Raw genomic sequence first — 1,153,433 nt, 5'->3', positions numbered from 1 at the left:
GAAATAGGCAGTCTACCTGAAAAATAATTCAGAATAATGATAGTAAAGATGATCCAAGATTCTATTTCCAAGATCCAAAATCTTGGAAATAGAATAGACAAAATGCAAGAAACAGTTAACAAGGACCTAGAAGAACTAAAGATGAATCAAGCATCAATTAAAACACAATAAATGAAATGAAAAATCCTCTAGATGGGATCAATAGCAGAATAACTGAGGCAGAAGAACGGATAAGTGACGTGGAAGATAAAATAGTGGAAATAACTGATGCAGAGCAAAATAAAGAAAAAAGAATGAAAAGAACAGAGGACAGTCTCAGAGACCTCTGGGACAACATTAAACGCACCAACATTCAAATTATAGGGGTTCCAGAAGAAGAAGAGAAAAACAAAGGGACTGAGAAAATATTTGAAGAGATTATAGTTGAAAACTTCCCTAATGTAGGAAAGGAAATAGTTAATCAAGTCCAGGAGGCACAGAGAGTCCCATACAGAATAAATCCAAGGAGAAATACGCCAAGACACATATTAATCAAACTGTCAAAAATTAAACACAAAGAAATCATATTAAAAGCAGCAAGGGAAAAACAACAAATAACACACAAGGGAATCCCCATCAGGTTAACAGCTGATCTCTCAGCAGAAACTCTACAAGCCAGAGGGGGGTGGCAGGACATAATTAAAGTGATGAAGGAGAAAAACCTGCAACCAAGATTACTCTACCCAGCAAGGATCTCATTCAGATTTGATGGAGAAATTAAAACATTTACAGACAAGCAAAAGCTGAGAGAGTTCAGCACCACCAAACCAGCTTTACAACAAATGCTAAAGGAACATCTCTAGGCAAGAAACACAACAGAAGGAAAAGACCTACAATAACGCACCAAATACAAATAAGGAAATGGGAATAGGAACATACATATCAATAATTACCTTAAATGTAAATGGACTAAATGCTCCCACCAAAAGACACAGAATGACTGAATGGATACAAAAACAAGACCCATATATATGCTGTCTACAAGAGACCCACTTCAGACCTAGAGACACATACAGATTGAAAGTAAGGGGATGGAAAAAGATATTCCACACAAATGGAAACCAAAAGAAAGCTGGAGTAGCAATTCTTATATCAGACAAAATAGACTTTAAAATAAAGACTATTAGAAGACACAAAGAAGGACACTACATAATGATCAAGGGATCGATCCAAGAAGAAGATATAATAACAATTGTAAATATTTATGCACCCAACATAGGAGCACCTCAATACATAAGACAAATACTAACAGCTATTAAAGGGGAAATCGACAGTAACACATTCATAGGAGGGGACTTTAACACCCCACTTTCACCAATGGACAGATCATCCAAAATGAAAATAAATAAGGAAACACAAGCTTTAAATGATACATTAAAAAAGATGGACTTAATTGATATTTATAGGACATTCCATCCAAAAACAACAGAATACACATTTTTCTCAAGTGCTCATGGAACATTCTCCAGGATAGATCATATCTTGAGTCACAAATCAAGCCTTGGTAAATTTAAGAAAATTGAAATTGTATCAAGTATCTTTTCCGACCACAATGCTATGAGACTAGACATCAATTACAGGAAAAGATCTGTAAAAAATACAAACACATGGAGGCTAAACAATAAACTACTCAATAACGAAGTGATCACTGAAGAAATCAATGAGGAAATAAAAAAATACCTAGAAACAAATGACAATGGAGACACGACGACCCAAAACCTATGGGACGCAGCAAAAGCAGTTCTAAGGGGGAAGTTTATAGCAATACAATCCCACCTTAAGAAACAGGAAACATCTCGAGTAAACAACCTGACTCTGCACCTAAAGCAATTAGAGAAAGAAGAACAAAAAAACCCCAAAGTTAGCAGAAGGAAAGAAATCATAAAGATCAGATCAGAAATAAAGGAAAAAGAAATGAAGGAAACGATAGCAAAGATCAATAAAACTAAAAGCTGGTTCTTTGAGAAGATAAACAAAATTGATAAACCATTAGCCAGACTCATCAAGAAAAAAAGGGAGAAGACTCAAATCAATAGAATTAGAGGGCTTCCCTGGTGGCGCAGTGGTTGAGAGTCTGCCTGCCGATGCAGGGGACATGGGTTCGTGCCCCGGTCCGGGAAGATCCCACATGCCGCGGAGCAGCTGGGCCCGTGAGCCATGGCCGCTGAGCCTGCGCGTCCGGAGCCTGTGCTCCGCAACGGGAGAGGCCACAACAGTGAGAGGCCCGCATACCGCAAAAACAAAAACAAACAAAAAAAAAATTAGAATTAGAAATGAAAAAGGAGAGGTAACAACTGACACTGCAGAAATACAAAAGATCATGAGAGATTACTACAAGAAACTCTACGCCAATAAAATGGACAACCTGGAAGAAATGGACAAATTCTTAGTAATGCACAACCTGCCAAGACTGAATCAGGAAGAAATAGAAAATATGAATAGACCAATCACAAGCACTGAAATTGAAACTGTCATTCAAAATCTTCCAACAAACAAAAGCCCAGGACCAGATGGCTTCACAGGCGAATTCTATCAAACATTTAGAGAAGAGCTAACACCTATCCTTCTCAAACTCTTCCAAAATATAGCAGAGGGAGGAGCACTCCCAAACTCATTCCACGAGGCCACCATCACCTTGATACCAAAACCAGACAAGGATGTCACAAAGAAAGAAAACTACAGGCCAATATCACTGATGAACATAGATGCAAAAATCCTCAACAAAATACTAGCAAACAGAATCCAATAGCACATTAAAAGGATCATACACCATGATCAAGTGGGTTTTATCCCAGGAATGCAAGGATTCTTCAATATATGCAAATCAATCAATGTGATACACCATATAAACAAATTGAAGGAGAAAAACGATATGATCATCTCAATAGATGCAGAGAAAGCTTTCGACAAAATTCAACACCCATTTATGATAAAAACCCTGCAGGAAGTAGGCATAGAGGGAACTTTCCTCAACATAATAAAGGCCATATATGACAAACCCACAGCCAACATCATCCTCAATGGTGAAAAACTGAAACCACTTCCACTAAGATCAGGAACAAGACAAGACTGCCGACTCTCACCACTCTTATTCAACTTAGTTTTGGAAGTTTTAGCCACAGCAATCAGAGAAGAAAAGGAAATAAAAGGAATCCAAATTGGAAAAGAAGAAGTAAAGCTGTCACTGTTTGCAGATGACATGATACTATACATAGAGAATCCTAAAGATGCTACCAGAAAACTACTAGAGCTAATCAATGAATTTGGTAAAGTAGCAGGATACAAAATTAATGCACAGAAATCTCTGGCATTCCTGTACACTAATGATGAAAAATCTGAAAATGAAATCAAGAAAACACTCCCATTTACCATCGCAACAAAAAGAATAAAATATCTAGGAATAAACCTACCTAAGGAGACAAAAGACCTGTATGCAGAAAATTATAAGACCCTGATGAAAGAAATTAAAGATGATACAAATAGGTGGAGAGATATACCATGTTCCTGGATTGGAAGAATCAATAATGTGAAAATGACTCTACTACCGAAAGCAATCTACAGATTCAATGCAATCCCTATCAAACTACCACTGGCATTTTTCACAGAACTAGAACAAAAAATTTCAAAATTTGTTTGGAAAAACAAAAGACCCTGAATCGCAAAAGCAATCTTGAGAATGAAAAACGGAGCTGGAGGAATTAGGCTCCCTGACTTCAGATTAAACTACAAAGCTACAGTAATCAAGACAGTGTGGTACTGGCACAAAAACAGAAAGATAGATCAATGGAACAGGATAGAAAGCCCAGAGAGAAACCCACGCACATATGGTCAACTTATCTTTGATAAAGGAGGCAGGAATGTACAGTGGAGAAAGGACAGCCTCTTCAGTAAGTGGTGCTGGGAAAACTGGATAGGGACATGTAAAAGTATGAGATTAGATCATTCCCTAACACCATACACAAAAATAAGCTCAAAATGGATTAAAGACCTAAATGTAAGGCCAGACACTATCAAACTCTTAGAGGAAAGCATACGCAGAACACACTATGACATAAATCACAGCAAGATCCTTTTGGACCCACCTCCTAGAGAAATGGAAATAAAAACAAAGATAAACAAATGGGACCTAATGAAACTTCAAAGCTTTTGCACAGCAAAGGAAACCATAAACAAGACCAAAAGACAACCCTCAGAATGGGAGAAAATATTTGCAAATGAAGCAACTGACAAAGGATTAATCTCCAAAATTTATAAGCAGCTCATGGAGCTCAATAGCAAAAAAACAAACAACCCAATCCAAAAATGGGCAGAAGACTTAAATAGGCATTTCTCCAAAGAAGATATACAGACTGCCAACAAACACATGAAAGAATGCTCAACATCATTAATCATTAGAGAAATGCAAATCAAAACTACAATGAGATATCATCTCACACCAGTCAGAATGGCCATCATCAAGAAATCTAGAAACAATAAATGCTGGAGAGGGTGTGGAGAAAAGGGAACACTCTTGCACTGCTGGTGGGAATGTGAATTGGTACAGCCACTGTGGAGAACACTATGGAGGTTCCTTAAAAAACTACAAATAGAACTACCATATGACCCAGCAATCCCACTACTAGGCATATACCCTGAGAAAACCATAATTCAAAAAGAGACGTGTATCAAAATGTTCATTGCAGCTCTATCCACAATAGCCCGGAGATGGAAACAACCTAAGTGTCCATCATTGGATGAATGGATAAAGAAGATGTGGCACATATATACAATGGAATATTACTCAGTCATAAAAAGAAACGAAACTGAGCTATTTGTAATGAGGTGGATAGACCTAGAGTCTGTCATACAGAGTGAAGTAACTCAGAAAGAGAAAGACAAATTCCGTATGCTAACACATATATATGGAATTTAAGAAAAAAAATGTCATGAAGAACCTAGGGGTAAAACAGGAATAAAGACACAGACCTACTTGAGAATGGACTTGAGGATATAGGGAGGGGGAAGGGTAAGCTGTGACAAAGCGAAAGAGAGGCATGGACATAATATACAGTACCAAACGTAAGGTAGATAGATAGTGCAAAGCAGCCGCATAGCACAGGGAGATCAGCTCGATGCTTTGTGACCGTCTGGAGGGGTGGGATAGGGAGGGTGCTAGGGAGGGAGACGCAAGAGGGAAGGGATGGGGGAACAGATGTATATGTATGACTGATTCACTTTGTTATAAAGCAGAAACTAATAAAAAAAAGATAAGCAAGGGAGGAGGTTAGAATGATACATGTGGTCATGAATTAGAGTTTTAGACATCAGTATGAACTCATGCTTAGCTTAAGTCAGACAAAGATGGTTACACATACGATGATCCAAATCCTGCAGGATGCGGCAAAAGCAGTTCTAAGAGGGAAGTTTATAGCTATACAATCCTACCTCAAGAAACAAGAAAAATCTCAAATATACAATCTAACCTTACACCTAAAGGAACTAGAGAAAGAAGAACAAACAAAACCCAAAGTTAGCAGAAGGAAAGAAATCATGAAGATCAGAGCAGAAATAAATGAAATAGAAACAAAGAAAACAATAGCAAAGATCAATAAAACTAAAAGCTGGTTCTCTGAGAAGATAAACAAAATTGATAAACTATTAGCCAGACTCATCAAGAAAAAGAGGGGGCTTACCTGGTGGCGCAGTGGTTGAGAATCTGCCTGCAAATGCAGGGGACACAGGTTTGAACCCTGGTCTGGGAAGATCCCACATGCCATGGAGTAACTAGGCCCATGAGCCGCAACTACTAAGCCTGCACATCTGGAACTTGTGCTCTGCAACAAGAGAGGCCGCGACAGTGAGAGGCCCGCGCACCGCGATGAAGAGTGGCCCCCGCTCGCCGCAACTAGAGAAAGCCCTCGCACAGAAGTGAAGACCCAACACAGCCAAAAATAAATAAATTAATTGAATTAAATTAAAATTTAAAAAATTTTTTAAAAATTAAAAAGAAAAAGAGGGAGAGGACTCAAAATCAATAAAATTAGAAATGAAAAAGGAGAAGTTACAACAGACACTGCAGAAATACAAAGCATCCTAAGAGACTACTACAAGCAACTCAATGCCAACAAAATGGAAAACCTGGAAGAAATGGACAAATTCTTAGAAAGGTATACCCTTCCAAGGCCGAACCAGGAAGAAATAGAAAATATGAACAGACCAATCACAAGTAATGAAATTCAAACTGTGATAAAAATCTTCCAACAAACAAGAGTCCAAGACCAGATAGCTTCACAGGTGAATTCTATCAAACATTTAGAGAAGAGCTAACACCCATCCTTCTCAAACTCTTCCAAAAAATTTCAGAGGAAGGAACACTCCCAAACTCATTCTATGAGGCCACCATCACCCTGATACCAAAACCAAACAAAGACACTACAAAAAAAGAAAATTACAGACCAATATCACTGATGAACATAGATGCAAAAATCCTCAACAAAATACTAGCAAACAGAATCCAACAACACATTAAAAGGATCATACACCATGATCAAGTGGGGTTTATCCCAGGATGAAAGGATTTTTCAATATATGCAAATCAATCAATGTGATATACCATATTAACAAATTGAAGAATAAAAACCATATGATAATCTCAATAGATGCAGAAAAAGCTTTTGACAAAATTCAACACCCATTTATGATAAAAACTCTCCAGAAAGTGGGCATAGAGGGAACCTACCTCAACATAATAAAGGCTATATATGACAAACCCACAGCAAACATCATACTCAACAGTGAAAAACAGAAAGCATTTCCTCTAAGATCAGAAACAAGACAAGGATGTCCACTCTCAGCACTATTATTCAACATAGTTTTGGAAGTCCTAGCCATGGCAATCAGAGAAGAAAAAGAAATAAAAGGAATACAAACTGGAAAAGAAGAAGTAAAACTGTCACTGTTTGCAGATGACATGATACTATACATAGAGAATCCTAAAAATGCCACCAGAAAACTTCTAGAGGTAATCAATGAATTTGGTAAAGTTTCAGAATACAACATTAAAACATAGAAATCTCTTGCATTCCTATACACTAGTGATGAAAAATCTGAAAGAGAAATTATGGAAACACCCCCATTTACCATTGCAACAGAAAGAATAAAATACCTAGGAATAAATCTACCTAGGGAGACAAAAACCTGTATGCAGAAAACTATAAGACACTGATGAAAGAAATTGAAGATGATACCAACAGATGGAGAGATATACCATGTTCTTGCATTGGAAGAATCAATATTGTGAAAATGACTATACTACCCAAAGCAATCTACAGATTCAATGCAATCCCTATCAAATTACCAATGGCATTTTTTATGGAACTAGAACAAAAAAAATCTTAAAATTTGTATGGAGACACAAAAGACCCCAAATAGCCAAAGCAGTCTTGAGGGAAAAAACGGACCTGGAGGAATCAGACTCCCGGACTTCAGACTATACTACAAAGCTACAGTAATCAAGACAATATGGTACTGGCACAAAAATAGAAACACAGATCAATGGAACAAGATAGAAAGCCCAGAGATAGGGCTTCCCTGGTGGCGCAGTGGTTGAGAGTCCACCTGCTGATGCAGGGGACATGGGTTTGTGCCCCGGTCCGGGAAGATCCCACATGCCGCAGAGCGGCTAGGCCCGTGAGCCATGGCCGCTGAGCCTGCACGTCCAGAGCCTGTGCTCTGCAACGGGAGAGGCCACAACACTGAGAGGCCCGCGTACCACAAAATAAATTAAAAAAAAAAGAAAGCCCAGAGATAAACCCACACACCTATGGTCAACTAATCTATGACAAAGGAGGCAAAGATATAAGATGGAGACAAGACAGTCTCTTCAATAATTGGTGCTGGGAAAACTGGACAGCTACATGTAAAAGACTGAAATTAGAACACTCACTAACACCATACACAAAAATAAACTCAAAATGGATTTGAGACCTAAATGTAAGACCAGAAACTATAAAACTCTTAGAGGAAAACATAGGAAGAACACACTTTGACATAAATCACAGCAAGATCTTTTTTGATGCACCTCCTAGAGTTATGGAAATAAAAACAAAAATAAATGGGACCTAATGAAACTTAAAAGTTTTTGCACAGCAAAGGAAAACATAAACAAGATGAAAAGACAACCCTCAGAATGGGAGAAAATATTTGCAAACAAATCAATGGAAAAAGGATTAATCTCCAAAATATACAAACAGCTCATGAAGCTCAATATTAAAGAAACAAACAACCCAATCCAAAAATGGGCAGAAAACCTAAATAGACATTTCTGCAAAGAAGACATACAGATGGCCAAGAAGCACATGAAAAGCTGCTCAACATCACTAATTATTAGAGAAATGCAAATCAAAACTACAATGAGGTATCACCTCACATCAGTTAGAATGGGCATCATCAGAAAATCTACAAACAACAAATGCTGGAGAGGGTGTGGAGAAAAGGGAACACTCTTGCACTGTTGGTGGGAATGTAAATTGATACAGCCACTATGGAGAATAGTATGGAGGTTCCTTAAAAAGCTAAAAATAGAATTACCATATGATCCAGCAATCCCACTACTGGGCATATACCCAGAGAAAACCATAATTCAAAAAGACACATGCACCCCAATGTTCATTGCAGCACTATTTATAATAGCCAGGTCATGGAAGCAACCTAAATGCCCATCGACAGACGAATGGATAAAGAAGTTGTGGTACATATATACAATGGAATATTACTTGGCCATTAAAAAGGAACGAAATTGAGTCATTTGTTGAGACATGGATGGATCTAGAGACTGTCATACAGAGTGAAGTAAGTCAGAAAGAGAAAAAGAAATATCATATATTAATGCATGTATGTGGAACCTAGAAAAATGGTACAGATGAACTGGTTTGTAGGGCAGAAGTTGATACACAGATGTAGAGAACAAATGTGTGGACACCAAGGGGGGAAAGTGGTGAGGGGGTGGGGATGGTGGTGTGCTGAATTGGGCGATTGGGATTGACATGTATACACTGATGTGTATAAAACTGATGAATAATAAGAACCTGCTGTATAAAAAAATATATAAAATAAAATTCAAAAATTAAAAAAAAGATGGTAACATATAGAAATATTATGTATATTTATTATATTTATTACGTGTATTATAATACGTGTATTTACAGGAAGGAGTTAGTATACAGACATATATTTGTGTGAGGTGAGAAGGCCTAGAAGCAACAAAGCCCCAGCAGTAACAAGCACATCCAATACTGTGATCTTAGTTTCTAATTACATTCTCCAATAAAGAGAACTGAGGCTCCCTGTAGAAATGGCTGACTCTATGGACTGGGGCAGGAAATATGCAAAATGAACTTGGAGCATCTGTACTACTAGTAATTAAGTGTTAAAAAAAATCCCACAGTGATGGGGTCTGTCAAAGGGACATAGGAGACAACTGAAGGAGCTCTCAATGACCAAAGCTCAAACAATTTTAGCAAAATAATAATAATAATAATAAAGTAGTATTGTAATATAACTCAAAGTATAGCATAAACATCCATGGGTCATACTGATATAAGTAAATGATTGAATAAATAAATAAATGGGAAGAATAGACAAACATCCTGTCCAGATGAATTCAAGTTAATCTTTGTAGATACTCTGCTCTGAAGGAGGTGGAGCATAGCTCCACATTCCTTAAGTGTGGGCTGCACACAGTGACTTCTTTCCAGAGTACAGAACAGAAAGGAGGCAAAAAGAGAAACTTGACAATGAAGAAAACCTGGCAGACACTACCTCAGCCAGGTGATTAAAGTTAACATCAACAATGATAAGTCATATTGATAATATGTACTCTCAATACGATATGATGAAAATGGCACCTTACCTCAGTGGTCTTCCTTCCAAAATCACATAACACAATCAAATCAAAAACACATCAGTCAATCCCGATTAGGGACAGTCTACAAAATACCTGACCAGTACTCTCCCAAACTGTCAAGGTCAACAAAAACAAGGAAAGTCTCAGAAACTGTCACAGCCAAGAGAAGCCTAAGGAGACATAACAACTAAATGTAATGTGGTATCCTGGAGGGAATCCTGGAACAGAAAATGGACATTACATTAAGACTTAGGAAATCTGAATGCAGTATGGACCTTAGTTAATAATAACATATAAATATCAGTTCACTGATTTTAACAAATCTACCATACTGCTCTAAGATGTATTGGTAGTTTCGTAGGGTTACTGTAGCAAATACAGTTCGGTGGCTTAAAACAACAGAAATTTATTCTCTCAGAGTTCTGGAAACAAGAAGTCCATCAAGGTGTCAAGAGGGCTATGCTCCCTCTGAATGCTATAGAGAATTCTTCTGTGCCTCTTCCTAGCTTCTAGTGGCTGCCAGCAACCCTTGGCATTCCTCAGCTTGCAGCGGCATCATTCCAATTTGCTTCCATCAGCTCAAGGCATTCTTCCCTGTGTGTCTGTGTGTTCACAGAGCATTCTCTTCTTATAAGGACACCAGTCATACTGGATTTAGGGCTTACCCTTGGGTTTAGTGCTAACCCTAAATCCAAGGTGATCTCATTCCAAGATTCTTAATTACATCTGCAAAGACCCTATTTCCAAATAAGGTCACATTCACAGGTACCATGGGTTAGGACTTGGATATATCTTTTGGGGGCCACTATTAACCCACCATTATCATGTTAATAATAGGGGAAACAGAGTGTGGGAAATCTCCACACTGTCTTTGTAATTTTTCTGGAAATCTAAGACTATTCTAAAAAATAAAGTTTGCTATCAATAAAATAATAATAATAAAACAAACAGTAAAAGAAAAAGAATTTTAAAAAATAGCTGGAAGTGAAAAACTTAATCAGGCATTCATGACAAGATTTGAAGAAAATGTGGCAAGATTTTTAAAAATAATAGCTATTTGAATCCATGGTATTATTGGTAATTATGTTTTCCTTAACTTTCATTGACTTTGAATAATATTTAATTGGACCAAGCACTTTCCCCAACAAGATTTGTCTTTCACCAGAAAAAAATGAGTGCAAATGATTTTAAAGCATCAACTTACAAGCATTACTCTAGCATTAACTATGAACCCTTAAGAGTAACCATCTCCTGGAGCATGGTTGCTATACAGACTTCTGACAGTAATATCCAAAGACCCAAACACAGTAAATAAAGATTCACAATTATAAGGTGATACTGAGTCTTCAGCACTTTTATTTCTAGTCAACTATTCTTTGATCACATTTCCTCTCTACCAACAGAGTATTTATTTAGAGAAATGTAGATTTTGCAGTTGCCACGTTAATTTGTCCACCACAGAAATTCAAAATTGTTTCCATCTCACTCATCCTCTATTTGGTGGGCACACTGCATCACTTTATGCTGTATAGACCTAGAGTCAGGAATTCCTTGACAAAAGATGAATAAACTCTTCCAAAATCAGCTGACAATTCTTTTTCCAAAGATCACCTAGAAATTAAGATTTCAGATATTCAAATGATATGTCACATACAATATGGTAAATCTTCCCTTGTAGTAGGTAGACTTTCAGCAGCTTAAGCATCCAGAATAAAATTATTCCCCTAAAAGAAAGCAGTATATAAGCCTCTAAGTGGGAAGAGAGGAAAATCTATCACTAAACAGCACAATTTTGCTCTCAAGGAAAAACACAGATGCATTTTCAGGAGAGAATGTGTCAAATTAAACTAGCAAAGAAACACTCATCATGGTAAACTGGTTTCCCCAGCAATGCTCAGAACTTTCTCAGAGGAAATCAGGAAAATGGTTAAAAACAGCTGGGTTGGTGGCTGCTCGAACTTAACAGGAGGGTAAAGATTGCACGGCAAACTGAATTACTAACTATAAAGCAAGCTAGGTTAATTTAGTAAAACAGCACCTGCACAGCCCCTAAGGTTACTACATATATTACAACCCAATACAATAACTCACGTTCATACTGAAGACTCAATGTCAGAATATTATATTCACTAAGGGAGAGAGACATGCAATTAGCTTCAGGGGTAAGTTGAGCTTCATATAAATGAAATATAAGGATGAACAACAGTTTCTAAAATGTGGTCTGAGCTCTGGAGAGCCTCAAGACATTTCAGGGGTCTTTTCAAGACCTTTCCACACTAAAAATACAAAGAGGTCATTTGCCTTTTTCACTGTGTTGAAATTTGCACTTTGTGTAAAAAAAAAAACAAAAAAAACAGAGAGTAAAACTGGTGGACCTTAGTGTGAATTAAGGCAGCAGGATCTTAAAAATACCCCCACAAAGCAGCAAAAAAATGTTTATTTTATTAAATCTCAACTTTTACGTGAATATCTTTTTTTTTTTTTTTCTTTTTGCGGTATGCGGGCCTCTCACTGTTGTGGCCCCTCCCGTTGCGGAGCACAGGCTCCGGACGCGCAGGCCCAGAGGCCATGGCTCACGGGCCCAGCCGCTCCGCGGCATATGGGATCCTCCCAGACCGGGGCACGAACCCGTATCCCCTGCATCGGCAGGCGGACTCTCAACCACTGCGCCACCAGGGAGGCCCGTGAATATCTTTTTAATATTCAGTGTAACAAAATGATAAGTACACATGAAGTGCTTCTGTGGCCATAGTGCAGTAGGATGGTGGTTTTGAGGAAAAACGTGTGCTATTGTTTGAGTTCTGAACTGAACTAGCCACCATTTTTACTTGAGAGGACAAATATTAAACTACCTTTATTCAGACTTCTGTTTGTGGTAAGCATTTTCTTGAAAATGAGAAAATCAGTCATTTCAATAAAATAATTGAGAGTATTTGTGTCAAGAGAAAAAATTTAAGCTTTTAGCAAAAATTAGAATTTTGGAAAAATTGTGTCCCTCACCATGAGCTTGCCAGGTTCCCAGTGCTAAAAGACTTTTCTGATAATATTAAAATTGAGATATTTTGACATTATATATTAGTGAAATGTGTCAACATTTGAAGATCTACATAACTTGATGAATAGTATTTTCTAAATGACCAATGCAAAATGTTACAAAATCATGCATGGGTAAAAGAGCCATTCAAAGTACAAAATGAGGCAATAGATTTTCATGTAATAAGGTATAAAAAAGTCATTGACATGGTTTCAGATTCAATTGCAAGAAACTTTTTTTGTGTGTGTGGTACACGGGCCTCTCACTGTTGTGGCCTTTCCCGTTGCAGAGCACAGGCTCCGGATACGCAGGCTCAGTGGCCATGGCTCATGGGCCCAGCCGCTCCACGGCATGTGGGATCCTCCCAGACTGGGGCACGAACCCATGTCCTCTGCATCAGCAGGCGGACTCTCAACCACCGCGCCACCAGGGAAGCCCTGCAACAAACTTTTTTACCTATACAAATTATCATTTAATACATTTTCTTTTCAGCTAAGTTTAATTTTTCTTTTTTCTTTTTTCTTTTTTTTGGTACTGGTCCAACAACCACAATTCTTGTATTAAACTTTTAATTTTGAGATAATTATAGATTCACAGACAGTTTTAAAAAATAATACAGAGAGACCCTATCTATCCTTTACTCAGTTTACCTCAAAGGTAACATCTTGCAAAACTGTAGTACAGAATAACAAAATATTGACATTCATATAGTTAAGATGCAGAACATTTCCATCACCGTAAGTGATCCCTCGTATTGTCCTATACAGACACACTCCACCCATTCCCAGCCACCCTCATTCTGAAACCCTGAAAACCACTAATCTGTTCTCCATCTCTGTAATTTTGTCATTTCATGAATGTTATATAATAAAATCAGCCAGTGTGTAGTGTTTTGGAATTGGTTTTTACCAGCATAATTCTCTGAAGACTTATCCTTATAGAGTTTATGTATTCATTCTGCAACATGATTAATAGTAGTTGCATGTTTATTTTGGTTTTTTAACTGCCAAACTATTTTTCAGGGTTCTGAGAAAGGAGTTTTGTTAATTAAGCATTCACTTTCCTTAACATTATAGAGCTATTCAAAGTATTTATTTCATATTGAGTGAGTTGTGGTAGTTTGTGTTTTTTGAGGAACTGCTCTGTTTTGTCTAAGTTGTCAAATTTATGTGTGTAGAGTTGTTTATAGTATTCCCTTATTATTATTTTGATGTCTGCAGGGCCTGTAGTGATATCTCCTGTTTCACTTCTCATATTGGTAATTTGTGTATTTTCTGGTTTTTCCATGTCAGTCTTGCTAGAGGTCATTTTTTTCTAAGAACTACCTCTTTGCTTCATTGATTTTCTCTATTGTTTTCATGTTTTCAACCTCATTGATAACTGCTCTTCATTATTCCTTCCCACTGCTTGCTTTGGGTTTATTTTGCTCTTCTTTTTCTAGGTTCTTGAGCTGGGAGCTTAAATTATTGATTTGAGGGCTTCCCTGGTGGCGCAGTGGTTGAGAGTCCGCCTGCCGATGGAGGAGACACAGGTTCGTGCCCCGGTCTGGGAAGATCCCACATGCCGCAGAGTGGCTGGGCCTGTGAGCCATGGCCGCTGGGCCTGCACATCTGGAGCCTGTGCTCTGCAATGGGAGAGGCCACAACAGTGTGAGGCCTGCATACCGCAAAAAAAAAAAAAAAAAAAAAAAAAATTATTGATTTGAGACTTTCTCTTTTTTACTATAAGCATTTAGTGCTATAATTTTCCCTCTCGGCACTGCGTTATCTGTGTTCCACAAATTTTGATGTGTTGTATTTTCATTTTAATTCAGTTCAATTGATTTTCAATATATTTTTTAAATCCCTTGAGACTCCCTGGATTAACCCATGGATTACTTATACCTGTATTGTTTAGATTCCAACTGTTTGGAGATTTTTCTGTTACCTTTGTTATTGATCTCTAGTTTGATTTCATTATGGATTTGTTTTATCTTGGTATATGTCCTGCAGGAATGTGAAAAGAATATGTATTCTGCTCTTGTTGGGTGTAGTGTTCTGTACATTTCAATTAGATCCTGTTGGTTGATGGAGTTATTGATTTTTCTATATCCTTGCTGATTTTCTAAGTGTTCTACCAACTATTTAGAGAGGGGTGTTGAAATCTCCAAGTATAATTGTGGAATGGCCTATTTGTCCTTTTAGTTCTACCAGTTTTTGCTTCACATATTTTGCAGCTGTTTTGTGCACACACTCTTTAAGACTACTATATCTTCCTGGTGGATTGACCTTTTTATCATAATGTAATGCCTCTCTCTGTCTCTGATAACTTTCTTTGCTGGGAAGTCTACTTTATCTGATATTAATATAGCCACTCCTGCTTTTCTTTGATCAGTGTTTGCATGACTTATCTTTTTTTACCCTTTTACTTTCAACTTCTGTAAGTCATTATATTTGACATCAGTTTCTTGTGGACACTAAATAGTTGGTCATGTCTTTTAACCTGCTCTGCAAGCCCTATCCCACCCCTCTAGGTGGTCACAAAGCACCGAGTTGATCTCCCTGTGCTATGCTAAGTGCTGAGTTGATCTCCCTGTGCTATCTCCCCATGCTATGATCTCCCTAGCTATCTATTTTACATTTGGTAGTGTATATATGTCAATGCTACTCTCTCACTTCGTCCCAGCTTCCCCTTCCCCCCAACATTGTGTCCTCAAGTCCATTCTATACATCTGCATCTTTGTTCCTGTCCTACCCCTAGGTTCAGTACCATTTTTTTTTAGATTCCATACATATGTATTAGTGTACGGTATTTGTTTTTTTCTTTCTGACTTACTTCACTCTGTATGACAGACTCTAGGTCCATCCACCTCACTACAAATAACTCAATTTCATTTCTCTTTATGGCCTAATAATATTCCATTGTATTTATGTGCCACATCTTCTTTTTCCATTCATCTGTTGGTGGACACTTAGGTTGCTTCCATGTCCTGGATATTGTAACTAGTATTGCAATGAACATTGTGGTACATGTCTCTTTTTGAATTATGGTTTCCTCAGGGTATATGCCCAGTAGTGGAATTGCTGGGTCATATGGTAGTTCTATTTTTAGTTTTTTAAGGAACCTCCATACTGTTCTCCATAGTGGCTGATGTATTTAAGTTAGGGATTTTGTCTGCCATTTCATTTTTGTTTGCTCCTTGTTCTCTCTGGTTTCTTCTGTATCTCTGTTTTCTTTTTCCTGCATGGACACATTTTAGAATTCCACTTTTATTTATCTATGGTATTTTTGAGTATATATCTCTTTGTATAGCTTTTTAGTTTTGCTCTAGGTATTACATTATATACACATAATAAACATAACTTATCAAAGTCTACTGATGTCTCCAATTTACCAGTTCAAGTGGCGTGTAGAAACCTTACCTCCTTTTATGTCTCTTTACTCTTCTCCATTTATAATACAGTTGTCTTAAACATTTCCTGTATATACATTTAACGGTATAATTTTTTTTTCAACTGACAGACATAATTTAGAAAACTCAAAAGGAGAAGGAAACTCTATTGCATTTACCTGTGTTTTTGCTTTACATGTTTTTGTTCCTTTTAGATATTCTGAGATTTTTTCTTTCATCATTTTTTTTTCCTGTTTAGAGAACATCTTCTAGCCTTTCTTGTAGTGTAAGTCTGATGGGTGACAAATTCTCTTAGTTTTCTTTCATCTGAAAATGTCTTGATTCCCTTTCATCCCCGAAGGATATCTTCTCTGGATATAGGACTCAGGGCTTACAGTTCTTTCCTTTCAGCATTTGAAAAATGTTCCACCACTTATTTCTGGCCTCCATGGTTTCTGATGAGAAATCCACTGCCATTAAAATTGTTTTTCTCCTGTAGGTAACATATTACTTCTCTCTTGCTGCTTTCAAGATGTTTTTCTTTGTTATTAGTTTTCATAAGTTTCACTAGTAAGTGACTTGGTACAGATTTCTTTGGATTTTTCTTGCTTGGAGTTTGCTCAGCTTCCTGAATATGTAGGTTTAAGTCTTTTGCTAAATTGGGGAAGTTTCCAGTCATTATTTCTTCCTATACATTTTCAGTCACCCCTCTTCCTTTTCTTCTCCTTCCAGGACTGTGATAACATAAATGTTACATCTTTTGTTTTACTCCCACAAGTCCCTGAAGGTCTGTTAATTTTTTTTTCAGTCTGTTTCTCTTTGTTGCTCAAACTGGATAAATTCTATTGTTTTATCTTCAAGTTCACTTCCTGTTTCATCCATGCTACTTTTGAGCCCACCTGCTGAGCATTTTATTTTAGTTACTATATCTTTTCAATTCTAAAATGTCTTCAATTTCTTTACTATGTATCTTCAATGTCTAAGACTTTCTATTTCCTTTCTGAATCTTTCTATTTTTTTAAAATTTGTTTCAGGTGTGTTCATAATTATCGCTGAAGCATTTTTAGGATGGTAGCTTTAAAATCATTGTCAGATAATTCTAACATTTCTGTTATCTAAGCGATAGCATCTATTGATTATCTTCTTATGTTCAGTTTGAGACTTTCCTGGTTCTTGGTATGATTAGTGATTTTCAGTTGAAATTTGGATATTTGGGGTATTTTGCTCTGAGGCTCTGGATCTTATTTAAACCTTCTGTTTTAGCTGACACTCTGCTAGGTACCACACTCCTCTGGTACCACCACAGTGCGGGGGGAGAGGAGTGGCTCATTACTACTCGGTGGGGATGCAAGTCCAGGATCCCCATGTGGTCTCAACTAACACAGTAAGAGAGGAAACCTCACTACCACTTTATTAAGGTGAAAGTTCCAGTCCCAAACAGCCTTCATTGATACCACCCTGGCAGGGGTATTATAGTGCCTTCTTATACTCCGGGCAAGAGTAAAAGTCTAGTTTTCCTACTAGGCCTTTGCTGGCAGAGGTGAGGAAAGGACCAGGGCCACCATTTTTTCTGTGCTGTCTGGCTAGGGTAGAGTAGTTATTGTTGAAAAGTTTTGTCTTGCTAGGCTGTCCCTTTCCTGGTTCTTTGGTTAGAGGGAGTAGGCTTTTGTTTGGACTTTTTTTTTTTTCTGTCTTTACCTAGTTTTCTTTCTAGGTTACCAATTTTTTCAACTCTAAGTCTAGAATATGTGAAGCAAAAAAGAAAACCCAAGGAACTAACTCGCCACTGTGCCATTTGTTGGATCCCAAAGTTCCTAGTTAGTGCCTTAGTCTCTCCACCTTTTATTTATTTATTTATTTATTTTAAAGAAGATGTTGGGGGTAGGAGTTTATTAATTAATTTATTTATTTTTGCTGTGTTGGGTCTTCGTTTCTGTGCGAGGGCTTTCTCTAGTTGTGGCAAGCGGGGGCCACTCTTCATCACGGTGCACGGACCTCTCCCTGCAACGGCCTCTCTTTTTGCGGAGCACAGGCTCCAGATGCGCAGGCTCAGTAGTCGTGGCTCACGGGCCCAGTTGCTCCGCGGCATGTGGGATTCTCCCAGACCAGGGCTCGAACCCACATCCCCTGCATTAGCAGGCAGACTCTCAACCACTGTGCCACCAGGGAAGCCCCTCTCCACCTTTTAGATCTGTCCTGTTTGTAACACCCAGGTTTTTACCTGTACGTAGCAGGAGGAATAGGAAAAAGTACTTCTACTGCATCATCCCCAGAAGTGGAAGTCTCACAACTAAGTTTCAAGAAACTACCACTTGTAAAGTTTTGGTATATTATTATTATTATTATTATTTTTTTTTTTTTTGCGGTATGCGGGCCTCTCACTGTTGTGGCCCCTCCCGTTGCGGAGCACAGGCTCCGGATGCGCAGGCTCAGCGGCCATGGCTCACGGGCCCAGCCGCTCCGCGGCATATGGGATCCTCCCGGACCGGGGCACGAACCCGCATCCCCTGCATCGGCAGGCGGACTCTCAACCACTGCGCCACCAGGGAGGCCCTTGGTGTATTATTAAAGGAGAATATCCATAATTATGTTAAAAGTCTATTAAAATAATCTCTTCTTTTCCAACTACATATCCTCATGAAGCCAGAATTTTCCTCATATATTTCAACCAAAACAACCTACCACAAAATTGAATGCAGAAGCAAACATAAGAATCCAGCTATCATCTATTAAGCCAGACATTAAAGAGATTTGCAAAAAAAAATACAATCCTAGTTTTACACTACTTTTCTGTTTTAAAAAATATAACTGTTTTTCATAAAAATACATTATGTTAACATATATGACTTTATTACTGTTATTTTTAATTTTAAAAAATAAACATTTAAGAATTTTCCCAGTTTTAATTTCCAGCACTGTAAATGTAATAGATATAACCCACATAAATAATTATTGAAGTCCTCAAAAATTTTTAAGAGTATAAAAAGGGTCCTAAAACCAAAAAGTTTGACAGCTTGTAAGATAGAGAAAACTAATATTAAAGGAAGTTCTTACTTCCTCTCCCGAGAGTTGTAGGTGTGGTTTGTGAGCACTCCGTCCAGTTCCTGGTGCCAATTCAGGTGGTATCCCTGGTCTTGTTGGAAGGACAGCAACATATTCTTGATTGTCACCCATAACAGGAATTCCTTGCAGTATTCTACAGGGTTTTTAATAACAAAAAAAAATTGTTCTTTAAGTCATTGATAAATCAAAGGGTGTTTTCTCTCATTTTATATCTCTACCAAAATAAACACACTGACGTTTGATATCTGTACTAAATAGATACTGTGCAGAAGTCAGATAATCCAAAATGGGAAATAATTCAAGAATAATTTTTGCTTCTGAATGTATTTTAGTAGTAATCTTTTGGTGGTTTTGTTTTATAATATTGGAATAATAAATTCACTCTATGAAAGCCTCATTATAAGAGAGGTAAAAAGTTCTCTGCCTTCTGATCCCTAACCTGCTCCTCACTCCAAGTCACAGGAAATGGTTTCATTTCTTAGACTGAGGCAAAGCAACAGCCTAAGCAGAACTGCCTTCTCACATTAAGGTTTTCCCTTCCTGATTCATATCCTGCTAAGATGAACAGAAAACTGTTATGACATTAGGTCTTTATTTCTAGGCTACAAACTACATATACATAAGAATATACACAGGAGGCTTAAAACGTATCAACAGGGGGCTTCCCTGGTGATGCAGTGGTTGAGAGTCCGCCTGCAGATGCGGGGGACGCGGATTTGTGCCCCGGTCCGGGAAGATCCCACGTGCCACGGAGCGGCAGGGCCCATGAGCCATGGCCGCTGAGCCTGCACGTCCGGAGACTGTGCTCCACAACGAGAGAGGCCACAACAGTGAGAGGCCCGCGTACCGCAAAAAAAAAAAACCCACAACAACCCATCAACAAAAACCTAAATTAAACCAAGAGATGAGATAAATCAAAATCTGAAGGCAAAATGTGTCATTAATGACTGACTTACAGACTCCTTGAAAATACATTAGCTTTTGTATTGCAGCACTTACTGTAAAAGAAATATAAAATGAGTATAAAGTAGACCTACACAGACTATAGCTATATTTCAATTTCGCTTGGAAGTAGAGCCACTGTTCCCTCTAACTTTTTGTTATACCATTATATGAATAGACAATCACTTTATGAGCCACCAAATGTGAAGACGAAGCACACACATATCAAACTGACTACTTAACGATATGCTGAAATCCTTAGATTCCATCAAACCACCTCTTAAAAATCAGGCCCACCCAAAGCTAGGCTGGAGAAGACAGGGCTTTGCCAAAGTAGGTTCACAGGAAAAAGCTTCCTATCTCATCCAGTCAAATATTTGAATTCAAAGAGAAGATAAAGCTCAACTCCTAGCACAGTGGACATAACAGATTGCCATTCGACATCCAGTCCATCCTCCCTCCAATACACTTTCTCCAACTGCTGAGGATGGGGAGGTGAAGACCCTCCTGCAGCCAGTGTCCTAGATGTGTTTTAGGATCTACTAACCACGTGCACTCACATACAATTTGGAAGGAAGAAGGTTCTGATGTTCCTGCTGGCAAGCAGTCATGGTTACATTGAGTTCTTTTGTGGCAGGGTTCCAGTTACTTCTTTTGTGGGTAGCCTTTTTTGCCAGTGAGTATTCAAACAGACACAGCAAGGCTCCAGAGTCAAAAGCTGTAACACTAGAGGCCACACGATCCCTGAATTTCAGCTAAGGTGGTTTGTTGCCAATGTTGGCCTCCAGATTTCCCACCTTCCTGACTATGCCAGAAGGAGCAGCAGCTTTGGCAGCCAGTTAAACGTGCTGTATGAGTCATCTTTGGAAAACCCTCCCTGCCTAGAGCCCATTCTTCCAATCTTTCCAGTGATTTTAAAAGCATCACATTCCCATTATTATAGAACCCTTTATGCTTAAAATAGCTAAAAATATTTCTGTTTTCTGCAACTGAATCCTGACTGATATATCCAGGAAAAACAAAAGAGCAGGGTATTCTATTGTCTAGAATAATGAGCGAGAGAATACATATATCAAGATCAAGGAGGAGAGGGGTGATTTAAGAAGCTATCTTGAGGCACTGCAATATTTTTGTCTGTTCATAAGCCAAAAACAAAGTAGTCAGAATCATTCACATATTATTGTCTTTTCACATCCCAAATGTGCATCAAAGAAATAGAAATTCTATTTGGTTGGAAGGAAAGTGAAAGAAGTCACTGGCCATTTTAGAGTGCAGAGCTCTGGTAGACATAAACTGGGGGCCTTAGTGGAAAGGCTACCCAAGGTTAGCAACTGTTCCTGTCTGACAAAGATGAATCACTTGCTTTGAAATTTTTGTCCAGATTTTCCCTGCTTCCTTCTTTATTTCCAGAGAAAAGAACCAATCCCTTTTAGAGATCTCCCCTTTGGAGACCACCACCATCTCAGTGGTTCAGAATGAAAATCTCTTCATCTCCAACCTCTCCCACACCCCCAACAGTAATCACTAGTCCTGATCCTTCTCCCTCCAGTGTTTCTCCATCCTGTTGCATTTTCTCTCAGCTAAGTCCTATGATAACATCTTTGCTGTCCCTCACCCCCCGACTTTCCCACCTCCAATCCATGTTACAGATCTCTGACAGAGTTGTCATCAGCTACCCCCTTCCAAATACTTTAGTGACTACACACACAGGGTAAAACCCAAGTTCCTGAGCCTGGCCATCAGGGTGCTCCACAGTCTGGGAACCACCTACCTTACCAATCCTACTTCCCTCCCCAACACCTGGCCCAACCTATTCACTGCACAAAAGATGCTCTAGGTGCTGAGATTACTATAGGTGCAATAGGGGAGACAGGCAAACCGAACTACAATGCAGTGTGGCTATGACAGTGTTGAAAATAAGACTTTCAGACCTCAACTGTTCCATGAAGCCTTTACAAATGTCCCTCTGCCCAACCAAAATTCATCTTTGCCTCCCTAGTTTCTCTGGTGCATTTGATCTGCAAGTTCATTATAGAATATATTACATTTTAGTCTGTAAACTTTTCATAGTAGATTACAGGCTGGTTGGGGTGGGAGAGGTGTGATTCTTATTCATTTTCTGTCTCTCTTGAACGTGAATACAGTAGATACTGAATATGTATTGTTTAACACTGTGCTTGAAAAATCCCACAGCCAAAGTTAGCCCGGACCCTGTCCTGAGAAACTGAGATTCATGGGTTAGCATGACGTACTGCACTGCTTCTCAAAGTGAGTTTCCTAACCAGCATCATTAGTATCACATAGGAACTTGCTAGAAATAAAAATTCTTGAACCCCATCACACTTAATGAATCAGAAGCTCTGGGGAGGAACCCAGCCTTCTGTGTTTTAACCAGCCTTACAGTTAATTCTGATGCACAATGAAGTTTGAGAACCACTGATGTACTGCAATCTTTCCTAAAAGAGCCTGATCATAAGAATATCCTGGGATACTTGTAAAATCTATAGCTTCCCAGATATCTCCTCTGGAGATTCTAGTTTAGGTGGTTTGGGATAAAGCCTAAGAACTGATACACTTAAACGACCCAGATGGCCCTTATACTCAGGGGAAGCCTAAAAAGCACTGCTATAGTGAGAAGAACTAGCCTTTGCAATGAGGTTAAAAACCAGGAGTTTAGCCTTAGTTTGGCCACTTGATGTGCTGTGTTGGATAAGTCACTTTTCCTTCTTAAGTCTCAGTTTCCTCATCTATGAATAGCAAAAGCAATGGGATCTTTCAGGGTCTAACTCTTAGAAATAATATATGTGAAGAGTTTGCACAAATTACCAAAAAAACCAGTAAGTGGTTGATACTACAATCATTTTTGTTATTATGACTGAAGAGACTGAATGAAGTTAACAAGCCCATCTCTCTCAGAGTGAGTTAAACCGCCTTCCCAGTCAACAATGGTCTCCCATGGGGCCAGAGATAAAAAATGTTCTTCTTATTATAGGTTGTGTCATAGAAGTTTGGAGAACATTTGCTCCAGGCTATGAGCACTCTTAAAAATCTCTGCCCACATCTTTTATGAGTTACACAAATGTGACTGTGGGCTCCATCCTGTGAAGCGCAGGGAAGGGTTCTCCCTCCTGCAACCCTATCCCCTCCCTGGTGTGACTCTAACAGAGAAGTTCCCCCATCACATCTTCCCTATCCCTTCCTTAGAAAATGTACTGTGCTCCTTGGGGTACTAAACCTGAGGGAGCCTTGGCATGATAAAGCTCATAGTCACTTTTACACAACTCAGAAAAGATGTGTTCAGGGATAGTTTAAGAGTGTTCAGGGACTTCCCTGGTGGTCCAGTGGTTAAGAATCCGTCTTGCAATGCAGGGGACGCTGGTTTGATCCCTGGTCAGGAAACTAAGATCCCACATGCCATGGGGCAACTAAGCCCCCGTGCACCATAACTAGAGAGCCCGCAGGCCGCAACCAATAAGCCTGCACGTTCTGGAGCCCTCACACCACAACTAGAGAGAAGCCCACACACCACAACAAAGAGCCGGCGCGCTGCAATGAAAGATCCTGCATGCTGCAGCTAAGACCCAATGCAGCCAATAAATAAACAAATAAATAAAAATTAAAAAAAATTTTTAAGTGTTCATGTAAAAAGCTTTGCCAAAGTAATACTTACATGCAATATTCTATCCCAGACATCATTTCTTTAAGGGACTCGTAGCAAGCCATTACACTGATTGCACAATCCACTTATTGGGTCACAATTGACAATTTAGCAAACAGTAACTTAAAAGTGTGTTGTTTGAAAAGCAAACTCCTAGGTCTAGAAAATACTTTAGGAGTTCATCTTCTTGAAGATGCTAATCTACAAATAATTTTTTTAGTAAAGTCTTTAAAATCTACAGCAGAAGTAATGAATACTTTCAATACTTTAAAAAATTCAGGGAATATAGTCTTAATAAATAATAAATAATAAATCTAAAGAAGAGTGCAATTATACAGATTTTTTTTTTACAAAATATGATTAGAGAGGGGGTAATTTTATTTTTAATCATTGTAACTTCATTGCTACATGCAAACAGTGACATCTGGTGGAATGACATTGCTTTGCTTAAAAAAATATTCCAACTTTCAGATATTGGCAGTTATGAAATCAGACAAATCTCCAAATAATTTCTTTTTTTTTGGTGTTTCCATATAAAACAAAAATACACTAATCTAATATCTTATCAAATATTGATAGTACATACTAATATAAATTTGTCATCCCAATTTGTATTTTTTAAAGTATGCTTAAGGCTTACTTAGGTATAGGGGCTATTTGTTGAAAATGAATATAAAAATAATCTAATTGAGGTTACCACTGATTCTAGTCCTAACTCTGCCAAAACTGATGTGAGGTGCGAAGTTTTGCCTCTGTTTCTTCATAATATGAGATGGTTAGGCTAGGGGAAGACTAAGATCTCTTACAGCTCTGATATATGTGCTTCTGTCACACGTATCACCAGCTAGACCTCAAACAGGGATTAAGTCCTATACTCTTTGGTATCATTGTTGGGATCATGCAGCAAGGAACAAGGCCAAGTAAGGGGTGGGGGTGTGCTGGGGCTAAGATTAGACCTGACCATTAAGGAACGGCAGACAATGCAGGAAATAGGGATAGTGGGGGAAAGTCAGTCCCAGATACCCACAGTGGTAGGAAATGTGAAGCAGAAGACAGAACACACTATTCCAAAGACAGAGCTACAGAACACGGGTGGTGGTGCACTGCAAGCAGCATCAGAAAGGGCTAACATGGGATGATGGCACATTCTAGTGGGGAGCAACGAGTGACAGGGAATACAAATAAAGGCAGTAGTCAGTGAGAGCTTTTAATAATTAAGTAATTGATATCAGGACAGTCTCCCTCAGTTTGCAAGGACCCAGTCCTGGCCCAGGACTCAGAAACAGGATTTCAGTTCCTAAGAGGGAACAAACAATACAAGATAAAACCCTCACCCTAATAAGCAGAAACCTTGCTTCCAAAATTGGGTCCCAATATACGAAATACAAAACATCAACGGTGAGTAAAATATGATTCTTCCTAGTTTATATCAGCATTGGTTCTGAAAACAAGATGAGAATGAGCATTTGGAATGAAACATAAAGAGAAAAAAATAAGAGGCACTTTCACAAGTTCACAAAACAGTGGGATATAATAGAAATCACATTTAGAAACAGAGAGACCTGGGTCTGAATTCCAGTTTTTACCAGCTATATAAATGTGAAGTAGTCAACCTCTGAACCACATTTTCTTCATTAGGGAAATAGAATGATTTTATCTATTAGATAGAGTTGTTGTTAATACTAGATTATGCAATAACTGCACAACAATACATTTTCTATTAGATAATTTTCTGCTTTCCTATTCAAATATTGCTATTTGGGAGGGGAGCCAGATAAAATCTTTCCAATGGAAGCTCATTTTATATAGTTGATTTGTAAAGTATAAATAGTAAAGATAATAAGTCAAAATAATTACCCATATGTCTGGCCTTCAGATTTAAAATAAAAATCCTCAAAGGATTATAACCTGTCAAAACAACATCTTTAATGTCACTTTTGTAAAATGTATGTATATGTAATATATGTACATGCACAGGAAAAAAACCTAGAATAATCTTTACCATAGTAATATAAACCTACATCTCCTGGTTCTCCTACTTAAGATCTAAAAGTAGTACTCTAATGCTTCCAAAATGAACAATCAAGAATTGCCAGGTAGGCAAGACCCACCCCTTCTGGAAGATTCGCTTCTCTCCCTGCTCAGAGGCACACTGGAACAGTGCCTTGCCCCAGGGGCCATCTAAGAGGCCAAAGACTCACCTGCAGCAAAGTGGCCTTCTGGAGGTGAACCTGGGGCCCCAATCTGACATCTGCCAAGGGCATTTTCCTGGCTTGTTCAGCACTTCAGACAGGTCACTGCAAAAGAATCCCTGAGAATTGCTGGACAACCTACTTGATCAAATAGTACTTCCAATACTTTCAGTTGCTCATGAGCCATGTGGCTGACAGGGTCTTGGTGCTGCAGCCGGGTGTCAAGCCTGAGCCACTGAGGTGGGAGAGCCGACATTCAGGACACTGCTCCACCAGGGACCTCCTGGCTCCACGTAATGTCAAACACTAAAAGCTCTCCCAGAGATCTCCATCTCAACACTAAGACCAAGCTCCACTCAACGACCAGCAAGCTACAATGCTGGACACCCTATGCCAAAAAACTAGCAAGACAGGAACACAACCTCACCCATTAGAAGAGAGGCTGCCTAAAATCATAAGTTCACAGACACCCCAAAACACACCACTGGATGCAGTCCAGCCCCCCAGAAAGATTAGATCCAGTCTCATCCACCAGAACACAGGCACCAGGCCCCTCCACCAGGAGGCCTACTGAACCAACCTTGCCAACTGGGGGCAGACACCAAAAACAACGGGAATTACAAATCTGAAGCCTGAGAAAAGGAGACCCCAAACACAGTAAGTTAAGCAAAATAAGAAGACGGAGAAATACACAGCAGATGAAGGAGCAAGGTAAACACCCACCAGACCAAACAAATGAAGAGCAAATAGGCAGTCTAACTAAAAAGAATTCAGAGTAATGATAGTAAAGATGATCCAAAATCTTGAAAATGGAATGGCGAAGGTATAAGAAATGTTTAACAAGGACCTAGAAGAACTAAAGAGCAAACAAACAATGATGAACAATACAATAAATGAAATTAAAAATTCTCTAGAAGGAATCAATAGCAGAATAACTGAGGCAGAAGAACAGATAAGTGACCCGGAAGACAAAATAGTGGAAATAACTACCACAGAGCAGAATAAAGAAAAAAGAATGAAAAGAATTGAGGACAGTCTCAGAGACCTCTGGGACAACATTAAACGCACCAACATGCAAATTATAGGGGTCTCAGAAGAAGAAGAGAAAAAGAAAGGGACTGAGAAAATATTTGAAGAGATTATAGTTGAAAAATTCCCTAATATGGGAAAGGAAATAGTTAATCAAGTCCAGGAAGTGCAGAGAGTCCAATACAGCATAAATCCAAGGAGAAACACACCAAGACACATATTAATCAAACTAACAAAAATTAAATGCAAAGAAAAAATATTAAAAGCAGCACGAGAAAAGCAACAAATAACATACAAGAGAAGACACATAAGGTTAACAGCTGATCTTTCAGCAGAAACTCTGCAAGCCAGAAGGAAGTGGCAGGACATATTTAAAGTGATGAAGGGGAAAAACCTACAACCAAGATTACTCTACCCAGCAAGGATCTGATTTAGATTCGATGGAGAAATTAAAATTTTTACAGACAAGCAAAAGCTAAGAGAATTCAGCACCACCACACCAGTTTTACAACAAATGCTAAAGGAACTTCACTAGGCAGGAAACCCAAGAGAAGGAAAAGACCTACAATAATGAACCCAAAACAATTAAGAAAATGGTAATAAGAACATACATATCGATAACTACCTTAAATGTAAATGGATAAAATGCTCCAACCAAAAGACACAGACTGGCTGAATGGATAAAAAAACAAGACCTGTATATATGCTGTCTACAAGAGACCCACTTCAGACCTAGGGACACATACAGACTGAAAGTGAGGGGATGGAAAAAGATATTGCATGTAAATGGAAATCAAAAGAAAGCTGGATTAGCAATTCTCATATCAGGTGAAACAGACTTTGAAATAAAGACTATTACAAGAGACAAAGAAGGACACTACATAATGATCAAGGGATCAATCCAAGAAGAAGATATAATGATTGTAAATATTTATGCACCCAACATAACAGCACCTCAATACATAAGGTAAATGCAAACAACCATAAAAGGGGAAATTGACAGTAACACAATCATAGTAGAGGACTTTAACACCTCACTTTCACCAATGGACAGATCATCCAAAATGAAAATAAATAAGGAAACACAAGCTTTAAATGATACATTAAAAAAGATGGACTTAATTGATATTTATAGAACTTTCCATCCAAACACAACAGAATACACTTTCTTCTCAAGTGCTCATGGAACATTCTCCAGGATAGATCACATCTTGGGTCACAAATAAAGCCTTGGTAAATTTAAGAAAATTGAAATCATATCAAGTATCTTTTCTGACCATAGCGCTATGAGACTAGATATCAATTACAGGAAAAGTATCTGTAAAAAATACAAACACATGGAGGCTAAACAATACACTACTAAACAACCAAGAGATCACTGAAGAAATCAAAGAGGAGGTCAAAAAATACCTAGAAACAAATGACAATGAAAACACGACGACCAAAAACATATGGGATGCAGCAAAAGCAGTTCGAAGAGGGAAGTTTACAGCAATACAATCTTACCTCAAGAAACAAGAAACATCTCAAATAAACAACATAACCTTACACCTAAAGCAATCAGAGAAAGAAGAGCAGATAAATCCCAGAGTTTGCAGAAGGAAAGAAATCATGAAGATCAGATCAGAAATAAATGAAAAAGAAATGAAGGAAACGAGAGCAAAGATCAATAAAACTAAAAGTTGGTTCTTTGAGAATTGATAAACCATTATCCAGATGCATCACGAAAAGAAGTGAGAAGACTCAAATCAATAGAATTAGAATTGAAAAAGAAGAAGTAATAACTGACAATGCAGAAATACAAAGGATCATGAGAGATTACTACAAGCAACTCTATGCCAATAAAATGGACAACGTGGAAGAAATGGACAAATTTGTAGAAAAGTACAACATTCTGAGACTGAACCAGGATGAAATAGAAAATATAAACAGACCAATCACAAGCACTGAAATTGAAACTGTGGTTAGAAATCTTCCAACAAACAAAAGCCCAGGACCAGATGGCTTCACAGGCGAATTCTATCAAACTTTTAGACAAGAGCTAACACCTATCCTTCTCAAACTCTTCCAAAATATAGCAGAGGGAAGAACACTCCCAAACTCAGTCTATGAGGCCACCATTACCCTGATACCAATACCAGACAAAGATGTCACAAAGAAAGAAAAGTAGAGGCCAATATCACTGATGAACACAGATGCAAAAATCCTCAACAAAACACTAGCAAACAGAATCCAACAGCACATTAAAAGGATCATACACCATGATCAAGTGGGGTTTATCCCAGGAATGCAGGAGTCTTCAGTATATGCAAATCAATCAATGTGATAAACCATATTAACAAACTGAAGGAGAAAAAGCATATGATCATCTCAATAGAGGCAGAGAAAGCTTTCAACAAAATTCAACACCCATTTATGATAAAATCTCTCCAGAAAGTAGGCATAGAGGGAACTTAACCTCAACAAAATAAAGGCCATATATGACAAAGCCACAGCCAACACTGTCCTCAGTGGTGAAAACTGAAACCATTTCCACTAAGATCAGGAACAAGACAAGGTTGCCCACTCTCACCACTATTATTCAACATAGTTTTGGAAGTTTTAGCCACAGCAATCAGAGACAAAAAAGAAATAAAAAGAATCCAAATCAGAAAAGAAAAAGTAAAACTGTCACTGTTTGCAGATGACATGATACTATACATAGAGAATCTTAAAGATGCTACCAGAAAACTACTAGAGCTAATCAATGAATTTGGTAAAGTAGCAGGATACCAAATTAATGCACAGAAATCTCTTGTATTCCTATAAACCAATGATGAAAAATCTGAAAGAGAAATTGAGGAAACACTCCCATATACCATTGCAACAAAAAGAACCTGGGAATAAACCTACCTAAGGAGACTAAAGACTTGTGTGCAGAAAACTATAAGACACTGATGAAAGAAATTAAAGATGATAAAAACAGATGGAGAGATATACCATGTCTTGGATTGGAAGAATCAATATTGTGAAAATGACTATAACACCCAAAGCAATCTACAGATTCAATGCAATCCCTATCAAACTACCACTGGCATTTTTCACAGAACTAGACCAAAAAAACTCGCAATTTCTATGGAAACACAAAAGACCCCACATGGCCAAAGCAAACTTGAGAAAGAAAAACGGAGCTGGGGGAATCAGGTTCCCAGACTTCAGACTAGACTACAAAGCTACAGCAATCAAGACAGTATGTTACTGTCACAAAAACAGAAATATACATCAATGGAACAGAATAGAAAGCCCAGAGATAAACCCACGCACATATGGCCACCTTATTTTTGATAAAGGAGGCAAGAATATACAACGGAGAAAAGATAGCCTCTTCTATAAGCAGTGCTGGGAAAACAGCTACATGTAAAAGAATGAAATTAGAACACTCCCTAACACCATACACAAAAATAAACTCAAAATGTATTAAAGACCTAAAAGTAAGTCCAGACACTATAAAACTCTTAGAGGAAAACATAGGCAGAACACTCTGTGACATAAATCACAGCAAGATCCTTTTTGATCGACCTCCTAGAGAAATGGAAATAAAAACAAAAATAAACAAATGGGACCTAATGAAACTTAAGAGCATTTGCACAGCAAAGGAAAACATAAACAAGATGAAAAGACAATCCTCAGAATGGGAGAAAATATTTACAAATGAAGCAACTGACAAAGGATTAATCTCCAAAATATACAAGCAGCTCATGTAGCTCAATATCAAAAAAAACAAACAACCCAACCCAAAAATGGGCAGAAGACCTAAATAGACATTTCTCCACAGAAGATATACAGATTGCTAACAAACACATGAAAGGATGCTCAACATCACTAATCATTAAAGAAATGCAAATCAAAGCTACAATGAGGCATCACCTCACACTGGTCAGAATGGCCATCATCAAAAAATCTACGAACAATAAATGCTGGAGAGGCTGTGGAGAAAAGGGAACCCTCCTGCTCTGCTGGTGGGGATGTAATTTGATACAGCCACTATGGAGAACAGTATGGAGGTTCCTTAAAAATCTAAAAATAGAACTACCATACGACCCAGCAATCTCACTATTGGGCATATACCCTGAGAAAACCAAAATTCAAAAAGAGTCATGTACCACAATGTTCACTGAAGCTCTATTTACAATAGCCAGGACGTGGAAGCAACCTAAGTGTCCATCGACAGATGAATGGATAAAGAAGATGTGGCACATAAATATTACTCAGCCATATAAAGAAACAAAATTGAGTTATTTGTAGTGAGGTGGATGGACCTAGAGTCTGTCATACAGAGTGAAGTAAGTGAGAAAGAGAAAAATAAATAACGTATGCTGACACATATATATGGAATCTAAAAAAAAAAGGTTCTGAAGAACCTAGGGGAAGGGCAGGAATAGAGACGCAGATATAGAGAATGGACTTGAGGACACAGGGAGGGGGAAGGGGAAGCTGGGATGAAGTGAGAGATTGGCATGGACATATATACACTACCAAACATAAAATAGATAGCTAGTGGGAAGCAGCTGCATAGCACAGGGAGATCAGCTCGGTGCTTTGTGACCACCTAGAGGGGTGGGATAGGGAGAGTGGGAGGGAGACTCAAGAGGGAGGAGATATGAGGATATATGTATACGTATAGCTGATTCACTTTGTTACACAGCAGAAACTAACACACCACTGTAAAGCAATTATACTCCAATACAGATGTTAAAAAATAAATTAATTAATTAAAAAAAAAAGAATTGCCAGGTAAAGCTATCTGATATTAACTTTGGGCAGCCAGAAATGACCTATCTTCATTCAAAGACGAGTACACTGGAAAATCCAATATGAGTTCTATGAAGAGAGTCTGCAAAGCGTAAGAAAGAAATATAGTATTCAAAAAATTATATGACAAACACTCTTTTAGAAGAGTTTTATTATACAAATCAAAAAATATTTTGAAAGGGTCTGCTCTTTGCTGTCAAAATAAATTTTTTTAATGCTTTCATGAACCAGGTAAAGTTCAGATAAAACAAAAGACTTGGATTTTCCTTAAGAGTCTATAGAATTAAGAACAATAAGAAAAATGCCATAGTGATAAAAAGTGGTAATTAGAACAAATTTTTAAAATTTACATCTCAGAAAATGAAACCATTGATATAGAACATAGGTTTGAGAGATGAATGTAGGCACGGAGATGATAAATGTAGGTGACGGATAGTGAAGATGCAACATATGGCTAATTGATATTCCTGAAGAAATGTACCAAATAAACAGAATGAAAACACTACTTGAAATAAAACAGAAAAAGCCCTAAACTGAAGAGCTGTATTTGCATATCAAAAGGGCTTTCCATGTACCAGGAAAAAGTAATTAGAAAACAATCCACTCCCAAACATATGCTAGTGAAATTATTAAACTTAAAGCAAAATTTAAACCCTATAAGCATCTAGGAGTGGAGAAGAAATAAATTACATGCAAATAAGATACGATTTAAATTTCAGATTTCTGTCTCACAACATTAGATATAAGACAATGATACAAACAAAAAACACACAGACAAATGTTGACAAATATGTCAGATTATAGGAAAGAGCAAAGAAGCAAAAGAGAAAGAGAGAGACTACAAAATAAGATGACAAGAATAATACCAAATGCATCTGATATGACAATAAATGAATATGGGGTGATCCAATCGACTATAAGAGAATTCATTTCTGATTGGCTTAAAAAAGTGTTCAATACTATGCAATCTACAAGGGACACAACTAAGAAAAAGTAAAAGTAAAAGAAAGAGCAAACATATACCATATAAATAAAGCAAAAAATAAGTTGAGTTTCACTTTTCATCCATTTGGTGTACAATCTACAAGGAAAACAGAAGGATCACAGTTAACAGTTTCCTGAATTTTCTTCCAGGTAAAAAATTTGTTGTACATAATCACAAATCTGTTTATATACTTAGTTCTAACTCATTTCAGCACACAGAGCTCTACCTTATTCTTTACTGCAATTCCAATACATCCCATCATTGGATGCACTATAAAATGTCTTCCATTGATGGACACTTAAATTGTTTTCAGTTTTTAGTTATTATAAGGACAATTACAGTCCTTAATCATTTATCTTAGTTAATAATAGTTATCAGCATATAGATCATATTTAAAGCCATGGTCCTGGATAAGATCACCTTGAGAGTATAGTTAGAGGAGAAAATCTGAGGTCCAAGGATAAGCTTTGGGCACTCCAATGTTTTGAAGTCAAGAGATGAGGAGATACCAGCAACAGAGACTACGAAGACATAGCAAAGGAGGCAGGAATAGAACCAAGATAGAATGCAGTCCTAAGGCCAAGGGATAAAGGTGTTGTATGGAAAAGCAAGTGATTAACTGTGTTAAGTGCTACTGAGAAGTCACAATGAGGACTGTGATATCTTAAAGCAAATCTGATCATGTCATTCTTCCTCAAAAACTCCTATCAGTGGTGTCTCCATATACTGTGAATAAAAATCTCTCCCCCAAGTCCTCACAGACATGCTCTCACATACACATAGAGAGCATCTATAAATCCTACATAATCTGACCCTTGTGTCCTCTCCAGCATCAACTGCACACTGCTCTTCCTATTCACTACTGCTTGACATCTTTCCAATTCTCAAATGGGTTCCAACTGTCCACAGCATGGACTCTCAAACTTCAATGTGCATACGAATCACCTGTATTTTTAACAAGCTTCCAGGTGATGGTGATGCTGCTGGTCTGTGAACTATACTTTTGAGTAGCAAGAAACTAAAAAAATTCTTTCCCCTCTTCCTAGCTATCTTCTATTTATTCCTCAGATTTCAATTTAAGTATCATTTCCTCAATCTCCCCCAGATAATTGGGAACTCTTCTTACATGCTTCCATACACTGCACATCTGCATATTAATTGTCACATTCACAATAATTAATTCACCACCTTTCTTCTCTGCTAATCTCCATATTCCCCGAGGGCAGGGATTATGTTTCTCTTGTTTGCAGATGCTTACCTAGTGCCTAACTCAATGCCTGCCACACAGTAGGTACACAAAAAATATTTACTGATCAATTTAAATGATTATTCAGATCTGTATTTCGTGACATTGAAAGATAATTACAACATAATAAGTTTTAAAAATCAGGTTACAAAACATTTTTGACATAGCATTATCCAAGTTTTGTTCCATATGATTTATCTGCATACAGATAAGTCTGGAATCATATACTTAAGAATAGTATTATCTCTGGATGGCAGGATTTTGAGTAACTTTTCCTTTTTTGTATTTTCTTGCATATTTGTATTTTTATTATTATTTTGTAGCAAAATAATAAATGAAATTAAACTTTGAATTCTGACATTTAACTTTTGCTTTTCTAATTTTTGTTGTTGTAGTCACTGCTGTTTTAATGTATAGAATAGTCTGTACACGTTTTTCGAAAATGTGACTAGGAATTTCCCTTGTAATTTGAAGTTGAGTTGAGGGCTAAATCTGGGATCTATAGTCTAAGCACTGCTTACCACCAGAAGCTGGCTATAAGGGTACCTGACTTGAGAAGGTCAGCCAATGTTTTCCAAGACAGCATTTTTGCCACCAGCTCTCTCTTTCTTGATGGTGGATCAACAAAATACACAAGCCATATTACATAGAAAAATCAGTGAAATAGAACGTAAGTCCATAAATAGTCTTGATAACACACTCGAATTTAAGGTATGAAAAGTTGGCATTTCAAATTAGTGAGAAAAAGAGGATTTATTGAATAAACGATACTGTGCAATTGGCTAGTCATTTAGGAAAGAAACATTAATGCTTATTCTTCTTATCAAACTAATTAAAGATGAATCAAAGATTTAATTTTTTTAAAGAAAGCCATAATATTACTAGAAGAAAATATGACAGACTATATTTATTTGTTTGTTTTTATTTTTGGCTGTGTTGGGTCTTTGTTGCTGTGTGCTGGCTTTTTCTAGTTGCAGTGAGTGGGGGCTACTCTTCATTACAGTGCGCAGACTTCTATTGTCATGGCTTCTCTTGTTGCAAAGCACGGGCTCTAGGCGCACAGGCTTTAGTAGTTGTGTCACGTGGGCTCAGTAGCTGTGGCTTTCAGGCTCTAGAGCACGGGCTCAGTAGTTGTGGCGCACGGGCTTAGTTGCTCCACAGCATGTGGGATCTTCCCGGACCAGGGATTAAACCCATGTACCTCGCATTGGCAGGCAGATTGTTAACCACTGTGCCATCAGGGAAGCCCCAACAGAATATATTTAAATTGAAGTGTAGAAAAGCCCTTTCTAAGAATGACACCAAGACTAGAACACATGAAGGGAACTATTGCCAGTTTTCACTACTTCTGTATTAGCATACAACTTCTGGATAGCATAAAACAACATAAATAAAACTGAAAAGGAAGCAAAACAATTTTTTAAACTCTACATTATATATGATAAAAATCTTTAATATAAAAAGATCACTTATAAATCAGTAAGAAAAAGATGAATGATAACAGAATATGAACTGCTAAGTCTCAAAAGGAGAAAAACAAATAACCAAGAGACATCCAAAAATATGCTCAATCTTATTAGAAATGAATAAAACAATAAATAAAGAGATATTTTTCTTCATCAGATTAGGAAAAGATCCAGAAGATTGACAATTAGTGGTTTGGCCAGGTTGAAAAGAAATGAACAATACCATAAATTGTTGGTAAGCATATAAACTGGTATGATTTTTCTGGAGAGAAGTTCAGCAATATGCATCAAAATTTTTAAACCAAAAATTTTAATAAATAATGCCACACCTAGGAATTTTCTTACACTGCAGTATGGTTAAGTTAGCAAATATTATGAAGTAATTTAAATGTTCACACATAACCTTGAGTGGAAAATATAAGTCTATAGAATGCCATCTATGGTTTAAACACGTTTACACAGAGATGTTCAGAAGACTACTCACCAAACTGTTAACACTAATCTAAGTGTTTAAACACTTTTAATAATTTCCCTTATTTTAAAACCCCAAATCTAAAATTCCATGCTAAGAGTTCTAATTCTTAGATGTCTATAAACTTCTCTTTACAATACAGAAACTTTAAAAGTAAAAATATGATCAATATGGAATATTTTTATAGTTCTAATCAAAACTGCTATTTAGCAAAATAAACATGTTTGAACAGTACATTGCTATTTTAAATAAACTTATGCACCCACTCTATCCCATTAAAATATCCTTGGTGTTTCCCACAAACAACAGTTACTTTGTGCAAAATTAGGAAAGCATTAAAACTATATAACCACAAGTATTATGCTTTGTGGAACTGTTCATTGCACAGAAAAACTAAAAAGCCACCAAGTGAAAGGGTATTCATTTTGTATTCACAATTACCTTTCTTGAGACAACTTATTAGTGCAGAAAAAATTATACATTTCTCTGAACTTGTAGGCTCAGCAGACAGATATATTTTGAAAAGGTTAAGCTATGTTTAGCAAGGTAATCCTCAAGAGATGGATGCCAGAGAATTAAATATTCAGTACTTAAATTAACTTCTTATTTGGTACTTAGGAACAAATTGCCAAGAATTATCATCATCAAATAGAACATTTATTGACTCTCTTGGAAAAAGAAAGTGAGACCTACTTGAAAAAAAAATTTAGAATTGGAAAGAAATCAGTATTTTTAACACTTTGCATGAATAATAGAAGCTGTAAGCCAAGGATGCTTGGCTTGCAGAGTACTAATAGAAATGACTCAATATAGTAGTTTCATAACTACTGGATTATGTTTATGTCTTTATGTCCACTCTCAGCTTTAGGCTTTTCAAAGACATTCCAAAGAAGTCATATGGAACTTCTATAATCTACCAGAGATACTGGAGCAATTCTGAAATTTCTAAAATTCTTCACATATAATTTTATTCATAAAATTATGAATAACACATAAATCCCTTAAAAAATCTTTTTGCCTAACAGAAAATAAACATGAGACTGAACTTCTTTTGGGGATTCATACTGAATGGCATTGTGATTACTAAACACAGGGAAACCATGACTTTAAGCCTTAAAAGAATGCAGTAAGGGGCTTCCCTGGTGGCGCAGTGGTTGAGAGTCCGCCTGCTGATGCAGGGGACACAGGTTCATGGCCTGGTCCGGGAAGATCCCACATGCCGCGGAGCAGCTGGGTCCGTAAGCCATGGCCGCTGAGCCTGCACGTCTGGAGGCTGTGCTCCACAACGGGAGAGGCCACAACAGTGAGAGGCCCGCACACCGCAAAAAAAAAAGGATGCAGTAAGGTGTTACAATTTTTACTAAAAGTGAAGTTTGAGGAAATGGGATCAGAATATAGCATGAAAAGTGCGGGTCAGTTACTTACAATTTTTTGATAGTGTTAATTAAAAGTGATCTTTTAAAATATTATTCTTATATATCTAGAATAGTTCAAATATAACACTAAACATACATCTACTTAAATTTAACTTAACATTTAATATTTGAGTATTTTAAAAACCTGTTATAGATGATTTTTCAGGATTCCTACCAGCTCTTCTAAAAGACAAGAAACTTTAGAGCATGCATTCTCTATGTGCAGGTGATATCACCCCCAAGGGAGTGAAAATTAGTGGCTGGGGAGGGCAGGGGGTGAAAAAGCTTACTCTTTTTATGTGTAAGTAAGGCACAGATATACATACAGTACCATAAACAGATATACAGTATATCTAGAGCACTACAATATAATGGAGAGGGGAAGTTGGGTGGGGGAGTCTAAAAAGCCTTCTTACTGGGGTGATAATGAAAAAAAGTTTGAGAAAAGTTAAGTTAAACAAATCCGGATTCTTGTTTTTTTTTTTTTTTTTTTGGCTGTGTCAGGTCTTAGTTGCGGCATGTGGGATCTTCGTTGAGACATGCAGGATCTTTCGTTGTAGCTCGCGGGCTTCTCTCTCGTGGCGTGCGGGTTTTCTCTCTCTAGTTGTGGCGCACAGGCTCCAACACGCATGGGCTCTGTAGTTTGCCACACACGGGCTCTCCAGTTGAGGTGCATGAGATCAGTAGTTGTGGCATGCGGGCTTAGTTGCCCTGCACATGTGGGATCTTAGTTCCCTGACCAGGGATCAAACCCGCGACCCCCGCATTGGAAGGCGGATTCTCTACCACTAGACCACCAGGGAAGTCCCACAAATCTGTATTCTAATCACTATCTAGAGATAAAACTTGGGCAGGTTACCTGATATTATAAAGCCTAAGTTTCTCCATGAATAAAATGGAAATTATGACTTCTCCCTTATGATTGAAGATTTAAACAGGAAAGATGCAAAGCACACAGCACAGTGCAAGGAATACAGTTCCTGTTAAATAAATGTTAGCCCCCTTCCCTTTTCTCCTCTCATTTGAGGATGCTATAAATTATATACTCTCCATAAAAGAATACTCACATACCAAAGGAAAGTGAGACACAAGGAGAAATGGAAAAAGGTCCAGAGGAAATGACATTTGTACATGATCCCTGGACCCAAGCATGCCCAATGATGCTGAAATCTAAAAACTGGCTTCAACTCCCAAATCTGTGATGTTCTTAGTTGTATAAGCCTGGCAAAGTTGCTTGGTTCTTATAAGCTTCAATTTCCACATCTGTACTCCACAGAGTTGTTACAAAGAACAAATGAGATCATGTATGTGACACTCTTTGAGAACCATAAACCACTAAACTTACCTTATATGATAGGGCATGGTTCATGTCAATAATGGCAGGAAATGAAGACACTGACCTAGACTGTGTATGTACCGGGAAGGAATGGAAAGGACCAAAACTGCTCCTTTCAGAAGCAACTCCTCAAAATCTAAGCCTCAAAGGCAGAAATTCTTTGGCCATTTAAATCTAGTTTAAAACAAAATTACCAGTGGAATTCTTACCTATCTCTTTGCTCTTCATCTGTATAGCGATCATCTAAGAAAGAGGTTCCACATACTCCAAGTACAGTACTGTGGCCTTTCTTGTCGGCTGTATGATACACTCGAGAAGCCAGGCGCAAGTCAATGGGCAGTTCTTGGGCTGGGATAGTGGCGCACAGATCGTGAAGGGTCCGAGTGGAGTAGTCTCGTGGAATTCTGCCACAGAGATAAGAAAGCGGGCCTCTTTTTATCATTTTGTGCTCTTTAGATGCAAAATACATTCACATTGACAGTTTAGTTCAGGCTCTGAAAAAAGAGGTCTAAATGTAGGAGAGATCACATTTAAAACTAGTACAGTAGTTTCTAAAAAATGTAATATTACAATCTCAGGCCACTGACCAGATCTTCAGCCATATATACAATTGCCTGCTGAAGATCTCAACCTATATATCCTACAGATATCTCAGAATCGACAGGTCTAAAAGCAAACTCATTATCATCCCACCCCACCCAAATCTCTTCTCTCCGGAACTCTGTAACTCAGTCAGTGACACCATAACCAGCAATCATACATTACTTCTTTGCTACTCTGCACAAATGCTCGTGTCCCTGAAGAAGCACAACAATACAGTACATTATCCATTAACTAGCATCAGTGGAAACCTGGGTCTCTCTAAGTTAACGTAGCACCTTCCTTCCCACCATGCTAGAACTTGCCTCTTTCCTGCCTTTCCAAAATAGAGAAGAGGCCATGACGATCTGCTTTCTTAATCCCCACTGTCACACTTGTCATCCCCTCCAATCAACAAATACTTTTTGAGCATCTATTATGCACCAGACTTTGTGCTAGGCGATCCACACACATCTTCTCTAACTTCCACAATGAAACTACATGGGAGGTATTATTATCCTTATTTTGGAGCAGGCTTATTTTGCATAGGTCACAAAATCAGTGAGTGGCTACTAGGATCTACGCACAATGCTGCTAACTGTAAGTCAAATTTCTTTCCTATTAACGTCTGTTAATGACCCCTGAGGAGAAAGTGGCCCTTAGCCAGTACTACTCCATCCCCACCTCCCTACTAAAGCTATATTCTTACATTAACCAAATGACCTTTTCATCAAATCAAATCAAATGAACTTTAGATCTTTAGATCGTGGTCTCTGTGACCTCCAAGCCACAGCTGGCAATACTGTTGACTCTTCTTGAAATTGCTCTTCCTCCATGAGCTTTTTTCAGCCTGCACTATCCCAGCTCTCCATCTACCTTTCAAGTTCATCATAATTTGACTTAGTCACTGTTTTTTCTTTCACCATCTTCCGAACTGGTATGGGGCTTCCAAGGTTGAGCTACTCTTTCCACATTAGAAGAATCATCTTCAGTGTTTCAGCTCTTTCCTCTGTGCTGAGGGCTCCCAAATCCCATGTCTGATATCACTATCTCACCTAGATGCCTCATCTTCAAGATACAAAACATTGGGGTCATCTTTGTCTCCTCTATCCTTCACCTGCTTATCCAATGAAAAACTGAGTTTCTCCCTTGGACAGAGCTGTTCAGGTGTGCTCCTTCTCCCCGCTCACTTCTACCACACTCCAGTTGGAGTCCTCATCACCTCAGCTTGCAGAGCAAAGGTCTTCCAGTCGGATTAAGCACTGCACCCTGTCTCTTCCCCCTTCCATACATCTTTCAAAATTCTATCACACCGATCTTCAAATACTCCTCTCCCCAGCACAATGTTTTTTTGTTGCTTGCTGCATGCATCTAACTTCCTCTTTCTAAGTTTCAAGGCTCTTAGTATCTGGCCCTACTTCTAGCATAGTGTTTAAGAATGTAGACTCTGCAGTCAGACTTCCTCTGTTCAAATCCTGTTTAAAGTTATCACTTGGCAATAAGCAAGTAATTAATTTCTTAATACCTCAGTAAGTTGAGAATAACAACGTTTGGTAAGCTGGGAATTACAACATTAGTGCATCCTGGGTAAAGTTGCTTTAAGATAGAAAGGAATGAATGCATTTAAAACAGTGTCTCTCACATGGCAGGTGTTGTCTCCAGGACAATTCACAGGGCCAGAAAGACCTCTCAGTTCTTTAAGTTATGGATATGTTGCTTATCTTTTTGTCCATGTCTAAACACTCTCCAAACAATAACTCAAGGACAAACTTCTCTGCAAACTTTACTTTCTTACAAATCTCTTTTCATACATTCCCCTATTCTTGTCCCACCCATTCTGACCCTTTATCTAATGGGTTAATGCAGATCCATCCACTGACCACTCCACGTACCTGGATAGAAGCATAGTATAAATATGCTAGTATAAAGCAAAGTATAAATATAGACTTGCATAGTATAAATATAGACTTTGGAGTTAGCTGGGCCTGGATCAGAATCCTAATTCTAACACTTGCAAACTCTATTACTGGTCTCTCTGAAGGTCTTCTGCAGAATGAGAACAAAAATTCTTAACCTTTGCCTTATAAAAATGGATAACAATAACAGTTCCTGGTCTCTGGAACTCTCAAGAAATACTTATTTTTATTGCTGTTGTTATTTATTTGCACTGCATAGCATCTAACCCACTGCTAGGCACAACATGTACATCATTGAATCACTAATAGAGAGTGGTTTATGTCATTTCCGAAACAGCATAGGGCCCCCCAAAAAACAGGACATGAAATTTGAACATGTTTAAGTGGGGGAGGAAAAGAGAGGTAAATCTAAAACATTTGAAAATGTCTGAGACAAAGAGACATAACTTGGGGAGTGAAAATGGGTCTCCAGGAAGCCAAAGATCCCAGGCACTCAGGGTTCCTAAGAACGGACTGAGAAGAAAAAGAGGAGAGAAAAAGGTGAGTTCTGATGTCAAGCTCACCTACATCTTCATTCTATCTGGGACAGGTCCTGGCTAGTGGAATGTTCTTGAGATTACATTACAGATTTTCTTTTTTCCTTAAAAAAGCATCAGAACCAATCTGAATTCCTATGTTCCCATCATACTCTAAAAATATAGATCTGCAAGTGAATCTCCCTTGGTTGAGCTAAATAACACTGTGTTTTTAAGGGATGGCTGAATTCCTAAGGAAACAACTTAATTTGGAAGCTAGTCACTGGTGAGAAAAGCTAGGTAAAAAATTGATTAAGAAAAAGGAGCAGTGAATAAAAGATTTTCCTAAATTCTCTTTTATCATATAAACTTTTTAAGTATCAGATTTTATTCCTCTGCACCTCATTCTTATTTCTTTATAATGGTGATTTCTGATTTCAGTTTTAATGAATTAACACAGTAAATGAATTAACACAGTACTATATATATCAAGAAGATCTACAAATATTTTTGGCATGCTTAAGAAAGGCTGTGTGTTTTTATAGCACACTCTCCTTAAACAGGACTATTTGTCATTCTTTGAAACACTAAGACATAAAAAAGAAAAGACTGTCTCTGTGTGTGGCCACACTACTTTGCCTAATGCACTAAATGCAAGGTTTTTTAGAAAAAAAAAATCAAGAAGTTTCTGCTTCATTGATAATCTGACAGTAACTATTTATTGAAGGTAAAATACTTGTTGTCTGCTGTCACTATTTGTTTTAATACATAATCTTGCTAACTAAATGAGCTTAAAGCAATGCAGATAAGCAATGGCATGTACAGGGTCACTTAAATGCCAATTTGACTCTTTCATAAACTTTGGAATTCTTTTCCCATGAGTCTACTCTCAGCTACTAAATTGTGAGTAATATCCATTTACAAAGTTTAGGCTGGCCATAAAAAGGTTGCCTTCCATGTCCTGCACACTTTTCAGTGCCCTAAGCAACAACAAAAGCTAATAATTAAAGCTTCTTTAAGCCCCCATAAAGAGTTAAATGAAGAAGAATCTAGAATAAACCAACCCATAAAAACCTAGTGGAAAAATAAGGAGAAAATAAGTTTCAACAAGATGACTGGCAAAAGATAGATCATAAACCTAAACTGCATTTACACAGTATTATTCAAAATTATGGTTGCACCCCTGTGTAATAAGAAACCCTATTGAAAATGTGTGGGGGGATGGGAATGAAACATGAAATGATAGCAGAGAAAAATAAGGCCGTCCAAATTTCCAAATCGACTGGCCTATGGACATTTTGTGCTGGGTTGTCTTTTATTTTATCATAACAAAATTAACCAATCCAAATCAGGCATTTCAGTGACCAAAAATATCAAATCTAACATGTTAATATTTTTATTCTAGCTATTGCTATGTCATTAAACTAAGTACATTGGTCAAAAAAAAAAAAAAGAGTAGAAAGAAGTGTGGAGGACTTCCCTGGGGGTCCAGTGGTTAAGACTCCACACTTCCAATGCAGGGGGCACGGGTTCCATCCCCGGTCAGGAAACTAAGATCCCACATGCCACGTGGCGTGGCCAGAAAAAAATAAAAAACAGTGTGGAGTACAACATACATACCCCTAACTGTACTACCTGCCACCAACTCTTCCTGTGAGAAGGTTTAAGTTGGATCTCAGACATGAATTTCTGAAACATTTAGTTTTCCTTTAAAAACACACTTTCAGGTATCAATGCTACTGAATAGCTTCTCTTCAGGCACTTAAATTTGTAAAGTTAAGGAATTTACCTCTTTTTAGGTAGGTTTTGATCACCCAGGGGTTTTGAAACCTTTCTTTGTCTCTGTTGTGTAATTCCTAATTTACTCTTCCGCCTTTGCTTAACTTCTTTTCCTTTGATTTGCAACAATTCTGATGATTTCACCTTGGAAAAAACATAAAATGAGCCATTAAGGAAAGCTGTAGCCAAGCGTTGATCTTTCTCTCTATTTAATGGTGCACGGTATTTTTAAACTCCTAATTTCTATGTGTATTTTATAACAGAATATAAATCCTAAAGGTGGAGTTGATATATTCCTCTAAATTTTTTCCTAAATTCTACCTATACACCTTCATAGCAATAAGAATATTAGTACCATATTTATTTATAATATTCTATTTACTGCCTTAAAACTATTAAAGAAAAATATAAGATTTTTTTCCCTCCATAAATCTACTATTTTTGATTGGTATTTCTAATAGAACTTACCTTTAGCTACTTAAAGTTTGGCATGACTGCTGGTTGCAAGCACAAGCCAAAATGAACTTTAATGCTTTATAGAACTATTTTGAACAATGTTTACAAATTTATGCTTCTTACAGTTATACTGTTTTCTATTTCCACTGCTTGGAAAAAATCAAATGCATTTTTGTCTCTTAAATAATTGCCTTTTAATCATTATAGGTATTAGGAGTATTGTTTTCCTAGATTCCTTAGGAAATTTGCAGAATTCATGGCAATAGTTCATCTAAAGATATTTTTCTCTGTGGGTTGCTCTGTCCTTTTTTGAGACTAGATTTAAGGAAGAAAGCAGGGAGGTGTTCCTTGGGGAAAGCAGAGAATGACTGAGTAAATAGAAGGAGGCCAGATAAAGGGAGGTTCTTCTAAATTAGGTAGAGGGTTTGGGCTCGATGCAGTTGTAAGCAGAGAGCTATTGTAATGTCTTCGGTAAGGAAGTGATGATGAATAAGGAAAGCTCAGAGTACGGGTATTCCACCTCACCATCCAGTTCATGTTTGAATTTCCTCTATATTATCTCCGCCAAAGGCCATCCATCCCGACTTGAACATGATCAGAAACAGAGGACCTGGATAAATCCAAAGGTAGCTACTTTCTCTTTGAAATCTTTCCAGTTGTTAGAATTTTTGTTTGTTTATTACTGAACCTAACAACTTTCATCCACCAGTCTCAATTCAAACATCAGGATCATACAGGAATGATCTGGTTCTCTTCCATGTGACAGACAAATATTCGAATACAGTTGATTCCCCTGGGCGTTCTTTTCCCCCACATAAGCATCCCCAGTCCCTTCAACTCTACCTTACATGACATGGTTTTGAAATACTCTTGTCATCCTGAGTGCTCTCTTCCAGTCTCCAATTTGTCAGTGTCTCTCCTGGGGTTGGACGCCCAGATCTGAACACAATATTTGAGGTGTGATGTGATCAGATCCACCAGGAGAAGGATGATCCTCTTTTATGGTAATCGTCAATCAATGCAAATTATGATTGCTCATATCTCCCTATCACAAACCTAAATTATAACTTAAAACTGTGAAGTCTTGTCCACATTTGCTCTAAGTCATGCCATCCCATATCTGTGCACTTAGTTTGTGGAACCAAGGAAAGAACGATACATACATTTATCCCAATTAAATTTCATCTGAGGTCTGACCAAGCAAATCTTACCAGTCACATTTTGGACATTACCTGCAAATCCAATCAGTAAATCTTCCATATTCTCAACCAAATTATCAGAAAATAAGCTGAATTGGACACAGCCCTATAACAGTCCACTAGGGACTTTCATGACTAATTGTCCTTTGCATAACTAGTTATAAATCCTCCTGGCAGTTCACCCGATTGTAGTCTTGTCTACAAATTGTCATCAGGAGGCTTTCATAAATGGATTGCTGAAATCCAAAAGATAATAACAATAACTAATATTTATTAAGTTTTCTGGTATGCCAGGCTCTTCCCCATGATACTCGTGTGTTGACCCCCAGGTCTGACACTCTTCTTATATTCGTTCTAGTAATTCTCAAAAAAGTAAATAAATAATAAGGTTGGTCTTCCATGGCTTGCCCTTAGGGAACCCATGCTGGCTCCAGGTGATTACTCCTTCCTTTTATAAGGGTTCAAACACAATTATTTTAATGATTCATTTAATCATTCCAGAGTTTTGTCCAAGATCAGTGCACACATTACAGAAACCATAACTCTTACTCTTAAAAGAAAAAATAAAACTCAGATTTGCAGTTGCCGGTCTCCAGGCTCCTAGCACCTCTCCCATGGCAGCAGCTCCTCAAAGCTGCTGCTGACAGGGGCACAGCAGGCTTAAACCTATCTATCTGAGCCAACAGGATCAGATATCTAAGTTAACTCTTAAAATCTTTTACCAATCTCGGGCTTCAAGTTTCTTTTATCAATTCTTTTCTCTTCTTTCTAAACTAAGGATCATCCTCCTTGTCAGATTTAAGAGAAGCAAAGTACCATTTTATCAGCTTCCCTTTCTCTTTGTCATAGTTCTGTTTATTTAAAACCTCAACCTTTCTCCAAAAATAAATTAAGACCACTCTGTCATCTGTTGTCATCACACTATTCATCCATAATGACAGGGTTATCCTTCCTTTTTTCTCTCTTTGTTCCAAAACTAACACCAAAAAATACTTTCTTATTCTTAGCATTATTCACAGGCCTCAACCCATTTTGGATCTTAGCTCTCCTGATATAATTGTTATAGGCACATGCCACTTTTATGTTTATCTATGGATATGTGTTTCTTCTTTCATCTTCTGTATACTTTTAAAACTCTGAATGCAATAGATCACTCAAAATTGTTTTGTGAAAATTTGCGGGGTGGGGGGAGGTTGGGGTATCCCACATCTCTGAAACTTCCTTCTACTTAGAATCTCAGGACATGTGTTAACTATATATATATATATATATTTTTTTTTTTTTTTTTTTTTTTCCGGTACGCAGGCCTCTCACTGTTGTGGCCTCTCCCGTTGCAGAGCACAGGCTCTGGACGCGCAGGCCCAGCGGCCATGGCTCACGGGCCCAGCCGCTCCACGGCATGTGGGATCTTCCCGGACCGGGGCACGAACCCGTGTCCCCTGCATCGGCAGGCGGACTCTCAACCACTGCACCACCAGGGAAGTCCCTATATATTTTTTTACAGACTTCTTCCCTCCTAAAATGCTCAACAATCCTCTCATGGGTTCTTCTGTCAGTCATTTCTTCACAGAGTCGCTATTATCTAATTTCTCCTTTTGTTGGTCATGACTTAAACCAGAGACCTAATAACCTTTATCATACTAATGAGCTTCTAAGGATAGAAATGGTCAATAAAGTAACAACTGATTAAATTCTCTACTTTTTTTGCTGAATGAGACTGTCTGGCATGTATCTGAGCTGTGAAAGTCCTGTATTTCTCCTTTATCACACCTCTGTGCCACTTCTCTGAGTGATGTCAGAAGAAGTTTTCTTGTCCCCCCAGTCTGGCCTGGCTTGCTGGAGTACACTGTTCCTCATTCCTGTGCCAGAGATGCTAGAGACTAACGTTATGGCCTCAAATGTCCAAACAGGGTAAAGCTCATGGATATTGACTGATCTTGAGATGTTACCACAAATAAAAGAAATCCAAGGTGAAGATTTGGTGGGATGAGTCAGAAAACTTCCAGCACTATTTTCTCTGGCATTTCTGATGTGTCCCACAATATCCCACAGCTATAAACCATAAAGTCTTATCAGACATTCTCTTCTCCTCCTTTTGAAACACTTCTGGCTTCAGTTTAGAATCCTCTTAATCTGTTCTCTAAGTCTCTCTCATCAAACCATTCCCCCTAGTTAAGTGAGGAACACTCCATCCATAGTCATTTTTGCCACTGTGAGTCTTGTACTTAACCAGATACCTGTTAATTGTTGTTATAAAAGGGCAGTGCTAGGGCTTCCCTGGTGGCGCAGTGGTTGAGAGTCCGCCTGCCGATGCAGGGGACACGGGTTCGTGCCCCTATCCCGGAAGATCCCACATGCCGCGGAGCGGCTGGGCCCGCGAGCCATGGCCGCGGAGCCTGTGTGTCCGGAGCCTGTGCTCCGCAACGGGAGAGGCCACAGCAGTGAGAGGCCCGCGTACAGCAAAAAAAAAAAAAAAAAAAAAAAAAGGGCAGTGCTGCAAAGCGGCAAAGAGTGAAGGATCCAGAATTAGACCACCTCAGTTCAAGTCCTGACTCTACAACTTAGCCATATGGTTGTACCTGGGCAAATTATTTATCTTTTTCATGACTCATTTTTTTAACTATAAAATGAGAGTAATAATAGGATTGTTATCAGGGGGGAAAAAAAGATAACATATGTAAAATACTTAGCAAAGTGGCTGAAACGTGGTAAGTACTCAATAAATTCTAGTTACCTTAGGAAATGACTGTTTTTAGCAAAAATAAATAATTTTGCATATTTCTTAATAATATTTAATATCAGCCACAGCAAACCAAAAGAATGAACATTATGGGACTTTTTCAATGAGGGATTCAAATTCCTGACAGGCCATTGTGGTTAAATCACTGTCCAGAAAATCCATTTCCTTCTTTGACACATTTAGTAGCTAACCATTTGCCCCTCATTTTATTTCCAAAGTCCCAATGTTCAGGTAGGAGAATAGATGAAAACACTACCTGTACCCACAAACCTAACACTCTTTCAAGATGCCATTGTTTTAAAAGATGCCTTCTAAGTTCTCCACACCTAGAAGGTGTCAGCCTAACACACAGGCTGCACCTGCAGTAGTTAGCAATGAGTGGGGTTACTCAGCCTTGGCAAGCTTCACTTCATACCCCAAATGTGAGCTTTAGGAAGACAGCATGACTTCTGATGGAGTCATTCACCAATCACAGCCTAAGTCCCTTCCCCCGACAGCAGTGGTGTCACCTGTTACTTGTGGATCTTCCTTATGATCTATTATTGCAGGAAGATCTGTATGCTAGTGTCATGCAGGATGAACCTAAGAAAGTAGGACTTGAGAAATGAATAAAAACCAGGAGGCAACTGTACTAATCCAGATATAAGGTCAACTGTAAAAAGAAGAAAAAAATTATAAGCAATAATATTAGGAGGAATCTAGGCCTGGGAGGCTGATTATTTTGTGAGAGGCAAGAAAACAATGAGGTCATGGATAAATCTAAGGTTTCAGAGTTGGGATTTTGGGTCAAAAGTTGAAGAACTGTTAATGGCTAGTTCGCTTGGGTGAAGCACAGTAGTAGGATCATGGTCATTGGTGGGGGGAGGGAAACCCAGGAGAGGGACTGACTAGAAAACTTGTTTACCCAAGAAGGGGTATCCATCTAAATCTGTCAGAATAGACTGCTGGAGATAATACCAAGATAGTAAGCTGTGGTTCAGGAAAAAGTGGCTTTTTAAAAAATCCTAATAATAATATATCTATTTTTATTTTTATTATTATTTTTTTTTCTTTTTGCGGTATGCGGGCCTCTCACTGTTGCGGCCTCTCCCGTTGCGGAGCACAGGCTCCGGATGCGCAGGCCCAGCGGCCATGGCTCACGGGCCCAGCCGCTCCGCAGCATATGGGATCCTCCCAGACCGGGGCACGAACCCGTATCCCCTGCATTGGCAGGCGGACTCTCAACCACTGCGCCACCAGGGAGGCCCAATATATCTATTTTTAAATAAATGCATTTATTCAAGTCAAAAAGTGACTCAAATTAAAGAAATGTACTAAGTAAATAATAGTAAGGCAATATACAAATATGGTAAAATTATGAAAATTATGCATAAATAAAGTGGAATAAAATTATAAATAAAATAAAATTCTCACAGTAGGAAAAAACTCAGGGAGTAGGATAAACCTAAATGGGGCAAAGGCTACAAAGTTCACCCAGTCCAGGTCCCTGGGCTACAGGTTCCTGACTCTCTCAAGATGGTAACAGGAAGACTCTTGGTCAATTTCTGAAAGCCCTGAGGTTCCCTCACTCCTTAAGAATCTTTATTCTCTCCCCGGAGTTGCAATTAGGTTTGAGACTAAAATCTCTGAAAAAACAGAAGTTCCCTTTTCCCAAATGAGCAGTTTTCACATATAAGGCCCTTTTTTCAGGGTGAACGTTCCCACAGGCCTTGGTCCTTTCTGGGCCATATCTTCACACCTACACATCCTCATCTCTCATAACTCTGTTTCCAACATAAGTAGTGTTTTACCTTTAAAGACAGCCGCTTGGTTGTTTTTGAATCACCAATGGGCTGTTCACCTTCCAAAGGTTTACTTGATTCATCTGCTGACTGAATTTCCAAAGTTTCCTGAGGCTTAAATAATATGCTTTCTGCATCTGAGACTCCCCATTCCAATACATCCTCTTGTTCAATCTGGAAAATACTTGATACAGCTTCAGGAAGCTTCTCAAGCACATTCTGTTGGGAAACATAAATGTACAAATATGCTCTTTTTATTGGTCCTTCCAAAGTTTTAAGTTATGCAATGTTTTCTCTCTGACAACAAATGACTATGAAAATGTGTGACAGAAATTAAGCAGAGGTAATAAGTGAAGATTTAGAAAAAGAAACTCAAATTGACTTAAGAAAAACATGAAGCGTGGCAAATTATTTTCCTTGGCCCTTGTCTCAGAAAATACTGCTACCCTCCTGTATTATGCAAGAACACTAAGGAAATAACAAGACTCCAGTCTTACCCTGATTCTCACCCACACTCACACAGAATCAAGGCCCACTGAAATATATGACCTCTGCCCAACCTGAGGTTCTTTGGAGCTAAGCAATGAGATGCCTGCCAGCCAAATGCTCTTCCAGAAGCATGACTTCAGTCCCTCAGAGAAGAGCTGACACAGAGGCCCCAAGAAGACCACCCAGACACCCCAACTCCATGCCAAGCCCTAATGAAAAATTCTCACAAAATATCACTCCTACACCTGTTTTGAGTTTCTTAAAAAGGTCTCACTGACTTAATGTGCATCTCACCAAGCCTTTAAGAAAGTATCTTTATAGACATATTTTGGGTATTACCCAATTTTAAACCAAGATTATTTGGGATTATGAGCACTGCCTCAAATTAACAGATGAGAAAACCAGTCTGATTTACATAGAATCTGAATTTTATAGAATGACTTGAAAATGCAATTGTATCACTTTGCTCTCTGGCACACTCATTTGCTAATAAGTAAAATAAAGGGTAAAGATGGCATATAGTAGTTCCAAATACTATTTAAGTTTCTTTATTATGTAGGAAAGAATGGCTAAACCAAGAAATATACTTTTGTAAAACATAACTTTAATCTAGAGCTTGTGTTTTTATAAAGCTACTCAATGGTGCTGGGGAAAGAGTAAGAGCTTTGTAACTAGACAGGACTTAATATAAATCCTGGATGTGTCTTACCAATAGATGTGTAATCTTGGTCAAGTTACTTAACCCTTTTTAGCCTCATTTTCCTCATTGGTAAAAAAGGGGTTTAAAAAAGTCCTTCCATAAAATGGCAGAATAGCTACACAAGGGAAACATGTGTTATGAGCCTATATTGTCTACCTATGACAAACTCATTCATTTTATGTTCCATAGCGTTTGGAACTGTTCATCACTCCCTTTCTTTTGACCCTGTCTGCTCCTGGCTTCCTCAACACACTCTACCAGGGTCTAGCTGGGGAGACTGAATAGATGAAGGTTCCACCCTTCAAAAGCTTGAGAGGGAAAGGGTAATCCTCCAGCTTCAACCGACCCTCTCAGAACTCTGCCAGCCTCGCCTACCCAGAAAGCCATTAGTGATCTTATCACTACCCTGTGGCCTGCTCTATTTTAGCGTATATCACACTATATTACATTCGTCTAAGTAATCATCACTATAATTGTCAACATATATGAGCATTATCTCATTTAATTTTAATCTTCACCACAACTCCATGAAGTAGAGGAACTCTTTGTAATCCCATTTTATGGATGAAGAAACTGAGGTTTAGCTAAGTTAAGTAACCTGCCCAAAGTCATACTGAGACTAAGTAGCAGGACAGTGTTTGAACCTAAACAACCTGAATCCAAATTGTACTCTCTTACCCTTTTTTTAGCCCACACAATAGACTACTGGTTCTCAAAATGTGCTCCACAGACTCCTGACAGTTTAGGCCCTTTCAGGGGATCTACAATGTCAAAACTATTTTCATAATAATATTAAGGCTTATTTTCCTTTTTCACTGTGTTGACATTTACATTGATGATGGAAAAGTACTGAGGAGTAAAACAGTGAGTCAATACTTTTCAAGTAATTAACACATGAGGTACAAAATCATGCAGGGGGTTAAAGGTCTGTTCAAGGAGCAAGGTAAATCAATTAATTTTAAAGTAATGATACACAATAATTTCATTTATCTGGTTTCAGATTCTCCACTGCAACTAATCTTTAAGAAACTATCACTTGTGGAGTTTTGGTGTATTAACAAAGATGACCATCCATAACTATGTAAAAAAAAGGTTATTAAAATGATTCCCTTCTAATCTAATCAGACTAGACTTACTTAATATACTTCAACCAAAAGAACACATACAACAGATTGAATGCAAAAGCAGATATGAGAATCTAGCTCTCTATTAAACGAGATATTAAAGACATTTGCAAAAAGTGTGAGACAATCCTACTCTTCTCACTGAATTGTTTTGTTTTGCACATTATTTTTTCCTAAAAATATGTTTTATGTTAATGCGTAACAGGCTGATTATTATTTTAAATGAATGAATAAATAATTTGTTTTTCTCAGTTTCAGTTTCTAGTATGGTAAATGTTGGTTGATTGAATCCACACAAACAAAAACTCTTTTGGGTCCTTAAAATATTTTTTAAGGGAGGACATGCTTCAGGACCCCGGAGGAAGATGGCGGAAGAGTAAGACGCGGAGATCACCTTCCTCCCCACAGATACATCAGAAATTCATCTACACGTGGAACAACTCCTACAGAACACCTACTGAACGCTGACAGAAGACCTCAGACCCCCCAAAAGGCAAGAAGCTCCCCACATACCTGGGTAGGGCAAAAGAAAAAAAGAATAAACAGAGACAATAGGATAGGGACGGGACCTGCACCAGTGGGAGGGAGCCGTGAAGGGGGGAAGGTTTCTACACACTACAAGCCCCTTCGCGGGCGGAGACTGCAGGTGGCGGAGGGGGAAAGCTTCGGAGTAGCGGAGGAGAGCACAGCAACAGGGGTGCGGAGGGCAAAGCGGAGAGATTCTGGCACAGAGGACCGGTGCCCTCAGGCACACACCAGCCCGAGAGGCTTGTCTGCTCGGCCGCCGTGGCGGGCGGGGCTGGGAGCTGAGGCTCGGGTATCGGCTTTCCGTCGGAGCGCAGGGAGAGGACTGGGGCTGGCGGCAGGAAGAGAGCCTGAAGGGGTTAGTGCACCACGGCTAGCCCGGAGGGAGTCCGGGGAAAGGGTCTGGAGCTGCTGAAGAGGCAAGAGACTTTTTTCCCTTTTGTTTCCTGGTGCGCGAGGAGAGGGCATTAAGAGGGCTGCTTGGGGAAGCGCCGGAGACAGGCACGAGCCGCGGGTAAGGCACGGACCTCGGAGACGGGCGTGGGCCGCCGCCGCCGCCGCCGCCGCCCGCCGCCGCCGCCGCCACCGCCGCCCGCCGCCGCCTCCGCCGCCGCCGCCGCGGCCCGCCGCCGCCGCCGCTGCCGCCGCCGCCGCGGGGCCTGTGTGCGAGCGCGGGTCACTGTCCGCCCCGCCTTCCGGGGGGCCTGTGCACCCCGCCACTGCCGGGGTCCCCGAGACCCGGGGACGGCTTTCCCGGGAAAGCGCACGGAGCGCCACGGGCTGCTGCAACGTCACGCCGGCCTCTGCCGCCGCAGGCCCGCCCCACACTGCGCGCCCCTCCCTCCCCTCTGCCTGAGTGAGCCAGAGCCCCCGAATCAGCGGCTCCTTTAAACCCGTCCTGTCTGAGCGAAGAACGGACGCCCTCCGGCGACCTACGCGCAGAGGCGGGGCCAGGTCCAAGGCTGAGACCCGGGAGCTGTGAGAGCAGAGGCAGGGAAATCTCTCTGTGCAGCCTCGGAGGCAGCGGATTAAAGCTCCACGGTCCATTTGATGTGCCCTGCGTCTGTGGAGTGCATGAATGGACAGCGAATCATCCCAAATTGAGGAAGTGGACTTTGAGGACAAGATTTAAGACTTTCCCCCCTTTTCCTCTTTTTACAACGAATTATTCCAAATTAAGGAGGTGGACTTAGAGAGCAAGATTTCAGACTTCTCGCCCTTTTCCTCTTTTTACAACGAATTATCCCAAATTGAGGAGGTGGACTTGGAGAGCAAGATTTTTGATTTTTCCCCCTGCTCTCTTTTTGTGAATGTGTATGTGTAATCTTCTGTGTAAGATTCTCTCTGTATAGCTTTGCTTCCACCATATGTCTCAGGGTTCTATCGGTCCGGTTTTTTTTTTTTTTTTCAATAATTACTTTCTAATTTTAATAACGCTACTATATTTCATACTTTATTCTATTTTACTTTACCTGCTCTTTCTTTTTTTCCTACTCTCCCTTCCTCCCTCCCTCCCTCCGCTCCTCCTTTCCTTCTTTCTTTTTCTTTCCTCCCTCCCACCCTTCTTCTTTCCACTTTCTTTTTCTTTCCTTCCTCCCTCCCTCCTGTCTTTCTTCCTTTCCTTCCTCCCTCCCTCCCTCCTTTCTTTCCTTCTTTCTTTCCATCCTTCCTCCCTCCCTCCCTCCTTTCTTTCTTCCTTCCTTCCTTCCTTCCTTTCTTCCCTTCTTCCTTTCTTTCCCTCTCTCTTTCTTTCTTCTACTAATTCTTTCTTTCTACTTTTTCTCCCTGTTACTCTGAGCCGGGTGGATGAAAGGCTCTTGGTGCTGCAGCCAGGAGCCAGTGCTGTGCCTCTGAAGTGGGAGAGCCAACTTCAGGACACGGGTCCACAAGAGACCTCCCAGCTCCACATAATATCAAGCAGCGAAAATCTCCCAGAGATCTCCATCCCAACACCAGCACCCAGCTTCAGTCAACGACCAGCAAGCTACAGTGCGGGTCACCCTATGCCAAGCAACTAGCAAGGCAGGAACACAACCCCACCCATTAGCAGAGAGGCTACCTAAAAACATAATAAGGCCATAGGCACCCCAAAACACACCACCAGACGTGGACCTGTCCACCAGAAAGACAAGATCGAGCCTCAACCACCAGAGCACAGGAATTAGTCCCCCCCACCAGGAAGCCTACACAACCTACTGAAACAACCTTAGCCACTGGGGTCAGACACCAAAAACAACGGGAACTACGAATCTGCAGCCGGCAAAAAGGAGACCCCAAACACAGTAACATAAGCAAAATGACAAGGCAGAAAAACACACAGCAGGTGAAGGAGCAAGATAAACACCTACCAGACCTAACAAATGAAGAGGTAATAGGCAGTCTACCTGAAAAAGAATTCAGAATAAGGATAGTAAAGCTGATCCAAGATTCTATTTCCATGATCCATAATCTTGGAAATAGAATAGACAACATGAAAGAAACAGTTAACAAGGACCTAGAAGAACTAAAGATGAATCAAGCATCGATTAAAAACACAATAAATGAAATGAAAAATACTCTAGATGGGATCAATAGCAGAATAACTGAGGCAGAAGAACGGATAAGTGAGGTGGAAGATAAAATAGTGGAAATAACTGATGCAGAGCAAAATAAAGAAAAAAGAATGAAAAGAACAGAGGAGAGTCTCAGAGATCTCTGGGACAACATTAAACGCACCAACATTCGAATTATAGGGGTTCCAGAAGAAGAAGAGAAAAAGAAAGGGACTGAGAAAATATTTGAAGAGATTATAGTTGAAAACTTCCCCAATATGGGAAAGGAAATAGTTAATCAAGTCCAGGAGGCACAGAGAGTCCCATACAGAATAAATCCAAGGAGAAATACACCAAGACACATATTAATCAAACTGTCAAAAATTAAACACAAAGAAATCATATTAAAAGCAGCAAGGCAAAAACAACAAATAACACACAAGGGAATCCCCATCAGGTTAACAGCTGATCTCTCAGCAGAAACCCTACAAGCCAGAAGGGAGTGGCAGGACATAATTAAAGTGATGAAGGAGAGAAACCTGCAACCTAGATTACTCTACCCAGCAAGGATCTCATTCAGATTTGATGGAGAAATTAAAACCTTTACAGACAAGCAAAAGCTGAGAGAGTTCAGCACCACCAAACCAGCTTTACAACAAATGCTAAAGGAACTTCTCTAGGCAAGAAACACAACAGAAGGAATATACCTACAATAACGAACCCAAAGCAATTAAGGAAATGGGAATAGGAACATACATATCAATAATTACCTTAAATGTAAATGGACTAAATGCTCCCACCAAAAGACACAGAGTGGCTGAATGGATACAAAAACAAGACCCATATATATGCTGTCTACAAGAGACCCACTTCAGACCTAGAGACACATACAGATTGAAAGTAAAGGGATGGAAAAAGATATTCCATGCAAATGGAAATCAAAAGAAAGCTGGAGTAGCAATTCTTATATCAGACAAAATAGACTTTAAAATAAAGACTATTAGAAGAGACAAGGAAGGACACTACATAACGATAAAGGGATCGATCCAAGAAGAAGATATAACAATTGTAAATATTTATGCACCCAACATAGGAGCACCTCAATACATAAGGCAAATACTAACAGCCATAAAAGGGGAAATCGACAGTAACACACTCATAGTAGGGGACTTTAACACCCCACTTTCACCAATGGACAGATCATCCAAAATGAAAATAAATAAGGAAACACAAGCTTTAAATGATACATTAAACGAGATGGACTTAGTTGATATTTATAGGACATTCCATCCAAAAACAACAGAATACACATTTTTCTCAAGTGCTCATGGAACATTCTCCAGGATAGATCATATCTTGGGTCACAAATCAAGCCTCGGTAATTTTAAGAAAATTGAAATTGTATCAAGTATCTTCTCCGACCACAATGCTATGAGACTAGACATCAATTACAGGAAAAGATGTGTAAAAAATACAAACACATGGAGGCTAAACAATACACTACTCAATAACGAAGTGATCACTGAAGAAATCAAAGAGGAAATTAAAAAATACCTAGAAACAAATGACAATGGAGACACGACGACCCAAAACCTATGGGACGCAGCAAAAGCAGTTCTAAGGGGGAAGTTTATAGCAATACAATCCCACCTTAAGAAACAGGAAGCATTTCGAGTAAACAACCTGACCCTGCACCTAAAGCAATTAGAGAAAGAAGAACAAAAATACCCCAAAGCTAGCAGAAGGAAAGAAATCATAAAGATCAGATCAGAAATAAATGAAAAAGAAATGAAGGAAACGATAGCAAAGATCAACCAAACTAAAAGCTGGTTCTTTGAGAAGATAAACAAAATTGACAAACCATTAGCCAGACTCATCAAGAAAAAAAGGGAGAAGACTCAAATCAATAGAATTAGAAATGAAAAAGGAGAAGTAACAACTGACACTGCAGAAATACAAAAGATTATGAGAGATTACTATAAGCAACTCTATTCCAATAAAATGGACAACCTGGAAGAAATGGACACATTCTTAGAAATGCACAACCTGCCAAGACTGACTCAGGAAGAAATAGAAAATATGAATAGACCAATCACAAGCACTGAAATTGAAACTGTGATTAAAAATCTTCCATCAAACAAAAGCCCAGGACCAGATGGCTTCACAGGTGAATTCTATCAAACATTTAGAGAAGAGCTAACACCTATCCTTCTCAAACTCTTCCAAAATATAGCAGAGGGAGGAACACTCCCAAACTCATTCTACGAGGCCGAAATCACCTTGATACCAAAACCAGGCAAGGATGTCACAAAGAAAGAAAACTACAGGCCAATATCACTGATGAACATAGATGCAAAAATCCTCAACAAAATACTAGCAAACAGAATCCAAGAGCACATTAAAAGGATCATACACCATGATCAAGTGGGGTTTATCCCAGGAATGCAAGGATTCTTCAATATACGCAAATCAATCAATGTAATACACCATATTAACAAGTTGAAGGAGAAAAACCATATGATCATCTCAATAGATGCAGAGAAAGCTTTCGACAAAATTCAACACCCATTTATGATAAAAACCCTGCAGAAAGTAGGTATAGAGGGATCTTTCCTCAACATAATAAAGGCCATATATGACAAACCCACAGCCAACATTGTCCTCAATGGTGAAAAACTGAAACCATTTCCACTAAGATCAGGAACAAGACAAGGCTGCCCACTCTCACCACTCTTATTCAACATAGTTTTGGAAGTTTTAGCCACAGCAATCAGAGAAGAAAAGGAAATAAAAGGAATCCAAATTGGAAAAGAAGAAGTAAAGCTGTCACTGTTTGCAGATGACATGATACTATACATAGAGAATCCTAAAGATGCTACCGAAAAACTACTAGAGCTAATCAATGAATTTGGTAAAGTAGCAGGATATAAAATTAATGTACAGAAATCTCTGGCATTCCTGTACACTAATGATGAAAAATCTGAAAATGAAATCAAGAAAACACTCCCATTTACCATCGCAACAAAAAGAATAAAATATCTAGGAATAAACCTACCTAAGGAGACAAAAGACCTGTATGCAGAAAATTATAAGACACTGATGAAAGAAATTAAAGATGATACAAATAGATGGAGAGATATACCATGCTCCTGGATTGGAAGAATCAATATTGTGAAAATGACTCTACTACCGAAAGCAATCTACAGATTCAATGCAATCCCTATCAAACTACCAATGGCATTTTTCACAGAACTAGAACAAAAAATTTCAAAATGTGTTTGGAAAAACAAAAGGCCCCGAATAGCTAAAGCAATCTTGAGAACGAAAAACGGAGCTGGAGGAATCAGGCTCCCTGACTTCAGACTATACTACAAAGCTACAGTAATTAAGACAGTCTGGTACTGGCATAAAAACAGAAAGATAGATCAGTGGATCAGGATAGAAAGCCCAGAGATAAACCCACGCACATATGGCCAACTTATCTTTGATAAAGGAGGCAGGAATGTACAGTGGAGAAAGGACAGCCTCTTCAATAAGTGGTGCTGGGAAAACTGGACAGGGACATGTAAAAGTTTGAGATTAGATCATTCCCTAGCACCATACACAAAAATAAGCTCAAAATGGATTAAAGACTTAAATGTAAGGCCAGAAACTATCAAACTCTTAGAGGAAAACATAGGTAGAACACTCTATGACATAAATCACAGCAAGATCCTTTTGGACCCACCTCCTAGAGAAATGGAAATAAAAACAAAGATAAACAAATGGGACCTAATGAAACTTCAAAGCTTTTGCACAGCAAAGGAAACCATAAAGAAGACCAAAAGACAACCCTCAGAATGGGAGAAAATATTTGCAAATGAAGCAACTGACAAAGGATTAATCTCCAAAATTTATAAACAGCTCATGCAGCTCAATAGCAAAAAAACAGACAACCCAATCCAAAAATGGGCAGAAGACTTAAATAGGCATTTCTCCAAAGAAGATATACAGACTGCCAACAAACACATGAAAGAATGCTCAACATCATTAATCATTAGAGAAATGCAAATCAAAACTACAATGAGATATCATCTCACACCAGTCAGAATGGCCATCATCAAGAAATCTAGAAACAATAAATGCTGGAGAGGGTGTGGAGAAAAGGGAACACTCTTGCACTGCTGGTGGGAATGTGAATTGGTACAGCCACTATGGAGAACGGTATGGAGGTTCCTTAAAAAACTACAAATAGAACTACCATATGACCCAGCAATCCCACTACTGGGCATATACCCTGAGAAAACCATAATTCCAAAAGAGACATGTACCAAAATGTTCATTGCAGCTCTATTCATAATAGCCCGGAGCTGGAAACAACCTAAGTGTCCATCATCGGATGAATGGATAAAGAAGATGTGGCACATATATACAATGGAATATTACTCAGCCATAAAAAGAAACGAAACTGAGCTATTTGTAATGAGGTGGATAGACCTAGAGTCTGTCATACAGAGTGAAGTTAGTCAGAAAGAGAAAGACAAATACCGTATGCTAACACATATATACGGAATTTAAAAAAAAAATGTCATGAAGAACCTAGGGGCAAAACGGGAATGAAGACGCAGACCTACTTGAGAATGGACTTGAGGATATGGGGAGGGGGAAGGGTGGGCTGTGACAAGGCGAAAGAGAGGCATGGACGTGTATACACTACCAAACGTAAGGTAGATAGATAGTGGGAAGCAGCCGCAGAGCACAGGGAGATCAGCTCGGTGCTTTGTGACTGCCTGGAGGGGTGGGATGGGGAGGGTGGGAGGGAGGGAGATGCATGAGGGAAGGGATGTGGGAACAGATGTATATGTATGACTGATTCACTTTGTTATAAAGCAGAAACTAATTAAAAAAATAAATAAATAAACTTAAAAAAAAATGGATAACCAGTGGACCTACTATATAGCACAGGGGACTCTGCTCAATGTTATGTGGCAGCCTGGATGGGAGGGGAGTTTGGGGGAGAATGGGTACATGCATATGTATAGCCGAGTCCCTTTGCTGTGCATCTGAAACTATCACAACATTGTTAATCGGCTATACTCCAATATAAAATAAAAAGTAAAAAAAAAAAAAAAAAAAAAAAAAAAAAAAAAAACTACAAATAGAACTACCATATGACCCAGCAATCCCACTACTGGGCATATACCCTGAGAAAACCATAATTCAAAAAGAGACATGTACCAAAATGTTCATTGCAGCTCTATTCACAATAGCCCGGAGCTGGAAACAACCTAAGTGTCCATCATCGGATGAATGGATAAAGAAGATGTGGCACATATATACAATGGAATATTACTCAGCCATAAAAAGAAACGAAACTGAGCTATTTGTAATGAGGTGGATAGACCTAGAGTCTGTCATACAGAGTGAAGTTAGTCAGAAAGAGAAAGACAAATACCGTATGCTAACACATATATACGGAATTTAAAAAAAAAAATGTCATGAAGAACCTAGGGGCAAAACGGGAATGAAGACGCAGACCTACTTGAGAATGGACTTGAGGATATGGGGAGGGGGAAGGGTGGGCTGTGACAAGGCGAAAGAGAGGCATGGACGTGTATACACTACCAAACGTAAGGTAGATAGATAGTGGGAAGCAGCCGCAGAGCACAGGGAGATCAGCTCGGTGCTTTGTGACCGCCTGGAGGGGTGGGATGGGGAGGGTGGGAGGGAGGGAGATGCATGAGGGAAGGGATGTGGGAACAGATGTATATGTATGACTGATTCACTTTGTTATAAAGCAGAAACTAATTTAAAAAATATATATATTTTTTAAGGGTTTAAAGCCATCCTGAGACCAAAAATTTTGAGTACTTCAAAACCTTCAAGTTTGAGAATTCCTTAAAAAAGAAATTGTGTCTCACCTGTCTTTTATACCTCAAGCACTTAGAACATTGTAGAACTTGTGCAATTATTTGTGAATGAATGAAAGAAAATTATATACATTTCTTCTCTACTATGTAATTAGTCTCTATTTAGAATATTTATTAAACAGTATTGTACTTTGTCTCTATATACTGCTCTACTCTATACAATGAGTTCCTCAAGCACAAGAGCTGTATTTTCTATCTTTGTATCAACCATGTCTAAAACAATGCTCACCACATCATAGGAAAAGGAATGAATTCCTTGATTTTTTGCTAAGTATGAGAGGAAATCATTCTCCATGATGATTCAAAAACAATTATATTTAAAATGGTGGGTACTTGGAAAGATATTGCATTAAGAATGTTCTTTTTTAAAAGAAAATAAATTACATCAAAGAACTAAGAGCACTCTGGCCTGTGGCACTGAGATGCTCACAACTGAGGCTGCCATGCTCTAACGGTAGGGTGCCTGGTACCACTTAGAAAGAGAAGGCCCTCTCCAGATGGGTGCTTGTTGGCCAGTGCTGCACAGACAAATCTCAGTCCAGGAAGCATCTACAAGTCTAAGGGATAGGTACAGTGAACAGATAGAGTTCTGTTCTCTGGCACAGAGCAGGTACCCAAAAAATGTGTTTGGAATTAAAGATACCACAGAGGAGCTTTTTTACCATGGCCAGGTATCAGCTTAAAAGGTATTATACATCTAAAGAAGTGGGAAGCTTCCTCTTAAAAAGCCAGTGACCAGAAGAGGTCCAGTAATTGCTTGTAAATGTCAAAGCTGAGGGTATGGTTCCTACAGAATTACAAAGCAATTATTATTTTTGCTTAAATGTTTATTCTAAATAATCAAGGTGATGTATAAGCTAGGTATCTGGTAATTGGCCTTTTTCATAGTTTCCTTCAAAATGGAATAATCTTTTCTTATACTTTATATGAATATTCAGTGAATGGTATTAAGTCAAATTTATCCTACTAATGAAGATTTCTATTTTTCTGAACCTAACTGATCTTGTATTATCAGTTTACTATACCTATTAGAAACTTACAGGTCAGAGGTTTTGATATCTACTTGTAAATGGTGTCACCTAGAGGCAGCTACCCTAGATATCAGTTTTAAGCCCATAGCATATGTGGTAAGGCTTCAAAATTGATTTATCCGCATATTGTGCCATATTTCCTGGGTCTTGAGACAGGTGATGAGAATACAGAGGAGAAAAATACATGATCTCAACCCAGAAGCATCTCAAACTCTAGTAGTCAACCATTTGTAGTAACTCTAACATTACAGGATCCATGATTTTTGTGAAAAGAAAAGATTCAATACATTTTCTAAACATGATATATTATCCTAAAACTGAATTGTGATCTGAATTTTTATGTGTGTGGAATCATATTTTCAGGAAATAAAGGAGCTTGTTATTTAATGATATCATTTTACAAATCCTTTGTAAAAGACGGATCATCGTGCCATCATTTGTTTTATGTAAATGTGGATTTCTACACACAGGGAGGCACTTCCCATTCACAAGGAATATGTTTCAGATTGCTTTGAATCCCTAAGTATTTTGCCAATGATGGATGAAAAGCAAGTTCTATTTCTGAAACAAACTTCTGTCACCAAGTGCCCATATTTCTCTACAAAATATGCCCCTTGTCAATGCTTTTCACAATTCTTCTAGGTAAATAAAGAATAAGGTGATGGATGCTTTCTTAGAAGCTAATAATTTTTAATTAATTCTCCAGCTACCTTCTAGATCTAAATGTCTTTAGATGAGAAGAATTGTTAAAATCTTTTCCTTCTGAAATGAGTTTTGGGCCTTAGCTCCGAAGGTCTATGATAGGCAGCAATGGAGAGCCAAAATAGCCAAGACTCTCAATGTGGTATTAGATTAGATGTGCTTACAGTTAAACACGCCTCTAAAATAAGTTAGAGGAGAATTTTTTAACTCTCTAGATAAATATTCAAGCAACAGAAGCAGACTATTACTTCAATATAGGCAAGAAGGATTTTTTTATTAAAGACTTTACCATTTGAGGTTCCTTAATTCTTATCTGCAGTCCTTGCTCTGCTTGCACTTCCAGTGTTTTGGGCCAGTACACTTTTCCCAATAAAGAAATATCCTTGAAGGAGAAAAAGAAAACAATTAAAATAATGTCAATTTTAAAAATCACTGAGATATTATTCAATGCAGTAAAATGCTAGTCAATATGATGCAATAAATGAGACATATAGAACAAAAGATACAATAAAAATATTTTGTCTATTGTTCCAATTTTACGGCTTTTTAAATTACTGGGCTCTATAGATATATCATCAGATTTAATAAGACAATTAGGTAATATTAAATCAGATACCATAAAACACTGCTTTTAAATGGCTGTGCAAGAAAGATAAAATCAAAAGTAAAATTTAATCTAACCAAGAGTGAGAAGGAATATAAATATACTTTAAATGTTAATGGAGGGGACTTCCCTGGTGGTCCAGTGGTTAAGACTCCGTGCTCCCAATGCAGGGGTCCGGGTTCGATCCCTGGTCAGGGAACTAGATCCCACATGCCACAACTAAGAGCCTGCATGCCACAACAAAAGGAGCCTACATGCCACAATTAAAGATGCCACACGCCAAAACGAAGATCCTGAACGTGGCAAGAAACCGCATGCCACAACTAGACCCAGCACACCCAAATAAATAAATAAATAAATATTTTTAAAAAACGTTAATGGGTAGAACTGTTAGTGTCATTTTTATCAAAACTAATGTTAATTGCTATGATATATCCTCAACTCAGTTGAAGTGGTAAAAAGATAGTGCACTACAGTGGCCAACAATGAATAGGAATAAAGAGACCCAGCTCCTGCCCAAATTGTAAAGTCACAGACCAGACAGCAATAGGCAAGTTATCTTGCTTCCCTTTACCTCAGTTTTATCATCCTTAAAATGGATGCTCATGACTTTTTAAGGTCCCTTTCTCCTCTAGCTTTTTAGTAATGTCGGTAGCAAAATATGAGCATTCCTTGTACTTTAAAATACTGCTTTTCTAACTTTGCTTAATTAAAAAGATTCAGCTGAGGTTACTAGCTTCTACTTCTGCACGCTTGTCAAAAATAACTATAAAACTAGACAAAATATAAGGACAACTCTTTTAGGGTTGGACAACAGGCAGTGCAAGACTATAATGACTAAGAGAATGGAAACAAAAAAGGCTAAGAGCTAAATCACCCCAGATTTCTGCCTTACACAATTTCCAGACCACAACACAAGGAGAGAGAAATCACACAGAGCACAGGTATCTCACTGAGTTAAAGAGACAGAAATTAGGGAAAAGACAAAGAGGGTAGAATTTGTAGGGCACATTATGGGGAGGAGGGAGCTGCATAGAGAAAGAGCTCCAGAAATCTGCACAGAATCCTTGAGTCTTTGGCTGAACACCAATCTGCTTGTACAATGGTGAAACCCATGAGGCCAGACAAAGAAAAACTGCCAGGGGAAAAAAAGCAATTACCAAAGAGCTGAAGCCACAATTCCCAGAGCTCACACAATGCTAGGAGTCATTAGATCTCCCACCAGACATTCTTAATACATGGTATTGGGTTGGCCAAAAAGTGTGTTTGGGTTCTTCTGTAAGATCTTATGGAAAAAACCGAATGAACTTTTTGGCCAACCCAATACATTCATTACAAACCTCAGACAGATCATACATTAGTCCTAGAGTAATAGCTTCTCTGACACTGACAATACTTTAAAATAATACTTTAAAAGATCAAGCTGATCTTTAAGTAGCTTAACTGCCTAACAGAACAAACTCTAACCCTTTGTAAAGGAAGACAACAAAATCCAGTACTCTACAATGTAAAATTCGCAATGTTCAGCACCTAACCAAAGTTACTAGTCATATGAAGAGGCATGAGTATGTAACCCATAACCAGAAGAAAAAAACAGGAAAAGACCCAGAAATAGCAGACATTGGTTTAAGAGATAAAGATCTTGAAACTTCTAACATAAATATTATAAATTTCAAAGATGTAAACATAATGAGGAGCAAATGTAAGACAAAAAAAGAATCAAATGGAATGTCCAGATAAAATGTCCACTATCTGAAATAAAAATTTCACTGAGTGGCATAAATATCAGAGAAAATACTGCAGAGGAAAAGATCATTTAAAGATGTAGCAATAGAAACCATACAAAATAAATCACCTAGAGAAATAAAAATTGAAACAAAATTAACAGTTAAACTGACATATATTTAATTAGAGTCACAGAAAGGAGGGTGTGAAGAGAGCAGAAAACATTTGTAAAAAAAATAGCCAACATTTTTCTAAATTTGATAACAACTATAAACCCCTGGTGCAAAAAGCTCCATGAACCACAAGCAGAAACACACAAAGAACACTGTGCCAAGCACATTATAATCAAAATGAAAAAAATAAAACAGTAATACAGGAAAAAATCTTAGAAGCATCCAGAGAAACAATAAGTACAAAGACATAAAGAATTACTGGCAACTAATTACCACAAATTAATACTGCAGGTTTCGTGTCAGAACAGTGCAAGACAGAAGACAATAAAGCAACATATTTAGAGTACCTGTACTGAAAGAAAACAACTGTCCACATAGAATACCATATCCAGCAAAAATATCTTTTAAAACTGAAGGTGAAATACTTTTGTAGCAAATACAAGGTGAAAAATTTATTGCCATCAAACTTGCCCTACAAAAAATGTTTAAAGGAAATTCTTCAAGCAGAAGGAGTAAAACTTGAATGCACACAATGAAAATAAATGATAAAATGATTTAAAAAGTGGGTAAATAAAAAAGACTTTTTCCCTTTTTGAAGTTTTTAAAAATATAACAGACTGTTTAAATTAAAAATGATATATTTTGAGATTTATAACTTATATAGATATGAAGTATAAACAAATGAGAATCACAATAACAGAAGAAGGGAAAAAGAAGTATACAGCTATAAGTTTCTTATACTATATACGATTTACTGGGATAAGTTAAATATGCATATTGTAAACCCCATAGCACTCACTAAAACAATAAAACAAAAAGGTAAATAAGCTAACAGTATGAAATAGCATGAAATGCTAAAAATTAATCAAAAGAAGGCAGGTAAAGAGGGAAAAGGGGGCAAAGAACAAATGTGACAAATAGAAAGCAAATAGCAAGATATAAATACAAACCCAACCATATCAATACTTGCATGTAAATGGTGCTAACCACTCCAATTAAAAGACAAAGATTGTCACACTGCAGAAAAAAACAAGATCCTACTATATGATTGCTATGGGAAACCTACTTTAAGTATAAAGACACAAATAGGTTAAAAGTAAAAGGATGAAAGAAAATATAACATGCAAACGCTAGCATAAGAAAACTGGCATGGCTATATTAACATCAGACAAGGCAGACTTCAAAACATGAAGTATTAGAAGGAAAAATCGAATCACTGCATAATAAAAAAAAAGAGTCAAGTGCCTCAGAAGACATATAGTATGCACTGATGACAAAGCTACAAAGGGCATAAAACAAAAACTAAAAGAACTGAAAACAGAGGCAGAAAATCTCACTATTATAGTTAGATACTTCAAACAAAGACTATCTGGCTCCAGAGACTACACTTTTTACAAATATAATAACTAAACAGTTAATTTTAAATGTGAAATCCTACAAAAAATTCTTCACCACCTTTTAGCTTTATAAATACATCATTAAAGTATAAAAACATGACAACAATGAACACCAAATTCAGGATATTGTTCACATCTGAGGTGGAAGAGAATTACTGGAAAGAGATACAAAGGGGGCCTCTATTTTACTTCTAATTTTCTATTTATTTAAACAATCTGAAGTGAATATGGTAAAAAAATAAATAAATAAATTTTGAAAAATCTGAGTGAAGAGTATGTGTTCTACAATTGAAATATATCATGATTAAAAAAGATATTTCTCCACATATTAATGTAGGTAACATAAAGATGTCAAAAATGGATAAAAACATCTTAATAAAGAAACCTAGAGCTTACATCACTTGTAAACATAAATGCAAAAATCCCCAATTAAAATATTTGCAAATCTAACTAATCAGCATATTTAGAAACAATGCATCTTGACAAAGGAAATTTTTCACCAAACTGGATGGATAATTCATTGCCAGTTTATGAGATTAACAGATTAACATGGAAATTCATATGATCCTTTCAATAACTGCTGACAAAAATCATCAATAAAATTCAACCTATTTCTGAGTGAAAAGTAACTAGAAATATATTAATTAGACCATATATTTGGTGGAAAAAAGAAAATCATTTGAAAAACTATCAGACCAGAGTAGAGGTAAAAGGCATGCCTAACAAATTCAACAAATGAAATAACCAGTTAAGATGCCATTCTCAAAATAAAAGTTAGCTATTAATATAAGCAATGAAATGAACGAATCTCAAAAACATTGTGTTGAGCACAAAAGGCCAGGTTAAAAGGGCATCAAAATGGCCAAAAATAGCCTCTCCAAACTACCCAAAAAATAAGTATGAAGACAAAAATATATCAAAATTTAAAGTATTTGTCTAGTAAGTCCACTGTCCTTCTTCAATGACAGTTTCTATTAATTTTTTTCTGTGTATGGGCCATATTTTCTTGTTTATCTCTGTGCCTCATAATTTACTGTTGAAAGACTTATAGTAACCTAAGGAGCACACGTTCATCAAAGACTAATGAATCTCAGTAAGAACAATGAGGTTTTTTTATTGTTGTAACTTTCTATTCCCATACTCTTCTGTCCAGCTCAGCTGTAGCCTTGAAAAAGAAAGATAACAATAAAATAAATATTTTAGTGACTAGTCCATATAAATGTGTAGTTTGATTGTTCTGAGTCAGTCTCAGCCTATCAGTAGTGATGCTATCACCTAGAAATGCTTGTGAGCACTCAACTGGGCTCATACTATTTGTGGCAAGCTCCCACAGACATTTCTCTGACTGGAGGCACCATTATGATTGCAAGGTATACCTCAGCAAAACCATCTGGGAACTTTGAAAAGACAGGCTTATTATTTATGAGTCCTGAAAGATACACAGCATACGTGGGGCCACACAGTGATATCTCAGGCAGATAGAGAGGGGGGGGTGGGGGGAGAATGGACCTGGGGTTCTGACTTTAACAGTATAAAGGGTGAGGTGGCCAGGGTTTTACAGGTTCACTCGCTATTGATGAATTTAAAACATAAGGGTGGGAATCAAAGTGTTCAGTCAAGCAGTCAGTTATCTAGATCAACCAGAGATTTCCAAAAGGGGGAATTTCATGGGTGACGTGGTTTGGCTCTTAATCTAGTTGTGTAGTTGGCTTAATCTAGTTGTGTTTATTCAAGATGGATGTCTTTGAATTGGATGCCTCAGGAATCAAAAGTTTAATGTTAGGCAATTACATTAAAATCAAAAAAGCTAATTGTCAGGCACTTACACTGCACTGAAGTGCATACCAAGGGCTGTGCACATGCTCAGAAAAGACCTAGAAGCCCTAAATTTTCACATCTGACTGACCTTGAGGCTCTAGGCAAGTTGTAAGTGAGAGCTAGTGCAGAGTTCTAAACTGCCTACCTGGGCACTGAAGGTGTGTCCCAACACACAAAAGAGCCCCTTAGCAAAAACTGAAAGACATTGGTTCCAGGCATTCAAGGAAGTCTATATTCAGTCATCACCTGATCACTAAGCTTAGCAAGCAGAGACTTCAGTGGCCATACATGACTACAAATACAGACTTTATAAAATTAGTTCAAGAAAGCCACTAAAATTTTTAAAATGATAACAATAAAAATAAGAACTACAACAGCAAAACAACAACAAACCCTGGGGGGTGGGGAGGAGGACCTTATTTCCACAATTATCACATTATATTATTTTAAATGACCGATTTATAACAAAAAATATGAGATATGCAAAGAACAAGGAAAGTATGGCTCAACACAGGAAACAAGACAATCAAAAGAACCATCCTTGGGGAAGCGCAGACGTTGGACAAAGACTTTAAATCACCATGTCTAAACAACTGAAGAAAGTATGACAATAATGTCTCATCAAACAGACAATATCAATAAAGAGATAGAAGTTATAAAAATGAACCAAATAGAAATTCTGAAAAGTTCATTAACTGAAATGAAAAATTCAATAGAAGTGCTCAGTAGAAATTTGAGCAGACTGAGAAGAAAAATTGGTGAACATGAAGATAGGTCAGTTGAGGTTATTCAGTCTGAGAAACACAAAGAAAAAGAAAAAGTAATGAAGAAAACTGAACAGAGCCCTAGAGGCCTGTGGGACACTATCAAGCAAAATGGGAGTTCCAAAAGAAGAGGGGAAGGCAGAAAGAATATTGGAAGAAATAATGGCAGAAAATTTCCCTGGTGAAATCATCTACATATCAAAGAAGCTAAACACACCATAACCAAACTGTCGAACTATTCAAAAACAAAGAGAAAATCTTGAAAGCAGCAAGAGAAAAGCAACTCATCACCTACAAGGAATCCTCAGTAAGATCAACAACTGATTTCTCATCAGAAGCCATGGTGGTTAAAAGGCAGTGGGATGACATATTTAGAGTGCTAAAAGAAAAAAAATGTCAACCAAGAATTCTAAATCCAGCAAAACTATACTTCAAAAATGAAGGAGGAATGAAAATATTCCCAAATAAACAAAACTAAGAGAGTTTGTCACTAATATAATTTCCCTACAAGAAACACTAAAGTGAGTCTTCAGGCTGAAATGAAAAGACAGTAGACAATAACTCAAATACACATGAAAAATAAAGAGCACTGGTAAAAGTAAATAGGTAAATATGTAAGACAATACAAATAAAATTTTTGTTTGTAACTTTTCTCTCCTATCTGATTTAAAAGAAAAATGAATAAAGCAATAATTATAAATATGTGTTGATGGACACATATTGCATTAAAAATGTAATTTACATGACAACAGCATCACAAAGAGTGGGGAACAGAGCTATACAGGAGCAAATTTTTTATATTATTGAAATTAAGTTGTATAAATCTGAACCAGATTATTATGTTAGGATGTTAATTATAATTTCAAAGGTAACCATTAAGAAAATAAGTTAAAAATATAAAGTAGGGGCTTCCCTGGTGGCGCAGTGGTTGAGAGTCCGCCTGCCAATGCAGGGGACATGGGTTCGTGCCCCGGTCCAGGAGGATCCCACATGCCGCAGAGCGGCTAGGCCCGTGAGCCATGGCCGCTGAGCCTGCGTGTCCAGAGCCTGTGCTCCGCAAAGGGAGAGGCCACAACAATGAGAGGCCCACGTACTGCAAAAAAAAAAAAAAAAAAGTATATATGTATATGTATATATATATAAAGTAAAATAAATAGGGGATAAAAACGGTACAAAAAGAAACATACAGTTTTTCATACTTTTGGTTAGTTCAACATTTTAGAAAACCATACCATGGGTACTGAAGAAGATTACAGTACAGTGAAATAGAGATTCCATAGTGAAAGCTTACTAGAACCAGGAAGTGAGACTCAGAGCTTGGCAAGTCAACCTACTCAATAGATAGGGCTCTGGAAAACAGTGCAGGGTAAAAGAAGCCCACAAATGCATTCAGTTCATAAACTTCTAGACTTTTTTTTTAAGGTCATATAATTTTAATGATTTTTAAAAATTTTTTATTTTATATTAGAATAAACTTCTAGATTTAAAGAACATATTCATTTCATGAATAAAGAGAAAAAGGCAACTTAAGGTCTATGGAAAACCATTGCAGGATAAGGGAAAAGAGACAACACTCTGAAATACCAAAGGAATAAATTTTTTTTAATTGTGTGATATGCTCAAAAGATGCAAGAAGATATGAATTCTGCCAAAAAATATAGAAATCCATGCAGAGGAAAGATAATGAGTTGAAAACTGCAAGATAAAAATGAAACAAACTGAATCAACTAAGAAGGTTTGAAAAAAATTAAAATGCAATAATAGTATTAAAATATTTAAGTACATCTTAAAAAGCAGATTTTAAAATATGTTAATGAAGAAAATCAAATCAGATGGTAGAGGACAAATTATAAGGTCTTCCAAAATATAGAGGAAAATGACTAAAGGGCGATGGGGGGGATGGAGGTGGAAGCAATGGGAAGATGGTAATAAAATCAGAGAAAATGAAGAGACAATGTGAGGATAAATGATGTTTTTTTAATATAAAAGTAAATTAAATAAAAGCAAAAGTGAGTAGCTGGATACAAAATAATTTAACTGATTTTTTTAAAGCTGTAGGTAAGTTAAAAGGGTTTGTGTTGTCATGTTCCAGGGAAAAAAATCAGTGAAAATAAAAGCACACCTAAACATATGCTATAAAATATTTAATTAGAAATGTAGCAGATGTGTAAGTTTGTGCCCAGAAAAAGATATTCTGACAGATTCTGGAAGCAAATGCTGACCTGTCAGCAGAGTTCCCAATGGTCAATTTGGGCAGGAAATGCAGAGAGGGTTTCAGGCAGACAACAGTGGGAAGGTTGGATGATTCAGAAAACAGTGGAATCTGTCTCAGACACTGGTGCCTGGCCCTTAGAAGCTTCTACAGACAGAAGCTAAAGGAACACTTTTCAGGGGTGACTCCATGAAGCTAAGAGACACACAAAGAGAGAACAGGGACATCCTCTCCTTTTGGCTCAGAACTCTGCATGTCTCCTTTGCAGTAGGGATCACAGATATACTCAGCTCAGAAAACCCACCATACATGAAATAACCTTCTAGAAAAATTATTTGAAGATGCAATTAAGTGCTCCAAAATAAAAAGTTAAAGTATAAAAATAGATGAGTAAAAGTGGTATGCAATGAAACTTTAAACATAAATAATAGCCTAAATAAGTTTTAAATGGCTAACAAAACTGAGTGTAAATGTCAAGAATTACATTTTAAAATACAAGCAAACTACTAAAACCGACCTAAGAGAAAGCAGAAAATCTGATTAGACCTATAGCAAGAGATTGAATCAGTAATCAAAAAACTTCCAACAAATTAAAGTCCAGGACCAGATGGTTTTACTGGTGAATTCTACCAAACAATCTTTCTCAAACTTTTCAAAAAATAGAAGAAGAGGAAACACTTCCTGACTCATTCTGTGAGGCCAGCATAACTCTGATACCAAAGAAAGATAGAGACATTACAAGAAAAGAAAACTATAGACAATTTTTGTTATGAATATAGATGCAAAAATCCTCAACAAATTACTGGCAAACTGAACCAGCAGCAAATTTTAATGATTATAAGACATGACCAAGTGGGGTATATCCCAAGTGTGCAACAATGGGTCAACATACAAAAAGCAATCAATGTAATACATTACATCTTCTTCATTAATAGAATGAAGGGGAAAAAAAAAACCATGATCACCTCAATTGTTACAGAAAAAGGATTTGACAAAATCCAAAACCCTTTTGTGGTTAAGACAAAAACAAAAAACACTAAAAAAACTGGGAATAGAATGGAACTTTCTCAGCTTGACAAAGGATATCTATGAAAAACCAAGAGCTAACATTATACTCAATGGTAAAAGACTGAAAGTTTTCCCCCTAATATCAGGAACAATGATGCCCAATTTCACCACTTCTATGCAACATAGCACTGGAAACTCTAGTTGAAGGAATTAGGCAAGAAAAAAAAATAAAAGGCATCCAAATTGCACAAGAAGAAGTAAAATTATCTTTATTCCCAGATGATATGATCTTATATATAGAAAACCATAAATAATACCAAAAAACTATCAGAGCTAATAAATAAATTCACTAAAGTTGCAGGTACAATATAAAAATATTTTAAAGTATTAAATTTCTATACACTAACAATGAGCAATCTAAAAATGAAATTAAGAAAACCTTCCATTTACAATAACATCGATGAGAATAAAATAATTAGGAATAAGTTTAACCAAGTAGACACAAGACTTCTATAAAACATTGCTGAAAAAAATTAAAGAAGACCTAAATAAAAGAAAAGACATCACAGGTTCATGGATGGGAAGACTTAATATTGTTAAGATGGCAAGATTCCCCATAGCAATCTACAGATTCAATACAATCTGTATCAAAATCCTAAAGGCCTTTTTTTGCAGAAATAGAAAAGCTGATCCAAAAATTCAAATTGAATTGAAAAGAACCCTGAATTGGCAAAACAATCTTGAAAAAGAAAAATAAAGTTGGTGCACTCACACTTCCCTATTTCAAAACTTACTATCAAGCTATGGTAATTAAAAATTGTGGTGCTAGCACAAGGACAGACATCTAAATCAATGGAATAGGACTGAAAGTCCTGAAATAATCTCATCCAACTGTTAAATGTTTACAAGGGTCCCAAGATCATTCAAAGGGGTATTAATCATCTCTTCAAATAGTGCCAGGACAAATGGATATCAACATGGCCCCCCATCTCACGTGTTACACAAAAATTAACTCAAAATAGATCAAACACCTAAGCGTAAGAACTGTAAAATTATTAGAAGAAAACGTAAGGGTAAATCTTCATGACCTTGGATTTAGTAATAGATTTTCAGAAATGACACCAAAAGCATAAGAAAAAAAATTTGGACTTCATCAAAATTAAAAATTTTCATGCATCAAAAAGTGAAAAGACAACCTATAGAATGGGAGAACAACCTATTTACAAATCATTTATCTGATAAGGGTATGTATCCAGAATATAAAAAGAACTCTTAGAACTCAACAAAAACAAAAAAAATTCCACTTTAAAAATGGGCAGGGCTTCCCTGGTGGCCCAGTGGTTGACAGTCCGCTTGCCGATGCAGGGGACGCGGGTTTGTGCCCCGGACCGGGAAGATCCCACATGCCGCGAAGCAGCTGGGCCCATGAGCCATGGCCACTGAGCCTGCGCGTCCGGAGCCTGTGCTCCGCAATGGGAGAGGCCACAACAGTGAGAGGCCCGCGTACCGCAAAAAAAAAAAAAAATTGGCAAACGATTCCAGCTTTGAAGTTAATAATACTCTTTGGCAATAACACTAGTAATTTTGAAGTTGGGGAAAAGCAAAAGGAGGGAATCAATAGGAGCTGTCCTGATTATTTAGCTTAAGAATTTCCCTCCCTCCCTCTTACTACCTGTTGTAACTCTCCTGACCACCCCACTCTCTCTGACCTTAATCCTAATACTAATCATTCTTTAGTGTCAACGACTTCAGCATTTCTCACACAAGAATGCTTTTCCTCTCAGAATCACTTGTTCATCATTAATATTATAATATTACCATGCAACAGAAAACCATCTAGTGTTCTTTCCTTTGGCACAATCTTGACACTAATATGCAATAAAAATATTCCGGGAGTGGAAGCACTAACTCTCTGCTTTAGAAAACCCTGTGATTTATTTAGTGACAGTGAGAAGGAAATCACAGGAGAGAAAATAGCCAGTAAATTTTCATTTTTATACAGTCAAAAAAAATGTGCAAAGGACTTGAATAGACATTCCTCCAAAGAAGATATACAAATAGCCAACAAGCATATGAAAAGATATTCATTAGGGAAACACAAATCAAAATCACAATGAAATACAGGGACTTCCCTGGCAGGCCAGTGGTTAGGATTCTGCAGGGTGTGAGTCTGATCCCTGGTTGGGGGACTAAGATCCTGCATGCCATGCAGTGCAGCCAAAAAAAAATCACAATGAAATAGCACTTCACACCAGATAGGATGCTATAATAGGAAGAAAAAACAGACAACAACAAAAGCTGGTGAGGATGTGGAGAAATTAGAACCCTTATACATTGCTGGTGGGAACGTAAAGGGTGCAGCCACAATAGAAAAGTTTGGTGGTTACTCAAAAACTTAAACATAGAATTACCATATGATCCAGCATTTCCACTTTTAGAAAAATGCCCAAAAGAATTGAAAGCCAGGTATTCAAACAGACATTTGTACATCAGTGTTCTTAGTAACACTATTCACAATTGCCAAAGGCTGGAAATAACCTGAATGCTTATCAACTGACAATGGAATATTATTCAGCAAAAAATAAAAGAAGTGAAGTACTAATACATGCTAAAACATTAATGAACCTCAAAATTATTATGTTAATTGAGACACCAGACACAAAAGGTCATATACTGCATGATTCCATTTATATGAAACATCCAGAAGCGGTAAATCCCTTGAGACAGAAAACCAACTTGTGGTTGCCAGGGGCTGGAGAGGGGCAGTAGATGGAGAGTGACTGCTTAACGCATGTGGGATATCCTTTGGGGATGATTAAATCGTTTTGGAACCAGATGGAGGTGATAGTTGCTCAACATCGTGAATGTACTAGATGCCACTAAATTGTGAACTTTAAGGTGGTTAATTTTATGTTATGTGAATTTCACCTCAATGTGAAAAGAAAAGTGATTGGGTTTGATGAGCACCTGAAAATATTCCTGCTCCTTCAACACTTCCTTATATAGCAATAAAATTTATACTTGATAATTCTAAGACATTGTCCCATAACAAAAGAACTTATTTTGCTTGTCTGTATTATAGTAAATTTATAGAAATAAAATTCACATTTGACATTTTTAAAAGACATGTAATGTAAAAAATAAGGATTTATTGATAACAATTTAGTTAGTGTTAGATCGAAATTTTAACATAAATTTAGTAACATACATGAATGTGGAAGTAACAGGTAAGAGTTACTACCATGGTAGTCTCAAGTGAGAATCACATGGGAAGGCACTGTGATAAGATGATTGAGTACACTTGCTTTGTAGTCAAACTGCTTCAATTCAGATCTTAACTCAGTCACTTTAGGGCAGACTTGAACAAGTTACTTAATCTCTCTGGGCCTTGGTTTCATAAAATGGAGATAATAATAGTACATATCTCTTATGTTTATTGTGAGGAATAAATAATACATGAAAACAAAAAATCTTGTATGTAATAATAGCTATTACTGTTCACACTGAAATAAAAAACAAAATAAGGATGCCTATTGTCACCATCATCATTTGTTATACTAGAAATTCTAGATATGAAATAAATAAAATATAAGATTATAAGAATGATTTAACCAAATTACTGTGATTTAAAGAGGCTATGACTATATGCCTAGAAACACCAAAAGAATCTATTGCAAAAGTATTAGAAATAGTGTTATTTAGACATAAAATCAATTCGTAAAAACCAAATTTAGAAAACGAGAAAAGGAACAAAAGTCACAAAAAGCAACAAAAAATATAAACTACCAAAACAGTGTCTTAACAAATGTGAGGAAAACTAAAAAACTTTACTGAGATATAAAAGCTGCCTTGAATCAGAAGTCTTGGATTTAGGACTAAGAATAAAAGCAAAGATAATTCTTTAAAGAAACACAATTAGTATTTTGCCTAACATGTATTAATTCTATTTTGTCTCCCCAACTGAGTCAGAAACTATAATGAGTAGCATTGTTCTGCATCTTTCACAGGTCTTTTAAAATTTGAAAATGTACACAGCCATCAGCAGTCCAGCTTCACAATCCTAGATACATTTTTCATGTGTTTCTCAGGGCAGTTTCAACCTGTGGCGTCTAACTTAGAATCCAAAATGTCAGAGCTGGAAGGAACTTGAAAGACTGGTAAAGTCTGAAGGAAGCCCAAATTTCACAGACATTGAAACCAGAGCTTTAAGCCCCAAAGCGTGCTGGGTAGTATTCAAAACAAACAGAGTCTGTGGTCTTTCCCCTAAACTGCTTCAAGCAGATGGACCAGCAACAGAAGCAGCAGTGTTCCGCTGGCCTGTTAGGCAGGGCCAGTATTTTTTCAATCATCTTTTAAAAGTGACGGGGAGGGCTTCCCTGGTGGCGCAGTGGTTGAGAGTCCGCTGCCGATACAGGGGACACGGGTTCGTGTTCTGGTCCGGGAAGATCCCACATGCCGCGAAGTGGCTGGGCCCGTGGGCCATGGCCGCTGAGCCTGCGCGTCCGGAGCCTGTGCTCCGCAACGGGAGAGGCCACAAGTGAGAGGCCCGCGTACCGCAAAAAAAAAAAAAAAGTGATGGGGAGAGCAACTTCCCCCTACTCTTCCTCATGCAATCCAGTTCTCCCCAAATGACGCTTGCTGCTAAGATAGAGGCCAAAGTGTATTTCTACCACATACTCTTTTATGGTTTCGTCAGCACTTATTCAAGGTGCACGGCCTTTAAATGACTCACTATGAAGTTCAAGTTTCAGAAAGAAGGAAAGAAAAGACATTTTTATGGCCCTAAGCAAATACTTGTCCACACAGGTTATTTTCTTGAGAAACTGCCCTGATTTGCATTGACTTTCTCTTGCTTCCCGCAGGCAAAACCCTGCTGGCATTGGCCTGTAGAATCCTGCTTACAGGCACAAGAATGTGTCAGAGCTGCTTTGCATTCATTCTTAACCACATTTGACTTTTTTTTTTAATTAAACATTTTATATGATTGTTCTGGATGGCTGGCCCCTGTATTCAGTAAACTATCAGTTCTAAAAAATATGATTTTAAAAAACTGAACCGGAATGGCAGCCATATAAATGTAAACATCAAAATTGCTACAGACACTATCTATAACTAAATATGTATGGTAGCTTTTCCACAAAGCCCTAACAGAACAATGTCCATTACTTAAGCCTGTTCAAAAATATATATTTCCAGAATACAGTGTTTCAAGTGGATTTTCAGTTCTTATATCACATTTCTGATAGGTGCTATATACTATAGAATTATATAGTGCTTTTAGAAAAAAATTATTGAAGTATTCATAAAAGGCTTGTTTAATCCAGGTCACCTAAAACAGAGGCAATCAATAAAATATCTTCAGAATATGATAAAGCCTACAGTCAAGTAACACACTATCCTTTACTCCCGGACATTCTTACTAGGGAAGACAACACAAAATCTGGGCTTTTCCTTTCAGAAGCCTATAAATAAATTTTAGTTAATATGCCTGCTTCTAACTTATAGTATCTGCTGTATCAGATATGACATTCCTTTGAATTAAGCACCAACTATTTAGTGAGTTATAGCCAGCTATGTGACAGCTCTATGCTACAGAGCATCAAGGCTAGGAATCCCTGAGAAATATGAGGCAAGATGCTTTTCTTCAAGAAGTTTACAATCTAGGGACTTCCCTGGTGGCGCAGTGGTTAAGAATCCGCCTGCCAATGCAGGGGACATGGCTTCGAGCCCCAGTCCAGGAAGATCCCACATGCCGCAGAGCAACTAAGCCCGTGTGCCACAGTTGCTGAGCCTGCTCTCTAGAGCCCGCAAGCCACAACTACTGAGCCCACAAGTCACAACTACTGAGCCCATGTGCCACAACTACTGAAGCCTGTGCACCTAGAGCCTGTGCTCTGCAACAAAGAGAAGCCACCGCAATGAGAAGCCCACGCACCACAACTGAAGAGTAGCCCCCGCTCCCCGCAACTAGAGAAAGCCCGCACACAGCAGTGAAGACACAACCCAGCCAAAAATTAATTAATTAATTTTTTTAAGTTTACAATCTAGTTAGAGAGCTGCAAATAACAGACTAGAAACAATGTTTTTTAAAATGCAAAGCAATGTATTCAATCAAGCATAATTATTATGCACAGGCTCCAAGTTCAATAGGGATCCAGTTTATATAGAGAGATGAGGATAAGTGTATAAATACAAGAAAATGCAACAGTTCCAATTATACCATTGGGAAATAAAATTGGGGAAGAGCTGGGTTCTTGGGTTGGAAGGGCAGAGGAAGAGGGAAGGGACAATGGCGGTTCTCATTTCATGTCTTAATATAAGACCGCCTGAAAATATGTGCTTGTGTTAATTCGTTTTGGAAGTTCCTATATCCCTCTTTTGTTTACTTAGTCAATAGGAATCTATAAAACTGGAACTTTCAAGACACAAACTGAAGAAGGATGAAAACATATTTGTTATGGTTTCTTTCAGTTTTCACTGTTCTAGATCAAATAATAAGTTCAATTAATTTTCTTAAATGTTTTCTATTGTAAAATCATTCAAAAATTTTTAACTAAAATAAAACTCAACAAGTTACTACACAGCTAACCTATCTCTAATATTCAGCAAAAACATTCGTAGTATCATTTGCAGATCTTATTACAAAAAGGCTCTGATAGCCAGGGTCCCAGATGGTCCCCAATGATTTCCATCTGGTGGTAATCATGCCCTTCAGTAGTCCCCTACTCAGTGAATACGGCGGACCTGTGTCATTAGTAAACTAGAGGGGAAATGACAGTGTGTAGCTTTATCATATAAGATACTGCAGCTCCAACCTTGCTCTCTCTTAGAACACTAGCTCTAGGGGAAGCCAGCTGCCATGTCATGAGGACACTCAAGCAATCCTATGGAGAGGTCCACATGATAAGGAATTGAGATCTCCCAGCAACAGCCAGCACCAAACAGCTAGTCTTGTGATTGAGGTACCCTGAAAGTGGATCCTCCAGACCCAATCAAGTCTTCAAATAATGGCAGCCCCTAACAAGATCTCGACCACAATCCCATGACCTTGAGCCAGAATCATCCAGCTAAGCTGCACCTGAAGTCCTGACCCACAGAAACTATGTGAAATAATACATATTCATTGTTTTAAGCTGCTAAGCTTTGGGGTGATTTGTTACAAAGAAATAAACAACTTAAAAAGGCACTAAAGGTAAAACTCTAGCTCTTCAGATATTTCATGGCATTTCCTAGAGAACCTAAGATCTCAAGATCTCAAAACAATTACAATTCTTTATTTAGGTAATTATGTGTTTTCTTCCTTATTACCTATAATTACATAATTTTTCTTAGCCCTTTTAAAAGATATATATTGTTTAAGAAAGTCCATTAAAAAGTTAAGTATTTTGTGCTAGATCTTTAAGCAATACAAAAAGTATGTGCATTAGCAATAAATACTGTGTGATATTTAACACGCCTTTCTTTGTCCCACATAATTATCCTGTACATCACGAAACATTATCATCTAACATTTCATTACATATGTCAGCAACTTTAAAAGACACATGCTATGCACCATTACTATAGTATTTGTGAAAACCACAGAATTAGAGAGAATTAAAGAGCTTACACACCAACACCAAGAACCCCAAGAACATGGTTCTTTGTCCTATTACTAGGTAAAGTCAATGAAGGAAATTCTGTAACTCCCCTGAGAAACACAAATCTATAAATAATATCCAACCTATGTTTATATTTTAGGCAATGTATACACCTTCCTTAGTTAAGATGAAGAATGACTAATATCATCCATAAAGGAGAATTAATAATCAGATTTCATTTATCTCTTCCCCATACTAAACTCCAGCTCCTGCAAACTTTTCTCATATGGATCTGGGAGTGGAAATGGTAAGTTTTCAGAAGAATCCATAAGAATATTCTTGAAGCCTCCTCATCTCACACAGGATTTAATAACATAAACACTTCAATAATAAAATTTAGGTCTCCAAGAGTAAGCTTATTTTTATTTACAACATTCGACAAATATGTATTTATAGTGACTACTAACTACGAGGAATTATGTGGGGGTGATGTGAGGGATAAAAAGACAAAAGATAAATAATGTTGCCTCCAGGTCATTTACAGTCTTACAAGACAGATTTGGCGTTCATTTGATCCATCCTACTAAAAATAGAAAGACAAGTAAGACTCGATTCTGATCACTTGGGTATTCACAGCTAGACAAACACATATATTGGTGTGTATGTAAATAACAATAATACGTGTCATAAGAGAGGCAGAAAGTAAATTTGTACCACGGAGTTAGGGCAAGGAGGGGGCAAATTAAATATTTTTAGAATAGAAGGCAGTATTTCCCTAAAATGGGCTATGAGAGAAAGGTAGGATCTAAATGTGTCTGGGGCATACAAAAGGCATTTCATGTGGAGAAGGACTCTTTGGGCAAATTTTTAGGTCCTTTCTTTTCCTCGGGGGCAGCACACACGTCACTTACTGAAGATAAGCAGGGTGAGGATGGAAAAGATCTTCATATTGGCTCCCTGACTTCCCCCACATCTATTTCCAAGGGATGGTAATGAGTCTTTTGGTTGTGTGTGCTCACCTGATTCTCTTAAATGGCTTTTCTGACAAGCAGGTTTCAAGTCAAAAGGGAAATCACTCTATTCATCTGGTTTATATGAAGTTGTAAGAACATGTACCAGATTATCTATGTCCTTCATTTCCCTCCTCCTACTTTGCAAATTTCTGAAGCAAGAAAGTTCATCTCTTGGGGGAAGCAAGGAGCTTACTCAAGTCATCAAGTGATTCAGTCAACATTCTCAGTCGGGAGCATCAGAAACAGACTCTTGTCATACAGGAGGCATTGAAAGACTGGCAAGACTCACAGAATCAATGGGAGAAGGACCAAAGGAGTCACAAAATCAAGAAGAGAGAAGCATCATAATAGTGTTTCAGCAAGAATAGACCTGCCAGGCTTCCTCATGACACAATGGCTCTGAATGAAACCTTACCAATAGTGCCATTACTTGGCACAAGTAATGATGTGCCAATTCCAAGCCTAGGGTTCAAGGTGTCTTGCATGTTGCTCTCTTGAGCTTCTGCTGTCACCATGAGAAAGGCATGCTTGGTCAAACCAATGGCTCCAGGGTAAAAACATGCATGGATGTGCCTGCTCTAGATGTTGGTCCCAGAGGGGAGACACAGGGCAGAATTGCCCCAGCTAAAGTCTCCAGCTGACCCACTGATACATGAAAAAGCTGAATGACTCACAGACACATGTGCAAGTATGGCCTAGATCAACTGACTTGAGCCAATTCACAGATGTGAGAGCTATAATAATACTGTCTTAAGTCACTAGATTTGGGGAGCTGTTTGTTACACAGCATTAGCTGACTGATACATCTGGTGATTGACATTAGATTGAAAGAGAAAAGTATGAGGCTAGTAAGGTTAAATCATGAAGGATGCTCTATGCTATCTATGCTTTGGAGTTGGACTCTATTCTGTGGTCAGCAGGTATCCAGCCAAATTTTTAGTCAGAAATAACATAATAACAAGTTTCTGGTAAATAAACTTAGTGGGGGATAAGAACTAGCAATTGGTACCGAAGATCTTGAAAGGATCCATGTGAAAGCTGATGAGGGTCTAACTTAAGACACAGTCAGTGGAAATAAGGAGAAGGTTTAAAAGAATATTCTCTTTAAATTCTCATTCTCCATTCCTTAAGGATATCCTTACAGATCAAAAGAAAAGATTAATAAAAAATAACCTTCAAGTTTTTGAAATATAGGGAGGCTCTCTTGAGTCTAAATGGAATTCAGATACGTTTGGACAGTCTGGCAAAGTCTAATGGGACAGACTTCCCAAAATCTCCTCTGCATGAATATAGAGTCACTTGTGGAAAAAAACCCAAAGAATAAAAAACCTAGCCATGATGAGCAGAACCCCACAAGAAAGCCTTGATCTGAGAGAGGTGACAATTCTGTCTCTCAAATTTGTCTCCTCATCCAGCCCATTAGGACTCATGTCTGATTCATAGTAGGTATGTGTTTGGGGGGATGAGTGTTATAAATAAACAATGAAACAGTTAATTAACTTAACACATCTCGCTAAGGGATGAAGAAGAGCCCTTCTCTCCAACCCAATCCCCCTGCCCTAACCAGGGATAACTTGTTTAAAAGCAGGATCTTTTTTTGTCAAATTCATGCTTGAAGGTCCAGCATGTAAAGTAGATCAAAAGGGAATCCTGGGACTTCCCTGGTGGTCCAGTGGTAAAGAATCCGCCTTCCAATGCAGGGGACGTGGGTTCGATCCCTGGTCAGGGGACTAAGATCCCACAAGCTGCGGGCAACTAAGCCGGCGCACCACATCTACTGAGTTTGCGTGCCTCAACTGGAGAGCCTGCGTGCCACAAACTACAGAGCCCACACACCCTGGAGCCCATGCACCACAACTAGAGAAGAGAAAACCCGCACACCACAACTAGGGAGAAGCCCACGAGCTGCAACGGAAGTCCCGCATGCCTCAACAAAGATCCTGCGTGCCGCAACTAAGACCCAACACAGCCAAAAATAAATAAAATAAATAAATAATAAATAAATCTTTAAAAAAAATCTATCTATATAAAAGGGTATCCTGGGCTTCCCTGGTGGTGCAGTGGTTGAGAGTCCACCTGCCGATGCAGGGGACACGGGTTCGTGCCCCGGTCCGGGAAGAGCTCACCTGCTGCGGAGCGGTTAGGCCTGTGAGCCACGGCCGCTGAGCCTGCACGTCCGGAGCCTGTGCTCCGCAATGGGACAGGCCACAACAGTGAGAGGCCTGTGTACCGCAAAAAAAAAAAAAAAAAAAAAGGGAAACCTGCACTTAGGTGAGGGCTGATGGAGAGTGCTGGGAGGGCCAGTGCCCTGTCCACTCATTCCTCCTGCCCACCTCCACAGGATCCGAGGACTCCCTGGGACACTAGAAATCACTGTTCTTACTAAGTTACAACATAATATAGATGGGTCGATCGAAGAACAAATTTACATTTAGAACTCATTTTGTTTGTAAATTACTTTATAATTACATATTCATTTGGCTCCAACATATTTCACTATATATGCTGGAGTAGGGTAAGAAAAAGAAGTAAGCTATTTAAATCAAGGCTCTTGCATGTGTGTGAGATGACAAGCTTGACTCGGCTGCTGCCTTAGTTCCTGGTGCAGCCTCAGAGTACGAACATCACACCTAAGAAGTATGATTCCGGTTTTAAGGACATGTACAGCCCCAAAACATAACCAGCCAGGTCATCTTGGACTCAGCCTAGCTCCCCTGAACTTACTTGGAGACTGTGTGGCTGTCTCATATGGCCCCTTTTCCTTCAAGATATTCAAGGGTAGTTAGGACTGTTCATCGTTTTCAACTTAAGTGTTGATTTGGGAACCTGACCGCCTCATAAGATAAAACTCCACATTGACTTTCATCATGGCAATTCTGTGATTTTTTCAAACAGTCAACAGTGGTACAAATGACACTGTTTTCTCAAAATTTTATCTATGTTAATACCATGAACATCACGTCTGAAGCAATTGGCAAGTTTCAATTTGATAACGTAAGAGAACTGATGATTTAGACTAACACTTGAAATCAACATGTAAATCTTGGTAATTAATCATCGTATAATTTATATTTCAAAAGAAAAAATCATATACTTCAACGATTACAGTTTTGTGAGACCAAGATCTAAATTTTAGAGTGGAAGCATAGATATATTCCCAAAAATGTCATGAGTTTCCATAATCATTTCACTTCACATCCATTTCTAAAGTGAAGGTGAAAGACTTTTTCAGATATTTTACTTATCCAGGGCTTTTCTAAAAACAGAAAGCCAAGACTAGCCAAACCAAGAATAACCCCAACTGCAAGTCCCACCAGCTCACATGCACTTTTAAATAACAACGGCCAAGGGACTTCCCTGGTGGTCCAGTGGTAAAGCATCTGCCTTACCATGCAGGGGACGCAGGTTCAATTCCTGGTCAAGAAACTAAGATCCCACATGCTGCGGGGCAACTAAGCCTGTGAGCCACGACTATTGAGCTTGCGTGCCTCAACGAGAGAGCCTGCATGCCTCAATGGTGACCCGATGCAGCCAAAAAAAAAAAGAAAGAAAACAAATTAATTAAAAAAAAAACAATGGCCAAGGTCTTTGCGGTCTCTCTTTTGTTCAAAAGAGGAAAACTTGATCACATAAAATGACAGAGTCTTTCAAAATACAATGTAAGTCAAGATTTGGCCAAGGATGGCCCACCTACCAAATCTGGCCAGCCACCTGTTTTTGTTTGGTCCATGAGCTAAGAATGTTTTTTACATTTTTAAGTGGCTTTTAAAAATCAAAAGAAAAATATTTCATGACGTGAAAATTATGTGAAATTCAATGGCCATTAATATCATTTTTAATTTCATCAATAAATATTTTTGGAAATTTGTATTCTCTCATTATATAAGTACCTACATACTATTCCTGATTTTGCCTCTTGGCGCACAAAGTTTAAACTATTTACTACCTAGTACTTTACAGAGACGTTTGGTGACCCCTGATGTAAATGACTGATAAGTAATAAGAAATCACCACTCTGTGGGAAAAATGCATCTCTAAAGAGGACCAAAGGAATGAATTTTTCACTCTGAAATTTCAGACAAAACAAATACTTTTAAGAGTTGGTACATATCAACAAAAGAAATCAAACTATCTCCTTATGTAGAGTTACATGGGTTAAACTGATTTTATCACCTCACTACATATCGTATTGTCTGAAAAACAAGAGAAATTGGGATCTCCTCTCAGAATTAACTTTACTGGGAGTTTAAGTCAAAGAATTAAGCAACCACTCTACTTTTCCCTTCTGCTTTAAACTTGACAAGATTTTTATTAATCAAAATAATACTTTATAAAATTGATATCTGTGAAAAAATCTACTTAATGACAAACAATGTATTAAATAATTTTCAATTCATGAAGCATACCAATACAGGTATGCCTTGTTTTATTGCACTTTGCTTTATTGCACTTTGTAGATAACGCATTTTTTACAAATTGAAGGTATGTGGCAACTCTGAATCAAGCAAGTTTATCGGTGCCATTTTTCCAACAGCATTTGCTCACCTGGTGTCTCTGTGTCATATTTTGGTAATTCTTGCAATATTTCCAACTATTTTCATTATTATATTTCTTACAGTGATCTGTGATCAGTGATCTTTGATATTACTATTGCAAAAAAGATTACAACTCGCTGAAGGCTCAGATGACGGTTAGCATTTTTTAGCAATAAAATATTTTTTAATTAAGGTGTGTACATTTTTTAGACATAATGCTACTGCACACTTAATAGACTACATTATAGTGTAAACGTACCTTTTATACTCACTGGGAAACTCAAAAATTTGTGTGACTCACTTTATTGCAATGGTCTGGAATGAACCTGCAATATCTGTGAGGTATGACTGTAAACGTTTTATTTTTCTTTATAGTTCAAATTATTCATACTGGTATAGTTTCCCAAATACACTGGGTCCATTCCTGGTTCAGTGCCCTTGCTTATGTTTGTCCCTCTGTCAGGAATTTTCTTTCTGAATACCCTCTTGCAGTGGTTCTTTCCATGTAGCATATGTAGATAAATAAGACATTTGGGAGGTTTGGGGGAGGAGGAGGTTTTCTTTTTTTTACTGGAAAGCTTCCAAACCTTCCAAAACTTTTGAAAACAGTTTTTTATTGAAATACCTCTCCTCCTTGAATGTTCACTCAGAATTCATTGTTCCCACAATGCATTACTTATACTTCTATTTTGCATTTATGCCATTCTATCTGATTAGAATGTGATTTTAGAATCATCCACCTCTACGTCTTTACAGATTTCAAGAAGCTGGTTGTTTTCTGGTGTTCCTCATCTCCAGAGTGGCACCCCCAAAGTGCATATGCAGAAAGGAGGAGCTATCTTTGACATCTCTCCCCTCCCTCACCTCCCAAATCCAGTTCATCACCAAATCCTTAAATTGCTGCATAAATATTTCTGGAACCCTTACCATAGCGTCTTAACTGTTACAACCCACAACCAATCTAACCACCTCCTACCACAGCCATTCATTTCCCACACTACAGTCAGGATAATCCTCTTAAATCAAACTCTCATCCATATACACACACACTGACATCCCTGACTATTTCATCTACCCATATCACAAGGGATCCTAGCACCATGTGGCTTGCAAAGTTGTGCTGGAGTTTGAAGCCTGTCTCTTCCACTAGATCATAAGGGTATGATATGTTTACAGTGGCCATTCAAAGACATTTAATGATTGGATTAATGCTCAGCAACAACTCATTCTTTGCATTCTCAAGGTTGCCAACTACTTTAAAGGAGTCCATTTTGGAAGTTCCATACTTAATTCTATAATTTTTGGAATATCTTTTGGAACTGCCTTCAAAGACAGTTTGCCATCCACAAAAGAAAAATTATCTTTGTTTTCATTGCTACACCTGAATTTTTGACCCAGAAAGGTTTTACTCCAAAGTGTTCACCCGTTTTATTTGAAACACATTGCTTTAAATGACATTTGCTTGTTTCCAAAATATCTAACCCACCTTCAAAAGCTAGATACTTGACAAGAGAAAGGCAAAAGAATGTGCCATGAACTAAGAAAGCTAAGAATTACTGAGCGCTTAGAGTGCTCCAGGCATCACTGAACACTTGACAAACATATTCAACAAACCCAGGTGATAATGACAATTATCATTCCAACAGTTTTCATATTAAGAGAAAACAACAACAAACTGAAATTAAGAGCAGTGGTTAAGACTTTGTAGGAAAGTAGTTTATGAATACCTGCAAATGAAATATTGGGTAATGGCAGGATTGGGTAGTGGTAGTATCAGATTAATATTTATCTTTGCATTTCCAGGGAATATACAGCCTTATTTCATTATCGTTTGTTGATCTCTGGTCAAAGTATTTTGGGTCCCTGCATGATACTGAGTCATGCTGAATAAGCCTGGGAGGAGCTGTTAGAAAAATAAAAATCTAGAACAGGGATATGATGTGCCTACATTATAGATACAGCAAAAAGTTGAAAGAAAAGGAAGGTTACTTCAAATTGACACAAAGGTAGAAGAAAAGAGTAATCCTGGTTGGCTGTTCATACTCTATAAATTCAAGATATCAAAACTCATATTAATAGTGTGGTAGCAAAGTAGCAATATAGAAATTAAAACACAAGGTTTTATTTTTAAACTGCTGGAAATAGCTTAAAATGCAGAAGTTAAATGGAAAATAGAAGAATTAATGTGAGAAACTATCCACTTTATACATAAGAGTATTTTTTCTTTTTTAGTCTTTGCTCTTCTGGGTACCATTCAGTTTCTCAATTTAGATAAACATATTTGTCATTTTAGGTTTTATCACAAATATTCATCTTTACAGTATCAAAATTCAAGGGTGGTATTTGGCCATGATTCTTTTTTTTTTCCAGTCTTTATGTCAAAACCTCTAGGCCTGCTACACTAGACATGAAAGTGGTTTAAACAGCTAGGGTGTGAGGTGGGGGTGGGGGTGAAAGGTGTCAGTGGCACATCCTAAGAGCAGCCAAAACAACTCACTCACAGAGTTTCCAAACCCATCCACAGGGTAATGAAATCACACACTTAGTATGGATTTAGAAATTATTTAAGGAACAAGTTGATAAATGGAAAAGCATAATCTCCAGATTAGCATTAATAGATTATAATCAACTATAAAATCTAGCCTTATTCTCTATAAATTAGAAAACAAAAAATTTTAATGACTCAAATATCTGACTTACCCATATTTCTGAGAGTGCTAAAATACAACCATACAAAAATCTATAGGATGCGGCAAAAGCTGTCCTAAGAAGGAAGTTCATAGTGATAAGGTCTTCCTCAAACAACACGAAAAATCTCAAATAACAACCTAACCTACCACCTAAAAGAATTAGAAAAAGAACAAACAAAACCTAAAGTCAGCAGAAGGAAGGAAATAATAAAGATCAGAGAGGAAATAAATAGAGATCAAAAAAGCAGAAAAAAATCAATAAAACCAAGAGCTCATTTTTTGAAAGGGTAAACAAAATCAACAAACCTCTGGCCAGGCCACCAAGAAAAGAGAGATGATCTAAATAAACAAAATAAGAAATGAAAGAGGAGAAATAACATCTGATACTGCTGAAATACAAAAAACCATAAGAGAGTACTATGAACAAATATATGTCAACAAATTGGACAACCTAGAAGAAGTGAACAAGTTTCTAGAAACATATAGCCCACCAAAACTGAATCAAGAAGAAATAGATAATTTGAACAGAGCAATCACTAGAAGCAAAATAGGAAATGTAATTAAAAACAAACAGACAAATGAACAAACAAAAATCTCCTTGCATACAACAGTCCAGGACTGGATGGCTTCACTGGGGAATTCTACCAAATATACAAGGAAGAACTTATACCAATTCTTCTCAAACTCCTCCAAAAGACTGAAGAGGAGGGAACACAACCAAAGTTATTCTATGAAGCCACCAACACCCTGATACTAAAATCAGACAAAGAAACTACCAAAAAAGAAAATTACAGGCCAATATTTTTGATGAATATACATGCAAAAATTCTCAACAAAATATCAGCAAACAGAATCCAACAACACGTAAAAAAGATAATACACCATGATCAAGTTGGATTCATCCCAAGGTCACAAGGATGGTTCAAGATATGCAGATCAATGTGATATAACACATCAACAAAAGAAAAGACAAAAACCACATGATTATTTCAATAGGTGCAGAAAAAGCATTTGGTAAAATTCAACATCCATTCATGAAAAAAACTCTTAGCAAAGTGGGTATAGAGGGAACATATCAACATAACAAAAGCCATTTACAACAAACCCACAGCCAACATAATACTCAACGGTGAAGAGCTGAAAGCCTTCCCACTAAAATCTGGAAAAAGACAAAGATGCCCACTCTCACCTCTTCTATTCAACATAGTATTGAAAGTCCTAGCCACAGCAATCAGACAAGAAAAAGAAATAAAAGGTATCCAAATTGGAAGGGACAAGGTCATTATACGCAGATGACACGATATTATAGAGAAAGAGAATCCTAAAGACTCCACACAAAAACTACTAGAACTGATAAATGAATTCAGCAAGGTAGCAGGATACAAGAATAACAGATACATATCTGTTGCATTTCTAATAGAAAGGGAAAGTTTAAAAAATCCCTTTTAAAATAGCATCAAAAAATAAAATACTTAGGAATAAATTTGACCAAGGAGGTGAAAGACTTATATGCTGAGAACTATTAAACATTGATAAAGGAAACTGAAGATGATTCAAAGAAATGGAAAGATATCCTATGCTCTTGGATTGGAATAATTAATATTTTTAAAAGCAATCTACAGATTTAATGCAATCCCTATCAAATTACCTGTGACATTTTTCATAGAACTAGAACAAATAATCCTAAAATTTATATGGAACCATAAAAGACCCAGAATTGCCAAAGCACTCCTGAGGATAAAGAACAAAGCGGGAGGCAGAACCCTCCCAGACTTCAGACAATACTATAAAGCTACAGCAATCAAAACAGCGTGGTAGGGGACTTCCTTGGTGGCACAGTGATTAAGAATCTGCCTGCCAATGCAGGGGACGTGGGTTCGATCCCTGGTCCAGGGGGATCCCACATGCCACAGAGCAACTGAGCCCATGTACCACAACTACTGAGCCTGCACTCTAGAGCCCACATGCCTCAACTACTGAACCCCGTGTGCCTAGAGACCATGCTCTGCAACAAGAGAAGCCACCACAGTGAGAAGCACGTGCACCACAGCAAAGAGTAGCCTCCACTTGCTGCAACTAGAGAAAGCCCGTGTGCAGCAATGAAGACCCAATGCAGCCAAAAATAATCAATAAGTAAAATAAATACATTTATATTTTTTAAAAAAACGGCATGGTATTGGCACAAAAACAGACATGGGGATCAGTGGAACAGAATAGAGGGCCCAGAAATAAATCCACATGTCTATAGTCAATTAATCTTTAACAAAGGAGGCAAGAATACACAATGGAGAAAAGACAGGCTCTTCAGCAAGTGGTGCTGGGAAACTTGGACAGCCACATGTAAATCACTGAAGTTAGACCACACCCACACACCATATACAAAAATTAACTTAAAACCGCCTAAAGACTTAAATATAAGACCTGACACCATAAAACTCCTAAAAGAGAACATAGGCAAAACATTTTCTGACATAAATCCTAGCAACGTTTTCTTAAGTCAGTCTCCCAAGGCAATAGAAATAAAAGCAAAAATAAACAAATGGGACCTAATCAAACTTACAAGCTTTTGCACAGGTAAGGAAACCATAAACAAAATGGAAAAATAACCCACATAATGGGAGACAATATTTGCAAACAATGCTACCAACAAGGGATTAATTTCCAAAACAGCTCATACAACTCAATAACAAAAAAACAAACAACCCAATCAACAAATGGGCAAAAAACATAAATAGACATTTCTCCAAAGAAGACATACAGGTGGCCAACAGGTACATGAAAAGATGCTCAACATAGCTAGTTGAGAAATGCAAATCAAAACCACAATGAGGTATCACCTCACACCAGTCAGAATGGCCATCATTAAAAAGTCTACAAATAATAATTGCTGGAGAGGGTGTGGAGAAAAGGAAACCCTCCTACACTGTTGGTTGAAATGTAAATTGGTGCAGCCACTATGGAGAACAGTATGGAGGTTCCTTAAAAAACTAAAATTAGTGTTACCATATGATCCAGCAATCCCACTCCTGGGCATATATCCAGAGAAAACTCTAATTCGAAAAGATACATGCACCCCAGTGCTCATAAAAGCACTATTTACAATAGCAAAGACATGGAAGCAACCTAAATGTCCATTGACAGATAAATGGATAATGAAGATGCGGGCGGTGTGTGTGTGTGTGTGTATCACAACAGAATATTACTCAGCCATAAAAAAGAATGAAATAATGCCATCTGCAACAACATGGATGGACCTAGAGATTATCATACTAATTGAAGTAAGCCAGACAGAGAAAGACAAATATCACTTATATGTAGAATCTAAAAAAAAAATGATACAATTGAACTTATATAAAAAACAGACATAGACCCACAGACATAGAAAACAAACTTATGGTTACCAAGGGGGAAGGGGCGGAGGGATAAATTAGGAGTTTGGGATTAGCAGGTACAAACTACTATGTATAAAACAGATAGACAACATGGTCCTACTGTATAGCACAGGGAACTATATTCAATATCTTGTAATAAACTATAATGGAAAAGAATATGAAAAAGAATGTATATGTATAACAATCACTTTGCTGTACACCAGAAACTAACATAACATTGTAAATTAACCATACTTCAATTTTAAAATAAGAGTAAGTGACTTCCCTGGTGTTCCAGTGGTTAAGACTCGGCTCTTACAATTCAGAGGGTCTGGGTTTGATCCCTGGTCAGGGAACTAGATCCCACGTGCTGAAACTAAAAGATCCCACATGCCACAATGAATCCCTCATGTGGCAACGAAGATCCCATGTGCTGCAACTAAGACCGGGTACAGCCAAATAAATAAATAAATAAATAAGAGTAAAAAACAATAAAACAATTATCTCAGACAAGCTTTAACTATAAGAAGACATTGCTTTAAATAAACACTCTTCTAATTGGGAGCAAATATATTAAAGGAAGTTTACTTTGGACATGACTGAAAAGACAATAAGAACCTCAAAATGTATTCTGCAAGACTGTCATTTATTCTTGTGTCTTACTATTGTAATGCGTATAGTAAGTTGCAAATAAAGGCATATCTTAAAAACAACAATAAACATTAATAAGCTGACCTAAGAATATCTTGTAAATATTTTATTATTTTATCAAAAATGCTCTACGAAATGTAACCTCATTTTACAAAAATGAAAGCCCAGAAGCAAAAGAAGTCAAACTGCAGAACCTCAGAAAGATTTAGGAATTGGAGGCAACAATCTCCAAAAGTGAGGGTGCAAGTGAGGCTGAAGACAGCCTCCCTAGACACCCCTTCATACAGCCAAATAACTGTCTCTCCCACACCAGAGCAGAGGACAGAAAGGGTTGAAAATAAAATACGCCAGCAAGAATGAATACATCAATACAAAAAAAGAAAAATTAAGAAAATTCTCCCAGAACAAAGAGGCGACAACAAGGAGGAAAATAGTAGGGAAATGTATAAAAATAAAAGAATCACTCCAAATAATAGGAGAACCAATACCCAAATAATAGGAGTTCCAGAGAACCAACATTCAAATAATATGAGTTCCAAAGAGAATTGAGAAAACACAGATGAAGACTTTTCTAAATAATAAAAGGAAATTTCCCAGAACTGAAGGGTATGAGTTATTAGAATGAAAGGGCTATGGAGGGCCCTTAAATGATAAATGAATGATAAAGGATCCATAAATGAATGATAAAGGATCCACATCATGTCATTGTGAAATTGAAGAAAACTTGGGGTAAAAAGCTTTTGGAGAGGGGAGAAAAGGTCACTAAAAAGGAATAGAAATAAGAACATCATTGAAGTTCTCACCTGCAACCACAGATGTTAGAAGAATATGGAACAACACTCCCAAAATTCTGAGTAAAACAACTTGCAACCTAGCATTCTCTGACCAAACCATTAAGTGAAGGTAGAATAATGATTTTCACAAGTGAGACCTTTTATAAAAAGTACCTCCCATGTATCCTTTCTTGGTAGTTAGTAAATCAAGAAAGGGGAAAATATGGGATTCAATCAACGGATGTTGAAGGCAAATGCCACAGCTAAGTAGCAGCCCAGAGAGCAATTAATCCTGATCTTACCAGGAAATCAAAGAACTCCAAAAGGAATGTCTCAAAGAAAGAACATGAGAGATTATATGACGTATCAAATAGCTCAGGAATAAATTAGTGATGTTTACATAAAAAACTAAGAAATTTGGGAAAAAAAGAGAACCTTTGCAATTGTCAATTCTAGGAAAAAGTAGTTACTCAATAAAGAAAATGTTAGTTGTGATATCTTCCTAAAAAATATATTTCAAATATCAAAAATTATGATTAACTATATTGAGAAGATAGGAAAGTGTATGTGCCATGGGGTGGGGGTAAGTGGTAGTAAAAGCACTGAATTGTCATATTCCATAAAGGAAATCAATAGATGCTATCTAATATAAAAAAATCAGAAATAGCAGCATTAAAATATTAGTTAGAAATACAAAGATATATGTAAGATGAAATAGCTGAAAGGTTGAATAGTAATTTTCTATGGGGAGTAGAAATGGGATGTATGGAACTGTTGTTATAAACCAAGTAGTACTATACGACTTTTTAAACTATATTTATGTATTATTTTGACCAAAATTAAAATTAAAATAAAACAAAAAATAAAGCAATAAAACAACAACAACATTAAATCCATTTCTTCTTATGTCTTCAATCTCTCTCTCTCCCCCCCCAGGTCTTTCCCCTTAGCATATAAACATCCTTTCAAAGAAAATCCTTATATAACCTCTTCCAGCCATAGTCCAGATTCTTTTCTTTCCATCACAGCCAATTTTCCTGCAAATTATCCTCTACTCTGCTGCAATAGATTAAGTTGAACCATGTGGAAAAGTGTTGATCTCATCATTTTTTAACCTATAAAAAGAGCATTTCATATGGTTCAACCTAATGGCTTACTCTCATTACCACCAAATTCTGAGCCCATCACCTGAATATGTCCTGCCGTCTGTTTCATTTGTACCCTGCTCTCCAGCCACACTGCCCGGCCTTAATTCAGACATTCTTCATTTCTTTCTGGATTAAGGCTTTAACCTCCTAACGCTTGCTTCCCACCAGGCCATGTTGGCACTGCTGCCAGAATGGTCTTTCTAAACACTCACTGTATCATGTCACTCCCCTACTTAAAATGCATCACAATACCATCAGAATCAAACCTAAACTCTCTCCCACAGTGAAACGCTGACCACTGTCTACCTCTCTTGCTTATCTTCCTCCATTCTCTGTACCCATCCTAGACTGAGCACAGATTTGCATTCTATACTTGAGTCATACTAAACATTCAGTGTTTTCTTAAATGATCCCAAAAGTAATCACGGATGAAAAATATATAAAAATTCAATTTCTTCTATGGGCCAAGTCAATACTGAAAAGGCTGATTATGTTTACTAAAATATTCAAACGCAGAGTGACAGGGAACTAAGAACAAGTCATATTGAAAGAAGGAGAGAGAGAGAAGGAAAGAATGAGAGAAAGAAAAAGAGGAGTGGGAAAAGGCAGAGAGGAGAGGAGTCTGGAAGAAAACAGCTTCACCTCAATTTTACTGTGTAACAACTATGTGAAGAAAAGTTGCAAACATTACAACAAATCTGTGTTCAGGAAATTGTTATCCATTTTCCAAAAAATGATAAAACTAAGACCAACTTATGGTTAGCCTTAGGGAATATATGTACCAAGTATTAGTACTTCTATTTATCTTTTGGTGAAGAACTGCGTCATTAAATTTTAAAAGCCGTCCAACCAGTTCTCAAACTAGCACCTCATCCAACAAAAGTTTAATTGGGTTTGGAGTTTTGTTTAAACTGACAGCTGTGGTTCAAAAAGCCCCCAAGGTCAGCAGTATAGTTTACATCAAATGGCCCAAAGGTATCCTGTGGTTCTGTGGTGGTTATTTTTTTTATTCTGACTTGCAACTATCTAGTTAATAGCTCTCTGCTAAGAATGTGGCATATTCAAATGCAAAATATTTTTACAGTATCTCTGAATCAATAAAAAAAAAGAAAAGAAAAGAAAACAATTGTTCCTCACCTGTTCACTGTGCAGACATCCTGCACCCTCACAAATCTAGCCAAGACGAAGCAGGATGTAAGCAAAAAAGGCCTTTGAGCAGGTAGAGATGTCAGCAAAGGCTTGTGCAGAGGAAGCTCACAAACTTTCCCATAGGAAAGCTTGGGAGGCCCTCCCTCAGAGGCTATTTACTCTCACTTTACAAACAATATTACCAGGCTTATTTACCTAGTTTCAAAGCCTAAGGCAGAATAGAAATAAGATATTAGGAAGAGAGCTATGGGAGAGGAGCTACTTACAGCATACTGAAATACCGACTGCAAAACAGAGACAGTTGTCAGCCTAATGGGAAGGAGGAAACAAAAATTATAAAAAGAAAACAAGGAAACTCAAAGCACAGTTGGATATAGGGTGTGGGGGACAAACACCCCACTCACCCAGTAAGACCATGGCATCACTTTATTACAGCATAGGATAAGGAACTTCCAAAATGGCGTCCTTTGTCCTCAAGAAGAGGATCAACTTAGCACCTCTGCTAGGGCATACCTGAGCTAGGTAATGGGAATGCAAGGGGGGACAAGTCCTGTCCACTTTTACAAAGGGGAAGAAGTATAACAGATTTTAGAATATGTTCCTACTGGAAGAGTAAACATTTTAAAAGGGCATATTTTTCTTGAATCCAAATTATTAAGAAAATTCAGCATCTACAATGGTTCATTTGCTAAGGGACCCTCATGATGACAGTTACAAAGTATTTGAAATCTAGGTGAAATATATATTGAGTTGTAGAATCTAAACTCCATACATGTTTCAAATAACTGTTAAGATAATATATAACATCAAAGAACACAAAAGTAGTAGTTAGAGGATCTGGAGTTTGCTCTCTCTGCTCCACCGCTAACTGTATATGACCTTGGCAAGTCAGCTGAGACTCTGTCTCCTCATCTGTCGAATGAGGGTCTGAAGAGATAGTTTTCAAGAATCCACTGACATTTCCCCCCATCCCACATACCCAATATTCTCCCTTTATTCAACTTGGCAATTCTGGGCCCATGGCCCTAAGCAAAAGGTGCTATTGCAGAACATAAAATGATAAAAGAAGAGTCCTTTTCTGGCTTTTGGGTGTCAAAATCCGGGGAGTCTTGTGGAAAAGAAGAACATAGGACAATAACAATGGATTTGGGAGAAAACAAGATGAGTTTATCTGAGTAATATGTGCCTCCTTCACAGATAGAAAAGAATTGAATTCCTGGACCAGAAGAAGTTTGTGGGGAGGTGATGAAAACATAGATGCCGGTGAATCCCTGGGATAGGGACGCATACCCAGCTCCCCAGGGCAAGCCCAAAGGAAACACGAGGGAGATGTGTTTGCAGGAATGCAGAGCAGAAAAGATCTGAGATCACGTTCCATGGAGAATCCAAGAAGCAGCAAGATCCCTGAGAAGACATGACCATGTGGGAGCATCAAGGCAGATGGAGCTTTGTATAATCTTACAGAGTTTACCAGGCCCCAGCGTGCCTTGAGAACAGCAAAATGACTTCTGTATACCCAAGAGTGGCAAACACAGATGGGAAATCTGGGGAAACTGAAGGAGCCTTAGAAGGGAACAAGGGGCAACTCAGCAGGGACCTCTGTAGACTGATGATGGAGGGGAGATCTGTCAAGCAAGTGGCATCTGTTGCCCATCACCAGGAGTAGAAGTCCAAACACTTCTGCCCACTGCATCTTGGTACTGGAGGAAAGCACAACACAGTCAAGCGCTGGAGGGAGGGAACAATGTTACATAGAGAAGAGACAGAGTAAGATCAGCTTCACTAGTGGCCGGAGGTCTGCCATGGCCAGCAAGTCCCTCCCGACAGCCAATGCAGGACCACAGGCCTTCCTACACCTCTCTTGTGCTGTACAACAAAGGGCCCCGTCCCCTCCCTGCAGTGGGCAGATAAAGTAGTGGGGCTGGTCACATGCCATATAATACACATGCTTAAGCAGAACAAAGACATACATTTTGAGTCTGAAACAGGAAAAGATATTCCCACACAAGGATACAAGTCCAACACAAGCTGTGAGGACTCTATCTTTTGGTAGGGAGTATTCCAAGCCCAAGGCCCATTCTTATGTGGCTGAGTTAGAGGGTCAAGGGACTTCATGTATGAGACTCCCTTTCTCAACATGACCTAAGTGGACCACCAGATGGAAGTATGTCCCAACAAAGATCAGAATGGGATGTAATCTTAAGGGACTCTGTAAATAACCCTATCCCAGAGATAGGGAATCCCCAAATTGCCTAAGACCAAATTTCTGTGGTCCTGATGGAATGAGAACTCCAAATAAAGACTAAATTGAGTTCTAGAGAATAAACATATTTCTTGCACATCTGTGTTTGGAGACTGAGATTCATACCCACTACATGCTGAGACAGACTCCACAACTATAAAATCAAAAGACTAAACCACAGAATAAGAAATAATCTATGAATAACTCCATGCCAATAAATGCAGCAAAACTTAATTTAAAAAATTATTGTCTAGAAATACATGTCACAAAATTGACCTGGGGGAGGGAGGAAATTGAAAGTCTGAATAAACTAATAATCATTAAAGAAACAAATAATTTTTTAAAATCTCTCTTTACCCAAGACACAAGCCACAGCATTACAAGTGAAAACCACCAAAGTTTCAAGGAACAAACAACCCCTCTCTCATACAAACTGTTTTGAAAAAACAGAAAAAGATAGAAAGCATCCAACTTATGTGGCTAGTACAACCTTAATATCAAAAATGGACAAGGACTGTACAAGAAAAAAAGTATACACCAATCTCACATATGAACATAAATGCAAACACCCCAATAGAAATTCTCGGTGTATAAAAACATACTGTAACATAAACAAGAACTTTCTCTCAGAATGCAAGAACAGTTCAGATGGACTACCACATAACAACAACAGAATAAAGAGGCCAAAAAAAGAATTCAATAAAATTTAGCACCCGTTAATGATAAAAATTTTTAGCAAGCTGATAAAGGAAGAGAAAATAAAGAGCATCTATCAAAAAGCTATAGTAAACATCATACTTAGTGATGAAACTAAAAACCAAGCCTTTGTTTTAAAGTCAGATATAAAACAGGGAGGCTCACTATCACCACTTTTATTCAACACAAATTTTATTAAACAGGAAGTTCTACAGGCTAACTATTGGAACAAATAAGAGAGTTAAGAGAGGTTATGGGATACATGATCAACACATTAAAACCAATATGGTAATAAACAATTCAAAAATGTAAATAGAAAACAATCTCATTCACAAGAGCAATAAAATCTATAAGGTAGATATAGTTACATGTGTATAGCTAAATGTTATAGTTAAAACTTTATGGTTAAACCTTACAGCACTCATCTAACTTGACCCAGGAGGATCTGACACAGTTATCACATCCTTCTGGAAATACTTCCTTCACTTGGTTTCTAAGACCCCATATACCTTCTCCTGGTTTTCCTCCCATACCTGGCTCTCCTTCTCAGTCTCTTTTGTTCATTCTACCTCTTCTCCAGCCTCTAAACATTGGTGGGTCCCCGGGCTCTTAGTCCTTAGATTTCTTCTCCTTTCCAACTATACTCTTCCCTTTGGTCATCTCTTCCAGTTTAATAAATTCAAATACCACCTAATCCCTGATGAGTCCCAATCTTTCTAGCCCTAACCTTTCCTCTGACCTCTAGAATTATAAGTAATTACCTATTCAACATCTCCACTTGGAATTACATTAGGCACCTCAAACTTAAATCAACCCCACAACCTAGCTCACCCTTGGTCTTCTCCATCTCAGAAAATGAAAACTATATTCTACCAGTTAGCTTCACCCACCAAAAACCATAAAGTCATCCTTTACTCTTCTCCCTCCACATATGCAACCCATAAGTGACCTTCAGAATGCATGCTTAGACCATTTCTCACCTCCTTTCCACCACTATCACCATAGTTGGACAAAGCCACCATCATCTCTCATGTGGATTACTGCAGCAGGCACCTAACTGGTCTTCCTCCACCACTCCTTCCCCTGTAATTTACTGTCCACACAGTAGTCAGCTGATCATTTTAAAACAAGGTCAGATCATGTCATGCCTCTGCTCAAAACCCTCCAAAGTCTTCCCACGTCACTCAGAGTGAAATCCAAAGTTCTTATGAAGACTACAGCACTCTACGCATCAGTGATTCTCAGCAGGGATGATACTGCTTCCTAGGGAACATTTATAAATTGCCTGAGGGTGGGGTCAGCATTTTTGGTTTTTACAACGGGAAAGTTCTACTTGCATTTAATGTACAAGGAAGGACTAGGGATGCACCAGACATCCTGCAGTTCACAGGACAGTCCCACAAAACAAAAAATGTCCCTCATCGTGTATAAGTTTTTCAAATGTCTGGGAAGGCTTTCTTGTGGGTGAAAAGCATTTTATAAATATCTGAGACCAGACTCTAACCCCATTTTAAATATTAAAGCACAAAATATTCCCCTTATTTAACCCACACTATGTTTTCCAGGAATGCAACTACTATGTAAACCAAAGAAAGATTGTACCTTATTTTCTTGGGAACTTCAACAAGAGTTTCTTACCATTTTAGAATATCAGGTCAACCAAAGGCAACTCTGCTAATAGTTTGTTCACCAGAACAACACACCTGTTTCATTAGGCATCGTTAGCAGTTGCATACAAATATATACAGGAGGATAGATGAAGTTCATTTTGTAAACTTAGAACTGAACTTAATTAATTTAGCAAAGACATGTGAAACACAGAAATAATATTTAATTAATAAAGGGACAAACTATATATCATTACCAATCTATGTAATTCTTAAATGTTTTTAGCAAAGGATAATAAATTTGTCATAAAAATTACATGTTGAAGTTATTTTTTTAATTTTGAATGGCCTGGTTTGGTTTTTTTGTTTGTTTGTTTGTTTTACTCTCAAACTGTCCACAATGGTCCATTTCTCCATGTCTTCTTGTATTACTCTTTTTTTTCCAGTCCATCCTGTAGTCTCATCATCTATCAAAAGATATGTATTGCAAGCTCTAAGTTCCGGACCCTGAATGTGTCCTGACATCTGTTAAAATTTCAAGTTGGGAGATATGGGGCTTTTTTTTTATGCTTTTTCACTTTGTCCCATGTCACAAAAGAAATTTATTTTGACAGTACACTTATAAAGAGGCCTAGCTCATTTTCTCCATTTCAAAAGTCTTTAATTGTTCATAGCATACTTCCCCACTTAAGGTTATTTCCCATTTTCTCTTATCATACACACATTAAGTCTAGTCTGCTATTATTTATCTTAATGTGTATTCTAGTGCCACCTGTGCTGCTTTTTCATTTTTTGGTCTTTCTTATAAATTATGACCACTTATATTCCTACACAAAGCACATTCATTATCAGTAGATACAAGCAGCTAACAACTTTATTATGTCTTCCAGTGTAGTCATTTATAATTATAATTTAATTATTCATCACTCATTTTTTTCTTTATATTACAAATAGGGCATTATATTGATTTTTGACATTACATAGGTAGGTAGATGATAATTATCTATTAATTTCACTTCAGGTTAGTAAAAGGGGTAAAATTACATGCAAAGTACATGCAATAAGAAGGGAGTGATAAGTCTGATAGTATTGAGAACAACTGCCTTGGCTGATCTGGCTCTTGGCTTCCTCTCTGACTTTTCTCCTATCATACCCCCCATTCAAAGCCCCCCACCTTGCTGTTCCTCAAACACCACAGAAATATTTCTGCCTTGAAGGTTTACAATGTTTCTTCCCTTTGCCTAGAATGATCTTCCCCCATACATGAAGTATATGGCCTGCTCCATTACTTCCTTCAGACCTCTGCTCAAATGCCATGTTCTCTTACAGTCCTTTCCTGACCGTCCTATTGAAACATCTCTCCATTATTCTTCTTTATGTCACTTATTGCCACCTGAGACATTACTGATTTGTTTACTCTCAGCCTCATGTCTCTAGAATGCAAAGTGGCCCAAGAAAGGGGCTTCATTTGTTCATTGTTGCTTCCCAGTGTCTAGTATGGTGCCAGATATAATAGGTACCCAATAAAACTGAATGGATAGGCGAATGTCTTAAAGGCCATAGAATGTGCTGGTAGGAGCCTGAACCTAGTAGGTTGGTTCCAGGTCCTTCATTGCCAACTGACACAATGCTGCCATGCTAATAAATGTTTGGGATATTGAACATTTGTTGAATGTTTCATCTGAAGAAAGGTTCCACAACTGAAAAGTATTGGAAAGCCATTGGCCTTTCAAGTTAGCAAAAATGCAAAAGCACAGTAATACACAATGCTGGTGAGAATGTAGAGAAACAGATTGGTATTCATTATTTGTGGTAATGTAGGTGGTTCAATGTTACTGGGAGGAAATATGTACTGAGAGCCTTTAAAAACTGCAGTATATTTAACATGTGCTGTTTTATTTAAGATCATTTTACTCTCACAGTATTGTAAAATAAGCATTATTAACTCCACTGCACAGATGAGAAAACTGAGGCACCAATAAGTTTAAGTAACAAATAAATTACAAGTCAAGGATCTCTATCTAGGTCATCAAACTGCAATTCCAGGGCTTTCTCCACCAGTTTCCATTGTCTGTGAGTTCTCTTGTTAGGTTACCTAACTCCTTAAAGCTAAAAATTGTCACATACAAAATGTTTCAACACTTAGTATCTAGTACACAATGCTAAACATTGCAGGTGCTCAATAAACCTTTGCTGGAAGAGGGAATAACTCTTTCAACCACAAAAGTCTCCATAGACAGTGCAAGACCCATAGAGACAATAACAGAAACTGACCCAATATCTCTTCTACCCTCATACTAACAGAATGTGAACCCTGCCACACAGCTGCCCAGAATAGTGACTTCATTTTCATCATCTTTTGTAGGTAAATGTGGTCATGTAGATAAGTTCTGGCTAATGAAATATAAGCAGAAGTGGTGGACAACTTCAAGTACATGCTCTTCTTGCTTAAAGGCTTCCTGCTGGCTGGAATGCAGATGTGATGGCCAGAGCAGCTAGACTGGACCTTGAGATGACCTTGGTAATGAGGGGTATACTCAGAGAAGCAATAAGAAGGCAGGATCCCTGACTCTACAAAACACCGTATCAGTTCAACATTACCTTTCATATGACTTTTCTATAAGAGAGAAATAAACTTCCACCTTGTCTAAGTCACTATTATTTGGGGTTTCCTGATTATCTTGCACCCATTAGCTGCCCTGAACTAGTTCTATTACGACTGCCACTTACTCCCATTTCCTTGATACTTGATATCGGGCTAAACTGATTTGGCATTGTACTAGTGACAACCTATATGAATTATGCATTCCATTTAGCATTTTCAAAGATTCCATTGTAAATGGATATTTAATAAGCTTTTTCACTTAACCCTAAAGAGCAATAGAACAGAGTCATGCATAAAAAGCCATAATTCAGTGAACTGTTTAATAATCACTTTCCAGAGTAATAATTGATTGTCAAAGACTGTACATCTAGGCAGGTCTCAACAGCATAATGAAATCAGAACAATGAAAAGTGTCCCAGCTGTCTCAATCTTTCATTTCTTCAAAACCCTATTTCCAATGATTAAGAGATGAAGAGCTTGATACTAGAGATGTTCTTGAGGGGAAATCTGGCTGAAATGATGAGGTCTGGCTTTATTATAATCTTCTCCTGTGTGCCTAATAAATTTGTAGTAAGCCAAGCAAAGGACAGGAATTTTATTTACTGTATTATCTGTGAGATCTAAAAAGAAGATAGACTACCAATTTAAAAGGTGGGAAAGGGGTGGAGGATGCAGGGGATTTTACTCATTATCAAGACTGGCCCAATCTGATGACCAGAATGCCAATTAACAGTTAACCATGTGATCATGGCAATCCTGCAGTCGTACTTAGATAATATCCAAAGCGTTGACTCTTCCTCCTAGCTGTTGGGAATTCTTGGTAAAGCCACTGACACACTCCATTCTCTCAAGTCGAGGAGTCTCAACAAGACCCCAATCCATCACAGATAAGATTTCAACTATGTCAAAAGAAACTCTCCTTCCCCAGAAGGATGGGGACTCATAACCTATACCACTGGGCTAGAAAGAAAAAGTACATGCAGGCATTTCTTCACCTTAAGAATAGCTAAAAGATTTTAAAATAAAATAAAGCTAATAAGATGAAGCAGACATGGGTCAGACTTATTCTGCCATGAGAGATGGCAGATAATGGCAATTTCATCTTTTATTCATATTAACAGCAACCTAAGTTGGCAGAATCAGTGGTACTTGGTTACCTATAACTGGTTAGTGATCATATAGTCAACTGTTAATGCCATCACTACCTATATTCATCCCACCTGTATTCTTTCCCTTTATGACACAATCTTAGCCCAAGTCCCATTCCACACACACCATCTCTACCACCACCACACTGCTCTGTGAGCAGCAAATCCTTGCTTCTTGCTGACCTTCCCAGGCCTAAGTGTGTTGGGTTTAGAAGTCACCAGCAAGAGGCTATGGGTGGCCATCTCAGGACAGGAGAGTGTGATGGGCCTCTCACTAAATGCAGAGTCATCACAGAGATCTGAGAGGGGAAAACTCATAATGAGAAGTAATTCTGGATACCTGGGGTCTGAGTCTTAAGACAGTAAGGAGGGAAAAAAGAAAGGAATATGGAGCAAAAGAGGAAAAGGAAGTGCCATCAACATGATGTAGTAAGAGTAAAAACAATTCTGGTCTCGTTGTCAAAGGAACTAAATTGGTTCTGATCCCAACTATGCTAATTGGCTGTATGGCCTTGCAAAAGTCACTTTCTCCCACTGGGTCTCAGTTTTGTTATCTATTGTATAATACAAAGTTAATTAGGTTATCTTCCAGCTCCAGACTCTATTTTAATGAAAAATGAAGGTAAGAAAACACTATGGAAAAATTTATCACAGGACTCTGAAAGTCCTTTTCCATATAAGAACACAAAGTAAAATATGTAAAAGAAAATTTATTAAATAAGAATGTATTATTTCTAGTTTCAATGCAATAGACTAAGAATTTAACCTTTTTCCTACTATGCCCCAAAAAACTCGTACAGATAATAAATATGGCTGATGTGTCAAGCCATCCTTCTCTATAGTGAGACCAAGATGCAGTGCAGCCCTCTGTGGGCTCCCGGATCCCGGGAGAACCCCTCCGCACTGGGGCCTGAGCCGAGCTCTCCTTTGCAGATGGCCACGGCCGGCTTCATCCACTGTTCCACTGAAAACGAGCCCGACCTGGCTCAGTGTTTCTTCTGCTTCAAGAAGTTAGAAGGCTGGGATCCAGATGACGACCCTATAGAATAACATAAAAAGCATTCATCTGGTTGTGCTTTCCTTTCTGTCAAGAAGCAGTTTGAAGAATTAACCCTCAGCGAATTTTTGAAACAGGATAAAGAGCAGAGAACAAAACTGCAAAGGGAGCCAACAATAAGCAGAAAGAATTTGAAAAAACTGCAAAGAAAGTCCACTGTGCCATTGAGCAGCTGGCTGCCTCGGAGCGACGCCACCCCACCGTCACTGCCCCACAGAGACACAGACACATCGTTTCCAACGCACAGCCCTCAGGGTTACCAGCTTTACTCTGGGGCCTCTTAACTGTGCCTTAGGGAAGGAGAACATCAACATTTTGAAATTAGAATATTTAAACAGTATTTTTGGTTTTATTCTTGAAGGTGGTGCCAGGAGCTATTTCTGTTGTACAGCTGGTGCTAAGTACAGTGAGGGATTCTCTTTTTCAAAAAAAAAAAAAAAAAGATGCAGTGCACTTTACAGTGGACTAAGGAAACCAGGTACTTGTGAAAGAATATTCTCCCCAAAATGACATACATATATTCAGCACAACTGGATAATGTGCTGTACAGTCTATTAGATTACTTCCATTTGGGATGAAAGATGCTTAAACATGATTGTAGTTGGCTAATTCTCAAGATTTTGATTTTCCTGTCAAAACTATTTATCTACCCATCCTTAAAACCCACATGTTTACCTATTATGCTTTAAAACAAGCATTGTAAAGAATACAGCTGCCTAGCTTCAGGCTGTTTACAGCTACAGAATGACTGACTTAAATCACCACCAAATACTGTAGTTTTCAGTAATAAAAAATAAATGATTTACTGTGTACAATAAGTCAACATGTAACCTAACTGGGACATTTAGTTGGTTCAATCTGCTGTCAAGGTAGCCATATTATTCTAAGCCCTAATATAAACTTTACGTTTTTTTAAAACTGCTTTGAATTGCATAAACTCTTTCCTCTCATTTTACACAGAATAGGTAAAAATCATGACTTGAAAGCATCACAAATGGACCCAAACTCTACAATGTTAAGGTGGCAATTAGTGCTATATTTTAAACATGCAGTTTATCAGCTGTACCCACCTCACCACCCACTGGAGGAGATTCTAAGCCCTTGGACTAGTCCTTAAAATTTTAAAGCATTAAAAAGGTCTATATTAGGAAATCAAAGTTAAAATTGAGTTGTGTATTGAAATAACAGTCCACAGAGGGGAAATGTCTTAATGCTAACTACCCAAATATCCAGTGAAAAACAATTTTAATAAGGTAAATAAAGAACTGTATCTGCAGATGGAGAGGGTAAACTGAAAGTTAATGAAAATATAACAATACTCAAGCCAGGGATTCTTGACGTTCTCCATGGATGAGTTTCTGGTTGTTAATGAAATTTTTAAATTAGAGCAAAAAAATGTGTGATCATATTTTATCTACCACATCTTTACACTAAAATTTTTATTGAGATATATTAACATCAAGGGTTCTTAATCTTTTTTGTAGGCCTTATATCCTTATAAGGATTTAATTAAAGTTATTGATCCTCTCCCCAGGAAACTGTACATATATTTACTATTTACCAAATGCCACATGATTTTGTTACAACAGCACCCCACTTCCAGGTACCAATTTTTCTTTCAGTTAAATATCACCATATAAGAACTGTAACAAAATTTTTTAAGATTTATATGGAAACACAAAAGATCCTGAATAGCCAAAACAATCTTGCGAAAGAAGAATGCAGCTGGAGGAATCACGCTCCCTGATCTCAGACTGTACTACAAAGCTAGAGTTATCAGAACAGTATGGTACTGGCACAAAAACAGAAATATAGATCAATGATACAGGATAGAATGCCCAGAGATAAACCCATGCACATATGGTCACCTAATTTACGACAAAGGAGGCAAGAACATACAATGGAGAAAAGACAGCCTCTTCAATAGATGGTGCTGGGAAAACTGGACAGCTACATGAAAAAGAATGAAATTAGAACACTCCCTAACACCATACACAAAAATAAACTCCAAATGGATTAAGCACCTAAATGTAAGACCGGACACTACAAAACTCTTAGAGGAAAACATAGGAAAAACACTCTTTGACATAAACCACAGTAAGATCTTTTTTTGACCCACCTCCTAGAGTAATGGAAATAAAAACAAAAATAAACAAATGGGACTTAATTAAACTTAAAAGCCTTTGCGCAGCAAAGGAAACCATAAACAAGATGAAAAGACAACCATCAGAATGGGAGAAAATATTTGCAAATGAAACAACAGACAAAGGATTAATCTCCACAATATACAAACAGCTCATGAAGCTCAATATCAAAAAAACAAACAATCCAAGTAAAAAATGGGCAGAAAACCTAAATAGACATTTCACCAAGGAAGACATACAGATGGCCAAGAGGCACATGAAAAAATGCTCAACATCTAACTATTAGAGAAATGAAAATCAAAATGCAATGAGGTATCACCTCACACCAGTCAGAATGGCCATCACCAAAAATCTACAAATAATAAATGCTGGAAAGGGTGTGGTGAAAAGGGAACCCTCTTGCACTGTTGGTGGGAATGTAAGTTGAAACAACCACTATGGAAAACAGTATGGAGGTTCCTTAAAAAACTAAAAATGGAACTACTATATGACACAGCAATCCCACTACTGGTCACATATGCTGAGAAAACCATAATTCAAAAAGAGACATGTACCACAACGTTCATTACAGCACTATTTACAATAGCCAGGACATGGAACAAACCTAAATGTCCACCGACAGAAGAATGGATAAAGAAGATGCAGCACATATATACAATAGAATATTACTCAGCCATAAAAAAATGAAATTGAGTTATGTGCAGTGAGGTGGATGGACCCCGATTCTGTCATAAAGAGTGAAGTAAGTCAGAAAAAGAAAACAAATACTGTATGCTAATGCATATATATGGAATCTAAAAAAAAATGGTACTGATGAACCTAGTTGCAGGGCAGGAATAAAGATGTACACATAGAGAATGGACTTGAGGACACGAGGTGGGAGGGGGATGCTGGGGTGAAGTGAGAGTAGCATCGACATGTATACACGACCGAAAGTAAAATAGTTAGCTAGTGGGAAGCAGCAGCATAGCACAAGGAGGTCAGCTCGGTGCTTTGTGATGACCTAGAGGGGTGGGATTGGGAGGATGGGAGGGAGGCTCAAGAGGGAGGGGATATGGGGGCATATGTATGCATATGGCTGATCCACTTTGGTGTACAACAGAAACTAACAGAGTACTGTGAAGCAATTATACTCCAATAAAGATCTATTTTTTAAAAAGTCTACATTAGGAAATCAAAGTTAAAACTGAGTTATGTATTGAAATAACAATCCATAGAGGGGAAATGTCTTTATCCTAACTATACAAATAACTGTACCCGAAGTAACCAGAAAAAAGCAATTATTTCACTAACATTTAAAAGTTCTTGGGAATTCCCTGGCGGCCCAGTGGTTAGGACTTGGTGCTCTCACTGCCAGGGGCCGAGGTTCAATCCCTGGTCAAGGAACTAAGATCCTGCAATTTATGTGGTGCAGCCAAACAAATAAAAATAAAAAACCTCACATGTACTCAAACCGTGGCATATGTGAAAATGGATTACTTTCAAGATTCAAATTCATTTGTCCTTTATAGTCTAAATGAAGAGACTTTATTACGCAAACAGGCAAAAGAAAAAAATCATTGTTGGGCAGTATCTGTACTAACAATCAGGGAAAAAGTACACCTGAATTCTATAATAAATTAGCATTTCATTTTTCAAGTAACTCTGTATTTCAATCTTGAAAAAAAATCCTCATGGAAAATAAAATGTGCTTGTATCCAATGAAGAATAAGTTTATTTTAAAGAAGCAACTCCTAGCTTGGTTCAAAATTATTATTACAACCAAACCAGCTAAAGGAATAGGAATTTTCTCTCAAGAACTAATAAAAATAATATTTTCCACCTTTTAAAAATGAATGAAATTAAACACATAAGCATTTTGTATTTATTGAAGGCATCTAAATGTTATCTGAAAGAATTTAAAACTCCACAGGAAAAAAAAACTGTAAATCAAGAAACTTCTTAATCATTACATCATTTGTACTACTTTAAGCTGTTAACATCTATGAAAACAAAAAAGTACTGCACAAAGGGAATGCGTAAAAGAAAAGTGTAATAAATGCATCTGTCACTCTGAAAAGATTTGTCCAAACTAGTCCCTCCCAACTGCACTGGTGACATTCAAACAATAGACTGCTTTTCTTTGCCCAGATCCTGGTAGGTTCCCTGATTTATACCTCCAATGAGCAAAACTTTGTTCCTAGGATAGGGAAACATAATATTTGAAAAGCAAAGAGCCAAGGAAATGTTTAAACACTATTTTAAATGTTTAAATACTATGCAGCTATTTAAAAGAATAAATTAAAAATCAATCTCCATTGATATGTGTCAAAAAATAAGCTGCAGAATAATGTGTACCATATGTTCTTATTTTTATAAGAAAAAATCCTATATATGTACGTATGTGTACACATTTGTACTAAAGACTTAAGATAAATAGAAGGATAAACAACTAGTATTGGTTACTGCTGGTGAGTTAAAGGGGATTTAGAAGAGAATTTATTACTGTTTCCTTACGTTTCTTCTTAAAACTTGTAAAAATAAATTTTATAAAGAATCTGGTAACATTTTAATTAAAGTTTCTGTTTTGAAGTAATTGTAGATTCATATTCACTTGTAACAAATAATACAGATATATCCCATGTACCCTTTATCAGCTTTCCCCAATGGGAATATCATGCAAAACTATAATACAAAATCACAGGCAGGATACTGACACTGACACAATCAAGATACAAAACATCTCCATCACCATGAGGCTTTCCCATGTTGCCTTTCTAAAGCTATACATACTTCCCTCTCACCCTCCCCTACTCCAAGCTTGTTCTCAACCCCTGGCTTGAGACAAATCTGTTCTCCATTCCTACAATTTAGTCATTTTAAGAATGTTGTATAAATGGAATTTTTCAGTATGTAACATTTTGAGATTGGATTTTTTGCTTCAGCATAATTTTCTGGGGATTCATCCAAATTGTTGCAGCTATCAATACTTTATTTCTTTTTATTACTGAGTAATATATGACCATTTACCCCTTGAAGGATATCTGGGTTATTTCTAGTTTTTGGTTATTAAGTACTACAAGCGTCTATGAACATTCATCTCAGGTTTTTGTTTGAATATAAATTTTCATTTCTCTAGGATAAATGCACTGCTTTACCTATGTCCCATAAATATTGATATTTTGTACCTTTATTTTAATTTAGTTCAATTTTTTAAAATTCTCTGAGGCTTCCCCATTGACCCATGGATTATTTAGAACTCTAATGTTTAGTTCCCAAGTGTTTGGAGATTTTCTTGTTAACAGTCTGTTATTAATTTCTAGTTTGATTCCATTATGAGCAAAAAACACACTCTATATGAGTCAATTCTTTTTTTTTTAACATCTTTATTGGAGTACAATTGCTTTGCAATGGTGTGTTAGTTTCAGCTGTATAACAAAGTGAGTCAGCTTTACATATACATATATCCCCATATCTCCTCCCTCTTGCATCTCCCTCCCACCTTTCCTATCCCACCCCTCTAGGTGGTCACAAAGCACTGAGCTGATCTCCCTGTGCTATGTAGCTGCTTCCCGCTAGCTATTTTACATTTGGTAATGTACATATGTCCATGCCAATCTCTCACTTCGTCACAGCTTCCCCTTCCCCCTCCCCATGTCCTCATGTCCATTCTCTACGTCTGTGTCTTTATTCATGTCCTGCCCCTAGGTTCTTCAGAACCATTTTTTTTAATTCCATATATATCTGTTAGCATATGGTATTTGTTTTTCTCCTTCTGACTTACGTCACTCTGTATGACAGACTCTAGGGCCATCCACTTCACTACAAATAACTCTATTTCGTTTCTTTTTATGGCTGAGTAATATTCCATTCTATATATGTGCCACATCTTATTGACCCATTCATCTGTCAGTGGACAGTTAGGTTGCTTCCATGTCCTGGCTATTGTAAATAGAGCTGCAATGAACATTGTGGTACATGACTCTCTTTGAATTATGGTTTTCTCAGGGTATATGCCCAGTAGTGGATTTCTGGGTCATATTATAGTTCTATTTTTAGTTTTCTAATGGAACTCCATACTGTTCTCCATAGTAGCTGTACCAATTTCCATTCCAACCAACAGTGCAAGAGGGTTCCCTTTTCTCCACACCCTCTCCAGCATTTATTCTTTGTAGATATTTTCATGATGGCCATTCTGACTGGTGTGAGGTGACACCTCACTGTAGTTTTGATTTGCATTTCTCTAATGATTAATGATGCTGAGCATCTTTCATGAGTTTGTTGGCAATCTGTATATCTTCTTTGGAGAAATGTCTATTTAGGTCTTCTGCCCATTTTTGGATTAGGTTGTTTGTTTTTTTGATATTGAGCTGCTTGTAAATTTTGGAGATTAATCCTTTGTCAGTTGCTTCATTTGCAAATATTTTCTCCCATTCTGAGGGTTGTCTTTTCATCTTGTTTATGGTTTCCTTTGCTGTGCAAAAGCTTTTAAGTTTAATTAAGTCCCATTTGTTTATTTTTGTTTTTATCTCCATTTCTCTAGGAGGTGGGTCAAAAAGGATCATGCTGTGATTTATGTCATAGAGTGCTCTGCCTATGTTTTCCTCTAGGACTTTTAAAGTGTCCGGCCTTACATTTAAGTCTTTAATCCATTTTGAGCTTATTTTGGTGTATGATGTTACAGAGTGTTCCAATTTCATTCTTTTAAATGTAGCTCTCCAGTTTTCCCAGAACCACTTATTGAAGAGGCTGTCTTTTCTCCATTGTATATTCTTGCTTATTTTATCAAAGATAAGGTGACCATATGTGCATGGGTTTATCTCTGGGCTTTCTATCCTGTTCCATTGATCTATATTTCTGTTTTTGTGCCCCCTACCATACTGTCTTGATTACTGTAGCTTTGTAGTATAGTCTAAAGTCCAGGAGTCTCATTCCTCCTGCTCCGTTTTCTTTCTCAAGATTGCTTTGGCTATTCAGGGTCTTTTATGTTTCCATAAAACTTGTGAAATTTTTTGTTCTAGTTCTGTGAAAAATGCCAGTGGTAGTTTGATAGGGATTGCATTGAATCTGTAGATTGCTTTGGGTAGTATAGTCATTTTCACAATGTTGATTATTCCAATCCAAGAACATGGTATATCTCTCCACCTGTTTGTATCATCTTTAATTTTTTTCATCAGTGTCATAGTTTTCTGCACACAGGTCTTTTGTCTCCTTAGGTAGGTTTATATCTAGGTATTTTATTCTTATTGTTGCAATGGTAAATGGGAGTGTTTCCTTAATTTCTCTTTCAGATTTTTCATCATTACTGTATAGGAATGCAAGAGATTTCTGTGCATTAACTTTGTATCCTCCTACTTAACCAAATTCATCGATTGCCTCTAGTAGTTGTCTGGTAGCACCTTTAGGATTCTCCATGAAGAGTATCATGTCTTCTGCAAACAGTGACATCTTTACTTCTTCTTTTCCAATTTCGATTCCTTATATTACTTTTTCTCTGATTGCTATGGCTAAAACTTCCAAAATTATGTTGAATAGTAGTGGTTAGAGTGGACAACCTTGTCTTGTTCTTGATCTTAGAGGAAATGGTTTCAGTTTTTCACCACTGAGAACAATGTTGGCTGTGGGTTTGTCATATATTGCCTTTATTATGTTGAGGTAAGTTCCCTCTGTGCCTACTTTCTGGAAGATTTTTATCATAAATGGGTGTTGAATTTTGTCAAAAGCTTTTTCTGCATCTATTGAGATGATCATATGGTTTTTCTCCTTCGGTTTGCTAATATGGTTTATCACATTGATTGATTTGCATATACTGAAGAATCCTTGCATTCCTGGGATAAACCCCACTTGATCATGGTGTATGATCCTTTTAATGTGCTGTTGGATTCTGTTTGCTAGTATTTTGTTGAGGATTTTTGCATCTACGTTCATCAGTGATATTGGCCTGTAGTTTTCTTTCTTTGTGACACCTTTGTCTGGTATTGGTATCAGGGTGATGGTGGCCTCATAGAATGAGCTTGGGACTGTTCTTCCCTCTGCTGTATTTTGGAAGAGCTTGAGCAGGATAGGTATTAGCTGTTCTCTAAATGTTTGATAGAATTTGCCCATGAAGCCGTCTGGTCCTGGGCTTTTGTTTGTTGGAAGATTTTTAATCACAGCTGCAATTTCAGTGCTTGTGATTGGTCTGTTTATATTTTCTATTTCTTCCTGGTTCAGTCTTGGAAGGTTGTGTTTTTCTAAGAATTCGTCCATTTCTTCCAGGTTGTCTATTTTATTGGTATAGAGTTGCTTGTAGTAATCTCTCATGATCCTTTGTATTTCTGCAGTGTCAGTTGTTACTTCTCCTTGTTCATTTCTAATTCTATTGATTTGAGTCTTCTCCCTTTTTTTCTTGTGTGTCTGGCTAATGGTTTATCAATTTTGTTTATCTTCTCAAAGAAGCAGCTTTTAGTTTTACTGGTCTTTGCTATTGTTTCCTTCATTTCTTTTTCCTTTACTTCTGATCTGATCTTTATGATTTCTTTCCTTCTGCTAACTTTGGGGGTTTTTTGATCTTATTTCTCTACCTGCTTTAGGTGTAACATTAGGTTGTTTATTTGAGATGTTTCCTATTTCTTGAGGTAGGATTGTATTGCTATAAGCTTCCCTCTTAGAACTGCTTCTGCGGCATCCCATAGGTTTTGGGTCATCGTGTTTTCATTGTCATTTGTTTCTAGGTATTTTTTGATTTCCTCTTTGATTTCTTCAGTGATCTCTTGGTTATTTAATAGTGTATTGTTTAGCCCCCCTCTGTTTGTATTTCTTACAGATTTTTTCCTGTAATTGATATCTAGTCTTATAGTGTTTTTGTCGGAAAAGATAAGCTGATACAATTTCAATTTTCTTTTATCTACCAAGGTTTGATTTGTGACTCAAAATATGATCTATCCTGGAGAATGTTCCATGAGCACTTGAGAAGAAAGTGTATTCTGTTGTTTTTGGATGGAATGTCCTATAAATATCAATTAAGTCCATCTTGTTTAATGTATCATTTAGAGCTTGTGTTTCCTTATTTATTTTCATTTTGGTTGATCTGTCCATTGGTGAATGTGGGATGTTAAAGTCCCCTACTATTATTGTGTTACTGTTGATTTCCCCTTTTATGGATGTTAGCATTTGCCTTATGTATTGAGGTGCTCCTATGTTGGGTGCATAAATATTTACTACTATTATATCTTCTTCTTGGATTGATCCCTTGAGCATTATGTAGTGTCCTTCTTTGTCTCTTGTAATAGTCTGTATTTTAAAGTCTATTTTGTCTGATATGGGAATTGCTACTCCAGCTTTCTTTTGATTTCTATTTGCATGAAATATCTCTTTCCATCCCTTCACTTTCAGTCTGTATGTGTCCCTAGGTCTGAAGTGGGTTTCTTATACACAGGATAAGAAAAAATGGTTTTGTATCCATTCAGCCAGTCTGTGTCTTTTGGTTGGAGCATTTAATCCATTTACATTTATGGTAGTTACCAATATGTATGTGCCTATTTGCATTTTCTTAATTGTTTTGGGTTTGTTATTGGAGGTCTTTTCCTTGTCTTGTGTTTCCTGCCTAGAGAAGTTCCTTTAGCATTTGTTGTAAAACTGGTTTGGTGGTGCTGAATTCTCTTAGCTTTTGCTTGTCTTAAAGGTTTTGATTTCTCTGTCGAATCTGAATGAGATCCTTGCTGGGTAGAGTAATCTTGGTTGTAGGTTTTTCCCTTTCATCACTTAAAATAAATATGTCCTGCCAATCCCTTCTGGCTTGGAGAGCTTCTGCTGAAAGATCAGCTGTTAACCTTATGGGGATTCCCTTGTATGTTACTTGTTTTTTTTTTTTTTTTTTTTTTTTTTTTTTTTTTTTTGCTGTACATGGGCTTCTCACTGTTGTGGCCTCTCCCATTGCGGAGCACAGGCTCCGGACATGCAGGCTCAGTGGCCATGGCTCACAGGCCCAGCCGCTCCATGGCATGTGGGATCGTCCCTGACCGGGGCATGAACCCGTGTCCCCTGCATCAGCAGGCTGACTCTCAACCACTGCGCCACCAGGGAAGCCCCTCCCTTGCTGTTTTTAATATTTTTCTTTGTATTTAATTTTTGATAGTTTGATTAATATGTGTCTTGGCGTGTTTCTCGTTGGATTTATCCTGTATCAGACTCTCTGCGTTTCCTGGACTTGATTATTTCCTTTCCCATATTAGGGAAGTTTTCTGCTATAATCTCTTCAAATATTTTCTCAGTCCCTTTCTTTTTCTCTTCTTCTTTTGAGACCCCTATGATTTGAATGTTGGGGCATTTAATGTTGTCCCAGAGGTCTCTGAGACTGTCTTCAATTCTTTTCATTCTTTTTTCTTTAATCTGCTCTGCGGTAGTTATTTCCACTATTTTATCTTCCAGGTCACTTATCTGTTCTTCTGCCTCAGTTTTTCTGCTATTGATTCCTTCTAGAGAATCTTTCATTTCATTTATTGTGTTGTTCATCATTTTTTGTTTGCTCTTTAGTTCTTCTAGGTCCTTGTTAAACATTTCTTGTATTTTCTCCATTGTATTTATAAGATTTTGGATCATCTTTACCTATCATTACTCTGAATTCTTTTTCAGGTAGATTGCCTATTTCCTCTTCATTTGTTTGGTCTGGTGGGATTTTACCTTGCTCCTCCATCTGCTGTGTGTTTCTCTGTCTTCTCATTTTGCTTAACTTACTGTGTTTGGGGTCTCCTTTTTGCAGGCTGCAGGTTCGTAGTTCCCTTTGTTTTTGGTGTCTGCCCCCGGTGGCTAAGGTTGGTTCAGTGGGTTGTGTAGGCTTCCTGGTGAAGGGGACTGGTGCCTGTGTTCTGGTGGATGAGGCTGGATCTTGTCTTTCTGGTGGGCAGGACCACATCCAGTAATGTAATTTGGGGCGTCTGTGAGCTTATTATGATTTTAGGCAGCCTCTCTGCTAATGGGTGGGGTTGTGTTCCTGTCTTGCTAGTTGTTTGGCCTAGGGTTTCCAGCACTGTAGCTTGCTGGTCTTTGAGTGGAGGTGGGTCTTAGTGTTGAGATGGAGATCTCTGGGAGAGCTTTCGCCGTTTGATATTACGTGGAGCCAGGCAGTCTCTGGTGGACCAATGTCCTGAACTCGGCTCTCCCACCTCAGAGGCACAGGCCTGATACCTGGCCGGAGCACCAAGACCCTGTCAGCCACACGGGTTTTGGGAAGTCTGAGCAACCAAACCATAAAACAAATCCACCAATGACAACAAGCGCTAGAAATCATACTGAAAAAAAAAAAATGGACCGACAGAACCCTAGGACAAATGGTAAAAGCAAAGCTATACAGACAAAATCACACAGAAAAGCACAGACATAACACTCACAAAAAGGAGAAAAAGGAAATATATATATATATATATATATATACACATTATATATATATAAAAGAAAGAGCATAACCAAATCAATAAACAAATCCACCAATGATAATAAGCTCTAAGTACTAAACTAAGAGAAACATAAAACCAAAAACGAATTAGACGCAGAAAGCAAACCCCAAGTCTACAGTTGCTCCCAAAGTCCACTGCCTCAATTTTGGGATGATTCGTTGTCTATTCAGGTATTCCACAGATGCAGGGTACATCATTTCTTGTGGAGGTTTAATCTGCTGCTCCTGAGGCTGCACAGAGAAATTTCTCTTTCTCTTCTTTGTTCACACAGCTCCTGAGGTTCAGCTTTGGATTTGGGCCCCCTCTGTTTGTAGGTCGCCTGAGGGCATCTGTTCCCCACCCAGACAGGATGGTGTTAAAGTAGCAGCTGATTAGGGGGCTCTGGCTCACTCAGGCTGGGGGGAGGGAGGGGTATGGATGCGGGGCGAGCCTGTGGCGGCAGAGGCCAATGTGACGTTGCACCAGCCTGAGGTGTGCCGTGTGTTGTCACGGGTAAGTTGTCCCTGGATCATGGGACCCTGGCAGTGGCGGGCTGCACAGGCTCCCGGGAGGGGAGGTATAGATAGTGACCTGTGCTTGCACACAGGATTCTTGGTGGCTGCAGCAGCAGTGTTAGCATTTCGTGCCTGTCTCTGGTGTTTGTGCTGATAGGTCCTTCTTCTAGGTCCTTGTTAAACATTTCTTGTATTTTCTCCATTGTATTTCTAAGATTTTGGATCATCTTTACCTATCATTACTCTGAATTCTTTTTCAAGTAGATTGCCTATTTCCTCTTCATTTGTTTGGTCTGGTGGGTTTTTTCCTTTCATGTCTGTCTCTGGAGCTTGTTTAGGTGGTGCTCTGAATCCCCTCTCCTCACGCACCCCAAAACAATGGTCTCTTGCCCCTTAGGCAGTTTCAGACTTTTTCTGGAACTCCCTCCCGGCTAGCTGTGGTGCACTAGCCCCCTTCAGGCTGTGTGCACGCAGCCAGCCCCAGTCCTCTCCCTGGGATCTGACCTCCAAAGCCAGAGCCTCAGCTCCCAACCCCCATCCGTCCCAGCAGGTGAGCAGAGAAGCCTCTCAGGCTGGTGAGTGCTGGTTGGCACCGATCCTTTGTGTGGGAATCTCTCTGCTTTGCCCTACGCACCCCTGTTGCTGCACTCTCCTCCATGGCTCCAAAGCTTCCCTCCCCCGCCACCCCCCATCTCCGCCCTTGAAGGGGTTTCCTAGTGTGTGGAAACTTTTCCTCCTTCACAGCTCCCTCCCAGAGGTGCAGGTCCCATCCCTATTCTTTTGTCTCTGTTTTTTCTTTTTTGCCCTACCCAGGTACGTGGGGAGTTTCTTGCCTTTTGGGAAGTCTGAGGTCTTCTGCCAGCATTCAGTAGGTGTTCTGTAGGAGTTGTTCCACATGTAGATGTATTTCTGATGTGTTTGTGGGGAGGAAGGTGATCTCCACGTCTTACTCCTCTGCCATCTTGAAGGTCTCCCCCGATGTCAATGCTTTTAAACTTACTGACGTTCATTTTTATGGACCAGATATGGTCTTAGTATACGTCACATGGACAGTGACAAAAATGTGCCTTCTGCTGCTGTTAGATGCAGTGTTCTGAAAATGTAGATTCGATCCTGATGTTTGATGGTATTGTTGAGTTCTATATTCTTGGGAAATTTCTGTCTACTTTTCTATCGATTGTTGAAAGAACGGTGTTGACATCTTCAACTATGACTGTAGATTCATCTATTTCAGTTTTTACTTCACATATTTTTTCAGCTCTGTTGTTTGGTTCATACAAATTTAGGATTGCTTTATCTTCTTAATGGATTGAAACTTTTATCATATTATAATGCCCACTGTGTCTCTAGTAATTTTCTTTGTTCTGAAGTCTACTTTAACTGAAGTTAATATAGCCCCTCCTATTTTCTTTTGAATAAGGTGTGCCTAATGTTTTTTTCATGCTTTATTTTAAACCTGCCTATATCATTATACTGGAAGTATGTTTCTTGTAAACAATATATAGTTGGGTTATATATAGAATCCACTTGCCAATCTCTGCTTTCAATCAGTATATGTAGACCATTTACCTTTAATGTAGCTATCGATATATTTGAGTTTGAAACTGCTACTTTATTTCTTGTTTTCTTTTTATTCTCTGCTTTTTGCTTATGTTTATTTTACCTGCCTTCCTGTGGGTTACTTAAAATTTTTTAATTCTATTTTGATTTATCTATAATGTTTTTTGAGTGAATCTCTTTATATAGCTTTTTTGGTCACTGCTCCAGATTGTACATTATATATACATAACTTATTACACTCTACTGGAATTGTTATTTTCCAATTAGAGTGAACTATAGAAACCATATTCCCTTTATATCTATTTACCTTCCCCTATTTATAATCGTCTTAAATATTTCCTCTACATACATTTAGAATCACATCAAACAGCATTATAATTTTAGCATCAACCATCAAATACATTTGAAAAGCTCAGGAGGAGAAGGAATGTCTATTGTATTTAGCCATAGTTTTTGCCTATTATATTCTTTCTTTCTTCCTGGTGTTTGTTCCAAGTCCTTTCTTCTAATCATTCCTTTCTGTTTAGAGAACTTCCTTTAGTCATCCTTTTAGGGTAAGACTGCAAGTGACAAATTCTCTTAGCTTTCCTTCATCTGAGAATGTCTTGATTTTCCCTACATTCTTGAAGGATAATTTCCCTAGATACAAATTTTGGGTGGACAGTGCTTTTCTTTCAGCATTTGAAAATGCTGTGCCAATCCTTCTGGCCTCCATGGTTTCCAATGAGAAATCCTGTCATTCAAGTTGTTTTTCCCTATACATAACACATTGTTTCTCTCTCATTGCTTTCAAAGACTTTTTCTTTTTCTTTAGTTTTCAAAAGTTTGACTATTACATGTTTTGGTGTGGATTCCTTTGGGTTTCTTTGGTTTGGGCTTTTGTCATTTTCCAGGACTTTGATGGCATGAAGGTTAGATCTTCTGTTATAGTCCCACAAGTCCCTGAAGCTCTATTTTTTTTTCCCCAGTCTATTGTCTCTCTGTTGTTCAGATTGAGAAAACTGTATTGTTCCATCCTTGTGTTCACTGATTCTTTCCACCGTCTCCCCTCCGTTCAGTTTTTGAGCCATCCATTGAGTTTTATTTCAATTACTGTATTTTTTAGTTCTAAAATTTTTCTTTGATTCTCTTTATATGTTCTGTTTCTTTACTGAGACTTTCTATTTCTCTGCTAAGACTTTCTCTTTTTCTCATTGTTCCAACTGTGCTCATTATTATTGCTCATTGGGGCTTTTTTTTTTTTGAGGGCCTCTTTAAAATCTTTGTCAGATAATTCTAACATCTCAGTCATCTCAATGTTGGTATTAATTGTCTTTTTTTCTTCCAAGTCTAAATGTTCTCAGTTCTTGGTATGACAAGTGATTTTCTATTGAAACCTGGACATTTGGGGTATTATGAGAGTCTGGATCTTATTTAAACATTCCTCTGAAACTGCTCTAGTAGGGGCAGTAGGAGGAGGGCCAAGGCTGCCTCATTACTGCCAGGTAGGGATAGTGGTCCATATTCCCAGCTTGGTCTCCACTGGCACCAGAGGTAAGGGGCTCCCTGCTATTGCTGGGCAGGAGTAGGAGTTCTGGCCCCCACTAGGCCTCTACTGATACCATCCTTGTGGGGAGGGACAGAAGTCTCTCATTACCGTTCCCTACAAGGCGTCCAGTGACACTACGGGTGTGGGGTGGGTGGGGGGTGGGTAGGGTAGCCTCTTTACCGCCGGGCAGTGTTGAAAGTCTTGACTCTCCACTAACACCACATCATTAGGGAAGGAGTTGGGGTACCTTGTTTCAGCCTGGTAAGAGTGAAAGTTTAGGCTCCCCCCTCAGCCCCGGCTGGCAGGGGTGAGGATAGGGCCATAGGTTTTTCTGTGGTGTTTGACTAAAGTAGCACAGTTATTGTCTAAAAGTTTCATCTTGCTAGGCTGCCCCTTTCTTGATCCTTAGCTAAAGACAGCAGGCTTTTGCTGGGGCTTTTTCTGTCTGCACCCATTGGCATTCTTAGGTTGCCAGCTTCTTTAGCTCCAAATCTGGCAGACATGAGACCAAAAGAAAACCTGAGAACTCATCAGGTTATGTGATTCCTTGGATCCCAAAGTCCCTAGCCGGTTTGCTTCTCTCCACCTTTTGGAGTCTTCTCATGTTTGTTTTATAAATAACATCTAAGGTTTGTACTTAGTTGTACTTAGCAGGAAGAAGAGGGAAAAGTACATCTATTTCATCTTCCCTAAAGTTAAAGGCAGGCATAAGTTTTATGATAAAACATCTGCTTGTGAGCTATACATTATTTGTTTATAAAAGACCTTGGGACATGAATTCCCTCTTAGCTGGGTCATGTTAAGCCATTTTTCTTTTGAGCTATATGGCCAAAAACAACTACACATGACAGAAGCCAGGATGGGCTGATTCCTTCATCCTCAATTAGTATCTGGAAGGTAGTCTCTGAACTTCAGTCTCATATAATTAGAATGTATTTTGTGAGTGATAGTATTGAACTCCTCAGTAAAACAAACATAGGCCCTTATAACATTTCTATCCCTCCTGCTATAGTGTATGCAAACTGTTTAAGACAGTAGTTCCTAACTAGATGGGAGGTTAAAAGGGGAGCGATTTTGCCCTTCTCCCCAGAGTCTCATTCAGCAACATCTAGAGATATTCCAATTGTTATGACTTGGTGGTGGGGAGGGTGACGAGAGGATCATACTACTGGCATCTACTGGGTAGAGGCCAGGGATAATTCTAAACATCCTACAATTACAGGACAGCCACCCACAACGAAGGATTATTCAAACAAAAAGTTAAGTGCCAAGGTTGAGAAACCCTGGTTTAGATGTTTGACCTACATTTGACAGCTGAGTTTAATCTTTAGATATTCTGTGCACCTTTTGGCCTATGTAATTGTTTGTGGAACTCTGAATGCTAGGTCTGAAAGGGCTCTGCCCAAACTCTAAACAGAGACAGCACACCCTGCCAGGACTGTCTTATCCTTTGGCTTTCCCTCCAGGGACTGGCTCCAAATTAAGATGTCTAAAGTAAAGAACCATATTCCTTGCTTATCATGGGGAGAACATTGTTTATATAAACTCCAAATGTTTAAAACAAGTGTCCTTATTGTAATCTTAAGAATTTTTAAAATCATAATTTAGATACCACTTTTACACTTGCATTCTCATTGCTTTCTCTTACCTACCCAGCCACAGTCATTTCGACAAATTCCCCATTGTTCTCTTCTCACCCTAATAAAACTTCTGAAACCAAAATAATGCACAGCTCCATCTTCTGGAATTGTTGGGTGGGGGGCAGGCAGAGGCAAAGTTTTAAAAGCAAGAACAAAATCTAGCTACACAAAAAAATCAATACAATGGAAGGCAGGATGGGGCTGAGGCATTTGAAACTGGCCAAGTCTTACAATGCGGGGCTAGTTAGTGACCCTGGCTTCTGACCCTAATCCTTCAGGCCACTCTCCTACATAAAACAATTCAGGTAACTGAAGCACCAGAAAAGGATACACAAGAGAAATGGAATACCAGAAAGAACAGAATTCACTGTCCCAGGGCCCATTCGTCACTGATACACTCCCTTCTTATATTCTATTCTATTTGAACCCTTCAAAATGTACTTTCTCTATGGGGCCTTGCTCTAAAAGTGTAACTTTCCCCAACTGTACAGGACCTCGAGCCAGCTTCTAATATAGGCCCCTCTTCATGTCACATGCCTTGACTATGTCACAGAGTTCTTCTCACAGGGGCAGGCAATGAGGCTTTGTTCTCTCCATTGAGGCTCTCCAGTGTGCATCCCTGATTCATTTTCTGTTAGGCCCACAGAAAACTTAATTAGAAATACCCATTTGGAAACGGCCTGAGCAGTCACACTGATCTTGTTCAGTAACCGTATCGAGGTATGGGTCTTAACTGAAAACATTTGTCCCATTCTGCCGACAAACATTAGGTCAAAGACGACACTGGGGACTCTTGTCCTTACACGTTTTTGTTTCCCTAATGGGCTTTAGGATCACATTCCTTAAATCACAGCCAAGAGTATATTCTGGGCTGAAACTATTTTAAAGACATAATGTGGCAGCAGTATTCTGTGTACTAACAAGAGGTTTGGAGCTGCAGCCAAGAACAGTAATAGAATCTTCTTCCCCCCTAAGTGCCATTCTCATTACCATTCTCAAAAAAAAAAAAAAAGTTCTCTCTCTCTCTCTCTCTGTCCTTTCCTCCTTCCCTTCTTCCCTCCTTCTCTCCCTCTCTCTCTTTCTGTGTGGGACTCAGATTCCCCTGCTATTATTTTTACTTTGAAGGTCCCTGTCAAGGCAAAGTCTATATAATGAACAAAATATCTTAAACTATGACCCTATCTAGCTTTGCTCCCTGCTGGGGGCACATCACAATCAACAAATAGCCAGCCCTGGCATGGTTCCAGTCTACTCTCTGGGGTGTGACCAGCTGGGATGGAATCCCAGCTCTGCTCTGCCTTAGTTGCAGGACTGTGAGCCAATCCTCTTAACCTCACTAAAGCCAGGAAGCCTCTTATGTAAAATGGGGCTCTTATGGGTACCCACCTGATGGGGTTGCCATTGGGACAAATAATCACTTATAGTCTCTATAATTGGGAAGACCTAGAAAGTAAATTTTTAAAAGGTATTTTAAGAGAACGGTTTTCACTGAAAATAGTACAGAACTCTTATAAATTCAACTTATTAGTAATATACTGACCTTCTTAAGATATAGATTCACTGTTAATAATAATAAACTGTACAGAAAAAGACTCTTTCATATAAAACATCTGCTAAATCAATACTAAATAATCACAAAGACTGAAAGGAAAGGTTACCAGTGATGCATTAATCAGGTCAAAAAACTAATGTTCTTTGTACCAGTTTTTGAAATATACTCTCAATTATTTTCACTTTTTAAAGAGGATATACTCCCTCGATGGAAAATTCAAAATTCAAAGAACCTGAATAACACCCCAGCGTTTTGTCTAGCTTATAACACACCACATGCACTGATTTTATGTTTGTATCCTTAAGTTACATTTACCCAGGTGAAATACTACTCTTATTTTGGGTCACCTACTTCCATTTTAATGTCGTAGTTCTGGCTGAGGACGCTCTGGATGAGCTCTTTGATGCTCTGGTCGGAGGCCAGCTGGGTGTCGGACTGAAGCGAGGCGATGATCTCGATGGACGTCGGGACCGCTCGCATGGACTGCGGGGCCTGCGGGGCGGCCTCCCGCGCGTCGCTCGGCGGATTGCTCTCGCGGTCGGTTTTGAAAACCGACACGGGGGCTTCCTGCGACTCGCCGCGCGAGCCCTCGCGCAGGAAGCGGGTGTGAATCCTCACTTTCCTCCGCCGGCCGACCGCCTCCGAGTCTCCCTCGTCTCCGGACAGGGAGCCTCCCTTCCTCTCTCTGGCCTTGCGGGCCTCCGCGAGCCGAGCCGGCTCCTGGCTCACGTCGCGGCCCCCGGCCGGGTCGAGGACCGGCTTGGAGCCCGCGGGCCGTGGGTTCCTGGCGCCCTGGTGCGCCCGGGCCTTCCCCCTGGGCGCAGGTGGCGGCATCAGGACCACGGGTCTGGACGTGCCCGCCCTGGAGGCGATGACCGGCGGCTTCTTCTGGGGCCGGTGCCAGAGGAACGCGGAGCTCCGCAAGTAGAAGTCATGGGGGCAGAAGGGCCGGGTCCTCCCGGGAGCGGCCGCCTCGCTCGGGCCCGGGGGCCGCGCTGCGCCTCGGGGCGCTGGCTGCGGGAGGGCCGCAGCGAGGGGCGCACGGTCTTTGGCCCGAGGGGAGCCTGATGGCTTTTGGGGTCTGGCGCGGGAAACGCTCCACTTCCCCCCATGCCGGGCCGGGCCGGGGACCTGGAGGCCGAAAACAGGGACTTCACCCACAGCCGGCTTGGAGGCCAACTTCTCCTTGAATTGGAGAAATTCCTTTTTAGTCTCCTTGCGAACCTTCTCAAGTTCTTTAAAGATGTACGATTCTTCTTTGTATTTCAGTCCAAAGTGCTTAGAAATCGTGGACATCTGGACTAATTTGTCCTGTGAAATAACAATAAATATTATAATATATACATGAAAACTACTGATAAACAAAATTCCAGCTCAAAAAAGCTTCTCATGGTAGAGCGCTCACTGTGCTTGCTGAAGCACGATGGGTAGTATTCGTTTATATCATTTTAAGTCCAACTATTGGTCTTTTCACAGGAATAATGAAAAACCTTTAAATCAGTAACATTTTCACAGTGAGAGTTTCCGAAACCCCTACTGGGTTTACTTTAATGTTTCTTTAGACTATAATGTAGTGCCCCAATTCCAGGCAAGAGAGACCACACTCCACATAGGCATAGAAAATCTAAAGTAACACTGCCAAGAAGAGAGAACAGAGGTCAAATGTGGCCTGGATCCTACCTGCAAACATGTTTTTCAATTGCTCAGGGTTTTTCAAAAATATTAATTCATAGCCAACAATTTTAAATTGAGAGATTTTCATATAAAAATGCAGATTTGCAGTTTCTCTGGGGGAAAAAAAAAGAAGGCCCTGGCAATTCAAGAGCCAAATCCCTAGTCTTGTGGCAGGGTAGCAATTTCCCTTTACTTCTCCAGCTGGCCCCGGGTGTCTCCATTTCTTACCCAGCCCACTTGCCTCAATGTTTGACAAGAAATAAAGCAGAGTGTATGAAGGGAGAGAGGTGATCAGCCTCAAGGTAGGCTGCAGTGAGATCAGGAGGCCTTGAATGCCAAGTGTTTGTACTTTTTCTGTGGGCTACTGGAAACCATTCAAAATCTTTTAACAGAAAAGTGGCTTGATAGGTTCTGGGGCTTGGGGGATACTAATGTTAAGTGGGAGAAAGAATAGAGAGAGGGCAAGTATGAGTCTGCAAGGCCTAAGGCCTGGGGTTTGGTAACAGAGCCGAGTGAAAATACTATATAAGGTAAAACTGATAGGATCTGGCCAATGACTAGGAATAAATAAAATAGCAACTTTGAATCGCTTTGATGAAGTCTTGGTCATAACCAAGTACATAAGAAAGCTGTTGCTAGTCACTGAACTTTACGCTTAAAACTGTTAAGATGGTAAATTTTATGTTTATGTATATTATCACAATATAAAAGAAAAACTTAGGCTATTCAGCAGAGCCAGCTATCTATGATTACAAGTGAATTTTGAGATCTTTAAAGCTCTGGGATCAATACCAAAAGCCAGGATAACAAGAAATACAAGTAGAGAATGGCTAATGACAGAGTCTTCCGACACTCACAGGTGGGAGGTGGGAGGAGCTAGAGCAATCACAGAGTTGGGAAAATGAGAAGAGACTTCCATAGAACCCAAGGAGAGAAGAGTGTCAAGGAATAAGGGTAAAACAATGAAAATAAAAGCGAAAGTAATGAATTAGAAAAACTAATTTACTTATTTCTTAGAAAACCCAAGGCCAAGGTTCTTTGAAAATAAAATAAAATAATAAAGCAGAAATACCTCTGGAATATCATCATTATTTGCAAATGTGATTATCTACCTAGAAAACATAAGCACTAAAAGAACTGTTTAGAATTATAATAGAGGTCTGCAAGGCATTTAAGTTTTTTAAATTAATACAAAAAAAACCCCAATAACTTCCTTTACACCAAAAGCATAATGGTAAAATTCCATGTATAATTTTTTTAAAGGAGTAAATATCTAGGAGTAAACATAACAAGAAATGTGCTGAAACTGCATGAATAAATTTTTTAATTTTACTGAAGGACATAGAAGAAAGACTCTACTAAATAGGCAGTTAATGTTCCTTGGTAAGAAGACCAAATATTTTAATTTTATCAGGTCTTCCCAAAATACTGTACTGGTTTAATGCCATCATAATCAAAACTGAAAAATGATATTTTGAAATTTGAAAAGTAATTCTGGATTCATTTGAAATAATAAACAGGGTAGATTAGCCAAAATTTTGAAAAAGAGAAATGAGGGAGCCCTTGTCCAGCAAGATAATTAAAACTCATATGGATATAAGAATTAAAATTGAAACACTGCCGATAGAATCCACATGTAAACTGAATGAGCAAAAGAATTAAGAATAATATGGGTTATATTATAATAACAGCATTAAATTGGTGATAAAAGAAGAATTAATCAATAGATTGTGCTGAGGCAATTGGTTGACTATGATAGGGGTAGGGGTGGGTGGTGAGGGGGATTACTGCACTTTATGCCAAAATACAATGGGTTAAAACAAATATGGAAAGAAATATTTTCTTATGTTCCTTTGCATTTCTTTGCTTATCACCTGTCCACATTTCTTGGTTGAATTTCTTTTATATCACCTCATAAGAGAGTTATTTTTACAATTAGATTTCTTCGTTTATCATGTAGTGAGAGCAATATGAAGAAAACATCCTATTTAGCCTCTAAATAAAGTCATATTGCTTTTAATCACTAAAATAGCCATTTTTGGTTCTCCAATTCAAGACCCTGCTATATGACAGAGCTCTCATCTGGGAATCAATAGGCTTTCTTTCTCCACCCAGCTCCACCAGTGACTAGACCTTGGACAATTTAATACTATCCATAACAAGATTTCTTATTAAAAAGTGAAAATAATCATCTGTTGCCTCTTTTCCAAGCCGTAGAATATGAACATCAGAAATGACTTCTAGGGCTTCCCTGGTGGCGCAGTGGTTAAAAATCCGCCTGCCAATGCAGGGGACATGGGTTCAAGCCGTGGTCCGGGAAGATCCCACATGCTGCAGAGCAACTAAGCCCGTGAGCCACAACTACTGAGCCTGCGCTCTAGAGCCCACGAGCCACAACTACTGAGCCCGCATGCCGCAACTACTGAAGCCTGTGCGCCTAGAGCCCGTGCTCCGCAACGAGAGAAGCCACCGCAGTGAGAAGCCCGCGCACCACAATGAAGAGTAGCCCCCGCTCACTGAAGTGAGAGAAAGCCTGCGCGCAGCGACAAAGACCCAATGAAGCCAAAAATAAATACATAAAAAAAAAAAAAACGAAATGACTTCTAAAGCCCTTAAGGAAGTTTCCTTATTTAAAAAATGCTGTAAAATCCACCTCATAGTGTTTTGGCTGTTTATTGTTTGCACAGGTGGTAATATGCTCATACTGACACCATCTGCATTTCTTCCTACAAAAGACTGAAAGGTAGTAACTGGAACAGAGTACAGACCAGAAACACATTAGTACCTGATGGGAATCTGATTTGACTCTCTCAACTGCACTTCCCTTTTGTTTCTTACTTCCGCTTTGTATTCCTTTCCAACTTCTCTCAGGCCCTTGGTTTGCGATTGAAGTTTAACAAGTAGGTCATTGTTTAACATTTCTCAGTACACTCCCTTGAGTTCTTCATAGGAAAGTTGTTCTTTATATGTAAAGATGAACCAATAGGAAATGGAACTTCTATTGTGTTTTCAAGGTAGGTGGTATCCCATTGTTAAACGGGCCAATCCATCAAAGCCAGTGCCTTTATCACCCCCAGCCACACCTTAACACTACAAAATGTATAAAATGATTTTTAAACATCCAATCTCATGGGAAAATAACATGCTCTCTTTTTTTGCTAGCAATTTATTAAAAGAAAGAGACTAGTTCTGGTTTGGAGATACTCAAGGAAAAATAATGTAGCTGTCCCAAAAGGAGGAAGTACTAATCTACATACTAATCTACATACATACATGTGCTAATCTACATCTACATACAGTACTAATCTACATACAGGGTCACACCTGCTGCTCACAATCTAGGTTGACTGTTTACCCTGCACTTTGAAATGGGACAGAATGTGCTTGAAATCTTTGCAACCTGAGCAGTAATTTCACTCTCCTCTTCCTTCCCAACTATTGGAACTCTCTGCCTTTTCCTTCCTCCTCCACCAGAGGTTCAATGCCTGAGCAGTGAGGTAGTCAGAAAGGCCAAGAGCCAGCCTTCTCTCCTCTCCCGCCAAGTCTGGTCAGACATAAAAAGGAAGCTCTCAGCCCAAAACAGCTAAAGGTCCAGGGAGGGCTACCTGTGTGAATTCTCTAGACTCTGAGACAGGTTGCTCTCTGGTTCTTGCAGGTGTGGTTTTTCCTCCTGTTAGAACAGAAGATCCAGAACTCTGCTCTAGACTCTAACTAAAGGAGAAATAAATAAAGCAGACTACCAGATGACTTGGTTCCAAGTCACATGAACACCTCACACAGGGCCTAGCCCATCAGAGTATTGCATTGGGAACTGAGCCAAAGCCCCAGCTGGTTATACGAATTAGTTGTCCTTGACCTCTTCCTATATATAGTCACCTATATACAGGCACTTTGGTGGGAAGAGTGACCCATTAAGGACAAGATTTAGGTTTTCTTGAGTCCATAGCCAGATATCTCAATTCACTTCCTAAATTTCACACCAACATCAACTCCCAACACACAGCACCAGAGTTCCAGAAGAAATGTCCATAGACAGCCTATCTCATCTAGTAAAATCTTCAGCATTGCAAGGAAGATAAAAATATTCTGAAAACCATATTTGTTTTTGTAACATCAATGGTAGAAACGAGATCTGTTTGCACACTGATTATAATTTATGAAAAAGTCTAAAAGGAAATATACAAATATTTTAATGATTTTGCTAAGACACAGGATAACAGCAATTTCTTCTATTATCCCACACTTTCTATAATACGTGTTTTGCTGTCTTTAATCCTAATAATATCAATAATAGTAATTAACACATATTGTGCTGGTTTAAAAGTGATATAGAAAATAGAGAGAACCTGGGCTTCCCTGGTGGCACAGTGGTTAAGAATTCGCCTGCCAATGCAGGGGACACGAGTTCAAGCCATGGTCCAGGAAGATCCCACATGCCACAGAGCAACTAAGTTGGTGCCACAACTACTGAGCCTGTGCTCTAGAGCCTGAGAGCCACAACTACTGAGCCATGTGCCACAACTACTGAAGCCCATGTGCCTAGAGCCCGTGCTCCACAACAAAAGAAGCCACCGCAATGAGAAGCCCACGCAGCTCAACAAAGAGTAGTCCCCACTCTCCACAACTAGAGAAAAGCCCACGCACTGCAACAAAGACCCAAAGCAGCCAAAAATAAAAATAAACAAATAAATAAATTTAAAAAACAAACAAAAAAATAAAATAAAATAGAGAAAAGATGTTTTTAAGCTCAGAAAAGATTTTTTTCTTAACTATTCAGAAGCCCACAGAAATTTCAATGACTATAAAAACATAACTTAACTCTTTATAACCAGTAACTAGAGTATGTCCATACCCTGTGAATACATATAGATACATACAAAATACATGCATACATAAATATCTAATAGGTAATAGAACAGCAAAATGCTCTCCCTGCCTTTTTCTTCTCCCCACGTTTTATCTTTCCTTCTTGGACTTCCTTCATCTAATTGCTTAAATAGCCAAAACAGGAAGATGAAAGGAGAGGTTTTTTTCTTAATTATTATCATCATGCTTTTGACATGATAAATGTTGCATGTTCTCAATTTCAAAAGCACTTTGTTGGAGTTTCACATCTACATCTTACAGACCAATACCACATTAACAATAATTTATAAGCTCCAGACAAAATATAAAGAACAACTACCTGAGGATTCTTAGAAGTAAACAAAAGCAGGCAGGTTGTGGAGAACAGTTAAAACTTATAGAAACACTGACCTGAAGGTGAGTTTCCAGGCTTATTGTGGCTTTTCCCTAAATGCCTTCCATACTGAAGGATGGCATAATGCAGGTGGCAAAGACTTTGATAGAAAGCTCTTCCTCATTCTGGCCAGAAGAATTAGAGAAAAGAGCCCAGGCAACAACCACCACTGAGGAGTGAGAGAGAAATCCCAAAGGAGAGAGAACCAGAGAAGTTAATCCCCCAATTCTGTGCTTAAACCCCACACAAGTCTAGACTGACCTCTGAACATTACACATATGGGACAAACTCAAAGCTCAATAATAGTACCTAACACTTATATTGTGCTGGTTAAAAATGATATAGAAAATAGAGGCAAAGGCTTAAAGAGCTGAACTGAGATTTAGCTGAACTTAACCTCCAACCACAGGGAACAAGATGGAGCTTACAGCGAGTCTAACCTGGTAAACTGCCTGCTAAATGAAAAAAGTAAACATTCTTCAGAGGGATATAACAGAACCCAGAGTTTACACAGTCAAACATTCACAATGTCCAGGGTATAATAAAAAAATACTTGGCATAAAGAGATTCAGGAAAATATGACCCAATGTCAAGAGCAAAGATTAACAGATGCCAGTCCAAAGATGACCCAGATGTTGAAATTATTAAACAAGGGCTTTAAGGCAGCTCATAGCTTAACTATGCTCAATGAAGTAAAGGAAAATACGTTAAAGAAGAATAAAAAGAAAAAAATCTTAGCAGAGAAATAAATAGAAATTTTATATCTGAAAAAATATAATATTGTCAATAAAAATTTTACTAATGGAGTGGAGATGTCAGAGAAAAGAGTCAGTAAACTGGAAGATAAATTAACAGAAAGTATCCAATATTTAAAAGAGAGAAAAAAAAGTTTTAAGGAAAAAAAAAGTCCTCAGAGCCTTGTGAAAAAATATCAAAAGCTCTAACATATGGATTATCATTATTCCAAAAGGAGAGGGCAGAATGGAGTGGAAAGAATATTTGAAGAAATGATGTCTGAGAATATTCCAAATTTGGAGAAATACATAAATTTATAGATTCAAGAAGCTTGGAATAAAGAAGATTTTATTCCAAGCTGGATAAAGAAAATCCATGTAAGCTGCTGGAAACCAAAAACAAAGATAAAATACTGAAGGAAACAGAAAAACAACAATTAATTATAGGGAAATAATTCAAATGACCATGGACTTCCCACAAAACATCCCTGAGACCAAAGGACAGTGAAACAAGGTTTGTAACATGCTAAAAGACAAAAAAACTGCCAACCCAGAATTAGATATCTAGCAAGCATATTATTTAAAAAAGGAAAGCAGGGGCTTCCCTGGTGGCGCAGTGGTTAAGAATCTGCCTGCCAATGCAGGGGACATGGGTTCGAGCCCTGGCCCAGGCAGATCCCACATGCCACGGAGCAACTAAGCCACAACTACTGAAGCCCGCGCGCCGTGCTCTGCAATAAGGGAAGCCACTGCAATGAGAAGCCCGTGCACTGCAACGAAGACCCAATGCAGCCAAAAATAAATTTATTTTTTAAAAAATGAAAGTAAAATGAAGACACATTCAGATACAGGAAAACTAAGAGAATTACTCACCAGCAGATTAAAACTACAAGAAATGTTAAAGAAAGTTTTTCAGGTTGAAGGGAAATTAAAGGAGTGGAAAATCAAATTTTTCAGGAATGAATGAAGAAGATCAGAAATGGCAAATATCTGGGTACATTTAAAAAACCATCTTTTATCATGTTTTTTAAAATTGTATGAACATTGTCTCATGGGGTGTTTGCATACATATGACAACATTGTCTCATGTGATGTTTGTATACATAGATGTAATGCATATGACAACTAAAGAGACTGGGAGGGGGTGGGTAAGGGAACTATGGTTGTTAATATTTCTGCATTTTATGTGAACTAGATCAATATTAACTCTAGACCATGGAATGTTAAGGATATATATTGTAATTCCTAGAGAAAAAATTTTCCTGTGGCTTGTGGGATCTTAGTTCCCTGACCAGGGACTGAACCCGGGCCACCGCAGTGAAAGCACTGGGTCCTAACCACTGGACTGCCAGGGAATTCCCCGAGAAACAAATTTTTAAAGTAATACAAAAAGGTGTAATAAAAAAGTTAATAGATAATAAAAATGGAATACAAAAAATTATTGAATCTTAAAAAATATTTTAGACTTATAATAGTAAAAATACAATATATCAGAATGTGTGGGGTACAGCTAAAGCACTGGTTAGAAGGAAAAGTACAGCTTAAATGCTTAAATCAGAAAGAAAAAATGGTCTAAAATCAGTAACCTAAGTTTCCACCTTAAGAATCTAGAAAAAGAGGAGTAAAGTATACCCAAAGTAAATAGAAGGATATAGTATAAGGACATATATCAATCAATTAGAAAACAGAAAAAAAATTGAGAAAATTAACAAAGCCAAGAGCTAGTTCTTTAAAATGAATCAATAAAATTTTTATAACCCCTAGCTAGACTGTTCAAAAATAAAAGAGAACAAAAATCACCAATATCAGCAATGAAAAAAGGATTTCACAACAGATCCTAAAGATAGTAAAGGATAATAAGAGAATATGATAACTTTATGCTAACAAATCCAATAATTTAGGTGAAGTGGGCAAACCTCTGAAAACTGCAACTTACCAAAATTAAAATAAGAAACAAACAAAAAAATAAGAAACTGAAAATCTTAATAGTTCTATACTAATCAATGTAGTCATCGCCAAAAATCTTACCACAAAGAAATCTCCAGGACCAGATAGTTCTCTCAAACACTCAAGAAACAAATAACATCAATCTTACACAAATATTTTCAGAAAATAGAGGAGGAAGGAACTCATTTTTTGAGATTTGCATAACCCTAATACCAAACCTGACAAAGACATTCTTTTAAAAAAGGAAAATTATGTACCAATATCCCTCATAAACATAGATGCAAAAACTTTTAATAAAATATCAAATAAATCTGAAAATATATTTTTGAAAAGAATAATATATCCTGATCATATAGAGTTTATCCCAGAGTTAAAAAATTGATCTAACGTTTAAAAATCAATATAATTCACAACATTAACAAAGTGTAGGAGAAAAAAAATATGATCATTTCAATAGGTAGTGGAAAATCACATGAAAAAATCCAACACCCTCTGTGATAAAAATAAATAAGTAACTCTGGGAAAACTATGAATCATAGGGAATATCCTCAATCTGAGGATTTACAAAAAGAGAATTTACAAAAAGCTTGCAGCTAACATTTTATTTTTGCTTTCCCCCTAAAACTGAAAACTAGCAAAAATGCCTCGACTCTTAACACATCTATTCAACATTGTACTAGAGGTCTTAGCCATTGCAACATGACAGGGAAAAGAAATAAAAGGAATTAAGACTGAAAAGGAAAAAGTAAAACTGTCCCTATTTGCAGGTGACATGATTTTCAGGTTAAAAATATCAAGGAATCTACAAAACAATTACTAGTGCTAATGAGTGAATTATCTAAGTCTTACAATACAAGGTTAACATACAAAACCAATTGTATTTTTATATACTAGCATCAAAAAATTGGAAAATAATGCCCCCCAAAACATAAAGTACTTAAGAATTAATCTAATAAAGATGTCTAAAATCTCTACACTGAAAAGCACAAAACACTGCTAAAAGAAATTAAAGATCTACATAAATTTAGGGACCATGTTCATAAACTGGAAGACTCAATATTGTTAAAATGGCAATTCTCCCCAAAAAGACCTATAGATTCCGTGCATTCCCAATCAAAATTACAGCACAGCAGGCTTTTTTCTAGAAATTACAAGCTGATTATAAACTGTATACACACATTCAAAGGTCTTAAAACAGCTAAAGTGATTTTTAAAAAGAAAAAGTAGAAGACTTACACCACCCAATTTCGAAACTCAGTTTATTCAGTAATCAAGGCAAAGGTCCTGGCAAATCATTATGCTGCATAAAGGAACCCAGACACAAAAGAGTATATATTGGATGCTTCCATTTATATAAACTGACAGAAAATGCAACCAATTCTATGGTGTTACACAACAGATCTGTAGTTGGTTGGGGGCAGTAGGAGAGGGTGAGAGCAGGGGTGGACAGCAGAAGCAGTAGAAGCAGTAGAAGAATGAAAAAGGTTCTGTTATTTTGATTGCAGTAATTGTTTCAAAAGTGTACACATCTGCCAAAACTCATCAAATTGTACACCTGATCATACAAACCATAGATTTTGTACAGCTCATTGAATACAAATTATACCTCTATAAAGTTGTAAATAGGGGGGAAAATGTTAAACTTTTATATTTGAATGTTAAAAATAAAAAAGAATTATTGAACTTCTTTAGATGCCTGCAGTGGTAGTCCCCAATAGATTGACTGTGGATCTGTGGCCTTCGATACCAAATAATTATTGAATTAAGCCTAGAGTGTCCCACTGCCTACCGAAGAGTTTTAGGACCACACTCAGGAAACAGCTCCCTATTCCGAAGTTAGACACACTGACCTCAGTGGGGGAGGTCACCTAACGGTGTTTAAGGTTTGTCCAAAACAACCAGCCCCCTGTCAAGGGATAGCAGAAAAGGTCAGGGAGTTGGATAATTAAATTCCCTCCACTGTGACCTTTCGCCCTCCCCACCGCCCCTCCGATTCCTCCTCCTTTTTTGCCTTCCTTACTCATTCTTTTCCCTACAGCTCAGTCGTCACAATCTACCCATTATTCCCTCCCACCAGATTTTCACTCCTCTCAGCTCCTCCTCAACCCTTGCTCCCAGCCCCAATCCCTTCTCCAACCTCAGCCCTATTTTCCGCCCTGATTTTCGTGGAGATTAGAGGGGCGGAACAGAGGAGACAACTTCTCCGCCCCAGTATCGCAGCCACTCCTTCCCACAGCCTCCCAGACGAAGTTACCTGCGCCCCAGTGCGCGTCCTCCTCTCACCCGCCTCCCGGGGCGCCTCTGCTCCCATTCAGGTGGCGGAGAGGTTGTCAGGACCACCGCCCGGCCCAGTATCCAACCGGCCTTTCCCAGGCTGAGCTGCCGGGTGAGCTCGCACCACCTCTCTGGGAAGGAAGAATGCGCGCCGTCGCACAGCAACAAGCCGCGCGCGCACCTCCGCCCCGGCCTACGCACCTCCGCCCCTGGTCTTGCCCCTCGCGTATTCATCCGCGCTATGGGCTACCACTCGTGCGTTTCTGCCTCGCAGAACCAGCTCCAGGACCGCCTTGGAGTCTGAGCCCAAACAGCTGAGAGACCTCACCTCCCCGGGCGGTGTAGACGCTCGTTCCAGAGTCTCCTGGAGTAGTCTCCTAGATCGCTGCTTTTGCCCAGCTTAACCCAGCTGATTTCTTGGCACTCTTGTGGTTCTTTCTACGTTTAAATGAATACTGGACTACAAGAATAGAAGTATTCTTTTTTTTTTTTTTTTTTTTTTTTTTTTTTGCGGTACGGGGGCCTCTCACTGTTGTGGCCTCTCCCGTTGCGGAGCACAGGCTCTGGACGCGCAGGCTCAGCAGCCATGGCTCACAGGCCCAGCCGCTCCGCGGAATGTGGGATCTTCCCGGACCGGGGCACGAACCCGTGTCTCCTGCATCGGCAGGCGGACTCTCAACCACTGCGCCACCAGGGAAGCCAAAGAATAGAAGTACTCATTTCTTTTCTTTTTTCTTATTATTTTTTTAAAATATTTTTAAGCTATATGTCTACACTACATGCCAGTTAAGGGTACATCTGGGGGGCAGGGGTTGCCATGCTCTCCACCTAGAGCCCAACTCTTAAACATAATCTTAAAATCAAAGGCATGATATTCAGACTTCTGGAGAGTTCCTATTAAAATACCGGGTTCAACCATATTCAGTTTTTGATGTCCAAGCTAAGAAAGGTTATAAGGAGCAAAAACTGGCATTATCTATTAAAGTTGAATATCCACAAACTCTATGACCCAGCAATTTCACTCCCAATAGAAATGCATGCACATGTGTACCAAGAAACACGTACACCAATATTCATAGCAGTTTCATTCATAATAGCTAAAAACTGGTAAAAACCCAAATATCCATCAAAAGTAGGATGCGTAAATTAATTGTGGTATATTCTGAAATGCAATACTATACTTGAAGGAGATGAAGAAACTTTCTCTGTGGGGAACAACAAAGATGAATCTCTAAAAAATGTTATGTTGAACTAAGAAGCCATACCCAAAGGAGTACTTACTGTACCATTCCATTCAAATGAAGCTTAAAACCCAAGCCAGCAAAAACTATAGTGCTTATGGATGCATGCTCAGCTGATGGAGTACCAATAAACACAAAAAAGTAATAACTGTAAGACTCAAGATAGTAGTCATCTCAGGAGGAGAGAAGGTGATGGTGAGCGGGTGGGCAGTAGAGGCAGAGTCTTGGGCTGCTGGCACTGTTCAAGTTTTTAACATTGGTGATGGCCGTTTGAGTTGTTTCTTTAGATAACGCCTTCTCTGTCTTGCTCATTTTCCTGTGTTATATCTCATCATTGTTTAAAAAGGCAAAAAGAAAAAGAAAAACCACTAGATGAAATCATATAAATGATAGTGCTTTGCTCAGTGCCTGGCACTTAGCAGGCCCTCAAATGTTTATTTTATATTCCTCTACTCTCTACTAACCTGTCTTTCTCCAAATACCCAAGCAACTAATAAACGAGATCAAGAAAGTGGCAAATAAAACCTTCTGGAAGTCCTCCACAGGACTCCAGATGCTGGAAGGGGGGCAATATGCTTCCCAGAAGTTCAAGATAAAAGAATCCTGTGTACAATTCCCTGGTGCTGGGACTCAGAGCAGCCCACCTGTGGAGGTGGATGCACTCAGACATCCTTAGGCCTCCCTGAGGAAAGCTCCTGCTCTATACGCATACAAAGCTAGGTAGGGATGCCCAGCTTTGCCACTTGGGCAAGTGCTTCCCTCTCTGGGTTTCTGTAACCTCATCTGTAAAATGAAGATAATACTCTTACCTCGAAGGTTTGTTGCTTTACCCCCTCACATAATGCGTTCAAAAATTGTTGCTGAATGCCCACAAAATGAGAAGCATCCTACAGAGAAGGCCCTGCCTCCCACATCACATCTCACGCCCTGTGGGTGTTCCATGAGGGCAGCTTCATTCTAAGCATGGGAGTAACCCCTTCAGACAATAAGAAAATTACTTTTCTGTGCCAATTAAAGTAATAAGCAAATAACCAAGTGCTTAGGAAGTGACTAATTGTTCTTGGTACCATCCTGGATGCTGCAAAAAAAAATAACATATAGGCCATGTTCCTAAACTAGAAAAATTCAAAAATTAATGTAACCTTGAAATATGTATAGCATATGATCAGGAAACAATCTAAATGGTAAATAAATATTGTTCATTAGTACTTTTAATAATCAACAACAGTGCTTAAGCGTTCAGATATCTATATCATAGGATAATACAATCCATAAGCTAGATACTATTAGCTTCATTTTATAGATAAGGTACTAATGTTCAAAGAGATTAAGGATTTACCTTGGGTCCCCTAGCTAGTAATCAATGCTGTACTAGGAACTCTATTCTAGGTCTGCTTTCACCAAAAAAAGAAAAGAAAGAAAAGAAAGAAAAGAAAGAAAGAAAGAAAGAAAGGAAGGAAGGAAGGAAGGAAGGAAGGGGGAGAGAGTGAGAAAGAAAGGAGGGAGGGAGGGAGGAAGGAAGGAAGGAAAGGAAGGAAGGAGGAAAGGAGGAAGGGAGGAGGGGAGGGAGGGAGGAAGAAAGAGGGAAAGGAAGGAAGGAGGGAGGAAGGGAGGCAGGGAAGGAAGGAAGGGAAAAGGAAGGAAAGGGAAGAGGGGCAAGAGAGAGAAAGGAGGAATAGCAGTTAGTTATTAATCTAAAAGCATTTCAGATTCATTGTTGATATTGTAATGCCTTCGTATGAAAATGTTAATACTTATGGTGCCATCATAAAGAGAGAGAACTTAAACTCAAAGAGCAACATAAAATTACTCATCAGTCACTGAAACACTGATTTCATCTAGTTCTTGTCACTCTCAAACTGCCACCTACCCATCCTCTTGTCATCTAGTTTTGGAGCCCCCTATTGGTTCACTACATAGCAAGTGAAGGAAGGTCCAATGTAACATTCAGCTTCTGTACCTCCAACGTATCCTCACAGAACAAATTCCAAACAAAGTTTTCCAAAGAGAATTCAAGGCCCCTCACAATTAGGACCTGCCCCAAGGTCTAACTTTTTGGAAAATAAATCATAAAGGTTATTCCTTCACTTCATATAATAATTTCCAACTGCAAAAAAGATTTTGTTATATACAAGAGTAGCAGGTGTAGAAAAGACTTGTAAGCATTGAACTACAAAAGGCAGAAACTATAAATAAAAATATTGATGGATGTGTTCTTCAAAATCCATGCATTTAAGAATAAGCAAAATTATAGTGTAAATGAAAACCTGGTGAAAAACTCACAGTATTTATGGCAGACATGGGATTAATATTCTTTAAATGATAAATAGATAAGCACTCAAAACTTTAAATTGGCTAAAGAAGGTGTGAAAAGAGTTCCCAAAAGAAGAAATATATAGGACCAATAGAAATATAAAAATATTCAACTTCAGTAGTAATCTCTGAAATGCAAATTAAAACAATTGTATGTAATTTTTGCCACACTACAAAGTTACAGGGTACATGCATAGGAGTGAGGATTTCTGTTGCTGTTTTGCGAGATGTTGTGTAGCAAAATGTCTCAGAAGTCTTAAACACTTAGGTCTTTTGATCCAGAAAGTTCACTTTTATTAGCTTTTCCTAATAATAGAGATATGCAAAAGTTAACAATAATGATACTGAAGAATCGTTTCAATCATTAGAAGGCAAAACTCTCGTCTTAAATGGAGTCTCTTTAGTGTCTATCACAGAGCCTGGGACATGGAGAGTGCTCATTGATAGACACACCTAAATAATATCACTGATTTAGCATTAGTCAAGACCAAGTTGTTGCCAGAGCACAGGTACAGGGAGAACTGAGCTAAAAACAAACAAACAAAAAAAAAAACGTTGGATGCTATCAGTATTTGGTTTTAACATCAATTACTTTCACAATGATATCAAACGCAAATTAGCAAATTAACACGGCGAATATAAAACAAATATACTCAGAGTTTGCTCCCCTGCTAGACCCAAAGGCAGCGTTGCCTGCAGAAAGCAACCACCACAGAAACCCTGGAGCCTTCACAACTGCACCCCACCATGGTGACAAGGAAAGAGTAGAGCCTTTTGATGAGTTATATGAAGATCACAATGGAAAGGGTTAAAGACATCGTGTTTGACTTCCATTCCTCTCCTCATCAGTTAGATCCCCACAGGGGACAGATGACATGCTCAAAAGGCAGGGGGTTGGGGGGATACACACAGAGAATGGAAAGAACTGTTTACAGGGTATAGGCGGGGTTAAAGGGAACTAACATTCAAGGTCTAGCAACAGCAGGAAGGTATTACCACCCTTGATCTGAAGGGGAAAGGGGGTAAAAACAAAGAGGTGTTAGCAGAGCCCGGTGAGAGCTGAAACTGGGAAGAGGAGCTGCCTGACAGGAGCTACAGACACAGAGGCAGTTAAGGACAAAGCCACACTGATGCAGGGAGAAAGCAGGAGTAAGTACTCCTACTGTTCTGGCCTCCTGCTCTCTCCATGCCTGCATCATTATCCCCACATTGGCCAAATCCAAGTGGAAATCCCATGGCAAGGAAAACTGGGTAATGTGCCCCCATAGAGATTGGCCTCTGGGGCAGAGGACAGAACAGAGGAGGAAGCTCAGAAGAATAACAGAGAATAACTAGCAAAGTCTACTACCCAAATTTGCCTGTACTGCTTTAATCCACAGAAACTAATGAACTGAGACAGCTTCCCCGCCTTAGGGTCCTCCCTGGCATTGCTCACCCCAGCCTGTTCACCTACTTTCCCTGTAGTGACCTAATTAACATATGCCAGGCTCCCCTCCTGACCCTGAACTCTGATTTGACTCTAACACCTGAGCTTACAGAGTTCAGGAATGGACCCCTGGGAAGCTAGCCATCACCCTTCCCTGGGGTGTCTCAGAAGTCTGGCGCCAGGCCTGATCTCAGGGTTTTTAAGGTAAGATAAAAATAGCAAGCACAGAGCAGAAAGAAAAGTCTGTGAGTAAGACTATCCACTTGAAAAGAAAAGATACAAATAACACTAATAAGCCTGGTCCAAAGCAGGTGTACCTGGCTGAGAACTAAGGATTTATTTTTCTTGGAGGTAGTGGATGGTATGTGACATTCCAGTTACACTTTACACTTCCAAAGGGCTTTGCTTAGGTGTTCTCCAAGTATGGTAATGCACTAGAGATTTTGCTGAGTTTGGGGTCAGACCATTTTTTTCTAAAGGTAAGCATGTAAGACTGTTGGATATGCTTTGTAGCCTAAACACTGAGCTTAGAGAACCAATGCTTGGTTTATGCTTAGAAAAACTAACAACTCTCCCTAAGTAAGCTGTAAAAACAGAAGCTGCATTTAGCTAGGGATCCCTTGCTGCCTGAGACTTCTGTGTACCAGCCCACTTCCCCTGAATGCACCTCCCCCAATACCAATCCAAGGAAAATTAATAAGCTTTGAAGATGTGTTGTTTTTCTGTCCTCCAGGGAAGGAAATATTTTATTTTATCTGCCTGGCCCTTATTACTAAGTGAAGCAGAATTCAGAAACTTACTAGAACCTTGTACACAGGACCTTCTTAGCCCATCCAAGCTCTGTCTGAAATATGTGGGCTGTTATTCATATGAGCTCCAGGGATTCACCCCAAAACTTTAGCTCTTCCAAGCCTCCTCAGTAGGAAGCGTTAATCAACTCGTGAATTTTCACCTCATCAGATGAATCTATATGTATCTGGCAAAATCCTTTTGTGGCTTGGTCTTTTCATATACTATAATTATTTGTCTTGATTGCACCTCCGTGCCCCACTAAGCTTTCTTGCACATGCAAAGTACTGTTTAGGGTCTTTAATATTTGAAAGGTCAGACATAAGTCCAGCATGCTTGCTTCATTTCAGATGGACTTGGACTACCAGAAAGCAACATTTTTATAAGGGAATCTATATCAAATAATTATAAAAGACAGGAACTAAAGTTCCCTTGCAGTAGTATTGTCTCAGGTTTTGAGGACTTTAGAAAATGTCTTAAGTGATACTTCTCCAAATGAGTCCTAAGTGGTTTCTTCTAACTCTGTCCATGACAGGGACAGGGGAAGTGGAGAGGGTGATCCCAAAAAGAAAGAAAAAAAGTGTTTGGGCGAATCAAGCGTCCTGCTTTCTCACCTCAGTGCTCCCCAAGTTCAGGTGCTGAGGGTGGAATAGCTGGAATAGCCTCCCAGAAGCCCAGACTCACTCCCTTCACCTCTCCCACAGGGATGCTTCCTGGATCCAGGCCCCAGGTCTTGCCTGAGGCCACCGGAGCCAGGACGATGGTTTAGGTCCACCTAGTGTGCCTGTGCCCCGTCGACGGTGGGGAGGGGGAGAAGCAACGAAGGGCTTCTGGAGCTGGACCTCCCTCCTCTCACCGGAGGGTGGGGGGAAAGACAATTTGTCTGGCTGCCCTGGGCAGGCTTTGCGTGTCCTAGGGGTCCGGAGGCACGGGATCTCTCATCTCTTCGCCCCTTGAGCCTCCTCCCACCAGAAAGTCCTTAAGATGTGCCTGATGCAGCCTCCGAACCTTCATCTGCCATTGCCAGCTCCCCAGAGGGCGGCCCCGCCGCTTGCCGCTCGGGGAGATTGGGAGGAGATTCTAGTCAGGGTCGCGATGGACGCTCGAGATGTGGCTGGGCTTGTGGCCCTGTGCTCAATAGCCACGCGGGTGCTTCCTCCTCCCTGCCATCTGTATCCGGGAGAGACCATGATTTCCGGGAGCCTGGCTTGTGACCACCTGGAAAAGACCGGTAAAAAGGGAGGGCCGAAGGCGCCTAGAATGCAGGTTCACTTTACCTGCCACTACATGTTCCAGCATCCAGCACCACACAGGTTCCTAGAGTTCTGCGAAGGCGCTTTACTTTTGTTACCATTTATTGTACTTACACTCTGCACTCAACTGGTGCGATGCAGGTACTAATGTGCCCATTTTATAGTTGAAAAAACGGAGGCTCAGAGAGAGCAAGTCTCCTGCAGAGTACAGATTGGAATCCAGATCTGATTCCAAATCTGTGATCTTAAACATAAACCCTATTGTCCTTGTCAACTGCATGAAGAAGCCAGGTTGGGGCTTGTGTAATGAGAGACTAAGACTCAGAGGCCCTCAGCCTCAGAGGTGCCAGCCCTGCACAAGGGAGTGTGCAGAGCGCTGCAGCTGCTTCCTAGCTGAGGAGGCTTTGCCTGGTCTGAGAAACTGAAACACAGCCTCTACTCTTGCTGCTGCTGCTTGCTGTCTTTGGAGATGTTGGGAAATGGAAAAGGAAAAGGCTTTTGCCCAAAATTAATGGAGAAACATAGACCACAAAACTAGAGCAAACAGGAGGAAAATCTTCTGCTACCTGTTATCCCAGAGTCTTCGCCCCTCACAGAGAGATGCTTCACCACTCCAGAAGATGAGTCACACCTCCTCACCCTCCATCACCAGAATGGTTTCCTTCCTCGGTTCACACAGGTCCTGGTTCCCCTGGGTGGGGTCTTCAGGCCTGACTGTTGCACCAGCCACTCCAGGCTTCGTTCCTACAAGTGACAGCTGCTGGGAGCCAGGCATCAAGTCCAGGCTCCTCATTTGTAAAAGGAGGGAACTGAGGCCCGAAGTATCTGTCTGGGTTCCCCAGCAAATTCAAGGTCGGTTGGAGGGTAGCCAAACTCCTGACCACGCCCTTCCACCCCTTTCAACATCCTGCCTGTATCTCCTCCTATCCTCTCTAGTCCAGGCTTCCTCCCTCTCCCATCTCTTGGGACAATGCCTTGGTTTATTCCTATTCCAGCACCCGAAGGAGTTTTAGAAGCTTCCGCCCCAGTGTAAACCTTCAACCCGAGCACTGTGCTTTATTTATTGAAACCACTTCTCTTGGGGGGGCGTGAGGGGAGGGTCATGAGGAGGTCAGAGGAGAGTAGCCATTCACAATGGAAGGTATTTTGGCAGAAGGAGGCCAGAGGGGTGAGGAGAGTGGGATCCACCCCGCCGACTGCGTCATCGAAAGCGTTTGAAAGAAAACAAACCAACAGCAGATCTCTTAGAAGCCCAAGCCTCCAAGGTGGGTCGCGCTCCATCCAAGTGCCAAGCCCCTCTCCCGGGCCGCGGGACCGGGGTCCCCGTGAGTAGCTGCCCCGGGAAGAAAGCGTGGTCTGAAAGCAGGGAGTTTGCCGCTCAGCTTCCCGGGCGGCATCCGAGCCTTGGCTGAGCTCACAACGCCGGTGCGGGTGGGGTGTAGGGGAACTTCACATCAAGGACACCAGATGCGGCTGGGGGGTATCGCGCTGCCAGGTGGCTTCCCGAGCGACAGCAGTCCAGAAGAGGAGGCAGACATGCATCCTCTCTCAAGGACTCCCACGCATGGTTTCCTGTTAAATAAAACTTCAGGAGGAGAAGTTGACACGACGGGTCTCCAGTTAATACCTTGTAACAACATGGCAGGTTCTGAGAGGTTCAGTGATCCTTTAAGAAAATCATTACATCGCACTGGGAAGGTGTGTGGACTAAAATGCTTTAGATCCTAAAAACAGGAAGACAATTAAGGTAAAAGCCTGATAAATTTCGAGCGCGCTGCCACCTCCGTGGCGCGCTGAGCGTCTGGCATCCGGGAGCATCACATCTGTGACTCGCCCTGCGCAACCCGGCCCTGTTCGCGCCCCGCCCCGCAGGCGCCCCCCAGAGCCAGGGCGGGAACTCAGCGAGCCTCCCGCTGGAAGCCCGAGAGCACAACCCCGGACTAGCAGATCTGCTGAAAGGCTATTTCTTCTCACTGCGTGGGATCGGCTTCATTTCTTGGACAATTTAAACATATTATTTAAACACGGAGGTTTCCTTTACAGCTCCGAGTGAAACATTTTGCCTGATGGAAAGTTGATGGGGTTCTTTAACTTTTAATCGATATCTTTATTGAAAGGTGCGCTGCTGCCTTTTCACAGCGGGGGAAAGTAAAATATTTGCCTTGGGTCACACGTTGACGGTCCTAGATGGAAAAGCACGGCCACTGATTCTGCCAAAAGACAGGTACAGGTGAGGTGGGGGCATCTCCCATTTGATCATGTCACCACGATGATTTTGGTTAAAATTAAGCATCGCTGCCAGGGGAAGAGCCATGCCCAGAGGGCCTGGAAGCCCCAGGATTCCAGGGTTCTGAGACCCTGGCCATTCTGCCAGAAATATCTGTCCATCCATTTGTTCATTCTACTGTCCATTAGTCCATTCATTTCACAGGCCCACCAGACTGAGATGCGTCCCTGGGGTGCTCTCACTTGGAGACTTTGGAGCCAGTGGATACAGTTTCTAGGCTCTAGCATCCTTTCCCATCTGATATCAACCTGGCTAGTCTCTGGATTGGGGCAGTTAGTTCAGTGATTGAGTCAACAAATCATCATAGAAGTCTACTATGCTCCAGGCTCTGCTCTGGCCCTGCAGACAACTGTGGTCCCCACCCTCAGAGAGCTTCTAATCCAGTGTGGGAGAGAAAAGAATGAAAAGACACAAACGGAATTTGCTGTCGAGGAGTGATAAGAGCCCGGCAGGAATTTAGAGCAGGGTGTGGACCTAAGGAGGGTAGACCTCAGTTGGTTGGGGAGGTCTGCAAAGTCCTCACCACAGACCCAGGGAGGCTGCACTGGACTTGCCACAGGTAATGCCCAGCGTTGACAGCTGCGTTTCCTTACTTTGATCCATTTACAGTAGGCAACCAGGATGGCAGCATTCAGAAAGTGGTGAGAGTTCCTACAAATTTTGCTAGTATCCTAGCAAAAGGGAATGCTGCCAAGGAGACCTCTTCCTAGTGTTTCTCCTTAGAAGCAAATTCACTGCAATGTGAGCTAAGTACTGGTTTTACTTTGTGACCCTTAGGACAAGGAAAATCAAGCGGCTTCAAGCAGATGCACTATTTTTAAAACAAAACTTTCCTCTGATCTTAGCTCTGGAATAGCTTGCTGGAAGTCCCAAAACAGCCACTCAATAGTGTTGTCCAATCGAATTTTAATTTTAAATAATGAATGTAACCTCCCTCTAGTCATGCCATGCCAATCCAAAAGCACACTTTTAAAATTAGGAGAGAGATCAGGAAGCCAATACAATGCGGAAAGCCTGGCTATAATGTATTTTTACCCTTTTCCCCGCATGTGTAGGATATGATTTATATAATTGTTACAAAAGCATGTGTTAAATAGAACTATGTAAATTTGAGGGTAATCACATTTGAATAGCCCAAGTTAAACCATCAGAGCAGACTGAAGGGCCGTGGGAAAGCTCCTGGGTCTATGTGTGGTGGGGCGCGGGAGAGACGGGTGGATGGGGAAGGGGGCGGTTCAGGGACTGAGATGTTAAACATTCGTCGACTGTTAGGGAAGGATTGAGGTTTAAGCTAACAGCCTCGACCCTCGGTTTCTATCACTGCTCCCCACTAGCGTGAGCTTCTGCGCATTTGGAGGTTCTGAAACACCAATGCCCAGGCTTCCAGCCTCTTAGCTCTTGCACAGCCGGAGCAGCATACGGGGAAAACGTCGGGATCTCAAAGTCCCCCACCCACCCTCCCCGTCGGTGGCACACAGTAGGGACTCATCCACTCTAGTCCTTTTCTGCTCTCAGACCTAAAAGTTTGTCACGTTTCCCTCTAATTTTTCAACTCTGAAGCGCGCATTTCCAGCTTCTCCCCCCAACACCCCCTCCCTAGAGGTTTTCAAGGAGCCAGAGGAAAAGTATGGGCACCACTAAGCAGAGATAGCACTCCAGGGGCGTGCAGGAGTGAGGGGAGACTAGTTGGGACTGGGGCACTTGGTGCTGACCGATGTGAATAAAGCAGTCGTCGGTAACTCGGAGAAACAGCTGCCTGAAGACGCGCGACGGCCGTGGGGACCAGGCCTGGCCGGGGGGCGCTTTGTGCACTACCCTCCAGGGAGAGAGGCTCCTGCTCTCTGCGAGGACCGACCGGACACTTCTACCTCCCAAGGCTAGTGATTGCTCAGGAGGGCAAGTCGCCCTTCCCAACATTTCTCGTTTGAATACATGAAAATGAGAGTTGCTTTTGGCAAGGAGATGCTGGCTCTCACGGCCAGAGAGACGGTTGTGTCGCCCGCGGGCGAGGCCGGGCGGAAAGTAGCTCCGGCTCTGGCATCCGGCTGCGGGCGAGCCAGGCCCGCGCCTCGGATCGCTCAGAAACCCGGCAGCGGCTCCAGGAGCAGTAGGGGAAGGGACACACCCAGTGGTAAAGAATTGGGATTCAAATGTTACATTAAACTTTTTTCAGTAAAGTGAAAGCCCTTAGATGTGCACATGTGTTGATCCACACACACAGAAACACCGGCCAGGGCTGCGGCCGGAAAACTTAGACTTCCCCGCACGTAACAGACAAGACAGGTTAAGGCGGTCCCCTGGCCCCTACCTACTGAGGGTCGGACGTCTTGTGAATTGTGAATTAATGTCTTAATTAATGACTTAATGATAGAAGGAAGGGCAGAGGAAGGACGGAAAGAAACAAAAGTAAAGGAGAAGAAAAGAGAGGCAGCCACGTAACAGGACCTCGGTGCTTCTCTTCTGCCCTTCTGCGCCTCGCACTGGTCCGGGCAGCGGCCGGACTCGAAGGCCGCGCCTCGGGCCGTTGTGGGCGCGAGGCTGACCGCAGGCGCGGGGGTCCGCCCTCTCGCGGCGCCCCGGCCCTTTCCCAGCTCCGGCACACACCTCTGTACTCGAAGGCCAGGCACAAGCAAGAGCAAACAGTTGCTTGCAGCGTCCCAGGCCTTCCTCAGTCCTAAACCGACCCCGGTCCCGGACCCGGGCGACTTTGAACCGCGTGAAAGACGACAGGTCTTAGTTTCTTTGCGTCTGATTCTCCCCGGGAGGTGGAGGATTTAAGCTTCTTATCCGGGTGGCGGGTGGGAGCCTGCAGAGGGGCAGGAACCACTCTGCAGCGAACGTGGCTGGGCCCACGGCCGCGGCCGAGATCTGGCTGAGACTCGTCGTGGGGAGGGTTGGAGGGGAAAGGGGACAGACTTTTTGACCCCGCCGGCCCGGCCCGGACCTGCTCTCTGCCCATCCGGCTAAACGGCCCCGCTGTACAGGTAGGACCTAGTGCCGCCAAAGGCAGCCAGCTGGGCCCGAGGCGCGAGCCCCCGGCCTTTCCTTCCTTCTCTCGCAGTCATCACCCTCTGCTTCTCCCTGCCCCGGTGAAGATCTGCGGAAGGGGCTCCCAGCCACGTTATGCTGGGAAAGCGAAGCAGAGATGGTCGAGCTTGGCAGGTGGACCACGTGCCGTCGGCTCCCTTGGCCTTACTGCGCGGGGAGCGGAACCCAAGGGCTTAGGAGGCGCAGCTTCCGCGAAGGGCGGGGCCCCTTCCTCCTTCCTCAGTCACCTGGAGTACCCGCGCACCTCACCGTCTTGACTGCCCCGACTCCCTCCATCTAAGGAGCCTGTCCTCCCCGCTACCTGGGCCAGTCCAGGCTCGCGCTATTCTCCCTGGTCCAAGAGTTTGGCCCGGGACGCCCCAGGAGCCGCCATGTGGCTGCCCTCGGGGCTCCCTTGCCTCGAGTCCCGCCCCCCGCAGCCTTCCCGATGCTGAAGTAAGGTCTGGTTCCCCGGAAAGCGCAGCAGTCTTCTGCAACGAGTAAAGACAGGGCCTATTTGGGAGAAAAGGTTGGAAATGGCTGCAGCAGCCAGGCACGTCACCTGGCTGTGTACTGGTCAGCAACCCAGAGACAGCAGCTTTGTCTTATTTATTTATTTGTTTGTTGTTTATTTTCCAAATCAAAGACCCAGCATGGCTCTGATGCTTCTTTTCTAAACCTCGGGGAAATGACTGACAGACATCTGGGTACACTAGAACTTCACCTTCTAAACTTGTTAGGTGTCTTGGAATACCGCCACTGAGATGGAGAGAGGCTAGGAGCTCACCGAGCTGCCACCTTTCCTTCTTCTTGGCCTCGGGCAGTCAGCTCTATGAACCAAAACTCTCTGGCTGAGGGAGGCGTGCGGGATTCCAATCTCTCCTGCGGGCGCTCCGTGGGGGGCGCCTTCGGGAGGATTCAGCGTTCCCTTCCCACGACAGGAGGCGCTGTGATCGCGGGCATTCCTCGGGCCGCGGACCCGGGAACCCCCAAGCTGGATCAAGGCTCTAAAGCTGGCAGAGGCCACTCTTCACCACCGATCTTGGGCTTTGAAGAAGCCCTAGAGAAACTTCGCTTTGGCCATCCCCTATGAAAAGTGGGCGCTTGTTCCCCCTTAAGCTGATTTTTTTGTATTTAAGATGAGGCCTAGTAGGTTTGAGATGTGGGCTGAAAGGAAGAATATTTGATTTTCTAATTGACCCCCTTTACGGTTACAGTGTTTTGTTTGGTTTGTTTTTCCCTTAAAGCACCGGCTTTTTGTGCACCATAAAAGCTATTACTAAGTTGTTATTACCCATAGAAAATACCCTAGTCATGCTCGATGTGGTTGAAGAGCCAAGAGGGCGTTGGAGAATCACTGCGGGGAGGAACAAGGAAGCTCATTAGCACTGAAAGTCCCCCCATCCCCCCATCAGGCTGAGGAGCCTAAGCATCCGTGTACTTTACAAATGAGACTAAGGTCCTGCTGCTGGTGGGAACTTTGCACAAAAGAATTAGTTTCTGACTGTAGCCCTGAGAAATATGTGCAGACCCACACATGTGCAGATACATTTACACAAACTGATAGGACTGACTTGCAGTCACAGGGACAGGCTGCAGTTGGGGAGGGCTCCTGCTCTACTGAGTTCCAGGTGGATTTAATTTCACTCATTTCTTTTCTTACAATGTGACGTTTCTCCCCCCCTCCTTTTTTTGTTTAAAAAAAAAGGAATTGAATCCAACGCTTTTATCTTTTTTATTTCCTTAACTGCACATCTTCACTCTCTCGTGCTCCCCTGCTGATTTAAGAGATTTGTTTGGTTCAAGGATTTAACGTGATTCTCTTGCCAGATTTCAAGGAAGAAAGATTTAAAAGAACAAAGCTGGGGGGGGAAGGTATCTGTTTGGAAGACAAGTTAAAACACATTTCTTAAAATGAGATTAATAACAGTTTAAAACTTTGCCAAACAAGAATATTTTGCGGATTCTTAGTCCTTTTAGAAAGACTTTATTGCTACTTAAAGAAACCTAGTGGTTCTCGGAAAGTACAACACATACATGGTCACACACACACACACACACTCAGAAACTCACACAGGCACCAAGGTGCAACCTCTCACCAACTCAGTGCTTATCACCCAGTCACTTTAGTTGGGCCTCCCCAGGACTTGTGGGCAATCCACTACCCAGAGCCTCATAGGAGCCAAGAGGCTTTGCTTGGAGGAGCACTTCCCACCGATGTCCAGGACTGACTAGAAACCAAGCGAACACCGGGGGTCCCAGCCTGGCCACTCCAGATCAGAGATGGGACCAAGCACCGCCGTCACCACCGCTGGCTTCGGCCTGGCACCTCTCTAGCCGAGCAGATGCATTCCTGTGCCCAGGCTCTCCCAGTGCGTATTTAGGGAGATGTCCCCTCCCCCTGACCTTTCCCTATCAGAAACCAGACTGTCGCCTCCAGCTCAGTCCCCGAGGCTGCGGAAGGGGGGCGGGAGGAGGAGCTGGGAAGAGGGAGGACGGCCCGACTCGGGTCCGCCTGCCCTATCACACAGACATCTGTTCTCAGTTTCTTCCTCTTTATGATCGCTACAGATGACAAGGGGGAGTAGAGAGGACGGAGGCGGAAAAAAAAGTTATGTCATAAAGATATAAAACGGTGCTGTGACTCACCTGCTGTTAGCCGCAGGTACGGGTTTCGTGGCAGTGTCTCCACTCTGCTAGCCAGGAGCCCGGATCGGCCTAACGTCACTCAGCTCGGCTCAGATGGCCGAGTTTCTAGTGACGGGGCAAAAGTGGGGCTTTTTCCTTTATCATGCCTGAAGACCGGGGCGGGGGCGGGGGAGTGGGAGTGGTGGAGGGAGTCTGTATTTTCCAGTCTCCCGCGGTTGAACTTTAGGTCAGGAATCAGAAGGGCGGGGGCTGGAAGCTGGCAGAAGAGTAGGAGGCAGGAGGGGCGCGGAACGGGACCGCCGCAAGGGCCTCCGGAGGGTCGTGGGTCCCCCTGGGGAGACCCTGGGGTCATGTAGCCGCACTTCCCCGCGAGCCCGGCCTCCAACGCCACCGCCCCTATCCCTTCTCCGGCTGCGACGTTCTCATCCAGAACCCTCGCTAGACGGCCCGGCCCCGCCTATTTTTCTTTTTTCCTCTTCCAAAGGGGGTCACACACACACACCCACACCCACCACCCATTTCCTTCTTCCCCCCAGCCTGTCGGCTTAAACCAATTACGCCGCTTGGCAAACAAAGTGAGGGTCGGGTTTGGGGGAGGGGGCTCGGCGGGAGGGGGCGCAGGGGGCGCGCGCCGCGGCGGCGTGGCTGGGCGGGAGGCGCGGCGGCTGGACTGGCGGGCGGCCGCCTCGCAGGTGCACCTCGGGCTTTGTAGGTGCGAGCGTCTTTGTGCGGCGGACAAATGGGGAGAGGACGAGGAGGTGGGCACTCGAGCGACGTAAGATCCACATCAGCTCAACTGCACTCATCTCGCAGAGGCCGCCCGCTCACTTCCCGCGGAGGCGCTCCCGGGCGCCGCGCTCCGCGGCCGCCGCCTGCCCCCTCCCGCCCTGTTGCCGCCGCCGCCGCCGCGCACGCCGCGCCCCGCAGCGCCTGGCTTCCTCCTCGCTAGGGTGGCTTTGGGCCGGCGCGGGCGCTCAGTTTACTGCAGCTACGCCGCTCCCCGCCCCCCGCCCCGCGCGGCTGCCAGTCGCTTCGCACAGGGCTGGATGGTTGCATCGAGCAGGGTGGCTCCAGGATGTTAGGGGCTGTGAAGATGGAAGGGCACGAGAGCAGCGACTGGAACAGCTACTACGCCGACACACAGGAGGTGAGAGGCGGGCAGCAGGCGGGGGGGTTCCTGGAGCCCGTACTGGGGGAGGCCGGGCGAGGCGGGCCCCCGGCAGGGCGGGGGTGCTGACGGACTGGGGGCGCCTCCTCTGTGCCACCGGTGCCTACCCACCGGGTTTAGCCCAGGCCGGGCCTGGGCCGGGCCTGGGAGCCGGATCCGCAGCCCCGCCGGGGAACTGGATCCCAGCGATCGGCGCTCAGAGAGGGCGAGACGGTTTTAGGAAACTCTGGCTTTGAAAACACGCGCTCTGAGACGCACTTGCCTCTTCCCTGCCGAGAGCGGGAGCCAGAGCCCGGACCCGGGTCCCGAGCGCGGGTTGGCGGGCGGGCGCCGGCACGAGTTTGAGGCAACTTTGAAAAAGCCAGAATTCGCCCGCAGGGCGACCTCTTCCTTCCGCAGTTGGATTCTCAGATGTCTTCTGATGAAAGCGCGCAGCCGCTAAGTTGAGCGTCTTAATAATGAAATGATTCCGAAATTTTTGTAAAACTTCAAAAGCCGTTTGGGCAGAAGTGTGCTCCTTCCTCTCTAGAACCGCTGGGTGGCGCTAGTGCGAGCTGACTTTTCCTCCAGCACTCCGGGCGGGCGGAGAACCTGTTTCTCTTCATTGTCCCCTTGGTGGCACGTTCATGTGGTTTATTTTACAATGTGCACAAAGGGATTGCGAGGAAAACCAGGTACAGGCAGGACCACCACCTACTAAAAGTATTTGTCTGGAAATAGCTGGCGATTACCCTTCAATAGTTTACCATTATTGAAAACGTTTACTGAAACTGCCTTGCATAATCTTGGGAAGAGGAAAAGAAAAGTAAAAAATACTTTAAGACATGCACAGAAAAATATAAAATCAGGAAATATTTTCGTGGTAATTAATTTATTTAGATTTGTATATGTATATGTTCACAAACTTACCTCGAGTTTATTTACATACTACAGCAGAACGTGTGCCTAGTTAAATCTGTTTGTTCACCTTTTATGTTTTCAAATAAAGTCATATTTTGTGATGAAAATAAATTTAAGGATATCATTATTTTTATTAAATAAGAGAAATAGTTTTTATATTTCTGTACTCTATATTTTTAACATATCTAGTGCATTCTCGGATTGCTATTGATAAGGGTTTTCTCCTACTGATGATTTAAGAAAGAGCTCAGAACTCTTCCTCAGGTTTAATTCAAATACAGTCATCTCCAGTCACTAGTCAATTAAATTCTCTATGAAAAGAGCTTCTTTACAGGTTAAAACTGGGAATTAGGAAGTAGAATAGCATTAAGAGAAAATAAGCGGACTTTGATTTTGGAATTGTAAAGTATTTGAAACTATTCGTATATAGTTTGAAAAGCCAGGTTTTGAGATTATCAGCAGCAAAATATCAGAATGTGGAAAAAATATGATTATTTCTACAAATTGTGTCACCAAAATTTTCAAGCCTTTAGGGGCCTGAAAATAGGTAATGAAATTAGTGCAAGTTTATGAATGGCTGTAAAGTCATGTTAAAGTTAAATGTATGTAGTGCCTTGATATTATTATGCACCCTTCCCTACCCCTTCTCCTATTATAGATCTATTTTTAATTTTTTTCCAAAAGTTAACTTCTGAGTTTTTTTTCCCTTTTAAAATTACAATCGCTACAAGTAGATGGAAAACACCGCTTCTAAATATAATAAACAACAAAAAGTCACCATTTGGTGAAAACTGCTAAGACGGTAAAGCCAGCTGTTTGGAAATGTTTGGTCATATGGCCATGGATGATTTGCTCTATCAGGGAGAGTTTAATTAACGGCCACCCCGCGCAGCCCAGGCTGCTACGTGGTCAAGCCGGGCCTGGCAGGCTTAGGTGAGATGTGTGCCGAGCTGGCGCTGTGGCCCTACTGGGGGCGGGGGCGGGGCTGCACCGCCATACACACCACCGTACTCTTAAGGTGGAGTGAATAAGCAAAGGATCCGAGATTAATTCTGTTTTCGGAGTTTTAACTCCTTTTAACCAAAAGGGCGCTTTGCCGAGGCTGGTCTGGGGTGGAAACTGGGATACCGCGTGGCATGGATAGAGGCGACGTAGGGGCCCTAGAAGCCAGCCCCCGAGCCTGGCGTGTAAGGCGATTACACATCTTCCTGGGGACATATTTTCTGTGAGCTCTTGTCTTTCATGCCTGCGGAGATAGGATTTTTCCCCTGCCGTGCAAGACAACTCTTTGCGGGTTCTGGGGAGGGCGCCCGAAGGTTTGCCCCTGGTGGGGAGTCCTATGCTTTGCAGAAATGCTCTTCTCTTGTTTTTGGATTTGCCCCGGCCGGTAGGCTGCCTGCGCCCACTACTAACTCCGCCCTTCGGGGCCTCTTCACGCTGTCTCCGCTCCAGGCCTACAACTCGGTCCCGGTCAGCAACATGAACTCGGGCCTGGGCACCATGAATTCCATGAACACGTACATGACCATGAACACCATGACCACGAGCGGCAACATGACCCCGGCTTCGTTCAACATGTCCTACGCAAACCCGGGCCTTGGCGCCGGCCTGAGCCCCGGGGCGGTTGCTGGCATGCCGGGCGGCTCTGCGGGCGCCATGAATACCATGACGGCGGGCGTGACGGCCATGGGGACGACGCTGAGCCCGGGCGGCATGGGGGCCATGGGCACGCAGCCCGCTGCCTCCATGAACGGCCTGGGCCCCTACGCCGCTGCCATGAACCCGTGCATGAGCCCCATGGCGTACGCGCCGTCCAATTTGGGCCGCAGCCGGGCTGCTGGGGGCGGAGACGCCAAAACTTTCAAGCGCAGCTACCCACACGCCAAGCCGCCCTACTCGTACATTTCCCTCATCACCATGGCTATCCAGCAGGCGCCCAGCAAGATGCTCACACTGAGCGAGATCTATCAGTGGATCATGGACCTCTTCCCCTATTACCGGCAGAACCAGCAGCGCTGGCAGAACTCCATCCGCCACTCGCTCTCCTTCAACGACTGCTTCGTCAAAGTGGCCCGCTCCCCGGACAAGCCGGGCAAGGGTTCCTACTGGACTCTGCACCCAGACTCCGGCAACATGTTCGAGAACGGCTGTTACTTGCGCCGCCAGAAGCGCTTCAAGTGCGAGAAGCAGCCAGGCACCGGGGGCGGGAGCGGCGGCGGCGCCAAGGGCGGCCCTGAGAGCCGTAAGGACCCCTCGAGCGCTGCCAACCCCAGCGCCGACTCGCCCCTTCGTCGGGGCGTGCACAGTAAGGCCGGCCAGCTAGAGGGCGCGCCGGCCCCCGGGCCCGCTGCCAGCCCCCAGACTCTGGACCACAGCGGGGCGGCGGCGACAGGGGGCGCCTCGGAGTTGAAGACTCCGGCCTCCTCGGCTGCACCTCCGATCAGCTCCGGGCCTGGGGCGCTGGTATCTGTGCCCCCCTCCCACCCGGCGCATGGCCTGGCACCCCACGAGTCCCAGCTGCACCTGAAAGGGGACCCTCACTACTCCTTCAACCACCCTTTCTCTATCAACAACCTCATGTCCTCCTCGGAGCAGCAGCACAAGCTGGACTTCAAGTCATACGAGCAGGCACTACAGTACTCGCCCTATGGCACCGCATTGCCCGCCAGCCTACCCCTCGGCAGCGCCTCGGTGGCCACGAGGAGCCCCATTGAGCCCTCAGCCCTGGAGCCGGCCTACTACCAAGGTGTGTATTCCAGACCCGTTCTAAACACTTCTTAGCTCCCTGGGACTGGGGGTTTGTCTGGCATGGCCTTGCTGGTAGCAGGAGAGAGAGAGAAAGAGAGAAATCAACAGCAAACAAAACCACACATACCAAGCCGACAGAAGCATAGTAAAATCCCAACTATTTTTATTTTATTTTTTTGTGCACAATCTTACCCCCAGTACAAAAGACTGTTACTTTGTTACTGTTCCGAACGCTTTGTGTATATTATTACAAAAAAACAACCCCAACCAACAAAAATTTTTCCTGCAAAGTTTAATGATCCACAAATGTATATATATAAAATCCTCCTACTTCCCTGTCCCTCTCCCTTTCTTTCCTCTTCCACCTGCAGACGTGTTCTAGTCTGTGCAGGATTTATTTAAAAAAAAGAAAGATGGTCAAGCTTGTAAAATATTTGTTTGTGCTTTTTTTTCCCTCCTCACCTAACCCCCATCCCCACATACACACACACAGGAGTTTACAGGTCTGTGGCAATACTCTTAACCATAAGAACTGAAAGGGTGGAAAACAAGTAGACACTAGGGCTGTTAAAAGTATTGAAGGACAAGGCTGCCATTATGCAGCAAATCATAAACAGATTATAAACATCAGAGCCACTTGTTTTTCAGCTTACATTTCAGATACATTCAGATAGCAGATGTCTTAAAATGAGATACATATATATCATATATGAACTTATTTATGCACATGCTCAGCTATGTACATCTTCCATATATTTACATAACGTACAGAGGTGATAGGTAGGAGATATACACGCTCTTGAAAGAGTTGCCTGACCAAGAAGTTACAAAGACACCCTCCTCCCCTCCTCTCCACCCATATATAGCCCTGGGAATCAATTCCTCAAGAATTGCCCTCCTGAATAACTCTGTTCCTTGCTTTGCAGAGGGCCATGGTCTTATCATTCTGAGGTCACATAACATGTAAAATTAGCTTCGATGTATCCATACCATTTAAAGGATATTTTCTCCAGAAAAAAAATACGGAATATTACAATGTTAGAGGAGAGATAAGTTATAGGGAGATGTATTTCAAAATTTGGTCCAAGATTCTAAAATCCAGTTGATTGTGGTCATTTTAATTATTGCCATCGTGTGCTTGTTTCATTCAGTGTTAATGCACTTTTCACAGTTGGACATGGTGTTAGTATAGCCAGACGGGTTTCATTATTATTCCTCTACGTTTTCTCAATGTTAATTTATTGCATGGTTTATTCTTTTTTTCTTTACAGCTGAAATTGCTTTAAATGACGGTTAAAATTACAAATTAAAATGTTAATTTTTATCAATGTGATTGTAATTAAAATATTTTGATTTAAATAATGAAAATGATAAATTTTAAGCCGTGGAATATGTTCTTGATCATTTGCAGTTAAGGACTTTAAATAAACCAAATGTTAACAAAATGAGGATTTCTGTTATTTTCCTTAATTAAATCCAAAATGGATATTCTGACTATGATATTTTTCAAAGTCCGGGCACTGAATATAAATGACAAAAAGGAAAATAATCTTAAAATTTTGTTTTGTTTATGTTTATTATATGAACATCTAGCTAGTAAAAAGCAATTAAGGAGATTCAATAAAAGTTGATAAATAAAAAGGTAGATAAACTGATTTAATATCCTTGAATTGAGATTTTTTAAGATTCTTTATTCCCGGTAATGTTTACTTCAATTTTTGACAAGGTCTTAAGCCTTCTGTGCTTCCTTTGCGCCTTTCCACAATAAACTCAAATATTATTTTAACTACCTTCCCCCCTTCCCCAATGTATCATTTTCCTTTATCTGAAAAGTATTCGAGAATTCTTAAGAATAAAATATCAGATGTAGCTGATAAAATTAAGTTGTCTACCACAGAGGATCCAGAACCCTCTTTTTATTAAAAGAGCAGCAAAATTTAACCATCATGGTAGCTTTAGAGGGGGCCCGGGGAGGCATGAGTTAATTCATTCCTGCAGGGGAAGCTTTGTGCCACCAGGACATTTCAGGGTTGCTGCTATTTTGTATTTTGTGAAGATATTTTTTTTAAATATTGTTTCTAATTTTTTTCCTGAGAGCTTAAAACTGATGATTTGTTTGCCTTCTAAGAAGCTTTTAAATGCAGCTTCACACCCCTACAGTTGGTTGAGATCACAAAATCATTAATCTCCTTTGATAGTAGGCTCACTTTCCAGTCCACCTATTTCTTTGTAAGCCTCGTTCGGATTGACATCAACAATAACAACACCAGCCCAAGCAGAGGCTGGCCTGCCTGAGCCCTTGTGTATGAACTCCATCCTCGCCAGGGCTTGAACTTGGACAGCCTTTACTTTGATCGCCCCACTCCTTACCGCGGACAAGATAAAAAGAGCTGTGTGAGTCCCTTAATTATCGCGTAATTGCCTCCCCAGATGAGAGAAGGGGTGCCATGTAGCACTTGAGAAAAATCCAGAGATCCAACCCCCGCTCTCACTTCAGCTAATGAAAGGAGGAGATGGAAATTACTGGTTTGAGTAATTTCACAATCTAATTTAGAGGCCTCTCGGAAGGACGTTAAAGTCTCAAAGAGAGGAAAAAGCTTTCAATCCCAATAGTTATTTATATTTATACAACGGGCAAACGTTGGCAAATTCGAATTCCAAAAGTAATATAAAGGCGTGAGCTTGGGCCTCGGAATTTTACCCGGCCCCACTGAACCTAAATCGTCTAACTTTGTTCCCTTCCCTCTCTTTAACATGTTAATAATATCAGTGTCTCGCATTCGCCCACCAGGCTAAAGTCGGCCTATTAGCTCTTGCTCTTACTTGGCGGAAACTTTTTCAGGGTTTGCGGCGGCCGAGGCGCCGCGGGTTTACGGCCGTGGCCACTTTGGAGACCTGCCTGGGGAGCTAGCCCTGTGGGTGGCGGGGAGCGGGGCTCGCCTCGTGGGCTTCTCACGCGATTTTCTGACCGCTCCCTCAAGCCACCTCTGGGCGATGCCATCTGTTCCCTGTGCGTTAGGGAGCGCGCGGGCTGGGGTCGGGGCGGCCGGTTGCCGGGTAAGGAGGGCAGAGAGAAGGAAGGACCGCAAGCATCTCGAGGTGACAAGTGCAGTTAGTTCTTCATTGTTGGGGCATTTTCCCCTCCTAGCGAATAAATCTTCTGTTGAGCCCGAGACCTAAAAGTCAACAAAGAAGGCCAGGCGCCTCGTTACCGCTCCTGCGGCTCCAACGTCCGCGCTGCCGCGGCTGCTCCCGCTGCGTAATCCCTTCCTCGGAAACCCGGACACACAAACGCCGGAACGCCCGGGGCCAGGGCGCCGCGCCCCAGGGCCAGGAGGAAAACATCTGTGGTTTCGAGGGAGTGCTGGGACCCTCCCGGAGCGCGCCGCCTTCCCGCGACCCCTTCCCACCTCCCTTTTCGTCGTGGAGCATCTATATTTCTTCACCTCGGAGGCTCCTGCAGAAGAGGGCCGGAAAGGGAATGCTGATCCCTCAGCTGCGGTCCACCGGACTCGCTTTATTTAGGAATTTCGCCCGAGGTGGGGGAGGGGTCTCCAGAGGGGAGGAGGGAGGGAGAAGGGAAAACCTTCTTTTAGACCCAAGTGCAAAGCTCCGGAGGCCCTCCGGTCCACTGACTACGCCACCGAGCAAACATTTTTAGAAAACAAGAAAAATGTTTTGAGAGTGAGTATAGTGCTGGGGAGGGGAACTTCAGATGTTACCTTCACCTTGTCCCAGCCTGAAACATTTTTTTTAATTGATAAAAAAAGACAACTAAATTTAGGGAAGAAGAAAAGCTCACCAGTTCTGCTCAGAAACTACACAACTTAGAAGTGTTCCCAAGTAGAAAGCAGCTCAGTGTTTCTTACACGAGAGCCAATACAGTGTTTAAACCAAAGATAAAATTTAATTTCCATTGTCCCTTGGTGATCCCCTCATTGTAGAATAAACTAGTGAGAATTATTATGGGAGGAGGGGTTAAACAAACAAAATCCTATTAAAGTTCTCAACTTCTGTTTTCATTTTCTGAAAGCTAGATACCCGACTGATTTCACTGAAAGTATAAAAAACAATATTTTACTCAGGAGTCTAAGAGATTTGAATAAGCCATAGCAGAAAAGAATTCCTGGAGTGATAAAATTTTAAAACTTTGTTGTTTTGTCACTTTAAAAAATTGATCTCAATTCCACGAAAATGCTTATTACATTTCTTTCCAGAAAACTTCTGTGATCGATACAAATTCCTTTCAGTGGAGGCCAATGTAGGAGACCTGTAGCCCAAATTAATTAACCTTTCCTCAAGATCAATTGGTCTTCTGTTGATTTAGCAGCAATATTGTAGAACATTTAGCTATAATGTATTTTAATGTGATACCTCAATATGTCAAGAGGAAAAGCTCATTGAAGAGATAAAATTGCTTAAATTATGTAATGGATGTTTAATAAATTTGTAAAAATGTTTTACTTTCAAAAATTAAATGTTAATTGCTTATTTGAATTGTAGTAAAATGTGTTTGCAACTAAATGGAGTTAAGATAATGTCTAATTACTTCAAGGTAATTACGTGCAAAAAGGTGATTATTTTTAAGCTACCTTGGGCTAAATAGGAAATTAAATTATGCTGAAATTTAGAAATAAGATGTTCCTGAACCGAAAGAATCATTGGCATCTGCAGAAACTCATGAGAGTAAAAATATAATTAAATGAAGTAACTTGGAAGGTTTTACAATCTTACTAATTAAAAATACAATCCATTTGGGAAGATATAAGGTTTTTTAAAAGAAGCCATTTATTCAAGTTTTATTTTCTACCAATGATCCAATCTACTGTATCCAAATAACATTTAATAACAGATTACTTTAAATATTCTGACTTTTTGAGGCCATGTTTCCATTGGTGTTTCTCTTTTTAACTCCTAGTCTAGCTCGGTTCATTGAACTTTGGACAGCTCAGACTGAAGCCCTCACCTTTTTTTTTTTTCTTCTCCAGCCATCATACTAGTAAGCAATTTGGGGCTGGAAAATACCCATTCAGTTCAACTTTAACTTGTAAAATGCATGCATTTTCCTACTTATAAATATACTTTTTAATCTAAGAAAGGGGAAATCCTCACTTGCTACCTTTCTTTTTCTAACTTCCTCATTTCTCCAATTGTTAGCTGTGACTGCGCAGTGTAAGAGCAGAGCTCGTGATGAGCGTGAGCTCCCCTCTGCAGCCCTGGAAAGTGAGGAGCATCCCTCCTTCTAGATGCCACTTCCTGATATTTTGGGGTTCTCTACATCCTAGTCAACTTAGAGTATAAAAGCAGAATATTCTCTCTCAAAATCCGGGAAGGAAAGGGCTTGAATGGAATAAATGCTTGAAGACTTCAGAATTCAAGGGGGATGCTAATCAAGTCACATCCAGATCAAGTTCAGACCTGGGCCAGCCAGCGCCACTCAGTGTGAGGTTGCCTTGGATTGACTTTCTACTTATTTCCTCAACTCCTCTTCAAGATTACACATCAGGGGCTTTTTCTTTTCTTTCTTTTTTAATTCCTGAAACTAAGAAAAACAACCTGGAAATACTCCTCCCCCAAAGCATTGCCTGGAATTAGGGAACAATGTTTTCAACTGGAAACCTTAGTTTCTTTCCCCTCTCTCCCATAAAATTTCAGTTACTCTTATGCTTGTCTAATTATGTCCCAGGTCAGTTCCCTCTCCCTCTCCCTCTCTCCCTCCCTCCCTCTCTCTCTCTCTCTCTCTCTCTCTCTCTCTCTCTCTCTCTCTCACACACACACACACACACACACACACACACGGAGTTATTTTAAAACAAGCAATTTAATGAGAAGAATGTAAGGGGTTTTGTGGGGGGTTGTTTCGTTTATCTATTTAATTTTAAGGACCCATTTTGCACGAGGGAGTTAGTAGGCTCCCGCCTAGTGCTGCACTCCCGGAGAACTGATTTTCTTTGCGCGATTCCGGTGACCGGGGTGTTTCTGGAACGTTCCCGTAGTCCTGGGTCCCATCTGGGAGCCTAGTGCTTCAGTCCCATAGCCCAGCTACAAACGCCTAACTCAACTCTGAGGGCCACCTCCTGCCGCGTTCTCCCCCGCTTTTTTCCTAGGTGGAGGCTGATTCACAAGCTTAGACTGCAATGAGCCGTATTGCAGCGCAGGGCACCGGCCAGGTTTCCTCGCCTCTTCCTGGAATCACACTGCCTTCTGCTGACACGCTCTTCCTTTGTGTTATGCCTGGCTAACATACTAACGGGGCGGATAACCCAGATCCTTTGAGGAGGGGTGGAGGGGGTTGGAGACACGGAAGGGAGAGAAGGGAACCGAACGGCTCTAGCTGCTGACCCTTGGGCCAACGTGCTCAGAGGCGGGCAGGCGGGAGGGCTGGTGGGCAGGAGGGGGAGGGGTGCGCGGGTTGCGAATCCAGGTGGGGAAAGTTCACGTTGAGGGCGCTGTAAGCAAACTTAAATGCCTGCACCAAGTATTTAGAAAGGGTGATCTGATGCTAATGTGCTGTCTTGCGTTCGGAACTGCGAGGCCCGGACGCCACGGACGCTAGAGAACCTGCCCCGCTGGCCGAGCGGCCGTGCGCCTGCTGCCGAGGGTCCGCTTCCCCGCCCCTTCTTCCGCCCCACCCCCTGCCCTGAGCCGGGTCGCGCTGCGCGGTGTCCTCGAGCCACAGGTGAAAAATTCTAACTGCGTGTCGCACGGATGCCCTTCTCCGAGGTGTACACCTTCGCAGACTCATCAAGCTCTAGATAGGCCAGCCACCTTAGATGCTCGGTTCCAGCGACAAAAGACTTCCAACCTCCCCGGCCCGCTGCGCTCAACGAGAGCCCTGCCTTCCCCGGCCTCACCTCTAAAGGGCTGTCTGGTCTCCCACTCGGAGCCTTAACTGATTAACCACGGCTGGAACTCCTGCGCTACGCCACAAAGTGGGCACGAGGAACCGCGACCCCGGGGCCGGAGGCCTGGGGCCCCAGAGGACGCTACCTCTTTGGTGCGGGCCTGGTCTCGGGTCCCAGCCTCACAGCTCGCACGGCCGAGCCCCCTCTCCGCCAGGCCTGCGGCCCCGCCCGCCAGACGGTGCCCGGGCGCCCCGAGACATATGCTGTCCGCAGGCCGCGCGGCCCGACGTGGTGCTCATTGCAAAGGCGGTTCTCAGCCCATCAAAAGCCCAGGCTTTCTTCAGCCGTATGGGCCGCGAGGTGAACAACAATGCCCGGGCCCCTTCACTTCAAAAGCGGCGATCAGGGGAAAGGCTCCCCTAGAGAATTTTTTTTTTTTCCTCCTCAGCCTTTCATTCCTGGTTTTAAAAAAAAAAGCATCAGCAACTCCAGGGCCCGGGCGAGCCTAATGCCCTTTGATGGGGATTGAATTCATTATCTCCAATAACACAATTGTGCTTGGCCAACGAAAAGAGCAAAGCAGAGCTCTATCCCGCCCGAGGGGCCCGGGCGGGCGGGGCGGGCAGGCGAGGAGCGCTCCTGGGACCCGCTCGTAGGCGCAGTCGCGGCGGGCCCGGCGGAGATGCTACACCCCCTAAGCGCGGGGGCGCGGGCCCGCCGAGAGGCTGCAGGACCTGTGGCGCCGCCCGCGGAGGCAGCGCGGGGAGGGGGCGGGGCGGCTCTCTGGCTTGATTTATTTTTCGTGTCTCCCTTGCAACCATTCCCCGAGGGCGGCCCCTCCGGCTGGGTGTTTACTCTCTTCCCTCCCGGCCTCCAGCTGTGAAGCAGTCCCTGGCGCCCGGGCGCGCCGGCCAGAAAGGACGCCCCTGGCTGAGCGCGAAGGGCTTCCAACATCCTGGCCGCGCCGCCCAACCCCGGCGCCCTCGGCTGGGAGCCAGCTTTACTCGCAACCCAGCACTGACAAACCGGGCTTTAAATCGCCCCTGCCCTGGAGCCCCCTCCGCTCAGGCTCTCCCCACTGGCTTTCACACCAGCCACCCGCACTGATGGCGGAACAGCGCCGGGAGCCTGAGCCCGGACGGCGGGACCCCACGTCCGGTACCTAGACACTGCGTCCGAGACCCGGGCATGAGGCGCCGTTCCTTCGCTTCCGGCCTGGTGGACACTGTCCCGGACCCCGACATCCACGCGAGCGCCTCCTCCCGAGCTCCACTGCCATCCTTGCCCTTTCAGCCTCCTCCAGCCCCTGCTGTCCTGAGTGTACGCAGGTGAAAACAGGGGCCAAAACGGGCACTATTAGGTGCCTTGATTTCAGGTGTGTGTGTGAGAGAACTTCCCTAAGAATCATGAAGACTTCTCTATGGTTTACTGTCTAAAATTCGACTTTAAGTCATTTCATTACTAGGCATACTTCCTACACAATCCTATTTCCCCCCTCACTCATTACTGAGGACAGTATGTATTGCAGTTTTATTTCAGTCAGATAAAGTATAATAATAAACAGAATTTAAAGTACGTTTGTTTATTTTTGCAAGAATACATAAAATGCTCTATGGTAGTAACTGTGAGTTAGGATTAGTCATCCCTTGCCAATTAGTCATGACTATCCCAAACTTGAAGCAATTGACTCTTCACCTTTCTCTTCAGGGAATTAGGGCCAGCCCACATACACTGTAGGAGATAATATAGATAGGTAGATAGCTATATATGCCAGCATACATATATGTGTATGCACACACACAATTAGATACGCTGATTTAGAGGAGCATACCTAAGATCTTTCTGTCCTTATGACTATCCCCAAGCATGAAAGCAATAAATTAAGTGATCTGTTGACTTGGGGCAAACCATGAAAAGCGTTTCAGATTTAAGACTTTCAGCTAGGCGTTATTCTCATCAGGAGATATAGGAATTTAGTTATTTAATCCTCTTCAGCATTAAGTGGTGAAAACTTTACAAATTTAGCCCATGGAACTCTGACCACTCCCTCCAATTTTTAGGCCTAGGTACCTGGGGGAGGTGGAGGAGAAAAGTCCATTGTGATAGGAAATGTTGAGGAGAAGACTTCAGTTCTTTTTCCTTCCCTTTTCTTTTTTTCTCTTCTTTTTGTCTTATAGAACAGCATCCTGAATATAACTTACATTAAAACATGTATTTACTTTTGTGAAGACTTTATGGTTTTCATTTACATCAAAAAGTATATAAAACATTTACTTGCAGATACTCTGAGTCTCTAATAAAGAGGTCTATGGGTAATGCTAATCTTTAGATGAGTTATCAAACTCCAAATATGTATTACAGATTGTCAAGGAATGAGTGACTTCTCTCCTTCACCCTTACCCCACATTTTATTAACTTATTAAAGAATAGGTCTGAATCTTGGTGACCTATACCTTTACAGTGTGGTGTTACTTAAGTCACCTTTTATAAAATCTCTTTTGTAATATCAAGTGGAGGTTTAATCTTTGTCCTCAATATGACATACTATTCCACACCTGGTGGACTGCTGTGTTTCCTTTGTCTATTCATTATCACATGTTTAGAAATACTGGGAAGAGAAAGGCATTTATACAGGGTAAAGATGTCAGTGACTTGGATTTTACAGATTAACAATTTGAATAAGAGTTTAACATAACATGTACGACCAGAATAAATTATATATAGGTATAGCTATTTGGGGATTAATTTTTCCAACATTTTGAGGACTTCAGAGTAACCACATTCTGGACTCAGTGTAAGAACCATCCTGTGAGTAACAATATGTTCAAAACAACCACCAAAAAAGCTTTAATTCTGACATATATCTGTCAGACCACAGAAGCTACAGGACAGTCCTGTGGCTTATCACATAAACAATTTGTCTAGTGCCAGAGCACACATAAAGGATTATGTGACTTCAGGTGAGCAGGGTACCATAGGATGGATGAGTTACTAAACGAAAGATACCATGATTTTCATGTAGATGTCTTCAACTATGAAACAAAATTAGGAGGGAAGGAAATGTAAAGCATTTCAGTAGAAATGAGAATTTAATGTTATCTAAAGTGCAACCCCAAAGCATATTTTAGCCTTGAGATTTACTGCCTGGGACTATAGAATATGGTAATGGAAAAGACTGATTTATTATGTTTTCTACTCCACTTACCTGTGAGATTCCTCCCCTCAGAGTTTTCACAAGTCAGGTCCAGAATAGATTTAAATGTCAAGAATATAAGGACTCCCACTTCTTGAGTTTATCAATGTAATGGAGAAGCTCTATATTCACAGTGCAAGACATCTTGCCAATAGAATATTTTCTCTTATATTTAGGTAAAATCGACTTAAATTTTAAATATGCTTCTTTGAGGATCCTTTTTATTCAGTCTTAAACCTGTTTCAGATACCTGGATGCCTGTATCTCTAACTATTTATTTAACCAATCTATACACATTTACTTTCTTTAGTTCTCACCTAAGATTGATCCAAATAAAGTGTCCCAGGTGGGAAAACACCTTTAACAAGTATAAGCATTTGACTTTCTATTCTTAATGCTGAAAGGGGAAAAAATAAAGTTAAACTTCAACAATTCCTTTGAATGATAACAGCATTATAAACAGGAGACTTGGTCCACTTGTGAGATGCCACCTAAATGCTACATCCTACAGCTTAGCTTCTTCACCTTTTAAGTATGACTATTGTAAGAAGTCAAAGAACTTCAGCTTATCAAAACGTGTTGAGTTTCTAATTTATAAGAACAGAGTCAAGAAACCATCTGGAGTTTGGTTCATTTAGAAGAAATACTGTTTCTCAGGCTAAAGAGGGTTTAGGGTATTTGTTAATTTGTGGCCGACAGATTTACATGTGACCTATCAGGAATATATTATGTCAGAGTTTTATATAGTAAAAGAGACTGAGGAAGTTCATTATTAAACTTCTAAAGAGAAGTTAAAGCTTTAAATTTCACTTTCAGAGATGCAGAAGCCTGGACCTTCAAAGCTGCATTATGATTTGGAGTCTCAGACTCGAAACTGGACTCTGGGTTTCCAAGGCTCTGAAGGATTCACCCACTTTTTGTACAGTGACCACTAGGCCATGCTTTGCCAAGGATTAACACTCCAGGCTATACTCGTCTCTTAAGTTACAACATCTCTTCTGAGTCAGGCAATTAGAAAGGAAATGCCTATTGAATTTGACAAATAATTCGCTTTGGAAGTATAATCAGAGTAAGAACAGATTGAGAGTTAAGTATGGAGAAAAAATGAGAAATGAGAAGTGATTTCCACTGCATTCCACTCACCTATCTCATCTTATAAAATAGAATAGGTGAAAGGGAAAGTTGGAATTTTAATAAAAATGAAAGGTTGTAAGGCCTGTGATGACTCAAAGAGTAACAGTAAGAAGTTGTGTAATAATATTATTATCTATATAAATGCATTGAATGCAAGGTTGCAAAGATATCAGCTTCTCCCAAGTTGGCTGTTGGGTTCTGAGATGCACAAGTTCTACCCAATTCCTGTTTCATGTGGTGTAACAAGTTACAGTGTTGGGTTTTATTTGTCTCTGTATTTGGTATAACCTTAAAAATATTCAAAGAGACTTCTTAAATAAAGTGAGGTCTGCATTTTTTCAGGATATATGTAAAGTCTCACATTAACTTACAGTTGTTACCAGATGATGTGGTTTGTGAAATAACCTGAGATTTTAATAATAAACACAAATTAACAGAGTAAAACATAGCCCTTTTTCTTTTAGCCTTATCTTCAGCAACAGAAAGCATCATATAGTAGCCAGTGTTCAACCTGAAAAATAAAAAATGTAGAACATAGTGAAAGATCTTTCTTAACTACACTTAAGACTCCTGAAAATGGATTTATCATGAGGGGTAATAAACAATGATTAACATGCTTTGACCAAAGCAAAAATTTTTTTTTCTTAGTGTTTTCAACTCAGGAGATAAACTTGTTTTCAAGAGAAACAAGAAAATAGAGATTATCGGGGAAATGTAAAGGATGGAAAGATGAGGGAAAGGGAGGCAGGGAGAAGTACTATAGCAGAAAAAGCAGTGTATTGGGTCTTATATAGACTCACAGACCAAGAGACTGAGGGACTGAGAGATGGGATGGAGGCAAATTAATGGCTGGAGAGAGCTAGAGAGAGAGCGTGATGAGGAAGGGCCAGGCGTGAAAAGATTTTGTGTCGTCATAGCAACGGGCTCAGCCCTGCTCCCCCTGAAGCCCATTCAGCTCTGAGCTGCCGGAACACGTTTTTAATTAAAGCGTATAAAAGTTGTTTTGTAAGGACTTCTCCTCATCCGATAGATTTCAAAATGGTTAATCAGGCTTCATCTCCTTTTGATGCTCACAAGAGCATGGGCTCCTGTGAGCACAGAAAATGCTGCTGCTGCCACTGCCCCTGAGTAAGTCATCTCTCAATCACACCTAATACTGGGGATGAGCAAAGCGTCTAGTTATTTAGACACACATAAACAGAGAATTCAAGTGGGAGTGGGGGGGGGGTCCATTTTTATGAGTGTAAGTGAAAATGTTGATTTTCTTTGCTCTAGATACTATGGAATTCATCCTTCTGGATGACTATTGTCTCTGGTTGATGTTCTACTTAGCTTTTGAAAACAGCAAGATTTTTTCCTGCCTTGGGAGATACAGTCCAAAAGCCAAAAATAAAAGTTACAAATTATTCGTATCGAATAATATTTAATCTTGTATGGGTATCCCAAGAAAGAGGTTTGCTGAACCACTCTTGTATAAAAAGGTGCCAACCCATCCTTTTTTTTTTTTTTTTTTTAGGTAATAAAAGGGCTTTCACTTCTAAATCCTCTATAAATTCACAATACACAGCAACAGTTGCATTTTCTTTAGTAAAATGGATGACAATAGAAAACAGCATCTTTTGTTGATGCACTAAACAATGTCTTAGCAGATGACTCAAACCTTCTCCAAGCTTTTTCATCTCCCTTTCTCCTAAAGCCTGGCAGATGATCTTATTTCTAATTTCACTGAAAAAGAAGAAAACTCCAACCTTCACTATAGTTCCCCAAGGCTAGTATGTTAGCCTGAGAAAGAAAAACAGCCCCTCACATTTGGAAACTGGCTTGACACTTCCAGCTAGGCTAGGCTATCCTTACGATTTGGTCCAGCAGTCACAGTTAGGCCCAGGTGTTCTCCTGTCAAACATAAACAACTCTAGGGGCTTCCCTGGTGGTGCAGTGGTTAAGAATCCACCTGCCAGTGAGGGAAACACGGGTTCGAGCCCTGGTTCAGGAGGATCGCACATGCCGCGGAGCAACTAAGCCCGTGCGCCACAACTACTGAAGCTCCCGCGCCTAGAGCCCGTGCTCCCCAACATGAGAAGCCACCAGGATGAGAGGCCCGTGCACGGCAGCGAAGAGTGGGAGCCGCTCGCCGTGACTAGAGAAAGCCTGCGCAGCAACGAGGACCCAACGCAGTCAAAAATAAATAAATAAATTAATTAATTAAAAAACATAAACAACTTTATTGAACAGCAATAGGAGACAAAGCCACTTTATAACTATAGAACAGTGAGACAAAAAGAAGACTACTTTGTAATTTTTTCTAAGCACAGATATAAAAAAGGCACTGCAAACCACAAAAATAGCAAACACTCCCCCCATCTGAGCTAGGATTAGTAACTGCTGCTTTTTTATAAAGCACAGCTTTGGCTTTTACTCTTAACTCCTTCTAGATAAGATTTCTTAAGATACTCAAGCATAGTATTATCCCCACATCCTGACAGCATCCAATTAGAAGTCCCACTTTCTTGAGCCCTCCCTCAAACCAAATAGCACAAGCCCCCATACTATAATAAGTCCTTTCTAACACCCTCTTACTGAAATGCCACACAGTCCCTTATGATGTGTGGTCTCCCTTATTTGCAACAAGCAATAAACCCAACTTGTTCAACTATAAGTATATCCTTGTACCACACTAAAAGTCCATCTCTGTCCCCAACAAAATCTCCCATCTTATTTCTACACCTGTCTACGAGGTATTTCCATGAATATTTAATAAATTTAAATGACAGCAACACATTTCTCTCAGTAACAAGGCATGCCTCCTGATGTCCTTATTTCTCTCATTCTCTTTGTCACTCAGACTTGAGAAGTCATAGTCTTTGATGCATCCCTCTTATGGCCTATACATCTGTAATTAATTAATATGCTCTATCAATACCCCCCCATTCCGCCAACCTTTTATTCCTTAACATCCTAAAGGTCACAATTTTATTTCCTACTACTGTCCACTACCTGCTGAAATAGCCTTCAGAATCTCTTGGTCAGTTTTTGTCTGTATACCATTTCTAGCTTAATATTCCTGAGCAATAGCTTTCAGTGAACACAAATAAGTCCTACCTCTTGAGGCTAGAGTTTTCAGAGGTAAAATCAGGAATTACATATGAATAAATAGCATGATTCCCCCTGACACACACCTTACAAAAGATAAATGCCATTGGTGCACACATGGAATAGGGAGGGCAAGAATGCCCTGGTCACCGCAGGATCATTCTAGATCTATTCCAGATCTATTCTTTGAGAAATATTTAAAAAGTGAGGTGCATTTAAAAGATTCTGGATTAGATGAGAACTGGACCAGCCTTGTGAAGGATGGTTTAGATTGAGCCTGTTTGGCCACAGAATAAAACATTTCTGTTACATTGGAGGATAATTTAGTTATTTCAAGCATGTGTGAAATAAATTAGAATATTTATTGCATATGATTCTAGAGGGCAAAATTAGGGCCAGAAGGTAGAAATTTGAGAGAATTACAGATTATAACTCAATATAAAGACATTTGTAACATGGCTATAGAGTAGGCAACCTCAGGAAATAGTGAGCATCTCAATATTGAACATTCAAGGGTAGACTAGATGACCACATGGGTAAACATGTTTCTCAATCTGTGCTTTATTTATTTAGCTATGATCATTAGACTTTCAGTTACAATAGATTTGTTTCTTTTGAACCAAATAAACTTTTATTACATGTGTTCTATTTTTTCTTAAATAGTTAGCATTCATTTATTTTCTCACACATTTACCCTTCCAGGTGCTCTCATTCTTTCCAATATTACTGTGATTCCATCTGTGATCACTTTCTGTTTGCCTAATCAACTCCCTTTAGGATTTCTTTTATTGGAGTTCTGCTTGTGATGTTCTCTGATTTTATTGCCAAGTTTTTAATTCTAGGTTATAGGGTTTTTTGTTTGTTTTTTTACTTTCAGCACTTTAAAGATACTACTTCATTTTATTTTGGATTCTGTTTATCTGAGAAGTCCTCTTTCTTATTATTACCATTTTGAAATTAATATATGTTTATTCTTATTTTTCCTCTTTTTAAAATCTCTGATAATTTCAACAGCTGGGTCATCACTGGGTCTGGTTCTATTGACTTTTTTATTTGTTCACATGGCTCTTCTTTCTTTTTAGTGTGTCTTGTATTTTTTAAAAATTAAATGTCAGATATTGTGTATAAAAGAACAGTAGAAACTTAGATAAATGCCCCAGATGGGAATACCCCATTTACTAATGGGGATTTGAGTGACTTTAGTTAGCATTTGAGGTGAGTTGGGTCGTGTGGCTGCTATAGTTACCTTTAACATACCACAGATTTGAAATTCCTCCAGTGGTGAGCTGGACTTCCACCATGTTGTGTTTGGTGTGAGGCCTGGAGAACTGTAGGGTTTTGTTTCTGTTTCCCTGCTCCACCTTCAGACTACAGCAGGTTATCTATGCCTGCAACATAGAGGGAGTCTACTTCCATGTTTCTGTTCCCCCCACCAGTACATGGCTATTGCCAGTTACTAGATGCAAGGCTCATGGTGGGGCAGGGCAGGGGTTTCTATGCACCTCTTCCAGTAGCAGACAGTCTCTGCCTATTCAGTGCAGGGTCTAGAGCAGCAGTCCCCAACATTTATGGCACCAGGGGCCGGTTTCATGGAAGACAATTTTTCTACGGACAGGGGAGGGGGCATGGTTCAGTCGGTAAATGCAAGCGATGGGGGGTGGCAGATGAAGCTTTGCTCGCTTGCCCACTGCTCACCCCCTGCTATGTGACCCAGTTCCTAACAGGCCATGGACTGGTAGTGGTCTGCGGCCCGGGAGTTGGGGACTCCTGGCCTAGAGCACAGGCAAGTTCCTCTTCCTCCAAATTCCACTTTGTGTTGGTGGGGCATCTTAGGTGTGAGTTAGTTTGGGAAGATCACCTTGATATAGTTGAAGCTGGTCTATTTACAATCTATCCTTACTCCTATGGCATAGCTTTCCCAGGATCTAAGTCAAAAGCTGAGTCTCTCCTCTTTGGTGAGGCTTGCACTCCAGTTTTTGTCTCCTCGGCATCATGGGACTAATTCTCTTCTTAGCTTTTTATCTTCTTAGTAAGTGTTTTTTACTTGGTTTCTCTGTGTCTTGTCCTGAATTTAGCCTCTTGAAAATCAGAAAATGCCTTAAGGGAAAAATTGTACATAGCATGTTGGTCTCAACTGTCTGTAGTTCTTGTCTCCTGATCTTGGCCCCTCATAGCATAACTGCTTAATTAGTTCTAAACTCCATTTTTGATTCTCCAGCCCAGCCAAACTGCCACAAACTCAAGAATGCTGCTTTTGTTATACTTCTATGTCCCAAACCTTGCATAGGCAAAGGCCTCAAGGGAAAAACACAGCTGGGAATGCAGGACTCACCTCAGCGTATTTTCCTTCTCTCCAGGATCCTGGCCCCTCAGGTCCTGGCCGCACTGGTTGTTCTCCAGTGCCTTCAGATTTTGCTTTGTTTTACTTTGCATTTTGTCCAAGTTTTATAGTTATTCTCAGTGAGTGAATTAATCTCATTCTATCAACTCTGTTACAGCCAGAAGCAGAACACGTTTCCTTATTCTAAACCCTGGTACTTAACAAACAATCAAGAGTTGGTGATTCTTATGAGATCCTCTTAATTACCTTGTGTTCAAGCCTCAAATTCATTCTCTTACTCATAATTAATGGATTGATGTATATTTGAGGTCACATTATGGTAGCATTTATTTTTCTGTAAATTTTGGTTGATTAGTCGATAAAGATCATGTCGTTATATATTATAATTCTAGAAGAGTTGAATATCTTGGTACTATTTAATCTAGTATGTTTGTTTTACCTAAAGGGCAGAAAACCACAGATTCACATAATCATGAAGAGCAAACTTTCACACGTAAAATTCAGATCAGTGTACAGGGTTCATATTGGAGTTTACACTGTTTGAATTAGATAAATACATAACTGATTCAAAGTAATATAGTAGTTGAACAATATATAGAAAATAAGTACAGTGATACATGAATCTAGGTTAATCCAAAAATTCCCTTGAAAACGAATTTTAAGCTGGGTTTCAGATAGCTGGAGTGATAGTAAACTTTGTTGATGGAAGCAAAGAGGTAGAATGTTGCGGAGGTGAAGGACATTTTAAGCTAAAGATTGTTGGCAAATAGCAAGAAGATGGAAGATTAGGGAAGAAATGGAAGTGTGTTAGTATTAAACAGTTTTATAATGTCTACAGAAAGAAAAAAGGAAAGATATGAAAAGGCATATAATCTGAGTTTACATTCAAAGCTAAGTCATGTAGGGTGGATTGAAAGAAGGAAGTGACTGATGTTGAGTGATCCTTTTAAGAAGGAAGCTGTAGTATGGTCACCAGCTAAATGAGGTAGTGATGGAGGTAAGTGGAAGGATTTGATTAATACTATAACTTGTGGACTCTTTCAGTGGAATGGATGGAGATGAAGACAAGGAAGAGTATAAGAGAATAAGTACAAGGAAATCAAATACCATTTTTAAAAAATGCTATTTTAAGGTGGTTAACCTGAGGAGGTGACAAATTGTGTTCTTTCAGATAATAGGATGGAATTTCATGGCAGGGAGGAGAAAAGATTTGGGTGCTATCTTTGTCTAATTGAATTTCAGGGAATGAATCTCCATTTGAGATTAATTTATTCATTAATATGGTCAATATATTTTTGTAGAACAATTACTATGTGTAAAACATTGTAATAGATAGTTATAGAGCTATATCAGATGATTTTTGACCTCAAAGAATGTACAGTCTGATAGGAGTGATGAGATAAAAGTTATTCATCCATGGGAAAAAATGTAGAAAATGGCAGTTTCAGTTCCTGGCACATAGTAGGTGCTCAGTAAAGGTTTGTTGAATGAATGAATGAATGAATGAAAGGAACAGAGAGGCACATATAAATACTAAGAGTTGAGAAGAAAATCTATATGTGGGAAAATTAAGAAAGGCTTTTATAGGGAATATGACAACTAAGACCTAAGTGTCAGATAGGATTTAGATATAAGATTTCAGGGAGATGGTAGTTCCAGGAGGAAGTAACAGTGTCAGGAAATGGAAGCCAGAAAGATCAGAGTGCACAGAGGGGAAGGTGAAGTTGAAGCCTGAAAGAGGAAGCTACAGGAAAATAAACCTGAGAAAGTAGACTGGAACAAAAGTTTGCAGGGCTTTGAATTCTCTAAAAACTTTGGAGTTTATTCAGTAGGTAATATTTAGCATTAGAAAGATAATGCATGGACAATAAAATATTTGAATCACTTGAGGATATGTGGTTAGAGGTACAAAGAGAAATTATAAGAAAGTTGGAAGAGAGGAAAGAAATAGAAAGTTTCATCAGGTTACACTTTGAAATTGAGACTGTGACATTTCTGAATAGAAAAAGGAATAGAATTAGGGATCAAACGCATTCATAATGCAAGGGTGTAGATATGACCCTCTTTCAGTGCCAAGGCTCTTGCTGGAAGGACTTATGCTCTTGAGCTTGTACAAGTGTAATGCAATTTATTTACTAACACAGAAAAAGAAATCCATTACTATCATTGCACTTAATTGTGATATGCAATGTGAAATTCCTTATTAAATCTTTTCAGAGGCAGCAAATAAGAAGAGTTAGAAGGTAATTTCCAGGCAAAAGTAGTCTATATTCACTGTGTCTATTTCTACATTTTTCATTCACCTTAGTTCACTGCAATTTGGATTTTGTCTCTCATTACAGTAGAAATTGCTCTCATTAAAGTCATCATGGCCTCCTTAATTGCCAATCCCAATGGCACTTAGCTCCAACACCATCTCCTCTGGGAAGCCTTCCTTAATCTCATAGACAGGGCAAGATACACTTTCTTCGGTTCTGCCAAAGCATTCTGAGCCTACCTCTATTATGGTACCTATGATACTACATTACATTATTTACAGTTCTGTCATTCCCTCTGGACTGTGATTTCCATGAGGATAGAAATTGTGTCTTATCCAACTTTGTATCCCCAGCACTTGGGATGGTGTTGTCTGAATTACTGATAAAAACAAATACCCCCTCTATTATCTCTTTCAATCCTCTCATCAAGATATACTTTTAGAGAAATACTGAAGACTTCCAAAATATAATCAGAATGGAAACTGTCCTGAGGACTTCCAAATATAACCAGAATAGAAAAATATCCCCTGAAAACACTACTTTCACTTTCACTTGTACTGTAAATTATTTGTATGACCTTAAATGACTAATATATTAATAGGGCTTAGATGGTTTACAATTGATTCTCTTGTCCCCTAGCCCTTACCCATTGCCACAGTACATCATCCATAATTCTTGTGACTCCATCGTGATTTCATTGGTAAGGACAATTTTAATTTAAGCTAAATGTTTTTAAGTGTCTCCTATGGTCAGTATGTTCTAGTTGGTGCTGGAGATTCACAGATAAAATAAGAATTAATACAATAATACATTTCATGAACAAACTCATTATTTATTATTTCTAATTTCACCTGACACGTATTTGTCTAGTAATAGAGCTCATGGTCAGTAAAGATGCTCAGTATTGTATTATTTTGTTTTGCCACATCCTGACATCTTTAAAATTTAATATGTGAAGACCAGTCTTGTCTACATTGTTATAGACACACACACACACACACACACACACACAACCTCTTTTATCCAGTTTTGCAAATATTTTGGGATTCACCAAAATTCATACATGTGGCAGTTTGGAATTATCTTTGGTTCTTTCTCTCCCTTTTGCTCCTTTATTTATTTATTTAATTTATTTATTTTTGGCTGCGTTGGATCTTTGTTGCTGCGTGCGGGCTTTCTCTAGTTGCAGCAAGCAGGGGCGTTTCGGTGTGTGGGCTTCTCATTGCGGTGGCTTCTCTTGTTGTGGAGCCTGGGCTCTAGGTGTGTGGGCTTCAGTAATTGTGGCACATGGGCTCAGTAGTTGTGGCTTGCGGGCTCTAGAGCGCAGGCTCAGTAGTTGTGGCGAACGGGCTTAATTCCTCCGGGGCATGTGGGATCTTCCCGGAGCAGGGGTCGAACCCGTGTGCCCTGCACTGGCAGGCGGATTCTTAACCACTGCGCAACCAGAGAAGTCCTGCTCCTTTATTTTGTTTTTGCCAAAGTGCTTCTCACCATCATCTATGAGGTCCACACTTTTCATTCTTTTCTTTGTTTCTGGTTAACATCTGCCTTTTCAGTCTTATACTTATTACCACTTCTCCCATTACCTTGTTCATCTATCATTTTGACAATTTTACTCCTGTGAAAGATCTTCTTACAGTTATCTTATAGTAGGACCATGAATAAATGATATGCTATACAGGCATCTATATATGTCATGGATATAGTCATCCAAAGCCATTCTTGGAAAAATCTGGGGGCAACAGATGTATAGGGCTGTTATCTTTTAAGAAAGTTTGTATCAAACCAGTGTCTAATGCAGTGCAAATTCCAAGAGAAACAGGGATTTGAGTCTAAGAGGTAAATTAAAGTGTTCCATTTGTCAGCTCATTATTATTGTGAGTTTATAATTTCCATGAAAAATAATACATATTATGAATTTAAATAACAACATAGTATATAATCAAGTGCTAACATGTGGTAGAAACTAAGCTTCAATAAATGTCATATGAGGGTTGATTCGGGTGGAACCAATAAATGTAGGCAGGGCTGAATTGGAGAACAATGATGCCCTGATTTGATATTTCTTGTGATAAATGTCCTAATGTCCTAAATGTATTATGCATGTATTCCACAGTTTTTAAAAAAAACTTTATCAAACTAATTTTAATAGTTTAAATAAAATATACTATGTAATAAGGAAATATGTGACTGTAGGAATCTATAAATATTTTGCTATGAATTTTTTATTTTGCTAAGAAATTTTCAATTTAACAATGCTGAAGATAGTTATTTTGAGTAGAACTGAGTACTTGTCAAGTTAAATATCATGTTCATATTTTTAAAATTAATATCTAAGCTTATACTCAAATTTATTTTTTTCTTAATAAAAGATAATGAAGGAAAATCATTTGAATAATTACGTTTGTTGGTAGATGCTATTAAAGAAACTTCAAGTACTATATATACTAACAAATGTAAAATAGATAGCTAGTGGGAAGCAGCCACATAGCACGGAGAGATCAGCTCAGTGCTTTGTGACCACCTAGAGGGGTGGGATAGGGAAGGTGGGAGGGAGACGTAAGAGGGAGGAGATGTGGGGATATATATATATGTATAGCTGATTCACTTTGTTATAAAGCAGAAACTAACACACCATTGTAAAGCAATTATACTCCAATAAAGATGTTAAAAAATAAAAATTAAAAAAAAGAAACTTCAAGTATTCATAAAAGCAGAATTTTAAAAAATGTAAACTTAAAAGTTTTTTGGAAAATACTCTCTGCTGCTTATAAACAACTGGTCTGTTATGAGGGTGGGAAGCAGCCATGGAAATTTTGCTTTTACTTTTAAAAAGAAGCCTTGGAACGTCTATGGATTTAGATACATTGAAAGCACTGCAAGATTATGCAAACAGACTGAGGGAAAACAGAGGTCAAAATTAGTCTTTCAAATACATCTCCTCATCATTCCTAATGTAAACTTTTCTTCTAATGATTCTTTACTTCTAATAAGGCATAAACTATGCATACATGACAATGTTTGCTAGTAAATGAATCTTAGAAAAGATTTTCAGGAAATAAAATATTCTTTACAATGTACCATTTGTTAAAACAAGGTAATGAACAATAAGATATATAAGTATAAACTGGCTATATATTTCTTTAATTTTAAAGATATCAGAATTAAACCTTAAAAGCAAGGCATAGTTATTTGCCACAATTATTTTGATATACTTCTAAGATTATTTTAAACTCAGGAAAGCAAGATTTGGAATGGGAAGAGTTAAAAAACACGAAGCAACAGTAACCCCATTTAGATAAGGGAATAGAGGGGTGGAGCAAGGGAACAATACACTAAAGTGCTTTTCTTTCACAGATCTTGGTTCAAATTAAGGTTAAATTCCACAGGAGGATGTGTTTTCCCCATATGGAGTCTTAAAGGACATGCCTTTGTTTCCAACTTCCCAGAGAAGATATATGTTAACACAAACAAAGCATTTCATAATAAATTTAACTTTTATAGAGTGACTAATGCCCTGTGGAGATAAGGTAGACTCTCAGTCACCTGTGTTTAATCCAGGCTGAAGAAATTATGCCAAGAGCACACTGACAAAACTTTATTCCTTCTGAGAGAATGGCAGTTAACTTGGTAGGGAGCAGAAAGGGTCCTGGTTTTAAAAGTCTCATTAGAATGACTCTCCCTTCCTCACTGTGAACACAGTTTAGCATTTATGTACTTTGGAAGGACAAAGAGGTGAGGTAAGCCTGCCAAAATTTGGACCTGGGTTTCTGGGAACCTGTTAGTAGGTCAACTGTTACAAATGTAAGAGAAGCTGCAAAGGAGCGTTAAACACTAGAAATTTGGAAGTTGGACTACGACTTTATTAAAGCCTGCATACTTTTTCTTCTTCTAGATCTCAAGTGAGGTGACATAATGTTAAAAATGCCACAGAGGACCACTATTATTCAATCAAACCAGCCTTTGATGAAGAATAGGGGAGGAGGTGGAACAGCACAGAGACAACTCTTTCTGCTAGAAATATTTACAGTTAACAGATAGAAAAATAAGTCTTTAAAGATTACTTGGGGTCTTATTAACAATAATTTATTAATCTATTTCTTCCTTCTAAGAAAGACAAATTACTTTTGTAAATAGTGCTTTTCTTTCCTCTTCCCCTTTCTTTTATCTGCACATTATTCTTTATTAACTAGATGCCTAATTCTTATGTCCTTATTCTTGCGAAATGTCTCCAAATTTGTGTCTAGGTAATTCACTCATTGACTATATCCTCCTTTTTCCATGTGACTTCAATATTGACTTCAGTTGAAGATTGAAGATGTAAAAATTAGTCCTGCGGCATGTGAAAAAAATTCCTTTTTTCAGAGAGAGACAAAAACCTATTTGTGTCAAACGTACCAAAATATCTGATCATATAGTATACAACATTTAATTTATTTTGTATATTTATGAATTCATCCTTGATGAGAGGTTTAGGAAATCTATTTAAAATTTAAATAAAATAGAGTAACATTTTCCTCTCCCACTCACTAAAAAAGGAGACATTGACATAGAAAAAATTTGATTTTAAATTGCTTTATGAGAATCTTGGAAACATCTTTTTAGTTTATTAATCTGCAGGTCACTAATATCGATTCTAGACAAAATTCTTATCATTTATTCCAAGCTACTAATTTCTTTATAGTGTTCAATTTCCTCTTTTGCTCTAAATTAAATTAAAAATATAAACTCCTTTCATCTTTTTATGTTAGCCAGTGACTAACAGAAGAAAAATTTTCTGGTCTTAGTCTGCTAGAGAAGAGTAAAGAGGTTTATCTTTTCAGGCTATGTAATACCAAAGCCAAATTTCAGAAATCAATAAACTATTCAGAGAGGAATACCACAAGGGGGCAGGTGAATCCAGGCTAGGTCCTAGGTGAGAGGGTCTCAGTATTGGGAATTCTGGCCAAAGGAGGGGGAAAGGTGAATTGAAAATCAGAAACAACTCTAAAGAGAATATTTCTCCATGAACTTAAGCATTATGTCTGGATTGTCCAAGTGAAATTTTATTTAAAATATATCCAAAGACATTTTTTACAATATACCAAGAAAATGAAAAAAAGAAACCAAACCAATGTAGTCACACATTGAAAGTGCCTGCTATATTTACGAAGGCCAATAGTATAGTTTTATCAAGAAGAGAAGGCTATACACAAACTGAGAAGCAATCCAAAATTTACTACAGAGCAATTAGGGTATACTTTGAAAATAAATTACAACCAGATGAAAAAGTATCAAATAATTAAAAAGATATATGAAAAGATACCTTTGCTTCAAAGTGATCTTAATAAGCAACACTTTCATAATAGAAGCATAAACTTTGAATAATAGAGCTATACCAGTTTTTTTCCCCAGAGAAAAATTGAGAAATTAATTTCAGACATTTTAGGAAAGATAAAAGGTGCTGCTTAAAAGAATCTGCTTTGATTTTCATTAGAAATTAAACAGCTTACCAATAGGAGGCAAAAATTGATAAAAAATTACTTCTCCTAAATAAATACTTAAAACTGACACTAGACATCACCCGTGAGAATGTCAATGACAATATCATCAGTCATATATATATATATATGTATACATATATATATACATGTGTATATATATATATATATATATATATACATATATATATATATATATATATATATATATACCTTCTGTGCAAAGTAACCAGGATTAATTCTATTTGGTAAAACTGCAAACTGTTGACAGCCTCCCTTTTATACTTCACTAAGGAAACACATTTAATTATTTGATGTGGGTAGATAGTGTATTATTTTATCTTTTACAGATTAGTAAAATGAAATGCATAGACCATTGTAGCATAAAATATAGTATAATATATAGTATAAAAGAGTACAGTATAATATATAATGTAGTATAATAAAGTATACAAGTTTTGTCCCTTACTGATGGATTTATTTAGCTTCTAATAAAAATTAGAATCTTTAAAATGCGCTTTTAAGTAGCTTCTCTTATTTATGATAAAATTAACTACTTATTTAGGCTTCTATCATAATTTTTTATAGTAACATTGTAGAAGTCACTTCTATTATAAATATGTTGATTGATGAAGACATCTCTTAACAGACTTTAGGGAAAGCTAGGTTTTAGAATCTGGGGGCCAAGTTGAGTAATCTGTTATACTATGATATATTTGGTTTTTTAGTACCACAGAACTTACTTAACACTGGCCAAAATATTAAGCCTATTTTTAAAAAATTTTATTTATTTATTTATTTTATACAGCAGGTTCTTATTAGTTATCTATTTTATACATATTACTGTATATATGTCAATCCCAATCTCCCAATTCATCCCACCCCATCCCCCTCCCTTGGTAGCCATACGTTTGTTCTCTACATCTGTATCTCTATTACTGCCTTGCAAACCGGTTCATCTGTACCATTTTTCTAGATTCCACATATATGCGTTAATATACGATATTTGTTTTTCTCTGACTTACTTCACTCTGTATGACAGTCTCCAGGCCCATCCACGTCTCTACAAATGACCCAATTTCGTTCCTTTTTTAGACATTAAGCCATTTTTAAAGCAAAGCTCTGGACTCAAATATAAATGTCAATTCTTATGTCACCTTAACAAAGATAATTTTTTTCAAATTCACTCATTCTTCTCTTTGTGTGTATATGTGTATATAAATATACACACATATATAATATATGCTCATACACATAAGCTCACACACACACACACATATATGATGTAATCTGCTGGTGATATTTTAGGTTATTCTTTCTTCTTTTTTCAGTTGTGAATTAGCTTTCTCTTCCTTGTCTTTATCCTAAGTAACTGCAGGGTCTTCAGAGGCTTTGTCACCTAAAGGACATGGAAGCAGCTTCTGCAGTACTTGAAAATAATAATGCTTTGATTTGTCAATGTGAAAAGCTGGATGGCTTTTTAAAAGCTGACCAGTCCAGGGCTATTTGCACATAGTAGATATTCAATAAATATTTGTTGATTTGATTTATTCTAGGGTAAAGACTGGGTTACAACTCTTTTTTTTTTCTTCACTGATGTGCTATGATTTAGCCTGTGTCCATATGCATTTATGAGTAACTATTAATGGTCATGGTCATTGAAGATGTTTTAGAGAGAAAAAATATCTAGATCTGCAGGCTGTTAGGACTAGCAATGATTGGGAGTTAAAGTTTAATAAAATACTCTAAGTAGTTATAGATGACAGACACCATAAGACAGGGTCTAACTGAAGTGCATTCTGATAAATTATTTGGAAACAAAGTAGCTACTTCATAGCTTTTGAATCAATCACATGTTGAGGGCTTAAATTTTTGACTCCATATAATAAGGCAAAGGACATTTTCATTTTAAAAAATTAGGGATTATATTTTGGTGATGAAATTTAGTGAGCATATTAAAGCCACATGATTTCCTTTGGTATATTCTCCCTTGTGAGAGTCACAAAAGTGTTTATGTATGTTTATGTGTTATGTATGTTTGACAGTTGAGAGGTTGTGGACATAAAAAATGAGAATTTCTCTCAAATTTCAAGTCACGTGTAATTTTAGAGTTAAACTCTCTACTCCTATCATTCAAAAGAGCATAATTGATTTATTTCCGTTTCTCGTGACTAACAGCAAAAACTGTTTCTGAGCTTACAACATGTTAAATTTTGGCTCAAGGCAAATTTACAACAGCAAGGTTTATGATAAAATCTGTCAAAACATTAACCATGGTGGCACAAGTTTCAGCTCTTAACAGAAACGGGGAAGCAGGAGCTTAGGAATGGATGCACATTTGTACTTTGAGCTCTGAAAATGCCTGCTTATGTCGTATATGAAAGTTACTCAATTCCTTTTTTTCTCATTTTACCCTAATGTGAAAGTTCTATAAGGTGATTATCTATTTTAATTAACTGGTTTCAAAGAGATGGGAGATCCTAGGATTAAAGATATACATCTAAGTAAAAAATTACTAGCTAAGAGAACTTCAGATGTTCAAGACGAAAGCTAAGAATCTATAGCATTTTCACTTATTGTCTGATGAATTTAAAGAAAATCAAGTCTTAACATAGGTAGTGTCTTACACTTTTTGCTACTTTAAGACAAAGATTATTCATTTGGCCATGTGCCAGCATTTGAGCACTATTCATTAAGATAATTTTAATCTTTCGACATGGGAAACAATGTTGGTAGTTTGGGTTTACTATTTCTTGATGAGGAAAGAAGATGTATGTCCTAGAAAATCACTAACAAAATACTGTTATCAAAAGTGAGTCTTTCTGCTGGCAGTCAATTATAACCAAGATAGTTAACTTTGTGTGTGAGGCACATACTAGAAGTAATTTCAGAAAAGGACATACTATCTTGAAAAACATAATTTGATTAGACACAGCTAGGAAAGATGTATAAGAAGAAAGTCTTCTTTGGGGAACTTAAAGGTTTTCAGTGTGTTAATGTCATAGTCACACAAGTAAAGTGCAGTGAATATTCTATGCTTAAGTGTTTCAAAAAGGCTTTGATACTACTGACCTATTTATTGAAGAATGGTAGTCATTTTTAAGCTGTAGAATCTTCCTTCAGCAAGGTGTATGATGAAAATTGGTGGAGACTAAAATAGAGATAAAATAAAATTAGTAACTAAATATTAATTTTTGAAGCTGTAGCTTGGTGGGTAATGTTCATACACAATTTATTTTTGCTCTCAAATATCTTAGAATAGGGCTTAGGTATTGAAAGAATAATAAAGAACCAGAAAATAAAATCTCAAGAAAGCTTATCAAAATAATCGGAATTCAGAAGACTTTAGTTACTTTTAGGAAATAAGGAATTACTGAATTTGAAATCATGATTTAAAGTGGATTGTAGCATTATCAGAAAGCATCCAAACATGCCCACTGGTTTATACATTGCTTGCCTTCTCCCTTTCTTTGAATTTTGACATACTTGGTTCCAGAAAGCAACTTAGTTATTACTGTTGTTCAATAAAGATTTAAATGACCTCTCTTGTGGTCTGGAAATTTTGGGTAAACTTTCCAAGACAACAAAACCACATCTTCACTTCATCATGGAGTGAAATTTCAAACTATGGACTGTATGGGACAAAAATTTAACAGAAACACAAGAAATTCTGATTAAAATAACAAACCGAATCAAATCAAACATATTACCCCCTCCCCCAACCCCAAAACTCTTCACTTTAAATTGATTACAATTAAAAGTTAAAGTCTTCAGGTAAACTCAATGTTTCACCTGGTAATGTGCCAGGTGCTAGATAATTTGACATAATAGTATATTTTAATACCACTATTTTAAAAAAGGATACTCAAATCTTAATCTTTCAGTGTCATATATTTTTTAGAAAGACAGATTACACAGAAAAATATATTTCGAAAATTTAGGTTTCATCATTAATAAGAATGATTATTCATTAAGTATCTACCTGTGCAAAGAAATATGAACAAGACTGAATTTCTGACCTCCAGAAGCTGCATGCTAATGGGAGATAGTACAGGAATAATGAAACAACAGGGAACTTAATAACTGCCCTAATAGAGATGAAGGAAGGGCTATAAATCTTACAGAGCAGAGATTAACTTCTACTTGGTGGTGGGGTGGAGGTGGGGAATTAGGGAAAGCTTCATGTTAGGAGGTGGTATAAAAGTGTTCTTGAAGGATGAATTGGATTTAAACTCATGAAGGTGAATATGACAGAGGATTAAAAATGGCAAATGAATTAAACAATAAAAGTATAGACTAGGAACTGAAATGGGGAGTAGCATAGGGTCTAAGGTATTAGTATGAATGAATCACTTTTATTAATATTCTTGCCATCCACAGAAAAACAAACTAACATATCAGAACCTCGATGTATGATTTGGGCAATTGGTTCTTTTAGAAAATTCCAAAATGGGCCCAGAAAACTTGCACACAGGAACTCTTCATTCTTTGATTCTAGAAATGATAACGCCACTGTTTGTCTTATTGCAACTTAAAGACAATAATATCTGCAATATTTAAACTTACAGTCCACAAGGTAGCTATAATTCTTGAAAAAGTTGTTGCAATTTTTATAAAAGAAGAAATAAAGTGATTATAAGACATGATTGAGGTCTTAATTGAAAGGAAACTGATTTCAAGTTTTTCTTATTTGACAAACGAGATTACATATTCACGTTCCTCTATGTCACCTAAATAAAAGTATACAATTACTCTTCATAGCATGACCATAATTTAAGAAAATAAGATGCAAAAAGCAAATCTAATTTTGTAAAGTGTTAAGAATATGATGTAAGACATTAGTAATCAGTGTACACATTCAAGTAAAGAGTAATTCTTCACAGCAATAACACTGAGACATTTTATGTCAAATTAGTATATCACTGTTCAAACTATATTTGAATTTTCTCCTCCAGAATTATCTTCAGGACTTGTTTATAAGTTGGGGAAAAAAATTCAGTCTCCTCTCTTTTAGTCACCTGGTTTTTGTTTCAAAACAGTATGTTCAGAAGCAAAACGAAGCTTAGAGATTTAAAATCAAATTTGTCTTTAAAAAGCCATTGTGTACATAATCTATATGGGTTTGAGAAACATTCTTTGTGACATTATCAGGAGGATCTCCCTAAGCAACAAAAACCGTTGGCATGGAAGAAAAGTCCACGTGAGACAAAGTATATTTGACTGGTGCATTTGGCAGCTCTTACCTTTTCAAATATTATGTAATTTTGGTTTCTCTATTTTATGCAAAGCTCCTAAGTTTTAAAACAAGTATACATTTTGAAGTTTCTGTTACAGTAGGTGTGACTTTTTGAAATAAAAGCCACTTCTTAATTTAAGCTTTCTTAGGTGCTACCTTGGTTTATTTCTTTATTTTTCATACATGTTATGAACGCTACTATTGAGGGGATCAGTTGGAATAGACAGGCAGGAGCATCTTACTTTCCGAAAGACATAATGGTTTTATTTATAAAGCCAGAAATTGTTGATTGCTGCTGTTTTCTAAGTCTTACCTTACATGGAACCAGTGTTAAAAGTTCGTTAGCTAGAGCTTAACAACACAATGGCTGAAGGAATGGAGTTACCATACAAGTGTTTAAATTCCATGCTGGATCCCTAGCTACAACAGAGAAGAAAGTTCAAACAACACAAACAGAGTTGCAAGGTCTGAACTTGTGTGTCACGGATACCTCTTACTCATCACCAGGCAGCTCTTATTCAGGGCAACCAGTCCCTCCCAAGCAACATGGTTAATTGAATAAGGATTCTGAACCTTTTGGCTGCAGATAAACCAAAGTGGCACATGGCTCATAACTCAAACATTTCATTTTAGACAGCTGTTAGTTTTCTTGCCCAGGCTAATTTGGATTATTCAATCATTTTCTTTTCTCTAATGAAAAACTGCTTGTAGTTCCTGGTGGGGACAAAGAGCTGCAATTATGGATCTTGGAAGGTAAATTTATTACCTACTCATTTTAATCATGTATACAAGTGATACTAAATTCAGAACATTTTATTAGTAGTATAATTATACCTCTGTGTGTGTGTAAATTTAATAACATTCAGCCCTGACTAGAGTTTCCTACTATGATGGACTTGGAACCTCCTACAGTGAGCAACTAAAAATTTTGGACAGAAAATTATAAACATCTCCTCAAATGCATCATTATGTTGGCAAGTTGCTAATGAATACTGAGAGGCCAAAACCTGAGTTAAACTGGGAACCCTTAACGGTATGTGAAGCATGAAGGGCGGTTTTTACCTTGAGAGCATTTGACTTATGATAGAGGTGAAGTTGAGCTTTGGTTTTCATGGCCTCCTAATGGAGTAGGGGCTAGGGGACAAAGTCCAGGGCCCACCCACGAAGAGAAATCTTAGACTATGAATGGAGGATAGAAAAAAAATTCCCCTTATGAATTTTATAAACACAAGCTAGCCCTCATGTGGATTTTCATCCCAGATTATTACTTAAGTGGCCCAATAAAATTCAAATTAGGATTTTAAAGTGTGCTAAGGCCTGTACATGTTCCCAGGCAGAAGCAAATGCAAAGCCTCTATGAAGGAACCCACCTTCAACTCAGGACTGAAAAGACCCACAGAGACTAATCCTAAGACATATAAGCTCACATTCATGAATCAGTAAACATCTAAAGAAACAAGGCAAGATAAATGTAGCTAGCAGAAATAATCTCAAAACTGGAGCAGTAAATACTTGAGATTTTAAAATAATCAGAAGTATAGAATAAGCACATTTAAAATGTATAAGAAAATTAAAAAGGGGTTGAAAATATGAGATAGAAACGAGACAACAAAAATGATCAAATGGATTTGGGAATGAACAAAATGTAACTTCCTGAAATGAAAAATATAATAACAGAAATTAAAAACTCACTGGAATTCTGCTCCCAGACAGAACAGAGTCGTTCATGGCAGACCAACGCTCCTGCCAAGGAACAACTAGTAAAGCTGGACAAAATACATACCGTATTTGTTTAAAAGTATCAGAGAGGGGCTGAAACAAAGAAAACTAGAGGAACTAAGATTCCAGAGAAGAGAGAACTGAGAGGTAAACTGATGGTCTGCAGCCGCTCTTCCCCTGAAGACATTTGCTGGCTCTGGGTTCGTCCTGGCAGAAGACTGCTGCTAGGGACAGGGAAACCAGCAGAGCTTTTGGCAATCTTTCAGGGCTGGAGCGACAGACCAGGAGAACCAAAGGGGCCCGAAACTCAGGCCTAGTTTCCCCTGCAAAGTATTTGGCAAATTCTGGGCTGTCCTAAGTGGGAGGTTAAAAAAGCTCAGATGAGAATATCTAAAAGGACTGGGGTGAAGATATTACCTTCACTGTTGAAAGCCTAGTGAGCTACCCCATTGGAAAAGAGGCAAACCAGAGAAAACAGCCTCACTCAAACTGCAACCCAGCTTCAACTCAGCATACCTGACTGGATTAAGGTGATTAGCTTCCAGTCAATCTTTCCAATAGAGGAAAGGCTAAGCCCTCTCTGGTGGAAAACAAAATCACCTGGAGGATCAGAATGTCTTACAGTAAATCAACAATTGATAGGCATGCCAAGAGACAGGACCATGCATCTAGACACCTAGAAACAAAACAGACAATAGAGCAAGACCCATGGGTGATTCAGATATTGGAGTTGGCAGACATGGATTTTTAAGTACTATTTTATAGTAACTAAGTTACTATAGTTTCTTATAGTTATAAGCAAAGGGGAGACAATATATTTAGAAAGATGAGTATTTCACCAGAGAATTGCAATGTACCAAAAACATCAAGAGGAGACTGTAGAATTAAAAAATACAGAAACTGAAATTAAGAATTGAATAGTTGGCTTTAACAGCAGAAGACAGGATTAGTGAAATAAAAGACAGGTAATTTTGAAAATTCAAAACTAATGCACATAGAGAAAAAAAGGAAAATACAGAAGAGATATATGGGAACACAGTGAAAAAAAATATAAAAAATATATAATTGGAGTCACAGAAGGAGGGGGAGAAAGACACTGAGCAAAGATTTCCTAAAACTGACAAACGATATGAAGTCAGAGATTTAACAGGTCTATGAACTCAAGCAATGAACTTCACATCTAGGCACAAAATAAAACTGCCAAACAAAACGAAACAAAACAAAACAACCCCCAAAACACAACAACGAAAAAGATCTAAAAAGCAATCAGAGAAAACAGAGATTTTACTTTCAGGAAAAGAACATTAAGACTGACAGCTGATTTCTCAACAGGGGAGAAGGAAGCTAGACATTAAGAAGATGACATTTTAAAAGAGTTATAGGAGAAGTTATACTTTTGGCCATGATGGAATAACAGGGACCACATTTACCCTCCCCACCTTAAAAAACCAACCAACCAACCAACCAAACAAAGAAAAACAAAACCCCAAAACAAAAGACCCACCAAAACCAAAGCAACAACAACAAAAACAACAGTGGGAATACATGAATCAATGTTTTTGTACTTTGGACAACAGGCAGCACAGGATAGTGTTCCCAGAGAGAAGGGAAAGAAATGGAGTCCTAAGATTACCCCAGTTTATCATATGGCAAGTTTACAGAGTATAGGAGGGGGAACAAAACAGAGCTGGCAGCTTCCCTGAGTTGAGAACATAAGAGTTGAGAATTTGGGGAGGCCAAGGTGGTTAGAATTTGCAGTCAGAGTACTGGAGAGGGGAATTCTGGAACAAAAATTGCTGCACAGAAAGAGAGTGAGAGAGCAAGTGAGTTCTGGAGAGCTACAGAGCATTCCTTGAGTCTTCCTCTGAGTATGGACAAGCATACGTGTGTAAGTAAACTACCAAGGCTAAGGTAAGAACCGCCAGAAAGGTGCAGGCAGAACAATAACCAAAACTCACATATGGTTATGACCAGTCAGAGCAGAGAAAACTCCTACTGCACAGGGCATCAGGTATTCAGAGGGCGATTGCCTGAGCTGTGGGGGGAATCAGCCCTAGACTAAAGGCGCTCTGGTCCCACCTACTGAACCTCTCTCTCTCTCTCTCTCTCTCTCTCTCTCTCTCTCTCTCTCTCTCGTCTCTCTCTCTGTGCCTTTCTCTCTGTGTGTGTCTCTCCCTCTCTCTGCATCTCTCTGTCTCTCTCTGTGTCTCTCTCTGTGTCTCAAAACTGTTTCCAAATAATGTAACTGTATCCCTGAAGAAAGTTTGAAAGTTTTCAATGAGAAACAAAAATATCTAACACCCAACAAGTTAAAATTCACAATGACTGGCATCCAAAAAAAGTTACCAGGCATACAAAGCAGAAAAATACAAGTCATGATTGCACAGCACAGGGAAACAGTCATTATTTTGTAATAACTTTAAATGGAGTATGATCTATAAAATATTGAACCACTATGTTGTACACCTGAAACTAATATAATATTATAAATCAACTATACTTCAACTAAAAAAATATAATTCATGATAAAGAAATCAACAGAAACAGACTTGGAAATAGAACAGATAATAGAATTAACAGACAAGGACATTAAAACAGTTCTTATGACTATATTTTTTATATTCCAGAAGATAAGGTAAAGCATGAAAAAATTAAGGAGAGAGATGAAAGACATTAAAAAGCCCCAATTTTCACTTTTAGAGATGAAAATATGTCTGTGAAGAAAAAGGCTCTGGATGGGATTAAGAAGAGCACATTAGACACTGCAAAAGAAAAGTCTGGTAAATTTAAAGACAAAACAATAGAAACTATCCAAAATAAAACACCCAGAGGAAAAAGAGACCCTCCCCAAAATGAACAAAGAATGAATAAGCTGTAGGACAATCTCAAGGGGCCTAATATATATTAAATAGCAGTTCCAGAAGAGAGGAAAGAGGAAAGAGTTTGAGGACAAAAAATATTGAAAAAAATAATAGCCAAAATTTAAAAAAATTGATAAAGATTATAAACCCACAGTACAGGAAGTTCAACAAATCATAAGCACAGAAGCATGCAGAAATTTATAACACATCACAATCAAATTGGCTAAAAAAGTGATGAAGGGAAAACCCTTAAAGCAGCCAGAGGATGTATGTATAGAGAACGAAAATAAAAATGACAGCAGGAACAAAGCAAGCCAGAAACAGTAGAGCAACATCTGAAAATATTTTTCAAAAAGTTAACCTAGAATTCTATAGCCAGCAAAAAACTTTTCTTTTTCACAAAATGAAGGCACCAAAAAAAAAAAAAAAGAGAGAGAGAGAGAGAGAGAGATTTTCAAACATACAAAAGCTGAAAGAATTCATTACTTACAGCCCTGCATTGTATAAAAGATAAATACTTCAGGAAGAAAGAAAATGGTAACAGGTGGAAACTTGGATCTACATAAAGAAGAGCACCAGAAATGGTAAATACGTGGGTAAATATAAAATAAGGTTGCTCTTACTTTTTAAATCACCTTAAAAAATAGTTGATTGTTTAAAGCAAAAACAATAACAAAATTATTACTGTATACCTATGTAGAAGTAAAATGTATGACAATATCCTAAAGGCCATACATGGTGAGACAACTTTTTTACACAGTAATATGACAGTTTAGATATTACCAGTTTATAGAAACTTTACCCCAACAATTCCTACTGCCCACCCCACCCTGGTCCTCTTTTAGCCATGTACCTTAAGCTTTAAATTCTAAGTTCACTACAGGTGATAGCGAGTTACATAGTCTGTTTATATTTACCTCATCTTGATTGAATAATCAAACACAACAGAAGCAATGTTTTTAGATTTCAGCTATTGGTTACTGCAAAATTCCACAAACAAATTCCAAAATTAGTAGAGGTGCTTTGTAGTAGATTTGAATCAGTCTACTATTTTTTTAGTTAAGAGAATTTGATTTCCCTTCTTAGGTTCTTTTAAACCATGTTTACCAAAAATACTATTTCTCTTTAATATTTTACTACTGCAAGTAGTAAGGTACCTAATAAATTTGTTCATAATGAATTTTATCTTCATTAAACTTGTCAAGAAAGTCAGACACAGTTTGACAGTGAACTTAACCTGTTTCCTTACTGCAGTATATTTTATAGGCATGTTTAGTACAGTGTCTTCAGGACTGAACACTTATAAGTTTGATCAAATGTATAATAATTGCATTGAAATGTGTAGGATTTGCAGTAGAGAGTTTATATGACTAAAAAGTAAATATATATTTCAGATACCTGAGTTTGTGCATTAAAATGCCCCTTTGTTAATAATCTGATAGTCAAGAAACTGGTGGCTTCCAAAGTACAAGCATTCTCCAAAACTATATTTAGAAAACAATATACATTAGAAAACAATACACAATAAATGTTAAAAATAAGTATACTAAGTATATTAAGATTTCTGCAAAGAAATATCAATAGGACACAATATTTTAATATTTCTTAAAAATATATATTTATCATTGTCCAATTCTATTTATGAAATCCTACATTAAAAATAACTTCAACCTTTATAAATTTAAAGTACATAATAAAAAAGAAAAGAAAACCTTTTCAAAAAAAGTTATTCTAGTAAAAGGATTACAAAAAATTTGGTAACTTGAGATGCTATTCTGGAACGTATGCTACTAGTTCAAATGTGCAAGCTCCAACTTAACAAATGTTTAAAATATTTGAGTTTTTAAAACACTGCCAAAATAAACCACATCTTTTCTAGAGGTGACATATTTAGCTAAGCATGAGCAACATAAATCTTTCAACCATTTCATGTATTTATTTAAAAGCCTCAGAAACCACATGCATTTGTAAAAAAGATGAACAAAATGCTGAAACCACTGAAGCCTAACAATTGACTTATAAATCAATTTTTTAGAAAGACAAATGTATTAGTGTGTATATGTGTCTGTGTATTTATATATCTCTATATATCTCAATACGAATAGATAGACAGGTTAGCTGAAAATAGTAGTTATCAACAACACAATAATGTCTTGTGAAAAATTTGGGGTCTATACAAACCTTATGCCAGAAGACAAATGTATAGGCCATAGCTATTTTATCATTATAATGCCTCACTAATCATGAGTATTTAAAGACAGACACTTCAATAATTATCTTAAAAAATATACTATCTATAAAATGGTTTTTATGCAACTTTATTCAATATTAAAACTATAAATTTTTAATATTCTAACTTTTTTTGTGCAATAAACTAATTCTATTGGTAAGTGACCAGATAAGAAGATTTATCAGTTTATTTGAATACTGAAATATACAAAGGATCAACTTTCTCACTGAAAAAAGAAAAATATTTTAAATAATTTTAACATAATGGCTTATTTATAAAAGTAGAATGAAAATGTCTCACATATTAATAATTAACTAATAACTTCGCTATAACTGCTTAGGCTTTGCTTATAAGCAACTCAGGCTATTTTTTATCAACAATGAATTGTCACAATATTCCTAATTAGTGAAGGCTAAGGCTAAGGCTGCCACTATTAACACTATAGAGAGGTAGTAATAATGGGATGCTATTTGCATATGCAGCTCATATTATAGTACTTCATTGAAAGAAATGTGTAGAAAATTCATACATATATGTATAAAAGAAATGGTACAATAATAAAATAAATTGCAGGAGTTAAAATCTTTGATTTTTAATTTTTTTTTAATGAAAGGTCTGGAGACCTACGGTTGCATGGAGTTTAGTCTTAAGACCTCAGCTGTAAGTCCTAGTCAGTCCTTGGCAAATTCCTAGCCCCGCTGAGAGTGTTTCCTTGCTTGCAAAATGTACTACTACTACTACTTCTAGAATTACTATCAACATTATCATTATTACGTGGTTGATATATATATTATTATATGATTGTTGATAGGATCAAATAAAAATACAGATGGGAAAGGACTTTGTAAATCATCGAGTGATACACGTTTATATGATCTTTTCTGCTTTTCCTCTGAACTTATTTTTTACAAGGGAAAGTAAATTCTCATGTTACTATAGGAATTAGATTTGATGTTTAAAGTAAACTCAAAGCAACCTCTCTGGGCAGTGGTGGAATACTTCAGATGTTGCATATATGTAAAGAACTGATCTTCAGCGGGTAAGCTTATTCCTCCATACAACCCTCCCCGCCCCCCCAAAAAAGACTACTTGAAGCATTTGTAATTTTGTAGACAACTCATTTTCAAGGGGAAGTGGTAATTGGGGGAGATTACCTACACTGAGCAATAGTAGATGTCAGAATTGTTTTGTAAATTTAACGTTATAATATCAAATTCTATAACAGTTCTGGATATTGATTATAGGAACTAGTTGTGCTAATCTGATTGTATAGTTATAGAAAGAGATGTTTGGAAATTATAAAATGACTTTATTCTACACTTTGTGTTTTATAAAACCTCAAGCAAAATAACTCAATAAAGGTTTGTCTGTTCTTCAGAAATAATATGAAAATTCAAGTTTACTTGTGGTTTATTTGAAGAAGACTCAGGAATGGACTATTTTGTGACCAGAACTGTTTCTTTTTACTTACCCTCATGACTTGAAAGGTGCTCTTCCTTCACATAGGGAGCTGTTACATGTTTCAGTTAGAGCTCAGAGAGAAGACTATACGCATGACCAAATTATTCCAAATTTGTATAGTTATATAGTCACTGGTTTGTGAGAGCCTATAATTCTCTTTAGGACTGTAGAGTAAATCTAGTTAGTTTATTTTTAACCCCTATAGTTCCTTATTTTCTAATTCTCATAGTTAAAAAAATTTTTTAAGTAGGCAACATGAGTAAATTCTAAATTTGAACTCAGTGGGATGATTCTATCAGTTAATTCAATGGATTTAATAAGAAAGAAACAGAGCTTGTTTGCATCATGATTCTTTTGTTACCCTATGATAAAGCACCTTTATCATAGAGTAAAAAAAGTTCAAAGGCATTCAAAGGCATAATCTCCAATGGTGTATGTAATAAATTATTCTGTACTTGTCCTGAAAATAGGCAAAGGTAGATTTAGTTCAATCTTAAAGATAAATTAAAAAATTGTATGGACTTAGAAAATTTTTCACTTACCTATAAAATTTTCACTAATTCCATCTCTACTTGTCAATTTCATCCTGCTCCGCTCATATTTATTTTCTATCAGCTTCTCATCTATTCAATCTAAAAAAATTTTTTTTCCTATAGCCAAATACATGAATCTTAGTTTTATTCATAATTTCATATGATTAGAAGTGACTGCCATGATGTAATTATTTTAAATTATCCCTTAAATTAAAAAAAAGTAGGTATCCTGAACCAAACTGCAGGTTTACTTTTTTCCCCAAGGCTTTATATTTTTAATTATAATTTTTTTGTATATTATATATTAGATTCCCCTTCTCCATTACAAAAATTCAAATGATAATCTAAATAAAGATAATAAAAAAGAATACTTAATATGTTTGATGGCCTCTTGCCTTTTAGCATCATTCTGGCATATGCTAATATTCAAGCCAAAAGTATCCCAGCCTATTAAACAGACTTGGTAATTTCTACAGCTTAAATAGAGTTTAGATCATTATTCAGACCCAACATTAAAAAAATACTGACACCATGAATTTATAAGTACACATTAACAATACCCTCTTTTTATTGAAAATAGTATGCATTATTTGTAGTGAAAGAAAAATCATGCCTTGATTAATGTAATTTTAATATACCAAACTCTTATTAAGGCAAATTATACATTTGATTCTTGGTATCTATACTTAATATTCTTTAAAACTAACAAAGATTACATGCATGCATTGAAGGAAGACTATACAATCTTATGTATGTGCTTCTCTCATTGGTTAAGAAATAAACTCTACATTGAAAAATGTATGTATTTGAAGTTTTGACCTAACACAGTGGATTAAGGTTTAGGCAATATTTACTTTGCTGTATTTTGATTCAGAAAGGGCCATATGTGAAGATATGATCCTGACCAACTTTACTATGTTTCTATAATGGTCTTTCAGCAAAAATATTTATATTAAATACAGTGAGATATAAAATAGTTACAAAATAAGCTGCAACTTTATAGCTACCCATTGGTAAAAGTCTGTAGTTAATACATTTGGATAAATAACTCAAGTCAGCAGCAAAGTGGTTAAACATTTGTGATTTGATTTTATCTCAGCTTGGAATGTGGTTGGAGTGTCCCACTTCTAACAACTGTTTGCTAAGTTAAGGCTTTAGTGTTTACACAGTGTTGAATGAAGCAGCCTGGTCACCAGATGTGATTGCTTCCCCAGACTGTCGTTTTTTTCTCAGTCAGATCACTGTCCTCATGGTCCCTGTTCCAACCTTCTTCCTCAGGACGTCCACCAGCCTTTCCAACCTAAGTTGGGGGCAGGGGGGGCAGGAGGGAAAAAATGATTATAAAAAGTGCAATTATTGTCAGGAATGTTTTGGCTGAAAAAGGACAGTATTTGCCTGTGACCAAGCACTCTTGGTAGTCATGTTAAGAAACAAAGCATTACTGTAAGTGAGAGACACGGGTACAGAGTGCCAAGTATTTGAGGTTAAAAAGACAGCAAAAACACAAACTTTAATCCAGATCTTCAGATTATGTCAGCATTAGAGGCTACATGAAAAATCTAAGATACTAATTTTAATACATTTACCTACTTGCATTACGGTTATGAATGAAATCATTACTATGCAATGACAAGATGGCATATCAAACGTAGAGCAGTTTCAAACTGATTTTCACCAAGAGTACATATTTCAATACATAAATACTATCAGCCTTAGATCCGTTACCTAGCTAAATAAGTAACGTATTGGTATACTGTACAACTGTTATGCATGAAATTTCTTCTGTTTAAAGCCAGGTATTAGGTGGCTAGGTTGGAAAAACTTGATATCTCAATGGTATGAATATAACTTAAATGTATAAAAATGATTTGATGCTAATAAAACCAGACTTTCTGTACTACATTTTAAAAGTTTCTATTCCTGAGTAATATAAATAGGCTAGCAATGGCTATATATGCTTCTGAGTCAAAGGTGATTTTTCAGTTGATTAAAAACTCACCAATTATCCTGAAAATAGAGTCAAAAATTCAGAAGTCATTGTGTAGGTTCTTAGACTACTCTATGGGAGGGAAATCACATTCACTGAATGAGTGAGAGTTTTGCTTGACAAAAGATGATGGAATCAGATCATTAATTGATTTTTTTCCTTATTATTTTCTTTACCGTAAGCATAAAACCTCAACAAAAAATCCTGCTTGGTGTTACAAACACAGAAATCTTCTTTATAAGTGAAAATCACACCCAGCAGTTTTCATATACACAAAGCTCCCTCCTCAAAGACTGGTGAGTGACACAGTCTAGTCTGCTCCAGCTTGCCTCATTTATATGGACCCATGCATGAGGGTCCTTTGCAAATAAACACAGCACAGAGCTAGACACTAAAGGAATGAGGGTATTCTTAGCGTCATACACACTGGTTTAGATGGACTAATTATATGCATGCAACACTGAAAACAGCTCAAGTTTATTGGATGATTCTGCATATATCAAGACTTCTGTTAATAGAAAACGGGAATATGAAACAAATAATTCAGTGCATAAAAATATCTTTGCCTTGAGAAATGTAGTAATGATCTTAGAGTAAAAAGGCAAATCTTGCTTAAATTTATTACTACAAATTTCTCAAATGTAAATTTTACACAAGTAATATACAACCACTAAACCAGCTTTAAGTTAGTGATGCAAATACTTGAACTAGAAGATTTACTGGACAATTCACTGTATTCACAGATAAGTCTGTATTAGTTGGACTTTCCCTAGTGATAAAAATTAGTGCTATTTTATACACTCTGAATATTATGATTCATAGGATTACATAGATCCTTTAGGACAAAGTTTCACTAAGTTGAATTGTGGAGGGGGGGAAGAAAAATGTCATTATGAAATTTTAACTGTACTGTAAAATATGATAATAACTTGAATTAACTGTTAACAAATGACTCCCAGTAGAAACCTTGATATGCCACTAATAGAATTTCTCAGGATGTACTGTAAAAAGTTAGAAAAGATTACTTTCAAGTTGGTTAAATATATCCCTCCCCTACAATATCATTTGCACTATTAAAAAAACTTCCTCATAATGTAAAAGTAAGCTCTACTCTGCACAGTTATTATCACTATGAATTCTGAATCAACGGAATGCCAAATTACTGAGATGAACCTGTTTTGTGCTTGCCTTCTCCTTTATAGATGGACTCACTTTAGTTTCTTTTTCATACAGTAGGATATCTTTCCATTTAGAACTCTTAATACATCTTGCTAAGGTAAGAGGTTAGGAGGAAATACTTAAATATCACATTTTGCAATGCATTTACTATACTTCAAAAATTACTAGATCAACCACATTCTCAGTTTATTCAGGTTGAATGATTTATGAAAATTTGATCTCAGAAATGAGAAAAATGTCAATTACTTAGTTTTGTAAAAGCTTACTGACTTTGGAAACACAATGAAGCACCTATTCTTTCCTGTAAGGAATGGACTACACCTGCCAAACATGGACTGTGCTGACAGGAAGGTAGGTATGTCTGTCTGTGGAACCACCTTGCAGGATCTGCCTGCAGGCTATTCTTTATTGTACAAATCAATAATATCCTTTAAAAAATTACATACTTTAATAAAATAGGGCCAAATGGCTTTACATGTTACTCAGCAATAGCTTCCCACAAACTTCATGAATAGGGAAAGGGTTAGATCTAAGATTACAATTTCTCTATTTTAAATGACGAACTGAAGCACAGACAAGGAAACCCTCATACAACGTCCTAAGATAAGACAGTAAGAAATATGGCCTGGTTTCCCTGTTCTTATTGCAAAACTACTTCCACTAGAGTTTTGGCTACTAGAAAGTTTCAGATTTCAGATTATAGGTTAATGTATTATTTGTCTTAATAGCTTAAACTGTTTCCTCAAGTTACTACTTAAGTCAAATTGGGTATTGTTTTTTCTTAACACCTTTATTACAGTATAATTGCTTTAAAATGGTGTGTTACTTTCTGCTTTAGAACAAAGTGAATGAGCTATACATAAACATATATCCCCATATCTCCTCCCTGTTATGTCTCCCTACCAACCTTCCTATCCCACCCCCCCAGGTGGTCACAAAGCACCGAACTGATCTCTCTGTGCTATGTGGCTGCTACCCACTAGCCATCTATTTTACATTTAGCAGTGTATATATGTCCATGCCACTCTCTCATTTTGTCCCAGCTTACCCTTCCCCCTCCCTGTGTCCTCAAGTCCACTCTCTACATCTGAGTCTTTACTCCTGTCCTGCCCGTAGGTTCTTCAGAACCATTTTTTTCCTTTAGATTCCACATATATGTGTTAGTATAAGGTATTTGTTTTTCTCTTTCTAACTTACTTCACTCTGTATGACTCTAGGTCCATCCACCTCACTACAAATAACTCAATTTCATTTCTTTTTATGGCTGAGTAATATTCCATTGTGTATATGTGCCACATCTTCTTTATCCATTCATCTGTCGATGGACACTTAGGTTGCTTCCATGTCTTGGCTACTGTAAATAGAGCTGCAATGAACATTGTGGTACATGACTCTTTTTGAATTATGGTTTTCTCAGGGTATATGCCCAATAGTGGGATTGCTGGGTCATATGGTAGGTCTATTTTTAGTTTTTTAAGGAATCTCCACACTGTTCTCCGTAGGGGCTGTATCAATTTACATTCCCAACAACAGTACAAGAGGGTTCCCTTTTCTCCACATCCTCTCCAGAATTTATTGTTTGTAGATTTTTTCATGATGGCCATTCTGACCGGTGTGAGATGATACCTCATTGTAGTTTTGATTTGCATTTCTTTAATGATTAGTGATGTTGAGCATCCTTTCATGTGTTTGTTGGCAATCTGTATGTCTTCATTGGAGAAATGTCTGTTTAGGTCTTCTGCCCATTTTTGGATTGGGTTGTTTGTTTTTTTGATATTGAGCTGCATGAGCTGCTTGTAAATTTTGGAGATTAATCCTTTGTCAGTTGCTTCATTTGCAAATATTTTCTCCCATTCTGAGGGTTGTCTTTTGGTCTTGTTTATAGTTTCCTTTGCTGTGCAAAAGCTTTTAAGTTTCATTAGGTCCCATTTGTTTATTTTTGTTTTTATTTCCATTTCTCTAGAAGGTGGGTCCAAAAGGATCTTGCTGTGATTTATGTCATAGAGTGTTCTGCCTATGTTTTCCTCTAAGAGTTTGATAGTGTCTGGCCTTACATTTAGATCTTTAATCCATTTTGAGCTTATTTTTGTGTATGGTATTAGGGAGTGATCTAATCTCATACTTTTACATGTACCTGTCCAGTTTTCCCAGCACCACTTATTCAAGAGGCTGTTTTTTCTCCACTGTATATTCTTGCCTCTTTTATCAAAGATAAGGTGACCATATGTATGTGGGTTTCTCTCTGGGCTTTCTATCCTGTTCCATTGATCTATACTTCTGTTTTTGTGCCAGTGCCATACTGTCTTGATTACTGTAGCTTTGTAGTATAGTCTGAAGTCAGGGAGCCTGATTGCTCCAGCTCCATTTTTCTTTCTCAAGATTGCTTTGGCTTTCGGGGTCTTTTGTGTTTCCATACAAATTGTGAAATTTTTTTGTTCTAGTTCTGTGAAAAATGCCATTGGTAGTTTGATAGGGATTGCATTGAATCTGTAGATTGCTTTGGGTACTATAGTCATTTTCACAATGTTGATTCTTCCAATCCAAGAACATGGTATATCTCTCCATCTGTTTGTATCATCTTTAATTTCTTTCATCAGTTTATAGTTTTCTGCATACAGGTCTCTTGTCTCCTTAGGTAAGTTTATTCCTAGGTATTTTATTCTTTTTGTTGCAGTGGTAAATGGGAGTGTTTCCTTCATTTCTCTTTCAGATATTTCATCATTAGTGTATAGGAATGCAAGAGATTTTTGTGTTAATTTTGTATCCTGCTACTTTACCAAATTCATTAATTAGCTCTCGTAGTTTTCTGGTAGCATCTTTAGGATTCTCCATGAAGAGTACCATGTCATCTGCAAACATTGACAGTTTTACTTCTTCTTTTCTGATTTGGATTCCTCTTATTTTTCTTCTCTGATTGCTGTGGCTAAAACTTCCAAAACTATTTTGAATAATAGTGGTAAGAGTGGACAACCCTGTCTTGTTCCTAATCTTAGAGGAAATGGTTTCAGTTTTTCAACATTGAGAACAATGTTGGCTGTGGGTTTGTCATATATGGCCTTTATTATGTTGAGATAAGTTCCCTCTATGCTTACTTTCTGGAGGGTTTTTGTCATAAATGGGTGTTGAATTCTGTTGAAAGGTTTTTCTGCATCTATTGAGAAGATCATATGGTTTTTCTCCTTCAATTTGTTAATATGGTTTATCACATTGATTGATTTGTGTATACTGAAGAATCCTTGCTTTCCTGGGATAAACCCCACTTGATCATGGTGTATGATCCTTTTAATGTGCTTCTGGATTCTGTTTGCTAGTATTTTGTTGAGGATTTTTGCATCTAGGTTCATCATTGATATTGGCCTGAAGTTTTCTTTCTTTGTGATATCTTTGTCTGGTTTTGGTATCAGGGTGATGGTGGCCTCATAGAATGAATTTGGGAGTGTTCCACTATCTGCTATATTTTGGAAGAGTTTGAGAAGGATAGGTGTTAGCTCTTCTCTAAATGTTTGATAGAATTTGCCCATGAAGCCATCTGGTCCTGGGCTTTTGTGTGTTGGAGGATTTTTAATCACAGTCTCAATTTCAGTTCTTGTGATTGGTCTGTTTAAATTTTCTATTTCTTCCTGGTTCAGCCTCTGAAGGTTGTGTTTTTCTAAGAATTTGCCCATTTCTTCCAGGTTGTCCAGTTTATTGGCATATAGCTGCTTGTAGTCATCTCTAATGATCCTTTGTATTTCTGCAGTGTCAGTTGTTACTTCTCCTTTTTCATTTCTAATTCTATTGATTTGAGTCTTCTCCCTTTTTGTTCCTGTTGAGTCTGGCTAATGGTTTATCAATTTTGTTTATCTTCTCAAAGAACCAGCTTTTAGTTTTATTGATCTTTGCTATTGTTTCCTTTATTTCTTTTCAGTTATTTCTGATCTGATCTGTATGATTTCTTTCCTTCTGCTAACTTTGGGGGTTTTTTTGTTCTTCTTTCTCTAATTGCTTTAGGTGTAAGGTTAGGTTGTTTATGTGAGATGTTTCTTGTTTCTTGAGGTAGGATTGTATTGCTATAAACTTCCCTCTTCGAACTGCTTTTGCTGCATCCCATAGGTTTTGGGTTGTCGTGCTGCCATTGTCATTGTTTCTAGGTATTTTTTTATTTTCTCTTGGATTTCTTTAGTGATCTCATGTTTACTTAGTAGTGTATTGTTTAGCCTCCATGTGTTTGTATTTTTTACAGATTTTTTCCTGTAATTGAGATCTAGTCTCATAGTGTTGTGGTTGGAAAAGATATTTGATATGATTTCAATTTTCTTAAATTTACCAAGGCATTTGTGACCCAAGATATGATCCTGGAGAATGTTTCATGAGCACTTGAGAAGAAAGTGTATTCTGCTGTTTTTGGATGGAATGTCCTATAAATATCAAGTAAGTCCATCTTGTTTAATGTATCATTTAAATTTTGTACTCCTTATTTATTTTCATTTTGGATGATCTGTCCATTGGTGAAAGTGGGGTGTTAAAGTTCCCTACTATGATTGTGCTACTGTTGATAATGTTCTTTTATGGCTGTTAGCATTTGCCTTATGTATTGAGGTGCTCCTATGTTGGGTGCATAAATATTTACAATTGTTATACCTTCTTCTTGGATTGATCCCTTGATCAATATGTAGTGTCCTTCTTTGTCTCTTGTAATAGTCTTTATTTTATTTTATTTTATTATTATTATTATTTTTTGCAGTACGCGGGCCTCTCACTGCTGTGGCCTCTCCCATTGCGGAGCACAGGCTCCGGACGCACAGGCTCAGCGGCCATGGCTCGCTGGCCCAGCCGCTCCACGGCATGTGGGATCTTCCCGGACTGGGGCACAAACCCGCGTCCCCTGCATCTGCAGGCGGACTCTCAACCACTGCGCCACCAGGGAAGCCCAATATAGTCTTTATTTTAAAGTCTATTTTGTCTGATATGAGACTTGCTACTCCAGCTTTCTTTTGATTTCTATTTGCATGGAATATCGTTTTCCTTCCCCTCACTTTCAGTCTGTATGTGTTCCTAGGTCTGAAGTGGGTCTCTTGTAGACAGCATGTATATGGGTCTTGTTTTTGTATCCATTCAGCCAGTCTACGTCTTTTGTTTGGAGCATTTAATCCATTTACATTTAATGTAGTTATCAATATGTATGTTCCTATTCCCATTTTCTTAATTGTTTTGGGTTTCTTATTGTAGGTCTTTTCCTTCTCTTGTGTTTCCTGCCTAGAGAAGTTCCTTTAGCATTTGTTGTAAAGCTAGTTTGGTGGTGCTGAATTCTCTTAGCTTTTGCTCATCTGTAAAGGTTTTGATTTCTCTGTCAAATCTGAATGAGATCCTTGCTGGGTAGAGTAATCTTGGTTGTAGGTTTTTCCCTTTCATCACTTTAAATATGTCTTGCCACTGCCTTCTGGCTTGCAGAGTTTCTTCTGAAAGATCAGCTGTTAACCTTATGGGGATTCCCTTGTATGTTATTTGTTGATTTTCCCTTGTTGCTTTTAATATTTTTTCTTTGCATTTAATTTTTGATAGCTTGATTAATATGTGCCTTGGCATGTTTCTGCTTGGATTTATCCTGCATGGGACTGTCTGCACTTCCTGGACTTGATTAACTATTTCTTTTCCCATATTAGGGAAGTTTTCAACTATAATCTTTTCAAGTGTTTTCTCAGTCCCTTTCTTTTTCTCTCCTTCTGGGACCCCTATAATTCAAATGTTGGTGCGTTTAATGTTGTCTCAGAGGTCTCTCAGACTGTTCTCAATTCTTTTCATTCTTTTTTTCTGTATTCTGCTCTGTGGTAGTTATATCCAATATTTTATCTTCCAGGTCACTTATCTGTTCTTCTGCCTCAGTTATTCTGCTATTGATTCCTTCTAGAGAATATTTAATTTCATTTATTGTGTTGTTCATCATTGTTTGTTTGCTCTTTAGTTCTTCTAGGTCCTTGTTAAATGTTTCTTGTATTTTCTCCATTCTATTTCCAAGATTTTGGATCATCTTTACTACCATTACTCTGAATTCTTTTTCAGGTAGATTGCCTATTTCCTCTTCATTTGTTTGGTCTGGTGGGTTTTTACCTTGCTTCTTCATCTGGTGCATATTTCTCTGTCTTCTCATTTTGCTTAACTTACTGTGTTTGGGGTCTCCTTTTCGCAGGCTGCAGGTTAGTAGTTCCCTGTGTTTTTGGTGTTTGCCCCCAGTGGCTAAGGTTGGTTCATTGGGTTGTGTAGGCTTCCTGGTGGACGGGACTGGTGCCTGTGTTCTGGTGGATGAGGCTGGATCTTGTCTTTCTGGTGGGCAGGTCCACGTCTGGTGGTGTGTTTTTGGGTGTCTGTGAACTTATTATGATTTTAGGCAGCCTCTCTGCTAATGGGTGGGGTTGTGTTCCTGTCTTGCTAATTGTTTGGTGTAGGGTGTTCAGTACTATAGCTTGCTGGTAGTTGAGTGGAGCTGCGTCTTCTCGTTGAGATGGAGATCTCTGGGAGAGCTTTTGCTGTTTGATATTATGTGGAGTGGGAGGTCTCTGGTGGACCAATGTCCTCAACTTGGCTCTCCCATATCATTGGCACAGGCCTGACACCTGGCCAGAGCACCAAGACACTGTCAGCCACACAGCTTAGAAGAAAAGGGAGAAAAAAAGAAAGAAATAAAGAAAAAAAAATAAAACAAAACAGTTATTAAAATAAAAAATAAAAAAATTATTAAAAATTTAAAAAAATGAAAAGCAATAAAAAGAAGAAAGAAGAGAGCAACTAAACCAAGAAACAAGTCCACCAATGATAACAAGTGCTAAAAAACTATACCAAGAAAACCCCACAAAAAATCCGAAAATGTACAGACAGAACCCTAGTACAAACGGTAAAAGCAAAACTATATAGACAAAATCACACAAAGTCCACCGCGTCAATTTTGCAATGATTCGTTGTCTATTCAGGTATTCCAGAGATGCAGGGTACATCAAGTTGATTGTGGAGATTTAATCCGCTGCTCCTGAGGCTGCTGGGAGAAATTTCCCTTACTCTTCTTTGTTCGCACAGCTCCTGGGGCTCAGTTTTGGATTTGGACCCGCCTCTGCATGTAGGTCACCGGAGGGTGTCTGTTCTTCGCTCAGACAGGACAGGGTTAAAGGAGTCGCTGATACGGGGGCTCTGGCTCACTCAGGTCGAGGGGAGGGAAGGGTACGGAAGCGGGGTGAGCCTGCGGTGGCAGAGGCCGGTGTGACGTTGCACCAGCCTGAGGTGCGCCATGTGTTGTCACGCTTAAGTTGTCCCTGGATCACGGGACCCTGGCAGTGGCGGGCTGCAGTCTCCTGGGAGGGGAGGTGTGGATAGTGACCTGTGCTTGCACACAGGCTTCTTGGTGGATGCAGCAGCTGCCTTCGTGTCTCATGCCCGTCTCTGGGGTACGCACTGGTAGCTGTGGCTCCTGCCTGTCTCTCAAGCTTGTTTAGGTAGTGCTCTGAATCCACTCTCCTCGTGCACCCTGAAACAATTGTCTCTTGCCTCTTAGGTATTTCCAGACTTTTTCCCGGACTCCCTCCCAGCTAGCTGTGGCATAGTAGCCCCCTTCACGCTGCGTTCACAAAGCCAACCCAAATTGGGTAAGTATTTACTGGTGTATTTCATCTGCTAGTTTAGTAACAAATTATAAGAAAGTAAATTGATGACATTGTACATAAGTAGGAAATAATAGTTACAATCTATTATTTTCTACACCATAACTTTTTTTGTAAACTTAAAAAATACATTTGCAGCTACACTTTAGAGAGAAATCCTAGTTTTTTCAGTCAACATCACTTTTATACTTTCTTTGTGTCTATGTAAGATGTATGTACTACAATGAAATACATAGTTTTCCATCAAGTAGATGAACTATAAGTTATTTACCAATTTTCTGAATTGGTTTACTTTCATTTTTCAATCTTAATGAATACTGAGATACATTTTGAAAGGCAAGTAATACGTAATGAATACTGACTATGTGCTAGGAACTGTAAGAAGTAATTTATGCACATATTTAATTTTCATTACAACTCCATGGAGCAGATGTTATCATCAGATGACAAACCAAAGCATATAGAAGATAATTTGATCACAGCCATACTGCTATTGAGTTTTGGAGTTGGAATACATTGCAAGGTGTAATTACCACAACCCTGATCTCTCTGATTGCTGCATTGCTTCCAAAAGTACTGTGACTTTTAAGGTTTATTTTTGATTTTTTTATGGGGTTGGACTACTCTTACTGACTAGATATTTTTTTCAAAGTGAGAGAAAGAAGTGAAAACAGGACAAATTCCTTATCCTCAATTGAAAAATGTCTCTATAGATTCCATTTTTGAGAGCAATTTTTTTTAATCTGTCAATGTGAGAGGAGAATTCTTGTGGCTGGACAATTTCCTCCATAGAAAAAAACATTCCATTTCTACTATTTAGGCAATGAGATTGCCTGATCAAACATATTTGGCTTCTGAATTTCGTTTTTCTAGGAGAAAGAACCAGGGAAATCCAAGAGACATGGATAAAAATCATCCTTCCAGTAGAGGAGACAGAAAAGCCACTAGAAACACTGTCCTTTGGGTTGGCCATTAGTATCAAAGATCTTGCCCTCTTTTAATCACGGCAGCAGGGTGCAAAAAAGATTTAAATGTAGTTTCTTCTTTTACTATTATGGCTGTTCTTCCTCTGCTGGTCTCTTAGATGTTGTTTTGTCACCTTTTCATAACACTTTTCATACTCTCCTCAAAAGTTGTTATTTGTTCCCTTGATTCCAGTTAAATGCTTATGGCTCCCAAATACAGACCATTAACCCAAAACTCTCCTCTGAGTTTCAGACTCAAATATCCAACTGCCTTCAAGATATCTCCTCTTGCTTATTCCACAGGATATGATAATGACCATATCTAAAACAAAGCTTATTTTACCCTCCATGCATATTTCAGTATTTCTTATTTTGATTAATGTTGCCATTCATTAACTACCCAAACTTTAAGTTGAAAAAATTTAGAAAACCTTGGTCCATTGATTTTTTTTCTCTCACTGCAGCTTGGACCTGTGAAAACTTTGTGATGAAACCACTAATGTAGACAGTGGGAAGCAATAAAAGGGTTTTAACTCATCTAGTAACATCATTTACTTTTTAGAAGGATCACACTGGCAAGAATGTAGGGATGGGATGGAGGCAAGTTGGCCTATAGGTATGGAATCCAGACAGCTTCTAGTGAGCACAAAAATGTGAATGTACTTAAGGTCACAACACTGCATACTTAAAAAGGTTTATGATATAGATTTAAGTTCAATCAATAAGCATTTGTTCAGTAATTCTTATAAATGAGGTACTATTCTAGGCATTGATTATTCAAAGACTAGAACATGATTCTTGGTCATAAGGAGCAGTAAGGTGGGGAAGCAGATCTTTATATGGTAACTGCAATAAGTTACTGGTAAATGCTGTACTAAAAGGATAAGCATGGGTACTATACAGAACCTAGCTTGGGCAGGGAAAAAGAAGAAGGGCCTGTAAAGGCTTTCTGATGATGCCTGAGTTAAGTTTTGAAGGATAAGAAGGAAACAGTCACTTCAGGAAGGGTGGGAACACAGACGGGGCAGGATGGGCATTTCAGATAAAGGAAATAATATATGTACAGGCACTGAGGTATGAAAAGCATTATGTGTGTCAAGTCCTACCAGTTGTACGGTTTCTCAGGATCATGAAGTAGGGGGTGGAGGATGATGGGAAATGAGGCTGGAGAGGTTGGTCATGACTAGGTCTTGCTCTAGGTTGTAACTGAAAACATGGGAGTAGATGGAAATGCCTAGAGAGGGACATAGGAAAGGAGAAGGGAGGTGAGAAGAGGATAGAACCAAGATGAAAACAAATACTTAAAGTAGAGACTGACAACAGAATCTGAGAAAACAGGGAAGCAAAAGGTAAATCAAGAGTAGGTGCTGTTGGGCTCCCTGGTGGCACAGTGGTTGGGAGTCCGCCTGCCGATGCAGGGGATGCGGGTTCGTGCCCCGGTCCGGGAGGATCCCACATGCCACGGAGCAGCTGGGCCCGTGAACCATGGCCGCTGAGCCTGCGCATCCAGAGCCTGTGCTCTGCAATGGGAGAGGCCACAACAGTGAGAGGCCCGCGTACTGCAAAAGAAAAAAAAAAAAAAAGAGTAGGTGCTGTCACAGAATTCAGAGTAGAGAATTTCAAGAAAGGAGTGATCAACAGGGTTAAATACTTAAACAAGATCAAGGTGAAAATGACCATAAGATTTGGCAATTAGGAAATGACAACCTTTTCCATGCAGCTTTAATGGCACAACAGAAGTGTGATGAAGCCTGATGGAATGTGAAAAAGTGAAGACTAAGTATCAGTTTGGTTAGAAAAGTATAAAAGCTTGGAGAGAAAGTAAAGAGGATTATAGTTAGTGGAATATATGGCTGAGGAAGTTTTTAAAGAAATGGATGGCATGTGAATATGTTTATGGACTATGAAAGAGAAGATTGTAGGAAGAAGCTAAAGTAAAAGGGAGGAAGATGATACCTTTTTTTTTTTTTTTTTTGCGGTACGCGGGCCCCTCACCGCCGCAGCCCCTCCCGTCAGAGCGTAGGCTCCGGACGCGGTCTATCGGCCACGGCTCACGGGCCCAGCAGCTCCGCAGGACGCGGGATCCTCCCGGACTGGGGCACGAACCCATGCCCCCCGCATCGGCAGGCGGACCCCCAACCACTGCGCCACCAGGGAAGCCCAGATGATACCTTTTAAGCAGGGTCTCAGAGGATGGAATCATAAGCAGAACTTGCAGCAATATCATGCAAAATATGACTGGACTTTTCCTTGGAGATTAAAGGGAAAGACGTGGGAGGAATACAGCTGTGGATAACTTTGTAGGTGTGGAGGAATTTAACTGACAGAACTCACCATTGCTAGATTCAATTTTCCCCAAGGAGTTAAGAGGCAGAGATCTCCGCTGAAAGCACAGGGTAAAGAAAAAGGCTGGAGGAGAATGGTAAAGGTTTAATGGGACAAGAAAGGAAGGTGATCTGGGACATGTAAAAGGAATGTTAGTGGGATTGATGGGCCATTGACGTTAAAGTTTCTTAGCATGAACACAGAAGTTGGGGTAGAGAGGAAGACACTGAATCAGGTGCCTGAAACTCACATTAAAGGAATGGCACTGATCAGGAGACCAGTAGATATCACTGAAGAGGAGAGAGAGAGAGTGATAATAAAGCTGGGTGGTACAAACCTCAAAGAAGGGAGGATTTTTACGTGGATGCAGAAGGTATGAAAGTAGCAAAGGGGAACCAAAGAACTCTCCTTCCTAGTATATAGGGTATGGGGAAAAGACCAGGGTCTAGTGGGCTGCTAGGAAAGAAATGCCCTTGGTAAATTCAAGTTTCAGGTAGAATGTATGTGCGAAATATTCAGTGCAGAAGGTGTGGAAAGACGCAAGGTAGTAACAATGGAAAGAAGGTTCCAGAGGCAAAATGAAAAGAACTGAGATCAGAGGATTATAGAGAAAAGATGGGGAAGGGACTTCCCTTGTGGTCCAGTGGTAAAGAATCTGCCTTATAATGCAGAGGGCATGGGTTCGATCCCCGGTCAGGGAACTAAGATCCCACATGCCACGGGGCAACTAAGCCCGCATGCCACAACTACTGAGCTGTGCGCCTCAATTAGAGTCAGCGTGCCACAAACTACAGAGCCCATGCACTCTGGAACCCGTGCACCACAACTACAGAGCCCATGCACCCTGGAGCCTGCACACCACAACTAGAGAGGAGCCCGCACGCCGCAGTGAAAGATCCTGCATGCCTCAACGAAGATCCCGCGTGCCGCAACTAAGACCCCAACGCAGCCAAAAAAAAAAAAAAAAAAAAAAAAAAATCTTAGAAAAAAAAGAAAGAAAAGATGGGGAAGGAGGAAGCACATAGCTGCAAGAAAGAGGATAAATAATCAATAGAGTGTACCCACTCTTCCATGCATAAACTGTAACCAATGAAATAAAAAGTTCCTTTTCAGTTTTAGGCACACTATGTAACTGAAAGATACAGACTAAGATACACACAGATGCATAAAAAATGTACATATAGGGCTTCCCTGGTGGTGCAGTGGTTGAGAGTCCGCCTGCCGATGCAGGGGACATGGGTTCGTGCCCCGGTCTGGGAAGATCCCACATGCCGCGGAGAGGCTGGGCCCGTGAGCCATGGCCGCTGAGCCTGCGCGTCTGGAGCCTGTGCTCCGCAATGGGAGAGGCCACAACAGTGAGAGGCCCGCGTACCGCAAAAAAAAAAAAAAAAAAAAGTACATATATACACATATTTATAAATAGGTAAAGACACGACCACATAAATATGAACATATATGTGCACAAAAGTACGGGTAAGAAATAAGGGAATATCAATAGAAGAATAAAATGGAGAAGAAAAAGAAGATAGATTATTCACATTTGAAAGAGAATGGAGAAAGAATTTGTAAGTGAAAAGGTGAATGTAGAAGTAGATGGGAGAGTGGGTTGTAAAGTCATGGTGAAGAAAGTGGAAACAATAATTGGTAGAAAGTGGTTAGAATGGTGAACTGAATAATAATGTGGTCAACATTTTTCTTATATTAATAGGAAATTGGCCTCCTTGGATCTTCTACTTACTGCCTAGACCTACCCTTTAAATCATTACCTTATTTGATTCCCTGTATGAGGTGTTGTCAAAATGTTAAGAGAACTGTCATGTCCTTACTGTGTTATTTTTTTCAAGGTTAATACTTCCAGCTGTCAACGGTTTTTCACATTAAAGTTAATAGACTGCTCACCATATTGATTATTCTTTGTGCAGGTTCTCCAGCATGTCTAGTGTTTTTAAAAATATTAAGTCTGATCTAATAATAATCCAGTCTAATCATTAGAAAGGAAAGTGGGACTGATATCTCTCTTGATCTGGACTTTTACTTCTATTTTGATGCTGCCATGTTTCACTACTGGCTTACACTGAGCTTTGGTGCAAATGAATTTACCCACTGGCCTGCTTTGCCTACCAAGCTAAACCAAGTCTCTCCTATTTTGGACATATACAATTAATATTTCTGTATCAGTTATTTATTGCTGTGTAATAAACCACCCAAAACTTGGTGGCTTAAAACAACAGCTATTTTATTTAATCATGTTAATTTGGGCTTGGTGCAGCTGTGCAGTTCTGCTGGCCTTGCCTTGAAGCACTCATGCAGCTGCAGGCAACTGGAGCTGGGTGTTCACATGCCTAACAGTTGGTGTTGACTTCTGGCTAGGACTCTCTCTTCTTATGGATCTCATTCCCAAGTAGACTAGCCCAGACTTATTTACATGGTGAGCATGAGTTAGCAAGAGGGGAACATGAGCAATACTCTTGAGGCCTTGTTCAGAAGTTGTACAACATCACTTGGTTTATTTTATTGGTCAAAGGGAGTCACAGGCCACCCCAGATTCAAAGGGTAGGGGAATAGATTTTACCATTTGACAGGAACAGCCACAAAAAAATTGTGGCTATATTGATTCTAAATGTTATGTAACTGAAAAAAAAAAAGGCTACCAAGTATACCTGCATTTTACTATAAAACAAAGCTTTAACCCAAATCTGTGAATCTCTGATGGAGGAATTTCAGGTATCAATTGAAAAGTGTTAAAAAAGGTACATTTTGGAATTTGCATTCTCTCTTAAACAACACCTAGGATGTGACTATCATCTCTGTCAACATGTAAAACTGTCCCTATTTGTTGTCAACTGGGTGCTTTTTGCTGGATCTACATTTATTTTGCAAAAAGAAAGAAAAACAAAAAATTTGGTACATGCAATCAATATTTAGTTTTAAAGCAGTTACTAAACATTTACTAATTAGTTTGTTGATTTCTACCATAATTTTCAATTTAATCAAACCTAATTCAATCCTTTCCCCAAAATCTTTTGGCTATATAAAACATATTTTGTTATTAGAATAAAAAATATAAGGAAATCATATGGATAGATTAATTTAGCTCTTCAGATATGCTGTTATATCAAGTACTATCATTCATTCATTCAGAAATATTTCTTGAGTACTTATTTTGTGAATGGCACCTTTTAACAGTTGTGTTCTAAAATGTTTTTAATGTGTCTACTGTAGATGTATGTTATATGAAGTCTTTTTATAAATACAAAATCCTCTGTAACGATTTGCCATGAAAGGAATTTTCAGCTATAGCAAGTTATGATATAGTGAGCTCAGGTTATACCTTTTGCAAATAGTCCTAAGGCTTTATATATTGTGGGCAAGAGGGTGTATTCACAGGAAGATAATGAGAAAGTGGGAATAAGTTGTCCTCACACATCACAATTTTGGGTCATTTAATTTACTATACTTTGTTTAGCTTCACTTTTAGATTTATATTAACACTAAGAAATTGCTTCCCACCTTGAAATTAAGCAATAAACTTGGGATTTATCTTTGAGATTAAATAGAATATAGAAAAAACTTAATACATGTATATTCAACTGTGCTTAGATTAATTAGATATATGACATTCCTTATTCAATGTCACTAATATCTAAGGCAGACAAGGCAATGAAAAGTTACCTATATTTTAAACATAGACTAACATTTGCTATCTTCTAAGTAACCTTGAAAAATTAGTCTCACCAATCATAGTATCAATTAGTATCAATTTAGATGACTAGTAAACATAAAAGTTAGAAATAGAACAATCAAAACATGTAAAACTTGGCATTCTTTACTTTTATTTCACCCTGCTTAAAAATTAGAACATGGAGAAGAATTAAAGCTGTATTTCCTTCTTTATAGGATCTCTAAAGTAATTCTACTTCAAGTTTTGGATTTTAATTTAATAACTTTGCTATAATTTTATCCAGGGCTTAATTAAGACTTTGTTAGTAAATTAGATGTCCAGATAGTCCCCTGGATTCCAATTGTCTATGGCAGTACTAGTGCAGTGGGTGATACTACTAGGAAAGTACTTACAGAAGATAATGGAGTTATTTTGCTTAAGCCCCTAACTTAACATCATAAAGTGATTGAGATAATAGGATGAATTAAGATCAAGGGACAATTTTATTGGGCTCTTTAACTTTGTCTATCAGAGGATATTTAAGCCATTTGTAAGATTCCCAAGAAAACTCAACACCAGTAACAAGTTCATGAAGCTCCATGAGGGCAGGGACAATATATATTTTGTTCATAACTGTATTCTTGTAACTAGCAAAATAGGCTCTCAAAAATCAATAGGATATTGTTCATTTGTTTGTGAATAAATATTACACACACATGCACATGTCAAGGGTCTCTGCAGAATCACATTAAATGATAAAACAGTTATTTGAAAAGAATAGATTTCTCCCACTTTAAATGCAGGGAGTTTGGGGGCTTGGTGGGAAAGATGTTAAATGAAATTTCATTCTTAGTGAGAACTAAGTTAAGGTTATCCTTTTTGTATCAGGAGGAATTTGTCAATGTGATAACAATAAGTTACTAATTCTGACAACTAGCATCTTCAGCCCTTCTTGTTGATTTTGTATCTTATCAGGAGAAAAAAATATGGGAACATATGTATATGTATAACTGATTCACTTTGTTATAAAGCAGAAACTAACACACCATTATAAAGCAATTATACTCCAATAAAGATGTAAAAAAAAATGAAGCATACAAAGGAATAAAATTGCCATGGATGCACCTTCTATGCAACTTATGCATCTTCTATGTGAGAAGCCTCAGAGTCAAAAACAAGCAGGCACATGGCAATGTAGGAAAAACAAATTGAAAATAAGGTAAACCATTTTAACTATTCCATTAAAAACTCTTGATTTCTAAGAATTGAAACAGTGGTATGTTAGCGGTATTTTTTAAAAAGGACACAGATTTGGGGAAGTTCCTTTTTCCTTTTTTTAAAAAAAATATTTATTTATTTGGCTGCACGGGGTCTTAGTTGCAGCTCACAGGATCCTTGTTGTGGCATGCGGGATCTAGTTGCGGCATGCGCACCTTTAGTTGTGGCGTGTGGGATCTAGTTCCCTCACTAGGGATCGAACACGGGCCCCCTGCATTGGGAGTGTGGAGTCTTAGCCACTGGACCACCAGGGAAGTCCCAAGTTCTCTTTTTCTTATTCTGGTTTTTGTGTTTTGCCCCTGCTCTGCAGCTTCTAGGATAGTCGTATGAACTACAATTTGCATAAATTATATCTTAAGGCACATAGAAGACCTTTATTTCTTTCAGACTGAAAGACTATTATATCACTCTTCTATTTAAAATGACACAGTTTCACTATTTTTAGTGTATTTTGTTAAAAATTAAGGGTGATAAGTCATTTTCTTCTTAAATATTGTTTCAAGAACTGTTCAATTACATTCTCCTAAAAGTTCCTTTTTCCGATGAAGAAACTGATCCATGGTTTCAAGATAAGGACACAGTAAACAAAAGTTTGAAGTTTAATCTCATTCATGATATCATTAGATGTCTAGGCAGTCACTGCTTCTTTCTGTCAGTTTAAAATTGTATGTTATTGATCTTAGATACTTCATATATAGTCAAATTTTTAATATGAACAAGAGAAATTAACCATTCTAAAATATCAAAATTTAGCTAAGTAATATAACCATGAAAAGGCAGATTTCTCTGAAAAGTTTACGATGCATACTGGTCATAAAACATACATTATTTAATTAGAATTGCCATCAGAACATATTAAAGGAAAATATTTATAAAGATCTATACTGTATATGTAAAAGAATGAAAGAGGTTTATATTTTCATCTATCTCAAAAGAGCATCTATTCCAAACATACACACATTTTTTGGGTAATTTATTGATACAGAGTTCTGGATGCCTTCAAGGAAAGCATTTCTGACTGTTTCATTTCCTCCTGATTTTTTATTTTTATATGCCCTTGTAAATGTAATTTCCATTCTTTAATATCAATTCACTTCACAGTTAATACTTTCAAGCACCACAGAAGACTTGAAATTAAATCACATGTATCTTTCTTTAAGTGTTAGTATTAAGGATGAAATGGGCTTTATTCTTGGTATCTAGATTATTCACTGGTGGTAAGTGAGTGACGTAGGGACATTAACTTTTTTGAGCTGACAGGACAGTAGTAAATTGCAACAGGGAGTGAGCTACAAAGATCTGAAACGTGAATTGTACTTATGTTCAAATTTACTTACAGTGAGTAACTTATTCACTGAGATGGATTTTTTACATGATTTCCTTTAGACTTACAGTATTTGTAGTGTTAACAATACATATAGGTTTTTATATTCTAGAAACTACCTTAAATTTGCCACAAGTAATAATAAATAAGGCCTCATATATTTATAATGATTATGATTTACAGAGTATTAGAGGGAAATTTGTAAGGCCAATAAAACCTATTCTCTTATCTTAATTGGTAGAGCTATTTTCATCTGGATGTGAAGAGCTGAGCCTCAAACCTGCCTTCTGATAAAATTGATAAAATCCTAAAGTTTTTTCTCATATTCTATAAGACATCATACATGAAAATTATAATTTGTTATTTTTCCTTAGACTAGGTTTGGGTAATACGGTAGTGTTTACATCTTCTGGTATGTGTTTTGTTACCTAAATCTGGTAGAACTCCTTCTTTTGAGTAAATAATCTAGGTGGTATTAATGAATCATTGCTATAAATCTTTGCTAGTAGCCTGTCATCATCATGTGTCTTTTTAAACAAAATAATTATAAAAATTTTATAATTTTAAAATTTAATAATTTTATAATTATTAAAATAATTATAAAAATATATGCAGCAGAAAGCAGCATATATCTGGACTTTTAAATAACCCACCAGCCTCGTTCAGACAATTCTTCCCAATGCTATCGCCTCAGGAACTGATCTGCTGCTTGCCCACTAGAGGAGTTACATATTGCCTTTTGAAGAATGACACCTCAAACCATAGCCTTGACATTTGGCCTATCTTGGAATGGCTTCAGATACAGCTCTTAAGAACAATCTTTATCATCCAGAATAACTTTGGACATTCTTTTAGCACTGAACTCCACAGAAAGAGTTTAATTATGTGGAAAAAAGGGTTATATAATGTAAACTGCTATCATTCTAAAGACATTCTCATGGGTATTTCTATTATTCCCAGAGAAGAATCCTTAGAAGCCCTTCCCTTCTTTTGCTCTTCAGTTTCTGGAAGCCAATTTTGATGAGTTTTATATCTGCCATCTGAGAGTACTGTTCTCAAACTCAACTTAATATTTTTTCTCATAAGTTTATAAGTTAGAGTTACACAAAAAGAAAATGAAATTAGTTCTTAGCACTGAACTAAAGACATTCTATTAATGGCACTGTGTTGTTCCTATCTCTTAGGCAGAAAATCTTAAAATACCGACTACTTCTTTACCCTTCACATCTCTTTAGTCACCAAATTATATTGTTTTTCTCTATAGTGTTTCTGCTATGAATTCCTTCCTCCCATTCTCACTGCTACCAGCCTATACCAGCACACCAGTTCTCTATATTATTAGACTATATTATTGATTTCTCCTTAGCTGGTATTCTTATCTCTAACACCAAACTGCTTCAATTAATCTTCCACAATACTAAGTGGGACTGATGTTCCTAAAATGCTATTTCCATCATGTAACCTTTGCTACTTTCAGAACTCTACAATGGCTTCTTATTTCCTATCACATGAAATCTAAATGCCTTTGCATACTTTTGAAGGCTCTCAGTAATTCAGCCTAGCCTCGCCTACCTGATGTCATCCCACAGGAACCCCTGCTCCTGCCAGGCCGACCTCTGTACAGTCTCCTCTCATATATTATACTCATACCCGTACCTCTGCTTCATTTATGCTCTTTCTCTCCTCTCTTATCCTTTCTTCTTTCCTCTGTGCTAATTTGTATCCCACCCACCCTACAAGGCCAAGGTCAGTGTCAGTTTCCTTGAGGCCTTCCTTTTCTCTGTATTACCTGCACTGAACAATTAACAAGCTATTCAGTACCATTCTGTTAAATAATTAAAAAGGGCAATACACATATAAATATGTTACCAGCACTACATACAGATGCAAGATGGCAGACACTCTAACAATCCCACTTCTAGGAATCTGTGCCCTCTCTAAACATTTAGCTACAAGTATGTTCACTGCAGCAGTATTTGGAAACAACTAAATACCAATTATCTAAATGTCTTGTGAGCAAGAGCTGTATAGCATACTTTTCAGTTATTCCACCAATTTGAGTGCTACATACTTAAAACAATTTTTTGGTGAGGTGTCTTTCTCTATACCTTGTAATAACAGTAACATAGATGAAAATAAAATCCAAATTCATTGATTCCTTCCCATTACTGGTCCATATTTCTCACTAAAATCCCATATCTTTCCAAGAGATAAAATATTTTAAATTCCATATAGTAGTCAGACTAACAAGAAACACAAGAAACTTTTTGCATTAATGCCTACAATGAAACAGCTAGGAGAAAAGGTATTGCCAGCTGTAAAGGAACAAGTTGCAAGAATTAATCATACTCATAATCGTTACCTTTTTGCCAAAAAGTTTCCACAGGCAGCGTGCTTCTAATGCTATGTACATACACTCAACAACTTAAATCATTCATGTGAACCTGTCAAAAGAGCTGGTCCACTATTTTGACATGCTTACTGAGAACAAAGGATAACTTACTATCGTCAAAGCAAGCTATTAACTCCTGTCTAAACTTTCTCTCTCAATCTGAACTACTATAGGATGGCTCTTTGATGGGAATCACACTCCGCCTTTTTCAGCTTCACATCATTATGCTCTATTACATGCCAGTGTCTTTGAAGGCTGCAAAAAAGCCATATTAACAAAGCATAGACATTTTGAATAAAAAGATTCTCAGTCCTTGTACCATAAGAAGTACATCTAAAATTCTAGCTATCACTATATATCCTTATATAGTGATATAACTTTTTAACAATTTAGGTCATTATTATAATAGTATTTATGATAATGTGTTCTATAATTACAGGGCAAGATGAAGTATTATCTATCTACTATTAAAAAACCCAGCACCATATTTCTCCTTTCCATATGGCTGAAGAGATTTAAGTCTGCTGTTCTTCAATGGCATCTCTACAAATGGCCTAACTATATTCCTAATTAACAGAAACCTTTTCTAACAATTCTAAATACTTTTTAACTCAATGATTCCAATTCTAGGAATTTGTGTCCCCTGCAGTAATTGCAGATATGTGCAAATATTTAGATGCAAGAGTGTTCATTGCAGCAGTACTTTAAAACAACTAGTAACAATAAATGAATTAGTTAAATAAATTATGGTATATCATACAATAGATTTAGAGCCATTTATTTAGTAAAACATTATGTATAATGATATAGAAAGTTATTCATAACATATCAAGTGAATCAGGTTATAAAACTGTATGCACTATATGAAAACATGTTTTTAAATGCCAAGTTGCTTAGCAATATTTTAAAAATTTTCTAAAATTAGTCTATATTGCTTTAGTAATTTGCATATATATATATAGTGGTTAAAAAGCATTTTAAAAATGTTTGGCCTATCAAAACAATATTATTTAATATTTCTCTTGATAAAGATGAACACATGTACTTAACTACTAAAGTGAACAAGAAGTCATTTAAAAGAAAAAAAAATGCAACCTCTTTCTATTCCCATTCTCACTTATTTTTTGTTGAACTCTCCACAGGTTTGGGGATCCAATAAGGCTGACAGAGAGCATGAGGCTTAAAAGTTACCCGTGGCTATAAAGTATTTTTATTCAGTGTGTATATTTTGCAGGTTTAAAAATTTTACTTCTTGCTAGCTAGAAATCTCCCAGAAAAATAAATGAAGGGGTCATAAGGGGTCATAAGGTACACAAAGATGGAAGAACTACTTATTTCACTGTTTTTTTAACATCATAAATCAAGGCCATACGATTTTCCAGTTAAGTTTTTACAATATTTAAAAACATTATTTGAACTGAAAGAGACTTCTTATATAGTTAAGGCTACCTCAGGTACTTTCCTTTAATCTCCCACACCCAAATGAGGCCAATCCAGCTACTAAGAGCTCAAACCTCTCATTGTGTTTTGATCCTGTTTGTTTTATCCTTGCAGGATATTTGCTTTGGAAGAGGAGATTTATAGCTGAAGAACTATGACTAAATAGCTTATTTGCTAAGATAAACCAACCTGCATTAGTATTAAGGTAAAAAAACTATTACCTACTGGACTACTGATAAAAACAACCCTTTCTTTAAAAGAAAAAAGGTACACAAAAATCAAGTTTATAAATAGTTCTAATGCTTTTTCTAGACAGATAATCATGAGTACCAATAAAAAAATCCTCAACTAAGCAACTTAACAAATAAACCTGACACTGTAACAGAAAAAGTCTCTGTTGAAAAAAAAAAGTTTTAAACAAAAAAAAGTTCATTGTACATATAATAAAAAGCTAATTTATTTACTATCCAAAGAGTTCTTTCAAATCAACAAAAATTGATTAACAGTCCAATACAAAAATGGGAAAAGGTCATGAACAGGCAGTTCACATTAAAAGAAAAATATACTGCAATAAATATTAAAAATTGCTTAACTTTATTCATAATTAAGGGGATACATATTAAAATGAGATATAATTTTTCATCTTTCAGATTGGAAGGTTAAAAACTTTGATAATACTAAATAGTGGTGAAGCTTAGGGAATAAGCATTCTTGCAGATTATTGTTGGTTGATACAACTTTTTAACAGAACAATTTGGCAATACTTAGAATTAAAGACACATACTTTTTTTAACCTTAAATTTTTCATTTCTAGAAATTTATCTTATAGATCTAGTGAAAGGACTACACAAAAATATGCTTAAGGAAGGCTGTTCACTTGTAGCATAGTTTGTAACAGCAAATTAAAAAAAAAACCCAAATAAACAAACTCAAATTCTTTTCTCACAGAACTTGCACTCTAGTCTACAAAAGATATATGTATACAGTAATATGTTTTAATTTTCAAAGTATTATTTCACAATGTTTTGTATTGGCTGGGAGTTAGCAATTAATGCTTATATTTTTGAAAATCTGTAAGGAAGTTGATAATATTTTAGAGACTGAAATTTCAAAGTTAATTTTTTTTAGCACTATTAAGATACACACATTCGCCTTTATCTTTCTTGGACACATCAGTATACATTCTTATTCATGGGTAGGCAAAATGCTTTGCTTAAAACAGGGATCATATTCACATAACTGTGAGAAGAGGTTTTTAGGGAGAAGGTCAAAACAACTTAAATATGGGCTCTAATGAGAACTTGATGCTCTAAAGTAACCTGAATTGTTTCTAATTTCTCCTCTCTTTTAGTGGCCCATCCCTCAAAAGCTAGCTGGAGCCTGTAATAAAAGGACATCTTTTCCAGAGAAAACCACAGATCCCTCTTTCAAAAAAAATCCTTTAGGTGTGGCACTTGACTTCTTTTTACTTAACACAACTAATAGGTGGTTATGCATCTCAGTAAACATAAAACTTAATTGACTTGTAAAATTCCAGAAAAAAAAATAACAACAATGGAATAAAGTTTTGGGAAAATGTTGAAATAAAAAAAGTTTCCACTGTGACAAATCCCTTTCAATAAATTCAGCCTAGTCCATTAAGTTACTACATTATCTGATACTATAAAGCAGCATATATACAACTACCCTGACCAGAGGCCTGACATAAATATTAGCCTGGAGAAGCTAAAATTTAATAAAGTTATTAAAATTTCTATTTAAAAATATTTATCACAGGGGCTTCCCTGGTGGCGCAGTGGTTGAGAGTCCGCCTGCCGATGCAGGGGACACGGGTTCGTGCCCCGGTCCGGGAAGATCCCACATGCCACAGAGCAGCTGGACCCGTGAGCCATGGCCACTGAGCCTGCGTGTCCAGAGCCTGTGCTCCGCAACGGGAGAGGCCACAACAGTGAGAGGGCCGCATACCGCAAAAAAAAAAAAAAAATTATCACACTTTTGTGATTCTTATATCCTTAAAACGTAAACAACTTTTGCTATTCCATAATCTCTTAGAAATACTAGTGGTAAAGAAGTCATTAGGAATATTCTCTACTTTTTCCCACTGATTCTCCCAATCATTGAGAGATAGTCAATATACCATCACAGAGGAATGAGTGAGATCTTTCCTTTAAATTTCAATGATTGATATTATAGGCACAAAAATAATGCAAAGTCTTCATTGGATATCCTTTTGTTAATTTATCAGGTTCCAATTACCTTTTTATGGAAAAGGAGGCTCTATTCATAATCCTTTAATGTACAATTTCAAAACTGAAAAAGCTCTGAAAAACCAAAAGTATTTTTATAAGTTTGTTGCAAACTCATGTAACAGCAAAACCTGATCTAGGGTGGTAATTCATATATGTCACTGTGCTTCTCCACAACAAATGAAGATGTTAACTAATAAAGAGAATATACATCATATTACCTTTACAAAATTTGAAAAATTCTAAATTCTGAAACACTTATAGTCCTTAGGGCTTTAAATGAAGGATGTAGATCTGATTAGATTCTGTGTTGTTATTTCTTTAGTAGGTGAATATTGTACATATGCTATAGCATATGCAATATTTTAAAAATCAAAATTTGGGAGGGCTTGAATCTCAGACCTTTTTTCTATGGCAAGGTAACCAAGACTACTAGCAACATAACCCATAGAATTAATGAAACATATATGCTTTTCACAACTATGAAACCTCCCCTGACTGATCCAAGTCTGATACAGGTATCCTCTTTAAGTGTTCCCATAGTAACATACACTTCCTCTTTATAATTGCTGTTTACTTGTCAGTATCCTTTGCTAGACCGTAAGCTCAGTGATGGCAAATGCTGCTGTCTTTAATTTTATCTACCAGTGATCCCCCGTGCCTACTTCAATGCTTGGTGAATAATACATACTTGGTTAAGATAATAATTGAATTGAAGAGCAGAAGAAACAAGTTTCAAAGAATTTTCTAAGTACCTTCACATAGTTCAAGGTATTTGGATACGGGCAGGCGCTACTCTCATTCAACTTTTATCTTATCATTATTTAAAGCTCTTTTTCATCTTATTTTACAAAAAAAATTTTTTTTTTTGCAGTACGCGGGCCTCTCACTGTTGTGGCCTCTCCCGTTGCGGAGCACAGGCTCCGGACATGCAGGCTCAGCAGCCATGGCTCACGGGCCCAGCCACTCCGCGGCATGTGGGATCCTCCCGGACTGGGGCATGAACCCGTGTCCCCTGAATCGGCAGGCGGACTCTCAACCACTGCGTCACCAGGGAAGCCCAACAAAAATATTTTAACAGCTGTCCATTCACTGACATTTCTATTGTAACAATAATCATGTTTATTATTATTTCAACTTATTTTTTGGTAATCTTTCATATTAATGATTATAATTATTTGTTCTTTTAAAGTAAGCTTCAGTGTTTAAATACTTATATTTGGTAACAAATTTTTGCTGAATATCCATTGCTACTGATTTTTTAAAAACTGCATATAATCATTAATAGTATCAATATCAACAATGAACAGATCTGAAATACCAATAACCCTGCTAAACTTCAGCATATATTCAAATAATACTGACTGGTTTCCTACATTCACCACAGATGAGCACTCCCCCATCCCCGTTATTTTATTTTTCTCATTTTTACTAGTAGGACTGGCCTAAATCTTGACTCAGATTCTCTGCATTCTTTTTTATTTGAAAGAGGCAAAATTCTAACCCCTCCCTCCTTGTTTCTTACACTAGCTGGTGGCACTTTGAATTTTAAAATTGAAATTTATAGGTAGGAACTGACAGCACCAGAGACAGATTCTGCTAGCTACCCTGTTTGTGATCTACTAGTTTCTGAATATGCATGATTCCTGGTATTGGGTTGGCCAAAAAGTTCCTTCGGTTTTAAAGTAAAAATAAAAGACACATTTTTCATGTTCACCAAGAACTTTATTGAACAACATATTCACCCTTTTGCTCCACTACCTTCTGTCATTTTTCAGGCAACTTCATAATTCCATTTTCCCAAAACTTTTTATCTTTTTGAGAAAAGAACTGTTCCAGGTGCATTTCACAGTCTTCCAGGGAATTGAAATTTTTTCCATTAAGAGAATTTTGTAAAGACAGAAATTAATGGAAATCCGAAGGTGTAATGTCCGGTGAATACGGCGGATGAATCAGAACTTCCCAGCCAAGCTGTAACAGTTTTTGCCTTGTCATCACAAAAACATGCAGTCTTGGGGTAATGTGACGAAAGATTATGCTATTTCTGTTGACTGCTTCCGGACGCTTTTCGTCGAGGGCTGCTTTCAGTTGGTCTAATCGGAAGCAGTACTTGCTGGAATTAACCGTTTGGTTTTCTGGAAGGAGCTCATAATAGAGGACTCCCTTCCAATCTCACCACAGACACAACATCACCTTCTTTGGATGAACACCGGCTTTTGGTGTGGTTGTTGGTGGTTCATTTCTCTCGCCCCACGATCTCTTCCTTCCACATTATTGTACAGTATCCACTTTTCATCACCCGTCAAAATTTGTTTTATTTTTTCTATTAAAAATTTTTTTATTGGAGTATAATTGCTTTACAATGTTGTGTTCATTTCTGCTGTAGAACAAAGTGAATCAGCTCTATGTATACATATATCCCCTCCCTCTTGAGCCTCCCCCCATCCCACCCCTCTAGGTCGTCATAGAGCACCGAGCTGAGCCCCCTATGCTATACAGCAGCTTCCCACTAGCTAGCTATTTTATACATGATAGTGTATATATGTCAATGCTACTCTCTCAATTCGTCCCACCCTCCCCGTCCCCCCCTCCCACCGTGTCCACAAGTCCGTTCTCTACGTCTGCGTCTCTTTTCCTGCCATGCAAATAGGTTCATCAGTACCAGTTTTCTAGATTCCATATATATGTGTTAATATACGATATTTGTTTTTCTCTTTCTGACAAAACATTTTTGTTACGTTTAAATAGAGAATCGCATGCAGAAATATGATCAATGTTTTTTTCGCTTAACTTATGTGGAACCCAAACATCAAAGTGATTAACATAACCAAGCCAGTGCAAATGATTTTCAATGCTTGATTTGGATATTTTGAGTATGTTGGCTATCTCCTGCGTGATATATTGATTGTTCTCAATGTCTCAATTTGATCGCTATCAACTTCAACTGGTCTATCCAACTGTGGAGCATCATCCAGTGAGAAATCTCCAGCACAAAACTTCGCAAACCACTTTTGACACATTTTATCAGTCACAGCACCTTCTCCATATACTGCACAAACCTTTTTCTGCATTTCATTTGTGTTTTTACCTTTCTGGAAATAATAAAGCATAATATGCTGAAAATGTTGCTTTTTTTCTTCAGTCTTCAATATTAAAATGGCTACACAAAAATTCACCAATTTTGATAAATGTTTTTTTAAATGCACGCTGATATGACAGCTCTCACAATACAATCTAACAAAACTGTTTCGAAATACGTTAAAGAAAACTAAGCCATCTTACGGGAAAAACCGAACGAATATTTTGGCTAACCCAATACTTAATTTTGGCTCAGGCGCTGGTTTCTGTAGAAGTTTTGACCTTGCCATGACCTTTGGTTTCTAGATAGGACCTTGTAGATTTTCAGAGGATTGCGATGGTTTCCTAAGGTCAGACTGCGGTTGTGCATTTTACAACTATCACTGCTCCCGAAGCAATATGATCAACTGAATGTCTTACAGACCACCAATTTTTAGCTACCCAAGGCCCAATAAAAGTAACCTAACCTTCTGAAAACTTTGTGGGAGGCAGCTTCTTACATAGCTCTCAATGATGCCTGCCTTCTGGTATTCACACCATTGTGTAATCCCCTCCCCATCGGTGTGGACTGGACCCAAGGACTTACTTCTAATGAACAGAACATGGCATAAATGATGGAATGTCACTTCTGTGATTAGGCAACAAAAGGCTGTGACTTCCATTCTGCTAGCTTTCTCTCTCTCCTTCTTGCTTGCATTCCAGTGAAGCCACCTGCCATGTTGTGAGATGCTACCAGTGAAGCCACCTGCCATGTTGTGAGATGCTACATGGAGAGACCCACATAGCACGGAACCAAAGAAGGCCTGAGGCCTTGACTGTGAGAAGAACAGAGTAGCTTTGCTCTAACAGCTTGTGAGAACTGAATCCTGACAACAACCATGTGAGACATTTAGAAAATAGATCCTTCCTAGTCAGGTCTTGAGATTACTGCAGGCTTATGAGACACGTGGAGCCAGAGGACCCAGCTAAGCTGAGATCCCTTATCCAAAGAAACTGTGAAATAGTAAGAGTTCTAAGCTGTGAAGTTTTGGAGTAATTTGTTATAGAGCAGAAGATAACTAGGCTAATATAAACCTCAAAAGTACATTTTTTGTCCTGAAACAAAATATAACTAAATTATGGTTTCAAATTATATACTTAGCTGGTTAATATGTATTCATTATATCTTTTGTATGATATGTATTCATTATATCTTTTAATATGATACAAATTCATTACTAGCAGGAAATATATATAGCAAGGAGGAATTCTGTCACAAAATATTGACATGTATGTATGAGTGACATAGTTTTAAAACCTAAACTGATTCTTGGCAAGATGGTTCAATGAAAACTTTTGTATAAAAATGTTCTGTTCCGGGGCTTCCCTGGTGGCGCAGTGGTTGAGAATCTGCCTGCCAATGCAGGGGACATGGGTTCGAGCCCTAGTCTGGGAAGATCCCACATGCCACGGAGCAACTAGGCCCGTGAGCCACAATTACTGAGCCTGCGCGTCTGGAGCCTGTGCTCCGCAACAAGAGAGGCCGCAATAGTGAGAGGCCTGCGCACCGCGATGAAGAGTGGCCCCCACTTGCCGCAACTAGAGAAAGCCCTTGCACAGAAACGAAGACCCAACACAGCCATAAAAAAAAAAAAAAAATGTTCTGTTCCATTGGATGGAAAAATATACTAACTAAATAGTGTTCACAGGTTACGCCTGGCATTGTAGACATCAACCATATCACAGTATGTTACCTGGCCTCCTCATATAGCCTAATGGTAAGGTTATCATGCAAGAGAACTGCAGGTTATCCTTTTTTCATTAGAATTTTAAGCTCTAAATATAAGTGATTACTTTAAATATAAGTGACACAAATCTCAAGTATTTTCTTAAAGGACGTGTTAACAATTCTGAAGGTTTATTTGTTATAAATGTAAGCCCCTTCCTTGAGAAACTAAGACACCAAGAAGGATAGCTATTTGGATGTCTTGCGTACTACTCAAATTAAACTCGTTAAAAATGTTCTTCCCTTTCACATCTGTTCTTCCTCTAGTTTTCTCAGTCTCAATAAATGGTATTTCCATCTATCAGGTTGCTCAAGACAAACATTTGGGAGCTCCCCTTAACACCCCGCATCCTATCCAGGCAGTTTACTGCTTGGATGCCATCCATGTACATCTCAAGTCCCACTCCTTTCTATCTCCAATGATACTCCCCTGGTCCAAGCCATCACGATTTCTCACGACTGCTTTTCCTTCCTAGTGAGTCTCTCTACTTCTATTCTTATCTCATTCCAATCTATCCTCCACAGAGCATTCACGGTTAATCTTTTAAAAATGCAAATCAGAACATGTACCCTCATTAAAATCTATCAACAACTTCCACTGCTTAAGCTAAAAAAAGGAAACTAACAGACAAAAACCTTGACAAGGGTTACAATGTTCTTCAAGATCTGACTCTGCATACTACTCCATCCTCCTTTTTGTTCCAAGCTGCCCTCTGGCCACAAAGATCTTCCTTCAGTTTCTCCCATGTGCCAAGTTCTTTGCTGTGGTTTCCACATGAAAGGTGTTTTTCCCCTAATTCCTATTTATACTTCAGGCCACAGCTTAGTAAAAACCTCATCCCTTTAACACAAATCTGATTTAGATCTGTTATATTCTCTTACAGTTTGTGGAGAATTTTCCCTCATCACATTAAGCACAAATTGTAGTTACATACTTATTTGTATGAATATTTAATACTTATCTCTCCTGAACGAAGGTTTGCTTCATGAAATCAAGGTAGAGTTTGATTTTGTTCACCTGTGCCTGACACTGTACGTGTTTTAAAAATATTTGTTGGATAAAGTCATGAATACAGTTGTTCAAGATCCTGCTTATTATAATTGGTAAAATATTTAAATTATGGACTTTCATCCATTAAGAAACTTTCTCTTTCATCTTTTTTATTTAGAATGAAATACATTCATTTTTGAGATCTGAAAAAATTCTAATGTTTATATTGGCATGGCTATTTACTTCCTCAATCAACCCAACTGTAATGATTTATACTTACTTTTTCACTTTACAATAACTAATTAGGACATCAACAACCAATTATAAATACAAACAACCACTTTCTAGTTGTCAAAACGGCTATTTCTGAAAGTGACAAAATCTATCAGGAAAAGAGTATCAAAGCTATGTTTTATCATGAAAGTACAGTTTCATTAAAGAATTAGGGAACCAGATAAGTTAGCTATTTAAGACTTGGCAAAATTTTAACAAGTAATGAAACATTACATTAAGCAGGAATTATTTTAAAATGAGCGAAACATGATTGTAAAGGAACTACTTTGATGCATTCATTTTATTATCTTCTAAACACATTTACTTAATCAATGTAGAGTTTATTGTGTTAAATTGTTACTTAAATGTATTTCAAAGTTTTTTTTTTTTTTCGGTACGCAGGCCTCTCACTGTTGTGGCCTCTCCCGTTGTGGAGCACAGGCTCCAGATGTGCAGGCTCTGCGGCCATGGCTCACGGGCCCAGCCGCTCCGCGGCATGTGGGATCTTCCCAGACCGGGGCACAAACCCGTGGTCCCCTGCATCGGCAGGCGGACTCTCAACCACTGTGCCACCAGGGAAGCCCTATTTGAAAGTTTTAATGCATTTTTGCTGCTATTATAATATGATATAGAAAATGTATGAAACCAATATAAAATTCAATGACTAAAGATACAAATTTTATTAGCAGGTTCCAGTTTCACTCCCTAAGCAAGAAATATGATTTATTAATTTGCTCAAAGATACCACTAACATGTAGCTCTTCAGAATAATTACTTAAAATGTATTCCCATGATATAAACATTTTTATTGTTTTAGTATTCATTGGATCTGCTATTCAAAAGTTATGAACAGTACTACAACCAATTTATACCACACAATAAATGATGTATACTGTTAAAGTCAAATGTTCTCAGAGTCAATATAATCAAAACATACCTTTTTTGGACTCATGCATTCACTTATAGTTTGCTTATTATTGCTTCATAGAGATAGGAGTTTGTACATTACAGGATTTTTATTGATTTATTAGTTATAGAATATACTAAGCATACTCAGTAGACCGAAAAAGTTAGCTCTGGGGCTAGTATCATATAATAGCAAGTTGCAGAATACTTTAGAGCAAAATCAGAGTGTTGGCATAAATGATAAATACATAAAAGTGGACTAGTAAAGACTAATATTTAGTAAGTCCCCTAACAAAGAAAATCTGGTCTTAGAGTTGTACACTTTGCTCATAATGAAAGGAATATTTATTAAGCATCTTAAAGCCTATAGTCAATTATTCTATAATAAACTATTAAATTTCCTTTTTAAAAATGTTTTTTTTATTTGAAGATATGTAAAGAAACCATTAATATTTATTTGTTTGTTTATTTAACATCTTTATTGGAGTATAATTGCTTTACAATGTTGTGTTAGTTTCTGTTGTATAACGAAGTGAGTCAGCTATACATATACATATATCCCCATATCTCCTCCCTCTTACGTCTCCCTCCCACCCTCCTTAACCTACCCCTCTAGGCGGTCACAAAGTACCGAGCTGATGTCCCCGTGCGATGCAGCTGCTTCCCACTAGCTATCTATTTTACATTTGGTTGTGTGTATATGCCAATGCTACTCTCTCACTTCATCCCAGCTTACTCTTCCCCCTCCCCATGTCCTCATGTCCATTCTCTACGTCTGCGTCTTTATTCCTGTCCTACCCCTAAGTTCTTCAGAACCATTTTTTTTTTTAGATTCCATATATATGTGTTAGCATATGGTATTTGTTTTTCTCTTTCTGACTTACTTCACTCTGTATGACAGACTCTAGGTCCATCCACCTCACTACAAATAACTCAATTTCGTTTCCTTTTATGGCTGAATAATATTCCATTGTGTATATGTGCTACATCTTCTTTATCCATTCATCTGTCGATGGACACTTAGGTTGCTTCTAAAAATCACTAACATTTATCTAATATGCTGTAATACATACGTTTTCCAGCAAATGATTCCTTTCAATAACTTACATCCTAATTTAACTAATTCAGATAATTTATCAACTTTAATATATACTTGTTGGGGGGGTTGCTTAATAAATGATGAAAGGGGCTTCCCTGGTGGCGCAGTGGTTGAGAGTCCGCCTGCCGATGCAGGGGACACGGGTTCGTGCCCCTGTCCCGGAAGATCCCACATGCCGCGCAGCGGCTGGGCCCGCGAGCCATGGCCGCGGAGCCTGTGTGTCCGGAGCCTGTGCTCCGCAACGGGAGAGGCCACAGCAGTGAGAGGCCCGCGTACAGCAAAAAAAAAAAAAAAAAAAAAAAAAAAAATAAATAAATAAATAAATGATGAAAGTATTTTAAAATATGCTTTTGAGGAAATAAATTTTTTTAAACAATATAAAAATGTGTTTAAATTGATGAAAGAGTAAAGTGGGTGTGTAAAACTTGTAATGAAATTCTCTAAAGGATCATTTTTAAAAATTTTGCACTTTAAAAATTCACAGATCATGTAGCTGAAGGCGATAATGTTGCTAATTAGTAGTGTTCTGAGTTCTATTTTTGAAGCCAAAGCAAAAATTATTATTAAACATTTTTGCCTTTAATTAAATTAATTTATATAGCCTTTTAAAATGGACTAGTTTGAGGTCTTCTGAGTGCACGTGAATGAACAAAATGTAGGTTCAGCAAAGATTAGCATAGCATGTTCATGACTCAATCCCCTCAGCTGACTTATCATACAGCTGAACATAGTTGGTCAACACGTTGTTTTGAGCATCTTTTTTTTCTTTTTAGCTGTAAATTGTTTAATTTCTACCTCTAATGGACCACTGAAATACTCAGAGGAAGCAGAAAGTAGACTGAATTTCAATTACAAATGAGGAGCATCAAAATAAATCCGTAAATTCACCTCAAGATTCTCTTCACCAGATCGCTATGTTGTGTTCATTTTATCAGACTACTCATATTACTTATTTAGTAGCTGTTACTTAAAAAACAAAGTTAGAGAGAAAAAACACTGGAATAGTAATAATATTAAATTTAGTTTTACATACATTGGAGTAAGCACCAAAAACACTCATAATGTACTATTCGTGGAAATATTCTAGCAAATGCAGGCTAAAAAACCACCATTATTTCATTTTAAAAGTAAAATGTTAAGAATTCCAAATATCATCTCACAAGCAGTTATTTAATGCCATAATACATTACTAAATTTTAATCTATTAATACTTCCTTATATGTATTTCAAACATCATATGATGTTACATATGAATACTAAAGGCTGTACTTAAAATAAAACTTATAAAACAATCAATGCAAATTAACTTCTTTATCTTACACCAATGCAAGAAGGATACTTAAAACTCTGCCTAGAGAATATGAATTACTATTAAAGGGAATTAAGAGTCAAGAAAGGTTAGGAAACGTTGCTATAACATTGCTGAGGTTTTTGATCATTTTAAACCCAGAAAAGTTTCAATTAATGATGGAGGAAGTAAGTCACTGATTTTTATACTGCCAAGTGAAATGCAGCAAGCTAGAATAACTGGTTAGTTTTATTAAGGTATCTTATTAAGATGGCTTATTAAGCTACTCACTATTGTTTTCATAGGGCTTTAGGCTGATACTAAACTTTAAAATGTAGGATTCTTTTCTTCCTAACTTTCATAAAAGTCATATATAATTAGCACTGAATAAAATTTTCTAATGTCAACATTTCAAATTTTGATTAACAGGGAATACAAATCAATCTTATTCAAGTTTAATTCAAAAGACTGGCAACATCCTTTGGGAGACTAGTAGAGATAATATATCAAGGAACCTTCAAACTTTAGACTAAGCCAGGGGTCTACAAAGTAAAAGTAATATTCAACTTATTAAGCTGGAATCATCACAGTAATTTTCTCTATCTGATTTATCTTTGATTCATAAATACCATATATTCTCAAATTGAAATCAACACTTAGGGTCTAGAATACAATCATGATCCTACTGTAGATAGATACAATAACCCAGCTACTCAGATGATTGAAATAAAGACAAAGCAACAATTGACAAAACTGGTGCAGGTAATGACCGTAAAGCAAGAAACAGAAATTCAGACAGTGGTAGATTTTCGGGACAGTATATAATTAAAAACCTGGTCAATTTCCATAGGGTGGGAAGAACCACAGTTGTTCAGCTCCATTATATGACTAACATTTCTGAACATGAAACACCATTCAGTATAAACCATACACACTAGGGTAACTCAGTAAGTTGTTCTTACTTTTGAATGAGGGTAAACTAGAAGTGCCCTCTTAGAGTGTCTTTTTCATATTCTATAGAGTATTCAGCACTACATCTAGGGTAGGTGAATGGGGCACTCAATTCAGATGAACAATTTAAAGAGGTGTAAAAAATCTCATTATCAGGATAAATATTTAAATGCAATATTCAAAAAAAATCAAAATTAACACAAAAACTCCATGATAAACAAAATATCAAAATTTAAATAAAGGATCAGTACCCTAGTCTAATATTGATAAAATCTCTAAGGCAAAACTTCTTTACATTATAGTGAGTTTCTTTAAAAGATGAATTTTGATAAAAGGTTGAATGATTTAGGTCTATCTTCTATCATTTACATAAGCACAGAATATTTGAGTAAGAAAAATTTCTAGAGTAAATTTTAATAATAAATCCCTAAATATTGTTTGAAGGCACCTGACATCTTAAATCCCCATGTCTAAGCCCTCTCTGATTTTTAAGCTCTGAACTCTCTGGTATATGCTAAGCAAGTTTCCCCAAACTAGACTGACTGACTTTAGTGCCAAAGTAGCTTCTTTTAACTCATTACATGGCTGATGAATGGTCTTTGCTTGAATTAATTACAGTGGGGGTTACAAGGTGGTGATTTTCTAATTCTATTATTCTATCTGTACTTGTTAACTGCCGTTCTCCTTTACAAAAGAGATTCTTCCTTTCCATCTTCCATCTTTTTTTTTAAACTATCTTTATAAACCCTAGATGTAACAATTAAGGATTCTATAGTCAAATACAGTTCTTCTTTTGAAGCACACATTATCCCAATTTGGTCTATGGGAACTTTGTCAAGCTGCTCCTGTGCCCTTTCTACATGACTCTTATTAGTCTCTGAGTACTTTCTTCCTTTCTGGCACAAAATGATAATCCAGACTCACTGTAGTTTCCATGCTCCAAACTTAGGAGCTTTGGTACTCTTTAATAGGAAATGTATTCAGAAACTAAAATCTGGGTGTTAGGTGTATCCCTTCCTTCTAAGGCCTTTTCAATGAATAGAGCTAAGGAAAAATATACATTTTTAAAAGCATGAATTCATATTGATAGTTTCAATTCAAATTGAATATTACAGTTGCTTTTTTCTAATGTCATCTATTTTACAGTGAAAATCTTGGCTCCTAATAATATTTATTTACATATTTCCTCAATCCAACAATATATAGAAAATAGTTTCAAAATTTTAATAATCAGTAGTACAACTAAGTATGAATATACTGAGCAAAGTTTAAGATTACTTTGCATTTCTTTTTGTCCTTAGAATATATGTCACTAATGATGTATATTCAGTCTGATAGTCAAAAGATATTTGAGTTAATTATTTTCTCTATATAAGAATCTAACCAATCTGATATAGTTAGGTACACTGATTTCTATTTGTATTCACTTTCAGGGTTTGCTTTTTTTATCTTTTTCATTTGATTTTTTTTTTTTTTTTTTTTTTGCAGTACGCGGGCCTCTCACTGTTGTGGTCTCTCCCGTTGCGGAGCACAGGCTCCGGACGCGCAGGCTCAGCAGCCACGGCTCACGGACCCAGCCGCTCCGCGGCATGTGGGATCCTCCCAGACCGGGGCACGAACCTGCGTCCCCTGCGTCGGCAGGCGGACTCTCAACCACTGCGCCACCAGGGAAGCCCCTTTCATTTGATTTTAATTTCTGAATATTTAAAATATATACATGGTTCAACAGTCAAAACTATACAAAAAGGCAGTTAGAAAAGTTGCATTTCCATCCTATGCCTGCATCTCTTTCCCATCTATCTCCAAAGGTAACTATTTTCATTAGTTTCTGGTTTATCCTTCCTGTTCCTTTTATTCTTATTTCTCACATAAAAGATAGCATATTATAAATAGTTGATTTTTTTCAGTTAGCGATATGTCCTGGATTTTTTTTCAGTTAGCAATATGTCAATTAATATTAGTTTACAGACATCTTCCTTACTTTTTTTTTTTACAGTTGCATCATATCATGCTATGTGAATATTTGTCATAGTTTATTCAGCTACTCTGCTATTTGGGTTGTTTCCGTTTGCTATTAAAAGTAATACTGTAATTCTTACATTGTTTCATATTCAGGAGGTATATATTCAGGAGGGATTCCTAAAAGTGATTTTCTTTAGTCAAAGGATAAATGTAATTTTGTTAGATACCATCAAATTCTCCTCCATAGAGATTTTTACCATTTTGCATTCTCACTAGTAATGTGTGAGAATGCACAGAATCCTCTTTACTTCCAGTTTCCAAGATCTATGTGGAGAATCACTTTTTCCAAAGTTACATGACATTTACATTATGTCTCTGAGGCTAAAATATTATTTTTCTAACTTACTATTTCTATTTCCAGAGAGGTAATTATAACTTTTTATCTAAAATGTATATTACAAGTAGAAGATATTCTTCAGTCAATGGCTTGCATTTATAGAGTGTATTATATTTTTCAAAGCACTTTTATGCACTTGCACCTTGTTTGATCTGCACAGCCATGCTTTGAAGTAGATAGGGCAAGTCTATCATCTCCATCTTCTAGATGAGGAAACTGAGAAGAAACACAGTTTAATAACTTGTACACACCCAGTTAATGACAGGCAAGGGTCTGTTAGTTTATTGGTATTTCTATTAGATACTAAGTTGTCTCCTTTTTAACTATCAATTCTAGTATTTTATTATGTTTGTGTCACTTATTAAAGTATTAGGAATACAGACTTATTCATTATACTTCACACATAGTAGAAATATGAAAGCTATTAATAAGTCAGGTTCATATTTTAAGCTTATTTTGGAAAATAAAGCTTAATTTATTTGGGTTTAGCTCAAGAATTTTATAAACTATAAAGTGCTATCCAAGTCTAATAATAAAATTTATTTTGGAAAAATACCCCATATTTTAATTAAAAGTAAGATTCAGTTATGTAAGCATAAGTAACAAGTTAAATATAATGAATTACTTTTGAATATATATACAATTAGTATGAATTTATAAAATCTTAGAAAATCAAATGCAAAGTACCAAAAATGTAATTTCAAGACTGCATTGAAGCTCAAAGGCTTCCTTTGTACTAAACAATGAGTCTTTGCATTTTCTAAAAAAGGCAAGAAAAAAATTCTATTCCAATTATAAAATATTTTGGCCTAAATTTTTAATTATATTGATTCATCTTTGAGAATGGCAACATATATTTGTCCTATCAAGTGAGCTTCACGAAAACATTAACAGATGTTATAAATTGAGAGTCCTCAAACAAAACCTGTGAAATCAATGAGTGTAAATATAAACTCTGATTTTGGTCTCTTTTTCATAATGTAAACTGTTTTCCATAAAACACAATCTGTACGTTTGTCATTTATTTTTGAAGTTGAAAAATAACAAAAAGACTTTAGACCCACATATAAAAGGTACTCTTTTTATCCTTTTCTGAGACACTGACCTGTATACTCATTTAAAAATGAACACCACATCTTTACGTTATTAAATCTTTGTTTTGATCTATTAGTATTCACCAAAGTGCCATTTTATAAAACCTCACACTGAATAGACAAGGCTGGAGGTGACCATCTGCAGCTTTAGAGTCTGCGTTTGAATTGATGAAAAGAGCTTTGTGTTTTCATTGCCAAGTTTGATTCTTTCAGTCATTAGGCATTCCCCTCAGATCGCATCAATGAAGCCGTACTCTCTTACACCCATGTGTTAAATTCTCTTCTCCTCATGGTTTCCTTTGCCAGCTCTACTCAAGAATGACTATTGGGCCTTAGCCACATTCTTCTCACAGCTGTGTTAAAAAGAGCATCAGAAAGTCTTCTTAAAACCCATATGTGTATCTGGTCAGTTCTCTGTCTTAGGGTCACCTCACATTGTGGTGTGATTATACAGAGATTCATTCTTGTTCTTGAACTGTGCTACTCCCATCATTCTGGGAAAGATTAGGCCCTATAGTCAGTAGTAGAGAACTTCTTGGAAGACTGATGTGAAATACACATAGTTCAGAAGGCAGATTATTTTAAATTAAGGAAGAAGATGTTTCAAGATTTTAAATATGTTTATATGTTATTTTTACCATTATGTAGCTTGTCAAATGTAACATAAAGAGAAAGAACATATGCTTTCATTATGCTTTTAGGATACTGTTGTATGTGAAGGAAAAAGTCAAATGATGATGATGTTCCAAGAACTATTAGTTTGTATGCTATAAATGCCAGAGCAATTTAAAAAATTAAAATTACTTAAGTTTAGAAAGTTCCAAAATGCTATTTACTATTTTTAGTTTTCACTTTTAATTAGTCTTTCTATAGAAACACCTGATGAAGTAATAATCTGTAGTAGCAAAACTATTCTTTTCTTTATACTTAGGTTAAGAACTGAAGGAAATAAACTGTTTCTGTTGAGTTGTTCAGGAATCTATAACAATCTAAGAAAGAAAGAAGATGGATTTAAGCTATATATGAATGGATTTAATCATTCATATTGCTATAGAATGATTTTTTTCTCTTTAAATGTAAATGATCAAGAATGAAGTTTATGTGTGGACATGGTTTATGATTTCACTATCAGACAGAGGTACTCTGAAATAAACAAGATTCTTTCATTCTATATTTAGAGGGCCAAATGTGCATTTGGGAAAAATCCCTTAGTGGGGGGATACAGTCAAACATGGAATAATGGGGAGAAATAATCAAACATGGAGTCTTAGAATCCAAGTAAAATTTATATTTCTACTTGCTCTTGGGTTCAATTTAGATTTTTCAATTTTATTTTGGGAATAAAACCTATACCTGGTAAGGAAGTGTACATCAGATTTTAGATGAGAATATTGACAATTCATTAAAAAAACTCAGACCTTGATTTATATAAATATGCAGACATTTTCTATATCAACAGATAGATACATTATATCCATTCATCTGTGTGTTTAAGAATAGAGAAAGCAAAAGAGGACGTTCCCAGTGAGTTATCAATGAGGTTGAGCAACATCCAGGCAGGAATAATGAAAACTTCTAAAAATCTAATTTCTACAATAGCTTCCTTTTTTCCTTTACTACAACAGCAGTATTCTAAAGTACACTAGTGGTTAGTGTTATTGTTACCTTTCCTAGGAAGTTCAAATCACTTTATATATCTCATTTTTATCAATTCTAAAAGTATTCTCAGGTAAGATAGTTCTCCTATCTTCACAGAAGTACCCTGGAAGCAAGGTTTAAACAGTTAAGAAGGTTTTAACTGGAGCTAAGAACAGAAGCAAGGAAAAGGGTACTGGTTAGAGCATACGATCACTCTAAGGAACTTACATTTCATACACATGTGTGAAAATCACATTAGAATGTCTCTACCGTATAAGAACTCCTGTTGTATTTTTTTCAGCCTGTCAAGTTTCAGTTGAAGTGTACTTGATCATCGTTAAGTGGGTCCTATAATTTCCCTAAAATAACAGGAATTCTTATTTCTGACTTTCAATTACTGTAACACTGGGATTAATGAAAAACAACAAAAATTCCTGCATTTTATTTAGTCTTAAACCAAAACTGTATGACTCTCTCTCTTAATTTAACCCTTTTGTTCTTTTTCTCTCATTCCTCTCCATAGTGATCATCTGAAACATGTTTTATCTATCTTAGTAGGCTGAAATGTGTACTAGCCCAACTCTAGATCACCTATTGGAAGAAAGATTCTGAAATGAAGAAGCAAATCAAATGTAAGAAGCCATGTTGTAATTTAACGTTTTAGTCCCTACTTTCATGCTTTTTATGATTCACTCCATAAAGTTAACTATAAAAGGGAACTAATCAGGGACAGTGCAGATACTTAGGTTTAGAGAATCCCTTTTCTTCTTTAGCCTGGATCCTTCACTTTCCACTTCATTGGAATTTCTCAATTTTAATAATCCCACATTAATTCTTCCGTGGTAGAAAGAAATGAGCTAGACAATTAAAACTATGTTTCTTTTTCATGTCAAAGTGAGACATTCCTTGAAGATCAAGGTATAAGCCTCAATTCTTTAGTTTTTATAAAGAAATGAATATAATTATATCACCTATCAAACATGTAGGTATCTCTGTATATAATAAAAGCAGCTCTAAGAAAACCTACTTTATGTACTCAATGGATAAGAAAGGTGATCCACTATACAAATATATAATGGAATTAAATTTTTTATAAAATACATACTTGTTTGATAGAGTACAAGACTTGTATTTCATAAGTTAAATATGTATTTAATTAAAAAACATGTGTTATGATTAAAAACCCAGAACATTAAATTCTTAAAAAAAATATCATGTTCAAGAATAAAAATTAAGCATGCTAGATGCTTTACATTTTACAACAATTGTTTAGGAGGAATCTGAGTCCATCTTACATATATAAATGACCTACATATATAAATGACAATAAAGCTGTATCTAATTAGATCTAGATTTAGAAGGTGCCTTCCAAAGCTGACTGGGGTGTTCAACTGTACATAAACTAGCACAAATAAATTAACTATTTGATTTATTATTTGCTGAGGTATGTATCATATTTCACAGAGCTTTTTGAATCTCAAACATAAAAAAGATTGAAGAAATTTCCAGAAAAATTTTAAATCCTCTCATTTACTAATAATACTAATAAATCCAGGTCAACTTTCAACATTATATTAAATATTGATTGAAACCTTGTGCTGAGAATTTATGAAATGCATTTCTTGATTCCATCAACAAGTATTTACAAAGTGTTCAGATACATCTAGTACTGCTTTGCAACTTGTAGTCCAACCAAGAATTTAGAGGAAAAATATCAAGATAAAGTTGGCAAGAAGCAGAACAATTTTAATGAAAACATAATGTAATTATATAAAAAATTCACTGATGCTTTTCATATTAAACTATGTAAGACTATTTTAGCACAATTATTTTACTAATTATTAACCCTTATGGTTAATATCAGATTCTGGAAATAGCAACAAAACTACAAAGTTTAGTAAAGTCTTTTGATGAAAAATGTAGGCTTAAAAAAAAAAAAAGAATAGCAGGCTTTTTTTTTTTTTAAGTCAAGAAACTGTGGAAATGCTCTGTTCCCTTTCCCAGCACCCAGAGTCATCTACCCTGTTTTATAATTCAACCTGCAAACAGATTAAGCAGCTGAATTTGTGGAAAGTATGTTTGCTCTACACTAAGGACCCTTGTGTGACACTATGGCGACTCCCCTGATACCTCGAAGAGAACTACAGACAGTTTTCACTCATCAGCAGGGAAACCAGGCTGAGAATTCACGATTTCTTTGTAACCTCAACTTCTTCATAGAAATCAGTATTTGGCCAACAGGCAGGAAAGACTTTTTATTAGCTTTACATGTTCTTTTCTTTTCTTTTCTTTCTGTCAATACCACTCAAAAGACACAGGATGCCCTATATTTCAAAAGGAAGTGTTTTATGCTGATCTTTGAAATTTTAATTATGCAATTAAAAATTAGAATGCGTGCAAATGTTAAGTAACTGATTTTTTTTAAAGCATAGAAAGAAAATTCTAAACAGTTGGTGAATTTTTTTCTTGAAAATTTGTTAAAAGTTTACAATTTTTTCTTACATCTTTTAGTCCAATCTATTTATTATATAGTTATATTTTATGAGGAAACTTGAATAGTATCAGTGTAAATCTGGCCCACGGTTAAGATGATATGTGATAAAAGTTATTTCATTGTAAAACCTAGATCTTTGAGAGGTCTTCTAACCATATACGTCTGGTTGTAAATACTTTTATTTTAAGTAACTATGTGTAGCTTAAACATGTTAAATTTAGTAAAATACATTTAAAAATTCCTTTGGGAAACTTGCTCTAGGCCAGAAGAAGCATATCTTTAGATGGAAAGACAGAAGGAAAAGTATAGCACAAAGAATCAGATTTCATAACCTCTTATGATAAAAATCCTCATTTAGTGGATTGGTGTGTCAGTTTTCTCTTTAATAAATGAGGATTATGGATGGTCTGGGCAAAACTATTAAAAGAAGTTTTTCTTACTCTTTAGCCTCCACATAACTCTCTGAAACCAAGTGCATCCAGGATCGGCAAAAGTGTAATCTAAAAAGCTAAATCACTATGTGCTCTTCTTCCACAAACATACACATTTTTAAAAGAGATGTACATAAGGAGAGTAATGCTTAACGTGAAGGAATGGATTTCCATTGGTGAAATTTTAGGCTTTATGATACCTGGGCCAAGAAGCTATTTTGGGGCAGTGAGGTCTGGCATTTACCACATTTTACTTTATAGGTGACTATCTGCTATAAACATTGGCTTGTTTATGGATGGTAATTCTGTACAACTTTCCTTTCCAAGTATATTCCTATAGGTTAAAAAATTCAAGAAAAATGTTAGACTCTCAAAGAAATAAAATATAAATTTAAAATTCTACAATTATTAGAAATAGTATATGATCTCTCTGTCTTATTACTGAAGATTTCAGGTATTTTAAATGTAATTAAACTTGATGGAAGTTGGTAGTTAGAACAAGGGTTAAAAGCTCATCACTAGCAAGTAAGAGATCCCAACTCTGAGGAGAGTGGAAGGAGTGGTGATGCCAGTGCCATACTCTTCTATGAAACTTGTGAGCTCTAGGTACTTGGCTGGGATAAAAAACTTTATCTAGGGCCTAAAGTACATCAGAGCACACCTGAAGTTTTCCTGTGTATTCCTGACCTGATCTGCTTTTATTTTATTCTGTCATTCTATTAAGCTATTAAATTGTTCTAGTTCATATGTTCATAAGCATTTATGGAGCACCCACTTTACAGCAGGCATCTGTGCAAGTATTTGGAGGCAATGGGGATACAAAGGGGAATAGAAGACTGTCTATGGCTTGGAAAAGCTCGATGATGAGTAATTTTACAGGGATTAGAGTAGATATACAAAGCAATTATAACATCTAGATGATTGAGACCTCTAATAAAGGTATGGACTAAGTATTATGAAAGAATTAAAGAATGAAAAAATAAAGAAGCATCATAGGGGTAACATTTGGACTGGAATTTAAGGAATAACAAAAATCTGGCCAGGTACTAAAAGAGAGGAATATGTTCTAAGAAGAAATAGCATGTGCAGAGATATTGTGGTGGGGGCATGTGAGGAGATGCCACTAGAACAATGGCAGAAGGCCAATGATAGGCCTCCTATATCATGCTAAGTTGTTTAAACTTTAACTTGTAGGGGTTGAAGGGCTCCTGAAAGATTTCAAATAGGGAAATAATATAACCTGATTTCTGTTTTAGAAAAATTAACTCTGGTGGTGGTGAGGTAGATACACTTGAGAGAGCTAGAGGCAGGTAAACTAATTTTATGATTATTTCAATAGTCTAAAGGAATGATTATTTCAATAGTCATGAAGAATGATTAAGGCCTGAATTAATGCAATTAACAAGGGAAGAGGTGGAGGGAATCAGGAGATACTTAGGCAGTAAACAACAGGGACTGATGGCAAAGTGAACGTGAATGATAAGAAACAGTGAGGGAACAAGGACAGTTCTGAAACTGTTGAGGACTAGGAAAGTCACATCAACTCTCCCTGTGAAGCCAATATAACTGTCCAAATTTTTTAATTGAAAAACTTTTCCTTCCAGGAGTTAAGCAATTTGCCCTAAATCTCACAGGTAATAGGTAGGAAAGCAGGGACTCAAACACAGGTCTGTCTGACTTGACCACAAAGCTTGTCTCTATCTTATGCTGCACTGAATCTCATAGGATGAATATGTTTCTCATGAGGGAAAAGGGCAAAAGGCTCCAAGGAGAGAGGCCAACGTATATAAATGCATTAGTCCTGAAAAGGTAGTGCCCTTCTGAAGAATGAGATAGTGCAGTATGAGTGAAATGACGAGAAGGAGGGACTATGCAACACGCATTGTTCTAAAAGCATCACACGTATTATCTCATCTAATTCTTACAACATTATGAAGTAGGTGTATTACTGTCCACATACTATTGCCCACATCAACGCAGTGTTTTAAAATGTCCTAGTTCACATACCTATGCATTCTGAATCCAGAGCTTGAGCTTTTAAATTACCATGTTGAAGATATATGAGCACCTTTACTTATTTTACCATGCTCACATATAAATTTTATGATAAAGTATAATTAGGAATGGGCCACTGAATTCAATAATTAGGAGATTACTGGTAATCTTAAGAAGAACAATTTAGTATAAGAGCTAGCCATAGTGTATTGAGTAGTAGAAGAGCAAATGGGAATTGAAAAACTAGAGGTAGTGAATACAGATCAGTTATTTAAGGAATTTGGTTGTGAAGGGAAAAGGGGAAATGTGGACCTTTTTAATTTAAATTTTAATTATTGCCTGGAATACTGACATATTTTCAAAGGACCTTCAAAAATAATTGCTAGTAATAGTGATTTCAGATTATATGGGGAATACTAATACCTAACAGAATACTAATACCTGTTAATATCTAACAAAGTCTTATCAGTTGGCTTCCTGGAAGGTTATCATCTTATATCCAACAAAATAGGCTGATGCCCACATTAACTGTTAATGAAGATACACTGCACATTTGAGGGCAATTAAAGATGAAATATAGTGGATTAAATATGAAACGGAAAGCCTGATAATACTGCATCTAGGTCTGATTGCTAGAAATCAGAATAAAAGATTTAACATTTAAATTAAAATTTAACATTTAACTCTTGTAAATGACATAATTGTTGCACTTAAACTCTGTCCATGGACTGGTGCCATTTCCATTAAAAAGTATTGATTTGTCTGTTGTTAAACGTGAAGAATAAGGACAATATAGTTAGTTTTTCAAAAGGTTAAACTTATTTAATTTAAAGTGTTATCTGAGAAATGTTATTTCTACTTCTTGGGGTACAAAGTTATTTCTTCTAAAAATAACAACAATAGCTGATGAGATCTAAAAAATAAAAGTTGACATTTCCAAATTTTTTTACAAATCTAATTGCTCTCTGGGAAATACTGTTTTAGGGAATTTTAGTTATGTATAGAAATTAAAGGATTACAGGTAAAGAAAACTTTGAAATTTTTAAGTATTTGTATCCTTTAAGCAAATAGAGCTAAATCCGATCTTGACTGTCAAAAGTTACTGATTTGTAATTTACAATGAAATGAGATCTACCTAAATATCTATCTTGGGGTTCTTAGAATGTTAATATACTTTGTGAATAATCGGATACAGTTTTTGACTGAATATAAACTTAATCTTTAAACCTAAAAAAATATAATACCATAAATCATAAGATTCAAGGTACATATACTTTAAAGATTAATTCCTAATCTGTTTTAAAACAGTCTTGACTACATATTTACCTGATGTTGGGCTAGTAATCAAGATATAATTTCAGGGATGTTGAGGAAATGTTTCAGATGACTTATTTTCAAACAAAAAGTAGTGAGAAGTAAGAAACCTTGAAGTTAGCACTATTTTTCCGTACTGTAAAACTGAAAAAAAAATTGTTAAGGAAGAAAGTACGTCTTAGAAATTGAATTCAATTAGGTGTGTGAATGATGTAATGCTGTTAACAATACATAAAAAAGGGCTCAGTTAAAATGACAAGTTCTATTACATTAAAGCTGCTTTAGAAAATTCTGCTACAGTGTTCAAGTCCCATAAATTAACAAGTGCCTTCCTTGTCTGATAAGTTATTTGTTAATATTTTGCTATCTATCATTAAGGACTGACTGATTATGCAGCTTTATTTAAATTTTAATAAAAATGCAAAGATTATTGAAAATAAATATAATCATGTACTGTGAAAAGCTGTATTGAATACTTCAGAAAAACAACACAAGGAAATTAATTTCACTGTACTGGATTCTGTGTGCCTAGAGGTGTCAGATTGCAAGGTCATAGATGATTTCAGCTCAAGTAGGATTATTGTGAAGCTAAATGACTACAGTTGGTAACTTGACTGTCTCTTCCCCTTGCTAATTACCTATTACCTATGAACTGATTTTAATCATATGGCCTCCATTAACTCCTGAAGATCAATTATTCAATAAAAATAGTTTGCCCTAAATAGTAACCATGATTCGCAAGTAAATGACTTTTTGACCCCAAATATAGATATGACAGGCCGTCTAAAAAAGTTCATTTGGCTCAATCCACTTTTGTCTTAAACTATTAACAGCATAAATAAATAACATTATTTAGTTGCCAAAAGAATGTGCTTTTGTTTTGTTTTGTTTCATGCTTTTGCAATAATGCAAGATCATTCTACTTACTTCTGAACTTTGTCATTGGCTGCTCGGGAGGCCTCTATGGTGTGCTGAAGCTCTAATTCCATGTTTGCTCGATCTGTCAGAGCTTGCTGCAGTTGGGTAGCTAGTTCATCATTTTGTTGTTGAGTGATGGAAACAATGTCCTCTCTATTTTTTAAAGCTTCTTCATAGGTATTAAGGGTATGGTTAAATTGATCCTTCAGATTTTCTTCTTGGGATAAAGATTTGTGTAAACTGAGAAAATATAAAAATAAATAATTTAAACATAAGTATGTAGGCTGAATGACCAATAAGCTATTTAACAAAAATCTCCAGTTAGAAATACCCATTTCTAAAAATCAATAAAGATAACTTAAACGGGTAAATAAAAATAAAAATAATTTTTATATCACAATACTATACTTGATAATTATCCATTTCTCTGCTTCTAGGCTGAAAGTTACCCAGACAAATGATTATCTTTGCTACCAAAGCATACAAAAAGATGCTGCAGGATGTTAATTTAATTGTATCAGTGTAAATATTACATTCAGTTTTCTTTAAAAGGAATAGCAAAGAATTGGAGAATAAAGTATCTCTAGGTAAATAAAAGAATATAATAAGCTGACTGCAAAGAAGTGAGAAGAGAATGGGCATCAGTTTAGGAGATCCAGGGTCTATTCGGCTGAACACGTAATGAGAATGAATGAGATTTGTACAAATACTGATCAGCCTTATACACAGCATTTTCTACTTGTCACAACTGAGATATAAATGAAGTTAAAATCACAAGTCAACCTGCGCAGAAATAATATGTATTCAGATATATTTTCTTTTTGTTAATGAATCTTATGCCAAATACATCCACTCATTAAGTCATACAGAGAAACAGCATATAAATTAAGACTAAATTAATGCAGAAGAAAATGCAGACAAATAGAATCTTAAAATGCTAAAGGTCAGATCTTTGATATGTCATTACACCTACCACCTGAGGTTATTTTGAAATGGCACCAAGCACCTCACTCAATTAAATAAAGACATTTTGAAAATATAAATATTTAATAATGGGAAATTTAAAATCCACACAGGAGATGTTCTTTTTTTATTAAATAAGATCATTTCAGTATATGCATACAAAAGAAATGTCGATGGGAGACTTGAAGTAAAACACCCTAACTATATAATACAGATTGATAATGTTGAAAGAAAGTAATATAATTCTTAAAGCTGCAGAAAGCTGGTCAGGGAACTTTAACTCTGGCTGAATATCTAGTCTGGTACTTTATCTAAAACTTTTCAAACTAAAGTAATTATAAATTTCTTCTTTTTGCTTAAATAGCCTATAAACCTCTCCAGGGTGCTCACTTTGGACAAGGTGTCACACAGAAATAAGATGGACTTGAGACAGGGATAGTTAGCATACCAAAAGAAATCATGTCAGAATTCAATTTAGTCCCTAAGAAGAGAGATGCTGCTAAACTGTGGTCAAGTGATCACTATATATGAAATAAGAATGGTGTATAGTGCCAGATTTGCAGAGTGCAAAGAAAGTATCTTCCTTCATGGTTTTCGTCTTGTTATGTATCTAACCCTTATTTCATTCTTCTTGGTTCTTTCTACCAATCCATATGCTTAAAGACTCCTGTCTCTTGCTCATTTTCCTAATTCTTTCTCTGTTCTCTCATACTTTCTGCATTCTTCCAACTTCCAATTTCTTTCAATCTACTCTCTTTGTTTACCTGAAACACCCAAGAAAGAAAGAAACTAAAAACAAACAAAACAAAATAACCTTTAAAAAGTCTATGCTCTTTACCTTTAAATACCAATTTCTTTTTTTTTTCTTTAATTTTTTGGCTGTGTCACACAGCATGTGGGAACTTAGTTCCCCGACCAGGGATTGAACCTGCGTCCCCCCGCATTGGAAGGCTGGAGTCTTAACCACTGGACCTCCAGGGAAGTCCCTAATTACATTTTAAATTATGTAATTTGCACAAATCCAAAGTATTCAGCTTGACAAAATGTAAAGAATAAAATACAGAACAAATGCAGAACACTCCAGTACTCCCAGTTGATCCCCTTTCCAAAGGTAATCACTAGTCCAACCTCTATCAAGATTAATACTGCCTGTTTTTGAACTTTTTGTCTGACAATATTTTGCTTAGCATAAAGTTTCTGAGATTCATCCTGTTGTTGTATGCAGTTCATTGTTTTTTATTCTATGAAGTATTCCATTACATAAATACATAGCAACTTATTTAACCATTCCACTGTTGCTGCTATGAATAATTCCTGTATGTGTCTTTTGATGGACTTAAGTACCCATTTCTTTTTGGCTTGTTTTTGTTTTATTTCCCCAGCTTTATTGAGATATAACTGACATAAGTACTCATTTCTGGAGCAGAATTCCTCCATAGGGTGTATGTATGTTCAGATTTAGTAGATACTGCAAAGTTTCCCAAAGTGGTCATACCGATTTATACTCACATCATCAACGGAGTTTCAGTTGCTCTATATGCACCCGCAGAGTGGGATTGCGAGTCCTCTTAACTTCAGCCATTTTAATGGGGGTGCAGTGACATTTCATTCTCTTAATGTTGTCTTTTGATGAATGTAAGTTCTTAACTTTAATGAAATCTAATTTATTATTATTCCATTAATGGCAGTGCTTTTTTGTGTCCAGTTAAAAAAATCATAGTCTGCCCTATTCTTTATATTTTTAATCTTACATATATGCTCCTCATTTATTATTTATTTATTTTAAAAGGGATTTTTATTTATTTATTTATTTTTGGCTGCATTGGGTCTCCGTTGCTGCATGTGGGCTTTCTCTAGCTGCGGCGAGCAGGGGTTACTATTCATTGCAGTGTGTGGGCTTCAGTAGTTGTGGCACGTGGGATCAGTAGTTGTGGCTCGTGGGCTCCAGAGCGCAGGCTCAGTGGTTTTGGTGCACGGGCTTAGTTGCTCTGTGGCAGGTGGGATCTTCTGGACTAGGGCTTGAACCCGTGTCCCCTGCATTGGCAGGCGGATTCTTAACCACTGTGCCAACAGGGAAGTCCTATGCTCTTCATTTAAAACTTGAAGTAGATCAGCATAGTTTGGGAATTCTGCATTTGTTTATGATACCTAAAACACTACTAGTATATTATAACCAATTAAATATTAAGAATCAATGACAATTTTTAAAATCATACCATTATTAAAATCAATATTATCCCCATTTAATCCCCTAATCATTCATCATTTACTAGTTTTCTACCATTTAATTTAGTCTTTTCCTTTTTTTGGCAAATTTATACTACCTGATTTTAATTTTTCTCTCAGATGGACCTGTAACTGGGACCCTTAATTCTCAAGCTCAAAAAGCTACTATTCATTCAAAATACTTGGGAAACCTTTAAATTCCCATCAAGTCTTTCTCAGACTGAAGCAGTAGCTGGAGTGATCTCTTAAAAAGATAAATTAGATAACGTCACTCAAAATCCTGCAATAGCACCTCATCAAACTCAGAATATATCTCTGAAGATAACAAATTACATATTTTAACTCACTAAACCTCATAACAACTTAGGAAGGGAGTCTTATTAATATTACTTTTTTACTAATGAAGAAACTGAAACAAAGAGGTAAGTAATTTAATTAATCTCATACCCCTACCCTAGCAGAGCCAGAACCTGGACACACATCATAGCCTCCTTCCTGGGCTGGAATCCTCCCCTACTTGCCATGGGCTACAAAGCCCTCTATCATCCGGCCTCTCTACCTACCACCTTTTAGCAGACATTCCATTTCTCAGGTACAGCAAGCTTTTCCTGCTTGAAGCATTTCTTTGAAATGTCTTTCCCTCCACGCTTCTATGTGATCAACTCCTACTCATTCACTAGGACTCAGCATAAATACTACTTTCTCAGATAAACCTTTTATGTCTTTTCAGTCTAAATTTTGATGTTCCCTCCTTGTTATTCTGTCTCATAGAACCTTTTTTCCTTCTTAGAACTTACAATACTTTGTAGTTTTTTTCAGTTTCATCATGTGATTTACTTCCCAATTCCAACGTATTAAATTACATAGGGCAATTTTATTTATGGGAAGAATGCATTCATAAATTTAATAAATCAAAATGTTTATAATTAGGGAAATTTTCTTATAGGAATAAAAGTGAAGTAGAGAGGATATATTCCCAGCATGTATAAATCTATAACCACTGAAGTGCATTTTTGTTTTAGTGATGCTTTTTCCCTCAGAAAGCTCTTCCCTAAATTGACAAGAGGGCCACATTGTTTAGCTTTCTTCAGAGTCATATCACATTTAACCTCTGTTCAAAGTTGATTGAGATGCATCGATTTTCAGATGCATTTTTTTGTATAGCAGTGGCATTACAATTTAATGGCACTTAAATGACATTGTATGGGAAAATATTTTAAGTTATAGTAAGAATAAATTATAAAACAACAGAAAAGCTGTTAAATCACTCTCAGAAATAGTGTGGCTCACACAATATTAACATAGGATGGTAACCATTCCTATTTATCATGAAGATAATGAAGTAATATAAAAAATTCAATTAACTCTTCCAGTTTTGAAATTATATAATTCTTAATGAATTAATTTTTCTAATTTAGTGTAGAAAGTGAGACTTTAAAAATATTTTTACTTAGTAATCTTTCATATAATCATAATTCGAATCCACATCAACTGTGACTATACATTATCTCTTAGGCTGCTCACCACATCGAGTCCAACAGCAGGCCAAGGTAGGAGATGCCATTCAATGGGTATCAGACCATTAAGTAGCATGTAATAGATTCCTTTCTGTAGTGGTTTCTGTCTTCATTTCAGCGTCTCCTGGTCTGTTCCCTCATGACTGTGATCCTGACTATTTTCCTGATCCCTAACTCTCTGTACTGCCTCAGCCGAAAATATATCGGAATTTTCAGGTTTATGACCCACTTTTACATTTTGCTTGTAGATATTTATGTTCCCCTCAACTTGTGTTTACCTGCTTGTTGAACTCTCTCTCAACTGTAACGTCACACATGGATTCATCTTATTCTTGCAAACTAGTACTTTTCCATCTATACCAAGTTTTGATGCTACTTTTCTTGGCTTCTTGCTTCCGTGATCAACTATTTCTTAAGTCCTTTCATGAGATCACTTTATTCACCATCCCACAATATGCACTTACACTTCTGTTTATGCTTCATTTATTTACAGTAATTGCTCAAGCATTCATGTGATCTATATATACTGTTTATTTTAATTGAATAAATATTATTGGATTAAAAATTTAGAGATGAGGTATCACAGTATAGGCCAATAGTTCTTTTTTTAAAATTAAGTAATTAATTTTTGGCTGCGTTGGGTTTTCTTTGCTGTGTGTGGGCTTTCTTTAGTTGTGGTGAGTGAGGGCTACTCTTCGTTGCCGTGCGCGGGCTTCTCATTGTGGTGGCTTCTCTTGTTGCAGAGCATGGGCTTTAGGCGTGCAGGCTTCAGTAGCTGTGTCACGCAGGCTCAGCAGTTGTGGCTCGCGGGCTCTAAAGTGCAGGATCAGTAGTTGTGGCGCATGAGATTAGTTGCTCCAAGGCATGTGGGATCTTCCCGGACCAGGGCTTGAACCCATGTCCCCTGCATTGACAGGCGGATTCTTAACCACTGTGTCACCAGGGAAGTCCCAGGGCAACAGTTCTTAACTAGGAGTAATTTTGTCCCTCAGGGACATCTTGTAACATCTGGAGACATTTTTCACTGTTACAACTGGAGGTGGGGGATGCTACTAGCATTTAGTGAATAGAGGCCAGAGATGTTGCTAAACATCCTACATTGCAGAGGACAGACCCTCACAACAAAGAATTATCTAGTCTAATACGTCAAGAATGCTAAATCTGGTAAATGAAAAGATGTCAGATTTGGACTTTGAAGAAGTAGATTCAAATTTTAGTCTTGCTGTTCACTCTGTCTGACCTTGGGAAAAATACTTTATAACTTTAAGTATTAATTTCCTCAACTCTAAAACAATGAGAAAAATCTCACTGAGTTCACATGAGAACAAAATAAGGTGATCTACCTATGTGAAAATATCTGGCACAATCCCTGGTAAAAAACAAGCATTCATACACTGTGTAATTTTTTAAGAAATAATTTATTTATAATTAATTCTGTATAAGATCTCATACAATATTTAGATATTTTATAAGTAGTTTGATGAAAAACAACTGTTGCTACAGGTTTTTCATGAATTGGGAGAACTAAACTAGTTTTCCTAACCTTTATCACTTACTGATAATATTATTAAATCATTCTGAAAAAAAAGAAGAGGCAGGTTTGGCTTGTTTCACTGAATAAAAATAAATAAAGACAAAGCGAGTATGGAAAGCAGAAGTATGTGCTATGTTGTCCTCAGTATACATATCCTGAAAGGACAGTGTCTGTTTTTACTTCCTGATTTATTGCATGAATTAATTTGATCTGAGTTTCCGCCTTACTGTGATTGCCTTTTCTCAAAAGAACTTCTTTTAACATTTCTTTCAAGGCAGGTGTACTGGTGACAAATTCCCTCAGTCTTTGTTTGTCTAAGAAAGTCTTTATTTCTCCTTTACTTTTGGAGGACAATTTCACTGGATAGAGAATTTTAGGTTTATGTCCCAAGTTTTAGTCTGACATTCAAGGTGCTCCAGAATTCTGTTCTAGTTTTCTTTTCAGACTTTTTCCTAACTATTCTATCAAAAACTTATTCTAGCCAAATGGAAATATAAACTGTTCTTTAAAAATGCCCTCACACTTTTCACTCTGGGATTATAGCTCACACTGTTGCCTCCACTTGGAATGCTCTTTCCCTATCCCTCTAAGCCCGATCACTACACTTCAAGATCCAGATGAACTGCCACAACCGTCATGAAGTCACACTCCCATATTCTGCCCAAGGAGACACTACTTCCTCTAAGCTCCATACCCTTTCCATACCCCTTGTATTATATTCATCACTTTCTACTATCCTTTATAGCTACTCTATACTCGCTTTATCTTCCCTACTTTAGTCTAATGCTATTGAAGGAAGGGGCCATTTTTTACTCTTCTTTATTTCCTTCGAGGGCCTAGCACAGTGGCTTCTCTATAAGAGGCAGACAAAAAGTATTTATTGAACATTGTTGCTTAAATGCTCCATTCGAATAAGTGGGCTCTAGTATTATAGAAGAGTCACATCAGTTTTATTTCGCTTCCTTTTCTCCTTATCTTTATGTGCAGCCTCATATTCTCCATTGCTTCCCTCATCCACACTCCATTCCATTCCATTTTTGAGGAATATTTAAAAATTAACATTTTTGTTTTGAGATCATTACAAATTCACATACAGTTGTAAGAAATAACACAGAAAGATCCCTCATGTCATTTACCACTTTCCCCCAAAAGTAACATTTTGTAAAATTATAGTATAACAGCACCACCAAGATATTGACATTGATACAGTCAAGATAGAAAACAGTTATATCACCACGAAGATGCCTCATATTTCCCTACTTGCTTACCACTCCATCCCCTCCTTAAACCCTAAGAATCACTAATCTGTTTCCTATTTCTATAATGTTGTTTCAAGAGTGTTATACAAATGGAAAGGTTTGGGGATTTTCTGTTGTCTCTCAGCATAGTTCTCTGGGGATTCATTCAGGTTATTATTGCATGTATCAATAATGGAATAAGAGGTTTTTTGAGGAAATGGTCTGTTACTTCTAAATTGCCATTTTTATGCATGTAGAGCTGTTCATAGTAATCTCTTATTATTTTTATCTCTGCAAAGCCTATAGTGATATCCTATCATTCCTGATATTCATAATGTGTTTTCTCTCTGCTCTTATGTGCTTCTTTCTGTTCTTTTTTTTTTTTTTTTTTTTTTTTTTGCAGTACGCGGGCCTCTCACTGTTGTGGCCTCTCCCGTTGCGGAGCACAGGCTCCGGACGCGCAGGCTCAGCGGCCATGGCTCACGGGCCCAGCTGCTCCGCGGCACGTGGGATCTTCCTGGACCAGGGCACGAACCCATGTCCCCTGCATCGGCAGGCAGACTCTCAACCACTGCGCCACCAGGGAAGCCCTTTTCTGTTCTTATTTTTAGTATTTTCTTCCTTCTGCTTGCTTTGTATTTATTTTTTTGTTCTCTTTCCAGATTCTTGAGGTAGGACCTGAGATTGTTGATTTGATACACTTCCAGTTTTCCTAATGAATGTATTGAGTGCTAAAAATTTCACTCTCAGCACTGCCTTAGCTATGTCCCAGAAATTTTGCTATGCAGTACTTTTATTTTCATTCACTTCCATATATATTTTTTTATTTCCCTTGAGAATTCTTCTTTGACTCATGGATTATTTAGAAATGTGTTGTTTAGTTCCCAAGTGTTTGGAGATTTGTTACATCTCCTTACCACATAAGGTAACAAAGGTTCCAGTTATTTAATGTGGATATCTTTTGGGGGGGCCATTTTTGGCTTATTACAATTAATAAAATCAATAAACCTATAGCCAGGCTAACCAAGAAAAAAGAAAGAAGATAAAAATTACTAATATCAGAAATGAAAGAGAGGTCATCACTACTGATCCCAGGGACATTAACAGGATAATAAAGTAATGTTATTAACAACTCTATGTCCACAAATTTAATAACTTAGATAAAATGGACCAAATTCCTTACAAGATACAAACTACCAAAACTCACGCAAGGAGAAATAGACAATCTAAATAAGTCTTTATCTATTAAATAAACTGAATCAATAGTCAATGCATTCCAAAAAAGAAAGCTTGAGGCCCAGAGGAGTTAATCAAACATTTAAGGAAGAAATAATACCAATTTTTTTATACCAATTCTTTAAAATCTCTTCCAGAAAGTAGAAACAGAGGAAATATTTCCTAATTCAATCTCATTGAGTTATTTCCTAACTCAATGAGTCCAGCATTACCCTAATACCAAAACCAGATAAAGACATTATTAGAAAAGAAAACCTACAGAATATTATCTCTCATGTATATAGACGCAAAAATCCTCAACAAAATATTAGCAAATCAAACCCAACAAAGTACATAAAGAATTATGCACTCCTATCCAGTAGGATTTATTCTCGGTATAAAACATTAGAAAATCAATTAATGTAGTCCATTACAAAACAATCTAAAGAAGACAAATCATTTGATCATACCAATAAATGCAGAAGAAGCACTGGCAAATCTAATATCCATTCATGATAAAAACTCTCAGCTAACTAGGAAGAGAGAAGAAATTTCTAAACTTGATATAGAGCATCTACAAAAAAACCCCTACAGCTAACATCATGCTTAATGGTGAGAAATTAGATGCTTTCTCCCAAAAATCAGGGCCAAGACAAGGATATCTCCTCTCACTACTTCTGTCCAACACAGTACTGGATATCCTAGCTAATGTAATAAGACAAGAAAATGAAATAAAATGTATACAGATTAAGAAGGAAAAAATAAGACTGTCTTCGTTCACAGATAACATGATTGTCTATGTACAAAATCTCAAAGACTCAACGAAAACAAAACAACAAAACTCCTGGAACTAATTAGTCACTATAACAAGGCTGCAGGATGTAAGGTTAATATAAAGTCAATTGCTTTCTTATGTTGCAGCAGTGAACAATTCCAATTTAAAATTAAAACATAATACCACACTTATATTGCCACTCCCCCAAATGAAATATTTAGATATAAATCTAACAAAATATGTATACGATCTGTTTGAGGAAAACTCAGATGAAAGATATCAAAGACCTAAATAAATGGAGAGATATTCCATGTGCATGAATAAAAAGACTCAATATTGTTAAGATGTCAATTCTTCCTAACTTGTTCTATAGATTCAATGCAATTCCAATCAAAAGCCCAGAAAATTATTTTGTACATATTGACAAACTGATTCTAAAGTTCATATGGCGAGGCAAAAGATCTAGGACAGCCAACTCAATATTGAGGGAGAACAAAGTCAGAAGACAGACACCATCCAACTTCAGGACTTAAAGGTATAGCAATCAAGACAGCATTACACTGGCAAAAGAAGAGACAAACAGATCAATTGAAGAGAATAGAGAGCCTTGAAATAGATCCATACAACAATGGTCAACTGACCTTGACAAAAAAGCATAGGCAATTCAATGGACAAGGAATAGCCTTTTCTTTAACAAACTGTGCTGGAACAAATGGACATCCATACAAGAAAAGAAAATAATCTACACCGAGAACTTACACCTTTCACAAAAAGTAACTAAAAATGTGTTATAGGCCTAAGGAGTAAAATGAAAAACTATATAACATCTAGAAGATAACATAAGAGAAAACTGAGGTGACCTTGGGTTTAATAATGAGTTTTTAGATACAACACCAACACCATGGATTTTTCATAATCCATGAAAAAAACAGATGTTAGACCTTATTAAAATTAAAAACTTATACGTTGCAAGACATGCTGTTAAAAGAATGAAAAGACAATCCATAGACTGAAGAAAATCTTTGAAAAATACATATCTGATAAAGGACTAGTATGCAAAATATACAAAGAACTCTTAAAATCCAACAATAAGAAAATAAACCTCAATTAAAAAATAGACAGAAGAAGCAGATATATCACCAAAGAAGAAATACAGATGGCATATAAACATACAAAAAGAGGCTCAACATCATATGCTACCAGGGAATTGCAAATTAAAACAATGAGATACCACTATACCTATTGGAATAGCTAAATCCAGAAAAGTAGTAACACGAAATTCTGGTGAGGATATGGAGCAACAGGAACTTTATTGGTAGTTTATTGGTAGTGGGAATGCAAAATAGTACAGGTACTTTGAAAGACAGTTGGCAGTTTCTTACAAAGCTACACATAATCTTACCATATGGTACACTGATTGTGCTCCTAAGTGTTTACCCAATAGTAATGAAAACCTATGTCTACGCAACAACTTGAACGTGAGTGTTTATAGCAGCTTTATTCATAATTTCCCCAAACTGGAAGCAATCAAGATATCTTTCAATAGGCAAATATATAAACAAACTGTGGTACATCCATACAATGGGATATCATTTACTGATAAAAAGTGAGCTATCAAGCCGTGAAAACACATGGAGGAAACTTAAATGCATATTACTTAGTGAAAGAAGCCAGTCTGGAAGGCTATATACTGCATGATTCCAACTATATGACACTGTGGAAAAGGCGAAACTACAGACACAGTAAATAGGTCAGTAGTTGCCAAAGGTTCAGGGGGAGACAGAGGTGGATAGAAAGGCAAAAGCGCATGGTTTTTTGTTTTTGTTTTTTTTTGTGGTATGTGAGCCTATCACTGCCGTGGCCTCTCCCGTTGCAGAGCACAGGCTCAGCAGCCATGGCTCACGGGCCCAGCCGCTCCGCGGAACGTGGGATCCTCCCAGACCGGGGCATGAATCCGCGTCCCCTGCATCGGCAGGCGGACTCTCAACCACTGCGCCACCAGGGAAGCTCCACATGTTTTTTTTTTTTTTTTTTTTTTTTTAAGTGCTGTGACACTATTCTGTATGAAACTGTAACAGTGAGTACATGATGTTTTTCATTTTTCAAAACCCATAGAATGGTACAACACAAGGAGTGAACCTTAATGTAAACTACGGACTTTAGGTAATGATAATGTATCAATATGGTTTCACTAACTGTAACAAATGTGCCACACCAACACAAGATATTAATAATGGGGAAACTACGTGTGGGAGGAGGTATATGAGAACTCTGTATTATCTCAATTTTACTGTAAATCTAAACTGTTCTAGTAAATAAAGTCTATTAAATCCCACCCTCCCAAGACACAGACACACACACACACACACACACACACACACAGTATTAATGAAGGTTGACTAACCATAAGTCCAGTAGGAATCAAAAGTGACATCAGATAGAAAAGAGGGCAAGCATAGCCAGCCATGGCATAATAGCCAAGTCAGACCTAATCACACCTGAATTTAGCTATGTCTGTTATAAGTTATAAATTGAAGCATCTCCACAGGAGGGCTTATCAGGTAGGGTAAACCCTACCTGTGATCAGATGTCATATTTATGTAGACACTAGATAACAAGCTGTTAGAAACAGTATAGAAGAAATCCCTGCACAATGTAGAAGACTGGACTCAGTCACCTCTAGGTATAAGTGAGCTCACAATGCTGAGGCCTAGTTAAATGCCAGATATCATAATTTGTCATCCTAATTCCACTGAAATGGGTACTCCATCTAAGAACAGTCACACAAAGGAAGAGTGTCACCTGCATAAGGGTCAGTTATAAACAAAAAGATTTTTGTTTGTTTTTAAAGGAATTTTGCCTTTAAAAAATTTATTTATTTATTTATTTATGGCTGTGTTGGGTCTTCGTTTCTGGGCGAGGGCTTTCTCTAGTTGTGGCAAGCGGGGGCCACTCTTCATCACGGTGCCTCTCACTATCGTGGCCTCTCTTGTTGCGGAGCACAGGCTCCAGATGCGCAGGCTCAGTAATTGTGGCTCACGGGGCTAGTTGCTCCACGGCATGTGGGATCTTCCCAGACCAGGGCTCGACCCCGTGCCCCCTGCATTGGCAAGCAGACTCTCAACCACTGCGCCACCAGGGAAGCCCTAGACAAAAAGATTTTTGAGGAGCTTGGCACACACTCTCATTAGCCAATTTCTTAGCAGATGGCTGAGAAGTTTACTCAACTACTGAAAACTATGTCCCATACCATCTGCATGAATAAATGATTTTACTAAAAATGTACAAACCTCAAATAACCAACTGTTCATTTTTTTAAAATTTATTTTTAAATTTTTGGCTGCATTGGGTCTTTGTTGCTGCGTGTGGGCTTTCTCTAGTTGCAGCGAGCAGGGGCTACTCTTCATTGAGGTGCGCAGGCTTCTCTTGTTGCAGAGCACGGGCTCTAGGCCTGCGGGCTCAGTAGTTGTGCCGCATGGGCTTAGTTGCTCCGTGACATGTGGGATCTTCCTGGACCAGGGCTCAAACCCGTGTCCCCTGAATTGGCAGGTGTATTCTTAACCACTGAGCCTCCAGAGAAGCCCTAACCAACTGTTCTTACATAGGGTAAATATTTTTCAATTTTATTAGTGATCCTAAGTGACTCCCTTAGGAAAAGTAAATAAAGTCCTATTAGATATATAGTTTTACTTCACATTATATAAAGCTTAGGATAAGCACTGATGCTGATCTCAGCTATGAGGTTTAAATAAATTCATTTTATGAGACCATTACAAACGCATAGTGCTTGATACACAGCTGTTGATGTACAGTTATTTGGTTAATTGAATTGTTGAATACGGTTCAGTTGGTATGCATACTGGAAGCATGTGCTTTGTTTTACTTGGAATTGGGTGGCAGCATGGTGACACGTCAGGCCCTGCTTCCCTTCCTCATGTAAATGAATGACTACTGTGTTCTGGGCACTTTGCTAGAGCTAGAGCTAGAGTAGTGACTAAACACACATTTCAAATTATTTTAAGTGCTATAAAGGAAGGGATGTGACATTTGAGTTGAAATTTAAAGGTAAGAGTAGGTATTAACTAGAAGAGAGGTGAAGGAAGCATTTCAGGCACAGGGAAGAACATGTGCCAAGGCCTTATAATAAGAGAAAGGATGGCTGATGAGCTCAGTGAAGCCCAGTTACAACCAGTGTTCATATCAGTGAACAAGTGGTTGGGTCTAGATCATAGAGGGCCTTTTTGGAACTTGAGGACCAAACAGGAACTTGGTCTTTTTCTTAAGGCATATGAGAAGCTGCTAAAGGATTTTAAAGAGAGGGGAACAAGATTTGCCTTTTAAAACAACTGCTCTGCTCTGGCCAGGGGGTGTTTTGTGTCTCTTCATCACCTTATACGACAAACAGCCTCTAACCACTAAGATGCACCTTGCTCCTTCTCTGAGTGGAATTTCAAGAGAGCATGGAACTATATACTGAGGCTTAAATCTAGAAAATAAAATTCTAGAACTCACCTTTTATTTATTTTCTTGGATCAGATATTCCACTTATGAAGATTTTTTGTTTTGTTTTCTGCCAGGGATTCTGACTAAGTTCAAAGGTATGCTAGTCTGGTCTAAAAGATGGGATTTCTCTTGGACCTAGTTTGGGATCATCTCATTTAGAATCAAATTGTCTGTGCTTGTTGTCTTCACCTCAAATTCTATTCAAGGCTCTGCCATCTGCTCTGTCCACAACTGCTCCAAAAATGATCTTGTTGCTCAGTATAAAAGACATTTTCAATCTTTATGTTATAGGACCTATCAGAAGCCAATTCTTTCTGGAAATGCCTTCTTTCCCTGCTTTGTTTGAAAATACACTTCTGGTGCTCTGCTTCATCAAAAGTATTTCTTGATGCTTCTTAATCTCCTTTGGAGGCTTTCCTTTACCCATCCCTTAACTGTTGGTGTCTTCTCATTCTAGCCACTTTCCCTTGATTTCAACCCGGACCCATGGCTTCACTCAATCATTTATTTCACTAATGACTCCTAACTTGGAAGACTTTCTCTCCAGATCAGATTTCTATCCTGAGCACCAGATCTACACAACTACCTAGTAGACATCTTCACTTGACCATCCTGCAAATATCTACAACTCAGTATGTCTAAAACTAAACTCATGATCTCATTTTATATCCTTCTACTAATCAGCCCTTTCTTTCCCTCCCTTCGCACTGGGCATCACTTTCTACTCAGTGTTCACGCTCAAAACCTATGCATCATCCTTGACATCCATTTCTCACCTAAAAATCTAATCAATCCTTTTGATTGATCAATCTAATCAATCCCTTGCATCTTTCTAGTATTCTTTTCAGCTCCATTACCATTATCATAATTTAGAGTGCCTGCTACTATTTTCTTAAGTGGGTTACACTTCAATAGTCTTCACTTGCTCTTTGCCTTGAGTGAGTTTTCTAAAGCACAAATATGAATGTATGACTACCTGGATTAAAACTCTTCAATGACTCCTCACTGCTCTAAGGATAAAGTCCAAATTCCTTAAGCATCCTTTACAAAGCTCTTCATGCCTCTCTATCCAGCTCATTTCTCTTTATTCACCTATTCACCTCTATACTCAAGCCAGGATGAACAAATTTCATATCCCCTAGAACACTGACCTTACCTTTTTTACTTAACTAGCCCCTACTCACCCTTTGAATCTCAGCATGGATATGAGTTTCTCTAAGAAATCTGACCTGTTGTCCAGATTAGGTGATCCTCTCATGTGTTCCTATAGTACTCTGACCTTCCAACTGGATAGATGTTAAGTGATTTTTTTTTCACTATTTGATCTCTAGTGCCCAGAAAAGAATTTAATAAATATTTGTGGAATTGATTAATTAATTACTGGTTCCATAGGCTTGCTTCATGTGGTTCTTAATTTTTTTAGTGTTTTAATGGTTGACTAGAATCTCTGTGATTGGTACGTGCCCTGCAGAATATAAACTATGGATATGTAGTACTGGTCTGTAGTTAACTGATGTGGCTTCCAGGTTGATTGCTTTGTGAACACTAAGAGTAATAAAAAGCCTAAGATTTAAAAAGAAAATGAAAGAAAGAAAAGTAAGCAAAAATAACTCTGATGAATTATTCTCTTCTGGAAGGAGATTTTTACATTGATTCTCATTACTATGGCACCATTGTGGATTTCAGCAGTTTTCCTGGAACACCAGAAACAAGTGCTACTGGACTCCCCCCTGGTGGATGAATGAACATTTGCTTGTAGTGAAATAATCCTTGAAAGGAGTCATTCATTCAATAAATATTTACTGAGCAACTAGACATATATAGTACCAAGTACAAATTAAATGCTTGAGGATACATCAGTAACCAAAGAAGATAAAAGTGTTTGATCTTATAGAGGTTTTGCTCACTACTCTATCTTTAGTGCCTGGAAGAGCTGCTTAATATTTGTAAATTGATTAATTAATGTTACTTAAGGCCTGCTTCTAATCTGAATCATTCTGTACTTCCTTACATCTTGATAGCCTTCCATTCTAGATATGGGATTGCATGGCAGATGCATAGAGAAGGAAGAAGGAGAGCTGTAACACAATCCTCCTGGGGGTAAACTCTACATCTCTCTTATTTTCCTTTATATCTCTGATTTAAAAATCATTTTTAGGGACTTCCCTGATGGTCCAGTGGCTAAGACTCCGCGCTCCCAATGCAGGGGGCCCGGGTTTGATCCCTGGTCAGGGAACTAGATCCCACATGCCACAACTGAAAGATCCTGTATGCTGCAACTAAAGATCCCGCATGCATCAACTAAAGATCCCGCAAGCCACAAGAAGATCCTGCATGCGGCAATGAAGATCCAGCATGCCGCAACTAAGACCCAACACAGCCAAATAAATAAATAAATAATTTTTTAAAAAACACATTTTTACCATAATTTAGTGTAATCAACAAATGCTAGCTTGTGAAATTTAAAGCAGTTCTCTTTATAGTGAATAGAGTTATAAGAAATTATCTTTTATCAGAATTTTGTTCATGATTTTGGCTATGGTAATTGTAGAGAAATGTTATTCACACACACCAGAATGATTCCTTATTTTTTAGGAAATTACACATGTGCTGTATACATCTTATTTAAAAGGAAATCAATCTGTTAATTATTTTGTTATATTTTTTAGCAGTTGCTCTGTATAATATGTGAAAATTGAAGACATGAATAAAATCAGTCCAAACTTCTATCAGAATACTTTATCTACATGTTTTAGGGATTATGAAGATAAAAGTAAAGTTATTGTTTCTTTGAGAGCTAAAGAACTCAGTAAAGCATTCATTCAGGTTTCTTCAGAAGGGAATACTTGGTTTATCAGCAGTCTGATAACACTAAAACACGCCTTATATCACATTTATAGGCATCAGAATTCTTTCAAAAAAATGTAGCTAATAATCAGGATGAATGTCATTTACTTTTGTTTTGGTCTCCAGGACATATTGTTTACTTTGCTTTAAAATTTATGTGAGTCATTTTGGTTATATGCCTTTTTTAATTAGGTTGAAGGAAGCAATCACTGGGGAGAAAGCGGAAATCAATTCTGATCTGATATTGATAGCTACTGTGCTGTAAACTGTGTGTCCTTTCTAATTAAATGTAAACATGTTCAGTTCTAAAGTCCAGCAGCAATGACAACAGTCACTAGGAAAGATTGCCTAAGTACTTACTGCTCAACTGATCTGCCTGGCCTTTATTTCTTTCATAGTTGTGCTTGTGCAATCATTGCTGGGGTGAATGCTGGTTGTAACTGACTTTTTTTAGGTCATCTTCAGAGAAAATATTTGACAAGAATGTAGAGTGCTCTGTAATACCTAAAGTTACTTATTAACTATGTCCTTCTGATAGCTAATCAATGGCATTGCACAGAGTCAAATTTGTTACGCCAAATTGCCCCCTGCCCAAAGCCGAGGCTTGGTAAATATTTAATGGCAGTAGAGGTGTTTTGCTAGTTATCAAACTGATATGTTAAAGGACTCTTAAAAGCAACTTTATCTTGCCTTCCCTTCCATAAATGATTTGCTCAGCAATATAGTGTGTAGGTGTAAAAGCATCTGGCTTTCATTTTACTGAGTATCTTGCTCAGAAAAAGACCAAGTAAGAATTAACATGAAAAAATGCTCATTTTAATCAGTACTCTGTCACTTGAACATAAGAGGGGAAAACAAACCACCAACAAACTTCTCTCCTTGGTAAAATGCCAACTCAAAGCATAAAACAACCCAGCCCCTTTCACTGTACTAAACACTACACCAGACTTATTCAAAATCCATTGTACAGCCGCTGTCATCAGGAAATGTTATAAAGTTTCTGTTGCTACAGAGTTGCTACGTGCTCTGTAAAGATCAGAAGACGTCTGGATTTTTGCTTTTTATTCAACACAGTAAAGGTTGGGTTTTACATCTTTACCTTTTTAATTCCTGAATTTTAGGCCCTCTTGTTTCACTTACTCTACTCCTGGCTGGGCAGGAAAAAATGGCAGTTTTATTTTTTAAATGTGGAAGAAATCTCTTCAGACTTAAGTTTTATTAGAATACTTGATAACTGTTTAGAATCTTTCCAGAAATTAGGCGGATTTAAATTTTTTTTCACTTATTTAATTCTTATAGATTTTCAAGGAAGTTAACACATTTTTTATTCTGGCATGCCCATCAGTCTAAAAATTTAACACTAGATTGACTACTCAATACTGTCTTATGAAGTATGAATTTTACTGGCCTAAATCTAGAAGGTCACAAAATTATTCTCCTAAATATCAAATAAGAATGGGTGACTCAAAGCATTGTACTGAATTAATGGCCCTTTATGATGCATCCTACATCAAAAGGGGTTTCTTTATTGAAAATAAAGAAAAAAGTGTGAAAGTAAAAAGCTTAAGTTCTCAGAATGGAAAAATATTACAAATGTGCCAGATCTGAGGTGGAAACACTGGATTTCACAATCCTTGGATGATCTGTTTATATACTTTGTGGTGGTCTGAAAGGAATGTTTATACATTTTTTTGCCTGACATGGCTAGTGTATAGAAGAGAAATAGCCACCTACTATCAGTGACATATGAATTTTTAAGATATTACTGATGGGCCAATTGCTATGAAGGCAAGGTTTCTCAATTTTTCCTAAAATTCCTTCTAAGAGTTATTTAATAATATGGTGCTTTGAGAGAGCAAGGAACCATATTCCAACTTTAAAAGGAGTTTCATTTTGTACATTGCTGACTTCTGTATATTAAAGTTTGGAAAGATGGCATAGAATATGTATGTTTTTAAATAAGTATTTCTGGTTTATGTCTCTTGAAGACATGTCTATATTCATTTTGATATCTGATATTTTATGTGATATAATGGTATTTCCTTACTTCTCAAAATTTGGCTAGGGACCCAAGTCAGACCAGAACTAGGGGCAGGCCAGCAGGTACATGTCTGGGGCCTCAATTTTAAATGGTCACAAAAACCTCACCAGAATAAATTTAAAATATGGGGGTCAATAACTCATGTTGCACGGGTAACCAATTACTCATGTAAATGGAAAAATGTAAATTGGGTTGCTGCTGCTAAATAGATGGGTACCTCAACTGGAAATTTAAAACAATTTTTTTTGCTGTCTCTGATACACAATTACATATTATAATGTATGACAAATCACATCAATTACACTTTACCAGCCAGCTAACTTCTGAAACCATGTAATATGGGGTGTGATGCCATAGGTGATTTAGTTCTAATATGTTTCTTCAGAAACTGTCAGGTTTGGGAAGTTGCAAAAGACAAATAGAAGGAGCTATGGTAGTACATAGTAGGGGCACCTAGCCCAGATTGACTGAGGGGTAGAGAGGAGCTTCTTAGATGACATGATGTCTAATCTGAGTTTTGAAAAAGGAATAGGAGTTGCTCAATCAAACAAAGGTATATAAAGGATGTTGTAGCTAAAGAAGGTCATGTGTATCAGCATGGTGGTATGAGAAAAGCTTTGCTGAAAATATTTAACTCATTATAGACTTGCAAATATGTCCAGTCCTAAAGAGAAACCTTCAGATCTTTGTAAAGTAGGGGAGGGAGAGGAGATTATTTTAAGAGGAAAAGAGAGTGTTCTCTTACTTCCAAGTATTTTCTGAAACTAAGAGAGAGGATAACTGATGTTCTGATTGCTGTAAGGTCAGTGTGTGGCAATTCTTTGGTCTGGTTGAGGACATGCTCATTTTTACTGTCATCACTCATTCATTCAACAAATATTTATAGAACATCTACTTTGTGCTAGACGTAGTTCTAGGCATTATGGATAGAGTAATGAATGAAACAGACCAAGATCCCTATTCTCCTGAAATTTTTGAGAATGAAGTTTACTTGGCTTTATTTAGCAAAGACCCACCTGGCAGGTGAGGTCCCTTCCTGGAGACCTAACATACAGCCCTATGTGAGTCTGAGAGGCTCTCATCTCTCACCTGTTTTCCACTCTATCCTCTACATCAAGACTCGCAGATACCAATTCTTTGGGTTTTAAAACTAATGCTTTATTTCAAATCTTGTATATATTTTCATGGTGAGCCCTCTTTTTATATTATATGTATCTCTGGAATAGATTTTCTGTCAACAAAGTATATCTTGCTATAACATGTCCTTTTTAATAGTAAAGGTATATTTGAATATTATGCAAACACCAAAAAGAATATTAATTACAATTTTAAAGAACAATTCAATTGTAAAAACAATTCCTTGAAGGTAGCCTGTAAAGTGAGTTTTCATATATCCATGCTTATTTTCCAAAAGATTTGATATTCTTATAAGAAAAAGCAAAAACGTTATAAGAAAAAGAAGAAAATGTTTTTTCTTATAAGAAAAAACATTAGGATGAACTGAAATATTTTGATAATAAGAAAAGGTCTGAAATCATTAATACTAGACTTTGTAGTATTCAACATCCATCTATATTCTGGTAATCACTGCCCATAAGAGATTTACTTTGAGGAAAGACAAATATAATTTCTAGGTGTCTTAGAAGTAAATCATCAAAACAAACAAACCAACCAATCCAACAAATTGACAGTTAAATGATATAGCAGGGAAATTTTTACGGTCCTTACAGTCCAATATTTAGCTAGCTTTGGATTGAAATAGTGGATTAGGACAAGATGTACTGCTGCTGAGCTTATTGTAACAAAGAATGTTAGGCTCCTTTCAATAAGCAAGGTTGTATTTCCTTTATCTGAAAAATTCATAGTTGCAACATGCTTGTTTTTCATTTAATAAGTTCCTATTATTGTGGGTATGTATAGAGCTTATCTGTAATACAAATATAAACATGGGCCCAATTATAATTTGTTCTTCACTTGGGGAATATGTATCTGACCTTGTTCACTACTCAAGAAAATATCTGCTAATTGAAAGGTAGATTCAACTAGGAAAAAATATAAAAAAGACTGATTTGGATGGGTAAAGGACTGAAAGCTGGACTTCAGTTTATTTATTTTATTCAGTTTGTTCCTGCTATGAGTATGGTAAATTCATAAATAAAGAGCTACCAATATTAGTATAATATAGAAGGAACCTATATTTTCATCTACATGAGACAGGGCTTCTGCAATAATATTGTCAGCATATATTACTTTTTTTGGTAACTTATTGAAACATATTGCAAAACAGAATATAATAAGAAATGATTATTTTAATGATAAAATTACATATATATGGATTAAATCTGATTTGGTAAACATGAATTTACCAAATTTGAGCTATTAAAGGGATCACTCACAACACAATGAAATAAATTTTAAAACTTAAAAACATGTAGTTTTCAAGAATAAGACATTTCTAAAAGTGTACCCATTTCAAAAATGTCTGAGTGTCTATAATATACCAAATATACTACTAGCCCAAGTGTTACAAACTGAATAAGAGTATGTCTGCCCTTAAGAAATTAAGAGTGGAGTTGAGAGGAGACAGATAATTATACTACAAACAGAGCAGATGCAGGCCTAATTTGGCTGGTGAATGGGAGGTGAGGATGGTAGTAGGTTATTTAGAAGAGAACAATTCCTAAAAAAAAAAAAAAAAAATGTAAGCAAAAGCCTACTGGTGAATCAACTATACTCCAATAAAAACTTAAAAAAGAACAAAGCATACTGGTGAGAAAAAGAACAGCATGTGGGCAACTGTAAGCAGTCTGTTGTGGATGGGATCTCAACTAGACGGCAGGAAGAGGGCAAAGATGACACTGAAGAGGCAGTCATGGGGGAGGTCATGCGGAGCCCTAAAAACTATGACATTATCCTGTGGGGATGAAGGACTATTACTGAAAGGCTTTAAGGAGGGAAATGGCAGCCAGGAGTGGGGAATGGACCCGAAGATAGCAAAACTGGCTGCAGAGAAATTATGTAGGGGCCTATGCCAGTAGTTCCAGTGAGATATAATGAGGGTCTGAATAGGGTATTGGTAACCATGATAGAAGACAGACAACAGATTCAAGAAGTATTTAAGAAGGGAAATAGATGAATTTGTTGACTCAGGCATTTAGAAGGAAGAGTAGTTTTTTAAATAAAGTTGCTGCCTTCAGTTTCAGACATTCTGAGCTGAGGTGCCCATGAAGTATCATCTGGAAATGTCCAGCAGATAGTTTTCATACATTGACTGAAGCTAAAGAGAAAAGTCTGGGCTGTGTATCTGCATTTGGGAATCATTAGCATACAGGTGGGGGTTAAAATCAGAGGAATAAGTAGAGGCAGTCCAGGGAAAAGATTTCTAAAATAATTATTATCAAAAACAATGAAAAAAATTGCTGATAGACAGTTATAATAAAAATCATAGATTTTTTCCCCCAGGAGAGACAGTGTCTTTTTTCTGATATTCTAAGTGAAATAATAATAAAAAATATTTATCAGCTACCTCCTATGTGCTGAGTATTGAGAGAAATAAGAGAAATGTAAGACTTATTCCCTAGTTAACACTGCCAATACTTTATTTCTCACATAGATTCATATATAGATGCTTCTTCCGCTAGCTTTCGTATCACAACAGAGTACTTTACGTTTTCATTCTGTTATTATTTTTTGTTATTCTTTGCCAGCAACAGGATCAAAAGCAGTGATTAAGAGGTGAAAAGAGCATGCGGTTTGTGGTCAAAGGCCCTGGGCTCTTCCATTTACAATCTGTATACTTTTGGGCAAATTACTTAACTGAATTTTAGATTCCTTAATTTTAAGACAGACAATTTGCTTACTTCACACAGTTATTATGAGGATCAACTTAGAGTATGATTATGAAAGAATTCTGCCAAAAGTAAAGCTCTATATAAGTATTAGCTAACACCACCACTACACGTCTGTGGTAGACTACCTAGACAGCATGGGAAGTGAGGAGTGGAAGATCCACATCGAAGTTGGCAAAGAAAACTGGCCCTGTAGAAGGCCAAACCCGGGAAGCACCCTGAAGCCTATAATCCAGTAGGAGTGAGACCTGGAGCTATGAGCATTGTTCTGGTCAGAGAGCATGGAGTCATGAAGAGCCAGAAGACGAAACACAAGGTGCCTTGGATCAGCAGGTAGTTATACTGGGGCAACTGTATGACCTAGTGTGGAAATATCTTATGTTATTTATTCTAGGTCATAGCTAACTAGAAACATTTTCCAGATTCTGATAACTGGCTGTTGAAAAAACTCTCTTGATTATATCTTTAAAAATAACAGAATTCTTCAAATCACACATACATGAAAAAAAAAATCTGGGATTCTGGCCTAAATGACAGACATTCAAACCTTGAATTTTGCAGAAAGGAAAAGAAAGTGATGATACTATTGAGTAATATCAGTATTCACCAGTGGAATAATTCTGACTAAAGACCCTAGACAATTTCAATAATTAAGAGGTAACACTGCATATGCAAAGAACACTGGATTTGGTTAGAATACCTTGGTTCTAAACTATCCTTGTCACTAACAAGCCATGATACCTTGACTAATCCTGTTTAACTTTTCTAGGACCGATTCCAAATCTCTAGATAAATATGAAAATGATGCCTATTGTTTTACTGAGTGTTTTCAACGTTTTAGGCACTCATTTGGGCATTTTACATACAATATACCTAATTTGTACAATAATGCTGAAAGGTAGTTATTATTTCCATTTAAAATGAGAAACTGGAGGCTAAAGAGGCTAAGTAATTTACCCAAGCTAGTAAATGGCTGAGTCAGGGTTCCAATCACAATATATATTCTTCCAAAAATTATGTCATTTTTGTTTTTTAAAATATGGCTTTCTCAGGACTCTTTCAGCCTTTATATTTTATAAGACCAATGCTTAATCAAGTAAAACGAGTGCAAGTACACATTCTAAGTTCTTTTATGTAGGATATCAAAGATTAGTTATGGGATCCAAAGAAAACTACCGAGCCTCTCCTTGTTTCACTTTTTAAACCTTTTCTATAAAGATAGTAATTCTTGGGCTTCCCTGGTGGCGCAGTGGTTGGGAGTCCGCCTGCCGATGCAGGGGACACGGGTTCGTGCCCCGGTTCAGGAGGATCCCACATGCCGTGGAGCGGCTGGGTCCCTGAGCCACGGCCGCTGAGCCTGCGAGTCCGAAGCCTGTGCTCCGCAACGGGAGAAGCTATAGCAGTGAGAGGTCTGCGTACCGCCAAAAAAAAAAAAAAAAAAAAAAAGTAATTCATGGTATTAATTATCTCACAAGAGGTAGGAAATAAAAAGTGCTTATGACCTTGATGTGGAAGACACAAAGAATAATAATTGCCTATCATACATATAAGAAATCTTCTGAAATTTTTTTAAATTAAAAAAATCAGTTTTGGGCTTCCCTGGTGGCGCAGTGGTTGAGAGTCCGCCTGCCGATGCAGGGGACACGGGTTCGTGCCCCGGTCCGGGAAGATCCCACATGCCGCGGAGCGGCTCGGCCCGTGAGCCATGGCCGCTGAGCCTGCGCGTCCGGAGCCTGTGCTCCGCAACGGGAGAGGCCACAACAGTGAGAGGCCCGCGTACCGCAAAAAAAAAAAAAAAAAAAAAAAAAATCAGTTTTAATGCTCTATGTATGACCTAATAATAAAGATTATCAGATGGGAATTGAAGGAAATTTCTTCCATTGGTAAGCAAAATGTACATGCTAACATCTTTCATTTTCCAATCCATTACTGCAGCTTTTTAATACCACTGCCTGGTTTCTGAAATGCAATTCCTTAGAAGGCCATTTCACCAAAAATACCTAAGGAATAAAGCTTAAGGAAGAAAGAATGAACATCCTGCTACTTGACATTAATCCCATTAACTCAGAGATCCTAACAGACAGACATGGCATTACTCCTAACTGGAAGACATTGAAATTAAAGCACAGGGCTTTAAAATTAATGGGAGTTGCACAACTGAAACACTGTATGTCAACTTGATAATATGCCCCTAAATTATTGTTCATGGAGAGTGCCATTCCTCTGTTTAATCAAGAGTTAAAGCATGTGCAGTAATTCCCTATTTTCATAATATTCTTTCTGACAATAAAGATAACAACTACAAGAGCAGTTTTTAGCTGGCTAAACCTGATGTACTGGTTTTGTTAATAAAAAATTCATTACAATTAATGAAATGGATCTATTAGGACAGTCCCCCAAAGTAGTACAGCTGCCCCACCTACAAATGAACTTCTCATGACCTATATTATTCAGAAAGAACTGTAGTAACTTGCTCTAAAAATTGTTACATACAAAAGGTTCACACCAAATCAAAGCATTATTCAGAATCTGGCAAGATAATTCAAGAGAAGAATGTTTGATATGGCCACCTTTAATCAAGTTTTCATTTGCTGTTCATATTCACGAGACTATTTCTCTAATTAATGCTTTTCTACTATATTAAATTATAATGAATGCAAATCTACATTTTAAACATCATTTTAAGATATTAATAACGAACACTTGGCTGAATTCCAGATTTCATACTTTGTTATTTCAACTGCACTGAAAAGATAGACTACCGAGTAGCCATATCTCTTTCTTTTCATCTCAAGTCCTTAGTGGTCAAGTGCTAGGCAAAGAGAACAGACAAAAGAACTTTAAGATTAAAATGATTTGTTTGATATGCTTTGACAAATAAAACTCAGCAGAACATTTATTTCATACAGTTTTCCCCTTAAAAATAATCCTTTGCCTGAACTAAGTCATGCTCTGTGTTTAAAATCTATTGGATGTTAATGCTTTTTCTAACATATATATATATTTTTTATTTTCTATTTCTTTTTTTTTTTTTTGCAGTACGCGGGCCTCTCACTGCCGCGGCCTCTCCCGTTGCGGAGCACAGGCTCCGGACGCGCAGGCCCAGCGGCCATGGCTCACGGGCCTAGCCGCTCCGCAGCATGTGGGATCCTCCCGGACCGGGGCACGAACCCGTGTCCCCTGCACCAGCAGGCAGACTCTCAACCACTGCGCCACCAGGGAAGCCCATATATATATATTTTTCTTTCATTAAACAATTTATGACTATCAGGGAGATAATTAACTCCATTTCCATATACAAAAGTCAGAGTCTACACAACAAAGTTCATTGTACAAGAATGACAGACTTGTACAAAAAGGCAGGTGATGTGTTGTGTTGCCCATGATGAGGATAGGGAAAACTTATGACATACAATGTTTTCTAAACCAAAGAAGCCTTGCCATATTTAATTTATCTTTAATTTAGGAATTAAAATTATTTTTAGGGGCTTCCCTGGTGGCGCAGTGGTTGAGAGTCTTCCTGCTAATGCAGGGGACACGGGTTCGAGCCCTGGTCTGGGAGGATCCCACATGCCGCGGAGCGGCTAGGCCCGTGAGCCACAACTACTGAGCCTGTGCGTCTGGAGCCTGTGCTCCGCAACGAGAGAGGCCGCGATAGTGAGAGGCCCGCGCACCGTGATGAAGAGTGGTCCCCGCTTGCCACAACTAGAGAAAGCCCTCGCACAGAAACTAAGACCCAACACAGCAAAAATAAATAAATTAATTAATTAAAAAAATTATTTTTAAAAATCTCTACTTACACAATAGCTAATGAAGTCCACATCAGATACTAAGCCTTTTTTTTAACCTATGAAAAGACATATGATGAGAGCCACTGGATGAAGAAGAATAAAACAAGGTAAATAAACAGAAAACCTGATCCCTCAAAAAACAGTTTATATGACAAAAATAGGAAAAAAATTAATATAGACAGGAGAGCTATGAGAAGACAATATGTTGAGTATAAAAGATCAGGATGCTATCAAAAAGGAATAAAACATAAGAAGGCATTTTTAGAGAATAAAAATTTCATTGACTAAATTAAAAGCAAGTAGAAGGACGTGACTGCACAATGTGAATGCATAATGCCAATGAACTGCACAGTTAAAAATGGTTAAAATGGTACACTTTGTTATATATATTTTACCACACTTTAAAAAAATGAATGTGTGAACTTTTATGCAATTTGCTAAATGGGAGAATATTTCCCAGAAAAACTCCTTTTAACCAATAGCTGTGGTGGAAATTTTGCATCTACAAACAACTTATTTTTATTCTTGGAAATGGAAAGCCACTTAAAAGCAACAATGAGGAAGTAGACTGCATTATTTATACAAATAAATGTTTTCAACCCATTGACAAAAAAAAAACTTGAAAAAAAGTTGAGGAAATTTCTAAAACCATGTATCAGAAAAAAAAAAGAAAAATATGCATCAGTCCAGAAAGTACAACATCTGGTAATTAGGAAACCAGAAAGAGACATAAGAAAGAAAGAAACAAAAAGAGGAGAGGAAACTCTCAAATAATCTTAAGGAGCATTTCTCAGGCATGAAAGACAAGACTCTTCCAATTGAAAACGTCTGTAAGTACGGAGTACGATAAATGAAAGAAGATCCACTCTCAGACCCTCCCTATGAGATTTCATAACATCAAGGTGAAAAAAATTAATATCTTCCATGAAAAAAAGTCTACAAAGTTAGACTGATTTGAATCATTATGGAATCAGTTACTGGAAATAGAAAAAGAGAAGAGTAATATCTTGAAAGTTTTGAAGGGATGTGATTTTCAAATTTAACTTCTATATTCAGAGAACTTAACCATCTACCCTTTGTTTGGAAGTTACCTGAACAGGAAATAAAGCAAGAAAGCAGACATGGAATCCTAGAAACAGAGAAACCAACCCATTAGAGAAGTGAAGAGAATTCCTAGGATGACAGCTGTGAAGCAGCCTAGAGAGCAACCAACAGGTCCAATTACAGCAGGAGGATGGAGGGCTCTGCTGAAAAAGGGAACTACAGAAAACAGAAAGCAAGAGTGACAAGATGGAAAAAAGCTGAAATAATAAAGCACAAGATGCAAGAAAAAGAAAGGTAATTAGAAATTTCAGACAAGATGAAACAACTGTAAAGAGAAAGTCATGGCTCAAGTAAGAAAAAGACACAAAATATGGTATGATTTTAAGTACTTGATGGAGTTTAAAAAATCCTTTTGTCTTGATCCAAAGAACATTATTCTTTGGCACAGGGACTGACAAATTCAACCCAAAGGAAAGGAACTATAATTCTTGAACACCATATGGCCAACATAGTTAATAACATTGCTTTCTGTTTTTCAAATAGGAAAAAAATTTAAATCTTAACATCATCTGTATATAAAGCAATAAAGAATATCATTACTAATTCCACTGAAGGACAGGTGGAGAAAAGAAAATAAAATTCAAATCCTTCACCTTCATTCAACTTGTTGAACACTTTTTTAGGACAACTGGGACAATAAGAGTTCTTTACAGATCCATTTCAATGTTTTCTAGAAGTCTACATTTTGTCAGTGATTATACTGATAAACATAATTATTTAAACTACAATCTGAGTGAATGTTTGCCTTATTTTAATATTTTAACAATTGTTTGTGGATTATCTCTGACAAAGATTTCTTCCATTTTTAAAATTGATAATATCAGTGACAGAACCCATTAACAGGGAGATTAAAAGAAAATGAAATAGAGCTATTGATTCTTAGAAATGACTTTGACATGGCAAAAATTTCAGCCTGTCTGATCAAGTACCAATATATGAAATGAGAAAAATACTCCTCAGGTGACAAAAAAAAGAATGTGATCTCACTGCTATTCCCTTCTTTGCTGGCATAAACCAGATTTTTTTTTTTTTTTTTTTTTTTTTGCGGTATGCGGGCCTCCCACTGTTGTGGCCTCTCCTGTTGCGGAGCACAGGCTCCAGACACGCAGGCTCAGCGGCCATGGCTCACGGGCCCAGCCGCTCCCTGGCATGTGGGATCTTCCCGGACCGGGGCATGAACCCGTGTTTCCTGCATCGGCAGGCAGACTCTCAACCACTGCGCCACCAGGGAAGCCCCCATCAGACTTATTTTAAGGTAGTCTTTGAGAATGTCTGTGGAGCCATATATGAGTTAGAAAATAAATATGTAAAAATAAATACCTTGAGGAATACCTAAAGGAACATGTCTGTCATGGAATTTGAACATAGTATATATTAATCAATAAATATTGACAAATGCAAAAACTACAAGTGATCTTCATACACATGAAAGAGTCAGCAGCATACTGATTTTGATATCTGAGATCTTTTGGTTCTTTTAGTATAGTTAACAGTGTAAAAGAAGACTTTCAGTTCTCTAAGATCCCTTTAAGAAGTTTTCCGCCCCTTGCACTCCTGATTAACTCCACCCCACTGATTTTAAAAGGCAACAGCATAGCAAACAAAATTAATTTCCTTGTAAAGATCTCAAGACTATTTAATATGTAAGGAATAAAATGAACTAATAAGACTGAAAACTGCTAATGATTTTTCTGGTTGTTATTATTTATTGGCAAATCAAACAATCTTTTAAGAAAAAATGGTCAATATAGTTTAATCAAAAAGAATTTTGCTATGTATTAGAACTTATTTATAATAATATCAACATCAATAATATCAAACAAAAATAACTTCCTGCTAGCAACACTGTGGGCAGTTTATAAATAAACTACTTCAACACTAGAACTTAGACTAGTTTCAAACAAAGCAGCATATATGGGACACCTTGCTTCACATTCTTGTTTCAGAATATGAGCTGCCTTCTGCAATGATACTTCTGTCCTACATCAGCCCACACTGGTTATTGCTGCTCTTGCTATAGTACAGAGAGGCTGTCCCCTTTAAAAGGAAGATTTGCCAGTCTTGAAGAGTTATAAAGGACTATTAGAACCTAACTGGGGTTTTCTCTCTAGTGAGTGATTGAACTAGTATCCTGAAACATAGCTTTGAAGTATTTAATTTTCTGTGGCTCAGACTATTTTTTTGTTTTCTTTTTAATTTAAGAGTATACCCAGTTTGCAACCAAGTGATGAGGGAGGTATTCTTTAATACAGCCTAATCCTTTAAAGATTGTTTTATAAAATCAGCCATCAGGAGTCCTGAACTTTACCTGCGATCTTGCTCTTCCGTGTCAATGGTCAAGTCATCTTACCTCTCTGGTTCATCTATCAACATTAATCACTGACTATCTACCCATACATTGAAAAGATAGGTACCAATATCCGTTAACTTTTTTGAGCAAAATAATGTCACATTGTATCTATATATTCTTTTTTTTAAAGGGAGCTCACTGGGATGAAATATTAGGGTAAATGAATATGTCATGTTGACTCTAGCTGCCAGTGGGAGTAAAATGCAAATCAGCGGCATCAACAAACAGTATTGAATTATCCACAGGCACACACCATTGTTCTGCTTCTTGTTACTCTATCTAAGTTTAACATGTTCTTATGCTTGCCACTTCTAATAAAATACAAATGCAATGACACAAAGAAATATCTGTAAAACTATTAAGCATTTCAGAGCCAGGTCAGTGTATCTGGAAGCTATGATTGTAAAGTTACCCAGATTGACTTAGTGAAATGAGGGAACTAGAATCTGTCTAATTAGGTTATATTATTGAAGCTAAAACATAAAGTTTGTGTAGCTTTCTAGAAGTGTGATAATCATCTCTCACTGAGAGTAGAGCTAGAAACCAAGAGAAGTAGTCTAATCATTTATTTATTACACAAATAATTATTTAGCACCTACTATCAGACAGACAGTATATTAGATGCTGGAATAAAAATTCAAACAAGACAAAGTCCCCATCAAGGTAATTTTTGTGAATGATGTGAGGGTTAATGTTAATTTTTTAGATATAGTTATCCAGTTGCACTATCACTATTTGTTGAATAGACTTTCCTTTTCCTGTAAACTGTCTTGTCTTCACCACTGAAAATAAATAGACCATATATGTGTGGGACTCTATTCTATTCCAATGATCTACATGGTACTTCTATCCTTTCACCAGTACCAGTGTCTTCATATCTGTGACTTTATAGAATATATCTTTCAATCAGGTAGTATAATTCCTCCAATGGTTTGTTACATAAAATTGCTTTGGCAATTCTAAATCAATTGCATTTTCATATATATTTTGGAATTAGCTTGTCAATACCTATAATAGTGGTATAATTTTTATTAGGATAGTGTTAAATCTGCAGATGAATTTGGAGACAATGAATATCTTAGCAATACTGAAGACTTAGAGAAGTCTTCCCATTTATGAACACTGTGTATTTCTCCATTTATTGTACTTAGGTCTTCCATAATTACTTTCTACACTCTGCAGTTTTCAGGGCACAGTGTCAGATTCATCCTTAAATTTTTCATAATTTTGAATGTGATCATAAAAGAAACTAAAAATTTAACTTCATTTTCTAACAGTCCATTGCTAATAGATAAAAATACAATTGATTCTTGTTTATACTGACCTGAATCCACTTATTCCAGTAGTTTCTTTGAAGATTCCTTAGGATTTTCTATGTATACAATCATATTGTCTATGAATAAAGATAGCTTTATTTCTTTTCAATTTCCAATGATTATGCGCTTCCCTGGTGGCACAGTGGTTAAGAATCCGCCTGCCAATGCAGGGGACACGGGTTCAAGCCCTGGTCCAGGAAGATCCCACATGCCACAGAGCAACTAAGCCCGTGAGCCACAACCACTAAGCTTGTACTCTAGAGCCCGTGAGCCACAACTACTGAGCCTGCGTGGTACAACTACTGAAGCCCGCATGCCTAGAGCCCGTGTTCCGCAACAAGAGAAGCCACCACAATGAGAAGCCCGTGCACCGCAACGAAGAGTAGCCCCCGCTCACCACAACTAGAGAAAGCCCAGGCACAGCAACAAAGACACAACACAGCCAAAAATAAATAAATAAATACATAAAAATTAGAAAGAAAAAGTTTCCAATGATTATGACTTCCTATGGGAAGTTATATTGAAGTGGTGAGTGAACTTCCCTGTCTTGTTCCTGATCTTACACAGAAAGCACTGAGTCTCATATCATTAAATATGTTAGCTGTAAGTTTTCCCCTAGATGTTCTTTATCAGTCAGATTGAGCAACTGAATGGGTTTTGAATTTTATCACATGCTTTTCCTATATCCACTGAGATAATTGTTTTTTCTTTATGTCGTTAACATGGTGAATTACACTGATTTTTTTTTTTTCTTTGTGGTATGCGGGCCTCTCACTGTTGTGGCCTCTCCCGTTGCGGAGCACAGGCTCCGGACGCACAGGCCCAGCGGCCATGGCTCACGGGCCCAGCCGCTCCGCGGCATGTGGGATGCTCCCGGACCGGGGCACGAACCTGTGTCCCCTGCATTGGCAGGCGGACTCTCAACCACTGCGCCACCAGGGAAGCCCTACACTGATTTTTAAATGTTAAACCAAACTTGCATTGCCACCTGGTCACAATGTAGTGTCCTTTTTATATACTGTTGGATTTGAGTTCCTAATTTTTGTTGAGGATTTGGCCTGTGGTTTTGGTTTTTTGTAATGCCTTCACCTAACGTAAAATTGGCATAACCAACTAAGTTGGGATGTATTCCCATCTCTTCTATTTTCTGAGAGACTTTATGTTAAGATTGCTTATTGTTTTCCTTAAATGGTTGACAAAATTCACCACTAAAACACTTGGACCTAGCATTTTTTTGTAAAATGTTTTAAACTATGAATGCAATGTCTTTAATAGACATAGGGCTGTTCAGTTTTCATTTCTTCCTATGTCAAGTATGGGTTTACTTCTAGACTCTCTATTGAATTTATCTAGATATCTATCCTTATGCTAGTACCACACTGTTTTAATTACCATTGCTTTGCGGTAAGTTTTAAAAACAGGAAGTGTGAGTCTGCTTAGTTTTTTATTTTTCAAGACTATTTTTGCTATCCTGGGTCCCTTGCCATCCCATATGCAATCTCTACAAATAAGACAGGATTCTGACAGGAGTTACGTTGAGTCTGTAAATCAATTTGGGGAGTGTTGCCATCTTACAATATAGTCTTCTTATCCATGCACATGGGATGTTTTCCATTTATTTTCTTTAATTTCTTTTAACAATGTTTTATAGTTCTCAAGGTGTATGAAGTGTATTCCTAAGTATTTTACTCTTTTTGATGTTATTATAAATGTTGTTTACTTGATTTCATTTTTGTTTTGTTTTTTTTGTTTTTTTGCGGTACGCAGGCCTCTCACTGTTGTGGGCCTCTCCCGTTGCGGAGCACAGGCTCTGGACACGCAGGCTCAGTGGCCATGGCTCACAGGCCCAGCCACTCCGTGGCATGCGGGATCCTCCCGGACCGGGGCACAAACCCGTGTCCCCTGCATCGGCAGGTGGACTCTCAACCACTGCGCCACCAGGGAAGCCCTTGATTTCATTTTTGGATTGCTCATTGCAAATGTATAGAAATACAACTCATTTCTGCATATTGATTTTGTATTCTTCAACCTTACAAAACTTAGTTTTTAATGAATTTCATAGGATTTCCAAAAATATGATCATGTAATCTGTGAATAGAGATAGTTTTACGTCTTCTTTTCCAATCTGGAAGCCTTTTATTACATTTTCTTGCCTAACTGCCCTTGCTACAACATACAGCACAATGTTAAGAAGTGGTGAGGGTGGACATCTCTGTCTCATTTGTGATCTTAGGGAGAAAACACCCACCCTTTCATCATCAAGTATGATGTAACCTGTGGGCTTTTCAGAGATGCCCTTTTTCAGATTGAGAATATTCCTTTCTATTCTTATTTTTTTGTTTTTTTTGGGGTTTTTTTAACATGAAAGGTTGTTGGATATTGTCAAATGCTTTTTCTGCATCTACTGAGGTGATCATGTGGGTTTGTTCTTTATTTTATATTATTTTTATATTAATGCATATGCGATATGCATGTGGATATGATGGTTAACTTTATATGTCAACTTAGCTGGGCCACAGTGCTCAAATAGTTGATCGGACATCCTAGATGTTTCTGTAAGGGTGGTTTTTGAATGAGATTAACATTTAAATGGGTGAACTTTGAGGAAAGCAGATTGCCCTCAATAATGTGGGTGGGCCTCACACAATCAGTTGAAGGTCTTACTAGAACAAAGACTGACCTCCCATAAGCAATAAGGAATTCTAGCAGTAGATTATCCTTGGAACCAAACTGCTACCATGGCCCTTCCCTGGTTCTTCAGCCTGATGGCCTTTGTACTTGAACTGCAATATCAGCTCTTCCCTGGGTCTCCAGACTGCCAGGCTACCCTTAAGATTTTGGATTTGTCAGTCTCCATAATCACATAATCACATGGGCTGATTCCTTAAATTAAATCTCTCTATATATGTACACACCTTATTGGTTCTTTTTCTCTGGAGAACTCTAACTAATATAGATTTTGGTACCAGGAGTAGAGTTATATATATAACAAATACCTAAAAATGTGGACATGGCTTTGGAACTGGATAGAAGGTGGAGGCTGAAAGAGTTTTGAGATGCATGTTAGAAAAAGCCTATATTGCCTTGAAGAGACTGTTGGAGAAAATATGGATGTTAAAAGGTGATTCTGGTGAGGTCTCAGATGGATTCGAAGAACGTGTCTTTAGAAATTGGAAGAAAGTTGATCCTTGTTTTAAAATGGCAAACAACTTGGCCGAATTGTGTTCTAGTGCTGTGGAAAGTAGAAACTGTAAGTGATGAACCTGGATATTTAATTGAAGAGATTTCTAATATTGAAGGTGTGGCCTGGTTTCTCTTCACTGCTTAGGATAAAATGTAAGAGGAGAAAGATCAGTTGAAGGAATTTTTAAGTAAAAAGGAACCAGAACTTGAAGATTTGGAAAACTCTCAGCCTATCCATACTGCTAAAACTGAGAAAGTGTGTCCTGGAGAGAACACTAAGACAAGACATAAAGTGATTGCAGGTGTGACTCATGGATCTAATCAGCCATTTCAGCAGAAGCTAGGAATAGACATGGGATTATATCAGGAGAAACACTGCCAGTCTGGACTAAAGGGGACAGAGACAGGACAAAATGAAGGAAGGCTGTTGGACTTCTGAGATTCTGTAAGATGAGACAATAGAGATATCCATATTGCTGCACAATATGTGTCATCCTTCAAGAAAGAGAAGAACAACCCTAGAGGTGGTTCAGATATCAAGAGGGCTGCTACTACAAAAACAGAATTACCATATGACCTAGCAATCCCAGTCCTGGGCATATACCCAGAGAAAACCATAATTCAAAAAGACACATGCACCCCAGTGTTCACTGCAGCACTATTTACAATAGCCAGGTCATGAAAGCAACCTAAATGCCCATCGACAGATGAATGGATAAAGAAGATGTGGTACATATATACAATGGAATATTACTCAGCCATAAAAAGGAACGAACTTGGGTCATTTGTAGAGACATGGATGGACCTAGAGACTGTCATACAGAGTGAAGTGATTCAGAAAGAGAAACAAATGTCGTATATTGATGCATATGTGTGGGATCTAGAAAAATGGTACAGATGAACCAGTTTGCAGGGCAGAAATAGAGACACAGATGTAGAGAACAAACGTATGGACACCAAGGGGGGAAAAGTGGTGGGGGGGGGTGGTGGTGTGATGAATTGGGAGATTGGGATTGACATATATACACTAATATGTATAAAACAGATAGCTAATAAGAACCTGTTGTATTACATAAATAAATAAAATAAAATAAAATAAAAATAGGGCTGCCACTGCCACTACAGGTCCAGGGGGAAAGGCTGTCTCCTCCTTAGTTTTAGGGGGCCAGGCTCCCACCAAGGGTGAAGTGGTGACACTGCCAACCTAGAGGGCCTGGAGGTGGGGCTGCTACCTCACTGGGCCTGGAGAATAGAGCACTGAGCCAAAGAGGATTATTCTAGAGCCTTAAAGTCTAATGGATTCTGCCCCGATAGGTTTTGGACTCGACTGGGAACTGTGACCCCATTTCTTCTTTCTGGTTTCTCCCTTTGGAATGGAAATGTCTAACCCTATGTTTGTCCCACCACTGGATTTTGGAAGCAGATAACTTGTCTGGTTTCACAGCTGGAGAGGAATTTTGCCTCAGTATGAATCATACCTAGTTTTGCCCACAACTGATTTAGATGAGATTTGGGACTTAGAGTGATGTTGTAATGGGTTAAGACTTTGGGGCTGTTGGAATGGGGATGAATGTGTTTTGAACGTGAGAAGGATGTATATTTTGGAGTGTTATGACTGAACTGTATCCCCTCCAGATTCATATGCTTAAGCCCTAACTCCCATGTAACTCCCAGTGCCTCCGCATGTGCCTGTTTGGGGATACAGGGTTTTTAATGAGGTAGTTAAGATGAGGGCGTTCAGGTGGGCTCTAATACAACCTGACTGGTGACCTTATAAAAAGGGATCAGGGTACAGAGATAGACATCAGGGATGTGTGCACACAGAGGAAGGGTCACGTGAGAGTGCAGCGAGGTGGCCACCTGCAAGTCAAGGAGAGAGACCACAGGAGGAATCAGACCTCTGACACCTTGACCTTAAACTTCTAGTCTCCAAAACTGTGTGAAAACAAATTTTCATTGTTTAAGCTACCTAGCCTAAGGTATTTTGTTATGGCAGCCCTAGCAAAATTATAAAGTGTATTCCACTTATTGATTTTCAGGTGTTAAACCAACTTTGCTTGGTCCATGGTAAATAATTCTTTTTATATGTTGCTGGGTTCAGTCTGCTAGTGTTTGGTTTTTCTTAGAAAAAACATAGCATGAAATATACTATTAGTGACATTTAGTATATTCACAATGTTGTACAATCACTATCACTATTTAGTTCTAGAACACCATCATCCCCAAAGGAAATCCTGTATTCATTAAGCAGTTACTTTCCATTCCTCACTATCTCCAGGCCCTAGAAACCACTAATCTGCTTTCTGTCTCCATGAATTTGCTGATTCTGGATAATCCATGTCTAAAAAATCATGCAATATGTACCTTTGTATGTGACTTTTTTCACTTAGCATGTTCATTCACATTGTAGCATGTATCTGCATGCCATTCCTTTTTATGGCTGAAAAACATTCCATTGTATGTATATACCACACACTGTTTATCTATTCATTAGTTGATGGGCATTTCAGTTTTTCCCACCTTTTGGCTATTGTGAACAAATCTGTTATGAACATTCATGCAGAAGTTTTTGTTTGAGTATCTGTTTTCAGTTCTTTTGGGTATATACCCAGGAATGCTGGGCAGTATGCTAATTCTATGTTTAACTTCTTAAGCAACCACCTAACTGTTTTCTACAGTGGCTGCACCATTTTACATTCCTACCAGCAAAGTATGAGAGTTCTGGTTTTTCTGCATCCTTGCCAATATTTGTTATTTTCCATTAAAAAAAATTATAGCCATTCTGGTGGCTATAAATGTTAACTTTAATGATAATTAAAACTTTGCTGGGGGACTTCCCTGGTGGTCCAGTGCTAAAGAATCTGCCTTCCAATGCGGGAGACGTGGGTTGGATGCCTGGTTGGGGAACTAAGATCCCACACGCCTCGAGGCAACCAAGTCCGCGTGCCACAACTACTGAGCTCGCGCGCCTCAAGGAGAGAGCCCGCGTGCCGCAAACTACAGAGCCCACACGCCCTGGAGCCCGCAGGCCACAACGAGAGAGAGAAAACCCGCACGCCACAACTAGAGAGAAGCCCGTGTACTGCAACTGGAGAGAAACCCAAGCAGACCGCGCACCGTAATGAAAAGATCCCACATGCCTCAACAGAGATCCCGTGAGCTGCAACTAAGACCCGATGCAGCCAAAAAAAAAAATAAGGCAAATAAATAAATAAATATAAAAAGAAAACTCTGCTGTATTTTGAGTTAGTTTATTATGAGACGTAGCTCTGTGACTGTGTAAACCTGGAGGATCTTCTTTCTATCAGTATACTCCCTTGCTTGAAATGAATTCACTGTATTTCTATTTAAGGTTCATCTCAGAGACTATTTTATGACAGTTCCATGATTCCATATTATACAAAAATTCATATGATAGTCTTCTGAATGGATGCCAATACACTCTTTTATGTGATTCCAAACTCTAGTTTCAGTTCAGATTGGGTCAAATTTTAAATAGGCATAGTATATTTATTTTAGTTTTTACCTTTTACCAGCTGTGAGGAATATGAAAGAAGCTAAGAATTAGTGTTAATATACAGGTCAAGAACAATGAGAGAAGTAGTAGATAATGCAGGAATTAATAGTATAATACATAGTACAAGAAACTGGCATAGAATTATTAAGTAAAATACTTTAAAAAAAGTACTGTATAGCTAGTCACAGGAAAAAAGTTTAGAATTATACATTCCAAAATATCATGAAATGGTAGTGGAACTAAAGCTCACTTCTATTTTTGTAATTTTGCATTTTCTACTATAAATATTATAAATAAATTTTGCTTGGATGACTAAAATGTTATAAAATACTTTCTTTGCACAAAATAGATAGCATGCACTTATTGCTTTTTTCTTTCATAGGTTGACTTAACAATCTGTTTCTAATTTCACAAAATTATTGATGAATATCATATAATAACCTATAAAAAGGAACATGTGAAGACTGAAGTGAATGATGTATGTTCTAAAAAATTAGACATTCTCTCTCTCTATATATATATATACACACACATACATACACACATATTAGAAGTATAAAAACATGGTAACTTGAAAAGTTTATTCAATGCTAACTACCTCATGAGATGAAGATGCAGTCAGCAAAATTCTCACTGTGGAAACTCTACAGAACTAAGAAACCAGTTTTTCAACAAATAAATTGTAACCAAAAAAATAAAGGTGTAGTGGAAACATACAGATTAAAAAATATGTATCAACCAACTGCAATGTGTGGACCTTATTTAAATCCTCATTAAAACAAATAAATTAATAAGACATTACAACATAATGAGACAACTGAAAGTTTGAACTCTGGATATTTGAGGATATTAAGAAATTATTGTTAAATTGTTTCTAAATGTGTTGATGGATTATAGTTATTTTTTAGAGATACATACTGTAATATTTATAGATGCAATTAAATGGTATATGAGATTTACTTTAAAATAATGCCAGAGAGTGTGCGTATATGCATGAAGGTGTGGATGGAACCAGGCTGACCAGGAGTTGACAGTTCTGGGGGCAAGTGATGGGAACATGTGAAATTCATTCTTTCTTCTTTATATATATTCAAAATTTAAAAATTCATTTAAGCTTTCAAAATGCTTTAAACTTTATGTAAATTAGAAAGTATATTTCTTTTGAGTATAAATTTTATTTTTAATGTTTTTAAGAAAAAGTTCCAGATTCCCAAGGCTCTGTTTCCCTAGGGAATACAGAATCAAAACTGAATGCAAGCAAGTTGCAGGGAAAAGTATATAGTAAAATTCCATGTATGTGAAACACCAAATTTATGTGTTTTATGTATACACACATGCCTAGGAAAAGGTAGAAGAATAAATTTTAAAATGCGAAAAACAACAACAACAACTGATGCATGTTAGCATTCAAATTTCTGCAACTTTCTCTCAATTCCATAGTGTAACACAGTATGTTCATTACAACTTCTTCATTTTTGCTTTTACTGTTCTAGGCTAGAATGCCCTTCTTCCTCCTACTCTCTTTCTTTCAGAATCCTGTTTGTTCATACCTCAATTCCCAAGCATTCCATAAAACTTTGTTTATTTCAGTCTGCAATAATTTCTCCCTTCTGTAACTTTCTATGACAATGCCAAATTATTTTATTTAACAGCATATAATCTTATATGCTCATTTTGAGTATACTTTTTCTTTCTTTCTACTTAATTTTAATTTATTTGAGGGTAATAATTGCACCTTACCCTTTGTTACTCTATTTTCTATAAAAGACTACACAATTCTTTGCATAGAGTAGGCTCTTAATACGTTCGTATAGTACTGAAAATGGTTATTTGGTTAATGATTAGTTCTAAACATAGTTAATGTTATATTAGTGATTGTGCTAGGGCACTGATAAAATAACAATACCATAACATATAAATAAAAATAAATGATTGTGGGGATAAAATTACTTTCAAGCATAGTATTTACCTTGGTTGTCTGACATATGATATAATGCTAGAGCTTAAAGGTTCTTAAAAAAAATTCAGAGGCAGTCTATAAATTCAGACACTGACTGCGGTTGTAATTCATATAGTTTGGCTGAACACAGACAAAGACTGTTGAACTCCAAAGCAGGTCAGGTTCTTTTACCATTTTAGTATGTCTTTAACGTGGTCTCAGAGGTGTGTTTTATGTGATAAATATATCAAGCATATCCAAATCAGGAGAATAATGCTGAAGTACAAGTTTTGCCTTAGCATTATTTATGAGAGAGGCAGGGGTTGGGGAAGCTGTCTAGTAGATAGAGTAAAAGGTCCAAGTATAAGACGGGTTAGGTAATATTTATACTTCTGTTACTGGCCCTGATGTGACCTAGAGCATGTTAGTTTATAGCTCTGTGCTTCAGTTTCCTCATCTGTGAAAAGGGATAATACCTCACAAGGATGTTGAAGAAGATAATGTTTGTACTGAACTACAAGATACAAGATAGAAAGAATAAGGAACATAGCTTTAAAATTACATCCTTATTATTTTCTGGGGTAGACTTTAAAACAGAAAACATGGTATACTTTGTGTACTCTATAAAAATATATTTTTCATAGAGTAGAAAAAATTGAAGAACTATTAAATTTCTAATTCTCAATAGATTTCTGAACATTAGAATTTTCCTGTGTGAAAAACAACACCTGAAAATAAATTGTTAATCAAAAAGGGCCAAATCTAAGTTGAAGCACATCACTTTGACTAAATATTTTTCTAAGTGTCCCGTAACAAGAAAAAAATTAACGCTCTAATTCCAGTGAGAACTTGTTCCCAAAGAAAAATCAAATGATTCTGTATTGCAGTCACGATATTGTATTTTGAGCCAAAAACACTAAAAATATTTGAAATGCATTAATAGAATCTCAAAGAAAAGCGAATGATAGATCAGTATAAACTCAGCATAGGCATTATAACAACAATGGTTCACACTTATTAAATACCTAAGTCTGTACTCCGGTATGGTACAAATCATTTGACACACATTATTTCATTTGATTTCTCTCAAAAATAATATGATGCAGATATTAGTACAATTCCAATTTTACAGGTCAGGAAATTGAGGCTTAGAGAGATAATTACCTATCAAAGGTCACCTCAGCTAGGAAGTCAGAATCTACACCATCTGCCTTACTACAGTGTTAGCTAGGAATTAAAACACTATGTTGTACCAAAAGAATGACTGCAAAACAAAAATTTTACTAATACAAAGATAAAGACCCAATTAACTCAGATTTAGAAATAAGTGAAGTTTTCTTTATATAAATTATAACTTAAGTCTGTTTATGTCACCTTTTAATCATGTTACTAATTATAAACCCAAAACAAATATCTATTAAAAATCAAGTCAGAGAATAACACTTGACTTCTTGGTTTCACTTAGTTTTCAGGTGACAGAGTACAATAAGTAGATGAGCGGTTATTTCAATTTTGAATCATATACAACAAAACAAAACAAATAAACAAAGAACAAATGAAACCAAACTAGAGTTAGAAAACTTATACATCTCAATTATGAGCCAACAGTGTGTCCAACTTTCCAGATCAAAATCTCAATTCTCACATCTTTTCATATAATTGATGTTTTAGAAAATTTTTATGTTTTACAGTTCAGATCAGTTAACCAAGCTAGATAAGACAACTAAACTTTCTACGGATTAAAGCAAATTAAAATTTTTATCAGCTCAGTAATGTCTAATAAAACTAAACTAAAAAAATACCTAGGCTTTTGAATTTCTTCACTGTTTCATGAAATAACAGAATATTGTTTATTTCTGATCTAATCTGAACCAGTTATTTGGGGAAAAACCAGGAACTATAATAGTAGAATACTGACCATCACAAAACCCTTAAAAAACCCAACGGGAACAAGATATACTGCATAACAACATTTAAAACTTAACTAAAGAAAATAGTAAATTAAACCCTAATAAATTCTGAAGTTTCATAAATACCTGAGGTCTGAAATAGCAAGGGGAAAAAACCATTTTAACATTGACCTGAGTTCATAAAACACATTTTTGTTTGGAAATACAAGAAAAACATTCAATTAAGTCTTTTTTGACCTTTGCAAACTTTTGGAACATCACCTTAAACTTCAAAGAACAACTACTTCATGATTTAAAGAGTGAAGACTCTAACTACTTCATAGATAATTGAGACTGGAATATTTACACATTTAAATACTCAACTGCAGGCAAACATTTGTCCTTTTGGGAGAGGCCCAGGTGGAAGGGCCCCATGGCAAAAAGACAATGTTAAGTCCCGGATATCTGATCGTACTGCCAGTGCCACCCAGTCTTTAAAATATTGCTGGATCATCATTATCATCCTCAGTCAATATTTACTAAGCTCTTTATGACAGCAGTCACATTAGAAAGTTTATAAAAATCAAGAGTAGCTCAAAGATGTCAGTTTATTGTATCTTGGTCTGTAAGTTAACTCTGATATTTTTTTTTTTGCAATTAATGAATCAATGTTTCTGAACAAAGGTCTTTATTATTAGCTATTATTTCCATTTATTTTAAATATTTTAAACTGGGTTAGATTCAATAAAACTTTAATACATTTAATAATGTATATATGCAGAAAGAGGAAACATTTATAATGCAAACATGCTAAATAAATCTAATTGTACTAATTGAAGTCTCTTGAAATATGAAGGAATTTTCTCCTTTCATTGTCATTTCTGGCCATAACTAATGTTCATAGGATTGAAGTTTTGTTTTTCTGTTTTTTTTTCATACTATGTCATAGTATTGACATTCAGTCCAGTAGTAGGGATTGAAGTTTTTAAAAAGGCACCCTTTTCCTCACTAACCTATCATGGGCCCCCACTTCTACCAAGTGGCAGAAGAATGTTATGATTAACACTTCTTTTAAAGTTTCTAATATTTTTCTTAACATTTTATTTTTTAAAGTGCTTGAATTTCTGAAATGTAAAGTACTTTAAAAAGTAGTTTAAAATATTTGGCAAACTTAAAACGTAAATGAGGTTATCATTTATAGGCATCTATTTCATAAGGTAAGTGAATCTACTTTGGATTATCATTCCCTTATATATCTGATTGTGTTGTAAAGCACAACACTAATAAAATATATTAAAGAGATGAACTTCACTGATATAAATATATTATACATGCACATATGTAGACATTACAGACCTATTTTTCATAGAAGCTTATTTTCTTCTAGGCATCAAATTTAATTTGTGCAGGTTATTATGAATAAAGGCATTAAAACTTGCAAACTCATTTTTATATAAAAGTAATGTATACACATAAAAAATTCAAACACTTGATTAGGATATGAATGCAAGTTAAAATTTCCTCTCCTCTCATTCACCACACATATAATAAACCTAACTTCTAGACACAGTTCCACTTCTCAGAACACCTGCTGTTGAGTTTCTGATGTATTAGAAAAAATTTTATTGACCATTAAGGATGCACAAAGCACAGATTCAGGTATAAGATGCAATGGTGAATAAACAAAATCCTGGTCCTTGCAGAATTTAATTTCTCGAGGACAATCCACAAATGTAGTATAGTGTCATGTAGGCTTATTTCCATTATTAATGAATTATTAATTTCCATTATTAAGAAAAATAAAGGAGAGTAACAAATAGAGTGATGCAATGAGGAGGTAGGTTATTTTAGACAGCGTGGTCAGGGACATTTAAGCAGAAAGTGGAGCAAAGTGAGAAGCTGACTTGTGACACCGGGGTGGGGGTGGGAGGTAGATCACTCCAAGCAGAGAAAAAAAGGTCCAAGTCCTGTGATGGGAGCATTCTTAGAATGTTTGAGATAATAAGGGAGCTGGTGTGGCTAGAGTGAAGCAAGAGTAGACACATACATGTTAAGAAATGAGGTTAGAGAGGTAGCCAGGGGCCAGTGCATAGTTGTATGTGTACAAATACTTCTTTTATAATTAAATAAGAACACAACATACATCAGGAGGTCACAAATTTAAATGCCTATATGATTAAGGCAGTTGATGTTAAATGCATGAAGTAGGCAGGATGGAAAATGTGGTAAAATGGTAAATGCATGCCCCTTTTAGAGAGGGTAGCTTCTATGAAGCCTCAGCTAATTGCTGAAATACATAGGTGTGATGGTTAATTTCATTTTATGTGTCAACATGGCTAGGCTATGGTGTCTGCATGTATGTTCAAACACCAGTCTAGATGTGGTTGCAAATTTATTTTTTAGATATGATTAATATTTAGATCAGTGGGCTTTGAGGAAAGCAGATTACTGTCCATAATATGGATAGGCCTCATCCAATCAGTTGAAGGCTTTAAGAGAAAGACTGAGATCTCCTGAGGAAGAAGGAATTCTGCATCTTGGAACTCACAACTGCAACATCAGCTCTTTCCTGGTTCTCCAGCCTGCTGGCTTGTCCTGCAGATTTCAGACTGACCAGCCCTCACAAATGCATGAGCCAATTCCTTAAACTAAATCTCTCTCCCTGTATATACACAGTCTATTGGTTCTGTTTCTCTGGAGAACCCTAACACACATGCCATGCTAAGGGTCCCCACAGTGGGCAGATCTCCCAGTGTTGTTTTTTTCACTATAAGAAACAATATTGCAAATGAACATGGGATAATGATACTGCTTCCTAAGCTTTTTTTTTTAATCCTAAATTTCAAGAAAGGTAAAATCCAAACAAATATTTCTGATAATGATTTTCATATCTGAACACTGTTGGCCTGAAAAAAAAAAGAAACTTTGTTGGCAGATGATACTTTCTTTATCATATGGAGACCTCATCTTGCCCCACACCCCCACAACTGACTAACTGAAATGGCGAAGTAAGTCCATGTTATCTCCAATCATTTACTCATCATTGTTCTTATTACGTGTATTACACAGGCTACCATTCTGCAGAAGAAACTTTTAATCTGAAGAAACTTTCAATCTAGTGTTAAATTTGATTATTTATTCATTTGCTTGGCAAATATTTACTGAAGGCCTATTATATATAAAGAATAGAAGCCCTAGCAGGGAAATTAAGAGAAATATTCATACAACTATTACATAGGTAAGCATGAGGTATGTATTGTGAGAGAGCACTGTGAATAATTATGGTAGTTAATTTTAGGTAGAATGAGATCATTTCTGGTTGAGAAGATCAGAAAAAGATTACCAGAACAGTTAGTACTTAAATTGTGTTCTAAAGGCTCAATAAGAATCTGATAGGTTAGAGATGGAGTATTCCAGGGGGAATAAGGTGACATAAAAGAAAGCACTGGGGCTTCCCTGGTGGCGCAGTGGTTAAGAATCTGCCTGCCAGTTCAGGGGACACGGGTTCGAGCCCTGGTCTGGGAAGATCCCACATGCCGCGGAGTGGATAGGCCCGTGAGCCACAACTACTGAGCCTGAGCATCTGGAGCCTGTGCTCCGCAACGGGAGAGGCCGCGACAGTGAGAGGCCCGCACACCGCGATGGAGAGTGACCCCCGTTTGCCGCAACTAGAGAAAGCCCACGCACGGAAACGAAGACCCAACACAGTCAAAAGTAAATAAATAAATAAATAATAATAATAAAAAAAGAAAGCACTGAAGTGGGAAATTTGGTGGGGGTGGTGTGTTTAGGAAAGAGCGAACAATTCATTTTGAGAGTGCAAGTAATAGTTGATTTAGTATAACGGATATTTGTTGAGTGCCTACTATGTGTAAGGCAGTGTACTAGCATCAGTGACACAAATATGAATGAAACCAGAAGGTAAAAAGGTGATTAGTGGAATACTAAATCAGAAAAAGAGGTGGCAAAACAACAAAAAAAAGAGGTGGCGGCAATATCTAGGGTTCATGAGTGTTAGGTTAAAGAGTTTGGAATTTATTGTAAAGGTAAAGTGGTATTACTAAATACTGTTGATGGCTGATTGAGAGGTTGAAAATAACATTTCAGGCATCTTAAGAGGAGTAAGGAATGGAGACAAGTAGATGAAGTAGCTAGAAAAGCCTGGGCATGAAAATATACAAGTCTGGTCTAAGGCAGGAACTTTGCAAAGAAGGAGACATTGCAAGGAAAAATCTAGCAAAATTTGGTTACTAATTAAATTTGTAAAAAGGGACAAGTCAAAGATTACCTATGTAGAAGGCAACAGGCATCTGTGGAACTATAATAATAGTGCCAAGAACAAGGGAAACACGTTACTTTTTTGTTTAACAAAATAAAAAACTAAATTTTTCTCAAGCTGATAAAAATAATGTTAATAGATGGCAAACTCCAGGATCTATAATTGGCAAGCCCAATCTAACTTTGGACCTTTTGCTAACCACAGTGATTAAATGGCAAAATATTTTGTTAAATGTTTTTTTTTTTTTTTGCGGTACGCGGGCCTCACACTGTTGTGGTCTCTCCCGTTGCGGAGCACAGCCTCCGGATGCGCAGGCTCAGCGGCCATGGCTCACGGGCCCAGCCGCTCCGTGGCATGTGGGATCTTCCCGGACTGGGGCACGAATCGGTGTCCCCTGCATCGGCAGGAGGGCTCTGAACCACTGCGCCACCAGGGAAGCCCTGTTAAATGTTTTTAAAAGAGAAAGCTGGGCCATTTTATAGAATAAAAAAGAGTACCTGAGAGCTATACATGTTGAATTTTAGTCTTATTCTTATAACTTACTGTTAGAATAAGGCACAGAAAATAGTGAAACTCAGTAATGCAAAAAAAATGTCCGTTTGGGTACAAAGTCATAGAAGACATAAAATATTTTGTTAGAAATAGCCTCTGTAGTAATTTAATTGTTGTCTTATATGTCAATAAAGCAAAAACTTTTAGAGTATTTTGATCAATGATACTATTAATACATTTCCTTTGCACAGTACTTTACAGTTTTCAAAAAACATTCAACTAAATCATCTCCCTGATTTTCATAATTATTTGTTCATAGGTGAAGTAACTAACATACAGGTGCAACTCATTGGTATAAGAAGATAGTTCTTGATTCTAAACATCACTAAACAAAAAACTTAATCTGCCTCATATAAAAGGGTTATAAATTTCACAGAATGTTAGAACCAGAGAAAGCCTCAAGTCCAAGTTAAAGAAACTGAAACCTAGAAAGCTTGCAGCTTGCCTACATTAAAAAAAAAAATCTGATCAATGGGAAAGATGGAAGAATTCAGGTACTCTTTTTTTCTTTTTATTACTGCTTTGGCAGTATGGTACCTTGACACAGCTCCATGATAGTTAGTCCCTATAGAAAATATATATATGACAAAATGTTTATGTCTTTGGGCAGTCCAGTTAGCACAACTGATTAGAACATAGAACTAAGAGGTCAGGATCGAGTGTTCAACCCCTCTTGATGAGGGATTTGCATTGAGAAAAATGTTGCTTCATGGCTAGAGTTTGCATGCTATCATTACTACTGATTGTCTAATTGATGTGTAGTTCTGACTAAAAGAACACATAATTGAATGAAAAACTATCACCATCACACACACAAAAAAAACCCAACCAGTTCCTAGTGACAGTCAGTAATATTTCTGATTACTAAAGATAACATATATACAGACAAAAGAATGGACACAGGAAGTAAAAAAAGACCCACGCTAAATAAAATTTATAAAAAGAATGTAGAAAATAAGCACTTCACCCTCTTTTTGAGTATATTTTACATGGCTTCTACCTTTATGTCTTCCGTGACTTTGAAATGTAGTATGTCATGAACCCAGTAAGTAGGATTTATTTTTAGTCCTGTATTCACTATGCCAAACACTTAACTATTCTATTTAATTATTTTTAAAAATACTATTACAATTATAGGAAGCATATCACCTTAAAATATGAAGCACATTATTCAATATTTTTGGTCTAGAATGCGAAATTTACCATGTTCTGAAAGGCATCACAACTTCTCACTTGGAATTACACAAATCATAGAAAAAATTTAAAACATAATCTGCTACTATTACAAGTATATTAAATCCTAGTCTACTGGCACTAAACAACAGGATCATTCTTATCTACACAGTTGAATTTATACTTTCTTTAAGCAAAAGGAAATATAAGGAAGCACTAAAAAATCAGCAAACATTGAAACTTAGGCTTTCTCTCGATTAGAAAAGAGTTTGTTATTATTATGCCTCCTGAGCTTAGGAATGCAGCACTACAGGTTTAAAGAACAGGAAAAGATCATTACTAAATACAAATCTAACTCTTAAAAGTTTAAGATTCTTCCCTGATGAAACTGTTTAGACTAATGAAGCTGTTGCAAATGAATTCAGTATTCAGCACAAAGGAGGTACTAAGACTTTACTAATAGCACTTTAGTAATATGTAAAATTTATTTTAAAGCTTCTCATTGCTATTCCTCTCCTGCTATCCGCTTTAATGTGAAACAGCCATCAATTATAATGGTAAGTTTAGTATCCCTACCCATTCACCTCACTTGCCTCTGTCTCTAAGTGTGCCAAAGGATACAAAGGGCCAACATTTCCTTTTTCTTAGTATTCAAAGTCTTCTAAAACTCAAAGGAAACAAACAGAATAGAGAAACCTCGTAATATCAATATATACTTCCGAGGGCCTCCCTGGTGGCGCAGTGGTTGAGAGTCCGCCTGCCGATGCAGGGGATACGGGTTCGTGCCCCGGTCTGGGGGGATCCCGTATGCCGCGGAGCGGCTGGGCCCGTGAGCCATGGCCGCTGGGCCTGCGCGTCCGGAGCCTGTGCTCCGCAACGGGAGAGGCCACGACAGTGAGAGGCCCGCATACCGCAAAAAGAAAAAAAAAAAAAAATATATATATATATATATACTTCCATATTCCTTATTTCCATTCAGGGAAATGGAATGCTTATAATAACAGTAGCTCTTAGCATAACCCACCAAAAGAAAATGATTTTTGGAAAAAATTTTTAAAAGAATAAGGCCAGTATCACTAATTGGTAGAAGTAAAGGAAAGGTAGAATAAATGTCATCAGCATATTTTAATCTGCTCCTAACACTAATATTCTCTTCTGCTTTGGCTGCTGGAAAGTCTTGAGAGCCAGACTTATTCTTGAGGCTTATTCTTTCCCCGTTTCATGGCATACATTCAAGCTGACTTACTCCTGGCTCTAGCTTACTGTCTTATTCCTAGATTTTTCTCAGTGTATTTTTTCTTGATCATTGATGAATAACTTCCTTTGACATGACAAAATACATGTATGTATATATGTATATGTATATATATATTTGCATGTAAAACTGATTTGCATAACTGAAAGTGTATTTTTTCTTAAACTGTATTTTAAAAATCCATTATCTATGATGATATACATACAAACATGCAAACACACATGAAAATTACAGAATTAGTCTTGGTTTTCTTCACAATAAATATGGAACTTTTCCCTTGTCCTCTATAACAGATGAAACTTTGAAGAAAAAATGGTAATATCTCTATGAATTTGTTGTGTTTCACGTATGGATTTGTAACCACCATCTATTCAGGTGTGTAAGAAATATTGTTTACTTTCACTTAAAGCAGAATCTGAGATTCCAGGAAATTTAAGCTTTGTTGTTTTGGGTTATTGCCTCTTCCTTCCTAGGATTCTACATCCCAGGGATCTTACTCCTGTTCCATTTAAAATAAATTTCTGTATATCCTCACAGAATGTTCTCTATACTTTAAAAAAAAGGAACTATTAATTGTGAGCTTAAATTTATTAACATTCACAGCTATTCTTATATCCTTCGCTCCTGTCTATAAGCACAAAGTGACCATCTTCCTGTTCAAGGCAAACCCTTCTGCAGATTCTCAATTCCATCTCTTTCTAAATTTGGGGGAATTCTGTTCTCTCTTTTGGCTCCTTCCTATGAGCCATGAACATGCTCAAGCGTCTGCCATTTTTCAAAATCAAAACACAAAATCCTTAACCCACATTCCTTTCTTCTCAACTATCATTAATATCTTTCTTATTCAAGTTTATTCAAGGATCACTTTATAGTCCAAATTTCTATGCTTCTTTCCCTCAAATCACTCTTGAACTTACAAAAAACTGGCTTCTATACCGAACACTCTATTAAAACTACTCTTGTAGAGGTCACTAATGACCACCTAATTTCAAACAAAAAGGATACTTTTGCCCTCATCTTACTTAACCATTCAGAAACATCTGACTTTTTAAAAAAAATCTCCATCCTTGGCTTCAGTGATATCATAGTTTTTGATTCTACTCTTACCTCACTGACTTCTTGTTGTAAAAATAAGTTTATCTTAACATTAGTTGAGCACTAACAACAAGCCAAATACTGTGTTAAGAGCTGTATATACTTAAAATAACTCTGTAAGATACATACTATAATTCTCATTTTACAAAAAAGAAATGGTCTTGGAGAGGTTCATTTATATAAGGTCATGCAAGGCAGGACTGTCAACTGCAAATCCCTGTAGCTTAACGACATCATTAGTAGATTTTTTTTTAAAAAGTATCAGTGAGAGGGGTCCTTGTGAAGCTTATCTTTGAGCCAATAATTGTTAACTCTTTATTTAGAAGAGGTTATTTAGCTCTGTTAGATTCATGTAGATTAAAAAAAGTCTTTGAAAGATAACTGTTTAAGCTTCATAATTTTCAAAAATCTTTCAATAATCTTCTACAATTCAGCAAAGAGAAGGAGCATCAAGAACCGGTATCAAGGTTTTTCAGTAAGTAAAGTCAATTTTTGCAAGGTTATAGCATTGCTCTCAGCATTCTCAGACACTGTCACTTTAACAACAGAGCACCTGCTGTCCTATCTCACAAGGACGGCAGGAGAGGTTTCCATAAAAACTCTCCCTACCAATGGGATGAAACTACTACATACCGTACTGCAATATCCAAGGTCTGGGCACAAATCACACATTATTCATAAGTCTTAATAAAGGGTTTAATAAATGCTTCTATTATTCTACCAAGAAGCAACCCTAATTTAATGCACTTAACTGAAGTGTGAATGTAAAATGGCAGCCTTCAAACTTGGCTGCACATGGGAATTTCTAAGGAGCTTGAAACACACTGATAGCTGAGTCTTACCCCAAGAGATTCTGAAGTAATTGGCCTGCGATGGGATGGGGATCAGGATTTTTAGAGGCTCCTCAAGTGATTCTAATGCACAGTTACAGTTGAGAATTCACTGGTGTAACATACAGAGGAAAGACTGTTACATTTACTCTCTTAAAAAAAAAAAAAGGATGGGATGTCTTCAACTGCTATCAGGGTTCTGCTTACCTATGTGCCTACTGATTCTAACTGCAAGCAAATGATTCCCCACAGGCAGTCATCAAACAAACATACTTGGTATTTGATAACTGTATTAGTTTCCTAGGGCTGCTGTGACGAAGTACCCAAACTAGGGGGCTTAAAACAACAGAAATTTATTGTCTCACAGTTCTGGAGGCTATAAGTCCAAAATAAAGGTTTCTGCTGGGTTGTGTCCTCTTTGACAGCTATAAGGGAGAATCCTTCCATGCCTCTGCTAGCTTTTGGTGTTTGCTGCCAGTCCTTGGTATTCATGTGCTTGTAGATGCATCACTCCAGGCACAAGGCTGTCTTTGCCCTGGGTCTTCATATAGTCTTCTCTCTATGCTTGTGGCTCTGTGTCCAAATTTCTACTTTCTATAACCAGTCATACTGGGTTAAATCCCATGCTAATAACCTCATTTTAACTTGATTAGCTCTGTAAAGACCCTATTTCCAAATAAGATCACATTCTGAGGTACTAGGGGTTAAGACTTCAATATATTTTTTTGAGGGACACAATTCAACCCGTAACAATAACCAATTACTGTATATGTCAATAACATTGCTCCAAAACATGGGTTCTTCACAGGAGGATGGGAAAAAATTTTCATCTTTATTTTTCACTCTCATGTTAAATACAGTATTTCCTACAATTATGAACACAGGCAACAAACTATAGTAGTATTATTAGTGGCTCTTGAGAGTTTATGCCATAGAAACCACTGGTATTTTCATGTCACATTTCAGTGTTTGCAGTTATCCTCAAAATACCATTTACAGTCATTACTACTTTGAAATTACAGTTTTTAATAGACTTGCTGTTAGATCTAGTTATTTAATTATTAATATATTAATAATGTATTAATAATGGCACATATTTTATTTCAGTAAACCTGATTTTGATTTAATTACATTTTATGCACTTATATTTTAAGAGGGGGACCAAATTTTAAAAAAAATCTTTCAATAACCTACAGCCCCAGTTAGTGAATTCTTACATTTCAGACAAGGTTTTTAAAATCTTTGTGAGTATTTAAAAATACGCAGGGCATTGTACATCACTTTTCAAACCTTTTTTTTTTTTTAGACTATGATCCACTGTGAGAATATATATTTTATTTTTGCGGTTCGTGGGCCTCTGACTGTTGTGGCCTCTCCCGTTGCAGAGCACAGGCTCCGGACGCGCAGGCTCAGCGGCCATGGCTCACGGGCCAAGCCGCTCTGCGGCATGTGGGATCTTCCCAGACCGGGGCATGAACCCGTGTCCCTTGCATCGGCAGGCGGACTCTCAACCACTGCGCCACCAGGGAAGCCCGAGAATATATATTTTAAATACAGCCCAAGACACAATCTTATTTCTCTCTCACACAACACAAAACTGAAACAAAAATATCACAAAACAATATTTACCCTTTCTGCACTCTGACATTTTCTATTCTATTTCTTTTCATTAAAAAATGCCAATGTGACCTACTGAATTAATTTCACAACTACTCTTGAAGCATAAATTAAATAAGTCTTAAAAATCCTTTAGTGGCCTTCCTTTAGAAACTTCTCATACTATGATAGGTGAAAGGCTATTATTAACTGCTTTTCATGTACTATTTAAAAAATGTATGCCATCATTTTAGAGGTGCCATTTAGATGAGCAATTGTTCAAGAGCTAAGCAGCTTCCATTTAGACAACTAGTTAAGAGTTATGTAAATTTTATAATTCCCATTTTATAATGGGAGTCTAAACTTATACTTTACCAAATACAGGAAGGAAAAAAGGTACAATAATTAATATTTTATGCCTGAATCATTTTGAAACTACAAAAATGTCTTAAGTGAATAATGTTTAATTTCATTGAGGTATTTCCTCATTCACCACTATAAAATTAGGTAGAAACATTTCCCAAACTAACATTTATTTATGCCTAGGATAAAAAGAATTTTACCTGTAGTAAACTCGAAGTGTCTGGATTTCTTCTTCCAGTTTTTTGTATTGTTGAACTGCAGTTTCTCTGGCTTGTTGCATAGCTAACAACTTTGCCTGCAATTAATATTTTAAGAAACTTAATATTATTTTGGTACATTAAAATACAGTACTATAGTATGAATAGAAGTTTAATTTCTGGGAGTTTAAAACCTATCATATTTTTAGTAGTGGTTCATAATTTCCCACAAAATAACCCAATTATATTAATAACAGAAATACTAAAGACATGAACATATTAAATTTACCAACTTTGCTCATTACTAAACTTCAACCTTATTCACCTGTATCATCAGATATATGCCTTTCTGCAATGTTTAACTTTATACACAGAATTCAGAAAGTGGAACGTGGGTTCAGAGCATTATCTAGAGATAAGCGCAGTGGGTGTTTCACATATAAATTTTATGTGGCTCCACTGCCTGATTGTTAGATTTTCTTTTAACTTTATTAATAGAAACTCAGAAAATTCTAAATATGTTAAGTCATCTTTGATATTTAACATGAAAAAAAATACACAAGACTACAACCTGATTCTTACAGATATGATTTAACCTCTTCAATTCCTTTTCTGCAGAAAAAAAAAAATCTCTAAAGGGAGAATGGCAGCAATCTTGAATGTTAGAAATATTTTATTCAAGGGATATTATTGTTCGTCCCTGCCTATAATACTCAAATTTTAAAGAGTCTTAATCAGTGTTTCAATAGGGTTCAAACTAGTAATTTAAAAAGAATTGCTACCTTCCAACCATCATTCCCACTGAATTTCAGGCATAGTCAAAAAGAGTTATCAACCCAACATTTAAAGTATGGTACTGGTAAGTCAGATTTCAGTTTTGTTTATTCAAAGTTTAATTTCCATGAAAAGGCTATCTTTCACTTTAAATGGTGTTTGATAGATAACACAAAGCAAACTGGTATCACATACCTCACAAACTACACTAATTGTAATAATTAAAAAGTAATCAAAAGTTGGAGGCAGAAATTCACTAATTTTGCTGAAATCATATGACTTCACTGAAATTATTTTCTTGCATAAGAACAAAGTCACAAGACAAATTGTGAAATCTGATCATAGGAAAATTAATGAGTGTAATATAAATGAACATTAGACAATGCCACTTTTCTATTTTAATAATGCAGATTATAAAAGCATGCAGCAGTTTAGATCTTTGTATATAAAATTAGGCACTAAATTAATTAATTAGTTCTCTATCTGGGCTAGCAAATTCTAACAAAGAGTTACTTTTTAATTAAATTTAAGATGTTTGAGTGCTTGCTTCAACATGTCACATTCTAGAATTATAGATGAAACAGTCTCAAAAATTATTAAAAAAGCATGTAAAGCTGGTTCTTGATGCCAATAATTAACAGCTTTGCCAGTTTTCAGTATACTATAATATGTGATTGAAATGGTAACTTGGAAGACCAGATACCCAATGTGACTAATAACAAATCAAAAAGAATTGCCCAAAAAAGGATATATCACATTCAACTTACAAAACATCAGACATCCTGTTGCATGTAATTTAAGAAATATCAACTATTTGACAGGTAATTGAGAATTTGCTAAATAAATATGTGACAATGTTAATGTTAATAATGTTAAGGCAATGTTAATAAAAAGATGATTATTTTGAAGATTTTGTACCTGGTACTTCTGCAAAAAGCAAACCTAAACCCCCCCCAAAAACCCAAACTAAGAAACAAAACCAACACTGTTCTAGCAGGAAAAAGTCGTAACGAAGATTCTGCCTAAGAAATTTCTGCAATGAAAATGAGACCGTGAGAACTGTAAATTCCCGTGCTTTGGTAATAATGAATATTTCACTTCCCTTCCTATATTTAGTTGGCTACGAAGATCTGGTGTTGCTTCATAGCAATCCACTTAATTTATCAATTCCAAATGCCTAATCTTGTATTTAGGCCCTGGTGACTATGTTCAAAGTTATTATAAACTTTCTGGCGTTACAAGCTCCTTCCACTACTTTATCAGATATACGCTTACCTGGTCAACTTTGCCACAGTGATCCTGTTCAGTCTTGGTGGCTAGGATGAACTTCCTTCCCCACTACCTCAGGTATATCTGATCTAGATTGTTCAAACAGAGTAGTCCACCCCACTAGGCCCAGAAGAAAACTGAATCTTGATGAGGTCATTTGTATCCTGGATCCCGGTACACCAGACAGATCTAGATCCATTTCTTGGACTTCCTGGGTACATAAATCTTTTTTTTTTTTCTTGGCTTAGGCTAGTTTGAGTTGGATTTATGGTATATGCAATGTAAGAAAATTTAACTAACTTAAATGTGCCACTTACGTCTACTGCATTTCCTACTTCCATTATTAATATCATATAATTCCATCACATTATAAGTCAAAAATATATTTCATCTCAAAAACAAAAAATTAGCAAACAACATACTTTTCCTGTTTCTCTGTCATCATATTTCCCATATTTCTGGTAATTACTTGTAAATCTCCCACCCCCAATCTTCAGTACTACAAATCTCCTTCTGAAATTTCCAGTTACCTATTTGTTGTATATCCTTCCAGAAATAGCCTATACACATACAAGCATATATGTATATTTGCAACTAAATACATCTATTTACAATATTGATGGTACTTTTTACACACTGTTAAAAACCTTGTTTTAAATTTAAAAGAATTTTTGTTATTTTGCTTCCTATTAAAAAAGAAATCCTCCACCCCAACCCATGTGTTGCACTCACTAGCTACATTCCCTTCCTTCCCTCCAACCCCCAAAGTGAAACACTTCCATGATTTTGGGTTCATCAATTTCAAGAATATTTTATACATTTACTATGTAGTTTTTTTTTTTTTTACATTCTTATTATTTTTTATTAGTTTCTGCTTTATAACAAAGTGAATCAGTCATACATATACATCTGTTCCCACATCCCTTCCCTCATGCATCTCCCTCCCTCCCACCCTCCCCATCCCACCCCTCCAGGCGGTCACAAAGCACCGAGCTGATCTCCCTGTGCTATGCGGCTGCTTCCCACTATCTATCTACCTTACGTTTGGAAATGTATATATGTCCATGCCTCTCTTTCGCTTTGTCACAGCTTACCCTTCCCCCTCCCCATATCCACAAGTCCATTCTCAAGTAGGTCTGTGTCTTTATTCCCGTTTTACCCCTAGGTTCTTCATGACATTTTTTTTTTTTAAATTCCGTATATATGTGTTAGCATACGGTATTTGTCTTTCTCTTTCTGACTTACTTCACTCTGTATGACAGACTCTAGGTCCATCCACCTCATTACAAATAGCTCATATTTTATACATTTACTATGTAGTTATGTACTTACAGATAATACAGCTGATTATTTACATGTTTCTAAACTTTATATAAATGATACTCTACACATTCGCAGACAATTGCTTTTTGGGACAGTATTATGCTTTTGACTCTTATTTGTATTAATACGTGTATCCTGATTATAGTTACTTTCACACGTTGTGAACATGTGCAGTACATTGGGATTACAGATATATTTGGACTTATTTTTACATGTTTTTCATATTTGGCATCCTTTTCCTTTGTTTCTTTTTTCCTCTACTTATACTGGATTAAAATATCTATATTCCCCTTTTTACTTACTATTTGGAATCTTTATATTTATATTCTACCTTGAAATTTTGGATAAACATACTTAAAAACGTATTTTTGAGCAAAGCCTACAGTGAGTCAGAATTTCTATATACCATTAGCCCTCTGTATCTGTGGGTTCCACATCCACAGTTACTTGATGGCCGAATAAGGGATGTAAACATCCGCAGATTTTGGTATCTGTGGGGGTTCTAGAACCAATGCCCTCCAGATAACGAGGGGCGACTGTATGGACAACTGTATGCTAGACATTTTACAGAAGTATAGCACTTTTTTTTTTTTTTTTTTTTTTTTTTTTTTTTTTTTTTTTTGCGGTACGCGGGCCTCTCACCGCTGTGGCCTCTCCCGTTGTGGAGCACAGGCTCCGGACGCGCAGGCTCAGCGGCCATGGCTCACGGGCCCAGCCGCTCCACGGCATGTGGGATCCTCCCAGACCGGGGCACGAACCCGCGTCCCCTGCATCGGCAGGCGGACTCCCAACCACTGCGCCACCAGGGAAGCCCAATATAGCACTTTTTAAACTTGAATTTTTAGGCAAAAATTTTATTGAAGTAAAACATGCATCACATATGTAAGTATATACATGGATGAATTTTTTTAGGCAGGCTTATTGAGTTATAATTTAGACAAAGTAAAAATTCACCCATTTTTGATGTACAGTTGTGTAAATTTTGAAAAATGTATAAAGTCATATAATATCAATCACAGTCAAGATACAGAATATTTTCACTACCCCAAAATGTTCCCTCATGCAACAATGCAGTCAATGTCCTTCCTTTACACGCAGCCCCTGGAAATCACTGACGTGATTTTCACCCCTATAGGTTTCCGTTTTCTAGAACGCCATACAAATATCATATAGTAGGCAGCCTTTTGAATCTGGCTGCTTTTACTTAATGCTTTTAACATTCATTCATATTATTACATGTATCCGTAGTTCATTCCTTTATATCACTGAGCATATTCCATTGCATGGATGTACAACAATGTGTATATTCATTCACCAGTTGATGAATATTTGGATTGTTTCCACCTTTTGGCAGTTTTAATAAAGCAGCTATAAACATCTGCATATTGATCATTTTGTGGAAATATGCTTTCATTTCTCTTATTTACATAAACACCAAGGACTGGAATTGCTGGGTCCCATGATAATTGTGTGTGTTTATATACTTAAAAGTTACATACTCTGTGAAGTTATATACATTATAAAGAAACTGCCAAGTGTGCTGCCTAAATTGATAAAACTTAAAAACATTTGTGCTTCAGCAAGGGAAACCATAAACAAAATGAAAAGACAACCTACGGAATGGGAGAAAATATTTGCAAATGATGCAACCGACAAGGGATTAATTTCCAAAATATATAAACAGTTCATACAACTCAGGAACAAAAAAGAACAAACAATCCAGTCGAAAAATGGGCAGAAAAACTAAATACGCATTTCTCCAAAGAAGACATACAGATGGCCAACAGGCACATGAAAAGATGCTCAACATCGCTAATTATTAGAGAAATGCAAGTCAAAACTACAATGAGATACCACCTCATAACAGTCAGAATGGCCATCATTAAAAAGTCTACAAATAACAAATGCTGGAGAGGGTGTGGAAAAAAGGGAATCCTCCTAGACTGTTGGTGGGAATGTACGTTGGTGCAGCCACTATGGACAACAATACGAAGTTCCTTAAACTAAAAATAGAGTTGCCATATGATCCAGTAATTACACTCCTGGGCATATACCCAGACAAAACTATAATTCAAAAAGATACATAGGGGCTTCCCTGGTGACGCAGTGGTTGAGAATCCACCTGCCAAGGCAGGGGTCATGGGTTCGAGCCCTGTTCCAGGAGGATCCCACGTGCCGCGGAGCAACTAAGCCCATGCGCCACAACTACTGAGCTACTGAGCCTGCGCACTGGAGCCCACGAGCCACAACGACTGAGCCCCCATGCCACAATTGCTGAAGCCTGCGTGCCTAGAGCCCTTGCTCCGCAACAGGGGAGGCCACCACAATGAGAAGCCTGAGCACCGCAAGGGAGTGTAGCCCCTGCTCACCGCAACCAGAGAAAAGCCTGCATGCAGCAATGAAGACCCAACGCAGCCAAAAATAAAATAAATTAAAAAAAAAAGACACATAGGATGTTCATAGTAGCACTATGTTCATAGTAGCACTACGTTCATAGTAGCACCTATGTTCATAGTAGCACTATTCACAATAGCCAAGACATGGAAACAACCTAAATGTCCACTGACAGATGAATGGGTAAAGAAGATAACATATATACAATGGAATACTACTCAGTCATAAAAAAGAATGAAATAATGCCATTTTAGCATCATGGATGGAACTAGAGCTTATCATACTAAGTGAAGTAATTCAGAAAGAGAAAGACAAATACCATGTGATATCATTTACATGTGGAATCTAAAATATGACACAAATGAACTTATCTGTGAAACAGAAACAGACTCACAGACATAAGAGAACAGACTTGTGGTTGCCAAGGGGGAGGTGGGTGGCGGAGGGATGGAGTGGGAGTTTGGGGTGAGCAGATGCAAACTATTATATATACAATGGATAAATAACAAGGTCTTACTGTATAGCACAGGGAAATATTTTCAAAGTCCTGTGATAAATCATAATGGAAAAGAATATAAAAAAGAATGTATATATACATATGTATAACTGAATCATTTTGTTGTACAGCAGAAATTAACACAACATTGTAAATCAACTATACTTCAATAAAAAACAAAACAAGGGCTTCCGTGGTGGTGCAGTGGTTAAGAATCCGCCTGCCAATGCAGGGGACATGGGTTCAAGCCCTGGTCCGGGAAGATCGCATATGCTGTGGAGCAACTAAGCCCACGCGCCACAATTACTGAGCCTGCGCTCTAGAGCCCATGAGCCACAACTAATGAGCCTGCTGTGTGCCACAACTACTGAAGCCCGTGTGCCTAAAGCCTGTGCTCCACAATAAGAGAAGCCCCCGCTTGCCACAACTAGAGAAAGCCCGCGTGCAGCAACGAAGACCCAACGCAGCCAAAAATAAATAAATAAATTTATAAAAAACAAAACAAAACAAAAACCATTTGTGGTTAACTATCAATAGCAATGCCATTTGTTGAATGCCTTCTATGGGTTGGACATTGTACCAAGTACTTGAAATCCATTACTATAGTCTATCCTCACAATCAATCTATGAGATAGCTCCTAGTATCCCTATTTTGCAGGTGATAAAACTGAGGTTCATGAACATTAAGCAACTTGTAAATATAACAGAGCGAGTGACTGATAGAACTCAAATACATATTCAAGCTTATTTGGTCCAAAATACATATTTCTCCCTTATACTTCAATATACAGCATTCTGGGATGTGTGTGTGTATGTGTGTGTGTTGTATCTTTTCTCTTTTTTTATTTCCAGTTTTATTAAAATTGACATACAACATTGTATTAACTTTAGGTGTACAACATAATGATTTGGTGTATATACATACTGCAAAATAAATACCACAATAAGTTTAGTTAACATCTGTCACCTCACATGATTACAAATTTTTTTTCGTTATGAAAAGTTTTAAGATTTACTCTCGTAGTAACTTTCAAATATATGATTCAGTATTGTTACTATGCTATATATTATCACTTCTCCAGAACTTATTTACCTAAATTGACTGAAAAAAAATGTTGGTTAACTATGTTAGGTTAACCTTATAATTAAGTATCTCATGATTCCTAAACTATATCTTCAGCAATGCCATCTAAATAGGACAACCATTCGTACTACTACTGGATTAGAAATGAACTACATCGTTTCCTTAGAATTTTACCTAGTAATGTGGAATGACAAAGACTACACTATTCACATCACTGAACACTATTTTTTATAGATATTGTGGAGAAACCACTATTATCTTATGTTAACATCTTGTTATGTTTGTTTTTGAATGTGTTTTTAATAGTAATAGTCTGATACAGTTAAGCCTTCCTTTGGAACCTGCAAGACCATTAACAGAAATCTGTTTTTATCAGAGAACAGAAGCATTTGATCTTTTTTTTTTAACATCTTTATTGGAGTATAATTGCTTTACAATGGTGTGTTAGTTTCTGCTTTATAACAAAGTGAATCAGTTATACATGTGTCTCCCTCCCACCCCTCCCTATCCCACCCCTCTAGGTGGTCACAAAGCACCCAGCTGATTTCCCGGTGCTACGCAACTGCTTCCCACTAGCTATGTATTTTACATTTGGTAGTACATATAAGTCCATAGGCATCTGATCTTATGTGTGATATCTGTTAAATCAAGAAACATACAGCACAAATTAAATCACGGAATCAAATAATGTTAGACCTGAAAAGGATCTCAGAGGTAATACAGTCCCCTACTTTTTTTAGGTTAGGAAATTGTTGCTAATACAACACGTTTAGGGAAACATTTGGAAATTGTTCAAGGTTTCATAGCTGGTTAGAAGGAAAGTGGAACTAGAATACAACTATCTGGAAAATATTGCTTATTATTAACATGCAATTAACATGTGTGTTAATTGCTTTAATAGAAGTGTTTTACAGAGTAACCACAAGTATATAGACTGTGCTACATTATTAAACACATCTGTAAGATACCTTATTAGATGTTTTCAAACAATATGTCTGATTACACAATGGCTCAAACAATATGACTATAGCCATTCTAGTATTTGACTTTTGAACCTCAGAAGCATGTTAAGAACCTAGTAAAGAAACACTGCAAAAGGATATCTAAAAAAATTAGAAGCTACTATATCAGAAAGATACAAATTACTGATTTCAATTACATTTCCCCTTCATAGGAAGACTGGGATTGTCCACCACAGTATATTACTACAGCGTATTGCTCTTCCAAGGTTATTCCTCAGAGGTTGTTATGTTTTGTCCTCATGTCATGTCTCTCAGACCAAGGATGATCAGGTTCTAGACTTAAAAGCAGGCATATATGCACTGTCTAGTGATCTATCATCTGACATGAGAGCGGAAAGAAATTCAAGCAGAAATAAAAACATTCATAGGCAGACAATGGCCTACGAGCAGTGAGCAGAAACCATGAAACAGAGAAAAGGAGGGTAGAGAGAAGTATGCAAGAAAGAGAGCACAGCACAGTGATTAAGGACAAACTTGGGTTTGACTTCCAGCAATTAGTTCTTTGAATTATTCTATGAATAACTGAACAGGTTAGAGCCACTGAACTTCAATTTTCTCTCTGATAAAATGGGGGTGATAATCATCATGTTTCAGGATGATTACACAATGATAAAATGAGATAACTTACCATACTGTATAGCCATATCAAAGTGAACAAATATATAAGCTGTACAATAGACACGATTGAAACTTTGATGTGAAATTATTGTGGAAATAACTTTATGTCAGTAAGGAATAGCATTGTATCAAGTAACAGGTCAATAAGGTGAGAAGGAATTGGGCTTAAAGTGTAAGTTCAAGCCATGTGGTCATCTAAAGCATGGTTGTTAAGGACTATGATCATAATAAATATTTTAGACTAGTGAGCCATAAAGATTCTGTTGTAACTACTCAATTATTGTTGTAAAGTGAAAGCAGCCATAGACAATATGTACATGAACAAGCATGGCTGTTCATAAAAAAAACTGTATTTATAAAAACAGGCAGCCGGTCCAGAGGCCATAGTCTGCTGACTATGTATCTAGAGTGCCAGAGACTACAGGTTTACATAGAGCCTGCTGAATATCTGTTGGTCTTTATAAGTTTTTGGTTAATGATGTCAGATACATGGAGAAATGAAGAAAGGAAATGTTTGATTTGTCTAGATGAACATGTTTCTGGGGGCGATGAAACAAAATACCTGAAATTCACACTGTTCTAGAACAGGTTTGCCAGGGCACATAATGATAGGAAGGAAAAAAAGGAGTTAATAGTGGTTGTATGGCAACCACGTGCTTGCATGGTAACATTGCATTGTGACAGGAAACCATCTTGTCAGTGAGCCATGATTTCACCTATTGTATATAAAGCAAAATAAATGAATTTAAAAACCTTGCAGCTTTAAATTCTATTTTCCCTGATATTAATAGTTTCAACAGCATTCTTTTTATTTGTGTTTGCATGGTGTATCTTTTTTATATCCTGTTAACGTCAATCTTCTTTACATGCCTAGGTTTAGACGCGACTACTGTAAACAGCATAAAGGTAGACCTCAGAGATATTGCGAGTTTGGTTCCAGACCACCACAATAAAGTGAATATTTCAATAAACAAAGTGACATGAATTTTCTGGTTTCCCAGTGCATATAAATATTATGTTTATACTATACTGTAGTCTATTAAGTGTGCAATAGCATTATGTCTAAAAAAATGTGCATACCTTAATTAAAAAATACTTTATTGCTAAAAAATGCTAACCATCATCTGAGCCTTCAGTGCGTCATAATCCTTTTGCAATAGTAACATCAGAGATCCCTGATCACAGATAACCGTAACAAATATAATGAAAAAGTCTGACATAGTGAGAATTATTAAATGTGACACACAGTGAACAAATGCTGTTGGAAAAACAGTGCTGATAGACTTGCTTGACAAAGTGTTGCTACAAACTTCAATTTGTATAAAACTCAGTATCTGTGAAGCACAATATAAAGCAAGGTGCAATAAAATGAGGTTTGCCTGTATTTTTTTCCAGTCTAAAAATCTTTGTCTTTTAACTGGGACATTTGATCATTTTACATTTAATGTAATTACCTCTAGATTTGGGCTTAAGTATACATTCTTATTTTGTGCTTTCTATTTGTCCTGCTAGTTCTGTTACATTTTTGTTTTAAAATTACCTTTTCTTGTTATATTTTGGGTTCTTTTATTATCACATTTCCTCTTCTTTATTTGAACATAATGCTTCCTTCACATTCTTTTAACAGCTATCCCAGAAATTACAAGACTCAAGTTGACTTATCATAAATCTAATATTAATATTCCTGGACAATGGGAGGACCTAAAATCCTTTAACTCTATTTACTTTCCTCCCAATTTATTTGTTACTGTTCTTTAAATGTATTATAATTCATCTTATTTAGGTTTGAACCCCAAAGGACATTATTAATATTATTTTCTTGAGTCATTGTGCATTTATACTTGTCACTTTTTTTGTGTTTCATTCCTTCCTGGTTGGAAGGTTCCTTATGGCAGCCAACCTCAACCTCTTTGGCACCAGGGACTGGTTTCGTGGAAGACAATTTTTCCAAGGACTCGGGGGTGGGGGGAATGGTTCAAGCGGTAATGCGAGTGATGGAGAGCGGCAGATGAAGCTTCGCTTGCTTGCCCACTGCTCACCTCCTGCTGTGTGGCCTGGTTCCCAACAGGCTGTGGACTGGTACCAGTCCATGGCCCAGGGGTTGGGGACCCCTGCCTTATGGAGTCATGTTCCTTCTATTTAAAGAAAGTTTCTTTAATACAAAGCTGAAAATGACTAACTTAATTTTTAGTTGTCTGAAAATGTGTTATTTTCATGTTTTTTTTCTTTTTTTGAAAATTGTATGTGATTCTTTTTCAGATTTGCCTGGTGTTTCCTAGAAAACACTGTGGTTTATTCACATAGTTGTGATTCATAATCTATTTATTTAAATATTCATTGAAGCATTTCGTACATAGCTATTCTATATTCTACGGATGACTTTATTGTGTTTTTGTGTTCTCTTTTTGGGTTTGTTGTGTCTGTTGACTACCATTTATAATGGTTTTCTTTCTCATGTGCTTGATTGACCTTTGTTGTGAATTCACATTTTCCAGATAATAATTTATGGAATTGTGCTGGACTAAATTGGTGATGCCTTTCTCTCAGGAGAACTTGTGTCTGTTTCATCAGGGAGCCAGTGGGGACAATTCCTAGATAAAGTTCAAGAAGTCTGGATTAATGCTGCAGTTTCTGGCTCATATTGGGATCCCAAGTGAAGATCAAAGTACTTCCATAGATGTTTGCCCCTGGTGTAGCTGGGGTACATTGGTTTGCTTACCATTGGAGAGGGGGATGTTTCTGGTTCAACTCCCAATTTTTTGGTGAAGTAAAATCTTTGGAAGCTTTCCTCTATTTTTTGTGAGTCTAGCAATGCATGAATTAGATTTTGTCCAGGACCTGGCAGGTCAGCAGCACAATGGTCACCACAGTATGTTTTTGCCACACTTCAGGAAGGAAAAGCCTATACTGAAATTTAACACACATTATGCAATCAAAAGTAGACCAAACTGTTTTTATAATTTAATGTTTGGAATTCTCACATTTGGTACATTAACTGGATTTAATTATTTTAATAATTTAATAATTTTCCTGAATTGCTTTTAAATAGAAAAGATACAAGAGAAGGTATCAGATTGCCACTTGCAAGCCCTTCTCTGAGAACAACCCACTGTGTGGCTATCCAGTCTAAAATCCAAATATATGAAATGTAAAGTAAAATTTTGAACACAGTCACCCTAACAATATTTTCAATATCATAACTTTTAAGCTCTGTATTAACTAGTGTGACATGATTAGTATTTCTTTTGCTTCCTGTCTTTAAACAATAGCCTCTTTGTTCTACAATAAATACAATATAATATAAGAATGAAAACTCTTTAGAACAGTTTAATGGTCAGAATCACTACAGCAGCTAGCATGGTTCAGTTGAGTGATAAACTATATTATAAGCTTGTTAGATGTCTGATTTCCAATAACTGCCACATATTCTAATTTAACAAATACTTAGAAGTTATCATAGTCTTGCTTATTTTAAAGGAGAAAAGTATATATAAGTAATTATTTAATTGATAAAATGTTGAAAAGTAGAAATTGAATCATTCCCCATTAACTACCTCTAACATGATGAATCCTTAAGGAAAAAAAATTCCTTGTGGTGGCAGAACCACTTCTTAGGAAATTATTTACTTAAACCTCTCAGGTTTTAAGGTTATAAATAAAAGTTAGTGTCAGAACCAGAATTTGAGTACAGAACTCTTAACTATCCATTAAATAAACAATCCTGAGTCTGTACATTAACTACTTTGCCAACCTCTTCTCCAACTTTTAACAAGCTGTTATATCCTATTGTGACGACTCTAAAGGTAACGTAGTTTACTCCAATTTGTAGCTCTTTTTCTGCTCACTGTCATTTATTTTAAAGTCTTATTTTTGTATTTTTATTTTTAGTGTATGATATCATTCAATTTTTAAGCCATAAGTAATTTAACATATTTATTTTGAACCATTTCTTTGTCCATTAATTCAGGCTGTGGAGGCTCTATCTTTTCCACTGAATGAACTCTATCTCAGAAGATGCTACCTTGATCTTAAATTTGTTGTTAGTTAGATCCCATTAGATGTCTGGCTCCCAGGACTTCTTGACTATACCTCCGAAAGTCATTTATACCAATATGTACAAAACCACTGACCATCTCACTGGCTTCACTAATAATCTATCCATCATTTAATGAGATTTGCTTCTTTTAATGTCTAGAAAACAGGTTAATCATGCAGTATTCATAGTCTTCAGAGAATATCCATTAAATTATTGATTTTCTGTCTATCACACCACTTGTTCTTGAGGTTATTTCCTCTGGAAAAAAAATTATATGCAAGAAAACACTTAAAGCATCAGCTGGAATGTGAGTTCCCCCCAAAAGCCCGTTCTCCTTTCTCATGGCATGATACATTCCTTTCACCAAGCTTGCTCTCTCTGGTACTAAGAACATGAGCACACAGAGAAAATTAAATTCTTATTTAAACTCAAGATGCAAACATTTCCCAAAATGACAATATTCCCCTCCTTTACAGGAGTTGTAAACATTTCTCTACAGGCTGGTGCTCTTCTGTTTAGTTAGAATTTTAGTCAGCAGTATTTTGTTTATTTGTTCAGGATCTTATATGTTTTTTCACTACATCTATAATACACTTCACCACCTGAACACCTGCTGAACTAAACTTAAACTTGTCCTGCCAGCAAAAAATTTTGAAATTATGCAATCTGCAATTCAGTCCATGGCAAGCACTTGGGTAGAATTTCTTCTATACCTTTCAACATACCTAACGACAATTAAAGAACTGCCTGTGTAGAAATATTGCCAACTGAAAAGTTAGTGAAGCGAGTTTAATCAAGTGAACTTGAGTAACATTTTTGCTAAGGAATTTTCTAATACTCATATTAAATGAGTACCATAATCACCATCTATCAGATTAACCTTAACATTAATCTCAAATTTTATGAATGTATTAAAAGGAAAATCAGTATGATCATGTAATCTCTAATTAAAATTAAAAATTTCATTAATTGAAAAGTTTTTATATATATAGGCTATAAAGAAAATGTAAGACTATGGAAAAGGTTACTGAAAAATCAGCCATGATAACTGGAAAAATATATTCTTATACAAAGGAAAACAACATCTTAATAAGTTACATTCTACATGGAAATTTTTAAGTAGGTAAACATTAATATGTAACTAGCAAAAATTACAATTATATAAAACATAAATATAGAGCTTTATAACCAAGGTTATATGAAAGATATTTTTACTGAAATAGTTCATAATTAAATAAGAGTACTAAGAAATTTCAAAGAAAAGAAATGTTAATTTATAAGTCTCTCATTTGTGAAACCATTTTACTCTGGTTTCTAACACTAAGCCAGTAAATTTCCTAGTCATCTTAAAAATCAACAAGAGATAACTTAAGTTATCTGAATTAAAGACAAAGTTTTAAAAAAGACCAAAACACATTTTAAAGAAAAACAGAGGAAGCACGATTTCACATACAAATTAAGTTTTCTTGAATACTTTAAGTTGACATAGAGTCATTAAACAAAGCAACTGAAGTTTTTAAGAGATGACAAAACAAAGGAAGAGAAACTGCTAAACCTGACTTCATTTGTGTTAATCAATATAAACATTAATTTAAACGAAAATTCTGTATATGAACGTGGAATTATTTGGGAGTTGTGTTTAAGCATGTGAAAAGCATAAAAAAAAAAGAGAATTCCCTGTTTCCTTTTGGATGCTGCAGACAACAGCAACACAGCCTAGGGCACACTGCTGCGGATTTTAACTGTTGTATGGAACTACTCAAAATGCTTTTGATCCATTTTATCTTGCAAGTTAGCAAAGAAATGTTGCAATAAGAAACACCAACAAAGATCTGAAAAAGTTAAGCTCTGGATTACCATATTGTGTTCTCTTGCCATTCAATGCTTCATACAAAGGCAGTGGTGTTCAAAGTAAGGAAAAAAAAGTGGAGGGAGAGAGAAAAAAGAGAAACTGGTTTCAGAGAGCGCAAAGCACAAAGTAAATAATATTCTTCTACATCCCTTCTTTTTCACAGATTGGATGTTAAAAGAGTTGCAGCAATTAGGCTTTTGTTAATTACCAGCTGTTGAAACAGATGTGTTGACTATCCTTATTAGCCAACAGTTGGGTGAGAAGAACAATTGATGCCCCCTAAAACCAACAGCCAGCTGCTCTGTAGTAATTATCTCCAATTAATAATACAGGTGATAAAGGCAAAAAGCTCCTATACCACTGTTTCAATAACTTCGGTAGTTTCAATAACTATGGCTTTATCATTACACAGTTATAGAGAATATATTTATTACAAGTAAGGTTGTGTATTTGACTCTCATTAACCCTATGGTAGTTTCCATTATGCAATTTCTGGAGAAGGAAATCAGACAAGTGCTAATAGTAGAAGCAGACATTCGGTAGGCTTTTATTTATCATATTTCAAATGTCACTGCCAACTTACTTCTCTAGTACTAACAATAATAGCTAAGCATTAAGTTCTTTGAAAAAGAGAAGCATAACTGAAATCTGTTCTTTTTGATTTCCAGGTGTTTTCACTGATAATGTTTTATATTCAGTTCACTGAAGCAATATATTTCCTCTTGGTAGGACTAAATATCAGTGTCTTGTTCCCTAGTTTACATTTCCTCAGTGACTGGTAGAAGCAATTTTACCAAACCCCCCAAAAATTTACTTCATAGAAGTAAACATTATTTTATGTACACAAGGAGATCAGCAAAGCAAACAAGCAAGCAGGAAAACAAAACATAAAACCTTATTTTTATTTTGTAGACATCATCTTATACAATATTCAAGTTTCCAATTATGATGATGTTAAAAAAGAAACATCACAATAAGCATACCAATAAAATAGGAATAATTATATGTATAAAAATTACTTTTCCTATTTTCTATTGTCAAATGTTCATATTAAAATTTCACTTAAAAGAAATGTAAAACAACGATTTTAAACAAGCCAGGCATCCATCTCTATCCTACAAAAGAGGTATCTACAAGAATTTACAACCATATCTATTCACTAATTAGAGAACACTTAAAGACACTGTCTTTCTGAAAATAAGGATTAGAGCTGGATGAATACACCCCTTTCACAAACCTTCCTCATGTCTCTGTTGGGTCATCATAAGCAGCTTGTTCTTCCAGAGTTAAATACAAAAGCTACTGATTATCAGTTCTGAACGCCCTCAGTTAGGCATCAGGACAATTAATAGGGACAGAAACACTAAAAAAACATGCTAATAAGTCATTTCACCAAAAGAGGCTGTAATTAAAAAAAATAATGAACAAAGGCAAACTTTCTATAGAAATATTACTTAGGTTGCCACTTGGGCACTCTGGCTTTCCAATATGAAAAATCAGAAGCTTGCCACATTCCATGTAATTACAGGACTTTCAATATTTATATAATTACAAACAAGAGAGATAAGCACATTACAAAAAAAGAGAAAGATGGTCCATTTCTATGAAACCAATTTCCCATGAAAATTTGTAATATTTAAAACTATATAATTCATAAGGAAGCTCCTGATATATGGAAGCTAGCAAAATGTGCAAATAGAGGAGCAAACTGTTGGTTTTAATGTCTGGACATCTTTATTAGGCCGTAGAATTTATTCTGTGATTTCTCAGTTCTAAGACAAGACCTAATTTCTCACATAGTACTGTTAAGAGCCAACATCTACCCTGACACTGGAGCAGTCCTCCTTTCCCTCTGCACTACGCAGGAATACTGGAAAAGTACACACGATACAGCAGCTGATCATGCTTTCTCTTCTACTACTGAAGCAAGAGGGCTGTCCTCTCATTATATCCTAGGTGACCTAAACGCAGGGAAGGCACAAGTGAAACCTACTCCTAAACTCACTGCTGTTTAAAAATAAGCCAGGAAATATATATCCGCTCTCTTCCACAAAAAAAGAATGGCGATATGTAGTGAATATCTGATTGCTGTACACAATTCCTCTAAATGCTGCTTTTTTTGAAATTTAAAAATACCTAGGGATAACTCAGAACAGTACTCAAGTATTCACAGCTAATTTCAACAGGGGGTGCTTCAGATATCTTATTTTCACACCAATTTCAATGCATTTCCATTTAAGAATTTTACTGTATGATTTAATAACCTGGGATACACATCTGCATTTTCTCATCCATAACATACATTTCCACTGTTCAGCATGCCTTTCCCACCTTGCTCACTGGCACACTCATTAACTTGCTCTGCATTCTTTCAAATCTCCCCACAAAAACTGTTCTTTGTCCTATGCTTCACTTCACCTTGTGTATGTATATATCTATTATAGCATTCATCTAATTACATTTGCATTTTTTGTACATTTATCTACCCAATAGATGGCAAATTTCTTTTCCTTTTAGTATTTCCAGCATGTAGTATATACGATCTTATTATATTTTCAGTGAATATAAATATTGAAAAATAACAAAGATATCTTTGTCTCCTTATTGTTCAAAAAGTAAATTTTTATAAATGTAAATCATATCATAAAAAGATATGGTTTGGGCTTCCCGGGTGGCGCAGTGGTTGAGAGTCTGCCTGCCGATGCAGGGGACACGGGTTCGGCCCCGGTCCGGGAAGATCTCACATGCCACGGAGCAGCTAGGCCCGTGAGCCATGGCTGCTGAGCCTGCGCGTCTGGAGCCTGCGCTCCGCAACGGGAGAGGCCACAAAAGTGAGAGGCCCACGTATCGCAAAAACAAACTGTAGTCTATGCCATATTTTGGATTTTTCCTGTTGTATGTAACATATTTTGAGAATCCTTTCTCAACGCATATCACAGTTAAAATCATCTTATCACTGCTTAAATTTATCTATAAATTTTAAGGCGTATTGTCTACCACTGGTTCTTATACATTATCTTTCCTTCTTTTGAGATCTGTTTTACTTTTCTTTAGGCTATAATACTTCTTCAAGTAAGGATAAACAGGAACTTTCCTAGACTTACTTGTTAAAAAACAAAAGTCTTTGCTTTGCCCACTTGTATAAATGCTATTTTGGATATAGGATTCTTAGATTGCAGTATTTCCTTTAAGATTTATTAATATAGTTGCACTGTACTACTATCAGTTTTGCAGGTGAGAAATTTAATACAAGTATGATGCTCTTTCCTTTGCAAACCATTATTCCTATGCTGGAAAGGAAACATTTTCTCTTCACCAACAGAGTACAGATATCTTAGCCAGATATATCTATACATTTAACATATGTATATACATTTACATATGAATAAAAAAATTTATTCTACCCAGTCCTTGCGATGTACTTTCATTTTGATAACTTGAGTTTTTCTTTGGTTCAAGTGAATTTTCATCTATTATTTCTTTGAATATGGTTTCCCTTACCTCTACTCCTTTCACTTCTAGAGTTACTCCTGTTTTCCACACACTAGGTTTTCTTTGTCTAGCACTTCACTCCAATTCTTTGTTTTCTCCCTTTGTTCTTCCAGATCACTAGATTTTTGTCCCTGATCATTCTGTTGTTCAAATCTCCTATGATATCTTTTTTTTAATGCTGGTCTATTTTGATCACTCCCTCAAAATATCTGACCCTCCATAAGAAGTCTTATTTTAATTTTTAAGTTTTCTTCTTGTACTAAAACAGCTTCAATTGGAGCCAAATGTGTGGCAGAATATGGTCTTTCTCCATGCAGCAATCAAATTCTCTGAATTACATGTGGACTCTCAAGCCTATTCATATCAGCCCATATGGGTTCCCACAGCACATGTGAAAACTACAGCAGTGTATTTGGAAGAGTGGTGATGAGCAAGATTTAGTAAGTAGTTTCTTCATTAGGCAGATTGGCAAGTTTCTCTTAGGGCATGATCATTAACTGGACAGAGATAGCTTCTTTCCAAGACAAGAGGGCCTACTGGAGCTCTGGTATTCAGGGCAAAAACAACTTTAATTCCACCACTTCTTTTCCTATCATTCATTCAAACTTTTAAAAGTTGTATTTGTTTTCCTTTTGTACAAATGGCAAATAGTCCTCCTTTTGGATCATAATATTGACTCCATAGGGAGTTAGTATTGATCCTTCAGGGTTCATTGAACTTTGTCCTATCCTTATCAATGACCTCCAGTCCCAGTAATTTGAACTTATGCACTTCATTCATGAAATACTCCAACAGCCTCCAAGCCAGTCTTTCCTACCTTCCTATACCTGCCCTAGTTAACTCTATTAAAACCTGTGAGATTACTTTCCTCCAACTCTGTATTATCAAGTCATACATTTTATCATTCCTCCAGGAAAAAATCATCAAAACTGCCTTATTTCTATCGTACCAAGTACAACCTTCTTTGATTCACTTTCAAGAGTCCACTCTCTGTCATCAGAGTTGTCCACAGGCTGACCAACCATTTTGGGAAACCCCTCCATGGGATGTAAAAAGTTCCGATCTTTGGCAATGGGTGCACAAGTTTGGCAGAGGGGAGTACAAACTCATATGGTAGTCCAAAAAATAGGGCTGAAAGCAATACTGGTTTTAGTATCTGATGGACACAGCAAAATTATCTGCCTTTTCCTCTGCAGTTGCTGCTTTCTTCTCTGGCCACTAATTTAGCAACCACGATTTGTGGTTCACAATCATGGATCATTCATCTTTGCATCACTCCTAGTGATGCAACTTAAGTTCAACAAAAGTACATTGTCAGTGTTAACAGTTCATCTCTGACTTCCTCTGTGCAGTAATTGTTGTGCTTTGTATCAAGATAGTGCTAGTTTAATGTTTAACACAGTGAATATTATGAACATGCTTTCTAAGAGTTCAGATAATGAAAATGAGAATGACAATCCCAATGCCAGCATGACCCAGACATCACCAAAAATGAAGGCTAAACGAGAGGACACATGCACAGGTAGATTAGGCAGATAAACAATCAAAACAGAACATACTGTAAGATATGCAGAGAGAATTTGGGGTTGGACATGCTGGAGAGGGAGATGTGAAAGAATATACGGAAACTGAATCTCCCAAGTCTGGGGTGAGACAGGCAAGTGTTTCTAAATCAATCAAAATGTTTTTTTTTGTCTCCCCAAATCACACCAATAATAATAAATTACATCAGGCTGCATTAGCCTGGGCATACTACACAAAACAGACACAAATTATTGTTTTGTTTCCTTGACTGTTCTATGAAACTGAGTAAAATTACCTATTTTGGCTCAGAGGCTGCAACTACGGATAAACAAAAAGGGATTTTGATGAGTTGTGCTGGCCCCTTACAGTGTAGTGCTGACTTTGTCAGCACTTAATGGCAATCACGCTTTCTATACCATGTCAAGTGATGTGCCAAGTCAGAGCAACAAAAATCATCCCCCCTACTTATTAGGTACTTTCATTTGACAAATGGAATTTCAAATTGTCTTCTTGATTTCTATGAGGGTTTTAAACCGTAGAAAACATAAAACAAAAGATTGTTGATATCTTGTCCAAATATAAACTAGACTTTTCTCATTTATCTGGATATTAGGCAGACAGTGTAAATGCAAATTTCGGCAGTTTCTTTTCAGTCTATAAACTTCTTCCCAAAGAAAATGAAAAGATCTTACCTGCCAAATGTCCCGCACACCTTGTATGCAATACTTCTAAGACAGAGGTATGATCTGTTTACCTGTAATACCGAGGCTTTTATAACGAAAGTTTTTGTTCACTTTTGATTCTCTCAAAACATACAAAATTATTTATTGAGATTTTTTACTTTATAGAAATGGAGGTAGAAAGCCTCCTTAGATATGTGCCTATGATGGCTATCATTGTTGCTGGCCATAGAAAAGATATTAAAAGGCTGGCCTGTAATAAAATCATATTTTCAAAGTACAGGACAAAAAGAATGCCCTTCTATGATTTGGCAACACAATGAGGATATTTATATGCTTTTCTCTAAAACTGTTTGATGACCACTGAAAAAGCTATAAGGAGCCTAAAGAAGGAAGAGTGGACCACCTGAGCTGTTTGATGTTACGTGTAGGTTGTGAAAAATACTTATACGACCAAAAAACAAACAGACCATTTTTTGGAATATAACCGTTTTAGAACTCAAAGTCACCAGGAAGCAGTATTATATTAGTTTCCTAGGACTACTGGAACAAATTACAAGAGATTGGGTGGGTTAAAACCACAAGAATCATTCTCTCACAGTTCTGAGGCCAGAAGTTCAAAATCAAGGTGTCAGTAGGATTGCTTTCTTCCAGACACTATGAGAGAGAATCTGTTTTCTGCCTTTTTCCTGGCTTCTGGTGGTGGCCAGCAATCCTTAGCATCCCTTGGCTTGTGTACACATCACTCCAATCTCTGCCTCTGTCATCACATAGTTTTCTTTCCAGTGTCTTCTGAGTCTGTGTCCAAATTTTCCTCTTATAAGGACACCAGTCATTAGGATCAGGGTCCACCTTCATGCAGTATAACCTCATTTTAACTTGATTACATTTGCAAAGATATGATTTCCAAACAAGGTCACATTAATAGGTACCAGGGATTAGAACTTAAGGATTTTTTAGGAGGACACAATTTTACCCACTACAGGCAGACAAGTTAAACAGGACTTTCTCAATTTCTGTAGTAAACTGTAACTTATTTGGAATCCAATTTTGAATTCATGAGTTCAAACTACTTCTGTGTTCAACTGATGCTGAGAAAGCCTTTGAGAAAATTCAACATCCATTCATGATAAAAACTCTATAGAACGTCTTTGTTGTGATAAAGAGTATCTACAAAAAATTACAGCTAACAACATACTTAAAGATGAAAGACTGAATGCTTTTCCCCCAGATTGGGAACAAGGCAATGAAGTCCACTCTCACCACTCTTATTCAACACACTGCTGGGAGTTCCAGTCAGTGCAATAAAGAAAAAAAGAGGAAAGAAGAGACATACACATGTGAAAGGAAGAAATTAAAAAGTCCCTATTTATAGATAAATGATTGCCTGTGTTGAAAATACCAAGGAATATTAAAAAACACCCCAAAACCCAAAAAACCTAGAACTATTAAGTGGGTTCATCAAGGCTGCAGGAAACAAGATAAACAAAACAAAATCAATTGTATTTCTGTATACTGGCAATATACAACTGGAAACACAAAATTAAAAACAATATTATTTACAATATTGATAATAAATACTTAAGTGTAAATCTAACAAAACTTGTACAAGATCTGTATGCTCAAAATGACAACTGCTATTAAAGAAATCAAAGAAGACATAAATGGAGACACATATCGTGTTCATGGACTGTAAGATTCAAAATAGTAAAGATGTCAGTTCTACTTGAATCCATCTATAGGTCAATTCCTAGCAAAATCTCAGCAGGATTTCTTGTAGATGTAGACAAACTGATTTAAAAACTTACACAAGGTAAGGAAGGTAGAATAGCTAAAATAATTTTGAAAAGAAGAATAAAGTTGGAGTAATCACACTATTTAATTTTAAGACTTCCTATAAAGCCACAGAAATCAAGACAGCCTGGTATTGGTGAAGGGATAGACAGACAGATCAACAAACAGAATAGATTGGCTAGTCTGGAAGTGAAGCCACACAAATATGGTTAATTGTTTTTTTGATAAAGGTGCAAAGCAATTCAACAGAGAGAGTCAAGTCCTTTAACAAATGGTGTTGGAACAATTAAACATCCATACGCAAAAAAAAAAAAGACTTCAACCTGTCACATGTTACAGAAAAGTTAACTCAAAATGGATAAGTCTAAATGTAAAATGTAAAACTATGTAACTTCTAGAAGAAAATGTAGGAGAATATCTTTATGACCTAGGATTAGGCAAAGAGTTCTTAGGATGATGCCAAAAACACAGTCCATAGACAAAATAATTGATTAACTGGAATTCATAAAAATCAAAAACATTTGTCCCACCAAAAGTACTAAAAAATAGCTAATAGATCAAAATTCCATCCATCAGTGGTCCCCACAACCAGTTACATATGAGAATCACCTGGAGAACTTTTTAAAAACAGATTTTCAGGGCCTATCACAGACCTACTGAATCAGATCCTCTGAGGGAGGGCTTTAGAATCTGTATTTTTTAAAAACCCTACAGGTAATTTTGATACACAGCTGATCCACAGACTATCATTTGGAAACAGCTGTTATAACAAGAGAATACAGGATAGAGAGCACAGCAGATGGAATAGCTCTGAATAGAAGGAGGGATGTCACCTCCTCTGAGACATTAGGAAAGCAAATAAGATGAGGTTGAAAGATCATACTTACTAGACCCATTTTCTCTGTGAAGTAAGATGCAAGTTTATCTTCTCAGAGAGAAAGAGGAAAAGCACTGGAATTAAGACCTCTAAAAGAACAGTGGAAGTTAGAAACGGTTGTTGTAGAGATTATGCTAAAAGAATCGCTAAGGGGCACTGAGAACAAAATTAAGGTTGAAGATAAAGCCACAATCACAGCAACTGGCTCAACTGGGTAATTATTTTTTATAGCAGTTTAGGATTAAGAATGAAGAAATTGTACTGTATATACTTTGATGTCACCGCAGTAACATAATGGTGACAAATCTGTGATGGATCTATAATTCAGACCACATTTGAACCTCGCTTATGCCACAATTTCCCAAACTGAGTGACAGGAAGCTCGCAACCGAGGTTAACTTGTGCTAAGGGAACAAAGGATCCCTTGGTCATATAAGTGTCCCTGTTGTACTTTAAATCTCTTTTAGAAATGAACAAAGAACATTAGAATATTAAAGACTTTGAGAAATCCCACAAAGAAATTTGTTTAATCTTGTTTAATAAGTATGCAAACTTATTTTCTGGGGAAGACTGCTTTTCAACACACTTATTAACATTCCCTCACTACGGTACTTGCAGTTTTGGAAACTGGGAACAAAATATCGATTTATCACATTGTATTTGATCTATTTGATGCAAGATATTCAGGTAAAAAATTCCAAGATTCCAAGTTTCCAAACATTCACAAAATTCTATAATTAACTAAACATATTTTTATGTAGATTTTATTATATTTTTTAAAGATTTTTTTTGATGTGGACCATTTTTAAAGTCTTTATTGAATTTGTTAGAGTACAGCTTCTGTTTTATGGGTTTTTTAAAGTCTTTATTGACTTTGTTACAATATTGCTTCTGTTTTATATTTTTGGTTTTTTGGCCCCAGGCATGAGGGATATTAGCTCCCCGACCAGGGATCAAACCCGCACCCCCTGCACTGGAAGCCAAAGTCTTAACCACTGGACCTCCAGGGAAGTCCCCTTCATGTAGATTTTAAATGTATTTCTAACAATAATGTTGGACAAAGCACTATGACATCCTGGATACCTAAAAAGTCCTTTCTTAAATCACAAATTAATGAAACAAAACCAACATCAAACTCCTTACTTTATCACAAAAATTATAATCAAGGTCCAACCATTACTGCAGATTTTGGCATGAGGCAGGTCCATCTTAATCCACTTCCAATGATTTTTACTATTTAGTTGTTATAGATAATAAACAGTTAAAGAAAGGAAAAAGGTGAAGAAAATGAGATTGTACATTTTTCTTTTGGCAATGCATCTCTGGAGGAAATAAAGGTGAATGAGGTTAGTAATCTGCAGCTCTATTTTACTGGAGAAATGGGGGTGAGACCTTAGTCCTCTGAGGCCTAAAGAGTTAGGAAAGAATTTTTGATAGGTTGTTAGGTGATCTGACATAAGCTTACTGTGGGCAGAGCTAAGGATATGTACCTTATGTTTTAAAGTGAGAGGATGAAAAACAGCCCATGATATTATCTCTACTTTCTCACTTTTCATTCATTCATTCATTCAACCTCACAAACTGAGGTTTGCTTCCATCAAAATATGAAAAGTTAAGGTGAAAACAACATTCAAACTGGTTATGTGTATGAATACATATCCTTCCTACACTGTATTTTTTTTTCTATATTTCAGATGTATCCTCCTTTGACACAGGTCTCCCTTTAACTACCACTCCATCTGTTTAGTTATACAGCAAACTGATACTTGTTTACATTATCTTTACTTCCTCATTACACATTTTCTCTTCAGCTTACTCCCCCAGAGCATTTATACCCATTGCTCCACTGAAAATGCTCCTACTGAGGTCACCATATAAGTCTCCGCACAGTCAAATCCAGCGAAAAGTATTTTTCTTCATTTCACTAGATGGACTATACAGCAATTGAAAGAGTTGACCATATCCCTCTCTGACTTGAAAATTTCCTTGATTTCCTAGCTACTCCACTCTCCTGTGTTTCTTCCTACTCTCCTCTGCTGTTCCTTTTCTCTCCTTTCTTTCACCTCAAGTACGTTAGAATGACACAGGGCTTCATCTTGTTCCTCTTCTCTATCTGTATTCTTCCCTTAATACGCTAATCTAGACCCATGGCCTATTAACCATGTATATAGATGATTCTAAAAATTTACATCCCCCACCCTGGCTTCCTCTCTGAGAACCCCAAATTTCTGTATCTAACTGCTACCATGGTATATTCAAAGTGACTAAAGTGAAAACTAACATAGCCCAACGAAAACTTTGAGTTCTACCCTATCTCTTCTCATCTTTCCTACCTCAACTGCAATACTACCATTTGCCCAGACTAAAATCAGAACACTGATCCTTCCATCTTCTCTTTCCTTTAACTTACTCCCCCAAGCACCCCCCACCAATGAACACAATCACCGTCACTATGATATCCAAACAAAGAACGCAAACATAAAAGTACTTTCAGCCGTTGTCTTGAACCCATCTACTCTTTATACTTCTTAACACCCTAATTAAGCCACTATCATCTCTCATCTAAGCTAATGTAATAGTATCCTAATTGCTCTCCCTGCTTCTATTCATACCCTTTACAAACTCTATTACACATAGTAGTAGCCAGCATGATCTTCTTAAACCTTAAATTATGTCTCTCATTTGCTATTAAACACCACTGATACACACTTATCATAAAATCCGAAGTCTTATTAATGTAAAAGTCACTTTAAAAACATAATAAAATTCCAGCTTACCTCTTATTCCCCCAAGTTACCAAATGTGGTAAAATACACATAACAAAATTTATTGTCTTAACTATTTTTGTGTACAGTTCAGTGGTATTAAACATATTCATAATGTTCTGCAATCATCACCACCATCCATATCCATAATTTTTTACATTATGTAAAACTGAAACTCTATGCCCATTAAATAATAACTCTCTATTTCCCTCCACCCACAAGCCCCTGGCAACCATTCTACTTTGTTATGATTTTGACTACTCTATGTATCTCATCTAAGTGGAATCATAAAGTATTTGTCTTTTTGTGACTGGCTTATTTCATTTACCATAATGTCCTAAAGGTTCATTCATGTTGTAGCATGTGTCAGAATTTCCTTCCTTTTTAGGGGTGAATAATATTCAATTGCATGTATTCACCACATTTTGCTTATCCATGGACACTTGGGCTGCTTCCACATTTTACCTATTTTGAATAATGCTTCTATGAACATGGGTATAAAAATATCTCTTGAGACCCTGCTTTCAATTATTCTGGCTACATACCCTGAAGTGGAATTGCTGGATCATATGGTAGTTTTATTTCTGATTTTTTGAGGAATACCATACTGTTTTCCACAGCGACTGAACCATTTCACATTCCCACTAACAGTGCACAAGGGCTCCAATTTCTCCACACCCTCACCAACGCTTATTATTTTGTCTTCTTTTTTTTTTTTGATAGTAGCCATCCTAATGAGTGTGAGGGAGTGTATCATTGTAGTTTTGACTTGCATTTACCTGATGATTAGTGATGCTGAGTATCTTTTCATATGCTTATTGGTTATTTGTATACCTTCTTTGGAGAAATGGTTATTCAAGTCCTTGGCCATTTTTTTAATTGGGTTGTTTTGGTTTTTTGCTGTTGAGTTTTATAAGTTCTCTATATATTCTGGATATTAATTCCTTATTAATCATCAATATATGATTTGTAAATATTTTCTACCATTCTATGCACTGTCTTTTTACTCTGTTGGTATTGTCTTTTGATGAACAATTAAATAGAATTTTAATGAAATCCAACTTATCAATTTTTTCTTTGGTACCTATGTTTTTTAGATTCATATCCAAGAAATCATTGCCAAATTCAATGACATGAAGCTTTTGCCCTATGTTTTCTTCTAAAAATTTTATAATTTTAGCTGTTATATTTAGGTCTTTGGTCCATTTTGAGTTAATTTTTACATGTGGTGTTAGGTAAGGGTCCAACTTCATTCTTTTGGGTGTGGATATCCAGTTTTCCCATAATCATTTATTGAAAATACTGTCCTTTCCCCACTGACTGGTCTTGGCAACAGTGTCCAAATTCATTTGATTATATATATATATACGTGAAGGTTTATTTCTGGACTCTTTTATTCTACTCTATTGGTCTATATGTCTGTCTTTGTGCCAGTAACACAGTGTTTTGATTACTACAGCTCTGTAGTAAGTTTTGAAATCAGGAATTTTGAGTACTTTGTTCTTTTTCAAGATTGTTTTGACTATATGGGTCCCTTGAGATTCCATATGAATTTTAGGATGGGTTTTTCTATTCCTGCAACAAATGTTATTGGGATTTTGATAGGGATTTTTCATTGATTCTGTAGACTGTTCTGGGTAGTATTCTTTAACAATATTAAGTTTTCTAATCCATGAATATGGGATGTGTTTTCATTTATATATGTCTTCTTTAATGTCTTTCATCAATTTTCTTTTGTAGCTTTCATTGTACAAGTCTTTCCTTGGTTAAGTTAAATGCTAAGTATTTTATTCTTTTGGATGCTATTATAAATGGAATTGTTTTCATAATTTCCTTTTGAGATTGCTCATCGTTAGTATATAAAAATGGAACTGATACTTGTATGTTGACTTGGAATTTTGTTACTCTGTTGACTTATTCGCTCTAATGGTACTCTGGTGGACTCTTTAGGGTTTTCTATGTATAAGATCATGATCATCTGCAAAAAAGAGATCCAGCTTAACTTTCAGATCTAATTTTATATATCTATTCCCCCCTCACTGTGTTCCAGCCATTTTGAATCTCTTCTTATTTACTCACTATATCATGTATATTCCTGCCTCAGAATGTTTATCAACTCCCCTACCCACAAATGCTCTTCCCATAAGTTCTTGTCTGCCAGGTTCATTGCCATTCAGCTGTTCTTATTCTAGCTTCCTGAGGTAGAATCTTAGAATATTCTCTTTCGGCCTTTTTGCTTTTCTAATAAATATATTTTAAGTATATATCTTTCCCTCTATGGTCTGTTTGAGTTGCAAAGTTCTCTCTCTCTCTAACTCCCCCCTGCCCCTACTGTGTGTGTGTGTGTGTGTGTATCAGGTGGTTAACTATATTGTTGAAATCTTCTATATCCTTTCTGATTTTGATTTGTTTGTTCTATCAATTACTGAGAAAGATGTGTTAAAATCTACCACATGATTGTAAATCTGTCTATTTCTCCTTTCAGTTCCATCAATTTTCACTTTATATATTCTGAAACTACTACTGGGTGTATACAGATTTAGAATTGTTATATCTCTTTATATTTATCAATGTTAGATATCCTTCATTTCTAATATAATGCTTCTTAAAGTCCACTTTGTTTGCTATGAATATAAATACCTCAGCTTTATTTTAACACCTGCATGTTTCTTTTGTCATTCTTGACTTTCAGCTTTTTGTACCATTATAATTTAAGGTGTATTTCTTATAAGCAGTACACAGCTGGATTTTGTTTTATTACATAGTCTGACAATCTGGAATTTTTTTTAAATTAATTAATTAATTAATTAATTAATTTATGGCTGTGTTGGGTCTTCGTTTCTGTGCGAGAGCTTTCTCTAGTTGTGGCAAGCGGGGGTGACTCTTCATTGTGGTGCGCGGGCCTCTCACTATTGCGGCCTCTCTTGTTGCAGAGCACAGGCTCCAGACGCGCAGGCTCAGTAATTGTGGCGCACAGGCCCAGTTGCTCCGCGGCATGTGGGATCTTCCCAGACCAGGGCTCAAACCCGTGTCCGCTGCATTGGCAGGCAGATTCTCAACCACTGCGCCACCAGGGAAACCCCAATCTCTGTTTTTTAATTAGAATATTTGTCCTTTTCATTTAGCATATTACCCTTATTACAATTATGTTTACGATTTTAATCTTGGTTTCCATCTGATCCATTTTTTACATTCCTTTTCTCTCCTTTATAATCATCTTTTGGATCATTCAATATATTCTATTATACCACCAACCTCCTTTAGTAGTTCCTAAGTATACATTGCTTCCTCTCTGATCTTTATTATTTCCTTCCTTCGGCTGACTTTAGGTTTTGTTTGTTCTTCTTTTTCTAATTCTTTTTTTTTTTTTTTTTTTGCGATACGTGGGCTTCTCACTGTTGTGGCCTCTCCCATTGCGGAGCACAGGCTCTGGACGCCCAGGCTCAGTGGCCATGGCTCACGGGCCCAGCCGCTCCGTGGCATGTGGGATCTTCCCAGACTGGGGCACGAACCCATGTCCCCTGCATCGGCAGGCGGACTCTCAACCACTGCGCCACCAGGGAAGCCCTCTAATTCTTTTAAGTGGTAACTTAGGTTGTTCATTTGAGATTTTTCTTGTTTTTTAAGGAAGGCCTGTATTGCTATGAACTTCCCTCTAAGAACTGGTTTTGTTGCATCGCACAGATTTTGTATGGTTGTGTTTTCATTGTCATTTGTCACAAGGTATTTTTAAATTTCTGCTTTGATTTCATTGTTGTTCCTAAGTATGCATTGTTTAACATCCTTTTTCATGGTTATCTTAGAGATTCTAACTTTTGAAACTTGTTTTCCTGAATTTTAACTAATATGAACAGTTACTTTTATCAGTGATGCTTAGACATTTTGAGTACATTACATGCCTCCTGGCATTAGGGCTATTTTTGCCATGCATTTTAGTTATAAATACATTTTAAATCTCAGAAGACATTATTATTGTTGTTTTTGAATAGGCTACATTAATATTTTAATGTTTCTCAGTACACTTATCCTTTTGGTTGCTCTTCATTCCTTCCTACATTTCTGTGTTTATGTTTGGTATTGTTTTCCATTTACCTGAAGAACTCCATTTACTATTTCTTTCAATGCAGACATGCAAGTGATCTCTAAGTTTTTGTCCTTTCACTTTGAAGGATATTAAACTGGGCATAGAATTCTACATTGGCAACTTTTTCCAGAGCTTTAATTATGTCATTCTACTCTCTTCTGGCTTCCATTATTTATATTGAGAAGGCAGCAGTCAGTCTTATTGTTGTTCTTTGAACAAACCATTTTCCTTAGTCTGCTTTTAAGATTTTTCTCTTTCTCTCTGAAGTTCATAACTTTTACCATGTTGTGTCTATGTGTGGTTTTCATTTATTTATCCTGCTGGAAATTCTTAGAACTTCATGAATTTGTGGTTTGAAATTATTCTATCAGTTTTGGAAAAATCTTGGTTGTTATCTCTTCAACTATTGCTTCTGTGCCACTCTTTTCCTCATCTCCTTCATTGACTCCAACTACACATATACTGGGCTATTTAAATTTCACCTGTCTTCTCAGATACATTTTTTTCTCACCCAAATTTCTTTGTATCTCTGTGCTTCAATTAAAAAATTTACTGTCAATCTGTTATTTAGTTTACTAATCTTGTCTTCTGCCCCTAAACCAATCTAATAAGCTTGCAATTTCAGATATTGTATTCTTCAGTTCTAGAATTTCCAATTGATCCTTTTATAGAGGTTCCAATTTTCTGGTGAAATACTTAATCTGTTTATCTGCTTTCTCTTTCATTTTCTCTATTTTTTGAATATTTTAATCATAGCTATTATTTCTTTTTCCAATTTATCTCTCCCCTCCTTATCCCCTGGTAACCATAAGTTTGTTTTCTACATCTGTAACTCTATTTCTGTTTTGTAGATAAGTTCATTTATACCTTTTTTAGATTCCACATATAAGCAATATCATATGACATTTGTCTTTCTCTGTCTGACTTAACTTCACTCAGTATGACAATCTCTAAGGTCCATCCATGTTGCTGCACATGCCATTATTTCACTCTTTTTATGGTTGAGTAATATTCCATTGTATATATGTACCACACCTTCTTTATCCATTCTTCTGTTGATGGACATTTAGGATGCTCCCATGTCCTGGCTATTGTAACTAGTGCTGCAATGAACATTGGGGTGCATGTATCTTTCCAAATTATGGTTTTCTCCAGATATATGCCCAGGAGTGGGATTGCTGGATCATATGCTAGCTCTATTTTTAGTTTTTAAAGGAAACTCCATACTGTTCTCCATAGTGGCTGCACCAACTTACATTCCCACCAATAGTGCAGAAGGGTTCCTTTTCTCCACACCCTCTCCAGCAGTTATTGTTTGTAGGTTTTTTGATGATGACTATTCTGACTGGTGTGAAGTGATACCTAATTGTAGTTTTGATTTGCATTTCTCTAATGATTAGTGATGTTGAGCAATCTGTATATCTTCTTTTACTTTTCTGTGTCCTAGCAGTAACCCTCCATGAGTATAAGGCTGGAATTTTCAGATTTCTACGTACAGATAATCAGCAAATGCCTACAGGGTAAAAGTGACTAGAGAAATCAGTTTTCCTTTCAGATTTTTTGCTACCACTGTCTGGGGCAATTTTGTTCTCATTGCCCCCAACAGCTCTCTGATCCCTTTAAATAAATTATTTTTCTCAGTTGTTCTTGAAAGGAGTGCTGGAATGTTGTAAACCACTTGATCCCATCCAGAAGCAGAAGCTAAAGCCTTTTATTTCAAAACACACTGAATTTTCGTGAATAAATGATTCTCAAGAATAAAAAATCAAGGGCCAGAAGACACAACATGGAATATATACCATAAAAATTGATGAAAAAAAGAATAAAGACCTAGATTTCCAGACTGTCAAGGAATCCAACTTAATAAACACAGATCTATTCCATGTAGACCATGTGACTGGCCACAATATGTATGTATGAGTATGCATAAATATATGAATGTATATACACATATGCATACGTTAAATTTGTGCTTATCTTCTTTTCTTTAAGAGTTGAAAAGGTAAGGAATAGAAACTAAATGCAGTTTTACTACATGCCTGCATAATTTTTTAGTCATGTTATTAAAGTAGAAATCTGTCTTTGGTTTGTTTTATTATGCTTCATTCTTTCTTAGTTCTTCTGGCAAAATAATATTTCAAATTTCTTTTGGAAACCCATCTGTATTAGTCAGGATTCTCCAGAAAAACTGAACCAGTAGGGTTCTAAGATGTCCCATGATCTGCCATCTGCAAGTTGGACACCCAGGAAAACTTATGGTGTAGTTCAATCTGAGTCTGAAGGCCTGAGGAACAGGGGAGTCAATGTTGTAAGTCCCAGCCTGAGTCTGAAGGCCTAAGAACTATGGTAGCTGATAATGCAAATCCTAGTCCAAGTGTAGGAGAAGACTGATGTCCCAGCTCAAACAGGCAGAGAAGGAACAAATTCTCCCTTCTTCTGCCTTTTGTTCTATTTAGGCCCTCAATGGATTGGATCATGCTCACCCACATTGGGGAAGGCAATCTGCTTTACTGAGTTCAACAATTCATATATTAATCTTATCTGGAGACATATCCAGAAATAATGCTTAGCTAAATACCTGGGCAAACTGACACACAAAATTGACCATCACACCCTCCTTCCCCACTCACAATCTAGCTTTAGGGATAGACCTGGATTGTCCTAAGGCAGTCAGTATATTTCATTCCTTTGGCCACAACAATCATTTCAGAGATAAGTAAATAAGCACATGATCCCTATTAGTCCAAGCCAAGTTAACTAGTCCCAATACCAGGATTTCTATTTTTGATAATTTGCTTTTTCCTTTTAGACTTCCACTGGGAAGCATAAAGGCTGAAGTTTCTAGCTCCATATAACCTGAAAATTAAGCTAGTATACAGAGGAAAACAAACAAAATCTAGAGATGGAATAAAACTTCAGAGAGCAAGACTTTCCTGAAGCTGAAAAAAGGAATGAACTACTGATAACACGCAACAAGGATGAATCTCAAAATCACCATGCTGAAAGAAGCCAGATACAAAAGAGTACATATTATATGATTCTATTAATATAACCTTCTAGAAAATGCAAATGAATTTATAGTGACAAAAAGCAGATCAGGGATTACTGGGGCCAGGGGTGGAGGGATGCATAGATTGGAAAGCAGAACAATCTTTTGTTTGGGATGACTGAAATGCTCTGTATCTTCATCATGATGGACACATATCTGTCAAAATTCACTTAACTGGGGGCTTCCCTGGTGGCGCAGTGGTTGAGAATCTGCCTGCCAATGCAGGGGACACGGGTTCGAGCCCTGGTCTGGGAAGATCCCACATGCCGCGGAGCAACTGGGCCTGTGCGCCACAACTACTGAGCCTGCGCGTCTGGAGCCTGTGCTCCGCAACAAGAGAGGCCGCGACAGTGAGAGGCCTGCGCACTGCGATGAAGAGTGGCCCCTGCTCGCCGTAACTAGAGAAAGCCCTCGCACAGAAACGAAGACCCAACACAGCCAAAAATGAATAAATAAATAAATAAATAAATAAATAAAAGAAATGGCCATATTAAAAAAAAATTCACTGAACTGTACACCCCTATGATGGATGCAATTTATTGTATTTAAATGATACCTCAATAAAGTTGACTAAAATTACAGTTAACAACTGAACAAAAAGTAGTCTCTGGAAGTTAGCCTTATGCTTGGTCTTTCGGTTATGTGAAAAATAAGCTTTTTTTTTTTTTTTAAAGAAATTTTGGGAGTGATTTTCTGATCCTTGAAACAAGTAAACCGTATGTGATACAATCATATAATTATATTAGGTTTACAAAATTTACTATGGTAAGCAAATATATTAATATATTTTTGAAAGATAGTCAGTATTGGTTGAAGTAAAGGACTTAAGGTGCTTAATGACTCAGGTTTCTTTTAAATAAAAAACATGGTTCTCCGATAATGCTGATTAACTCATTTTATTTTTAATCCTAAGAAGAGAGTCCAACAAAGTTTCTTAAGGTGTTACATTGTTTCAGAGTTGTTACTTAATGATTTTCCTGATCACTGATTTAGTATTTTTTCTGTTCACACTTACTCAAAATTGGACATGAAATAATATGTAATTCTCCAAGTTACATTATCATACATTTGCATAGTTACAAGCCATATCTTTGGCTTTCTCTCTTGTTTCAATTATCTTACCTTGTCTCATTTAATTTTTAGAATATTTTTTGGATCTTAACGTTTTCCCATTTCCCATTAAAGTTATATGGGAAAATATTAGTTTTAGAGAAATATGAATTTTAAAACACCCAATGCGTTATAGTAAATACATTCCAAACATAGGACTGATAGCTCAAGACTCAGGAAAATGCTGTGTATGTATAGAGAATTATGGTCTTACAACTAAGGAAGTTGAAAGTGTGCTTGAGACAGATACACACATTAAATTTTTATTAAAGAATTATAAATCTTATAGAACACAAAAAGTGACTACACATGAATTATGCTGAAACTTACGTCAGAGATATATACTACTATCTAACAAGAGCTGCCACCAGGACAAAACTGATACACCCAATGGAAATACTGTATCAAGTTTCAAGAGTTAAGTTAAGCAATCTGACAGTTTCTGGGAACAAATGTACTCACCGCACTAAGAGAATCTTTTCTCCCTTTTACTTCCTCATTAGTAGTCACACAAAAGAAAAAAATGGAAGATTTTAAATAAAATTATTCTTTTTCTCAGCAGTTTCATTTGACCAAAATAGTTTTTCTGATCCAAGTTAAATCATATACAATAAAGTATTATTATAAATCCTTATTAAAATATTTTAGTTGTCATATAACTTATGCCACTTAATTTTGCTGCTTTTCCTCTGTTTCAAACATTTAAAATTGTCTTTTTCTGAATTCTTTCATATTTTAACAACTTAATTATCAGTTATTTTCTTCAAGTTTTCATTATCTTCCAGGTGATACCCATTATTATTACACATAATTCCTTTAGGATACTGTCTGTAGCTGAGCATTATCCACATAGATAGATGCCTACACCAAAATGATTCCATTTTTGAAGTAGAATATCATCTTTTTTGCAGCTTTTATATAATAATATTAATTGCCTTTATCTTTCAATAATATAATAGGTATATTGTCAATTGCTTCTGTCTAGAAAAATGAGGTAATTATCATTTTTATTTCAAATCCCCTGAGGTGCTGAGATTAGGACACTGACAATGTGTAGCCATCATAGGATTTGAAGTATATTGTTTATTAAAGCTGGTAAAATCAATGTCTGCTCTATGTTTTTCAATTCCTAACGTGGTGATTTGTACTAAGCACTTAATACTTTATTTGACTTGGTGATTCTCTGATATACTAGGTTAACAACTGTCTATACAACTATCTAAAGAATTAACAACTATCTAAAGAAAATAAGACCTAGAATAGGGTTCTTATCCTGGGGCACATGGATGGGGTTGGGAGGGTAATAAACTCCTTGAAACTATAAACAAATTTCTGTGCATGTGTGTTTTTTAAGGGAAAAGCTTCAAAACCGGCATTTGCTTCTCAAAAGGGTTTAAATACATAAAATGTTAAAAACTAGTTATATGGAGAAATAAAGAACACCTATCTCTTACCAAAAGATAGAATTATTTCTTTTATACACCAAGGAGGCTTGACATTAACTGTAATCTCATGGAAATGTCTTGTTATATAATCAAGAATTTGAATATTACAGGAATGCATCACAGAGTATATGACATCTGGCTTCAGTCTATAATTAAGAGGTCTGAAAACAAAAAAATACTGAAACAAATAAATCAGTAAAAACTAAACTTTGTTAAACTAAACTGTCATAGGTAAGAATACCTTAATTTTGAGAATAATAAAGTTTATACAATATGTAGGTATCATTTGAATATTATAAAATAATAAGAAATGTACAAAATAATAATTTAAAAAGCACATGTCCCTAAATTGGAAACAATGACCAGCAAAGCAATGATAGGCAAGTTGAAACATTAACCTATATCCAAACCACTAAAGATAACAAATTAACAAAATAATGTAATACATGTTAGACCACATTCATTTCTCTCTGAAAAGGTACTGAATTTTCATTTTCATTTTTTTCAGGAACTTCTTTATATTGTGAATGAAAATACATCTGTACAATATACTGAAGAGCTTTTCACCAGCCTTTTTCCAATCAGTGAACAAAAAGCAAAACATATCTATGAAAGTAATTATATATTATAATCTATAGATTATGTAAATAATGCATTATCTTATGTAGACATGTAAGTATATGAAGAGATAAAATGTATAAACGAATTAAATGATTGCAACAGAAAACTGAAGTACAAAGTTTAGTTCTTTCTCTGTATTATAAAAAACCCCAGCCATCATGAAGGCCTGTGCCATTCTTAGGCCACTTTCAGGCAGACTGAAAAGCTGGAAAGTAAACACAGGTGTTTTAAAACTAGAGCTGCTGTCACGGGACAACCACAAACACCCTTAACTCTGATGTGGCAACGCCTCTTTCCCGCCCTCTGTTTTTTAAAGCAATGCCCGAAAAGAAAATGTCAAATGTTTCACCTTTCAACACCTCAAAACAAGTAAGAGCTTAAAGTATTGTTTTGCAAACCTCTAGCAAATAGATCATTTTTTCACTACTTTTCAATCTAGCCAATTAAACACTACTTGCATAAAACAAAAGCAGAATTTTGTAAAGAATTACTACCACCCCCAACTTTACACCCCCCTCTACCACCATATTTTATAGTACTTTAGTTTCTGAGAGCAAAATCTTTTGTTTGACCACACTTAGATAGCTTGTTCTGTTGTATAATTTTTACAGAAAGTATCTGATCTTCTATAAGGTTTAACATACAAATAAGAAATAAATAAGAATCTTTTTTAGAAAAAGCAGTCAAGTACCTTTGGTTACAATGCAAGGAAAGATTTAAATTAAGAAAAATTCAAAGCTTGAAAATATGTAATTCTCCTTTAGAAAACTGTCCTAATGAATACCTAAATAGGGGTAGAAATTGTTTACAGAGAAAAATAGAAAGCAAAATAATTTCCAAACTGCTACAGACATGGAACTCATGTTCATAAAAGAAATCAATTTTCTAATCCTGAAATATCACTTAGTATAAAAAGTCCCCCCATAATACTATAAAAGAGCCCCCCAAAGCAAAGATAACACTCATTAACAGTTGATGAGCTATTACGTAACTACTGAATATAAAAACCAAGTGAATGAATTATTTACATTTTACTGTAATCATCAAGAAACAGGTGCTGTTAAAAGAATGGCCAAGTTTCTATCAGTCCAAATAAATCTTGGGGGATATTTTGAGAGGTTTAGCCCTACCCTCAGAATTCCACATATAATTCCTTTCTGCAATTCATATTATAACTGCTCTGTGAAATCATACTTGTGTATTTGAGTATTCATAATAAAACACAGGTAGTTTCTCATTGCCCGAAGTTTTTTTGTAAAGAGAGATACTTGCCTTTCAAGATGACAAGAAAATGATAAAATAAAAAGTAATCAACAGGAATAAAAATTAAGAGTGAATAACGTTTTTAATCAGTACGTACATTTTTCAAAAATTTCCTCAGATATGTTATAATTTTTTCTTATATTACCTTTTTCCAAAATTCAAAGAACTACATCAGAGCTGCACAATATTGGCTAATCAGAGGCAATCAACTGTAAATGAGAGAAAAGCAAATAAACTTTTCCATCTTGTTCCAATTCACGCATGCATTGCTTCATCTCACATGTGAAGGACATTATACAGCATTAAGGGACAAAATAATAATATTAAGTTGTGACATAAACCAACAAAGTAAAGAAATTTAGAATTATGTTTGACAGTTCTGAACTAAGTCCACTGTACTTTGGTATCACAACACATACATGATACCTACAAGCACAAAGGAGCAAGGAAAGGGCAGTGTGTCAGCCTTAGAAGTTAATTTCCTGCTTTTGTTGGTTTATATTACCATCTAATATTACGTAAACAATCTGTTTCTAGGCAATTTATTTTTTCCATGATGAGCTGAGCTCATTTGGATGCTACCTTTCAGCATATAAAAATCCAGTTTAACAGCAACAGCACAAAAGCCCACAATGGAATACTATTTAAAAATCAATTTACAAAAATATAAGATATAAAATATCCACTTAACTGGAAAGAACATTATTAGTTATATTTTACAACCTCTCAAAAGGTAAAGGTAATTGACAACAGAATTTATTAAAAAAACAAATGATTTACCTTAGAATACTTAGGGTTTATTAGTAATTATTTCTTTGTCTTTCTAAAGTAAAGTGATTACTTGAAAACTTATGGATCTAGATAAAAGTCAACATAAGTGACTACTAACACAAGTTAGATTCCAGAAACTTTTCAGAAGAATAAGTGAATTTTTTAAGAGGCAACTCAGAGTTAAAAGCTGATCACCATATAATGCAACAAAAATACAGGGGACATATGTACTTTTTGATCAGTGATCATGACTTAATTTCATCATCCTCTTATTCTAGTAAAAACGAATAGTCATTCTACTATTTAAAATGAATAATTATGTAAAAAAATTAATTTTAAAAACTGGCACTTTTAGAAATTCTAGGATAGAAAAGTTCATATATCTTCAGAGTAAAATGCACAAAAATGATTCTGGACTTAATATAGCAAGTATCAAAAGGAAGTGAAGATTTAATGAAATAGTCATAAACTGCAAATAATACAGTACTGGAAATAGAATATTGGAATATACTGGGAAGAGTTCTATGGGGTATATAAAACCACACTGTATGATTTTGTGAAATTATTAAGGAAGCAGAAATACAAGAAAATATAAATGTCATTCAGATACAATTATGGTTGTGCAAGATTTAAAGTTAACGTTTTCTAAAGAAAGGGTTACAAGTTATCAGAACTCCTGAGGCTGCTATTTATCTAAAAATACTCAAGAGTTTTTTCAAGACTATGAAATATATTTTAAAACACGTATTTAATATGAATATAAGATAATAAAAATGTTGGTGGTATATTTTGTATTGTATTGAACTTTAAATACTAAGCAATAAATTATAGGATCTTTTAAAATGTGTCTACGAGTCAGTAGGCAAGAGTGATTTTTCAAGATGCCTTTTTTGTTTCAGTTAAAATTAAAATCCATGCTGTCTAATCCTTGGAGTCAATTTGTAATTAAGGGGATTTGATGAGAGACCAGGCACTGAATTAATGATAAAATTTAATATCTGCTTTAATGCATCAACATAACAGAAAAACTAACCAACACTGAACAACAGAATGAAGTCATTTTGATACAGAAGACATACTATAGCTATGTCAATTTATGTCAAATGTTAGTTTTCTAAATAAATTAAATATGCCAAAGTTCTGTAGATGAATTACTAAAAACTATGTGTCTAAAAACCACTCAAGTCAAAAATGCTACTACAATAAGGATTTGCTTGGTACAGAAAACTACACTGTTAAATATAGTTACTTTTATTGAGAATTTAATGTAATCTCTAATGAAGGACTTGACTGCTTTCTATCATCATGTCTGAAATCAGAAATATTTTTACTTAGTAGCCAAAGTAAATTAATTGTATTTGATAATCTAAGGTTTTTTTAAAAAAATATATTTTACTTTAGAAAGAACATGTAATATTAAAAAATCTATCAAATTAAATTTCATAGTATTTTAAAAAACCATCTGGATTTTGCACTACACTTTTCACAGTATTACTACACTGGAGTTCACAAGAGATTTTAATACGTCATTTATTCCAAATCACTATGAGGTACAACCTTGTGTAGAATTTGGTTGCTGGAAATGCTAAAAATGAAAGAGAAAATTTTCATTTGGCCAGCAATCCCTGTGTAGCCTCATCCAGCTTATCCCTAAAATACCAACGAAGAACTTTATAAAACTGATGATGCCACAAAAATACTGATATCAGCCCAATCCAGAAATCAATTAGAAAATTAAACAGAACTAAAATTAAAAAGCACAACTGGTAGAAAACAAATGTTATTATTTTCAGAAACAAAAATTCCATAGGCCTAAAGAAGGTTGGGGAAATATTTTGCCCCTATTTTATGTCTAAACACCAAGTCTACGCCAGTAAGTTTCCAAATTCAGTGCAATATATTCCAATTCAGTATGCTTTAGGTCAGGCCCAGATTTATTATTTTGTAAACATTCTTTTCATGATTCTGATACATGCCTCTGTTAAGAACCATTAACCTATACTCATTACCTAACAACCAATCGAGTGGACCTTTATTGTCTTTAAAGGTTCCCAGGGTACTATTTCCAACAATGTATCATGGACTCTGCTCTTTTACACCTTCTTGGCCACCATAATACCAAAGACCAATAGGTCAGGAAAAAAGAGAGGAGATAATGAGGTGAGAGCAGAAGACAAGGGGAAGGTAGGACTGCTGATGTGGGCAGACCTAGGAAAGACTTGGGAAGAAGTCCTGGGAGCACTGAGAGTTTCTCACATATTACATTTCTTTTCAGATCAGTACTTATTTTGTTATTAAAACAATTTCATTCTAACACAAATCCCTCTCCAGTTTGGCCAGAGACAAGAGGACTCTGGCCAAACTGAAGGCAGGATGAGTAGATATTATCTGGACAAAGGAAGTAAGGCAACAGATGATGCAGGGCATTTCAGTCAGAGGAAATACTAGGTCCAAAGACCGGATGATACAAAGACTGGAGAAAAATTCCAGGATCTATCTAAAGTCAGCTCACATAATGGTGAATCTGCCTGGTGTGCCTAAAACTGTCTCCTATTGAAGGTGTACGTCTTCATTCAAGTAGTCATTTTGATTAATTTTTTAGCATTATTACAAAATGTATAAAACAGTAGGGAAGCATGCAATGTAATTTTATATTTCTATCATTATTTATCAAAATAATATCTAAATTCCTAAAATAGTACTATGAAAGTCAAAATTAAAAAAACATTAGTAACCAATGTTAGGAGCAATTAAATGTAAGTATTCACAAGTATTACGCTTGGGGTTTGTCACTGATAATCTCCATAGAAGTTTCCCACATGTAATTCAGTATTCCTTTTATGTAAGGGGTAATAGTTCACAGTTGTTTCATCTGAACCTCATCAGTTTTATTGTATCTTGGTGTACTTGATGAACTTACACAGGCTTCGATGATTTGGCTATACCTGGTGCAGTAATCCACAGAGCCACCCTTTAATGTAATTGTTCATTTCAGAGAGCCTATAATGAATGCTGTCACAGCAATTCCCCACTTGGTATGCAAAGACTGTAAACCTGGTCTAGCTGAGAGTCTTGCTTTTTATAAAGAAAGAAAAAATTTATCATGTGGAAAACAAAGCCTGGCACGGGAACAGAATGCTATTAGGAACCAGGAGAGAATTTCTCTCCATCTCCCTTGTTCAGAATTTTGTGTTTTTTAATATATTGGCCCCAACTTTTCCAATTGGCTGATTCATAACTTCAGAGTACCCACGGCCTACAGCAGTCTACTTGGCCCTAAGCCTACCTTGGGATCGTTTGGTTCAGCATTCAAAGCTCACTGTCCTGTTCTCAGTTTCCCAATTCCAAATTATTAAATTATCATCTGACCTACCAATCTTTTTGAACCAGGCTAAACAGGTCATAACTAGCTAGCTTTGGGCTAGAGAGACAGGCATCAGATTTCTTATAAAAGGAGAATGGTTAAGGATATGTTAGCTATTATTCTCTCCATCTTAAAATCTTCCTCCAGGTCACATTCACATTACACTCTAACCCTTACACTTTTACTTCACAGAAAAGCTCCTAAAAAATAATCTACCTTTCTCCCACTTTTAAACTTTTCATTAACTATACAATTTACTAGATTCAAGGCTACCACCAGAACCACTGAACTGAAACTGCAGCTACAAAGCTACCACTGCCTTCCTAACTGTCAGATCAAATGGACACTTGTGATTTTATTTGACTTCTCTGTAGCATTTGACACTGTGAACTACCCCCGTCACAGAACTTTATTCTATTCTGAATCTATGATAACACAATCTCTTTGTAATCCTTTTATCGTTCTGACTATTCCTTCTTAGTCTCCTTTGTGAACCACTTATTTTTGTGCACGAATAGAGGAATGTTGGAATTCACTATTGTTTCATTTATTTCTTTTCTTGTAAATCTGACCTCTGAATACTCTCATACACTTCAGTGATTTGAACTGCAACCTGCACAAGATCTGGTATCATCCTCTCCCTTCTCAAGTAATTTCCTGCCACTATACTTCCCACTGTATGGTCACTCATGCTCTAAGACAAAGATGTACATGCAAGACTATTTTTCAAAGTTTTGCTTATGATACTGAACAGTTGGAATCAAAATATTCTAAATAGAAGACAGAAAATTACATGCTATGTATCAAGCACAGGGATCTACAGAGCCAACAAATGGATGATGCAGATTTGTATTTATATATAGAGAAAGATCTTTATGACATATTTGGTAAGTGTTACTCCATTTTTGTTTAAATTAAATCCATAACAATATAGAGAAAAAAGGCCTGGAATCATTGGCTTCAAGTGGTACAGGTACCTGTTTCTGGAGCCACTGCTGTGGCCAAGGGAATCTGACATTCTGATTTGTCAGACCTGAGGCCACAGAGGTACTTCACCTCCAACAAAACCACATCTGAGAATGAGGGAAAGTCTGTTTCTTACAGGAGAACAAGGGTTATAAAAATCGGGTGAAAGATGAATAAACTCTGAGTAGCAAAATTACTGCTGAACAGCACCATTATACTAGGTAAATGTAAAAACAAAACAAAGAAAGAAAAAGCAGTTGCTATCGTCTGAATTTTTTCATCACTCCAAAATTTCTATGTTGAAATCCTAACCCCCAAAGATGATGGTATTAGGAAGTACGAGCTTTGGTTCAGGAGGTGCTTAGGTCATGAGCATGGAGGCTTCATGGTACTGATGCTCTTTTAAAAGACACCCCACAGTGATCCCTTGCCCTTTCCACCCCATGAGGCGAGAAGGTGCCGGCTATTAAAAAGGGAGAGGGCCCTAACCAGATCATTATCATACTGCTGCCTTGATCTTGGACTTCCCAACCTCCAAAATTGTAAGAAATAAATTTCTGCTACTTATAAGGTACTTAGTCGGTAATATTTTGTTACAGCAGTCTGAATGAACCAAGAGAGTAGTGCTAATACATATATCAGAAATAGAAGACTTAAAGGTATGAAGCTGTAAGCAGTCTGAAGAGGAATATCATATAATGATGGAATGTACATGTATAGCCTAAGAAGATATAGTAGTCATAAACACTATACAACAAAGAATAGAGCAGACAAATGTATAAAGCAAGAAATTCCTAGCAATATGAGAAAAATTATAAAAATGCAATTATAGTGGAAGCTTAAACTGAGTTCAGTTGAATATATATTGAACCTCATGCTCTGTGAACAGAGACTATTTTATTTATTTAGTCGATGATACCTTTCAAAGTGGACTATTTACATGGTGAGAAATAAAACATTAATATGTTTTAAAATATAGGAATTTAAATTATATTCTCTAAATTACCCTGGATCAACCAAAAAAATCAAAACAGAACTAGTGAAAAAAAGTGAACATTTGAACATTTGATCCCTCCCAAAACTATAAGACACAGTTGGAATTATAGTCAAGAGTAAAATGTGTAGCCTTATAATTTTACTTAAAAAAAAAAAGGCTGAGGTAAGCTAATTAACTTGTAAAAATTAGAACAAAAAAGAATAAAAAGATTGAAAAGGTAAACAGAAATGGAAAATTTAACAAGTTGAAAGGATAAATAAAACCAAGAACTAATTAAAAGAAAATAAAATGCATAAAGCCCAGGAAAGACTTTATAAGAAAAAAGAGAGAAGAGAAAGAGAAAGCAAATATATGCCACAATACAGATGAGACAGTGAATACAGAGAAATAGAAGAGATTCAAAACTTAAGAAAATTATCCATAATTCTATCATACCAAATCTGGTAAGTTAAAGGGAATAGGGTGTTTCCTAGCAAAACATACAGACCAATAAAACTGACTTAAGAAACAGAAAAACTAGATAAATATACTGAAACAATTGAAAAGGCAATTAAATATTCTCTGTTATAAAAAGGCACCAAGAATACATGGTTTTAAAAATTGATTCTATTTAATACTTAAGGCAAGATCATTCTAATGCAATTTTTTTAAACTTTTTTTTTGGCCACTCCCCTCAGCATGTGGGATCTTAGTTCCCCAATGAGGGACTGAACCCACACCCCCTGCATTGGAAACGCAGAGTCTTAACCACCAGACGGCCAGAGAGTCCCCATTCTAATGCAATTTTAAACTTGTCAAGACCACAGCTGAAGGCAGAAATTTTGGTCATTCACATTAACATCAAAACGGATACGGCCAAAACAAGCCAGAACAAAGTTGGAGGACTCAGGTCATGATGACATGCCTACTACAAAGCTACAGTGATCAACAGCGTGGTACCAGCATACAGATAGATATATTAGATAAATGGAACAGAACTGAGAGTCCAGAGCTAAACCCTCATATTTATGACCAACTGAATTTTGAGACGGTATCAAGACAATTCTGTGGGGGAAAAATAGTCTTTCAACAAATGGTGCAGAGAAAACTGGATATCCACATGTAAAGAAAGTATTTGGACTCCTACCTTACACAGTATCTAAAAATTCACTAAAAATTTGTCAAACATCTAAATGTTCAACCTAAACGTCCATCAGCTAATGAACTGATAAACAGAATACAGTATATCTATACAATGAATATTATGTATCAACCAAAAAGGAATGAGGTACTGATACATGCTACAACATGAATAAACCCTGAAAATATTATGCTCAGTGAAAAAAGGCTGTCACAAAGGATCACATATTCTATGATTTCATTTACACAAAATATCCAGAAAGGCAAATCTACAGAGACAGAAAGTAGTTTAGCGGTTGCTTGGGACCAGGGGAAGGATGTTAGCAGGAATGGGGAATGATAGCTAATGTGTACAGGATGTTTTAGGTGAGTGTTGAAAATGTTCTAAAATTAGACTGTGGTGATGGCTGAACAAATATGTGAATATACCAAAAAACACTGAATTGTAAACAGTAGATAAGTGAATTTTATGGTATATGAAACATTTATCAATAAAGCTGTAAAATGCAAAAAACAAAACCACTGATGGACAAAAGACCAAGAGAAAGCAAACAAAAACCAACAGAAAAAAATGGGGAAAAAACATGAACAAATACATCTATTTATTTATATTCACACACACAATCCCTTGAACATATGAAAAAAATTCAAACTTACTAATAATTAGGGAAATACTTTGGTAAAACAAAACAAAACCTGATACAGTAGAAAAAAAACCCTCTAGGTAATTTTCATTTATATTTGAGATTGTGAACTTTGGAGATCAGTTGCCTTGGTTCAGATCTGAGGTCCACCAGTTACTATTACTCATAACATGTTAATGAACACATGTTGCTCAGTTTCTTACTCTATAAAATTATAAATAGTTGTACCAACTATCTCAAAGAGTCACTTTGAGGTCTAAATACTACTTAAATACTATATGTAAAGCATTAGTAACAGTTCCTGGCACTCAGTAAGTACTGTATGAGGGCAGACTATTATAAGTTTTAAAATTCTCAGGAAAACAATGACAAAACAAATCCAAAATTTATTCAAGAAATTGTTCAACATCAAGAACTCAATAAAATGTGGTACATCTACTAATAAAAACTTTTTAAAAATTCTAGAAAGAAACTACTTAAATATGACTAAACAGTATCAAAATCCAACAGTAGATGTAAGTAATGTTTATGCCTAGGTCTCAGAAAGCTGGAACAAGCTGTCATTCCACATTGACAATAAGAAAAGCTGAATAAGGCACAAAGTCATAACTTTTCTTGAGCTCATCAGACAGCTAAGCTCAGGAAGACAACCAGTCTTAATTTCAAGGAGGGACAAGCATCCAAGGCAAATGGGGTACACAGACTAGCTCACCTAGAAAAGAACATAAGAAGAAGGGTCAGCCACCACACAGAACCTTCAGAAATTCCTGACAAAAGGGGGTTTGCACCTACTGGTAGATTTTTCCCCACAGGTCTCCACCAGGTGTTAATGAGAAATATCAAAGATAGGGTAGAAAACCAGAGATACCTTCCTACAGTGATAGACACTTGCAGGGGATACGGGGGAGGGAACTGGCTGTTGCTATAGAAAGGAGTAAACCACCCCCCCCCACACCCCAGTCCCAGTTCCTTCTGCGAACAGAACAAAAGCCATATACAGCTAACAGAGGGGCAGTAACCCTCAGGGCACAGAAAAAAAAAATTCCTTCTTGGGAATGGTAGAAGAAAGAATTCTTTCTATCCCTGGGTGAGTGGAAGGAAATAGACCTGGGCACAGGATCCTATACCAATACCATTAGATAGCTTCTACACTGAGAGAGGGGAATGAAAGTCTTTCATATAATACCTGCCTCATATACAGGTCAGAGTTTGTCTGCCATGGAGAGGAATCCTGAGGAAGCCCTACCCTGAAGTCCAAGCACAAAGGGACTGCATAAGATTGAAGCAGAAAACCCTCAGTCCCCCAACACCAGATGATAAAAATCAGCATTCTAATGCTGGGAGAAGGGCAAGAGTGTACAGTGAGATACCCTCCAGGTGTAAGTATACAGTATCAACTGAAAACAAAACGGTGGAGTATGAACACTGAAAAAAATCTTCCAGTACCTGAGCTTCCATCCTGAGCATAAGGCAACAGCAACCCATTCCAAGAGCAACTTGAAACTTAGGATGCACTAACAGTGACCATAGCAATAACAAAACCCAAATCCATATCAACTCCTGAGTGGATCAACTCAATACTCACACTACTGGCCTGATGGAAGAAGTATTGTTCTATCCACAAGGTCCAGCATTCAAAAAAAAAAATTATGAGACACGTGAAAAGCAAAAGCAAAACAAACGAACAACGAACATTGCAAAAGACAATGCAATCACAAAACCAGACCCAGAGATGATCCATATACTGGAACTATCCAACTGAGACTCTAAATTATGAAGGAAAATATAAAATCCCATGGTAAGTGTCAAAACTAATTGGTGTAATGTAGAATCCATTCTCACTAAAATTAGGTAAAAGTCAGGTAAAATAGAGTATCTGTTATAATTCCTAGTCAAGATTAATTTGGCAGGTCTAGAAACTGTGAGAGGGGAGAGGGAATATTATTAAAATTTCCTTTATATATCTTAGCACTGTTTTCACTGGCTATGATGAATATGTAAACTTTTAAACAATTTATTATTTTGAAATAATTCAAGACCCACAAAAACTTGCAGAGTAAGAAGAGTTCCTGTGTAGACGTCATCTAACTTCTCCCAATGATATCATATATGTACCATAGTATATTATCAAAGCCAGGAAATTGACATTGGAACAATTCTATTAACTCGGATATAAACCTTATATGGATTTCACCTGTTTTTACATCCTCCCTCCATTACTTTCTGGTATAATTCAATGACGCTTTAATATTTTAAAATTATAACTGTTATCACTACAAAGAAACTCCCTGTTACCCTTTAAGAATCATAGCCTGCTCCTCAACCTAACTCCTAGAAACCACTGATCTGTTCTCTATCACAATGATTTTGTTACTTTGAGACTGTTATATAAGTAGAATCATATGAACAGAACCGTTAGAAATTGGCTTTTCTCATTTAGCATAATGCCCTTGAGACCCATCCAAGTTGTATGTATCAATAAACTGTTCCTTTTTATTGCTGAGTAATATAAGCATACCTCAGAGATAATGTGGGTTCGGTTCCAGACCACTGCAATAAAATGAATATTGCAATAAAGCGAGTCACATGAATTTTTTGGTTTCCCAGTGCATATAAAAGGTATGTTTATACTATTAAGTGTGCAATAGCATTATGTCTAAAAAATGTACATATTTTAATTTAAAAATACTTTATTGCTAAAAAATGCTACCATCATCTGACAATACAGGGTTGCCACAACCTTCAATTTGTAAAAAAAATGTAATATCTGCAAAGTGCAATTAAGCAAAGCACAATAAACCAACATATGCTGGTACTTCACTATACAGTCATCTATGAATATTATAATAACACTGTAAATACTAAACACTGATCTAACAAAAAGATGAGAAGGGTAAATCCTTATCTTCATAGTAGAAAGTCAATTAATAATAACTAAAAAGGAAATATCAAGAAATAGTATAAGCTTTTCATTTAGAAATATAGTATAGATACAGAATAAATTGCTAAGAGTTGAAAGTGATTTCTTTTCTGGAGGAGAAGCCAGGAGAGGTAAGATGAGGATGCTGATTACAATGTTTTTATTAAAACCCTTATGTAATCATTCATTTTCAAAAATATGTGCTTTATCAAAAATAAAAATTTGAAAAATAATAAAATTTTTGTTTGCTAAATGGGATAGAATATTTACACGAAAATATTTTTCACAGCAGTGTTTATAAGAGTGCAAAATTGAGAGCAACCTAAATATTTAACATTAAGGGAAGATTTAAGAAAATCATGGTACATTTGTGGATTGCAATTATGTAATATATTAAGATGATATTTATAGAATAAATGTACTGGATAATACTTATGAAGTGCTAAGCGGGAAAGCAGGATACTAAATTGTACCTGTGGTATTAATTGACTCAACAGATATTTATTCAATGGCTGCTATAGGTATTTGCAGGAGATAAATATATAGCTAGTTTCAGCTGGCACACAAAGGTATAGCTATACAAATTGTTAACATTTGGCATCTGTTATGATTGGTCATATTTGTGACTTATTGACTGTCAAGTATTTTTAATACCATCAGTAGATACAGAGGTATATGAAGTAAACAAAAATCCCTGACCTCATGGAGCATTTATTCCCATCAGGAAAAGAGACAAGAAATATAAGATGCAAGATAGCTTCAGGCAATCACTTATTTCCCATGTTTTAATTTTTTTTTCTATTTCCACTTTATTTTAGTGGCCTTTTCAGATTCCTTATCTTCTCAATAATGTTGTAAAATATTCTTAAAATAATAGCCTCCTTTTTTATTTTTCTTATCAGGAAAGTCACGATATCTCTGTTTTCTTACACTGCTGAAAATGTTAGACTTAGTAAAGTTTTTGGGGTAGAAAAGTGTCACCTGTGTTTTAGAATGACAGCTAATGGAACTGTGACAACTGATTACAAAGGTGAGAAACTGAGGACAAAAATGTTAGTTAGGAGGGTACTATTACCATCTAGATCATGAACTTGACGTAGGGTAGAGGTATGATAATACAAAGGAGACAAATCACTGCTGCAGAATTGACAGGACTGGATGCTCTATCACTTTGTAGTAGGTGAAAGTTTGAAAGGATATGAAGATTATGTCAATTATATTAGCCTACATGTCTAGGAGTATGGTAGTGCCATTAATTAATAGATGTTAACTGATCAATTTGGAAGTAAATAGAAAGCTGTTAAGAATAATTTAAAATATAGGGCATTATGTCACCAGAAAAATAAGTCAGGGTACAGTTGCTTAAAGTTCTCAAAGTGGCTCACTGGCTAAAGGGCTCAATGATGTTAAAGGCCAGCTTCTCTTGCTGTTTGCTTCATAGCTATAAAATTGCTGCTGCTGTTCCAGGCAGCAAGTAAGTGTTCAAGGTAATAAGAAGGGAAGAAACAGTGCCTGCTGCATCTGTCATGTCAGGAAAACAAAAACTTATCCAGAGACACTCTTCTTTCTTCTCCCACCCCTGTTGCAGAATTCCTCTTATGTCTCACTGGCAAAAAGAAAGGCTCAGAAAGTGTTTAACTTTTCCAGCTTCTACAAAGCTGTAAAGGCAAACAAAGGAGACTATAACTAAGAATAAATGTTAAGTTATACAGTCAATAGTGTTTGGCTCGGGTCCTGACTTCCTCCTAGGTTGAAGAGGGGGCTTAGGAAGTCGAATTAGGGATTTGGTTTTAAGTTTATTGAGGTTAAGGAGTCACTAAGATATCCAAGTGGAAGGGCAGACAAAGCATCTATTAGGATATAAATGATAGATGATGTCATAGGAACGGATGAAATTAGAAGAGACAACCTTACAATAAACAAAACACCAAATGCTGGCAAGAATACGGAGTAACAGAAACTGTCATTCATTACTGGTGGGAATGCAAAATGGCATAGCCACTTTGGAAGACAGTTTGGTGGTTCCTCACCAAACTAAACATACTCTTACCATACGATTCAGCAATCATAGTTCTTGGTATTTACCCCAATGAGTTGAAAAACTTATGTCCACAGAAAAACCTGCATGTGGATGCTTACAGCAGCTTTATTCATAATTGCCAAAATTTGGAAGCAACCAAGAGGTCCTTCATTAGGGGGGTGAATAAATAAACTGTGGTACATTCAGACAATGGAATATTATTCAATACTAAAAAGAATGAAGTATAAAGCCATCAGAAGATACGGATGACCTTTAAATGCATATTACTAAGTGAAAGAAACCAATCTGAAAGAACTACTACATGACATTCTGGAAAAGACAAAACTATGGACACAGTTAAAAGATCAATGGCTGGTACATGTTGGGGGGAAGGAGGGATAAATAGGTGGAATACAAAGGATTTTTAGAGTGAAACTCTTCTGTATGATACTATAATGGTACATACTTGTCATTTATATTTCTCAAAACCCACAGAATGTACAACACTAAGAGTGAACCCTAATGTAAACTATGGACTCTGGGTTACACTGATGTAGGTTCATGTATTGTAACAAATGTACAACTCTTGCACTGGATGCTAAAGGCATGTGGATGTATGGGGCATGGAATATGAGGGAACTCTGTAGTTTGCTCGATTTTGCCGTGAAGCTAAAACTGCTCTAAAATAATAAAGTTTGGGGTTTTTTTCAGAAAGAAAAATTAAGGGAATAATCACATAACCCAGGGGAACATTTATACCTTAGGAATTGGTAGAAAACGAGGCACCAGCTAAAGAATAACGATCAAAGAAAAGAAAAATGATGAGGATATAGAAATAAAGAACTACAAGAAAGAATTTCATGAAGGCAGGGGCCAAGAAGATTGAAATGGGTTCCTCTTAGGCTGACTGGGTTATTGAGAAGGATATGAAATGATTAGTTTTACAGGTTTAACCACCAGAGGTCACCTATAATTTAAGAAAGAATGTCTTTCAATGGAATTACAGTGTTGAAGGCCAATTATAGGAGGTTAAAGATGTGTGATAAGGAAGGTAAATACATAAAAGAGGAAAGAAAGGCACTTTATATGACATTTCTTATTAAATCTAATGTCTGCATATTTATGGCTAATCTAAATTTACTTTAAAATCATTAAATGTTCAAAATTGTGTTCACCAAGAAACAAATTTCTTAATATAAGTGGATAAAATTTATTTTAAAAGAGAAAATAATCTGTCTTTTAATTTAAGTAACTCTCAGGGTATAGATTAGTATCAGTATAAATTCAGCCCCTCATACTATATGTACCACTGTGCTCTATTTATTATTAGAGAAAATTGCAAATATTATAAAAGTAGGGAAAGTGTCATGCTAGCAGATTTACCTAGTATATATTCCATGCTACTTCAAAAATAATGCATATAAGTGATCACCAAAAGCCTAATTTTATGCTCTTTCATAAAAATTAATTTAGAAAGAACTTCCTGGTTATTAGAATAAACAAAGACATTATTATTCAAATAGCACTAGATTACTAAAAAGTATATACATGTATGATAATCATGTATTTGCAATAGTCATCACTTTGGAAAGTTCTATGCAATGTATGACCATTAGCTTAGATTTTTTTTTTTTTTTTTTTTGCGGTACGTGGGTCCCTCACTGCTGTGGGCTCTCCCGCCGCGGAGCACAGGCTCCGGATGTGCAGGCCCAGCAGCCACGGCTCATGGGCCCAGCCGCTCTGCAGCATGTGGGGTCCTCCCGGACTGGGGCACGAACCCGTGTCCCCTGCATCGGCAGGCGGACTCCCAACCACTGCGCCACAAGGGAAGCCCAAATTTTTTTCCAAACCTATATCTAGGACTGTTTCCTTTAGGAATTATAGCATAATACAATGAAATAAAACGTAAAATTTTCAGCTCTCACCCTATTCAAATTTATTTATTTATATTACTTTTATTACTGATACTAATAATAGTACTACTATGTTAACTTCCAGGTTTCTTTTGGTCTACAGTTTGCCTTCTAATTTTAATAATCTCTTAGAAATATGCATCTTTTTCTCTTCATAAATAGCAGCTGCCACTTAATTCAATTTAACATAAATACACAACCAAAAATGCCATAATAAAGACTATGCAATTATTATGTAACTTAACCTAGAATTTTTATTTTAGGTTCTATTTTAAATAGTAATAGCCATAACATATAGAGCCCATAATATCTGTCCCCTAATGCTAGTAATAAATTAGCACTCATAATGGAAGCTGTTTTTAAAAGATTACGTTACCTTTGATTTACAAATATACATCTAAATAATTATATACTTAATTTTACTCATACAATAGTAAATTCCTCAGGGTAACTGAAAAATAATCACAGCAATTCTTTTCTTTCCCATTAATTATTCTGGTCTATATATAAATTCTAGAGAAATAAAGAGAAAGTGCATTAAAGAATAATAGCAAAGTTATTACACACCCACCACTGCGAATTTCAAAATGAAGCTAAATACATTTTGTAGAAAAATCTGACTTCAACTGTATCTCATACTTTATAAACAGGTTAAAATTATTTCCACATCAAAATGTCACCATTTTTCTCAACATTGGTAGATAATTCTGACTTAATGAGTTACCCTGCTAATGACCTATTTTTTCATAATCTGCAGCAAAAAATGAATTTAAGACAACAAAGTACAATACAATCCTCTTGATAGCACATCTTTTTTTAACTGTACAATAACAACAATGATGAATCTTTTATGTTTCCTGTGGATATGTTATGTTTTATTTTTAACCCAGTAATGAGAATATAAGCACCTTGAGGGCAGGGACCCCTACTGTCACAGGCACTATGCTAGGAACTGGGGCAAAGACAAAAAAAGAGATTGAAAAGTATCTTAAGAAGAAAAGATAATTAGTAGAATTGAAATAATGTCCTTTTTCATGATTACAGGATCTATATTAAAATGAAACAGAACTTTTGTCATGATATGTACTCTTTACTTGTTACAAGTTCTAGTAGAATATATTTTCTTCCTCTTTTTTTGATGCAAGTAACATTTTAAGTACTCTTTCAATTCCCAAACATATTCACATACCTTTCAAGGAGTGTCAGTTCTGTGCGTTACTAATATTACAAGTCATTTAGAAAATTATTGTAATAAATATTGATGCAAAGAAAAAGCCCATTATTTAATTTCTTTTTCTTTCAGGGTGGCCACATTTTATTAACTACAAAAGGTAACAACATATTTTGAAATCGGAAACAGAATGAACATAAACCTAAAGTTATTATTATACCACCACTTGAAATTCAGAAAATATGTTGTTTTCATGTACACATACACGAGATAAAATAATACCATAACAGAAGGGTGCTGTATCTGTGTTTAAAGAACGGGTTGTTGGCAAACACCACAGCTCACTTCTGCTGAAATGTACACAATTGATATATGCAGCACAGAAAGCTGGCACCAGGGCTTACAACCTTAATTTGCCTGCAAGAAGGAATGGAGATTTACCTTCAGAGCACGTTCTTGATTGTTTTCAGCAGTCAGATGTCTCATGTTGTTTGCTGAAGTCTGGTTCTGCTCTTTCAGATGATGAAGCTCCTGCTCTAGCCGTTTGCACTGCCACAGGGGAAGAATCCCATTAAGTAAAGGAGTTATAGCATTTTTTTCACCAACCCACATGAATTAATGTAAATAATACCATTGTATTCTCCAAAAGACAGAGTATCCTTTGCAATAAGAATAGTAAGTTAAAAGTAATGTTGAATATGAACAAAATAATATTGCTTATAATACTCTGGCAAATTCAATTGCAATTTTCAGTTTGACTTTTATTAATCTAAATACTACCATATAAATTAGAAAAATACTTATTTCTTATACAATTAAGATGAAACTATATTTAAAATTATTTTCTTCATTAGCCAAATGGCTTTCACTATGTATCTGCTGGCTGAATAAAAGTATACTTCTAAAAATCACAATAGGTTCTAAATAAAGTACAATATGATATTTGTGATGACTTCTTATTAATTTTTTAAAATAAAAATATATATGAGATTTTTCAGATTTTTAGAAATATCTAAAGAAACAGTTGAGTAGAGAAAAATATAACAGCCAGAGTGCTACATGACTAGGAAACAACTAAGGAAACAAGTGTTTTTAATTCCTATTTTGACTAAACCTTACTTTTAAGTAAAACAAGGGGTAACAAAGACGTGAAATGACATTTTGACCTACTGGTAATATATAAAAATGTAAGTAAAAAAGAAATTATAAACAAAAGCATAAATGGGCTAATAGAAGCATCTATGTTCAAAAAATCATTGAAATGTCATGCCATTTGAAAACAAAATCTTAATATAAATATATCAAACATTTTACACAATAATTGTACAGAATATAAACTGATATGCTGCATATCAGGACCATATGAAGATACAAGGGTTATTGGCAAAGGAATAAAGTACTAAATCTATCGTTCAGTAAAATATTAAAAAATCACTCCTTAATTTATCTATTTTTAAATTAGGATATTTAACAACCGATAAGTAAGTACACATACTGATTCAAGATCTAGACAAAGTTACTTCTACATTACCCGACAAATGGTTAACTGTCATAATGAATCAAAAATCATTATTATGATACAAAATCAAGATGCAGTCATAATCCAAACTGGCATTTTTTAGTGCTCTAATGATGATTTCTGCCTCTGACCTCAATATTACTCTGCAATCTGTATCAGTATTTCCCAACCTTGAGTAATATACAAATTCGTTTAAAAGAAAAAGTCTTATCAAACTCCCGATATTCACTTAAATTATATATGTAGTGATGTTTACATATTAATGACATTTTTAAAAATTATGTGCCTAAAACCTTTGTGAGATGACATCATTTGGACTTTATCTGGAGGGGACACATGATTTACATATTTGTATTTGTCCCTTTTTAGTTTGTAACAATTAAAATACCTGGTCACAAATGCAATCAAAATACAAATGTGTTTAGTGAAGACACAAATCATGAGACATGAAAATGAATAAGACATAGAAGCATTACAATCTATTAGACATAGTCTCGATTAGAATAATCATCTACATTTTCAATTAATTTTAATACAAACGATTACATACTAAGTATTTAGAATGACTAAATATGACCTATAAGGTTACAAAGGTGGGGTAGATAATTTTGGCTGTGGGAGTAAAAAAATGTTTCATGGAGCAGATGACATCTGAGTTGGGTTTATTTTGGATACATAATTTTATAAGCTGAAAGAGGAGAAAGAGGAAGAATATAGGAGAGAAAGACTGAAGATAGAAATATCAAGGGTCAAGTGAGAAAGCATGGTCACGAGTTGTCTGACCACCTATTTTTTAGTGTTTCCAAGTAAATCAGAAATGATCCAAAGATAGAAACTTCTTTCTTTCTACATGATACACACAGAAAAATTCACTCACTCTTGCTCAAGAAATAAATGTTGAATTTATTTTCATTTCTTCATAAAGTTTAAATTTAACACTGACCTGGGAATCAAGCTGTGGCAAGCCAACAATAACTTTGAACTGAATAAAACCATACACAAATGCTCTTGTCAAATACATGTTTGTGACTTACACATATTCCCGAAATTGCATATTCTGTGTAATTTTTCCTAGTTTGTTTTTTTAACCAAACTCTTTAACTTTGAAATTTATTTTGAATATTTATTTATTTGGCTGTGCTGTGTCTTAGTTGCAGCACGTGGGATCTTTAGTTGCAGCATGCAGGCTCTTAGTTGCAGCATGCATGTGGGATCTAGTTCCCTGACCAGGGATCAAACCCAGGCACCCTGCATTGGGAGCGTGGAGTCTTAACTGCTGGACAACCAGGGAAGTCCCTGAAATTTATTCTGAAGCAAAGAGATAGAACTGTTTTTTCATTACTAAGTGCTACACTCTATTAATTATTGTCACTTTATGATTTTACCTAATATTTGTAAAGTAGATAAAGATCCTACCCTTTAATTTACATCTCAAATTTTCTTGACATTGTCACCAAGTTAGTCTCTATACATCTTTATATTTAAAATTTTAAATTTTAGTTGTCATTTAAATATAAAGAAAAGACAGGGAATAATACAACAGAAACTGTTGTACTGATCACTAGTATTTACTAAATGAAAATAAATTTGCTATAATTCTTTCAGATTTTTAAAATATAAAATATTAGAACTTTAACTTCCTTCACCCAATCTCATTGCCATCGTCTTCTCCCTCAAGGAACCCCTATTTTGAAGCGCATTTTCATTCAACCAATATTTGTTAAGCACTTACTCTGTGCTAGGCATAATTATATAAGTGGTGGTGGATACAGCATTTAACAAAATAGATAAAAATCTCTGTCCCCATGGAACTCATATTCTAGATGGGAAAAGAGACAATAAAATAAATAAATGAAATACATAATATGATAGAAGGTGAAAATGTTATGGGGAAAAACAGATTAGAAACATATGGAGTACCAAAAGAGTAGGTACGGAAATCTTTTGTAACTTTAAATACGAGAAATTTTAAGTTGAGAAAACAATATTTGAATAAAGACACTAAGAAGACAAAGCAGTAAGTCTTCATCTCTTTGGAAGCAGTGGTTGAAGCAAAAGGAACAATAAGTGAAAGGCTCTGAAGTGGAAGCTTGGCTGGTATGCTTGAGTATTAACAGGGGGAATAGCAGGAATGAAGTAAGCAAGGGAAGAATGCTGGGAGATGAGGTGAGAAGAGCCTTGAGATCTTACAGACCATGGCTTTTACTCTGAGTGGGAAAGTTGCTGGAGGGTTTGGAATAAAGAAGCACCATGATTTGCCTCATATTAATATAGGTTCACTCTTCCTGCTATGTTAGGAATAGACTACAGGAAGACCAGGGCAGAAGCAGGAAATCTAGCCAAGAGGTTACTGAGTAGTCCAGGAGAGAGATGAGATAGCTCAGACTAGGATGGTAGTGAGCAGCAGTCCGACTTTGGATGTATTTTAGAAGATGCAGCTCCCCAAATTCCCTTTAAGTGGCGGTCATTCTTCTCTTTTTGTTCCTGTTTAAAAGGAATGCTTCTATCATATAATCATTTAGATGAATTTTGTTAGATGTCACTGGTTACATCCATTTGAATATGTGTATATGTGTAGGAAACATAGATACCTTAATTTGGTTTACAAATATTTTATATATCAGATTGCTGGTATGTTCCTAAGTGAGACTGACCTGTATTTTTCCTTTTTTGTGCTATCCTTTCCAGTTTTGTTATCAAGGTTGGATTAGCCTCATAAAAAGTGTTTTATTTTTGGAAACAGTTTATATAAAATTATCTATTCTTATAAGAATTGGTAGAAGTCCCCTATCAAACCATCTTAGCTTTCCTTCTGGGTTCAAGTTCCTCTTTTCAGAGGTACAGCTTTTAAAAGATCTCTCAGTGAGACATTCTGCCTAAAAATGTGATTATTTTGTTCTCGTGACACTCTTTACTGGATATAACAGTTATAACAAAAGTTGTATCTTCAGCACTTTGAAGATACTGTTCCATTGCAGTCTGGCATCTATTGTTGCTAATGTGAAGTCACTATTAGTCTGATAACCATTTTTTATAGGTTTGTCTTTTCTCAATGGTTGCTTTAAAATCTTCTGTAGTTTAACTTTGGAGTTCTTCAATTCTACAATATGTCAAGAGGTGGATTTATTTTAATCTTCTGGATACTTTCTATGCTTCCCAAACCTGGAAAACTCACAGCTATTATATTTTGAAATGTTACCTAGTTCCCATTTTGAAACCCTTATAGGTCATATATTAGATTTACTCATCTTCCTTTCATATCTTTATTTTTTAATTTATTTTTTTATATTTATTTTTGGCTGTGTTGGGTCTTCATTGCTGCGCACGGGCTTTCTCTAGTTCCGGTGAGCGGGGGCTACTCTTAGTTGTAGTATGCAGGCTTCTCATTGCGGTGGCTTCTCTTGTTGCAGAGCACGGGCTCTAGGCGCGTGGACTTCATTAGTTGTGGCTCAGGCTCTAGAGTGCAGGCTTAGTAGTTGTGGCACACGGGCTTAGCTGCTCTGTGGCATGTGGGATCTTCCTGGACCAGGGCTCGAACCCGTGTCCCCTGCACTGGCAGGTGGATTCTTAACCACTGCGCCGCCAGCGAAGTCCCTCCTTTCATATCTTTTAATCTCTATTTCATATTTTAAACCTCTCAGTATGTGTGTGAATTCTGAGCATCTATCATTAGTGAACTGAGATTCCTGATTCTATCTTCAGCTGTGTCTATCCCTTCCTCTGTTTACTTATCTTTTAATTTCAATGACTATAGTTTTCACTTCTAGATATTTCCTTGTATTCTTTTTCAATTCTGTCCATCTTTTTTTCACAGTGCTCTTTGTTACATGTATTATTTAATGATTTCTCTGTTTAAATACACATATTTTATACTCTTTCATATTTTCCTATTATCTTAAATTGTTGATGGTCTCTTTTAATTGTGTCTCACAGTGGACTGTTTTCTTATGTGGAGAATCCTGTTTAGGTAGAAGTTTTATATTAACCTGTGTGTGGAAGAATCGCCCAGACTGGTTTTGCATTTGCTTCTTGTGGGGGTGTTCTATGGTTCTGGATATACATGCAAGGGTTTCCATTCAGTTCCCACCTCAAGTGGTCCCATCATCATTCCTTTTAAGGGCAATAAAAACCAAGTTCCTAGCCCTTGGGACCTATATCTGGTCTTATATTCCTAGTTAACTGATATGTTTGTAACTCTTTAGGTTTCCTTTTTTGTTTGTTTCCTCTTAATTTTTAATCTTCACAGATTTTCTCTTTCATTCCTTCTGAAAAGATCGGGGGGAGGGTACTTGCAGGCCAATTTTTATATGAAATACTGTAACCAAAGAGATAAATATAGCTTAATAAAGTTATTTTTGTGATGAGGACATTTATCTACATTGCATAGTTGGGCTCAGTTTCCATGGCCATGCAGTACAAGAGGGACAGAAGATAAGGCCCAGGGACCACTCAACGTGGCAAAGTGTCCCAAAGTGCCACATTTTCAGGTGTTAAATGATTTTCCATAATTTAATGAATGAAAAGAATCAAGACAAATGCTATGGAAGAAGAATGTCCCTAAATTAAGTAATATATAATTTATTCTATAGTTTTAGACGGCTTCATTTTAAACTGACACAATTAATAATAACACAATATCTTCTGTGTTCGTATTCTGCCAAACATTAATGTTCTTGAAAGTTCTAATGTGTGAATTAAGACCTAGGAGGTTTTATTTTTTGTACTTAAAATTTTTAATACTCAAATTGAATTTAAGTAAATGCTATCTGTATATTGTCAGTATCCTTGAGAACTAGGATTCTCACCATAAGAGACAAAATATACAGATAAAAAACAAGTTAACTAAAAACACTTTAGTTCAGAACTTGAGTTGGAAGTATAAATATGAAGATACAAATTTTTACCTTTAAAAAATGTGTGTGTTTAGTTTGTCCATTGAAAAAGGCTAGAAACAATAGGAGACCCAGTAGCAATGAGTAGCCCTAGCACCTACACTGTGGGTTCCAAGTACCATTTCTTACTAAAAATAAAGAACTTCATGGATATATTGTTGACTCCAAGTCTAGGACAAGAAATGTACAATGTGATCCAAGAACATATTTTCTTGGTGGAAGTTTTGTATTAACTATCAAATCTAAGGAAGTACCAAAGAAGCTCAGAGAGGACTCATGAACTAAACTGAAAATCTCCCCCACTAGCTAAAGACAAGACAATCTGAGCATCAGATTAATATACTAAGAGATCTAGGCACTGAGATCTGTTAACAACATAGTTTTTTCACAAGCCGACATATGTTTCCAGATGAAACAATACAAACCACATGTAAAATAGTCTTGCTAATAAAAACTAATCTAAATCTGATCAAGCCTCTAGATCAAATCACCATACTTACAAAAGACAGAAGAGAGGAACATGTTAAATGAAACTACAGAGATACAATGAATAAACTGGGAAATGCTACAATTGACATACTTTGTTTAAAAAAATAAATTCCAAGGGAAAAGAGAGACAGAAGGGACTCTATAAATTTTAAAAAGGCTTAAGAGTCAATTCAATCATTTGCAATGTGTGATTCTCATTTAGATACAGATTCAAAACAAAGAGAAAACGTTAGGATATTTATGAGATCATTGGAATTTGAAAACTAATTGGATATTTCACAATATTTAAGAACTGTTAATATTTTTGGTATGATAATGGTACTGTAGTTATGTTTTAAACAACTGTCCACATCTTTAAGAGATACACAATAAAAGTTATAGATAAAAAGGACATTATGTCTGGGATTCCCTGCAAGATAATAATGAGGAGGAGTAAATGAGTGGGGCATATAGATAAAAAAGATGGACAGTTGTAGTAGGGTGAAAACATCACATAGGTTCATGATTCTGTGCTCTGTAAGATCACTAATAAGAAGAATTAAATTTGCCTCTGGAAACAAACAAAACTAATTCTACAATATGAGTGAGCTAAACACATAAAATGTATCAAAATTTAATGGCAAATTTTTATTAAAGGATTTGACCCGTATTTACTATAAGATCTGTTTTCATCAGTAATTTCCTCTTACTCATTATTGTGAATTCTGAAGAACTGTATCAAGCAGAAAACATAGTTATGATTCTGTTTTACTTTGTGTTTACTTCCTGAAAGATTAACATGCCTTAAGTTTTTAACAAAACGAGGGAATTCCCTGGTGGTCCAGTGGTTAGGACTCTGCACTTTCACTGCTGAGGGCCTGGGTTCAAACCCTGGTTGGGGAATTAAGATCCCACAAGCCACAGAGGGTGGCAAAAAAAAAAAAAAAAGTTTTAACAAAAAGTTCTCTCTAATATTGTCTAGGTTTTTAACAGCTGCTGTTTCTCCTCCTGTACAATCTCCTTTCAGTCACAAATCATGTTGATTGCGTTACAATCAAACATCTTCCCACTTGGATGCTATACAACTCTTTCCTTTGCAGACAAAAAATAATACCAGACTCTTCCAGTCAAAACAGAAACTAAACTTTGGTGTCAATGTAAATTATGTACTTTGAACTGCAGACATTTGGAAGCACTTAAGATTATATAAGTTTTTTTCCTTTTCCTTCATATAGGATTATATAAGTTTTTTTCCTTTTCCTTTAGAAGAATTTAAAAAAATCACTTGATTTTAGATTTAAAAATAATAAATAGAATGTTTTTCTCACATTACAATAACTTGGAATAAAGAGCTTCCAAATTCAAAATGGTAACTTGTTTCTTCAAAGCCCTGGCAAAATATCAACAACTTGGTTAAATGAATAATTTATACAATACTAAAGTTTAAAAAAACCAAAGATTAAAAAAGAAAAACAATAATTATGTGAATGAGTCTCTGAAAACACATATGCTACAGCTGATACACACACATGTGAGTGTGTGTGCACATGTACACACAGACGAAACACAAATTATTTAGTAAACACTCATCAAGCATGCACTAGGCAATATTATACCACCACTTACCAGGCAACATGCCAGAAAATAAAACGTTTCTACATATTTATATATATGAAATCTTAATTATGTTTACATATACCATTTTGAAAACACCATATAAAAGTAAATAACTAAGGATTTAATAACAAATACAGTAATTAATATTCATTTTAAACAAATAAATTGTCCAAAAAAATTAAAGAAACATTTTAAATTGCATAGTAAAAGTATTATTAGTAAACATGACAATTATTTTAAAAGGTGTCAACATGTATGTACATATTTGTTTAGTATACTATGCTATTAAAATACTATTTTTGTAATACTGTTTAAGATTATTACATTAGTATTCATAAAAAAGCTATTCATTTAAAAAATCATGGTTTACATCTCTGTTTCAAAATAAAGGTTAACATATATGATTAATGATAGTCAATCGACTCTTAGTGAGAAATTAGTATGTGCCAGGCCCTGTTCTAAGAACTTTACATGTATTAAATCAGTCAATCTTCATGTGGACCCTATGAATTAGATATTATCCTGTTTGGCAGAGAAGGAAGCAGAAGCAGAGAGTAATACACACCTTCTTTAAAGTCATGCAACTAATAAGTAGGATTCAAATTCAGGCAGAATAATTGTTTATCAACAACATTTATACAGAACACACATAGGAAAATAGTAAAAGCAATGGAAATAGCTAGAACTACAGAAAACGTTGCTGATGACATTTTAAAATTTGAACTTTGAGCATTTAGAGATACAGTTAATTTTTAAAGTAGTATATAAATCTGATATAAGGAAGTACACAACATAGATCTAAGTGGAATATGAACTAGCCAGTATACAGGATTACTACATTTAAGTCAGTTCATTCAGACCTAATCAAGTCTAAGCTAAATTAATAAAAACCACCTTGGCAATTATTTCTCACCTTTTAATTGCACATTCTATGGCTAACACAGTATCTGAAATCATAATGTTCTTTTTAGGACTATAAAACAAAAAATTGCTATTATTTTATTAATGTTAGAAGTATTTTCTTTGAAATGAAGACCTTTATAAAAGCTACATACATATATATGTATACATATATATACACACACACATTTTTCCACCTATATTAGTATGTTAACAAATATACTTATGTATGCGTATACAAAAACACACATATATTTCTACATAATTATACATACATACATTTATATGTATATTTATGTATGCATATGCAAATAGACCTGATACCATCAGGCCTTCACATGAAAATGTCCAAAATATCTATTTTTCCTTCATATAAACTGCAAACTCCAAGAAGGTAGAGCCCATAGCAAGGTATCTAAAACACAGGTGATATTAAATATGTATTTATTGCATTACTGTATTCCCTGCTTATAAATGGCATTTACCCAATCATCCTTGCTAAACTTGAAAATCATTTTAAGCTTCCTCCTATCTTTATCCTAAAGTTGGAGTAAGTCCTATTCCTTCGACATGCTTTATTCTCTATCCCCTATGTCATATCTTTCATTCAGCCTCTAAGTTTCTCATTAACTGGCAAGTGTCATGGCTTCAGTCTGAAGCCCTTCCAAACTATCCTCTATTTTGGTAGTTCTCAAAGCTGGCTGCAAAACAATATCATCAGGGGAATTTTAAAAAAGAATGTGTATGTGTATGTGTATGTGCATGTGTTTTCAGGTTGTATCTCAGAGCTAATAAATACTCCAGAAAGCTATTTCTAAAATACAACTCTGATCACACTAACACTTACCTACCCTATCTTGATATCCTTTATTGGTTCTCTCACCTTACAGAGTTAAGTTTTGGAGAATGACAGTGGCATTTCATGAGCCAGACCCATTTCATATTTTCTCATTCCTCCTTAATTATACACTTGCTCTAGTTCAGACATGATAAATTATCCACAGTCCCCAAAATATGGACATTCCTTTCAACTTGCATGCCTTTGCACAAGTTTTTATATATATATGATTTATCCACACAGCACCAGACCCCATCTTTCAACTGGGAAGCCCTCCTGAGGAATACCATTCCCTCCTTGCTTCTATGGACTCACTGCCCTTCCTTTATGTTCTCATCTGCAACCACCTGCTTAGCATTCTTGGTCACATCCACCTACAATCCCAGGGACAAATACAGCACATAGTTCGCTGAAGCTATATAATGCATGCTTAATAAATAAATGATGTGAATTTTGTTTAAAGAAATCTTATTTTTCATATTAATTTCCTTGTAAAATTATAGGCATGTGCCACTAGACAATATTTAGGCTATCATATACTGTATTAATAGGCATAAATGCAGCATAAGAATACAGAAATCTGAAAACATTATACTTAAACAAAAATAACTAATTTTTAAGTACAGAAATATGCAAAATGTTTTGATGATGATATATAATATTCCATCACACCAGAAAGGACTTGGTGCTTCCAATCTGCCCCCATAGCCATAGGCTATCAATGTTCTGATTTGTAATTTTGTGAATTATTTCACTTGTTCTTTAACTTCAAAAAAAACAATGAAACCTTTAAGTTGTAATCCTTTGACTTCTTTCAATCAACATATGTATTTGAGATTCATCTATGTTTTTCTGTGCATGAGTGGTTCATTCTTTTCAGGCAAAATAATATTCCACTGTATGAATATACCATAATTTGTCCATATTCCCACTAAAGAATGACAGTTGAGTTGTTTTTGGTATTTGGATATTATGAATGAGCTCCTATAAACATTGCTCTAAAATTCCTACAGCATGTATATGTTTTCATTTTCCTTGGGTAAATACCTATAAATGGAATTGCTAGGTCATGAAGTAGATATTGCTCAAGTGTGTAAGAAACTATCAAGCAGTTTTCAAATCCAGTTGTACCATTTTACATTCCCATTAGCAATGGATCAGAGTTTCAGTTGCTGCACATCCTTGCCAACATTTGCTGTTGTTGGTCTTTTTAATTTCAGATGCCACAGTGCATGTGATATGGTATCACATTTAAATTTGTGTTTCCCTGTTCACAAGTTATAGTAATCTTTTCATGTGTTCATTGGACATTTGTGAAGTTTTTTTTCCAGTCTTTGGCCAATTTTTTTCTTGGGTTGTTTCTTTTTTTAATCAATTTGTGGGAATTATTTAAATATACTTAATGCAAGTCCTGTGTCAAATTCATGATTTGCAAATATTTTTTCCTAGGTTATGGCTTACTTTTTCATGTTCTTAAAGTTGGCTTTTGACAAGCATTAGTTTTAATTTTGTTAAAGTCAAATTTATCTATTTTTTTGAGATGGTTGGAGCTATTTCTGTCCTTTCTGAAATCCTTGCCTACCTCAAGGTAATAAAGATATTTACCCATGGTTTCTTACAACATCTTTAAGGTTTAAGCTTTCTTGTTTAGGTCTATAATCCACCTTGACTTTATTTTTGAGTATGGTGTGAGGAAGAGTCAAGTTTCCTTTTAATTCTATACTGACACCCAGCTGTTCCACCACTATTTGTTGTAAATACATACCTTTCTCCAGTGGACTGATCTGATGCCTTGGTCAAAAATCAAGAGTATCACAAGCAAAAGAATGAAGTTAGACAACTTTCTTAGAACATACAGAAAAATTAACTTAAATTTGATAAAAGATTTAAATGTAAGAGATAAAACTATAAAAATCTTAGGAAAAAACAGGAGTAAATCTTAGTGATGTTGGCTTCGGCATAACTTTCTAAGCCTCAAGTGACAAAAGAAAAAAGATAAATGGTACTTCATCACACTGAAAAACTTTTGTGTTGCATATGATATCATTAAGAAGTGAAAAGATTACCCACAGAAAGGGAAAAATATTTCATAAATGATACATCTGATTAAAAAAAAAACCTTGTATCTACAACATATAAAGAACTCTTACTACTCAATAATAAAAAGAAGAATAACAACATAACCAAACAATGGGCAAAGGACCAAAATAGACATTTCTTTAAAGTACATAAACAAATGGCCAATAAGCACAAAAGGTAGTCAACATCATTAGCCATTAGGGAAATGTAAATCAAAACCACAATGAGAATGACACCTGCAAGATGGTGGACAAACAAGCTCCAGGCCCTAGCTCCCCAATGGAAAAAAAAGTAAACAGCATTTGGATTAAAGCTTTGTGGGAATTCTAGAAAACAATTAAGGATCAGCAGCAAATAAACCCCCAACCAATTTGACACTTTTCAAATTGGTAGGAAAATTTGCAGCATTTTTACTTGCTCCTCCTGGACTGTCTCCATGGCACATCATAGTGATGTCAGTTGGGAGGAGGCTACCCAATTTGCAGTTCCTCCTTTGGATGGAACAAAAGAGAGGCACTTGTTTCCAACATACTGGTCTGTCTAGGGGCTTCCCCAGGCACTTGTTTCTGTCTTTCCTGAACTGAAGTACTTATGGGAACGATGGCATGGTTTGGATATTAGGTTGGAGGTTGCCAAAAGCTGTAGTGAATGCCGCAGTGATTGAGAGCTATGGGGGAACTGTAGAGCCGTGCTGTCTGGAGTCAAGAGATTATTAGCAGAGGACTACAATACATACCAAAGGCTTTGTGAAGAAGCAAGTGTGAGACTCTAAGAGAAATAAGACATTTAAAAGCAGACAAGTATACAGAAGAATTGGAATAAAAGTGCACACATGGGCCCAGGGAAGATACATCTCCAGAAAAGGCTCAAGAGGATCTTCAGTCATCAGAGCAGGCTGATTAGTGAAAGTCTTCTGCACAGAGCCAGCCTACAGAGAATGCGAGATGTGGGTATTACTTCAAATGCCCAATTTTCAACAAAAAAATCAGAAGGCATACAAAGAAACAGGGAATCACAGCCTATCTGAAAGAACAAAATAAATCCACAGAAACCAATCTTAAAGAAACACAGGTCTCGGGCTTCCCCGGTGGCTTGGTGGTTGAGAGTCCGCCTGCCGATGCAGGGGACGCGGGTTCGTGCCCCGGTCCGGGAAAATCCCACATGCCGCGGAGTGGCTAGGCCCGTGAGCCATGGCCGCTGAGCCTGTGCGTCCAGAGCCTGTGCCCCGCAACAGGAGAGGCCACAGCAGTGAGAGGCCCGCGTACCGCAAAAAAAAAAAAAAAAAAAAAAAAAGAAACACAGGTCTCAAATCTACTAGACAAAGAGTTTAAGCCACTGTCTTAAGGAGAACATGAACAGAAAACTAAACAGTATCAGTAAAACAACACATGAACAAAATGAGGATATAAACAAAATAAAAAAATTATTTTTAAAAAGAACCTAACAGGGCTTCCCTGGTGGCGCAGTGGTTGAGAGTCCGCCTGCCGATGCAGGGGACATGGGTTCGTGCCCCAGTCTGGGAAGATCCCACATGCCGCGGAGTGGCTGGGCCCGTGAGCCATGGCCACTGAGCCTGCGCGTCCGGAGCCTGTGCTCCGCAACGGGAGAGGCCACAGCAGTGGGAGGCCCGCGTACCACAAAAAAAAAAAAAAAAAAGAACCTAACAGATATTTGGGGCTGGAAAACACAATACCTGAATTGAAAAATTCACTAGGGTGGTTCAACAGCAGACTCAAACAAGCAAAAAGAATCAGTAAACCTGAACAAAGATAATTTGAAATTATAGTGTCTGAGGAAAAAAGAAAAAATAATAAAGAAAAGTAAATAGAGCCTAAGGGACTTATGGTTCTATCAAGTGAACTAATACACACATTATGAAATTCAAAGAAAGTGAAGAGAGAGAGAAAGGGGATAGAGAGCTTATTTAAAGAAATAATGGCTGAAAACTTCCCAAACTTGAGGAAACACAGGATATAAAAATACACGAAACTCAACTACCTCCAAGTAGGATAAATATAAAGAGACTTGTACCAAGATACATTATAATCAAACTGTTGAAAGTAAAAGACAGATAATCTTGAAAGCAGCAAGAGAAATGCAACTGTTCATATAAAAGGAATCCTCAATAAAATTATCAATTGATTTCTCAGGAGACACTTTGCAGGCTAGAAGGCAGTGGGATGATATATTTAAATTGCTGAATGAAACAAACAAACAAATAAACAAACAACCCTGTCAAATGAGGATTTCATATCTGGCAAAAATAGCCTTCAAAAATGAGGGCAAAATTAAGACATTCTCAGATAAACAAAACCTGAGGAAGTTCATTAACATTAAATCTGTTCTAACAAAAAATGCTAAAGAGAGTCCTTTGAGTTCAAATGAAAGGACACTACAGAATAGCTAAAAGCCATATGAAAATACAAAAGTTATCCAGTAAAGGTAAGTACACAAATATAAAAAATCTTTATTACTGTAATTTTGGTTTGTCGCCCCACTTTTTATTCTTTTATATGATTTAAAGACAAAAGCATAGGATACTTAGAAATCTATGTTAATGAGTACATAATATATAAAGATGTAATCTGTGACAACAATAACATAAAGTGGGGGAATAGAGCTTTAAAGGAGTATAGTTTTTTTGGTTTTTTTTTTTTGCGGTACACGGGACTCTCACTGTTGTGGCCTCTCCCGTTGCGGAACACAGGCTCCGGATGTGCAGGCTCAGTGGCCATGGCTCACAGGCCCAGCTGCTCCACGGCATGTGGGATCTTACTGGATCAGGGCACGAACCCGTGTCCCCTGCATTGGCAGGTGGACTCTCAACCACTGCGTCACCAGGGAAGCCCCAGGAGTATAGTTTTTTATGTGATTAAAGTTATCAGTTTAAAACAGATTGTTATAACTTTTAGGATATTTTATGTTTCCCCATGGTAACCACAAAGAAAATATTTACAGAATATAAACAAAAGGAAATCAGAAGGGAATCAAAGCACATCACTATAAAAAATCAACTGAAAACAAAGGAAGGCAGTAAGGGCTGAAACGAGAGACAAAGAAGCTATAAGATGTACCAAAAACAATGAATAAAATGGCAATAGTAAGTCCTTTTCTATCAGTTATTACTTGAAATGTAACTGGACTAAATTCCTCAATCAAAAGACAAGATTGGCAGAATGGATTAAAAAGCCAGAATCCAACTATATGCTGTCTACAAGAGACTAACTTTAGATCTAAAGACATGCATGGGTTCAATAAGATATTCCATGCAAATAGTAGCCAACAGAGAGCAGGGGTGGCTATATTAACATTGAGCGAAACAGACTTTGTCAAAACCTGGTACAAAAGACAAATAAGGTCAATATACGATAAAATGGTTACTCCACCAAGAAAACATAACAATAACATGAAGGCTTCACACTTCCTGATTTCAAAACTTATTACAAAGCTACAATAATCAAAAGAGTGTGGCACTGGCATAAAGACAGACATGTAGGCCAATGGATTAGAATAGAAAGCCTTGAAATAAACCCTTGTATACATGGTGAAAATTTTTTTCTCAAGGTTATCAAGACCACCCAATGGAGGAAAAGACAGTCTTTTCAAGAAATCGTGCTGAGAAAACTGGATATACACATGCAGAATAATGAAGCTGGACCTCTACTTTACATCATATACAAAATTAACTTAAAATGGATCAAAGACCTAAATAAATGTAAGAGGTAAAGCTATACAACTCCTAGAAGAAAACATACGGGAAAAGGTTCAGGATACTGGGTTTGTCAATGACTTCCTGGATATGACACCAAAAGCACAAGCAACAAAAGACAAAACAGATAAATTGGACATCAAAATTAAGAACTTTTGTGCATCAAAGAACACAATCAACAGACTGAAAATGCCTCCTATGGAACAGGTGAAAATATCTGTAAATCACATACCTGATAAAGGTTACTATCTAGAATACATAAATAACTCCTATAACTCAAAAACAAAAACACCAAACCTGATTAAAAAGTGAGCAAAGAACTTGAATAGACATTTCTCCAAAGAAGATATAAAAATGGCCAATAAACATATGAAAAGATGTTCACCCTTACTAATCATTATGGAAATACAAATCAAAACCACCTAATATACTACCTTACACCTATTAGGATGGCTATTATAAAACAAAAAACCCCAGAAAACAACAAGTGTCAGTAAGTATATGGAAATTGGAAGCCTTGTGCACTGTTGACGGGAATGTAAAATGATGCAGCCACTATGGATAACAGTATGACAGTTTCTTAAAAAAAGTAAAAATAGAATTACCGTATGATCTAGCAATTCCACTTCTGGGTGTATACTCAAAAGAATTGAAAGCAGGGCCTCAAGATATATTTGTACACCATGTTCACAGCAGCATTTTTCACAATAGCCAAAAGGTAGAGGCAACCCAAGTGTCCACTGATGGATGAACAGATAAATATAATGTGGTATATACATAAAACAGAATATTATTCAGCCTTCAAAATAAAGGAATTCTGACACATTCTACAATATTGAGGACACCATGCTAAGTAGGTGAAATAAGCCAGTCACAAAAAGACAAATACAATCATCAAAATGTTAAATATAGAGTTGCCATATGACCCAGAAACTCCACTTTCAGATATACATCCAAGAGAAATGAAAATATAAGTCCACACAAAAACTTTAAATGTATGTTCAGAGTAGAATTACTTGTAATAAACACAAAGCAGAAATAAATGTCCATCAATTGACAAATGAATAACAAAATGTGGTATATCCATATTATTACTTGGCAATTTAAAAAGGATTAATTTAGCAATAAAAGTACCAATACATGCTACCACATGAACGAACTTTAAGTGCATTATACAAAGTGAAAGAAGCTAGTCACAAAAGACCACATATTGTATGATTCCATTACATAAAATGTCTAGAACAGGTAAATCTATGGAGACAGACACTAGATTACTGGTTGCCTAGGGCTGGTGGAGGGCTGTTTCGGTGGAATGACCGGGAATGACTAATAATGGGTGTAGAGTTTCTTTGGGGCTGATAAAAATATCCTAGAATTGTGAGAATGTACAACTCTGTGAATACAGTAAAAATGCTGAATTGTAACTTTAAATGTGTGAACAGCATGTAAATCTCAATAAAGCTATTAAAATGTAAAAAAAATTAAGGGACTATATACGAGATCTGTTTCTGGGCTCTCTACACTGTTCCACTGATTTGTGTATGCAGAAAGCACAGTCTTGACTATTGTAGTTTTAGAGCAAGTCTCGAAATCAGATAGCATGAGTGCTCTAATTTCATTCTTTTACACTATTCAGCAATCATAACTGGTTCTCTCTGGAACTGCTAAACAATCTAGACAAAATCATTAACATTGTAGAAGGCTTGACTTTTCATTCACTTTGACCTAAGTGAAATTTATAAAACAATCAACGAATGCAGAATACACATTCTTCTCAAAGGAACAGTAAAAAAAAAAGACTATATGCTGGACCTTAAAATATATCACAATAAATTTGAAAAGACTGAAATCACAGAGTATATTTCTGCTCACAAGGGGACTAAATGAGAAATTAACAAGAATAAGATATCTAGAATATCCCTAAATATTTGGAGGTTGATATTGTTCCATAGATCACTGAGGTTGTATTCTTTTATTTTCATTTTTTCCTTTCTTCAGGTTGGATAAATTCTAGAGATCTGTCTTCAAGTTCACTAATCTTTCATTATATGGTCTCTAAACTGTTATTAAGCTTGTCCACTGAAGTTTTCATATCAGGTGTTACAATTTTGGCTTTACAATTAAGCTCTTTCTAGAGTCTCATTTCCTTGCTGATATTACCCATCAGTTCACTCACTGGGATCACCTTTCCTTTAAATCTTTCAAGGAACTTAGAATAACTTCTTCAAAGTATGTTTCTGCAATTTCTAACATATTGAGGTATGTCAAGACTTGTTTCTGTTGACTATATTTTCCCTGGACTGTGGGTCACATTTATCTGCTTCTAGTATTTTTAATTATATGCTGGTCATTGCAGGTGGTTCATTGTAAGGTACCTAGATTATGTTGTCTTTATTTGAAGAATGCGGATTTTTCCTCTAGCAAAGAGTTAAGTTATTGCTGGATTCCTTTGCACCTATCACATTTTTTTTATTAGTTTCTGCTTTATAACAAAGTGAATCAGTCATACATATACATCTGTTCCCACATCCCTTCCCTCATGCATCTCCCTCCCTCCCACCCTCCCCATCCCACCCCTCCAGGCGGTCACAAAGCACCGAGCTGATCTCCCTGTGCTCTGCGGCTGCTTCCCACTATCTATCTACCTTACGTTTGGTAGTGTATATATGTCCATGCCTCTCTTTCGCTTTGTCACAGCTTACCCTTCCCCCTCCCCATATCCTCAAGTCCATTCTCAAGTAGGTCTGTGTCTTTATTCCCGTTTTGCCCCTAGGTTCTTCATGACATTTTTTTTTAAATTCCGTATATATGTGTTAGCATACGGTATTTGTCTTTCTCTTTCTGACTAACTTCACTCTGTATGACAGACTCTAGGTCCATCCACCTCATTACAAATAGCTCAGTTTCGTTTCTTTTTATGGCTGAGTAATATTCCATTGTATATATGTGCCACATCTTCTTTATCCATTCATCCGATGATGGACACTTAGGTTGTTTCCAGCTCCGGGCTATTGTGAATAGAGTTGCAATGAACATTTTGGTACATGTCTCTTTTTGAATTATGGTTTTCTCAGGGTATATGCCTAGTAGTGTGATTACTGGGTCATATGGTAGTTCTATTTTTAGTTTTTTAACACATTTATTTTTATAATTTATTTGAGCAGGTCTATTCCAGTTTTTAACTTAATCCTAGGGCCTGACTCTTAACCTAGAGCTGCTCTGTCTGATATGGTAGCCAGAAGGCACATGTGGTTATTAAGATTTAAGTATACATTAATTAAAACTAAATAAAATTTAAAATAAATTATTCTTTTGCACTAGCCATATTTAAAGTGCTCAAGAACCAAATGTAGTCCATGGCTACCAAACTGAACAATGCAGAGACATTTCCATTATTGTAGAATGTTCTATTAAACAGCATTGCATTCAGGCTTGGTCCTTAACCCAAGGAAGAATCAATTGAATGACCAAGGTTCTCAGCAATGGACTTACTTCTTTTAACTCACAGCACTCTGGCAGTGCTTTTAAACCACTTGTGTGCAAGCCCTGTGCATGCACTGCAGAAGTCTTGGACAAGGACTGAAGGTGAATAAACACACAGATACCTTGTGTTTCCACTCTAGCCTCCCTCCAAACACATGGGCATAGTTTCCTCTGATCTAATATCATCTCCTGCAAGTTTCGGCTATTTCAAATACCTGGACTTAAATTTCTTTTTTTTTTTTTTTTTTTTTTTTTGCTGTACGCGGGCCTCTCACTGCTGTGGCCTCTCCTGTTGTGGAGCACAGGCTCCGGACACACAGGCTCCGCGGCCATGGCTCGCGGGCCCAGCCGCTCCGCGGCATGTGGGATCTTCCGGGATCGGGGCACGAACCCGTGTCCCCTGCATCGGCAGGCGGACTCTTAACCACTGCGCTACCAGGGAAGCCCTAAATTTCTTCTTTTTTAGTGCAGCAAGACCACTGCTCTGCCTGCGTCCTACCTTCCTGAGTCAGCAAGAGTAACTCCCAGACACAATACCAGGGAAATCACTGAGCTCACCTCTGTGCATTCCCGAGCAGCCTGTTGTTCACACATTTTTTTCCAATTTTATAATTGTTTTTTGAGGGAACACAAGATTGGTAATAATTACTCTGACATGACAAGAAGTCTCTATTGCTTTTCAAGGGACCAAAAGCAATTTTTCCCTAATAAGGAAAAGGTTCCTGCAGTACAGACTGGAATGATAAGTTTTCATTTATTTCAAACTGACTTAACACCCAATGAAGTTCTTCCTTTCCAATTTCCTATAACTTTCAATATATCTTTTCCTAATATCTGTAAAACTGGTTATTTTCTATAATAGTCAACAGAAAATGAAATTAGGTACATAAATTCCTAAACATTTCCTTAGTAGAAATTTCCCTCCAGGTTTTGCAATAATATGTAAATGATAATAATTACTGAATTATGAGTAAACTAAATTAGTAATAGTGTTTACTTAGCTTCTAATAACTAGACACTGCTGACCTACCAAATGTGATTACTGAAGTGGAGAGTTATGAAATTACCTTTTCTGGATTCTAATTAGAACATATCTAGAAATGATTACCAACATTTGAGCTGTTAATAACATAAGAAACTAAAAGAGATTAAAAATGAAAGTAATACTTCCGTGAATAGAAAAGTAAGCCCAAACTAACTTATCATTTGTCCATTCAACCTACCCCTCTCTGATCTCTCTTGCCCAGTATCCTAATTCTCTGGCTGTGTATTCTAACTGGCTGTGTATTATGGCACATTGTTCTGGGAGTAAAAAAAGGGAAGAGTAGGCTGATAAACCCAAGGGACTAAGCTAAACATGTTGCCCAAAAAATGAAGAAGGGAGAAAAATAAAAGCCACAGAGTCCCTTGATTTCAGTAGTATCTGCTGTGCTGGAAAGAGGCACCCCTCCCACCATACCCACAACTTCTCAGGATCTCAATCTGCTGGGGTAGCCTTCAGGTGTAATAAAAAGAAAATGGCAATCTAATACTGAGGCTATTATATCTCACATCTAATGTATGCATTGTTTATGTCAATAATTATTAATTATATGGATTCATAATTACTTAATACATTAAAGTTGAATTAGAAATGTGTTTATATAAAATTTAAGAAAAGTTGGTTCGTACTTTCCAGATGTTTTAGGATGATCACCTAAAATCTTAAATAGATTTGAGATTACAATTCTAGTCATTAAATTAAAAGTTACAGGGACTTCCTGGTGGCACAGTGGTTAAGAATCCACCTGCCAATGCAGGGGACACGGGTTCGAGCCCTGGTCCAGGAAGATCCCACATGCCGTGGAGCAACTAAGCCCCTGCGCCACAACTACTGAGCCTGCATTCTGGAGCCCGTGAGCCACAACTACAGAGCCCACCAGCCACAACTACTGAAGCCCGCGTGCCTAGAGCCCATGCTCCACAACAAGAGAAGCCACCATAATGAGAAGCCTGCTCACTGCAACAAAGAGTAGCCCCCGCTCACCGCAACTAGAGAAAGCCCACACACAGCAATGAAGACCCAACGCAGCCAATAAATAAATAAATTAATTAATTAATTTTAAAAGTTACAATTCAAAGTTAACACTTCCTCTTCAATTTCAATAATAAAAACTCTAGAACTGCTTTGAATTTTTGTTTTGTTATGAATTATATCAGAAAAGTACTGCATTTCTAGTTTAATAGGAATAACCAGAAATAAGAATAGTATAACAATATTTTATAACTGAAATAATTAAAATAAACTATAAAATTACTACATAAAAGAGATCTAATCTAGCTTATGCAATTTCTATAATCTCTTCAGTGCTGCAAAGGCATTTATTTTTAACATGATGACTTTACTTCTCTGGCTAATGCCACGACTAGGATATGGTACTGTGATCCTTTTTGTACAGTTATAACCTTGTAATGCTGAACCTTGTAGTTAGCTAATGGTCAGGAAAACAAAATTCAGTAAATAATACCATTGTAATGAATTGGTTCTTAAGTAAACTTCAATGCATTTTCTCCAAATCCACAAACAAATAACAGTATAACCTAAATGTTAAGTTGGCAGTTATTGCACAAAATAATAGAGATGCTTCTTATACTATTGTAAAACACAAGGCAGAGTTCAGGAAATAGTATTAGTATGCACGGGATGATAGCCTCAGTTTAATAGTTTATTAAGCTCTTTTTTCAGTTTTTGGATTCCTGGAATCACAGATGCCTCCTCCTCTTGGTTTGAAAACTTTGTTTGTTTCCTATTATAAATGTTGTAATCTCAATAGAACTGTCAATTACTTAAGTGCTCATTCTTAATTTTCTTCTTGTATAATGTGTGTTGTCCAAACGTTGTTAAATCCTAACAGAAGCCACTCCAACTTCTAAGATTATAACAGGATAAAAACTAAAAAATTGTGTGATAAAGCAAAGTATCAACAAGTTGAAAATTATATAAACGTCATTCTCTTTGAGAGATAAGACTAATTATCTTTGAATATGTAAATATAACTAGTGTTCTCCATAGGAAACCAGTAAATACTTGTGGACTGGTTTAGTGACTACTGTAAGAAATGCTTTGGAAACTTGGGACAATTCTCAGGACACTTCCTAGTTTTTCAATGGAGTCAATCATTTCACCTATTTTTATTTATTTATTTGGCCACACCAGGTGGCTTGCAGGATATTAGTTCCCCAACCAGGGATCAAACCCATGTCCCATGCAGTGGAAGCACAGGGTCCTAACCACTGGACCACCAGGGAATTCCCCATTTCACCTATTTTTAAAAAATGTTTAAATGTTCTTGAAACTGTTTTATTAATATGTATATTCAAAGCTAGGAACATCATCCAAACTATTTAGCAGTGATTAACTTAAGAGCAATATCAGTGAAAAATAAGTCTACATTATATTCAGCTCCCTAAAGTCAACTAAAACTTGAATTCTCTTCTGGCTTAGCTCTTTCTCTTACCTACCCTCCTTGTACTTTTGGCATTATGGAGCTTGGAAGTACTTTTTCATTGCCAAGATACTTCCATACATTCTTAAGCTTAATCCCTTTATCTCCTCAGCTCAATAAAAAACCACCTTACTTCCAGTGACACTTTTGTCTGCACCCTCTCTAGTACAGCGTACTCTTCTTTCATATACTGTTACTTCAGAGGCAGAAAAAAAGGACATGTATTTTTCCTGGTTCCCAACTGTCATTTCCAGTACACTAATCCTTCATTAAACAACCTTTTCAATTTTGAAATTTCTGTTATCCATTCATAATGCGTGGTCCACGGGCTAGTAGTGGTCCAAAACTGATACTGCCATGAAGCTAGTACTAAAATTCAGAAGAAGCAATTAAACACTTTATAGGAATTTCACAGAGCAAACTTTATGGCTTTGAACCCATTAAAAGAATGTTTGCTTGAATCTTGCATGTCTATATATTTCTTCATTTCATTTTTTGATAAGTCATTTTTATTATGTTATAAAAGTAGTGGTCCATAACACATTGGAAAAATGTTTTTTTTAAACTGGTTTTCACCACAGACAGTTTGAGAAGCACTGATTTGGATGACTTGCTTCTCATCTGTACCACTGTGATTTGACAACAAAGGTTACTTTCCCATATTAAAATATTTTTTTGTCAATATTCTAGACAAAAAAGCAAGAATCACCAATACAACACTCTAGTCTCACAATTTCTTGACTCATTTATTCCAATAAAATTTACCTTCAAACAATAACCCCAGCCATATCCTCTCCTTAGTCCTCTTTAATCCTTAACTCTGAAACTCTGCTCTTGGATCACCAACTTTCATTCTCCTACCTTTTTACCAAAACTGCTCTTTACTGTTCTTACTGGAATAAACACTTTGTCCGGATATGGATTTGCTTCCCTGAATGCAATGCTTATTCACAAACAGCCACCCATGGACTTACAGAATGCCTTACGTATCACCATGAGATTCCACACAGCATTGTTCTGATCAAGGAACTCACTTCATAGCACGTGAAGTGTCACAATGGGCTCATGCTCATGAACACTGATCTTACCAAGTTCCTCATCATCCTGATGCAGCTAGCTTAATAAAACAGTGGAATGGATTTTTGAAGACTTGATTAGAGTGCCAGATATGTGGCAATACCTGGTGGGGCTAGGACAAGGTTCTCCATGACATTGTATATGCTCTAAACCAGAATCCAATATATAGTACTTTTTCATCCACAGCCAATATTCACAGGTCCAGGAATCAAGGGGTTGAAATGGGAGTGGCTTCATTCATTATTACCCATAGTAATCCAATAGCAAGATTTTTGCTCGCGGTCTCTGCAAACTGAGATTCTGTTAATCCAGAGGTCTTAGCTCCAAAGGGAGAAAAACTTCCACCTAGTGACATAACAAAAATTCCATTAAACTGGAAGTTGAAACTGTTACCTGGTCACTTAGGGCTCCTCATGCCTCTGAATCAATATGTAAGGAAGAAGGTTAATGTACTGGCTGGGGTAACTAATCCTGACTACCCAGGGGAAACAGAGTTGCTACTATACAATGGAGGTAAGGAAGAATATATCTAGAATACAGGAGACCCCTTGGGGCATCTCATAGCCATCTTATGTATTATATCCATCTATATCTAGTGACTATGTCCTTAAAAACTGAGGGTTAAATAAAGATACAGGCAGATAAATGAGAACTGAACTAAACAAGAGCACATGTGTATTGGAGAAGAGAAAGAGAGAGAGAGAGAAAGGAAAAAGTTAGGAAGGAAGGAAGGAAAGATGGAAGGAGGGAGGGAGGGAGGGGGAAGGAAGGGCTAAAAGATGTTATTCAAGTTAGGGAAAATAACCAAAAAGGAAAATTCATTCCAACATGAAGAAACAGAGAGTATCTAAAATCAATGATGGATAAACATAGAAGAGTATATTTTTAATTCTCATAATTTCTTTAAAACACAATTTATTATTTGAATCAAAATAAATATAAAAATATATGTTAATATATCAAAAGGATGAAGGCAAGTGAAATTTTACTGTTTTAAGATTCTTAAATTTAAACCATGTGGTGCATTATTAATATCAAGAGGATTGTGAGAAATACCATGGATTAAAAAAAAAAAAAACTAAAAACTGTTAAGATGTCAATCCCCCTCCACTCCAATGATCTACTGATTCAACACAATCTAATCATAATCCCACCAGGCTTTTTATAGAAATTGAAAATCTGATTTTAATATTTATAGGAAAATACAAAGAATCTATAATAACAAAAACCACCTTAAAAAAGAACAAAGTTGGAGGACTTTCAATGCCTAACATCAAAATTTACAGCAATCAATGCAGTGTGGCATTGGCATAAACATAGAAAAATAGATCATTAAAATAGAATAGTATGTCCATAAATAGATATATATGGTCAATTAATTTTCAAAAAATGACACCAAAGCCATTCAATGGGGGTAAAAAACCACCTTTTCAACAAGTAGTGCTGGAACAACTGAATATTAACTTGTTCAGAAAATGATCCTGAATCTTATACTATACACAACAGTTAACTCAAAGTAAATCACTGATTAAAAACTAAAACAATAAAGCTTGTAGAGGAAAACACAGGACAATATCTTTGTGATCTTGGGGTGAGGAAACATTTCTTAGACAAGGTACATTAAAATACTGATATATCAGACTTCATCAAAATTGAAAACCTCTGTCCATCAGAATATAAAATTAAGAAAATGAATAAGCAAGAAAAGACTAGGAGAAAATATTTTTACTACATATATCTGACAACTGACTTTATCTAGAATATACAAAGAACACCTACAAATCAATAAAAAGTCAAATCACACTATTAAAAGATAGGCAAAAGACTTGAACGGATGTTCAAAAAGGAAAACATATAAATGATCGATAAGCACATAAAAAAGTGTTCAACATTATTAGTCATTGGGAGATGTGAATTAGAACCACAATGATATATATATTACTAGACACCGAATAAAATAATTATAATTAAAAATACTGACAACAATTGTTGGTGAGTATATGGATCAATCAGAACTTCCATAAACTGCTGCTGAGACTGTAAAATGATACAGCAACTTCAGTGAACAATTTGCAACCCAGCAATTCCACTTTTAGGTTTTTAACCAAGAAAATGAAAATTTACGTCCACGAAAAGACTTGTACAAGAATTCTCATAGTAGCCTTAGTCATAAGGGACAAAAACTGGACAAATTCAAGTTTCCTGTTCCATCAACAGGAAAATGAGTAAGAAATGTAAGTTTATACACAATGGAATACTACTTATCAACAAAAAGGAAAGAACTACTGATTCAAAGAGCAACATGGGGCTTCCCTGGAGGCGCAGTGGTTGAGAGTCCACCTGCCGATGCAGGGGACATGGGTTCGTGCCCTGGTCTGGGAGGGTTCCACATGCCGCGGAGCGGCTGGGCCCATGAGCCATGGCCGCTAAGCCTGCGCGTCCCGAGCCTGTGCTCCGCAGCGGGAGAGGCCGCAACAGTGAGAGGCCCGCGTAACGCAAAAAAAAAAAAAAAAAAAAAATTTACATGGATGAATATCATAAATATTTTGCTGTCACTGTATAATCCACTTGTATGAAGTTATAGAATAAGCAAAATAAATCTGTGGTTAAAAACAGAAAAGTTGTTTGGGTGGGGCAGGTGTGATTGGTAGGGAAGGGAAATAAATGAGGGGACATTTTTGGGATACGGAAATGTTCTATATCTTTATAGGGATGTGGTCGTGTGGATGTATTTGTCAAAACTTGCCAAATTGGTGATTTAATATTTATGTATTTCATTTGTGTGTAAATTTTATCTGAAATAAAAACTAAATAAAAAGTAAACATATTAATAGCGAAAAACTCTCAATTTCTAATGATCACTAAAGCAAAATAACACTCATGAAGATCTAGTAATATATTTATGATTTGTAGAAATATTTATTGAAAAAGTTTCCAGATAAATTATAATTTAAAAGTATATTTTATTATATATTTTCACCTACTAATAACATTATTATAATTTTTTACCACAAAGGTTAAATAATATTAACAATGAGTTAATATATAAATTTGGAATTTTTTTCAAGGGTTTCTAACACTGAAACAGGCTATTAGTAACAATGAAAACCATTACCCCCTGAATCATTGCAAAGTATCGACATTAGATATTTAAATTAATTCTAGGAGGTGGTTTGGGAATCTGATCTTTTGTGATCCCAGAGCTTAGTACTATGATAGATGAGTCAAGTAGCAATTAATCAAACAAACCTTTAGGCAAATGTACAAGCACAGACACAGAGTCATTTTCAAAAGAGTGGAGGCCTTGATGTTGAGAATACAAGTTTTATTTTAAAATGTCCTGATACTTTGGACTAAAGACATATATTTTGTGGTGAATGATATATTCAGATATCTTTATGTTCCTCCTGCAATACTTGTGTAAGCAAGTCAGATAATTTTACTAGATATTTGGTTGCATGTAATTGTGTTTTTGAAGATAAAATTTAGCAGAAATATAATCCACCAAGATGTTAACTGAAATCTTTCCTTATGAAATCAGAGAAGTACTGAAGAAACAAAACCACAGCAATTTGAATTTTTGTGCCCAAATGGCGGTTTATGAAACTATCAAGTAGTTTTCCAAGAATACTACTACAAAATTTGAGAATTTAAAAATGATAAATTTATAACTTACACAAAAAACTTCACAGTCTTTAGAATAAAGATGGCTTTCACGCCAAAAAGTTTAGAATACAGGCTCCTTAATACTTAGAGACTCCTACTAATTATCAAATCTGTTCATGGTTTAAATTCACACTCCTTGCAATCTTGCCCAACACTGCTTCTTCTGGAAAATAAGGATGGGTTTACTATTACACCGAATAACAATATATCAAAGAAAATGGTATTGTGTACTTAATACAGTCTATTATACTTTTTAAAGTATTAGTTACAATGCTGGTGAAGACTAATTTTTAGGGAAATAATTTCAGATTTTGATATCTTAAGATGGCAAAACTATACGTAGATCTTTAGGATTGATATGCTGAAATGCATAGTCATCATTCTAACAGAATGACCCACAGGAATTAGCACAGAAAAAGAATAACAGAAATCCTACATCTACTTCAAAAAAGATGAAGAAAATCTTAAGAAAAAAAAAACATCAGTCCTTAACAGCAAGATGTAAGATTAGAAAAATATATATTTCTTACTTGCACAAGAATATGACACAAATAAATGTGATCATCTTAGGTATATTGAGATCTCAAGCATATAACTTTCTAGAAAAAGTAAAACTAATTAATGATGTAAAAATATCAGATTAGTGATTGCTATTGGGGAATGGTAGGGACATGGATTAACTGGAAAGAGCATGAGGGAAAATTCTGGGGTGATAACTAATATGCTATGCTGAAGAATTCAGAGGCCAAAGTACTGATGCCTGCATTTAACTGAAATGCATTAAGTGAGTGAGATAAACTGACAGATAGAGGAAAGGATGGATAACACAGAGATAATGTAATAAATCAGGCTTAGCAAAATATTAACAATAGATTCCAGGTGGTAAGTAAATAGATATTCACTGTAAAATTCCTACAAGTCTGCCATATGTCGAAAATATTTCATAAGAAAATGTTGGGGGAAAAAGGTTGAAAGTAAGGATGGAAAAGGATATGACATTCAATACTTAAGTAGACTTTAAGGCAAGAAGTATTATAAAAAAGATAACAATGGACATTTCATAATGATAAATCAGTCTACTGAATAGGAAGATACAGTAATCCTAAAGATTTAAGAACCTAACAACATGGCTTCAAAATAAATAAGACAAAAGTTAACAGAATTAAAGGGAGAAAAATTCATCATAATCATTTGATACTTTAAACACCTCTCTCAGAAACAGATACAACAAACAAGAATAAATATGAATACAGAACTGAAAAAAAAAGATTAATCTACTTGGCGTAAATGACATATAGAGAAGAACACGATATTCGGCAACTGCAGAATACACACTATTTTAGAGTACACAGCTCATCTAACAAAGCCTGTCTTGGGGTCATAGGAAAGTATCAACAAAGTTCTAAGGACTGAAATCATATAGTTTGTTTTCTCGCCACCATGGAATTAAATTCTAACTCAATGACAGAAAGGTAACGTCAAATCTCCTAATGCTTAAGTATTAAGCAAGACACTTCTAAATGCTTCATGGATTAAAGAAGAAATCACATGCAGAAAATAACAAATATTTTAAGGTATATAATAATGAAATACAACATTTCAAAAACTTGTGGCATGCAGCTAAAGCAGTATACAAAGAAAAATTAATAGTTTTCAGGAAAATACCAATGGTTTGGACTCAATATTGCTAAAAGGCCAATTTTCCTCTAATTGATCTTTAGAGTGCATGCAATTCCCATAAAAGTACTAGAAAATTTTTTTTTTAGTGGAAAATGACAAGCTGAACAAAGGACCAAGAATCCAGAAACAGACCCATATGTATACAGCCACCTGATATACTACAATTCATTGGAGGCAGGAAGAAAGGAGATGATCTTTTTAATACATGATAGTGGGTCCAGTCAACTGGATATCCATAGGAAGAAAATGATGTACCTTGACCATATAAAAATTAATTTGGAACTGATGAAGACCTAAATGTGAAAGCTAAAATAATCAAGCTTCTTGAAGAAAGTACAGCAGAATGTGTTCATCACTCTGGGAAAGCAAGGGTTTCTTAAACAGAACACAAAACGTATTAACTATAAGGAGAAAAAAAATTATAAAATTTACCTCATTAAAATTAAGAACTTTTTTTTTTTTTTTTGCAGTACGCAGGCCTCTCACTGTTGTGGCCTCTCCCGTTGCGCAGCACAGGCTCTGGACGCGCAGGCTCAGCGGCCATGGCTCACGGGCCCAGCCGCTCCGCGGCATGTGGGATCTTCCCAGACCGGGGAATGAACCCGTATCCCCTGCATCGGCAGGCGGACTCTCAACAACTGTGCCACCAGGGAAGCCCAAAATTAAGAACTTTTGATGACAAAATTAGTCTTCACCAGCATTGTAACTAAGAGAATAAAAATGCAAGTCCCAAGCTATATAAGCATTTGTATCCAAATTATATAAATCAATAAGAAAAAAACAAATTTAATATTAGGCAAAAGCCTAACAGACATTTCACAAAGAATATCAAAATGGTCAATAAATATATGAAGAGGTGCTCAACATCATTAGTGATTAAGGAAATGCAAATTAAAGCCTAATGAAATACAACTATATCTCCATCAAAATGACGGAAATTAAAATAAATAATGATACCAAGTGTTAACTCTCACAACTAGAGACGCTCTTACATTGCTGGTGTAAACTGGTATAACAACTTCAGGAAAATGTTTGGCATTACCTACTAAAGCTAATAAAGCTGTGACAGCTATTCTTCTCCTGTGTGTATACCTGTATATGTACCAAAAGTAGTGAATGCTTATGCCCACCAAAAGACATGTAAAGAACACCCATAGTACTTCATTCATAATAAATCAAAAATAGAAACAACCTACATTTCTAACACCTGTTATTTTCATACAATAGAACATAACACCACAATGAAAAAGATAAACCACTGATAACTGTAACAGTACACATCAACATACTGGCATAACTAACACTGGATGAATGAAATCAGACACAAAAGAGTACACACCACGATTCCTTTTATATGAAGTTTAGAAACACGTAAAATGACCTATGGTAAGTAAGTAAGAGTAGTGACTACCCTTGGAAAGGAATTCTGACTAGGAAGAGACATGAAGGCGTTCCTCTGGAGTGCTGCTTCTGGGTGCTGCTTACAAGACTATATTCATTGGTCAAAGTTCATCAAATTTTTCACTTAAGATATGCATTCCTTACTGTAAATTATACATCCATTAAATTGGTTTTTTAAGTAAAAGTTTAGCTATTCATATCTATTCCTCTATCATTTTTCTTGTTTAGACCCGCATTTTCTCTTGCCTGCATTATTACAATAGGATCTCAACTATTTCTTCAGCCTTGGATGTGTATTACTCAATTCACTTTATGCAGTGCTGCCCAGAAATCTTCTTCAAGTACATACTTTCTATATTACCAGAAAACTAAAACATCTCAGGGGACCCCATTGCCTATAAAATAAAGTCTAAATTCCTTAGCATTTTATTCCTCTGAAGTCCCCTTGAATGAAATCTCAAATAACATTTCTATGTACAATTTTTCTAGGAAGCAATTTGAAAATATATACTTATTTAAAATGTTTATATGCTTTGATCTAGTATTTCCACTTCTAGGAATTCTCCCTAAGGAAATAAACATGGATGTACATAAAAATTTAGCTACAAAAACGTTCCCACTACCAAAAGAAAAGAAAAAAACATAAACACCCTCCCAAATAGCATGAGTTCAATAAATCTCAATATATCCATTTGTAAAAATACAAGAATATCTGACAAAATATAAAATCAAAGTGAAAAATCAGGTTATCAAGTAGTATATATGATATAATATGCATTGAAAAAAAGACAAAGGATCTGTATATGATTGTTTTCTCTTCTTGCTTATCTGTACTTTTCCAAAGTTATCTATAGTTTCAAAAAGTTGTAAAGATTTTATAATAATAAGAAAGAAAAGTTACCAGAATAGATCAAATAACAACAATATATTTCAGCAAGATGGACTGGAAAAAAATGCACAGGCAAATAACTGTATGATAGACAGCAAAGCAAATTAACAAACTGACAGGGGAAAAAATTAATAAAAATTTATAGTCACTATAATAAAGAATGTTGAACACGTTTCCTACTTTTCTTGAAAAATGAAACTCTAAATGTTATGATTTATTTTCTTTTCAAGTATGAGTTTTTTGTCAAACTTCTAATAACTTAACAAATCATTATTTTGCATCTATTAGGTGCTAGCTACTATGTGGACTACAAAGGATACAAAGTGAAGGCAACACTAACAATGGAGAGATTTAGAAACTTGGTTATGTTTTCCTCTGCTAAGGTTACCTTTGATGGTTACATCACTGGCCAAGACTCTGGGTTTACTTGGAGAGATTTGTTATTTTTATGTTCATTTACACACAAACCAAGACAACTACAGGCATCCTGGGGGTATTCACGGAGGATTGGTTCCAGGAATTCCTGCGTATACCAAACCCCACAAATGCTCGAGTCCCTTATATAAAATGACGTAGTACAATGAATACAGTTGATGCTTGAAAAACACCAGTTTGAACTACACAGGTTCATGTGGATTTTTTTTTTCAATTAGTATACAGTTGGCCCTCCATATTCGGGATTTCCGGATCTATGGATTCAAAACCTACAGATACAGAGGGCTGACTATATTTAAAACTATTGCCTCTTTATAAATCTCCACCACCATCCACTGACCTATCACACTGAGAAACTAAATAAACCTAACATTTTCATTAAGAAAAGGATGGCCACCCCACTTCCTAAATTTATCAACTTGCCAACATATGTATCCATCCAAGTTCTTGGTATTCCTCTGTTAACAACGAACATAGTTTCACTGTCCCTAGCAAAAGACAACTCTTCCACTTATGTTCTAGATCCTATCCCCTCTCAATTTACTTATCTACTCCAGGACTTTGCTACTGCAATACTCTCTTCTCTCCCTTAAAATCACCTTTCCTTCTTTTCTGGTTCACTTCCATCTACACAACAACATCATGCCTTAGAATCTCCCATTAAAAAAGAAAGAAAAACTCACCAACGACTCACCCTAACCCTAACCATAAGCCCCCTCTCCATCTATTGCCAATTACTCTATCTCCATTACAGGGGGATAAAAGTTGTATACATTCACTTGGTTCAGTTCCTCACCTTCCATTCTGTCCTCTAACTACTCCAATGTGGCCTCTGTCCTGGACAAAACTCTTGTCAAGGCTCTCAACATCTCCCATGTGATCAAATCTAAAAGTAACGATTCCATCTTCACCTTGCTTGACCTCTCAACACCATTCAAGGGAACTAATCATTCTCATCTTTTGCAAACACTTCCTTTTCTTGCCTTTTCTGACACCATACTCTCTTCAGTTTCCTTCTACCTCATTTGCTATCATTTCTAGTCTCCCCTGTGCGCTCCTTCTACTTTGGCCAACTGCTAAATTATTGACAGACCACAGGGCTTGATCCTAAGCCCTTTCTTTCTCAATTATCTTTCCCTGGTTTGATCTAGACCCACAGCTTTAACTATCTATAGGCTGATGACTGCAATAGCCAAGTGCCTGCTCAATACTTCCATATGGATTTTTAAGAATCATCTCAAATATACCACATCCAGAGAAAATGTAAATTCCCTTCCGAAATACGTTGATCTTCCCCCCAAAACTTGCCCATCACAAAAATGGAAGTGAATATCTATACACTGTTCAAGCCCAAAATAGACTCAGCCTAATTCTTCCAGCTCCCTTATGCCCCAAACCAATCTGTCTTCAAGGTCTACTCACTATACTATTGAAATATTTCCCAAATCTGTCTACTTCTCTAAATCTACAATTGCCCCACTGAGCTACCATCAGTTTCATCTTTGACTTGGACTGTTGCAACAGCCTTTCTCCCTCAATATCTTCTGCATTTATACACAATTTTTAGCCCTTACCATGGCATACAAGACCTTACAAATTTGTCTGCTGCCTATCTCTTCTACCTCGTCACTTGCTGCTATCTTCCTTGCTCACTGCACTTCAACCATATTTAAGCTTGGAGTATTTACATCAGTGCCTTAAACACACTAAGCTTGTTCCCTCTCACAGGGCATTGTTGATGTATTCTTTTCTGATGGAATGCTCTCTTCACAGATTTTGCATGGCTGGATCCTTCTCCTCTTTCAAGTCTCAATTCAACTATTCACCAAAATTCAACAATTAAACAAAAGGACTGCCTTGATCACTCTATTTAAAGTGACAATCCTCCTACCAATTGCAGTCACTCTCCATTACCTTTTTATTTTCATTACATCCCTAACTGAAAATACTTTATTCATTTATTTGTTCACTATCTATAGTTCCATACTAAAATGTAAGTTCCATAAGAGTAAGAGCCTTCTGTATTTGGATCATTGCTGAATTCCCCAACACAGACATATAACAGGTCCTCAATAAAATGTGGATGAATGAACAATATTTCACTAACTTCTTTTAGTTCAGTGTATCTTGAAATAGATCTAAAACAGCTAAGCTCAGCAGTTCATTAATTCAACAAGCCTATATTTTGTGCCTACACTGTCCTAAGGACTAATAGACACAGATAAAGAACAGTTCTTACCTTCATGCTAGGTGGGAAGACAGGCATAAAGTCCATTAACTGTACTGCAGTGTGACAAGTACTGTAATAGGATGTAAAGTAAAATGTGGGCAAAAAGAAGATATCTACCAATATTGCTTCATGTGAGAGAACTTTATTGAAGAGATGCTATTTAAATTAGCTTTAAAGTAGTAAGTAGACAAGCAAGTAACAAGTGGACAGAAGCATGTGTCAGTGAGAGGGGAAAACATGCTTAAAGGTAGAAAGAGTTATAAAGCAACAGACCAACTGTACTTTTTGTACATTGTTCAGCTGTCTTCCTAGAATTTTCTTCATTGTATTATTGGAGTGGATACACGTCTTCCTCTTATTTGGTTTATCTTTCATTTTATTGGGCTTAGTGCATGGTACAGCTTGCGGCTATAGAGAAGGAGAAAACTGACTAGTGAAATGTTTAGCTGAATTTCTTTAATTAACCTGATGATTACCCCTTGGTCCTCCCTGCTTTTTGTATTTGTCAACTCTAGACCTGAAAGATCTCAGGATCTATGTTTTCATTATAGCATTTGACAAAAATGAATTAACTATCAAAAACAGATGTGCTAATTATATTTTGGTTAAAAGAGGCACATAAATGTTTTAAAAATATTTTCAATGACAAACACAATTAAGAAAAGTGTACAAATTAAAAGGATTAATATGGAATTTAGATATTTGGAGTGACTTATTTCCAGAAAATAGTGGTGAGTTAAGATTCTCTGCATGGTGTTCAGGTAATAGAAATTTATGATCAATTATTCAGCCCTGATAGACCAAAAGGGAAAATTAACAACTACAAGACAACAAAAAAAAGGAAACTCAGGGAAGGGGTTGAAGGATGCTGAGATGCTTAGCCTGGGGAAAGAGAAAATAGTGCTAATTAAGGTGAAATTTCTGTGGTATTCTTTCCAAAAACCCCAAATCTCACTCCAATCATAAGAAAATGGTATAGTTCCGGCCTGAGTCCAAAGGCCTGAGAACCAGGAGAGCCAATGATGTAAGATTCAGATGTCAATCTCATACAGAAACACCCTCACAGACACACCCCGAAATAACATTTTACCAAATATCTGGACACCCTGTAGTCCAGTCAAGTTTTCACATAATTATCATACTATTCCTTGGGGTTCTGGCTAAATTAGGCTAGTTCTAGGCTAGTTTCGATTTCCAAGGACATGCATAGATGGTCAGAGCCTGGCAACAGGAGGCTTTGGGCCTCACTGATACTTGTAGTCGGTAGGGTAATATTACAGAGATTTTCAGTTATTGGACCTCAGCTGGTACCTGATGCAGTAGGTGAAGGGCCTAGCCTCTGAGCACTGAATAAGTTAGGCATGGGAATGGAGGTTGGGATGTGGACTTTTGCCAAAAGGGCCAGGGGGGTTGGTATATAAAATATATCCAAAACACGAAAGCAAAGGCCTTGTAATAAAGACTTGGAATGTAGCAGGGATAAAGGAAGAAAGTGGTACGTTCTCTATGTACATGGGTGTTTTAGTTAACTTAACAAAATAGATGATTTCTAAAAAAAATCAAATGTTTGAGTTTATAATTGTTTCAAGAACATAAAATTAGTTTTGGCTATCTCTTCAACAATATATTGAATGATCCAAGATTGAATACACTTGGTAGGGCACAAAATGCTAAAAATAGCTGCCCACTTTAAAAGTTTAAATTGAACTTTTCCCAACTTGAATCTGAAGATAAATGTCAGATTTCCACATTGAGATAGGATAGAATCATTTGTGGCATAACAATTGTCCAGCCAAGAACAAGGAAAGCCAGATTAAATTTTTAAAAAATATCTGTTTAAGACATCAGAAGGTTGCTGCTGCAACAATAACTTGAGCAGCTAGGATTCTGAAGAGGGGTTAACTGGAGACAGGTGATTTGAAGATCTGAAGTCATTGTTTTCCCCCTGAGTTTTAAAGGTTCGGAGAATGGGCAAGAGGCTGAGAAATCCGGCTTTGACTATACAGAGGGCTCCTGCTGGAGGACAGAGAAATCATCTAAGCTTCTGGCAGTTATGCAGGGCTGAAGTGACAAAATTGGAGATTTGAGGCTTGGTTCCATCTCAAATCATTTGCTAACTCTCAAAACTGTATAGGGCTTAAAGTTAAAAAGCTAAGCCTTAAGCCCTGTGAAAAGAATAATGGAGTTTCCCATAGTCTTACAATGCTAAAGAGACAAACACTAGAATAGAGGATTCTCCAGGAGTAGAGCCCTAGTGAATACTCTGCTCTCAGTGTGGGAAGCAAAAGTACAGGGGTGAACCACAAGCAGACCAAGACTTACCAAAACTTTCACCCAGCCTCCATGGGATATAGTAAAGAATTTCACAGTGATAGAAATGAACTAATAAGGAAACATTTTATGAAGTAGGAGAGAAAAGGGACAATTGGTTAAGTGATAACCTTAAGCAGGCAAGAAAAGATGTAAACTAGTGTGAAACAGAGAAGTTGTCCTTAAACAGAAGCATGTAAAAAAGAAAGTAGAAAAGGAAGAGTATATGGGTACAAATGCAGGTAGGCTGGCGAATGAAATGGTGGGGACAAGCAGAAATTCTTTTTTCTATTGGGAAGCAGACGTTGGATGCTTGAGGAGAAAGGAGAAAGATAAAATAGTCCTCCAGAGGGGGAGAGTGAGTGGAAGGTTGCCAGGCAACACCAAGGGTCTACTTGAAGACTGTGGTCATGAACTCGAGGTAAGTTCAGTCGGCAAACTTGTGTGATAGTCTCCTGCCATATAAAGCTGTGAAGGTGTAGAACAGGCAGAAAGTTAAATTTATAAAACTTAGGTTTTGCTAGGTGAGCAGGATAAACGAAGAGAGGGCCAAAACAACTGAGGTTATATTACATGCAAGTTGGTGATAATTATGGTGAGCCACGGAATCCAAACTAGATAAACAGGGAAGTGAGGACATGAGGGGATTAAGGGATAGGAAAAGAGGTGGTAAGATCAATAAAATCAGGTGGCAGGAGAGTTGACAATTTGCTAGAGTTAGAGTTCTAGAGTGAGCTGGAAAGATAACAAATGGTGGTCATCAAGCGGGATGCTTGAAATTGAGACTGATAATGACCAAGAACAGGGTATGACCATAGGGTGGATGGCAGAAAGAGTACAGTGTACGTGGATTATTGGAGGAGAGAGATTCAAAGAGATGAGAGGGATATTGAAAGTATCACCTACATAGATATTTAAATCACCAAGAACTGTGACAGGAGTAGGCTGAAGAAAGAGACAGTGAAATAGATCCTAAAATCTTTAAGAAATGAGGGAAGCGACACGGGAGTGTGTACACGACTGCAACAGGAGTGTGTAATGGGTGATACAATCTGATGTATGGGCCTCAAAGCTGGAGGTGTTTAGAGAGAAAAAAGGAACAATGATCTAAAAACACTAATGAACAAGCCTCCAAGCCCAGTGGTCCGACTGCTGGGCGAGGGAATATATTCACATTTGAGAGGACTGCAGAGGAAGCGGTATACTCAGGGCGGAAATCAGGTTTCAGTTAGAGCAGGAAGGTGTAAGTAATGTTCAGAAAGGAATACCCTAATAATTTGATTCCTTTATCAATGTTTACTAAAAGGCACTGAATTAGGCACTGGGAATTAAACAGTAATAAAGACAATGTCAGCCCTCACAAAACTGTGACTCAAGTAAGAAGTCTCATATAAAAGTGATTACTTTAAAGAATATAACTAAAATTTTATAACAAGCTAAGTTTTATTAGAATGCATATACTTGAAGAATGATATAACAAAATATGTGATTATTTTAACATAGCTAATCATTGTGGTATTAATTATAAGCTAAAAACTAATTCGAATTAAGAATATGTGGGGAAAAGTCATTTTTTCATGTAAAGAAAGAGGGGAAAATGGTAAGTGTATGCTCTTTACAGATATTGTACATGCAGTTACCTGAGACAAAGCAGCATCCCGTTCTTCAATCACTGCATTCATTTCTTCTGCAGTTATTCTCTTTTTACATTCCTTGGTCTTGTAGATTCTATCCACAATTATAGCTCCATTCTTCTGAATAGCTATCCCTGTGTCTGCATTGTTTATTCTGTTCAGTAATTCCTGTAATGTCTACCAACACCATTATATGTTAGTCAGACATGAAGTTTTAATATATTTTATTTAATATAGGGTTTTAATTAATAGGCACATGTGAATTGTAAATTGACTGAGTGAAGTTATTGAATTTTCATATTGCAGCAAAGATGTACATTATTAGTGTGTCAATTCTTCTTTTTCCCACATCTTAGTTCTTGAAACCCACTCAATTGAACTTAAGCCTCTAAGATATAAGACTGACATCAAGAAATCTCCTCAGAGAATGGCTTACCATGTCATTTTCTTCAGGGTTAATATTTTCTAGCCTAGAAAAAAGGGACACAGAAAGCCTGATCAGTAGCATTTCCTTAGTGCAGCAAAATGAGTTCGCTTTTTAAATCTTTAGAACCTCAAGTAATTTCATTCGACTAGTCTTTAGAGTCAACCATGACATTGAACATATTAAAGTGCCACCTGCTCGACTCCATCTTTCAATAATGCTCCATATCTTCTGCACTGACTTCAGACTGTTAAGTTATTAATGTTTACTGCTATATATGACTACAAGGATCAACTGTTCATATGTGCTTAGATGAGGAAAGTTCCCCAGTGATAGAAGTACTCATTCTCATCATTATATTTATTTCTAGACTTTCAATTCTTACCAGAAACTGTATTTCCTATCCTTTTTGGACATTATCACAAATAAAACAAAGCAAGTATTTTTATTACAAAGTTTAACTATGTTCCCTCAAAAGCAATGACAAATAACTACCACTAAATTTGACCTGAAAATCTCCTGGTGCTACCTATTTGTTGAAATAAATATGCTATATAGAAAGGCTGACCAAAATTGGTCACAGTTTTAAATGACTAATGTTATTTCCTTTTTTGCATAACATAGAATTATTCAATTTAAAGGCAAAAGAAGTAAACTGGTTCCCTTCATAAATGGACTTTTTGTCTTTTAAGAGTCATAGTGTTTATGTTTGTTGATGTTGGTAAATTGAAGAAATGCAGTTAAAGTAAAGAAAGAAGTTCTAAATGACATATTTAGAAAATGTATATAATATAATTTAGGCAGTCATTAAATTGGGTAGATTAAATGAAAACCTATAATGGGTACCAGTGAAATGATGGAGATTTTAGAAATGATTTCAATTACTTAAAAACTGTACTTAAAAGCTTAGATATCCAAATTCGTGTTTCAAGTTTTCCCCCTCCATTTCTGTGCTCCTGTGATTTAACATTTACCACAAAAAAAAGGATACTAGGAAAAGATTACAGAAGACAATTAATAAATTTGTTACAAAATTGTTCCAAACTCCACAGTTCAATCAAACTGCTATAATCATGGAGAGAAAATATAGATTTTAGAACATTGCATTTATACAGGAAAAAATATGAACATATATCAAAAAAACTATTTCTACCCATATTTAAATGGTGTAAGTCAACAGGTAGGTGTAGTAATTTTGAATTATATATATTTAATGTTTATCTCAAACTACTAATGTCCCCTTGGATTCACATACCAATAAGGGCAAATATGTACTCTTATCTTTTTCTCCCAAAATAAATCAAGTTTTCAAATATCCTGCTTCATAAAAGCTTAGTTTACAAAAACTATGAGGATAATCACTTCCTTTTTATTCAATTAAAAAACAGTGGAAAAGTATAAGATAAAATTCTTACACTTATTTATGATCATGTAAAAGTATTTGAAGAACATGAGCGGCATTTAACCATCAGTTATTGGTTGGCTAAATATGATTTTTAGGGAAGCCATATGTGGTAAGGAATATTTACCTTAATGTTCTTTTTAGATGAAATCAAACTAAGAGTCAATTAATGGTAGTTTCCAAAGAAGTTTCAATTTTTATAAACTTCACAATTTATTAAACTTGATCATTTAAAATGTAAAAAGATACACAGAAATTAAGCATTTAGATTCACAGATTACTGGGAACTTAAAAAAAAAACTAGTTCTCAATATTATGCAACTCCCTTTTTTTGTTTCAAAGAGTTACATATGATCAAAAAGAAAATAACAGTGTAGGTAGGTTAAGTAATTCATATATTCCAAATAATCAACATAACAAAAAGTGCATGAAATTCCTATGTAATATTTATATGGTTTTTTTCAGGCAATGCAAAATGAAGTACTATTTCTTTAAGGAAAAGCAAATGAAGAGTTTAAATGTTTTAAATTAACAGCTTTCAATAGGAAATGGTTAAGATAACTGTATTTAGTCTAATATTAAATTCCCTGCTAACAACCAAAATTTAAAAAAAATTAAAATCATATTTTCTTATCAGATGTTATATACTAGGTCCTCGGCACATAAATTTAGCATTCTGACTATAAATAACTTATGTGATTGCCCTTAAAAGTACATGATATATAGTGATTTATCATTTTCTGATAAATGAATCTGAATCATGTTTTGGTGAGTGAGTGTGTCAGGTATGACATGCAGGGCATGAGTGAGCCACGTCAAACACTTGGCATGTGAATCTCTATTTTGCTTTATTATTAGCCTTTATAATTGATATAAATATAGTGATAAATGGTCACTAAGAGGAAAATAAAACTTAAAACCTTTTATTATACAGCAGGTTCTTATTTGCTGTACACCTGCAACTAACACAGCATTGTAAATCAACTATACTCCAATAAAAATAATAAAAATGCCTATTTAAAAAAAATAAGAGGGACTTCCCTGGTGGCAGAGTGGTTAAGAATCCATGCAAGGGATGGGGGTTCGAGCCCTGGTCCGGGAAGATCCCACATACCACGGAGCAACTAAGCCCGTGTGCCACAACTACTGAGCCTGTGCTCTAGAGCCTGTGAGCCACAACTACTGAAGCCCACATGCCTAGAGCCTGTGCTCGGCAACAAGAGAAGCCACCGCAATGAGAAGCCCATGCACCGCAACAAAGAGTAGCCCCCGCTTGCTCGCCACAACTAGAGAAAGCCCGCATGCAGCAACGAGGACCCAACGCAGCCAAAAATAAAATAAATAAAATAATTAAAAAGAAAAACTCTTGCACCTATTAAAGTCTGCCTTTGTAGTGCAAACTCATTCATAGACAATATGTAAATGAACAGGTATGGTTGTGTTCAAATTTGCATTTCTTTAGAAGTTTCAGGAAGTATTTGTCACGGATATCAAAGATCAACTACATAGTAATTTAGTCTCAACTAGATTATATAGAGTAGGGATGAGCAAACATTTTTTGTAAAGGGTCAGATAATATTTTAGGCTTTACCATATGTTCTCTGTTGCAGCTACTAAATTCTGCCTTTGAAGAAGAAAATCTATTCATAGACAATATGTAAATGAACAGGTGTCATTGTATTCAAATAAAACTTTATTTACAAAACAAGTGGAAGGCTGGATTTGCACCATAGGTCCTTACTTTGCTGATCCCTGATACAGAGTATTGAAAAATGAGATCAGATCTTTGATGTTAATACACTGTAAGTGCCAATTCAGTATATTTGACACATTTTTCTGAGGTGGGTCATTTAATATCTAGTTAAAGATAAAAAATCAACAATAGTGGCTTCCAGAAAATTAAATTCAGTCCTACAATAAGGACATTACTTCCTGTATCACTTAAGAAAACAAAAATTAGACAAACAACTTACCTTTAAGAAAAAGGAAGCAATTTGAAACAGTTATATAAGACATAATTTTCTATGTAAAATGACTTTTTAGGTTTAAGGTTTACTAGCAGCACATACAACACATAGTTTTACTAGCTTAATAAAGACAAAGTAATAGTTGGTATTATATGACATACAGCCAACAAACTATACACTATGTATCATTAATATGAAGTTTACAATTAAACAAAAGAATTTCAACCTTTTGTAATCTTTAAATTATGCCTACAGCAGTCTAACTAGACAGTCATGATAATCAGTAAGAATATTGCTGAAGTAAATGTCCATAGGTTCAAGTTTCAATTGATTTCCTATACCATGCAAATTCTGACTGACAACCTTGCACTCTAAGTGAAAAGACTCATGCATGAAATGTCACATTTCTTGATTTATTCCTAAATCAGTCAATATCACATCTTTCCTTTCTGAACCTATAGTCCTTTACCTTGTTCAATGGGATGAAGCAAAACTCTGACACCCAAATGATAAAAAGAACTAGTGATCAGCTTATCAAAAAATTCTAAATTGTTTTTTTTCTCTAAGTCTCCTTTCTTACACAGTGCCACCTTTAATATAAAAAATACACCAACAATAACAGATTGAAAAATAGATACCATGGTCTCAAAAGTTGGAATGTACCTATGCAAACATGTCTATATTGGCATGCATATGTAAGTCATTTTAACCTGAATCCTTTTTACTTTTTCCTAGTTTTGGATAAAAGCAAAAGAGACAAAGAAAAAAGCATTAAAAATTCAAGAGGTAAGGGAAAGCAGAGAAGTGGCAGAATAATAAGACAAGACAAACATTATACAGAAAGATGAAAAGTAGATTGGAAGTGGAAAAGATGATGAGAGAAAAAAGAAGGAAGGAATTTCCAGATTATAGGAAGAAGTAAGGAATTAAAACAAAAAGATGTGAAATAATTTATACAATTAAAAACAAAAAGATGTGAAATAATTTATACAATTAAAAAAAAAGATGTGAAGTAATTTATACAATTTCATCTTATACTCAATGCCTCTAAATATGCCTTTCAGTCAAGCAAAGCTCAGTTATAAATTGGTTCTATCTTAACAAAGATTTAGTCTAAAATGCACTACTGAAGTTCAGAGCCTATAGACTTCAACTGAGTAGAAAAGAACCTCCACAGTGCCATTTAAAACTGTACTGACATGCTATGTGTTGTTGTTGTTGTTCTTGCTTCTTATGTATGATTTTTCCTGATCCCATCACCTGAACCACTAGACTGTAATACAGCTGTCTATAAACTTTCCTTAGGAACCAGTAATTCTTCATATCACTTGATACTATTTTAAGTATTTATGTAATTATTCATATTTACTTAATGCTGATCTTCTTAACTAAATTGAGACCACAATGCTGTGTTCCTAGCAACTAGCATTGTACATGACACATAATAAATATTCAATAAATATTTATTGAATGGACTAATTAACTAAAAGATAAGTCTTGGGATGGGACTGTTTTCCTTTTCTCCATTCCCCATTCCTCCCTCAATAGGAATGCTACCAAGAACAAAATGAAAAAGGCTCTGCCTCAAGGAACCTTAATTTTCATGTATTGTAATAAAAACTATGACAAAACATATGTACAGATTAAAGTAAATAGACAATGGAAGTTTTAAAAGTTTAGGGAAGAAGGATAGGCTCAATTTAGATCCATCACTTAAAGAGATAGAATGAACAAAAACTAAGAGACCAATTTAATAGGAGTTCTGAGGAAGAAGTTTTTGTTTGGATATGTGGGAAGGTGGTTGTGCTGATGATAGGTACAGGGAATTAAGGAGGATCGGGTTTTAAAAATAAATTAATAATTCCATTTTGGATATACTAAGGTTGAGATGCCTGTATAGCTCTGAGGCAGATGAGTCCTACAATGTGTAAGTGACTGACTATGACTCTTTGGGCAGGTAGTCAACCACTCTAAGTTTTTTCACCTATAAAGCCTGAATATCACTCAATGAGTTGTGACATTGTATAAAAAACTGATTTGTTATCTTTTGGGGGTGAATTTTATTTCTAAAAAGAGTAAAAACTATTTAGAAGCAAATTTTATGAATAAAATTGGTGATCAATCTACATAAAAGATTTATGGTCATAAGTTACATGCTAAGTATAGTACTGTGCAGCAGTTGACAAATTGAAGGTAATAGTACTTGCAAATCCCTAAAGAAAACTTCTAAAGTTATTAATAGCTGCAATACTGAAAAAAAGAAAAAAGATATCTATTTTGAAGAGTATGTTTAAAAACATTTGGTCCCAGCAACTGTTTTTGTAGATAAAAACAAACTGATTCTGAAAGGTATAAGGAAAGGCAAACGTACCAGAATAGTCAAAATAATTCTACAATAAAAGAGCAAAGTTTAGAGGGATGACATTATCTGATTTCAAGATGTAACAAAAAGATTTAGTAATCAAGAATGTGTGGTATTGGCAAAGGGATAGAAACACAGATCAATGGACAGACAAGTAAGTCCTGAAATTAATGCACATGAATAGTCAAATAACTTTTGGCAAAGTTGCAAAGGAAATTAGTGGAGAAATGATACCATTTTCAACAAATGGTACTGGAATAAATAAATGTCCACATGCAAAAAAAAAAAAGATCATTTACATGTACCATGTATCACTTTACACAAAAATCAACTCAAAATAGATTGTAGGCCTAAATGTGAAACATGAAATTTATAACTCATAGAAGAAAACATAGGAGAAAACTTGGTGCGACCTTACATATGACAATGAGTTTTAGATTCAATACCAAAAGTACAAAACATGAAAGAAAAAACAATCAATAAACTGGATTTTATCAAAATTTAAAACATATATCCTGCTAAGCACACTGTTAAGAGAAGAAAAATACAAAACAAGTACTGGAAGAAAATATTTGAAAACCACATACCTGAAAAACGACTTACATCCAGAATGTATAACGAACACTTAAAATTAACAAAAAGGAAACAAACAACCCAACTTAAAAAACTGGTCAAATATCTGAACAGACATTTTACCAAAGAAGATATACAGATGGTAAATAAACATATAAAAAGGAGCTCAATATCATCTGTCATTAGAGAATGGTTAATGTTCAAAATAAGAAAAAAAGCAAAACAAGAATGGCAATTCCAAATTGAGTAAGAAAGTATTAAAAAAATCAAAAGGATGGGAACATGTCAAAGGCATGTAGGAGCCACCTAAAAGAGATTCCAATGGTCAAAGTTGGAATACTACACAATAGCGAAGATCAATAAAACTAAAAGCTGGTACTTTGAGAAGATAAACAAAACTGATAAACGGTTAGCCAGACTCATCAAGAAAAAAAGGGAGAAGACTCAAATCAAGACAATTAGAAATGAAAAAGGAGAAGTAACAACTGACACTGCAGAAATACAAAGGATCATGAGAAATTACTACAAGCAACTATATGCCAATAAAATGGACAACCTGGAAGAAATGGACATATTCTTAGAACAGCACAACCTTCCGAGACTGAACCAGGAAGAAAGAGAAAATCAAAACAGACCAATCACAAGCACTGACATTGAGACTGTGATTAAAATCTTCCAACAAACAAAAGCCCAGGACCAGATGGCTTCACAGGTGAATTCTATCAAACATTTAGAGAAGAGTTAACACCTAGCCTTCTCAAGCTCTTCCAAAATATATCAGAGAGAAGGACACTCCCAAACACATTCTATTTGGCCACCATCACCCTGACACCAAAACCAGACAAAGACGTCACAAAGAAAGAAAACTACAGGCCAATGTCACTGATGAACACAGATGCAAAAATCCTCAACAAAATACTAGCAAACAGAATCCAACAGCACATTAAAAGGATCATACACCATGATCAAGTGGAATTTATCCCAGGGATGCAAGGATTCTTCAATATGCGCAAATCAATCAATGTGATACACCATATTAACAAACTGAAGGAGAAAAACCATATAATCATCTCAACAGATGCAGAAAAAGCTTTTGACAAAGTTCAACACCAATTTATGATAAAAACCCTGCAGAAAGTAGGCATAGAGGGAACTTTCCTCAACATAATAAAGGCCATATATGACAAACCCACAGCCAACATCATTCTCAATGGTGAAAAACTGAAACTATTTCCACTAAGATCAGGAACAAGCCAAGACTGCCCACTCTCACCACTCTTATTCAACATAGTTTTGGAAGTTTTAGCCACAGCAATCAGAGAAGAAAAGAAATAAATGGAATCCAAATCAGAAAGAAGAAGTAAAGCTGTCATTGTTTGCAGATGACATGATACTATACATAGAGAATCCTAAAGATGCTACCAGAAAACTACTAGAGCTAATCAATGAATTTGGTAAAGTAGCAGGATACAAAATTAATGCACAGAAATCTCTGGCATTCCTATACACTAATGACAAAAAATCTGAAAGAGAAATTAAGGAAACACTCCCATATACCACTGCAACAAAAAGAATAAAATACCTAGGAATAAACCCACCTAAGGAGACAAAAGACCTGTATGCAGAAAACTATAAGACACTGATGAAAGAAATTAAAGATGATACAAACAGATGGAGAGATATACCATGTTCGTGGATTGGAAGAATCAACAATGTGAAAATGACTATACTACCCAAAGCAATCTATAGATTCAATGCAATCCCTATCAAACTACCAATGGCATTTTTCACAGAACTAGAACAAAAAATTTCACAATTTGTATGGAAACACAAAAGACATCGAATAGCCAAAGCAATCTTGAGAACAAAAAACGGAGCTGGAGGAATCAGGCTCCCTGACTTCAGACTATACTACAAAACTGCAGTAATCAAGACAGTATGGTACTGGCACAAAAACAGAAATATAGATCAATGGAACAGGATAGAAAGCCCAGAGATAAACCCACGCACATATGGTCACCTTATCTTTGATAAAGAGGCAAGAATATACAATGGAGAAAACACAGCCTCTTCAATAAGTGGTGCTCAGAAAACTGGACAGCTACATGTAAAAGAATGAAATTAGAACACTCCCTAACACCATATGAAAAAAATAAACTCAAAATGGATTAAAGACCTAAATGTAAGGCCAGACACTATCAAACTCTTAGAGGAAAACATAGGCAGAACACTCTATGACATAAATCACAGCAAGATATTTTTTGACCCACCTCCTAGAGAAATGGAAATAAAAACAAAAATAAACAAATGGGACCTAATGAAACTCCAAAGCTTCTGCACAGCAAAGGAAACCATAAACAAGACCAAAGGACAACCCTCAGAATGGGAGAAAATATTTGCAAATGAAGCAACTGACAAAGGATTAATCTACAAAATTTATAAGCAGCTCATGCAGCTCAATATCAAAAAAACAAACAAACCAATCCAAAAATGGGCAGAAGACCTAAATAGACATTTCTCCAAAGAAGATATACAGATTGCCAACAAACACATGAAAGAATGCTCAATATCAATAATCATTAGAGAAATGCAAATTAAAACTACAATGAGATATCATCTCACACCGGTCAGAATGGCCATCATCAAAAAATCTAGAAACAATAAATGCTGGAGAGGGTGTGGAGAAAAGGGAACCCATGAGAATGTAATGGGAATGTAAATTGACACAGCCACTATGGAGAACAGTATGGAGGGTCCTTAAAAAACTAAAAATAGAATTACTATACAACTTAGCAATCCCACTACTGGGCATATACCCTGAGAAAACCATAATTCAAAAAGAGTCATGTACCAAAATGTTCATTGCAGCTCTATTTACAATAACCAGGACATGGAAGCAACCTAAGTGTCCATCAACAGATGAATGGATAAAGATGTGGCACATATATACAATGGAATATTACTCAGCCATAAAAAGAAATGAAATTGAGTTATTTGTGGTGACTGGATTGACCTAGAGACTGTCATACAGAGTGAGGTAAGTCAGTAAGACAAAAACAAATACCGTATGCTAACACATATATGGAATCTTAAAAAAAAATGGTTCTGAAGAACCTAGGGGCAGAACAGGAATAAAGATGCAGACGTAGAGAATGGACCTGAGGACACGGGGAGGGGGAAGGATAAGCTGGGACGAAGTGAGAGAGTGGCATGGACATATATACACTACCAAATGTAAAATAGATAGCTAGTGGGAAGCAGCCTCATAGCACAGGGAGATCAGTTCGGTGCTTTGTGACCACCTAGAGGGGTGGGATAGGGAGGGTGGGAGAGACACGTAAGAGGGAGGAGATATGGGGATATATGTATATATACAGCTGATTCACTTTGTTATAAAGGAGAAACTAACACACCATTGTAAAGCAATTATACTCCAATAAAGATGTTAAAAAAGAAAGCTGGAATACTCCAATCAACAAAATAACATAGTATTAGATTATAATTCAAAGTATTAAATGAATATCAGTGAGTCCATACAGATATAACTAAATAAAAAAATGAGGGATACAAATGTCCTGTACTGAAGAATTACAAATAATTTCTGTAGATATTCTCTGCTGAGGAAGCTAGAACTCAATTAACCTCGTAGCCCACACTCCCCAGCCCCATCACTGAGTACGGGCTGCACTTTAGTGATTTGCTTCAAAGAGCAGAGTTTGAAAGAGGAATGTGGGTAACTTTACAGAAGAGAAACATGGCAAGTACTACCTTGGCCAGGTGACCAAGATTAACATCACTGGCTGTAAGTCATATTGATAGAAGATAACCTTGAAATGATGTGATGAAAATGGCATTTCACCCCTGTACTCTCTGTCCCATAAAACCAATACCTCAGTCTAATCATGAGAAAAACTTCAGAAAAACAGAAATTGAGAAACATTCTATAAAATACCTGACCAATATTCCAGAACTGTCATCAAAAACAAGGAAAGTCTGAGAAAATGTCACACAGCAGAGTAGGCAACGGAGACATAGTAACTAAATGTCTATGGAATCCTGGATAGGATCTTGGAAAATAAAAAGGACATCAGGGCAAAGTAGTGAAATCTGAATAAAGTGTGGCCTTTAGTAAATAGTTGTATAACAATGTTGGTTTCTCCCCTGTGACATATGTACCATAGTAATGTAAGATGTTAGCAATAAGGGAAACTGGGTGAGGGTTATAGGAACTCTGTACTATCTTCACAACTTTTCTGTAAATCTGAAAGTATTCTAAAATAAAATGTTTATTGAAAAAAAAAGGCCAAGTAAAGATGGTGGAGTGAAATCTGAACACAGAAATCTATGTATCCCATCACATACCACTTGAACGGAAGATAAAAATTAATCAAACAGCAAAGGAAGCAGGACATTATGTAATAATTTTTTAAAGTAGGGATAAGGTGGAGAGTGGAAAATGATTTTGAACAGGTTCAACTAACTTCTCTTTTTACACATGAAAATAGGTATTGAGAAGAGACAGTGACCTCACCAAATCCTGAAAATTTTTCATTAATACCACACAGCTTGGAAATAACCTGAGAGACCAATGAGTTGAGTAGACAGACCAGAGAAAAGTAAAGAAAATCTTCCTGAATTACTGAAGAATCTTTACAGAGGAAGCAAGTATCATCAGGGCTGGCCACTTTTTTTTTTTTTTTTTTTTACTACACTGGTGGAACAAATAAAGCCCAAAAGAAATACTTCATGGAATCAGGATATCCACAAGATGAGACAGAGTGAGCCGTCAGAGCAGTGCAAGACACCAAACAAAGTCCTACAAGCAGAGGAAAGAACTTCAAACAAAATCAGTATCTAGCCCCAAGGAGGTCTTCCCAACTACTACTCTTACCCCACTGCCTTACAGCAATGAAGAAAAGTGGCCCAGAAGCAATACCTAGCCAAGAATCAGAGGAGAAGACAAATAGGTTTCAAATAATATGAAATGTTTATCATGGAAAATTCACTTGCACTGTATCAGAACAAAGAAAAGTTCTTGACAATTTAAGCATGAGCAAGATGAAGAGAAATGACATGCCAACTATGAATTCACCACAAACACATGACAAAATATCATGCAAATGAGATAAAGATCATAATATAAAAGATAACATAAACCAAGAGAAAGAAGAAAATTGTCCTATCATGGTTGGCATTCTAGAAAAACATAAGAAGAATATGAATTCAATAAAAGAAGTTCAAAGAGAAGATGCCAAAACAAAAGAGTAGATGAATAGGAAAATTGAAAACTTAAGGATAGACCTGAGACTTATATAATTAACGAAAGAAAGAACACTTAAGGGAACATTGAGAATAAATAAACAAACAAAATATTTAATAAATGAACTAGAAAGAACAGGGAATGGGACAGTAACAATTGGAATTACTAACTAAAGGAAAGGCTTAAGAGTATCACAGTGAATGCAGAGAAAAAGACAGGAATTTAAATAATTATGAAGAGATAATAGATAAGGATAAAAGTTCCCTATAAAAATAACTGAAGTCTCTAAAATGGAAAACCTAAAAAACAAATGTAAAATTTCCCTGAAATAAAGGAAGAATCAAATAGTCTTTAGAAAGGCATGCTGTGATTCTAAAAATATTAGATCAACACGAACATACTGATTAAGTTGTTCTACTTCAAGAATAAAGAATCATTCAAGTACCCAGGAAGAAAAAATTAAACCACCTATAAGTGAGGAAAAAAGCAATATGATTGACCTCAGACTTCTTTTCAGCCAAACTCAATGTCAGAAAAGTCAGTAACATTTTTACAGTGTTTAGAATGAAAAAATACTTGAGCCAGGAATTTTATTCATAACCAATTTGAATATAAGGATAACAAACAGCCAGTCTGGAGTATGTCAAAGTAGAGAATAAAGTATTTATAAACCCTTCCTTAAAAAGCTATTTGAGGGCTTCCCTGCTGGTGCAGTGGTTGAGAGTCCGCCTGCCAATGCAGGGGACACGGGTTCGTGCCCCGGTCTGGGAAGATCACACATGCCGCGGAGCAGCTGGGCCCGTGAGCCATGGCCGCTGAGCCTGCGCGTCCTGAGTCTGTGCTCCGCAGCGGGAGAGGCCACAACAGTGAGAGGCCCGCGTACCGCAAAAATAAATAAATAAATAAAATAAAGGTTAAACAAGGGGGGCACTTTGGCTGTAGAATCCAATACAGCTTTTACAAATTCTTTAAAAAGTAGAATTCATAAAGAAAAAGAAAAAAAGGAGTTTAAAACTGTTATTTATTTCATAGCTGAGATTCAAATAATATTGCTTAACTAAAACACTGCACAAAAAATATTGATGAGATTCCAACACCTTAATGTTTTTCCATCTCTTAAATTTAGACAGTTCTTTAGGGAATTAATGTATCTTACTGAGAGAAAACACTGCCTGAAGTTCAAAAATTTCTTCAGTTTCACTTCAATTGATTATTACTCTTCAATTCAAGTAACATTTATACAGCATTTGCTACAAGTCAAGTATTTTTCAATACTTACTAAATCATTTAGTCCTCATAACAACCAATATAAAATAGCCACTATTTCCCTGTTTTGTAGACAAAAAACAGAGTCCCAGAAACTCTGAATAATCTGTCCATGACTGTACAGCTAGGAAGCAGAAGAGTGAAGATTCAAAGATAGGTACCTGCGTCTGGAATCTGTGCTTTTCACCTCTACAATATAATGCCTCTCAAATAAAACACAATGTAGAAAATGAATTAATTTTTATCAAATTAATTCTATGTATGCATCTATTCAACCATCAACCATCTATCCTTCCAGACAGTAGTGTTTATATAAACAAAGAGAAATGTTTGTTATAATGTTTCCCTATTGATAAAGATATTCGGGAGTAGGCAGTGTGGAATTTAGCTAAACTTTTAAATTTATTTTTAGTTGTCAATGAGTTAATGTTTTATAATGAGTCTCTCCATCTACTTTTTGAATGAGCTTTCAAAAAAAAATGAAACCATTAATATAAACAAAAGCCAAATCACATTACCTAGTCACAACCTGAACGCTACAATATTAATTATTTGATGCTTCTGTCTAATGAACCACCATGGGTTTTTTTGTCTTTTTTTTTGTTTGTTTTTTTGGCAACGACCTGCAGCTTGTGGGATCTTAGTTCTCCAACCAGGGATCGAACCTGTGCCCCCTGCATAGGAAGTGCGGAGTCCACTGGACCGCCAGGGAGTTTCCCACCACGTTTTTTTTTTTTTTTTTTAAATAAATTTATTTATTTTTGGCTGTGTTGGGTCTTCGTTTCTGTGCGAGGGCTTTCTCTAGTTGCGGCGAGTGGGGGCCACTCTTCATCGCGGTGCGCGGGCCTCTCACTATCGCGGCCTCTCTTGTTGCAGAGCACAGGCTCCAGAAGCGCAGGCTCAGTAGTTGTGGCTCACAGGCCCAGTTGCTCCGTGGCATGTGGGATCTTCCCAGACCAGGGCTCGAACCCGTGACCCCTGCATTAGCAGGCAGATTCTCAACCACTGCACCACCAGGGAAGCCCCCCACCACGTTTTAATTAGTATTTTATTGTGATCCCTCAGAGGCTAGCACCATATTGGGCAGAGCAAACATTTGATAAATATATTGAGGGATCAACATAAAAATATTAGATTACTACATTCTATCTATCTTGCAAGTAACATTTCTAGATGCTCTCGGGCCTTTCTACCCAAAGTGGACTCCTTAGATTAGCATCATTTGCATGACCTGGGAGCTTGAAAAAAGGCAGAATCTCAGGCTCCACTCCAGACGTTATCTAACAAGAATCTGCATTTTAACAATATTCCCCAAGTGATTCGAGTACACATTAAAAGTGGAGAAGTAATTCTTTCCAGAGTGTTGTTTCTCTAAGTGCAGTACATTATTTACCTATACCAGAATCACCTGGTTCGCTTGCTAAAAATGTAGATTCTCAGGCTCTACCCTATTTCAGGTGTCAGGTTTCAGTTTAGAACCCACAGCTAAAAGACGTAAAAAGTAGTGGAGAATAGGAATGAGCACAGTAAGCAGAGAGCAGTAAAAGAACCCAGAGCTGAAATAAATCAAGCAGGTGATAATAAGGAGAGGGAAGAAAAGAGGAGTCACAAAGGAAGGTAGAGTAAGGATATCAACAACGGAACTATGAAGAAATAAAGAAAGTAACTGTACTAAGAGTGTTGTGCATTTCTTTCTTTCTTTTCTTTTTTCTTTTTTTAGTGACTGAAAACGACTAGCATGCCAAAAGTTTTAGAAAAAGACTGTGGGGATATGGAATTTACCACTGTAACATATAAGCATCAGTAACATTTTTAAACATGTAACCACCACATAATTCATGTACTTTATAAATGCTCCGAATGTCATATGTAGTTTTAAATGTGTACATACAGTTTTAGAGACATTTCCATATGCTTGGATCGTGCAATTGCTTCATCTCTCTCCTCATTGGCTAACTGAAGTCGAGACATAATAGCTTCATCACGTTCTCTCTGTGCAAAATACACCTCTTCAACCAGAGCTACCAAAATATATAATTCATAATTAATTAGTGAAAATAAAATAAAAATGAATACTTTTAGCAAAAATAAAAAGCAAAAATTATTTTATTCAACTGAGTTAGCATCAATTAATTTGTTTACTTGAGAAAACATTATCTTTTTAAGCTACTGCAAAATTGAGATACTATTTCATACCCATAAAAGCAAAAATTAAAAGGTCAAATAGTAAAAAATATTGAGCGTGTGAAACAAAGGAAACACTCAAATATACTGCAGATAGGTGTATATGTTTCGACAACCATCTGATGAGCAATTTGGCAATGCTGAAGTTGTGCCTAGTCCATAACCTGGCAAATCTCCTCTTTGGTATGAAGCCTAGAGAAATTCTTGCACATGTACACAAGGAAACATGTATAAAAATGCTTAGGAACAATGTATAAAAATGTTTATTTCAGCATTATATAATAGCAAAAAACTTACAAATAACCCAACTGTCCAATAACTGGAGCAGGAATAAATAAATTACCATACATTAAAAATGGATGCATTTAAATGCAGCATTTAAATGAATTAACTATGGACAAATGGACAAATCTCATAAATGAAAATCTGACAAAAATAGCAAGTTGCAAAATAAAGCAAATCTATTATTCGTGGATAGACACAATTAGTAAAAAATATTAAAATAAACATGGAAATGATAAACACCAAATTCAGGACAGTAGTTACCTCAGTAAGATGATGGAAGGAGAGAAAAGAGGACAGTAAATGGGGGCAGAGTTGTGTTGGTTTAGCACTGAACATCTCCAGGGGCACCATTTATATCAATTATAATACAAATGACATCATGTAAATTTCTGCAGCACTATATAGGGAGCTTTTATGTTACCTGAAATTGTCATTTCTCAAACTTAATTTCTACTTGAAATCTTACATAACTTTAAAAATATCACTGCAATTTTAGACAGAAAGGGGCTCAAATACTTGGATCACTGAACCAAATTTATTTATACTGTCAAACCACAAAATAAACTTAGGAAAGACATTTGAAATGTTCTTTTAGGTCATAAAACACTAAGATTTGTCATAGATTAATACACTGTTAATCAAGATAGTTACTTTTATATTACTTAAATTATAAGTAGTGGAAAAGAAAGAAAACCCTGAGAAAAAAGCAACTGTATCTTTTCCATAATACAGTATAAAATGGAACATGCAATGGCAAAGCAAAAGTCAAAACTACTTCTAAGAAGCTAAGCCTGAGGGAAGATGAATAAATTAATTAATTCATCAAATATTTATCAAGCTCTTGTGGCAGTCATCAATCCAGTTTTAAGGAATATGAATATAGCAGTCTAAGAAGTCCTTGTCATCCTAGAGTATACATTCTACTACAGGGAAACAGACAGTAGAGAGTAAAACAGGCCAAAAATTAGGTAGGTAGGTATGTAGATAGATTGCTTTGAAGGAAAATACAGCTGTATCAGAGAAAAGAGTGATTTGGTAGATGGGGAATAGGGCAGACTATTTTAGAAAGGGTGGTCAGAAAAGACCTTTTTAAATAAGTGACATTTCAGCACATTCAAATAAAGAGTAACCATATTCATATTTGAAAGTAGACTAAGCTGAAGAAAAACCAGGATAAAGGTCCTAGAAGTATTAGCGATATAACAGCAATATGGCTGGAGCACAGACAGGGTGAGAGTTTTGGGAGATCACACTGTAAGTCACAGCAAGGAATTAAGATCTCATCTAAATATGATGGTAGCCAATGGCGGTTTCTGAGCAAGGAAATGACAGCATCACATTTACGTTTAAAAAGGAATTCTGGCTTCCAGGTGAGAAGTAGTTCATAGGTGGGGCAAACATGGAAGCAAATTCCAGTAGGGAGACTATAGGAGTGGTTCAAGCAAGAGTTCACATCAATAACCCACAAGAATAACCCTTTCCCTGAAACTTTAAGCTACCTAGAAATAAATATCAACTTCTAGAATAGGAACAATGTTTCAGAAGGAAACTCCCAGAGATTAGCATTCAGTATGTGGAAGATGCAGGGATCACCTGCATCAATTTCCAAAAGTTGCAGGTTGGATTGATTGTACATGCCCCTTAACCCAATATTAGATTATTTTAAAAGTCCACATAAGAAACAATGAAATCCTGAATTAAAACAAGGGCAGCACAAAAGAGAAAGAAAATAGATTCAATTCATAACAAAAAGTATGTACCAAATTTCAGAGGAGAGAAAAATAGGACAGGTGACTTCACTAAGGCATCCCTCAACCTATCAAAAGGTAATGTCCATGAAACTCTGGGGTAACCAGGCTACTCTTCTCCTTACTGCTGCCACATAGATTCCAAGGCAAAAAAAAAAAAAAAAAAAAAGTCTTAGCCCAGCATTCAAGGAAAACTGGAGTCTAGTTCTAGCCTACCTTCCAGCATCATCTACCACCATACTCCCTTTAGGACAGTATTTCACAAAATATAGGATGTGAAACACATTTTTTAATAGTTATGTCACTTTAATGTATATTAGAAAACCATAACTAGCATATCAGACCTATAATTTCTGAGTGACACTTAATTTAATGTCCAATTAAAATTCAAATTTCTTTAAATTACCCATATTGTTGAGGTAGATGCCAAAAAAGGGTAATTTTCCATTATTTCATTTATTGAAAGTTAATAACAAAAAAGAATGGCCTGGCTATTAAACTTAGGATAATGGTTACTAAATTTTGGAGGTAGTACTAGAAGGGAGGATGAGGAACTTTTCGTGATATCTGGTGATATTCTATTGGTAATATTTGGTTTTTTTACATCTGGGTGCTGGTTATATACAAGTGTGTTCACTTTCTGAGATTCATAAAACTGTACAGTTATTTGTGCACTTTTTGGGTACAGACGTTAAAACTAAAAAAAATTCCATTATAATATATATTTATCTAGTTAAAAAGGTGAGATTTTTAAAGAAAAACATTAAGTGAATAACAGGAAAAAAGTTAGCATATATGATAAAATCTTCGAGAGTGTATGTTAGGATTAAATTTTAAGCAACACAGCCTTGTCCTTCTGGTCAAGACAGGGTAACAGGATCCAAATTTGTATTCCCACTTAAAACAATTGTTTTTTTAATGGACAAAACATGCATGGGATGACAGCTTTCAAGTTGATAAGGAAACAAAGACAGTGACCTGAGAGAGGAAAACAAGAGTTGAGCCCTAAGACTGGCCCAGCTTAATACACTGAAAGTTTTCTGGACATGGCACAGGAAAGGAAGAATCCAGGAGGAGGCCAGCAGACTCCACAATTTGAAGAGAGAAGAGTCTAAGGAAAACAAAGCAGCTAGAATTCACAAGACAGACTATCAGAGGAAAAAACAGCTGCAAAGAGAGAAAGCTTTGGAGACACGCAGAGGGTATTCCTCAAGAAATCAGCTGAGGACTGAGCACACACACTTGAGTAAACTACCCATGCAGGGGAAAGAGCCACCTGAAAGTTTCAGAGGCATCAGTGCCCTGAGCTCCACAAAACCAAAAATAGTACGTGTTCCCACTAGCCGGATTGGAAAAACTCATGATTCATGATCTACTACATAGAATACACAGAAGGATCTTGCTTCAGTAGTGGGGATTAATTAAGCCTAGATTAAACACTGCTCTGGTAATAACCTACCTATCTTTAAAGCATGACCCAGAAGTAGTGACCTGTTTCCAAGAAACATAACTATATCTCAGAACAAAGCTCAAAAATATTTTATAAAAATACAAAAATACCAGCTCCCAAAATGGTAAAGTTCATCATGTCTGGTATCCAATTATGAGACATGCAATCAAGCAGCAAAATTAGGACCCATAAAGAAAATTTAATCAGCTAAAACTTATCAACATTTTGTCAACTAATACATAACCTTGTTTCATGTATGTTTCTTTTTAAAAACACCTTAGTTAATATATATTGTTGATTTATTAGCACTGAACTCATGGCCAACAGGACAATAACTCATGCCTGAACAAAGTTTATCCATAACACACAACACAGCCTTCCGTGCTTCAGGAACATTAGACTGCATTTCAGCACGGAGCTGTTTTAAACAGTGCAATCACCAATAGAAGGTACAAAAATGCAATAAATGTAGCACTAAATAAGCTGCAAAAAGGACACTTATTTATGATATAAGAGCTGAAACATAAAAGCAGAGTGTGGCCTTAAGATGATCAGATTGTTTTTCTTTTCTTGGTGTGTCACTTTGGTAATATTGATAGATTTTTAAATGGTAAACCAACCTTGCATTCCACAAAATAAATCACAGTCCCAAATGCAAAACCTAAAATTATAAAAGTTCTGGAGGAAAACCTCTTTGACTTTAGGTAGGCAAAGTTTCCTAACTATAATAATAGCAAAGCATAAAACAATTTTTAAAAATTGGTAAGTAGGACTTCAATTTAATTCAATTAAAAATTTCCACTCTTCAAAAGATGCTAAGAAAATGAAAAGACAAGCCACAGACTGGAAGAAAATAATTGCAAAGCATATATCTGACAAAAAGACTTGTATCTAGAACATAATTTTAAAAACGCTCAAAGCTCAATAATAAGGAAACAAAAAACCCAATTAAAAATTGGGCAAAAAACTTGAACACTTTTTTCAAAGTAGATATATTGATGGTAATAAGCACAAGAAAAGGTGCTCAACAGCTTTAGTCATTACAGAAATGCAAATTAAAACTATGAGATAGCCACCACACACAGCTGACCCTTGAACAACACTGGGGTTAGAGGTGGACCCCCCCCACCACCTCCTGCAGTCAAAAATCCATGTATAACTTTACAGTTGGTCCTCTGTATCCACAGATGCAGAACCGTTGATCATGTAGTACAGTAGTATGTATTTATTGAAAAAAAATGTGCATATAAGTGGACTTGTGGAGTTTAAATCGGTTTTGTTCAAGGGTTAACTATACAAACCTATTACAATGACTTATATGAAAGGCTGATTAAAGATGTTGGCAAGGATGTAAAACAACCTGGAACTTTCATACACTGCTGGTGGAATGTAAGATAGTATAATCACATTATGTCAGTTTCTTAAAAAAGTAAACATACACCCACCACAAGATTCAGCTACTCCACTCATAAGTATTTATCCAAGAGAAATTAAAGCATAGAAATTAAAGCATATGTCTAAATACAAAGACTTCAATACAAATATTCATAGCATCTTTATTTATAATAGCCAAAACCCAGAAACACCCCAAATTTTTAGTAACAGATGAATGGTTAAACAAACTATGTAACAAATTGTGCTAGAACAACTGGATTTCTCATGTATAAATCCAAATGCTTTTAATCAACAGTTTACATAAAGTTAAGGAATTCTTGCTATGAACACAGCTTTTGGAAGATCCAGTAGTTTCCAGTACAATTTTCATATATTTTTTAAGGCTGTATCATTACTCCTATGTGGTTGTCTGTGCCACATTATTCTGCTTCTATGTATCAATTCATCATGCTGTTTTGAAAGAAATTTCTGCCCATAATGTAGTACACAGTTTTATTTTCCCCTTCTAGTTGTATACAATCTCCTAGGAAGGATATTCATAACAGCTTAGAGAAAACAACATGATGTATTATGAAGAATATGGGCTTTAATTCAGATCCAAGGTATTGTCACAGTAAAGTTAGGCAACTTGTTTTTTTTATACTTTTCTTAAATTATGTTAGTCACCATTCAGGTGTACAAAATGCACAGAATACCATCAGTTACATTTATTAGGGGAAATTAAATGAGATGATATATAAAAGCTCTTAGTCAAATAAAGTAGATTCTCAACAAACGTTAGTTCCATGCCACCAATACCATCATCACCCTCAATCCACAGACTCACAATTTGGCTTCATTTCCACACACAGTAAAAATGTGATTTTGATTAATTTGGACCATTTATATCTATAGCCATTTCAACATTTCTTGCTTTTTTCATTTTTACCTTTTTCATTGGCATGCAAAAACTACAAATGGGAACTGAAGGAGATATTATTCAGAACACATTCAGAACACTACAGTTTAATGACATAGGTCTGTACAAAATATGATATTCTAAGATATTTTTACATTTTTACATTATAAAATACTTCTAATTTGTGGGTCAGATAGGATGCGCAAAATGATGCTAAACAGTCACCTAGGTACAGATTAACATGTATGTTATATTGCCCTGTAATATTCTGGCATATTGAAAGGTTAAAACACTATTTACTAAACTTTAAATGCCGACAGGCTTCCTATCACTTCTGTATAGTGTGATGAGATCTTTATAAAGTGACATTTAATGTAAGCTGTGTTCTACTTTATATACAATAACACTCGATTGAAAAGGTAAGGCTGTTAATATCAAGGGCTTTAATAAGTCTTGTTAACTCTATGCCTAAAGACAAATGCTTTACATCAAGGGTATATTTGGTCCTGTGTGATGAAGAGAGAACATTTTTTCCTCTATAATGCTGTATCAACTCTAAATATATAAACAATGTGTGTACATAAAGGAGTATTCTAAGGTTAAATTTTAAAATGCCATAAAATACACACACACAAAAATCTGATTATATATTTTATAAATGCTAAGAAAAGTTTTCCAAAAGTAAGGTATTACAAAATGATAATTTTTAACACCTATTAGGTTATATGTGAAATTTGTTGATTACGAAAAACCTGATTCTTTTTCTAGAATTCAGTACTTCTAAAGGATCAATGTGCAACTCTCAAGTATTTTCAGTAAAGAAAGCTTAATTGTAAACACTGAGCTTTTCCAAGGTAGATGACTATTACAAAGTTCACTAGAAAATCAATATAGCATTTTAGTTGGAATTTGCTCATTAAACACCCACAGCTCTAATGCAAATTATGATGGAATGAATAAAGCAAATACATATGCTTCTTTCTTTTTATTAAATGTAAAATCTACTGTTAATTGCATCTCATATGTCATACAAACTTTTCTCCTTAACTATTAAATAGAAGCTTTAACAAAAGTCATTAGAGATTCTCTTTCTTTGACTTGAATAAATTTCAATATTTGTTCAGTAAAGGTTCACAGCAGTTAAATTACATTAACAAATATTATTAGCTACTATGTAAGCCAACCCAGTAAAATACTTGTATTGTAGGTAGAACAAATCATTGGGTGTTTACAATAATATTTGGATATCTCCATTTTTAAACACGGTTATCAAATATCCTATAATTCTTAGTCAATGAGAAAGATTCAGAGAGGATCACCCCCACCCCCCACCCACAAATACTCAAATTTGTTTAGTAAGCTAATTGTTTTCTAATATAGGCAAAAGTAAATATGAAGAAGCTGAACCATACTAAGTATGAGTTTATTGAATCAAGACAGAGTACATATTTCCTTAGTAGAACCCAAGTCTATTGACAAGCCCATATTCTACACTTCTCAAACTACTTTTAAAATATGGTAGCAGTGAGACAGTATATTGGAAAACATTCTAGTTTAAACACTGAATCATGATTCTCTAAATAACATAATTTGGAGGACAGACATTTCCCAGGAAAAAGAATCCATTTAACATCTTCAAGGTAGTTATGTAAACAGAAAAGGCTGAACTAAGGAGAGGGAAGAAGAAATCATTAGGATTTGAATTTGAAACATGTAAAATAATCACTGATTACAATTCAGCTTCCAAAATTCTAAGCAACAAATATAGATAATAGTTCAGTAAAAGACTTTATTTTATATATATAAGAATTTCAGATTGTCTGAGCATTTACTATTATTGCTTTACATGATGTGAAATGAATTCCTTGCGAACATAACATTTAGTGTTTTACAAAACTACCACATATATATTCCAGAACCACATACATTATGCTATGTCTTAATTTCCTTAAAATTTATAATTTCTCTTTCTTGGCATAAATTGTTTATTATAAATTTAAACACAGATGGTAAATGCCACACACCAGTAGAGAATTAACCAACCTATTCCAAGTAGTTTGATGGTTCTACTCTTGGCATTATATTGCTGGATTCAACTTATTTCTTCAGAACTTCTTTTACAAGCCAGAATATTGTATTTCTAAAACTGGATTTGAATGTTCACCATTTTACATGATTATTCTGTAAATAACCTTTTCTGATTAAAAATACAGGCTCGTAAAAATGTGGGAACAGAAATGTTTTGCATAGTTTTGTAACTTTCTGTGCATAATTAAAATAAACAGGATATGTTCTGATATTCTTCAGTATTAAAAATTATAATATAGAATATAATTTAATCATTTGGACATGACATATTTGATTGAACTAAGATGCTTCTAAAATCAGATTTAACACTGTTTCCAATTATTCACTATATAAACAACACTGTAATGAACATCTTTGTACACAAATCTTTATGTATATACACAGGTAATTACTAAGGAAAATTCCTAGAAGTATGATTATTACATTAAAAAAGTTTTTTAAGCTCTTTACATGTTTTAAAATTTTCCTCTGTAAAGCTGCTACAAATTTATACTTACCAAGAGTATAGAAATTGCTAAAGCTTGATTAGAAAATTATACAAAATTGTGACTTTAAGTAGCAAAAATATAAAACTAACTTTTTGGGAAAACTTGCAATCATTATATACGTATATTGAGTACAGATAACTCAAAGACTATATAAGAACACTTTCTAAAAATGTGCTTTTTACATTCATACCTTTAATATATCTGATATTAGAGCTGTAATTTTTTTACATGTTTATTGGAGTATAATTGCTTTACAGTGTTGTGTTACTTTCTGCTGTAAAACAAAGTGAATCAGCTATATGTACACATATATACCCATACCCCCTCCCTCTTGTGTTTCCCTTCCACCCTCCCTATCCCACCCCTCTAGGTGGTCACAAAGCACCGAGCTGATCTCCCTGTGCTATGTGGCTGCTTCCCACTAGCTCTCTATTTTACATTTGGTAGTGTATATATGCCAATGCTACTCTCTCACTTCATCCCAGCTTACCCTTCCCCCTCCCTGTGTTCTCAGGTCCATTCTCTACGTCTGCGTCTTTATTCCTCTCCTGCCCCTAGGTTCTTCAGAACCTTTTTTTTTTTTTTTTTAGATTCCATATATATGTGTTAGCGTACGGTATTTTTTCTCTTTCTGACTTCATTCCATATGACAGACTCTAGGTCCATCCACCTCACTACAAGTAACTCAATTTCCTTTCCTTTCATGGCTGAGTAATATTCTACTGTATATATGTGCCAAATCTTCTTTATCCATTCATCTGTTGATGGACACTTAGGTTGCTTCCATGTCCTGGCTATTGTAAATAGTGCTGCAATGAACACTGTAGTACATGACTGTTTTTGAATCCTGGTTTTCTCAGGGTATATGCCCAGTAGTGGGATTGCTGGGTCTTATGGTAGTTCTATTTTTAGTTTTTTAAGGAACCTCCATAATGTTCTCCATAGTTGGCTGTATCAATTTACATTCCCATTACATTCCCATGGGTTCCCTTTTCTCCACAACCTCTCCAGCATTTATTGCTTGTAGATTTTTTGATGATGGCCATTCTGACTGGTGTGAGGTGATACCTCATTGTAGTTTTGATTTGTATTTCTCTGATGACAGTGACGTTGAGCATCCTTTCATGTGTTTGTTGGCAATCTGTGTATCTTCTTTGGCGGAATGTCTATTTAGGTCTTCTGCCCATTTTTGGATTGGGTTGTTTGTTTTTTTGATATTGAGCTGCATGAGCTGCTTGTAAATTTTGGAGATTAATCCTTTGTCAGTTGCTTCATTCGCAAATATTTTTTCCCATTCTGAGGGTTGTCTTTCTTTTCGTCTTTTTTATGTTTTCCTTTGCTGTGCAAAAGCTTTTAAGTTTCATTAAGTCCCATTTGTTTATTTTTGTTTTTATTTCCATTACTCTAGGAGGTGGGTCAAAAAGGATCTTGGTGTGATTTATGTCATAGAGTGTTCTGCCTATGTTTGATAGTGTCTGGCCTTACATTTAGGTCTTTAATCCATTTGGGTTTATTTTTGTGTATGGTGTTAGGGAGTGTTCTAATTTCATTCTTTTACATGTAGCTGTCCAGGTTTCTGCGCACCACTTATTGAAGAGGCTGTCTTTTCTCCACTGTATATTCTTGCCTCCTTTATCAAAGATAAGGTGACCATACGTGTGTGGGTTCATCTCTGGGCTTTCTATCCTGTTCTATTGATCTATATTTCTGTTTTTGTGCCAGTACCATGCAGTCTTGATTACTGTAGCTTTCTAGTATAGTCTGAAGTCTGGGAGCCTGATTCCTCCAGCTCCATTTTTCTTTCTCAAGATTGCTTTGGCTATTCGATGTCTTTTGTGTTTCCATACAAATTGTGAAATTTTTTGTTCTAGTTCTCTGAAAAATGCCATTGGTAGTTTGATAGGGATTGCATTGAATCTATAGATTGCTTTGGGTAGTATAGTCATTTTCACATTGTTGATTCTTCCAATCCACGAACATGGTATATCTCTCCATCTGTTTGTATCATCTTTAATTTCTTTCATCAGTGTCTTATAGTTTTCTGCATACAGGTCTTTTGTCTCCTTAGGTGGGTTTATTCCTAGGTATTTTATTCTTTTTGTTGCAGTGGTAAATGGGAGTGTTTCCTTAATTTCACTTTCAAATTTTTCATCATTAGTGTATAGGAATGCAAGAGATTTCTGTGCATTAATTTTGTATCCTGCTACTTTACCAAATTCATTTAGAGCTATAATTTTTAATATAAAAGAGATAAGCTTATCCCTGAAGTGTTAAAAGCAGTATCAATAATTTTATGCACTTTTGAAATATACTATTAAGGGGGTATTTAACTTATTTTCTGCACAGAGTTTCTACTTTAAATTTTAACAGATACCAATATGAAAATTCTGTGAAATATAACTGCTACCTAAACTTTTTCCAAGATCATTTCCTCTTTAGAATTGGTTATTGTTATGTATAATGGTTTCTCTCTTTTCCCCTGTGAGACAGACTGAAGCAATGGGAAGATTATAAGCCTTGGAATCAGATGCACTAAGGTTCAAGTCACAGTCTTGACACTTAGTACTGACCATGTGCCTTTGGGCAAGTTACTTATTAGCCTCTCCAGGTTTACTTCCTCCCATGTAAGATGTTAATATTAACTAATTTACCAGATTATTTTAAGGATTAGAGACAATGTATAGAGGCACCTAGGATATAACTGGTACTCAGTGAATTGTAGCTAATATTAATATTTGATTATTTTTATCTTTATGAAATTCTTAAATCTTTGATGTCAGAAGTCATGAAAAGATTTTTGTTCTGTTTAGCTTTTAATTTAAATTCATAGTTCACTGCTAATAGATTTTAAAAGGGAAATAAACAGAAAAGTGAAACAAAAATGTTTGAAATGAAGGATTGGATGATGAGAAAAATTACCATTGAGATATATATATTTATTAGCATTTATTACATTTTACTTAAACGTGAATCTGAAATAAAAGAAATGGGATGCACAGAATTTGGGTTTTAACTAATATATACCTATGATAAACCACGTAGACTGTTACAACAGCATTTCCTTTGCTTCCCTGTTAGTTTTTACATAATGTGAATACTATCATTATAATGTGATCTCATGTTACAAAATTGGCCATACTCTACCTGTAAGCATTATTTGACCTGGCACTCATTATAATTTTCATACTCATAGGATTCTACAGCCAAAGATAATAATATAATCAGCATTCTACCTATCAATATTTCTAACTGCTGTATTTCACAGAGATGGGACTTTTTGTTTTTATCTGAAATGACTAGCTATATTCTTGAAGTCCTTTTTACTTCCAAATTAAAAAAATATAGATAGATACATGTAATGCTCCATTATATTAATACTGTTACACCATTTAAGTGTTAAAGACTAACATGTTTTATTAATGCCCATTTATATACAGAAAAATGGGATTCCATTTTGCATTATTTCTTAAAAGCAAGTATTATGATATTTTCTGTTCTTCTGATATATAGAACTAACTGACTCTTGTTCTTCTTAATCATTATATGGTCAGCATCATTTGAGATATGATATATGGTAACAGATAATTTTTTTTTACAAGAGAACAATATAAACATTTTCTATTACACAACAATTTTTATTTTTCCATGTTAATTAGTTGGGATGTCTTAATATATTTGCTGTAACAGTAGATTACATACCTATGCTTTTAACATTTACATGTTAACCTGAATAGAAAAACTTAAGTTATACGTTTCAGGGATTCTATGTTCTGATGCTTTGGACAATAACATTAAACTCATCTCGTCTCTACCAAAAATAAAAGAACATTCTCTGTAATAAGAAGGGCTTAACAGTATTTTTTTAATTTACAGGTCAGTCTAAATATGGGTGCCCAGGGAAGAATCTATGTTTAAAGAAAAAAGCAGATTAAACGCTTGCAGAATCAGTACAGTATGCTAACTAAGCAAATTATGTAACCACTGAATTATATGTAAAATGTAACTAAGATAAATAGATAGATAGATTGATTGATTGATTTATATAAATATAAGACTTAAAGAACTAAGGAGTTCTTTTGACTAAAACCCAATATTGGCCTTATTTCAGTTTAATTGGAAGAGGATCTCAAATTCATCTTCTCCATGAGATATCAGGAACGTGGATTTCTCTTTGTACCAAAGGTTAATAAGAAATGTGTCTGCAAAAGTCAAACAGCATTAAATACCAAAATCTGATTATTATTCTACAGGAGTTGTTCTGTCATTCATAATCTCTCCATGCTCCAAGCTTCCAAGCTAATCTTTAATGGATGACATGCAAGAAAGAAAAATAACTAACATATAGAGCAGAGACTCTAAAGTGAGCATTTAAGAAATAGAAATATAAGGTTTTAAAGAAATATAAATATTTTAAATATCATAAAACATAAAAACTATTTAAATAAATACTCTTGTGTAAAAATTTACACATCTGTATACTGTAAATGCAATAGATTAATAAAAATTAAGAGACATTAAACACTAGACAATGCCCACTGAGACTGTTTCAGAAAAATGAAAGGCTTAATTAAATTATTTTTAAAAGTTATAACCACGTCACTCACCTAAGAGTGATTAAATTAAATGGATTCAGATCAGGTCATACAATACTATCTCTCACTGTCAAACTTAATTTAAATAAAAGAATTTTTGAAGTATTTATGGTTTAATCATTTTATTTAGATGAGAAAAGACATTTACCTAAAGGACAGAGACAATGTGTCAGTTGTGCTTCTCTAAAACATGCCCTAGTATTTGAAAGTCATACATGCCAATAATTTACAAATCATATTATCCACATATATAAGTTAATGAGTTAAAACATAATAAGACCTACTTATCAAATTCCTTTATTTTCTTTTTTGTAGAGATGTAAAATTTTTTTTCATATTTTCAAACTTTCTAAATACGGTTAATTCTGAAAGTCAAGGAAAACTAAAACCTGTGTGGATAAGATGAAGTAAATAAAAAATATTTTTAACAAGGAGTACATATCAATTATTTGTGAAACAAAACCATATATAAGTAGCTATGAGATAGTTATTTATGTTAGTTACACTTTGATATGCCCCCATTAGATCAAGAAGTCTTGAGAAAACACGATGGTGACATCATCACCTTATCATCATAATTACCATTTATTAAGTGCTTTCTAATGGGTTAAGTACTTCACAAACATTATCTCACTTAAACGTCACCAAACTATAAGGTAGGTTTTAACCAAATCTTAGTGAGGCTGTCACTTGCACATGATAAGCAGTAGAAAGATTAGAACAAAGATCTGAATCCAAAGTCTAAGCATTTAACCACTATCTACTACAATGGCGTATTATGAATGAGAAGTGACTGCAAACAAAAAGACATGTTTGAAATACCAAATCTGTTTTATTTGCTGATGCATATTCAGTTCCTAGCACAGTGCCTAGTACATAAAAACCCCTCAATAAATATTTCTGTAATTTTTAAAGAAGTTAGTGTAGTCCCTATTAAGCATCTAATAAAAACAGCATCAATGGTGGTAGTGATGATGATGATGGTGATGTCAAACAAGTAGGGGAAGGTAAAAAGGTCAACCATTTGAGATTTTATCATGACGTAGGACACAAGGGAGTTTCCAACTCTCATGAGATCACATTATAATGATAGTATTCACATTATGTAAAACTAACAGGGAAGCTGTTGTAACAGTCTACACGAAGGTTTATCATAGGTATATATTAGATTAAAACCCAAATTCTGTGCATCCCATTTCTTTTATTTCAGATTCATGTTTAAGTAAAATGTAATAAATGCTAATAAACATATATATCTCAATGGTAATTTTTCTCATCATCCAATCCTTCATTTCAAACATTTTTGTTTCACTTTTCTGTTTATTTCCCTTTTAATATCTATTAACAGTGAACTATGAATTTAAATTAAAAGCTAAACAGAACAAAAATTTTTTCATGACTTCTGACATTATCAAAGATTTAAGAATTTCATAAAGATAAAAATAATCAAATATTAATATTAGCTATAATTCACTGAGTACCAGTTATATCCTAGGTGCCTTTATGCATTGTCTCTAATCCTTAAAATAATCTGGTAAATTAGTTAATATTTACATCTTACATGGGAGGAAGTAAACCTGGAGAGGCTAATAAGTAACTTGCCCAAAGGCACATGGTCGGTATTAAGTGTCAAGACTGACTTGAACCTTAGTGCATCTGATTCCAAGGCTTATAGTCTTCCCATTGCTTCAACCTGTCTCACAAAGTACTGGGAACATTTTGTTTTATGCGGTTTTGATTATACAAGATTCTTATTCTTATAAATTATACAATCAGCTGGGGAGACAAGTTGGACTAACATATACATAAGTTACATAATAAAGACATAAAAGTAAAAAAGGGAGAAATCTGAAGGACAAGAAAACTGGCACAGGTAAAATGGCAAGATTTGATCAAAGCCATTACATGGATTTCACAAGATGTTGGTTTATGTAATCTTTACGTGTCAAACCTATCACAGGAATTATTTTAAGATTATGAGCAAGTAACTTAAAAAAATCACATCTTTTAAAAGTAACATTACTTTTTCTAATACTAAGTCACTGCAGAAAACCTGAAAAGGCAGAAAAAATCCTGTTAATTGAAGCATTTATACACCCATTAACACTATCAAAATTTGACTCTCATTTTATACTATATACATGTGTATATAGTTTTTTAACAAAAATTATAAATACAGCTTCCCCCTACTTCTTTCACTTAACTTTAATTCATAGTTTTTTTCATATCATTAAATATTCTTTAAAAACGTTTTTAAATTACTGCACAATGTCTCATACCATAAAGATACCTGAATTTATTTAACCATTGCCTTATTATTCGATTGATTCTAATTCTATTGCTATCATAACTAATACTGATATAAATATTCTTATATATATAAATCTTTATATTTAATATACGCAAAGAAAATGGCTATTTCCTTAGAATACCTCATATTTTAATTAACATTTTATTTGAAAAACCTATAGACATACCTTTTGTATCCTATTTGCAATTTCCAATGTTCAGATGTTTTAGCATGTATTTCTTTTAATGTGGAATATTTTGATTTTTAAAACATTTTATATTCTGCTTAAGCATACTATAATACTTCTATGTGTATGCACATTTGTAATATAGTTTAGCAAATACATTTTTATTTTGAATATAAAAATGAGCAGTGATAGAAACAAATATCCATGCTTGTGTGGATTCTTTGTTCTTTCATATGACTAAATAAAACATTTATCACATGTACTCATAGTATCATAATATTCCTCTTTCTATGAGGGTAGTAACATACTTTTTTTTGTTATTGTGTTTAGCTTTTTTATTGCACTTACTACTGATCAGGTAGGAGATAAGCTTTTTCAAGATCAGCTTTTCTAAGATAAACTTTTAAAAAATTCATGTATAATGAGAAAACATGAAAAAGTTCAAGAGTTACCAAGAGTCAGTTGATAAATTTCCTGTAGTTTCAAACCAATGGGTTTCTTAAACAATTCAGTTTTTTTCTTTTGACATATTATAATAATAATTCTAAGGTTAAAAGTAAAATATCTTCAAGTTTTTTAATAAGATAGAACTAAAACATTAAAAAGTAAAGATACATTTTGAAAATTTATACTTTAAAAAACTTAGGGGATTTAAATTTTGAGTCTTTTTTTCTTTTTTTAAAATTTATTTATTTTTGGCTGCATTGAATCTTCGTTGCTGCACACAGGCTTTCTCTAGCTGCGGCGAGTGGGGGCTACTCTTCGTTGCGGTGCGCAGGCTTCTCATTGTGGTGGCTTCTCTTGTTGTGAAGCACAGGCTCTAGGCATGCGGGCTTCAGTAGCTGTGGCACATGGGCTCAGTAGTTGTGGCTCACGGGCTCTAGAGCGCAGGCTCAGTAGTTGTGGCGCATGGGCCTAGTTGCTCCACGGCATGTGGAATCTTCCCAGACCAGGGCTCGAACCCGTGTCCCCTGCATTGGCAGGTGGATTCTTAACCACTACACCACCAGGGAAGTCCTTGAGCCATTTTTATAACTAAATGGTTGGACATGTTTCTTTAGGATTGCCTAGCTCCAAACTATATAGCACTACTATTTTCATCAATTTAGGAAGCTATAAAAATATTCTAAACATCTTTCAAACATTCAACATTTATTGAAATAGTATTTTGTCATTAATGAGAAGAATTTGATGTTAACAAGAATCATAAAGCAATCAAATTCTTTCCATTTTATGCATGTGTGATTCATACTGTTTAGTAATAGGGAACCCTTAAATATATACCAATAAATAAATATGTAAATTATATGATTAGCTATATTACACAAAAGTTTAAAGAGTAAATATTAATGCTTAATGTTCTTTTCCCTCCAAGAGATAAATGAGCTACGCAGATATATGAATTTATGATTTACAATAAATCACAATGGCCTAAATCTTATTAAATTACATCTGTTAAGACACATACAAAGTTAAATTATAATGCAAACATCTTAAAACAAATGTACTTCTTGTAATACCATTCCAGCAATTAGTATACATATTTGATTATAAAAAGCCAAGAAACTTCTAAATTGTTCTAAATTTATATTTGAATTATTCATTTCTAACATACTGTTAATATTCTTTAAAATATATTACTCTCATATTTTCCCACTAAAAAAGAAACAAAAAATCCATAGTAGTTTAACATAATAGAAAAACAACCATCTGGTATTTGGCTGGAGTATTTATTTATGATCATCTTAGTCATATTTTCATGGTGATGTTCTACTTTGCACAGTAATATTTTGAAGACAGACAGTATCTGTTAATCATATCTCTGACCTAAAACAGCAGAATTCTTTCATATGCAACCAGGTTAAGTGGTTTATTATTTTTTTAAATTTTTTATGTATGTATGTATGTATGTATGGCTGCGTTGGGTCTTCCTTGCTGCATGTGGGCTATCTCTGGTTGAGGTGAGTGGGGGCTACTCTTCATTGGTGTGCATGGGCTTCTCATTGCAGTGGCTTCTCTTGTTGAGGAGCACAGGCTTCAGTGGCTGTGGCACACAGGCTTCAGTAGTTGTGGCTCGCGGGCTCTAGAGCACAGGCTCAGTAGTTGTGGTGCATAGGCTTAGTTGCTCCGAGGAATGTGGGATCTTCCTGGACCAGGGCTTGAACCAGTGTCCTCTGCATTGGCAGACGGATTTTTAACCATTGTGCCACCAGCGAAGTCCCAGGTTAAGTGATTTATAAAGTATGATTATAACTTCAAACTAATCACAAAATACAATTACTTTTTAAAAGCATTCCAATTGATATAAAAATGTTAAAATAAGGGATCTATAAAATGCCTCTGAATACTAATTTCTACTATTCTATGAAATGTCTCTTTTCTTCACACACTAAAACAGTGTGAGGAAGAGAGTCACAGGGATAATATATAAACTGTAGAGAGAGAGAGACAGAGTCCATCAGAGACAACTGAGAATCACCTGATCATATCTGTAACACATCACAGATACATTTAAAAAATTTTCTCCTTGCCATGACCTGTGAATGAAGATAGAATCCAAAACATATTTCAGGCATTCATTTATAATCTTAAACTCTGGCAACCTTTTACCAGAAAACATTATCTTCAGGGAAAGATCTTTTCAGGGCAAACATTATCTTCATCACATCATCCACGTCATCAGATGAAAATTAATTAACTGCACAAAACAGATTTTTGAATCAAATGTAGGTTTTCACTGGCAATGAATATATGACTATCTTCATACAAAGGAGAAGTATTTCCTCTCAACAAGCTAAAAAAATAAGTGGTATGTGAACTGCTGGTTGAAAGGTAGAGGCACTGGTAATCATTATTTCCCCTTGTTTGTTCAGGCCCTTCCAACAAAACAAACAACCTTTTTGTGATTGGATTGACATGGTGTTAACAATGCATTTAATGCCCAAATCAGTATGAATACAGGTAAAGCTCTCACTAATACCAGTACCAGGATGTTAAAGCCACCTAGTTTCTAAGCAGGCAAAAAAAAAAAAGAAAGAAAGAAGACAGAGCTTTCCCTCCTTTGACAAATAAGCTAGTATGCTACTATTCACCAAGCCACATCAGATAATAACCTTGTGTATGATTTTGAATGCCATATGTTAATACTGATCTACTATACCTGCTGTTTTTTCAGCAATTTGAGCTTCTGTTGCTTTTTCTTGGAGTTCCAGTTTAAGCTTTAGTTTTCTCTGTTCTTTATCTTCTTTAGTCAGTTTTTCTTGAAGCTAAAACACATTGAAATAAACATAGATTCTTACTAATAAATTTCTTGTAGAAATATAATTAATCCTGAAGATAATTTTCGCTTTTCTCTAAACCCTTATAGAATAACTGTATTAACTTACTGAATACATAACTCCAGGGGGAAAAAAATTTAAGGTTTTAAGATATTTTATAAAATAATAATTACCTGAAATGACATAGAAATTATAAGAACATTTTAATATACACTTAATTTATGTGTGTTTAGGCAAATGAAATTAAAGAAGGAACAACATTATTATTAAAAATAACTACTGCAGCAAAAAGCAATCTGATCCATTCTTTTGTCTTAAAGCAAAAGACTTGGAAGGGTCTATCATAATAAAATAATGGGTAGCACAAATTATAGCTTCTCTTAGTAATTCTAATATTTTGAAACAAAATTAATTAAGATAATAATCTTAATATTTGATACAAATCTCCCTTTGAGAATGCTATGCCATCATATTCCATTTAAATTGGCATTGGCACCTGGCTCATAATTGGCATGTAATAAACAGCTGGTAAATGAAAATACAGAAAATATCTCAGGCTTTCATACAGGATCCCTCCAAATGTTTTCTTTTTAATTTCTCCCTCTGTTTATGTCATTTATGCTGTTGTCCATCAGACATGATCAACATTCTTAACATCACGCTTCAGTTTGATTAGGTCAAACAATGAGAATATTAGAATCAGAAAAGTATGTAGAGGTTAAAAAAAAAAGAAGGCAAGCATAGAAAATGAACATTATTTAATAACATTATTTAAAGCTCAAAGGAATGTAACTAGAAAAAGAGTCAGAAAAGATAAAATATGACATGACAAATTGGTTTGGACAAAATGTAGCAGTATAGGGCTTCCCTGGTGGCGCAGTGGTTGAGAGTCCGCCTGCCGATGCAGGGGACACGGGTTCGTGCCCCGGTCTGGGAAGATCCCACATGCCGCAGAGCGGCTAGGCCCGTGAGCCATGGCTGCTGAGCCTGCGCATCCGGAGCCTGTGCTCTGCAAGGGGAGAGGCCACAACAGTGAGAGGCCCGCCTACCGCAAAAAAAAAAAAAAAAAAAAAAAATGTAGCAGTATAAGATAACACAAGGTAAATGACAATATTTCCAAGCCTTGCTACTTTAAAGTTTACATATATTGAGGTGAAATACAGGGCACAGATACTACTAAAAAAAAAGAAAAAAAGGTTAAGAAAGTAACATGAAGCCAATGAAGTAAAATTTGAATTTTTTAGGTACCACAGACCTATGAAAAAGGAAGTGATATTGCAAGCCACCAAGGCAGGAAACCAAAGAAATTGCTTTTCACAGCTCATGTCTCAACTCAATCATACCGTGAATGGCATGGTATGGCAACAGCATAAAGCTACTGTTAAAGGATTAAAGTACACAATAAAACTGAATTATGATGAGTGACAAAGCAAACTTAGAAGGTCAACAGCTAAAAGTATACTGTACAATCATCAGACTTTCTATATTGTACCTTTTTATTGCTTGCTTTGAGAATGTCCAATTCTTTGAGAAGCAATGCTACTGTCTCCTCTTTATTTAAGTCTGAAGTAACTTGACAAGGAATCATACATTTGTAATGCAAATCATTATTTCTATGTTCCACAATGCTGTAATAAAGAAAACTATTAAAACAATATACATATAATTTCAACTATATAAGATCTATACATTTTACACTTCAAATGGGGGAAACATTTAATTTTAACAGTAAGTATGTAAAGTTACTTAATTTAAATTTTTTCTTGTTATGCACTGTTAAGAAAATACTATGGATGAAAAAGACTAAACACTGTAATTTCACAGAGGTGCTAATATACAATATATCACAGAGGTGCTAATGTATCAATTTCACAGGGAGAGCTAAATCTGTGAAAAGCATTTAGTAATGTCTAGAGATTCATGGTTCAGTATACTTAAAGAATGCAGTTTTTTAGGGCTTGTGAATATTAATTCAATTTGTACTTCTTGTGAGGACTCTAGATACATTTCTTACTTTTCTGAAAATGGGAACAATAAATATTTTTTTCATTATAATTGACAGAATATCATATTTTCATTATTAAGTTTGTAACATTAAAAATGAAAACCTATTCCTGTAACATTTAAGCAAAAAAAAATTTTTACGATGTGTATGCTATTTGAGAACAATATTAACTTGTTAGCAAGTACTATAAAGGAAGGGAAGGGAAAAGAGATGACTTTAGCCTAATCTCTATTATTTATTTTTCCCATGTGGTTATAAAGTTTATCACCTCTTCATTCATCCCTACTCCCCAAAAATGTACTCCAAACTGCACTTTGATAAGAATATAACTGACTGTCAAGAAAGTGGAACATATTAATATATCTACTTCATTATATATTAATATTCATTAATATAGCTATTTCATAATTTTTAAGTAAATAGAAATAGCTATTCCTATGTAAAACTCCATTAAAAAGTATTCCATAAAATATGATTTTTGTCTGGACTGAAAACATAATATCTATATTTCAGTATAGTTATAAATTATATTAGTCATTGAGAATCTTTAAATTTAGCAGTATTTTCATAGTACATGACTAATTATCAAAGTGCTTTTCTCCCATAGGTAAAAGTCACAGGTGTCAAAATTCAAACCCCTTCATGAAATAGGTAGCTACATAAAGTGAATGGGTAGAAACTACAGAATGTAAAATAATAAGGAAGGTAAATGGGAGAGTAGACAACCCTTCTAAAAGCATTCAAATTCATTTAAATGAAGAATAGCGCTGACCAAAATTAAATCATATCTTTGGACTTATTTTGTCTTGGAGCTGCCAGGTTATGGCTCTGATGAATAATATCCCATTTAGTATCAACTTAATAGCTATTTCCAGATCCTTAATGAAAGGTCACTTAAAATAATATTCAACAAAACAATATAAAACCTCATGACCTTCATTCAAACTCACCTTGTGCTTTTTCACTCAGTGATTTAGACACATTATATCAATGTAATGAAAATAGTAGAAAACTCTAGTATTAGATTCCTCAAATTCTAATAAGTTAATGATATGTCAAATTTAGGCCACATCAAAAAGAAGAAAGGGAGGGACAGAGAGAGGGAGGAAGGAAGGAAGAGTACTCCCGGTTCTTACTTTCTAAATCTAAGGCTGCTAGCACTCACTTGGACTTTTCTGTAGTGCAGTAAGCTGTCTCATCACCTAGATGAGGACTGATGACTTGAAAATTCCTTGATCTCTGCTCTGGCAATTCTATGCCCTCATATGTAGCTTCATTAACTAATTCATTGGATTTCTGATGCATGCTTCCCTTAGAATTCACAGGCAGTTGCTCATCTGGCTGTGTACTTTTATTTCTCCCCGTGGTCTCCTGTTCAAGATAACCATGGGCTACGTCTGCATTTAAAACAAAACAAAAATATGAGATATGAAACACCATCATCACATATTAAATCAATCAAATGAATATTTTTGTGGAAATAAGAGCTCTCACAGCTTTAAACATGCACTTACTAACCTTACTCCTATTGTTATCAGACAAACATGTACAGGGTGATTTTGCCACAAATATTTCCATTTCCACAGTCAGTGGGCATTTAGGACAGTGGTTTACAACCTTAAATGCACATCAGCTGAGGAGTTTTTAAAAATCCTCACGCTCAGGCCGCATCTTCTACTAATTAAATCAAAATCTCTGGGAGTGATCACATGATTCCAGTATACAATTAAGGGTGGGAACCACTGACTTAGAGGTTATTATTTTCTACATTAACTTTTCTTTCCTAGATTTTGAAAAATTCGATACAATAAGTTAACTGATTACAGTGAAATAATAATGTGCATGGAATTTGGGTATTGGACTGAGTTAAAATTCTGGCTTTGCCAAGCACATAACTTTGGGGAAATTACTTTACCCTTCCATACCTCAGATTCTGGTTTGCAAAATGGACACATAATAGTACTTACTTGAGTTGTTGTAAGGATTAACTGAATTAAGAATTAATGAATGCAAAGTGCCTGGCCTAGTGTTTGGCACATCAATAAATGTTAGCTATTATTTTTGTAATCATCATCATATAAAGATGGAAATAATATAGGGAGAATTATTTTAACTTCCATTTTATCAGATATGTATTATACATTAGAATATATTTTGTAATGCCTGGCTGTCTCATAAATATTAGTTATTTTAAGCGGTAACTAGTAAATAATAGCTATTTCAAAGGAAGAGTGTATATCTGATGTTATAGTGAAATTCTGGGGAGAAAATGACACACAAGCAAGTGCACAAAACAAACTTTTTTTTTTTTTTTTTTGCGGTACGCGGGCCTCTCACTGCCGTGGCCTCTCCTGTTGCGGAGCACAGGCTCAGCAGCCATGGCTCACGGGCCCAGCCGCTCCGCGGCACATGGGATCCTCCCGGACTGGGGCACGAACGCGCGTCCCCTGCATCGGCAGGCGGACTCCCAACCATTGCACCACCAGGGAAGACCAAAACAAACTCTTTTAACCAGTAAATCAGATCAACAGGCACAAATACTGATTGTAACTAGGACTTTTATCATTTCCAACAGAAATAATTCTTCAACTTTTAAAAGCAGGTGAATCTCACCTACTTGTTGATGATGCCTTCTTTAACTTGCCGAACTTAAAACCCCTTTGAGGAAGAAGATGAGTAGTTTTAGAATAAAAACAAATGGGAAACATAAATAAGGTACTCATTCTTTAAGAAGAAATTCTTTGCTTACATATATGCTGAAATTAGGTAGAGCCAGTCATAAACTCCAAGTCCTGGACATTATCTTATTGGTGGCTGAATGCTAGATCAGAAACCATTCATTTTTGGTCAATTACTCTCTATTTCCCTGTGTTTGTGGGAATAAACTGGGAGAAAGTGCTATCATAATTACATACTGTGATATATCTATGAAATTTCATTATATTTTGTTTTAAACTTTAACAAATATAGGTATCTGAAGATTAGTTGTTGGTTCTTGACATTTCAAGACACTTAATTTGGGCTTCCCTGGTGGCGCAGTGGTTGAGAGTCCGCCTGCCGATGCAGGGGACACGGGTTCGTGCCCCAGTCCGGGAAGATCGCACATGCCGCGGAGCAGCTGGGCCTGTGAGCCATGGCCGCTGAGCCTGCGCGTCTGGAGCCTGTGCTCTGCAACGGGAGAGGCCACAACAGTGAGAGGCCCATGTACCGCAAAAAAAAAAAAACAAAAAAAACACTTAATTTGCTTTAGATGTTCATCATGCTACTTTTCTAGAATAAGCTGGTATTAGTACCCCCAAATCTGAATGCGGTATTATAAAATTTTATAAATGGACACTAAGGAATACCACTATCATTAACGGGCCATGCATTTTTTTTTTTTTTTTTTTTTTGCAGTACACGGGCCTCTCACTGTTGTTGGCCTCTCCTGTTGCGGAGCACAGTCTCCGGACGCACAGGCTCAGCGGCCATGGCTCACGGGCCCAGCCACTCCGCGGCATGTGGGATCTTCCCAGACCGGGGCATGAACCCGTGTCCCCTGCATCGGCAGGCGGACTCTCAACCACTGCGCCACCAGGGAAGCCGGGCCATGCATTTTTAACACTAACATATAACTTTATAGGCAATTCAAAGAAAGAAAATTATAAATAGTTATGGAAAACAGTATCAAAATAACAAAAATTGTCTCCAGGGGCATATCGGAAGATAACTATTAGGCTCTATGCTATTCTCCAGTTTATGAGGTACAAAGATTCTTCAAAAGGTAAAAGGATAAGCCAAGGAGCATTGCCAGCTAGAAAAAGCCCCCAGTTTCCTATGACAACACCTTATCAATTGCTTCAGAATCTTAAGTCTTGACTCTGTAACCTGTTTTTGAGACCAAACTTACCATTATCTGCAACTTGTCCCATGTTTTCACCTCTGTATTTCTGGGTCTAGTGCAGCATCTCTCTTCTTTCAGTTTTTTATTTTTAACCTGTGAGTGCTTACTTTACCCCATTCCTGATATCTATATTGCTATTTGGTTACTAGATTTATAGCTCTCTTTCTCACTTCAGCTTACCTAATGTCAAATTTCATGAACCCAGAACTCTTGGTAAATCACTGCCTTTTAACCTGTGACTGTAGTATTTTCTCCAAACTGAGAGCAGACATGGAACCTTCTCAATAAGAGGGCTCTTTACTGATCCCTCCTGGATCCTACTAATTATAACCCCCTGAAGTATTATCAAAATAAATTCATCAAGTTCTAACACACTTCTGGATTTTAATTTTAAATATTTAATATTTTTGAAGAATTAATACTGTATGATTTGGCTCCATTTCTGGATGTTTCTATCCTTGCTCTGTAGAAAAAGCTTTTAGATTCCTAACTGAAACTGTTCACCAGATATTTGGAACCTGCTCTACAACTATCCATATTCTTCCACTGAGAATTTAATTTTACTTTAGAGTAAACAAAGCTGATTTATAAAATTTTCCTTCTGGTTTTTTTTTTTTTTTGGACACTCTACTGGAAGACTATGAGAAGATTTCACAAAGGCGTTTGTTCCAAAATGGGACAAGCAGAAATATGCAAAGTAATGAACTCTCAAAGAGTTTGAGCTTGGTGAAGTAAAGAGAAAGTTGACAGACTATAAGAATAAGAGAACAGGAAGAGGGCTTCCCTGGTGGCGCAGTGGTTGAGAATCTGCCTGCCGATGCAGGGGACACGGGTTCGTGCCCCGGTCCGGGAAGATCCCACATGCTGCGGAGCGGCTGGGCCCGTGAGCCATGGCCGCTGAGCCTGTGCGTCCAGAGCCTGTGCTCCGCAACGGGAGAGGCCACAACAGTGAGAGGCCTGTGTACCACAAAAAAAAAAAAAAGAGAGAGAGAACAGGAAGAATGAGTACAGAAGAGAAGAAATAGCTTTAGGAAAAACACAAAGACATTTGTTGTTCTGAAAGGACAAGATGCTATAGTTGAGGAGTGAAAACTTGTAAAATGAGTAACATTGTAAAGACAAATTCCAAGATGTGGTAGATCTGGGAATGTGTTGATTAAATAGATTGATGATGAAGGTACTTGGAGAGGAGGAAATCATCAAGGTATCAGGGTACAAGGAGTGCCATCTTTCAAGAAACTGAAGTCATTCAGAAAAATGGCAAGAAATGGAGAGGAGAAATGAAAGACAAATGCAAAAGACTTCACTGACTGCATAAACATGCTAAAGAAGACAGAGCCAGATGAGAAAGCTGACTGATGTTAGTTAACAGTCATTTCTTTCTACCTTTTTACTTTGAAATAATTCCAGTCTTATAAAAAAGTTGCAAAAATAGTACAAAGAATTACTATACATCCTTCATCCAGATTCCTCAATGTTAACATTTTACCATGCTTGCTTTATTATTTATTCTCTGTCTGTCTACCTACACATACATAATTTTTTCTGAAACATTTGAGAGTAAGTTGCTGGCATGATACACTTCAACTTTTCAAGTCAAATTTTAACATACTGCTGTATCATATTTCATTTTACCAAATTTTCTTTATCTTATTCACAGCTCAACTTAAATTCAATTTCTGAGTTAGTACCTCCTCCAACCAAGAGAATACGATAGTATTTAGTTACTCTAACTCAGTCTTCAATTATTTTTCCTAAACTCTCCAGCCCCAGAAGGACTTTTATCAAGTGATAACAGGATGATGCCACTAAAAGCTTTAGTTGAGATGTTGTATTACCCCATCACTTGAAAGAAAATTGCATTAGAAATATACCAATAAAATGCAACAAAAAGTGGTTATAGGTCTGTTTCATACACTATTCGAATAGAAAGATAAGATAAATGTTTTAAAGAACAATTCACTTCTGATTCAAATTCAGCTCTAGGCAGATGAAAGTTTAAACTAAAACTATTTTATTGATTGCTCTCTATCTCTCTCATATGGTTTGAAATGGAAACTCTATAACTTTCTTTAGTAATTTCAGTGTTGAATCAATGTCATTGTTAATTGTTCCATCATTATGACTAACAGAATACTATTTAAATTCATTTCTACATAGGAACTTATAGAATAAGTTATTAATCTCTTCTTCATAATTCATAAGTCTATGAAATCTAACTTTCTTTTCTCAAATAACAGGAAATTTTTTATGACAATTATCAATCCCTTTATTTATTTGCTCTTCTGCAGGCACACTGCATTATTTGGACTTAAGAATTTTAACCATTTCAAACCAAATATATTCCCCAATTTTTGCTATTATTATTTAATGCTATCACTGCCATGTAAACCTATCCTGTGACCATTTGAAAATGATGTTATGGAAGATTATTACTCACTATTCCTCAAATGCCACCTACTGCTGTTGTTAGAGACAGTTTATTCATCCGGGCAAAGTGGGTAAATTTAGTAAAGACTTTTTAGAATCCTAATACTTAATACATGTGCCTAGGCCAGCTGTATTATATGCTTTGAAAACCCTGTATCTCCCTAGTGACTTTCATACTGTTTCCAATGGATCATTTTCATGATCTAACAAATTCTCCCTTTACTCCTGGAGGTATTACTATTGTCAACTATCCCAATGTTAGCGTTGCTACTAAATTCTCAGTTCCTTAGTCTAGAAAATTAACAGCATTATACTATTTCCTAACCTAGTAAAGAAAGCTTTAGGATCCCTTTTGAGTTCAGTTCTCCAGACAATTATATATTAATGCCAGTTAAATGGATTGAATTAACTGAATATACTCAGTTAAATTGATGCTACCCAAAAAATCATAACTCATGGCCAAAAATAATTGTTACTTCACAACTACTATATAGAAGTGAGGAGGTGGCTAGAATCAAATAGGGATTCTTAGAGGCTGGGGAATTTTGTTCTGTCTGGCTTTGTAAATAGTTTGTGACAACTGGTATCTGTGTAAATGGATTTGATGGTCCCCTGTGGGGTCAATACTGTTTACAGAGCTGTTTCTTCAGAGTGGTTGAGCTAGAATTGTCTCTAGGGATCCTACAGGGGTTACTCAGAATAGCAACATCTCAGGTACCTGAGAGCTCAGTGGCAGAAAAGAGAAAGAGGAATGGAGGTGCTATAGGCAGGTACATTCGAATAAATGGATCTCTCTCCTTCAGATGCAGGTGCTACTCAGGGGCACTTGTATCTAAAACGAACCATAAAGGAAGCAATTTGTTAATGTGCTCTCTGACACTTGCTAACATAATTGGTCACCACTTCTTTACATTCTATCTTTTCTTTTTTTGTAAAGGTTACTACTTATATCGTAGCATCTGATTTTATAAATATAAAAAGAACAAAAACCTCACATTTACTGCTTCTTTTGTATATTGTCTATCACTACATTATGTAAAAACATCAAAATGATATGACACTTTTTGCTATTAAGTAAGTGTAAATTTGATTTCATGATGGAAGTACTATAGTAGTCCCACATTTTAAACAAATGTCTTTTTTCAATGGTTAAGAATTTTTCTAAACAAACATTAGTTTCAACACAGTATCAGCTAGTGGCTCCTAACCAATTCCTTAACTGAGTTACACGTAGATTATCTATCTGTATGTGTGTATAAATATTCTTTATTCCCTTTACTAAATATTTCCGACTATTTGCTTCCTTTATGTGTGTGGGGCGGTTAGTTTTCCACATAGATGCATATATGGGCTTTTCTCTCCCCAAACATAAAAGAAGGACATCAGAAACTTCTGCCATATCATAGTGGTTCCACTTAATATGAGTGAGTACAAGAGCAAAGTTTAGACCTTCCAAGTAGAATACTGGCGTATTTAGAGTTTCCAAGCAGAACCACAGTGCATGGGCTCTGAAGACTGACTGCAGAGTTTGAATTCTGGCTCTACCACACAGCTGTATGACCTTTACCAAATTACTAAACCTCTCATCAATTTCCTTATCAGTAAAAAGCACATAATAAAAGCACCTACCTCAAAAGGTTATTATGAGCATTAAATTATTTAAATTATATAATCTCTTGGAAAAGTGTCAGTACAGAATACACACTCAATAAATGTTAGCTATTATTATTTGCAAGAATCTAATTAGCTAAAAGTAAAAGATTTTCTTATTAAAATGTATAAGAATAAAATACAGTAAGAAAAATTTTTCTTATTAAAAGAACAGAAGACATGAACATGGAAAATAAATAAAATGCTACTTTGTTCAATGAAAAACATACAAAAAAGAGAAAATACTTAAGGTTAAAACTTGTAGTTAATACATAATGGTTTAATAAAGTTTGTATAAGATTATAAAACTAATAAATTACAAAAGTAACAGAACTTCAAAATTCGAAATCCTGACATTAGAGAAAGATCCTGAAAGAAAATTCAACTGCATAGAAAGAAAATTAAGAGTACATTTCTGTAGATTCAATCCCATGGCAGGAAAATAAGAAATTTAAATAACATGTTTCTGTAACATAATTTGAACACTACCATATTGGCACATGATATTAGATATGATCAGGATCATAGCTAGTAGATCACAGGTACTTATCCTACAGAGATTCTAATTTAGGACTCACAATAAATTAGGTAACTTTTGGATCCTTGGCTTAAAATATGCAAACTTGTTATCTGGATACTGTATACTCTCTCAGGGGGTTTTCAATTTATTTTTCGGCTTGACCAGCCATAAGAAGAAGAAGCAAAAAAGTACTATAACTTTCATTTTCATTGTTCTGTATCTTCATTGCTCACATTTCAAGCATCCAAAACTACATGTGGCCGTTGGCTGTTACATTGAAAAGCACAGATACAGAGTTTTATGTGATTCTGATAAGGTGTATTATATATATTGAGGGGAAGTCAAAAACATGTGATGGGGGAGAGCCTGGATATAGCTATAAGATTTTGAAATAAGGCCTGATAAAGGTTTGTTAACCTGGAAAATCATGAAACCTGTGAATGTCAATAATTTATTCATTTGGACATGAATTCAAAATAAACTATATCCTTTACATTCCCATACATGGTTGTATCTCTAAATAAACATGTCAAAAAGAACTGGTGAGGTTATTTCATCTGTGATTAAGACAATTCAAAGGCTTAGTGTACCATGTTACAAATTATCCACTGACTAGTCATAGAAATCACTTGACTGGAATTTTGTTATTTGTTTTATTATTTAAAAAAACTAAAGTGGTAGTACTACACCAAATTTTTATAAGTTTTTGTTTGTTTCAAGTCTGAAATAGTCATGAACACATCAATATTCATTCAACACACTTCTGTGCAAGAACTGTTCTACTGTAATGTTTCAGCTTCTAAATTTTAACGTCTTTCATCAAGTGAAGGCCATGAACACAGTATAATAGTGTAATTGCCTAAACCTTACAATGACTAACTTAAGAACATACTGCATAAATTAAAGCTTTGTAAAAAATATATCACCCTATTTAAACCGCTGCAAATATCATTTAAGCTAAAATGATTGTGAAAACTATCCGAAAATTAGGTTAACTAGCACAACAGTACTCTTTATTTTCTTTTTTCCCCAGTGATATGAACTATTTGGCTACTTACTATATATTTCTAACCTTTTCAATTTTCCCGTTATAAGAATAATTTATATAAAGTAATTAAAAATATGAATCAACTAGGTAAGTCTTAAATTTCTACCACTTCAAGTAAAACAGGTTTCATAATTATATATTTTTTGTTTACTAAGTATGAACACATACTAATTATCTATGAATTCAACAATTCCATAAACCATTTATGGAAGGTAACTTTTCCAATAACAATTGTAAAGAGAGAAAAAAAACCTATTTCTTTACATGTGCCTTCCATTTTACTTAAGAACATTTTTAGATTTGGAAAACAAAACAGAAGAATCACCAGTCAGATACCAAGTAGAAATCACGGAAACACAATGTTAGTTCTAATGGATAGATGATTGTATTTGGTCTTTTGAAACTTTGAAGTATAGGTAAGTCTTGATCACACAAATTAATAAATCCTAAAGCTGGAGTTAACAATAACCATTACACCCAAATTCTGCAGCTTAGCCCAGCCAATTTTTCAAAAGGTCAGGTTGTGAACTGGAGAAGATCAGGGAGGTCCACCGCATAGCTTTGTTGCCAGGCATCTCTCGTCTGGATTGTTGCAGGCATTTATTAGTATTCGTCAGCAGACTCAACAGAGCAAACAAGAAATTCAAGCACGAATAATAAAATGAAATGCTGCTATATAACCCTTTGTCATTCAGCAAATATGGGACTTTTTAGCTACATTGTTCCTAAACCTGGGTTACTACTTTAATTTTTCTCCCCAGTGCTGACTGAATGAGTATGCATGTGTGTTAAATGCAGAGCTCCCTTAACAACTGCAGGACTGCCATTTAATCTGTTGGTAGATGGACCATTTCCTGTGGGAACCCTAGCTATGATTTCCAGATCCACCAAATAAATCTCAGATTAAGATTCCAAATGAAACCTGCCTTTGGCAGATAAAAAATGTCAAGATGGATATAAACAGTAAAATTATAAATTATCTAGGTGTTGCATGACAAACCAATGTTCAATTTTTTTTGTTGACATGTGCCTAGATATCAAAACTATATGAGACATTCATCAAATGTCACACTTTCATAATATTGGAGGCATCATTAAAACTGTTTGACTAAGGACCTCAAAGTGTTTAAGCAGTAGCTCAAAAGTATATTTGTGCAAAGTAGAAGAATAAATTTACATATCAGCAGCAGCTCATAAGGGATAGGTAAATATTCTGTTTATCTCTCATTGTAATTCAGGTTACTTTAAATACAAGGTTTTAGGAAATCATTATACTCTATATGGCATCATTACATAACTTTCTATGCAAATGCTGTATGTTTTATTCAAATTCACCATTTGTTTTGGGGGGAGGGAACAAAAGGAAAAGGAAGGGACTCTCATTTTATTAATCAGCTGTGACTACTATACTAGTGCCTTGTTAGTTGCACCACAGCATCATCAGCTCCTTGCTGGTAGCATTTTTTAACTTTTAAAAACAGCATTGAAAACCTGAGACAAAAAAGCCTAAGTAAAAAAAAAGAAAAAATTATAATGTTTTCATTTCAAGTGACTCTGGGAAGAGGCAGAGATTTTTAAAAAAGAAAAAGGTAATGAAAGACCAATATAGAACCTATTAGAGACCAATGGCCTATTAAAAATGCGCAGAGGAAGCCTCTGATGCTAGTCTCTACTGCATTCTCAGGAGATCAAGGACTTCCTTTTTAATGAAAATTTTTGTTTTGTCTTTGCTCTTCTTACCTGGACTAATGCAGCACTATCCTGGTGTTAAAATATACGAGTTGATTATAAAATATAGGCAATGAAGGTTTCTGAAAGGAAAAAATCAGATTTGCTGAACTGCAATCATTATTTTTTTAACTTTGAACTCTTAAAAGCAACTGAATAAAAGGTTTTAGTGACTCCACAAATTCTGCAACATTTGGTTTCTTGATGAAGATTCAGAAATCATCTAATCTACTTAAAATGGGAATTTTTTCAAATTGTAAATCCTCTGCACTTATTTTAATCTGTGGAAAGGATACAGAATATTATACATTCCATAGTCCAAATGTTAGAATTTATATACAAGCCTGAATCCTTCAGGATGATGCATTTGTCCTGCTTTTCCTATCATATTTCCTCCAATGTGTGTTGCTGGTTCAAGAAAACTAAGGCTAAATAAACCTTACCCATCCTAATCTGTTAGGGATCAACATTAACCTGAAAATTCTGAACAGAAGGGGTAAAACTTTAAAAAACAGGATATTAATTAAGGAAGGAAATAAGGTATTTTGTGCTTAACTTTGTTTATATTTCTATATTAAAATGCTCAAAATCAAAGAATGTTACTATGTTTTAGAGTACATCAAATTACCTTAAGTACAGCCAGTGAAACTATTAAAAAGGATATGATTTTTAATTTAAAAAATATTTAATTAGCAAAAACTAACATATTCAGTAACTATACAAGTATAATTTTATCATTGTGAACTGATCACTTTTAACTTTTCATCCACTAGCACCCTGATTTTAAAGTATCAAAATGTTTCAATATGTGAAGACAAAAATCACTCAAAAAATAAAGTCCAAATAGAATTTTCTAAAATAATTACTTTTACATCTTGTCAGCACAATTATTCCATTTGACAAAAATTATCACTTTTACCCAAAAGCTACAGATTAGAATATTTTTAATTCAATCATTCATTCAGACTATGAAATAATCTATGTAACCAATTTCAAAATTTTATAGCCTGATTTGTTCTAAATTTGTTTTTCATTCCCCAAGAAAAAACAGAAAAGGCAAAACACAAAGAAAATTTGTATCTGAAACTTCTTCCCGAAAGATAATAATGTCTTACATGATAGGTTGTTTTGATTAAAACACACTTACATACATGTACTAAACCCCAAATTTTTAACTACCAGATTTATTTATAACCAAAAATAGTGAGTAAATGTAGTCACATCAGTCCTATTTTACAAACAGCCAGTCAGCCTGAATCAACTGTGTAAATGGTCATAAATTCAGTCTATACACCACTGTATATTGATTCAGATCTACAAAATCAACAAAATGCCAATGCACACTCAGGACTTTACAGTAATCACACTAAAGGTGACAGATGCAGCCACTATGGAGACCATAATAATCATCTTAAATATGATACAATGAAATTCGAATTTCTAGAAAATTTAAGATTCAATAATATTATATTGAGATTTGTGTCGTAACTATGTGTTCCAGGAAGTGCTCTGGCATGAAAGGGCCATAACCAGAAATGGATAAGGACTTTTATCAAAGAGCTCAGAAACTTAAGAATGGAGAACTTAAAATAAAGCAAGAAAGTTTTGAAAAATTCAAGTAACTTTTCTATTTCAAAAAATATATTTATATTTTCATGGCCACAAACAAATTTAAAAGAGCTTATTAAAAGTAGAATTGAGTTTCCTTAAACCAAAGAAGTAGTTACAAATTGTACAAAGAGAGGATCATAGCATAGAAATGGAGAAGTAGTCCTATTATAAAAAGAAATTTACCATTTTTCATGTTTATTCTTCTTAGTAATTGTCATTTTTATAAAATGAAGGACCAAAGGTGTAGTAAGAATTCCATGTGAAGAGTGTAGCCTGAACTGACCTACCTAAAACACTCTAAATTTAGTAAAAACAAACAAAAAAAGAAATAAAGACTCCTATTACCTCCCAAACTTTTCCCTTATTAAGAATTTATGGGCAGGTTCATTGACTGTAGCAAAGGTACCACTCCAGTGAGGGATGCTGACAGTGGGGGAAGCTGTGCTTGTGTGGGGTTAGGAAGTAGGGGTATAATGGGAACTCTGTACTTCATGTCAATTTTGCCGTGAACCTAAAACTGCTCTACAAAATAAAGTCTTTTTAAAAAACTGTCAAAAAATAAAAGTAAAAAAATATTTATGGCATAAATTCATAAATGTGAATTACTCATATCAGAAATGATGAGTCTCAAAACACAGTTTTTAACAAACTTCATAACCAGCTAGAAAACTAAGTTGCCCTTATAAAAATGTTTTTGTTTTCCATTACATTTTCTTAATGAGGCCAAGAGTCAGGACAGAATCATTCACATCAAGCTTAAAAAACAGACACCCAGAATATCATTTATTTTGTAAACTTATTTTAAAAAGGAGAAATTAATTTTTTCTAAAACAGTATAACCTCCATCATGCTTTTAAGGATAGCCTTAGCATTTCCTCTGGAAATGAATCAATCCTTGTTGGCTCACTTCCAGTAGTCCTAAAACTACTCTCTCAAATATTCTGGATGGTCATGTGTAAGAAACTACCAGTACTCTATTAAGTTAGGTCCTATGTAGATAAATAGTAAATTTAAGCAGACCTCGATATGCTCTTTTTTTAACCCTTCTATGGCAAAATGAAAATTAAAAATGTATTCTTAAATTCACACTTGCCAAAAGGAAAAGGCACATTGTGTGATATCACTAGTCTGAAGATTTTTATTGCAATTGGGATTTCAATACAGACAAAATTAGATTTTATGCTAAATGAATATTAATTGATTTTACATTCTATTCTACAAAATATAAATATAGTAAATACAAACTATACTACTTAAAAGAAGTCAAGTTTCTGATATTGAGAACATTATATCTGAAGAGAATAAGCTTCCTATAAAACTAATAATAACCGTTTCAAATACTAGTATTTATGTTTCTTAATAATTTTGAAACTTTTTTGTAGACCTACCTTTCACAGCTGGATGGAAGAACAATGACAACAACCACCACTTATCTAGGCTGTGTAAAATACTTCAACAATCTATTTTTTTTATAAACGTCTATAAAAACCATTATCACCACCACACTATTGAAAATAATTACTCTGGTATGTGAAACCCATATTAAATAAACTCGTTTCCTGTTTCAGATATTGTAGTAGGGCTTTTACATACACAGTCTCTAATCTTCAAAATGTTCCTAAAGGAAGCATCTCCCTATTCCACACACAAGAAAACCATGGCTTAAAATAATTACAAAACTTCTGCCCAAGTCCAGGTAGGTAGTAAATAGAAGATTGAAAAATTAAAACCCAGGTCTATCTAGTTCCAAAAACTATATTCTTTCTACTATAACATTTCACTGAAATTATTAAATGCATTAGTTCTCCAGTGCAATTTTCCTTTAAATTTAAACAAATAAAAATAAAATTAACAAACAAAAACAAATCGTGTTACTCATTCAGGGAAAATATACCATTACTTACTAGAAAGTCAATTATTGAATACAATTCAAATCCTATAATTCAATACAGAACGACTAATTATGTAGATATTTTCAAAACCTTGAATTTCAAGGAGGGCCTAATCATAATGTCTAGGGAATCATTTTTTTTCCACCAGCTATCTTGCTGATAGAAATGGATGTCCATTCTATGCAAGTTGCCATTTCCTTTCTGTCTGCTTTAAAATAAAATAGCTTATGAAGATGATATAAGATTCCATTATTTTTGTCATAATGATCAAAGACATTTAAAAGCATCCTAGTCATTTTCCCATGGTGTTTCTATATATGTCTACTCTTATAAAATGCTTGCAAATCATGCAATAGTTTTAGATGTACTTCAATTACAGAACAATATATGGGCAAAAAGTAAAAAGAACACATACTTTGTGAAAAGAGAGAAAGATAAATGGACCAATAATAAAAGAGGTTGATGATGGCACATAGGTTCCAAATGCCAAGCAAAAATAAATAGTATTCTGACTCAAGAAGAAACTACCAAATCACTTGTAAGTTACCTTTTGCTACGTTTTAGTTCTAGTTGTTTATTTTGTTTGATAGAAAAGCCATAAAAATCATGGAAACAAAATCATATCCTCTTTAGAAATAAAGAAGACAGTTGCTTTTTACTTAAATCAGCAAGATAAGATTTTTAAAAATATTTGCTAGCCTCCAATAAACTGCAACATGTAAGAAATCTATTGACATAAGCAGTTCTAGAAGGTTTTTCATCTCTCAAGTTTCAAATGAGTATGATGATTTAGAATCATGCTCACTTTTTAAGCTTAATAGTTTAAAAACATATGATTCATATCTAAATTGAGATAATACATAAGTGAAAATAACTACTGTGTATAAAACACATTAAATATAATTTCCTAAAATAATAAACCTAACAATAATATTAAATAAACTCATAAAATTGAAAGGTTTTTGTCTAAAGCTTCTTCAAGCTGTATGATTCCTACCATTTCTTACCCTCAATTGTTAAGCAATATTTAAAACATAGCAAACAATGTTTAATTTGGGTAGGCACAGTAACCTTCTTTAACCTTTCTTAGGGAACACTGACCCCTAAAGGTTCTAAATTTAAATAAGTTCACAATATTCTAAATTTAACTTGCATCCAGACCTCATTTTTACCTATATTATTGTAGGTATGTATACTTATGGCAGACATGTTTATTCATAAATAATACTTAAACTATTTCCAATGGCCTGTTGTGTACTATAAAACAATTAAACCATGTTTCTGCTAATTTAATAAAAATCACCAAAATTTAAGAGCTCTCCAGAAATTTATCATACTATTCCAAATAATTATTTGTAAGAGATTTCTGACCCCCATGAGTTTTTTCTTACATAGTTAAGTAAATAAGTAAATGCTAAAAAAGGCTAAACAATCATATAATAACTGACTCTTTCTGAGGGTTAACTTTGCATATGTCCTTTGTGCCATTTCATTTTTTTTTTCTTAAAAAGCAGGGGAAAAAAAAGAATGCTGAAAAACAGAAAGCTTTTATGAAAGGACAAAACATCATTTACTTCTTAAGAAGCCAGAAGATGTTACCAATGCTTACCAATGCTTGCTTGACAACACATGTTCATTCACTCACCTATTGCTTCCATCAACCTAAAATTTCGTTCATTCAGGATTTTTTTTAATTAAATAAAGAAACCTAGACAGTTTGTAGATGTCTTCACTCATCCTACCTACCAACCTCAGCTTTACATTTTCTAAACTGAGAATAATGACAAAAACTGAGAAAAATGTAATTGTTTTACCTGCTAACATTATTTATCTCATACTCTTTGACATCAAATATTTCAGCAATGTTTCTAAAATAAAGCTAGGAAAAGAATAACCACTTCAGCACTCCTTATAATGAAACTTCTAAGATGATGCAAAGTGTAATAGAAGTTTTTAATTAGGTCCATTTCCTTAAAAAAATAAGATAACTTTAAATAAAAATAACTATTTACAAGAACAGCCTATGAATATTTGTAAGATAGAGCTTTGAAGTAATCTGTGCTTTATGAAAAAATCCCACGAACCCTGATATCAAAGAAATAACCATGTGAGATTTTACTGTTTAAACATATCAGTTATCACAAAACTAAAAGATACTACATTTACCTGTTTAACTTTATTTGTTAATAATGTTTCATTAATAGGCCCTTTATATAAAGGAATGTCTTACTCCTATTTCCAATGTCCAAAAAAAGTCTGTAAAAATGCAAATTTTCTTAATGATGTTTCAGTCACGTCTGTGCCTCCTGCAAACTATTTATGCATATGTCTTTAGCCCTAAAACCTTCCTTTCCAAAAGTGTCCTATAGCTTCAGCAGCTCCGTTCCTTAACATATTTCCTGGTTATTTTACATTTATGAGAAGTATTTCCTCTATAGCCCCTATTCTCTAGATATATTAAAAATAATTCCTTTGGCTCCTTAAAGATCCTTTTGTCTATAATGTGAACGACATGGATTTCATAGCAATGTGGCCTCTGAATAGGGAACATAAGCAACAGGGGCATCATTATTTACTTCCTCTTTTCTTATTTTGTACATATATTGAGTAAGAACTGCTCTGAGTTCTTCAAAAGAAGAGTGTTTGCTTGCTTATTTGCATAAATGAGTAAAAACAACTACAACAAATCAGTTTTCCGCTTCACACCAATACATCCTTATCACAAACTTGAATATAAAGAGAGTAGACTAAAATTAAGTGCCACAAAATCCATTCACTAAAGCTATTAACTTTGCATTAAAAACCTTTAACTACGTTACTCAGGTATTACTTGCTATTCCTTTATACACAATGCAATCAGTTACCTGGATTCTAAACTCATAACAAGTAGCCTAGAATCACAAATAAGAGGAGAAATGCTGCTAATGGTCTGCATTAACAAGAAAATTTATAACAGCGTAGAAATCAAAAACAAATGCAGAAATCGAAAAAGGTATACTCAGTATAGCATCTTTCTATTCCTCAAAAGAATGTGTAGCTATTAACTGATTTAGTTTAATGATGATAGAACAGTTCCCCAAAATGGCCTTTAACCTTCTGAAAAAGGTAACAGTGTGGTTGATAAATGGTAAAGAAAGAGCCCTGTTGAAGGAGGGGGAATCAAAAGAAGAGATGTGTGCAATGTTTTGGTAATAATTCTATTTTTTTAATTTAGAGGAAATAAAAATGATGAACATAAAGGCCGAAGTCTTCAATTATATGTAATACTATATTCAGAATGATTTGTTTTCCAAGTATTTCAGATTTGCAACTGTATCCAGATTTAGTGTAAAAGACTTCAATTAAAAACCTAACATTTTTTAAACCTCTGTCTTTATGGCCCTCTCTCTACCTTGCTCTATACATAGATAGTGTGCTCCTTTTACCTACCTACATACCCATACATACATACATCCCTCCATCCACCCATCCACCATTTCTCCCTTTTTTAGGCCATCTCTCAGTCTGCCTGTCTTTCAAACTGTATTTCTGTCTGACTGTTCTCTCCCTCTGCCTGTGCATATCTGTGTGCATCCTTTTCTGTTTCTCTCCTTGTCTCTGACTCTGTTTTCATGTCTCTGTCTTTGTTTTTTGTTTTTTTTTTTTTGCGGTATGTGGGCCTCTCACTGTTGTGGTCTCTCCCATTGCGGAGCACAGGCTCCGGACACGCAGGCTCAGCGGCCATGGCTCACGGGCCCAGCCGCTCCGCGGCATGTGGGATCTTCCCAGACCGGGGCACGAACCCGTGTCCCCTGCATCGGCAGGCGATCAACCACTGCGCCACCAGGGAAGCCCCTCTGTCTCTGTTTTGAAGTACCTTTTCCTGCCTCCCTCTGCACATCTCTGTAAGTCTCTGTGGCCCTGACTCTCCAGGGAGAGTTCCCCTCTGACTCCGTTTCTTTGTGGGTGTCTCCGGGTGTGTCTTTTGGTGTGCATGTGTCTCTACATGTGTCTATGTGCCTGTATGTGTCTTGGTCTGTTTCTCTGTGTATATGTGTCTCCCTCTCCATATATGTTTGTCTCTCTCTGTATATGTGTGTATCTTCCATGTCTCTTTAACTTTGTGTCTCGTCTCTGTGTGTCTCTTTCTGAGTGTGTCTGCATGTACACCTGTGCCCCTCTCTCTCAGTGTCTCTTCCCCATCTCCCTCTCCCTCCCTCTCTCTCTCTCTCTCTCTCTCACTCACTGTATGTCTCTGTCTCCTTCTCACCATGTTTCTCTCACTCTGGTATCTCTCCTTCTCTGTGAGTCTCAGTATGTGTGTCTCTTTCTGTGTGTATCTATGCATGTGTGTCTTTCTCTGTGTGTGTGCCCCTCTGTATATGTGTCTGTGTCTTTCTCATTGAGTTTAGTATCTCCCTCTTGTGTCTGTGTCTCCTTTCTCTGTTTGTGTTTCTTTCTCTGAGTATACCTCTCTGTATTCATTTCTCTACCATTCGTTCTCTCAATCTCCTCCATCACTTTGTGTGTGTTTCTCTCTTCCTGTGTGTCTGCTTTCCTTTTTTCTCTCAATATCTCTTGCTCTGTGTGTGCCCCCTTCCCTGTGTGTGCATGTCTCTTTCTCCATGTGTCTTTGTGTCCCTTTTGCAGAATGTGGGTCTCTTTGTGTATGCCTCCCTCCTTGCGTGTGTGTGTGCATGCGTGTGCACTTGTGCTTGTCTGCCTCTAATATATTGGTTAGAACAAACACACTTCATTCAGTGTCTTAAACTAGCACAACACCTGGGGTTTGGTATTATTAATACCTTAAAAGTCCTTACCTTTTGACCAGTTGTCCATTTGTACTCCCGTTCCTGTTTGCTCTGGCAATGTCTCTGGTTTCCGCGCCAAGATTTGAAGCTAAAATAAAGCCAACTCTAGATAAATAAACTTAAAACAATATATCAGAACACACCTAAACCTTACCTTTGTTTAACAGAGAATTTACAGGATAAATGGTTTTCTAAAACATTTATAATAGGACAATTAACTGTGTATTTCAACACGTGAAATTAAATCTTTTTTCTCAGAAAAAAGTTCTTTCATTCACACCTATATTTTAGTAAATACAGTTCAGGTTAAGCTTCTAGACATTCTTGCTCCTTTGGTTAGGGAACCATTTAATTTATTTAACTTAAGTCTTTCCAACTACAATTTCAACAATTAAAAAAAAATTAAAAATTTACTCTACTTGTCAAATTTCAAATTTATTGATTTGAATGTATATTTTCATATAAAATATTTCATACTTGTAAAAGTAATTTTAAATGCTATTCTAATTTTTTAAAAGATTATCATTAACTTGTGGAATTACTGGTTTTTCTCTCTTGCATTTGTTCTCATAATAAATATGATAAAAGCTATGCAAGTTTGTTTTGGGTTTCTTTTTTGCATGCTTTTAAGGAGAATAAAATTAGATTTACCTCACAGCTAGAACTCTGCGTTCTTTAAAAAGTCCTCAAATAAAGCTGTAGTAAGCTTCTCCTTTCCAATTTTCTCTAAATATGTTGATCTGGAGTTGGCAATCTTTTTCTAAGTTCCTCATTTACTTTTGGATTAGTTGAAAATATAGGAAGTTATTAATATCAAAGAAATATGTTCCAGTCAATGAAGCCACTTCCCTCCATATTGCCCAAAAAGGTTAATAATAATTGCGGTCTTTTAATAAGAGATTCATATAGCAAGACATGTAGAAAATACAGCCTTTAATAACCTCTGGAGTATTTTAAAACATGTCTTACAGGTCTTAATGTGCTTAGTAATATACTATTTAAAACCATAATTTTATCCCTCTTCAATATACAGTCACTCTTCCTCATCATTTACCCAGCTAATGAATGCCAGCAATTAGTAAAATGTAATCCCATTGCACAATCATTTTAATGCTTTTAGCACTCAGAAAAGTAAACACCAAATTAATACTGCTCAAGCCATATCAGATCCTAGCTGGAAGCAAGCAATTATAGTTCATCTCCTCAGGTGTAATTAAATGATTGGAATGATTTAGTTCCATAAATGCAAGTTAATTCATAAGCAAGCAACAAATATACTGGGAGTAATTACAAGAAACATTGACAGTCTAAGCAGGGCTAATTCTTTTATGAGACTGATATAGTAAAATGCTGCCCTCTCCTGGGCATATAAGTGAATATTTCAGGGCCAAAAACAAAACATGTCCCCCCAACCCAAAACCTAACTTTTAAAAAGACACTAAAAAAACAAACAAAAAAACCAATAAATCAATTTATCAATTTGATTTCATTCCTTATACAAAAAATTTTAATTTATGGCTTACTGTGATAATTTCTACACACCCTAGTAATTAACGCTTTTTCCATTCAAGTTCTGAATATGAGTCCCAAAACATACCACGCAATTCTTATAAATCTAATGAAACTAAATCATTCATATATAGCACTGACTGCAAGTAAAACTTCTAGTACCCTCTTATACTGCAAGACCAATACCTATATTCTTTCACTGGTAAACCCTAACTGGCATGTTAGAGATAATAACTAAGCTATGCTTTTGTAAGTACTAAAATTTGTAAGAAAAATAATCTCTGACGATGTAAAACAAAATACTCGGTATTATTGTAATTACACAAAATGGTCTAAAACTAATTGTTTTTAAGGAACTCCAATAACAAAAATAAAAACTAGAGAACAGGTATAATATCATTACAAGCACGTTTTAAAACGTAAAGAGCAGGTAGTACACAAAATAAAACACATCCCAGTTTTACTTAAGCCATTCCCCAATTTTTACTTTCTTAGACTAACATTCAAAACAAATTTACTTGAACACTACTCGATGCTTATTAACTAAACTTATACAAACTTTCAGAAACGTATTTATTATACTTTTGAGTTATGCTATAATCAGTAAGTCTGTATTAACACATATGTATTTGGAGCACTAAACCTATTCAGAATCATCCCTTTAACTTTCTGCAAAATTGAACGTGTATTCTCAAATACTACCAATAGCACAACAAATGTTTAATTCTCCAATAAATACAAAAGATACTTGCAGAGGATAATGTTTAACATACCAATATTTTTTGGTGGGGGTGGGAACATTACTCCTTTCTATTATGCTTTTAAATGCATTAAAATAACCATATTCTAAGTCACGGCCTATGCAAGCTATAAAAATAAAATAAACCAAAATATGAAACAGTCTTGCCACTAAGTTTAAAATGTACAGCACATTTGCTTTGCCCTTGATGTCATAGTCTTATTTTTCAATTCATATCTTGTACACTGTAAGTTAATTGCTTTTGGAAAGTACTTATTATTCATGTAAAAATTAATGTGCCAATGTGTTTAAATCCTCTTAAATGACCATTCATGCATCTTTCTTCTTTAAGTGCCAATGAAATCTGTCAAAAGACATCAATGCAAAATGGTCTTAAAGAAAGTTCTAATAGAGATTTTTTTCTGCTAACACAAGATTTTCATATTCACCAACTTTACTTAAATTCCATTAATTTTTTAAGCTACTTTTAATAAATTCACCAAGTAAAATTTTAGGCCCTGAAGTCTGTCATTTGTGTTCCAGCTGACATTATGAATATTAATAACAGTGTTATCCTGATTAAATAGGCTTCATATGAAATCCCTGTGAATCCTATAGCTCAGACATCTCATTTTTCCAACTCTTTATGAATTTGGATTCAGACATTAAACTGGAAAAATCTTAAAAAACAGATTTAATGGCACATTTGCATATTGTCAAGCAAAAATTAGATGTTCTAATGATTCAATTAATTACAACTTACATATCTATATATTGTAATAGGACTAGAAGATTTTTGTAAACATTAACATATTTTACACATCTACTCATTATAGGACAAAGGATTAAGACTATTAAAATACTGATTCCTTTCTTTACACTCACCTTAAATATTTGATATCAAGAACTTTTCAATCAAAAATTATATATTCACATTAAAACCAGTGGGATGATTTTTATAGTAGACATCAGATAAAATAGGCTTCTTAAAGTGCTAAATCATTATATCACAGACAAAATGTTAATTGCTTTATCATTATTAATGTCACCAGGTTCAAGCAGCAAAATAAAATCTAACTAAACTTTGTTTTTGTGTTAGAAAAAATTACCCATGTTAAAAAGAAAAATAAAATCTTTACTATAACAGACAGAACATACCATATCAGCATCTGTTAAACTAAAATCTTCTCCATCACAGATTCCTGACCTCACTCCTCCAAGTTGTTTTTAGTTCTCAGAAGAAGTGAAAAAAGGAGAAATTAACAGCCAGGGAAACCACATACCCCCTTCTCTCTCTAAATATACTGGAATCTGAATATATCTACGTAAATTTCCTACTTTCACCCTATCGAAAAACGGAGATTGAAAAAAATTAAACAAACATCTCTATGCTCTCAAACGGGACTTGACTCTCCTTGTTTACTCAGCAGTAAAATACTTGATGAAACAAAATTTGTTCTTTGACTAGTCTAAAATTTCTAATCTGCCTAAAAAATTATAAGTAATTCTGACATTTATCCTTCAAAATTAAACAATCCTTCTTTGATAGAAAGGCACTTAAAGAAGGAATTTCATTCCCCAATGTAACAACATCCAGGAGTTTTTAAAACTTATTTTAAATAGGAGATACCCTTCTACCTTCCTCCACAAAAGCCACACATGGGCAAGGTGATCGGCTGACTTTGTTTAATAGCGTTTTTTTTTCATAATGCCTCCTTAGTTAATCTCAAATTTGTGTAATGTGAATCCAAAGTGTCAAACTAGGAATCATTTATAATACTGCCTCATATCCAACTATATGTAACTCCAATTATATCTAACTATAGCCATGCCAAATTTTGGATTTTCTAGATTGAGAAATGTTGATAATTTCTGCACTGGAATGGTTTCACTAAATGGCCAAAGGAGAGCACTGTATTTCTGAGAGCCAGATATTTTAACATATAACTCAACATATACAACATATGCATATTTTCTACTGCTGGATTTTCATCTTATGAGACAAAAGTCTCTCAAATAGCCACAGTTCCTGGCACATTCTCTCACAAAAAGAATTACTTTCACATCACAGCCCACTCCCTACCAAGCTCCAGACAACCCAAGTTCCCCACAGCCTGGAAAAGCAAGAAAAGGTTTAGGGAGAAAGGATAGTAGCCCCATGCAATAGCTATCAAAATTTTAAATACATATACTATTTGACCCCTCCACTACTAAAAGTCTTTTTAAAATATGTAGAACATATTAGCATGTACAAAGATACACACTGAAGCAGTATTTATTTGTATGAGAAAATACTCATGCTTTAGTCATACTGAACTTCCTTCTGTTCTTGAACTCACCAAGCTTATTCTTGCCTCAGAACCTTTATAATTACTATTCCCTCTGCCTAGTATTCTCTTCTCTAGATTTCTAAACCATTTTTTCTTATCATTTAGGCCTTGCTCAAAATTCACCTCTTCAAAAAGGTATTGCCTGGCCATCCTATCTAAAGTAGAAACTCTTCTCTCACTCTCATCACATTACCTGTGCTACTACCTTCATGAAACCCATTCGTTTAGGTTTTATTTCATTGTTTTTGATATGTATCAGCCAAGTATGTATAAGGAAATTACATTCAGACACAGCCCTTGCTTTTCTCTTTCACCTGTGTCCTTAGAAGGGTGTTTGGCATACAGTAAGTACTCAGTATGTATTTGACGGGCACACAGGTGGATAAACAGATGTGGAAGATTCTCTCAACAAGTATTTGCTAAGCACCTATATATTATGTGTCAGTCAACTGTTCTAGGAGTTAAATATAAAATAAATAGGTAAGACAAATAAATTTCCTACCCAAAATAAATCTTTAGCTAGAACAATACAGGTACAGAACATGGATAAATTAAAGACAGAAAAAAATGTAAAATTACACTTACATATGTAACTATACATGCTTGAATAGGATATACATAGGAAACTATTACCAGTGGTTACTCTGAAGAAAGGGACTAAAAGAGTTGAGGTAGGGAAACTGAGAGACTGAGGGAAAGAAGTATTTCTGTTTTATTTTATATCTATCTCTCTGTATAATTTGATTTTTCTTACCAAGTACATGTATTATTTTTAACTTAATGATCAAATATTTATTAATAACCTTGGAATTTAACAAGAAACTTTGAAGGAAGCCATATTACATCTAAGAAATTCAAAATGAATAGAAAGAAAGTAATCTTTATGACGCCCTTGAAACTTTGAAAAAATAATTATTGCCTAATTAACTTTTATAATTATACTTTGCTATGGCTGTTTGCTTGCTTGCTTGGTTTATGTAGAGTGAAAAGTTCTAATTTAACTAATATATGGCAGAAATATTTTAGAACAGAAAAGTTTAAAATGAATGAGTTTCCCAAGAATTAAGCATATATTTCTTAAAACAATCACACTGCTTTGTTCAATTAGGGACTACTATAATAGTCTTAGTGTTCGGGATTCTAACGTTTAAAAGTTTATAATAGAAATTACTATCAAAAAAGACGAACTACTTCCCGTCATTTAAAATCATGAAAGGGCATCAAATTAAGAGGAAATAAATATTTAGTGTTTAAGGTATATGGCTTTCAGATTTTCAAAACCTGGAACACTGCATATACCAGATGGAACACTGCAATAGCTTTCAGTGCCAGTTACAAATGACACTTTGAGAATGAATCTGGTATTGCATGGCCTACTGGTAAAATTTTAGAAAGCAAAACTTTAAAACTAGCGTTATTTTCAGAGGGTTAATGGGATACAGGATTTTCTAAAATATCCTGAAACGTTTTACCCTAGGCCAAACTAAACTAAATCACTTAATCTAGCACAGAACAGAATATAAAAACAAAGTCATCTTATAGAATAGTTTCTCTAGGGAACAAACAGCCTGTTTTCTTAAGATTCATGTGATTGCCAAGTTCTGATGCAAGGACACACTCCTTCACACAAAGGCTTACATTTCCACACAACCAACTGAAGTTCTTGACAAATCAACGGTAAAAAAGTATTAAGAGTAACTTAAATCGATCTGTAATGACAACTGGTATGAGCAGCCACTTGAAATCAAATAAAAGAACAGTTGTCAGAAAACATCTTTCTAAAATAATCATATAAGTTCATATAAGTTCTTAATTAATTCATCATATTTCATAATGCTTACTAACAGACTTTATCAAAAAACTGTTTAGGGCTTCCCTGGTGGCGCAGTGGTTGAGAGTTCGCCTGCCGATGCAGGGGACATGGGTTCGTTCCCTGGTCCGGGAAGATCCCACATGCTGCGGAGAGATCACAGCAGTGAGAGGCCCATGTACCGCAAAAAAAAAAAAAAAAAAAAAAACTGTTTAATAATTCTCTATAGTTTATATAGTTAAATAATAAGTTGTAACAGGGACATTAACAAATAACATCAACATACTCTAATAACAAGTTATACTTTTGCATTTTGAATACTTTTTTTTAGTGTTAATTCTTTTCTTTTTTTATTGAAGTATAGTTGATTTACAATGTTACAAAGAAAGTCACAGCCATCAGCTTCATTTATCTGACAACCTACTAAAGCTCATGTAACTTCTTAAGTCATTCTTAATAAATGTTTTTCTTAGTGAAAAGTATGTAATAAGAACATGATCCATGGGCTTCCCTGGTGGCTCAGTGGTTGAGAGTCCGCCTGCCGATGCAGGGGACACAGGTTCGTGCCCCGGTCCAGGAGGATCCCACATGCCGCGGAGTAGCTGGGCCCGTGAGCCATGGCCGCTGAGCTTGCGCGTCCGGAGCCTGTGCTCCGCAACGGGAGAGGCCACAACAGTGAGAGGCCCGCGTACCGCAAAAAAAAAAAAAAAAAAAAAGAATATGATCCTAAAGTAGGTAATCCATAGTTAATGTAGAATATAATATGAAAAGGAAAAATATTAGAAGCCAACCAGATAGAGAAATTTCCTTCAATAAACAATTTTATTCTTTCTGCATTTAAAATTATAAGATAATGTCAACTATAAATTATAAGTATTATACTAGCTCTTTTGTTCACCACACCATAAAGAGTTTCTTAAGATCTAGGAGTATATGTTCACTAAAAATCTGTTTCAGGAAAGTTATTTTTTAAAAAATCTCAAGATGGCAAATCAACTGAGTTAAAAATATTACTTACAAAATTAATAGTAATACAACTGTACAGTGTTCCAAAGTACTAAATTAAGCAATGTGTGCTGTTAAATTTTTAAGACATTTTCCAAAAGACAATGCTCTTTCATTTTAAAAAATAAGAATTTTATTTAAGAAATTCCATCTCTATGATGTGTTGATTTATACTATATTCATGATTATTGCAAAATGGCTGTATGAATAACCTGACATTTTACACTACTAACTGTATAAGAAAACCTATTATAAACTGTGTAGAAAATAAAGAGAAACCAAAAACTGAAACTTATCTAGTCATAAATATTAAAACTATTATAAAAGAGCAGTCAAACATTATAAGGCTTCTGGTGGAAGTAACACTAATAATAACTAATAAAACATATTATCCTGGGGTAGGAGTTGTGGGTAGAGATTGGGGGAGGGAGGAGAGCAGGATTCACAGGGCAGGCAGAATATGGCGTGTAAATGAATCAAGATTAACTATCATGAACTATGAAGGATAATTGTTGAAGCTGGGTTATGAGTACATAGGGGTTCATTATTCTGTTTCTCTACTCTTCTATGTTTGCAATTATTCCATAATAAATAGTTTAAAACACATATTATAAAATAAAAGAGTATATACACTATCATTTACTTTCACAGAACTAGCAATGAGTATTCCATTTTATAATACAAAGTTATCAAAATCTCATCAGTCTCATGTCTGATACATATATACGCACAACATATCACGCAACAAATATTGCACATCTTCCTCGAATATATACACACACACCTCACACGGATTCTATACTGCATGTCATTTAGAGAAAAGCCTAAAAATTTCATCTTAGTATGTAGGAACCGAAAAGAGAATATTATCCGCTGAGGGATATGTACTTTATTTATTAAAATGCTTTGAAATTACTCCCTGACCTTAAATTTAACAATTTCCTGGAAGTAAGACCTTTTGTTACCAATGACCTAGTGCATATGGGAAACAGAATAGGTATACTCTGTCACCTTTAGCAAACATTCTCTTCACCAAGCCACTTAGAGGCCATCTGCTGAACCCTGAAGCAACATCCTAGTTAGTTACTGCTAGACTTGCAATGTAAGTAACCAAACTTATCATTTGTTGGAGCCATAACTATATGAATCTGAAATATTCCCTAATTTAATCTTAAAAGACATGTATTTCCATTGCTAGAGATGTTTTTCATTTGTAGAACAGTCATAGTTCTTTGTATATGCACAATAATTACCTCTTAGTTAACAAAGATGGTGATTTAGAAGAATCATAAGCAGAAATAGTGACAATGACTATACTACCATGTCTCAAAATTTCAACACCTTTCACCATTTAATAGGTAAGTCTATACTGGCTTGGACCAACAAATTTAGGTAAATTTTATACTTCTTCACAATGTTTAAAAATTATTTTAATAAATAACTCTTCATATCAGTGAAAGAAATAAGTATGTCTGTAATCTTTCACTAAGGTGAAATGATAGTTTGTCATAGGTCAGGTCCCACATTCATTTTCATTTTTATCTCTTCATTTTGAGGAACTGAAAATTCAAATCCCATTCCAGTTGAAATAATTAAGCATTTGCTGAAATGTCTCCTGAGAACTACCATTGCAAACTTTGAAATACTGACTAAAATATTTTTAAATATATTTTTAAAAACACAGATAAGCTCAAAAGGAAGAACAAGAAACATCCACATGTCAAAATCAAACCATAACAGAGAGTAGGACTTGAAGCCAAGTAGTACACGAGAAGATTGAGACCAAATAGGCTTAAAGGTTAGGGTTCAACTATGCAGACTTTCCCCTTTTTCCAACCACCTGCTCAGTATCTGAGCCAGACACAAGGCACCCACCAAATTAGGTGGAAAAGTTAACCACCTAAGATCAAAACCAAAAGCCTTTGCCATGGTGGGGCAAGGAATCCAAACTTGTACGTAAGCCAATCAATTAATGTAAAACTGGTTAGCAACCTGAGATCATATAGTACAGCCAGAAATTTAAAGGGGGGGGGGAAGGAAAAAAAAAGAGAGGGAGAAGTAGGTCATGAGCTAGATTCGTTTATAAGATAATTTCTTTTGAAAATAAACTCATAGCCACAAAAAACTATAACATATATGAAAGAATTTAACATAAGGAGAAGTAGTACAGGCATACAAAAGAGAGAGGTGGAGACTCATACTTGAACAACTAGAGAAAACTAGGCAACCTGAAATCAATCTTCAAAATAGGTATAATTTTTAAATTGCCAGATTGATAAATCAACACAACCCATTAAATAAGAGCAGGCAGTTTTTATAGAAGCATAGATCGATATAAAAATGAACCAAGTAGAAATCATTTAGAAATAAGAAATGTTAATTGAGGTTGAAACTCTATAGATGAAGTAAAAACTAGAAAACAGTAGAGCACAGAATTAATGATTTGGAGGCAGAAGGGAAGAAATTCCTCAGAATGCTGCACAGAATAATAGAGTTTAAAAATATGAAAAAGTAGGGGATTCCCTGGTGGTGCAGTGGTTGAGAGTCCGCCTGCCGACGCAGGGGACGCGGGTTCGTGCCCCGGTCCAGGAGGATCCCACATGCTGCGGAGCAGCTAGGCCCGTGAGCCATGGCCGCTGAGCCTGCACGTCTGGAGCCTGTGCTCCGCAATGGAAGAAGCCACAACAGTGAGAGGCCCACGTACCGCAAAAAAAAAAAAAAAAAAAAAGAAAAAGAAAAAGTAGTTAAGCAACATGGAAGATAAAATAAGATGCTCCAACATATGCCTAATAAGGGTTAGAGAAGGGGAGAACCATAAAAATAAAGGAAAAGCAAAATAATTATATGTACCCTAATTAGGACAGAAAATGTGTCCCTGGAAAAGAGTAACTGAATCAGAGTTATACAGTATTAACATCACATAATTCCCATGGCGATGCAGTCCCAGCAATACATTCTGGCAATGATCTTTCATTTTCTTCAAATTTCCTGAAACTACTGCACATCTACATTGTTTTGTTAGCTACAAACCACAGTGATGCATATAATGCCCTTCATAATACCAAGAGATGTTTGAAAATGCTAAACCTGTTGATCTTTATCCTCTGTTTCCTCAACCTTTCCATCAAGGCACAAGCAGTCACCAATATAACTGCATGTTAATATCCAGTGTGATACTATTTCTTCATTTTTTATAGTCCAGCACTATCACTTGCACATCTCTTGTCACCAAGTTGGTCAAAACTGTTTGCCGGGCTTCCCTGGTGGCGCGGTGGTTGGGAGTCCGCCTGCCGGTGCAGGGGGCACGGGTTTGTGCCCCGGTCCGGGAGGGTCCCACGTGCCGCGCAGCAGCTGGGCCCGTGAGCCGTGGCTGCTGGGCCTGCGTGTCTGGGGCCTGTGCACCGCGGCAGGAGAGGCCGCAGCACTGGGAGGCCCGCGTACCACACAAAAAAAATAAAAATAAAACAAATAAAACTGTTTGCCAAAGATCAAAATAAATGGCAGAATGCAAAGCCATACTTAAAGGCTGAGAGCATATGGTACAGTCTGCAGTCTTAGTTCTCACAAGCCAAGATCATATTACAGCTCTTGGAGCATAGGAAAAATATGTATTAGCAATGTTCTACAAAGTTTTTCTTTATATACACAGAAATAAAAATAGGACTCAAAAAAAAATCACCTGGACCCACATCTACGTTCTCAGGAAGCTAGTAGAGAATGTGCTCCACCAAAACGTGGGAGTAAAGTATGAAAGAGGTGAAAAGAACACCCAAGGTCATGGTGAGAAAAATCAAAGGATAATAGCTATACACCAGACATACAGAAAAACCATTCAAAGTTGACAGCATTAACAAAACTCCAGGAGCAATTTGTTCAAGAAATAGGAGTTTGAGAAGAGATTCAAATAAATGATAAGAGAGTTTGGGGTTGAATCAATAATAAATACACAGAAAACCAAGCAACAAGTAAATAAAATAGCAAAAAACTATGCAGGGGAGGGGGAAGGGAAAATAATCAAAATATACTACATGTATTAGTTGTGAATAGCGTCTACATGACCATAATAATGTAAATGCTATATATTTTTTCTATACAAAATTATAACTATATTATAACAGAAAGTGAACATGTGTACTGGGGCAGAGGTATCGAAGAGACCTATATCCTTGTCTTAGTTACCAGGATCAACTCTCCCAACTTTCACTCTTCCTTTCTATTTGAAAGAGGTTAACAGCTAAAAATTATACTTCCCAGTCTCTTTGTAGCTCATGGTCTGAACATTAAAAAAAAAGTTCTACCAAGCAAATGTTCTCTAGCAAGATACGGAAGCAGAAAGTGAAGCAAAGGTCATCTGTCTGCTTTCAGCATGTAAGGTCAGGCAGCTATGATTGTTTCTGGTGGCAGAGACTCTGCAGTCTAATGTCGAGCATGAGCCTCCTAGATAAGACAGCCACCTGTGGTGTCAGCGGCAGCAGCAGCTTTCTGGCTTCTAGATTGCAACAATATCACAACCCTGAACGAAGGTCTAGAGATAGTCCCTGACTTCTGTTCCAGCACTTGGAATAATTTTGTAAGCTGTTAATTCCCTATATAAAGGACCTTTTGCTCGAAATACCTAGAGTTGTTGTTTTGGGGTTTTTATTTTGCTTTATTTTGTTTTTTGTTCCTTCTGTCCTATAATGCAGTGGTCCGCAACCTTTTTGGCACCAGGGACTGGTTTCGTGAAAGATGATTTTTCCATGGACTGGGGGAGGTGTATGGTTCAGGCAGTAATGCGAGTGATGGGGAGTGACAGATGAAGCTTCGCTCACTCACTTGCCTGCCGCTCACCTCCTGCTGTGGGGCCCAGTTCCTAACAGGCCAAGGACTGGTACCGGTATGGGGCCTGAGGGTTGGGGACCCCTTCTATAATGTGACTGATATCCTCCCCATCTTTGAAAGCAGTAAGTCCATTAATTACTATAAAACTAGGGTAAGGAGGATCAAGAAGCTGGCATATAAGCATGCTATACAGAAATATTTCAGGAGATATGATTCAAGATGATGACATAGGAAAATCCTGACTCACTTCCTCCCATGGCCACAACAAAGCTACAAATACATGTGGAATAACTCTCCCTGAAAGGCAACTAAAAACTGGATGAACAGAGTCTCCATGACAAAGGGTAAAAGGACAACCTCGAGGCAGGTAGGAGAGGCAGAGATGGTCTCCCCAAGCAAAAAAACACAACCCAGCTTCAGCAATCCACAGACAGGGAAGACTACAAAGGTATGGTTATTTCCCCTGGGAGGGGACGATTCAAGCTCCACATCAGGCACCCCAACCCCTAGATCCTGCACAAGAGAGAGAAGCCCCCAACAGCTGGCTTTGAAAACCAATGCAGAATATGCCCAGGAAAACTACAGAACTGCAGGAAATGGAAAACCTGCTCTAAGGGGCTTGAGCACAGACTTATACCACCCAAAGACCAACATGAAAACACCTGGTTGAAAAGCACATGGAATGAAGGTAAAGGGGTTCCATGCACTAAGCTTGAAACATCTGCTGGTGAGGCAGGAACAGTTGGGACACTCCCTGGCGTCTGAGATACTGCTGAGAATCACTTTTGTGATCTCAGGCTACCTTGCAGATGCTGGGGCTGGGGGGTGCCATTTTGAAATTCTCCCTCTAGCTTGTTAGCACCAGAGAGCACACCCTGTTGAGAGCCTTGCCCACCCCTGTCTCTGCTGGGTCTCACAGCCAGAAGGGTGACAACTGCACCCATCAGCTCACTGCAGCAGCCACCATGAGGCCCTGAAGCCAGCTCCAACCACCAACACTCCATACCAGCAGTCACAGCCCCAATATAAAAGAATGCAGAAATACAAAGAATCATAAGAGTACTGTGAACAATTATACACCAATAAATTGGACAACTTAGAAGAAATGGATAAATTCTTAGAAACATATAATCTTCCAAGACTGAATCACAAAGAAACAGAAAATCTGAATAGACCAATTACTAGTAAGGAGATTGAAACCATAATCAAAAATCTCCCAAAAAACAAAAGCCCAAAACCAGATGGCTTCACTGGCAAATTCTACAAAACATTCAAAGAAGATTTAATACTTAACCTTTTCAAGCTCTTCCATCTGAAGAGGGAAATCTTCCAAACACATTTTATGAAACCAGCATTACCCTGATACCAAAACCAGACAAGGACACCACAAAAAGAAAAAATAAGAGGCTAACATCCTTGATGATCATCAGCGCAAAAATTCTCAACAAAACACTACCAAACTGAATCCAATGATACATTAAAATGATCATACACTACAATCAAGTGGGATTTATTCCAGGGAATCAAGGATGATTCAACATCTGCAAATCAATCTACATGATACATCACATTTTTAAAAAATGAAAAATAAAAATCATGATTATCTCAATGGATGCAGAAAATGTATTTGACAAAATTCAACATCTATTTATGATAAAAATTCTCAACAAAGTGGGTATAGAGGGAACATACCTCAACATAATAAAGGCTATATATGACAAACCCACAGCTGAATGGTTAAAAACTGAAAGCTTTTCCTCTAAGACCAGGCACAAGACAAGGATGCTCACTCTCACCACTTTCATTCAACAGAGTATTGAACATACCTATCCACAGCAAACAGGCAAGAAAAAGAAATAAAATGCATCCAAATCAGAAAGAAAGAAGTAAAACTGTCACTATTTGCAGATGACATGATACTATATAGAGAAATTCATAAAGATTCCACCAAAAAAAAATACCCAAAATGGTTAGAACTAATAAATGAATACAGTAAAGTTGCAGGATACAAAATCAATATACAGAAATCTGTGGAATTTCTATACACTAATAATAAACTATCAGAGAAGGCAAATTTAAAAAAATCTCATTTACAACTGCATCAAAAAGCCTAAAATACCTAGAAATAAATTTAACCAAGGAGATGGAAACCTGTACACTAAAAACTATAAGATATTGATGAAAGAAATTGAAGAAGACACAAAAAAATGGAAAGATATTCTGTACTGATGGACTGGAAGAATTAATATTGTTTAAATGTCCATACTTCCCAAAGCAATCTACAGATTCAATGCAATCCCTATCAAAATTCCAATGACATATTTAACAGAACTTGAACATATAATTCTAAAATTTGTATGGAACCACAAAAGATCCTGAATAGCCAAATAGCCAAAACAATCTTGAGGAAGAGGAACAAAACCGTAGGTATCACACTCTCTGACTTCAAACTACAGTTAATCCTTGAACAACTCAGGGGTTAGGAGTACTGATCCCCCATGCAGCTAAAAATAACATATAACCTTACAGTTGGCCCTCCATATCCAAGGGTCTGCATCTTCAGATTCAACCAACTGTGGATACTGTAGTACTGTAGTATATTTTTATTGAAAAAACTCTGTGTATAATGGACACACTCAGTTCAAACCCGTGTTATCCAAGGATCATCTGTATACTACGAAGTAATCAACAGTATGGTTTGGGTGCAAAAACAGTACAGAGATGAATGAAAAGCAACTGAGAGCCCAGAAATAAAGCCATACATATATGGAAAATTAATCTACAACAAAGGAACAAAGAACATACAGTGGAGAAAGGACAGTCTCCTAAATCAGTAGTTTGGGGAAACTGGACAGCCACATGTAAAAGAATGAGACTAGAGCACTACCTTACACCATATACAAATATTAACTCAGAAGGAATTAGACTTGAATGTAAGACCTGAAATCATAAAATTCCTAATAGAAAACATAGGTAGTAATCTTACTGACATTGGCCTGAGGCAATGTTTTTGTGGATCTAACCCCAAAGGCAAAGGGAAACAAAAGCAAAAATAAATAAATGGGACTACATCAAACTAAAAAGCTTCTGCACAGCAAAGAAAACCATAATCAAAATGAAAAGGCAACCTACTGAATGGAAGAAGATATTTGTAAATTATATATACAGTAAAGGGTTCGTATCCAAAATATATAAAAACAACAACAACAAAACAAACAACCTGATTTAAAAAGTGGGCAGAGGATCTGAGTAGACATTTTCCAGAGAAGACATACAGATGGGAAAATAAACAGAAAAGATGTTAGAAATCAATATTTATGAGGGAAATGCAAATCAAAACCAAAATGAGATATTATCTCACACCTGTTAGAATGGTTATTATTGAAAAGACAAGAAATAACAAAATGTTGGAGAAGATGTGGAGAAAAGGGAACCCTCATAATACTGCTGGTGGGACTGTAAATTGGTGCAGCCACTATGGAAAACAGTATGGAGATTCCTCAAAAAATTACAAATAGAACTACCATATGACCCAGCTATTCTACTTATTTTAGATAGTAATTTAGAGAGTAATCATGACTCTTTCAACTATCACTTTCTTTTCAGCTGCTTGGATAAAATCATATATAAAATCCACCTAAATTGACCAAACCCATACAGTTTCACATTTTGTATTTACACTACAATCCTGTTCATAATATATAGTTGAAAATTTTGAGTTGCAGTAAGCACATTAGTATTTTCACCACTACACTTAGGATTCAACTAAAACTTTATCTTCTTTACTTTAAAAATCAACTTCGGGATAAAATTTACATCATGTAAAAATGCATCCATTTCAAGTGTATACTTGATAAGTTTTGACAATTGTCTAAAATGGTTTAATAAAAAAAAAACACCACCATTAAAAAGTTGCTCATTGGGCTTCCATGGTGACGCAGTGGTTAAGAATCCGCCTGCCAATGCAGGGGACATGGGTTCGAGCACTGGTCCGGGAAGATCCCACATGCCGCGGACCAACTAAGCCCGTGCACCACAACTACTGAGCCTGTGTTCTAGAGCCCGTGAGCCACAACTACTGAAGCCCACGCAACTAGAGCCCATGCTCTGCACGCAACAAGAGAAGCCACCGCAATGAGAAGCCTGCTCACTGCAACGAAGAGTAGCCCCAGATCACTGCAACTAGAGAAAGCCCACGCAAAGCAACGAAGACCCAATGCAGCCAAAAATAAATAAATAAAATTAATTAAAAAAAAAAAGTTGCTCATGCCCCTTTGCAATGAATCTAACCCACTTCCCAATCCTAGGCAACCATTAATATGTGTTCCTTCACTATATAAATTTGATGCTACTTCTAGAGTTCTGTATAAATGGGCTCAAACAATGAACACTTCAGTAGTCCAGCTCCTTCCTGTGTGTGATTTTTCAAACTCAACCATAAGCAATTACAAAAGCTTTACCTGGCAGGTGTCACAGGAAGAAGCTGCCCTCCCCACATCAGACTTTGCACAACCAATGTATTTGCAGTCTCTAAAGTGAGTTGCAGTCAAAGACTCAGGCCCCCCACCCCTCTGGACAACTCTTACATATATCTGCATTCCTAGCCATTCAGAGGTCTCTTTATCTAGAGCCTCCTTCAGAAGCTGACGGGGCCGGGGCGGGGGGGGGGGACACTTTTCTAAACTTTGAGTCAGTAAACAGCACTTTCCCATTCCTAGTCCTTTTCTCTCTCCCTCCTCCCTGCACTTCCCCCAACCTAGGTCCAAAATAATGCAGCAACTTTTTGTTAGGGGTTCCCCCAAGTAGTGAGATGACCCCCATGTTTGTGCTGATTCACCTGACCCTCAAGCTTCCCTGGTGGTCCAGTGGTAAAGACTCCAAGCTTCCACCGCAGGGGGTAAGGGTTCGATCCCTAGTCGGGAACTAAGATTCCACATGCTGCACGGCTCGGCCAAAAAAGAAGTACTAACACCTGACCCTCAACTAGGTGCATCCACACATCCATGGGGGAAAAATGGAACAGCAGGGAGGTAGTGCTTTCTCTGGTTTAGCCTCTTGCTTATGCTATCATAGTAAGTGATTAAAGCCCTGACTATTAATTTCATTTTGGCTTATTGTTTTAATCTTCAATTCTGACACCTGGCTGATCAGCTCTCTCCAGCTCAGCTGAGCCCTGACAATACTCTGCTGTATCTGAATTTTTTCATTGAGAATAAAGTTTATGAGATTCATGTATGTTGTTGTATAAAACAGTAGACTGTTCCTTCCTATTGCTCAGTAACATTCCATTGTATTGTTTAAAGATACTGCAGTTTGTTTATCCATTCACCTGTTAATGAATGCTTGTTCCTAGTTGTTTGCTATTCTGAATAAAACAGTAATGAATGTGCTGATACAAGCCTTTTTGCAGACATATGTTTTCGATTCTCTTGGATAAATATCCATAGTGGAATTGCTGGGTCATATTAACTGTATAAGAAACTGCCAAATTGTTTCCTCAAGTAGTTGCACCATTTTACACATCTACCAGCCACGTGTGAGTTCCAGATGCTCCACAAAATAGATAGATAGATACATATACACACATATGTATACATATATATTTTTATTATTTATTGTAGCTTTTATTAATCACTGTAGCTAATATTACAATATTACAGATTGTAATATTACAACCTAGAACAGACAAAACACAATATATTTTGCTTTATCAGGTTTTTCATATTGATATAATTGACATATGACATTAGTTTCAGGTGTACAATATGATTCAGTATTTGTATATATTGCAACATCATCACCATAGTAAGTCTAGTTAACATCCGTCACCATACATAGTTAACAAAAAATTTTTTTCTTGTGATGGGAACTTCTAAGATCTATTCTCTTAAGCAACTTTCAATTATGCAACACAGTATCACTAACTTGTGACCATGCTGTACATTACATCTCCATGATTTATTTCATTCTTTTTAATTTTATTCATTTTCTTGCATATGCAGTTGTATCTTATGATTTTAATTTGCATAACCTGCTTAATGATAATATGCATTTTCAAATGCTTACTGGCCATTCACAGATTTTCTTGTGTGAAGTGTCTGCTCAACTCTTTTGCCTTTTTTTTTTTTTTTGAGTCGCTTGTCCTATTAGTAAGTGGTTGGAGTTCTTTATATATTTTGAAAACAAGTCCTCTGTCAGATATATGTACTGTAAATATTTTCTCCCAGTCTGTTGTCTGCCTGTTCAATTACTCAATGGTGTCATTTGAGGAAATATTTTTATTTTAATGAAGTACAATTTAGCACTATTTTTTTCTTTTGAGCTTAATATTTTTTGTGTTCTAAGAGATATTTACCAATCCCAAGATCACAGCAATTTTCTTTTATGTTTTCTCCCACAAGTTTTGCAGTTTTAGGCTTCACATTTAGATCAATGTTTCATTTCAAATTTTGTATATGGTTATGAGGCAAGGGTCAATGTTCATTTTTTTCCCCCATACAGATATAGTTATTCCAGCACCATTTGGTGAAAAGATTACCTTTTCTCCGTTGAGTTACCTTGGCACCCATACTGAAGATGAGTTGACTCTATATGTGTCGGTCTCATGTTTGGGCTCTTTGTGTTCCATGTCTACCTTTTCAATAATACCAATCCGTCTTCATTACATGAGCTTTGCAGTAAGTCTTGAAATTAGGTAGTATAAGTCCTACAACTTTATTATTCTTTTAAAATATTACATTCTAGGCCCTGAGCATTTCCACATAAATACTGGCATGGGCTTGTATCAGTAAATTTCTTTCTAAAAAGCATGCTGGAATTTTTATGGAGATAGATGTATTAAGAAAGAATTAAAAGCTTAACCATCCATGAACATGGTACACCTCTTATTTTGTCTTCTCTAATTTCTCTCAATGTTTCATAGTTTTCAGTGTAAATGTCTCGCACATACTTTATACAGGTTACTCCAAGTATTTAATGTTTTATAATGCTATTGTAAATGTAACTGTTTTGTTTTTCAACGTTCTTAGCTAAACATAGAAATACAGTTGATTTTTTATACGAACTTTGACTCTTAAAACCTCACTAAATTCACTTATAAGTTCTGCTCATTTTATTTTAGAGGCTTTAGGATTTTCTACATATGGAATCATGTCCTTTGCTAAGAAAGACATTTTTACTTCTTTGTTCACAGTCCATATGCCTTTAATTCTACAAAGCCAAGTAATTAAGACAGTGTGGTACTGGTGCAAGGATACAGAAATAGACCAATGGAATAAAGAGTTCACAAACAGACCCTCACACACACATGCATACACACCTGATTTATGGCGAATGATCCACTGCAGTGAGGAAAAGTTGGTCTTTTCAATAAATGATGCAGCATCAACTGGATATCCATATTAAAAAAATTACTCTCCATTCCTACTTCATACCATACTGAAAACTTAATCTGAGCTAGATGATAGATCTAAAAGTAGAACCTAAAGCCATCAAGCTTCTAGAAGAAAACTAAGGAAGAATATCTTATTGACCTTGGGATGGACAAAGATTTCTTAAAAGGGATACATTAAACACTAACTATAAATGATTGACAAATTGGGGCTTCCCTGGTGGCGCAGTGGTTAAGAGTCCGCCTGCCGATGCAGGGGGCACGGGTTCGTGCCCCATTCTGGGAAGATCCCACATGCCGTGGAGCGGCTGGGCCCGTGAGCCATGGCCGCTGAGCCTGCGCGTCTGGAGCCTGTGCTCCGCAACGGGAGAGGCCACAGCGGTGAGAGGCCCACGTACTGCAAAAAAAAAAAAAAAAAAGATTGACAAATTGGACTTTATTAAAATTAAGATTTTATGTTCATAAAAAAATGCCATTATGAGAATGAAAAGGCAAGCAAGAGACTGGAAGAAGATATTTGCAACATGTTTAACTGATAAAAGACTCATATTCAAAAAATATTTTAAAAAGCTCCTCCAAATCTTACAAGAAAGACAACACAACTTTTTTAAATGGGAAAATAAACTTCCATTTGACAAAAGAGTTAAAAAAAAAAAGGCTAATAAACATGTAAGAGGATCCCCAGAATCATTGGTCACCAGAGAAGTATAATTAAAGACACATTACACATATACCAGTGTAGCTACAACTAAAAGTTCTGACAAGGCAAACTGGTGGAAAAGATGTGAAACAACAGATATTCTTGCATTCTATCTTATTCATATGATATAAATTCTGGCTGAAAAAACCTAACTAAAACTCAAGCTCTGGTCCAATCTAGGAAACTCTGGAGAATGATGTGTGCCAGAAACATCAAAGACATCCTTAATCTTTGAAAAATAATTTAGTATCCCTTATGACCTCTCCCTAGACAGACAACCCAGACTAGTGGGACTATTTGAGTTTTGGCAAAGCCATATCTCCCACCTAAGGATGCTGCTAAGCCTATTAATAAAGTCAAGACAAAGAAACCTGAATTTGAATAGGGTCCTAAGCCAAAATAACCAATAAAAGATTTACAAAGGATTGTCTCCCAGGCAGTGCCTCTAGGTCCTTTAGTCTAAGACATTATGACCTCAATGCTCAAATTATTTTAGAATCTCTTCAATGCTGACACAAGAAGGAAGGCAAGAACCTTGGGCAGAAATCGATTATTACACCTCAGTACATTTCAGGAGATGAGTAGAGTTTGGAAACCTTCCTCATGTGTTCAATATAGCCCTTTAGACTACAGCTAACTTGTTATTGGGTATTAGTAGAGACAGCACCTATCACTGAAGGTCATCAAATAATCCTGAGGTAAGAAACACCCATCACGTGCTGGATGATGACAAAGAATCACTCAAATAAGGAGAAGGCTGCTCGGGAGAGCTCACTGATAATACAGAAATGTCACATGCAAGAGGTGTTCTGCAGGGGTAAGTTCAGGAGGAGTTCATTGCATACACACACAGGCCCATTCACCACCTTTGAAGCCACTAATAGAAATACCCTCTCAGGACCTCCCAGTGTGAATTGCTGTATGATGTGAACCCTATGATTCTCAGCCAAAGCAAAACATTTCATTTGTTTTAGCAATAGGAGTTCCCTAATTGTAATGGAGTGCTAAAGCCAGCCTGCCAAGAGGCATTTGTATCTTTTGCCAACTTCAAGATCAGTGGTGCCATGTTCTGAGCTTGATATCGGCCACAGTGTGAGTATGTACACCACAAAAAACAACAAATGTGACAAATAAGAGCTTTTTTCTTTCTTTTCTTTTTCTTTCTTTTTTTGGCCAGAAAGCCTATACTTTATCATTTACCAGCATACCACTGCCTAAGAGTTGTGATGTTTTTGAAAATCAGTCATATATGGCTTACAGGCAGTAAAACCATGGTGGAAGGCAGGAAAGGTAAATCTGCACAATGGACCTTTGGGGAAAGATCTAGATATTCACAAAATCTTGGGTCACTCCAGTACTGTCTGGCAAAAAGGCCTTGGATGATTGGGCAATAAAAAAACAATCCCTTAAGAAGTGTCCAGCTATAGAACTCCCTGTGAACATTTATTTAAAAAAACTAAAGTGCTGGTTTTGGCAGGTGTGGTTGGAATGCTGAGGCAAATGCCCTAGTTAGACTCTAGAACTAAACTCCCAAGTTCATGAAATGAGCAAGCACTGGGTCACACAAGTAATACAAAGATAGAACAAATGACAAGGTATTTCCTCTGCATTGAATAAAACTGTATTATAAGTCAATAGGAGGCGACTTCCCTGGCGGTCCAGGGGTTGGGACTCCAAGCTCCCAACACAGAGGGGACAGGTTCAATCCCTAGTCAAGGAACTAACTAGGATCCTGCAGGCCGTACCACGCGGCCAAAAAACAAAAACAAAAAAAAGTCAATAAGAGGAATGTCAGCAACATGGCAGGCTAGAAAGCGTCAAGCTCTCATTACTGCAGAGCAATAAAAAAAAAAAAAAAAGCAGAAACAGCCGAAGCCAATTTTGTTGGAGCTCTGGAAAACAGTGAAAGTTAATAGCAGCCACGCAAACACCAAGTCAAGAAAAAGCTACCTTTAAAGTGGTAGGAGAGTTTTGCGGTGTTTCCCCTCACTGTTCCCCCACCCAGTGCAATGATGCAATGCAATACAATGATGGTCTTGTTCCTGAAGCAACAGCAGCCCAGTTCCCAGTTTCCTCCTTCTACCAGAGAGAACTGAGAAGACTTGATATGGAACTTATTGTGCAAGTCTTTTCTAACCTGTCTGGGGGGTATCTGAAGGACTGCCACCTAATTTGGAAATTAGGTGGGTAAAAAGGCAGTCAGTGCTTGGAAAAGCTGCAAGAAAACCACACACCCACAGATACACAGGGCAAGAAAAACAGAGACAGACACTATGACCATCTAAGGCCTGGAAGAGAAGCTAGGGGGAGAATCTGGGAAATTCACACACGCAAAAGTAGCTAAGCATATGGGAGAATTAAAAGTGTCAACTGCATGCTCAGAAAAGACCTGAGAAGACCTAAGCTTTTACCTCAGGCTGATCCCTAGGCTCAGAGCAAGCCTAGTTAAGGGCTGAAGGAGTGCTTAACCACAGGGGTAATCTGCAAAGACTGGAAGAGTTGGCATTCAAGGAAGTCTCTGTAAATATATTAGGTAAGCATGAACTAAAGGAACAGAGATTTCAGTGATCACACACAATGAGGAAGAGTCTGCAAAAATAATTTGGAAAAGTCTCAAAACAAACTACTACAGCCTTCAATAGTTAAAAAAAAAATAGGACAAAGAATTCGAACAGGTATTTCTTCAAAGAAGATAAACAAATGGCCAACAAATACATGAAAAGATGCTCGACATCACTAGCCATTAGGAAAATCCAAATCAAAACCACTTCGCACCCAATAGGATGGCTGGTATCAAAAAACTGAAAATACCAAAGTTGGCAAGGATGTGGGGGAAATGGAACCCTTGCGCACTGTTGGTAAAAATGTAAAAATGATGCAGATGCTATAGAAAACAGTTTGGCGGCTCCTCAAAAAGTTAAACATAGAATTACCCATGGTTCAGCAACCCCACTGCTAGGTATATACCCCAAAGAATTGACATCAGGGACTCAAACAAATACTTGTAAGTGAATGTTCATAGCAGCATTATTTACAATAGCCAAAAGATGGAAACAACCCAAGTGCCTATTGACAGATGAATGAATAAACAAAATGCGGCATATACATACAATGGAGTAATTTTCAACCTTAAAAAGAAGAAAATTCTGAAACATGCTACAATATGGATGAATCTGGAAGGCATTATGCTATGTAAAATAAGCCAAACACCAAAGGACAAATACCTTATGATTCAACTTATATAAGGTACCTGAAATAGGCAAATTCATAGAGACAAAAAGTAGAATAGAGGTTATCAGGGGTTGGAGGAGGAGAGAATGGGGAGTTATTGTTTAATGGGTACAGAGTTTCTTTCTATTTGGGATGATGAAAGTTCTGGAAATGGGTAATGGCAATAGTTACACAACATTGTGAATATACTTAGTGCCACTGAAATGTCTACTGAAAAATGGTTAAAATGTTAAATTTTGTTATGTATATTTTAACATATACACATACAAAGTAGAATGGATGCTATCTATGATTAATAAACAGTCCTCTAATTATAATATGCACATACACGAAGTCAATGTTAATGGGTTAAAAATGGTCTAAGACCTATTATTCCCAAACTGTGGCAAGGTATCCCAAAACACTGCAGCAAACATCGTGGGGTTCCATGTATATTTTAAATTTTCAAAGGAAAGAGCAACATCTTTTGAATACCACATGAACTACTAGTTCAAGGAGGTTCATTGTTAGAACATTAAATCTCACTACATTCTTTCAATGATTTCATATATTTGCATTGCTGGGATAAAGAGCAAGTATCGTGCACAAATCAATGTGGAGCAAGAGGAGGGCAGCTTAAAAGCACCATGAAAATATCACTAAGACACTAAGGGCATCATAAAAAAATGTTGAGGAACTTATGCTTTAAGAATGAAGTAAGTGGACCATACTAGAGCTCTACCAGTACTGCAGAGACCTATAAACGAGTAGTGGCTGGAATTGACACCTATTTTATTCTAGAATTTGCTTACACTTTAATAAAAGTATTAAACCACCAAGATTCAATTAAAGGTCTGGAACAGAAAACTGCTTATTAATTTGAACCACCTGAATGTTTCCTCTGACTGTTACCTATGTACAAAAATAGGCAAAGAAATAAAATAGTACATGGACATAACACATTCCTTACCACTCTCAAAGTAATGATCTCAAAATTGGAACTGACAATTAAAACATTTGTTACTTAAAATGATAGGAGATAGGGCATTGAGGGCTGGCTAACTCAACTGGGCCACTGAGTTAAAAAATTAAATATGAGAAGAAGTAAGAGGGGACCCCACCAGAAAGGTTTCTAGCAACTAAAGTGGCAGTTAAGGGGATGGTGGTAATGCAATTTACAATTTTCTATCTTTCATCTTGTAAGACCCAGCTGCGCCAAGACCAGGATAGCAGTGCCAGCAGAGGAAGATACTGCTGCACAGGACACATGATCCATAACATACAATCTGGCCGTACATATTCCTAAAGGAACTTTTGACTTCACTCCATGTAGCTAAATTAACTGTAAGTGCTGCTTCATTACTAAGCAGGAGACAGTCCTTTAACTCTTTACTTGTCAAATTGTACAAAATTTTCTTAGGAAGAAACAAAAGCAGAGGTTCTGGCAAGGCTGCTGTAACTGCCTACCATGTGGACAGGCAGTGTGGCCAAATCAGAGCATTGCACCAGAGGAGGAAAAGTAGAGATTAAAATGAATAATAAATGGAAACCAAAATAAATAGTGGCTAATAGTAAGGGAGTAGAGAAATGGGCTATGACACAAGAAAGAATGCTATTATTCTTTTTCCACAAGAACTTTTCAGAGCAAGAAAATAAGAATGACTGAGGCTGGGAAAAAGCAGTTAACCCATTATCTCTAGAAGAACTGAACTAATGCTGACTTATGACAACTACCTCAAGTGATTTGGAGAAAGGATACCAAAGAAAATCCCCTTAATGACTCACTTAAATGGGAATAAATTAGAATCATCATTTAAGTCATTTTGTTGGTTATATTTATCACATTGGTTCCTTTGCAGTGCTTAATAAAAAATTCTACCTTTCAATCAGGTGGGATGAATCCTAACAGGTAGCAGACAATTGGTGTATTGTATTGCCACCAATCAAGATCACTCCCTCCTGAGAAAATTACTGGGGTATATGAAGGCAAAAGTATTGCTGCAGCTTAGTCACTGTGTGAAAAGCCTGCTGCTTTGTCCCTTTGGTTATAAAAGGCATGAATACAAATGAAATAGCATTCACAGGATTAAAGTGGTCTCTAAAAGAGTGAATCTGATACAACATGATGGCTACTTATCACTCATAGATTTACCCCTGGAATTCAGTAAAGGGCTACTGTATTAAACCTTGTGGTTTACAAAGACTAAACTTTACCTGAAAGTGGAATACCCCTAATTGACTATTTCTTGGGGCACAAAATATATTTGGGTGTGTATATTATATTTAAATCACACTCAGGCCACAAGTACTCAATGCCAGCAGGTTTTATGGTGGCTCTATCAACACTGGCCCCAACAATCAAGAAGCCACTGGGGAGCCTTAGGGATAAACTCGGATTATTGAACCAAGCCCAAAAAGGTGTTCCGAGAAGCACTTCATCAGGATAAAATATACTTGTTACCTCAAATAGGGACACTAGAGGGTGCTTTATTCCAGAAGACTGGTCAAGACTAGCAGTCAGTTTAGAAAGATGAAGCTATACATGAGTGAATCCAATGCCTCACTAAGCCAGTAAAACAGTATACAACTCAGCTATACTAGAGAAGGCTTATACGCTTACCCAGGAAGGACTATTGAATATTTTAATCACCATGGAATCTGGCAGTTTTAAATCGGCCATCAGATTTTAATCTTTCTGCCATGGCAGTATGATGTAACAATGAAATTATAGGTTCATTAACAGAATTAAATGAAAATCAAACTTATTTATCTCCAGGATAAAAAAAATTAAGGAGACTGATTTAAGGTCCTCATCTGATATGATACTTATGGAAAATGGACTAAGAAAAAAAAGGAATTTGACTTTAGAAAAATTACACATGCAAGTAAATGCCTCCATCAACAAATATAAAAAGGTACAAGTATCTGTTGATGGAGGAGGAAAAAGAACAGTCAAAATGGCGAGAGTATATTTAAAAGACTTGTGAAGGGATACAGCTGCGATTAATACATCTTGCAGAAGAAATTCTCATTTCCCATTGGATGGCTCTCCCGGCAATATCAGGATATTAGTATGTTTTCCCTTTTATATAAAAGATTGCATATTTTCAAAGCAAATTTTGAAAAGATGACTGAGAAATATGTGGCAAGGAGATACTGATAAGGGACAGGTAGTAGACGGAATGAAGGAGTTAAGCTGATACATGACTTGGCTCCTCCCTCCTAAGAAATGCCTGAGGTGGTTATGACTTTAACCAAAACTTCTTATAAACCATGATGGATGGAATTTATTAGCTGAAACATAAATCTCTAATCAGTAAGTAACTTTTTCTTTTAACTGTTTTACTTATTTTCTAAGTATTAACTGCATTCATGATGTATTACAAAAGCTACACGTTAGGTACATTGTACAAAGAAAGTGTAATTATACACCAATTATTACATATCCACTAATGAGTTCATTACGAATTATATAATTAGGTGTAAGTATTTTAAATGTCATACCATGATAACATCTATACATGATTATATAGATGTGGAAGAGTGTTTCAGTGAAACTTTAGAAAATTTCTGGTTAGGGTTTGGGGATGGGCTCATAACACTTTATTACTTTTTCCATTTAACACAATGGAACACAGGTCCTCCCAGTATCAGAAAATTCACTATTTAATACACTTTCACAATGGGATTATATTTGCACAATAAAGATTGCTATATTTATTAAACCCTAGGAAAAAAAATCTATGTATCTTCTCTATTTTCTGGTCCATTTGCACATTTATTTTATACCTATTCTATGTCTATATTATATAGAGATAGATTGATAGGTTGATTGATCTATATTTATCTATATTTATTCCAAATGCCTTTTAAAAACTTTATGTTACAAAGTTTCTCAGAAAATCAGAGCTGGAAAGGACCTCAAAAAATCATTTAGTGATATTCCATCTCACAGAGGAAGAAACGTAGGGTTTAGGAAGATAAAGCAATTTCCTCCACAGTCAAAGAAACAAAGTCAAAGGTACATTAGAACTCCTAAGTTCAGTATTCTGAGTACTGTATCAGCTATTGGCCAACGTCTAATACTGATCTAAAGCAGTGGTCAGCAAACTGTTTCTATAAAGAGTGAGAGAGATTGGGATTGACATATATACACTAATATGTATAAAATGGAAAACTAATAAGAACCTACTGTATAAAAAAATAAATAAAATACAAAAAAAAAAAGAGTGAGAGAGTGAATGTTGTAGTCTTTATGGGCCACATGGTCTCAGTTGCAACTATGCCACTATAGCAATAAAGTAGCCACAAACAACACATAATAAATGTGCATGGCTGTGTTCCAGCAAAATTTTATTTACAAAAACAGACAGCAGGCAAGTTTTTCTGATGGGCCATAATTTGCCAACTCCTGGTTAAAGACTTGACTCAGATACTAAAAAAAATGTGGCTCCCAGTAAATACGGAAATAAGGAAGGTTGTCCATACTGTAATCCTCCTAGAAAAGTTAAAAGATCCCAGAGAAAATAAATCTGTTGACTCTGAAGACAGAGACATTAATTAAATGACTTTATTTATCAAATTATTATTTCAAAGGGTCCTTCATTTACTAATAATTTATCTAAAAATCAAGAGACCTGTGACTGAAAAAAAGTTAACCTATAAGAAATATCCTAAAAGAAGAGGCAAAGATTAGACCAGAATGCTAGAAACTACCTAAAGGTCACTCTATAAGTAAGTGGCTAAATAAAGTTTGGAACAACCAGAGCACATCATTATAACAGCACAATCATGGCTCATATTTTCTGAGTGCTTACTATATAAAAGGTAATGTACTAATGTAAAACAGATTTTAAAAGTCATTCACTAAATGATGTAGATTAATATGTACTGACACAAAAAGATATCTACAATATAATGAAAAATGAAAGAAATATCAGAAAAATATGCATAACGTGACTGCATTTATTTTTTTTAAACTAAAAACTATACACATATACTGACATCTGTATGTGTGTTTGTACAATTGAAAACATAGAAATTGGTCTGGTAAAATACCCAGCTACTTTTAACAGTGGTTAACATAGAAAAGAGAAATGAGATTGACAGTAGGTAAAATGCAAAACATTTAAAATGTGACAAATCTGGGTAGCTCAATACACATCTATTATTCTCTATGCTTTTCTGAATACTTGATACACTTCATAACACAAAACAAGATGCTATGTACAGTGGTACATAAATGTTAATGCATAATCAAAATATTACAATTATAAATTGCAAAAGATGAAGTGAAATTCTCTCAGGTGCTTGAAGTTCTGTGGAAAAGAAAAATATCTGCTGATACCTTTGCCTCCGTCCTATCCCACATGAAATCTCAGAGGCCCAGGTGGGGGGAAATTGAATTGAGAGCAATATTGCTAAAGAGAGGAAAGGTTTAAAAAATTATACACTGTAACTGGTGGTATAACTACATGTTAGAGAGACAAGCTATTGGGTTCTTGGTTGCTTAACAAGAAAAGGTACAATCTTGAATGAAAATACACAGCTTAGAGAATTTAATGACTGACAGTGGCTATATCTGACAGACTATCAGTTTTTATAAACAAGAACTTATCTACAATGTTCTGATTGTGAGTTTTCCCTTACTTTAAACATGCTAAATTCCTTCCAATTCCTTATGACAATGATCCAGTTTATATCATTTTCATATGAAGAGAGATAATCTAAAGTAAAATATTGCTCATTTTCTATTTTAAAAATGTACTTCTTTGAGAATTTAATAACTTATGCTTTTATAAAAACTACATTACTGGGTTTCTTTCTAAATTAATTAATATTTTTCAGAATAATTTCACAAGTTTATGGTTGACCGTTAGGAGAAACACAGAACAAAAAGTTTAAGTCAAAGAATTAATAATCAGTGGTAAAGTGGTATCTATTAAGAAGTTCTACCTTATTTCACAATATATATGTATATTAAATCACCACGTTGTACAACATAAATATATACAATCCTTATTAGTTAACTATATTATCAATAAAGCTGGAAAATGTGATTTACAATATAATAGAGCAAAGCTGAGGAAAAAAAGAGTTCTATCTTTTTTTTCATGCCTTATATTTTTTTAATTTTTTTTTAATTTTTTTTGATGTGGACCATTTTTTTTGTCTTTATTGAATTTGTTACAATATTACTTCTGTTTTATGTTTTTGTTTTTTGGCCACGAGGCATGTGGGATCTTAGCTCCCTGACTAGGGATCGAACCCACACCCCCTGCACTGGAAGGTGAAGTCTTAACCACTGCACCGCCAGGGATGTCCCAAAAGTTCTACCTTAAGTAAAAAGTTAATTTGAGTTATTCTCAATACAACAAACCAGGTTATTTGGACCAACCTTCCTGAAAACAACAAAAATATTGGATAAACTGTAATAAATAAAGTGACCTACGATCTGAAAAATATAGTAAGAAATTATTAGGCCAACAAATAGCTAAAGCAAGAACTCAGAGGGCAAACTACAGTAGATGCTGTGGTACAAAACCCAGATCTCTTTCAGTACGAAGGATACAACTCCCGCAGCTGCTAAGAGTGTAGCTACTGATGGCTTTCAGCTAAGACTTACCAGGAACAGCCCTCAGACAGAGAGAGCCACCTCGCCCAGGACCATGCCTCCTCCATCAGAGCAGCCTGCGTGCAGTCTGGGGGTCTATCTGGGGGTACAAAAGCGAGCCTCTTGCCTCAAGATGAGATATCTCTAAAGGGCCATCTGAAGGATCAACTAAAGTCTTTCTTGCAATTGACTGTAGTTCAACTTTCTCCCTCTGCCCACTCCTGCTTCTCTCATTCCTCACAGATGTTGTTCCTGACAGTATTCCTCCAAAACAATCTCAAAGTTTGTTTCATAGGAAATCTAATCTATGAAAGAAGCTAAACACAGAATCTGATTTAGCCTAAGCCTATTAGCCAAACATAACTAATTGAGCTGCTGGACTTCCTGGTCTTCTGAGGATCTATAAAAGAAGATATATCCCAGAACGTGTCCCAAGCTACAGTCTACTAGAACATTCCTCTTATACAGATGTGGCCCCAAAGGTTATGAAGGTACCCAAGAAGGAGAGTGTACAGACACCAAAGAAATAAACTCCACCCATCACACCCACACTTATAGGACTTCAGCAAAATCTTCCATGGTATTGTCCAGAGCAGGAAAAAGAGGTCTTCAAGAAATTTTCACCACAAGCCAGTTCTCTCAAAGGTCTGCAACTCAAATTCACATCAACTGGGTGATCCAAAAAATGTCAAACTTGAATTTAGTTTCAAATGGATGCAGAGTGGTAGGGCCCTTTGGCACCTGGCACAAAAAAGCAAATTTTCTCTCAAGAAAAGAAATCTTTATTCCAGTCATCCAAGAAGTACCACAGAAAAACAAAAACAAAAAAACAGAACTTTTAAAATATAATGAGTATCACACAGTCAAAAATATCCAAGCACACAAAGAAATAATGCACTAAAATAAAGAACCAAAAGAAAAAAAAAAAAGAAGTTGCACAAGTCACAAGTAATTCAGCTTTTGGGGCTGTTATCAGATATAAATAATAAAACCGTTCATACTGTGTTTAAGGAAATAAGAACAGACTTAAAATATCTGCAGAGAACATGAAGTGATAAAAACTGAACTAACATATATTAAAAGGAAATAAATGAAACTTCTATAAATACAATGTAACAGCTGGAATGTAAAATTTAACGTGTGGTAACTTCCAGTAATGGCGACAGGGTAAAGTGGTTGAATGAACCTTCTTACAGAATAATTACAAAATTTAGACAAAATTAAGGCAATGGAAAGCATCCCAAAGCAGAAAAAAGACTGACAAGAATTTCTTCTTGAAAAACTGGAACTTCAAGAAGTAAGATTTATGAGGTTATGGCTTATTTGTCCAAGAAAATTCCCCAGGGGCTTCCCTGGTGGCACAGTGGTTAAGAATCTGCCTGCCCATGCAGCGGACAGGGGTTCGAGCCCTGGTCCAGGAAGATCCCATCCCACATGCTGCAGAGCAACTAAGCCCATGTGCCACAACTACTGAGCCTACGCTCTGGAGCCCGTGACCCAACTACTGAGCCCATGTGCCACAACTACTGAAGCCTGCACGCCTAGAGCCCGTGCTCCGCAACAAGAGAAGCCACTGCAATAAGAAGCCCACGCACTGCAAGAGTAGCCCCTGCTCCCCGCAACTAGAGAAAGCCCGTGCACAGCAACGAAGACCGAACGCAGCCAAAAAGAAAAGAAAAGAAAAGAAAGAAGACAGGAAGGAAGAAAGGAAGGAAAGAAAAAGAAAGAAAGAAAGAAAGAAGGAAAGAAAGAAAATTCTCCAATCCTCGCAACTACCTCAACAGAACAATGATCATAGCTGGCTTAAGACGGCAGAGGACAGAGATCAGGACTAGAAGACCAACTGGAAATCTAAGGGTAAAACTGGCTACAAGAGAATCAGACAGTAAAAACCAAAATCTGCGTATAAACTCTGCTCAAATCTCTGATGGACAACAAAACTGGGCATGCTCAGGGAAAAACGCAGCATGTCCACCAAAAAAACAAAAACAAAAACATGACAGAAGAGGTCTACCCTTGAAAAACTCTGCTGTTCTATTCCTTAAACTTTTGCTGAGTGTATTCCCCAAACAACAGGCAGCAAGGGCAACAGAGAGCTGAGGCCTGAGGTTTTAGGGAACAAAGCCCAAGATAAGGAGAACAGTGGAAAATTAAGGGAACGATCCTCAGAAACAAGGCAAATAAAAAAATTGTAAGCCTCCAAATCTGATAAGTGCTACCTAAATCCTTGGCGGACCACCAAACTATACTGGCACACCAGAGAATGAGGCTAAGAGAAAAAAAGCAGCATGTGAAAGATTGAGAACTAAACACAGATAGCAGCTAATGCAATGTTGAAATTCAGAGTTTGTAATTTGTGTTTAAACAACATAACTGCCTCCAAGGGAAAACCAACAAGAATACCAACCTTTAAAAGAATAAAACAGAATTTTTTGACACGCAAAGAAACAGTACCCAAAGTACATGAAAACTATAAACCCACAGATCCAGGAAGTTCAAGAAACTCCAAGCAGCAAAAACCAGAAGAAAACTACATGACAGCACATGATAATTAAACTGTGCAAAACCCGTGTGAGGGACAAAACATTAAAAAGCAGTCCTGAAAAAAGGACATGTTACATACTGAGAAACAAAGATAAAGATGACATCAGATTTCTTGCCAAAAACAATGCAAAGCAGAAGACAGTGGGGCAACGTCTTTAAAATACTGAAGGAAAAAACTGTGGATCTAGAATTCTACAGTTGGAAAAACATGTTTCAAAAAAAGCGAAATAAAGACTTCTCAAGTTAGTCCAATATTGAAAAATCAATCAATGTAATCCACCACAGTAATAGATAATAAAAAACACGGTCATATGAAAAGATGCAGAAAAAGTGCATCCTAAAATATAGGAAAACTCTCAGCAAACTATGAATAAAAGAAACTTTCTCCACTTAACAAACAGCATCTACAAAAATCCTAAAGCTAACATCATACTTAATGGTGAGAGACTGGAACTTTCCCCCAAGCTCAGAAACTAAGCAAGGATGTCCACTCTCACCTCTCTTATTCATCAGAGTACTAGAAGTCTTAACCAGAGTTGTAGACAACATGATTATCCATGAAGAAAATCCCAGGAAATCTATACACACACACACACACACTCTTAGAATACGTGAGTTTTACAAGATTGCAGGATATAAGGTCAACACACAAAAATCAATCATATTTTTGTACACAAGCAAGGAACAATTTGAAAAGGAAATTAAAGAAATAATACCATATGTAATAGCTAAAAGAAATTTAGGTAATACAGGATCTATGTGCTGAAAACAAACACTGATGAAAGAAATCAAGGTCTAAATAAATGGTGAGGCATATCACGATCATGAAAGAAGATTCAACATAGTAAAGATACCAATTTTCCCCCAAAGTAATCAATACATTTTATGCAATACCAATCAAAATCACAGTAGGATATTTTATAGATACCAAGTGATTCTAAAAATTAAATGAAAACTCAAAGGAATGAGAATTGCTAAAACAATTTTTAAGAGAAAGAACAGGGCTTCCCTGGTGGCGCAGTGGTTGAGAGTCCGCCTGCCGATGCAGGGGACACGGGTTCGTGCCCCGGTCTGGGAAGATCCCACATGCCGCGGAGCGGCTGGGCCCGTGAGCCATGGCTGCTGAGCCTGCGCGTCCGGAGCCTGTGCTTCGCAACGGGAGAGGCCACAACAATGAGAGGCCCACATACCGCAAAAAAAACAAAAAAAAAAAAAAAAAAAAGAGAAAGAACAAAGCTGGAAAAAGCACACTACCCAACTTCAAGATTTACTATAAAGCTAAAGTAATGGTGATAGCATGGTATCAGCAAAGAGAAAGGTACCTAAATCAAAGGAACAAACTAGGGAGTCCAGAGATAAACCCAAATAAACATGTCCACTTGATCTCTACCTACCAAAGGTGCAGAAACAATTCAAGAAAGGCTAATTTTCAATAAGCACTGTTGGAATGCCCAGATGTTTAAAAGAAAAGAAAACCATAAACTAAACTTTACATTATTTGCAGAGATTAATTAACATGGGTCATAGATCTAAATGAAAGCAGTAGGGACTTCCCTGGTGATCCAGTGGTTAAGACTCTGTACTCCTAACGCAGGGGGAGCGGGTTCGATCCCTGGTCAGGGAGCTAAGATCCCACATGCCTCACGGCGTGGCCAAAAAAAAAAAAAAAAAAAAAAAAGGCAGTAAATCTATAAAATTTTTAGAAGAAACATAAGGCCAAATACAGCAGCAATGAACAACTGTATCTGTGGTTAAAAAAAAAATCAAAGATCTAAATAAATGGATAGATATTACATGCATGTGGAAAGGAAGACTCAATATTGTCAAGATATCAGTTCTTCCCAACTTGATCTATAGAGTCAATGTGATTCCAATCAAAACCTGAGCAAGTTTTGTTGTTGATACTAATAAACTAATTCTAAAATTTAGAGACAAAAGATCCAGAAGAGCTAACACAATACTGAAGGAGAAGAACAAAGTCAGAATATTGACACTACACAATTTCAAGACTCAATATAAAGCTATTGCAATCAAGACAGTGTGGTATTAATGAAAGCAGAGACAAACAAGTCAATGGAAATGGGCCCAGAAATAGACCCACATAAACAGAGTCAACTGATCTCTGACAAAGGACTAAAGACAATTCAATGGAGAAAGAACAGTCTTTTCAACAAGTGGTACTAGAACAACTGGACATCCACATGCAAAAATGAGTCTAGACTGTATATCTTTCACAAAAATTAACTCAAAACAGATCACAGACTTAAATGTAAAACACAATATGATCAAAACTGCTAGACTATAACATTGATACAAGAGAATATTATTCAGTCTTAAAAAGGAATGAAATCCTGATACAGGCTACAACATGGTTGAATCTTGAAAATATTATGCTAAGTGAAACAAGCCAGACACAAAAGGACAAATACTATATAGTTCCACTTGTACAAGATACCTAGAATATTCAAATTCATAGAGAAAGAAAGTAGAACAGTGATTACCAGGGGCTGGGGGACGGAAAAATAATGAGTTACTGTTTAGTGAGTATAAAGGTTCTGTTTGGAACAAGGAAAAAGTTATAGAGATGGATAGTGGTAATGGGGCACACTGTGAATGCAGTCCATGCCACTATATTGTCCACTTAAAAATGGTTAAAATCTTATGTTACGCACACTTTGTTTTTTTTTGGTCGCATGTCTTGTGGGATCTTAGTTCCCTGACCAGGGATTGAACCTGGGGCCTTGGCAGTGAAAGCACCGAATCCTAACCACTGGACTGCCAGGGAATCCCTACACTTTACCACAATAAAAAAAAATTCATAGTAACAGACACCAAATGAAAAAGAAGTCATTACATAATAATTTAAAATGTAAAGTTAAATAGAAATTGTCAGACTTGATTTTTTATAATCTATCTTTATGTTTACAACAGACTCACCCAAAATGAAAGGGATCAGAAAAGTTGAACAACAACAAAATGATGTAAAAAGATATACCATATAAATATTAAGCAAAAGACCTTAAGCTGCTATAATATGAGGCAAAATTGATTTTAAGGCAGAAAGAGGGTCCCTTCATAATAAGTTTCAATTTGCAAGGAAATAAAAATTCTAAATGTATACAAGCCTAATAACATAGCCTCTACATATGTAACACAGAAACTAACAGAACTTTCAGGAGAAAGTGGATAAATCCACAATGATGGAACAAGACCAAAAAACTCAGTAAGAATATGGAAGATTTACAAATGTCACTAACAAACTTGACCTAACAAATCTGAACATAAATTAATGCTCTACCTAACATCCAGAATACACACTCTTGTTAAGTACATATAATATTGACCATATTCCGGGAGCAAGTAGAATCAAATTTCAAAGAATTAAAGCTTGATAGAGGGACTTCCCTGGTGGTCCAGTGGGTAAGACTCCATGCTCCCAATGCAAGGGGCCCGGGTTCTAACCCTGGTGGCGGAACTAGATCCCACATGCATGCCACAACTAAGAGTGCACAAGCCACAACTAAGAAGTCCGCATGCCACAACTAAAAATCCCACGTGCCGCAACTAAGACCTGGTGCAGCCTAAATAAATAAATAAATAAATAAATAAATAAATAAATAAATAAATAAAAATATTAAAAAAAAATAGTACAAGAAAAAAACTTGATAGAGCATCTTCTCTAATCACAGTATAAGGTTAGATACAGATAACAAAAAGAAGATCCTATGTTTAGAAATTTAAATTCTCACATATTCAGAAATCAATAAAGTTCCCATATGTTCAGAAATTAATAAATAAGTCAATGAAAAAGTCATGATTACATTTATAAACTATTTTGAACCCTACAATAACAAATTCCACAAAGCAAAACTTGTGAGATACAACTTAAGTACTACTTGGAGGCAACTTTATATCTTAAAATACACGTATTAGGAAAGGAGACTGAAAATTAATGAGTTTGAGCTAAGAATCTATCAAAAGGAATTAGCACTAAAGCAAAATACGCTCAAAGACATTAGAAGGAAAGAATTAAAAGCAGAAATTAAATAGGAAATAAATATATCACTGAGAGAATTAACAAAGCCAAAAGTTGGTTCTTTGAAGAGAGTAAAAAAACTTGACAACTCCTGTAAAACTGATCAAGAAGAAAGGAGAAAATACAAAAACAGTCAATATCAGGATTAATAATATATATGTATAACATAACACTGTAAATCAACTATGCTTCAAAAAAAAGAAGAATATTATTAACATCTTTATGGCAACATATTTGAAAATTTAGATGCAGCAAATACCCAGAAAAAAATAATTTCCAAAGCTGACTCAGTAGATATAAAACATCTGACTAATCCTATAATTTTCAAAGAAATTAATCAGGAGTGGAAAATATTCCTGGGAGGTAACGTATTTCAGAAATTATTATGATTCCAATCTTATGTGGAATTATTCCAATCTTACTTTAAAATTATCAGCAAGTAAAAGACAGCAAAATCTTACAAGGACAGCAGAAATCTTGATACCAAACCCATATAAGAATAGTATAAGAAAGAGGCAAACCTCATTAATGAACACAGATGTAAAAATTATAAACAAAATATTAGTAAGCAGAAACCAACAATATAGGAAAAGCAATCATGTACTGTGACTAAGTTGTGTTTATCTCATTATAGGTTTATTCAATATTTGAAAAGAAATTAATGCATTCATTACTAACATCAAAGTATAGATAAACATCTATAGATGAAGCATCTGGTAAAATTCAACATGCATTTCTTTAAAAAAAACCTCTTTGCATTCTAAAAATATAATAATCTGATAACAGGTGTCTTAAACAACAAGCAAGAAAAAAATCCTCTAAGAATGGTGAAACATTAAAAATTGTTCCCTTGATACTGGAACAAATCAAGAATCTTGGCTATTCACACTTCTTTCAACGTCTACTTAAGGTCCTTGCCATTACAACAATGCAAAACCCTGAGGGAGAAAATAATACAACTTTATTGAGAGATATAAAGGAAACCTGAATAAATGGAGATATTTACTATGGTCATGGACTGGAAAACTTAAAATTATGAAGTGCCAATTCTGTTCAAACTGAATGCAGGCAAGCCAGTTAGGATTGAAGGGCAGAGTAAATGGCTATAAAGGCCACTAAAACCTCACTGGAATGAATTAGAAGTATGATGTCAGTTAACTAAGGTTTCTATATGTCACTCTTCTCTGGAAATTTTATAACATTCCTTGACAAGACCTACTATATATGCAGTTGTACTGAGTTAAAATTCAAATGGCACTTTTCTGGTGACCTACCTTATCCAATTTTGAAACTCATAAATATGCTTCCCAAGAAACTGTTGGTTCAGAAGTGAAAACAAGAGCTACAGAACATTGAAAAATATTTTGCAAAAATCTTTTTCAGAAATGTTTTTCTTCAACTAGTGAAAGTTAATGTTTTACTGTTCTGTATAATAATTTCAAGATAATAAAATCAGTTTTCCCTACTCCCACTAAGTAAATGTCCAAACAATATCTACAGATTTAAAGGGGCTATCCACTTGCCCCTGTCCAGTTCTATCTATACAAAACTTCACCAAAGCACTTGTCAAAGTGCATATTATTTACTTATGTGCTCCTCTCAATTAAGCAACCTGATTGAAAGGAGGCTTATATTTCTCATTGTTGTGCCTCACTCATAACACTGAAGAAGTGTGTGTTGAATTAATAAAATCACGTTTTATAGATAAGGTTCTAAGAGAAGTTAATTGACCAGGTTAGAGTCTCACAACTAATATGGAGCAAAGCTACTCATTCATTTCTGTACTGAGCAAATATTTATTGTTCTAGGGCCTAAATTCTAGGACTAAAATCTAGACCTTCTGACTCCTAATCAAAAAATCTTCTACCTTTTCTTAGTAATGAAATTGCTCTCAGAGGATTATAGTGGGGAAGAGAAACTCCTACTAGAGAGGAACTAACTCACTACTGAACAAAACTTGCCCGTCTTGTATATGTGGAGGAAGACAATCCCTTGCTAGTTAAACATGAAGAGGCCAGAGAACCTAAGGACCAAAATTCAAACTTTTGGCTAAAAAAACAATTCAGCAACAGATCATGAAATCTGGAATCATAAAAAGATAAAAATCATTACATTTACTCAACAACAAGACTGAAAAAGGCTATGTTATTTGCTAAACTTTCTGGAGCCTTTGATAAAGTATTAATTTTCTTCTACCTAAGTACATTTTTTTCTACTAATAATTTTTATTTAGATTTCCTCTAAATAATAATCAGTTAAAACAAGCATATGAACTATAGCAAGAAAGTAATATTAAGAGAGAAACAAACTTTAAATTACTAAGCACTTAAGTAAATGCTTTAACTTTAAATAACTTTCATCCAGGACATTCAGCATCTTCAACATAAATTTTGTGGAGAGTTATCTCTCAGTTATAAGCATCAAAATGTGAAACTTGTACATGTGTAATCGCTCTGTTAAATAAGAGCACCTTTTGTACAGAATTAACAGAATTCCAAGCATTTTTCTGCCTCATAAACAAGTGCATAATCTAGGTTTTTTCCACAGCTTTGTCACACCTACTTTGATAGTAAATTTTTTTAGCCATTCACCTGACTGTTGCTAAACATCACCTTAGCTTTCACAAGAAGAACACTTTTTATAAAGATATTTCTATTAGCTCATCTAGATTGATTTAAATTATATGACACAGATACAACTGGTGTAAACAGGTTTGGGGACAAACACAAGTCATTCTTGGTATGTAAATAAATCAACTGAACTAGTAGGAGCAGAAACATCTACAAGAGATCAATACTAGCCTGAACATTAAGCATACCACAGGCATCAGTTGGTATGTTTATACCAAAGGAAATGCAGAACTTTAGTTATTCTGCAAAATCATTAAGTGGAAGCCATTTAAGATAATTTCAACTGTATACTGAATTTTTAAAATATTTTTGGCCATTAAGAGACCATCGGAATTAGCAATCCTACCAAAAAAATCAAAATTACACATTCCCCACAGATGACTGGCAAATAACATTTTTATATATAAGAAATAAAGTTATATTTTACCTTTAGTTATTTATTTCTATTAATATACGGGTTACAGAAGTTTAACCTTAGTATTACCTCATCAGATAAATGGCCTTGTTTGCTAGAGAAAGAACAAGTATACGTCGCCACCTAGTGGAAAAATAGACAAACATTTCCAACACCTCTGTTTCAGTCCTTTTAACTACTTTCACAGCAAACCTAACAAAACTGACTTTTAAAAAGCACACCTTTCACTCATAACAAGTAATTACAAGTTTTTTCCTAATCAATATTCTAGCCAACATTTTGCATTTGATCAGTGATATTTATGAATATTCGGGATTTCCTCAATATCTTGTAATGAACTTTTCTGTAGGAACAAAGAACAGTAACAATTGATTTGGCAAAGGAAAAACTTAGAACTCACTGTTCCTTTAAAGAAGAGAATAAGATGCACAAAAGTGTATTGTGACAAAAGTCACTACACAAACATACAAGTATGGAGTAATATTCTGTAGGCAAATACTAATGTAAAATGCTCTTCAAAGTTCCTAAGGTCATAATAACAAACAGCTAGGGAGATACGGACAAAACACAAGCAAGGTTTCTAAACACTTTTTTGACCTTTCTTAACTATTAAATAACATAATAAAAAACTTTTATATTTTTAAAATTTTGATGCAAAACTTAAATGTTACAGCAGCCTTTAAAGACACTGAAAAATTCCCCCTTTAATAACTACTTTAAATACACATATTTTAAAACTATAAAAACATTCTAACCATTAATGTAACTAAACTCAAATCAAACTCAATTATTTCTGAATAATGATGCAATGTATATAAATTTAACTTAATATAAAAGCTGATTAAAATCAGGCACCAGGCATGAAGAGGTATACAACCAGTAGTAATTACAAATCTAATACTCATTTCCACATTTCTGTATAAACTCATTATAGAATTTAAGTGTATTTCTCTTTATGTTGTCAATTTAATTAAAATTGTTGCTTAGTCCACTACTCTGTGATGTTAATTCATATGAATAATAGGGTTAGCAAACCTTAATCTTTTAATAATGTTTAAGGATTTAATTCTACACTAATTCATATCTCTGGTGCCTATTGAGCACAGCACCTAGCAGAAGAGTACATATATTTTAAATGAACAATCCAACATAAAGACTTTTTTATGAAACTGTTGGCTTATTTGGGGGAACTTTAATAACATTTTCAACCTTACAACTTTTCTTTATTGGTCAGGGTGCTTATTTTATCAAATCAAATTGTTTTAAATTTTTCTACCTTTTAGATATCATAAGAGACTAAAAATTTGAAGCAAGGAACTTGCTTTGATAAATGGGCTTTTAAATTATTATTTCAGATCTTCAACCTGACCTGAGGGGGTGGGCAAGGATAGTATCAACAGTTGGAAGAAAGAGAATCCACTTGCTAAAACAAGAATCATATCCACAAATAACCCAACACAAAGTTTTCTGCTGTCCTTGGTCACTATCATCTGATAAACTTTTCCATAGAAAGTTACTGGTTTATCAAAATTACCCTCTTGCCTAGATGCAAGGAATAAATTGTTTACTCTATTTATAAGGACAAAAAATGAAACTGTTTCCTTCTCAGTTAAGACAAGGTTGGAGTTTTTTCCTAAGGATGATTTTTTATAAATTTATTTATTTTTGGCTGCGTTGCTGTGCGTGGGCTTTCTCTAGTTGCGGCGAGCGGGGGCTACTCTTCATTGCGGTGCACAGGCTCCTCATTGTGGTGTCTTCTCTTGTTGTGAAACACAGGCTCTAGGCGCACAGGCTTCTGTAGTTGTGGCCTGTGAGCTCTAGAGTGCAGGCTCAGTAGTTGTGATGCATGGGCTCAGTAGTTGTGGCACGCAGGCTCAGTAGTTGTGGCATACGGGCTTAGTTGCTCCGTAGCATGTGGGATCTTCCTGGACCAGGGCTCAAACCCGTGTCCCCTGCATTGGCAAGTGGATTCTTAACCACTGCGCCACCAGGGAAGTCCCTCCTAAGGATGTTTTATTCAGAAATTAGGAAGGCTTCCAGTTATTCAGAAACTAGGAAGGGTCAAGACAGTAAACTATAAAGATTGCTGGCTCTCTCCCCCAAAATCAACCTTGAGAAACTTTAAAAGTGAGAGGGAATCACGGACCTGAAGAACCAACCAAAAACTTCAAGAAATCCATGTGTCAGCTGCTTTGAAAGAGGACTGGGGAAGAGGAGGACTATAGCCTTGGGTGAACAGCAGACACTGATTATGCAGAAAGAAGAGGTGAGAGAAAAATTTGCCTGGCTCTAACCTCCCCCATGTTGCATTAGAACAATTCTTGTCTGTCCCACCAACACAGAAATCAAGAGCAATAACCCAAGCTGCAAGTGCCATGGGGTAAAATAAGGCAGGGCAAAAATCCTACTGGGTGAGGAAAAGATATGAGATCTGTCTTAATCCATTTGGGCTGCTCTAACAAAAATACCACTGACTGGATGGCTCACAAACAACAGAAATTTACTTCTCACAGTTCTAGAGGCTGGAAGTCTGAGATAAGAGTGCCAGCATGGTCAAGTTCTGGTGAGAGTCCTCTTTTGTGCTTCAGACTACCAACTTCTCATTGTACTCTCACATGGCAGAGAGCAGAGCTGGGAAGCAAACTCTCTAGTGACTCTTTTTTTTTTTAATTAAAAACAATTTTTTTTTTAAAATGTCAGCTCATTTGGAGGATATAAGCTGAAATTTTTTTTTAAATTAATTAATTATTCATTTGGCTGTGTTGCGTCTTAGTTGTGGTACGCGTGTGGGGTCTTCGTTGCGGTGCGTGGGCTCCAGAGCATGCAGACTTAGCAGTTGTGGTGCGGGCTCAGTAGCTGTGGCACACGGGCTCTCTAGCTGTGGCATGGGGGCTCTAGAGCGCACGGGCTCAGTAGTTGTGGCAGGTGGGCTTGGTTGCCCTGCAGAATGTGGGATCTTAGTCCTGCAACCAGGGATTGAACCCGTGTTGCCTGTGCTGGAAGACAAATTCCTAACCACTGGACCACCAGGGAAGTCCCCCTAGTGACTCTTGTAAGGGAACTAATCCCATTCATGAGGGTTCTGCCCTCATGACCTATTGAATCCTAATTACCTCCTAAGTCCCCACCTGGCACACCAAAGGTTTCAACATATGAATTTGGAGGAGACATAAACATTCAGTTCATAACAAGATCTAACCATCATTTAATTTTTTACCTTCTCCCCTTGCAAACCCCAGACTGGTTGGACTATAAACCATAGCAATTCCTGTTCCTGAATGTACAGGAAAACTGCATTTCTTAGCCACCTTTTTAAAATTTATTTATTTATTTTATTTATTTATTCTTCGCTCCGTTGGGTCTTCATTGCCGCGTGTGGGCTTCCTCTAATTGCAGCGAGTGGGGGCTACTCTTCATTGCGGTGCACGGGCTTCCCCTTGTGGTGGCTTCTCTTGTGGTGGAGCACGGGCTCCAGGATGCGCGGGTTCAGTAGTTGCGGTGCAGGGACTTAGTTCCTCCACAGCATGTGGGATGTTCCTGGACCAGGGATTGAACCCGTGTCCCCTGCAATGGCAGGCAGATTCTTTACCACTGTGCTGCCAGAAAAGTCCCTTCCTAGTCTTCTTTACATTTGGGTCATGTAACCGAGTTGTAGCCAAAGCAGTGTAGGCAGAAGAGATACAAGCCAATTTCACAACTCATCCTTAAAGATATTCTATGAGATCCTCTAGCCTTCTCTTCCCCTCCTGCAACAACCTGGAAAACCACATTTGAGATGGTGGCCTCACAATACAGAAGGAACCTTGATCTCTAAGCCAAGCTCTGTATGGGTGAGAAATAAACTTGTGTTGTATTAGGTACCAACAAATGTCAACAGTGATTCTATGGTACCTGAAACTCTTTAACTGCAAGCTCACCCCATCGCCTCTTCTGAAAATACACTCACTCTCCCTCTCACACACATTTCATTTTTTAGACCTTGGATATACCTGTTCAGCTCCATTTCCAAACCCCAGATATGGGGAGACATAGTAGACAGTGGCTGTGTGCTGGTTAAATGAAATAAACTGTACTAAATAAGTTCAAAGAACCAAAAACATGAATAGACTATAAAATGTTAACTGATCACCTCCTTGGGGAAATGTACCATAAAGTTGAAAAGCAGACTGCCTCTAAAGCAGGAAAAGACAAGAAAAGAGAACCTCCCTTAGAGAGTCTACAAAGGAACACAGTCCTACTAATATCACTTTAGCACAGTGGGAATCATTTCAGATTTCTAACCTCCAGAACTGTAAGATAATAAATTTGTGTTGTTTTAGCCACTAGATTTGTGGTGATTTGTTACAGCTGTTGCAGCAGCAATAGGAAACTAATACATATGTCTTGTGAGTTTTCCAGCTCTCATACCACCTATGTTAAGAGACGTTTTTAGCCTCTCTTACAGAAGAAATTTAAAATAAAAGAGGGATCACAGTCATGAATCAACTGGATATTGTGTCCTTGATGATCAGGAGCCTGCCAAAAGGCATATCTCCACTCTCCCTAGAAGAGTTATTTCTCATACTATTCAGAAGAGAATCCTAACTCAGCATAGCCACATATTAGCTGAAGGATAAAACACTTTCTAACCAGAGTTCACTTTCATTCAGTCACTTCCTGTAACTACTTTAGGGCTGATTATTGCAGAGTCATAAAATGAATATTTAGACACTGATGCTTATTAATGCTGTAGCCTTTGGCAAGTCACTTTTTTTTTCTGTTCTAGGGAACTGAGGAAATAAGTGGTGACTAAAAATTTTACATTTCACAAACTAGTAAAATTTTCAAAACAAAACTTGTTGATAGGCTATTACTTTATAAAATAAAGAACATTTTAGCAGAATATATCTTCAAAAAAGACAACCGTTTAAATTGAATAAATTTAACTTTGTGCAAAAGCCAAGAACATTCTGGGAAGACCATGGTAGAAGCTGCATAATTTGTGAATGTCCCCAAATATCTCCACAAAAACAGACAGAGAGACCAGGATAGTAAAAACAAACCCATAAACAAAATATCAAACACAAAACTAGGTAAACACAAAAATACAACACCAACAACTATAAGACCTGCATGATATCCAACATCTGCGCAGGAAAGAGGAGAGGGGAACAACAGGGAGCAAAGAGGTATCTGAGAGCCACAAGAATCTCTATAAGCAGCAGTTATGTTCACAGCAAGCAAAGGTCCTCAACAAGGCCTGAAGTGAAGGGGCTGGAGCAGTCAAAGCCTTATGAACTCTCAAAACATTTGGACAAAGTTTCTTGTACATTGCGGAGAAACTGAAAACAGTCGAAATTCAGTAGGGAAGACACAATATGGACAAAATAAAAAAATAAAAACGAAGTCCAGGAAATTGCCTGGCAGTCCAGTGGTTAGGACTCTGTACTCTCACTTCTGAGGGCCCAGGTTCATCCCCATCAGGGAACTAAAAGCCCACAAGACACGCTGCATGGCCAAAAAAATTTTTTTTAATTAAAAAAATAAAGTAAAATAAAATAAAGAGAATATGGACAACACACAAAAATCAGCTTCAAAAAAAAAAAAGTCCAGACAAATGCTAGAGAAGGGAATAAATAATTACTTCTAAATAATTACTAAATAATTACTTACTTCTAAATAATTACTTACTTTTAAAAATAATTATTTTTCTAAAATAATTACTTTAAAAAATTTTCACAACTCATTTAGAAAATTTCAAAGGGCTTAAAAATCTTTATATTCTTAAAACAAATATACTCGTTACAATCAACTATAATCATTAGAACTCAGAGCAAATCCAATAGTAATGTCAAATGATGCTGGATTCTTGATTTGGCAGAAATCACTGATAGAAAAAAAAATTAGAGATAGAAATTCTAGGCAGTGCCCAAATGACCATATCCCATAGAAAATAATCCAGAATACACTAAAACAAAAGTAGGAAGAAAGAAAAAAAGATCATCGCTTACATTCACCACCAAAATATGAAATACTCTTAAAATCTTAGTGTGCTTCCTTTGCCACTTTTGTTTTACATATTTATATATGTGCAACCAATGTCTACACATACTTGACTTTTTTCACAATATTATATCATAAGCATTTTTCTTCAGACCACTTCAATGGTTTTTAATATTCAATTGGATGGCAATATCATTGTTTCCTGTTATGAATATCACTAGAAAGAACATCGTTTTGGCAGCTCTTAAAAATCTCATTAATATTAAATGTGGCAATGTTAAAGAGTAGTCTAAATTTTTATCCACTGACAGGCTAATAATACAGTCTTTTGTTTTTCATAAAGTAATTCCTAAAATTAAGAGCATGTTTTAGAAGAAAACTGATTCAAAAAAACTTCAGTGAAGAAAATAATTGCTCTAATTTTTAAGGCATATTTACATGTAGACCAAAAGCTTCCAGAACCAGCTATTAATCATGTGACAAAATATTTTAAATGAGATTTTACTTCTAAAATGGCTAACAAACAAAACTATAGGCATTTTAAAGATGGGTATGAAGTTTTTAATTTAAACTAAAATGAAAATTAATCACCTGCAAGAAATAAAGGCAATAGAAACTAAGCCACTGAAATCCTAAGGTGAGTTTCTTAACCAGTAAAGAATCACAAGGAAACTCAAGACAATGAGTTTTTGTATATGAACTTCCTAAGTTACAGTTCACCTACCGAAATGAATTAGAAAAATCTTGCCCACTGTGCCAGCTCATGCCACTGAATAAAATGTTCTACTTTGGGAGATCTTAAGCTATATCACACAATATCTGCAGCTTCCATGCTGGTAACAAGCTGTTTGACATAAATTAAGGAAAGAGCTTCAATTTACATTAAATTTAAAAGATAATAAGAGTATTAAACTACTAATTAGTTTCAAGACATGCTGCTTAAAGAAGAGGTCTGCCATACTTCAGAAAACGCCATTAAAAAAAATGAATTTAAATATTTTTTAAAACTTTAGGTTTTATATATATGATTGAGACAATGCAAAACAGCATTTCAACACCCAAATACAAATAGTATCTGTAAGAAATTACCATTCAAATTCCGTCCAAGAAGTAGAGCAATAATGCAAATTTTTTTTCTAATTATGTTATGAACACTTATATCCTTGTACCCTAACATAAAATTACATGCTCTTAGGTCATACTTGGTAAGACATTACTTCCTAAAATCAAAACATTATTTAAAATAAATACATAAGTAACAAAATGCACACTGTAGGGGTGAAAAACTTTTCCTTGATCCTCTTGGGATCCCTGGCTGGGCCTGAATAGTAAACTGACAAAGACAGATTAACAAGAGAAAAGCAGACAAGTTTATTTAATATAAGTTTTACATGACACAGGGAGCCTTCAAAAGGAAATGCAGATGTGAAGAAAACAAGCCCGAGCATTTTTACACTAGGTTTATGATGAACAGTGGAAAGTCATGGAAAAACGTTATAGGACAAAAGGGTATGAGCCAAGGGTAGTAAACTGGTGAAAACTTAGCAAGGCCTGTTCGTTCAGATTCCTTTTGGTATCCTCCATCTTTGAAGATAAGGATGTTCCTTTCCTCCAGATAGAGGGAGGGCACCTCTCACATGAGGGTCTTATGACCTGCTTCAGTGAGGAAAGGGGAGGTCTGAGAGTCCTTCCTGCACCTGCCGTTTCTCAAAATCCTTCAGCTTTAAAATACTCAATATGCCAAGGTATCATATTTTGGGGTAGCGTGTTCTGAACCCTGTCAACACAAAATGAAAATATCCTACAAATTACCCTTTCCTAACTATATATTATTTAGGATCATAGAGCACAGTGAAAAAAACAAGCAAATACTAATCAAAAGAAAGCAAAGTGACTATATTAATATTAGACAAAGTGAAACAAGAAACATTACCAAGACTAAGGACATTGAAGGGTTTAAATCACTTACAAGACATAAATAATCCTAAATATGTAAGCACTTCACAACAAAATGTCAAAATACAAGAGGCGAAAATTGATGAAAGGAACAACAGACATATCTTTGATTACAGCTGGAAACTTCACCATACCTCTCTTAGTAATTCAGAGAATAAGTACTCAGAAAATCAGCAAAGATAGAGAGGACTCAGCATTATCAACCAACTTGACCTATTTGATATTTACAGACAGCTCTACCCAGCATAGGAGAATACACAATCTTTTCAAGTACACATGGCACATTTACCAAAAAAGACCCTATTCTGGTCCATAAAAAAAGACCTCGGGCCTCCCTGGTGGCGCAGTGGTTGAGAGTCCGCCTGCCGATGCAGGGGATACGGGTTCGTGCCCCGGTCTGGGAGGATCCCATATGCCGCGGAGCGGCTGGGCCCGTGAGCCATGGCCGCTGAGCCTGCGCATCCGGAGCCTGTGCTCCGCAACGGGAGAGGCCACAACAGTGAGAGGCCCGCATACCGCAAAAAGAAAAAAAAAAAAAAAAAAAAAAAAAAAGACCTCAACACATGGATAAGAACTGAAATCATACAAATGATGTTATCTTACCACAAAATAAACTAGAAATCATTAACAAAAAGGTATCTCAAGAATCCCCAAACACTTCTAAGTAACACATGGTTCAAAAGGAAGAGTAAAGGGAAATTTTTAAATATTTCAAACTGTATAAAAATGGAAACACAACATAACAAAAATTTGTGGGATATGGCTAGATCAGTGCTTAGAAGGAATTTATAGTATTAAAACACATGTATTAAAAAAGAGAGGAGGGTTCCCTTCTCTCCACATCCTCTTCAGCATTTATTGTTTATAGATTTTTTGATGATGGCCATTCTGACCAGTGTGACGTGATACCTCACTGTAGTTTTCACTTGCATTTCCCTAATACTTAGTGATGTTGAGCATCTTTTCATGTGCTTTTTGGCCATATATATGGCTTCTGTGGAGAAATATCTATTTAGATCTTCTGCCCATTTTCTGATTGGGTTATCTGTTTTTTTGATATTGAGCTGCATGAGTTGTTTGTATATTTTGGAGATTAATCCCTTGTCAGTTGCTTCATTTGCAAATGTTGGTGGGAATGTAAATTGGTGCAGCCACTATAGAGGACAGTATGTAGGTTCCTTAAAAAACTAAAAATAGAACTATCATATGACCCAGCAATCCCACTCCTCGGCATATATGAGGAGAAAACCATAATTCGAAAAGATGCATGTACCTCACTGTTCACTGCAGCACTATTTACAACAGCCAGGACATGGAAGCAACCTAAATGTCCATTAACAGAGGAATGGATAAAGAAGATGTGGTACGTATATACAATGGAATATTACTCAGCCATAAAAAAGAACAAAATAATGCCATCTGCAGCAACATGGATGGACCTAGAGATTATCATACTGAATGAAGTAAGTCAGACACAGAAAGACAAGTATCATATGATATCGCTTACATGTGGAATCTAAAAAAAAAGGGACTTCCCTGGTGGTCCAGTGGCTAAGACTCCACGCTTCCAATGCAGGGGGCCCAGGTTCAATCCCTGGGCAGGGAACTAGATCCTATGTGCCGCAACTAAGAGTTCCCATGCCACAACGTAAATGATCCCGCATACCATGCAACTAAAGATCCCACATGTCGCAACTGAAGAACCTGCATGCAGTGACGAAGATCCCACGTGCTGCAACTAAACCCGTTGCAGCCAAATAAATAAAGAAATAAATATATATTTTTTAAAGTACAAATGAACTTATTTACAAAACAGAAGGAGAGTCATGGATGTAGAAAACAAACTTATGGTTACGGGGGGATAAGTGGGGGTAGGGATAAACTGGGAGATTGGAACTGACATATACACACTACTATATATAAAATAGATAACTAGTAAGAACCTGCTGTATAGCACAGGGAACTCTATTCAATACTCTGTAATGGCCTATATGGGAAAAGAATCTAAAAAAAAAAAAAGAGTGGATATATGTATATGTATAACTGATTTACTTTGCTGTACGCCTAAAACTAATACAACATTGTAAATCAACTGTATTCCCATAAAAATTTTTTAAAAAGGTGGGGAGGAGGACAGCCTCTCATTAGTACTCAAGCTTCTGCCTCTAAAAAAAAATACAAAATTAAGAGAAAATTAAACTCGGAGTAAACAGAAGGATGTTTTGGTAAAGAGCAAAAATCAATGAAACTGAAAATGTGAAAACAGAAAAATCAATGAAACCAAAAGCTGGTTCTTTGAAAAGAGCAATGAAATTGATACCTTCTTGGCCAGACTGACCAAGATAAAAATAAAGACGACATATATTGCCAATATCAGGAAGAAGAGGAGGATATTAAAACAATCCCATAGACATTAAAAAGATAAAAAGGGAATATTACAAATAACTTCACACCTATAAATCTGACAAACTCCTTGAAAAATACAATCTACCAAAGCTAACTCAGTAAGAATAGATAGCCAGAATAGCCCTACATCTATTAAAGAAATTGAATTCATAGATTTAAAAACCTTCCACAGAGAAAACTACAGCCCCAGAGGATATAAGGTCTCTTAATCCTCTTTCTTTCCTGGAAACCTCCTTCCTGAGGAGGCTTCTCTCAAATCTGGACCATCTGCTCTCTAGGCCTGCTATATAACTGTCCTTCTTAGGACATCATTTCACTGTTTTCCTGGGTTGAACTTACTATTTCCTACACTCCAGGTCTTTCTTTCACTTCTCTATTTTGCTAGAGCACAACTTCTGAGGCTTTTCAGGTGTGAAAATATCTTTGTTCTAACTCCCATACTTCACTGATTGTTAACTAGCCATACTGCTGGTCAAGAAGACAGACGCTGATATATTCAATTCTTTTTTCTTTTTAGGTTTTCTCTCTGGAAACCTTCCGATTTCTTTCTTTCTTTTTTTTTTTTATTCTTGGTGCTGTGAAATTTCACAAACATGTGCCTATGGCTAGGCTTTTTTATTTTTTTAAATTGAATACTCTTAGGAAAAGAAACAGAATGCTGTACACCTGGTTTTTAATGAAGGTTATTTTCGTTGGGGTGATGGAATTTGGGGCAATGTTTTGCTGTCAACTTTTTATTTATTTATGTTGCTTAAAAGAGTGTATAATGGTTATGCATTTATTATTTTCTTAATAAGTGAAAAGAGGTAGTTGTAAAATAATACAGTATGACCACCGTTATATTAAGAAAATAAAAAAGCAAGCAAACCAAAACCGTGTGTTTGGATACATATATACACATAAGGAAATGCATAAAGAAAGGTCTGAAAGCATTCATTCCAGGATTCTACAGTTTCTACAATAGCCACTGAAAGAATTACAAAGCATGTATAATTTCTGAAATAGAAGAGGGTAAAAAATGGAATAATACAAAATATGAATGGAAGAAATGATCCAACTACCAAATGCTCCAATTTTAAGATAAAGATGTCCCACTGGATTTTTAAAAATCCAATTCTATGTACACATTAATCAAAAGAAGGCTGATACAGCTATACCAAAATCAGAAAGAGGTCACAGATTGGAGAAGACTCAGGAAACATGACAACTAAATACAATGGGGGATCGGGATTGAGTCCTAGAACAGAAAAAGAACACTACTGTAACGGGAAAACTGTTGATAAAATGTATAGTGACTAGTATTGTAACAATATTAATTTCTTGGTTTTGATAATTGTACTATGATTACACATTGTGTTAACATTAGAAACAAGGAGAAAGGTTTACAGGAACTATCTGTACTATTTTTGCAACTTTTCAGGAAGTCTAAAATTATTTCAAAATAGTTTTTAAAAAATCAGATTAGACATTAAAACAAACAGCATTACTAGAGATAAAAAGGAACACTTCTTTATGGAACAAAGGTTCAATTCATAGGAAGATAGACTAATTAGAAAGTTGACTACACTTCTAATAACATGACTTCAAAATAAATAAGTCAAAAATTGACAGAAAACTCCTAGGGAGAAATAGAACCCAAAATTACACAGCGAGATTTAACACATAGTAAACTGTCAGTAACTGACAATCAAGCACAGGTGTGCGCACATACACACACACACACACACACACACAATCAGTAAGGAAAGAGAAGATTTTAACAAGTGTTAACAAACTTCACCTACTAGTCACATATAAAGCACTGTACCCATCAACTGCAGAAGTTACATCACACATACACACACACACACAGAGTCATACTCATACAACATTTTTTAAAAAGCCAGATACAAAGCTCATTTCAATGATTATTCAATTGAAAATATCTGATGGTAGTTACATGGGTATTAACTTTTTATTCATTGAACTGTCCACATATATTTATATACTTCTTTTTTACATGTATTGAATTTCACAATAAAGATATTTAAAAGTTAACTGATCTATATTATTTATTTATATACTCATTTATTTATTTTTTCAGTTTTTCAAAACTTGTTCCACAGTAGCAAAAACCTCAAGATATAACTATGAAGATGAGAAGTTGGTAAGCTCCAACAGAAAAATAAAACAAGATTGAGGATCAAGGGTTCCAGTAAAATCATCCCTGTTGTACTCTAGTAGCTTCCAAAACTTATAAATCAAGGGATACTAAAGGCGATTCTCAAAATAATATCTATACATACTCAAATCACCTTAATGTAAAACTACAGATAAATAAGAGCAGACTACCTGGCTATCTACATCCCAAGCAGTATAAAATCTAAATTAAAAAGACCTTCAATACAGACAATATCTGAATCAGAGGTGCTCGTACCAATTGCCAAAAGCAGTTCTATGGTAAGTTTGTCCCATGATTACCCAATTTAATGAAACGCCAAACCAAACCAACCTTCAAAGTAATCATCTCTTTATGTTGCCATTTTTGAGAAAAACAAATACCTAGAAATTAAGTTAAAACAAACATAGAATACTTAAATGGTTAATATTTTTCTTTGCACAAAGGTAAAAATAATATCCTCAAATATGTTGAAGATGCTAAAAACATACTGAAGCTATGTTTATAAAAAACTTCAAGGAGAATTATTCCTTTTACTAAAAATTTTCTGAAATTAGTAAGAGCACTTTATTGGTTAGCTATTGCTACCTAATAAACCACCCCAAAACTTAGCAGCTTAAAACAATGCACATTTGTTATCTCACAGTTTCTGAGGAATTGGGTGTTGCTCAGTTAGGTTCTCAGTTCAGAGTCTCTCACAAGGTTGCGGCCACAGTGTCAGCCAGGGCGACAGCCATCTCATAGCTTAACTCGGACACTATCTCCCAACTTCCATCAGTGGTTGTTGGCAGGATTCAGTTCCTAAGGGGTTGTTGGTCTGCACAGGCTACTGGCCAAAGGCTCCCCTCAATTCCTTGACGGGTGAGGCTATCTATAGGTCAACTCATGATATGGCAGCTGGCTTCATCAAAGTGAGCAAGCCAGAAAAAAGGAAATTATAGTCTTTTATAATCTAATCTCATAAGTGACATCCCACCACTTTCGCCATATTCTAATACAAGGTCTTGTCTACAGTCAAGGGAAAGGGATTACACAAGACTGACTACACAGATACAGGGTTATCTTAGAAGGCTGCCTATCATAAGCAGCATAATGGAAAAAGCAACTGGAATAAAAAGTTAGAACTGGATTGGATCCTAGTAACTATGGGACTATACACAATCTCTCAAGGCCTTAATATTTTCACTGAAAAAAACTGAGAGGGCAGCCTAAACGACCTCAAGCGTTGCTTAAATTCTAAATCCTGTATTTCTCTACTGTGTCTTTTGGAAAGGATTACCAAGTTAGAGATACTTGGTCAAAATGCCTCATTTTACAAAAGAGAGCTGAGTTGCAGGAAGGGTTAACACAGACAGGTAGTAAACCACACTCATTCTGCTCTTATGCTCAGTGCTCTTTGCACTGTAACGTATTCCCTTCGCAATTAATGCCCTAAAACAACACTATCCTTTCTTTATAAGTCTGAAAATCCAATAAATTCAAAAGGAAGAGAGAATAATAGTACTAACAAGAGCAGCCAGAATTGGATAATGTTGTGCAAGATATCTTTCTCTCTCATCAAACCCTAAAGCTATCTCTGTAGGTGGCATGTGAGATGAAACTGAACTACACTCTGCTCATCCCCAGTCCCAGGTATCTGGACATATTAGTAATAAGGGTGTTTGCTGGAAGGAAAGTATGAAAGCAACAGATAATAGATCATAGCAGAGAAATACAGTCACCTTAAACAAAGTAAGCAAAATTAAGTATAACTTAAATGAAGTATCTAAAAATAGAAACTGCAACCAGAAAGGGCAAGGTTTGTCCCCACTGGAATCCTGAAAAATGGACAGTCCCAGAGGTCAACAATGGCAATGCACGCAATGAAGGCAATGTCCATGGGAGCAGGTACTCGAGGAAGCTAATGACAACAACTGAACTGACAGATATATCCTTATGAACACAGAAGCATCATTCAGGATCTAGTATCATTACACATTTCTACTACATAAATACCCTATTTGCTCCTATATCAGGTAGGGGTGGGAGGCGGTTTTCACTTGTCAGAGAATCCCCTCCACCAGTATAAACCCTTTACCAGACATAATAATTTGTAATGACTCAAACTCTGGTGCAGGGCTTCCCTGGTGGCGCAGTGGTTGAGAGTCCGCCTGCCGATGCAGGGGACGCGGGTTCGTGCCCCGGTCCGGGAAGATCCCACATGCCGCGGAGCGGCTGAGCCCGTGAGCCATAGACGCTGAGCCTGCGCGTCCGGAGCCTGTGCTCCGCAACGGCAGAGGCCACAACAGTGAGAGGTCCAAGTACCACAAAAAAAAAAAAAAAAAAAAAAAAACTCTGGTGCAAATAGTGCAGTGAAAACATTGCATATAAGTACAACTGTTGTGTGTGGCAATTATAAAGCAGAAAGGTATTTGTATTAGTCAAAATATGTGTGTGTATATATACACACATAAATCAATGCATAACTGGATCCAAAATTTCTATATAAGAAAGGCTTAATGACCCTAGTGGGTTGGTGGTGGAAACTGGGGCCCAGTGGTTATCTTAAATCTGTGTCTGCATAACAATCAAGCAAGATCATCCATATCAAAGAAAACATCACATTGATGGAGACTGCCCCAAGCCTCTCATTAGTATTAGCATATATCTATGTATATACCTAAATTCACTTCTATAAGCCATCTAAAAAAAAGAAAGTGTTAGCTAAAAATGTTAACATATTTTCAAAAGTTTTTTTGTTACTTTTGGTGCTGAGTGAAAGGCAGGGGACCAAAAGTAAGAGAAGATGAACTGGACAGCCCAATGGGGCATTTAAGGAAGAGAGTACCTCCAACTTGGGCAGGGGTGCCACAGTTGAGTTTCATGGCCCAAGCCATTGACTGTTACTTCCTATATTATGAGCATACTCAATTGGGTAGATATAAATTTCAACCAAGCCATCCCATGATGGAACCGCTCAAAAGACAATATCCAACTCAAAGTATTGCAAAAAGTAGGTATGCTTTTTTATACTTTTACTCAGTGTTGACTACTGCCTGCATATTCATCTCTTTCTTAGCCCTTTATGCAAATCAACAAAGGGTTGTATTTCCTTTCTTGCTTCTTAACCTCTTTTTTATTTGTCAGCTTTAAAGGGATGGGAGATAGTAGGAGCAATAAGAACAATTTAGAGAAGTCTCCAACAGGTCTCTAATTAATCTCAAGGTAAAACTGATAAAAAGCAAAGGAAGTATGTTTAGAGATTTGAAATTTAACACCAAAACACTACAGCACACATTACTTAGTACTATTATGTATTTATACTTTTCCAACATAGCCCCATCTAATGATGTCACCAACAATGAGCAGAAGATCAAATGGTCATTTATGAACAGTCATTTTTCAACATAGTAGTGGTTAGCAAAGGATGAAATGAAGGAAGGAAGGAAGGAAGTTAAAGAAAACAGAAAGGGAGGGAGGGAGGAAAGGAGGGAAGGTAGGCAGGGAAGCAAGCAAACAGGCAGGCAAAAAGAAATGAAGGAAGAAAGAAAATACAACAGAGACTGTATATGGCCTGCAAAGCCTAAAATACAGGCAGTCCTAGCTAGGACTGCTTTAACTGAAACTCTTCAAAGCAAGACTGCCTATACTAACTATTCAGCCCTTTACAGAAAATTTGATAACCCCTGCCAATGGATATATCCAAATGGCCAATACGTAGACATATGAAGAGGTGTTAAATATCATTAGTCATTACGGGAATTAGGGAAAAACCCCAATGTGATATCACTACCCACCAGAATGGGTAAAATGAAAAGGACAATGCTAAATGTTGCAAACATGTGCAGGAGCCAAAATTCTCAAACACTGATAACAGGAGTGTTAACTGACAACTAATTTGAACAACTTTTTGGTAGTGTATACCAGAAATACATATTTGCGCATCCTATAATATAGCCATTTCACCAGTAGGTATACATCCAACAGAAATGTATACATATGTTCACCAAAGTACTTACAAAAAATGTTCATAGCAGTCCTACTGGTAATACCCCAAAAATGGATGGAATACTGCTACATAACTTGTATAAATCTCATGAATATAATATTGAGCAAAAGTGAGACACAAAGGACTATAAACTGTATGATTCTATTTATATAAAGTCAATAATAAGTAAATTCATTGATGATGTCAGAAATTGAGATAACGGTTACCTTTGGAAAGGGGACACAAAGTGAGGCTTCTAGGATGCAAGTAATGTTTTTTCTTGGATATGCACACTTTGTGAAAATTCAATGAGCTGTACACTTATGATTCATGCACTTTTCTGTGTGTCTATTACGCTTTAATAATTAACACACTAGAAACATATCTACAAACTCTATGCCTCTGAAGGAAAACTGTGTACATCTCTCGTTCACTTTTCGGATTTGCCATCATTACCTGTCCCCAATGAGATATCTTAATTCCTGTTACCTTATATAGAAAGGAGCTTTGTTTTAATTAATTCTCTTTGTATACTATTGCACAGGATACCCACGTTTATGTAACCGTCATTTTAGGTTAGTTCCACACTAGATCCCAAGGAGAAACTCTGAAAAGCCAGTAACTTGTTATCGTGAAAGTTATCTGGGTAAGGAAAAAAAAAAACAACAACAAAAAAACCCTCCTTAAAATGTTGTTTTGTTTGGCCCTTTGTTTTGGCTCACCTTTGTCTACTACCACTGTGATTTAATCTGCATAAAATGTTCAAAGGAGCTTTTCAAAAAGCCTGTTCTTGTGGAAAGTTTTTTCTTTCTACGACATCCTGTCTAATAATGCTGTTATCTTGTGCTTATCCAGTTCCTTTCATCCATGGAGCTTAAAGTACTTCACAAATGACTGTCGGGTGGTGTCACCTTCCAGTCAGCGAAATGTGGGCCCAGAGACATTGTGAACCCCCCAAAATTCTAACAGTACCTTTGTACAGCATGGCTCAGCGTGCCTAAAGAAGCACACATTCTTTGCCGAAACTTATAAGTGTGAGACCTGAAATACAAAGCGAATGAGTGACTCTCAAGGGCAGAGTCAATCATAGGTTGAGCCAGGACCTGAACCCTCCAATTCACTGCCTCTTAGGAAAAGCAAACTAACAAAAACCTACACCCTTGAATATATGCGCAGCTGCAGAACTCTTGTAATAGGAAACAGGGGAAGATGCCGAAATCATGCCCAGAAAGAAGACCGGAGGACCCCACGATGCTGACCTTCGAGGGAGCCCCATCACTCCCGGCCGCACGGGGCCAACCTTCACCGGGTGCAGTTTCTGCGCGGCCCCTTCTCCAAGGAGGCTACGGCCGGAAATTCCAGGTCTGGCCTCAACCCACTCCTTTTCTCCGGTCGCCCAAACGTCCCACCCTGCCCGTTTACCTGAGACGCGCCCCGCACCGCCACAGGAGCCGACTCTGCGCGCTCGCCCAGACTTTCTCAGGCCCGACGCGCAGGCACCACGTCAACCAATCGACGCTCGCTCGGAGCCTCCCAGCCGGGGCTCTTCCGCGCGGGGAGGTGCGCTCGTCTGCGAACGTCCCCACGGGCCGCGACCCGGGAGCGAGCCAGCCGCCAGCCGCGCGAGGGGGCCCAAGGGGAGGAGAGGCAGGAGCGGGCGCCGGGCGGGGGCAGGCGGCGCGCACCGGGCATGCGCGTGCCGCACCACTAGGGACGTGGGGCGGGGGCGGGGGCGGGGCCTCTGGGCAACAGAGCGAGCTTGGGAAGTCTTCGCTGGAGTTTCGGGAAGTAAGAAGGCGGTGTTAGTAGTCTCCCCTCGGCTGCTCCGCAGGGCGCTACGGTTGTCAGGTCTGAGACGACGGACGCATTCTGTGAGAGTAAAATATTCTCTGGAAGAAATCTAATGTGGTTAGAGGAGGGAAACGGCGTGCTTAAAAACGTGTCTTGTGGCCTCGACTTGAGCGTTGTCGAGTCTCCACAGGAGCAGGCGGAATTGTGGTTTCCGGTTTTGTTTGTGTGTGTTTTTGAGGTGAGAGGGACAGTGGGGATGGGACCCCAGGGAGATAAGAGGGCCGTGCTGGGAAGGGATGGTTGAATGAAAAAGGCCGCAGTTGGACTCCAGTTGGATGAGCAAAAAGCAATACCTAGCTCCTAGACAAAGAGTGCTTCAGACTAAAACTTGGAGATGGTTAACTTTTGATTTAAGTACTTAAGAAAGAGATATGGATACTTAACGTTCAATATATAGATTCTTTAAGACAAAATGTTGAGCCTTCCAGAATTAAAAAATTGCCTTCCAGAATTAAAAAATTAAGTCCTCAATTCGTGTACCTCCCTGTTGAAACAAGAAAGGACTATAGCTGATAGTAATTCAAATGTGGTTTTCTTGCACTACAAATCAGTATTTCTTTTACAAATGTCACGTTAACTCCTTAAGACACCACATAGTTATTGAGCACATACTATGTGCCAGGGACTCTCTGGGTTTGCATAATAAGCAATAATGATGATTTCTTACACATCCCCGAAGAACAGGCATAATATGAAGTGTTGACAGTTTCCCAAGTTAGTGGTTAAAGTTAATGAAAGGAACTTACACTTTAGTAAAAAAGAGGAGTGAAAAAAAAAAGAAAACATGAAAAAACTGGATGTAAATTAGTTGGAAGAAAATAGGTTATAATATTAACGAACTCTTGCTTATTATATTGTAATGAATGCACAGTGCTCTGAAGAGGTTTTTTGTTTTTAGATTCAGCTTTGAAATGCATTTTTCTTTACTTCAGTCAAGGTCTGAATCAGATATTTATGGACAAAAAGTACCATAAAAATATATGAGGCAGAAGAGGAGTGATATAGTTTGTCAGAGTAGATGGCAAGGGTACCCTAATCAGGAAAAATGATTTGTGAAAAGGCTTAAGGCCAACTCAAATTTATGTAAAAGAAAGGAGGGAAAGTTGCTTTTTCTAGCTAAGGAATAACAAGAAATAAGGGGGGATAGTGACCACAACACTGAGAAAAGTCAAATAATGAATTTATAGGTTAAATTTAGAGAACATGCATATACTATTTTTTGGGGGGGTAAAGGTACATTAACCCTAGTTTTTTAAAACTCATTATCTGGATGCCAGAAGTCTCCAGGGTAAGGAGAAAATCCATGTTTTCTTTCCTTTTAGTAACATGTTTTTCCTTCTGTTGTTTTTATTCAGTGAGTTCAAACATTATGCATTTTCTCCTTAGTCCTTCCTCCAACTTACCTGAGGTTACTCCTTAATGTTCTTTTCCTGAACTTTTCATACCACAAGAGCTCATTTTTTCTCAACCGCCTTCCACCACCACCACCACTCACATGTACATTTTTCATTCTCTATCCTGTTAACAGTTGCCAGTCTATAGGGAATGAAAGGCACCACTTAGAGCTTTTCTTTTCTTCTCAAGTTAATTATCAAAGATGTTGTCTATGTCCTTATCCCTCCTATAAGTTGGATAAGTATGAGAGGGTAAAGAAAATGAACCTCTTTTGCATTACAGAGAGCAAAAGAATGTCAGATCATGAATACCGTCAAGTTTACAAATGTCATCAGCCTCCCACAATGTGCCAGCCACACCAATCAGTTGTGGAAGTGAAATAATGAATAAAAACTATGCACACAAGTAGCTGAGAATGTCGTGTGTATTAGTCAGGGTTCTCTAGAGAAACAAATTATAAGATTAGTTAGATAGATTGATAGATAGATTTTTATTGTAAAGGGTATCTTGTTTTAATTTGCAATTCCGAGCTTAATCCTCTCCTGATCTCAGTATCTATTTATCTTCCACCATTCCCATTCTTATGTACCTAATAACAGAACTTCAAAATACATAAAGCAGGGCTTCCCTGGTGGTGCAGTGGTTGGGAGTCTTCCTGCCTATGCAGGGGACGCGGGTTCATGCCCCGATCCGGGAGGATCCCACATGCCGCGGAGCAGCTGGGCCCGTGAGCCATGGCTGCTGAGCCTGCGCGTCCGGAGCCTGTGCTCCGCAGCAGGAGGGGCCACAGCAGTGAGAGACCCACGTACTGAAAAAAAAAACAAAAAACAAAAAACATAAAGCTAAATGTGCTAGCACCGCAGAGAGAAATTCACAATTAATATAAAATTATAGTCAGAGATTTCACATTCATCTCTCAAAAATTGATAGAACAAGCAGACAGAAAATCAGTAAGTGTATATAAGACTTGAACAACACTATCAACCACAACTCTATTAACCAACTTACCTAATTGATGTTTATAGAACACCTATTAACAGCAGGATACACTTTCTTTTCAGGTCTGCATAAAATATTCCAAGACAGACCATAATCTATATCATAAATACAAATTCATTTAAAGGGATTCAAATCAGGAGTGACATTAGAGGATGGCAGAATATGCAACTCCATACCCTCCTTCTCCCATGGAAACACAAACTTAACAATAATACATGGGCCAGTTGTCTTTGTGAGAAATCCAGAAACCAGTAAAGTGGGTCCTGCACCCAAGGTTAGTGTGAAACTAACTGCATCAATGCTTAGTGGGAAATCTTCTGGCACTCACTTGCAAGTGATCCACCCCCAATATAACATGATTGGGAGGAAACCCTCAACTCCCATCTTCTCACTGAGGAGAGAAAGGAGTAGAACACATGTCCAGTGATCTGAATTTTCTAGAAAGTGCCTGAGTGACTGGTTTCTGTCTTGCCTGAATCTAAGTATTGACAGGAATGGGTGGCCAGTTCGGGACTGCTGAGAACAAAAGCAATCAATGTGCCCCAGAGTCCACCATACTACAGACAGAAGCTAGGTGGAAGTCCAGTACTACAGCTTACTACTGCACCACAGAGGCCACAGTGTTGCAGACAGATGCCAGAGGGAGATCCTGAGTAGAAACTGGCAAACCTCTTCAATTATTAGATTACATGCACAAGCCCACAGTGGTCACATCTCCAGATAAGGCTTTAAGAGGTCTCCAGGATCTCTAGCTGGATTGATTGTAGAAAGTCCTCCCTGTATGAAACCAGACCACAAAAACAGGAGAGGTGGCTGATTTTTCAAATGCTAAAGTCCCAACAGAGGATGACAAGCCATACAAAGAAACAGGGAAACATGTCCCATTGAAAAACAAATTAAATTTGATACCTACCCTAAAGAAATGGAGATATATGAGTTACCAAAGAATTCAGAATAACCATCATATGGATGCTCAGTGAATTAAAAGAGAGCACAGATCAATAATTGATGAAGTCAGGAAAACAATACATTAACAAATGAGAACATTAACAAAGAGGTAGAAACTATGGAGAAGACACAAACAAATTCTGAAACTGAATTCTTCACCAGAGAGAGAAAGAATCAGTGAAATCGAATACAGGACTTTCAAAATCACTTAGGGGAACAAGAAGAAAAAAGAATGAAGAGAAATGAAGAGAGGCTAAGGGACTTGTGGGGCACCATCATGTAGAATAACATAAGCATAATGAGAGTCCCAGAAGGAGAAGAAAAAGAGAGGACAGAGAGCCTATTTGAAGAAATAATGACTGCAGACTCACCAAATCTGAGAGAAATGGACATACAAATTCAGGAGGCTCAAAAACTCCCAACTAGATAAATGTAAAGACATGCACTGAGATACATTATAATCAAACTATCAAAAATCAGAGACAAAGAGTGAATCTTGACAATGGCAAGAGAAAAACAACTTGTCCTGTACAAAGGAGCTTCTATTAGATTATAAGCAGATTTCTAAGCTGAAACTTTTCAGGCTAGAAAGGAGTGGAATGATGCATTCAAAGTGCTGAAGGAAAAAAAAAAACCTGCCAATCAAGAATACTATATTCTGCAAAAATGTCTTTGAATAACAGAGGAGAAAAAGACTTTCCCAGATAAATAAAATCTGAAGTTCATCACCACTAGTCCTGCCCTACAAGAAATGCTGAAGGAAACCATTCAAGTTGAAGTGAAAGAATGATAAACAGCAACACCAAACCGTATGAAAATATAAAACTCCCTGGTAAAGGTAAATTTATAGATAAATATAGAATCCTATAGTATTGTAATGTAGATGCATCAATCACTTTTAAATGTGGTATAGAATTTAAAACATGGAAGCATGAGAAGTAATTACAGATCTGTGTTAATGGATATGCAACATAAAAAGAAGTCATCTTTTGTGTGTGTCAACATAAAGGGTGGGACAGAGATGTAAACGAATAGAGTTTTTATATGCAATTGAAATTAATTTTTTATCAGGTTAAAGTAGATTGTTACAACTTTAAGATGTTATAGGTAATTGCAATGGTAACCACAAGGAAAATACATAGAATATGCATAATGGGGAAGGAGAAGGGAATCAAAACATGTCACTATAAAAAAAATCAATGAGACATTTTTAAAATGACAAGAATAAATGAAGGGATAGGAAAAAAACTACAAGACATACAAAAAGCAATTAAGAAAATGGTGGGACTTCCCTGGTGGCCCAGTGGATAAGAATCCACCTGCCAATGCAGGGGACATGGATCCAGGAAGATCCCCCATGCTGTGGAGCAACTAAGCCCATGCATCACAACTATGGAGCCTGCTCTCTAGAGCCCACGAGCCACAACTACTGAGCCCGTGTGCTGCAACTACTGAAGCCCACGTGCCTAGAGCCCATGCTCCGCAACAAGAGAAGCCACTGCAATGAGAGCCCCGCGCACCACAAGGAAGAGTAACCCCCACTCACCACAACTACAGAAAGCCCGCATGAAGCAACAAAGACCCAACGCAGCCAAAAAAATAAAAATTAAATTAAATCTTTAAAAAAAAAAGGAAATGACAATAGGAAGTCCTTCCCTATTAGTAATTACTTTAAATGTAAATGTATTAAAACCCCAATTCAAATATGTACATTGGCTAAATGGATGAGGAAACAAGATCAACTATGTGTTGCCTACAAGAGACTCCCTTTAGATCTAAGGAAACACAGGTTAAAAGTGAAAGGAAGAAAAAAGATATTCCATACAATCAGAACTTGCAAAGAGCAGGAATGGCCATGCTTGAATCAGATAAAATAGACTTTTTATTTATTTTTATTTTTAAAATTTTTGGCTGTGTTGGGTCTTTGTGCTGCACGTGGGCTTTCTCTAGTTGCAGCAAGCGGGGGCTACTCTTCATTGCGGTGTGCTAGCTTCTCATTGCAGTGGCTTCTCTTGTTGTGGAGCACGGGCTCTAGGCACACGGGCTTCAGTAGTTGTGGCTTGCAGGCTCCAGAGCGCAGGCTCAGTAGTTGTTGCACATGGGCTTAGTTGCTCCATGGCATGTGGGACCTTCCGGGACCAGGACTCGAACCCATGTCCCCTGCATTGGCAGGCAGATTCTTAACCACTGTGCCACCAGGGAAGTCCCAGATAAAATAGACTTTAAGATAGAAACTGTCACAGGAGACAAAGATGGATATTGTATAATGATAAAAGTGTCAATTCACCAGCAAGATGTCACAATTTATAAATATACATGCACCTAACATTAGAACTCCTAAATATATGAAGCAAACATTGACAGAACTGAAGGGAGAAATAGATTACAATATAATAATAGGAGACTTTAATACCCAACTTTCAATTAGAGGTAGAATAGCAAAACAGAAGGTCAAATAAGGAAACAGAAAACTTGAACAACACTATAGACCAGTTCAACCTAACAGACATATAAACAGCACTACACCCAACAATAGCAGAATACACATTCTTGAGCACACATGGAACATTTCCAACATATGTTAGGCCAGAAAACAAGTCTTAACACATTTAAGAAGTTTGAAATAATGTAAAGTACCTTCTCCAATCACAGTGAAATGAAACTAGAAATCAACAACAAGGAAAATGGAAAAATCTACAAATATATGGAAATTAAATAACTCACTATTAAATAACCAATAGGTCAAAGAAGAAATCACAAAAGAATTTAGCAACTATCTGGAGACAGATCAAAATAAAACTACAACATACCAAAACTAGGGGATGAAGCAAAAGGAATACTAATTGGGAAGTTTATAGTAGTAAATGCTTACATTAAAAAAAAAGATCTCAAGTCAACAACCTAACTTTAGACCTCAAGGAACTAGGAAAAGGAGACCAAAGGAAACCCAAAATTAAAAGAAAGGCAGAAATAATAAAGATTAGAGCAGAGATAAATGAAATAGAATAGAAAAACAATTTAAAAAATCAACGAAGCCAAAGTTGATTTTTTTTAATTTTTATTTTTTTAAATTTATTTTTATTTTTTGGCTGTGTTGGGTCTTCGTTTCTGTGCAAGGGCTTTCTCTAGTTGCGGTGAGCAGGGGCCACTCTTCATGGGGGTGCACGGGCCTCTCACTGTCACGGCCTCTCTTGTTGTGGAGCACAGGCTCCAGATGTGCAGGCTCAGTAGTTGTGGCTCACGGGCCTAGTTGCTCTGCGGCATGTGGGATCTTCCCAGACCAGGGTTCAAACCCGTGTCCCCTTCATTGGCAGGCGGATTCACAACCACTGCACCACCAGGGAAGCCCAAAGTTGATTTTTTTAAAGATCAACAAAATTGATAAGCCATTATGTAGACTAAGAAAAAATAAGACTCATAATTAAATTAGAAATGAAATAGGAGATATTATCATTGATGTCACAGAATTAAAAAGGACCACAAGAGACAACTATAAATGATTATATGCCAACAAAATATATAACCTAGAAGAAGTTGATAAATTCCTAGAAACACACAACCTACCCAGATTGAATTATGGAGAAATATAAAATCTGAACAGACCTATAACTAGTAAGAAGATTGAAGCAGTAATCAAAAACCTCCCAACAAAGAAAAGTTCTGGACCAGATGGCTTCACTGGAGAATTCTACTAAACATTTAAGAATTAACACCAGTCCTCCTCAGACTTCCAAAGAATTGGAGAGGAAAGCACACTTTCAAACTCATCCTATGAGGCCAGCATACTTTGATACCAAAACCAGACAAAGACACAAAAAGAGAAAACTACAGACCAACATCTCTGATGAACAATGATGATAAAATCTCAACAGAATACTCCCTTATTGAATCCAACAGCACATTAAAATGATTATCTACCATCACCAAGTGGGATTTTTACCTGGACTGCAAGGATTTTTCAACATACAGAAATCAATCAATATAATATATACTACATTAACAAAACAAAGGACAAAAACCACATAACCATCTCAATTGAAACAGAAAGAATTTGACAAAACTCAACACTCTTTAATGATTACATGAAACAGGGACTTTCCTCGTGTTCCAGAGGGTAAGACTCCACGCTCCCAATGCAGGGGGCCCAGGTTTGATCCCTGGTCAGGGAACTAGATCCCACATGCATGCCACAACTAAGAGTCCGCATGCCACAACTAAGAATTCTGCATGCTGCAACTAAGAAGCCCACATGCCCCAACAAAGAAGCCCGCATGCTGCCACTAAGAAGTCTGCATACCGCAACTAAAGATCTCACATGCTGTAATGAAGATCCCGCATGCCACAACTAAGACCCAGCGCAGCCAAAATTAATTAATTAATTAATTAGTATTTTTTAAAAATTAAAAAAAAAGACTCAACAAAACTAAGAATAGAAGGAAACTACCTCAACATAATAAAAAGCCTATAGCAAACATCATGCTCAGTGGTGAAAGTCTGAAACCTTTTCCCCTAAGATCAGGAACAAGGCAAGGATGCCCACTCTCACCATTACTATTCAACATAAAACAGGGATTCCTAGTCAGATCAATCAAGCAAGAAAAACTAATAAAAGACATCCAAATTGGAAATAAAAAAGTAAAATTAGCTCTCTTTGCAGATGATATTATTTTATACTTTGAAAATCCTAAAGGTTCCACAATGAAGCTACTACAACTAATAAACAATTTCAGCAAGGTTTTAGGATATAAAAATCAATGCACAGAAATCAGTTATGTTTCTATACACTAACAATGACCAACCTGAAAAGGAAATTAAGAAAATGATTGCACTTACTATAGCATGAAAAAGGATAAAATAATTAGCAATAAACTTAGCTAAGGAAGTGAAAGACTTGTACACTGAAAACTATAAAACATTTTTAAAAGAAATCAAAGAAGGTACAGATAAATGGAAAGACATTCATGCTTGTAAATTGGAAGACAATATTTTTAAAATGTCCATACTACCCAAAGTGATCTACAGATTCAGTGCAATCCCTATCAAAATCCCAATGACATTTTGTACAGAAATAGAAAAAAATCCTAAAATTCATATGGAGCCACAAAACCCTCTGAATAGCTGAAGCAGTCTTGAGGAAGAAGAACAAAGTGGAGGCCTCACACTTCCTGAATTCAAAACATACTACAGACAGCTGTAATTAAGTGGCATTTTCCATGTCTCTTCACATAGTCTTCCCTCTGTGCGTGTCTGCCTGTGTCTAAATTTCCCCTTTTTATAAGGATACATCATATTGGACTAGGGTCACCCTAATGACCTCATTTTAATTTGATTACTCTGTAAATACCCTATTTCCAAATAGGTCATATTCTGAGGTACTGGGGATTAGGACTTCAACTAATCTTTTTTAGAGGACACAATTCAACCCATATCCATAACTTGAGAAACATGAAAATGAAAACACAACATACCAAGGTTATGGGATGCAACAAAGCAGTGCTCAGAGGGAAATTCATAGCTGTAGATGACTATATTAAGAAAGAAGACATCTCAAATCAATAGCTTAACTTTACACTTTAAGGAATTACAAAATGGAGAAAACAACCAGCAGAAGGAAAGAAATAAGATTACAGCTGAGATGAATGAAATAGAGAATAGGGGAAAAAATAAAATTAGCTAAACCAAAAGTTGGTTCTTCAAAAATGTTTTAAATTTTTCAAAACTTTAGCTATATTGACTAAGAAAAAGAGAGAAGATGTTAATAAAATGAGAACTGAAAGTGGGGACATTACTACTGGCCTTACAGAAGTTGAAAGAATTATAAGAGAATATTATGTACAGTTGTATGCCAACAAATTAAATAATTTAGATGAAATGGACACATTCCTCAAAATACACACTACCCAAACTTACTCTAGAATAGAAAATCTCAACAGACCTACAAGTATAGAGATTGAATCAGTAATTAAAACCATTCCAATAAAAACAAGTTCAAGACCAGATGGCTTCACAGATGAATTCTACCAAACATTTAAAGAATTAACACTGATTCTCCTCAAACTTTTTCAAAAAATAGGAGGAAATACTTCCTAATACATTCTATGAGACCAGCATTTCCCTGCTACCAAAGCTAGAAAAAGATATCACAAGAAAACTACAGACCAATATCCCTTACAATGCAAATATACTAGCAAACCAAATTCAAAAGCACATTAAAAGGATTACACTCCACGAACAAGTGAGATTTATCCCACTTTTGAGGAATAAAAAGGTGTTTTGACATAATAGAATCAATCCATGTAGTGCATCATATTAATGTAACAAAGGAAAAATACCTACATGATTATCTCAATAGATGTAGAAAAAGCATTTGACAAAATTCAACCTCCTTTCATGTTAAAACACTCAGCAAAATAGGAATAGAAGGAAACCTCCTTAACATGATAAAAAGCATTTATGAAAAATCCACAGGTAACATCATATTTAATGTCAGGAACAAGACAAGAACACCTAATTTCATCACTGCTATTCAGCATTGTACTGGAAGTCCTAGAGAGAGCAATTATTCAAGCAATTATTCAGTTATTCTCTCCAAACTGGAAGAGAAGTAAAACTATTCCTATTTGCAAAGGGAATGATTCTATGTAGAAAAAAATCACAAAGAATCCACAAAAAAATTAATACATGAATTCAGCAGAGTTACAGGTTACAAGATCAATACACAAAAATCAGTTGTGTTTCCATATACCAGCAATGAATTATCCAAAAAGAAATTTTTAAAAATTCACTTACTACAGCACCCAAAATAATAAAATACCTAGTAATAAATTTAACCAAGGAAGTGAAAGGTTTGTATACTAAAAACTACAAAGCAAGTTGAAAGAAATTAAAGATAATTAAATGGAAAGGCAGTCCATATTCATAGATTAGAAGACTTAATATTGTTAATATTGTTAAGATGGTACTACTGTGCAAAGTGACCTGCAGCTTCAGTCCAATCCCTATCAAAATTCCAGGGGCCTTTCTTGCATAAATCAACAAGGTGATCCTCAAGTTCATATGGAATTGCAAGGGCCCCCAAATAGTCAAGACAATATTGAAAAAGAAAAAGCTGGAAAACTTACATGTTCTGATTTCAAAGTTTTCAAAGCTATATTAATCAAAATAGTGAGGTACAGGCATAAGGCTAGACATATTGACCAACGGAAAGAATAGAGAGCCCAGAAAGAAACCCAAGTATCTATGGCCAATTGGTTTTTGACAAGGGCCCCAGGGCCATTCAGTGGGAAAAGAATAGACTATTCAGCTTTTGGAGTTCATGAAAATTAAAAACTTGTGCATCAAAGGACATTATCAAGAAAATAAAGAATGGAAGAAACATTTGCAAATCATATATCTGATAGAGTTCAATATCCAGAATGTACAAAGAACTCTTACAGCTCAATAGCAAAAAGACAAACAACCCAATTAAAAAATGAGCAATGAATGGGCTTTAATAGACATTTTTCCAAAGAAGATATACAAATGGCCAAAAAGCACATGAAAAAGATGGCTAACTTCATTGGTCATTGAGGAAATGCAAATCAAAGCCACAATGTGATACCACTTCACATCCTCAAACCAACAATGATGGCTATAATTTTTTTAAATGGAAAATAACAAGTTTGAGGGGGAATGCAGAGGCACAGGAAGCTTTGTAAATTGCTGTGGAAGTGTAAAATGGTAAAGCCACTGTGGAAAACAGTTGGTAGTTCCAGTAATTCCACTCCTATGTATATACCTAAGAGAAATGAGACTTGTACACAAATGTTTATAGCAGCATTATTCATAATAGCCTAAAGGTGGAAACAATCCAAATGTCTATCAACAAATGAATGGATAAACAAAATATGCAACATACAATGGAATATTATTCAGTCATAAAAAGGAATGGAGTACTGATACATCCTACAACTTGGATGCATTTCTAAAATATGGTGCTAAGTGAAAGAAGTCAGACATGAATGTTTACATATTGTATGATTCCTTTTATATGAAACATTCAGAATAGGCCAATCCATAGAGACAGAAAGTATATCAGTGGTTGCCAGAAGCTGGGAAAGGGGTAAATGAGGAGTGATTACTTAAAGGGTATGAGGTGTTCTTCTGGCATGACTATGATTCATATACTGAATTAATATTTATTACATGCCTACTATGTGCCAGGTAGTATTACAGTCACTTTTTCATGGACTTTACGTTCAGAAGGAGGAAAAGACTAAGAATAAACCCAAAATTCAGAATATATCTAGGTGTTGAAAATTGTAATGAAGAAAAATAGGCTAGGTAAAGTGTGAAAAGATTAAGAAGTACAATTTTACACAGGTAAAGCCTGCCTGTCAAAGTAATATTTGTGTTGATGGCCTGAAAGAAGTGAAGAAGCAAGTCATGGGAATGTCTAGGAAAAGAACCTTCCTGGCATAAGGAAAAGCAAAATGCAAAGAGGGGGAGCATGCTTGGGAATGTTCAAAGGAAGGCCCCCCAAAATCAGTGTGACAAGAGCAGGGTGAAAGAGAAAAGGATTAGGAAAAGAGTCTGAGGAGGTAGCCCTAAGCCAAATTACATAGGATCTTTTGGGCTATGGCTAAGACATTGGATTCTATTCTAAGGATGACAGGAAACCACTGGATGGCTTAGAACAGGTAATATCTGAAATATGCTTTAAAAGGATCACTCTGGCTACTGTAACCACAATATTCAATTCAATTTATGGGGAATATCCCAGACATCAATGCCTAGATTATCAGTTCTGAAGTCAGGAAATGTCAGGCTTTCCCACCCAACTCTTCCCCTAAATAGTTTGGTAATTTAGCCAAGGCCCTCAGTCTCTTCACATCTCAATCTCCTGAACTGTCAAATAAGAAATCGATTAAAGTCTCTTCCAGATCTGTCATTCCATGATTGTCGAAATTTAAAATAGGCTTCACTATTATATTAGTTCTTTTACTTAAACCAGTGATTCTCAGCTAAGGGCATTTTTGCCCTGCAGGCGACATCTGGCTATGTCTGGAGACATTTTTGGTTGTCACAAATGGGGAAGGAGTTGCTACTGGCAGCTAGTGGGTAGAAACTAGGGATGCTGCTAAATATCCTGCATTGCACAGGACACCCTCCTATAACAAAGAATTATCTGGCCCACAATGTCAATGGTGCTGTTGTCAAGAAACCCTGACTTGATAAATAGAAAATTCACACTATTTACACATAATAAAATTTATGGCACTGAAGTTAGTATTTTTCTAACTTCAGGCATATAGAGTTCCTGGTACATATTATCAAGTCATTGTTTATGAAAGTCCTTTGACTTTACCACAAGCTATTTACTCTGAATAATTGTACATCTTTTCTGTATGGGTAGAAAAGCTGAAATAAAAATTAGACCATAAAAACAATATAGCTAGTGATTCAGAAATAGTCCTCCTAAATTATATATACTTAGGTTCAAATAATATCTCAAATATTCAGTGTGACTTCAGGCAAAAGTTACTTAACCTCTGTGCCAGAATTTCCTCATTTGTAAGATGAGAATAAGAATATCTCTATGATACTATGAATGAGATAACGGGTAACGAAATTCTTAGTCCAGTGCCTTGCATAAGTAAGCATTACATGAATATTGTAGTTATTACAATTTGCAAGACAGGCTGAATATGGCCTGAAGGTTGCAGATTGCTCTTCACTTTTCTATAATCTCTCTGATTTCCCTCTGCCCTATTCTCTTTTTTAAATATTTATTTATTTTATTTATTTGGTCGTATCGGGTCTTGGTTGTGGCAGGCATGCTTCTTAGTTGTGGCAGGTGTGCTCCTTAGTTGCGGCAGATGGGCTTCTTAGTGGCGGCTCACTGGCTCCTTAGTTGTGGCATGTGGGATCTAACTCCCTGACGGGGGATCGAACCTGGGCCCCCTGCATTGGGAGCGCAGAATCTTAAGCACTTTGCTGCCAGGAAGATCCCTGCCCTATTCTCTTAGTTTGGTTTTTCTAATCTGCTGTGAACCAAGATATTAGATATCCACCCTATCAACCTTTTTAGAATTGGGTCTAAAATTAGTTCTAAGTGAACCTGGGAAGCTCCTAGGAGGGAAGTGCATGGATTTCTGCATGTTGACAGCTCAGAGGCCTTAACTCCTAGATTCACAGTTACATCTCAAATAACAGAACTCTGTAATATAAATGGCCTCTAAGTGTTGTTCTTATATCACAATAATATATTGAAAAAAGCTTCCCAAGTAATTATTTTGTCCATACTGCCCAGTTAAAGTCCCTTGGAACTTAGAAGTGCTCTGTTAGGTGATAGGATAATCTAATGCATCAGATCTGTCCTAAATGATATGATGCCTTGGTATCTGTAAGTTATAAATCACTGAGAGCTTAGAGCAGTGATACTCAGACCTGCAGATTTTAAAGCACATAAGAGTCTTTCATTTGCAAACAGCATTTCTTTAATACTTCTAATACTTCTGCATAATATTCTAGAATAATAGGTCTTTTGAATAGTTCAAGAGTTATAATCTCTTCTATTGGTCAAGATTTCTTAATCTGGTGTCCACAGGCCACTCTTCCCAACTTCCCACCGTATTCCATGGATGGGCTCCATGTATGCTAAATTCTGCATTTGTGTGTCTGGGTGTATACAGATAGTGTTTTTTTTTTTTTTAATGTTTTAGTGAATAATCTTTTTTTAAAATTATTTATTTATTTTTGGCTGTGTTGGGTCTTCTTTGCTGCATGCGGGCTTTCTCTAGTTGCGGCGAGTGGGGGCCCCTCTTCGATGCGGTGCATGGGCTTCTCATTGTGGTGGCTTCTCTTGTTGCGAAGCATGGGCTCTAGGCACGCAGGCTCCCGTAGTTGTGGCTCACAGGCTCTAGAGCACAGGCTTAGTAGTTGTGGCGCATGGGATTAGTTGCTCTGTGGCATGTGGAATCTTCCTGGACCAGGGCTCAAACCCACGTCCCCTGCATTGGCAGGCAGATTCTTAACCACTGCGCCATGAGGAAAGCCCTAGAGAGTGTGTTTTGACATCTAAAGAAGAGAGTCTGTAGCCTACAATGGCTATGTATCTTTCAGGGAATGGTATTTTTAAATGTGACTCCCAATTATAGTACATTGAGTACCGTGGGATTATATAGCATTTTCCAGTTAGAAACTGATGAAGATAAACTTTAGACTTGAGGAAAACAAAATCTTTCAAAATGAGCAAATACTATAATTTTAAAGTATAGCTTTTTGTTCCTAAACCTTTTCCCAAACCATGGTTGACACTACTAGCTGTTTCCCAATATGTTTTTCCCTTTTTCCATAATGGTATATATATTTTTTATGGACACATTGTCACCCGGCAAAATACTACCTTTCTAACTAATGAGATTTATGTAATTTCCAGGGCTTTCTTTACCCTTCTTACCTTCCTTCCTCTCTGCTGGCCCGAGCTTTATTTGTGGCTTACAATTGTGTCATTACACGAGGGGGAAATAAAGTTCAATCTTGTTTAAGTCACTATTATTTTGGTCTTGAACAGCAGCTGATCCAATGGCCCAATACAAAAACTTTATTCCAAAAAGACATTAAAGAAATGGTCAGATACTTAAGTTCAGTAAGTATTTTAAGGTTCCCAAAGGTTTAGTTTCTAGTCACTTTGCAAACTGATAAATCAATAATTTAATTATGTAGTTCTCAACCAAGATCAACTAAATACAGTAAATCAATGATTAAAAAATATAAGCTTGATACTAGAGCAGTTATGCTCTAATATCAGGACATCACAGCATTACGTAAAATAATAATAGAAAGAGTAATGTGATGGATTGTGTCTAAGGAATCTGAACTAGTAGGTCAAGTAAATTTTACTTTTCCTAGTGCTAAACCTCCCAGCATTCCAATACTGGCCATGGGCAAATTTGGCTGCAGATGAGAGCTATGCCCCATAATCAGAGCTCTTAGCACAGTGTGTACTTGTTGACTCCAGACTCCCAAGCTCCAGAATGTTCTTATACTTAGGCCCTATCTCCTCAGCTAATCTGGAGATGTAGGACTAGACTGCCTGTAATATCAGGCCTTGCTTTTTTTACTCAAAGAAATCTGTTCTAGTGCAGAGAGGTTAAAAAGAGGTAGCAGAGTCCGCCTGCCGATGCAGGGGACGTGAGTTCGTGCCCCGGTCCGGGAAGATCCCACATACCGCGGAGCGGCTGGGCCCGTGAGCCATGGCTGCTGAGCCTGCACGTCTGGAGCCTGTGCTCCGCAATGGGGGAGGCCACAACAGTGAGAAGCCCGTGTACCGCAAAAAAAAAAAAAGAGGTAGCAATTTTCCAACAGGCTATTTGGAAAAATGTCTGGGAGAGACTTCTGACTGAATCTGTAGGGATCCTGAGAGATTGAGGTCTTAGTGAGACCACAAACTTGCACCCACCTCCTCAGGTTAAAATATTCAGAGATTAAGATATTTATGAAAAAAAAAAGATATCCGTGGAAATAATAAATGATGTCAAAAGGCTGTCTTTAAATCTTGACCTGGGAGTATTATGGTATTTCCTGAAATAATCTAGGGAGGCAAAAATTTACTTACATTGCAACATGGTATGATCTCTTCCATTAGATTATATGCTCCAAAGGGGGATTTTAACTGTTACATTGCCAGCTCATAATGCTGACAGTCAGTAAACTCTCAATGAATGAATGTAGAATTTGGTTCAGTGTGTGCATTGGGGTTTAATAGTATTTAATAATCCAACAAATTTCTTTAACTTTAAAGAATTCTCTACTTACATATGAGTAAATGAAATTAATTTTGGTAGCATTTAATTATTTTAGGTTTCAGTGTGACCGAATGTAATTTGGCCTGTAGTTAATATTTAAATCTATAATCCCATGGCTATTAGAAGAGGGAATCCTGGCTATACCATTAACTTATGGTGTGATCTTGGGAAACTTAGTTTCTTCAGTGGAAAATTAGGGAAACATTTTCTATGAGCTCTGAAATTCTGATTTTAGTGCTTAGTATATAATAGGTTCTAGTAGTTTTTGAATGAATAAGTGATTTTATATTGTACTCAAGACCTCATATTTAATTAGTAAAAGACTGAAACATAGCTCAAAAGCTTTTACTATATCTAAATAGCAAAAATTTCTTGAAACTATTTCTTGGTAAACATTTCAAACTTAGTAATTTTAATCAAATATGAGAAAATTTGTTTTTGCGTATCTGATCACATAAGTAGCAAGTCTCTTCAATTCCTCACTTTAAATAATTTTTCCAGTCAGATTATCATTGCCAGCTTTTAATAGCTCAGCCTAAGAAATTAAAACAAAGTATAAAACCAATTATTGTATTTAGTACATTAATTGGAAATCATATATATTAAGTTGAACCTTATTACATATCGCTGATATTCAATGGCCTTCAAAAATGGCAATTTTATATGGTTCAAACTGAATATGTTTAGTATTAAATACCGTGTTTAAGAAATAATATGATAATAAGGGTTCCAAAGCATCTCATTCTCCCTTTTACTCCTATCATTTCCTGCCTGTTAGGGGTGTGGAAGGTATTTTTCTAAAATTTGAGAATCTTGTGTCCCTCCTACAGAGTTTTTGCAACTTGTGGTTTAAAAATAGTATAAACTAGTATTTTTGTTTTGCTAACTATCCTAAAGGGCTAGTATGAATAACTAAACGTTTTACAGAGAAGAATATATTGGTAGTTACTTAATGTTCCTTGATTATTTGGGTCAGTGGTTCGCAAACTTTAACATTCATAACAATCACTGGAGAACTTATTAAAACACAGGTTTCTGAGCCCTATATCCAGAGATTCAGATTCAGTAGGTCAGGGCTGGAACATGAATTTACTTTTCTTACAAACGCACACATTACGCTGATGCCCACAGACGTGGGGTATAGATAGAAGAGACTTATTTGTAATAAGGCCTTCTTTTTTTGGTCTTTCAGTAAATAAAACTCAAGTTGATGAGGTATGAGATATATTCCCTTAAGCCAAAACCATTTCTTAGAGAAGTACTATATACAGTAGCTCAATTGTAAGATACCTGTAAATTGGATTTATTTTGACTTAGTTGCTATAGCCCACAATTTCAGGACAGCTAACTCCAAGGAATTTATTCACCTGTCTCTTCTTTAGAAATGCATTGTGTTCTGGGTTTCCAGAGGGCAAGGGTCGCCTGGGCCCTGCCGCTGGAGTTCTAGGCCAGGATCACTTTTTTACTTGCGTTATCAGAGGCAGAGCGGCCAGCTGGACAAACTCTGAAGAAGGCTCCTGATAGGGAAACCCGTGGGCGCCAATCTAGGAGACCAAACCGACCTGCGGCGGTCGACCAACCCAATCCCATCTGCGGGTCTTTTCTCCTTCAGGAGCCCAGGGAGCAAAGCGGGGTCGAGAGGGAGCACCTGAAGCAGCGCAACAGGCAGGTCCCGACCCGCCGGAGATCACGCGCGAGTCTGTGGCCCAAACCGCCCGCCGCCTCCAAGCAGTCGCCGGATTGCCGCCCCACAGGGAGCCACTCGGCCCAAGGACTAACCCAGCCCCGGCACTCTCGCTCAGGAGAGGCTCTGCAGGCCGGCATTCAGGCTGGCGAGCTCGCCCACGCATCTCAGCCCAAGCAGTGGTCGTCTGGCTTGCGAAGATGTCGGCCAAGCCCGCTGTCGGCTTCGTGAACGAGGCTTCTCGGCAGATCCTGGCCGGTGGTTCCGCTGGTAAGTCCGCCCCGCCGGGGGCTAGTCGTTTTTCTCTTCGCGTGTTCCGAAAACGTTTCTCAGACAAGTCTCCCCACCGAAGTTTTGCCTTTTTCCTCTGCCTTCCGCGCTCCTGGGGCAGAGTCTGCCGAGCCCGAGCCCGCGGAGCGCGCGAGCAAAGGAGGCCGGGAGCGGGCGGCGGGCGGCGGGTGTCCCAGGTCAAGTCGCCGCAGCGCCCGCGCTGGCCGCTCTCGGGTTCCCCGCCTTCTGTGTTCCTAGCCTGTAAAGCAAGGCAGGCAGCCCCAAGGCCTGCGACTTGGAGGAGGCCTTTTTGCCTGGCTGGCTGTTTTATTTGAAATGATCCAGTTGGCGTCAGACTTAGTTGTGCTATCAGTTGTAGCCTCTTTTTTTCCCGGCTAACTCAGATATTATGTAATTCCTACCTCCCTCGTTAAAGTATGTTACCTCAGGACTCCACAGGTTTTCTTATTGCATGCTATGCTAGCTTGCTTGCAGCTATTCGTGCCTTAGTAAGCATATTAAAATTAAATGAATATATTAACACATGTAAACACCTTTGATATGATAGGTTCACATTAATTTATGGAGAGTTATGCTGTGGGGGAAAAAACCTTTAGGAAGAAATCTGTTATAACTAATCATGGAAATAATGACTAAGTGGCTAGAGAAAGTTACCCACAGGATTATGTTATGTGAACGTATTTTAAAGATATTTTAAAATATAAATTATGAGTTGATTGAAAATTTAATCTTACATACTGTGATGCATTTTTTATTATGAATATATAAAATAATTACTATAATTCACTCATCACCATAAAACATTTTTATAAATGTAACTATTCTCTTAATAAATTATTATGGTAACACTAGTAAATCATATTAAGATGACTAGATGTCTAATGTTTAACTTTGACTAGTAAATTTTATTTTCAAACAAATTTGGAAAAATTATGACTAGTTATCATCATGTCACAAACTCCTTGCATCTAGGAGTACCACAAGCAGCCAGATATATCACTTAACAATCTCTACACTTTCCTAAAGATGACGTCTCATTAATATGGCAATCAAGGCATTCATTTCTTATATGTAATTGTGCTATGTCTATTTGTTGTTATGATGTCAGTGACCCCACTTTCTACTTTTTTAGCTGTTTCCCAGTAGTGATGATGAATTTGCACCAATTTATACACCATTTTGGTCAAATTTCCACAATGTCCAAGACTCTGCCAGCTGTCCCTGATTTGGCTTGATTCAGAGTCCATGACCCTGATCAAATAAAACTCAGCTGGCCCAGTAGGGAAATGAAGCTAATTGGTGAACATCCTAACCAATGACTAGTGATTCATAAGTATCTGTATATTGGCTTGGATGATTTTTCTGGGTATTAGACACAGCTAAACTCAAGGGATATTAAAAGTAGATCAAACTCTAATCCTACTTACACTGTTTTGTTGGATGATACATATTTGGCATAAATATAATGTGTTTTTCCATCATGTTCTTACAATTGTAACTAATATGAATGAAAATCAGTACATTTATAAGATAAATTAAACATAGCATAGTTGACTTACATATTTAGTACTATGAAGTTACAATTAATAAATGATGAGAGTAATTTGTACTTTCATCATAGTGAAAAAGAGTCATTTTTTCCCCACTTGGCCAATAACATTTTCATAAAACTTTATATTTATTGGACTTTTATAAGGCAGGCTAATCACGTTACATATACTACGTCAAGGGCCAAAAATAAATTAATATATGAGAGGCAGAATTTTAATAAAAACAGAAAATACATTTGAATTGCTAACACTGAAGTTCTGATTACTGATATTGTCATCAGAACTGATAAATGTCATCAAATGCAACACCAGTGTGTGTATGTATTATATGACCTTTCGATGGTAAAGGTCTATGACTGTACAGCAGAAGCTAACACAACATTGTAAAGCAACTATACTCCAATAAAAAGTAATAAAAAATACATTCTAGCTTTCTTAAGTGTAAAAAAAAAAAGAAGCTGGAGAGGTTTACTGGAGAAATACTAGAGTATCTCCTGGAATTCAAAGTCTGAAATGCATTCCTGAGAACTGAGTATAATCAGGAGCCGGAGCACTGAGGAGATCTCAGGAAGTGAACTCTTGCCTTTCTTACTTCTTCCCTTGGCCAAATGGTTAAGCATTTCCAAGGCAGCAAGGTGGTGGCTAATAACTGGGTCCCAAGTAATACTTCTGTAGCCATTAGAATGGCTTGTCATACTTCCATAGATTTGCCCAGTGAGGAATAAACATGACCAAATGGATTCAGACAGTTAATTACTTACACAGACAGCAAAAGCAAGTCATTGTGGTATCAGTTCCCTGTGCCCCTTGTTCTGTAGACAACACTGAACTGAAGAAGCCAGATAACAGATGGTAAGAATGATGGGTCACTCTGTTGTTGAGGAGCCACGTCAGAACCGCAGCCAAGCAGTTTTATAGACTTACGCTGAAGTCTGCAGCTTTACCCTAAGTGGGAATGAGGTGGAAAGTCTTGTGCTGAACTGAAACTAGGGAGATGGATGAGAAATGGCCTTGTGTCAGTCTTCCACAGGATAACGGGAGAAACAGCCTCCCAACAGCTCCTCACCAGGCTGTTTATCTTCCCTTATGTTAGAAGAAATCACAGGGCATTCTGCTAAGACTCAGGTCAGACTGTGGTCAAGCCTTGCCTACATGGTCTACGTGGAGATGAGCAAGGATGTCAGGGTGCCAAGCTTTGGAGATACTTCCCTGTTCCTTCCTGGTATCTTCATCAGTTTTCTTTCTCACAGATGACTGCTGTTTTCTGCTCTTCAGTTCATGTGTCAGAATGTTGTCCCTAATAGCTTCTGAGCTTACATGCTCTTGACTTCTGTAAAATAAACAAGAGACTAACTTGCTTTTTTTTCAGTCCCGGTGTAAAATGCTGGGGAAGGACTCAAAATAACACAGTATTGGTCAGGGGCCCACCTCTGCACCAATCAGTTGTAGCCAGTGCCCACAGGGAGGGGTGAGGATCTCAGGGGAGATTATTTTCCAAAGAAGCTTAAACACTTCATGAGATGGGCAGTTGGTGTCTTTTATAACGATATATATGTGTCTTTTGTTAAAAGATGGTTTGTAATATTTGCATTTAAGAGACCAAATGATGCACTGATAGTTGCTTGGGCAATACACATCTAAAGACTAACCTTAAGTTTGTAGCTATAACTATTATATATAGATATTGTTATCAATGGCAACTTTGCTTTATATGATGAAAGCTGTGCTCAAGAGAAGACAATATGTACTGGAGTTTTATAGAGCAGGCTCCTAGTCTGCATTCTTAGCTTCAAGTAATAGCATAAAATTCAGGTGAGTGAGTAGAAGCCAATGATGAGAGCATCAGGAAGATCAACAAGGCCTAATACTGCAGAGGCGGTTAGGATGAGATGGAGAAGAGGCCATTGGAGTAGTACTCAAAGTTGGTCCATGGATGAGCAGCAGGGAGGGGCATGGTAGCTCCTGGAAGCTTGTTAAGAATATAGGATCTCAGGCTAAGTTTACTCTAGACCTACCATATCAGAACCTGCATTTTAGGAAGGTCCCCAAGTCACTGGTTTGTACTTTCAAGTTTTAGAAGCACTGAATTAGAAGACCTTTGAGAAAAGAGATTCCATAGAGTGGGAGCCAGATTGCAGAAGGTTGCAAGTTAAATCTTTCTTGGCTTTCATTGCTGACCAGAGAGAGAAGAATGAATTCTGTACTCCTTAATTGCATGCCCTCAATTTAGCTTTCAGACTTATTTTCCTGTCCTCTGCCATACATTCCATTCAGTTTCTGCTCAATAGATATGCTCACTATACTGGAATGTTGCCTGTGCCTTTCCACCTTTATTCCCAATGCCTAGACTGTCTTCCCCTAATTTTCTCTACCTTTTGAAACCATGCCCATTTTCAAGGCCTGACTTGAAAACCATTTTCTGCATAAATGCTCCCAGATCGCCTCTACAGACACACCAGCTTTAACATTCTCATTAACACTGAATGATACAAGTAATAAAAATAACTGACATTTATGGAGTAAATACTAAGTACCATACCCAGTTCTAAGCTTTACATGTATCAACATTTTAAATCCTCACCACACCTCCAGGATGAAGAAACTGATACCCAGAGGGCCTAATGAACTTGCCTGTGGTTGCACAAGCATGCAATCATTTATATAGGAACAGGCTACAAGAGGGACTAGGAAAATATTATTCCCATTGGCAGATATTTTTAGAAGTTGGAGAGATCAACTCTACTATCCTTTACCATCTCTCTATCTTTTATTAGTTTACATCCCTTAAAACAACTTTTATCTACAAATACAATCCTTACGGTCTTTTTGCATAATACTATCTTGCTCTCTCCAGATAATTCCATGTGTGGGCACAATATTTGCATTTAGTGAAAAGGAAATTCTCAATCCATTTAGCGCCTCTATGTACAGTTGGGCAGATTGTGAACTGAAAAAGGGCTCTGGCCACTTGAGCAAGTGGGAGCTGAAATCTAGTCCATGCACTGATTCATAATCTATGTATCCTAGAGCAGAGATGAGTCCACCTTGGGGAGAAGGGAAACCTTTTTCTACTTCTTGAAAAGACACTAAATGGATTGGCAGCAAACCTGACAGCAACACTGACAGAATTCCCCCAAGCTTGCTAGAGCTCCCAAGATCCCTGGGCCTCAGCATCCTCCAGGTCCCACATCATTTTGTTGTCTGCTCTCAGTGGGGCTCTGGCTCTGGCTCCCAGAGGTTTCCCTTTTATGCACATCTCTTCCTTTAGCCAGGAGCATGGCTCCACCTCAGACCCTCCCATTCTCCCTAATGACCAATTTGGGCTCTTCCATGTGTTTCCAAAGCTCACGGGGTTCTTATTTCCCATGTCATGTAGGAGCCTCTTAGGCCCGCGCAAATGGGTATTCTCCCCAAGTTCTCATAGGGCTCTGGCACTCAACTTCAGAAATCTCCCTGGGTCTCTGACGAAGTCCCCTTGACCCCCTGAGAGACGCTGCTTTTGCCCAGTCCTGTCAGGCTCCCTCCCAAGGGCACACCTAGGCCCTGTCCACGTGGAATTTTCTCCACAGTGGCATCGCTAGGACCCTCCCCCTCCTGCCTCCCAAAATCTTGCACTCATATTCCTTGATGTCTGCAAGTCCCACTCAGAATTCTTCTTAGGGCATTTCTTCTCCATCTGTCTTATACATGATCACCATGCTGGCAGGACACTGATTTATTTCCCAAAATTTCCAGGCCGTTGTTTCTTCCTCTCCAGCCCCATCCTAATCCCCCGTATCTTGTAGGCAAACACCCTGCCACATCTGCAATCACTGTTTTTATTTTGTCCATCTGGCTGGAGATGTCTTAGTCAAATTGTTTAGTCAAAGTATTCTGAAAAGTTTTCCAGTTTTGCACTAAACGCAGTTCAATTACTTTGTATAGTTTATCTCATTAATCATCTTCAAGGGATCAAATGAGAAAGTGAAATGAAAGACTTTCTGGAGGAGGAAAACTTGGGATTAATGGATAGGCTGCTGGGAGATTAACTATTGAGAGTACATGTAAAATGTACATTATATTGATGGGAGAGAATCCAAGGCTTTCAGCCTAAAAAGGTCACTAAAAAGGTATAGGATAATTTTAAATCTTATTTTCTAAACTCCTTATCTTATATATCTTATGTCACTTTATTTTCACAAGATTTCTACCTTTTCTTACTCTAACCCAAAATAGTTAAAGTACAATGAAAAGAAATGCATTAATAGGCAGAATGTATGCCAGTAGTTCTCTGGATTTTAATTTGGACTTGGTAATAAAAGGCTGATGCACTGGAGGGTAATCAAGGTTAAAATTTTGATCAAGGAAAATTCTTTTTCAGAATGCGTGCAAAGGGGACACGCACGTGATTTGGATAAATGGCATCTTTGGAAATTCAGGATTTGGCAAACTGCATTTGTTTGATAATAAATAGCAGGTTGTAGTGAAACAGGTGAGCCTTTATGACACATCAAAGGGAGGCTGGAACCCATCATCTGGGTAATTAGGGAGGAAAAATTCCCTTTATTTCAACCCCATAGGAGGAAGCAACTCTACTGATCAAATTAATTATGAAATACCTTTAAAGGATGTGTTTTAATTGAAATATAGTCTTGTTTCTCTCAAAGAAAATCTAGTTCTCAAAAATATGAATTTAAGAACAAATAAAATATGAATTAAATAAGGACATGTCAAAGGATTTATTTTACTGTCCTTCACTGAAACATGTTTTAGAAGTGTAAATATAGTATGTGGGCACATGATTCAACTGATATAATAACATAAAACAACTTTTACACATTTTAGGAACACCTTGTTCAACCAGCCCTTCCTCACTTCCCTACTCTCTGGCCCTGTGCCCCACCACTGTCTTGACTACAACATCTCAGACCATTGAGAATCTGGTGTTTTAGGTATAGCACAATAGGTGCTCAGAAATGTTTGTTGACTGTACTAATGAATAAATCTCAGAAGCCCAACCCACAGAATATTATTCTTAGGGTCCTACTCTGAAGAAAGAAAAGTACTCTGGGGTTCTAGTCATCAGACAACTGATACTTGCAACAATATTTTCCTTCAACAATGTTTTATTTTATTGTAATCATTTAAGAAATGACGTGAAAACATTCAAGTCTGTAATCTCTGCCACCTTCTGAGTGAGAGGCCCATGATCACTTTTAAAATTTATGTATCATCTTTCGTTCCAGGACCCCAAACTGAAAAGAGATGCACCAATCATTTTCAAACATCTTTATGATTTACGTATGTGGTATCTTAAAATGACAATGAATGAAACCAGGTTAAGGGACTTCTACAGGATTCTTTATAATTGTTCCAGACTTTAACTCATTTTTCTTACCAATTTTCTTTTCCTTTTGCTTTTAAATTATTATGTTTGTCAATTATTTCCATACTTTGATGTGATCATGGTTTATACACCTTGTAAATATTATTTTTAAAAAAAAATTTATTGGAGTATAGTTCCTTTACAATGTTGTGTTAATTTCTACTGTACAGCAAAGTGAATCAGCTATACGTATACATATATCCCCTCTTTTTTGGATTTCCTTCCCATTTAGTCACCACAGAGCATTGAGTAGAGTTCCCTGTGCTATACAGTAAGTTCTCATTAGTGATCTATTTTATACATAGTATCAATAGTGTATATATATCAATCCTAGTCTCCCAATTCATCCCACCCCCACCTTTCCCCCTTGGTTTCCATATGTTTGTTCTCTACGTCTGTGTCTCTATTTCTGCTTTGCCTATAAGATCATTTATACTATTTTTCTAGATTCCACATATATGCATTAATATACGATAATTTGTTTTTCTCTTTCTGACTTACTTCACTCTGTATTACAGTCTCTAGGTCCATCCATGTCTCTACAAATGACCCACTTTTGTTCCTTTTTATGGCTGAGTAATATTCCATTGTATATATGTATCACATCTGCTTTATCCATTCCTCTGTTGATGGACATTTAGATTGCTTCCATGTCCTGGCTGTTATAAATAGTGCTACAATGAACATTGCGGTGCGTGTGTCTTTTTGAATGATGGCTTTCTCTGGGTATATGCCCAGGAGTGGGATTTCTGGGTCATATGGTAGTTCTGTCACCTTGTAGATATTCTAGTAGGTCTGTATCTTTTGAATGTTATTGACAGTCCCTGTATATTAGTTTGTTAGGGCTGTCTGAACAATGTACCACAAACTGGGTGGCATAAAACAACAGGAATTCATTGTCTCACAGTTCTGGAGGTTAGAAGTATGAAATCAAAGTGTGGGCAGGGCTGGTTCCTTCCAAATCTGTTGTATGCTTCTCACCTAGCTTCTGGCAGTTGCCCACAATCCTTGTGTTCTTTGGCTGTTATCACATGGCTTTCTCTCCCTATTTGCCTCTGTGTCTGTATCCAAATTTCCCTCTTCTTATAAGAACACTGCTCATTGGATTAGGGCCCACTCCAGTCTGGTATGACCTCATCTTAACTTGATTATGTTTGCAAAGACCCTATTTCCAAATAAGGTCACATTCTCAGGTACCAGGGGTTAGGACTTGTACATATATTTTGTGGGGGATACAATTCAACCCACAACAGGCACTTCATTTTATTTTTCTCTTCATATTGTGTTTCTCAAATTCACAGTCCGTATCTCAAGCTATGGTCCTGTGTTTCTCTTCCTTTCATTGTCAACCTTTGTGAAAAGTTCCTCACTCAGTTTTCAACCTACTCTAATTGGCATATCTGCCTTTACCTTTTTGCTGAAACTGTTAACTACTGGTTTTCATTCCTAATTTTACCTAATCTTGGTGAAATTTCACATCTGTAACCAATTTTTCTCTTTAAAGTTGTCTCTGCTGTTGATTTTCACCCCCTTCTCCATGTATGATCACTCTTTTACTGTCTTCTTTGCTGGTTCTTCTTCTTTCCCTTCCCTTAAAAATTGATGTTCTGCAGGGTTCCAAGTTCTCTACCCATCCCCACTCTGCTGTCTCTGTGCTCTCTGGCTTCAGTATTATCCACGTGCAGGTAACTCCCTGATCTATATTTCCAACTCTTCTGTGCCCCGAAGACTGAATTTCTAAATTATACAGTAAAAATTATGTGGAAATCAAGAGTCATGTGGATTCTAATGATTTAAAAAAATATTTCGGAGGTAAATTTTGAAACTGATGTTAGATCCTCAGATACCAGTTTCTCTTTGTTACATAGCTGTGCTCATCCTTATTTTGAGTTCAGTTTTTCTCATTCATTCTTTTTGTTATCTTAAGAAGTTGCAAATGAACTTCTCTGGGTGTTTGTTTGGGTTGGGTGGATCCTACCTAATTATTTAGTCAATAATTACAATAAGACAACAGGAAATGATAAGATAAATCTAAAGTGCTAACACTTATTGAATGACTACTATGTGTAAAGCACCTTACTTTGCTTATATCATCAATATTAATTTGTAATTTCTTGAGGATGAGGAAAGTGAAGCTTAGAGAAATTAAGTAACTTGCTCGAGGTCAGTGACAGAGCCTGGGCTCAAACTCTGTTCTCTTTGCTTTCAAAGCTTTACTCTTACCCACTATCCCACCTTGCCTTGTATAATAGTATGCAGAATGATGTATCAGGTTAGCAGCCCCCATACAGAATACCGCCCTTGTAAGACCTCTTTTTTTTTCTGGTTGGGTTAAATATTGTAGCTGCTCTGGAAACTTGAGTACTGATGAACAAACAGGGTCTACCCTTGGTGCAACTGGCCATTTCTTGTTTTTGCCAGATCTTTAAGTGCCAGCCGCAGCACTGGTATGAAATTCTCCATATTACCCAGCAGGGGGCTCTGTCAGCATCTACAGGGCTACATCTTTTCTGCCAGCCCCTACAGGCAATTGATTATGAACAAGCTGAGCCTCAGTCCTCAGGTGATTGTTCATCGAACCCTTATACAATTAGGTAAGGCACTGGAATGACTCACTGAGCCGACTGGACAAGCTAATCTGTGACAAAGGAGGACATTTAAGTTGCATAAAAAATTGATTTGTCTTGAGCCTTTTAATTTGTATGAGTCTGGTAGCTTTAGGTTAGATGCAAGGGTGAATTGAGTTGAATGTCTGTAAAAACTAGAATGGACTATTGTAGGGAGAAGATATAACTTTGGAGAAAGAATAATTAAATATATGTTTCAATAGGATTGAATGACACCTAAAATAGAATTGTGACCAAAAAGTTTTACATTGTGTGTGTATGTGAGAGAGAGAGAAGACATGCCAATGTTCTAATATTTCTTGAAAAGTGACCTATATTTATGAATCATCAAGTCTACCCAAATCAGAATAATGCAATTATGTGAAACTTTGGTTTTAGTTCTTGTTCCTGTGGCTGTTGTTGTTCTTATTACAATCATTATTTTGGAGAATGGTTGTAGAGATAGAGTAAAATGCTTTGGAGAGATTTAAGAATGAACAGGGTTATTCTGGAACTTTCTTCTAGGCTAGTACATTTGGTTAGCTACTGTATCACAGTGGGCAGTAACATCTAAGAACTTCATTTTGTACTTGGGCAGACCTATAGATGGTGCTGTCTTCCTATAATTTTGGTGATTTGCTCAAGAAAAAAAAAAGGGAAAAGCTTTCTGATGACAGAGTTAGATGTAGAAGTGTCTTGACTTTTAATTAGATTCCACCATTGTAAAACATTTGGAACAGGTGCCTTACATAGATTATAGAGGATTACACACTTGAAAAATGTAGAGGACTGTACTTTCAGAATTAATTTTTCCATTTAATTATAGTTCTTAGCTATATATGGAAAAGTAGGTTGCTATATATAAGAGGGGTGGAAGAAAGTAGTGCTTCCATCTATTGCCATAATGTGGTGCTTTTGAATTTAGGGTCCTCGATCAAATAACTATTGTTGATAAGCTTAACATAAATGTCATATTAGTTGCTTGTAGGTCTTGGAGATTACCTTGTGAAAACAGAACTCCTAGATTCCATAATTCTGTTTCTCTAAATTCTCAGGGTTAGAGTGTGTGTTACACTAAAAGTAAATGATAAGCTTCTGTGAGCAGGATCTAGAGTGCCAAATGCATAGTTGTTTTTATTTATCTATCTGAGGCTGCCACTCAAAATGCCGTTTCTTGTTTTAATCTAATGGGATTTAACGTGAGAAAGTGAGAGAGATGTATGAAGAATATAGTTTTCTTTTTTTTTTAATTTAAAACTTTTATTTATTTATTTTTGGCTGCACTGGTTCTTCGTTGCTGTGTGTGGGCTTTCTCTAGCTGTGGTGAGCGGGGGCTACTCTTTGTTGCGGTGCGCGGGCTTCTCATTGCGGTGGCTTCTCTTGTTGCGAAGCACAGGCTTTAGGCACGCAGGCTCAGTCCTTGTGGCTCGCAGACTCTAGAGCACAGGCTCAGTAGTTATGGCACATGGGTTTAGCTGCTCCGCGGCATGTGGGATCTTTCAGGACCAGGGCTTTAACCCGTGTCCCCTGCATTGGTAGGCGGATTCTTAACCACTGCGCCACCAGGGAAGCCCCTATATTTTTCTTAAACATAACTTCCAAACAGGAAATTATCTTTCTTTAGATTAATAGTATACAGTGTGTTGTGGAGTTAATGGGAAATACCAGTAAGTCCTTTTTGCTGTAAGTGAACCTTTAACCACAAGATGGCAGTATAACTTTCCCATGTCTTTTAAGCTATTTCTAAAATGATTACTAAATTAAACAAATTATTTTTAATGAGAAATGTATACAATTATGAAATTTTAGGAAAAAAATAAAGAAGATGAATATTAGAAGTACCAAATACTCTAGCGATTTTTTTTGACTGAGCAGTTTTCATTGCACTAAACATGTTTATTTTATATTCTTTTAAGTTGAAAGTAGGAATGTGATGATATCAAAATTGTAAGGCATATCAGCAACTTTCCTTTACAGTGCAACATAGTCTTGTGTTTGCCTGATAATGCATCAAGAAATGATAAGACTTTTTTGTATCCTTCATGTTTTCATGAAGATCTGCCTTGGCCTGTACCTTCTATTCTTTCAAGAACACATATGCTGGAGATTAGAAGGCCAACAGAGAAGTAAAGAAAGGAAAGAAAAGAAAGAAAAGTAGAGATACTGGCACCTAAGTTATTAAAAAAAAAAAAAACGTGCCAGCAGTGATGAAGTCTAGTGACCCTTGCTGGATTTATATATTCTGTGGTTTAAAAATGTATCATCTTTCCATTCAGCATTGGGTATTTAAATAGCCATTATCCAGTACTATCTGTATTTTTAATGTTTTTATTGGTATGTTTATATATTACATAGTATTACATTTCACTCTACATGGATGCTTTTCACAATTACTTTAGTATTTTTTTAATTTTTGTGATTAATTTAAAAGATTACACTGGATCTATCTCTTGTTTTTTATTTTTTATTATTTTATTTTATTTTTGCTGTACTCGGGCCTCTTACTGTTGTGGCCTCTCCCGTTGTGGAGCACAGGCTCCAGACGTGCAGGCTCAGCGGCCATGACTCACGGGCCTAGCCGCTCCGCGGCATGTGGGATCTTCCCGGACTGGGGCACGAACCCATGTCCCCTGCATCGGCAGGCGGACTCTCAACCACTGCGCCACCAGGGAAGCCCCTATCTCTTGTTTTTTAAATCTTGAGAAGAGTGAGCCCCCTTTAGGTGGAGAACAAGTCTTATTTATTTTGTATCTCTAGGCCCAGCACAGTGCTTAGAATGTAGTAGCCACTCAGTAAATCTATTTTTATTTAAATTGCATTTGCCGCAAAGCAATACAGTTCTGCTGAGACCTATTTTGCTTTTGTGCCCCTGCCTAACCAGCCCTCAGTGTGGCAGAAAAGACCTTTTAGTTTAGAAGCCAAGTACTTTGAATTTTTTCGTAGCACCTTGTTTTGCCAGTGGTGAGGGAATGTTCCTTGTAGGAGTGATAGTTTCTCAGAACAGCACTGAAAATAAGACTTTTATTTTTTGATCAAAGGTGTCTAAATGAAAATGGTCCTATGCTAAACAGTATGATTTGCTTTCTATAATGGGATATTTGACATCTAATCAATGTAAGATGCACAGTTGCTGCTTATGTGCAGCTATACACAGAAATATTTTATATTGTAAACTCAACAAGGAAGTCTGTTACTTTCCATTATTTACATAAGTTATAAATGGATGACAAGTTTTTTTGTGGGCAAGTTAAAAATTTTAAAAAAAGATAGTTACCATGTATGGAAGAACATATAAGACAAATATATAAGAAAAAAGAGGAATGCAGTTATCATGTTTGAGAAAATATAGAGTTTCATGTAATACCTTAAATGTGTAGGTCATGTTCCAAAAATTTGTAGTTTCAGGTTAAGTTTTTGCAATCAGGGTGCATTTTCTTCTAGAACAATGTTATGAAATTTGTAGGTGAGCTGCAAAAATCTTTTTTTTAACCTGTATTAAGTGTGAAATATCACTAATAGGAGCCCTGAACTCCCAGGACATTTAGGACTCTTAAGACCAAGTATAGGATCCTGTGCCCTTCTGAGGTTAGCTTCCTTGGAGGGTTCAAGGGCTGTAAGCAATGGGGAGTGAGAGTGAGACATTTATATGTGGAGATAGCCTGGTGGCATCTCCTTAGCAATGAGACAGAAATGTGCCAGCAGCCAAGAGGGAAAGGGTGCCAGCAGGATAAGGAGGGCCCTTTGAATGTGGCTTCACATTCACAGAGGACCTTGTAAATTTAAACTTTTGGCACTTCTTTCAAATAAAGCTAGACATAAAGTCATAGCTTTTGTCATTGCAACTGTGTGTTTTAAAAGAATTACTATGTGAAATTTAGGCATTTAAAATAAGCTACATGTTAATAACTCTATTAGTTGGCATTTCTTTACTTTTTAATAGAGGAAATTGAGTCTCAAAAAAAAAGGGAAGATCTTAGGTCTCTTTCAACCTCTGAGAAACTGTGGTCTTAAGGGACAAGGGCAAATGGGTTCTAGAGGTTCTCACTCCAGTTATTTCTGGACATATTTGTGCAATGAATAAATGGATGGATGGATGGATTTTGGATAGTCAGACAGCAGAGGAGGACCAAAGGGGAAGTACAAACCAAAGAACTGTAATATAGGAAGCATCAAGGTTGGAGAAAATGAGGGTTGTGGTGGTCATTAGTATGTATAAGTTGTTAGGAAATTAATTATTTCTGCATTGGAAAATGTCTGCATTTTTTGTTATGATTTGTGCAGTCTATATGAACTTATGTATTCTTGCATTTGAATGAACGTGAGGGAAGTCATACTTTTAATATATACTTTATTAACATTGCATAGCCGGAAAAATAGCCATATATTAAATTAAAAGAAAAATCCTAGTTTTTACATTTTATTGATCTGTAACATTGACATGTTTATTTAAATGTAAGAATTCATAATACTAATCGTTAAATAAGCTTGATGTAGAACAATGACAGATACTAAAACATGTTCTTATTTCTCTCAGTAGACAATAAGCTCCCTGAGGATAAGAATCTTGGACTGTTTGGTATCCTGCTATATCCCGAGGGCCTAAAACAAAATCTGGTACAGGATAGGTGCTCAGTAAACATTTGCTGAATGAATAGATGACTGAATGAATGAATGTCACATTTATTTTGGTTTTCAATTTTGAATGTTAATTAATTTGAAAAATTCTAAACCTTTCATGGAGACACTAGAGCATATATTGCCTCCTAAATGACCTGAAGAAGTTGGTCCAGTTCCCGCCAGGCCCAGTACATGTCATTGATGCTGAGGAGAATCATTGCTGCTCTCCTGCCACCAAAGTGAGACATTACCCCAGGAACCATGTACTGCTTAAGTTGCACTATTCCATTTTATTCTTAACAGCTGCAAAGGAAGAAAAAAAAAATCCAAAGAGGCTTAGTTTTCCTGCCCTGATTGTTCTAAGTAGGAGTCAATTTTGGAGGGATTTTAATCCTAAGTACTGTAAGTCCCATTGATTCTGCGAATGGATGTGTGTCTGGATCTTGACTGTGCATGGGTGTAGACCTGTTTCTTCCCAATACCTGGTTTCTCAGGAATGATTTTAACAAGGGTAGACTGATTGTTGAGTTGTTTACTATTTGGATGTTGGTTTATTTTCTCAAACTCAAAGCCCTGTGTGTTAGTTGTGTTTTCTTCCAGTCAGTCTTTCTGCTTGTCCCATGTTCCCTCAAGAACTGCCAAGTCACCCCCACCATCATTGCAGACACAGAGAGATGCATGTAGTTACATGACAGGGGACTTCTTTAGTGGGGTCAGAGCAACCTAATCTTTATTTTCTCTTCTGGTCTATTAAGTTTCTACTCTGTATCCCAAAGAGTTATTTAACACATTCGTGTGTGTGTGTGTGTGTGTGTGTCTGTATATGAAATATATTTATATATATGAAAACATTGATCTACCTTACTTTTGTTATTGGATCTTTGTTTTGGAATTACATTGTTTTCCAAAGATAGTTACACAGATGGCAAACTTTTGAGTGCACCTTGGGAGCTAAGCAATGAAACAGGTACAACTGAGATCAACAAATTAGAAAATAGGACATCCCATCAAGAGGCATCCATGTTTTAATAGTGAACTTTACCTTACAAAGAGAGTAGAGGTAGTACCAGAAGGTGGTGTCCTGTGGGGATTCTGATGCTTTACCACCTGGCATTAGATCCCAACTCGGATGCTCACTAGATGTGTTACCATAGGCAGGCAGTTTAACATGACTGCTTCCTCCATAAAATATGGAGACATTGCAATCTGCTTCATAAGGCTGTTGGAAGGGTCAGATGGGTTGATATGTATAAAGTGCTTGTAAATGTGCCTAGTAAGTGTAGTTGTTATTGATGGAGAGGGAACACATAGAAGTATTTAGGCATATTCCAAGCATTTTAGAAAATCTTCATAGACGAGTGACACAGTATATGAATATAAGGTAACTGTAATTCTGTTCTACAATTTATAATGTAAACTCTATTTTTCTGTTTACCTTTTTGAAACCTAATCTTATTTTTGCTTAACTTGACTGATTTGGGGTGGTAGAGTCTTGTTTTGTTCTCAAACCTGGATATCATTACTATAATCCTATTTTTCATCAGATGAAGTGGTCTTTTTATTCCCCAAATGGAGTCGTTAGGTTGCTTCTGGAAATCTTTTTTCCAGTATTCCACAGTGAGCCTAGAGGAGTGATTCTCAATTCACAGCCCAGTGGTCACCCTGTCAAATAACTTGGGGTATGCCCTTATCCCAAGGCTTACTTTTTTAAAGGAGAAGGGCATTTATATTTTTGTAGTTATTCTATTATATTTTTCATTCGTAATAACTTTTCGAATCTTAAAATTGTATAGTAACATTTGGAGTAAATTTTTTTTTTTTAATTGATTAATTTATTTATTTTTGGCTGTTTTTTTTGGTCTTTGTTTCTGTGCAAGGGCTTTCTCCAGTTGCAGCGAGCGGGGGCCACTCTTCATCACGGTGCGCGGGCCTCTCACTGTCGCAGCCTCTCCCGTTGTGGAGCACAGGCTCCAGACGCACAGGCTTAGTAGTTGTGGCTCACGGGCTTAGTTGCTCCGCGGCATGTGGGATCTTCCCAGACCAGGGCTCGAACCCATGTCCCCTGCATTGGCAGGCAGATTCTTAACCACTGCGCCACCAGGGAAGCCCTGGAGTAAATTTTATCAAGCATCATTAATCAAGACAAGTAATAAAGACCTTGTCTTTAGTGTAGTTATTTCTATATCCCACCCAGAGATAAAGAGACCACCTGATCAACAGCTACTGATTTATAGGTTAACTAGGTTCTGTTAGTCTTTTTCCCAGGCAAAATTATTACCCAAGTTTGTGATTAACTGTCTGTCCTCTTCTCATTAGTTTCTGTATCTTTTTCCAATCACTCAACTCCAAGGTTCAGTGCTCTCATTCAGGGCCTGTCCAGGGCTTCCCACCAAAGGCCCCATGTTTTTTGACTCTCATCAATAGTGGCTTAATCTGACTTTTTTTTTTTTTTTTTTTTTTTTTTTTGTGGTATGTGGGCCTCTCACTGTTGTGGCCCCCCCCGTTGTGGAGCACGGGATCCGGACGCACAGGCTCAACGGCCATGGCTCACGGGCCCAGCCGCTCCGCGGCACGTGGGATCTTCCCAGACCGGGGCACGAACCCGTGTCCCCTGCATCGGCAGGCGGACTCTCAACCACTGCGCCACCAGGGAAGCCCTAATCTGACTTTTTAAAACCCTGATTTTATTCTAGGAAAATTTTATTCTAGTAGCTAAATTGATAAATTTAATTAATTGTACTTTGTTCCATGGGATAGTCTCCAAACTGCGCCTTTCACCCCGAAAACATTTAACTTATGGTAGGCCAAGCAGGAAAAAGGTTTTGAACCACCTATAAAATAAACCCACCCCATCTGCTTTGTCACCCCAAGTGTTGGAGAAAGCATAGAAGGTGCCTTTCATGGAACCCCAAGTATCTGATCCTTGATACTAATGGTTATGAAATTATCAGTCAAATGCCTTCTCTTTTCAACCTGGTTTCTTCCAAAAAACAACACACACACACACACACATGCAAATGAACATGCACATCAAAATACTTTCTAGCTGGGCTTTAAGCAGTTCTATTATTTACACACTGACATTATTATTATTTACTGTGTATACAGTCTGCTTTTCAAAAATATTTTTTGAATTAGTTCTCCCCAATGTTCATGAATTCATTCAGAAAATATTTCTTATATATACCAGGCCCTGTGATAACAGGTACATGTGGCTGATCTGATTTTAACTATGAGGAATGTGCAGCATAGAAAGGGTGGTAACAGTTAACTGAGTCCATTTGCCAAAAGGCCGGTGCTTAGTTCATCAAGCTTCACTAAAATTTGATATTTTGCTTTCGCAAGCTGGTTAGAAGAATTGCATAAAAATACTGCCAAATTTTGTCCCTTTTTATCCAAACTTTTTTAACTTGAAAAAGGAATTTCACTGTGTAAAACTTTCCATTATAAGGCCACCTGTAAACTTAAAATAGTCAAACTGTTTTTTCAGCTGCCTTCAGCTCTGTTTCTCAACTGACTAATACTGACAGATAAAGATGGCTTTCCCCTGAGAAGGATTGTTTTGTTTGTGGTTATTCTGTCAATACCAGGAGGGACAGCTCCCCTGATCTGTAGGGAATGCAGAGATGCAGTTTACAGACGGAATCATGTGCTGACTAGCAACTGAAAAATAATAGTCAAATAATGATTTCATTGTTCCTTCCTGTGTCCATGACAACTGAGAGATATGCAGCAGATCAGGACACTGCCTGGGAGTGTTTTTGTTTGTTTGTTTGTTTGTTTGTTTGTTTGTTTTTGCCTCAAATACTACAATTTTGAGAAAGTTTGCAATTTATTCTGACAATCAAGCTAAGGAGAAAAATGGACATTTTCAATATCTTGTTAAGTTTAGTGTTTTTATATCCCTGCAGGTAATTCTTTGGTTCTTTCTGTTCACTAGCACTCTGACTTGCCCCTTTAAAAGATCTGGTTTATGGCGTGGTTTCCACCATGAGGGTAGCTCCTTCTCTGGACTTGGAGGTGGAGAGAGCTGTCTTTGAGTCCTCTGTCAGCCAATTAACAGTGGTAGAACCTTGGGAGAGCTTCTTAATCTTTTTAATCTTCATGTCCTTATTCATAAAGTAGGAATCAATAACAGAATCTTTCCCCATAAGGTTGTTGTGAGTTAAATGAGATAATGCACATAAAGGCTTCGCCTGCTACTTGGCACAAGGAAGCACCCCGTAATTTGGTGTTTGTTGCTGTTATTAGTAATCTCCCCTACAAGACTATAAACTTCCAAAGCAGTGATTCTCAGCCTTGAGTGCACATTAGAGTTACCTGCGTAACTTTAAAATCTCTTATGCCAGGGCCACACCCAAGATCGACTAAATTAGCATCTTTGGGGGTTGGGTCCAGGACTTAGCATTTTAAAAATTGCTTCAGCTGATTCCAATGTGCAGCCAAAATTGAGAAATACTGTCCCTGAAGATGGGGACTGTGTCATATTAAAGCACTCAGATGAATATGTATGAAAATCTTGCTTATGTGGATATTTTGAAAAATAAAAATCAGTATGATCTAGAAGAAAAAAAAGGGACACAGTACTTTGCATATTTTGAGTAACTGAATAGGGAAAAGCCAAATCAAATGATTTTTCAAGGAGCCACTTACTATCAACATCATAGTAGAGCAAATCTACAAAGAAAGAAATGGAAACTTATAAAATATGTAGGAACCCAAAGTTTGAATGTGAGAAAGTTATACAAATGGAAACTATAGTAAAGCAAAATTATTTTTATATTTCAGTGTTTTTTAAAAAATTGAATTAACTGACAGCAATGATCATAAAGATAAATCTGTGCTATTTTAACACAAAGGTCAGTATAAATTCCCACTTAGGTCATATTTGTGTTTGTTTAAATCTTGGGGAAAACCACTGGCAATAGAAGAATCATACTTTTATCATTGCTTATGCTGAATCACATCTTTAGGCATCTATTATAGTATCAAACCTTTTGGAATGGGAAGGCTAATATCCAGGATAAACTCATTTGTATTAACTATATAAGAAGCCTGAATTTTTTCCCGGTAATTGAAAAGACATTAATAAGTTTTCAACATCTTATAAAGTTAAACAAAATGATACAATACAAATTTTCCCAAGGGATTTCTTAGCCCCCAGTTTTTAAACTGTACTTCCAAAGTGAATTTCTCTTTATTTTGACATATCACGTTATTTTGGTAAACAAATTATCTTAATTTTAACCTTCTTCAAAAGAATGTCTTTTAATAGATACTTTGTCTCACATTCAGTATCTGTTTCTCTGTGTATACAGTTTTAACCTACATATATTGTTGAGAATCATCATAATAATTACACTTGTTTACTACTGTTAGTTTCTGGGATACTTTTTTATGTATGTTCTCGTTCAGTTTTCACAATACTTCAGTGAGGGTGCAGGTTAAGAATTATCCTCATTTCATAGGTGGGAAAACTAAGACAGTTTATTAGTAGGCTGTTTCAATTGAACCAGGGTACAAATTCTTGGTTTTTTAGATGTTCCTTTCATTAACTAATTCATGCATTGACCAAGCATTATCAAGCTGTAGGTATGTGTCTTATGCAGCTCTAGGCAGTGGGCATCCAAGATGAGTAAGACACACTTCTTGCTTTTAAGGCGTTCCATACACAGTGTCACAAATGCATTTTAAAGTTCTTATCTGGTAGCTATCAAGGCAGAATACATGACCTGAAATTACCATGGCCAAAGCTATCAGTTCTTCTGAGACGTAGGCAGGAAGAAGAAAAGAATTGTGGGAGTTCTAAAATCCATAACTACCACCTTCTACAGTTGGATTTTGTCACAGCCTATTAGATGCAAGATCAGCCTGGACATTAATATCCCTTATATCCCTTGTGCCTGAATTTTCTGGTGATTTCTGCTACATTAGGGAATGCTACAGTGTTTTTCTAAGAATGTATTATTCAGTGATGCTTTAATTTGCCTTCTCCAGCTTTTCGACTCCTAACGTTTATTTTAGTTTTGGCAGAAACTGTTTTGAAGATGAAGCATTTTGGTTTATTTTTAATGCTAATTCATCTCAAGTATTTAGCTGGTTTTTGAAGTAATCCTGTTGCTGAATTAAAATACTCTTACTAGAAACAAATTCTGCAGTAAGGTATAGAGTTTGTTTTAATTAAACTGTCCTTAAAATACATCAATTTTTTGCTAATTATAAAGTCTTGAAGGGAAATTATTGCCTTAACTGTCTTTTATAATTAGCCATGTTCATTTTATTTTAAGCCATAAAGCATGAGTCAATTAAATGGATAGAACTATTTTAGTCCTTGTGGAGGATTCATAGTTGCCCTAAAGGAAGAAAAGTTCAGAAGAATATTGTTAGTTTTTCAGTTACTGAGTGGAAACATTTTGTCTTGAAAGTTTTCCTTGAATATTTTGCAATTAAAAATACATGAAGAGATAAAGGAATAGTGTATAATGTTGAAAAGTTAAAATATAAGTATTGTTAAACAGCAAATAAATGAAATACACCTCTTACTCTTGTAAGAAACTATTTTAACTTAATGTCAATAAAGTTTAAATTAGTTCAGACTTTTCTTATTAGAATAAATGTTTCCTTTTAAAATGCATGATAATCATAATCAAGACAAAATTTGTCCTGTTATTTATTTTCAAAATGATTGTACATGTTTAGCAGACTTTTGATTTAAATCCCCAGTGATATATTGGAGACAGATGTTTAGATGACCTCATGTTTAAAGTAATGTTATATTTGGACACAAGATTAAATTTTCCTTAAAATCTTTCCTTATAAGTTAAACTGTGTGGTAGTATACAAAAACTAATCAATGATTTGCAATGGATTAATGCAGTTCCTGTATTTTAAATAAAATTTTCTATCTTTTATGGAATTCCACATAGTACAAAAGAGCTGATTATGAAACAGCTGTTTACAAATGAAAATACTGTTTTTGGCTGGTCAGCTAAATGGGAAACAGATTTGAAAAGTTCCATGAATTTGAATGCAAATTTACCATATCATTTATACTGAACCAAGGAACATTGGTAAAAGACTGCAACAATAGTTTACCAAAAAAAATTCAGTTGAAGACTGTTTCGTAGAATATTATATAAACATTTAAAATAGTTTTTCCTTTTTCAAAATCAAAATTATATTGAATACTTATGAAAATCAATATACCTATAATATGTAGCTAGTATTTTGGGAAGGTTTTGAAGGAACTCATAAACAATATTTAACATTTCAATGAAGAGAAATTAGCAGAGGGAGCTATTAGGAATGTATAGACTATTGAGTAGAGTGAAATAGATAAAAGATAAGAGATATTGTTGAAAGACAATAAAGTAATGTGTGTGACAAATATGTTTAAGGCAGAGCTGTTTAGGTATAAGCATACTGTCATTTTTATCAGCAGCTAGCATGTTATCCTGGAAATCACATTGCTGTGGAAATTATAATTTAAAAAACATGGTCTGCAGTGAAAACCTTTACATTTCCCCTCAAATTTTAAACAGTCATTAAGAATTATTTATTTTGGAAATTATTTTACATACAGTTAAATAAGATTTAAAGGTCTTATCATATGAATTTTGAATATGACTCCTTTGAATGCCAAAGTACATAATTTACTTGAGGTAGTTCATGAGTTAAAACTTCTAGGAGAACTATTGTTTGTTTCTTTTTCTTTATCTCTTCTATTGTTTTTATGCTTGTCTCAGTTTTCTGTCATTGAGATCATGTTTCTTCAGTAGCTTTTTAAAAATCACATGGGGAATAAATGCCTTTTTGTGTTTGTGGGGGGGATATTACATCTGGTTCTGTTGTCACTATAACAGAGTGGCTGTTAATTCCCTAAATGGTTGATAATCACTCGAGAGACAGCAAATGGAATATGTGCAAACTATTTTATACACTTATTTATTTATTTATTTATTTATTTATTTATTTATTTATGGCTGCGTTGGGTCTTTGTTGCTGCGCACGGGCTTTCTCTAGTTGCGGTGCATGGACTTCTCATTGCGGTGGCTTCTCTTGTTGCGGAACATGGGCTCCAGGCATGAGGGCTTCAGTAGTTGAGGTGCACGGGCTTAGTTGCTCCACGGCATGTGGGATCTTCCCTGACCAGGGCTCGAACCCGTGTTCCCTGCATTGGCAGGCAGATTCTTAACCACCAGACCACCAGGGAAGTCCCTGTGCAAACAATTTTAAGAAACAAGTTTTTGGGCAAAATGAAGGCAAGAAGAATCTAGGAATGCAAGCAACATAAGTAAAAGCACTTAAAAATAAAAGACTACTATATTGACATTGATGAATAATGTCCATGGAAAAATAATGGAGGATTCATCTTTATCATACTTGAATTGTTTTCTACATATTCTATTGAGTGTCAGTAGTTAATGAATACCTGTACAATGAATTCATTTGCATATAGACATGCTAAATGGTAGTAGACTATAAGTTTTAAAGAAGGGTCAATGCCTGTGGACCCTTTAATGATATATCCTTTGCTTTTGAGAAGAGCAGATATAATTGCCACTTCCTAGATAAGGCAGACTACATGGTAGTGTTGGCTTATATCGCATCATCCCATTCTTTTCGGCTTTATTTGTGATTCTGTAATGTAGTGATGTATAAGAATCAGGCAGCTGGCATCTCAAATGAAGATGCATTTGAGAGCCATTAAAAGAGGTTTTCTTATTTACTTATATTTCAGCCTAATGTCTTCACACACTTGACATAAATAGTAAGAACGTTTTAAAGAAAATCAGCTGATATCTATGCCTGTAACGAGAAACTAAAATTGGGATTTTTTTGTCTATGGGCAAAATTTAATTTTGGAAAGAAATGTAAATGATACAGATGAATGAATAATAATACTTAAACATAAATGTAACATTTTAATACTGGTATTTAAAAATTCATGCCATATTGATTTTTGCCAAATGCATAATGTCATGTATCCACTATTACAGAATTATACAGATAGTTTCACTGACCTAAAAATCCCTTGTGTTCCACCACAACACCTGACAACCATGACCTTTTTACTGTCTCTATAGTTTTTCCTTTTCCAGAATGTCTTGTAGTTGGAATCATACAGTATGTAGACTTTTCAGACTGGCTTCTTTCACTAAGCAATATACATTTAAGGTTTCCCATGTCTTTTCATGGCTGGATACCATTCCATTGTATGGGATGTATTCAGTACCACAATTTGTCAGTTTACCTGTTGAAGGACATCTTGGTTGCTTTCAAGTTTTAACAATTATGAATAAAGCTCCTGTAAATATTTTTATTTTTTATTAAAATATGGTTGATGTACATAGCCACTGTTGTATTTATTTATTTATTTTTGGCTCTGGCGTGTGACATGCAGGATCTTAGTTCCCCAGCCAGGGATGGAACCCATGCCCCCTGCATTGGAAGCGTGGAGTCTTAACCACTAGACCACCAGGGAAGTCCCAAAGCTGCTGTAAATAATTGTGTGCAGATTTCTGTGGATATAAGTTTTCAACTCATTTGGGTTAAATACCTAGGAGTGTGATTTCTGAATCATTGAAATATTTTTAAATGAACTTAACTGTAACAATGTCTCTGGTATATAAGAATATCCATATCTTTATTTTTATTTTTAATTAAATTAAGTAATTAATTTTTAAAAAATTATTTTTTATTGAAATATAGTTGATTTACAATGTTTCAGTTGTATAGCAAAGTGATTCAGTTATACACATATATATTCTTTTTAAAAAATTCTTTTCCATTTAGGTCATTACAAGATATTGAATATAGTCTCCTGTGCTATACAGTAGGTCCTTATTGTTTATCTATTTTATATGTAGTAGTGTGTATCTGTTAATCCCAATTTATCCCCTACCCTTGGTAATCATAAGTTTGTTTTCTATGTCGGTGAGTGTATTTCTGTTTTGTAAATAAGTTCCTTTGTATCATTTTTTTTAGATTCTACATATAAGTGATATCATATGATATTTGTCTTTCCCTGTCTTCACTTAGTATGGTAATCTCTAGGTGCATCCATGTTGCTGCAAATAGCATTATTTCAATCTTTTTTATGGTTGAGTAATATTCCATTGTGGTACATATATACATATCTATATCTATCTATCTATATATATGTACACATCTTCTTTATCCATTCATCTGTTGATGGGCACTTGGGTTGCTTCCATGTCTTGGCTATTGTAAATATGCTGCTATGAACATTGAGGAAGGATATATATATCTTTAGATAATAGTAGAAGAGGCAAAAATATGTTTCCTGGATTCATACAGTTGAATTCTAGATAAATAAATATTCACCTTCTGTTTCTTCCTATATAGTATACATAGGCATGAAAAGGTATTCAAATCCATGTTTGTTTATTTTTGATGAGATTTCAAGGTGAGATAAACTCATAATTTGATAAGACCATTACAGTTAATACTCGAGGATGGGTCATCTCAAAGACAGTAGAAAACATAGCATGTAAAAGATGACTACTAGAATACAGTCAGGAGATTGCAGTGTCTCCCTAGGTTTGTTTGAAGGTCTGTTTCTAAGTTAGTTGTACTAGAATTTGGTTCTGTGCTAGGTATCATTCAAAACCTTTGGTTAGATATACATCCTTCTACTTGCCCTGAACAACCAAGGACTTTTTAAGCTATGGCAGATAATATCAATACAGATATTCAAGATGGACTAGTCATTGAACTATCACAACTATATAAATGATATAACAATAGTTATTATCATAGTGCCTAACGTTTAGTGAGCACTTACTATGTGCCAGGTACTGTTCTGAGACTAGAGCAGAACCAGGTTTTGTGGGATCTGTCAACAACTTCATTTTACAAATAAGGAAACTGAGGAAGAGAGAAAGTTAAGTAACACTTGCTCATGTTGTAAGTGGCAGCACTGGAATGCAAACCCAGATGGTCTGGTTCCAGAGCTCTCACTCAAAAGCATAAAACATTACTATTTTACCTATTAAACTAAATTATTAAATTATGTGCAGAAAGAGTTAAGTATACTTTTTGGATCAGTGAAGAGGGTGCTATAAGATTCAAACTTGGAGAAGACTTTCAACTGGGATAGAGGAGATCCAATAAAAATGATGTTGAGTAAATTTGCCAAGGGACAAAAGGACAGGAATTATGGAAGAGAAATCTGTCTCTTCCATAATATAAAACTTGATTATGAATCTCCCTTTCAAGGGAATTATTTGGTAACTCCCTGTACTTAGATATTTTTTCTGGACTATTCAGTTTTCAAGCTCAGAACATAAAGAGTAATCTAGAGTCAGTGTACTACAGTGGAAGTTCTGAATGTCAGGATGCTTGATTTTTAGTAATAATTCTGCCATTGAGGACCTCAGGAAAATTATTTTACCTAAGGGCCCTCTTAATTCTAGGACTGAAATTTGAAAATTTTAAAACTTCAACATTTTTTCACATAAATTAAAGTTGGATTTGGTGTGAAACCCATCACAGGGAATAAAGTTTATTTCATACTTTGTGTGTGTGTGTGTGTGGTACGTGGGCCTCTCACTGTTGTGGTCTCTCCCGTTGTGGAGCACAGGCTCCAGACGCGCAGGCTCAGTGTCCATGGCTCATGGGCCCAGCTGCTCCGTGGCATGTGGGATCTTCCCGGACTGGGGCAAGAACCCGCGTCCCCTACATCGGCAGGTGGACTCTCAACCACTGTGCCACCAGGGAAGCCCTATTTCATCTTTTAATTTTTCTAGTACTACCTATGAAACATCAATCTTCAAATCTCCCAAGCACAAAAACATTGGGTTATTTTGATCTTTATTCTGCTTTGTGTACCCCTCATCAAAACTGTCACTCATCTCTCTGGCCTACCTCCTTCTCTCTATTTTGACCACCATTGTTTTGGTTTCTTATAGTTTCTTGGCCAGATGACCTCAAGAATTATTTAGTTTCCTGGGTCAAATTTCTCAGGTCTTAATAAACATTGAGTGTATTGAGTATCTGCCTGGTGCCAGGTGCTAAGCTTGGACATGAGAAGACAACACGGAATAAAGTGGGTCATGGGCCTGGAGGAGTCCACCTGTACTGTGAGACCCAAAAGAGGGAGCCAGGAACAATTTTACTGATGAAGTAAATAATTGTGTTGGGTATTGAAAGGTGAGTAGGAGTTTTCTGAGTGAACAAGGACGTTCTAGGCAGAGGATGTATCAGTTGCAGTGGCATGGAAGCTTGAAGAATCAAATGGACTTAGTGGTGGATTGGAATGGGAAGTCGAGTGAGAAAAAGCCTCACGGTTATAGACTGGGTGAAGCTGATGTCTGATGCCTTTGAGCATGATAAGGGGTATTAGAAGAGGAGCTCAGCAATAGTGAGCTATGTTTCATGTATGTGAGGTTTGAATTATTCAGTAGGTGGTTGGAAAATAGATGGGCTGTCTATGAAGTTTTGAGAGTCATCAGCATATTTATTAGTGATTCTTACATTGTGTGTATGTTGGGATAGGTTATGTGTATCAGGACCACCCGAGGTGATTAAAAAGTACATCTCTACCTGAGATACTTAAACATTCCCCTCTCCACACCCTCTGCAGCCCTATTAAGAATCACAGCTACTAGAGAAGCCAGAAGGGCAGAAGAGCAGTACACTCAGAAATCAAAGTAGACGAGGAGAGAAGAGGCAGCAGCTGCATTAAACGAGTCTCAAAAATGAATCACCTGAGAGATGGATAGAGAATCAGAAAAGAGTGCCCTGAAAGCTAAAGACCTTTTCAAGGAAGTCAATAGTGTCAAGGGACTTCCCTGGTGGTGCAGTGGTTAAGAATCCACCTGCCAATGCAGGGGACACGGGTTCGAGCCCTGGTCCGGGAAGATCCCACATGCCGCTGAGCAAGTAAGCCCATGCGCCACAAGTACTGAGCCTGCATTCTAGAGCCCACGAACCACAACTACTGAGCCCGCATGCCTAGAGCCGGTGCGCCGCAACAAGGGAAGCCACTGCAATGAGAAGCCTGGGCACTGCAACAAAGAGTAGCCCCCACTCACTGCAACTAGAGAAAGCCCACGCACAGCTACAAAGACCCAACGCAGCCAAAAAAAAAAAAAAAAAAAGTAGTGTCAAATGCTCTTCCAATCCATCCAAAAATAGTTGCCTGTAAAACCTTTCTTCTACCTTTTGCCCCATGTGCATCTGTCACCAGCAAGTTAAAATTCTGTGCCCTGGTGTTTAAAATTTCCACTTTTAAATTTGTACCTCCTACCCATGCTGTTCTCTCCCAACTTACCTGTGAGTATAGTGGAATGGAAGACAATCAGACTGTCTGGCTTTGAATCCCAGCTTCTCCATTTATTAACAGGTGACCTTGTCAAGTTCTACTTCACCATGGTTCAGTTTTTGCATTTTGGGATTAATAAAACTTATCAGTCTCTTAGGGTTGCTGTGAAGGTTACATGGGTTAATGCAAGTAATGTGCCTGACTCAATTATTTTTATGTGTTGAACCTAAAAACATTGGTAGTACAGTATTGTCCTAAGTACCCTTAGCATGTTTCAAAGTACTTCACTAGCAATATAATATCTCCATCATTCAAGGTGGGGAAGAGAATATAAGGGCCATTCTGGACTAAAATTGTGATTTTCCTCCTCAGAAATCACAGATCATAGATATAGATAGCTATGACCAGGATGAATGATGCTGGTCTTCCTAAGCCTAAATGGAGACCAAAAGAAACAAAAGTGAATTCTTGTTTTTTGTTACCCTAGGGTGGAAACTGCCCGAGACTTTGTGAACCACTGATCTAACCTGATCTTTCAATATGAACCTTTGCCTCTGGTTAAGCTTGCTAGCTGTTCCTAACCATAGGACCTTCCTACTCATTCTCATGTTTCTCTATGTGATGTTACTCTTACCTGAAATGGCTTTGCAATGGGCTATCAACCTAAGTCCCAGCCTAAGCAGTAGTTTTCATTCTTGGCTTCACATTAGAATCATCTGGAGAGTTAAAATAAAACAAAACCAAACCCATGGCCAGGTCACTCCCAAGACTAATTAAATCAGAATCTCTGGAGGTGGAACTGAAGCATCAGTGCTTTTAAAATTTCCCCAGGTGATTCCATTGAGCAGCCAAGGTTAAGATCATCACTCTAAACTAGTTATTCTTGGAGATCTTTGATTAATCTAAATGATTAGTCATTCTCCCTTTAACACTTAAAATCTAAGTGTGAATCAGCAACTTGCTGATATGTTACTTACAGGAAAAAAAGGTCAGTCATTTTTATTTCACTGTGGGCATGATACTTCTCTTACCAGTGTAGGCAGTGCTATGCATCTATGAGGTCTTCTGCATGTATCTGCTGGCTGACAACTGCATTGGTTAGTACCAAACAGTCAAACATGAAACATCTTGTTGAGTATGCACCAGTGAGCTTGGACTGATGCCACACCGGAATGTTCACAAAGGGACCTCATAAGATGAAATGTCATCACAACATGTGTCTGACTCAATGAAATGCCCTAGTGTTACATTAAACAAATTCCTTTTGTTGCTGCTTTCTTAGAAACCCACAAAGATTCTGAGGTTAGTCTGTAATGACTCTCTGTTGAGGAGGGGACATGTTTTAACTTCTTTACATTTAAAAAAAAATTTGTGTAACACACATAAAAATATACCAATTTTAACTATAGAGTTAAAATGAATCATTCAAAGTGTACAAACTTGTGTAGCCACCACCCTAGTCAAGAAACAGAATATTACCAGCAACCTAGAAGCTCCCCTTACTCCTCCCTCCAATTATTACCTTCTTCCTCCCCAGCAATGGTAGGGTATTTAACTTTGGCTTTTCCTTTTTAGTGGCTAGATCCCCTCAGACTTCTTTCTCAATGAGGTGTATTTTGCTTGCCCATTAGGAGAACCTTTTTACAGTCTGGCCAAAGCCAGCAGCTTTTTTTCTATGATTATTTTCCCCATCTGTTTAGAATTCACGTCCACATTGTATTGTTGCTTCATCTAATCAAGTGAGGGAATGTCTCAAGAGTATGTGCTCCATAAACTACTTAATTTTCTGAAATACTCACTGCCAGGGGCTTAATGAGAAACCACCAAATCTTCTTTGGCTATAAGTCTCTTTCAGGACCCATGCTTTTCAAAAGAGCCATGCCGTGCACATGAACTGCTGTGAATTAAAAAAATTTTTTTTCTTTAATTTTTGCTTAGGTCATAGTTCCTATCATATTTGTAGTTGTAGTAATGCACTTTATTATTTTTCTCTAGATTTATGCTTTAAGCAACATAACATACTGCATATGCTTGTTATAAGTAGAAAAGTTAAAAATAATCGGAAGATAGATCCAGTTTACATGTTAATGCAGAGCAAATGTCTTGCTTCTATCTCAGGATCTATATCATGATATCTCTGCGGACTCACACCAGCCATGGCTTTCTCTTAGTGGGGACAATCTGTTACAAAATGGATCTAGGCTGCCTTAATAGCAGGACTCAGCTCTATTTTTATTCTTTGTCATTCTAATAGGACACTGTGGTTATTGAGTCCTTGTTTTTAAAAAAAGACTTTTAAAAGTTTTGGATAATGCCAAAGACAGTGGTCTTGAGAAAAATTATTGAGATAATTTTCAACTGTATTTGGAGACTTTAATTCAGACAAGAAATAAATATAGATTCCTTAATTATATTTATAAGAACTTTGAAACCGTATAATATAATTAGAAAAGACTGTAAACTTATTTTGAAAGCTACATGTGAGCACACTATGGAATATTGATTGTCTGCCTTCTGAGTGGACTGTTTTGAGCACTCTTATGTAAAATGCATTTAATACAGTGTTCCTATCTCAATGATAGAATATGGGACCTGGGGAAATGCACAGCTTTCCTCTCTCCAAGATCAATCCTTTTATTATCTTGAGGGCTTATTATGGTTTTTGAAAAGTACAGGATTGTTGCTGGTGTAAATGTACGTGATAGTCACTTAGGAACAATCCTGAAAGGAACACTATGTGGGTCTGGGTCATTGCTGAAGGGGGAGCATCATGTTTTCCATTTTCTCACCCAACTGTGTTCTAATCCAGACAAGTGGAACTGCACTGATAACTCTTGCCAACAGAAAGGTCAGGACAATAGCATCTCCAAACTAGATGTTGACCTGCCACTGTGCATAATAAAGTGCCAGTTGTTGGGTTTCTCTAGGATGTAAATCCAAGAAGGTGATATTTATGGGACTGTGGGGTATAGCTGTCATTGTATGAGTGCTATGAAATCAGTGTTGGATCAGAAGCCAGACATTTCTTGAAATAGAAGCAGCGGCTGTAGCAGTAGTTCTCTACTCTCTGTCGCGTCCTTCTTTACCGGCACGTTCAAGTAGATCTTTCTACATTGAGGAAATGTTCTATATCTGTGCTGTCCAATACAGTAGCTACTAGCCACAGGTGACTGTTGAGCACTTGAAATGTGGCCAGTGGGATTGAAGAAATTAATTTTTAATTTTATTTAATTATAATTAATTTATGTTTAAATGGTTATATATGGCTAGTAGCTACTGTATTGGACAGCACCATTTAGATTATGGATTTGTGCAAACCAAGAAATAATATTTAAAATGTAAAAGAATGGACTGTATTGACCTGTGTATTTACGTTGAAGTGGGGAGATTCTTTTGTGTTAATACATCAGAATAACATAATTCAATCTAACTTATGCTTCACTTTAAGAGATAAAATTCTTCCTAAACAATATAATGTTATTGGGCTTAAAAGAACAGATGCTTACTGTCTTATAGTTCTGGAGGCTAGAAGTCCAAAATCAATGTGTCAGCAGGGTTGGTTCCTTCTGCAGGCAGTGAGGGAGAATCTAGCCTCTCTCTCCTAGCTTCTCGTGGTTGCTGATAGTGCTAGGCATTCCTTGGCTCAAATAACATAATGTTTTTTAAACCACTGTAGTGTGGGCATTTCTTAAAGATGAATGCCTGTTCACATGAAAATAAGGAGGTGTGGAATGGGCTTTTCTGTTTTTATAGGAATGGCTGTGTTTAGCACGCAACAGACAAGAAAACTAGCTTCCAACTGTTAAGTATAGATCGTAACATAATTTTTTCTTGGTAAGTTTGCTTTTTGAATTCATAGGTCCCTTATCTTAGAGTCACATTCTCATAGCTTTTTGATCGATAGCAAAATATTTGGTTTCTCCTAGTCTTTAAAAATTTTAACAGTCTCTTTTTTGACAGCTTGTCATTGCCTTTACCAAGTGTCAATCTGTCCCATCTTTACCAGAATAATTCCACCACCATTTAAAACTGGAATAAGAAATTATGTTGGTTTTAGTCCACTTCCAGCTTCCTAACCAGGTCTCTAGTTTTGAGTTTTCCATATGCCAGTGTGTATTATTTGAGACAAGACGATTGAATGTAGCAGCTAGAGAACTGGCCTTTTTGCTCTTGAAACTTTACTTTGCATTTGATCAATGAAGATATTGGATTTTAGGTTTATATAAGTAAAAAAGAACAATTTGTGACCCATTCTGACTCTGTGCCAAGTTAGTAATTGCCACACCCTCTTTCAGGCTTTCTTCATTGAGAGAAAAAAAAGGCAGAAAAGCACTAGAAGTCAAAGATCTAGCTGCAGAGGAGGTAAAAACTGAGGGTGCTGGAAATGCATTGTGTAGTATTTTTTTTAACATCTTTATTGGGGTATAACTGCTTTACAATGGTGTGTTAGTTTCTGCTTTATAACAAAGTGAATCAGCTATACGTATACATATATCCTCATATCCCCTCCCTCTTGCGTCTCCCTCCCCCCCTCCCTATCCCACCCCTCTAGGTGGTCACAAAGCACCGAGCTGATCTCCTTGTGCTGTGTGGCTGCTTCCCACTAGCTATCTATTTTACATTTGGTAGTGTATATATGTCCATGCCACTCTCTCACTTCATCCCAGCTTACCCTTCCCCCTCCCCGTGTCCTCAAGTCCATTCTCTACATCTACGTCTTTATTCCTGTCCTGCCTCTAGGTTCATCAGAACCATTTTTTAATTTTTTAGATTCCATATATATGTGTTAGCATACAGTATTTGTTTTTCTCTTTCTGACTTCACTCTGTATGACAGACTCTAGGTCCATCCACCTCACTACAAATAACTCAATTTCGTTTCTTTTTATGGCTGAGTAATATTCCATTGTATATATGTGCCCCATCTTCTTTATCCATTCATCTGTCAATGGGCACGTAGGTTGCTTCCACGTCCTGGCTGTTGTAAATAGAGCTGCAGTGAACATTGTGGTACATGACTCTTTTTGAATTATGGTTTTCTCAGGGTATATGCCCTGTAGTGGGATTGCTGGGTTGTATGGTAGTTCTATTTTTAGATTTTTAAGGAACCTGCATACTGTTCTCCATAGTGGCTATATCAATTTACATTCCCACCAACAGTGCAAGAGGGTTGCCTTTTCTGCACACCCTCTCCAGCATTTATTGTTTGTAGATTTTTTTGATGATGGCCATTCTGACTGGTGTGAGGTGATACCTCATGTGCAACATTTAATTAAAGTTCAAGTCAAAGAAATTTGTTTTGGCCAAATGGTAGGTATCCATGTAAGTATCTATACAGGTATCCCTCTGTAGAGGCAGCTGATGAGTGGAAATTCCTGGTGTTTGGAGTGAGACATTCCTGGCTTAGCATCCTGGTTCTGCTACTCCTAGCTGTGTGACCTCAGGCAAATTTCTGAAGCCCTTTGAGCCTCAGTTTCTCCGTTTGTAAAACAAAGGTAAAACTGCCCACTTTGCAAGGTTAATAGGATAATGTTTGCAATGTGCTTGGGGCTTGGTTGGCACTTAATAAATGGTAGTTATTATTAATCCTGCCTAACCCAGGGCTGTATTATTATAAAAGTGCTACCCCATCACTCTATTGTTTTCTTTTTTTAGTTTTTAAATTTATTATTATTATTATCATTTGGCTGTGCTGCACAACATGTGGGATCTTAGTTCCCTGACTAGGGATCGAACCCACAACCCCTGCAGTGGAAGCCCAGAGTCTTAACCACTGGACCACTAGGGAAGTCCTCACTCTCTTCTTTTCCTTTTCAGTTGTACCTTAGTGGAACCTGGTGTTTTCAGAACAAGGGTGGGCAAGCAGTATCTCTTTAATATTAGTATTGTAGAAACATTGTTTCAGGAATTTCCAGTAGACCCTGCTATTTTCTTTCAAGTCATATCAGTTGCATCTTCCCAAGCACAGGCCTGTAGCAAAAATATAATTCATTAACTTCCAGAAAAACATCTTCCTGGGAACTCTATTACAGAAAAAAAAGAACCATTGATTTTCTAGGACTTTCTTTATAAGGGAGACTAAAATGTCCTTGTAAGCTCCTTGAAGGTAGGGAGGTGATGAACGCATCTTGAATGTCCCTTTGTGCCCTGAATCTAGCAGCCACTTTGTACATGCTTGTTAAATTGAGTCAGACAGACATGTTCATGTAAACTTTTTGCTGTAATTGAACTATCATGTTGAGTTTATGGAAATCAGTGTGGTGACAAATATTTTTTACGTTTCATTACATGTGTCGTATAATTTTGCCAAAAACATAAAATTATACACATGTACATTCTTCCTTGCTAAACATTCTTTTTTGTAGTCTCAATAACTTGTATGTGAAATGTACATTTACAGTAGTAATCTGGCATCACAAATAGGAAGTGAAGGATAAATACTATATGTAGTATTAAATAAATTCTACAAATGAGTTTTCCTTCCTTAATTTAGGTATACAATGATAAGGGCATTGTTATTGGTCAAGTTCCATTTCAGTGGTTCCAGTAAAGCACCAGTGCTGCCAAACTTTGGCTGATGGTTTTGTAATGGTGTCTTGTGGAGCCAGTGTTAGTGAACTAACAGTTCTGTGACAGTCAGCACAACTAGTGCTCAGTTCAGTCCTTATTGATGACAAAGCTGTGTAACTCCTGATTGTAGTATACACATAGCAGGTGTGTAGGGAAGAAAGCCATCAGCCAGTCCATAGTGGAGCAATGCCCTGACTTATGATTAAAATAAAAATATAGATAGTATTTTTAACCTAAGTTGTGTGTTGGATAAAAAGAGATGTGATGAGAGACTTAGGACCACATCTTTATATATTATCCATTTTGTTGAAAATTATGATATCATTTGTCAGATTATAGGTTGAAAAATGTAACTGCTCCTTATTTATATGAAGAAAGAATATTTATTTTTTTTGTTTGTTTTTGCGGTACGCGGGCCTCTCACTGTTGTGGCCTCTCCCGTTGTGGAGCACAGGCTCCGGACGCGCAGGCTCAGTGGCCATGGCTCACAGGCCCAGCCGCTCCGCGGCATGTGGGATCTTCCCGGACTAAGGCACGAACCCGTGTCCCCTGCATCGGCAGGCGGACTCTCAACCACTGCGCCACCAGGGAAGCCCAAAAGAATATTTCTTTTCAATTGTTAGGTACCTTGCATTCCTTTTGACACTTACTCGATACAATGAGATCTTGCTGCAATATTTGGACAGCCTTCAAAGTAACTGAAATACTGTATATCTCAGTTGACTTCTTCTCACTGTGCTAGACCATAAGCACATAATGGATATTTAATGGGTCCAAAGACTTGGGAGTCTTTTGAAACAGAAAGGAGAGGGATTTCTAAACACCAAATCCTCCATTGAAGACTGCCTGTTTCTAGTCTATCTTCACTCAAATAGAACAATAGTAATTGTAACTCATAAGGTAGATATTTATAAAGTACTTTCTAGTCGCTAAAAAGTACTAGATCTTCCTGCCTTCTGAAGCTAATTATTAAATGTGAACTAATAAGTTAGCATTTGGGTAACTGATTTTCTGCCTCTTAATCTAATCATAATTGTTATGTTTTGTTTTTAAAAATAATTGCTCTCTTACCATCAACTAGAATGTATGTTACTCCCACTTATCCTTTCACCAAATTACAATTAAAGAAAATCTAACCCAGTGTAGAAACAAGGAAGTTAGAGACTTTCAATCCTTTTTTACCTTGTTTTCCTTTGTCCTCTCTAGGTGCATATTTGAAATCCAAATGATAGATTTTAGAGGTAGAATGGAACTTAGAGATCACCTAGTCCACTCACCTTTGTTTTATAGTGGCCTAAAGAGATCATATGATTTTCAGAAAATCATACAGCTAACTAATGGCAGACCAGGGGCTTGTAGATTATAGATTCTGGACCCTTGGAGAATCTTCTCATAGCTGTTTACATTGACCTAAGTATCACCCCATTCTGTATGTGACTCTCCAGTGTTTAGGCATTTGAAGCCCTCTTTTTAACAGGGTCCTTCCTTGAACAAGTAAATTGTCTAATTCCCCAATTTTACACATTTGGAAACTGACACTTAAAGAGGTTGTAAAAAAAAAAAAAAAAAAAAAAAAGAAGTTGTAATTTGTCCAAGGTCACACAGCTTTTTAGTAGCATAACCAGGACAAGAGCCTTGGTGTCCTGACTTTTACCTAGTGCACAGCTCTTTCTGTTGGGTGGCCATCTATCCAGGTCCCATTCACAGTTTACCCTATATTTGCATATAAGTGACATCTATAACCAAAAGAGGTCTTACTGATAATTGTAGCCTTGGAAATCAAACCCTCCAGCTTAAGAAAAGAATCATTATAACATGGCCATATGCTCAGGAATTGATTTTTATCTTTGCTACAGGTAACAATAATATACTGGGAAAATCTGCTTAGTGTTGTGTATGCCCTATGATGTAACCCTAGGTATTAATCGCAGGTCTGCAGTCTTTAAACTGGATACTTTATTTACAGGGTTGTTGACAGATGTCCTTGGGCAAAGGTGATAAGAAATAGAAAATTCTGTTATTATTCAAGGTCCTAAATCAGTGCCCCTGAAGGAAAAATAAAATGAGAAGGAAGTACCTTTAAGAGGATATTATTTTTTCTCTCTTTTAAAACCAACACAGCTTAATTTGGGGAATTTGGAAAATATAGAAAAGCATAATGAAGAAAGTGAAAATCGCTAATAACTCTCCCACCCAGTGATAATCATGGTTATTTTGATATATTTCTTTCTGGTCTTTATGTGTTTATAAACATATATATAGGATCCTCATGATTCATTTTATAAAGTTTCATATTTTTAATTACATTGTAAGAATATTTTTGTCATTTTGTGAATGTAAACACCACTTTTTAATGTAGGTATTCCACAATTTATTTAATCAATTCCCTGCTGTTGACTACATGTTCTTTCCAGTTTTTCACTATTTAAAAAAACACATCATTGCTGGGTCATATGGTAGTTCTATTTGTAGTTTTTTAAGGAACCTCCATACCGTTCTCCATAGTGGCTGTACCAATTCACATTCCCACCAGCAATGCAAGAGTGTTCCCTTTTCTCCACACCCTCTCCAGCATTTATTGTTTCTAGATTTCTTGATGATGGCCATTCTGACTGGTGTGAGATGATATCTCATTGTAGTTTTGATTTGCATTTCTCTAATGATTAATGATGTTGAGCATTCTTTCATGTGTTTGTTGGCAGTCTGTATATCTTCTTTGGAGAAATGCCTATTTAAGTCTTCTGCCCATTTTTGGATTGGGTTGTCTGTTTTTTTGCTATTGAGCTGCATGAGCTGTTTATAAATTTTGGAGATTAATCCTTTGTCAGCTGCTTCATTTGCAAATATTTTCTCCCATTCTGAGGGTTGTCTTTTGGTCTTCTTTATGGTTTCCTTTGCTGTGCAAAAGCTTTGAAGTTTCATTAGGTCCCATTTGCTTATCTTTGTTTTTATTTCCATTTCTCTAGGAGGTGGGTCCAAAAGGATCTTGCTGTGATTTATGTCAGAGTGTTCTACCTATGTTTTCCTCTAAGAGTTTGATAGTTTCTGGCCTTACATTTAAGTCTTTAATCCATTTTGAGCTTATTTTTGTGTATGGTGCTAGGGAATGATCTAATCTCAAACTTTTACATGTCCCTGTCCAGTTTTCCCAGCACCACTTATTGAAGAGGCTGTCCTTTCTCCACTGTACATTCCTGGCTCCTTTATCAAAGATAAGTTGGCCATATGTGCGTGGGTTTATCTCTGGGCTTTCTATCCTGATCCACTGATCTATCTTTCTGTTTTTATGCCAGTACCAGACTGTCTTAATTACTGTAGCTTTGTAGTATAGTCTGAAGTCTACTGGGCATATACCCTGAGAAAACCATAATTCAAAAAGAGACATGTACCAAAATGTTCATTGCAGCTCTATTCACAATAGCCCGGAGCTGGAAACAACCTAAGTGTCCATCATCGGATGAATGGATAAAGAAGATGTGGCACATATATACAATGGAATATTACTCAGCCATAAAAAGAAACGAAACTGAGCTATTTGTAATGAGGTGGATAGACCTAGAGTCTGTCATACAGAGTGAAGTTAGTCAGAAAGAGAAAGACAAATACCGTATGCTAACACATATATACGGAATTAAAAAAAAAAAATGTCATGAAGAACCTAGGGGCAAAACGGGAATAAAGACACAGACCTACTTGAGAATGGACTTGAGGATATGGGGAGGGGGAAGGGTAAGCTGTGACAAAGCGAAAGAGAGGCACGGACATATATACACTACCAAACGTAAGGTAGATGGATAGTGGGAAGCAGCCGCAGAGCACAGGGAGATCAGCTCGGTGCTTTGTGACCGCCTGGAGGGGTGGGATGGGGAGGGTGGGAGGGAGGGAGATGCATGAGGGAAGGGATGTGGGAACAGATGTATATGTATGACTGATTCACTTTGTTATAAAGCAGAAACTAATTTAAAAAAATAAATAAATAAACTTTAAAAAAAAAAAAAAACATCATTGTATTAAATAGGAAAATTTGAAAGCCTAGTCAGAGGGAGTGTCTGGTGGGGCAACAGAATTAAGTGGCATGTTGATTTGCAGAGTTTGTTTTGTTTTGTTTTTCTTTTAGTTTTTAAAAATTGCTCCATAACAAGGAAAATCACATTCTTTACTTTCTGTATACCTGAACATTCTTATCTTGTTTGTTATATGTGCTTGTTTTCATTTAGTTGTTGATGATTGAAAGTGAGGAATTGGAAGGGCAATTTGTCCAAAGCTGGCTCACTCAGCCTGGGTGCATTTATCTACCTTACAGGATTATTGTGAGGATGAAATGACCTAATACATAAAAAGTGCATGGACAATGCCATCTACATGCTATATGCTCAAGTAATGTTAACTGTTATTTGTTTACTATTTGCTGTACACTTTGGAAAACAGTGACTCACAGATAGGTGTTTGAGGGGGTGCTATAGGATTCTCTGACCTTGGTTTAGTCTTATTCAGTTGTTTTACTGATTATTAATTGATGACTTCTCACATGATTGTTTCTTCCACTGTGCTTCTATAGTATTTTATTTCATACATTTGTCCTCATATTAATTTTCTCATATATATCTTTTTGGCTTATTTCTGATGGGAAGATTTTAAGAATATTGATGAAATATTTAAATGGATGATGAAGATGATGAAGGGTCTAGAAGTCATTTCTTATGGAGGGGGGTGTGTTTAGTCCAGAAAATAAAACGTAATGAAGGATTATACTATGAAAGTTAGATTAGGCTTCTGCATGACTCTAGAATGTATAATTTAGATTTATGAGTAAGAGTTACAAAGTGGTTTAACATAAGGAAGGGCTTGTAAACAATTAGAGGAATTCAACAAGAAAAAAATAATTATTCCTTGTCACAAGAGACATTCTCAGAAATGCTAGGAAGGAGTTTGAAGACCTATTAGGGCAAGGCATCATCCTAGTTGTCCTGGAGATAACCAAGATGGTTAAGTTCCTCAAGAAAGAAAAATGTTCTCATCATGAGAAAAAAAAAATGCTTACCATGAGGTGATGGTTGTTAACTAAACTTACTGTGGCAATCATTTCATGATATATACATATATCAAATCATTATGTTGTACACCTTAAACTAATACAGTGTTACCTGTCAACTGTACCTCAACAAAACGGGAGAAAAAAGGAAAGAAAAATGTAGCATAATAGAGCATGACAAGGGGGATAGAGAGGCTATTGTCAGTAGAGATCAGAAGAGTTTACTGCTGTCTCTGGGCATTAGGGAACATGATGAAGGATATGACTTTCGAGCTGGTTTTTGAAAGAGAGAAAGATTGGAGCATGAGAGGAGATGGAGTATAAGGAAGGGTGTCAGCTTCTCCAGCATGAATTCCCCACTCATGGTGTTTAATGAAGTCAGCACTTTTTTAGTTAAAACAGATTGTGTGCTTGTATCCATATATTGCTAAATTATTATGTGCCTCTCACTCTTTTTTACACTTCCCTCCCCTCATTTGCATTTATATGCCATTTTATTCCCACCCAAAATGTCAGTGAGATTAAGAACACTGAATTAATTGAGCTCACATTCACACAATTTACCTCAAGGTCAAAATCATGCCCCATCAGGTAATCAGCCAAAAGAAAGGACCAAATAACTGAACACATGATCACTCCAGTAAGGATATCATGAAAATCGAGGTTAGTCTTCAATAATTTTCTTGAGCTTTATCTAAGAGCAAGTGGGGTTATTAAACTTTTTGCTCAGCGCAAGTGGTCTGGAGTTCTGAAAAAGTTTGAAAATTACTTATAAAGGGTGCGTGGCCACCTGCTATGCCCTTGGGGTGTTTACTGAAGTCACCAAGGTTAAAAGACCTTGGCCACCATACTTTTTGCAAAAAAAATGTTTATTTGGCCCTTTTATTAGCTTCAGACTGTCCTGACCTCCTTTAACGAGTGACCTCAGCTCTGTAACACCCAGGACAGCTCTCTCAATTTTCCCTTTATAAGAGGAAATAATAAACGGATGAGGTTGGTAGTGCTTATACCAATTAGGACATTTTTACTCCTCAAGGTGTTGAATATATTTTTTCTACTTATATAAAATATATGGAAAACTTCTGCATAGTGTTCTCTCGTTGCTGGGCCTGCTGGAAATGCTGCCACTTACTAACGCCAAGGAGAGGACCTTAGAAAAAACATCCCAGGTCTTTTCCTTGACAATTTTTTTTTATCCCCCAAATTGAGCCAACATGCCTGGTAGTGATACTTGAAGGATGGCAGACCTACTGTAGTGTGCAGCATCTTTTTATTCAACGGACCAAGGTGAAGTGGTCAGTGATGGTTTTCCTTGTGCTGCATCAGTGGCCTCACCTACGTCCTCTGCAGTACAGAGTTGGCAGCTATGCTTGGTGGCCTTTGTTTCTAACTCTGGATGAAAGTCAGAGAGGACTTAAAATTGGCATTGCATTCTCAGAGAACTGAAGGCAATATTGATAAACATGAAATCCCTTTTGATCATTTAAAAACATTTGTGATTTTTACTTTCTGTAACACATTTTATAATAACTTTTCAAGACATTTTCTTTCATTAAATGCATGTAAAATATATGCCTCTTATCAAAAGGTCTAAAGCCTGGGACTTCCCTGGTGGCACAGTGGTTAAGACTCCGTGCTCCCAATGCAGGGAGCCCGGGTTCAATCCCTGGTCAGGGAACTAGATCCCACATGCATGCCGCAACTAAGAGTTCGCATGCCACAACTAAGGAGTCTGTGAGCTGCAACTAAGGAGCACGCCTGCTGCAACTAAGACCCAGTGCAACCAAAAAAAAAAAAAAAAAGGCTAAAGCCCAATTGTTTAAAACACAGATTGATTGAACTTGGAGGTGGTGGATGAGGAGATAATTTGCTCCACTAACTTTTATATAAAACTTCGAAGTTATTAGAGGAAGAGGAAAAGTCTCTTAATTCTGATTCATTTCATAGTCAGTTTACTTAAAGAACAACTTTCTTTTTTTTTTTAAAGTGTTACATCAATAAACATCTTTATTATAGACAGAGTTGATACTCTTGTATAAGAAAATGCTCAGATTCTCAAAAAAGCATTCAAAGAACTCTTGTTAGGTAACATGCATTTCAACATCTGCTGGATGTTCATCCAATCTGTCCTCAATGAGAACAATTTCTTCATGTCCTGGAGCAAGTACATCTATTGAAGAACAACTTTCTTGAAGTTTTGAGTTATTAAATTTATAAGGTGTAAAAACATCTATTATTATATTTTTGTAGTTAAATTTTACTATAATTCTTATAGCTTATATGAAGTGTGTTCTTCATTGGATAGATTCACAAAAATGTTTCTATCTTATTTTCTACTTTCTAATTTTTTCTTTTTTTTGGCCACACTGTGCAGCTTGCGGGATCTTAGTTCCCCAACCGGGGATTAGACCCACACCCTCAGCAGTGAAAGTGCAGGGTCCTAACCACTGGACCGCCAGGGAATTCCCCTTATTTTCTACTTTCTATTTCTAAAGTCTGAACACTGAATCACCTTCTACCACTCATGTTGTTAGAGCATTGGTCCTTTATGACTACTTCTGTAAGAATGAGCACATCTTCTTTTTCCCCCTTGGGTCAATGGCCCTTCTTGAGCTTGAACCCCACCTTTAAGGATGTGGGGTTTTGGTGTGTCAGCCAGGGCAGCAGAGGTGTTTTGTCAATGAGTAGCCTGTCTAACAGCTAACAAGATGGTAAATTTACCTTGTTCCTTCTAGACGTCTTTCATAGATCTGATATACCGGGGGAGAAAAGGTGTTTCGCTAAACAGGGTAGGAGTACGTGTGATGGAACTGTGCCTCCTCTGAGCCGCTGATTCTCTCAGGCTGATTCTGTTTTATTCCTCTGTGCTTTGGATCTGAGACATGGCTGCAGTCATAAGCAATCTATTCAGTTTAGGAGTGAGAGATTCTAAATTAGCATTTTTATTCTTTTGGAAAAGATAAATTGCTCAAGAAGTTAGTGATAAAACAAACTGGTGCTTTAACATTTATTTTAGCTAAATAATTCTTTACTATTTTAAATTAAGAATGTGTTGCATTTCATAGCACATGGATTTTGCCTCTTAAGTCCTATAAATGTAATACCTAAATAATTCCCAGAGAAGCCCTCTTACGCTGAACCTTCCCATTCTACTTACTCTCCACCCACTCACTTTGGTAGTGGCCCCCCATTTGCCACAGTGGCCTCCTCTCTTCTGATAAATCCTGCCCTCAAGAAGGACCTAAGACTAGGATAATCATATAATTTATCAAGATTGATAAAGCAGAATTTTTAATAATTATTCTAGGACAAGAGGTATCAACTGGCACTGTCCAGGAACTTACTGTCACACTGTGGGCTCATGCACAATAAGGTCTACGTACTTGATAATACATTACAAATGTACCTCTCAGTGAGCTCTTTGCATTTTAATAGAGCTCAAATCTTTAAGTTAAAAAAAAAGCATCCTAATGATGGATTTTCAGATATCATTTTCTAGGTAAGGAGACTATTAGAGTCAAAGAATAAGTAGAAAAGTCCTAAAATATAGTTCAGTGAATTACTCTGCCTAAATTTTTTTTTTTTTTTTTTGCGGTACGCAAGCCTCTCACTGTTGTGGCCTCTCCCGTTGCAGACCACAGGCTCTGGATGCACAGGCTCAGGGGCCATGGCTCACGGGCCTAGCCACTCCGCGGCATGTGGGATCTTCCCGAACCAGGGCACGAACCTGTGTCCCCTGTATCGGCAGGCGGACTCTCAACCACTGCGCCACCAGGGAAGCCCTACTCTGCCTAAGTTTGAGGCTGGCTTTATTGACTCATTAGTAGTTGTCTCAATCCTTATCTTCAAAATAAGAAAAATAAGTTGTATTGTTATCAATAATAGGATGAATAAATTAACTGTATATATTGCCTTTTTGGGAGGGGGGAGTCCACAAAAAAATTAGTCATTTTGTAGTTTAAAATATTTGTTAATTTAGTAAAGCATATATACTATATTTAGTAATTGAATCTTTCCTCCAAAATGACAAACATAAAAATTACGTGTTTGGTGAATTTTATGTGTCCAGTAGCTACTTCCTTTTGCTTTGTTATCCTGTATTTTTATCCTAAGATTGCTCCTTGTATTTCATCATTTAAGAAGGAGATGGCAGTATTGAGCCTTGCCTCTCACTTGACACTATCTGAAGGAGTTTAAAATTCTTCATAAGAAGTATCACTTTAGCTAAATTCAGTTCCATCTCTTGGGATTTCATTTTCTACCCTCACTCTGCTTTGTAATTCCATATGGAGAATGAAAGAGTGCTCTAATATATGTTATATTAGATCTGTCATACAAAGATACTATCAAATTACTTATTCTTATTTCTGCACATCTAAGAACGCCGATTTATGGGACACATAGAAATAACCCTCTTCCGAAATAAAATGAGGGCCAGCTCTTAAGTGCAAAAATATGTTTACAATGTGCCTGTTTTCCTAAGGCTTTGACAGGAAGAATTAACTTTACATTTCCAAAACACAAAACCTTTGCTGAGCCATGTCTTATGGTAAATAAACTGCTCTCTGCGAATAAATTTTTCTTTTCTTTAGGGCAGTAGGCTACTGCTAAGAAAATGACTTTTTCCAGGGCTGATGCCCTGAAAAAAAGTTTAGATGATGAGAGGAATTATTTACTTAGTCTCCATTCACATCCACTGTTTTGCCTGCATTCCAAGTTTCAAAAGGATGATTCATATACCTTTTAGCTCTATGTTGAAAAATAAAATGAGTAACAGTGCCCTTTGTCAATACCAAAAGCAATTTAACAGTGCATTTTTAGGTTATAAACTTTGAGAAAGATAGAATGCTACCATGTAAAGTTGTAATAAGTTGTTTTTAAAAGTGTAAGCCAAGATTAGCAAACTAAGCTGCCATGTCAAATGATATGAAACAGCAGTTGGAATGGCACCCAATACTACAAGTTATATTTTGAAAAGCTGTCCTACCATGCTTAAAATATGTAAAAGCAATATTTTAACACGTGAGATTATGTGGATTTCTTTGAAATCTGGGCAATTAAACCACATGCAAAAAGATGTGTAATTGTTTAGTTTGATTATCATTGATAGTGGGATTTTCTTTTGTGCCTTAATTTTTATATGTTTAAAATTATTGTTGAAATGTTACGTGACGAATAATTTATGGATTTAACTAAGACAGCAGGCCTATTTGGTTTCCATTATAAGTGAAGGACCCAACAACAACATCTTCATTTCATATTGTTCTGATAAATTTAATGACATTATTATTTTTCTGAACCAAAAGGAAATTTCTTCTCAGCTGGATTCTTTCACTGTAGGTTTTAATCGCAAACTTTGAAAATGAGAACATAGCTATTATTTTTTATTAAAAGGATATGTTCTGGTTAGTTTGGAAAGGTCTGCTTAGTAAAGGCTTCCAATAGCATGTCTAAGGACTTAAAATGTAATGCTGAAGTTAGAGGATGTAACATATGGCTTTGGTACCAGTGTGTCTTGTGTGTTGTAAGATGCACACACGGCAAATGCACAGGCCTGGTAAGAAAGTTTATACTACTCTCAGAACTCCAATTAAGAGTAGCCTACTGGGCTTCCCTGGTGGCGCAGTGGTTGAGAGTCTGCCTGCCGATGCAGGGGACACGGGTTCGTGCCCCGGTCCGGGAAGATCCCACATGCTGCGGAGCGGCTAGGCCCGTGAGCCATGGCCACTGAGTCTGCGTGTCCGGAGCCTGTGGTCTGCAACAGGAGAGGCCACAACAGTGAGAGGCCTGCGTACAGTAAAAAAAAAAAAAAAAAAAAAAAAAAAGAGTAGCCTACTTACAGATTCTTTACTTTGGGTGGGACAAAGGTATATACATTTAGTACTAAGCCCATCCTGTGAGGTGGGTAGAAGTGAGAGATTGTATATTGTGTGCCATGATGCTTGAAACACAGTGTCTTATGCATAACATGTGTTCACTTAATATATTCTGGCTGATTTAAATTTTATGACTATCCTTGCTCAATAATTTCAACTCTTTTTTAAAAAACAGCTCATCCTTTAAAAAATCATTTAGAACTTTCTTAGCCTTTGTGTTAGAGTAAGATTGTTTTTCTGTACAAGTTCTATTTTAAATAAATAAGTCTATGATGTGAATTTCTTTAAAATATACTTCTACTACATGTATTTTTGTATTTTATTTTATTTTTTTGGCCATGCTGCATGGCTTGTGGGATCTTAGTTCCGTGACCAGGGATTGAACCTGGGCCCTCAGCAGTGAGAGCACGGAGTCCTAACTACTGGACCACCAGGGAATTCCCTTTATATTTTAATTCTTAATGTAGTTGTTAAGTAGAAGAAACACTTGAAATAGTTAAATATTTTAGTTGAAGTGCTGAATAGTTACAATCACAGTATCTGAAGCATTCATTGTTTTTTACCTCAATTAGAATGTGCTTTACACTTGCTAGATATGATATCTTATGCTGGTATAGAATGAAGCAATTCACTGAACGTGATGTTTCAGTCATGCTTTAGTTGTCTCACCAGTATTTTAACCTTTTAAATATCTTTGAGGCTGAATGCTGTTATCAGCAGAATCCCCTTAACTTTTCTCAGCAACCTGAATAGGTACAATGTCAAAGTTAAATACACTCTCCTAACCCTAGATGGATTTCTAGGAGGAACAAGTGTTAGGAAAATGCTGTGCACTAGAATTGTTAGTGTTTCTACATAGAGTGAAGAAGCCCTGAGGAGAGCCTTTCAGTACTTTGGAGTTATGTAGTAATGCGGTGAAGAAACTGGTGCGTGTTCTCCCTTTCCCATCAGTCCTTCCTGTGTCTTCCACACAGGGGCAGGCCTTATATTCTTTTGCTAGTGATGTGTGATCCTTATTAAAAAAATCCTCTTGATGTTTATTCATTCAAATGTTCATCAGACTCTTCCATAAACTAGTGATGCAGAGGAGGAGAACTAAAAATGGCCCTGTCCTGTTTTCAATACTCTGTAGCATCAATTCCTGGCAAACTTCAGTGGGGCCTTGGCAGTGCTGCCCTCCCCGACGTGTGCTTCATTATGGTGTGTAAAGAGCCACCTCTCTTAGCCAGGCTTGTCAGGATATAGCCCAAGGGAGAAGACGCCAGAGAGTCTAGGATACTTGTTCTTAAAGAAACTCCTTGATTGAGTGGTCAGGGCACATATATTAGCCAAAGGCTTGATGGTATGCTGGTATCTGGCCATCCCGCATTTGGAGCAGGATATTATTCTGGATAGAAACGTCATTATTTCAATCTCTTTGGAGCCAGAACAATTGTTATCTTCAGCTGAAGTGCCTATTGTGTCTAGATATGTACCCAAAAGAACTCACTTGACATGATTTTACCAGAATACCATAGAAACTTGATTTGAATACAAAGGAGAAAGCATCAAGATTCAGCTTTTCTGAAAAACAAAAGTGAAAACCAGCAATACCCCCCCGCCCCAATAAAATGACATTCTGTTTAAGTTGTCCCACACTTCCTCACATCTACTTCCTTCCATGTGCTGCTAATTAGAATGAAGCTCTGCGATATATTGATAATGTGAAATTAAACAGATTGTTTACTCACTCTTAAAAATAGCATGTTTTATTAGAACAACCTCAGAGGACCATTAAAGAAAATGATTTAAGTATTGCACAGCAACAAATAATATAGTGTCTAGTAAAATTGGATTTTTTTAACCTTCCAATATACTTGGTCTGTTTAGAAAACAAATACATTTAATTGTTTCCATCTCTTAAATATGTCTAGTGAGTTCAGTTTTTAGTTGCTGTACAAATAAATTGGTCCTAGTTGCATTGCTTTCTTTAAAACATCATTTCAAATTAGGGCTTAATGTGGTTTGAGCATTTTGCCAGAACAGTCATCCTACTTTTGTCTGAGGGTGGTTGATTACATCTATCTTTTCCCGCTTACAAATGCCAATATATTTAGAGGAATGCAAACCCAACCCTGAGACCATTTGTCATCACACGTTGATTGTAACTCTATGTTTTATTATCGTACATAGGAGGAAAAGCAAACAATAAAGAGTCTGAGGAAAAATGGAATGTCGACATGCTAAACATTTTTATTACATCACCATGTTCAACCTATTTTTCTCTACCACTTTTAATGCTTTATTACCTGGATTATTAAAAAATATATAAATACCTTCTCATGTTGGACTCAAAAATAGCTTTCATATATCTTATAGCAAATATTCAAGCAGGTATAAAATATATTGAATGGAAGAGAGAAGTTTAGCATTATTATTTCAAAGCAAAAGTTTCAATAATTATATATGGTATTCTCCAAGTAACTAAAGAAAAGGCTCTGAGGAAAGAAGGCAATGTCAGTGATAAAATAACATATAATTGATTTTGTGCCTGCATATATTCTGGGTGCTGTGTCTGTATTTGCCCAATTTGTGTACACTCCCTATCACTCTCTGTTTTATTGTCATGAGGAATGAAATTAAAGAATTAAGAGGCTAGAAATATTTAGTCACTTCCACCCCAAATCCATCCCTCAAAACAAAATGGAAAGGTAGAGATGTTTGTGTGATAGGGGAAAAAAGGTGTATTTTTAAGCTCCATGTAATAGGAAACTAGTAGACAGCCATAGTGAACATAGGAGCATGGTGAATGATTTCAGCCTCCTGCTGAAATTTCTTTTGGTCTGTTGAAATCTGAACCTAGCTGAAGTGTCTATGGAAACCCTCAGAGTCACTTTATGAAGTTTTCTTAGTGTGACTTGACCCTGTAGGAACTGAGCTAAGTTAAGACTCCCCGGTGGTTTTAGCCCTCATAACATCGAGGCAGAGCTGCTTATTGGGTGTTGTCTCTTTGCATCTATCCCTATATTTTTGTTTCCATATTTTAATCATAATAAGGTAGAAGGAACTTATGTTAATTAGAATATAATCTAAGATGCCATAATAAAGAGATCTTAAAATACAGAGACTCAAAAAAGGAAGAAGGCATACAGGAGTTTCTGTTCTGTAAGGTCAAGGAATATAGGTTACTTCTATTTTTCCCTGATTTCCCTAGAGTATGATCCCTTTCTGCATAGTAAAAGCTGGATTACCATCACTATGTCCTCATCCCAGCCTGAAATGGTGGTGGTGTGGTCATAAGTAAGGAGGAGAAGCAACTTCCTTAATAAAGATATGACCTGAAATTGCTTACATCACTTTCTTTAACATCCCATTGGCTGGAACTTAGTTATATGGCCACTCCTAGCTGCAAAGGACTCTGGGAAGTGTAGGCAATTATGTGTTCAGCTAAAAGTAAGTGGTAATGGTGGGATTTTCTATTACCAAAAGGAAAGAAGAGTGGAATGAGTATTGGAGTGGTCTCTGCCAGAATGGTCTCTAACAGTTGTGATCTTCTCTAATTCAAATTCCTGATTTTCTTTATTGCTCTTCCCTTTACTCTCCTTTCTCCCTCTTTATTCTTATTCTTCTTTGCTTATTGCTTCCTTTCCCTTATTTTATACTGTAGTAATGACAATGATAATATTCAGCGTAAATAGCTAGTGTTCATCAGTGGCCTGTGCCCTGTAGGAAGTAGGTAGAAAAAGAAAGAAACAAAAGAGTGAAAGTGAGAGAGAGAAAGGAGGAAAAGAGCAAGAAAGAAAGAAAGAAATAAGGAAGGAAAGAAAGAACGAGAGAAAAAGAAAGAAAGAAGGGGAAAGGGAAAGAAAGAAAATGAAGGAAATGAAATAAGACTATAAGCCTTAGGAAGGCAGGGATTTTTGTCTGTTTTGTTCACAGCTGTATCTCCACTATCTAGAATATTGCCCAGCTCATTGTTGGTACCCAAATAATATTTGTTAAATGAATGAATGAATGGATTTATTTTTCCATCTCACTATTTGTCTTCAAGTTTGTTTCAAATTTTCAGCTCATCCAACATAGGTACTAGTTCTCCATTAGAAAAATCTTTCCTGAGTGCAAAGTAGTAGGAATTTGCTATCTGCAAATTCTCAAACTGCCTCATAATAACAGACGTAACTTTTTTTGTTTTGTTTTTATTTGTTTTATTTATTTATTTATGGCTACAATGGATCTTCATTGCAGTGCGTGGGCTTCCCACTGCAGTAGCTTCTCTTGTTGCAGAGCATGGGCTGTAGGCATGCGGGCCTCAGTAGTTGTGGCTCATGGGCTCTAGAGCGCAGGCTCTGTAGTTGTGGTGCATGGGCTTAGTTGCTCCGCGGCACGTGGGATCTTCCTGGACCAGGGCACGAACCTGTGTCCCCTGCATTGGCAGGCGGATTCTTAACCACTGCGCCACGAGGGAAGCCCCAACAGACTTAACTTTGTTTTTAGTTTGGATTTCATCTTTGAATAACATTATAATTAGTTGTTTCTCTAAGGGATGGTTGACATAGAATTATTATGTAAAAGAGCAAGTGCCCAGGAGGCAACCTATACCTTAAACATAATTTGGCTCTCCTTTGACAGGAACGTGATTGGTGAAAATCCGGTTTCCTGCCCTCTTTTCAACCAGAGCAGGTTCACTCTTATCATTTTAACAGGTTGGGTTCATTAGTAATTTTTGTTGAAAAAAAGGGGTTCTTATTCTAACAAAAGTTTAGAATCCTTCCATTGAACTCAACTTCCTTAATTTATAGTTGAAAACACTGAGGTCTAGAGAGAAGTAATTTTTCAAAGATTTCAAAGGCAGAGCCTGGTCCAAAATTTGTATCTCCTGGGCCGGATATCTTCCCGCTACACTGTGCATGCACTGGTTCCCAAGCATCCTTATATCAGTGATTTAGCATTGTTGTTCAAAAAATGAGTACTTATCTTTTTTGGGATTATCTAGTGAGGTTTGGCATAAAATAGGAAACCAAGTTCTTCCAATAGTTTATAGTCTCTTAAAAACCAAATAACATGTATGATAAGTATTGATTCAAACAGGTTGTTCCCCCATTGTGAGTATTATATTATCAATTATTATTATTGATAAATAGTTTGGGAATGAAATATTTTCATTGCCATGGCTTTAACTGACAATTATTGAGTGCAGTATGGTGGGGTCCCTTACATAACTTAATCATGGTGCTGGGGAGGTTTTTTGGGTGGGGATGACCCAGGCCCAGCACAGGGACTGGCCTGAAGAGAAACAAGTGACCCCATCACCTTCTCTTCTGCATTCTTCAACCCAGGCAGCAGGTACCTTCCTTGTATCTTTATCATAAAAAATTAAGTCTGTACATCCTGTGTTTTCAGTTCTGAGAAATAAAAGTTGAAGATTCCTTCCTGCTTAGAAGGGCCTGTGTATGCCATATTTCAAATGGATGTTCTTAATACTTCAGAATTGAATGATACTCACCTGTCCTCTGTAAGCCTATTAGATGATTTTGGTAAATGTGAAAGTTGCCTTCATCCTGCTATTAACTATCTTATTTTGCATTTAATAATGAAGCAAGTTCTCTAGGGACTAGTTTTCTGGCTAAGAAATGCCTTTGCAAACCAATACAAACTCTTAACATAAAACAAAAGTAATAGAAGTTCAGAGGAAATGAGCTAATGGATACCCTAGAGCATGGTTAGAAAGTCTGAAGTAGTGTTCATAAACTATTGTTTTATAGCAATTATACATTTTTTTTCACAAGTATGAAAATGTTCTTCATGGAAAGCATGGGTCAACTTAAAGTCAGAAGCACTGGTTCTTGGAATACTATGATGTTATAAAGAATACTCATAAAATATTTTAATAGTATTGTATTAGTTCCATTATATATGTTTAAGCTGTTTTGGTTTTAGACATGCAATGTTAATTTTCACATCTCTGTGAGAAATCTAACTGGCAAAATATTATTTATTAAATTTCTGTTTTTATTTTCTTTCATAAAGACCTCAGATTATCTGTAAAAAAGAATTAGTCAACTATATGGCAGTTTTGCAATGTGAAAAAAGTTGTGAAGCACTGAAGGTATAATCCCTACCATTATTTTCCATTCTGAGAAATGCCTCAGGAACCATGACAGAATCCAGGCCTATGAAAACCAAGTGACTTGCTTGCTCTTGGGCAGTTAGTTAGAAGTAGAGCTAAGGCTAGCATATGAGTCTCCTGACTGCATGACATCGTTTACTTTCACAACCACTCTTTATGACAGGTAAAGACAAAACGATTTTTCAAAAAGCCAAAATTGCATTTATGTATCTTGGCTTCATATTTCACATTCTAATGACTAACTGATCAGATTTCACTGGAGCAAAAAATTAAAGGAATGCCACAAATCTGACCCATGTTTTTATGTACCAAAAGGTTTTTTCCTTCCCTCCTTCCCTCTTTCCTATCCTCTCTTCCTTCCTCCTTTCCTTCTTTCCCACTTTTCCTTCCTTGATCCTTTCTTCTTCTATTTGAGCAGAGATTTATTGCTTAATTGAAGCAGAGTTAGTTGTTACGGCAGTTTTTCTTTCCAAAGGAAGATAGAATAATTAACACCATCATAATTTCTATCCTTGTCTCAGTTTGAAGCATTTATTAAAAGCTCTCCCCCACTCACACAATATATTGTGATCTACAAAGCTGTGAATTTCATGGTGATCAACTGAATGAAACTTCTTAATTTATAGGTAAGGAAACTTTAACCTAAGCTCTGCTTTTGCAACGTAGGACAAAATGTAAGAAAAAAATGCAAGGAATATACTTAGATTTCTTCCCTTATTTTCAAAGAGATGAGTGCATTTGGTGAGATAGTAAATCAAAGAGGAGCAAAGGAAGTGATAGACTGTGATATAATGGCCAATATGTCAGAAAGTAGAGTGTGGCGAAGTGAATGGATAGAAATCAGGGAACAAAAACTTGAAAGCGGAGGAGAGATACAAAAAGATAAAAAGGATATAATACCTTTATCCAGTTTAGATGATCTTCTTCTTCCTGTATTTGTGAATTTCCATACCAAAAAGCCAGAACACAAAGGAATAGTCCCCCTCTCTCTCTCTCTCTTCTCTCTCTCACACACACATACACACACACACACACACAGTTACACCCCATGATAGAACTCACACCTTTTAATTCCTAATATGTATGTTATTTTCCTGAATTTCAACTCATTTCTATAGCAGCAAGGTCTCATTATACTTTTTCTTTTTAAAAAAACTATAGCTTTTCTTTCTGATGAATTACTTAGCAGTACTAGCCTTTTAAACGGTAATTTTAAATAACAAAACAGTTTATTCTTTTCATTCTGCTCATTTTTCTTGCCTATATGGAAATAATGAGCCAACCATAAAGTGGATATTATATAATGAAATTAGCAAAGCTTCCTTTTCAAGTTTCTTGACATAGTTTCTGGTTCAGTAATAATGGTTAAGAGTGACTTAATGATTTGTTTGTTTGTACTCTATCCTGACACCAAGGTTTCTATCACAAATGTTTGTTTTGTAAGAATAAAAAAGGCATTATAGGGGCTTCCCTGGTGGCGCAGTGGTTGAGAATCTGCCTGCCAATGCAGGGGACACGGGTTCGAGCCCTGGTCTGAGAAGATCCCACATGCCATGGAAAAACTAGGCCCGTGAGCCACAACTACTGAGCCTGCGCATCTGGAGCTTGTGCTCCACAACGAGAGGCCGCGATAGTGAGAGGCCCACGCACCGCAATGAAGAGTGGCCCCCGCTTGCCGCAACTAGAGAAAGCCCTCACACAGAAACGAAGGCCCAACACAGCCACAAATAAATAAATTAATTAAATAATTTTTTTAAAAAGGCATTATATACTCAAGGGCAATGAGTCCGCTAACAAACGTAAAGCATCCACCTTCATGCGTTGTGCATGATGGGAGATCAGCAGTTATAGAAGCTTCCTGTGCAGCTCTCTGACATTTGTAACATTGCAAAATATCTTACATTTATACTCTTCTTTATAATGCCACAATAATATCATCTTGGGAGGTAGAAAGAGAGCAAACATTAGTATTCCCATTTTACAGATGGGGAAATTATGGGTAACAAAGCTTAAGAGCCTTGCCCATGGTAGCAGAATAGGCCTTTTCTAAAAGGTTGACCCTGTAATTTATTGCCCAAACTTGGACAGTATTGAGAGTGAAAGGGATACTATTAATAATTATTGGGACAATAGTTACGATTTTGGACTGTCTCAGGGAGACTGAGACCTATTGTCACTTTTACTAGGATCCACAACTGATTCTTACATATCTCCATTTCTCAGTGGTTCTCAGACTTCCCGTCTGTTCTTGCTAAGTATGTACAAATAAATATAATATATTATGAGAGGGAATGACTGGGTTTGAACTTCACTTATTAGCTGTGGGCTCTGGGCACACGTGGAGCGCCTTAACCTTTCTCTACTTCAGTTTCTCAATGAAATGGGGGTGATAATAATAATAATACTCACATTAGAGGGATGTTATATGGCTTGAATGAGTAAAATTCTTGGCATAGTGACTAACACTTAGTAAGCACTATGTACTTGATAAATAAAAATTTGAATATTGACCCTGATAACTACTTTTTTTTTTTTTTAAGAAGATGTTGGGGGTAGGAGTTTTTATTTATTTATTTATTTATTTTTGCTGTGTTGCATCTTCATTTCTGTGCGAGGGCTTTCTCTAGTTGTGGCAAGCGGGGGCCACTCTTCATCGCGGTGCACAGGCCTCTCACTATCGCGGCCTCTTGTTGCGGAGCACAGGCTCCAGACGCGCAGGCTCAGTAGTCGTGGCTCACGGGCCTGGTTGCTCCGCGGCATGTGGGATCCTCCCAGACCAGGGCTCGAACCCGCGTCCCCTGCATTAGCAGGCAGATTCTCAACCACTGCGCCACCAGGGAAGCCCCCTGATGACTACTTTTTAAAGGAAAAGTTAGAAGCTCTTTAGCTAAGAACATTCTTTTTATCCCAGAGCATATTTTCTGAATAAATTCTTGGAATATTGTCTACTTTTGGTGTACTTTGAATATCTATACCTGAAATTACTAATGTCTATACTAAGGCTTTCAAGGAACATGATCTTACTATCGTGTTAGTATGTAGCACTATTAACATGTACATGGTAAGATAGCATTAGCAAGCTAATTCTCATCTTGGAGCATTTTGGATTTGTAATGAAATGAGATTTAATAATAATCTACCATTTCTTGAATTTTGCTAATAGAATTCTATTAATTCTATTCTATTCTACTAATAGACCTTTATGTCTTTCTTTAAGCTAAGTAATCTGTTATAGTTGAGATCACTCGGTTTCTTCATTTTACTAACTCAGGATATCTGGTTTTTTTCCCTTTTGGAATGGATAGCCTTGATTTATCCCCACACTGACTCTCCTCTTTCTTTCTTAAAATTGAAAATAAAATTAAAAAGCACAGTTTAAGATAGGAAATGCACAGAAAGGCATTTCCCCTGCAGTTTCGTATTGTGGTGATTTGGCCCTGAGGAAAAAGACCCACACCTCCAGCACCCCAGGACCTGGTGGGCTTCTGTTTTGGATTCAGGATTGGACACCTCATTTTCCTTTAACCCTTTAGGCTTGCACCTTTTCAGTCAGACCACGTATGACTAAAGCCATCACTGATTTGATGTCCACAACACTGAGATATTCACTATCTGCTTTATTTGGTGCATGAGTGAGTCCAAATCTAACTCTTTCCTGTGCTTCAAAATTTGGCTTTATTCTCCATTATTTGGGAAAAATGGTGGCATCCAGTTCTGAATTTTTTATTCGATCCCTTTTCTATCTCCTCCCTTAAACTACCATCCTTCTTAATATTTTCTCTGCCTTCCCAGTGATAACAATGCCATAGCTAGGGGAGGTAAAGGAGCAGGAAATCCTAGGTAGCTGGACAAAGTCCCAGAAAAAAGACCTGCACATACATTACTTTTTTTTTTTTTTTTGACTGCGCGGCACAGCATGCAGGATCTTAGTTTCCCGACCAGGGATCGAACCCATGCCCCCTGAAGTGGAAGCGTGGAGTCTTAACCACTGGACCGCTAGGGAAGTGTCCCATACATTACATTTTTTAAAGAAAGTAAAATTTCCAGTCCTAACTGCTGTAATGCATACATATAATAAAGTTATATTGTTTTCCAATAATTTAATATTTAATCATTACTTTTAAAACTTGTCAATTATTTTTATGTCTGTTATCTCATCTGCTGCATTATAATATTTGTGAAACAGATATTCTTGTTGTCCTCTTCTTACCGATGAAGAAACTAAAATGTGAGGGAACTCACATAAGACATTTAACACAGTCTATGAAAGTCAAAACTGGAACTATTAATGATAAAGAAGAAAATAAAATCACCCATAGTTCATCTCGTTACCCAAATAAAACCACTGTTAACATTTTAGTGCATTGTCTTTCTTTTGCTTTTTCTATACATATATGGGTATTTGTATAAAGATATTTAAATGTGTAATTTAACATAATTAACTGAATTTCTGTATTCTGCTTTTTAAAGTTATTCTTATATTGTAATGTCACTTAAAAATCTTGGCAAATCTTTTTTTTTTTTGGCCACGCCACACAGCTTTAGGGATCTTAGTTCCCCCACCAGGAATTGAACCCAGGCCACAGCAGTGAAAGCTCCAAGTCCTAACCACTGGACTTCCAGGGGATCCCCTTGGCAAATCATAATTTAAAATCCATTGCATGACTATAAAGTTTGTTAGACCATTCTTCTATTATTGAACATTTACTTTTTTCAAATTTTTAACAATTAAAAATATGATAACATTATAATGAATGTCTTTGCATGTGAGTAGTTTTCATGTACCTAGTTATTACATTTTAATAGATAGTTGAGGTTTTTAAAGCATAGGGTGGTATCTTTACCCACTGGCATCTCTTGTGATAAATGATTTTCATCAGTAACATTGGCTAATATTCACGGTAGATTCTATAGCCATCAAAAAGGGAACAAGCTGATTTACAAAAGGAGTGAGTTTATGACCTTGACCACATCAGCATTTGTGTGTTCACACAGGGTCAGACAAGCAGACTTAGAGGAAGTAAGAAAGAAGAAAAATAAACATAGAAATGTAGAGTTTAAGTAGTGGAAGTTTTAGAGGTGGAAAACAGGAGGTATATCTGTGTTGGGAGAAATTGTACAAGTGAGAGAATGTCTGGTCAGTTAATAATTGTGCTTTGTTTAAAAATCCTCACACCTGTTTGGTGTAGGCATTTTTAGATAAGATTAATACATTACTTTGCAATACATGATAAAGGCCTTTCACGAGGCTTCTTTGTGAAATAATTATATTAGATCATTTTATTTAATTTCTTAATTTTTAATGGCTAATTAAGTTGGCTAACAGTGAAAGAGGAACAAATGAGCTGGATGACCCAGGGAATGATAGTAATAGCTAATATTTATTGAACTCTATGTTTTAGGCAGTATTCTAAGTTTACATATAATGTCTACAATATAAATTGTGTTCTGCAGCCACCCAACCTGGTAGGTTATTCTCCTCATTTCATTACTGTGGAAACTGAAGTTACATAAATTGCCCAAAGTCAGGTGTGCTGACTCCAGAGTCCGTTCGCTTGACCACTGTATTATACTGTCTCCATTGTGCAGCTCTACTCTACTGATTGTGCTCCACAGGGTATATCTGGATACAGTCAATAGGGAGTGGAGAAGTAGGCTCCCAACCTGAGTGGTGTCGGGAGGAGTAGGTCATCTGCTTGTTTTAACTGGCCATATCTCCAGTGCCTAGAATGAATGATGAATCAATGGGTGCCATTTCCACCTCAGTCTTAAGTAAGAGATATATCGAATTTGACAGACATCTATTAAGTATCTACTCTGGGTTGGGCCCTGGGAAGACAAAGATGAATAAGACATGATCCTGAACTAAAGAAGCTCATAGTCTAAAAGGAAAATGGACATGAAAAATATGATTAGATTACAGTGTGGTATGACAAAGAGGGATGTATAAGACAGCGAAGAAGAGTGAAACCTTCAGGGAGGAAGTGACATTTGAACTGGGGGGAATAAAGATTGCCAGCGAGACAGGGGTGAGAGGGCCTGCTAGCAGAGCCTCCAGCTATGGAAGTTGGAGCACCACCTGTTGTTCGTTTTTAAATTAATTAAGAAGGAGTGCAGTGCAGCATTTGGAGTTAGTCACACCTAGGTTCTTACCAACCATATGGTTTTACGCAAATTAGTCTTTCAGAGTTTAGGATTCTGAATCTGGAAAAGTAGGAAAAAATATGCTTACCTCAACACGAAGGTTAAAGAAGATATAGAGTTCCTAGTATAGAGCCTGTCATTGTTGATGCCGAGCAAATACTAATTATTAACACCCCAATTATGTAACTAAAAGAATATGAAAAGCATCTTAGAACAAAGACTTTCTTACCTAAGGGGAGGAAAAAGAAGCCTGGCAAGGTCTACCAAATAAGTGCAGAATAATAAGGATAAAACACTGTCCTTCTGGAGTTCAAATTCCATTTATGACTGCTAAATGGAGACTGCTAAGAATAAAAGGCCTTAAAAAGACTCGAGAGGATTCTTGGGACAACAAATGACTGTTACATCAGAATATTTTGATATGTTAAGTGTAAATTACTCAGAAGCATATTGATTAAATTTCCTTTCAGCAATGCACGGGTTTCAACATTAACGAGAAAGAGATGCGAGAACAGAGCCCCTCCTGGGTTAGGAACTCTCTGATGTTTGCCTCAGGAGGGTTTTAGGTGGACTCACAGAGCAAAGGCTGAGAAATGCTCCCTGGGGAAGGTCAGAAGGAGAAGGAGCAGGGAAGGACATCATACCCTCGGCCCCAACTTTGGTGAAGTCCAAATGATTACAAATCAGTGTGACCTCGACTCCAAAGGCTTGAAAAACATTCTAAGTCCTATTAGGAGTTTAGGTAATAGCTGTCGTCCCAGAAAGTGGTAGATCATCTTTTCTTCATGTGAATGGTAAATTTCAGAACTCTTCCTGTAAAAGAAGATAGAGGATTTGCCAGACACCCAAAAGCAGAGAGTTCCTATGAAACCTTTCATAAGTGGTGTGAAGTGAAAGAAGCAGTTACCTTAGGACACATCTTGCTAACAGATGCACAAAAAAAATTGAGATAAGGCTCAGATGCTCACAGACACAACAGTTCAAAGCTGTGGTGGCTTGATGCTGAGATGCTGAGTGTAGTTTCCCGGGAAGGAGCTCGGCGGTGACATTCTTGCCGCCATTCTCGCCACTCGGGAGTGCTGTTACACTCCCTGCAAAACAAATGCTGAACACTGTTTTCGCTTTTCACCTTTTTTGCCTAAAAGCAAAAATCTTTGGATTTCTTTCAGTTAATGAAAACAGGTACTAAAGTAGGTCTTTGATAACAGTGAAGACAAGTATAGAGAACTTTTGAAAAGCGTGGGTTAACTGTAATATCCTGGAAAACCAAACCTCCTTTGTAGCAGAAATGGACTTGAAAAGAAATATGGTTGTTCTATCCTTTTATAGACAGGAGACTTGAGGCCCAAGTAGGTGAAATGACCTGCCTAACACTCCCCAATGAGTTCGTGACAGAGCTGCAACAAGAAACAAGGTCATCTAAGGAATTTCACACTCAAGAAAATTACTTGACTTCATCAAGGCCACACCCTAGGTAAAATGGGCACTGAGGAAATTTCAACCAAGATCTGTCTAGCTCCAGAGGCCACCCACTTTCTACGACTCCACACTGCTGCTTTAGATTAATGAGGCATCCTTTTGGCAAAGGTAGCATATGTTAATATTACATTATGACAGTAGAGAAGGATATTAAGTGAAAACTGAGTCCTCCTCCCTCTCAATGATCCTATCCCCTCTGCCCCCCGCCAAAGCCCTATTTTCATTTCCTAGAGGTAAATACTGTAAACATTTTTTAGTATTTACTTTCAGAAACTGTGTGTGTCTTTTTTAAAAGCTTTTATTTGGAGAAAAGCTCAAACTTGCAAAAAAGTTGCAAGAATGATAGAAAGAAACTTTTATCCAGATTCAGTACTGTTCACATTTTAGCCCAGTTGCTTTATCATTTATTCTCTATAGCTGCCTCTCTGTCTGTCTGTATATCTCTCTACCTATCTATCTATCCATCCATCCATACATCGATATTTTTGTCCGAACCAGTTGAGAGTAAATAGTTAACACTGTGGCCCTTTAATTTCTGTCTTAGTCCATTGGGCTGTTATAACAGAATACTGTACACTGGATGGCTTATAAATAACAAAAATTTATTTCTCACAACTCTGGAGCTGGGAAGTCCAAAATCAAGGCATCTACTGATTCAGTGTCTTGGTGAGGGCCTGATTCCTGATTCTCAAATGGCTGTCTGTCTTCTCGCTCTGTCCTCACAGAGCAGAAGGGGTGAGGGAGTCCTCTGGTCTCTTTTGTAAGGGCACTAATCCCATTCATGAGAGCTCCATCCTCATGACCTAATCATCTCCCAGAGGCCCATCTCTAAATACCATCATATCAGGCATTAGGATTCAACATATGAATTTTGGGGGGACATAATCGTTCAGTCTGTAATAACCCCTAAATATTTCAGTGTGTATTTCTTAAGAATTAGGATATTCATAAGCATAATACAGTCATCAACTTCAATAAATTTGTCATTGATACAATACTACTATCAGATTGATCCAACAATATATATTATAGTGTTTTTCCCCCATCAGCTTCAGGTCTAGTTTAGGATCTTGCATTGCACTTAGTTGTTATATCTCATGAGTCCCTGTCAATCTGGAATAATTCTTCAGCTGTTCTTTTTTAACTATAACATTGACATTTTTGAAGAATTTAATAGATTTTCATTTTGGGTTTGTCTGATATTTCTTCATCAGCCAGTTAGTTACTGGCTATACATTCTTGGGTGGAATACTATATAAGAGATATGGTGTTCTTTTAGGATATCAGAGGCAAACATATTCATATGCACCTATTTGTGATGCCAATTAAGGTGTTGTTTATAGATACCATTTTTATTAATGCCCTTTCTTCCATATGTTTTTACTGAATAACATAGTTATTTCAATTCAACAATATTTATGGAGTGCATATGTGCCAAACACTGTTCTAGACCTTGGTGATATAGCAGAGGTTAAAACAGGCAAAATTCCTGCTCTTACAGAGCTTACATGTTATTTTGGACATATATTTTGTATTCCCATATGTAGAGCTATTTCAGTTTTTAAAAAACTGGATACTAGTTTTCTACTTTATTGTATTTATGTACCATAGTTTACTCAACCAGTCACCACTGATGACATTTTACTTGTTTCCACCTTTTTTTTTTTTGCTATTACCAGCCATGCTACCATAAGCATCCTGCAATGTGATATATTCCTCTAGATGCATGTGTGTAGGTTTGTATATCTGTGTGTATGTATGAATGTTTGTGTGTATTTGTGGATATGTGTGAATGTTTTAGCAAGTATGTATGTGGGTGTATAAACTTGTTTATCTGTGGAATAATTCCCTAAAAGAAAGAATTTATGAATCAAACAAATTTGGTTTTTACATTCTGATAGATGCTACCATTTCCCTCTAGTTTTTGTTTTCAGTACAGTATATTTTGTCCTCAGTACGGTGCTTATTTCTCCCAATCCTCACTGGGCATTGTCAAAGGTTTATTCTTTTCCATACTAACTGGGATCATTTTAGCTGGATAGTCCAGCTTTTTCCAGGTCTGGCATGTAAAGTGCCCGGTTTTGTTTGATTGTTGCAGTGCTACTCGTCTTGTCCTCCCCAAGACCCACCTCTGGTGAATGGAGAGACTGATCACAGGGTGGCTACTTATATCTTTAGGAAAAAATGCCTAATTATTTTCTTCTTCCAGCTTTACTGAAGTATAATTGACAAAAATAGTATGTATTTAAGATATACGATGTAATGTTTTGGTATATGTGAATGGTTACCACAGTCAAGCTAATGACCACATCCATCACCTCACATAGTTTCCTTATTTGTGTGTGAGAACAATTGAAATCTACTCTCTTAGCACATTTCAAGTATACAGTACAATATTGTTAACTGTAGTCACCATGTTGTACATAGGAACTCCCAAACTTCTTTATCTTGTGTATCTGAAGCTTTGTACTTTTTGAACAACATTTCCCCATTTCCCCCATCCTGTAGTCCCTGGAAACCACCATTCTACTATACTTCTAAGAGTTGGACTTTTTTAGATTCCACCTATAAGTGAGAACATGAAGTATCTGTCTTTCTGAATCTGGCTTATTTCACTTAGTATAATGTCCTCCAGGAACATACATGTTGTCACAAATGACAAGATTTCTTCTTTATTTAAGGCTGAATATTATTCCATTGTGTGTATATATATATATATATATATATATATATATATACACACACATATATATGTATATATGTATATATATATATATATACACACACACACACACACACATAGGGTTGGCCAAAAGGTTCGTTGGTTTTTTTTCCATAAGATGGCTCTAGTAGCACTTAGTTGTCTTTAACTTCATTCAAAACAATTTTGTTAGATTGTATTGTGACAGCTGTCATATATCAGCATGCATTAAAAAAAAAAACACTTGGACTTCCGGGTAAGATGGCGGAAGAGTAAGACGCGGAGATCACCTTCCTCCCCACGGATACACCAGAAATACAGCTACACGTGGAACAACTCCTACAGAACACCTACTGAACGCTGGCAGAAGACCCCAGACCTCCCAAAAGGCAAGAAACTCCCCACATACCTGGGTAGGGCAAAGCGGAGAGATCCCCACACAGAGGATCGGTGCCAAGCGGCACTCACCAGCCCAAGAGGCTTGTCTGCTCGCCCGCCGGGGCACGCAGCGCTGGAAGCTGAGGCTCGGGCTTCGGTCAGAGCGCAGGGAGAGGACTGGGGCTGGCGGCGAGAACTCAGCCTGAAGGGGGCTAATGTGCCACAGCTAGCCGGGAGGGAGTCCGGGAAAACTCTGGAGCTGCCGAAGAGGCAAGAGACTTTTTCTTCCCTTTTGGTTTCCTGGTGCGCAAGGAGAGGGGATTAAGAGCGCTGCTTAAAGGGGCTCCACAGACGGGGGCGAGTCGCGACTGAAAGCGCGGAGCCCAGTGACGGGCGTGGGACGCTGGGGCTGCTGCTGCCGCCGCCAAGAAGCCTGTGTGCGAGCGCAGGTCACTGCCCACACCGCCCTTCCGGGAGCCTGTGCAGCCCGCCACTGCCGGGGTCCCGGGATCCAGGGGCGGCTTCCCTGGGAGAACGCACGGCGCTCCTCGGGCTGGTGCAACGTCACGCCGACCTCTGCCGCTGCAGGCTCGCCCCGCACTCCGTGCCCCTCCCTCCCGCCCGGCCTGAGTGAGCCAGAGTCCCCGAAGAGGCTGCTCCTTTAACCCTGTCCTGTCTGAGCGAAGAACAGACGCCCTCCGGCGACCTTCACGCAGAGGTGGGGCCAAATCCAAAGCTGAGACCCGGGAGCTGTGAGAACAAAGAAGAGAAAGGGAAACCTCTCCGAGCAGCCTCAGAAGCAGCGGATTAAAGCTCCACAATCAACTTGATGTACCCTGCATCTGTGGAATACATGAATAGACAACACATCATCCCAAATTGAGGAGCCCGGAGTCAGTGGTATGCCTCTGAGGTGGGAGAGCCAACTTCAGGACACTGGTCCACAAGAGACCTCCCAGCTCCACATAATATCAAACGGCAAAAATCTTCCAGAGATCTCCATCTCAACACCAGCACCCAGCTTCACTCAATGACCAGCAAGCTACAGTGCTGGACACCCTATGCCAAACAACTAGCAAGACAGGAACACAACGCCACCCATTAGCAGAGAGGTGGCCTAAAATCATAAAAAGTCTGCAGACACCCCAAAACACACCACCAGACGTGGACCTGCCCACCAGAAAGACAAGATCCAGCCTCATCCACCAGAACACAGGCACTAGTCCCCTCCACCAGGAAGCCTACACAACCCACTAAACCAACCTTAGCCACTGGGGACAGACACCAAAAACAACGGGAACTACGAACCTGCAGCCTGCAAAAAGGAGACCCCAAACACAGTAACATAAGCAAAATGAGAAGACAGAAAAACACACAGCAGGAGAAGGAGCAAGATAAAAACCCACCAGATCTAACAAATGAAGAGGTAATAGGCAGTCTACCTGAAAAAGAATTCAGAATAATGATGGTAAAGATGATCCAAGATTCTATTTCCCAGACCCAAAATCTTGGAAATAGAATAGACAAAATGCAAGAAACAGTTAACAAGGACCTAGAAGAACTAAAGATGAATCAAGCATCGATTAAAAACACAATACATGAAATAAAAAATACTCTAGATGGGATGAATAGCAGAATAACTGAGGCAGAAGAACGGATAAGTGAGGTGGAAGATAAAATAGTGGAAATAACTGCTGCAGAGCAAAATAAAGAAAAAAGAATGAAAAGAACAGAGGACAGTCTCAGAGACCTCTGGGACAACATTAAACGCACCAACATTCGAATTATAGGGGTTCCAGAAGAAGAAGAGAAAAAGAAAGGGACTGAGAAAATATTTGAAGAGATTATAGTTGAAAACTTCCCTAATATGGGAAAGGAAATAGTTAATCAAGTCCAGGAGGCACAGAGAGTCCCATACAGAATAAATCCAAGGAGAAATACGCCAAGACACATATTAATCAAACTGTCAAAAATTAAACACAAAGAAATCATATTAAAAGCAGCAAGGCAAAAACAACAAATAACACACAAGGGAATCCCCATCAGGATAACAGCTGATCTCTCAGCAGAAACTCTACAAGCCAGAAGGGAGTGGCAGGACATAATTAAAGTGATGAAGGAGAAAAACCTGCAACCAAGATTACTCTACCCAGCAAGGATCTCATTCAGATTTGATGGAGAAATTAAAACGTTTACAGACAAGCAAAAGCTGAGAGAGTTCAGCACCACCAAACCAGGTTTACAACAAATGCTAAAGGAACTTCTCTAGGCAAGAAACAAAACAGAAGTAAAAGACCTACAATAACGAACCCAAAACAATTAAGAAAATGGGAATAGGAACATACATATCGATAATTACCTTAAATGTAAATGGACTAAATGCTACCACCAAAAGATACAGATTGGCTGAATGGATACAAAAACAAGACCCATATATATGCTGTCTACAAGAGACCCACTTCAGACCTAGAGACACATACAGACTGAAAGTAAGGGGATGGAAAAATATATTCCATGCAAATGGAAACCAAAAGAAAGCTGGAGTAGCAATTCTCATATCAGACAAAATAGACTTTAAAATAAAGACTACTAGAAGAGACAAAGAAGGACACTACATAATGATCAAGGGATCGATCCAAGAAGAAGATATAACAATTGTAAATATTTATGCACCCAACATAAGAGCACCTCAATACATAAGGCAAATACTAACAACCATAAAAGGAGAAATCGACAGTAACACACTCATACTAGGGGACTTTAACACCCCACTTTCACCAATGGACAGATCATCCAAAATGAAAATAAATAAGGAAACACAAGCTTTAAATGATACATTAAACAAGATGGACTTAATTAATATTTATAGGACATTCCATCCAAAAACAACAGAATACACATTTTTCTCAAGAGCTCATGGGACATTCTCCAGGATAGATCATATCTTGGGTCACAAATCAAGCCTTGGTAAATTTAAGAAAATTGAAATTGTATCAAGTATCTTTTCCGACCACAATGCTATGAGACTAGATATCAATTACAGGAAAAGAGCTGTAAAAAATACAAACACATGGAGGCTAAACAATACACTACTTAATAACGAAGTGATCACTGAAGAAATCAAAGAGGAAATTAAAAAATACCTAGAAACAAATGACAATGGAGACACGACGACCCAAAACCTATGGGATGCAGCAAAAGCAGTTCTAAGAGGGAAGTTTATAGCAATACAATCCCACCTTAAGAAACAGGAAACATCTCGAATAAACAACCTAACCTTGCACCTAAAGCAATTAGAGAAAGAAGAACAAAAACATCCCAAAGTTAGCAGAGGAAAGAAATCATAAAAATCAGATCAGAAATAAATGAAAAAGAAATGAAGGAAACGATAGCAAAGATCAATAAAACTAAAAGCTGGTTCTTTGAGAAGATAAACAAAATTGATAAACCATTAGCCAGACTCATCAAGAAAAAAAGGGAGAAGACTCAAATCAATAGAATTAGAAATGAAAAAGGAGAAGTAACAACTGACACTGCAGAAATACAAAAGATCATGAGAGATTACTATAAGCAACTCTATGCCAATAAAATGGACAACCTGGAAGAAATGGGCAAATTCTTAGAAATGCACAACCTGCCAAGACTGAATCAGGAAGAAATAGAAAATGTGAACAGACCAATCACAAGCACTGAAATTGAAACTGTGATAAAAAATCTTCCAACAAACAAAAGCCCAGGACCAGATGGCTTCACAGGCGAATTCTATCAAGCATTTAGAGAAGAGCTAACACCTATCCTTCTCAAACTCTTCCAAAATATAGCAGAGGGAGGAACACTCCCAAACTCATTCTACGAGGCCACCATCACCTTGATACCAAAACCAGACAAGGATGTCACAAAGAAAGAAAAGTACAGGCCAATATCACTGATGAACATAGATGCAAAAATCCTCAACAAGATACTAGCAAACAGAATCCAACAGCACATTAAAAGGATCATACACCATGATCAAGTGGGGTTTATTCCAGGAATGCAAGGATTCTTCAATATACGCAAATCAATCAACGTGATACACCATATTAACAAATTGAAGGAGAAAAACCATATGATCATCTCAATAGATGCAGAGAAAGCTTTCGACAAAATTCAACACCTATTTATGATAAAAACCCTGCAGAAAGTAGGCATAGAGGGAACTTTGCTCAACATAATAAAGGCCATATATGACAAACCCACAGCCAGCATCGTCCTCAATGGTGAAAAACTGAAACCATTTCCACTAAGATCAGGAACAAGACAAGGTTGCCCACTCTCACCACTCTTATTCAACCTAGTTTTGGAAGTTTTAGCCACAGCAATCAGAGAAGAAAAGGAAATAAAAGGAATCCAAATTGGAAAAGAAGAAGTAAAGCTGTCACTGTTTGCAGATGACATGATACTATACATAGAGAATCCTAAAGATGCTACCAGAAAACTACTAGAGTTAATCAATGAATTTGGTAAAGTTGCAGGATACAAAATTAATGCACAGAAATCTCTGGCATTCCTATATACTAATGATGAAAAATCTGAAAGTGAAATCAAGGAAACACTCCCATTTACCATTGCAACAAAAAGAATAAAATATCTAGGAATAAACCTACCTAAGGAGACAAAAGACCTGTATGCAGAAAATTATAAGACACTGATGAAAGAAATTAAAGATGATACAAATAGATGGAGAGATGTACCATGTTCTTGGATTTGAAGAATCAACATTGTGAAAATGACTCTACTACCCAAAGCAATCTACAGATTCAATGCAATCCCTATCACACTACCACTGGCATTTTTCACAGAACTAGCACAAAAAATTTCACAATTTGTATGGAAACACAAAAGACCCCGAATAGCCAAAGCAATCTTGAGAACGAAAAATGGAGCTGGAGGAATCAGGCTCCCTAACTTCAGAGTACACTACAAAGCTACAGTAATCAAGACAGTGTGGTACTGGCACAAAAACAGAAAGATAGATCAATGGAACAGGATAGAAAGCCCAGAGTTAAACCCACGGACATATGGTCACCTTATCTTTGATAAAGGAGGCAGGAATGTACAGTGGAGAAAGGACAGTCTCTTCAATAAGTGGTGCTGGGAAAACTGGATAGGGACATGTAAAAGTATGAGATTAGATCACTCCCTAACACCATACACAAAAATAAGCTCAAAATGGATTAAAGACCTAAATGTAAGGCCAGACACTATCAAACTCTTAGAGGAAAACATAGGCAGAACACTCTGTGACATAAATCACAGCAAGATCCTTTTGGACCCACCTCCTAGAGAAATGGAAATAAAGACAAAAATAAACACATGGGACCTAATGAAACTTCAAAGCTTTTGCACAGCAAAGGAAACCATAAACAAGACCAAAAGACAACCCTCAGAATGGGAGAAAATATTTGCAAATGAAGCAACTGACAAAGGATTAATCTCCCAAATTTATAAGCAGCTCATGCAGCTCAATAACAAAAAAAACAAACAACCCAATCCAAAAATGGGCAGAAGACCTAAATAGACATTTCCCCACAGAAGATATACAGACTGCCAACAAACACATGAAAGGATGCTCAACATCTTTACTCATTAGAGAAATGCAAATCAAAACTACAATGAGATATCATCTCACACCAGTCAGAATGGCCATCATCAAAAAATCTGGAAACAATAAATGCTGGAGAGGGTGTGGAAAAAAGGGAACACTCTTGCACTGCTGGTGGGAATATGAATTGGTACAGCCGCTATGGAGAACGGTATGGAGGTTCCTTAAAAAACTACAAATAGAACTACCATATGACCCAGCAATCCCACTACTGGGCATATACCCTGAGAAAACCATAATTCAAAAAGAGACATGTACCAAAATGTTCATAGCAGCCCTATTTACAATAGCCCGGAGATGGAAACAACCTAAGTGTCCATCATCGGATGAATGGATAAAGAAGATGTGGCACATATATACAATGGAATATTACTCAGCCATAGAAAGAAATGAAATTGAGCTATTTGTAATGAGGTGGATAGACCTAGAGTCTGTCATACAGAGTGAAGTAAGTCAGAAAGAGAAAGACAAATACTGTATGCTAACACATATATATGGAATTTAAGAAAAAAAATGTCATGAAGAACATAGGGGTAAGACAGGAATAAAGACACAGACCTACTAGAGAATGGACTTGAGGATATGGGGAGGGGGAAGGGTAAGCTGTGACAAAGTGAAAGAGCGGCGTGGACATATATACACTACCAAATGTAAGGTAGATAGCTAGTGGGAAGCAGCGCATAGCACAGGGAGATCAGCTCGGTGCTTTGTGACCGCCTGGAGGGGTGGGATAGGGAGGGTGGGAGGGAGACGCAAATGGGAGGGGATATGGAAACATATGTATATGTATAACTGATTAAATTTGTTATAAAGCAAAAAAAAAAAAAAACTTACCAAATTGGTGAATTTTTGTGCAGACTTTTTTTTTTTTTTTTTTTTGCAATACGCGGGCCTCTCACTGTTGTGGCCTCTCCCGTTGCGGAGCACAGGCTCCGGACGCGCAGGCTCAGCGGCCATGGCTTATGGGCCCAGCCACTCCGTGGCACGTGGGATCTTCCCGGACCGGGGCACGAACACGTGTCCCCTGCATCGGCAGGCAGACTCTCAACCACTGTGCCACCAGGGAAGCCCTGTGTAGCCATTTTAATATTGAAGATGTAAAAAAAAAAAAAAAAAGCAACATTTTCAGCCTACTGTGCTTTATTATTTCAAGAAAGGTAAAAACACAACTGAAACGCAAAAAAAGATTTGTGCAGTGTATGGAGAAGGTGCTGTGACTGATCGAATGTGTCAAAAGTGGTTTGCAAAGTTTCGTGCTAGAGATTTCTCTCTGGACGTTGCTCCACAGTCGAGTAGACCAGTTGAAGTTGATAGTGATCAAATCGAGACATTCATTGAGAACAATCAATGTTATACCACGTGGGAGATAGCCAGCATACTCAAAATATCCAAATCAAGCATTGAAAATCATTTGCACCAGCTTGGTTATGTTAATTGCTTTGATATTTGGGTTCCATGTAAGTTAAGTGAAAAAAACCTTCTTGACCATATTTCCGCATGCGGTTCTCTACTTAAACATAATGAAAACTTTCTATTTTTAAAACAAATTGTGATAGGTGATGAAAAGTGGATACTGTGTGATAATGTGGAACAGAAGAGATTATGGGGCAAGCTAAATGAACCACCACCAACCACACCAAAGGCCGGTCTTCATCAAAAGAAGGTGATGTTGTGTATATGGTGGGATTGGAAGGGAGTCGTCTATTATGAGCTCCTTCTGGAAAACTAAACGATTAATTCCAACAAGTACTGCTCCCAGTTAGACCAAATGAAAGCAGCACTCGACGAAAAGCATCCAGAGTTAGTCAACAGAAATCGCATAATCTTCCATCAGGATAAACAAGATCACATGTTTCTTTGATGATCAGGCAAAAAATCTGTTACAGCTTGGCTGGGAAATTCTGATTCATTTGCTGTATTCACCAGACATTGCACCTTCGTATTTCCATTTATTTCAGTCCTTACAAAATTCTCTTAATGGAAAAAATTTCAGTTCCCTGGAAGACTGTAAAAGGCACCTGGAACAGTTCTTTGCTCAAAAAGTTTTGGGAAGATGGAATTATGAAGTTGCCTGAAAAATGGAAGAAGATAATGGAACAAAAGAGTGAATATGTTGTTCAATAAAGTTCTTGGTGAACATGAAAAATGTGTCTTTTATTTTTACTTAAAAACCGAATGAACTTTTTGGCCAACCATATATATATGTACATATATGTACATATCACATTTTCTTTATCCATTCATCCAGTGATGGATGCTTAGGTTGTTTCCTTTTCTTGGCTATTTGAATAATGCTGCAGTGAACATGGGTTTGCAGATATCTCTTCAAGATACTGATTTCCTTTCCTTTGGATATGTACCCAGTAGTGGGATTGCTGGACCATATGGTAGTTCTGTTTTTAATTTTTTGAGGAACCACCATACTGCTTTCCATAGCAGCATCATTTTACATTCCCACCAACAGTGTACAAGGGTTATAGTTTCTCTACAACTTCACCAACACTTGTTACCTTTTGTTTTTTTGATAATAGCCATTCTAACAGGTGTGAAGTCATATCTCATTGTGGTTTTGATTTGCACTCCTCTGATGACTAGTGATTTTGAGCATCTTTTCATATACCTGTATATCTTCTTTTGAGAAATGCCTATTCAGGTCCTTTGCCCATTTTTTTTTGAATTTTTGAATTTTACTTTATTTACTTTTTTATACAGTAGGTTTCTATTAGTCATCAATTTAATACACATCAGTGTATACATGTCAACCCCAATCGCCCAGTTCATCACACCCCACCCCCCCACTGCAGCTTTCCCCCCTTGGTGTCCATATGTTTGTTCTCTACATCTGTGTCTCAACTTCTGCCCTGCAAACCGGTTCATCTGTACCATTTTTCTAGGTTGCACATACATGCGTTAATATACGATATTGGTTTTTCTCTTTCTGACTTACTTAACTCTGTATGACAGTCTCTAGATCCATCCATGTCTCAACAAGTGACCCAATTTCGTTCCTTTTTATGGCTGAGTAATATTCCATTTTATATATGTACCACATCTTCTTTATCCATTCATCTGTCGATGGGGATTTACGTTGCTTACATGACCTGGCTATTGTAAATAGTGCTGCAGTGAACATTGGGGTGTGTATGTCTTTTTGAATTATGGTTTTCTCTGGGTATATGCCCAGTAGTGGGATTGCTGGATCATATGGTAATTCTATTTTTAGTGTTTTAAGGAACCTCCATACTGTTCTCCATAGTGGCTGTATCAATTCACATTCTCACCAACAATGCAAGAGGGTTCCTTTTTTCCACACGCTCTCCAGCGTTTGTTGTTTGTAGATTTTCTGATGATGCCCATTCTAACTGGTGTGAGGTGATACCTCATTGTAGTTTTGATTTGCATTTCTCTAATAATTAGTGATGTTGAGCAGCTTTTCATGTGCTTCTTGGCCATCTATATGTCTTCTTCGGAGAAATGTCTGTTTAGGTCTTCTGCCCATTTAGGGACTGGGTTGTTCGTTTCCTTAATATTGAGCTGCATGAGCTGTTTATATATTTTGGAGATTAATCCTTTGTCCATTGATTTGTTTGCAAATATTTTCTCCCATTCTGAGGGTTGTCTTTTCGTCTTGTTTATGGTTTCCTTTGCTGTGCAAAAGCTTTGAAGTTTCATTAGGTCCTATTTGTTTACTTTTGTTTTTATTTGCATTACTCTAGGAGGTAGATCAAAAAAGATCTTGCTGTGATTTATGCCAAAGAGTGTTCTTCCTATGTTTTCCTCTAAGAGTTTTATAATGTCCGGTCTTACATTTAGGTCTCTTAACCATTTTGAGTTTATTTTTGTGTATGGTGTTAGGGAGTGTTCTAATTTCAGTCTTTTACATGTCCCTATCCAGTTTTCCCAGCACCCCTTATTGAAGAGACTGTCTTTTCTCCATTGTATATCCTAGCCTCCTTTGTCATAGATTAGTTGACCATAGGTGCATGGGTTTATCTCTGGGCTTTCTATCTTGTTCCATTGATCTATGTATCTGTTTTTGTGCCAGTACCATATTGTCTTGATTGCTGTAGCTTTGTAGTATAGTCTGAAGCCGGGGAGTCTGATTCCTCCAGCTCTGTTTTTTTCCCTCAAGACTGCCTTGGCTATTCGGGGTCTTTTGTGTCTCCATACAAATTTTAAGATTTTTTGTTCTAGTTCTGTAAAAAAAGGCCATTGGTAATTTGATAGGGATTGCATTGAATCTGTAGATTGCTTTGGGTAGTATAGTCATTTTCACAATATTGATTCTTCCAATCCAAGAACATGGTATATCTCTCCATCTGTTGGTATCATCTTTAATTTCTTTCCTCAGTGTCTTATACTTTTCTGCATACAGGTCTTTTGTCTCCCTAGGTAGGTTTATCCCTAGGTATTTTATTCTTTTTGTTTCAAAGGTAAATGGGAGTGTTTCCTTAATTTCTCTTTCAGATTTTTCATCATTAGTGTATAGGAATGCAAGAGATTTCTGTGCATTAATTTTGTATCCTGCAACTTTCCAGATTCATTGATTAGCTCTAGTAGTTTTCTGGTGGAATTTTTAGGATTCTCTATGTATAGTGTCATGTCATCTGCAAACAGTGACAGTTTTACTTCTTTTCCAATTTGTATTCCTTTTATTTCTTTTTCTTTTCTGATTGCCATGGCTAGGACTTCCAAAACTATGTTGAATAACAGTGGTGACAGTGGACATCCTTGTCTTGTTCCTCATCTTAGAGGAAATGCTTTCAGTTTTTCACCATTGAGAATGATGTTTGCTGTGGGTTTGTCATATATGGCCTTTATTATGTTGAGGTAGGTTCCCTCTATGCCCACTTTCTGGAGGGTTTTTATCATAATTGGTGTTGAATTTTGTCAAAAGCTTTTTCTGCATCTATTGAGATGATTGTATGGTTTTTATTCTTCAGTTTGTTAATATGGTGTATCACATTGATTGATTTGCGCATATTGAAGAATCCTTGCATCCCTGGGATAAATTCCACTTGATCATGGTGTATGATCCTTTTAATGTGTTGCTGGATTCTGTTTGCTAGTATTTTGTTGAGGATTTTCGCATCTATGTTCATCAGTGACATTGGCCTGTAGTTTTCTTTCTTTGTGACATCTTTGTCTGGTTTTGGTGTCAGGGTGATGGTGGCCTCATAGAATGTGTTTGGGAGTGTTCCTCTCTCTGATATATTTTGGAAGAGCTTGAGAAGGCTAGGTGTTAACTCTTCTCTTAATGTTTGATAGAGTTCGCCTGTGAAGCCATCTGGTCCTGGGCTTTTGTTTGTTGGAAGATTTTAAATCACAGTTTCAATTTCATTATTTGTGATTGGTCTGTTCATATTTTCTATTTCCTCCTGGTTCAGTCTTGGAAGGTTATACCTTTCTAAGAATTTGTCCATTTCTTCCAGGTTGTCCATGTTATTGGCATAGAGTTGCTTGTAGTAGTCTCTTAGGATGCTTTGTATTTCTGCAGTGTCCGTTGTACCTTCTCCTTTTTCATTTCTAATTTTATTGATTTGAGTCCTCTCCCTCTTTTTCTTGATGAGTCTGGCTAATGGTTTATCAACCTTGTTTATCTTCTCAAAGACCCACCTTCTAGTTTTATTGATCTTTGCTATTGTTTTCTTTGTTTGTATTTCATTTATTTCTGATCTGATCTTTATGATTTCTTTCCTTCTGCTATTCTTTGGGTTTTGTTTGTTCTTCTTTCTCTAGTTCTTTTAGGTGTAAGGTTAGATTGTTTATTTGAGATTTTTCTTGTTTCTTGAGGTAGGCTTGTATAGCTATAAACTTCTCTCTTAGAACTACTTTTGCTGCATCCCACAGATTTTGGATCATCGTGTTTTCATTGTCATTTGTCTCTAGGTATTTTTTGATTTCCTCTTTGACTTTTTCAGTGATCTCTTGGTTATTTAGTAATGTATTGTTTAGCCTCCATGTGTTTGTGTTTTTTACATTTTTTCTCTGTAATTCATTTCTATTCTCATAGAGTTGTGGTCAGAAAAGATGCTTGATATGATTTAAATTTTCTTAAATTTACTGAGGCTTCATCTGTGTCTCAAGATGTGATCTATCCTGGAGAATGCTCCTTGCGCACTTGAGAAGAAAGTGTAATCTGCTGTTTTTGGATGGAATGCCCTATAAATATCAATTAAATCTTTTTGGTCTTTTGTGTCATTTAAAGCTTCTGTTTCTTTATTTATTTTCATTTTGGATGATCTGTCCATTGGTGTAAGTGAGGTGTTAAAGTCCCCCACTATTATTGTGTTACTGTCGATTTCCTCTTTTATAGCTGTTGGCAGTTGCCTTATGTATTGAGGTGCTCCTTTGTTGGGTGCATATATAATTTTTCCATTTATCCCTTATCCCTTCATCCCCTCTTCCCCCTGTTTTTTCCTGTAAGTCCTCTCCCCTCCACTCATCTTCCAAAAAGTAGGTGTGGATATTTTGAAAAGGAAGCCTCTTTCTTACATGCAATGAATTTTGCCCACAATGGGCTAATTGCCAAAGCAGTTGGCCACCTGTGGGAGTAATTAGTCACTTGTCAGTCATTCTGAAGTTAGTCAATTGCAGTTGCAATTTATTATACGCACAGTTTTGCATCCACAAATAACCCTGGCTGTTAAAACCACCCATGGAGAAAGAAAAGGTGGACAGAAACTTTTAAAAAGTTAGCAGAATGCTTTACATTTATGAATGAGGCTTGGGTAACATTCAGCCCTATTCATTTTATCCCAATCCACAGAAACTGAAATTAGGGATACTGAAGAAAATGTATTCCAAAGTTGTCCTACTTGGAGGGGTGGGCTGGAGATATGATCATGTTTTCTTTGTAATTTTACTTGATAAAGTAAAAAAATAATTCTTGATCAGTTATATTAAGATTTTAACCTTCTATCGTACAGATGTATGTAATGTAAAATGAATCACTTCATGTTTAAGGTAAGCATAACAAGAACTTTGTTCTCATGGCTGAGCAGCAATGTGATAGCAGCCATTTTGGTTAACCATTGTGTGGTTAACTTGATTTACTGTTATGATTACATCCACAGAAGGTATTCTCCATTCTACTGATTAAATTTTATATATTTATCAATGGCTGCTATTATCAGTCATAATGCCAGGAAGTAAAGAGTATATAAAAAGATGAACAAAAGATAAATCAGGTAATTAATGTTTGTGTGTGTGTGTGGTGTATGTGTGTATGTTAGGAGCAGGAGAGTAAAAACTAGCATGTAAATATATCAGGATTCTCTTGGGTACAGGAAAAACAGAATCTCACCCAAGTTGCCTTAAACAATGAAGGATATTTCTTAGTATTTATTAGTTATTGAATTGAAATATTAAAAAATAAAGTGGGATAAATGTGAGACTTTTTTCCAGGAGCACAACACTGTCACCAAGGGACCCAGATTCTTTGCATTTCTCTGCTCTGCTTTCCGTAGTGCCTGCTTCATCCTGAGGTTGGTTCCCACCATGGCTCTTACAGAGAGGAACTGTTTTTCCCAGATGAACTGAGCAAATATCTCCTTGTGTGTCATTAACCCAGACTGAGTCATGTACTTGTTCCTAAACGAATCGGTGTGGCCAAGGGGATGGATGCACTAATTGACTTAAAGGCCAGTAGCCTAGTGCTAGAGACAACTCCATTTAAACAGCGTGAGTGGAAAATCTGAGACCTAGGTAGGTAGGAGGAGGAGGGAGATGGATGCTAGTAACAAAAACTGTCCACTACAGCAAATAACAATAATTCAAGTGCTGCAATAAGGTAGGAGCACAGTACAGAGTACTGTGGAAGGTGAGCTGGGTGTGGGTTGGCACTATTACTGCAGTAGTTATAGGTGTCATCAATGTGCATGTTCCTAGGATGCTAAAGAACAGAGCATATTTGAAGGACTTTGTAACTTACCATGTTATTAGGAATTCTGTGGCCACCTACTTTATCAGTTAGCTCATGGAGGCTTTGCTTGACTTTTAGGCTATGACCCTTGTTTATGGAGAGAAAAAACTCTGAGACCTTCAGTGAGAAATCTGAAGGGAGAAAAAAATGTATGAATGTATACACAGTTGATCCTCATTATTTGCAGATTTAGTATTTGTGAATTTGTCTACTTGCTAAAATTTATTTGGAACCTCAAAATCAGTACTCGTGGTGCTTTCACGGTCATTTGCAGACATGTGCAGAGTGGTGAAAAATTTGAGTCATCTGAAGCCCACGTTCCCAGCTGGGGTCGAATGAGACGATGCTCTGCCTTCCTGTTTCAGCTCTCATGCTGTAAACATGTGTCCCTTTCACAGTCTATTTAGTGCCACGTTCTTCACATTTTCATGCCTTTTGTTGGTGATTTCACTGTTTAAAATGGCCCCCAAGCACAGTGCTGAAGTGCTGTCCAGTGTATCTAAATGCAAGAAGGCTGTGATGTGCCTTATGAGAAAATACATCTGTTAGGTAAGCTGTGTTCAGGACTGAGTTATAATGCTGTTGGTTGTGAGTTCATTATTAATAAATCAACTATGTATTAAAATAAGGTGTCTTTAAACTGAGACACACATAAAATAAAGTTAAGTACTGATTGGTTGATGAAAAGGATGTGACCAGAGGCTCTCAGGAACTCAGCCTTCTTATTTCCCTAGGAGCAAGGGGTTTGGTATTCACTAATTCGGTGTTCACAGCGACTTTATAGAATATAACTTCTGCAAGTAATGGGAATCGACTGTATATGTGTGACTGCATTCAAACAAATGAAGAAAATATCTTGGTGCTATATCCAGGCAAGGATTCAACCACAGAATTCTAGTATGTAAAGGGATAAATCCTTTATTTTTAATTCCTGTTAGTTAAAAGGAAAGAGTTCAGAGTTTCTAAGTAGTCCATTTGAGGAGGCATATCCAATCTATCTGCAAGTTACATTTCTCTCCACCTGGACTCTTCCACCTACCTCCTCTCTACCTTCTCTGAAATGATAGGCCATGACTTACAGGCTTCAGCTGACTATAGCTTCAGCCTCATTCACAGGATGTAATAAACAATAACATGTGGTGAAATCTGCTGTCTTGTCAAAGACCACATTTGTTATCTTCCTCTCCCTAATGCCCCCAAACCAAATGTCACAAAACTTTGAGCTGCCCCAGGAGATCGTGAGTTGAGACCCACTAAGTAAATCGTGATGGGTAGGGTGAGGAGGTGTCTTCTGCATCTAGGGCTCTGCTTGCATCATTCCATTTGACTTTTGTTTCGCTCAAGCTTGGGGCTGTGTTGCCAGCAGCAAGTATGCTGACTGAAAACTGTCACAACAGCGATCATTACAATCTGGGAGTTGAGTTTGACTAGAACATATGTCTTCAATTTTAATAGCTCAGCTTCCCAGATGCCCTAAAGGAGAATATTGCCTGAGAAGGAGCTTTTCATGTAAGAATAATTTGTGTTAAGTAGCTCAGTGATCTGTTTGTTAGGTTAGAGCTGACAGTTTGTTTATATTTCTAAAGGGGTATGATGAATGGGGGAGAAGTTGATGCTAATTAGCCTAAATTGTTCCTAAGAATGTAGAGGGCTTTGCCAGTTTCATTGTTTCTGTTTCTTTGCACATTTTAAATAATTGAATGGAGCTCAGACCATTCATCATAATTTCAGGCAAGATGGAAATAAATGAATTTAGCACGGGTCTGCATGTGTAATGGAAGATGTCACTTTAAAGGGCAATTAGATAAGACATCAACTTGGGGCTAATGCAGACTAGTCTAATCCATTTGCATAAAAATATCAAACATGAACGTTTTCATTTACTCCATTAATTATCTCTGTCATCATAGGAGGATATAGTCCTTCTTTTTGCAAATCCATCTATGTCCATTAAAGAGGTAGTGCTGTGTTATAAAATTTGGGCTCAGGCTTATGGATAAAAGATCTGTGGCCATCTCGCTAAGAAAGTACCCCCGCCTCCCCCCCACCCCGATGTCATCAAATGCCTCTAAGAAACCTGTTTGATGGTGGACTCAGTGCCTGCCCAGGTAGATAATGAAAAAGGCAGCAGAGAAACATTTTTGAAACTTGGGATTCATATAATAGTATGAATTCCCCAGTAAGAGGTAATGTACAAGTGGGGGAATATTTTCATTATTTCTGAAGAGTTCTTATATATTTATTTCTCATGTATGCTGGGTTACATAGTGATATGATGCTAAGCCTATGATGTAACTTCCTATCTGAGTTGATCCAGCATTTCCTCTGGGTAATAAGGTTAACATAAATGGATTATTTTGTAAGAGTGTAGGAAAATATATATGTTTTGTTAACACACATTTTGAGAGTTAAAATAAGAAAAAATGAAACTAAATTTAGAAAAGCCTGTGATTTTTTTCAACCTTTTAATCCTCATTGGAGACCATTCTTTTTTAATTTATGCACATAAAATACCACAGGAAGAGATGGTATAAATTTGTGGACTGTGGAGAATGAGTGAACATTTTTGAATCAGGATCTTTAAAAGGGGTGAAATTTGAGTATGATTAAGTTAGGAAAAAGCCTCGCTTACGGCGGAAGTCGGAGACTCTGTATACATTATGGGCATGTCATGGCTTTTAAAAAGTTATGTTAGACTTCTATACAAATTGTGAAGGAATTTGTATAACCCCAAACAAAATTCTGTGTGGTTCTGAACTTTACAAAGTTGGAAAAAAAGAGAGAAATAATGCTGGTTATTATTCTGATCAGGAGCAAACCTTACTGTCGGTGGGCTAGTTGCTTGTACTGCCTGGGTGTTTTCTTGGTCACTAGTTTTCTCGGAAGGAAATGATCCTAGGGCTATGCTAACCATGTTTGTGCATATATGCCCTATAATTGGCATTTATTAAGGAGACCTTCAGTTTGATGGATGACTGTCAGAGCCGACCCTGCTGGCTTTGAAGAGAGTTGACTTTGCCGAGTTTTGTTACATTAACTCATTAGAACTCTGCACTGCTTCAACCCGCTCTTTGTTTACTTTCTTATAATTAAGCTTTTTGAACAATTGATTTTCAGAGACTTGGCAGGGACCCATTCCCAACTCGGAGACTTTGCCTGACAGAAAAGTATGCAAGAGTACAAATATTCAAAATAAGAACCCGTGACTATTAAAAGTAAGATTTTTGTACTCTCTTTAGTTAGCTGCCCAGTTAATGAATTGCTTTTAAACATAAAATGGTTTATTAATTATCTTTATTTCGTTAACTGCATTATTCCTCTACTTAAAAAATAAGTGAGTCCTACAAAAGCAACAGCTGTAGAAATATTTTCAAACCAGGGTATTTAAAATTAGAGCTTGTATGTATTATGATATTTTAGCAACAATTTAAGCAAATAATTAGGAAATAATTAGGAAAACAAAAGGCCATCTGAATTTAAAGATACATTTTCAAGAGAAAAAACGCATTATACATGCATTTAAACATTTGATTGTGAATAACCAATACGTCCAATTGTGTTTTTACTTTTACAACATGAAAATCCCCAAAGCTGTGATGACACGTTTAAAGTTAAAACTGATATTTCACTTTCTCTTTTGAAACTCCAAAGAAAGTACACATGAAAATGCTGAAAACGAGGATCTTTTCCAATATGCGTTGGTGAGACGAACCGTATTTCCTCTAGGCTTGATGTCCCTCTCACACACTATCTGGAGAGGCACAGAATGGTGATATGGTGTTTGGTGTGTGCATTTTGAAATATTTTCAGTTGATAATGAGAAAAACTAAACACTTGAGGAGAAAGGATGTGCTTTTACAAAAAGCAGACATGGTTGGAGAGTGTTTGCACTAGGATTTCAGACTCACTCATGGTTGTCTTTTTTCAGACTTGTTATAACTAGTTGATGAGGTGATTATCTGTGAGGTCTGTTTACCGAAGATGGAGGCTTGATGAGTAGGTGCATTCATCACGTTGTCCCAATATCTAGATGAGTGAGAAAGGAAAATAAAGAATGAATGAGGAAGGAAAAATAAACAGCATCTATTTATGAGAATGAAGACCATGCTGGGTCATAATTTACAGGCAGCTCTCTAAGTAATGGGCTCTTAAAGTAATTTTATGGGGAGTGCTACTGTAAAACTGTACTAGGTCACTTGACTGGTGTTCGCAGAGGGAGAGGGAAAATGAAACTTGGTTGTTTTCAGGTCACAGATAATTCAACTTTCCTTATTCTCTAAAAGGAACTTGAGGTAGCAGAAAATAGTTAGACTTCTTTGCCAATAAAGACAGCCTTTTAAGTTTAGTGATGAAGTTGATTCATTTGTATTTCATTCAGATGATGGAAGATACAAGTAATTGGCTCCCTTTTTGGTCCACGATGTTCACTTAATGTATTCACAGTTATTACTAGATTAAAAAAATGAATTCACAGGTCAAAACTTCTTTTATTGTGAAGGAAACTGGCAGTCATTAAAAACAGTTTAATGAGGAAATATGTGACTGTTTAAGAAAAGCGTCTAGTCTAAATTTAGCAGGAGGGCCATGGATCCTTTTCCTACCAGGCTACAACAGTATTAGAAAATAGTCTTGCATCTTTTAGACTTCTGCATAAATTTTCACTTCAGAAAGTCATTACTTTAGCTGCACAAATAAAATATAATTTTACATGGAAAGCCTGAAGCTAAAGTAAAGTCTTCCTACTAATTTTATATTAAAATGTGTGAAATTATGTTTTAAACTTTTACTTGATATGTAAGTGGTAACTAAGACTTTAATTTTAAGTGCTTTTTCCTTTCAACCTAAAAACAATAATTAGCACTTACTGATGGTTCCTATGTAACAAGCCCAGTTCTAAGTACCCCACATGGTTAACATTTAGTCCTCACAGCCCCTTGAGTTGGGTGCTATTATTATCTTCACTTTAAAGGTTATTAAACTGAGGTATAGAGAGGATAAGTAACTTGGACAATGTCACACAGCTAGTAAACGGTAGATTGGGGATTTGAACAGAGGCATCCTGACTCCAGATTCAAGGCTCTTAACCACTCTGCAATGCAGTCCTTAGTTTGTTTAAGTAGTTGAAATCTATACATAAACATCTAAATTCACCAAATTTATTATTCAAAAGACTTTTGGAATGGTATTCCAAAGAATATTTCATTAGTTTAGAAACCTCTTCTAGAAGGAATATTATGTTAATATACCTATGCACATAGTAATATCCTTTTTTCTTAACTTTCATACCCTGGCACATGACTAACAAAAGGGCTATAGGCTTAAAAGTGTGGTCAAGTTTATACCACGTGTGGTTGTCGCATTTTGGGAGGGACAGGATTTGACCTATGGCCTACCCAAGCAGTTGTAATATTGAGCCATATCATAACAGCGTTCTGCATTATTTTAAAACACAACCATTATTTTGAAAAGGAGATAAAGAAACAACAGTAAAAAAAAAAATCTAGTCTCCAAGAAGTAGTTTCTATAAAAATTTGTCAAGTTTTCAGAAGTAAGTGTTTTGAAGTCTGTTTAACAAAGTCCAGCAATATTTAGTTTCAATAACGGAGGCTGGTTTTTATCACTGGAGTGGAGTAATGAATTCTGGGATAATCTAAGCTGATTAAGTGTTAAAAAATTATGGGGTTTTTTTGTAACTTTAAGAAAGTGACATTGCAAAGTTGAGTGATTTACAGCTCATAAACCTCGTTGAAGAGAATTCAAAGGTATAAAATGCAGTGCATAATTTTTTTTTGGATTTCAAACTCCTAGACAAAGAGATTTTGATCGTCCAGACATCTCTGAATTATCTAGCAGAATACAATGTCCATATAGGAAATACTCTGATGAGGAAACGGGTGAGAATCAATGTTTTCATCTCAAAGTAAAAAAACAGAAAGTGTGCACAAAGATAAAACTTATTTGAAGAAATTTAAGCAGTAGATAAAATTTTTAGTGTTTATTTATTCACCAAAACTGATTGAATGTGTTCTGTGGATTGAGTATACAAAAGTGAGCAAGACAGAGGGGCACTAACATTCTAGCAAAGGAGACAGGAATAAACAAGTAATATAATGTCAGATAATCATAAGAGTTATAAAGAATGTAAAGCTGAATAAGGGGATAGAAAGTGATGTCATTTGGGGACATGGAGTGGTTTCTATTTTAAATAGAGTGGTTAGGGAAGGCTTCCCTGAGATTCCTTTTGAACAAAAATCTAAACAATAATACAGAGCAACAGTGGCATTTCTAGTATATTTGTCACCTGGGATAAATAATTTAACATTTCTCTCCTCTTTAGACAAAATTGTTTTCAGTAATATTCTTGCAATGAAAGAATGATAATAATGGCCAGAAAAAAACAACAATGAAAAAAAGTTACTGAACTTCAGGTATTATCATGCCAGTAACAAAATTATTTTAAAAAATAGAATAAACATACTGTACAAAAAAGGGGGTGGAAGTAATTGATTAGTACTTTTTATCACATCATTTTTTTTATAAAAAGGGAAAAATAACATAATTACATCATATGCGGTTTGCACTGTTTCACTATTTTAAATCTTTTTTTTGAACAGCTTTATTGAGATACACATGCTGTAAAATTCACCTATTTAAATTGTATAATTCAGTGGTTTTTAGTAAACACATAGAGTTGTGCATTTATCATCACAATCAATTTTAGAACATTTTCATCACCCCAAAAGAAAAACCCCATACTCTTTATCAATCACCTCTTGTTTCCCCATATGACCACTCCTTCCCCCCAGTGCTAGGAAATGGCGAATCCACTTTCTGGGTCTATAGATTTGCTTGTTTTGGACATTTCATATAAATGGAATCATAAATATGTTCTCATTTGTGCCCAGTTTCTTTTATATTGCATCATGTTTTTTTTTTTTTTTTTTTTTTTTTTGTGGTACGTGGGCCTCTCACTGTTGTGGCCTCTCCCGTTGCGGAGCACAGGCTCCGGATGCACAGGCCCAGCAGCCATGGCTCACGGGCCGAGCCGCTCCGTGGCATGTGGGATCTTCCCAGACCGGGGCATGAACCCGAGTCCCCTGCATCGGCAGGCGGACTCTCAACCACTGCGCCACCAGGGAAGCCCAGCATCATGTTTTTAATGTTCATCTGTGTCATAGCATTTATCAATACTTCATTCCTTTATTGCTGAATAATATTCCGTTGCATGGATATACCATATTTTATTTATCTATTCATCAGTTGGTGGACATTTGGGTTGTATCTACAGTTTTTCTATTATGAATAATGTTGTTATGAACACTATGCAAGATTTTATTTGAACATATGTTTATATTTTGGGGGGTATATTCCTAGCAGTGCAATTACCAGGTCATATGACAATTCTATGTTAAATCTTCTGAAGAACCGTCAGACTGTTTTCCAAAGTGGCTGCATCATTTTACATCCCCAGCAGTAATGTATGAAGGGTCTAACTTCTCCAACACTCCTTGCCAATGCATGTTATTATCTAAAATTTTGATTCTGTCTATCTTTGTGGGTGTGAGGTGGTAGTTTATGGTGATTTTGATTTGCATTTCCCTGATGGCTAATGATGCTAAACATCTTTTCATTTTCTTATTGGCTATGTGTATATTTTCTTTGCCCATTAAAAATTTTTAAAAATTTATTTTAAAAAATTTAATATAATTTTAAAGGTTACTTTCCATTTATAGTTATTACAGAATATTAGCTATATTCCCCATGTTGTGCAACACATCCTAGAGCCTATCTTACACCCAATAGTTTGTACCTTTTACTTCCCATGCCTAATTGCCCTCTCCCCACACTGGTAACCACCAGTTTGTTTTCTATATCTGTGAGTCTGCTTCTTTTTTATTATATTCACTAGTTTGTTGTATTTTTTAGATTCCACACATAAGTGATATCATATAGTATTTGTCTTTCTCTGTCTGACTTATTTCACTTAGCATAAACCCTCCAAGTCCATCCATGTTGGTATGAATGGCTAGATTTTGTTCTTTTTTATGGCTGAGTGGTATTCCATTGCATATGTATACCGCATCTTTATCCATTCATCTGTTGATGGACACTTAGGTAGCTTCCATATCTTGGCAATTGTAAATAATGCTGCTAGGAACATTTGGGATGCATGTATCTTTTTGAATTGGTGTTTTTGCTTTTTTTGGATATATACCCAGGAGTGGAATTGCTGGGTCATATGGTAGTTATATTTTTAGTTTTTTGAGAAACCTCCATAGAAAAAGAACTGTTTTCCACAGTTCTTTGCCCATTTTTTGTTGCTTTGACTTTTTATTATTTAGTTGTAAGAATTCTTTATATATTCTAGATATGTCCTTTATTAGATTTATGATTTGCAAATATTTTCTCACATGCTACGGGTTGTCTTTTCATTTTCTTTTTTTTTCTTTTTCTTTTTGGCTGTTTCGGGTCTTAGTTGTGGCACATGGGCTTCTCTCTAGTTGTGGTGCATGGGCTTCAGAGCACATGGACTCAGTAGTTGTGGGATGTGAGCTCTCTAGTTGTGGCGCACGGGCTCCAGAGTGTGCAGGCTCAGTAGTTGTGGCGCATGGGCTCTCTAGTTGTGGCATGCATGCTCAGTAGTTGTGGCACGCGGGCTTAGTTGCCCCCTAGCGTGTGGTATTTTAGTTCACTGACCAGGGATGGAATCCGTGTCCCCTGCATTGGAAGGCGGATTCTTAACTACTGGACCAGCAGGGAAGTCCCATCTTTTCATTTTCTTGATGGTTTCCTTTGAAGCACAAAAGTTTTTAATTTTGATAAAGTCCAATTTCTATTTTTCTTTTGTTGTTTGTGCTGTTGGTATTATCTAAAAACTATGGCCTAATCCAAGATCACAAAGATTTACATCTATTTCTTTTTCTAAAAGTCTTATAGTTTCAGGTCTTACATTTGGGTCTTTGGTACATTTTGAGTTGATATGAGATGGGGGTCCAACTTTATTCTTTTGCATGTGGATATCCAGTTGTCCTAACACCATGTGTTGAAAAGACTTTTCCCCCCATTGAATTGTTTTGGCAATTTTGTTGAAAATTAATTGATTGTAAACGTGAGCATTTATTTCTGGACTCTCAATTATATTCCACTGACATATGTGACTGTCTTTATGCCAGTACCACACTGCCTTGATTACTGTATCTTTGCAGTGAGTTTTTAAGTTGAGAAATGTGATCTTCCAACTGTTCTTCTTTTTGAAGACTGTTTTGGCTGCCCTGGCCCCCTTGAATTTCCCTATGTTTAAAATCTTTACTACAAATCAAGATTCCAAGAAGGCAAATAAGATGTCAGAATTGAAGTAAGTCAAGTTCTATGTCTTCATCTTTACAGTCACTTCCACAATTTATTTCAAGTCTACTGTTTAAATTAAGAAATATGTAGTACAAGCAAACAAATGTTTGTAGTAACAAACGTTAAAAATATGTAGTTACTACAAATATGTAGTAACATATAAAGGGGTTGTGTAGTAACACATAGTTTATCCCAAATAAACTATGACTATTCTGAAACTGTTGGGAATTTACTCTTCAGATGAATGCAAGCTGAATATCTGTGTTTGTGTCTGTTGGGGGCCACCTGTATACCTGAGAGTTCTCCATATTAACTTCTCTGTAGAATACAATGTTTATTAAAGGACAAGTAACAAAATATTTTGGGTGGGAGCAGTATTTTATCACTAACATTGTTTAAAATCGCTGGTGCATGGTGATACATAAAAAGTAGACTGACTTTTAGTTGGCTTTACTGTTATTTTAAAATTCTCAAAATTGCCTGTATGCTGTGCTCCACCAGCCCACACTTGGGATGCTACTGAGGAGGAGCAAATCATTCTGAGATCTAGAGGAAGAGCTGCCCTGGAAGGGGGAACAGAAACGTTAAGGCCTTGAATGAGTTTGAGATCTTTAAGGAACTGAAAGAAGGCCATTATTGTAGCTAAAGAATAGAAGTGGGGGTGAGTGGTAGAGCATGTGAGGTTGGAGAGACTGGCAGCCAGGGCAAGTAGTATCTTATTGCTGGGACTACCATGTGACTTGTGGTCTGACCTGTAGCACTTCTGAGAGTGAACGAGGCCACTGTTAATTATATCATGACTACTGTTAATTAATGGGATTTTTGACTTGGTTTGAATTTCAGATTTCTTGGCTACCAACAGGGTGAGCTTGGCAAGTTAAATATTCTTTCCGTAGCTCTTTTCTTCATCTAGTAAAATAAGGATTATAATAATCCCTGCTTCATATGAGTGTTGTGAAGAGTTAATGGGATAAAGCACTTGCATTGTGTCTAGCAGTATGATAAGCACTTAGCATATGTTATTATTATAGTTAGGAAGAAGATAATTCTCATTAGATAAAACTATGAACGTGTTTTAAGTGCTGCATTGTGAATCAGCTCTAGGAGTATATACCTACAACTGTATACCCTAGAACAGTGTATCAGTGCCTGGCATGTAGCAGGCTCTTAATACTTGTTGACTGAATAAGCGAATTTTGAATCCACTTAATAGTACTGTGTGGACTGAAAGACTGATTTCCATCCTGTTACACCTCTTTTACTCTTAGAGCCTACCTTACCTGCTGATAAGTGTAAGAATAAGAAACATAAGCATAAGAAAATAAGAAAACATAAGCATAAGAAAATCCTGCCTCACAGCTGCAAACAATTTGATGTATTAAGCCAGTTAGGATAGATTTAAACTTGAAATTGATGAGACAGTTACATTGGGAGTTTCCTGGTGTTTGGGTATACAATGAACTTTAAACTTATTATACTATCTTCAAATAGAGGTAGTTGTAGAATTATATACTTTAAAATTAGTTTTATTTAGGTTGTTGTGCCAAATTATTGCTGAGTTAAACACAGAGTTACAAAATGCACTTTATTCACTACCACGGAAGAAATACTTCAAAAAATGACAACCCTAATTTCTATAGGAAAAATAATAGACCAAATTACTGTAAAGAGAGGCCTACAGAATGGGACCTACTAATATCAGATATGAATGGTTTTTGTTTTGTCCAGTGGCTGTGTGATTGCCACAGCACGAAGTAGGTACTTGAGTGTGGGTGGGGAAAGGAAGAAGGAAGGGAACTAAAATTTTTGAATACCTATTATGGGCTAGGTACTTATGTGCTAGGAGATATGCATGTACTAATTTGTGGCTCAGAACCATCATGCAAGGCAGGTATCATCACTCTCTTTTCATTTCTGAGGACTGAAGCTTTAAAAAGACAAAAAAGAGAAATAAGTGGGCCAAATTTCTTGTCCAGGTGTCCCTATAAAACCCATTCTCTTTTTTTACCACTACCTTTGGAAAGGGCACTTATATAGAAAGTCGCTATGTGGTTTTCCAGAAAAGTTGCTGCATTGTCATAGTTTCCTGGCTCGTTACTAACAACCTTAGATACTGAAGAGATTCTAGTATGGTAATTGAATGGGATTATTCTTGATAAGCCTTTATGTTTAGCCAGCGTTGATCTAATACATTCCATAGTTTTCTATACAGTATCTTACTTTATATAATTTACAATGCCGAGATTTGAAGCATCTGTCATTGAAGTTCAGAATTAAGGAGACCACTGAAAATGTTTTAATTTTTAATTGTTACTATATTTCATCACGTAAGCAATATAGTTACAAAACTGTTAAGCCAGTAGTAATTTTGGCTTCATAATGTAGTCTTCTATCAGTAAGTCTTAAGAATAAATAAGACAATAAGAAATTCCTGTTTGATGTAACACTTGGGAGACAGGGACCATTTATTTGGAGATGCTCATATTGATAGACAGCAACAAGGAGCAGAACATTATAAGTGGACTGAGTGCTGGTCGTGAGGCAAGACCACTGCAGCTGGCATGCCTTTTGTTTGGATCATGTCTTCTGACCCAACTTTGGCACAATTGTGTCATTTTGCACGCTGTATCACTAACATTGCATCTTCTGTCAGTTAAACTATCGTAAGAGGTTATATCTGATGTTTTATCTAACATCAGGAGGAAACATACCCAAGGGTTAGAGAGAGTTAAAATGGCCCTTAAAAAAAAAAACCTTCTAATTTAGGTATCATTGTAATGCCTGTATAAACCCATGATTTTTCTCATGTTCTCAAGGTTGAAAAAGTTCACAAAAGCACCTTACTGGCAACATGGTCAGGGTCTCAGTGTGTCATTGGTAGTTACTATCAATTAGACTCTGGGGATGGGTAAAATATTCCTCCAGCTTAGTAGCATCTTGAATAACCCCCCACCTTTCTCTAAACTAGGTGACAGGATGAAGGAGAATAAATGGAGGTAGTAAATAACCATTTAACCACTTTATTTGTTTATTTTACTCACAACTTTTGGATTAGCCAAAGGCAAACATGTCTTTGGGTCTGGCTAAGCTTAGATGACCCTGCTACTATCCTGTTAACTAGGCAAAATGTGGGGCAAGTGATGCCTATAAATTCTAAGAGATGTCTTGATTATGGAGCATCCTGAATCTTGATTTCTATCTGGGATGGCTCATACTTCCTCTGTGGTGAATGAACCAGTCACTGACAAGTATATAGCAGGTCATGTGGCCTGTTGTGCCAGTAAAGAAAGAAATATATACATAAGTACATTCATTTGTTCAAAGAGTATTTATTAAATACCTCCCAAGTACCAGGCGCTGAGTAGTAATTAATAAGACAAACGTGGTCCCTGTCCTCATGGAGAGTACAGTAATGTGGAGGAGACATGCACACAATTAAATAGTATGTGATGAGTATTGCACTAGAAGTTTGGGTGTTTTACAAGCACAGCTGGGACCTTAATCTATTTTAGATCAAAGAAGTGTGTCCCTAAGAAATTGACATTTGGGTTAAGGATAGGCAGTGAGAACTGCATGTTCCAACTGAAAGCATGGCAGGTTCTAGGGACTAAAAGATGCTCAGTGTGACTGGAAGGGGAAGTGAAACCTCATCAGTGGAGAAGTAGGCGTAGGCTAGACAGTAAGAGTCTTTCAAGTTAAGATGTTTAGACTTGACTGGAAGGATAATGAGAAATTATTGATGGATTTTATGTCTGGCGTGTCATGATCGGATTTGTGTTTGATGAGGATCATTTCAAGAAGGATTACTCCGAGGGCTGTGTGGAGGGTAAATGAATCGGATAGGAGTAAGGTTAGTGGTAAGGAGACCGGTTAGGATGCTGTTTCAGGAAAATTCGTCAGAGATAACAATGACTTAGGATGACGGTAGAGATGGAGATAAAGGATATTAAAGTGATATTGGGGAGGCAGATTGACGGGATGTGATCATTAGTTAGAGGAGATAGAAGAGTCAAAGAGATCCTTGGATTAATTATTTGGGCTACCTGGGTAGACACTAAAGTCAAGGAATGCAGAGGAAAACTTAGAGAAGAAAGAAGGGCAGTCAGTTCACTTCTGAACGTGATGCACTGGAGGGCTTATGAGATACCAAGTAGGCTGTTGTTCATTAGGCAGTTAGATAAGCGGGTCCAAAGAGCAGCAGATCTGGACTGAGATAAAATATGAGGGTGACCAGTACATGGATGCTAACTGAGGCTCTGCAAGTCAATACAGTTACTCAAAGTGCCTGGAATGAGAACAACAGAGGGCCTGTGACTGAGCCCTCAGAGAAACACTGACATTGAAAGGATCTTTTTCAAAGTGATGATTTAAAGATAATATTAGATGAGAACATCTTAAAAATGTTTTTAAAGAAAAGAGGGAGGCTTGCAAGCCTGAGAGTTGCCTTTCTTTTTCAGAACTGATTTCCCGTTTACTTGCACCTCAAGTGAAGTCATACAAATTCCAAATCAGAGTCTCTTCTGTTGTGGTTAAATTGATTCTTGAACACAAACCATTTTAAAACATGCAATGAAAAAAATGAGGAATAAAGGAAAACCAAAACATCAAATTATCCATGGCTAAAACTTTTGAATTTAGCGCATAATCAAAGCAACCATAAAAAGCAGTGTTGCCAATATTCAGTGAGGGCCAAAGAAGGACCTTGCTTCCTTTCCCTTTTTTCATTGCTGACATGCAGTATCTTTCCATTTTTAAAATCCTTTAGAGATTTGGATCTCTTTGTATTCTCTCCCATCTTGATCTCACAGGTGTGTGGCAGAAACCAAGAATAATGGCTCCCAACTTGCTCTTTAACTGCTTGTAAAGGACCTTTGAGTAATTGGCAAAGCCACTCTTTTTTTTATGTGGACAAACCCATGTCCACAAAACTTTGATTTTTGGTAAGATTGTAGTGGAACTCTTCCTCCTTCTTAAACACATGGTGGACCTATTCCTTATCCTGACATATCATGCAACTTTGTTTCTGTTTCCCCCCCTGGGGAAGATAATGTGGTTTACATTCTTTCAGAACTCCTGGACACCAAGAATGTTGAGGTCAGCCCAACTGGGGAAGTGAAGGAAAGAATGTCAGCTAACCTAGCGGTGAAACCTCAGGAGTGTGCTCCATAAAGCCCATTTCTCCCTGTTTTTCTTTTTTCCCTTTTGTATATTAACCACAAATAACCCATAGCCTTTAAATCAGCTTCACAAGAAGCCACCAATAAATGTTTAAACCATCTCAACAAGGTTTCCAAGAAAGTCTTGAATGAAATTGTGTTTGTATGATGAGCAATGTGTCAGCTTTCTTTTTTTTTTTTACCCATGGTCTCCTGTTGATGCAAAATTTTCTGAAATCTCAAATTTTAAGAAATCAGGAAATGTAGCAGAAGGAATGGTTGTATTTCTCTAAAGTAACTACTTTTAAATGAAATAAATGAATGCTTAGTTGGACAGGGAAAGGTCAAGGACTGAGAGACTTACACGCCCTCCAAAATAATTGGATATTAGTGTGTTTTATGGGCAACTCTCACTGAGTACAGAGAAATATCTTTCTTTAAAAAATTTAGAAAACATTTCTAAAATGTCTTTGGATTTAAGTTCTTTTAATTTGGGAAGAAAGAAAGCAAAGCCCGGTGGAGTAGATTAACATTGAGGGTGTTGTTCCCGGCAGATTTTAGTGGCTTTTTTTTTTTTTGGTCAAAACCTGTATATTTAACTGAATATTACATTAATACTTTCATTTAGATTTGGGCAAAACACACAAACATACTCAAATATACACACATATGTAAAAGTACTTTCTTTTCCTTTAGGAAATATTTTTAATACTATCCAGCAAAGATTGTGAATGGCATGTAAATAACCAGTGTTGGATGGTATGAGAAAGAATAATACCAGGTTTTGAGTATTTTTATAGAGGGATCTGCTCCTTGTACACCTGGTCTTTCTTCTGAGGCATATTTCCATGTACTGTGTTACATGTTCAAAAATTCCTTTGTTATTCATTCCACAGAAATTTCCATGGGTTCATAGATTGTGCCTGGGTGTGTAACGTAGTGTGAAGATAGTCAAGTAAAGGAATAGACAAAGGGAAAGCAAAGTAATTCACTTGAAATCCACAGACCTTTACAATGCTGAAAAGTAAGTAAAAGCAGATGTTGTAAAGTTTAGAAAATCAAGACATTATTTTCCTGTTTCCATTGAATTTTTTCTAAACACATTATAAATAAGCTTTGAAGTAATACAAAGTCCTCTGTTTGTTTTGCTGATAGCATCTTTTGTAAAAAAACTTTATCAATGCTTGTTTAAGTTATAGACTAAATGATATCTCAGTTGGTGAAAGAACTGACTGTATCTCCTGGCAAATACAATGCTGCAATGCTGAAATTACTTACAATGTCTGAGTCACTTAGATATATTGTTGATTAGATCTTTGAGGTTTAATGTTAAACAGCTCAGATATGTTGCTATCAGAGTACAAACATGGAACCCCAATATTTCATTATTCATACAGTTTACATTTAATTTTATATTTTATGGAGACTTTATTTTACTCTGTAATAGAGAGAACCTACTCTATGAATCTTTGGAATTATTCTGAAGAAGGTGGGCTAGGCATTTGAAAATAAGGCTATTTATGCCACTCTCCTCCTTTCTACTATTCTCTAATGCAGACTCTTATTCAACTTTTAAAAGTCTTACAGTGTGGGGCCTCTCTGGTGGCGCAGTGGTTGAGAGTCCGCCTGCCGATGCAGGGCACGTGGGTTCGTGCCCTGGTCCGGGAGGATCCCACATGCCGCGGAGCAGCTAGGCCCGTGAGCCATGGCCGCTGAGCCTGCGCGTCTGGAGCCTGTGCTCTGCAACGGGAGAGGCCACAACAGTGAGAGCCCCACGTACCACAAAAAAAAAAGTCTTACAATGTGGTCTCTAGATATGAAGGCCATTTCAAATGAACTGTCATTTTTCAGATTTGCTTCTAAAACTTAATACCTAAAAGAGCCCAGGGGAGAGCTCATTGCCAGAGCAAGGTGTTTGCCAGATCAGGGAAGTTCTAAGACAGGTGCCCATCTTCACACGCTCCTGCTGGCCCTCATCATTTGGAGTCACTGAATGTCTTCCAGCTGTTAGAGAATGTCCCAGGCTCAAAACAGCATCCCTGCTGAGGATATTTTCAGGGTCTAAGCCAATTCTGGAACTGACTGGCTGCTAAAATATGGAACGAGGGAAATCAGTTTCTATCAACGACATAAACCGTCATCTGTCTGTTATTACCCATTCAGCTGCGTCACATATGACTCAATAATCAAATTACCACCCTATATATCTTAAATCTGTACGTTCATTTGACCACCATATGGACATGGGAAAACAAAAATAATTTAGGCTGTTCTCTTTATTTTGTTTCTTTTAAATGTGTTTTCTCTGTATATATAAGTAAAATGCCTGTAAAATTTTGAAAATTATATAATATAAAAAGCTAAAATCTCCAGTGGTGGCCTCCCCTCCTCCCCATCACTTGACATGTATTATTAACAGTTTGGTATGTATCAAACACTTAATCATTAATGGAACTTCCTATTGTTAATACTTTGCTAATGCAATTTTGGCCTTTTAAAATTAATTTAAGTGGAAAATTAGGATCAATCAATAAACTTCAAAGGTAGATAAAATTTAAGGGGAAAAAATAAAGCAATTTTGTTTTGTTTTGTTATTTATGCTTCAACTTTTTTCAAGAAGCATTTGAAACAGCTTACAATACAAACTAGGGCAAAGGAAAATACAACCAAGAACCATTCATAAAGTGTGAATTAGAGAAAGAAAGGAGAAATATTCAGAGAAGAGGGGAATGTTAAGTCAAGAAGTTGGAGTGGTAGAAAGCTGTACTGTTTGATAAAAAACATTGCACAAGGTTTCAAAGTGGTCTTCCCAGTTCTTACTGGGATGCAGAAGGAAACCAGTTCCTTTGAGAGGAATTTGCATAGGAATCCATCTATGGTCAAAACATGATCCTCACAGGGTCTATGTGATTAACAGTGCTACTTTCAGGTAGGGACAGTGCCTCACAGAACTTTGTGTTTCTAGGACCTAGCACCATGCTGTCCAATAGCAGACCCTAAACACATTTTACACAACAATAAATGAATGAAGCAGTGAATGAAGCAATGAGAGAGTGACCACAGTACTTGTTAGCAGTTTATTTATAATGCACATGTGTTCCACCTATGATTGTTCTTTGTTATTGTCTCATCACCCATTAAATTCAAAAGCATAATGTTCAGTGCATTCTTTTTTTTTTAAACAAGTATTATCAAGTGCCTAGTGGCACAGTTTTAGGAGCTGTAAATACTGAACTGTTTAAGGCAGTTTGTGCTCTCACAGAGCTTGTAATCAAGTGGGGCAGATAAATAAGTAAAATAAAAAAAACAGCTACAATGTAGATAATCAAATAGTTAAGTTCAGGATGCTGTGAGAGCCCATAGGAAGCATTGCTAATGCAGACCAAGGAAATGGGAGAGTCAAAATCCTTTACAGGCAACAGAGTGCTGCAGGATGTGTACAGAGAGACATGGTTGAGGTATAGCTTCCTTGTGATCTGGCCTAAAATAAGTATAACACTTGGGCGCTTGAGTGGTTAACATATACCATCCTCTTGACTATCAGATGTTTCAGGCAGGATTTGACAGTAACAGAATGGTTAAAGTTCTTTTAATTCTTCAAAATTGAGATTATTAGCAAGTATCTGAGGAAGAGATATCCTTCACTTTAGACTGAAGGACAGAGCCACGTGAAGCATTAGGTAACATGTATTGTTGTAAACTCTGATGTCTCCATTAGGTCTCAGCAGGAAATGGCACACTTAAAAGGCATAATTGAAGAGAGATTAACAGAAGAACTATTGAAAAAGTTGGGTACATTTAAGGAACCAACAGGGGAGAGTGCTGCACCAGGGCCTGGCAACAGTGGGAAACCATTACCAGCCCTGGCCATAGCTGAAGCAGGAGGAGAAGGCTGCCTTAGAGGATCTGTGGCCTTAACCAACAGAAACAATTCTAAGCCAGGTTTGGAGAGGAGAGAGCTGGGGAAAGAAATATTCAACCCTCTCTCCCCTCTTGCCTTTGAATTCTTGTAGGTACCTCCCTTTAGTTGAACCTAACTGGATGCCAGAAGGCAAAAAGGGAGTATAGTTGATGCAGTCCTTAGAAATTAGTCTCCTGGGAAAAAGGTGGAGAAGAGAGGATGTAGAGGGGCAAATGAAGAATATCTAGCACAACTGAGGATCCTGATTTCTAATTCCACTATGGAGAACTGTCCAATTTCATTCAATAATGGATATAAAGCATATGTTAGGAAATAGAGAAAACATTGATTTCAACCCTAGAAAAGAGTACCAAGACATTAGAAACAACCATCTTTGTTGTAGAAAACACTTTTTCTCTTTGATGCATTTGAGATAGTTTATTTTTGGCAATGCTACAGAAAATATTAAAGATTGATCCATTAAGTATTAAGTTGTCTTTGGAGTAATATTTCTTCTTTCCTTTTTTTCTAATGTAAGATGCTGCCTGACTGATTTGGACAGAGGTGAACTGGGGAGATAAGGAGACTGGTTCTCAAGAGAATTGAAGAGTAGATTTCTGAGCCTCTTTCTAGAGCTTTCTGGGGCTTTTGTATCTCAGATGCGCAAAGGGTTTGTTTTTTTTTTTTTTAAGTGGAAGAAAGGCAGGAGGTGATTTGGACACTACAGATGTTTTTCAAGAGTATATAAGTCTAGAGAAATGATTAAGTTCCATGGTCAACCAATGATTGATGTGTTCCCGGGAAGCCACCCTGGGTTATGCTCAAATCAGACAGGTCAGCACTTAATCTTGAACTGATGCCAGAGTGCACAGTAACAGAGCATTTAACCTGGACACTAAGAGATCCTGTCGGCTTCAGGAACAATGCCAGGAGAGAGCCTGGGTAGCAGGGGCAGGCTGTACAGAATCAACCTGGGAACCAAGCTCAAGGGTAGTGCCTTGTCCCAGGACTAAGTTGTCACATGTGTATATGTTTTTTATTATTATTGTTATTATTTTTGGTATTGAAAGACAATATATCTGATGGTGAGTGTGCTTTCTACACATGCATGTGTGACTGAAAGGACTACTTCATAAGCAGTGGTTCTTTTAAGCCTGCTAGACAGTCTCCTGACTTCTTATTTTAAGTGATATTTCCAGAAACTGTTCTCCTTATGACTCTTGCTCTTTGGTTTGCAGTCAACCAGAAGCCTTACCTCAAATAAAACCCTGCTTGTCCCCTACTTCTGACCGAGTGTGGGAGGCTGCTGACAGTGATGCAATTTCCCAAAATTCACTAATTTGAAGCTGCCTTTAGGACAGCCTGTGGAAATCAGAGCATGGGGCCTGGATGAAGAGTGTTCTCAGAATTTGGGATTGGTCTGAGAAAAATATGAAAATGAAAATACTATATTTCACAGATTTTAACATACATTATTCCCCCCTACACTTTAACATCTCTGAAACCCGGGTGTGTTTTATAATTGCATTTTCCTGCTGCCGCATAAAACAATGGTGCATTCGATGATTGATAGACTCTTAGAGTCTTTGAAAAACTGAACCTTGAAAGGATGTCTGTAAAAATAATTTGGGTATTTCTCTATCATGAGTGATGGGAATGTATCTCTGGCACTAGAATATAACCCAAAAAGGCAGAAACCTAGTTAATTACTAGTAACCTAGTAATAATTTTGCAGTGATTACCAAAAATACTGAATTAAGAAACATTCTGAAGCTGCATTCTGACTCACAGTCTGTTCCATTTATAAGGACTTTAATGGGTAGGGGATAGAAAGATGGCTGCATGTGAGCCAGGCATTTATCTTCTTTCATATAAAGTAATTGGAAAGGAATTGTCTACCTGGAGTTTATATTTAAAAGGGAATTGGAAATTGCTAACTTATAACTGTTTGTCTGGCATTGTCCAGGTCTCTGAAAAATAGTATCTGATGGACACAAGTTGTCTGTATCACTGTAATGATAGTGATATATTATGCAGTAGGATTAATTTAGAATACTTTTACATTTTCATCAATACCATGTAAACATCTTTGCTTTTATTCTGTACTTGCCAAGAAACCTTCTGAATTAGCTTTCCAGGGGATTTATGCCCTTGAAGATCTATTGGATGTTTTATAAATGGGTAATCACTTTGGAATGTGGCTTAATATGAGCACAAATGGGCAAATATCCTAGTATCTTTCTTCTTTCTCTTTTGTATGGTCACTGTACTTTAGCTTGTCTTATAAAATTATTTGAAAATTGTGCTTTCAAGGAAACTCTTGCTGCTTCAGAGCCTTATGTGAAGAGGCCTTATCCTGGAAAAAGTGATGTGACTGCTTGTCCAGTGAGGAAGGTAGCCCAGAATTAAGAGGAGGTGAACCTGACAAGGGCATCTTGCTTCTCACCTCTGCACCCTATCTTCACTGACAAACACCATTTCACCCAAAGCCCTTCTTGATTCCAGTGTGGTGGTATGTGGTGATTCCACAAGTGTCTTAATCATTTCCAGGCGTGCTTATAAATTGTTTTAGAATAAACAATCTCTCTTTGTACCTCATTATGCACTGTACCAGGAACATGGTGTGCAGTTCTGGTCAGCAGCCCTCAACAAAGACATGATTAAAGTGAGCAGGTCCAGAGAAAGTTAACTAACATGGGCGAAAGAGTAGGCTTCTATATTGATTAATTAGCTTAAATTGGTGAATTCAGTCACTCAATATTTTTCTGTGTGTAGCATAAAAGGAGGAGGGCTCTATTTACAAAGGAAGAAGGTTGAGATAGAGGATGTGATTAAAATCTATAAAATTATGAAAGCTATGCTTTCTCATTTATTGAATTCTGGTATACTAGAACTCAGAGCACTCTCAGAAACTTAAAAGAGGTCTACAATGAGTAGAAACTTGTGGAAAGCATTATCCGAGGATGTGGTGCAGATTGAAAATATAAACAGATTTATTAAAAGTTTAGATAAGCTCATGAATAACAGATTGGGGAAACAATGACACTTTGGGGTATGTCCACAACTCTTGAAGGAGATCAGACATACTCTTCTATTATATGTCCCTTGGTATGCCCATCAAAGAAGGAATATCATGCTGAATGGGCCGTGGGGAAGATATATATTACAGTTGGATTAGGCAGGTAAGACAACTGCAAAAATGTGGGAAAAACTGGACTCATTAAATTATCCAGGTTCCAAAGACATGTAAATAAAATAACTGCATGTGAATTCTAGGACATTAGTGGTGGAAAGCCTCTGTGAAAGAGTGTACTTTGTACACTAGGAGCATCTGATCTTTGTTATCAGAGGAGCGAACAATAATGTGCATATGTTGGACACAGGCAGAATTAGGGATCATGTAACCTTCTGTTTCATAGACCACCATGTTGCTTGTGTCAAGCCTCTTTCTGCAGAGAACCAAGGTTTTGTCTGCAATTAATGCATAATAAGTGAGACCCAGCTATATATATAAAAAAAGAAGTGAAAATTTCCTTTAAGCTCTATCCTTTTAAAATGTTCCTGGAAGGGGGCCTCTATTCTTTTATTTAAAACAAAACTGGAAATGTGGTAGAAATATTTTTGTAGTAATTTTTTTGCAAATAAATTTTATTGGCCTTCTTTGTTGTCTCTCCCAGTATGAATTAGTTCCTTACATGATTTACTTCTGTTTTCAACAAAGAAGGCTGAAACCAATTTAAATTAAAACAGCCTGCAGTTCTATTAGGATGCATGTGGTACTGTTTCTCACCTTCTGTCTTCATTGATGATAATAATGTATTTTTTCTTTCACCAGTTTGCTGGCATGTTTTAAAAGGACATCTCCACATGTGTTCATAAGCACATATTTGTACACGCATGAGGGACAGAGGCATGTAAAAATTATGAGGGTATAATCTATTATTGCCACTGATACTCACAACCAAGTTATGCTCTCAGCACTTTATCTTATGAGATGATGGATAAATATAGATGCTCTTGAAAACCATATCCTTGAGTCTCAAAAAATGATCAACTAATATGATCATACAGTTAAGTATTATAAAAAGTTATATGAGAAGTACCTTAAGTTTTTTTTAAAAGACTTGAATTGCTTGATTTAGCTCCTAATGTTTTGGTAGTCTCAAAAATTATAGGAAAATGTAACACTGTGTTTATAGCTCTTTTTCGGCTGTACTATTTCGTTATGGCCTTTTTATGTCTTTTACATGGGGTATACCTACTAGGTGTCAATAAGAAGTCAATGCCTATCCAATATATTTTTCAACTGAGGACCATCATTTGTAACTGAACAGGCAAATAAATTACACTGAATATTAGCATCTGGAAGCATTTTTCCAGGCAAGTAACTAATGACTTTAAATCAATTAACACAGTTAAATCACATCTAAAATTTGATAGTACTAAATGATTTCAGTATAGCTATGTGATACAAATATACAAGATATATTAATATCAAAGAATGCAACCAAAACTGAAAGAGCAAAACATATATAACTCTTTCTGACACGTTCATTTAATGAAAATCTACTGCAGGTAAAATCATCATATCTTAATTTGTTATAGTGCTTTTACAGTTTAAGACATACTTTATTACACATTATTTTATTTGGCCCACAAAGAACTCTGTGTGAATTATCACTCCTACTTTATAGACAAGGAGACTGGTCTCAGAGAAAGCACTTTAATCAACATCACAAAAAAAATCTCCTGGGCTTCCCTGGTGGCGCAGTGGTTGAGAGTCCGCCTGCCGATGCAGGGGACACGGGTTCGTGCCCCGGTCCGGGAAGATCCCACATGCTGCGGAGCAGCTGGGCCCGTGAGCCATGCGCATCCGGAGCCTGTGCTCTGCAACGGGAGAGGCCACAACAGTGAGAGGCCCGCCTACACCAAAAAAAAAAAAAAATCTCCTAATGTCTGATCTCCTCTATTCCTTTTACCACATGGCAGCTAGAGTGACCTTTCTCCTGCTTAAAATCCTTTGAAGACTTTGCATTGTCTGTATGTTTCTGTCCACAGCATAGTGACTTATGAGCCTGTGCCTCTCCTGTGCCTGCCCATGTTCAAGCCAAAGGTTTGGAAACTTTTTCTGTAAGGCACCAGGTAGCAAATGTTTTAGACTTCATGGGCTATACAACTATTGTTGTAGCATGAAATCAGTCATAGGTTGTATGCAAACAAATGCCCTCTAAGATTACTTTCCTTGAAGTATATTCTTTTAAAATTCCTTTATCTTCGGTCTACTGGAGGAAAAAATCTCTTTATTTGCCTGAAAACATCTTTATAATAAAGATACTTTTGCTGTATCTAGAATTCTATGTTGGGGCTTTTCTCTCAACACATTGAAGTTGTATTGTAATTCCACTGTCTTTTGAATTTCAGTTTTGTTTTTGTGAAGTCAGCTGTCAAATTGCTGCTCTTTTGGAAGTAATCTGTTCTTTTTTCCTCTGTCTACTTTCACTTTTTTGGTGTAATGCAGTTTTACTATGATGTTCCTTTAGGTGTATTTTATTTTATTTTATTTTATTCATTGTGATTCATGAATTTGGATTGGTGGCTTTTATCACTTCTAAAAAAATGTCAGTCATTACTTCTTCAATTTTGTCCCTGTTCCTGCCTCATTATTTTTCTCCTCTCTTTCTGGAACTCCAATTAAACGTATGTTTGCCCTTATTCCTTAGCCCATGTATCCTAACCTCTCTTATAGTTCCATTTTTTTCCACTATGATGCATTCTGAAAAATTTCCTTTTCCCTACTTTCTAGTGTACTAATTTTCCCCTTATCTATGTCTAGATTGCAGTTGTATCCATTCATTGAGATTCATTTTTAACCTTTTCATTTAAAAATAACCTTCAAACATTTAAAACATATGAATAAGTTGAAAGAATAAAAACAGTGCAAAGAACATCTGTAAACTCTTTGCCCAGATAGGCTTATTATCAAGATTTTACTCCATTTGTTTCGTCATTTGTGCTCTGTTTATGTATAATTTTATATATTATATAAATTATAGGTAATAACTTTTATACAGTTATACATATATGTATGTGTATATATGTAAATAATTTTTTTCTGAAGCATTTGGGGGTAAGTTACATTCATCATGGGCCTTTACCCCAATTACTTCACTGTTTATTTATGAAGAATAAGGGTGTTTTCATGTAACTATAGTAAAGTTATCAATTTCAATAAATTTTTACATGGTTAATTTAAATTCAACAATTAGAAAGTATTGGTACAGGGCTTTTGTCTAATCTCCTGCTGTATTACATTTTTCAGTTGACTCTAGAGTGTTTTTTTATAGCATTTTTTCCCCCTCCACTTTAGTGTTCAGTCTAGAGTCAGGTATTGTATTCACTTGTCATGTCTGTTAAGCCTCCTTTAACCTGGAACATTTCCTTAGCCTTTCTTTGTCTTTTATGATATTTATATTTTAGAAGACTATAGCCCCATGCCCACCTTTTATAGAGTATTCCTAACTTGGGGTTTGTCTGATGTTCCCTCATGATTAGAGTCAGGTTATGCATTCTTGGCAAGAATACTACATCTGTGATGCTGTGTCTTTCTCAGGGTATCATATCTGTAGGTGGTGATAGTAATTTTGATCAATCAGTTAATTTATCTGATTTCTCCACTGTATAATGACTTTTTCCCCTCTCTTGCAACTAATAAGTAGTTTGTGGGGTAACACTTTAAGATCATACAAATATCCTCCCTCTGGGAGGGGTAAATGGGGAGTTGCTGTTCAGTGGGTATAAGATTTAAGTTATGCAGGATTAATAAGTTCTAGAGATCTGCTGTACAACATTGTGCCTACAGCTAATTATATCATATTGTAGACTTAAAAATTAAGAGGGTAAATCTCATGTTAAGTGTTCTAACATCAATTAAAAACTAAACCCTATGTCTGGAGAAGATAATACAATCAAGTAAATAAGTTAGCTGTGCATGCAAAAACAAACAGACAAAAACAGTAAACCCAAATAGATTGCTTTTTATCAAAATCTCCCCCGAGATTTAGCAATCACTAATGATTCTTGCCTGATCTAATCTTTACTGCAATTGTTGCAAAAACATTTTAAATTAATTTTATTTTTCAATAGTAAAAGATCTATTCTTTTCAAATTTTCTAAGGGTACATTTTGATATTTTCCTTTCCCTTTTAAACTTTATTCTACATTTTCCTTATTTCTTTCAATATACTAGTAGGAATAACTGTTTTATAATATATGTCTAATTATTTAATGTCTAAAGTCTTTGAAAATCTATTTTTGCACTTTACTGTTTCTGCTGGTTCTTGCTCATGGTACCTTTCTTTAAGTGATGTGAATTTGGTCTTCACATTTATTCAAGGGTCATCTTATGGTTGCAACTTCTCAGGGACTTTCCCCCCAGTCTGCTCAGCAAAGACATGTTTCTTTATAGTCCTCTGGGGTTGGGGATGGGATAGGGTACATTTACTTGTAGTTCACCCTTTCCTTTGAGGATATAGCCATTTGGGGAAACAGCAGAATGTAGGCATTTCTTTGATTTGTCTCCCCACCTTAAAGGACCTGAGCTTTGATTTCATTTCTCCTCACCCCAAGAGGTCTACAAATAAAAACTCAGAGTTACCTAATTGACAAATGTCCTGGAGCAAAAGCAACTCCAGAGCTCTGCTCACCTCTCTGAGTTCCTGCTTCACTTAGATTTTAGCCTGGTTATTGTATACTCATCAGCTTTTTAATGGGTTTAAGATGTTTTTCTGCATTATCTAATATTGTTTTCAGTGGGAAGACTGGTTTGAATAACCTAAGCTGCAATATTCCCCCATGCTATAATCTCTACATTGAGTGTTTTTCTTCATCAGTTCAAGTGTCACCTCCTTCATAAAGACTTCCCTGAACAAATCCCTCTCCCAAGCTACAATAGATTATTCTCTTACTCCAGTTTGCCTTCCTGTCTGTCTTTCCCAAAGAGACTATGAGTTCTTTGGGAGCAGGTACCATATCTTGTTCATTTTTGTATCCTCAGGACCTCGTATTGTGACTGGTAGATAATAGGCCCATAATAGATGTTTGTCAAATGAGTGAATGAAAGCAGATCCAACTTTCCTCTGGACCGTACTCTTTGAGAACTGGTGTGTCTTATTTGTCTTTGTGTTCCCAGTGCTTAGTATAGTGTCTGTCACATAGTAGGTGTCTAATAACTATTTGTTGACAGAACTTTTTTGTCACCCTGGAATTGAGATAGGCTATGGGACAGAATGACCAGTGCAGTATACTAGTATACTAGGCCAGGGTACCCAAGCAGGTTAATTTATAGAATGGGGTGTTGGTGATGGTGGTAGCAATGGTGGTAGAAATACTGTGAGTCCTGAAAGGATACAATCTGGTTTATCTAGCCAAACAGAAGCAAATTTGGAATGTTTGGGGATTTATAATTCACAGTTGTTCAGAGATACAGGCTAGGGAAGAAGATCCAGATAGAAGTCATAGTTCAAACAACTCCAGTACTAGAAAGTTAGGTGGTGACTCTTAATGGCACAAGTGGAGGTGGTTTCAGGAAAGGTCTTCGTTGGCTTGCGTTCTGGTTTTGAGACTTGATTGTTGTATGCGACTCTTGTGTGTATTGAGCAACACATGGGCTGCTCTTTAGGGTAAGGCAAACTTCTTTTGGGTTAGCTATTGCATCGAGGACTAAATTCTCTGGAGAAGGATTTTACTTTCACTAGGCCTGCTTTTAAGACTTCAAAATTTGGCTCCTTCTAGCCTGATTCATCTGTCACCTTTCCAGTAAGTGCCAGTAGAGCTGAAGTGTCCCGAAATCCTAGGAGTAATTGCTGCTCCTAGCCCTCCCTACATAACAAATTCCCCAATTTGTGCCTTTGCACAAATTTTCCCATTCCAGTATGCCTTTCTTTGTATCTACTCAGGGTTCAAGGCCCAACTAAAATTCCACCTCTGCTTAGCTACCCTCTCTATTATCCAGCCCATTAACCAGACTCCTATAAACTTATCTGAACCCTCAACATTCTGCATTTAATTATATTCAGTTTTGTCATGCTTCTTGATTATTTCACAAGGGTTACTCCTCTTTCCCAATCTTGATTGTTGACTCCTTAAAGACTATTGTATTCACGCTGGTGGGCCATTCATTTCTCAAAAAATACTTTTTGACCTGTTGAGTATAGACAGGGAGCATCCCCATACCTCTCAAATCCTCTGTCCTGTATGTGATAACATCTAGAGAAACATCCCAGAAAATTCTAGGAGTTGGATTGAATAGAGGGTCCTTTTTGTTTTGTTTTATAATCTTTGTTTTACAAATATATGAGAGTAGATTATGTGGTTTGCTCAGCTTTAGGCATTTAGAGATTTAAGTCTGGGAGTGGCACAGCTGGAATTATAGTATAAGAATGATGACTGCCATTTAGGACCTATTCTCCTGACTTTTCTGTGAGAACACAGGCGTAGCATCATTTACCCTATAATAGGTAGTGTACCATGGGGATGTGGTATTGTTTTCCTTTCCTGACTTTCAGTGTCTATAGAATTTGGTTTAAATCAACACATTGGTGAAAGTTATACCAATTGGATTTGTTTAATCCATATGTAGTTAAAATTAAAGAATCACCAAAACAAAGTATTTCATTACTTCTGTTCTGTTTACAGGTTCTTTTTAGTGTTTTATTTAGACTGTCACAGCTACTCTGTACATGGCAAGAGCTATCAGTGGATTATTGTACATGGGGTTTCTACAGGGGGGCCATGGTGTTCGGACCATTTTCCCATGGAAGGCTCTGCCAGCCCTTACTGTGCCCTGGTGCTTTCAGTCTTCGTGTGGAGGTGGCCTCCCCTTAGGCGGTCATTCTGAAGAGCCTTTCAAGAACCTGAAATGTTGCCATTGGAGCGTTTCCCAGAAGGAAATTGAACCACAATTTTTTTGAAGTTCAGGGAACTCTCTACCAGGAGTATGTCATGTGTCTAGACATATTCTGATGTGTTTTTCATTACAATAATGCAATAACATGGGCTGCACCAAATGATAGGGTAAATTCATTAAGACTGTTTTCTTGTCCATTTCTTTCAAAACACTCAGCAAAAAGGACACTATGAACTATGAACTACCTATATGTAACATCTCCCTTCTTTGTTTCTTTTCCCCTCTAATCTCTTTGTACTTAATTTTTTCTCTCCCTTTTCTTTTTTTTTTTTTTTTTTGCTTCTCACTTTTCTCTGAATAGAAAAGTAAGACTTTATCACTTCTACTGTATTTCTCAGATGATTAGAGATTTAAAAATTCGTCCTGAACTAATAGAGAGCCAGGGAATTACAAATAAGTCAGCAGTTGCATAAGGGAGGGAATGAAATTTAACTAAGGAAATTGGGATCTCTGCTGCCATGAAGAAAATAAATGAGACAATGTAGAATCATTATAAGAAGACTGGGTGGTCTACAAGAAAGAGGGCAGATTGTGCAAACTGACATTTGAGGAATCGGCCTGAATGTTGTTGCTTGGGACCAGCGCTGTTCATTGGTGTCATAGCGAAATGTGCTTTATTTGTCGAACACTCGAGGAGCCCTGGCAGACAAGGGAGGCTCTGAAATACAGGAGGGCTTAACCTTCTTGTCTCTGAGGTGTGCTTCGTATTTAGAATGGAAAGTTCAGGGACCCTTACCCGAAGAATCTCCCTAGAATCCCAACCGGACTGTCCCTGTTCCAGAAGCATCAGAGCACACCTGCAGGGAGAGGGCTTCTCTTCCAGCCACCTGCATTCACTTCCTTGTGCGAACTGTGGTTCCAGAGATGGTTACCACCCTCTCCCAGCTTCAGCTTACAGCAAGAAGTAGGGGCTCGATTGGGCAAAACATCCCCTGGCTCAGGTTGCTCTTTGTGGTTTGGATTTCTGGTACCATTGTCTTAACCCACTGAACTTCCTAGCTTCTGGGCTCTCTCCCTCTTTCATGTCCAGGATTCCTTTGCTTCTCCTCACCTTGTCTAACTTGCTGAATTCTATTCTCTGTTTTTATTTCTGACCACAAGTAACCATATTTGCCCATGTAGTTGTTTCCTGTTTTCTAAATGTCAGGGAACTCAGAACCTCTATTCCAAGGTTGCAAACTGGTGGGCCATGGGCCAAGCCTGACCTGCATTTATATTTTGTTTGCCACATCTAGAGTTTATTGGCATCGTGTGTGTGTTTTATTTGAATCAGTTGCTAATATTTTCAGAATTGAAAGCTTTCATGTTAAAATCTGGATTTCTGATGTCCCATGAAAAATTGAAAGATTTGGCAACTAATGCCTGGAACGGTGTATGTTTCTCCCATTAGTTCCCCATAGTTCCCACCATTTCCTCTTTTTCTCACGGTTATTATTTTTTTTTTAAGGTAGTGGAGTTAAGAGAGAAATGAAATATTTTCTTTTATCCCAGTGTTTTAAAATGTTTTCCTAACAAGATATCCTTCAATCTTGTTAGCTTCCCTATCCCCTTAAAAGCATTGACTTTGTGACCACTCCTTAGGCCTTGCTGGAGTGGAGCTTCCTAGGTGTTGGCCCCAAGTATGGATCCAGAACTGTTGCTTGGTGCTCCTCTAGTTTTGACTGGGACTCTGCCAGTGCCCTTACCTGGATATCCCAGACTAGTTAATGGCTATACCTTGGGGTGGCAGTATTGGAAGATGTCATGTTCCATCCACATGGGACCCTGTTTATGTTTGTCAACTCTGTGAATACTTCCATTATAGAAGATGATGCTTGCAGGTTCTGCCTTTGTGGTCATTTTCTCCCAGTAGCAAGCACCAAAAAATCTATTCCTCGTGCTTTGTCTTTTTGCTATTTTGTTTGTTTCAGTTAACCTATCCCAAATGGAGTTGTAGCTATTTTTAAAAATACAGTTCTGGGAATTCCCTGGCGGTCCAGGGGTTAGGACTCTTTGCTTTCACTGCCTAGGGGCCTAGGGCCCGGGTTCAATCCCTGGTTAGGGAACTAAGATCCCACAAGCTGTGCAGTGCAGCCGAAAAAAAAATATGTGATTCTACTTCATATAATTCTATATGTAACTTCCATATGTCATCTGGAGGCCCAGCCTAGAAACAATAAGCCTTGTCTTAGAAGGAGGGGAAGAATAATTTGAGTGATAATATATATCACAGTAACATACTGAAAGATACTATCATGTAATAGTTAACCACTACATAATAGTTAATAGCACAGACTTTGGAGCCAGACTCTTTGGATTCATATTCATATCTGTCACTGTCTAGCTGTGTGTAGCTGTGGACAAGTTACTTAACCTTTTGACTCAGTTTCTTCATCTGTAATGTAGTGATGATAGTAACAGTATATACTTCATAGGGTTGCTGTCCTAGGGTTAAAAGCTGTTATTTATAAAATGTCTGCCACTTAATAAATACTCTATAAATGTTGGCTGTTACTGTTATTTGAACATCTCCTGTGTGATAGGCTCTTGTGTCAGATACAAAGATAAATAAGACATGATCCTTACCCTGAAGAAGCTGATGGTTTAATATATGAGAAGATAATAAATAATGGTAATATAGTATGAGCGTAACCACAGATACATTGAAGTTAGAATAGTGATCAGGGAGGGAGGGACCCCTATCTGGAGAGATCATGGAAGGCTTCATGGAGATATTTAACCTTTCTTGAGAGAAGAATTTTAGGGACAGGGAAGGAGTTGCCACCAGTTCAGATACCATGTACATTCGTCTGACCCAAGAGTGCAAGGCCAAGCAAGGCTCTCAGGAGCAGACTGACAACTGGTGCCAGTCTGTACATTCCTCTGAGTGGAAAAGAATCAGTCTCCCAGATCAACTATCAGCTTTAGCAAAACTTGACCACAAATGCGACAGGCCCTCAAAAGATCTTGCTATGGCCTTTAAACTCTAATGTCCCCCAAATCCAATCAGTATTTCAGATATTGTTACAATGCACAGAGCATCTATCTAGTCCAGGTAACGCTCCTTCTTACCAGACAAACAGAATCCAAGTACCCTAAAACTGGAAGCGGTCTTAGACATCATCTGGCCCAATCCCTTCCTCTTACAGCTGAGAATATTAAAACTCATGAAGGAAAAGTAACCTTTATAAAATGATTGATTACCATATCTGACATGCCTGGACCCAAAGTAAATATTGAGATGCCTTTATTATTTCATATTATTTCACAGAAGTGATATAAAACAAAGATTGCCACTGAAGGTCTGCTTTAACAGTTGCATACACAAGTTGGTCAAATGAGTTATATCTTTACCAATTTAAAGTCTACCGAAAGAGTGGGGGTCACCCTAATGGTAGTAAAGATATAAGGGCTTCGTTAGGTACTAAGGATTGTGTTTTTCATCATTAAATTTCTGGCATTTAATACTTACTTGCTGAATTGATTTCAACAGATTTAATTGAACAGTAAGTATGGAGAATAATTTGCCATTTTTATGCTTTAATCATTTTTCAAATTATTTAATAACATTTTGAAAGTTTTATATGAATAGACTGTAGTTCTACTGTGCTTTGAATATGGGAAAGTTCTGGCTATAGGATCTCATGAACACATTCCAAATTCAAAATTGCATGGATATGATCATTGCTGTGTGGGTAGAAAGCTGTTCATATGCCAAACATAAAAATGAAACCATTCCAGGCACTATGAGGGTTAGGCTGAAGGTTCATCTGTGCAATCTGTGTGGGTATCTGGGTCCTCAATGTTAATTTGTTAAGATATCAATGTTCTAGATCTTAATATGCATATGTTGTTAAAATGGAAAATGCACTCAAAATACTGAAGGAAGCATCCACTAACAAGATAGAACTAAAAATCCAGGAATAAAATATTTTACCAAAGGAAAGCTTTTACTTGTATGAAAACTCAAGTTTACATAAAAAGTGACAACAATGTAATCATTATTAGAAAGAAAAAAGGAGAGTAAGATTGGGTTTACTTCCAATTGTCCATAAGTATTCACTAGAATCAGTCAATGCTGTAAGCCTTTTATTTTTAAAGGATTATTATATTTTATCTTATTGTTGCTAATGTCTATTGATTTAACTGGGAGAATTTAACAAGATTTTCAGATCCAGTAACTTTTTGGCTGAGGCTATGAAAAGGGAGCTAGAAAAATCAAAGGAAACTGCACAGTTTGTATGAATATCCTCCATTTATAACAATTTGTCCTTTTTCTAGCTGAACTTGCTGAAACTTTCCTAACTTAAATTTATCATAAAATTGACTGGCCAGAAGAAAAAAATACTTTATAAAGGACAACTAACTCAGGACACACCTGGAATACTGCTTTAGGTTCCAACTGTCATTGTATCACAGATGAAAGCAAAACAAAATTGTTTTTTAAAAAATGAGCTGGGCTGAAGAATGTCAAGACTGAAAAAGCTAAAAATAGTTAGGGAGCCCATGACTAAAGAGAGGTTATTGTAGCCATGTATACATATTTGAAAGTTCTAAATCCAAAGGGAAGAAAATGGTATTGCGTTACTTTAGATATAATGGTAACAATTTAGAGGAGTATTTACATTAAGTCTCAATTAAAAAAATAATGAATTTGTGAAATCTGTCTTAAATGGTCTTTTACTTTCTCTTGAGATATGGTTAAAAAATCCAACTCTTAGTGTGTGGAAATTTATTTAAATGCTTCCATGGAGGGGAATGAGAAGATTTTGAAGTGTTTCTAGTCTTTATGGATTGAGGTTAAAATCAATACCATGTCTAGGTAAAGATTTTTGGAAGTTCATACGTGAGAAAGAAAAGCCTGATGGTTTGCAAAGGTGTGATGGATGTGGATGAATGCTTGCCCCTTGTATGTAAAAATAAATTACCTTTCAGTGTTGACTTGGCTATAGACTCCAAGTCTGTAGTTGGAGGTCAGTGCACAGCAGGGTGGCCAGAATGTAAGGAAGAAAACTGTGGCAGGTCCATCGTGTGTGGACTTGGTGGAAAAGGGTGCGAGTCATTCATAGACTTGGAGAATGTGTAGATTACGGAGATGTGTGTTTGTCACTTTATGGATGTACAGATTGGGTATTCTACTTTATAGAATTTATAGTACTTGTGAAGTTTCATAGTGTCTTCACTTAGCCTGTTACCTAATCTTTTTTTTTTTTTTTTTTTTTGCGGTACACGGGCCTCTCACTGTTGCGGCCTCTCCCGTTGTGGAGCACAGGCTCTGGACGCTCAGGCTCAGCGGCCATGGCTCACGGGCCCAGCCGCTCCGCGGCATGTGGGATCCTCCCGGACTGAGGCACGAACCCGTGTCCCCTGCATCAGCAGGCGGACTGTCAACCACTGCGCCACCAGGGAAGCCCCTGTTACCTAATCTTTTAAAGAACAGAGTGAGATAGGAATCTTTGTCTCCAGTCTACAGCTCTGGACAGTCATTCCTGTGTCTGATGCATTGATGGGGATGGTTGCAAGACTAGGCTTAGCTAGGACTGTCATCTGGAGAGCCTACCTTTTGCGTCTCTAGCAGAAAGGTCTCAGAGTAGTTGGATTTCCATGTATGACAGTTCAGGTCTACCAGCAAAACGTTTCAAAAGGGCCAGGTGGAAGCCTTAAGGCTTCTAAGTCATAAGAAATCCTAAGAAGTCACTTTTACTGCATTCTTTGACCAAGCAAGCTACTAAAGCGAGCCCAGCTTCAAGAGGAAGGACATGAGATGCCACCTTTCAATGCAGTTTGTGGCTACACATAATTTACTTCAGGCTACATTCCTACATTTCTACTAGGTGCAAAAGAGAGTTATCTTCTTCCCAATTCCCACAAACTCTCATCTCATTATGGCCTCTTCTTTGAATCCTAATACTCATTGTCTGTTAAGGACTGAATGTTTGTGTTTCCTCTGAAATTCTTATGCTGAAATCCTATCCCCCAATGTGATGGTATTAGGATGTGGGCTTTTGGGGGGTAATTAGGTCATGAGGGTGGAGCCCTCATGAATGGGATTCATGCCCTTATAAGAAGAGGCACTAGAGAGCTTGCCTTTTCTCTCTCTGCTCTCTGCCATGTTATGAAACAGCTAGAAGATGGCCATCTACAAACCAGAAAGTGGGTTCTTATGAGAACCAAATCTGCCAGCACCTTGATCTTAGACTTCGTAGCCTCCAGAACTGTGCGAAATAAATGTTTGTTGTTTAAGCCACCCAGTATATGGTAATTTGCTATAACAGCCTGAACTAAGACGTTATCTAAATCAGATCCAGATGCTAATGAAGTTACTTGTGTGTGATTTCTCAGGTGTAGCATAGTTCCTTTCGATCTGAAGTTCTGTGAATTAGAGACAAGTTTATCTAACCTTCTCCCACCCTTAACCCCTCCCCATATACCTAACATATGATGGTAGCAAAGGTATAAGATACCTACAATATACATTTCCATTCACAAAGGGGTAAAACAGGGAGTGCATAGCCAAGAAAGTCTATGGCAATTCTGAATTCCAGCTGGGCAGATGTCACCAGTTCAGTGATCATGGCCCAATCCTTTTCCCTAGAAATGATTCTCTGTAGTTCTTGGCATGGACCTCTGGGCTTTTGTTTTCACACTGAGTCATTCTTTCTTTTCCTTTTTATTTGCAAAGTAACAACCTTCCCAGTCTGATTCCTGCTAGTAGAAGTTTGGGAATCAAATTCCTCTTTTTCTTTTGGATTGTCTTTGCGCCTTTTATTTGAAGCTGATACACTTTCTTAAAGCAATTTGTGGGCTTCCTGTGTATCAAATTACAATCCACTTAATTAGACAAAAGAAATGTCCCCATTTTATTCCAAAAATTTGCCCTTCTCAATGTTGAGCTGAATGTCTGGGTGCTGTGGGACAGTGACTTTAAAATAGAAGCCTGTTATTTAGCTGAAAATTGCTATGAGGCACACCCTTAAGATTCCTGGAGACCAGATTGTCTAGCAGAGAGGGTCTAAGAGGCATACCTGTATGATTCCTAGAGACTCTACTAGGCATACCCTTAAATGTTTTGGAGGTCTCACCAAAGAATTTTGGAGCCACAATTGACATCTTTATTGAGGCCGTGCTTTACTTGTAGGGCTCCAGATCTGATTTTTGCCCTGAAGCCATGTCTAACTTGAGAATATTTTGCTGGGAGAGATTAGAGATGAGAAACAGTTTTATTTAAACATAGAAAGTCCTAGATCTTTTTTTGCCCACTAAATTCTTCTTAAAAACCAAACAGTTCTTCTTTTAGTTCCTTTTTCTTCTATATTCCAAATTACTGAAGGCTGTAATATTGTCAAACTTCCTGCCATCATATAAGGGTCCCCCCTTTTCCAAACTCCATTAGCGTTTTTCTCACTCTCCTTTAAGTCCTCACCTACAGTCTTCCCAGACCCTTTAGCTGTCACTGCTAGTCCCCTTGAAGCTCTTCCAGCTTCTTCCCACCACCTAATCCCAAAACCAATGTTTTTACATATTTTAGGTTTTTGTTACTGCAGAACTCTACTTTCCAGGTGTAAAAATATGTTCCGGTTATGCATAACAAGCTATTTTATTATATCACATGATTTTGTAGGTCAGGAATTTGAGCAGGTTTTGGCTGTGTGATTCTTTTGCTCCATGTGGCATCAACTAAGGTCACTTGGTGGTATTCAGCTGTAGATGAGCTGGTTTGAGAGATCCAGGGTGCTGTGTATATGAGTACATGTCTGATGATAGTCAGGATGGCTGGGAGGCTAGGCTCAGCTAGGACTGTCAACTAGAACTGTCTTATTAGTGACAACTCAGGGCTCCCAGAGAATGTTCTAAGAGGACAAGATGAAAGCTGTAAATCTTATTTTGACCTAGGCTTTGAAGTCCCAGAATGTAATTTCCACCGCATTCTATCTCTCAGGCAAGTTGCTAAAGCCAGCCCATACCAAGGGAAGAGAATTAGCTTTCACTTCTAACTGGGAAGAATAACAAAGAATTTGTGGTCATCTTTATCTACCACACTTATTATTATTCTAAGATTAACTTCTTAAAAAATGGATCATTCACTCTGTATGACAGACTTTAGGTCAATCCACCTCACTACAAATAACTCAATTTCATTTCTTTTTATTGCTGAGTAATATTCCATTGTATATATGTGCCACATCTTCTTTAACCATTCATCTGTTGATGGACACTTAGGTTGCTTCTATGTCCTGGCTGTTGTAAATAGTGCTGCAATGAACATTGTGGTACATGACTCTTTTTGAATTATGGTTTTCTCAGGGTATATGCCCAGCAGTGGGATTGCTGGGTCATATGGTACTTCTATTTTTAGTTTTTTAAAGACCCTCCATACTGTTCTCCATAGTGGCTATAGTGACCACCTAGAGGTGTGGGATAAGCAGGGTGGGAGGGAGACACAAGTGGGAGGAGATATGGGGATATAATTATGCATATAGCTGATTCACTTTGTTATACAACAGAAACTAACACAACACTGTAAAGCAATTGAACTCCAATAAAGATGTTAAAAAAAAAGGATTATCAATTCATGGATAAATATATTTGATGTGCTTCAATCCATTGAAGCTATTATTTTTTTTATTGATGATCAAATTGTCTTATTTTTGACTAATATGAGCCTCCTCAAGTTGACATCTGCATTCTTTTGGCCTGGTCCTAATAGCATGTGATACTTCCTCATTATCTGGTATGTCAAAATGTTTCAGGCTTTACATTTCTTCCCTAAACCTAGAGTCAGCCATTTATCTAAGAAGTCCTGGTATCTTGTAGTGGGAAATATCAATAGTATTTTAAGACCACAAATTGGATGGTCCCACCAAAAGGATTATGAAAACAGTTAAGAAAATTATTTTTCTGCATGCTTTCCCCCATTTCCTTCATTTGTAAAAATAGTTGTACTGTATTTACATTGCTAGAGTATGTAGCCATTGCATACTTTTTTTTAAAAATTAAGTTATTTATTTATTTATTTTTGGCTGCATTGGGTCTCTGTCGCTGCACGTGGGCTTTCTCTAGTTGCGGCGAGCTGGGGCTACTCTTCATTGTGGTGCATGGGCTTCTCATTGCAGTGGCTTCTCTTGTTGCGGAGCATGGGCTCTAGGTGCATGAGCTCAGTAGTTGCGGCTCATGGGCTCTAGAGCACAGGCTCAGTAGTTGTGTCACACGGGCTCAGTTGCTCCGTGGCACGTGGAATCTTCCTGGACCAGGGATTGAACCCAGACCCCAGCACTGAAAGCCCAGAATCCTAACCACTATATCACCAGGGAACTCCCTCTTCAGGTGATTCTGATGCATTGTCATGTTTGAAACCATTGGCCAAAAGTTCACAGTATCATTCTTCAATGTTCTATAGCCCTGTCTTTGCATGAAGTTATATGATCAAAAACACATCTCTTTAGGAGAACACCGGAATCACAACTAACTGCTAAACAATCATCAAGAGGAAGTCACTGGAATTCACCAAAAAAGATACCCCACATCCAAAGACAAAGGAAAAGCTGCAATGAGACGGTAGCAGGGGTGCATTCACAATAAAATCAAATCCCATAACTGCTTGGTGGGTGACTCACAAACTGGAGAACACTTATACCACGGAAGTCCACCCACTGGAGTGAAGGTTCTGAGCCCCACGTCAGGCTTCCCAACCTGGGGTTCCGACAACGGAAGGAGGAATTCCTAGAGAATCAGACTTTGAAGGCTAGTGGGATTTGATTGCAGGACTTTGACAGGACTGGGGGAAACAGAGACTCCACTCTTGGAGGGCACACACAAAGTAGTGTGTGCACTGGGACCCAGGGGAAGGAGCAGTGACCCCATAGGAGGTTGAACCAGACCTACCTGCTAGTGTTGGAGGGTCTCTTGCAGAGGTGGGGGGGTGGATCTGTCCCACTGTGAGGACAAGGACACTGGCAACAGAAGTTCTGGGAAGTACTCCTTGGCATGAGCCCTCCCAGAATCCGCCATTAGCCTCACCAAAGAGCCTGGGTAAGCGCCAGTGTTGGGTCGTCTCAGGCCAAACAACCAACAGGGAGGGAACCCAGCCCCACCCATCAGCAGTCAAGTGGATTAAAGTTTTACTGAGCTCTGCCCACCAGAGCAACAGCCAGCTCTACCCACCACCAGTCCCCTGAATGAGGAAACTTGCACAAGCCTCCTAGATAGCCTCATCCACAAGAGGGCAGACAGCAGAAGCAAGAAGAACTACAATCCTGCAGCTTATGGAACAAAAAACACATTCCCAGAAAGATAGATAAGATGAAAAGGCAAAGGGCTATGTACCAGATGAAGGAACAAGATAAAGCCCCAGAAAAAAAAACTAAATTGAGTGGAGATAGGCAACCTTCTAGAAAAAGAATTTAGAATAATAATGGTGGAGATGATCCAGTACCTTGGAAAAAGAATGGAGGCAAAGATCGAGAAGCTGCAAGAATTGTTTAACAAAGACCTAGAAGAATTAAAGAACAAACAAATAGAGATGAACAATACAAAAACTGAAATGAAAACTACACTAGAAGGAATCAATAGCAGAATAACTGAGGCAGAAGAACGGATAAGTGACATGGAAGACAGAATTGGTGGAATTCACTGCCGCAGAACAGAATAAAGAAAAAAGAATGAAAAGAAATGAAGACAGCCTAAGAGACCTCTGGGCCAACATTAAATGCAACAACATTCGTATTATAGGGGTCCCAGAGGGAGAAGAGAGAGAGAAAGGACACGAGAAAATATTTGAAGAGATTATAGTTGAAAACTTCCCTGACATGGGAAAGGAAATAGCCACCCAAGGCCAGGAAGCACAGAGTCCCATACAGGGTGAACCCAAGGAGAAACACTCCGAGACACATAGTAATCAAACTGGCAAAAATTAAAGACAATGAAAAATTATTGAAAGCAGCAAGGGAAAAACAACAAACAACATACACGGGAACTCCCATGAGGTTAACAGCTGATTTCTCAGCAAAAACTCTACAGGCCAGAAGGGAGTGGCATGATATACTTAAAGTGATGAAAGGGAAGAACCTACAAGCAAGATTAATCTACCCAGCAAGGATCTCATTCAGATTCGATGGAGAAATCAAAAGCTTTACAGACAAGCAAAAGCTAAGAGAATTCAGCACCACCAAACCAGCTCTACAACAAATGCTAAAGGAACTTCTCTAAGTGGGAAACACAAGAGAAGAAAAGGACCTACAAAAACAAATCCAGAACAACTAAGAAAATGGTCATAGGAACATACATATCGATAATTACCTTAAATGTAAATGGATTAAATGTTCCAACCAAAAGACACAGTCTTGCTGAATGGATAAAAAAAACAGGACCCATATATATGCTGTCTACAAGAGACCCACTTCAGACCTAGGGACACATACAGACTGAAAATGAGGGGATGGAAAAAGATATTCCATGCAAATGGAAATCAAAAGAAAGCTGGAGTAGCAATTCTCATATCGGATAAAATAGACTTTAAAATAAAGAATGTTACAAGAGACAAGGAAGGACACTACATAATGATCAAGGGATCAATCTAAGAAGAAGATATAACAATTATAAATATATATGCACCCAACATAGGAGCACCTCAATACATAAGGCAACTGGTAACAGCTATAAAAGAGAAAATCAACAGTAACACAATAATAGTGGGGGACTTTAACACCTCACTTACATCAATGGACAGATCATCCAAAATGAAAATAAATAAGGAAACAGAAGCTTTAAATGACACAATAGACCAGATAGATTTAATTGATATTTATAGGACATTGCATCCAAAACAGCAGATTACACTTTCTTCTCAAGTGCGCATGGAACATTCTCCAGGATAGATCACATCTTGGGTCACAAATCAAGCCTCAGTAAATTTAAGAAAATTTAAATCATATCAAGCATCTTTTCTGACCACAACTCTATGAGAATAGAAATGAATTCCAGGGAAAAAAACGTAAAAGATACAAACACATGGAGGCTAAACAATACGTTACTAAATAACCAAGAGATCAGTGAAGAAATCAAAGAGGAAGTCAAAAAATGCCTAGAGACAAATGACAGTGAAACACGACAATCCAAAATCTGTGGGATGCAGCAAAAGCAGTTCTAAGAGGGAAGTTTATAGCTATACAAGCCTACCTCAAAAACAAGAAAAGTCTCAAATAAACAATCTAATCTTACACCTGAAGGAACTAGAGAAAGAAGAACAAACAAAACGCAAAGATAGCAGAAGGACAGAAATCATAAAGATCAGAGCAGAAATAAATGAAATAGAAACATTAGCAAAGATGAATAAAACTAAAAGCTGGTTCTTTGAGGAGATAAGCAAAATTGATAAACCATTAGCCAGACTCATCAAGAAAAAGAGGGAGAGGACTCAAATCAATAAAATTGGAAATGAAAAAGGAGAAGGTACAAGAGACACTGCAGAAATACAAAGCATCCTAAGAGACTACTACAAGCAACTCTATGCCAATAACATGGACAACCTGGAAGAAATGGACAAATTCTTAGAAATGTATAACCTTCGAAGACTGAACCAGGAAGAAATAGAAAATATGAACAGACCAATCACAAGTAATGAAAGTGAAACTGCGATTAAAAATCTTCCAAGAAACAAAAGTCCAGGAACAGATGGCTTCGAAGGTGAATTCTATCAGACATTTAGAGAAGAGTTAACACCCATCCTTCTCAAACTCTTCCAAAAAATTCCAGAGGAAAGAACACTCCCAAACTCATTCTATGAGGCCACCATCACCCTGATACCAAAACTAGACAAAGATACTACAAATAAAGAAAATTACAGACCAACATCACTGATGAATATAGATGCAAAAATCCTCAACAAAATACAAGCAAACAGAATCCAACCACACATTACAAGGATCATACACCATGATCAAGTGTGATTTATCCCAGGGATGCCAGGATTCTTCAATATACGCAAATCAATCAATGTGATACGCCATATTAACAAATTGAAGAAGAACAACCATATGATCATCTCAATAGATGCAGGAAAAGATTTTGACAAAATTCAACACCCATTTATGATAAAAACTCTCCAGAAAGTGAGCATAGAGGGAACCTACCTCAACATAATAAATGCCATATACGACAACCCCCCCGGCAAACATCATTCCCAATGGTGAAAAACTGAAAGCATTTCCTCTAAGATGAGGAACAAGACAAGGATGTCCACTGTTGCAACCATTATTCAACATAGTTTTGGAAGTCCTAGCCATGGCAATCAGAGAAGAAAAAGAAATAAAAGGAATATAAGTTGGAAAAGAAGAAGTAAAAGTGTCACTCTTTGCAGATGATGTGATACTATGATACTATACCTAGAGAATCCTAATGATGCCACTAGATAACTACTAGAGCTAATCAATGAATTTGGTAAAGCTGCAGGATACAAAATTAATGCACAGAAATCTCTTTTATTCCTATATACTAATGATGGAAAATCTGAAAGGGAAATTAAGGAAACACTCCCATTTACCATTGCAACAAAAAGAATAAAATACCCAAGAATAAACCTACCTAGGGAGACAAAAGACCTGTATGCAGAAAACTATAAGATACTGAGGAAAGAAATTAACGATGATACCAACAGATGGGGAGATATACCATGTTCTTGGATTGGAAGACTCAGTATTGTGAAAATGACTTTACTACCCAAAGCAATCTACAGATTCAATGCAATCCCTATCAAATTACCAATGGCATTTTTTACAGAACTAGAACAAAAAATCTTAAAATTTGTATGGAGACAGAAAAGACCCCAAATAGCCAAAGTAGTCTTGAGGGAAAAAAGCGGAGCTGGAGGAATCAGACTCCCTGACTTCAGACTATACTACAAAGCTATAGTCATCAGGACAATATGGTACTGGCAGAAAAACAGAAATATAGATCAATGGAACAAATTAGAAAGCCCAGACATAAACCCACGCACCTATAGTCAACTAGTCTATGACAAAGGAGGCAAGGATATACAGTGGAGAAAAGACAGTCTCTTCAGTAAGTGGTGCTGGAAAAACTGGACAGCTACATGTAAAAGAATGAAATTAGAACACTCCCTAACACTATACACAAAAATAAACTCAAAATGGGTTAGAGACCTAAATGTAAGACCAGAAACTATTGTACAACTCTTAGAGAAAAACATAGGAAGAACACTTTTTGACATATATCACAGCAAGATCTTTTTTGATCCACCTCCTAGAGTAATGGAAATAAAAACAAAAATAAACAAATGGAACCTAATGAAACTTAAATGCTTTTGCACAGCAAAGGAAACCATAAACAAGACAAAAAGACAGCCCTCTGAATGGGAGAAAATATTTGCAAACGAATCAACGGACAAAGGATTAATCTCCAAAGTATATAAACAGCTCATGCAGCTCAATATTAAAGAAACAACCCAATCCAAAAATGGGCAGAAGACCTACATAGACATTTCTCCAAAGAAGACATACAGATTACCGACCAAGCAGCACATGAAAAGCTGCTCAATATCACTAATTATTAGAGAAATGCAAATCAAAACTACAATGAGGTATTACCTCACACCAGTTAGAATGGGCATTTTCAGAAAATATACAAACCACAGATGCTGGAGAGGGTGTGGAGAAAAGGGAACCCTCTTGCACTGTTGGTGGGAATGTAAATTGATAGAGCCACTATGGAGAACAGTATGGAGGTTCCTTAAAAAACTATAAATAGAACTACCATACAACCCAGCAATCGCACTACTGGGCATATACCCAGAGAAAACCATAATTCAAAAAGACACATGCACCCCAATGTTCATCGCAGCACTATTTACAATAGCCAAGTCATGGAAGCAACCTAAATGCCCATCAACAGACGACTGGATAAAGAAGATGTGGTACATATATACAATGGAATATTACTCAGCCATAAAAAGGAATGAAATTGGGTCATTTTTAGAAACGTGGGTGGATCTAGAGACTGTCATACTGAGTGGAGTAACTCAGAAAGAGAAGAACAAATATCGTTTATTAACGCATGTATGTGGAACCTAGAAAAATGGTACAGATGAACCAGTTTGCAGGGAAGAAATTGAGACACAGATGTAGAGAACGAACGTATGGACACCAAGGGGGGGAAAGCAGCAGGGGTTGTTGGTGGTGGTGTGATGAATTGGGAGGTGGGGATTGACATGTATACATTGATGTGTATAAAATGGATGACTAGTAGGAACCTGCTGTATAAAAAATAAATAAAATAAATTTCAAAAATTAAAAAAAACACATCTCTTTAGTTCTTCAGTTAAATGCTTTAACAGAACAATACTTTAATGCTGTGAATTAGACTTCTATCATATTAAGGGAAACATGTTAAGTATATAACTTGACTTTTTAGATGCAGTGACAACAATTTTATGTTTAAATAATTCAAATAATGGTTTTAACCTAATAGTGAAACATGAAGTGATATAAAACAAATCTCCCTTTCAGGTTGCATTTCACAGGGTCTCCTGGGTACCCTTCACATCCACTCTTCACTCCTCTCCAACGTGCTCTGAAACTGGAGGACTGGCCTCTGGACTGCTCAGTGGGCTCCCTTGTCCTCTGGCTTCTTGTTGAATTTAGCTAATGGGAGGCCCTGGTGGGAGACCAGGCAGCATAAAGTGAGAATGAGGTTATAGTATTTATCCACTATCTCCCTCGCTACCTGGTTGTGCTGTGTCCCCAGGACAGAGACTGCAGCTCCTATCAGCTGTGGATAGCCCTTTCCATGCAGCTATCTTCTCAGCGTCTAGCCCCCCTAGTCCTTTTAGGTTCTGGGGTGGGAATGGTTTCATTTATTCCCGGGTACTGAAGTACCTATTGTTCGTTTCCTTAAACCTGCCTACCTATTTGTAAATAGTCCCTTTATTAAACTCTTCTTAAATCATCCAGTTTTCACTTGCCATCTGTTTCATACCTATCCTGACTGAATCACAGGTCATCGTGGTTCAGGAGTTCAGTGTAGGTGAATTAACTTGAAGGAAAAGCCTTTTGTAAATGTTGGGCCATTTCTAGTATTGTCTTGCATTCATCAATAATATTTCCTATTTGTAGTTCTGGAACCAGCCATGCTATTCCAAGCCCCCAAGTCATCATACACAGTATTTTTGCTGCCCCATTTTCCTCAGGTGGTCTTTGATAGCTGGCATTTTGAGATTAAGAACCCTAGAATATTTCCTCAAAAGGTATTTTAAAGAATATTTATGGACTGCCTAGATTCATGGAGTGGGAATAAAGTAGTGAACGAAAAAGTTCCTTTCCTCATAGAGCTTGTATACTACTGGAGGTCCTTAATATTAAAGAGGTGAACAAATACATGAACACGGTAATTAAGACAGTTCTAAATCCAGTGGAAAAAGATGGAATAGGCTAAATTGATATATAGTAGGTGGGGTATAGGAAGCAGTTATTTTAGATGGAGAAGCCTGAAGAGTAGATATTCTGTGTTATTGTCTGAAATAAGGTCAAAATACTTGAAAACCAGGCACGTAGGTGGCTAACCTGATATTTTGCTAGGAAACTAAAATTCTGATTTGCCTTATGCCCAGAGAGTGGGCCATTCAAACTTCTTACTAGTAGAGGCTGCAGGTTAATATTTTCATAGGAAGCTACCTTGGATCTCAGAACTACTTGGTTGCCACTTCAGCTTTGCATTATTGAGTTTTAGCAAGGAAGAGATGACTGGCTTGGAAGGTGTAGAAGATGGGCCAGATTTGTCATCTACTTCTACCCAAATGAATTAATTCTAATAAAGCTCCTGGTGCTTCCAAGACTTAGGACAACCACTAGAATATATGGTTCTGTTTCGCTGTGTTAGAAAAAAGGTGTGCCCCTCTAGGCTGATGAATTGAAGAAGAATGCAAGGCACCTCTGCCATTGGTAAACAGAGGGAGAGCTGGCTTTCAATTTCTACTTGCCCTCCTTGTTGTGAATCTTTGTTCAGTGTAGAAACTGCTTAACTCTATGTGCTGCATCCCTGGATAATTACATGGAGTTACTTCATATATCCATGAGTATACATGAAAGATGTCTGATTTCCTAGGAGGAGCAATGCTTCTAAAGGACATTATTTTTGAAAAACTTCATTCGAGGTACACTTTATGTTTTACTCTTCTTATTATATATTTTTTCACTAATATTATAAATTATTTTGAACACACTTCTCACTATAGGTAAAGTAATCCTGCCCAGTAGCTACTGGAAATAGTCATCAACTTTATTACTTCCTATGACAGCCGATCCACATTGCTGTCATACAGGTGTGAAAACTAGTGTAGTGTTTTTACATGTTGTGAAAGGAATTATATCAGTTTACAGTCACAGACATACGTATTACAGTCTACAGCTGTGTTGTCCAGTACAGCAGCCACTAGCCACATGTGGCTCTTGAGCACTGGAAATGTTGCTTATCTGAATAAGCTGTGCTCTCAGTGTAAAGCAAACACAAGATTTGAAAGACTTTATGGGGGTGGGGAGTGATGGTGGAGGGATGAATTGGGAGATTGGGATTGACATATATACACTAATATGTATGAAATAGATAACTAATAAGAACCTGCTGTATAAAAAATGTAAAAAAAGACTTTGTACCAAAAAAAGAAATATTTTATTAATAATTTTTATGTTGATTACTTGCTGAAATGATAGTATTTGGGGTATATGGTGTTAAATAAATATGATATTAGAATTAATTTCATTTATTTTCAATGTGGCTACTAGAAAATTAGAAAGTACACATATGACTTACAGTCGTGGCTTATTACCTATCTATTGCACAACATTGGTCTAAAGTGTGTACCTTTTAATTCTTATTTTAATAATTTGTGGATTCTTTGAAAGATGTGATGGCTCTCGATCTTTTTTCCATTCATGATTTTTTTTTTTTGGCAAGATTTAGTGACCGATTTATTCAGTTACTATTGTGGAAACTTTGGAAATTCAAGAACATTTGGCAGTTGTTAGTGGTTTTTAACTCTGCTTGCTTTACAACCTGTATGGAGATTAAAAACAAATAAATAAAGATTACCTTAACCCTACCCCTGCAGTTTCTGATTCAGAAGGTTGTTTGGGGGGGTGGGAGGAGGAGTGATGCAGCATATATTTTAAAAAACAAAAATGGAAACAAACCCCCCTAGAGTGAGAGTTGAGAATAGCTAGTTTATGAGGCTACAACAAAATACAGTATTTGAAGTCAAGGCTGCCAGGGTAAACTAGAAGGTGTAGCTGCGCTACTTACGTGTCTGAGTGGCTAAGCCCAAGGTTCCCACCGAGATTCAAGCCTGTAAAGGTTTGAGTGCTCACCATACATTAGCTCCTTTGATCCTCTGAAGAACTCTGAGTGTGAGGCACATATGCCCAACCTGTGTTTCACAGACGTGAAGCTGAGACTCAGAGAGGTTAGACAAGTACTTTCTCATTCAAATTCCAGAGTGAAGTTTTGGACCTTTCTATGGAGATTTATAATAGGTGCCTCTCACCTGTCAGATGTCAGAGGCAAGTAGTCAATGACATCTCTGTGGTTACAGACAAGCTTTGCATTTTTGAGTCTGTTGAAAAAGGTAGATCTATTTAGGCTGGGGCACCTTCTTGTTTAAGTGCAGAGGTACACTTTTTACTCACTGCAAAACCAGGAAGATACAGAAATTTAGTTCTGCCTCTTCCCTTCTCCCGATCCCGTAACTTTCCTTAGGTAGTAGTTGCTTGAGATATGTGACCCAGGTTATGATGACAGTAGTTTCCTACCTGTATGTTCTTAGAAAGTGGTGCTTTAGCATGTGAAAAATGACATGGCCACTGGGAGAATTTGTATGGTCTACCCCTTTTTTTTAACATTTTTATTGGAGTATAATTGCTTTACAATGGTGTGTTAGTTTCTGCTTTATAACAAAGTGAATCAGATATACATATACATATATCCCCATATCTCATCCCCCTTACGTCTCCCTCCCTCCCACCCTCCCTATCCCACCCTTCTAGCTGGTCACAAAGCACCGAGCTGATCTCCCTGTGCTATGCGACTGCTTCCCACTAGCTATTTTACATTTGGTAGTGTATATATATCCATATATACACTACCACTCTCTCACTTTGTCCCAGCTTACCCTTCCCCCTCCCCGTGTCCTCAAGTCCATTCTCTAGTAGGTTTGCATCTTAATTCCCTCTTGTCCCTAGGTTCTTCATTACCTTTTTTTTTTTTTAAGATTCCATATATATGTGTTAGCATACAGTATTTGTTTTTCTCTTTCTGACTTACTTCACTCTGTATGACAGACTCTAGGTCGATCCACCTCACTACAAATAACTTAATTTCGTTTCTTTTTATGGCCGAGTAACATTCCATTGTATATATGAGCCACATCTTCTTTATCCATTCATCTGTTGATGGACACTTAGGTTGCTTCCATGTCCTGGCTATTGTAAATAGTGCTGCAATGAACATTGTGATACATGACTCCTTTTGAATTATGGTTTTCTCAGGGTATATGCCCAGTAGTGGGATTGCTGGGTCATATGGTAGTTCTATTTTTAGTTTTTTAAGGAACCTCCATACTGTTCTCCATAGTGGCTCTATCAATTTACATTCCCACCAACAGTGTATGAGGGTTCCCTTTTCTCCACACCCTCTCCATCATTTATTGTTTGTAGATTTTTTTGATGATGGCCGTTCTGACCGGTGTGAGATGATATTGCATTGTAGTTTTTTTTTTTTTTTTTGCGGTATGCGGGCCTCTCACTGTTGTGGCCTCTCCCGTTGCGGAGCACAGGCTCCGGATGCGCAGGCTCAGTGGCCATGGCTCACGGGCCCAGCCACTCCGAGGCATGTAGGATCTTCCCGGACCGGGGCACGAACCCGTGTCCCCTGCATCGGCAGGTGGACTCTCAACCACTGCACCACCAGGGAAGCCCTACATTGTAGTTCTGATTTGCATTTCTCTAATGATTAATGATGTTGAGCATTCGTTCATGTGTTTGTTGGCAATCTGTATATCTTCTTTGGAGAAATACCTATTTAGGTCTTCTGCCCATTTTAGGATTGGGTTATTTCTCCTTTTGATATTGAGCTGCATGAGCTGATTGTAAATTTTGGAGATTAATCCTTTGTCAGTTGCTTCATTTGCAAATATTTTCTCCCATTCTGAGGACTGTCTTTTCGTCTTGTTTATGGTTTCCTTTGCTGTGCAAAATCTTTTAGGTTTCATTAGGTCCCATTTGTTTATTTTTGTTTTTATTTCCATTCCTCTAGGAGGTGGGTCAAAAAGGATCTTGCTGTGATTTATGTTATAGAGTGTTCTTCCTATGTTTTCCTCTAAGAGTTTTATAGTGTCTGGCCTTACATTTAGGTCTTTAATCCATTTTGCATTTATTTTTGCGTATGGTGTTAGGGAGTGTTCTAATTTCATTCTTTTACATGTAGCTGTCCAGTTTTCCCAGCACCACTTATTGAAGAGGCTGTCTTTTCTCCATTGTATATTCCTGCCTCCTTTATCAAAGATAAGGTGACCATATGTGCGTGGGTTTATGTCTGGGCTTTCTATCTTGTTCCATTGATCTATATTTCTGTTTTTGTGCCAGTACCATACTGTCTTGATTACTGTAGCTTCATAGTATAGTCTGAAGTCCAGGAGCCTGATTCTTCCAGCTCCGTTTTTCTTTGTCAAGATTGCTTTGGCTATTCAGGGTCTTTTGTGTTTCCATACAAATTGTGAAATTTTTTGTTCTAGTTCTGCAAAAAAATGCCAGTGGTAGTTTCATAGGGATTGCATTGAATTGTAGATTGCTTCGGGTAGTAGAGTCATTTTCACAATGTTGATTCTTCCAATCCAAGAGCATGGTATTTCTCTCCATCTATTTGTATCATCTTTAATTTCTTTCATCAGTGCCTTATAATTTTCTGCATACAGGTCTTTTGTCTCCATAGGTAGGTTTATTCCTAGGTATTTTATTGTTTTTGTTGCAGTGATAAATGGGAGTGTTTTCTTAATTTCACTTTCAGATTTTCCACCACTAGTGTACAGGAATACAAGAGATTTCTGTGCATTAATTTTGTATCCTGTTACTTTACCTAATTCATTGATTAGCTCTAGTAGTTTTCTGGTAGCATCTTTAGGATTCTCTATGTATAGTATCATGTCATCTGCAAACAGTGACAGCTTTACTTCTTCTTTTCTAATTTGGATTCCTTTTATTTCTTTTTCCTCTTTGATTGCTGTGGCTAAAACTTCCAAAACTATGTTGAATATTAGTGGTGAGAGTGGGCAACATTGTCTTGTTCCTGATCTTAGTGGAAATGGTTTCAGTTTTTCACCATTGAGGACGAGGTTGACTGTGGGTTTGTCATATATGGCCTTTATTATGTTGAAGTAAGTTCCCTCTCTGCCTACTTTCTGGAGGGTTTTTATCATAAATGGGTGTTGAATTTTGTCAAAAGCTTTCTCTGCATCTATTGAGATGATCATATGGTTTTTCTCATTCAATTTGTTAATATGTTGTATCACATTGATTGATTTGTATATATTGAAGAATCCTTGCATTCCTGGGATAAACCCCACTTGATCATGGTGTATGATCCTTTTAATGTGCTGTTGGAGTCTCTTTGCTAGTATTTTGTTGAGGATTTTTGCATCTATGTTCATCAGTGATATTGGTCTGTAGTTTTCTTTTCTTGTGACATCTTTGTCTTTTTTTGGTATCAGGGTGATGGTGGCCTCGTAAAATGAGTTTGGGAGTGTTCCTCCCTCTGCTATATTTTGGAAGAGTTTGAGAAGGATAGGTGTTAGCTCTTCTCTAAATGTTTGATAGAATTCGCCTGTGAAGCCATGTGGTCCTGGGTTTTGTTTCTTGGAAGATTTTTAATCAGTTTCAATTTCAGTGCTTGTGATCAGTCTGTTCATATTTTCTATTTCTTCCTGGTTCAGTCTCAGTAGGTTGTGCTTTTCTAAGAATTTGTCCATTTCTACCAGGTTGTTCATTTTACTGGCATGTAATTGCTTGTAGTTATCTCTCATGATCCTTTGTATTTCTGCAGTGTCAGTTGTTACTTCCCCTTTTTCACTTCTAATTCTATTGATTTGAGTCTTCTCCCTTTTTTTCTTGATGAGTCTGGCTAATGGTTTATCAATTTTGTTTATCTTCTCAAAGAACCAGCTTTTAGTTTTACTGATCTTTGCTATTGTTTCCTTCATTTCTTTTTCATTCACTTCTGATCTGATCTTTATGATTTCTTTCCTTCTGCTAACTTTGGGGGTTTTTTGTTCTTCTTTCTCTAATTGCTTTAGGTGTAAGGTTGGTTCTTTACTTGAGATGTTTCTTATTTTTTAAGATAAGAATGTATTGTTATAATCCTCCCTCTTAGAACTGTTTTTGCTGCATCTCATAGCTTTTGGGTCGTCATGCTTTCATTGTCATTTGTCTCTAGGTATTTTTTGATTTCCTCTTTGATTTCTTCAGTGATCTCTTGGTTATTAAGTGGTGTATTGTTTAGCCTCCATGTGTTTGTATTTTTTACTGTAATTGATATCTAGTCTCATAGCTTTGTGGTCAGAAAAGATACAAGATACGATTTCAATTTTTTTAAATTTACCAAGGCTTGATTTGTGACCCAAGATATGATCTTTCCTGGAGAATGTTCCATGAGCACTTGAGAAGAAAGTGTATTCTGTTGCTTTTGGATGGAATGTCCTGTAAATATCAATTAAATCTATCTAGTCTGTTGTGTCATTTAAAGCTTGTGTTTCCTTATTTATTTTCATTCTGGTTGATCAGTTCATTGGTGAATGTGGGGTGTTAAAGTCCCCTACTATGATTGTGTTACTGTCGATTTCCCCTTTTATGGCTGTTAGTATCTGCCTTATGTGTTAAGGTGCTCCTGTGTTGGGTTCATAAATATTTACAATTGTTATACCTTCTTCTTGGATTGATCCCTTGATCATTATGTAGTATCCTTCTTTGTCTCTCGTAATAGTCTTGTTTTAAACTCTATTTTGTCTGATATGAGAATTGCTACTCCAGCTTTCTTTTGATTTGCATTTGTATGGAATAACTTTTTCCATCCCCTCACTTTCAGTCTGTATGTGTCCCTAGGTCTGAAGTGAGTCTCTTGTAGACAGCATATATACGGGTCTTGCTTTTGTATGCATTCAGCCAGTCTGTGTCTTTTGGTTGGAGCAATTAATACATTTACATTTAAGGTAATTATCGATATGTATGTTCTTATTACCATTTTCTTAATTTTTTGGGGTTTGTTATTGTAGATCTTTTCCTTCTCTTGTGTTTCCTGCCTAGAGAAGTTCCTTTAGCATTTGTTGTAAAGCTGGTTTGTTTGTGCTGTATTCTCTTAGCTTTTGCTTGTCTGTAAAGGTTTTAATTTCTCCGTCAAATCTGAACGAGATCCTTGCTAGCTTGAGTAATGTTGGTTGTAGGTTTTTCCCTTTCATCACTTTAAATATGTCCTGCCACTGCCTTCTGGCTTACAGAGTTTCTGCTGAAAGATCAGCTGTTAACCTTATGGGGATTCCCTTGTATTTTATTTGTTGTTTTTCCCTTGCTGCGTTTAATATTTTTTCTTTGTATTTAATTTTTGATAGTTTGATTAATATGTGTCTTGGCATGTTTCTCCTCAGATTTATCCTGCATGGGACCCTCTGTGCTTCCTGGAGTTGATTTACTGTTTACTTTCTCATATTAGGGAAGTTTTCAGATATAATCTCTTCAAATATTTTCTCAGTCCCTTTCTTTTTCTCTTCTTCTTCTGGGTCCCTATAATTCGAATGTTGGTGAGTTTATTATTGTCCCAGAGGTCTCTGCGACTGTCCTCAGTTCTTCTCATTGTGTTTTCTTTATTCTGCTCTGCATTAGTGATTTCCACTCTTTTATCTTCCAGGTCACTTTTCTGTTCTTCTGCCTCAGTTATTCTGCTATGGATCCCTTCTAGAGAATTTTTAATTTTATTTATTGTGTTGTTCATTACTGTTTGTTTGCTCTTTATTTCTTGTAGGTCCTTGTTAAACGTTTCTTGTATTTTCTCCATTCTATTTCCAAGATTTTGGATCATCTTTACTATCATTATTCTGGATTCTTTTTCAGGTATACTGCCTATTTTCTCTTCATTTGTTAGGTCTGGTGGGTTTTTACCTTGCCCCTTCATCTGTTGTGTATTTCTGTGTCTTCTTATTTTACTTAACTTAGTGTGTTTGGGGTCCCCTTTTTGCAGGCTGCAGGTTCGTAGTTCCCATTGTTTTTGGTGTCTGCCCCCAGTGGCTAAGGTTGGTTCAGTGGGTTGTGTAGGCTTCCTGGTGGAGGTGACTAGTGCCCGTGTTCTGGTCGATGAGGCTGGATATTGTCTTTCTGATGGGCAGATCCACGTCTGTTGGTGTGTTTTGGGGTGTCTGTTGCCTTATTATGATTTTAGGCAGGCCCTCTGCTAATGGGTGTGGTTGTGTTCCTGTGTTGCTAGTTGTTTGGCATGCGGTGTCCAGCACTGTAGCTTTCTGCTCATTGAGTGGAGCTGGGTCTTGGCATTGAGATGGAGATCTCTGGCAGATTTTCGCCATTTGATATTATGTGGAGCTGGGAGGTCTCTGGTGGATCAGTGTCCTGAAGTTGGTTCTCCCACCTCAGAGGCACAGCCCTGACACCCTCTGGATCCCCAAGAGCCTGTCATCCATGTGGCTCAGAATAAAAGGGAGGAAAGAAAGAAAGGAAGGAAGGAAGGAAGAAAGAAAGGAAGAAAGGAAGGAGGGAGGGAGGGAGGAAGGAAGGAAAGAAAGAAAGAAAGAAAGAAAGAAAGAAGGAAAGGAGGAAGGAAGGAAGGAAAGAAGGAAAGAAAGAAAGAAAAAGATAAAATAAAATAAATTAAAATAAAACAAAGAAGTTATTAAAATATAAAACAAAAAATAATTATAAAAAAAATTGTAAAGTAATTAACAAAGAAAGAAGGAAAGAAAGAAGAGAACATCCAAACCAAGAAACAAATTCACCAATGATAACAAACACTGAAAACCATACTAAAAAAAAGAAGAAAAGGAGGACAGAGAGAACCCTAGGACAAATGGTAAAAGCAAAGCTATACATACAAAATAACACAGAGAAGCATACGCATACACACTCAAAAAGAGAAAAAGGGAAAAAAAAAAAAAAAAAAATATATATATATATATATATATATATATATATATATATATATATATCATTGCTCCCAAAGTCCACCTCCTCAATTTGGGATGATTCGTTGTCTATTCAGGTGTTCCACAGATGCAGGTACATCAAGTTTATTGTAGATATTTAATCTTCTGCTCCTGAGGCTGCTGGGAGAGATTTCCCTTTCTCTTCTTTGTTCGCACAGCTCCTGGGGTTCAGCTTTGGATTTGGTCCCGCCTCTGCATGTAGGTTGCCTGAGGGCGTCTGTTCTTTGCTCAGACAGGATGGGGTTAAAGGAGCAGCTGATTTGGGGGCTCTGGCTCACTCAGGCCTGGGGAGGGAGAGGTACGGATGCGGGGTGAGCCTGCGGTGGCAGAGGCCTGTGTGACGTTGCACCAGCCTGAGGCGCACCGTGCGTTCTCCCAGGGAAGTTGTCCGTGGATCACGGGACCCTGGCAGTGGCGGGCTCCTGGGAGGGGACGTATGGATAGTGACCTGTGCTGGCACACAGGCTTCTTAGTGGCTGCAGCAGCAGCCTTAGCATCTCATACCTGCCTCTGGGGTCTACGCTGATAGCCGCGGCTCGCGCCTGTCTCTGGAGTTCCTTTAAGAGGCGCTCTTAATCCTCTCGCCTCGTGCAGCAGGAAACAAAGAGGGAAGAAAAAGTCTCTAGCCTCTTCAGCAGGTCCAGACTTTTTCCCGGACTCCCTCTCTGCTATCCGTGGCGCACTAGCCCCCTTCAGGCTGTGTTCACGCCGCCAACCCCAGTCCTCTCCCTGGGATCCAACCGAAGCCCGAGACTCAACTCCCAGCCCCTGCCGCCCCGGCGGGTGAGCAGACAAGCCTCTCGGGCTGGTGAGTGCTGGTCGGCACCGATCCGATCCTCTGTGTGGGAATCTCACTGCTTTGCCCTCCGCACCCCTGTTGCTGCGCTCTCCTCCGCGGCTCCGAAGCTTTCCCCCCTCCACCACCCGCAGTCTCCACCCGTGAAGGGGCTTCCTAGTGTGTGGGAAACCTTTCCTCCTTCACAGCTCCCTCCCACTGGTGCATGTCCTGTCCCTATTCTTTTGTCACTGTTTTTTTCTTTTTTCTTTTGCCCTACCCAGGTACGTGGGGAGTTTCTTGCCTTTTGGGAGGTCTGAGGTCTTCTGCCGGCGTTCAGTAGGTGTTCTGTAGGAGTTGTTCCACATGTAGATGTATTTCTGATGTATTTGTGGGGCGGCGTCTTACTCTTCCGCCATCTTGAAGCTCCTCCCTATGGTCTGCCTTAATCTTGCAAAATCAGAATGTGTTACTGTTCTCATGAGCTCTTAGGAGACAGCATTTTTTCCCGCAGGTTTTCCTTGGCTTCCTTTGAGATATTACATTGAGGAAGGAATGGAAGTAGTGGTCATTTTTTCAAAATAGCCTAAATAGGTACACAAACATTGTAAACAATGGAAGAACTTTGTGAATGGACCTGGAAAGAAGTTTTTAAAGAATAATTTTCTGTCTAAAAAAGTCTTCATTCTTTGGGTGATTGTGGTCAGTTCCACATTAATTTTAAAATTTGCTTTTTTTTTTTTTACCCAAAGAAAGGACAAACATATATATATATACATATATATATATATATATATATGTATATATATATATATATATGTACACATTTCTTTTAGGAGTGGTATGAAATCCAGCACCTACAATTCTGTGCTATTAATATATGCTAACTGTTTTTCCCGATAAGCCTGATAAAGGTAATTGAAAGCCTGACATGGAGTGGGTGAAACATTGAACACCACATCTACTTTGCATGAAATTCAGGAAGGGTTTTGCTTTCTGTCACCACATATGGATATCATATTTTGGTTTTTAATCAATATGAACTTCTTTACTGCCCCATTTCAAAACTCTGCTGGGACTGATTTAATAGTTCTTGTTATGTTACACATTTTCTGTGTTCCTGGAATGATCATGCTGTTTTATAAATAATTACTCAGCATTCATTCATTTATTTTTGCATTGCCATCTGGGTTTGGTGAGATCCAGAGCGTCCTGCTTTTGCCTCTTAGCGAAGTTTCAGCAATGGACCATAGTCTGCTCTTTGCTACTTCGCCACTTAAGGTCATGTTTTGCTTATTGGTCCCATACTTCTGACTTTGTTCTGGTTTCACAGCAGTTGATTAGTATTGGTTATCTTTGTGTTAGTGCACAAAATGTACACTTCAAAATATGTCTCAGTTACCTAGACGAAGTGTCTTAGTTACATGTTCCAAGGGCCTGGACTTGACACCCAGGCTTCATTTCCTTTAGCCTGCAGTGTGCTCTTCTTAATCTCACATGAATCGATTTCCAGATTGATTTAGGGTTAATACAGCCTCCCCAGTATGCGTTTCCTTAGCCTCAATGACTTTCCAAATCCTTTGACTCATTGTGACTTTTAGAAGTTATTGAAGTCTTGGAAGGAAGACTCTAGTTAAATTATTTCATAGTTCCTGTATGAGAGATTTCTTTGTGATTAGTGCAACTCAGTAGTTACTTAGAGGCTTTTGAACTGTAATGTCTTGAAACAAACTACAGTGAGGCCAAATGTTCCGGATACCATTGTCCTGTTTGGCTCCTACTGAAGACAGACCCAAGGAATCTTGGGGGAGTAGGAACCAGGGGCGTTTCATGGGGCAGAAATAGTTCAACATTTGCAGCTGTGTTCATCAGCCCAATACACTTTCAGTTGTTTTCTCATTTCTGCTGGGACCTAAGAATCCCCTATCCTGTACAATCTGATGATAGAAGTTCTAATGGTGGGGGGCAGTAAAGGCAGAACACAATCATGAATGTATACAGACTTTACAAAGTCCATCTAACATCTGCTTCATGGAAACTTGATCTGCAACAGTTTTCACTTTACAAGCTGTTATCTTGTTTGTAATTTGATATTAATTGCAAAGTGTCTCTAACAGAAAGTTCAGGATTTGCCATTATTATTAAAATGACTGTAGGGAGTAATATTTAACAACATTTTCAAATTCTTTTCTGTTCTAAATACATACATATTGAGAGATAGTCCAATTCAGTTAAAATGCCATTTTGAAGTTATTTAACCCTCCCCCTCCCCCAACTGCCTGCATCCTGCAAAGCAATAAAATCCTTCTGTAGGGAGAAAACAGTATAAGGCCAATGTATGTCATAGACTATGATTGTGTGAGAGAAAACCTAGTTAATATGATTAGACAGGCAATTAAGAGATGAGATATGCTCTAGCCTTCCTGTTCATAGCAACAGGTCTGGGAAAACCCAGCAGCTTCTTTGGAGAAGAGGTGGTGCAGCGTGAAGAGCAAGGACCCTAGAGCCAGGCTGCCTATGTTAGAGCTCTGGTCCCGCCACTTACTAGCTGTGTGACTTTAGGCAAGTTACTCAACTTCTTTATAATTTTGCTGTCTCATTTGCAAAATGAGGATTATGGTACACCTAACTAATAGGGTTGTTGTGAGAATTGAGTTAATTTATGTAAAGAATTTAGAACAGGTCCTGGCACAGAATAATCCCTCAGAAAGGCGCTAACTGGTGTTTTTAGTATTGAAATGAAAAACATTGGTAATAAAGTATTAGCATAACCTTGTTTAGCATATTTCCAAGGGCTAGGAGACAATATAATCTCTATAATTCCTCCTTCATCCAGAGGGGAAAGATTATTTCACAGATACTCTAGTGGGGAGAAATTGTGACTCTTCAAAAACCCTGGGGGTGAGTCAATCACAGAATCAGATAGAGAACCCAGGTTTCCTAATTCCTAGTCAGGTGCTGGACCGCGATCAGGATGAATGATATTGAACAATGGCTCCTCTGTTCAGAGCCTGACCTTCCAGGTCCAAATGGAGACTCCAAAACAAACAAACATGAGGTCTTGTTTTTGTTACCCTGGGGTGAAACTGCTTTCGACTTTGGGGAATTAAACTCATTACTTTGAGTCTCTGGATGTCTTGGGGTTTCTTCAAACTGAGTTCCTGTCATTATTTTGTGGTTCCCGATGATGAAACCCACTCTTTTCACTTTCCAATTTTGAAATATTAGTGAAGTTTTTTTTCTCCAGCAGTTTGTCTTTTCATTCAAGTGTACATGCCCTCACAGACTCCTTTAAATGATGGAAAGTATTAGATTAAAAAAATAATTAAAGAAACATTATAGAATTCATTAATTCTATGATAATGATTTCCAGAGAGCTTTCCTTCATAATTGTAGTAATTTAAATTACACCTATATTTCATATTCCCTAGAAAGTCCCAGTATAGAGATTTGATTATTTAGTCTCTCTTCTCTAGATAACTGCATACACAGAAATGTTTGTAAACTTTAAAATCATGTGACTTCAGATTTGAAAGGGATCTTTAGAGATCTCACAGACAGTGGCTTTAAAGCTGTGCTCCATTTAACTCTTGGCACTTTAGAAGCAGCACGCTGTGGGGCAGAGGGGGTAGGGAGCAAGGGTTTCTCACGTTTTTATTTCCCCCCACTAAATTTTGTAAATATTTTATGTGTTGGTCATATCCATAATATTTATTTTAAAGAAAGAAAAGATTTCTCCGTTGGAATCATGTTTGGGAAACATTGATCTAGGCCAGTTTTCTCATTTTGCCCAGGAGGAAACAAATGGCAAGTAAATACCTTAATCTTCAGGTTTGAGGATTTTGCCACAGATTTAAAAACAGCAAAAAAAATTGCAGGTCAGTCCTTAATTTAAGTCAAGACAAGGTTAGGAGAGCATTATTCATTATGTAATTTCAAGATTTACTTTTCCTTTTTTCACAAGCCTGAAGTCTTTCTAGGTATTTAGTGCTTCACAACTGTACCTTACCTTAAGAAAACCCAATACTGTATATAGAAATTCAAGTTTCTAAAAGTAAAGAGAATGATTTGTCACATTACACAAAGCCAGTGTTCCTGTAATAACAATGCAAAAGTTCCAATGGTACATCCAAAACTGATACTATTTCTAAAACTTGCTTACTGGTAATCTTTCAGGATCTCCTTTATGTTATATATCAAAGTATACTTGCATTGAAATTTCTGTAGAATAGATGAGTGTACCTTTAGTTTAAAATAATAGTCTACTATTTGTTTTCAGAAGAAACATGCTCAATTTTGCATTTAAATAAATAAGACAAAGTAAAATTTTGTATTTTTGTTTTCATTTTTAATATATTGTGAAACTAAGAGCATACGGTTAAAAAAAACGGAGAGCTAAACACATTAAGAGTTAAAATATCATTAATTACAAAATGGGAAAGATGTTTTTAGTCCTCGGCTTATGTTTCTTTACATACTTTTATTCATTCCTCTCTCTGCTGAGTGTCTACTATGTGCTAGACTTTGTTTTTAGCACTGGGGGTGGAAAGTAAGGCATAGTCCCTGCCCTCAAGACACTTACAGTCTAGAAGAGAAGACAGGCAAGTGAATAAGCAGTTACAATAAAGAGTGATAAGTGCTTAAGTCTGGGTAAGTACAGGGAACTTCCAGAACATATACGAGGGGCACTGTCTTCTATATGTTAAGGGGTGGAGACTGGTCAGGGGAAGCTTCCTGGGAAGATAATATCCTGAAATGAGATGTTAAAGGCAAGTAAACAAAGGTAATTCGGAAAGAGTTTAAGTGGGTTGCAAACTCACGTTAGGCAGAACAAACGAAGTGCCAGTGAGGGGGCACACAGGGGACTGCAGGTAGCTGTGTAGATTTGGAGTTCAGACCAGAACGTGGGGAGGAATGGAAAGAGGTATATCTTGAATGGTCGTTTATGCCATGCTAAGGAGTTAGGCCTTATCCTGGGAAATTCTTTAAGCATTTAAGCAGGAGTGATTTACTTAGATTTGTAGTTTTAAAAGATAATTGACTGTGATATGAGGAATGGATTAGAGTAGGGTCCCACTAGACGGCTGTCTGTACATTTGTGTAAGGGGAGTGGTGTTGGTCTGAACCAAGGTGAAAAGTGGAGAGGGAGAGAAATGAATGCATATCAGTGATATTAAGAAGGTGGAAACCAATGGACTTGAGTTGGATCTGTCATTAAATGTGGGGAAGATTTGAGAATGTCCCCAGGGTCCTGGCTAGGCCTGCAGGTGGCTGGTTCAGCAGTTACCTGAAATAAGGAATTAGAAGGGAATCAGGAAGATGGAGTGATGCTGTCAGTCCTAAATACATTGGATTTGGATTTCCATGGGTTAAACAAGTGGAGATGTCTCATAAGGAGTTTAATCTATGCGTCTGGAGTGCAGGAAAAGTATTTAACCTGGTGGTACAGAGTTGGTAAGTTCTGGCATGTTAGGAGGAAATTGAATACGTAAAGGGAAACAGAAGAGAATAATAGCCTGAGTATCATAGACCCATTGTTATAAAAAAAAATTCACACATGCCTTGGATTACACAATAAATGTGTTTCCCCAAAGGCTGTGTGAACAAAACTTTTATAAATTAATTTTTAAGTTATCTGAAAAGATTAATATATTAATGAATCTTGAAATGTGAAGAATGCTCTTTAATACAATTAATATCCTCCTAATTTATCTTCTTCATAAATTTTCTTAAATCAAGTTATATCTAAACAATCATTCTGTAAAGAGTTAGGAAATGTACCTAGAACTCAAACCAATGTTGTTTTCTACTTTCAAAAAAGAAACTTCAGAAAAATAAGAGTCTGAGAAATTCCTTTGAAAATTGTTAGACATCTTTTGGAGATGGTAAAATTAAGTTTGTTGTTTTTATTTCATTTGTAAGGTTTTCCACCTAGAAGAAATTGGAGGGTATTTTGGTAATAAGTTTGATAATATCAAGAATAAGAATTTTTCTCCCTCAACATAACATAATATTTTTGCTGTTCTTGGAAATCAGAATGGACGCTTTGCTATGTCCTGAAATTGGCTTCCAGCTAGCCATGTGGCAGTTGAAGCAAAAAAATTTCACATTCTGCACTCTATTTGCTCGCCAGCTTTAAAAACATGTCAACAAACTCAGAGTATCAAATTCACATGTCTGTTTTTCTATGGCAAGTAAAGGTTACTCCTTATTGTATTATGGGGAAGAGATCATGGAGGAAAAAAGTTACAGGGGAAGCACTTTCCCTAGCAGAAATTGCCTAAATCACAGCTTCTCCATTTGATGTGGTGAGAAAAATGAGGACTGATTCACTGAAGTTTTCCTGACCTCCTTACACTCATTTACCTTGAGTTGATCTAGTTTAAAGATACAATAATATTTACAATCTTAGATTTAATTTGGATTAGGAAGACTTTCCCAGTTTTGGTGAGGGTGTTGTTGAGAGAATTGGGATTCTTAATCATTTATGCAAAAATATATCCAACTTGTCACCTGCTAAGTACTGCATGATGTGAAAAAAATGGCAAAAGCGATGTTCATTGTGTTGTCTGAATTTTTTTTTTTTTTTAGCTGTATATGTAAGCCCACTGCTGGACCTGACTGTCATGGCTTGGCTAAAGTCACATTACTAGATTTGAACCTGGAAGCACTTTATCCTTTTACATATTTGATTAAATATCAGAAAATTCTGTAACTACAATTTCTGTTCCTACTCTACAGAAATAGATTACATCTATGTGGTGGTGATAGCTCCTGCCCTGGCACCATTAAACTGTTGTTTTAGCATTTTAGTATGCCACATGGATTGATTTCTCAGAGACAGCTAGTTATAGACCCAGACTGACCATATTTCCAATTTACAAATAGGCAAATAATGAGTGAGTTTTGAACCCCTTCTTGGTCACAGGCACTGAGTTACTGAAAAATTTAAGGCCAAGCCTGTTCCTTTAGGAATTTCCAAACTAATTAAGGAGCAAAAATAAATATATGAGATACATGAGCTTCGTTTTCCCCACAAAGACAGTGTTTCCAAGAGCCACATTTTAAGCCTTTTGCTCTTTCATTCTTTATCTCCTTCCTCCTTCAAGCCTGTAAATATGAGGAAATGTATCTCCATCTCCAAACTCCTGCACAATCTAAACCCATATTTATATCCATCTAAGTTTTGGACTTCTCCCTTTGAATTTTATCATCCTCCCAAACCCTACTTTCACTTCTTAATCCCTTGTCTATTTACCTAGTTGCTCAAGCCTTAAATATGGGACTTTACTTAACTCTTCCCTATGCATTTAATCAGTCAACAAGTACTTAGACTTCTATTTCCTTTGTCTCTTTCAGTTTCTTTGTGGTCTTTCCACTTCCTCCAGTCCCTGCATCCACCATATGAGCCTACACCTCTATCCCCTCTCATCTGGGGGGCTACTTTGATACCCTCTTAACTGGTTTTCCTACCTCTGGTCTTGTTTTCTTCCAGTTCATTCTACATAGTAAGAAGTATATTTAATTATGTCATTCAATTGCTATTTAAATGTCTTTAATAAATCTTGATATTAATTTAAGCTTCTTACCCAGCATAAAAAGGTCCTTCTAACTAGCTTCCTCTGCCCCCATCATGCCAGGCATATAGAACTACTTGTAACTCTTTGACCTCACTCTGTAACAAATTTCTGCATATCCACCAAAACCCACCTCAAATACTAGTTACTCCAGGAGGCTTTGCTGAACCTCTCCTCCCCAAGTCTAATTTACAGGGTCTTTGCTGAGGCTTCAAAAGCCCTGTATTTACCTCCCTTGCAGTGTAGATCAAAAGTTTTTTATCTGTCTGTATATTAGACACCAAATTAGATCCTTAAAGGCTGAGACCTAGCCTTTAGTGACTGTATAGTCCAGTGTCTAGCACACTACCTGCCACAAAGAAGAGGCTCAATAAATGCCTTTCAGATAGGCATATCCTTACAATGAAAGGCTACTCAGCAATTAAAATAAACATGCTAATGATACATATGACAACATGGAGGAATCTCCAAATAATCATGCTGAGTGAAAGAAGCCAGACAAAAAGGAACACGTACTATATGGTTCCACTTAAGTAAAATTCTAGAAAATGAAGATTAATCTATAGTGACAAAAAACAGATCAGTAGTTAGAGAGGCAGGAATGGGAGGGAGGGATAACAAAGGGGGATGAGGACACTCTTGGGGGTGATGAATATATTCATTAATATCTTGAATTATGGTAATAGTTTCACAGATGTATCCAAGTGTCAAAAATTATCAAATTGTACATTTTCAATATATACAATTTATTGCATGTCAATTATACCTTAGTTAAAAACAACACCAGCAAGACAGAGGAATGAATGTGTCAATGCCTGCCTTTAAAATTTATTGGGATATGCAGTCAGGGACTTGACAAAGAGACAGGATCATGTCTGCTGATAACCATGGTGCTCTGGCGATGGCACCCCACAGTGTGCTTGGGCGGATGGGTTCCACCCCCACCTTACTGTCATTGCACCTCACCTGATGACTGCTTAGTAACTGTTCCCTACTTCTAAGGCAGTGTCATACTAGATTGTTTGGGGGTATTGGAAGTAACTAAAGCTTTGGATCATGGGATTATGGATTATATTCTAGAAGAAGCACAGCGGGGGCTGGGGAAAGGCATATCCCTTGTCCCTGTGGTGGTGGGCTGGGGGAGGTGTGTGAATGGCAGTGATGCTGGAAAACCCAGGCCAGGTTGAGGGCATAAGACCGCCGGCATTTGTACGTCTTAAGGCACAGGAATCTGTGTATTAAGGAAAATGGAAAGGCAGGTAGTCTGCTAGTCTCTCACTAAGCCCAGAATTAAATGCAGCACAGATTTTAGGGCCAAAGAGAAGACTGTTCTACACCCTTCTCCCCCTATTTCATTCTTCTCACTTCCTGAATGTTCTCTAAACTCCTCTCTCAGGAGATACTTTTATTGCATAACAGGAAATGAGGCTTAAAATTGAAAATTCTTAAAAGAGTGAATATATTTGTGATAATCAATTTTAGGTAAAGTATAAAAAATATTACATCTTGCTGTTTTTATTTGGAGAAGTTAGAAATTGAGAAGGCACTTAATACGTGAGGTTGATAAAGGAGAGAGGACTCTCAAAGATACTGAAGGGGAGACGAGAGGCAAAAGACACATTTTTCAGATGTTATTACTTTGCCAGCTCCATTATTCTTCAATATTGTACCGACAAATAGAAGGTGGCTATATGCTGTGTAACCTCAGAAATCTTGAGTCCAGAGGATGTTACTAATAAGCCTACGTGATAACAAAGGACAGTGAGTGAATGGTCATTTAAGATATGCTTCGCTATCACAGACCAAAAAGCACGACTGCCAGAAAAGCAATTTCAGACTTCAGTTCAGTCAGGTAACCATATTTCTTGATTTTCCTCCATTATAATACAGTGAGCACTGAGCGGAGAACTTTAGAAACACACAAAAAGTATTTGGTTATAAGATCATTCCGTACTTACAAGGAGCTTTACGTTTCAATAAGGACGAGAAGATATATGCAAATGAAAGAACAAAAGAACAGAAGCAGAAGAATCATAGGAAAAATATAAACATCTGCAGAATATAGAAATATCTTTCTAAGCAACTTCTGTCGTTGTGCAAACAGGATTGTTGAAGTGAATTGGTTGAGCAGATCCCTACCGGGTTAGTTTAAGAGATGATTCCTGGCAGCATTCTGAAGGAGGAGGGATGTACATTGACAAAGATGATCTGTGAAGACTTCTGGGCTGGGGGAATGTAGAGGTAGGAGCAAGAGGCTAAAATTCTCTTGAAATGTGAAAAATGACGAGAATCAGATACTGTTAAAATGTAAGCTAGAAATGTGTCAGGGGGACAGGGTTGAACATAAGCAAGAAAGAAGGGAAGGAATCGCCAAAATCATCTCTGAAGTTTGGTGAAAAAAATTGTTAAGTAATGGGGCAAAAGAAAAAGATGAAGTAGCATGAAAAGGGAGAAAAAAAGAGATGGAACTCTAGCCTTAGTTGATAAATTGTCAGGTAATGGCTTCTTCCATATGGAAGCAATGCTGGCGATTTTAGGCTTCCCTTGTGTAGAGGATTCAGATAAAATTCAAAATCAAGTTAACTGCTTTTTTTTTAAAAAAAAGACTGATCATTAGTAGCAAAAGTAAGATCATGGTGTGATGGTTCAAGGAACTCAGTACTGCATACTAAAGGGGATCTTCTGAAAAATCCAAGTCTGTTACATTGCAAGAATGGTTAGAACTTAGAAATCCTGCCAAAGAGGGGGACTAGGAAAGGAAGGTGTACCAGGTTAAAGAGCAAAATGACTTATCTGTTAGCAAAACATTTGACAATTTATAAATAATTTTGTTTCACCAAGAACTCCGAAGCCAAGCCCCTCACAGACTCCCCCCAACCAACACTCAGCTCCCCGTCCCGCTTTCCCCCTTCTTCCTCCCCTTTTGAGATTATCTTTGGCTTCTAACCTGTCATGATGCATGTACCAGGGCACATTGTAAAATAATTTGATGTTCCTTTATGGAAAGAGAAAACATTTCCTAAATCTTCTTTCCAGGCCACCTGTAAACCAGTGACAGGGCTAGCTAAGTAAACAGGAAAGCCAGCATCCTCTGCTTCAGAAACCAAACACACACAAGGACTGATTCTCTGGATAGGTGGGTTAGTCATATCTGAACATCTGCTTTTCTTAGCCTTCCTCTCCTTTTGCCTCCCTCGATGTAGAAAGTCTTGTGAAAAAAAAGTTCCCTTTATTAATAATGCAATGGAAGCAGGTTTAGATGACTTGAGCTTTAAAATTTTGGAAAGTCTGGGAAGGGGTAGAAAAAGAAACCAACTGGATCCATTGATTAAAGAGCATATGCAAAAGAATACATTATAAAGAGATAGGCATTTTGGATTTTTTTTTAACTAAGAAAAGATTTCATCTTGTTGGTAAATGTTGGGTATGTATGATAACAGAGCAGGTGTATTTTAAAACTGCCTGCAGCAAACAGAAAGGCGGGTAGAAATCCACATATTGCATTGGAAGAGTCGGCTTAAGCCTCTGGATTTCACTCCATGTTCCTGATCTGCAGTTACTTTTTGATTATAGCACAGCCTTGGCATAAGAATTCAACTTGCTAAAAGTGTTCCAAAAAAAGAAAATCTCTGGCATTTCCTGTTGGTTGGAAGCTGTTTGCCTTTCTGCATTACTATTTAGTGTTATCATTGGCCAAGCACCTTTGCTGGGTAGAAAAATACTGGTGCAAATTTTACTGGCGATGTGGGAATAGAAGCCATAAAAATTCTCAATTTCCCTTTTAAAAACTTAACTCATTTGTCCAGGAGGAATGAATACAGAAAGACAAGAGATTTTAAACTTCCCGTACATCTGGGTACAGCAGTGTATTTTGACTCCAAGTACAATAAAACAACCTTACTTACTGGTGGTATATGACATAATGACCCAAATATGTTTTTAAAAAATCATTTATTGCTGTACATAAACAGCGAAGTTAGCGCAAGGGATGATAAAATAACATGGGTAATTCTTCCTTTAGCTGGGAACCATTGGCGGCCCATTAGGATTCCAGATGTAGCTGTGTGTGCTTTTCCATTTGTTTTCCAATGTCTAGTGCTTATGCCCTTGGTACCTTGACGGTGCTTGTCAGGCATGTTGGCTTTTCAGCTTGAGGTCTTCCTTGGAGAAACACACTGATCGGTCTCTGGGCTATAAAGCACACTATTGTCTTGGGCCCAGTTTGTTGAGAATATAAGACCCAGGGCAGCCTCCTGCCAAAGGTCAAATACCAGCTTGACCAAAGTTCCTCAAGTCAACACTGGACCTCCCCAGACAAGAGACACTTCAACTCTTCCTGAAGAAAAAATGTTTTTATGTTTTTATCACTCTGTAATAACAGAGATTGTTAGAGTGCAAGTAAGCTGAAATGCATTTCGATAAATTATTTATTATAGTTACTCTCATAAAAAACAGCTCACAGGGCCAGAAGCTTACAGATAAAATAAAAAATAAAATTTATTCCCATGTTTTGGGCATTTAAAAAAAGAAGCAATCTCCCAGTCCAAGAGGCAGTCTTAATAGGCAGTAAAGGAGGGCATAGCTGTAAAACTGTACAGATAGAATCATTGTATTTTAGGCAGAGAAAGAAAGCAGCTAAAAATAGAACCATAGCTAATTTAGCCAGTGCCCTGACTGCCAAAAATGCATGTCTGAAATCAGGTGGGTGTTTCTTTATGAGTGACTTAGCCAAATGTAAAATTTATAGCCGTCTTGTATATACTCTAGCAAAGATTCAGTGCATCAGTTTATTACAAGGCTACTATTAAGGATGCTTAAAATTCCCCAGCTTTACACTCTCACTCCAAGGGTCTAGCCTTAGCTAGTTATGATTGGGCCTGGACCAGATGCTCTTATTAGAGAGGGATTTCAGTATTCAACAATACAGTTAGGCCTTTTCTGTGGAGCTGAATGCTCTTCCTCCAGGGGAGCTCAATTCACCCCTCCTGTGTCCAACAACAGCAACTTCCCTTTGCTTCTTACCACTTTTCACCTGTGCCCTAGCTTAGCCAATCGAGGGGAATAATGCTTAAAGAAAACAAAATAAATAGCAGATGGTCTAGTGTTCTCTGGGATGAATAAATTACAGCTGCAAAGGGGAAAAGTGACTTAGTGGATGCACACTGCTGTATTTGTCGCTGACATACAGGATGCTCAGCACCCTGACCTCAACATGTATCAGGCCCACCACCATTAATCACTCCACATAATCCAAGCCAGAAATTTATTGAGCCCAAAGGATCCATGACCCCTTGGAGTGGGAACTGAGAAAGTGAACTAGAGGCAAAATATATAATACAAAAGTGGCTCCACATAAGATGGCAGTGGGTTTTCAGTGCCCAAGAAATTCAAGTGATTTTGGATGGACTTTATCCTTGTGGAATCAGGTGGAGTACAATCATCTGAAGAGCTATGTCCTGTATGGTAGGTTCATTTTCTCTAATAGATAATAAAATAATTATCCCCCCCATGATATCACAGTGTCATTCCGGAAACTTTTCTAAGTTGCTAAATGGAGCACAGTGCTCAGCCTTTTAGACATCAAACGGTTTATCAAATTCATCATCAAAATAAACCATGGAATACCTGTAACACAAATTTTCTTTGAAAAATTCAGGATTTAAATGTAATTTTTGTTAATCAGAAGAAGTTTTAATCTGAAAAATTTGGCACTCTCCCAGTCTTCATCCATCCATTTGTGGTACTTTTTTCTCAGTTGAGCTACATCTCTTATAGCTATACCCCTAGACTAAGGGACTAAAAATATATTTATATCCATCAGCATCCCCTGAATAGTTCCATCAAGAAAGAATACCAAAATAAGAGGGGAGTAGAAAACAAAAGTAGACAAATAATAAATTTAGTTTCTTATAGACCCACTGAGTAATTTCCATCAGGTGTGCCCAGTTTCTTATAGTCCCTGGAGTGATGAATATCAAGTGGCTAGACTTTGTTCCAGTAATTGAATATCCATTCTTTCTCCTTGTTGCTTAGTTGAATTTTTCTCACAGCATATTTTATTTCAGTTTCCTCAGAAAATATATTAAGATGAAGACTTTGAGGTGGAAGTAACCCAAATGTCCATCGACAGGTGAGTGGACAAGAAATAAAATGTAGCATATACGTACAATGGAATATTATTCAGCTTTAAAGAGGAAGAAAATCCTGTCACATGCTATAACATGGATGAACCTTGAGGACATTATGCTAAGTGAAATAAGCCAGTCACAAAGAGACAAATACTGTATGATTCCACGTACTCTAGATATCTAAAGTAGTCAAATACCTAGAAATAGAAAGTAGTAGTTTTCAAGGGCTGAGGGAAGGGGAAGTGGGGAGCTGCTGTTTAGTGGGTATAGAGTTCCAGTTTTGCAAGATGAAAAAGTTCTGGAGATCCATTGTTCAACAATGTCAATATACTTAACACTATTAAAGGTCACTTAAAAATGGTTAAGATGTTTAACTTCATGCTATTATTTTTTTAACACAATTAAAAGAAAAGAGGAAGACACTGGTTTTATTCTCCTTTACCTTTTCACTGTTTTTTAAAAAATTTATTTATTTATTTATTTATTTTTGGCTGTATTGGGTGTTTGCTGCTGTGCACAGGCTTTCTCTAGTTGCGGCGAGCGGGGGGCTACTCTTTGTTGCGGTGAGAGGTCTTCTCAGTGTCGTGGCTTCTCTTGTTGCGGAGCACGGGCTCTAGGCGCACATGCTTCAGTAGTTGTGGCATGTGGGCTCAGTAGTTGTGGCTTGTGGGCTCTAGAGCTCAGGCTCAGTAGTTGTGGCGCACGGGCTTAGTTGCTCCGTGGCATGTGGGATCTTCCCAGGCCAGGGCTTGAATCTGTGTCCCTTGCATTGGCAGGCAGATTCTTAACCACTGTGCCACCTGGGAAGCCCCCCTTTTTACTGTTGATTACAACAGTCCACTGGTATACATTGGGACTTGGTAATTGTTTAAGTTCTCCCAAAGGGTATTATGTGGATTAATTTTTAAAATAAATAATATATTATGAAAAATTTCAAATATTCACTGAATAGAATAGTATAATCAACCACATATATCTATTACCAATGGTAATTTTACAAAAATTATAATTCAATTATAATTACAACTGTGATTTTGCCAATCTTGTTTCATCTATTTTTCCACCTTTATTTCCCCTGGAATATTTTGAAACAATGAATAGATTAATTTTTACTTACAGACTTGGCACTTATTTCAGAAACTCAGAGTGTATTGTTTAAGATTTTGTCACATAAAAATAATATTTGTGATTTAGATGTAATATTTTCTATTGTACCTTAATTTCTCAAATATAAAATTCAGATAGCTGTATAGGAAAGACTGTGGGGAACGTCTGTGATTACAGGAATAGGAATGTTGAATGGGAATGATCAAACCCTCATGACTGAATTTGGTCCTGCTTTGGAAGTGCTAAACAGTAGAGGACTAAAATGTTTAATTTTAGGAATTGGGAATTCTTTAAAGAGAACATCTTTGTTTCTTCTGAATATAATATGAGATAAAATCTTTTTTTTTTTTTTAAATGTGTTGTTTTACTATTCCTGCCCAGAGAAGAAGAAAGAACTAGTCTGGGTTCATCCACCCACCAGCCATGTGACCTTGGGTGATTTGCTTCATCTTTCAGGGACCTTAATACCTTCAATATGTAAAATGATGGCTTTGGAAAGAATAGTTGCTAAGGTCTTTTCTAATTTAAGAATCCTATGATTTGAGACTAGGAGTGAATATTTTACTACAGAATATTTCAGTTGATTAAATTCATGGCTGAATTTACTCTAGTAAAGGCCCTAGCTTTTGATGTGGTTGCCACTATTCATAGGCTATGTAAGTTGGGATATCGTCTCATATCTCAGCCAAAAATCAAGTGAAAAAATACCTGTGATTCAAGGTAACCTGTAAGTTAGTGTGGAATAGTTGCCAAAACATCTTTGTAAGATCTATGAAAGTTTTATTGAAGTTGATATGATAAATAGTATTTTATATTCTATACCCATTTTATATTCTAAATTTTTTAAACTTAAAATGAAAATAATCTATAATGAAATAATTTGAACTAAGGGGCTACTTGGTTACTTTGAACCAAGGAATTTTTAAAAAGAGGAATATTTTCATTAGGGAATCTGAGAGGAAAAGGAAGAATCTGTGGGAAACATGCTTTGAAATGGTTGGCTGGAAGGGTGTAAGCTGTGTGATTGTAAGAAATACTGTTCACCATTCAAGTGCGCATGTTCTTCAGGGTAGTTTTTTAACAAGCATGCCCAGGAAGGCTTGCTGCCTTGGAAGGCTCTGGGTTGTTGTGAAGTGCTCTTGTTAGAGTCCTGAGGAAAAGGAAGAAGAAGGCAAAGGGAAGAGCTTAGAGAATGCCAATCTTTGCAAAATCCATTTCCTTTGAACAGTGGTGTCCTGCTCATCTTCAGAGTAAATGTGAATGATCCAAGAAGCAAAGGAAGTAGAAAAGAGTATCAGGAGTAACTAAGAGCTAGGGAAAGATCAGGGACTCAAAAGAAGTATTTGAGCGTAAGATAAGTGATTTTCAGGGAGGGAGATTCTCTTTTCAGCATAGGGATTCTATCTGGAGGTACTGCTCTGACACTGCTTGTGGAAACCTGTCTAAGGAAAACTGAATAGAGTTTGACCTTATATTTGACTTAGCAGTGCAGTTAAAGATATACTGTTTAAGTAACTCTGACTATGCCCCATTTTCTTTATAAATCTGAGTTAATGACATTTGCCTATTCGCTAGGATTTACGCAGTAACAAGAGCAGGCTTTGTGTTTCTTGAAAAGAAAACACTGACTATGAAAAGTGGTGGGACCATTCCTCCATGTTACCCTCCTCGGATTGCAGACAGCTAAGAATGTAGACTGGCTTCTTGTGCCCTATCATTTTTGAAGATCTCAGTTAGTAGAATTTACATTAACTGTCTGAAAGGGAAAAATTAAACCTTCCTTTTAAATATTGCTTTTCACTGAGTTCCTCTCTAATCCTTAGGTAAATTGTACACTGTTGATCTAGTTCCACGGCACATTTTCTGAATGGAAACCCCAAACATGATATATTCTCCTATTTAAGGAATATTGACCCCAAAGAAGGATCAGAATGTGGAAACATTTTCGAGAAATAACACATGTAACTGTGTTGTTTCTGTTGTTCTGATGTGCTGGCAAACAATAGTTAGAATAATTGGCAAGGGCCAGCAAGAAATACTGTTTAGCCTTAGGAAAGTTATAAAACTAGCCCACTGGAAAGGTAAATATGTCATGTTTTGAGTCCAGCAATAATAATTATAACAAGAACATCTGAGACTTTTCCCTGGGCTTTACACCACTTAAGTAATTTTCTTCAAAATATTAATTTTCTGATGCAATCTTTTCTCTTTCCCTCTCTCTGTTTTTTTTGTTGGCAACCAAATTAAATGTATCTAAATGAATTTCAGTGCTCTAAAGATGTCACTTTATTGAAGAAATAATTTAAATAGTTGTTAGTATTAGAAAATATATTTGTTATTGTTTATTCATACATTTAAGTATCCATTCAGTGATATAATGGAGATTGACTTAAAAATTAATAGTGGCCAAGACTTCAGTCCTTGTTTTCTTCAAGAACTTAACGTCTTGCGTTAAACACTATTTAAATTTTTTTTAACCATTTAAAAATAATTACTGGAGCATCATTTTAAAAACTACCAACAACCTACCAGTGATTTGTCCTTTGTTATCATAGACAAGCTAAAGCAGAAATAAAGCATTTAAATAAGAGAGGAATAGCATTGGTGATGGTAATAGATGAAGGAAAAGCAAAAGTCCACAAGAAAGAAACGGAATTTGAAATGACTTGGGTAATTTATCTTACTCTGAATAGTGTTAAACCCAAAAGCCTCTTCTTCAAGAATCTTCCTTTGCTGTGATTCTTCATTATAATTGTTTTTCTTCCCGACCACTATTGGTATGCCAAAGTTGAATTAAAAAAATAAAAAGATTTACACTATTAAAATAGACTTGTTTGGGGGCTCAAGAAGTAGCTATTCATTGGTTACTCTTCATAAAATCTCTATGCAAAAATGATCTTTACAGTTATTTGAGAATGGGGATATATCACTTCAGTAAAACTTGAAAAACTTAGTGTTTTAAAGTTAAAATATTAAAATATTTTCTCAGCATAGATACTGAAAGTTATTACTGTAATGTAATTACATATTGTGTAATTATGTCTTGGAAGATTTAATCAATTGGTATTTGAAAAGGTTTATAGGTAAAGTTTTTAGAAGATTACGTTTCTGGAATTTTTTATACAGTGGAATTTCTGATGCTACAGTAAATTAAAAAGTTGGATGATTGTCATGTGATATCCTATTTCACTAATACAGAACAACCTTGAACCACACTAGAGCAATAATTACTTAACCTAAATCAGAGACCAAGCCAGGCCAAACAGCTGTTTTCATTTTGTTAGGAGATCCATTTGATTTACTCTTTTAGTCAGCTTTCATTACTGTAGAAGACAAAACTTCCCTTGAGTTTTTAACCCTGAATTCTCTGCCTTGTTTGCTGCCTGCTGTAAAATTGCATGGTTGAGCTGCCACAGCCGCTGAACACGCTCCGGAGCTACTGTAGTGCTGTGGGGAGGCTGCACTTCAGCTTGGGGAAAGAAGAACTTCACGAAAAGAGATAACATCTAGGTGCTTCCCGCTGCCCTTTAAAAAAATGAAACAAAACAAAACTGGTCATCATTATTCTGACTATAAGAGAAGCCTTTAGGAATGAATATCTGATTTGAGTTCCTGTAGTAACTGTGTCATAGCTCATCTGTCTTGGAAACTAGGGAAAGGAATGTTCCGGAGACACAGAGATAAGATATTTGAATTCAAATGAGTTACTTGGAGCTAGATTCAGATATATTAGGTATTAAGTCATTACCCCTAAAACTGATCTCTTATATGCTGTAGTATGTCCTCTTTTAAATTGTGAAACCAGTTTTCCTATAATTTCTAAACACGAGGATGCACCAATATCTTGTGGTTTGTATCTTGGTGTTTGTAATTCCATAAACGTGTTGTCCCCGCGCTCCCCAGTGAAAATAAGCTGAAACAGTATTGGGACCTTGTGACTTCATGGAAAAGATAACTTAAGCCATTTCTTAAGATTGCTGTCACTTGGGGGAAAAAAAATCCTTGGAATTATTGATGCTGATTAAATCTGTTTTTCCCTTTCCTCAAAGCAAATCTGTATCTACTTCTTAAATAAACAGAACCTGGCAAGACAATAGGTTCTCTGTGGCTACACAGATTGGCATAAATAGAGTCAACCACACAAAGACAACTATCTGATGGTTGTGATGAACTCTTTGACATATTTCTGCCATATTACAGACCTGCATTTCTTAACCATGTCTATTCCAGATTTTTTAGAGTTCCCTGTAAAAGACTTTCATGGTCAAATAAATTTTGTAAACACTTCCTTAGAATATCACAATACATGATAGCATATTGTAGCTCTGAGAGATCCAGCAGAGAAAAAAATCTTTTAAACCTAGTTTAATTCAGTGTTTCCCAAACTTACTTGAGCATGAAAGACTTTTTTTTTTCACATGACACCATAATATCCCACAAAATAGTTTTACTTTGGACACTAGTTTGCCAAGGGGCATATGCTATATAGATATTATCTAATACAATTATTCCTTCAAATGCAAAAATATGTGGAATTTAAAGTTGGTGGAGACAAGGAGCTCTTTTTGGTGCTTATTTTTTTAATAACAACATAATTTGGAGGTCTTGCTGCTGCTAGCTAAGAAAGACCCTTGGGAGATTACTAGCTTGGTCAAGGCTCTTCATAAGTACCTTTATTAAAGGGTAATCATTTTGACAAAACCCAGAGAACTACAGTGATGCCTCAACCTTTTTCTAGCCAAGTCATAATAGTTAGTGTTGGGGAAGAGTCTTATTGAAAATAATTGAGAACTGATGATATGTAGAAAAACAACGATTATTTCCTGTGGTGCAACAGAATCTTTACAAAGAGCCATGGATTGCATCTTAGATGTTAGTACTTCACAAAGAGGAAAAGCTAGTTGAAGATTGCTTCTTTATTTAGGAAGTTTAGTCTTTAGGAAGAGGGCTGGTATCCTCTGATGCTTTCCTGTTATCTAAGACATAGAGGATTATGTCTGGGATAGCTCCTGACTCCCATGGTGAAATGTAAATGACCGCACGCTCACTAGGGCTTCTTTCCTTCACTGCAGGTTCTGATGTTTACCACCCAGTTTTGTCCACACCAGTTTGAATTTATGCACTAGTCTCTTTATCTCTTCTTCTTTCCCTCTTTTTCTTTCTTTCTCCTTTTTCTTTTCTTTCTTATTTTTTAAAAGAAGCTTGTACAGGAGTTGCTGAAATTGCATTTGCGACAAGCAAATCAAGGAAGCCGAGGGCTACAAATCTCCATCTGAAGTTTACTCTTTTCACAGTCAGTTTAATAAAATATGATTGATATGTGCTAACAAGTTTGTTCTACAAGAGTGAGGAGGAAGCCACATAAGAAAAGGACTCTTCAGTTTGAAGAAACATGAACTATAGTCTTTTTCTAACAGAGCTATGTAGTATATGTGTTTGTTTATTACTCTTTATTTAAACTACTATAAGTTGTTTTCAGTTGGTGTTGAAACAAATAATTCAGCCTTGCAGATGGCTGAATCTGAACAAAATTAATTTGCTGTCATGATAATTACATAACTAACACCAGAGCATTAACGATACATCTGATGGCAAATGTCAGGCCATTACTACCATCACCACCATCAATATCCACATGCCAAAATAATAAAAATGATGTCTTTATATTGTATAGCTTTCCATAGTTTTAAAATTACTTCCATTTATGTTATGTTCTCAAAACAACCTGAAGAATTAGATAAGTGTGGAACTATTATTTCTATTTTAGAAATGAGCAAAGTGAGGTTCAGAAACTTTCACTGACTTGCCCAATGTCATGAAATTTATGACTGGCAAAATGAGATTCAAACTAGGATTTTTCTGACATCCAGTTCTTTCTACTTCTCTATACTGCCTAAAGTAGTGTAGTTCTGTCTTATTGTAGTTTTCATTAAATATTTTGTTTGCCACTAATTTAAAAAAGTACTCATCCTGCTTTTAAATCTTTAGGGTATAAGAAAAAAGTCCTGTAAGTTTGACAGTGTTGATGTCAAATATAGTTATGTTTTCAGTGTAGTTTTTTTCAGCTATTTGCAAAGTAAATAACTGCTTATAAATTGAAAGATTTAAATTTACCAATGCAAAGTGTTTTCTGAAAATTATGCTTCCTCATGAAACACATAAAAGCTTTTTCTCCATTTCTGAAGCTAGACATGTGTACATAAGGAAATTAATTACAGGCACAGAATGACAAAAGATGAAGTGTTTCAGTTTCAATCTGTTGCTTAGTTGTTTGAGTAACTTTGCTTTTCCTGCTTAGATCAAATACAAACTATCTGGGAAAGGAAAGATGCCAACAAATATATACAGTATAAGTAACAAAGCTGTTGGTCTGTTTAAAAAGCTACATTATTTTCTTCCTCTAACAATCCTTCAAATCCAGTAAAGATTTATCTTCATCCCCAAAGTTAAACGTGTTGAGAGACCCACCTTACTTTTTGTCTAGAGGATTATGCAGACTTCATTTGGAGAATCCATGTGCTAAAAGTTGAATTAGTTATATAACTTGCTAGCTTTGATATATAAAGTCGGTACCAGTGACTCACTATATTAGTGGGATGTGGTCTTTAAAGTGTGGGTTCAGTCGTGAGTTTCACGGAACTATCTACACTCTGCCCTCAACTGACCCTGCTTGGAACCAATGACACTCCCATGAGACATTGACAGGGATTAGGATGTTATTTTTGTCCTGTGCACAAGAAGTGTAGGGTATGTTCAGCATCAATATAAAACAGGTGACTCAGTTATAACACAAAGCACAGGAGAGAATAGGACTGCCCCACAGAGGTCAGATTTCCATTAGCAAAGCTAAGCATTGGAATGAAATGATGGATTAGATCAGTTAGGCAAAATCTTGCTTACTTACTTTGCCCAAATTAGCACATTTTTTGTCCTTAGTGATCTGCATAATTACTTCACTTCACTGCTGTCCTCTGTTTGTGGAAGCCTGGCCTTAACCAGTAATTAACATGGCCTGAATTACAATTTGTCAATCCAGTTGAATTCGGCAAATACATTTATGGAGCACCTAGTATATGTTAATTACTATGCTATGTTTTGAAATTCAAAGGTGGCTAAAACGTGGTCCTGTCTCTCAGGAGTTCACAGACTATGCTAGCAGGGAGGAAGCAAACCCACATCACCATTGTAATACAATGTGGTAAGTGCTGTGTTAGTGATGCAGGTGGGGAGAGACTTTTCTGTGAGAGCACACGTAGGAGAATCGTTAATCAAAAGTCGAGGAAGTACTGTTTGGAGTAAGTGTAAGCAGGATTACAGAGTATTTGGAAGAACATTCTCATTATTTACATTTGAGATTGTAAATGCCAAATAAGCAGAGAATTAAAGTTCTTGTGCACAAAGGCAAAGATAGTTTTAGGAGAAAGTTAATTTACTGATCGATCAATAGATGGAGAAAAGGGAATCCATTGGTTTTCCATTTCTTTGCTATTGTTAAGGTAAGTTAGTGCTCCTTCTAACAGAGGAAGTAATTATGAACTCTTGACCAAAGGTGCAGGGAAATTGGATCGTTTTAAAGATTTTTTAAGGTCCCTCTTGAACTTTAGAGATGGAGCACCAATTTAAAACAAACACACCATTCTTAAAGCAGCACATGGGTGCCCAACTGTGTGCCCTAAGGCTTTTACTTCCATTTAAAAGTTCAGTCTGAAGTTTCCTGGCAGCACAGAAAAGTCCCTAGATAATAATCCATGTTAAGGGAAAGGTTGACTTTTGGAACACTTCTGGAATAAAGATTGACAGAGAGATCCCTTCCAGAAAGCCAACAGAAGCAAAGGTTGTTATAGAATGTCACTCAGGTTTTCACCGGAGGAGCAAAACCGTGCTGGAGGTGTGTTCAGCCTGTTGGTGATCACAGCAATCAGAGGCAGTGTTTGAGAGCTGGGATGGTGACCTGGAGAAGTGATACTGGAAAAGGAAAAGGACCCTGTAGGAAATTACCTTAAGTTGATAATCATGCCTACACCAAGGGTTCCATTACATTATCTTTTAAAACCTCTTCCAGGGAATTCCCTGGTGGTCCAGTGATTAGGACTCCATACTTTCACTGCCGAGGGTGCAGGTTCAATCCCTGGTCAGGGAACTAAGATCCCACAAGCTGTGCGGTGCAGCCAAGAAATAAAAAATAAAAATAAAATAACTTTTAAAAAATAACCTCTTCTGCTTTAATAATTATATGCTATAGTTTTTATGCTAGGAGGGAAATGTTGACTAACAAAGGCATTTGCTTGGAGTAGTTTGTCTAGAAGTGATTTGTCCCAATCCAATTGTTTTCTTATTCCTTTAGAGATGACATTAAATTTCAGCATAATTGGGCATAATCAAAGGTTGTTGCCTGCCACCACAGAACTAAGTTAGGCAAGTATCTCAGGTTCCAGATTTTATTAACTCATGATTAGAGTAACATTTTAGGAGGATTAATTGGAAATGTGTGCAGAAGCTGAAGATCTGATAAAAACTCAAAGCAAAAAAGTTTGGACAGAATGAAATAGTAGTAACCTAGGGTAGAGGTGATGAGATCTGGTACTAGGATGATGGTGGTAGAAAAAACAGGTAAAAAACAAAATAAGAGAAATACAAAAGGAAGGACGGACAAGATTAAGTAACAATGGAATGTAAGTGGAATAAGGTGTAGAGTTGGAATGCTGGTCACAGAAACGGCCAAGTGGAAAAGGTAAAAAGTGAAAACAATTTGAGGAGAAAAGGGGAGAAGTGTTGGTTAGGGCCAATTGGGAAAAGATTTGCTGAGAGATTAAAGGAAAGAGAAAGAGAGAGAGAGAGAGAGAGAGAGGGGCAGAGAGGAAGAGATCTATCTTATGTATTGATAACAATAAAAGAGTCTGTTAAACTGAAGTGATGGGGTCTTGTATGGTGTTGACCTTCAGAAACAATTTGGTTTGGAATATTAAACTGCCTTCCTTGTCCCTATTCTCACTGTTGTTCTATTTCAATAAACACTTGGTTCAACTTTAATGTAGTGTTATTTTTTTAATAGGAATGTTAAAAACCACATCATGTTGGATTTTTAATGAAAATATCCTAGAGTCTATTTCCTAATGTGATCAGTGTTGGTATAATATGTGTAAAATATTCTTATTATGAAGTAAGTTTTTATATAATTAGCTATGCTTTACACCCTAGTTGTTATAGTTATTAACCATTATTTTAAGTGAGACCTACACTATACAAAAAATAATGGCAGTCGTTCGAGTGTCTTCCACGTCATCAATGGATTTCTAGAGGATTTTTGAGTAATAAAGGCAACTGAAGGCTTATAGGAAAATAAATTCCCTATGAGCCATCTAATTCTCAGAGGTTTATTTTAGAAATAATCCTCCACCACCACTTTTGTCATACAACTTCACTCCATCTTTTTAAGGTGCTCTATTCCATTTAGAAATCTTAACTCCAAGGAGGCATTAGTCCAGCTTACGTTATGCTTCTGATACACTCTGTTGGGCTTGTAAGAATCCCCTGAGAGTGCTCTGGGGAGAGAATCTCCTTTGGATATTCTTTTTCAATCCCTAGTATTTCTGGACCACCTGTGTTCTGTATCAAGGCACAATAGTTACTGGAGAAATTAACAAAAGTACAAGTTGTGTTATAAGCTCTTTTCCTGGAACTTATTCTGGTACCAGACTCTCCTTCTTCCCCCTACTTCCGGCCCAACCAATTTGCAAGTTGTCCCAGCCTAACTCAAGCAGGGATTTAAAATCTGTTAGAGAGCTCAGCCTTTGATTTACAGAGCTGAAGCCTGCACAGAGGAATCATCTGTAATGGGATTCTTTGCTCCCTGGAGAGACATTACACAGCAGAGCTGTAAATTACTGAAGAAATAGAGGAGGAGGAAGGGGAGGGAGGAGGAGTATGCTCAGTAAAAATAGGTTATACTATTGATCAGAGCAGTTGTCTTTAACTTTTTCTTTTCCACCATAAAATTAAGTGGTTGTCGTGAGAAAAGGAAGAGTGGATATTTAAGAAATTGAGTGTGCTGTATTTGTTGTCCCGTTTACTTAGTATAAGATGTTTTGATTTGTTTGGTTTACCAGTGGTCTCTTAGTAAATTCTCTTTTTTTCCTCCTGGAATTTATTTTTAAGGCATTCATTTTCTTTAAGTCTATGTGACTGTGTATTTGAATCTGATTTACAGCCAGAAGTCATCACAATCAGCCCTTTGCCCTCTCTGCATTATCCCTGAATCAAACTATAATACGGGTTTGATCAGGGTAATGTAGAAGGTGTAGCGATATAAAGTTCTAAGTGAAAATGTCCTAAACACATTGCCAGTGCAGTCACACTAACCAACAGAGAAATAGATGACCTCAGGAAATGTCTGGCTTAACAAATGTATATCTTTAAATTGGAAATCTAATTATTTGCCTTAGATTTGCACTGCTGGGAACCTAATGCAAGACCATGTTAAATAAACTTATTATTTCCGTTTTTCATTTAACCTGTGGGTTGTAGTATGACCAATCTGTTTTATATCCTCAATCAACAGATGATTGTATTTGGTAATAATTTATCAAGAATAAAAATCTGTTTTTGAAACTAATCACCTCATGTTAGGTCTGCCCTTTTTCAAAACCACCATCTGATATTCATTTTGTCTGCAAAACAAACATACTGATGAAAATGCATATACCACAGGATACAGCAGTGGAATGAAGCATTTCCACTCTTTGTATATATTTAGAACATTTTCTGTCCTCCCAACAGATGGACCAAATTTTAGTATTAAAGAAAAAAATCAATTTTACATAGTACAAACAAATCGAACAAGTACATTTTGTATTTCTAATTACTTTGTAGCAGAATGTCCAGTGGAATTTGGGGTCAAATCAGGTCATATCTAAACTCTGTGATTTGACTTTTTTCATATTTACTAGGTTTTTTTCCCCCTAGATTACTGGATGAATCTCTAAATGGAAACTACTGTTTCATGTATTTTCCAATTAAATTGTTTTTAATTTAATGACTTTTCGTTTATGTACAAATATTTGACATTGTTTGTTTTTCTGTAAGTCCAGCAACCTTACCACATAAGGTTTACCAAAGTGATACATGGATTATAATCCTCAAAATTTTTTTTTCTTTTTAAATTAGGGCAAATTACTCTGCTCCTGTTCTTATAAACTAGCTACATTGACTGACTTTTATCCAGCACAGTTTTGGCACTGGCTCCTTTGGAAAATTAGCTGACCTTCCCCAAACTGCATTACTTTTAAAAAGTTAACTTTTTAAAATATATTTGAATTTATACCAAAAATTTACATTTAATTTTTCTTATATATTCAACTTTAATTTAAAACTATACTTATTTCATCTCTCATGTTTTAGATTTGTATTACAGATCTTAATTTTGTTAATGAGGAGAGTTGAAGCTATAGATTTATTTTTTAGAGGATAGTCTCTAGTCTTTTCTCCTTTTACTGCATCTAAATCATAAATCTAATATTTCCCTCTCTTTCTTTTAAGCTTCCTGTGGCTCCCCAGTGTGTATAGGACAAGAAGAGGCTCCTTAGTCCTTCAGCATCTGGTTGCACCTATCTTTTCAGCCTCAATGCCGTATTCCTCACTTTCCTCCTTAGGCCCCAGATATAGTCTTTAGGAATTTACATGCTTTTGCCCAGCTTCACCAATTGTCCCCTTGACCTGGAATAACCTTCCTCATTTCCTTTCTTAGCACATTCCCTTAAGTTCAGGACTTAATGTCATATTCTAAGAGGTCTTCCATGACTCACAGCTTCCCCCTACCAATGCCTCTATCATGGCTGTGTTGCACAGAATGTCCAGAATGTTGGGAAGACAGCTGACAGACAAGTAAACAAACAATTTCAGTTTGTGTCAAGTGATATAAAGGGAATGAATATGGTAATATGAGAAATAAAAGTAGGAGTAGGCTACTTACTGGTCAAGGAAAGACTCTCTGAAAAAGTGATATTTAAGCTGAGACTGAAAATATAAGAAGGAGCCAGCTGTATAAAATGTGGAAGGAAAAATGTTTCAGGCAGAGAGGCACATACAAAACTCCAAGATGAAGAGATTGGTGTATTGAGCAACTGAGAAGAGGCCACTTGCTTCAAGTGTAGTAGTCAAGGGGATGATGACATGAGATAACGTTGGAGAGCTAAATGGGGGCTAGATCAGGTCGGTCTACAGCATTGGAGGCTTTTAAGCAAAGAATGTCATGAATATATTACCTCTTTTGATGCTGTATGTAGAATAGATTGGAGGGGAGCAAGCATCTCAGGGAAACCAGTAAGGAGACAATTGCACAGGTCTGGGCAAGAGATAACTTTCAAAAGGTTGATCCTGAGATGAACCCACTGCTACCTTCAGAGTAGTTACTGCTAGTTACAGTTGACCCTTGAACAACATGGGTTTCAGCTATGTGGGTCCACTTACACTCGGATTATTTTCAGTTATTATGTACTGAAGTACTACATGATCTGCTATTGGTTGAGTTTGAGCACGCAGAACCACAGATATGGAGGGCTGAATGTAAAGATACATAGATTTTTGCCTGTTCAAGGGTCAACTATATATTTCTTAAAAGTTCTTTTGAAACCTAAGTGAGGAATTATTTGACAATATCATTATTGCTCTTGCAATAATAATGCCATTCGTTGGAGAAGTAGTCAGTGTTGAGATAATGCAGTTGGTGTAGGCCAAGGAAAAGAGAGTAGATTTTCTCTAAGTGCAGAATGACTCCATGGAACGTTTTAGGCATGGAATGTTTTAGACATGCTCCAAAATTTTTAAAAGGGTATAAAAAGTGGATTAGAAAATTGCAAAAGTAGAAGACAACAAATAAGATAGAGGCTATTGTAAAAATCAGGGGAAGCATGATGGAGGTATAGGGTAATGGCAACAGAGATAGCAGGGAGTAGACAGATTTGAAGTGTTTAGGACTGGATTGGAGATGGGAAATACAAAAGAGATCGAAGATGTCCCTGGTTTCTTGAATGAACAAGTGGATAGAGGTATCATTTAGTAAGATAGGGGACAGTGTTGGGGGAAAGATCAGTAGTTCAATTTTGGAGACATTAAATTTGAGACATGTGTGCCTAAATAGAGATTTTTTAAGTAGACAGCTAAATATATGGATCTAAAAGTAATATACATGTAAGTATTTATAAATTAAAGAAATAACATACTATAAATATTCTGTTTGGTTTTTTTCATTAAAACCAAATTATGGGAATTTTTCCACATCTAATATAGAATTACGTTACTATTTTTTAAAGTTGCATGATAGTATAGCTGTACTATAATCAAAATTTACATATATGGTCGTTATTATATATATCATTACATAATTTTACAAGTATTTCTGTAGGATAGATTTCAAAAAGTAGAATTTCTGGATCAAAAGGTGTGCACATTTTGAATCCAGTTAGAAACTGCCACCCTTGAAAGGAACGGCACCATTAACCATGTATTAGAGTGCCAATTTCCCTAACTTTGGACTCTGTCAATTTATATTATGCTTTACAATCTGAAGGGGAAAATTCAATCTCAGTGTTATTTTACTTTACCTTCTTGTGATCCATGTTGCTGAACATCTTTTGTTATGTTTATTAGCTATTCCATTTTTTGGTTTTATGTAAAAAAGATATGAAACGATTCTAGAAATGAAAGAGGAAAATAAAATTCAGATATTTAAGAGAAAGAAAATTAGAAGTTAAAAAATGAACGAAGAAAAGAAGGAAGGAAGGTAATAGGAAAACTTAAAAGAAAGAAGTGGAGACCTAATTACTATTTGCTTATTTGTTTGTTATTGGATGACTTATGAGAATTTTTAAGAGTGGTTGGTGGGGGGAGGGTTAAATACTTTACAAAAATCACCAGTTATGCTTCTGTGTATAAAAGTTGTACATTAACAAAATATTAAAGGTAGGTTTTGGAAGGCATTTTAGAAATCAATGTTTTAATGTCTGTTTTAGTTACCTATATATTAAGAGACTTGAAAACAAATCTGCAAATGCTCAAGAAACTTTGATGGTTAAAATAGAGAAAGTTAACAAGGAGCCTAGTGAAGTATTTTTTCCCTTGGAGTAGCCAAGTGTACTTCATAGAGTAGCTGTTCTTTGCAGGCTGCTACAACAGTCATAGCAAAACCAGCAAGAGGTCACCCACAGCCATGTGTATCCTGTTCTATTAATAAAGGAAATGTCGACTAGGACACTGGGGATTAGACACAACTAATTTTCTAAAATGCCATTGAATTGATCTTTATCTGTAAAGCCAACACAGACATACAAATAGTTAAAATGAGCTCCTTGCCTCTCAGATTTCAGTGGGATAAAGCCTGGTGTTTTATTTCACACTCATAGAACAGCAGCTCTGAATGGCAAGAAGTCTTTAAAAATCATATTTGTTAAACTATTATTTTCAAATACTACTCCAATTATTAGGGTTCTTGGAGTATATATTTTTAATTACAAAGCAATTTAACTGTCGTTTAACTAGACTCTAAGCCCTACATTCTACCACTATCTCCCCAAGAAGTCTGATACTGTGCCCTCAGGAGTTCCAGGTTCACGGTGGTTGGACCAAGTTGGCATGTCCCCAGAGTACACTGGCCTTCTTTGGAGACTATTTATGATCAAATCAGTTTTGTCATTTCAACAGTAGGAATGACAAGTTAAACATAGTCCAGCACTGTGGATTTTTTGTGGTGACCCCTAACTTCAAGAGCAGTTATTTTACACTGAATGTCCTAAGTGGTTGGTCTATTATGAAAATTGAGTCCTTTAAGCCAAATAACTATTATTAAAATTGGGAAATTTGGCTACCACACACATGCAGACACTGTTCTAAAAACAGTGTATTAAATGATGGAATCATGAAATAAATAAGAGTCAGAATTTGACTAATGTTTATCGAAACTAAAGAAAATATTAAACTTCTGTTAATGCCTTGAAACTGAGGTTAACTTTTCAGTGACAATTGAGAGTTATTTACTACTTTCTGCATGTACAGTTTATACTATTTGTGGGCATGATATTACTCAGACATATAATTTTAGCTTCTAATTTCCTAATCTCACTTTAAGGGTGGTAGAGGCAGAAGTCACAGTACTAAAGTTTTCTTTTTTCTTTTTCTTTTTTTTTTTTTTTTTTTTGCGGTACGTGGGCCTCTCAGTGTTGTGGCCTGTCCCGTTGCGGAGCACAGGCTCCAGACATGCAGGCTCAGCGGCCATGGCTCACGGGCCCAGCCGCTCCATGGCATGTGGGATCTTCCCGGACCGGGGCACGAACCCGTGTCCCCTGCATCGACAGGCGGACTCTCAACCACTGCGCCACCAGGGAAGCCCTAAAGTTTTCTTTTAGTAGGTTAATTGCAAGTGCGATGAAATATATGAATTACATGTAAAAAGTACACAGCAAGGTAACATAAAAAAGACATTTGATAGCAGCAGCTTTTAAACTTTATTCCTAAATATTACAGCTGTGTTCTCATTATGTAGTCTCATTATGTAGTCTATACATCATGCTGTCTCCTAACTTCAGCGATCATACACAATAATAGGCCTTTGGATTTAATATTCTTGATTTCACTCTTCATGCATGGTCCCAAAGTCCTGACAGGGTACTAACTTGTCACCTTGCTGAAACATGGCTTGAATTGCTTGTACTGGGTAGGAGCAAATCACTGTGGTTACAGAGTAAGCCCAGCCCACTACTCTGCAAGAACTTCTCAGAGCAACTTAGTTGTTCCGATTTGGTCATTGCTATATTGTAGTTCTTGTGAAGAGTAATGATTTGGTTTATTTGTGAAAAGCAGTCCAGAGGAAAAAAAGCTAAGAGCTAAGTGGTGAGTATGATATGAAGTGAGAAGGTAAAAACCTATGAAAAATGATGTTTATTTATTTCACCATGATTTAGGTGTATGAATTGAGCTTATTATATGCTCCACAGAGAAATAAGAAATGATTTATAAATCTGTTCTGGGAATGCTGTAGCCAGTGTAAGAATTGCTCATCAAATAAGAATTTTTTTAGCAAAATTGAAAAGGCCATTGACTTTTGATATGATAACATGCTCACCATTTGGGGGAATGAATGGGTCCCTATCTGTCAAGTACTTGAGCCAGTATTTAGCACATAAAAACCATGCAAGTATTAGCTGCTATGGTGATGGTGATGTAATTCTGGGTGAGACTGTGATTTGAGAGAAAACCAAGGACCTCTGTAGGCATTTCCATACATCAAATATCAAGGGTCTGCTCTGTTGTCTCCCAGTTAATAACAAGCGTGTAAAAGTAGAATGTTTGGTGTGGTTTTATCAGTTTATTCCCATCACTGTTTATTCCTTTAGAAGTTCTCATGAATCTCAAAAACATAACTATCTATATTACTTTTAAAATTATCTCAATTAGAGTCACTGGGGGAAAATGGGTACAATTATGAATGGTTTAATATGGACACATAAGCCATGAAAATTTAGAATTTAGGCACCTTCAAAAGGAGCATTTTAAACATTTGAAAATATTTTAGAGTTTGGATATCTTTCTTTAGGTTCTGTCTGGAAGACTTCCCCACTCTCTCAGATGCTTGGCAGATTCCTTTCCTGATCCCTAAGCCTGAGTCCAAGTCCTGCTTCCTGCCGAAGCCTCCCAGGCTCCCCTCAGGCTCCTGAACTCCTCTTTTCCCCGATGCTGCCAGTGAACCACCATCTGCCTTGTTGTGGCAGTTACACCCTGGGTTGTAATAATTTGCATTTCTCTCTTACTGCAAGCTTGTTGAGGAAGAAAATAGGTCCTCACTGAATATATGAATGAACCTCAAATCATTTCACATATGACAAAAGGAGATAAGAGAGACCTAATATTTCAAGCAATGCAGATGCCAGGCAGTGACCATATCAGGAAGAATATAACTTTCTCCCTATCCCCCAGGAAAAGGTTTTAAGTTATGAATTGGTAGCACACAGCTGCAGTGAAGGAAAGTTGTTTTTGTAAAATGTTTATTGAGTATCTACTGCATTTCAAGTACTATGCTATTGATTCTCATGTTTCATCATATTAAATCCTCCTGACAATCCTATCCTGTATGGAGTTGTATTTTCCCAATTTTCGGATAAGTAAATTAAGGCTAAGAGAGGCGGTGTCTCCAAAGTCACAGGTAATAAATGGCAGAGTAAAATTTGAACCAGATGTTCTGACTCTAAGTGGAGTTTTCTCCCCACCATTCTGTTCAAACCAAGTTTTAATTCTTATTCACCTAGACTAGGCAATTATTTGAGCTCTAGAGATATTCTTCACACTATGTCAAAATGTCTTAAGTTGTTAAAGCTTACAAAGTTATGATATATTTCCTGAGCCCTGCCTCTCCCTGCTATCTATGATGTGAATTTATCCTTGATTTTGCCTGTCCTATCCTGTCTTATAAGCATTAACTCCTGAACTAGTAGGACCACTGAGAGGATAATGTCAAGACATCAATCTATCCATAACTTTCATTCAGCATTCTTTAGCTAGGTTGTTGCTCTTATTGGGGGAAAAAGTTGCTTAGAGGGTGACAAATGAGTCAGGATTTTCATTATGTTTAGACACCAACACTAATTCAGAGATGTCACCAGTGATGCTAAGATAACATTTAGGGACAAATGGAAGCCTCCTTTTGTTTCTTCTCTTCTCCAGATTTTTCTGAATTAAGATTTTCCTTATAAAACTAAACTAAGTTCTTTATTCCTTAGTATTCCTTAGTTCCAAGGAAAAGCACTAAGCCTGTCATTGAGGTAAATCAATATATATTGGCTCTGATGGAGTGAGATTAAGAAAGGAAAGAGAGAAGCAAGAACAGGTATGGGAGGGGAGAAGAGAACTAAGAGAAGGCTTATGTTTGCCTTGCTGCACTCATGCCTTCACCTGGGCCCTGGGTTCCTCCCACACATTTTACCTCCATGCACCTCTGTCTATAAAGAATTATTCTCACGGACTAAGATTGTCTTCCATTTGGACTTGTTTGCTGGATTCCTTTGGTTACACGGATGTTGTATTAGAAGCAGGAAAATATATTTGCAGCCTCTTGATATAAAATTGTTTTTTGTTGTAAACAGTCCTTTAACTTGACCATAAAATAATTGAGACAAAAAACTCTGAGGGAAAACTTTAAAGAAGGGACAAAACATTAGCATTTAATGAAAGCCTCTCTTCCTTCTCCAGCATCATCTCCTAATTGGTGATGAGCTGTACCTCTTTGTCAGACCGCCTCTGCATTACACCAGCTAGTTAAAATTATGGGGTGCTGCTCTAGCAGGTAGAGTGGGTGGATGTGGTGAGTCATCATAAAATATAGTTTAAAACTCAATGGCAGAACAGAAAAATCAGGTTTACATGTAAAAGGTTCAAGCTTGATTTCCATTGCTTTGCTTTCAGACTAGAAACACCAATTTGGGTAAAACTATAGCAGATTGCTCCTTTACAAATGTTATCTTTCTATACAAATATCTTTGGATTATATAAAATGAAAAAAAAGAAAAACAATGGCAGAGGAGGTGCCTTTATATTGATGTGGTTCCAGTTGCTGCAGGAGATGTGTGAGCTTTGGGGCACCACATGTATTGCAATGGATGAAACTCCCCCCCCCCAACCCAACCTCCTTTGTCAGGTTCTATAAGGACAGAGCAGCATCATGACTATATATCTAACCTGTAACATTTTCACACAAATATGGATAAAGATAGTTGATGCAAGTGTCTAGAATTCTGTTCAGTAATTAAGCAGAATAAGCTCTTGTTTTGGAGCAAAGAATACATGCAATATTTGGAGCAATGAGTAGCCTGGCAATTGGTTTGATAGTCTCTTCCAGCAATCAGCTTCGGGCAGTCTGAAAATCTATACAGTCCTTTTTAGCCTGATGGTTTACTTGCATGTGCTGAGTGAGAAATGACGTTGGGAGTTTGAGTAGCAATCATATAGACACGTTCTTTAAAATAATCAGAAGTAAATGCAGAAATTTTGAGATGGTAGAGGTTTTAAATGGAATTTGGTATATTTTAAAGTGTGCCTATCATACTTTGGTTGAAAAGATGAATGAATGTACAAATGAATTAACTATTGCTAATCTTTCCCTTAAAGTGTGCCAGTAAAATCAAGATAGATGAACAAGCTTTTTTTTTTCTTTCTTACCAAGAGAAACAGATTTCTTGGGCAAGTCATAGTGAGTGGTCTGAAAATTCTGGCCTTTTAATACCAAAATAAGTTCCAGACCATCAGAGGTAATTTGTAGCCAAGGCTTTTGCATGAGTAGTTCTTGGAAGTACTGCATGTAGTCTGGCCAAGCTAGTGTAATGGCCAGTTCTTGGAATAACAACGTGTCATCTCATAAGAGAGTCCCTCTACAACAGATACTTCATACTGACAATTTGGCAACTAACCTTATTATTTTTCAGTAAGTTTTGGTCTCTATTATCTATTTTTCTAATCTCTAAATCACTCTCTGGTGTCTTCACTTTGGTAAGTGATAAAATGACTTGGCATTAGTTGCCATTGTAGGAAAAAAAAGTTAAAAAAAATTGATTGGTTCCAGGATTATGCCATTTCTTTGTTTTAGGAGATTGTGAGGGCTCCATTTTGGGTAGGGTGAGTTGTAACTTTAGCAAGTATTACTGGAAGAAATGGCAAATTAAAGAGTACTTAACTTAGAGTTACCCTTGGTGAGTAATACTATATTTACTATATTTCTATGATTCTGAATCTCTATCTCTTATCATATCTGACATCAAGTTAGTATAGTTCTTTCTTTTTTAAAAGGAGAACTAACATAAAATGTATATGTTCTTTGTAAGATAATCCCAATTTTAGAAACATTAAAATATAGGGAAAAATAGGAATTAAGGAAATTAAGGAAATAATGTTGGCTAAGATTTCTCTGAGATTCTGGCACAGTGTTTTAGGAAATTAACTGTTGATAAACTTGGACAGTATGGAATTTTTCAGGCTCTCTTCTTTTTCCAGCCAATATAACAAATTGTTGAAAGGCTGTGCTAGAGATTCCCTTCTTGTCAATCCTGCTTTTGCACAATTTTGGTAAATCTTTTCACAGGGATCTTATTTTAGCAAGTTGTTTAATAAATATATGAATATGCATGCTGTTTTACATATATATAATATTTTAAGATTGGGTATGATTTGCGGTAAGGAGAGAAAAATAGGGATATTATACTTCAAAATAAAATGCTAAAACTAATACAGGAAATTTTTCATGAACATTTGAAAATACTATAAAAAGTTTAGAAAAGGAGGCCAATGACTGTTCTTTATCATTAGTGAGACAACAATGGGAAAAGCTCACACTTTGCAAATGTAATACTACGTATGTCATTCAGTTATTTAAACATAAACATGTTAATCCAAACAGTTTACATTGTATTTCATATAATGGTATTTTTAAAAATTAAATATCTTTGGAATAATTGGTGGGCTAAAGCCAAGATCACAGTACATTTACCATTACCTAGCAGTATTTTTTTTAAAGAAAACTGCATTGTTATTTACTCAACAAGTGGATAATGGGCTTTATTTTTTTTTTTTTTTTTTTTTTTTTTTTGCGGTAGGCGGGCCTCTCACTGTTGTGGCCTCTCCCCTTGCAGAGCACAGGCTCCGGATGCGCAGGCTCAGCAGCCATGGCTCACGGGCCCAGCCGCTCCGTGGCATGTGGGATCTTCCCAGACCGGGGCACGAACCCGTGTCCCCTGCATCGGCAGGCGGACTCCCAACCACTGCGCCACCAGGGAAGCCCTGGGCTTTATTTTTTAAGAAAAAAAAAAAAGGAAAAAATACTCTAGGGAAACAATGGCCATATACTTTATTTTATATAGGCAAGGAACATGCTATCCATGTTTTATGCTATAGTTCTTTTCAGTTTGTGTGTAATGTACTTTAATTCCACATGTACTGATTTTGTATGTATAGCTTTGAAAAGTCTTAACTTTTGAATCACATGCAGATATATATATATATATATATATATGAAAGGTATACAGTATATTGATTTATAGGGGAAAGTAAATTACAGAATATACATAAAACAAATCTAATCCATAAGTGCCGTATTTAAAAACTAAAATGTATGATCACTAGGTAAGTGAACTCAATTCTTAACAGATGCTATATTATGTTTCATAGTTTGTAACAAACATTTTATAAAAACTTTTGTGTATCATTCTACTATCCAATCATGGCTCTTTAATAAAATATAATGGATGGATATTGACATAGTTCTTAGAGTACAAATAAGAGAAACCAAACAAGATACCATGTTGGCTGCAGATGGGAACTGAGAACCAAAAACAAGAGGTTAATTTTTAAAAGCTTCCTGAGCTTCCTGTGGAAGTCAGTCAAAATGAGATTGAACGTGAAGACTTGCTTCTCTGACCTCTGCTGTCTCCAGAATTCTTTTTGTCATGACGTGTTTGTGCGCGTGCACACACATGTGCATGAGGTGCAGATGTACAAAGGATGGCTACTTAGATGGAATAATTTGGAAGGTAGTATTCTAGAGAGCAGTATCCTTAGGGGATTTGGTGATTCCACATAAGTATGTGTCACATGGAGCACTGCCTCCCAACAAATGGCTGGTTGAAACCCAGAGCAGGGATCTGAAGGGGTGGGTATGGATCATAATTATTCCTTGGCCTGGCCTCTATTCTTATTCCACTTACTAGAATGAGGGCAAAAGGAGGTAGGAGGTGCTTTAAAATGAGGAAGCAGTATAGCATAATAGTTATGAAATTGGGCCTGGGAAGCAGCAGATTTGGTGTGAGCCCTGGCTCTGCCCCACACCAGTTTTCCATAGCAGGTGCCTCTGACTAATGAGCTATTTACTGGGCTCTGAAGGGAGGGAGGGAGGATGTGACCTCCCAGGGCTCAGCAGCTGGTCCCTCTTCTGAAGGAGCCCTCAGCCGGCTGATGGCTGCTCACGCCAGAGGCAAGAGGTGGTCAGAGAACGGCTGGAACAATTCTGGATCTTGTTTTTCTCAGAGGTGTTTACCTGATCATTAGCCATTTGGTGGCACAGAAAATGTTCAGTCCATCCATCTTCCTGTCTAGTGGCTTTTTCAGTTACCCCGTGAATTACACATTTTCACTGACTTAACACATAACCTTGGCCCAGGTGCCCTCAAATGCAGCACTAACATGAAATGCATGTGTTGACTCTGCGGTCAGGTTTCAGGTTAGTAGATAAAACACTCTTGACATCTTTAATACCCTTTATAGGGTCTTGTGTAAATAATAGTTGTCAGTCAATAGTTTTTTCTCCAGGCATTGATGACATTTCAAAATAGAATTTGGTGGGCGGCTGCAGGTTGTTTTGGGGAAATAAAGACAAGCTATTTACTTACTTTACCGTCAAATGACTCTTGCATTATTTTGCCATTTTAAAAAGGTTTTAATGCCCCATAGAACGTGTGGCACCAGTGAGCTAATCATAGTCAAAGAAAACATTGATTCTAAGAGTGGTTTGCAGGAATACTCTCTACTCCCATTACGCTTACAGAGGGAAAGATTATTAACGCTTAGATTGGGTGGGTTCTCAGAGCATCTGGCCTTTGGTAGAGTGACACACAAAGCTAAGAAACACGTGGCCTGGGTGTTGGGACTGTGAGGGGAAGATAACATTTTGTGGGGATGTTTTGTTGAAAAATAACATACATTAAGAAAAGTACATTTGATGAATTCTTACCAACTCCCCATGACCACCTGACTAGGAGCAAGAAACAGATGTTACGAGAACATTAAAAGCCCCCCTTGTAACTCCTTCCAGTTGCTATACCCCTAAGAAACCATTGTCCTAACTTCTAATATCATAGATTAGTTTTGCTGTTTTTGAACTTGATTTTGATTCAAAGAGCATGTTTACTTGTGTATCTGGCTGTTTTGTTCAACATTGTATCTGTGAAATTCATCCGTGTTGTTGCCTTCCATTGTGATTTGTTCATTATAACTGCTGTCTAGTGTTGAATGAATATACTACAGTTTATGTTGATGAGTATATGGGTAGTTTCCAGTTTTTACTGGTTATAAATGGTGCCATTGTGAATATGCTTATAAATGTCTTTTGGTGAACATATGAGCATTTCTGTTGGGTATATAATGATGAGGGGGTATTACTAAGAATCATAGAAATGTTTAGTAGGTACTCCCAGTTTTTCATCATATCTATTACCATTTTAAAATGCAAATAATCACTGAAGCTTTCTTGCTACACCATGGTTTCTGAACTGTAGACTTGATGGAAGGACTGCACCAGCAGATTATGGACTAGCCTTATCTCTAATACATACACATGTTTGTACATAGACATATACTATATTCACTTTATGCACTATATTTACTAGTGCTATTATGTACAATTTGTAATAGTTCTACCTGAATATTACTGCATTTTATCTAACTAACTGCTCTCAGTTTCCTTCTTGCTTTTTACCATGTTTGTACCATCACTGTGTTGTAGATACTCCTATTAACCTCACTTTACAGATGAGGTACAGACAAGCAGCTTTCTCAAAGTTACATAGTAGGAAGTAGGGAAGAATGTGTGCTCCTTCTTTACATGTAAGATCTTTTAAAACAAGATCTTTATAAGTCTGACCAGGTATAATTCTGAAGACCAGACCTATATGCAGAGAAAGCTTATAAGGTCAGCAGAGCCCTTAATAATTCTTCAGAAGACAAAGCGTTTGGATAATTTATGTTAAAATATCTGAGATGAAGATTGTCTACCTTATAATGTTTACCAATGCTAAACCCATATCAACCTCAGTGAGCACAGTAGAGAGCCATGGTTAAGAATACAGGCCCCGGAACTGAGCTCTCTGCATTTAAATCCTCAACAGCCCGCCCAGAGATTCTAGTTCTCTGTAGAAAACACATGGGACCCTGCACTTCCCTTGTGATGCTTTCTGCTGGAGTCTTGCACTGCAGTTATTTCTTCTGTGTCCCTCTGCCTGACCGTGAACTCACTGAGGAGCAGGTGCCATGTCATAGTCATTTTTAATCCCTCAGGGTGCCTAATGCTGTGCCTTGATGATAAGTATCAATAAGTAATTGTTTAAGGAACAATGAAATACTTAACATTTTATGTCATTTACTATTTATACTGAATCTACTTTCCAGAGAACGAGAAACAACTCGCAAGGGGAAAAAATACAAAACATGGTCTTTACATATTTTATGGCAACTGAGATAAGCAGATTACAGCATTTAGGCAATGACTGACTAAAATTTCTTGCAGGTTAATGCAAAGTGTACAATATGTTGCGTAAAATGATTTCTATTTTCTGAGGGAAAATAAATACACATCTTGGAATTATTTGTTTATATGTCTGCCTTCCCTCTAGATAGGGCAGCTCTTTGTGAATGGGGAACATGTCTCATTTATATTTGTATCCCCAGAGCCAATCACAGTGCTTAACATGTGGGCACATGAAAGAAAGAATGAAAGAACAATAGGATGAAAGGAGGAAAAAGAGGAAGAAAGGAAGAGAGAAAATACATATCTGTCATGAAAATAAGAACTGTCATGAAAATAAGACTATTGGAATGACTGATACATGTTCACCATAGCAATGTAAGCAGAATATAGAGCATAGAGGTTCAGAGCCAGAGCTGGCCTCCTTGGGTTTAAATCTTGACTTCTTTACTGGCTAGATGTATGCCCCTGAGCAAGTTACTTAACTTCTCTGGGCATCAATTGCTTCATCTGTAAAGTGAATTAATAATATTAACTGACTCTTTTTATTTATTTATTTAGGCTACGCTGGGTCTTAGTTGTGGCATGCGAGATCTTCGTTGCGGCATGTGGGATCTTTTAATTGAGGCATTCGGGCTCATAGTTGTGGCATGTGAACTGTTAGTTGCGGCATGCATATGGGATCTAGTTCCCTGACCAGGAATTGAACCCAGGCACCCTGCATTGGGAGCATGGAGTCTTACCCACTGGACCACCAGGGAAGTCCCTAACTGACTCTTAAGGATCACGAAATAGTGCATTTAGAAGTCTTAGTGTATAATAAGCACTTGACAAACATCAACAATTAATTTATTTAGCACATTTTTATCAGGGCTACAATGTGCCAGGTACTATTCTGTATGCTGAAGCTACAGAATTTAGCAAAATAAAGTCTCTAGTTTTATGGAGCTTGCATTCTAATAGGGTACAGAGACAGAGAACAAATAGCCATACAAAATCAGAGAGTGGCAAGCTATGAAAAAAATAAGGATAAAAGCATGGAGAGAATCATGGTGGTGAGGCTGCTCTTTTAGGTTTCTCGGGTGAGGTGGCCTCCAAGAGAGACCTGAAGGAAGCAGGAATAGAGAAACGAGGGAAGATCCCCACGTGGAGAAGCAGTGAGTGTAAGGCCTTGCAGTGTGGAGTGTGCTGGAGGTAACCAGGGACACCAAGGGGTCCAGTGAGCCTCGAACAGCAATGAGTGAGATGGAGATGGGGCTATATCATCGCCTTGGAAGGTCTTGGGCATGGGAGCAATGGAACCTGATTTATAATTGTAAAGGACAATTCTGGCTGCTATGTGGAGAAGAGATGCTAGCAGGGTATTAGAGGGAACAGGGAGAACAATTAGGAGGCTATTAAAATAGGCCAGACAAGAGTTGATGATGGCTTAGACTAGGGTGATAGTAGTGGAAATGGGAAGAAGAGATCAGAATTGGGATACAGATAAATGTAGACTTGATTTGGTTTGCTATTTGATTGTAGGAGGGTGAGAGGGAAAGAGGAATGAAAGTAAATTCCAAGATTTTTGGCCCAAGGAACTAGGTCAACTGGAGTTGTCATTAACTAAGATGGAAAAGATGAGGAAGATTTCTTCTGGGTGCTGGGAGTGGGTGGAGGAGAGATCAAAGAGTCTGGTTTGACTATAAGTTTCTTTTATTCATTTATTTATTCACTGTTATTGATCTCTGGGTGCCATTGCCAGGCACTGTTCTAGACACTTGGGGTAGGTCAGTGGGAAAAAAGTGAAAAAAAAAAACTCTGCTCTTTAGAAGTTTTCATTCAAGTAGGGGAAGATAATAATAAATATGTAAGTATTATAAATAATACATAAGTGAATTTGCCATTACTACCTCAGTCCCCTGGTGAGCTCTCAGTTTGCTTCTAAAGGTGTTGGACCACAACCTTTTCTGTTGTGTCTGATGATGCTTTCTTCCAATTGGATTTTTCTCCTCATCCCTGTTCAGATGCAATAAATAGGTTCTGTTTTTGGTCACACAATTCATACCAATTGCTGTCTCTAACATTATTTATATCTGAATTCTCCATAATGAAATACACACATGCACACTCATCCAGACTTAGTATTGCCTAGATATTTATGGATGTGTGGTGGTCTAGTTTAGGGACACCAGCTCCTTTCTGCTTAATGGTAAGTTGTTCCAAGTAGATAATTTATTCCAGAATCATCTTGTCATAATTATTCTACATCAAATTTATATCTCTGCTCACACTCAAAACCTGTCTAGCTTCTTGCTCATGTCAGTCCACATTGGTGCAGCATTTTTCAGTGTGTTCCATATTACTGTAAGTCCAAGAGATAGACCATGAGAAAAGTGTTCTGTGATCAAATAATTTTAATAAAAGCCACATTCTACATCACCTATTTGGAAACACACATGGTACATGATCATTTTTAAGGCTCTGAGAAGTCTCACAGTAAGAAATTATTTAACTGTTCACTCAGCATGTCCGACACTTACCTTACTATAAAATAGAAACTTGCTCACCTTCTATAGAACTAGTGTTTCAGAGCTCGACTTTGGGAAAATGCTGAGTGGTCGACAGCATCATAGGCAAGAAATCCAGAGAAATGTGTTCCAGTGTTGAGGCTGGCTTTGTTTGTGTAACCTTAGACAGGCAGTTAACCTCTCTGTTCCCTAGATTTCCCATTTGTAAAATGGTGATAATAACAGGCTCTCCTAGGCTTACTTTAGGTTTCACTCAGTAGCTCTAAGTGTATAAAACATGAATGAAAGCACCTTCTACAAGTTTAAATAAAACAGTTTTAAATCTTACTTTTTGTGTCTCTTCAAGCATTTAATTTCCATCTCATGCATATTCTGAAGTAATATTTATTCTTAACTTACATAGTAATTTTATTGCCAAGTTAAGTTTCTTTTACCAACGGTCTAATTTGTACTTGTGATCCCACAGCTAAGTGTAAACTGTCTCCTCCTACACGAAGTCATCCTCAATTTGGCCTCCTCTCATTTCTCCCCTTTACTCCTTTGTTCATTCATTGAGAAAGTCTGCCTCTCCTCTGGTATATATCTCTGCAAGGGCACAGACCATATCTTCAGTACCTGGCCCAGAGCAGGGGTTCAATTAATATTGAGCTGAATCCTAGATTGTTCCATTTTTAAGAATTATATCATCCTGTTTTCAATTATGGTACCCACAAAATTGGGGGAGGGGTGCTCTCTTTCCTTCATCTTGAGTGTGTTTATCATCAGGATTCCCACAACATAATCCTTCACTGACTTTGCTTTGGTTCTAGTTCTGAGAACAAATTGTCCTGTGGTTCAGGGCACTCCCTGCTTTCCTACCGGGATTTGGGCTGTTTCTTCTCTCATTCCTTCTTTTCCCTTAGTGAATTCAAACACTAATCAGTAGAAGTAGGAACAACTCCAAGGCTTCCTTCTTTCTTTTGAATTAATAGCTCTTCATTTTGAACCTCTTTATTTTGTCTGCATTTCATATACTCTGTATTGGTCACCACATTTCTGTTTGAAGACTCTTGGAGGAGACAGAGCCCATGGCTTTGTCATTTCACCTGTGAGTCTTAAGAAAATGTTGACTTCCTGGGTAATTCCTGACATCATTCTCCCTCTTTATCCCACTGTTTTCTCCTTTATTTCTTCACCTAATTGTTTTGGTTTTATTGCTTTTAAGTTTTCTATTATGCCATTTCCTCATACAGGCAGCAGGCTGTGGGAAATTAAGGAGAGGAGAGCAAACATTCAAACAGTATAAAGGAGAATGAATAGGATGTACATAGCCAATGTGATTAATCAACAACTTCTGTTCGCTGCTCACAACAATGTATTATTATCCCCATTTGGATGATGAGGAAATGGAGTCACAAAAAGGTTAAGTAACTTGCCCAAGCCAGAAAGTAGAGAATCCAGGCTTTGAAACCTGGACATCTGGCTCCAGAGGCCCTTCTTTTAACCACTGTATTATGCTATTACCATATGCAGTAGGAAGTCATTAATGTCTGATGCTGAGCATCTGTGAGGACCTGAGTGAGGCTGGCTAGTGTGGCTTCGATATTATGATCAAGTGAAGCACAGAGAACTAAGATGATGAAGATTTGGCGGACCAGGAAGTGGAAGTTAGCTGAACAAGAATGCTAGGTACAAAAATTTCTGACGTTAATGAAGACATTAACCAAGAGATGACACAAGGGATGTGATAGACTATGAGGGCAGGGAGAGTGGAAGCCAGCTATGGCGATCACAGAAGCAACGAGTAGTTAGCGAGATGGTACAGCAGAAAGGTTGAGAACTTTTGAGGCATAAGTTGGAAACCAGGCTTTGCCAGTTTTAGCTGACTTTGTAGGTGGCCTACCTACCATGATGCTCAAAATGCAGTGGCTGACTGTTCCAAGATCTGAACAACATGTTGACTCTATATCATATATTGCTTTCTTAAAGATTCTTTCAAGTGTTTAGAGTCTCTATACAATTTTCTGATATACTTGGCAAGTTTGGGACAGGATCACAAGCAAATAAAGCATCTTAGTTCCCGATGAGGAAGAAAGAGGTTTGGCACCGTTTGTAGTGGCTGGCATGGACCCTACATAAAATGAAGTGTCCTGTGTTCCTGTTAGTATTCTTGTTCCAGGCAATACCAAATAGTCTCAGAATCTGATATTTAAGACATATTCTTTCTGTAGGCTTCAACTCAATAAATACAAGTCTTTCAATACTGTATATGGCTCTGGTTTGCCTTTGGCCTGAGATTTTTTTGCTCACAGAGATGTACGAGTTCTCTCCATATCTAAACCTCTGAGATAACAAATTATGTGGATAAAGAGTAAAACCTGAAATAGAGGTTTTCAAATTTCACAGGGGGCTTATGATGGAGGAGCCATCATTTCATCCCTACTTGTTGACTCAAATTATAAAAATGAACTGGACTTGAAGGAGAAATTGTTTAAAATATCAAAGCTGGATTAAGAGCAGGGGCAGTTAGTTATTCAGGGCATCAGCACATTACTGTATGTAGTAATGTGGTCACCTCTATGAATGAGTTGCTTAGGTGGGGGACCACAAAAGGTATACAACAATAGTGACAGACAGTTGCCATATGGCTTCCAAGTTCAGTGGGTCCTGTTATCTAGGCCTTGGTGTATAAATAGGGATATGGTGGTCCTCCCTCCCCCACTTCCTCTCCCCTCACCCCCCCACAGTTATTTCACAACAGTGTTAGGTGAATAAATAACATGAGCTTGAAGCAGCCAAATTATTAGCCTGCCTTGGGAATCCAGTGTCTTGGTCAGAGCTGTGCACTATCTAAGGGCATATATTAAACAGAAAAATGTTCATCTATTGATATTGCAAAAATGTAAAATCTAACAGCTTGGCTCTTCATTATGACAAATTATGAGAAGGAAGCCTCACAAAGACAAGAAAATATGATGAATAGTCAAGAGACTCAGGTTCCAGTCCAGAGTGTATCCCTAACCAACACTGGGCATTTGGGCTAATCATCTAAACATTTCATCAACTGCATTTTTTCATTTCAGTTTCTTTATCTTACTTATAATGCCTTAAATCCTAATGACAGGAGTACTAAGCAAATCAGTTTCTTTGAAAAAACCCTGAAAAGACATACACTTCCAGGTAGAATATATACTGAGGAAAAATATATTATAATGTTACAAAAACTCACAGACTTAACTAGAGCAGATGTTTTTCACAAATTCAAAGAATTTTATTGCTGAAAAGAATATCTGAGTTCAATTTGCTTAGTACACTGAGGCCTAGAGAAGTTGCTAAAGGCCACAGAGCTTTGCCCTGATATTTAAAATTGCTGAATGTTTGGAAAACACTTTCTCAAAAAAAAAAAAAAATACAATTGGAATTGCAAATGGGAGAAGGAGAGAGTTTTATTCCTTTCCCCTAAGTAGCCCTTTAGTTGTTTCCAGCTCCTTTTCTTTAAATATGAAATGAAAGAATGTGTTTCTGACTTTTACTGCCTGCATTTTGCCGTGGTGTTTATTTCAAGTAAAATGTTGCAATCACAACTATAATTCTCACTACATATTTTTTCCCCAATGAGCTTGGCTCAAAACCCCACACTACTTCTTAAACATTATATGTTATTTTTTGGAGAAAAGGGAAACCTCAACACTAAGAAAAAAACTAGCTTGAACCCATATAATTAATTTAAAAACCATATCAGAGGCGTGGAAGGGCAGGGTGAAACTCTGTGACTTCCACTCACTTGATCGTAGCCAGGTTTGATGCCCAAAGGAACTAATTTTAGGGGAATTGCACTAGAATGTCCTCTTAGTCAGCGTCCTCTGAGCAGACACCAAACTGGGATTATATATGCAAGGATTTTACTGGAAGATACCAGGGCCAGCCTTAGGGGTGAGCTACCTGTGCAGTTGCACAAGGCCCTGCGTTTAGAACAATGAGTTTAACGCTCTGCTCTCCCAGTCTTAAAATTCTTAATGATTTTTGAACAGAGGGCCCCACATTTTAATTTTGCACTCAGAGTATGTGTTTGGTCCTGGAGGAAACTCCCGTGAAAGGAAATGGGAAGGCAGGAGAGACAGAGCAGTTTTGTCTGGCCTCTCTGCAGATCTGACCCTGAGTGGAGGTGGGAGGAAGGGAAGGTGGTTGGAAGTGTCCTAGCCTGCAGTGCAGTCTAAGGAATATTCCTCAAGGCTATATGAAATGGGGCCCCGAGATAGGCAGTCAGAAGAGCTTGGTGTCTCCTGGAACCCGCCTGTCTCAGCATGGCCGCTGGCTCAGTCCTGAGCTGGGAGCAGCTGTGGGACACACGGTCTCTGCACAGACACCAAGGTGGAGTGCAGAGCAGCAGCTGGGGCCTGAGGTCATTTATGCTTCTGGGAGTTGGAGGGTCTGTGAGGTGCATCTCCTGACTTCGCATAACATTCCTCATCCCCCTTCCTCTGCCTGATGACTGAAGATTCAAAATCAACATCCGTATCTGTGCTAGTCTCCTATTGCTCTTGTAAGAAACTGCAACCAACTTGGTGGTTTAAAACAACACAAATGTTTACCTTACAGTTCTGTAGGTCAGAAGTCCAGCATGGGTGTCACTGGGCCAAAGTAAAGGTGTCAGCAGGGCTGTATCCCTTTCTGGTAGCTCTGGGGAAGAATATGTTTCCTTGCCTTTTTCATAAGCCTTCCCTGGCTCTTAGCCTCATTCTCCCATCTTCAAAGGCACCAATGTTGCATCTTTCTGTGCCTTTATTCAGTAGTCAGGACTTCTTCTGACCACAGCCAGGAAATGTTCTCTCTGATTTTTTAAAAATTTATTTATTTATTTATTTTTGGCTGTGTTGGGTCTTCATTTCTGTGCGAGGGCTTTCTCTAGTTGTGGCAAGTGGGGGCCACTCTTCATCGCAGCGCACGGGCCTCTCACTGTTGCGGCCTCTCTTGTTGTGGAGTACAGGCTCCGGATGCACAGGCTCAGCGGCCATGGCTTACTAGGCCCAGCCGCTCCGTGGCATGTGGGATCCTCCCAGACCAGGGCTCGAACCCGTGTCCCCTGCATTAGCAGGCAGATTCTCAACCACTGCACCACCAGGGAAGCCCCGTTCTCTCTGATTTTAAGGATCCTTGTGATTAGATTGGGACCACCTGGATAATCCAGGCTACTGTCTCCATCTCAAGGTCCTTAATTTAATTCCTTTTGCCATGTAAAGAAATATATTAGGCTTCAGGGGTTAGGATGGCACATCTTTGGGGGCCATTATTTTGCCTACTGTACTATTTTTCCCTCCAAACTAGCTTTTCTTCCTAAATTTCTCTCTCTCTCTATTTTTTTTTTTTTTTTTTTTTTTTTTTTTTGCAAGAGGGTGTTTTGTTTGTTTTTGTGACCAGGTAGGTAATGAAAGAGGTGGCATTTTGTGGCCTATACAGTGTTCACTGTAAATGATATTGATGTCAAACGAGTGAATCAATGACGAGAAGGCTCTCTTTCACTTCAAACTAATGGTAGGACACTTAAAGGAAAAATTACAACTTCATTAACTATGCATGTGTGTGTTTGTACACTTTCACTCTAAAGCAGTGGTTCTCAACTTTGGACTTAACGTTAGAATCACCTGGGGCATGTTTTCAAGTCCTGATACCCAGGCACAGCACATACCAATTAAATCAGAATCGCTGGGGCTGGGACCCATCAGTGGTTTTAAAAAGCTTCCAGGTGATTCCAGCATGTAGCCAGGGTTGTGATGTTTTATAAGCCTTAAATTGTGTGGCTTAATTTTAACTTGGGCAATGACAAGTGAAAAGCTTTTAATATTAGACTTTTCTGTAGTAGGTGCTCTTTGTCTTTAACAACTTTGATTTGTAAGATCCTAATAAACTGATGAAAAGCATTATAGTTTAATTTATCAGCAGCAACCCATGACCTATAGTCAAAGACTTAAAGGCACCAATGATTAATTTGCATTTTTAGAAAAATAGCGGGTAAATAATGATTTTGTTCATATTCTCTCTGCCAAAGCCTTTAGTATTATAAAAACCTGAAAAGCTTAACATTATAGGCCTTAAAAGCAAAATAACTAACAACAATTAGATATTTAAATTGCACAAATAGAAAAATAATTGACAAATGGAAAACTTAGAATTAACATATTCATAATCCACAAGTGCAATTAAGAAATTGTGGGATATTTAATTTTTAGTAAAAGTTGGTGTTAAATTTCTATGATCTTAAGATTTGCTAGCCAGTATGACTTTAAGTTGAATAAAACAGCACCACTTCAACACACTTTGGGAAGTATAATGAGACATCAAAAAAAAAAAAATCCCAATAGAAGACTCAGGACAGACCTTCGAGGGTATCATTTCAGACAAACTTGAGTAGCCATTTGACCCAGCATCAGGAAAAACGGAAAGAGAACCTCAGTCATTTGCTTATTTAACTATTTTTAAAGACATAATTAGTTCTATTGAATTATTGCAGTGGAGGAAGGATAGAAATATGAGAACTGGTACAAAGTAAGAGGGGAAATAAAGGCAATGGTGACTCAACTTGAAATTTTCAAGAGCTAAATAATGTTGAACACAAGGACCACTTGGTTTAATGGCTTGTTTCCTTTTGTTTATCACTGGGCACTAAGCAGGAGGTCCATGGGTTTATGGAAGAGGTGCTGTAGGTTCAGTGTACCTGCCTTCACTGACCTGGTACTGCTCAGGGTCAGCTGCAGGCAGATCTAGACAGATGGGCGATAGTGCTGGTCTATGTGTTTGTTCTCAGACGATGCTAGGTTCACCTTATACCCCAGACTCATATTCTGCCTGTTGTAAAATGGATTTACACCCCTGTGTAGAGTGTGTAAAGCTGCTTGGACAGAGAACAGTGGGGATGAACCAACTGCAGACAGAATGTGGAAACTTGTCCTCTTCAGAGAACATTCACATGAAGGAACAAAATCCATTTTCCAGCCATTTTATTGAATACTTCACAAACTTCCAAGTTCCTAAATAAGGATAGTGAAAGGGAAATATCTGATTACTTTATTTTCCCTCTCCTCCAAAGAAGTTGATTCCTCTCCTGTTCTGTACCTTTTGTGCTTCCCTCTTCTCCTGAAGGAAATAAACAGAACAGGATGTAAGAATCTTTGGGACCACCTTTAAGATACTATGCATTTTTGTTTTCTAGACTTCTTTCCAACCTGAGAAGCAGGTAACATACTGTGGTTTGGACAACAACATCTCCCCCACCCCCATTGTCTGACCACTCAGGTTTAATTTATTAATCAGTCATCACTCAGGTTATACCTGAGAGAAATCAGTTATTAGAAAGTTAGTTGTCTTCTTTGTACAGAGCTTGTTATCTCTGAGGTTACCAGTAGTGTGTATAGCTCATTCATCATTATGTGTATGTGAAAAGAAGCTCTTCTCTTTACCCAGTGCAATGTAAAAACTCTCATCTGCTTCCAGTAAATGGAATGCTTTCCTTGTAGACTTATTTTGTTGTTGTTATTCTCATGGAACATAGTCATTTTCTGGGTTTAAGGTAAACTTAGGTGAAAGATTGTCAAGTGGCCACATTTGGGGGATTTATGAAGTGTTCCATTCCTTCCTTACAAATTCACCCCAAGGTACACAAGTTTTCTAGGGATATTTTTTCCATGCAGAGAGCTGTATTAGCCCCATATTAGTTAATATTTATGATGAAAATGATAAAATTTATTGTCTGGAAATGAAAATATCAATCTCTCATACCCAGTTTGTCCATTGTGCTTTGATATAACCTCAATCAAAATGGAGTTAATCAGGAATGACCTCAGAGGGTCACTAACTCTAAAATTAATTCTGGTTTTAATGATATATATCTCTAATTTATACCTAAAAAGTGTGGACCACCTGTGTTGTTGACTGGTTGTGATCATCTTGAGACCTAAGGGATTTGTATCAAGAGAAAATCCAGACATGCAGGATACATGTTTCTTTAAAGTGATGCTATAAAAATTATTTTCTCAATTGAATCTAAGTGATTCACTTTTTATTTTGTAAAGCCATAAAACTCGTGGCTTTGAAATGATTGAATATATGTTTGTGATTTGTTTTCACTAGCCTCTTTCCTTATTACCCTTCTCCAATGACACCATTCATGTAGCGTAACCACAAGTCTTTTAAAGCACATTTCGTAGCCAGGGCCACATTTGGCACTGGGCTGTAGCTTTCAGTGATACAATTTTATAGAAAATAGCAGTATTAATTAGATATATTCTGGTGAGCTAGAAGTAAATGTTTCTGATTGTTGTCTGAAGCCAAACAGGAAAATGTAAAAGCAATAATAAGTATGTTCTCCCTCATTCTGATATACCAGCATAGGCAAATTTTTGGCTGGAAAAGCATAAGTGAGTAATTAGATAATTGCTGCCTTGATTGAGCTTAATAGGAAACATTTCAATTAGGCTAAAACTACATAGAAAGGAAGTGGGTTTTTTACAAAGGGAAACATTCCTTGTCATGCAACTGTCAGCTTGTGGCCACACTAAGAGATGGGATTAAGTGGATCTCTGCAAAGGAAACAAAAAAGAAATGATTGCGGTAATTAGACCTATACTTAAACATTGTGTCTTCTGATAGAATTTCTTGATGATTCTAGCTTCGATAACGCAGCCCCTGGAAATGTCTTGCCTGTAACAAATTACTGCCTTAAATCTGTGGCAAAACAAGTTCCTGGAAAAAAAAGTTATGATTTTCTCATACCACAAAAACTAACATTCTAGAATTGCAGTCCTCTTCTCCAAGCCACCTGCATGCTAGCAAATAATCAGAAAAGCCATTTGGGGCTAGTTTGCATGGTTAATTGTTTCTCCTTAGCATACCTTGAGCTTATGTAGCCAGTTGCTGACTCAGGACTTGAACCAGATGTAAAAAGGCTCCTTTCTCAGAGTAAGTGACCAAGGAACGGAGCTATTCTTAATATCCTGTGAGTTGAGGTAGTGATATGACCTCTCCAGCCCATCAACATAGGGGTTTTATCCATGGGAAGGGCAAATGGTTCCACCCACACGTGGTTAAGTTTGTGGGGATCATGTAATTACTGACACCATTTCAATGGCCCCCAGCCTAAGGCCTCACACATATAGAGACTTAATAAATCATCAATGTTGTTTTCATATTGCTTTATGTGAAAAAGAGAATCACTTGAGCTCTTGCTAAATGAGAAATGGAGAAGCCACTGATAGAACACCCAACTACTATGCTACCTCTAGAAATGTGATATGTTGCCCAAATCTTAAGGATCTTGTCAAGTCAAGCATAGGTCCCACTTAAGGTATGCTGATGCCTTAACATCCTAGACACTGATGTTACCTGAAACAACCCCCAAAGCAGTTGATCCTTTCTGTCTCCTGAGTAGGCATCTTTCTCCCTCAGTGTTTCTGCTGTATGAGGGAAGAGCCCAGGTTAGGAGACAGCAGCTTGAAGAGATCATTAATTTCCTTGTACTGTGTGGTGGTGAGGAACACGGACTTTGGAATCAGGTAGGCCCAGTTTTAAATTTGGGCCTACTGGCTGCGTGATCTTGGGCACGTTACTTAACGTTTTCAAACCTTAGTTTCTTCCTCTGTAAAACGGGAATAATAGTATTACCTCCCTCCTAGGGTGTTGTGAAGAATTAATGGAAGTAATGCTGGTAAGGCCTTGGCACAATTAAGTACTCAAAAATTCTAGGCTCTTCTTCTTATTACTAGAGGGTGAAAATTCTCATAATGGAGCATAGTGCTTAAATGCTTTTTGAAGTCAGTGTTGCCAAGGGGTTGCTTCCACGTACCCTTCTCTAAACCAGCAGCCAAGTTCATAAGTTTTAATGCCTTGTATCAGGGCCACCTCTTGCCTGCTTCAGTCTGGCAGAGTGTAAAACTGGTGTGAAGCTGAGGAGACAGACCAAGATGAGCTGAAGCATTGCGTCAAGTGGTCCCCATTAATAGTCCTCCCACTTCTGGTCAGTGTTACTCAGCTGTCTGACAGATGACCCATCTCCCACTGTGATCAACTGCTCTGTACAGAAAGCAGCCCTCCTTGCTCATACCCAGGTAAAGCTGGAGGGTGTGTGATGTTCTTTCAGAGCTAATGACTAAAAATGCTCCATCTGACTATTTACATTATTAAGACTTTTACATAAAACAGGCTTCAGATGGAGTTAACTTTTTAAAAGAGTCCGTTTGAAGGGAAAACTGTATGCTGTTGAATAGAGTAATTTACACTGATTTGTTTCCCAGCACATGGGGACAGAAACTCCAATCCTACTGCCTGGGACATGGCTGATTTTAGAGTCATAGAATTAGATTCTTGCAAATCTGTACTTTGCAGTTTGTATACTGGCCATGGTAGGGAAGATTTCTTTGGGGGATGAATCTGTAAGTATATCATGCACCACATACAGAATTCTTTCTATTTATTTTTTTCTCTTTCCTCAAAACCAACTGTGATAGGTCAAACAGAAAAAAATTTTCTGGCTCTCATTTAGTGTGTAAAACCTTAATTTGTTTTTCTCTCTTTGGGAAGGTGGCCTACTAAATGAGTAAGTGGAAGAGGATCCACAGATTAGTTCCATGGAGAGAGCTGGGATCAATTCCATGGAGGGAGCTGGGGGCAGTCCCATGGAGGGAGCTGGGGGCAGTCCCATGGAGGGAGCTGGGGGCAGTCCCATGGAGGGAGCTGGGGGCAGCCCCATGGAGGGAGCTGGGGGCAGCCCCATGGAGGGAGCTGGGGGCAGCTCCATGGAGGGAGCTGGGGGCAGTCCCATGGAGGGAGCTGGGGGCAGCCCCATGGAGGGAGCTGGGGGCAGCTCCATGGAGGGAGCTGGGGGCAGTCCCATGGAGGGAGCTGGGGGCAGCCCCATGGAGGGAGCTGGGGGCAGTTCCATGCAGAGAGCTGGGAACAGTGCAGTTGGGACTGGGGACAGCTTGTGTAGGTTGATAGGCCTTTGCTTCTCTTGAAGAGCTGAGATTTTCAGTGTCCTTAGACAGCTTATGAACAATTTTCCTGTGGGGAAGTGCCAGCCTGGAATCTCAGGTAGCAGATCCCACTTCTGTGGTAAGACTAAGGGTCTGTGTGTGCCCTAACGGACAGAAACTGCTTGTCTTTTCTATTATACTTTCTCCTATGTGGTTCTGTGTTCAGTACTGTGTCCTTTAAGAACCCCTTTCACTGAGAGTTCTATTTTATGACAGCAGCTTGACTTGCTGCCAGAGAAGCTGGAAATGAAGGAAGTTTAAGATAAATATCAACGGTGATTTTTTTTTCTTGGTCACTCTCTCTTGGTCTTTTTTTTTTTTTAAAGGAGAGTCATATGCTCATATCCTAACTTGTCCCAGTAGGGGGTCAATTACAACCAGTTGGCTGTAAATCCAATCCAAGAAAAACACTGAGAGAAGGAACTGTAGCACTAGATACCAAGGGTCTCTAGAATCACTATAAATGTTAAGAACGTGTCAGCTGTGAACTCAGTGCCTTTAAGCGATATTTTAGGACACAGCTCTTCCCAACATGGCCCCAGATGAATAAAAATTAGCAAGGCATTTTTGTATAGTTAGATATTTTTTTCTGGAAACTGTTTAAAGTTAAAACAAAGCTGTAGTTAAGACTTCATAAAAGACATGATTAAAAGTTCATTAGCAGGCTGTCCAGAGTCAAAATTAAACTGTTAAAAACTGGTTTGTTTAAGGCCTTTTACCACCGGAGGTCTTTAAGATCATCATACCTCTGCTATTGCTGACCTAAGCAACATTCAACATTCACCCCTTCCCCAATATCTAAAGAAGAAACAGTATATGTTAAGACAGGGGGTCTTCACAAATATTCATGGCAATAATAATAATTACATTTTAGAAATTTAAAAGAGTTTTGGAAATGGCAGCCCATGGAGAACCTTTCTGACAACATCTACACCTCAACCATTGCACTTTTAAACAGTTTTTGAAAACCAAGAGTTAAGAGAACTTAATGTACTGAGGAGAACTAACAAAGATTCTGCATTGCAGCAACAGTTGCTCACTTCCCGGGGGAGAGCAAATGGCAAAGCAAGCATTTTTGGGCTCTTCATCCAGGTGAGAACTGAGATCTAATTTCTTCATCCTGCACATACATACAATATGAAATATGATAATTTTAAAATGAGGGCAGTAGTGACCCCTTGCCAAATGGCAGTAATTGCTTTCAAAAAATTGATTTTTGCAGTTTATGAGATGTTTGTCTTCTATCTAATAAGCTTCTTTAAGACATTCTGGCAGTGTGCTAGAATTCTAGGTTTTCGTCCTGTTATTACCAAACTATGTGATATTTAGCAAGTAATTGAACCTCTGTAGGCCTTATTTCCTAATCTATAAATAAAGGGTATTTAATTAAAGGTTTAGATGACCGTTTCCAGTTCTTTCACTCCAGAATCTATGAACCACATTATTCATTAAACCTCAAATTTGGCAGTGAATCAGAATCAGCTAGGGAGCTTTAAAAAATACAGATACCTGGGCCCCATCTCACAGAAGTTCCAATTTGGTACGACTGGGTGAAGCTTTTAAAAGCATCAAAAAAGTAGATATACAGCTAGGGGTGAGATTGCAATAAATAGTTAACTCCTTGCCAGGTCCTTCTGTGTTCCTAGATAGAGCACCCCGATCTGATCAATTGAAACATGATGAAATATCTTATGCATCCGTTTCATTGTGGCTTCTATATCCTAGATGCCCTTTCCCCTAGGCCAGTCCTTTGAAAGTCCCATGCTTTCATGCTGCCACATTGCAAAATATAAGCATCCAATATATGAACTCACCTGTCATGTATATGGTAGAATGGGGTATATACTAACTGATGTGTATATACTAACTGTGACCTGTGTAAGAAGCATGTTCTCTTTTATCTAGCTCATGAAATTGTCTTAAGGGCAGATATTCAAATCTGATGTGGAGGCATAATTAGGGGATAAAGAAGTATCAGGCAATTTTACATTTAATCCTTGTAATCAGATAGGCATCGGTAGTTCATTCTACAGATAAGGAAAATAAGTCTCAGTGAGGTTTTACCTCTCTTACTCAAGATTACACAGGTAATAGGTGGTAGGACTGGGACAGGTATGTCTGACTCCAGAGGCTGTGATCTTCCCACAAGGCCATGTTGCTGCTAAGAAGGGAAGAAGTCCATTCTGCATAAACAGGGCTTTTCAGGTATTCCTATGATCATTCTTACACAGGTATGTCTAGTTGGAGGGATATCCATGGTATCCCCCAGGCTCCAGTCCATAATTCAAGAGTCCTTTAACTTGGAACTTTAGAAGAATAATTAAAAGGAATACTTGAGAATGGTCCAGCCCATATGGAAGAACCATGGTAAGGACATGGTAAGACCAGCTTTCATAAACCCATAATTTGTAGCACAAATTGTTACTATCTTTTTGGAAAGTAATTTGCAGTATATATCAGGACTCTTAATTACATCCACATCCTTTGGCCTAGAATGTCTGCTTCTATGAATCTGTTTTTAGGGAATAATTATTGGTGTGAACTAATATTGAATAAAAATAATGTTCTTTAGAACATTATGTATAATAGGAAAAAAGTGGACAATCTAAATATTTAGTGAAGGTGAATAGTTCACTATACTTAAGTACATCCATATGATGAAATATTATGTAGCATCAAAAATAATGCTTATGAAGAGATTTTAATGAGGTGAGGAAATTTTAATGATATTATGTGAAAAAAAGATGCAAAACTATATGGTATGATCTCAGCTATGAAAACAAAGGATGTAAGCATTAAAACCCCAAAATGTTAACAGTAGTTATCTCCAGGTAGTAGGATTATAAATAAGGTTTATTTTTAAATACTTTTAATACATTTAATTATTTTCTAAAATGATCATGTATTATTTTAATAACTGGGAAACACATTAAAATATACTTATAAAAATAATCATAGAGTTTGGTTAAAAAAAGATTGGACAGAAATAAATTAAGGATAGTAGACCAGAGACCTGAGTTCCAAATAAATCTAAGCAAACTCATCAAAATGCCATTTATTTTGGTAGAAATCCTTCCTCTCTATTTGGGCTCCATTTTCTCCTTGTGTCAAATTAGGGGAATGGATCAAAGTAACGTTAATGATCTTTCATGTTTAAAAAAGACTTTATCTTATCACAACCTTGTTATAAAGAATCTCTATTTTCTGATAAGAACAAAATAGAAGTGTTACCCAATAATTTCTCTAGTCTCACTTTTTTTTCTGCCTTGAAACAGTAATCAGGCTGTAGCAGAGATTCTCATGGTGTTTCAAGGACACCAAGTTTTGTGACATAGGAAAGATCAATCCAGATAAGCATATAGACACATAAAGACAAATTATGGCTTGTTAGAAACTCTGAAGGGCTCCACTACTTAGTACAACTGAATCTGGATAAATTAGAAGGCTAACTTTCACAGCATTCCTGGGATTGCAAGAAGCCAGTGGAAGTCTTTAAGGGCAAAAACAAAAAATGAAACAAAGAATACACAAACAAACAAAAAACAACACAATAACAAAACAAAAAATAACAAAACAAAACAACAAAGAGTACCCTACCCTCCAAAAAAGTTCTTCCCCCAAACACTCAGAGAACTGAAATTGGAAAGGAGAGCAGTAAATGGTGGGATAAGGAGACTTTGAGGCTTGCTGTAATATGAGATTGCTAACCCAAAACTTCTGAATTCGCTAGGATTCTCTGTAGGGGAGTTTACATGATCTCACACTGATTGTGCCTTAGCCTCCTGGTAGAGGCAAACCCAAATCCTCTTTGTAGGAAAGCAACCTCACTGTAGGCCTTTAGGACTCCCACAGACTAAGTCCAGTTAGCTATGAGATTATAAGAATCAACCAAGCAGATAAGTGGGGGTGGAGGCCCAGCAGGGTCAGGACATTGGCTACATAAGAGGGAATGAGCACACAAGTGGATGGATTGAGAATAATGGGAATAAAATTTCTTGCTTTTGAAGATGGATGTTACTAATATGAAAAGGGGGAATAGAGAGTAAAACCTTGTGGTATTGAATTAGAATTGCAAGTATTGGTGTGAACTCATGAATTTCAATATATGTTGATAGACATAGAAATAAATACAAATCTAAAAAATGTATGTATATAGATATGTGTGTGCATGCATGTATTCTGTTGCTCTGTCCACTTGAGAGTATCTGAGAGATCTCAGTAGTAAAGAGCACACCTAATACCTAAATCTTGGTTTCTAAACACCACTCTCCACTAAAAGGAGAGGGCTCTTTGGAGAAATGGTGGATTTCAGGGCTGGGGCAGGGATAGTATAAGATAAGATTAGAATGTCTTATATCAGAAAGTAAGGACATACTCAAAGAATGATGGGGTTGTGAAAAGGACATATAAAACAGTTTGAAGGGGCTCTCACTGGCCAAATCTGGGACAATTTGAGCGTTAAAATAATGATACTAATGAATTCTATCACATTGAATAGAATAGGAAGCCAGAGTCTTCACTGATATAAAAATAAATGAATGAATAAATACATGGAGATAAGAGAAAGTTCTTTTTTTTTTTTTTTTTTTTTTTTGCGGTACACGGGCCTCCCACTGCCGTGGCCTCTCCCGTTGCGGAGCACAGGCTCCAGACGCGCAGGCTCAGCGGCCATGGCTCACGGGCCCAGCCGCTCCGCGGCACGTGGGGTCCTCCCGGACCGGGGCACGAACCCTCATCCCCTGCATCGGCAGGCAGACTCCCAACCACTGCGCCACCGGGGAAGCCCCAAGAGAAAGTTCTTTTTTATAATAGAATGCTGACTATTAAATGTAGGGGAAGTAAATGGGATCATTTCCACTGGACAAGTTGCAATTGGGTACAGGCAAGCATGGCTTCTTTGAGTATATAAGGACATTCACCCATGTTTTAACTCCATATTCATCACTTGTTGGTGTAGGTGTTAAAATGTCTGGGTAGCCCCAGTGAGAACCCAGAAAGGAAAGGAAATCCTAAAATGTAACAATACCCTCCTTTTTGGGGTACATTATTTCATACTCTTCCGTTAGTCTCTTTCAAACAATATCATAAGCAGTTTCACATAATACCAGAGTAATTGCAGTTCTTTGTTTACAACATTGTCCCTTAAACAGCCTTGATGGGGCAAACGAAGAAGAGACAATAGATTCTACAGAATCCAAGTAATTTTGCCACTCACTATTCTGAGGTTACTTGGAATGTATTACCCTTAAATACATGGGGTAAGAAAAGCAGAGGTAATATAAACCTATGAGGATAGGGTTTTTTTTGTCTGTTTTGTTTACTGCTATATAGTAACACCTATGCCCATGCCTGGTATATAGTAGGCACCCCAAAATGGCCTACTTGGCCTATTTTGAAGAAAATTCAAAAGAAATTAGTGTCTTTAATGTAGGCTTAGAAAAGGAAGTGGGTATGTTTCCTTAAATAAGGGGGATGTTATTTAGTAAAGTATATCTACATTAGCCAATTAAAAATATCAATTTACTAAGAAATATACTAGAATCTTTGATGGTTAAGAATGCTATTATTCATGTATTCCTGTGCTTTTTTTTGTATGTGTGGTTAGTTTTTTTCCCTCCATGCTTATTTTATTTATTTATTTATTTATTTATTTATTTATTTATTTATTTATTTATTGCTCTTTGTTTCATGTGTGCAAGCCCAACAGAATGAAAATAAGGTTACTGTTTTGTGATTTTTGAATAATATTTTACTATTTTGGGACACTACAAGGTTATTCATTAAAGAGTGTTCACACTAAGAATGATACTATGAATAATACACAATGAATAATTTAAATTCTTAAATGAGTCACACTTTCTGTGGTGGTACATTTTCTTTTCTCTTTTCTTTCTTTCTTTTTTCTTTTTTTTTTTTTTTGGCCATGTCACGTGGCACATGGGATCTTAGTTCCCAACCAGGGATCGAACATGTGCTCCCTACACTGGAAGCGTGGAGTCTCAAACACTGGACCACCGAGGAAGCCCCTGTAATGGTGTATTTTAAAAGATCTTCCTATATGACATACATTCTTTCAAAATGAGTTTAGAAGATTCCAAAATCAGTTCTACATTCAGTTGGTGCTGGACTTTTACTGCCGCCTCTAAGCACTAGGATCACATAATGTTGACAGTAACAGACATTCTCCATGTTTTACAAGCACTTTCTAGAATATTTGACTATATTACCCCAAAAGACATAATATTATAAGGGATGGCCCGTAGAAAACTCAGAGTATTGCTTTCATGACACCAAAACAATCATTCAGTTAAGTAAAAGTGCAAAGAGTGAATTCAATTAATAAACAAGCCTATTGGGTATCAAGTGAAGCAAACAGTGTTGTTTTTTTTTTTAAGTAGTTGTCACCGTATATACCCAGCCTACACTTTAGGAAATAAATAAAAGGTAAGGAACGACCTCTTCTTCTGTGATGGTCTCATCCTGCAAGCCAGAAAAAAATGCCAGTGACCTTAGGTTGCCCTGTAGATAATGCTGTTGAGTTAAAGCACTGGACTAGGTCCAGGGGGGATATAATCAGAGGATACACTGTCTCTGCTCTCCAGGATTTTATAGGGGCTATTTTTGAAATGGAAATCTCATTGTTTAGTGGAGAAAGAGCTTCTAGACAACAGGTTAGGAATTTTTATTCTCTCTATTTGAATCTCTCTGGCCTTAGAGCTTGCTGGATTATGGGTCTGCAGATCCTTTGCCCTGCACAAGATTCTCCTCTCTCTGTACAGAGAGTCAAAAATGAAGATGTTAGCACTGTATCTAATTTACACACAAAAACTTTTCAATTGGGTTTTGAGAGCTTGGCCTTTTCTCCATGATCTGTTATTTATTTAACCAATGAAAAGATTATTTTTAGACAGCATAAGCAAGTTTTAAAACATACTACCCCAGCTGGTTGTTTAGATTACCTCACAATCTTCTATATTAATTTTCACTGAAATTTTTGGCTGACTTGTTTTCCAAAATAGTAATATAAGCTCTAAGGTGAAAGACTCCATATTATACTTAGTTCGAATACCTCAAAGAACCAGGTACTTGGCAAATACTTGGGTTTCGAAAGTACCAGAATCATGGTTTCTAACCGGTTACAGCATATTGTCCTCTTATGGGAAACTGTCTTTTAAAGACTAAGAATAGCTGCTTAATAGCAGTGATCAGTCAGTTAGCTAACAAAGCAGTGATCCTAGCAACGTTGATGAATGGCGTAGGCACTGACATCATCTAACTCTCTGGAGAAAGGACATTCACTTCCAATCTAGTTGAGATAACTAAGTCTAAATAGAAAATGATGTACAGTACGCAAAGCTCAATCTTCCAAGCCAAATAATTGTAGTATTCTAGCGCATACTGAAAGTATGTGGGTATTATATTTTATACTTTTATATTACATTAGATTTTATACTCTACTTTGAGGCATGAGTTATCATCATGAAATAGAATTTACTTATTTATTTATGTGGATGAAAAAAGCCTCCTGCCATATCAGTAAACAAAGGATGCTGTGGCCATCAAGCCATCAGCCACTGTAGCCACCCCCAACCGTGTACCCTGAGGGGATTCAGTATGAAGAAAAGCAGGATACTGGTCCTAGATAGTTAAGGTGCATATCAAAGGAGTGATTTCAATGAGCCCAGACTATTGCATCTTCCCATACAGAGAAAAGCACTAAATTCATGAACTTGAGATGTCTGGTTTTCTTAAATTAATAGTAATCTTTTGATGTTCTGACTACCTGGCTTTTGTTGCAAAGCTCCTATATATCCTGGCTCCTCCCTTACCTCTTCAGAGCAGCCCCTCAGAGCGATCTGAGAAACTGTCTTCCAGGCTTAAGTCCTCAGTTTTGTCCGCCGAATAAAACATAATTCTCAACTTTTAGGTTGTGCCTAAATACAGATACATGTATTTATTCATATACATGTATATACAGTTATCTATATGTAGATAAGTATTATCCATCAAAATTGTCATCTGAGAATTGTTGCTGCAGTTCTGCCACTGCTCAAAAGTTTTTGTCTTAGAGCTGAGTTGAATTGCGGAAAAAAACAAAGAATCACTCATATAGTACTTTACAATCACACCTTGATTTTAACCAAATGGTATCCAGCTTGATCATGTTCTTGCCGATGGTTGCCTCCAAATTTGGATATTTACAAAATTCAAATTAATTCCCCAAAGAAAAACTTCATGACCACCGAGGGGAATATGCAAATTAAAAAAGGAGAAGGAGAGAAAAGCTCTGAGGACATTTCCAAAAGAATTCCTAAAGTGTCTTGTGCAAAGAGAATGTTCCTGATATGCATTTGCCTTAACAAGACCACAACTTTGAAGGAGACAAAACCTGTTTCAGTTTTGAAAATTAAGTAATATCTTTATCTTTTAAGCAATATCTTCTTTCCCTCTTTGGGAATGATGTGTGGTATAAATAATACTGCCATAGATTATACTACATAATTGATAGTGTCTAAGAAAACAAACTTTATTAAAAGATCCCACTTGCATTAGAACATATAGAAAATTGTGTGGTAACGTTTTCCTCCAAAGGCCGTCTCGCTGTAAGAGAGAAGTATCAACAAACATTCTGTTTTCTCAAGAACTTGGGAGAATTTTTTATTTATTAAAACACTCAGCATTTACTCTGTGCCAGTGGGTCTGCAAAGCAAAGAAAATAAGACAGTCCTCCCTCTCTGATCAATCAAAATGCCTTATTTATATCAAGAAAAAGAGAGAAAGGGTTCATTTAAAAATGAGCTAAATCTCCTTCTCCCCAAATTACAAAACCGAAATCTAAACTGTTGAGGACAAATTAGGCAATTGATCACTAGGTCAGAAAAATAAACTAAGGAAAGAGGATGGAACAAATAATTAAATGAAGGTAGAAAAAAAGTAGTGCCTTGAAAGCAAAGTCCTAAATAGAGAAGTGTAACATGTTTAAGAGGAAATACAGGTCATGTAAACATTTTGTCCTCCATGTGCACAAAGGGAAAACTTAACGATTTTGAAAAATTCTGAATAACATTTACTCCAGAGTACATGTGATCTGGCTGAGAAAAAGATTTGAGAGGCTGTGGTGATGATTAGCTGGTGGGAAATGGGGCCCAAGGCCTTGCATCCAGCAGGGAGGCTGGAGGAGATGACTAGTGCTTTTCACACAAGGCTCTCAAAAAAAGAGGATTAACTTGCATAGGTAGCAGGTGTGGCAACAAAGCAAGGAGAGCACACCTGAGGTGCAAATCCTAATTGAAACTTGGTTCCCTCTGAAGCCGAGCCTCTGCTGTCCCACCTGCTGCCTGGTGAGCGACTCAGCAATTTCCAAGAACCCCTGTTTGAATCAGCCTCAGCCTGAGGGTGAGATCCTTCTGGAGCTTGGGATAGCAGGAGAGGTGAGATGCAAATCTTCTCACCATATCCTGACCCCCCCTTTTCAGAGGCACTTCGCATTTGAGTTTTTTTCATCTACAGACCATGGCTTGTTCTTAAGGAACTGCTAGTCATTTAATTTCAGTGATGCCTAAAATGTGGGCTAAACAAAATCAAATGATATTATAGGCAACAACAGAGAGAAGTCTGAGAGGTAACTATGTAGTTTGAGCCTTGTGAAGATACTCGAAATAGGTTAGGGTTTGCCCACTGAAGTTTCTCAGGTCCCTGGGGGACATTCCAACCACTCCTTGCTCAATACTGATCTCACGTTTGTATGTTCTCGTGTAACATTTACACAAGGGGCCCCCCACCACTTGTTGGGGACCTGCCTACAATCATTTCATGGGCTCCTTGCACGTTCCTTCTCTCCTATGCTGCATGATTGGTGGTCTGCTGTACACTGTGCAGATGTTCTCCTGTGCTATTTCATGATTATTTTTCAAGTGGCCTCTTAGTCAAGGGATGGCAGGTCAGCACATGGAAACATCTGCTCTTACCATTTTTCTAAGCAAACAGCAGATGGCATTGCTGCTGTCCTTTTGATCTGGAGCAAAAATTCCCATGGCTAAGGTGTTGGTTTACATTGACGCTGCCTGGTAAGGGACTGCCTGAGGGTCTGCTTCCCCCAACAGTAGCACTGCTTACAGATGTTTTCTCTGCATCTCTCATTTTTAGTTTGTTTCTTCCTGGGACTCTACTTCTGCAGGGTGTCTTGAACTTTGACTCTTCTTTCTGTGATTGTTGCCTGATCACCTCACTGGTATCAGTCATAGTTCCCAGGTTTCTTCCCATTTGTCACCTGTTGGGGTTCTACTCCTGTTGCCAAAGAGGAGACGGAACTGTCAGTCTGGGTCACCTCAGGATTTGGACACCGGATATGTATGTGCCATGGACTAAACAAGGTTATCTGGGAAATAGTTGAACCACAAAGCTTCTTCTAGGTGCTTGTTAAGCCAAACAAGACCATCTTTTTTTTTTTTAACATCTTTATTGGAGTATAATTGCTTTACAATGGCGTGTTAGTTTCTGCTGTATAACAAAGTGAATCAGCTATATGTATACATATATCCCCATATCCCCTCCCTCTTGCGTCTCCCTCCCACCCTCACTATCCCACCCGTCTAGGTGGTCACAAAGCACCGAGCTGATCACCCTGTGTGATGAGGCTGCTTCCCACCAGCCATCTATTTTACATTTGGTAGTGTATATATGTCCATGCCACTCTCTCACTTTGTCCCAGCTTCCCCTTCCCCCGCTGTGTCCTCAGGTCCATTCTCTATGTCTGCATCTTTATTCCTGCCCTGCCACTAGGTTCATCAGTACCGTTTTTTTAGATTCCATATATGTGTGTTAGCATATGGTATTTATTTTTCTCTTTCTGACTTACTTCCCTCTGTATGACAGACTCTAGGTCCATCCACCTCATTACAAATAACTCAATTTCGTTCCTTTTTATGGCTGAGTAATATTCCATTGTATATATGTGCCACATCTTCTTTATCCATTCATCTGTTGATGGACACTTAGGTTGCTTCCGTTTCCTGGCTATTGTAAATAGTGCTGCAATGAGCATTGTGGTACATGTATCTTTTTGAATTATGGTTTTCTCAGAGTATATGCCCAGTAGCGGGATTGCTGGGTCATATGGTAGTTCACAAGACCATCTTAAAATTACCTTTTAACGGTTGGATTTGTAAAGCTTTAATGTTTGTGTTCCTTTAAATCTGTTACCCATTGAACAATTGTTATCTTTACAAATGTTGCAAATATACAAAGAAGTTTCTTCAACTTTGTTTTCTAGTTGGAGTGTTAGTGTGTTGGAAGAAAAAAAATCTTACATTTTTTCCTAGTTATATTGGATTTTCAATGGATATTTCATTGGAATATAACCTTTAGTCATCTGTTGTGCTTCTTCATTCTCTAGCATCTTTCTTTGGTAGGGGTGTTTCTTCTTTGATATCATCAGTCAAGACCTTTATGTATGTCTTTACTTCTTCTTCCTAGTCTTATATATTCTGCCAAGAGTTCTAGGAAGCTTCAATTTCCTCATCTGTTAAATGGAGATAATTATTTTCCTTATAGAATTGTTGTGAGGATTAAATGAGATAATGTGTGCCTAGGGAGTGCTTTCAAAGTGGCAGTCACCATCATCTTATTCTTCATCATCATTCCATCATTAGTAGGTCAAGGAGTCAGAAGACGCAAGCTTGATCATTTCCCTCTGAAATGTTGGGCACTATTATTATCACTTCTTTCTCACCGTAAGTCCAAGTTTGATTGCCTTTTAGTATACTACTTGATTTCTTGTTTTATGTATTCCAGCTCTGCATTAATTTTTTTATATCCCTAGAGAACTATACTCAGATACAGTTCTTGAAATGTTTTTGGTCTTACTTGATATAAATATTATAGCTTTCTGGCTCAAGAATCCCAGGTTCATACTTATGACTTTAACATAATATAGTAATTTATCACATTTAAAGTTTTATTCTAATCTTTGCCTTTGGTTTTTAGCAAAAGAAAAAAACTACAGCCATACAGTTAAACCCTCACAGAGAGATTGAAATACATTGAAACATGCTGCAGAGAGAGTCCATGCCTTTCCATGTATTCTCAGTTTGCTACTCTCTCCTCAGAGTTCCAGCCCCTCTGATCTGTACAGCCTGGGATGATTCAAAATGGCAAGCATGGGACTTCCCTGCTGGTCCAGTGGGTAAGACTCTGTGCTCCTAATGCAGAGGTTTGAACCCTGGTCGGGGAACTAGATCCCACATGCATGCCGCAACTAAGAGTCTGCATGCTGTAACTAAGAAGCCCACGTGCCGCAACTAAGACCAGGCACAGCCAAAATAAATAAATACATACATATTTCTTTAAAGAATGGCAGGCATGTACACACGTTGATTGCTTCTTGTGTATCAGGTGGCCCGGCTATGGTAGCTCCATTCAATTTAAGTTTTATGCAGCTACTAATGTCAGTTATTTTCTTACAAATCAGACTTCAAAATGGCCCAGTTTTTAGGGTATGTAATTTTTCATAGCAAAGTATTTGGAGGCTTAGAAAATATAAACTTTTAGAATATTTGGCAGCTGCCTGAAGTGATTAGAGAAAAGAAATAATATGTGCGCCTACTGTTTTTTAAGACAAGTTCTCAAATGTAGAAGAGTTGTCAAAATGAAGGTCTTGGTACATGCCACTCTTTCAGAATTATATTAGCAAATAAAAAGGGAGGAGTAGAGGGCATATTTAAGAGAAGTATGAGTCATAATTTTAACAAGAAAAGGCAGTCACCAACTTTGTGTGGAAACAATGTAGGAGCACGTTTAAGTCATTCTAGAAGTTGGGATTACCAAGAGTCAGTAAACTTTAAATACTGGTGATTAGTTTACGTAACACTGGAAAAACAAATCTCCTTCTATCTTTCAAACAAATATTTCTGGTGAGCCCATCCCAGTGTTCTTTTATTTCACTTCCACTCAACTCTTTTGGAATTTGTCAAATCTTCTTATTCAAATGTTGCTCTTTTTTTCCCCTCATGTGTAGCCTTAGGAATAAGGCTGTCCCCAAAAGAGGTTTACCCATTCTTAGCTAACTTCTTTCTTAATTTAGTACCACATTTGACTTTGTCCTTGAAAATTTTGATTTGAAAATTCGATTTGCCACACTTCCTTCTCCTGCCCCAGTTAGGCCTGATCTTTATCCTTTAAATGAATGCTCTTGTGCTGTTTCCTTTCCCCTTTCCCCTGAGAGCTTTCAGTTCATTTCTCCATTTACTTTGTTTCTTTCAATCTTTACAACTATTTTACAATCCAATTGGATCAATTTAACTGATTAATATTAACATGTTATAATTTATTATACTTTAAGTTTAATTCTCATGGTAAAAACCGTTCCTCTTACTAGTTATGTAGTCTTTCCTGAATCAGTAAATTGGTCAGTTTTCCACTCGAGGTTAACTCCAAAATTGGCCCTGCCTCTCTCCTGAACTCGAATCTGTCTTCCTCATCTGCTACTGAACATCAGTTACATTGGTATCCCTCCAATGCTATAAACTCATCATGTCCCCGTGTTTGGTAATGGAACTACTCAGTTATCGTAGCCAGCAGATTTGGTGTTTTCTCCCCCTTATGCTTCCTCTTCTTGTTCCACATTCAACTGGTCACCACATCCTTAAGTCAGCTTCCAGTGTGTTTCTCTCATTGATGTGCTCAGTTCCACACTTATGTCACTGAATTCATTCAACCCCTCACCACTTTCCTCCTTCTCCATTGTTCCCAACTTACAACTCATCCCCCTGCCATTACCACCATCCCACACATGTTCCACCCTCAGCTCCCCTGGCTCCTGCCACTGCCGATCCAAGATACACACAGCCACCAGATTTTTCTTCCTAAAATGTGGCTCTAATAGTTGTTTATTTCTGCCCCAAATCCTTCAGTGCCTCTCTGCTGCCTACTACCTCCCTCCCCAGTCACTACCTGCAAGGACACTGATCATTCTTCAAGACCTGCTCCAGGAAGCCATCCTTGGTTCTGCCATATTGCTTCCCAAGCCTGCTGGCCATCTCACTTTACTTGTTCCTCTTTCCTAGTCTGTCAACCTCTATCTCCTGTTATAGCTTATTGTATTGCTTTCCTTCTTTCTTTTTGGCTAGAATTTAAGATCCATGAAGGTGACAACCATTGCCTTAAATATTCCTGTATTCTTCATGAGGCCCAGCATAAAGCCTAATACATGCTTGGTACTTGATAAATATGTATATGTTGAAAAAAATATATATATATATATTTACATATATAATATGTATATAATTAAATATTAATCTCCAATATCTTCACTTATTTGTTTTTTTTTTTTACATAATACTCACACCTAGTGTTCCTTTACTTTTGCAACACTCCAAGACTCAGGACCTCCCCTTCCCAACCAGTTCTTATACTTTGCACAAAAAAGTGGGAAAGAATCCTTCAAAAGCCTGTTATTATCGCATTTGGATTAATGAGGAAATGCTCAGAAAGGAACTCAGAAAGTTCATTTCAGTTTGCCTTGCCTGGTGAGCCTACATATTTACCTGAACTTTAAAAATCTTGAAGAGCTTTATTTGCTTATATATTTATCTCCTCTGCCAAAAAGTCTTTGAATCCTCACAGGCAGGGAATGATTGAATATATTCAATGTGTAAATGTTGGATATACAAATGAATGTATAAATATAGACTGTATAAATGTAAAAGAAGCTGGACATTTTAACATAACTTCTTTTAAGAGCTCTTTGAAGAGTAAGAGATTAGTCATATGACTAATCTGTAGTAATTTATTACCTTTACTTTTAGTTCAGCACAAGGGTACCTGCATGAAAATATTAGGTTAAACTATATGAAACTGATGATGTTTGAGCATTTTAACAAAAACAGCAATTTCACATGGCTCGACCTATGGAGGCATGGAGTGGGATCAGTCTTGAATCTCTAGAAGTTAATGTTTATACTTTGGATCTGTGTACATCTGGTTCTTTCTTCTCCCTAAACTGGTTTGTTATTTTACTTTCGACTCAGCCTATAGAGACAAAATGCTAATTAATAATGCTACTTGTTAGTCATTACTGATAATTATTGGCTTAATTGCCTGCAGTTATAGGTTCATATTAGTTCATAATTAGTTGGTTTTATTACACCAGTAATTAGAATAGAAAATTGAGTATTTCCTTTTCTTTGATGTTGGCCTAAAGGTATATACATGCCATGTCATGACTCTGACTCAGTAACTTTCATGCATGTTGGTGAATTATTCTCTTAAGCTCATCCATTCATTGACGATTCCATCAGCAAGTGTTTCTTGAGCACCTACTCTGGGCATACCACCTCAAACAACATAGGGCTCCTGGCCTCAGAGAGAGATGGTATGAAAAGTGCCTGGCCTACGATCTTTGCTCAACTGACAGTCGCTGTGATAATCGTTATTGTGATGGTGGTCACAAACCCAACTGATAGTTAGCTATATTTTAAGAATTGCTCTTCATAATAAAAAGATTATTGTTTTACTTTTTTTTTTCCTTCTGACATTTTCATGACTAAGGAGAGTGAGAAGAATCTAGAGGGGGTGTCATTAAGTAAATGCTCAATTGTGACAACTTTATAGGAATTCATTTGGATCTTTGCTCAAGGTATGCAGAGACAATGGGATCTGGAGCCTCTTCCCTCTTTCTGCTCTTCCCCTGCTGGGTACTAAAGCACCTGAGAAGTATTTCCCCTGTGAGAGCAAGGCTCAAAACCTCTACCACCAAAACGGTCCTGCTTGCATCTGCCTCTGTCGCCTGCTTGGGATAGAAGATTTGAAGTACAGAAGTGAGTGTCTAGGGCTCCTTTGGACTCTAATACTGAGCTTGGTTGGTGGTAATAAAAACTAGAGTGTGATTTCAGGCCCCCAAGTGTCAAGTAGATTCACTGTGGTCCAGCCCCTCATTTCACAAAGGTCTTCCGTAGCCCACAGGGGAAACCAGATTGTGAGACAAGATAGCAAAAGCTAAACAAACCTATTCCCACTCCTGGAAAAGCAGCTTAGCCCGCAAGCTCTAGAGCAGGACCCTGGAACACCAACCTTGGGCGTGAAAGACCACATATTTATTTATTTAATTAATTAGTTTCTGCTTTGTACATAAGTCATGTTTCCCACAATTTAATTGTGATTGTTATGAGATTATTCAGAAGAGGAAAAAGCTAAATTTTCCAATATACTTTCTTAATTTTTATACTTTTTCTGATGCCATCCTTTGATTTTTATGTCTCTGCAACTTCGTAATTTAAAAAAATCAAGGCTGAATGAACTCTAAAGGCCTTTGTCCATATTAGATTTATTAATCCTGCTTTATTGAGAAGACTTGACCCTGTGGTTGCATTATCTTGGGATCAGGATATATTTCACTATATTTTCTTTGATATATGTACAGTAAAATACCAGACCCTACAGTAAAATACCAGCCCAGCCCTTGCTGGGCTTCTTCTCCCTGGGAAAGAATACACTTTATGGCCAGATGGAATGGCATCATGTCTCACTGCTGGGGTAGCACAGAAAGGACAACATCACTGAACGCTATCCATTCTCATTCAGCGGAGCCTCCTTAGTTTTGTCAGGTGCTATAACTTGGACCCAACACTGAGCTGCAGCTCAGGAGACAAAACAGTTGGAAAACTTGGGGAAAGGCTCTAAGGGTCAGTGAAATTTACTGTGGGCAGCTGCTGCTTCAAAGCCACTCTCTGTGCAGAAGCCTATTAAGAAGTAGTAGGTTACGTTCCTGCCGTTTCCCCCAGCATGATGGATGATGCTCTGAAAAGAGAAAAGACTTCCTGTTCCACAGAGGTGGCTTTCCTCTAAGGCTGCCTCACTGTGTTTCTCAGGCTCTCTCCGTTCCGTTTCTAACCATTGAATTCACTGCTCCACTACATTTAATAATAACCTGGATTTTCAGGAATGACTGACTGTGACTTACCAGTGACTGCTTGTCAATCAGCAGGACCTCCCACTCTCAGACAAGGGGCTTAGCTGTGCTGTCTGTGCAGGGGAGAAGCTCTGTGAGGGAAAAGAATCAGGTTGCATATGGTCAAATAACAGAAGAAGAAGTGGCTTCAGCGTTTGCTTGACCTCCTTTGCCTTCAGACGCATTTTCACTTTACCTCATGTGAAGAAATTATTCCTCCCTGGCCTTCTCTCAGGCCCTGGTAATTGCCAAGCTCACTCCTACCACAAAGATTTTGTACAGGCTGTTCCCTTGACTATGCATGCTTTTCCCTCCTTGCTTTGCTTTCTTAACTTCTACTCATCTTTCCATTCTCAGATTATGAGAGAATCCCTCCTCCCCGCCCACTTCTTGCTTAGGTCAGAGCTCCCAGCTCAAGATGTCCATAGGACAATGTCCCTTCCTTGGCCGCAGAGTTTCAGTGACCATTCAATGGATGTCTTTCTCACTCTCTATGTTATTAAGTACTATGTGTCTGTCTGTCTCTCTCTCTCTCTCCCCGCCTGGCCCCCCCACCATTGCACAATGCCTGTCCTCTCTACCCCAACTTCAGGTTCCTCAAGGACAGGGATGGTGGCTGCCAGTCTCCATCATTTTTACTTCCATTGCCCACTACTCAATGCATGTTTGTTGTGGCTGGATACAGTGAAATTATACAGATAATTTCTCTGTCATTGGGAAAGCAGAAACTTGTCATTATATCCTTTCCACAGGCATAAACAGATAACACAACATTCATGGTATGAGGTACATATTTCAAATAAAGTTCTCTCTTACTGACCTTATCAAATAACGGTTACCAAGTGCTGGTTATTGTTTAGGACAGTCCTTTGCTGTTGTATGGAGATGACTAACATAGATAAAATCCCTGCCCTCCTGAGGCTTATCATCTAAATAGGAAACATCAGATAAAGACCAGAGAAGAAAGTGTTCACTTGTGGGAATGTGAGAGAATCACAAACATGAAGGAGAGGAAAGTTTCTCGCTCCTTCTACAGGGTCAGATCTGTGGACTCAAGAAAGATAAAAATGTGACTGACCCTTGGTTAGTGGTGATTTATATAGACCTACAACCCATAAATCTTGTGATTTCATTCTAAAATTAACCCAATATTCAAAAGGAAAAAAAGTCAAGATTCCTTACAAGATTTTGGGGGTGGCAGCAGGTGCATTTTGTTGACATTTGTATTTAGCCAGAGCTAAGGAGTTAAGTATTTAGGGAAATGAAAATTCACACAGAGGTTTCCTCTTGCTGTATGATTTAGAGGCTTTTCATTCCCTGTGAAATCCCTGCAGGAGCTTCTAAAGGAGAGGTCAGGAAAGGAGGAACGCAAGGGATAAAGGTCTGGTCCCCCCAGTCCTCCAACCAGAAGGGCTTTGTGTTGAAACCTTCATTTTAGAATTTTAGAATCTCATTAGAAGAAAGAGTTCTGCTGCCATGATTCGCTAACTTTTGTTTAAACTGCAGAATTCAAGAATTCTTGCGCAGGGCAAATGACAGTAGTCAGTGAATTGAATGTTGGAGGACAAGAATGTTAGTAAGCTGGGAGGTGTGAGTATAATATGTAGACAAAGAGACGTAGTCACATGTCCTATAAGAAAAGCAAGGAATTGATAAGATCGTAACACTGATCCACTGACCAGTGAGGACTTTAGGTCAGGCTGTGCTGAATCTACTCCAGCACACACAAGGGCTCTTCTTTGAGGTATCTGAATTGAGTAGAAAGAGACTCTTGAGCAATTCCTTTGATCAACTCGGGAATTTCCTCTAACATGCCTCGCGTTGCTTAGAGGTTCATTCTCTATGGTGGAAATGGGAGTTGTTGGAATGTCTGGGAAGTCATAGATCGCTGTGCTGATGGGAAACTCCCCCTCTTCCCTTTTTTGGATACTTTCTTGAAATGTTTCTTTAGAGATAGCAAATGAGGCAGAAGAGCAGAGGAAAGAGAGAAGTCACCTTGAAAATGGAGATTCAGCTGTTTCTCATGACTGTGACACCTCTGAGCCATCCACTTTCTTATGTTCTATGTAGTTGCTATCCCAAACCAAAAGTATGTTTACAATTGTTGTCAGACAATTAGGGCTCTCTTAGAGGCTATGATTTATTTTTATGTTTAAGTATCATATTAAAATATTATATTAACTAAAATAAATTATATTAAACTAAATGAAAATATTATATTAAATAAAAATACAATATTTCATAAGAATATGAAAATTATTTGTCATAATTTAATGAGAATCTGTTAGAGTAAGAGAGTGGGGAATAAACTCAGAAGGAAAATATTTCTTGTCTAGTATACTCTAAAAATTATTGGACTTGCTCCAGAATATTTTACTTTTATTTTTGATAGAAATAAATAGGAATGCTATAGTTCTTACTTGGAAAGTATGTCTATATATAGTGTGTGTGTATTTATATACCAAAACCAAGTGAGATTATTCAAACATTGGAATGTTAGATATTATAAAATTCTCTGTAAATTTCAGTCTCATGGGTCTTTGTTCTTTGTTAAAAATTAAGAAATTTAAAGGTCTATTGACAATCCTCAAAAATAATAAACATTTGAATCTTAAATTATCAAAAATCATAACCAAAATTCACTGATCTGGTTGAGGGGAGATTCATTTTTAAAAGAATATAGCCTAAGATTTTAAATTTAGTGGAGTGGAAAAGATGGATAATAGCTGTAGAATTGTGAATTTATTATGTTTACGTGGAAAGTCATGATGATTGTGATATGAAATAATGATGTCCTTTGATTAAAGCATAAATCTATTCCATAGGTCAGGATCAAAAGGCAGCATTTTCACCTTCAATTTGATCAGTTCTGAGGATTCCAAAAGAGAAACAAAGCTAGCAAATATTTTTTAAAAAATCAAATTAGCACATCTGCTAGCCAATTGATCCCTATCCTTTGAAAGGAACCACAAACATTTAAAACTGACTGAACATGAAGTAGGTAATTGGAAGACAAAGTCAGATCCCAACCACAACCATTCCTTTAACTTAGAAAAGCCTTTTCTCAATCTTAGAAACATCCACATGGGTAGAAAAAACAAACTCATCTAATCACACAAATCAGAACTAAACTGATAAGACAGATATAAGGAAATTGTTACCCTCCCCATCACAAGCAAGTCTGTAATTCCGATATTAGAATAGATATGTCCATGTTAAATAGTTTATCTTCTTGAAATGCATAACCAAATTATAGTTCTGGGTGAGCACACTGGGTGGGATTGTGTGATTATACTGCAGGCACTGATGTGACTTATATTTATATTCACTTTTGCTTAATACCTAAGCGTATTGTTTGAGTGTTGACAAGGTACCAAAAATGTTACTTTGTCCTTTTACTGCACCTCTCATGAGAGGATGTTTAAGAGCTTTACTCACATTAGTGTGTTATTCCCAGGATTATTCTTCCTGTTTTATAACTGAGGAAACTGCTTCCCATGGATATAAGTAACTTGTTCAAAGGCTGCAAACCAAGTCTCTAATGTTGCTACAAAGCCGCTCCTGATTCCAGGGCTTGACTGTTCCACCCTCGAGATTAACACTTGAAGGAGGCATTCTGTGATGGCTTTCACCCAGAGTATGGTCATGTGGACCCCATTAAATTAAGAATTTGTGAACAATGCATGAGGGATCCACTTTGCAGAGTCCATACAGAAAACGGTTGCTGAGCAAACAAAGTAATAGAAATACAGAGAAAAAATGGTTAACTTGCTGCATCGAAAGATTGCCAAGCATTTCATCTGTACTGACTTAGACTCAATATGCTGACTATAAACAAGCTATTGATTCATAAATTAAGATGCATATAGTTAGAAACATTTTATTGGTATTTGGTTTGAGTCCATGATAATTAGTATTAATGAGAAGGTAGTAAAACTATATTAAGTTAAAAACATATTTACTCATTTTGGCTTTTCATGAGTTTAGACTAGGAAATTGTATATATACATAAGAAGTCTTGGAAAATGAAAGCACTAAATAGCCTTTGCAAATATAGCAAAAGTGCAATTTCTAAAAGAGGTTTCAAGGGAGAGATGGAGAAGAGTATTGTGGAATTGTGAATGCAGCAATCCTGGTAGACAGAAAAAGCCATTTTTCACTGAGACTTTTGAGTGTCCCTCTGCTTCAGTTAACAACTTTCTTCACAAACAAAAAACAGTGATGTTCTATCTGTGATTCTTTTGGATTTTGCCATGTAATGAGAGGTCGCCAGGTGCTCCTGGCACTCTTTGAGCAGGCTTGCAAAGTTGGAGCAAGACTGGCCTGGCTTGGAATGAGGGTAGATGCACTTCTGTGCATGTACCTTTGGCAGCCCATTTTGCAGGCAGGGTTAAAGGTTGTAGCAACTCCATTTTCCATTGGTGAAGAGTTAAAACATGGCTTCTACAAGTGGGTGCAGAATACCAGCAAGAATAGCCTGCTTGGTCATGCACATTGATTCAACTGTTTATTTTGATCACAACCCCACGCATGGTCTTGTATCTCTCTGTGCTGAAGGCGGATAGAGCGATTATTATTATGGTCCCTGCATGAATAATCTATTATTTTCAAATATAAATTTTCCCTTTACTCTGTCAGCCATAAATACCTTCTTTGCTAACATGCTGTTCAGGATCACCATAATCTGGGGAAGGGCCATTTTATATCCTCTGTTCACATGATCTAAGCAGCATTTTTGCATGGCTTTGGGGAATAAAACAGGAAAAAGGGGGAAATTTTAAAAATAGAATAAGCTTAATGGCTTTTTCACTTATCTTTTCTTTAACCACTTTAATATACTATGGGGGGATATGTACTAACCTTTGGTAGAAAGGGGGGCCTATTTTGTAACCAAAAGAAAGTGGAAAATATTTCTGGAACCTTTTGACTTTCTTTCAACCTCTTAAATGACTCAAAAGAAATATGGAATAATAAAATAAAAGCTTGAAGGCTGCCAACTCAGGTCTCACAATAACTTTCCTGCCAAAAACTAAAATTACTGCTATTCATATTAATAGTTCTACCCCACTACCAAAAAGAAAATTTCTGGCTCAACCGAAACTACATATCTACTACCTCCACCTCAAATTCTAGAATCAAGGAAAGCAGTAAAATTATAAATTTTTAGAAGTGAATTTCATTGTGTTTGTATGTCTAACCCCTAAATGAGACTGTTATCCTTAGAGGCAAGAAAGTCTGGATGGTTACATGGCATTCTATGACCTTTAATTCAACTTTTGAAAAATTTCTTGATTCCTTTCTGGAGAAACATACACTATTAATACCCTTTGCAGTTGTTTTCCAGATATTTCAGCTACTTACTTAAATTTGATGCTATTTGATTGTGTTTTAAAAACATTACACCAAGGAATATCATGGAGCCTAATAGACAGAAGCAAGAATATTAACACTAATAACGATTTATATGTGAGAAAAATAACTTTGGTAGAAGAATAGAGAAAGGACAAGTGGTAGAAGAGAGTGGAGGTAGTGAGCCACCTTGAAAGTAGCTGCAATTATCCAGACAAAGATGAGGAGTTCTCACACCGGGACTGTGGAGCTGCAGTTGAAATACTTCCAAGAGGTGGCATTGTTCATAGGCTGGCCTGGGGCTCTAATTCTCCTTCTTTCTTGTTTGTATGTGAAATTATGTCTTAAGACATACAGGAAAGAGGGAACATGTCTGTCCTGGAGGGAGCTCTCACAACTGCTTCAGCATCTAGTGGACTCAAGGAGTTTAGAGTCGGGGTTCAGGGAATACTTCTTACCTCCCCCACTCCAGAGAGGGGACGTGCCTCTCTACTTCTGATGCAACATTTGTGTGCTAAGGGCATTTGTAAGGCACTTTTTCATCACTCTGGAAGGGCCTGTATTTCCTTTGCTCTTCCCCTGCATAGCCTGTAGCTTTGGGAGTCAACTGGAGAGCCCAGCTGCCCTCTGCCCCTCACCGGCAATGGAGCAGGGATGGCAGGAAGAGGAATGGCCCCTGAGCTTGTGGGTCAAGACTGAGGCTAAGGATAGTAAGGGGTAAACACCAGGCCTGGTGCCAAAGTGACCCTCTTGGGACCATGCCACCTTAGAAGATTTTCAGGCCTTATATAATAGTGGCCACTTTCTCAGCAAAACCTTAGAGCAATGTTTCTCAAAGTGTGGCCCTTGGATGTTCTTTATCAGAATGCCTGGGGAAGGCTTGCTAAAGCTATAGATTCCCAGGTCTTACCCCAAACCTTCAGAATCAGACTCTCAGGGGGTGGGTTTTTACAAGCTCACTCAGTTCCACACATGAAAGTTTGAGAACCATTGTCTTAAACCTCCTCACCTTATCAGATTGTGATTAGTTTAAAAACTAGTACAGTGATGACAGCGTTATTGCTGTCAGAATTCCATTTGAGCAGTTAGGCTGTTGTGTTCTATATTGTGTGAACCTTCCTTTTTCTGATTATTGGCAAAAAGCAAGAGTTACATCTAATGAGAGTGGCTCCATTACTTGGGGTGGCTTGGAGAGCTGAATCACCACTGCTGTTTAGATAGGTGTTCCCACGAACTTTCTTGCTTGTTTTGGCTGTAACTGTGTTTGGTGCTGCTGAGCAGGGCTGTGCATAGAACTACAGCCCATAGCTTTACATTTCTCACTCAGGAGGGATTTGCTGGAAGGATACAGGCCAGCAAAGAAACCAGAGAATAATGGTGAGGCCATATTCAGGGAGAGTGGATCAGAGAAGGGAGGGAAGGAAAGGACTGAGGTGGCAGGTTGGGGCAAGGAGGAAAAAGAACAAAAGAAAAGAGATGGCAAGAGCATGACACCAGCACAGAGTCTGCACTGTAAGGTAGGAAATTTACATGGAAAAGCTATTCTTGAGAATAGAAATAATTATTGATATTTTTATGATTTGAAAAACGTAGCAGTTTAATATTATCTCTACCTATCCTCTTCTCTCTCTACTCCTCATCACATGAAACCCCGAACATGAAAATCTAGCTCTGTTTTGTGAAAGCAAATTTTCTCAACCCTGGCTTATTCACTATTGTTATCCTAGAAATTCCACATAGCTTTCTCAGTCACAAACATATGTCTTTGTGTGGTTAAGTGGTCAAACTACTGAAATGAAAAAGGTGGAATTAGATAGGAATAGGATTCACAAGACTAGAAATAGGGATGACATAAATTGGCCAGTGAAAATAGCTTATGGTTATATAAACACCTTGGTGTATTTTGGTGTATTTTGGATTAAATGATTAGATTCCCATTTTCCCTTCTAAATTAAAAAAACAAAAAAAGACACTTGTGGAGCTCTCCACATTAGACTTTTGTGGGTTTCACACCCACCTCATCTCATTTGATGCTCTGAACAGTCTGCAGAGAAACGGGAAGTGAATTCTTGCCCTAATTGTACAGATGGAGAACCTAACAGCCAGAGAGCTTATGTGACCTGTTGGACATTTTATGATCAGCAAGTAACATAAGGAGGACTAAAGTCCATTTCTTTTGGCTCCGAGTTCAATGATCCTTCCATGTGCTTCCTTTTCTCTTAATATTCCAGGAAAAGATAGATGTTCAGACTGCTTATTGGTCACTGATTAAATTATTACTAAATAGGTACTGGAACATCCATCATGTGTTGGTCTGTTTACTGGGATCAGACAGAGGAATTGTGGTCTAAATTGTGCAGTCTAGATTTAGGAAATTCAAACAAAGATGTGAAGGTGGAAATGAGCCAAAACTTGGGTTGCCCTTCCTTACTTTCATTTTTTTCTATAGGTGTCTCAGGTCAGTTGGTGGCCTGAGCCCTTTCTTTTCCATCTCTTTGGCTTTGTGGAGAGCCTCCCTTTCTAAGGGCCCTTAGAAACATGGGCAAAACTGGGCACGCTTGGGTTTGGAGACTTTATTTGTCAGGTTGTAAAAGCAGGTGAAGCATCACCTCCTCCACCTGCAGTCAGTGGGGGATTATAGGGGATTAGAATATTTAAAGACATTTCTTGGGGTTTGTTTTTAGAGACAGTAGAGAGAAGAATGTCCTGGTTTGAGTGAGTAGGATCAGATACAAAGGGCTTGGGATCTAGCAATCAAACCAGTCAGCTCCACTTGCCCTCACTCCATCATAGGATTCCTGATGGAGGGGAGAAAGGGAGGAGAGTGGGGCAGTTGGAGGAGGAAGCAGTGAGTCAGCTGCCCTCAGGCCGTGTGCCCTGGAAGAGTGGGGCACATTTGTTGTGGCAGCGACACCCACTGAAAGCAGAACTGAGCCTTGAATTCATGCCACACACTCTGAACACCCTCATAAGACATTTTCAACTTATAGTCAAAGCAACCACAAGAAGCACATGACAGGACTTCCCTGGCAGTCCGGTGGTTAAGACTCCTCGCTTCCACTGAAGGGGGTGCAGGTTTGATCCCTGCTCAGGGAACTAAGATCCCACATGCCACTTAGCACGGCCAGAAAGAGAGGCTGTGTAGAAAAGAGAACCCTCCTATGCTGTTGGTGGGAATGTAAATTGATACAGCCACTATGGAGAATAGTATGGAGGTTCCTTAAAAAACTAAAAATAGAACTACCATACGACCCAGCGATCCCACTCCTGGGCATATACCCTGAGAAAACCATAATTCAAAAAGAGTCATGCACCCCAATGTTCATTGTAGCACTGAATTATTTACAATAGCCAGGACATGGAAGCAACCTAAATGTCTATCAATAGAGGAATGGATAAAGAAGATGTGGTACATTCATACAATGGAATATTACTCAGCCATAAAAAGGAATGAAACAGTGACATTTGCAGAGATGTGGATGGACCTAGAGACTGTCATACTGAGTGAAGTCAGAAAGAGAAAAACAAATATCATATAATATGTCTTGTATGTGGAATCTAGAAAAATGGTACAGATGAACTTATTTGCAAAGCAGAAATAGAGACACAGATGTAGAGAACAAACTTGTGGATACCATGGGGGGAAGGGAGGGTGGGATGAATTGGGAGATTGGGATTGACATATATACACTACTATATATAAAATAGATAACTAATAAGGACCTACTGTATAGCACAGGGAACTCTACACAATACTCTGTAATGACCTATATGGAAAAGAATCTAAAAAAGAGTTGATATGAAAAAAAAAAAAAAGAAGTACATGACAGCGTTTTCCCCCCTCCATGTTTGTGTATAGCAGATTCATTTATTTACTGGGCAGCTAAAGGGCTAAGAGTTTGTGGAGTCAATATGCACAGTCTAGCAATAAAGTTTAAACAAAGAAGCCTGAAGCAGTATATTGTCAAATCTACCAAGAAGCTGGTTGCAGAAGACAGATTTGGAGCATGGTCTTGTTTCTAGAGGCATCTTTTGGTGAGTTTGGCTCTTTCCACTCTGTTCTGATTCATTTGTGTGGCAACCCCGTGTAAACTCTTGAAAACCAAGTGGCTTCACTCAGCGTCCTCTTCCCTCTGGCTCCTTTGTACGCGTGCGTGTGCATGTGTGTCCATGCACGTGTGCATGTGTGTCCATGCACATGCATGTATGAACTTGACAGTGTTATGTGGGCGGAGATTGCCAGTCTCCCATATCTGGGTAAGGCCTTAATACCTGGTGACAAGGCCAATTTCCACAGGGCACAGTTAATAACTCTTAATATCTCTGATGTCAGGAACCTTGCTTCTGAACTAGTGCTGGGTGTTCATTGCATAAAGGACCATAATGAAACATACCTACAGGAAGACTTCAAAGGAGTTTAATCTTGGAGATTCCTAAAAGGTTGAATGGTTTCTTAATTATGAAACTTTGTTCAGACTCATTTTATATTTCATTATGTGGAATAAATGTGTGTGCTGATTAAATGAGACAAAATATAAAATTGAACGTTGCCAGAGCTGTAGTTGTCTGTGCTTCTGAGAGTTGTCTGTCTTAAGCAGAAGGGCCCAGGGAGGTAGGTGTGGTTACTTGCTTGTACCTATGGCACACAGGCAGTTAGGCAAAGTAGGATAATGGAGGTGTTTTGACAGTTAGGCTGTTCTGGGCAAACACATCTTGAAATGCCTAGTTGCATTATCCTCAGTAGCTGTTTATGTGTATGATAATGGCCTAATGGCTGAGTGAAAAAATGAGCCTTAAAGAGTAATTTCTTTTTTTTTTTTTTTTTTTTTTTGCTGTACACGGGCCTCTCACTGTTGTGGCCTCTCCCATTGCGGAGCACAGGCTCCGGACGCGCAGGCTCAGCGGCCATGGCTCATGGGCCTAGCCGCTCTGCAGCATGTGGGATCTTCCCAGACCGGGGCACGAACCCATGTCCTCTGCATCAGCAGGCAGACTCTCAACCACTGCGCCACCAGGGAAGCCCTTAAAAAGTAATTTCTGGAGACATTCTTCGTTTATTCTCTGCTAACATGTAACCCAGTCATGCCCTATGTTATTATATATGTTCAAGTTAGTCAACATTATATTTTATCACTTCCAGTGGAAAGATTAGACTCTTACCTAGAGTTACCCAGAAAAGAGAGATATATTAACAATGAAACCTAAGCAAAACTGAATATAAATGAATATCATTAAAGAACAAGTTTTGTATAATAAAACCATTTTCCTGACCTGGCCAGAAGTCTCTACTAATGCTGATTGTTAAGGTAGACATAATGCATTACATTGAAAGAGAAATAATTTAGCAGGTACATTTTTCTCAACAGAAGTATTGCTGTTTCAGTTGGTATTTATACTGGCAGCTGCATTTGAAATCCTAATCAAAGTTAAATTTTGTTCAGGCAGTGTGATTGGTTTCTCAGATTTGGGGGTTTTATGCCATTTTAGTTGTGGCTGATGCAAGATGCTTTCTGATCTTTGGTGGTTGTCTGGGAGGGGGTCATGAGACTGTAAAAGCAGGAAGGATCTATAGAGATTACCTGTGGTACCCCCATCCCCACACCCAACCACCTTATCTTGTAAGTGAGGAAATTAAAATCCACTGAGTTGGGTTCCCTTATTAAAGTAGCATGTTAGTGAGTGGACCAGGATGGGAACACAGGGTTCCAGCCACGGTCAGCCTGGTTCACCCCTGCATCAGCTTTGAATGCTTCCCATAGGCATCCTGGTGAACACTGAGGAAGGCACCTCTTACTCCCTAGCCTCACCAGGTTGCTGCCCTTCTTTGAGTCTCTGGATCTCTGCCACCAGCAGCACCAGGCCCAGGAATGAGGAGGAAGCAAGAAGTAAGAGGGGAAAAGAAGAAAGGAGGTGATGACCATGGAAGAGTGTCCTGGTTTCTAAAATAATAAGATAGACTTTCTCTGGTGACCGCAAAGTGTCTCTGATGGCCAAATTCAAGACAAGGGCCAAAAATGCTTTGAGCAGCCGATAGCATCATTTGAATATGCATCCAGCCTTTCAGTGTGGTGCCTTTCAAAAACAATAGAAATTTGGATGAAAAACTCTGATTCCATTTCTGTTTGTATGCATGCAGAGACATGAACTTAGGGGTACCTAAGAACTTTTTTGCATTATTTGTACATTCTCCTTACGACCATGACCAAACCATGTGACATCATATGTAAATGAAGGTGTCTATTTTTGTCACTCTAAAAATAATTGTTAGATGATAAGGCATTTAGCACAGAAATTTTATAAATTTCAGGGTTTTTCCTTTCAGCTTTGATGGATATCCCTGTGTTTAGTGAGTTACTTCTGCTGAGACCCTTAGGGGAACACATAAATATTGATAAAAATTGTTTGAGTTTCCATATATATAAAAAATAACATAATTCCCCTCCAGCTACATAAGGTAGGTATGTGATAAATATTCTCTTTGTTGAAAGAATGAATGAATGAATGAGGGAATGCTAGGGAGCTAAAAGTGGCTGGCTAAATTAACACAGATTGGGCTGCTTTAAAAAAACATTTGGCAACTGATGTTATTTAGTAGACACAGTAAGGTACAGTATGCATTACTAACCTCATTAAGTTCCAAATAAAACTCTATACTTTATACCATTTCTACAAGAGGTTTTATTAGATTTCCTTAACTGGTGTCATATTTTTTGGCCAGGGCATTTTTAACCAGCTTCACATAAATAAAGTTCTATTTTGTCACCATGTCATAGTAAAATAAACTGCTTGTACTATGCATCCCTGCCAAAGCCAGAGCAGACGGGGAAAGGATATAAATGTGTCAGTATTCAGGGAGAGAAAACACATAAATGCACATGGCAACTCTCTTAACTCCAAGGCTCAGCGTGATACTAATTCATTTGGGTGACATTTAGAAAGCTACTCCCAACATAAATAATATGTATATGGTGGGGGGTATCTCTGACAGACACAAAGTTGAAAAAAAATGGCCTGAAAGAATGTACATCAGATTTTACAGGTGCTCAGAACATTAATGTACAGTGATGGATGAACTTTTTGCTGAAGGTTGACATAATGTTGAATGGAATGTTTTGTTTTTATCTGGTACTGGGTTTATTGACCAGCACCAAAGGGTAGGACCAAGCTGGGATTTGAACAGTGTCTACTTTTTTCTTTTTGTGGAAACTGTTTTCTGTATCCCACCCCCTCACAGGCAACAGTTCTTAAGTTGTTTCACAGATATCATTCCACAAGATGGATTACTCTTTTTAAAAATATATCTTAGGCCTAAGTATTCATTACCAAAGGTGCAATTTTTGATGGGTAAATATGAAAAATTAATCACAGAAGGTTTTTAACACATTTATCATACATCTTGAATCTTGGTTTGTCATCTCTAATGTGTCTATGGTTAAAATTCCCATGGTTAATGGTGAATTGCTACTGAGAATGCCTGTAGATAAAATCACGAAGTCTACAAATATAAGAGACCAACAAGTCAACCAAGCCATTTCAATGACAGCATAGACTTGTCCCCATGGTGCCCTTTCCCATGTGGATGGACACAGAGTTAGAATAAAAAATAGGAAAAACTTTTCGAATCAGTCCAAGTGATAATTTCCTTTCACCACTAAGTAGGAAATTATCACTATACAAAAATAATTCCTTTGGGAAAATTTTCCAAGTACTTAGCATAAATTATTTCTTTCATAATGTCAGCCATCATATCTAGTTATTATAACCTCTTGAGCAATGCTGTACATTCTTTTTTCTTGATGGTTACACCTTTCAAGTTAAGTTTACCATGACCGTCTTTAGTCACTTTTAGTTTGTTTGCTCATTTGTTCATTCTTTTACTTATTCATTTTATTCAATAAATATTTCTAAAGGCTACACTGTGCCAGGTTTTTAGGAGGAGGCAAAAATGCCTCAGACAAGGAACTTTCAGTGGTTTAAAAAGTAGTAGAGGGGCCTCCCTGGTGGCGCAGTAGTTGAGAGTCCGCCTGCTGATGCAGGGGATATGGGTTCGTGCCCCGGTCCGGGAGGATCCCATATGCCGCGGAGCGGCTGGGCCCATGAGCCATGGCCGCTGAGCCTGCGCATCCGGAGCCTGTGCTCCGCAACGGGAGAGGCCACAACAGTGAGAGGCCCGCGTACCGCAAAAAAAAAAAAAAAAAAAGTAGTAGAGTAGGGCTTCCCTGGTGGTGCAATGGTTAAGAATCCACCTGCCAATGCAGGGGACTGGGTTCGAGCCCTGGTCCGGGAAGATCCCACATGCGGCGGAGCAACTAAGCCCGTGCGCTACAACTACTGAGGATGCGCTCTAGAGCCCGTGAGCCACAACTAATGAAGCCTGCAAACGTAGGGCCTGTGATCCGCAACAAGAGAAGCCACCTCAATAAGAAGCCTGCGCACCACAACAAAGAGTAGACCCCGCTCGCTGCAACTAGAGAAAGCCCGCGCGCGGTAACCAGGACACAACTCAGCCAAAAATAAATAAAGGAAAATAAATAAATTTATATATATAAAAAAAAAGTAGTAGAGTAAATAAAACAGGTGCCAAAATGCCCCAAATATGAGGTAGAATGTGATACATGTCCTTAGAAAGTTACAGATGGCATTGGGAGGTGAAGATGCAGGGATGACCATTAGTTCTTTTCCTTTAATTTTTTAGATTTTTTAATTAAATTTATTTATTTATTTTTATTTTTGGCTGTCTTGGGTCTTCATTGCTGCACACGGGCTTTCTCTAGTTGTGGCGAGTGGGGGCTACTCTTCGTTGCGGTGCGCGGGCTTCTCACTGCAGTGGCTTCTCTTGTTGCGGAGCGCAGGCTCTAGGCACGCGGGCTTCAGTAGTTGCAGCATGCGGGCTCAGTAGTTGTGGCATGTGGGCCCTAGAGCTCGTGGGCTTCAGTAGTTGCAGTGTGTGGGCTCAGTAGTTGTGGCCCACGGGCTAGTAGTTGTGGCTCGTGGGCTCTAGAGCACAGGCTCAGTAGTTGTGGTGCATGGGCTTTGTTGCTCCACAGCATGATCATTAGTTCTTGCTGGAGGGCTCTGGAAAGACTTCCTAGAAGTGACAATATTTGAGGTGGGCTTTAAAGGGTGCCTAGAATTTGCACCTCCAGAGAACAGGATGAAGTAGAGGAAAACCATTGAAGGCACAAGGAAAATGAATAAAGGCACAGAGGAAGGGAAGGAAGGGAGAAGTGGATTAACCAAAGAATAATGGAAACAGAAGATGGAGCCAGATCACCAGGGACCTTGAGAGGCGAACATAAGGATTTCAGGCCTTCTTCCCTAGTCAGGAGAGAGAATTGAAAGTCTAGCAGAAACAGACTTGATTAGCACTGTGCTTAGGAAAGTGTTCTCTAGAATGGGGTGGAGGATAAGGAGACCAAAGGTGAGGAGGCAAGTTTGATGAGAGGGAGAGAATTCCTGTAAAAGAATATGGAGAGAAAGAGGGGGGCAGTGGAGTGGAAACATGAGGCAGAGGTCACATCAGAGGGTCAGAGACATGTTTGGGAGGCTGATGCATCAAGGTTTCAGCTGAGTGACTGGGAAAGTCAGTAAAAATGGGTCAGGTTTAGAAGGGATGGAATGCCAAGTTAATTTCTGGACACCAGTATGATAACCTGGTTCTACAGAATCATATTATATGCATATATATCTTTGAATTCCCAATTTCTAACAAAGTGTGGATGCTGAATAAAGTTGGAATGTTACTTGACAAACAAATTACCTCATATGAAGATGTCCAGTAGACAGCTGGAAAATCAGGCAAGTCACAATTTATTTTCTCTCTTCACAGTGCCTGTTATGTAGAATACACTTAAGCATGTGTTAAATATCTAATAAGTTTTATTTCTTAGCCATAAGAGTGGTTAAAATGCATAATAGTAAATAAATATTTTTGAATAAATTTCTTTCTTATTGTGATAATTTGCAAAATGATAGATTTACGCCTTCTTTTCCCAGTTAATACAAATCACAGTATTTGAAATATGTGGCCTTATGCTGAGAAAAATTTTATGCCAAAAGACTTGGTGCCAATATTAGTTTCTTCCAGTAAAAGACACTTCCAGCCATTTGCTTGCAATACAAATAAAGAAAATATCTAAAAGTTTTTACCTCTATTAGTTTTACCATCTATTAAATATTAATTTTAGTAGGCATGGATTTACATTTTTCAGTTTGGAGCTAACCACTTATAAATTTTTATATCCTATTTTGTTCTGTTTTGATTTTTCCTTGGTATTCCGTATCCCTGACTTTATATATGCTTTAAGATTTCTGATTTGATTTTTCCAGCTGTTTATGCTATTTTCATGTTATGAACAATGTAAATCTTATGGGTTACAAAATAGAAATATTAATGCAATCTTTGTTATTTAGCCCAGCCTGCCATTTACACAAAGTAGCCCAAAAGTATCCCACTGTATTTACATTAAATTCAAAAGTCGATGATTAAGAAACATCTTAAAGTTCAAGCACATTGCTGATTAGTAATAGTTTATATGTAGTATGTCATGTTATCATTAACCAAATATTTTCTGACATTCAACCCCTTATAACCAAAAGCAGTGTTTAGACATGGACCATAATGCAGGCAATTGATACTTCAAAACTAAATAAGTAGAGGTGGAGATAGAATAGCAAAATGATAAAAATCAAATTCCACAACACCGCTGAAGGATTCAGAGAACACTGGGTGGCCACAGCTTGTTGATAGATGAGTAACCAGATCTAAATGTTCTGTAAATACCCAGTCATTTGAGAGAAGTCTTCTTGAATATCCCGTTCTTAATACCTGAAACATGACAACTTGGAGACTGAGCCCAAATTCTAGAAGGTGTAGTCTTTTTGCCCAAGACCATAGTCTTGTGGACTGGATAAAAATGGGGTTTATTTGTATTATACTTTGGAGATTTGTCTTTTTAGGATTTATTGTTATAACATTAAGGCATCACTGGTTTTTTTGTTTTGTTTTATTTTTACCCTTAATTATTATAGCACAGAATTCCCAAGAATTGTCAGTTTGAACTCTAAGTATCAGGAAAATGGTGGGACCTTTTGAGTCTAGACTTCTTTGGTCTATGATTTGCTTCTAATCCTGATGTCACTTCTGGTACTGAGTATTTAGTGAACATTTATTCAGTGAACTATTTAGTTCACTGTGAATGTTGGCATGTGATAATATAGTAATAAAGTTAAGAAAAGAGTTCCACTTTTTAAGAAACGTATCCACAGAGACAATAATAGTCATAGAGATATGTAAATATAGGAATCTTTAAGAACATCAAATAATAGACCACCCCCCACCAAAAAAAATTGACACTCTATTTCCTGCTTCAGTACTCGTACTGCCAAGAACTGAAAGGAAGAAAATTGTTCATTCCACTGTGATCCCCCTTTTTTTGGTTCAAGTTTACCCTGCATTCACTGTACCTGAAGCATGAGCAAAAATGAAGCCATTTCAGGACTCCCCTGCCTAGGGTGTGTGTAACCAGTGAATCATTCTTTGGGGTTCCAGAATGCAAAGTCTTACCTGGTGAAATCTCTAGATAACACCCAAAACTTTGTAATCAGAAGCTCTGAATTGATGTTATGTATGTGGGTAGAACTGTACAGTACATCCACGATGGCAGATCAAGCCTGATCTCTTAGCGATGTACTTTCTTTGTAGGAAATATCAGGATCCCTCAGCCATCTATTTTCCCAGTAGGGAAAAACAGGCTAACCAGTGGAATTGAGTAAGTGTTTTTGCTGTGCCTGGATTTCATTCATTCATTTGGTTATTCTTTCACTGATTTATTCTCTTATTCATTCTCTCATTCATTCATTCATAAAAAAATATTCAGAATTTATTAGATTAGGCATTGAAGTCAGAAGATGAATAAAATAATCCTTAACCTCGTCTAGTGGGACACACACAAATGAACAACTATATGATACAATGTGATCACTTCTATAATAGAACTAATATGAGCAAATTCTTAAGGGAAATGGAGAGAGAAAATACCCTGATAGGGTAGGATTAAGGAAAGGCTTTACAGTATAAATCAGTGATTCCCAAATATTGTTCCCTAATTCATGCCTGTTCATAATAGAGTCTTCACTGGTTTGTGAAATAAGAAAAGTAAAGAATACATCTTCATAAAATTAATTTTAATCAATTTAAGGAACTGTCATTTTAAAGATTCTGTTCTTTCTACTTCTGTGCTATTAAAATGTCCTTTTTTTGTGAAACAATGGTGAGAGTAGATGATAGTAATCTAAAAAATTTTCTTGCTTGGCAAAATAAAAATTGGCAACTCTGTTATTACTCAAGATTTAAAAAAAAAATTTTACTGGTCTGTGAAATCTGGTAATTTAAGAACCATGTAGACAGTATTTGAAGTCAGCTTTTGCTTAGGTTTACCAATTTTCCAAATCCTGACAATAGTTAGTAACTAGTAAATCCAGGAATATTATTTTTTTGAAGGGTAAGACAATCTGAAAAGATAATTAGTTTTAAAGAGCATAAAGTGTCCTCACGGACAGTTCTTAAGAGGCAAAGTCATCAGTGAATAAGCTTTTGGCAAGTGTTCCTTTTCTCGTCCTCTTTGTGAACTCATGTTGGTCAGCTATGCGTTACCACAAAATTGACCCTGGTTCAACATCAGAGACAGAAAATTCTGTAGCATGGACCAGTGTCTGCTTCAGTGAGATATAGTCCTGTAATAAGTGGACATGTTTGTGCTTCCACTATAATTATAAAAAACTCCAAATTTGTCTGCTTCATTGATAAGGAACCACTGAATTGAATGAGATTTCCTAACATCTACCACCTATCTGAAAAGTCAAGAGTTTTCCTCACTGTGATCTGCACCCCTGGCAGAACTCTGGAGACACAACCAAATGCTTATGAGTCTCACATCCACAGCCCTGGTTTGCGCAGATAGTAAATGCCCGAACAGAAGGGCCAGGCCCCAGAGCCCCACTTCCTCTGGGTCCTGGGCATGTCCAGTAAAGAACAGGGATTAAGAGCAATAAGTATGTCCTGAAGAAAATGATTTTACTCTGTCTGCATTGATACTAAATTGCCAATTGTTACTCGATCACAAGGCAGAGTATTTAAAACAATGTGAGTGTGTACAATGGTATACAAAAATATATTAACTGTTTTTATACAAGCACACACGTAATTAATTTGTCCAAATCTCATATTCATTCCTTCCAAGAGATTGGCCTTGTCTCTATTTCTAGACAAAAAATAGCAGCACACAGTTGGCATTGTTTTGCTTTTTCTTGCTATTTAAATAAAAACCACATCTCAACTGTAGTTTTGCAACGGCGAAAAGTTAAATAGAACTAGCCTATTTTCTTAGTGGATCATGAGTTGACTAAACTTTAGAGTTGCAAAATATAAAAGGAATGGAGTTTTAAAGATAGCTCTGCAGTTAATTTTTTTCAAGAAATCATTTTTTATTCAATAACGGCATTTAGGGATATTTTAGAGATCAAATAAACTTTCCCCTTCATTTTGAGTTTGAGGAAGCAGGTTCAGAGAGGGTAAGTGACTTTTTCAAGATGGGATAGCCAGATCTAAACTAGATCATCTTAATACCACTGGAATTGTTTGAATGTTACTACATTTTAATTGTTTGTTTATACTTTTGCAAAACAATTCTTTGAAAAAAAATCTATTTCTTGAACAAATATTTAGACAAAATAATTAACTCTGTCTAATGGACAGGTGTGTGACTAAGGAAAGCCCCATTTCTTTTATTTGCTCCAGTGACATAACTAGAGGAATTGACAAGGTCTGTGCATTGCTTAGTAGGGAGTTTGGCATTTGAGATACAGAGAGTTGCAATGATTCAGAGATAGCACAGTGGAAAAAGTAGTCGAAATAATGTAACTAATCAGTAGTCCCCAAATTCCCTAAGTTATATATTTTTAAACGTTATTACTATTTTAAGTTATTATATTGTTTACACCATGTTTCTGAACACAATTATTGATTGCTTAAAAATAGGGTATTTGTCTTGGTAATAACTAGGTTTGTTTTTTGTTTGTTTGTTTTTTTATATAATGGCAAGAGAGAAGTCAAATTATTGCTGTTTTTGTGTAATTTTAAAGGAGAGGCATATAGTTCATGGTGTGTGGCTTGGTTACCAAAACCTTGTCGCTGAGACACATAGAAGAGGCTGCATCTGTGAGGTACGGTGGATGGGGCTGGCTTCAGATTGCCGCCTTTTTTCTTTTGTAGATTCAGGGCAGAGGGTGTCCACGGTGTGGTTTCAGCACCATAGCAGAGGAAATCTTGGGGTTAAGATATGGAGCCTAGCGTTTGGGCTCCTGTAGAGCTGTTGGGGTGTGAGGTGGGGAACATGGAATGTATATTGCTGGCTGGTTGGAATATCCTTCCACACTCTAAAACAAGGGTGAAGGGACCCAGGCTTTGATTCTTGGGATTCCAGGTTTTTCCTGAAAATGAGAGGGAGGCAAGAGGTCCAATCGGCCCATTTCTCCTTCAAGTAAGAACTTACAAAACAAATCATTTGATTATCCCTTGAAATGAGAATGTAAGTTGGAGGTTGAGCTGTGGGGCAAGTTGTTGCTGATTCCAAGTCAAGTAATTGACTAGTCTAACACCAGAAGGTCACTCGATGTTTCCCACACTGCCCTTGAAATAGAATGCAGACTCCTAGTGGCCAGGGACCATTTCTGTTTATTCACCATGTGCCTCCTCTAAAACATGATAGGAGCTATGATTAGTCTGCTAAGGTGGCAGTAACAAAATACCACAGACTGGGTGGCTTAAACAATAGAAATTTATTTTCTACAGTTCTAGAGGCCAGAAGTTCCTGAACAAAGTGCAGCAGAGCTGGTTTCTGGTGGGATGTCTCTTCCCCCCTTGTAGACAGCTGTCTCCTCGCTGTGTCCTCACATGGCCTTTGGAAAGAGAAAGATCTCTGGTATCTCTTATTCTTTTTATAAGGACATTAGTTACATCAGATTAGGGACCCCCCCATGACCTCGTTTAACCTTAACTACTCCTTAAAAGCCCTGTCTCCAAATACAATCACACTGGGGGTTAGGCTTCAACATATGAATTTGGGCAGGGGCAGGTGTGTGTGTGTGTGTGTGTGTGTGTGTGTGTGTGTAATTCAATCCATAACAAGCTAATAAAAGTTTATTGGATACATGAATTGATAAAATAAATGGTAGTTATTCAGCAATAATATAAAGGTTAAGGGTGATATGTAATTTTATAAAGTATCTTGCAGCAAATTCCATGGTCCAGGGTTTCCCCAAATGTGTTCTATGGGATACTAGTCTCTCAAGATGCTCTCTGAAAATAGGATTTACGTGCTTTAAATAGGTTTGGAGAACTCTGTAGCTATATCCCTCTCTTGGAGAGTCAGATGACACATTAGCATAGTAAAGTGTGTGATGCGTACTTCAGAAAATAAACCATTTAACTGTATTTAGCCCAGGGTTTCCTCCCACATATTGGATACAGAACCTTCCCTCCAATTTTTTTTTGAAACCTGTTGCTGTTTATTGCCCACTTTGAAAAATGCTTCAAACCATGCTGAAGGGTAATATCCTTAGGCTCAGAGATGGGAGGGGAGAGGCAAATGGAGATCTCTGGTCCATCCTGTTTTCTATTTACCATTTCACCTCAACCCCAGACTCTCAGGAAATTGGAATCTAGAAATGGACATTAATATTTAAACTTGGTATCATGGCAAGAACAATAAAAATAAAAGTTGTTTTACTGAGATTAAAAAAAAAAATTATCTCGGGACTTCCCCACTGGTCCAGTGGTTGAGAATCCGCCTTCCAATGCAGGGGACGTGGGTTCGATCCCTGGTTGGGGAACTAAGATTCCCACATGCCGCGGGGTGACTAAGCCCAGGCACTGCAACTACAGAGCCCACATGCTCTGGAGCCTGCGCACCGCAGCAAAGAGCCCATGCGCCACAAGGAAAGATCCCGCATGCTGCAACTAACACCGGATGCAGCCAAAAATAAATAAATAAATAAAAATCTCTTAGATATGGAAATAATTGTGGAAAGGAGAAACCCTTTGTATGGGCGTGGGGCATGGAGCGAGCGAGGGATGGTAGAGGGGGAGGGGGAGCCGGTGGAAAATTCCTTAGGTAGAAAATGGAGCTCATGTGAAAGGTGACTTAGCCTTTCTTGTGCTTTAAAGACAAGTTGAAAGCATATTTTAAATTGGTTTGGTTTACAAACTTGTTCATCTTCTAATTAATCTTAGTTTATGACATGAATTAAAAATCTTCAGTGAAATACATACAAATAATGTTAATGGTACGTAAAAGACACATCTTGGGGTAAGTGTCCACCACCAGAGTCAAGCAGAGAATGAAGACAATTGCATAGATGACTGTAAGTCAAGATCAAAGTTTCTTACATTACAGCTCAAAAGATGAGAGAAGGGTTTTGAAACTTCCTGAAAGTAGAGTACCTTTGATTGAGAGATGAATCGTTATCCCTCCTTCACGATACTCTCATAGAAAGAAAGGTGGATTGATAGACACTGGCCTCTGAAAGAATCTATAGCTCATTCTGGGCTTAACCAGAATCCATCACTTTATCTAAGCCTTGGTTTTCTTGTTTGTAAAATGAGGGGGGGGAGGTTGAAAAATATGATTTGTAAGTTCTCAGCCAGTTTTCACATTCTGTAACTTTATCCTTTAGATCAAGGGTTGCAAACCCCACATGTAAGATCAGATTTTTGCGTAGCCACATTTTTTTTTTTTTTTGCTGTACGCGGGCCTCTCACTGCTGCGGCCTCTCCCGTTGCGGAGCACAGGCTCTGGACGTGCAGGCTCAGCGGCCATGGCTCACGGGCCCAGCCGCTCTGCCATGTGGGATCTTCCCGGACCGGGGCACGAACCCGTGTCCCCTGCATCGGCAGGCGGATTCTCAACCACTGCGCCACCAGGGAAGCCTGCGTAGCCACATTTTTAAAAAGTAGAAAGAAACTGGTGAAATTGATTATATTATTTTAATATAATTAATTGAAATATTAACCTATCAACATGGAATCCATTTAATATGTTAATGAGATTTTACATTCTGTTTTTAATACTGAGTCTTTGAAGTCGATGTGTATTTTACACCTACAGCACATCTCAGTTCAGACTAGCCATATATCAGGTGCTCAGTTGCCACTTAGGCCTCGTGGCTCTCGTATTTGGCTGTGCAGCTTTAGACTCAGAGCATTAGAAAGACAAACTTTTCATCAGTATTTGGTAAAGAAAGTAACTTTATTCTGCTTTTCAATGTTGATTATTTTATTATATACTACTAGATGTCTAGTTACTTCCATTATCTTCAAGCAGATTTTCATTAAATGATTCCTTATTAGTTTTTTCCTGCCTCTTTTTCGTTTTTCATGATGGAACAGTTTTCTTTGAGTGCAGACTTGTCATTTTTGCCAAACTGTGATGGATTTGTAACTCTTCCCTGCTGAGCATAACAAGCCTAACTGAATCCATTCATATTCTAATTTAGCATCTGAACTCATGCTTCCATGTATATCTAAGGAAAGTATATAAATCTATATATCAGCTAACTTTAAAAATTTATTGTTTTCTGACTTGTGTTATTATACCAGCTAACTAGGGTGGCAATTTTTAAAAACTGGAGCCTTTGACTTACATATTCTGCACACCTATGTATGTCATACATAAGGCAGTACTTATAGCTGTGTCTATAGTTGAATGTATGCATGATGTAGATGTAAAGTCACAATTGCACACTTAGGAATGCATTTCTAAACTGATGTGTCCAAACTTCCATCAGCACTAAAGCTCCTTCTTATTAATACTATATATTTTTCTGTGCTCTTATAAAATATTCATACTTTGGAGTAATGATGGTCCCTTCTTAGAAGAAAAATAAATATCTAGTTACTAATCCAACATTCCCTGAGAAGTTTTTGCTATTTATTTCCACATACACATCATTTAAAATAGAGTAATGCCTAAAATGTGTTTTGTGTGCAGTACTTCTAAGTCTTAAAAATAGTCCCTTCTAAGAGGAAAAATGAATCTCAGGTTACTAACCCAATAAAACCTGAGATGCTTTTGCTATATATGTTCAGATATATATCGTTTAAAATTAAGTACACCCTAAAATTCGTTTTGCGTGTCACGTTTGAGAGGGAAAATGTGTGCAGGTGACCAAAACTCTCTGGTTTTAGTGGCATAAAAGTAAATCAGAACTGAAATATCATCAGATGTGTGTGTCTGTATATGAGAGAGACCTTTTTGGAACAGTCTGTGTCATGGATTTCAGAGCAGACATGGTAAATCATCATAAGCTGAGGACCACCACTGTGTTTGTGGAGCAAAAACCCAGCCTTTCTTTGCTGGATAATAAATGATTGCAGGACTGGAAAGGAGTCATATGTTTCAGACTGGCCAAAGACAAACTATCTTTGAGTCCAGTCTTCTTAATTCACCTGTACACATCCCACATTATTACTCAGGTGCTAAGCAGAAGTGCTTTTTGTCTTCGAGGCTGAAAAGACCCTTTAGTTTAAACTATGAACCTTCTCTGGTTTTCTTTGAGAAAGTAAAATAAATGCTGTAGTGGTTACTAGTTGTAAAAAGTTGTTAAAATACACAAGTTCTGCCCCATTTCCAGTGAAATGCTGTGACTTAAGAATGCCTGTTTATTGTTACTTGGTGTGCAGCTGAGCTATGCAGGTAGATGTAATTGGGTTCTCTTTCTCATTCCTTTATGCATTTCATTATCACTTATGGGCTGTTTCAAAAGGCCAGAGTTGAAACAGCCTAAGAGTAAAAAACTAAATAAATTTTAACTTTTGCTGAGCATGTGGGGTGGGGCAAGAAGGGTTGGAGGATACGGATTTAAGAAATTTCTCAGCATTAAAAAAAAAAAATTGTTACAAAAGAGAAATCGTTTCCAGAATGGGGTTACTGTAAGACACACTGAAGAAAAGTTGTAATGTTATGCCAAATAAACACATATAAAATACTAAAACGTGGTCTGAGCACAGGTTGGTTTGTGTTAATAGCTCATTTCCATTATCTGTCAAGTTAGATTTCATGCTCAGGCCATGACAGGCTGACAGCCTGGAGGTATTAGTAAGATTATAGGGGTGGCCATCTTTCATAGGACTGCTAGGCTGGACAGTTGTTGAGCAAAACCAACTGTTACTTGGATTTTAATTAGTTGGACTTTTGAGAATTGTGACAACACTTTTGAAGTAATGATTTATGGAAGAAAAATTTCACCTACTCAGTATTTAGCAGGTCTTTTTCTTAATGCTGATTATATCAGGCAGGCAGATGCAGTATAAAATAGAAGTTTAAGGGGGCACATGTTCATGTTATTGAAAGATTTAAAAACACAGACACTAAGCTTTTGTTGGAATTGCTATTATTTACCGATGGGGTTATATATTTATTGGCATTAATAGCTGACAAAATAGGAGTTTATTTATGATATGCTTGGTTAAACTCAATGAATTACATTTAAAGTAACCACACACACTTCTTTCTCCTGCTTTGATAATGGCTAGTGGCTAGTAAATACAGAAATTATTTAGAAGAAAGAGGACTTAATCCTTGAATGCACCTATAGTTTGTGAGATCCCAAACCCTGTTTGAAGCTTTTAACATTGTATTTTAATAATAAACTTTTACTATATAGTACAGTGCAAAACAAGGAAGTAAATTGGCACTTGCAAACTTGTTTCATGTATTACTCATAATTGATATCATCATTCTGCTGGTTTCTTGTTCTGAATCTAATATTATTTTTATATTCACAACATTCTTGAGGTATTCACTAATTTATTGGATGTCTTTATCTTGTACTAACAGAAGCATGAGCATCATTCACATCATAGGTGCATCATAGGATTAGAGAGTATGTTGCTAGCTTGCTTACATTCATATGTTCAAACTCCTGTAGTTTGAACAGTGAGATATGTTTTTTCCAGCTTTTTTCTTTATTGAATAATATTAGGTATGTTCTTTATTATGATAAAATACATATATCATAAAATTTACCCTCTTAACCATGTTTAAGTGTACAGTTCAGCAGCATTAAGTATATTTGCATTGTTGTGCAATCATCACCACCACTCATCTCTAGAATTCTTCTCATCTTGCAAAACTGAAACTCCATACCCATTAAACAACTATTCTTCATTTCCCCTCCTCCCAGCCCTGGGCAACCACCATTCTGCTTTCTATCTCTATGACTACTCTAGATACCTCATATAAGTGGAATCATATATCATTTGTCCTTTTGTGCCTGGCTTGTTTCATTTAGCACAGTGTCCTCAAGGTGCCTCTATGTTGTAACATGTGTCAGAATTTGCTTCCTCTTTAAGGCTGAATAAAATGCCATTGTATGTATATACTACATTTTGTTTATCCATTCATCTGTTGATGAACACTTGGGTTGCTTCCACCTTTTGGCTATTGTGAATAGTGCTGCTATGAACATGAGTGTACAAATATTTCTTCTACTCCCTGCTTTCAGTTTTTCTGGGCCAATGCCCAGAGGTGTATTAACTGGGTCATATGGTTGAAATTCGTTTTAAATAGGCTAAAAATAAGATATATCATTTGGGTGCATGTTTTTTACTTTGTAGCAGTGTTCTTAACTTCAATGTCTCACTTTCTTCATTAAATGAAGATAACTTTGCTCATTGCCTGATAGTTTTGAGATGATTATGGGAACATTTTAGAGGCAGAATGAATAATTAAGTCCTCTTACACTCACAGGTAGTCAGTCCTTAATAATTAAAAATAATAATCTGGATCAGAGGAAAGAAGGTTTATCGTTTGGTTTGATTTTGGTTGTCCTGAGAACTTTGGCTGGTAAGAGCACTTCTGGAGAAAGAAACATGATTTGACATGTCCTTAGCAACTCTTCCAGGGCTTTTATGAAAAGGACAAAATGATGACAAAGCATGATATATTTCAATTCAAAAATTAAAATTGATTCACACAACAAAAATGAACTACGATGGGATAATCAGCTGCAGGCTGTGGACCTAATTTTGGGCACTCAGTCTTGGTTCTCTGTTTTGTTGGTTTGGTTTCTGAAGTAATGCTCATTATACTTAAAAAATGACAGGAGATGGAAAGGGCTGGGAGAAAAAGAGAAAAGTGGAATTTATCATTGCTGTTGAGGCCATGGGTAAACTCAGTGGGCTTAGAAATACTCCACAAAGGTGCAGTGGTTTTCTTGTGGACTAACTAGGGCAGTCGTAGTCACTTGTTCATGCCTATGCCCAGGCTGGCTGCTGGGACCTCCACCCTTCTGACGCTGGAGCAGATGGCTTTCTCCTCAGGTTGTCTGGCTGAGGGGGAGAGGAGATCCTGTCACCATCTGCAGTGTATCCTCGTACACAGTGTGATGGTTTCCCAAGTCCTAACCATGTCTCATGTCTTAGCCACCTCCTTTGGGAAATCTTCTTTGATCCCATCATCCCCAAATCCCCTCCTTGAGCTGCAGGCAGGTCCCTTCCTCTGAATTCCCATAACAGTCTATCTGAGCCCACTGTGGCTATCGCTTTTTTCTGCCACTTGTCCACATGTCCTTCCCTCCCACTCATGGCAGGCTCTAGCTCTTTCATCTTCTCCTTGTCCCACAGTTGGGTCAAGGTCCCAAATGCAGACAGGCTTCAGGACATGATCCTAACAACTGGCCTTCTGGGGACAGAATCGTTTACCTCTGGTCACTCTTAGGCAAGGTCACCTGAAAAAGTAGAGACGTGGCCAGAAGACCATGGTTCTGTGATGTGATTGGAGTGGGGTTAGGGAAGAGGTTATATTTGTGTGAATTTGGGATTTCAGAGGGAATTGGGGTGTCTTTGCAGGGAGCTTTCTCTTGCCAGTGAACTAAGACCATCCATGTGTCCATTTGGGGTCTGTCTGTCCGTCACTCTGTTGGCGCTGTGCCCTTGGCTATCCCAGAGAGAGGGAGGACTCTGCTGCAGCTCTGCCAATAAACTTTTGTCTACCTGCAAAAAAAATTCTTTTCTCTTATAAATTTCTTATTTTTTCTCATAAATTTAGTGTGATAATGTCAAACTTCATATAAAAAGTCAGTTGCTGTATATTTTCCCAGTCAGTTAATCATGCTTGTCACGAGGAGGCTTACTAGCCAGCCAAAGGATACTTGCCAACTGGAAGGCATAGTCAGGTGGCCTAGGACACGAGTCCTGTTCTAAGTTTTGAGAAATAATTCTGACCTGACCTGGCAGAGCTTTGAGGTTAGGTACGATATCAGCTGTATGGAGCCAGAGGAGTTATGCTGCTGTGAATGTGGGCTGTCCGACAGTTCCCTGCAATTTCAGGAGAACCAAAGTCACAAGGGACAGTTGATCTTGTTGTCTCATGTTGCAGCGAAGCAGTGGCCGCGAGGGTAGAACCAGCCCTGGGAATGGTGTGGTACTCGGAGTAGCTCCTCCACCAGGGGCCGGTTTCGTGGAAGACAGTTTTTCCACGAACAGTGGGTGGCAGGGGGAGGTTCAGGTGGTAATGCGAGTGATGGGGAGCGGCACATGAAGCTTCGCTCGCTCGCCCCCACTCACCTCCTGCTGTGTGGCCCGGTTCCTAACAGGCTGTGGACGGCTACTGGTACGCACCCTGGGGGTTGGGGACCCGTGATCCATGTGCTCTGAAATGAATTTCTAGATGTCTAAAACATTACATGAAACAAACCAATTATATTAGCTAAAATATCAGTTTTTAAAGTCAAGCATCAGTAACATATATAGGATAAAGCCTTAGGCACATGATTAGGTGTGAGATATCAGGTTAATACAAGAGGATGAAAACAGGTTGCTCTCCATGATTAAAAATGAGGAAAAGGTTATTAATAGGAAAGACTGTGTATGTAAACTTCTCTCATCATGTATATATTAGTTAAAAATTAAACTAGCTTCCTAAAACAACGTAACTGCTTGATACAGCAAAGGAGACTTGGAGTAAATAATGGGGTAATTGTATTTTAGTAACCTAAGTTATGCAGTTATGGAAAACTTGACTCCTAACCTACCATAAGACAGTCTTGGTTTGACTTTAGTATGATTTGATCCTTCTGTGTCTCTATCATGAAATAATTACCAACCACTCCAAGAATAACAAGAAATAAGGAGATAGATGTAGTCCTTGGGACACTAATAGGGACAGTGAACTAAAATCCATTTCCTAGTGTAGAAAAATATAAGTAAATGTTTTCTTTTGGAAATCATAGAGTCTCCCAATTGGAAGAGATTGTAGAGGCACTTGAGGAACTAAACTCAAGTTTAGTTGTATGATTTCCCCCCGGCAAGTTGTAGTAATTCTGCCTTTACTTGCTCTCGTTGGATTGGGGACTACATTGCCTTCTGAGGCAGAAGCTCTCCACCAGAAACATACCTGTCCCCAGTCCCAAAAGACAGAGGAGGCAGGGCTCAACTTAAAATGTGTCCTTCTCCTAAAAATGCTGTGAAGGAAAAATAACTATACCTCTGCATGTAATACTGACATTTGAAAATTCCGAATTTAATGTTAAGAGGTGTGTGTTAAGTAGTGTTTGGTGACGTATGTCCCCAGTACAGACAGATCTTCACAAACAGCCTGTCAGTTGATTTCATAAAAATTCTTTGCTTGACAGAGAATAGACTAGTGTGACCAGGTTTGGCAGAATTTATCAAGGGAAAAGAAAATTGCACAAGTTTTTCTTTTACTATGTTTTCTTTTCCTTTTTTTTTACATTAAATAATTTATTTTTTTGAATTTTATTTTATTTTTTTAATATAGCAGGTCCTTATTAGTTATCTATTTTATACATATTAGTGTATACATGTCAATCCCAATCTCCCAATTCATCCCACCAGCCCCCGCCCCACCGCTTTCCCCCCTTGGTGTCCGTATGTTTGTTCTCTACATCTGTGTGTCTATTTCTGCCTTGGAAACCCGTTCATCTGTACCATTTTTCTAGATTCCACATATATGCGTTAATATACGATATTTGTTTTTCTCTTTCTGACTTACTTCACCCTAACAGTCTCTACTATGTTTTATTTTTCACCATAGCTAGTCATGTTCCTCTCTATCACCCTCACCCCCCCAAATTTTCTTCTTGTCTTTACAGAAAATTAAAATCATAACATTTGGTTGCATACTTAAGGTGAATTACCACAGATACTTTTCATTTGTCTTCTTTTCAGATGTGTGTGATAGAAAGCATAGATTTTTCATAATTAAAATGTGTCCTTTTCCCAGCATGACTCTGAGACCCAAGGTAATGACTCTTCTACTGCCTTGTCCACTAGGTGCCAGCACAGCACTGCTCCCTGCTTTTGTTCATTTCTACAGATGGTTATTTCAGACTCCTTAAAAACATGGACTTTGCATGTACGGTGTATTTTTGTTTGGTTGGTTTGGTTTGGTAATTTTGGCTAAATTTAACCAAAAAGTGTTTCATTAGATTGGTTTTCTAATCACTAAGAATTTCATGTTCAAAAACTATTCAAAGTATGATGAATATAGGTCGATACAAGCAGCAAGATCTTTTATTTTTAGTCTGAACTCTTGCCTTCAAGCTCAGTATTAATTGTGAAAGAATAACTGATAGTCAAAATAATTGAAAACTAAACAATTGTGTAATATAAATAATTCTGAAGTGGTGCGGTGTATTTCTAAAGTAATAAGAACAAAATTTTAGATGTTTACCAGTTTTGTTATTCAAGAATTAGTTTTTCAACTTGATATAATTATTCCTCTTTCAGTGTTGTATATGTAATTTGATGTATCATTTGTTTTGCTTCATTCAATTACATGTTTTAAATTTATTTGAGAGAATTCTTATACATTTCAAAATGAAGATAACACTACCATATTTGCACTCAGTTTTTTACTTGTTATAGTATTCTATGTATGTAACAAGCTCTAAAATTATGTATTTAAGCACTTCATAGTTCACCTACTCTCACAGGTTTCATTATTCTTAAACTAATTTTTAAAAAATAAAAACTTTGAATTTTTCAATAATTAGAAGTTAATATTTTGACTACAAATGAATATTAGCATGTAAAATTATTCTCTGAATGAAAGCATAGGTATATTTAATTTTGTATATCCTAAGCTATATAAGAAAGCACAATAAAAAAGTCCATGCCATAACTAAGTATATACTGCAGATCTTCTACCTAGAAAATATGATCAAAAATGCAAATTAAAAAAAATTTTATCTTTTTTTTAAATTGAAGTATAGTTGACTTACAATGTTGTGTTAGTTTCAGGTGTACAGCAAAATGATTCAGTTATATATGTAGATAAATATATGTATATCATAATATGTGTATTCTTTTTCAGATTCTTTTCCCTTATAGGTTATTACAAAATATTGAGTATAGTTTTTTGTGCTATATAGTAGGTCCTTGTTGTTTACTACAAAACGCAAATTAACGTGGTAAAAATATTTACTTAAATGGTGGGAACTGTAAAATTCAAGATATATATCAAAATTATATGAATTTCAAATTTATTTGATGTAGTTATCTTAATAATGTAAGTTAAAGCTATAGTCAGTACTATTGTTGCCATCATTCCTATTTTTTTTAAATGTCAAATATATAGTTAAAACATTCTCTGTACAATTTTGTGCAACGTAATGTTTGAAAATGATGAAAGCCATAAAATGTTGACTGCCTACACTGTATATTTAGGCTAATAGGGCAGTTTCATTTCTAAAAATGTGAGACGATTTCTTTCCCCTGTTTTATGGTATATTATGGGATAGGGTCACTGCTGTTACTGATCACACACATTGTAGAAAAGACCACTGTGTGCTCCCAGAGTTTGGTTTGATACTACTTAGTGTCAATATTTTGAGTAAAGCTTGGCTTATTAAAATTTCAGGAACCTTCTGGACCTATGTAGGTATAATACATCCTGCATAATTCTGTTACTCCATTCTGATTGTTTCTTTTAATCTGTAGAAGTAATTTTGTGTTAAGAAAAAAAGAAAAAGGAAAGCAATGAAGTACTGTTTAATCTGAAACAGAGGTTTTTAAGTTCAGTCTCAGAAGCAAGATCAAATGACCTATCCAGTCATTCTATATCTGTAATTCTTTCACAGTACTTTTCTTGAATTTCTCAGATCAGCCCAAATCCTGGTTGGAATACTGTATTCTGTACTTTGTCCATTTTTAGTATCAGACAGACCATCATAGTATGGTCAGCATTCTCTCCAACTTCAAAATGGTCATCTGTAAGTTTGAAATTCTTTGTTGCTGTGAAGTTCAATAAAAGATTTCAGTGTTGAATTCAACCCAGACCACAGAATGATTAAATTCATTGTTTTTGATATGTTGCATGGGAAGATATTATGCATTGCTTCCATCTTTGCAATTTATTTTCTTTAAAAAAAGTCAGGCTATTAACTATATATGGCAATTAAAGGAAAGTGCACTGAATGTCCTGGCAACACATCACTTTTTTTCTGTGTTTGATTTAGGCGTCTGTAAAAGGACACCACTCATGCCTTTATAGTTAAAATGCTGTCATTTCCACCATAAACTCCTGTTTTTAGGAGTTTTGGTTTATAACTCAACCGTTAAACAAACAAACAAAAAACCTACACTCAGATTAGTATATTTCTTTTTTTAATCTGAGAGAAAATTTTACTAAAAACTTGAAATCTATATAGTTTCATCATTTTAAATTTGGAAGAAACCAAATGAAAAAACTGTCAGTGGTTTTGAATGCATTTTTGTTCTTTTTCAACTCCAAACTAGCTTAGTTGTGTGGGAAAATACGTTTTAACATATTCAATCAAAGAGACTGTCGATAGTAGTTTTTTAAAGTTGGCTGAATTTAAGTATAATTATGAAACTTTTGCAATAAGCATTTTAGAGTATACATTTTAAAATTTCTTCTTAGATTCCCTTTCTGTAAAACCATGTGGGAAAGTAGGTATGTACAGAGAGAGCTAAGGTGATTTTTAACGTCTACTTCTGTACCCTGTGGATAGCTATTGGTGACCCAGATCTCTTTAGGAAAGTCTGAAGTGAAAAAGAACGCTGAGCATAAAAAAGAGAAGCACAATAATCAGGAACTAGATTTCCTTATTTCTTACAGTTCACATTCTTAGTCACTAAAAGTGTCCATGTTTTCTGTTCATTCATTTACGATTCTAGCTAAGTGTTGCTAATGGTGCTGATCCTTTAAATTTCCCTGTGTCTTCTGAATCTGTTTTTTCCCTTTTGTAAGATTAATAAAATGTAAGTGAAACTGTACGTATACAACTTATTTACATGTGTCTGTACATATTGAATACTTACCCCTCAAAGAACCCATTGATCTATTTGATATAAAATACATTTTCTTAAAAAGGTTTCTTCGCATAGGACAACAGGAGGCAGATTATTGTGAAAGTGAGAGAAAGGAGAGAGACTGGGTTGTGGGAGATTTGAGAAAACTCAGGTAACCTGGAGATGGTATGTCAGGAAGGTTTAGGTGGACAACAAGAAGATTATGGGTATGAGAAAGAGAGACATAAGTTATGTTTACTTGACAGAACCATTTAACAAAAATGCTATCTTAACAAGCAATGCATGTGAATATATTCTTTTCAATCATATTGCACTGAAACCCCTCACAGAAGGAAATATGCATGATAGAGAATTCATATTTACATTTCCCCCCTCTGGTTCCAACTTACTGGATTAGGAAAAAACAAGCTATCCCCACCCTCACTTCTTTGAAACAGAGAAACATGACTTTCTTGTATTTTTCCATAAATGAGTCTGACCACAAATTTAGATTTACTAAAAATTGTTACAAGTTATCTGGGAAACACAGAATTTTGCAACAAAACTCACTATTAAGCAAAATCTGTCATATGAAATTCCAGCTCTACACAAGAGACGTGTTTGAGGGAAATTCACTGATTATACACAGATTCATAATTTAAGTAGTAAATTCTGTTAATATATTTAAAGCATGATTAGATTTGCAAAAATTTGGTTTACATAAAACTTTTCAGAAATGCAAGCTGAAAGAAGTGAACAAATCTGTTATTATCTAAGCACAAGAGCATTCAATCTGAATGTAGTACAGGTTAATCTATTTCCATGATGCAATGAAAGAAATAATTTATTATTTAAATAAATTTATGTTTTACTCATCACATAAGCCATACATATACACACACACACACAACCCAACTTGACTGTTTTTCATCAGGTTCTTGTTTAGAAGTTTATGAGATTAACTGATTGCTTAAAGAGCCAAAATTTCTTCATGGTTGATCCTGTTTGGTCATTAAAATGAGTAAAATAACCAGATGTGATCTTGGTGATTAAATTGGATTGGCTGTGCAATGATCCCATTGATTGTTTGGCAATCGTTTATTATTATGTATTGAAAAATAAAAATCCATCAAGCAGAAGAAAGCCTTTTTGATCCTGCATTTAGACAAAAGCCGAGTGGGGTGCAGAATAGAAGGGGCTGACACAGAGGTGCCAAGGATCCCAACCTTCTTGCTCCTCTAACACTGTCCAGAGCCTGATAGTCTCCAACAGTACTTTTCCCCAACGTACAAACAAGGTGGCCTTGGCCTTGTGAAGAGCTGTGTCATCTGGCATCAAGTAAACTTGACTAATGAGAGTCCTACATCAGTAGACTCCTGTGGAGTCTTGGTCAAAGCCCAGGGCACCATCCACCCTGTGCCATGGGGACCAGATTTGTTGCCATCCATCATTCAGTTTAAATAAACTTCTAGGTGTTGCCAGGAGAAGGCTTCTCTAAGAAAGATAAAGCAAAAAAAAAAAAAAAAATTCAACAGTGGGACCTGTATTTATAGCTTAACAACATGTTTTCAGGGGTATTTGAGAAAATAATCTAAATCAAGAGTAGAAATATAGATTGCTCAGGCCTTATCACAGTATTTTCCTGGGCTCTCAAAGGAAAAAACAAGCCAAACATATTTAGTCCCTGGAAAAAAAATAAGTAAAATAATAATAATAACAACAACAATAATAATAAAGTGTTCTCTCCAGAAAATGTCTGAAATAATAGATTAATTTTAAAAGTAAACATATTTAGTTAATCCATGCTTGTTTATTATATACTTTTGTTTATTTCTTAGCTATCCATTAGAAACTCAATCATCAAAACAACAAAAAAAAAACCTTTTTTCCTCTGTACCATGAGTTTTTGAGCATTTTGTATTCTTTCTTACCTTATGGACTTTGTATTTGCTTTATTCTGTGCCTGGATTGCTCTTCTGGCTCATTGCATGGCTAACTCTTTTTCCATTTGATAGAGTATTTTATCTATAATAGTCCGTCCTCTCGTTGCCCCATTACTCTATCCTGTCATTTTTTTGTTTGTTTCCTTCATGATCCAAAATTATGTTGACATGGTTTCCTTTATTTTTTCCTACTCTCCACACCTGTCCACTCCAAATTAGCCCAAGTGGGAATCCCACTTCTGGGGGGTGTTCGGTGGCCCTGTTCTTCCTAGGGCCCCCAGACACTGTGGGACAATGTGGGGCAGTGTGGGACAACATGCCCTTCAACATCACTCCAGTTTAGTCAGACAGCAGTTTCTACAATGCAACTTCAGGTTTTTGTTCAGAGACAGGCATTCAATCAACTAGCAAAAAAAAAAACTTAGCAGTGGTCTGAGAAGGAAGCAAATATTTAGTAAACTCTTGTGCCCTTTTTTTTTCTTTTTCTTTTTTTTTGTCTCTCAAGCTGAAATGTAGTATCTCTCTGTCCTCATCGTACCATAGAAAGAGTTCTGGCTGTGTCCTCGTACCTACAGCTGCACCATTGGTCCCCAACCTTTCTGGCATCAGGGACCGGTTTTGTGGAAGGAAAATTTTCCACGGGCAGCAGGGGGAGGTTCAGGCAGTAATGAGAGTGATGCGAAGTGGCAGATGAAGCTTTGCTTGCTTGCCCGCCGCTCACCTCCTGCTGTGCGGACCGGTTCCTAACAGGCTGTGGACCGGTACCAGTCCACGACCTGGGGGTTGGGGACCCCTGAGTTAGACTATTATTGAACCTCGGGTGGAGGGGAAGTGTTATGCTTTGATCTCCCTTCATTTAAGCATTTATTATGTTTCTAAATGAAAATCAAAGTTTGTAATTCTTCTAGGGTATCAGATTGAGAAATTGTATGATTTTCTTTTGGATAATCTAAAAGGAGAAAGTGGAAAAAATAAAAGCAATTTTAAACCTATTATATTGACCCCCGCCAAAAAAAAACCCAATATGTATACCTTTATTACTATTCCTGGTATTCCTGCAGATTAAACAGCAATGAAAATAGATCTTGCCTTCCACATGTGCTTTGAACAGATCTGTGGGTGAAATCCTTAGGAAAAGATTTCCAGAGAGCCTTTGCGTGATTTCCATTTATTCTGAGAAGTTCTGGTGTGTGATTGAGTTATCACTTTACATTGTCAACACTTCTATCACAAATCAGTTACCAAACATGGAAAAATTGTCAGAGGCTTTGAAAGCTAATGCAGGGTGGTAGTAATCATTTAAAGGCTTATCTGTCTGCCTTGAGCAACACAGAAACTGAGAAAAGGCAAACAGGACAAACGGTGGCCAGGGTATGGGAAATGGAGACGGGATGTGGGAGGGGGGCTCCTGAAAAGCATTCCAGTCTGTTTGGGTCCTTCACAAATCCTAATGAGATAATAGCTCATCCAGTCAAGCCCATTCCTTACTTTCAGGAAGTGCCACACAGGTAAATGAAGAAATTATTTGAAGAGGGATCATGATGGGTGTGGACTGTTTGTGATTCAGCTTGGAAGAAATGTAGGTGCTAAAGATTTCTTTAGCCTGACTAGGATTGATTTCCCCTGATGGGGTTCTCTCAACTTCTGTTGACTGTTGGCCTGAGGTTTGCAAAACTGATGGTATTGACAGATAAAAACCTAGTACCAGTAGCTGAAGGAAATGTGGAATAATTTACCCTAGAGTAACTATCCCATCATTTAGAGACAAACTGTTTCTTTCCTGACATCCACACCGTGCAGAATTCTACTCATTAAACTCTTAGGACTCTCTAAGGTGGCCTTTTTAAAAACAGAGGATCCAGATATATTTGTCTTTTAAAAGAAAAGCTTAAAAATTTTATTTTACAGATGCTGAAATTTAAAATGGAGAAGATGAAAAATCTATCACCTTTTTTGGGGAGATGGGTGGCAGAATCTCAAAATAGATACAAACAACATTTATCCTGATGATACTTGAAGGGTTCCCACCCCCACTTCCAGGTTTCTTTGCTAGCTTTGCAAACAGTGTTTTATTGCGTATCAAATATACTATAATCTGATGTATTCAAGGAGATGGCAGTGAGGAAAACTTGGAGTTAAATCATCTAATCAGTGTTAAAGAGTGACAATAATGAAATAATATGCATCTATTCCACTAAGACGTAGTGATGAATGTAGATGCTAGGTGGCTCCCATATGATCCTGTTTGCTTCTACAAAATAATTTAGTTCTCAGAAAGAGAATCATAGTGTGCACAGTGACATCATCTTTCACATAGTCCAGGTGAGAGAATACCTTGAAAACAGTTACCATATTAGAGTTGGGGCTGGGGAATAGGGGGACCTCTTAAGTCAAGCTCTGGGTCAACCCCCTGTTTGTCAACAGCTTGCTCCATGCCAGGACAAGTTGAAATGGAAAGATGTGGAATGAAGAAATTTAACTATGATTCTGAATTATCCTGTTAGGAGATCCCTGTGGAACATTAAGGGACTTAGCTAAAACAGCATTCTGCATACTGTCTAGGCAGCTAGAAAGTCTACACTAGCTCAAGGCTTTAGGATCCTGAAGAGTTCTTTGTAGGTGTCAGTGGCAAAATAGGGAATTTAGACTGGATTTCCCTATTTAAAATATGCTCACAGATTACTGAGAGTCCTGGTGATGGCTCTCAGGAGAAAGGGGAGGAACCGTGAGGTTTTAGCTGCTGGATATTGATTCATTAAGTAATTCATTCATTTGTCAGGGGTAGTGCTGGGTAGGCTGTTTGAAGTATCTTGTGGAGTGAAACTCATAAAAGTGAAAATTTGAGGCTACTAAGATGGAGATAGTGCCTAGAAAACATAGTAGGTGCTTAATAAATGTTAATAAATCTTAAAGTTTGGGGAATAAAAGACACTAAGCATATAAAAAGTTTCAAAATCTCAGCTCCTCTACTATGTGTGTGTGTAAAATCTAATTAGAGACCAAGAGTGAGAATTTCCACAATTGTATTTTGTAAACTAAAAGCAGAGAGTTCTATTACCTACTTTTCACCCTGTAAGTCCTGGAGAATTAGAAGTTAAGTGGAAATGGCATAAGAACTAGTATCATTAATTTCAGTCAGTGGTTGGTGGCTGGTGATTTATAGCTTTAGTATAAGTGAAGAGTTAATTCCCAAGGGATTTTATATTTTTAATATTTTTATCTCCCAAGATAAAACAGATACAGATTTGGTGTAAGGGAGAATTTGAGTCTAAGAATTTTGAGACTCTGGAATGTGTTGCTCAGAAAGCTGTGGAACTCAAGAATTTGTGGGCTTGCTTTTGCTTAGATACTTTAATTATTAGAGATTCACCTTTTGTAAGGGATTTATTCACCTTTCAAAAAAACTGTGTGAGGTTCCCTGGATTATAATGAATAGAAAAGGCATAGTTTTGCCTGAGATTTAGACAGTAGTTCTTAACTCATGTCCTAAAAGATTAATAATAGTGTAATTTCCACTTGTCCAAATAAGCCTCTTTTTAAAACAATTTGGGTTTAAACAAATAGGAATTTTAAAAACACTATTTTGAAGTTTAAAGAATCTAGTTAAAGTTTTGTGTTTTTCTAACTAACGTTTTCCCTTTATTTACTTTCCCTGAATACTAGCTTGTAGTCAGAAGCCATTTCTGAAGATTTGCTTTAATCTTTCAGCCATGCTTAGCATCACAGAACTTTATGCTGCTAAAATCTTAGGTTCCAAATGTCTTTTCGCCCATCTCTTCTATTCATTTCCTCTTCCGGTAACTAAAAGAAGAATTGTGAGTAAGATTAAAAAAAAAAAAAAAAGAAACCCCACCCTGCTCTTTTTTATCCTCCTAGTTACAGCACAGAAGCAAAAAGAGAAAGAGATACCATGATATTGCTAAGTCCGTTGTTTCCCTAATCAGTAAGCTTTCCATCCCATGATGGACTTGAGGAGGGCACTAAATAGCTTTATGATTACTCTTACTGAGCTTAGAGATAGGTCTAATGTGGAGGTGGGTGGAGGTTTTATTAGTTTAGCTTCTCTGTTTGGTGTTAGTGTCTGCCTTAGCTCTGGGTATATTAGCCAGAAAAATTTCATGAGAAATTGTCTTCTTCTGGAGCCTGGATATTTTATAATAGAACTTTTGAACAAAACCTAAGTGAAGTTTTTGAGCAAAGACCATTGATTTCCATTACAGTCAACCTCTCAAGGTTAACAAATGATTCGGCTATTGAAGTTGACATACATCAAATACCCTGGTTTGGAGGTGTCCCTGTTTTGGCACTGGAGAGCTGGTAGCATAATCTTCAATGGAGGCATGATCCCCACCAGCTGAGTTTCTCTATGAAAGCTGCAACCAGATGAAGATTCATTTTTAAAATCCAAGAGTGGTCAACCCAGGTGGGGCTCATGCTCGCCTTCCCAACTTTATAGACACAAACTACACATCTTGTAAGTTCTGTCCTATGTGAGGAACCATCTTTTGGTCATGCAGCGAATTCCAGTTTTAATTTTAGTTTTTAACTAGATCTGATTGGGGTGTGTCCTGATTTTACTTATTCAACTAACCATGCTTTCATCTTGGGACATAAACTTCCATTAGAATAACTACAATAGGCTTTTAACTTTAATGTAATTTTATGTAATGCTACCAAACAACAATACCTAATATTTATTTAGTGTTTTTTCTTAAGGCTTGAAGTAGTTAATGTGCTTTTACTTATTTAATCCTTAAAATATCCTGTGAGGAATATTAGAAGTAGGCCTTATTATCTCCATTGTATAGGTAAAGAAATGGAGTCACAAAGTAGTAAGGGAGTTTGTGAATGTTCTATGAGTTCCTAGTGCACTCATGATGATTTTTCAGTTTTGCTGCCTTCCCTTCTCAGGGGACCTTGTTGCCTTGCTATATACTATAAATACATTATACAGTGTATAGTTTTACTATTCTCAGGCCCATCAAGTTTAATGGGGTAGCCTGGCATGGTTCCTAGAGCAGGATCATGTACATGATAAATATTACTTTATAAGATGATGGATTTTGGCTTGAACATGGTTTACAGTTTAAAAATGTAACAAAAGGGAGCATGTCTCATTTAGTTTTGTTTCTCTAGCAACTAATGTGGTGCCTGGCACATAGTAGGCACTCAATAAATATTTGTTAAACAAATGAAAACACCTCATTGAAAAGTAGCACGATAAAGAGCTAGACTCTTAAGACAAATAAAAGGAAGTACTACTTCACTCAGCAGGAAGTGCTTAAATAGGACAACCTACCTCCACCATAAATCCCTTGGTTCTTGTTGAGGATCAGCCGCTGATCTGGGTAGACTGTAGCTCCAACCAAGTGTTTTGACTTATGGAGTTATTGATCTTAGAGCTGAAAGGGCCATTTGAAATCATTTAAGCCTTCTCTTCAAAAAAAAATTTTTAATAGAGGAGGAAATTGAGATTGTATTTCATTTTGCCTTTTGGAAACAGAAATTACCACACGGGCAAATTTACTTTTAAATTGTTTCATTGAATTATCTGGGAGGCATATATTTTTTCTTAATTATATGGAAAATTTTGCAAGATTGAGGTGCAGAAAGTTTAATGACTCTTTGGGATCACACAGAGAATCCATGGCATAATCCAAAAGAATTATATTTCATGACTATTTCATAGCAAATGGACACTAGTGTCAGAAACATCCCTTTCAAAACATCATGCTTCGGGCTTCCCTGGTGGCGCAGTGGTTGAGAGTCCGCCTGCCGATGCAGGGGACACGGGTTCGTGCCCCGGTCTGGGAAGATCCCACATGCCGCGGAGCGGCTGGGCCTGTGAGCCGTGGCTGCTGAGCCTGCGTGTCCGGAGCCTGTGCTCCGCAAGGGGAGAGGCCACAACAGTGAGAGGCCCGCCTACCGCAAAAAAAAAAAAAACAAAAAAAAACATCATGCTTCATATTACAAAACATCTCTAATTAGCTCAAAATACATGATTAAATTCTCAAAAATCCTTGAAAATTAACTTTATTTTAATTTGACATCACCAACCACAAAATGACACAGAGCAAAATTCTGAGAAGACTTATAGTTGCCCCTCCCTTATATACAGTTAACAAATCTTGTGAATTCTAATTCCATGTCTTTTAAATTTACCTGAATTACTGAATTAGACTCTTAACCACACCTCTCTGCTCTCTATATCCCTCCTTGAATCAATTTGCCACAACTAAGCTTTCTAACATGTAACCCCAATGTTTCTCTTCTGGTTTAAGTCTTGTATTGGCTCCCCCTTGCCAACATAATAATGTATAATGTCCTTCTCAGAGCACCCCCCCACCCCAACCCCCCGTCTTCTGGCTTCTGCCCATCATACCAGCCTCACAAGCATTCACCACGCTGATCTATTTATGCTTCCTGAACTCTGTTAATCTACTTCTACATTTTTGTGACGCCTTCTCCTTCTGCTAGGACACTTTTGCTCTCCACTCTGTCTGGCAAGTTATCCTCATCCTTGTTACAGTGACCTCTGAGAAGCTTCTCATTTACCTCTAGTTTGAATCACGTGCCCCTCCTCAGAGAAACGATTTTATGCTCACAGTTGGAAGTAATATTTATGATTTTCACTGTGTAAATGAAAATATCATGGCTTTCAATAGTCCATTTATTCCCTCAAGGAATGTCTACTGAGGCCTGATATGTGTCAGGTATGATCGCAGTCTCCCATACTTTAAATAAGGGACTCAGGAAACTATCTCAGGGTGCACTGAACTTACAAGTGGAAAAGCAAATGAGTCCATGGGAGTCTGAAGGAGAGGTGTCAAAATTAGATAAATCAATTCAGGGAAACCTTCCTAAAAGAGGTGATTTTTGAGCTGAATTTTGAAGAACAAGTAGGAGTAAGATCAAAAAGCAGAGGGATGGGTGTTGTCAGCAGAATGCAGAGCATTTGGGTAAATCATTGCAGAGGTACCTGACTCCCTCAGATGGCTACAAGGAGTTTGATATGGTAGGATGTGCGTATGGGGAGGAGATGGTAGGGGACAAGACTTGAGAGGCAGGAGGATGCCCGATCATGAAGGCCCTCATGTGTTAGATTGAGGAATTTAAAACTCATTGTAACCGTTATTGAGAGCCATTGAAGGATTTTAGGTAGAAAGGTGAGAGGAATTTGCTGTGAAAACATTATTAGGGTAGTAATGTGAAGGATAGATAGACATGGGGTTGTGTTATGAATGGTAGAGCAGGGGTTTGAAGAGGGTTTAGATGGTCTGAAGGAAGGAATATTAGTTGTGTAATTTAAACGAGACGTTCAAATGTTATATAAGGCAATGGCAATGCGGATGAGGAAGAGTACAGAAAATCAAGTGATATTAACAAGGTTAACTGGAGAACTTGGTGATTAGAGGAGGGGACTGAATGAAAGGGAAGAGTTTATCATGACTCTCAGTCTTCTGATTTTAGCAAGTTGTAGAATGGTGAACATTAGTTTGGTTTCTACTTTATATTATTCTAAAATCTCACTGTTTTTTTTCAGCAATAGAATAATGTTCAATGTTATTCTGAAAAACCTGACTGTTGGTGGTTTTGTGTGGTCTTCTTTCGCTTGCCAAAACTTAATGGCTTAAGACAACAATTTATTAATATGTCTCTTGTTTTGGGGGGTTGATAAACTCAGCAAGGTGGTTCTCACTTGGGGTGCAGCTAGATGCAGGTAGGGCTACAGTCATCCAAAGGCTTCTTAACTCACATTCCAGGCTATAAGGACTGGTTGGACATTTCTCTCTCAAGGGGCCTCTGCATGTGGCTGTCTTGGGTTTTCTCACGACATGGTACTCTTAGAGTAGTTGGACTTCTTACATAGTGGTTGCTTCCCCCAGAAGTGAGTGTTCCAAGAAGCCAGGTGGAAGCTACAAGTGTTCTTATAACCTAATCTGGGAAGTTATACGGTGTCATATTCTATTGATCATGGTAGTTCTAGACCAGCCTAGATTCACGAGCGTAGAATAGATTCTAGCTTTCAAAAGAGGAATGATTGTACATACATGGAAGGAAAGAATTAATGGTAGGCATCTTGGAGAGAAGCTATATTATAACCTCTTGTCATAATTCTTTTTAAGTCAATCAAGGTGACTTTCATCCTTTCCCCTTAAATACTTTTTTCTCTATCCTAATGGTAAAAGAATTACAGAACCACTTTTTATTTAGAAACTCAAGATGTTTTCCAACATCCAATGTTTACACGATGTTTATTCTATTTAACATTATAGCCAAGCCTTCTAATTCTAACCCATACAATTCCTATCACTTTTCCTTGGTCACACCCCCCAAATCTTCTCTTATCTAACAGTCTCTAATTGGAAACAGACTTATCTTTTAAGAAGAAAAAAATAATTGCAAGGTCTACTTTTCCCATTCTTCTCCAAGACAGGGATAGTCAATGAACTAAAGCAATGAAAAACACATTTAAAACATAATAGAGTATCTCTATAAAAGCCCCTGTTAAAAACTACTTAAGATGGGAATCTAATTCTCTACCGTTTTGATAGGAACAAAAGTCCCACGAACTGTGAGTGAGATATTTCAGTATTCATTTGACACATATTTATTATAGATGACTGTGTCCAAGCATCTTTCTTGCTAGAGTTGTTTAGTTTTACAAGAATATGCTTGCTTGTTTAGAGCAGATTTTATTTTTTATGGAGGCCTTACATGGTGTTAGGTACTAAATTACCATTACTTTGAACTTTTTATAAAATAGCATGCTATTAATGTAGCTATTCCTTATATGTCAATGGAGTCATATGAGATTGTTTTATAGTGACTTCAAGTTTTCAAAAAATGCTCCAAATAATAAATTCCATTTCCATTTTCTCTGTGTAGTTATTTCTAACAAGCCCGCCATTATGCAGGATGAGGGAGTTCTTTCTTCACTTCCATTTAAGTGCTGTTGATATTTATAGTGTTAGTTTTTCCTGCAAATAAACTCCTTGAACAACTGAGCAAACTGTTCACATTTCTCCAGAATGATTCTTAGACAGGAAAATGGAAAATGGGGTACATTTTAGGAAGAGGATTTTCTTTGCAGGGATTTTGTTCTGATTGCATAACCAGATGGAGAGTCACGGATTTGAAAATGTTTAGCTGAGTAGTTCGGCATTCTCAACTGGGTTCCACAGTAGGATGCCAAATAAAAATCACAATGTAAGCTGTTATGAATTAATGAGAGCCTGCAATACACATACCTACTCATTCTAACCGAGACCTAAATTGCATGCATTGTGGATAAATACATCAGAGGATAAACATGGATCCATAACGTACAACATTAACCTCCCATTAGTTAACCATGGTAAAGTTTGGAAAAGTGCTTCCATTATTTTTTTAAAAACACAACACTCAGAAGCTTAATCCTACCATAAAAATTGATTGAAATCCGGCAAAAAATAAAATAAATGGTAATCAAATTAACCACATTTTATTTAAACGCAAAACTATCACGTTTAATGTTTCTGGCATTATTCCTTAAGTAAATTAGTCCTCTTTGGAGTATCTGTTTATTTTTCACATGTGACTATTATAAATTCTTATGCTGTGACTATTGCCAGGACTTATGAATTATTCTGAGTTGTTTTAAAGATAAGGGTATCAACTCGATGTTGTCATAATGAGGCAAACTATACCAGGAGGCAAAACCACTCCCTGGGAAAGATTAGATGCTTTAGGAAGTCAGCATTAATGATTCTGGGCCTCTGAGGTATCATTAAAGGAGTCAGTGTTTTAGGGCCCTAGCTTCCATTGCCTCAGGTTTTATTCTAGGTCCCAAGAATTCCTAATGAAGGCTGGTTTCTACACAGTAAAGGGAATAGGAAGATTTTTTTCCCCAAAATAGTTGCTTATAGTCTACTGCTGAGGCTATTAGCTGTTGAATCTGTGATTTCAGACACCACAGAGTTCATTATTCATATTTTTGGGGACATGTACAAAGCTGGATTCAAGTCAGTTTTGGTTGCTCTTTCCATGCTTGGATAAGGCAAGGGCACTGTGGATATAATGAATTTGCTATAAAAGATAAAGTTTTTCCCCACACAAACTATATACTGGGCTGGTTCTCCATACTACTAGAGTTGCTTATTTCCTGGTCATCTAGCTAGAGTTAGCATCAGAATCTATATCGAGTACAATAGGGACACAGTCAAACATTTCAAATGCATAGTGTTGCTACAAACTCCCATGGGAAATTCCTAGCCCTGCTGCAGAGCTGTCAATTTCCTTAGCATTGTCCAGGAAAATGAAATAGAAAGAAGCCCCTCTGTCGCTTCACCTTTCAATCTTTAGAACTCCAAACATAGAGATGACTCTTGGTAGAGAGAATAAGTGATAAAGAATAGGTTCAGGCTATTTCTGGATTGAGTTACCTAAAGATGTGTTGAAAACGTTCTGATTTATTCAAATGTCTAAAATATCATTTTATGAATTCAATAATTTTTCATGCTTTAAAAAAAAGTCATTAGTGGCATCAGTACAACCTAGAAATTTCTCTAATGTGCCAAAATGAAGAAATGAGACATATTCTACAAGGGCTTGGTTATTATAACTTTTCAAGTGGTATGGAATTAGTACACAATGCCATCTTTAGATTTAGTTGGAAACAGCAGATAGTCTTTACAATTCTTTTTTTTTTGTGTGGATGGGGCACCATACAAACATTACGAATGTATTCCGAAGTATTTAATATATGAGTGCCAGTGTAGTTAAATATCCAAACCACTGTAGGAGGCAGTGTTCTAAGCCATGATCTCTTCTAAATCCACCAAGCTGATCCTCACCCAGGTGCTCTTTCATGTACTAATCCTAATGTGTTTCATTACCTATGTTGCCCTCTCTGCTTTCTCTTTTACCTGACTTCTTGGTTTTGTTATTTGGCATCTTAAGATAAATGTCATTCCACCTGTATCCTTAGATAGTTCTGAGAAGTTCCCTACTGCAACTGACTTATTTTCTTCTCCCTCTTCCAAGGGTCTTCTTCTGTTCTCCCTCAAATGTCTTTGTTTAAATGTATTACTTTTGTTTTCTTTTATGATTAATGCTTTTTGTGCCCTGCTAAAAGATTGTTGCCTACCCCAAGGGCAAGTTTTGATACTCTGTGTTTTTGTTATCATTCAGCTAAATATATTTCTAATTTCTGTTATAATTTCTTCTTTGTGACAGGAGTTATTTTGAATTGTGTTCTTTAATTCCAAATAATTAGGGATTTTCTGGATATTTGTCAATTATTGATTTTTAATTTAATTCAGTCATGGTCAGAAAATATACTCTTTTTGATTTCAATTTCATCAAATTTATTGAAACTAGTTTTATGGCCCAGCATATAGTCTGTTTTGGTAATGTTTCTCATACACTTGAAAGACTATATATCCTGCAGTTCTTGAATGGAGGGGTTTATAAATGTCAGTATGGTCAAGTTGGTTGATGATATTCACCTCTTCTTTATACTAACTGATTTTCTGTCTTCAGCTAATAACTACATTTGTGAATTTGTCTATTTCTTTTTTCAGTTCTGTCTGTCATTGCTTTATGTATTTTGAAGCTCTGTTATTAGGTGAATGCATATTTAGGATTATTGCGGGGTTTTTTGATGAGTTTACCCTTTTATCATCATAAAATGTCTTTCTTTATTCTGATAATATTCTTATTCTTAAGTCTACATTGTCTAATATTAACATAGTCATTTCTGGTTTTTTTAATAATTAGTGTTTGTACAATATATCTTTTTTGTTTTTTTTTAGCCTATCAGTGTTGTTATATTTAAAGTGGATATCTACTAGATAGCATATAATTGGGGCTTATGTTTTAATTTAATCTAACTGGATAAAATCTGCCATGTAATGGTTTAAACCTTTCACATTTAATATAATTATTGATATAGTTGGGTTGAAGATTACTCTTCTGCTCATTGTTTTCTTTTTGTTCCACTTTAATTTGTTCCCTTATCTCTCTATCCTTGCTTTCATTAGGATCATTATTTTTTTTAATTAATTAATTTGTTTATTTATTTTTGGCTGCATTGGGTCTTCGTTGCTGCACACGGGTTTTCTCTTGTTGTGGCAAGCAGGGACTACTCTTCGTTGGGGTGCACAGGCTTTCTCATTGCAGTGGCTTCTCAATTGTTGAGGAACACGGGCTCTAGGCACGTGGGCTTCAGTAGTTGTGGCTCACAGGCTCTAGAGCACAGGCTCAGTAGTTGTGGCACATGGGCTTAGTCGCTCCTTGGCATGTGGGATCTTCTGGGACCAGGGATCGAACCCATGTCCCTTGCATTGGTAGGCGGATTCTTAACCACTGTGCCACCAGGGAAGTCCCAGGATTATTTTTTACTGTTGTATTTTACCATCTTTATCACCTCATTAGCTTTTACATTTTTACTTTTTATAGCTTTATTTGGTTTTAATTGATATACAGAAACCACATATTTAATGTATACAATTTGATGCGTTTGGACATATACATACACCCATGGTAGCATCACCACAGTCAAGGTAATAAACATATCCAACACCTCCAAAAGTTTCCTGTGTGTGTGTAGTAAGAACACTTAACATGATATCTACACTATGAACAAATTTCTAAGTGCACAATACCACATTGTTAACTATAGGCACTAGGTTATACAGCACATATCTAGAACTTATATCTACCATAACTGAAACTTTATACCCATTGAACGACTCCCCACTTCCCCCTCCCCCCATTCCCTGGCAACCACCAATCTATTTTCTGTTTCTGTAAGGAAAAGAGACTTTTTAGATATTTTAGATACTTTGACTATTTTAGTGGATCATGCATTATTTGTCCTTCTGTGACTGACCTGTTTCACTTAGCATAATGTCTTCCAGTTCCATGCATGTTCTCACAGATGGTAGGTTTTCTTCTTTTTGAAGGCAGAATAATATCCCATTGTATGTATATACTGCATTTTCTTTATTCATTTGTCTGTTGATGGACATTTGTGTTGTTTGCATATCTTGGCTATTGTGCATAATGGTAGAATGAATATGCAAGTGCAGGTGATCTCTTTGAGGTCCTGATTTCAATTCTTGTGGATATGTACTCAGAAGTGCGATTGCTGGATCATATGGTAGTGCTATTTTTAATTTTTTGAGGAAACTCCATACCATTTTCCATATCTGCTGCACCATTTTTTTTTTTTTTTTTTTTTTTTGTGGTACGCGGGCCTCTCACTGCCGTGGCCTCTCCCGTTGCGGAGCACAGGCTCCAGACGCGCAGGCTCAGCGGCCATGGCTCACGGGCCCAGCCGCCCCGCGGCACGCGGGATCCTCCCAGACCGGGGCACGAACCCGTGTCCCCCGCATCGGCAGGCGGACTCTCAACCACTGCGCCACCAGGGAAGCCCATCTGCTGCACCATTTTACATTCCCACCAACAGTGTATAAAGGATCCAATTTCTCTACAACCTCGGCAACACTTGTTATCTTTTGGTTTTTTGATAATAGCCATTCTAACAGGTGGAAAGTGATATCTCATTATGGTTTTGATTTGCATTCCCTCATGATTAGTGATTTTGAGCACCTTTTCATATACCTATTGGCCATTTGCATGTCTTCTTTGGAGAAATGTCTATTCAAAGTCCTTTGCTTATTTTTATTTTATTATTTTTGCCTGCATCAGGTCTTAGTTGCAGCACACAGGCTCTTTGTTCCAGCACGTGGGCTTCTCTCTAGCTGTAGTACGTGGGCTTCTCTCTAGTTGTGGTGTATGGGTTTTCTCTTTCTAGTTGTGGTGTGCAAGCTTAGTTGCCCCACGACATGTGGATCTTAGTTCCTCGACCAGGGATTGTACCCGCATCCCCTGCATTCGAAGGCAGATTCTTTACCACTGGACCACCAGGGAAGTCCCCTCCTTTGCTCATTTTTAAATTGGGTTATTTGTTTTTTGGGCTCATGAATTGTAGGAGTTCCTTATATATTTTGGAAATTAACCCCTTATCAGATACATGGTTTACAAATATTTTCTCCCATTCTATAGGTTGTCTTGCACTATGTTGATGGTTCTTGGTTGTGCAGAATCTTTTCAGTTTGATATAGTCCCACTTGACTATTTTTGCCTTTTGTTGCTGTGCTTTTGGTGTCATATACATGAAATCATTGCCAACACCAATGTGATAAAGATTTTCCACTATGTTTTCTTTTAGGAGTTTTACAATTTCAAGTCTTTTATTTAAGTCTTTAATCCATTTTTAGTTAATTTTTGTGTATGGTGTAAGATAATTGTTCCATTTCATCCTTTTGCATTTGGATATCCAGTTTTCCCAACACTATTTGTTGAAGAAACTGTCTTTTCCTCATTGTGTATCCTTGACATCTTTGTTGAAGTTTAGTTGACATGTATGAATGAGTTTATTTCTCAGCTTTCTATTCTGTTCCATTGGTCAGTATGTCTGTCTTTATGCCAATACCATAATTTTTAATGACTATAACTTTGTAATATATTTTGAAATTAGGATGTGTGGTGCTTCCAGTTTTGGTCTTCTTTCTAAAGACCACTGGATCTTTTGTTGTTCCATATGAATTTCGGATTCTTTTTTGGCTATTTCTGTAAAAAATGTCATTGGGATTTTGATGGGAATAACATTGAATTTGTAGATTGTTTCAAGCAGTATGGACATTTTAACAGTATTAAGTCTTCCAATTCATGAACATGGGATGTCTTTACATTTATTTGTGTCTTCTTTAATTTCTTTCATCAATCCAAAGCTAGATAAGGACAGTACAAAAAAAGAAAATTACAAGCCAATATTTCTGATGAATATAGATACAAAAATCCTTACCAAAATATTAACAAACCAAATTCAACAATACATTAAAAGCATCATACATCATGGTCAAGAACGTTTTAATCCTGGGATGCTAGAATGGTTTAAGATACACAAATCAATAAATGTGATATATCACATTAACAGAATGAAGGATAAAAATCATATAATTATTTCAATAGATGCAGAAAATGCATCTGACAAAATTTAATACCTTTCTTGATAAAAATGCTGAACAAATTAGCTATAGAAGGAATGTCCCTCAACATAATAAAGGTAGTACATGACAAACCCACAGCTAAAATGGTGAAAAACTGAAGGATTTTTCTCTAAATCAGGAACAAAAAAGGATGCTCACTTTTGTCACTTTTATTACACATAGTACTGGAAGTAATAGCCAGAGCAATTAGGCAAGAAAAAGAAAAGCCATCCAGATCTGAAAGATAGAAGCAAACACTCTGTTTGCAGTTGACATGATCTTTTACAAGCAAACTCTAAAGACTCCACCAAAAAACTGTTAGAACTAATAAACAAATTCAACAAAGCTTCAGGATACAAAATCAACATATAAACATCGGTTGCATTTCTATACATTAACAATGAACTATATGAAAAGGAAATTAAGAAAACAATCCCATTTACAATAGCATCAAAAAGAATAAAATACTTAGGAATAAACTTAACAAAAAAGGTGAAAGACTTGCACACTGAAAACTACAATACATTGATGAAAGAAATTAACAAGACACAGATAAATAAGATATCCTGTGTTTATGAATTTGCTTTATTTTTAAGTGCTTGCTTAAGGGTTTACAATATGTATTCTTACTTTAATTTAATCTACCTTAAACTAATATTGTACCACATTCCATATTATGTAATAACTTCACCACAGAATGTTTCCACTTTTTGCATCCTGTTCTTTGTGTTATTGCTGTCATGCGTCTTACTTCTGCATATGTTATAAACCCCACAATACATTGTTATTATTTTCTTGCTTTAAGCAATCTACTGTTGTTTAAATAAATTTAAAAATAAGAAAAATTATTTTACATTTACTCACACATCATTTCTGATGTTCTTCATTTCCTTGTGGGTGATCCAAATTTCCATCTGGTATCATTTTCCTTCTGCCTATAGGACTTCCTTTAATATTTCTTATAGTAAAAGGAGGTACAGGCAATGAATGGTCTCAAATTTTGTGGGGAAAAATATTTATTTTACTGTCGTTTTTTTTTTTTTTTTTTTTTTTTGTGGTACGCGGGCCTCTCACTGTTGTGGCCTCTCCCGTTGCGGAGCACAGGCTCCGGATGCGCAGGCTCAGCGGCCATGGCTCACGGGCCCAGCCGCTCCGCGGCATGTGGGATCTTCCCGGACCGGGGCACGAACCCGTGTCCCCTGCATCGGCAGGCAGGTTCTCAACCACTGCGCCACCAGGGAAGCCCCTTACTGTCGTTTTTTAAAGATTTTTTTTTCTGGATATAGAAAACTAGGTTGTCATTTTTTTCTTTTTCTTAATATTTAAATTTTAATTTTTTAATATTGGAGTATAATTGCTTCACAATACTGTGTTAGTTTCTCTTGTACAACAAAGTGAATCAGCCATATGCATATATATACCCCGATATACCCTCCCTCTTGAGATTCCCTCCCACCCTCCATATCCCATCCCTCTGGGTCATCGCAAAGCACCGAGCTTACCTCCCTGAGCTATGCAGCTGCTTCCCACTAGCTATCTATTTTACATTTGGTAGTGTGTATATGTCCATGCCACTGTCTCACTTTGTTCCAGCTTACCCTTCCCCCTCCCTGTATCCTAAAGTCCATTCTCTAGTAGGTCGGTGTCTTTATTCCCATCTTGCCCCTAGGTTCTTGATGACCATTCTTTTTTTTTTTTAGATTCCATATATATGTGTTAGCGTACAGTATTTGCTTTTCTCTTTCTGACTTACTTCCCTGTGTATGACAGACGCTATGTCCATCCACCTCACTACAAATAAATCAATTTCATTTCTTTTTATAGCTGAGTAATATTCCATTGTATATATGTGCCACATCTTCTTTATCCATTCATCTGTCGATGGTCATGTAGGTTGCTTCCATGTCCTGGCCATTGTAAATAGTGCTGCAATGAACATTGTGGTACATGACTCTTTTTGAATTATGGTTTTTTCAGGGTATATGCCCAGTAGTGAGATTGCTGGGTTATATGGTACTTCTATTTTTAGGTTTTTAAGGAACCTCCATACCATTCTCCATAGTGGTTGTATCAATTTACATTCCCACCAGCTGTGCAGAAGGGTTCCCTTTTCACTATACCCTTTCCAGCATTTATTGTTTCTAGATTTTTTGATAATGGCCATTCTGACCACTGTGAGGTGATAGCTAATTGTAGTTTTGATTTGCATTTCTCTAACAATTAGTGATGTTGACCATCTTTTCATGTGCCTCTTGGCCATCTGTATGTCTTCCTTGGTGAAATGTCTATTTAGGTCTTCTGCCCATTTTTTAATTGGGTTACTTGTTTTTTTGATATTGAGCTCCATGAGCTGTTTGCATATTTTGGAGATTAATCCGTTGTCCGTTGTTTCATTTGCAAATATTTTCTCCCATTCTGAGGGTTGTCTTTTCGTCTTGTTTATGTTTATGTTTTGCTATGCAAAAGCTTTTAAGTTTCACTAGGTCCCATTTGTTTATTTTTGTTTTTATTTTCATTATTCTAGGAGGTGGGTCAAAAAAGATCTTGCTGTGGTTTATGTCAAAGAGTGTTTTTCCTATGTTTTCCTCTAAGAGTCTGGTCTTATATTTAGGTCTTTAATCCATTTGGAGTTTATTTTTGTGTATGGTGTTAGGGAGTGTTCTAATTTCAGTCTTTTATACGTAGCTGTCCAGTTTTCCCAACACCACTTATTGAAGAGGCTGTCTTTTCTCCATTGTATGTTCTTGCCTCCTTTGTCATAAATTAGGTGACTATATGTGTGTGGGTTTATCTCTGGGCTTTCAATCCTGTACCGTTGATCTATATTTCTGTTTTTCTTTCAGTACCATACTGTCTTGATTACTGTAGCTTTGTAGTATAGTTTGAGGTCGGGGACCTGATTCCTCCAGCTCCGTTTTTCTTTCTTAAGATTGCTTTGGCTATTTGGGGTCTTTTGTGTTTCCATACGAATTGTGAAAGTTTTTGTTCTAATTCTGTGAAGAATGCCATTGGTAGTTTGATGGGGATTGCATTGAATCTGTAGATTGCTTTGGGTAGTATAGTCATTTTCACAAGATTGATTCTTACACCCCAAGAACACGGTATATATCTCCATCTGTTTATGTCATCTTTGATTTCTTTTATCAGTGTTTTATAGTTTTCTGAGTACAAGTCTTTCGTCTCCTTACGTAGGTTTATTCCTAGGTATTTTATTCTTTTTGTTGTGATGGTAAATGGGATTATTTCCTTAATTTCTCTTTCTGATTTTTCATCGTTAGTGTACAGGAATGCAAGAGACTTCTATGCATTAATTTTTTGTCCTGCAACCTTACCAAATTCATTGATTAGTTCTAGGAGTTTTCTGCTGGCATCGTTAGGATTTTCTATGTATAGTATCATGTCATCTGAAAACAGTGGCAGTTTTACTTCTTCTTTTCCAATTTGTATTCCTTTTATTTCTTTTTCTTCTCTGATTGCCATGGCTAGGACTTCCAACACTATGTTTAATAAGAGTGGTGAGAGTGGACATCCTTGTCTTGTTCCTGATCTTAGAGGAAATGCTTTCAGTTTTTCACCATTAAGTATGATGTTTGCTGTGGGTTTGTCATATATGGCCTTTATTTTTTTAAGGTAGGTTGCCTCTATGCCCATTTTCTGGAGAGCTTTTGTCATAAATGGGTGTTGAATTTTGTCAAAAGCTTTTCTTCATCTATTGAGATGATCATATGGTTTTATTCCTTAATTTGTTAATGTGGTGTATCACATTGATTGATTTGCATATATGGAAGAATCCTTGCATCCCTGGGATAAATCCCACTTGATCATCCTGTATGACCCTTTTAATATGTTGTTGGTTTCTGTTTTGCTAGTATTTTGTTCAGGATTTTTGCATCTATGTTCATCAGTGATATTGCTCTATAATTTTCTTTTTTTGTGGTACCTTTTTCTGGTTTTGGTATCAGGGTGATGGTGGCTTCGTAGAATAGATTTGGGAGTGTTCCTCCCTCTGCAATTTTTTGGAAGAGTTTGAGAAGGATCGGTGTTAGCTCTGCTCTAAATGTTTGATAGAATTCACCTGTGAAGCCATCTGGTCCTGGACTTTTATTTGTTGGAAGATTTTTAATTACAGTTTCAATTTCATTACTTGTAATAGGTCTGGTTATATTTTCTAATTCTTCCTGGTTCACTCTTGGAAAATTATACCATTCTAAGAATTTGTGCATTGCTTCGTGGTTGTCCATTTTCTTGACATATACTTGTTTGTAGTAGTCTCTTATAATCCTTCATATTTCTATGGTGTCAGTTGTGATTTCTCCTTTTTTATTTCTAATTTCATTGATTTGCATCCTCTCCCTTTATTTCTTGATGAGTCTGCCTCAGGGTTTAGCAATTTTTTTTTTATCTTCTCAAAGAACCAGCTTTTAGTTTTATTGATCTTTGCTACTGTTTTCTTCATTTCTATTTCATTTATTTCTGCTCTGATCTTTATGATTTCTTTCCTTCTACAGGCTTCGGGTTTTCATTGTCCTTCTTTCTCTGGTTGCATTAGGTGTAGGGTTAGATTCTTTATTTGAGATTTTTCTTGTTTCGTGAGGTGAGATTGAATGGCTATAAACTACCCTCTCAGAACTGCTTTTGCTGCATCCCATAGATTTTCGGTCATCATGTTTTCATTGTCATTTGTTTCTATGTATTTTTTAATTTCTTCTTTGATTTCTTCAGTGATCTCTGCGGTATTTAGTAGCGCACTGTTTAACCTCCATGGATTTGTGTTTTTTACAGTCTTTTTCCTGTAATTGATTTCCAGTTTCATAACGTTTTGGTCAGAAAAGATTTTTTATTTTTTCTAATGTCTTTATTGGAGTATAATTGCTTTACAATGGTGTGTTAGTTTCTGCTTTATAAACAAAGCAAATCAGTTATACATATACATATGTTCCCATATCTCTTCCCTCTTGCGTCTCCCTCCCTCCCACCCTCCCTATCCCACCCCTCTAGATGTTCACAAACCACCTAGCTGATCTCCCTGTGCTATGTGGCTGCTTCGCACTAGCTATCTATTTTACATTTGGTAGTGTATATATGTCCATGCCACTCTCTCACTTTGTCACAGCTTACCCTTCCCCCTCCCCATATCCTCAAGTCCATGCTCTAGTACGTCTCTGTCTTTATTCCCGTCATACCTCTAAGTACTTCATGACCTTTTTTTCCCCTTAGATTCCATATATATGTGTTAGCATACAGTATTTGTTTTTCTCTTTCTGACTTACTTCATTCTGTATGACACACTCTAGGTCCATCCACCTCACTACAGATAACTCAGTTTCATTTCTTTTTATGGCTGTGTAATATTCCATTGTATATATGTGCCATATCTTCTTTATCCATTCATCTGTTGATGGACACTTAGGTTGCTTCCATGTCCTGGCTATTGTAAATAGAGCTACAGTGAACATTTTGGCACATGACTCTTTTTGAATTATAGTTTTCTCAGGGCATATGCCCAGTAGTGGGATTGCTAGGTCGTATGTAGTTCCATTTGTAGTTTTTTAAGGAACCTCCATACTATTCTCCATAGTGGCTGTATCAATTTACATTCCCACCAGCAGTGCAAGAGTGTTCCCTTTTCTCCACACCCTCTCCAGCATTTACTGTTTCTAGATTTTTTGATGATGGCCATTCTGACTGGTGTGAGATGATATCTCATTGTAGTTTTGATTTGCATTTCTCTAATGATTAATGATTCTGAGCATTCTTTCATTTGTTTGTTGGCAATCTGTATATCTTCTTTGGAGAAATGTCTATTTAGGTCTTCTGCCCATTTTTGGATTTGGTTGTTTGTTTTTTTGATATTGAGCTGCATGAGCTGCTTATAAATTTTGGAGATTAATCCTTTGTCAATTGCTTCATTTGCAAATATTTTCTCCCATTCTGAGGGTTGTCTCTTCGTCTTGTTTATGGTTTCCTTTGCTGTGCAAAAGCTTTTAAGTTTCATTAGGTCCCATTTGTTTATTTTTGTTTTTATTACCATTTCTCTAGGAGGTGGGTCAAAAAGGACCTTGCTGTGATTTGTGTCATGGAGCGTTCTGCCTATGTTTTCCTCTAAGAGTTTGATAGTGTCTGGCCTTATATTTAGGTCTTTAATCCATTTTGAGTTTATTTTTGTGTATGGTGTTACAGAGTGTTCTAATTTCATACTTTTACATGTAGCTGTCCAGTTTTCCCAGCACCACTTATTGAAGAGGCTGTCTTTTCTCCACTGTATATTCTTGCCTCCTTTATCAAAGATAAGGTGACCATATGTGCGTGGGTTTATCTCTGGGCTTTCTATCCTGTTCCATTGATCTATCTTTCTGTTTTTGTGCCAGTACCATACTGTCTTGATTACTGTAGCTTTGTAGTATAGTCTGAAGTCAGGGAACCTGATTCCTCCAGCTCCATTTTTCGTTCTCAAGATTGCTTTCACTATTCGGTGTCTTTTGTGTTTACATACAAATTGTGGAATTTTGTGTTCTAGTTCTGTGAAAAATGCCATTGGTAGTTTGATAGGGGTTGCATTGAATCTGTAGATTGCTTTGGGTAGTACAGTCATTTTCACAATGTTGACTCTTCCAATCTAGGAACATGGTATATCTCTCCATCTATTTGTATCATCTTTAATTTCTTTCATCAGTATCTCATAATTTTCTGCATACAGGTCTTTTGTCTCCTTAGGTAGGTTTATTCCTAGATATTTTATTCTTTTTGTTGCAATGGTAAATGGGAGTGTTTTCTTAATTTCACTTTCAGATTTTTCATCATTAGTGTATAGGCATGCCAGAGATTTCTGTGCATTAATTTTGTATCCTGCTACTTTACCAAATTCATTGATTAGCTCTAGTAGTTTTCTGGTAGCATCTTTAGGATTCTCCATGTATAGTATCATGTCATCTGCAAACAGTGACAGCTTTACTTCCTCTTTTCCGATTTGGATTCCTTTTTCTTCTCTGATTGCTGTGGCTAAAACTTCCAAAACGATGTTGAATAAGAGTGGTGAGAGGGGCAACCTTGTCTTGTTCCTGATTTTAGTGGAAATGCTTTCAGTTTTTCACCATTGAGGACGATATTGGCTGTGGGTTTGTCATATATGGCCTTTATTATGTTGAGGAAACTTCCCTCTATGCCTACTTTCTGCAGAGTTTTTATCATAAATCGGTGTTGAATTTTGTCAACAGCTTTCTCTGCATCTATTGAGATGATCATATGGCTTTTCTCCTTCAATTTGTTAATATGGTGTATCACGTTGATTGATTTGTGTATATTGAAGAATCCTTGCTTTCCTGGAATAAACCCCACTTGATCACAGTGTATGATCCTTTTAATGTGCTTTTGCATTCGGTTTGCTAGTATTTTGTTGAGGATTTTTGCATCTGTGTTCATCAGTGATATTGGCCTGTACTTTTCTTTCGTTGTGACATCTTTGTCTGGTTTTCGTATCAGGGTGATGGTGGCTTCGCAGAATGAATTTGGGAGTGTTCCTCCCTCTGCTGTATTTTGGAAGAGTTTGAGAAGGATAGGTGTTAGCTCTTCTCTAAATGTTTGATAGAATTCGCCTGTGAAGCCATCTGGTCCTGGGCTTTTGTTTGTTGGAAGATTTTTAATCACAGTTTCAATTTCAGTGCTTGTGATTGGTCTGTTCATATTTTCTATTTCTTCCTGGTTCAGTCTCAGCAGGTTTTGCATTTCTAAGAATTTGTCCATTTCTACCAGATTGTCCATTTTATTGGCATAGAGTTGCTTATAGTAATCTCTCATGATCCTTTGTATTTCTACAGTGTCAGTTGTTACTTCTCCGTTTTCATTTCTAATTCTATTGATTTGAGTCTTCTCCCTTATCTTCTTGACAAGTCTGGCTAAAGGTTTATCAATTTTGTTTATCTTCTGAAAGAACCAGCTTTTAGTTTTATTGATCTTTGCAATCTTTTCCTTCATTTCTTTTTCATTTATTTCTGATCTGATCTGTATGCTTTCTTTCCTTCTTCTAACTTTGGGGTTTTTATGTTCTTATTTCTCTAATTGCTTTAGGTGCAGGGTTAGGTTGTTTGTTTGAGATGTTTCCTGTTTCTTAAGGTAGGATCGTATTGCTATAAACTTCCCTCTTAGAACTGCTTTTGCTGCATCCCATAGGTTTTGGGTCGTCGTGTCTCCATTGTCATTTGTTTCTAGGTATTTTTTAATTTCCTCTTTGATTTCTTCAGTGATCACTTTGTTATTAAGTAGTGTATTGTTTAGCCTCCATGTGTTTGTATTTTTTACAGCTCTTTTTCTGTAATTGATATCTAGTCTCATATTGTTGTGGTTGGAAAAGTTACTTGATACGATTTCAATTTTCTTAAATTTATCAAGGCTTGATTTGTGACCCAAGATATGATCTATCCTGGAGAATGTTCCATGAGCACTTGAGAAAAATGTGTATTCTGTTGTTTTTGGATGGAATGTCCTATAAATATCAATTAAGTCCATCTTGTTTAATGTATCATTTAAAGCTTGTGTTTCTTTATTTATTTTCATTTTGGATGATCTGTCCATTGGTGAACATGGGGTGTTAAAGTCCCCTACTATGAATGTGTTACTGTCGATTTCCCCTTTTATGACTGTTAGTATTTGCCTTATGTATTGAGGTGCTCCTATGTTGGGTGCATAAATATTTACAATTGTTAAATCTTCTTCTTGGATCTATTCCTTGATCATTATGTAGTGTCCTTCTTTGACTCTTGTAGTAGTGTTTATTTTAAAGTCTATTTTGTCTGATATGAGAATTGCTACTCCAGCTTTCTCTTGGTTTCCATTTGCATGGAATATCTTTTTCCATCCCCTCACTTTCAGTCTGTATGTGTCCCTAGGTCTGAAGTGGGTCTCTTGTAGACAGCATCTATATGGGTCTTGTTTTTGTATCCATTCAGCCAGTCTGTGTCTTTTGGTTGGGGCATTTAATCCATTTACATTCAAGGTTATTATCGACATGCATGTTCCTAATACCATTTTCTTAATTGTTTTGGGTTTGTTATTGTAGGTCATTTCCTTCTCTTGTGTTTCCTGCCTAGCGATGTTCCTTTAGCATTTGTAGTAAAGCTGGTTTGGTGGTGCTGAACTCTCTCAGCTTTTGCTTGTTTGTAAAGATTTTAATTTCTCCATCAAATCTGAATGAGATCCTTGCTGGGTAGAATAATCTTGGTTGTAGGTTTTTCTCCTTCATCACTTTAAATATGTCCTGCCACTCCCTTCTGTCTTGCAGAGTTTCTGCTGAAAGATCTGCTGTTAACCTTATGGGGATTCCCTTGTGTGTTATTTGTTGTTTTTTTCTTGCTGCTTTTAGTATGTTTTCTTTGTATTTAATTTTTGATAGTTTGATTAATATGTGTCTTGGTGTATTTCTTCTTGGATTTATCCTGTATGGGACTCTCTGTGCTTCCTGGACTTGATTAACTATTCCCTTTCCCATGTTAGGGAAGTTTTCAACTATAATCTCTTCAAAATTTTCTCAGTCCCTTTCTTTTTCTCTTCTTCATCTGGGGCCCCTATAATTCAAATGTTGGTGCATTTAATGTTGTCCCAGATGTCCCTGAGACTGTCCTCAGCTCTTTTCATTCTTTTTTCTTTATTCTGCTCTGTGGTAGTTATTTCCACTATTTTATCTTCCAGGTCACTTATCCATTCTTCTGCCTCAGTTATTCTGCTATTGATCCCTTCTAGAGTATTTTTAAGTTCATTTATTGTGTTGTTCATCATTGCTTGTTTCCTCTTTAGTTCTTCTAGGTCCTTGTTAAATGTTTCTTGTATTTTCTCTATTCTATTTCCAAGATTTAGGATCATCTTTACTATCATTATTCTGAATTCTTTTTCAGGTAGACTGCCTATTTCCTCTTCATTTGTTAGGTCTGGTGGGTTTTTATCTTGCTCCTTCATCTGCTGTGTGTTTTTCTGTCTTCTCATTTTGCTTATCTTACTGTGTTTGGGGTCCCCTTTTTGCAGGCTGCATGTTCGTAGTTCCCGTTTTGTTGGTGTCTGTCCCCAGTGGCCAAAGTTGGTTCAGTGGGTTGTGTAGGCTTCCTGGTGGAGGGGACTAGTGCCTGTGTTTTGGTGGATGAGGCTGGATCTTGTCTTTCTGTTGGGCAGGTCCTTATCTGGTGGTGTGTTTCGGGGTGTCTGTGGCCTTATTATGATTTTAGGTAGGCTCTCTGCTAATGGGTGGGGTTGTGTTCCTATATTGTTAGTTGTTTGGCATAGGGTGTCCAGCACTGTAGCTTGCTGGTCGTTGAGTGAAGCTGGGTCTTAGTGTTGAGATGGAGGTCTCTGGGAGATTTTCGCCATTTGATATTACGTGGACCTGGGAGGTCTCCTGTGGCCAGTGTCCTGAAGTGGGCTCTCCCACTTCAGAGGCACAGCACTGACTCCTGGCTGGAGCACCAAGAGCCTTTTATCCACATGGCTTTTGGGAGGTCTGAGGTCTTCTACCAGCGTTCAGTGGGTGTTCTATAGGAGCAACTCCACGTGTAAATGTATTTCTGATGTATCTGTGGGGAGGAATGTGATCTCCGCATCTTATTCTTGTGCCATCTTCCTCAACTACTCTTAAAAAGTATTTATTGATATCTCTCCAGCCCGTGATCCCCAGGACTGTCATGGCTTCAGCTGCCAGGGCCCCTCCAGAGCTGGCAGCCTCAGTGAGGCCGCCCTCCCCTCAGGCTCTGGGGCAGTTCTGTGATGGCAGAGGGAAGAGACCCTGAGCCAGGAGTTCCAGCTCTGTGGAAAAACCAGAAAAGATGTTTGATATGATTTCAATTTTCTTAAATTTGCCAAGGCTTGATTTGTGAACCAAGATACGATCTATCCTGGAGAATGTTCCATGTGCACTTGTGAAGAAAGTCTATGCTGCCACTTTCGGGTGGAATGTTCTATAAATATCAATTAAATCTATTTGGTCTATTGTGTCATTTAAAACTTATGTTTCCTTATTTATTTTCTGTTTCCTTGACTTTGGTGACTATTTCCTTTCCCATGTTAGAAAGTTTTCAACTATAATCTCTTCAAATATTTTCTCAGACCCTTTCTTTTCCTCTTCTTCCTCTGGGACCCCTATAATTTGAATGTCGGTGTGTTTAGTGTTGTCCCAGAGGTCTCTGATACTGTCTTCAAATTTTTCATTCTTTTTTCTTTATTTTGCTCCTTGGCAGTTATTTCCGCCAGTTTGTCTTCCAGCTCACTTATTCATTCTTCTGCCTCAGTTATTCTGTTATTGATTCCTTCTAGTGTATTTTTTATTTCAGTTATTCTGTTCGTCATCTCTCTTTGTTTGTTCTTTAGTTCTTTCAGATCTTTGTTAAATATTTGTTGTATTTTCTCAATCTGTGCCTCCATTCTATTTCCGAGATTCTGGATCATCTTTAGTATCATTACTCTGAATTCTTTTTCAGGTAGATTGCCTATTTTCTGTTCATTTATTTGGTCTTGTAGGTTTTTACCTTGCTTCTTCATCTGTGACATATTTTTTTACCATCTCATTTTTTTTTTTTTGAATGGGTGAGATTGAGTTCCTGTCTTACTGGTTGTTTGGCCTGAGGCTTCCAACACTGGAGTTTGTAGGCTGTTGGGTAGAGCTGGGTCTTGGTGCCGAGATGAAGAACTCTGGGAGACCTCACTCTGATAAATATTCCTTGGGGTCTGAGGTTCTCTGTTAGTCCAGTGGTTCGGACTTGGAGCTCCCACTGCAGGAGCTTCCACCCACCCCCTGGCTCATGAATCAAGATCCTGCAAGCCACCTGGGGCAGCCAAAAAAAAAAGGGGGGGGAATAATAGCAAAGAGTAAAAAATAAAATTACGTTAGGAAACTAACAGATATGTTAGAAAAAATATAAAAGTAAAAATATAGATGAAACAAGAACTGGAAGGTAAAACAGAACCACCGTAGTAAAAAAGAGAAGAAGAAGAAGAAGAAAAAAAAAGACAGTAAAGGCCTTGGCTGTGGAGGGCGGAGCCTATGCTTAGGACCCACAAGGCTGGAAAAGGCCCTGGGGGGCGGGGTGGAGTGTTGGGCTTAGGCTCAGCATGAACAGAAGGGGTCCAGCTGTGCCTTGTGCCTCTGGTCTCACAGGGTGGGCGACCCCACCTGGGAACCCATCAGGATTCCTGGGCCCAAGTGGGCGGGGCAAACACCCTCTGCTCCTCTCCCACTCCCCTGGTCCTAGAGGACCCCTCCCGCCTGCCTCTCTTGCTCTCCCCAGGCCTCCCTCCTGTACCCCCCAGGATCCACAGGCTGGAGGGGGCTTTTGCAGGTGGGGGTCCTGATGTGGGAGCCTAGCAGGATTCCCTGCCCAAGTCCATTTTTTTCTATCATTACTTTAAAAATGTTTGTCTAATAATTTTCTGATAATAATTCCACTGTCATTTTTTATCTTTGTTCTTCTGTACATAATATCTTTTTTTGGTGGCTGAAATTAAGATTTTCTCTTTATCATTGCTTACAGCAATTTGAGTATAATTTAGCTTTGAATGGTCTTCTTTTTCTTTATTCTACTTGAGATTTTTTGTGCTTATTAAATATATAATTTATAGTTTTCCTTTAAACCCTTGATATATTTGCTATAGCTGCTTTAAAATCTTTGCTAATTTCATTATCTCTGTCATTTGTGGGTCTGTTTCTGTGGATTGATTTTTCTCCTGGATATGGGTCATGTTTCCCAGCATCTTTGTTATTTTTGATGGGACATTGGACATTGTAAATGTTACATTGTTGAATGTCTGGATTTCACTGTTCCACTTTAAAGTGTTTTTAGTTTGTCTTTCAAGTAGTTAAGTTACTTTTGGATCATGGTGATTCTTTCAAAGCTTGTTTTTAAGTTATTTAGGATGGATCTAGAGTATCTCTTATTTTACCACTACTTTAGCCCTGCTACAAAGTTGTGACCGTTCTGCAGTCTCTACTGAATGTTCCATGTTTTCAATGGTATCTCTCTACTCTGGCTGTTTAAAACATGTGAATGTCTTCCAGCCCTATGTGAGCTCTGAGAATATTTTAGCTCCAATTCCCTCATAGTTGTTCACTTGGTCTTGTAGAATTTTATTATATACATGTGCATCCTACATTTAACAAAAAACCAAGACGCCCTCATGAAGATTTCTGGAGCTCCTTCTCTGCATAGCTGATTCCTCTCTGGTATTCTGTCTTCCAAATTAGAGCTGCCTTGGCCTTCCTGAGTTCTAATCTGTCTCCTAATTGAACAGACCACTGTACTTTGGTTGGACTGCCCCTTCCTGCACTACAGTCTAGAAATTATTTCCAGGAGAAATGCAGAGACGATCATAGAGATAATTTCATTTGTTTCCCTTCTTTTAGGGAAAACAGCCCTGCACTGCTGCTTATCCATTTTCTGAAAATAGTTGCTTTGTATTTTGTCCAGTTTTCTTGTTGTTTTTTGGTGGGAGGGCAAGTTCATTTGTTTACAGTGGGAGACAAAATCATGGCCAGAATTGAAAGTTTTCATACTGTAATTTTTAAAGTGACTTTTAAAGTATAGCATACATATAAAAAGTGCACAAATCAGTAAATGTTCAACCTAACAAAATTTTCACAAAGTGAACACACCTATCTAAACTAACATCACAGAACATAATCAGCACCCAAGAAGTCCCCTTTTTTCCCCTTCAAGATATTACTTTCTTCCAAGGAAGGGTAACCACTATTCCCAAAAAATACCACCCTAGATTAGTTTTGCCTTCCTTTGAACTTTACTGAAGTGGAATCATATAGTATGTGTGGGTCTGTATTCTTTAATTGAATATATTTAGAAGATTTATCCATTTTGTTCTATGTAGCTATAGTTCATTCACTTTAACTTCAGTATAGTATTACAGTAAAATAATTTATTTGTTTTACTCCTAATGATCTAATTTGAAGATATTATTGATACATTTATGAACATTCTTATACATATCTTGTGGTGAATATATATCTTTCTGTTGGAAATATTCCTAGAATGGAACTGTTGTATCATAAGGTATGTGCATATTTGGCTATAGCAGATCCTGTCAGTTTTCCAAACTAATTTTACCAATTTATAGTCCAGTAATATATGGGAGTTTCAGTTGTTCCACATCCTCAATGATACTTGGTAATGTTTGTGTGTGTGTATAAGTGTGTGTGTGTGTGTTTGTGTGTTCTTCATTTTAGCCATTTTTTTATTATTCATTTTTATTGGAGTATAGTTGCTTTACAATATTGTGTTAGTTTCTGCTGTACAGCAAAGTAAATTAGCTATACATATACATATATCCCTCATTTTTGGATTTCCTTCCCATTTAGGTCACCACAGAGCACTGAGTACAGTTCCCTGTGCTATACAGTAGGTTTTTATTAGTTATCCATTTTATATATAGTAGTGTATATATGTCAATCCCAGTATCCCAATTCATCCGACCTCGCCTTTCCCACTTTGGTATCCATATGTTTGTTCTCTGCATCTGTGTCTCTATTTCTGCTTTGCAGATAAGTTCATCTATACCATTTTTCTAGATTCCACATATAAGCAATATTATATGACATTTCTTTTTCTCTTTCTGACTTACTTCACTCTGTTTGACAGTCTCAAGGTCCATCCACATCTCTGCAAATGTCACTATTTCGTTCCTTTTTATGGATGAGTAATATTCCTTTGTATGTATGTACCACATCTTCTTTATCCATTCCTCTGTTGATGGACATTTAGGTTGCTTCCATGTCCTGGCTATTGTAAATAGTGCTGCAATGAACATTGGGGTGCATGTATCTTTTTGAATTATGGTTTTCTCAGGGTATATGCCCAGTAGTGGGATTGCTGGGTCATATGGTAGTTCTATTTTTAGTTTTTTAAGGAACCTCCGTACCATTCTCCAGTATGGCTGTACCAATTTACATTCCCACCAACAGTGCAGTAGGGTTTCCTTTTCTCCACACCCTCTCCAGCATTTATTGGTTGTAGATTTTTTTTGGTGATGGGCATCCTGACCAGTAGGAGGTGATACCTCATAGTAGTTTTGATTTGCGTTTCTCTAATAATTAGTGACGTTGACCATCTTTTCATATGTTTTTTGGCCATCTGTTTGTGTTCTTTAGAGAAATGTCTATTTAGGTCTTCCACCCATTTTTTTGATTGGGTTGTTTGATTTTTTAATATTCAGCTCCATGAGCTATTTGTATATTTTGGAGATTAATCCTTCATCAGTTGCTTCCTTTGCAAATATTTTCTCCCATTCTGAGGGTTGTCTTTTCCTCTTGTTTCTGGTTTCCTTTGTTGTGCAAAAACTTTTAAGCTTAATTAGGTCCCATTTGTTTATTTTTGTTTTTATTTTCATTATTCTAGGAGGTGGGTCAAAAAAGATCTTGCTGTGATTTATGTCAGAGTGTTCTGCCTATGTTTTCCTCTAAGAGTTTTATAGTGTCTGGCCTAAATTTAAGTCTTTAGTCCATTTTGAATTTACTCTTGTGTATAGTGTTAGGGAGTGTTCTAATTTCATTCTTTTACATGTAGCTGTCCACTTTTCACAGCACCACACATTGAATAGACTGTCTTTTCTCCATGGTATAGTCCTGCCTCCTTTGTCATAGATTAGGTGGCCTTATGAGCATGGGTTTATCTCTAGCTTTCTATCCTGTTCCACTGATCTATATTTCTGTTTTTGTGCCAGTACCATACTGTCTTGATTACTGTAGCTTTGTAGTTTAGTCTGAAGTCAGCTAGCCTGATTCCTCCAGCTCCATTTTTCTTTCTTAACATTGCTGTGGCTATTTATGGTGTTTTGTGTTTCCATACAAATTGTAAAATTTTTTGTTCTAATTCTGTGAAAAATGCCATTGGTAGTTTGATAGGGATTGTATTCAATCTGTAGATTGCTTTGTGTAGTATAGTCATTATCACAATATTGATTCTTGTAGTCCAAGGGCATGGTATATGTCTCCATCTGTGTTTGTTGTCTTTGATTGCTTTCATCAGTATCTTATAGTTTTCTGAGTACGGGTCTTTTGCCTCCTTAGGTAGGTTTATTCCTAGGTATTTTAGTCTTTTTGTTGCAGTGGTAAATGGGATTGTTTCCTTAATTTCTCTTTCTGATCTTTCCTTGTTAGTGTATAGGAATGCAAGAGATTTCTGTGTATTAATTTTATATCCTGCAACTTTACCAAATTCATTGATGAGCTCTCATTTTCTGGTGGCATCGTTAGGATTTTCTATGTATAGTATCATGTCATCTGCAAACTGGCAATTTTACTTCTTTTCCAATTTGGATTCCTTTTATTTACTTTTCTTCCTTGATTGCTGTGGCTAGGACTTCCAAAACTGTTGTTGAATAATAGTGGCAAGAGTGGACTATAGGAGATCCTGTAAGTTTTCCAAACTAATTTTACCAATTTATAGTCTAGCAGTATATGGGAGTTTCAGTCATTCCACATTCTCAATGACACTTGGTAATGTGTGTGTGTGTGTGTGTTTGTTCATTTCAGCCATTCTGATGGGTGTATTGTGATATTGCATTGTGGGTCTAATTTGCATTTCCATGATGGCTAATTCATTGGAGAACTTTTTCTTATATTTACTTATATGAAATGACTTTAAGACTTGTACCCCTTTTCTCGTATTGATTTGTGAGAGTCATTTACATGTTCAGGAGAAAAGTCATTTGTCGATATACATATTGCAAATATCTTCCCCCACCCTGTGGCTTTCTTTTTCACTCTTGTAATTATTCTTTTGGTGAAAATATTTTTTAAATTAATGTAACCTAATTTATTTTTTCTTTTATATAGCACTTTCTGTAACCTGTTTAATAAATCTTTATCCATCCCAAATATCTGAAAATTATATTCTATGTTTTTTCTTTAAAGTTTTATTGTTTTACTTTTGATGTTTAGATGTACAATCCATCTGGTCTTGATTTTTGTATATAATGTGGTATAAGAGTCAAGATTTCTTTTTTTTTCCTATATGGATATCCAGTTGTCCTAGTACCATTTATTAAAAAGACCTTCCTTTCCTTATAGTTCTTCAGTGGTGCATTAGCTATAAATCCTGTGATCCTTTATGCATAGACTTACTTGTGGATTTTAAAATTCTATTCCATTGATATATTTGTTTATTCGTATGCCAATATCACATTATCTTACTATAGCTTTATCATGCATCTTGATATGTGGTTAGTGTAAGCCCTCTAACTTTGTGCCTTATCACGATAGACTTAACTAACCTTAGCTTTTGCATTTTGCATTTTAATGAGAAGAATTAGCTTGTCAATTTCCATAAACATACTGTAATTTTTTCTATTATATTGTCATTTCACTGAGGGTAAAGGACTCCATTTTTGTATCTTTAGAACCCAGTATGTGCCTTGCATGTAAAAAGTGCTCAATGTATGTTCATTGAATGAACAAATGAAATATTATCCTCTTTAATGGAAAAATCATTGGTACTACTGTTATCTCCTTTGAGTATGGTACAGATCTCCTTTGAGTATGGTACAGATATGGTACAAATTCACCAGTTATGACTCAGTGAATTTCACATAGAAACAAGGACAATTCACTGTCAGTCTAGGGCAAAGTTTACTGGGCTAAAATTTCTAGCTTGTTTGTTAGTATCTAAACAATCTTAAAGGAGGACTCAATTTTTAAGAATGCATTAGAGGGGCTTCCCTGGTGGCGCAGTGGTTGGGAGTCCACCTGCTGATGCAGGGGACACGGGTTTGTGCCCTGGTCTGGGAGGATCCCACATGCCGTGGAGCGGCTGGGCCCGTGAGCCATGGCCGCTGAGCCTGTGCGTCCGGAGCCTGTGCTCTGCAACGGGAGAGGCCACAACAGTGAGAGGCCTGTGTACCACAAAAAAAAAAAAAGAATGCATTAGACCTAAAAATCTAAAAGTTGTTTTATGCAACCGTTGAAAGCAAACAGATCCACTTTCCCATATGATTGATTATAAATCATGAATCAGTAATTATCAATGTAATTTGTTTTCCTAATACACAGGTAGTATGTGACCAATATTTATTGAACAAAAATGAGTGAATTAACTTTGGTTAATTTTAGAATTCCTTTTTGGTTAAGTGCCATAACAGTTCCCATGAGATCTATGGAATTGCTAGGGCTTTTCCTTTTCTGTTTTTGTAACTTTAATCTACTATAATTAACTGTGAAACCCAGACTGCAAAAATGGAAGTAAAAATATTAAAATTTTCATTCAGTGTAGCATTACTACATAAAACACGTTTGTCTTCTTTCTCTCGTGACACTTCTTCCAGGGACAGTTAAAGGAGGTATGATGGAAAGTCTCTACTTGGGAATGGCCCAATTTTTTTTTAAGACACATGATACCTTCGCAGCATGTGGAGCCTCTCAAATAATATTTACATTAGTTTGTTTAGAGATTCTGTTAGGGGGTAGCTGTCCTGATTATAAAGAATATTTAACCTGCCATGATTTTAAAATGATGTAAATATAAACATAGTTAAACTGACTTAAATCCATATTTTAAAAAATTATATCACATTCCTACCACCTGTGTGTGAACATAAAATTTTAACGGGAGCCTGTTTTATAATTCTAAATTTTCTATGGAAATAAAACTATAATTGATACCAAGAATTATTTTACCTGAATCAATAGTTTTTTCACACATGTGTCTCTGTAAGAGGATAGATACATTGTTTAAAGAACATTTTGCCCTTCCATAAATGTAAGGAGGAGAAAAAGTTCTTAAGATTAACACAGTATCTAGAAGAAAGGTTAACTGGTTTACTTGCCCAATGCAGAAAAACTTCAAAACTTGCCTCTTCAACTACATTTTGTGTGTTTGTTTTTATTTATTTGACTGATTTCCAGAGTTGAAATTAGTAATCAGAAAAGAAAAGGTTGGAGAACTGACAAAACAAAATATCTTCAGGACATGTATACAGAATAAGAGCTTTTTATGGTGGTGTAATTTCACTTACAGAGAATGAAATTCATCGGCAAGATCTTTACTTTCATTCATCACCATTATTTGTCTTCGTGTTTAAGTATGTGATATAATAATGTGGTCTGCGGTCTTTACTAAGGAAACATTTTGATTGCAAATCAAGTGAGTGTATACCTCTGATTCAATCAAAATTCCTACTATCTGTTCTCCTGAATAATTACCAAAAATTCAGCCCTTGGACATTTCAAGTCTTTGGACTAATATATATACATATACATACACACACATATATTTCTCCCATTCCATGAAAGGAATATCAAGGAGAAACTTTTTCATTTCAGGAGATAGAGAAATTTCTTTGGACATAGGAAGTGCCATTATGAAGTTCTAATTCTAGAGTCATATATTATACCAACGTCAATTTGCTGTACCTCTTAGCAAGTATTCATACAAAGATTAAACTGTACTTAGAAATAATTCAGTGCTTTTAAAGATGGATTAGGAGTTTTTACCCAAAAAGATGACTCCATAAAGAAATCATGTTCAAACATGGATAAACAAACCTAATGAAGATATAACCTAATAAGCAATTTCCTAGTTACCAGCATGGAAATAGCTGTTTAAATCTCATTGTGAAGCAGTTTAAAATAAAGTATTATACCTGATGCTAAAGTGGATTTGGTAAAGAATTTTGGTTTCAGAAGATTTAGAGAGGACTTTAGCATCTGAGGTTATAAGAATAAATGTATCTTATTTATCTTTTTGAGGTGAATATTTCTAGGAGCGATGGGAAGAACATGAACTCTGTTTTGGTCTCCAAGGTTGGACCTAACTCTTTTTAGTGTCTGTTTCTCTCTGTTTTAGTTACTATCTAGAAGTTCTGACTGATCACATAAAAACTTTTTTTTTTTTTGTTCCCACAGAGGAGGGCTGTTAAAAAAAAGAGAGAAAGAAAAATTTATGTGCCTTACACTTAAAAGGATCTTCTGGGCTTTTCCTTTTACAGCTTCTCTCTTTTTTCCCCCCATTTGATTTTTGTGTGTGTGTGTGTGTGAATGTTTTTCATTAGTTATTTTTAAAGGTAATAAAGATGTGTGACAAAGTTATAGCTTCTGCATTTTTTTCTACATTTACAGTTGTGTTGGTTTCTGATCATTTACAATGAGAAAACATGAAATTTATATTAAATTGAAGGCAACTTCTAAAAATGGCTCTAGATTTACACAGTTATTGTGGACAGTACTTCCCTGCCCTTGGTGAAATCCCTTTAAAGCCCTCTGTGTTGGACTTTCTCATCCTGCAATTCTGAGAACAATTCTGATTCAAGTCCAGCCAATTCCCTAGGTCCAGATCGGGAGTATGTAGTAAATTTTGTTTTTCAGGAAGGATTTAAATCAACTTGAGGATGATAGCTTTTCAATAAGTTATTTAGGAAACTGAGGATATTTGAGAAATACTTGCTTATCATGTTGAGTTTGGCATTTTGGTGGAAAATCATGGCATCCCACAATCATCCCTTGATCTCTATAAAGACATGTGATTCTGGGATGGGTGACCCATGGGTCTGACTCAGTGTAGCAAGGCTATTTGTGGACATCTGGAGCTCAAAGTATGTCTAACATCTGCTATACTGATGTTAAGATTTTTTGCAACTTTTCAGCTCAATCTTTATAGTAAATCTTATGCAATAAGAAAGCTGGCCTGAGCTAAGGAACTTATGGGGCTTTCCATTTTATATTCCTTTTTAGAGAGTGTACTTCTACATCACAGTCACTTAAGAAGTCTTTGTCTCTTCCCCAAGGTCTAGTGCCTTGATCACTATAGATATTCATACAAAAAAAGTGATGCTAAACCACACACCTCAGACTCTGATAACACTGTATAATCATGAAATGGTAAAAAGTAATAGGATTATGATGTCATTTTTAGTTTTTCAGATGAGAACATTTAATTTGCCCTTAGGTTGTAATTGACTGAAAATAAAATTCAGATTTCCTGAAATTTCACCTTTATCTGTAAGTGTTTTTACTCTTTTCTACTAATGTTATAATACAAATGCAAGGCACCGCCTGGATTTTTATATAATTAGCATTATGTTTCTCAGGGACTTAATTTTCTTCCTTATAAATAATATTTCACTAATGTTTGATTAGGGACTATTCAAACTGTAGATGCCATCAGTTTTGCCTCTATATTTTCTGCCTTATTTATGTGGCTTTGAATCTAAGAGTTGAAGCATCTTTTAGTGCTTGATTGGTTCATTTATTTATCTACTCAACATTATTAAGTTTCCTCCTGTACACCATGCATTGTGATAGATGCTAAGACAGAAATATGGACAGCACATGGATTCTGTTTTTGAGGAGCTCACAGTTTGGTGGGAAAGGGAATAGATATGTATAAAATTATAAGAAACAGGGTATAAACATGGAACTATGGAAAAAGGACTTCACTCTGTTTGGAGGTACCCAAGTGGCATTCAGAAGGCAGACAAGGGACTCAGGGCATTCCAACCCCTGGTGTCCAGAGGGCCAGGGTCAAACAGGACCTGCAGTTACTTTTCTAGGGCCAGAAAACAGGAGGCCCACCAAGGAGAGAGAGTTGAAGGTTATAGGTGAAGTCCTAGATGAAGAGAGGGCATTTGGATGAGTCTTTGTCCTGTGGGTGGTGGGTAACCACTGAGGTAATGGAGTAGTAATATTAGAGATGCATGAAGAGTGAAGAGAAACTTGAAGCAGAAAGAGCCATAGTAGAGGATATTGTTAAAGTCCAGTCAAGGGACTTCCCTGGTGGCACAGTGGTTAAGAATCTGCCTGCCAATGCAGGGGACATGGGTTTGAGCCCTGGTCCAGGAAGATCCCACATGCCACAGAGCAACTAAGCCTGTGCACCACAACTACTGAGCCGGCACTCTAGAGCCCATGAGCCATGACTACTGAGCCCGCACACCACAACTGCTGAAGCCCGTATGCCCTAGAGCCTGCGCACTGCAACAAGAGAAGCCACCATAATGAAAAGCCCACGCACCTCAACGAAGAGTAGCCCCCACTTGCCACAACTAGAGAAAACCCACATGCAACAACGAAGACCCAATGCAGCCAAAAAAACCAAAAACTAAAACAAAAAAGTCCAGTCAAGAAATAATGAAGGCCTGACATTTGATAAGGATAGTAGAAATGGAGAGAGGGGAAGAGATTTGAGAGAAGTCAAGGTGTTATAAATACCAGGATTTAGAGACTGCTTGGAAGTGAGGGGTAAAGGCATCTAGGATGAAGTCCAGTTCCTGATTTGAATTATTGCATGTAGAGTGTGTGGAAAAAGCCAAAGGAGGAGCAGGTTGATGGTGGGCTGGGAAGAGAGCTGAGAGATGTGTTCTGGTCACATGGAGATTCGGGGGCTCCTGAGACATCTAGGTGGAGCTGCCCAGGAGACAATTCAAAAGCTGGGTCTGGGCCTTAGAGAGATCCAATCTAGATAATACAGATCTGAAAGTCAACAGTTCGAAGGCAGTAGTTACAAGCTAATTACTTTAATAATTCCTATAATTCTGTCAGGGTCCGTGTCCATTTTTTCTAAATTAATTTAACTCTAAATCTGTACTATTGAAACAAAATCAACAATTTACACCATGTGGCCTACAATTAGATAGCATCTTTTCTGATGTTTCAGTGGACCCCACCAGCATATTCACATTATCCACAGTTGTTAAAAAGTCGATTTAAATGAAACCTCAATCAAAACTAGATTGGAAATACATTGTGTTTTGTTTTGTTTTGTGCTGGAACAGTATGAGTAGCTTTGGACTATATATGCACAAGAGAGAATGAGAAATATTTATTCTCCTTGACAGTGGGGTATAAAACAAATTAATTTTTGAGGGAACACAGGATAAATAGCCCAAATGAGAAGTGAGCTCCTCAACAGACAACATCTGAGCTCTTTTTCATGTCATTTTATGATCCCCAGGATGCTATTAGCATGGTCAGAGGCCATTTGTATTGAAGACAGTCCAGATCTTTAGATCTCTGTTCTTTTCTCAGTGAAATTTTCTCATATTGTTGAGAATCCAAGAAATGCTTTAATCAATTTTTTTAATCTGAAAATCACCTTTTACTTCTCTGTTTTCTCAAATCTTACCAAAAGTTTTGAACATTTCTTTTTTGTTTCCATGGTCTTTCCACATAAATCCTTATGGATCCACTTATCTGAGAAAGGTTTCAGGTATGTGGGCAGCAATGTCCCTCCAGTGTATGACTCTCAACTTGATTCTGACAAATTATTTAGAGATGCTGATTAGGTTACATGGGGGCCATGACCTTCAGGGGCTTGGCCGATTTGTCCTGTGGTTGCTGGTCATTTTTCAAGGTCAACAGGCATGGGGCAGTGCTAAGAGAAGCCATCAGATAATGCGTAACTTGGCTGAGGATAGAATGTTGACCTCTTGTCATTAAAGGGGACATGGGGCAGATCACGGCCAAGGCTGATGCCTCAAAGTGTGATGATGCCTCTAGGATGTCACAGCAGGAACCTCAATAGCTGTTCAATTAGAGTCAGATGTTCCACAGAGGAAGGGATGTGGCATGCATCACAATAAGCTGAAGGGCATGATCGTTTCACTTTGGAGGGATCGCGACTCTCACTCAGATGGCCATGTGGTTCTTAATTAGAAGAGTTTGTTCCCTGACAAGACAAACAGTATTGTTTTCCAGTTCCATAGTTAAATGTTCATGGTGGATTTTGCATGATTATTTTACCTTTTGGTTGTAGAGTTGTCTCTAGCCTCTCCTCATCCAACTCTCTCCACTCCTTTTTGCTGTACTTCTGCTGTAATTAAGTTTTGAGAGAGAAGAAAGTATGTGGGAGTTTGCCCCTGTTAAAGACAGGTTAATTCTAGACATGGCTTTACATGTTGACATTTCCCAGTTAGCTTACAGCTCAGAGTAGAATTGTTGAAACTGTGCCATGATATACTGCCAGCGAGTGGGAGTGGTGAAAAATACTAGGAAGGCTAGTGACGGCTAAAATAACACAAAATAGTACTGCTGTCATCACCTGTTTCGACAACACAGATCTTACCAAAAATGCAACAAGAAGACCCCTACATATTTGATAATATTTTAAGGAGGAATAGTTAGCTTGCATCATCCTGATCTTTTTATCGAGTGCAAAAATAGTAAGTTTTTTTTTTAAAAAGGAAACGAAATCATCTTGTATGAAACAAGCTGGCCATCGGATGGTTTACTTACCCCACTTTATTTATTTTTATTTAAAATGCTTTGTCTCTATTACTCCTTGCAGTTTGAAATCAACTTTCAGTTTCTTTCCTTCAGGGAAAAGACAATCATTTAGTCCTTTAAAGTTCTTGCTTTGTGTAATAGCCAAATTTTAGGGAAATATAAATTAAAACCACTTGCTGTGATTAAATCTGAAACTAACAAATACTTCCATGCATGCAACATAACCACTTTTTTTTACTGACATGATTATTTGGTGCAAGATACCCTATTTGTAAAATGTTTGCATTTGGCTCATCATAAAAGGTGTCTTCTTTTTTTCTCTGAAAAATACCAATTAGCCCTGATTATGTGTTGTCACTCACTTTATGTTCTTTTTCCAATGCAAAGAAAAAATAAACAAAACACAGGAGTTGGTCTTAAATATCAAAGATCAAACAAGATGAAGAAAAAAAATCCATTACCCTATGGACTCTTGGAAATTAAAATATAAAAGTCTCCTGAAATAGCACTGCTTTATGTAATGTTGCTGTGAAGCACGGACATAAACCTGTTTATATTAATCATCCTTTCCTGTAGCTTCCATTGGCAATCAACTGCTGCATTTCAGCTGTAAGAGCTTACCTTACCAATGTTTTCTGTCACTGGGTAGTGCTGGAAAATGTTTTCACAAGCCTTGGGTATACCAGATGGAGACTATACTGTCTCCTAAAGCACTGACAAATCATTTATTAATTTTCATTGTGGTGATTAAAACCACTCAGGTATAAGGGAATCTGGAGGCAAATTAAATGCATATTTATTCTAAGTTGGATGATTTCCTTAAACTCTTCCTGATTTTTATGTTTATGTTCATTTGTTCTTGTTCACCTTCCACCGATATTAATGTATTTAGCTTATAGGTAGAAAATCTGCCTTGGAAAAGTTGCTTGTTAAGGGGAATCCTTATATAATTGCAATTGTATCATATTATTATGACTTGTTATTATGCAACTTAGTAACATTCTGCATAATCACGTTGTAAAAGCCTAATATTTCTTGGAGTCTTTTTTTTTTTTTTTTTTTTTTTTTTTTGCGGTACGTGGGCCTCTTACTGTTGTGGCCTCTCCCATTGCGGAGCACAGGCTCCGGACGCACAGGCTCAGCGGCCGTGGCTCACGGGCCTAGCCGCTCCGCGGCATGTGGGATCTTCCTGGACCGGGGCACCCGTATCCCCTGCATCGGCAGGCGGACTCTCAACCACTGCGCCACCAGGGAAGCCCCTCTAGGAGTCTTTTGATCCTTCTTAGAAGACTCCTCAAGCCTTGCTTTATTGTGATAATTCAAAGTATTCTGATTTATCTGATTCCAAATTTCCATGTTTATCAAAGGCATACTCATGTAGTACTTTCCATTTATGTTTAAATATTTAACTTGGTATTTAAGAAAATTAATGTTTAACATTTGCTGTGATTAGTTTACTCTGATGACAATGAAATGATCCATAAAAGGTTCTTTTGACAATATGTGATTTACTATAGACTAAGAAATCTCTTCACTTAGACTTCTTAACCCTTGTTCTTCTACTGTTAATGGTGGAAGGGATTGTAAACATCTACTCATACAACTAACTCATTCTTGTCCTTCAAAATTCAGTTCAGACATCACTATTTCTACCTCTACCTTAAGGTGTTTTCCTTCCCAGGATATGTTTTGGATTTTAATTTTGGATTTTAACAGAGGATCATACAGTAGCCCTTGTGTTAGGAATTTTCCTTTCTTTTTATATCATCTTCCGAGTCTTAAACCCATACCATGTAAGTTAAAAGTCTTTCAAAATGGAAAGAAAAAAAATGACTTAAAATAATGAAAACTTTGTTCATTATAACTTAAAGTTATGTTATTACTGTTATTTCTCAGTAGGATGAACAGATTTTCTCAGCCACTGGCCAGTGGAAGGGCAGCCCAAGTGGGTGGCTGCTGGGAGAGGAACGAGAAAAGTTGGAGGGAGGCCTCCTTCTACCCTAGGATTTATTCTTTTGCCAAAGATGCTGCAATAACATAGATTTAAAAAATATATATTTCTTGTTCTCAAAGTCTTCTCAGTCCAGTATGAGTGGGAAAGAATTAGGAAGTAGATTGGTGACTAGAACATTAGAATTCACTGTGATACATTGCATGAGTTAAGATTGCATCTAACTAGACTGGAGTAGTCCAGGTTGATCAGTTACCTGGAGTAGAAGATTGAACTAATAATTTAAGCACTGACTTTAGCTAGGCAAAGTCTTAACATCTTTGCAAATTAACGTGTGGGTAAACTGTTATCCATGAAAAAGAGTTTTATGCATCAAACACTAATTTGTGTTTGTATATTAATTTGAAGATAATCTATAGACATCTTAAATTGTAGACTATATCAGTTTTAGTGAAAACTAGGAATAGGCGCTTGGAGTGCTTCCCCCCACCCCGCCTTGGCCATGCTGCGTGGCATGCGGGATCTTCCCCAACCAGGGATGGAACCTGTGAGCCCCCTGCAGTGGAAGCACGGAGTCTTAACCATTGGACTGCCAGAGAAGTCCTGAATGCTTTTTAATGAGACTAGGTATTCAGTGATGCTTTCAGTCAGATTCTTAGCTGTCATAATTTACAGTGCCTGTATGGCAGCATCAAGTGCAGCAGCATGTGAGGGAAAGGCTTGGACTCGAAAGTTAGACGGACTTGAGCCTTGACCCAGGCTCTGCCACTTACCAGCTGTGACCTCAGGCATAGTTCCTGGTACATCCCCAGTTCTTGGACAGCCTCGTGGCTGTGAGGAGCAAATGTATGTAGACTGCTTAGCGTGGTTACCAGCACATAGTATTTGTGCAATAAATGTTAATTATTTGTTGAATGATTGAGTAAGTGAATGAATATTATTGTTATAAATTCTTAGCAGAGTTAGTGAAAGAGATGTAATCCTTTCTGCAGATTGGTTCTTGTGGTTAAACTGAACGTGCTTGGCAATGGATAGGAAGTTTGTTAGTTTTAATTCCCAGGTTACATTTTGGATTTACAGTAGAAATTTATAATAAGTAATATAGTATACCACACAGAAAAGACAAATTTTATAAATATAAATTTAAAATAAGTAGTTATGATAAGTATACAGTAAATAAATACTCATTAAGTTATTTACATATAATACATATGTATTTTATATATATTTAAATATATTTTAAGTGATTATTTATATATATTTATATATTTTAAATGATTATTTAGGAAGGTAACTTCAGCTCAGGATAGCAGAGTGGTTAAGAGCACAGATTTGGAGCCAAACTTGATTGGGTTTTGTTTTGTTTTTCTATTTCTGTATAATAAGTCACCCTAAAATTTAGTAGCTTAAAACAACAACCATTTTTATTATCTCTCACGATTCCGTGGGTTGCTTGGACTCACATGGGCAGTTCTGCTGGTCTTGATTGGAGTCTTTCATGTAGTTACAGTCAGATGGTGGCTGGGACTGTGGTGGCTGGGACTCTAGTGGCTGGGATGACTCCCTCACACGGCTGGCAGTTGGTTCAGGCTGTTGGCTGGGACTGGAGGGCCTCTAGCATCCTCCAAGTGGCTGGGTTTTTCAGCACATGGCAACTGGGTCCCCAAAAGAAGTGTACCAGCTGAGCAAACACCAATGTGCAAGCAACTTATAAGACCTTGCTTGCTAACACATGCTAATGCCTCATTGTTGAGAGCAAGTCATGTGACCAAGCTTGGCCTCAGTGCTAGAGGGCATTCCACCAGGGCAGGAATCCCCGGAGGAGTGGTTTATTGGTGACCACCTAAGCAATAGTCTCCAACAGGGTTGCCCCTTAATAACTATGTGACCTTGGGCAAGTTATTTCTCTACCCTGTGGCTCAATCTTCTTATTAACCAAATAGGGGAAATAGCGGTACTTTCCGTAGAGTGCTGTTGTGAATACTAGTAAGTCAGCTTACTAATTAAGCTGACTTACTAATGAATTAATACACGGAAAAGACATGGAACAGTTTCTGGTACATAAAAGCACTTAAAGTAAGCCAGTTTTAGTAGTGATGATGATGATAGTAGTAGTTATGGTAAGAGTAATAGTAGCATTATTAGTAGTAGTAGCAGTAATAGTAGTATAGAAGAAATATCATCTTAGGAATAGAGTCTTCATGACAGCTGCTGATTTAATTTTACTAGAGCTTTAAATGTCTATGGTATGTTGATGCTTAGAAAACTAACAGGTTGAGTTTCCATTTGATAATATTAAAGACTAATGAAATTTTCCTCACAGTTCAGGGAATAGAAAACACACACTGAAAGATAGGTACAATTGATTTAGAGAAGCAAATCAGAATATAGAAAATCCAATAAAAGGATCTTTGATTTAAAGAATTAATTTAAAGACCTTTTCCCGGTTCAGTTAAGAGTTTTACAGATCATTAACTTCTTGACAGGGCTGTTCAGTGAAGAAATAGCTAAAATTCCAAAATAAGCCACTAATGAGTGCTTAGCACTTCCATGGTATTTCTAGGGGAGTACCACAAATAGAGGCTGAGAAATAATTAATATCTTTAGAGACACCTCCTGAGATCAAAAATGTCTACCCAATCCTCCCAGATAATAACCTCGGAATTATTTCTCAATTTCCAAACTTCTAAATATCTTTCTGATTAATCCCTTTCTCTCCATCCCCACTACCGCTTTCCAATTTCAGGCACTAATCTTTTCTCATCCAAGTTAACGTAAAAGCCTCCATTTAGGAGGCTCATGAGGCCAGTCTCTCTGCACTAATTCTGCTCCCAGTGTTCTCTCTTTGAAGACATAGATGAGATCCTGTCACTACCACACTATGTCTCATCTCCCAACACTCTTATGCCTTCTTTTCTCATACCTATGAAGTCCAAACTGCTCAACATAATGCTCAAATCCTCTATAATTTGATACTTAGTAAATGCTTAATAAGAGATTGTGAAATAAAATAGCCCAACATAGGGTCTATCATGATCTATTTATGTGTCAGTTGGATTCTTGAAATAAGAGTGACCCATTAATAGTCCCTAGATTTATATTTGCATTGCTTGATAGTTTTTATGAATATTTGAGGTGCAATAAATAATGTCTCAGTTAATACATTAGCTGTGCTTCCCCACATAAGAGCATTTCACAGTCTGATCCACCTACATAATTGAAAATAGTACTTACATACCTTTACCCTGCATGATTTTTTTTTAAGATTTTTTTTTGATGTGGACCATTTTTAAGGCCTTTATTGAATTTGTTACAGTATTGCTTCTGTTTTATGTTTTGGTTTTTTGGCCTCGAGGCATGTGGGATCCTAGCTCCCTGACCAGGGATGGAACCAGCACGCCCTGCACTGGAAAGCAAAGTCCCAACCATTGGACCACCAGGGAAGTCCCCTATCCTGCATGATTACAAGTTTTATGTAGGAGAAGTGGCACCCTCTCTTAAGGCTCTTATTTGCATAATAAAAACTGTTGATAAAGCAAAGCATAGTATAGTTGTCTGTAATGGTATCATTGTTGTTTGTATTTATCTAGGAGAGTTTGTATTATGCTTCCACTTTTACTTTTTCTAAATTTTATTTACTTATTTTTAAGTCAATTTTTCTTTCTGCTTTAACATACTTGTTATAGCTATCAAACGTTTAGGGAGCTATTTTTAAATTGTGGTAAAATATACGTAGCATAAAATTTATCATTTTAACTATATTTAAGTGTACAATTCAGTGGCATTAAGTATATACACAGTGCTGTGCAACCACTTGAAAAGAATGTGTACTCTGGTTTTTTTGGATGTACTGTCCTGAAAATATCAATTAAGTCTAATTGTTCTGTTGTGTCATTTAGGATCTCTGTTGCCTTATTGATTTTCTGTCTGGAAGATCCGTTCATTGGTGTCAGTGGGGTGTTAAAGTCTCCTACGAATATTGTATTCCTGTCAATTTCTCCCTTTATGTCTATTAGTATTTTTTTATGTATTTAGGTGCTCGTATATTGGGTGTATATATGTTAATGGGTATAATATCTTCATCTCATATTGATTCTTTTATCATTTTTATAGTGGCCTTCTTATCTTTCTTTATGGATTTTGTTTTAAAGTATATTTTGTCTGATATGAGTATTGCTACCCTCGCTTTTTTGTCATTTCCATTTGCATGAAATATTTCTTTCCATCCCCTCACTTTTAATCTGTGTCCTTCACCCTGAAGTGGGTCTCTTGTAGGAGCATATTGTAGGCTCTTGTTTTATTATCTAACTAGGTAGCATATTGTAGGCTCTTGTTTTATTATCTAACTACCACTCTCTGTCTTTTGATTAGAGCATTTAATCCATTAACATTTAAGGTAATTATTCATAGATATTTATTGCCATTTTAAACCTTGCTTTCCAGTTGATTTTGTATTTCTTCCTTGTTCCTTACTTTTTCTTATTGTGTTTTTCTTTTGTGGTTTGATGGGTTTCTTTTGTCTTGTGCTTGTGTTCTCTTCTTTTTGGTTTTTGTGAACCTATTGTATGTTTTTGATTTGTGGTTACCCTATTTTTCAAGTATGTTAACCCATTACTATATCTACTTGCTTTAGACTGATAGTCACATAGGCATAAACACATTCTAAAAAAAAAATCTACATTTCCTTACTCTCCTCCCCCACATTTTATGATTTTGATGTCCTCTTTTACATCTTCATGTTTATCCTTTTGCTGTTCATTGTAGTTATCATCACTTTCAGAAGAAATTTTTATATTACTATTATCTGTGTACTGGCTTTTTTAAGTGATTTACTTCCCAGTTGTGGTTTTTCTCTTTGCTATAGATTCTTGCTTCTTTTCTATTTAGAGACGACCTTTCAATATTTCTTTTAGGATAGGTTTAGTATTGTGTTCTTTTGGTTTTTCTTGTCTGAGAAATTCTTTATGTCTCTTTCTATTCTAAATGATAATCTTGTTGGGTAGAGTATCCTAGGTTGCAGGTTTTTACCTTTTAGGGCTTTGAATATATCTTGCCACTCACTTCTGGCCTGCAACGTTTCTGTAGAGCAATTAGCTGATAACCTTATGGGGGTTCCCTGGTAACTAACTCTTTGTTTTTGTCTTGCTGCCTTTAGAATCCTCTCTTTAACTTTTGCCATTTTAGTTATAATATGTCTTGGTATAGGTCTGTTTGGGTTCATCTTGTTTGGGACCCTCTGTGCTTCCTATACCTGGATATCTGTTTCTTTCTTTAGGTTTGGGAAGTATTCAGCCATAATTTCTTTAAATACATTTTGATACCCTATTCTCTTTCTTCTCCTTCTGGGATCCCTATTATGTGTAGATTGGCATGCTTTATATTATCCCATTGGTCTCCTATATTATTTTCATTTTTTTTCATTTGTCTTTCTGTCTGCTGTTCTGATTGGGTGATTTCCATTATTCTATCTTCCAGATCACTTATTTGTTCTTCTACATTATTCAGTTTGCTAACTATTGCCTTTAGCTCAGCTTTCATCTTGGCAAATGAGTTTTCTAATTTTAATTGGCTCCCCTTTGTAGTTTCTAGTTCCTTTTTACAGTAATCTGCATTTCTATCAATAGCCTTTCTTTTTTTCCATAAATTTATTTATTTATTTATTTTTGGCTGCGTTGGGTTGTCATTGCTGCGTGCAGGCTTTCTCTAGTTGCGATAAGCAGGGCTGTTCTTCGTTATGGTGCGTGGCCTTCTCATTGTGGTGGCTTCTCTTGTTGCGGAGCTTGGGCTCTAGGTGCATAGGCTTCAGTAGTTATGGCACCTGGGCTCAGTAGTTGTGGCTTGCAGGCTCTAGAGTGCAGGCTCACTGCAAATCCATGCTCTATCCTACACTATTCAATATGGTATCTGTTACCCACATATGGTTATTTAGATTTAAATTAATTAAAAAGAAATAAAAACAAAATATCATTTCTTCAGTCATACTAGCCACATTTCATGTCCTCAGTAGCTACATGAGGCTAGTGGCTACCATATTCGACTGCCCAGATTATAAAATATTTCCATCATTGCAGAAAGTTCTGTTGGATAGTAGTATGCATACTGTAATCCTTTTGTTTCCTGGAACTTTGCCTTCTTTTCTCATTTATAGTCTTTTATCCTTTTCCTGGAATGCTTTCTAATTCTTATTTCCTCACACTCCCCATTAATGCCTTGTGCTTTCCCACCATCATTTTCTTAAGTAGACTTTATTTTTTAGAGTATAAATGAGGAGAAAGTACATAGGATTCCCATAGGCCTTCTGCCCCTGCACACACACAACATCTCTCACTTATCAACATCCCCCACCGGGGTGGTGTATTTGTTATGATTGGTTAACCTATATTGATACATTATCATCATCCAAAGTCCATATTTATATTAGGTGGTATACATCTATGGGTTTTGACAAATGTATAAGGACATGTATCCATCACTGAAGTACTATAAGGAATAGTTTCACTGCCACAAAAATCCTCTGTGCTCCACCATTGATTTTTTTTAACACCTTTATTGGAGTATAATTGCTTTACAATGGTGTGTTAGTTTCTGCTGTATAACAAAGTGAATCAGCTATACATATACATATATTCCCTTTCTCCTCCCTCTTGCGTCTCCCTCCCAACCTCCCTATCCCACCTCTCTAGGTGGACACAAAGCCCACCATTGATTTTTACACACCATTCCACCTCCCTGAAATCCACTCTTTGTCTGCTCTCCCAACCCTATCTTGTCTATCCTTCAGTAACATCAAACCCAAATTAGACTGTAAAGCTTTCCCATATCTCCCTCCTCTAAAGTCCTGTGTAATTACAGAGTATGAATATAAAGTAACCAGTTCTTTTTTAAATAAAGAAGAAATCAGAATTTATTCACTCCATTTAATATTGCCCTTGTAACCAATAGCTTATTTTAAGGCACTGCCTTAATCAAAATATTTTTGGGATACCCACTGTTGGAGAATACTCTTCAGAAATAATATGTCTTATGTACAATGATTAATTTCATTATTCTGTGGCCACATGTTTCTGCTCTCTAAGGTAGTATGATCCAGTCTGATTAGCCTCTGCGTTCACCACTCTTGGTTCCATCTGATGCTTGGTTCTTTCCAGAAACTGAATCTATCTTCAAAATTATCACTTTAGGTTTTTAAAAACTATATACCATAGTCTCAGGCAATCCCATAAACTTCAAAAATGTTTCACAAATGGCAATACCTTTTTTTCTTTATAAATTTATTTATTTAATTTATTTTATTTTTGGCTGCGTTGGGTCTTCATTGCTGCATGAGGGCTTTCTCTAGTTGCAGCGAGCAGGGGCTACTCATCTTTGTGGCGCACAGACTTCTCATTGCGGTGGCTTCTCTTGTTGCAGAGCACAGGCTCTAGGGTGCAGGCTCAGTAGTTGCAGCACACAGGCTTAGTTGCTCCATGGCATGTGAGATCTTCCTGAACCAGGGCTTGAACCCGCGTACCCTGCATTGGCAGGCAGATTCTTAGCCACTGTGCCACCAGGGAAGCCCCAGCAATACCTTTTTAGTATGCTTGTGGATGGCGAAGGTGATGACTTCGAAAAGGGTAACACTCATTTTTGTTGGTTAGTTCTGATATGTGTGTTTAGGAACAAATAAAAACCTATACTTTATCATCCCTTCTCAAATTTTTACAGTCCATTTGATGGTTATCTGGCAAACTGCTTGCATTGTAATTTGAACCTATTTTCAAATTTTAATTAATATTTTATTTGTTTATATATTGTACCTGTAAGTACATGATAAAAAAACTCCTTGAAGGTAAGTTCTTATTCATTTTTAGTGTCTTCCACAGCACCTCAATTACTGCTAATAATAGTTAATTAATTAATTAATACTTTGCAGTTTCCAAAGCATTCCCAGAGATACGATCTCCTATTTCTTTCGAAAGTCCTGTGAAGTAGACTTTTTTCCTGTGATCTTTAATCTTCAGTCAAGAGAAAGTGGAAGTCAGGGTATGGAGCTTGCCATTCTGGGCCTATAACAAGTAAGCTAACAGGCAGACCTAAGAGCTATCCAGTCACTTTGGGGATTATACAGTGGCTTTTCTTTTATCCATGCTGGAGGTGTACTTTTAAGAGATCAGTGAAGACCCTGACAGCCATTTTTCTGGTGTTGATAGAGGTTAATGACTTGCCAAAAACCAGACTTTTTGCTCCATCATCCATGCTTTGTAGCCATCTTGGCCATCTACAGACATAGGTACTGTGCAATTTCACTGGGTGTTTTTTGTTAGTAGTAATCAAATTTCTTCTCTTGATTTAAATATAAACCCTAACGAGATTCTCCCAGAGGCTGTTTTGGGAGAATTTCATTTTCTTTCTTCCATGCCTCTGGGATTTTTCAAGTATTTAGAATGAGTATGCATTGCTTTTAAAATTATAAGAAGTTATTGTTTCACTTGAGAGATTTAGATTTAATAACATTAAAAAAATCAGAACAATTGTAAATTTTTAAAAAATATAAGTACTACATAAGAGTATTTTTAGTTCATTTTCTTTCAAATCATAGCAGAATAACTATCACCTGTCAAATGTTACCTTTTATAATCTGATTATCTACCACTACCTCTTTATAACAAACCATTGTATTTTTAATGTGGGGAAAGACTCACTGCTTTCCAATGGAAACTCCAGGTGACTTTTACATATCCCAGTTAACTTCACTGTCATTTGCATTCTTCTTCCACAGCACTTCCTCTTTCTTAAGCCACACCCTGAACATTCCTCCCTTTTTTCCATTTGTATATAATTTGAGACGTATCCATTTCTCAGGTTTGGTGACAGTTCAGGACCAAGGGACAAGGTCACAGAGATTATAGACTGTTGAATGTGTGACAAGGCGGCTCATAAAGAATCTGGTCAGATGTCCTTCATTTACCCTTAATTAACTACAGCTGCTTTTTATGTTGCAAGCTGATCTTTGATCTGCTTTCCCCTTCAGACCTCTGCGCACAAGGTAGTTAAAAACAAACTAGGAGGCCATTTTAAAGACAAAAAAAAAGGAAGAAAAAGAAAAAGAAAAGAAAATCCCTCTGGGGTAATCAAGTGACAGTTGAAGCAGCCATAAGCTGTTAGCTTTATTCATTAGAGAATTTTAAACATGTCAAGAAATAGAATAATGTTCCTGCTGTTAGATCAGCCTCAACAATGAAGATTACAACAGCTTTGGGACGCATGAGTGGGCAAACTTCTTGTGAAAACAAGTTTATTGAAGAGCATTTTACTACAGTGGCACAGAATCTAGCTTACACAGTTTCATAGCAGGAATATTGGTTCAATATGCATTGAGAAAGTTGGCCCTCTAAGAATGGCAGATTTACAGTGCAACCTTGCTCTAACCCAAATGGCCCCTGCTATTAGGTTTAAAAAAACTTCCTGTGGTCTATACTGCTGGAATGGATGGCCTCTTTTACACCATATCGTTTTTGCTGAAGCATCTACTATGTAGTACATGATCCAACATAAATTTTACTTTGGTAATGACTGTATAAATCTTGAAATCTTTCACAAGTCAAGCTAACTGATATAATCTTCATTTGAATTAAAATTCCAATGCCAATATCACCAATTTTTAAAACATAGAGTGTTTCTTAGAGCAAATAATCTTGAACTAGAGCTTAAGAACTATTTTGGAAAGGAGTCCATTCTAACCATATCTAAGTGGGTTTCCTGTTGTCATTTTTTCTTCTTTATTATAACCCATAGCATCATTGTTTGGGGACCCTTAATAACGTGAGAGAACATCTGATTTGAAAAGGAAGACCGGGTACTTCCTAACCCTTCATTTTTCACTGTGCATGTTCAATTTTTATAGTGGCTCTTCCTCCTCATAAGTTCCAGAGAAAAGTCAGTCTTATGCAATCTCTTGTAACCTATGAAATTTAAGAGAAAGGAACACCATCCTATATTTCAAAATTTTCTTATCCTTGAAAGTCACATTTTTGCTGAGGATAAAACTAGGAGGCCCTTTGAGTTGCTGATTCACTTCGAGTTCTCCCAAATGATATGTCAGCAGTCTGCCTATGTCTCTGTACCTATTGACTTGTGCATGGTCAAATTATGAGTCATGGTCAGAACTTCCCCTTGGCTAAAATGGCTTTTCCTCAATCGCATCACATGCCTCTTTTTTGGATCTTTTAATCACATCATGGGTCTTGCCTTTCAGTATTCCTGTTAGAAGACGTTCTTTCAAAGGACAAGAATTCACTAATAGAAAAAGCAATGTATATGGAAAATATAGATACTTTGTCCTCAATTGCCTGAATGTCTATGCTGACTATTCTATATTTGCAGTTTGAAAGAACTTTCTAAGAACAAAAAAGGGGGAGGTGGCACCTTATATATTTTCAAAGCAGAATGATTATACTCAGGTAAGATTTAGAATTGACATCTATAGGATAGGGACCCTTATGTGTCTAGTTAGTCAAAGGACAGGAACAGGAGAACTAGATTCAACTGTGGGGGGGGGTGAGAGGGGTGGTGGCACATGTCCCTGTACTCAGTGCTGGCTGCAGGAAGATGACTCAGGGCTGCCAGATATTTCAGTTTTCAAATAACCTGGAAATCTGATTTTTTTAATATGAAAACTTCTGATTGCTAAATGTTGACAACTAATTCATTTTAAAAAGAATGCTATGTGAACTGAACAAAACACATCTATAGACTATTTTCTGGAGGTAGTGCCTCAATCTTCTTTTCAATGCTTACTGCTTGGGCAAGCTATGACATGCTTGCAAAAAGTAGATGGAAGATTTTGAGGTCCTTGTGGGTGACTCTGAGTAATCAGAAATGTTCATAGAAACTGATAAAAGAAATACAGCAAAGTTAGGAATAACAAACGCTTGTACGGTGATGACTTACAGTGTGCTTTCATATTCTGTTTAAAGGAGTCCTAAGGACAACTCTGTGGGACCAGTAGGACTATTATTTTATTCCTGTTTTACAGAGGAGGAAATTGAAGCTCAATGTGAGGTTCTTGATCATTTTAAGGATGCAGAATCTGTGTAGAAATTGTTGCAAGTCACAGACTACTCTTGCCATAAAATTGGACATTAAAATCAAAATTTAACATAAAATTTCTGGGAGTTCGTGGACACCTTCCTCATTCCAAAGTCCAACTACAGGCTAAGAACCTTGGAATAAGTGATCTGTGAAACTTCATACAGAACTCAAACTGAGGTTTTCAGAGCCCTGTGTGTGTGTGTTTGTATGTCTTTTTCTACTACCTGATTCTTCCCTCCTTAGAGAAGGGTATAGTTGAGACAGCAGGCACCAGAGTAGAGCCTTCCCAGGCTGAAGAATCATTTGCAGTCCCACCAGTGCCACCACTGCTGGAATGTCTGGACTCTGGGATGAGGCTGGGACTGGGGAGGATGACATCAGCAGTGCAGCTGGAACCCTCATCACTGTAGTCTCTGGAAACCTTCTTAGGGTTGTCTAAGAAGTCTCAGAGTTACAAATAGTAGTAGCAACAGTAAAAGTAGCCACTATTTTTCCCATGTTTTAGTATGCCAGGCATTGTGCTGAGTGCTAAAGTCAGTACAGTTTTTACCTCCATCACACAGAGAAGAAACTGCTAAACCAAGATTATCATCCTGACTCGATCTGACACCAATAACCACTCTGCTATACTGTTTTTCATTGTAGAGTGAGCATATGAGGGAGAGGAAGGTGCAGGGGAGGATCCTTTATTCTGTCATCATTCTTAAGATATATGATAGTACAAAAATTCCTGAAAAGTTGTTTTTCCTTTTAAGGCAGTGATTTTTTTTTTCAGATAGCATGGGTTTAAACAAAAAATACTGTGCATTTAAGAAGGTAAAGGAAAAACTTTAATTGTACCTAGTCTGGTGGGAATTTTCATGTATATATATCCGGCATTGCTAAACCCTTGTTAAGCTGACAAAATCAGTGATAATCTATGTAATCTTCAGTGTCCCTTAAAGGCCAGTGATACCAAATTCATTTACAATGCAACTGAGTATCCAGTATTTCTAAACATTTGGGGAAATAATACATTATGGATTTAATTTCTTCACTTTTCATGTATAGTGTTATATGAGTCATGTAAAATGGGATACTTGCCAAATTAAAATGAGCAGATGCCAAACATGAATAACTTACACAAGATACAGAATTAATCATATTTTTATGTGGAAAACTTCAGTACCCAAGAGTATATCGCCTTAAAAGAAGTGCATAACTTTTAATGAGTTCTATAAACCCCTTGATAAATGGATAATCTTGGAGTTTATGGAACTAGAATAATATTTGTTATGCACTCAGTGTATAGAAGATTAATTTGCTATGTGGATAATACTCAAAATAGAAACTTAAGCTTCAAGTGAACATCTAAAATGGAGAATTTGAATTTTAAAAAATATTTTACTGTTATTTATATGATGGGAAATGTAAATAAAGAGTCAAAGTTTTTGGTCGCTCTATATTCTTGGGAGTAATTTCCACTTAAAAAGTTATTTAGGTTTAAAAACAAGATTTTATATTGGGAATCCAGTTTAAGTAAAGCAAACTCTTTGTTGTCAGTTGTTAAATACAATTCCCCATTAACTGGTACTCTAGGACTCAAAAATAAAATAAAAATGGATATTTTATGGTTTCTTAAAACCAGGTGAGATTCTAAAAGTATGTGTTCTATTTGGTTTGTCTTAGTATTATTGTATTAGTAATATTTTATAAAACTCTATTTTTAAATGCACAATTATGTATGACGCTTATGCTTATGAAATTAGTTTTCACAGTACTTCTCATCCCCTAACCTTTCTAGATAATAGTTTACCATAATTCAAGTTAGCTCAAAATATGTCATTGTATTGCCTTTGTCCCATATTAGTTGAGATTACTAATCTTGTATAATTATACCACTACTTGGAAAGTTTGTCAGCCCTCACTTCTTACTTTTTATGTTTATTTAACTTCTGCTACTACTCCTTTGGATCATATAAAATATTGTCTCACTCTCAACTTTTTCTGGGGAAAAATTGTGTGATGTGTCTTTAGCTTATTACAGATCCATTTCTAAAACTTGCAAATTAACCTGTTTCCTTCCTCATCATTCTTTCCTCTTCTCCCTCCTTCCTGCCCTAGTGGTCCATGCCTCCTAAGTTTTTCTTTGGATTTCTATCTCATGACCTAATGCCTTAGGTTTTTTTCTTTTTTTCCATGATGCAATGTTTGCACACAGCTGCTCTGTAATATATAGCATATATTGGCTTGAGAATGGAAATTTCACTTCTGTAAAGTGGTTTGGGATACACTTTCGTGCAAGATGCTATGCCAAACTGAATTGTGGATTGTAACATGCAGCCAAAGTTACCTCTGTTGCCCCTCCAGGAAGCAGTGTACAGTTTTAATAACCATGATACCCTATTGCAATGGCTTCCAGAGTTATTATGGAAGCCGTTGCAAGCAGGGATTGCCACCTTTCAAGCAGCGATTATGTCTTCCCTGTTTCCGCACACCTTTCCTGATACAATAAATACTTTATACATGACAAGTTTAGGTGAGCCGGGCCTTATCCATAAGTGAACATAACATCTTATGAAATATATGTATATTTAAAACCTGAGACATTTCATTTTCTTTCCAAGTTTGCTCATCTCACAGGAATATAGAATAACCAAACCATAAACTAGGGCTCCTAGTAGAAAAGTGTTTTTTGAAATGAAGTGCAATTAATTAATCCCAGTACCATTGTCATTGGATGGTTAGCAGTGTGGAAAAGAGGTCAGTTAATTAGTATGAAAACTTAATTATTTAGATAAGGAAGCAGCTAGAGTGTTGTTTAAGTATTCCAAATCCAGTCTTATTTTCCAAAGTACAAGGAAAAAGATGTTACAAAGAGATTTAAAAACTCTGAAATTTTATTTTCTATAGCCTTCCATCCAGGGGTACACATGTGACCAAATCCCTGCCAATCAGATGTCCACAACCTCCTTCCCACAGTGATTGGCCCAAGGATTCACATGTGACCAAAGTGAGATCTATCAAAGCCCTCCCAGGATTTTTCTGTTGGAGCCCTCAGAGAAGAGTCCTGCTTGCCTCTTGCACCTGAAAGATGACAGGATGGGAATCAGGGGTTCTCAGAGGCAGTTTACCTCTCTGTGTTAGGAAACCTCTGTAGCAGGAGTGAATAAAGACAAGCAGAGACAAGCAGGTGAGGGAAGGGGAGAGAAGGTCTTGGAGCCAAGCATCGCTGCCAATTCCATCATTTCAATTATGAGCCAACAAATTCCCTTTTTGTGTTTAAGCTGATTTGTGTTGAGTTTTGAGTTAAACAACCAAAAGAGCCCTGACAAATGATTTTTGTTGGAATTGACTACCTGCATGAATAAGAAAGCATTGTTTCTCTCATACCAACTCCTCCAGCTTTTCATTGGTAAGGTAAAACAGAAAACGTGGAATATGTGTTCATTCTGGAAAACACCATTTAAAAACACAAACAGCTCCTTGTAGGCATATCTTTCAAGCTGTGTGAAACAAATACTGAATAAATTAAACTCTGCAATGGAAAAAACAGTATTGTTTCATTTTTTAGACAATGACATTTTAGACTCTTTGCTCATTTTAACAATTGTATTATGGTCCAACTTGAGCCATATCTTTCATATCAACTTTAAGTCTCACGTTCTTAAATTCAGTTTCAACTACTAGTGCTCCAAAACCCATTCCAAGGCAAGAGAAAGCCGTAGGTGCAGCTTGAGTGAACCCACTGTAATTTCACAGCCCTGGTCTCAGCACACTTCATAATGTCACTCTTCTTCTTCTTGGGAGACAGAGGAATCCTCTCTCCTCCATGGTCGTAAGTTGAATTTAGTTCAGAAAAGGTGCCATTTATGAATTCATAATACAGCTAGCAACTGTGTGATGGTGCTAATTGATTTGGCATTTGTAACTGCTGTATCAAAGAGACCCAACCATACAGTGGCTTAAAGAAAAAAAGTTTATTTTTCTTTCATGTGACAGTACTTTAAAAAAAAATTTTTATATAAATTTATTTATTTTTGGCTGCATTGGGTCTTTGTTGCTGTACGCGGGCTTCCTCTAATTGTGGGGAGCAGGGTCTCTTCTTCATTGCGGTGCACGGGCTTCTCATTGTGGTGGCTTCTCTTGTTGTGGAGCACAGGCTCTAGGTGCACGGGCTTCAGTAGTTTTGGCTCGCGGGCTCTAGAGCACAGGCTCAGTAGTTGTAGTGTACGGACTTTGTTGCTCCACAGCATGTAGGATCCTCCCAGACCAGGGCTCGAACCCGTGTCCCCTGCACTAGCAGGCAGATTCTTAACCACTGCGCCAGCAGGGAAGCCCCCATGTGACAGTTCTGATGGTGATAGTTCAGTTCATCATGAAATCTCTGCTCCTTATAGTCACTCTGGGACATGGGTCCCTTCCAGTTGTTGCTCCACCATCCCCTAGGGCACTGTTTTGTCATCTGTAAGGCATAACTTGAGTTACTACCATGCTGAAGTTCCAGTTAGTGGGAAGGGGAAAGTGGGTAGTAAAGAGGCATACTCACGGTCTTAAGCTCTATGCCACTCACATTCTGTGGGTGAGAACTTAGTCAAATGGTCACATACAAGATATGCTGGGAAATGCCATCCTTCTGAGTTATCATGGATCATGGAAGAAAGAGAAAATGGATTTTGGTGGAGCTCTGGTGTTGTTCCCAGAATTATAGTACCCTTTTAGTTTCTGCCATTGTTTCACATGTCCCCTATATTACTTTAGTGCATAGGAAAAAAATGAAGACATTGATCCTTGGAGCATCAAAGTAGCACATGAAGAAATTTTATTTGTCTATATTTTCAGACTTTGTAGGCACCCTGTAGATTTCCAGGGTAGACTGTCATAGTTTTAAATTTCATCCATCAAGAGATTCTTCTAGTGAGGATGAGTTTTAAGTTGCTTGACAGAAAGTTAGGGCTGCCTTCCCTAGAAAAGATGATTAATTCATTTACAATGTTTTATTTATTACTATCTAACCTTGCTTCAGAATATAAATATGAATGTGTCCTTTTACTTTTGAGGACTTAATACTGTAGATTCAAAATCTCTTAAAGTAGTTTTGTTTGGGTTCTTGACCCATCTTTAGAGGCCTGTGTTTATTTGTATAATTATTTTAGTCAATGTTTCAAATTTTCTACATTTCTATATGATGTACATTGGCTATTAAGTATATTAACTGCTTAAGGTGTACACATTCTGGTCATTATAAGGATCTTAGTTAAATATTTGTCAAACCATAAACTCAAAGAAACCTTGAAGATCAAAACGAAACAAAGAGAATATCTGCTGAATCTAGTTCAGGGAATGGTGAATGTCCATCAGTGTGTTTGTTCTTCACATACCTGGTATTACTCAATAATAGGATCAACATTTTGTTCATTCAACACTTTCATTCAGTATATAGATGATGTACCACACCTTGTGCTAGATACTGGAGATAAAGAGAAAAACAAAAACCAAGCTTTAGTTACTATGTATTAATAAAAATGGAACTTAGTAGTCATCTCAATGTTACCTCCACCTCTTAGCTTTCCAGCTCTCTCCTCTAGTATCTTGTCTCCAACAGGACCAGCAAGCCTCTGCTCTTACCACCATGTCCTCATCCCCATTTGTCCTCACTTCCCTCCTTCCTAGCTTCCGTAGTCAACCATTATAATCACTTTCTGGCACACATTCTTTTCGTTGCCCTCTGTCACTTCCTCATATTCGTTTGGCAAAACCTCATCCTGGTTAAATATTATCCTGCCTACTCTGCCTGCATGCACACAGCTGAACGTGGCTACAGAAAATGACGTTATATTCATGACTGCTGGCCTCAAGTGGACCCTCAGTGCAACCTACTAATCATACTACGTTTCCCTGATCCATCGCCTCCCTCACTCCTACTGACAACTGTTTCATACCTTCTCTCTGCTCTCTCTAACATCCTCTTTCTCATCATCACTCTCAATTGATGACCTTGCTTTCTGAGAAAATGGAAAATGGAAGCAAGCAGAAGAGAACCAACATCTAGAAATATGCTGGAATAACTAGGTACCCAGTAGGCACTCAAAAAAAATTGGTGAATGAAAACCCTTCTGGACATGTACTTGTCCAACACCTAGAAAACTAAGATTAAGTACATTTAATGTTATACAGTAGCAAAGACACATACCATGGTGCTCGTTGGGATGGAAGCCATGGAGGCAAATATTGTTTCTAGTGAGTTAGTAATTTAAGAATATTAACTGAAATCAAACATTGATTATTATTTAGATAATGTTTCTGTGAGTAGTAATATATTCAGTGCTACTACAGCTAAATATTTGTGTTATGAAATCTACCTGCCGTTGTGTTTATGTAATGTTATGTAATGTCTCACACTTTAGTATCCAAATATTGTTTTTCAGCTGGTACTTATTTTACTTGAAGTGCAGTTTCATTTTTGCAAGTTTTTCATGTGGAAATAAAGATTAGCTTAATCCATACTTAGTAGTAATTCTGTATGGCTGAAAATGAATCAGCTTTCTTCTTTTTTTTCCCCATAAGCCAGACCTTGATAAAGCATATGGTGTATTGGGATTTACCTAGAATACTTGACTCAGTAAGCTGGATTTCCTGGGAGCATGGTACAGAGGCTGGTGTGGAATAACCGTTCAAAAATAAGAATTTGTGTAACTATGGCTCTAGGTCATGGCAAATAAAAAATTAAGAGCTATCACCTAAAGGCAAGTAGTAAAGCAGTGTGATTAAGTGCAGAAAACTTGGCTATATATTAATTAAGGCAATGGTGGCAAATATTATAAAAGTTCTAAATTTTTAACTCTGTCAAGATGAACAATATGATTGCAAGAAGTAGTACTATTTAGAATAGGGAGAAAAACATTATAATCCCATCCTTCTTTTTCTTTGATGGTAATTGGTACTAGTGACTTTATTTTCTAAGGAAGAACTGGCTACTTGTGACCTAAAAACCTGAATTCTTCATTTAGCAAGATGCTGTGTTATTTGCCCAAGGCCTTCTTCCTGTTTCTGGACTTCTGTCCGGTGACTAAGGCGAAGCTGGCTTCGTAGTCACATTTCCTCTCCTCTCTTTTAGGGTGCTCACGCTCTTAGAGGAGGGCAGGGGCAAGAAGCTGTTTTCCTGAGAAGTGGAAGACTGTTGCGCTCATTACCAAACCTCTATGTGGTCTAGAGAATAGAAGCATCTGCACAACAGCACAGCAAATCATAGGTGTGGTCGGTAGTTTGGTGGGTTGGTTGGTTTTCTTGGGTATCAGTTCCTAAGGATTTCTTTAAAATTCTGGGGTAGGATCATAATTCTTATTGTTAAATTGTCGTGAACAGAGAATATAAGCCAAAGATTAATTTATGGCACCTTTGGAAATTCGTGACAAGCAGAGTTAAAGAACTACTGGAAATTTAAAACTCTCCATGTACTATACTTTTAAAATTATTTGAACCTAATAGGATAGGCAACAGAATTTGTGGTTAGATTTGGGCAGCGTTGTGCTAGTAAATGTTTAACTTGGCTGTCTGGAAACCAAACAAATAAACAAAATCTCTGATTTGTAGCCTTTGCCATTTTCCTTAGTGTAAATACTCCCAGCATGGCCAATTTCAAGCTACGAACATGATGCCGCTGAAGGCATCGTTGGGAAGAGAAGCATAGTGTCTGGCCTGTGAGAGCCAGCTTCTGCGCAGGACTGGAGGGGTGGGCAGGGAGGGACTGTGTACTGTTCCTGAGTCTTGTGAAAAGTAGAGGGATCCTTCTTTCCAGGCAATTCAATAAAAGAAGAAAGGAAGACCAATCCTGTAAAAAGCTATCAAACTTTGGAAGAGACTGGAATTTAATTATTCCAACCACTAAAAAGAAAAGATAATTATGTGATGTGATAGAAGTGCTAATTATTGCTACAGTGGCGATCATATTGCAACACATACATGTATTAAATCATGTTGACACCTTAAGTTTACATAATGTCATATGTCAAGTATAGTTCAATTAAAAAAAAAAAGAAATCCTGAGGCAGAGCAAATGTCTTTTCCTTTCTGCTTGATAGAGAAGTCCCCAGAATTGGGCAAGTCTTCTGCTGAGTTGGAAAGAGAGGTCCTGGTACTTGGCAGACGTACCATAGATTCCTAATCCCTTCTTCAGCTGCCCTTCTGCATTTTGATAAACTTCCAATGCTGAAATGCTGGTCAGCTTGAACATTTGTTTCACTCAAGATAAACAAAACGCAATGCAAACTTTTTGTGAACGTATATATATTATACACACATACAATCTGTAAAACAAGTGATAAGTCTCTTTCTCTTCACATTTCCTTTAAAGCATTTTATACATTTCTAAAGGTATTTCACCATCTGCCAACCTAATCCACAGCTTATTTTTCCCCTGGTGTTTCTCATTGCATTACTGATTGTGTTAAGGCCCATATATAGCAGTTAACTTTCCATAAAAGACCAACATATCTGAAAATCGGACCACTTACCTAAGTGCACTTGGAGCTTACTTGGAGTCTAATATAAAGTTTAATAACAAAAAAGGAAAATAAAAGGATAACTTCCATTGAATTAAAATAGCAAAGAACAATTTTAAAATACATTACATTGGGACTTACCTGGAAGTCCAGTGGTTAAGATTCTGTGCTCCCAATGCAGGGGGCACGGGTTCGATCCCTGGTTGGGAGCTAAGATCCTACATGCCACATGGCACGGCCAAAAAAAAATATATGTGTGGTGTGTGTGTGTGTGTGTGTGTGTGTGTGTGTGTGTATTACACTGAGGTGAACCTGAGTTTAAAAAATATATACAAACTTTGCTTACAAGTGACATTTTCATTAGTTTAATCATTTTCAAACTTTCTGTCTCTGCATTCAAAGTGTGATTTTAAAAACTCACTTAGTTTTGGGCTTCCCTGGTGGCGCAGTGATTGAGAGTCCGCCTGCCGATGCAGGGGACACGGGTTCGTGCCCTGGTCCAGGAAGATCCCACATGCCGCGGAGCGGCTGGGCCCGTGAGCCATGGCCGCTGAGCCTGCGTGTCCGGAGCCTGTGCTCCGCAACGGGAGAGGCCACAACAGTGAGAGGCCCACGTACCAAAAAAAAACTCACTTAGTTTTAAACTCTGCCTAAACTTTTCTTCCTCCCGTGTACATGCTCTATCTACCATGATTTCTAGACCATAATGTATGCATATGTTTATAACCGAAATGTATTTTCCTAAATTCTTAAGTCAATGAGATAATAAACTCTATGAGAGCAAGAAGTATGCACCAGGAAAATTACTGCACTCCCTTTAGATTCATGCTAGCGTCCATTGCTTAGGGTTAGTTTCTTTAGAAAAATACATGCTAACAGTAAACTTCCATGAAAATATTTGCTTCAGAATTTTCAAGGAAGGCTGTGGCTTGCCCCAAAGCATAACATTTAACAACATCTTTCAAGCCTGCCAAATCACATTGCCTATTTAGCCAATTCAGTGTGCATAATATTAATTTACTGTGCCGCAAAGGTAGTGCACTTTAACTATTATTAGGGGAAAGTATAATATATTTGATTTCCATTTATGAGTCTCACATTGCTTGTAATTCAGTAGGGCTACCACGTTTTCTGGGCAGGCTATCAAATAGGATGTTGTAATGATTTGCTTGACTAGTAGAGTAGATGAAAAAATATCAGTTCTGTCTGTAGCTGTTCTATTTTTGAATTTCAGATTTACACAGTTTGAAACCATTTATTCCCTCTGTGGTTCTCTTTAAAATATAAAAAGATTCTTTTATATTTTAAAGAGTTCTAGCTTTAAAGAGTTAAACATGTCACACGAAATCAGTTAAGGTAACAGGATAGTGTGAATTTCAGAGAACAAATGAGAAGTCTTAGGTTTAATTTGAAAATGCCAAGGAAGGGGCTATAGTACAATGCAAAAATTTTTGGTTTGATAAAAGGAAAACATAGGTCTTACTTGTAACTGATATCTTGGGGATGCTTGAATGCCTCAATTCTCTGTCTGCACTGCTATTCCATTGTGTCTTCACGGAGATGTTGAGATGTTCTCTGATTTGTAAAATGTTACTTAACAAAATTATCTTTGGAATAATCCATTCATTCTACAAATGAACTCATAACATTTCAGTCGACTTACTCCCTATATTAGACATTATCATGGATTCCTTGAATGACTGGGTGAATTGTCTTTGTGTACACTAAATTCTTAAAACTTCATCTTCTACATACCACTGTAAAGGAATCCCATTATTGTGTCAGGTTCATTATTTTATATCATTCCATTTCTTTTTTCAACAAACATTTATTGAGCAACTATTAGGTGTCAGGAGTATTCTGTGTGCTTAGTGCATATTGGTGGACAATACAGACAAAGATCTCTGCCCTGGTGAAGCTTATATTCTACTGGGAGAGACAGGAAACAATAAACATAAAAAAGAAGTAAATAATGTAGCATGTTAGAAGTTGATAAGTACCATGGAAAAAGGAAAAAGCAGAGCAGCATGAGGATTTTTTTTGGTGCTGGGGTGGGGAGGAGCAGACCTCTGTGTTAGACTGGTCAGACTACTTGTTGACCATGTGAAGGAAGTTGGCCAAGTAGAATCTGGGGGAGGGGCATTCCAGGCAGAGGAAATGGCTAGCACTAAGGCCAAAAGCTGAGATAATCCTGGCATATTTGGGAGACAGCAGAGGCCACTGTGGCCAGAGTAGAATCAGTGAGGGGGAGAATAGTAAGAGAGTTAGTTGGTGAGAGAAGTAATGCAGGCCCGGATTATGTATGGCTTTTCTCTGAGTGAGATGGGGAGTCATTGCTGACCAGAGGAATGACATGAAATGACTTACATCTTAAAAAGGATCACTTGAGCTGTTGGGTGAGAATAGATGGAAGGAGTCAAAGGTGGATGAAGGGAGACATGTTAATGAGGTGCAGTTAATCAGCTGAGAAACGGTGACCATAACTTAACCAGAAAGGGAGCGAGGGCACAGGCAGTAAAGGAAGTGAGAGATGGTAGAAGTCTGGTTATATTTCGAAGTAGAGCCAATAGATTGGAAGAGGATTTTGAGAGAAAGAGGAGTCCAGGGTGACTCTAAGGTTGAACAGGTTGGCTTTTGTTTTGGTTTGGTTTTTGTTTTATTTTGTTTTGTTTTGTTTTTTGAGTAGGGGTGTTGGTGAAGACACTCAGGAGTCCCGTTTTAAACATGTGAATTTTGAGATGCCTGTTAGATATCCAAGTAGAGATGTCAAATAGGCAATGAGATATTTGTCTAGACTTTGAAAGAGAAGTCTGGACTGGAAATGTGAATTGGCAAGTTGTTACCATATAGATGGTAATTAAAACCATGAGCTGGAATGAGATCACCAAGGGAGTGAGTGTAGATAGAGACCTTCCTGAGTTAATTTCATATATTTAGCGTTATTTACTCAGTGGGCCGATAAAGTTAAACACTCCCTCTTCTCTAAGAACTCATGGTTTGTATTTGACTACACATTTTCACAAGTGCAGGAGATGCCATTCACATAGACTACAGTGTCTGGAGATGAATATTGCAATGGCCAGTATGGGGATGGGGGGAGTGGTGTGGAGAGACAGTTATATATTTCTGTATATTACTGGTCATAGTATGGTGTGATAAATGCTATTCTTGATATATGTAATGGAATTGTAATATAATATTGGTAATGTAAAATGTAATATAACTGATATATGTCATGGAATTGTAGAGAAAGGAAATGTGAATTGACTCAGTGATAAGAAGTCAGTAAATTTAGAAGACTCTGTTCTCAAGTAATTTATCTTAGAACAGATTAATGTATGATAGCATTGTGTATAGTTAAAATCAAAATTAAGACCTGAACTGAAGGATCACTTGACATTGTCCTTTAATAACCTATATTCAAGTCTACCTTTGGACATCTAGTTTGTCTTCTGCATTCCCCCATTTTATTGCTAAAAAGGTTACTGAAGCCATTGCAGCACTGTTCATGGGTGAAGGCAGAGGTGGACCAGGAAGGAAGGCACAGGAATGACAACAGCATTCTAGGTGTCTATACTTGAGGATTCTGTTAGGAGTTAGCAGGGGTGGTGTGTCCCATGGTCAGTCCATCAATGTGGTCCTGTACCTTCCATTGTCTCTTTTCTGTGGCTTAGGTTGTAAAGGGATAGTTTGGGGAAAAAAAGGGGTCTTCTGCTTTACATTGTAAGCATTCTAAATCTCCAAAATAAAAAAACAGCCATCCCACCCACCATCCATTCTGTGAAGTGTGATGCCTTTAATGTGACTTTCTATTCCCAACTTTAAGGATACCCTTGAGTCCTCCACCAGTGGTTATTGGCAAAGTAGGTGAAAATTGTAGAAAATGCTTCCTGGTGAAATATATATATTCTCTCTCTCTCTCTCTCTCTCTCTCTCTAGAGAGAGAGAGAGAGAGAGAGAGAGAGAGAGATGTTTAAAAATTTTTTGCAAGGTCTTTACCTTACAAAAATCAGCCTTGTGTCCTAGGATGAATAATCTCAAATATAAAGCACACCCAGGCCACAGCTGAATTAAAATTTTACTTAAAATTTACTTAAAAATTGTAAATATTTGTATTTTCTGTCATTCATTTTATGAGAACTGTGGCATAGTTCCTTGAAGACAGTTGACAATTTGACAATAAAAGTAAACTGTTATGCAAGACTAGAATTGGTACAGAGCATAAATAGCAACATTTCACACTGTAAATAGCAACACTAAATCACTGGGCCTAAAACTTAGTTTTATGCATATTGCTGTTCTCTTTTCATTGTTTTCCCTTTACATGTAAGGTTGTTCTCAGTGTGTCACTTCTGTGCCCACTTTTGAAATTCTTCATTCTTTCAGGCACCTTTGATACTGCATCAGGCTATGTCCCAGCACTGAGTACAATACCCTGCATGCACACCCCTCTCAAGAATCATTTGTCAGTCTATTAGGTGTTGAATCATTAGTCACTTTCTCACATTTACATAGCTGCTGAACATCTGGATATGTGATCAACAATATTGCAATTCTGCATTCAAGTACTTCCTGTGCTTTATTTCATATCATATTTACCAGCATTTCTCTGTCCTTGCTTGCTTATTTGGGTTATGTTCAAACTAATGAAATAAATGTAGAATAAATTGCTGCCAGTTCATCTAGAGAATTAGCTGACATAGTGGCATGTGCAGTAACCCTAATCAGCATTAATTTATTTATTCAACAAATTTTTATTGAGCTGACTGCCAGCTATTGTGCAAAGTGATGGGGATATAAAGGTGAATAAAGCAGGTGGAATCTCTGTCCTTGTGGAGCTTTTAGACAAGAAAACAGTTACAGTGCCTTGTAATAACACAAGTCCAGGGTACTGTGGGAGCACATCAAAGGGTACCTGTATCAGAATTAGGTTCAGGTACAAGTGGCAGAAAACCCAAATAGCAGTAGTTTAAACGAAATGAAAATTTTCTTCAACATGAATGTCTGGAGGTAGACCAGAACTCCATGATGTCAGGGACTACTTCTGTCTTGTTGCTGTGCTACATGTGACCTCCATGCCCAAAATCACTTCATTGTGCAAAATGGCTTCTCCTGCCCTAGGTCCACATTCCACCAGAAGGAAGTAGGAAAAGGAAAGAGAGGAGCAGCCTCCTTAACTTTAAAAGACTTCCTAGAAATTGCTCGAGCCACTTGTACTCACCTCCCATTGGCCAGAACTTGGTCACATGTGACCTAGCAGCAAGGAAGGCTAGGAAATGTAGTATTTATTCTGAGCAACCAGGAAGAAAAGGGGATGAATACTAGGGGGCAACTAACAGTCTCTGCCCCAGGACTTCTGGGAAAATAGTTGCCCAAATTGAGATCTGAAGGTAAGTAGGATTCTCAGAAGAAGTGTATGTGTGTGTATCCTCACAGGAGGACAACATTCCAAAGAGAAGGAAAAGCTCAGGGAACTGAACACTGAAAAGAAACTGTTCTCCTCAGATGATAGTATTTGTGCGCTTCCTCTAGTTGAAGAAGTCTTTCAGACTTAGAGGTGCTTGTGACACCAGTACATCCATGCTGTGATGAGAGAGATGGTGCATCTACCAAAGGAGAGAGGGTTGGAGCATCACTGCTCATGTGTTTTCATGTTAATAAATGTGATTGGGAGCAGTGGGAGGGTTAATGGACGGATGATTAGATTGTTGGGAGAACATATTAATAGAAGTTAATATCACTCCTCTGTTTAAAATCTCCCTTTGTGCCAGAGCACTTATAAAGAAGTAATCACTCATGTATCTTGCTCCCATAGAAATAAAATCATGCTATTCATTAGTCTTTTGCTATTAGCCTCTATTACCTGTCATGTCCAAAGTCCCGAGTTTTTAATTTGAAGGTTCATACTTGAGAAACCAATAGGGTCAAGGAAATAAGAACCAGTGTTTACATAAGTGTTTATTGGACTTTTCTTTATCATCTTCCAGGTCTTGTAGAAATTTGCCTGATGCACCCTCTCGATGTGGTGAAAACCAGGTAAGGTTCTGCATGAACAAGTTTTATTGACTTTGGCTGATATCCAAATTAAGATCTGTCAGAACACTAAATGCTAGAACTTGTCCTAGGCCGGTAGCTTCTCCCAATAATGGCATTTATATTTACTTCTTAAAGAAAATACTATTTGACAGATAAAATGTAAGCAGTGAAAAGCATTTCTGGATACAGGTCATCCGGAAGTATATAATAGTTTACTGCCTTCACATGACAACCGTAAGGTATAATTTGTGACTAAACTGGTAAGCGAGGGAAATTTATCAAAGTGACGTAAAAACTAAACTCTATCTAGTGAATTATGACAGCAGACTTTCATTTGGCATTGCATATAACATATATGTTATATAGCATATAACAGATTGCTATTTAATAGTGAGCATTTTGATGTGAAACTCCAAAATTTCAAGTAAACTTCTTAAATGGTACTTAAAGAATTTATTCCTACAACTGTTTGCCAATACAAAGTGCCATATTTCCTGGAAAATGCCTTTGCTCTTAAATGCCTTAAAATCAGGGCAATGTATTAAACCTGTTTACCAAGAGAAAAAAAAAATCTTGTGGGTTTTAATATGATCTAGAGCAGTTTTTTAAAAGTTAAATCCATGGCTAAATTACTGAACTCTATTTTTTCATATTAAAGGCTCTGAAAGTATAGTGAAAGTTTCCATTTATTTGCATTGTGTAAAACCCAACAACACCCTACCTAGGTTGGAGCTTAACAGCAAAAAGTGCCATGCAACAGTGATGGTCAAACAAGCCCTTACTGCCACAGTTAGGAAATATTTGATGAGTCAAGCTGGTCATTGAAGGGACATGTTGCTTAATTTACCTACAGAGGCAATAGAATCTTAGTTAGGCTGGTTGCTGAAAGCAAGGGAAGGTGTCTGTGACATGCAAATAATATTACATTTCTGATAGAGATAGAGAAGATGAGAATTTGGCTTCTTTCTTAGTCAGCTTGGGAAGCTATAACAAAATTTCATAGACTGGGTGGCTTAAGCAACAGACATTTATTACAGTTCTGGAGGCTGGGAAGTCCAAGGTCAAAGTGCCAGTCAATTTGGTTCTTGTTGAGAGCCCTCTTCCTGACTTGTAGACAGTCACCTTCTTGCTGTATCCTCATGTGGTGATGGAGAGAGGAAGCTCTGATGTCTCTCTTTCTTCTTATAAAGAACACTAATCCCGTCATGGGGCTCTACCCTCATGACCTCATCTAAACCTAATCAACCCCCCACCACCAAAGGCCATCATACTGGGGGTTAGGGCTTCAATATATGAATTTGAGGGGCCACAAACATTCAGTCCATAGCAGCCTCAAGTCGCCAAACCCAAACAGAGAAAGAAGGAAATCCAAAATTAAATTCAAATGTAAGGTGGGTGTACTTCCTGGAGCATCCTTTATATAGAGTTCAGAAACAGAAAGCAAAACTCACTGGCCTTTCCTTCTTAGTTTCCATATTAACCTTCTTTGAAAAGCCAGATTATTGTTAATCTCTCTGAGGAATAAAGTGTCTTTTTCATTTAATGGTAATTTCCTAAATTAGTGCAGTGTTCAAATGAGCAAGGAGAAATAAGAATGATTTAAACAAGACAATATTAACATTATGGTTACTCATTCATTCCCTCAATCCTTCATTCATTCATTTAGCAACATGTATTGAGCACCTAGTGCGTGTGGGTTCTAGGTTAGCTCTGCCCTCAGAGAGCTCACAATCTGATGAGTTAATAGGAATCTCATCACAATGAATTTCAAAAACGATATCATTTCATGGTACTGGATATGAATCAGATATTTCTTGAAATGGATGTGCCAGGTTATTGGGGCTTTATGTCTTCTTTGTTATATAGATATTTTTATGAAAAGGGCATTCATTGATTAGAATTAGTCACACACCCTTACCTAACTTCAAGGGAGAGGGAAAAGTACAATCCTTCCAGGGACCCTGAAGGAGAAGGCAACTGGATGGTGGATGGTATTTGACCTGCATAACAATAAAAACTGTATTGAATAAAGACTCACAATCATAGAATAAACTGAAAGCCCCAAACTTTTGCAGTTGGCTGAATCAGAAGTAGAATATGCAAGATTGGTAGCATTTATCACTGGGCACTAATGCACAGGTGGTAGGGAGTGGACAGGACAGACTAAATTATTGCCGAAATCGTCACTATTATAGTACCGGAGATGACCACGTTTCTAAATAAGACAAACTGTAAACCATAAAAGATAATTCATGAAACCATGTAGCATTAGTGATTTAGCAGGTTACTTTGCTTAATGACATCCAAGGGCATTGGGTTCTAAGTTGTAGCAGGCATTGTCAAAGTGGGGCATGAGATACACCAGGCCATGAGCCCCATGACCTCACTTGCTTCAGTTTTCTGTGGGCTGTTTTAGCCTCTCTTTGGATATTTTCCTTGAAGAATGGGACAATGAATTAATCTGAGAATGGAAATGGCTTATTTCCCACAACATTTCATGTGCCGGAGTATGGCAAAATCAATAAGTCTAGTCTTTTGGGGTTCTATTTGTGCCTAATCCTTTTCTCTGCGGAAGGAAAGAAAATAGATTCTAAAAGTGTACTTCCAGATTCTTTCTTCACAGGAATTTTTCTTTCGTCATTTTTTTTTGCACTCTTTAAATTACCGATTCTGTTACACCCGGCTCGAGGGAGAGGGGAGGTGGTGGTGTTACCTAAGCCCAGGCACCAGGACTACCTGGTGAAAGCCAGAACCACAGTAGATCTGTCGAGTGGCAGCTGGTCTCAGAGGAATCCCAGCCACTGCCAGATTTCCTGCCTGAGGCAGACAGGGAGAGGGGAACTCCTCTGGTTTCTCTCTTTTCTCTACCCTTTAGTCTCCGATCAGTGCTCCTATATGCTGAACCCAAGGAAGACTGGGAGGCCCAGCCTGGCAGAGGGCTGTCCCTCTGCATAACAGAACAGAGCAGGACAAGGGAAGAGTGAGAAATGGTCTGAAGACAAACAAACAGAACTGCCACACTGTTATTTTAGTGGGATTTGGAGAAAGAGCTGACATAAACATGCATTTTCTTTTTTTAAATTGAGACATAATTGACATATAACATTATATTAGTTTCAGGTATACAACATAATGATGCAATGTTTGTATATATTGCAAAATGATCACCACAGTAAGTCTAATTAGCATCCATCACAGCACATAGCCACGAATTTCTTTTTCTTGTGATGAAAACTTTTAAGATCTACTCTCTTAGCATCTTTCAAATATACAATACAGTATTATTAACCATACATTACATCCCCAGGACTTACTTATTTTATAACTGGAAATTTGTACCTTTTGACCATCTTCATCCATTTTCCCCATCCCCATCCCCTGGCAACTACCAATTTGTACTCAGCATCTATGAGTTTGATTTTTTTTTAGATTCCACATATAAGTGAGATCATATGGGTATTTGTCTATCTCTGCCTGATTTATTTCACTTAGCCTAATGCCCTCAAATTCCATCCATGTTGTTGCAAATTTCCTTCTTTTTATGTCTGAATAGCATTCTACTGTATGTATATGATATATCACATTTTCTCTATTTATTCATCATCCACTGATGGACACTTAGGTTACAAGCATGCATTTTCAATTCAGCATGTTTAACAGGAACTCACTTTGCATTTTAAAAGATGATTAGAAGTTGTAACTGATAAGAAATATCTTATTCTCTTCCCTGTGAGTGTGGCTCTAGGGATAGACTTAATGTGAGCATAGGCTAACCACATGACAACAGCCTTGTTCTAAATGTCCCCACCTGATTTTGCAGAAGAGATTTGGCTAAGATGCCGTAAACATGGTAGTTAGGTAGAATCAAGGTCTCCTTTGAGATTCTCCCCAGAGACATGCATATACACTGTTTTATAGTTCTGTTTATACACCAAGAACTTTGTGTGCAGTTTGGTTGGACCCCCAGTTAAGAACCCATACCTACATATGACAAAAGACTATTCACTTGTACAACTATGAAGACCAAAGGTAGTTTAGTTTCTCACTTTATATCCTCCAGAGATTCATATTAAATAATCAGTAATATCTCATACATCTCTCATATTGTCTCTCTGTCTCTTTCCCTGTCTCTCTGTCTCTCTCCCTTTCCCTTCAGCTTTCCTTTCCCTACATGGGCTTCAGTTTTGGCATGGCTTCTCTCACTTGGCAGCAGGTGGCCTTAGCAGCTTCAAGCTTACATGGTCCTTGGTGTGTGTTTGTATTCTCTCTGAGACAGGATTACCTAGTATTTAAGAACCCTGGCTCTAGAGTTAGGCTGCCTGGGTTCAAATTCTGCTTCTTTATCATCCATGTAACAGCAGCTACAGGGAAGTTACTTAACTTCTCTGTGCCTCAATTTTTCTCATCTTCAAATAGGAATAATGTGGTACCTACATTATTGTAGGAAATAAATGACTATGCATATATATATAGTTATATATATATAGTTACATATATATAGTTACATATATATAGTTATATATATATATATATATACACACACACACATACATACCTATATATGTATATATATTTATATGAAAGCATGGTGTTTAATACTGTGTCAGCAAAGGAAATGGGAACTACAAAGACAAATGGAGTTTATAAGGTAGTCAGGGAAACATGAGGGAGAATACAAAGTGTGAGAGAGGGGAAGTATTTAATATGGAGTCAGAAGGTTTCAACTTTCCAAGCCGGAAGACTTGTGTTATGTGAGCACTGCATTTAAATCCTTCCTCAGAAGGGTGTTTGCAACTAGAGAGTCCTTCTGGTTCTGAGGGCAGGAGAGCATCAGTTTCATCTGTGTGTTCCTGTTGACATCATTCCACACATCATTTTAGGGCTGTGTGCTGATGTTTTTAGGTAACCCCCGTGGCAAGCACAGTGCCTGGCCTCCAGGAGGTGCCCAGTGAATGCTGTTGAACAAATGAATAAATGAGTATTGGGAAACAATCAGAAATAATAGCCCTATGAGTTCTATGGCCAAAGTGGAATGTCTAGAAAATGAGTAATATGCAGCTGTGTTGTCTTCATTGAAAAACTTAAGATTTCATGAAAGAGATGGGAAGTGAGAATCTGTTGAAATGAAAAGGGAGAAATGACTTGATAGGATGGTGGGCAAAAACATTTCAAACTTTTGGTGGAGTTTTGGAGACTGGACTGGGGAAGAGTGAGATGAGAGTGTTTCCAGTAGGCGTGTCAAGATGAAAGTTGGGTGGAATGAACCTGCACATGGCATTGAAGGTACAGAGTCAGCACGAGTGACAAGCTTGGAGATGAAAAGCAAAATGCTGGACTTCATCTAGGACAGCACTGGCTAATTGAAATACAATGCATGACACATACATAAATTTAGGTTTTCTAATAGCCACAGTTTCTAAAGTAAAAAGAAACTTTTTATACAATTACTTTTAACAATATATCTCATTTGAGCTCAGTTATCTAAAGCACTGTCATAGCAACATGTTAATCAATATAAACATTATTGAGATATTTTGCATTATTTTTTTTCATACGCAGTCCTTGAAATCTGGTGCCTATTTTACACTTAGAGCACATCTACATATTGATCGTCACATTTCAAATGCTCAATAGCCACATGGGTTAGTGGTTATGGGATTAGACAACACAAGCCTAGAGTGCAATGGGGAAGGGACTTCTTTAAGGGGAAAGAGAGGTGGTCCAGTGGTTCCTTAGTAAGAAAAATACTGTTGCTTAAAATGGGTTGACAGTTGCAAATAAGCAAGGTCCTAGGTGGGAGGGAATTTTACTGCATATGCATTTGATGGTCTGTACTGGTGTGTAGAGAGTGGTATTCAAAACCCCACAGATTTATGAAAGTCACAGTCCAAGGGGGTTTTAGCTTACATCCCCTTCACACTTTTATTCCCAGGAAGGGAAATGGCTCATTGTGCTTCAGGAAGACGGAATTACTGAGGTGTTCATTCTCTTTGGCCCAGAGTCATTTTTCATCTTTTTTTTTTGCGGTACGCGGGCCTCTGACTGTTGTGGCCTCTCCTGTTGTGGAGCACAGGCTCCGGATGCGCAGGCTCAGCGGCCATGGCTCACGGGCCCAGCCGCTCCGCGGCATGTGGGATCCTCCCGGACCGGGGCATGAACCTGTGTCCCCTGCATCGGCAGGCGGACTCTCAACCACTGCGCCACCAGGGAAGCCCCATCATTTTTGTTTTGTTTCATTTTTGAATGGAGCATAAATCAGGTGCAAATGAACTAAATTACCCATCCTGTAAAGACTGAACTTTTAAAAGCCTGTCCTGTCAAAGAGCTTTTTGGTGGATGCTGGGGAAGGCGGGGAGAGGTGGGGGTGAGGATTGTCCTCACAGCTCCTTACAGATGCAGTTATAGGCTGCTGGTGAGTGGACAGGCCAATACATACCTTGGCTTTCATCCTTCCTCACATTAGGACTTAACTTGCACTGAGAAAGAAGTCTTATCATACTTCTCTCCAAACATGTTAATTACTGTGTGAATTCTAAAGACTCACATGGTTTGAAAATTTGGCATCCACATGTCATTATATAATTGCTTATGGGGCTTTTACTGAAGCTGTTGAGATTGATTTACACACTCTCTCTCAGTGGCTCCCAAACCCCAGACCTGCTGAATCTGAAACTCTGGGGGTGGGGGCTATGGATATTTACGTGTAACAACCTCCTGGGTGAATCTTAAGCCTGACTGGTCGCTGGGTCAGCCTTTGGGAACCATGGCTGAATACCCCATAGGCAGTTCTGTAAAAAGTCTTCATGTAGAGAATTCTTTTTTTGTGTGTGTTAAACATCTCATTAACCTGTGGTTCTCATTGGGGTTTTTTTCTGTATACCGCTTTGTTAGCAGTGATGGGAAGTGGAAGGGCAGAGGTTTCCCTGTGGAGATCATTCTGTGGTTTGTGAGAGTGATACGGGAATATATTATCTACAGCCAGAGAAAACACATTCTGTCATACTGAGTGAGGTTACAGGGGCAAAAAATCAGTGCCAGGCGATGGGAGAGGAGTGAGCGTTGGTTGTTACAGAGGGAACGTAAATGGCTCTGATGGGTGAAAATGATTTAGAGGCATAAGCCCACCACAAACTTTATTAAAAAGAGAAATCTGAGGACAGGCTATGGTGAGAGGCTGGTTTGTGGGGAGCCCAGCAGAGAGCGAGGACCTGGGGCTGGGGAGCATCCACAGGCTCCCTTTACAGGGAGAGGGGAGCACAGCAGTGAACTTGAAAATGAACACTTAATTTAGAGGTTGGAGAGGGGACATTGAGCAACCACTGGGGCCAACAGAACAGCAGGGTGGAAACAAGGAACAAAACTTTTTTTCCCCCCAGTAGATCCTTTAAAAAGAAAAGAAAAGAAAAAAAATCCTTTTATAATGGGGAGAGAACAGCGGAAAAAGTTCAGGATGGAGTATAAAGTCAAGGCAGTAGAGTCTATAGGATTAAAAAAAATTACAGAGCAGCTGAGAGGGTTATTTCCATATGTTAACGATTTGTCCGTGGTATAAAACATTGAGATCACATTCAGGGTTAGACCATGGTTATGCCTGATTTCTCACCGTGCATAGAAATCCAGGGCTAGACCACTGTCATGGCTTGTTTCTAACCATGGAGAGAATGTGACTGAAGTAAAGCAAGCAAGGAGTAGAACCACATTTTTATAAACTATATTTTTGTTGCGTCTTTGTCATTTAGCTAAATCAATCAATGGCAACTCATAATAGTATAAAATGGTTACAGAATCCCAAAAAACGTTGGTGTAACTTCAACTTTGCTTTTGAAGTTGCATGACCATATCTGGGTTTCTCTGGGATTTGTTTTATTTAATTGAAATGTCTTTCTGTACTTACTGAGCCAAAGCAAGGAAGTCCTGGGTGGTGGGCACACTGCAGCTCTGCATTGATTGAGTATGTCATTCTTTCCATGTAGTCATCATTAAAGATTTTATTTATTAACATAATCAAATAAAAATGGCGCACAGGATGGATAATATATTTGGAAGGGGTAGAGGTGACAATTAACTCTGCTCTCCTTGGCATATTGTAGGGCTGCAGTGAATATGTGTTAAGTGAATAAATGTGTGCTTTAAAATGCCATTTGCTCCCACCTAAGTTCTTTATTACAAATTAAATTCATCATTGCCAATGAATTCATGCAAACTTTAAAAGGTCCCACATTTGTATAGTGATTTAATTAAAAAGACTAATATAATCTAAGCTTGACCCTAAAACAAGAGAAAATAATCCTACTTTGTGCAGTGTTAAGAATGCTGCATGACGTTCTAGATACGTGACTTTCTGGGGAAAGACAGAAGGTTTGGGGATGAGAGACCATAACCCCATGAAGAGATTTCATTAATATTACTCCTGGGATTCTCACTTTGACAATGTTTTGCCTCTTTGGGAAACGAGGGTTATATTCACACTGTGGAAAACTCAGAGGGGCCCACAGTAGACAGCCCACTGAACATAAACCCAGGCCATGGGCGGGGCTGGTTGCAAAAGCTTCCTGATCCATCGGAAACACTCCATGTACATGGGCCTTTGCTGCTACCGAACAGTTTTAATCATTTCTCCAGTGGCCCAATAATAAGGAGGAGATAGAAAGAGAGGACATCTAAGGACCTGTTGCTCTGAGGCACTGGAGAAAATATTGGTCCCAAAGATCTTATGCAGAATAATCTTGCTACCATAGACTAAAATTATTTTTCAAATTTCTTAATAAGGAAAACAACTTTTCTTTTAAAAAAAATCCAGCCAGTTCTCCCTACATAAAATAACATAGTTCTATTAGGTTAAATCAACTGTAATTCACTTTATAATCTTGAAATATTTCTAATCTTTCTTTCTTTGTCTTTCTTTCTTTTTCTTTCTTTCTTTCTCTTTCTTTCTTCCTTCCTTTCTTCCTTCCTTCCTTTCTTCCTCTTTCTTTCTTTCTTTCTTTCTTTTTCTTTCCTCCCTTCCTTCCTTCTTTCTTTCTTTCCTTTCTTTTCTTTTCTCTTTTTTGTAAATGGAGTTCTTTTTAAAATGACTTCCTAGAGGAGCATACTATTTTTATGACTCACATTGTGGAACCTTTGTAAAATGTTTCATCTCTCCTTAATTTGTGTTTTTGTCTAAATTTTTAAAATACAGATTTGGTGTTTGTTTAAAGGACAGTAGCTATTATTCCTCAACTAATGAAATGGGCTTAGAAGATTCTCCCTTAGCTAATAAGTAAGGCGTGTTCTATTTTGACACTTCTGTCTTCCGTCTGCTTAACTGCAAAGGCTTCTCCTTCTAGAGGAGCCCAGCCTGGAGGATGAGGAGAAGCATCTGTCCACTCTTCATGCCTGCCAATGGGCTTCTCCAGACGTCCTTTTTTTTTTTAAGCTGAAAGGTAAATAATTCTTAAATGGCTTTCTTTACTTCTAAAGTGAGTGTCAGCATGAAGACTACTTCCTCTGTTCCCCCCGCCCCCCCATCCCCATCCAGGGTTTTATCCCAATTGCTTTAAAAATTTCAGCAACTTCATTTAGTGAATGCCCATCACAGGTTCCCCTATAATGAGATATTTTGCCTTAACCATGGCTTAGATTCCAATTTTGGGCTATTAGAATAGAATATGCCTATAAAATATAGGAATAAAATAAACAGATTTGGGCTTATTTTGAATTAAAAAACAAATGGGATATTTTTAAGTGTTTTTTAATGCAGTCATAAACTTTTCTCAGATAATCATCTATTTTAAGTACAGGTTTTGGGGGAAAGAGAGAATCTGAAACTAATAACCATGTCTATTTTGAGATAAGCTCTAGCTCTAAATTCAAGAAGTAAAGTTCAAAATGTGTGCTGTTTATTTGGCTATAGCACTTATTTTATTTTAAATGATTTCTAGTTAAACTCTAAGCAGTGTCACCAGTGAAAATAAAATTGTCTTATCAGAGGTGTTTGCTCCTCATCTGCATTTATAAAGAGCCTGTCTCAAAGAGCTGGAATATTCCTTAAAAGTCATGTGCCGTGCAGGAAACGCTTTAGGTTACTTACTTGGGTGCTTCCTGTATCACCAGAGAACCAAAAGTGTTGAGAAAGGAGCTGCTTGAGAAGAGAAAGCACAACTGTGAGGTGACCCTTGGAACCTCGGGCCCTGCCCATGGGAGAGCTGCTTTTGAGTTGAGCATATAGTGGGAATGATGCCGAATGAAATCGGAATTGCTGGGATTGTAGCACAGCTGAAAACTATGGTTATCATGGGCATGCTAGAAGATTGTTTTTCCTTTTTGTGAAGCAAGAATAAAAATCATAAATTTCTTTAGACAAACATAAATCCAAGGCTGATAATGTAATACCATAACTGTGAACCTTGACCAAAATTGATAAAAGTTGTTTGAACATTCCTGGAAAATCGATTAATTCTCAAAATATTCTTGTTGAGATGGCTTAAATTGCCTGTATTGCTTTTGCTTTGCAGTCAGGGCACAGCTGAGATTTAGTTTTGACATAATGAAGAAGTTTGCAAGATGATAAATAGAGCTGTATATTCTCTGGATGCAACTCTACGTGCTCTGGGCCAAATTCCTACAGAATAAAATTTTCCCATTTGGGGCTTATTGAATAATATTTTCTCCAGTGAAACTTTTGCAAGTACTGAATAGGTTACATACTTTCATAGCAAAAACAATCCAAAATTAAACTGACTATCCTCAATTTTTGGTAATCAAACTCTATCTGGGATATGCATTTCTCTTTTTTATGAAGAAACACAACATATGGCAAATGTCTATCAGATCTAATTCAGTACTGTTAAATTCTCAAGAAAAAAAAGCCTTTAGAATTTAAATTATCTCTGTATTTGTGTCCTTTTAAATTCTGAAAAGTAACCAGTAACCAGTATACTTAAAAAAATTTTTTTTTTCAGATGTTCTAAAGTGGGAACTGGTTAGAATTCTGACCCATTTTCCTTCCAAAAGAACAGGTTAGCAGAAATGATCCCTTTGTAGACAGGCTTTAAGTGTCAAGCGAGAATGTCATTAACACATTAACCCCGAGAGACATCTAATCAAGCAGGAAGATGAACGCAGGAGCCCAGCATTCTGGTTCAATGCTGTCGGCTCCAGTGATGGGAGTCAATGGAACGCTCTGGGACTTGATTCTTCACCTGGAAATGGAGGCTGTTCTCCTAAATGATCTCAGAGTCTTCTTCCAGTTTGATATTCTATGTTTCCAAAGCCACCTTTTCATTGCTCAAAAATAACGTGATCTTAGTACATGTCCAGCAGTGGGATTTCTCTGTTGAACCTGACAAGCTTTCTCCTGTCTCAGAACCTGTGTGCTTGGTATCCCTTCTTCTGGAATGACTGGCTCCTTCTCAACCTTCAGACCTCGGCTCACTTGTCATCTCCTCTGAGAGTCTTCCCTGGCCGCCTCATCCAAAGTGGCCTCTTGTGTTTCTCTCTTTCTCATTACCCTGTTGATCTTTTTGCTCTAGTCTTCTGATCTCGTCACGTTGATTGCTGTGTGTACTCATTAATTGTTTGTCCACCTTCCCTGGAGTGTAGGCTGGGACCTTCTTTCTCTTGTTCACTGATGTATGTATGCAGTGTCTAGAAGAGTGTTGGCACGAAGTAGGTGCTCGATAAGTACTTATTGAATGAAGGTAGTTTAAAAAATTGATGCATGTATATTTTTTAATTATATATTTGGAAAAATAAAACAAACAAAAACACTAAGGTTGTCTTTTGCTGCAGTCATGAGCCAAGCTTCACACAAGGGCAATTCACATACTTTATGCAATTCACATATTTCTTTTGGCTTCGTAGCCTGGGCATTTTATACAGCACATGTTGTATTTTCTTCAGTGCTCAACTTGTGGTTTATAGCTTTATACCACAGAGAATTAGAAATGATATTCATATATTCGCTCTGTGTCAGTGAATTTTCCAGGACCTCTGCACCAGACGCTCCTTTACTACTCCTAACACTGCGAAATTTTCATCTAGACGCAGGATAGTCGTGTCTCTCTCAGTCCTGTCCATTCTTCTCTGCCAAGGTTCAAGGCTCTTTTTTTCCGGTGCAGTGCAGGGACGACCCCTACCCACTACAGTGGAAAGAGAAGGACTCACTCTCGTGGGTGATGCGAGGACTGGTGGGCATGATTCTAGGTACTGGTGGGCTTCCTGAGGCCAGCCTGGACACTCCTTAAGGAAGTGTTTTTAGTGCACACAGTTATCTTATTTTTACTTACACAACTTATGAGGCTAGTTTTTTGTTTGCTTGTTTGCTTGTTTCTAATGAATAATGCCAGATGGAGTAGGGAGAGACTATTGCACTGCTCAGTAGATTGGCCTTACCTCTTACTGAATTAAAAAGTATAGAAATCTCTTTTTGATCAGGATTTGCTACGGATCTTAAGCTTTTTCTTTTTCAAAGTAACCAGGATTAATAGAGTAGTAGTGTCAAGCAGGGCTCTAGCTCCATTTCAAAACAAAAATAATGCATGACTTCCAAAAGTAATATTTTCTAGTCTCTTCTCCTGGAATCTGAGAGAGGCAGAGGTGGGGGGGGCGTGGAGGAAGAGGGAGAGGGAGAGATTTATTAAGAAAATGTTAATCGTTGCTTGTGAAGTAATAATCTTGGAATAATTTTTGGCTTTTTGCTATGCTTGGTCCTAAAGAATCTCAAATTAGCATTTATGTTTCCTTGTTACATACTGAAAACTTAAGTAGATTATTTATTTGACTTCCTTTTAGTACAAAAACAGAGAAACTTTTAGGTTAAATAGGAAAAAAAGAAAAAGAAATGACCTCGAAATTTATCCTCAGGTTGAAGAATTGGAAAAGAACTATTGTTTTACATTTTGATTTCCCAGAGTGTGAGAAAACTGTCCCTGTCCAGATGCTTGCCAAGTTCTCAGAGAACACTTAAGAGTGTTTTTGGGGAGCACAGGGAGATAGTCAGGGTCTTGTATGCGGGTGTTCCAGGTTTCAAACTGTAACAAGGGAGCAGGAGAAAAGAGGGAAGCATTCCCAAATCAAACATAACTCTCAGGAAATGAGCCAGAACACCTGTGAGAGGTCGGGGGTCAGAAAAGACAAACTCAGGGTTTGCTATTTTGATCACATTACACAAAAGAAAATGGTCATAGATAGTGGACAGAAGAAAATCTGGAATTTTATGGAGAAGTTAGGAACTAAGGACTCTGCCGTTCTAAAACTCCTTTCTCCCATGACTCTATGATGTTTCAAAAAATGTTTTCAGAATTGACACTGAAACTTTCTGGTGGTCTCTTGTTGCTTAAGCGTCAGGTTGAGGAATTATTTATCTCTTTCTCGTAACTCCCAGAGGTTCACTTCTGGGAACCTTCTGAGGCGATTCTTTGGCCAGTGCTTACAAGGCTCTTGGCGGGGCGGGGGTCCAACAATCAGAGATGGAGAGACATCACAGCCCTGAATCATGGGCAATTCACTTCTATGGAGAGAAAAGAGGATTGCAAACGTTACTTCATGGGACCTCCTAGGAAAAAAGAGGGTGTTTTTTCCATCTCATTTCCCAGCTCCAAATTCTCTGAAATCTGCTTGATTTTTGCCAGGTGTCAAATTATAACCCTCCTTGTCAACCACAAATGACTAATGATTAGCCTAATGACTATGCAAAGTTTGAAACTCACAGTTACATTGTAACTTACTGGCTACATTGTGTTTTCATAAATAGTGAAAAAAATTTTTTTTGTCCCCAAAAGCCAATAAAAACAAAGTTTTAGAATCTAATTGCAATATTCATTTGCAGTTGTTGACCCTGCAGGTGCTCAATGAGAAACAAAATGGGAGCTGCAGCGGCCCATCTTCAGGCCTGCAGCCGGCCAGCTGAGCAAGTGATGCCAGTGCCCTTCTCCTGGGGAGAGTTAAGAGATGTCAGCACCGCTGGGCACAATATTTGACCCTTAAACTCCTTCATATACAAGCAGCTGTTTTCCTCTTTTCACCATTCCCTGAAGGAAGCAAGAGGGCTGAAATAACTGATACTCTTTTTTTTTTAATCCCTCTTGCATAACGTAAATTTAAAACTTTAATTGAATGATGACCAATTTGCTCACTGGCCGTTTACTGGTAGGCTGTCCTGCTCAAAAAAAGCCTTTGCATAATTTTCTTTTCTTTCCATTGTGTGTAAAAGGAGCAAGATCTCAGCAAGTTTCCTCCATATTTACTCCTGGCCCCCAGTGTGTGCCTTGAGAGCTCATAAAAACAAATCTGCCTCTCAGCCGGCAAGTTGGTAATGGGATCTGGAGCCTCTCTCTGCAAGGTCACCTGTTTAAATAGACTCCCAGAGAGTTGCCTGAAAGGTGTTTCCATCCTCGGGCCTCTCGCTGCCTTGCTAGCTGTCTTTTAGGAAGTGAGCCTTCCTGTGTGGGTCCTGCCTCCCGAGGAGTCTTCGTACTGCCCATCTGCACTGCAGTTGATGATAAGAAATCTGGAGACCCAACCCAGGCAGATTCAGACCCCAGGTCTAAGATAAAGCACACTTTAGACTCTAAATACAAAGAATTACCTTTAAAATTAAAATAGAACTGTATCCCATTTGCTACTGGAGTGGATTATAGAGTCGTCAAACAGTAATAAACGTGAAAAGAACCCGTGGCAATGTGAGGGCTGTAAAAATCATTGTGAAAAAAGAAGCCAAGAGTTGTTCGCAGGAATTTAATGGCCTTTTGCACCAGGGGCAAGCTTCCTTGGACCGCACAGCAGACAAGCCTCCCCCAGATTACATGAAAAAACAAGCCAAGTATTTGTGATGCTCGTTCTGATTCCACATTTTTTTGTGTGGGACATGTTTCCAGCGTCCAGCTTTCAGTCTCCACAGATCTGTCTCCTTCCTGCCCCTCTGTCCTACAATTAAGCGCAATTCCTGCCTCGTTCAGATTCTAGCCAAATTCACTCAGTAAGTGGCCCTGTGTGCCCTCCTCTACTGTACCAGACATGTGCCAAGGTGTGGGGAACCCAGGGCTTCTTCCACATATGGATCACCCCCTGTGTCTGGCACAGCCCTAGCCAGCTCCCGATCTCTCCAAAATGGTGCTAGTGGCCCCCTTTCCACTGGCTTCTCCTGACTTAAGAAGGGAGGGAGTCTTGGCGTCAGCAGTTCAGGGAGCTTGTCCCCCCAGCACCCACTACCGGAACTGCCAGTCTCCAGAATCCCCCCCTCTCTTTTTACAAGCCATGTCTGAGCAGCCAGGACTCAAGGCTGAGATCCAGATCAGGACTGGCCTGACGGCTTTGGAATCAAAGAATGAAGTCAGGGTAGAAACAATATACAGAAGGACAAGCTCAAGAGAGGGAGAGCAAACAAAGCCGGCAGTTCCTGGTTAGGGTCATAAAGCTCCTACTTCCTTTACAGACCAACAATAAACAGAGTCAGTCACCAATCAGTAAACATTCCTCACACACGAGTGGGGATTTGTGTTCAAAGACACCAGATTGGACGCCGACTTCCCCACCTTGCTTTTCCCTTCCCCCAACGTAATAGGGATCCTAAATAAACTTCTTTCTTTGTAAGGTTAACCTGGGTTTCTCAATCTCAGCTCTTCTGACACTGTGGGCTGGTTAATTCTTTGTAGTAGGGGGCTCTGCCTTGGGCATTAGTAGAATGTTTTAGTAGCATCCACAGCCTCTACTCACTAGATGCAGGAAGCACCTTTTTCCCAGTCTGACAACCAAAAATGTCCTCAGACATTGCCAAATACCGCTTGGTATTTGGGACAAAAATCACCCTCTACCCCCTTTGAGAGCTATTGGGTTAAACAAAGGATCGAGTCCATTGGTCTCATGCGTGATAGGCTTAAATATCGATATGTGACAAATGTGACAAATACCAGTGAGGCATCAGAATATGTACAATGTTATAACCCAGAACATGCAGTACTGTACTTCGGGAGTTGCTCGGCAGACAGGAAGAGCAGTGATTCTCAAACTTCAGTATGTGTCAGAGTCACCTGGAGGGCTGGTGAAAACACAGACGCCTTAACTCCAGCCCAGCGTTACTGATTCAGCTGGTCTGGGTGGGAGCCAGTAATTTGCCTGCCTTTCCTTCCCAGCATCCTTCCAAGGATGCTGATGTTGGTGCGCCTGAAAAACACAGGGCTGGACCTTTCTGGATTGGCCCTTGACCTATCAACGGTGAGGTAGCTACAGATGAGGAAGCTACATTGTTTGCAGCCTTCTCTGTGTCTGTATCTTCCTCTTCGTCGCCCACCGTCCGGTATCACATGACTTCTTTCTCCCAGGCTCTACTTGATGGTGCTTCCCCCTTTGACCATTTTTCCTTGGAAGATGCCCCCAATTTTTCCCAACTACTTGGCTAGCTAGAACTTTCAGTTTGGCTGTTTGTTACTCAGGTCTACTTCCTGCTCCTGAATAAGCCCATACTTAACATGTCAGGAAGTACTGATGGACACTTCTGGGTGCTTGTTAATCCTCCTCAGATTTCACAAAACACACTACCAAGCCGTGGCATACCAAGAAGGTGGCTTGCCCAGCAGGGAAGGATGTATTTTATCACTGACATTGTTCATAATTGCCAGGGCATGGTGATAATAAAAAGCAAACCAAAATTTATTATTTTTTCAAAATTCTGTACAGACAGCACACCTCCTTATTGTCTGCACCCCAGGCAGACGGCTGTCATCACTTCCCCTTGGTAGTTTCCAAGGACAGCAAAACACCTCCCCAGCCTCATGCCCTAGAAAAGTATAAAAGACACCAATTACTCTTCCTGCACTAGAGGTTTCTGTACGCTGTAGGTTTCTTAGCAGGTGCTTTACTGAACTATGTGACCATTCATCATTCCCCTTTGTTGATGAGATCAAATCCAGACTCCTTAGCATGACATATGAGGCCTTTTGTGGAAGACCCCAACTTACCTTTTTCAGAATCCACTGTATTCACTGACTCTGATCCATATACCTACTATCTGCACCAGCCTATCATTTATTCTTCCCCAAACATGGCCTGTAACTACACATAATAGTGATAATAGTAGTAAAAATAATTAGCAACTACCTTATTGAACATTTCCTATGTGCTATGTACCGTTCTTTACCATGTTGTCTATTTTAATCCTTCCAGCAAGCCTGTGAAGTATTATACCCATTTTACCGATAGGAACCTGGAACTTAGGTCAAGAAATGAGTAAATGGGCTTCCCTGGTGGCGCAGTGGTTGAGAGTCCGCCTGCCGATGCAGGGGACGCGGGTTCGTGCCCCGGTCCGGGAGGATCCCACATGCCGCAGAGTGGCTGGGCCCGTGAGCCATGGCCGCTGAGCCTGCGCGTCCGGAGCCTGTGCTCTGCAACGGAAGAGGCCACAACAGTGAGAGGCCCGCGTACCGCAAAAAAAAAAAAAAAAAAAAAAAAAAAAAGAAATGAGTAAAGAAGGGAGTCAGGATTTGAACCCAGGCAATCTGACTCTATACATTGGACCTTTCTGGATTGGTACTCTACCTACCAATGGTGAGGTAGCTACAGATGAGGACAGTATACTGTTTTAAGCCTTCTTTCTCTCATTAATTTTCTGTGTTAAGCACTGTACGCACTATTTATATTCGCAATGATTACTTTCACCCAGCTTCTCCTTGGGCAAATTCTGTCATCCTTTCAAAACTCGACTCAAGTATAACTACTTCCATGAATCCTCTTCTACATCTCCAAATGGAATGAACCATTCCTTTCTCTGACACTGAATAAAGCTCTGTACGTGTGTATGTGTATGTATGAGGGCACATGTGCCATGTGCATGTGTGTCTACAGTATGTATAATATGCACGCTTCATATCATAGCATTAATAGATTTTTGTAGTCCCCTCTGTTAAAATATGAGATCATGTCACATTTATATTTGTACTTCTAGCATCCAACATTGTGCCTGGTACCGTATAGATATGATATATGTGCTAACTGAAGGAGTGAGTGAGTAAGTAAAGGAATGATATATCCCAACTTTAAATACCGCTTTCAATGTACACAGTCCACATCAATCTACCCATTGTCAAACATGAGTTGAAGTGAAGACTGAAACATATACTTCTGGTTTCTATAGTTTAAAAGATTTCACCCTACGCAGTCTTGTATAAAAGAGGGAAAAAATAAGACCATATATGAACTGTGCTCTCTAATCCAAGTGGAACAAAAGCACTGGATGCATAATGCAGCAGTGTTTGTTGGAGGGTCTCAGAGGACACCTAAGACCTCTGAAAAATAGGGTGTTGGCTGATGAAAGTCCCAGGGATCAGACCATTAAAAAGCTGTGGCAAGCTGTGACAAAGTGAGAGAGTGGCATGGACATATATACACTACCAAACTTAAAATAGATAGCTAGTGGGAAGCAGCCGCATAGCACAGGGAGATCAGCTCGGTGCTTTGTGACCACCTAGAGGGGTGGGATAGGGAGGGTGGGAGGGAGGGAGACACAAGAGGGAAGAGATATGGGGACATATGTATATGTATAACTGATTCACTTTGTTATAAAGCAGAAACTAACACACTATTGAAAAGCAGTTATACTCCAATAAAGATGTAAAAAAATAAAAATAAAAAAATAAAAAATAAAAAGCTGTGGCATTCGTCACTGGTCCAGCAGAACCAGGAGTAGCCAAGCTGGAGCAACTGCAGCCGTCAAAGCACGTCTCCCCGTTATAACCAGTTATTTATTGGAGTAAGTGCTAGTTTGCATGTCCGTATGGGCAGAGGAAGGGCTTCGGAGCAGTGAGATAGCAGGCAGGCCCTGCCTAGGAACTGGGTGCTGATGACTTGGGCTGCAAGCAGGAGTCTTGGGAGGTGAGGAATTAAGATGGCCCTGGCACTGCTTGGCATATTAGGAAATGATTTCTAGAAGTTAGAAATGAATGCTTAGATATAAAAAAACAGTGTGCCGTAGCCACACCTCACTTCAGAGAGGGCTCTTTGTTTATAAGAGATTAATAAATTGAAGTATGGAGTGTTATGCTGAGAAGTGTTCAGACAATCTGCTGTGAAATGCTTTACTTGAGTACAATATTTACTTGGTTGGATCTCAGATTTTGCAGTTTTGGGGTTGTCCTTGGGAGATTTTAATGGAAGCAGAGACCTGCCAAAACATTTATCTGGAATATGTGATTCATATCTTATCATTACCATTTTCAAAAGAACAATTTAATTATACTGTTTCCCCCTGAACAACTGTCATTTTGTGCCAAATTCCTTTGTAATATTCTATTTTATTTTGGCTACTGAAACAATCATACAGTATAAGTACTTTGCTGCACTCCTGGTTTTCACAATAAGAATGTCACAATTTATTACCAGGGATATATGTTCTAACAGATTTACAATTTTCCTTTTTCAGTGCATGGAAGCAATTTGATCCCATTTCATGTTTATGATATTCGTTATATTCAAATTTGGTATATTTGGTTTCCATGTAAGATTTTAGGAGTGTTTCCTGTATGGTTTTTTAATATATGTATTTAAAGCTGAATATGGTTAGCTGTGTGTTTGTCTTGGAAATATTCGAATGACAATTTTGTTATCCAGAATTTCCTGTATTATGCCTAACACATGATGGTAGACTCCCAAAGAATGCTATGACCATGCTCTAGATGCACAAACAAAAAAGCCAGTAGGAATTTATAAATTTATGTGAAGGTAGACTTCAATTTTTCTAGGTTTTTATAATCCTGTGAAAATTACGTATTTCACATAATATATGATTTTTTGGCACTCCAAAAGGGTCAAGTTCAGTTACATAATGCTAGGAACTCTAACTGTACTTTCAGCAGTTTTAGCCACATAATGCACAGGAATTGCATTGACATTTTAATATGCTGTCACTTTAAGATACACTGTGAAGTGTGAACAGAGCGCAGGATACTTTAACCAGGTGTGTCTAATTGTTTTGTTTTTTCCCAAATAGCAACTGTATATTTAAGAAAAGATTAGAATCCAAGAAGAGTATTTCAGCGCTAAAGCAAACTAACCAGGTTCACTTTTGCTGGCCAGTGGTAACAGATTGGACCTTATCTTTGTTGTTGTTCTGTATGTAGGTGGTTTTGCTTGGTAGGTTCTTCCTGCTCCACGCGGTAGAGGAAAGGGTCCATAGCACACTCATTTGGATAGCAACAAGTGTGTTTCCAGTACTTTTTGGCTTTGAGTTAGTCTGCAACTGCAAAAATAATCATAAGGTTGAGGGGAGGTAAATCTATTTTATTATTTAAAAAATATGTAACTTTTCGCTAACTCTTCCAAATGTTTAATGTCCTTGGTATCCTTCCAGAATACCATGTTCATTATTTAAGAATTAGGGAAACCTCCTTAAAGTAGCTGATCTGTCCCAGGAAAAGACTTTGTTTTTAGATGTGGTCATCATATTGGCAAACAAGCGAGCAAGCAAACATTAGTATATATAAAACAACACTTTGTGAGGTTCTGGGGATTAACTCAGAGAAGGCACTTAGCTGCTCAGGAGAACATACATTAAAATGTAAGTCTCTCTCTCTCTTTTTTGTAATAGGAGACACAGCATTTTGAATACCCAGATATTATGCCATTGAGAGTAATAATTTCCATTGTTTTTCTAGTCCCCATTTTTTGTCTAGTTTACCAATTTATTTTATAATCAGCCACGATCAACTGATTAATTCTCCTGACACCCAGAGTGAGCATGTTGTTACCCAGAAAATGACATTATTCATGAAAAATAGTCTGCCTTATCCCAAGCTAACAGGTGTCCCAGCTCCTTGAAGTGACATGGCTTAGAGCTATTGAATATTCTGAGGTGACTTGCCTTTCTGGGTTCTTAAATTCTTGCTGCTTGATTGTAGAAACTCAGGGGTATCAACTTGTTAGCCAGGCTCTAGTTAAGGTAAAGGAATTCTGATCAATTTGCTCAGAATTGTCTCCAGCTGTGCAGGTTTCCGTCCTTGGTTGAACAGAAGCTGACCAAACTCTCCCTTAATTGCTTACCTCTTTTTCTTCAGCCACTGAAATTAGGTGTGATTGGGCCCTAACAAATCATGTGACGCATATGGCTCCCAGGTTATCATGCACACTTTACTTTGTGCATAGTAAAGAGTACGTTTAATAAACTAATAATGACTCCAGCATCTGTGAGCTTGTTCATAATTAGAATATTTTCCTTTAAATAGAGATATCAAGCAATTCCCTGTACTGAACATACGTTATCCTTTAAAATCTTAAATTGTATCTCTTGTTTAAAGAGGACTATAGAATGTCAAAATCTTTAATCACCATTTTTACCACTAACATGTTTAGTAGAGGGAAGGAATAGGTAGAAAACACGATTCTCTGTCATCCGCTATGGTTGCCCTGTGAACTGTCTGTATTATGCATTAAATCTGAATTTCTAGTAGTGAATGAAGGAGTCCCATGGAGCATAATCAAGACCAAAACATTGCTTCCTAAATAGATGCTAAATCCCCACTCTCCTTTTTCACTGAATGGTGTTGAAATCCATTCAGAGTCTTTAGTAGGCTTTTGTGCCCTGTGCTACGGCTCTATTAGATGCCTGGAAATTACAGGTAATACGGAGAAAGTAATATGTTATAACAAAGCAATGAACTATCAGCCAATTTTCCAAGGTGGTTACAAAGTACTCTGGTGAACATCATTTTTGAGAGATTGAAAAAAAAAAAGGTAGTCAGATCTGAGTTCTGATTAAATAGCTTTCTGTAATCATGAGCCTTTTTCTTAACAGAGACTGCAGGTGGGGCCTTTCTTTTCATCTTCTTCTACTGCTTTTTGTAGCTGGCAAGCTAAGGTATGGAAAGAATTTGAGTTTTAGAGCAAGACAGGCCTGGGTTTGAATCCTGACTACAGCTTACTAACAGCGTGACTTGACCGATTACTTAACTGATCCCCAGTTTTCTAATCTGCAAAATAGAAATCATGATACCCATCTAATGAAATAGTTGTATTAGATGCTATGAAATATGTAAAATGCCGTGCAATTTCTGCTAAAGAGTCAGTCACTGGTAGCAGTCATTACTTCTCTGCAAACACGGATTGGTGTGATTGGAAGCCTGCATGAATATCTTGTTTGCTTTGTAAGCAGGGAGTCAGGATAACTCTGTTTAGATAAAGTTCAGGCTCCTCTCTGATCTTTGGGGCTCTGATCCCCCTTACCCTCAGATAAAGCCCACACTCCTCAGCCCTACTTACAGGGCTGTCAAATCTAGCCCCTGTGTCTTTTTCCTCCTCCTGTCCTGCCATTCTCCCATCCTGAACTCTTTGCTCCAAACGCCACACTCTTGTTTCACTCCGCCATTGCCGATGCTGGTTCCTCTGTCTCGAACACTCTTCTCCCACCGCTGCATTCCTTCCCCTCCCCCTGGATAAACGCCTCATCCTTTAGGTCTTTGTTTACACATCACTTCCACTTGAAGGCCTTCTCCCCCTGAGATGTTAGGGTCAGGTACCCACCTGCTACTGTCCCCACGCCCCCATCACCACACTTCATATGCAAAGTATTGCCAATTACCTGGTCACTTACCTGTATCCACCTGAGACTGAAAGTTCTGTGGCTGTGGGAGCTGTACATCATCCACTGATCCCCAGAGATTGGCACATTGCTGGAGAACAAACAAGGTTTGAAATAATGAGTAGATGAATTAATTAAGTAACCGGTCAATTAACAAATAATTAAAAGTAAAATAAGTGCAACTTTTTAAAAGTCTAGGACTTCCCTGGTGGCACAGTGGTTAAGAATCTGCCTGCCAATGCAGGGGACACGGGTTCGAGCCCTGGTCCGGGAGGATCCCACATGCCACGGAGCAACTAAGCCCGTGCGCCACAACTACTGAGCCTGCGCTCTAGAGTCCGCGAGCCACAACTAGTGAGCCCGCGTGCCGCAACTACTGAAGCCTGTGTGCCTAGAGCCCGTGCTCCGCAACAGGAGAAGCCACCACAACGAGAAGCCTGCATACCACAGCGAAGAGTAGCCCCCGCTCACCACAACTAGAGAAAGCCCGCGCACAGCAACAAAGACCCAACACTACCAAAAGTAAATAAATAAATAAATAAATTTATTTTTTAAAAAAAGCTTAAGCCTTTGATTCTGAAAAATTAACTGAGCATGATAACAGATCCTAATGAATCCATTACAGTTCTGGCATGAATTTTAGCAGGAAATAAGCTCTGGGCAACTGATTTTCAAGATCCACCAGAGATAGACTTTTCTAAATATTAGCATAGCCCAAAGCTTTAGAAATTCCATCTCCATTTCATTGCATTTTGTATCACTTAGAGTTATTTGTACACAATACAGAAATTTTTATTTCATTGAATTGATATGAAAAGAACCACCTTCTTACTTCTCCCCTTAGAATGGTATTGGTAAAATAATTTATGTCAACTGGAGTTAGATTGTTTTGAATTATTCTCAGACTGGTAGTAATAGTTTTTGTTTATTATGAAACATATAAGCCCTTTACATCACCGCTATTTCCTTAACGTCAGATTTGCTGAACTGGGGAGTCATTTCAAAAATGTATTTTATCCTCCTGTTATCCAGAAGAGCCATACTTTAAAATAGAAGTACTTATTATGGCATTGTCTCATAAAATTATTCCCCAAATTCCTCTCCATATCAAATGAAAGGGGAACAAATACAGATGGGCAGATAGGGACAGGAGGAATAAGAGAACTGTCTAGGGATGTACCTGAGTAGTACACAGCAAACTCAAATTCCCATATTTTATCTTTAAAACTTTTAATGTTACATTACACTTCACAGTATATCAATTTTGGTATTTATCCCAAATCCTAGAATAAATTAGAAGCTCCAAGCGTATTCACTATGTTGATTTTATGACTTTGCAAATCCCCTGCCTTCCTTAGTTGGAAAAGCACAGAATTATGAGAATATTTTAGGGGGTTTACTATGATCAGCTGGGCCTGAGCTAACAGGAAGAGAGATGAAAAGTTAGGATTTGATTGGGTTGCAAAAGTGACCCCTCAAAAAATCCAAACTTAGATGAAAAAACAGTGGATTTGAGCACATGAGATTCCAAACAGCCTGATTCAGTTCAATTCCACAGTTGTTGTTTTTTGTGTTTTGGGTTTTTTTTTTTTTTTGCAGTATGCGGGCCTCTCACTGTTGTGGCCTCTCCCGTTGCGGAGCACAGGCTCCGGACGCACAGGCTCAGTGGCCATGGCTCACGGGCCCAGCCGCTCCACGGCATGTGGGATCTTCCCAGACCGGGGCACGAACCCGTGTCCCCTGCATCGGCAGGCGGACTCTCAACCACTGAGCCACCAGGGAAGCCCCACAGTTGTTTATTGATCTCTTTAATATGTGAAAAAGAAATGAGGTTCCACCTGAAGCCACCATGTCCTGATCAACTATTAAGGAAGTCATTTCCAAAATAAGAAATGTAATTTGAAATATATAATGTAACTGATTTTCTTAGGCAAAGGACTGGTATTGATTCCATTCACAGGTATTTTTTTGTAAGAAAGGAAATCTGTTGACCATTTGGGGATAAGAATGCATTTCTGCTGCGCTTCTACTAAAAGTAGATGAGACTCTGTTTGGGCCAATTTCCATTTTGGGGAATTGCGTTCCACAAACCTAAATGCTGCGGGGAGCCCCATGGAGACTGTGCCTCTTCTCTCTTGTTCTGTCCCCGTGGCAGAGTGCTGCTGACAGCTGTTGGGCAGCTGAGGCAGTTCACCTCCAGAGTTGCATAATTTGGAAAGTGCTTTGGGATCCATCCGGTTGAAAGGTTGTTAATTATGATGATTTATGACACTGGAAATGAATCTGGGCCTTGACAGTATGGAGAATATACTTAATGTCTCATTCTTCTGCTTGTTCCACTAGAAAGTCCCCAAGTACAAGAAAAAAATTTTTAATCTTATTGTGCCTTATGAATAGGACCCACAGTGGTGTAAAACAGAATATAATTGACCTTTCAAGGTAGGGTAATAAAAAGGACAACATCTGGGTGTTGATGGATAATGCATAGCAAGCCCTTAAGAGCATCTTAATTTATGCTGTTTTTCTCACTAGCGTTCCAGGTTAAACACCCTGACTCTTCCCTCTCCCTCCCTGCACACATCCATTGGTCACCGCACCCTTTTGGGTCTGCCTTGGAAATGTCTCTTACATCTACCCTCCTGCCCTCACTGCCCTTGCCTTGGTTCAGCCTTTATCACCTCTTCCCCAGGGCCTACCTTCCAGTATTGGTCCCTATCAAACCTAACCTTCATACTGCTCACAGAGTGATCTTCCTGAAACAATAAATGAAACAAAGCAAAAAGCTGAGCATTTTACTTACCTCCATGCCTGTAAAATATCCTGTAAAAAAAAATCTGTGCCCCTTTGCAAAGCCCCAGACAGGCCTTCCTCCAGTCTTTTCCACCTTGGAGCTGTCTACCCTGTGCACCCTCTGCTACCACCACAGTGACCTTCTCACCTTTTCCTCAAACATGCCTTATCCTTCTCGAATTCTGTGAGCCTTTGAACATAGAAATCCACCTCCTGGAGGGTCCTCTCTCACCTCTGCCTAGAAAACAGCTACTCATCTTTCAACGCTCCTTAGATGTCACCTCCTCTGTCCAGTCCTCCCAGGCAAAATAAGGTGATTGTGGCATTTATCACAGTGTGTGACATTCTTCTGTTTTTATATCTATTTCCCTTACTGGATTATAGTTCACAAAGACAAAGACTATGCCTCATTCATTTTAGTCTCCTCAGCAAACCAAGTAGGTGTAATAACTGAACCAGTAAAATTAGGGCCAGTAAATACCAAATAACCTGGGTTTAGGTTGTAGACATTGCAAAATGTATAAGTCTGCTGATGCCTAAGTATTTTAATTGTATTATCAGATTCACCTGAAAAAAACAAACATCTATTTATTCATCCATTCATCCATGCATCTATTCATTCATTTCCAGACATTGTGGTATACAGATCTAAATTCCTTAACCAAATTCCTTAACCAAAACTCTTGCACACTGTTGGTGGAAATGTAAAGTGGTGGAGTCACTATGGAGAACAGTATGGAGGCTCATCAAAAATTAAAAATAGGGCTTCCCTGGTGGCGCAGTGGTTGAGAGTCCGCCTGCCGATGCAGGGGACACGGGTTCGTGCCCCTATCCCGGAAGATCCCACATGCCGCGCAGCGGCTGGGCCCGCGAGCCATGGCCGTGGAGCCTGTGTGTCCGGAGCCTGTGCTCCGCAACGGGAGAGGCCACAGCAGTGAGAGGCCCGCGTACAGCAAAAAAAAAAAAAAAAAAAAAAAAAAATTAAAAATAGAACTACCATATGATCCACCAATTGCATATCTGAGTAAATATCCAAGAGAATTGAAATCAGGATCTTGATGAGATATGGGCACTCCCATGTTCTTTGCAGCAGTATTCACAATAGCTAAGATACAGAAACAACCCAAATGTCTACCAACAGATGAATGGCTAAAGAAAACGTGGTATATACATACAGCGGACTATTATCAGCATTGAAAAAGAAGGAAATCCTGCCATTTGCAAAAACATGGATGGACCTGAAGGGTATTATGCTAAGGGAAATAAGCCAGTCACAGAAGAACAAATACTGCATGATTCCATCTATATGAGGTATATAAAATAGTCAAGTTCAGGATCAAAGACTACAATAGTGGTTGCCAGGGGTCAGAGGGTCGGGGCAGTGAGGAGTTGTCCAATAAGAATAAAGCTTCAGTTTGCTAGATGAATAAATTCTAGAGATCTGCTGTACAACATGGTGCCTGTAGTTAACAACACGGTAACAATTTTGCATTTCAAAATTCAAGAGGGTAGATTTCATGTTGTGTTCTTATCACAAAAACAAAAACAAAGGTACACAAGGAAACTCTCAGAGGTGTTGTCTACGTCTATTACCTTGATTGTGCTGATGATATCACAGGTTTACATATGTCCAAATTTATCAAGCTGTAAACGTTAAATATGTGCAGTTCTTTGTAGACCAATTATATCTCAATAAAAGTGTCTTTAAAAAAACTCTTGGGGACACATATGTTTTGGAACTCAGAAATTTTTGTATTTTGTAAAAGTAATATGGTGCACTTACTTATCATGTGTCCTACAAATGCCCTGGTAGGGTCTGGGGCAGCACTCCATAATCAAATACAGTAATTCTGCAGCTTACCATATAACTGTTCATACCGAATGGCAGAAAAACTACAGATAGCCTCACTTCTTTTTAGGTGAGGTTTTGCCACTAAATGAGTTTGCCACAAACTCAGGGGAAAAACATGTTTTTTTTTTAATGTTTCGAGCATTTGGATTTGGGAATAGTAGAAGGGATTAGGACCTGTTTACAAATTTGCTTATTTGTTTATTGTTCATCTCTTTCCCTGGATTATAAACTCATTGGGGCCACAGACTTTGTCTTGTTCACTCCTGTATCTCTAGTTCTAGGACTGTTTCTGACGTCTAGTATGTGCTCAATAAATTTTTGTTGAATGAATGGATGAGTAGATGAATATATGCATTAGACAAAAGCCTAGCTTAATATAGATATAATCCAAAGAATGGAAACTACTGTGCATTTCTAAGCATTATTTTTTCATGGACTGTGAGTTCTTGTGGGTCAGCATACTTCATTTTGACCACATCTTGTTCTCTGTTGCTTTGTATAGATTTAGTTAGTGTTGCCTACGTATAAGGAATTATAAATTCCTTTCACAACTAGAAAGTGGTAGTTTGGATTTTTTGAGAAAATTAAAATTCCTTCTAGAAAGTTCACTAAGTTGCAAAACAGAGTAATGAGGTTTAGGGGTTTAAAAGTAAACACTATCAGTCACTCTTCACTGGAGCCCTGGGTATAAAGAAGCAAATAAATATCCTAATCACCATGTTTTAGAAATATATTGCCTTACTCTCCAGTTTACTATCCATGTCCAGTGCTGAACTATAAACTTTTATTTCCCTCAAACAAACCCCCAAACATTTATCACATTAAAAATGAATCATCTGTTATGCTCCAACCATAAACTGAATAATAAACAGAGGCAGGAATTATGATCTCTGGAAAACTGGAGAAGCGCCGGTGTGCGATCACAATATCCCGCCCCATAAATCTTCAAATTCATTATTTACATTGAATTCCCAGACTTGCCTGGCAAGAGAATGCCTAAAATTCTGGCTAATGGTTTTGCAAGAATAGGTGGAAACTAATAGCAAGACCTATTTCTTGAAAGAGGAGTTTGAGGCAAATACAATAATTTGGCCATCAATTGAATCATATACTTCTACGGAAGTTTTACTTGAAATAGTTCAATTTAAGGCTCTTTAAAATGTGTAAACGTTCTCTGCATTCCTGAAAATCCCACTGCCTCATACATGGCTTGGCACGTTTTAGGCTTCTGCTGTGTGTAAGCAAGAACATTTTTAGAATATGATTTGACTTATGGCATATCTAAGTCCATGTACTAGGTAACTGGAATATAGGTTCTACTATATTTTAAAATAAATCTAAAGGATATAAGGTTTGCATCCATCCACATGAAAGTGGCATTTGATCTTTACATTTTTCTGTACGGCTTTTTCTTGCACTCTGAAAATGATAAATGCTTTTTTTCAGAAAGCCAGTCATTTCTGTGTTGCAATTCTAAGCAATTAAGACAGATTTTAAAAATAATGTAAAACGAATCCATGCTTGATTCTCTGGGAGATGTGAATTTTTCTAGGGTCAGTTTTAGTGAAATTGTTAGTTTGCCTTATGTGCTTATGCCCCTAGAAAGATGGAGTAGCTAATTTGGAGGCTGGCTTTCTACAATGCTACATGATTGCAGTAGGTCAAATCTGACATGGCGTTGAAAGAAAGTTCCTTTTGCAGATAATTAATGAAATGCAGCACAAAGCATGCCATCACCTAATAAAAACATCAGCTTGTGAGAAATGTTTACTGCCCTTTTCAGAAACTTCCCCTTGGTCTTGGGCATACGGAATATTACCTTTCATGTACGACTCTGTCTTCCCATGAATTTGAGTACTTGCTGTATCCCAGCTAAAGCAGAGATTCTATAAGGAAACTATTAGCCTTTGGCCAGTCTCTCAGGCTCATGATTCAAAATGACCAGCGTTCATTAAACTTTATTGCTGAGCTGCATGAAGTTTCTCTGGATTGGGAGACGGCATGACCCTCTGTCCAGATTTTTGAATGGTGCTGAAGCTTTTCATTAACCTGGAAGCCTTCCATTTACATGGTTCACAGCCTGGTCTCAGCTCATTTGGAGGTAACAAAGAGCGTCGGGACAGGAGGGCAGTGGGGTTCCCACTCCTCTAAGGCTTCCATCTGACTCTGATCAGGCCAGCATTTAAACTCCTGCCTCATTAGGTAAAATAAAGTGAAAATGAGTACTCAGGGATCGTATTTCAGATTTGGCTTTGTCTCTTCCTCACACCTTCTCTGGGCAACACAGTTTTACGTGATCTGGTTTGCTGGGCTCTCCCCCTGTGTGCTGCTGACGTTGCTGGTACCCGTCTGTTGCCAGCTACTAGCAAGGGTACATGGAAGGGAAACAGTGAGTGACGCTGTGTCTACAGGAGCAGGACACAATTCTCCTTGAAAGAATGCTTGTCAGAAATAGGAAAACACTCCTGTCTCTAATGAAAGGGGGGTTGTAAATTAGGAAGGATGTGTTCTTAAGGTGTGACGAGAAAATGAGTGCTGAGTAAATTGTTAGTAACCTGGTTAATGCTGGATTAGCATCCTAATAAGTTAGATGCCTTTGAAATAGCTGACTTCTTTAGTATTGTACAGCATTAAAATCTGTAGCTTTGCCCACTTCTAATAGAACAAACTGGCATTTTGTGCCTCCTTATGTGACATATGAAAAGGACAGAACATCACCTAATTTGTATTTTTATCAAAAATGATATGTTTAACCTAAAAATCTGTAAGGAACCAGTCAGTCAAATTCAAATTATGGGACATTTTACAAATAGCTGGTCTATATTCTAAAAGGTCTATGTCTTGAAAGACCAAATAAAAGGTCAGGGGACTTTCTTAGATTAAGGAATATTAAAGAGACATGACAATTGAATATAATTTGTGATACTGGATGCAACAAGCAAACAAACTACAAATGATGTTATTGGGACAATTGGGAAATTTGAATGTTGATTGAATATTAGATAATATTCTTGTACCAACGCTAAGTTTTGTGAATGAAATGATAGCATTTGGTTACGTTGGAGAATGTCCTTGTTCTTAGGAGATACGTTGTGAAGTATTTAGGGGTGAAGTGGCATGATGTCTTCAGCTTAATATCAAGTGATTCAGCAAAATATTCTTGTTATAAGTCTATATCTATTGACACACACACATATGGAGAGAGAGAGGGAGAGAAAAAAATGTGTGGCAAAATATTGAAAACGGATAAATCTAGATGAGTTTTACAAATGAGGTATATAATATTTACCTCATAGAACTGTTTAATAATTAAATAAAAATTATGTAAGCAAGATGATTAGCACACTGATTAGCAAAATGAGTGGTCTCTGCTACAATTTCTAGTGGTGTTAACAGTAAAGTCTTGATAGCCTCACCTTCCTTATGTCAGCCGTCGAGTTTCTATCATGCAATATCCTCCCTGATTAGAATTCTCAGACTGATTGACAGCTATTGTGAATGTCTTACTTGACATATGAATTTTTAACCAAGGTTCTTTATAATATTAGCCAGGCTCAAACCCTTATGGTACCAAACATGTCCCCTGGCAATTTCTTTCCTTTTAATACCGCAGGGTCAGCCCTCTTAGAATAATGGACCCTGGTGCATTGGTCCCTTAACCCCCTTTGGCTGCCTTCCTCAGCCCAGGTTTCCACTTCTGTAGCATCGGGATGGAGTGCCATGTGGGTGGACCTCTTGATACGCCATGTCTTTCTACCCAGTTTTTAAACCTTTTCTGCTTTATTCTTTTCCTGCTAATACCAAGGATTGTGATTTTCTCCTCACTTTATAATACCTTACACCCAAGCCTCTTTCTCCTTTATTGGCCCCAAATAAGTTAGGAATTGTACTTAGCTGTAAGTAATAGGAAGCCCTCTTTCCCAAATGAATCAGGACTGTAGTCCTACAATATCATCTGGGACCCAAGCTCCTTCTGTCTATGGCTCCTCTCTTTTTTGTACCTTCCATCATTTTTGCAAAGTCACTTCATAGGACAAAATAGCTGCCAGAACTCCACCTATATGTCCAGCTTCCAGGCAAAAAGAACATGCTTCCCAGCTGAGTCAGCCCCGTTCAAAGTAGTTTCCTGGGAGTCTTACCTAATAATTTCTGCCAGCACTTTGCCAAGTAGCACGGAAGGTTGAGAAATGTAGTCTTTCCCCTGGGCACATTGCTGCCCCAAATAAAATCAGAAAATCTATTAGAAAGAAGAGGAGAAAGAACACTGGCTAGGCAGCTAGCAACCTGGTGTTCCAGCATCTGTTAGGGTGTCATTCATTGAGTCAGACATTTGAGTATAGACTCTGGGCTGAGGGGGGATGCATAAAAAATAGGAGACGTCTCCCATACCACCTAATCCCTTGGAAGCTTATAGTTATTAGAGGAGGCAAAAGGTGTGGAAAAATTAGAAGAAAATTTGGTGCTAATCTAAATGGAACTCAGAGAAAAGAGAGCCAAAGTCTTCAGGCAAAGTTTCTGAATTTGCATAAGATTTAGATGAGAGATTTGGTAAGAGAATTTCCAAGGGAAAGCAAGAACACAGAAGCAAAGCACAGAAGAAGAAATGGTCAGACTAGTCGGAGTTCAGTGCCTTGGCCTCATTACTGGATGGAGGGGATGGTTTGGAGAAAAGCAGAAACTAAAATGACAGGTGGAATGGGGATGGATTATGGAGGTGATTGAACCCAAGACATGTGTTTGGCCCTGATGGACTAGGCACTAGGGAGCCATTGTAGGTTCTTGAGCAGGATATTAATGAAGTGAAAGTGATATTTTTAGGAAGACTGCTAGTTGCAAATAAAAGTAGGTAGAGGCTGGAGTTAATAAATGAGTACAGTTGTGATTTAATATAGACCTTGTGTGAAGAAATCAATGGAAATGGAGAGGAAAAGACAAACCTGCAAGATGTTTGAAAGAAAAATTGAGGTAGAATGATGCTCAAGGAATGGAGGAAAGGAAAAAAATACAAGATGATTCTGAGGTTCCTAGCCTGGGAGATTAGTGGAGCCTTTGGCCAAAGGGGATAGTTGTGAACTCTGGAAGACTTTGTACGTTTGAGGAAGAACTGTAAAGGGTGGATAGAAGAGATATAACAAAGGTCATTAAGTAATTATTATACAGTTGAAAGTCCCAAATGTATTTCTATTGAGTTAATTGAGACCTGAACTATGCTCTTGTGTTTACCTGTGTGTATTTCTAGTTAGAACATATCCAGTAGTTTGTGTTTTTGGTTTTTTTTAAGGGTAAAGTTTTCATGAGAGAGACCACTACCTTTTTTTTTTTTTTTGCGGTATGCGGGCCTCTCACTGTTGTGGCCTCTCCCGTTGCGGAGCACAGGCTCCAGACGCGCAGGCTCAGCGGCCATGGCTCACGGGCCCAGCCGCTCCGCGGCACGTGGGATCCTCCCGGACCGGGGCACGAACCCATGTCCTCTGCATCGGCAGGCGGACCCTCAACCACTGCGCCACCAGGGAAGCCCACCACTACCATTTTTGAAATCCTTATGTACTCCATATAGTAGGCAAACTAAGGTTGTGTTGATACTTTGGATATGCTTCAAAAAATGCAAGGCTTACTATGTTAATTCTTCACAAAAAGGCAATCTCATTAATTTGTGCTATAATAATAATAAACTAAATTATAAATTAACATTTAACACTTTGCCAGACATAATTTCATTTCAACCTCCAACACGCTTATTTTTAGACTCAGAGCAGGTAAGTGCTGTCCTCGGTCACACAGCTAAGTGGTGGAACTAGCATTCAAACCCCAAAATACTAATGTCGAAGCTGCCACTCACTCTTTTCCATACTGTCCTGCTTGTCTTCTTAGTTACTCCTTCCTTCTTTCTGGCGCATCAGATTGCAGATCTATTGAAAAATTACTCATCTACGACTTCCGGAAGTCACAGCTTATTAAAATTTAGAAAGATTGTGAATACCTTATGTGTTACACAGTTCATTTTATAATATTCAGTGGAAGAACTTTCAAATAGCAACATTTGGTTGTTCAGAGCCTAAGCTAAGGAGATCGATGCTGTCAAGCCATTTGAAAGACAATACATTTCAAGAAAGTTTATCCGGGTAAAGTCTGTCCAAAACAAATGGATTCTTTTGTTGTTGTTAGTGAGGCTAAGTAAGGAATTTGCTCAAGTTACTCATTTGGAGACCTTATTTTTTTAATGTTGTTGAGAACACGGAAATATTTGGTAGATAAAAGATAAAAGATAATTTTAAGTAGGGATAGCATAACAGTTCTTTTGCTTGAGAAATTCAAAAGATAAAGACAAACAAATATATTTGTGGTTGAAATAAACTCTTCCTTTCATCGTCCATGAGAAAAGTTTCTTACCTCTAATCACTGAGGATTGACTCTCCTGAGTTTTCCCCAGTGACTTCTTGGCTAATAATTTTTCTTTAAAAACTCTTGTTTTGACTCTGTAAATTCAGTTTTACTCTGACATGTGTCAGTGAAGCCTATCAAAGAATGCTCTTGTGGAGTTAGCTCTGTGAACCCCAGTTTCCCTCCTGGAAGCTCACCTCTGTGGTGCTGTGGGACAGTTAGGGCATGAGTCACCTCTTTCCCCTCAAGTCACAGTCCATTTCTCACCCACTTTTGACCATCTCTCAGAAGTGAGCTAGATCCTCTAAATCTCTTTTGCTTAGGAGCTTTGTGTCCCAGTTATAATTGTCAACGTCTGACTGGATTTGAGCAGATAGGGAAATTTGTTTCAGATATGTCACATTAATGTTTCAGAGCAATTTAGACTTACAGTGTGGCCTTTTACTAAACTGAGCTATAGGAAAGTTAATCTAGTTCCCTTTGGTCAGTTCCATTTAAGCAATGGGGATGATTTACCTGCCAGTTGCTATTTAAACGAAACTGGTTGTTTTCATTCCCAGTTTTGTGTTCCCTGGAAAAAAAACACCCACATCATAGTAAGTACCCAATAAAAGTTTATTAAATTTACCCTAGTACATACAAATGCAAATGCTATCTGTTTCCAGAATTTGGTTTGAGAAATGAGTTAATGTGTTAAGACCGTGGGGATTTATAGTAAAATTTGTCAATATAATTTGAATGAGGGGAAAGACAAACCTGAGAGTCTCACGGTTGACTGTAAATGCATTTTAATTAACGTTTAATAACCTTCAGAAAATGGAAAATTACTATAAGAAAGTGATCTTGGATAAACTCCAGTGACTCCTTTAAAGGGAACATCAAATAAAAATATAGCAAATATATTTTATGTAGCAATTATGTAGATTAAAGAACCTCATTCAGCTTCATGCTTTTTGGCAGATTGTAGAATGCACACTCCCTAGCAAGTGAGATGTTGAAGAAGGTACCAGCCTTGTAACAGCTTGAGGTTTCCATTCAGAGACTAGTAGATATACTGGGTATAATGTACTTAGCCAATTAAAATGCTTATTAAAAGGGAAAGGTGTGTTTCTTCTGGCAACTACTGACTACTCACAAATGAATAAGGCTTCCCACTCAAGTCTAGAGGTAAGCATCACTGTTTTTTTGTTTTTTTTTTTTATTTTGCGGTACGCGGGCCTCTCACTGCTGTGGCCTCTCCCGCTGTGGCCTCTCCTGCTGCGGAGCACAGGCTCCGGACGTGCAGGCCCAGCGGCCATGGCTCACGGGCCCAGCCGCTCCGCGGCATGTGGGATCCTCCCAGACCAGGGCACGAACCCGTGTTCCCTGCATCGGCAGGCGGACTCCCAACCACTGCGCCACCAGGGAAACCCAGCAGCACTGTTTCACGCTACCATGAACAAAAACGCTGGCTAATGTGTCAAATAATATCTCCCTAACACTGTAGCCTAGAATATCAGTCCAAGTAATGTAAATTGCTTCTGACAATGATCTTTCCCCATCTTCCAGCCCTCCTGAAATTTACTTTTTCCCATCTCTAAAATTGATTTTCTGAAGACTAGGCCATCTTTCTGGGATGTCAGGTTTATGATGTCATGTCCTGTTCTTTACACCCCACCTACATTACCTCAAGTAGGCTGTAGCTTGTCAGGAAGAGACATACAATCATGCTCTGTGAGTCTGTATTACAGTCCTGATTTATTGAGAAAAAGCTACATGATCCGGTAGAAGCTAGGTGGCCAGCCAGGGCAGGTGCAGCATGTCCCAGTGTAGCTGCCCAAAGACCTCAATGGGGCTGTGCAGCTGCCAGTACCAGTGTTTGAGAAGGTACCAGTATGCTGTACTACAGCTCTCTTATAATTTGCACTTGTTTCACTCTTCCTGAAGCAGGTAGGACATCTTTATAGTCATCTGGGCCCCTCTGTTTTCCATCTGAACTCCACATCAGCAAGCCCAAATCCTCACCCATAGGAGAAAGCTGATTGAGAGCCCTGGCAGCCATGAGCACTTTGCCCATCTCTGGCCGTCTCAGTTTCTTCACAGTCCCGCCTCTTGATTCTGACTTAATTCCCTGCATGAGTAACCTTGGTGTTTGTGGTACCAGTTTAGTTTGAGGACCATGATCATAAAACCGCTTGCCCATGTCAACCTTCCATGGGGAAAGCTGAGGCACACCTGGAGCTCTAATCCCTTCATTGACTCTGGGGTGATGACTTGGTTCCTGGTGCTCGTTGCTAGTGCAAACCTGGAGCCCATGTGCAGGCCCTGCTGCCCAGGGATGGGGTGGGGGAGATAGTAACAGGCACTGGGTCCCGGGAATGAAGAGCTCATTCCCCAGAAAAATCGGAAGGACAAGACAGCAACAAGTCGATGTCTGAGATCATGGTAGTGGAAAGTCTCCTAGTGTGATGAGGTCAAGCTTTAGCTATATGGGGAGGGTCATGGGAGTGACATGAGGAGACAGAGGGCACTGCAGCTGAGAAACCCAAGGAACTACAAAGCCAGGACGTCCCCATGCTCTTGGATCCCAGGCTAGGCCAGCCCGAGGTCACCCTGAACTTGCTCCACCTCTAGCTGCTGCTTCCTACCCCCTCTTTCTACCTCTTGGCCTGATTCTCTCTAATACTCCTCCCAACTCTTCAGAAGAGGCTCCTTCTCTCCTCAGTTCACACAAGGGGCTGGCACGTTCCTCACCTGCCATTGTTCTTGACCCTCAGTCAACATCTCTTTCATTCCCTGGTCATTTACCAGATGCCTGGACATGACTCCACAACCTCCAGGACTCCAGAGCCTGTTCCCTGGTAGCATCAACTTCAGTGCTACCGAGCATTGAACCTCAGTCCTCACAGTTCCTGCACCAACCCTCGCCTTACTCTCCGTGCAAGGCGGTGACAGGAAACTCACCTCCCTAATGTCAGATCTGAAATATTCCCTCTTCTTGCTCTTCCACTGCTCTGCTCTCTTGTGTGTGCTGCAACTCCCCCCACTTTTTTTTTTTTTTTTTTTTTTTTTTGCGGTACGTGGGCCTCTCACTGCTGTGGTCTCTCCCATTGTGGAGCACAGGCTCCGGACGCGCAGGCTCAGCAGCCGTGGCTCACGGGCCCAGCCGTTCCGCAGCATGTGGGATCTTCCCGGACCGGGACGCGAACCCGCGTCCCCTGCATCGGCAGGCAGACTCTCAACCACTGCACCACCAGGGAAGCCCCTGCACCTCCTCTTCATCCTGTTCAGGATGCCCTTCAACTCCTTCTTCTTCCCCGTCTCTTCCATTCCCTTCTGACTTCACTTGGCTGTCAATCTGGATGCCCATAGCTGGCCTTTTCAGCCAAATGTAACCCCAGCTCCATGTTTTCTGGTCCTACTGCAACTTGGCAAGCTTTAGCTGTATGGGGGAGTCACTAGTCACTTCTGACTAGTTTCTTTCTAAGTCCCCATCTCATCCCCACAGCAGCATCTCCATGCCCCCTCCCACTGCATAAGCCTCCAGTCGTTCCCCACCACTCTCTGCAGGTGAACTTGCCTTCCTTTCTCCTGAGGAAACTGGGAACATCTGACATGATTTCCTTCTAAATTCCTCTACTTGGCCTTTCACCTGGGTTGTTTCTCTTTATTCTTATTTCTAAAGAGGAAGTATCTGGTCTCTTTTCTAAGATTAGTTCCTCCTGATTCTACTCCTCCTCTAGAATTTACTTTATCCCCCTTTCTTTTGCTTCTTCAGTTTCCCCCTCTAACTACAAATATGATCATCTCCCCAATCCTTTAAAAAAAAATTCCTATTGATTCCTCTTGCTGTTGTCCTCTCTCTCTCTTTCTAAGTTACCAAACTTTTTGACGAAGAATATTGTCTATACCTGTTTTTCTCTGCCACCCGCTCATTTCCTTACGCAGTTACTCTGATGCCCACCTCCACCATTCTACAGAAGCCGCCTTCTCAAACGTGGCTCTTGTAGCGTTTCACTCCAGCAGAGCTCAAGGGTCAAAGCTTAGATCCCTCCATCTCCATTATATAAAGCTTCCTTGTTGGCCCTCAACACACCTGTGTTTAAGAGGTATCTACCCTACTGGTCTAAGAATACACATGAAATGCAACAGGATCATTATGGGCCCAATTCTAAAGCCTTCAAGCTGGCAAATAAGAATGTGAATGTATAGAAACATTATCTACTGTTCACAAGACAATATTGTGAACAGAGGCATACTGATACATCATAAGAAGACTATATTGTGTTTTCCCATAAGATTCATGGTTTGAACCAAGTTGGGTTGTAGCAAATACCGATGGATGTCCTAAGCATTCCACATTTTCTCCTCCTGCTGTTTATTAGCAAGTTACAGAAGTAGCCAGTCTCACTTTGGCAGAAGTTGGTCCATTAAATAACAGACAGCTTCCTAACAAAAGCGCTCTTAATTTATGCTAAACACTCCTAAATTTTAACTTCATAGATAACAGGAACCACATGTTCTGCAGATCCATTATGTTTTATTTTCTCCAAACATTGTACAGTGGAATCGGGATATGGTCAAATGTAGAGACTGGTTAGATTCGATTTCGCCAAAAGAAGCTGAGTGTCTACTCTGTGAAGATATTTGGTCAGACTCTAGAGGGAGAGGATGCAAAGGTAAATTAAGATGAACTCCCCACCCTCAGGGAGTTTACAGTCAAGTAGTAGAAACAGGACAAGTACCTGGAGACCACAACTGGAGAGAGGCAATAGTGAGTGCTATTCAGAGGAGGCAGGGACCACTCCAAAGGAGGGGGGCCCCACTCTAACCCCCAGCAGGAGAAGATGGTCCTCTGCGAATGAAGACTGAGAAAAAGCCAACAGATTTGATGGCTATGAACAAACCACACCTGTTATTTAAGAAAGGCTCTGTTGAGAAAAGGAGGCTTTTATCTGAAAAATCAGAAATCTCTCTGAACATGTATTTTCACAAATGCTAACCTATTAAGTTTGTACTTAGAAGATAATAGGTCCTTGTGAGTTTGTCAAAATTGAATTGTGTCATTTGTGTTTTCTGGAGAGTGCCTTTCTTGTGGGCTCCTACCTCATGACACTGTGTCCATTTAGAGGCTTTATGACCAAAGAAAGGCTTCTGCAGGGAGTCAGGGGCCCTATGGAGATAAAATGCCTTATGTTTCCCTGCAGGAGGTCTAGCTCTCTCAGACAAGTGTAATAGCCATTCATGCACTGAGAAGATCTTATCTTGTGTCCTATTGGTTCAGGGTCACTTGCTGGCTCACATTATATTGAAATGTGGACAGAGAGAGGGAGTAATTTGTTAATGTCATGTAGGATGAACTTGGTTAGAAAGGGAAGTGTACCCGCTTTATAATAACACAAGTGTTTCCTTACTAATCCCTTGGCAGGTTCATTATCTGTGCAGCCCCGGGCAGTGGTTAGCCTATCGTGAAAGTGAAATTTAACCCTCAGCATGAAATTAATCCTCAAAGACTTATGCCTGCTCAGGCTGAAACTAATACATTCTAAGTGATTTTATAATCCCTGACTCTCTCTTTATTGTGTAGGTGCTAAATTGTTATCAAGATGTTATAGAGCACGCTAGGAAGTTGATTTTTGTTTACTTGAGAAAACTGGACAAATCTATAAGAACAAGGAGACTGATTTCCCAGTTCAAGGTTGCAGTTGTAAACCTGACATGGTGGGATGGCTATATTTTAAGCACTAATAGAGTTACCATTTGTTGGTGATCATACTCATGTTTGCTCTATGTTTTCCCTAATATGTACAGGAATAAAGAGTTAAAAAAATAAAAATCACTTGACAAGGAGACTTTCATTCAGCTTATTGACATTTGACATGGAAAAACTGGGAAACACCAGGAGAATGCCAAATAAGTGTGAATGGTTCCTTGTGGGGTCAGGAAACCTTTAACAAGTGTTTAAGAGTAAAAGGAAGTAAGGCTGTGTCCCTTTTCCTGTTTCACAAGATAGGGCTTTATTCTTAGCCTTTTCGTGTATCTTTCTTTCCAAGGTGTATGTACGTTAGGGAGAGAGAGGAAGGAAGGATTAGGACTGAGAAGTGGTGGAAGGGAGCCAATATTTACTGAGAAATATACATACCAAGTATTTTACACACATTGTCTTACTTAATCCTCACTGCAAATGGCAAGGTAGGTATCACTTTTTCAGATAAAGAAACAGAAAGTTTTAAATTCCCTGCTGGGGTTTGTACAGTGGGTAAGTGACATAGTCAGGATTTGAATACAGGTCTGTACAACTCCAAAGTCTTTTCTATTTTCACTGTATCACAGAACCTAAGAAAAGATCAAAGATCTGGAAAATCAATGAAAAGATCAAAGATTTGGAAAATCAATGAAAAGATCAAAGATTTGGAAAATCAATGAAAAGATCAAAGATTTGGAAAATCAATAAAACCTTGCCTGATTGAAATTCAGTCTTTTTCCCCCCAAAATGCAAGAGATCCTTGAAATTTACCTAGTTGTAGTGTAGAATATTAATGTTCCTCTGTGCTAATTTGTGTTTTCTTTTAATGCAACATGATGACTTACTTTTACCATATTTATAGGTTGCTCATAGTTCCATATACTGCATTATTACAAAATTAGTTCATACCTTCACTCCTAACACTTTAAAAGGTGGTTGTGAGATAAATGCCCAAAAAAGCTCAAGGGTGTGGGCTAAGTGTACCCTAGAATTCACAGAATTCTTTATTCCTAGATATTTCAAAGAAATCGAGGGTCTCCTGAAATTAGGAACTACATCTGACATGCTATTTTAATCCAGGAAATGCACATTTATTAGAAGTCTACTGTTGCTTCATTATCTACCTCCACAATTTTAAACGATTTTTACATAGGGAAGGTGGACTTTTAAAAGAATTACAGCTGTCCCTGTGTGTATCCTTACTTTGCCAAACCCTTATCAAATTAGTGTTCCAGATATTGGTTTTCTCTCGTGCCTGGCCTATTTTAACATCCTTTTTTGCTGTTGCTTCCTGTTGGTTGACATTGCCTATCACTCTGCTGTGGAAGGAAATTAAATTGGTCTGGCACAATTTTCCCTTCATAGAGCCAAGTTCAGTGGAAGCCAATGCCCCTTCCTGAGTAGACACAAATCAACTCTTTGATTTACTAATTTACTCCCATTTCAGCTTATTGTTTAGGTACTTACTTCTTTCTGACTCTAAATGTACCTTTTTGTAAACTTTTAGAACATTCCTCCTAAGCTTTCAAAAATCATAAGTTTAGTTCTTAGGAAAAAGTTATGAGTCCTTTCCGATGTACCCATACCTCCTTTTAAAACTCTCTGCCAGGCTCTTTTCTGTGCTGGTTTAACTTCCCATTTACCCAGGAAAACACTGTGCTCACTGCCCCAGAACTGTCCTTCCTGGCTTCACAAGTTAACTGCTTCAAATAAGTTTTCTCCATTTAACCCCATATTTTCTCCAATCCATCAACTCAATTTGTATAACCTATCTCCTTTAAGTGTTTATTTATATTCTGTGTGTGTGTATAAAATTTATTTTAATAGTGCTGTATATTTACTTTGAATTCCCTTCTCACTGACTCTGATTTTCAAACTTCCTTGCATCTCACCTTTGTGTTCTTATGGCTGGTATAGTTTGCTATGCACTTTATAGATGGACTGAAAAATTAACTTTGATGGACTTATATGGAAGTTTTACATTTTAGTGAAATTAGTATTTTTTTCTAATTTTAAGCAAAGCAAAATTATTCAAACTGTTAAATGAGTATTTAGTAAAGTTTATAGATTCTGATAAAATGTTCTTTGTTGTTTAATCACACAAAAAGGGGTGGCATCTGCTTTGTTTTCTGAAATTTGTTTCATCATTGTAGAGTACCACAAGATGTTCCTTTGAAGTGATGATTTTCTTAAGGGTAGAAACAGTCATTTATAGTATTAAAAAAAAAAACTTAAAAAGGCATAAAGCTGAAAATAGGCAGTAAAAATTTGTTGTAGATAGATTCTTCTGAGTACCCAAGAATGCCTTCCTGTTGGCATTTGTTTATAACTTTGTTTGTTTTTCTAAAATTACTTCCAAACTGTCAGCCTGCAGAAAAGCATGAAAAGTTGTAATAATCACACTTCATATCCATTAAGTTAATACAGAATATTATGGAAAATTGTTTTAACTCTTGAAAATCCCTCTACAACTATAAAAGTGCAAATGAGATTGTCCCTGCTGTTTTAGCCAGGCCTGTGAGCCTCAAAGCAATAGGATATTTATAAGAAAATTCCAGACATAGCAGTGCTGCCATGATCCATATGACCTAAACTTTCCAGTTTTCGTCTCTTGTCCTGCCTGAGGAAAAACAAAGAGGCATAAAATTTAAATCGGAAGATCTCAAATCATTGTTATGACTCGTAATGAAGATAAGTGCATTATTTTATAGAGTCAGTCGGTTGATTTGGAAGAAAAAAGCACTTTTAATTTTCATTATACTCTGGTGATTTTCAAGTCACTGTCTCTCCATAAATAGCTCCAACTTCTCTCCAGCACTGTCCTGAGAAACTGGCTATTTCTGTTTTTGAGTGAGGGATTTGGTTTTCCTTAAGACTATACTGACAATCCCTTAAATTTAAAAGATTCTGTTTAATTTTTTATCAAACTAGCAAAGACACAGCATGAAAATTACTTGAGCATATCTATGTATTGATCTTTCTCAAATTTTATACTTGGAAAAGACTACACTGGTATCTTCAGCTGGGACTCAAATAGCTTGAAGGAAAAGTACATTGTGTATTTAAGAGTCTTTTCAATGTTTCTAATTTGGTTTGGAATTTAATTCAGTAGATTCCAGTTTAGATTTCTCAGAAAACATTTTTGCCAGCCTTATGGGCACCGTGGCTTCATTCTAAGGGTTGATGCATCTCATGAAAGATTGTTCGAGAAATACCAAAGAGACATCTTTAATCAGTTCAAAACTGGCATAATAAATTTATCTTGTGGTGGAAACTCATTTTACTTTAAATCTAGATAAACAACTGAAGTAAGGAGGGGCTATATACAACAAGTAATACTAAGCTTATAAGAGGAGAGTTGAATTTAAAATTCAGGATTTTTTCCTCATTTTATACCTACTGTATGTACTAGAGATGTTCCCCCATGAACTCTGATACTGCTACATATATTTGGGTGCCGCTGTGTGCAAAAGATAAACTAGCATTTTAGCCTTAAATCTTAGCTTTTCAGCCAAAGCTTTCTAATAGAAATATAATGTGAGCCATACATATAATTCAAAATTTGCTATTAGCCACATTTTAAAAAGTAAAAAGTACATTCTTACTACAATATATCTTATGGGATCCAATGGTTAAAGCATAGTCCTAGCAAAATGATGAAGTTATGATCAATGGGAAAATATTTTATACTTCTCGAGCTCTTAAATTTAAATCTAAATTAATTAAAATAAAATAAACTCATTTCCTGAGCTGCACTAGCCATTTCAGCTGCTCAGTAGCTACATGTGACTAGTGACTACCATATTGGACAATGCAGTTTTAAGCCAAAATTCTAGTGCTATTTTAATGGTCTTTTTGTATGTAGTTACTGTTTAGAAGAAACATGATAAAACAAAGATAACCTGCTTTCTATAGATCCACTAGAAATCAACATAAATAAAATTCTTTTGTGCTGGACTGACTTGTAAGCACACTTATTTCCCATTATTTTAATTATACACTGCACATGTGTACTGGGAGGTTTGTGGGGATAGAGGGATAGAAATTGTGGCCCTGTTATCAATCTATGACTTTTTTTTTTTTTTTTTTTTTTTTGCGGTATGCGGGCCTCTCACTGTTGTGGCCTCTCCCGTTGCGGAGCACAGGCTCCGGACGCGCCGGCTCAGCGGCCATGGCTCACGGGCCCAGCCGCTCCACAGCATGTGGGATCTTGCCGGACCGGGGCACGAACCCATGTCCCCTGTATCGGCAGGCGGACTCTCAACCACTGCGCCACCAGGGAAGCCTAATCTATGACTTTTAAAACCAGATAACCATCTCCCACTTCGAAACCCATCATGAAATTCTAGTAAATCTAAGCTTTCACTTACATCCCACGTCATGAAATTGATGACGTAGGATACTGAGGAGGGAATGGTGTGGGTTTTCATATGTATGGTGAAGGGCAGTGGTAATATTCCTTAAGAATATATTAACTTGGAAAAATAACTATCTTGCAATATTAACCTTTTTTCGCCTTGTATAAGACACGCTACTTTAAAACTAAGTAGAGTGAAAATACATATTTTCTCCCATTTTGTCTTCTCCCAGAGGAGGAGTGTGAGTGCTTTCTAGTTCCCTATTTCCTGAAATAAGAAAAAGGATACAACTGTTATCACCAAAGTCTTACTAGTATCCTAGAATAACATATTTAGAGAAAAATAAGCCCTTAAAAGGGAATGTATGGGGCCTCCCTGGTGGCGCAGTGGTTGAGAGTCCGCCTGCCGATGCAGGGGATACGGGTTCGTGCCCCGGTCTGGGAGGATCCCATATGCCGCGGAGCGGCTGGGCCCGTGAGCCATGGCCGCTGGGCCTGCGCATCCGGAGCCTGTGCTCCGCAACGGGAGAGGCCACAAGAGTGAGAGGCCCGCATACCGCAAAAAAAAAAGAAAAAAAAAAAAAAAAAAAAGGGAATGTATGGATTCTGTACCTGGATATTCACACAATTTTCATAATGCCTCAGGTTACATACTTTACTGAAACTACCTGTCTCCCCGCCCCACATGTGAGGCACTTTTCACACTGAATGGAAGTGATGAGATGTTTGGTTTAATAATATTAATAATTTCCCATTCGATTTGGTGCTTGTGTAGCATCTTTTGCTGGGAACTAATGGCAGTAAAAGAACGTGAATGATACCAGAAAAATGTGAAAGAGAAAACTGTGATTTGTTCCTTGGATGCAAATTCTGTATGACATATTCATAGCATATCCAGGTTGTTAACAAAGAGTGTTTTTTTTTTTTTTTTGCCCTAAGAAATAACATGGCAATGCATGATTCTGTGGTGATTTCTACTTGTTTCTCCCTTTTAGTTTTTATGAACATTTGCTTTTTTTTTTTTTTTTTTTTGCGGTACGCGGGCCTCTCACTGTTGTGGCCTCTCTCATTGCAGAGCACAGGCTCTGGACGCGCAGGCTCAGCGGCCATGGCTCACGGGCCCAGCTGCTCCGCAGCATGTGGGATCTTCCCGGACCGGGGCACGAACCCGCATCCCCTGCATTGGCAGGTGGACTCTCAACCACTGCGCCACCAGGGAAGCCCAACATTTGCATTTTTAAATGTAAAGACTTAGATTCTAAATGGTGTACTAGGAATATGCACTATTCACAGTGTACTATCCTATGAAAAGCAATAATGTGTTCTCTCAGCAGTGAAGCAATCCACAGGGGGAAAAAATGCAACAAAATGTGATGGCAATCATATAGCTGAAGAGGAGTGAAAAGAAGGGAAGCTGTTACTGTAAGAAATGAAGGTGTACTATTTGGTAGACATGTTTTGAGGCACCTGCAAGTTCCTGCTCTGCAAGTTGCCATCATTCAAAGGCTTTGCTGAAAGGGTGGGCTTGCTGTCCATGTTTGCACAATAACTCCATTCCCTGGACGTGGCTAAGTGAGCCAGGGGTAGATAGCTGACTCCCTAGAGAATTTTAATTGTGATGTGATTTTTGCAGTGAGAAAACCAACCGGAGACAGAAAGCACTCTCAAATTAGGATAATTTGAAGAGGGTTTATAAATGGATTCATTATAAGAGTATGGGCAGGGTGTAAGGAAATTATAAGAAAGAACTCAGGATCCTGGGGCTACCAGCAAAAGGAAGTAAAGCCACTCCTATGCCTAAGCTCAAAGGTGTATGTGAAGGGCAAGGTTAGCAAAACTTGAAAGATGAAAGTCACAAAGAAAGGGCTCCTTGAGAGGAGCAGTGAACTTCTGTTGATAGAGACAAGCCTGAGGAAGCCTCACAGGGAGGAAACAGACAGATAAATATCCCCAATGCATTTTCCTCCCTTCTTCTTGTCACCTGCCATGGCTTCTCATTGACCAAATCCAACTGGAAGGCAGAGAACATAGTAGTCTTTTGATGTAATCAGTTCAGATCGCCTCTCGGGGCAGCAAACAGGGTGGAGAAGAGTAGAGAGTGGATCCGCAGGAGCAAATGAAAGGTATTTGGCACATGTAGTGGCAGAAAGGAGTAAGTGGTGGGCACTGGTTTTGTGTCATATTGCACCAGGGCTGGGGTTGCCCTGTCAAGGTCAGTGCTGTGGAGGAGCAGGAAGCATGAGCTGGTGTACAGAGAGGACATGGAGAGAGACAGACACAGTACAGTGTTGATCCTTGGTCAGTTAAGGCAAATCGAGCTGCAGTAACAGGTAAACCCCTAAATTTCAGTGGTTTACCCCCAATCAAATATATAATAGTACAATGTGAGTATTACCAGGTGGTAGGAGGTTCTTCTCAGTGTGTGATTTAGTGATCCAGGCTCCTTCCATCTAGTGGCTCTGCACCCACTAGAGCTCTGGAGTCCTCTGCTTTCTTCTCGCAGGTGATACAGATTTGATGTAAGATGCAGCTAGTCTCTGCTATAAAGGTATCTTGCAAAGTACCTCTCGCAGGAGCAACAAGAGAGAGAATGGAGGAGCCCCACTCACTTCTTTAACATCTCAGACTGATATACACTACCAAATGTAAAATAGATGGCTGGTGGGAAGCAGCCGCATCGCACAGGGAGATCAGCTCGGTGCTTTGTGACCACCTAGAGGGAGGGTGGGAGGGAGATGCAAGAGGGAGGGGATATGGAGATATATGTATGCGTATAGCTGATTCACTTTGTTATGCAGCAGAAACTAACACACCATTGTAAAGCTATTATACTCCAATAAAGATGTGTAAAAAACAAACAAAAACAAAGCAAAGAAAAACAAACTCAGTCTGGAAGTAACATACATTACTTTGCTTAGATTCCACAGAAAAGAACTAGTCACATGACCTACACCTGGCTGTACAGGGGGCTGGGGATGCACTTACTATCTGGCTGTGTGGGTATCTCCCAGCATCAACTTTACACAAGGAATCACTTCTGCAACAGTCCCTGGTTGATTCCTATGTCCCAGTCCCAGTTCCCAGGAGACCAGGAGACCTCATTACACCTACTTGTCACACATGGTCTCTGTAATAACCCCCCCCCCGATATGACACATGTCACATGGCAGTGCTAGCAACCAAAGCCCTCGGTGAAGCCAACATAAAAAAAGGCATCTGTTTATGCCTTCAAATTTCTAGAATGTTTAAACTTGGGATTTTAAAGAAAATTTTGTATATCTTATTTGTATATAAAAGTGTGGTATCTTAGGCTTCCCTTGTGGCGCAGTGGTTGGGAGTCTGCCTGCCGATGCAGGGGACGCGGGTTTGTGCCCCGGTCCGGGAGGATCCCGTGTGCCGCAGAGCGGCTGGGCCCATGAGCCGTGGCTGCTGGGCCTGCGCGTCCGGAGCCTGTGCTCCACAACGGGAGAGGCCGCAACGGTGAGAGGCCCAAAAAAGTGTGGTGTCTTGAATTGTGTACTTGTTTATCTGTATACATGAAAACTTTCAGAAATTGTACAGCTTTTTAATTCTCATGATAGTTAGCTGAAACTCAACCTGACACAAGTAATATTAATATATACATATATATATATATATTTGAACCAATCTTCATTGCAGAAAGTTCTCTTGGCATTGTATATTTAAAGTTGTGAATATACTCACTTCATCATAGAAAATACTCATTTCTCTCCTTCTTTTATTTCAAAAGTTGTCTATATTCAAGGGAATGAAAAAAACAGGGAATACCTTCCAACTCTTCTATAAATTATATCAAGATTTCTTTTAATAGACATTTCAGAGTATGGAATTGCAGCTGTCCTGCGATTTCTGCCAGAATTTGACCTAACACACATGAGTAAGAGTTCCAAAAGTATTTGTACTGGGAAGTAGAGTGTTTTACAGTGGTTCTTCCCTTTCTTTCTTTCTTTCCTCCCCCCTTCCCTCCCTCCCTGCCTCCCTTCCTTCCTTTCTTTCTTTCCTCCTCCAAAAGGGCTAGTGTAGTACCACCAGAGCCAACAGAAAGCCACAGTGATTTGGCCAGATTTCTGAAAATATATACATTTTTCAAAAGAAATTTTCATATTTTCTCAAAGTTTTCAAACTAAACATGCATCCATGAGAATCTAAATAACAGACACTTACCACTAGTCCATAATGCAGAAGTGGAAATCAAACACAAGAAAACAAGAAGGGCATTTTATTTCAAGAAACAAACAGAAACTAAATCCACAAAATAAATAGGGGAACAGAACGAAGAAGGGATCGTTACGGCTGGGGTCAGCTGTGCTATGTGTCCTCATCATCCTCATCATGTTAATATTAGTTCTTGTTTGGCTTCCAGGAGCAATAGGGCTCCTTATTAAGCCCTCAAAGTGAAGGAATCCCAGAGAGATAGGCACATGGCAGCAGGGCCATCCTCCCACCAGGAGGAGAGACTGTACCTGCCTGAGGTGCTCTACCTCACCATGACCACAGTACCAGGGGAGACAATACCAAAGGACGTTGGAGGCTGCCTGCCCCTTCCTCCTCTCAGGACAACCCATTTTCAAGGAAAGGTCAAACTCAGCCAGAGGCCACTTATATCAGAAGCTCAGCTCTAGCGCAGAGCTGAGAAACAAAACACATGCAAAAATGGTCTCTGGACGGCCAAATTGCATGGTGTGCAGGGAAGGCTCTGATGTTCATGGACCTGACTCATAGTCTGGCCCCTCCAGTCCCTACTAAGGGTCATGACCAAGCTGGGTTATCTGGTCCTTAGTTCACTGCTGGGTGTAAGTGATGAATTAAAGGTCATGGGAGGAACGCAGGAGAGAAAAATGGGAGAAGGAGAGAAAAGCAGGGAGAGTGCTTAGGGGCAGACACACTGATGGGCAAGAAATGATAGCTCATTGCCTAGCAAGAAAAGATCGAACAAAACCATGTTGGGAAAACCAAGAACTAGAAAAGCACTATGGGGCCATTAGTGCAGGGACTGGCCTGCCCATGCCTTGCAAGGCCTGATGAGATCACTGTGTAACAGCACAGGAGGGTAGTTCCTAGTCAAAGGGTCCCCACCAACCCCAGGCACTTCAAAAATGCCGTGTCGCATTCCCTGTGTACTGTTCAAGGAAGCAAGCAAGAATACCACAAATTTGGGAAGACTTGCCTGTCATTAATGTTTTAATGCTATATGCCTGTTTCCTATTAGAATGCAAACTTCTGTAAGAGGGTCAGTGTCTAACTTAAGCAGAGTCTCACACCCAAGTACCCCATACAGAGTAGGCATTCCATAAATGCTAGTTGGCTTGAATTCTCTGTGAATTTCACTGTTTCAGAACACTTTTGCTCTTTTATACTCAACGTTAACATATTACTTGTGAAGGGAGGGAGTAAAACTCCAAATGTTTAAGTCTAATCTTCACGCTTAGAATTCATGATGATTAAATGAATGACAGTGATTGGAGTTTCATTGGAGACCACCAGAGCTCACCCTAGCAAAAGTTTGAAGGAGGTTTTTTTTTTTTTTTTTTTTTTTTTGTGGTACGTGGGCCTCTCACTGTTGTGGCCTCTCCCATTGCGGAGCGCAGGCTCCGGATGCGCAGGCTCAACGGCCATGGCTCACGGGCCCAGCTGCTCCGCAGCATGTGGGACACTCCCGGACTGGGGTACAAACCCGTGTCCCCTGCATCGGCAGGCGGACTCTCAACCACTGCACTGCCAGGGAAGCCCTGAAGGAGGGGTTTTAAACTCATGTATTTACTATAGGTTTCTTGCTTGGGTGTCATTTTATATGAATGTCATGTTTAGTCTTTAAGATTTTAGGGAGCCTAGGTTAACCAAGATATCCGATTATCTGTATCTTAAATTGTAGAACAGAGAGCTATTATTTAAAAAACTAATTGTTTTAAAATGCAAAGTTACATTTATGTGAAAGCTGCTAGTTGGAATTAGATGAGCATTTTATAAAATTAAATGACTTGAACTGTCTTGAAGTGCTTTGTTACCTGCCAAAGTACCCATCTATAATTCAGCCAAAAACATTAGTTGTCTTTTATTAAACATTTGGTTAATTAGTGAAGCATAGATTCCTATACAAGTTCTGTGGACAAGTTAGGCCTGCTCCTGGGTGGGACTAATTCACACATCTTTTCTGTTGCCAGTGTTCTAAGTGATTTTTAATTATTTTTAGCATGTTATTTGATGATAATAATGAAACCACACCCTTCCACTGGGGCTGTCTCGAGTGTGGGTTCATGACATAATGGTATAGTCATTATTAAAAGTATTTAGTTGAGAGAAAGAGAGCGAGCAAAAGAATTTACAGAGTTATTAGATGGTGGCCTTGACAATATTCCCCAGGCACACAGTAGGCACTTAAAACACTTGGAATATGGAATAACTCAGATGTAGAGAACGGGCTTGAGGGCACGGGGTGGGGGGCGGGGGGGAGGGGAAGCTGGGATGAAGTGAGAGAGTAACATTAACGTATATACACTACCCAATGTACAATGGATGGCTAGTGGGAAGCTGCTGCATAGCACAGGGTGCTTTGTGACGACCTAAAGGGATGGGATAGGGAGGGTGGGAGAGAGGCTCAAGAGGGAGGGGATATGAGGATATATGTATACATATAGCTGATTCACTTTGTTGTACAGCAGAAACTAACACAACACTGTAAAGCATTTATACTCCAATAAAGATGTGAAAAAAAAAAAAAAACTCTCGAAAAGAAATCCCACAGAATAGATGCTAGGTAAATACAGAAATGTGGTTTTTTGGTCCAGAATGTATCAATCCAACTGTCTACAATGAGAGAGCTGAAAGGAATCACATGATGTCTTTTGCTCTTCAAAAAACATTGCATCTAAATTCTTCTACCAAAGATGTCCTGCCCACCTTCCCCATGCAGAGATCTCTCTCCATCCATGATCTCCATCTCCCAACAGGGAGAGATCATATTAAATGAACACAATTGCCGTTCATTTGGTGATGTGTAAGTAACATTATTCCCTTGTTAACAAATGAAAAAGCTTGGCTTCAGAATAGTGATTTTACTGGTCCTTCACTGAACTCGAGAGACAAATTTCTGGTACAACTGGGAGACTTCAGGGAAACCTACTCCCTCCAGTCTGCTGCCTTTCTAGCTCCAAGCTGCTACTTTTTCTTTTTTAAGTGATTTTAACCCTACAAATAGAAGGAACTGTTAAACTAAGGGGTACCCTGAGATGAGATGAAAAATGTAAAAATGCAATCTAAGTTAAAAGTGATTTACAAATCAGCAGGATTATTACCATTTTGGGGTCATTTTCAGGTCCTGTCCACCTATGAAATGCTTTTGAAAACTGTGTTCTCACTTGGATCCGATAACTCACCCAAATCTTGGTAACATATGAGGTCAATCTTGGAATAAAAAAATAAACTTCCCTTGAAATTTTCCTCAACTCTGATAAGCATAAGCATGTTTACTTCCTTAATAGCCAAGTTTATTATCTCCATTCTTCAAATTTTTTTCTAGAATAAGCATTTATGCTTATGAATACAAAGAAACCACCCGCTCTTTTCATCTTTCTTTCTTTGACATTATTGAAAAGCGTCCTTTCTTATCAGTACTAAATAAACTATAAAATAGGCACATTTGATCAGTTAAAATAAGATGGATTGTATATATTAGGTCTCCAGAGACTCTGTCTTGCCTGACATTTCCCCTCACTGGGATCCAGGCTTATGGTCTCTAGTGCATAATTAATTTTTGTCAAGTGGCTCAGTTCCCAGGGCAAGTAAGATTCGGGTAGATTTGACTGCTTTTGAATCCCCTGTTCTGGAAATCTTTTATGGAGACAAGAAACCAAGAATTTGAGTCTCATCCAGAGCAATGAGCTGAGGTTCAACAGGTAAGAATGATGCCATATGGTCCTCTGTCAAGAGATAGTAGGTGCTATTGGTGAACGTTAGGGAAAGTTGTGAACCCAAGTTGGTGGGGGCAAGAAAGGGAGGATCAGAGAGAGAAAGAACATAGTTAACTTTTTTTTAGGGGGGTTAAATTTTGAAAAACTGTCATTATTTTGGGAATATGGGAAAACTATGATACTTGTCATGACTCTGTTTTTTTTTGTTTTTTTTTGTTTTATTTTTGCGGTACGCGGTACGCTGTGTTCTCACTTGGATCCGATAACTCACCCAAAACGGTACGCTCGTTGCAGAGCACAGGCTCCGGACGCGCAGACTCAGCGGCCATGGCTCACGGGCCCAGCTGCTCCGAGGCATGTGGGATCTTCCCGGACCGGGGCACGAACCCGTGTCCCCTGCATCGGCAGGCAGACTCTCAACCACTGCGCCACCAGGGAAGCCCGGCTGTGGTTATTTTAATATTTGATTGCTGACGTTGATTTAGCCCTCTCTATTTTCATCACCTTGGTAATGGGTCTTATTTCCAATCTGTGATCCATCCTTCCCTCATTTCCCAAATATGAGTTGGATTCATGCTAATCAACCAGTCTAATGGCCAGCCTAGGTTAGTGTACTTGGGAAAATGTAGATGGGTGTATCGGGGTGTGAGGTCATTTGTTGGCATTAAATGTGAATTTTAATTAAATGTAGGCATACAGGGCTTCCCTGGTGGTGCAGTGGTTGAGAGTCCAGCTGCCGATGCAGGGGACACAGGTTCATGCCCCGGTCCAGGAGGATCCCACATGCCACGGAGCGGCTGGGCCTGTGAGCCATGGCCGCTGAGCCTGCGCGTCCGGAGCCTGTGCTCTGCAATGAGAGAGGCCACAACAGTGAGAGGCCCGCATACCGCAAAAAAAAAAAAAATGTAGGCATACATACACACATATGTATTTTCAAAGAGTGGCAGCATATAATCTGATATTAAGCTTAGTTTTATAACGTGACTGGTATTTTACAAAGCAAAATGACTGAAAGACATGCTAGTCAAGCTTTTGCTTAATTGAGACCAGTTTATGCTTGGAACATTTTAATCCTACAGCTCTGTCAATTAACCTGTTTTATCGCTTGTGGTTTAACATTATTAGATTTAGGTTGTTATATCTACCGATCATTTGTCTCTGACTTGTTAACTAGCATATCGTCATTAAAATAAATTGTAGAATTATATTGTCAGTGTACTTAGTTATTATCCCTTAAGTAATATAAACAACTGGAAGAACTTGTGCCAGATGGTAGCATAAACTCTCTTATCATGATTCATTTTACAATGTCAAATTTTACCCAGGTTCTAAATACTAGGAATATTATATGTCTTATAATTGTGTTAAGATGTACAAAACTAGATCTATTTCATCACACTATTCGGGACAAGTAGGTAAATGTTTATTGTAACAAAATTTGTGGTTAGCAAAATGATGAACCATTTACAGGATATTTAAGTGTACTGTTAAAGTGTGAACTGTAAAATGTACAGTCACAGACTATCGGGTTTTAAATCTTCTTGGCTTATGAAATGAGACTGCAATTAGATGTGTCTAGGATCACAGGAAATTACCAAAAGTATAATCAGGCTATCTGGGTTGATCTGATAGTTCAGAGAGATCATATTTTTGAGGCTCTGTTCAAAAATGTGTTCGAAATTACATGGCACCGAAGATTTCCCTTGCTTTTGTGGCCTTGCCAAGATGTTATTGCCTTATCTGTAGTAATTATCTAGGCTGACTGAGCACTCCAGGTTACATATTTCTTCAAATTATAAACTGTTCTATAATAACATAGAGAAATTTATTGGTCTTCTTTACAACATCATAAACACTAAGCCAAAGCATAGCCCAGCCCACCTACTCCTAGTAAAGACATTCAGACTTTTAAACAGACAAAGGACATCTTATCTTAATTTTTACCAGGTAAAGGTACCTATTTCTTTTATAAAGAGACTCTCCTAGGGAAATGACTGAGCAACAATCAGGAAAAGTATATTTCTTTTCCATGAATTTTCAGAATAATTTGATGAGTATCCAAATATGTGAGTACAGCTTTTGAACTTCAGTCAGTGATCACTGCTGAGGCAGAGCCAAGCTCATGACCCTTGTGGATTTGTTAACATTATTTTAGGGTGTTAATTGATGCCAGGCTTAGACTGTGAACCCAACAAGCAAAGGCAGTGCTTAAATTGCAGATCAACTAAATTCCTAGAATCTCTATTTAACACTTGTGTTCTGCCTTATTTTATAATTAATTACTAACATTTCCCTGCCCCCCACCTGTTTCATTGTTGGGTCTCCAGAACTCTTAACCTTGCCCCTTGTGCAGATGGGTATCTCAGGAAATGTTGAGACAGAAATCTGCATCGAGAACTGTAAACCACAACACCCTTCTAACATGATTAAAGGACTCTTGTGCTTATCATGGCTAAGGCAACATTATATGGATTTTTGTTATATTTAATCTGGAGTAAAACAAAATACCCATAGCTAAGATTTTTTTAAATTACCATTCACAATCACCAGGGACTTAAAATTAGAACAAGAAAGCTATGGATATAGAGAAGTGTTTCTCCCCAGCTTTCTCCCCAGCACTTACTTGCTAAAGAAAACTGATAGAATCATCTCCCACATCAGCAGTGTCAACTCCCCACCATCCGATGCTCTTTCTACAAGGATGACAAATACAAAGCCTCCTTCCCCCTTCAGTTCAGTAGTTAGCCTTTCATGGGAAGGGGGTATTTCTTCTCTTGGGGCAGCCTCAGTATAAGGTGATTTTTCAGAGTACAAGAAACAAATATACATGATGGGAATTTTTCTAAAGATGTGCTTTCTAGAGCCTTTTTCCAAAGTTTGTAACATAGGCGTGTACACCTAAATTTCAACGGCTCAAACGTGTCTTTGCGTGTTCAGTGACTTTGCCCATGCTCAATGAACCAGTAAGCAAGCAAAAATACTCTGTAGGAGCAACATCTTATTTCAGTAAGATAGACTAATTACAGTGAATTAAAATCTTTATTTAATCTTCCTACAGTTATCCTTTTAATGTGTTCTGTAATTGCAAACCTTTAGTCTGTTAATCTCTGATTCATTGGTGGGTTTCATAAGTGTTTATTAAGGAGCACATGTAACATTCTGGTAATTACTAATAATCTTTGTTCATAGCACATTTACAAAGATCTCTGCAGGGAGTTTCATTAGGCTCATCACCAGTTATTGTCAGTGTACAATTTTTATTAACGGTCTCCCACCCTTATAAAATATGGAATTTGGAGCTTTACAAAACACAATGAAATGTCTCTTCGAGAGAAGAGACATTTGTTATGGCTAACAAACTCAAATATTAAGTCAGTGTGTCACCATCCCTTCAAAATCAGTGTCCTCTAATGTCTGTGGTGCCATTTTACCGCTGAGGAGAAAGGCAAAGACGGGTTAAATTACAGTTCTCACCAGTTTACACTATTTATCGGTGACAGCACTGGAGCTGAAACTGGTGGCTCCTAGTCAATGTCTCAGTTTCCCAAGTGCCTCACCTCCTTTGACACAAAGGTGTAATTTTTATGTAGCAGTGCATTATGGTAGCATAAAATTCCACTCAGGAAAAAAAGAACCACTGAGGGCTGTCTCTGGTGGTAAAGGTACCCCTGCATCCCCACCCTAAACAAAACCAGAGCTTTGTGCCACCTCCTTGAGAGCTGAAATCCCTTTAACAGGGGACAAGTTCTGGAAGACAGCGTATCAAATTAAAAGCCACGATAAGGATAAATGATTGGTGTGAATGCTTTTCTGAGAGCAGGGATGAATAGGGGAAGGTAAGAGAGAGCATGAGAATACTCTTGAACTGGAAAATGATCTGGAGATGATGCTAGAAATAAAACCCACCTATCTCACTGCTTTGCTTAGGATTGGTGGCAATGCCAAAGGGATGGGTTAGGATGGCTTTTGCCCCCATTCCCAAATCTCCATCAATTCCCAACCCTAAAGCATCGCAAATAATCATATGATCTAACTAAAAAGCAGAGCATGTGCTATGCAAATATAGCTTCAGGACAAATCTTATCACCTACCCCAATCGGACTCTTTGCAACTCAATTGCTGCCCTTCATATAAATATATAGATTACGTATACATATACATGTATATATACATATATATATGTGCATGTGTGTGTGCCCTAAAGCCTCCACTTCCCAGTATAGACTCCATCAGCCAACAGTAGATGAAGATGATAGATGTAAAATCTACTTTGGAAAATAAAGGCATTGCATAAATGTGAGATTTAGGAATTTTCATACAACCTCATTCTACAGCTTTTAAGGCTGTAATAAAGTCATCGTATTTCTCAACACGTATCATTCTTATGATATCTTAGGAAGTGCTCAGACAAGCTGAATGCCTAAAGTGACATTTCTAACAGTGCTAAGAGTCAACAACAGACTTTGGTATCACTGACTAAGCACACAATCAAGTCGGAGGAAATAGTGCAGTAATGGTCTTGACCAGTTTAAAGAAAAATATTTCAGTGAGTGAGAACATTCTTTTGCTTCTAAAAATATGCTCGTACATTTGCTTATGAACATTGAGCAGCTCTTCCTTGCCCTGTCGTAACCGCAATAACTTGCTTCATATTTATGGTGTGGTGGATGGTAGGGCTATTCCCTCCCAATTTTAAGAGTGTGTAGTACCAGGCTCCCTGGCTCCATGGCAGATGGGACCACTGGCTGCTGGGCAATGGAGCGTAGGGTTTGAGCCACACTCCTTTCCCTGTGTTTCTTTCTGAGCTGATATTAGGCACCGAATATTTCTTAAGTATTACTCCATTGTCCAATTTGCCCATTTGGCAGCAAGTTTTCATTCTAATAAAAGAAGTTCCTCAGATGGAGATTCCAGATGTGGCTAAACTGCTTTTATTAGGACAATGGGAAAGTCCAATCTTTTCTTCTAGATATCTTGATTGTATTTAGAGTAGTGTGGCTTTGCCTTTGTAATTTTACAAAGAGTTCTATTACGTAACTGGAAAATTGTCTCCTCGAGCATAGAGAGAATTTGTTAGCACAGAACGCACCTTGGAAAATGCTGATGTAAAGCCTCAATTCGAGAGAAACCTTTTAAGTTGCTGAAATGTAATGGAGACGAAAAAGGAAAATGCTGTTTTACATGATTGACCAAAATGCACTGTAATTATATCAACTTGAAACAGATTCCTTAGCAGAACTGATAACTCTGTGATCAGAATAAGTCATGTGTAGTGGAACTAAATACAGCATGGACTTTCTCTGCAGAGTGCAGACACGCTGTAAGTGAGATGTGCAGTAGAAGAGACAGCTGTACTTGCCTTAGCCTGTTTAATGGGACCTCTAGCTGCTTTAGGATAGTAAGGAATGGCGGGAGGCTTTACAGAGGAATTAGTATGTACCATGCCTGCCCATCCTTTTGCATTGCTCTGCAACATGGCTTGTGGACTCTCCTCGTGTGATGCTGTTTGATGTTGCCGCTCCTGTTTTTAATGAACACGGCATCACTCATCAGACAGTCAGCTTCTAAATGGAACACTCCTCAAAGATTCCACTGACTGTCCTTGCTGCCTGTTTTAAAGTGGGAGGGTAAAGTTTAATCACAGATATTTAGCCCAAATATATCCTTCCCGTTTTCCCTCTTCCCTCTAATGTCACTGCATGATATTGATACTATTTTCTGTCAGCCATAGATAAGATCATCTCCAGTAAAAGTAACACTAGTGTTTATTCAGTGCCAGTAAAACTCATTGGCTGACATCTGATACTCTGAAATACTGTTCCTAAACATTATTCCTTGCATATGGTAATCATCTATTTGTACATCTCCTACACATAACTATAAGCTTCTAAAGGGCAGGATTATATCTTATTTCTTCATAATGCCCCAAATAGTGGAGTACCTAATACATAGTAAGTATTCAAGAACTCAATAACTGAGAATAGTGGATTGGAAATACTATCATCTGATTCTGAAAAAAGAAAGAAATTGCAACTAATGAGTGAAGTGCCTAGACTTCCAATAGCCAAGTTAGATAACTAGTTAATTAAGAAGTAATTGTACTCTGTATTCATTTTTGTGTAAGCTGACAGAGGACCCACGTTGGTATTACTGAAACATGCAGACATCATAGACAAAGCTGATGTCTCTAACCCCATCAGTAAAAGAGGAGCTAAGGTCAATTTTCTTGCCATTAGAATTCACTTGCTTTGGTCCCTCTGGTGACTCACAGTTCCTTCTAGGACCGGGTCACATGACTGTGAGATGGCCACAGAGTTAATCTGAAATGCTCCTCTGAGGAGCAGGAAAAGGCCAAAGGCTCTATATTGATCATTGACTTTATCTCATAAGCACCCTCCTCTAACCTGCTCAGGTCTCCACCCACCCTGAGCAGCTGAATGCCACCAGCAGGGTGCTGTAACATCCATCCTGAACGAAACACTGGAGGTTGTCATGGTGGGAGATCTTTTCTTTCACTTCTATTAAAAAGACATCTTTCCCTCTCTCAATTCCCCACCTGAAATGCTTCCTCCTGGCTTACTCTTTTTGCCTCTCTGAGTCCTATAGGACCAGCTTAAATCCCTTCTCCTTCCTGAGATCCTTCCTGATCCTCTGCAGAAAGCAGTAATTGCTCCCTCTGATGAACACCTGGGCAACTTGTGCTGATGCTACTTGACATTTTGGATATTTTCCCTTTTATCGTAAAAATTTTTTTCTCATTTATTTATTGTGTTTCTTGAGAGTGGGGATAATGCCCTGGGTTTTTGTAAAACCTATAGCATCTTATTTCATATGGCAAATATTTTAAAACTACTTGGTAATTTGGGAGAAAAGTATCCAGAAAGGAATTTGACAGAGGGAAATGAACTTAATGAAAGATATTATGAGAAAAATCTATAAGCATGTAATGTTTTTATAATATATAAAACTATTTTAAGTTATTCTCTTGAAAGTTAGACATAAGAAAATTTTCATACTCAGCAATGAATGTAGGTTACAAATATGCAAATGCAGAGATGGAGATTCTTTTTTGAATTAGAATCAAAGTCGTATTTTGGAAATCGCTCTCTATGTTCCAAAATTATTTGTTGTATAAACTTAGCTGTAGTTATTCCATTGTACTATTTTGTGTTTAGCATTAGTTAATTCATTTGTATCCCAAGTCCAACATTATCTCATCTACATACAGTAGTCCAGAAATACCAAATGTGGTCCACCTACCTGACCATCAAATCATGTTCTCGATTCTAGACAGAACTGCTTACTGAGTCTTCTAGGCCAGTGGTTATACACACACCAAATGCACCTCTGGATCCAGAACAGTTTAAATGGGTTAGTTGTAATGCTTCATGATCTTCTGATAAACTCCATGCAATTTAAATTTTAGGAATATAGTTCTTGCCTAGAAACTAACCTCCTAAAAATGACCATGCCAATAGAGATGTAAGTTTGACAAGCAAAAACATTATGAATATTTATGACATTTTAAACTTTGGCAATAGTAAGTCTAGGGCAGTGGAATATTACTTGTTGGGTTGATGAGGATCAAGAGAGGATCATGTTGAATGTATCATTAAAAAAAACCCATTGATTTAAAGAGAAAAATGATCACCCAGCAAGCACACCTCTTTTATTACATTTCTGTTTCCTCTATTCATATTCTGGCATCATTATCTTCACCCAGACTATCATAATTGCCTTCGTCATTATTCTGCCCTCCATACTCCCATTCTAATCCACCCAATCAGACAATAAATATTTTATTAGGAATTTGTATGTTTCAAGTACTCTACTGGAAGAATCAACTCCTTCATCTCAGGATGGCTACTCTCCTGCCCAATCAGGTTCGGCACCTCTCCACTTTACAAAGTCAAATGTAATCCAGCCTCACTTTTCAGTCTTATAGTCTACTTATTCTGTTCATATGCCCAATCACTTCAATCAAAGCAAAATGTTCACACTTCTCTGTGATATATGTGTTAGTTTTCAGCATAATTCCCTGGGGCCTAGAACTATAAAATAAATCATTCTCAGAATTAGAAGTTGTGTTCATGTCATAAATCTAACAATCTGAGAAAAACATCTTAGAGTAGACAATATTAGAGGTGTTTCTGAGAATTTCTATTCTGAAAGGCTTGCTAAAACTGTGGAGGGAAGTACAGAAGGAAGAAAGGGCTTAACTTAGAATTGGGACAAGAAGGTTAAACACAAGGAGTAGGCAGCCTAAAGAAAAGCGAAACTGGAGAACTGGGGTGTAGGGAAATGACAATACTTGTCATAAATCTCATTACAAACAGACCTCAGGATAAGATACAAAATACGTAAGACCCTCATACTGGGAACTTCCACATTTTGAAGGTTAGAGTTCTGAGATGCATGATCATAGCAAAAAAGAAGAAGAAAAAAAAGAATTTGGCTTTCTAAAATGGGATACGTTTTTATTGCGCACAAACTACATGCAGAGCACTGTGCTTCTGTGAAGGTCCAGGTAACCTGAACTACCCCTAGTGACCAACTCTGCTCTATCATGAAGTACTGATAATAAATTGTATCACGGTACGACCCGAATTCTTGCTCTAAACGCAGGCTCCTGTCTGCCAGAATGAATTCCAAATTCATAATCAGGATCAAAGTTAGGCCATATTAGCTGCTCTGTATTTTTAAACTTTGTATTAAATTACCATCAAAGAGCACTAATTAAGATAAGAAATAGAGCTACTTATTTGTTTCATATGCATCTTCAGATTTCTGAATTATGCATTAAAACAATCTATGACATCTGTGTATGCTTTTCACAAAAGAAAAAAGCATAAATGCCTCAGGGTGCATCTGCCTAGCTAAGAAACAGATGAAAAAAACTCTTTCTGCAGTTCTGTTAAAGTACAGAGAAATATCATAATTTTAAAGGCTACAAAAATAAGGTAAAGATTATACAAGACAAATAAATCAGTAAAATCTGTAGCAAAACCCAGAATATTTTAGATTAATCTGAAAAGGCTGAGACTCCTAAGACTTTGAAAAGTGAGAAAAGCCATTTGGCAAAATCCTTAACTTGGATTTTTGTTTGTTTGATTTTGTTTCTAGGTTCCAGATTCAGCGATGTGCAACTGATCCAAACAGTTACAAAAGCTTAGGAGACAGCTTTCGAATGATTTTCCGCACAGAAGGGTATGTATGGTTCTTTATATATAGTCTCTATGTTGATGTGGGCATTTTAATATATTACTACATAACATGTTTTCTCATTTTGAATGATTTCTTTTCCTAGTCTTAGTAGGGAAAAATATTTAAAAGGGTGTCTTCCTATTTTTGTGTGTGTTTTTCCTGATAATGCAGTTAAAAATTAAATATGTATATGATAGAAACTACCACAAAAAGGATGTTAATAATATCCTTTATTAATAGTAGTTTGATGACTAGAGGACAATTTTTATTTTGTGCTATTGAGGCTTTTTAAAGTTCTTATAACTGGGGATATCTAAATGTGATAGTTCTTTATTTTGATTCTTAAATATAGCGCCCAAATGGGTTCCTTGTTTGCATTCTGGTTTATGAATATTCAATCAAAACATATTTTTATCAAAAATTGATGTGTCAAGTTCATCATCCTATTAGATGATCAGATAAATAGAAGATTTTTGTTACATAAACTAAAATTATCTTTGATGTATAGATTCAGTTAAAGCCTCTATCAAGCATAATTTTCCAAAGGATATTAGATGTGCTTTTTGAAGTTGTTTTCTTAAGAGAATTGGTTGAAAATAATAATTATACCAAAAAGATAACAGTAATAATAACAACTAGTACATGTTTAGCCTCTACTATGTACTAGGAATACTCCATATAACTCTTTGAGGTAGGTTCTGTTAGGATCCATTCATGTTGGACAGATGAAGAAACCAAGACTCAGAAAAGTTAGTAATTTTCACATATCTGTTAAATCTTGAAGCTGGGACTCAAATCCAGTGAGCTTGACCCCAAAGCCCATGCTCCTAACCTCTGTAGTTCATTACCTCTCTTAGCAGATTATACTGGGGCTACTATTTTGCTAATTAAACATATGTCATTGATGTTGTTCCATGCCAATAGATTCTTTTTAACAACAGCATAGTAATTTATTTATCTACATACTGCAGTTTATTAAATTAATCCCTTTGGTGGCCCATTAGGTTGTTTCCATATTTTCACTATTATAAACAATAGAACAGTATATATTCTCATACTATTTTTTCGCATTTATGTGTGTATGTATATATATATATATATTTCTATTTTTAAAAGTTGCTAGCAATGGACTTATAAGATCAAATGATATGCACATTTTATATCATAGATGTTGCCAAATTATCTTCCAAAAAGTATATACTGACTTATATCCTTAGTATTTGAGAGTTCTCACTTCTCCACACCCTCTCAAACACTGGACATTATCAATCATTATTTGATATATCTGTCACTCACATGCATCTCCTGTTTATAATCTAATAGGTAAAAAATAAAAGTGTCTTAATAGTATTCCTTTGATTGTAACTGGGGTTGAGCATACTTTTATATCATTAGGTATTGTTTCTTTCATGAATTGCTTATTTTGTGTCTCTCGCCCATTTCTCTTAGGTTAGATTTTTTTATTAATTTGTAGGAGTTCTGTATATATTATAGGTACTAATCCTTTAACTATTACATAAATTACAGATATTTTCCCCAACTTGTCAGTTGTCTTACAACTATAGTGTCTTACACCTTTCAGAAGTTTGTGAGTTTTGCAGATTGTGATTTTGTGATTATATCTATCTTTTCCTTTGTGATATCTGACCTTGATGACACATTAAAAAAGAAGGACATCCTCTAACCCCAAGACTATAAACATTTACGTTTGAATCTTTAATCCATCTGTGATTTCTTTTTTTAATGTGCAGTATGGCATATAGGAATTAAATTTTATTTTCAAATGGTTATACAGTTGTCGAAACACCACTGGTGAAAAAATCCATTCCTTACTCACTAATTGGAAATGCTAGCTTTTTTGTGTATTAAACTTCCACATATATATCAGCTAAATTTTCTATTCAGTTTCTCTATTTCCTATTCTGTTTCATTAATTTATCTATCTCTATGCCAGTATCATACTGTTTTAATTATTTTATCTTTAGAGTGTTTCAGGAATATGTAAAAATATGGCCTGCAGTGTAAAGTCTAAATTCCTTATCAGGTGTACAGAGCCCTTCCTAGGACAGCCCTTGCTTCTCCAGGCTCATTCCCCGTGCACAGATCTGTTATATAGCGTGCACCACTCTGATTTATTGAGCTTGTTTTCTGTCTATCTCCCCTCTCCCGCCCCAAGAATACATTTCCCTGAGGTGCACGTCTCATTTCCCTCTGTTTTCCCTATCCCTGTGTTTGGCACTGAGTAGAGATACTCAGTAAATGCATGTTGAACAAATGAATGAAAGTCATCACACCAACATCATGATGATGCAAAATGAAAAAGAAAGATGATAATTCTTGCTATAGACCACTCCCTCTGAAGCTATGATAATGATCCTGAAGGCTGATTAAATATTTTGAGGTCATCTAGTGACACAGAATCAGCAAATTCTTGCTATTCCTCTGGTGATGTGGTACCTAAGTGTCATTGATAATATGCCCGCATTTATGGCAGTTGGGATCAAAATCATGTTCATTTTACCCAGTACATATATATAAAATTAAAGAAACCATAGTGTATTATATAGTCAATAAATTATCTCTTTCCAGTAAAACAATAGTGTCAGCATTGCCAAGTTCTGTAAACTGTAACAGATATCTCTGAATTGGATGTGGGAGTTCCTTAGCCAGACTCTTCATTTCAAGTGTGTTCTAGGAAGAATTTGATGTTTCTGCTTTGATATCAAGTAATGTAGCAAACATACAGTATGTGTGGTCCCTGCATAGTAAAATTGGCCTTTTCCTCGACTGTATGTTTAATTGCTTCTAAAGCAAATTGACATTCTTTCTGTAATGCCTTTAGATCTGGACATGTTATTAGCAAAAGTCAGAAAGCTCCAGTCTTAAAGATGGAAATATTTGTAAAAATACAAAAGAAAAAGCTGCCTGTTATTTTTTATACAGAGCAAGGGCATTTCATAGCCTTAAGTTTAAAAAAACAAAAAAAAGAGGAAGAAAAAGAAAAAAAATACCTTTTAACACATGCTGTGTTGAATTTTTTTCCTAGCAAAACAGTTCCTTATGATTTTCTTAGTTAGCTTTTAGAGTATACTCTGCTTTCAAAGATGGTTTTTCACTCAGGTGCGTAGAGGCCAGTTTGCTCTGTGGCCTGCAGGGAGGGTAGCGCTAGTCAGTTTGACTAGTAACAATTAAGAGAGCTCATCTCTCCTGGTTCTTCTTATCTAACTCCCCCAGCCCCGCAAGTTAAAGGTTTTGAAAGCTAGTCCTTTTCTGTTGTTTAAAAACATTAAAGTCTGTTAATACACTTAGAATCTGCACAGAGCTCCCATTTCCTCTCTGTAAGAAAGTGAAGTGGTATTTTCACCATTCTTAGAGATGCAGTTCCCCACCTCTCAGCCCAGAATTCACATTTCTAAGAGACAAGAGCTCAGTCACATGGGTCTGAATCCCTTTACTGCTTCTAAGATTTTTTTTCTTCTTAAAAGCATAGATACATTGTGCTGTTATTAAGGACATAGTTTTTCAACCCAGCTTTACAGAGGTGAAATTAACTTAAGTTTTTAAAACCAGGCCTTCCAAATTCTGAGTAAGGATTTCTGTTATGTGGAATTGTCATATTTACTTAGCTTGTACCAAAAAGGTCGTCATTGCAGAAAACTGACAGGGAAGGAATTTGTCACTGTTGAGAGTACCTCCATCGTCACCATGATTCTTCATCTTTCTCTGGTTTGACAAAATACACTAACAGGTCCATCTACTATAATCATGAGCCCAGAAGACATGAAGATTTAGCCTAGTTGACTAGGTGCCTTCAAAACCAGTAAGCTTCATTTTGTAAACTCCCCTGGCAAATAGCAGCTGGTATCTCTATTTACCATGCGTTCATGCATCACACCTAATTTCCTTTTGCTTCAGAGTATCTCATGAGAGTTCTTCTAGTCTCTTTTGTACTTATCATTCCTTTAAAGAGAGTGATTGAGATGTTCACAGATGGGTGAGGGTATTATAAATTATGCTAAAATAAAACCAGGACTGCCCACCTCCTCACTCTCCATTCTCTGAAAATATCTAGTGGCCATTCTTTCTGAAATGAAGAGAAAACAAAGAGTTATACAGAACTTAAGATATTCTGGTGACATAGGTAAAGAAAGATATGAAACGAATATTTATTTTCTTCAGCGTACCAGGCACTGTGCTAGGGACTTTTTCATTTCAGCACGGCACTAGTCTCAACACAGCTCAGCATCATTATGTATGTCTGTATTTTGTGTGAGGTAACGGATGATCAGAGAAGTTAAACAACTTCCCCAAAGTCAAACAGGTATTAGTGACATACCATGGTTTTTCCATTACACTGTATCACCTTTCATTAAACACCCAATTTTGTTGTTTATTAAATGAAAAGAAGACAATGTGGAAGTAGTGGCTGTAAACCTCTAATTTTTAAATAGCTATTCTAAAACCTTTGGTATTCCTACCCTCAAATCACATACTAATTTAAAGCAGCTTTTATCTCTTCCTTCAAGTAAAGTATGGGAGACCAGTATATGGTCAGTCAACCAAATCCTGTCGATCCTGAGGCAGCACCACAAACCTCTGACAACTCCAGACTCTTAATCCAAGCATTGTTCCATCTCTTGCAGAGAGCTCCATACCTCTGATGAATGCATGGTTTTACATCAGTCTGCTCTCATCCTGCTTGTTCCTTAGTTTTCTTATGAGGAAAATTCTTGGGCATTGGTTTGCCCAAGGCAAATAACTAGGAAACAGGAGGTCAGATTAAACTTAGTTTCAAATGAGAAACATGTTGATTGCTGGTGCCTTCGGAAATATGGTATTCTTCAGAAAGTATTACTGTAGAAAATATGTGGTTGCATTTGGGGGGCATTCGAACTGTGTTTTGTTTCACGATTTGTTTTCTGTAACCACTGATGCTGCCCCAAGTATCATCTTACAATCAGACCACTTGGTGATTATAATATTTTCTAGTTAAATGACATTTAAGGCCTCGTTTTATGAGCTCCAGAGTAATTGGCTAATTTGGTAACTCCAGATGTGTGAGATAATGTGCCACTCGTTTAAGTGCCTTTCAGACGGCATAAATGGCACAGCCCCAGGAGGTATAATCACTCCCTCTTGTTTTCATTAAGAAGGGGAATGAGTGGCTTGTGACACAGACAAATGAAGCGGGGCATCTACGACTCGAAAATCAACAACTTGGTTAAGATTTGGACATTTTTCTTTTTACAGGTGGACTCACTCCAAGATCTTTAGCTTAATTTGGTGTCTAGGTGGGTCTGCCTTTTAAAAAGTGGTTTACCTAGTCTAACAGGGCCAGGTAATTTTAAAGCAACCTCTGTAAATAGAAAGCCCTGCTCTTATAGAAACCCTCCCTAAGTAAAGTAGTGTCTGGAAACTGTCTCTCACTCTCACATGGAAGTGAGGGCAAGCATTGGATTTGAAGAGACAGTGGAGGAGATAACTCTTCCCACTACCAGGAATTGTTATTTGAGCAATCAGCAGCCTCACCACCTAAATCAAGTTCCAACTTCACAAGGCCCAGTAGTTGCTGCTACTTTTTCTCTCTCCTTTCAACCCGACTTCTCATCCAACAGAAACCCACTCATCTACCCAGTATTACAAGTTGGAGTGGAGCAGGTGATTCTTGGCATCACCGATCCCTGGATCCTCGGGCTGGTCCCTCTTATCTGACAACAGATCCAGTGGAGGATTGACTGCCACTTAACGAATGCAGAATTTTTACTCAGATGAATAATTACAGACCGTACCCCAGAGCCCTAAGCAGATAATCCACAGTATAAATCAATTATGTATAGATCACTGGGTATTGACTGGGTTTGCAAGCTTGGTTTACCCAAATGAATTTGATCTTTGGTGGGTGCCAGATGTGCAGTGTGCCTTCTGTGATGAGTTTCCTGGTGCCTTGAGTACCTTCTCTCCTCTCCTTTCTACTTTTCCAAAGAGGCCCTTCCTGGTACCTACTGGACCTCCCTTGAGTACTCCCTTGTTTTGTTTTCTTTTGTTTCCAGCTTTATTGAGGTGTAATTGGCATATAACTTTATGTAAGTTTAAAGTGCACAACATGATGGTATGATACATGCATCTATTGCAAAATAATCACCACAGTAGGGCTAGTTAACACACCCATCACCTCACGTAATTACCACTTTTGTGTGCAGTGAGAACGTTCAGGTCTACTCTCCTAGCAACTTTCAAGGGTACAGTGCAGTCTTTTTAGCTGTAGTCACCATGCTGTACATTACATCCCTGCTCCCTTGTTTTTAAGTGGTGATGAGAAGGAAAGCAGACAGTCCCCGCTGCTCTTGCTCCCACACTGCGGAGTTCAGCCCTGGCCTGCCTGGGCTTCTTAACGATGGCAGAACAAACATCCTCTTTAGTTAGGAAAAAAGGAAAACAAGAAAAAAAAAAAAACATAGCAGGTGAGAGTTTGGAGAATGAAACTATAGCAAATCCATCTGGCAAATCTTATAAGTGATGGACCCAGGTCCAGAATACGGTGTTCAATAGACTGAAGCCATTGTCTTCTCCCAAGCTTTCTCCAGTTTTAGAAAGACAGAAAAGAGATGATCTCAATCCAGGCATGGGCCTACTATTACTATTCTCTGATGATCTGTGTTCCTTTTAAAAATCATTTATCAATACTTTAGTATATTATACTCTTAAAATTTTAGTCATAAAGTATATGCAACAGCTTTTCACAGAAAGCTATGCTAAGAATTTTAAATACTATTTATCAATTCAAGGTTGAAAACTTTTTAAAAATGCAGGGTAAGGAGAAAAAAATACTAAAGAAGAACATTTTTTTAAAATAAAGAAGATGTGAGATATATATATATATATATATATATATATATATATATATATATATTCAATGGGATACTACTCAGTCATTTAAAAAGATGAATTACTGCCATTTGCAACAACACAGATGGACCTTGAAGGTATTACGCTAAGTGAACTAAGTCAGACAGAGAAAGACAAATACTGTATGATCTCACTCATATGTGGAATATAAAAAACAAACAAAGAAAATAAATGAACAAACCAATCCAAACAAAAACAAACATGTAGACACAGACAACAGAATAGTGGTTACCAGAAGGGAAGGGATGGGGGGAAGATGAAATGGGTAGAGGGGATCAACTGTATGGTGATGGATGGGAACTAAATTTTTGGTGGTGGGCATGCTATAGTGTATAAGAAGTGAAATATAATGTTGTACCCAGGACACTTACGTAATTATCATTAACATCAATGTTACCTCAATAAAAAATAAATTAAAAAACAGGCAGTTGAACCCACTAGTACATTATTTAGCATATCTATTTTACCAAATTATTTTATACTGCTACTAAAGCAAATAGTTGTTGGTTTAAGCTGTATTGGGTTGTAAAGTAGTCTTTACAATCAGGGAGTGGATAATGAATTTTCAGAGTGCTCAAATAGCAGCATCCTGGTGCTTCCATGTCCGAGTTCTGTTTCCTTTTCTAAATTAGAGGTCTTTTGTTCTGCCCACAGAGTGACCTTTAAAATGGTTTCAGCTCCTAGATTTCCCTCCTGTCATCACCACAGATTGCTAGCTGACAGTCACACTCCCACTCCCCCAGCCTCACACTAACAATGCTTTCTGACTTAACTGACTGGCCTTTGGCAAGGATTTAAGTGTTGCCAGAGAGTAAGTGAAAACGTTTGCAGTGATGTCAGCCCGTCAGCAAGGTCTGATTAAGAGACCAAACACGGCCTCTCTCAGCGAGCAGTGCTGACAAGAAGGAAGGGAGGACCAGTTGTTTGGGTGGAAGTAGTTGTCTTTTGGGAAGGTTGGTGTCTCGATTCAGAGCCTGAGCAGATATTCTTCATGTTTTTATAGACTGTTAATGGGGGGTGAGGGGATTTCACATCTCAGTGGGAGATGTCCATTTGAAAATATTTCCAGGCCTTTATTTTAACTTTTTCTGGATTTCTGATGGGCTGGATGCATAGTCATCTTGGGAGGAAAAATGTGTTTACAAAAACCAGAATCCTTTTTCGAGGTTGTTGAACTGAACATTTTCTGATGAGAATGAGAAAGAAAATCTCCAAAAACTCTTCTACCTTTGTCTGATTCTCTTATTGTAGAAAATAACTTAGGGATGATTTGACATAGACAAGGTTAAAGGAGTTAATATTTTAGCTTCATCATTGATTTCAGCTAGTGTCTCTGACTTTGTAGAATTACATCTTCCAATATACTATCTTTTTTCGTAGGAAGTCTTCTATTCCTGGCCGTATGCATATTTGATCTCGTTTTATTTTCCTCAGAAAGAAAAAGGTCACATGGATTTTTAATATTCTAGAGCACTGTTAAGAAGTTAAAAGCATTGGCAAGATACATACATACATATGCACACATACATGCATTTAAACTAAATTTAATTGCTTATGGTTTAGATTGCTACATTTTCTCTGTAAATCCCACAAGTCAAGTGCCATTGGAGCATCCATGAGTGTGAATTATGATAAGCTTCTACTCAGTTCCTGCTTAGGAATCTGTTTAGTTACCCAGTTACAATGCTTTCATCAGCAGCCCATGAATTTTTTGTCTAGTCTCATGACTCTAGCTGTACCTCTCCTCCAGCTCTTTCAGGTGGTTTGAAACTGGAATAAAGGAGAAGGTTCAGATGCTGTTTTCATAATAGTGATTATATTCCAATCAATGTTTGCCATTTTGGCCCTTTTGTGAAATGTGTCCACATATCTTACTTCACTTGATGCTCACAAGAACCCTGGCAGGTAAAAAGGTGGGGAGTATGATCTTTAGTTTTCTGGTCAGGAAACTGATAAGAGATGTTAAAGGCCTTGCCCAGCACCTCATAGCTATTGTTTGTTGGGGCAGGCATTCATCCAGGGTCTTCTGCATCCTGTATCATGCTCCCCATTCTGTCAATAACTTAATAGTAGTATTGGTAATAATAGAAGCAACATCTCAGATTTACACTGCTCCCATTGTGGGTTCAAAGCATTGCCACAGATCTCATCTCACTTGGCTGAATAGCATCTGGGAGAGGTAGAGAAGAGATGGTATGGTTGGTTACATTCTACAAATCAGAAAATTTCAGCAGAAAGTAATCTATTGAGATTCCCAGAATAAGAGATTGGATCCTAAGATCAGCACGCAAAGAATACAAAGGTTTAATTTTTTTAATGGCATCTTAGGCAAATGAAATTAGAAAAAATATATATTCTAAAGTGTGGCACCATCATCTCATGAAACCAAGGTAGAGGCTCTTGATCCTTAGGACAGAGCCCTCTCCAAAAGGAAGTTACAGGATGCAGTTTAAGGTTAAGGCTCACTACATGAACTAACTCAGTTATTTGACCTGTTGACGCCTTTGCCTAATTCAACTTGAATATTGGGCAATAACCAGGAAAACCTCATGAAACACGAGATAAGGCATGTAACCAAAGTTCCTTGGATGACTTGTCAGATGGGGTGGAAATCATCATATGATTGCAATATATGTTGAAATATGTGGTCACCAAAACCTAGAGCAGATGACAGCCATATGCAGTGGCCTAGTTCTCCTGCTGATAAACATTATGTTCATAATTCTTCTCTGGCCACAGAGAACTCATGGGAAAACAAAGCCATAGGTACCAGGAATTCTAATGTAGACACAGTCTCAGTAGTAACAAAAAATGAGATAAAGTGTGGGATGAGTTTTGGAAACTGTTAAAGAGAGTTTGTAAGTTTGTGTTAAGTGAATGAGTTCTTTGACTTCCTTACATAAAGCTTTTCCTAAATTAGAAGAATCAAGAACCACAATAAGAGAAAAGGCCATGCTCTGCTGTCATTACCATTTTGTATCCTTCAAGTTTTCAGTGAACAGGTCAACATGAATTTCAAAATTTAAATAAAATTCCCAGAAGTTGGCACTATTTATAAAGGAACCTAAATTAAAAGTGTATTTCAATGTAATCCACTAAGCAATAAGACATATCAGTTACTAAAGATCTGGCTTCATGTGTAAAATAGAATATGTGTTAGATTACAGAATGTTTCTTAACTGCTTGTTCACTCCTTAATCCTCATGATCTGGCTTCTGTCTATACCCATGTTTACAAACTGCTCTCTCAGAAGCCACCACGGGACCCGTATCCTCTTCCATAGAATCTGAGACACTAATGATCATTAGATGTGCTATTATTTTATGTACCATTAGAAAGAAAAAATGCTGACCATTAAACTCCTTGGAGTGATGTGACAAGGGATACATGGGTGTTGAATGAGAAGGAGAAATTTTGAATGACTTCCTAGTTTTGAGCATGGATGACTGGTGATAGCCTAGTTATGTCATTTGCACATTCAGAAATCTTTTATGATTTCCCGTTGATCCATGTGGTAGGCCATCACTAAGATGGCCCCAATGACCCTACCTCCTTGTATTTATGTCCTCGTATAATACTCTCCTTTTGAGCATGGACTAGGCTTATTGACTCTCTTTCAATGAAGTGAATATGGCAGAAGTGATGAGATGTCACCTTTGAGATTAGCGTATAAGAAAACTGGCTTCCATCATGGTAGCCCTTTCTTATTCTTCCTGCTCTTTTGGTTTCTTGCCTATCTATTGCCTTGAGGTCACTGCCCTATGGAGGAGCCCATGTGTCAAGGAATTAAAGGTATCTCTGGCCAATAGCCAGTGAGGAACTGAGGCCCTCAGTTCAACAACAACCTGGAAGGAACTGAGTCCTACCAAGAACATGAATGAGCTTGGAAATGAATCTTTCACCAGTGAAGTCTTCAGATAAGACCTCCAGCCCAGCTGACAGTGTGTCTGCAACCCCTTAAGGGACCTTGAGTCAGAGGCACATGTTCCTGACCCACAGAAAGTGTGTGACAATAAATTTTACCACGAAGTTCTGGGGAAATTTGTTACACAGAAAAAGTTAACACAATACACAAAAGCAAATCCAAAACACTTGATATGATTTTTATTTGGGGCCCTCCTTTCAAACTTTATCTTATCTAGTGTCATCACATGCATCTTATGTTCAAGCCCTGTGGACCAATTATAACTGCTGAAACAATTTTCTTTCTTTTTCTCATGCACATTTATCAGCCAGAATGGCATTTCACCTTTTGTCCAGCTATGGATATTCTGGTCATCCATAAATGCCCAGCTCATATGCTACTTTCTCTTTGATGCTTTTTCTCATCATCCAAAATGGAAACAGTTTTCTCCATCTGTTCTCTTATGGCACTTTTTTTCTACTGTAACATTTCCCTTCAGAGTCAGAGAAACCTGGATTCGAACCCTATATATAAGTTTTGGGACCTCAGGCAGATTACTTAATCTCATTATACTCCAGTTTCTTTATTTGTAACATGGAGATAGTAATATCTACTTTACTATGTTGCCAGCACTAAGTGTAGGTATATAAATATGCACACAATCATTGTTAGCTAGTTCCATTATTAGTTCCTTATATTATAGCTAATTATTTGTAACTATTCACAATTATTTAAATGTGTGGAACTCTGATGAAATCATCTTTGGGACTTCTAAAATATATCACACAGTTCTTTGTATATAATCATCATCCAGCTTATGTTCGCTGAATTTAATTGAATGATTGCTATTTTCTTATACTCTTCTGGCCACATTAATATAGAAAATAAATATGGTCAAATCAAAGCAAATACCAAGAAAAATTTATGGCTCTGGTACTATCATTAAGACCAAGATTCTAAAGATTATAATTTGTCTCTATCTCCAGAGTAACCTCTTTTAACAACCTTGGGAAGACAGTAGAATATTTTTAATGGCCATGTGGTGGCTGAAGGTAGGGGGTTGGATTTTGGCATGTGGGTTTTAGATTCAGGGGACTCACCATTCACAAGTGTTGCTGGGTGGTATGGGGGGATTTAGTTAGGGAAATTGGAAGGGCTGATGACCCAAGTCAAGGACAAACAATTTACTCCCATTGCTTAGAATGTGTTCCGTCTTCACCACTGAACTTATGACACTGCCTGACTGGGGTTTAATAAGCCCAGGAAGCTAAAACAGTACAAATAAAAACCAAATACTCAGGTCAATAAAAAGATGAATTAAAATGAAAGCAAAAGAGTGTTTGAAACAGAATGAGAGGCAAATCAAGAGTTAGAATTTTAAAAGACAATATTAACAGACTTTCGGATCCAACAGCCATAGTAGCTTGTATCAGAGCAGCTCTCCTGCTGAAAACAATTATAAACATTGGACAAAATATACAAACTACTTTTTTAAGGCAATAGAGAGCCACCAAACCAGGCCGAACTTGTGAGGGGCTACAAGACCTGAGGGAAAGAAGCCCATCTCAGTGAGCTCTACATTCACTCTGGCTTTTTCTGTAAAAGCTTTGCTAAGTCTTACAGGAAAGGTTGGGGGAGGAAGATGAGATCAAGTCTTAATTGAGGAGAGAGATGAGTTGGAGGCTGGCGTTCAGGGCTGGCAAACAGCTGGGACCTAAGAAGCAAAAATCGCAGAGAAGAGGGAAACTGCAGAGGAGTGAACCCAAAGATCTATAAGTAATTTCCCCTTGAGGCATTTGCCAACTCCTAAGCTGCCTGTGAGCAGGAAGAAACTCCAAGAAACCCAGCAATAACAAACAAACAAATAGGGGCTTCCCTGGTGGCTCAGTGGTTGAGAGTCCACCTGCCGATGCAGGGGACACAGGTTCGTGCCCTGGTCCGGGAAGATCCCACATGCCGCGGAGTGGCTGAGTCTGTGAGCCATGGCCGCTGAGCCTGCACGTCCGGAGCCTGTGCCCCACAACGGGAGAGGCCACAACAGTGAGAGACCCGCATACCACAAAACAAACAAACAAACAACAGACTAACAAAAAAAAGAAACCAAAAACAACAACAAAAAAAAAACCCAGAAGTTGAGAAGCTTAGAGATGAGCAGAGATTTCAGCAGCCCCATGATGCTGGGGAGACAAGGTGTGGCGTTCAAGCCCAACCAGGTGGAGGAGTTCTGGTAAACACTCTGAGTTTTCAGTTGAGACCCAGAATGTCCACTCCTCAGATAAGGGCTATGCCTTAGGAATAAAACACAAACTCATTGTCCCTATAAAGCCTAAATCCAGCCCTCAGCAAGATGAAGGTGATCTACTAGACTCCATCTGTTTACTAAGAGAAAATTATTCCTGTTTGGGGGAGATAGCACCATCCAGAGGCTCTTCGATTTTTTTTTATGCACAATGTCCTGTATTCAATTAAAAAATTACAGGATCTTAGGGGAAAAAAGACCAAATAACCAAATAGCAAGAGAAACAAAGACAGTAAGTGACTCAAATTTTGGAATTATCAGACAGGAATTTTTAAATTTAATCTAATTTTTACTGTGGTAAAATATACATAACATAAAATTTGCCATTTTAACCATGTTGAAGTATACAGTTCAGTGGCATTAAGTACATTCACATTGGTGTTGAAACCATTGCCACTATCCATCTCTAGAATTTTTTCATCTTCCCAAATTGAACTCTGTAACAATTAAACAGTAACTCCTCCTTTTTCCCTCCCCCCAGGCCCTGGCAAGCACCATTCTACTCTCTGTGTCTATGAATGTGACTACTCTAGGTATTTCATATAAGTGGAATCATACATTTGATTCATATCACATTTGTCTTTTGTGTGATTGGCTTATTTCACTTAGCATGAAGTCTTTTAAGATTCGACCATGGGAGCATGTGTCAGAATTTCCTTCCTTTCTATGTCTGAATAATATCCCATTGTATGTACAGATCCCATTTTGTTTATCCATTCATATGTCAATGGACACTGGGTTGTTTTCACCTTTTGACTATTGTCAAGGATTTGAAGAAATATTTGTATACCCATGTTCATAACAACATCCTTGCTTTCAATTCTTTTGGGTATATATGCAGAAGTGAAATTGCTGGATCATTTGGTAGTTCTATGTTTAATAGAGACTTTTAAAGATGTAATAAATATGTTCAGAAAAGTAAAAGATGGAGAATTTCACCAGAGATTTGAAATCTGTTTTTAAAAAAAGACAAATGGAAATCTTGAAAAATACTGTTAACAGAAAATAAGAATGCAATAGGTGGGTTTTCAACCCACATGTTATATTGTCAGCATGTAACTTTTTAACTGTTTGATAAGTTCTTAAATATTAGGGACTGTGTTTTATCCTACCAGTGTGCAGTGGTAGGTACTCATTATTACAATTACTTGATTGAATAAGTACAGGAGTGATAATAATTATACATATATTTTTGATGAGGGAAATCACAAAATTTTTTAAAAACTCATTTTAAGCAACCAAAAAAAAAATTAAAATTTACCAGAGGCCAGTCACTTTGCTAAGTGACTAACTCAGCATGCACTAATTCGGTTAGTTCTCACAACCTATAGGGAGGAACTATCATTCTTCCCATTTTATTGATGAGTCAACCAAGGCCCAAAAGTTTGTGTAACTTGTCTAATGTTTCATAGCTTGAAGAAATTTGAACCCACGTGATCTGGATCCAGATCTTTACCTCTACATTATTTAAAAAGAATTTTTTTTAAAGAAACATAGATTGTTCTGCTTTGGCTGACTAGCTAGATGCAAATTTTAGAAAATAAATGGAAAATTGAGACCCCAGATTGCATAGTGACATCTGCTAGGGCACTAAACTCTTTTTGTAATATGACCTTTACATTTTTTCAGATGTTTCTTCTGGACAACAGGACACTACTTAATGTATTTTGGCATGGGCTCTGTTATGCATGTTTGACATATAAGAAACACCACGATAATGAACAGAATGTCCCTTCTTTCTCCTGAAACTCCAAATTGCTCAGGGCCATAAGATACAAACTGTGGGTTTAAAGTTGACACTCTCAATTTCCTCCTTTCATGTTTGTGGATCTCATTTGCAGGATGCTGACATTTTACCTTTTCTACATCCCTGTCTTCACTCCTCTCTCTACCCCATCATCTGTCTTAAATGTTTAATCTTTTTGCTGTACCACCTCAGAGCATGTTGGCTTTTGATGGCAGATGTCTTCTCCAATGATGGGACATTCCTTGGGGAAATCCATTTTCTTTCAGCCTTGGCAGGGAAGATCATACACTTAGTACACAGAACAAAGAGAGTATTCATCAGGACCTTAAGAGTCCCGATATATTTGCCTTCAGCTCTCTTTTCCTCAGACTCTTTGTTCATCCAGGTTACAGTTCTAAGTGTCCTGCATCCTATTTGGATCTCTTCTTTTGGACCCTCCAATATAAAAGATCTTTTCTTTATCTCTCTCCCTTTCTTTCTTCCTCTCTTCCTCCCTTTCTTTCTTCGTCTCTTCCCTCCTTCCTCCCTTCTTTCTTTTCTTTCTTTCTTTCTTTCTTTCTTTCTTTCTTGGAAAAAGAGCTACTCATTTCAGACAGAATTAAAGTAAATAAAATTTTAAAAACAACTCTTTTTTGTGATATTAGACAATCATATTATTAAGTATCCCTTATTCCTCTCTGGTGTGAGGGCCAATTCCCTAAAGTTTACAAAGCTTTTTTATATAGGCAATGAACATTATGCAAGCTAAGAACAGATATCTACATCTTTTCTATATTTATGCTGTTTCTTTGCCAGCTTAGAGGAACACTTGTAACCCACCAAGCTAATAGTATTTAGTGGCTGTCCATGTATACACAGCCCTCTGTTAGGCAGCACAGAGTATGTAAAAGAGACACAGCTTTGGCCTTCTAAAAGCTTAATTCTGCAATGCAGTGACTGTAATGAGCAAAAATTCTTATTTCAGTCACATGACTCTATTAACCTTCGTGATAAAAGTATTCCGAAAGCAACAGGTAGAGATTTGACCAGTTGGAAAATAGATTTGCATTTTCAATACCTCCGTATCTCTTAACACTCTTACAAAACCATTCTCAATCACAGGGAAAAGACGCACAAAAACTGCATAGGGACTTTCCAGACAGAAGTAAACTGTCCTAATAGGAAATAAAAATCTTCAAAGTGTCCCTGTCATTGGACTTGTTTCTTTTCTTACAACAAATGGACACATCAGACATAAAATTTAATTGAGACACACTAAAGTAAGACCTGGCTTACCTGAATAGGAGAGGTCACAGCATTCCATTAAGGAGACAGCAAGGCGCTAACAACGCACTGACTACTTTATATCACAGTATATTGAACTTCTAGTCACCACCAACTATTTAGGATTTCAACAGCCTCCCGTTAAACTCTGCTGCGTGATTCTATTTTACATTTCTCTTCCTGTGTATTTGTTTTAATTTAAGAGCCAGTATGCATATTGACAATTCTTTGACAGCAAAGGTAAAACCACCAGGAGTGTATCTGTTTATTGAGGACTGACAGCTTTATGGCTAACATAAAAATAATCTAATGTTTATTGGGGCAAATGTTTGGACGGAGGATTAAGTGAAACTACCGAATAGAGAAAACCTTTTCATCCTATTCAGACTTTTCAAATAAGGTTTGGGATCAACTACATAAAAACTTTTTGTGTTAATTTCTTTAATGCTCTTCCCTTAATTTGTCCCACTACTCACTCCCCTCCACTTCGCTACCTCAAATGATGTTTTACGACAGGGGTTTTGAATTGAGTAAAACTTTGAAAGGGAAGATGCTACCGTTCATAGATTCTTTGCTGTAGAATTTACATGAGCCATGCAAACTTGCTAGATAACAGTAAAGCAAAATCTAAACCACATTGCTCATAATATAAACTGTCTTTTCCTACTGTTTCCTATAGCTTACTTATAGTAAGAGTTCTTACATTTTTTTGTTTTTGTTATTTATTTTTTTTTTTTTTGCGGTATGCGGGCCTCTCACTGTTGTGGCCTCTCCTGTTGCGGAGCACAGGCTCCGGACGCGCAGGCTCAGCGGCCATGGCTCGCGGGCCTAGCCACTCTGCGGCATGTGGGATCTTCCCGGACCGGGACACGAACCCGTGTCCCCTGCATCAGCAGGCAGACTCTCAACCGCTGCACCACCAGGGAAGCCCGGGAAAAAATCTTTTAAAAAAAATAAATAAAAATAAAATTTACTAAGTGGAACACATAATTTATTCCTCAATAGGTTTAATTTATTCTTAATTCCTTTCTGCCTCATCTCCATGGTGGTGATGATTGCCTACATTTTAAAGCATTATACTGTCTTGTCATGCAGAAGTTATAAGTTGCTAGTTATGGTGTCTGTGGAATTTTCATTTCATTTCCAGAGCATTAACATGAGGCTTAGAGGCTTGTGGGCCCTTCTTTTGATTTACACTGTGAAACATTTCACTTTCTTAATAAATGAGGGAGGGCATCTCCTCCCTTGATGAGACACACTGTTGTCCTTTGTCACATTTCCCATGACTCTGATGCACTGGAACAACTCCTTGGCATTTAGCTTGTGCTTGATCTGAGGAGATTATGTACATGCTATGTTGCATGTATTGAATTCTGTTCCTCTTCCCCACGCCCTCCGGATCAGTCCGCATGAACTGCCTATTACTTTTCAGGCTCTGCTTATGGTACCGCCATGGTTCTCTAACTCATTCTGTGAGTTTGGTTCCTCCTCTGGGTTGGTGACAGGAATCTTAGCTTGGCAAACAGTCAGCTACTACGTGTCGTCCCAAGAAGGACTGATGGGCTTCATTAGGGCATGTGAGTCACACTGAACAGATGCTTCACACACCCACACTCAGTCTTATATCCACACTAGCCCCAGTTTTAGAAATAAATTCTTCCTCAGTCTTGGGCTTCTATGATTAGAAACCTAGAGATTACCATAACCACTTGTAAATCTATTCTTCCTTTAAAACCCAAACCAAAAACCTCTAGCAACATGCTAAGTCTAAGTGATTTGCGTTTTATTTTACACTTTCTTGAAGATATCTGGACCCTTGTTAGGATCTGCCAGGCAAACAGAATTGTGGTGCCAGGTGTGCTATACTCTCACTACAAGACGCTGGACTTCAGAAATCAACCTAAGGAACCATGGAACACAACAAAATCCTGCTCCAAACAAAGCTGTGCTCAGAATGGATCGGTTTGCCTGTAACAAATTGACCAAACTGACCACTTTATTTATGATCCCTAGGACAATAACAAAGTTAAAATCATTTCCAAGCTGTATATCACTCGGCAGCATTTTTAAATCATGTTCTGGTTTTTTTTTTTAAAGCAGTTTCCCCAAAAGCCCCCATAACAAAAAGGGCAATTTAAATAGATTATTTTGTTATTGCATCTTTAAGGTTATTATAATAAGTTATAGTCATATAGGGTGACCTGGGAATTCCCTCTTTTCCCTTTGATTCACAAAGTTGTAATAAATAAAGTCTTCACCATAATGGTCTAGTGGCCTCCAATAATATAAGCATGATGTATGGTAAAAACAAATATAGTGAATGCATAAATTCATGCTGCAAGTAAAACTTAGATTATTTGAAATTTATGAGATTTTTATATTGTTGATTTTTGAGTCAATTTTAGGCACTGAGCTACTGACATAAACATACCTTTAGTTGTTACTACTTGGTCAAGACTCTTATTTTACTAGTATGTTTATAATACATCATCAATAAGCAGGTCTACAGTTAGATTTTTGATTCATTCCGTAATCATATTTTCTAACCCTGTTTCAGTCTGAAGCAAGCATATTAGATACTGGCGTTGTGTGTCTGTTAAAAGAGTCATTGCAATTTATTTTATTATTTTATTAAAGGTGAGGGTTAATTATTTTCTTCTTTAGAGGAAATAAAACCATTCTTGTGGAGAAATTAAAAAGTGAACATCACTAACTAGGAAACACTTCTTACTCTGTCCTACACCCCTGTTAACACTCCATGCACCTGCCCCTGGTTGTACGTGATCATTACCGCGTGGTATTTTATCTCCACTAGCCTTAGCTGAAGACCTTTATTTTTATGCATTTGCCTGGATGCTTTATGCTTGTTGATTGACACCTTCATCTCTATTAACTATTTATTTGCCTTTGAGGTTATATCATATTCACTTTCCAAGTCTGTATTTTTTTCATAGCCCAATAAGATAAATGTGTTTCATGAACTTCTTTGATTTGCTTCTTCTTGCCAAGTTTTTTCTACTTCTTTACTGAACTTCACAATGAGTATTTTACTCTGGTTCTCTTGAAGGTGTGTGTGAGTTGATGAAGTCCCATTGTATAAATAAAACCAAGCCAAAACTTGCCACTCACAAGATAAAACCAGAAGAGAATAAAGGCCACATGTCAATACAGAGAAAGAGACTGACTGCGGCTCTTTTCCCCTGCTTGATGTTTATACTTATTCCTATGGAAACTGCACGTGGCCTTTTGAGGGTTGAATTTGACCCTGGGGTACACAAGTAACTCTGAAAACAATTGATCCCTGAACTTTGGGTTTGTCGCATACGTATGCTTGTCCTTCTCCTTAACTCCTAGCGTGATGTGGATGAGACCATCAAGGTATTCATGCTGGGGGATTTTTGTGTGTGTCTTTTGGGGCAGAGGAGGCAGCAGAGGGTAAAGCAATGTGGGAAGAGGCTTCTTCTCCTTCAGGATGACTGAGAGGTACAGAATAATGTGTTAGCTTCCTTGTTGCTTAGAAGTAAGAACCCGAGTTTCCCCACTTGTTCGATTTGTTCAAATTTTCCAATTAGTAACTTTGCCAGAATCAAAAACAATTTGCCTACCTACCTCTTCTATCCCCATTCACCCCCCCACAACCCTACCTCTGTTTTCTCTCAGTAAATAGCTGTTAGGAGGTTTTAAATTATGAGGAACTTCTCTTTTTTGCATTCCCCACACAGTGCAGAGAGGCAATCAGACCACAGTATCTTTGCCTATACGTTGCCTATTTGCATCCACATCTTGTGTACATGCATGTATGTTTAAAGATGATATTTTTATTTTACTCAGATTTGAAAAAAAACGCAAAAGTCAAGCCAGTATAAGACCCCATTTCAGAGGGTAAGAGCACTACAGGAAGACAAGGATTAGCAAATAAGAACATGAAAGAGGAGTTTTAGGAAGAGAGAACCAGAGAGGACTGCCTTTAGGATGTGGGGTGTAAGGTGGAGTAGGCTCTGTGATAGGGGTAAAAATATTTCTCCTTCAGACAAGTCCTGGCTGTGTTGGGCAACTGGGCACTACTTCAGCATTCACAATACCAAAAATCAATCCTACACGTTGTTTTAAATTTTTTAATCAGAGAAGAAATATTACGTTGAAAAAAATGGAAGTAGTAAATATTTTTATGCTGATGGACTAAACCTTAGAGTCTTAAATACCAAAATTCACAATAGAGCAAATGTGCAAATTAAGCTTTTGCTACATAAAAGTATCTGCTTAATGTGTCCAGTTCTAGAGTTTTTCAGGGGATCATCAGCTGGATGGTATTCTTTACTTGCCCTGCAGTTGCCTAAACTTTGGACATTTCACAGTTTATTAGCAACTCAAACACAGACCAATTTTTCTATTTATGTAATACTTGGGCCCCTAGTTGGATGGGGGAGGGGGATATTCCAACTCTTGACTGTGGGTTTTCAATTACCCATGTGGCCTGCCTCCCATTAACAAGAATAATTGGAAACTGGATGTACAGAATACAGATTCACAGCCATAGAAAAATTCTGCTAGAAATATGAATTTTATAAGCCTCTGTTAAAGTTTTTTTCAAAAAGATCATGTTTTTGTGGAGATTTCATATATGAGACCTCTGATACACGCTCTTTCTCTCTCACACGTATTTTTGTCTCCTAAAATGTAAAATATTACCCTATTCTCTGCTTCTTTAGGGCTAGCATGGTACACATCACATAAGCCACTGGCATAATTTTTATTCCTAGTAACACAGTTTTGTGGCAGAAGAGTTGATGGTCCAACTATACCTAAGAGTACAAAAAAAAGAGTACTTATCTAGTTACACTAAATTTTTTTCATACTATCATTAAAACAGAAAGTATGCAATCTCTTTTTAAAACTTTTCATTGAAGTATAGTGTAATACAGCAAGTATACGTGTCTAGTTTCAGTGAATTCTCACAAGCTAGATACCCATGTATCCAGCGCTCAGATCAAAAAACAGAATATTTTCAGCTCCCAGAAGCCTCCTGGGTGTCTCCCTCTGTTCACTGTTGCACCCCACCCCCAAAAGGTAAGGACCATCCCCATGTTGACTCTTTTCAATTTTCAAATATCACATCGTTTTCTCAACAGGTTTATTGGCTGATTTTTGTGGGAGAGCAAAGGGGGGTGGTTAATCCCCTATAGCTGACTTCCTTGCATTGTGGGATTTTCCTAGCTGTTAATTATTAACTTTTCCTTAAAATAAAACTCCCATTGTGTAAGGAGAAAAACTCCATGAGCACAGTACATGTGATATAAATCACTTTTATGTCTGTGAAACAGCTGAGTTTACATTTTTATTACATTGTTTGAAAAAGTATCTTTTCATCTGGAAAGAATCAGTTTAAAATGTGATTGTCAACACAACTAAACCAGTTTCTGCTTAAAATGGCTGCTCGTGGAGCTAACTATAATTAAGCCAGGTTTTTCTCCATAGACATTAGTTGCTAAAACCTAGAGGTTTTCACTGAGATTTGTCAAAGAAATTTCTAGACTTTAAAAGGCAGGTAAAGTGTTTTTGTTTAGAGGGAGGAAGTAATAATTAATGAATAAGAGTATTATTGGAAAGGGCAGAACGTTTCCCCGTGAAAGGTGATTTAGTGGTATAGTTTTAAGTTAAATTCAAAATAACGCATGCATTTATAAAATGTTGCCTCACAGGAATACTTCAGTTTGAAATAAGATGCGTACTTATTAATTAGCAACTTCTAGCATAACTTTCTCTTTAAAATTGTTTAGATATAAATAATTCTGAGAGGATCCTTTTAGAAATATACTGTAGTTTAATTACCTTAACCATTCTACTATAAGCATAAACAGTAGTTTTGAAGCCTGTAGTCATTTGCTTATTTTCACTAACTTCTTGCTATTTATTTTGAAATTTTCAAAAAGGAAGGACAAATCTTTTGGTGGTGTTTTTTTTTGCTGCGTTTAATTTTGAACTCTATTATTAAATGAAAATTGATATATAACATGTTCCTTTTATTGCTGAAATACTTTCTTTGGAAGATGTGATATAGATTTTGGTTATACACATCCCCTTGTTTCCAGTACTGTGATGCCATTATATGTGTAATTTTATAATAGCCCAACCTTCCCAAATTCCTGCTTTCAAAAGTTTATTTTTCAAAACGTAAGGCAGTCATCACCATGCAATTGTGTGTGCTCACTAACCTTTCATCTTAAACCAGATTTCCCAAATCCCATTATTTTGTGGCTTTTCTAACACAGGACTTATTTTTACACCCTCAAAAGTGTTGCAGGCTTTTTTAGAGAAGAGCATTTCTCAATAATCCATAATTTAGTGATCTGTTTAAATATGAGCCGAGCAGAGACCATCTTGAGTATACAATATAGGTTCATCAACAAAAGAATTTTATGAATTCACAACACTAAATACATAGTTCTTTTTTTTTAATGAGCTAAAGTAGAATAAATTCAGCACTTTACTTGGCAAGAGCAGATGTGGTAAAACTTCAAAGGCAGGAGGAGAGATATAGACAGACAATTTATAGATTTAAACAGAATATGGCACCAACCCTCAAAAATTAGGTTTAGAAATAATTGAAATCTTTGCACAGATCAGAAACTTTGATGGTGATGATTTATTTTGGATTGGAAATTTCCTTCGAGATAGTTAATAATTATTATTCTACTTATTATCTTTGAATTATCACTGTAAATATATTTCTATCCTAAGATGCTGCCACACTTTAGAAAGAAAAATTAACCTTAACAAAAACACTTCTAGATCCTGGGGCCAACAGATGTTAAATGCCACCCCACGAAGCCGTGGATCTCACCTTGAATGCTCCTAAACAGTACTTTGTACCTACCTTTCTCTTTTTATCAATTATTAATTTAGGTGGACTGCTTTTCTCTACTAGAAAAAATATGTATATAAACCTAACTCTAGTAAGAAGATGAATTCTTATATGAACAAGATGAACATTTTTTTCCTGCTTACATTTTAGTTTTCTATATATTTTCTTAAACGTTGTATTTTTATCTGACCCTGCCTCATATGTGTTTGTGCCAAACGACAGACGCAGGGTATAGTGAGTGTTGCCTGGTTTCCTTGATGAAGATTGAAAGAATTAAATTTTTTCAGGAAGGAAAGTTGTTAGTAAAACAAAAGCACAGCATAGGTATATCAAACTCCCAATGGTTTTCTCAAAACAAAATGGCAGGTTCTTTCTTCACTCTAATACGCATCCTTTCTTCCCTGAAGATACTTGCTTCCTTCTCCTCCCACCACCATCCCCCCAAAAAAATATAAAATACTTTAAGGAAAACAGATTGCAGGTAGCAGAAATTCAAAGGACTTCTATTCATTTCACTGAATTTAATTAGTTATGAGAGATTATCATAGTAATGCAATGTCAGTATTAACTCCACATAATTCAACTTCCTATAGAGTTTTTAAAACTTCTCTTATAAAGTTAGTATTTTTTATTTCTGTCATAAAGTTAATGTTTGCATGTATTATACTTATCAGCTCATAAATGAAATTTATTGAAAATAAACAAAGAAGTCAAATGTTAATACATGATTGAAATAAAATACACGTACAAAAGCAACAAAGAAACATTAGGTAAATACCTTTTTCTGGGAAATCTGTAGATATTTTGTTTGGTTGCAGGAGCAGTAAAATGAGTAAAATCAGATCTACAAAAATCCTATTTTCACCTGAAATTTATAAATTTGACAAGTCCATTAAACCATAAACCCTTATGGTTGGAAAATTGATCTTTTTCTAGGTAAGTAAAATAACTAGAGAGAAAGCAGTGACTTACTTTTCTTGAGGGCCAAACCAGTAAGACAAGTTCAGTTCTCAGGAATATGAGGTCCTCTTAGGAAAGGAGAAGAATGATAGATGACAGCAAAGCACATACTTTCAATATTGATGGAATCCAAAGATTTCCATCAGAATTTTAAACATATGCACAGACTCATTCCTTAGTTGGTTGTGAAATTAAAGATGCAGTTAAAACACTAAATATTTTATAGTGTTACAAGAGAATGTTTGGAGCCTTTTTGTTTTTCAACACGTACAGATGTGGGATGCCTGTCCTCAATTGCTGTGGTCATCCACAATTAAAGCGTGGTGCCGTGCTTGGGCTCAAGTGATCCATAAAGGGGGTGGGCTATGGGGAGGTAGTGTCCCTGGGCCCCTGCCTCGGTGGCTCAGCCTTCCATGACCGCCACTCTTTGTTGAGAATTGTTGGCAATGGCAGCAGTTTGCAGCTTCAGATAAGAGCCGCTATTCTCAGGTAATGCCCTCGATCCGGGCCCCTGATGACAGACTGTGGAGTGCAAGTTTTTTCAGGTGCTCTGTTTGCTCAGTAATCCTTCAGTGCCAATCTCCTGCAAAGAGTGAGCGGGACCCATCAGTAATGGACATCAGCCATTAAGCTCGTAATATTTGTCATATATCAGGTTTCTGCTTTGTTACTCTCAAGTGATGAATGGATGCTGTTATGCTTTAAGAAAATAAAGCAATGTTGTAAATATGTCCAAACTTATAAAAATGGCTGCTCTATTTCTTCCATTTCTTGAGAAATAAAGGCTGAGTACCCCAGAACTGCTAGTCTTTTCCTTTCAAAGTACAGAGAGCAATGCACTTTAAGTTAGTGTTTGTAGTTACCTAGGGTCCACATCAAACAAATTACTCTCAGAGTGTCTGCACGGTGTTTCACCTTGATTTGATACAGCTAAGTTTATGCGTTGTACAGCATTCTGATTAAAACAGGCATGCTTACAAAGAACTAGTCAAAGAACCCATTTGTTCCTACATGAAAAAACCCAAACAGGGAACTTAGGTGTTAAAAAGAGCATGAGGCCAAAGCAGTTCTCCATCTTAGTTATTCCTCTGTTAGGCAGACATGTTTCTGCATCACAGAAAGAATAATTTTTTAAAACTTCTTGATATATTTCAAGAAGAAAAACTTTCTAGAAAATGATATTTGTATTTAATATTATTTTGTATACAACATTTGCATCTGTCTTGTTAATATATGTATACAGTTATTTGGAATGATGTGACTTCTGTTTACTATGAAATGGGCAGTGTTTTCACTCTTTTCATCTTTTCTAAATTAGTGTCAATTTCGCCATTAATTTTGTTTGTTTGTTTGTTTGTTTGTTTGCGGTACGCGGGCCTCTCACTGTTGTGGCCTCTCCCATCGCGGAGCACAGGCTCCGGATGCACAGGCTCAGCGGCCATGGCTCATGGGCCCAGCCGCTCCGCGGCATGAGGGATCTTCCCGGACCAGGGCACGAGCCCGTGTCCCCTGCATCGGCAGGTGGACTCTCAACCACTGCGCCACCAGGGAAGCCCACACCATTAATTTTTGAGATTCTTCAAGAAAGTTTGTCCTTTTTGAAAATATCCAGAAATTAAATTCTAGAGCTGGCATGCTAAGTATGCTTTAAAAACCTTTGTGTTCTTATCTATCATTTCTGTAAAGTTTTTGGAAAATGCCATTGGCAACTTTGTAAAGAAAAGGAAAGTTATTGGTGACAGTCCTGAGGTAATGCTATAATAAATGAGAACCCAGGCAGGATTAGAATCCATGACTCTCTCCCACCCCACCATGGTATTCATGGCATCTCAGGCTATTCTCAGCAGAGTGTATTTGGAGGGCTATTTCCTTGACTCTGTTTTGATGGCCACTCTCCCCCCACCACTGCTTTTGCCAACTTACGCAAAACTCCTTCACCTCACTGCGAGAAGGTGCCTGGAGTTATGTGTGAATCCCTCTCATCAGGGCCACTGAGTAAATGTTAAAGAACACCGTCCCAGCCCCAGCCCTGACATCTTTCATTATCAAGACTCTCCGTGTTGATTCTGCAACCCTCAAGCAAGAAAACATATAGAGGACAGTGGCTGCATGTGCTTATTTTATTACCACAGGCTCATAATTGTCAGAGAGGTGAGGGGCCTCACCTCCGACAGCTGTAATTGCTGTGAAAGCCTGGGGGCCTCTACTGAGGCCCACGGCATGGCCCAGGGTGATATGCCTGTACTCTTTCAGGGTTTCCCCACCCCACCCTCATTTTCATGACATTTTTTCCCTGCTTTTCTAGATGGCCCTTAAAAGGCATTTTAAAGTGCAGGGCCATCCAGTAGGATGAAGGGAGCAAAAATTGTACAGGACCTCTGTGGTCCAAGAGAATAGAATTGGAGTCATCTCAGGACTCAGAGGAAGAACTTTGCATAGACGCTGTTGGAGGATTAAACTGTCTAAGAATTTAGACTCTGCCTGCAGAATGATGTCTCTGGCAATTTAAACACAAATTAGGAATCTCCTGGAATTCATTTAGTGGCAATTCTTGTGATTACTTTCCATATGGGTCTGTTCTAATCAGCCTGTTCTGAATGGGCCTGTCCTAATTGCAGAAATACTGCAGAACATCTCTTTTAATGAGTTATCTATAGAGAAGAAAAGCACCTCTGGGTTGCTCAGCATTTAGATTCAGGTATTCAAAACTAGGTATTTTTTACATGCCAGTATATCGATTATATTTGAAGAACAATATAGATGCTTGAAACGTGCCAAACAGCAGGGAACAGGAATAATCTTTAATGAGTGTCTACTGTGGTGCTGGGTTCTTTATACACATTACAATATGTGATCTTTGAGGTAGATTTATTGTCCCCATTTTATAGGTGGAAACCAAGGTGCCTGAGGTCCCACAGCTAATAAATAAATCCAGGCGCATCTGATTCCAGAGCCCATGCTCTTGCCTGTACACCAGGGTGCCTCCCGAGGATCAAACCAATGGGCAGAGTCTTAAGTGACTAGAAAACACACATTTGTCCCCAAGATGAATGTTCTGTGATACCACATCTTTAGTTTCTATCAAAATTCTTCATTTATCAAAGCAAAATTTCAGTATCTGTTTCCAGCTGTTCTCAGGTCACATAATCTGTACATTAAGCACTTAATAAAGACTTGTAAGAGTCTCCCAACTTCACTGCAGTGGGACTTTGCAATATAAACATGCATTAAAGACATGAGAGTTCAAACATCCATTTTGCACAGGTGTTACCTGTGCATGTCTGTTCTTGCATCTTCATTATTCTTCTTGCAGGGTGACTACATCTGGCCCCTTAAATGTACTTTCATCAAAAGAATGCTTTAATATGCGACCTGAGCGTGCAAAGACAACCAACTTCAAATTGAACTTAAATTATGCAGGATGCTGACACACTGATCTAAAGACCTTGCTTTTCATATTGTAGTTTTAAACCACATAACAATGGTAATGCTAATAATAATTTGTATCCCAGTAGCACCTTTTGGTAAGAAGCTCAAATGGCTTTATGGTTATTGCCTCAGTAAACCTCTCTCCATCCCTGGGGTAGATGAGGGAAAATGTATACATCTCCACTTTCCACATGGAGAAAGTCTAGCACAGCAAGGTTACTCTCTAGATGACAGGCAGAGGGACATGTCAGACTATTAACTGGGTGTTGATGAATCCAACAGACATGTTTTTGTGTGTTTGTTTGTTTGCAAGGTGATTTGGTTTGGTTTGGTCTGGTGGTCACATGGAATAAATTTCACGGGAAAGAACAATGCAGCCCGAGAGCATGTGACTGGCTCTGCTCCATTCATGAGCACTGGCCTTCGTGCCAGAGAGGAATGGTCAGGTCTTAACTGACTTTCCCTGATCCATTCCTGTAAGAGGACTGACCACATATTCTTGAGTCAATTTGGCATCCCATGAGGGTACAGAAACTCATTGAGACACTGTGTTGGACCATCTTTCCTTGGCTACCACCCTTTCTGAGAGCCGCTCAGGCCAAGGAATAGTAATGATAGAGGTCACTTCCAAAACATCCAAGAGTTCATTTTAGCTTTCTGTTCCAATGTCACACCCCTTTGCTTCCGATATAAAACAGCTTTTAAAAGCAAACTGCCAAACGTAGATAGCATAGCAAGCGTATTCTATATACTGGAACTCCGTTTTCTTATCTATAAAATGGGAATGGAGATAGCCAGCTCTTGGGGTAAGATAGCAAGTGACACCTGTAAGTACTCAGTGATGTTTCCATCCCCACCTCTCTTCTGCTCTTGTGCAGGAGAGAGACACAGAGCTGAACTCATCCAGTTCAGCCCCTTATTCTGCTACTCTTGCTCTTGTCTCCAGATGTTGCCTGGCTGGCCTTAGCTTATAGGTCTGTTTCCAAAAGGAAGGGATATGCTCCTATCTGGGGACACCTGAGGTTACTAACCCAGTCTAGCTCACTCAAACCCTGAAAGAGATTATGGTTGGCCCTAAAGCTGACTGGGGAGGGTGAGGTTAGTTCTAGAAAAGACAGCTTTCTTCTTAGGGGAGGTCCCAGACCTCTCTCACATAGAACTATTGCCACCAATGAGCTAACTCTTAAGAACTCTCCAACCCAGACAATAGGAAAAACCAGGGCCAATGTTCTGGTGGCACGTGGATCATCCAGACTGCATGAAAGTAATACGTTTCTATTGGGAACTATTGACTTCCTTGCATAACAAACCTAATTTAAAACACTATCTCTTGTGCTAATAGTTGTGGAGATCAAATCTGTCTCCTGAATTCTGTGCTGGAAAATGCCCCACAGCTTGACTTAAACATTCAAATCTGTCATTAAGAGCACATCTATGGTGCCTGGGCTCCTCTGCTAAGGACTAGTAACTTTCATCAACAAAGTATCTGGCAACCTGAGTAATCATTTTGGGCGGTGCAGGGAGACTTTCCACCAAAAAAAAAGGTGAAAAGAAGGTCTAAGCCCTTAAACTTTCTTTCATATTTTGAGTTTTAAAAGTTTTTTTTTAATTTACTCATCCCAGGAGCACAATACAGGTTTGGGCAGTGTGCCTCACTGACTGGTGAATGCTCTCGGGGTGGGAGGTGGAGAGCAGAACCCAGGAAGTAGTTCCTGCTTTGTGTTAATTCCTCCCTCAGTCTGGGACTAGTTCTGTGCTCCCTTGAGCCTCCATTCTAATGGTAAGGCTGCACCCGCCCCTCCAACCATGCTTTGTATGTGTCTTTATTGAATCTGGTCTTCTCTGAACAATTAGAACTCATTATTTCACAGCCATGGTGAATTGATCTCCCCACCCACCTCCTGCCCCCAATTTAAGTTCATGCTCAATTTAACTTAAAATGATTGAGTACAATGGAGAATGATTTAGACACTGAAATAGTCTGCATCATCCTAGAGTCAATAAAGTTACCTAATCACTTAATTTCTACTTTTAACTGTTATCAATCACACACTCACACACACACAGAGCTTGGCCCTGGAGGGCAGTTTTGATGTGTGTGGGGAAACCAGATGAGCAGTGCTACTGCTTAAACACACTTTTGTGCCTATGCAAAGGCTTGTGACAAGTGACTGTCTCCTGTGAGAGCATCTTTAGATGATGCCAAGATCAGAAACCCTCGGAGCTCTGCAAGGCCAATAGAAATGCCAGTGGGCATTATTAATGCTGCTGTTGTTGAGAATGCTTTAGGGAGCAGAATGAAAACATGACTAATGATGAGATGCTGTTGCATTAAAAGCACATTCCATGCAGGACCATGTGCTAAAAAGAGATGGTTCTCTGAGATGTTTTCAATGTGGGCATTTTGATGTACATCCTGGAAACATTACCCATGTATTTATTTCACTTAATAAAATTTGGTAGAACTGACTGCAAGTTTTCTGGAAAGCCTGTTGGATCCATACCTTGGTTTCTGGTTTAGACTCTAAGTTGGTAAAGGGAACAACTGTGCTGGTTTTAGTTTGGTGCACCCACACTATCCTGTGAGGAAGATATCACCGATGGTTTTGCCCCCGGCTCCACTGGTCCTCCCATCTTCCAATCTCTTTCCAACTCTAGATTCCTTAATCCATCCCTTGCCAAATCCTGGCTGTGCTTCTGAAATGATTCTCCTCTGCCTCTCCATTCCCACTGTTACCATTGTAGCCACGTCTGCCAGCCTTTCTGCTTCCTGTCCCCCTTGCTCTTCTCTTCTGTGTCCACTTTCTGAACATCACTAGCATCAGGTTTCCTCTGCTCAGAAATTTATACCAGCTCCTCATTGCTTTCTCTGCGCCAGGTCAGATTTGACGCTACCTTATCCTCTTACGTCCTTTGCTCTGCTCAAGCTTGCTCTAACATCTCCTCAAGTGGGTCACCTTGATGTCCTCCACATCATGCCTTTTTTCATGCCTTTCCCCCTGCCTTGAATACCCTTTTCCCTCTGCTTACTCAATCCTAACCATACCTGAAAATCTAGATCAAGCCCCACCTTAACTGAGCCTTGCCAGATGACCTCTTCCCTCACTAACCTTCATACACGAAGTAGCTTTTCAGTTGCATTCACCCAGGTTGAGAGCAGGAAGTGGAGTGCACATGTGCTGACTGACCAGCCTGGCGATCAATGTTCATTGAGCAGGGATTTTTTAACTTAGGGTTCATAGACCTCAACAGGTGTGATGGTGTCAGCCAATTTTTGTGTGTACACGTGTTTTTCTGGGGAGAGTCCATTGTCTTCATTTCTAAAGGAAGAATCTCAAAATAGTCCTTATAGGATGGAAAAAAAAAATAATGTTAGAAGCACTACTGCTGTTAGGAGATATGAAGGAAATGGTCGGGTGCAGCCACTGCCCTTGGTGCTGTTGGAGTCTTAATGAAAGCTAAACATAACCCCACATGGAACAGTTGAATAGAGTTATAATTTAGTGCTTGACTGGGTGGAGCTAAGGGCAGAGCTACATTTTGGAGGCTTCTGCAGTAACTCAGGAGAGAGGTCATGTGGGCCGCAGTGGATGTGGGTGCTGGGAGAGTGGAGGAGAGGGACCTGATGAAGGAACATCAGGAAGGAAGAAATTATGGGGCTTGTAGGGGGACAGTTAACAGGGGTGAAGTGATAAAAGACAGAAATGAATCAGCTTTGTGATCCCAAGGGCTTCTACTGGGGCAACAAAGAGAGATACAGTGTCATTAAAGAGCAAAGAAAACTTTTGGGAGAGAGCGGTGTTAGATTGAGCTGGGGGGAAAGGAGACATTAAAAGTGGACATGTCCTCTGGGTCATGAGAAGCACAGAACAGGAAATTAAGGGACAGATTTGGGCATTGCCCATATCGTCTTGCTCAGGTGGTTTAGGTATGACCTAAAGCTAATTTTTTAAGGTCTTGATGAACAGACTCTTTTACTTTTCTTGTTCCTTAGCATTGGGCTCAGGGAATCCAAATCATGGCTGTACGACTGTGTGCGATCAAAAGTATGTTATTCTCTCTAAGGCTCCATTTCTCTCTCTAAAGGGTGGGGTACCTATCTTATCAGGTGACTGTAAACATCAGATTGAACAGTATGTGTATGTTTGTCTGCTTGGGTTGCCAAACAAAGTACACAGATTGCGTGGCTTAAATTGTTACCGAGTCTAAGCTCATACTGCTCGCTGCACGACAGGCCAATAATCGAGAGACAAATTCTTGGGGCCAGGAATAGTGACTTTATTCAGAAAGCCAGCTAACCAGGAAAATGGTGGGCTCATGCCCTAAAGAACCATCTTGCCTGAGTTATAATTCAGGCTCCTTTTTTTTTTTTTTTGATGATATATATTTTTTAATTTTTTGCTTTATAACCAATTTAATCAGTTATACATATACATATGTTTCCATATCCCCTCCCTTTTGCGTCTCCCTCCCACCCTCCCTATCCCACCCCTCCAGGAATTCAGGCTCCTTTTATACTAAAAGGGGAGGGAGTAAAGTCAAACACTTCCTGGTTCCCATCAGCCTCTGGAGGGGATGTGTTAATTTCTTCCTCCCTGCAGTCATTCACAGGTGGGCCTGGTCAGGATGTTTCCTGTGACCTAAACAAAGGTATTTTAGCTTAATGCTCATTACCTGGGAAGCAGGGTTCCCAGAGATGGGCCATTATGTATAATTTAAGCTTATAGGCAACATCCCTTTAGTGATTAACTTGTAATAGAATACAAAATGTTCATCCCTATTACAAAACAACTGAAGTTAATTTTCTTGCATTTCTGGAATCTGGAAGTCCAAGATTGAGGTGCCAGTATGGTTGGTTTCTTGTGAGAGCTCTCTTCCTGGTTTGCAGATGGCCACCTTCTCTCTGTGTGCTCACATGGCCTTTCCTCTGTGCACAGGCAGACAGAGAACTCCCTGGTCTTTCCTCCTCTTAAAAGGACACTAATCCCATCAGATTAGGTCCCACCCTTATGATTTCATTAACCTTAATTACTTACCTAAAGGCCCTGTCTTCAAATATCATCACACTGGGGGCTAGAGCTTCAACATATGGATATGGAGGGGGGGGCATAAACATTCAGTCCATAACAGTATGTAAAAAGCTTAGCTCAGTTCCTGGCACAAAGTGCTCAAAATATGGTATATCCCTCACTGACCCCATTCATCCATTCAACAGTGTTTTAATGAGAGTCATCTATGTGTCTTCTACTATGTTAAGTGCTGAGATAAAAATGTAAATCTGACAGTGTTCACCTCTAAGTCATTCCCAGTCTAATCAGGGAAATGATACATAACTTAATGATGTGTGTTATGATAGCTGTGTCTGCAGGAAAGTTGGGTGAACTATGAAGGAGTAGATTACACCTGAGCTGAGTCTTGACCAAATGGTTGAAATAGCCAGGTGAGAAGAGGAGAAAGAGTGTTCTAGGCAGAGAGAAGACCACGTGCAAAGGCATGACATATGGGAATACATGGCATGTTCCGGGACAGTAAGTGATCTGGTGTATCCAGAGTACAGGGTGTATGCAGAGGAAACCAAAGCTGGGGAGGGAGGCAGGGGCAGATGATGAAATAGCTCACACTCTAATCCTGAAAGTCCTGGGGAGCCGCTGAGGGATTTAAGGCAGGAGAGTGACACATTCAGATTTATGTTCAAACCCTATTTCTTGGATTCAAATCCTGGCTCCATCACTCACTGTCTGTGGGACTCACGAAAGGTACTTAATCTCTTTGTGTCTCATTTTCCCATCTGTTAAATGGAGAAAATAGATAATAATAATACCTACCTTCAGAGGGTTGCTGTGATGTGATTAAATTGTTCGCTATGTGTAAGGCACTCAGTGTCTAATACATTTGATATGTTCCATAAGGTTATCTATTATTACTATTTTTAAAAGATCACTCTGGCAACAAAAGGAAGGATTCAAAGTGGGAAGAGACTCACAGGGACCAGCTCCTTTCAGAAGCAATTGCAATCATCCAGATGAGAGATTGTGGCCTTTCCTTGCTCACTATTCTCCAGATGCTGTGGCCTCCTTCCTCTTCTCAACCCCACCAAGCTCATTCATACCTTATTCCTTTGTACTTGAAGTTCCTTCTACCCAGAATGTTCCTTCTTCCAGCTCTTTGCAAGGCTGGCCTCTCATCACTCAGCATTCAGCTCAAATGTAGCCTTTCAGAGAGATACTCCCTGACCACCCTAGCTAAAATACCCCCCTTCCTGGTCATTCTCTAATATATCAGTCTGGGGTTTTTTTTATCCTTTATAGAAGTCATTGCTATCTGAAATGTTCCTTTGTGTTTATTTGTTCATTTTCTTTTTCTTCCACTAGTATGTAAGTTACCTTGTCTGTCTAGTACCAGAACAGGCCTGTTCATTGTAGTGCTCAGTAAGTATTTCTGGAGTGAATGAGTTAGTGAATGAACTTAAGCTAAGGAGATGGACAGGGGAAGGAGCTAATCTATGTTGAGTAATCACTTGTACTACATACTTTTCATGTCCTGGGTGCAGCCCTACAAGTTGGTGGCCTCATCATAATATAAAGGAGGAAACTGAAGCTCAGAGAGATTTGTGCATATGAATCTTTCTGCACACCATCCTCTTCTGACCATATTAGAAAGATTCAATATGAAGTATGTGTAGGAGATGGAGCCAGAATGCTCTGGAGAGTGAGAAGAGGGCCAAGGAAGAAGCTGAAATTTAAGATAAAAAACAAGTGCACTGAAGGGACCTTGAAGGAACAACCAAAAAGTAGGAAGTACTCCAGGGGTAGGAGGTATCATGGAAGGCTTGGGAGAAGTGAGTTGTGAAGAATGAAGGAGGGGACCACAAACAGTATGGGATGCACCAGAGAGCTCAGTGGGGGAAGGACTGGGAGTTCCCATTAGATGCGGGTGGTGGAAGATAATGCCTTTGGGGAGCACACTTCCTGTGTCACAGGCAGGGTAAGAGACAGAGTATAATAAGTATAGACTCTTCTCTTAGAAGGGAATAAAGATAATGAAATCATTGATAAGTAGCAGGGCTTGTAGAATGGAGGATATATTTGTTTCCTAGGGCTGCTGTAAAAATTACCATAAGCTGCCTGCATGGCTTAAAACAACAGACATTTATTCTCTCACACTCTGGGAGCCAGAAGGCCCAAATCAAGGTATCTGAAGAGTCAGTTCCTTCTGGAGGCTCTGAGGGAGAATCCATTCCGTGCCGGTCCCCTGGCTCCTGGCAGCTGCCGGCAGTCCTTGGCTTGTGGCTGCATAACTCCACTCTCTGCTTCCTCCTCAGATGGCTTTCTCCTCTGTGCGTCTTCTCCTCTTCTGTCTTTTCTAAGAACATCCATCATTGGATTTAGGACCCACTCTAACCCAGGATGATGTCGTCTCAAGATCCTTAAGAATATCTGCAAAGACCCTATTTCCAAATAAGGTCACATTCACAGGTACTGGGAATTAAGATTTGGACATACCTCTTGGGACCACTATTCAATCCACTACAGAGGTCATTTTTTTAAGATGAGAGGGATTTATTCTAGGTTTTATGCGAGAATGAGGTAATTTCCAGATCTAAATCTCTAAGGAGGCAGGAGTTGATGATGCTGGTAGAGAAATACACTCTAACAGGATGAGCTGTCTCCAATTCTCCGAGACAGGATGTGTGAAGGTAAATAGAGTTAAAGGTGGGGAGCTGGATGTTGACAGATATCCTCCCTGATAACCACTATTTACTCTGTGAAATGGAAGGCAAGATTATCTGCTGATAGTGAAGAGGGAACTTGAGAAAAGTGATGTGAGGGTTAGAAATAGCACCTGTGAGAATAGAAAAGAGAAAAGACCAGGAACTCATAGCAGAATTGAGTCATTGAGTTCCCAGTTGACATGGGGCACCATACATTTGGGGTGGCACCAATTTTCAGATCATGTGATATTCTCCAGTGATGCTAGAACCTGAAGATAGGGGCAAAGAAAGCACTTGGTGGAAGTTTTTAAGAAATGATAGATTGAGTGTGATTGAAAAAAGGAAAAGAACATACCAAGAAAAGGAAAGAGGAGAACACAAGAGAAGTTCCATTAGACTGGGATGAGTGGGAGAGATGAAAGGAGCAAGTCCAGATGAGGTTGAAAGGCAGGTATTACTGAACCAAGGCAGTGAGAGGGGCAGGGCAAGGATAGAAAAATGGGCTGGTGGCACAGAATATCTCCATTCCAGGTGATGTAATGTTATCTCCATTCCAGGCCTTGGGAACAGGTTGCTAAAATGAGGTGGTGCTAAAAAAAAATTTTTGAAATGAGGAAGTCAAGGAAATATTAGGCTAGGGCATTTGGGTAGGGGTGAGGGAACTGTTCAGTGTGATGGCTAGTATTAATGAGTGCAAAGTAAAAGAACTTCAATCCTCACTGAATGTGGGCCCCTGGAACAAAGGTCACTCCCAGCCCTAAACAATGGAGAAAGCAGAATGAGCACCCCTCTGCTTGCGGACAGTCAAGAAACAGTTATTTATTGGTTGCTTGATTATGGAGTATAGAAGGTTCTTTCTCTTTCAGTGGTTTTTTTTTTTTTTTTTTTTTTTTTGCGGTACGTGGGCCTCTCACTGTTGTGGCCTCTCCCGTTGCGGAGCACAGGCTCCAGACGCGCAGGCTCAGCGGCCATGGCTCACGGGCCCAGCCGCTCTGCAGCATATGGGATCTTCCTGGACCGGGGCACGAACCCGTGTCCCCTGCATCGGCAGGCGGACTCTTAACCACTGCGCCACCAGGGAAGCCCTCAGTGGGTTTTATACACATCCAGTCTTCCAAACCTTGCTTTCAGTGTCTATGCTGCGACTTCAGCAGTGCAGAACCCCTTGCTTAGCTAAATATTCTGCCCTCCCTGCAACCCAACACTGAAACCAATATTTCTTTTTACACAACCAGAGTTGACTCTTTTTGACTTGCAAAGCCCTTAAATATTTGACAATTTGTAAAATTATACAAATTAGCTGGGAATAGATGTTTTCCAGAGCTCTGTACAAACTTCACATCCCTGGTTCCTTTCAATCATTCTTATGTGTAGCTTCTAAGAGTAAATCTATCTAAGTATTCTGGGAACCAAACTGAAATGTGGCACTGAGTTTCTACTCTTCCCCTCTTCTGCTGTTGATTTCCTCAATGGCAATCGTTTACCTTTCCCTAAAGCTGACTGACTTCTTCTTACAAGTCCTATGGGAATTAATTTCTATTCAAACAGTTAGTTGGAAATGAGCAATTACAGAATGTTCCATAGGCAACTCTTGAGTGAGGGGAGTAAAATCTTATGAATGATTAGAATGAAGTATGTGATTACTGTGGTTGTATTTATTAGTATAACAAAGGTGATTAAAATAATAGTGCACATCAGTACCATTGGGATCAATTTTAAATTACTTAAATTTTTATGAAAATATTTTAAGTAGTGGTGATTTCTGAAATAGAAACATCAGCTTTTCCCTTTAACTTGCAACAATTTGCTTAAATAAGATGACAGGATAGTTGAGGAAATTTATACTATTAAGGAAAGAAAGGTTTCTAGAGTTAGCGTCCTCAAAGAGCAACAGATAATGTGAGTTCTTACTGTACCTTTTTATTTTCCATTTAAAACTAGGCTTTTAAAAAACTCAACTCTTGTTAGTAAGATGGATATAGATCCTTCTGTTCATCTTAGAACTTGGAATCCAGCATATATTGTTATCATAATCTATCTAGCAAGCTATCAGTTCTTTTCCTTTTACTGGCTTTACCTGAAGTAATCTCAAGAAAAGAAAAATAACTGAAAAAACATTTTATTTTTGTTTGCTTTTAAAGTATTTTTCCAACATCACTTGGAATAATATCTGCTAACTTGCAAGCTAAAGCACTTTGTAGAAACTAACAATATAAGCAATCGAGAGCATATAGAGGTAACTATTCCCTATACCTGCTGAGTAATTGATGAAACTGTTAGAATTTACAAATGTCAGGTTCCTACCATATATAAAACACTTGCTACCTGTTAAGAAGGCAACCAAATCCTTTTTATTCAAGAGCTTACAGTCTAGTACAGAATTATAATAAATACATAAATCACTATAATAAATGGCAAAAGAGTGACATGCATTATTGAGGGAGGATGAGGAAAGACTCCTAGAAGATCTCCCACAGAGGAAAGGAGGAATTTGAGCTGGTATCTAGGTGTTCCCCTCACCTGCTTAGCAGAGGTAGGCATAGTAATCCAAGACATCTACCAATGTCCATCAGATGGACATTTAATATAGTTCATGTTTATTCATTACAGAAACCATCAATGAACACCACTGACTCTTCACCTTGTAACAATTCTATTTTTCCCCACTGGTGTGTGTGTGTGAGTGTGTAAGTATGTATGTATGTATGTGTAAATCATGTAATGGTTAAAAGCATGTGCTTTGGAGTCAGAGAGACCTGATTGGGTAAATCATTTAACTTCTCTAAGCCTCAGTTTTCTCATCTACACCCTGTTGACAAACTTAGAACTTTCCATATAGGATTATCATGACAATTAAATGAAACTGCACAGCAGCAGCCATCTGGTAAGCGTTCAGTAAATGGCACTATTATATTTGCTCTTAGTATGCTGTTTCTTGTCAACACAATGAGATTTGGAGCTCCTTTAGGACAGGGACTGTTAATTTTTCTTCTTTTATAAGTTATTCAGAACAGCTCTAGATTTTGAATAAATACTTAATAGATGTATGTTGCTTGGACTTTTAAACTTTTGAACCTAATCCCTCTGAGACTGATGAAATCTGAGAATGAGCCAAACAGGGAGTCTTTTTCCATCACATATTCTATTTCTGACTTATCACTTATATGCCGATTAGGGGCCTTTCCAGATGAACGTGAATTGATGTGGCCTTTGGTGACATGGGCGCCTTAGATGGTGAGCCCTATATCACAGGAGCGTCTGGGAGGACTAACTCATCACTCACAGCTGAAAAGACATAAACATACCACACTGTTGTTTAGCCATCCAGTGGCTGGTAGGTGACTTTTTTTCTTCTCAAAATCTGTCATCATGCATGCAACCAGGCAAAGTATTTTAGGTTTATTTTGAAAGAACATGAAATCCTCAAGAATGCTGGTAAATGTGAGATATTTTTTCTTTAACATAGTACCTCGGCACTAAAGAAACCTTTAACCAGCTTTTCCTCCTGAAGAGTGTTCAGCTATCTCCCAGTTTCTTAATTCATAATACCCATTTACCGCCATGCCAGTGCATAGTGAAAACAAGAGAAGCTCATGTCAGCAATTGGTGTGTTAGTTTTTAAAAATATATTTTGCTTGTATTCTATTGTGCTTTGAATTGCAACAAAAGATGATGTTGTTAGTGATCGTTACCATTCCAACAGCAGCCTGGGTTTCTCACCCCAAATTATATAACACTGAACTGCCAGAGAACTATGCAGGAGACCCTTGGAATCCACAGATTTAACACTCTAGGTTTTGAATATTTGCAATGGACCATGAAGGTTTGTGATGTGTTAATTGGCAGTTTTGCTGAGGTTCAAATTCGAATCACATGTACTTTGAAGTTAGTGTTGGGGGTGATTGAGGAGCTAGTAAGTAAGCCTCGTCTCAGCCACTCAGCAGTCCTCTCCAATCAGACTTTTTTCTTCTCCACTCCTGACCTAGGCAGTAACTCTTGGGTGATTAAAACCTTGGTTTCAGTGAAAAAGAGAAATAGTCATCTTATGAAAGATAAGATGAGTAAATCTTTCAAAAACATTTGCCTGGTTTCAGAAGATGATATGCTTTGGGAATACATATGTCTTCAAAAAAAAAAAAAAAACCCAAACTAATTTTTTAAAGCATGAGGAGCCTGTGAAAATATCTCCATCTTCACAGATTTGGAGATTTTTTGTGTGTCTCAGGATTTATCCCTTGCAAATATCAAGGATTTCCAAACATGTAGCTTGGAGGATCTAGATAAGATTTTAAAATAATAAAAAATTTCCCTTGCTTTGCTTCTGGTAAAGCTGAAATACGAGTGCCTAGTGCCAGGCTACAAGAGTTCTCTTTTCACTGCCCACAAAGGCTCTCAGTGGCATGACTTGCTCCTGAAGGAGCCCAGGCAGCATGAGAGCAGTGCTTTGTGGCCAAAGTGTGGCCTTGAGGTGGCACATTCTGGGAATTGGAAACCTTAGGGTTGACAAGCTCTCCCATCGCCTGGCCCTGAGGAAAGTGCTGCCCCACCTGATGGTGCTTGTGGAGTCAGACATCTGAGCATCTGTAATCAGCACTTATCAGACAGGGGCGAGGCCACTGGGGCCAAATACCATGCGGTGTGTAACAAACTGTTCTTTCACACCCCACAGAATAAGAAGACAGGGTTTTTTGGTAAAGCTTAAATGTATTCAATTATAAAAGGCCATTCTTTATTAATATTTTTATGTTAAAATGTCCTTTTTAATAAGATGACAGAGATGGTAGATGGTAGGGTTTTTTGTTTGTTTGTTTCTTACTTTGCATGATTAAAAGTTGGCAATTTTATGGAAGTCCCCCAACATTTTTTGAAATTTTACTTATCTGGGAAATCCAAAAGGCTCTATCTAGTTCTAAGATTCTAAGGTTTAGCAAGGAGGAAACTTCTTTAGAGAGCACAGGTTTTTCCTCTCAATCAGGAATAGACACAGTACGTATGGCCTCTGGGCTTTTTGCACAAGAGCATCTGAGTCCTCGGGTCACACCTGAACCCAGCTCTTCTGTGGCAGTGTGTTTCATTGCCACTCAAGCTATTAGACCAGCTGTGTTTACATATCTTGAGCCATTCAAAGTAAGTGATCTTTGTTCTGATAACAATGGAAGGAGTTTGAATTCATAAGCCGCATCAAAAAAAAATCCATCCTTGGCTATCATCCAAAAATGACAATTGCAAAAGATAAGATTGAATCAATGATTTATTTTTGTATCTTTTGTTTCCTTTTTTTTTTTCTTTTGGTTATAGTCTTTCTGTTTTTGTAGGACTCATACAGTACTTGAGGAATGGTGAGATTTACAAATTAAGCAAAATTTTAGGCAGTAATTTTTTAAAAAGCATATTAAAGATTTAAATTTAGCAGCAGACTGAAGACCAGATGGGCTGTCAGATAACAAAACTCCAGCTAACAAGAGATTATTCTTGAAGACCTACATCTTCACCTGTTGTTTATCATAGTGGAATGTTGACATATCAGTTACTGCTCTGTGGAGTCAGAATTCTGCACCTTAGACCTGATCCCCAGGAAGGGCCTTTAAATTTAGACTTGAGTGTAAGGTGGACAGCAGAGCATAAGTTAAACAACATCTAAGTGAAACAGATATGCAGAAAGTCAAGAGGGTTACAAGAGAAATAGAATATAGCCAACAAATTTTTAAGACTGATTATATATATAACGTAATTACATATGGCAAAATGAAGTACAGGCAGTCTCCAAATCTACATACACTCCCAGTAAAGGGAATGTAAGTAAAAAAAAAGATATAAGTCAAATCTGATTTCCTCATAGAAACTGTTATAATAGGGGATTATATGCCTCACCAAGAGCATGATGTCTAAAGTTTTCTAGAACTCACCAGAAATCATAAATAATCAACAACAAATGCTATGTATACATAGTGTAATGCTTTCTGAAATAGATATAAACCAAGCTGGGCAATCCTTCAGGTTCCAGTCTTAGAGACAAGCTCTGTCTAGACTGGAGCCCCTTAACTTGGATGAGGATGAATTCTAGACAGCTCTCTGAACACATGTAGCTGCTGTGTTCAAAGATGCCAGTCTCTGACCTGCCAGGAAATGTGGATTTTTCATTCTTCAAACAAGGCACCAAGCCACGCCCAAGGCACCAAGCCACGCCCTGTGAGGATGCAATACTAAATAAGGTAGAAGACAATGGTGGCCCCAGAAGGAGTCTAAGAGTAAGAAGTCTCCATTAAAGAAATGTAAACATGGAGATGACGCAGCAATTTAAGTAGTTCTGTGCCACTTGAGGTTTCCTATTGAGAGATGTGTTCGGTTTCTTTGTTATGAATTAATATTTTTGTAGGAAAAACATGGGTCTACGTATTTAAAAAAGAATTTTAAGCAACTAAGAAAAGTTTAAAATTTTTTAATATACCCTTGGGAAAAGAAATATGTAAACATGGGTCATCCAAAGATAAATTGCCATCCTTGTTAAGCATTTAGATAATATGGAAATAATGTGATGAGAGTAGTTCTCCTTGGGATTTTTAGAAATTTAGCTCTGTTTTGTAATCACTGGCATTTTATTTTAAAATACTCTTCCAATGTTGATAGATGAAAACTCTCCAAATTATGAATGACCTTCAAAATGTATATAGTTTCTAAAACCAGTAATACTTGAAGGGCTATGGAAAACTCCTTTAAAAATAATAATAACAAACAAAGAGAGCAGGAGGACACTTTTGGAGGTGATGGATATGTTTATGGCATAGATAGTAGAGATGGTTTCATGGGTGTGTACTTATCTCCAAACTCATCAAATATGTACAGCTTTCTGTATGTCAATCATACCTCAATAAAGTGGTTTAAAAAAAGAAATGAGAAAACAAAACTCCTTCAAAAACAAGCTCTTCCATTCATGAGGATATTGAAGAGAGGGAGAATGTATGCCTGCCTGACAATTCCCAGAGAGAGGAAAAATTTGTAATTGTTGGAAGTGTGATAGAAATGTTAACTAGAACCAAGATAGAAAACAAAGACAGAGGAAACTTGAGAAGAGCCCCATTATTACACTTCCAGATAAATCTGTTTTATCCACAGACATTTAGTAATGGCCCATCATCATGTTCCCCTTATCTTTGGCTGCAACAATACCAGGTGACATTGCATTAAGTGATATCATATTGCTGTGTGAAGGAGTATAAAGAATATCTAGCACATGGATTTTTATCACCTTGAGCAATTATAATAGTAGCTACTATTTATTGGGTATGTCCCCAGGCATGGTGCTGGCTTGAACATGCATTACCCATTTTATCTTCTAAATAACCCTAAAATATGGCTTCTACTACTATCCCATTTTACAGACATAGAAGCTAAGATTTAGAGCAGTTAAGTAACCTTCCCATTGTCATAGAATCTGGAGAGATTTAAACCCAGGTCTGTCTGAAAGCAACTTCTGGTCAGCTGAAAGCAATTTGTGTCTTACTGCCTTAGCCAGAGGGATTAGGGAAGTCGTAAGGATGCTATAGCCACAGCTAGAAAGCCTGGGTAAGTCAGAAGCAGTGTCAGAATAAGAGAGACATGCAATGCTACTCCTAAAAAAGGGGATGGGGCTTCCCCGGTGGCGCAGTGGTTGGGAGTCCGCCTGCCGATGCAGGGGACACGGGTTTGTGCCCCGGTCTGGGAGGATCCCACATGCCGCGCAGCGGCTGGGCCCGTGAGCCATGGCCGCTGGGCCTGCACGTCTGGAGCCTGTGCTCCGCAACGGGAGAGGCCGCGACGGTGAGAGGCCTGCGTACCGCAAAAAAAAAAGGTGTGGGGGGATGGACACTAAAATAATTTTAATCATTAATTTATTAAAAATAAATTAATTGGTAGTTAAGCCTCAGTCATTGTCAGTTTACTGATTGGGTTTTCTCTCTCTTTTAAGGCTGTCAGCACTAATAGAAAGTGACACAATTGCTTCTCTCCTTGATCATTTTGCCCCTGACACTGATGTTAGGTGCATCTCTCTTGCTGGTTCTCAAGTTGTAGCTGGCTCCCTTCCACCACCTTCTCTAGGTCAGGAACTTACTGGGCCCCTCCTTCTTTGATACTTACAATACCAAGCCCATCCCAAATGCACTGAAGCCATTAAACAAAGGCTATTGCTAATGGGTGATTCCAGGGCCACAGAAATGTGAAGAGTCAGTTGGAATCCTGAAAATTCTTAGAGTGCAGCTCTGTGGGCTGCTACATGTTTTTCCACACTGCAAATTTCAGTGAAACAGTGCCGCCGGAGTGGGCCCAGATGTGTGTCAGGATTACAGCAGCCTCGTCACAGCAGTATTTGCAGCACCAGATGTCCAGTAAAAAAGGGTTAAAACTTCAGATCTGAAGCCTGTTTTGCCACCTCCTCACAAAGTGCCGTGGTGAGACAATCCTTTGTGATTACCTCATTATTCATCACCTCCCAGCAGATACCAGTGGGCTTGATTTGCTGGGCTAGAAATCCTTTTGGGTGTCATGTGTCAGCTAAACAGGCTTAGTTACAATAGAGCCTGATTAGTTTTCACCTTGGCCTCATAAAATGTGGCATATGTATTAGCATAATGGATTAGGAGGAAAAGAGCATTCACTACAAGAAGTGAGTAAGTGCAGTCCTGGGATTTACACATTTGATCTTTGGTGTGTTTGACGCACTCCAACTTTTCAAGATTTGATGGCTCCTTTTTCTCCTTAAAAAACTAGTTTCAGATTCTCACAGTTTTTACTTTTATACGGACTTTCCCAAAGTACCACACAGAATTTATAGACTTGATCGTCATAGCCTCTCTCTGAGGCAAAACGTAATACCACAATCTATTCTTTACTCTAAGAAGAGGTCCTCATGGATATAGACTTTAAGTTTTATATGTATGCAACCATCCTGTGAGTTCAGAACAAAATCAGAATAAGGAGTCAGGATTCACTCTCGGTTCGTTTATACAGGGCCCACAGATGTAGAACTTTTCTCTGGCTAGAATACAGCGTGGTAGCATTTCTGTTTCTAATTCCATTCCATTTTTTTTTAACACTACTTATATAAAATCCATTTTACTAAGCACTATGAGATACAGCAGATAGTTTTTTTAAATCCCTAATCTAGGAGTATTAAGTCCGCTGAAAGATTAACAAGTGCGAGAATCACTGAATTTAAAACAGAATAAAATTAGGAAGAACGCTTGGAGTGAAACAAACAAACAAAAAAAGAACTAATAGTTGAGTGTCTCCAGTATGCCTGATATTTTGTTATATTTGTTTACACGTATAACAATGTAAGTGGTAGCTATATTTCATTAGAAGCATAAATATCATCACACAATATTGGCATGTTGGAGACATTCATAGATACCTACCAGCTGCTACACACTGTGCTGAATGCGTTATGTGCTTTATCTCATGTAATCCTCATGCCAATCCTACAAGGTCCCTCTTAGAGATGAGGAAATCTGGTCTCAAGATTATATAACTTGTCCACAGAGTAAGTGACAGAGCCAGGAATCAATTTCTGGTTGGTGTGACTCCAAGGCCTGTCCCTTTCCACCAGACACCACTGAAATGTGGACCCACTGAAATGTAGTCAACATGTGGAGATGTCGGAGAGACCAGGGCAGGCAAAGGGAGCAGCAGAAGCAAAGACTCAGAGGACAGAAAGCCTGGAGTATATTCAGGGAACAGATCACAGCCCACTCTGGGATGGAGCTTATGAAGACAAGTAGTAGGAGATAAGCTACAAAGGGGCTTAGGCCAAGTCAGGAAGGTTGTGGAACCCAGAGTGAGAGTGGCACTTCCTTTGGTCAGCAATAGTTAGCCATCAAAAGCGTTTGAGCAGGAGAGCAATATGACCAGAGCTGTACTTTAGGAACATTAGTCTGAAAGGAATATACAGTTCAGACCAGTGTTTTCTCACTTTTCTTTGATCACAACCCACGATAAGAAATACATTTGGCATTGCAACCTAGTGCATGCATATTTAAAACATGTTTTTAATTGAAACAAAAATTGTGTAAGATACTTCTACTGTATGCAGAATACGGATACTTTCTATTCTGTTGTATTATATTCTATTTCTGTTTTGATTTTTTTAATAGTACTAGTTGTAATTGATTTTCATAACTCAGCCACGGGTTTCAACCCACAGTAGGAAAAACAGTGGTTTAGATCATAGTTGGGAGAGATGGAACGAGGTGGGGAAACCAATTCTAGGTTCTGGCAAGAGTGGAGGCTAGGTCCAGGGAAACGGGAGGGGCACATTAAAAAGATATTTCAGAAGGGAATGACTTGGCAGTTCAAGAGTCTCCAGGCTGACGGCCATTAACAGAAGTTGGAAAGATGGATGGAGGAACTGGCTTTGTGTGGGATGAGAGTTTGATTTTGGATATGCTGAGTTTCGGGTTCCAAGAAGACAGTTTCAGGTTCCAAGAGGTATCAAGCAGTCAGCTGAGTAAGAACCTGTAGGCCAGAAGAAACTTTGGGACTAGAGTATTCTGTACTGAGTGTTCTGTATTGAGTAGTGTGTATTGAGTATTGTGTATGGCCATCTGTACAGAGGAGTAGTTGAAGTTGAAGAGAGTAAATAATATCCAAGTGAGAGAAGGGAGAAGTCCAAGGACAGATCCTTTTGAACACATATGTTTGGGGTGTAGTAGAGGAAAAGGACACACAAGAGGAGCCAGAAAAACCAAAACGCAGGAAGAAAACCCAGACACCGCAGTGTGTAACTTATTCCTGTTTTAATTTTTCATCTTTTCTAGTACAACTTGAGTTTTGACAGGCCACAGCAGACTGGCCGCAAACAGTAAAAAATGATGAACAAAGTTGGCTTCTACTCTCACATCTGACAGCAAAATCATTGGTATTTGTACTTTCCCTTCAGGCCTCAGGTTCTAGTCATCTTCTGCTGTGTAACAAACTACCCCCAAAACATTGGGGCTTAAAACAACCACAATATTTACTTCAACCTTTTGTGGGTCAGGAATTTGGGAAGGGTCCACTTCATCAGCTGGGGCAGTGGGAGCAAAATGATCCCTTCTAAGATGGTTTCTTCATTGACAGGTCTGGTACCTCAGGCTCCTTGGCATTTATCTCTCTCCACGTGAGATCTCATCCTCCAGGGCCTCTTCTTAGAGCATGGCAGCCTCAAGGTAGTCAGACTTATGATGCGGCAGCTCAGGGCACCAAGAGCAACCATTTCAACACACAAGAAGTGGATGCTTCTGTTTGCATAAGGCCTGAGCTCCAAAATTGGTCCAACATCACTTCTACCATGTTCTATCGGTCAAAGTAGTCACAGAGCCCACCCAGATTTAAATAGAAGGGACACAGATTCTCCTACTCAACTAGTTCCCGAAGTCTGTACAAAGGATCTCAAACGTGCTCAAGAGCAAGCTGGCGAGTTATTTTGTGGTCCACTGTGTTCTTCCTCTGGGTTCAGGTCCCCTGTGTAGAAGGGCTCCTGCAACATGTGAAGCCATGTGGGACCCTGCTAGGGGGCCTGCCATCAAAACAACACTTTAATGGTGTTGTCTCCAATTACTGAGAAAGCTCTGGTCACTGCTTCCCCTGCTGGTGGAGTGCTTCATGTTGGGCCACTGCATCAACTATTGGAGCTCCAGATACATCAAAGCCATGCTGGGTCCTATGCCAGAAGAGTGTGTGTGCATGCGCACACACGCCCGCATGTAAAATCACTTTTGGTACTATTACCTTGGTCTCCAGGCAATGCAGCTTGTTCTTTAAAGTCTCACGGACATTGTATATGAAAAACACTCTTCTTGGACTAACTTTTTTCTCCATTGTTTCCATTTTTAATAGGAGTCCCCAGGACTCAGCCCTAGTGCCTACTGGGGGCTGGACCTGGGGAGCAATCTCATTGAAACACAGCACTGACCCAGGGCTGGGGCATTGTTATTGGATCAAGTGAAGGTTCCTAGATGGCTCCTCACTTGGGATGCATTTAGTCCTGAGAGGCTACGCAGTGTCTATTGTAGTGAACCTGATGTGGCTTCTTTTTCTGATCTTCTCAATGTGCTCCACTGTCTGACTCCTATGTGAGTACCACTCTGAATCAAGCAGGGACCACACCCCAACAGTGAAAATATGCTATTTCAAGCTCACCACTCCTACCCAAATACCTGAGGTAGGCTAGCAAGCATTTCTTATCCAGCACAAGCAGCTCAAATTTCTTCCTGGTCTCACATCCAGTGGGGAATGACTAAGAGACGTATAGTTCTCATTGAAAGCATTCATCACCTTTCTAATAAATCAGTTATTTGTTAATGAGAATATCCTCTCCCTCCCAATGGACTATAAACCCTACAAGGACAGGGGGAAAGCTCCTGTGATTCACCCCAGTATTTCCAGCACCACCGGAGCACAACTTAGTAACACTCAATAAATATTTGTCACATGAACAAAAGAATGACTGAATGAATGAGCAAAAAAAACAAATGAATGTTCTCTTCTGTCCTAAATCCTTCCAGAGAAAAACCCAGGTCTGGGCCTCTGCAGTACTAATTCAATCCCATCCTAGAATCAGTATGTCCATTTTTTTATTTGGTGTTTGGAAGCCTACATGGAATATAATTTAATTAGCATGTCTCACTTGTTCTGTAAAATTACAGTGTTACTTTTTGAAATTTCAAGATCTAATCTCTTTGCTTTGCGTGGTTTAATGCAGGCTCTTTAAACTTAGATGAAGATAATTATCACATGATGTTCACCTTACAGTAAGTTATAAGCTCGTGCGTTCACATAACTACCAGGGTCTGTGTAATTTAGGTAATGGGTTTATTTTGGCTAAATTGTCTAAGTACGTTGGATTAATTCAATGACATATTCTTAAACTCTACTTTATGCTACAGAGATACAATAATACTAACATTTATTAAGGGCTTACTATGCACCAGGCAAAGGTGTAAGTTCTGTACAGACATTATCTCAATCACCATACCAACTCAAAGAGACCTGCATAATGTCTCATTTTACAGATGAAGAAACTAAAGCTTAGAGAGATCCATGTCAAGGTTACACAGCTGCGAAGTGTCAGAGCTAGGATTTGAACTAGGATCCAATTCCAGATTTTAAATGCTTGATAACCACATGTTACACTAGAATTGATTATGGTTTACATTTTCAAACTCAGATGAGTTTGCAACATTCAGGGAAGTCTGAGCTTCCTAAATACCCCATGATTCTGATGTGACACACGTAGTTTCACATTCTTGCTATCTATGTGACTCTGGACAAGCCTCAGAGCTGCCCTTCCCAGAATGAAGACACAGTTTCCATAGAGGGCGGGGCCAGGCGAGCAGTGAAAGGCAGCACGCTGACCCAGGCTCCCCTGCGCCCACCCACACCCCCCGCTGCTGGCACTGTTAGCTCAGTTTCCTCCGCTGGAAAAAATGGAATTAAGAAAATCTAGGGCTTCCCTGGTGGCGCAGTGGTTGAGAGTCTGCCTGCCGATGCAGGGGACACGGGTTCGTGCCTTGGTCCGGGAAGATCCCACATGCCGCGGGGCGGCTGGGCCCGTGAGCCATGGCAGCTGAGCCTGCGCGTCCGGAGCCTGTGCTCCACAACGGGAGAGGCCACAACAATGAGAGGCCCGCGTACCGAAAAAAAAAAAAAGAAAGAAAGAAAAAAGAAAATCTAATGTCTTATCATGAGAATTAGATGACATAATATGTATAAAATAACTAACTCAGTGCCTGATAGGTAATCAGCCCCCTAACATGAACTGGTATTGATATGATCACTTTTACTGTTGAGATCAAAGTTTCCTGAATACATAACGGATTTCTTCTGAACCATCCCTGGCGGAGAGAGCACCTCCCTTCTGTAAGAGGTCTAACTAGCATTGGTGGTGTTGCCTTTGCTAAGTGTCACTCATGATACCATCTTACACATGCAAATATAGCTCGTGTTATTCAAATCTACCTATAATCCCTTATGGTACCTACATTTTGAAAGATTTTGACAATAAAAGTGAGCAGAGTTGAGCTATACAATTTCTCCTCTCTTGTCTATACCCCATTTTTAAGAGAGAGTTTAAACAGAAATCTGGCAGCAGGAAAGATACAAAGAACAAAAACTAAAAATGGACCCCAGATCTTATCTATACAAGATGAATAATTAGCACCTAATAACCAGAATTCACCATGTCCTTGAATCCCGATCTATTATGTATCAATTTGCATATCTTTGTGGTTGACTTGATAATCTGATCAAACTACTAAATGCTATATAATAGTCCGCATTTTCATGTATCATTTTTTGTTGCTATAGATCAACCCCATTTTAATTCTTAAGTTGCTTCTATGCAGATATATCCTAATGTCAGTAGACCAGAAGAGTGATTCACAAACTGAGCTTTTAAGCCGGCTCTTTTCCAACTGGCTGTGTGACCTCTGAGAAGTCAATTAAGATTATTGGCTTGTTAATTTATTTACAAAATACAGCTTATGATCCTCCATGAAAATTTGTGCAGATGAACTGACTTTCAGTAATTGTTGCAAATCATTTTAAAATACTCATTAGCAGGCTCTGCAACTTGATAGGGTCATCTTTAAAGTGAGCCAACTCTATAAAGAGAGTAGCAGATATTTTCCTGATCTGCATCTTTTAAGAGAGAGGCGCGTGGTTGCTGCCCCTTCAAGAAAGCTGTCTGAAGTGAATGCTGTCATGAGGACATGTCTGGCACAGGGTAGGACACTAATGTGATGTGTGCTCAAGAGGAGAACAAAAACAGGGCGAGGGAGAGTAGCAAAGTCACACCCCGCGGCCTGGCCTTGCCAACCTAAGCAAGAGAAAAATGCTTCAAGTCTTCTGTTTGGATGCACAAACTGAATGGTGACATGGCACGTATAACCTTTTGGGAGATAATGGCGAGGGCCAGAGCCGAGCCCCAGAAAGGCCTGAGATGAAAGGGAAGAGGAACATGTCTGTGGCTGTAATTAAAGAGATGCCTTTAAGCCTGGTCTATACATCCAGTTGGTTTTCAAGGAACAGGCTCTGCAGTCTCTAAGAATCTGCCAGCAACTTTGGCAGCAATGAGAAATAATGAGGCAGAAACCATTTGATACCCTCTTCTTTCTTTTCCTTTCTTTCCATTCTCTTCTTTTCTTCTTTTTTTATCCCTTCTTTCTCTTATCTTGTGATCATCTTTCCTCCCTTCCTCTTTCCCTCTCTCTTTGGGAAGGAGCCAAGTATTCTCCTGCAGGATATTCTCAACACACACACTGGCAGTCCATGTCATTAGTAGGTATGGAAATCAGTGAGGGAGTTAGGCAGGAGGTGAAACCATTTTCAAAAATTAATAAGGTTTAAATGGGTTGGTAACATAGCCTCAAAATACATAAAGCATAAATTGACAGACCTTAAAGGAGAAATAGATAAATCCACAAACGTAGATATTTTAACAATTTAAAAACACTATTCTAAATAACTGGTGTAATTAGACGCAAAAGGTTTAGATAAAATATTAGCCAACTGAACCAGTGGCTTATAAATAAGATCACGCATCATGAACCTAATGAAAGGTTAATTTAGCATGAAATAAATCAATGCTGGATATAAAATCAATATGGTAAAAACTCAGGTCTTCCCTGGTACTGCAGTGGTTAAGAATCCGCCTGCCAGTACAGGGGACACGAGTTCGAGCCCTGGTCTGGGAAGATCCCACATGCCGCGGAGCAACTAAGTCCGTGTGCCACAACTACTGAGCCTGCGCTCTAGAGCCCATGCTCCACAAGAGAAGCCACCGCAATGAGAAGCCCGCACACCGCAACGAAGAGTAGACCCTGCTCGCCGCAACTAGAGAAAGCCGGTATGCAGCAACGAAGACCCAATGCAGCCAAAAATAAAATAAATAAAGTAATTAAATTTATTTTTTAAAATTCAATTGTATCTCTATGTAGCAGCAATAATCAGAAAATTAAGCTTTAAAAATTATGGCATTTACAGTAACATCAAAGAAAACATTAAATTTCTAGTAAAAAACCTAACTAAAGAAAGCTGTGCAAGATTTCTACACTGAAAACTGCAAGATATTAAGAGAAATTAAAGATGACTTAGATAAATAAAGACAATCCTGGGAAGATATCAACTCTACCAAAATTAATCTATAAATTCAATAAATTTCCCAGACGGTTAAAAAAATCAATGAAAGTAGCTTTTTGCTCTCAGACATCTCTGGCTAAGCCATTCCCTTTAGCACAGAAAAGTCGTGGGTGCTTAGACAAACTGTGGGTGTGCCGGTGTGGAGCTGACAGTTCCTTCCCTGTGACAGGCAGGGAATGTGCTTAGTTTTGTGTTTAATTTTAATTTTTCACTCCCAGCAAATTTGAGAGGATTTCATTGGGACCAAGATTCTCCTTGCCTTCGTAAGACAATGCAAGAAAAAAAATTGTAGAGTTTCTTCTCCAGATATTATCATCTGCAAGGTCTTTTTTTCCCCCAGCATGGTAATAATGTCACAGTAATTATTTAGTCACACCTAGTAAAATGTGACTTGGGCTGACTCTGCCATGGCTTGTGATGATGCAGAACAAAGCACTGCGAAGTGTCCATCACAGGGGAGGCAGACCTTGCTGCCCCTGGATTATAGGGTCCACATCTCTTGGGTACATCCCAGGAGTATGAGTCCTCAGTAAGCTGCCAGTGAACAGCCAGGTTCTCTCCTCACTCATCCAGATTGAACACATGCCCGGGAAGATGTCAACTAATTGTTTACTGAAATAACCTAAGGAAAAAATTGCCCAGGGACTTAGCAGTTTACTTTTGTAACTGCTTTAGTCATTATTATCTGGAGATGAGAGCTATATGCTGTGAGGGAGAGATGGGCGATCTTTTTCTACCCATATTAACCGAGTTACTCTTTGATCCTGGCCTTTCCCCCTTTGGGACGTGGTTTTCTCCTCTGTAAGACATAAACGAGGTCATCTTAGGCCAAACAGCAGTGAGAGAACATGAGGGCTATGAGGGCTCACTTGTAGCCAAGGGATTATGTCAGCAACGCAAAACATTTAGAGCCTATCTGTGCAGAGTTTTGGACAATGAGGGAGTTTGAAGACAAGAATAAGCATTTCCATGTCAGCACAACAAAATGTCCCTCTTAGAACTTTGAAATGGAGATGATGTTTACAGAGAAAGTGTCTTCTGGCTTTCTGAGAAGAAAACTAGATACACATTTAAAAAATACTTTCCCTGGATTTAGATGGCAACCTCACTTTCATATAAAAGAGGCTGAGAGCGGGAAGGCTGCCCACTCAAAAGAGCATATTCAGAGGAAAAAGAAAACATTTCTGAAGGGATGAGTAAAGCAGGCCTGCTGGGGCAGGTTTCCATTCAAAGGGATCTTTGCAGGGTTTTAAAAAAATCCTACAGGAGCTGCATTAGAAGCTGGCAGGTCACTGACGAAATGCCAAGCCCTGAGTCCTCTCCCAGTGCAGGCAATGCCTGGGACTCAGGATGCCATGTCAGAGCCCAGACTGAGCAGGAGATTCATAATGAAAACGCTCCCTCATCTCTGGGTTGTTACCAAACCTCTCTTCAGCCTCCTTTGACGTGGGTAATGCTCGCTCCAGAAGTGAAATTGAATCAGGCTTTGGTGAAACGCATCCATTCTCCATGTAACTTAAACTCGGTTGTTAGCCTGGATGCTTTCACTCAGGGCTGCTCTCTTCAGGACCACTTGAGGTTTTAGCAAGACCAAAGAATTAGTTCCCCTCACTGCCTTTCAGTATGCGTTTAGTTCTCATGCAAGAGAATTTCAGGTCTTGTGAGCCTTCGGGGTATCCAAAATCATTTTTCTTCTCAATTGTAAATGCAGAGGGAAGTTATTGCTGGATTTCCCCCATCTGGGTTAACCAAACCCAAGTTGATGAACTTCATGGTACAAACCTAGAACTTCTTTTTCCTTTTGACCTGGCTAACCCAGGAGAAAGGAAAACTCATCTTTCTGCCTGAGCAGTTTTGCCTTCAACACAAAATCCTTTCCAGGATCTCCATACGTGCCTGGAGACCTAACATAATTGGCTGTGTTGGAGACATCCACAATATAAACATCAGAAACACTACACCCCTCCCTGGGTCATGCCCTGTGCCTGGAGTGAGAGTATCGGAGCCAAATGCTCAGGTTCATCTTGACTAGACCTGCCTGCCTTGGAGTGTGGTTTACCCACACAAAGCTGACTGCTCCCTCAATGGGCCACTTGAAGCCCGAGCAGTAATGTGAAAACTCACGCAGGCAATCATGTAGAGCCCCAAATTCAGCAAAAAGACTGCCAGAGAGGACCTGGGCACTAGCCTGACATTAGTCACCAGGCAGACCTCCCCTTCATGCAGGCTGTCTGGTAAAGTCTGAGCCACCAAGTTAAGAGCTGAGCGTTGGCTGAGTGGTGGTGGCATGCGGGACCCCCGCGCAGCCTGCATTCTGGTTGCATATTCACTTCTCTGCTACTCAATGGAAAAGGCAAAGCCTGTCCATTAAAGTATTCATCCCCACCTCCTTCAGTCTTACAGCCTCTGAAAGAGGAGGTGCCTTATGCCATGCGTGGTGACAAATGCTTATTCCAATCATTTCACCACCATTGTGACTCTGAGAGCTCAACAAGCTGGTTTGAAGGGAAAGAACCTTTGGACTGCAAGACATTTTGCTTTTGCTCACAAAGTCTAAGTTCTAACAAGTGCTTATGGTAACTTTGGCATCACAAGGCATATGGATTTAATACCACTCTGTTTCTAGAGGCCATGCCATCAAATTTGGACTATAAACAAAATCTAGATACCATCTGCATGTCCATAAATATTGAGGCTAACTAAAAATAATTGTACTATATTCATAATGTTGAATACCTGGCAGCCAGAAGAAAAGAATGAGGTGGATTTTTAAGAACTAATGTGAAAGATGTAAGAATATATTAAGTACAAAAGACAAGTTATAGACCAATACGTATACTATGATTCCTCTTATGTTTAAAAAAATGTATCTGTATGTACATATGTTTGATATGTGTAGAAATTTTAAAAAAATCTCCAGTGGAAAATGAGTAGTCAATGTGTGGCCCACAATAAGTACAGAAATTAAGAGTGTTTAGAAATGTTACAGCAATTTGATATTTTCACTACATCCAAGTGTGTGATCTGTTGAACTTAAACTTTTTTTGGTATGCCTTTGGGTGCTTTTTTGTAATTGTTCTAGTAATTCATTTTTATTGTATTTTACAAAAGCACTGGTCCATGAGGATTGGAGATAAGGAAAATTTATTCCTTTACCTCAGAACATCTGGGGAGCACTGTTCTAGGAATGTGAGCAAGAAATCCTACTTACAGTTTTGCTTCACACTTTACATAGTTATGTATTGTTTGAGTAAAAAATTCAAACCTTGAATTACTTTTATGATTAAACATTTGGAAATGTTTAAATTTGGGTCTAAGAAATTACACCAGGTCCGTGGTCTTATCTAGCAGAGCCCTCCTTGACATATTTGTCCTAAAGCCTCAATCATAGCATCTCTCGAGCCTTCCTTATATTCAGAAATTACCCAAGCTTCAAAAGAAGCATTTCTTTGGCAGAAAGGCCAAAGGGTTCTAGGAGAAATGGGCAGGCAGTGACCAATCAAGACAGACTGCCTGTATTTTGCAAAAGAAGTTTTCCACATCCATGAACACAGCTGGAGTGAGATCCTCTCTCACAGATGAAAGCACTAGGCTCATGTCTCATTAAAATCTCCTCACGGGATTACAGATCCAAAATCCTCCGGGGAGCCTTGTGAACCACGTAATGTTTCTCGATTTGCATCTTCAATTATGCATCTTTGATTTAGCTGACAGATGTGAAGCAGCGTGCATAGCCAGGCAATCCCCTGGTGGCCACACATGTGCAGAGGAAGGTGGCAAAGAGCCATCTTCCAGCTCCATCTGGCACCGACTTCCAATCTCTCAGAACTTTACTTCATCCACCTTCCCAGCCCCTGCCCTCCCCTCCTCTGCCCAGGCCCTGGCATGGATTGGGTGGACACACCCGCTTTTATTCCAGCACCTCTTCCTTTTGGAGAGACTCCCAAAGCAAATGGGAATGGTGTGCCAATCTGAAGGACCACCCCTTTTATTATGGGATGGCACCACCCCAGCATTCCAAAAAGCTTTTCAGTGTAGAAATCAGGCCAAATTCTGGCTCTGTCCCAAGCCATGGCTGCCAGGACCATATAGAGAAACATCTGGCTGGACGGTTGGAAGCTCTTGGCTCAGCTGTGCAGGAAATCCACTTTCAGCCCTGAGTCCCAGGCTCTCATTTGCTGTCCTGGTAGAGAAGCCAGGCCTCTAGATGGAATCCAGTTGGTCTCCAGGGAGAGAGGGACAGCTCTGAGGCTGTTACCAGGAACATCAACTGGTAACTCTGTAGCATAGATGTGTTGCCAGCCTACGTGGGAGTGGGACACATAGCGTTCAGTGATCATCACAACAGGGCACTGATAGAGATGGAGAGAAAAGCCCCCCACGTATGTGTGTGCCTATGTGTGCATACATGTGATTCATGGTATTGTTCTATGTGCAAAATGCCCACTTTCTGAATATGGTTTTGGTTTTTCATGATGGGTGGTAACTGAATTCTTCTCAGGTATTACACTGTTGCTTCCTTCAGCGAATAGGGAACTTCCATGCCTATGGCTGGATGAAAACTGTTCAGTGTCAGATTTTTCTAAAAGGTAGTCAGATAGCAGATTTATCCCCATTCATTATTGCTTAATATAAATGGGGTATGTTTTGGACTATGATTTTCAAGGGTCAAGACTAAATGACATTCTCTATTTTATTTCCTTTTTTTTCCTCTTTATTTTAGAAATGTAGATAGGAGTTTGTATTATTTTAATTTAAAACTTTTATTTTCCTACACTGTTGTTCTGCCAGCACTTATAGTTTCCGTCATAAATACCAGTTTTAAAGTTAACAGTCATGATTATTGAGTGTGTATTTTTTAATTCCATTTCCTCATCCCTTAGCTCACCTGAAAAACATATAATTATTCCTCCTTTGCCACATATTCTGCTACTGGTGATAAGAATTTTTCTATGAAAATTCTTGAATTCTGTAGGGAGGTATACAAAGAACTAATAGATGGATTAATAATACCTTTGCTATTAAATTTAATTTTTCCTTGCATTTTTCTTATCTTCCTTTTTCCTCTTTTGGGCACTGTCTTTCTCTCATATTTTCATACCATCACCTTATGTTACTCTGGAAATTATTTTAAGTGCCCACAGTGTGCATGCTGTATGGTGTGGGGCAGTGGACAGACCATGGGTTTCTGGATCAGAAAGCCCTGGACTTCAATCCCATCTTAATTACTTCCTAACTATGAGGATGTGGATAAGTTACTTAGGCTCCAAGAGTCTTTTTTTCCCTGCATCTGTCAATAAAGAGAAAAAAGATTATGTATGTCAAGCAACTCTTGTTAAATCTTATTTGCCTCCCCTTTAATGTACTTAGAACATATTTATCCTTACTCATCCACCTTTCCTTCTATCATGGCCTTAAGGAAGTGGAAGAGGGGTAAGTTTACAGCAGCAGGTAGTACGTGTGTGTGTGTGTGTTACACATATACACAACAGAATGGCATGGATGAAATCAAGCTCAATTGGTCTTTGGTCACATGAATATAACATGTAGAACAAGGAGGTAATGGTCTTGCTCTCCTGTGCTCAGATCAGCCCACATTAAATGTGGATTTTGGTCCAGGGAATCCGAGGTGGATTGATGAGAGGTCAGGGACCCTGTTATATAAAGAGCTGAAGAGTTTTACTTATGGAAGAGAGGCATCAGGGTGCTCAATAACCACGTTCAAATATTTTGAAGTTCCTCAAGAGGACTGGCCTTAAACTTATTTTGTGTGGCGTGGTATGTTAGTCAGGGTTCTCCAGAAAAACAGAATCAATAGGATGGATGGATGGATGGATGGATAGATAGATGGATAGACAGATAGATAGTTAGATAGATTTATTATAAGGAATTGGCTCACAAGATTATAGAGGCTGGCAAGTCCAAAACTGCAGAGCTGATGTCCCACTTTGAGTCCAAAGGCTGGAACCAGGAAGAGCTGATGTCTCAGTTTAAAGGCCATCAAGCAGAAGAACTCTCTCTTACTTGGGAAGGGGTCAGCCTTTTGTTCTCTTTAGTCCTTCAACTGATTGAATGAGGCCTGCCCATATAATGGAGGGCAATCCGCTTTACTCAATCAAGTTACACATAAAATTAACCATCTCACCTGCTGAGTAGAATCAGCTGAAGGTCACCTGAAAATAGAACTGGGCTCAAAGCAGGAGGGTCTCTCTTTCCAACTACAAAATCATCCCAGGATCAGATGGACACTCTGAAAGGATATAGATCCTGGCATCTAGAGGTGCCTAATCAGAAGCTGGGTGATAACTTGGCAGGGACATTGTAGAGAGAACTCAAACTTCAGAAGAGAGGACTAATGAGTTAAGTTCCCTATAGGGATAAGAATGAATCTAAAGCACAGGAACTATTTTTAAAATTAGTTTTTAGAACATCCCAAGAGACTACCTTGGAAATCATTGTTTCTTCCATGATTACATGAAGAGTAAAGCAAAAACTTATAAACTACTGCCTTAGATTCTCCCAGGATATAGTGATTTTTTTCCTAAAGCTCTCCATTTCTAAAAATTTCTCTCCCCTTCCAGTAGATTGTACCTCTGCTAAATAGAAACCCTCTTAGCTCAGCAGTTGTCTTCTCAATGAGGCCTTCCCTGGAGAACCGATCAGAATCTGTAGCCTTCTTCCTTTCCATATAGCAACCAGGTATCCTCCTGTTTTATTTTTTTTATTGTGGTAAAATATCCACAATATAATGTTTACCATTTTAACCATATTTAAGTGTACAGTTCAGTGACATTAAGTACATTCACATTGTTGGACAACCATCACCACCATCCATCTCCAGAACTCGTTTTTTTTTTTTTAAGACTATGACATTTATAATTTATTTCTTTATTTTTGCTGTGTTGGGTCTTCATTTCTGTGCGAGGGCTTTCTCTAGTTGCGGCAAGCAGGGGCCACACTTCATTGCGGTGAGCAGGCCTCTCACTGTCGCGGCCTCTCTTGTTGCGGAGCACAGACTCCAGACGCGCAGGCTCAGTAGTTGCAGCTCATGGGCCTAGTTGCTCCGCGGCATGTGGGATCCTCCCAGACCAGGGCTCGAACCCATGTTCCCTGCATTAGCAGGCAGGTTCTCAACCACTGCGCCACCAGGGAAGCCCTCCAGAACTCTTTTTATCTTGCAAAACTAAAACTCTGTGCCCATTAAATACTAACTCCCTATTCCCCCCTTCCCCCAGCCCCGGGCAACTACCCCTCTACTTTCTGTCTCTGTGAATTTGTCTTTCTGTCTTTATGAATTTTTCTATTCTATGTACTTCATTTAAGTGGAATCATAGCAATACTTGTCCTTTTGTGTCTGGCTTACTTCACTTAGCATAATAATGTCTTCAAGATTCATCCATGTTGTCTCATGTATCAGAATTTCCTTCCTTTATAAGGTTGAATTATATTCCATTATGTGTATGTACTACATTTCGTTTATCCATTCATTTGTTGATGGATATTTGGGCCACTGTAAATAATGCCGCTGTGAACATGGTATACAAATAGCTGCGCCTCTGCTTGCAGTTCATTTGGGTATATATCTAGAAGTGGAATTGCTGGATCATAAGACAAATCTATGGTTAGCTTTTATGAAGAACCACCATACCGTTTTCTGCAGCTTCACCGTTTTACATTCCCATCAGCAATGCATAAAAGTTCCAGTTACTACGCATCCTCCCTAACACTTGTCATATTCCGGCCTTTTTCATAATAGACATCCTAATGGGTGTGAAGCGGTATCTCACTGTGGTTTTGATTTGCATTTCTCTAATGATTAGTGGTGTTGATCTGACATCATTTTATTCATTTGTTTTTTGCCTGTTCATTGTCTGGCTCCCTCAACAGGACACAGGCTCTGTGAGTCTGAGAATTGTGTCTGACTTGTTCACTGCCTTATCTCTAACCCAGAGAGCCGTGACTGGAATGTAACAGACACTCAATTATTTGTTGAATGAATGAATAGATAGATCTACTAGGGAGAAATATTCAAACTCCATATATGGAATCTAGATTAATCTTCAAGCACTCAACTTTTTGCCCGAGATGATAAGTAAATATAACCTTTCCATGACTCAGTGTTCCTTGAAAAATGGGAGAAAAATATACTTGTGCCTTTCCTGCCTCATGGACAAACTACACAGGTTAATAGAATACTGTGGCTGGATCTCTCTAGCTTATGGACTTGATACTTGACAAAATTATAGCATGTTTGCTATTTCAATGACCAAATTTAATGTACTGTTGATAATTAGTACTAGGTATATAGTAGGTGCTCAAGAAATACTTGCTGATAAATAAGTAAATGTTCTTGAAAATGGTAACAAAATGGTAACTAAAAATACAGACTGTATGTAAGAGATGTGGAACTCCTTGGAACAAAAGAGCCCCAGACACTTAGTGGCTTTGGTGGGTAGTCTAAGCATCAAGAGTAGTGGGTAATTCAGAGGTCATTTTTCTTCAAATAAGTAATTACCTTAGAAGCTACATCTGTAGCCACACTCCCCATGCAAGACCGCCTCTCTAAAAATCAGTCCCCTGCAGAACCCTAGAGAAGCCTGACCTCTTTGTTGGTTCACTCCCTATAGCATAAGGAAAGCATTTTCCTATTCTTCAGCTTAAACAGCCATAGGTGTGGTCCTGCTTGCTTTACACCAGGGGCTACTTCCTGTTGTACCTGTTCTGCAAAATGCACGACTATTTAGGAATGAAAGAAAAGTACCCTCATTTGAATTTTGTTCTTATATTCAAACAGTAAAAATGTGCTTCATGCCAACCAAGATTTCTGCTACTCTTGTGGGAGGTGGAATGAAATATTAACCTCTTCTGAAAAGATGTGGGTAAGATAATAATCTGTTTTTTGCATGTCTCAGTGTTGTTCCTAAATAAACCAAAGAGGAAACCAAGAGGTAGGAACAAAGTACCTCTAACCAGCATGTCTTGGGGGCATGCAACCTGGTCCCCTATTTAGCAGTGACTGATGGTAAGAATACCTGTACCTTCCTGGTCTTGGAGGCCAGGATGGAGCACACCTTCAATTAGCAGTCTTTGGCTCAAAAAGTGAGTACATTCTAGACTAGAAAGTGGAGGAAAGTGAGAATAATTTCATGACCTTCCTGGAGGAATTACCTGATAATGGCACTGAGTATTTGGCCTGCTTCCTAACAGATAGACATCTGGGTAAGAGCAGCTCCAGGTCACTAAACTTATAGGGAAGGTTTTTTTGTTTTGTTTTGTTTTCTATTTTTCAATATGCAGTTCCTGGACTTTCCACATCAGAATTGGGGGTGGTATTAAAAATGCAAATTCCTGAACCTCCACTCAGACCTACCAAATTCAAATTTCTAGAGGTGAGGCACAAGAATCCTATTGTTTTAGGAGGAGGAAAAATCCTCTCTCAAAAGCCCCCTCAAGTTTTATTGGCTAGAATTAAGTTGCATGCTCATGTCTCATTCTATTATGAGCCAGGAGAATAAGACCAGATTTACTCCATCACACCAGGGCTGGAGAGAGTTCCCTTTCCAGAGCACATGGCGTCAAAGGTGTGAACACTAGAATTAGATTCTGCCAGCAGGGAGAAGGGATGGGTGGGTTTGGTGGGTAAAAATGCCATTTGCTATCGTGGCTTGCCAGTTGATGGGGGATAATAACTCACACAAAGTCTAGGCTTCCTCAGTTGCTATTTCTTGAATTCCACTCCTGTGCACTAGATCAAATGCCCGAAACTTTCCTCTTTGATAGCCATTTTGGTGATGTCTAGGTGATTCCAAAGAAACCAGGAAGAATTGACATTTGGTAGGAAAGTGTAAGAGATTGATCTTGGAATAGTTCAAAATGCTAGGTACAATTTTCTATTCACAACACCATCACACTGGATCAGTGGGAATATAATGCATCTATTCTTTCATTCAGCAAGAATTTACCAAACACCTATTATGTGTCAGTTCCCATATTTAGCCAGGGGAATACATCAGTAAATAAAATGGACAGAAACTCCTGCCCTGTCCTCATGAATCTGGCATCCTAGTGGGGACAACAGGCAATAAAGCAAGCAGGTAAACTACAAACATGTTTGAAGGGGATAAGTTCTATAAAGAAAAATAAAGCAGTCAGAAAGGATAGGTAGTGCTCAGGTGAGGGTGTTGCAATTTTAAGTAGAAGAGAGGTGAGGTCAGGCCTCACTGAGAAGGTAACGTTTGTGCAGTTTAAGGAGGTGAGGAGTGAGACAATGGGGATAAGTGGCGGGGAGGATCCCAGGCAAGATGCCCTAAGTGTCAAGGCCCTGGGGTGGGAGCGTGCCTGCTCCAAAGAATGAGAACAAAGTCAGTGGACTGGAGGGCTGTGAACCAAGGAAGGCCTAATAGGAGATGAGGGGGAAGGTATGATGCAGTGTGTGGAAGCAGATTGCCTGGGGCTTTTGAAGGGATTTTGGTTTTGTTCTGAGGGAGATGGGAGGACGCTGGCAGATTGGGATCGAAGGAGCGATATGATCTGCCTTTCATCTTAACAGGACTATTCTGTCACTGCTTTGGGAATAGATCGTAGAGAAACTAGTTAGGAGACTAGCACAAAGGTTCAAGTGCAATATGATTAGGGCTTGGTCCAGGGTGATAGAGATGAATACGAGAAAGACAGAACTCAAGTATGCTTTCAGAGTTTCTGGCCTGCGTGCCTGGAAAGATGGACTTACCGTTAAGAGGTTCGGAGAATATTGTGGGTGGAGCAAGTTTGTGGTGGAAGAATCAGGAGTTTCTTTTGAACATGCTAATTATGAGTTGCCTCCTAAATATCCAAGTGGAGGTGTTGAGTAGATGACTGGGTGAACTGGAGATGGATGACAGTTAACAGCATGAGGATGATAATTAAAGTCATATGACTGGATGAAATCACCAGGGAGAGATAGATGCGGTCCAGAAACGGAGCCCTAGGGTTGGCTTCTGCATTGTTTTTCAGATGTCTTGAATTCTATGTAGTTTATCCAACTTGTAGTTTTCTAGAATGCTGACTGAAAGAGTTCATTAGGAAAACAGTTAACCCTTAATTATTCATTGATAATAATGTGATATGAAGGAAACAATTTTTCAGAGCGATCTGGAAGACTGTGCACATCCAGAAATCCATAGAGTACAGATAGACTTTGATTTATTAAATCCAGAAAGCTTGGTGACTACCCGTTTATCTTGTGTTTAAATCAATTAACTAAGAACTCAGGTGCTTAAAAAACTGATGCAGAGGACTTGGATGACAAGAGGGGCTACAAACCCTGGCTCAGCTGTCCTTCTGTTCAAAACCCAGCATTTTAGCCCCTCCCAGAAACCAAGCAGAACCTGGGGCCCAAGTACTGGAGACACAGGCACAGAAGGAGCACTAGAGCCAGGAGGTGGAATGACATTTCTCAGTGACCTGATTCTCTCTCCCTGAGGATGCGGGAGTCAAGCACAGCGTTCAAGGGTAGAAGTTTTAGAGTCAAGTAGACTTTCGTCCTTATCACAACTACACCACTTACAAGCTGTTTGACCAGTAGGAAAGTTGCTTAACTTCATGGACTCTTGTCCTTGTCTATGAAATGGAAAGAGTACAATCTATTTCCTGTAAAAGTTGAATGAGATAATAGTTGTAAAGCATTAAGCACAGTGATTGATGGTTTTCTTTCTAAAGTTTCTCTCAGTAATCTCAATTCCAGTAGAAGTCCAAGCTGTTATAATACTGTTCCTTTGGAGCCTAATTTAGTGAATTGAAAGTCTGCTAAATCAGACTGTAATCTGTAACCTACAAAATGCCCTGGTCCAAAGCTTTGTTCTTTGGCAGGGTTGGGACAGTTGTTGAGTTGCATTGAACTCTGGTACCACTAGGGGGCACTTCAAGAAATTAATTTGGAACCTACTGTAACAACTGGTGGTCATAAAGAGTTAATACATTTCCAAATGTGACTTATACTTTGGGAGTAGCCTACTTAGTGCACAACATCTTTGGTCTCAAACATGTATGACTTGGTTGTAGCAGAATTCCACAATGGGGTGTGAATTCCTAAGGCACTGGGTCACACACTTAGGTAAGGTTCCATTTGTAAAGGACATCTCTGAATACTGAGGCTTTCTGACCCAGCTATGGTCGTATACAGCCCTGCAGCTAGGTCAAGCTATAAAATCAGGCAACTTACAACAATATACTAACTCATTTCCATAAGCACTTGTAGAGAGAGCTGGCATAAAACACATCTCTATTCTGGCAGTAATCTTTTGGAATTAATTTGCTCACCTTTTGTGCCAACAGTTTTTCATGCTAAGTAAACAGCTAACACATGGTTGAGCTAGAATTCCAACCCAAGGAGGGTTGCTCCAGAGTGTACATTCCACTACATCATATTGCCTTTACTGACAGGTAGAATCAAATGAATATTAAATGCTAGAGGGTGGTGATAAAGAACAGGAGTGGCCATTGTCAAGCAGTTTATAGGGACTTCCCTGGTGGTCCAGTGGTTAAGACTCCAATGGTTAAGACTCCATGCTCCCAATACAGGGGGCCCGGGTTCAATCCCTGGTCAGGGAACTAGATCCCACATCCCACATGCTGCAACTAAGACCCAGCGCAGCCAAATAAATACATATTTTTTTAAAAAAGCAATTTATAATCTGGATTAAATATGGTAATCATGTGAATAATACATACCCTACTCAGTTAAAAATATACAAGTCATTCAGACTTTTAATATGGATACCAAGTCATATCTATGTATATGGACTATATACATACATATGCATATGTATAGACATATATGCATAAGTATATACATTTCTTATTTGAATATCAGTGTATTCAATATAATATCTGAGTGTTACCAAGTGCCAAGCACATAGTGTAACATGAAAGGCAACATCTTGGTCAAATATTGCAAGCAGGAGCAATATCAAGATATTTGTCTACATCCCAGAGAAAGCTTCCTGGAGAAAATTAAGGTCTTAGTTGATTTGGGGACAACAGAACTACTCTATCAACATTTGACCCTAGAAAAAGGTGTTTAGCTTAGTGCTTGGAACAAAATATACTGAAAGAATAAGTGAGTGAATAAATGAATGATGACTTCACAAATGGGGAGGGCAGACATTGGAAACAGAGGAAGTACAAAAAAGGGGATTGGTGAGAGGATGGGGGTGACTAGAATGGAGCAAGGAATTTCTTCAGCAGGACTTATTTAGCAGAGAGCTGGAAGCTGGCTGGCAAGGGACTTTCTGACTCCACAGTCACGTCCTTTTTTCCTGGTTTTCAGTCCCAATCTAAGAAATAGAGTTGTTTTGGTTGCTTTTTTTTTTTTTTTTTTTGAGTCTTTTTCCTCAGAGTTACCATCCACATGAGCGAAAGACTTCCCTTACATGATTCTTATTCCCTAATGGAAACATGTTCATCTTTATAAGCAAGGTAATCTGCTGTAACTGAAAATTACTACACTTCTTGCATGGTCAGTTCTAAATGTGCCTCTTCACTTATAGATTCATGGAGCAATTAACACCACATTCTACCCATATTATTTACCATGTGAGTTGCTTCTCAAATATCTCTTTTGCTTTTTCTTTCCTTAGCATTTTCCGTCAGGGTTCTGGTTCTTATATCACGCTAATGCCTTTCTTGGGCTGAGCTATGCAACATCTTTGGTGCGTTGATCATTCTGCCAACTTTCCAGGGAATGGAGCCATGGACCTACCTCCTAAATGATACTGACAGCTAGACTAATTTTTTGTATCTTAGAAAATCAAAGTTCTATTTTATTTTAGACACATCAACAAAGTTTAATTGTGGTGGTAAAAGCATACTGAAAGTTCAGTTAAAAAGTGTGTTGAGGAAAACTTTAAAGAATTCCTCCATACAGCATGTAATAAAAGTGGTAGGGTTTGGGGTAACAAATATATCCAAGGTCCATATGCAGAAACTCAATTCAATTAATTCTCTGTAATGAAAAATAATAACTGTATTGTTTGTGCCTGGAGACCTGATATGAGTTGAAGCAGGGAGAACTTTTGTTAGTTTTATGTTAGAATCTTAGCTGAAATTTTCCTTATGTTGCCCTTTCTTGAAGCTCAGTCACTGCTTTTAAAAGAAGAACCTGTGTCACTTACTCTCTGTAAGCTGTTTTTCCTCTCCTTTGAAGGATATCTAGTTTTCCTTTGCCTAAATGAAAATGGCCCCAAGATGTGTGCAATTTTGAGAACTTCAGATTGCAGATTCTACATAATTCAAATAATAGAGCCATGGAACTGCGCTCTTTCGTTTGGATTCTGTGAGCCACTAAGACTTGTGGAGTGTAAATGATGTCAGAACTATGCCCTAAAGGTGTCGTGTCAAGGCCAGAATTCTAACCTGGGATACAGGACCCATCGAGCAATGGGAGCCATACACTCATAACCCAGGGCTGAGTGCCACCCTCATTGTTTTAATTACAGAGCTACAGCATGTGGGTAAGAAATTTGGATTTGACAACAGCAGAAGAAAGAGGATATTGTATGCCTTCAATCAGCTTGTATTAGGAGATCCTTAAAGGGAAAATTATGTGAAAGAAAGAAGGAGGAAGAAAACAAACTAGCAAGATCCCTATTTCAATATAATTTGGAGAAAATGACTGATTTGGGTTGGTCATGTTGCCAGAACAGATGACTCAAGGCTTCCAAACAAGAAATGGAAATCAGGAGGGTGCCTGAAGCCTGAAAGTAGAACAAATTGTGAAGATATGATTGACTATAAGGCTTCAAAATCAACTGTACCAAAGATGAGCTTGGATCATTGCCCAGAACAGAACTGAATGGTGATGTTCATTTAGGTCCTGACTGTTGAAACAAAATAAAATGTAGTAATTGTGCTCTGTTAGGTACACAGACATGTTAATGTTTTCCAATTTCCCCAACTGGGGATCTGGTGTCACTTTCCCTGTTGCTCCTATTTCATGCTTCAGCGGTGAGAGTTATTGCTGCTCTGGACTTTTACTGAATGCCAGGTTTTTGGCAAAGAAGTGGGATCCAGGTGAAAACATCCATCTCATGCTGCATGTGAGTGTGCTGCAGGTGGCTGTGAAAACGGCTTTTCAACTTGGAAATCATTTCTTTAATTGACCTTTTCATGCTTGGATGATGTGCACCTCCATCCTGGTGTGTGATGGTTGCTGGACCCAGGTTATGAATCTCAGCAGTTTGGGCCCCAGAACCCTTCATCTCCAACAACTAGGGAAAGCCTTGGTTTCCACAGGCAGTAGATGTGTACATTGATCTTCTCCTCCCTTAAGAGGGAAATAATTTATTCACAGTTTCCTCACACTCATTTCTCAGGAATCTATCAGTTGAGTTTTATGATAACCTTTCTGATGGACAACAGGTATGACTCCCCCTAAAGCTCACGTGTGAAGCAGCTGCACTCTTTCCCTTTCTCCTTGGGAGCTGCAAAGAAGAATAGATTCCATGTTGTGGCTCCTAAGGCCAAAATCCTGCTTACCAGCCTAGCAACTTCGGAAATTTCCCAGCCCACCTGTAGGAGCAGTCCAACTCTACAGTACAAATGACTTCCAAACAAACATTTTCTACATACTAAATTAGAAAAATAACAGCAAAACCAACAAGGAGGTGACTCAGAGGGAAAAAAGGAGGGGGCAGATGGGACATGTGATTTATCTATTCCGTTTTGGTTTCTTTACCTGAGTCAAATTTTGAGAAAGTTAAGCCCTCTCCTTTCTACCCACTATTTACCACAAAGTCTTCAGATTTCAGTAGTTGACTTAAAGCAGGTAACTTTTCTTCAGCCTTCCAAATGGTCTAAAGATGTTGTCAGGTACAAGATATTTCATTAAGGATCTGTCTGGTTTCTTGAGGGGGTCTAAAGTTTGGGCCTTAGACAAGGTAACCTAAAATTGGTCCCTATTAATGAGAGACAGCAGGAAGGCTTCTTCCAGGGTTTGTAAATGAACCACCAACTGAAACTCAAAGAAAATTCCACATCTCCTTGCTTTGTACAATCAACATTTTTTTTTTTTTTTCTGGTACGCGGGCCTCTCACTGTTGTGGCCTCTCCCACTGCGGAGCACAGGCTCTGGACGCGCAGGCTCAGCGGCCATGGCTCACGGGCCCAGCCACTCCGCGGCACGTGGGATCCTCCCAGACCGGGGCACGAACCCGAGTCCCCTGCATCGGCAGGCGGACTCTCAACCACTGCGCCACCAGGGAAGCCCAACATTTTTTTTACTAGTTGGTGTATGACCTTGGAGCTACCCAATACGTTAAATAGCTTCACACTTTCAAAAGGGGGATGGGGGGGAAATGAGGGGTAAAATTATTTTGCGGGTTTTGGCATAAATCTGTATTTCACATAAACTATGTGTGAGCTGCGTCTTTGAGAAGAACACGTGCAATGCAGTTTTGATCTTCATTTTATAGATGTACATAAGTAATACAAGGCCTGTTTTGATCATACAATTAAAAACAAATGTGATCCAGTATTGTAATACTCTTTGTCACCGATATTCCTGAATAACAACTCTCAATCAGTATGGGAACCATCGTGATCGAATGGCTTTGGAGACCTGGAGCTCCATCCTCATTTTTGCCTGTGAACTTCTCCACATTCCATCTGCAGGGTAGGGGCTCTTTCACAAGTAATCATCCGAATGGGATAGCGTTTTGATGCGTGATAGGCTCCGGAAAGAAATAATCTAAAAACATTTTCAAAATGGTTTTCACAGTCTCCTTCTAAGTGCTTTGCTTAACATTTAACAACTATCTTCACCATGATTATGATTTAAGAGTTACAATTTAAGACTTTTTCAGAAATGGTGGTGTTAAAGCTGTTTGTATCAGAATGCTTTTAGCTGTAGGTTAACAGAAGATGTAACTGAAAGCAGCTCAAATAGTAAAGGTTTATTTTTAATTTCACATAACCAGAAATCTGGAGGTAGGATGCCAGGATTGGTTCATTGAGCAGCCCAGTGATGTGATCAAGGTCCAGGTCTTATTTGCCTCTGATGGCCATGCTCAGCTTGTGGGCAATGATATCTCACTTGGCCACGGTACACAGGGATCTCATGCAGTGAGGACAACCTCTAGTGGAAAAGAGGGGCTTTTCTTCCTATGTGCTCTTTTCCTTAGGCTAGAAATCCAAGACTTGCAGCATGCATCCCTCCCTCTTTGCTGGTACAGTGGGCTAGGCTTGGGTCGTATGTCCATACTCAACCCACTCACTAGTAAGGGAATGGGACCACCATGATAGGTTTGAAGAACTCTGCTTCACCCCCTGGACTGGAGAAAGGTACAGTGAATACCTGCACCTCAAGGAACAAGGAGGGGTGAGGAGGGTGTCTGTTAAGTCAACAGCCAAAGGTGCTCCCCACTGACTTTTTGGATAACAACAGTTTTTATTTTAATATTTAGTATTAATATTTCTGTGTTTTATTATATTACTGAACTATGCATTGACTTTTTCCCACACTGACAGAATTATCCTGGTGTCTCTCTTAAGGACAAAACTTTATCCTATGGGGAAAAAAAGTTGATCCTAGGGCCTACTTTTTTTTTCTCATCTGATCCACCTAGAAAATATTTAATAAACAACCCAAAAGTTTTCCCAGAAAATGATCCTGTTCATCTCAGCCCAGATCTATCAGTTATGCAGGTAGTGTGGTATATTACTTTAAAAGAGAATTGAATGGAAATGGACTAGAAACCTGATTTTTAATTGCTTCTTCTGCTTCCTCCTAAAATAAGAAATGACAAAATATTTTTGCAACAGAAATAACTTGACTTTTCAAAGGTGTTTGTAAAAATGATTTTATTTTAAGAAAAACTACAATACCTTTACCGCTCAGTGGTCAAGGAAAGAGACTGTGAGGACAGTGGAACTTGATTTGAGTTGCCGTCCCCTGTTTGGTAGTGATAGGCTCACAGACTTCACCTGCAAAATGAAGAAAATAATTATTGCTACCTCAAAGGATTGTTGTGAGAATTGGATGAGATTAAATATGTCCATATGCCTTCATATATTTATTCTTAACAGAGTGGCTAGTCCATATTAAGCATTCAACAAATTTGACTATTTTTACTTATAACAATGTCAACAAAAGTCTATACACATCCAAGTTAACATTTCCCTACACAGGATAGTTAAAATCGAACTCACAACTTTTAGAAGAAACAACTCTGAGAAATTATATGAGGGCTTCCATACAGTTCATACAACAGTTTTATGGGAGGTCTTGCATTGGTTCTTCTGTGTCTTCCAAAGAGTTCTCCGGTTGGCTTGATGTGGGTCAAAACTTAAAACCACTGTGGTGGGGCTTCCCTGGTGGCGCAGTGGTTGAGAGTCCGCCTGCCGATGCAGGGGACACGGGTTCGTGCCCTGGTCTGGGAAGATCCCACACACCGCGGAGTGGCTGGGCCCGTGAGCCATGGCCGCTGAGCCTGCACGTCCGGAGCCTGTGCTCCGCAACGGGAGAGGCCACAACAGTGAGAGGCCCGCGTACCGCAAAACAAACAAACAAACAAACAAAAAAACACTGTGGTGGTTTTACTGTCTTTCCAGTAGACATTAGAATCTCACTTTCCATTCATTCAGGGAGTCGACTGAATGTCCTGGGAAGTAAGCAGGATAAAGCATGTTGATATGGGTGTCACAAATCTCTTAACTTCCCTGTTTATTGTCCTGGTAAGATATATGCTCTGTATTTCAAGCCAAAATTACATGAACACAGAAAAAATTGGCAGAATGAACAGTGCATGTGAGTACAAACATCAGTTCTTTAGCCAAAAAAAAGAAGTATCTTCTTCATAAAACATTACAAGTTCTTTTGGTTTTTTAGAATCTGTATATCCTACTTTACATTAGGATAACTTCCAGTAATTTTCTAACCAAGTCAGAAAAATATGTCATCAGCTTGAGGCCTTACCCACATTCTCTTGCTCACATTTTTAAAAAAATTGTGTTGAAGTATAGTTGATTTACATTTACAATGTTGTATTAATTTCTGCCGTACAGCATAGGGATTCAGTTATGCATATATCAATATATATTTGTTTTCATATTCTTTTCCATTCTGGTTTATCACAGGATATTGAATATAGTTCCCTTTGCTATACAGTAGCACCTTGTTGTTTATCCATCCTATAAATAGTAGTTTGCTAATCGCAAGCTCCCAATTCTTCCCTCCCTCACCCCCTCTCCCCCTTGGCAACCACAAGTCCATTCTCTGCCTATGAGTCTGTTTCTGTTTCATAGATATGTTCATGTCATATTTTAGATTCCACATATGAGTGATATATGGTATTTGTCTTTCTCCTTCTGACTACTTCGCTACATGATAATCTCTATGTCCATACATGTAGCTGCAAACAGCATTATTTCATTCTTTTTTATAGCTGAGTAGTGCTCCATTGTACATATATACCACATCTTCTTTATCCATTCATCTATCGATGGACATTTAGGTTGTTTCCATGCCTTAGCTATTATAAATAGTGCTGCTACGAACATAGGGGTGCATGTATCTTTTCGAATTATAGCTTTGTCTGGGTATATGCCCAGGAGTGGGATTGCTGGATCATACGGCAACTCTATTTTTAGTTTTTTGAGGAACCTCCATACTGTTTTCCATAATAACTCCACCAATTTACATTCCCACCAACAGTGTAAGAGGGTTCCCTTTTCTTCACACACTCTCCAACACTTATTATTTGTAGACTTTTTAATTATGTCCATTCTGACTTGTGTGAGGTGGTACCTCATTGTAGTTTTGATTTGCATTCTTGCTCACATTTTGGGTGTGACTCTTTGGATTGGCCCAAGTGCCACTCTTACCTGACCAAAGGCTTTTCAAGGAAGAGGGCATGGTACAGAGGTACAGCAGCAGCCACTTTTGCTGTAGGGACCAATTTCCTGATCTGGGACTTTGGGTTGTAAGGAGATAAAGAAATTTATTATAAATGTTACTGGGTATCTCAAAGGATCAAAAACAAAGGGAAATGTCAGTATTTAAGAAGGGTCAAGGTGTAACTAGGCTTAAAGAAATCCTGGCAGCAGGATCACACTCACAGTATCAGAACTTCTCTATCTTTCTTCTTTGTTTCCCTGAACGATGGCTTCCTTCTTTCTTATCACTGCAGATTGACAGAAAACATGACTGCTGTTGATATTCTAGCTTTATATCTTAGAGCTTCAACCACACATAGTGAGGCTCACCTTTTCAATTCCAATTCCAAAATCCTGGAGAAAAGCACTGCTTGGGTCAGATTAACTGGGGCACAGAGGCAGAATACCACTTGGATCCATTTAGCGAGATGCCCAGTCAACCACTGCCTACTAGCAGTATCATATTGTACTAATACATTGGTTCCAGTGGTTTAAAAAAAATTGGGTGGGGCAATTCTCAGCAGAAGAGGTGCCAGCCTGGCTATTCCATAGTTGCCCAATATTGCATGGATATACTGTAAAAATAATGCAAGGAAATACATAGTTCTAGCTTCCCATTTGCCAGCAAACGCTGCCCATGGTCCTTGAGAATCTCCCTTTAAAGCTCTTCATTCCTCATTAGAGAGTTCAGGATGGTGGGATGGCTGGAGCTGGTGGGGGAGGGGAAGATGATTGCACATGAAAGGAGCAGAGCAGAGAGAGGAGAAAGAGGACGCATCAAGGAAGCATCGCCAACATGAAGCAGAGGGCTCTGGACCTCCCAGCTCTTTTCAGATTAAATCCTTATGGTTCTCCCAGCTGCCTTTCTTCCCTCCTGCCTTACACCTCTTTTTAATATTTTCTCTCATCATTTTTTAAATGAAGACCTTCTGTGTTGCTTATAAGACTTCTGTCCTCCTCCAGAGAAGCAGTGCTCCACGTTAGGCAAAAGTTTAAAGTAATGCAGAGTTTGTCTCTTCAGAAAAGTGCTTTCCCATGTCTTCTTGTTCTTTTTCTTAGAATAACAAAATCTGAGGATTGGAGTAAACCAAGCTTGAGGTCCCTCAAATCCTTTCATTGCTGTGTCCATTTCTGGCATCCATGATGAGTGGCCATCCAGACCACTTGACCACATACCAAAAGGAACTCACACTTTTCAAGAGTCCATTCTATCTTCAGATAGTTCAGATTATTAGAAGTACTTCCTTGTATTAAGCTCCCACTGAGCCAAAAATGTGTCTTTCCTTGTTGCTTGAACCTGTTGGTCCTAGTTCTACCACCTGGAAACAAACAGAAAAGTCTAATCTCTTTCCTACATGCTCATTTTTCAAAAGATCCATCATGTTTGTCCCTAAGCTCTTTCTTCTCCAGGCTGAGCAACTGTTCGACCTATATCTGTTCTCCATTGTATGGGATTTCAAGTACCTCTATTAATCAGGACACTCTGTCCTAAAAGCTTTACTTACTTAAATGTTCTTCTTTGTTTCCCCCCTATAACCAGACATAATCTTCCAGATGGGAAAAAATCAGCCCAAGAAGAACAGAACTAATAATGTCTTTTATTATAAATATAGAACTTCTATTCAGGAAAATCACATTTATCTTTTAGGAAGACCAAACCTATGCTTAGTCACTCTCATGCTGAAAATTATATAATAATTAATTTATAATGAAATTTAAATGACAAAGAGTATTTACGTTTTACAAGTGAATTTCAGGCATCAGTAGTTGGAATGGAAAGGAGGTGGGGGGAATTCATGAATTCCCATAGTTCTTCAAAGCAGATTCTGCTTTACTTCCTATATACAAATGCTAGTACTATTCATTAGGTTGAAAATAGTGGGCAAAATAAGCCCACATCAGGGGATCATTTGATTCCTTTCTTCCTCTTCTTAAAATCCATAATCTTAACAAATATTTGTGTCCTGGTTACATACACATGCGTGCACACATACACACACACAAACACTCTGGGATAAGCACTGTAGTGCACACCTAGCCCTCAAGGAACTAACAATTAGAAGCTGTAAGAAAATCCTTTTGCTTCCCTCACTGAAGGGTGCTGTGTAAGCCAGTGAATCGAGGAAGAGCAAGAGGTCACCATGTTGGATTGGGTGGCACAGTGGGTTAATCTGAATAAATTCTTAATGTTATTGTTCCAGAAGCTCAGCTAGAAGCAGAACCCAAATAAGGGAGCTGGAGTGAAGTTTGATGGGTCAATCAGAGAAGCTCCAGCTTTCTCTAGGATATTATATGTATATCCTAAAATAGGAACATGTTGAGTCCTGCCTTTATCTGTAGCCACTTATGGGTTCACCAGGGAAACTGATTATCTCAGAAAATTATGCAGAATATTCTCTTCTGTTGAAATATTTTCAGGTTTAAATGAGGGTATAGCATATATATATGTAAAGATTCCAGGACAGACAAATATAAAATTTTGAATCTTAAATTTTAATGAGAAGTAAGTGGTGACTTTTTATAAAACTTATCATAAGCATATGGCACTCATTCTTTTTTTTCCTAAAAATGTCTGAATATGTAACCATGAGTCTCTCAATATTGGCAACAATAGCTGTCCCATGCCCTGTGAGATTGCATATCAGCAGGGGAGTTTGACATTTCTTCTGTCAGCAACATATGTCCCTGTAATTTGCCCTCCCTGACTTCCTTCCATCTCCACCAAGGAAGTTAAAAAAAATATGACTAATTCAGGACAGAGCTGGGAGCCCTAGTTCCACAGCCATAGAGTTTGTTAGTTCCCCTGTGTTAGTAAACCTAAAATTGAGGTTTTCATCACCTGGTTAGCCTCAGATGTTTCAGTCTAGTGGGCTTAGGTATAGCACTAACCTCATTTGGTGACCACAGGGAGGAGATGCAAGACGGTAGACAGCTTGAGGCTACTACCAACCACACAACTGGGAAAATAAATTCAAGATTCCTTAGATTAAGGAGGGCTGACTTTAGCTTTAACGTACAACTCATGATTATGTTTAGCAACTTACCTAAGGGGTTCCAGTCTCAGTATCATTTATTCCTCTTCTGAATGTCATAGTATATAGATGTAGAATTCATAATCTCTTCACTTTAGAATTAAAACAAAGGAAGATTTCATGACTGATGTGCTACATTGAATAATTGGGAATACTTTAAGATTAGTTGCTTTACCCATAAACAATGGCACAATCACCTGTTTCCTAATTCCCTTACTTATATAAATCTTTTTATTTCTCCAATAGGTTGTTCGGTTTTTACAAGGGAATTCTGCCACCCATCTTGGCTGAAACACCAAAAAGAGCAGTGAAGGTAAACATTGTATGCCTTCCCACCAACTGAAAATAGACTGTAGTAAGAACTTCAGCATCAACACATCCCACCGTAAACTATGGGACTTAATGGAAATTAAACATAAAATCCTAAAACTTCTAAAATTTTAAAAAATCTTAAATTTTTTAAATTGTAACAATTTTTATCATAATTAGACTTGGTCAGTCTCTCAAATATTGCTATATTGATTTGTGGATTTTTTTTCCAGGTAAAGGCATTCCCTTCTAATGGGGAAATTATACAAAAAGCACAGTGGTGAATGAAATTCATGTAATCAAACCACAGCAGCCACAAAAGAGCTTGGACTTTTTCTCAAGGCAATTTATAACTTTGCCTTTGGAGCAATAATTATTAAAGAAAGAGAGAGGGAGAGGAGAGGAGAGAGGCGAGGTAGAAAAGCCTTTCTCCTTAAATCAGTCTCATTTTATGAACAGAGCACACTAAAACATTATATTTCTTTGTGTATGATTCTCATATAGCACATTTATTTGGTGTGCTAACTTCATTTTTCCCCCTGGTCTCCTCTGTTAAAATTCTCTATTCTGGTTTTCACAAAATCATTACTTCCACTACACTGATTTCCATTCTTTTTTTTTTAAACATCTTTATTGGAGTATAATTGCTTTACAATGGGGTGTTAGTTTCTGCTGTATAACAAAATGAATCAGCTATACATATACATATATCCCCATATCTCCTCCCTCTTGCATCTCCCTCCCACCCTCCCTATCCCACCCCTCTAGGTGGTCACTGAGCTGATCGCCCTGTGCTATGGGGCTTCTGCATAATCTTGTAACTATGGACGTTTATGTACTACCTGCTGGTTCAGTATCTGGATAAGAACATGGAGATCTAGCAGGACCTCCGGGGAGAAAGAACTAAATCTGATTGCACTTTTATAAGTTCTTTCAGACAAAAGTCCTGATCCCAGTGGCTCTGACTGGCATTGCCCCTCCCCCCACACCACTGACATCACCAAATATGGCTTTGTCTTTCCATAATAAGGATAACATAAACTTAGACTGAAAGACTTCCTTTCCAGCTAATGACATAAAGCTTTTTTCACATACATTACTCAATTTGTATTCCCAACATTCCTGAAAGGTAAGAAAAACAGCTTATATACTTATATCAGTTAATTAAGAGGGTGACTGAGTTAAAAATTATAATTAAAAAAACCCCAACATATATACACAGACACCAAACTTTTACATCCTGTGAAAATGGTGATTTAATAGGATTTAATTCAGGTCTAGAATTCAGAAAGCAAAGCTTTAAAACATGCTTTCTCTGTAAATTCATCCTCTTCATTGCCATAGTTTTTGTGATTTTATATTATTACTTCAATACAAATTTGATTATAAGGATCTGAATCAAAAAAAAAAAAAAGAAAAGAAAAGGATCTGAATCGCAATAGACAATCTGGAAAAAGTTCACCAAAGTACACAAGAGGGCTGAGTTGAATTATGAAATGGCTTCACTTGATAAAAGATTGCCCAAGTAAACAAACAGAGCATAGTTCCTGTTCAAAAGGAAAGTCACTTTGTCTCCATGGAATAATATATTCATTTGTTCAGTTTTACGTGTATAAATAAAGTAAACTATAATTAGTTTTCCATGGAATATTTTTTCTTAATACTGTATGTTGGAGACAATTTAAACTTTAAGAGGATTAAGGTTTATCAATGTTGAACAGTCTTTTACAGAAGAAAAAAAAAAAAACTTGAGCTTTACAAAACTGAATTAGTCTCTACTTAAAAAAAGCAATGCTCCCTGCCAGAACAATGGTTAACAGATGAACTTTTGGGCAACTGGATATGGTGTATGTGTCCCAGACATGTTGTTTCAAGTATATTTTACCTTAAAATTATTGAGACATATGGTAAGTACGTTGGCTTTTTAAGTATAACTTCGAGTTTAGTGTATCTTTGCCAGATGGATAGCACTAGTTTTTCAATACAATTTATGAAAGCACTCATTTTATAGATACTTTATCTTAGGATTTGTGAGGAAAATGATCATCTGATTGCAACCGTTTCATACATCATAAACTGCTTCATTGTATGTCATCGAAGTTTACTTTGAAAAAATATTTAGAGACCATAGATATATACATACACATACATATGTATATATGCTCTCTGAATATTATGTGTGTGTGTGTATATAAACAGACAATGCCTAGAAACAGATAATGTTGTTTTTTCTGTACTTTATTCTTTGAAATGAGATTCATCATTAAAATAATAAGATTCATTTATGCTAAATAAGTGAAACTTCCCCTTTCACAAATGAAGACAGAATTAGTATTGTAGTTAGCAAAAGGAAATGAAGACCTCAGAAAGAGACCAGCTGTTTACTCAGGGATGGCAGGAACAACGTGCCAGGTTCCAGGATCTAGTCTTGAGCTTCACAGGTCCAGGAACACCATTATTCCATGGTCAGATTCTCAAGGACTGCTTAATGCTAACCAAACTCATGAAAGATTATACTGATATACTGTGAAGTCTATTTGTTCACCACTGTATTTCCAGCCAAGATGAAGTCACAGGGACCAGATTTTCTCTCCTGCCTGAAACAGCAAGAACAGAAAATGAACAACATATATGAAACCACAATTTTTAAGACACTGGACATAAGACAAGGAGGGAGAGTCATACCTGAGATGGAAAACAAATGAGATGAGCCCTATGGATTGCCCCAGCTCACTGGCTTGAGAGAGTTTCCAGGGACACACAGGAGAAGTCCAGTTGACTCCCTCAACAAGTGGACTCCCTGGGTTGAGAAGGAGGTGAGAGGCCAGGGAGGGCAAGGCACCTAGAGTTCGCAGGCCATAGCACCAGAGAAGGAGAGAGCTGCACAGAGAGAGACACTAAGGTCTGCAGAGGGACGCCTCAAGTATTCAGCTGACCTGAGCACATATGAGGAAACGAGCAAGGGCTGGAAACAGCCGTCCAAAGGATTCGAGGGATCAGCGCTGGGCAGTCATGTGGGGCTGGGAGCAGTGTCTGTTCCCACCAGCCAAACTGGGAGGCCTCAAAATGCACAGGGTGGTAGAGACCTTCAAGATGGCAGAAGAGTAAGACATGGAGATCACCTTCCTCCCCACAAATACATCAGAAATACATCTACATGTGGAACAACTCCTACAGAACACCTACTGAACGCTGGCAGAAGACCTCAGACTTCCCAAAAGGCAAGAAACTCCCCAAGTACATTGGTAGGGCAAAAGAAAAAAGAAAAAAACAGAGACAAAGAATAGGGATGGGACCTGCACCAGTGGGAGGGAGCTGTGAAGGAGGAAAAGTTTCCACACACTAGGAAGCCCCTTCACTGGCGGAGATGGGGAGTGGCGAGGGGGAAGCTTCGGAGCCACGGAGGAGAGTGCAGCAACAGGGGAGCAGAGGGCAAAGTGGAGAGATTTACGCACGGAGGATCAGTGCCGACCACCACTCACCAGCCCGAGAGGCTTGTTTGCTCACCTGCCGGGGTGGTCGGGGGCTGGGAGATGAGGCTCAGGCTTCAGAGGTCAGGTCCCAGGGAGAGGACTGGGGTCGGCTGCGTGAACGCGTCGTGAAGGGGGCTAGTGCGCCACAGCTAGCCGTGAGGGAGTCCGGGAAAAGTCTAGACTTGCCTAAGAGGCAAGAGACCATTGTTTCAGGGTGCACGAGGAGAGAGGATTCAGAACACCACCTAAATGAGCTCCAGAGATGGGCGTGGGCTGTGGCTATCAGTGCGGACCCCAGAGACAGGCATGAGATGCTAAGGCTGCTGCTGCAGCCACCAAGAAGCCTGTGTACAAGCACAGATCACTGTCCACACCTCCCCTCCTGGGAGCCTGTGCAGCCCGCCACTGCCAGGGTCCTGCGATCCAGGGACAACTTCCCCAGGAGAACACATGGCGGGCCTCAGGCTGGTGCAACGTCACGCCAGCCTCTGCCGCTGCAGGCTCGCCCCACATTCCGTACCCCTCCCTCCCCCCAGCCTGAGTGAACAAATCCCCCTAATCAGCTGCTACTTAACCCCATCCTGTCTGGGCAGGAACAGACGCCCTCAGGCGACCTACACAGAGAGCTGGGGCCAATGCAAAGCTGAACCCCAGGAGATGTGCAAATAAAGAAGAGAAAGGGAAATCTCTTCCAGCAGCCTCAGGAGCAGCGGATTAAATCTCCACAATCAACTTGATGTGCCCTGCATCTGTGGAATACCTGAACAGACAACGAATCATCCCAAAATTAAGGCAGTGGACTTTGGGAGCAACGATATATATGTTTTTTCCTTTTTGTCTATTTGTGAGTGTGTATGTGTATGCTTCATTGTGTGGTTCTGTCTGTATAGCTTTGCTTTTACCATTTGTCCTAGGTCCTGTCTGTCTGTGTTGTTTTTTTTGTTTTGTTTTGTTTTTTTACTATACTTTTTAGGGCTTGTTATCATTGGTGGATTTGTTTTTTGGTTTGGTTGCTCTCTTCATTCTTTCGTTTTTTTTTTCTTTTTTTATTGCTTTTTAATTTTTAATAATTGTTCTTTATTTTAATAACTTTATTTTATTTTATTTTTTATTTGTTTATTTCTTTTTTTCTCCCTTTTCTTCTGAGACGTGTGGCTGACGGTCTTGGTGCTCCAGCCTGGTGTCAGGTCTGTGCCTCTGAGGTGGGGGAGCCGAGTTCAGGACATTGGTTCACCAGAGACCACCCAGCTTCACATAATATCAAACAGTGAAAGCTCTCCCAGAGATCTCCATCTCAGTGCTAAGACCCAGCTCCACTCAATGATCAGCAAGTTACAGTGCAGGACACCCTATGCCAAACAACTAGCAACACAGGAACACAACCCCACCCATTAGCAGAGAGGCTGCCTAAAATCATAATAAGGTCACAGACATCCCAAAACACACCAACGGACGCAGTCCTACCCACCAGAAAGACAAGATCCAGCCTCATCCACCAGAACACGCACTAGTCCCTGCCACCAGAAAGCCTACACAACCCACTGAACCAACCTTAGCCACTGGGGTCAGACACCAAAAACAACGGGAACTACAAACCTGCAGTCTGCGAAAAGGAGACCCCAAACACAGTGAGATAAGCAAAATGAGAAGACAGAGAGACACACAGCAGATGAAGGAGCAAGGTAAAAACCCACCAGACCAAACAAATGAAGAGGAAATAGGCAGTCTACCTGAAAAACAATTCAGAGTAATGATAGTAAAGATGATCCAAAATCTTGGAAATAGAATGGAGAAAGTACAAGAAACGTTTACCAAGGACCTAGAAGAACTAAAGAGCAAACAAACAATGATGAACAACACAATAAATGAAATTAAAAATTCTCTAGAAGGAATCAGTAGCAGAATAACTGAGGCAGAAGAAAGGGTCAGTGAAATAGTGGAAATAATTACAACAGAGCAGAATAAAGAAAAAAGAATGAAAAGAATTGAGGACAGTCTCAGAGACCTCTGGGACAACATTAAATGCACCAACATTTGAATTATATGGGTCCCACAAAAAGAAGAGAAAAAGAAAGGGACTGAGAAAATATTTGAAGAGATTATAGTTGAAAACTTCCCTATAATGGGAAAGGAAATGGTTAATCAAGTCCAGGAAATGCAGAGAGTCCCATACAGAATAAATCCAAGGAGAAACATGCCAAGACACATATTAATCAAACTATCAAAAATTAAATACAAAGGAAAAATATTAAAAGCAGCAAGGGAAAAGCAACAAATAACATACAAGAGAATCCCCATAAGGTTAACAGCTGATATTTCAGCAGAAACTCTGCAAGCCAGAAGGGAGTGGCAGGACATGTTTAAAGTGATGAAAGGGAAAAACCTACAACCAAGAGTATTCTACCCAGCAAGGATCTCATTCAGATTTGACAGAGAACTTAAAACCTTTACAGACAAGCAAAAGCTAAGATAATTCAGCACCACCAAACCAGCTTTACAACAAATGCTAAAGTAACTTCTCTACGCAGGAAACACAAGAGAAGGAAAAGACCCAAATAAAAATAAAAAACCCAAAACAATTAAGAAAATGGTAATAGGAACATACATATCGATAATTACCTTAAATGTAAATGGATTAAATGCTCCAACCAAAGACCTAGAGTGGCTGAATGGATACAAAAACAAGACCCGTACATATGCTGTCTACAGAGACCCACTTCAGACCTAGGGACACATACAGACTGAAAGTGAGGGGATGGAAAAAGATATTCCATGCAAATGGAAATTGAAAGAAAGCTGGAGTAGCAATTCTCATATCAGACAAAATAGACTTTAAAATAAAGACTATTACAAGAGAGAAAGAAGGACACCACATAATGATCAAGGGATCAATCCAAGAAGAAGATATAACAATTGTAAATATTTATACACCCAACATAGGAACACCCCAATATATAAGGCAAATGCTAACAGTCATAAAAGGGGAAATCAACAGTAACACAATCATAGTAGGGGACTTTAACACCCCACTTTCACCAATGGAAAGATCATCCAAAATGAAAATAAATAAGGAAACACAGGCTTTAAATGATACATTAAACAAGATGGACTTAATTGATATATATAGGACTTTCCATCCAAAAACAACAGAATATACTTTCTTCTCAAGTGCTCATGGAACATTCTCCAGGATAGATCATATCTTTGGCCATAAATTAAGCCTTGTTAAATTTCAGAAAATTGAAATTGTATCAAGTATTTTTTGTGACCACAATGCTATGAGACTAGATATCAATTACAGGAAAAAATCTGTAAAAAACACAAACACATTTAGGCTAAACAATACACTACTTTATAACCAAGAGATCACTGAAGAAATCAAAGAGGAAATCAGAAAATACCTAGAAGCAAATGACAATAAAACACAACAATCCAAAACCTATGGGATGCAGCAAAAGCAGTTCTAAGAGGGAAGTTTATAGCAATACAATCCTACCTCAAGAAACAAAAAACATCTCAGATAAACAATCTAACCTTACACCTAAAGCAGTTAAAGAAAGAAGAACAAAAACCCCAAAGTTAGCAGAAGGAAAGAAATCATACAGATCAGATCAGAAATAAATGAAAAAGAAATGAAGGAAATGATAGCAAAGATCAGTAAGGCTAAAAGCTAGTTCTTTGAGAAAATAATCAAAATTGATAAACCATTAGCCAGACTCATCAAGAAAAATCAGAGAAGACTCAAATCCATAGAATTAGAAACGAAAAAGGAGAAATAACAACTGACACTGAAGAAATACAAAGGATCATGAGAGATTACTACAAGCAACTATATGCCAATGAAATGGACAACCTAGAAGAAATGGACACATTCTTAGAAAAGCACAACCTTCCGAGACTGAAGCATGAAGAAATAGAAAGTATAAACAGACCAATCGCAAGCACTGAAATTGAAACTGTGATTTAAAAATCTTCCAACAAACCACCCAGGAGCAGATGGCTTCACAGGTGAATTCTATCAAACATTTAGAGAAGAGCTAACACCTATCCTTCTCAAACTCTTCCAAAATATAGCAGAGGGAGGAACATTCCCAAAGTCATTCTATGAGGCCACCATCACCCTGATACCAAAACCAGACGAAGATGTCACAAAGAAAGAAAACTACAGGCCAATAGCACTGATGAACATAGATGCGAAAATCCTCAACAAAATACTAGCAAACAGAATCCAAGAGCACATTTAAAGGATCACATACCATGATCAAGTGGGGTTTATCCGAGGAATGAAAGGATTCTTCAATATATGCAAATCAAGCAATGTGATAAACCATATTAACAAATTGAAGGATAAAAACCATATGATCATCTCAGTAGATGCAGAGAAAGCTTTTGACAAAATTCAACACCCATTTATGATAAAAACCCTCCAGAAAGTAGGCATAGAGGGAACTTACCTCAACAAAATAAAGGCCATATATGACAAAGCCACAGCAACATCGTTCTCAATGGTGAAAAACTGAAAAAATTTCCACTAAGGTCAGGAAGAAGACAAGGTTGCCCACTCTCACCACTATTATTCAATGTAGTTTTGGAAGTTTTAGCCACAGAATCAGAGAAGAAAAAGAAATAAAAGGAATCCAATTAGGAAAAGAAGAAGTAAAGCTGTCACTGTTTGCAGATGACATGATACTCTACATAGAGAATCCTAAAGATGCTACCAGAAAACTACTAGAGCTAATCAATAAATTTGGTAAAGTAGCAGGATACAAAATTAATGCACTCTCTTACATTCCTATATACTAATGATGAAAAATCTGAAAGAGAAATTAAGGAAACGCTCCCATTCACCATTGCAAGAAAAAGAATAAAATATATAGGAAGAAACCTACCTAAGGAGACAAAAGACCTGCATGCAGAAAACTATGACACTGATGAAAGATATTAAAGATGATACAAACAGATGGAGAGATATACCATGTTCTTGGATTGGAAGAATCAACATTGTGCAAATGACTGTACTACCCAAAGCAATCTACAGGGCTTCCCTGGTGGTGCAGTGGTTGACAGTCTGCCTGCCGATGCAGGGGACATGGGTTCCTGCCCCGGTCCGGGAAGATCCCACATGCCACGGAGCAGCTAGGCCCGTGAGCCATGGCCGCTGAGCCTGCGCGTCCAGAGCCTGTGCTCCACAATGGGAGAGGCCACAACAGTGAGAGGCCCATGTACCACAAACAAAAAAAACAAACAAAAAAAGCAATCTACAGATTCAATGCAATCCCTATCAAATGACCAATGGCATTTTTCACAGAACTAGAACAAAAAATTTCACAATTTCTATGGAAACACAAAAGATCCCGAATAGCCAAAGCAATCTTGAGAAAGAAAAACGGAGCTGGAGGAATCAGGCTCCCTAACTTCAGACTATACTACAAAGCTTCCGTAATCAAGACAGTATGGTACTGGCACAAAAACAGAAATATAGATCAATTGAACAGGATAGAAAGCCCAGAGATAAACCCACACGCATATGGTCAACTTATTTTTGATAAAGGAGGCAAAAATATACAATGGAGAAAAGACAGCCTCTTCAATAAGTGATGCTGGGAAAACCGGACAGCTACATGTAAAAGAATGAAATTAGAACACTCCCTAACACCATACACAAAAATAAACTGAAAATGGATTAAAGACCTAAATATAAGGCTAGACACTATAAAACTCTTAGAGGGAAACTTAGGCAGAACTCTCTGTGGCATAAATCACAGCAAGATCCTTTTTGACCCCCCGCCTATAGAAATGGAAATAAAAACAAAAATAGACAAATGGGACCTAATGAAACTTAAAAGCTTTTGCACAGCAAAGGAAACCATAAACAAGACCAAAAGACAACCCTCAGAATGGGAGAAAATATTTGCAAATGAAGCAACTGACAAAGGATTAATCTCCAAAATAAACAAGCAGCTCATGCAGCTCAATATCAAAAAAGCAAACAACCCAATCCAAAAATGGGCAGAAGACCTAAATACACATTTCTCCAAAGAAGATATACTGATTTCCAAAAAACATATGAAAGAATGCTCAACATCACTAATAATTAGAGAAATTCAAATCAAAACTACAATGAGGTATCACCTCACACCAGTCAGAATGGCCGTCATGAAAAAATCTACAAACAATAAATGCTGGAGAGAGTGTGGAGAAAAGGCAACCCTCTTGCACTCTTGGTGGGAATGTAAATTGGTACAGCCATTATGGGGAACAGTATGGAGGGTCCTTAAAAAACTAAAAATAGAACTACCATATGACCCAACAGTCCTACTACTGGGCATATACCCTGAGAAATCCATAATTCAAAAAGAGTCATGTACCACAATGTTCATTGCAGCTCTATTTACAATAACCAGGACATGGAAGCAACATAAGTGTCCATCAATAGATGAATGGGTCAAGAAGATGTGGCACATATATACAATGGAATATTACTCAGCCATAAAAAGAAATGAAATTGAGTTATTTCTAGTGAGATGGGTGGATCTAGAGTCTGTCATACAGAGTGAAGTAAGTCAGAAAGAGAAAAACAAATACCGTATGCTAATACATATATATGGAATCTCAAAAAGAAAAAAAAGTTTATGAAGAATCTAGGGGCAGGACAGGGATAAAGATGCAGACATAGAGAATGGACTTGAGGACACGAGGAAGGGGAAGGGGAAGCTGGGATGAAGTGAGAGAGTGGCATCGACTTATATATACTACTAAATGTAAACTAGATAGCTAGTGGCAAGCAGCCACATAGCACAGGGAGATCAACTCAGTGCTTTGTGACCACCTGTAGGGGTGCGATAGGGAGAGTGGGAAGGAGACGCAAGAGGGAGGGGATATGGGAATTTATGTATATGTATAGCTAGTTCACTTTGTTATAAAGCAGAAACTAACACCCCATTGTAAAGCAATTATTTTCCAATAAAGATGTTTAAAAAAAAATTGTAATGCAAAAAAAAAAGAGAAGAAATGCACAGGTATTGAGAGGGCTACCCAGAAGGTGTTTGCCTCTGTATTGCGGAATAGTTAACCCTAGTCTGAGCACTGCTCAGGTCCCACTTGTTAAAAGTAAAACCCAAATGAATCAAACTGTTTCCACGTAATTTAACTGCCTCCCAGAATAGACGATCTGGGTGGTCAGTTTAGTGATCAGACTGCTTAGTGAGCGTGGATGAAAGCAAAGGGGTAAGTGCCGTCCGGAGGCCTGGGTCACCCAGGCAAACTGTACCCACCTCCCCTGCCGAAGCACAACTTGACACTTCTCCAGGGACCACACAGCCTGTCCCCAAGGTCCAGCCCCTCTTCCTGGGATAAATCCAACCAGACTACCAATTTCAAGCTTCCACTTTATAGGTTATATATAGCATATTAATTTGGATTCAAGATTTTATATTCAAGGTTCCCAAAGCCTTGACTGACTACGAATGTTTTCAAAACTCATTAGTCACACATTTGCATGACTCTAGGTAGGTAACATTATTACACGTTGACCCACCTAATTTCATCCTTAGAGTGTAACCTCATGTCTTATGTGATAGGGTACCTTTATCACATCTCTGCACTAACTAGTGTTGTGGATGAGAAATATTAATAAATATCATGAAGGGGGCTTCCCTGGTGGCACAGTGGTTGAGAGAGAGTCCGCCTGCTGATGCAGGGGACACGAATTCGAGCCCTGGTCCAGGAAGATCCCACATGCCGCGGAGCGGCTGGGCCCGTGAGCCATGGCCGCTGAGCCTACGCATCCAGAGCCTGTGCTCCGCAACGGGAGAGGCCACAACAGTGAGAGGCCCGCGTACCGAAGAAAAAAAAAAAAAAAAGCAGTATCATGAAGGAAGTAAAAGAGTAGTGCTGTATAGAAAGGAATTAAAGTAACAACTAATCTACTAGTTCTTAAGAATATAGTTGTAATATAATGTCTTCTAAGCTTTGCACATGGGAGGCATCCAGTAAATATTTGTTGAATGAATGAATATTTTTATTTAATATTGGTTTCAAACTATAATGACATGTTATTTCCTATTATTGAAAATTCATTTTAAAAGATTTTACTATTTCATTTCTTGAGATAATATTTTATTTTATATTCAGTAAATTAGACTTTGGTTGCAAAGGTAGAAATTAAAACAAGATTTTTTAATTTTTAGTTTGAAGCACTATTTGCTTATTAGAATATGTAATATAAATTGTTCACTACTTTTCTTTAATATTTATTTATTTATTTGGTTGTGCTGGGTGTTAGTTGCAGCAGGCGGGCTCCTTAGTTGCACCTCATGGGCTCCTCAGTTGTGGCATGCAAACTCCTAGTTGTAACATGCGTGTGGGATCTAGCTCCCGGACCAGGGATCGAACGCAGGCCCCCTGCATTGGGAGCGCATAGTCTTATCCACTGCGCCACCAGGGGAGTCCCTGTTCATTACTTTTGAATTTAATACATTAGCAACTTATCTCTGATCTGTGAGGCTTCTTTATTCCCAGGAACCTGAATCACTTCATCCTAGCCATTCACCAGAATCTTTCAGCCAGACTGCTGTTGAGTACCAACCAGCTGGTGGTAGTTTTCCTTAAACAGTTTTAGAGATAGGGAAATGAAAAGCCTAGAATTGCCCCAAAGTGTAGACTTGGAATTGCCTGTGAGAATTGCTTAGAGTGACAGGTCAAGTCTATGTCCCACACTTCTCCTTTGAGATCTCAGTTTGTTCCTTAATTCTATGTCATGACAGAAAGTCATGGAAGGAAAAAAAAATGCATCCTCACACTGGAAAGGAACAAGGTAGTGAGGGATTCTGTGAGGTCCATCATCTCCCAGAACTTTCCCGAACCCGCATAGACCCCTTAGAGCAGTGTTTCCAAAGTATGGGTCATGACCTGTGAGTCCTGGAATCAATTTGATGGGTCACTAGATGTAGTGGTTCACCAGAAAATTTTTTGATGAAATAGAGTAGAAACAGAATGCATTACACATAGTGAAGAGCTAAACATTGTTTTACAGCAATGTTTTGTTTCAGTTATAAATATGAGTGTGTACTACATGTGCATGTGCACCTGTGCTGGGTAAATAGATTATGGTAAATATGGTAAATAGTAGATTGTGGTCAGAAAAGTTTGAAATCTTCTGCCTTAAGGGACTCAGCTTCCGAGGTCAGGGAAGGCAAGAAGACCTCAGCAGAAAGAAAACTCTAGCACAGAGAACCTCTTCCCAAACCACTAAAAATCATGGCTCAGCAGTGAGCAGTACAGTGTAGTGTAGTGGTTAAGAGCATACCCAGGCTTTGGAGTTAGACTTAGGGAGAAATCTCAATCCTTCCATTCATTAGCTGCAGGACAGGTATCTACAAGTGGGAATCATGGTTGTACTCTAACCTGTTACCTGGTGATGTATGGATTAAATGCAGTAGCACATCCAAAGGCCTTAGCATGTTTCCTAGACCACAGCAAGCTCTCATGAATGATACATGTACATGAGGGATCAATGGTTCCTTTAGTATCCAAAGTGAAGAAAGGAAATGGAAACTAAGATTTTCTGAAAGTCTCCTATGTGCCAGGAATGTCAAGAAATCTTACTCAAGTTCTCTTATTTAAGGACTGCTCTAGAAGTTTTGTGTTCTTCAGGGTTAGAAAGGTTAAGCTATGCCTCCATAGCTAAGTCAGGATTCAAACCTAGGGCTGCTTGTGTCAAAATCCACACAGGGTGATTATCAAAGAATAATTACGATGATGACCATGAAAAGGAAGAAAAAATAAATTATTTTTTAAACCCAAGATCGTAACCCTTTTCCTTTTAATCGTTTCTAGTGCATCTCTCATCAAACGTGTTGTGGCTCCTGGTGGTATTATTTGAACACTAGGATAGTTTCAGGGTTATCACCAACCACTGGAATGTTAGACCAAGAAGGCAGGGGTTTCTCTTTGTTTACTGCTGCATCCCCAGTGCATAGAACCAATAAATATTTGTTGAATGAGTGAATGAATGAATTCCTGTTCTACAGAAATCTACATCCATAGTTGGTCTAAAGGAACATAGCACAAAAATAGTTCCTGAGTCTTCAAGAGAATCAATCTATCTGGTGATGCAATGACTCTGGAACTGCCCAAAGACTCATGAGAGCCATGTTTACATGGAACTACCTCTTTCTAACAACAGAATATTATTTGGCTCTCAAATCTATATTTATTTCTTGCCCCATAGTACTGGGTTATAAAGTAATAGAGTAGAAGACATATAAGACCATAAAATACCCAGGCCATTTCTGAGGTCTTGAGAATCAGACCCCAGCAGGACCTAAGAGTGTGTTTTATCAGTGATGTTGGTAGCTACCTAACAGAGTACCCCAGGAGCAAACCATCATGTTCAAGCAGATCGTTGTCCAAAATGTATAATATAGAAAGAGAGGAGAAAACTTTATTTGGAACATATTATACAAAGTGATTGATTAGATTTGCCTCCATTGAAATCCATTTACAGAGAAAATTATATTAAACATCATCTACTGAAGGAACCAACAAAATCTTCATCATCATCAGATTTTTAAGGGAGGAATAAGCAGCTCTCTTTCTTCACTGAGGTTGAGGACAGTCTTACTTTCAGGCAGGGGATGGACTAGATGTCCTTGTTGGGTCCTTCCCTAGTTTATCATGGCATCTTCATCATCACTGAGTGTTTAGAAATCCCATAGAACAGTAGAGATACACAGCAGTATAAATGCGAGTTAAAGCTGAGAAGTGTATGTCTTTTACAAATGGGTTAGAAAATTGGTCATTCACTGGGAAAGCAGGCCATAGAGAAAACATACGAGACCAAAGATTTCAGGTCTCTATGCCTATAATTTTGAATCGCTGCCATAAAAAAGGAGTCTGTTGATGTCTGGGGAAACTGAAAATGGTCATGGTAAATGGAAGCTGTATGGTTCATTTACTGCTATAAAGGATTCCATCAGCTCTTCCGTAGGTTATTATAGCTGCATTTGAAAATGTGAATGTTCAAGTAAGATTCAATAGCAACTACCCAAGACTGGATTAAAAACTGTGTTTGATGGTTTATCATTTTTTAGAATGCTGGTGAATATAATGATTTACTAAAGAAATTTGAGTCAATTAAAAGGTTTGTTGCAGGAAATTGTTATAAATCTCTGGGTTTGGTTTTGTTTCACAGTTTTTCACCTTTGAACAGTACAAGAAATTGCTAGGATATGTGTCACTGTCACCAGCATTGGTAAGTGAGAGTATTTATTATACTTAAGTGTGTGTGTTATTTCATACAGCAAAATCTGGAAACAAAAACCCTTTTGATTCCCCAGGCTCAGCTACTAAAATATGAATTGGAGTTATTCAATGTTCAGCTACTTGTTGAAAGCCATCTTCCTAATAACTCACAATTTGGCCATTTTATAGCTCCCAGTGATGAATTTATGATAATAATGATACGTGTGGAAAGGCCCATACGAGATATGGTCAAGAATATAAAGAGTACATTTGTCAAAGACTCTTTTGAAGCCAAAACATGCGTATGTTTACATACATACTGCACATATCTATTTATGTGAAAGTCACTGTACCTAAAATTATTTCCTAACAGGTCACTTTTGCAGCTTTTGCTCAAGCTGTATTAAGTATAGGACCTCAGGTCACTCTGTGGTCAGATGCAGGCTGAGGGGCCTTTTATAGTTGGGGAGAACAGTGATCTTACGATGATACATCTCAACTATTACATGAAAGTCATTTGGTGATTTGAACATTTGCCGATGCCACTCCTTTCCTTCTTCGTGATTTCGCTGCTTTTCACAAAACAAGTTAAATAATATTGACCAAATAGGTTCTATCAATATGCGTGCAGTGAGAGCCCCAGAGAGAGCCAATGCACTAATTTCTCCCCCAAACCTGCAAAGCAAAACAAAACTAAACTAAACTAAATCTGTATTGGCCCTCTAATTGGCAATGTGCCTTCCAACGTCCAGGAAAATCCCCCAGTTTACCTGCTGGAATGCACCTTAGAACTCAGCCAGAGGGGCAGAGTTCTGAGCTTCAACTCTTTCATTACTTTATTTCTAAAGATTCATTAAGAAGAAGTAGCTGCTATTTAAAAAATCATACATACTCCCTTTCTAGGAAGGATCCAATTAAGAAACCTAATAGTGTCACTTTGTTTTGTGACAAAGAAACCTCTGGTCCAGCCTCCTGCTGGGGGGCTGTGAAGCGGCCTCTCATGGAAGGAGAAGTGGTAGCACGAGTCCTGAAATTAGCTGAGACTTTTTTTTAAGTCCTCAGTGTCTTCCCTGACTGTCTCCCTTTACTTTGAAAACATCTTGTTAAAAAGAGGATTAGGGCTTCCCTGGTGGCGCAGTGGTTGAGAGTCCGCCTGCCGATGCAGGGGACACAGGTTCGTGCCCCGGTCCGGGAGGATCCCACATGCTGCAGAGCGGCTGGGCCCGTGAGCCATGGCCGCTGAGCCTGCGCGTCCGGAGCCTGTGCTCCGCAACGGGAAAGGCCACAGCAGTGAGAGGCCCGCGTACCGCAAAAAAAAAAAAAAAAAAAAGGATTAAAAACTTCCTAGCAGGGCTTCCCCGGTGGCGCAATGGTTAAGAATCCGCCTGCCAATGCAGGGCACACGGGTTCAAGCCCTGGTCCGGGAAGATCCCGCGTGCTGCAGAGCAACTAAGCATGTGCGCCACAACTACTGAGCCTATGCTCTAGAGCCTGCGAGCCACAACTACTGAAGCCCGCGCACCTAGAGCCCATGCTCTGCAGCAAGAGAAGCCACCACAATGAGAAGCCTGTGCACTGCAATGAAGAGTAGCCCATCTCTGCAACTAGAGAAATCCCACGCGTAGCAACGGAGACCCAATGCAGCCAAAAATAAAAAAACAAATTAAAAAAAAGAAGAAGCCAATTCTAAAAAAAAAAAAAAAAAAAAAAAAAACTTCCTAGCAAAGGACAGTAAAATACAGTTTCCAGAGGGCCGTGGCTGATCCTGTGTCAAGCATTGGTACCATGTGAGAGACTGCACTTCTGTCTTGAGAATTCAAACAGAAAAGCATTTGGCTACTTCAGCTCCTCTCACCGAATTCATGCAAACTGTATACAGTTTTTCTCTTTTCTTGAACTCATTTATTACAGTTTCTTTTTGATACAGCTAGACACTTAAACAGCCATTAAATGTCCCCTGGTGCTCTCACGTGAAAAGCCTGGGAGGCTGGGGACCCAACAGTTACCGCTGGTCTCTGGAACAATCTGAGTAACATGATCTGCTGATAGCTGATCAATTCTTTTGACAAGGGACTGCTGAACACTAGTTCTGACAGCAAATGTAGCTGAGTTTTATAGAAGAACAAAAAAGTGAATTACTTGGAAGATTGCATATAGTAATAAAAACTTGAACATCTGGATTTTAGCTTTTTCAGTCAGAAGAGTTTGGGACTAGTATTTTTTTTTTTCTGCCTTTGGATTCCATGATGGAAGTCTGAGGTAAATGAATAAAATATTTTGTCTGTTACCCTATACAAATATGTTTAAAATTGTAATAAAGGGGCATGAAAGGAAAGCATCATTAGTTATTCTCTCTCCTAGAATCTGTATACAATCCCATTCTTCCTCGTCGTGCAACAGTTACAATGGTTTTGTACAGCACTTTACAAAAGGCCTTCACACATTATTTTGACCCTCATAATAACCTTATTAAATCAAAGATTAGATATTGTTGTCTCCATTTTACAGATGAGAAAACAGTGGCTTATAAAAGATACAGTGATTTTTTTTCATGCAAAGGGATTTTATTTTAAATATAGCAGTGTGTACATGTCAATCCCAAACTCCCAATCTATCCCCCTCCCCTAACCTCCCCCCCCATAACCATAAATTCGTTCTCTAAGTCTGTGAGTCTGTTTTGTAAATAAGTTCACTTGTATCATTTTTTTAAGATTCTGTGTGTAAGTGATATCATATGATATTTGTCTTTCTCTGTCTGACTTACTTCACTTAGTATGATAGTCTCCATGTCCATCCATGTTGCTACAAATGACATTATTTCATTCTTTTTAATATCTGAGTAACATTCCATTGAATATATGTACCACATCTTCTTTAAAAGACTCAGTGATTTAAACACAGAGCTGCAGCTAACACACACGGCGTTTATGTGTGGATTATGAAAAGGTGCCCCTTTCTCCTGACTGATGCCTTTCTGGCTTGGCAAGTAGGGTGCAGGCTGATTTCAGCCTCCACATTCACCTTTGCGCCCAAACTACTGTACATGGCATCTCTGGTCACACAGCCAATAAAGTGGCAAAACCAGAACCTAAACCCAGACCTCCTGGCTCTGGATCCTGCCCTGGTTCCACATTGCCTCCCCTTCTAAGGTTATAGAACATTCATTTCTCCCTTTTCTCTTTTAGTCTCCTACTCTGAATAAATTAGAGACTCCGAATAAGAGCTTCTCCTCTTTACTCTTCATTGACTTTTTTCCCCCCTAGTTGTATACAGTATTACCTCTTCCCCTGGAATTAGAGCTTCAGCACCAAGGAATTATTTTTTTCAGCATCTGTTTTGAAGGTTTGAGGCTTTGCTTCATTTTGTTTTCCTGCTGTGTGTGTTTGTGTGTGTGTGTGTGTGTGTGTGTGTGTGTGTGTTTTAATAGTTGTGGGTTTTGTTTTGTTTGTGGTACGCGGGCCTCTCACTGTTGTGGCCTCTCCCGTTGCGGAGCACAGGCTCCGGACGCGCAGGCTCAGTGTCCATGGCTCACGGGCCTAGCCGCTCCGCGGCATGTGGGATCTTCCCGGACCGGGGCACGAACCCGTGTCCCCTGCATCGGCAGGCGGACTCTCAACCACTGCATCACCAGGGAAGCCCTGTGGTTATTTTTGATTCAAAGTTTCTGAAAATCCTTTAAGCATTCTACTCAGTGGAAAATTCTAGAAAATTGTTCTTTCCTACTGCAGAAGTTCTTAACAGATAACAAATAAGAACCTGATACACAGCCACCTTTTGATAAATGTGCTAGATTTTATCTGAGCCCTTCAAGACAACCTGTTTATCTCTGACCTCAACTTTTATTCCTCAGCTTCTAGCTCTAGAAGAATAGGGCAATTATCAGTTTAAAGAGACAGATAAAGGATTAATTTTAAACTGTTTTTTTTCGTTTCTTAATTTCCTAGAATAATGACTCTTAAGAATATGGCTATACATTTAAATATTTTTGGCTATACTGTTTGGTTACCTGAAATTTAGCTTTTTATAAGCATTTTATTTGTGGTTCTCCTCCTTGAATTTCTTATATGCTCAATAAATGTATTTAAGTAGATGTTTAAAAATGAAGCTCTCCTTTTTTGAGTCAAACTCTCTTTTAGTTGTTACATGTACAGATGTTTTAGTATCCACCTTAAATAAGTAAAACAACCTTTCTTTTCATTAAAGGACAAAGTCATTGTTGATGGGGCTTTGACATTTTATTTTGAATTGTTAGGATGTGGTTTGTGGCTTCTGTAATTTCTTCTTCATGAATTGTCAGCATCTAATCAAGATCTAAAGCTGTTTAGTAATGGTATACGGTGCATTTATGTGAGTTTCTCCATTCTCATTATAACATTCAGCTGCATAGTGTAATGAGTAGGATGTTTAACCCCATACACATGATGACTTGTTTTAAAGTATTGATTGACTTAATTTTTCTAGACCTTTATCATTGCTGGATTGGGATCTGGACTAACAGAAGCCATTGTGGTCAACCCTTTTGAGGTAGTAAAAGTTGGCTTGCAAGCCAATCGGAACAAATTTACAGAGGTAATCATTTAATGTTTTCCTGTTGTTGATGGAATACAAAAATTATTTTTCAGAATATAACGTCAAATTATGAACCCAGCCCATAGCCACTTGTTAAAGCCATAGTAACTTATTGTTAAGGAAGTAGCATAAGAAAAAGTCAAATTTCTTCCACAAGGAAAGCGTTAACAAAAATGCACTAAAGTCTGATGGACACCATAAAGCAACCATACTCCAATAAAAATTAATTTTAAAAAAAGTCTAATAGACAAACACATGTTTAGACATTTTTATTTTAGAGTTGTAATGTAATCTATAATGACTTGTTTGGAAATGTTTTCTGTACTTTTGGCAGAACTTCTATTTCACATTTTACTAGAATAGACTATAGCAAAAACTACTAGGATGATAATATTGCTGTGCTTTAAAAAAAAAAATTATGAAGTCATTTGTAAAATTACCTCACACCTTCCCTGACTCCACACACTGCCCTCCCCCAAAGATTCTGATAACCTGTCATGCTTGTCTTTTGGTTAAATCTGAATGAGCATACTACTAAACCTGTGTAGACATCACCACTTGGACAATGATGGGTCTTGACATTTAGTCACTGGTACATGATGTTCCATGAAGACAGCTTGCCTTGGTCTGTGCTGCCTTCACTTCCTTGAAGTTGCCGAATAATTCCCTTTAAACCACCAAGTCCAACTGTTCTTGTTTTATTCTTTTGGGTGCCAAGCCCAAGGTACGGAAAAAATAAGGGGATTGGCAGTCCAGGTCCTTTCTTAGCACTTGAATTTGCTTCCACAACTGGGTAGCACATGGTATAAATTGGTTTGGAGTATCTGCTGACCTGAATTTCTCCATAGAAAAGTTCCCCTGCCTACTTCTTAAGCATCTGCTAATGGGTGGAGACCCCCCTCACTCCTACCCCACTTCCTGCCTGCTGCTACTGCCTGAGAGCTCCCTGGCAGCTTCTTGAGCAGGGGTGTGGGAACAGAGAAGGGGCCTCTACTCACCTGTAACTGCCAAGAGCTGCGGAGGACAGGGTTGGGCTGCTACAGCAGATGGTATCTACTCAGAGGACGTCAATCCTAATTAAGGAAGATTTTTTTGTTTTTAAGTTTCAAAAGATTGTCTTAATTGCAGAGATATATAGCACTTCAGAAAAGGTTGAAAATTCCTGTATTGCCCTAGTCTCTGTTTCTGTTTTGCTTTTTCTCTATTCTTCCTTGAATGATGGGTAAAGATGGCAAGGACCAGGAAGAAATAAAAAGAAACACTTTTCAAATGTCCTGTCAATATGGAGCATTAAAGACAGCCCCCATGGAATCTGCTCAAGGAAAATTTGGCTGGGAGAATTACCAGCTAGAAGAAAACTTGGGGCTCCCAATTCAGTGTCCCATTTTTACCCATTGGGAAGCTTGTCTCGGGGCAGCAAGGAGTGAGCAAAAGAATACACAGGCCTTCGAACTGCAGTCCTTTATCAAGACAGCATGTAAACAGAGGAACACACATGGGACAGAGCACCAAGAAGCACTCACAGGAATGAAAAGAACCAAGTATCACAGCAGCCCTGCTCATGCCTGATGTTCTTTTTCTCTCCTCTGCCCTCAGGGAGGTTCTACACTGAGGCCACGTAAGAGCGGCTAATGTTTTGCACATGCTGAGGCCTTGCTAGAACATGGTAAACACCCTTCCAGCCCAACACAAGAATGCTACATGTGCACGTGCTCCTAGTTCATTGACACGAGTGTGGTCTGTGTAAATAGTTTATGTATATACAGCCATTTTTCTAAGTGGGGGAGGATGGGGAACTTGTTTGAGGTCGTTTCTTTTGCAGAATCCACTGAACTGGATTCATCGTCAGATATTTACTTAGACAAAATAAAATCTATTAGGTACCCTATAAAATATTTGTCATATTTCTTCAACTAGTCAGAACTTGGTAAAACAGAGATCACATAGGTCACACATGTCAGCATTTTGTTTCCAGCAACTATCAGGATTCAGTAGCTGATCAGAGGTGGCACGTTATTGGTCAAAGGTGCCGATACTGATCAAACTGAAAAGGAGTTAGTGCATAGTCAGTCATCCAACATAAGGTCATGGGACTATGCCTATTGCAAAAAAAATCTGAGTGAAAGGAATGACGTGATAAGAATAGCAAATTTCACACTGACAAAGGATTAATCTCCAAAATATACAAGCAGCTCATGCAGCTCAATATCAAAAAAACAAACAACCCAATCCAAAAATGGGCAGAAGACCTAAAGAGACATTTCTCCAAAGAAGATACACAGATTGCCAACAAATACATGAAAGAATGCTCAACATCATTAATCATTAGAGAAATGCAAATCAGAACTACAATGAGATATCACCTCACACCAGTAAGAATGGCCATCATCAAAAAATCTACAAACAGTAAATGCTGGAGAGAGTGTGGAGAAAAGGGAACCCTCTTGCACTGTTGGTGGGAATGTAAATTGATACAGCCACTATGGAGAACAGTATGGAGGTTCCTCAAAAAACTAAAATTAGAACTACCATATGACCCAGCAATCCCACTACTGGGTGTATACCCTGAAAATACCCTGAAAAATAATTCAAAAAGAGTCATGTGCCACAATGTTCATTGCAGCTCTATTTACAATAGCCAGGCCATGGAAGCAACCTAAGTGTCCATCAGCAGATGAAAGGATAAAGAAGATGTGGCACATATATACAATGGAATATTACTCAGCCATAAAAAGAAATGAAATTGAGTTATTTGTAGTGAGGTGGATGGACCTAGAGACTGTCATACGGAGTGAAGTAAGTCAGAAAGAGAAAAGCAAATACCATATGCTAACACATATATATGGAATCTAAAAAAAAAAATGTTTCTGAAGAACCTAGGGGCAGGACATGAATAAAGACACAGACAGAGAATGGACTTGAGGACATGGGGAGGGGGAAGGGTAAGCTGGGACAAAGTAAGAGAGTGGCATGGACATATATACACTACCAAACGTAAAATAGATAGCTAGTGGGAAGCAACTGCGTAGCACAGGGAGATCAGCTTTGTGACCACCTAGAGGGGTGGGATAGGGAGGGTGGGAGGGAGATGCAAGGGGGAGGAGATATGGGGATATATGTATATGTATAGCTGATTCACTTTGTTATAAAGCAGAAACTAACACACCACTGTAAAGAAATTATACTCCAATAAAGATGTTTAAAAAAGAAAAAAAGAATAGCAAATTTCAGATCTAGACATTTTAAAAAACCTACCAGTCATTTGGGGCAAGTGCAGCTGTTTTCTTTTGTCGAGGACTCATTAACTCCAAAGCCTTCGTCTATTGACTAGCACGTCCTTTTATCCAACAAGTGATACCCTTTTGTTAATCTGTACCTGTGTTGAATTAATCCAAAACAATGTTAGGTGCGCTCACTTCAGCATCTGTATGGTGAAGAATAATTATTACTTTCTTCACTCTGAGGCTTTGTAGGTTGTCAAGAACTATGGGGGGTGGTGCGGGGAGAGGAAGAGGAAGAGAAAGGGAGGAAGAAAGGAATTAATTTTTTTTTTTTAGGAATTAATTTAATGCCTAAAGCATTTAAAGATTATGCTTCCTTTTTTAGGAAAAAAAGTTTTAATTCTGGTATAAAGTTTTAATTATGTATAGATAATGCATATTTATGTTAGGAGACACCAAAAAACTACATATTTCTGTATGTACATATAAGTGTACAGATGTACTAAAAATGATCTAGACTCTCAAGCAGTGCTGTCCAAAAATAGAAATATAACATGTGCCACCTAAATGTAAAAAGGTAAAAAGAAACAGATGAAATTAAATTATATATTATTTAACCCAGTATATCCAAAATATTATCATTTCAAAATGTAATCAATAAACAAATTATATGAGATATTTTACACTCTTTTTTCATACTGGATATTCAAATCTAGTGTGTATTTTATGCTTATAAGCACGTTCCAGTTTAAACTAGGACATTTCAAGCACTCAGTAGCCTCATGTCGATGGTGATGTCCTTAGAAGACAGTGCAGGTCTGGAGGAGTTCATACAAACTTCTCACTGTGGCTGCCTCTGGAAAGGAGACTGGAAGGGGGGAGAGGAAGATAAGAGTTTAAGGGAAGAGCTTGGTGCATTTGAATGTTTAACATGAGAATGTATCCAGTATTATCTGTGAACATTTACACTGGAAGGTAACACTTGCTCACTATAGAAAATTTAGAAAATACAGAACCGTATAAAGAAAAGTAAGTAATCCAAAAGAAATGTTCTAATGGCTCTGCCGGGTCAAACCCACTTCAGGGAGAATCTTCTCAGCTAATTCAGGTGGGAATGACTTGCTGACCCATCTTAGGACTCAACCTTGTGTAATTCCGGTTCTAGTACTTCATTTATAGTAGCAGGAACCCCCATTTTTTCCTGCTCTATAATTTCTTAAAGAGCTTAAACCTTATGTGCAAATTATCAAAGAACATATATAAACAAAGCTGTCTAGAACAGAAAGGCAATTGGTTTGGGGAGCAAAAACCCATAAGAGTTTGCGGAGAGATATACCCATCAAGCTCTTTACCATTTCCTAACAGTATGGCCTTGAACAAGTTACTTGCAGTTCCCTCTGTGGTAAAATGATGGTGATCAGTCCAACTACATTACAACAAGGTATTTCTATAAGGAGATAGAAACACAAGCCCCACAGGGCCATCTAAGTTACTGACTTTGTGAAAGCCCCCTGCTTCCTACTCTGACCATAGCCCAGTTTCCTCTTTTGTTAGGGAAAGATAATAGTAATGGCCACATCAAATGGTGTAATAGGGTTAGTTGAGACATGCATATAAAGCTGTCAATACAGTCTGTCATGTAGTGGTGGTTTAATAAGTGTTAGTAGTTATTATTACGACGGGCTTTTTATGAGAATTTAAAAGTGATAGTATACCCAAAGGTCTTAACACAGAGCCTGCGACATGATAGGCACTCAACCAATGGTAACTATTTCTAGATGCAAATTGATCTTATAAATCCTTAAGGTTGACTAGAGACAGATCTATCTTGAGATATTGCTGCAATGAACAGTCACACCTGACTCCCAGTTGTGGGCTCAAAAACAGCTTACTGAGCAATGGTTCACCTTAGGTCGTTCCCAACTGCCAATGCAATCCATTCAGCCTGAATTCTTAATCAGGGCTTAAGGGCTGGCAGCCTAGTTACAGTGCCTATTGACAAGATCTTTAAACTTAGATGCAGGTCTGTTATCATAAACAATAGTAGTTGGGTACCTGTTTGCTATAAATAACTTGCATATAGCAGCAGAAGTTCAAGAGGAAACTAAAAACATTTGAAGCCACTTTGGAAAGAGTTCTACCACAATCAAGATATTCTTCCTCCAGAATAGTCATGTAAATTGAACGTGGATTCTTGATCAAGCCTTCGGGGCCACTTCACCTGGAGGCTGTGAACTAAGCTCATTTTCAGCCTTTTCAGTCAATTACAGCTTCCAGCTGTGGTGAAACGCTAAATAGATGGGCTGCATGCAGAATGGCCAGATGGCTTAACAACACCTTTACGAAAAGCAGAGCAGTTTCCCCAGAGGCTTATTTTGCAGGGAGATAACTCTTGCTGCTCTGCCAATAGTATGAGTTTCTCAGGCCACAGGTCTGTGGCTCAGCCTTTCTACCTTCCTGCCTTAGATTTGAACCACCACGGATTCATACACAGTAATTGTGGATTTTCCTATTTCGTCAGCCTGAGGAGGTAAGTCTGTGTGGTCCTTTAAACATGAAAATTTCCCAAGAAGTTATGGGAAGTATGTAGTAGAAGTTATGGGAAGTTATGTAGTGGAAGACAGCCTAGGGTAACAGTAGTCAATATGACTCTTAAGGGGCTTCCCTGGTGGTGCAGTGGTTGAGAGCCCGCCTGCCGATGAAGGGGACACGGGTTCGTGCCCCAGTCCGGGAAGATCCCACATGCCGCGGAGCGGCTGGGCCCGTGAGCCATGGCTGCTGAGCCTGCGCGTCCGGAGCCTGTGCTCCTCAACGGGAGAGGCCACAACAGTGAGAGGCCCGCGTACCGCAAAAAAAAAAAAAAAAAAAGACTCTTAATATTACACTTAAAGTCTTGGAGGCAGTGGTAGAGTGATAAAGATGGAACAAAAGGACTGCCATGGTCCCAGGTGCACAGAGCATTGTCTAGAAGGAGGTTGTGGAATGTAGGTAGATGTCCATTTGGCCCTGTGGGGAGGGAATGGCTGGCAAAGGGCCAGAATGGGGCCCTCTGAAGCATGGGGTCCAGGAAAGGCGCCCCTCTAGCTGGGATCCAAGGGCAGTACTGGCTGAGAGCAGAGGCTGTGTGTGCTATGTTCTTGGGGCCCTCAGTGAAATTTCTGACAGGATTTCCTAGGAATGGCAGGTACGCTGCTGGCTCCAGCTGCCTGTGTTCTCCCCTCTGTGGTCTAGGACTGATTTTCTAGCCAGTCAGAGGTATGTTATCCATAAAATATGCCTTCCCTCCGAGTTAGCCCTAAACTATGCTAGAAATGTAAAGGAAATTGTGGTTAATTTGGTTATTGATACTTCCCTTATATCCTTCCAGCTTCTGTATAAAGTATTTCAATAGGTGTACTTGTCTTGCCTCCGCTTTTAAAATTACCACCATATCAGTCAAAGACTATAATCCCTGCCACACTTCCTTCAATTCCAATACCAGAATCTTGGCCAGCATCTTAAAATTCACAGTGAATAAAGAAAACCGGTCTCTAATTTAAATACGCTTGACCTTCTGTGGGGAGCAAAGTAATCACAGCTTTGTCATGCTCTGGTTTGGTTCAGTGGGTATAAAAACATGTTCAGATAAAATCAGGATAGATCCAAATTTCCCCCCATCCTTCAAACTAAACCCAAGCAAAGTGTTGTTCTGGTTTGTAGTCTCTTTGGCTTAGGACTAGGCTTGCCCAAGGATTTCTCCATTGGAGATGGTGTGTGTACCCGGTCTTGCCAAAAGTGGGACTTTGTAACTTGTCGTCCTTATAAGACCCTGCTCCCTTCTAACTAGGTGCATCGTTTTTTTTCTGTACACTTATAAGAATGAGAAGTCCCCTATCAATTATGCTAAGCCAAGTGGTGTTTTGCTGGCATGCTCTCTGCTAGCCTGGAAAATGTGAATTTCTCTCCAGGAGCAAAATCTTGTATGAATTGTTTCCCAGTTTTTCTCTCCACTTTGAAATCTACTTGAAAGTTATTATTTGGCTAACAGCTTATGTTTTCCTTCCCTTGAGGTCTATAGGATTTGCCTCTGATGTGTGGATGGGGCACAGGTTATCCTTCTACTCTGTCATTTTTATCCATGTTACATATGAACATAATCATTCTCACCCCCAAATATGAAACTAAACCTTTAGGAAATTGCAAAAGCCTGTTTCACCTCTATTTAATCTTTAAAGATGTTCAGCCCAAGAAGGGAACAGTCTCCCACCTATGCTCTATGATTAAAACTTAAGGATCAATGAACTGATAGCAAATGTATCATCGATGGTAGAATCTTTAAAGATAGGAATTTTTAAAAAATTAGTTCAGGGGTTGATTCTCGTTTTGGATAACACCACTAAATATAGCTCCACACACTCTATCCTGGGAGCTTAATAATCTAATAGAGACCAGTTAGATCATGTACAGTATCACAAAGCTTAGTGATTATTTTCTCCATAGGCAATTAAAAAATGCTTAGACTTAGTTATATTATGTAGAGACAACACAAAGTGAATACGACGGTACTTTGCGATCCTCTCTTTCCAGAAGAAGAGAAGTTGAGTTATATAGGGAGTGAATGTGTGGCTCTGTTTTCAGAACGTGTGAGAAGCTAGCTTCAAGGGCATGTCAACATTCATGATGACGTACTGAGTTAAGTTCAAATTTTTCCTGCATTACCATGTGAAATCCTGCCAGGAAGCTGTTCAGTACCTAAATTATTTCTTTCCAGTCTGTGATTCTTGTAGGCAGAAAAGTGAATTATGTGTATGAATCCATTCCTATAGTTATCTTTCAACAGTACCTAAGGCAGCAGCCAAGTCGCCTCTCTATTATCATTTACAGAAAATAGACTTCAGTCTTCCACTCAGCTGTGCCAGAAACCCTAGATTTTTGCTTTCAGAATTGAGACTTTGAAGTAATGGTAATAGCTACCATTTACAGAACATCCACTATAGGTCAGATACTGTGCAAGATGCCTTACATGTTTTTCCCTTTATTTGCTTTTCTAAAGTTATACAGTTTTTGTAAATTACAAAATAATTGTTTTCACAGATCAGGTAATACAGGGCTCTGTAAAGAAAAAATAATTGGTGATTGCTGCCACGACCGCCCTGCAATCGCATCGCTTTGGTAACTGCTTTGTCTCCTTCCACCTTTTACAGTGCTCACGCGCACCTGATACCTAATTCTCCCATTATCCCTATAAGGTCAGTGGCTCTATCTCTATGTTATGGATAGGGGAAATAAAACCTAATGCAGTTATTAGCTCTAAGGAACTGAGCATTAACGTAGAGGTCTCTTTATAGAAACCACACTGTTTTCACTGGGATAAAGAAAAGTGGGTAATGAAGACGCTTAAGGGAAAATCGTTGTGTTTCTGGAACCATGAAGAAGCAAAGGCTCCTTCCATGTTGCCAGCCCCCTCGGAGTAGTCACCCCTGTGTCCACAGCGCAGTCACCTTCCCTCCTGCTCTGCCAGCAGTGTGGGGGCAAAGCACAGGGTCAGCGTCTCGTCCCGTCACCCTGAGGCCCCGTGTTCCTCCAGGCGGTTATTGGACAGCAACTTGGTGTTGACATAGCTTTGTGGCTCAGCATCTGGAAGAGTTTGTTTAAAGCAAATTATTTTCCACTCACAGATTGTTTAAAAATAGGCCTGCTCATCAAATGTAAATTCTAGAAAGAATATAATTATATTTTGGATGTCTTTTTGTCCCTAATCATGCCTTAGTAAAATAAACTGCAACGACAAATTAGTGAAATACCTAAGCTAAAAGAGATGTGTAACTGTGGAATTTTGAGCCCGATTCCTCTTCTTTCACTTACATTTTGTTCTCAAATAAAAGGAAAAGTTTTTTTCTTTTTTCAAATTTATGAAAATGCTTCAAGACTTCGAGGAATGAAGAGCTTAAGTGATCTATCTCCTAATGAGCAAGGGTATTTTCCTTCCTAAGTGTAGCAACTGGATACCTCTTAACAAAGCAGTATTTTTCTTAAGGCCCAGATATGGACACTCACTTCACTGTATAAAGGTCTCATCCGGTTTGCTTTCCAGTCATGTGATGAAATCCAGTGCAACACCTTATTCCATTGGCTCTAAAATGCACCCGAGTTCCCCTTGCCATGGGAAGCAAGTAAAGGGACGCATGTGGAGCGTGCTGTCTTTGGACATGGTGTGCCTAGAGCTCTTCTCTCGCTTTACAGAGGGAGGAAATCCACTGACACACACCCCACGCTTGTGCCTACCGGCCATGCTCTGATAGCTATTTACCCAAGGAACAATGCCTAAAACCTCTGTCCATGATCTCACAAGGTAATCAGAGCCAGCTATGGTCAGTAGTTGGATGGAAGAACTCCAGAAAAAATAGCTGAGGCTGCCATAAGTCATCTCGGTGATTTGTTGGTAATTCTGGGCTCTCAGAGAGTAAGGAATCAGTGTCCCAGAGTGGTGCCTGGGAGCATTGTGTAGGCAATGGATCTTCTCTTTTATTTAAGCCTCTTAAGGACTTTTAATTTTTAAAAGAATTTTTTATTGAAGTGTGTTGATTTATAATATTATGTTTTAGGTAGGCAGCATAGAGATTTAGTATTTTTACAGTTTATATTCCATTAAAAGTTATTACAAGATAATGGCTATAATTCCCTGTACTGTACAGTATATCCTTGCTGCTTATGTATTTTATACACAGTAGTTTGTATCTCTTAATCCCATACCCCTAACGCACCCCTCCCCCTTCCCTCTCCCCACTGGTACCCACTTGTTTGTTCCCTATATCTGTGAATCTGTTTCTGTTTTGTTATACACATACATTTGTATTATTTTTTAAATTCCACATACAAGTAATATCATACAGTATTTATCTTTCTCTGACTTATTTCACTAAGCATGATAATTTCTAGGTCCATCCACGTGGCTGCAAATGGCAGAATGTCATTCTTTTTTACGGCTGAGTAATATTCCATTGTGTATATATAGCACATCATTCTTTAAAAATTGAGGTATAGTTGATGTGCAATATAAAGTACAGGTATAAAACATAGTGATTCACAATTTTTAAAGGTTATACTCCATTTATAATTATTATAAAACATTGACTATATTCCCTGTGTTATACAGTATATCCTTGTAGCTTATTTACTTTATACATAATAGCTTGTACTTCTTAATCCCCTACCTCTATCTTGCCCCTCCCTCCTTCTCTCTCCCCACTGGTAACCACTAGATTGTTCTCTGTACAAGTCTGTTTCTTTTTTGCTATATTCACTATTTTGCTTTATTTTTTAGATTTCACATATAAGTGATATCAGTTTTCATTCTTTTTTATGGATGAGTATTATTCCATTGTATATATACACCACATCTTCTTTATGCATTCATCTGGTGATGGACACTTAGGTTGCTTCCATATCTTGGCAATTCTAAGTAATGCTGCTATGTACATGGGGTGCATGTATCTGTTCGAATTAGTGTTTTAGTTTTTCTCAGATATATACTCAGCTGTGGAATTGCTAGGTCATATGGTAGTTCAATTTTTAGTTTTTTGAGAAACATCCATATTGTTTTCCATAGTGGCTGCACCAATTTATATTCCCACCAACAGTTTATGAGTGTTCCTTTTTCTCCACATCCTCTCCAACATTTGTTATTTGTGGGGTTTTTTGATGTTAGCCATTCTGACAGGCGTGAGGTGATTTCTCATTGTATACCACATCTTCTTTATCCATTAGTCTGTTGATGGACACGAATTGCTTCCATATCTTGGCTATTATAAATAGTGCTGCTATGAACATTAGAGTGCATGTATCTTTTAAAATTTTTTTTCATTTTTTTTGGATATATGCCCAGGAGTGGAATTGCTGGGTCATATGGTAGTTCTATTTTTAGTTTTTTGAGGAACGTCCATACTGTTTTCCATAGTGGCTTCATCAATTACAGAAATTTGATTTCATGTTTCATAAACATTATAGAATATTCTCATGGGTAGATATAAAATTTTTCAGTATACCTCTCCAAATAAAAAGCAAAGCAAAAGTATTTTTATGTTTCTCGAATATGAACAAAGTACCGTACTAGATAGTTAACACAGTGCATGGCACCTAGTAGGGCTCAATAGGTGTTTGTTGAATAAATAAATGCATAAAAGAACATGGAGGGCTTCCCTGGTGGCACAGTGGTTGAGAGTCTGCCTGCCGATGCAGGGGACACAGGTTCGTGCCCCGGTCTGGGAGGATCCCACATGCCGCGGAGCGGCTGGGCCTGTGAGCCATGGCCTCTGAGCCTGCGCGTCTGGAGCCTGTGCTCCGCAACGGGAGAGGCCCCAACAGTGAGAGGCACGTGTACCGCAAAAAAAAAAAAAAAAAAAAAAAAGAACATGGAGTTCCCAGAATTAACAATTGGCAATAGCTGACATCAGAGTTAAAGTAGACTTTGAGTTCCTTCCAATGGAAATACTTCTGGCAGGTACCAGTGAACTGAAGATTTTTCTAAATCAACGTGGAGAGCAGTGTGATATCACAATATTAGCTCCATTCCAACCCACTTATTCTTCCATGCTTGCAGCTCTGGTGCAGTCAATGAAAGGTATATCTAGGAAAGTTAGAATGCAATTTGGCCCATAGCTGGTAATTAAATATGAAAATTGGAGTGAATCTAAATATTGAAAGGAAACTGAATTTGTGGGTGACCTGCTGGGTTGGATAGTATTGGAATCATTTGGCTGATGATGCTAATCAGTCACCATTTTGTTTTGAAATGGAAGACCAGTAATCAAATAAGTTTAGCAAAACTTGTGTTTACAGAGATCTAGTCAAAATGATTCTGTATTTTCCTAGTGGAAGTCATGTTTTGCCTTTCTAATTAAATATTTGCTTACATGTGCGTGATACAATGTCTCTGAATGAAGCAAAAAGGACACTTCTAATTCTTACAGGAATTAGAATTTAGGTTTTTCTTTGTCTCAAGGCCTCAAGTTACCAGAAAAATATATTTGTATTTATCTGTTACCTGTATCAGTTGGATTATCAAACTCTGAAAATCTTACAGCATGTGTATAACAAGAATGAGTCAGCAAGCATGAGAGTACCACTGGATGAGATGTAGAATTCTGCTTAAGCCATTTTCCAGTACTTTTCCCTTAAGAATATTACTTAATCCTTGGTTTCCTCACCTGTAAAATGAGGATAATATACCTGCTGTCCACATTACAGGTTGTTGAGAGAGGCAATCAGATATGATAGGATGGCAGAACCATGCAGAGTATAAAAGTATGAACTTGGAGTCTGAGGGGCCTCAGTTTGAGCTCTGGAACTTCCACTAACTCTGTGATATTGAGCAAGTAACTTAACTTTAGTTTCCTCATCTGTCAAATGGGGATAAAGATAATACCCATCCCACACACTTGTTCAGAGGATTAAGTAAGAAGATGTATGTAAAGTACCAAGTATCTATGATAATGACTAACATTGATGAGCACTTCCTGTGTCTCAGGTACCTGGTAACATGCATGTATATGCTCTCTAGGGTATAAATAAACTGTGTCAGGTGGAGGCCTGGTTAGTGTGCTTTTCCTTTCCCAACCTTTGCTCCCACATGGTGGCCTCGCTTCTACAGTCCATAGACCCGTCAAGTGAAGAGTTCTTACCGAGGATGTTTACCAAGCAGTAGGGAAGAGACCATTTTACAGGATCTACTGCTCCTGAGAGGAAAGCCCTGGGGTGATGACCTAGGAGATCTCTAGCCCAGGAGTTAGATATGGTTGGCTCCCAGAAAAAGCAGACCTATGATCTTGCACTCTGGATGCATTTCTGTAGGAAGGATCATATCGCAAGGGTCCAGGGCTCTGGGAAAAGGAAACCACAGCCAAAAGGAATGAGCAGGAAGAGGCTAGTTATTCATGTCCTTCCTCCCCCTCAAATCAGCCTCCACCTTTTTTTTTTTTTTTTTTTTTTTTGCGGTATGCGGGCCTCTCACCGTTGTGGTCTCTCCCGTTGCGGAGCACAGGCTCCGGACACGCGGGCTCAGCGGCCATGGCCCACGGGCCCAGCCGCTCCGCGGCATGTGGGGTCTTCCCAGACCAGGGCACGAACCCGTGTCCCCTGCATCGGCAGGCGGACTCCCAACCACTGCGCCACCAGGGAAGCCCCTAGCCTCCACCTTTTGATTGTCATTGCCTTCAACTACCAAAGAAATTACCTGTTATTTTACTATTAAAACTAGTTTTATTATCATCATAATTGCCATTATTATTAACAGCTAATGTATAGTATGCTTACAGAGGGCAAAGTTCATTGACTTATTTATCATCACAACAACAATCCTATGAGGAAGATTCTGTTATTATCCTTATTTTACAGATGAGTAAAGTGAGGATAAATCAGAGGATAAAATACCCGCTTAAGCTAGCAAGTGGTATTGCTGGGATTCAAAGCTTGGGACTGTCTGGCTCTGACCCCCTATTTCTAACTACTGTACTACCCCCTGATTTGCTTAATTATTCACAGCTGAGTTCAAACTCAACAAGGCACTTGAGTCAAAAATCCATGTGTTACATTTCTTCGTACCTACCTAACATCCAAGCTGGTAGAAATTAGGCAATGGGCCATCAGTAAATGCTATTTGCATTGACATATACACACTACTATATATAAAATAGATAACTAATAAGAACCTACTGTATAGCACAGGGAACTCTACTCAGTACTCTGTAATGACCTATATGGGAAAAGAATCTAAAAAAGAGGGGATATATGTATATGTATAACTGATTCACTTTGCTGTACAGCAGAAACTAACAGGACATTGTAAATCAACTGTACTCCAATAAAAATTCATTTTAAAAAAGATGTAATAGAAGTCCTCTCTTTAAATTTTGATGATTTAGCACACTAGATTTTTAAATGATAGACACATCTTTATATCTGTTTTATTTAGGGAAAGCCATGCTAATCTGCACTTTCATTCAAAGTCATTGGTTCCTCTGTTGCTGAAGAATCTAGATGGCCTCTGACCTCCCCATCTCTCCTGCCCTCAGGGCTTCAGAGTGGGTGAGCATGGAGAGAAAGCTTGGGCTAGAAGCAGGGAGGACTGGTGTTGGTCAGTCTGGACCCAGGCAGCCTAGTTTCTTTCATCCCCAGGAGAGCTGCCTCCTTTCCTTGCTTTGCCTTCTAGGCTGCCTTCCTCACAACAAAAGAGCAGTGCCTAGGAGTTTGCTCAGCACTTTCAGAGTCTTTCCAACAGAAATGAACTTCTGCTCAACTTGTCCTCAAGTCTCTTTTGAAAACCAAAATAAATAACTGGGGTTAATAGTCAATGTGCCATAACAGAAACAAAAAAATCCCATTTTGTAGCAGAGAGAGTGAACTTTAACCTTCTGAGAATTTTTGGTTTTCCAATATGACATGTCTTTTATGGTTTTAAGGTACGTTCCCATGTGTTTTTTTCATGTCACAAAAAAAGGGTTTTCTTGGGATTAATGTAATTTATTGTAATTAATCCTCTTAAATGAAAAGATGAATTTGAGTGTAGAATTGTAGCTAGAGTTTTTAAAACATTTATCAGTAAAAGCTATAGGGTTTACTCTCTAAACAAGCTCATTTAAATGTATCAGGTTAATTACATGGCTACAAAGTTGGATGAAAAGCCTTGATTGGATTTGTTCTGTTCTGCTGACACAGCCTTAATTGCACATGATAAGAAAACACTTTTAGTCAGTGAGTGCATCAGACTGCCATGATCACTCCAGCAACCTTCTCCAGTGAAATTTCAAACAAGCGTCATGTCAGTGCTTGCCTTATGGGAAAAAAATTAAATGCTGAACGTTTCCCCTTATTTACTATTCAGTATTCAAATTTTAAGAGGGAGAGAGATCCTTTGTGCTGTACCTCCAAAAAGGAAACAGTCACTCAACCTTATTTAAAAACCCACATGTATTGTTGTAATTGTACTGTAATGAATTATAAAACTCAGGGCAAACTACAGTGATTTCTTTAGCAAGTTCCAAAAGTAGAACTGACTGGATTCCAGCAGTCAAGGTATTTCAACCTTGGGTAATCAATCAAAGGGCTGGAAAGAAATAAATTAAAGGTAACCCAGTACTCTCAACACCATTGATTTATCATTTATCATAGCAAGTGTTACACACACTGATTGCCCACTTTCTTGAGGAAGTCTACAATCAACTGCTATTTATCCACAGCCGATTTCTAACCTAACGCCAGTTTAAACTATTGAGGCAATGGAATTGGGACTAATTGTAACATTCACTTTAGAAAAACATAATTAGAAAGGTAAATATTCAGGAGCCAAATATACATTCCTTCTGGATTATGCAGTTATGGATTACCAGTATGGATTACTAGTTTATCTATATGGTTAATCCCCTCTATTAGTGTGGATGATCCAGGATTGGATGCAACTATTGACATGTTGAAAATGATGTTAGTTATTATATGACATTAGTTTCACTAATTCCATCAAAGATATTTTTTCTTTGCCAACAATCTTCCCTTTAAGGCCTGTTGTTATGCATGTAATTTTGTTTACTTTGGGGGTTTCCTAATTTTAAAAAGCATGAATCTAGGCATGATTATTCATCTTTGGGGAAAAATAAGTCCCTAATAATTTTGGGCTTGAAGGGAAGTTAAAACAGTAATTTATTCTGTTTCACGGTCCCAAAGATGACCTTTCTTCTCTCTCGTGCAGCAACCATCCACCATGAGTTATGCAAGACACATCATTAAGAAGGAAGGCTTGGGATTCCAGGGCCTCAACAAAGGATTTACAGCAACTTTGGGACGTCACGGAGTTTTCAACATGGTTTATTTCGGCTTCTACTACAATGTCAAAAACATTATTCCTGTCAATAAGGTAACTGTTTAATAGATTAAAATCCTAGAGGAAAAATCCTATCAATGATGATAGTTGCATTTGTAGAGTATTTATCCTTCCAAGTCACTGTGCTGAACTCTTATGTCTCTTATCTAAGTTGATCCCCACATCAGCCTTGTTTATTGAGCATTGTGATCCCTATTTTGAATTCAGAAACAAAGGCTTAGAAAGATAAAGTGAATTGCTCAGAGTCACATAATAAAGAGCAAAGCAGAGCCTTGAACCCAAGTCTGACACCAAAACTCATCTTCTTGAAGAATGCACCATTACACCTGAATGCTTCACATTTATCACTAATAGAAATTTCTAGAAAGTGTTATTACTTAATTTTTATCTCAGAAGCATAACTTTCTCAAGAAAGTTGTAATTTTCATAGTGTAAATAAATTTTGAGTTCATGAGGGAAAATTATCAGCCTAAAATTTAAATTTTACCCAGATAGTAATTTTTAAATTCACCTAAGTTAATTAGGGTAAGTAGTAAATCAACTCTTCTAGGATCATTCACTTTTGATATAAAATAATAATAATAATTTTTAATGGTAACTTACAGATGTCAGCAGCCTTTCAACTTTGACAAGATAAAAGTAACACATGATGTTTTAAAATGAGCATCTTTTACTAGAGCATCACAGAATTTTCTCCCACCATCATACTGCTTGCCTGCAATCAAAATTGCAATTCTGAAAGCACCAGCTGGGGAAACATTTTTCACATGCAGGCAGTTTCCCACAGGGATTCAGTTCTTCATTTTGCTTAGTACAAAAGCATTGAAGAACTTTTTATAAAGAATAAAAATATTTCTAATATGGCTATCACCTGATTCTATAAGGTAATGTTGGTTACAGTTGCCTTTTTCCAGCTATCCCCTGTAACCTAGGCCAGTACTTATCTCAAGTAACAGCTAAATCCAAGGCATGTTCCCTATTTAACCATCTGTTGACATTGCCTCACTCGCCAAAATTGTTAACCAGGTTTCACTCTATTTAGAAACCTCACTTTTTGAGTATAACCTCATGTTTTGTTGGTCTGAAATCTATGAATGGCCACAGAATATATAGATCCCCCCACTGACTGACAATTCTGACTCTGGTGGTCCTCAGAGCTCTTCTCCTGTTGAGTTCTTGAAATACAGAAGTAGAGTACAATAAACACTTTGGTCGTGGATGACATGACAGAGTTCAACTCTACATACATTAAAAAAATGTTTTTAGCAGGAACAGTTTAATAATCTTTGGAGCCCTGGGTGAAATGAAAATGTTCAAAAATTAAGAATTTCAAGACAGCAACTGTAGAGCAATAAACCAAGCATGGGGCTCCTCTAAGTGCAGGCTCTGGGCAACTGCACAAGTCACACACCCATGAAGCTGATGTTTTTTAAACTCTGAGATGAGTGATTTATACAACGTGGGAGAAATGTCCATGCCTCTATTTCTCCAGCTATCCAAAGGCTTGCAGCAGATAGAAATTACACACAATGAAATGAATGATATAATTTACAAATATCATATAAATAATATATATTTTATTATATATATTTGTGCATGTATTTTAATGCATACGTTATTACAATAATATGAACTTGGTTATATTTAAAGAAGAATTTCAGAAAGATCAATAAGATTTATATATGATCGTGTTACTAATGCTTAAAAAAATCCACGAATGCAAACTTCATTCTACAATTAATCAGTACACTTAAGTTTTAAATGTTATGCATTATGAAAAAAAGAAGCTTAAATATTTATTTATTACTTAAAAGACATCATAGTATTCTGAAATTATGGAAAGAGCTCACTTATCTTGCCAGCTTACAAGGGTCAGATTATATTGGCCCTTATAGGCCACACTAAGGATTCTTCTGTTTATCTGAAGAGCACTGGGAAGCCAACAAAAGATTTTAAGCCGAGGAATTACCTGATCATTCTGGCTGCAGCGTGGAGAATGGGTGGAATGGGGGTGGTGTGCAAAAGACAGAGTGTAACATGGAAATGATTGTTATGTGCAATGCTGGGGTCTTGGACTACAGTGTTCATGGGGAAGACAAGGAGAAGTGGACAGATTTGAGAAATGTTGAGAAGACAAAATCTATAGGATGTGGTGATCGAGTCTACATGCATGTTGATAAAAGGGGTAGTGGGGAGGGATGGTATCTAGGTTTGGGGCTTGAACAACTGAAAGGATAATGGTGCCATTCGTTGAGAATGAACAAGTTTGGGGGAGAATATTATGGGCTGAGCCTGGAAAACTGAGTTTAACCACATTTGGACTCTGAAGTGCAGATGTTGAATCAGTGATTGCACGTGGGATCTTGAGAGGAGAGCTCTGAAATGGAGATAGACAACTAGACAGCAGTAGTGTACCCGGGCGAACATACTTTTACTGGGGAATGATCATGGGCCAATCACTTTACTGCTCTGAGCTTCATTGTTTTTAATCTGTAAATTGAAAAGCTAAGATTGTCCTTTCTACCTGACAAAGTGGTTTTGAGGATTAAGATAAATAATACATGAAGTTGTTTGTGCATTTAAGGTGCCGTGGAAGTGTTAAGTGTGGAGGTGCTAATGACAGGTATGGGAGGAGGAGTAGAGATGGCACGGAGGGTGGTGGAAGCAGTTAGCGTCTAAACTGTGTGAAGAACTTTTCCCCAGGACTGTTCCTTCTGCACTTAAATGAACGCTGTGGGGTTAGTTGTGGGTTTTGCTTTCAGGGGTTTTTTGCCTAGAAGAAAGTCATTGATCTTATGTGTTCTGTAATCTAAGCCTGATTCAAAACTGGGAAACCAGTATTCTTTAAATTTAAACCATAATAAATCAGTCCTTTGTGAAGAGGAAGATATGATAATCATTAAAACATGTTGAAGAACGTCATCAAGTTGTTAACCACGAGGAGGAGGTGGTGTTCCTTGAAGACTTTTTTCCATCTTTGCTCTAGGCTGGCTCTAGCCATACGCTCCAGACAGTTTGTTTACAGGGTTATTGTTTCAATTCCCTCACCCAGCAATTGGTCATTCTGTTGTCCCAAGGGAATTTGAGATTTCAACAACTCTGACTGGCATGGGATAATTCTAGATTTTTCTTTAATTTAACATTTTTTAAATTGATAAATTGTCTACCAGCGTTTTCCATTTTCAAAGTATTTAATTTTACAAGAAACTGTCCATAATGATCATGTCTGAGAAGTGGAAATGGAGAGTCCTATGCGTGTGTGTTTGTGTGGAGCGGTGGGGAGAGCAGGAAAAAGCAGGGAGCAGTGGAGGGAAAGTACTTTTTCTTTACAGCATCCTGGGCTGTTGGAAGCTTCTACAACAAGCATGTATTAATTTTATAATAGGAAATAAATCCATGAAAATTTTAATAGAATCTTATAAAATAGACTACCTAGTTAACTTTTTAACACTTTACTTAACTCTAAGACTATGTCTACAGAGGTAAAATAAGAACTTGAAACAGTAAGTTCAGATAACTCAGGTCAGATACCCACCCTGAAGTTTTTAACTTTAACTCTTCAGATTGGTAATCTCTGGTACTTACATTTTTCAAGCTTCACAGAAATATCCTGACCTTCTGTGCCATTTTGTACTATTAAAACCATTTTTGTAGACTTCATGATTTTGCCTGATCCTTGTCACAATAACTGTCATTTTCAGATAAGGAAAGACAAACAGGAAGTAAAGGCCCAAACTGAAAGTTACTGACATAATTTATCTGCAGGTATACAGCAGTGGGAAGGAAAGAACCAGAGGCCAGAACTCTTTCTGCTATACCATGTAATGCTTTAACTCTACATCTTACCTTGTCTTTTGTCACACATAAATTGTCACTTTAAAATGATTACTAAAATTTAAATAAGTGAACTGGCTACAATATCTAGACAGTGTAACCAGATTCTGCTTTTGCCTCATTCAGACCTGGAACCTGGTCTTCCCTTTTCACATCCTTAGTCTCTGATCCATAGAAACAAAGGATTATGAGACATGACCCTGGAAGAGCTGGGCATTACCAGTTTGAAAATGGGGCTGTGTTATATTCTTGCAGACTTATTTTTAGAATCTAAATATTCCTATAGAATGGTGAATAAGTGGTTACAATAGAAAAGTTTTCTTTGAATATTAACTGACCATGGAATTCATTTAATGGTGGCATTCATTTTCATCTTGCAGTAAATGGAATGGAATGTCAGTATAAAGAATTATCCCTTCTCCCCAAAAAGAGGCCATCACTTCTTAAAGTAAAGGCTTCTAGAAATAGATATTGATTAACTTAAATGCTGACATCTTTTTAAGATATCAGTGAAGGTAAGCTTTGATTGCAAAACCGAGTTCTTTCATTTCCATTCCAAGGTAGGGTGTTCAGAGCATTTTATTTGTGATGTTGACACACAAATGAGAACGGTAAGATTTAAATGTTACATCTCTTTGATAACTTTGTCTTCTAGTTCCATATTTACTGCTTTTCCTATATTTCCATAAGTAAAATAATAATAATAATAGTAGAAATGGATGTCTAATGTTCATGGCTGTCAACAGTATTAAACTGTGCTTTCACTTTGCATCCTAATTAAGCATGTTTGTAGGTTATTTTGCCAAAAACAATAGACCTTTTGTGTTGAATTCTGCCATGATATAAATCACATGTGTGGGTTAGAAATATTCTAGGAGAGAACAATTTTTCATAGGTTCAATCCTTCTTACTTAATAAACCATTCAGACCTGTCCCTGTGGTCATTTTATTACAGACGGTATTAAGTCAAACATTTTATTTTCTCCTAAGGTAATATCCATAAAAGATTGCCTTTTAGAAATGCAAATGTTTTTCTTTTACTTTTGATGTTTAATATTATCTTTGTTTTGTAAATTCTGTAGAAAGTCTGAGGGTGGTGCCAGATGCACTTCAGTTTATCAGAAGAAATGTGGAGTTATGTTAGTTTCATGATTTAGAGCTCTGTCCTTCCCTAAGGTGTGCACTGGGCTGAATGAAAAATGCACCTTTGGGTTCCAGTGGAGAACTTAGACAGAGCTGTTTATATTTTGAAAAGAAGAATCTCAGTAGAATTAGATCATAGTAGGATTTAATTTATGACCATTTATTTTTCTGATTCTCTCTTACTTGATCATTAGTCTTACCAATCATCCGGTAATGGGAAGGGCAAGAGCATTAAAGTTTCATTAAGAACAAGTCTCCTTTCTGGTAACCACTGGGGTAAAACAACAAGTATATATATTATCTATAAAATTCCGGGACATGTGACAAGATTCTGTGGTAAAAAGTGGTATCTTTCGTTGGCAGTTTTCACAGACTCCCTGGGGTGTGTGTGTGTGTGTTTCAGGAGAGGAGGGCATGGGGGAGGGCAGAGGGAAGCGGGACAGGGGTTCAGACACTTTCTTAAATAAACTTCAGGCCAAAAGTTTCCAGTCAGGTACCACCCAAGTGGATGGAAATGAGGTGCAAGTGGCTTTAGATTCTTAGTGGGTGCCTTCTATTTATTCATTCCAGAAGTGTTCATGGCACATCTATCATAGGTCGGGCACCATCTCGCTAAGTGTCAGCACTGCTCCTGCCTTAATGGGGTTTACAGTCTAGTCGAGGAGACAGACAATAAACAAGTCATTACACAGGGAACTGAATCGTGATAAGTGCCATGAAAGAAAACTGTGAAGCTGTGGGAAGTTTTAACCAAAGACCCTAATTAGACCCACAGCAGGGCATGGTGGGGATATAGGAAAGGCTTTCCTTTAAAAAAGGTGTTTAGGCTGGAGCTCAAGGATGAGGCTTAGCCAGGCCAAGATGAAGAGGATGAGCAGAGACCAGAGAGAACAGGATGTGTGAGTGCACAGAAGCAGAAGGAGGCTTGGGGAACCTCGGAGAAGATAAAGAACGAGGGTAGCTGGTGTATGGTGAACGGGTGCAGGGACAGGAGGCAGTGGAGGCTGCAGCGGGTAGCTGGGCCAGAATGGTTTAGGCATGTTTAAGGCAGTTGATTCCCCTTAAATGATTTAACTGAGGGGCATGTCCAACAAATGTATCACATAAGTGGAACTAAATGGGCATGGGAAAGTTTCATTTATAGAAGTCCAGAGGTGGAGGCTCATGAAATAAACATGGTTCAAAGACTTCTTCTTGATCATCTGCCGACTCCCACATCAAAGCATCTCAGTGTGTCCTTGTCCTGACTTTTCAACATTTAGGATTTTGTTCTGGGATCCTGGTTTGTTAGTTTTCCTTGGGGTCAGTGCCTTTATTAAGGCAAGGAATAGAGTACACAAAAACAGAAAAATCCTACTGGGCTCCCAAGAAAATATATTAGTACTTTCCTGCATTTTGTCTGATAACACTCAGTGATATAAGTGACTCTCAGAAGGTATTATCTACCTATCTATATTTATTTATTTATTTGTAGAGAGATACTTACAAATAATAGGTATAGAGAGGGGTGTGTGTGTGTATATATATACATATATGAAATAATCAAGTGATAACTGTTATGCTTAAATCCTAGCCCATTTTGACATTGTATGTATTTTATAATTTGAGCTAAGTGGGTAAGACCTTTAAAATTATTTTATATTTCACAGCCCTTTAAAGAACAGATATCTTAGAAGGGGAAAGGAATTTTCATGCCTATTTTCTGAATGGCTACATTTAGATGCTGAGCTTTTAACAAGACTTTGATTTCATTCCAGAGCCCAGAGCCCTACAAGGATAGGATCTTGGGAACACTCCACATTCCTTAAAGAATGCTTATCAACTAAACCATCTCATTTTAGTTAGTGACCTTCTGTGGAGTGAGGACCTAGCATTTCCCCAAATTATCTCACATGAAGAAAAAACAAACACTGTAATAGATTCTACTGATAGCTGTGAAGTGGAAACAATTTAACTTTTAATTAAGCTCCAATAGTAGGTATTTTCATTGGGGAACAAGACAGCATGATACCATAATGTCAGGGGAAAAATGTTTTTGTCAAAGTTTATGATCAAAACAACAAAAGAGAGCCAAGATTAGAGAAAATGAAAGGTGCACACTGAGAGCTGAATTTACTCCTAGTTGACTTGAATCCACTAAGACTAACAATATCTAAAATGCAAATTTCTTCTTTTAAAAAAAAAAAAGGCAGTTCACTCTCACCTCAAGCTGCCTCCTTGTTCAGTTACCAGGAGGCAACTATAATTTCAACACACCACATCATTTTCATGACAAGCATGGTCAGCTGTGGGGAAGGCAATGCTAAGCTGCATTATTTGCCTTGCGGTTGCCACCGGGTGCTTAACCAGTGTGTATTTACCTCCTTTGCAATTTGCTTCTTAGACCTTGGTTCTTTGTGTCTTATGTCTTTATAAAGGAGAGATACAGCATTTATTAAACACCTGTGATGTGTCAGGACCGGTATACCTACAGGGATGAATGTGACATGGCACAGCCCCTTCCTTTAAGAGGCTCTGGGCTTTGGAGTGACATTTATTACAAGACTGGGTTTTCTGCAATTTCATCACATGGGGATAATCATGAACTTTATGCTTGTATCACCTCTTACTTGCAGCCTTGAGGAATGAAGGACTGCATCATGACCACCCCTTCAACTATTGATGATGATGTGCTACAAAAGGGATGGAATGGATTAAGTATAGAATTGATGTGTGCTAAAACTGACCATTTGTAAAATTATGGAAATAACTGTGATAGATCCTATTGAAATTGGTTTTGACCACATGTTTATATATCATCTAATTACTAATTAATTGATTTGTTAAAATGTTCGATTCTTTTTTAGTCACCCTTGTTATGGTCATAACATTCTCATTATCAAACAATTTACTTACCCGCTGGGCGGGGGAGGGAGCTGAAAAGAAGAGTTCTGCAAAGAAATACTTTGCAATACCCTGAAAATCATGTGACTCCTTGTACAACCACCATATTGTCTTTAATTTTCTTATCCGAAGCATTTTATGGCAGTCTCTTTTAGTCACTTCTAAACAATAACTTTAGTTCTTCAAATGGCAAACCCATTTTAGCAATTTTTGACAAGGAACATGAAATCCACTGTAGAATCATCCAAGGCCAATCCTGAGCAGAGATTGAACAATCCTGAACAGTCCTCTCAGTGTGCTCATTTTAATGTTGTCTGAGGAAGCAGGATATACTGACTTCAAGTTGGGTCATTAGGAACTCTGTTAAAATGACTCAAAGCTAAAATCAGAGAGGATCTCAAATTTGGTGTGGTAACAAGAGGAATTAAAGGATGAGTGAATTGCAGCAAAAGAAATGTGATTTGGGTTGACATGAAGTAGGAAGATTCTAAGAGTAGACTTTAATGTGTACATTCATGCTGAGCTCCCTTAAATGAGAAGCCCATCACTGCAATTTGCTCAGCCTAACCTTGTGAGGAGCAGCAGGCTTCCTGGCCGGTCTCCCTCACCACCCCTACCTCTCACTAGCTAACAAATCCTGCTTTCCCCCTCTTCCTTAACCCCCTCCTTCTGGCATACCTCTGTGTGGAATGTCTTCTTAAAGATGCCAGACCCTAATCACAAAGGCCTGTGCAATGGGCAAAGGTTCTCTGTTTATCAAGCTAGCAGCCAGCTGGCCAGTCACTAACCAAGACATCAAAGTCCATGCCAGGGAAGGTAAAAAGGGAGGCACATGCTTCTTTTGATGAAAATATTTTGCCTCTCTGCATATTAACTCCTTAAGTGTCATTGCTTTAAATTATTGGTGCAGTCTTTAGCTGCTGTATAATGTTTGGATTGGATGCTTAAATTAGTTACAAATATGTAGTGTGTTGATTGTTAACTATTTTAAGTCATATGTTCCCACTTCTGAGGACTTGGTGCCTTTTGTTGAATTTTTAGAGGTTGTGGAACATCACTGCCGCCAGTGTTTTAGGATCACTTATTAGTGTCTCTTGTTAAGCTGTAGAGTCTATAAACAATATGTCCTGTCAGGAAATTCATTGATCTTCCGAAAGAAGGGCTGGTAAACACATCTCTTTAGCTCTGCACTCACACAAAGATTGCAATGTGATAGAAACAGCCAGAGAGTTCTAGTAAGAGACCTGATGTTAAATCTCAATTCTGATACTTACTAGTTAGCCATGTCTCTTTGACAAATTATACCTGTCTCTCTGTCTCAGTTTTCTCATTTGTAAGATGAAAATGCTAACATCATCCTTAAAATGTTTGCAGGAAAATTGAATAATTTTAAAAATTATGAATGTTGGATTTTGAATTGCTATTGCAAAATAAGGTCAATTCATGTAATAGCCTCTAATACTTAAAGCTACTCAGCTCCAGTTTAAAGTCCCATATTTTATGAGAAAAATTAGAAAATATTTAGGGGACAAGAATAAAACTCATCTGTAAATAGGGAGATAATACACACTACTACTCAAAATAAATATTTAAAAGGAACTGTGGTTTTTAAGCACGAGGAAGAAAAGATTATTGCAATAATGGTTTTTAAATCATGATGAATGGTGACAGTTGATTACCCTTGCAAGTGAGCAAAAAACTGGAGTAAAATAGTTCAGGCATATGCATGAGGAATGTGGGTCAGGAACAAAGGAAGTTCCCTGATTGATTACAGTTGGAGCAAATTATGGAAGTTAGTTGGAAGTGTTTAATAACAGAATAGATTTTTTATCAACATTAATATCTATTTACATAATTAAGCTGTGATCCATCAAAAATATTTTACTTAGGCTGGGTGACCTTTTTTACCAATCAATTTTTAAAATTTTTATTTTATTGTGGTAAAAACATATGACATGAGATCTACACACAACAAATTTTTAAGTGCACAATACATCATTGTTGTCCGTAGGTACAGTGTTGTACATCAGATCTCTAGAGCTTATTCATCTTGCTTAGCTGAATCGTTATGCCTGTTGATTAGTAACTCATTTCCCCCTCTCCCAACCCTTGGCAACCGCTGTTCCACTCTTTGATTCTATGAATTTGAGTATTTTATATACATCAATATAAGTGGAATCATGCAGTATTTATCCTTCTGTGACTGGCTTATTTCACTTTACATGTGTCTTCAAGGTTCATCCATGTTGTTACATATTGCAGAATTTCCTTCTTTGTAAAAATGAATGGTATTCCATTGTATGTATATACTACGTTTCTTATCCCTTCATCTGTCAATGTACATTTAGGTTGTTTCCGTATCTTGGCTGTTGTGAATAGTGCTGTGATGAATATAAGAGTGCTAATATCACTTTGAGATTCTGATTTCATGTCTTTTGGAGAACTACTAAGAAGTGGGATTGCTGGATTATATAATAGTTCTATTTTTAATCTTTAAGAAACCTCTATACTATTTCCCGTAAAGCCTACACCATTTTGCATTCCTATCAACAGTGTACAATGGTTCCAATTTCTCCACATCCTTGCCAACACTTGTCTTTTGTTTTTTTTTAATAATAGTCATCCTCACAGATATGAAGTGATATTTCTCTGTGGTTTTGATTTACATTTCCCAGGTTATTAATGACATTCAGCATTTTTTCATATACCTGTTGGCCGTTTGTAAGTCTTCTTTGGAGAATGTCTATTCAAGTCCTTTGCCCATTTTTAAATCAGTTTATTAGTTTTCTTTGTATTGAATTGTAGGAGATCCTTATATATTTTAATATTAACCCTTCATCAGATATATGGTTTGCAAATATTTTCTCCTACTCCATAAGTTTCCTTTTTACACTTTTGTTTCCTTTGCTGTTCAGAAGTCTTTAGTTTGGCATAGTCCCACATGTTTACTTTCATTTTTATTGCCTGTGCTTTTGGTGTCATATCCATGAAATCACTGCTAAGGCCAATAACATAAAACTTTTCCCATATGTTTTCTTCTAGGAGGTTTATGGTTTCAGGTCTTATTTTAAGTCTTTAACTCATTTTGAGTTGATTTTTGTGTATGGTATAAGGGTTCATTTTCATTCCTTTGTAAGTGGATACCTAGTTTTCCCAGCACCATTTGTTGAAGATTGTCCTTTCCCTAGTGTGGGTTTTTGGTACCTTTGTTGAAGATTGGTTGACCATATATGCTTGGATTTATTTCTGGGCTTACTATTCTGTTCCATTGGTCTGTATGTCTGGCTTTATGTCAGTACCATACTGTTATAATTACTGTAGCTTTGTAATATATTTTGCAATATATTTTGAAATCAGGAAGTGTGATGCCTCCAACTTTATTCATCTTTCTCAGGGTTAATTTGGCTACTTGTGGTCTTTTGTGATTCCATATGAATCATATATATTTTTACTTTCTATGAAAAATGTTATTGAAATTTTTACAAGAATTGCATAGAATCTGAAGATCATTTGGGGTAGTATGGAAATTTCAACAACACTAAGTCTTCTAATACATGAACATGGAATGTCTTTGTCTTTGTTTCTCTTTGTAATTTTTTTTTTTTTTTTTTTTTTTGCTGTATGCGGGCCTCTCACTGTTGTGGCCTCTCCCGTTGCGGAGCACAGGCTCCGGACGTGCAGGCTCAACGGCCATGGCTCACGGGCCCAACCGCTTTGCGGCATGTGGGATCTTCCCAGACCGGGGCACGAACCCGTGTCCCCTGCATCGGCAGGCGGACTCTCAACCACTGCGCCACCAGGGAAGCCCTCGTTTTAACTTTTTTCACCAATGTTTTGGAGTTTTCAGTATACAAGTCTTTCACCTCCTTAGTTCAGTTTATTACTAAGTATTTTTATTTTTGTTGGTGCTATTGTAAATGGGATTGTTCTCCTAATTTCCTTTTCAGATAGTTCACTGTTACTGTGTAGAAACATGAGTGATTTTCATATGATGATTTTGTATCCTGCAGCTTTACTAAAGTAATTTATTAGTTCTAAATGGTTTGTTATGGAGTCTTTAGGTTTTTCTACATATAAGACCATGTCATATGTAACAGGGACAATTTTATTTCTTCTGACTTTTTTTTAAACATCTTTATTGGAGTATAATTGCTTTACATTGGTGTGTTAGTTTCTGCTTTATAACAAAGTGAATCAGCTATACATATACATATATCCCCATATATCCCACCTCTGACATCTCCCTCCAACCCTCCCTATCCCACCCCTCTAGGTGGTCACAAAGCACCAAGCTGATCTCCCTGTGCTATGAGGCTGCTTCCCACTAGCTATCTGTTTTACATTTGGTAGTTTATATAAGTCCATGCCACTCTCTCACTTTGTCCCAGCTTACCCTTCCCCCTCCCCATGTCCTCAAGTCCATTCTGTACATCTGCATCTTTATTCTTGTCCTGCCCCTAGGTTCTTCAGAACCATTTTTTTTCTTTTTTAGATTCCATATATATGTGTTAGCATATGGTATTTGTATTTCTCTTTCTGACTTACTTCACTCTGTATGACAGTCACTAGGTCCATACAATCACTACAAATAACTCAATTTCATTTCTTTTTATGGCTGAGTAATATTCCTTTGTATATATGTGCTACATATTCTTTATCCATTCATCTGTGGATGGACACTTAGGTTGCTTCCATGTCCTAGGTATTGTAAATAGAGCTGCAATGAACATTGTGGTACATGACTCTTTTTGAATTATGGTTTTCTCAGGGTATATGCCCAGTAGTGGGATTGCTGGGTCATATGGTATTTCTATTTTTACTTTTCTAAGGAACTTCCATACTGTTCTCCATAGTGGCTGTATCAATTTACATTCCCACCAACAGTGAAAGAGGGTTCCCTTTTCTCCACACCCTCTCCAGCATTTATTGTTTCTAGATTTTTTGGTGATGGCCATTCTGACTGGTGTGAGATGATATCTCATTGTAGTTTTGATTTGCATTTCTCTAATGATTAATGTTGTTGAGCATTCTTTCATTTGTTTGTTGGCAATCTGTATATCTTCTTTGGAGAAATGTCTATTTAGGTCTTCTGCCCATTTTTGGATTGAGTTGTTTGTTTTTTTGATATTGAGCTGCATGAGCTGCTTGTAAATTTTGGAGATTAATCCTTTGTCAGTTGATACATTTGCAAATATTATCTCCCATTCTGAGGGCTGTCTTTTCATCTTCTTTATAGTTTCCTTTGCTGTGCAAAAGCTTTGAAGTTTCATTAGGTCCCATTTGTTTATTTCTGGTTTTATTTCGATTTCTCTAGGAGGTGGGTCAAAAAGGATCTTGCTGTGATTTATGTCATAGAGTGTTCTGCCTATGTTTTCCTCTAAGAGTTTGATAGTGTCTGGCCTTATATTTAGGTCTTTAATCCATTTTGAGTTTATTTTTGTGTATAGTGTTAGGGAGTGTTCTGATTTCATTCTTTTACATGTAGCTGTCCAGCATCACTTATTGAAGAGGCTGTCTTTTCTCCATTGTATATTCCTGCCTCCTTTATCAAAAATAAGGTGACCATATGAGCGTAGGTTTATCTTTGGGCTTTCTATCCCGTTCCATTGATCTATATTTCTGTTTTTGTACCACTACCATACTGTCTTGATTACTGTAGCTTTGTAGTATAGTCTGAAGTCCAAGAGCCTGATTCCTCCAGCTCCGTCTTTCTTTCTTAAGATTGTTTTGGCTATTTGGGGTCTTTTGTGTTTCTATACAAATTGTGAATTTTTTTGTTCTAGTTCTCTGAAAAATGCCATTGGTAGTTTGATAGGGATTGCATTGAATCTGTAGGTTGATTTGGGTAGTATAGTCATTTTCACAATGTTGATTCTTGCAGTCCAAGAACATGGTATATCTCTCCATCTGTTTGTATCATCTTTAATTTCTTTCATCATTGTCTTATAGTTTTCTACATGCAGGTCTTTTGTCTCCTTAGGTAGATTTATTCCTAGGTATTTTATTCTTTTTGTTGCAGTGGTAAATGGGTGTGTTTCCTTAATTTCTTTTTCAGATTTTTCATCATTTGTGTATAGGAATGCAAGAGATCTCTGTGCATTAATTTTCTATCCTGCTACTTTACCAAATTCATTGACTAGTTCTAGTAGTTTTCTGGTAGCATCTTTAGGATTCTCTATGTATAGTATCATGTCATCTGCAAACAGTGACACCTTTACATCTTCTTTTCTGATTTTGATTCCTTTTATTTCTTTTTCTTCTCTGATTGTTGTGGCTAAAACTTCCAATACTATGTTGAATAATAGTGGTGAGAGTGGCAACCTTGTCTTGTTCCTGATATTAGTGGAAATGGTTGCATTTTTTCACCATTGAGAATGATGTTGGCTGTGGGTTTGTCATATATGGCCTTTATTATGCTGAGGTAAGTTCCCTCTATTTCTACTTTCTGGAGGGTTTTTATCATAAATGGGTGTTGAATTTTGTTGAAAACCTTTCTGCATCTATTGTGATGATCATATGGTTTTTGTTCTTCAGTTTGTTAATGTGGTGTATCACATTGATTGATTTGCATATATTGAAGAACCCTTGCATTCCTGGGATAAACCCCACTTGATCATGCCATATGATCCTTTTTAATGTGCTGCTGGGTTCTGTTTGCTACTGTTTTGTTGAGGATTTGGCATCTATGTTCATCAGTGATATTAGCCTGTATTTTCTTTCTTTGTGACCTCTTTTTCTGGTTTTGGTTTCAGGGTGATGGTGGCCTCATAGAATGAGTTTGGGAGTGTTCCTCCCTCTGCTATATTTTGGAAGAGTTTGAGAAGGATAGGTGTTAGCTCTTCTCTAAATGTTTGATAGAATTCGCCTGTGAAGCCATCTGGTCCTGGGCTTTTGTTTGTTGGAAGATTTTTAATCACAGTCTCAATTTCAGGTCTTGTGATAGGTCTGTTTATATTTTCTCTTTCTTCCTGCTTCAGTCTCGGAAGGTTGTGCTTTTCTAAGAATTTGTCCATTTCTTCCAGATTGTCCCTTTTATTGGCATATAGTTGCTTGTAGTAATCTCTCATGATCCTTTGTATTTCTGCAGTGTCAGTTGTTACTTCTCCTTTTTCATTTCTAATTGTATTGATTTGAGTCTTCTCCCTATTTTTCTTGATGAGTCTGGCTAATGTTTTATCAATCTTGTTTATCTTCTCAAAGAGCCAGCTTTTAATTTTATTCATCTTTGCTATTGTTTCCTTCATTTCTTTTTCATTTATTTCCAATCTGATCTTTTTTATTTCTTTCCTTCTGCTAACTTTTGGGGGTTTTTTTTTCTTCTTTCTCTAATCGCTTTAGGTGTAAGGTTATGTTGTTTATTTGAGATGTTTCTTGTTTCATGAGGTAGGATCGTATTGTTATAAACTTCCCTATTAGAACTGCCTTTGTGCATCCCATAGGTTTTGGGTCATCGTGTTTTCATTGTCATTTGTTTCTAGTTATTTTTTATTTCTTTGATTTCTTCAGTGATCTCTTGGTTATTAAGTAGTGTATTGTTTAGCCTCCATGTGTTAGCATTTTTTACAGATTTTATCCTGTAATTGACATCGACTCTCATAGCATTGTGGTCGGAAAAGATACTTGATATGATTTCAATTTTCTTAAATTTACCAAGGCTTGATTTGTGACCCAAGATATGATCTATCCTGGAGAATATTCCATGAGCACTTGAGAAGAAAGTGTATTCTGTTGTTTTTGGATGGAATGTCCTATAAATATCAATTAAGTCCATCTTGTTTAATATATCACTTAAAACTTGTGTTTCCCTATTTATTTTCATTTTGGAATATCTTTCCTTTGGTGAAAGTGGGGTGTTAAAGTCCCCTACTATGATTGTGTTACTGTCGATTTCCCCTTTTATGGCTGTTAGCATTTGCCTTCTGTATTGAGGTGCTATTTCTTCTGACTTCGTTGCCTTTTATTTTTTTTCTTGCATAATTGCTCTGACTAGGACTCCTGTTACTATGTTATTATGGGAGAGTAGGTATCTTTGACAAGTTATTTGTTACTTGTTTGTTAGATATTCATGAAAAAGCTTTCAGTTTTTCACCAGTGAGTATGATGTTATAGCTGTGGGCTTTTCTTATATGGACTTTATTATGTTGAGGTATTTTGTTTCTGAGTGTTTATCATGAAAACATGTTGAATTTTGTCAAATGCATTTTCTACAAATATTGAGATAATCATGTAATTTTTCTTTTTACCCTTCATTCTCTTAATGTGCTCTAACACATTAATTGATTGTCATATGTCAAACCATCCTTTTATCCCAGGGATAAATCCCACTTTGTCATAATGTATGATCCTTTTAATGTGCTGTTGGATTTGATTTGCTAGTATTTTTTGAGAAATTTTACATCCATATTCATCAGGGATCTTTTCCTGTGGTCTTCTTTTCTTATGGTGTCTTTGTCAGGCTTTGGTATCAAGGTAATGCTGGCCTCATAAAATGAGTTGGATGTGTTCCCTCCTCTTCAATTTTTTGTAAGAATTTAAGAAGCATTGGTGTTAATTCTTCTTTAAATGTTTGGTAGGATTCACCAGTGAAACTATCTGGTCCTGGGCTTTCCTTTGTTGGGAGGTTTTTGATTGTTGATTTAATCTCCATACTAGTTATAGGTCTGTTGAGACTTTCTATTTCTTTGTGATTTAGGCTTGGTAAGTTGTTTATTTCTAGGAATTTATCCATTTCTTCTAGACTATCCAGTGTGTTTGTACCTAATTGTTCATAATAGCCCCTTATGATCCTTTTTAGTTTTGTGGCATCAGTTATAATGTCAGTTATAATGTCTCTTCTTTCATTTCTGACTTTGAGTCTTCTCTCTTTTTTTTCTTAATGAGTTTTGCTAAGGGTTTGTCAGTTTTATCTTTTTTTTTTTTTGCGGTACGCGGGCCTCTCACCGTTGTGGCCTCTCCCTTTGCGGAGCACAGGCTCCAGATGCGCAGGCTCAGCAGCCATGGCTCACAGGCCCAGCCGCTTGGTGGCATGTGGGATCTTCCCGGACCGGGGCACGAACCCGTGTCCCCTACATCAACAGGCGAACTCTCAACCACTGCGCCACCAGGGAAGCCCAGTTTTATCTTTTTAAAAACCCCACTCAGTTTCATTTTTTTTTCCATTGTTTTTCTTGTCTCTATTTTATTTATTTCTGCTCTAATCTTAGTACTTCCTTCCTCCTGCTAACTTTGGGCTTAGTTTACTCTCCTTTTTCTAGCTCCTTGAGCTGTAAAGTTAAATTGTTTATTTGAGATCTTTCTTATTTTTTAGTATAGGTATTTATCACTATGAACCTCCCTCTTAGTACTCCTTGTGCTGCATCCCATAAGTTTGGGTATGTGATGTTTTCTTTTCCTTTCACTTGAGGTATTTTCTTTTTTTTTTTTACTTTTTATTTGCTTATTTATTTTTTATACAGCAGGTCCTTATTAGTTATCCATTTTATACATATTAGTGTATATGTGTTGAGGTATTTTCTAATTTCCTTTTTTATTTCTTCTTTGACTCATGGTAATTCAAGAGTGTGCTGGGCTTCCCTGGTGGCGCAGTGGTTGAGAGTCCACCTGCCGATGCAGGGGACATGGGTTCGTGCCCCGGTCCGGGAAGATCCCACATGCCGCAGAGCGGCTGAGCCCCTGAGCCATGGCTGCTGAGCCTGCGCGTCCGGAGCCTGTGCTCCACAACGGGAGAGGCCACAACAGTGAGAGGCCCGCGTACAGCAAAAAAAAAAAAAAAAAAAGAGTATGTTGTTTAATTTCCACATATTTGTGAATTTTTCCATTTTCCTTCTGCTATTAATTTCTAGTTTAATTCGATTGTGGTTTAGAAAGATACTTGGAATGATTTCAGTCATCTTAAACTTAAGACTTGTTTTGTGACCTAATATGTGATGTATCCTGGAGAAAAATCAATGTGTGCTTGAGAAGAATATGTAATCTGATGCTTTGGGGTGGACTGTTCTGTATATGTCTTTTAGGTTCATTTGGTCTTTAGTGTTGTTCAGGTCCTCTCTCTCCCTGTTGGCTCTGTCTGGCTGTTCTATTCATTACTGAAAGTAGGGTATTAAATTCTCCTATGATTGTTTTGCTCCCTTTAGTTCTGTCAGTCTTTGCATTGTATATTAAGGTGCTCTGATGTTGAAATCATATATAATTGTTACCTTGGTTGATTGACCCTTTTATCATTATATAATGTCCTTCTTTGTCCCTTGTGACAGTTTTTGACTTAAAGTCTGTTTTGTCTGAAATAGGTATAGCTGCCTCTGCTCTCTTTTGGTTACCATTTGCATGGAATATCTTTTTCCATCCCTTCACTTTTAACCTATGTATGTCCTTAAATCTAAAGTGAGTTTCTTGTAGACAATGTATAGTTGGGTCTTTTTTTATTTTTTCGTTCAGCCACTGTATGTCTTTTGATTGGCAAATTGAGTCAATTTATACTTAAAGTAATTAATTAGGGAAGAATTTACTATTGCCGTTTTGTTAATTGTTCTTTGTTAGGCTTGCAGATCTTTTTTTCTGTTTTTTTTCTCTCCTGCTGTCTTCCTTTGTATTTTGTTGATACAAAATTTTTTTTGTATTTTTTTGTACTGATATACTTTGATTCCTGTATTTTTTTCTTTTGTATAACTTCTATAGGTACTTTTGTTGGAGGGGGGCTTACATAAAATATCTTATAATTATAACAGTCTATTTTAAGCTGATAAAAACTTAAGTTTAATTGCATACAAAAAGTGTACACATTAACTTCTCTCTCCCCATACTTTATGTTATTGTTGTTACAGTTCACATATATTCATACTGTATATCTTTTAACCTCTTTTTTAGTTATAGTTTTAATATTTTTGGTTTTTAACTTTTATCCTAGATTTAAAAGTGATTTACCCACCACATTGCAGTAATACAGTATTCTGATTTGTCTATATGTTTATCTTTACCAGTGAATTTCATACTTTCTTATGCTATCATGTTGCTGTCAACAAACATCCTTTTAAGTTGAAGAACTCCTTTCAGCATTTCTTGTAACACAGGTCCAGTGGTGATGAACTCCCTCAGCTTTTGTTTATCTCAGAAGCCTTTATCTCACCTTCATTTTTGAAGGAACATTTTGTTGGGGATAGTATTATTGGTTAGCTTTTTTTTTTCTTTCAGCACTTTAAATATATTATCCCATTTCCTTCCAACCTGCAAGATTTCTGCTAAAAAATTTGCTAATAGTTTTTGGGGTTTCCCATGTGTATGACAAGTCAGTTTTCTCTCGATGCTTTCAAAATCCTCTCTTTAACTTTAGGCAATTTGATTGTAATGTGTCTCAGTGTGGATTTCTTTGAGTTCATCTTACATGGTTTCTCTTGGGCTTCTTAGATCTGGATGTTCCTTTTCTTCCCCAGGTCTAGGAAGTTATTAGCCATTATTTCTTTGAATAAGCTTTCTGGTCCTTTCTCTCTCTCTTCTCCTTATGGGACTCACATAATGCTTATTTGGAGCTTTGTACTATCTGATAATCTCTTAGGCTAGCTTCACTCTTTTTCCTTCCTTTTTCTTTTTGCTCCTCTGACAGAATTACTTCCAATGATCTGTCTTTGGGTATGCTAACCCCTTCTTCTGTTTGATCTAGTCTGCTGCTGAATTCCTCTAGTGAATTTTTTGGTTCAAGTATTGTGTTCTTCAGCTCCATGATTTCTGTCTGGTAATTTTTTACATTTTCTAACTCTTCATTAAAATTCTCTTCATTGAAATTCTCACTTTATTCATGCATTGTTCTCCTGACCTCAGTGAGCATCTTTATGAGAGTTATTTTGAATTCTATATCAGGTAAATCATGTAATTCTCTTTCATTATAGTCAGTTTGTGGAGCTGCATCTTGTTCCTTTGTTAGGAACATCTTTGCCTGATTCTTAATTTTCCTTGACTCTCTGTGTTGGTGTCTGTACATTAGACAAGGCAGTCTTCATGGACTGGCCTTATGCAGGAGAAGACGCCCATGGTTCTCTCTGACTAGAGATTCTGGGGACCTGTACCAACTCTTTCCCTCCTCAGGGAAAAGTAGGCAGCTGTCATTTTTTTCTGCTCACTCTATACTGAGCAAGAGGAGAGATATTGCTTCTACCAGTCCATACCTCCATCTCAGTTCTCCCCCAGATGGCTAGACTCTGCAGGACCCATCAGAACTCCAAGACTGACAAGGAATATACCAGTTCCTTGGGAAGTCCCAGAGAAGTTGGACATGCAAACCAATTCCTTCTCCCCACCCAACCCTGGGAGAAGATGGAAGCGAGGGAGTCTTCCTGATTATATGGTGAAACACTTGGGGCAGGCACTCTGGTGGGAGGTTGTGCTGAATCTCCCTACTGAATTCTGTAAGTCTGTTAATGTTCACCCAGGGTGCAGAAGACTTTCTACCAATTTCTAGATTTCTCATGCAGAGAATTTGTCCATGAATTGTTGTATTTGTGGGAGAAAGGAGGATCCAAGGCTTCCTACTCTGCCACCTTGCTGATGTCACTCTTTAGGTTAGGCGACATTCTGAGTTTACTTCCAGTCTTGTGATTCTAAGATTTCATTCTCTACCATTTAAGTCTTTTCTTGGACTGAGATGTGATCTCCTTGAATGTTGAATTGGAGTACAGTCCTGAGAGGCAAGTGTATATCTCTAATTCTGCTGGTGACACCTGACAGTCTCAGAGCTTCTCAGTATTTTGGCATCTTCACTTCCAAATAATAGAATCTTGGCTTTCTTTTGGCTAATTTAAAATTATAGGAGATTGGTTCAAGATGGGGAAATTGGTTCAAGGTGGCAGAGTAGAAGGACGTGTGCTCACTCCCTCTTGCAAAAGCTCCAGAATCACAACTAGCTGCTGAACAGTCATCGATAGGAAGACACTGGAACTCATGAAAAAAGATACTCCACATCCAAAGACAAAGGAGAAGCCACGATGAGATGGTAGGAGGGGCGCAATCACATAAAATCAAATCCTGTAACCACTGAGTGGGTGACTTAAAAACTGGAGAACAATTATACCACAGAAGTCCACCCACTGGAGTGAAGGTTCTGAGCCCCATGTCAGTCTTCCCAACCTGGGGGTCCAGCAATGGGAGGAGGGATTCCCAGAAAATCAGACTTTGATGCCTAGCAGGATTTGATTGTAGGACTTCTACAGGACTGGGGGAAACAGAGACTCCACTCTTAGAGGGCACACACAAAGTAGTGTGCACATCAGGACCCGGGGGAAGGAGCAGTGACCCCACAGGAGACTGAACCAGACCTACCTGCTAGTGTTGGAGGGTCTCTTGCAGAGGTGGGGAGTGGCTGTGGCTCACCATAGGGACAAGGACACTGGCAGCAGTAGTTCTGGGTAGTATTCCTTGGCATGAGCTCTCCTGGAGTCCGCCATTAGCCCCACCAAAGAGCCTGTAGCCTCCAGTGCTGGGTCACCTCAGGCCAAATAACCAACAGAGAGGGAACTCAGCCCCACCCATCAGCAGGCAAGCAGATTAAAGTTTTACTGAGCTCTGCCCACCAGAGCAACACCCAGCTGTACCCACCACCAGTGTCTCCCATCAGGAAGCTCGCACAACCCTCTTAGATAGCCTCATCCATCAGAGGTCAGACAGAAGAAGCAAGAAGAACTACAGTCCTGCAGCCTGTGGAATGAAAACCACATTCACAGAAAGATAGACAAGATGAAAAGGCAGAGGGCTATGTACCAGACAAAGGAACAAGATAAAACCCCAGAAAAACAAATAAATGAAGTGGAGATAGGCAACCTTCCAGAAAAAGAATTCAGAATAATGATAGTGAAGATGAGCCAGAACCTCGGAAAAAGAATGGAGGCAAAGATCGAGAAGATGCAAGAAATGTTTAACAATGACCTAGAAGAATTAAAGAACAAACACCTAGAAGAATTAAAGAACAAACAAACAGAGATGAACAATACAATAACTGAAATGGAAAATACACTAGAAGGAATCAATAGCAGAATAACTGAGGCAGGAGAACGGATAAGTGACCTGGAAGACAGAATGGTGGAATTCACTGCTGCAGAACAGAAAAAAGAAAAGAGAATGAAAAGAAATGAAGACAGCCTAAGAGACCTCTGGGACAACATTAAACACACCAACATTCGCATTATAGAGGTCCCAGAAGGAGAAGAGAGAGAGAAGACCCAAGAAAATATTTGAAGAGATTATAGTCAAAAACTTCCCTAACATGGGAAAGGAATTAGCCACCCAAGTCTAGGAAGTGCAGAGAGTCCCAGGCAGGATAAATCCAAGGGAAACACACCAAGACACATAGTAATCAAATTGACAAAAATTAAAGACAAAGAAAAATTATTAAAACCAATGAGGGAAAGATGACAAATAACATACAAGGGAACTCCCATAAGGTTAAAAGCTGATTTCTCAGCAGAAACTCTACAATCCAGGAGGGAGTGGCACAATATATTTCAAGTGATGAAAGGGAAGAACCTACAACCAAGATTACTCTACCCAGCAAGGATCTCATTCAGATTCTATGGAGAAATCAAAAGCTTTACAGACAAGTAAAAGCTAAGAGAATTCAGCACCACCAAATGAGCTCTACAACAAATGCTAAAGAAAATTCTCAAGTGGGAAACAAGAATAGAAAAGGACCTACAAAAACAAACCCAAAACAATTAAGAAAATCATAATAGGAACATACATACCGATAATTACCTTAAAAGTGAATGGATTAAATGCTCCAACCAAAAGACATAGGTTCGCTGAATGGATACAAAAATAAGACCCATATATATGCTGTCTACAAGAGACCCACTTCAGACCTAGGGACACATACAGACTGACAGTGAGGGGATGGAAAAAGAAATTCCATGCAAATGGAAATCAAAAGAAAGCTGGAGTAGCAATACTCATAACAGATAAAATGGACTTTAAAATAAAGAATATTACAAGAGACAAGGGAGGACACTACATAATGATCAAGGGATCAATCCAAGAAGAAGATTTAACATTATAAATATATATGCACCCAACATAGGACCACCTCAATACATAAGGCAACTGCTAACAGCTATAAAAGAGGAAATTGACAGTAACACAATAATAGCAGGGGAATTTAACACCTCACTTACACCAGTGGACAGATCATCCAGACAGAAAATTAATAAGGCAACACAAGCTTTAAATAACACAATAGACAAGATAGATTTCATTGATATATATCGGACATTCCATCCAAAAACAGCAGATTACACATTCTTCTCAAGTGCACATGGAACATTCTCCAGGATGTTCATATCATCATGATCATCAAGATCATATCTTGGGTCACAAATCAAGCTTCAGTAAATTTAAGAAAATTGAAATCACATCAAGCATCTTTTCTGACCACAATGCTATGAGATTAGAAATCAATTACAGGGAAAAAAATGTAAAAAACAGAAACACATGGAGGCTAAACAATACGTTACTAAATAACCAAAAGATCACTGAAAAAATCGAAGAGGAAATCAAAAAATACCTAGGGAACAAGTGACAATGAAAACACGATGATCCAAAGCCTATGGGATGCAGCAAAAGCAGTTCTAAGAGGGAAGTTTATAGCAATAAAATCCGACCTCAAGAAACAAGAAAAATCTCAAACGAACAATCTAACCTTACACCTAAAGGAACTAGAGAAAGAAGAACAAATAAAACCCAAAGTTAGTAGAAGGAAAGAAATCATAAAGATCAGAGCAGAAATAAATGAAATAGAAACAAAGAAAACAATAGCAAAGATCAATAAAACTAAAACCTGGTTCTTTGAGAGGATAAACAAAATGGATAAACCTTTAGCCAGACTCATTAAGTAAAAGAGGGAGAGGACTCAAATCAATAAAATTAGAAATGAAAAAGGAGAAGCTACAACAGACACCACAGAAATACAAAGCATCATAAGAGACTACTACAAGCAGCACTATGCCAATAAAATGGACAACCTGGAAGAAACGGAAAAATTCTTAGAAAGGTATAACCTTCCAAGACTGAACCATGAAGAAACAGAAAATACGAACAGACCAATCACAAGTAATGAAATTGAAATTGTGATTAAAAATCTTCCAACAAACAAAAGTCCAGGACCACATGGCTTCACAGGTGAATTCTATGAAACATTTAGAGAAGAGTTAACACCCATCTTCCTCAAACTCTTCCCAAAAATTGCAGAGGAAGGAACACTCCCAAACTCATTCTACAAGGCCACCATCACCCTGATACCAAAACCAGACAAAGATACTACAAAAAAAGAAAATTACAGACCAATATCACTGATGAATATAGATGCAAAAATCCTCAACAAAATACTAGCAAACAGAATCCAACAACACATTAAAAGGATCATACACCATGATCAAGTGGGATTTATCCCAGGGATGCAAGGATTCTTCAGTGCACACAAATCAATCAATGTGATACACCATATTAACAAATTGAAGAACAAAAACCATATGATCATCTCAATAGATGCAGGAAAAGCTTTTGGCAATATTCAATACCAATTTATGATAAAATAACTATCCAGAAAGTGGGCATAGAGGGAACTTACCTCAACACAATAAAGGCCATGTACGACAAAACCACAGCAAACATCATTCTCAGTGGTGAAAATCAAAGTATTTCCTCTAAGATCAGGAACAAGACAAGGATGTCTACTCTCGCCACTGTTATTCAACATAGTTTTGGAAGTCCTAGCCACTGCAATCAGAGAAGAAAAAGAAATAAAAGGAATCCAAATCGGAAAAGAAGAAGTAACACTGTCACTGTTTGCAGATGACATGATACTATACATAAATAATCCTAAAGATGCCACCAGAAAACTACTAGAGCTAATCAATGAATTTGGTAAAGTTTCAGGATACAAAATTAATGCACAGAAATCTCTTGCATTCCTATACACTAACAATGAAGAATCAGAAAGAGAAATTAAGAAAACAATCCCATTCACCACTGCAACAAAAAGAATAAAATACCTAGGAATAAACCTACCTAAGGAGGTTAAAGACCTGTATTCAGAAAACTATAAGACACTGCTGAAATAAATCAAAGATGACACAAACAGTTGGAGAGATATACCATGTTCTTGGATTGGAAGAATCAATATTGTCAAAATGACTATACTACCCAAAGCAATCTACAGATCCAATGCAACCTCTATCAAATTACCAATGGCATTTTTTACAGAACTAGAACAAAAAATCTTAAAATTTGTAGGGAGACACAAAAGACCCCAAATATCCAAAGCAATCTTGAGGGGGAAAAAAATGGAGCTGGAGGAATCAGACTCCCTGACTTCAGACTATACTACAAAGCTACAGTAATCAAGATAATATGGTACTGGCACAAAAACAGAAATATAGATCAATGGAACAGGATAGAAAGCGCAGAGGTAAACCCACGCACCTATAGTCAACTAACCTATGACAAAGGAGGCAGGGATATACAATGGGGAAAAGACAGCCTCTTCAATAAGTGGTGCTGGGAAAAGTGGACAGCTAAATGTAAAAGAATGAAATCAGAACACTCCCTAACACCATACACAAAAATAAACTCAAAATGGATTAAAGACCTAAATGTAAGACCGGACATTATAAAACTCATAGAGGAAAACATAGGAAGAACACTCTTTGACATAAATCACACCAAGATCTTTTTTCACCCACCTCCTAGAGTAATGGAAATAAAAACAAAAATAAACAAATGGGACCTAATGAAACTTAAAAACTTTTGCACAGCAAAGGAAACTATAAACAAAACAATAAGACAAGCCTCAGAATGTGAGAAAATATTTGCAAATGAATCAATGGACAAAGGATTAATCTCCAAAATATACAAACAGTTCATGCAGCTCAATATTAAGAAAACAACCCAATCAAAAAATGGGCAGAGGGCTTCCCTGGTGGCACAGTGGTTGAGAGTCCGCCTGCCGATGGCAGGGGACACGGGTTCGTGCCCCGGTCTGGGAGGATCCCACATGCCGCGGAGCGGCTGGGCCCATGAGCCATGGCCGCTGGGCTTGCGCGTCCGGAGCCTGTGCTCCGCAACGGGAGAGGCCACAGCAGTGAGAGGCCTGCGTACCACAAAAAAAAAAAAAAAAAAAAAAAAAAAAATGGGCAGAAGACCTAAATAGACATTTCTCCAAAGAAGACGCACAGATGGCCAAGAGGCATATGAAAAGCTGCTCAACATCACTAATTATTAGAGAAATGCAAATCACAACTACAGTGAGGTATTACCTCATCCTGGTTAGAATGGGCATCATCAGAAAATCTACAAACAACAAATTCTGGAGAGGGTGTGGAGAAAAGGGAACCCTCTTGCAATGTTGGTCTGAATGTAAATTGATATAGCCACTATGGAGAACAGTATGGAGGTTCCTTAAAAAACTAAAAATAGAACTACCATATGACCCAGCAACCCCACTACTGGGCATATACCCTGAGAAAAACATAGTTCAAAAAGACACATGCACCCCAATATTCATTGCAGCACTATTTACAATAACCAGTTCATGGAAGCAACCTAAATGCCCATTGACAGGTGAATGGATAAAGAAGATGTGGTACATATATACAATGGAATATTACTCAGCCATAAAAAGGAGTGAAATTGGGTCATTTGTAGAGACGTGGATGGATCTAGAGACTGTCATACAGAGTGAAGTAAGTCAGAAAGAGAAAAACAAATATCATATATTAATGCATATATGTGGAATCTAGAAAAATGGCACAGATGAACCGGTTTGCAAGGCAGAAATAGAGACACAGATATAGAGAACAAACGTATGGACACCAAGGGGAGAAGTGTGGGGTGGGGTGGTGGCGGTGGGATGAATTGAGAGATTGAGGTTGACATATATGCACTAATATGTATAAAATAGATAACTAATAAGAACCTGCTGTATAAAAAAATAAAATAAAATTCAAAAAAAACCTTTTATACTTATAAGACTTTAAATAAATAAATAAATAAATAATAAAATTATATTCCTTTGTAAGGTAGACAATTTCTATAAGCTTCAGATACCTCATCTGCTCAGCAATATTGTGAGGCTTAAATATACAGAAAGTGCTTAACACAGTGCCTAGCACATTGTGTCTTATCATTATCATCATCATCTTTTTCCAGTTTTTAAAATAAACTAATGGAAAGGGCAAAATGACATTCCAAGTAATATGATAATCAAGCCAGAAGGCTAACCATTCAGCTAATGCCTGGTGACTTGTAATAATGAGATGTCTTCCGTTGAGTTCATAAAACCCAACAAGTGACTAAGTTTTTAAGAGGCAGAAGTTAGGTACTATCTCATCGAACTTTGATAGTGAAAGTCCAGAAGTAACTCCCTTCTCTTTACTGCATGTTTACCCCTGCACTTTGTTCACACCCCCATTTCAGTACTCATCACATTGTACTATGATACTTCATTATAAAGCCACCCTATCCCCTCTCTGGACCATTTACCCTCACACTCAATTCTAGCACCCACTGTAGGACCAGGCATTTGTAGACATACAATAACTGTATGTTGGATGAATATATGACAGATGAATTGTGAATGAGAAGGAATATAACCTAATGAATGGGATATAATATAACGATAGTTGGAAGTCTGAAGAACTTGAGTTCAAATCCAAGGTCCACCTCCTATAAGCAGTGTGATCTTGATCAAGTGACTTAACTCTTTAAGTTTCATGTCCTTATCTGTAAAATGGTGTTATGTACTTAATTCATAGGGTTCTTATATTATATATAGGTTTTGTACATGCTTTTTGCATATAAAATTGTCTATCAATAAGTAACTATTATTAACAGTACCATTAACTTTCTTAATGAAAATTATGAAAAATAGCACAAATATCATACCATGTACATTATTTTATTACTTCTCTTACTTTTACTATTAGTTTTATTGTTATTTGTTATTATGGTATTGACAGAAATGCTGGCATGATTCACTGATTGCCAGTACAGCATGACCCATTCAAACTATGTGATAGGTTTCACTCAGACCCAACAACCTCACAGATGTGCATTCTTGCTTTGGATGGACCTGGGGTAGGAAAAGGTGAACAAAGTTAATAGTATTGTGTTCAGTTCTGCAGCCTTAAAAAACAAAGCTCTGCTTCCACCAAAGAAGGCTTTAAAATGCTTCCCAGCACATCCAAATCCTCTTAGAGCATCACTTATCCAGTCCAAGTATCCAAAAAGATGAACCATAAGCTTCAGTTTAGCAGTGGTTCTCAGACAAGCATCCATCAGGATAATTTGGAAGACTTGTCTAGACAGATTGTTGTGCTCCATCCCAAGTTTTGGGTTCTGTAGGCCTAGGGTAAAACCCCAAGTTTCATTTCTACTAAGTTCTCACATGATACTGATGATGGTGGTTCAGGGACCACACTTTGAGAACCATTGAATTCATAGATATGGTTGAGGTATGAGTAACCTGAGTCCAGGGTGGAAATATTTGCAGAAATCTTTTCACTAAGGAGAATTGCCTGATAACGCCCATGAAAATAAGGGCTTTCTGTTTTCAGCCCCAATGTTTTCAACATTGCACTGTCCTTTCTTTACTTTATAAATTTATTGGGAGGGGAAATGATTTGATGAAGATATTTTAAGCTTCTATGAGCCTGATAAAATCTATAGACATTTTCTCCTGAAAAGCCCATCTGCACATACCCAGAACCATTGCTTATAATTTCAGGAGGTTCTCAGGCACCTCCCCCAACAGCCCACCCACCAACCCTTAGGAGTATCAGTAGAAAAGCTATCCCCTAAGGCAAAGTCATGGGTTCACTTGGATGTAACAAAAATTCCCTTCTTACACCTAAGCTTTCAGTTCACTCATTTGTAAAATAGGAATAAAAATAATAGTTCTTACCTCAAAGACTGTGAAGATTAACTGATATAATACACTGAAGAGCCTAATTTGAAAACCAGAAACACTAAATATTACCTTTTGCTCTCTCTTTATAGTCCTGCTACAGCAATCCTCATTCTTGAGGCGAGTGGATGCCTCTCCCTACTAGGGGAAAGATCAGGAAGTGTAAGAAAGAAGAGCCAGCCCAAAGGGTAATATTTCAAGACTTTACTCTGTGCCCACTGCATTCTTTTGCTAAAATCTGGTCACAGGATGCCATATCATGTTTTTTTCTGTGAGTCCCTGAGTAATGGGGTCTGGCAAGCCCAGGCCTGGCTCTATGACCTGAGAGTCTCAATTCATTTGCCTGGAAATACTCCACTTTGCAAATGTCCTATGCCTTGTCATGTCCCCATGTTAACGCCTCCTGGCAGAAAGACAGAAACATAAAGTTCTAATAGGGGTTCATTTACAGGGTAGAAGATACTGAGTTTTGAGAAATAGTGATTAAGGTCAAAGCCTGATTCTCATTGTTTCTACAAAGATAAACTACAGTGATAGGCTAATCCGCAGACATTTATTTAGCACTTACTGTGCACAGTGTGTAGTAGGTGAAACAAAGAGGAATAACACATGCTCCTGTTCTGTGCCAGCTCACATTCCAGCAGGGAAGATGGATACACACAAAAATAAACCAGACACAAAGAGAGCCAGAGCAAGGACAATGATCGCAGATCAGTGTTTCAGGAGTGCCCAAGAGGGAGAAATCAATTTTGATGGGGATCCACGGAAGTCTCTTGGGCAAAGTGGGATTTAAGCTGGACCGTAAAGAGTGGGGCTGCTATCTGTGAATATGATGGAGAATGACATTCTAGGTTGTGGGAATTGTTTGAAAAAAAACATGGACTTAGAAAAGTGTTCGGTAGAAATGTGCATGATTATGATTTAACCAGCATGAGTGTAGTTTGGCTTGGGGGTAAAGGTGTAGAATTTGAGACTAGAAACGTAGGTTGAAAGCATATCATGGGAAACAAACCAAAGGCCAATGAGGAGCTTTAGCTTTACTCTCCGTGCCGTGGGGAAGGGTTGAGGGTCTTTGAGTAGGGAGGCGCCAGAAGCAGATATGTTTTTATAATAAAAAAAAAAATCCCTGGTGCCACTGTGAAGAACAGATGATAGAAGCAAGAAGCAAGCAAGACTTGGTGAAAGTAATGGGAACCTGAGCTAAAGCCAGAGAAGTAGCAAGAGCTGCCGGAGGGGGAAGAAGGGGAGGGGCATTTGAGGGACTGCGTTCTTCCGAGGATGGTTGATGACATGCAGCAAAGAAAGCAGAGGTGAGCTGGCAGGGCTCTCCTTGGTGCATCTGATCCCAGTCTGGGTTGCTGCCTAGAGCAGACCATGGACTCAGAGGAAGAGGCTGGAAAGGGGCCCAGAGGCCGGGTGGTGAGGGATAGCTCTTGGCCATCCCCAAAAGACTTTTCTCCTCCCGAGAATGCCCAGAGGGGTAGCAATTGACCATCTGCTTTGCCTGCCTGGAATATCAAAATCAGTGATTCCCAGACATGGGCCCTCAGCCTGGCAATGTCAGAAGTCCTGAAGTTCTTTTTTTTTTTTTTTAACATCTTTATTGGAGTATAATTGCTTTACAGTGGTGTGTTAGTTTCTGCTTTATAACAAAGTGAATCAGTTATGCATATACATATGTTCCCATATCTCTTCCCTCTTGCGTCTCCCTCCCTCCCACCCTCCCTATCCCACCCCACTAGGTGGTCACAAAGCACCAACCTTTTCTCCCTGTGCTATGTGGCTGCTTCCCACTAGCTATCTATTTTACATTTCGTAGTGTACATATGTCCATGCCACTCTCTTTCTCACAGCTTACCCTTCCCCCTCCCCATATCCTCAAGTCCATTCTCTAGTAGTTCTGTGTCTTTATTCCTGTCTTACCCCTATGTTCTTCATGACATTTTTTTCTTAAATTCCATATATATGTGTTAGCATACGGTATTTGTTTTTCTCTTTCTGACTTACTTCACTCTGTATGACAGTCTCTAGGTCCATCCACCTCACTACAAATAACTCAATTTCCTTTCTTTTATGGCTGAGTAATATTCCATTGTATATATGTGCCACATATTCTTTATCCATTCATCTGTTGATGGACACTTACATTGCTTCCATGTCCTGGCTATTGTAAATAGAGCTGCAATGGACATTTTGGTACATGACTCTTTTTGAATTATGGTTTTCTCAGGGTATATGCCCAGTAGTGGGATTGCTGGGTCATATGGTATTTCTATTTTTAGTTTTTTAAGGAAACTCCATACTGTTCTCTATAGTGGCTGTATCAATTTACATTCCCACCAACAGTGCAAGAGGGTTCCCTTTTCTCCACACCCTCTCCAGCATTTATTGTTTCTAGATTTTTTGATGATGGCCATTCTGACTGGTGTGAGATGATATCTCATTGTAGTTTTGATTTGCATTTCTCTAACGATTAATGATGCTGAGCATTCTTTCATTTGTTTGTTGGCAATCTGTATATCTTCTTTGGAGAAATGTCTATTTAGGTCTTCTGCCTATTTTTGGATTGGGTTGTTTGTTTTTCTGATATTGAGCTGCATGAGCTGCTTGTATATTTTGGAGATTAATCCTTTGTCAGTTGCTTCATTTGCAAATATCTTCTCCCATTCTGAGGGTTGTCTTTTGGTCTTGTTTATGGTTTCCTTTGCTGTGCAAAAGCTTTGAAGTTTCATTAGGTCCCATTTGTCTGTTTTTGTTTTTACTTCCATTTCTCTAGGAGGTGGGTCAAAAAGGATCTTGCTGTGATTTATGTCATAGAGTGTTCTGCCTATGTTTTCCTCTAAGAGTTTGATAGTGTCTGGCCTTACATTTAGGTCTTTAATCCATTTTGAGTTTATTTTTGTGTATGGTGTTAGAGAGTGTTCTAATTTCATACTTTTATATGTATCTGTCCAATTTTCCCAGCACCACTTATTGAAGAAGCTGTCTTTTCTCCACTGTATATATATTCTTGCCTCCTTTATCAAAGATAAGGTGACCATATGTGCGTGGGCTTATTTTAAAACAACTTTTAGGTACCTTCCCAGGTGATTCTGATCTGGGAACCTAAGGTGGGTCTGAGGTGGGGCTGGGCATCCATATGTTTTAAAGCTCCCAGGTGACTCTGATGCACAACTGGATTTGGGAACTACTGTGGGATCTTACTGTTGAGCTGGGAAATGTATAGAAAACATGGGTTCAATGTATGCTCGTGCTAGCGAACACTATGATGGCTTGAAGACTTTAGGATTTGGTCCCCAACAGCATCTCAAACATAATGACCTTCATTGAGTGTCTTAGCTGCTCCTCCCTCCCCAACTCCAATCCTCAACGAACACATCAGGAGGTGGGAGAAGCTGTGTGATTGACAGTGTCCCCTGAACTTCCCAAAAGGTCATTGTGCATACAAGTCATCACTTTCACCCTTGTCCTTGGCTGTGTCGCAGGAGCACCATGAGAGGGTCTCGTCACAGGTGTTTTGAGACCTTAGAAAACAGGTTACATAAAAATACTATCCATTTTCTCCAGGCTTGTACAATATTCATAGCACTTTTACTACTATTATTGTTTTTATTTCTCAGAAAAACCATGCAGTACAAAGTTAAGGTGGGTGTTAAAAACATCCCTTCTACACACTGGGCTCCATGGGATTCAGTGACTCGTGCAAGGTCAGACAACCAGAGCTGGTCCTGAATCCGCCATCCTCCCGAGCTCCAGTTCTGCTTCTGTGCCAGAATGGAGACGGGTAACATAAAGGCATTTTTCTCTCCTTGTAAAAGAGAAAAAAATGGGGGGAGGGGAAATTATTTAAACACACCTCACTCATACTGCAATCACTGCATTGTTTTTCCTGTTGAAACACCCTGTTGGTTTTTAAATCCCTTTAAACCTACCCGACACCTGTATGGCCCAGATCCAAGAATTATTACCGAACCCCTCACTTTTTATATTTAACCACATAGGAGTTCTGTGATGGTATCTGGCTCTTGGTTCAGTTGAAAATTTCAGAGCTTCCAGAATTTTTCTTCTTCCATCAAAGCTATAAGCATGCAATGCTCAGAACTGATTTTTTTTTTTTAATTAGGCAGAGAATGGTTCCCACGTTTACTTCTCCTGCTGGATAAAAATAGCATCATGGCACTACCCTGTATTGTTCCTCTGTGAAGATCCCTCTGAAATATTGACCAAAAGAGAGGCCAGGGGAAGGATAGGGGAGGTCTCCGTCAGCAACTTACGGTTTGTGAGATGACCTCTCTTCAGGGCAAGAACTGAGGCTGACAGCAAAATGAGAACTTTCCAGCAAATTCATTATAACAAAGCATAATGTGGGCTCACTAGGCACAAAAATAGGCAAAAGGAAAGTGACTTCCACATAAGACCTAATTAAATACTGTGATGTCAGAAGCAGAGCAGGGAGGGGTGGAAAATCAAATCAGACCAAAGGGAAGGACCCAAATTCAAATGGAAAGAAGAAATATTTTTCTCTCTTTTTCTTCCTCCCTTTCTGTGTGCGTGTGTCTCTCTCTCCCTGTCTCTCTTCTGTCTCTGTCTCTCTCCTTTTCTTCCTTTGCCATTGAAGGAAGAATAAGATTCAAGAACAATGGGTTGAAAATTCTTCAGCCAATGGTCCGGTGACTTACTACTGTTTATAATGCACAGAATGTCACAGGCTGTTTTGCAGCCTTCCCAAGTTGGTTTGTTAATAACAGGAAGCTAGCACTTCTCAGTACAGTGGATCAGCTACACGTGAAAGTAAATGCAAAAAACCTGGAGGGGAATAGCAGCAGACCGAGAGTAGCCTTGATTTAATTTAACATTTGGGGGTCCACACACAAATGAGCATTTTAGTAGGCTTCATGGTGGAAGTTGCTGTCATTTGTAAAATATTCTGGCCAATTAGCTAATAGTGTGCTTGGATTTCTCCTGTTTTGATACAGTAATACTAAGTACATTGTGAAGCCCAATTATACAAATCATCCCCATATGCCATACCAGTCTTTCTTTATGAACTGTGTTTATAAATCCTGTGTGAGGAAATGTGTACTTCAGCAATTTAGACCATGTGTAAAAACATAGCCAATGGGATTGTCAAGAAAACAAGTTCCAGCCTAGGAAATCCTAATGTGTTCCGCTGGAATAACAGGAGGGTGCCGGGGAGTGCAACGCTCTGCTTAAATACATATTGCTTTATAGTGTTTAACCGACTTAGGGGCTTACGCTTCCCTTTCTGTTATTTTATTCTTCTTTTCTTTTAGGATCCAACCTTGGAGTTTCTGAGAAAATTTGGGGTTGGTCTTCTCTCAGGCACAATAGCCTCAGTCATTAACATCCCTTTTGATGTTGCCAAAAGTAGGATTCAAGGGCCTCAGCCAGTTCCTGGAGAGATCAAGTACAGAACCTGTTTTAAAACAATGGCCACGGTCTATCAGGAAGAAGGGTAACACATTCTTATTTTAATAAATGTGCAAGACTAAAGCATTGCTAAAACCACGTTGTACTTCCATTTTGATGAGAGCCATTAAGCCCTCCTGAATTGGGTGTGTGTCTGAGAAGCTCTAGGGAATAGATGAGAAACTTGGTGAGATAACACAGTAATGAGATGTTGGCAAAACCTTCTTACGCCATCAAGAAATATGAGCCACGATCATTCAATATACTGTATGTTTGTCCTAGAATGCCAAGGTGAACTTTTTGCTTGTCAGTTTGCACCGTATGCTATTGCATATAATATGCCCTGTTGCCACGTGGGCAGGAGAGTAATTGTCTTCTGACTATACATCTAATCAAAATGTCACCTAATTATATTCTCCTGAGAGAATTAAACATGAGAGTTCTGTGAAGGTAGTTTTCTTTTAAGAATTTAAAGTATGTGCCTTTTTCTACTGTTTTTTGGTTTTTTTAAGTCTTATTTTTGTCTCTTCATCCCTCCTCAGCAGGTCTTATTCTCAAGTAAGCAAGTAGTATTTTATTATTTTGATCTAAACTGCATCGTATTTCCTTCTGTGAGGACTGAGTTTATGGTCTTTTAAACTCAATTACAAGAGTCATTTTGTCCATATACACAGCTGTCTTGAAAGTAAGGCCTGTCTGGATAGCAAAAACCATCTCGCTGATGAAAGTCCTATTTGTGATGGGACAAGATCAGCATAGCTTGGGTATTAAAGAATTAATTCTTTCCTCTCATCCAATTTGCTGCAGAGAATACTTAGCCCAATACTGTCTGTTTTGGGATTTGAAAATTTTTCTCAAATGACTTTTTTGGGTAAGTGCTGGGTCAGCATCTCAATAAAGCTGAGGTACAACTCCATTTTGTTTTCAGAATAAGAATGTTGCTCTTTCCCTTCCGGTTCTAGCATTTTAGCTTTGTATAAAGGCCTGCTTCCCAAGATTATGAGGCTTGGACCAGGTAATAATGTTTTCATTACTTATATCCTTCCTTCCTTATTTCTCTAGTATCTCTTTTTTATTTGTGTCTATATGTAACACAACTAAAGTTTGTCACACTGTGAAACATGGAAACCTTAAGGATATAAAAGTTGTCTAGGAGTATTCAAGACACTAAAGGCATCCATTAGAAATGTTCTACCTTTGTTTATAAGGTACTATTTGTGGCCTTACTGGAGGCTGATAGAAGCCAAAGCCCACCTTAAGTCAACAGGAAAGGATGCACAGCCAGTCGGAGTTTGAGTCGCTTCTGGCTGAAAGGGAGGATTTTTCACTGAGTGAGGGACCAGCCCAATAAAACTTTCCCTGGTGCTTCTAGTTCATTCTTGCTCCTGCCTCAGCTTCGCTTCAGAAAGAGAAAAGGAGGACAGCTAGTCTCCATGAACCGCCAGAGCCACTCTCCCCACTGTCGCCTCTGGGGAGCAAGAATGGAGAAGCTGAAGCCTGGCGCTCACCTTCCTAGCTTCTGTCAGCATGATGATGGAGGCTCCTGGCTCAGGGTCTTACCTCAGGATGCCAGCCCATAAAAAGCCGGCTGTCATTCCCACAGGGAGAGTCAGCTGCCTCTGTGTAAATAGATAAGAAAGCAACTGCTGCAGACTCAACCACCTGGGCAAATAGTCTTGGATTATAAGCAACCTTGTGAATAAGTACAGAAGTATGCACTAGACCACACATATTATTTAACCAGGCTACACTCACCTTCTTAGACATCCTGGAAATCTTCCCCAGAACTGTCTCCTACTCCTCCCCTTTCTCCCTTTCCCAATCCTCCCTTTGAACACTGATGTCCCCTTCCCCTGCCACACTCACACACATGCACATTTACCTTTAAATCTCAGCCCAGTGAACGAGCATTTCTGCCAACCTGAGATATAGAACAGCAGTCTGTAAATTGAAGCTGGTGAACAGTTCATACTTTTGTATATTTTGAAAACACTTCCACAGTTCCCAATCCATCTATCCCAGCCTTTCTAGGCATTTAAGCATGGATTTTTGCTTCACATTTGAGATTCAGACCTGCCTTCTATTTGTTATTGGCCCGTGTGTCAACACGAACCCAATGATAAAGAATATTGGTGATTTTGTGCCACTCTCTCTTCAAGAATGTGGTGTTTTTCCTTCACCACACAGTAAAAACCTGCTAGTAGACCTAGTATTAGAGAAAATCATAGGACTGGCCCTAATCCAGCTTTCTCAGGACGGCATGGGCCTGAAAAGGGAGAGCGATCAGGGAGAGTTTAGCTAAAACGGTAATTGACTGGAACCTTAATCCAAAACTCTTAAATAATCTGACCCCAAGTTTTGATAGAGGCTTGCAAATGTTTGGTTGGCTTTTTAAGTGTTTTTTGCATGAGGTGTCCTGAGTTGCTGTGGTGTTAAATCCAATGAAAAGGGTTCTTATGAACATACTGTCCAGGCTGAACAAAATTGTGAATAACTAGAAATCTCATTCAAGGACCTGGCCTTCACTCTCATCCCAAACATACAGGTCCTAGCAACCTCAAAGGAAAGAAAGGTGTAGAGAGAAAGGTAAGACTTTTGAGTTAAGGATAAGATTTTTTCGAGAGAGAGAAAGAGGGAGAGCGAGAGACAGTAAAAAAGAAAAGAAGGGTGAACCTGGCATTTTCATCCTTCATTCTAGAGAAGCATCCCATCTTATTTTTTTGCGGTACGCGGGCCTCTCACTGTTGTGGCCTCTCCCGTTGCAGAGCACAGGCTCCGGACGCGCAGGCTCAGCGGCCATGGCTCACGGGCCCAGCCTCTCCGTGGCATGTGGGATCTTCCCGGACCCGGGCACGAACCCGTGTCCCCTGCATCGGCGGGCAGACTCTCAACCACTGCGCCACCAGGGAAGCCCCCATCTTATTTTTATAACAGCCTTAGCAGCTCTATGTGGCTAATGGTCAGCACCTCCCATGAAAGAAGAATCTTGAAGTCTGTGGTTTAAACTCCAAATATCACTAGGCTGCAAACTAACCCGATTCTGCGTGTTCTTGTCATATATGGTGAACAGTTAATAAGAGTAAACAGAGCAATTACATACATATTAACAACCCTCTGTAGTGCATCCCTTTTTGTTTGCCAGAGCCAAAAGGGCTACAGCAGCTGAGAGCTATAGGCTATTAGGGTATCTTCAGGGGTTAAAAATGAAAATTACAGGCAGATAATTATCTTTAGTATAAGGTTACACAAACATGTGCAGCCTGTAGCTTTTTAAAAAAAGCATATGGTAGTGTGTACAAAATAAGATCAAAATCAAGTTCTGTTTCTTTCTGTCAGAAGTCAGTCAGTCTTCTGTTCGTGCAGCCAAGTGTTCTCTAAGTTGTACTCTGGATATTTGTCCACATTTTTTTAAATTGGGCTTTACCATGTTGTGTTAGTTTCTGCTGTTTGTCCACACTTTGATTTTGTAATATTGTTCACATAGACATGAAAGGATAGAGAATATCTTAAAGGGCACAGAATATGTGCTATTTACTGCATCAGACAGAACACAAAATCATCCACATGCAAATGCTCCTCCCGATGTCTAAGTATTCAGCAGCCTCAGTGCTTGTTTTCCATATCATAGTCCTGTTGACATATTACATAGCAAGCTCTTTTGCAGCCAGTTATATAACTCTTCTCTTCCAAGATAAACGATGGTCTTATGACACTCAACTCCGACTACCAAATTTTCAAGTGCAATCCGTATATATCTGAGGCAGATGAAAGGAATGAAGGCAACAAAAGGAGGTTGAAAGTTATCTAAGTTTTGAAATACAGATTTTAAAAGTACTCAGAAGCTATTTTTCACATTGTAATCCAGTTTGAAAGCTGTAAGAGAAAACCAGGCTCATCCATCAAGCACCATCTTAGAGATTTCCTTCTTGAATGCAACTACAGCAATGCTAATTATAAACTGAAAAAGATAAATCCTTTCCCTACATATGACAAATCTGAAGGTTTCTGTTCGCGGGAAAGCCACATGCCCTTACATGACTAAATGTGTCTGTATTTACTTACTTTTAAAAATTAAAAGTGCCTGAAAAAGAATCTGATGAGAAATGATGAAAGTTACAGAAACTCATGGGGAAAAAATGTATTTAGAGACTCAAGATGGTCTTGATTTCGCTCTGAGAATTTTCCACAGTAGTTTTCTGTGTGTTGGAGCTTGAGAACTGATGATTCTGAATGGCTTCTGCCTGAAAGGCTGCATCGGACTCCAGGGATTCAGAAACCCAGTGGGACAGACAGCACAAGTTCACAGGACTTGGGATAAAAACCAGCTCTTTTCTTTTCTAGGTGGTGCAGTGATGCTGCTGGTTTATGAATACACCTATTCATGGCTTCAGGAGAACTGGTGATTGCCTACAGAGTATTTTCCCCCTTGTGATAATGGATATTCATTATACAGCACCATGAGAAGAAGAGAATATCGATCAGCTGAGCTGATACAATGATAAATTATAATTATACAATTATACACAATTATAGAGGGCAAAACAGTTTGTTCGAGAACAAAACCTATTTTGATACTTCAAAAATGATCTCTAGATAATTAGAAACTGTCGTTTTGGTCATATCCATAAAACTGTGAGAAGAAAATTACTACTATGAAGCAATGAGATATATAAACTAAATATAGAAAAATAGCATGAAATCAGATATATTTCATAAAAGCAATATAAATTTTATGACCTATGTTCCTCTTACACGGCTTCACAAGGAAAATTCATTGTGTTGATGATTATTTTCTCCCAAAAGGTCAAGAAGTGCTTAAAGGTGAAAAAAAATTAAGCCAAAATTTAAAAGTTTTTATAAGGAATTAAATTCTTCCATAAATAGTATTTAATCATATACAAGGAAAATATTTCTAAAGTGTATTAAAATGACCTTTTAAAATTTTATGTTAAAATGTGAATTTGTTTCTTTTAGTAATAATACTCAGCTATATTTTTCTAAATCTACTTTATATTTTGCACTATTGGTTAATATTTTAAAATCATATTTGAAGTCTTTTATGACAAATATAAAACATGAAATTATATTAAACTACTCTCCCTTTGAAAACAAGTTTTAATGCTGAAATATTTTCATGCTAAATCACAAATTCGAACCACTCCTTGGGCCCGTTTGTGCTATCTGTGTTTGCATCAAATACCTTTGTTCAGAACTCTTACCTATGCCATTCGTAAAAATGATGTTTAGAATAAAACTACATTTCTAGGTTATTAGTTTTAAGTGACAATTTCAGGTGTGAAGTCGACTAATTGCAGTGTTAAAATATGTATTATGAAGGGGAAAATGTTTCAAAGGAGAAGTACATTCTTAGCATTTCCAAAGATTCCTGTACTAACATGCACTCCAAAAATTATCTCCTTGGCGTTGATATAACCAAACTTAATTTTATATATGCATCCTGAAATGATGCTACTTCAGTAGCTAGAGTCAACAAAAATATCTGCATGTTCTAGATGGCACCTGTTCTTAACTACTACAAGATATTTCTACCATGAAGCTGTGTCACTAAAACATTTTTAAAATAAAAAATGAAAGATAACATAGTAATTATTACTTTTTATTAATTTAGAGCATTTAAAGTATAAAAATAAAGGCTTTTTGACATACTGTATATACATACACAGCCTTTGGTTGTACATCCTTTCCAACGTGTTTTTTAATTTATATTTCAGCCCAGTATTTAATGAAGGTCGTTAAAAGTAGGACAAAACAAGAGAAATAAGAATGTGTCTGTTGTCCAACTGCATTCTATCCTTCAGGTAATACTCTTGCCTTCTGTGAAAGAGAGCACTGCCTGCATAGAGGCCATGAAATTGAACCTTTAACCTCTCCATGTGGATGGGATGGAAAAGGATCTCTGAAGAGTGCATTTGCCAGGTTAAAAACAACACTTTTACCCCCTAAGAATCAGAGGAAATATGTCAACAGTAACCAATAATAATAATGTTTTAAAAATCAAACAACCCCATATCCCATCCCACTTTTCTTCTCTCATTTTTAAAAGTAGCTTTAAATCATAATGTGCTTTAAATAGCCAATTGTATTGGGGCTTTCTCTTTTTCAATTTACTCCATGTGAATTCACTGTTGCTAAAACCTAGGGAAAAAAAGAAAAGGAAAACTTTGATACTATTAATATTAGATTTTTAAAGATACAAGAACCGGAAAAAATATATAAATAGCATAATAACAAGAGATTTCTTAATTTAGATAAAGAAAATAACATTTAGTTATGTTTCCATACAAACAATTGATATTTTTTAAAGACTCCTAATAGCCGCCTAAAAACATCTGATAAGGAATAATTCTGTACCTTATGTCAGTTTTTCTGCATGGCAAGAGAGTCCCTGTACAGTGTGGTTTTAAAGTCTCCACCAAAATATTGGACTGGTATTTTGTTCCATTTGGTTTATAGTCTATTTTCTCACCAGACTGGGAACTCCAGATGTCAATAGGAGCTTTACAAGATCAAAGGAAGACTACGGCCCTGAGAGTTCATCTGCTCATTCTGCTTATTCTTCTCCTGAAGTTATAATCCTCTGTTTGCAGCACTGAATTTCGGTTGCCTTAGAAATAAATGCAGTTCAAAGCTCTCTACGAGATGTCTGCTGCTTGAAAAAAGCAGTTCCTCGAACATAGCTTGTGTGTCAGAAATCTGCTTACTGTTTATATCCTGGTGATTTGAAAACCTAGCGAATCTAGCCATGTGAGTTTTAGATGAGGCCATGAAACCGATGTGACAGAACTGGATTGCCATGTGGGCTGTGCACAGCACAGAATGGAAGAAATCAAAATCACCTAACGAACGCGTCTTTAACATCCATATCTAGTGATGTGCCGTTAGTTATTGCACAGAATTAATACCAAAAAACGCGCAATATATTAATTTTCCAATAGATGAATTGTACCAATGTTTTAAAAACGTATTTTCAAGCCTACATTGCCAAGCAGGAAGAACTTTCTAAACAGAAGCAATTAAAACTGTAGAATTTTGCCCAAGAAAATCAACTGTTTTAAAATACAACACATAACCACACACACACACACACACACACACACACACACACACACACACACACACACACACACACACACACACACACACACCCTCTCAGCTCTATGATTAACACTAAAGTGAAAAACAAATTGGTTTAGAAAGATCCATCAGTTAAACTGTGTCCTGTAACTCCAGAAATGAATAAAGGGAATTTTTAAAAATTAAATAGCATTTGTATTTCTAATACCACCACCAGTTTACCTACACGTGAAACATGCTTCTGTACAACAATGTAAACTTCACAGCAAGCCATTTTTACATTCATTAGAGCAGAATTTTCCATTGTCTTTAAATTACAACGTAATTTGGGGCTGAGATTGCTGAACACACAGGTAAGCCAACAATAACAGTACAATTTAGTTTCACAGTGGTTTTCTTAACATAAAGTTCATTTTAAGTGTCTTTGCAAAGCATTTCACATTAAACTTAAGTTTCTAAGTGACTTCCTGTAGAGCCTTGTTCAGATATTTTCCACCCTCTTGTCTTTATATGCTTGGCATGTGTGTTGTTTGATTGGGATACAAAATGGGAGACTGGCTTGTTTTATCTGTGTTTTGAGTCCTCTGTTGTAGAAAGAAAATGTCCTTCATGAGATGTCGAAGCCTTCACTGCACACACAAAATCTGGGGCAAGTCCAGGTCCAGGAGCCTGAGCAGCCCACCACCAAACAGAGACAAAGACATTGCCGGAAAGTCACCTTTGCAAAAAGAAAGGAAAAAAATAGAGAGGGGTGGGGGCAGAGGAGGGGCCTATCCCATGGAATGAAAACACAAATGCACCAGAGTCCATATTTACAAACTAATAGAAAGTATAAACATTATTGTATTTGGAACCAAGTCAAAACACCAGGAGGAGCTAAATTCAGATATTGCTTAAGTTATACATATATTTTCCAACAAAATATGCCATCTGTTAAAAATAAACTACGGATCACTCAGGTCAATTATTGATTGGTTTCCTAATGAGGAATTAAGGATTATTTTGTTACCTTATTTGATTAGAGGGCGTAGCATAACTTTTTCTATACCTATTTTCTTTTATTGATTTTGCAAAATCTCAACAATTGCACGTTTCAGAAGTTCAGGTTGATTTAGAATAAATATACACATGTGGTTTCACCAAAGACTAGTTTTAAAAGTTCCTTAAGCCCTTTGAGGGGTGCAGGTTTCTTCACTACGTTAAAACAGTGTGTGGCCAACACAAACGTCTCGTTCAGTCCTTAACATTGCCTTTGTTTTTAACTCCTACAGTCATGTCAGGTGTTCTGTGAGAGAGAAGTTACGGTAAGAGATATTTAAGGGTCATCAGCACAGAGGATGTGAGTCCGTAAAGCCAGCTTTCGAGGCAGGAGGGTTGGATGGCAGAGGGGTGGGATCTGAGACCAGGGAAGAAGGGGAAGGTGTGCCGAGATGGGGCGGGGGGACTCGGGTGAAGCTGCGGCAGACGTAATCTCCCATCAGAGTGCAGAAGCCGTGACAGAGTGGCTACCTTCTCGGGCTGCCTGCATTCCCTTGAACGCCAGCGACGCGGGAATGTCACAGTTGTGGGGGGAAAGTGGGGTGCCACTGGCATGTTGCCACCCGTGTCCAGCAACATAACCAGAAGAAGCAGCGCTGTAGGTCATGTAAGGCGACACTTGGGCTGGGGTAGGATAAGGAGCCATGCTGGATGCTGACACAAAACTGCTTACAGCTGGGAGACCATTTGGTGCCTAAGAGGAGTAGGAAAAGAGAAGAGGTGAAAATAATCACGTTAGAGTGGTTGACATTTCACGAGTTCTTAGAAAGAAGCAGAATGTCAGTTCTGAGTAGTAACTAACAATATTCTGACCCTACTTTCTGATTTTTTGTTGTTGTTGTTTAGACTTGACTCTTTTTATATTCTAAACGCATTTACAGTCTTGCTACTTAAACATATTCTTTCCACAAAGATTTTGAGGAGGCTACAACCAGAAAATTCACAGTATTTGCTTTTGCTACTTGGAATTATAGGAAGGAAATGCAGGGTGAGAAAAGAATTAATTGTGATTAAGTACTCTTAGAATCCATTCAGCTCTCTATCTGCCTTTGTCAACCCTCCCCATACTTCAGTTTTGTTTGACTCTTTTGTTGAGGCATTTGTGAAGGGCCTGGTTGGTATAGCTTTCATTTCCAGTAAAGAAGGGCAGAGTGTGGGCTGTCACTTTAGAAACTCAAAATGAGCATGACTTTTGTTAAGTAAAACGTGGGCCATATTTTAAAACACCATGTTGAAAATGCTTGTTGGACAAAGGACATGCAAAATCAGGCAGTTTGTCTAGAAGGGTTTTTTAATGACAATCGGGGGTATATTTTCCAGAGCTATTTTATCAAAAAAGAAACTGTCAGAATATAAAAGAATCGCATATGCATGGTTTTGAAATTGGAAAATTTGCTTGCTAAGTTTTAGGGCCCTGTGATCTGAAGTTTTAGAAGCCACATGGATAAATCTCTTGAAATGAATTTAAATGTAAAATGTTAGTTTGCACACAAAATGCAGCAACGCTGGCAGGCAAGTCTGCCTAGAAGCCAGTGTTCTCTTGGCAACCAATAAATTATTGTTGGTATCGTTACTATTAACAACACCAAAAACACCCTGATTTCTAATCCTCATTCTGGCATGAATACTCGGCATCCTTCTTCAACTAACTTCATTTTTCCCCCTGAATTTCTACATTGTTGGGGCTTCCCTGGTGGCGCAGTGGTTAAGAATCCGCCTGCCAATGCAGGGGACACAGGTTTGAGCCCTGGTCCGGGAAGATCCCACACCCGGCAGAGCAACTAAGCCCATGCACCACAACTACTGAGCCTGCGCTATAGAGCCTACGGGCCACAATTACTGAGCCCGCGTGCCACAACTACTGAAGCCCGCGCGCCTAGAGCCCGTGCTCTGCAACAAGAGAAGCCACCACAAGGAGAAGCCCGCGCACCACAACTAGAGAAAGCCCACACAGCAGCAAAGGCCCGATGCAGCCAAAAATTAATTAAAAATTTTAAAATTTTAATTTCTACATTGTTTAGAAATAAAGAAAATCCTGTTTCCTGGCAGTGATGTGAATAAATAAACATATCACCATATTTCCTAATGAAACTATAATGTAAATAATAGAAATATTATTAATAAAACCAATTTAAGCCTTAGAGGTAAGAAAAGCAGACATATGTTGGATACTTTTTCCAATTCAATTGCAACACAGAAATTGTTTTCTAATTTAATTCATTTGGTTACTATTTTCACTTCCACATCTATGAGAATGCAACAGTAGGGTCTCAAAAATGATTTTCTCAATTTAGAGTAATGCATGGAGTAGAATATATACATGAATGTGATTTAACACTACTTGTAGATTTCTGACAAAATAAGAATAAAAGAGGAGTTAACTTTGCGTAGTTCTATAAGAAGACACACCTCATGTTCTTTTTGTCAGAGTGCTTGTTATTTGAAAAATGGGGAAGAGGAAAGGAAACTGAGGTTTCCTGAATCTGTCCTATGTCCCAAGCACTAAGAAATATCCAACATATTTTATCGAATAATTGGAACTGACAAATTGTATCTCATTTTAACCTATTGAGTTTATAATAATTACAAGATAATTTATAATGAGTACAATGCGATGTTCAATTGAAATTAAAATGTATTACAAAGGATGATGCTTTGTTTTTTAACAAAGAAGCCATTGCACATCCCTGTTGAATATAAATGAAATATTATCCCCTTTTTATACAAAAGAATATAGATTAAGGAGTTGAGCCATTTACCCTAGGCCAATCAGCAAGTCCATGGCCATGTGTTAAAAGAAATTATCATCCCTGTCTGCTGCAGGATCCTCTGTAGCAAATCATGCTACTCTCCCAGACAATTAAAAGATAGATACAATTTAATTTCAAACTAGAGCATCTTTTCTGGTAAAAGACTCTTTCCTCTTCTAGAACCTGATTCTCATTCTTAGATCCTAATTCTGTTTCTTAACTTCTAAAAGAAACTGTTTTTCCTTCTTCCTGAAAATGGCTCATTAGAAAATGGCTCAAAAAAGATACACTTCAAGGCTCTCAACAGATGAATATGAAGATAGACAACTGTCAAATTGCAGAAGAAATTTAGCATTGCATAGAGATTTTATTTCTGATCATTATTATCTAGAATTTTCCCAATAACCTAAGAGAAATTAGTTTGGAAAGGGATTGATCCAATTCAGTTATGGAAAGGTGTTTGCATCTATATTTGGCCTCTTCCATTCTAGCATTAATTAATATTTTATACTATTTGTGCCCATGTGCACCAAGAATCATAAAATAAGAATGTTAAGGTTGAAATTACTTTTAAAACAATGAAAACCTTTGCTTAACATTTTCCAAGTACATAGGTTAGGTTATTTAGTATAATACAGAAACAGCATATTGTTTAGTAACACACTAGCAGAAAAAAATGTATTGGTGAGTTCTATTTTTCATCACAGCTAAGTTTTTCTTACTCCTTCTGTTTTCTTTATAATTTTTCTATCATTCAACATTACATTTCTCTCTGAAATACTTGCTTTGTTATAGTGCCTTTCCCTTCCTTACACCCTTGCCCTTGTAACCACTGCTCCCTGATGTGACCCCTTTATTTGGGGCTCTTCAGCCATTCTGATGTAGTGTCCACAATCCCTTACATGGGTCCACTTCTTTTTGCCCAGAGATGTTCTCCCTGAGAAGCCAGGCTGGACTGGACTCTCATTTTAGATAATGCTCCTAGGATTTGGGGGGAGGGAAAATGTTGGATTTAGGCCCCTGTTACCTTCAGGTGCCTTACTTACTCCATAACTACATTTGTCAGGTGTAAAAAACACTAAGAGTTCTTTCCAGATTTGTCCATTTTCTATTAAGGCAAACTTGTTTTTTATGCTGTTAGTCCTATTAGTATGAAATATTTCAAAGTTCTCTAAAATCTGCAATATATTTACAGTCATTTTAGTGATGTGGGCCCCTGTGTACTGCAGAAAGGAAAGTTGGGAAGGGAAGCTCAGAGAGGTTTGACATCCTCGTCTTGTAGAAAAAGGCAAGGGGAGGCTAATAAAGTGTATGCTTAAAAGAAAAAACAGGGCTTCCCTGGTGGCACAGTGGTTTAGAGCCCGCCTGCCGATGCAGGGGACATGGGTTCGTGCCCCGGTCTGGGAAGATCCCACATCCCGCGAGGCGGCTGGGCCCGTGAGCCATGGCCGCTGAGCCTGCACGTCCGGAGCCTGTGCTCCGCAACGGGAGAGGCCACAACAGTGAGAGGCCCGTGTACCACAAAAAAAAAAAAAAAAAGAAAAAAGAAGTCTTTAAACTTAAACAGTTTAAAAATAGCTCTTAGCTTTCCCTCAGGTTAAATTATGACCTAGATTTGGGGTGGAAAAGTTTTGCCTTAATTTCCCTTTTTACTTTCAAAGTTCAGATTTAGAAATTTTTTAAAATGGCACGAGCAAGAGAACAAACATGCTTTAACTAAAACGTACCTGCCACCTTCACTATTCATTCATTCTAGTAACTCAATCAACACATCAATTTTCTCACTATTAATTTTGAAACAGGACATTAGTAACAGGTATAAATCTCTACCAGGTAAAGTAACTTATTTATGATGCAATCACTGAAAGAGTAAAATTTTCCACCACAAAGGAAGACAACTACAGGTAGCATTGATGTTTGTTTATTCTTTCCAATAAAAGAGTATATGACTTAAACTTCCCAAATCTGTTTAATGTTTTCAGTGAAGGGCATGTAATTAATCTGAAAAGCTAGTTAGGCTGAGTAGAGACTACCAAATGTACACCATAAATATAGTGGGAGCAAACATGCTAAATTACTCTATTTAATTGGATTGTAAATATGATTTATAAATTGACCAACATATGGAATCCCCAGGGAAGAGTAAACAAATTTTCCAAATGAAACCCCAGCAATGGGCATGTAATGGAAATCTCATTTTTGAAAATGACTTTACCTAAAGATTCCATAAATAAAACCTCAATCCATCAACCCCTTTTTCATGTGGGTCTTCCATGAAAGCCCTGAGAATCCTTTCCTCTAAAGAACTGTACAAGGGTCCTCCCTAAGGCAAACTATCTTCTACCTAATGCTGAGAACGAGATTTACTAATACAAAATAAAATAGACCAAATTGTATACCCTGGAAAAAGTAAGTTCTTTGCTCTGTTGAATGTTTCTAGAAAAAGATGGATTTTTATCCCACTGACATTAAACGAGAGTCTGGAAAAAATACATAAGATGCAATGTAGTCTAGTTAAGGTCATCACAAGAGAGAATGCAAGTATGAGTTTTCATTGCATTTGTCCTAAAATGTTAGAAATACAGATTTGCCAGGTTTCAAAAATATTCCTAAGTGAATATGTCGAGAAGCTATAGTGGCAGAGAGCTAGACTGTAAACAATTTGAGGACAGGGACTTATCTTTAATCATCTCATATCCCCACAAAATGGGACACATTATAGGCGTTTCATAATCATTTGTATACTTAAGTTAGTGCAGCCTTTTCAAAGCAAAAGATGTGTTGCTCTTGCTTTTAAAAAACAACAAGAAAAAAAAACAAAACTGGGCACCCTTTATCACAGAACAAGCATTACACTTTAAGTAAGCAAAATGAGTAAAGCTGTTGAAAAGGTAAATAAAAGTAACCTAGCTATTTCATTATTTGATTTATGGTCATTCCATTTATTCCCCACCCCCACCCCCAGAGAAAATGGAAATGCATTAGTATCCAAACACTTGTGACCGTGAAAAACTGGTATGACAACTATCTGGCAATTAGATGTTATAGACTATTCTTTAGATGCTGGTAGTTGTCTACTCAACATTTTTTCTCCTGAAGAAAATGCAAATAGCAGTGCCAAGACTTCTATCCACAGTCTTTCATCCACTCATCAGTTCTACCTGGTTCTTCCCTTATGACAAAATCAGTTTACCTTGGCCTTATAATAAAGTAGGTTCACCCACAAATAGAGATGTGCTTCACCTAGAATTTCAACCTCGATATCATAAGCAAGAAAAAGCTTCATATCTGAAAATAAACAAGATTCTCTCTCTTTTTTGGTAAAATCATTTTTCTGACTGCTGTTCTACCCTTCTTAATTCGTTATTCAATAACCTAGTAAAATCTGACAAAATGAAATGACGGTTGTAAATATGGTTTCAACATTCATCCAAAAGGATCTTAATTATGGATAATTGCAGATCTAAATGTCTCTAGGTAATGGAAAGCTGCTATTTAAAATGTTTTTCTAAACTTTATTTTTCCAAAATGTTATTAAAATTGATGTAGCCTTGAAAAAAATTTAAATCATTTTTTTTGTATTTTATATGACACATTTTAGCGATACATAATCATTAATTTTGTTTTAAAACATAGTTAAAAGTTAATCAGGTCAAAGAATATTTTTCATAATAAATAACATGAATTTCAAAGACTACTGGCATTTGCCTAAAATTGCGTTCTCTACAAAATTATAAATTATTTAACACAAAGTTAACTTTGTTTGATATGAAGAAAAATCCATGGCAACTTCATTTATATTTTCACAAGAACAGTGTATCTGCAAGGATAGCCAGTCTGTTAAATAATGCACTAGAAAATTATATTCAGGATGCTGAAATACTATTTTTATTTCAAATACAATGTACAAATGAATGTTTCATAAGAATTTCAGATTAATTTATGTCTCCAAATTAAACTCTTTTTGCATCTCATTTAACTCTGAACTTTTTCATAAATTCAAGTATTTATAGACTATTCTCCATTCCTGAAATCTCAATTTGTAGCTAATTTTATATTAAACTTGCTGTCTGAGTTGATGTATACTACCCCAAAATGAAGATACCCAAAGATTATAAATCTACCATTCAGATTACTTTAATTAGAGTACCAGATATTCATTTTTTTCTGAGAAAGCATGCCCAATTCTACAAAGAAAATTTCAAGAACTATACAACTGTTTATAAACTGTTAGAATGAGGCATTAATTCACTAAGTACCATGTATAAGGGTAGATCTATTCCAACCTCATGTTTCTCTGTATGTTTTTGTTTTTGTTTTTTTGCCATGCAGTTGCATTCAAGAGAGGTTTTACACTTTCCACAGAAAAGGACCAGCGATTAGGAACCAGAGAACATTATTGTCATTCAGAGTTAGATGAGATTAAAGAGTTCTAGCTCAATATTAAATGTGGGTGAAAAAAGCCAAAATAAATATCCTTTTTCTTCTCAAAGATAGACAATAAGGACTTCAGAATGGCACTATAAAATATCAATTGCAGTGTAATATTAAAGTGTACAGTTTGTATATTCTAAACTAATGTTTTAAAAACAAGATAGATGTGTGCATAAGGTTCTAATTACTAGCAATCGGGCATCTTTCTTTGCAGTTTAAGCTGAAAATAGAAACTCTAGGTTACAGTAATCAATAGAACCTATGATCAGTTGTCAAGTCAGCCCCTCTGGTAATTTTACAGGTATATTCTGACAAAGGGTTATGCTCTAAATCCTATAATCCTGAACCCTTGATTTCCTCCTTTATATACTAAAATGAAACTGAGATTATATAATACTACACTATTTAATAACAACCATAAATGCACTAAAAGTATTAGGTGCAAAATTTTTGAGAATTTTTTTTTGCCAAAGACTTTCAATTTTTGTTTATAATACAAATAGAGAAAAGTTTTACCTAAGTTTACACTAGGGTTGTGGAAATGTACATATGCTGATAACATTTTGAAAAATAACTTTAAAAAAATAAAACTACCCTTTGAATATTTGTAGGAGAAATGCATATATGTATGGAATACACACACACAACACACCTTACATTTGCATGTTTGTTTATGAGCAAGTTTTAATGTATAATTTTACCCCCAAGGAAATCAACATCTGAATTTCAAAACTGCTCACAAAATGACACAGTCTAAGTGTATGTGTCTACTTAGCACACCTTCAGCATTAAGCACTATTTTGATAATTACAATAGAGTAGCTGCTGATTTAATTATGCACAGAAATTTTTCAAGTTTTGATATTTTACATCATTTGTATTATCTTGCTACATGGCAATGCAGAAGATTAGCATATTGTCATTAAGAACTTTCCAAATGAAAGTTTGATACAAATGTCTTTTTCTTCTGCAAAAAAATTTTAACTTGTCCTCAAGCACTTAGAACAATAATTATTTGGCCACTTATTTAAGTTACTTACCCTTATAAATCTGATAATTAAATGACTTGATATTCACTGTATAAAATGTAATAGATTTTTAATGTTCAGAATATACAGGATAGATTACTTGACACAGGGTTCTATTTTTATTTTAAATTGATTAGTTTCATTTTGAAGTGTATGTATTAACTAACCATTTCTAAACAAGATAATACACTAGGTCTGTAATTCAAGGGAGTAAAAATAAAAGTAATCATAAAGATTTTTGGATTATGACACTGCTTTATATATAAACTGGGTTCATCAACTACATGTGGGAATTAGACACCTTTATTTTCAACTCTGTACTTCACAATGTTATTCCAGGAAATGAAGACCTAATAAACATTACTGAGCACCAATTAAATGCTTACTACTCTGTACGCTAGGTGCTTTATAGATGCTCTTTTGTTTGTAACAAAATACCTTGACACTTTTTGACTATGAGCTGGCTGACCAAAGTATATTCTGACAAAAGAAAAAATTTCTTGTTTTTTGAGTCAATCTCTAACGCCATTTCTATCATAGTAATATTTAATGAATGCCTACTATGTGCCCTATGGTTGCATTATCTCATTGAAATTTCACATCTCTTGAGGTTGGCCCTATTATTTCCCTGTTTTATAGATGAAAAAAATGGAGGCTCTAAAAGGTTAATAACTTGAGTAAGTGGCAATGGTGCCATTGTACATAATGCCTCTTCTTTACGAATTACCTGCTCTTCTGTGGAAGGTAATTCTTTCTTACAATTGTTCTTTCTTACAATTTCTCTTTGGCATTCTTTACAGTAGAAGGAGATTCAGGAAAGGGACCCTCCTTCCTTGCTGCTATTTTCTGTGATATTTGTCATGGGAGAGCTACTAATATATATGGGATTCTGTTTTAACAAAATAAGGGAGGGAAGAGGAACTGAAAATGGGGTTTGTTAGGGAAAATAAAGACTAGGATTTTTTTTCCCAATTGAATAAACGTTGCAAGTTCCATTGCGCTTAAAAAGTTTATTTTAACAGATAAGAAAACATTAAAAATTTTAAGATTTCAAAATAATAAAATGAAAACTGGGTATTTTGAGGCTTTGGAATTGGAGTTTGGTATGAATAAATTTGCAAACCTACACAGGTCTGCTCAAAGAAACCTTAAGCTGTTTTAAGGTCCAGGTTTGTTTTTGTTGTTGTTGTTTGCTTTTTTGAGAGCTTTGAACTCCTGACTCTACCGTGGTGATGAATATAGACTCAAAACTCTTGGGCTTTTGTTGTTGTGGTTGCTTAGTTTTTCTCAAAGGAAAAAAAAAAAACACGGGTGTTTTAATTTTTCTTTTGGAGAGTCGGGGGAGGGAGAAAGGGAAAGAAAAATTAAGCGGTCCACAGCCGGTCCGTATAATTTGAGGTTTTCTCACTAACCTCCCTGGGGAGATTACGACGTGACCTTTAATCGGGAAATGGTATCTTTACGCAGTTTATCTGCTTGCCCTCTCCTCGCCGTCGCAGGACCAGCCACGCGCGCCCGTTCTCTGGGAGCCGCGGACCGCCCGCGCGGGAGGAGCCGCAGCGGCGCGCCCAGGGGCGTGCAGACCGCTCGTCCCGCGCGCAGCTGGGAACCCACGGACGCTCTCCCGGCCCCTCGGAGGCGCCTTCCCGGGTAAGTGTACCCCGACGCGAGCCGCGGAAAGGGCTTCTGGCGCGACCTCCCCGCGCCTCCAGCGGCCGAGCAGGCCCGGAGGCGTTTCCAGGGCCGCGGGGGTCGAGGCCTCACTACGCCCTCGCGGGTCCGGGCCTCCGTCCCTCCCCCATCACCCCGGCCTGGGGCTCGTGGCCGCCACGGGGAGTGGACCTGGGCCTCTCCTCGGTCGAGGCTCCGAGAGGGGCCCGGGGCCTCCGTCGCCCGAACCCCAGCGGCCCACCCGGCGGGGCCCTCGCCTTCTCACCTGAGCGTACTTGGCTTCCTGCTCCAAGGCCCCCTTCTCCAGCCCGTTCACCGCGTGCGGGGCGGCGGCGGGGAAGTTGCTGCGGCCCAGGCTGCTCCACTCCTCCACCTTGGGGCTGTGGTAGGGGGAGCTGTCGCTCACTCCTGGGGAGGAGGAGAGGGCGTCAGGCTGGAGGGCCAACCGCGCGCCCCCTCCTGAGACCGGCTGCGAACCCGCGACCCGCGAGCGCGAGGGCTGCGACCTCTGCCGGCCCCCTGCCCTCCGCCTCCCAGGGGTGCGGGAACGGCCCCTCCGGCCGGGAGCCCAGGGCCCGGCCAAGGGTGACTCGCCTCGAAGTAGGCCTCTCCCCGCCCTCTCCCCCCACGCCCGCGGGAAGATACGTTTTTCTTTTTCATCCGGCTTTTGATTACCTCCTCCCCTCCTCGCTCCCCCGGGGAAACGAGTGGAAGGAATCTGAGAATTTTCCCCCAGTTTTCCCAAATCGGGGAAAGAACCCGTGAAACTGGATGCGCCGTTCTCCCCATTCCTAAGCCATGGTCCCAATCCTGACCCAGGGTCGACTGGGGTTCGACAAAATTCTGAGACTGGTGCCAACTGAAAAGGGAGAGAGGGTCTCCCAGGCCTAACCGCGCCTATGCTGGCTCTCAGAGACATCCAGAAAAGTGCTCACTGTGCTGTGGAGATCTAGTACTTATGTCAACAGATGGAACAAAAAACCTGCAAAGTCCTTTGCAAACAAATAACTAAAGGATGCCCACAATACACATGCAAAACATAGGTGCACAGGTTTCTGCCTTCCGTATGTGCCTACCTTGTGTGAGACTACCCTTGATGCTCTATCTCTACACATTAAATACATGAGGTTATGTGCATATGACTTAAAAAATAAATACTACAGTTACCACTGTAAATGCCACCAGTGTCAGAGGTAAGGTTATAGGTTTTCTTTTTCAATGAAACAAAAGGTTAGGATAATTAAAGTATAAGTATTTTGGAAAAGAAGTAAAGCCATCAGCTATCCTTTATGTTTTTAATAGAGATGCAAAGAAAATTATACGGGCGTAAACTGATTACCACGATACCTAGAGGTGTACATATTGAATCACTGGCATCTTTAAGTGAGCAAGTAGAATTTTAAAGAGAAGATATTTGAAAACTATGAGCAGTTGGTCTTTGGGACCCATGGGTGGAGGACTGAATGAAGTTTGACAACGCTAGTACGACTTGATTTTAAATACTTCCATCTGATACAGTGCTTCAAAGGGGCAATCATTTTGTAGAAACGATCATTGGTAGAACTAATCATTTTATATTCACGGATTTGTCAGAAAACAGGTTGTTAAAAGCTGGCATCCAGAATCAACAACATGTAGAATGAAGAGTTGCTCCTCTCCATAATCTAATACTTTTTCAACTGACATTTGGTCTGATTGTAGGCTCCCTAGGGAAGAAAAGTTTTCTTTTCAACTCTGTCAGTCTTTTTTTCACTATGCCTCCCCCTCTCCAAAGAATTAGATTGTGTTCCAATTTGCACCAGGAAACTGTATTTTGGCCCAGAACTGCCAGTCTCTTCTTGCCTTCCCAGACAAAAGGCAATCGGTGGGCACAAGCCTGAAGTTATCTTAAGAAATTGAGATCCCCCTGCGCGCCCCCATTTCTGCTGATCTCACACTTTCCCATGAACCGGGGCTTCCTTTAAGTGTCAGTGAGGTCAGTTTATCCTATAAATCAAGGGCAAACTCTCTCCAACTAAAGCTCCAACCAGCTCCGAACAAGACAAAACCAGGCTCTTAGAAGGATCTTGTAAAGTCACAGTCAGAAAACAAGAAGATGAGAAATCAGGGCTATGCTTTAATTATTTAAAAAGATAATTGTGCCAATGTGGTGGCAACCGAGAAAGGCAGGAAACAATTAAAGGAACTATTTCCCCTTTTCCTATTTAATTTTTCCTCTGCTCTTTTTAAACTTCTGGCTGAGAAATTAAGAAGGTAGGCTCTTTATCTCTGCATTATTTAAATTCTGCGTCTAGGGCGTTTTTTACTTTTTTTTCTCCCTACCGAGGAAGAAGTTAACGCTGTTTTTGTTTTGTTTTGTCCCGTTTTAACAACGCAGTAAAAGAAAACAACCTCGGGTCTCCTGCGGAAGCCCGACTAAGCACAAGGGCTCGAGGAATCGTTCTTAGCAAGCAGAAAAGACACTCACCACACGCAAGGTCAAGGGTGAGAAAGGAAAGGCACCACTGAAAACGTGCAGGGACTAGATGTCCACTCACATTCCCGGGGACTGGGGGACCCTAAAGGGAAGCGGCAGGCGCGGGAAAAACGGGAAAGAACAGAAAAGAGGACAGCATGGAATCGCCGTGAATTTTCTCTTCGTCACAGCGGTGGTTGGTGCCACTTCCTAAGACATATATGTAGTGAAATCTGTTAAGGTAAAAAGTGTCGGGGGTGGGGGGAGGAGGGGGGGAGGAGGGGGGGAGGAGGAGGGGGGCGGAGGGGGAAGACAAAGAGAGAAATAAAGCAGAAAATTAGTCCCAGAATGAGCAATGCTGTAACACGCAAGTTACTAGTAGTAACTTCAGGACCTCCGTTTCCGAGGAAAATGAAGTGAAGCATAAGAATGAAACCAATTAGGTGACATTTGAACTTCCTGCCTGAGCAAATTTGGTCTGATTGCCAGAATCCAAGAAGAACACTGCAGTTTCCACAGTGTGCCCGACTCCTCGCGGCCGCATCTGATCCCCAAACAAGCTGCCCGCAGCAGTGTCTGCAGCCGGCAGCCCCACGCCTGCTCTGGCCTCTCCGGCTGCGCCCCAAGTCCGGCCCCGGCGGCGCTCTCCAAGTGAGCGAGCTGGTCTGAGGCTGCGGCGGCGCGCGAGGCGGGGGAGGGTGGAAAATGCGAACCATGTGTCGGGGATGGGGGGATGCTGTGGGTCTGGTCGTTTGAGATGAGGCAGTAGACTGCGTGTGGCAAGGAAACGAAGGGCATGAATTTCACGTTAATGAGATCAGGACACCCCATGGGAGGGCCCCTTACGTTCCCAAAGGAAGAAGCCTCAGGCGGTGGGATAGACGCGGGCCCCCCCGGAGGCCTCAGATACAGAGACCCCAGAGAGGGTGCGGAGGGAAGCTCTGCACATCCACACATCCGGTCCCCGAGCCCTTACCTTGGTCGGTGATGGAGCGAATGCCCAGGATGTCGGTGACGGAGTGGGAGGAGGGCCAGGTGCGCGGCATGGCCACTGAGCCGGGGATGGCGGGCACGCCGGGCGGCGTGGGCACCTTAGCCGCGGCCGCTGTGATGGGGCTGGGGTACGAGTAGATGTGGTTATAGGGCAGCGCCGGCTGCGGCGCCGGCTGGTGCTGCTTGTATGAGTCGTAATGGCCCTGTTGGGCCAAATTGCCGATCTTGTTGCGCAGGATGCGGCTGATAGAGCTCACCGAGGGCACGTTGTACTTGTCACACACGCCGTCCGCCAGTAGGCGGTCCCGTATCTCCCAGGCGAAGATGCCGGGGTCCCTCTGCTTGTAGGTCCGGATGTGCTTAACCACAGTGGGGGTGGTGACCCGAGGCTTGCTGCCCCCAATGGCCCCTGGCAAGATCGAGCCTGTCTCATTGTAGCGCGCCAGGATCTTGCTGACGCAGCCGTGCGAGACCCGTAGCTGGCGGCTGATGTCACACGGTCGGATGCCCAGTTGGGCCAGCTCCACTATGCGAAGCCGGATGGCGTTGGGCAGCGGCCTCCCGTTCACGAATACTCCTCCCAGCTGGTTCACCTCCCCGAAGGCTGGCTCTGCAAAACGAACACATGGCGCGCGGGGACGCGCATCCGCAGTTTGGGACAAGCGCTTGCCACTCGGCCTCCGCGCGCGTCGTGGGACAAGGCGGATACACCCGCCTCGGACTAAGGACCCGGGCTTTCACCAAACCGTAAGGTCCCCGAGCCTTGAGGAACGGCCGCAAATCACCGCGGTCGAGTCAGACCCTCCTCCCTCATTCCGGTAGTGCCTGCGGCCGCTACACGCAAATGTGGTGGTGAGACGCAGGGCCTCTCCGAGTGCTCAAAAGTCTCCGAAGCAGGCGGGGAAATCGGTCTCGACGCCTGCAAGCGGCTCCTTCTCGCCCACTCGGCGATAAAGTCCTTGTGCCGCTCCCCCTTGATCCCCAGCGCCCCGCCTTGGGACCTGCGCAATTAGACAAAGTCTAGTCTTTTTTATCTGGTTGGCTTTTTTCCGCCCCCCACCCCGTGTCTGCGTGTATGTGAAACAAAATTTGGTCCGCAACTGGGACGGCGGGGCTTGCTGATGCAACCGCTCCCTACTCTTGAAATCAGAAAATGGCATCAACAGCAGCAACCCAGTAGCCCGCGTTCAGACTGAGCTGCTGTGCGTCGCTGACCCTTAGCGTGTTCCTACAAGTTGTAGGAACACGAGCAAAGTCAATAAGGAGAGTGTGAGCGCTCAGTGGTGCGCGCCCTCGCGCGCCCTCCCTCCCTCCCTCGCCCTCCCTCCCTTCCCGGTTCTGACAGCGTCCCCCGCCGCCACTCACCCATTGCTCCGAGCAGTACACCAGCCGGGCCCCAGTTCCGCACTCCCAGAAAGAAACTTTTCGCGTGGCCTCAGTGGCCCGGTGTGTCGCTCCCCCGGGCCGCTGGTGCCTCCGCTTCTCCCCGGGAGGAGGCGGCGAGAGTGCAAAAGGAAGGAGTAAAAGGAAGTCTGTGCCCCGATGAAAGAGGCTTGAGTTCTGCATTTCAATCTAAGCAGCAACGTGGGCTGGGCTGAGCGGGGCCGGGCGGCTCCGTCTATCACTCACTAGGGACACGCCCCCAAAGAGGAGGGCCCGAAGGCAAGCTGCATGATGATTGGTTTGGTCCGTTGAGCGACAGCACAGTCCGGGAAAGTCCTTCCGCTGTCTCTTTCAATCTTGCTCTGCACCTGGGTGACTAAATACAATGAAAAGAGGTGTTTGACACCTTCCCGGGGGCAGCGCAAACAGACAGCAAAGTCAGGCTGTTAAAAATGCTGAATAAGCAAATGAAAGCGATTGGTCTGAATATGAGAGACTCGAAGGGAGAAGGGGCTGAGAATACTTTGGAGGAAAGACGGACATCTCAGAATTTAACTTCAAACTCTAGGTGGGAGGTGAGCGCCACCGTCTTTGATGGTGGTGATGGTGAGCGTTCTTAGAATAGCCTGTCCTGTAAGCCTCGAGGGGATATCAGGAGAGGATGGCTGTTACCGGCGGGTCTTACCGCACTCCAGCCTACGCCAGGTGGCCAGAGCCCAGGTGTGAGAAGGTAGGCCCGTCGGAGAGACGAGGAGAATTAGGGGAGACCAAGCCAGAGATGGAGGCCTTTGTTTCCACCAGGTGGAGACCTCTCCCCCGGCCTCATGACTAACGCCCCGCAACAGTCTCTAGGGAGTTCATCCAGGAGCGCGGGGTAAAACCCTAGCCTAGACTCCAAGCAGGAACGTAGCCACACGCGGCTAAAGCAAGCACCCAGCCAACGTCGATCAATTGCCAGCGCATGGGGCACTCTCTGCGGAAGCCAGCGCGCCGCAGGGCTCAACCGTGTTGCTGGTCCGCTGGCCCTTGGTGTCGGCCGAGGTTCTCCGGTTTTCCCCCACCAGTGAACCACTGCAAAGGGCTTTTGTTTAAATATGAGAAAGACTTGGTTCCAAGGAGGTGAACACTGAGCCTGCACATGTGTGTGATTCTCACGTCTTCTGACTAGCTGCCAGAGGCCCTGCAGTTCAGCCTACCTTCTGAATTTTCACTTTCATTCACGCTAAGTCTAATCCAAAGTGTACAGTATTCTTTTTTGGCAGTCAAAGTTATTCACATTTTGAGTACCGGTTATGGAGAATGCTAATCAAAATCAAAAGCAAGATGGGGAACATTTTTAATGAACTTGGGAGTTTGTACTGCTTCTGGTCGATGATACTGATACAGCTACTTGACAGTCATACGTTAGCTCTTTCTTGTGCACACAGGTTTTGGGCTGATTGTCCCACAATCCCGAGGGATGGGCTCTGGTTTACACATAGGGAAGCTGACTGGGCCCGATCCGGGCCAGTAAGTGATAAGAGCCCAGGAAAAACTCATGATCAGCTGCGCTTTTTGAAACGAACAGTAATCTCCAGATCCTCAGGTTTCTATGGCGGGGGTGCGCTCTAAGTTGAAATTTACAGGTAGGAAAGATTTGAAAGATAAAGGAACTATGAAGTTAACCATCCTTAATTCTTTACAATCAGGTTCTTGTGGAAAGTCCCACAACTAGATATACTTGAACTTATCTGCCTTTTTGGTTGTTGTTGCTGTTTCAATTGTTTAAAATCTCGAAGTTTGACTTGACAGCGATTTCACCCCGGTCTGACCCGCAGTACCTGTTGTGTGGCACTCCCTGGTGCTCTACAACTCGGAGGTCCTTTGTGGATCCCAGATTTTAAAAGCAGCAGCTCCTTCTTGGGGCAATTTAGTTGCGTCTGTGGTATCTGAGGGGAGTATACGATTTTGCCTGAGGCTTGTGCGAAGGAATGAACGTGCTGGGCATCTTGATCAAGAGTCCCCCGACCCCTCTTCCCCCTCGCTGACACACACTGAGTAGCGACCCCTGCGCGGACTCTGTGCCCAGCTGTTGGGTGCCCAGTGATCGCTTCTCAGACTATGCAGGGCTGCGAAGTTGATAAAAGGCTGTTCGCCTTCTGACTGGCAAGACCCAGTGCTGTGATGTGTTTCTATGTGCTCTGTGAGGGCTTTAGCACCAGCACCAGCCTGGAGTGATCCAGAGACTCGTATTGTTTGGAGATCTGGCTAGGAGGACCTAACACACAACTCCCTCTCGTTCGCCCCCAACTCCCTCAGTTGCCTCATATTTCCCGCACAGGTTTGCTGATGCCTCTCCATTTCCATCTGTGGTAGCACGCGGTCTTGTCTGGGTGGATCCCCTGCTCCGCGCCCCTCAGGGCCCAGCAGGCCCTCTTTACGCCGGTGAGCTCAGCGCATTCCCGAGAGCAGGCAAAGGATCTTGTCTGGGGACACTGTGTATCCGCAGCAACCTGAGGCCCGGGCTCCAGGGGCAAAAGGAGTCGTAGCTTCAGGGGACAGACAGAGGCGCCCAACCCTAGAGGAAGGGGCTGATGCAGAACCCTCCCAGGACGCACACTGAGTGCTGTGGCCAGGTAGTTCGACACCCGATGAGCTGGCGACCTGATGAGAGACAAGTGACCTGAAGGGGGAGGAAGAGGGATTGGTAGAGGAGGAAGAGGGATTGGTAGGGGGGGAAAGAGGGATTGGTAGGGGGGAAAGAGGGATTGGTGGGGGGAAAAGAGGGATTGGTTGTGGGGGGAGAGGGATGGGGGGAGGGAGAGAGAGAGAAACAGTAAGGGCCAGTAAGCCTCGACCAACGATGGGCGTAGGGATGCAGAGAAAAAGCAAGGGTCAGTTGAGGTCAGCGCCCCCTGGTTACTGCCTGCTCTGAACCCGGGAGATCACACAGAGATCGGAAGAATTTCGACTAAAGAAATTTAAGACCAAAACCAAAACACAACCAGTAAGGTCTGCAGCTGACACAGGCCGGGGAGAAGCCAAAAGCCCTTCCCAGGGCGCTGTCTAGGCCTCCTCTGAGGAGCGACCCGTTCTCCGGGTAAATATTTACTCAGTGGGAGACTGGAAGCTTGCAGGGCGGGAGGGTGTGAAGGAGGGGGCTACACGAGGTGGAGAGAATCCGTACGCTCGACACTGGCGGGGACAGACGTGTACACCGGCCCGAGGGCAGACGGGGCCCGGGACCCCAGAGGCGGCCGGGTTCGGGGTCTCGGCTGGGGAACTTTAGCCTGCCTTGCACCTCTTTGGCTGGACTCCTTCCCTGCCCCTGCGGGCCCAGGCCAGATGCTGTAAAGTCTTCATAAATCTGTCAGCGGTCCCAGTGCTGCGGGCGGTCACCTGCGCCCCCCCCTTCCCTCCCGGCACCAGCGGGGTCTGAGAAGAGGTGCGGAGAAGGAACAGGAGGCCGCCCCAGCGCGACCCGGCAGACGGCGCCCGGGGACTGCCGATGTTGGACCCGAGAGCAGCAGGCTGTGCAGGGAGTGGGGAGCCTCCGCCCTCCAGCGCGGAGCGATGTCCTGGGCTGCTCCGCCGGGCGCCTGCTTCCCGCGTCCCGCAGGTCAGCTACGACTGCAGACGGGACGGGGGGCGGGGGGCGGGAGGTGGTATAGCGAGAGAGGGGCGTGTGTATGCGCGGGAGAGGGGTCCTGCTGTTTCCAGTCGCTTTTAGGAAGACTAGAGTTGGCCGAGGAGAATATTAAGAAGCAGATTCCTCCAGCTTGCCCCTCTGTCGGGAAAAGACAGGACCGAGGGAGAGGCCCAGGCGACGACGGCCGCCTCTCGCCCTGCCCGGGGAGTTCCGGGGATCGAAAGCAGCCAGAGTCTGAGCTCCCGGACGGGGTTTTGAGAGCACAGTTCCTTCTTCCAGTCGTCTGAGGGAGAATATGGTAGAGGCAAGACCTCCGATCCTGTTCCCCCACGGGAGTGTCTCTTCCAGGGTAAGTGAAGGATTGCGCGCCGCGTAGAGAGGAAAAAGAGGCCAGACTTCTCCAGTCCTCGCCAAACCGCGCTGCTAAAGCCCGGGCCGCGGGTTCCAACCCTGATCGGCCCAATGCTAAGTCCCGGCCCGGTAGGGTCAGCGGCCGCCCTCTGCCCACTGGACCTCCCAGCGTCTGCTGCAGCATGTGGCAGCCGGAGGCGCACCCGGTGCCTAAAGAGAGGGAAGGTCCACCCTGAGCTGCGGGCTGGACTCTGTCTGCTCGTGGAGCCGCGGGCGAGGTCGGAGGCGGCGGCTACAGGGAAGAGCCAGGCGGTGTGGGAGAAACAGCCCGCACGGGCCCTCAGCCTCAGCCAGGCCGGGGGGCGGGGGGAGGGTGATAGCGGGGGAGGGAGTGTCCAGACACTGACCTGCCAGCCTGTACTTCGCTGGGCTGCGGACGCAGCGGGACCCACCAGCCCAAGTAGAGGCCGCTGGGGCCCCCAAGAGGAGCCTGGAAAATTCTCCGAAAGCCTCTAAGGCCTCTCCGCGTCCTCTCTGCCTTCCGGCTGGTGGTGCTCACGATTCAAGACCCTTTCCCCAGAGGGCAGCAGCTCGCGGGGTCCTGCCAGAGCGCGGAAATCTCGCTGCTGGCCGTGGGATCCGCCCTGGGGGTGCGAGCGCTCCTCACCCTCTTTCTCCTTCCGAGGGCAGGGGAGGGGCTTGTTGCCGCCTGAAACCCGCTTTTAATTCTCCGCCTGCCTGTTTCCGATCACCCAGGGTTGGTTTTTCTGTTTGCACACTCCTTCTGTTACAATAAAAACAATCCACATTTCTTTTCAGTTTCCCCATATTAGCGTCACTCAGTAATTGTTCTCCACCCCTCCCTCTCCCCCCCCCCGCTTTGAAGGCAAGCGGGATTATTGGTACCCTCGCAGTGGAAGGTTCCCGAGTATATAAGCAAATCTTCCCTAAAGACTTTAAAGTAAAAATAAATAACGGCCCGGGAAATTGCTGTGACCCTAACATCACTTTCTGAACGCAAATTACACCCATTTTTCAGTTTTCAACAGCGGAATTGCTTTCAGGACGGCGTGGTGCCCCATGTGATATGGTTATATTTGTTTATTAAATCCACAAATGAAAGGGAACACATTTTTGGGGCAAGGGGCAAAACTCTAGGCTGCAGAACGGCAAGTGCGATCAAGGGTCGGATCCCGGCTGGGGGCGGGGGCAGGGGCAGGGAGGACCCGGGCAGGGAGGAGCCCTGCAGGGATGCCAGGCTGAGCGTCCAGCCAAAGGGAGGGGGGACTTCGACCTGCCTAGTTCGAAGCATTTGTGGAAGGCACGTAGCTCGGTGACGAGAGAAGGACACTGTCCGCGGTCACTCTACAGCCCTGAGCTGCGGTGACTCAAGAGAATTGCTGCTGCATGTGGGAAAAGCAGGCTTTGGGGTTCTTAAAGATCCTGCCCTCAGGGTCCATGTGCGGGCAGTGGGGCTGCTTCCTACTGAAGACCCAGTTGGCCTAAAGGCTCCCAGAAAAGAGAAACGAGAGCCAGGCCTTGCCTATAAGACTAGGTTTCGGGTCTCAAGCAAACACAGACCCTTCGGGTCCCCCACCATGGTCCAGGTTCTGTTGAACGCAGCGTGATTGGGGTTGCCTGCAGGCTTCAAGGGGCTGGAATCAACGTGCGGACTGGAGTCTTGGTGCTAAGCATCGGCGTTCCCTTCGTTTTCAGTGAGGCCGAGAACCGAGATTCGCTCACTTCGCAGTCCCCTCGGATTGCAGCTGGCACAGTGTCCCCATGAATCGCCTCGGGTCCTGCGCAGCTCCGTGAGTCGTCGCACCCGGGCAATGGACATGGTGGTGGGACCGGCTGGCGCGCTGCCTTCGAGGTGCAGAATTTCCAACCTGTCGCCTTCTCCGGCCTAATTCCACCAACCAGCCCCACGCTGACCCCAAGGACGGAGATTCGTGATGCACTGTCCTCCGCTGTCTCTCCGAAAACAGGAATCTGGGTTTGGGAGCAGATAGTTAGGGTCGGATTCACGGAAAATTTCCCGCGGTCTTTGAGTCCCTGGCTACCTCTCTCCCCGCAGTCACCTCGTCATAGCGCCACCTACAGGTGCAGGTTTGATCGCGCACCCCTAGTAATTTTTGCCAAGGTTGGGGAAGATTGAAAATCCGCAGAAATTTATAGCCCGAAATTTTTAGTTCTCTCTTCCAATTCCTCCTCCAGCCTCAACTCTCCACTGGGTTCCAAACCTCCGTACCTTTTCCCACCATGCTCCAAGGCGAACCTGAGCATCAGTCTTTTCATGATTCACCAAAAGCCCGTCTTCCACGGGATGCCGCGCTGGATCCTCTCGCGGTCCCCAGGAGGTACTCAGAGCCCTGGGCTATGAACGGTTCCTGCGCTGGGGGGAAAGCCTGAAACTGCAAAAGGCTCCGCGCCTGGAAGGGGAGTGATGGGCCCACCCTTCACCAGCTCATCCTACCATTTGCTGAGGACTCCCAACATCCAAGCATTCACAACAAACCTTCAAAGGAGGTATTGTCTTTCCCGTTTCAAACAACAGGTAAATCAGAGATTTAGATTAAATAAGAGCACACAAGACACTTAGATTAAGTGAGATCACACTGTGTATGAACCCAACTGTGTCCCCAGTGTCGCTCTCCGAATTTCCCTATTCTGCAAGGACAGCTCACGTTGAAGCCCCAAGAGAAGCCCCTTTACCGTAGGTGTCTGCACGTATAGTGGACATTCCCCTTCCCCCCTCCACTACCTGGAGGAGACAAACCCGCGTAAGGCCGCACTGAGAGCCTGCGGCAAAGAGGACCCGCACGCGATGTCTCCTCACTGTGGGTACAGACTCCACGCCCGCCGAGGAGGTCGGGACTGACGGGGCGAGGGCGGGAGACCTGGATCAGGCTCCGCTGCGTGCACTGTTCTCCACCCCGCACCGGCCCAGGCTACCCCAGGGTATGGAAGCGGGAGCTGCAGCGACCGCGGGGATCCGCAGCGTCCCCTTGGAACGCCGCGGCGGAACCGCAGGGAGAGGGGCACCGCGAGGACCAGGAAGAATGGGAAGCTGCTCGTCGCTGAGATTTGTTCCCCGGCTGCCAGGACGTGCCCATCTGGCTCCCCGTGCGCTTTCAAATCAGTCTACAGGCAGAGAAACCCACGTTTGCCTTTCTTGGGAATTCATTCTGGTGTGTGCCTGTGGGTGTTTCTTTTTAAGACCACTATAGTGGGGGACAAACCGGGAGGAGCCGAGATGCAATAAAATTAGAACTCGTAATGATCACAGCTAGTTGGGCCCAAGTGTGTCGGAAATACAGGTGGTAGCTAGACTGGCTTTCTCGCAGGAGTCTGGGTTACAATTAGGTTTCCCTTGCTCTGGAGTGCATCTTGAAGTCCGGCTCAACTGTTTTCGTCATCTTAGGTACAGCGGAGAAATCAATCATTTCATTTAAAAAAAACCGTAGTGATAAAGGGATTTCAGCGCACCTTGGGAGAGGTGGTAACCAGAAGAGAAAGCCGCCAGGTTGTTATGGGCGGGGGTCATTTCTAGTAGTTGCGGAAATGCTCTCTAGCCAGTGGCCCACACAGAATTCGCTCTTTGTCCTCTGAGTGGGTATTGGGCACGGCGGAGCGGAGGTTGGGGGGCCATGTGCTAGGCGGACGCCTCCCAGTCAGTCAAGGACCTGGACTTTGAAATCCCAAGCTGGTGCTTTCAGGTTTTGGAAAGAAACTGCAATCCACACCAGGATCTGTCTTTGCTAGGGTCACCAGAGCTCTGCAGGCCAGAAGGAGCCTGACTCTATTCTTGCAGCAAGAGCCGGTATTCCAGGAATCTTCGGCGTGGGGCGCGAAGGTCCTACGCCACAAATCTTCCTGGCTGTGTCCGTCCTCCCTGCTGGTTAGGCTCAGGTAGGCTCCTCGGCTCGCTCTTCCTCCGTCTGCCAGCATAACGTCCCGTCAGTCTAAAAACTCTACCCTCCCCGCGGCCAGCGAAAGAGCTGGCCTCCCACCTCCTCCGCAGTGGCATTTGAGACAAGTTTTGTGCCGAGCCAGTGGGAACACAGGGTAACCACTTCGCAGACACGACTGGAAAATAGTTCTGGGGAAATTGAGGAGGGAGGTAACAATGTGGTTTTCAGTGAGTACATAGAGACTAAGGAAGAGAAATGTAAAAAAGAAATAAACCTAACCTCTCAAAAGCATCTCTTTTCTAAGCCAAGAGAGATAAAACATAGTACATCTTTGCAGAGTAAACGAATTTCAATTTTTTTTCTAAGAAGACAAGGAGGGGGGAAAAATCACTGCCTTTATATGGTTGACTTTCTTTTTCATTCAAATGAAACGTTTTAAAATTCATATAAATTAGTCCAATTCTTTTTTCAGGAAAACCCAAGTAAGTGCTATTGTACACGTATATCCTTTGTGCAAATGTGAAAAAAAATAAGGTTTTTTTTAATACTGTAAGGAATTTGCACATTTAAAAGCTACTCACACTTTAAAATGTGTGCAAAGATGTTTAAGTGCATATCTTAATTATGTAGATTTATTTTGCTAGTGCACTTAATAAAAAATCATTTTTTTGGTAGAGCTTTTAACAAAAATCATTATAATTAGTAAGGATGGGCATAGGGAAAACAAAGGAGAAAGAAACTTCTTGAGAGGAGAATTTAGGAAAATAAAAAAGGGTTTTTAGACAATACCAACCCATTGTATTTTATTGTACTTCCTATGATTTTGTGTTATTTCTGTTCTTACGTATAAAGGCATTACAATTTTGGTTCTGTTGCTAAATCACATCCAGCGTCTAGGTTTAATGTCTGTAGGGGTTGGGGGGCAGGGGAGAGGATTGCACCAACCAGAGATTAGCACCAGAAATGCTGGACCAGGGTCTCCTGTATGACCTGGAGGTTACAACAGTGCAGCTGCCATTCTTGATGGACTCCCAGGGTGTAGAGGATTGGGAGAACAGGCTGGTTCCATTTTCTGCAGGATCAAGATGGGAGCCTATGACAGTCAGTGGCTGGCCTGGGAGCCACTTCTTAGAAGGATAGAAAGCCAAGGTCACGGCAAGAGGGGACCTTTAAAAAGCCCCCTAGCACCTTCTTGCAGGACCAGAGGTGTGAATCTGACGTTCTGGCAAGCTGACAGCACAAATTCCCTTAGCAGTTTTTACTGCCTGAGCGATGCCTGTACAGTTCCCTTTGGGATTGCATTCTGCCCGGCCGCATGGTTCTGTTCTTGGGTACATCCCTTTCAGCGGGGGAGAAATAATGATCCCATTACTCAAGGTAAAAAACCTTCAAAAACGACAGTATAAGGCTAAAAATGTAAACCCCTGAAAGTCCGGAAATAGAAAAGTTAAAATTCTTTTAGTTAGATTAAATCACCCTCGCTGCGCAGGCTGTATAATACAGGGTACTCTTACGAGCCTCCCCAGCGAGGTCAACCAGGCACTGCCACTGCTGTGTTTAAAGGGAGAGTGCTGTACTTGACTGGGGTAGATTTTCCATTTGCAGTTTTAATGTTTCACACCAGTAGATTTCAATGGTTACTTGGTAGGTGGAAGTACTGCATGTATGTATTGGTAAATACTGTATGTATTGGTAAATGGGTTTAAAGATTAAAGAAAGCAAATCAACTTGTAGGTAACAAAAAGCCAACTCAAAACGAGAGAGACAGGCTTTAAATGTTTACATGCCTCTCAGGTCTCCCAGATACTAAATCCAGAGAGTTTTATCACTCAAAACCAGCCTGCATTTCTCCAACTCTGACATAAAATGAAGTCCTCAAATGGGAACTGATATGAGTACGTTGTATCTTCCTCATCATTTCCTCAATTTTTATTTTAGAACTAAATGTGTGTGTCCATCTACATTTTTCCCCAAGAGAATATACAGTAGAAAGATGTGTTATTTAAGTTCTGTGCTGGAATTTCAGTCATTGCTAAGTTATGTATGAATTATGACTTCCAGAGTCTCCTCCAAATTGTCCTCTTTCAGTGAAGGGTGAACAAAAAGTGTGCATGAGTTTTCCTTTGGAATCAGACTTTTTTGTATTTTAACCGTGAAACAAAAAAGACTTTCTCTTTCTCAAGGGCTCCCTATGTCAAAGAGGACCAAAATAAGGCAAACAGAAACTAGAGGGTTAACTTTGTACAGTTCTGTGTAAGATGAACCACAGCTTCTGGCCACACGTGCACATGATCTATGTGTTTTGTCATGGAACTGCTAAGTCACATGAGGGTTTTTTGGGATAAAGGTATTAGGTACTTGGAGGCATTATTATTCCTATTAAAGCAAATTAGTCTCATTGGGGAAAAGATACCCTTGGGGTAAGGTATATATTGAATTATATAAGAGGAATGAGTAATGTACATTTGGATGATGCTACATAAAAGCTGCATTTTTTTTCCTCATGAAGGAAAGTTTCTTGTGTCGACAGAAATGATGAGGGCAAAGCTATGCAGTCTGTACATGTCATCTGTACAGAACTCAAGGCATAATTTGGGATTTCACAATCCTATCACCCAGCTGTCCAAAAAAACTTCAAAAAATATATTTATAAACCCCCCACACCATTGAAGACATATTTCTCATTATGTAGCTAACCCTTAATAAACCAGATCACCTAGGAAAACAAGTGTGGGTGAAATTTGAAGGAGCACATAGAGTCTTGGGAACATTTTCTAATGACCTACACATCTCTAAACAGAGGAGAATATAAGAAAAAGAAGTGTGTGCATGATGTGCTGTCCTTTTACATTTTCTTGACGTGAAAACTATTTTAAAATCCACTTGGGTAATTCCCATGCCTTTCCCAGAATATGGTATAAGGGAGAGCTCAGAAAGGTGAATCCAAATGGATGCTTCCTTGGTAACCAAGCCTCCCTGGTAAATATGCTTAAATAGAGCTGAGTGGAGATCATTTGTGTGAATGTGAAAGATAGTGAACATCACCATAGAAAGTCTAAATGACCGTTTTTTGGGTGAAGAATAGTTATTCTGAGAAGGAAGATAGAATAAGAGTGAAATATTTTTATAGCTGATTAAAATAGATACTTTTCTCCTTTATATCACCCTTTTAAGGTATCTAGGAAAAGCACAATGAATAATGAGATTAATACAATAGCAGAGAGATACAAACATTATTGATTAAAGTCATTGCTATTGTTGTTGCTACAACATATATTGATAATACATTTGTGTATGTGTGTGTATCTCAACAAATAAATTTAATGAGCTCAATTATAAGAACAATTTGCCAACTTATCTCCAAATAAGTTATCTCTTATAAATGCATGAGCTCTTTGAAAATGTCCTAACCTCAAAGATCTGAATTTAGATCTCTTATTTGCTTCTAAAGTCCAATAAAGACATTGTGTTCAGCCTGTCGGCCGCTTTGTAGATCCACAGCCCATTTTCTCCTATCCTTCCTGGAAGTCAGTGCTAAACTGGGGAAACAGAATCTTTGTTTTGGTGCGTGGCATCACTGTGCCTGGGAGTATGAAATGGTAACTCAAATTACTGGAACTCGTACTCACCAACTAAGGAAAGCTATGGACACCAGGAGAGTTTGCCCTTTAATTAGTACTGTATCCTGTACTTCTCTTTCCCTTGAGCTCAATCTCTTTCCCTTTCTCTGATATACTATTTTTCTCTCTCGCAAACACACACACACACACCGATACACTCTCTAGAAGAAAGCAGCATTTTGCATAAGATTTTGATTTTTAAAATGTTCTTTTCTAGTTAAAATTCCATGAAATCCCTGAAATATTTTAAGGCACACCAGGAAACTAAGCATAACATTACCAAGATGAGTTTCAGTGAGGTCATAAAGCAGTTAGCGTTTTACATATTAGATTCCTAAACCACCATAAATGCATGTATGCCTGGATCTATCTTGAAGCTTATATTTTAAACAATCCGTGAAAAGTATATCCAGACTTTTACATGTTTGGGGAAAATTAGCACACAGCTAACACAAGGCCAACCTTTGCCATCTGTACTTGCTCACAAATCTCTTCGCCCTAAAAGCTGGTAGATTGACCTTAGTTATACAGCATTAGGAGAATATGGGTTTCAGTCAATCCAAAGTGGAGTTTGGGCAGATGAGAAGCTATTCAAAATTACCACTGTTTTGTGGCTGGTTCTTTCTCTGATCAGTGGTATAAGTTCACATATACAGTTGTACCAGAAACAATGATGACAGAGCTCAGGCTAGTTATCTCCTGGAGCTTTCTTGCAACACCAGTTTGGGTTCTTTTCTGCAGCACAATTCTAAGTGCTGATCTCAATTAAGGCAGCTGCGTTTTTTTAAGCTCATGATTTTGTGGTGGGGGATTAATTATTCATCTGGCCTCTCAATAACTCTAAATACAAATTGATTATTTCACACAATGCACTCCTCAGGTCACATGCCAAATAAAGTGTGGCTCTTTCCTGCTTCTCTTCCCTCCCGCGCCCCACCCCCCCATCCTCCTCTTCCCTCTTCTTCAGCTACTCCGCCTTGTGTCTCTAGAATGCTATTTGTAAAACAGCAACAGCAGCCTGATCTGTGCCCTCAGTGTGGAACTATTTGGGGGAAGACACAAATTGTTTTTTTAAATTGAATTTTAACTAACTTACAATGTTATATTAGTTTTAGGTATACAACATAGTGATTCAATATTTTGTACATTACCAATTCATCACCATGATAAGTAAAGTTACCTTCTGTCACCATAGAAAGTTATTACAATTTTATTGACTGTGTTCCCCATGCTGTACATTACATCCCTGTGACTTATTGATTTTATGACTGGAATTTTGCACATCTTAATCTCCTTCACCAGTTTTGCCTATCCACTGCCCCGCCCGGCCACCCTCTGGCAACCACCAATTTGTTCTCTGTATCAGAGAGTCTGTTTCTGTGTTTTGTTTGTTCATTTGGGTTTTTTAATTTTTTTTGGTTCCACATATGAGTCAAAGTATACAGTATTTGTCTTTTTCTGACTTAGCATAATACCCTCTAGGTCTGTCCATGTTGTTGCAAATGGCAAGATTTCCTTCTTTTTTATGGCTGAGTAATATGCCATTATATATATGCATATATATAATGGAAGATTTTAGATAAAATGTGAGATATGTATATCTCACATCTTGTTTAATCTATCAGTGGACATTTATGTTGCTTCCATATGGCTATTGGCTATTGTGAATAATGCTTCAATGAACATAGTGGCCCATATATCTTTTCAAATAGTGTTTTTGGGTTTTTTGGGGAAAAATAGCCAGACAGAATAGCTAGAAGGTATGGTATTTCTATTTTTAATTTTTTCGAGGACCCTCCATATTGCTTTCCATAGGGGCTGCCCTTCTTAGGCTTCTTATGCATAGGTTAGGGAGCAAATACACTTTAACAACTGTTAAAGGTATCTCACAAGATCTTCCAAAGAGGAACAACACTCCATTCTAACTTGAACCTGGATATGTGCTAAAAATGGATGATTGAACAAAAACATTGCTATTATCATCTTTTCTACAATAATATTTACAAGAAAGAACAGAATGTGAATTTCACTGCTCTATTTGCACAGATGAAGGTCAGAGAGTGTCAAACTGCAGATCTTGGATCCTCAGTAATGCGCCACTGTATCTTGCCTCAACTTCTTTTCCCCACATATAGGAAGGAACAAAATAAAATGTTTTGTGGAAGTTTATATTGAAATGAGGTCAGGTAAACTAATGACTGCTTGGTATTTTATGACAAGTTTTATAACCTTGGAGTTGCCATAACTTTCAAACGATCATCAATAAAGTTTTATTGCAAAAGGGTCTCCATGTGTCTGAATGCTTTTGCACACTGTAAAGGCCGGCTGCTCCATTGGCTCAGCTCCCCAGCCCCTTTTCACCCCAGATGTAAAGTCCTCCTCCTTTGATTGAAGGTTGAAAAGTCCTGAAGTCTGTTCTCCCCCATCAGTTGGCAATTCAAGGACTACATGGAAATTATTTATTCATGATTAAATGATATATGGGACTAAACTTGCAAGAATATATAATAAGACTTCTAAAAATTAGATTTTAAACTAGACTTGATAAAATAAATGACAGTGGGGTGTGTGTGTGTGGGGGGGGGTATCTGACAATAGTTTACTCCAGAAACAAGTCTTTGAATGCTAGGCTATGGATATCTGCATACCCCAGAGAGCAGACATTAAATAGGCGATTAGGGATGGATAATGGTTCTCAAAGACAAAGTAACAAGTGACTTAAGGCTCCTCTAGCAGACCAGAGAATCTTAACGATTTAGGAGACCTTACATTTCATCCTACCCTGAACTGTGCCAAAGGAGGGAAAGGATTGAACCGGGACTCTTGCTTGCGGGACTGTCCCCACACACATTCCCAGAAACGCTCCTGAGGGTTGAACCAAGAACTCCAAATGTCTAATTAACAGCGTCACCTCTCAGGTTCAGGTTCAAGTTCACCTACACCAGTGCTTCCTTGTCTGCTGTCAACTGTTATGTGGAAATGAAGCCGAGAATAATGGCCTGCGATTTGGATGAAGAGAGCTGTAACGAAAAGTTGAGCAAAACGAAGCCTCTGCTGTAATGCGCTCTTCAGACAGCTATACTCCTTTAGACTAGGGTGAGGGTTGTGACCCTGGGAGAGAGTGGCAGGAGTTTTGTCAGAATGGTGACAGGAGAAGGAGAGGCAATACGAAACCTGGAAAAAAGTGGCCGCACGCACTTGTCCCATTCCCAGACCTGTGTCTAGCAGGCCCCCGGGTGGGAAGGCCCTCGGCTCCTGACTTTTTCGTTACCGACACGTGCAGATCCTCCATCCCGAGTCATCCCCATTTTGCACTGTTGATCTGGGGGGAAGGGATTGGTGAATATCGCCCTCTCCCGGCTCTCGGGAAACTCTCTCCAGCGCGCTGAATCCGCTCCTCCTTAGGCTCGGCGTCCCGCAGGCGCAGCGGCGGGGGACCTCCAGCCCAATGCAACCGCGCGGGCTGCGAGTCCTCTTCCCGCGGGCCGAGGACTCCAGAGCGTCGGATCCCAGACCCGGGCCCTGAGCCAGGTCTGCGAGGCTAAGAGGGCCCGAGCTCCTGCTGGAACCCATAGCTTGGCCGCGGAGAGATCGCGGCCACACGCGACTTTCCTTCCTGTCCAACGCGCCCCGAACCCTGCTCTGCTTTTCGAGCACCTCAGTCGCGGCCGGGCCAGACGGCTGAGTGCGCCGCAAGCGGGAAACTTCATAGACATTTTAGGACTTAAGAACTGCCCGCTCCGAATCTCTAAAGAAAAGGGTTTCTTTATGTTGTTCGGTGGCCATCGCGAGCGGACTCGGGGCTCCCCACGGCAGAGGGATGTCGTGGGGGAATTGGTTCCTCGTCACCAGCCGAGGTCCTCCCCTGGTCGCTCCCACTAAGGCACCAAGAGCAGCCGTGGCCTAACAAGTGGCTCCTGGGTTATCACGGCGGAGCTGGCCCAAGTCGAGGGCTCCCAGGTTCCGCGCCCCGTGCGCCCTCTGTGCCTTGGAGAGCCGCGGGGTGGGGTTCCGATCGCCACGCGCCAAAGCTCAGAGAGCCGGAGAAGCCGCGCTGCTGGGGTCCGGCCGCGGCTCAGGCTGGGGCCACCGACTCGCTCCAGCTGGTGTTTGCGCTGCCAGAGTTCCGCTGGGGAAAGGCTTGCTGCTGCGGCGCAGCGACGGGCTGTGGCGCCACCTCCCGAGGAAACGTCGCAGGAAGTGCGGCTCCCCGGGTGGCCCGCGCCGCTGCTGCTGGCGGTAGCGCGAGTGTCCCCGACTCCCAGTCCGCGAGATTTCCCCCAATAACGGCCCGAAATGCCTCCAGAAACGCCTGCTGTAACAATTACTAAGCCGTCGGTGGATGTCCTCCGCAAGCGGTGAAAGGAAGGTCCTAGCTCCCGGGGATGATCTGCACACTCCCACGCAGGCGCCCCGGCTCCTATGCCCCTGCCTGGGGAAGGCACAGAAGCCTGCAGCCTTCCCTGGACGCGACTGCCTTGTATCAGCTACTACGGGATATAGGACCCTCCTCAAGTGCATGAGAGCCAGGTCCTCAAGACTCCAGCAAGAAGAAGTAGGAGGAGATGACTGGAGGTTGCGGGTGTTTGTGGCCCCGCAAGGCAGGCTCCAGGTTGCAGTGGGGTCCAGCCATCTGGAAGGGATCCAGCTCTGCTCAGCGGACTTGAGCAGAGCCAGCCTGTCTGCGGTCACTTCCACACCCTCCCCGGAGACGTACCCAGCCTCTCCTGCACCACCACGGGAAGAAAGCCTTTCCTTTCCATTTCTACCAACTCGGTTAGAAATCTTTGAAAGTAACGTTTTAAAAAGAGATTAAGTCAGAAGGTGGGAACAGAACGTTGAGAAATACAGAAAGAACATTTTTCAGAGTTAACGTTTCTGACGTCAATTACAGTCCCCCCTCCCTACCCCCCGCCCCGCCCCGACCTGCCTCGCCTCGCCTCGCCACGCCTCGCCTTTCAGGGGCACACTATTCCTGAGTTCCCTTCTATGGCTTCATCCTTGTCTCATTTTAAAAACGTGGGCTTCTCTGTTTGTGAGCACTGGTCACTTGAGCAGAACTACAGCAGAGCAGTAGTCATTTCTCTTTATACATTAGCAATTAGCTACTGTAAGCCCACCTTATTAAAATCAACCAAGGATGGCTGTGAAGGGAGAATCTCAAGGTGGAATCCAGGAGCTGAATCCTCCTGTCCAAGTTCTCTCTGGTGAACTGCTCTGGGTCATGTTCTTGCTGTAATGATCTTGCCATCTTAACACTGGCCTGGGGAGGTGTTGCTTCCCTTTTAAAGCTCTGGCCAAGGGACCACAGGTACCTATCCTCATTAATGTAGAATGGCACACATGTATTCAACACATATTTATTGAGCAGCTGCTATATGCCAGGCACTGTGCTAGGTGCCAGGGGTACAATGACAAAGAAGAAAGACAAGGCCTCATAGCTGGACCATTTGGCTGATAAAATACTGCTCTCAGTTTGGGATTCTCTATAGGGCTGGCTCTTTTCTCCTGGCAAAGGCATTTTTTTTTCCATCTTCAAGTGTCCTCAAATACAATTTTCCTCTTTGTAAGTCAAGGAGAGGGAGGCCACAAGACAAGTGGATTCTCCAGCCAAGCTGAAGCCTAGCTTCCAAATTCCAGAACCCAGGTGGCTGAGGACCTACTCCTTATTTGGATGATTCACCCAACACAATGTGGTCTTTTTAATAGCTTAGGTAAGACAATAATATCAAAGGCAGTGAAATGCCCAGACAGAAAAAGAGATACCCCAAAACAGTGGCACACAGCTGTTTCCTCACGATATCCTGTTGTAACAGAGAAAAACCTGCATGTGCTGGTATCCACTCAGCAGAGCAGGAGCACCTCCCTGCTCATCTCCCAGCTTTTCTCCCTTCCTTCCTTGCTAGGGCAAAGGACCATTCCCCTATTCACGTGGTGTAACCTTTGATAGCTTACTAAAGATTTTTCACAGGCCCACCCAAACAAAGATCTGCAGGAGACCTTCTCTGGACCCTTCAACATGGAATTTGGACAACCCCCTAAGACCAGCCAAGAGGGAAGGCTTTGGACAAGAGGCATCAGCTTTCTCTCAGAGCCCTCCTCCACAGGGAACCAGAGGGTTGTGGTGAATTTGACTCCAGACTTCATCCTTTGAACCTTTCCCTGCCAGTCTTTTAAGAGGCCTCACTTCCTGCCCCTAAATGGAAGCCACAAGCCACAAGCCCTTGCAAGGTCAATAAACATAATTTCCTTTTTTGATAAGGCTGCTAGAATGAGGGAATGCTTACATCTGACATTTGCACATTCTGCAGTTTTGTAAAGCCCTTTTACACATAATATTTCATTTATTAATCTTGATAAGCTTTGATAATCTACACGTGGGGAATCTGAGGCTCAGAGAAACACGGTGACTTTTATCCAAAATGGAAGGTAGCAGAACTGGAACAGCTATAGATTTGTATTTCAGTAAGGCACTTGACAAAGTTCTTTATGGCAGCCCTGGGGCTAAGATAGAGAAATATGACCTTGGTGATATAATTGGTTGAATGTATCATTCACTCATTCATTCTTCAAAACCAAGAGTTTTCTTTTAAGCATCTTTTATATGTCAGGAGCTGGATCTATATGTCAGGAGCTGGACTCAGTACTGGAAATATAAAGACAAAGGAGACACTGTCTTTGGGGAGCTCACAGTTAAGTGAAGAAAGAGACATGTCAAAATATAATAGGCAATAATATGATGTTGCAGTGGAGTTAGACATAAAATGCTATGGGAATGCAAGAAGGCACCAAAGCTGATCTTCAGGACTGTTGGCCTGCTCTCATATTTGTGGAAAATCATGACACTTATAAAGGATAAGAAATTTGAAAGGAGACACAATCAGTATACAAAAATACCTTATGTTGATAGGAATAATTGACCATAACTAAGACTAATAAATGTAAGGTAAGTATAAAATTCTACGTTCAGATACAAAATAATTGCATGAATGTATGAAGGGATGGTCATGGATGGCAGCATAGTTAAACTCAAGGCCTATATATATATATTTTTTTTTAATTGTTGTCAGTGTCATCTGTATTTTTTTACATCTTTATTGGAGTATAATTGCTTTACAACCGTGTGTTAGTTTCTGCTTTATAACAAAGTGAATCAGTTATACATATACATATGTTCCCATATCTCTTCCCTCTTGCGTCTCCCTCCCTCCCACCCTCCCTATCCCACCCCTCCATGCGGTCACAAAGCACCGAGCTGATCTCCCTGTGCTATGCGGCTGCTTACCACTAGCTATCTACATTATGTTTGGTAGCACATATATGTCCATGCCTCTCTCTCGCTTTGTCAGAGCTTACCCTTCCCCCTCCCCATATCCTCAAGTCCATTCTCTAGTAAGTCTGTGTCTTTATTCCTGTCTTACCCCTAGGTTCTTCATGACATTTTTTTTTCTTAAATTCCATATATATGTGTTAGCATAGGGTATTTCTCTTTCTCCTTCTGACTTACTTCACTCAGTATGAAAAACTCTAGGTCTATCCACCTCATTACCAATAGCTCAATTTCGTTTCATTTTATGGCTGAGTAATATTCCATTGTATATATGTGCCACATCTTCTTTATCCATTCATCCGATGATAGATACTTAGGTTGTTTCCATCTCCTGGCTATTGTAAATAGAGCTGCAATGAACATTTTGGTACATGACTCTTTTTGAATTATGGTTTTCTCAGGGTATATGCCCAGTAGTGGTATTGCTGGGTCATATGGTAGTTCTATTTGTAGTTTTTTAAGGAAGCTCCATACTGTTCTCCATAGTGGCTGGACCAATTCACATTCCCACCAGCAGTGCAAGAGTGTTCCCTTTTTTCCACACCCTCTCCAGTATTTATTGTTTGTAGATTTTTTCATGACGGCCATTCTGAATGGTGTGAGGTGATAACTCATTGTAGTTTTGATTTGCATTTCTCTAATGATTAATGATGTTGAGCATTCTTTCATGTGTTTGCTGGCAATCTGTATATCTTCTTTGGAGAAATGTCTGTTTAGGTCTTCTGCCCATTTTTGGATTGGGTTGTTTGTTTTTTTGTCATTGAGCTGCATGAGCTGCTTATAAATTTTGGAGATTAATCCTTTGTCAGTTGCTTCATTTGCAAATATTTTCTCCCATTCTGAGGGTTGTCTTTTGGTCTTGTTTCCTTTGCTGTGCAAAAGCTTTGAAGTTTCATTAGGTCCCATTTGTTTATTTTTGTTATTATTTCCATTTCTCTGGGAGGTGGGTCAAAAAGGATCTTGCTGTGATTTATGTCATAGAGTGTTCTGCTTATGTTTTCCACTAAGAGTTTGATAGTGTCTGGCCTTACATTTAGGTCTTTAATCCATTTTGAGCTTATTTTTGTGTATGGTGTTAGGGAGTGATCTAATCTCATACTTTTATATGTACCTGTCCAGTTTTCCCAGCACCACTTATTGAAGAGGCTGTCCTTTCTCCACTGTACATTCCTGCCTCCTTTATCAAAGCTAAGGTGGCCATATGTGCGTGGGTTTATCTCTGGGCTTTCTATCCTGTTCCATTGATCTATATTTCTGTTTTTGTGCCAGTACCATACTGTCTTGATTACTGTAGCTTTGTAGTAGAGTCTGAAGTCAGGGAGCCTGATTCCTCCAGCTCCGTTTTTTGTTCTCAAGATTGCTTTGGCTATTCGGGGTCTTTTGTGTTTCCATACAAATTGTGAAATTTTTTGTGCTAGTTCTGTGAAAAATGCCAGTGGTAGTTTGATAGGAATTGCACTGAATCTGTACATTGCCTTGGGTAGTATAATCATTTTCACAATGTTGATTCTTCCAATCCAAGAACATGGTATATCTCTCCACCTATTTGTATCATCTTTAATTTCTTTTTTTTTATTTATTTATTTATTTATTTATTTTTTTAATTAGTTTCTGCTTTATAACAAAGTGAATCAGTCATACATATACATCTGTTCCCACATCCCTTCCCTCATGCATCTCCCTCCCTCCCACCCTCCCCATCCCACCCCTCCAGGCGGTCACAAAGCACCGAGCTGATCTCCCTGTGCTCTGCGGCTGCTTCCCACTATCTATCTACCTTACGTTTGGTAGTGTATACACGTCCATGCCTCTCTTTCGCCTTGTCACAGCCCACCCTTCCCCCTCCCCATATCCTCAAGTCCATTCTCAAGTAGGTCTGCGTCTTCATTCCCGTTTTGCCCCTAGGTTCTTCATGACATTTTTTTTTTAAATTCCGTATATATGTGTTAGCATACGGTATTTGTCTTTCTCTTTCTGACTAACTTCACTCTGTATGACAGACTCTAGGTCTATCCACCTCATTACAAATAGCTCAGTTTCGTTTCTTTTTATGGCTGAGTAATATTCCATTGTATATATGTGCCACATCTTCTTTATCCATTCATCCGATGATGGACACTTAGGTTGTTTCCAGCTCCGGGCTATTGTGAATAGAGCTGCAATGAACATTTTGGTACATGTCTCTTTTTGAATTATGGTTTTCTCAGGGTATATGCCCAGTAGTGGGATTGCTGGGTCATATGGTAGTTCTATTTGTAGTTTTTTAAGGAACCTCCATACCGTTCTCCATAGTGGCTGTACCAATTCACATTCCCACCAGCAGTGCAAGAGTGTTCCCTTTTCTCCACACCCTCTCCAGCATTTATTGTTTCTAGATTTCTTTTTTTTTTTTTAATTAGTTTCTGCTTTATAACAAAGTGAATCAGTCATACATATACATCTGTTCCCACATCCCTTCCCTCATGCATCTCCCTCCCTCCCACCCTTCCCATCCCACCCCTCCAGGCGGTCACAAAGCACCGAGCTGATCTCCCTGTGCTCTGCGGCTGCTTCCCACTATCTATCTACCTTACGTTTGGTAGTGTATATATGTCCATGCCTCTCTTTCGCTTTGTCACAGCTTACCCTTCCCCCTCCCCATATCCTCAAGTCCATTCTCAAGTAGGTCTGTGTCTTTATTCTCGTTTTGCCCCTAGGTTCTTCATGACATTTTTTTTTAAATTCCGTATATATGTGTTAGCATACGGTATTTGTCTTTCTCTTTCTGACTAACTTCACTCTGTATGACAGACTCTAGGTCTATCCACCTCATTACAAATAGCTCAGTTTCGTTTCTTTTTATGGCTGAGTAATATTCCATTGTATATATGTGCCACATCTTCTTTATCCATTCATCCGATGATGGACACTTAGGTTGTTTCCAGCTCCGGGCTATTGTGAATAGAGCTGCAATGAACATTTTGGTACATGTCTCTTTTGGAATTATGGTTTTCTCAGGGTATATGCCCAGTAGTGGGATTGCTGGGTCATATGGTAGTTCTATTTGTAGTTTTTTAAGGAACCTCCATACCGTTCTCCATAGTGGCTGTACCAATTCACATTCCCACCAGCAGTGCAAGAGTGTTCCCTTTTCTCCACACCCTCTCCAGCATTTATTGTTTCTAGATTCCTTGATGATGGCCATTCTGACTGGTGTGAGATGATATCTCATTGTAGTTTTGATTTGCATTTCTCTAATGATTAATGATGTTGAGCATTCTTTCATGTGTTTGTTGGCAGTCTGTATATCTTCTTTGGAGAAATGCCTATTTAAGTCTTCTGCCCATTTTTGGATTGGGTTGTCTGTTTTTTTGCTATTGAGCTGCATGAGCTGTTTATAAATTTTGGAGATTAATCCTTTGTCAGTTGCTTCATTTGCAAATATTTTCTCCCATTCTGAGGGTTGTCTTTTGGTCTTCTTTATGGTTTCCTTTGCTGTGCAAAAGCTTTGAAGTTTCATTAGGTCCCATTTGTTTATCTTTGTTTTTATTTCCATTTCTCTAGGAGGTGGGTCCAAAAGGATCTTGCTGTGATTTATGTCATAGAGTGTTCTACCTATGTTTTCCTCTAAGAGTTTGATAGTTTCTGGCCTTACATTTAAGTCTTTAATCCATTTTGAGCTTATTTTTGTGTATGGTGCTAGGGAATGATCTAATCTCAAACTTTTACATGTCCCTGTCCAGTTTTCCCAGCACCACTTATTGAAGAGGCTGTCCTTTCTCCACTGTACATTCCTGCCTCCTTTATCAAAGATAAGTTGGCCATATGTGCGTGGGTTTATCTCTGGGCTTTCTATCCTGATCCACTGATCTATCTTTCTGTTTTTATGCCAGTACCAGACTGTCTTAATTACTGTAGCTTTGTAGTATAGTCTGAAGTCAGGGAGCCTGATTCCTCCAGCTCCGTTTTTCGTTCTCAAGATTGCTTTAGCTATTCGGGGCCTTTTGTTTTTCCAAACACATTTTGAAATTTTTTGTTCTAGTTCTGTGAAAAATGCCATTGGTAGTTTGATAGGGATTGCATTGAATCTGTAGATTGCTTTCGGTAGTAGAGTCATTTTCACAATATTGATTCTTCCAATCCAGGAGCATGGTATATCTCTCCATCTATTTGTATCATCTTTAATTTCTTTCATCAGTGTCTTATAATTTTCTGCATACAGGTCTTTTGTCTCCTTAGGTAGGTTTATTCCTAGATATTTTATTCTTTTTGTTGCGATGGTAAATGGGAGTGTTTTCTTGATTTCATTTTCAGATTTTTCATCATTAGTGTATAGGAATGCCAGAGATTTCTGTACATTAATTTTATATCCTGCTACTTTACCAAATTCATTGATTAGCTCTAGTAGTTTTTCGGTAGCATCTTTAGGATTCTCTATGTATAGTATCATGTCATCTGCAAACAGTGACAGCTTTACTTCTTCTTTTCCAATTTGGATTCCTTTTATTTCCTTTTCTTCTCTGATTGCTGTGGCTAAAACTTCCAAAACTATGTTGAATAAGAGTGGTGAGAGTGGGCAGCCTTGTCTTGTTCCTGATCTTAGTGGAAATGGTTTCAGTTTTTCACCATTGAGGACAATGTTGGCTGTGGGTTTGTCATATATGGCCTTTATTATGTTGAGGAAAGATCCCTCTATACCTACTTTCTGCAGGGTTTTTATCATAAATGGGTGTTGAATTTTGTCAAAAGCTTTCTCTGCATCTATTGAGATGATCATATGGTTTTTCTCCTTCAACTTGTTAATATGGTGTATTACATTGATTGATTTGCGTATATTGAAGAATCCTTGCATTCCTGGGATAAACCCCACTTGATCATGGTGTATGATCCTTTTAATGTGCTCTTGGATTCTGTTTGCTAGTATTTTGTTGAGGATTTTTGCATCTATGTTCATCAGTGATATTGGCCTGTAGTTTTCTTTCTTTGTGACATCCTTGCCTGGTTTTGGTATCAAGGTGATGTCGGCCTCGTAGAATGAGTTTGGGAGTGTTCCTCCCTCTGCTATATTTTGGAAGAGTTTGAGAAGGATAGGTGTTAGCTCTTCTCTAAATGTTTGATAGAATTCACCTGTGAAGCCATCTGGTCCTGGGCTTTTGTTTGATGGAAGATTTTTAATCACAGTTTCAATTTCAGTGCTTGTGATTGGTCTATTCATATTTTCTATTTCTTCCTGAGTCAGTCTTGGCAGGTTGTGCATTTCTAAGAATGTGTCCATTTCTTCCAGGTTGTCCATTTTATTGGAATAGAGTTGCTTATAGTAATCTCTCATAATATTTTGTATTTCTGCAGTGTCAGTTGTTACTTCTCCTTTTTCATTTCTAATTCTATTGATTTGAGTCTTCTCCCTTTTTTTCTTGATGAGTCTGGCTAATGGTTTGTCAATTTTGTTTATCTTCTCAAAGAACCAGCTTTTAGTTTGGTTGATCTTTGCTATCGTTTCCTTCATTTCTTTTTCATTTATTTCTGATCTGATCTTTATGATTTCTTTCCTTCTGCTAGCTTTGGGGTATTTTTGTTCTTCTTTCTCTAATTGCTTTAGGTGCAGGGTCAGGTTGTTTACTCGAAATGCTTCCTGTTTCTTAAGGTGGGATTGTATTGCTATAAACTTCCCCCTTAGAACTGCTTTTGCTGCGTCCCATAGGTTTTGGGTCGTCGTGTCTCCATTGTCATTTGTTTCTAGGTATTTTTTAATTTCCTCTTTGATTTCTTCAGTGATCACTTCGTTATTGAGTAGTGTATTGTTTAGCCTCCATGTGTTTGTATTTTTTACACATCTTTTCCTGTAATTGATGTCTAGTCTCATAGCATTGTGGTGGGAGAAGATACTTGATACAATTTCAATTTTCTTAAAATTACTGAGGCTTGATTTGTGACCCAAGATATGATCTATCCTGGAGAATGTTCCATGAGCACTTGAGAAAAATGTGTATTCTGTTGTTTTTGGATGGAATGTCCTATAAATATCAACTAAGTCCATCTCGTTTAATGTATCATTTAAAGCTTGTGTTTCCTTATTTATTTTCATTTTGGATGATCTGTCCATTGGTGAAAGTGGGGTGTTAAAGTCCCCTACTATGAGTGTGTTACTGTCGATTTCCCCTTTTATGGCTGTTAGTATTTGCCTTATGTATTGAGGTGCTCCTATGTTGGGTGCATAAATATTTACAATTGTTATATCTTCTTCTTGGATCGATCCCTTTATCGTTATGTAGTGTCCTTCCTTGTCTCTTCTAATAGTCTTTATTTTAAAGTCTATTTTGTCTGATATAAGAATTGCTACTCCAGCTTTCTTTTGATTTCCATTTGCATGGAATATCTTTTTCCATCCCTTTACTTTCAATCTGTATGTGTCTCTAGGTCTGAAGTGGGTCTCTTGTAGACAGCATATATATGGGTCTTGTTTTTGTATCCATTCAGCCACTCTGTGTCTTTTGGTGGGAGCATTTAGTCCATTTACATTTAAGGTAATTATTGATATGTATGTTCCTATTCCCATTTCCTTAATTGCTTTGGGTTCGTTATTGTAGGTATATTCCTTCTGTTGTGTTTCTTGCCTAGAGAAGTTCCTTTAGCATTTGTTGTAAAGCTGGTTTGGTGGTGCTGAACTCTCTCAGCTTTTGCTTGTCTGTAAAGGTTTTAATTTCTCCATCAAATCTGAATGAGATCCTTGCTGGGTAGAGTAATCTAGGTTGCAGGTTTCTCTCCTTCATCACTTTAATTATGTCCTGCCACTCCCTTCTGGCTTGTAGGGTTTCTGCTGAGAGATCAGCTGTTAACCTTATGGGGATTCCCTTGTGTGTTATTTGTTGTTTTTGCCTTGCTGCTTTTAATATGATTTCTTTGTGTTTAATTTTTGACAGTTTGATTAATATGTGTCTTGGTGTATTTCTCCTTGGATTTATTCTGTATGGGACTCTCTGTGCCTCCTGGACTTGATTAACTATTTCCTTTCCCAAATTAGGGAAGTTTTCAACTATAATCTCTTCAAATATTTTCTCAGTCACTTTCTTTTTCTCTTCTTCTTCTGGAACCCCTATAATTCGAATGTTGGTGCGTTTAATGTTGTCCCAGAGATCTCTGAGACTCTCCTCTGTTCTTTTCATTCTTTTTTCTTTATTTTGCTCTGCATCAGTTATTTCCACTATTTTATCTTCCACCTCACTTATCCGTTCTTCTGCCTCAGTTATTCTGCTATTGATCCCATCTAGAGTATTTTTCATTTCATTTATTGTGTTTTTAATCGATGCTTGATTCATCTTTAGTTCTTCTAGGTCCTTGTTAACTGTTTCTTGCATGTTGTCTATTCTATTTCCAAGATTATGGATCATGGAAATAGAATCTTGGATCAGCTTTACTATCATTATTCTGAATTCTTTTTCAGGTAGACTGCCTATTACCTCTTCATTTGTTAGGTCTGGTAGGTGTTTATCTTGCTCCTTCACCTGCTGTGTGTTTTTCTGCCTTCTCATTTTGCTTATGTTACTGTGTTTGGGGTCTCCTTTTTGCCGGCTGCAGATTCGTAGTTCCCGTTGTTTTTGGTGTCTGACCCCAGTGGCTAAGGTTGTTTCAGTAGGTTGTGTAGGCTTCCTGGTGGGGGGGACTAATTCCTGTGCTCTGGTGGTTGAGGCTCGATCTTGTCTTTCTGGTGGACAGGTCCATGTCTGGTGGTGTGTTTTGGGGTGCCTATGGCCTTATTATGTTTTTAGGTAGCCTCTCTGCTAATGGGTGGGGTTGTGTTCCTGCCTTGCTAGTTGCTTGGCATAGGGTGACCTGCACTGTAGCTTGCTGGTCGTTGACTGAAGCTGGGTGCTGGTGTTGGGATGGAGATCTCTGGGAGATTTTTGCTGCTTGATATTATGTGGAGCTGGGAGGTCTGTTGTGGACCCGTGTCCTGAAGTTGGCTCTCCCACTTCAGAGGCACAGCACTGGCTCCTGGCTGCAGCACCAAGAGCCTTTCATCCACCCGGCTCAGAGTAACAGGGAGAAAAAGTAGAAAGAAAGAATTAGTAGAAGAAAGAAAGAGAGAGGGAAAGAAAGGAAGAAGGGAAGAAAGGAAGGAAGGAAGGAAGGAAGAAAGAAAGGAGGGAGGGAGGGAGGAAGGATGGAAAGAAAGAAGGAAAGAAAGGAGGGAGGGAGGGAGAAAGGAAAGGAAGAAAGACAGGAGGGAGGGAGGAAGGAAAGAAAAAGAAAGTGGAAAGAAGAAGGGTGGGAGGGAGGAAAGAAAAAGAAAGAAGGAAAGGAGGAGCGGAGGGAGGGAGGGAGGAAGGGAGAGTAGGAAAAAAAGAAAGAGCAGGTAAAGTAAAATAGAATAAAGTATGAAATATAGTAGCGTTATTAAAATTAGAAAGTAATTATTGAAAAAAAAAAAAACGGACCGATAGAACCCTGAGACATATGGTGGAAGCAAAGCTATACAGAGAGAATCTTACACAGAAGATTACACATACACATTCACAAAAAGAGAGCAGGGGGAAAAATCAAAAATCTTGCTCTCCAAGTCCACCTCCTCAATTTGGGATAATTCGTTGTAAAAAGAGGAAAAGGGGGGAAAGTCTTAAATCTTGTCCTCAAAGTCCACTTCCTCAATTTGGGATGATTCGCTGTCCATTCATGCACTCCACAGACGCAGGGCACATCAAATGGACCGTGGAGCTTTAATCCGCTGCCTCCGAGGCTGCACAGAGAGATTTCCCTGCCTCTGCTCTCACAGCTCCCGGGTCTCAGCCTTGGACCTGGCCCCGCCTCTGCGCGTAGGTCGCCGGAGGGCGTCCGTTCTTCGCTCAGACAGGACGGGTTTAAAGGAGCCGCTGATTCGGGGGCTCTGGCTCACTCAGGCAGAGGGGAGGGAGGGGCGCGCAGTGTGGGGCGGGCCTGCGGCGGCAGAGGCCGGCGTGACGTTGCAGCAGCCCGTGGCGCTCCGTGCGCTTTCCCGGGAAAGCCGTCCCCGGGTCTCGGGGACCCCAGCAGTGGCGGGGTGCACAGGCCCCCCGGAAGGCGGGGCGGACAGTGACCCGCGCTCGCACACAGGCCCCGCGGCGGCGGCGGCGGCGGCGGCGGCGGCGGGCCGCGGCGGGCGGGCGGCGGCGGCGGCGGCGGCCCACGCCCGTCTCCGAGGTCCGTGCCTTACCCGCGGCTCGTGCCTGTCACCGGCGCTTCCCCAAGCAGCCCTCTTAATGCCCTCTCCTCGCGCACCAGGAAACAAAAGGGAAAAAAGTCTCTTGCCTCTTCAGCAGCTCCAGACCCTTTCCCCGGACTCCCTCCGGGCTAGCCGTGGTGCACTAACTCCTTCAGGCTCTCTTCCTGCCGCCAGCCCCAGTCCTCTCCCTGCGCTCCGACTGAAAGCCGATACCCGAGCCTCAGCTCCCAGCCCCGCCCGCCACGGCGGCCGAGCAGACAAGCCTCTCGGGCTGGTGTGTGCCTGAGGGCACCGGTCCTCTGTGCCAGAATCTCTCCGCTTTGCCCTCCGCACCCCTGTTGCTGTGCTCTCCTCCGCTACTCCGAAGCTTTCCCCCTCCGCCACCTGCAGTCTCCGCCCGCGAAGGGGCTTGTAGTGTGTAGAAACCTTCCCCCCTTCACGGCTCCCTCCCACTGGTGCAGGTCCCGTCCCTATCCTATTGTCTCTGTTTATTCTTTTTTTCTTTTGCCCTACCCAGGTATGTGGGGAGCTTCTTGCCTTTTGGGGGGTCTGAGGTCTTCTGTCAGCGTTCAGTAGGTGTTCTGTAGGAGTTGTTCCACGTGTAGATGAATTTCTGATGTATCTGTGGGGAGGAAGGTGATCTCCGCGTCTTACTCTTCCGCCATCTTCCTCCGGGGTCCTGAAGCATGTCCTTGCCTCCTATCACACTGGAATCCCATCAAGCCTTCAGGCTTCCTACCAGCTTACAGGATGGAATCTGCTGGCGTCTCCCCGCTTTTCCCCTCCATTAATGGCAGGGTCCCAATGTGTACTTGCGACCCATGCTTTTCTCAAACCCTCATCTTTAATTTCTTTGATCAGTGTCTTTTAATTTTCTGCATACAGGTCTTTTGTCTCCTTAGGTAGGTTTATTCCTAGATATTTTATTCTTTTTGTTGCAGTGGTAAATGGGAGTGTTTTCTTGATTTCACTTTCAGAATTTTCATCATTAGTGTATAGGAATGCCAGAGATTTCTGTGCATTAATTTTGTATCCTGCTACTTTACCAAATTCATTGATTAGCTCTAGTAGTTTTCTGGTAGCATATTTAGGATTCTCTATGTAGAGTATCATGTCATCTGCAAACAGTGACAGCTTCTTCTTTTCCAATTTGGATTCCTTTTATTTCCTTTTCTTCTCTGATTGCTGTGGCTAAAACTTCCAAAACTATGTTGAATAAGAGTGGTGAGAGTGGGCAACCTTGTCTTGTTCCTGATCTTAGTGGAAATGCTTCCAGTATTTCACCATTGAGGATGATGTTGCTGTGGCTTTGTCATATATGGCCTTTATTATGTTGAGGAAAGTTCCCTGTATGCCTACTTTCTGCAGGGATTTTATCATAAATGGGTGTTGAATTTTGTCGAAAGCTTTCTCTGCATCTATTGAGATGATCATATGGTTTTTCTCCTTCAATTTGTTAATATGGTGTATAACGTTGATTGATTTGCATATATTGAAGAATCCTTGCATCCCTGGAATAAACCCCACTTGATCATGGTGTATGATCCTTTTAATGTGCTGTTGGATTCTGTTTGCTAGTATCTTGTTGAGGATTTTTGCATCTATGTTCATCAGTGATATTGGCTTGTAGTTTTCTTTCTTTGTGACATCCTTGTCTGGTTTTGGTATCAGGGTGATGGTGGCCTCGTAGAATGAGTTTGGGAGTGTTCCTCCCTCTGCTATATTTTGGAAGAGTTTGAGAAGGACAGGTGTTAGCTCTTCTCTAAATGTTTGATAGAATTCGCCTGTGAAGCCATCTAGTCCTGGGCTTTTGTTTGTTGGAAGATTTTTAATCACAGTTTCAATTTCAGTGCTTGTGATTGGTCTGTTTATATTTTCTATTTCTTCCTGATTCAGTCTTGGCAGGTTGTGCATTTCTAAGAATTTGTCCATTTCTTCCAGGTTGTCCATTTTATTGGCATAGAGTTGCTTGTAGTAATCTCTCATGATCTTTTGTATTTCTGCAGTGTCAGTTGTTACTTCTCCTTTTTCATTTCTAATTCTATTGATTTGAGTCTTCTCCCTTTTTTTCTTGATAAGTCTGGCTAATGGTTTATCAATTTTGTTTATCTTCTGAAAGAACCAGCTTTTAGTTTTATTGATCTTTGTTATCGTTTCTTTCTTTTCTTTTTCATTTATTTCTGATCTGATTTTTATGATTTCTTTCCTTCTGCTAACTTTGGGCATTTTTCGTTCTTCTTTCTCTAACTGCTTTAGGTGCAAGGTTAGGTTGTTTATTCGAGATGTTTCCTGTTTCTTAAGGTAGGATTGTATCGCTATAAACTTCCCTCTTAGAACTGCTTTTGCTGCATCCCATAGGTTTTGGGTCGTCATGTCTCCATTGTCATTTGTTTCTGGTTTTTTTTTAATTTCTTCTTTGATTTCTTCAGTGATCACTTCGTTATTAAGTAGTGTATTGTTTAGCCTCCATGTGTTTGTATTTTTTACAGATCTTTTCCTGTAATTGACATCTAGTCTCATAGCGTTGTGGTCAGAAAAGATACTTGATACAATTTCAGTTTTCTTAAATTTACCAAGGCTTGATTTGTGACCCAAGATATGATCTATCCTGGAGAATGTTCCATGAGCACTTGAGTAAAATGTGTATTCTGTTGGTTTTGGATGGAATGTCCTATAAATATCAATTAAGTCCATCTTGTTTAATGTATCATTTAAAGCTTGTGTTTCCTTATTTATTTTCATTTTGGATGATCTGTCCATTGGTGAAAGTGGGGTGTTAAAGTCCCCTACTCTGAATGTGTTACTGTCGATTTCCCCTTTTATGGCTGTTAGTATTTGCCTTATGTATTGAGGTGCTCCTATGTTGGGTGCATAAATATGTACAATTGTTATATCTTCTTCTTGGATCGATCCCTTGATCATTATGTAGTGTCCTTCTTTGTCTCTTGTAATAGTCTTTATTTTAAAGTCTATTTTGTCTGATATGAGAATTGCTACTCCAGCTTTCTCTGGTTTCCATTTGCATGGAATATCTTTTTCCATCCCCTTACTTTCAATCTGTATGTGTCTCTAGGTCTGAAGTGGGTCTCTTGTAGACAGCATATATATGGATCTTGTTTTTGTATCCAGCCAATCTGTGGCTTTTGGTGGGAGCACCTAGTCCATTTACATTTAAGGTAATTATTGATATGTATGTTCCTATTCCCATTTTCTTAATTGTTTTGGGTTCGTTATTGTAGGTATATTCCTTCTGTTGTGTTTCTTGCCTAGAGAAGTTCCTTTAGCATTTGTTGTAAAGCTCGTTTGGTGGTGCTGAGCTCTCTCAGCCTTTGCTTGTCAGTAAAGGATTTAATTTCTCCATCAAATCTGAATGAGATCCTTGCTGGGTACAGTAATCTTGGTTGCAGTTTTCTCTCCTTCATCACTTTAAATATGTCCTGCCAGTCCCTTCTGGCTTGCAGAGTTTCTGCTGAAAGATCAGCTGTTAACCTTATGGGAATTCCCTTGTGTGTTATTTGTTATTTTTCCCTTGCTGCTTTTAATATGTTTTCTTTGTATTTAATTTTTGACAGTTTGATTAATATGTGTCTTGGTGTATTTTTCCTTGGATTTATCCTGTATGGGACTCTCTGTGCCTCCTGGACTTGATTAACTATTTCCTTTCCTATATTAGGGAAGTTTTCAACTATAATCTCTTCAAATATTTTCTCAGTCCCTTTCTTTTTCTCTTCTTCTGCAACCCCTATAATTCGAATGTTGGTGCATTTAATGTTGTCCTAGAGGTCTCTGAGACTGTCCTCAGTTCTTTTCATTCTTTTTTCTTTATTCTGCTCTGCAGTAGTTATTTCCACTATTTTATCTTCCACATCACTTATCCGTTCTTCTGCCTCAGTTATTCTGCTATTGATCCCATCTAGAGTATTTTTAATTTCATTTATTGTGTTGTTCATCGTTGCTTGTTTCATCTTTAGTTCTTCTAGGTCCTTGTTAAATGTTTCTTGCATTTTGTCTATTTCCAAGATTTTGGATCATCTTTACTATCATTATTCTGAATTCTTTTTCAGGTAGACTGCCTATTTCCTCTTCATTTGTTAGGTCTGGTGGTTTTTTTATCTTGCTCCTTCATCTGCTGTGTGTTTTTCTGTCTTCTCATTTTGCTTATCTTACTGTGTTTGGGGTCTCCTTTTTGCAGGCTGCAGGTTCGTAGTTCCCGTTGTTTTTGGTGTCTGTCCCCAGTGGCTAAGGTTGGTTCAGTGGGTTGTGTAGGCTTCCTGGTGGAGGGGACTAGTGCCTGTGTTCTGGTGGATGAGGCTGGATCTTGTCTTTCTGGTGGGCAGGTCCACATTTGGTGGTGTGTTTTGGGGTGCCTGTGGACTTATTATGTTTTTAGGTAGCCTCTCTGCTAATGGGTGGGGTTGTGTTCCTGTCTTGCTTGTTGTTTGGCATAGGGTGTCCAGCACTGTAGCTTGCTGGTCGTTGAGTGAAGCTGGGTGTTGGTGTTGAGAAAGAGATCTCTGGGAGATTTTCGCCATTTGATATTACGTGGAGCTGGAAGGTGTCTTGTGGACCAGTGTCCTGAAGTTGGCTCTCCCACCTCAGAGGCACAGCACTGACTCCTGGCTGCAGCACCAAGAGCCTTTCATCTACACAGCTCAGAGTAAAAGGGAGAAAAAGTAGAAAGAAAGAATTAGTAGAAGAAAGAAAGAACGAAAGAAAGAAAGAAGGGAGGGAGGAAGGTAGGAGTGAAGGAAGGGAAAAAAGAAAGAAGATAAAGTAAAATAAAATAAAGTAAGATAAAATAAAATAAAGTTATTAAAATAAAAAATAATTTTTAAGAAAAAGAATAAAAATAAAACAAACAAACAAAATGGACGGATAGAACCCTAGGACAAATGGTGGAAGCAAAGCTATACAGACAAAATCTCACACAGAAGCATACACATACCCACTCACAAAAAGAGGAAAAGGGGAAAAAATCATAAATCTTGCTCTCAAAGTCCACCTCCTCAATTTGGGATGATTCGTTGTCTATTCAGGTATTCCACAGATGCAGGGTACATCAAGTTGATTGTGGAGCTTTAATCCGCTGCTTCTGAGGCTGCTGGGGGAGATTTCCCTTTCTCTTCTGTGTTCGCACAGCTCCTGGGGCTCAGCTTTGGATGTGGCCCCGCCTCTGCGTGTAGTTCGCCTGAGGGCGTCTGTTCTTCGCTCAGACAGGACGGGGTTAAAGGAGCCGCTGATTCGGGGGCTGTGGCTCACTCAGGCCCTGGGGAGGGAGGGTTACGGAGGCGGGGCCAGCCTGCGGCGGCAGAGGCCAGCGTGACGTTGCACCAGCCTGAGGCGCGCCGTGCGTTCTCCCGGGGAAGGTGTCCCTGGGCCCGGGGACCCTGGCGGTGGCGGGCTGCACTGGCTTCCGGGAGGGGCGATGTGGCTAGTGACCTGTGCTCGCACACAGGCTTCTTGGCGGTGGCAGCAGCAGCCTTAGCACCTTATGCCCATCTCTGGGGTCCGCGCTGTTAGCCGCGGCTCGTGCCCGTCTCTGGAGCTCCTTTAAGTGGCGCTCTTAATCCTCTCTCCTCGCGCACCAGGAAACAAAGGTAAGAAAAAGTCTTTTGTCTCTTCGGCAGTTCCAGACCTTTTCCCGGACTCCCTCCTGGCTAGCTGTGGCGCTTTAACCCCCTTCAGGCTGTGTTCATGCCGCCAACCCCAGTCCTCTCCCTGCGCTCCGACCGAAGCCCGAGCCTCAGCTCCCAGGCCCCGCCTGCCCTGGCTGGTGAGCAGACAAGCCTCTCGGGCTTGTAAGTGCCGGTCGGCACCGATCCTCTGTGCGGGAACCTTTCCGCTTTGCCCTCCACACCCCTGTTGCTATGCTCTCCTCCGCGGCTCCGAAGCTTTCCCCCTCCGCCACCCACAGTCTCCGCCCGCAAAGGGGCTTCCTACTGTGTGGAAACCTTTCCTCCTTCACGGCTCCCTCCCACTGGTGCAGGTCCCATCCCTATTCTTTTGTCTCTGTTTTTTCTTTTTTCTTTTGCCCTACCCAGGTACATGGGGAGTTTCTTGCCTTTTGAGAGGTCTGAGGTCTTCTGCCAGTGTTCAGTAGGTGTTTTGTAGGAGTTGTTCCACGTGTAGATGTATTAATGGTGTATCTGTGGGGAGGAAGGTGATCTCCGCGTCTTACTCTTCCGCCATCTTTCCCTCGTCCCCTCAAGGCCTATATTAATTGTTAGTTGCAAGCTTGACATGAGCCTAGAATGTTAATGTTCTTGGTTTGTGCTAAAGAAGTAGAGTATCCAGCATAAGGGTGATCATTCAGCTCCAGTGAGGTTGGAACATGTCTCAGTTCTGGGCTCCACACATTTAAGAGGGAGGTTGACAATGGGAGTGTATGTGTAGAGGATGCCACTGGAATGGGGAAAGACCCTAAGCCAAGTCTAGCAACGGCTTATGGAACTGGGATTGTTGATAGAGACCAGAAGACTCAGGAAGGATGGCATAGCTGTCCTCAAATACCAGAAAGACTCTCATACAGAAAAGATGTTGAACTTATTCTGTCAAAGGAATGCAGTCAAGGTTTTCTCAGTTGGTAATCCAGAAGTTGATGGAGCAAGCCATCCTCTATGAGCTTGACAGACCTTTCCTGGTAGATACTCCATGAATAGGGACCATGCCTGTCTTGTTCACTTGATAACTCCAATCCCTTGCCCTAGAGGGCAGACAAAGAAATTTTGTTGTAGGAACAAATGAATGAATTATTCCATGTGCTCCAAAGGACACACGTGAGACTCAGGGGCCAAAGTGTAAAGTTGGGTGACAAATGAAGTCAACTAATTTGGCTATTAATTAGGATCATCAATGTAACTACAGATGCATGATTCAGATTTTTAATTTCAACCAGCACTCACTTGTTTGGAAAGGAAGTTCAGTTTCAGTGGAATGAACTTCTAGCTCTTATCAAACGCCAAATGCTGATTTTTTACTCATCAGCTATATGTTGCTGCTTTCTCTCTACTGGTCTTTATTCAGAGTTTTAGCAAATAGCATCTCCCTTAAACTAGATATGTTGCAGTTGGCCAGCATATCTTGGAGGCTTGCTAGTTCTTATGCTCATGAAGTCAGAGGAGAGGTGATGAGGAATGTTCCTCGTTTGTCAAGGGATGCCAAATTCCAGACTTTAGAATGCTCACTTAATTTCTCCATCCTACCAAGGTCAAGAAATGTGTCAGACATCAGCTCCTCCATTGTCTGCCCCCTAAAGCAGTAACATTTGCTTTTTATGGAGCAACTTAAAATGTTTGAGGATTAACATTAGAATTGAGGGAGAGCAGGAAAAGACATCATTAGCTCACTTTGCTGAGAGTGAAATATTTTGTTGTTCTCTCCTTCCCGTCTCCCCCAATGCACAGAATTAGTTATCAGAACAATTGCTTAAATGCCGTGTAACTATCTCAGTGAGAAGACACACAGGTGATAATTGTAATAAAAGCGAATATAATTAGGGTGTCCTCTGTGCTAGGCATTGTGTTAAGCACATAACATTTATTATTAAATCCTCAAAACAAAGCCATGAGGGACAGGCTATTATGATCCTCATTCTACAGATGAGGAAACTCAGATGCAGGAAAGCTAAGTAACTTGTTTGAGGTCACATAGGTGTTATGTGGTGAACTAATAATTCAAAGTGTCTCCATTACCAGGTGAAGATAACTTGTTTCTTATTCTTGGCTGATGCTGGCATCACAGAGAGATGCAAACCAAAGGAGTGCAACTTGTTTTTAAGCCATTATTTTATTTTTATTTAAAAATTTATTGTTGTTAAAAGATATTTTTGCATAGTAGAGTTCATATTTTATTTCAGTTGGTTCCAGTTACTCAGACTTCTTGGTGATCCAGCTCCCTCGAGAAGATACATTCCGTAATATGTAATTCTGGCCAGAAAGTGTTAGATGTGGTGAAGTAATATCCAGGCTCATCACATTTTGTATCTGTTTTTCTGTCTGGGCCATCATCACACAGTGTCAGTGGTCTTAAGACAGCCAAACTGCCCTTAGTCTTCTGAATCCTAAAAGCTGTACCTTTGGCCTATTACTAATAAGAATAATAGCAGTAATAGATAGCCCTTATGCAGTCCTTACCTTATGCCAGGCACAATTCTGAGCACTTTATGTATTTAATCCTCACAAAACCCCTACAAAGTAGGTATTATTAGTCCCATTTTACAAGTGAAGAAACAGAGGCAAGAAAAATCAAATAGCTTATCCAAGTCCACACACGACACATTTTGGCACTTTGGGCGTAGACCTAATTGTGTGCTGTAGGCTTAGGAGAGACAGTTATTACATTTTTAGGAATCTAATGAGGCAGTTGTTAAACTCAGCCATTATTTACCACCAAATTATATAAATTTAAAATTAAGTAAATTGTTTTAAAACAAGGTAATAAATATTTAAAATTCATTACTTCCTAATTATATTTCTACATTTTACTGTTATCACTGTTTGGGCAGTTATCTGTGTCTCCTATGTGCATATGGTAGAAATACCATAAAAATAACTTATATTAATGTAATGGCATGCTACTATTTATCTCTCTCCAATTCTGTGTTCAGTGACATCACATTGGTAGCTTTAAATTTGCTATAGTGGAATATTGACACCGCAGAAACCAGCAGTTGCTCTAAACAGGGCCTTTCCCCCACAGACAGCCAGTTGTTAACATTGACCAGCACACCACTGCGTAGACTTCTAGGTCCAATGCTATAAGCACAGGACCTGAGGAACCTAAGGAAAGATGAAGTGAAAAAATATTTTAGAAGTGTGGTTTCTGGCAACAGACAACCTGATTGGAATCATGGCTTGATTACTTATTGGCTTAAAAGCTAATGTGTTACCTCAGCATTTTGAACTCCTACTCTTTGCTAGAAGCCAGGCAGAGTAAAAGTTAAATTCAGGTGGTTTAAAAACCATTTTACAATCCACAAGATAGAAAAGACTTGCAGTTGACAAGTAATTACATCCTCTATTTTTTTAATGCCAGTAGTAGCAAAATTTCTACTAAATCTCACCTATTTTAGAAATATTTAGTGGCAAAAACATAAGGTTCTAAATTAGAGTTGTGTATAACATAATGTCTTGATGACTATAATAGATTGTCTTCTTGAAAGGGAAAGAAGAGCCACCCAAAAGATGTGACTGTGCCAGTTTACTCATTGATCTAATTCGTTCACTCTTTCTCCTATGTGCAGGGTGTAAGAGGGCAAAGAGATGAATTTGAGAGATGCCTGCTATTCAAGGTCTTACAACACATGGAAAGAATAGCCACGCAAACAACTAATTAGAAATAATGCAATGATGAGTGCAAACCTTTAGGGTAATATAGAATGCAGTGTTTATCTTGAAGAGACAAACAATATGCTAAATGTTTACGTGAGAGAGTATAGGACATGATTAATTCTGACAGGCTAAAATAAAAGGAATCTGTACATAAATCTAAGGATATTCTCAGGTTTAAGTATTTGTTGGTTACAGATACTTGTGGCAGAGTCCTAGGGCTGTTCTTAAGGGAAGGGTTTGGGGGGGAGGTTCTTGGGATTTTTTTGTTCATTTTTGTTTTGCTTTGCATTGCTTTACTGAAAAGAGGACTAAATTAAGCACAGTGTAAGATGTCCTATCTGTAAGTGGTCATGAAGTGTGTGGGGTTCATTGTAAATAGCTCTGGACTTGGGATTTAAGAGATCTGGATACAGGTCTGGGTTTTGTCACCAGTTACTTTGGGAAGCCGTTTTCCCTCTCTGGATCATCTATAAAATCTGAGGCTTAAATAAATGATCCATAAACATCCTCTAAGCTCCAATGCTGTGAGATTATCTTGAGAGAAAGATGTGGGAAAAGGAAGGTTTGAATTGAGAGACATTTTTATCCTGTAAGTTCCCTAGATTTGACTACTCATGTTGAGAATGGAGGAAAATATGGAGATGTTGGAGATCATGCTCTCCAGGCTATTGCTTAGCTGTTCTATCAAAAATCTTTTTTGGTTCTAGCTGTAATAGCCTGAATCAGGATGTACCTGAATCATGGTAAGACAAGGGATGCTATAAAAGAATCCCATGGTTACCTGTATTTCAACTCGGTCTTAATTCTTTGGAATTGTACATTACCTTTGCAGAGGAGGGCTATGCTGTAGGAGTTCTTTAAATGTGAGGATTCGGAAAACCTGTCTATTAAGTGTTTTTCTCTTACTATTATTTTTCTCATATGGAATGCCTATTTTCACTTAGACCTAAATTTTCTTAAAATTCTTTAATCATTCTTACCCTTTCTGTCCCTCCCAGCCTCCCCACCATCCAGCACACATCTTCCAGGATTTATTATGTGTTGCTGCTTTCAGCTATGGGACTTCACTTACACATATTCCCAGAAGACCAAACATTTGTGTGCATAATATAAAAGGTTTCTGATTAATTCTGTGACTTCCCCCCTTTTTCTCCCCATGTGGAACTCTCATTGGTTTCACAGAGTTATAAATACACCATTGTTCTTTCTGTTTTTTGTGAATACCTGGGAAAGAGCTGTTTCAGAAAAGCATACCCTTAAGATCCATGGTGTTGGAAATGCTTAGGGGTCAGAGTCGAGTGTGGGTGCACACGTGCAGCTCACATTGTTAGATGAGAAGGACCTCTTGCTAAGTCTCACGTGCCATTCAGAACTAGTGTTACTTTCTCCTAAAGAGGAAGCCTTAAGGTTTCGATCAGCTATTTGTCAGCAATACCACAGAGATGTTAAAGTCCATCTTAACTTGGGTGCATTGTTATAATCCAAGGGATGAATGTGCTGTGTCTTGACCCTCAGATATTCGTTCATCTCCCATGGTGAGGTTGAGAAATTAAAAACACAAGGTGTGCACATCTGAGTCTACCCAGACCAGGGTGAATTTCGGGACTCCCAGTGGTGTGACTCACCAGCCTTAATTACCCAGGTTACTTATCTATACCGCCTCTGTATTTCCAAGAGTAAACTGTTAATGGAGAGAAGGGAAAATATTGACGGAGGGGAGGAGCCATTCTGTTGTTCAAGGGTTAGATGTTGATAGAAAAGGAAGGGATCCAAGATCTAGGCAAAGGAAATAGAGACAAGAGTTTCTAAAATCAAGTCTTATTATTACAATACAAAAGCGGTACATATGGTAGCAAATTAGAAAATGAAAACAAACATACATTTAAAAAATTAAAACACTATACACAAAATAGGTAAGCAACAATGATTTACTATATAGCACAGGGAACTATATTCGATATCTAATAATAACCTATAATGAAAATAATCTGAAATATATATATATAACTGAATCACTTTGCTGTACACTTGAAAGTAACACAATATTGTAAATCAACTATATTTCAATTAACAAATATTAAAACATATTCCTACCAACCAGAGACAACCACTGTTAATTTTCAGTGTATATTCTTCCAGATCTCTTTCTGTATATGTATGTGAGTGTGTGTATGTGTGTGTGTTTGCTAAATGAGATCACAGTGTACTTGCTTTTTTAGTCAATAATCTCTGCTTTTCCATGTTAGGGTGTTCTCAGTTTTCCTCTCATAAAATAACTAGATCTAATTCAAATTTCCCAGTGACTCCAAATGTTCTTTACAGGAGGTACCCCCAGTACCCCTCTAGCATCTGGCTGTGTCCCTTAAGCCTCAATTTGAATGCAGCAGAGCTACAATACAGACTGATTACAGAGACTAAGCCAGTGGTCCTGCAAACTGTTGGACTTACTGGTTGTGTTTGGCTGTTTCCTCATGAAGTTGTTTAGCCTGTTCCTCTACCTCTATGTCTCCTCTAAGTTGGAAGTTTGATTTTGATTTGAAGGTTTGGAATGGGAGACAACAACTACCTGAGATTTTGTGAAGATCAAGAAAACACTGTCATTAAGAATGATATTCAAGAATGTATCAAGTGCCAAGAAATAGGAGAGAAAGCACACAATAAAGGGATCGTGGTGACTGGAGCTGAAAGATTTTACTCTGGTCATGTGAGAGGTATCCTTTTGGAAGTTCCCAGAAATAATAGGGAGATACTAATAGGAGCTAACTTCCCAAATGGGCAAATGGAGACTTAGGACCATTACAATTAGAGCAAAAATATAAATGTGATCTCAGTTATATCCACAGGCTGGTAACATTTGGGTTACACCTGGAAAGATTTCAAGATATATAACCATAAAGGTAATGCATGCACATGGTTTTTTATTTATTTTTATTTTTTAAATATTTATTTATTCATTTATTTAATTTTTGGCTGCATTGGGTCTTTGCTGTTGCACGCGGGTTTTCTCTAGTTGCTGAGAGCAGGGGCTACTCTTTGTTGCAGTGCGCGGGCTTCTCATTGTGGTGGCTTCCCTTGTTGGGGAGCACGGGCTTCAGTAGCTGTGGCTCATGGGCTCTAGAGCACAGGCTCAGTAGTTGTGGCTCACGGGCTCTAGAGCACAGGCTCAGTAGTTGTGGCGCACGGGCTTAATTGCTCCGTGGCATGTGGGATCTTCCGAGACCAGGGCTCAAACCCATGTCTCCTGCATTGGCAGGTAGATTCTTAACCACTGTACCACCAGGGAAGTCCCCACGTTCCTCTTTTAATGTTACACATCCTCCCTGGCTGATCTCCTTCCCACCTGTGGCTTTAGGCAGATTCTTAACCACTGTGCCATCAGGGAAGCCCCACATGGTTTTCTAAAAAATGACACTGTATAGGCATATAAAATAAAAAGTAAAATCTCCCTTTCCTTAATCCCCGGTGTCCTTCCATCCTGCCAACAATGTCTGTTTCTGCTTCTAACAGTTATCACTGTAATTTTAAAATATATAATCATTCTTATATTTCTTATTTTTATCAAATTCGGGCATTACACACTGGCCTCTAGGTACAAAATGTGAGGAATTTGGAACTTGAATGTCTTCTCATCTCTCCTTCTGTTTAACTCCTATTTTAAAATTGCATTAGTATTTATAGTGATTACAAGATTCTTAAACCATAACTTAGTCTTCTATCCTTTGTCTAAAGGTTGATTATAATAATTAAAAACCAATGTGAAAAAATAAACTCAAAATGCATTAAAGACCTAAGTGTAAGGCCAGACACTATAAAACTCTTAGAGGAAAACATAGGAAGAACACTCTATGACATAAACCATAGCAAGATCCTTTTTGACCCACCTCCTAGAGTAATGGAAATAAAAACAAAAATAAACAAATGGAACCTAATGAAACTTAAAAGCTTTTGCATAGCAAAGGAAACCATAAACAAGATGAAAAGACAACCCTCAGAATGGGAGAAAATATTTGCAAACGAAGCAACTGACAAAGGATTAATCTCCAAAATACACAAGCAGCTCATGCAGCTCAATATCAGAAAAACAAACAACCCAATCCAAAAAGGAGTGGAAGACCTAAATAGACATTTATCCAAAGAAGACATACAGATTGCCAACAAACACATGAAAAGATGCTCAACATCACTAATCATTAGAGAAAAGCAAATCAAAACAATGAGGTATCACCTCACACTGGTCAGAATGGCCATCATCAAAAAATCTAGAAACAATAAATGCTGGAGAGGGTGTGGAGAAAAGGGAATCCTCCTGCACTGTTGGTGGGAATGTAAATGGATACAGCCACTATGGAGAACAGTATGGAGGTTCCTTAAAAAACTAAATATAGAACTACCATACGACCCAGCAATCCCACTACTGGACATACACCCTGAGAAAACCATAATTCAAAAAGAGTCAGGTACCACAATGTTCATTACAGCACTATTTACAATAGCCAGTCATGTATCACAATGTTCATTGCAGCACTATTTACAATAGCGAGGACATGGAAACAACCTAAATGTCCATCAACAGATGAATGGATAAAGAAGATGTGGCGCATATATACAATGGAATATTACTCAGCCATAAAAAGGAATGAAACTGAGTTATTTGTAGTGAGGTGGATGGACCTAGAGTCTGCCATACAGAGTGAAGTAAGAAAGAGAAAAACAAATACTGTATACTAATGCACATATTTGGAATCTAAAAAAATGGTACTGATGAACCTAGTGGCAGGGCAGGAATAAAGATGCGGACATAGAGAATGGACTTGAGGACACAGCGCAGGAAGGGGAAGCTGGGATGAAGTGAGAGAGTAGCATTGACATATATACACTACCAAACATAAAATAGTTAGTGGGAAGCTGCTGCATAGCACAGGGAGATCAGCTCGATGCTTTATGATGATCTTACCACAAAGGGGTGGGATAGGGAGGGTGGGAGGGAGGCTCAAGAGGGAGGAGATATGGAGATATATGTATATGTATAGCTGATTCACTTTGTTGTGCAGCAGAAACTAACACAACATTGTAAAGCAATTATATTCCAATAAAGATATTAAAAAACCAATGTGAAACATTTGTAAAATGAGTACAGGAATACAAATCTTTCTAGAGAATAAAATGTAATCCCCAGTTTTGAACATTTTTGTCACTCAAACAAGAATCTTCTACACACCCTTGTCTAAAGGATGGCCTTTAATTTTCTTTTTCACATCTATAAATCTTCTTGGATCATATCAGGTAGCTGCGGCTTCTTGTATCTCATGTTTTCTTCTTTCTTGGCTTATGTTTAGATTTTTCTGGGTTGCTTCAGAAGTAATTTTTTTCTTCCTGGCTGTGTGATTACTAAATGTGCTGAGTTCTTACGTACCTGCAAGTGCCTTTCTTTAGCCTTCACACTTGAAATTTCACTGAGTGTAGAAAAAGTAGGTTCAAAATAGTTTCCCCTGAGAACTTTGGAGACGCTGCTCCATAGCTGTCTGGAGCTCCATGAGGCGAGTGCGAGTCTGCTGTTTGGCTGTGGTTCCTTGACAATTGCCAAAGGGCAGGTGGGCTTTTCTCCAGGGTGAAGGTCTTCAGCGTTATCTACTCCTTGGTGGCTCTGCCTCTTTTACTGAGCTGTTATGGGAGTACAGACTTATCTCCAACATCGTGTTGCTTTTCTTAGCCCCCAACTCGTTCACCAGTAGCCCTTCCAGACATATTCCCTAGTCCTCTGGAAGACAAAAGCAGTCTCATTAGCCGTTCTATTTAGAGAGGGAGAGAGAGCAAGCCCCATGCATCCCAGCTGTCCCAAATGCAGTTCTTTAACATCCCAGACTAACCTGTCAATTCGGAGCTAGAATCACCTGAGGGACTGCCCTGCAAAAGTCAGCTTTTGTCTCTGGAGTTTGGGCTTTTATTGCCTCTACTGTAACTCCTCCACTTACCATTTGCCTTTTCTTTTCTATTGATGAGAATCCTTCAAACTTTGTGGCTAATTGAAGACTCTTGGTCTTGTTTTCTTGTTTTTCATTGCTGTAATGGTTTAAAATTTTAAAATAACCTTTTTACCATTTCAATGGGTTCTTTGGGGATAGAGTGGGTAGATGTGTAAATGCAAGACACATTGTAGACCAAAAAGTACAGAAGAGTGTGTACATATATGCACACACATACAGAGAAATATTGGAACAATAGTGTGGTTAAAACATAACGGTGGTTATTCGGTCGTAGGAAAATGCTTATTTATTTTTATTAAGTTTTGTAACAGTGAGCATGATTTACTTTTGTAATGATAAAACAAGGTGTGTGTGTGTGTGTGTGTGTGTGTGTGTGTGTGTGTGTGTGTGTGTGTGAGAAGAAGGAAATGATGGCTTTGTCAAATACAGATAGAGCTCAAGGGTATAAACCTACACAGGAAGGGAGGTTTTCAGCTGGTGTGTAAGTATCCTTCTCCTCCCCTACAATGCGATCCAAGCTATTTACATGCACACTAACTTTATGTCAGCCCCTCAGCAAAATCAAATCAAGAATATGAGCTATTTACTGCGCACTTTGTCCAATGCTAGGCAATGCAACCTAACGGGGCTGCTTCAGATGAGGGTGGACCTCAGAAGACAGTAGCAAAAGGCCAGCTCCGAGTTAGATCCATCCAACAAGGTCCAGTCTGCTTTGTACTAGAAGATTCCCCAAGAGACCGGGTAAATTCTGGGCCTCCTTCCAGGTGTTCTAATTTCTGAGACCATAAATGTCATGTTACCCATTTAATAGGATTCCAAAAGGGCTTCTTGGCAGAAGAATATGGGAACTACTGTGGCAGATCAATTACAAAGACAAACCAGTTTATTGGTTCAGGCTTCAGAAGAAACACTAGATGAAACTAAAATTTGCTGTAAGAAAAATGTGATAAATCTAGTATTACTTAAAAGCTTCTAAAGCAATGGCGAATAATGATAATAATAAGTTGCATACCTCTTCCACGTGCACAACTTCTGCCCTGTGACTTCAAAGAAAGCTCTCGGAGTCCAGCAGGAGATGCACAGCTCTGCTGAGGAGATATTTATGGGGCTGTTATGGCGCCTAGGAAGTTCCTGTTATACTCACCATTCAAACCTCCAGATTTCCAGGACCACAGAAAACAAAAGACCTGTGGTATTTTAAAAGGGGGGTGTGCTTTTCCCTATAACACAAATGATCAGGTTTGCATTGTTGTCAGCCAGTTTTGAACTCTTGGCATTAGGCCTACTTATAGTATGCTTCACCCATTTTAATATGGAGAGACAGAACTGGAGAAGGCCTTAAGTGGAGTTAAGGGGCTGGTAGCTATATGGTTCACTTAATAAATGTCACCAGACAAAGAATAACATGTAGAGCTTGCACAATGGAGCGTAGCAGGGTACGTGAGATCTGGTAAGCTGGTGGGGTGCAGAGAGAACCCTCCCTTCAGGGCATCAAGTCTGGGGGATTGTCACAGCTACACCCTTTGGAAGGTCAGGGAGGGGCTGTAGGTGGAGGGGAGCAATATACAAAATGCCCAGAGGTGGTGGGTGAAGGAGAAAGTGACGACAGTGTTGAGGTGGAGGCATCATTGCTGAGCGTATGGCAACAGCAGCCCCTTCCCACAGGCTCTCAGGCTGCAGTAGTGCAGAAAAAAATCCATAAGGAACACAACTTCAGTCACTGAAAAGGTTGAATAAATCAAGATCAGGATATTTTAAGAACACTTCTGGGGGAAATTCTAAGTTTACAAAGAGATGAGGCTTTGAGGGACTGTGGGTGCTCGTGCCTTTAAATTCTCAGAGGAGTCGGCGATTTCAGACATTAAAAAGAAAGAAAGACACCTGGGGTGGAAGTAATGAATGCTGAAGTGGTTTGGTATTCGGCGGGCAGGGAGACCACAGACAGCAGCTACATCCATAAATATGCGTGGATGATTTTATGAAACTGCATATACGGTAAACTCTTTCGCTCTTGCACTGTTTCAAAACCAAAAGCTATTTTGAAATGATTCTGTTGAAAGCTGTTTCATTTCTCCTTACTTTCACACAAATAACAATAATGACATGGTTCTTTGTCTTCTTTCTGATAATTTTCTAAGGCTTAGATTCTAAGACAAAGCTTCTCAAACTTTAATTACCATATAAGTCAACTGGAGATCTTGTTGAAACGTAGATTCTTTTTTTAAAAAATTGAGGTATGGTTGATTTATAACATTATATTAATGTTTCAGGTATACAACATAGTGATTCAAAAATTTTAAAGATTATACTCCATTTAAAGTTATAAAATATTGGCTATACTCTCTGTGCTGTATACTATATCCTCGTAACATTTATTTTATACATAGTCGTTTGTACCTTTTAATCCTCTACCCCTGTCTTGCCCCTCCCCACTTCCCTCTTCCCACTGGTAACCACTAGTTTGTTCCCTATATCTGTGAGTCTGCTTCTGTTTTGTTATATTCATTCATCTGTTTTATTTTTTAGATTCCACATATAACTGGTAATGTACACTATTTGTCTTTCTCTGTCTGACTTATTCCACTAAGCATAGTACCCTCTAGATCCATCCATGTTGTTGCAAATGGCAAAATTTCATTCTTTTTATGGCTGAGTAATATTCCATTGTATATGTACCACATCTTCTTTACCCATTCATCTGTTGGTGGACATTTAGGTTGTTTCCATAGCTTGGCTACTGTAAATAATGCTGCTATGAACGTTGGGGTGCATGTATCTTTTCAAATTAGTGTTTTTGCTTTCTTGAGATATATGCCCAGGAGTGGAATTGCTGGATCATATGTCAATTCAATTTTTTTTTAATTTTATTTATTTTTTGGCTGTGTTGAGTCTTTGGTGCTGCACGCGGGTTTTCTCTAGTTGCGGAGAGCAGGGGACTGCTCTTCATTGTGGTGCACGGGCTTCTCCTTGCAGTGGCTTCTCTTGTTGCGGAACACAGGCTCTAGGTATGCGGGCTTCAGTAGCTGTGGCACTCAGGCTCAGTAGTTGTGGCTCACAGGCTTAGTTGCTCCACAGCATGTGGGATCCTCCCAGACCAGGGATCCGAACCCGTGTCTCCTGCATTGGCAGGTGGATTCTCAACCACTGTGCCACCAGTGAAGTCCCCAATTTTTTGTTTTTTGAGGAACCTCCATACTGTTTTCCACAGTGGCTACACCAATTTACATTCCCACCAACAGCGTAGGAGGGTTCCCCTTTCTCCACATCCTTGTCAACATTTGTTATTTGTAGTCTTTTGATGAGAGTCATTTTGACAGGTATGAGGTGATATCTCCTTGTGGTTTTTTTCTTTTTGTTTTGTTTTGTTTTGTTTTGAAGTACACGGGCCTCTCACTGTTGTGGCCTCTCCCGTTGTGGAGCACAGGCTCCGGACGCGCAGGCTTAGCAGCCATGGCTCACGGGCCCAGCTGCTCCGCGGCATTTGGGATCTTCCCAGACCGGGGCAGGAACCCATGTCCCCTGCATCGGCAGGCAGACTCTCAACCACTGTGCCACCAGGGAAGCCCTCTCCTTGTGGTTTTGATTTACATTTCTCTATGATTAGTGATGTTGAGCATCTTTCCATGTGCCTGTTGTCCATCTGTATGTCTTCTTTGGAAAACAGTCTATTCAGGTCTGCCCATTTTTTAATTGAGTTTTTTTGATATAAAATGTAGATTCTGATTCAATAACTCTGGGGTGGAGTCAGACGTATTGCAGTTCTAACAAGCTCCCAGGTGATGCCAATATTGCTGGTGAGAGGAGTACACTTTGAGTAGTGAGGGTCTAAGACATTGCAAATTACTCTATTTCAGCAGCCAGTTGGCCCTAGATAAGCAAAGACATACAAACGCCTGGCTTAAATATACAAACTAAAAAAAAATGCCTTACTGATTTAGATCTACTGAGTCAGAAGAACATTTGTGGAAGAATTTGACTACCTATATCCCTCTCCACCCACAGCTTTGCAAACATATCAAAGCCAGGTGCAGTGCTAGAAGCACCCAAGTTTCTCACTTACCGAGTTCAAGTCTAGCATCCATGAATTTAATGAAATCTTACTGCAAAGAAATAAGTTTGGAAACTTTCCTTCCTATGTTCTTTCCCCACTCCAAAATGAACTCAAATAATTAGGAAAGTGTTTCCACCTCGGTGAGTTTTATAATATATTTTATGTATCAGATGAGAGGGAAAAAAATGAGTAATGCTGGCTTTAAGATATGGCTGTAAGATGTGCCTATATACACACATGTTTGTGGAAGACTTCAATTTCTTTTCTTTTGCTATATAATTAACCTTTCGAGTATTTAGTATTTTATAGCAGTCCAGGCGTTAAGCCATTTCATTCTTACACATGCCAAAAATCATAGGACATTTCTTTTTTTTTTTTTCTTGCGGTACGCGGGCCTCTCACAGTTGTGGCCTCTCCCATTGCGGAGCACAGGCTCCAGACACGCAGGCTCAGCGGCCATGGTTCACGGGCCCAGCCGCTCCGCGGCATGTGGGATCTTCCCGGACCGGGGCACGAACCCGTGTCCCCTGCATCGGCAGGCAGACTCTCAATCACCGCGCCACCAGGGAAGCCCCATAGGACATTTCTTATAAACGCATACTGCTGTTATCATACCTAACAAAAACTACTGATATTTCTGTTGTATCATCCAAAACTCAGGCAATGTTCAAATTTTCACAATTATTTCAAAAATATCTGTTACAGGTGGCTGTTTAAAATTTACACATTAGTTGGTTATATCTCTCAAGTATCCTTTGATACCCTTTCTCTTTTTTCTTCATGCCACTGACTTGGTAAAGAAATTAGATAAGTTGTCCAGTAGTCTATCTTGCAATAGTTTTTTAATCTATCAGATTTGGAATAAGGGCACCTACCCACTTAAGAGAATGCCTTTGAAGCACATAGAACCTGTACTAGCCCAATACTATTGATGGAAAAATGGGGTGCAAAGAGTTTGAGTAATGTACCTTTGAAGATCTGAAACCAAATCCTCATCTCCTAATTTCTTGTCTAGTTATTTTTCTACTAAACATTCTTGACTCTGTGTTTTTGTGTTTAAGGGTACGTGTGGTGGAATATTGTAAATATTTGTGGTTTCAAAAACTGGACTTACCTATTTCATTTTGCAGGTCATTTGCTTAACAAACTTGACTATAAGTCTTATGAGCACAAGGTCAGATCTGTCTTATTCACCACAGTATTCGTAGAATGTGGCAGAATCTGGTATAGTTTAATGCTCAAGAATGTCTGTTGAAGATTGCCAACAAACACATGAAAGGATGCTCAACATCACTAATCATTAGAGAAGTGCAAATCAAAACTAAAATGAGGTATCACCTCACACCGGTCAGAATGGCCATCATCAAAAAATCTACGAACAATAAATGCTGGAGAGGGTGTGGAGAAAAAGGAACCCTCTTGCACTGTTGGTGGGAATGTAAATTGATACAGCCATTCACTATGGAGGACAGTATGGAGGTTCCTTAAAAAACTAAAAAATAGAACTACCATACAACCCAGCAGTCCCACTACTGGGCATATACCCTGAGAAAACCATAATTCAAAAAGAGTCATGTACCACAATGTTCACTGCAGCTCTATTTACAATAGCCAGGACATGGAAGCAACCTATGTGTCCATTGACAGATGAATGGATAAAGAAGATGTGGCACATATATACAATGGAATATTACTCAGCCACGAATAGGAATGAAACTGAGTTATTTGTAGTGAGGTGGATGGACCTAGAGTCTGTCATACAGAGTGAAGTAAGTCAGAAAGAGAAAAACAAATACCATATGCTAACATATATATATGGAATCTAAAAAAATTGTTTTTAAATGGTTCTGAAGAACCTAGGGGCAGGACAGGAATAAAGATGCAGACGTAGAAAATGGACTTGAGGACATGGGGAGGGGGGAGGGTAAGCTGGGATGAAGTGAGAGAGCGGCATGGACATATATACACTACCAAATGTAAAATAGATAGCTAGTGGGAAGCAGCCTCATAGCACGGGGAGATCAGCTCGGTGCTTTGTGTCCACCTGGAGGGGTGGGGTAGGGAGGGTGGGAGGGAGACACAAGAGGGAGGAGATACAGGGGTGTATGTATATATATAGCTGATTCACTTTGTTACACCGCAGAAACTAACACACCACTGTAAAGCAATTATACTCCAATAAAGAAGCCACCAGGGAAGCCCCAGGGTTCATTTTTAAGAGATTCTTTTTAAAGGGGTTGAATACATGTACTTATTTTATTCAATTTGATCTTGAACTCAGATGTCAGTAATATGAGAATATTGGATTTGGGGGGTCCACTTCCACTACACCTTTGGAAAATTACTTTGAAACATTTGGAAATTTTGCATTGGAGGGAGGATGGGGGCGTTGGGAGCAGTTTTATTATGCACGTTCTTTTATGAGTTGTGGCCAGATATTTTCAATGTGCTATTATCCTAGTTTTATGGAGTTCTTGGACCCTGTTGGTATAAACATCTGGGAATAAGTGGTTGAGTGCAAGCTATATGGTATTTTGCCTGGGAAGAAATACATTTGTGTTACATTTAAAATTTAATGAATTATTCATAAGGGAAGTAATAACTTAAGTATACTAACTACACATAAGCCAAAATCAGAGATTGAAAAAAAAAAACCTCTTCTACTGGCTGTATACAAATGTTTCATTTGTGTTTTATCTACACGCATATAATCAAATCATACAGATTCTTGTTTTCATAAATGGCCAGGTCTACCTGGAGCATGAGAGTAATTAGTGAATGAAGTTAAGATTCTGCCACTTAAGTCCTTTCAGTGGGTAGACTGAGATGGAACTTGAAATTGGATTCAATGATACTCACTTTTTGAGGGGAGAAAGTCAATACAATAAGTCCCCTACATACAAACCTTCAAGTTGTGAACTTTCAAAGATGAGAACATGGAGCTTACTAATAAAGACCTGATGGAATTGGAGGCCCAGAGAAAGGATGAAGAGAGATAAGAGGAAGAAGAAGTAATTGAAGAACTGAAGAGATTCATGACGCAGGAAATGGCAAGGGGATTTTCTTTATTTGAGGAGGCACTGTGAGTTTTTGAGGCGCAGGACCCGAATGTAGAATGGTAGCTGATTGTGTTAGTTGGGTACCTAGGCGAACTTTGTTGGACTTAGGAACAAATTGGACTTATGAACATGCTCTCAGAATGAAACTCGTTCACATGTAGGGGACTTACTGTATGACTATGATGAGTTCCTCTTTTGAAAGTCTTCTTGATTCTATTTTCTCAGACTTCAGTACTTTAATTACGTAACTCTAAAAATGTTCTGTTAGTACTACGTCCTTTTCTTCCTTTAGCCTTGCTTTCTCCCTCTCTCCTTCTCTACCTTCTTTCTTTTCTCAGACTCTCTGTGGGAAGCTCTCATATATCTCAGCATGTCGGGATCAAAATCCCAGTCTTCCGAGTCACTGCTGAATCCTGCGTATTCTACCAGTGTGAGTTCCAGCTCTGTCAGCCAGTCTCATTTCTGTGCCAATTCTGAGTTGCGTATGGGCAGTAATCTTTTTTCTGGAGGTAGGATAATCCCTCTGGTACCAACTTTACCAACTGCCCAAGGAACAGTATTCTCCATATTTGCACCCTGCCTGGGATAGGCTTTCTAGAATCCTGCGAGGATGGGGCTGGAGGAAAGAGCCACTCATCTCTCTGGTGGCTGCAGCTCTAACAGGGAGCTATCATCACCTAACAGATCCCAGGGTAACAGCAGTTCAGATGCTCGTGGCAGAATTGAGACGGGGTTATATCTGGCTTTGATTTTGCTCTTCAGATTAAAATTGATCCATGTTGAGGGAAGCAAGGAATGGTAGAGAAGGAGAAAAGAGGGAGCGAGGGGAGGGAAAGAAAAGGAGGAGGAGAACACATGTGCATGTTCAAAACCCTAACAGGATTGGATGAGAGCCACTGAGTACCTGGTTCATGCAATTGTAAAGTCTGCTTTCACCATCAGGAGTGGGGTTTGGCATCTGGAAGTGATTTCAGGCTGTGATTACCTTTGGACTGCAACGCTTGTTGGTTCTTTACTAACAAGCAAGCACAGACCCAGAGCAAGCCTTTCATGCTAACAAGCAAACAAGCCATCAGGCTGCAGATTTCAAAACCAGAGGCAGGAGGCAGATGTGAAGTGGGTCAAAATTCTGCGGCTTCTCAGAGAAAAAAAAAAAAGTTGAGAGAGAAAGGGAAAAAAGTGCCTTTGTCTTCCTTAGCCCCTGCCCAAAGTACATGGAAAAGTCAACAGTTATTTCATAGATCATGTGTCTACCTATGTATTTCTAAACTTTTGGAATGCAACTGACATTGCCTCAGGCAAGCAGTAAAAGACAGTCTACTCTGTTCAACTCCAGAATATAACTTCAGTAAGCAGGGCACCTGTGGGCCATCTTCCTTCTGAAACACTTGGGGCTTTCGACCCCAGCCACAAGATATGAGACCATAGTTCCCTTCTCTGTGGAGGTTCACCCAGAAATCACCCATTCAAAATATGGGCGAGATCAAAGAGGTGAAATGTGAAGATTCATCTCTGTTTCTCCCAATCTATAATGTTTGGTTTTCTGCAAACTTCTGCAATAACGTGTTCTAATTTTGAGATGCTTTATTTTGATGCTGACTACCAGCATCAGATATCCAAAGGTTGTGATTATAACTTACACATATTGGTGTCATAAAAAACTGTCCATGAGTTTTTAGCATTGACTAGTTTTATTAATCCTAAGGGGAGGCAAGCCAAGCTTTAAGAGCAGAAAGTTTGAAACAAACTACATTAGATTAAAGAATAGTACTGGAATAATAATGATGATCATAAGCCTCATGATTTCTTTGGTACCTATAATGTGCCAGGCACAATGCTAGGTCTTTACATATGTAATTGTTTTTATTTAATCCTACCCCAAACCCAGTGGCATGAATTCTATTATTACCGCTCAGTTTAGGGATGAAGAAATGGAGCTTCAGGGAAGTTTCTTGCCCAGAGTCACACAGCTAGTAAAAGGTAGAACCAGAACTCAAACCCAGGGGTCACAGGAGAATGTGGAAAAAATATGCTGTATTTATGTTTCAGGCTCACTCTCCTCAACAAACTACAGTATAACAACTCTCCCCAGGATCTGTATATGGTTTATGTCCATGGTGCATGTGCATAACTACATCAGTGCTTGACTTTCTTAGCAAGGTTGGTTGATGTAGACAGTTATGTGTATTTCCCAGCTTATTCAAAGAGATGAGCAGAGTTACGTCTGAGGGATATGACCATTACATCACTGCTTGTACCCATTATGGACCCTGAATAACAAGGCTGGATTAAAACTTCCAAGGATCCCTACTTTCTGGCATTCAAGCCCTGTGGATTCCCTTCCCCTTGAGTGTGGGATAAACTTAGTGATTTTTTCTAATAAATAGAGCAAAATTGATGGGCTGTCACTACTGAGATTAGGTCACAAAAGACTCGTTCTCTCACTGGTTGGCTGTGAAGGAAGCCTGCTGCCATGCTGTGAGCTGCCCTATGGAGAGACCCACTTGGCCAGGAAGTGATGTTTCTGGCCAACAGCCAGGAAAGCCAGCTTGGAAGTGGATCCTCCCCAAGTTGAGCACTGAGACGGCTGCAGCCCCAGCTGACACCTTGACTACAGCCTTGTGAGAGAACTTAAGTCGGAGGTACCCCACTAAGCTGTTCCTGGATTCCTGACAATTAGAAACTCAGATAATAATTGTTTGTAGCTTTAGATCACTAAGCTTTGGAGTAGTTTTTTTACACAGCACAGATAACTAATATAATTCCTAAGGGTAAAGGGAGGAGAGTAAAGCCTGCCCTCTGTGAGTAACCTCTGGGAGAGCTGACAGAGAACATTGGTCCAAAGAGTGGGGCACAAAATATTTTCTTCAGGCCATTTCCTGTCACTGGAACACCAGCCCAGCTGGAGCCAGGATGCAGCTTCAGGAGCAGTCCACTCTATCTTTGCTAATGGGTGAATGGCTCAGCTTCCCCCAGCCTGCTTATTATATCAGCATTTGATTATGCTGATTGGCCCAGGAGAAAGTGAAAGTGAGTTTGAACTAAATTTGTACCTCTTGAAAAAGGAACCAGGTCTAAGGCCTGGAGAGGAGTTCACTCAGCAAACTGTGAGAAGCTTAACAGACCCTCATCCTGCCCTCAGGTGGCTCACAGTGTGATGGCGGTCACAGCCCCAAATATGCAGGTGTGAGTTACCTTAGGGAAGGCCTACAGCCGTGTGACCCTGCATGATGTAGAGTCAGCTCAACACAACACAGTCTGCCAACCAAAGAATAACCTCAAAGAATTAAAATCTTTATTCAGTCTCTCGGGGTAACATCCAAGTGGGGAGTCCATTCTTTTTTATTTTTTTTGAGGATTCAAATAATTTTATCATATTTGAAATTCACAGCTCCAAGGTATTTAAAGCAGATATTATTAGGAGTCCCATTTTATAGGCAACGTACACTCATCTAGATGACTAGCCCAAGGCTTCAGTTTTATTTTAAATTTACTTTACTGAAGTATAGTTGATTTACAATGTGTCTTAGTTTCTGGCATACAGCGAAGTGATTCCGTTATACATATATATAATAGTTTGCATCTGCTAATCCCAAACTCCCAATCCATCCCTCTCCCTTGACAACCACAAGTCTGTTCTCTATATCCGTGAGTCTGTTTCTGTTTCGTAGATAAGTTCATTTGTGCCATATTTTAAATTCCACATATAAGTGATATCATATGGTATTTGTCTTTCTCCTTCTGGCTTACTTAGTATGATAATCTCTAGGTCCATCCATATTGCTACAAATGGCATTATTTCATTCTTTTCATGGCTGAGTAATATTCCATCGTATTTATGTACCACATCTTTATCCATACATCTGTCAATGGACATGACATAGTTGTTTCCATGTCTTAGCTATTGTAAATAGTCCTTCTGTGAACATAGGGGTGCATGTAACTTTTCGAGTTATGGTTTTTTCCAGATATATGCCCAGTAGTGGGACTGCTGGATCATACGTCAATGCAGTTTTTCATTTTTTTCATTTTTTTTTTGAGGTACGCGGGCCTCTCACTGTTGTGGCCCCTCCCGTTGCGGAGCACAGGCTCTGGACGCGCAGGCTCAGCAGCCATGGCTCACGGGCCCAGCGGCTCCACGGCATTTGGGATCTTCCCGGACCGGGGCACGAACCCATGTCCCCTGCATCAGCAGGCGGACTCTCAACCACTGTGCCACCAGGGAAGCCCAGTTTTTCATTTTTTTGAGGAACCTCCGTACTGTTTTCCATAGTGGCTGCGCGAGTCCATTCTTAATGCCTAGCAAAACATCTTTGAAATCACCTCTCTCAATTTCAGCCACTCTGAAATTCCTCCTCACTATTGGCAGCTGCTCCTCCTAATTCCCTCTCAACTCCTGATTTAGGACCCTTTAAAACCAGCTTTTTACCCCACCCCTCACCCTCATTCCTACTCCTTTCTGATGGACATCTTCTTGTCCAGGAGTCACACACTGGCAGGCATGTAGGGCCACAACGCCTGTGGGTTGTCTTGTTTGGCTTCTACAACAATCAAGAAATTTTATACAAAAATCCAAATTTGGGTTGACTTGAGAAAGGGTTAGATCTGACCACAAGGGGGCTTCCTTCTGGCCTGGCAGCAGCTGGCCAGCACCTGGCAGCGCCTCACCTGCTTTTGCTTCACAGGCCCCAATTCTGCTGCTTTTACACCGCCCCTCTCACCCACTGCATCCCTGCCCTGCCAGCGTTTCACTCTGTCTCCTGTTCTAGCTTCACGCCCAGCTCCCTGCACTGATCCCAAGATGGAAGAGAAAGGAGTATGCCAAGTGGACAAGGCCATGATTTTCTTTAGGAGGCAGAGTGGAGGGAGGGAAAGAGGCAGAGAATACACACAGGATAAAAATGTTTGTCACCGTTATATGTAAAATTACAAACTTTGATAAATGCCGTGAAGGAAAAGTCTAGGTTCTTGCTCAGTTCCTGCCAACACCATGACAGTGACCGCAAAGCCTGTGTCCTTCACCACCAGGCAGCATGGCCTTTGTGGAAGGTGTCCTGTGGGTCTGGGCTGAGGCCAGGGGCTGAAGGACACTTGGGGTCGGCTGCACCCATGTCAACACTGTGAAGGGGCCCTGGAAGCTGCTCCGGTGACACGGGGAGCCTGGAGAGAGCAGTCCAAGAACATTTGCTCTGTGGAGTGTCATGGCTCTGCTCTGTTTTAAGAAGGAAACCAGGAATGAGCTTATGGGTTTGCTCTGGCAGCAAGATGCAGAGCTTGCTTAGGAAAGGAAGACCAAGGTTTATTATGATTGGATAAAGCCCTTAATTGCCACTTTGGATGAAGTGTAGTTTTAAAATTCATATTCTGTAGCCAAAGGGCCTCTCCTCATACAGAAGTACTGTGGCTAATTAGTGGCTGGGCATCTTGTAAGAAGTGGCTATTTACTTTATTTTTAGTAAAAGTTTCTTGGAATTTTCCTGACTTCTGCCTCCTTTCAGTGCCCCTGGCTGCCAGAGGATAACAGGAATGAGTAGTGTTGAACTTTGCTCACAACCAGTTAGCCTTTTCCGGGGGCCTGATTCTTCTCTTTGGGGGAGGGAATGGGCACGGCTCTTGCCCCTTCCAGTCTGCCCCACCTGGTGGCCCAGCGGCAAGAGCCAGATCCCAGTGCTAGGCCCCTGGTTCCATTCCAAAGACGGTGAAGCTTTTCCTCCCAGGGCTGAGATGTCATGTAGGGCGTGGATAAGTACATCGGCCCCGTGATGAGGGGCTGAGAATACAGGAAAGGCTCTCAGGTACACAGATACTCCCTGGATGTCTCTGTGTCCATGTGGATTCACTCTTTACCCTCCTCCTCCCTGATCTGGACCCGACGAGGCTCATCTCTGTGGACCACAGCAACCTGCTCCCTGGTTCTCTGCTTTCCCTTGGGGTTTGGCCAGTGTGGAACAGCAGTAGGAGACTGAGGTGAGGGCATCATTCCATGGCCCACATCCCCTGGGGTTGCAGCTCTTGTCAGGAGACCCTCTTCATACAGCTTGCTCCATTCAGATTATGGAAACTGGGTCCTCCTCTCTTCCCTTCAGACATGGAGCAATAACGGAGCCCTGTCATTACTAGTCCATTACTGCCCACACCTTTGCAAAGAGTGTGCTTATTAAACTCTCAATTATCCTCATTTGAGGGTGCCAGCTGTTTCCCGCAAGAACCTTGACTGATACAGCTATCCTTCCCTAACCAGAGCTCCAAGAACAGGGCTGCCTTTCCTGGGGAGCAGTGAGGAAATCGGCCAGGATTGGGACCTAGACTGCTGTGTGCAGAGGGGAGCCACACTCACCATGCCAGAGGGAACGGATGGGCCCAGACCCTCCAGGAGTCCCCTCCCCACCAGGCGAGAAAGGCTGGAAGATGAAAGAGGGTAAAATCACAGGCTTGCACGAGGCCCTTTCTTTTTCGTCCTCTTCGATGGCTTTCTGTCACTTGTCTACCTTCTGGCAGATTATGAGACATTAGCAAAAACATATGGATTCTCAAAGAACTGCCCTGTGTGTTTAACCCATGTTCAAATGTAGGTTTGTTCTAGGCCTGAAGGGTTTGGGCTCACTGGAAGGTTTTGGATTTCAAGGCAGAAGGCTCTGGAGGGTAATATGAGTGGAGGGAACCACACTTAGAAGGTTTTTGCTTCGGCATTGTTCACCCTCGCTTGCTTGAAGGAGTGGATTTTGATATAATGTCCTTCCCCTCTGATTAGTAGCCATGGTCCATGTGAGGCTGTGACACATGGGCCTTATGTTAGTTTCCTCGAGGTTTAAAACACTCTTCCCTATTTTTCTCTCATGTTGTACAATAATTCTTGAGAAGAAGCATAGGAACACATACACACTTGGCCTTTTCAGGGCCTTTGAACCTCTCCTGTGTGTAGAAAATCCTTGCCTTCTTAGTTCAATAAAGACAGCTTTAAAATACTTCAAATAATCATGTACAAAGACCCTGAGGTGAGGATAGAGGGTCAGGGGTAAAATGAATAGAAACAGACGAGTTTAAAAATGCAGGTTTTGAGTTTCCCTGGTGGCGCAGTGGTTGAGAGTCCGCCTGCCGATGCAGGGGACACGGGTTCATTCCCTGGTCCAGGAAGATCCCACATGCTGCGGAGCGGCTGGGCCCGTGAGCCATGGCCACTGAGCCCGCGCGTCCGGAGCCTGTGCTCCACAATGGGAGAGGCCACAACAGTGAGAGGCCCGCGTACTGCAAAAAAAAAAAAAAAAAAATGCAGGTTTCACAAGCTCTTCCAGAAAATAGAAGAGGAACAAATACTTTCCAACCCATTTTATTAAGCCAGTATTACCCTGATTCCTAAACTAGACAAGAACATTACAAGAAAACTACTGAACAATAATCCTCATAAACGTATATGTAAAATCCTTAACAAAATACTGGTAAATCAAATTCAGTCATATATAAAAATAATAATCAGGACCATCAATAAAGGGAGATTTATCACAGAAGTACAAGATTGCTTCAACATTTGAAAATCATTCAATGTAATTCACCATATCAGTAAGCCCAAAAGAAAAATCATATTATCACCTGAAACAATGCAGGGGAAAAAAGCATTTTATAGTCCAAAATCCATTCATAATAGAAACTTTATATAAACAAGCAATAGAAGGAAAGATCCAAACCTGAAAAAGGGAATCAGCAAAAGCCTGCAGTTAACATGATACTTAATGGTAAAAGACTGAATGCTTTAGCCTGAAGGCTGGGAACACGGTGGGGATGTCTACTCTCACCACTTCTAGTCAAAGTCATCCTGGCGGTCCTAGCCAGTAATAAGGCAAGAAAAGTAAATGAGTCATATATCTTGGAAAGGAAAAAGTAAAACTATCTTTATTAGCAGGTAATATGATTATCTACATTAAAAAATCTGAAGGAATCATAACAATTACTGAACTGCTATGTGAGTTTAGTGAGTTGAGACAACACAAAGTCAATATAAAAGATGAATTATATTTCTCTGTATTATCAATGAGTTATTGGAAGCTGAAGTAAAATATACAATTTGTGATAGCATGAAAAAGAAATGTTCAGAGATAAATTTAAAAACTATGTACAATACCTGTACCTTGCTGAGAAAAATCAGAGAAAATCTATATAAATAGACCTATACACTGTGCTTTTGGATTGGGATTCTCAGTATTGTTGAGATATCAGTTCTTCCCCAAATTGATCAACAGATTGAACAAATCTCAGTGAATATCCCAGGAAGCTGCTCTTTTTTAGAAAAGCAGATTCTAAAATTTGTATGGAAATGCAAAAGATCTAGAATAGCAAGAATAATTTTGAAAAAGAGGAACAAAGATGTGGGGTTAATAATATTTGAGTTCAAGACTTAATATAAAGTTATGGTAGTAAAGACAGGATGGTATTGGTGTAAGAACGGATACACATATCAATAGAGAGTTAGAAATAGATCCACACATATGTAGTGAGTTGAATTTTGGCAAAGGTGCTAAGGTAATTGAATGTAAAAAGTACTGACATCTTAGAAAATGATGCTGGACAACTGGAACAATTGGGCATCCACATGCAAAAAACACAAACAAATCTCAACCCTTACCTTGTAGCATATACAAAAACCAACTTGAAATGGATGAAAGCCCTAAATTTAAGTGCAAAAATTATGACTTCATTAAAATTAGAAACGCCCTTTTAAAAGACACCACTAAAGAAAAGGAAAACTACAAACTAGGAGGAAGTATTTTCAAAAACTTATCTTTTGAAGGACTTGTATCCCAAAAATATAGAGCACTTACAAGTCAATAATTAAAAGATGAATTACCCATAAAAAATGCCAAAGATTTTAACACACACTTTACCCAAGGAAGAGATATGAATAGCAAATAAGTACATGAAGAGGTGCTCAACATCACTAGTGTTTAAGGAAACAAATTAAAATCACAATAAGATACTACTTCATACCCACTAGAATGCCTAAAATTTAAAAGATTGACAGTAGCAAGTGTACACAGAATGTGGTACCATTAAAAATCTCATCCATTGCTGGTGTAAATGCAAAATGGTATGACCACTTTGAAAAACAGTTTGGTAGTTTCTTATACAGTCAAACTTCTATTTACGATACAATCTAACAATCCCATTCCTGGGTATTTCCCCACAAACACTTGCAGGCAAATGTTCATAGCAGCTTTATTCATAAAAGCCACAAACCAAATGTTCATAAACTGGTGAGTGGGTAAATGAGTTTTGGTACCTCATCCACTTACGTGACTTCCATTCACAATGGAATACTACTCAACAAAAAGAAGGAATGAGCTACTGATACATGTAACAACATAGATGAATTCCAAAAGCATTGTGCTAAGTCAAAGAAGATGATACAAAAGACTACATACTGAAAAATTCCATTTATATGATATTCCAGAAAAGGCAATACTATGTAGTTGCCATCAGTTAACGGGTCAGAAGGAAGAGACTGACTGCAAAGGAGCAGGAGGAAAATTTTGGGGAGTGATGGAAATATTCTGCATCTTGATCATGATGGTGGCTGCATGACTGTACACATTTATCAAAACGCATCCAACTGTACACTTAAAAGCATACATTTTATTGTATATAAACTATTCCTCAATAAACCTAACTTTATCAAAATAATAAAATACAGGTTTCTGCTTGTTACTCAACTAAAATCTAGCCAAATTGACTAGTCTTACAAGCTAATGAAAACCCAACCCCCAGTTCCTTTCTCCTTCTTTAGTCCATGTTGGAGATCCAGTAAAACATTTCTCTTTAGCTCTTGTCTCTTCCTTCTTCCACTTCCATCTCCACCTCTGGTCTAAGCTCTAGCCTCCACTTCCTTCAAAGGGTAGAGAAAATGATGGAGCTCTGCTCACTGACTTCGCTAGGCAGGACAATAATGTTAAATGGTTAAGAGATCACACCCACCCTCACTTTCCCATCCCCGTTGGAGAAATGAACCATTGGTTTTTTTGTTTGTTTGTTTTTTTGGTACCTGTCATTGTATCAGCTCAAACCCAAAGAATGATGACTCATGAAAAGTAAAGCATCATCCCACAGAGCGGGCAGACTAGCTCAGAGAAAAGAATAGGGGCTTCGGAGTATTCCAGTCCTGGATCTGTCACTTACTGATCTTAGCTTTGAGCAAATACTTCAAACCTCCTGAGTCTTGGTTTCCTTTTCTGTAAAATAGAGACATAATACCCGCCTTGGGAGGTGGCTGTAAACATTAAATGAGACCTTTATTAACATGTCAAGCATATAGAATTTCTCAACCAACAGTTGTTATCATCATTATTATTAATTATTTAATTAGGCTTGATAAAGAGTGCTGTAAAAAAATCAAATGAAATATGTGGTTGGGCAAGGAAGAGGTCAAACTGAAATTGAGATGGCTATTTCATTTTATTTATAAACAAGCCTTGTTCTATGAAGGATTTAAGGCAAATTATATACGAATAAAAGGATAAAAATAAATAATTGAAGGAGCCTATGACAAGGAAATGGCAGAAAAATAGTAATAGCAATACCAAGAAATGCATATCTGAAGATCTTGATAGTTGCTATGGGTGAGTCACACAATTTGGCTTTGAAATTTTATGATAATTCAATGTAAAGAAGAAGATATGCTGAGTTTCAAGATTCATACTTTCCACCAGCTACAAACAAGCTAGGTTGTGAGGAAAATGCCTGTCCTAAGGTGCTGGTAGTTGCTAGGGATGAGTCACAAATTCAGCTTTGAAATTTTTGATAATTCAATGTAAAAAGGAAGATATGCTTAGCTTCAAGATTCAGACTTTCCACTAGCTACCAACGAGCTAGGTCATGAGGAGAAATACATATTTTTCTTACACCCAAGAGACCTCATACAGAGGAAGCACAGTCATGAAGTGGATGGTTTCTCAACCACAGACCCCATAAATTCAGAAGTGAGTTCCTTATAAAATCCCTCAGTGTAGGCCAAAGCACAGATCTACACCTCTACAAAAAGCATGAGACTCACATGGTTTGTTATAATCCTAAGGTAAAAATTTTAACTATCTAAAGGAATGTTTGCATGTCTTTTCAAGCCAGCCCCCATAAATAGTTCTTGAAATTTTTCATAAGTGTTGGAGAGCAGAGAGTTCAAAATTGTAATTTCTGGCAAGAATTTGAAGGGTGAATATTTTGAATTGTTAATGAAAGGAAAAGACAGTCACTGGCTAAGAGTAGAGTTAAGATCCTTTGAAAATTAAAGAGTCTAACCGAAATCCACCTCTGCATGGCAGTGGGATGAGGGACAAACTATGGGCAGGGTAAAAAATACTCCTAAGAAACAGTCCCAGAGCCTGCTCTGACGCATTGAGGAACAGGCAATCGAGATCCAAAGTTCTAAGCTATAGTGTAAGGCCATAATGATTTTAGTCTGGAAAAATTTCAAAGCAGATGTTAGCAATCACCCACCACGGGCACTGAAAAAAATCTCAATAAAATACACGTAGCATTTCTAATTTTAAGCAGTGTAGGTTCTGGTCAAACACTTCAAGATGAATTAGTTGCAAATCATATTCTTAGATAGTGAAATGATTTGACCAGTTGTAGGGATCTGTTGGATACAAGCCACACGAAACACAGAGCACATCTGCCAAGGATAATGAATTTGGTTTGGAAAAGTTGATCTTTCCTTCTGGTAACATTTAGATAGCAAGATCAAAAAAAAAATTTTTGAGACCACTTCTAGAACATGCTAGGAAAGTCTCTGCAAGGGAGCTGGACTGGGTCACTTGAGAGGGGCTCAGCCCAAGAAGGCTACCTGGAGGGGTGAGGAGACCGCAACAGAGACACGCACCTGAAACTGGGAGCTGAAAGGAAAGTTGTCAGGCAACTTTAGCTGGAGGAAGTATCACCCAAGTCGAGATTCCCAGTGATGATCAAGAATCAAGAAGCCCCAGGCAAGAGAAGCAAATAGCATTTGGAATCTCCCACACCCAGATGGTGCTAATGTCCTACTGCAACTGTAACAATTGTTGTGGATGTGGGTGTGTGCTCTCAGATCCCTCTTTCTGGACCAAGGCACTCATTCCCCAGCTCACATTTGAGTCCTTCCCCTGAAATTGCTCTTGGCAGAAGATTTTGTCCTCTCCCTGGAAGCAGCCTGGGCCCAACTTCCTTTATAAGCACTGCTGGACCCTGTGGTATACCTGAAGACCATCCCAGCTTCACAACTCCCAGTGGGACTGGCTGAGACCTCTGTGGCAACTGCCTTGCCGTTCACCTTCTCCCTTCACACATGGACACCAAATTTCATATAGAGTTTTGAGGCATCCTTTGACCCCCTGAAGGTGAACTAAAGGTTAAGAACCACTGTCCTACAAGGTAGAAGGATGACTGAGATAAGATGACCCTAATTCTACAAGCAAGTGGGAATTACCAGCAGAGCAGAAGTTACAGAAACCTTGGCATAAGACCATGCTTTTAAATATATGTATACACATATACTATATGTATGTAATTGAGACATATAAAATTCATGTAACATAAAATTAACCTTAAGCCATTTCAAAGTGTACAATTCAGTGGCAATTAATACGCTCATGATATTGTATAACCATCACCTCTATCTAGTTACAAGAAATTTTTATTACCCCAGAAGTAAACCCTGTTTCCATAAAGCAGTCACTTCCTAGTCTTTCTTCCTCAGCCCCTGGCAACCACTGGACTGCTTTGTGTCTTTATAGATATAGCTATTCTGGATATTTCCTATAAATGGAATCATACAATATGTGATCTTTTGTGTGTGGCTTATTTCATATAACATGATGTTTTCAAGATTCATATATATCATATCATGTGTCAGTACTTCATTCCTTTCTACGTCTGAATAATATGCCACTGTATGGATACACCATATTTGTTTATCCATTCATCTGTTGATGGACATTTGCATTGTTTATGGCTTTTGTGAATATTATGTGAATAGTACTACTATGAATATTTGTGTACAAGTATTTGTTTGAATACTTGTTTTCTTTTGGATATATATCTAGGAGTAGAATTATTGGATCACTTGGAACTCTATGTTTAACTTGTTGAGGGACTGCTTAACTGTTTTCCACCCTGGCTGCATAGTTTAAATGCCTACCAGCCGTGAACAAGGGTTCCAATTTCTCAATATCTTGGCCAAAACTTGTTATTTTCTGTTTTTCATTATGGCCAACCTGTGGATGTGAAGTGGTATTTCACTGGGTTTTGATTTGAATTTTCCTAATGACTAATGATATTGAGCATCTTTTCTTGTGCTTGTGGGCTACTTGTATATTTTGGGGGAAATGTCTGACTAAGTCCTCTGACCTTTTTTTTTTTTTTTTTGCGGTACGTGGGCCTCTCACTATTGTGGCCTCTCCCGTTGCAGAGCACAGGCTCCGGATGCGCAGGCTCAGTGGCCATGGCTCACGGGCCTAGCCGCTCCACGGCATGTGGGATCTTCCCGGACCGGGGCACGAACCCGTGTCCCCTGCATCGGCAGGCGGACTCTCAACCACTGCGCCACCAGGGAAGCCCCCATTTTTAAATTGGGTTGTTTGTCTTTTTGTTGCTGAGTAGTAGGAACTCTTTATATATTCTGGGTACCAGACCCTTATCAGATACATGGTTTGCAAATATTCTCTCTCATTCTGTGGGTTGTCTTTTCACTATCTTGGTAGTGTCCTTTAATGCACAAAATTTTGACAAAGTCCAACTTATCTTTTTTTTTTTTTGCTTGTGCTTTTTTTTTCAGTTTTTTTTGATTATTTTATTTTATTTTTTTATTAGTTTCTGCTTTATAACAAAGTGAATCAGTCATACATATACATCTGTTCCCACATCCCTTCCCTCCTGCATCTCCCTCCCTCCCACCCTCCCCATCCCACCCCTCCAGGCGGTCACAAAGCACCGAGCTGATCTCCCTGTGCTCTGCAGCTGCTTCCCACTATCTATCTACCTTACGTCTGGTAGTGTATATATGTCCATGCCTCTCTTTCGCTTTGTCACAGCTTACCCTTCCCCCTCCCCATATCCTCAAGTCCATTCTCAAGTAGGTCTGTGTCTTTATTCCCGTTTTACCCTTAGGTTCTTCATGACATTTTTTTTTTAATTCCGTATATATGTGTTAGCATACGGTATTTGTCTTTCTCTTTCTGACTTACTTCACTCTGTATGACAGACTCTAGGTCTATCCACCTCATTACAAATAGCTCAGTTTCGTCTCTTTTTATGGCTGAGTAATATTCCATTGTATATATGTGCCACATCTTCTTTATCCATTCATCCGATGATGGACACTTAGGTTGTTTCCAGCTCCGGGCTATTGTGAATAGAGCTGCAATGAACATTTTGGTACATGTCTCTTTTTGAATTATGGGTTTCTCAGGGTATATGCCTAGTAGTGGGATTGCTGGGTCATATGGTAGTTCTATTTTTAGTTTTTTAAGGAACCTCCATACTGTTCTCCATAGTGGCTGTACCAATTCACATTCCCACCAGCAGTGCAAGAGTGTTCCCTTTTCTCCACACCCTCTCCAGCATTTATTGTTTCTAGATTTCTTGATGATGGCCATTCTGACTGGTGTGAGATGATATCTCATTGTAGTTTTGATTTGCATTTCTCTAATGATTAATGATGTTGTTGCTTGTGCTTTTGGTGTCATATCTAACAAACCATTCCTAAATCTAAGGTCATGAAGATTTACCATTACATTTTCTTCAGAGCGTTTTATAGTTTTAGCTCTTAATTTTAGGTCTTTGATCCATTTTGAGTTAATGTTTGTGAGGTAATGGTCCAGCATCATTCTTTTTCATGTGAATATCCAGTTATCCCAGCACCATTTGTTGAAGAAAATGGACCATGTCTTTTCGAGGCTGTAACAAGATGTTGAGTATGGTTGTGTGTGTTCCTAGGCCAGAGGTTCCCACATTTTCTCAGTTCATGTTGCCCTCGATGTCTCAGTAATTTTTTCGTGGTGCTCTTAGGCCAAAAGAAGTATGTAACAGTTTAATGTATTAGAAATGTTTAGGGCCAAAACCTTCAGAAGTATTTCTGTTCTAACAACTTAGTAGCTGTTTGCAAACATATTACACATTAATTGAAAGAAAGACAGTATTTTTATTTCATTCTTAAATAACCGACAAATACTAAATGCGTATACCTGTTTGGCACTGCACAACTTTTCAAACTCTGGAATCAGATAGGACACTGCCACCTTCCTTTCCTGTTCTATATTGATTTTTTTTTTCATGGTACTTGCTTTTTATTACAGTATCCACTGAAAATCCAACTTTGCAAAAATATGATGTCCACAAAGGAATGTGATGTGATATAATGGTGAAATTATAAACAATCTTGAGCTAGTAGTTCATACGATGTCAGATAGATGTTGGGTATCCTTGTGTTTTCCTCAGAAGTTGAAAATATTTTGCAGCAAGCCTGTAAGTTTGCTGTAGTGTCCAGGGTACCCCAGCACACAGTTGGGGAACCATGGTCTTAGACTTGTGGAAAACTGATTTTAAAGCTCAAGGCAAAAGAGACACAGTTCCATCACAAGAAGCTCTAGAGGGGAAGACCACTTAAGACTGCTGAGAACTCTCAAAAATGCAATTTTACATGATCCTGGTGTGGAAGGATAAAGGGAAGTTCACAAAGAAACCCAACTAAGTCCAGACTGAAAAACAACATGCACCAATGATGGAAAGTATGTGTATGGGCAGGGTAAGGAGGGAGACATAATATTAAGTACAAACAACTTAGGAGAGTGGCACAGATGTGCAATGACAGGGCTAGAAAAGTTGATGTCCCAAGTGAGGCAAGTCTTGCAAAAAGTACTAAAGATAGCTAAAAGGGAAATTAATGTTTAGAGTAAGGAAATTAGTTTTAGAGCAAGAAAGAGTAAGGCGGGGTAGGCCAAATATATAGCTTGTTGTTGTCATGTTTATGGGGATCAGAGAGAAATATGAACTTCTGATTGCGTCTGTCTCCCTCGTTAAGGAGAATGACATGCAGACTGAAAAGACTGAATTTACAGTAGCACAGAGGCACGTACCAGCAGGAAAGCCTGGATATGCTGCAGTAACAAACAACGCCAAAAAAATCAGTGGCTGAAACAACAAAGGTTTAATTCTCACTCACGTAAAGTCCTTTGTAGGTTCAGTCAATTCCCTAGGCAGCTGCTCTCTGTATGTTGGTTCAACATGCCAGGTGACTTTGGTCTTGTGGCATTGTGACATTGACATGTGCTTCCATGCAGGGGATGGGGGGCATGGGGATTTTCACATGGTTCAAATGTTCCCACATGGAAGTGATGCTAGTCTTCACTTCCTCTCACATTTCACTGGCCAAAGCAAGTCACAGGGTCCCTTACTTTGAGGGACTCAGAAGGGGCAGTCCTCCTGAGCATGCGGAAGAAGAGGGGCTTAGAAAAATGAGTGAGCAGCATTAATGCCCATCATAAGGTATCTCTACCTCCTTTCTCAATTCTGCTACAAACCTACATTTCCTGACACTTGGGACAAGTTTTTAGGTCATGTACAATGAGAAGATACAGTAAACAGAGGGTTCTCATTTGACCCTTTATTTCTGAGTGTATGGAACCTCTTCTGGAGCCTCTGTGGTTTGATTACTCCTCCACTCGGTCCTCCCCAGTCATCATGGTCTATGTGGGTAGAATGAAGGATGCCCCATGGACCATGCCAGGGCAAAGGGGGCAGGTGTTTGGTGGGGGTGGGGCGGGGCTCCAGGAGCTTAAAAGCAGAGCAGATGGCCAGCAACAGAGAGCAGGTTCTTTTGAACAGACTAGGTTATTTACTATTCTCTGCTCCCTGGGGATTTAAGAATGCTGCGCCTTGGCTAAACAATGGAAACTGCTATGTTGCTAGGTTGTTCCAGTAGCTGCTTTACGGGTAACTAGAAAAGCCAAATTTATGGACAGTCCCTTTAGAGTTATAACAAATATTAATAATCCCTTAAGATTAACCACTGGGAATTCCTTTACGACTCTGAACAGTGAAGAACATTTGCAGCTCTGCAAATCTGTCCCCAATGCTTCATCCACTTCCTGATACAGTAGTGCCTAAAAAGCTTTGTGGAGTCTCTACTGTGCCTCACTTCACACCCGGCAGAGGTCTGGACTCTGGAGTGGATTAGACTTTGAACAAGGCTGTAGATCAAGTGAGGAGGGGTCTTGGGTCTCCTCTGCAGCAGTAACCCTGAAAAGGCCATTGAATAACCTCTAGGTTCCTAGAACTGGCTTCATGGAGTATTTGAGTTTATAATAGGTCACTATCAACACTTCAACTTCTGGCATAAATTTTGAAATATATCTTTCCTGTTCTATCAACAGCGGGAGTCCCACTCAGGGTAAAAATCTCAACTGAACTGGAATGTTCTTGCCTTTAATGGAGATTTTGCTGGTGTTAAGATACAGCTGGTATGTTTCCACTTTTCTCTAAGCTGTCCTTTATGCACAGCCCACCAACTAGCAGATTGCAAGGATCAGAGATTGCCTGTAGTTCTGGAAAGATTCAGAACTGAATTATAATTCCAAACAAGACTGAAAACGGGGGTCCTCTGCTGACTTGGCTGCAGACTGTCCACTCAGCAGCCCTGTGTTTCCTTGGCTGTTTGGTAGCAGGATTCTCATGTTGTCAGCTCAGTGGAGGTCTTGGTTCACAGGTTTCTTGAAAGTCACACAAGAAAAGAGCCTGAGATTACTTTTAGAAGCATTGACTCCAGAAACTAGAACAGATAATCCTCCCTGGTGCCACTGTACAACCTACTCAGAGGAGACACACGTAACGGAGCGGAGAATCCTCTCGAAAAATTGGCCCCTTCTTCCAAGTAAATAATGTGGGTTTCACTTCCAACAGCCAAAAGCCATAAATAGGAAGAGTTGGAAAAGAATTCTGGAGTAAACGGTTGGATGGAACTGAATTGTGTCAGAAGATGTATGAAACAAGAATGGAAAGAATGAATAATATGTTGCAAAACAGAGAAAAAAAAGCGCTTGGGACTGTAGGGATCTGCCAGGTTCTAAATCTCAAGCAGGCCCCGCCCCCATTTGGTGGGATTTTTGCATTAAATTCATGGAGATTTCAGGCAGAGCTGTAAAGGACAGTAGAGGTATGGTTTCCTTGATGAAGAAGGTCACATTAAAAAATAGAGGGTACTGGGCTTCCCTGGTGGCGCAGTGGTTGAGAGTCCACCTGCCGATGCAGGGGACACGGGTTCGTGTCCCGGCATGTGATCCCACATGCCGCGGAGCAGCTGGGCCCGTGAGCCATGGCTGCTGAGCCTGCACATCCAGAGCCTGTGTTCCGCAACGGGAGAGACCACAACAGTGAGAGGCCCGCGTACTGCAAACAAAAAAAAAAAAAAAGGAGGGTGCTGACATTTTTTGCATATGATGGCCAATTTTTTTTAACATCTTTATTGGAGTATAATTGCTTTACAGTGTTCTGTTAGTTTCTGCTGTATAACAAAGTGAATCAACTATACGTATACATATATCCCCATATCCCCTCCCTCTTGCATCTCCCTCCTTCCCACCCTCCCTATTCCACCCCTCTAGGTGGTCACAAAGCATTGAGCTGATCTCCCTGTGCTATGAGGCTGCTTCCCACTAGCTATCTGTTTTACATTTGGTAGTGTATATATGGTAATACCACTCTCTCGCTTCTTGCCAGCTTATCCTTCCCTCTCCCCGTGTCCTCAAGTCCGTTCTCTATGTGTGTGTCTTTATTCCTGTCCTGCCCCTAGGTTCTTCAGAACTGTTTTCTTTTTTTAGATTCCATATATATGTGTTAGCATACAATATTTGTTTTTCTCTTTCTGACTTACTTCACTCTGTATGACAGGCTCTAGGTCCATCCACCTCACTACAAATAACTCAATTTTGTTTCTTTTTATGGCTGAGTCATATTCCATTGTGTATATGTGCCACATCTTCTTTATCCATGCATCTGTCAATGGACACTTATATTGCTTCCATGTCCTAGCTATTGTAAATAGTGCTGCAGTGAACATTGGGGCACATGACTCTTTGAATTATGGTTTTTTCAGGGTATATGCCCAGTAGTGGGATTGCTGGGTCGTATGGTAGTTCTATTTTTAGTTTTTTAAGGAACCTCCATACTGCTCTCCATAGCAGCTGTATCAATTTACATTCCCACCAACAGTGCAAAAGGGTCCCCTTTTCTCCACACCCTCTCCAGCATTTATTGTTTGTAGACCTTTTGATGATGGCCATTCTGATGGTGTGAGGTCATACCTCATTGTAGTTTTGATTTGCATTTCTCTAATGATTAGTGATGTTGAGCATCCTTTCATGTGTTTGTTAGCAATCTGTATATCTCCTTTGGGGAAATGTCTGTTTGGTCTTCTGCCCATTTTTGGATTGGGTTGTTTGTTTTTTGATATTGAGCTGCATGAGCTGCTTGTATATTTTGGAGATTAATCCTTGGTCAGTTGCTTCGTTTGCAAATATTTTCTCCCATTCTGAGGGTTGTCTTTTTGTCTTGTTTATGGTTCCCTTTGCTGTGCAAAAGTTTTTAAGTTTCATTAGGTCCCATTTGTTTATTTTTGTTTTTATTTCCATTTCTCTAGGTCAAAAAGGATCTTGCTGTGATTTATGTCATACAGTGTTATGCCTATGTTTTCCTCTAGGAGTTTTATAGTGTATGGCCTTACATTTAGGTCTTTAATCCATTTTGAGTTTATTTTTGTGTATGGTGTTAGGGAGTGTTCTAATTTCATTCTTTTACATGTAGCTGTCCAGTTTTCCCAGCATCACTTATTGAAGAGGCTTTCTTTTCTCCATTGTTTACTCCTAACACTTTTATCAAAGATAAAGTGACCATTTGTGCGTGGGTTTATCTCTGGGCTTTCTATCCTGTTCCACTGATCTATATTTCTGTTTTTGTGCCAGTACCACACTGTCTTGATCACTGTAGCTTTGCAGTATAGTCTGAAGTCAGGGAGCCTGATTCCTCTGGCTCCGGTTTTCTTTCTCAAGATTGCTGTGGCTATTCGGGGTCTTTTGTGTTTCCATACAAATTGTGAAATATTTTGTTCTAGTTCTGTGAAAAATGCCACTGGTAGTTTTTTTTTTTTTTAATTAATTTATTTATTTTTGGCTGTGTTGGGTCTTCGTTTCTGTGCGAGGGCTTTCTCTAGTTGCAGCGAGTGGGGGCCACTCTTCATCACGGTGCGCAGGCCTTTCACTGTTGCGGCCTCCCTTGTCGCGGAGCACAGGCTGCTGATGCGCTCAGTAGTTGTGGCTCACAGGCCTAGTTGTGGCTCACAGGCCTAGTTGCTCTGCGGCATGTGGGATCTTTCCAGACCAGGGCTCGAACCCGTGTCCCCTGCATTGGCAGGCAGATTCTCAACCACTGCGACACCAGGGAAGCCCCCACTGGTAGTTTGATAGGGGTTGCATTGAATCTGTAGATTGGTTTGGGTAGTATAGTCATTTTCACAATGTTGATTCTTCCAATCCAAGAACATGCTATATCTCTCCCTCTGTTTGTATCATCTTTAATTTCTTTCATCAGTGTCATAGTTTTCTGCATGCAGGTCTTTTGTCTCCTTAGGTAGGTTTCTTCCTATATATTCTATTCTTTCTCTTGCAATGGTAAATGGGATTGTTTCCTTAATTTCTCTTTCAGATTTTTCATCATTAGTGTATAGGAATGCAAGAGATTTCTGTGCATTAATTTTGTATCCTGCTACTTTACCATATTCATTGATTAGCTCTAGTAGTTTTCTGGCAGCATCTTTAGGATTCTCTATGTATAGTATCATGTCATCTGCAAACAGTGACAGTTTTACTTCTTCTTTTCTGATTTGGATTCCTTTTATTTATTTTTCTTCTCTGAGTGCTGTGGCTAAAACTTCCAAAACTATGTTGAATAATAGTGGTGAGAGTGGGCAATCTTGTCTTGTTCCTGATCTTAGTGGAAGCGGTTTGTTTTTCACCATTGAAAACGATGTTGGCTGTGGGTTTGTCATATATAGCCTTTATTATGTTGAGGTAAGTTCCCTCTATGCCTACTTTCTGGAGGGTTTTTCTCATAAATCGTTGTTGAATTTTGTTGAAAGCTTTTTCTGCATCTATTGAGATGATCATATGGTTTTTATTCTTCAATTTGTTAATATGGTGTATCACATTGATTGATTTGCGTATATTGGAGAATCCTTGCATTCCTGGAATAAACCCCACTTGATCATGGTGTATGATCCTTTTAATGTGCTGTTGGAGTCTCTTTGCTAGTATTTTGTTGAGGATTTTTGCATCTATGTTCATCAGTGATATTGGCCTGTAGTTTTCGTTTTTTGTGACATCTTTGTCTGTTTTTGGTATCAGAGTGATGGTGGCCTTGTAGAATGAGGGAGTGTTCCTCCCTCTGTTATATTTTGGAAGAGTTTGAGAAGGATAGGTGTTAGATCTTCTCTAAATGTTTGATAGAATTCGCCTGTGAATCCATCTGGTCCTGGGCTTTTGTTTGTTGGAAGATTTTTAAATCACAGTTTCAGTTTCAGTGCTTGTGATTGATCTGTTAATATTTTCTATTTCTTCCTGCTTCAGTCTTGGAAGTTTGTTCTTTTTTGAGAATTTGTCCATTTCTTCCAGGTTGTCCATTTTATTGGCATATAGTTGCTTGTAGTAATCTCTCATGATCCTTTGTATTTCTGCAATGTCAGTTGTTACTTCTCCTTTTTCATTTCTAATTCTGTTGATTTGAGTCTTCTCTGTTTTTCTTGGTGAGTCTGGCTAATGGTTTATCAATTTTGTTTATCTTCTCAAAGAATCAGCTTTTACTTTTATTGATCTTTGCTATTGTTTCCTTCATTTCTTTTTCCTTTATTTCTGATCTGATCTTTATGATTTCTTTCCTTCTGCTAACTTTAGGGGTTTTTTTGTTCTTCTTTCTCTAACTGCTTTAGGTGTAACATTAGGTTGTTTATTTGAGACTTTTCTTGTTTCTTGAGGTAGGATTGTATTGCTATATACTTCCCTCTTAGAACTGCTTTTGCTGCATCCCATAGGTTTTGGGCCATCGTGTTTTCATTGTCATTTGTTTCTAGGTATTTTTTGATTTCCTTTTGGATTTCTTCAGTGATCTGTTGGTTATTTAGTATTGTATTATTTAGCCTCCATGTGTTTGCATTTTTTACAGTTTTTTTTCCTGTAATTGATATCTAGTCTCATAGCATTGTGGTCGGAAGAGATACTTGATACGATTTCAATTTTCTTTAATTTACCAAGGCTTGATTTGTGACCCAAGATATGATGTATCCTGGAAAATGTTCCATGAGCACTTGGGAAGAAAGTGTATTCGTTGTTTTTGGATGAAATGTCCTATATATATCAATTAAGTCCATCTTGTTTAATGTGTCATTTAAAGCTTGTTTTTCCTTATTTATTTTCATTTTGGTTGATCTGTCCATTGGTGAGAGTGGGGTGTTAAAAGTCCCCTACTATTATTGTGTTACTGTCTATTTCCCCTTTTATGTCTGTTAGCATTTGCCTTATGTATTCAGGTGCTCCTATGTTGGGTGCATAAATATTTATAATTGTTATATCTTCTTCTTGGATTGATCCCTTGATCATTATGTAGTGTCCTTCTTTGACTCTTGTAATAGTCTTTATTTTAAAGTCTATTTTGCCTGATATGAGAATTGCTATTCCAGCTTTCTTTTGATTTCCATTTGCATAGAATATCTATTTCCATCCCCTCACTTTCAGTCTGTATGTGTCCCTAGGTCTGAAGTGGGTCTGTTGTAGACAGCATATATATGGGTCTTGTTTTTGTATCCATTCAGCCAGTCTATGTCTTTTGGTTGGAGCATTTAATCCATTTACATTTAAGGTAATTATCGATATGTATGTTCTTATTACCATTTTCTTAACTGTTTTGGGTTTGCTATTGTAGGTCTTTTCCTTCCCTTGTGTTTCCTGCATAGAGAAGTTACTTTAGCATTTGTTGTAAAGCTGGTTTGGTGGTGCTGAATTATCTTAGCTTTTGCTTGTCTGTAAAGGTTTTAATTTCTCCATCGAATCTGAATGATATCCTTGCTGTGTAGAGTAATCTTGGTTGTAGGTTTTCCCTTTCATCACTTTAAATATGTCCTGCCAGTCCCTTCTGCCTTGCAGAGTTTGTGCTGAAAGACCAGCTGTTAACCTTATGGGGATTCCCTTGTATGTTATTTGTTGCTTTTCTCTTGGTGCTTTTAATATTTTTTCTTTGTATTTAATTTTTGATAGTTTGATTAATATGTTTCTTGGTGTGTTTCTGTCCTTGGATTTATCCTTTATGGGACTCTCTGCGCTTCCTGGACTTGATTATTTCCTTTCCCGTATTAGGGAAGCTTTCAACTATAATCTCTTCAAATATTTTCTCAGTCCCTTTCTTTTTCTCTTCTTCTTGTGGGACCCGTATAATTCAAATGTTGGTGCATTTAATGTTGTCCCAGAGGTCTCTGAGACTGTCCTCAATTCTTTTCATTCTTTTTTCTTTATTCTGCTCTGTGGTAGTTATTTCCACTATTTTATCTTCCAGGTCACTTATCCGTTCTTCTGCCTTCGTTATTCTGCTATTGTTTCCTTCTAGAGAATTTTTAATTTCATTTATTGTGTTGTTCATCATTGTTTGTTTGCTCTTTAGTTCTTCTAGGTCCTTGTTAAACTTTTCTTGTATTTTCTCCATTCTTTTTCTAAGATTTTGGATCATCTTTACTATCATTACTCTGAATTCTTTTTCAGGTAGTCTGCCTATTTCCTCTTCATTTGTTTAGTCTGGTGGGTTTTTACCTTGCTCCTTCATCTGCTGCTATTTCTCTGTCTTCTCATTGTGCTTAAATTTACTGTGTTTGAGGTCTCCTTTTTGCAGGCTGCAGGTTCGTAGTTTCTGTTGTTTCTGGTGTCTGCCCCTATTGGGTAAAGTTGGTTCAGTCGGTTTTGTAGGCTTCCTGGTGGAGGGGACTGGTGCCTGTGTTCTGGTGGATGAGGTCGTATCTTGTCTTTCTGGTGGGCAGGACCGTGTCCAGTGGTGTGTTTTGGGGTGTCTGTGAGCTTAGTATGATTTTAGGCAGCCTCTCTGCTAATGGGTGGGGTTGAGTTCCTTTCTTGCTAGTTGTTTGGCATGGAGTGTCCAGCACTGAAACTTGCTGGTTGTTGCGTGGAGCTCGGTCTTAGCGTTGAGACGGAGATCTCTGGGAGAGCTCTTGCCGATTGATATTACGTGGAGCCGGGAGGTCTCTGGTGGTCCAGTGTCCTGAACTCAGCTATGCCACCTCCGAGGCTCAGGCTTGACACCCGGCCGGAGCACCAAGACCCTTCCAGCCCCACGGCTCTTTATCCACGACACAACAACCCAGCTCAGGGCTGGCTGGCTGGATGAAGCCTAGGATGGGTAGAAGGGTGGACTCATCCTGAGAGAATGAGTCTGGCAGGTAGAACAATGGACCCTTCCAAGGCAGGACACTAAGAGACACCTCCAAGCTCTCTTTGATCTCTAGAGCAGAATGCTGGCTAAATCCAGGAGATCAACATGAGCAAAGCTCTGTCTGTCCCCAGACAGATTCCTGGAGTCTTTGTCTCTGAAGCGTTCAGAAGTGCTACTGAAGGAGATGGGGGTGGCAGGATGTAATTTTTGGTTTGACTGAAGTCTGGGTTTAAATAGAGTCTAGACTATTAAAGAAATATGGAAATTCAGGCCTTAAAAGGCTTGCAGTATTGTGAAGTGTGTTCAGTCCTCTTATTTTACCTAAGAGGAACTTGGCCGCGAGGGGTAAAGTGATTTTCCCCAGGCCATCTAGTTAGACAGTGGCAGTTAAGCCTGTTCCCCCACCCTCGCACACTCACAGGCATGCTCTCTCTAACATTTAATCAAGGTTCTAGAAATCCACTCTGAAATTTTTTGGTCATTTGGAGGCTTGAGTTCAAACACATATTCAAGTTCTGTTAAAAAAAGGACTGATGGGCATTCCTAAGTCTGAAGCTGGTGGTAATTAAACATGGACAGAGAGATTTCTCCAAAGAACCAGATCAATTCAAATTTCCTCAGCCCATACTTCTAGGCTTTGGACTCTAGGTGGCAACATAGGACTTTCGTTTTGATTTCCAGGAGTGGCAGCAATCTGGACAAATCTTTGAGGAAGAAACCTTATTATTGCGGCCCTTCTTGACCCTGGTGGACTAACGGCATTTTCTCTTGGCTAAGCTGATGATCAGGGCTTGGATGCTCACTTTTTAGATGCTATAATTATTTTCGTTATAATCCTCTGACAATGAGTTATTTAACAGGTCATACTCTATTATGTCATCTGTTTGGCAGGGTCATATCTAGAGATTAGAACATTTTATTGATTTGTAAACTTCATAGCATTCGCCAGGGTCATATCTAGAGATTAGAGCATTTTATTGATTTGTAAACTTCATAGCATTCATGTGGCTCCTGCCCCTCCTCTTCACTGAGCAACCCCTCCCCGTCCTCCTCAGCCCAGCCACACCTGCCCCCTCCCCTCACCCTGGTGCCCTACCCAATATTTTAACTCAGTGGAATCAGCTTTAAATGGGCATAAGGGACTGTTCTGAAAGCAAAAAGGGTTCAGAGGATGGTCTAAGTTGGGAATGGAGAGAGTGTGGCACTTCATGCATTTGTTTTCTGGATCTATAACATCTCTAGAGTAGGGTTTCTCAAGAAATGGTCTAAGAACCACGTGGGATACTTGGGAAAATGCAGAACTCCTGGGCCACACTCGGGACCTGCTAGGTCACAATCTCTGGGGATGGATCCTGGAACTTGTCTGTTAGCTCCTAAGTAGACTGTGCTGTGAGCCACAGCTGCAAGGAAGCTGTAGTTTTTTTGGGTTTTGTGGGGTTTGTTGAGCAGCTGGTGGCGCCATTTCCATCTCTTTTGCTGCCTCTGGTTTACTGGCCTGGTGCCTGATTTTCACTGCTGAACTTGGAGCCTTAAAGTTCAAGAATAAAGGTAGCCCCCCATTTCCCAGTGCCTGCTCATCCCTTCTTTTCCCCTAACAGTAATCTGACTCAGTAGCACCTAAGGACACATAACTGGAAAGGTGAGAACCAAGGTTGAATCTTGGATCAGTTGTTGAGTGATTTATCCTGCAAGGGCTTCAGTTTCATCAATTAGCTACAATCACACCATTTGGAGATAGCCAACTATTAACATTTAAGGAATATTTTCTTCCTGTACTTTTTCTCATTTTCTTCCCCCACTTTAAATTTCAAAACTATGATTTTAAATTTCATAATAAATAAATGTACTCTCGTTACAGATATTCAAATTATACGGATGAGATTAAAGTCCCCTTTAACCTTCCTAATCCAAAATCCCTCCCAAGTAGGATTGTGCTCTACATTGTTTTGAAATGTGCTTTCATGAGGTGATGTCAGATTTTAGGAATCTTTCCATATTAGTAAATTTAGATCCATTTTGTCCTTTTGAACTGCTTCAGGGCGTAGTCTTTTCTCTAGGACTAGGGATTCTTAAAAAATTGTACATACAATTTTGCATACTGCTTTTTCCATCTCACATAGGTGGTAAATATTTTTCCGTCTCATTTTACGTTCTTCAGAAAACATGATTTTAATTATTCATAGCATTGCAGCATTAAATATACTAAAATGAATAGTTCTCCAATTGTTGGCTATTTAGGTTGTTTTCAATTTTGGATAATTGTTCCTTTTTAATGATCGTCTCAACGGCTGCTTACAGTCATCATTCCCACTGCTCCCTTACTTAGGGATTTTTGTTCTTGTTGTTGTCAAAACCAGATAATTGAGGTCCTTGAAAAGTGCCTGATGGGATCAAGGTCATTTTGTAGTTTCTGCACTCACCTTAGGCACACATTGCTCGGAGAGTGAGGATGGGTGTTGAATTTTAACTTCTTAAATTTCTGTTGAAACTGCACTCTCCTCAGCCCACTAACTGAAGCAGAATGAAGGTATCTTTCCAGAACTGTTTACTTGGAGAAGATGGGCATTTTCACAGTTAGAAGGGAAGTTTGCAATCAGTTTCTTTAATGGAAAAGGTGCTCTCGTAGAATTAATCCATGCAGGGCTCAGGGGAAGTAAAGCTCTCTGAAAGTGATTGGATTAGAGGGCTCCGTAAAATCAGAAACACTGGGGCACTCATCTCCTCTGCTGGGTGACTGACAGAGGTCTTCCTTCATGGGAGGTACTTGGCACAGCATCAATGTGATTTCAGAGCTTCTGGATTAGAATCCATCAAATACATAAATAGAAATGAGCTGCCATTATTAATCCTAAAATGATACACCAACACCTTCACCTGGCCGACTCCTGGGTCATGCAGGAGTGACAGACAGGCTTGCTGCACCGGAAGGGGCACAGCTAAATGCAGATGCTGGGAGTAACCGTCATGGGAAGGGAAGCACTGGGTTTCAGGTGAAACATGAACTTGAATATCTGTTTTGCCCTTCTAAAAGTACAAGGGGAGCGGAAGACATAGCCTCTACCCTTGAGGCCGTGTTAATCAAATATGACTGCACTACACCAACGTTTAAAGCACTAAACTAGAAGGCTTTATAGGCAAAACAAAATGCAACAGTGACTAATAGCAGTTGCAGATAAAAATAACATTAGAAGGAAATAAATAGCATTACTATTTGCCACACGTACAAGTCATGTGAATGTTCCAAGTATTCAGTGTTTCCCCTAGAATTTCAATGCTCTTTGGCTCAGAAGAACTTAGATAATTTGGGGCACAGTTTAGGTTGTAGGATTTCCATTATATAACATCTGCCGTTTTTTAAGCAATTAGAGGGCTGCTCCCTTAGGCTGAGAGGAGACTGAGCCTCTCTTCTCTGTTACTTTGTCTCTGTCTCTTCCCCTCTACTTCCTGACAGATTCACTTGGTCCAAGGAGAAAGAAAAACAGGACTTTGGACACTGTATTTACACAGCACCATCACTCTTGGCATCTGTGATTCTCCTAACACCCTCCATGATGCTGGGAACAGGGCTTGCCGGCTCCATTTTCTGAGAGAAAGTGAGGCAGGAAAGGGTGAATGGCTCACTGGCCACCCAGCAAGACCACAGCAAAGCCAGGATTAGGACACAGGCCTTTTGAATTCCACAGTAGTCCTCCTTTCTCTTTACCCCTCTTTTACATTTTGGGCCAATGCTTGCTTTCTTTCTGGTTAAAAGCATGTCTTTCACTAGTTTTTAACCACAAGTCAAAAACCTACCCTCTGTCCATCTCCTGGGTGGAACTTTGTTTTCAGTCATTCACTTCTAACTCCACAGGGTGATAAGACACTGGGTCTCCCGGGGAATTTGTGCTGGGAAACTGAGGGTGAAAGGTCATCCCCTTCTCCAGCCCCTGTTCTTCCTTTGGTGAGTTGTCAGGCAGCCTCTCAACCATTGATCAATCAACCCAGACGGCAGACTGCCTACCATGCAGCCCTCGCTGACTCTGTCAAAACAGGAATCTTCCTCCTCAACCCATCTGGCCTCTCCCAGCACCTCCATGCCTTTCCCACCATTCTTTCTCTACCGCGTTTTCCTCCTTTTTACTCCCTGGTCCTTACAGCCACACTGACTCTAATCTCAGGAATTAGTCACCAACTTTCTGCTGACAAGGGGAGGTTTCCACGGATTTGCACTCAGCACCTCATCTAGTGCAGTCAAATCACCCATAAATGTGGATTTTTGTACATATGAGATAAACAGTGGATCAATCAATGGAAAAAGGCCATAGGCTTTTTAGAGCCAGGAGGGAACGTGGAAATCATCTGATTCAAACAATTCATTTTTACAAATGAAGAAACTTAAGAGGTTAAATGACTCTCCTGGGTTATACAGTTTCTGACACAAATACTATTAACCAGATCTTCTGCCATCCAAAGTGCTTTTTCTCCCCATGAAACCATTCAGCTTCTACTTATTACAACTCCATTTTAATGATATTTGTCTAGTTCTAAACATTTTTTAAATTTTAGAGATAAAGGCATATTTGTCATTTAATTAAGAAATTACATGTTATCTCTCAACTTTATTTATAAAACATGTTATGTCTCACGCAGTTTTAAAAAAAACCCTAATTTTCCCCCCTAAATATTAAAGTAATACATGCTCAAAGTGTAAAACTTGGGAAGTAAAGGAACCTATAAAGAAAAAAAAAATTACCCAATTTCACCAATTGGAGATAAATCATTGCTAATGTTTTAGTATATTTCCTTCTAGTTCTCATATACTTCTTACATTGTTGAAATCATGCTGTTTACAGAGTTTTGTATTCTAAGATTTCTTGTTTGCTTGTTTAACATATCATAAGCCTTTACCTTGTCATTACAAATTCTTTGTACATGATATGAGCAGCTCCTTGTGGCCCACCTTTGATGGTAACACAGTGCTCTTAACCATGCCCCTAACCCTGGGCATCTAGGTTCCATCCCAACTTTCCACTTTTTAAGGCAATGTTGCAATAAATAATACCTATGCGTACATATTTCTATATATATTTCTGATCTTTCCTTGAAAAAAATTCCTAGAAGTGGATCAAAACCTATTTACATTTTTAAGGCCCTTGATACATTTTGTCCAGTTGCTTTTCAGGTAGGTTATGCCAACTGACACACCTACCAACAGGCTTCACAGTACTTTTTAGAGTATTTTTCTAAAAAATGTATCTCATTTTTTTCGTCAGTTCAGTCTCGACTAGTCCATGGTCTAAAGTAGCTGCTGCCGAACACCAGTTCTAAATTAAAATTGCAAACTGGACTCCCAGCCCCCTCTGTGACTATGTTTCTTTAGATTGTTGGTGCTCCATATGGGTCAGCCACATGCCCACCCTGGCACTGCAAAGGGAAGTCAGCCGCTTTCTGACTATGTATATTTTACTGTGTTAAATGTATCTGAAAGCCTACTAAGTGACAGACAGTGGGCCATGTGCTCGAGAGCAGAGGTAAAAGACTGAGTTTCTAGCCTCAATTTGTTCTCCGTGTAGAGGGGGAGACAGTCATGGAAGCCAGCAGGGGGTACAGAGTGATGGATGCTGCTGCAGTAGATGTCTGCACAGGCTGTGTGCAGCCTAGCCCAGGCACATGGAACTCAGCCTCTGCAGACACAGGCAGCTTTTAAGAAGACATGGCACTTAAACTGTATCTTCAAGGGCGAAGAGGGTGCCAGACAGAAGACCTGAGATGTCAACAGTCTACACAGAGGGAACATCCTGAAGCGAACTGCACACGGTAGAGTCACCTTTGGAGACTTGTGACCTTGGGACAGTTACTTTACTTCTCTGTACCTCAGATTCCTCATCTATAAAAATACTACTAATATAAACTGCTTCAAAGGGCTGCGAAGAACAACTGAGATAACACAGGTAAAGTGCTAAGAAAACTGCTCAGTGCATCGTTAGAGCTCCAGAGATGTCAGATATCATCACCACCATCATCATCACAGCAGAAGCACCGAGTCCAGATGAGGAAGTGGTGGGAAATGTCAGACTGGCAGAAGGGTCAGTGCACGAAAGCCCTTTATAACGTTCTGGATGGGACATACTTTACCCTGACAGCCATAATTCCCTTGGAGGTGTTCGGAGTTAACTGTCGGAAGCAGGAGGATGAATGGATAATCTCCTCGGGTTCCTTCCAGCTCTGAGACATGATTCCCACCTGAGAACCAACAAAAGCAGTCTCAATCCTAGGCACACAGTCTCAAATAACACAACCCCTTCCACTTAGCTTCGTGTCAATAACCAAAGGAAGGTATCTTTCTTGCCTTTTGGGGCTTTTAATGATTAACATCCACCCAGTGGGAACAATTCTTTTAATAACATTGAACTATTTAGTTAGAGAATAAATTCCTGGGAGTGGGAGTGTATTAAAAAAAAAAACAGACAAATTTTTTTTTTCTGAAACAGATCTTGGGAATTTAAGAGCAAATATGTCTCCAGAGATGCACTGTTTTCTCCTTGGACAGACAGGCTGGGAGAAAGGGAATACCATCGTTCCCAGTTTGCACTGGTTGTCCTGGCATAATTATCACAGTGCCTCTTTTTCCTCTCAAAAATGTCCTGTTTGGATAATAAATTATATGCAAATTCTATGGTCACATGCATATTAAACATTTAGCTTCTCAAAGCCAGGGACTGGGTCATTTTTTATTATTAAATCTCCAGGACAGTGCCAAGGAGAGGCATCTGATAGTCTTCTGTACTCTCCATAGTTTTACCTTGGATGACTGTCCTGCCCTTGTAAAGGCCCTAGAATCTGAACCTCAGTTTTTTAATGATCTGTAAATTGGAGATAACACTGCTTCTAGAACTGCAGACAAATAAAAGGAAATAGTGATTTTACATTCTGGAAATTGTAAAACATTATGCAAATGTAATTTTCTAGAAATTAACACAGCTTTTGTCACATAGTAAGCATTTCTAAGTGCTTGTTAGTTGAAGGAACAGAATGAATAAACCTGTGGTAATACATTAGCAAACCTCAAACCTCAGTGGGGAAAGGATCGATTCTCCTTAAATTGGAATGCTACACCAACTAGAGGGGTGGGATGGGGAGGGTGAGATAGGGAGGGAGGGAGGGAGGCACAAGAGGGAGGAGATACGGGGATATATGTATATGTATAGCTGATTCACTTTGTTATAAAGCAGAAACTAACACACCATTGTAAAGCAATTATACTCCAATAAAGATGTTAAAAAAAATTGGAATGCTACACTTAGCAATCAAAACTGATTTACAATCCTACCTTGAAGGTGATCTATAGATAAGATAGCAAAACGAACGTCTCCCATAGGCATGGTATGAGAACTAGCAAGGAAATAAATAATTGAAACATATTAGGGTGAGTGGTAAATGAGACTGAAGCATGGCTGAAGGTGACACAAGGAAGCAGGTCCATACAAGCTGGCCCTTTCTGTAACTTCAGGACTGACCGGTGATTAGAGAGGCAAGACCTACTATACCTGGTTTTCTGATAAAGGTCATAACTTTTACACTGTACTGAGCTAGGTTGGTGATTCAAACTGGATTTCTTGATTCTTGTTTAACTTAGGAGCAGTTTAGGACCCAAAGAAGTTGATTGTTTATGCCAGTGTGGAAATTCCTCTGCCTGGGTGCACTTTTTTTTTTTTTTTTTTTTTTTTTTTTGCAGTACGCGGGCCTCTCACTGTTGTGGCCTCTCCCGTTGCGGAGCACAGGCTCCGGACGCGCAGGCTCAGCGGCCATGGCTCACGGGCCCAGCCGCTCCGCGGCATGTGGGATCTTCCCGGACAGGGGCACGAACCCATGTCCCCTGCATCGGCAGGCGGACTCTCAACCACTGCGCCACCAGGGAAGCCCCCTGGGTGCACTTTTATGACCTAACTTTTTCAACACTAATAGGCACCATGAAATGTGAATTGATCATTTTTTCTGACTGGAAATAGAAAGTACAATTAGAAAACAAAGCATAGAAGTGAATTTGTTTTCAGCCTGTGTGTGTATGTATGATTTTGGAAGCAGAGAGGTCCGACTTCCGTCATCAGGTTTGATTTTCAGTAACCGGAACTAAAAAGAAAAAAAAAAAAGTAGATTCTGACAAAAAGGCAGGAATCTCAAATAAATAGCACTAAATAATGATTCTGCATATTTCTCCTAACACTGGAATTGGTCCTGAACAAGTCACCTAGCATTTTGTGGCAGCTGAGCCACCACAGAAATTATAAAGGCTATGGGATCTTTCATTGAGTGACGGGATATTCGGTGTGAGAAAAGCATGCCTTTCCTTTTAGAAGCAAAATTTTTAACTTGGAAGAATTAAAATTCAGCCAGCTTGTCAATGACTGGATTTCCCATTTATTTATGTTTATCAGACGTGCTCCTCTCTGAATGTCAAGAACTGGAGATTGGATGAGGTTACTGTTGGTAACACAAGGAGGGCAAGAGAGGAAGACTCTTTCCTCAGTAAGCTTGCTGTCTAATTGGGCTGACAGGACACAGATGTAAGAAGAGAGGTAGTGACATAAGGTGGAGATGACAGCCATTCCATTGCTCTTACCCAAACAAGCGAGAGAAGGTGTAATGCTTTGGGGCCATGATAGTTGCAAATTTAAGCATGAGATATTTTCAGTAGTCCTTTCCTACCGGATGAGTATCATTAGACAGCCCCTGGGCTGGGACAGGCCCCTTGCCTGCCACTTCATCTCAGCTCTGATTATCTCACTCAAATTTTTGGTCTTGTTCAAGGAAGTCTATAACCAACTTCTGTGCCTGTGCTTGGATCCTAGGGCTTGTTTTCTCACAGCGGAACTGCTGTGGTGCCCTGATTTCTCTTGCTTTGATTTTTTCAGGGGGCCCATGATAAGGGTCTTTTAAGAGATGATCTATTCTTCCCTCTCCTTATCAGTGTAAGTTTCCAAGTTCTTTTTTTAAAAAAATAAGAAACCTTATTGTCCACTTTATTTATTTATTTATTTTTGTGCTGTGCACAGGCTTTCTCTAATTGCAGCGAGCTGGGGCTACTCTTCGTTGCAGTGCATGGGCTTCTCATTGCGGTGGCTTCTCTTGTTGCAGAGCATGGACTCTAGGGTGCGCCGGCTTCAGTAGTTGTGGTGCGCGGGCTCAGTAGTTGTGGCTCGCGGGCTCTAGAGTGCAGGCTCGGTAGTTGTGGCGCACAGGCTTAGTTGCCTCACGGCATGTGGGATCTTCCCGGACCAGGGATCGAACCCGTGTCCCCTGCATTGGCAGGCGGATTCTTAACCACTGCACTACCAGGGAAGTCCCCAGTTTCCAAGTTCTTAACCCAGCCACTTGGGCAATGCATCCTCCTAGGAGTGAGAAGCCACTTATTAGAGTTGTAGAAACATGGCAACACCAGCAGAGCTGAAGCAGCACAAAACGCATTCCTGGACAGGTCTGGGAGTGTGAGAGAGCCAAGCAAGTGACAGCGTGCAGCCAGGCACACTGTGACATCCTCCAAAGATCTACGGCAAAGGTACAAGCATTAGAGACAGTAACGTTCAGATTTGTATCCTGGTTCTGTCACTTAACGGCTGTTTGATCTTGGACCCCATCCGAGTATCAGTATTGATATCTGTAATATGGGAATGTCATGAAACATAACTCCCAGGACTATGAGATCCGAATGAGCTGCCTTTTATAAAATGTTTAGCACTCTGCTTGGCACACTTCCTTCCTGGAAGCATGAAAAGAATTGCATAAAGGAGGCAGGGATTGACCCCTCCACTTGAAGGAGAGTTGCAGAGAGAGACTTAATCCATCTGGGAAGATTTGTCCACAGTTAGTGGTACAATAATAGCAATAAGGTCCTTGCAAAGAAGCTTAATATCAAGGAAAGATCATGAGGTTTTCCTTGTCAAAAATAGTGGAAGAATGCGATGTTCTGGTTAACTGAGTAATCTGGTTAAGAGAGAGTTCTCATCACATTGTTCTTCACATAATGGAAACTCAATAAATATTCCTTGAATATACTATATAATAATATAGTATATGTCACATATGAATTCCCAGTTTTTCAAATAATATACTGTCTATAATGTCAAAACCATGTAACATACAAATCACTCTTAAAGGAAGGATAATTCAGATAATATTAGGATCCTTTAGTGCTGAGAGACATTACTTTGCATATTAGTTTTCTCTGAGGGTAGTGGGGAGGCAAAAAATTTTGTTGTTATAAACCACTGAGTTTGTGGTAATTGGTTATGGCAACCCTAGAAAACTAATATATCAGGCAATACCTGAGCAGAAGTTTTGATGTCCACATTTTATTACTTGTACACATAAAAGTAGAAGTTATATTTTAAGGAGAAATGAACTTTAGTCCACTTGGAAGCATACTCATTAAATAATCTTACACTTAAAAAATAATGATATATTACTGAAAAATTATGTATATATCAAATTGTAGTACATAAAATAATATGCTAAATACCATGAAAGAATTCACCATTAAACATTCATATTCAGTGAAAACAGTTGTAAGGCAATTCATCATCCCTACATAGTAAATTTTCAGGAGTAAAAATAGCAGAGTAGTGTGACTTCTCTCATTATTTCTCAGCCACTCACCTTTACTTTAAAACTCTTGCTCTTTTCTTATTAAGTTAGCTATTATCTGGACCTGCTAGAATTAACAAACTTAAGTGCCATTTTGAACAAAATGCTTTTGTCTCCTGTAAGGTAAAAACTTAGCATAAAACTCTAAGCATGAGAAAGTTCAGGTTGCCTTTTATTTACAGTCTTTATGGAGCAAATAATATTCATATTTTGAATTATGCAAATAAGCATTTACATGATAAATCATAATTGCTCTCAGACAGCTGTTTATAACTGGGTAAATGAGACACACTTTTAAATTGTCTAAATACATACTTACCCATGTTTACATATTTATACACTAGAGTATAACTGTTTTGAATCAGCTGTTATCTATTGTGTCTTATACAGACCAAGGAAAGAGAACTTTTCATACAAACAGTAAAATCCCTTTTAATCTGTTCTGAGATCAGAAGCATTACCAGTTCTGTCAAATAAGGGTGACCTCTCCCGACATACCCCTGGCCTGTGGCATTCCACAATACCTCAAGCAGGAAATGATTTTATATCACTTTGGTTGGGTGGGAAATTAATCCTGACTCAGATTATTAACTGATTAGATACACCTTTAGCAAAGAAGAAACACGTTCCTTCTAATGAAATGTTTTTAAACCTAAAAAGTCCAGTTGTCTCATAGTTAGCAATGTATTCTTATGTCGATCAAGAAAAGCAAGTATTTCTTTTGAAAATACAGAAGAACTACAGAGTACAGTGCCTGTCCTGAAGAGGCTGACAATCAGATTAAGAAGATGAAATGAGCACATCTGAAATGTTCAGAAAGCAATTAAGAGGAAAAGCAGATGGTGTTGACTGTAAGAGCTAAAGGAGCTTAGAAAAGAAAAGAAGGCAGGAGGACATACAGCTTGGGGTGGGGTGGCCTGGGTTTTGAGGACTCTGGGGGCTAACTCACTCCTCTCTGCAGAGTGAGGACTGTCCCACCTCTGTAAGGCAGCCAGAGATGAGGAAGGCAGGACCTGCAGAGTCCAACACACAACTTTGTCTTCCCAACCGTGTTCACTCGCAGGCCCACAGGGAAATCCAAGGGCCTGATGTGAGAGACATAGCCTTGTTGTGAAGTGCCATTCTCTCCTCTGTTTTTCCCAGTAGGAGAAGAATTCTACGCCCACTCCCTTTTTAAAACTCTTAATGCATTTCCCTTTGCTTTCTTAAAGCAGTCAACATTTGCCCTGTTTCTGGTCCTCTCCCGGCAAATGCATTTGTTTCTGATTCATCTGATTCTCTTACATGGTGTTTCACATGTGCTGAAGAGAATGAATTTTTACTACAAGATGCTCTGGCTGAATTGAGAGGACTCAAATGCTACTTCAGGGATTCACACACTGGGAAGAATGAAGCATAGAGACTGGGGGGAAAACACCTGAGGCAGCTATAGAAGCACCCAGCAAGGACAACATTAGGACTTGGGAGGCTGAGCCTCTATCCTTCCATTAAGTGCAATGAGAGCCTTTGCGTCTCCAGCGGAGATGTGAAAGCCACAGCAGCAAGTAGGCCTGAGGCCAAAAATCTGAAACTGGAGGGTCTGGGTAATGCTGCTGAGCTTAAGGAAATCTCTTCTATAGGCAGTTTTTTCCTAACTGTTAGGAGAAGAAAAGCTACTTCAGGGACTAGTAATGCAGGATGTGCTGAAGTAGAAAGAACCTTAGATGAGGAAAATCTGGGCTCCAAGGCAGACTCTGTGAGACACTGGGCAAGTCACCCAGTCTCTCTCTGTGCCTCAGTTTCTTCTTCTGTGAACTAGATAAAGTTCACTTCAGTTCTGTGACTGATGATCCTAAACTTATAGGACTGCTCCCATTGGCTATATGAGGTTAAAACCCGGCCTCTCCACGTGTATCCCACCTCCCCAAGATGTATTATCATCACAGCAATAACTGCCACTATTAATTGAGCACCTACTAACTGTGGGTAAGCACTGTGCCGAGCACTTCACACAAAGTATCTGTCATCACAACACACAAAGAAATTGTCACTTCCATTTTACTGATGAGGAAACAGAAGCACCAAGAAATTATACTTGACCTGGGTCACTCAGGTCTTACTGGGAGAGCCAGACTTCAAACCCAGGTCTGGTTCTGTCTCTCTAACCCCCAAATCTGGTGCATGTTGGAAAGAAAAATCAGGTTGCTTCTCCTGCACTAGGCCTTCTGCTTGCCCAGATCAGCCTCAGCACTCGCTCAGTGCCTGGTGCTCATGATATAGACCACTGTATATTTGTGGATTGCAACTTTCACAAAATTTCTGCCTCCTGAGGGCCTTGCATGATCATAAAGCTGACTGGGTGGGCAGCCTTTCGGTGGGGAACAGGAGGGGTTATATATTTGTGTGATTCAATTGACTCTAGTTAGTGCTCACTCGCATTAACGGCCTCTGGACCACCAGGAGCGTGGCTGCTGACCACAGCTGCCAGAGTGCCTACCTCCTGCCTTTGGGTTATATTTGGAGGAAGAAAACTGGCTGTGGGTAAACGTGGGGCATGGAACAGGAATAAGACAATTCCGGCCACCTCAGCTCCCTCCTGAGCAAGACTCTGGGTGGCTGGCCTGGCCTCTGGCTCCAGGTCTCTGTCTGTCTCTGGAAGTGACTCGGATCCCCTTGGGTGGTCGCTCCCTTGCCCATTATGCACGTGCGGCTTTCTCCCTGTTGACATTAGGGGATGTGTCCCCACCTTCCCTTTGTTCCATCCTCGATTTAAGACCCATTTGTTCTCACTGGCTTTTAACTGGTTTTCAATCTATGTTCTTTGCTAGGGTGAGTTATCTTTTTCAAAAAATGCAACTTGCAAAGAGTGTCGGTGCCCCCAGTTACCATGGTTAAGCGGTTTGGAAACAAATACAACTTAGACAAGATGAAATCCCACTCTGCTAGTCACTGAGATGCTGCTGAAAAACAAATCACAGAGGATTCCTAGAAATTAGTCTCTGTTCCCTACAAGGACTTTTGAAATGCTGCAGGCCTTTGGGTCCCTTAATTGGCATCTGGACAAAACCACCCTTTCTCCTCTACAGGTCCCCGTGTGCTGCTCCAGAGGTGATAAAACCCACTCCCTGCCACTGGCCTGCCCTTTACCAACCTCCAGCTGGTAGAAGCCAGGGCTAGTTGGAGATGGGTGATCACCAAGCTGACACAGGCACTCACTCTCACTTTCTCCCCCCTTTGCCCAGCTGCTTCCACCTCCATTCACAGCAAACATCTCGATTCACTTTTAGACTCAAGCAGTTTCTCCTCTATGCTGCCTGCCCTTTGGGAATGTTCTTGTGACCAATCAACTGATGGGGGAATCAGGAACCTACTAGGACTGGAATAATAGAAAATCTCTAGGATTTGGCTTCTCTAGGATTTGCATAATAGAAAATGTCAATAATGGAAAAATGAGTGTACGTGATAAAAAGAGATATTCATGTACTTTTCCTAGTGGTTCTATAAAAGAAATGATTAAGATGATAATTCCTGAAGCCTGGGTGGCTTTTATTTTTACTATAGAAGAAACCAGAGGACTAAATTCAGCAGAGGTGACCTGCCAATTGTATTGTATAACCCCCTGCATTCTGGCATCTGAGGTTTCACAAAGTTCATCACTTTTAATAGTCATTTTAATAATATGTAAGAAATAGAATGTCTAACTTTAGGCATAAATATTATTTCTTTGATTTCCCCCCTCTAAATTTGTTTTACAGCCCAATCCTTTTGCTTAAGGAAAAAAGGTTTTTTTTTTTTTTCTTCTTTCTTTTTTTAAAAGTAGCCAAAGCCAAAGAAGTAACTAAAATCCAATGTGTAGCCATCCATTTCTTTATTTTCCCTCCGGTGGTCCTATCCAGTCTTTTTTTTCTTTTCTTTCTCGAAGTTAACTTTATTTTTTTTAACTTTTTATTTTATATTGGAGTATAGTTGATTAACAGTGTTGTGTTAGTTTCAGTTGTACAACAAAGTGATTCAGTTATTTCAGTTATACATATACACGTATCTATTCTTTTTCAAATTTTTTTCCCAATTTGGTTGTTACAGAGTATTGAGCAGAGTTCCCGGTGCTCTACATCCATTTCTTTCTCACACCACAAACCACCCAAACACACACCTGCTCCATTGCCTAAGGCAAGAACTGAGTTCCAATCACATATCCAAAGAAATGTGCAGCTCCTGATGCCATAGCCATCCAGGAATATATATCAAGCTAGTTTTTGTGAACTGCCTTGATTTGATGTGAAGAGCTGGTAAAGAAAACAAGCAATGGAAACATACCGTCAGCCACGGATGGTCTTTACAGTTGGTTCACGTGGACCATGGACTGAGGGGAGCTGGAAACAGACTTGATGGAAACTGTAAGGGAATGACCTGGGATTGGTTCTAAATTAAATGAGAACTTGACAAGCAGATGGGATTTTAAAAAATACAATATAATTTTTGTGAAGCACTGTTTTAAAAAATTTCTTCAGGTCCACATTACAGAGCAAAATGTTATATTTTAGGGATAAATCAACAACAGTTCAGGATAGATCTTGTTAAACAACCAAAAAAAAAACTTGTTCAGTAGAAGAAATTTTTTCCTTTCAGTTAATTAAAGGTCATAAGCAATTAAAAAATATAAACATATATTAAAGATGAAGTTCCTATCTTGGGGATACTCAAGCTGTCATTAAATAATCATGTAAAAAAGTGCAGCTTTACTATACATAGTTATGTTAAATATACAGCATACATATTTTAGTATCAGAATCCCTTAGATAAAGTCATTTCTTAGTTGTTTCCTAACTTGAATAAGTCCAATTTATGGGTTTTAAGATTCAGAGAAAGACAAATAGAGCAATAAATTTCTCAAGAAATTCTAAGCACCCTTCCTCATATCCTGTTGTTGAGATAAAGCCAAACCTAAAATGCCCAGTGTTGAGCTTTGTCATTTGTATATTTGTCTGATGGCTCCAGAGGTAGTTTCCATGGTAAGCTCCCTGTGTACAAGAAGCAGGGTGAGTGGAATGTCTCCTTCCAGTGAAGAACTTTTCACTGACAGTGATAAAGGCCAAGAACCTCCTTCACACAAATGATTGAAAAACAGAACACGAAGGACATTTTTATTTTGTTTTGTTTCCTTTGTGTGGTATGTGACTTCAGTGCAAATACCCATTTAATCAAGAATACAAAGACAGCCACCTTTGCTAGCTAAGGGATTTCTAGAGACTGCAGTAAACATATATAGCTCTTTTCCTTTTTTCATGAGGAAATTCCTGTGAGGTTGTCATTTCATGCTCCTGTTGTGCACTTTTGCCTCCTCTTAGAAGAGGAAAAAGATTTTTTCCAAAGGAACATTTCATAAATCGAATCTGGAAAAACTTGAAATGCTTTAAAAGCTGACATTTATCTATTGTCATTTAAAAAATATATAATTGACATATAACATTGTATTAGTTTTAGGTGTACAACATAATGATTTGATATATGTATATATTGCAAAAGAACTACCAGAATAAGTTTAGTTAACAACCATCACCACACTTACAGATTTTTTTTTCTTGAGGTAAGAACTTTTAAGAGCTATTCTCTTAGCAACCCTCAAATATACAAAACAGTACTGTTAACTATAGTCTCCACGTTGTACATTACATTCTCAGGATTCATTCATCTTAAACTGGAAGCTATTGTCATTAATTTTTAGAAATATAAAGACTTTGGGGAAGAATATATAAGCCACTATTGATTGGGACTTTCTGGTTCAGGCATTTTTTTCTCTTTGAGCTCATGAGATCAAATTGAACCCATAGCTCTAAGCTAGCACAGGCTCTCTTTCTCTTTCACCTTTTAATCATTCTTTTCTAACACCTTCTATTACAATAGACTCTCTTTCTCCTCTTTAGGCCCTCTTCATTCTCCTCTCTAATTTCTTCAGTTCTAGGGATATCACAGTCTGTCTGCCTTCAAGTTTCTCCTTAAGCTTTGCTTCTTCTAGGTAATCTGTCCTGACTCAGGATGTGATAACAAGGGTGAGTGCACACGGTAAACATTCTCAAATGTATAAAACAAAAAGTGATATTTTCTTACTAATGTATCATTATCACTGATAAGAAAATGGAGTATTTGATTCTTTAGCCCTCTGAGAAACTGTGGTCCTTGTTTTCAGCAAATATTAACAGATACTCCTCCAGAATAATAATTGATTTAGTGTTCAAATTGCTGTCAAATAAGACAAATAGTATCTCATCTTAATAATGCAACCCTTTTAAAATCCCAAAGCTAATCTCAGACAAAGTAAAGGTATATTAAAAAAGAGACCTCATGATAATGCTTGGATAATGTAAGGAAAAATAATAACAACTGGCTTGAACTGAAGTGCTGTTGGTTATAAGCATGCCCTGCAGGCAGGCCTCTGTGAGGTACTGGGGCAAGTATCAGAAAATATGTTCCTGGGGTTAGTCTACTTTGTCAGTGTCTGGGTGTGACACTGAATGTGACTTAGGGCCTGGACCCTTAAACACAGTAAGGGTTCTGTATTGTATAAATTATAACTATATCAGTCAAGCAAAGGAGTATAAGTTGTTACCTTTTTAAAAAGAAAAGACTAGATAAAAATGAGAAGTGCAGCTCTGGACAAATAAGACTTGGCACCCTCCCCGAAGTGTATTATTATTTTTATTCTGACAATTTACACTCCGTGCTACTCTTATACCATGGAAAGGCATGGGAAAGACCAGACATATTTAATAACCTAATAAACTAGCTGAAAAATAAAAAAGTTATTTGCTAGCTCTTTAAGAAATGGAGACTATAGATATTTAATTAAATACATTTATTTTTTAATTCATTGAACCATTTTACCCCTACATTTTTTTTATGTATATAACTAAACAACTAGATAAACATTTGGACAGAAAAACTTTTCTCCTAGAGATCAAGCACAACAACAAAAAAGTCCATGTAAAGTCAATATTTTAAGGAATTTAAGGTGGCATCTTTCAAATCTTGTCATTTGACATTAAACAATAAAATCTAAAGCCCATTTCAAAGATGTACTAAATTCCCAGTCTGAAAGTAATTGCTGTTCCCTGTCCCATGTATATATATCATCAGTACAACTAAGAAAGAATTGCAGCCAGGCCTGGACCACCGACAAGCAATTGATTATTAACCATTAAAAGGGAAATGTTTACTTATTCATGGCAAGTAGTTTTCAGAAGGAAAGGCAAAGAGGTCTGATTTTAAATGCTGCCTTTTCTTTCCATCCTAAGGCCAATGAAGATCATTCACTTCTTCTTGGAAATGTCAAAAGCACATTTTTATTTTCCTTTTGCTATTTTAACCAGAATACTGATAAAAAGGGGAGAGCAGTTGCTGTGAGGCAAAGAAAAATGTCCTGGCAGTTGAGGGCCCTCCATCTATCAAGGGGAATTTTCAATGTTGCCTCTCTTCAAGACTGTATAGATTTGCAGGATTTTGTGAAACACTTAACCAAAATGGAAGGATTTAAAAGCAGAATGCAAGATATAGATGCAATCATTTTTTTAAAAATCAAGATACTTTAGTTTTATTTCAGAATTTTCTAGTCTTAAATTCTCAATCACGCAGCAGTGATGATCATCTTGGATAATACTTTTGAAAGGGTGATTAGTGCAGACTGCTTAAATATATTCACTATGGCACAGATGCCTTAAGATTAAAAACTCTTACTGGAATTGAGATACACTACATCCAATTACAGGGAAACAAATACTTATCTAATTAGATAATAATATTCACAAGCTATGTTTCAAAATAAGTTCAAGTGCCCAGAGCACCAAACAATATTTTAAAACCTGGAAAGAATATCCAGTCAGATGTTTACCTGTGATTTGGAGGCAATTCATAGGCATATTTCTAATGTGTATAAAACTTAATATCTTGACTACCTTTTTTCTATTGACTCAACATCAAAATAATTTTCTCCTCCTATGTCTTTGAGCTTATTCAATGTGAAGAAGCAATTTTTTAAAAAAGCACCTTTGTCTAATAGTTCTGGCTCTCCTGCCTTCTTTCCTGCATTTCTTCAGAAGGCATGGTTTAAATGGAACTAGCTCCTGGAGTCCCCAGGCTCTAGCTCTTGGAGATAATTTAGGTACAGTCCCAGAGCAGAGTTGAGAGGAAGATTGGACGAGGGTAGAGTCCACGATGAAGCAGGGAAGTTGCAGTGCTTTCCAGAACCAGAAGGTACAGAGTTTCCCTGGGACATTCAAAACACAGACTGGGGCCCAGGAACACTGTTCCCAGATTGGGGAAGGTGAGGCCAGGAGTAATATTTGGAGCTAATCCCAGACACAGGTCCTTCCTAGAGCACAACTGCTAGATGGGGGATGTATCTCCTCTTTGGTAGCCAAATACTAAGAGTAAAAGCAAATATTTGATACTGAAGAGCTCTGCAAATATTTGATGCTGAAGAACTGAAGAGTGCCATTTACTTATTTCTACACATCAGTGTGGGCTTAGGATGTTAAATAGATTAAAAGGCTAAGAGAGGTCAGTCATTCCAGGAAAGACGCTTCTTTTGCTTCTCCTGACTTGGTTCTCTTTCCAAAATTATTTACCCCTCACCACTCTTGTGGAGGGTCCTTCGGAAACTCAAAAGATGTCAGTCACATCCTCTTCTAGAACATTCTGGAGAGTGTGGAGCCAGAGTCCTGGGGATGAGAGGTCTAGAAGGGGAGGGAAGAGGGAGACCAAACTCTGCTGGTTAATACAATGAAGATGGTTTTAGAAAAATTCCAGAGAGATGTAATCATAAAACTGGTAGGGTCCTTAGAAGTTAGTAAATCTCTTCTGTTTCAGATGAAAAAAAAGAGCCTCAGAGTGATGAGGTGATTAGAGCTAGTTAGGGACCGAGCGGGGATGCCAAGTGACTCCCAGTCCAGAGCTCCTTCTAACCTGAGGCAGCCTCGAAGTTCAGTCCCAAATTTGGGAGTCTGTCCTAATACTTGCCTAGGACAGTCTCTGTCGGTGCCTTCCTTCCACCTCTCACAGGAGACGAGCTGGCAGAGGTTGCCAGGCATCGGGCACCATCCAGAGGGAAGTCCACGAGGCCCTGCGCCTGTCTGTGACCTGCCCAACTCTAGGACGCTGGAGCTTGGGTGCTGGGCACTGTGGGCACCGGGTTTCTGGCTTCTGCCGTTCCCCATCTACCTCCTGCTCCCTCCTCCGCCCCATCTCAGAGAGAACAACCAAGTCATTTCAATTTAATCTTCTTTAAAAAGACATAACTAGGGCTTCCCTGGTGGCGCAGTGGTTGAGAGTCCGCCTGCCGATGCAGGGGACACTGGTTCGTGTCCCGGTCCGGGAAGATCCCACATGCCGCGGAGTGGCTGGGCCCGTGAGCCCTGGCCGCTGAGCCTGCGCGTCCGGAGCCTGTGCTCCGCAATGGGAGAGGCCACAACAGTGACAGGCCCGCGTACCGCAAAAAAAAAAAAAAAAAAAAAAAGACATAACTAATAAATCTATTCCCGAGACCGCGGAGAGACGGCCAGCAGAGTCGATCGTGCTCCCAATCCCATTGAACCCCATTGAAAACCATGACAACACAGGACAAGCTCCGATTTATTCCGGAGCGCTAAAGCGCATTGTGAGCAGGCGTCAATCACGCATTATTTCGCACTGAACAAATGCAAAATCTTGACTGGAACAAATGCTTCCAACAGGTCCGGGACGTCGAGCTCCATTTCCCCTTTGTCCGCGGCCTAGCAGTTGGCCTGTATTGGGGTTGCCTCCGCCCGACCACCCAGCGCGCAGCACAGCCCCGGGCGCCTCGGGCACGCTTGACAGGGAGGCTGCTGGGGAGGGTGCGCCGGGTCGGGCGGGGCAGCAGCAACTGCACGGGAGCCAGGTCCGAGTTCGGCTCAGGTGGAGCCAGGATTTCAGGGGCGGCCACCCAAGTGCTGCGGCCCTCACCGAAATTAAACAACCTACTACCCGAACCACTGGCTGCAGGAGGGGAGGCCTCTGGAAGCGCGCTCTCTCAGTCCTCGTCTGAGGCGTGGCCACCACGAAGCCATGGGCCAACAAAACGTATCCATGCCCTGACCGGCTCCTGGCACCTTCTACCCGGGTCATTTCTTCGGGTGGGGAACTAGAAGATGTCGGGAAACCCCGGGCAGTCTTTTCTGCCCGGCGGGCGCAGTCCTAATTCCGGCAATCGGTCCCTTACCAGACCAGGCCGGGCAGCTTTGGCGGAGCAGAGAGCCCAAGTCACCCGAGGCCTGCATCTCCAGCCTCCAGCCTAACGCTGAGGCCATGGAACCCAGGCGCACAAGGGGCGCCAGGGGACCTGGCGACGCCAAGGAGGCAGCGACGCCCTCGTAGGCCGCCCTTGGAAACGCCGCCGCCCATGGGGCCTAGAGGGGGGCCTGGCCCCGCAAAGGCCAGCCACCTGGCGGGAGGAGGAAAACGAGGCTAGCACTTGGGAGGAGAACAGTGTGGCCTAATTCCGCCTCCATTTTGCTGGTCTGGAGCAACCGGCGCCGAGCTGGGGGCCCCCGGATGCTGCCAGCACTTCCCCAGCACCCCTGAAGTTGTGGGAGACGTTTGGTGTGTGGGAGGTTCCTAGCGGCCTTCAAAATCCTCGGCACAGACGCCAGCGGGGCCAAGCCACTCCTCTGTGCCCGCCTGAAACTTCTCGCCTCTGAATCCTCAGACGGGCCCAACCAAAAAGAAAAAGAGAGCCCGCCAGAGTTTAACGCCGTCTTGTAAACCACTTTCCGGATAATTGCGGGAAACGAACCCTCCAGCAAACAAGCTCGAGGAATAAAGCAAACAGGGAATAAATTCCTGGGTGCTCATAAACCCACCCATGCCGCCCCCACCCTTCCCAGCGCCCCCGCGGGGCCAGGCCCGATGTCAGCCCTGGAGGAGGAGGAAGCTGGGGCCGGCGGTCGGTGGCCACCGCTCGCCACCCAAGATGTTATTCTTTGGCAACAATCCCCATTATCTGTCCCCACTTTGGGCTAATCAGACAGAATCGCTAATGCGGAGGGCTGCTTCCTGCCGCCTCTGGGAGGTAACGGGGCGTCCGAGGGGCGGGGGACGGGGCGGGGCGGGGGGCGGAGGTGGCACCTTCCGGGCTCGCCGGGGCTTTGGTCCCGCACGCATTCAGGTACTTGACACTCGGGAGTCCCGGACCTCGCCCGGGTGGGAAGAGCTGTTTATATAAACAGGGATTCCACGGTAGATGCCCTAATATCTCGACAGCCAGTGCATGGCGTGCGCCTCTCACGCGCACCCATAGGAGCGGCGTCCCCGGCCGCCCCTCGGTTCCCAGACTGCCCTGCCCCCGCCTCCTTCCCCTCCTCGGCCATGGCTACCTCTGGACGCCTCGGCTTCACCGTGCGCAGGCTCCTGGACTTACCGGAGCAGGACGCGCAGCACCTGCGGAGGCGGGAGCCCGAGCTACGCGCCCCCGGCCCCTACGCCACCTGGCTGGAATCGGAGCGCGGCCACTACCCCTGTGAGTGAGCGGTGGACGGCGGCAGGGGTGGAGGCGAGGGAAGTGGGGAGCGCAGAGCCAAGCCCCCGGCCCTCGCGGGGCTGGGAAGCGGAACCCCCAGCCCAGGGTCTGGGTTTCCTCAGTGTCGGTCGGTCCCAGAGGCTCTGTCCTCTTCGAACCCCTATGCCAGTTGGCACATCTTGAGATCAGATCCCTGCGCCTGGCACTAACGCCCGGGATTTGGGTTTCTGTTTCTAGGGGTCAGAATATTTAAATATTTAAGACACCGCCCTTAAGTGCCTGAAACAGTGGCTACGTTCTCCCGGCCTCGGTTTGGGATGGGCAGTACTGGCGAGCCTGGATTCAGGGCTTTGCAAACCTCGGCAAACCGCAGTGCAGTCGACCTGGAAGTGGCCCGTTTTGGTGAGGCAGCTTGCAGTGAATGCGTCTGCCAGCGCAGCGACCAGGGCCGAGTTGCTTTAACCCGGGGTGGGTTTCTTTGGGGGCGCGGTCCCAGGTTGTGGTGTAAAAGGTTATCGAATTCGGAGAGGTGGGTGTTCAGATATGGGCCCAGGGAAGGAAACGGCCTCATCCCAAAAGCCGCGGGCGAGTGGGTCGGCGCCCGCACGCGAGAGACGGCCGGCCCTTTGAGGGGCCGGCGTCTCACCAGGCCGTGTCTCCTTTGCGTCCCTAGCCTCGGACGAGAGCAGCCCAGAGGCCAGCCCGCGGGACTCGTCGCAGCGGCCGTCCGCTCGGCCTGCGTCTCCGGGCTCGGACGCCGAGAAGAGGAAGAAGCGGCGGGTGCTGTTCTCCAAGGCGCAGACACTGGAGTTGGAGCGGCGCTTCCGGCAGCAGCGCTACCTGTCAGCGCCAGAGCGCGAGCAGCTGGCGCGCGTGCTGCGCCTCACGCCCACGCAGGTCAAAATCTGGTTCCAGAACCATCGCTACAAGCTGAAGCGCGCGCGCGCGCCGGGAGCCGCGGAGGCGCCCGACTTGGCAGCGGCGGCCGAGGTGCGCGCCGCGCCCGGCCTGCTGCGCCACGTGGTGGTGCCCGTGCTGGTGCGCGACGGGCAACCGTGCGGCGGGAGCGGCGAAGTGGGCACGGCCGACGACCGGGACAAGAGCGGCGCGCCTCCCGCAGCCGCCTGCCCTCTGCCAGGCTACACCGCCTTCAGTCCCGGCTCGGCGTTCGGCCTCTTCCCCGCCTACCAGCACTTAGCGCCCCCCGCCCTGGTCTCCTGGAACTGGTGAGGCAGCCGCGGGGCGCGGGCATCTGGGGCTATGCCGGACTTGGGGTGCGCTCTGCGGCCGGAGCAGGGCTGGAGCGGAGACTTGGAGCGCGTCCCGGGCCCCTCCTCCTTCGACGCGGGGGTCCCCTGCCCCGCCCTCATCAGCCAGCGCACCCGGAACTCTCGCCAAGATATCCCCTCTCCTCTTCCCTCGACCGCCAGACCCAGAGCTAGATTTTATTGCTTGAACCTTATTTGTACATTTAAAAATAGCTATTTGTATGGGGAGCGACGTATTTTAAAAGAAATAGAGTATTTTTCCTCTTTGTGGTGCGAGAATAAAATGTGTAGGGTTGGGTCCCCCTGCGTGCCTGCCGGGAACGTAGGTGGGAGCTGTGCTCTCCCGACCGGAGTTCGGGGCGCCGGCCCACTCCTTGACCGGCCAAGTTAAGGCCCACTCCGAGCTGGGCCGAAGGGCAGATCGCAGTCCCCACACGACTTTAGGAAGATACTGGGGGAAGGGGGGAAGGGAAAGCAGAGGCACCTCTGGAGTACCTGTTAGCGGGAGGTGGCTCTGCCCCCGGAGCGAGACGGAGGCCCCTCTGGGCTCCCGGAGCTGCTGGAGCTTCTAACACCAAAGGTCAACCGAGTCGGCCACGACAGGGCATAACGAGAGGGCGTAATGAGCTTCTCCCTTAGGATTCTCCGGAGAAGTGCCAGCGGGGCCCGGGCTGAGCTTGCTGCGCCGGGGAGCAGCCCAGGCCTGACGGCTAGCCACTCGTTTCCGGAGTGCGGCAGCAAGGTCTCAGGGATCCGAGGAGTATGCGGGGATCTTGTAACCCCCAGTGGAGCCTGCGCGTGCCTCACTTGGCAGCTGTGATTTTCTGCCTCTTGGTGTAACACCCGGCCAGGGTGGGATGGGGAGTGGATGACGTGGTGAAGAAATTAAAAGGCGGCGGGGAATGACCCAGTTCAGGGCTGCCAGCGGAGGGAGGACAGCCCTGGGGGCCTGACATAGGTGTGGGATCCGCTGGTCGGTCTCATTTCACCCAGGGTCCCAATGTACACCCGGGTGGGGGACCTAGTGTTCTACTCTTCGGGTTTGTAACTGCTCTTCGCTTGGGTATCCCCTCGGTATCAGTAGCTGCAGGGCCTGCCATGCAGTGCAGTGGTCACTCTCTCAGAGAAGTGAGGACCTTCCTCTCTGCCAGCCACTGAAGGGAGAGTCGAGTGAAAAGAGCAGTCTTGGGTATCAGATCCAGGGGAGGGAGTAAGGGCTCGATGAGGTCTATGAGGAGTAGGCATTGGGTCTTTTTTGGGGCTTCAGCTTTCTGGGCCCAGGAGGAAATGGAGGAGGAGGTAGGGGGTGGGTAGCTGAGGCAGTGTTATCACCTGGGATTTTGGGGGGTGGAGAGAGAAAGGAGGGCAGAGGGGGAAGGGAGAGGGGTGTTTGGGTCTCAGCTGCTGGCCACCTTGCCTTCCATATGGATGCGGTTATCTTAGAAGAATCTCGATCCTTAAACCTCCTTTTGTCTTGGGAGCTGAAAAGGGCATTGTCAGCCCTGAAAAGGACCTAGACAAAATCCGCACTGTTCCGATTCAGGACTCTGTTTAATCAGTCCCTGGTGACAATGTAGTGGGTGTTAGGGTGGACAATAGTATCTTTTTAAACCTTGTGGCCTTCAGGAAGACAAAGGGCTTGAATTTCATGGGCTTACAACTTCAATTAGAACAGTGCCAGTGTGCCTGGGAGATTATCAAATTTGTATCATAAAACCTCTTTCTAATAAATGATTGCTGGTGTGGGAGCCTGGATGTTGTAAGACATATATTGGAAACTGCCCTGGGGACTTCCCAGTTAGCCCTGGCAGAGCAGATGGGAAAGAAAAGGAGGGAAAGATTTCTGAAGAAGTCTGGGCTCAGAATGTGTCCCTTCTGTTAGCTGGCTTGGCTCTTCCTTGCCCTTCCTCCTGAAGGGGTGTTTCTCCAAGAATGAAGGTAAAGATTTGTAGCTCGTTCTCTGCTATTGGTGGTGACAAAGACCTGAATATTATTGGAGAGAAAGTGCAAAATCACCACCTGTTCAGTTTCTGGCCTCTTCTTTCCTGGAGCTCCAGAGAAAGTAGGACTTTGGGTATGCAAAGCAGGGAGAGTCAATTAAATATGAGGCCCATAGGACTAAGGGATCTGGACTATGGAGAGACTCTTCTCAGGAGGCTCTTTGGGAGAGCATGTCCTCAACCAAATTCACCCAGAGGTCTAACCAATATGAAAGACCATTTTTTTTTGCTTCCCAGAGAGGTGGTCACAGCCATAGCAATCCAGCCTGTGTCCTGGGCAGGAGAAGGGCAGACATTTCTTTTTTTTTTTTTTTTTCTTTCTTTTTGTGGTATGCGGGCCTCTCACTGTTGTGGCCTCTCCCGTCGCGGAGCACAGGCTCCGGACCCGCAGGCCCAGTGGCCATGGCTCACGGGCCCAGCCGCTCCGCGGCATGTGGGATCTTCCCGAACTGGGGCACGAACCCGTGTCCCCTGCATCGGCAGGCGGTCTCTCAACCACTGCGCCACCAGGGAAGCCCGGGCAGACATTTCTTATGGCATTAGCATCAGGATCCCTCGTGTCTACACTGTTACCCACTTCCTTTTGCTCCTTTTCCTTTAGGCTCCTTCCTTTAGAGAGGAAAAGCCATAGGGGAGAGTTATTAATGTACTGCCATGACCACCCACCCATTTTAGAGACTCAGGCTGTCATTTATCTTCTGTTCACACCTGTGATAAGCTAGAAATAATAAATGTCAACTTCCTTTCTGATCTAAAAGATCAGTTCCTCCAGGGCTCTGATGAGAGAAGCTAAACCCAAGGCCTCTCCCAGCAGCTGTGAGAACTGTTAGAATCTCCCTTCCCAGATGAGACTATTTCATACCTGTCACCCATCACCAATATCACAAGGCAGATTCACACTCAGTAAACTTTTATTGAAACTTACTGTGTTCCAGGCATTGTCCTAGGCACTTTCACAGCTGATCTCGCAGAAACCTTATGCATGGCATATGTAATACACCCATTTTGCAGATAAGAAACTGAGGCTCAATGTGTAGGAGTGACTTGTGCAAAGCAGTTGTAAACCTCACAGAACGTTATCATTGTCCTCGGCTGCCTACATTTAAGCCGCCCTGTAAACTGCCATTAAAGCGGACAATTGGAATCTTGATGTGGCGACAGCACGTATACTACCCAGCCATCATAAGCTTGCCTTATGGATGGTCTGGAAGGATGGGAAGGCATGCTAAAAGTACTGTACATGGCTTAAGGCCGCTCACAGAAACTGATAACGGGATGTCACAGTAGTTGCTAACATTATTGATGTTCCTGAGTATGAGGCAATACTCTAAATTTTTTAATTATATTAACTCATTCGATCTTCACAACAACCCCATAAGATGGTACTACTGTTACCACTTTACAGATGAGGAAACTGAAGGCCAGAGAGGTTATAAGTAACTTGTCCAGGATCACACAGCTAGTAAGTGACAGAGATGATCTGAACCCAAGCAGTCTAGCTCTAGATCTCATGCCTTTAACCACATGGTGGGAATTATTTCCCATTCTTTGTTTTATTTCTCCCAGTTGACAGTCTTGGTTACCTTGTAGACACTTCTGTAAGAGACATGTTTTGTTTTGTTTTTTTAGAGCAATGTTATTAAAGGATTATATAAATTTAGATGTTTAAAAATATCTTCTGGGGATGTCCCTGGTGGTCCAGTGGTTAAGACTTCACCTTCCAATGCAGGGGGTGCAGGTTCAATCCCTGGTTGGGGAGCAAGATCCCACATGCCTTGGGGCCAAAAAACCAAAACAGAAACAATATTGTAACAAGTTCAATAAAAACTTTAAAAATGGTCCACATCAAAAAAAAATCTTAAAAAAATATCTTCTGGATAAATTGACCCTTTATTCTTATGAAATATTTCCCTTTATTTCTAGGAATCCTTCCTAACTTTATGTTCATAGTGGTATAGATAGATACTCCAGCTTTCTTTTATATATATATATCTTTATTGCAGTATAATTGCTTTACAATGTTGTGTTAGTTTCTTCTGTACAACAAACAAAGTGAATCAGCTATATGTATACATATATCCCCATATCCCCTCCCTCTTGAGCCACCCTCCCCATCCCACCCCTCTAGGTTGTCACAAAGCACCGAGCTGATCTCCCTGTGCTATGCAACAGCTTCCCACTAGCTATCTGTTTTACATTTGGTGGTGGATATATGTCAGTGCTACTCTCTCACTTGGTCCCAGCTTCCCCTTCCCCCACTGTGTCCTCAAGTCCGTTGTCTATGTCTGTGTCTTTATTCCTGCCCAGCCACTAGGTTCATCAGTATTGTTTTTTTAGATTCCATATATGTGTGTTAGCATACGGTATTTGATTTTCTCTTTCTGACTTACTTCACTCTGTATGGCAGAGTCTAGGTCCATCCACCTCATTACAAATAACTCAATTTCGTTCTTTTTTATGAGTAATATTACATTGTATATATGTGCCACATCTTTATCCATTCACCTGTCGATGGACATTTAGGTTGCTTTCATGTCCTGGCTATTGTAAATAGTGCTGCAATGAACATTGTGGTAGGTGACTGTTTTTGAATTATGGTTTTCTCAGGGTATATGCCCAGTAGTGGTATTGCTGGGTCATACGGTAGTTCTCTTCTTAGTTTTTTTAAGGAACCTCCATACTGTTCTCCATAGTGGCTGTATCAATTTACATTCCTACCAACAGTGCAGGAGGGTTCCCTTTTCTCCACACCCTCTCCAGCATTTATGGTTTGTAGATTTTTTGATGATGGCCATTCTGACCAGTGTGAGGTGATACCTCACTGTAGTTTTGATTTGCGTTTCTCTAATGATTAGTGATGTTGAGCATCTTTTCATGTGTTTGTTGGCAGAGAGACATGTTTTTAGCATCTTTGTGTCTCTTAGTCTCTCTCTGCCCTTCTCTCCTCCCTCCCTCGTTCTCCATCTACCAAACCTCCAGCTTTTGGACACAGCCTCTGTGTTTCCCCTATGTCTGTTTGTGTGCATGCTTGTTCAGCTCTCAATGAAACACAGCTCTTGTCTGCAGGTCACAATATTTTCCTGTGACTATCATTCCACCATTCTTCTTCCAGAAAAGCATCTGCTGCCACTTTGTTGACACCAGTTGTCCACTGAGCGTTTGGTTGCTGCTGACTCTGATAAGCTCCTCTAAGCTTTCCCAACCCCCAGGCCCAGATCCCTGGGGAAAGGCCCAGATCCCTGGGCAACTTTATGACTTTGGCTTCCCTAGCCCTTTGCCCAGTCATCTTTTTCCTTCCTATGTCTCTAGTGTTATCTTTATTATTAAATATCATCCTCTTCATATTTTCTCTCTCTTCTTCTATTGTAAACATTTTTACTTCATCTCACTTAAGTCTCTTGTGGGTGGAGATAGCAATTTTCACTTCAATTTTCTTCATTGTTCAGAGGATCTTACATCTTAGCACATCTCTTATCTGACCAATTTAGCACTTTAGAATCTTAGATAATGTGCTCCTGATGGGTTGGAAGTTATTTGAGCTCAGCTTAACCTATACCTTCCCTTCTAACAATGGTGTTTAGTTGTTTATTATTCTCTTGCATTAACACAATTAATTGTTGCCTCTTCAACCCACACGCACTTCACTACCTTTAAAACGTTTTAGACTTCGGAATAGAATGCCCAGGCAGGATAACTATGGACTCGGCATGGTTAAATTGTTTGTTAACCATGTTTACCTGTTCTGGGTGTTTCAGTTAACCAGTCTAGGCAGGTTATCTGTTCAATGAATAACAGACAGTCAAAAGAGCTTTTGGAAGGCTAAGGAAGTACTGTCCCTACCACAGGGCATGATCATTTCTATGGATATGATTGTATCACTTAGTATTCAAAATTTGCATGAGAAATTGTATCCCTCCAGGTCACTCATCATCATTTCTGGGAGTGGATTTATTTTCAGAAGTCCAATTCTGCCCCTAACTCCCTTCCAATGCCCCTGCCCAGACTAATAACCAAAGGTATGTGACATTCCCCTTTCTCCTGTATTCCCAACGTTCGTGTTACTCAGTCTATAAACTCACTGAAGATGTGAACAGTATTCCCTTCAATGCTGATCCATAGAGCAGTGTTTTAACCAGGAAGAATCAGTTAGGCTATTAAACAGTCACACATCCTCCCCCAAATTTTAAGCATAGGGGTTCTCAGTTTTCCCAAGTATGTCTAGCAGAGAGTTCCTGTTGTTTATCCAGAAAAGTAACATCAGATTTTAGAGGCAGAAGATCATATTCTCTTCAGTACCTTGCCCTATGGACCAATAAAAATCCCTACGTCTTTATTTAGGTCATGCAATTTCAAAAGCTGCCAGAGTTTCAGTATAGTTTCTGTGAGTAGGGTGTTATGGAAAGAACATGTTAAGGGGACCTTGGTCATGCTTCATTTCCCCTTGCATTCTGACTGGGTGGTCCTTTATGAGTCAGCGTGTTTTCAAATGCACTTCCCCAGCTACAAGCTCTGAACTGGACCGTCCCTTTTCTCTTCTTGCAGTACCATCTACCCCCTCCTTCTCCTTTCCTAGGGGCTGGACAGGACACTTGGCAGAATTCACTAGGAAGAGGAGTGGAGGCTGTTCACAAATTAAACCAGAGACTAAAGTGCCCAACAATCCATTAAAAGGGCCCTTGAATCTCTCACCTGAGATGTCTGTTATACCCATCTTCTCCCGCTTTGCTCAACGCTAGTGTTTTAAGCAGTGCTTCCTCCTAAAGAAGTTATCTGTTTAGGTTTAAATTACCTCTTGGGAGGTAAATTCTCAACCAGAGGCAACCCTGAGTCATTGTAACATATCAGGGTCTGACAGTCAAACAAGTATCAGTGAAATTACAGGAAACGTTGGTTTTTTTTTTTTAACAACAAAACTGAAATTCAGAGCAAGAGACACAAAACACCAGGAAAAGACAAATGAAACCTGGTTTAGTTTCTGCTTTTCTGAGAAAGTGACGCTTTTCTGAGAAACTGTTTTTCCTGCCTAATCACACTGATGGATTCAGTCATCTACCTGGCCAGGTGTTCAACGGTGCTCCTAATTCACTGTAGGGAACGTTTTGTATTTAACTCAAGTCAAAACGTAGAGATAGAGTAGGATTTTCTTATTTTCCATATTTGGGGATGAAATATTATCTTAGATAATGTTAATCATTTTATCAGTTTGGGGGTGTGTGGGAGCAGAGGCAACCAACAGAATGAAATGGAGCTCCCAGAATTTTGTTTTCCAGAAAACATTACAAGAATCTTCTTCACCTAAATTGTCACTGATTGAGAGGAAAGTGAACATATACTCAGATTCCTTCAGGTGTGCCTAACAGTTGAGCAACCTGATTCCACAACAGTCCCTTTATCTTTAAATATGTAAGTATTCTATACATGCATATAATATACATATAAGTGGGATAGAAGCAGATTTTGGAAATGTTCAGTTCTTTTAATGAGAAAGAATTTATAGTCTTACTTGTCAGACGCAGGTAGGATGGATAGTTCGTTATTCTCAATCTAAAAATATTTTCTTTGTAAAATAATATGGAAAATACAGGAATGTATAAATAAGCTATGGTCTTAAGGATACTTATTTTCATATGACATTTTGTTTCTCATGATTATAGTAGTGATATGATGATTAGGAGATTGAGGTAAGCTATTGAAAGTGCAGGGATACATCTCATTTGTATCACTGTAAATTACAACCACAAAGAGAACCCAGATCATATTGGCTTGGAAAGAACAATTGTCCTCTATCCTTTAGTTTCCTCTTCTTTGCAGCCTC

At 38.2% G+C, this 1,153,433-nt stretch overlaps 6 protein-coding genes across 16 annotated transcripts in view; 3 read left to right on the top strand and 3 right to left on the bottom strand.

Moving 5' to 3' along the window:
• The window catches only part of LOC308614072 (uncharacterized protein), a gene marked incomplete at its 3' end in the record, with an annotated part of 185,838 nt that extends 35,705 nt beyond the window's left edge, over nt 1-150,133 (bottom strand). Inside the window, exons 1-7 of the mRNA XM_081228281.1 lie at nt 150,048-150,133; nt 123,546-124,505; nt 63,187-63,279; nt 49,896-50,105; nt 43,721-43,854; nt 39,131-39,325; nt 19,381-19,522 (exon numbers count right to left, since the gene is read on the bottom strand). Coding sequence (XP_081084407.1) covers nt 19,381-19,522; nt 39,131-39,325; nt 43,721-43,854; nt 49,896-50,105; nt 63,187-63,279; nt 123,546-124,490 — 1,719 coding nt within the window. The 5' untranslated portion in view covers nt 124,491-124,505; nt 150,048-150,133. The remainder of the gene's footprint in view (nt 1-19,380; nt 19,523-39,130; nt 39,326-43,720; nt 43,855-49,895; nt 50,106-63,186; nt 63,280-123,545; nt 124,506-150,047) is intronic.
• Nucleotides 150,134-151,053: 920 nt separating this feature from the next.
• On the top strand, nt 151,054-156,529 carry FOXA1 (forkhead box A1). Its single transcript, XM_081228543.1, has 2 exons — nt 151,054-151,194; nt 153,568-156,529. Exons 1-2 carry the CDS (start codon nt 151,123-151,125, stop codon nt 154,894-154,896), a joined length of 1,401 nt encoding a protein of 466 aa, XP_081084669.1. The 5' UTR covers nt 151,054-151,122; the 3' UTR covers nt 154,897-156,529.
• A 23,616-nt stretch (nt 156,530-180,145) lies between these two features.
• Nucleotides 180,146-500,753, bottom strand: MIPOL1 (mirror-image polydactyly 1). 6 transcript variants are annotated; one of them, XM_081227224.1, is made up of 13 exons: nt 442,869-442,949; nt 430,339-430,452; nt 424,473-424,704; nt 422,795-422,945; nt 421,185-421,290; nt 402,311-402,440; nt 387,602-387,635; nt 387,172-387,342; nt 349,295-349,402; nt 295,400-295,494; nt 242,270-242,500; nt 182,277-182,355; nt 180,146-180,603 (listed from the first exon to the last, which is right to left on the bottom strand). In XM_081227224.1, the coding sequence occupies exons 2-12, from the start codon at nt 430,394-430,396 to the stop codon at nt 182,304-182,306; spliced, it is 1,368 nt and encodes a 455-aa protein (XP_081083350.1). In that variant the 5' UTR covers nt 430,397-430,452; nt 442,869-442,949; the 3' UTR covers nt 180,146-180,603; nt 182,277-182,303. The 6 variants fall into 6 exon arrangements, with proteins under 6 accessions (XP_081083350.1, XP_081083352.1, XP_081083353.1 ...); XM_081227222.1 differs by lacking the exons at nt 180,146-180,603; nt 182,277-182,355 and adding an exon at nt 193,204-194,544; XM_081227223.1 differs by lacking the exons at nt 180,146-180,603; nt 182,277-182,355 and adding an exon at nt 193,206-194,544 and having other exon boundaries at nt 422,795-422,930.
• Nucleotides 500,754-500,876: 123 nt separating this feature from the next.
• On the top strand, nt 500,877-1,029,348 carry SLC25A21 (solute carrier family 25 member 21). 5 transcript variants are annotated; one of them, XM_081227232.1, is made up of 10 exons: nt 500,877-500,928; nt 819,559-819,607; nt 880,304-880,387; nt 954,804-954,870; nt 969,534-969,593; nt 974,045-974,152; nt 990,092-990,256; nt 1,024,313-1,024,494; nt 1,025,411-1,025,463; nt 1,028,790-1,029,348. In XM_081227232.1, exons 2-10 carry the CDS (start codon nt 819,579-819,581, stop codon nt 1,028,849-1,028,851), a joined length of 810 nt encoding a protein of 269 aa, XP_081083358.1. In that variant the 5' UTR covers nt 500,877-500,928; nt 819,559-819,578; the 3' UTR covers nt 1,028,852-1,029,348. The 5 variants fall into 5 exon arrangements, with proteins under 5 accessions (XP_081083358.1, XP_081083356.1, XP_081083357.1 ...); XM_081227230.1 differs by lacking the exon at nt 500,877-500,928 and adding an exon at nt 518,935-519,015; XM_081227231.1 differs by lacking the exons at nt 500,877-500,928; nt 969,534-969,593 and adding an exon at nt 518,935-519,015.
• A 2,367-nt stretch (nt 1,029,349-1,031,715) lies between these two features.
• Nucleotides 1,031,716-1,047,492, bottom strand: PAX9 (paired box 9). 2 transcript variants are annotated; one of them, XM_081227229.1, is made up of 4 exons: nt 1,047,277-1,047,492; nt 1,045,895-1,046,521; nt 1,042,729-1,042,871; nt 1,031,716-1,032,261 (listed from the first exon to the last, which is right to left on the bottom strand). In XM_081227229.1, the coding sequence occupies exons 1-4, from the start codon at nt 1,047,278-1,047,280 to the stop codon at nt 1,032,151-1,032,153; spliced, it is 885 nt and encodes a 294-aa protein (XP_081083355.1). In that variant the 5' UTR covers nt 1,047,281-1,047,492; the 3' UTR covers nt 1,031,716-1,032,150. The 2 variants fall into 2 exon arrangements, with proteins under 2 accessions (XP_081083355.1, XP_081083354.1); XM_081227228.1 differs by having other exon boundaries at nt 1,032,260-1,033,275.
• A 96,707-nt stretch (nt 1,047,493-1,144,199) lies between these two features.
• Nucleotides 1,144,200-1,145,580, top strand: NKX2-8 (NK2 homeobox 8; the record flags this gene model as incomplete). The annotated part of the gene is made up of 2 exons (XM_081228945.1): nt 1,144,200-1,144,350; nt 1,145,024-1,145,580. 2 exons carry the CDS (start codon nt 1,144,200-1,144,202, stop codon nt 1,145,578-1,145,580), a joined length of 708 nt encoding a protein of 235 aa, XP_081085071.1.
• Between the last annotated feature and the right edge of the window lie 7,853 nt (nt 1,145,581-1,153,433).

This window comes from Mesoplodon bidens, assembly GCF_964165515.1.
Source record: "Mesoplodon bidens genome assembly, chromosome: 3".
Classification (NCBI taxonomy): domain Eukaryota; kingdom Metazoa; phylum Chordata; class Mammalia; order Artiodactyla; family Ziphiidae; genus Mesoplodon; species Mesoplodon bidens.
Note: the sequence above shows the minus strand (reverse complement) of the source record. Positions and strands in the feature narration are given on the sequence as shown.

Bases quoted from the DNA above. Each gene is read 5' to 3' on its own strand.
- FOXA1 (XM_081228543.1), top strand. From the start codon at position 151,123: ATGTTAGGGGCTGTGAAGATGGAAGGGCACGAGAGCAGCGACTGGAAC. The intron at 151,195-153,567 runs GTGAGAGGCGGG...TCTCCGCTCCAG, and splicing joins ACTACGCCGACACACAGGAG to GCCTACAACTCGGTCCCGGT.
- MIPOL1 (XM_081227222.1), bottom strand. From the start codon at position 430,396: ATGTACCTGCCTATAGCACCTCCATTCCTCTTTCTCTTTTCTGCCACT. The intron at 387,343-387,601 runs GTAAGCCATTCT...TGGTGTTGGTAG, and splicing joins ACCCTGAAGAAAATGACATG to ACATTACAGGAATTACTGAA. The intron at 295,495-349,294 runs GTAAATCTCCAT...TATTAATTGCAG, and splicing joins ATCAAGAACGTGCTCTGAAG to GCAAAGTTGTTAGCTATGCA.
- SLC25A21 (XM_081227230.1), top strand. From the start codon at position 518,946: ATGTCGGCCAAGCCCGCTGTCGGCTTCGTGAACGAGGCTTCTCGGCAG. The intron at 969,594-974,044 runs GTAAGTGAGAGT...TAATTTTTCTAG, and splicing joins TGTCACTGTCACCAGCATTG to ACCTTTATCATTGCTGGATT. The intron at 1,025,464-1,028,789 runs GTAATAATGTTT...TTTCTTTTCTAG, and splicing joins GATTATGAGGCTTGGACCAG to GTGGTGCAGTGATGCTGCTG.
- PAX9 (XM_081227228.1), bottom strand. The intron at 1,042,872-1,045,894 runs GTAAGGGCTCGG...CCTCCTCCCCAG, and splicing joins TCGCTCCATCACCGACCAAG to GAGTGAGCGACAGCTCCCCC. The intron at 1,033,276-1,042,728 runs GTGAGAAGGCGA...TACTCCTCTTAG, and splicing joins AGGAAGCCAAGTACGCTCAG to GCACCAAATGGTCTCCCAGC.